This window comes from Heterocephalus glaber, unplaced genomic scaffold (assembly GCF_053883595.1).
Source record: "Heterocephalus glaber isolate CG9 unplaced genomic scaffold, H.glaber_assembly_v1.0 deba00000937, whole genome shotgun sequence".
Taxonomy (NCBI): domain Eukaryota; kingdom Metazoa; phylum Chordata; class Mammalia; order Rodentia; family Bathyergidae; genus Heterocephalus; species Heterocephalus glaber.
This window is the reverse complement of record NW_028258173.1, coordinates 8,072,762-9,078,978: the sequence shown is the minus strand read 5'-3', so window position 1 is coordinate 9,078,978 and position 1,006,217 is coordinate 8,072,762. Positions and strand designations below refer to the sequence as shown.

The 1,006,217-nt window shown below is 46.5% G+C and overlaps 8 protein-coding genes, 2 long non-coding RNA genes, 1 other non-coding gene and 4 pseudogenes across 45 annotated transcripts; 10 read left to right on the top strand and 5 right to left on the bottom strand.

Annotated features, from left to right (window-relative positions):
• Positions 1 to 37,708: 37,708 nt before the first annotated feature.
• Slc39a11 (solute carrier family 39 member 11) lies at positions 37,709 to 523,836 on the bottom strand. Of its 20 annotated transcripts, none has more exons than XM_087208164.1 (11): positions 522,996 to 523,826; positions 493,220 to 493,474; positions 434,890 to 435,008; positions 431,034 to 431,072; positions 382,109 to 382,267; positions 298,319 to 298,421; positions 183,739 to 183,909; positions 105,652 to 105,721; positions 42,296 to 42,394; positions 39,656 to 39,814; positions 37,709 to 39,389 (listed from the first exon to the last, which is right to left on the bottom strand). In XM_087208164.1, the coding sequence occupies exons 2-11, from the start codon at positions 493,374 to 493,376 to the stop codon at positions 39,311 to 39,313; spliced, it is 1,155 nt and encodes a 384-aa protein (XP_087064290.1). In that variant the 5' UTR covers positions 493,377 to 493,474; positions 522,996 to 523,826; the 3' UTR covers positions 37,709 to 39,310. The 20 variants fall into 20 exon arrangements, with proteins under 20 accessions (XP_087064290.1, XP_087064288.1, XP_087064287.1 ...); XM_087208162.1 differs by having other exon boundaries at positions 298,298 to 298,421; positions 522,996 to 523,825; XM_087208161.1 differs by having other exon boundaries at positions 298,277 to 298,421; positions 522,996 to 523,821.
• LOC147828767 (coatomer subunit delta pseudogene) lies at positions 199,744 to 277,644 on the bottom strand (annotated as a pseudogene). Its single transcript, XR_015450130.1, has one exon. The product of XR_015450130.1 is annotated as a coatomer subunit delta pseudogene (transcript).
• LOC147828768 (U2 spliceosomal RNA) lies at positions 204,247 to 204,390 on the top strand (annotated as a pseudogene).
• On the top strand, positions 464,768 to 468,124 carry LOC110345107 (uncharacterized). The gene is made up of 4 exons (XR_015450282.1): positions 464,768 to 464,943; positions 466,006 to 466,176; positions 466,729 to 466,770; positions 467,151 to 468,124. It is a non-coding gene; the product is annotated as an uncharacterized LOC110345107 (long non-coding RNA).
• Sstr2 (somatostatin receptor 2) lies at positions 494,777 to 502,783 on the top strand. The gene is made up of 2 exons (XM_004860569.4): positions 494,777 to 495,316; positions 499,207 to 502,783. The coding sequence occupies exon 2, from the start codon at positions 499,298 to 499,300 to the stop codon at positions 500,405 to 500,407; it is 1,110 nt and encodes a 369-aa protein (XP_004860626.2). The 5' UTR covers positions 494,777 to 495,316; positions 499,207 to 499,297; the 3' UTR covers positions 500,408 to 502,783.
• LOC101716442 (conserved oligomeric Golgi complex subunit 1) lies at positions 522,587 to 537,433 on the top strand. 3 transcript variants are annotated; one of them, XM_021241239.2, is made up of 14 exons: positions 522,587 to 522,944; positions 525,150 to 525,394; positions 525,532 to 525,713; positions 525,855 to 526,025; positions 527,968 to 528,124; positions 528,801 to 529,011; positions 529,351 to 530,145; positions 531,522 to 531,668; positions 532,128 to 532,283; positions 533,126 to 533,250; positions 535,263 to 535,371; positions 535,788 to 535,897; positions 535,978 to 536,056; positions 537,245 to 537,433. In XM_021241239.2, the coding sequence occupies exons 1-14, from the start codon at positions 522,630 to 522,632 to the stop codon at positions 537,380 to 537,382; spliced, it is 2,940 nt and encodes a 979-aa protein (XP_021096898.2). In that variant the 5' UTR covers positions 522,587 to 522,629; the 3' UTR covers positions 537,383 to 537,433. The 3 variants fall into 3 exon arrangements, with proteins under 3 accessions (XP_021096898.2, XP_004860624.2, XP_087064286.1); XM_004860567.4 differs by having other exon boundaries at positions 532,128 to 532,289; XM_087208160.1 differs by lacking the exon at positions 537,245 to 537,433 and adding an exon at positions 536,504 to 537,238 and having other exon boundaries at positions 532,128 to 532,289.
• A 27,775-nt stretch (positions 537,434 to 565,208) lies between these two features.
• LOC147828766 (protein enabled homolog pseudogene) lies at positions 565,209 to 567,182 on the top strand (annotated as a pseudogene).
• LOC110345068 (protein enabled homolog) lies at positions 566,771 to 568,046 on the top strand (annotated as a pseudogene).
• A 4,718-nt stretch (positions 568,047 to 572,764) lies between these two features.
• On the top strand, positions 572,765 to 587,745 carry Cog1 (component of oligomeric golgi complex 1; the record flags this gene model as incomplete). The annotated part of the gene is given in 3 exon segments (XM_087208158.1): positions 572,765 to 573,275; positions 586,212 to 586,647; positions 586,649 to 587,745. Coding segments are annotated over 3 exon segments (1,404 nt in total), but the record flags the coding sequence as incomplete, so codon positions are not given.
• A 2,633-nt stretch (positions 587,746 to 590,378) lies between these two features.
• Vcf1 (VCP nuclear cofactor family member 1) lies at positions 590,379 to 608,713 on the bottom strand. 2 transcript variants are annotated; one of them, XM_087208562.1, is made up of 3 exons: positions 608,417 to 608,713; positions 603,377 to 603,394; positions 590,379 to 592,732 (listed from the first exon to the last, which is right to left on the bottom strand). In XM_087208562.1, exons 1-3 carry the CDS (start codon positions 608,635 to 608,637, stop codon positions 592,651 to 592,653), a joined length of 321 nt encoding a protein of 106 aa, XP_087064688.1. In that variant the 5' UTR covers positions 608,638 to 608,713; the 3' UTR covers positions 590,379 to 592,650. The 2 variants fall into 2 exon arrangements, with proteins under 2 accessions (XP_087064688.1, XP_004860630.2); XM_004860573.4 differs by having other exon boundaries at positions 603,377 to 603,476; positions 608,417 to 608,660.
• A 24-nt stretch (positions 608,714 to 608,737) lies between these two features.
• On the top strand, positions 608,738 to 632,978 carry Mtnap1 (mitochondrial nucleoid associated protein 1). 5 transcript variants are annotated; one of them, XM_013078169.3, is made up of 5 exons: positions 608,738 to 608,926; positions 609,475 to 609,564; positions 611,988 to 613,474; positions 620,822 to 620,929; positions 626,013 to 626,778. In XM_013078169.3, the coding sequence occupies exons 3-5, from the start codon at positions 611,995 to 611,997 to the stop codon at positions 626,072 to 626,074; spliced, it is 1,650 nt and encodes a 549-aa protein (XP_012933623.2). In that variant the 5' UTR covers positions 608,738 to 608,926; positions 609,475 to 609,564; positions 611,988 to 611,994; the 3' UTR covers positions 626,075 to 626,778. The 5 variants fall into 5 exon arrangements, with proteins under 5 accessions (XP_012933623.2, XP_021096656.2, XP_012933622.2 ...); XM_021240997.2 differs by lacking the exons at positions 608,738 to 608,926; positions 626,013 to 626,778 and adding exons at positions 608,951 to 609,070; positions 632,713 to 632,978; XM_013078168.3 differs by lacking the exon at positions 608,738 to 608,926 and adding an exon at positions 608,951 to 609,070.
• Positions 632,979 to 655,318: 22,340 nt separating this feature from the next.
• Positions 655,319 to 655,422, top strand: LOC147828765 (U6 spliceosomal RNA). The gene has a single exon (XR_015450311.1). It is a non-coding gene; the product is annotated as a U6 spliceosomal RNA (small nuclear RNA).
• A 14,034-nt stretch (positions 655,423 to 669,456) lies between these two features.
• On the bottom strand, positions 669,457 to 691,523 carry Cdc42ep4 (CDC42 effector protein 4). Of its 4 annotated transcripts, none has more exons than XM_004860576.4 (2): positions 691,396 to 691,523; positions 669,457 to 672,146 (listed from the first exon to the last, which is right to left on the bottom strand). In XM_004860576.4, the coding sequence occupies exon 2, from the start codon at positions 672,032 to 672,034 to the stop codon at positions 670,997 to 670,999; it is 1,038 nt and encodes a 345-aa protein (XP_004860633.2). In that variant the 5' UTR covers positions 672,035 to 672,146; positions 691,396 to 691,523; the 3' UTR covers positions 669,457 to 670,996. The 4 variants fall into 4 exon arrangements, with proteins under 4 accessions (XP_004860633.2, XP_004860632.2, XP_004860631.2 ...); XM_004860575.4 differs by lacking the exon at positions 691,396 to 691,523 and adding an exon at positions 690,527 to 690,664; XM_004860574.4 differs by lacking the exon at positions 691,396 to 691,523 and adding an exon at positions 690,344 to 690,637.
• An 18,092-nt stretch (positions 691,524 to 709,615) lies between these two features.
• Positions 709,616 to 963,618, bottom strand: Sdk2 (sidekick cell adhesion molecule 2). 4 transcript variants are annotated; one of them, XM_021241046.2, is made up of 45 exons: positions 963,155 to 963,618; positions 847,658 to 847,817; positions 816,223 to 816,329; positions 804,290 to 804,437; positions 798,939 to 799,072; positions 791,732 to 791,843; positions 790,707 to 790,897; positions 790,544 to 790,627; positions 788,721 to 788,915; positions 787,959 to 788,075; positions 786,978 to 787,145; positions 785,855 to 785,957; positions 779,965 to 780,141; positions 779,258 to 779,394; positions 778,542 to 778,689; positions 776,907 to 777,047; positions 774,098 to 774,279; positions 773,335 to 773,450; positions 765,378 to 765,573; positions 765,156 to 765,254; positions 764,339 to 764,530; positions 763,009 to 763,130; positions 761,892 to 762,001; positions 761,641 to 761,791; positions 758,559 to 758,796; positions 757,906 to 758,021; positions 756,712 to 756,901; positions 755,285 to 755,383; positions 754,123 to 754,317; positions 752,939 to 753,140; positions 752,041 to 752,144; positions 751,562 to 751,632; positions 749,960 to 750,095; positions 748,578 to 748,634; positions 747,030 to 747,131; positions 746,802 to 746,917; positions 738,178 to 738,364; positions 735,504 to 735,641; positions 733,075 to 733,236; positions 730,469 to 730,594; positions 727,268 to 727,432; positions 725,723 to 725,863; positions 725,326 to 725,476; positions 723,810 to 723,936; positions 709,616 to 713,854 (listed from the first exon to the last, which is right to left on the bottom strand). In XM_021241046.2, exons 1-45 carry the CDS (start codon positions 963,216 to 963,218, stop codon positions 713,501 to 713,503), a joined length of 6,531 nt encoding a protein of 2,176 aa, XP_021096705.2. In that variant the 5' UTR covers positions 963,219 to 963,618; the 3' UTR covers positions 709,616 to 713,500. The 4 variants fall into 4 exon arrangements, with proteins under 4 accessions (XP_021096705.2, XP_004860637.2, XP_021096706.2 ...); XM_004860580.3 differs by having other exon boundaries at positions 725,326 to 725,464; XM_021241047.2 differs by lacking the exon at positions 748,578 to 748,634.
• Positions 963,619 to 963,638: 20 nt separating this feature from the next.
• Positions 963,639 to 998,418, top strand: LOC147828764 (uncharacterized). 2 transcript variants are annotated; one of them, XR_015450280.1, is made up of 4 exons: positions 963,639 to 963,752; positions 985,815 to 985,895; positions 993,012 to 993,047; positions 997,006 to 998,418. It is a non-coding gene; the product is annotated as an uncharacterized LOC147828764 (long non-coding RNA). The 2 variants fall into 2 exon arrangements; XR_015450281.1 differs by lacking the exon at positions 985,815 to 985,895.
• The last annotated feature ends 7,799 nt before the right edge of the window (positions 998,419 to 1,006,217 follow it).

The window sequence follows — 1,006,217 nt, the reverse complement described above, 5'->3', positions numbered from 1 at the left end:
CACACACACACACACACACACACTCACAATGACTGTGGAAAGTAAATATTTTGAATTGATTCAAGAAATCAAGGCAGCCATGGCCATGCAACTAAAAACATTCATGGGAAGTACTTCCAGAATTGCTTTGGAAAGTGGCAAGAACAAGATAAGTGTGTTTGAAGGTAGAGGGAGTGTTTTGAGGAGGAATAATGGCAATGTGACTTTTACTGTAATAATTTTTTAAATTGAAACATTCGACTTTTTATTTATTTATTTATTTAATTTATTTTCACAGTGTGGTCCTTTTTATTTCCAGTCTTTCTAACTTCACTCCACAGAAGAAGCAGGCATAGAGGCTGCTCCAAGAGACTGCCCAGGGGAGAACTAGGACAGTGAACTAGCCAAAAGGCCAGTCTTCAGAGCTGCCCACTGCCATGGCAGAAAGCAGGGGTGTTGACTTATTTTTGATCATTCCTTGCACAAGAAGGGTGCGAGCAAAGGAGCACAGGAGCCTTGAGTCATTTCCCGGGGTCTCTGTAACAAAGTGCCACAGACCAGGGGGCTGAGAACAACAGAAAGTTATATTCTCACAACTCTGGAGGCTAGAAATCCAAGGTCAAGGCATCAGCAGGTTGGTTTCAGCTTTGGAGTGCTGTGCAGGAGAATTTGCAATACACCCCTCCTACTGTGGTGGTTGCTAGCTGTCTACAGCATCCCTTGGCTTGGAGATAGATGTATCACCCAATCCTCCACCTAAACACGGCCTTCCCTCTGTTGTTCTGTCTCTTCATATGCTATTCTTCTCCTGAGGACACCTGTCACATTGGATTAAGGGGGCTTTATTCCATCACGACTGCATTTAACTGCAATGACCCAATTTTCAAATAAGGTTGTGTCCCAAGGTACAGGAGACTAGGACTTCAACTCATTGGAGGGGGACACGATGCAACCTATAAGGGGCCCCTGTACCCTGCTTGTCCAGTAACACCCATCCCCAGTGACTAACCAGGCCTTGTGAAAAGAACAAGCCCTGATGGATGAGATGAAACCACAGAATCAGTGGACTGTGATAACAGAGGAGGCCCCCAAAGGGAAGGCCTAAGACATTTGTTTCCCTATGACCACATGGAGTTTCTAGAGAGAAAATGACCTCCCAGACAAGACATCCAAATTTAACATGACAGGAGGCACCGGTCACAGAAGAGGGAAGGTACTGGTCATGGGCTGCCTCACTATTTTCTATTGTAATCAACTCATCCCCTCTTTCAAGTCACAGGCTCAGGTTTGGCCACTGGAAGCGCAGTTCCCACCTAGCACTGTGTAACATCCCAGGGAGCCAGTGACAGTGCAGGGAGTGGCTTCCGTTTTATAGTTACAATTATATGACTATAAAAGAGGGAACTCTCTTGCTTTCAGGAGAAAACTTGACACCCAGGTGAATCCTAAAGGCGTAGACTCCCAGCCTTCCTAAGTCACACATACACACACACACACACACACACACACACACACACAACATGCACCATAATGATGAGTGTGGCAAGGTGACACAGAAACTAATGGAAAGCTCCTAACAGCCAAAGTTGAGGAATGATTAGAACAACAAAATAAGTATTGTAGTATTGCACTATAACCCAAAATACATAATAAATATTCATGAGTCCATACTGATATAGTTAAGCAATTGTATAAAGACACCCGGAAAAATAAATCTCTGAGGACTTCCAAAGACATTTGTAGACACACACATGTTAAGTGTGGGCTGCACATGGTGACTTCCTTCCAATGATTAAAGTAAGGAAAAAGGGAATGAGTACCTCACCATCTCATCACCAGAAAATAATCAGACAAATTCCAAATGAGGGACCATCTACAAAATCCCTGGCCAGTACTCCTTAAAACTGACCAGATCATCAGAAGCAAGAAGAGTCTGAGAAACTGGCACAGCCCAGAGAGTCTTACAAAGCCATGATGATTAAATATGGTCTTCTGGTTGAAATCTTGGATCAGAGAGAATATGTTACATAGAAACTGAGAGAATCTGAATAAGGATCATAATTGATAATAATGTATTGATATTTATTCACAATTGTTACAAATGTAGCATACTAACATAAGATGTCAACAAGAGGGTAGATTGGGGATATATAGTGTTATAGCTTCTGTCTAGATGCCCCTCCAAAGCCTCATGTAGTCATAGATGGGGGCTTTCAGAGGTGGCTGGATCTAGAGTATGTGATTCTGAGATCAAGGATGTGATGCTGGGATTGATTCATTGTCCAATGCGAGGATTAAGGGTGCCCCATCCTGGGTGTGAGTGCTACCCACTGATAGCCTGGACATAATATAAAGAACAGAAAGAGGGTGCTATCACTTTCTGCTTGCTTCTTTTACTGCCTTCTGCCTGCCATGAATTGTTTCTCCTCTGCTATGCCATTCTGCTATGCCACCCGGCCTTGGACCCAGCTGACTATGTATGGACTGAAACCTCTACAAACTGTGAGCCAAAATAAAACTTTCCTCCTCTAACTTTGGCTGCCTGGTATTTTGTCTCAGCAACAAGAAAAAAAAAAATATATATATATATATATATGGGAACTCTCTACTATCTTTGCAATGTCCTATAAATCTATTCCAAAAATGAAACATCATTTTAAAAAGTTAAAAAGGTATATGCAGCGGTAAAACAATTACAATATCAACTCTCGTGCATCAAGATTTTGGGAGTAGGTTCATGGTTGTCTATTTTGTTCCATTGGCCACTTTTTTCTAACTTTGTACTATGATTGTGCCTTTTTATTTCTAACGCTTTTTTGGAAGCAGGGTCTTGCTCTGTAGTCCAAGCTGAAACTAGCTCAAGCTGCCTCAAACAATCCTCCTGCTTCAGCCTCCAGAGTGCTGGCATTAGAAGCATGGATCACCACACCCAGCTTGTAATACATTTCTCATACGTTACTATTTAGAAAGACACTTCTCCCACTTTGTCTTCTTCAAGAGTTTTTAGATATTCTTGGACCTCTCCATTTTCCTATGAAATTTAAAATTAGCATATTAAATTTCAGCTAAAAATAAACAAAAATTGTGGAGAAAAAATACATCCAGAGGTTTCTCAGTCCCCACAGAATTAATTACATATAAGCCTGACAGCTTGGCATCCTACATTTTGACATTAATTGACTTTTTCTTCCACATCTCCCCCAACAAACTCCCTGGGCTCCAGGCAAACTGGAATACTTGTTGTTTTCAAGCTGACTTCAGATTTCTCTTGTTCTCACTGTGGCTCCCAGTGTGTCCTCTACCAGAACACCCTTGACCTCCACCTGTGGAGTTTTGTAGCATCTTCTACCTGCTTTTCATGGGCCACCTCCCCTGTGAAGCCTTCTCAGATGCCTGCTACCTGAAAAAATGCCACTGAAACTGAAAGCACTCTGAGTCCCTTTCCAGACAAGGTTTTTCGAGGCCATCCACTTTACTCCTCTTTGTCATGACCCTACTGTCCTCACCATTATGGATATTGAACATAATTAGGGCTTTTTAGGTATTTGGAAATTCACTATGGTACACAGGACAGTTCTTGGCATCAGTATACACCTGTCTTCACAGGTAGCAGCAACATCATCATCAGGCACTGTCCTGAACATTTACAATGTGCCTTGCCCTGTAATCTCTCAAGATGTCAACTGTAAGTCCTATTATTAAGCCATATTAGAGACAGAAGAATCAAAGATGAGAGCAATGAAGGACCTTGCTTGATGTTGCAAAGTAGATGGCAGACCCAGGGCTCAAAGCCAGAGCACTCTCTCTCTCTAAAGCACCTCCAGCTTACTGCGCAGTTCCAGATGATAATGTGCTGGTCAATTTTCCAGCAGCCCTTTATACCACTGCACCTGCTGTGGCAAGGTTTCATCCAGGAAGAAGATGTGCTGGCTTCAGAGTGTAATTGGGCAGGTGGAAAGCATCCGGCACTGTGTCCTGTCCTTAACAGCACTGGATAAATGCTAGTAATTCAGTGAGCCCACCCATTCTCCTCTCCTTCCCTCTGCCCCCTCCCTGCTCCACTGAGCTCTTCATCACTCACCTTACTCCAGCTTGTCAAAAGGCGAGGCCAGTGGATTGAACAGAGCAGATGTTGGTTTCCACCATCACAGAACATTCTCCAGCCCCAGCGCTACTTGAGATCTTATTAAAAATGCAGGATCTGGGCAGGCGATGTAGCTCAGTAGTAGAGTGCTTGCCTAGCATGTAAGGTCCTAGATTTGATTATTTGATGCCCGCCCAGAACTGACAGAGAGAGGGAGAGAGAGAGAGAGATTTCATACTCTACACCATGCAGCATTTTGTTAGTGGACATAAATATATAAATAATAGTTTAAAAACATCTTTAAGTCAAAAACCTCTTAGAGTGTTTCTTTTAAACAAGCAAAACATATCCTACATCTGATTCAGCAACATTCTCTTTTCTGTTAGCAATATGTTTTGGAAAGCTTTAAGAAATCTAACAGTTCAAAGGAGATAGAGCATTTGGAAACAGTTTGACATGGAGGAAATCCAACCATGTCCAAGACTGGCTCAATGCCCCACTTCGTGTTATTCTTTCAGATCACAGGATATGCACATTGGCTGGCTAAAATGTGTAGATGAATTTGGTGCTGACATCCAAAAACATCAAAGAGAAAATTGCACAAGGAAGAACCAAAAGCCAAACCCTGTGGTATGTTCAAGGGGCAAAAGGGTGTACCTATGGGATTTAATTGCTAGATTTCCCATGCTTAGGGCAGAGATTCAAATAACTAACGAAAAGACAGACACAGACAGATGTCAGCAAAAAAGAAGAAGAAGAAGAAGAAGAAGAAGAAGAAGAAGAAGAAGAAGAAGAAGAAGAAGAAGAAGAAGAAGAAGAAGAAGAAGAAGAAGAAGAAGAAGAAGAAGAAGAAGAAGAAGAAGAAGAAGAAGAAGAAGAAGAAGAAGAAGAAGAAGAAGAAGAAGAAGAAGAAGAAGAAGAAGAAGAAGAAGAGAGGAAGAGGAAGAGGAAAGAAATGAAATAATGAATACTGTGATTCAGTGGAATGAGAGTTCCAGAACTACCAAGAAGTTTCAGAAGGGGTCAGCCAGTCTGCTGGAATTTCAGATGATTCGAAGCACAGTTCATCTCCTTATTCAATGTCACAGTCAGACACCAGAGTCCCTTTCATGCCACCAGATTGCCAGGTGATCCAGTTTTCTTGATCATCTTCTCATCCCTTTCTGCTTTCAAGCATACTCAGCTCTCAATTATAGACAGTAAAAAGCACCAATCAAGCACTTACTAAATTTCCAGCTGTCTGCTGAGTGTTTATGAACACTTAATACTCATGACAACTCTCTGATGTAGGAAATGTGATTATTGCCGAATTATTGATGATACATTGAGACAGAGGACCTTGCATGGGCTGCACAGTCCCTCAGCCACGTTTCTGCTCCTCCTGGCCTGGCTTTGTCAAGTGGACTCACTCCTCTGCCTCCAGGGATGTGTCTCACCTGCTGGGCGCCCATAATGTGACTCTCACATCCATCATGCTTCTAAAAGTGTCCTGTCCAGGGTCCCAGGGGCATGCTCACTGCCCAGGCCAGGAAATCAGTCCTGGCCTTCTCAGCTTTGCCCTCTCTGCAGTCAAGGAACCTGAAATTAATTCTTCTCTTGCTTTTGTAATAACATGCCAGGCACTGAGTCTCTGCCTTGTTTACTCACGATGCTTCCTTCCCTCCTGCTCCTGGCAGTAGACATACCCCGACTCTGATTCTGAGCTGTCCTCTTTTCTCCTGCCCTGGGTACTCGGTCCACTTCACACCCAGTCCTACCCACATGTGGTGGGCTGGACTCCAGCTCTGCCTCCCGCCTTCCTGGGCTATTTCTCCATCCTGTCAGTGTTAGGCTGTGTAAGGACAGGCATCTGGATCCAGTGAGCCCTTACTTCTGAGTTGCCTCACACCTATTGGTGTGCCCCCTTCCTGCCTCAGCCATGAGAGGCTCTTGTTTCTTTCTTTCTTTTCTTTTTCTAGCTGCTTCAGAGTTATGTTCTTGGGACTTGCTCAGCCCTTCCTAGCAGCATCTCTGAAGAGCCTGGTGTTCAGTACCCCCAAGGACAACCCTCAGAAATAAGGGAAGAGACACTGAACACATACTCCATCTGTGCCACCCTTTGATTTAGTGGTGATGACGTTTATTCTGCCCTGTTACCCAGAGTCTGCAGCGAGATTGAGCCCTGTACACCCACAGCAGAACCTCTCACTCAGCCCCACTTATGAACTTGTCCCCTCCCAGTTCATTCTGTGCTTCCAAAGAGAAACTCCAGAATCACACACAAATGCTTTCCTAATTCAAGAAGAATTCAAAATAAGACACCACCCACAAATCATTATTTCTTTTAGATTCTCTGTTTGTTCCTACAATTCTCTAATACTCTCAGACATTAGAAGCATTTTTGACCCCTTTTCTCTTTTAGCCAACAAAGTTCTTCTAAAGTGTTTTCTGGAATTCTCGGAATTCTGGTTTCCACGACTCCATAATTCCATCCCTAGTTTCAGTTCTCACATCCTCTCACCTTACTCCCCCAGCTCCCATTGCTCACACTATTCTGTCTGCCAGGGATGCTCTTCTGACTTCGTGAGGCTCCCTTCCTTCCCTTAATCTCCTCAGAAGGGGCTCAGTCAACATCATCCGGTTAATCTGACTGACAAGGTTACATTGCTAACAAAGTGTGCGGCTCAATGGAGCTTTGCAGGTAGACGGATTCTCTCATTCCCCAAATTGTGCTGCATCAAACTCCAGAGTCTCACCTGCAAAGCTGCACCCAAAAGCATGTTACTGCAGCCAGCAGCCCGAGCTGGTAGAAATAATTAGCCTCCCACCGTGTGCCAAAATCATTCTACCAGTTAATATTCTTGGTCCTTTGTGGCATCATGTGGGAGAACATTGGTGGTATTATTATGTATAAACTGGGTATTGTGTGTCCCAGAGGTTCTGTGAAGAATGTGAGCAGGTAGCGTTCTGTTTGTAAACTAAAAAATGTTCACCATTCATTCACCAAATATCTATTTGGCACCTGGTAAGTACCAAATATTATGCTAAGCACCATGATGCCATGATGGTAAAGATGAGAGATGAGTCCCTTTCTTTATGGGAAACAGAGTATATTAAGTGAATGACTAAATTAAATAATTGCAGAGTGTGAGAAGAATAAGGAAAGACGCAAACCTAAGTTACACGGAGGCTCTAATGTGGACAAGCTTTTCCAGGGGAGGGACACCTCACAAACCAATGGAAAGGAAGGAGATCATCCATTGCTGGTAACACAGGCCCGTCCACCTGATCGGTCATCTGAGCATCTGGTCTGGCCAAAGAAAGCTTCCTGGGGTAACTGGGCTTAACTGTGGCTTTAAAAGCAGTTAGAGAAATTTGGTATAAGGATAATGTGGAGGTGACTGAGTTGGAGGTGAGGGTGTGGAAAAAAAGTGTCTGCTGAGGAGACCATGAGAAGAAGCCAAAGCTGCACTCTTCTGCTAGAGGAAGAAGTCAGAACAAGCATGGAGCAGTCTCACATCCAGGAAACATAGCAGCCATCTCTGCAGGTGCTCAACTGAGAACCCCATTTCCCCCCGTGAATGAAGTGGCTTCAGAGGGCCCCAGACACCCAGAAGTGCCAGTCCCAGGTGATAGAGAGCAGGGGACCCAGCTAGAATACACCTTCCTCCCTTCACAGACCTAGAAGAATCAAATATGGCAGCAGATATGGAAGTCCTATCTGGATATTGCAAGATGCTTTGTAACACAAATGTTCTCCAAGCCTTGAGTTCAGGCATTCACCTCAGATGACCTCTTTTCTCTCTTGGTTCATTTCTTCTCCTCCAGGGAGTAGGTCAGATGGGTGGGAGATGTGGTTGAGCACCCCTGGGGAAATGCCTGGGCCCCACACCCACCCTATCAGCACCCTGGAAGGAGGAGGCACACATCGGCGCTCCCCTGGAAACACTAAAGCTTTGTCTGCTGGAGGTTCAGAAATCAGCCACCTCACTTACCTCACCCAATACTGAAAGTTCTGTCTCCTCTTCCTCTTTCACTGTGGAATTTGGGGAGCTGGAAGAGAAAGGGAAACAAAGTGGCATTAAGGAAGGATAGTTAACAATGGCCAACATGCACATCCAAGCCTGCCCCCAACCCCCAGTATCTTACTGACCTAACAGATGAGTAAATTGGCTTAAAGAGGTGGAAGAATTTGATGCAGGTCATATGGCGGGTAGATGCCGTACCTGGCCTTGAACTCTAGTTCTTTCAAGTATGCAACCTGTGGATTTTCCTTTGACATCACCAGACTTCTTGCTAGCCAGACTGCACCCTGCCTGGAGAGATGCTCATGGAAGGAACCATGAGCAGGAGAAAAGAGGAGGCCTAAATGCCTCCTAGGTCACCCCTTAATTTGCAGAGTCTGGGTTTCCTGTGGGAAAACAAGGGGTTGTCCTCATGCACACATTTCCAAAGGAGTCATGAGCCACAAGTCCTTTCCATGGGGTTCATAGAAAAGAAACCGCTGATGAATAGAATAAAAGCCATCCCATTTTCATTGCTGCACTCCCACATTTATTCATTCACTCATTCATTCAATTAAACATTTACTAAGCTTCCAGTCATTGAGAGCAGGGCGGAAACAACACAGACATCGCCCTTTTACCTAGAAGCAAGAGGCACATTCTTTGGGAATTCATGCCATCCTTCATTTTATAGAGCTAGAAATCAAGACCCAGGCAAGGCAAGTGACTCGCCCACAGTCACAGTGGAGGCAGCACCAACCACTAAGCCCCAGGGAAGCCCACCTAACAGTGGGGTCTAGCAGCAACCCATGGCTTTACCACTGGCAGCACCACCAGTAGTCGAACACTGTCAACAGCAGCCACTTCAATGGAAAGAACATCTCCTTAATCATTTTACCCAACCAAATGGTCTTTAACCTACCTGTTTTCAAAAAGTATCTGAGTCAAGAAGAAGTCTGGAAATAGACCTGCCATAAGTAAAATGATTTCTTTGCATTTGTTTTGTTTTGTTTTGTTTTCTCTACTCAGGATTGAATTTAAGACCTTCACATTGAGCTACATGCACAACCCTTTTTATTTTTTTAAATTCGGATATTGGGTCTCTTTAAGTCACTAAATTTTCCAGGCTGGGCTTTAACTTGCAATTGTCCTGCCTCAGCCTCCCAGATGCCGGGATTGCAGGGGTGTGCCACCACACCTGGCAAGAGTTTTAAATAGAGACAAAAAGAAAACAATAACAATAAACACGCCACAAAGGAAACCCAGTACCAGATGGCTTAAATGCAACTAAATATTTAAATAATTAACACTACTCCTTTACAAATGCTTTGGAAAAGCAGTAGAGGAAGGACCACTTCCCAACTCATTTTTTAAGGCCAGTACTATCCTAATAGTAAAACAAGACAAAGATATCGCAAGGAAAGGAAATTACAGACCAACACACCTTATAAATATAGATGCAAAAAAATCCTCCACAAAATAGTAGCAACTAAATTCAACAACATATATAAAGATACTGGCTGAACATATTCATCAATATTATATACCTGCTATGGTTTACAGCTAAAATGTTCCCCAAAGTCTCATATGCTCATAGGTGGGGCTTTTGAAAGGTGACTAGATTATGAGGCAGTGCAGCTGACTTGTTTGAAGGTAGAATCTGGTTGGAAGAGGTGGGTCACTGTGGTCATGGCCTGGAAGGGTCTATCTCCCTTTCCAGGCCCTCCCTTTGTGTTCTGCTTCCTATTTACCACGCCGTGTGCTTCTCTCCTCCACCAGACCCCTCTGCCTTGCTGCCCTTCCTTGGAGCCAGCTGACGATGGACTGAAACTTCTGTCAACTGTGAGCCAAAAGAAACTCTCTCTCCTTTAATTGGTGTCACGTACTGTATCCCAGTGGTGAGGAAAACAACTGAGCCAATATCATAGTAATTGAACAAAGGGCAAAAACAATAAGGTCATCTCAACTGATACAACAAAAAGCAATTGGTAAAGTCCAATACTGTTCATAATAAAATACTTAGCAAATTATGAATGGAACTTCCTTGCCTTGACATTTGAAGCTGTGAAAAATCCACAACTAACATCATATTAATGGTTAAAGGCTGGCTTATTTTTTTGTCAGGAATAAGACAGGTTATCCCCTCTCACCAGTTCTATTCAACATTGTACTGGAGGTCCTAGTCAGAGCCGTTAGGAAAGAGGATAAAATAAGTCATCCAGAATGGGAAGAAGTAAAACTATTTGAAGATGACATGAAAATAACAGACACTGTTGGGAATGTGAAGGAATTGGAATTCTCATGCGCTGCTGGAGGGAATGCAAAATGGAGTGGCCACTTTGTAAAATATTCTGGCACCCTTCAGATGACCAAACACAGAGCTACCATATGACCCAGCAATTACACTTTTGGATATATTCCCAAAAGAACTGAAAACATATGTCCATACAAAAACTGGTACACAAATCTTCACAGCAGCATTACTTATGATAGCCCAAAGGCAAAACAGCCCAAATATCCATCAAGAGATGGATGCATGAGTAAAATGTGTAATCTATATAATGGGATACTAGTCAACCTTACAAAAAGGATAAAGTCACTGGGCCGATGCTTATAATCCTAACTATTCTGGAGGCTAAGCCAAGAGGATCTCAAGTTTGAGACCAGCCTAGGCAACACAGAAGACTGTGTCTCAAATAAAAAAGAAAAATGACTAAATAAATAATTTAAAAATAAAACATGAAATACTGATACATGCTTCGATAAAAATGAACCTTGAAAACATTTTGCTAAATAAGGAGCCAGACACAAAGATCACTAATTGGATGATTTCCCTGTATGAAATATTCAGAATGGGGAATCCATAGAGATGGAAAGTAGATTATTGGTGCCGGGATGGGGAGCTAGGAGGAATGAGGAGTGAACACTAATGGGTATGGGGTGTCTTTTGGGCATGAAGAAAATATTCCGGACTTAGATAATGATGATCAATGCACAATTTTGCACATGTACTAAAAATCACTGAGCTGTATATTTAAAAAGTACGAACTTTGTGGAGTGTGAATACTATCTCAATAAAGCTCTTATTTAAGGTAAGGATATGAGGTGCCTTCGGCAAAATAGATTTATAAATTGTGCCTAAGACCAACAACACATGATACAAGTAGAGGCAAGAACTGAAAAGAGAAAGAACAAGCCACTGTTGTACATGGAGGAAGACACTGTCCCTGAGCAGTGGCCTGGCCTGCATGCTGTGCTCTAGCTCAACTTTGAGAATAAAGGGACCATTGGAAGCTAAAGTGGCAGTGCAATAATGCCAGTATCATTAAAGCATTTTACATAGGTGGAGTATAATGCTTAATGGAAAGCGTGAAGTCTAGAAATTTCGACCATAAGCCAGGGAATGGAGAGTGATTGTTCTTCTTGGCCAGCTGAGTCACTGCTGAAGTATATTTCTGTACAGGCGATGGATTTCATATTAATCATGATTGCATTTCTAGCTCACCATGTGGCACGAAGCCAGGCATTCAAAACTCACCTGTAAAATGAAAGGGTGGGGCAACTTTGTTTCCTGTTCTAAAATCTGACTTGACTTGGTCCAACCCAGGCCCTATGAAGCATGAAAGTGTCTCTCCGTGTCCTTGGAGGGTCTAATGGCCACAAATAAGAAGTCAGAAATAATGGGCCAAGTCATCATTAAATAACATGATTGTATTTCACAACTAAATGCTAATTTGACAATGAACTGAAGTGGACAGTAGAAGTATGCAAAAAGGAAACAGGAAAATGCCACCCCAACTCTTTCTCAAGTGTCCCTGCTACAAAGAGCTCTTGGCTGTTTGAAATTGTAACTGGGGAATTCTCTCCACACAGATCTGCTTTTCTTTTGTGTTGCACTTATCAACTTCCAGTAGATGAAACAATTTATTAGTTTATCGTGTTTATTATTTTTGCCCACGGGAGCAGACCTCTCTGACCATCCTACGCACCTAACACTGTTTCTGGCCCAAAGGAGAAATTAAGCATAGATTTTTTAAAATAATTGAGTGAATAAGGCAGGGACTCACTTTTGTTGTTAATGACCAGTGTTTTTATTGATTCATGCCAACAGGTATGTGTGTGTTAGTGTCCGCATGTGCTCTCAATTAAATAGTGTAGAAAGACCACATTGCAGTCTTTCTTATCCAGGACTTCTGTATCTATTGATTCAACCAGCCATGGGTCAAAAATACTAAAAAAATATTGCGTCTGTATGGAAAACATGCAACCTTTTTTCTTGTCATTGTTTCCCAAATAATACAGAATAACAACTATTTACATACATCTACGTTGTATTAGGCATGTAAGTGATCTAGCAATGATTTAAAGTATACTGAAGGATGTTATAGGTTATGTGCAAATACTGCACTTCTTTATATAAGGGAGTTAAGCATATGCAGATTTTAGTACCTCCAATGGGCCAGGGGTCCTGGGGCAGGAAGAATTGTGGAACTGAGTGGCTAATAGTGCAGGTCCTGGAATAGGAGTCCATCTTTCCTGAGCATGCTTTCCAGCTCTGTCATTTGTAAGCCTCAGTTTTCCTCAGCAGTCACAGAACCTACCTCATATTATTATGAGTGCGTGCATGTGTGTAAGGGTTAAGAGGATGAATGTCATTAGTGTGTCATCTAGAATAAAGTATGAGCTTGATAAAAGCTACTTGTCTTAATAAAAAAGAGATAAGAAAGAAAAAAGGGGGTGGAAACAAAGGGAAGAAGAATGGAGAAAAGGATGAAGAGAGAATAAGGAAGGAGGACAGAAAGAAAGCGTGTAAGATGGTGGTAGAGGAGGACACCAGAAGTTTTGGTGACTACATAAGGATGTACGTAAACATAGATAGTGAGGCCACTGGGGCTGAATATCCAGGAATCAATTCAAACAAAGTGCAAAAAAGCCCATAGAAGGTAGTCACCCCCTTACTCACCTCCAGGGCAAGTGGCAAGACAGGCAGCCAAGGAGGGACACAGGGCAGGACAGGCGAGAGACCACACAGCAGTGAAACAGGAAGGCAGGACAGGAGAGAGAACTCATCCCCAGTGTTCGTCCCTACACTTTACATGCTCAGAGTCCTGATGTCTGTGTCATCCACAAGACCAGAAGGAGATCTGCCCTCTAGCCTGGGAGACACAATGCTTGACAATATGATATGTCTCATTTCTCTTCATAAGCTTCTTATACATTTGAAAGTAAGGATTCAGACAGGAACTTATTTCTCTTACTTCCAGCACTCCAGTTCTTGCCCTCTTTAATTATGTTTTATAAGATAGTTGGATTATTCCAGCCGAGAGTGTGTGTAGGTGGAGTTTCTAGATATCTGACTTTAGGCAAGATGGCAGACATGGAGACAGATCCTTCTCTTTGGGGACCATAGCTTATCTGCCCAATGTTCCATGTTCTCTTCCTTCTTCCCACTATAGCTTTGGTTTTGTCTGGGACTCACGTCGTGCCCCACTCCAGAGGGCCATCCTGATTGGTTCACCAAGTTACTGCTGCGGGGAAAGGGATTGGTGAAAATAAAACACATTGGCCCAGTAAGACAGAAAACACACGTGCTGGGGCAGTTAAGAGCTAGTCACAACCCTTTGTTCCTCCTCCCATTACGAAGTGAGGCCCAGTTCCTTGAATCTAGGTTGACTCTAGTGACTTATTTGACCAAGGAAATACGCCAGAAATGATATTCCTAGTTTCCTGATACCAAAATGCCAAGAAGCTGTTCAGCATCTTGAAATACCTCTCTGGGATCGCTGATTTCAGGGTGGTCAGCTGAGATGCTCTGGTCAAATGTCCCCACTGAGCATCTCCAGCAAGGTGTCAGAGGTGAGAGTGATGTACCTTGGGCCCGGAGACTAGCTATCCATCACCAAAATATCACTTGCATTAATGCTGCGTAAGTGGGACAATTGCTCTGCTGAACTTGGCCCAAATTCCTGACCTAAACATCAGAGACATGGTATAATGTTTGTGAATAGTTTGTTTGCTTTGGTGGTACTCCAGATTGAACCTAGCGCCTTTGCACTGACTTACATCCCCAGCCTTTTTCTTGATTTTTTCTTTAGAGACAGGGTTTCAGTAAGTTACTAAGTTGCCCCAGCTGCGCTCAAACTTGTGATCCCCCTGCCTTGGCCTCTCAGAACGGATTTGTGGTTTTGAGCCACTATGTTCTGCTGGGTCTTTGCACAGAAGTTTGTAACTGCTGTGTATGAGATATGGGAAAACATCCTCTGTGCTCAGCTGACATGTTTTGCTCCCCTTTCCTTCGTGAACAAGGAAGTAGGCAGCCTTAGAAATCATCCTGCAGCCTTCTGGGGAGTAGCTTTAGGATGAAGGCAAGCTTGAGCTTGGAGAGCTAAAGTGAAGGCAACTGAATCCCCAGCTGATCATCATTCCACTGGATCCTCTAGTTCTGGAGCTCATCCTCCTGCTGGACTCTCACTGTGTGAAATAATACATGCCCACACCATCTAGATCAGGTTCCACTGGGGTTTGTGTCACTTGCACAAAAGTCATCCTCGATGAGTCACCAGTTGGGTTGACTGCACCAGACTGCAATCTACAAGCCCTAGGCAACTCTGGCACTGATGCTGCTGCGTGACCTTGGAGAAGTCACTCAACCCCCTGGACCTGTTTGCTCCATCTTGAACATGAAAAGAAATTTTCCTATCTCTCCTTATTGCGCAAGGTGCTTCAAACACCAATGAGCTGCAAAGGACCTAAGGGAACCTGAGGCAGTGCTGGGATTCATGCATTGAAGGTTCTGCCCTCTTAGAATTTAAACTCTAAGAGACTTTACAACATCCTTTTGCTAATATTACAGCATTCAAACTTTGCATCAATACTTTGAGGTGACAGGTACTGTTATTCTCATTTTTTGTAGGGAGTAAGATTAGACATGTTGAGTGACTGCCCAAGGCCATGCAATTATTGAGTGGGAAAGTTGGGGTGTGAACCTGTCTCATCTCATTCTGGGACCATTCTCATACAGCTTCCATCACCACCCTGTCATGTAACAAGAATGCAGCTATCAGCTCTTAGAAAGCAAGAGTTATCCCTGTATTGACACTGCTTCCCACAATGATATCTTCAGCCTCAACATCTAAACCATACCACTCAGCTTGCTACTTAGCTGCGATCTTTTTCGGGTCCTCTTTGTGGTTTCTTTTTCTCTAGATCTGTCCTGGTCCCTCCAGGCTTAAAGCCTCAGGGGCACTTCCGCTCTGTCCTCTGTGACTTGACATCGGTTACTCTGCCTGCCCCAAAGGGTCTGTGTGTGCACCACCGCCTGGCCTGGCTTGGCCTGTCTTTTCTCATTTCCTTCTACCCGGACTGCTGGCCTCTGCTTCTAATTGGTTTCCACACTGCTAATCTCTTCCCCTTACATGCCATAGTCTGATGAATCTGCTGAAAACTTATAGTGATTGCGAGTAGTCTGGCCATGTCTTACCCAACCCAGTACCTCATTGTTCCCTAGATGTGCCCCTTATTCACCAGCCTAAATGTCTTTTCAAGGCATTTCCTCCTCCTGGAGGAGGACTGCCCTTCATCTTTGCTTCCTAGAAACTTCTTCCTCACTCCCAAAAGATTTTGATTTTTCCTTCCTCTTCTCTCCCTAAAAATTTAGCCTGTACATTTCTCATGGCACCTAGGCCCTCCTACCTTACATGCCTGAAATTCAGGGACATGGGTTCTTTTTTATTTTCCTTACCACATTGTGGCTTGAGGGTACCAGGAGGCCCCGCTCATAGCTGTAGCTTCTCCGAGTACCTAGCTAAACAGCTGGCTCATTGGAGATGTCTAATCCCTGTACAGCAAATGAGTGGATGTGACTTCCCTTGGGAGGTTTTTCAAAGGCCATATGTACAATGTATTTCTTAATCTGTCTCTCTCGTCAACATAATGAGCCAGATCCAGTAAGGCTCTAATGAGTCCCATGGTGATTGTGGGGCACACAACTAATCCCATAATATACTTGGACTGCTTTTTGAAAGCACTTTTCAAATAGCTTTATAGAATATACATGCACACATGGTTGGGGATAGATATCTGGAGATTTACTGGATCATTAAATGACCCAGGAGACAATGGGCATTGTGTTCATCCACACAATGAGAGAGACGGAGGGCACCTAACCCACCTTCACATGAAAAATCACCCCTCAGGCTCCATGTAATCTACAACTCAGTGAAAAGCACACCACAAGGTATGCAGGAGGAGCCTGGCTCAGTCTGGGTCTCAGAGAGAGAAGACGTAAAGTCTCCGTCCCTGATAATTGGTGTAGGTGGGGGAGGATGGGGGTGGGGGAAAAGGGAGGAATTGTCAAAAGGCAGTGATTTAGTGTCTGTCTTTTCTTCCTCCCCGCCTCCTTCCCTCCCTCCCACCACCCTGCCTCCTGCACAAGGAACTATTGAGAAGGGACAGAACAAACGCTCCCTTATGCAGCTCCGTGGAGTCTCTTGGTTTGTCCGAGACAGCTGCCTGTAGCACGCTATGGTTACTCATTACCCGGGTTCCCAGGCAGGAAAAGGAGCGAACTTAATAGACCGAATGAACCCTCAGCTCAAATACTCCAACCATAAATAAATAAATAAGTCAGGTGTACCCAGGGAAGGGGAGGGCTGTGAAGCAGCGGTCATACAGGTGAAAGAACCAGGAAAAACAAGAGTTCCTGAAAGGGGAAGGGGAGGATGGATGGAGGGAAGAACACTACCCTTGGAGAAAGGACAGGGGGGTGTTTGTACTGCTTGCTTGTCACTGCCTGCAGAGTGGAGTAGAGTCTCAGCTGGCCATTTGGAGTCAGTAGGATTTAGGGAGAAAAGGAGAGAGAGCCCTAACTCTCATGCTGCAGCCTTCTGAAGCAGCTGCTGTTAAAATTGCCTAGTGCTAATTGTGGAGGGAATGTGAACTGGGTTTCGCCTTCTTCCTGACTCACAAATGCACTAGGCCACAATCATCAGGGCTCCAACTGAACAGATGGTCAGGTGGGGACAGGTAGAGGAGGCAAATGCCCAAACAAGTGGGGGACTCCAAAATTTTAAAATAATCTGCAGGAGTAGTTTTAACCCCAGGCAATTTTACACCATGCTCCCCACACTAGGAGGCATTAGGCAATGTTTGCAGACATTTTTCATTGTCACAACTTGGGGGGCAGTCAGGGCATTACTGGCATTCAGTGGAGAGACAGAGCCTAAGGTGCTGCTAAACATCCTACAATGCACAGTGCAAGCACCTCTTAATCAAGAATCCACTGACCCCAGATGTCCCAGGGCTGAGACAAAAGCCCAACTCCAGATTGATCCCTTAGAACTCAGGCTCCAGAGGAGGCCTTCTTTAATCTGGCAGACAGAACCATCTGTAAGTCCACTCACTCCTCCAGGGCAAATGAGAGGAAAATCATAGCCATGACTCTGTCCCAGGCACACTGCTCCTGTATGTGTGGGGTGGCTGGGGAGGATGATGGGTGTAAGGTGTGATCATATGGTGTGTGAGCATGTGCACGTGTGTGATGTGCAGGAGTGTGCTATGTGCGTGCATGTTATGTACATCTATGTGGTACGTGGCCATACATTTTAGTGCTGTGTATTTGTGAGTGTTGTGTGCATAGAGGTGGTGCCTGTGTGTGCCTGTGGTGTATGTGTGGCTATACTAGCTGATCAGTGGCAGAGCAAGAAGACCAAGGAAGATTTCAGAAAAAAAGCCTATCACACATGGTGGTCTACATCCATGTTGGCCTACATTATCTGACAGACGGACAGCTCTAGGAGTCAGGATCCTAACTAGGTGCTCTGAGAGAAGGCTAACCTATTCTGAGTTCAGTTCCTCTCCACTACTTAGGAGCTGTGTGACCTTGGGTTAAGGCATTTGACTTCTGTGGGACCAGTTTCTTTATAAAGGAATAATAAAAGCTCCTGCCTATGGGTTACAGGAATTAGGGATGGGGACAGAGCAAGCACTCGGTCAGTGTTGGCTCTTCTGATCGTTACTGTTTCAGGAGACAGTTCTTCTTGGAGTCTGACCTCATGCTGTTTGCTCTATTCCCTGCCTCCTGGGGAAGCCACCCCTCTTGGCTGATCCCATCTCTGGGCAATGATGTCCAGTTGACTTCAGCTCCCTCTTTGCGGTGATTTCAGACCTCAGCACCCCAGCTCTCCCTGGTCCTTCAGCCCAGACAGAGAGGAAAAAAAAGTGAGCAGCTCACCCTTTTCTTTAGGCCTTAGGGTCGCTGTGCCCTCCCTGGTGACCTAGCAGACTGAAAGCAGCCTGGCTGGGGTGCCTGCCTACACCTGTAGCTGGCGCCTTCCTTCCTGGATCCCCCAGATACCTGACAAAGTTATTGCCACAATAAAGCAATGACAGGGCCTATCAACACTCAATCACCCTGGTCTGCCCTTCACAACCGGTTTGTCAAAGCTGCCCCTCCCTCCCCCTTGTTAGCTCTCTGCTCGCTTATCTGCTGCTGGAGACAGAAGTCTCAGGTTTAATTGTGGCAAATTAATTATTGAACTCCACAGCCAGCTCCTCCCAAGCACACGACAATCCCTCCCATTCCCTGTGCTGGGGTGGGACTCACTTCCAAGGAAGTACCCAGGGGAATCACACTCAGGCCGTACCCAGAAAGGGACTGAGAGCAGCCTACTGAAACTCTTTCCCCTCCAGGAAGCCTCTCCCACCTCTGTCCATGACTCCTGGGCAAAAGAGCATCTTTCTAACAACATGGCCACATCACACTCTTTGGAAACTGACTGAGAGTGCCATCCATACCAGTAACTCACCAGCTTGTTTCTGCTGAGCCTCGTGAGCACCTGCAGATGCTTAATCAGTGTTGAATTAATGAATGAGCACAGATTAGTATCCTCTCCCATCTCAATTCTTTTTATTGTGTAATAGTTGATATCTGCAACATAACACATGTAACTTGTTTACTTAACTGCACTCAGCCACTGTTTTAAGTGTTCCTTTTCAGTACTTAAATGAAATAGGTACTGTTCCCCCTGTGCTTGTCTTATAGAGGAGGAAACCAAGGTACAGAGAGTTTAAACCAGTGAGTGACCCCCACCCCTAACCTTTTTGGCACGAGGGAGCAATTTCACAGAAGATCATTTTTTTTTCCCCACAAACTACTGGGGAGGGATTTGGTTTCCTTTTTTAATCAGTATATGTTTTCAACACATAATAATTACATTCCCAGTACTAGCATCACTGCCTCAGCTCCATCTCAGATCATCAGGCATTAGAGTCTCATAAGAAGAGCACAACCTAGTTCACATGGAGTTCACACTCCTATGAGAATTGAATGCCACTGCTGATGTGTCTGGAGGTGGAGCTCAGACTGTAACAGGAAGTGGCCATAAAAATAGATGAAGTGGCCAGGTTTTTAGCTCAGTGGTTCAGCTGCCAGCCTCACAAGCACAAGGTCCCTAGTTCGATCCCTGGTACCAACAAAAAAAAAAATAGATGAAGCTTCTCACTTCCCGCTGTGTGGCCCAGTTCCTAACAGCCCATAGACCTCTTAGGGAGTTGGGGTCCCTTGGTTTATCACTTGCTTAGGACCCCAGAACGTGTGTGCAAGCCTAAGCATCACACTATGCTGCCCACACCTGTGGGGTCTCCCTTACGTGCAATAATAAAATGAAACCCTGGAATCTGCCCCCAATCTCAGACCCAGAACACGACCAGTCCTTCGAGATTCTCCGTGTGATTCTCCACAATCCCCCTTCTCTCCCTTCCCCAGCCAAATAAGCAAGCTGGATTGTGTTTATTATTTCTTTTATTTTCATTGGATTTTGTTGAACATGTTACTCAGTTGTGGTTTTGAGCTTCGTAACAATAGCCTTATATCACATGTATGATCCAAGTTCCCACCCCTGAAGACCTGTCTGCATTTCCTTTATTTTCCTCTGTATGCTTCCAGTACATATTCTTCTCTCTACCTCAGCACTCATGGATATCCTCTAAGCTATATATATATATTTTTTTGTAATGGGAATCAAACTTGGGAACCTGCGCTTACAAGCCAGGTGGTGGAAACACTGAGCTAAATCCCTGGGCCTTTCTAAGCTATTTTAATTTACATTTAAGGATAAGTTATTTGTGAAATATTGCAGTTTACAAAATAGTCTCTCATCCATCGACTCCTTTGGGTACACACTTTCATTCCCTTCTTTTTCTAACAATCTGGTAGGCTCTCTATACCGAGTGGGGCACAAAATGAGAACCATGTAACAAAGTGCTTCTGGGTATTTCTGGGCAGCCTAGAAATGTAGCTGGGCACTGAGATCAATATTTCTTGGAATTTTTTGAGGCAAAATAATGTAATATAATAAAGCTAAGGATAGGCTTTGGAGCCAGACTTATGGGTTTGAATTCCTCTGCATTAATCAGTTATTGGCACAAAAGTGTTGAAAACAAACCATTTGAGCACTAGTGGCTTTATTCCTACACTTGCAGGCCTGCAGGTGGACTGTGGTTCTGTGATCCAGGATGGACTCAGGCTCAGTGGCTTATTGGCCTCCTGTTGGTTGAGCTTGGATCAGTTAACAGCTGCTGCATAACTAATTACCCCAGAACTCAGTGACTCCGGTCAACACTGACTTATTTTTCATTACTCTTTGGTCTGAATAGCTGATCTGCTGGTCTTTTCTGTGGCTACTCCATACTGTTCTGCAGTGGGTGCCAGCTATTCACTGGGGCTCCTCAGTTCTCCACTTTGTGGCTTCTCATTCTTTAGCAAGTCAAACCAATTGCCTCACAACGTTCTGGATGAGCTCAGGGTTCTAAAACAGCCAGAGTCCAACAGGAATGATCTATTAAGGTCTAAGATCAGGGACCCACACCTTTTGCTACTGCTACATTCTACTGGTTAAAGCAAGTCAAAAGCTGGCCAGCCCAGGTTCAGGTGAAGGGGGGAGAGATAGCGTTCCCCACTCTTGATGACAAAAGTGGCATGTTCACATTGCAAAGGAGTGTGGATTTAGGGTGGTGTGATTCATGGCAGGGAGGTAATTATTAACACAGTCCACCACAGTTGGGTCAAATCCACTTGGGTTTTCTTCTGCAGCCCAAACTGAAGGGTCAGAAGTGACCTAGGACATGCTTTTCTTGAGGCAGACCACAGGAGCCCAAACCAAGTCAAAGTCCACAAGTACCTCAAAGACACTGTCCCTGGCATGGTCACTAACATTCCATTGCCTGATGCTAGTCACTCGGCCAAGGCCAACCTCATGATGCAGAGCTAGTGGGAAGAGGTATATGTGTGCATAAGAGTAATGATAATCGAAGCTATAATAACTCCACTGTTAAATAGTTCAAATATTTAAACCATAGGCCAACATGGGATAATTCATCCCTTAGTGCAGTGATGGTGAACCTGTTTGAGCTTTCAATGATACAGAAAGCTCACTGCAGCACATGTGCCATACATATGTTTACCACCACAGCCTTAGAGGATTGTTGTAAAGCAAAGTGACCAATGTGTCCTATTTGCCTGGGACTTTGCTGCATTTTAGCATTCCAAGTCCTATATTACATGAAACCTTTCAGTCCTGGGAAAATTAACGGTTGGCCACACTATTTTAAAGAGTACATGAGATCCTCCCAGCAACCCCTAGCTAAGTATCATGATAGTGATGAATCACACTCTCCAGAAGAGAAAAGCAACATTTTAGTGGCCACCCACACTGCCCATGAGATAACCAATATTGAAACCCAGTTCTCCCAAAGCATCTGTCTCCCATGACACATGCCCACACTCACTGCACACCAGGACTTGCTGTTGGAGGTCTTCTCTCCTTGGTCTTATAACAGCCCCTTGGAGGGGAATGAACACATTGTAAAGACAAAAACTAGGCTCAGAGAGGGTAAAGAGGGCACATGCCAATGATAACATGAAGTTTTAGGTCCAGCCTGGAGCAGTGGGTACACACAGGAAATGCTAGCTAATGGAAACAGAGGGGCTAGCCCATAACCAGCCAGAGCCTTGAGATGCAGGGACCAGGATGCCCCGCAAGGCCCCCATGTGACCTGGTCGTTGTTGGGCTTGCCTGAGAATGGCTGACCCTCAGCCCTGAGCTTCTCACACCCCTGTGATTCTAGACCTTAGGAAAGTGGTCCACACTGACCCAGTTGGATTCCAATTCTCACCTGGTCTCAGACTTGGTGGCTCTGTAGTTCACAGCAAGCAGTCGAACATCCCTGGGCCTCAATTTCTTCATTCATGAATCACTTCCATGGTTTGAAAGTGTCTTTCAAAATCTCATATGTTGGAAACTTAATCTCCCAATTCATGTGTCAATAGCATTTGGCAAGTATTTTGATTAGATGAAGTCACAAAGTGGGGTCCCAATGATGGTACCAGTGGTTTTATAAAAGTAAGAGACCTGAGCTAGTACACCTGCTCCATCTCACCATGTTGTGTCCTCTGCCATCTTACAATGCATCAAGAAGCCCTTCAGCAGATGCTGGCACCTTGATATTGGGCTTGCAAACCTGCAGGAAAGTGTAAGCTAAAAGACTCCTCTTCTTTATAAACTACCTGGTCTTGGGTATTTTGTTATAGTAACAGGTAATGAATGAAGGCAATTATCTACTTGCCTTCCCAAGAACTTCTGGGAAAGCGAGCAAAAGACTCCACTGAGCCAAGAGGTGACATTGTAGGTGCCCAATAGATACGGTTTATTACCTTTCTTCCTCGTAGATGTATCTTGTCACGAAAGAGTATTGAATTTGGGATCAGAACACAAAGTTTATGTTTCCATCAGCTATTTAAAAGCCATCCATCTCCTTGAAGGTATGGATTCACTTGAGTGTGAATTGTAATTCTTGCTTAGGGTTCTCATTGATGGTCAGGATGATCCAATCAGATGGGAATGCGACTAAGGTCAGTCAACTCAAAGGCATATAGGTATACATGCAGGTGAGGGGCAGAGTGTGTGGCCTCTGCCTGAGCATCAGTGAAGCCATGAGTGAAATGATCGGGGTGAAACCGATGAGGGTTTTAGCGAAGAGACTATAAAGCACCCAGTTTTCCTCAGTTCCTCCAGGGAATGCCCACTCTGAGATTGGGAACCACCACTCCTCTTTCCTTTTCCAAGGGCATCCAAAGGACAAGCACCTTTTGGTTGGAATGTTTTCCAAATACTCAACATCTGGAAGGAGCAGTTACAAAGGCTCCCTTTGTATAGCTAGAAAATGCACTGGTGGTCAAACAGCACCAGACCTCACAGAGCTGGGAAAGGCAGGGGCAGTGAGAGAGTGATGGAAGTGAACAGACAAGAAGCCCGTGAGAGGGTATAGAGGACAAAGTCTTCAAGAGGTGTGTCCAGTGGCCATAAATCATGGCCATTGCTTATCTAGCACTTCCTCTGTGCCATGGGCTATTCTAAGTGCTTTATTTATAGTGCCTTATTTATGGAAAAGGTTTGAGAGGTAGTCAGGGTGAGGGAGGAAGATATAGTCTAAGGCATACAGATGCAGAGACTGCAGAGAGCAGAAGACATAGGCAGTAAAGTGATATCTATGTGCCCCTGCACCTACTTGGCTATCTTAGACACTTTCCCACCGGTGGGACAAAATACGTGACACTCACAACTTAAAGGAGGAGAGATTCATTTGGCTCACAGTTTCCAGTAGGTTCAGCCCAAAGTTGGCTGGCTCTGAAGCACAAATGGCAGGATGGGAGGCCCCCATCCCATGGCAGCCAGGAAGCAGGGAGAGAGAAGGGAGGAGCCAGGGGCAAAAATACACCCGTCCATTCACACTCCCAGCGGTCCCACCTCCTCACAGCTCCTTTAGCCATGAACTCATCAATGGTTGACCGTTTTCCAAAAGCCCTACCTCTGAACATGTAAGTCTCCTGGGGGGATATTCTAGATCTAAAATATAAGAAATGGTAACAACCAACATCAGTCTCCCAAGAATCATCTGGATTCTTCTATGGTAAAATAGGCCATCCCAAGAGAAAAGCCCTCTAGAGAGTGATATTTGGAGATCCCCAGTGAAAAGTCATGCCTTTGTTGATTCATCCTACAATGAAGTTTACCAGTTGTGAAATATCATTCACCCTAAATTCAGAGCATTTGATAAGTCATGTGTTACCAGGTATTTGGAGAAAAGTCCTGGGTAGGAAAGATAGTAACCAAAATAATAAAATGGTGGGGTGGGAAAAGAGAAAAAAAAAAGTAAAGAGAGACAATGCAGGGAGCAAGAGAATAAAAATTATCCACTCCTTTCATCACTATTTTTGAAGAGATAAAAGAAGGTACCGTATCCAAGAAATAAGAATAGGAGGCCACAAGAAGCACTGTATGGCAATAAGTGAGCGCTTTTGAAAAGTAAAAATGGAATGGTAGAAATTAAATTTAGAAAGTCAGTAGAAGAATTGGAGTATAATGTTAGGCAAGTCATAAGGCAGAAAAAGATGAGCTAAGTACAGGAGAAATTATAACAAAGAGGACCAAAGTAACAGTTCCAAGACCCAACCAATAAGAATTATAAGAGACAAAAAGAAAAAAATTCAAGAGGAGGAAATTGTGAAATAAATCATATATGAAAGTAGACATGAATTTCCAGGTTAAAACAGGTTGCAAAGCCCGTACCGTGAGATTTCGGTATGGCCCCTTCCATGTCCTCAGTGGGCAATGGGTTTTTCATATCTCGCATCACTCTGACTCACCATGTCGTCTCCTTTTTCCACTTGGAAGGATGTGTGTGATTACAGTAACCCAGTGGGGAAACCCAGGGCAATCTGATTTTAAGGTTAACTGATTGACAGCCTTCATTCCATTTGCAACCTTAATGCTCCTCTGCCATGAAACAAAGTATTCCAGGGATCTGGATGTGATTATAGACATCTTCAAGAAGCCCTTATTCTGCCTACCATATGGCACATTGCAGCTTTGTACAAAACCTGGGTCATTTTATTTGGGATAAAGGGAAGGATGGATGCTGTGGAAGCATATACACTACACAGTAGAAAGACAGGAGGACAGGAGGAGGCAAAGCATCCATGGCACCATGTAGCAATGGCTCCAACCCTAGACTGAGCCTCTAGTGTACTTCAGGGTCAGGGAGAATAGGGTTGAGCCGCTGTGGGGAGACTTTTGTTGCAAGAAGGTAAAGGCAAACCTAAGCAAATGTGGACTTTTCAAGGTAAAAAATTAATAAATAATATCTGAGTTCAAAATAGAGAGGGATGCCAAGGCAAGCAACATTTTGGGAAAGAGAAAAAAAGGAGGGCAGAGCATGACTGATTTTCTTTAAAAATGTTTTCGTGCAGTTTGCCTTATGAAGCAGGTATCTTTTACTTAATAAGTCCTGGGGCGATGCCTCGGGGTTAAACCTACATTAGAGAATTGCTCTACCACTGAGGAACATCCTCACCCCTTTTTAAGAATTATGTTTTGAAGTTGAACACAGTGGTGCATTCTTGTAATCCCAGGAATCTAGGAGGCCGAGGCAGAAGGATCACAAGTTTGAGCCCACCTTGGGCAACTTAGCAATTTATCAAGAGCCTGTATCAAAAGTACAAAGGGGGACTGGGGATATAGCCCAGTACAAAAGGCTCTGGGTTCAGGGTTCAATCCCTAGTACTACAAAAATAAAATATTTTGAGATAGGATCTAGCTAAGTTGCCCAAGGCAGTCTTGAACTCTTGATTTTCCTACCTCGGTCTCTTGAGTAGCTTGGGATTAGATGCATGCATCAATGCATCTGGCGAGGAATAAAATTTTAATTTAAAAAAATGGTGAACATGGTTAGGAGCCTCTGCAGAAAATACCCGGAAGGCCCAAAGAAAATGCCCACTCCTGTGGTCCTGCTGATTGGCCTGGGCAGGTCTGGCTGGGAGTGTCCCCGGGGACACTGCGGTACCCATGTGGAGCACAGCCAGGAGGTGACCCCAAAGCCTCAGCTCAAGAAGGGTCCAAATGTGCCTTTCCCAGTGAGGGTGCCCAGGACCCACTGCCCCTGCCCGGCTACGTAGGGCAGGAAGTTGGGACAGAATCCTACTCCTCACCCCTAACAAGCCCCTGCTTTAGAGCAGAGCTCAGGAGAGCAAATCAAGAGAAGAAACACCAGGGCCTGGTTTTCAGGAAGAAGTGGGTGGCCCCAGACCATTCCCCCTGTTGCGTCTCCTCTCTGAGCTGGCTATGGGGAGCACGGCCCAGATCTTTATCACCCAGCAAGGCTCTGGCACACTCAGAGTGTGATACACCTGTCTCCACCATCAGGCAAATGAGTGGCTTCACAGGCAGAGGCCTGTCCTGCCAAACAATGCTCCTCTTTGTCCCCGCCCAAGGCTTGGGGAGCCGCAAGGAAGCCAAATCCATCAGCGCTTGTCAGGGCTCTTGGCGAACACAATGCAGGTTGTGATCCGCATTCCCCAGCCTAGCCTCAGGCTTCCAGCAGGCAGCTCTAACTGACACGCAATGCATCAGCCTTCTAAGAGCTGGGTGTGGGGACCCGGAGAAGGGGGACACGGCTCTCCTTCCCAGAAGCCAACCGGGGCCAGAGAAGGTGCCCCTGAAACTCTGACACAGCCTAGTCTTACACCCAGCCCCGAGACAGCATAGCATGAAGAAAAATCACTTCCCCAAGTTGGCAAAGGCTCTTCTGGCTATTTAGCAAAGATGTGAACCTGGGAGGTGCTCACTCTTGGCTCCCATGCTCAACAGGAAAAGGACAGACCGGGGAGGAGGGAGCTTAGAGGTGTGAATTCCCAGAGAGATTTCCTGCCAAGGAAGCACCTGTTGGAAAGGGCTAGCCTCCTCTTTTGTAAGCAGAGAGCTAGCAGGCTTGACAGAAGTTTGAGGGTTTCATGGTTGGAGAGAACCTGGAAGTCTACTTCCATGGAGGCTGTTCACATTTTTTTGTGGATCTCTCAACGTGTAAATCACTGGGGAAACCCAGGGCAGTCTGTCTGGTCACCTTCCAGCCATGAGACCACAGCCACCAGGTCAGGAATATTATGAGCCTTTTCCTTGGACAAACAACTCTTCTTCTGCACACATTCAGATCGACCCTGGTGCTCCACGCACAAGAGGGGAGGGGAGGGAGGAAGAGGGCGGAGTCACAATCTGCAGTTCCCTGGGGGTGGGGTCCTTGGCGCACTTTGCCTAGACCACGGTAGCAAGGCAAGTTCAGAGCCATAATTAGAGCCAATTCAGACATGCTGCCTAGGTCCTCCCCCTAGGCTAAACTCACAGACTTCTTTATGGGCATGAAATGAGCTAACAAATGAGTTTCGAAAAAAGCACAAATTCCCAGAGAAATATAGGATATTTGAGCCAAATAATATCAAGTAAGATTTTATGTTTTTGGCCAAGGGCTGCTGCTTAACTAAAAGGAAAGCAATAAAATATGTGTAATACACAACCTCTATAAATTATAGTCATGTAGTAAATTGATGTGGTAAATTATAGTTATATAGTGAATTATATAATGTCACTTTGCATGTGTGTGATAATGACATCAGAGTCATGGAAAGGAGAAATCCTTTCTGTCTTAGTCCATTTTCCATTGATATAATAAAATAGAGACTGAATAATTAACAAAGAATAGAGGTTTATGTAGCTCATGTTCTAGAGGCTAGAAGTCTGAGACAAGAAGCTGGCATCCGCTGGGCTTCTGGTGCCTTCTTGCTGCAATAGCAAGCAGAGGCTATTACACGGCAAGAAAGAACAAGCAAGCCAAAGAGACCTTGGTTTATAACAAAGCCACTCCGGAGATAATCCATTGATTAGTCTGTTCATGAGGACAGAGCATTCACACCCAATCACTTCCCCAACGTCCTAGCTCTCCAATATCATTAACATATGACTTTGGGGATTAAGTTTCCAACACATGAAATTTGGAGGAAACATTGAAGCTGCAGCATTTTCTTTTTCAACATCCATACTGGGTGATTTATGAATAAAATGAGCAGATGTCTTTTTTTTTTTTTTTTTTAATCACAAGCTAGAGGGGACAGGGCAGGACTGGCCAGGCTGGGTAGTTGATAGAATTGGGCAATGGCCCTGTGAGGGTTCATGATTCCATTCTGCTTACTTCAGCATAGGTTTGAAATTTTCAATAATAAAAAATTGAACAAAAGCAAAATGTAAAGACCAAAATGGAATAAAGAATAAGTCTGCAAGTATACAAGCCTACGTATGCCTTCCTCAAGCAAATGCTTAGATCAGGCCTTACTTTTAAATTGTAGTGGCTAAAGTGAATTTGGTTTCACTTTTTGTAACCAGACAATAAGAAAGAGAGTAAGCTCCAAACAGTTTCAGGCAATAAACCACTCATAATTTCTGGTAGGATTTCAGAGCAGAATCTAGATACATTTGCTCACAAAACATGTCTGCAGTAGTACCAGATTGTGCCACACAATGGGAGATCGAGTGGAAGGTCCTCTGAATTCCAGATCGCTCCTAAAATCAGAATGCATTTTGATCAAAGCTATAGGGTTTAAAAGAACACTGCCCCAAAGACTTCTGTGGGTAGAAGGGAGAGAGAGAAAAGCAGTTAGGGGATTGGCTGGCAATGATCACTATCAGTCATTCAGTATCTCAAGGTAATGCAGCTCAAATAACCTGAAGGATATTGCTGTTATTTTTGCTTGAGAGAAGTGCAATTCCATTTACAACTGCTGTATTGGTCAAGCACATGTTGCCACTTAATCTCTTCAACTTGGTCTTTTGTTCTAAGTGGACTGTGCCGGCTGAGGTGAAGATTGGAGAGAGAATATGGAAAGCAACGACCTCCATACCTGAATCATAACAGTCCCATCCACGTGTATGGCTGTAAGACCTTAGCCTCCTTATCAACTTCATTCAAGTTTCAAACACTCTGGGATGGCTCAGTGCCTTTCTGCACCTGCCAAGAAAGTCTAACTGGATAGTGGTGCCAACCAATTCACAGACCATGGGTAACACAGGGAGTGGATGCTTCTAAGAGAAGCAGGGTACCAGGTGCTCATGGGTAATAACCCAGAGGCCAAACGGATGGCATCAGTCTCCCTGACCAGCGAAAGGAAGTAGGAAGCGGAAGCTGAGGCCACAGTGGGAAGAACTGGGCCTGGGCGGTGGTGCCAGCCCTGGGTAGAGATTGATGGGTTTCCAAGGCACCCTGTGCCCTACCTGTTACCTGCACCTTTCCAAACCACAAAGCCCTGCTGGGGGCTCCCTGCCAAAGCTGATCGCAATCAGCCATGCTATCAGCATTGTCATCTCCTACACGTGTGCAGTGATGTGAGCACCAAGTGTGCACCCTTGAGGTACTGTGGCTTTTCCCAAAGCTGTGTTCCCTGGCGATCCAGGCTCAAGGTGGCACATTTCCACAAGGGTGCCCACAGTGCTGACTAAGCATCCTGCTCACCCTCTGCCCCTTCTGGCTTAGCCTGCTTTTCCACCCCAGACTTAAACCTCAAGATGAGGTCGTACCATGCACCTGTTTTCATCTTTGTCTTTCACTGCTGGGAAGTGAACATTCAGAATGAGACAGCCCATGGAGAAAAACGCGCAAACCTCAACTTCCCTTTGCCCTTGATGGCTGTACCGAAGGCTGGAGCTTTGGGGGTGAGGACACGGCAGGGGCAGCAGTGGTTTTCTGGTTTGGAGAAGAGCATTTTACTTTTCAGCACCTGCCAACCAGATAGGTTTGCCAAGAACTCTACCTTAAGCAAACACACACCTACATCACCCTTCTTCCCAAAGAGGCATAACCTATGGGGTAAGGAAACAGCTCCGAGGAAGGAGGATGATAAGGGTTCCTGAACCTCGCTGGTTTTCAGAACATGTTCCATCTTAATCTCCACCAGAAGACTTGAAAGCCAATTTTACCCAATCTCCCTTACTCCCGAAGACTGGGCTCCAAAGCAAGAAAGTTAAGGTTAATTTTGACGTTTGAGATTTTTGCTGTTTTTATTATAAAAGTCCATCTTATAATTTTGAATATGTTGTTTATACTTTTTATACATGCTTTGGGAGATATTCAGGTCTATGTCGTCTTGTAGATTTATTAGATCTAGTAGACCACTTTGGTTACTGTTTTCTCCCTGGCTCCTGACCCTTTTCCTCCCAATGCATCCACGCAAAAAACAACCAGTGGCTGAGGTGCAAATAGCCCTGTCACAGAATTTGTGCTATTGGGAGTTGATTTTAAAAGTTCCTGGACCGAAATAAAGGTTGTGAGTAAAATCAAGGAATTGCTGCGACACCCCAGGGGTGTCTATGTGGAACTGATAGCTTGAATCCAAAGCATTTGTGTAGTCAGCTCCACTGTGGGTCTCTAGTTCCTGTCACAGGGTCATGCAAAGAAACCAAGAGTTGGTCACAGCCCTGATCCACAGCTCTGGGAGATCAGCCCATGGAAACCCCTCAGAGAACAAAGTGGAGAGGCCATGACTCCGAAGGGCTCACTCAGCACAGCCATGCCCTCAGGTAGCTGTCCTTGACTCCAGCCCCTTCCCTGTTCATGCATCCCTCCCACCCATTCAGGGCACCACTTTGGAGTACCCATGACAAAGAGAGATGATTACACCCTATTGGTACCACATCCCATGTAGTAGTTCGCTGCATCGTGCTTATCTTGATGGATGAAAAAGGTGACCATGAACCTTTGAAATCAACTCATAGGACCTGGGTTTATGGGCCAGCTGACAATGGCAAAGGTGATGGGACATCACTCTCACGAATACATGACATTCTCTGAGAGTCTCTTTTTCTAGCTGACTTACTGGAGGGACTCATTCCTGGCTTGATGCATAAGTAGTCATGTTGGGAGGGCCCTGTGGCAAGGACTCTTGTAGCCTCTGGGAACAGTGAGTTCCTGGGAAATGGGGGAAGCCCTGTGAGCAGCAGGCCCCTGTCCTAGCCCTGGCAGGAGGGGTGTGCCACCACCGATGGAGGTGAGCCTGGAGGCAGATTCCTCACAGTCAAGCTCCAAGGAGAACATCGTGCAGCCAACACTAGGATTGCAGTAGGTGAGAGCCTGAGCTGAGGGCCAAGTGAAACTGTGTTCAAGCTCCTGGCTCGCAAATGCTGAAACAGTCTATGTCATTTTAATCTGCTAAATTTTTTGTAGCTCAACACATAGCAATAGGAAACAAATACAATGACCATCTCCAACAAGTTACCAAATGTGACCAATGTCCACATGGAAGCCCCCTGCAGATTCATAAATTGTTTAAAAGCAATCTTTTTTTTTTCTTTTTAAACCTATTTCATGGGGTTGTTTGGAAATTTTAAAAAATGACATTTCCTGTAACGTTACATATTTAATTCAATGAGTGTTTTGACTGAAAAAGCAGAGAGGAGGGAGGTTCCTTTTGCAGAAAAACTTTGAAAAAGCTTAAACTCACATAATAACCTTAAATCTCCTTCTAAGAGCATGCTGGTGACCAATGTAGGTTGCAAGTCCAAGTGCACACTGAACTCCCCCGAAAAAGCTAAGGCCAGAGAAAGTCCAAGTCTGACACCTTGGACCAATACCAACCTCTCTCCTCATGCACACATGTCGTTTCATGCATTGGATCAGAGGGCGGTAGGTGTACCCTGAAGATACATGGGGGTCCTGAGGTCTCAGCAGCACCTGGGGGCCAACGATGGCTACCCATGGCCCCTACACCTTCAAGATGCTGGCAGGGTCCTGGCAGAGCCCAGGAGCTGTCACAGGAATGAGATCAGAAGGGCAGAGGGCTGAAGAACGTTGCGAGGAGACAGGTTCAGGATTGCTGTTAGCCACAGCCCTCGCTGGCCAGGCCCTATCCTGCTGCAAGGAGGGAGTGGGTTCAGTTCTCCCCCCTGCAGGAGACAGAAGCAGCATCTTGAGCTGTGCTTGCCTGCCTATGAACACACCACACTCACTTCCCATAGCCTCTGGCTTGGGCTGTCCAGGAAGATGGCAAACAGTAAATGCATTCCCGTGGGACTCCCTGCCTTGCTCCTGAGGTCAGGCTGCAGGGTGTTCACTCATGATTCCCTTTCCAAAGCTCTGTCCCTCCATTTGTATGTGTATTTATGATTATTTTCTTCCAAAGAGCGCTCCTCAAACCAGGACCTTTAGCAGGGACAAACGAGGGGGTGATCAGCCCAGAGAGCCAGAAAGCCGCCAGGAGTCCCTGTAAGGTGTCTGCAGGGACAACCTTGCTGCAGCCCAGCAGGTGGCCGGGGTCGCCCTTTGCATTCCTTTACAGCCTGGCCCGACAACCGACAACCGCAGGAGGCGGGTCTGAGGGCTTCCCAGCGCACAGCCCTCTGCGTGCGAAGTCTGGTCGCTGTCCCCGCCCACGCAGGTCAACAGCCGCCTGAGGACCCGCTCAGGTGCCACGCCTGGCGCCGCAGGGACTCTGGGCACCGCCCGGGAACGTGCGCCCAGGCAAGCAGCCAGCCTCACCTGGCTCTGGGCGGGCGAGCACAGTTGGATCACACCTGCCTGCCGTGGCGCTGGGCTCACCTAGGGCGTTTGTCAGGGAAGACCAGAAACCTTGGGAGCTAGGAAGCCAGTGGCTTAGGGGGATCCTCAGGTCCAACAAGGCCCAAGGTTGGGTAGGTAAAAATCGGTGCAGCTGCACGATACATGCTTAAGATTGGTGACTTTCCCATATGCAAATCATACTCTAAAAGAGAAGGAAGCAGGACAGCCCCTGGGCTCCCTTTTGCTTCCAACTTTCACAGGATTAAGTAACCTAAGGTCTTAGGTATGCAGGACCTGGCCCCACCGAACCAACTGCTGCAAGTGAGGGGGTTGGGAAGTCCCTTTCTGCATTCTGCTGCCTTTGTGCGTGCGCCTTCGAATACTCAAGGTGTGTCCACCCGGCTCCACATGGGCCATAAGACCTCCTGAGCCCCATCTTCTGCCTGGCGCAGTAGGGATAATGATGGTGGACTCAGGGCACTAAAGGGACCCAGGGCTAACACCTACCTGACCTCCCTACTGTCAAACCAGCCTCCTGGAAAGGGGCTACTAAGGGCTCAGCCTGGAGGGAATGGGGTGTTTCTGCCACCAGCTGAGGGCCTGGGGCCTGACAGGCAGTCCTGTCAAGCAATGCCAGCAGCGTAAAGCAGACATTGGCAAGGTCAAATCCTGACTCAAGGAAGAGACTAAGACCTGGGGCTTTCTATGAAACATCTTACTTCTTTCAACCATGAAGTTGAGAAATCAGAAAATCAAAGGTAAGTTGGATCCCGAGGATTGGCTGAATTTCTACACTGGTAAAATCTTTGCTTTTTCAAAGAAAATTGGAGCAGTGATCAGGAAGGCATGTCTCCCAGAGACAGGGCAGAGATACGTGGGAGAATTTGAAAAATTTGGGGTCTTCTGACTCATCAACCCTCAAAGGGCCCCCTCTGTCCCTGGAAGCCTCTCTTCTGTCTTCTGCAGCACTTGGTGAAGACATGATAAGTCCTTTGCCTTGTCTGTTGGAGCCACCCTGAAGCAGAACATCAGTTCCCCATGTGTACTGCCCTCTATGGTGCCCAGGTGTGGTGCAGTTATATCCCAGCCTACTTCAGAAGAAAGTGTTTCGTCAGTTTACCGTCACTGTAACAAGATTCCTAGGGCAGGTACTTTATAAAGAAAAGATGTTTACTTGCCACATGGTTTTGGAAGCCGATAGTCCAGGATCACGTGGCCTCGTCGGTTCAGCCTCTGGTGAGAGGTGTAAGATGGTGTCATGGTGACAACATGTATGAAAAGGAGAGATCACATGGCGACACAGGAAGACAAAGCACAGGGAGGGGCCAGGCTCACTCCTTCATGACAGTCTGTCTCTGGCACTAACCACCTGTATCCCTTCTGAGAGTGATTTTTCCCTATGATATAATGAAGTCCCAGGAGGTCCCACCTCTGAAAGGTCCCACTACCTCATAAGATTGTCTGTCATACTGAAGACCAAACTTCCAACATGTGAATCTCTGGGAGACACACACTATACCCAAGCTATACGGGGTGGGGGTGGGGGGGGTGGGGGGGTGGGGGGGGGAGGGGAAGGCACGAAGTGGCAAACCCAAGCCAGGGAGGGGAAGGCTTAGAAACCCACATAACTTCAGGAGTTTTGTTTTGCAGTCCTGGGAATACATCCAGGGCCTTCATACTGAGCTACATCTTCAGCCCTTTGGTCAAATATTTTTTATTGGAAATAAGGTCTCACTAAATTGCCTAGGCTGGACTTGAACAATCCTCCTGCCTCAGCTTCCCAGAGTACTGGGATTACAAGGTGCTCACCACCATACTTGGATCAATTTCAGGATTTTCCTTATTTTTATTCATAAATTTGGGGAAATATGTGTTAGAATGGTATGTTAGGCTGTTCAACAATGGATGGAAGAACATCTTGGTCGCAAGTTACTGATATAGATACTGGTGACAAGAAGCCAGATGTATATGCCAGTGCAGGAAGCTGGGAGTGACTTCTGAGCCCTGGGGTCCCTGACTACTCAGGCCCAGGTGATTGCTCCAGTATTCTGAGTCTCAGTTGTGCACCATGTACTGGATTATCTAACTCACAAAAATCCTATTCACACTTGGAAATGGTTGATATGGCACTAAGCCTGATGGGTCCCTGAAGGCACAAATAAGTGCCCTTTGTAGGTGGCTTGGTCCTCATGTGTCACCCCTGGCCTCTTCATAAAGGTAACAGTGCCCCTGGGGGAGTGTCCCTAGGATCTATGGCTAGGAGAGGAAGAACTGAAGCATCTTACTCACAGTGGTCCATGGGATACTCTGGACGATCTCAGAACAGAATTCTGGGACGGTAGGTTCTAGCAAGGGTCGTGGGGAAGGGACAGCCTCTTACATGTCTTTGTGTTCACTTCACTTGGAAGGAAAGAAAGTGATGCAAGAACCTCTTCCACCTCAGGAACAGGGACAAACAGTCTGGCCAAATAGTTGAGAATTTGAAAGAAGAAGCAAGATTGGAGGTTTGGGGAATATATATGATTCAACTCCCAGAACAGACCCAATTTGAAAATAATTGTTCCTCAAATACAAGGAACTGCACTGAATTCCCCACTACAGAAAGGATCCTCTTATTAATTAAGTGGACATAATGAAAAATAAAAACAACCAAATAAAACATCTGGGCTGGGTATAGAGCTCAGCAATAAAACACTTGTCTAGTATGTGAGGCCCTGGGTTCAATCTCCAGCACCGAAAAAAATAAAACCAATCAAATAATGAAATGGATAAGACGATCTACTCTGTATGTGACAGTTTCTTCTGACTTTAAAGTTTTAGTGCCCACAAAAGGAATGTGCCACCTACCATGGGGGCTGCTGGCCACTGGGAAGCCCCTTTGGAAAGGGGATTTGTAGTATGTGCATGAGGGCTAACTCCAGAAACTTTCTACAGAAGTGAAGATAGAGGAATTGGAGTACATATAGGGGCTGAACAGAAAAGATGACCCAGTAACAGTCTCATGTCAGTTAGCCATTGGGAGTTTCATACACTTTTAGGTGGACAGGGCTAAAGAGGGCTAAATCTTGGAAGTGGCCTCTATGTCCATCAACAGATGAATGGATAAAGAAAATGTGATATTTACACACAAGGGACTACTACTCTGCCGTAAGAAAGGATAAATTTGAGTCATCTGTAGGAAAATGGACGCACCTTGAGACCATAATATTAAATGAAATAAATCAGACACAAGCTTAAACATCACATGGTTTCTCTTATATAAGGATCCCAAAATATAAATAGAGAGCAAAATGGAAGATAGATAATAGGAAGTCAGAAGATAGATCTTCCTCAAATGGAAAGGGGATCAAGAAATAGAAGGGGGAGAGGAAGGAGATGAAAAAAGAATTGAGATATGTTAAGGACACGAACCAACCCCCCACAAGGAATGGAAACATTATGTACTACGAATATGCAATAACAGAAAATAAAAACTAAAAACAATATATGGGTTACGATGCTGACTGTGTAGACAAGTCCTGGAAAAATATCAAAGAAGATGTGGGTTTTTTATAAAATGGAGTACTACTCAGCCATGAAAAATGAGAAACTAGAGACATTTATAGCTAAATGGGTGCACATTGAGGCCATCTTCTTAAGAGAAATAAATAGGACACACATGTGTAAATACCAAATAGTTTTTCTAGTGTGAGAAACTGAAAGTGTAAATAAAGATACACACGGATGAAATGGCCTAACAACATATTTTGCGGATTGGGTTTCCATCGCATGTCATATGACTTTCGAAATTTAAATTAGGGAGAAGTTTGGTTTACGTGGAGTCTGCTAACTGGAGTTTTTTTCCAGATCATTATTTGTTCAGTGTTGGTTTTGGGGATCTTTCTGAAACAAATCACATCCTCTGGTGTCTTTTTGGTGCTTGAGATTTTTTTTAAAGTTATACGGAAAAATGTTTAAGTGTTTTTCAGGGTTTTTTTGGTTGAGCTCTACTGTATTTGAATATTATTGTAGTATTTTCCCCTTGCATTGTTCTTCTTTGAATAGTTTTAACTTTTTGTATGTGTGTGTGTTTGATGATAAAGTTATTAAAAAAACATGTGGGTTATGATACTGACTGTGTAGACAACTCCTGGCAAAATATCAAAGCTGCTTTGTGGGGCCCAGGCCATGATGGGGACTAGGAGTGAAACTCAGTGTCCTTTTAGGAGCCCTCTCCTCCCCTAACCACTCAAAGGATGAATGCTGAAGGAAGGCCACTGCCATCCTGCACACAGACAGGACCAGCTCGGTGTGTGCTCTGGGGAAGGGGGCACAAAGTCGTGCTGTGCAGTGTGTCCCATCCGTGCAAAGTACTGGCTGAAGACAGCAGGACCTGGAAGAGAACCCGGAAGTGGGGAACCTAAAGATCATCCAGATTTTTTTCTCCAGAGGAAGAAATGAGAGCTGCAGCCCCTACGTTCCTTTTTGTGCCATGTGTATATGTCATTATTTTAATTTGTTGTCTTTCCTTCCTCTTTATTCATTCTATTACACACAGAGTATATGATTATTGTTCACTTGACACTGCAGCCCGAAGACGGTAGAAACAACGATATGGGATTGTGACTCAACTTGGGGAGGAGTGGACATTACTCAGAGACCCCGGTACAGGACTTGACAAAGCACAGAGCACCATGGTAGCTCCCTTTGGAAAGGGGATGAGTGAAGCTTTGATTGTAGAAGGAATAGCTACATTTTCTCAGCCAAACACTTTTTTAAAAAGCAAAAATAGGGGAACGAACTTTGTTTCTTCTTTTGGGTATCATCTGAACTCATTCCAAATTTTGGAAAACCTATTATGTGAATCTTGGCAAGGGACAAGACCAGCTAGTTCATGGGCACAGAATCTCAGCTCTGCCAACTAGATTATTTCCATCCATCACCTTGATGGTGCCTGGTATCTAGGGGCCAGCGTTAGAAGTCAAGACACCTAAGCCGAGTTCCCCAGATGTGATTAGGCCATGATCCCAGACCTCTAGACCCATTTCCAAGCCTGATTTCTGGTAGATACTGTGATTTCTTTAATAGCCTTTTGTTAATTTCCTCTTGAATGCTGTCAATTGCAACCAAGGATCTGACCAGCCCTTCTCATTTGAGATTTCCTTTTGGTGTTGAGTACGGGAAATGCTAGTTTCAACTATATATTACCATCCCAGGAAAGAAGCAGCTTTGAGAAGGACTGAACGTTACACAGCTCTTCCACAACAATATTCCTTTTATTAATATTAATCACAGTTACGAGGTCTTATCCAGCAGAAAGAACAATTTGCATTATGTAGAACTACATACAAAGACATATAACAATGAAACATACACATACACCAACCACCAACCCAGCTAATGTCAACCAGTCAAAGCTCTGAATGTGTCTTCAGTTTTGATCATCAGTGCTTTGGAAGAACATACACAGACCCAGCACAAGGTTGGCTTTCATGGTCTTAGAGCGTTCACAGAGCAGGAGGTTCACCCTTGAAACCAATTGGACATGTAAACTCGGAGAGCAGGGATTGATAACACGAGGTCTGAATGCCTGGCTCTTGGGCTACCTGCCTTTGTGGCAGAGTCCGCTCAAAATCCCACAGGCTCCTCTGATCAAGAAGAACAGAGGCCTTAGCTGTTCTTAGCTGTTGAAGCAGACAGGTCCTGTCCCTCTGGCTGGACAAGGTGTGTGTATGAAGAGTAGGTTGGCTTCTAGTCTAGGTCCAATTATTCTTTATGGTCCTCTCAGAATAACTTGGCTAAAATTTACTTTAAAAGGGAAATGAAAAAAATATCTCTCCTCCTTCTACCTTTCTTCCTGTCCCACCCTAAGCCTTCTGGCCAGACTCCAGCGAAGCTCATTGCAGTTCAAGGGTCCTTGGCTGGGTGATAAGTTGCCGAATGCTCAGTGGGGAAGGAGCCACTGTAGACTCTGAATGCCCTTCCTTCACTTTAGTTAACCTCAGTAGCTCCCTCCGTTAGTGAGTGAAGAGTTTGAGTTCTAGCAATTTGCTGGTATCCTCAAGTCTCTTAGAAAGATGGAACCTATAAGCTTAAAAAAAAATTAATGCCTGGGAGTTTGGGAACCATGACAAATATTCTGCTCTTGGAACCCATTTTGAGAACAGAGGCCTCTGCTCAAAGCCACACTCCTCTTTCCACAGGGCTCACTGTGTTCATAGTTGTTCTGATTTCTGAATCCCTTTAACATCAGCAATGAAGATTTTGGCCTTAAGAGAAAAAGGACAAGCAGACTGGCTGACGATTCTTTGTGTGTGACCCCTCCCCTGACCATCTCCCTGGGGGAAGGGAGAGGAAGTAGCATTCATCTTCCACCTGGCTCAGCCTCTGAAAGAGGGTGCTGTGTTCACAATACTCTGGTTCCTGCATTCTAGGTGGGCAGAGGATCTGCACTGAAGAAGCAGAAGGGCTGCTGGCCAGTCTGCTCTGAGCCTGAGGCCTAAATGCTTAGGAGACTTCTTCTAGGAACTTCTGCGGGTGACCTTGAGGGGTTGCTGTGAGGGAATCTGACGGAGGAGAGGAGAGACTCCCCTGATCTGTATGTCCTTGGCAATCCCACCGAAGGAAGATTCCTTCAGTGGGCAAAACAAAACCCTGTAGTTCCATGACACCTTGAGATTGTAAAGAAAGCCAGTGTCTCCCTCACAAACGAAGGAAAAAGGGTCAGATTTTCACCAGAGCAGATGGGGATACTGAGATGAAGAGGAGAAAAAGGAACAGGGTTTTAATGTGAAGAAAGAGGTTTGTGGTCCCAGAGAAGTCTGGTGCTGCCTTTCCTGGGGTCTGAAGGGTCTCGGTCCTAGCCCAGCCCCACATCCAGTGACATCATCACCACGAATCCCAGGACGGATGCCCAGGATGCCAGCTTCCCGTTACCACTAGGAGAGAAGGAGAGGAAGATCAGTAAGACCTCAGTGCCTCCCGAGACCCTGCCTAGGCCAGGGGCCTCCTCTGCAGTGTGCACTTCCAAAGGGAAATAGCCTATTTCATCAAGCGAGCAGAGGCCCCACTTCCGCCCCTGCTTAATATCACCCGTGTCTTGACCCCCCTGTCCTTTTCTCTCTGTCCGTCCCAGAGAGCACAGGTGTAGAGGGACGACCCTGGGAAGGGTGGCCAGGAGCATACAGGAGGACAAGCTCCCCACCTGATCTGGGCTTCTGGGATAATGTCGTCCATGACCACGTAAACCATGGCGCCAGCAGCAAAGGCAAGAGCGTAGGGCAGGACGGGCTCAGCCAGCACCACAGCAAAGGCACCAAGGACCCCAGCCAGGGGCTCCACCATGCCGCTCAGCTGCCCGTACCTAGGGAGGGAAGGAACAGAAACACAGGCCGCTGGAGGCGACCCCCATGCCTACAGAGGTGTGTCATTCTGGGTCACATCTGAGCATAGCCGTGCTAAAGCAAGTCACGGTCTTACGACCATCTCCTCCTCCTCGGCTCCCTATGAAACGAGTATGGCGGACCCCGCCCTCGATTTCCTTTAGAGTTTTACATTTCAGACCCCGTCTTTTAAAACTGACATTGGTATTGAGACATAATTCACATCCTATATGGCACACCTATTTAATCTGTACATGCCACGGTTTTTAGTATATTTACAAGGTCGTGGAATCATCACCACTAATTCCAGAACGTTTTCACACCTTCGGAAGAACCTGAGCTCGCTGACAGCTACTCCTGGTTCCTTTCTCCTCTTGACCCCTGGAAGCCAAAAATCTATTTTTTCCTCTGTTGTATACTGCTCCTGCACGTTGCATATAAATGCAATCATATAATATCGGTCCTTTGTGACCAGCTTGTTTCACTTAACAAAATGTTCAACCTTACAATGCATGTGCTTTTTATAGATAAAGAACAGCCCACAGTATGGCTATACCCTGTTACATCTCTGCTCCATGCGGGGTGCCTACATGAAGGGATAAGACACTGATTGGAGTGGGGTAGGCATTTCTCAAGCTGTACCTGACATGTGTGGGGGTTCAGACCCCAACTGCTACCCTTCTGATGGGGTAGCAATGACCCACTTCTGCTGCAGCCTCAGTCCCACCTGGCCACGTGTGTACTAACAGCCCACCCCTCGAGCCCGAGATCAAGGTGAGATTTCTTCCTTGAACAAATCCCTTTAGTTATGCTAGCAAGAATGATTCTCCACAGCTTGAAAACAAATGAGCTCCATAGAAACAGCAGCACTCATGAGCACCGAGAATTTCAAGAGCAGAAGGTAAGTCAGCATATGAGCCCCACAGGCAAATGCCACTTGCTAAGGGAACAGCACTAGGCGGGAAGTCGGGACGGCTAGAGTTGGACATGGCGGTTCATGCCTGTAAGACCAGCAAGCATGGGCCTGAGGCAGGAGAAGCACTGTGAGTTTGGCTACACATTGAGTTCAAGTACAGCCAGAACCACATAGCAAGACTGTCTCCAAAAGAAGAAGGAGAAGGGTGAAAGGAAGCAGCAGCAGCAGTAGTTGGGACAGCTTTCTTGCAGCAGGCATTTGGCAAGTCACACTGCCTCTGAGCCTCAGTCCTTCCGCCTGTAAAGTGGAGATGAGAGAGGTCCCCTTTCCCAGCTTCCCAGACAAGCAGAGAACTTGTGGGGTTGGTGCACACCTCCCACCCTCGGCTTCCCCCTGGCTGGGGACAGACAGGGGGCATGGGGAGACCCTCTTTTTACTGGGGAGTCCTCTAAAGGGGTCATTGCTTGCTGGCTCCCCATGCTTTTGTTCACAGACCAGCAGAACTGGGTACTCTTTGGTTTGTACAATTCCTGCCTTGGATTTGTCACCCCAGGAAAATGGGGATTTGATGTCATGCCCAGGCAGGAGTGAGACAGGGAGAAAAAAGTTTTATCCCAGGGTCTGGATGTCACCATAAGAGCTTCATTCCGCGCCCCCCCCCCCTTCTTCCTGGTGCTTCAGTTGTATGAAATGACACTCATAGTCTCTGTATTTAAAAAAACCCCAAACTCTATGGCCACCTTGCCCTGTCCTTGCCCAAATCCCCTATTCAGAGATCACAAAAGAAGTACGTACACCAACTAGTAAGTCCTAAGGCCCTACACAATAGAAAGCATTTTAAGATTGTTATTAGTAGACCTTTTAAGCACTTTTATCATATATTGTAGAGTTAGTGATTGTTTCATCCAACAAGTGACTGAGGTCTGGAGCCCTGATCACAGGGCAGAAAACCTTCTACATATTGGGCTTCCAACCTCGGTGTCATCACTGATGATCCAGGTGACTCAAGATGGCTGTCTGAACCCCTGGCCCACAGCTCCTTCCCTTGAAAATGGGACATGGATGTTGAAGGGCAGTCAGGGAACAGACTAGAAGGCCCTCAGGGAAAGAGAAAATCAGCGGGTGCAATGTTCATCATTGCCTCGTGCTGGTCTTCACACTGATGATCGTATAACAAGAGCCATTCGAGTGACTCCTGGGGCCAGGTGATGGCAAAGTATCACCTGATGCATGTGATATTTAAAGTACACAAACCCAAAGGTGAGATAACCCAACACTGATGGGCATGGTGTGCATCCATGGAGACGTGTTGAAATAGGACACGGCCACTCCGGCTGGGGTGTGTAGAGGTGGAAGGTCAGGATGTTCCCCAGCTTCGGGGGACAATAGTCACTTGCGTTATGGGCACTTTATCAGAAGCTCCCGATTGGCTTCCAAGAAGCAACTGGTCTCACAGAAAGCAGCTCATGCAGAACACAGGACATGAGCTGAGCACTTGACACCAGACACAGCCCTGCCTCTGGCATCAGCGCACTGGGGCACTCACCAGAAAGCTCGCCAGGTGGAGAAGCCAGCCCCTCGCAAAGGGAGGCTGACAGCCAGGCCCTCTGGGAAATTCTGGATTCCAATTCCAATGGCCAAATTCCTGAAAAATCAAGAAGGTATGTGAAGCTCTTATCTGCAGCTGTGAAACCGCACAGATGAGGGCCTCTGGCTGGAACAAAAGCCCTTCTTTGGTGTAGGGAGCTGGGTGGGGACCTGTGATAGGCAGAGAGAACGGTCAGGACCCACGTGTAGGTGGACAGCACAAGTTGCGGGCAGGAGTGACAGAGATCTGTCTCCCCATCAGTGTCCTGGTGTGGTGACACTGGAGTGCTGCAGTACAGCAGAGAACACGCTGGCTGGGCACCAGGCTGGCCGCACCACTCCACAAAAATCATTTCACTTTCTACGCCTCCATACCTTGTATATAACCTGGGGATAATAACATCCATCCTGATTAGCTGCCGTGTGGCCCAGTGGCCTAGTGCTGCCTGTAAAGTTCTAGCACGTATGAAGTGCTCGATACATCTCTATGGTACAGGAATGGGTATATCACATTTTACCCAGAAGCAAGTTCAGCAGCGGAGTACATTTGCACAATCTGATGGTGGCGCAGATCTGGCTGGGGTCTGACGCAATCGCTGCACTTCTGGGTGGTGCACACTGCCATCCTCTCACTTCCTGTCTCTGTGTTACACTGGGGTGACGGTGCCGTGTGACTCAGTCACACCTCGTGTGACTGGCCAGTGCCTGTTTTTGAAAACCTGCTTTGTACACAAATCAAGAACTGACATGCAGAGGGAGGGCAAAGCACAATGAGACTGGTACACGTTCAGCACGTGATTTAGCCAGGAACACAAGACATGCGCATGTAATCACTAATTCATAGTGCATGTAGGGGAAGAACCCTTATTGCACACGCTGCATACAGCTGTGCATCAACCAAATGTCAACTCACAGAGGAAGCAAAGGCACAAAGGGACGGAGAATGGTCAGTCTGAGTGCCACAGGAAGGACATTGGAGACCATCTCCCCCGGCAAGATGCCACCTTGGCTAAATGGGCACAAGGGGCAGCCCCTCCCCGGAAGGCTCATCTGATCAACAAAGGTCTCAGAAAGGGTCATCGCTTGGCTCTAGCTATGTCTCTGTTCCAGTCTCCAGCACAGAATACCAATGGTAATCCCCTATGGTTAATTGTTTTTTCAGTGCTGGGGATTGAACCTAGGGCCTTCTCACCAAGCTACATCCTCAACCATTTTTATTTTGAGACAGGGTCTAAGTTTCTAAGTTGCCAGGCTGGGCTCTCAGTATTTAATATTTAATCCTCATTTGGTTTGGGGACTGCAGCTCACCTGGGTTCACCTTTATCCCACCTCCATGCATACATGCTTCATGGGTGGGGGCCTCACCATTCAGAAAACCCACCCCAGGGTCAGTCAAGGAGACTCTTAGAAAAAGACTGATCCTCCCAGAACCTTGAACTTGGAAACATTTAGCTGGCACGTGGTTCATGTCATTAACTCTCATCCTGTCCCTTCTCGACAGCTTTACAATGTCTCCCCTCGACACCTACCCATTTGGGTATCAAAATGATGGTATCTGGGAATTTATTATTAGCTCCTTAATAGGGGAGCTGCTATGAGGTCTTAAGAGTTAGCAGAGCCACTGAGCTCATCTTGATAGACTGTAGGCAAGGACTGTTCCTAAAAATGGAGACAAGACAGCCCCTCCCCACTGGCCCAGGCATGTGCTGTAAGGCCTGTGCTCCAGCACTCAGTCTCTGCTGCTCTCTCCCACGAGTTTGCCAAACCTCCATCCATGTTACCTAAGGCTGCTCTCCCTTTACTTCTTTAGGAGGGACTCAGACACACGCTTGCCTCATCCCATGATCTAAAGGACAGCAAATGTTTCCTGCAAAGGCCCAGAGAGTAAATATTTTAGTTTCTGTGGGCCACTGAATTTGTGTTGCAAATGCTGAACTTTGCCACTGTAGTGGAAAAGCAGCCACAGACAATACATAAATAAATGAGTATGGCTGGGTTCCAATAAAACTTTATTTACATGAACAGGTGGTGGGCTGGAATAGTTCAGTGGCTGCAGAAAGATTGGACAAGATGGAACTGCAGACCCTGGGCCCACCCTGTTCTTCTTTAGGTTATCACAGCTATCTATGTAGGAAAGTTTGGGACAACTGGATTTCTCAAGTCCAAATCCTGGGTCCATGGTGGATTCCACTGAGATTTCAAAGGACAGCTTGGGAGGCCAGGAGAAAGTCTGCCGCAGAGCCAGAGTCCCTGCAGAGATTCTCCACTGGGAGAATGCCTAGTGCAGTAGAGGGAGTGGAGTCAAGGTTGGGACCCCAGAAGGGTGGAGGTGTTGGCAGGATGCCATGCTAGCCTTTCACACGCACCAGCCAGACGCTGTCTACCATGTGGCCTGCAACCAGCGAAGAGGTAAGGGTGGGACATCGTGTATAAGATTTTGGTGAGGACGGCTGGGCATCATGAAAGTCTGGTACCGGGCCCCGGTGCGCTGGCTGGCCTGTCTGGGCTGCACAGAAGCTCCCAGGAGGCATGGGCTCTTGCTTCTCCTCCTTTCTCTGGTCACCTCCAGGTTCCAACCCCACCAGGTGTAAGTGGGTACTGGAGACTGGATAATTCTCTAGGCACAGAGGACATGGCGCTGCTGGAGGGAGTAGGGTACTTTCCTGTTCCACTGTGCTTCCAGTATGGAAATCTTCATTGGATAAAGAGCTCTCAAGGCTGCTCTAAAGCTTTGTCCCTAAGCTTGGGACAATCTTACTCTCTTATCAGAGGTCCTTCTACCAGATGAGGGACAGGACAGGAAGTCCACTGTGGCTTACACACCCTCCCAGTACCCCTGCTCTGTCCCAGTTTAACAGAAGAGAAGGGGGATTAGGAGAAATTAGATAGAATTTAAAAAAGAAATCTAGCTAGAGGTTTTTAGGCAAAAGTTATTGTTCTGTTCCTTGCTTTTAAAGTATGCACTTACACGAAGCAGTAGGCCCAGATGGGCCATATTACTTTTCCTCCTCTTCTGGGTCCCTAACCATCAGCGCCCAGTCAGTCCATAAGGCAGCATAAAAGGATTGAGCTCCTTTCTCCCTCAGAAGGCCTTAGCTTCTCCTTCTGTGTGTCTCTGCCAAGGAGCGTGATGAGCGTCCACCTCTGAGGAGTAGGGTTTAGGATCTGAGTCAACAGCCTCACTTTTTGTCCTCTTGGGCCCCAGGTCTATGATTCCAAATCCAGCTTCAAGACACACTGACAATCCCTGTTCAAGATGTAGAACCCCAAGCAGCCTATTCTAAGCAGCCCTGGGCAGAACTACAGTGTATTCTATAGACGTCTATGAACTTCTACTAGTGTTGTGTCTTAACAGACTTGGGGCTCCTTAGTCCAGGAGGAAGGGACATTTGAAGTATATTGCTGTGGAAGAAACAAGCCACAAAGGCAAATTCTTGCTAACATCTCATTAACTCCTGCCTTGTCTACTCAGAGTCCCCTATGATGGGCCTTTCCCCTCATCTTCATTCGGTGCTCTCTTGTGCCCCCAAATGTTTGGGTAAACACAACCAGCTTTCTTGTCCTTATGCCAAGCCTTGGATCCAAGGGCTCTTTCCAGTGAGGAAGGACAAGGGCTCCAACCAGGGCTTGTCTGACAATGAGGACTTGGTACTTGGTAGCTGGCCCCAGCAGATGGCCAAAGACTAGAAAATGTCCCCCATGTGTACAGATGGGAGGGAGACTTATGCCAGGTGCCAAGGAGCTGCCACCTCAGTGTCACCAGCAAGGCAGTGGTGGCGCTCCCTGTCCAAAGTCCTCTCCGTGGTACGGTGCTGGCTGCAGCCATCCGCCAGGCGGAGGCTTCCACAGCCTCCTCCACATCCTGTCCAGGAGCCACCATCCTGATAAGCAGCACAGAAACCCCATTCTTCTGTCCCTGGCAAGCCTCGTTACCTCTGCCCTGCCCTGGCACGGGGCTTCCAGCCCAACTGGTGCCACACCCTCTGGATTCTGCCAGGCCTTTCTCCAAAGGGTGCTGCCTCACTGGGCAACCAGAAAGCCTCCCTGGTACACTCTTGGGCTCCTGTAGTCCATGCAAGGGCTGGGGTCACTGCCTCTCTGCCTTCCTCCCTTCCTACACATCCCTTCTTAATTTGGGTCTTCTCCATGCATACAAATAGAATAAGTAAGATTTGGCCCTGGGCCTAGCCATGTTCGCTTGTTTTGCTGTATGTCATGCATCTGTTCAATGTCAGATAATCAGGAGCGACCCAATGGAAGAGCCCAGACATCTCCATGCCCTCTACTCCTCAGCATCCACATCAGCTCTGCAACGTGACTGACATCTGCAGTTCTCAGACCTGGCTGTCCACTGGGGTCACCGTGGAGTGATGAACTGGAGCACTGGGCCTCGTGTGAGCAGATTTAAAAGTGTGTGGTAGTGTTAAGAACCCCTGGCCTAAGGTGTCATCAAAGGGGATAAGGAAGGATGGAGGCTGAGACCACCATTATCTCAGAAGCCCCTTCCCCACCGTGCACACCAGCGGGCCACGAGCGATGTGTCTGGAGCCTGCAGGGTGGGTGCTTACTGTACATAAAATCTGATTCAGGGCGCCATGGAAGGGCCCCCAGGAACACGGGGCAGGAGTAAGAAAGTAGATGGGCAGGATGACAGGTGTGTGGGCAGAAGTGAGGGTGAAGGTGAGCGCCATGTGGCCGGGTGGAAAGGGGCAGAGGGAAAGGAGGTGACAGGGTCGGTCCTGGGGACCAGGGAGCTGGTGGTGCGGGGAAGTCCCAGCCTCACCCACTCCCCTGCAGCCCTACTGTGCTCCCCTCCTCGGCCTCCAGCCAGCCCAAAGGCACCCTGCCAGACCTCCCAGTTGGCTCCTCGAAGCTCTGGGAAGGGAAGGCTCAAATGAGAGGTTTCCTTTCCAGGATGGGCTACCAAAATTCCCAACGGTATTTAAAAGCCAGAGGGAGCAAAACAAGTCCGCAGAGGACAGTGAAGCCCCTGTGTGCTGGGCTTTGCTCCTCCCCAGCAGAGCACAGAGACGCCATTGCCACTCCGCACTGCGAGCAGATGGGAGGGAGGGGAAGTGGGATGAAGGGCTCTTTACAGGAAGAAACCACAAGCTGTCCCTTTCGTGTGCGGCCAAGCCCCCCCCCCCCCGTGACCTGTCACCAGGCCTGGCCCAGGGCCGATGGGAGGGGGCCTTCGGGGAAGGAGAGGGAGAAGGCCGGGAGGTGGGGTTTACGGGGCAGGGTGCCGCTGGTGCAGCCTCCCGAGGCCCCCTCTGGGAAGGTGAGCCACGGCTTTGCCAGGGTGGCTGCTCTGCGGAGGAGTTGAACTTGGCTTGGGCACCCAAACTTCTCGCTTCCTTTCCCTTGGGAGTAGGAATTTGTCAGGAAGAGGCAGACCCAGGGAACCAGGGACTTAAAGTTCAGCGTCGGGGTTTGAAACGGGGAACTGGTTTTAGGTTTCCTCTCATACTTTGGTCTCTTCATTTTTGATGTTTTTAGGCACCAAGGGGGAGCCAAGGTAGAAGAAAGCATGGCAGGCAGAAGATGCCAAGACACACATGACTCCCTTGACTTGGGGGAGGAGGTGCAGGGCAATGGCCACTCTAACCCCAGGGATCTTTTAGCTGTGTTGGATCAATGCGCTAAGGGGCTGGAATTCGCAGAGTGCAGTGTGACTTTCGTTACAGGAGCCAGGGTGCCCAAGCGTCCCAGTTTGTCCAGGAGCATGGAGTTTCCTGGGGTGGAAGCACCCGAGGGCAGGTGGCAGAGGCAGAGATAACATGGAGAAGGTATACAGAATCCTGGAAGTTGAGCAGAAGTTTAAGGATCAAAAGCCCTACCCCGTACCGGGGACAGTGTCATGCAAGTCCTGACCCTTCTGGACACTTCGGACACTCAAGAGAGCTGGTTCCCCTGCCACCCCATGGATCCATGGATGGCAAGGCAGTCTTGGGGACTGCTGTCTCCCCCAGCCCTGAGGAACACCCCGAGACTGCAGTGCCCTGAAGGCTCAGGAGAGGTGGCCTCCCTGCAGGGACAGCAGCAGACGCTTTGCTCCAGGTCTGGGCAGAAGGGACACAAAGGACTGATTCAGGCTGCTGAAGGCCAGGAGGCAGCTGGAAACCCCCGGGGGTGGGAGACCTGTGAGGGGTGGGAAGGGGCTGGGCTCACTCACAAATATTGACTCCTAGCAGATGGACAGGGCCCAGCCCCTGGTGGGTGCCAAGGAGGCACAGACAGGGGAAAGGTGCCCATTCATCAGTTTGCCCCTCCAGCCTGGCTTCGAGGACAGAAGCAGACAGCCTGAGGGGGTTTTTCCATTTGTCTCCAGCATTCCTTAGTCTCTCGACCTGTAGAGGGAGAAGCTCCTGGCCAAGGTCCCTCCAGGCTGCGAGGCAGGAAGGCCTCCCTGGCCTGATCTGCACCAACTTCGAATCCCCAGAGGTGGGTGACAGGAAGGAAGCTCAGACGCAGTGGGACATAGCTTCTGTGTTTTCCAGGCCTGGAGGCAACGGGGAGGCCTGACCTCATTTCCCCACTGCAGGCTCCCCTGCCAGGCCCTCTCCTACCCCGAGTTCAGAATCACTGAACACTCAGGCCTGCAAAGGCCCTGGAGGTGGCTTTGATCAACGCCTTCATTGTTAAGGAGGGAAGCTGAGGCTACAAGTTCTGCCTTTGGGGCCCTGTGGCCTGTTGCAGGTGAGTCAGACATGCCTCGATGGGAGGTCCAGGTGCACTGTGGTGACCCAGTACCCACCTCTGCTTCATCTGTGAGATAGGCATACAATGCCAAACGTATAGGGTTCTTGTGCATGTGGGAGACAATCACTGTGAGGTGTGGGTCCCACTCCAAGTCCAGGGTGGGGCTCCTTGCATGGCAGCCACTGTTAAAATCACCCCAGTACCCTGAATGGGGCAGAGCAGAGCGGGGCACTCAGGCCTGCTACCCAAAGCCTGGTGGCCACCCAACCTCACACTGATTTCTTCTCTGGTGCTCTTCAGTCTCCTCAGCTCTGGGGCCCCTGGTCAGACACATAACCTGAAACAGCCAGTGGCCAGCTGGGGTTTTACATTCAGCCACTAGCCCCTGGCAAGAGCAAATGGAAGAGCCCAAGCTACATTTGAGGAAGGACATTAGGAAGGACCCCATCTGCAAGGAGCTTTCAATTAAACAGGGGGCAAAAGACCCCTCTGCAAATGGCTGTGGCACAGCCAGGACCATGAGAGACGTACTGAGCATGTGGAAACAGTCTGCGGAGAGAATGACGTTCAAGATAGACTTTCAAGCAAGTCTTTTTAACAATTTTAACAGCTAGATGGATGGGGAAGGGCACTGCAGACAGGAAGGAGTAAGCAAAGTTGTGTAATGCCAGGTGGCCCACCCAGGTCTTCCTTACTACCCTGTCCCCAAATCTAAGTCAATACACAAATAAAAACACAAAATGCACTGAGCCAAAGCCCATTCCTCCTTGACATTCATTTTTCCCAGTGGAGTCTACTAGCTTTTAAGAAAAAACCTGAGCACTAAATGCCTCAGTCCAGCCCAGGGCTCTTCCTAAGGCCCAAAGCACCGGCTTCTACCCCAATGGCTCCCACTCATTTTTAGGAGTCACTCAGGGGTGTCCTGAAATCCGTTCATTGTCCTTCACCACTCAAACTTTCATTTAAGGACCCTCGGGACTCGATCCTGGGGACGCTGCCAGCGGGAGTCAGCACAGGGCATGTGCAGTGGCACAGAGCCCAAAGGACGGGGTAGCAATCACAGCTAAAACCAGCTGAGTCTTTTGTTACCACACCCACCCCATCAGAGGGAGCCTGAGGTCCTCAGGGTAGAATAGCAATGATGCTAATCTTTACTTGCTGCCATTTATTGGATGTTACTGAGTGTCAGGCTTGTTCGTAAGCTGTTCACATGTGGCAACATGCTTTCCCCCGCAACCACCTCTTGAGATTTTGCTGTTATTGTTGCACCCACTTCACAGATGGGGAAACTGAAGGACAAGCAGTTGCATTAGTAGTCCCCAGGGCTACCCAGCTGGGAGGTGACAGAGCAGGACCTCTAAACCACTGCTTCGGGCCCTCTGGGTCCCACGCAGACCCACCACACCATCCTAGGGAGAGCTGGTTATCCGGCTCAGACCTCCAACAGGAGGGCAGGTCTTGCCCTACACCTGCTGGGCTGAGGTTCTGTCATTCTGTCTCATTGGGCACAGCAAGGAGAGCGCATGAGATGGGGGGAAGATGTGAACCAGGGACCTTGAAGGTTTAACAGAGTGGGAATGGTTCGTCCTCAGCAGAGTATTTCGGTGTCACTATGTCGGACGTTCAGATTCACTAATTCATCATGGTGGGGACCTGCTCTGTGCACTACAGGATGTTTAGCGGCATCCTTAGCCTTTGGTCACTAGATGCAAGGAGCAACTTCCTAGTTACGAAAACCAGAATGTCTGCAGAAGTGGCCAGAGTTCCCCTGCAGGGCAACATCACCCCTGGTCGAGAGCTGTGGACCCAGAGTATAGGTGAGCTGGCATCCTTGCAAAACTGCCTCTGGGTAAGAAAAGGCTCTGGCTGCTCACAGAGAGTCCTGAGCTCAGCCTCCCCTTTGAGAATGGCCAGGCTGAGTGGAGGTGCGTCCCCGGGAACTCTGTTGTGGCAGCATACTCCTAGGGTGGCACGTGGGTGTAATGCTTGACAAGCACCAGGCCTGGCTCCCTTAGTCATAGACAGAGGTCCTCCCCCACCTCACTGTGGCTTCATTCCAGGGAAGCTTTTGCCTCACAGTCTTGTACACAGTGCCCCCTGGAGTTGTGCAGCAGGACGTTCCTGTTTGAAGCCCAAGGCTGTGGCTCAGCCTGGGGTTAGAGGTGAGTGTTCTCTGGGGAGGCAGTGGGTAGAGTCATGGATTTCTCTGAGAACTGGCAAATGAGGCCTTGGCAACCCTCAGCCTTGCTCTCCAGGCTAGATTCTCCAGCCGGCTGATCAGGAAAGGAGAATGGCATATTCCTGACAAGCCCCACTTCACCCCAGCTTTCAGATCCTCCTGGGGCGACGAGCGTGTGTATTCTTGCGTGGCAGGCCCTTACATACTGTTTTGATTGTTATCGTCCCACCCTGAAAGGCCTGATTGTTCAGGCCTGGTGGTGACATCACCGGCTTCCCACTCGGCAGGCAGACTGTTGAGGTGTTGGATGAGCCTGCAGGTGGGAAGGGGCTGGGTGCTCCCCAAGGCTGCCCAGCCCTACCTGCTCAGCAGAGCTGGCTTAGCACGCAAGGGATCTTCCCCCACCTCCTGCCTGCGGTTCTGGGAGCTCCACAGGCTAGCATGACGAGATGACCCATCCAAACCCTTAAAGCCCGATGCCTTCCCCCAAAGTGGGCAGGGAAGGGCTCCAGGCAGTCGAGCTACAAGGCAGGGTGTTGGCTGAGGGTGATTCAGGCTACCACTGAAGACCGCTTCATGCAGAAGCTCCCATATAACCATGGGTTCCGTGGCTCCCGGGGCCACGTCCTGGGGCCCTTTGCCTGCTAAGTCTCCCAGCAAATAAAACCAATCTGATGGGTAGGCTGGGCATGAGGCTGCCTCACTCGGCATGTGGAGGTACATGCCTGGGAGCAATGCGCCCCTGTGTCCCTCGCAGGCTGTGTACTAGGAGTGCTGTTAATCCCAGCAGTGCTGTAAGTCCTGGAGACCATGCAGATGCCCTTCCTCAACAGAATGGATAAAGGAGCTGTGTTCCATCACACAATGGAATACTGTACTGCTAGGAGAGGGGGAGCTCTGTACCTACATGCATGAGGTGGAGGCGTCTCAAGACATTTTGAGTGAAAAAATGAGACACAAAATAGTAAATGTCATGCGGTCCTCTTTACAAAAATCCCCAAACAGGCAAAAACTAGGCAAGGCCCTCATAGCTCCTCACTGATATGAGCAGTCAATAGTCATTAGTGGTTTTATTTGTTAATTCTCCTTAGGCATTTGGAATGTGAGCAGAAACTAATGACCCATTAAAGGCCAGATTTCAGTTCCTAAATGGGAGTCATGCTTCTGGAAGAAGAATAATTTCCCATTGCTTTTACAAAGATGTTTCCTCAAGTTACAGGTCCAGAAAAGAGCACAGGTATAAGTGTTCTGCTAGCTGAATTTTCAGAAACTGGCAAAAGCCACATCCAGATCAAGAAACAGAACATAGCCAGTGGCCCGTGACTCCCAGCCCTAGGATCCCTGTTCACTGCTGCATTTTCCAGAGTTTGTTTCTTCATCTAATATCACAAAAGGCAGGAAGAACAGGAGGCTGAGGCAGCTTCAAGGAGGAGCTGATTATCAGCCTGGCTGTTCTCCGTGGCTACCTGTTCTCCGTAGCCGTCTGTTCTTGCTCCTTCCCTTTCAGCTATCTGCAGCTCATTTCTTCACCTCTTTCAAGGCTAGGTAATCTGGCCTTTCCAGAGTGAGATCATGAAAGTCACCCCCTACTACCACCAACAGCAGCAGCAGCTCTGGGGAAAGCCAGGTGCCACAATATGAGTACATGCAAGTAGCCACATGTGGCAAGGAAATGAACTCTTCTGCCAATAGCCAAGTGAGTGCATCATCTTGGAAGTGAACCCTCCAGCCCCAGCCCAGCCCTCAGACCATAGGAGCCCTGGATAACCTCTTGACGGTGACCTCTCACTAGTGGTCCCGGAGCTGGGACCACTCAGCAAAGCCACTCTCAAATTCTGAGCCCGCAAAAAAGTGAGATAATGCTTACTGGCTTACGCCATCATGTTTTGAGGTATCTTGTCAAAGGAAAAAGAAAACCAATGTAGTCACCCCCATCTAAAATCTAGACTACTTTACTTTCTCTTTTTATTCACTCTTTTCTTCCCAAGTCTTTCTTGCTTCCTGATAGCATTTCTGGCCTTGTAACCTACTACAATACATTCTTTTAACATGTTTATTCTTTGTTTTTTTTCCCTCGCCTGACTTTGTATCAGAACAAGCTAGGAACCCTCATCTGTCTGTGCACAATGTGTCCCAGTATCTGAAAGAGAGCGAGCCAGGTGTGTGCAGCTGTGAAACAGATGGGCATACAGATACAGGCCCCAGAATTCCAGCAGGGCTAATGTCTGCTCCCTGCTGTAGGGGATCAATCAGCAGGGAGCATGTCACAATCCTTTGAGTTTCAGTGGCTTCAGCTGTAAAAAGAAAAGGAGGGTAAATTGGGTGACCCGTGAGCTCTTTTCCAGATACTATGCCTCATGATTCCTACACAAGGACAGCTTTGTGGGTTCTCCGGATTCCAGGGGCTGCCTCCACCTCCACCAAACCTCATTTTCCTGTCTGTGCACATCTGGAAATCCAAAACACAAAACTATCTCATTGTGCACATCTGGACAGCATAAACCAACTAAAAGGGAACTCCAAAATGCTGCTCAGCAAAATTGCAGTGCAGGCCAAATGGGAGAGGTTGAAAGACTCCTTTCTTTTCCACCTGCAAAACAATCTTCTGGGCATGATCTTATGTGCTGAATGCTTTGCCACTGAATAACATACACTCTCACGCTGTCTCTCTGCCTGGCGCCCAGCCAATGTAAAACTTACAGAAAGAGACTTTTTCCCTACCCTTTTGTTTAGACCAAACTATACCTTTACTTGCCCTTGGGGCATGTGGCCTATTGGAAGCTGAACACCACCTGCTCCTCCTCCACCCCTTCAGGGAGAGTGACTGAACTGTACACCTAATGCAAACTGAACTCAACTGGGAGCTTTCGGGCTACTGGTGAGAAACCCTTGGCTATTTGCATGCAGTTAGGGTAGCCCCTCCCTTCCAAGGCTGGGAAGGGAAAGCTGCTTGGCAGGATGTAGTCTCCTTGTTTGACAACCAGCCTGGACTTCCCAAACAAACAGGAATGATTATTCCTTTGGAAATGAAATGAGTTTCAGGAGCACTGAACTGAAGACAAACAGGACAGGGAGGGTAAGAGGCATGGTGAGGTGGGGTGCTCCCCATTGGCCCTTCACACCCAAGGATGTCAAGGGCTTGATGGGGAGGACTCCCTGGAGCATGGAAGGCTCACGAGGCAACCGGGAGCCTTTGTGTTAATGTCCTGTGAATGCAGAGGATGCTACAAAAAGAGAGTGAAGGTGAGTGGAGACCTTGGGTCAGGGTGTTTGGTCATCCTTCCCATCTTTCTTTGGAGCTCCCTGCCTTCGGGTGACAGGGACAGGTGAAGAAAAACAGCACTTCTCTAAGGCTCAGAGTTCTCTTTGAAGTGAGACCACTGCTGTCTGCAGAAGCCCAACAGCTCAAAGAGCACAGAGCCCAGCCCCACGACTCTGCATGCAGGCAGGGCCTGAAGAATGAGAGAAATCTTTTCCTTCCTCCTGCTGTGGGCTTTGGAACTTGCTTTCTAGCTAACCAGGAACTCAGGCCTTTCCTGTTGAGAAATGATTGTGTTTTCTTGGCTTCTCATATGGACAGCCAAGGGTGAAGGCCATGAAGGGTACAAGGCCATGAAGTTAATGCCAAGGGGTAGGTGGGAAAGATCATGAGCCAGGAGGCTGGGCACCTCCTGCTTTGCTACCAATATAGCCAAGACACGCACAGAGCAACTGCCTCATTCCAGCCACTTCCACCGTTAATGACCTGTGCTGATTGCACACAGAGAGAAAAGAAAAGAAGATAGGTAGAAAGGCAACAAGGAAAATTTTAAAACTGTGCTTAAAGAAAACTACAGCTTCAGGATGCAATCAAAGTTACCAGGGGTGACAGTACCTTTCTATTTTCTAGGAAACTCATTCCAAAAAGTCCCTGAGTCTGCAAACTGGGTCTGTGCTTTTCTCCTGGAAAATGAGCCTGCACTTTTCCTCTAATATTATATACTCACAAATTCCACAAACTCCCAATCCTCAAGGAAGCAGCAGACAGCGTATCTCCAAACTCCAAACACATGTAAATGGTTTGTATTCTACCTTAGCTCACTCAACAGGTAACTTGATAGGCAGTAGGAACACGCATCCTAGACCACCCGTCTAAGGGACATCCCCAAGGCCACATAAAAGACTCCAATCCCAGACCATAATGTGTCTCATGCTAGGAGCTCTTGCACTCCCCTGAGCATGGAATTCTAACAAACCTTTCCATGTCTCTTCTCTGCGCATCCTGCAAGCCTTTTCTGTGATATAAGTCACTGAACTTATAGCTTACCAAATGGGTAGTGTGAATTGAAGTCCCCATCTCTTTTGGGGGGGACCTCCCTGGACCCCATCGGGTGACAATGCAACCACAGCAAGACCACTAGCACTGCCTCCAGAGCCCCTGTCCTGTACCAGGCCCAGTGCTGGGCTCTATTCTAGTAACTGCCCGACACAAAAAGCCTTATCAACCCATGTTACAGCTGAAGAAACTGAGCCTTCCGGAGGGTGACACTCCTGTCCCAGATCCATTAGCCCATCAGTAGCTCTGCTAAAGTTCCATCTCGGGTCTGCTGACTCCAGGGCTCAAGGGCTTCACATGTGTTGTCCCCATATGAAACGCGGACACCATGAGGGGGGATCTTGCTGTAATCTCAGTTTGTCAGAGGGCATCTGTGGCTATTAGTAATAGTTCATACCCTGATGCCATCTATTACCAGTTGTTCACTGTGGGGTGGGCCCTAGCACAGGTGTTATAAAAGATCTCGTTTGCTGTGAAATAGTAATGCTGTGTGAAAACCTTTAAAAGAAAATGAGGTTCCCAGTATTTTCAAAGCAATTGCTGGCTTCTGACACACATCTGGTGGCCTTTTCACTCTTGAATAAGTTGTAGCTGGCCAAAGAATTCCCTGGTTACCATATGCTAGGCTTACTTGCTCCAAAGGAATGTCCCCTGAGGGGTGCCTCCCAGGAGGCCAAACCCCAAATTGAGGGAGGGAGGAGGCAATTAAACCTTGTCATCTCCTGGGGGCGGGGGGGGGGTGGGGGGTGGGTGGGTGCCAAGCATTGGGATGGGGAGGAGTGGAAAGCTCCAACTCAAGAAAGCACAACCACAGCTACAAAGGGGAATGGAAGGAGGACAAAGGAGCTGAGTATGGTGGTATGTGTATGTACTCCCAGGTCTCAGGAGGCTGAGGCGGGAAGATAGGAAGTTGCAGGGCAGCCTAGACTATTTAGTGAGACCCTGTCTCAAATAACCAAATTTTTTTTTAAAAAGGAGAGACAAATGTTTACCACGTACCAAAATAAAAGAACAACGATGCCAACAGCTGACTGGCTCCCACCTGAAAGGCTAATGGGGACCCAGGGCAGCCCGAGTCCATCAGCTGAGACCTGAGAAAAGCTATCCTCCATGTTGCACGGAAGAGTGTTGACAGCGATAGTCTCCTACCCCGTTGAAAATGGCATTCTAAGGGAAATAGCCCATTTTCAGGACTCTTCAAAAATGTCAGAGTCCGAAAAGACAGGAGACTGTTTACCTCTGAAGCAGTGGGGTAAAGGAAACAGGACAGCCCAGTGCAATGCCAGGCGAACAAATATCTATAGGGGGACATTTGGGAGTGATCAGAAAAATAGAACAGGGTCAGTATGTTAGATAGCTTTACGACATCCATGTTAAATTGCTAGGGTTGGATAACCGTATCATGATCATGTGGGAAGAATGTCTTCATCCTCTCGCCCTACCTGGTGAAAGCTACATAGGTTGCGCTACTTCCAGACTTCTTTAATAATTTAATGTACAAATTCAATCATTCATCACATATTTAGAAAGTACCTACTATGTACCCAGTACTCTTAATTTTTTAAACACTTTATTCTGAAATAATTTCAGACTTACACAGAAGTTATAAAAATGGTACCAGGAGTACTTGTATCCCTCTCATCCACATTCTGCTAATGTCAGTGTTGTGCAGATTCACAGCACCATGCCACCCTCCGGAAGATGCCACCGATACAACACCATTAATGAAAGGCACATCCTACCCCAGTCTCACTACTTCCCTCCCTGGTGTCCTTCTGCTCCTTCAGGCTGCACTCTGGGAGCCCACATCATCACATCCAGGCATCGGGTCTCCCGTGTCTGCTCTGTTCTGTGATAAATTTCCATCTTTTCCTTGTTTTCCATGACATTGAGTACACTGGCTAATTATTTTGTAGAATGTCCCCCGTTCTGGGTTTGTGTGATGTGTGGTCATGGTTAGATTCAGGTTATGCAGTTTGGGCAAGAATATCTAGAAGTAATACATCCTTCTCAGTGTATCTTATCAGAGGGGACAGGACGAGTCTGCATCTTATTTCTGTTGATGTCAGCCTGGATCAGCTGGTAAAGACAGTGTTGCTGCTGCTGCTGTTGCTGTTATTATTATTATTATTATTATTATTATTATACTATATTAGCAGTACTGGGGGTTGAACCCAGGGCCTTCACACTGAGCTACATCCCCAGACCTTTTTTATTTTTAGTTTGAGTCAGGGTCTTGCTAGGTCACTAAATTGCCCAGGCTGCACTTGAACTTGTAATCCTCCATGCCTTAGCCTCTCTTAGTGCTGGGATTACTCGCATGTGCCACCACCCCAAACAATTTCCCTTAGGAAAAATGTTTGCGGGAATATTGTAAGACTATGAGAATATCCTGTTTCTTCTCAGTCGTTCTCAAACTAAGTTCACCTGCCATTGGTAGACTTGCCTACAGCAACTATCATGTGGTATTCTAATGAGGCTTTTTCATTTCTTCATTCCTTCTGTTTGTGACTTGGAACTGTTCTATAAGAAAAAGCTGTTCCATTTCTTCCGCTCTGAATGCATGGATGTTTATTTTATTTGATGAACTATAACCCAATCGTGTCCTTATTTATTTGCTTGTTCGAACTGTTCCAGCTTTGGCCAGTGGGGGCTCCCTTAGGTTGGCTCCCTGTACCCTTTTACCTCCCCTTCCTTTTCTATTATTACTCATTCAGTTTATTGGCACATTTTAGACGTACATTATGATCACACTGATCGTTGGGAATTTGTACCTGTTCATGATCTATCTTGGTTCTTATTTTTTTTCCCATTCCTTTTCCCTTCCCTCCAACCCTTCACCCCTCCCTATTTACAAAAGCTTTGTTTCCATTTTTTTCCTTCTTTTCTCATTTTTTTCTTTCCTTTTCTTTTTTTCCCCCCATCCTTTGGCAAAAACATCCTTACTTTCTGGTACCCCCGAGTGCTCATGTTGTATTTTCACCTCCCAGTCCTGGAATCAACTAATTCTCAAGAGTTCCTCATCCCCTTGACTGGAAAATGGCCCTTAGGAACCAAGGTCTGAGCATGAGGTGTCCTCATTGCTGCCAGGATATCACTATTGATGAAAATTTTTGTATGATGCTATACCACCTCCTCATGCACAAACATACACAGTTATATTTGTTCCTAAATCTATTTACCTATGTACATATCAAAAACCATAAGACAAATACGCTGTCATCTTAATTTTATGTGGAATCACAATAAGAACCAAATTCATAGAAATAGAGTATAGAAAAGTGGTTGCCAGAGATTGCGGGGTAGGAGATGGGAACATGTTGGTCAAAGAATCAGTCAGTTATAAGAGGAATCAGTGGAGAGGATCTAATGGATAGGGGGGTAGACTACTTTGCACAAGACTGTATTGTATATCTGAAATTTGCTAGAAGAGTAGATTTTAAATGTTCTCACCACACACACATGCAGACAAATGGTAATGGGTAATAGATGTGCTAATTAACTTGATGGTGATAACCTTTTCACAAAATATACATATGTCAGCCTGAAACAGACAAAATCATGCTTTCATGTGACTACCTCTGATTCCAATCCAATACCATGAGTTTTATCCTCGGTTAGAAATCAGCAAACAGCATGGCGAGTGCTGAAAGGAGAGAGGATACAGGTGACCAGATGTCCCTTTCAAGAGGGGAAAGGGAAATTCTGAGAGTTTGGCTCTTCTGTAGAGAAAAAACAAGGAGGGAAGATTACAAATGCACACCATTTAAAATCTAAGCTGAAGACTCAAAACCAGAAGTGACAGGGCTATCTCTAAAAGGCGTGTATCTGGCTAGGGGTATAGCCAGGAGTAGAGTGTTTGCCTAGCATGCCCAAGGCCCTGGGTTCAATCCCTAGCACCTCAATCAATCAATCAATCAATCAATCCATCAATCAGTGGCATGTTCTTACCATCCAGACAGATGCAGGCTCTGAGGTAAAGCTCACAAGGAACACAGACTCTCAGACTGGCATGTGTATCAGCAGCAATTTGGGCAATTTCTAAAGTTATTATTCATCCTCCTGGTGAATCACTAAAGCATGGCTCAGCACAGGACAGGAAGTACCTTGTGTGAGAAAGGGTAGAAGCCCAGGAAGGTCACAGAAGGCCTTGCCCTGCCCCTGAAGGCCACTAGAAACATTGTCATTGACATGTTCTCTTGGCCTGAATACCAAGTTTAACCTGGCTGAAGGTCCATCTCCCTTTATGGGTCTCAGAGGAGGATCAACCTATTCACCCACAAACAGAAGCAGAGAGTCTACAGTTCAATGGCATTTTTTGGAATACAAAACATTTATAACTTTTTTGAGTTCTCAGCAAATTCTTCCATAAAACTCTGTTATAAATGGAAGGCTGAGTGCCCATTCAGCTAACAAAAGCCCATTTAACTCATGCATGAAGAGTTTATAAGTACTTAAGTACCTTACGGGTTACGTAAAGCTTGTGGGGGAGTTCAGGAACTGAATCACCATTTGTAACATTTTTTTTCCTATGAGAAAATACCTTCCCTGTGAAGAGTGAGACGGTAACAAAAGGCCACTAAAGAAATATGTGAGACAGAAACATGGAGACAGGAGGAAAGTTCCTCTTGCTTTGAAACTCCAAGGAGAACATCGTTTATGTTCTTAGTGCAATGACAGTGAAGCAATTTATGGATCCATCTAGTCACAAGGAATTACTGAGTTACTATTCTCTCTCAGACACAACACTGGGATCTGACAAAGAACAGTGCAGGAATCCCTGCCCTGTTCAATCCCTAGAACCTCTGGTTGCTCAGGATCTGAGAGGCACAGACAAAGGGAAGCACCATGAACTCCCAGGCAACCTGCTATGTAGGGAAAAGGCAGGAGCTACTGGAACTCAACGAGGGGAAACCAGGTCCCAGCTGGGGCTCTTCAAGGTTTCCAGAAGGAAGCTGTCCAGGCAACAAGGTGAGGACCATAGAGGCCAAGGAACCAACATGTGTAGAGCCTTGTCACAGGAAAGGGGAGAAGTGTTGATCATGACTGGTGATGGGGAGGCTAGTGGAAGGTGGCTGACAGAACACACAGGATTTTTTAAAAATTGTGTTATAATTCAGATAACATAAGGTTCACAACTTGAACCACTTCAAGGTGCACATTTCAGTGGCCTTTAGTATACATTCACTGTGCTGTGTGACCATCACCACTAGTTCCAGAACCATCTGGCTCTAGAACATTCTTATCACCCTACAAGGAAACTCAGTATTCACCAGCATCTCCTATTCCCCTCTACTCCTGGCCACAACTAATCTGGTTCTGTTTCTGTCAATTTTCCCACCTTGAAGAACATATAAACAAAGCCATACAATATATGGTCTTTTGTATCTGGCTTCTACTCAGCAGGTTTTCAAGGTTCATCCATATTGTGTTGTGTATCAGTATCTCATTCTATTTTATGGCTAAATAATATTCCATGCCATGAGTATATCATATTTTATTAATCCATTCATCCATTGATGGACATTGTTGAAGTCATTTCTACTTTCTGGCTATTGGGAATAATGCTGATGTGCGCATTCGTGCATGAGTTTTTGTTTGAAAACTTGTTTTTAACTATGTTGAGTCCATACTAAGGAGTTGGATTGCTGAGTCACATACTAAGGATAGGGATGTGTCTCAATAGCAACCAGAAGGCATTCAAGTGAGGGCCAATACGACTAGACAGCATTTGGAATGGCTGATATCGATGGAGGTTGGAGGTGCCAGCAGTAGATGTCAGACCAGGTGAAAGAAACCAGATTGAGAAGGGTCACAATGCTATTCTCATCATTTCTTTCACTCTACCACTCTCCCGGTGGCAAGGATAGACATCCAGCCACAACGGATGAAGAAAGCCATTCTTCCCGCTGATATCGTCACAGATGAAAAGCAACTATGGAGTCAATAGCAGAGCTCACAGCAGGCAAGACGGGTTGTCCAGATGATTCTAAATTTCCTCCCAGCTGGACTATGAGAAAAACACTGATCCCTGAGCAGATCTTAAATCTCTTTCAGTCCCTCATTCTGTTTGAGTGAACCTTCATTCCCAAATGGTTAAGTAGTGGTAGCCCACTCAGTTCTTCCTCCAATCATGAGCCAATTTCCACCCTAAAGAAAGTTGTTTATTCCCATGAAATCTCCGCTACCTTCTTATCAGCTCTATTATTTATATAACTGCTTCCTCTATGAGTCAATCTCAAGTTCAGGGCAAAAGTTCAAATCTTCTCCAGTCTGAATAACCTAAGACTTACAGCTTTATCATCTTAAAAAGCAAGGACAGAGCCACCCACACCTCTTTCTAATCCCACTGTAGGGAACCAGCATTTCCAAGGGGAACGGTTGCCCACAGTCTTTGCAAGTGAATTCCATTATTATTCTCCATAAAGGGAAACCCAGTAAGACCCTACACCTTCCAGTGGAAAATCTGCCATGTAGCCAAGTTGTCAGTGGCTTCTGAAGAGAGCTTCACTACGAGGGAAACTTCTGGGCCCCCTACATTCTATTTATCTTTATTAGTTTGTTTGTTTAATTTGAGACATGGTCTTGCTGTGTAGTTCAAGCTGGCCCATGAACTCACTATGTAGCCCAGGCTGGCCTTGAACTCATGGAGATCCTCCTGGCTCAGCCTCCTGAGTCCTGGGATTACAGACATGTGTCACCATGCCTGGCCACCCCCTACATTCTAATCTGTCACACGAAACTTTTTGCCAAAGACCCACTCTGAAGTCCCCCACTTTGCTAGTTGAGAAAACAGATCCTTAATGCAAGGAAGGAAGGAACGATGAATGGATAAAGTATATACTCCTATGGAAGCAAGAAGGAACACATCCAATGTCGTGATCTGCTTTGGGTTTGCTGCTCCATTTCCTTGGGACTGACCTTGACAGTAATGAGGACAGAATTAGGTCTCTGGGGGATTCCACACCAGCTACTTGGCCCACAAAGGCTCCTACTAGCAGGCAAAGGGTTAATTTGGTGGAAATCCCCATTTAGGCAAAGGCAGAGCCAAGAAGTGAGGTGCAATTGAAAGTCTGAGGTATAGAACAGGTCCTCTGAGAACGCTGGTGACCCCAGGAGAGCATGGCTTGCATTTCCCTAGAGAAGCCTGAGTCTGGGACCCTGTAGGCTGCTTTGGAAAATTGTCGTGGTGGTGCAGATCATCTTGTCAGACTCTTCAGTAGGACTCATCTGACCACAGTTGGCCAAGTCCCCTGAGTAGTGCCATCCAGGTGTCTGGAAGGTGACTCACAGACAGCCCCCAGGGAGCCGCAAAGTTATTCTCTCCAGGCCTGTGTTAACAGCTTTCCATGACCCACAGGCCACCTCCAAAGTAGGTTTGCCAGGCTTTCTGGGCAGCTTGTGAGTCAGGGACTGTCCTCCTGTTGGCCACTTGTGGCCTGGGAAGCATCTGGACTTGCTGTGCTGGAGGTCAGCAGGATACTAATGGCACCATTATCTGGTAGAATCAGAGGCACAAGTGCCCAGCAGATGGCCTGGAGGCTTCACCCAGGCTAGTGGGGCAGGCAGACAATTTACAAGCTAAGTAACACAGCATAAAAGTGAGTAGCAAACACTAATGAGCCAACAAGTCAGGACAGAAGGCCCTTCTCACCGACCAAGCCACCTTGCTTGGTGCTGGCAGCCCTGCCCAGCCAGTGCTGACAGCGGTCCAGGATGCTTCATAGTGCTTTCCTCTGGACTGCAGAAAGCTACTGGCAGCCTTGGGGGGATTTCAGCCTTGGGGGTATTTCTAGAGACTTCCCTGATCAAAGGCTCGAAAGTCTAATGTTGTCCCCAAACTCTACCTAAACACAGAGGGAGTGAGCTTAGCAGGTGCCCTTTTATGGCAAGCACCATCATCCATTCCCTATGACTTTTGTGTCTCCCTCCGGCTTCAGATGACAGATGTGGGGCTCACTGTTTACAGAAGGGGACCGTGGTGCCATCAGAGCTGAGGGAGGGGAAGCTTCCTGGGAAAGCAGCCATGAGAGAAACCACGTGTACCTGCAGTTTGCTCATACTGACACCCCATGGCTTGAATTTGGGCACATGAGGTTGTCTCAGGCTACTGGGTATTCTAATGAGACAATAAACCAATGGACTACATGGCTACCATCCTGCAGACCTTTAGCATCCTTGGATTCCACTTGAACCAATTCAGGACGGGCCTAGCAAGACATGGAAATGATGTTAAGAAGGAAAACAATCGTCTTGAAAACCGCTGAATGGTATTCCTTCACTTACATGACAAAAGTTACCAAACACTTCTAGGTGCCACAGTGCTAGGTGGGTGCCAGAGACACACGGGTGGACAAGACAGATAGGGTCCAGGCTCTTATGAAGTTGGGCACAGATGGATGACACACAACCAAAAAAAGTGAGCGGGCAGCCACCTCCACACAATGATTTATAAAGGGCATGAACTAGGGGTCTGATGGAGAAGTTCAAGGAGGATCTAGTTTGAGAAGGGCAGTTAGGGATAGGCTCTTCAAAGAGATGAAATTGAAGCTGAGATCTGAAGAATGAAAGGAGAGGAAATAGAACTTTCCATGCAGAGGAAAGAGCAAGAAAAGCCAACAAGTGGGCAAGATCTTTGTGTGTTTGAGAAACCTTAAAGAAGTCCTACATGGCTGGTGTCTGGTGAGGTGGAAAGTGAACCTGAACTTTATCTCAAATGCAATTCACTCACAACTTGGCAAAGGTCAGTGTTCAGCGTGGGTTAGAGCTAGGCTCCCTCAGTGTTTTTGCTTGGCTTCCTATGCAACTCACTTAAGGATCAGGGCTGGTCAGCCAGGATTAGCAAATGATTTAGAAAACAGGGAGATTGTCTGGTTTTAAAACAGCCAGATTCCCAACCCCTGCATCAGATCTATTCATGGCTAGGCCCCTTGGCCCCCACCTGCAGGCTCAGTCTCACCCTTAGGACCAATCTTGATTTCATAGACTTAGGAGTTTCTTGTGCAGTTATGTGAGATGCAACACCTCTTGCTTTTTTACTAAACTGGAATGAGTCCCTGCACCCCAGCTCTGCTTCTGGCATGCTTCTGGCCTCATGGAGAGCTTTCCTGAGATCAGAGCCTCATCTAGCTCACTCTTATCTCTGGCCTGGGCTCCTGAACCATCGTCCCTCGTCTGGAGACCTACAGTGTACCAAGAGATCATTTGGAGGCTGACTGCACTCCGCCTGCCCTTTCAAATAGTGGCTGATCCCAGATCCGGCCACATGGCGGTCCTGCCACCCAGACCCCAGTTACCCTTGGCTAGCTCGTGATGGTAAATACAGCTGCACCACACCCTTCCTGGGGCCTTTTGCTCCTGACCCTGGATCTGCCTGGCAGGCAGAGCTTCCTCTTAGCATTTGCACCTGGGTGCTTCTGTCCAGTAAGGAGGTTGAGTCCCAGGGCCAGGCCTCTGCTTATCTCTTCCCGACCTGCTGCCTTGACTGCCAAGCTGTGTTCAAAGGATGCTGGCCTCAGCCTGTGCCCCCTACACCTGACAGAAATCAAGGCAAGTCCTCAAGTTTATAAAGGGCAATTTAAAAGATACTAACAGTCAGCAGATTCATCTATTGAAGGGATTTTACACGTAGGTAAAGAGATTTAAATTTGAGTTCTTTTGAATCCGGGGCACAACAGTCTCTACCCGCCCGCCCCACACACATACAGGTCACTCGGCCCCATCCCTCTGCCATCGGATCTTAAAGGAGGAGAGTGCGTATGTTGCCTGCACAAGCATCCATCCCATTGCCGACAGCCAGACAAGCCAGCCTTGCTGGAGAAAGAAATGGACTCTCAAGGGGTTTCTAGGATAGCTCCATCCCCAATGAATGAGGCAGGGGAATCCTTTTCTTCAAATGAAGCCTTGCATAGGAACACAACATTGAAAACAGATGAGTGTTAAAGCTGTGGTCCTCGCCCCCGCTATGGAAACTTCAGAGCTCCACAGGAGACGATCTGCAGACCATGGCTGAAAACTCAGAGCTCCACAGGCATGGGGCAGACAGCCCCCTGAGAATGAGGGCTGGACTGCAGAAGGTCCGTAGGCTAATGATGATGAGGCCTGTACAGCAACAGCAGCAGCTGCCTCTGCTAAGCAAGAGAATGCCAAGCCTGCAGGTATAATTATTCTCATTTTACATCGGCAGAAACTGAGGCTCTGTGAAGCTAAATAACATCTCCAAGGCCACATTCCTCTGGAGAGTCACGATGTGGAGCCAGTGTATCAGAGATCCCTTCATATGTAAGGATGGACGGCTCCAGTTGAGGGGTCAAGCTGGGTACAAGGAAGGGAGAACCTGGAAGCTTTGGAAGCCATGCAGGGTGACTGTTGAGGGAAGACCAGTGTGCTTTCATGCAGATCTGCCCCAGGCCTGTTCAGGCCTGTTTCTGCCCCCTGAATGAGGAAGCTATGCTTTGTAGGAGCCCAGTGGAACAAGATTCCTGAATGAAGAGCTTGGGAGAAGTATGTAGTGTTACCATTATCAGAGACTGACGTGGTGCCAGGCTAGGAGAGGCCCCAGTGGCCAAGGGACTGCAAGAGAGGGAAGATAGTAATATTTTCCAGGAAGACAAGGCCACTCTTTCAACTAGGACAACCATCTTGCCCCAAGCCAGGCTGATCAGTGGCTGCCAGCCCATCACACACATGTCCGAAGCTGCCCTCCCCTCAGGACAAATGGCCTCTCCAGAGCTATGCCCTGGCAGTGAAGGATGTACCTTTGGGTGTTCCCAGTGTTTCTCCAAGTGTAATAGGACCTCTTCTAGCAATGGGAGGAGGTAGCTGGGGTAGAAGCTGCTCCCAGTGGCCTCTAGTACCCAAATTACCTCCTGCAGGGCATTGGGAGGTTGCAGACAAACCAAAGGCAGAAGTAGGACCCAAGAGGAAGGGATTGGTGTCAATTGGTGAGTACGGATCAGAAGACCCAAGCTGCTGTACCTGCTTTTTTCCATGATCAATGACAGGACTGCCCTCAGTCATAGGTATCCTCCATACACCTATATCCCTGGGTCTCCTCCAATTTACTTTTGAAAATAATGGTTAGCCAGTTCAGGGTGCCCCTCTAGCAAACTCAGATTCATCCATACCCCCAGGGGTTACTTAGCCAGCACCCACTTTTTGTGCCCAAAATGCAAGAGTTGAAATTTCTGTCCTCATTCTAGTGTTTCAGCTAAACTTCTGGTGGCTGGATCAAAAGATGTTTGCAATGGGAAACAATGTGTTAAATCACGTCAGATGTTCAAGATTAATTCCACTGACGTTAGATTCATGAATTGGACACCTTATTCACAATTGGAAACTAAACATGATTAAAACTCCTGTGTGCACTGGACTCATATCCACATGTGAACTCCTTTCTTTCATGAGTGTTCTCTCCAAAACGTTCAGGGACCTTGCACATGTGTGGGTTTCTAGGGGGTTGAGAGTGCTTGCCCAGTATGCACCAGGCACTGAGCTGGATCCCCAGCACCATCACCAAAACAAAACAAAAACCATGATGATGTCAAAGTTAGGTCAACTATACTAAATAGGAAATGTGACCTCTGTCCTTGAGAGCTCAGGCCTCTCCTGCTAAACTGAAGAGGGCAGGTGGGGTGGGGCTGGGCATTACAATCCACCCGCTGCCTGCCTCAGGTCCATCTATCTGTGCTGAGTGCATGTTTGCCAAACTGCTCAAATGCTAAGGGGATGACATGGGATGGAGATGAGAACAGAGAGAAAAATGAAAGACTGACCCATGTTCATGTTGATGTCTATGAGATTCTTGTGCACACGGAGCAGAGGAGAATGGGAGAAATGAAGACAGTGGCATTGACCGGTGTGGCCACGTCTCTTCGGTAGCCTGTCTACACACTTGCTCTCATCTGAACTGGGCTCCAGCCTCCCCAGGCTCCCTCTCCTAGATGAGACCCACTTGGTAGAAAGTGCTAATATTACACACAGCTTCGGTCCACCCAGCACTGAAAGAGTTTTAAATTCTGTCAGCATTCTGCAGCTTTTATCCCATGCCAAGTGTCTTCATTATAAATCAAACATCTGGACCAATTTGAAATCAGACTCCCAAGATGAAAATAGAAAGCGGAGAGGGGAAACACCAGCACTGGGATTCAGAGGCACCCTCCCACCTAGGTAGAAAGGCATGCGTCTAAACCCAACCCTCTCCGATTGCCCTCTTGCCCCAGGAAAGTGTGTGAGCACTTTGCTCAGAGAACAAGCTCCCCGTGGGTTTCTCCAAAGCTGTGTGTGCCACTGACAGCCAGAGAGCCCTTGGCCCAGGAAACTGCCTCTTTCTCCCAACTTTTGTCGAACAGATGTTGAGATTGGCAGAGCTGCCTGCTCCCTACCCAGCCGGCTGCCTTGATGCCAGGTGGGTCCCAGCCTGGAGCTTCAAAGCCTTTAAACTTTATTAAAATATTTTATTTAAAAATTAGATCAATAAATGTTCCTTTCCTTGGGTGGTCCTAGAGGAGCAAGCATCTTGCTTTGCAGGAATGTGGCAGATACCAAATTATCTTGGGAAAACCACTGTGTTCTCAGCAATAGAGTCCAAAAAGCCATAATGCAAAGGACACAACTGTTTCTGCAGTCTGCGGCTGCCACAATCATCTGCCCTTCCTCAGAAACAGCCACGCTGTTCTTCCACTCAGGAACAATCCATAGCTCCCTGGTGCCTATAACAACAGTTGGCAAACTGTGGCCTGAGGCCCAAATCTCACCTGTCCTGTTTTTGTAAACAGAAACCCAGCCACACCCATTCATTTCTGTACTGTACAGTACAGTAGAGCTGAAAAGCTGCCACCAAGCCTGTAACGTTGGCTCTTGGCTGTTTGGCCCGAGACAGAAAAATACAGTGAGCTTGTCATGCCCTCCTCCCTGCCCGGCCAACCCCGGAGGACAGTGCCCTGTCCTTGGTCATTCTGTGGGCTGGACTGATGTGTGCCACATTTAGAGAGCTGGAGGGGCTGGGAAAGGGGACAGAGGGGGGTGAAGCTGGGATTCCCAGCTGCACCCACAACTGGAGACACAGCCATAGCCTTGGGGAAGTGGAGCCTGGGAGGGGTTGAGGAGGTCCTTGAGCCCCCTCATTGGCTCTGCTGAGCTTGGAGTGCCCTGGGTGCCTGAGATGGGAGTCTTAATGTGCAGAGGAGCAGACTTCACCAAATCTACCTCCAGGTGGAATCTACCCCCACGGGGCTGGGGAACATGTAAATGGAGATGTCGCTTCCTGTGGAGTTTGTTTACTTTCATTATTTATGCAGGCTGCAGGCAGGAGAGCTGGAATGGCCCCTTTGGGATGCTTCCTCAGCCCTGTGCTCTTGGGTTTCCTGCTCTAGCTGGAGCTCTGGTTTCTTCCAAGCTTTCGGAGAATGGCTCTCTCGTCTCAAAGGTCATGGTACCTGTGGTCTTGGCCACTGGCTCCCTCTCTGACCTCTGCAAATGTCCCCACGCTGCTCTCCTCCACAGCCTACCACTGTAGGACCTCTGGCTTTGTCATGGGCCGTGCGTGTGCATGTGTGTGTCAGGCTAAACCATGGGCCTCTGCACTGAGTTACATCCTTAGGCCTTTTTTATTTTTTACTTTAAGACTGTGTCTCACCAAGGTGCCCCAGGCTCCAATGTACAATCACCCGTCTCAGCCTCCCAGAGATGGGGCTGGCTTTGACATTCCGTTTTCAGTCACCTTCAGTGGTTCTATGGCTGGCTACGGACTGGTGGGAAGGAAGATGATGCCTAAAGCAAGAACACTGAAGGAGGAACTCAGGGGTCTCCTCCATCTGAAATAGTGTTTTCCCTTTCACAGACCCTGGGTCACCTGTGAGCTGACACTGGCAGGATGCAGACTCTTCTACCCAGAGGCTGAGGGGCCCCATGGACATCCATTCTGACACTGATCCTGGGATGGTCTCTCTTGCTTACAACTGTGAGGGTGCTGTGCAGGTGTGGCCCACCTTCTGCCTGAATGCAAGATCCCCTGTCCCTTGCTGCATTTTCTCCCCCTTTTATGAAGCAGCTGGGCTCTTTCTTGGTCCAGTATGAAGCCCTCCCAGCCCTAGCCAAAGTCACACCATTTTGTAAGTCAGAGTTCAGCTGCCCCTTGGGGTGCTTTCTGGGTGCTGATGCTGTGTGCCAGGCTGCAGCAAAATGAGCCATCCCTCCCTGGGGTGGACCGCGCATGTTGAGGCCGGTGGAATTCCTGATGGGAATGCAGTGTGCGCAAACACACAATTCTTCCCTCGGATTCTGGTTCTCGCTTTAGCTTTTTGCTGTGGAACCTGGAGCCCTATGCAGAAAGGAGATCAATAAGTGAGATGTGTGGTGACTTTGTGTGCAGCTGCCTATAATACCGTCCACTGCTCTGAAAGTGACCCCTAGTAAATTTCACTTGCCAAGCTGGACTGGTCCGAGTCATTCTTTGGTCTGTGGGTGCCTTCTCTATTTGGAGGCAAATGTTTCTTTTATGTCTCCCTAAGAAATTCACAGACACCTACTCTGGCGTCAGAGCTCAGGGACGCCAAAGAGAGCAGAAATGAGAAACCTGTCCTGGTTGCTCAGGCCCCAGTCTGACAGATGCCTGGTCCCTGACACCTCCAGTCTCTGCCTCAGTGTCCCCTCTCACAGAGGCTTCCCTTGAGTGCCCTCCTAAAATAAACCCCTCAGCACACTTGTCCTGTCACACTGTGCCCCTTCAGGCTTGATTCTTCTGACCGGGTACTGTCCACCAGCCATACCCACTTGTATACTTCTTAGCCTTCTGCCACAGCTATATTCTGTCCCCAGGACGGTGTGCTGCTCCGCCTGGGTGGTTGGAGACTTTCTAATGAAAACTCCTGTTCTCCTGGAGGGTCCTCATGTAAGGAGAGTACAAGGGGCAGAAGAGAGACACAGAGAAGATAAGAAAGTCTACATGAAGACTGAGTGTTGCAGCTACAAGGCAAGGGACACCTGGGGGCACCAGGAGCTGCAGAGAGCAAGGGTTCTCCTTGGACCTTCATAAAGCATGGCTCTGCCAACACCTTCATTTCAGACTCTGGTCTCCAGAGCTGTGAGAGAATCAACTTCCATCATCCTGAGCCACACAGTTCTTGGTAATTAGTTACAACCACCACAGGAGACTGGTACCAAGGAGACAGGCAGCTGCAACACCTGGACGCTGGGCGTGGCGAGACAGACCCTGGGATGGGGCAGAGTCTTTGAGCAGAGACAGACAGTAATTAAGTAAAGAGAAAAGTGAGTGTAATTACAGCTTGTGAAGAGCCTGGAAGGAAACAGGTTGGCTGGTGGATGGAGTCGTGGTGGGGGGAAGGGGAGGCTGAGACTTTGGAGGATTTGGCATTCAGCAGGGGTCCCAGGGACCAGAAGGGACAGTGGAGCTTAAATCCACACCTGGATCCCCACGCTGGCCTCTGCATCTTGCTGCTCCCCCTTGATCTTCCACCCACTGGCTGAAAGATCTTCCTAAAGCACTAACAAGAACAGTTGCCATTTCCGGGACAGATACCAGGTGTCTGGTGCCTATAAGAACAGCTGCAGGATGTACTTACTGTAGGTGGCTGCATTAATCTCCATCCTGCAGATCAAAGAACGGAGGCTCAGGGAGGTTGAGTGGCTCCTCCACTTTTAAATGTTTAAAGATCTGATTGCAGAGTCTACCATTGTTTCCTGGGCTGTGTGGACTCTCCTTATTGCCCTGTCTTGCTCCAAAGTCCCCAGCAACCATCTGCTGTCTCATATACAAAGCTCACACTCCTGAGGGGGACATTCAGCGCCCCTCACTCTCTGCCATACAAATTTCCTCCAAATCTACTGCCACATCCCATCATCAGGAATCTTCCAGTTTACCCTCATCTACCTACTCACTTCTCTCCACCTCTATCAACTTGCTTTTAATAACTATATCATAAATAAATGGAATTATAAGTACTATTATTGTTACATTGTTGCTGCTGACCCTGGCGAGCCCTGCTACTAGTCCTTCATTGTGCTAGGTGCCTTACTAATAGCAGCCTTCATGAGTTACATTTCAGCATCTGTATTGTATACAACGGCTGATCAAGAACTATGGGGTGTCTTTAAATAAAAATAAATTATTACAGTAAAAGGAACATTGCCATTAATTTCTCCCAAATACCCCCTCTCATTTTGAACATACTTATCCCATCATTCTTGCTACTTTCTTTCTTCCTTCCTTCCTTTCTTTTTTTTTTGTACTGGAGGTCGAACTCAGGTCCTTGCGCTTGCGAGACAGACGGTGGAACCACTGAGCTAAATCCCCAGCCCTCTTGCTACTTTCTGAAGATTTGAAGTCCTATTTTATGAGTGTCTATAAGAGGAAGATCAAAAAATGGTGACTGCTGCTCTAAGTCCCATCCAGTGGAAAGGCAGGCTTGTAAAAACATTATGGTATCTCCTCACCTACCTTATTCAGCAGATCTGGTACTGTGAAACTTGTGCCTCTTCTCCAAAGTCAAAATGACCATGAAAAGTAAATGTTTTGCATTCATCCAGGACACTGACGCAGCCAAGAGAATAGAAGTAAAGACCCTCATGAAAAAGGACTTTCAGTACTAATTCAGAAAGTGGCAAGAACAATGGGATAACTGTGTTTGAAGTTACAGGGAGTATTTTAAGAGGGATTAGTGGCAATGTTTCTTTTACTATAATAATACTTAAAAATGTAAGCACTCGTCATAATTTTTGATTATACCTTGTACGTAGAACTTAGGACCCTGCCCAAAGCTGGGGGCATCTGCCTGAGTCCAGTGCCTTTTATTAAATTTTGCCTGAAGAATTCTTTTTTTCTTCCTGCTAATAACTCTAACACCCAACTTTCACATGACATTTTATGATTTTGCAAAATACTTTTGTACATTTCATTGTACTACCAGGGATGGCTGGGCTGAAGGAGGGAGGGAGGCTCCTGTCCACCAAACCTCCCATGGTCACCATCTGAGGCCACTGCCACCAAACCATCTCAAAGATCCCAAACGTCCAAGTGTCCAGAACAATGACATCTCCACATCGAAGGCTCACCACCCTGGCTGCCCTCAGTTCAGGTCGCTTGTAGCAGCTGGGCCCTCCCTCTGAAGAACGCTAAGTCACTGCCGGGGGAACACATCCTGTGTGCCTCCTGACTCCCCCCCCCCCCAACAGAATCCACCACCCCCACTATCCCCAGGGCTCCCCAAATGTTCTTTTTGTCTGATATGCTATCTCTGCTGAGCAGAGGAAGGATCAGAAGCTGCCTAGTCCTCTGCCAAGGCCCCTGACCATAACCCCAGGGCCCAGCGATTTATTGGCAGACGAGAGCTGCACAAGCTCTTTATCACAGTCCCAGCCTTGTCCAGAAACAATGTTGCCTTTCAAATTGTTTTCCGCCTTGGACGGTGGATTTATAAACTGAACTGGTGGTTAGGAACAGAAGCCTAGCTGCAAAGACTAAGAGCCTTGTTCTAAATGCGGCTGGTTTAGTGTTATCATGATAAGATAAACACAGATAATAGCTTGCTGATGTTGGGCACTTTTCTATATATGTCTCCATGTCTGTGTTTATGTATGCACAGGCTGGAATTTGGGGGCCGCTTTTCAGATCAAAGAGAGAAGAAGTGGCCATTTTCTGGATTGTTTTCCAGAAAGGAAGCTGAATAATCATAAGATGTTAGATTTATTTCTTTCTAAAGAGGTTAGAGATGTTCCAATAGGGTTATTTCCAAAATGGTGATCCTAAGATTGTTTGCAGCATTTTATGTGCGGTACAGCTGGGTTGTAGACAATGGTGAAGCTGGTGATGCGTGTGGGCTTTATTGTAGCAGTCTCCATTTAGGTGAGGGTTTACAATTTCTACAATAAAAAGCAAAAAAAAAAAGTGGTTTGGCTGAATAGCTGTTGAAGCTGGGTGATGGACATATGCAGATCTATTATTATAGTATTTCCTTTTTCTGTTTGTTTGAAATGTTCCCTGGAAGAAGGGGGAGAGATAGGATGATCGTGATAATGACAACTTTGGTTGAAAGACAATGGCTTAAAGGCCCCTTTCCCCTTGGTATTTCATTCAACAAATATTTGTGCCATCTATTACTCTGGGTCCTGGGTGCTGTCCTTGAGCAGGACAAAAGTTCCTGCCCTGAGCCAGGTATGATGATGCACACCTGTAATTCCAAGTTCAATCCCAGCCTGGACAACTTAGTGAAATCCTGTCTTAAACTGAAAAAGGGCTGGCGATATAGCTTAGTGTGAAGGCCTGGGGTTCGATCCCCAGTACCAAACAAACAAACTAACTAAAAGGAGGAGGAGGAGGAGAGGGAGGAGAAGGAAAAGAAGCAGTACCTGCCCCAGTGGAGTTGATACTGTGCACATAGTTCAAATATTCCTGAAGTAGGAAGAGTTGGCCAGGGCTATCTCAAATAGGAAAGGGGATTCGAGGGTTTGGGGGTGCTCTTTGGGAGAGGATTGAAATTGCTCTCGACTCTACTATCAGAATAAGAGAAGGAATAGCCTGGACTGGTCCCCAGAATCCACCCAGGTCTACATTTCTGTAAACAGCTCAGAAATGAACCAAACCAGTTATTTCCAAAATGCTGACCCTAAAACTCTTGATGGTATCTGGAGCAGCTCTGATGGTGGGGAGAAGCTCTGCACCCCTGCATTACATGCTGACTACTCCTTCATTCATAGGTAACAGCTGCCCCCCCAAAGGCCTGTCCAGAGAGCTCCCCACTGCTGAAGCCATGCTGCAAACAGTTGGGACAGATGGCTGTCTGTCTTGTTCTCAAAGGTGTCTTGGGGGGAGGCTGGTGGGGTGGGCAGCATGGTGGATGTTATCAGAGAGGCACCAGGGGACAGAGCCTTCAGTGTGGACCCCACCCATGTGACTCACTTTAGCTTCTGGGGACAAGCAGCTGAATTCCAAGGTCACCAGCTTTGGGGTTTGCTACCAGTGTCCACCCTTCAGGAGGCCATTTTCAGACCTTGGGTTTGGGTAGAGACTCACAGCTAAAACTCAGTGCCCCAGAAATGCCATGGCAGGGGGTCACCTACCCTGAGTGGCCCCTCCACAGCTTCACTCATGGCCAGGCAAGTCATGAGTACCTGCACAAACAGAAGCTCTGGGGAGAAGGAAGCCAAGATTAGGGAAACTTGTCTTCACGTCAGAGTGCCACAGGCCCTTCTGTGCCACCATGTGGCTTACTCCTGTGGCAGCAGATTGGCAAGTTCAGATCAGCATCATTTTGAGTCTAAAATTCACGTTTTGCATATTGTGCTTGTCTCTGGTGCATTCTATCAAGACACAGTGATTCTGGTGTTCTCTATGGTTTTCCATCCACATCTGGAGTAGCGAAACGATTTTAAATCTCGGGGTCATGAGTTGTGTCCGTCTCAGGTAGGCAGTGAGCACAGCGGCCTGGGAATCAGTTTGAGTGAAACTTCAAATGCCAGGGGCACATCTGACTGCTTCTATTAACATGAAACATCTAGAAGTATTCAGTGGTTTCTGTACCTCTCCTCCCTACCCTACCCCAAAAGATGGGGCTGGAAGCTGCCAGGGAAGAGATACAGGGGTCAGAATGTCACAGCCTTTGTACCTAGGGTCCTTGGTCCCTGGTGGAGGAGACAGATGCAAACAACCCAAAGTGAGTGAAGGACTGAGGCAAGACAGAGAAGAGGGGAAATGGAGCTTACATCCGTGGCCCAGTGCAGAATTTGAAGTTCCCAGGCAACTTTGATGTTAGGACACCATGGTGAGATGCTTTAACATTCCAGGGACAGTTTGGAGACTTCAGAACTGGCCTCCTTAAGCAGTTCCTATCCAGATGTTTGGCACAGGTTAGCACGACTCATGATGGCTTCCAGGAGCCTAAGACCTGGAATTTCACTGAAGGGAGTGACATGGGGGGAGGGTCGGCAGCCAGGCCTCGGAAGTGTGGGTCTGGGGGAGACTGAGAGCAGCTGCTCTTCCCACAGAGGAGGGTCCTCAAGGGATGGCCATGAGGGACAGTCAGTGAGAAAGAAACGGGTACACTAGGCAGGAAGGCCTGGGGTCGGTGAGAGCTTTTTTGGAAGACATAAGCAATGCATAGACACATAGACAAAGAGCGTAGACAATTTCTTGACACGAACAGATGATCACTGACTTACTCCTGCTGTACCAATTCATAGCAGGAATTCTACGCATTTACAGATGGATTTGCATGCTCTTTTAACTCTGTCCTTGTGTGTTCTACTGAGCCTGAGGGTAGGAATCTGCTGTTTTATCTATAAACCACACTTGGTACCATGCCTAACATGTACTAGGTCTGCAGTGTTTGGAGGATGTGTTTGTTGCCTGGGAGAGTGACTCTCAGCCAGGGTGTGGGCCCCCTAGTGGGCACTATCTGGAGAGCCATGGGGAGGAGGTGCTTCTGACACGCACTGGACGAGGCTAAGGATGCTGCTGAGCATCCTGCAATGCACAGGACCTCCCCATGACAAAGAATCATCCACCCCAAAGATCAGCAGCCCTGGGTCTGGCAAGCCCTTTTCCACATAAGCAGAAATTGTGCCTGGGAGGGGTGTGAATTCTTTCTTTCCAAATGGATGCCATCTGTCCTTGTGGGCTTGTGAGCCCTGGATTAACAAAGAAGATCTCAGCTAACCACTGAATCGCTTGGGCTCCATTATCACCCATCACCAGAAGCCACCGCAGTGGGTCATCCTGTCTTCTTCCCACTCAGCTTTATTTAATAACAGGCTTTTCCTGAAATACTAGGGGGTTTCCATCAGGAGTGGATCCCTTCCAAACCAGAATGCAGTGAAAAGTCCCGCTTGTGGGCAGCTGTTCCTGTTGAGTGGATGCTGCAGGAGGGAGACTGACAGAGGCCTCAATACCCTGTATCGAAGTCAAATCCTCCAGACTCAAGTTCTGACCTGCAGAGGCTGTCATGGCCAAGTCCTGATATGCAGAGCTGATGGCCCTTTAATTTCGATGGTTCTGTGGGGGAAGAGATGGAGGAACTCTTGTCACGAGGGGATGAAGCAAGCCAACAGTGACCCTGAAAGTGCCCTTTGCAGCTGGGGTGGAGGTCACAGCCGCAGGGATGATGCCCATGGCATTCCACAAATGTCACTTCTGTCCCGTGTCTTCAAGGTCGGCCCCTCACACACACAGTGTAAGGTTTTCTGTCCTCACTTTTCTGATGAGCTTAGGTAGTTTTTCTAAGTCCACAGTGAGGACAAAACAGATCAAGCCCTTAAATCCTTTGCAGAACGCTGAATTCTTTGCCAACCAAGATCAACTCAGTGGTTTGTTTCAAAGCCCAAGACCCTGAATCACTGTGGGAAAGTTTCAGCTGCCTTCTACCTCAGTCTCCCTTTGGGAGAAGCTTGTGAATCAATGTGTCTGTTTGCTGACACCTAAACCGAGGAACCTATCTCATATAGTAAAAAACATTATCTTTGCAAAGAAGGACCTGTTCTCTGCCAGACATTGTACTGAAGATTTTATACACATCAACTCATTAGTTCATATCATCTCCCCAGGTGAGACATATTATTGTCATCCTCTGAGAGATGAGGAACCAAGGCACAGAGATCTTGAGTAACTTCTTCAAGGTCACACAGGGAGGTAGAGCCTAGGCTAGGACTCAGGAAGTCTGGCTTCAGGGTCTGTGTTCATAACCCTGCTCTAGAAAATCACTCCCAAATTCTTCGGTCATTTAGACTTAAAAACTAAAGGAAGCAGCTGAATCCATAGGTCCTAAAAGTAACAGTGAAAATGAGGACTTCGGCTTGCCCTGTGCTGAGCAGCTGACAAATACTTTTCTCCAGTACTTTCCAGGGAGTCTTGCAAGGTTTTGGATTTGATAGTACGGTTTTTGCCTGGAGTGACACAGTCCTAGAAAAAGAGCCATGCACTATCTCTGCTGGTCTGAAGAACCACTGGGCTCAATTATGAAGGCCCCTTCTTCTGCCTTCGAGTAACCTGGCAGTTCCCAGGTGGGGGGACCTCCTCCCCTCTCCGTCCATGGGTGCAGCCAGGGATCTGTCCTGAGCTCTGGACAGCACAGGTGGGTACAAGTTCATCTCTGTCATAATGATTAGCCAAGAGAGAGGATGTAGCCCAAGTAGCTCTCGTTAGACCTAAAAGGAGCTATTGAGAAGAGACGGCTTATTTCCATTGGATTTGAACCTGGGAGCATATAGGGTTGGAGCTGGGAGCAGGAAGCCCCCGTGAGCCTATGTGAACCTGGGAATGCAGCCTATGCTGAAGAAAGCAGAGCTGAAAGAGAGAAAAAGAAGCAAAGGTCTGGTGATACAATTTGAGCCTCTGGACCAAACTGTGCCTAAAGCCAGCATCGCTGGACTCTTCCGCTCAATGAATCAGTAAACTCTTTTTAGCTTAGGCCAAGATGAGTTGTGTTGGGCTATATCCACCTCCCAAATACGTTCACTAGAGCAAACTCTTTTCTGTGGGCCAGTTACTTACTTTTATGAATTATGGATTGAAACCATCCAAACAGACAGTAAAGATTGAGCAAATGTTTCCTTCCTCTCAATGATTCTATTCTCTGTATGTTTTCTTCTGATTTCATGGCTCCCAGACAACCTTTATCAGTGTTCAGGCCCCAGTGCATGTCTGCTAGCTCTCTGCCGTGCCTGCAATGCCTCTTTTAAGTATGAGGGACCAGCTGGCCAGCTATAACCTCAGGTGTCTGTGAGCTGCCAGAACTGGCAAACAGCTGTCCACCGACGCCCTGGGAGTCAGATGTGGGGCGTCATTGTATTTGTTTTCCTACTGATTGAATTACTCATGCCTCATTTGTCAACTTCCCTAGAACAATCTCTCTTGGATCCATTTAGAAACCCGAGTCTCTGTGGTTAGTCTGGACCAGCTTCTATTTATGGAGAAGCAGAGTTCACTTGTCTAGAGCAAAGAAAAATGGACTATGCAGAAGTCACAGTGTCCCGGAGCTTCTGTCACCTCTATTTCTTTGGTTTCCTCCAGGAATTGGGATTCCTCATAGAATGTCTTTTTTTCCTTTTAGAAGCTCGTGAGGGAACACAGGGGCAAATCTTTCCAATCTGTTGTGTTCCTAAGTGATTCTCAACTCCTGGAGGACCCTCTGGGTCACAATGGATGAGAATCACATTGCAGGCTTCAAGGGCGGTGGCAAAACAAATAATTACTGAGCCTGTTGGTAAACAGTCCCAAAGAAGACAAGCGAATTTGGCTTGTTCCCTCTTGCCTATCACACAGCATCGAATACTATCCTATTTCTGTTTTTCTTCCTCCATGACCCAAGTTTGAGCTTGCTTAATTTCTGTTTACAATGTGAGTCTCACAGGGGAGGAGGGAGGCAAACCCTGGTCAGAGTGGGGGAAAGAACTCACCTTCCCAGGGAGAGCTCCTCACACACCAGGATTCCTAACTCTGTTTCCCCTGGATGGTCCCATGAGGAGCCTGGGCCTAGTCCAACCCAATCCGATCAGAGCTGTGGTGGGTGAGGGCCTAGGCATCAGCTTTTTCAACCTCCCCAGCTGATTGCAATGGACAGCCAAGGCTTAGAATCATTGTTCTGGAGCCATGCTCTCTCCATCATGGTAGCCACAGGCCATGTCTGAGTATCAGCACCCAAAATATGGTGAGTCTGAAGTGAGGTGCACAATAAATAGAAAATATGCATCCGATTTCCAAGAGATAGTATTTAAAGGAGAATGTAAATTATCTTATCAACAATCCTGTTATATTGATTATCCTTGAAACAATGTGGATGTGACTATTAAACATATGTCTGCTTGAATGACACTTGAGAAATGCCTAGCAAGTTAGTAAAGCACAGTTCTGTGTGTGTCTATGGATGACTAACATCCAGGCCAACAACCTGAGAGGGAAGAAAGATTCACTCTGGATGTGAGTGGCACCAACCAATAGGCTTGTAGTCTGAATGGAATAAAAAAGGCGAAGTTTGCCCATTCTAGAAGAGATCTAATCTTCACCATAAGCTTTGGACAGAGGTCTCTGGTCACTTCAGCCTTCCAATGCAGACTCGGACCAGCAGCTCTCCAGGGAGCTTCCAGGCCTTCAGCCTTGGACTGGTGCTGCATCCTTGCCCCCTCAGCGTTCGGGCTGAGCAGCTGCTGGATCCTCCAGCTCTCCAGCCTGCAGACCGCTGCTGGGCCCTCCCACCTCTGACCCTGTAACCCTACCTCATGATCCCCTTGCATAATTCTAAATATATTCTCTATTGAGCCTGTTCCTCTAGAGAGCTCTCATTAATACAGTGGACCTGTCCTGACTGATGTGTTAGGTACGGGCAGGGACACGTGGGTAGTGCTGTCAGGCAGATAAGAAACGAAAAAGAATCATTCAAGGAAGAGAAAGACTGAAAGAAACCTCCTGTGTCTTCAAGCAACACTTAAGACATCATCTTTTCCATTTATAAGGAGAACAAAGTCCCAATCATTCTCGATGGCACACCCATACCCACACCACACCCACGCAGACACAAATGCTTGCTCTGTTATACTGTCATGAAGTTACAGTTTATCTTCTTTCCACCAGAGAGAAAAAGGGTTAGGAAGGCAAAGTCTGCTACAGCATGGAGTAACTGTTTCCAAGTAAAAGGCAAAGTTCAACCTTGAAGCCTCTTTCTATCCATTCTTCACAATCATGGCCAAAACTATCCTCCAAAATACAACCCGCTTAAACAATAAAGGCTGTATCAGGGAGAGGCAGGTCAGCCGAACTTCAGAATAAGCACATAATTGAGTCCTACGTAGGATGATGATTGCAGAGAACAATCTTGTGGCAGACCTGGTGGACAGTGTGCTGGTGGAGTCCACCATCTGTGAGCCACCTGCCTTAGCCCAGATCCCTGTGGCCCTGCCCTGACTCAGGACCGTGGCTGCCTGCTATGCATCCCAGCTGAGCAGCCCAGCGATTCTCATGGGTGCTGGTTACATTTTGTGTCAACTTGGCTGGGCTACTAGGAGCCCAGATATTTGGTCACACATTCGGGGTGTTTCTGTGAGTTGATTAACATTTTAAGTGGAGTAAAGCAGGTCCTCCTTAATCTGGGGGGACCTCATCCAAGCAGTTGAAGGCCAGAATAGAACAGAAAGACTGATTCTCCTTGGAGTAATTAAAAAATTCTCTCCAAATTGCCTCTGGACTGTCAACTCTGCCAGACTATTAGTTTGAACTTGACAGCCTCCATAACCATGTGAGGCATTTCCTTATAATAAATTTCTTTCTACACATACACATCCTATCAGTTCTGTTTCTGCAGTGAACCCTGCACGGTTACCTCATGCTATCCCTATAGTCCTCTCAGTTCATCTCCTAACATCAGCCTCCCAGTGAGCAAGAGCTACACCCACGCCAGCTGCTGGGCCACATCTGCCACAGCAGCTGCCTGGAGAGATGAGTAACGCAATTAGAAGTGTGGGGCCCAGAGAAGCAGGAAATGGGAGAGAAGAAATTATCAAATTGATTGCTCGTCCCTCCCTCCTTTCTTTCCTTCCTTCCTTCCTCCTTCCTTCCTTCCTTCCTTCCTTCCTTCCTTCCTTCCTCCTTTCCTGCCTCCCTCCCTCCCTCCCTCCATCCCTTCTTTCCTTTTTGTTTCTTTCTGCACTGGAGATTGAGCCCAGGACCTTCACACTGAGCTACTTCCCCAGCCCTTTATACCTTTTGAGACTGGGTCCCACTAAGTTTCTTATTGCCCAGGATGGGTTCAAATTCTCAGTCCTTTCAGAGTGCTGGGATTATAGGCATGCACCACCATGCTCAGCTTTGTCCTTTCTTCTATAACCCCCTGTTCCTTCCAACAGATAGCTCTGAGACTCAGCCACACCAAATGATCTCTTTGAATGACCCACTAATGAGCATCAAAATTGATTTCTTTGTGACTGTATAGGCAGCCTGAATATCTGCATTTTATTGATTTCCTTGTCTTCCCTGTGTCCTTCACCTCTTCTTCCCTTGACTTCTATGGCAGTTACTCTGGCATGTAAACTCTGCCTTAGGCTCTGTTTTCTCAGAAACTCAAGCAAGACATTTAGCCTTCTTTTTAAATTCACTTGCTTGTCCAGGAAACGGTTACCTTTTGGTTGGTCAGGGTGCCTCTCCTTTGGACCAGGAGTGGGTACCTGCTCCAGGGTGGCCTGATATTAGTAGCTGGACCTAAACCTGTTATTTGAGGGAAGAGATGAACAGAGATGAGCTGAGCCAAATACTGTTCCTCTCTCAATTCTAATGTAACAAAGAGATGTGTTCAATGGGCAGTGGTTATTGCATAAAGAAACCAGCTGTTTTATTGAGCCATGTATAAAAAGCAGGAAGTGTGTGTGTGTGTGTGTGTGTGTGTGTGTGTGTGTGTGTGTATCTATAGCACAGGCAGGGAAGGGATGGAGCTACATCTGCCTTTTCAGGACCAATCTCAGTTGTTCTTGAGGCTACAAATTTTTTATATCTTGTATCATTTCCTATATTCCTTCAATGAACATTCATTTTCACTCGAACTAGTCTTTGACCAATTGGAATGTAATTCCTTTAAAAGTGGCCAGCTTTTCCCATCTGGATGGTTTTGTGACATTTTATATATCTTTGTAATTCAAACATTTTTTCTAGGCTATATCAAGTTTTATTTTCTTTTCAATAAAATCGCCTAAAATGTGGTGAGGATTTTCCTTGTTGAGCCACATCAACAGATATTTCCTCCTGTATCCCAGAAATTTTATTTTTAATTATAATTGTGATCGTGACTCCTGTGCCAATGGGTGATCTGGCTGCTCCCTTGGGACCCAACAGGCTTCTCGGCATCCTCTGGTCTGCCAGCCATGCTGTCGCTTCCCCATCTCTTCTAATTACTTGCTATTTCCCTCGCCTCCAGGGAGAACACCATTTTTCTCTCACATGATTAGTATGCTTCTCTGTAATGCCAAGTCTTTTCTTCTTTCCAGCAAGTGATTTTTTATTCTGGCCACCATGATTTTGGTCCCCTGTGGTTCTCTCTCTTTTTTAAAGTCTGCCCATTTTTGTTTTCACCTTGACTGATTTTTTTTGCATTGTATTCTTTTACTCTTTCACCTCTGCTATGGTTTGAATGTGTCTGTCTCTCCAAAATTCATGTGTTGGAGCCTAACGCCAGAATGATAGTATTAAGAGGTGGAGCCACTGAGAGGTGATCAAGCCAGGAGGGCTCCACCCTCATGAATGGGACATGTGCTCTTACACAAGAGACTGAAAGGAGTATTCTAGACTTTTCTGTCTTTCCCTCTTCCCTTCCACCATGTGAGGACCCAACAAGGTGCCATCCATGGAGGACCGAACAAGCCCTTCCCAGTCATGAATCTGCCAGCACCTTGACCTTGGACTTTCCAGCCTCTACAACTATAAGAGATAATTTTCCATTAGGTACAAATTACCTGACCTGTAGCATTTTGTTGTAGCACTGCTATAGTTTAACTATGAAATGTCTCCCCAAAGTCTTATGTACTGTGGGCTTGATAATCTATGTGGCAGTGTTCAGAGGAGGTGACTGGATTATAAGCATGCTGACCTCATCTGAGGATTAACCCACTGATGAGTTCAAAGGTGAATGGGGTATTAGGAGGTAGGGCCCCACTGGAAGAAACAGGGGCCATGCCTGTAAAGGATATTTGTGTCCCTTGCCTCTCCCTCTCTCTCTGCCAATCACTCACCTTCTGCTTCTTGGCTGCCAGGAGGTGAGCAGACTTGCTCTACCATGCCCTTCTGCCATGCCCTTCTGCCATGATGCTCAGCCTCTCCTCAGGCAACTGACCATGGACTGACACCTCTGAAACCATGAGCCAAAAGAAATCTTTCCTCCTTTAACTTGTTTATGGTGGATATTTTGTCACAGTGACAGAAAGTTAACACAAGCAGCATGAAAACTAAGACAATCTTCATCCTATAAATGGCATACATTACTCACCTTGTTTCTAAGAAACCGCACAATGATTTCCTGGGTGATTTTAGAAAGGCCTTCTGTAGTGTACTCAGACAAATGGCTTTTCTTAATTCAGCTCTGCTGGCTTTAAAGTTAGAGGACATTCTCCCTGTACACTGCTGTTTCAATTTCCAGCATTGTTGAAAATTTTTATTATGCAGGCTTCTAGCAAGGTTCTAGTATAGTATAAGCCAAAAGTCCCAAAGGGATTGTCCTGGTCATATTCCTCTCTCTCTGTGTATTGCCCTTTCTCGGCTCTGCTTTGCTTTTGAGAAAGAACTGAAAAATCCTCCTAGAACACAGAATGCCTCTGATGATATGTGTTCTGCCTGGTTTTGCACCCCTGCCCTTCCTCCCTTCTTCCCACCTCTCTGTCTAATTCTTATTCAAGTCTTAGGACTCAGGTGGGTGGCCTGGAGCTGTTTGCTTACATCCACTCTTCTACAGGAAAAGACTCTAATTGTTGGTTGGGCACATGGCTGCTTGGAATGAAGACAGCCTCTTTTGCTGCTAGATGAGACCAAATGATAACCTTCTGGTCAAAGAAATGGAAAGAGAAAAAGAGGGGCAACTTCTAGATAGGTGGTTCTCCTTCTCCTTCTCCTTCTTCTTTTTAAACTGAATTCTGCTTTAATTGAAGCTTGTGGAATAGAAAGTCCTACAGAAACATTTCAGAGAATCTTCTGTAATATAGGGATCACAACCATCCCTCAGAAAGGAGACTATGAGTAATTCATAGCTCACCCAGAACTTTCTGTTTTAATTTCCCAGAGTACCCAGATGTTCTCTTCACCATCTCAATCCTGTTCCTCATCTCCCAATTCTGATTTCATCAGAAGACAAAAGGGGCTATACTAGTTTGAAATCATTCTGGCTTCAAATTTAAGGCTTTAAGTAGTTAAACATTAAAAATTAAAATAACTTTAGCAGAAAGCCAGCTGACCTTAAAAGTTACTTTGCTAGTAAATGAGAAATAAGATTGAATTATCCTGGATATAATTTCATTAAGGCTTCAAACAATCCAGGAAAGAGGAGCACAGTATCATTTTATAATCCAAGTTTAGAAAAATTGTACTCCCCAAATCAAGAAAACTCTGCACCCATGGATAGTTGATTTCCAAAAGGTCATTCCCCCCAAATACTAGCCATTTATCCTCTTTGTCCCCTTCTCCCTGACAGAAATACCAACTTGGTTTTTCGGATGGAGTGGACAACCCAAGATTAAACAATGGACCCAAACAAAAAAAAATGTTTAGTCTCAAAGCAGGAAATAAACAAAAGCTGGTAGGAAAGACAAATATGAGTTCGTTTCAAATTCATTCTAAAATCCCAAACTTGCATCTACCAGTCCCTTCCCCCAAAGTCACCTAGCTACTAGAGAGGAGAACCTGGACATGAAGTCTGAGGAGGAAAGGTAACTGAGAAAAGAGGTAGAAGTTTCAAAGGTGGTACATGAATAAGTGCCTGTCTGGCCAGCTCCTCTTCTTCTCTTGACTTGGATCAACCGATGTAGATGTGGTGGAAACCACTGGCACAAAAAGCAGCGTTACAGTTGGGACATTTGTGCTGATGGGTATCATAGCGTTTCTTCACACATTCAAAACAAAAAACCGAGAAAACACTTGGTAAGTACAGCATCCTTTTTATGCATGCTGCAGCATGGACAGGTCAAACGTGCCTTGTAATCCTTAATCACCTCCATCAGAATCTCATCACATTTGGGTACACTGTCTCATTTCGTTGTGGTCTCCAACTTCCTTCGAAGTCTAGAGATGTCCTCTTGGGCTCCTTTGAAATTGAACAGGTTCTTAAAGGGAGGAAGTATGGTCCTTCCCTCCTCCTCTTTCTGCCTCCATCCCACTTGATGGCTGGATGCCATATAAGGCTATGAAACTGGAGATGGTGAAGTGGAAATCTAGATGTACTCTAAGTCACAGATGACCATGATGACATGACACTTATTTCTAGGTGACTGAAAAATAAACTTACATACACCAATATGAATTTGGGTTCTGTTACAAGAAGCCAATCCATATTTTGAATAATACAGAATTAGTACTGTGAGTAACAAAACCTAGGGCAAGCTGGGTGGGACCACTCAGACCACAGGCGATGAGGACACAGACTCACGGAGGCTGCAAAGCTGGAGCTCCACTCATTAGGTGGAGTAACACCCTGATGAAGATGGCCACTGGTCACAGTTCACACAGCCACAGCTCGGGGGGAAAAAGATAGAGAAATTCTGATGCTTGGCTTATGCTGACTGCTCCTTTGTGTTATTAGAAAATCCCAATGAAAGACAGGAACAGTCGAAGAAGAAAGGAAACTTTCTCTGTGCCTTGCAGTCTAAATTGATGAGCAGCCCTGTGGCTTGAGAAGATGCTTCTGCATAGAAACAGTTGAAATCCTGGCCACAAAGCAGAGGAAGTAATCTGATGGCCAGACCTACCATGCTGCTGGAAGAGTTGGGACAAAGAGCACTACCACCCCACCCCAAGCAGATCTGTTTCAGATGCCTCAACGTTGCTGCCATTAAAATTGAGAGAACATGGACAGGCTGAATCAGAAGCCTATGAAGGATTAGGGTCTTTGGAAAGGCAGCCGGGGGTACAGGCTCCAAGGACATGAGATGAATGTGGCATGCTCTAGTGTCATCTGCCTTTTTGCAAAGCTGCTCGCCTGTCTGAGCTGACCTGCCTTGAGAACTCGGCAGACTGTACTCAAAGCTAGAAGCCATTCTCACTAACTCTTGAAAGTCAAGGGCAAAACACAACAAAATTTCATTTAAAAAAAAGACTTCTACTGAATTCTGGCTAAACACAATTTTTAAATAGAAGTTAATTTAAAAGGCGCTTGGGGAAAAATATCTGCGACATGTCTTGGACCAAGCTCTGATCTTGGCTGCCCACCCAGAAGGCAATGATGGGTGTTTTGAGCAGAGTTTTCAGTCCACTTCTCCCTGTGCTTTGCTGGGTGACGTAAAGAACTTTCCAGAGCACTTAGAGGTAATCCTCCCATAGAAAGCTGCTCATTTCCTTACTGCTCAATCTACAAAGACCCTACCTTGGTCAAGAGATATGTTTTCATGTATTTTACTAAACCACAGAGAAAAGAAAAAGCAATTGAATTTTTACCATGAAAGTTAACACTGTGGTCATAGTTGAGATGTGATTAGCAGCAGGAAGGGGCAGGCCAGGTGAATCTGGGACCAGCAGTAGGGACAGATGTGACATCACTCACCAGTGATGGGCAGGGCAGGTCAGCTGCTATTAGGAAGGGACATGGGTGAGTTCAGGTGGGGAAACAAGAGTCAAGATTCAGAGATAAGGGGCCGATGAAAAAGACCACACCAATGAGGAAGGACACTTGGCAGCTCAGAATCAAGGCCGACAAGGCAGGAAAGGGGAAGGCAGAGGGGCACAGGCAGGTTCCAGCAGGTCGGACATAAGTTTCAGAGCCTGGACGATAAGGCTTAATATCTTTGAATACAGTGAGGTGGGGACATCTGAGTCCATGGACCAGGTGGGAAGTGGGCCAGAATCCAGGCTGAAAGAATCCGCGCCAGAGCCTACAGCCCCACTCAGAAACTGGGTAGCAGGGAAGGCTACTCAGCTTGATGTCAGATACTCATCTCATAAGGGAGGACTGTTCTGCACACCCTGGCCGCAGCACAAACAGGAGAGCTACCGAGGGCAGGCCCAAGACCACACAGGTGGGGTCATAAACCACGGTTTTCTTAATACACGTTAGCAAAGGCGAAGTCAATGGAGAAAAGGCCCATGGGCTTCTCACACTTGGCCCTTAATTCAAACATCAAACTCATCTTCTTTCTCCTCCACTGGAGTCTCCACCTCTGCAAAGGCATGACTATCTACTGGGGGTGGGTATTTCCAGGTGTTTTATCCCCTATGTCTACTTGGACCCCAAGCCCTACTGATTTTACTTATTAAGTGAAGTCAACCCCCCACTTGTTCTGACCTCATCCCATCATCCTATGATGAAAACACCACTGTCATTTCCCTCAGAACAGGACCATACTAGGATCTCATGGGGGTCATCTCACCCCACCCCCAGTGCAGGGAACCAGGACCAATGGTGTCCCAATTATACAGAATGAAGAAGACCAAACCGAGGCACAGAAAAGCTAACTGGCTTTCCAAAGCTCACCCAGCTGGTAAGCAATGGAGTCAGGGAGCTGAAATGTAGGACTGTAGCCCATCACAGAGGCTGAGTTCAGATCACACTCAGTGTCCGGCAGCAATGGAGGAAAGGAAACTGAGGAGGAAGTGAAGCTGGGCACATTCACAGCCACCACTGCTGAGAAGAGAATGCCACCTGCACACCAGGCCTTGCCTGCGGGCTTTGCTTTTACTTTATCTACTCCTCCAGGCAATCCTGCTATGCAGACGAGGAAACCGGCGCTCAAGGAAAAGCTGAGTCTGAATGCCATCTGTGTTTAGCCTACTTGGTAGAGAGCAGAGAACAGCGGCCCGTTGTTAGGGCCACTCCCTGAGCCTGGCGGGAAGGCAGGACCACAGTCTGCGGCTGGTCACCTCCCATCACTGCCCCGGCTTCCAACCCGGTTCACAGAGCTTCTCACATGCCTGGCTGAGGGACCACAGCTGGGTTCACAAGGTCAACAACGAGCAGTCCATGAGCAACAATAACTGACAGAAATATCTAGAATCACAGGTCTTGAATGCACATATTTAAAATCTCCTCACCTCACAGAGCCGCTTCGCCCTCACTATCTCCCCCGACTTTTCTTCACTCTCCCTCCTGCAGGGCCCACATCATGAGTGTGTTGGCCAGCATAACCACACATGGCCCAGGCTCAGGAGGAGGTCAGGGGCAGGGGCCTGCATCCCATGCAACTGGCCACAGAGCCAGGCCCTGTCCCCTTCCTTCAGGAAGTACCCCTTTCCCAAAGGTGCAGTATGAATTGGCAAACAAAACACACCAGGAAAAAGGTCCTCAAAAATTATAAATAAAATTGCATACAGTATGATTTTGCAATTCCACTTCGGAGTATACACCCAAAGAATTAAAAGCAGGGTCATGAAGAGAGATGCACGCACCCATGTTTATGGCAGCACCATTCACGATAGCTGAGTGGTGAAAAAAACCCCCAAGTGTCCACTGACTCATGCACAGAGGTACAAAATGTGGTCCATCTACTCAGTGGAATATTATTCAGCTTTGAAAAGGGAAGGGCATTTTATATCATATGAATGAACCTCAAGACAAAAGCAGACAGAAAAGGACAAATACTGTGCTATTCTGCTTCTATTCGTTTCCTAGAACAGCCAAATTCATAGACCCAGAACTAGTAGGTGCCAGGAGCCAAGGAGAGGCAGGAATTGGGAGTTAGGTTTCACTGGGACAGAGTTTCAGTTTGGGAACATGAAAAGAGTCCTGGAGATGGATGGTGCTGACAACTGCCCAGCAATGTGACTGTGCTCAGTGCCACTGAACTGTGCACTAAAGGTGATCAAGATGGTACATTTTATGTTACGAATATTTTATTAAAATTAAAAGTTAAAAATCACACAGAACACCAAAACAAAGTTGAGACAGACATCACAGAAGAAAGGGGAAAAAAGCTTTTTTGCTGCTTTGGGAACAAGGGGCCCTGCATTTTCATTTTACAGGGGGTCCTGCAAAGTCTGCAGGTAACCCTGCCCCAGTGTAATGCAAATCTAGTTCTTTCTCACCCTCAGTCACCTGCCTTAGGCCAGAGGTGACATACTCTGTCCAATGTAGGGGACAGGTGGCTTGAGAAGGGGACATGAGAACAGGAAAAGGGTTCCCTGAGGCCCTCCTCTCTGCTTTCCTTCGTCACTATGGTTCCTGCACTATGGGCTACATCAGCCCACAGGAGACCTTGCTAAAAAGACCAGTTTGGAGACCCAAGTTGTCATGGAGGAGCTAGAGGCTAAAGCCTGTGTTAACTGGTGCCCAAGGCATTTCCACACCTGTTCCTTGGCCTGGGTCCAGAAGGACAACAGGACCAACTCCCCACTTCCGCCACAACCTCCAAAGGCTGATGCACCACTTCATCTTGTCTTTTGAAAACCATCATTCTTAGATGTGCTGACATTTTCTAACAGGGATGTGGGCTCCTTTCCTTGAGGCCCAAGCAAAGCCCCTTCCTGTCTCCAGCCTCTCATGGAGCCCACTCTGACGTGTATCTGGCCCCTGAATAGCCACCGGTGATGTTAACTGGGGAATCCTGGTGTCCAGGATGAAAGCTGTCTGCCAGGATGCTGAGGGCTCTCTGGTGAATGGACTAAAAGGGGGCTTTGCGGGCCTCCCAGGGTCACCAGTGATTCCTGATGGCCACGCTGGGCTGGCAGACACGGTGTGACATGAGGCATGGTCCGAATGCAAAATTACAAAAGCCTGCCTGCTTGCGGGCTGATGTGCTCGTCTCTGGGCCTCACTGGCTTCTCCAATCACTTCCCCCTGCTTTGGACTGCAAGATTTCTGACTCTAGCCCTGGTTCTCCTCCGAGCCCCGCCACAAGCTGAGGGCCCCTGCCTTCCCACCTGCAGGCATGAGGTAATGCTCTGGCAGCTGGGTGGAGGCCATGCAGATGGCCCGGGCAGGCCCCCTACTCCACCCTCTGTCCCCGACAGACAGAATGAAAACCCGCCAACCTATCTGACAGAATCACACCGAGGAAGAAAGGAAATTCATCTCTTAAGAACAGGCGGGAGGCAGATGACTGAAGTCCCAAAGAATGCTGTGGTTGGACCTTTTTTTGGTTGTTTGTTTTCTGGCACAATCTGTCTCTGTGACTGGGCCGGGTGCCGTGCTGCCCGCGACAAAGGCCTCTTTCTTACGACACTTTAATAGCTCCAGCGCAGGGGACAGCCCTGATTCTCCCAGGCGTTCAGAAGAAGGAGGAACAGGGCTGCTTTCTGCAACTTGGCCTGAGTTGAACTGAGTGAGATTTAAGGAAAATAACAATTTTAAATCCCAAACTTTAACCTCCTATCAAAGGGGTAAGAAAAGCCAACTGCATCATGTAGAGGAGAATATAAATTAAAAGGTGACTATGACCTCAGGGTTTTGTGTCAGGTGTGGGAGGAAGTGGCGATAGTAAGAGGGAATGGCAGGCTCGGAAAGACCGAGATAGAGCACAGGGAGCTATGTATGACTTTCTTAGGCTGCTATAACAAAACACCACCTACTTGGCAGCTTCAGGTAGCAGAGATTTATCCCATGGTTCTGGAGTCTAGAAGTCCAAAGTCAAGGTGTCTGTGCTCCCTCTGAAGGCCCCAGGGAGGATCCTTCCTGCCTCTTTTGGTGGTATCTGGCAATCCTTGGCATTCTCTGGCTTGTAAATGCACCGTGCCAACCTCTGCCTCTGGTGTCACATGGCTGTGTTCCCTCTGGGTGTCTCTGAGGATCATATTCTCCTATATCTCTCTTTCTTCCTGACTTATAAGGCCACCCAGTTCTGTTGAGAACAAGCCACGATATATATAGATTGGTGGGGGCCAGGCTACAGGCTCCAAAGTCCTGAGGCTGGTATTGACTTGTCTCAAGAACAGAGAAGTATGCGGAAGGCTGCAGACTTCCTGGCTGTGTGGGAAAGCCGCAATCATGCTCCTGAGGCGAGATAGCATCTGTTAAGGGCAATACAAAATGCAGGCATCCATGGCGGAGGACCTTAAGTTGTTCCCTATTTACTACCCTAATCTTACTGCAGTTGCTGTTCCTGAAAAAGTATACTGCCCCCTCCCCTGTGCTTCCTGCTGGCTAATAAAAGTGAGTCCACCACAGAGATTGTTGAACCTGTCCACCAGAGGCAGGCTCCTCCCCGTCCCTTCTTTACCTTAAATATTTTCTCCGTCTCTTTCTTTTATTCCTCATCGTCCCTCCTACAGGTATCCAAGGGTCTGACCAGCCCCCAGCACAGTTTACTGGATTTAGGGCCTACTGTAATCCAATATAGGCCGATTTTAGCCAATTCTATCTGCAAAGACACCATGGCCAAATAAGGCCACATCAGTAGGTACTGAGGGTTAATACTTCAACATACCTTTTGAGGACACAATTCTACCACCAACTCCTATTCTGGAATTTATAGGGCAGGGGATCCTTGCCCTATAACTCTCTCCTCCTCAATGGGCCCACCTATCTGTCCACCTATTCCAGGAGGTGAGGCTGGGAGACACAGGTTCTGGACATAAATGCAACCCAGTCACCTCAGGGCACCTTTAGAGTTTCTTCTTCTTCTCCTTTCTGCCCTCAGCATCTCACTGCATGAAGGCAGTCAGCAGGGGTTATAGTTCTTGTTTTTTTGTGCAGCACTAGGGGTGTTCTACCAATGAGCTACACCCCCAGCCCTTTTTATTTTTTATTTTGAAATGAGATCTTCCTACGTTGTTCGGGCTTGCCTTAAACTTGCACTTTTCCCTCCTCAGCCTCCAAAGAAGTTGGGATTACCAGCATGTGCCACCATGCCTAGCTGGTTTATAGTTCTTAACACAACAACAAACTTCTGAAGCCATGCTGAGAACCATTTTTCACATACATTTGCATCCAGTAAGATTGACTAGAAAATTTCTGTTCCTCACTGGGGGTGGGGGCTTGCACATGCTTCCTTTCCCCAACATTTTAAAAACCCATCTGACAATTGAGCCAGATCTTCTAGAGCCAACATTCAGAGTATTCACAATGGGAGAGCAGACATTTTCTGCAATGGAGCTGATCTCATTTCCTCACCACTTTGGGGGACAGTTTTTAAGTCTTTTAGGGTCATGGGGTTATGTGACTTAGGAGACTGAGGAGTACAGTGGTTAGAGGTAGGAGGAGGAGCCACAGACAGGGTTCAAACCTGACCTCTGTCCTGCTCTCTGTGCCCCTTGGGGACATTGCACATCTATCGAATAGGGTAACAACTTCTCCCTCATAGGGGGCTTTAAGGGTTAGCCTATGCATGTGAGACAGTAAGCCCAGGCCCTTCATGTGGAAGGCACTCAGGAAATGACAGCTTTCATGCATGATTTTGGTGAATGGATGCAAATTAAATCCCGAATCTGCTACTTTCCAGAAGAATGACTTCTGAGAAGTTCTCTCAGCCTCCTGAGGCTTCATGGCCACATCACCACACAGATTAAACAATCATGCCAACAGCCCACATGTCCTGTGTCCCTAGTGTGTGCCACAGGGACACTGATGGCCCTACCCTGCCTTTCTTAGTTACACCAAGCAAAATGCTTTGAAATGCAGACCCCTCCCAAAGGAGTTCACCAGGCCTCAAGTTCTTTCAGGGGGCCCCAGAGCTACCTTTGGGGTTTTTCTTGGAAGATAATTGCTTTTTCCCCTGAGGTGCTTATACCACCTTCCTCTTGGGAGGATGGATAGGGCAGCAATGGGACCAAGGGCTTGAAAGGAAGCCTGGGCTTCTCCAGAGCCTTGGACAGCCACACGGGGAGTGCACTGCTGTTCTCAAAGGGCTCCTGGGCGTCCCTCACACTGGCTGCTCCCAGCTAACACAGGGAACGTTGTGCGGAGTTGGCTCTAGTGCCAAGATGCCCAGCTCTTGTTGCCAGGGACTTGGGTGGGGGTGGCTTGGGCAGTGGTGGAGGAGAAAGGGCCGCAGCAGAAAGGGTCCCTTGTGCTGCCGATGGGGGTGAAGCCATTGCTCAACAGACAGGGGGTGGCATGGTGGCCTCCTTGTTCTGAGAGGTGACTCGTAGAGTTAAATCATCATAGGGAATCGGAGGAGTAGCTCAGCTTGTCTTGTCCAGAGGGGCTGTCTGTTCTAAAGTCATCTGTAGGATTCTTGGCAGGACATCACACCCCAGCGCACAGCTGGGTCCTGGGCTTTGGGAGGACAGAAGGGAGGCCCAGCTCTGCTGCCAGTGAGGGTGCAGGATGGAGAAAAACACAGTGAAGGCCGAGGCCGGTGACAGGCAGTATAGGGCAAGGGCGAGGAGCATGCGAGACAGGACAGTGAAATCTGCCTGGGGATAGGGCTGGGAAAGAGAGGGTGGGATGCTGAGGGCTAGGATCAGGCCCAGGGCCTGGAAAACACGTGTAGAAGCAGCCGCATAGCAGAGAGGCTGCCATGCCGGAGCCCCGTACTGGGTCATGGAAGCCAGCCCACCCCAGCTCTCGTTCTGGGTGGAGAGGGGCAGGAGCTCTTGTCCTGGGACCCAGGCCGCACAGGAATAGCTGACCATCTCTCTGTGGTGCCTGAAATGGGTGGGCCAGGGAGCCATGATGAGATCTGTGTCACAGTCCTATTGTTTGCCACACACGCTCCTGGTGGCCGGGGGTTGTGACTCCTCCCCGGTAGACTCTTTGCTCCTTCTCCAAAGTGGTTTCCACAGACAGGGAAAGACACGGGGAAGCAAACCCAACAGAAACGTTGAAAAAGGACATCATCCTGATTTAGAGAAACTGCATTTTCAGCATAGATTAAAACACAGTAGCAGAATAAATTCCATTGTCCAGATCCCCTCTCTGCATTGTCCGAAAGAGTCCCAGTGGCACAACGGATATGAGAACAAACACAGTGTCAGGTGTTACTGCATCAGGTTTTCATATGGTTAAGTTTCACTGAATTGAAATAAGGGTAGGGAAAGTAAGTTCTTGCTTGGAAGGAAGAAAGAACTTTGGTTTATACTGAATCTGTGGACTAACTTTTGGCAATAAATACACTTTCTAAGAGAGGGTTATCTCATAAAACAACTGACAGTCCATGATAGTCTTTGCTGGCATTTTTCATTCAATGTACTTACTTGGCAAGATGTAAAAGGTTCCAGTCCTCCATTACTCTTCACATGTTTGAGGGGCATTTTAGTTTTCTCACAAAACCTAGTAGTCATAGATCCATGGTATAATCCATCTCTCTCATGTGATTTTCATGGAAACTGGGGCATATATAGCGAGAGCCAAGAACTAGATGAATTATCAGGTGCTCATTAGGTGGACTTGCACCTACTTAATAGATATTAGCGGGAAGACTAAGATGAACACCTCCCTTCAGGACCCTCCTGGAACTTTCTTTGTAGCACTCTGTGTGTGCGCGCGCATGCGTGTGTGTGACTGTGTGTATGTGTGTGTACATGTCAGAGAACTTCCCTGTCTTTCAGAGGAAAACCACCCTGTGGAGTGAGATGTGCCACCCTCCCTCATAGAGGCCAGAAGACACAAATGGCAGTAGCTGGGTTTACCAGCAAGGCCACCCAGGGACACGCCCCGTGGCTGCCCAAGACCTGGACTAACCGTGCTGGCAGGGGAAAGCAGAAGTGTGAAGAGTCACCAGTTCAGAAGACCCCATCATCAATTTGATCTTTCTTTCTGCTCTCTTGGGGGTGAGATACGTGCTAAAGACTTTTTGTTAAAGTAATGTCATTTATTACATCAGTCCTGGGAAGTGAAGGGAGTGAGCAAAAAAGTCTATGGGGCAGACAGATGAAGTCAGACAAGTATTAGACAGTTTCTCACAGACGATCTCAGGTAACTGGTAGTCAGGTCCTACATCCACATGTCCACCTGCCCACCCATTCAATGCAGAAATTTACACGCACCAGGTACCCCCAAGGGCACGTTTTGCAGGCAAATGCCACATTCCAGATTCTCCTCCATGTCATCTGGAGTGACCAGCCTCAGGGCATGGTGGGATTGCATTTGTCGGCACAGACCTGGGAATACAGAGGACAAAGTCCCCAAAAGGCAGCTCTTAAGCACTTCGAGCTCTGGTCAAAGAAAAACTGCATGTGCAGTTTGTGGGAAGATGCAGGGAGCTGAGAGAGGAACAGGACATACACGAGCAGCAAAACACTGTCATTCCACTTTGTAAAATGCTGCACTTGCTGGGAACTTGAAAAGCAACAGCATGAAATGCCATGGGAAGCAGGAAGGGGAAAAGACAGTGGCAGAGGGAGGTAAGAATTGCCCAGCTTTGGGCAAGGCCACTGCACATGGGTCCCAAGACAATTTACTTATCCCATGCACGTGCCAGCCTCCTGTCTCGTCTTGCTCCTTTAACTTGACCCCATGACACAGCAATGCATCCCACAGGCAGCTTCCCCAGCTCCCTCAAAGGCTCTGGGGTTCGGTATAATCTCAAAGTTATATCTCAGCTCTCTGAGGCCTCTCCCCGCCACAACAAAGTCTCTTTTCAAGGATGGGAGAGGATCATCCTGGGTTCAAGTGAAGGGATGAAGGGAGACACAGCAGAAATGCAGGAGCAGGGAGCCCCCCTCAGAGGAGAAGGTAGGCTGAAAGACCCTGGCAGTGCCTCACCCTCAGAAATGTCAGCTTAGCCATCTAGAGATGTGGCAGCCCCAAGTCAAGGCAGGGGAAAGGGCCCAGGACCTAGGAACCAGGCATGGGACCCCTTCACTCCTGACCACCAATGCCCTATTTTACATTTCCTTTTTCTGTGTACAGTCACATCAAAGCTGTACTTTTATTCTCTGGCACAATAAAGAAAGATGATAAATCTTTTCTGGGCTGAATCAGATCAGATGTGAAATATTAGGGTCAAAATAGCTGGAATTAAAGATGCTATTTTTAAAAATGTACAGGGAATGTTTATAAACCTATGTACACGTGGCATTCAGGTGTACACACACACACAGGGATGACGTCTATATCAGCAGAACACTGGCTCAGATAGCAACTCATCTCGATTGCCTTCTGAGGTCTTTTCCTCCTTTGTTACCTGACCTAACAAGCTATGAGGCAAGACTACCGTGCGGTGGCGCTGTCTGTCAGCCACCGCCTGCCTGCCAGCACTTTGAAATTCCACTGTAGGACAGAAAAGGAAAATGTGAGTGACAGACCTGCCCTTAGATTGCCCTAGAATTCCAGACGTGGTAGTTTGATGGCTTGGAGAGCAGGGCTTTGTTGATGGTTGAGGGCAGTGAGATGGAGATGTGAAGTCTTCCCCTGAGGTGCCCTACCTACCCTGGGCTTCGGTCTCTGCTTCTCAAGCTGGAAACCACATTCCAGGGAGACTTGCCTGGCAATGGCGAGACCCAATTCAGAGGGCAGGAGGACGTCAAGCCCAGCGGTGTGGTGGGTGGGAAGATCTCCCCGGGATGCTCCAGAAGTCTGAAGCCTGGGTCCTACACAGGCAGGTCTAGGAGCATCACAGGGGCTGCTGTATGGATGCTTGCAGGAGACGGTGATAGCGGCTTTTTGGTTAAAAGATGCTTGAGTGAAATATAATCTAAAAGTTGTACTTTGGCTTCCTGAGACTGCTCCCTTCCTCAACAAAGTCCCTTCTTTAACTCCTTACATAGTATTTGCAAATGTGTTTTCAAGAATCCACTGGAACAGAAGTGAGGGTACCCATGTAGATAGAGACACATCTGTAATGTGTCTGCACATACACACTTATCAACTGGCCAATGTTGATTAAGGCCAGGAAAATGTCTCTTGCCATTTTTGTTCCTAAATAAATGGTTGATCAGCTGACTAATGGCTGCTTTCTTAAATGATTAAGAATAGACTATATATATATATATATATATATATATATATATATATATATATATAGCAAGCCAGGGGAAAGAATTTATCTGATTTATGATCTCCACTCTTTGATCTGGGAGGCAGACATGTACTTTAAAGTTGGTTTTTATGGTTCCATGTATAACTTAATGAGCTCTATTAGCTCTAAACACAGGCTAATCAGCCAGGTATCCTTTACTAAGAGTCTGGGCATTGGGTAGCATCAGCTGGCTGAGACATGCCCAGCCCTACCTTGGGGATGTGCACAGTGGATCACCCACGGCACACTGTGATGTCTGCAGCCAGCCGCCTGCAGTGCTGTGCAGTTTGCTCCAGGATACCTGCTGCACTTGTCAGTCAAGGTGTGCTGTGTTCAAGGTGAAGCATAAACCACCTTGTTCTCTCTTCTGATTTGCGTTATGCCGGCCATTAAGTGAGAGCTGACAGCACTCTCTTCTCCACAGAACGCGTTCTTCGGAAGTAATGATACTTCAGAAAGGAAAACCGTTTAGGCTTTCGACTCCCCAAGGATATTCTGTCTGAAGAATTTCTTTGTGGTTGAAACCCAAAGAAATCAATGTGGGACCAGGCCAGGAAGGAAAAAAAAAGTGTTTCTCTTGGACCACAGGCTGCCCTTGGCTGGCTGAGAGCTCATAATTCAGGGAATGCCAACTGCTAAAGAAACAAGTTGGTCCAGGCCCATCTAAGGAAGAAGGGAAGTGGGCAGAGCGGAAGGAGCCAAGTGGGTGCCAAGAAGGGGAGGCAGTAACAGCATGTGGACACCAGGTGGCAGCAGCCACACACTGAGTCTAGGCTAGGAGCCTCCTGCTTAGAGCGAAATTTAAGTGGGAATTCACGGACTATTTCCTTTTTACTGTACTTTTCTATCATGGTAGTGATGAGGCCACAGGTGAGTGACCAGGACCTTCTACTTCAGGATGCATTCCGAACAGGACACAAGAATGAGGTCATGAAAAAGACAGTTGGTGTCCAGCGGTTTGTAGATGAATCCATGCTGAAGCTATGGACTGTGACCACTAAATTAGGTGTCCACAAGCTTTCTGCAAAGGGCCAGATAGTAAATATTGCCAGCTTTTTGTTTTTAAGATTTCTGTGAGAATTACTTAGCTAAGCCAATGTAGTAGCATACAAGGAGCCACAGACAATGTAAACGAACCCATGTTCTGTGTTCCAATAAAGCTTTATTTATAAAAGTGGATGATGGGCCAAATTTGGTCCACGGACTATATGTAGTTTGCTGATCCCAACCCTAAATGAGCTCAGATAGCTATGCAAGTCAAAAATATGGTAAATCGAAAATGTGTTCACCATGCCTACCTTACTGAACATCCTAGCTTGGCAACACAGTGCACTGTTGGGTATCAGCTGCTTCCCCCCTGTGCCACTGCCCAGTACTGTGAGAGAGGCCTGAGCAGCCTAGGAAAAGATCAAAATTCCAAATTGAAAGTAGAGTTTCTACTGAATGCTTCTGCACTATCATAAAGCCATAAAGTCATAAGTGGAAGCATCATAAATTGGGCCCGTCTGTCTACTCCAGGTAACTTCTGGATCTGGGGTAGCTCTTTCTCCAACCCTTATAAGTGCTCCTTTCTCCCCTCTCAGCCCTTTCCATAGTGCCACACAGCTAACCTATGTCTCCTTGGCATCTGAAGTTGAATTTTACCTTCCACGCAGCAACAAAACCAGCAGACACTGCTGCCTGTTGGTGTTCACATGGAAAAGCGCTTCCTCTGGCAGATCGACTCTACTCACAACACACTTGGTCTTCCTCATGGCAGCTGAAAGTCAGCTGTAAGACGCCAATAAACATTCTGTTCAGGTGCTGAATTCTTCACACTGGTCCATCCATCTACTCCTGCCTCCCCAAATCTTTCCATCTCAGCCAGATGAATGTCTCGGTCACCTCTTGGGGTTATGTCAGTGTCATGCACCAGAGTCCACCCAAGTTGCAGCCTCTTGCTGATTGTTCTTTAGCCTGCCTTGATCGATTCCTTCCGTCTTCCCACACATAAAACACCAGAGAATTCACATCTGTCCATCGGCCCTGAACACACCTTGGGCCCTATACTGGCGACTGCATGCAACAAACCCTGCCCGCTTCATCTCTGCTATCCCAGCTGACTGCCTCCATGAGGCTACACACAACTCATTCTATGGCACAGCCAGCGAAACACTTGCCCTTTGCCCACAAGTCTCATGGATCCTCTGGTCTGTATCCCCCCTCTTAGGGCTGAGACTGTGCTGATCTTATGCTAAGTACAGTTTTAACTGCCCACTGACAAATTACTTCGGCTCTCTCTTCTGGTATGGATTTTCAATTATATCACACGAGGTCAGACCATGTGGTCTGAATGATATCGATCTTGGGGTGTTTATCTCCTCTGTGGCACAGCACTAAGCAGTTTTGGGAAATGTACACGTGCACTTGAAAAGAATGTATTTTCTTATTTTTTAAATTTTTATGTCGTTAGTCCATGTTTGCAGTACATAATGATTGCACTCCTCATGGCGATTGGTCCATGTACATAACACATTTTAATTCATTTTTCATCCCCTTCCTCTCCCCTCCTTCTGTCTCTCAATCCCCTTCTCATTTGAGAAAGATCCAGCTCTCTACTTTTATTATCTATCTTTTATTTTGCACTTTATTTATATGTTGGGATTTTCATATAAAAGAAACCATGCACGGCTTAAGCTTGTGTGTTTGATTCACGAAAGCATTTTCTAATTGCTGGGCAGGGGCTCTCCAGAGATCTACTCTAGACCTTCTGTTCACCCTTTATCAGTTTTATCAATAAGCACTGGAGAGGTCCATTACACTCCCCTTTACGAGGGTGGTTTTGTCTTTCTCCTCATGGTTCTAACCATCTTCCTTTAGACTGTGTGAGCTCACATGGCCAGGGCATATGCCGACACAGGAGCAACATGCCATCCTGGACTGTCTCTTCTCTTTTATTAAGTATGGACCTTTAGTCTTCCTATTGTTTCCCGCCTTAAAGTCCACTCTGTCTGCTACTAAAATTGTAACACCTGCTTTCTTTTGTTAGCATTTGCCTTATGTCTTCTTTCTTTCTATACCTTTGTTTTCAACTATCCCATGTCATGTTTTAAGCGTGCCATACATAAAATTTTAAAATCAAAACCTATGAAATCAAAATCGTATGCAAAGAAGAGTGCAATCATCTGACAACTGAATTATTCCACACTGTCTTTGCATCTCTCTTCCCAGTGTTTCCCATTCATTTACTCACTCACTCACTCATTCATTCATTCTCTCTCCATCCCATTCCCCCATTAGTGCAATTATCCTTTTAGGTTCACTACTGTATTTACTAATATCTTCTTTTTCCTTCACCCCAATGATTCCATAGCAAGGGTGTACATGAGTAGCATAACTTGCCCTTTGTATTTTCTTTCTGTGAATAGTTTAACGTGGTGTAAAACAAGGTCAAGGACAGCCCAAGGGCCACCACCTGTTTTGGTGAATACACTTACCTTGGGGCCCAGCCAGACTCATTGATTTTTGGACGGTCTGTGGCTACTATGGCATTTCCACAACAGCTTTAAGTATGACAGAGATCATATTTTCCTCTTGCTACGTGGGACCATAGGCGAAAGCAGCCCGCTTCTGCCCTTGAATGGCAGTGACGTCCCCATGCACTGGGAAGACAGCAGTGGAAGTCTCATGTAGGTCTGCCATCTCCAGGAAGGAGCACAGTCTTCCTCTGCTGTTATTTCAGGTTTTCCCAGTTGCCAGTGCTCAGAAGGAAAGCATAGTTATGTGATGATCTGATTGTGTGTATTATCTTGATCGTGAACCATTTCAATCTAAATATGTCTTTTCCATCTTTGAAAGATTCTTCCCTGTAATGCTTTAATATTGTCCTCATTTTTCTTATTCTCTCCCTTGGTGATTCTTATTACTTAAAATTAAATTTCTCATTCTATTTTCTGTGTCTCTTAACTTATCATTCATACTTTCCATCTCTTTCTCTCTCTGTGCTGCTCTCTCTGGGTGATTTCCTCAGATCAATCATCCACTTCATTAATTCTACTTTCATTTATATCTTTACAGTTAACTATTCCATTGAATTTTCATTTAATGTGTGCATTTTTCATTTTTAAAAAGTCTATGTGGTTCTTTTTTCTCAAATCTGCCTTTTCTTAGTTATAATTTATAATTTCTATCCCTTATTAAATAGTAAAGAGCATTCAAATTTTTGCAGCTTCATCTAGCTTTTTTAAAAAATAAATCTTTATTTCAGATGAGCTTTAGGTACATGGAAAAGTTTCAAGATCGTACAGATAGTTCTTGTATAACCTGCACCCAGTTCCCTTAAGTATCTTACATGTGGTGGAGCATTGGTCACAACCAAGGAAATGATACTGGTACATTGCTATTAACTACACTCCACAATGTATTCGGATTTCACTGGGTCTTCCCGAGGTCCCTTTTCTGTGGCAAGATGTTATGCAAGAGAGCACTTTCAATCTAGTCTCTTTAGCCCTCTCTGGACTGTGACTTTCTCCTATTCCTTGGTATTGATGATGAATTTTCAGGAAGCTAATCATATATTTCGTTCCTCAGTTTGGCTTTGTCTGATATCTTTCTTATACAGTCTTATTATATCACTCGTCATGTAATTTGCTATCTTTCCTAGCTGGTTGTTTGTTTCCTTATGTGGTTTGTCCCTACTTGATTTTTTATTTTAGTATAAGCTTATCCATACCTAAAAGCCCCTTTCTTTGCTCTCCCTAGTGTGCCTGATCAGTGGGTTTGTCAGAGGGGTTTTATGTTGGGTTTGGCAAAAGCCTAGAAAATTTCTATTACCCTAGGTCATTTATTATGTTAATTTCTTTATGTGGGGTTTCTGGGACAAGATAGAGGACATGACTTCGTACTCTTAAAAGATTTGTGTGGTGCAGGTCTAGAGTTTTGATATCTTACAGATGACTTACTCTACCCTATACCCCATCTCTTCATCCAAGATCCTGGAGAGAGGGCAAATTCCACATGCATCTTCTTGGACCAGCTTTACAGACCTGTTCATAGCTAGGTGGTGCCCCAAACTCCCTGTCTTCATGCCAGGAGTGTTTTAGTTCCCTGACATCATGATCAGAGCCATGTCTCCATCCCCTTGAAGCTGTATTTGCCAATCTGTCTTTAGTTTCCTCCCCTTATCACAAGCATCAGGATTTCTTTCTTCTTATTCCCTGGCTGTGTGCTAAAAGCCATTTTTGTTTTGGGGTTTGTTTACAGTGGGCCATCAAGGTCAGCTGACTTTACCATGCTACTGAAAGTACTAGTGACAAATTTTAAGTTTCTTGGAAGAGTTATGTCATACAAATCTTGTTTTCTGCAGTGACTAGCACCATGGGTAGGGGGCACATAGTGACACTCACTAAAGAATGGAATGAATGAATGGATGGATGGATGGATGGATGGATGAATGAATGAAGATCAAGAGAGCTCAGAAGAAGGCTAAGCATCTGCAGCCTGGTGAGCCCCTAACCAAAGCTCTGAATGAGCTCAGGAGATTCCGAGCAGGCAGGTAGCAGGTGCAAGGTCCCCTTGCTTAGTGCTCTAAGTCCCAGTCAGTGGCCCTGCCTCATGTTCCCCTATTCAACCTCAGGGACACCAGGATTTCACCAGCAGCTCACCCATCGGGGCTGCTCCCTTACTTTCGTCATCTTACAGTTTAGCCACTTTCTCCATCTCTTCCACAAAGAGTGGGCAAAGAGCAAGTGGGAGCAGAAGAGTTGCAGATGGTGACCTAAGGCCAGCCCCTGCCTCGGCAAATGCAGCCCAACTCCTGCTGCCTCCTGAGGGGCTTCAGTCTCTGGACCTCACACATGGGCACTGGCTCTACAGCCCCAAGGTGATGAGATGACCTCGCCATATAAGCAGGTAACTCGCTGGCACTGACCATCTCTTGGTTGAGTGCTCCTCAGCTCTGCCTGTCCAGTGCATCAAGTCCTCTCCCTCCTCACCTCAGTGGGGACTTCTCACTCCCCACTACCCTCTGCTCGCTCTGCTTTCATGAAAATGGGCTGAGGCTTGAGCTAAAGGAGGAGACAGCTAACAAGCTTTGCCTGGAGGCTGCTCTGTACATGTCACCCAAGAGTAAGAAAGACCACAGTATTTGGAAGGGAAGAAGGGAAGCTCCAAACTTGATAGGGGCTTCTGACTTGATGGGGGAATCAGGCTGAAGGCTAGAGGCTGTGGACAGAGGGTCCTGATTCCCCCACTCTCTGTCTGTAGCCTTCACTGCCGGGACCCCACCCCCAAATTCTCTGTGCATACAGTGTCTTAATGGCATCCAAGCGCCAACTCTGCCCTAGTTTATCATGGGATGGAAGAGCAGGACATGGGGGCCTCAGAAGCCCCCAGTGATGCTTGTGTAGCAGAGGGTCTCAAGTGACTGAAAATATCAAGGCCAGAAGCCCAACCCCACCCCAGCTGGAGGCTCCCAGCGGGGCTTAGAGAACACAGAACCTGTCTGTTCAAGGGAAGGGAGAGGGGAAGGAGCTGGGCTGGAAACGTTTCTGCTCCACTTCCTTCAGAAATATTTATAAAGATTAGCAGAAAGTGCAGGTGACAGAATCAAGGGATATCCAAGTTGCCATTGAGACGCCGCAGCGGACGTGGTGCCACCAGACAGAGCCTGGCCTGTGTGACGCCAGGGGCACAGCTGTCACTTTCGGGCATAGATCTGGTGCAGCGCGCACACTTTCCTGTGCTCTGGGAAGATCTGGCCTTTGATGCTTATAAGGTCAGCCACTCCGGGCTCCTCACCGCCTTGGCTGCAGCCTGCCACTGAAGTTGCTTGTGGTCTAATGATGTCAAGATCAAAATGGCTCTGCCAAGGGGCAGAGAGCCAAGCTGCCCCTCCCCAGGCCCATGCCGACAGAGCAGTCTGTGGGGTGTTAGGAGCCATTTTTAGCCCTTGGTTTTGGTGACATTTCTTGCATTCTAAAGGCCCTTCCTTCCTCATCTGCCATCTCCTTTCGTTTTCACACTAGACTTCGTTTTCACAGTGGCGCTCAAAATGAGGACTGAGGAAAAGGCTAGGTAGCCTGAGAGACAGGAGTAGGAGCTGAAAACAGGAAACATTGGATCTAGAACATGGCAGCCCCCCATGGATGTTTGGGGCTTCATGGAACCGACCTGTCTCTGTGAATCAGGGATCAGCAATGGCTACATTTAACCTGCAGGGGGTGCCACCTCCAGCAGAGAAATGCAAGGAGTGATGTAAACACAGTCTTTGTGGGGTGTAAAGAGGCCTCATGCAAATTCGGCACCCAGGGAAGGATGGAAAGGGGGTTAGGTGACAAGTGAGTTCCCGACAATCATGGCCAACAGACACAGGACACTACCCCAGGATGTGATTCCATTTCTTTTTGGGCAGTGAGAAAGCAGGATTTGGGATTGCTCCAGTCTGAAGGTGGTGGAACGAGCTAGATGTTCCTGAGCCATCTGACTTGAATGGTGTTTTTAAGTAATTGTGAACTCAGGGGACTTCCAACAGTACTGGAGCTCTCTGGAGTCTCTGGAGTCCTTGCCATTTCCAACAGAAATGGACCCAGTTGTCTCCGTGCATTCTTGTTTCCCTATAGTGCCCTGAAGGCAGATGAGTTTGTGGGCCTTTGAAGGGTCTGTCCTGCTGGCCCTCAGCTTGGGTGGCACAGGAGTCAGGGTTTTGTGGGCCTGAGTGGACAACATCCAGCTCACCTTCATGATGTCTAAAGGATATCATACGATCCCAAGGCTCTAACCTTGTGGAGGCCTTATTCAGCTCAAGGGAAGCAGATGATAGGAAAAACTTCAAAGGCCTGATGAGTGTCTGGAAGGTGAGGTTTCAAAGAAGCATTAGCTTGGTCAGCCAGCAAAGTGGTGACAAGGAGCCCTGAAGGAGGGGCAGGTTCCACAAGGACAGCAGGTAGAGACTGTCAGCCCAACTCCAGAAATGCTGCATGTGAGGACCTTGTGAAACACCAGTGCTCAGGCGTGTGGGAGGAGCCAGTCCCACAGGAGGGAGTTCAGGAGCACAGCCTAGGCTGGAGGTGGACATGAGTGTTACCAGCAGACAGATGGACAGGACAGTAAGCCACGGGAACAGAGAAGCTTGTCCAGGGAATGAGAAGAAAGGGTTCTGTTAGGAACACATCCCCAGGGACATCAGCATTGGAGAATGGATTATAGCCTGAGAAACACACAAAAGAGCCCTCCGGGAGCAAGTCTAAGAATGGGGGACCAGGAGTACCTAGAGACAAGAGAGAGAAAGGAAGGGTTTCCTGAGAGAGAGAGAGGGAAAGAGAGGGCCTTTAAGAACATCAAATGCTGCCTCCATTACACTTTTGCCTCTAGTCTGCACACATGGAACCTGCTCAGACTGCAGCGTGCGATTATGTCTGTATTTTGTTTTCCAAACAGTTACCTATTGGATGGCGCCTTTGACAAAGTCAGTACAAACTTGCTTCTTTGACTGCCTCCCTGCACTCATGCCCTCCCCGGCCCCACAGGGCTGGAGGAGCTTAGCAATCACCTGCAGACAGCTGGCCCGGGTGACAAGCACATCCGGAGTACCCACAGGTGCAGAGCCCCACCAGGGTGCCAGACGCGGGCTTACCTGGCACTCTCGAAGGTGGCTGACATTGTCTTTTCTACAGCCCCAAAGCCGACTCCAACAGCAAGACCCTCTGAAACAGACACAGAAAAGCAGTTGGGGTGAGGAGCAATTCCCCAATTAGGAACATCGCCATCACCATCTTGTGCCTAAAATAGCTTTAGGCTGCTAAAATCAGAAAGTCAATTCAACCATAAACCAAAATTCAAGGCCCAAAATACAGCCTGGGAAAGGAATCTGTTGCTGCATTGTCTTGTGTGACCTGCACGTTAAGAATGATTTTTTAAATGTTTTTAAAACACTGTTAAAAAAAACACCAAAGAAAGAATAATATTTTGTGATATGGGAAAATGATCTGACATTCAGATTTTAGTTTCTGTAAATAAAGATTTATTGGCACACAGCCATGCTCGTTAGTGGATGGATTGTTTACAGCCGATGTCATCCTGCATCCGCCAAACTGAGTAGTTGTGGCAGAGACTATATGTCCTGAAAACCTAAAATATTTACTATCTGTTCCTTCACGGTGAATTTGATGACTCTCAACCTAAACACACAGAGCTTTGCTCATTATCTCATAATAAAAAGTCCAAGTCTGACCTGGCAACCCTACTATGTCACTGAAGACACAGGCTGCTTCTGGTTTTTCGCTCCACCATCCTCACCAATTGGGTTCTCTTAATTGCAAAGTGATAGTAGCTCTCTAAGCACCTCACCTAGGTCCTAGCAAGAGAAGAGTGGAAAGGCAGAAGCTTTTCTTTATGGAGCCCCTGTTTCCTAACTTGGAAAGGGAAGCCCTTACTGGAAGACTTCCCCCCCATGCAGGGCTAGTGCCCACCATGGATGACACCAGCCCTGGGCTCAGAATACTCAGCCTTCCTGGCAGATCTGATCCAGGCTTGACCCCTCCCTGGCACAGGGGAAGGCCCCTCCGTGATCACCCTTCCCGACCAAGGCTTCTTCTCAAAGAGCTGGAAGGGTGGCAGGATCGCCATCTTCATTGAAGAACACCACCGCTGTCCAAGGTACCATCCTCAGGCGGGGGAGACTTAGGATCCACCCAGAGATGGCGCTGCAGCAGCATAGCTTGAAGCTCGAAGATGAACAAGAGAATCTTGTCCTGTCTGGCAGTACTCAGGGACTTGCCAGGTTTGCCAGAACCATGCCTGTGGTCAGGTGTGGAAGGGGGATCTTGCTCTGAGAGTGTTTGGTGGGGGCTGTAGGCTACAGCAGAAAATAAAACCGGCCCGGTGCCCAGGGACAAAAGGAGCAGAAGCACAGCCTCATGGTGCTTCCAGACATCCAAGGGGGCATTCATGGCTCTCTCCAACCCAACAACAACCAGGCCTTGTCAGAATCAGCACCAAGGGTTTTGGTGCCAGAGTGGAACTTTTTGATGAAGGGAGGAGATGGTGAAATCTGCTGGGTGAGTGGGACTTGTCTTTTTCAAGATGCATGGTCTCTGGCTCATCTCTTTCTTTGCATCCTGTTCAGTTCAAGTGCCCCAAGGACACAGACTGTCCGGCTGAGTCCTGGAGGTGCATGGAAATGAAAAGCTTGCTTAAACTTGTCCTGTGCTAAGGCGAAGGGGCTCGCCTGCTACCCAGTCTGGTTCACAAGAGGCCACCATGGGGTTGGAGGCCAAAGACCCTGCACAGCCATAAAAGGTTCCCTTGTGCTTGATCTCCTGTGGGGCCTTGTGGGGTACTTGTGGTCAGCAAAAGCTGATGGGTGAGAATTTGGGATTCTGATTCCCCACCGAATATCTTCCCATATTCCTTTTAATAACCAACCTCAGAATATAGAGTTCTAAGACTTTATAGAACGAAAGGCGATCCCGAGACCAGCTGGTGGGACTCTTGGGCCATCCCCAGCTTCAGAAGCCATATGCTTGGGGGAGAGAGTTCTTTCTGACACCACAGGACCATATTGGGGTGCCTGAGAGCATGGTGCGCAGGCCAGCAGACCACACAAAGGTCCCCAAACACTCCCTCCAAAAAGCTCAAGGGAAAGGGGGACCAGCAAGTCCACACTGCCAGAGCAATCAGACTTTTCAAAATAGAGGTTTTAAAATTTTGTTCCTTTTCATTTATCTTTAAGGTACCTGACATCAGATCTTAATAAAGGCCATCCATCTGCGGAGTCTTTACTGGGCAAATCTTTCTCCCAGGTAGACTCTGGGTTCCAAGTTAGACCTTGTTTCGAGATGCTCATCTCTCCAGAGTTCTTCCCCTTGAGAAGTAAGTGTTGGTGGTGGCCTTCTGTATGCCAGGCCCTGGGCGACTTGCTTTATACAGGAACTGCAGGTGGGAACTGTCCCTCCAGGCACTGGCACAGAGATGAAAGGTGATGGGCAGCTGGCCTGAGGGCACTGGTGGCTCTGGATTCTGAGGTCCAGGATCTGTGTTCTCCATAGTTTCTGCCCTTTCCCTGTTCTTCCAGAAATTCCCTCCAAGGCTGGACAGTACGGTGAGGGGAGGGCATAATTCCAGGGAGAGGTTTGGATACATGCTCCATTTTCTAAGATTTGTTGACTTATCTGACAGGCTTCTAAAGCAGTAGACAAGAGTGAGGTCTGGGGATCCTTTGGGAATGTGCCTGGTGTTAATAACAGCTGAATTGCAGGACAAGCTGAGGTAAGGATGTTAGAGGGTTTCAGGCTTCAGGCAACTTTTCCACCAGGAGGAGGTGGCTTCTTTTTAAAAATTTAATTTAATTTAATTTTAGTTTAGTTTATTATTTTGTGTGTGTGTGTGTGTGTGTGTGTGTGTGATCCTGAGAATTGAACCCAGGGCCTTTGCAATGCACAACATCCCTAGCTCTTTTTCTATGTTTTTGTTTTTATTTTTTGTTTTTGGTACCGGGGATCAAACTCAGGACCTTCCGTTCGCCAGGCAGGTGCAGCACCACCGAGCTACATCCTCGGCCCTCTGTGTTTTTACTTTGAGAAAGGGTTTTGCTAAGTCACTAAGCTGCTCAGGCTGGGCTCCGACTTGTGACCCTCCTGCCTCAGCCTCCCAGAGGGCTGGCATTACAGGCTTTTGCCACCACACCTGGTGGGACAGCCTCTTTGTGTGCAAAGCTGCCCACCTCCAAGGTCACAAGAACACAAGGACAGGAGATGTCTGAGCCGCCATCCCCTGGCTTTCAACCTTCAATGGTCCGGGGATGTTTACAAACCTGCTGTTGTCAGCCTAGTTTTGCACAAACACAGGGGAGAGCACACTGGACAATGAGTCTCCAGCAAAGAGTTTCCCCAGGGACCCCTGGACCATCCCAAGAGATGTCAAAAGCTGGGGAAGGACTTGGGGCTTTTCCTGACACCAGACCTACAGATCTCTCCCTTTGAAGAAAAAAATGTGCTCTTTTAAACGATAAACAACAGCTGGCTGGCTCTTTTGTTAAAGTTTTCCTCTAATGAGTCATTTTAATGTAAATGATAGTGCAGCCCACAGCAATAGGACCTATGTTAATTAGCTAAATAAACCCTGTGAGTTGTTCAGCATGCAGCCTGAGCACTCTGACAAACCCAGGACCAAGCTTGGGGTGGGAAAAGGGACCTGCTCAGACTGATCCAGCTGTGGGGTGGCAGAAACCGGGCTTGGACCTCAGTCTCTTTGCTGCCCCCTCCTCCCAAGCACCCTTTGATGACAAGGTTGCTGACCTGAGCTTGTGGCTTTTCCTTGGGAGTGTCAGGGCCCCGTGCGTAGCAAGCGCTAGCATCTGAATTCCTCTGCCCTGCAGAGGTGGGGCAAAGCCAGTGTCTCCTCCCTCCAGCCTCCTGTACCTAAGCCAGGCCAGCGACAGGGGACCAGCCTATTGGTGTGCAGAGGGACAGGTCCTTCCTGACTGTAGTCCTGCAGCCTGGGGGAGGGACCCCACTACCCACTGCCTCAATAGCCCTGGCTGACCTTGGAAACGGACCCACACTGAGCCAGAGGGAGAGGAAGAAGAGGTAGCAGGGGAAGAGAAGGTGCTCCATACCATGCCAGAAAGCAGCAGTGATACGTGGGAGCTAAACAAATGAGAGGCTAAGATAAATTACACACATGGAAGAACATAAATTAGAGTATTGAGGCAGACACTGAGATCAACAGATGGTGGAAGGGACCCACCCGCTGGAAGAGGAACCGAGTTAAAATGCCGGCTGGAGCTTGTTCCCCCTGGTGTTCCACCGTGAGTACAAATTAGGGAGGTAATTAAGACAGGAAACCAATTGACAGGCACACTGTCAGTAAGCTCTTGCCCCTTTTCACAGCTACTGCCATTAGCTCAGGTGCAAAGAGAGGGAAAAGAAACTGCCGGCCCCAGGTTGGCAAGTCCGGCTGGTGCTGGGGACCTGGAGGACACACTGAATGCTAAGCACTGACACAGATGCAGCCCTTCCCACATTGTCCTGAGGCTGGAAAGGGAGGGGTTGCCTGCCTCCCCTGTCTCCCAGTCCTTCCTGCATCTCCATCTCGCCTCGGGCTCCATCAGGGACAAAAACAAGGAGCAGGAGAACATTTTGTTGAGACAGATCTGGGTCTGTTATTTCAGAGTCTTGCAAAGATGAAGGGAGGATGACAGGATGACATTGCTTTGCTTCCAGGGTGGCTGCAGAAAGTGAAACACACCTGACATGAACAAAGCAGAACTTCTCACGACTGCCACTTGGTTGCAGGAGATCCTGGTCACTGTGGGGCGATGAGCAGCAGCCTCGGCCTTTACCACTACATGACAGCTATCCCAGTTTCAACCATTAAAGGTGTCTCCAGAAACTGTCAAGTGTTTGCTGGGGGTGTACAGGGGAGGCCAGAACTCACTGGGGTTCAGAACCGCCGGCCTAGAACAAGGTGACATTCCACCCTTGTAATCTCTTTCTCACAATAAGCAACACTTGTGACAAAAATTTAAAGTATTCTAGAACAGTCAGGGTTCAAATGGGTGGGAAGAAAGTAAAGGATCGCAAATCAGTGTTTTCTCTCTTTTTTTTTTTTGCTTAAATTCTTTTATTGGTACATTTTAGGTATTCAATACGTTTACATTTATCACTGGGTGCTTGTACCTGTACATGATGTATCTTGGTTCTTATTTTTTTCCCCATTCCCTGTGCTCCCTTCACCCCTCCACCCCTCCCTATTTATAAAGACTTTGTTTCCATTTTTTCCTTTCCCTTCTTTCCTTTCCCCTTCCGCCCCTCTTCCCCTACCCCTTTGGACCTTTTCTTCCTATTTCAAAGTATCAATTATTCATTTTAATCCTTATTTACACTTTCAGTTTCTAATACTAGAGAAACTATTCGGTATTTACACGTGTATCCTATTTATTTCATTTAAGAGTATCGCCTCAATATGCATCCATTTAGCTATAAATGTCTCTAGTTTCTCATTCTTTATGGCTAAGTAGTACTCCATTTTATAAAAAAAAAAACCCCACATTTTCTTTATCCAGTTTCCAGTTGATGGTCACTTGGGCTGTTTCCAAGCTTTAGCTATTACAAACTGTGCTGCTATAAACATGGGTGTACATATATTGCTGTGGTATGATTCTTTTAATTCTTTTGGGAAGATACCCAGCAGGGGAATAGCTGGGTCAAATGGGACCTCTAGCCCTAGTTCTTTGAGGTATCTCCATACTGATTTCCACAGTGGTTGCACCAGTCTGCACTCCCACCAGCAATGGAGAAGGGTTCCTTTCTCCCCACACCCCCGCCAGCATTTGTTATTGGTCGATTTTTTGATAACAGCCATTCTTTCTGGGGTGAGGTGGAATCTCAGTGTTGTTTTCATCTGCATCTCTCAAATGACCAGTGATGTTGAACATTTTTTCATATGCTTATTTGCTGCTTTTACTTCTTTGTCTGATAAATGTCTGTTCATTTCAGATGCCCATTTTTGAATTGAGTCTGAAATTTGGGAGGTCTGATTTTTTTCAGTTCTTTATATATTCTAGATATTAGTCCTTTGTCTGAAGTATAGTTACTAAAAATTTTTTCCCACATTGTAGGTTGTCTCTTAGCTCTGTTGCTGGTTTCCCTTGCAGTGTAGAAGCTTTTTAATAAGATGAGATCCCAGTTGTTGATTCTTTGTGCTAGTTCCCATGCTACTGAGGTTTTGTTCATAAAGTCTTTTCCTATGCCAATGTCTTCAAGAGTTCTGCCTAACTTCTTTTCCAGCAATTTTACTGTTTCTGTCTTAATATTTAGATCTTTAATCCACTTGGATCTTAGTTTAGTGCATGGTGATAGGTATGGGTCTAGTTTTAATCTTTAGCAGGTTGAAATCCAGTTTTTCCAACATCATTTATTAAATAGGCTATCTTTCCTCCATTGAGGTTGGTTGGCTCCTTTGTCAAACACGAGGTGGCTGAGTATGTCTGGAGTTGCTTCTGCATCTTCTAATCTATTCCACTAATCTGCAGGTCTGTTCTTTTGCCAGTACCATGCGGTTTTATCACAGTAGTTTTGTAGTATAGTTTCAAGTTGGGGATTGTGATACCCCCTGCCATGTCTCTGTTGCCTAGAATTACTTTTGCTATTCTAAGTCTCTTCTGGTTCCAAATGAATCTTTGCATTGTTTTCTCTAGTTCTGTGAAATATATCATTGGAATTTCAATAGTGTTTTCTCTTTTGATAGAGGGATAGTCAACTTGTAGTAAGGGCATGGGGTGAAATTTGCAGGCCTTTCTCACCAGTCTCCCAGACATCAACATCTATGTGGTTTCAGCTTTGGGTAATGTCTTAGTCACTTTGGGCTGCTGTAATGAAACATTGTAGACTGGGGAGCTTTACAAATAACAGGAATTTATTTCTCACAGTCCTGGAGATCACATGTGAAGTCCCAGATCAAAACCCTGGTAGATCTGGTTACTGATGAGGGACATTTCCTGATTTACAGGTGATGCCTCCCCCTGCTCCTTGCTGTGTCCTTGCTTGGTGGAAAGGATGACAGGATTTCCCTTGAGCCTCTTTAGTAAGGGCACTAATCTCACTCATGAAGGATCCATTCTGAAGACCTAATCACTTCCCCAAAGCCTCACCTCCAAACACCATCGCACTGGAGAGTAAGGTTTCAGCATACGAATTTTGGAGGCACATGAACATCCAGCAGCATCTAGTGTTCACAGGTGTTGGTCATGGATGGATGGAAAAGGATAGAGAGGCACCCTCATCTTGGTTCAGCTGTATGCCCTGCTGGGGCAGAAACAGCTCCCTCAGAGCTGCTGTAGGAAGAGCCTTCTCTTCCCTCTGGTTATGATTTCTGGGGTGTGGGCCCAGTGGTCAGATAACCTCAGCCTGAGTCGGGGGCTTCTGAAGTAGAACATGGCTGTCCCAGAGTGGTCAGACCAGGTGTTAGGGTTTGAATTTGAAATGTCCCCCAAAATTCATGTGCTCAAGGGTTAGTTGCCAGCTGATGGGCTTTTTTTGGGAAGTGATTGGATTATGAGGACTCTAACTTCATCAAGTGCATTGATAGCATTACGGGAGGTGAGGGAAACAGGAAGTGGGGCCTCACTGAAGGGAGCGGATCATGGAGGACCCAACTTTGGGGGCTGTACCTGGTCCCCAGTCCCTTCCTCTCTGGCTCTTCCCTCTTTCTGATTCCTGGCTGCCATGAAGTGAGCAGCTTTCCTGCAGTACCCCCTTCTGCTGCGATGTTTCTGCCTTGAGCCAGCTGACCATGGACTGAGACCTCTGAAACCATGAGCTGAAATAAACCTCTCCTCCTTTAAATTGTTATTCTCAGGTATTTTGTAACAGTGATGAAAAGGTGACATACCGAGGCTGAAGACTGTGGGGTTGCCATTTCCTTTGATTGCCATAGGTCTCACTGTAGCTCATGAATGGACTCCCTCAGTGGTTTTCCCACAGGGATTTCCTACTGGGCTCACAGCTAATGAAAACTTCAGTTTCTCTCTACGTGCTGCTGGAAGGTCACAGTCCTCCACCCTGTGCCTGTGCTGTTAACTTTCTGTTTCTTATGTGGGTGCCTTACATCCCCTTGTAATGTGCCATTCATTCCTCAGCTGGTCCCCCAGTTTAGGCGCTCATGTTATCAGTTCTAAAAGTTTTGGCCAGAAGCAGTCCAGCAAATGTCAACACAAAGGCCATGCAGGAAGTGAGGGGAGATGCTATGACTTAAAAAATATTAAAATTAAGACAGCAGCTAACATCCTGTGGAGGTTTAATAAATATACCCCCCCGCAACAGCAATGCCAGCACCAACCACAGCAAACCCCAAGAGGGGAGAGATGACGCGAAAGAGAACAGCTTAGTCACTTCCAACTCCTCTAAGGAGGGAGTAAGAGAAAAAAATGACTTAAATTTTAGCCAGAGGGATTTAAGCCAAGGAAAAAGAATTACCTTGAGGGAAGGTTTTGAAACATGATTAAATCATTGAAGGAAGGTCAAGGGTACCCTTCCATGCATGGGGAGGGGTCTTTGAAGGAGGTGAGCTACTCCCCCATCTGGATGATTGTGACCTGGTAGGAGAGTAGTAGGTCGACAAAAATGGAAGGGGTCACTTCATAATGTCCCTTTTATCCAGCTGATGCTTCAGCATTAACTATGGACCCAGTGCTAGTGGCGAGTCCCAATGACCACTTGTATATTCCTGGGTGCTAACAAGTCTCTTATTAAAAAAAAATAACCATATTCCGACTGTCTGTTGCAGGTAGGGACTGCAGAGGTCACAGGCCTGGAGGAGGCCCACTTCCAGCAGCATCAGGAGGCTGTGATGCCCTACTCTGTCCCTAGATGTGTGGGAACTGTCACTAAGCTTGTGAGTGAGGCAGCCTGCTAAGCAAGAAGCAATGTCACACAGGCTACAGTAGGGGCTTCCTGGCTTGTGTGAGGTTATCAGGAGGCCAAGGGAACACAGACCAAGATAGGGTTGTGGTTTTCCTGCTCATTCTGCTCCCCACAGTTTGGCTGAATCTTCTGGGGAGACTGTCTGGCAGAGGATGTGCTGATAGCCCTGCCTGCCCAGACTTCTGCCCCAGCTGTTTAGCAGGAAGTAAATCCATGAAGGCAGGAGCTCTGCTCATATTATACATGTACTGAACAAAATGTGGGTAGAACCAGCTAGGGATTGCTCGGGAATCCCTAGAACGGCCAGAGCCTGGTAAAGGCCAGGTAAAAGCATGGAAGCATTTTAGAGTATTTTCTCAAGTAAGTTGTTCTATTCAGTTTTCTACCATGGATTACTAATCCTGTTATTCATATTAGACAAAGTTAAGTGTTGGGAGAGATGAAAAGGAAAATTGAATTCCAGAAAAATCGAATTTACCTCAAATTCTTATCAATAAAATCACATCTTAAGGTTCATTAAGAGATGTTGCTCATTGAAAATACTCTTACATGAATCTTCCACAGCTGCCCATACCTGGATTTTCCCTGGACCTACAGGATTCATTCTGCTGGCTCAGGGACAGAGCAGGTAGGGCAGAGATGGGGGAAACATGTCTGTTCCTGACCCTCTGTCTGCCCTGTGCAGCCTAGGCCATTGCTCATTTGAAGGGTAAATGCTTGATCAGAAGCAGGAGGAAAGTCAAGGGAGTTTGTTTTTGTTTGTTTGTATCTGACAGGGTCTTACTAGGTAATTCAAGGGCCTGATCTCACTATGTAGCCCAGGCTGGTCTTGAGCTGGAGGTAATCCTCCTGCCTCAGCATCCAGAATGCTGGGATTACAGCTGTGTCCCTCCTTGCCTGGCCTAGTCAAGGGAGAGGACTTGCTGGTGGAAGGCGAACCGTGGTGGAAAGTCACAGTGAAAGTCCATTTTGCCCAGCAGCAGATCCCTGTGGACTCTCAGTGCCTCCTTTGGGGGTGCCTCCAGGTGCTCCCCACCAGTCTGCTCTATCTAGTAACTCAGTGGTAGAGAAGCTTGCGACCAAGAGCGCCATGAAGCTCACTGACTTCCAAATAAGAGCCAGACTGATCACCTGGCTATGGTGCTTCCACTCCCACATCTGAGCCACTGAGTTGCTGAGCTCTGACAAATTCACAGTGTGTTAGTAGGCAGAGCTATGTTCTGGGGAAACTTTTAAGTTAGCAACACCTTGCTTTGAGGAGTGTAGGAGGCACTGACAACCTAGGAAGCTATGTAGATGGGAGGAGAGAGGATGCTAGGAGACATCTGGCAGTGAACAATGTGGCCAGAATAGAATTATTTCTTCTAGGACAAGCACATCCTGTGATAAATGGGCCTCAGGCATATGAGGCAGGCAGGCCTTCTGGTTTCCCTAGAAGATGGTGCTGCAGATGAGGGTTTTGCCAAGTGCCACCCCACTCTAGTTAGTGGGAGGATCCCCTAGCTGCACACCTGCACACTGAAGGCAGGAGGTCACCAGCCACTGGACCTAGGAACCTCTCTGCCTGACCCTGGACCAAACGGCAGTCCAGGAGGCAGAGGGAGAGCCTGGCCAAAAGCCACTTCCATGACTCCATGCCCACTCCGAGAGTCATAAACCATGGGTGAAGTCGCAGCAGGAGTGCAGCCAGATATGTCTTTATAACCAGAAATGGCTACACCTTGTCCATGTATGTGCAGGCACAGACTCTGGGAGTCAAGCTTCTCCTCTGACCCACAGAAAGGTTAACTTGGGGACCTCTGCAGAAAGACTGGGGATTCCTGGGGCAAGGCACAAGTCAGACTGGCTGCTCCCCAATAGCCTGCTGGTGACATCCCTGCTTGCACTCATTGGGAAACAAGTCACTCTGGAAATAATCCAGCCCTTGGGAATGGACTGGCTCTTCCTCCTGTGATAATCACAGAAGTGCTGCAGCCCACAGTGCAGGTCTGCTATATCACAGGGGAAGACAGCTGAGGGCCAGGTGCCCTGCAGCTACATAAGCAACATCCATCAGTGGTACACAGCCTCACCCTGACCCCCATGCTCCACTACCTCTTGGTTATACTTGAATATGGCACAGCTTCCTCTGTGTGTGTGTGGGGGGGGGGTGTGTGTGCTTGTTTTTATAACCTGTGTGGTCTTGAGGGCCCAAACAAAATGGAAAGGATTTTTCTAAACCTCCTTGGAGGACGGTTGAATAAAATTAGACCCTGGCAGTTCCTTCAGGATGATGAATAACCCGAGACGCAGGTCCATTTGTCACTCCCTGAATTTGACTCCCACCAAAGCACTTTTAAAAACTTGGCAAGGAAAAGACTCTGAAGCCTTAGATCAGTGTCCTCCACCAAGCCAGGTGGTGCCCACGATGTGCATGTTGGGTGGGGCATCTTTTCCTTAAGAGCACCCGCATCTCACTGGAAGGTTACCAGAGGAGGAAAGGCATGGCCTGTCTTCCACATCTCAGCTCAGCAAGTGCCAGATGGCAGCAGGTGGCAGCCTGCTGCTCTTCACGGTGGGCCCGTGTGGTCATGGCACTGGTCATGGCAACATCAAGTCCGAGAAACCTGCATAGTGGCCTTTACTCAGGGTTTGGAAAGGGAACTGATGGCCAAAAAAGAATGGAAATGGTTCCTGGGATGGAGATGGCTCTCGGAACAGAGCTGGTTCCTAGGAGGCTGGGTTGGAAGTGACAAGACAGTGAATGGGATGCCCTGTGGGAGCTCCGGACACACAGCTGTACTGGGAAAGAGAGACGCGCATTTAGGGAGCCATCCGCTTCCTGGCTAATGCTCGTGTGCTGTTCGGGGCTTTCTGTGCAGATGATTTAACTGCAAAAAAGACCAGGGATTTCTGGCATGGCAACCCCAAGACACAGGCACCTCGGTTAGACCCAGCAGTATTTTCTCCTGCTCGCCCAGGCTGCTTTCTGGGGCCTCTATGTTCACACCCTTGTTAGTGCTCTCATGTCCTATTATTTCCATAGATTGGAACCTTGTTCTTCGATTTTACTTCTTCCTTTAGGCATATAAAAATGCTTCACTTTAAATTTTCATTTTGAAACTAAAACATGGTTAGTGTAAATTAAGCAACGTACAACTTTTTAACCAAAGGATATACCTACACTTGGGGAAAAATTCAAAACACTCAAAAAAACCACTAAAGTAATAAAATTCCCTACCTCCATGCAGGTAAAGTTTTTTTTTTTTTAAATCTTATTAGTCAGCTTCTGACTTTCAATTCTCTGATGGAGACCACTAAAACGTTGCAGAGCACACTATACCTTTCTTTTTGATTTATCACAGTCTTGGTTTAGATAGTCGGTGGATAACACCTTGCTCTGTGGTGTCTTCCTCCTAAATGTCGGGGTGTGCGGGGCACCTCCCCACCTCTACTCTTCTTCCCACCTTCACTCTGTTGAAGTTGCAGTGTTTGATGCTGTTCTGTGGATACACTGTACCTACTCTTTATTCTCAAACCAATCCAGAAAATGAAAACCCAATTTAAGAGTGAATTTAAAACATTAGGGTAATAACATGGTATAATCAGCTTGGCATACAGCCCAACTAGTCTATTTGTGAGTATAGATGCCAGAGAATTGAAAACAAGGTTTCTAAGGAGATTTGTAGGCTGTCATGTTTATGGCAGCACTATTCACAGTTGCTTTGGGATATTCAGCCTGGGTCATGGGATGATTCTTTGTCCCTGAGGTCATCAAACTTGCCTTACATCACCATTAGTGACAGGCGTACCAGCCACAGGGCTGTAGACCATTTCATAGTTCTATTCTCCATGTAGAACTTCATCTCCATCCCTTCTGCCTTTTTTCCTCTTATCACTGCCTTCTCACCTTCGGGTCTCAGCTTAGAAGTCCTCTCCAAGAAGCCCTCACTGGCTCTCCAGGATGGGCCAGGTTTTCTGTTAGATGCTCTCTCTGCTGTACTTATGCTGTACGCATCAAACATGGTATCCTCCACACCAAGGACAGACCCAAGGACACAGATGGTACTCAATAAATATTCACTGAATTGCTGGACTTAATAACTGATCAAATCAATCAAACTATCAAAGAGAGTGATTATAAAATTGGAAAGTTCCAGTTTTGGTTGAGTTCTACTGTATTTGAATATTATTGTAGGGTTTTTTTCCCCTTGCATTGTTCTTCTTCTTTGAATGGTTTTAATTTTTTGTATGTGTGTGTGTTTGATAATAAAGTTATTTTTTAAAAATTGGAAAGTTCCAAGAAACATGATCAAGGCATTCAATAAAGGTACAATAACAGTGAGCTAACACTTGGCTTCTTCAAAGTAATTGCAACCTCCAGCCCTGTATAGCGAACACTCTCCCCTCTTCTTATTCACAGAATTCTCATTTTGATCAGTTCTCTCATCTTCCTGTGGCTAGAGAGAGCCCATGTCATCATTCTGGCCAATGACAGTGCAGTTGAGGGTTTCCTAGAAAGCCATTGCTTCACAAATCTGGGCTCCAATACATTCTGAAGGGAGATGAAGTAGGAGAGGTTTTTCTTTTTCTTAGCTAGAACAAGAGTGTGACACTGGGAAGGACAGTAAGTAATTTGTGACCAAGGACAATCAACCATGAGCCCTCCGGAGAAAAATGGTGGCCAAGAAGAACAGGAAGGCCTTCACTGGGTCACCTGAACAGCCCAGGTCTGACACCTGCCTGGGATTCACATTGTGTGAGACACATGAATGCCCACCTGTATAAGCCTGCTGACCACACTTGTTGTCACTAGAAGTCAGAGCATTCCTGACTTATACACACCAACTGACACATTTCACACAGTGCCAAAATAACTTATGGATGACATCAACAATAAAATCAACAATTTTTGAGGAATTACAGAATATAATGTAGACTGCAGAAAATGGCTGAGTTTTCTGGACAGAGAAAAGACTATAGACTGTACTAACTAAACAAATTGCTAGTAAACCACCACACTTTTTAAAAAATCAAGAATAGTTATTAAAATCCCAAAGACAAGCAAATAAACAGAAGTGGTAAGAGAAACCAGTATGGATTCATTAATAATAACATTTCAAACTAAAAGACAAAGGTCTTTTGATTGAATTTCAACTGGGAAAACAGGAGAATGCAAAAGATAAAAAATACCATTCATGTGGATTTCCTTCAGGCTTTTGATTTTCATGACACTATACAAACAGGATTTTTAAAAAGTGTAACATCAGGGTACAGTTAATTGAATTCCTAACTGGCTGGCTGACCATACTCAGCAGGTGTAAATTAATGAATTTATGTAATCCTGAGGCAAGATAGGTAGATCTAAGCCATATGACTTGGTGGATGCTCTTGTCCACTCAGTGTCTACATCAACAACTCCATGGGGCATAAAAGGAAAAATTAGGAAACAGCAAAGAGCTGAGACACAAAGGAATAGGCTTGATAACAACAAGATCTAGACATCTCCAGCATGGAAAATGGGCTACAACATCTACCTCAGCTCTAGCGTTTATAAAAAGTGAATGTAACATTCTGACTTTAAGCCTAAAGGACCAGTTGAGGGAAGACAGGTGGGCAGCCCTGGGCTTCACACAGGAAGTACTCCCTCTTGGTTACCTGTGGATGCTATCACCAGGCTAAACTCTGCTTGTGTGAAGTCTGGCTTATGTAGAATCCACTTGAAAACAACTAAACAGAGAAACTCAGACAGCATTTCCTAAAGTGAATTCTGGTTGGCTCCAATTCTGCTGCATGTTAAGCATTTCACGAAAGTATTGCTTTAAATGTATTTGTCAGTCAATACATACATGCATATATATATATATTTTTATATATATATATATACATATCTGTATATTTTATGTGCACATATCTGTGCAGTCTTTATGCATATGTAGATATATTTAAATGTGATATCAATATATATGCACCCACATGTCTATATGTGGATGTGTACATAAACAGAGGTCTGCAATTGGCATCTTGTGAATTTGCCAGAGAAGGATGAAGGATGCCAATATCCAAATGTCCTTAGTCGTGGAATCACATTTGATCTCTTTCTTGATGGGTCTCATGATGTATGAGTTTTGTGGAGCACATAAAAGCCTATGCTGGTTAGAAAAGATATCATGGAAAATCATCTGAATTCTGCAAAGAGCCCCTCTGATCTGTCTAAGGCAGTTGCTCCTTCCTATTTAGGGCACTGGCTGTGGACTTACAGACACAGACACAACTTCAGCTTTCTGTGGGACACAGAGCAACACGAAGAGAGCTGAGCTGAGCTGATCTCCAGTCCTGGTCACCTACACATCTGTCCTAGCAACCACCCTCATAGTGCTAAGAGAGACAGTGTGGCTCATTCAGGCTAAACCTCCCCTGCCATGGGGAAATCATTTAAAGGACACCCCGGAATGTCAGTGGGGTTGACGTGACCAACACAGGATGCCTCTCTCCACTTTTGCTGAGAATAGATATTCATGATCAAGGGAGCCAGCTACACAGCGCCTGCCCCTACTGGCATCCCAGAAGCAGCTCTACAGGCAGCTTGAATCACAGTGCTCCACGAGAAGGCTGTGTGTTCACACCACCTACCATGTCACTGGGTCACTAATCCACACCCAACCTCCCCACTGGGAAAGTCCCGGAGTGTAATCTCCTGGACAGGCATCTGCCAAATACCTAGTTGCCTGTTTGTTTCTTCTGATAGAATCCCCTGCATGGGCCTTAGTGACCTTGATCACACAGCTGTCCAGTCATAGCTATTGTGTCCCCTGCTGACCAGTACTTTGTCCTGACCTCCTCTATGGAGCAATGCAAATTCTGGAGTGCATGCTCCACTTAAAGTCAACCAAATATACCAAAATGAAATATATTAATCAAACTCTACCCCAGGGCCCCAATTTTCAACCCCTGCTAAAGCATCTCAAAGCAAGAACTCAAAGGGAATACGAAACGGCAGGGGGCATTGATCTATCTTTGGAGCATTTGCTATTTTTCACATTTTCAAATATAATCCTTCCACTCACCATGGAGCAGAGATATGATCAATGCCTGCATTTCAAAAATAAGCAAGTTAGACCCCAGAAAGATTAAGTAACTTGCTCCAGGTCACACAGTTCAGTATTTTGAACTTATGTCTGTAAAGCCCAAGTTTCTACTTTCTAGTATAACATCAAGTATCAGTTTGGTCCAGGAATCCCCGGGGAAAAGGAATCTCATTTAACTGCAAAACAACACGTAATGCTCAGACCCACAGGCACCACCACAGAGCAGGAGGAAGCATGAGAAAGGCAGATGGGTATTGCTATTTCCATAATGAGGAGGAAATACCAAGAGCCCACTGTTGATCAGGGACCACAGCTCCCTGCTGGGGCTAGTGATGGACAGCTGTAGACACCGCTGTGGGGGAGTCTAGGATGTCTGAGATACAAGTTGGTAAAGGCTGACCCTCCAATAAGATGCAGAAGTCCCTGGATATGCTATTGTCGGGGTCCTCACAGAATAGTGTGTGCTCCCTTGACCTCATTTCCCCAAACCCACTGCAGACCTTTCCACTATGTTCCTACTCAGGCATGACAGTTCTTTGACCACAGATGGAGGACCAGGGTTCCCAGGCAGTTCTGCCATTGTGTTCATTATTGCTTACTGTAACTCTCCAGATTTTCAAGGCTCAAGTAGATTATTCAAGAAGAGGAAATTGACCTTGACCTCAGCTTTGATTCCTAAACTGTGGTTTGCAAATGGCTGCCATGGGGTGGAGGCAGAGAGAACTATACCTGAATCTTTAGGGAAATAATTTTCTAAAGTCTACTTGCCCACAATCTCAAAGCAGGTCAGACTCTCCTGGGACAGGAAGAGCCTCCCAGCATGACTTAGATTCTTAGCCATGAGCCCCCTGTCTTTCTTTACCTCTCTTACAGCACCTCCAAAATGAAAGCCAGTGTTCTAGAAGTCAATGTTTTCCAAACTGAGTTGCATGGAACACCACTAACATTCAAAGGGTTCCATAATAAATATTAGGTTGAGCCACATTGTTGCTATTTAAAGCAACCTTAAAAATTTCTCTGTGTGTGTGTGTGTGTGTGTGTGTTTGCTGGGGACTGTATCCAGGCCCTCGTGCACGCTAAGAATGTACTCTACTGCTGAGTTATACCTCCAGCTCACAACTATTTTTAAAAATTACAAAATAGAAATCTCATATGGCCCAACATAATGACTTCTGGAAATTTTGACTAGCCTTTTCTGAAAGATCCAGAAGCCACATTAACCTTTTAAAGGCTCAAAATTTCCTGCGGTGTAACTTTATTTCCCAAATGTATTTGACAACAGAACACTTTTATTAGATAATACCTGCTGACATGTTGCAGAACCTGTATTTTGTGGGACTCTCTTTGAGGTAAACATTGCTTGAGAGAGTTGAGGTAATAAAGAGCTTTCTGAGCTGTTCACAGACTCATCGTCTCCCATCCCACAAATGCATCTGCATAAGGTAAAGCTCACTCGTCCTGTTGTGTTATTCATTTAGTCAATCCACCAATACTTAATACCTCCTCCGCACCTGACATTTACTTAGATTTGAGGACATCTTGAAACCCAAGTGTTGTGATGAAGGAAACAGGGGACCCTAAGATGAAGCAACCAGTTTGGTGGGAAGGGGACACCAAGGGCTTTGTGTAAGAATTTAGTTTTGATTTGGGGCTTAAAACTTTTTCCAGAACAGAGGCTGATGGTCAGCATCCTGTTCATAGAGGCAAACTCCATGTTTTCTGCTCACAGCCAGTTTCATTCTCAAAGCATATCTCTCAGGAACCTCACAGAGCCCCCTGGCAAAAACGATTATGCCTCTATTTCTTCCATGTCCTCTGCCTATCTCATCATGTTCCATCTACATTAACAAAATTTTACTAGTGTATCAATTTCTTGTGGACCTAGTGACTTGGAGCTATTTTGCCAGATACCTGACATTCATTAGACCAAAGGGGAGCCCTAGGGTCACTAACTAGCTTCTTTCACACAACTCTTCCTGAGTCTTTTTATCTCTCCCTCAATCACATTCCAGTACCTGGCTCAGAAGTTCCACGGGGCTGAATGAAGGCCGTCTTCGTGGCTGGCCTTTTGGGGAGACAGGACACAGCCTGGGGTCTCAGAAACTCTATGACTCACAGAGAGGACAGTGTCCAGGGGGAGCGGTGTGGGGCTTAGTCCCTTTTGGTTTTTAAATTCTGGATCCTCCTACTGCTGAAGCGAAGGGTAGACGCCAAAGCAAAACTCTTCTGTGCCTGCCAAGGTCAGGATATCCACCCTATCTCAACACCAGATGCTGGAGGCCATATCATGGGAGTCTTGTGCTCCAAGCTCTGGAGTTTAGGTCTGATTCTACTACCCCCAGGAAAGTTGTATTACACACCTACAATTTGTAGCCCAGTGATAGGAGAGAAGAAAAAGTAATGGTGGGTGTGGGAAGTTTCAGCACTGTGCTCCCACAGACCAGCCCCAAAGGGCCATCTGTCCAGTGACAGTGGAATCAGTTCAGTGTAGTCAGCCACTCGTATACTGAGAGCTGTAGCTGGGTGGTATGAGGAGCTGGGGCCAACAGGGCAGGGACTTTCACTCGAAGGGAAATCGCTAGCGATATTCCCTGTTGCCACAAACTTTTAAAAGCAGGTCAAACCAAAAGGCAGTTACGTTTTATGCCAGAAATAACACGTTTAGCAGTTTTATCCTTGTGTTTTAAGGCGCCCTGGAGACTGTTTTCCCAACTAACAAAGGACATCTAACTCATAACTGGACCCAAGGCCGGCAGCAAGATCCGGGGAAGTTTCCACTGACCTCAAGAGCCCATTGAGTACTTAGCAATGAGTGTGACTAGGCTCCTGCTGGGATCCACTTAGTGATAATCTATAGTCACAGGCAGAGCGGAGGCAGTATCATCACGCTGCTAGGAGTTCCTGCTGGCAAATGGAGCCACAGGATCTTACAATCTTTGCAGTGTAAACTTAAGAATAAGCACGATGCCCAGTTGCCCCAGATCATCTACCAGGTGAATGTTTCTCCATGAATCACTTAGTGTCTTGGGGCCTCAGTGACTTCAGTGCTGGGCCAGGGAGGTGGGAGAGGTTATTACAGCACTGCGTGATGGTGGTCGTGACTGCCATCCCTTGTTTAGCTGTGGGAAGGGTGGAAAGACGGCTGAAAAGGAACTATAAGCCTCAAGAGCTATGTACTGAGAGGTGGAATTGCTGGGTCAATGGAAACTTGTGAAAAGACAGATCTCAGCATCTTTCTCCTCTGCTTAATAATCTCTCCACTTAGGAGGAAGCTTAACTGTGAACGCAGCCCCAAGCTGCATTTCCAAATATTACTTCTAAACTCCTCTGTGTGGTGTGCCACTCACCACAAGGAAAATGGGTTTATAGATTGGTTAGGCTGGTTGAGAAAACTGTAGGGAGCTGGGCTTAATAGCATATGGCATGTAATCCCAGAACTCAGGGGCCGAGGCAGGAAAATTGCAAGTTCAAAGCCAGAGCTACATGATGAGATCCTGTCTCCAATCAATCAATAAAAGAATGAGGGTGGGGGAAAGAATTATAGGGATATTGGGAACTGGGATCTGCTCTTGATGCTTTGGTATCCCAACAGTAATGGCAGGGTTCCCACCACTGCCACACTGTTAAACAAACCACTGGGGTTTAGTAGGTCAGGATGCTAGTCCAGATATGTATTTACATTTGTAGGCTCACTGAACTACAGTGATCCTCTAGAAGCTTGAGACAGTGGATCAGAAGCCAGAAAACCAAAGGTGAATTCTTAGATTGGGCCACAATCAAGATGCCACTCGTGATGGTGACAGAGATGGCACAGTAAGAAGATTAGATATGTCACTCTACTTTTTCTCTTAAATTTCATTTATTTATTTACTTATTTTTATTTTCCCCAGTCCTTTTTATTTTTCTCATTTGAGACAGTGTCTCATTAAGTTGCCCAGGCTGGGATTGAATTCACAGTCCTCCTGCCTCAGCCTCCTAGAGTGCTAGGATTATGATATTGGCTTCCTTGCCGGGCTGTCATCTTGCCTCTTTGTGTCAAATTCTTCATTTGCCAAAAGGTTGCAGTAAAGTTATTCGGTGTTTTCCAGGATGCCAATTTTCTAGGAAAACAGTCGGTTCTTCTCATTACTACACAGCTGTCTTTCTATCAGAATCCACTGCCTGAACCACTGGGACAGAGTCTTACGATCAATGGATCCATTATAAGCCCTTTCCTTGCTTCTAACCCCATCCCTCTCACAGCCTCCTAAGGATCTTCAGCAAATATACCCAGAGTCCACCAAGTACAGATGATCAGTGGAAACCAAAGAGATGCAGAGATGATCGAGTCTACGGCTTTAGAGATCACAACCTGTCCCAGGTGGAGTCCCACCATCCGCCATAGCCACATACACATCTTTCTGGTCTCCTGCTGGGGGCAGCACTGAGTCTGACAGTCTCAGGTGCTGTCCTTTGGGACCTTCCCCTCCCATCCATCTGCTCCCAGGCAGAGAGGAACGGTACCAGTAGGGCAGTGCAGGTACATTCAGGTAGAAGGTGAGTCTTTGGGTAAAGGACACATTTGGCTCAAGGACCTCCCTTGGGCTGACCAAAACATGGTGGGCACAGTGCTGTGGTCAAGTCAAAGGTAACTGGTTCCTCCCCAGGCTTCATCCCTTCCCTCTCCTGTCTGGGCACCATGACCTGCACCCTCCCTTTTGTCCTCCACAGGCTCTTCGTCCAATGACTCTCTCGAATGTCTAATCCTTCCTCTGCACCTGGTTCTCGAGGGAACAGAGCTGACGAACCATCACTGGGGCCAAAAGAACAACACACCCAGTAACTGGGCAACACTGGCAGTTAGAACCAGCACTAGGGCAGCAAGCAATGCCTTTCATTGCCTTCAGACCTTGTAGTTCACAGTCTGCATCATTCATTCCATCCATGTGTCGAGCTCCTGGGGACAGTGAACTCGGGGAACGGCCTGCTTTCCAGATGCAGACAGGCTGCCGTTCTCACTCGCATTTAACACGTGGGCAAACTTTAGAGGATCGTTATAAATATTTAATTCAGTTAAAACAGATCTCAGTGATGGTAGGAATAATAGGGGACGTCATTTAGCACTAACATGCCAGGTATTGTTCTGTGTGGTGTGTATGTGTGTGTGTGTGTGTGTGTTCTTCATATAAAACACTTCAATAGCTCTATATGGAACCAAGGACACAAATGTGCACTGAGAGCCATGTCCTGTGCTGCAGGAAGAAATGGGGATTTCAGCAACAGCTGGCCTTGCAGCCTGCCCTGCTGGAGAGCACCCCTGAGCTGAGGCGATGGTGTCTGATAGAGACAGGTCTCCAGGTTCACACCAGGTGCCAGCAACGAGAAGTCATGCCAATGGTAATAAACCACATTGGCTCTGATTCCAGGACTGGACTGTAATGTGCATCAGTCATGGTGGAGGCCAACTGTAATATAGGAATGAGAAAAATCAATTTGTGATTTATAGGGAGAGTGATTTTTATCTTTCCGATGTCAAACAGTCAAGGAGATGTAACATCTGACACCATGTTAATTTTTAAAAATGCAATTAAAAAAGTCATCGGAGACAGAGATGGAAGGAAAAAGGGTGGCAAAGCACACATCTTGTCCTCACCCCCATCCTTCCTCCCCAAAGATGAGCGTCTCTCCACCACCCACACTCTCTTCCTGCAGGGAATGAGGCGATCTGCCATCTCCAACTGTCATATCCTGCTTTTCCTCTTATCTCACTGAAACTGGAGCCAGTCACTGCTGACCATGTAGTACACCAAAAAGAAAAAGCCCCTGCCTGGGGCTCTTACAGCAACAGGGGACACAGGGAGGGAGAGCCTGACAGGGCTTCTTCCAGGCCCAGCCATTAGAAGGGCTGTGCGGCACTGGCTTCCAACACCTTGGAAAGGGTGTTATTTTACTCCCCAAGGTCCTCCACCCCAGGAAGGGCAGATTTGGGGGTTCTCACCCTTCATACTAGGTTTGGTCCTCCCTAATTATCCCTGCACATCTGTTCTATAAGCTGCACATCAGAAGAGGCCTCCTGGGACTCTCCAGGCCCCCAGGACCCCCAGAGGTCCACAGTAGCATGCATCCTTATCCTCTAATCCTCTCCATCTACCAGTCATGTGTGTTACCCCTCTTGCCATATCAGTCTATAAACTACTTGGGACCGGGAACCTCCATATGGGTCCTGCCTGCAGTATCCTCTATTTGTCCTTAGCTCTGGAAGCCAACAGTTGTTGCTCAAAGCCCACTGTAGAATAGCTGATCCTTGTTCTTGTGAAGTGAGGAAATGAAGGAGGAAAACTATTCCTCCACTGGGCACAGCACAGTCCACGGAGGCATGGAAAGAGAAGGTAAGTGCAGGTGAGTCACAGACTTCCTATGGTCGGGATCGTGTTGCGCCTGTCAGATCTGCTGCCCACAGCTCCGGGCTTAGTTCACTGCTTGTACATGACAAACAAGTACCGAAGGAATGAATGAAACGAATGAGTTCAGTGAAAAGTAAGAATGATCAAAAGAATAGAGAAGAGGAAGAGGAGGGAAAATGAAATGAGTAGGTATTCTTGGACCCGGAAATGTTGGTTAGAGTGCTGTAGCAACAGACACTTCCCCACAGTGAAATGTCTGTCCCATGGGCCATCTTGTCCTCCTATAGGATATGATGTGTCTGTCTTCTGTAGTGTGGACAAATGCGCAAGCTGTCACCCGGCACCTGGCTGATCATGGCACCAGGCTATAAGCTGGCACCAGGCAGATCATAGCTCTTGGCCACCTCCAGAGCCTCTAACACAGAACCTGAATAGATTGATCTTCACTGACCCATAGACCTGAAAAAAAAGGTTCATACTCAACCATGATGAGGTAAGCACTTCAAGGAGGGAATAGAGGAGTAGATAGCAAAATACTGAGCTCACAAAGCTTCTGAGGTGGTCTGAGCAGTTTGGACCACAGATGGAGGCCTGGGTTAGAAGGCAGTTGAACTTCCTGTGAGCCTGAATGTGTAGTTAAATGGCTAAAGAGCTAAAGATGATATTAACAAAGCCAGAAGAGCTTGTGGGAGCAGTGCTGAAATCAAAGATGTTTGGGCTTCTAACTGCTCCAGTTGCAGAATGGTGCTGCATCACCCCCGATTTCTCTAGATATGGAGCCACCCTTCTGTTGAGACCTAGTCCATGGCAATGCAAGTGAATGATGGTGCACTGGTGTAATAGCTGGAGCCAGAAGCACAGGCTAGACAGGCTAATAATGTCCCTGCCGAGGGGACTCTTGCTGCCTTCAACAGGATGACTACCACCAAAGTCTCCATCTTCTTGTACTGATTGATGCTTGGCTCTTGAGACATTCAGTACTCTGGAGGGCTTGTGGTGGCCTCCCTAGAAGGGCATGGTGATGACTTTGGGTAGTGAAATTGCTAATATCCAAGCAACCAAATAATGACTCTTGGGTTACAGCTCTTCAGGTACAGCTCTTCATATTGCAAGACAATAGCTCCAGAGCAGCATACAATTTTACTGGCCAAGGCTTCACCTTCCTGGAACAACTGAACCCACTAAGTTCCCTGCAAGACTCCTTCCCACCACAAGAAGGTAAACAGACAAGTCAGAAGCCATGCCTTGCAGGGACTCCCCACTCTGTATTAACTGGATATGTCCCTTGACCTTAAGAATTCATCTAGCCAGGCAGTGAGCTACTCAACTGCTGACAAATGGGCCCATTAGTGCACCCAGTGTTTATTTAAAAATAATTAAAAGCTTCTTTGAATAGGAAAGAGTGGGTTCTAATTTGAATATTGCCCATCTATCTGGATCAAGCTGTATACATTTCCCATGCAGGTGAGATTGCTTTATTCTTCTTTCTAAGCAAGTCCTCGTCATCCTGGGGTGACCTGGAGTTCAGAGAATGGCAACTCCTCATTCTCCCATCCCTTCTTTCTCTCTACCCAAAGCCCAGGCATTTAAATTTCTCCCTTCTGTTCTGTTTTACTCTGGCTATACCATTTTCTGCTTTGTGCTTGTCTAACTTTTATGGACTCCTTATTAAGGGAGTAGTGGTGCTTGGCTACCATTTTTAAAAAGAAGGAGGAAGAGGGGAAAGAAAGAAAGAAAAACAGAAGCTCTCGGCACTTGCTTTGCCAACTCTCCATTTTCACAGGGTAGATAATGTTGCAGGCACCCATTTCTCCTGTCACCCAGGTTCCCAGCTCTTTCCTTAGCTCTGCATGTTTTTACCTGCATTTTCAGCTCTGAGACCTCCCATTGTGGCACTCACTGCAAGGAGCACCTTCTCTTTCTCACAGATCTGCAGTCCCATGCCTGGAGCACCTTTGAGCCCCCAGTCTCCAGGCTGCTGAGGGGCCCGCCATGGCCACTGTTCTGGAAATTGCCCCACAGGCTGGTGGCTGCATCTGCATCCTCCATCACTCTCCTCAAAAACACACCCCAGGATTCAGTAACATGCAGTGAGGACAGGGACACTGTATTTGTGACAAGTATGACAGGTGATTTGACTACTTTTGGCCCTTTATACCTATAGGCTCTACATCCATGGATTCAACCAACCATGGATAAAAACACTTGGTAAAAAATTTTTTTCTGAGCACAGAGGAGGCTTCCAGGAAGGCGTGTCACAGCTCCCAGCACAGAGGAGGCGTGCTGAGGAGGAGCTGCATAGGTGCCACCAGCACACCCCATGCCACCCCCCAGGCCCCACCCCCGGCTAAATGAGAAGATACATAACCAAGCCTCAGAAATAGACTTCCAGATCACCTACAGCAACCCCAAAGAGAAATGAGATGGAAAACTCTGATACTCAACCACCTGGACACCCTGAACTAGCAACAAAAGAGGATCTGGGAAAAATGAAACAAGAAATAATTTCTCACATAACAGCAGAGATTGTGTAAGATTGCAATTAGTGACCAGGAAAAGAAAAATTGCTTCAAAATTGTAAGGGACCATGAGAAATCAATCCAGCAGCTCCTAAATGATGGAAAGAAGAATAACATAAGACTGGTTGGAGTCAATGAAGAAACAGGAGAGAGTGCAAATGACATAAAAAAAAAAACTGTTCACAGTGGTAATGGCAGAAAACTTCCAAAGCAGGGAAAAAGAACTTGACATACATATAAGTGAGGCATATAGGACTCCAACTAGCCTTGATCAAAAAAAAAATCTACACAAAGGCATATAATTGTTAAGATTCCAGAAACCCAACAGAAGAACAAAATTCTAAAAGCAGTGAGAGAAAAGAAACAAATCACATACAAAGGAAAGCCCATCAGAATCACAGCAGACTTCTCAATGCAAACCTTCAAGGCAAGAAGAGCTTGGAGTGATGTATTCCAAGCCCTAAAGGAAAACAGCCTCCAACCCAGATTGATGTATGCTGCAAAACTATCTTTCAAAATTGATGGAGAAATAAGATACTTTCATGATAAAGAGCATCATAGGAACTTCATGAATACCAAACCAGCACTCCAAAAAATTTTAGACAAAATCCTAGGAAAAGACAAGGAGGATCACAACCCCAGGAAGCCCAGCAGAATGAATCCACCGGGCACAAAAAGAAATTAAAAGCTAAGGGGGAGAATCTGACAAAAAGAAAAAAGAGTCATGACCATGACAACCCAATACATTTCAGTTATAACCATCAATGTTAATGGTCTCAATTCACCAATCAAAAGAAATAGAATGGCAGAAGATCTGACTTCTAATAGGTTGTTTTGTTAAACAAATTTCTATCTACGTTCATACTTTTTTCTTCTATTATCTTTATCCAGTTTTAGCATTAGCACAATGTTGAGTTCCTAAAATGAGGGGAGAAGTCTTCCTTCTTTTTTCTGCTTTAATTGTTTGATATAATTTATCAGTTAAAATGTATATGAGTCTGCTGTTGTCATACAGGTAGGTTTTCAAGCTAGGAATATATTTTCTTTAATAGGTGCTATTCAAATGTTATATTTCCTCCAGAGTCAGTTTCATTAATTTGTCTTCCAAGGTACTTCTTAGAAGTTGTCAAATTTATTCCAAAAAAGATATTTGTAATATGCTTTCTATATCCTTTTAAATTCTGTAAAATCTGTGGTAATGTCTCCTAGATCTTGATATTGTAATTTTAAAAATGTATAATTGATATTGTGTAACAGGAAGAAAAGGTCTAAAGGAGCAGGGGAAGTGGGAGGGGTAGGGGAAAGGAAAAAAGGGAAAAGAAAAAATATGAGAAAAGAAAAAAAATGGAAACAAGGTCTTTGCAAATAGGGAAGGGTGGAGGGGGTGAAGGGAGGGCAAGGGAAGGGGGGGAAAAAAAAAGAACCAAAATATTCATGTAATGGTACAAGATCCCAATGATGAATGTAACTGTATTTTATACCTAAAATGTACCAATAAACTTAATGGGAAAAAAAAAGAAATAGGCTGGCAGAATGGGTCAGGAAGCAAGATCCAACAATATGCTGCATACAAGAAACACACTTAATTCAAAAGGAAACTCATAGACTGAAAGTTAAAGGATGGAGAACAATACTCCATGCGACGGGAACCCAAAAAAAAGCAGGAGTAGCTATCCTCTTTGCAGATCAAGTGGATTTCAGACCAACACTGATTAAGAGAGACAAAGAAGGACACTGCATCCTTGTAAAGGGAACAATCCAACAGGAAGAGATGACAATCATAAACATCTATGCGCCAAACAATAGTGCACCCAACTATATAAAACAAATACTACTGGACATGAAAAATCATATAAGGACTAATACAGTAGCAGTGGGGGACCTCAATACCTCATTGTCACAAAGAGATCAACTAGACAAATTGTAAGCAAGCAACGAAATACTAGAACTCAATCAAACTCTTGAACAAATAAATTTAACAGATGTTTACAGAGTGTTCCACCCCACAAAATCAGAATACACATTCTTTTCAGCTGCCCACGGTCGTTCTCCAAAATAGACCACATACTCACTCATAGAACATGTTTAAGTAAGTCCAAAGGAATTGAAGTTATCCCCTGTATATTATCCAATATAGTGTGATGAAATTGGAGATCCATAGCAAAAGAAACCACAAAAATTTCATAAACACATGGAAATTGAACAACACATTTCTGAATAACCAATGGGTCACAGAGGAAACTAAAGAAGAAATCAGACAATTCCTTCAATGAAATGACAATGACAATACAACATATCGGAATCTATGGGACACAATGAAAGCAGTCTTACAAGGGAAATTGATAGCAGTGAATACTCATATTAGGAAAACAGAGCAAGCCCAATTAAACAACCTGATCCTGAACCTCAAGCTTCTAGAAAAAGAAGAGCAGGAACAAACCCAAAGCCCATAGAAAGGAGGAAATTATTGCATTGGTTTCTGCAATGGAGAGTAAGAAAACAATATAAAAAATCAGTGAAGCCAAGAGTTGGTTCTTCAAAAGAATCAACAAAATTGACAAACCCTTAGCCAACCTTATCAGAAAAAGGAAAGAAATGGCCCAAATACATGCAATTAGGAATGAAAAGGATGCAACTACAATAGACCCAGTAGAAATCCAGAGGATCATCAATACCTACATCGAGAACCTATATGCCAATAAGATGGAAAACACAGAAGAAATGGGCAGATTCCTAGATATGTATGAATTACCAAAGTTGAACAAAGAAGACCTAAAAATCCTAAACAACCCAATATCAATCAATGAAATTGAAATGTAATTAAGAACTTACCAACTAAGAAAAGCCCAGGTCCTGATGGCTTCACTGCTGAATTCTACAAGACATTTGGAGAGGAACGACTGCCACTACTGTTTAAACGCTTCAACAAAATTGAAAGGGAAGCAGTACTCCCAAATTCATTCCTGGAAGGAAGCATCACCTTGATCCGCAAAGCAGAGAAAGACCCAACTGAAAAAGAGAACTATAGGCTAATCTCACTGATGAACATACATGCAAAAATCCTTACTAAGATACTGGCAAATAGACTGCAGAAGATCATCAAGGAGATCATACACCCTGACCAAGTGGAATTCATCTCAGGGTTGCAGGGATGGTTCAACATACACAAATCAATCAGTGTAATACACTATATCAATAGAGCCAAGGACAAAAACCATATGATCATCTCAATAGATGCAGAAAAAGCATTTGACAAAATCCAACATGCATTTATGATAAAAACCCTATAAAAATTGGAATAGATGGTCTCTACCTCAATCTGATAAAAGCCATCTAAGAAAAACCAATAGCCAATATCATACTAAATTGTCCAAAACTGAAATCCTTCACACTAAAATCAGGAACAAGACAAGGATGTCCACTATCACCACTCCTGCTCAATATAGTTTTGGAAACATTAGCCACGGCAATTAGGCAAGAGAAAGAAATAAAAGGAATAAAAATAGGAAATGAAGAAGTCAAATTGTCATTATTTGAGGATGGCATGATACTCTATACAGAAGACCCCAAGAATGCCATCAAAAGTCTTCTAGACTTAAAAAACAAATTCAGTAGAGTAGCTGGATACAAGTTCAACACACAAAAATCAATAGCTTTCCTCTATACGAACAACAGACTCACTGAGAGAGAAATAGGGCAAACAATTCCTTTCACAATAGCATCCAAAACACTGAAATACCTAACAAAAGAAATCGAAGACCTCTTCTCTGAAAACTATAGCACTTTGAAAAATGAGATTGAAGGGGATATCAGAAAATGGAAAGATATCCTTTGCTCTTGGGTAGGAAGGATCAACATAGTGAAAATGGCCATACTTCCAAAACTGCTATACATTTTCAATGCAATTCCAATTGAAATCCCAGCACCATACTTCACGGACCTTGAGAAAACAATCCAAAAATTCATTTGGAACAAGAAGAAATCCAGAATAGCAAAAACAATTCTAGATAACGGAGACATGGCAGGGGGTATTACAACTCCCAACTTGAAACTATACTACAAAGCTACTTGATAAAAACAGCACAGTACTGGCAACGAAACAGACCTGAGGACCAGTGGAACAGATTAGAAGATGCAGAAACATTGCCAGACACACTCAGCCGCCTCATCTTTGACAAAGGAGCCAAACACCCTCACCGGAGGAAAAATAGCCTCTTTAATAAACAGTGCTGGAGAAATTGGGTTTCAACTTGTCAAAGACAAAAACTAGACCTATATCTCTCACCATGCACTAAACTAAAATTGAAATGGATTAAAGATCTAAATATTAAAACAGAAATGCTGAACCAGCTAGAACAGGTGTTAGGTAGAACTCTTGAAGACATTGGTGTAGGAAAAGATTTTATGAACAAAACTTCAGTTACCCATGAACTAGCACAAACAATCAACAAGTGGGATCTTTTCTTACTAAAAAGCTTCTGCACAGCAAGAGAAACCACCAGCAGTGTGAAGAGACAACCTACAATGTGGGAAAAAATTTTCACCAGCAGTCCCTCAGAAAAAGGTCTACTATTTCAAATATATAAAGAACTTTAAAAAATCAGACCTCCCAAATTTAAAGACCCAAACCAAAAATGGGCATCTGAAATGAACAGACATTTCTCACAAAAAGAAGTAGAAATGGCAAATAAACATATGAAAAAATGTTCAACATCACCGGTCATTTGAGAGATGCAAATGAAAACAACGCTGAGATTCTACCTCACCTCAGAAAGAATGGCTGCTATCAAGAAATCAGTCAACAACAAATGCTGGCTGGCAGGGGTGTGGGGAAAGAGAAATCCTGCTCCACTGCTGGTGGGAGTGCAGACTGGTGCAACCACTGTGGAAATCAGTATGGAGATACCTCAAAGAACTAGGACTGGAAGTCCCATTTGACCCAGCTGTTCCCCTGCTGGGGATTTTCCCCAAAGAATTAAAAGAATCATATCACATATGCGCACCCATGTTCATAGCAGCACAGTTTGTAATAGCTAAAACTTGGGAACAGAGCAAATACCCATTAACTGGAGACTGGATAAGAAAATGTGTTTTTTTATATAAAATGGAGCACTACTCAGTCATAAAAAACAAGAAATTAGAGACATTTATTGCTAAATGGATGCACATTGAGGTGATACTCTTAAGTGAAATAAATAGGACACACATGTGTAAATACCAAATAGTTTCTCTACTCTGAGAAACTGAAAGTGTAAATAAGGACTAAAAGGTATAATAGATAATGTGAAATAGGAAGAAAAGGGGCAAAGGGGAAGGGGAAATGAGAGGGGTAGGGGAAAAGAAAGAATGGAATGGAATTAATATGAGAAAATGAAAAAAGGAAACAAAGTCTTTGTAAATAGGGAGGGATGGAGGGGTTGAAGGGAGGGCAGGGGAAGGGGGAAAAAATAAGAACCAAGAGAGATTATGTAAAGGTGAAAATTTCCAATGATGAATGTCATTATATTGTATACCTAAAATGTACCAATAAAAGGACATACAGTGTAAAAAAATTTTTTCTTCTGTACTGAACATGTAAGGGATTCTTTTTTGTCATTATTTCCTAAACAATACAGTATAACAACTATTTACATAGGATTTGCATTGTATTCGGTAGTATAAGTAATTTAGAGATGACTTCAAATATATAGGAGGATGTACGTAGGTTCTATGTAAATACTATGCAATTTACATAAGGGACTTGATCACGCACAGATTTTAGTACCTGTGAGAGGGACCCCAGAACCAATCCCCTACACATATTGAGGGATGAGTTTACTGCCCATGGGGGTAGGGCACAGCTGGATGAGGTAAATCTAGAGACCTCTGAAGTAGCACACATCCCCAGCCTGGTGGGCAGCTCTGTTCCCTAACTCAGTCCCCCTGGAAACAGAAAATCTTTGCTAAGGTACTGTCTCCTGTAAGATGATTTTTGTGGCAGTATATCAATCACAGTGAATAATTACTTCGGGGTAGCTGCAGGAAGCCTGGCTTTTAGAAACCTGCTCATTTCAAATGGGTGACCCTCAACCCTCAACGCCCAAGCATCAGCCAGCCCTAAGCTCCAGCCTCCACCTCGAGGCCTGTTTACTAGTCTCTTCAAAGAACGAAGCTAACTTTCTTCCAAGTGCAGGGACTGAAAATCTACCACAGAGCCAGGCTGGAAATTAGGAATGAAATTTCAGCTCTTGCTTTTCCATTGTTGAGAGCTTAGTGCTGGTCTGCTTTGTTCTGCATGCATATTTCTGAACCTTCAGGGGTATCTGACCAGAACTCCATCAGCCAGATCCTCCTGCGGCTCTACATTATTTATGAAACCATCTTTTCCAGGCAGATCTCATGGAGCCGCCACATGTTCCCTTCCTAGATCAGCCTGGCAGGGGAAGAACTGGGAAATACGGATAGGCAAGGCCCCCTGGTTGAGGTAGAGGTGATTACAAACAGCAGGGCTGGGACGTGAGCCTGCTAACACCAGATGGCGGAGTGGAGGTGCCACCCAGGAAGTCTGCTTGGTGCCCATCCCAGACAGATGCTCAGATCATGTGGGGACCCCAAGTCACTGCCTCTACTCTTTCCCTTTCTCACACACTCCCATCATGCACTTGATACCCCCCAAATGTAAACCATCCAGGAACACACAGGGCAAGCTCCAGCAGAACCAGAGATAACTTTTTCATAGTACAACTACCAGACAGAGGAGAGGGGTGACTAGCACTTGCTGGGGAATTTTCCACAGTAGTTTGCATGGTCCGTCCAATTTCATTCTCACAAGAGCATCCCAAACAAGATCTTATCTACACCATTCTCCAGGTGGAAAAAGAGTGTTTTCGAGAGCTGGAGCCACTAGCCAAGGTAGCAGCCTGCCGGCAATTTCCACCTCTCACCTGGTCACTATCCGTCTCGATATCAGAACTAAGCAGCCCAGCTTAGAAGCTGACTTTTGCAAGGCATTGCTATGTGAGCTCTCTCGGCCTCACTTTTTTCCTCTGTGAGATGGGGCAGTGTCATCTGCCTACATGTCTGGGGCCTGTGAGGATCAGCTGAGGTCGAGTGTGTATCTGCTTCATAAACCACATTGTTACTATTAGGATTTGGCAAGAGGCCTAAACAAACACATTTTCCTTGGGCTTCGGTGTCTAATAAGATTTAAAATAATAACAGCATCCTCACTGGACTATGTGCATTTTAGGGAGACAGAGCTCTAAGCCAAAGGAGGGAGATTCTAGTAAGAGGATTCTGGTCTCCTTTAGCTTTCAAGGTAAGAGGAGCCTGGGACAGAGAGGTAGTTGCGGAGTTACTGAGGGAGTTACCTTTCCGAAAACAACTGAAAATAACAACAAAGAGTAATGTACTGGGGGGAATACTGGCCTGCTCAGATTTATCTCTACCGAAAACCTCAGAATGTGATCCCATTTGGAAATAGGATCTTGGCAGGTATAATTAGTTAAGATGAAATCATATTGGATCAGAGTAGGTCCTAAATCCCACGACTAATTTCCTTATAAGAAGAGAAAATAGCTGGACATCATAGTGTATACCTGTAATCTCAGCACACTGTGAGGCTGAGGCAGCAGGAGGAGGATCATAAGTTTGAGCCCAGCCTGTCTCAAAATAAAAAATAAAAAAGGGCTGAGGATATAATTCAGGGTGAAGGCCCTGTGTTCAATTCCCAGTACCAGGAAAAAGAGAAAATAAAGACACATAGGGAATAGCTCAGTGGCACCGCACCTGCATTGCAAGCACAAGGTCCTGAGTTCAATCCCCAGTACCAAAAAAAACAAAGCATTTAAGACACATAGGGAAGAGGGATATGGAAAGAGGAAGGCAAAGGTTGGAGTGATGCCTCTAGAAGCCAAGGAAGGCAAGGATTGATGCCAACCACCTGAAATTGGAAGAGGTAAGAAGAGATCCTCCTCTAGAGGTGTCAGAAGAAGAATGGCCCTGTTGACACCTTGATTTCAGACTTCTAGACTCCAGAACAGTGAGAATAATACATTTCTGTTGTATTTAAGCCACCCAATTGATTGTCCTTCGTTACAGTAGCTCTGGAAAGCTGACACTAATGGTAATAGAGGAGTTCGAGACAGGCACCACATAAAAGGTACATTGTTTCATTTGTCCTACAAGGGACAAAATATTAGCATTGCTTCTCAGGTGTGCTCACAGAAGGACTCAGGGGCAGAAGAGCCAGTCTTTGTCTTAGTGACTCTGCCATGCAGGACCACTCCTGGCTCCTCATGGCTGCCATTATGCTCAGTGTGCATACCCAAAGCAGTGAGGCATACCCTCAGCAGTTCCTCAGAACCAGAAGGGAGCCACACAGTCTAATGACAGTTTTCCCTACAGCAGAGGGTCCACCCTTAATCATTGATGTTTTCCTTTATTTTGATAGAAGTTGTTCCCAAAGGCAATACTCATTTTCCTGCATCCTTACTTTTATTTGATTTCTGCAGGCGACTCAGAACTATCTTGGAAACATTAATTACCGTGTGACTACAGGACACAGTGATGGCCTCTGTCATCTTGAGGCAGGAGATGGCAGGTTCCTCATTAGAGCCACCCCCAGCTGGTCTGTTCATGGAGGTGGCGTCTGTACAAGCGACATGTGCTCATCGATTTCGTGTCTGCTTCATTACCATCAGGGCATCTGCTCTCTGATCTCCCAGTTGTCAAAGGCCTGCATTCAGCAAGACCTTTTCCCTTTCACATTTCATTTATCTTTTCTTCCCTAATCTAATGAAGATTGGGGAAGCAGATAACCAAATTTCTAAGAACTGGGCAGAGACAGAATAAATAGTGTTCTGGACTTAGGAGTTCTTGTATGGGTTAAGTCCACATACTACAGGGCACTGAATAGTCTGGTTTCTATCTTGGAACACAGAGGTCTCCTATCCCTGCTTTTCTGTTACCCAGCTGCATTCATGACCAAAGAGTGAACCTATCCTTTCAACTTGACCTTGTTGGACCAAAGAAATAGTCATGTTCCAGGGCGGGGAATGAGTTGGATCAGGCTTCCCACATCAAAACCAGAGGTTCACTTAATGTGTGTAGCTATTAAGCGTAATTACAAACCTGATTGGCTTGGGGGGTTCCTAGGAGATTAGTAAAGCGCACTTCTTGGTGTGCCTGTGTCAGTCCTGGAGTCATGACCTTGGAGACTGTATCTGGCTCCTTCCCTTCTGACACTATTTCCTTGCCCTGCTTCCTGGCTGCCGTGGGCTAAGCAGCTTTGTTCCATCAGGCCTTTCCACCATGATGTTCCTGCCTTGGAGCCAGCTGATCATGGACCAAATCATCTGAAATAATGAGCCAAATAAACTGTGCTTCCTTTGAGCTGCGGGTGTCTGCTCTTTTTTTCCAGCAACAGGAAAACTGAATAATACAATTTCCATCCATTTTTTCCCCTCTAGTTGGCAAGATGGTCTTAAAAATGCATTTGGAACATGAGCCACATTTAACAAATACTTTACTGGCTTCTGTACAAAAGCTAAAGATATAGCTCATTTGACTGACCACATTGCTCCCCTCCTTGCAGCTGTTGGGGAAGGGGATGCTACCAACAACCTCCACCTTTACCAACAACCTCCACCTTCCCCATTGAACAATGTCAAGGTGGCATCTCAGGGTGAAGGAAAATTCAACCTCCCAGTCTCTCCTCTCACTTGGCTGTCTTCTGTAGCAACATATAGTGGCCAGTGAGTGTCTCAGCTACGCATACAGTCCATCACATCCAGATCTAGTATTTCCATTAGATAGGGCCATCATGCTTGCTCTCAGTCCTGCACTTAAAAGGGTTCCTTTCTTGCTTTCTTAGTCTTCTCTGGCCTCTTCTTTCCTGACAAGAAAAGGAGTCTGTGGGCACATAAGCAAGGCCTAATTTATTCATGCCCCCTTCTACTCCCAAGAATAAATGCTCCTCAACTTACAGAGGGGTCCTGATAAGCTCATCATAAGCTGAAAATATTAAGTCAAACTGTTTTAAGAAGGCTTCATGTGTACTTAGCATCTGGGATTCTTGCCCCAGCGACCACCCATAGACTTGCACAAAACTCTTTCTTGAGCTGGCCAGGTGTTGACCACTGTCTAGTCTGAGCAAACAAAGCCCACAAAATAGCTAAGGCAAAGCAGTGCCAAACTCTACTTTTGTTTGGGCCCAGTGTGCAGACCCCAGCACAGAGGAAGGAAGGAAGCATGGAAGGAATGGAAGAGGGTGGGTGGGTAAGAGCTTCAAGTAAGCCAGCATTATTCAGAGAAACTCATAAAGCTCCTGGTCAAACATCAGACCAACTAGGCCTTCTCAGAAAACACCTCCGAAGCAAGACTTATAAGCATGGATTCCCCTCATGATCTGGGGACTGACTTTAATATCTCTGAGCTGAGCATAAGCACATGTGAGGAAATACAGCTGTTTTGAGAGGCTCCCAGAACTCCTTAAGTTCAATTTTGGTATAAGAGCAGACAGTTAGGATAGAAAGGGTACATATAAGCACTTGTGAGTACTTGTGATACATTTCCTGCTACACGCCCTGCCTAGGGCTGGGCCTCTCAGGCACAGACACCTGTCAGAGCCAGGACTTCCCAAGGACATCCTTCCAAGGCAACCACATTGCTCTTTCACTTTTATCTCCTCTATGTGTTGGGTCAGCATTTATTGTTTTCCCCCCACACTCATCACCTTAGCCCAAGCTCTTACCACAAAGCCCATCTCTCTCTTTTCCTGGCCTTCACCACCATGTGAATGTTACATAATATATTACAACATTGTATTTCTAGATTTCAAGAGTGAATTCCAAGAAATATGTGGTGCATTTTTGTTTTGTTTTGTTTTGTTTTTAAGTGATGCATTTTTATGGCGGACATGCCACATCGTGGGCCAGCCACTTTCTGGAACTCTCCTCCGTCCCATTCCTACCACGTGAGGAAACCTGTTCAGAGAATGTCTTCTCCCACGTTTCTGGGGAAGAGAACTTTAAAAAAAAACACTAAAACTCATCCCTCAGATCCATCTCTTTGGAAATGCTTTTGTTTTGCATTTTGTTTTATTTCATTTTTAGTTCAAGCGTATGTGTGTGGGGGGCTGTAGGGGCAGAACTCCTAGTATTAACATTCTCGAGAAAGGGAAGATATATGGTGCTGTTGTTTTTGGAGAACAGATTTTAGTAAATTTGAACTTGAGACTATATTTCAGTTTTTAGGCAGCAACACTGGAGAAAAAAAACAAAAATTGTATTCCTAAAGAGACTTCTTCCTACTGGGGATTGGGTTGAATTATGTTCCCCAGCCTCCCTACAAGTCCTTTTAAATCCCTGCCCCTGTGAATATGAGCTTATTTAAAAATTGGCTTTCAGCAGATACAATTGGGGTATGGATAGGGAGATGTGAGCACCCGTGATTAGAATGGACCTTAAATACAAGGGCAATCCAAGAGGAATGGAAGGGAAACAGACATGGAGGTATGCAGAGGGGAAGTCACTGTGGAGACAGAAGCAGAGATGAGAGTCACATGTCAGCAAGCCAGGGAATATCAAGGAGTGCCAGCAGTCACCAGAAGCTGGAAGAGAGGCACTGAGTGGATGACCTCTTAGAGCCTCCAGGCAGAACCAACATGAGCACCTCCTTGATTTTGGACCTTTCACCTTCACCACCATGGGACAACACATTCCTATTTTTCAAGCCATGCAGTTGTTAGCATTTGTTATGGAGCCACAGGAAACTGGCACACTTGGCCAAGCTTCTTGACAGATGTTTTACAGGGACAGCACCTAAAGCTATCACTCTGCCAAAGGGAGCAGAGAAAAAGCCAGCACATCATCCCGACATGTGTCTTAATTTTCTGTGAAGTTTCTGCTTGCTCATTTGCAGATACCCACCATCTACAGAATACTAAGGAGCCATAGTGATAAGCTATGGTTGAACGTCAAGGTCACAGCTGTCCAACTTGGCAAAACAGAACTAAAGTAAAGGAACAGAGCGGCAGACCAAACCCTGCCTACCCTGTAGACTTCTGAACACGCCCCATCTTCATGATTGGGTCCCTAAGGAAATTCATTATTGTTACTGCCTAAAAGTCACCCCCTCCCCTCCCACATTAACTGCATTTCTTCACACTGACATTAAAAAACTTGAGTGACTCACATTTCAGCCTTGAAACCAACATGTTGCCAAGAACTGTCTGTCCTTCCACAGAGCCTCTCAGATTCCCTTTGTCCTTTTTTGATAGCCATTGAGATGATCATTTCATTGGAATGACTTAGACAGCTTCTTAGCACCCTTCCATGTAATTTGTCTCTCTAAAGCAACATGTAACTACACTCTTTCTCAAGAACCTGCCACCATCCCTGCTAGTCACCCCTTGCTCTACTAAACCAGCTATTCTTCTTTACTGCCTGGGAGAAATCTTTGGCTCTGGCAATGTCAGCCTTCTTGGGGAATCCAATCCTTAAACACACGTTTACCACTATTTCTGTGTCTTTGTGCCTGCTCTTCTTATCCCTGGGTCCTCCCCTGACCCCTCATGTACAAGAACTCCATGCACCCTCCAAGGTCACATCACCAACCACTTCTCCTCAAAACCCTCTTTGAAATCTCCAGACACTTCCAGAATCATTCCTACTTCAAACTGCCTTAATAAGAATGCTCACGTGTCTTTACACGTTCTCCTTTATAATGGATATACAGATAACCACTGAGCTCCAGGTAGCACCTGGTAGAAGCAAAGATGGAAGAAACCTAGTCCCTTCTCAGAGGGGACACTCAGCCTAAATAGGGAGACAGATGCGTAAGTGGACAGGTATAAGGTAGAGTGATAGGTGCTGAAATGATTGGAATCCCACAGGAAGCAGCAATGGACCACTGCCTAGGAGGACTCTACCCTCTGGTTCAGCTGAATCTCATATCTATGCACCTGTGAGCTGAGCCAAGGCACCTACAGTGAAAAGAGATGTGGTCCTCTACTTAGAGGTTTTCCTGACCTGCCTGTTCTTCCTCCATAGCAGAGGTGACTTTGCTTTAGATGTTAGAGGGTGCATAGGGATTGGCCTCAGGGAAAAGAGGGCCAAGACCATGCAGAGAGTGTGACCTGCCACCTTTCGGGGGTGGCCTTTAGCAGAGGGTGTAGCCTCTTGATGGAAGGTGAGGAGTCCAGTGTGGCTGGAGCCAGGGCTGGGACAGAATGACAGGGCAACACTATGGGATAAACATTTGTGTCAATCCCCCTAAACTCACACGTTGAAGTCCTAAGTCAGGATATTAAGGGATGGGCCTTTGAGAGATGATCAGGTCCTGAGGGTCATGAGGGTGGGCCCTCATAAAGGGATTAGTGTTCTTATAAAAGAGGCCTGGGGGAGCCTTTTTGCCCACTGAAGACACCAGAGAAGGCATTCTGTGCAACAGAAAGTTGGTCCCCACCAGACATTGCATGTGCTGCCACCTTGATCTTGGACTTCCACTCTCCAGAACCATGAGAAATAAATTCTGATTCTCCATAAGCCATCCAGTATATATTTTGTCATAGCAGTCCCAAAAGAATAAGCCAGGGCCATGCAGGAAGAGCCTCTTATAACTCTGCTCATGCTGCCCTTTCCCATCATTGGCCAAGGCCTGGCATATCAAATTCAAGAACTGGATGTCTCCCCCAGAAGAGCAATGGAAACTCAAAATCAGTATAACCCAAAAGTCTCCAAATGTACTGCTTGTCTCTCTTGAGGGTACCATGTTTGCTGGAACCAGGAAAAGGGCCATCTTTCATTGTCTCCCCTCTCCTGTTTCCCATACAGATTAACTGCCAAAGGTTGCCCACTATGTGTTGAGTCTGCCTTAGACAGATGTGACTACTGTCCTTTCCTCGTGGGAGGGAGGCTCAGCCCATCTTTCCCAATCTGCCCTCCTTCCCAACAAATAGCCTTTTAGTTGGCTACAGGACTGTCAAGATAAAGACTTTATTCTCAGCCAGCCTTGTAGCAAGAATAAGGCACAGAAACTTAGCAAGACACAAATGCACTTCTATCTTACAGGACCCACTGTGTTCCACAGGGGCCCATTACAGTCACTTAACGCCTAGCGTAGCACAGACCCTGATTAGCTCCTGCTTGGGCTGTTCCAACAGCCTCCCAACAAATCTTCATACATCTAGTTTGTCCTTTTGAAATGTGTTCCCTGTTTATGCTTAAAAACCTATTTAATCAGGTTGATTATAGCTCATTCTTCAGGCTGCTGAATATGCATTTTCTTCCCCTCATCAGATGAGATTCCCATCCCCACCTCCATCCCCACTCCTTCTATGGATTACAATGGGTGAAATCATCAGAAGCTATAGAAAGGCTGGAAATACCCTCAGAGGGCAGGGAGCACAGGCTGAGGCCTCATGGTACAGTCTTATGGATGGGAAACCAGGAGGGAAGGCCTGGAAGCTGGAGTCTGATACAAACATCACCCTACACCATCTACAAACATATGGGGAGCTTCAGTGAAGACGCTGAACATGCCAGAACAGCCAATGAAAAGTTCTATTCTTAGGAAACACTGTAACTACACAAGCCTTCGATCCTGGCTCTTCCAGACAATCCATAGCTTGTGTCAATAAAATTTTACATTTATCTTCCTGTCTTACTGTAAATAATCCAATTTCAAAGGCAAATGCGCTATATACCCTCCTACACATGTCTTATTTTATACATCACATCTTGCCCTTCTGTCAAGATAATAAAATTGTCCCAGATACCAAAGTAAGCCCCCTCGCTATGACCCCAAATGTTCAACTGATTATAAGAGCAAAGGATTCCAGGATGGCTTGGGGAAATGTTTCTCATGATGAGAAGATATCCAGGATATTCCTCCACGACCTGGGAGTTCACATAGCAATTTCTAGGTCTGTCTTAAGTCTCTTCCATCCAAGTGAGTGAGATGTGCATCTAGTGGGAGGTGGAATAAGGAATGGAGATGCTGAGACAGACCAAGGCCTCCAAGCAGAGCGCGATTCCTGTTATTTAGGATTCACAGCAGACCTTGTATCAGCTTATTAGGACAAGACTCCTCGGAGGTTCTAAATGTTATGTCACCAGCATCTATTATTTGTCTTTTTCTGTAATAATCCAAGCTTTTAAGAGAATTCTCTTCATTTAAATTGAAATGCCCGGGGTTCTACAGTTGCCTCCCTTTATTTACAAATTCCTTCTTCCTGGGCTAGGGATTTAGCTCAGTGGTTCTGCTGCCTGCCTCACAAGCACAAGGTCCCGAGTTTGATCTCTGGTGCCCCAAACAAACAAACAAACAAACAAACAAACAAAGTTCCTTCTTCCTAGTTATTCAAAGGGTCACGTGCTCAGCCAAAAAATGAATCTTTGGGATACAGATAATTTTTAAGATAGCAAAAATCAAGTACACAGAGAATTCAACTTTGTCCAGCTAAATTCTTCTTAAGATATGATAACATTTTCTTGCTAAGTCCAAAGTCATGTTGCTAATCCCCAAGCCACCAGGCCCCTCATACTTCCTTACACATTTTGTTGCCTTCCTGGATGTGACACTCATCCCCCAGTTGATTCTCTTTGCCCTTCCCTGGACTCCTTTTCTGGGCCACACTGGTTATTATGCCCTTTTATGGCACCATGGCCCTCTCTATGGTAGATAAATTAATCGAGTTTGAAGATTCACATTTATTTGTACAATTCTTTAATTAATGTCTTTCTCCACACTGGACTATAAATTTCCATGAGGGCAAGGAGAACATGTTTTATTAACTACTGTGCTCCCAACATTTTACCCAGGCAAAGTTCAAATAGCCCTTAATTTATTAATCATTGGTTCCCAGCAGTGAACACATTAAATAGCCTCTAACTGCACTCCTTGGGCCCCAAACCACTCCTTTCATCACTGGTTAGGGCTAAACTAGTATCCTTGGCTATTGACTCCAGATTTGCTGGATGCTTCAGTCAGAAATCTCTGGAGCTAGCCCCTTTACCCAATATGCATCCATTCTGAAAGAGCTCTCTGAACAGCTGACTGCCACTACCTTTCCTGGCTGACTGAATCCTTGGCCCCCATTTCTCACATGAAGAGCTTTCTCTAATGATCTCTCTCATCTGAGAATGATGCTACATTAGCAGCTGGAGGACCCATGGGGATTAACCAGTGTTTATCCATTTGCTTAGATACAGAAGGAAAACAAGAAGTCAAGGAAGCTGACTGACATCACACAACCAGTTTGCAGCCCTAGGTTACACTTTCTTTCTCCCTTGCAAATCTTTTTAACAATTGCTTTTTCAAGCCTTACCTTTTCATAGGCATGCTCAGTAATTTGTCTCCAGAAAAAGGGAATGTAAGAATAATGCACACATAATTTTGAGAGTCTGAAAGATCCTTTATCATAATGGCCAAACACCAGTCTCATCCAAAAACTGTGGGCGATAGCAGTGGTACGTATTGAAGAGAATGCTTGTCGCAATTACACAGTGATCCTAGACAACACCAAAGGAAGGCACTCTAGTCACAAAGAGCAGGACAAGATGTTATGTATTAAAAGAGATCTATGAGGTGATAGGAGGCGTGAATGGAGTGAAAGCTGGCAACCACCACAAACCATGCACCTGAAATGTGACCACAGGTGACAGAGTGACAAGGCCCCCTATTTCACTCTAGCATATCGCTTTTGTCTGCACCAATGTTATTACCCTCACTGAGCAAGCATCAAGTTCTCACATTTCAGATAGAATGTCTCCCATGCAATCGCTCTCCCAGGCACCAGAAGAGAGAAAGAGTTTGGATGCAGAGTGATAGTTTACTCTTCCCCATGCCAAACGATCTCCATGCACTTTCTATAACTTTGCCTATACTCCAAGATGTAGTATCCTAGAGGAGAACAATGGAGGATTGGCCATCTGAAAACCCTAGTCAAAGAACTTGCTTGGACAAAGGACATGAGAGGTTAAGAATGGTTTTGTGCTTGGATATGAAAGGAAGTGAACTGTCACCAAGGTGAGAACCACCCTTGGAGCAGGTCTATTGCCTAGAAGAGAATAGCCAGAGCTCTGAGTCCACCCATCTGTTCACTTTAGCAAACACGTATTAGTCACCTACTGTGCAGGGGAGACTGGATATTTAGAGGCATAAAACACAATCTGATTAAAGGTCATGCTTTCTCTGAAGCATCCACATCAGTTATAAGAAAGAACCTTTTCATCATGAGAGAGGCTATGGAACCTCATTCCCTGGGGAGGTTTGAATACATCAATATCCAGTCCAAGAGGTCAAGCATTATTGGTGATGGGTCAAAGACTTGTTCGTACGTACAGGCCTCCCATCAAGCTGAATTAATAATTTGTGAATATGACCAGATTTCACCTTCCATATGTGATCAGGCAAAGCTGGAGATGTCTGTGCAGGGAATTTAACTTTAATTTGGTTTTCTGACACGCACTAGAGTATATGAGATTGAGTTGAGGGAAATCATGGCTGCTAGATACAATGAAAGATCAAATTCATTTACCATCTTGGACTCAAATATGTAAAGTAGATATATAACATGCAAGGGAGGTGCTACAGTATGGGTAATGCTTATCCCCACCAAAACTCAAACTGAAATCAGATTCCCAGTGTAACAGTGGTACCTTCAAGAGATAATTAGATCATGGGCGCTCACCCTTATGTCTTTATCTGGAGATTCAGTTATACTGCAGGAACAAGTTGGGTGAGGAATCTGGATTAGTTACTGTGAAAGTTGTTATAAAGCAAAATCACCCTGCTATTTTGGCCTCTTCTGCACATCCCTGCTCGACAATCTTATACGTGTCCCCACCATGTGATACTATTCGCCACAAAGACCTCACCAAGGCAAGTACATCCTTGTGCCATGCTCTTCGACCTCCAGAACTGTGTGTTAAATAAACCTCTTTTCTTTTATAAATCAACAGTCTTAAGCATTTTGTTACAGCAGGAGAAAACAGACTAAGACATGAGACTCCTTATCTATGGCTGCACTAAGGGGGACCTGGGTCTGACAAAGTAGAAGAGTATCAATTTATTCTTCTCTTCTTGGAGACTAGAGTATTGGATACCATTTAGTATCAAAGTTTCCTATATCCTGGGAAGAATGGGCTGGTCCATCCAGGTCACAGGCTGGACTAATCCCAAGGAATCTCTGACTGTGACGGAGACTCATCGTGGTTGCCCAATATCAAGCTCAAATACAACAAATACATCTGAAATACAGACAAAGTGGCTGGAGAAACAAACAGGACATGATGAAGAAGCAGACAGCACTGCCTCAGAACAACAGAGCTGTAACCTGGTGGGCCTCAGGGACATTAGGCTGAGGGATTGTTAGGCTTATATATAAACATCCCCGAAAAGCCTCATATGCTCATAGGTGGGGCTTTTGTGAGTTGACTGGATCATGGATGTATGATACTGAGTTAGCCTACTGATGAATTTATAACTTGGTGTGATGCTGGGAGGTAAAGCCTGTTGGAAAGAGGTGAGTTACTGTGGGTGTGGCCTGGAGGGTATATATAATCCCTCCTCCTCTCTTGATCCTGTGCTCTACTTCCTGCCTGCCATGCCATGAGCCGTTTCTCATCTACCGTGCCCCTCTGCCATGCCACCTTGCCTTAGAGCTAGCTGACTATAGACTGAAGCCTCTACAAACTGTGAGCCCAAATAAACCTCTCCACATTTAATTGTGGTTGTTGGGTATAATGTCCCAATGATGAGAAAGTAATTAGGACAGGGATATCCTCCCTAGCCAAGGTAGTTACTAAACCATGGACATACTAAAACCACTTCACCAAGGAAAGAGATGAGAAGAACATCCTTCTTGGAAAGAAAACAATGGACTTCTCAAATTTGTGTAACCTTTACTGAACACTGAATAGAGGCAAGAAGGAAAGCTGCTGGACCATGTCCATGAAGTCACTGAGCCATCCCAGAAACAAAATCCAGTTCCCTCACTGGTGGGCAGTTCTGCTAACCCATTATTTCTCAAAGTGGGGTCCTCAGACCAGAATTACACAGGAATACCTTCGAATCAGAAACCCTCAGCCACATTTCAGTACTGAGACATTCTAGGGTAATCTGATGTACACTTAAGTTAGAATCATGGTACTAGGCCAATAATAGCAAATCAGAATTGCAAACACTTCCGTAATGTTTCCTGTGTGTCAGGAAATGAACTTGCCCAAGGAAAGGCAGTAAAACCTTGGAGGACAGAGTAGAGCCAACCAGTCCTCATAAAGCCAGCATGGCAGTAAGGTCTATCATTGTGTGCAGTCCTCTTCCGTTGGGTCCCAGACAATTATTTTACTATTTGAGTGAGAAAATTTGATAATCTGACTGAAACCTTCATTACTTCCCATTGCTGTCAAGATGAAGTGTAAAATATTCACTGTAGTCTCCACGGCCCTGGTGCCCTGTCCCCTGGCTATATCCCCTGCTGCCCTCCTCCTCTGCAGCCCAGCAACACGGCTTCCCTTCTCTTCTTGGCTCTCATCTCACTCTTGCCCGGTGCAGAGCTCTTGTGTGTGCTGTGCCTTTGCCTGGCAACATACCAGCCCCATCTCTATGTGTAGTAGGTTCCTTTTCTTCCTTCAGGTGTCAGTGTAAGTTTCACTTCCCTGCCAAGTCCCCTACCTCTCTGTCCGTTTGGATTAGTTATCTACTGCTGTGAAACACGGTACCTGAAATTTAGCAGCTGAAAATGTTTAACATCTCACACAGTTTCTTTGGGTCAGGGATAGGGAAAGAAAGGCAATGGACACACCAACATCCCCAGCATCGGTACCCATATTGGATATGATGGGGGAATGCTTTCAGAATTCTGATAGAAGAGGACTTCCCCCTGCAGGAAGAAATTCTATACACAGTCAAGCCATCAGCCCAGAGTGAGGTTATAACAACATTATGTTCAAGGCGTGACATTTAATCTTGATGGTCAACCTGACTGGCTCAAGAGACACCTGTAAGATTAGTAAAGCACATTTCTGTGTATGTCTGGGCGAGTAATAGCAGTGTATCCCGGGGACTATATGTAGTCACTGGCCCCTTCCTCACTGGCTCTTTCCCTGTTCTCTGCTTCCTGACTGCTGTAAGGTGAGCATCTTTCTTCTGCCAGGATGTTTTTGCCTTAGAGCCATCTGACCATGGACTGAGACCTCTGAAACCATGAGCCCCAATAAACCACTTCCTTCTTCAAATTAGACACGTTAGGTATTTGGTTCCAGCAACAGAAAGTTGACTCAGGATATTGAAGAGTCGATCTCCATCATACCCATATACTAATTATCTATTGCTGCTTAACATATTACCCCCAAATTCAATGGCTTATAACAATAAATCTGTATGATCTCCCAGTTTTTGAAGGTCAGGAATCCAAGTGCAGCCTGGCTGAGGGTTCTAGCTCAGGGTCTCTCCTAAGCAGGAAAATATTTTTTTAAATTTTCACATCCTTCCAATAGATGAGGTCAGAATTCCCACTAGATGGCTGGCATGAACAATTTAAAGGAGGAAGATGCCAGGCTTTTACTGATTCCTACTTGCTGCAGTGGCAATTAACGCTTTAGGTGCGTAGTTTGTAGGGTACTATCTGTCTCTTTTCCTAAATTTAAGATTCCAGAAAGGCAAGGAGTGTTACAGGTTATATCCGTGGTGACTATAATATGTGACGGGTGCACCATATTTAATATGTAATAGGGCTCAATAAATATTGGATGAATGAATAAAAACCAAGTCAATGAAGGAAGGAACAAATAACAAATGAAAGGGAAAAGAATATTTGGAGGGAGGCTAGATACAGAGAATGACTCCAAGAAAAAGGCCAACATCCAAAACTGATTATTTTTATCCAGCACCATGCTAATACAATGAAATGCAAATGCCATTCAGAGCAGCATGCCAATCAGGCCCCGTTTCCTTTGACTTTCTCACACTCCAGTGATGAGGGTGAAGCCATGGGCTCAGCCTCAGGCAGCAGCTAACTCCTTAGATTGGCTCAGCAGGCCACTGGCAAAACAGGAAACCGATTTCCAATACATAAGAGAGCGGAGCTCGGAAGTCACATCTCCCTTATTACATGAGGCATCCCTCTTTGTTCTCTTGGTAGCACTGGCCTTTAAATCCAATCATTCTCATCAACAGCCCCAGGGAAGCTAGCCAGCAGGTTTTCCTAGCCTTCTCCTGGAGTCACCCCGCACACATGGGGAAGGAAGGAGGAGTTTGTTGCTCTCCAATTTCTCGAGACCCCTGCTCCTCTCTGCACAGTTGGGCTGCCATGATGCGCTTCACAGCAGGCTGAGACTCAGCTGCTGCAGGCAGAACATTCACCCATCCTCCCCCAGGGAAATGTCAAATGGAGGGCAGGAGGCAAAGAGACAACACGGGAAAGGGGGGGTGAGGAAAGGACAGGACAAAGAGCACGTTTCAAGGACAAGAGGCTGAGAAAACAGAATCAAGACCCCAGAGGGGACAAGCTATGTCCAGAGAACACCACGGGCATTCAGATCCAAAGCATCACCTCCTTGCGCTTGATACTGAGTGCTCTGTGCTCGATACTATGAAGGACTCAGTACACAATAAGCCATTGCACCCCAGTCCTGATTTTCAAAGTGTCTGACAATGCCTTTCTGAAGTCTTATGATGCATGTTTCCAATGGTCCATTTTCAACTACTGGCCTGGCACTCTGGAGGCTTGAAAACTCACATACTTCAGTTTGGGGCTGTTTTTGTGGCAACATTTTTGTTCTTTCTAAGTTTTTTTGTTTTCCTCCTTCTGAAATGTCCCCCACTTAGTGGTAGGCCCCAATGGATTCATCTCATTTTCCTATGTACTTTTCTCCATTTTGCATCTTTGTGCCTTTTATCCTATTTCTCTTAGAGATCTCCTCAACTTTATCCATAACCCTCCTTTTTTATTCTAGCTATCTTGTTTTTAATTTCCAAGAGATCCTTCTTAATCTGATCAGTCCTTTTCATTATTGATAGTGTCCTCTTTTTTCACTCTGAACATATTCATCATTCTTGTTGTTTTATGTTTTCTTGTGATGGCTGCAGTGTTTCTGTTATCTCCAAATTCGTTTTTGGCCTTTATTTTTCATACTGAAGCCATTCTTCAATGTCTGCGGCACTCTGGCTATCCAGTTGTAACACCATATGATATATTTGGTCTTGGTCCTTGGTTCCTGGCACAGAGTTCCTAAAAACCCTGGAACATTCTGAGTGATGGAGGTGCCTTCTGATCACAGCTGAGCTTCTGCTAACGAAGCGACTGAGGAGAGGGGTCCTAGACTAAGCATCAGGAGGGGTGGGCTGCCAGAAAGAGCAAGTGATTTCAGAATAAAGATCAAACTATAAACACTCTACAGTAAGGAAATTTGATGTAATTTCTGAGGTTCTGGACCCCCTGAGGTGCTGGGAGGTGGCATCCTAAAGAGGGACTTCCCCATCCACCCCATCCCCATCCCCATGCCTTCCTCTATATCGCTTCCATGTGGCCTTTGATGATTTGGATCCTTCTATAAACCAGTAAGCTAGCAAGTAAACGGTCTGTCTGAGTTCGGTGAGCTATTCAAGCAAATGATCCGACGCAAGGAGAGGGTTCTAGGAGCCTGTGATTTACAGGCAGTCAGAAGCACAGGCGATGGCCCGGATGTGCAGTTGACATCTGAAGTGGGGGCACTCTTGTGGGACTGAGCCCTTCATCTGGTATGGGTAGCATTAGAAATTAGTTAAATTGTAGGACACCCAGTTGGTGTCTACAGAGACTAGGAAAATTGGTCATTGTGGGAGGACGGGATCTATGCATTTGGTGGCCAGAAGCCATGTGTGTGAATAGAAAGGAACTGGACTTTTTCTTTTCCATCGGACTTATTTCATTGCAAGGGAGTAAGAAGTGGACTGGAGGCTGGGTGTGGTGGCTTCCAACCCTCAAGGCTGAGGTAGGAGGACTGAAAGTTCAGTCCCAGCCTAAGCAACTTAATGGCTTAGCAAGATCTTGCCTCAAAATAAAAAAGAAAAAGAGCTACGATGGAGCTCAGAGTGAAGGCCTTGGATTCATCCCCCAGTTTTGAGGGGAAAAGTGGATTAGAGTCTTTGTCTGCGTAGATGGCACTTGCTGTATGTGTGTGTGGGGGGGGTTGGGCAACACTCCACTCCATGGGCATGGAGCATCAAGCCACCTTTTTGACAGGTGGACCCCAAATATCAGTTTCTGGAGATTATTCCCTTAATACCTTTCAGTTCTCTTGCAAAGAGCCTTTTCTTCTCCTTCCCAGAAGACTTGCTCTTGGGTTCACTGTTCCCTACTTCAACTCTGATCATTTTCACTACCTCTTTCGACCCACTCCATTTCCCAGGATGGACACAGTACACTTCAGCTTGTTTCATGGTGCCTTCCCTTTTGCAAGTGCTTAGATGACATTTCCCTCTATCCTCCACCCCCTGGCATCCCTCCTGTCTACCTGCTGGACACCTGTTCCCTGTCAGCACTCCGGGGGACTGCACCCTGTCCTTCTGAGTGTACCTTTTTAGTTCCTTAATGACATTTTACTGGGATTTGCGGGCAGTAACGTTGCTAAATCTATCACTTTTAAAGGAAGTCTGCTTAATTGTTCTAAGCCTCAGTTTGCTTTTTAATTTTTAAAGATCTAACATTTATAAAAATACCATAATAATACCTGAATACTATGGTAAGAAAATGTATTTCCCCAATTCTAAGACAGCACCACTCGTAGGAATATACACAAGAAAAAAGTATGTGTGTTTTTCAAAACACACGTACAAAATGCTCTTTGTGACTTTTCTCCTCACAGCCCCAAACTGGCAACACTCAAGTGTCCACTTGTAGCAAAATGCATAAATGGTAGCATATTAATACAATGGAAAAAAGGAAAAACTATTACAACACATACAAATGAATCTCCAAGACATAATGTTAGGCAAAAGAAGCCAGATACAGAATAAATTATGTGGTGTGATTCCATTTAAATGATATTGAAGAACAGGTAGATCCTATCTACAATAAAAAAGTTAGAATCATAATTTTCTCATAGAGGCAGTTACTGCCTAAGAAGGGACATGAGGAAGGTTTCTGATATCCTAGAAATGCCTGTGTCTTGATCCGAATAGTGCTTACATGGGTATATACATGTGTAAAAATTCTTTGAGCCTGGCATGCTGGCACATATCCCAGCACAGTGTGAAGCTGAGGCAGAAGGATCTTAATTTCAAGCCCAGTGTGGGTATTTTACTGACTTAGGGAAGCTCTGACTCAAAATTTTTAAAAATATTTTAAAGGGCTAGGGATGTAGCTCAATACAAAAGCCCTGATTCCATCGCCAGCACTAAATACATACATAAATACACACATACATACATACATACATGCATACATACTTTGAGTTGGATGCTTAAGATTAGCCTTACTGTTTATATCTTCTAGGTTAAAACTTGGTTTAAATAAAAGAAACATAAAATACCACCATTTGGGCTGCTATAATAAAACATCATAAACTGGGTAGTTTGTAAACAATGATTTATTACTCACAGCTCCCGAGGAGGTGAAGTCCAAGGACAAGGATGTCTGGTGAGGAATCACTTTCTGGGTTGCAGACTGCTTACTTCTCACTGTGTCCTCACATGGTGGATTCTTTCCTAAGGGCACTAACCCCATTCCTGAGAGGTCCATCTCCATGACCTAATTACCTCCCAGGTCCAATCTCCCATTATCATCCCATTTACTAGTTAGGCTTCAACGTATAAGTATCGAGGAGGTCCAAACATTCAGACCCTAGTAATTACTGATTGCAATTTTAATACTTTGTAGGAAGAGATTTTTCTGGGGGAGAAAGGAAAGCTACACTATTTAACCAGAAATCCACTGTGATCTCAGACATAAGCATCTTTTCTGTCAGAGGTGCAGCCACTGCAACGCTCTCCCTCAAATATACATCTTTGTCCTCACTCCAATCTGCTACCAGTGGTGTGATTTTTGGAAAGTCATACTTTTTCTGAGCTTCAATTTCCTCTCTTTTTTTTTTTTTTTTTTTGCTTAAATTCTTTTATTGGTGCATTTTAGGTATACAATACGTTTACATTGATCATTGGGAACTTGTACCTGTACATGATGTATTTTGGTTCTTATTTTTTCCCCATTACCTGTGTGCCCTTCACCCCCTCCACCCTTCCCTATTTACATAGACTTTGTTTCCATTTTTTTCTTTTCTCATAATTTTTCCTTTCCCTTCTTTCCTTTCCCCTTCCCCTCCCACTTCCCCTACCCCTTTGGACCTTTGCTTCCTATTTCGAATTATCCATTATTTGTTTTAATTGATTTAATCCTTATTTACACTTTCAGTTTCTCACACTAGAGAAACTATTTGGTATTTACACATGTATGTCCTATTTATTTCACTTAAGAGTATCACCTCAATATGCATCCACTTAGCTATAAATGTCTCTAGTTTTTCACTCTTTATGGCTGAGTAGTACTCCATTTTATAAAAAAAAAAAACCCACATCTTCATCCAGTTTCCAGCTGATGGGCACCTGGGCTGCTTCCAAGCTTTAGCTATTACAAACTGCTGCTATAAACACGGGTGCACATATAATTGTGGTATCAATTTCCTCTTAAAACAAAGGAGTAACCTCCATTATCTTCGAGGTCCTTTTCAACTCAAAATGTTTTTCACCTCTAGGAAAGAGCTGGGATCTTTTGAAACAAAAAAGGTACACTAAGTTTTCAGGGGTCGGGGTGCAAATCGCCCATGACTTTCATACTTAACCAGCTTCGTGTGATGAATATAGCTGATGGAACTAGATAAAGATTCTAATTTTGCCATAAAATATGTTGGATATGAAGCAAAGCTTCACATCTATAAAGCAAGCAATTGCACCCGTAGAGAAAATTCTATCTGCAAAGCTGTCTAACAATACAAGGCTTGGAGAGAGTTATCATTTGTACCAAGCAACTTAGCAACCACTGAATAAAGTAACTTTTTTTTTCCTGCCCCCATTGGCCTTAGAAAAATTAATACTGTATTCTCTTTGGCTAGAAAGGAGAAAAACTAAACATATTAGTAAGAAAAAGTTGCTCTCCAAGTTCTTCTTAGTTTGACTAGAGATCATTTCTGAGAGGAGACAAGTATCTGTGAAATATCAGATAGGCCTGCAGGTTTTCCCCTGACGTCTTCTTCCAGGGTCAGCTTGCAAATCATCACCATTGTATCCCGGACGTTCTGGTTGCTATTGGAAATCAGTCATGATAGAAATTCACATAATCTGGATGACTTGGAATCTAGAGTGTAGAGCTGAATACAATCTATAACAAAGATCTCTAAGAAATTTAATTGTATCTCTGCGATTGCAAAGGAATGGTCAAATGTGCATAAAAACAGTGTGCTTTTCAGCAACTTAAAAGCATTTGCTGATGTGTGAGGCAGAGGTACAATGACAGGAGCATTACACTGAAGTCAAGATACCTGTTCATGGTCCCATCTCTGCCATTATCTGACCCTGGACAAGTCGTCCAGTTTCTCAATCTGTTAAGTGTGAATATTAAGGTAACTGAATAATTTCCAAATTCTCTATTCTATGATGAACTTTACTGTTTTGTGATACATGAATGAAAACTGCAAGAATAAATAAATACTAGATTTGCTCTTCTAGGTCCCTTCTGTCTGTCTGTCTCTCTCTTTCCCTCTTTCTGCTCTCTTTCTCTCTCTCTCTCTCTCTCTCTGTAAACATCTTGGTACTAGTTAAGAGGCATTGTGTTGAGGATGCTCAGTTGGGGTACTGAAGGGGTACCCCTACCCCCTTCTTTTGATGACAGTACTTTGCTTTTCTTTGGGGAAGCCCCCACCTCTGTCCCATGCAATGTTAGTGAGATTGTTACCATCTGCCCCTTCTGTTAACCTCTACAACCTTCCCTGGACTAGGCCATGCAGATGTTCTCTTTCAGAAGTGGAACTTGAGCTGAATAATAACAGCAGGAAACGGCTATTTCTGTGTCACACTTATATTAGCCCTTTGAAGAGACCACTCATTGGATCACCTCTATCATTGTAGATGTGAGTTCTTCCAAGGCTTGGCACTTTTCCTTTGATTCTCTGAATGACATATAATTCAGCTAGCTAGCACTGACCTCTGGTACTTGCAATAAGCAAATGGAAACCCATACAGAACTCTTTTCTGGTCCACATTATAGGGCTATATATTTTGAAGTAATCAAACTGAAATCATTTTAAAGTACTCTAAACAACAAGAGCTTTTTTTGGTCTAATTAAGACATCGTTTTCCTCTAACTAGAATAAGCAGGGTAACTGTACATTCTGAAGCGTATCCTTACTTTTCTTGCTACTAGTAAAGTGGCCTGATTCTCTATTGTGCTGGCCCTGAACTCACAGCAACTGCACTCAAGGACCAGACCCTGGATCTGGTTCTCTCCTCCTCTGTGGTCACAGGCACCCCCAGAAACCTGTGCACTGGCAGCAGGCAGGCTGCCCCTGTCACTGGAGAGAAAAGCAGAAGCTGAAAACTCTGCCTCTTAGCCAGAATCCATCCTGACACTGAGAAAATGATGAGCTTGTTTACAGCAGGTGAGCAAAACTGTGCCTTCAAACATCACCTCTGAAAGAGTTCAGTGCCTCTAGTCAGGACAGGTGGGGCAGAGAAAGGCTGCAAAGAAAGGTCTGAGCCCCATTAATAAAGTCTCAAGCCAATCTCCCTAACAGGGTGCTTTTGTTAACCAACATTTCAAACTTGATAACAGTGCTACTTCTATGTGGGTGTGAGGGCAGCTCTCCTGAGAGAACAGAACAAGACAAATCACAAGACGTACCTGGTTTCAGAAACACTGCTGGGAAAAAATGTCTGACATTATTCTCTCATTTGACACTTAAGAAGCACATTGCATGGCTGACATAGTGGCCATGAGTGGCTAGTTAAATTTAAATTACCAAAAATTAAACAAGATTTCATGTCCAGTTCCTCGGTCACACAGCCACACTTCAAGCACTCAAAAACCCCAGGTGGCCAGTAGCTGCTGCACGAGGCAGTGCGGACACTGAACATTTCCATCACTCCAGAAAGTTCTACTGAGTGCCGCAGGGTGACCAAGAGGAGCTCAATCCTCCTGCAGGACCTGCTGAGGAGCAGGTCCTCCAACATGGCACTGCTCTGCAGGGGAAGGAGCAGGGAGAGCAGCTATCCCAAAGGCACCCTTGAGGGAGATGTCAGGGTGTGCCTTGAGGATGAAGGAGCGTGTCACAGCCCAGACCATCTAAGAGACCTGTTTGGAGATCGTGCCAATTCCCTGGAGAAGTGTTTCCTGAACACATCCCTGAAGAGGTGAGAGGTGGCTGGAGATCTGAGCCGCCAACTCAGAGCAGCGGGCTACACTCAGAGCAGCCTGAATGTCCAGAGGGCAAAGGACCAATATGACTTCTTGGAAGATGACAAGAAACAAACAATCCAAGAAGATTTATCTCTGAGAGATCCTCCCATAGGGACAAACTGACTCTTACAGAATCTGAGTAGAGGGGGCCATTGGGGCAAGAAGGGTCTCCTAAGGAGCCAACCACAGGGCAGGGATCCTATTCATCCTAGTGAAGATTCCCAGGAGGAGGTTCAGAACAGCCCTCAAAATTAGGACCTGTGAGAGAAAAAGTACATCTTGCAGTCTGCTACTCTGAGGTCATTAACACTAAATCATAACTGTACCTTCCAGGGAAGGTCTTTCGGCATCTGTTTAAGGCCACTCTGTGTGCTGTAACATAATGCCTGAAGCTGAATAATTTATAAAGAATGGTGATTTCTTACAGTTCTAGCAAGTCCAAGGTTGGGAGGCCCACATCTGTGCATGAGAACTTTCCTGAAAGCAATAGAGCTTGATGGCGTCCTCCTTGGAAGTGAAGGAAGAAGTGATGGCTAGAGCTCTGGGGACAATCTTAAACCATGAGGGAACCAGAAAGATCAAAGCAAAATGCAAAACTAAAAAAATTAAAAGGGTTTTGAATCCTTAAAGTGCTTTGTAGTAGGCATACGTGTGCTAGACTATCCCTTTAAGTAGGCTGGATGCTCTTCAAATGGGAAGGGAATCTGTCATTTCAGATTTTCTATATTTGCAGCCAACCCGTTATCCTAAGTGGAAAGTAATAAATCCTATTACCAAGGTTATATAAAGCCCCATGTGCTTCACTCAAAATCAACTGCCTATATTCTGTGGGTTGAGCAAAGTCCCTGAAGGTGGTTGCCCATTTGCAGACAGTGTTTTCATTAACATGACTGTACTCCTCAGAATGGACTTGAACTTGGCAATCCCTACACGTAGGGGAGTGCAGTATGTTCTTCTAGGAATGAACTTTCAAACACAACTTTGATCATTTGTGGGATCAGAGAGGTTTTTTTTAAAAAAATATATCTTTCCTCTTTCTTTTGCCCTTTCTTCCCACCCTCATCTTTCTGCTAGAAAGGAAAAAAAAATTAGCCAAGCAAGACTATATTCAATTCCCTTTCTTAATTAGAAGCAAAAGATTGTAAAGCTGTGGCATAATCACTTGAAGAGCATTTGCACATTATCTCCAAGCACAAAGCCAGCATATTAAGGAAGGTGACAGGGGCTGCAGAACAAGTTCCAGGCTAATGGAAAGGGGATCCAGACTTGGAGAGATTTGCCAATCACAGCTGGGGGCTCCTGCTCCCTGCCCTCAGAGCTGGCCATGAACAGAGAAGTGAAATATACAAACCCAAGCTCTCCCATGTGACAGCAGCACAGCTACAAAACTGATCATCTTAAACCAACACTCCAGAGTGCCTAATGGGCTTTAGAGAATCACCCAAATAAATAATCATTTCCTGGTACTGGAGATTAGATTTTATATACCACAGCCCAGGCTCAAGCTAAGTAGAGAGATATGAAAAACAGAGTTATTTTTCCAAAAGGAAAATCTACTTCTAATCCACTGATCAGCATGCAAATAGTTTCTCTAGACTCTGTGGACTGCAGGAGAAGATAATGAGCATGATCAAGATCATTTTCTGACTCCCAGGATTCTTGATATTAAATGTGGTTGTGGTTGGCTAGGCAGTCCTGGAGTCTCTTTCTCTAGAAAGTGTTAAGTAAGAACAGATTGGTTGGCGCCCAGTAAACTCTTGATGGATGCTGGATATGACAGCATCACTACCTCCCAAGACAAACCAGAGCATTTCATTTCTAGAGAGTTCTAAGTGTGAACAAGTGATGTCTTATACAGATGGTCCTTGACTTAAAATGTTCAATTTACAATTTTTTTACTCATGATTTTTCAACTTTACTATGGTGCAAAAGTGATGTGCATTATGCATTCAGTAGAAATCATGTTTAAGTTGTGACCTTTTTCTTGGCTAGTAATATGCAGCCTGATAGCATGATTCATTTTTCTCTCCCTCCCAATGCTGGGCAGTGGCAATGTGGGTGAACCACTGATACTCCACGTGGTCCTGCATTCCTAGTGTTTTGGGGATACATATATTCAATAAATTACACGAGCTACTCAATACTTGACTATAAAATAGCCTTTGTGTGACATGATTGTGCCCAACTGTGGGCCAGTATAAGTGCACTGGGCATGCTTAAGGTAGGCTGGGCTAAGATAGGATGTTCTGAAAGTTAGGTGTATTAAATATTTTTGACTTAGTATATTTTCAACATACAATGGGTTTATCAGGATGGAGCCCTAAAGTAAACTGAGTAGCATCTGTCCTGTGTTAGTACTTATGCCTCTGTACTTTTACCTTTCATTTCTGGGTTCTATTTCCAGCCCAGGAGTCAACACACACAAACGCAGCCTCTTTCCCCTGTGGAAGTCCATAAAGGAGATTGTTCCATGGGTGGCTTTCTGTCCTCTTAGCCTCTGCATCCATGGCCTACTTTCTAGCCCAGCTGTCTGGGGCTCTTGTCTACAGGCCCCAGTGTGTGGTGCTCTCTTCTATGCTGGGATTATGCTTCTTTCCCTTTTTGGGGGGATCTAAATTCAGGACTCAGGCCCCGTTTATGTTCATTTCACCTTGTTAGACATCAGCAGAATTCCACCTTTCGAGACCTTAGGTTTAGTCATCCAATCATCCCACAAATTACCTGTCTCTCCCAGCTTCATGTCACCTGCAGATTAATCGCCATGCCACTAATCATACTCATCAGAGTGATTAATTAGGTTTGGCTTTTGCCATATGTATTTTAAAAGTAGGTTAAATATTCTCTGTTGAGTCTTACCTGGAAAGTAGGTAATGCGGCTGAATTATGTCCCCCTCAAATTCACACAGTGACATTTCAAACCCCAACACCTTAGAACAGTGGTGGCAAACCTATGGCACCCATGCTACAGCGGCTGTCTGCATCACTGAAAGCTTTAAAAGGTTCTCCATCACTGCCTTAGAATGCGACCTTACTCAGAAGTAGAGTGGTAGCAGATAAAAGGAGTGAGGGTAGAGTGAGGTCAGAATGAAGCAGCATAGGCCTCTACTCCAACATGATTGATGTCCTGATAAAAATGGGAAATGTAAGCTGGATGTGGTGGTACATGCCTATAAACTTTGCCCTCTGGGAGGCTGAAGCAGAAGGATTTTAAGTGTGAGCCTAGCCTGGGTAACTTAGCAAGACCCTATCTCAAAATGAAAAAAGTTGTAAAGGACTGGGGATGTAGCTCAGGGCAAGAGTATTGGGTTCAATGCCCAGTACAGCAAAAAAGAAAAAGAAAAAAAAAGAGGGAAATGTGAACATAGGCACAGACACCTTATTTCCCCCCCAAACAAGACCTAACCAGATAATAAGCCCTAGCATGATTTTTCAGGTTGCTTGTAATATAAGCTATAGCCCAAAATAAACCCCAGTTAAGATTATCAGCCAGACAGATGTATTTAGTATAACCGTTGCAACACACAATGGGATTACTGATTTATTAAGTAATAATATTAATTTATAATTAAATACAAATAAATAATATTAAATAATAGTATTGATATTAATGCTTAAATGATAATATAAATTACAATTAAGTATTTGTAAGTACCCAAGTGGATGCTTTGGACAAGAGGTAAATGTCTGTGTAAACTGATGAACTTGAGACTTGTTGCCAAATGACCAATCAGAGCAGACACATGCATGAATAACGTGTGCAATTGGTAAGAACAGACATGGTTGTATCTTATATGAATCTTCATAATTTGATAGATCCTGTGTTGTAATGGACATACGTAAAGCACTCATGTGAAATAAAGAAATGTTTTCTGAATCTTGGTGCCTGCAAGTTTTCATTGCTTTTGTGTGGACAATCCTTCTTAACGGTCACTTTTCTTGCCACTCCTGTCTTGTAAGTCTTCAATGAACACTTAAATGAATGGAAATTTTATAAAGCCAAGCCTGCAAGAGGGTGTGACTTGCGTGAAGAATTCACTAACAGCTGTGTTGCCAAGGCACTATAAGCAGGCTACATGGACAAGAAGCACTCACTTAAGAACAGCTCTGTTGCTGGACAGGAGAGACTGGGGCCAATGGTTTTACAGGAAATAAAGTTGCAAGAAACTTCGGGCCAGAATTGGGGGTTTGTAAAGTTATGACGATGCTCCAGAAGAAGATGACATGACCATATTTGAATAAATGTAGATTGTTACACGTGAAAAGATAAGATATCCCCTGAAAATAAACCTTATCGCATCTTTTGGAGCAAAAATTAATATAAGACCTGGTTTTGTTTTCAGAGAAATACGGTAGACAACCAGAAGGGTGATAACGGGAAGAGATACAGGGAGAAGACAGCCACCTACTAGTGAAGTAGAAAACCTGGAACACACCATCCCTCAGAGCCTCTGAAGAAATCGACTGTGCCAAGACATCTTGATTTCCAGTTTCTAGCTTCCAAAACGGGGAGCGGGGGGGGGGGGGGAGAACTTTCATTGCCATCAGAGACAGAGAGAAGTATTTCTAAATCACTCAACTTTGACCTCCACGAAAGAGTTCCCTACTCCCCTCCCCTCCACTCAGAGAGTCAAGTTTTAGGGTAAATGTCCAAGCAGCAAGCTCTGAACAAACCACCTCATTTTCTCCACCTTTTCCTCCTGTGGGCATTCCAGACACTGGCTTTGCACCTCAGTCTCTCCAAAGTCCTCTTCAACAGCAGCCAAACAAACACACACCCTGAAGTCTTCAAAGGGACACGGACAGAGATGTCCCCATGATGGACATGGCCCTACAACAATGACATCTTGCAGGTCATCTGCCTCCCTCTGAGACACACAGTAATTTCACGAGCCCCACTTCAGTTTTTAGCCATTCACACCTTATGTCCTTACTCAAAGTCACTGGTTGGATACTATAAATCTTCTGTTTTCCTTCAAACACTGCTTATAATCCCAAGAGGGGACAGACATCCCAAGCTGAAGTTCAAAGGCAAATGGTAAATTCTAATTTCTTATTAGCCCAGTAACATCCAGGATTATTAATGCAACATGAGCTCCATTTCTGTCCACGCTGGTAGTGTTTTGTCTTTCTGGACTGGTCACTGGGAATTTTCTAGCACTCAGGAAAATACACAGGTTTTTTTTTTTCTTGCATCTGAATGGAAACCTATAGAAAGCAACTTGCTGCAAGATGCTTGAACTTGGTAATGAATGAATGGGACTCCAGGTGAGGAAAGGAACATGAGAAAAAAAGTATCAGGCCTCTGTGCTCGGAAAGGATTTTTCAATACTAAAGCTGCTCTCAATTTAAAATAAAAGTGAACACACATACACACACACAGCATAAAAATTCCCTTTTCCACATAAGCCTGATTTCTTCCAGGGAAGGGTTTGAATCTTTCTCCTCCTGCAGCACCTCCCCCTCCTCTTCTGCCTTCTTCTTGTGTTTGTAGTACTACGGACTGAACCCAGGGCTTTCACACTGAGCTAGCCATTTTTTATTTTGAAAAATAGTCTATTAAGTCACTAAATTGCCCAGGTGGAGCTTGATTTTGTGATTCTCCTCCCCCAGATACCCAGTGTTATGGCTCATGTTTAGACATCCCTCCAAAGCCTCATGCTTTTTTAGAGGTGGCTGAATCTAGAGTGTGTGATTCTAGAGTGTGTGATGAATTAAGGGTGTGTGATTACTAAACCATGTGAGTGACTCGTTTGGCACTGCCCTAATCCCGGAAGTCTGGATGGTATAAAAGGGGCAGAAAGAAGTTGTTAAGGTCTCTGATTACTTTTGCTGTCTTCCACCACATGAGCTATTGCCCCTCTGCCATGTGCCACCCTGCCTTGAAGCCAGCTGATTATGGACTGAAACTTCTATGAACTGTAAGCCAAATAAACCTTTCCCCTTTTAACTTTGGGTGTCGGGTATTTTGCCTCAGCAATGACAGAAAAGTAACTAACACACCCAGAGTGCTAGAATTACAGGTGTGTGCTACCACACTCAGTTTGAATCCTGCTTCTTCTAAGCTAAGCTGCTATACTAGGAGAGACATTTTGGGAATGGAATTAGATCAGGAGGCCACAGGGCTTATAAATCCCAAGGCAGTGCATACAATATAGCTTGCTTATGTGCATCACAGGAATTTAGGGCAAGATTCTCTAAGCTTGATCAGATTGTCATGGGGTCTTAACCCCCAAAGAAAGAACTGTTGCCATGGAAATATTGAAAAGATGCTCATGACATTCATTAGTCATCAGGGAAATGCAACTAAAAATCCACAATGAATTATCACCTCTCACACACTGGAAGGCTGGAATCAAAAACACAGACAGATAACAGGTGTTGGTGAAGTGTGGAGAAACTGTAGCCCCCAAACACTGCTGGCAGGAGTGTAAAATAGTACGCCATGGCATCCGGTAGTCACGATGTGTCAGAAACACCTAGCAGCTTAGCAAAGCACAGTTCTGGGTGTGTCTGTAGATGATGAACATGTAGATCAGCAAACTGAGTGGGGAAGACTCACTGGGCTGTGGGTGGCACCAACCAATAGGCTTGTAGCTGAGTAGAATAGAACACGAAAAGAAGATAGTGGTTTGCCCGTTTTTGAAAAGCTCCAATCTTCTTGAACAGGTGCATTCTTTGCTGCTGTAGCCTTTGGATGTTGTCTCTAGTTTCTTCAGCCTTCCATCTCAGACCCATACCAGTGACTCTCCAGACAGCTTCCAGTCTTTCCACCATGGACTACTGTGGCATTGTTGACCCTTCTTGTTCTGTGGCTTCCATCTTCTTGGGCTGAGCCACTATTGGACCTTCCAGGTCTCCAGCACATAGACAGCCAGTGTGGACTGTCCTGCCTCTGAGGCTGTAAGCCTGCTTAATAAATCCCCTTGTGTAATTATACAATATTTTCTACTGATTCTTTTTCTCTAAAGAATCCTAACTAATAAAACCACTTTGAAAAAAGTGTGGCAAATTCCTCAAAATATGAAATATATAGTTGACGTAGACCAAGTCCTCTCCTTCTTAGATATATTGTCTTAGTTACCTTCTTGTTGCTGGAACAAGATACTTGACACCCATATGTTAAAAGGGGAGAGGTTTAGGGCAGGGGATTTAGCTCATTGGCACCATACCGGCCTCACAAGCACAAGGTCCTGAGTTGGATCCCTGGTACCAAAAAAAAAGGAGGAGAGGTTTATTTTGACTCACAGTTTGTGAAGATTTCAGGCTATAGTGGGTTTGTCCAAGGCAGGGCGGTAGGGCAGTGAGGAAACAGTTCACAGCAGAGCAGGCACATTAGGAAGGAGGAGGGGTATATTTATACACCCTTTCTGGCCACGCCCACAGTGATCCACTGGACTTCTCCCAACATCACACCCAGTTATAAACATGAGTGAAAAAAACAAAACAAATCCACGAGTGGACTAATCCAGTATCACACAGCCATGATCCAATCGCCTCCCTAAAACCCCACCTATGAATGCATGAGGCTTTGGGGGGACATCTAGATATAAGCCATAACATACATGCCCAAGAGAAATGAAAATGCATGTACACACAAAAACCTGTGCCTGTGCCCCACAGCACTATTCATAATAGTGCAGAGGTGAGAACAACTCACATTCCCATGAACTGATGAGTGGATAAACAAAATGGGGGGAGGGGGCGCCCGGGGATTTAGCTCGGTGGTTTTGCCGCCTGCTGCGCAAGCGCAAGGACCCGAGTTCGATCCCCGGTACCAAATAAATAAAAAAATAAATAAACCCAAAATGTGGTATATCCATATGATGAATACTATTTGACAATAAAAAGAAATAAACAATGCATAGATAAACTTCAAAAACTTTATGCTAAACAAAGGGTGTCAAACACAAAAGGCCACATCTTGTATGATTCCATTTACATGAAGCATCCAGAATAGGCAGACACAGGGACAGAAAGTTGATTAATGGTTGCCTAGGGGTCATAGTGGGAGAAGTTGGAGGAAAACATAACAACTGCTAATGGGTAGGGAGTTTCCTTTGTGGTGCTGAAATGTTCCTAAGTTGACTGCGGAGGTGATTACATAACTCCGTCTATATTAGAACCCATTAAGCGGAACACTTTCACAGGTGAATTATACTCACTCATGGACTGGTGTATAAGTTACATCCTAATAAAGCTGTCACTGGGGAGCAAAACACAAAGAAAGCTGTCTGTGGATTACACACCTGTAATCTTAGCACTCTGGAAGGCTGAGGTAGGAGGACTGGAAGCTTGAGCTCAGCTTGAGCAACTTAGCAGAATGCTCTCTCAAAATAAAAATATTTTTTAAAGGGTTGGAGATATAGTCCAGTGCAAAGGCCTTGGGCTCAATCTCCTGTGCCAAAGAAACAAAACAACAAACACCGAAGAAACAAGACTAATTCGTGAGCTGGAGCTTCACGTAAGTCGCTAACCTTCCCCACACCGGGGAAGATACACTGGAAAGGCTTTGGACAAGGCCTCACCAGCTCCTGAAAACTGGGAGCTTGCTGTGCAAGGAGAATGCTCTGGCCCGCAGCCACTTCCACACCCGTGGGAACAGAGCCCCTTGGCATGGGGGCCTCCTAAAGTGTCCACCTCTGAATTCCCTGAAACTTGTGGGTATATTGTGCTACATGGCAAGGGGACTCTGAGGTTGCAGGTAGAATAAGGTTGCTGACCCTGAGGTGGGGAGACTGTCTGGACGGGCCCAAAGCCATCACAGGGATCCTTAGAAATGAAGGAGGAAGGTGGGAGAGTCGGTGTTGAAGGGAGACAATGTGGAAAAACTCAACTTGTTATCTCAGGCTTTGAAGATGGAAGGGACCACACACCAAGAAATGCAGGCAGCCTCTGGAAAGTACAAAAGTCAAGGAGAAGGATGCTCTCCAGAGCTTCAGAAAGGAGCAGGGCCCTGCTGACCCTCTGACTTTCACTCAGGGAGACTTACTTAAGGCTTCTGGCCTCAGAGCTATATGATGATGAACCTATTGTTTTAAGGCATGAAAGGAGTGAGTGACTGTTGAAGCAACAAGAAGAAACTCATCCAGACACTCGAGCTCACTCTCCTGACCCTCGGTCATAGCAGAGGTGAGCCTGTGAGTAGCACTCACGGATTTTCTTTCAGGAATTTGTGGAGTCCTAGGAAGTCTTGGGTTCCATGTCACCTCTGATGGTTTGGGTGTGACAGATAGTGTTTTCCATTTTATAACATAAAGCAAATGTGGGGATTGGGACTGGTCTGTACTCTTACCTGTTCCCTTGGGTGGCAGCCAGTTGGTCCCAATATCAGTAGAGTTAGTGGCCACAATAGGAATGACATGGAGACACAGGGAGGGCCACATGTCCCAAGCACAGTGCTACTAAGTGGCAAAGCCACAGCAATTTGAGCCTAGAGCACTGGACCCCAGAGGTTATGTGCTTAATTCACTCCCTCAAAAGACTACCTTGGCCCCAGGAGCTGACTTCTGTCTGATATTTGAAGCCAGCTTCCGTAGTCCTTATCCAGGGAGTTTTCCCAAGGACATTTTCCCAGATGGACTGTGGGAAGTGGTGTACCACAGGTATGGGAAATCACACAGCTATGCTCTATTATGGGGCCAAGCTTGAGTGGAAGCTACTCTGTCACCACTGCTGCTGCCACCACCACACTGTCCCCTCCCTCACATGAGCTAGAAACTGGCATGGAAAACACCTCTCTTTTTTCCGAGGGCTAGAGGGAGAATGGGGGGCTGAAACACACTGGGCTGGGGCTTGAGAGCAGGGTGGCTGGGAGGGGAAGACAGCAAAGCATGGAAGGAGACAGGAGCAGGTAATCCTGGGATTTGACCACAGAGGGCAGTGGGAAGGAGCTATGGTAACCCTGAGGCTTCCAGCCCAGGGGTGCCTGGGCTTCAACCCAATGGGGACACGGGGAGGGGCACTGAATGGGGCTGTCTGAAGGCCACCCGGGCTCGGAAGCTCAGCAGACGAACTGAAGTATAGATGTGGAGCTCCAGGGAGTCTGCCCCCACTTTTCCTTTTAGCAGAATCTTTTGCATCTTTTGGGTACAGCATGTCCCAGTGTCCCCCACCCCTGTAGTGCTCACACCCCACACAGCATGAACTCTTCTCTCTTCTCTGCTCTGATGTCCTCATCTCCACACGGTGCCACAGCTGTTTCCCCATTGTGGTTGTGTTCCTGGCCCCCTCGTTTGGCCGAGTGACCTGTGTCTCCTCTGAGACACCCCCAGGCCTGGCAAAGGGACAGACTGAGTGTGCTCAGGGAGGCTGCCCTGGGAACAGACTTGTGTGGAGTCAGGGAATGGGGCAGAGAAGCAGGGAGAGGGACTCGGGAACCTTCGACATTACCCATGAGGGACACAGACAGGAGGGAGAAGAGGAGACAGATGCCTGGGCAAAGGTACAAGTCTGTGGAGATAAGAAAAATACACACACACACACACACACACACACCCCTACACCCCCACAGACACACTTATATACATATGCACACCTCTATACACTAAGCACACATATGTGAACACACACATATTATATATATTCTTCTACTTGTAAACACATGCACACACACACATATACACACATAAAAACATTCACCCACATTTATATACACACAAACAAACAAGAATTTGAACTCTCAGCAAGCTTCCCACAGCAGGGACTGAAATCACTACCACAAATCAGGGAAGAACCTTTTACTTGGGCCTTAACCCCCATGACCCCTAGCTCGAGAGGAAGGGGGAAGCGCTGGGGGAACCACTCCTGGATATGGCCCTCCAAGTCTTCAGTCCTCTGACACAGTGGCCTAAAGTAGACAAGATCTTTATTGGCTTGAACAAGAAATTCCTTGAGGTTGGGCAAGTAAGGGATTCTTTTTCTGACTCATAAACACCAGAGGTAGAAAGAAGATGTCTAGTTGTGTTATCACCATCATCAGAAACATGGAAATAATTCAAAGATGGAGAATGCAAAAAAGTGGGGGTGGGGGGCAGTGTTGCTGTGAATCTCCAAGAAGAAAATCCCAACCACACACAAAGAGAAAAGCTGGCACAACAAGTGAAAATTTAGAGTTCAACAAAGCTCAGCTGTATCATACAGCAGTTAGGTAGCTGGGTCTACAAGTCTGTAAAGAATAAGGACTAAAATGGCTGCTTAATTCTCTTGATCAGAAAGCATGCATCCCCGACAGAAAGAACAACCAGAAGCTCAATGTCCTGTTTGTCGACTCAGGTACAACTGGCTGTGTTTCAGACAACACATCAATTTGTTAAAAACACACACCAAAAAGAAGATACTTTTCTTCCAGTTGTCAGAGCAAAAATCCTTAACTCTTCTGTCCAGCAACCCAAAGAAAAACAAGGGAATTTGTGGTTTGGTTTCCTTGACAACCTTATCTTCACTCCAGGCACCAACTCCGTCTCTAAGCAACAAGGGCACTTTTCAGAACTACCAAGAGGTAAAACCCAGTGCTTGTCCTGAGTCCTAGGAGGAAGTAAATGGGGCAGAGCCACTGGCCCCTTACAAGACAGAGCCCAAAGGACCATGGAATATCCTCCCTGAGCCCTGCATGCACCCGCACTCCCACAAGTTCCTGAGGGCCTGAAACTCCACCTCTGCACTGACTCCTCTTGGCTTGTTCCCCTGTCTTCTGGAGGGGGACAGTGACTCAGCCCACCAGCTGACTTCTCTCGCATCCTTCACTGCTAATAAAAAATCCCTACATGGCCCCAGAGTGAAGGGGAGGCTGACCCTAGATACCAGGGCATGGAAGGAAAGCTAGGACAACACTGTCGCTGTGATTTCTCGACTTTGTAAACAAATGGCTAAGCCTGGAGAGATGCATTTGATTAAAAGACGCGGAGAGAAGATGCCTGTTATTGCCATGTTGACATTTAAGAAGACCTCATTTGCTCCTGAGAAGAGGATTTCGATTTTTTTTTTTTTCATCCTAGCAAGCTCAACAGCTTTGGGCCAGGAAGAATTTCTGAGAATGTAAAGAGGAGGAATAGATGAACAAACTCTCTGGAAATAACAGCTCTGAGCTTTAATCAGAGCAAGAGAAGCGTTTGGTGAGTGCAGAGCTGAAAGGAACTGAAATTCAGGAGTGCTGCATCAAATAACCAGAAAAACTCCTGTGTAGTTCACATCCTGCTTTCTCAAGCAAGCTCACATCCATGACTCTATTTACCTTCGTAGCACCTGGGGAGCAGGAGGCAGGGCTGCAATGATTCCCCCCACCTTCTTTTACAGATGTGGAAATCACAACTCCAAGTTGTTCTTACATATAATTATACTGCCAATTGTTTTCAAAATAAGACAGAAACTAGAAATGTTGACTCCTATTTATTTCTGACTTATCATTAGTAATGGGGAATTTGGAGAGTCTAAATCACGATAATTCAAATGCCATTTCCAAATTTGATATTATCTATGAGGTTTGAGTTAATTAAATTTTTCAGTATTCCATCTCCCTGTTCATTCTCTCTTGAGTGGAATTATTAAACAGAAGTGACTGAACTCATTTTCAAAGCCTTTATTGGAGTTCCTCGTACAATATGTATTGCTGAAGCTGACGGAAAGATGAGAATTCAAGGCTCGGTGGAGCCTAAGCCAGGGGTTGGACTGCAAAGAGCCACTTCTTAGAGGTGCCTGGAGGGCTATGAAAAATAGGAACCAGTCAGTCACAGGAGAAGAAGCTGACAGGGCTAGTTACCAGGCTCTAGGAATCTGCAGGGCATGGGGACATGAAAAGCTTTGGCACGGGATCATTAGCACAAGGAAATGGATCAAATGTATACTCCCAACAGCTGCCAATCACTGCAAGAGCAGACAAAAGTCACAACTGATTGATGCAACTCTGAATGATGACGTGGAGCCGACCCTTTCTGTAGGTAAAATACAAAAAGACAGGCTACGAGGTTGCCTATGTACTGCAGAACTGAAGCACTAAAAGACAGTTTGAAATGGTTTGGAAATCCAGGTATTGCTGGGAGCTTGGATTTCTCGCACAGACTGAGTTTGGAGAGCAACCAGGCTGTTCCATTCCTCTCCCAAACCCCCGACACTGAGCTCATCTCTTCTGAACTGGTCTCCATGTCAACAAGAGGAGGAGTGCCCAAAGTGAAGAAATTTGTTCAAGTCAAATCAGGACACATCTATGCCACATGGAGAAGTCAACTTCCAATAACTACTTTGAAGAGTGAGACAAACGATAAAGCCAAGGAAGGGCCCTAGAAGTACATTTAGAGGCCATTTTACTCGTTGTCTTTAATCAGAGGGAGGAGAAGGTAATGAAATTTTCATTTCAGAATCCATACTTCATTAATTATTATTTGTAGAATACAAGTAACATTTTAATTATTTTCAACCCCACATCATAACAGCTATCAAGGGAATAGAGACAACATAGAATAAACAGGGACTTGTTAAATACATAATTAATGTGCACTGAAATTAGCATACATGAATACGAGTCAGCTGCGACTATTGTAAAGCGTGCACCTCAAATGTTATCAATTGATTAAATTTGTTATCTGCAACGGCTTTGGAACAAATTAGGCCACCTCCACAGGGGCGAGAGAGATGTTGATGAAGGGGTGGCTCCTTGACGGACCATCCTGCTACTAACAGTGCTGGGTATCTTCATAAATGAAAATTTTAGAAAAGCTACAATTCTCTTTATACTGAAGCAAAAGCAAATCATGATCTTGTCAAAGATCACGGTCAAGCCATGGGGGTTCACAGTGATTTCTGTTTAATGGCACAATAAGCCTCTGACTCATAGGGAAGGCAACAGGGGCCAGCCCTCCTCTGTGTGGCTTCTCCAGGGACAGGGAAGGGACTGAATGTGTTATCACATCACAGCCTTGCCTGTGGTAGAGCCATGCAGCTAGCCAGGAGAAGGGATGAAATCTAGCAGAAAGGACACCTGACACAGCTCTCTGCCCCGAACTCTGGAAGGGAGATCTATGCTGTGACTGCGTCCTCAATTCTGGTTGCCTCATTAACTAGCCGGGAGCCTGAGAACAGTCTGGCATCCACTCAGTGGCCTTGACCCTTCCTCCTTTCCTCTGAAAAGCCTGTTCCACTGCCTCGTCCAAGCCCCTCTATTTCAGACAGAAACACTGGCAACCAGGGAACCAATATGACAAGACTGGGGTTAAATGGCAGCTCTTGTTGTTTGTGGTGCTGGAGATCATACCCAGGGTTTTGCACATGCTGGGTAAGCTCTCTACCACTGAGCTACATGCCAGGCCAAATGGCAATCCTTAACGCATAGACACCATTATTTATTTATTTATTTATTTTTGGGTACCAGGGATCGAACTCCGGACCTTGCGGTTGTGAGGCAGGTGGTGGAACCACTGAGCTACATCCCTGGCCCTAGACAACATTTTTTTAAACTGCATCATCTTCCAAGTTCCCAAGTTCATCAGGCTGAAGGGAAAATTACACTCCTGCTCTGAAGGTTTGTATTACTGAATCGACTTCTTGTGATGACCAAATCATTCTGCACTGCACTGTAATACATATGTATATAAACATAATCCCTCGGTCAGACTGAATGTTCTTTCAGTGCAAGGGCTGTACTTTATTCTTTTTTTTTGTATCACTCCACAAAATCCCATCTGTCATGCCAGCCGTTAGCCATGTGCTGCTACTGAGCACAAGAAATGCAGCTAGCATCACTGAGAAAATGAATGATTTTGTTTAATTTTAATTTTGTTTAAGCTAAATTTAAAAACTGCAGATATGTAAAATATTTTTCCATTGTACGCAAGGGTATTTTGTGGGTAGGACTACATTTTTTTTTTCTGGAACTGGAACACAGGGCCTTTGCTCTGAGTTACATTCCCAACACTTTTGTTGTTATTTTGTTTTGTTATAGCATCTTGCTAACTTACTAAATTTCCCAGGCTGAATTTAAACTTTCAATATTCCTGCCCTGGGCTCTTAAAGTGTTGGATTACACAAGTGTGCCACCACACCTGGCTACTATATTCCACTTTAACCATCGAAATTTAACACCACATTAAGATATGTCAGAAGTATAAAACACATTGGATTTCAAAGAATGTAATAGATCTCAATTTTTACAATATTGGTTCCATGTTGAATGATAATATCGTGGCTATATTAGGTTAGATAAGATATACTTTTAAAATTAATTTCATCTACTCTTTACTTTTTTTCTGCATGGTTACTAGGAAGTTTAAAATTCCATATTGTATCACATAATATCACTGTTGCATAGCAGCAATGTAAATGCTTCACAGAAAGGATCCAAAAAGTACTGGTTGGTGGGTTGATTGGTTGATTGGTTAAACACTATAAAAAAATAAAGATTTCTTTCTCCACTCTCAGCTGATTTTCTGTTTTCATTATAACCAAAGGAAATAATATTTCAGGCAGCTGAATCAGAAACATAGTCTGTGTCCAGGAAACAATATGAAGAAAATTGGAAACACAAGAATAAACTCACCTGTGCCAACCAATTAATAAACCCCTCTCTTTGAAACTGATTAAAGTGCAGTATAACACTTGGATGTAAGACAGGAGAGAAATTTTGATATTCAGACTCTAAGAATGTATTTTAATCTTATTAAGCAGCAAATGCAGCTTTGCTCTTCCTGCCAGCCAAGGAATTAAAAAAAAAAAGGTATACACAGTGGGTTACGCTGCACACCTGTAATCCCAGCACTCTGGAAAGCTGAAACAGGAAGAGCACACATTGGAGCCCAGCATGGACAACTCAGTAACATATTGAGACCCTCCTCAAAATAAAAAGTTTTTAAAAGGGCTCGGAATGTAGCTTAGTGTGAAGACCCTGGGTTCAATTACCAGTAACACACACACACACACACACACACACACACACACAAAAGTACACACAGTAAATGACCTATGTTGTTTCCACAAGGGGGCAAAGTTTTTCCAGGCAACATATTCTAAAATAAATGTCATATTAAGGGCCACGGAGTGGTGAACTGGGTGACGTCTCTAGCAAAAAAAAAAAATCTGACAATAAAAGTTGCAGCTATTTTCGTGTCAGTCAACGCTTCCTTTTCAAAACCTGAGTTGAGTCAGACAGAGACCTACTATATTGCCTGGGGTTTGGCGGGGGTAGGGGCAGGACCCATCTGTAGCTAACACGGAACACACGGAGGAGAGGTGATGAGCTCGTCTTGTCATCCTCGGAGCTAGTCTTTCCATCCCCAACCCCGGATGTGATGGCACTCGGGGCCCCCTTATACCCTTCCCCGGCCATCTCTGTCCACCACTCATGAAAGAAAGAAGAAAAGAGACTGCAACTAATGTGAGCAAGAGTGACAGCATCATGAGGAGACTATACAGTACCTGTCCTTAATCTTACAAGATAAATCATTTGCAAAGCTTGATCTTTAAATCACTGCATTTCTAACATACTTGTGACACACCCTGTGACTGAGAACAGTTGTCTCACATTGTCTTCTTGAGACAGAGTTCTCGCAAGGCAAGTCAGCAAGTCTCTTAGCAGTAAATGATTTGTGGGGTTTCATTTTCTGCTAAGGGTCTAAGGCAGAGCTGTCCAATAGACCTTTCTGTGATGATGGGAACGTACCATACCTGAGTCACCTGGAATGGCACCACCAGTACCTGAGGCTCCTGAGCACCTGACATGGGGCTAAGGGTAGCTGAGAAGCTAAATTCTACATTTTCTCTAATTGTGATGAAGTTTAAACGCAAGAGGCTGCTGTATTGGACAGTACAGGTCTACTCTGCCTCCCTAAGACCCTGTTCTAGCCAATATCTAACTGGCCATGGTAGCAAACAGTTGGAAGCTACCAGAAACTTTGAGTCCTAATATAAAAATGTGTTCGAATTTTTCTTGCTTGAAATTTTTTTTACTTGAATTTACATAATAAGTAGGAGGATGATATAATGGAGCAAATGTGGAAATGAGGTTTGATTTTAACCCCAATCCTATTTCAGCCTCAGGCTGTGGCTTTGGCTATAGTTTCCTATGCAAGATCTGAAGGCCAGAAAGTAGGGTTTGGATGTCTGTGTGTTTATAGCCTGTGACACAGGATAATAGGGAATCTAAAAGTTCCCCGCCACATTTATTTAGTGTCATGCAGGGATCCCAGATTTGTGATTTCCTTCTATGAATGTTCTTGCCCGTTCTTACACTCACATCCAATGATGGAATTTGGAAGTGTGCTCCCAGCTTCTGCTATAGTGCACACCCAGGAACACGATGTGTTGACCAAAATGTCATCCCGTACAGGAGCCTGTGATAATTATAATGTCAGGCTTCCCACTGAGACACCGATAATTAAAGGAGAATATTACAGTGTTTTCAAACATGTGGAGCAAATGAGAAGCATCTTCAAATAAACTGCTAGAAATGAAGATTAAAGCTCTCTGAGACATCCCCATTTAGAACCACCTTGGCTGGAACTAGAAGATCCCTGAGGATCAAAGCAAGGTGTGGCTAGAAGTAGGAGGGAACTGAGGGATGGGGAAGAGGAGGAGGTGGAAGAGATTCATGTTTTCCAGGTCCTCTGAGCTCTACCTTAATAGCAGGCTACCCAGCAGGTGGTCTTGCATGGTGCTGTTGCAGCCAGTTCACTTAATATTGAACTTCATAGTTAGATATTATCTCCGTTTAAGGGTGGGAAAACTAAGACTCTCAGGCTCTTACCCAAGGTCCCTTAGAAAGTAAAGCATTTGGTGGCTGCAGGATCTAAGCCCTGACCTTTCTGAGTCCTGTGCTAGTCCCATGCCTCAGGCTGATGACCTATGTGGGTCCGGGATCATCTTCATTTGCAGAGGCATGTGCAGGGTCTCATCTCACGGGTGCTCATCCCACACTTCAGCAGCGTGCCAACAGCATGTGGCCCATGTAGAGATGAGGTTTCCTGCTCAAGTTTCCCTGCCCAAGTCTCATGCTGAACAAAGCCCAGCACACCTGGAGTGAGAACCCGCCAACACACCAGTGTGGTATCACAGATACTGACATTCACTGTGGCAAGCCCCAAAAAGCAAGAAGCAGTCATTCAACTTTGCTGTAACCAGCTCTGAAAAACTCTGTGACCCACCAGAATGAAGGAAACAGAGCTTACCAGGGCAAGAGGCAGAGAGGGGACAACATGCCAGGATGCCTGTGAGCCAAGCTCCACCATAAGCACATGGCGCAGGGCCTGATCTCTGAGCCTCTTGGACCCAGTTTCTCAATTTTACCTTACAGCAAGTGTAGTTTGAAAATGTGCAATGTATTTTACCAATGTCAGTTCTTCAAATGTAAAACGAGTGCACAAAAATATGTAAATATTGCTCACAGAATACTCTATACAATGTCTTGACTCTTCAAAGACCCCTGTAAGTGATACCCCTTAGTATTATGAGTGTTGTTTATTATTAACAATAATTTGTGGCTTTGCATGACATTCTGAGCATGCCGTCCAGTTTCTGAAGTAGAGTGACGTGTAGTAGAAGTGGTTGCATACATGTTTCTTTGGGAAGGTCCCTATCCAATGATAAAAATTTCTATGCAGTCTTTGCCCCAGGAAAGCGAACAGTTGGTATATTCTTTGCTGTTACTGGCTCCTTCTTGCAAGCCACAGACCTGATCTTGTTCTTACTGTTGCTCCCCGAAGCCGCCTTACAGCACACAGAGCCCACACTAGGACAAGCTGAATGCCCAGGCTTACACCACCAACACCAGCAGCAGCTACCACCTCCTCCCATTCTCAATTGTCCCCTGAATTATCAGCATTTTAACACATCATTCCATACAGAGCCCAACTCCAAAAGCAATTGGAAAGCAGGGCTCATAGGTACCCCAAAGCCAAGCCTTGGCAGTGGTACTGAGGTTAGACCTCACCACAGAGAGATTGCCTGCCTGTAAGTGTAGAGGCCAGTGACATGGAAAATGAACAAAGAGGCTTAAGAAAGCAAAAATTGGCTTCAAGAAGTTAGGAGGTTGCCATGTGACTCAGCCAATTCCACTCTAAAGAATGTACACAAGAGAACACGTGTCCACACAAAAGTGGCTGCTGTTATATTCACAACAGTCAAAGGGCAGAAACAACCCAAATGTCCATCAAGTGATAAATGGATAAGCCAAATGTGTGCACCCATAGAATGAGACAGTGTCTGGCCTTGAAAAGGAAGATGCATGTTCTATGACACAAGTGAACCTTGGAAAAAGTGTGCTAGATGACACCAAAGGCTGCATGGTATATAGTGCCACATACATGAAACTAGAGATAAGGGAAATCCATGCAGATAGAAAGTAGAGCAGTCAGGAGCTGGAACGAGGGGAGACGGAGTGACTGCTAATGGGCACAGGGCTGCTTCAAGGGGTGATAAAAATATTTGGGAACGAGATAGTGACAATAATTGTACACCCTCATGAATCTACTAAAACCACTGAACTGTACACTTTGAAAGAGTGGCTGATATGGTGTGTGAATTATACCCCAGCTTTGCTTTTCTTTTTCAGTCAGGATCTTGTTACGCAGTTCAGGCTGGCCTACGAATCACAGTGATCTTGCTGCCTCAGCCTACCAAGTGCGGGGATCACAGGCTTGTGCCACCACACCTGGCTGAACTGTTAATTTAAAAAAAGACTTAACAGGACACTTCCTCAGTGTGGGAGGGAACTGATAAAACTTCAAGTGACTGGCAGAGCTTGGGAATTTTCCGTGCTTTAAAAATAAGGCATCGCAGGAGAGAAATGTTCCCCAGTGGAGTTGTCTAGGAGAGAGAAAGTGATTGGGGGAGAAAGAATAAAACCGGGTGATATAGACAGAGTGTCACTGACACCAATAAGACTGGCTCTGGTGCAGAACAATAACTTACTTCCATACTTTCATGGGTGTTGATTTTAGGGTCGGGGATTGAGGCAATGGAGGTCCCCCTTCCAAAAAACATTTTTATCTGAGTTATAAATCTCACAAAAACATGAAGCAAATAAAAATCAGGCCTCATTCCATCACCCAGGAATAACCAACCACTGTCAATAGTTTGTTGTCTAAATCGATGTTTTTGTTCCCCCAAACAAAGATCGCTTGACTAAAACCTTGAGCATTTCTTTTGAAGCCATTATTAGGAAACATCAATGATGACAAGACCAATAATTAAAACCAACTGCTGTGCCATCCCCAAGATATAAACATGGCCCTGGGTCTCTGTCACTGCAACAGCCAGCAAAATGAACTTGGCTCCTGACGCTAAAGAGAGGAAAATGAAAAGTGTGTGATTCATCCAGCTTCTGTGTCTGTGGATCTTTATAAATAATCTCAAACACTCATCAAGATCTACATGAGTCAAACACCCACCTTTGGCCCACCTGGAAGCCAACGCAGAAAGAGAACTAGTCATCTAACTCTCGAACAGCTGCTCTTCCTGTATACCAGAGGGTGGGGACCAAAAGCCCTTGTCACTCTAGATGCTCTGGTCTACACTATGTGTGGAACAGAGCAGAGATTCAGAGTGAGCTGTGACCTTGGATCCAAAAAAGATCATGGCATTGACCCTCTGACAAGAAGCTCCATCTACGGGGAGAAACAAACATGTTTAAATAATCACAACTCAGAGTGATATCTACCATAACAAAAGGAAATAGTGGATGGTGAGTGGAGAAATAAATGAAATTCTGCGGCTGGGTTCTATTCCCAGGATAAAAAAAAAATTTTAAATTGAAATGAAATTCATAATGTACTACTTGTATTATGCTTCACAGAATCATCCCACATTTGGGCTGGGAGGAGCCAGGGTGATAAATTAATAGTGACCCTCTGTTTTCAACTGGAGAGACATTTAAATGAGATAACCTCTAGAATCCCTTCAGGCTTAAATTTAACTTTCTCTCATGCAAAGCACTGTACTGTTGAGGCCATCAACTACTCAAGAAAAGAGATTACTAGAACTCAATTGCTTTTTGATTTTTAATTCCACTCAAACACAAAGAGAGAGCTTGTTTCCTAAGGTCCAGGACTCTTCAAAAGCTTATGGCCCTTGAGTTCGCTTGATACTACAGGAAAAGCACTGTCGTGGCACTGTGCTTGCATAGAAAACATGATGTTTCCCCCACTATTGTTTTCCAGTGCCTGGAGCAGGGGCCAAAGCTCACCATAGATACACACAGGCAGCGGCCAGGGGGAAAGCATCTCCCTTCTGGGGCATACACCAGGGGGTCACATCTGCGGCCCTCTGCCCCTCATCATCATTTCTTTTTAAATCATATAAACTGTCTGCCCAACTATACAGTTTTTTCCTCTAAACTGGGGATTCTTCCCTGCTCTAAGGATGTGGACAATCTTCATGGGGCCAAAATCCCTAAGACTGCCCATAAGATGCTATATTGCTATGGTCTAAATCAGTGATGGTGAACCTTTTAGAGATTTCAATGATACAAATAGCCTGCCGCAGTACATGTGCTATAGCTCCGCCACCACTGGTCTAAATGTGTCCTGCTCAGGTTCATATGTTGAAAGCTATCCCCCAAGGTGATGGTATTGGGAGGTGGCACCGTGGGGAGTTCATTGGATCCGGAGGGTGGAGCTCTTGGGAATGGGATTAGTGCCTTTATAAAGAGGCTCCAGGGAGCTCTCACACCCTTTTTTTTTACCACCAGGGGCCACAATGAGAAGAGGGCCATCTGCATCCCAGAACAGGGTCCTCACCAGAGCCTAACCACACACCTTGATCTCAGACTTCGTGCCTCCAGAATGTGAGGAGTAAAGGTCTATGGCAATATATGTCACCCAGTCTACAGTACTTTGTTACATTAGCCTGAAAGAACTAAGATGGATGTACAACACTGTCTTGTGCATGGGTCCCTAGCTTTTCAGAGTGTAGAGGAAGACTGTGAAGCAGCAGTGGAACTCATCTGTCCTTGCATGCCTGCATCACATTATTAACCCCAGTGCCCTTGGTTTGCACAAGTGCCATGGCTGTGTCTTCACACTTGAGAAACCTCCAGGAGCCAGAAGACTCATTATCAAGCTTTCTTTTTTCCTTCCACATTGAAAGAAAAATTAAACAAAATGTCATTCATGGGACATAAAAAATTGAATCAGCATTGTAAAAAAGAAAAACCTTCAAAAACCAATTATCCACTAAGTCATTGTGAAAAGCCTATCTTTAAACCCACAGTCTCGGGGAATGTCAAAGGTGTAGCTAAATTTTTAATAAACTATAAAGGACAGTGTTAAAGAAGAGACCTTTTCAAAGACAAGCTGGCTACAGACAGGCTCCTAAAGCAGTCGTCATCAAAGGGCATGATGCTGCTAAGGTGACTATGGGTAAGTTACTATCTCTTTAGACGAAGTAAGAACTGAAGACTCAAGGAAGGAGCCACAGCAGGGTTTCAGAGCCCCATTCCTCTGGATTTAGACCCCTGATGATCTCATCAGTGCCATGGGTTTAAATAACACTCATGTGCCAATGACTCACAAATGTATATAGTTCTAGCCAGACTTTGCTCCTCACCTCCAAACTTGTGTGACCAGCTGCCTCATCGGTATCTCCACCAAGCCCCACAATACAAAATGAAACCCTAAGATTCCCTTAAAATCTGCCCCAGCTCAGCTGATGGCAAGGCCACCTTGCAGCAGCCAGCTCTGAGACACCTGGGTTCCTCATCATCATCTCTTGCTCTCACGTCTCGCGTCCAACCTACGGGTAGATCCCACTGCCCGTCCCCCCTTTGATGGAGACCCAGATAGTCCCCCTGTTCGCCACCTTAGCCACTTCCATCCTGGCCTGAGCCATCAGTATCTTATGGGCTGGAAGGAACTGCAGAGCCCTCATCTACCAATGGGTTTTTTAAGACCTTGGCAGAGAATATGGCCAGACCCTCCCACGAGGGAAATCAACTCTGGTCCCCTCTGTGCACTGCAGTTCCCTTCACACAAGACCTGGGTTCAAGACACACTGAATGGGAATCTCTAGAAAATCAAACTAAAAAGTTTACTCATGACCCAAAGAGAAAGAGCCAAGAGGGAAGTGAGAGAGAAACAGGCCATGACAAAAATTCTGGGAAAACAGCCTACACACAACCACAGAGTAGAAATTACTAAGACTGGGATTGAAACAATAGAGGAGCATGCTTCTCATCCAGGGGAATAGTTGAGCTTAAAAAGTGAGTGGACATAGCATGTTTTCACTGGATTTAATATGCACTGGGATATATATAATAGGAATTAGAATTTTCAGCTTATAAAGACACCAAAAAGTATCTTTGCTGTGCCAGTTAGTTTTCCATTGCTGGGACAATATACCTGGTATGTATAACTTAAAGGAAGAAGAATTTCTTTGGGCTCACAGTTCCAGAGCTTTCAGTCCACGGTCAGCTGGCTCCAAGGCAGAAGGAAACATCATGGCGGAAAGGCGTGACAGAAGAAAGTTGCTTATCTCATAGCAACCGGAAGCAGAGAAAGAAGAGAGACAGAAGTGGCTGGGATAGGACACATTTTTCTTGGTCATGCCCTCAGTGATCCACCTGCTCCAACCAGGCCCCTCTTCTAAACAGCACATTCAGCTGTGAACTAATCAATGAACTAGTCCATTGATGAGGGCAGCACCTCCATGATCCAATTACCCTGTGAAGCCCCATCTCTCAATACATGAGCCTTCAGAGGAACATTTTCGTTCCAAGGCATAACAACAAGCAAAAATATATCAAGTTTCACAGAGGAATAAACTTAGCTTGACTTTGGCCTTTCCTCTATAATATTAAGGCCAGAAGTGGATGGAATAACATATGGATGAACTTTTAAGAGAAAAATGTGGTGATTTGAAAGCTCTGCTTTATCATGTGTTTCTCCTGTCACAGAGTGACAGATGAGCACCATGAACTCGGCAGGGACTCAGAAAATAAAGCACTTGGGACATTCCCTGGGAAAGGCACCTGCTCAGACTTAGGTCCTAGAACAAACCAAAGATGGCTCAGCGTGTTCCAGAACTGAAGACTGTAGATGTCCAGGTTGGAAAGGCAGGGAATGGTGCCGTCCACGCCAATAATGGTTTCCATGTGTCAAGGTCTCATAAGGTCAAGGGCTGCACCAAACTCTGTAGGTACATTTAGCCTCTTGTCTAATCCTCAAAATAAGCTAGTGGTAGCCTTACTCCCCTTTAACTGATGAGAAAACCAAGGTTCAGCAAGTTCAAGCAATTTTCTAAGATAAGCTCATTAGTAAGAGACAGAGCTGGAATTCCAAGATAAAACCAAAGGAGCTCAAGTCCCTCCATTTACTTATTTTTATAATACCTTTATTATTTATTATTTTGATATTTACCTCTATTTTCTAATTGTTCTGAAAGCACGTGGTTTTTGAAATAAAACATCAGTAAGTCTTTTTCCCCATTTTAAATTAATCCAAAGACATAAAACACACTAATCCACAATGCTAAACAGGAAAAGGTTGGTAAGGACATTGCAGAAAGATGCCCCCATAAAGAAGGCAGTTAAGTCAATATTTTTACAAAGCTCTAGGCAGAACCAAAAATATATTTATAAAAGGACCCTCCACCAGTGCAGTCACCTAATGGTTACAAAATTATATTCCAATAACTTGCTACCAAATATGTAAAGACAGGAACTCCTAGGTAGAAACAGCAGAAGCTATTTAAAGTGACGAGAATGGGATGTTTTAACCCACAAAGAGTTACTCAAAACATAAATTCAAGAAAGGGCTGGGCCGGGGATTTAGCTCAGTGGCACCGCAGCTGCCTCGCAAGTGCAAGGTCCTGAGTTCAATCCTCGGGACCAAAAAAAGAAGAAAAGAAAAGAAAAGAAAAGAAAAGGCTGTACTTCCACCTCCATAGCCACCCCTTACCCCTTCTCCGTCCGGACTCCTGACAGGTGGCCAAGAGCTCAAGTCCTCACCTGGGATGTTGTGTATGGTGATGGCCAAGATGAGCAACGTGATTCTCCTCCAGCTGCTGCTGCTGGGCTGCGCCAGGTGCCCTGGAGAAGGTGCCAGGGGAGCAGGACCCTCTAGGGGACCACCAGCCACCACCTTCCTCCTCTGGTATGCCTCGCCGTTCTCACTCTTGTCTGAGCAGAAAGAGAGGGAGAGGTAGAGAGGTTTGAAAAGGCACACAGTGACACGTGGGCAAGCAGCAGCAAGAGGGAGCTTCCAACACCCGGAACCCTCTACTTCTAAACTGATGGGTCATTCATTCACCTGCAGGCTGTTATCCAGCAAACACTGGCTGAGTAGATATTCAGCGCCCAATGTCCAGGTACAGTACTAGGAAGGATAAAAAGATGAAAACTCAGTGCCCCAGCCACACATGGTGGTGCACACCTATAATCCCAGTACTTTGGGAGGCTGAGGCAGAATGATCATAAGTTTGAATTCAGCCTGGGCAACTTAGTGACTTAATGAGACAGTCTCAAAATAAAAAAAAAAATTAACAAAGGGTTGGGGATATAGCTCAGTGCAAAGGCTCCGGGTCCAATCCCCAGTACTGCAAAAAGCAAAGCAAAGCAAAGCAAAGCCAAACAAAGCAACACCTATGCTGGGTACTGATTAGGACAGATTCCAGAACTAGACCGGCTGACTTAAGCTTCCTGACTTGGCCATTCATCAGCTAAGTGGTGCCAAACAAGTTAACTTCTCTCTGATGTAGTTTCCTGATTCATGAGAATGGAACAACAAGGCTACCTACATAGGATTCTGTGGATTCAATGAGAATGGAGTACATGAAAGTGCTTGGACTGTACTGATTGCTACTGTCTGTATTGTGTTCCTTCCCTCCCATAGCCCTACAGAATTTCATGTGTCCCTGTTTCTTGCCTCAGGGGGACCCACTCAGATGTCAGACTCGGCCAATCAGATTCGCAGACACATCACTCCTGTGTGGGTGTAGAATCCCAAAGGTAGTGTGGTGGGATGGGGCTCCTCCAGTATGGAGTGAGGGAGGGAGCTTTACAGATGGACAGGAGGAAGCAGATGTACATGAACAAGTACCAACAGGAAGCCAGGCAGTCAGAGAGGTTCTGAGACTCAGGGGACGAGAGCAAAGGACAGCATCAGACTTCGGTTCACAGCAGATGGAGGAAGCTTGGGAGGAAGTGGGTTTGGAGTAAATCTTAAACATGTGGAGGCACCATCAGGAAGCAGGCTCTCCGCTGTGAGCCTGGTAGGCATGACTTGGATGTCATATTTCAAGTGCTCTGCACCGAGCCAACCCCCAGCCCTCCTCCACTGGAGTTATCCAGTAACCCCATGCATTCTGAAAAGTGTCCAGGATGGGAAGATCCATGCCATGCCCTCGACTGCAGGCAGGAGCTTCCTGCTTACTGTGATAGTCCACGCCCTGGACCACTACTGACAGGACTCTCCCTACTGCCCCTTCCCTTCTCCAGTCACAGAACCTCCACAAGTAGGAGATGCTCCTATGATGAAGGCTAGAGGAAAAATTTCTCAAGTCTAAATGAGAATCGAGGGGCCACTGGTCATCTGAGAGATACAAATGAAAACAACGCTGAGATTCCACCTCACTCCAGAAAGAATGGCTGCTATCATGAAATCAACCAATAACAAATGCTGGCGGGGCTGTGGGGAAAGAGGAATCCTGCTCCACTGCTGGAGGGAGTGTAGACTGGTGCAACCACTGTGGAAATCAGTGTGGAGAGACCTTAAAGAACTAGGATTAGCGGTCCCATTTGACCCAGCTATTCCCCTGCTGGGGATCTTCCCAAAAGAATCATACAGCAACATATGGGCACCCATGTTTATAGGGCACAGTTTGTAACAGCTGAATCTTGCAAACGGCCCAAATGCCCATCAACTGGTGACTGGATAAAGAAGATGTGGGGTTTTTTAAAATATAAAATGGAGTACTACTCAGCCATAAAGAATGATAAACTAGAGACATTTATGGCTAAGTGGATGCACATTGAGGTCATACTCTTAAGTGAAATAAATAGGACACACGTGCATAAATACTGAATTGCTTCTCTGGTGTGAGAAACTGAAAGGGTAAATGAGGACCAAAATGTATAATAGATAATGTGAAATAGGAAGAAAAGGTCCAAAGGGGAAGGGGAAGGGGAAAGGAAAGAAGGGAAAGAAAAAAATGTATGAGAAAAGAAGGAAAAAAAGGAAACAAACTGTAAATAGGGAGAGGTGGAGGGGTTGAGGCATCGAGCGGAGGGCAGGGGAATGGGGAAAAAATAAGAACCAAGATAGATCGTGTACAGGTACAAATTCCCAATGATGAAAGTCATCATAATGTATACCTATAATGTACCAATAAAATTCATGAAAAAATTGAACCATTAAAGACTCAAGGGGCAACTCTGGCCAGCCTCTTCTTCCTCCTATTGTCACACAAGGCAGGGGCTCTTTGTCTCACCCCTGTGGATGCTGGATTGAAAGACTGTGTCCCACCCCATAACTTGGTGGTGTCTGTGGCTCCCTTTCAGGTGAACCACCCCGGTGAGCTGCTTAGACAGGAAAAGAAAAAAGAAATCCTTCTTGGGATGATCATTTCTTATTTGCTTACTCAAATCAAGCAAATACAGCTTGAGGAGTAGAAAATAGCAAAGGGCAAACGGATTCACTCATCCCTGGCTCACAATTGGCTCTTTCTTACCAACAGCTGGATCTCAGGGCCATGAAAGAAGAGGGCCTTGCTTGGATGTAGCTCCATGGTCAAGCCTGTGCTTAGTATGTGCTTAGCATGTACAAGGCCCTGCGTTTGGTCCCAGGAAGGAAGGCAGGAAGGGGGCATGGACCTTTAACTGATCCTCTGATATTCACAGCTGGGCTGCCAGCCCTCTGAGCTCAGAGCCCCGGCTTACGTCTCCCTGCAGTCATCTCAGATAGGCAGCAGCTCCCCGCCCCACAGTGCTCACTCAGGGGAAGCTCAGTCCACTGTATGGCATCCACACTGAATGTGGGTGTGAGCTTGTGTGTGTGCACGGATGTGCCCATGTGGACACCCGAGGCTGCCACTGGGTACCAACCTTCCTGACTCAGAAAGCAAGCAACTTCCTAGTATGCATGCACTCATGTGCGTTTCTATGCACGCAAGATGGGAAATGTTTTGTACTTTTGTGTGTGTGCGTGGCGGTACCGGAGTCTGAACCCAGGGCCTTCACCCTGAGCTACATTCCTGGCCTTTTACTCCCCCCCACTCCAGCGCTTATTTAGAAACATTTTTGTTTTTGTTTTTGTTTGGAGACAGGGTCTTGCTAAGTCACTAAGTTGCCGAGGCTGGGCTCATATTTGTGATCCTCCTGCCTCAGCCTCCCAGAGTACTGGGATTATGAGCACGCTCCACCACACCTGGCTGGTTTTGTACATTTTAAATTAATGATACCTGGGGAGCTCAGGCTACAGAGGCTGGCTGGGAAACTGACTCAATGCTTGAGATTTCAAGCCCTAAGTACTAGCGACATGAGCAGTGCAGCTCCACATGCAGTCCATGAACCAAGCAGGGCTGGGGCCAGGGTGCTCAGCTTTGTGCTGGGCCTGTGACAAGCACTGCTGTGGGCTCCCTCTAAGCCCACAGTCCTGGTTCAACTACTCTCCTGTGGGAGCTGATAAGAACAAAAACAAAAACAAAAAATCTCTCCCTAGCGGATTTTACAACTCAAAGGAGGACAGACAGGGAAGACAAACAATTCCTTTGCACCTAAAGTGTAGAATGCACGTTCTCGGCCAAGCCCCAGGAGCGGCACTGACTTTCACCAGTGTCACCAATGCACTGCAACCTGATCCTGGGCAGGAGAGATCCCCAGAGCTGGAAGAGCATGGAGCAGCCGGAAGAGTGTCAACCAGAGCAAAGAAACAAGCCTGGCCTCGGGGTCCCAACGAGTGAAAACTGAATGCTAGGGCTGGGTGCACTGTGAAAGTGAGATAAGTCACCATTTGGTAACAGCCACTAATGACTCCACAACTACGACAAGGAAGATTAGTCCAGGTAAGTCACTGGGGAGAACAAGAGGCACCCGGAGTGGCCGGCGCCCCACACCTCTCCGGGTGAGGTTGGTGGCAATGCTGCAGCTTCAAGGGAGATGCACACACACAGGCAGCTGCAGGGGTGCCAGAGCCAAGTGACAAGGGTCACACAAGAAATCCTGAAATGGCCAGGGATTTAGCTCAGTGGCACCACGCCTGCCTTGCAAGTACAAGGTCCTGAGTTTGATTCCCAGTACAAAAAAAAAAAGTCCTGAAATGGCAAATGTGTGGATTCTTTTGGAGTAGACCCTGGCAAAGCAAAGTAGGAAGGGTATTTAGGCATGACATAGTCTATGTCAGATGCAGAAGTGGAAACATCTGCAAGAGAGGCTGATAGGAGACATTGGGACTTCTCCCCAACTCAGCTTCAATCCTTACAAAGGCCCATTAGTAGAGATGAATCTCCTTTAACAAATGAGGAAACTGAGGACCAGAGAGAGGCAGAGCGAGGCCAGGTCACACAGCTAGTCCACGGTGGATTCTGAGGTCAGCATGGGTCCTTTCCCTCCAGAAGCCACTGTCTTAGTGGGGCTCTGAGGTTGGTGAGGGTGGCATGGAGACAGGTGGTTAATCTGGTCATTTGCTCCCTAAAATGGGTAGATGGGAGTAGACATGGGGGTGAGAAAGGAGCATGACAGCAGAGGGAGCATTCAGTAGGAATCTTGTATCTATCTATTCTCACTCCTGCTCACAGACAAATCTGAAAACAATGCATAGAAATGATGTTCTTAACCCATTTATTCCAGCTATTTCTAATTGGGAAGTGGCTCAAAGTAGGAAACATTTACCTATGCCAAACCAAGTCATAATTATTCCAGGAAGGCAGAAAGGAAAGAATTTTTGCCATTAGGAAAAAAATGTTGCCCATTGTACAATATTTAGAAATGAGCATCTAAGAATCCCCAGGCAGAAAGGAGCCGCTGGGGTCTCCGCCACCTGACACAGCATTGCCACACGTGCAGGGGAGGATGAGGACCACAGAGAAACAGAGCGATGTCCCAGCTTACTTTTCCCACTGAATCACCGGGCAACTTCATCGCATACAGCTGCTTCCCCCTTCTCCCAAGCAGGGGAGGCGATTCTTTCCCCAGCACATCAACAGACAACTCCCAGCAGGCACAAGCCTGGGGAGGAGAGCAAACCCTGCTCCTGGGAAGCCCCACCCCTGTAATGACACAAGCCCCTGGGGTCCACCCATTCATGGCTCTAAAGCATCTTGAATCAGCAACTGCTTCTTCCTTCCTGTTTTTTCTTTTTCTTGTGTGTGTGTGTGTGTGTGTGTGTGCATGTGTGTGTGCATGTGTGCGCATGTGTGTGCGTGTGGTATTGGCTATTGTACCATTGTACCTAGGGTCAGTAATAGTGAACCTTTTAGAGATTTCAATGATACAAACAGCCCGCTGGGGCAAGGGTGCCATAGGTTCGCCACCACTGACTGAAGGCCTCCACACTGAGCTACATCTCCAAGCCCTTTTTATATTTTACTTTGAGAAAGGCTCTTACTACGTCACTAAGTTGCCTAGGCTGTGCTCGAACTTTCAATTCTCCTGTTTTAGCCTCCCAAATAGCTGGAATGAGTAAGCTACCACATGGGGCTAGCAACTGCTTTTGAACGCACAGGGAAAGTTGTAATCCACTCTGCAGCAAAAGATATGCAGATGGCTTTGAAACCAGTTTTAAGTCCTTCTGGATTCAAGGAGCTCAGAGTGACAACATATTGGGAGGTAAATACTGTGTTAACCTTCACTTTCATATTTCATGAGACTCATTACATGAGGACACAGAGTGGCTGTGGTCCCTGGGATGATGTGCCAGGCTAAAGCCAATGGGCCCAGTGATGGAGTCTCGGGTCTCTGATGAATATGGTGATGCTAATTAACAAATCACAAGACAGCTTAAACAATATCCCCAAGATGTCATTGGAGAGGATGTGGTTGGATTAGCACAAGTAAGCATATCTGCATCTCCCAAATGCAGACCATTCAAATTACTGGAAACATATTTTTTTAAAACCCCTGTTATAAAACATGCAACGAAGAAGAATTCAATGTCTGTTGGGAGCGATGCTACATAATTTTAGGGAAAAATCATTTGGTTAGCCTAGCTCTCCTGCCTACAGCCCAGCTATGGAACTCCGAGACATAACTCCATTTTGGCCTCCGGTCACAACTGAGACCTCAATGATCCCGTGATGTCGTGATTCTCCAGGACAAGAAACATCCTGGGAGCTGAAAACATCCTGGGAGGAACAAACATCTACTCAGTTCCTCCTTGATCTTGGACTGTTACATCTTATTTACGCAGGATGTACTGAACTCTCTGCAAGTCATTTGTTACATTTGTTTCTCCCGATGTACTGAATAAAAGGTGCGGTAAGGTGGGGGCTTTTGTCTTTGCCGCCCAGAGCAGCACTGATCAGACCAAAAGCTCAGCGTCTTCTCAGTCTCATTTTTCTACCTTTCCTGTAATTCACCTTGTGCTGCCGTGGCTCGCAGGAGACTAGGTCTTACTGCAGAGGTTCTGGTAACGTCCCCTTTCCCTGTTTGCTACAAATGTCCATTCACTATATAATGTATGCATACAAACAACACCAAAAGACCAGTCAAGAGTGTAGAAGGATCCATTCACTTACATTTATTCTTCCTATTTGTTTTCCAGAAATTCAGCATAATTTGGGAGGAGGAATTCAGTTACCAACATGAGCTATGATAATACTTGATAAGAATTGGGTTCTGATTTTTTAAATTATATATGAATTAGAATTAGTAATCATGTATGAATTTGGGCAACACCCATGGCCAATCCTTTTTCTCTTGTTCAAACAGAAGCAGGAAAAAAAAAAATCCAGGAAATCTCCAAAACTCCAGGCCAGAGCACATGCATGTTAGATCCCACAGTTTGACCTGTGGTGGCCATTTTACTGCTTGAACTTCACTAATGCTTTATCCACAGGGCCTGCATGTCATGCCTATGATTAAAATCAAGGGAACTGTGGAAGTCACGTGTACTGGATGCACCTGAGATGATTCAGCACACTGTCAATCATTTCTGTCAGTCCTATCCAGAAAGATCCAAGGAGAAGAATCCATGGAGGGATGCTCACCTTTTAAATACAAAAGCTTATTCCCCCATTGGCCTGCCACCACCCTTCTGGTTCATGCCATTTTCTTGTTTCCATTAGTATGGACTTGCATGCCCCGGGCACACCTTCCCATTAACTTCAATAAATGTAACTGCTTTTTCTTTTACCATCCAGGGTACACTTGCAGTTCTTTGCTCACAGTACGCAAGAACCTGGAATCTATCTCTTGGACACATCACACACGATATCAGAATAACTTTCCTAATGTAGTTAATGTTGAATTTGAAGATTAAATAATGACTCAACAGAGGTTAGCATTGACCTTGGCACCTAGAGAAACCAAGGCCCATGAGACCTTCTTAGCAGTCCTGTGGACAAACAGGACAGAGCCAGGGTACCCGGGTCTCCCAGTCCTAGCAGAAGACCCTTCAGCTTGGAGATGTCCAATATTAAAGCCCGTTGCTATCTCTAAATGTATCTATGATTCTCACAATCTCACCTTTACATAGAGTTGTAAAATACAACTATCTTAAAGAGCATTTTCCAAAACAAAAAGATCCCCCCAAACTCCCAACATGATTGCTTTCATTTGTCCCCACCTCATCCAGTTTGTGTATGATGTTGCTTTGTATCTCTGCAGTCAGCATAGCGTCACTGTGAGATTTAAAAAAGGAAGGTGATGGTAGCTCCACTGGGACCACTATTCTATCAGCTCTTAGCCGTAAGACTTCTCTCAGGAAATGCTGGATCTGTCCCTCAGTTTCCTTGTTATCACATGAGTGTAATTAATCATATCTACTTAGTAAGCTTGTTTTGAGAATTAAAATATATGGAAGAACTTGGCACAATGCCTGACTCATAGCAAGTGTAATTCATGTTAGATTTATACCATACTGCTTTACTTAAAACAATGGAAATACTTTATATATTTCTTAGTCTCTGTGACTCTAATTTTTAATGGTCCTAGAACATTTTTCTTAATTTTGAATCTATTATTTGTGAAATCATTTCTTTTTTAAATTCAAGTTTAGTCATTTTTTCTCTTTTCCAGCTGCTAAAAGATGCAATGCCCTCTCTTTCCACATGGGGACATACTTTTTCTGCTGCCTCCCACCCAGAATGGGCACCACCTTGGGAAAAGACCTTTCTCCAAGACATTATACACCACCTCTTTATAGGATGGCTTCATGAATCATATATGCCCAGGGATGGGTCTATCCTAAGAAACAGCTTAGTAAACAGGGTAGGGCTCTTATTGCAGATAGATTCTCTGATGCAGATGCAGAGAATCCTTAGCCCTTTCATGTGTCAGGTTGTCACTAAATGCCAGTCAGCAATTGATTTCCTAAAATTGAACCACGGTGGACCTGTATCCTGTGTGTACTTTACAAAGGCAAGTTTATGCATTTAGAAATAAAATACAGAACATTTCCTTAATTTTCCCCTTGTAATTTTTCCACTTTTCACTGCCTCTTCAAACTAAAATGGAGGCTTCACCTAAAATGGAGAGAAAAATCAAAAGTTGATCTTTGGATTTTGATCTCCTAGGGGTCTGAGCTCCAGTGGTTTAAGGGAAAAAAGGGATTTTTCAAGAAGGTGATTTTTTACTTCAATTACTTTGACTTAAGTGCTGTCTTTAGAACCATTGAGGAATTGAGCTATGGCTCAACTATCAGGCACTGAGAAGGTGAGTTTGCTGCAGAGAAACAACAAATGCAGTCTATCATTTGGTGAGATAAGAAAGAGGGATGGTAAGATGCTGTTGGCACCTTCCTCCAGAAAATCTCCTTGCTTTTCTACGACTTCCCAGGCTACACTCCCTGCAGTCTCCTTGAGTCCTCCAGAACCCTTTAAACTGCCAACAAATGGCTGCAAATGTAAGGTCCTGGCACAAAAACAACAGTAGGACACCTCATCAATATAACTCGTGCCATGGGTTTAAGTGACTGTGGCACTACCAGTCTATCTCGCCCCCTGGGTAAGAGCCTCATATAAAACATCCCTCTTAGTAACCTTGTGTCTAGGCACAAAAGCATAAATTGCATGCTAAAGCAACCTCAGGAAACCTAAAAGTATACGGAAGAGTAAATCACCCCTAATTCATACCACCTACAAAATAATAATGGAGGTTGGTGCATTTCCTTCCACACTTTCTCTTGTGGTTTTCCACAGCTGAGATCGCCTATTACACAACAGTTGCCTGCTTTTTATTTCCACTAAATGCAACATAAGCATTTCCTCACATGAATAAATGCCCCTTCAGGCATTCCAAGCAATACAAATTACTACTTACATTGTCAAACCATTGGGCACTTAGGCTGTTTCTAAATATTTTTCTTACAAATACCACTGTAAAACCTCTAACTTGTGCAAACAACCAGCAATTTGGACATAGTCCCTGGAAGTGGAACTGTTGATCAAAGAGTGTCTGTGCATTTGTAGAATCATCTACCAATGAGCAAAGTTTTGAAGTTCTCATTGGCCATTTCTCAGTCTGTTCTGGGTATTTCTAATGTAAAAATAAATGCATTAATTAATGGGGGAATGATATTCCCCTTAATTTGTATTTCTCTGACTCCAAGTGAAGTTGAACATTGTATAGAGTTTCAGGCATATTTGCTTTGTCTTGTATGAAATGCCCTTGACCCAAATGAGGGCTCTTTTAAGTAATGATAATATGATTGTCTAATTCCTTACAGATGGGTAATTTTCCTATGATCCACTTATGTGTGTCAGTGACTAATGAGGCCTGGCTGGGAGCAGCAAGTATTATTACACATCGGTCAGCTGTATTCACCTGGCTAAGTTGGAGTTTCAGCCTCCATGTTTTTATTTCTTTTTGAGATTTCTCAAGACCTTATAGTGCATTAAAAAATGTTATCTTCTTCACTTCCGACACTAAAGCTAATTTTCTCAGGTCATTTTCTCTTTTGATATTGAAACATCACTTCTGAAAAGTAGATGTATGTGAGTCTTTCACTTCCATAGTTTTCTGTTCCCCCTGTACCTGGGGATTCTCATAAGCTACACAGTTGTAGAAACCATGTACATGATAGAAAGAATCTATTTGAACAGGACTCTTACCAGAGATGGCAGATATAGCAAATAAAAAGATAGGGTGTCTAACTAGATATGAATTTCAGATTTAAAAAATTGTTTTTCATGCATGTATATCTCAAATATTGCATAGGATATACTTATACAAAAAATATTGCTTGTGTTTTTGAAATTCAAATTTAACTAGATATCCTGTATTTTATCTGATACCCCTAAGTGTGCCCAATCCAGGGAAAGGGAATTAACCAAACTGATTAGATTCCACTCAGAAAGCAGCCACATACACATCTCTGCCCTGCTAAGGATGCTCTTTGTGTAGATCTGGGCAGGGCAAGATTCCATCGGGACTAGGGCAATTTCATGGGAAGATAACTGAAGTATTTATTATGCTTAGCTACTGACCTTTAGGCTGAGAGGCATGTGGAGCATAAGCAACATGATCATAAATGTATTTACAATCTTCCTAACTATAGTGGATATTTCCATTTATCACTCGAACAGTCACAAGCCACATGATTATCAGAGGCTCAAATGCTGCCTCTGTAAGGAGGCTGACTAAATGACCTCATCAGCCCCATCAGTACATGTTTTCCAGGCACTGAAAACTATCCAAGCCTTACCTTAAATGCTTATGAATAAACACTTGCTTAGCGACCACAGAGATACAAATAGATCTGCATAATTGGTGAAAATTAAAAGTGCATCAGAAGAGATCGTGTCACTACTAGCTAAAAGTTTCTCATCCATTAAGCAAACCACCCACCCAATGTTCCTCATTCCAAGTATCTAGGTAGAATAATTTCTACTCTCAGGAAACAGGGCCAACATGTCCAATAATATTAAAAATCCACTTGCCAGATCAGCTCTTCTTTTTAAAGGCACAAATAACCATTATGTGAACATGAACTCATTCCTGGTAAATCAACTAGGATTTAAAAATAAACCCTGGGCAGGATCAAGAAGCACCTCCCTACTTCTCCCCAGCACATCCTGAATGTGTGTGTTCAGCACAGTGCCCTAGAGCACAGAGATCACCAGAGTTTCTAGGGGTCCATGAGCAAAAGACATTTGTCTCCAAAAAAGATCCCTGCAAACCCCCTGAAGAAAGAGTATTTGGAAGAACACCTGGCTTACAAGAGCTTTACAAAGTACTTCCAGCCTCCCCCAGGAAGATGGGAGCCTCTCACTTAACTCATGCAATTGAAAATTACCAGGTCAAGGAGAAAGTGGACAAGAGCGATTATATCTTTCAAGGTTCATATCCAGCTGCTAATACTGACTTAACTGTCCCTCTGCTCACTTTTTCCATGTGGTGATGCTGCCCTGCGCCTCCTCTAACTCTGAGAACAAGGACTATACTTGTCTGAAGATCACCTATGGTAGTGTGATGTGGGAGCTCAGAAAATGCTGGTTCCTGGGCCCCAACTAAATTGAATCTTCTGTTGAGAGGCTCAGGAGTCTTTGTTGTACAAGTCATACCCCTTACACTCATCTCAAGATCATTATGACACAGACTAGATGTTGAAAATTAACGTGTTAGACTGTCCAACAACAAGTCAGTCCAGATACATACTTTTGCACCTGGATGTCTTCCAGTCCAGCTTTTACCGCCCAATTAGGTAATGGGAGGGATTTACGCTTGCACACCTAAGAACACATGGGAATTTAAGACTAGAAGGTGAAAAGTAATTGAATTGCCATGATAGAAACTGTCATATCCTTATATCCAATAAAAATCTGTTTTAAAAAGAGGATATGCACTGCCACAAGGGGAAAAGAAAAGGAAATCCAACCAAAGCAGAGGAATTGAGAAAAAAAATAAATTCTTTAAACTGAGGCATCCTTCACTGAGTCTATCTGTCAAATCCATCCACTTTTCTCTCTCATTTCCTCTCTTGTCCTATGAATCAGTCTCCATGATCAAACTATGACAACATCAATGAAAACTATTAGTTGCTACAATCAAGAGTTTACCTAGCCAGGTAATCCCAGCTACTCCAGAGGCTGAGGCAGGAGAATTGTTAAGTTCAAAGCCAGCCTGCACAACTTTAAGGAGACCTTATCTGAAAATGAAAAAAAAAGGGGGCTTGGATGTAGTTCAGTGCAAAAGGCCTTGGTTCAATTCCCAAAACCACAAAAAGGGAAGGAAGGAAGGATTTACTTATTGTCAGGATTTGCAAATAGCACTATATTCTGTAAACTACAATATTCTCAATAGGAATCTTCCTTCTGTTCAAGGCCATATAAATAAAAGTAAAAATGTGTCCTAAAAGGTTTAAGTGACACTAAAATTCCATAGATATTTTGTGGTTTAGGGGTTTTCTTGCTTTTCAGGTTATAAACAATTGACACCAAAACCAGGAAAATCCCTGGAGACCACAGCAAGAAAAGAAGGAGACAAGGGCATACCTGAACAATGGAGCTTTGCTGCTTTATCACACTAAGGCCAAAAAAGCCCTGGGACTTCCCTTGGAATGTGACAGAGAATACAAGTCCATGTCCAGCTTCAGTGGATGAGTTTATAAGACACTCGTTCATGGAAAGGTACTGGGGGGCTCATGGGATCCCAGGAAGTCTAAAGAACACATCTTAGAATCCAGACGGGGCTCAGGAAGAGCAGAAATTGCTGCTCCACAGACAAAATACCACTACTATATCCTTAGGTAGTCAACACCACTCCCGCTTCCTGGACGAAATTGCTGCTTCCTCTGCTGGCCAAGCCAAGGTCACTATCACTCCAGAGAGCCAAAGAAGCAAGCTTGGAAGTCCAACATGCATCCTGAAGGCAGGTTCTGCTGTCCACCGAAACCCACAAGATGGGGGAGGAGATTCCCAAGAATAGCCAAGGATTTGGGAGAAGGAAGGAAAGGTAGGAGGAGAGGAACAGCCACCATAGGGAAGCTTCATCTATGTCCCTACACATCTGTGTTTTCAATACTCCCATCTACTTTAAATACACCCCAGATCTTCCTCTCCCTTTAGAAAGACTCAATTTAACAGATGGAACCCATGGCCCAGAATTCTGTGGCCAAGTCTTCTCCAGTTTTCTGTGAGCAGCTCTAGGAAAGGTGGGACCCTCTACAGGTCTTAGCTTTTTCCAGCTGCCAATGAGCCTCATTAGGTGGACTCCAGAACATTTCCCAGCATGAACATCTTTCCCTCCCAGGCAGCAACATCCAGACTCAGCTGCCTATATGGTCACTCAGCCCCAGTGACCATGGCTATTTCCAGTGCCAGTGTTTAAAGAATTCTGCTCTAGAAGATGAAATTCCCCAAGAGCCTCAGGGACAGCCAATTCCAACTGCTCGTAGAATAAGAATGTTGACTCGATGAGGAGTAAATTCATTTGTCCAGATGATTCAATGTCTCTTTGTGCCCTATAATAAAATTCCTTCCTCCCTCATTCCCTTCCTTCCTTCCTTCTTTTCTTCCTCCCCTTCTTTTTTAAGAGATGGGGACCTCCCTGTGTTGTGAAAGTTGGTCCTGAACTCCTGGGCTCAAGTGATCCTCCTTCCTTAGCCTCCTGAGTTGCTGAGATTACAGTCATGTGTCATTAAGCCTGGGCAAAATATTTTCTTTAATATAAAAATGGCTGCACCTCAGAGAAAATTTAAGAAATACTGATTAGCACAAAGAAAAACTAAAACAAATTCACCAACCAGTAGTAACCACCTTTGAAAACTTCCAACAAGAAAATCGCATGATCACCTGAGTAGATACAGAAAAAGCTTTTGATAAAATCCAACATCTATTCATGATAAAAGAAAAACCCTGTAGAAATAGGTATAAAAGGTCCTTATCTCAACATGAAAAAAGTCATTTATGACCAACCTACTGCCAACATCACATTACAAGGAGAAACGCTGAAAGTCTTCCCTCTAAAGTCAGGAACAAAACAGGGATGGTCATTAGCACCACTCCTGTTCAACGTAGTCCTTTAAACATTAGCCAGAGCAACAGGCAAGAGAAAGAAATAAAAGGGATATATATTGGGAAAGATGAAGTCAAAATATCATTATTTGAAGATGACATGATCCTTTACTTACAAGACCCCCAAAACTCCACCAAAAAACTCCTAGAATTGATAACTCAATTCAGCGGCATAGAAAGATACAAAACATACAAAAATCAATAGTATTCCTACATACTAATAATGAACTCACTGAAAAAGAAATTAGAAAAGCAATACCATTCACAATAGCATCAAAAAATTAAATACCTAAATATTAAGCTAACTAAGGAAGTGAAACACCTTCACAATGAAAATCATAACAGAATAAAAAACAAAATTGAGGAGGGGATCAAAATATGGAAAAATATTCCCTGTTCCTGGTTAGGCAGAACCAACATACTCAAAATGGCTATCCTTCCAAAACTTATATACAGATTTAACACAATCCCAGTCAAAATACCAATGTCATTTCTTACAGAGCTAGAGAAAACAACCCTAAAATTTATATGGAATCAAAAGAGATCCAGAGTAACAAAAGCAATCTCGGTTAACAAAAGCAAAGCAGGAAGGATCACAATCCCAGACTTGAAGTTATACTTCAAGCTACAGTGATTAAAGATACAGTGATGACAACAGAATGGTACTCACACAAAAAAGGACATGTGAATCAATAGAAGAAGGAGAAACAACCCTAGGCGCATACAGCTATTTGATCTTTGAAAAAGGAGCTAAAAATATACACTAAAGGAAAGACAGCCTCTTTAGTAAATGGTGCTGGGAAAACTGGATGTCCATATGCAGAGATTGAGTCTAGACCCATATATCTCACCATGTACTAAATTAAAATAAAAATGCATCAAAGATCTAAATATTAAAACAGAAACACTAATTCTAGTGGAAGATAAAATAGGTACAACTCTTGAAGATATACATGTAGGCAAGGGCTTTCTGAACAGAACCCCAATGGCACAAGAAATATTACCAAGAATCAACAAATGGGATCATATCAAATTAAAAAGTTTCTGTACAGCAAAGGAAACAATCATCAGAGTGAAGACACACTCTACAAAATGGGAAATATTTTTGCCAGGTATTTCACAGAGAGAGAAGTAGCATCAAGAATCTATAAAGAATTTTTAAAAAATTAGACTTCTCCAAATAAAACACCCAATCAAAAACTGGGCAACCAAAATGAATAGATACTTCTCAGAAGAAGTACAAATGGCCAATAAATACATGAAGAAATGCTGGCCATCAGATAAAAGCAAATTAAAACTACACTGAGGTACCATCTTACCCTAGAAAGAATGACTATCAACAAAAAAACTAATAATAACAAATGCTGGCAAGGATGTGGGGAAAAAGGAACTCTTCTACATTGCTGGTGGGAATGTAAACTAGTGTAACCACTACAAAATCAGTGTGAAGATCCCTCAAATAAACTAAAAAGAAATTCCATATGACCCAGCTATGTCAGGGATACATACATACTCATGTTTATAACAGCACAATTTATAATAGCTAGATTTTAGAAACTGTGTATGTCTATCAACAGATGAATGAATAAAGAAAATGTGGTATGTATACACATTGGAGCACTACACTACCATAAAGAAAGATAATCTTGAAGCATTCATGGGTAAATGGATGCAACTTGAGAACACAATGTTTAGTAAAATAAGTCATATCCACAAGTTCAAATATTACATGAGAAAATATATATATATAATATATATTATATATATGTAAAAAGCAAAATAGAAGAAAGATAAATAGGAAGTAGGGAGAAGTTCAAATACTTCCCCAAATTACAAATCCCATTGTTTTAAAACATTTCAATATATATGCTAATTGGTTTCATTTATACTACTAGTTTACTTTAGTTCATTGAAAAGAAAGTTTTGTGTTATTATCTTTTTCTTTTTCATAAGAATCTTTTTGTTTTATGTCTTGTACTCTAAGTAACTACTTTGAAGATAATGATACACAGTGTAATAATTCTTGTTATTCTTTTATTATTTGATTATGAAATTTTGTTTTATCTTTTCATAAAATAAATTAAAATTTCAAACAACTTTTTAATCTTTACATGAGATATGTGCATGTGAGGATGGAGACACAGATGCATGCACAATTTTTCAATTGGATTTTGAAATATGATTTTACACAGCAGCAAAATGACTGTAATCCACATCACCAAATATTCTCTTCTATCGGTGTTTCTCAACCAAATTTCCTTTAGGTCAAGAGGAGCAACATGCACAATTTCCAGCAGCCAAATAGAGAACCACAAATATCTACTCAATATGTTTTTGTTAGAAAGAAAGATGTGTGTTCATTGTCCAAATTATCTCAAAATCAGGCACAACCAGCCTCCTTCCAACCCTCTGTTGAGTTGAGCTGTGTAGAATAATAAAAGTGCACTAGACAGGAATTACAAATCACCACTTAACTTTTGGCCAAATGTTGGCTGAACTTAAAAGGGCCAATACCTCTTATTCTGAGACATCTGTGGCATAAATGCTACATTGATGAGTGGCTTCTGAGTCTTTTGCTCCTCAGGCATAGCTTAAATGCCATATTAGGAAGAACACCGGTGGGTATAAAGGGGCAAGAGTTTCTTTTGCAGCCAGATTTGTCATATTTAAGCACTCAAGTGCATCACTTCTTGTTTGTCTGTGTCTATGTTCACCACTAGAGAAGGGCCATAGTCTATCTTAACTTATACAGTGTCTACACGGTCTTGCATAGTGCTTGCAACATAGTACGTATTTGAATGCTTGTAGCATGGACTGGAAAAATGGACACTCTTCCTGAAAAGAAAATGTCTACACATATTCACAGAGAACACTTGCTCATGGATTTAGCGGTTTTGTGATCTACTCTAAGGTTAAGAACTTCATTCCACAACACTTTACCTTATTGGTAAACTAGCATTTGCTTATCCAACACCTGTTTTTGATAAAGGACCTGTGGTTTTTGGCCTCCATGTTGTCCTTTGCTGACTTCTAGTATAGATCCTTAAAAGGAGGACTTTTAAGGTCTCTTTGAGATCCCTATCACTTGGTCAATGAGTGAAATTATTTGAAAGTCTTTCTGCTTTGAGGAATCTAATTGCCTGGATTCACCCAAGGCTCAGCATTCCACAAAGATAAAGGAGACATCCTGGAGGAGAGTAAATAGCATCATAAAGTATCTTGTGCCACAGAGCACATCCACGGGGGGGGGGGGGTGAACCTGTATTTTTTTTCATTTTGTCAATTTTACTTTATTTCTTTTTCACATTGTTTATTAGTATATGCTTGTGATACATAATAAATACATCCATCTTGGGAAGTTGGTACATATACATATCACATATCCATTTTATTTCCCTTCCCCTCTCCTCCCTCCCACCTTCCCACATTCCCAGGTTCCCTTCCCATCTTCACAAAGTGCATCTCCCTGTTTCCTGTCACTTGTCTTTTATATTGCTCTTTAAATTATTTATATTTTGAGTTTCTCTTATAACAGAAACTGTGCTATGTTTAACCTTCTGTGCCTGATTTATTTAATTTAGCATTATGGTTCCACATTGCAGCGATTCTCCAATAAAAGACTTAAATGTATCCTTTTTATGGCTGAGTATTAGTAGTATATACCACATTTTCTTTATCCATTCATCTGTTGATGGACATATAGGATGCTTCTGAGATTCAGCTATTATGACTTGTGCTGTTATAAACACAGGCATGCATGTATCACTGTAATATGATGTGTTTAGCACACATCATGACCAAGTTGGGTTCATTCCAGTCATGCAAGGATGGTTTGACATATGTAAATCAGTAAACATAATACATAACATGAATAGAAACAAAACACTCACATCTTAATAGACACAGAAAAAGCCTTTCACAAAAGCCAACATCCATTAATGGTGTAAAAAAATTCTGATGAAAATACATATCTCAAATTGCTAAAAGCCATTTATGATAAACCCATTGCCAACATCATACTAAATGGGGAAAAATTGAAAGCATTTCCTCTAAAATCAGGAACAAGACAAGAGTGTCCACTATCACCAATCCTGTTTAATATAGTACTTGAAACTGTAGCCAGAGCAATCAGACAAGACAAAGAAATAAAAGGGATACATATAGGAAAGAAAGAAGTCAAACAATCCTCACTGACTAATACAATCCTTTACATGTAAGACCCCAAAAACTCCACCAGAAGACTCTTAGAACTAATAAACAAATTCACCAAAGTAGCAGGATACAAAATCAGTAACATTCCTGTATATCAACCATGAAAGCATATAGGAGGAAATCAGGAAAAAAAAAATCCCATTCACAGAAGCTTCACAGAAAAATTAAATACTAGGAATTAACCTAACCAAGGGAATGAAAGATCTCTATAACAAAAAATACAGTACTCTGAAAAAAAGAGATTGAACAGGACATTAGAAAATGGAAAGACATCCTGTGTTCCTGGAGAGGCAAACCCAATAAAATGATTCAAAATGGCCACATTGTCAAAATGGCCACATGACAAAAATTTTATACGTGTGTGTGTGTGTGTGTGTGTGTGTGTGTGTTTAATGTAACACCTGTGTTCTTTCAGGTAGGGAAGAAGCCCTCTATTAGCAGAACCTGAGAAGTAGAAAGGTCAAGCCACAGGAAGGCTCTGCTGGATATTCAAGGGCTGAATGGGCTACAGCTACCATAGGCTCAATAGTAAGTTGCAGTCGACAGTGGCCCCCATCACCTAGGAGGAGCCTTCTGGGCTCCAATACCACTGTCCCCAGCACCAAGGAGGAGCCTTCTGGGCAGCTATACCACCACCCCCAGCACTGAGGAGGTAAGGCACGCTGGCACCAGCAGCACCCCCCCACACCCCTGATGAAATGAGACGACACGTAAACAAGACTCAAAACCTGACTTTCAAATCACCTAAAGCAACCCCAAAGGGAAACAAGATGGACACTCTGATACTCAACCATCTGAACTCCCTGAACTGGCAAAGAAAGAGGATCTAGAAAACATGAAATCAGAAATAATTTCTCAGATAACAGCAAAGATGGTGCCCATAGTGCAACACATAATTAATAAATCTAGAGAGGACACAGATTAAAAAAAAGAGGAGCTGTACAACATTGATGGAATCCCAACATAGAAACAAATGGAATCGATAAAAGAGATGCAAACAGATTTCCAGGAGATCAAAAACTCCATTGAAATCTAACTCAGCAGAATGAGCCAATGTGAGGACAGAATTTCAGATATAGAAGATAAGATTGCAATAGTGACCAGGAAAAGAAAAATTTCTTTAAAATAGTAAGGGACCACGAGAAAATACTCCAGCAGCTGCTAAATGATGGAAAGAAGAATAACATAAGATGGATTGGAGTCAATGAAGAAAGAGGAGAGAGTGCAGATGACATAAAAAAAACTATTCACAGAAGTGATGGCAGAAAACTTCCCAAGCAGGGGAAAAGAACTTGACATACAGATAAGTGAGGCATAGAGAACTCCAACTACCCTTGATCAAAAAAACTCTACACAAAGGCATATAATAATTAAGATTCCAGAAACCCAACAGAAGAACAAAGTTCTACAAGCAGTTAGAGAAAAGAAACAAATCACATACAAAGGAAAGCCCATCAGACAGAATCACAGCAAACTTCTCAACCCAAACCCTCAAGGCAAGAAGAAATTGGAGTGTCATCTTTTGCCCTAAAGGAAAACAGCCTCCAATCCAGACTGATATACCCAGCAAAATTATCTTTCAAAATTGTTGGAGAAATAAGATACTTTCATGACAAAGAGCACCTTAGGAAATTCATGAATACCAAACTAGCACTCCAAAAAATTTTAGACAATATCCTAGGAAAAGACAATGAGGATCACAACCCCAGGAAGCCCAGCACAATGAATCTATCAGACATGACAAGAAATTAAAGCAAAGGGGGAGAATCCAACAAAAAGAAAAAGTCATGACAATGATAAAAGTCAACACGTATCAGTTAAAGCATTAATGTTAATGGTCTCAATTCACCAATCAAAAGAAATAGACTGGCAGAATGGGTCAAGAGCAAGATCTAACAATATGCTGCATACAAGAAACACACTTAATTCAAGATGAAACTCAGAGTCTGAAAGTTAAAGGGTGGAAAACAATACTCCATGTGACAAGAACCAAAAAAAAAGCAGGAGTAGCTAGCTATCCTCTTTACAGATTAAGAGAATTTCAAGCCAATACTGATTAAGAGAGACAAAGAAAGACATTCTTGTAAAGGGAACAATCCAAGAGGAAGAGATGACAATCATAAATATATATGCACCAATCGCTTCTTGGCCTTTTGGCTAAGATCAAGTGTAATATCTATGCACCAAACATTAGTGCACCCAATTATATAAAACAAATACTAACAGACATGAAAAATCAAATAAGCACTAATACAATAGTAGTGGGGGATCTCAATACCCCACTGTCACAAATAGATCAACTAGACAAAAATAAGCAATGAAATACTAGAATTCAATTGAACTTTTGAACAAATGAACTTAGCAGATGTTTACAGAGTGTTCCACCCCACAAAATCAGAATACAAATTCTTCTCAGCTGGTTCATTCTCCAAAATAGACCACATACTCATTCATAGAACATGTTTAAGTGCAAAGGAATTGAAGTGGTCCCCTGTATATTATCAGACCATAGTGCGATGAAATTGGAGATCAATAGCAAAAGAAACTGCAAGAATTCCATAAACACATGGAAATTGAATAATACACTGCTGAATAACCAATGGGTCAAAGAGGAAATTAAAGAAGAAATCAGACAATTCCTTCAATTAAATGACAATAACAATACAACATAACGGTATCTATGGGACACAATGAAAGCAGTCTTACGAGGGAAATTCATAGCAGTGAGTACTCATATTAGGAAAACAGAGTGAGCCCAATTAAACAACCTGATCCTGAACCTCAAGCTTCTAGAAAAAGAAGAGCAGGAATAAACCCAAAGCCCATAGAAAGGAAGAAATTATTGCACTGGTTTCTGCAACGGAGACTAAGAAAACAATACAAAAAAATCAGTGAAGCCAAGAGTTGGTTCTTTGAAAGAATAAACAAAATTGACAAACCCTTAGCCAACCTTATCAGAAAAAGGAAAGAAAAAGCCCAAATCCATGTAATTAGGAATGAAAAGGATGAAATTACAACGGACCCAGGAGAAATCCAGAGGATCACCAATACCTACATCGAGAACCTATATGCCAATAAGATGGAAAACACAGAAGAAATGGACAGATTCCTAGATACATATGAATTACCAAAGTTGAACGAAGAAGACCCAAAAAATCCTAAACAACCCAATATCAATCAATGAAATTGAAAATGTAATTAAAAACTTACCAACTAAGAAAAGCCCAGGTCCTGATGGCTTCACTGATGAATTCTACAAGACATTTAGAGAGGAACGACTGCCACTACTGTTTAAGCTCTTCAACGAAATTGAAAGGGAAGCAATTCTCCTGAATTCATTCCTGGAAGCAAGCATCACCTTGATCCCCAAAGCAGAGAAAGACTCAACCGAAAAAGAGAACTATAGGCCAATCTCACTAATGAACATACATGCAAAAATCCTTAATAAGATACTGGCAAATAGAATGCAGAAGATCATCAAGAAGATCATACACCCTGACCAAGTGGTGGATGATCATCCCAGGGATGCAGGGACGGTTCAACATATGTAAATCAATAAGTGTAATACAGTATATCAATAGAACCAAGGACAAAAACCATATGATAATCTCAATAGATGCAGAAAAAGCATTTGACAAAATTCAACATAGATTTATGATAAAAACCCTACAAAAAATTGGAATAGAAGGCCTCTACCTCAATCTGATAAAGCCATCTATGAAAAACCAACAGCTAATATCATAGTAAATGGTCAAAAACTGAAAACTAGTCTTTCACACTAAAATCAGGAACAAGACAAGGATGTCCACTATCACCACTCCTGTTCAATATAGTTTTGGAAACATTAGGCATGGCAATTAGACAAGAGAAAGAAAGAAAAGGAATAAAGATAGGAAATGAAGAAGTCAAATTGTCATTATTTGTAGATGACATGATACTTTATATAGAAGACCCCAAGAACTCCACCCAGTCTTCTGGACTTAATAACCAAATTCATTAAAGAGCTGGATACAAGGTCAACACACAAAAATCAATAACTTTCCTCTACACGAACAACAGACTCACTAAGACAGAAATGGGGCAAACAATTCCTTTCACAATAGCATCCAAAAAACTAAAATACCTAGGAATCAAAAAAAAAATCAAAGACCTCTTCTCTGAAAACTATAGCACTCTGAAAAGAGAGATCGAAGGTGATATCAGAAAATGGAAAGACATCCCCTGCTCCTGGGTAGGAAGAATCAACATAGTGAAAATGGCTATACTTCCAAAACTGCTATATAGATTCAATGCAATCCCAATTGAAATCCCAGGAGCATACTTCATGGACCTTGAGAAAAATCCAAAAATTCATTTGAAACAAGAAGAGATCCAGAATAGCAAAAGCAATTCTAGGTAACAGGGACATGGGAGGGGTATTACAACCCCCATCTTGAAACTATACTACAAAGCTACTGTGATAAAAACAGCATGGTACTGGCAAAGAAACAGACCTGAGGACCAGTGGAACAGATTAGAAGATGCCGAAACAACTCCAGACACACTCAGCCATCTCATCTTTGACAAAGGAGCCAAACAGCCTCATTGGAGGAAAGATAGCCTCTTTAATAAATGGTGCTGGAAAAATTGGGTTTCAACTTGCCAAAGATTAAAACTAGACCTATATCTCTCACCATGCACTAAACTAAAATTGAAATGGATTAAAGATCTAAATATTAAAACAGAAACACTGAATTTGCTGGAACAGAGGTTAGGTAGAACTCTTGAAGATATTGGTGTAGGAAAAGATTTTATGAACAAAACCTCAGTTGCCCATGAGCTAGCACAAACAATCAACAAGTGGGATCTCTTCTTACTAAAAAGCTTCTGCTCAGCAAGGGAAACCACCAACAGTGTGAAGAGACAGCCCACAATATGGGAAAAAATTTTCACTAGCTGTCCCTCAGGCAAAGGTCTACTATCTACAATATATGAAGAACTTTAAAAAATGAGACCTCCCAAATTTAAAGACCCAATCCAAAAATGGGCATCTGAAATGAACAGACATTTCTCACAAAAAGAAGTAGAAATGGCAAATAAACATATGAAAAAATGTTTAACATCACAGGTCATTTGAGAGATGCAAATGAAAACAACACTGAGATTCCACCTCACTCCAGTAAGAATGGCTGCTATCATGAAATCAACCAATAACAAATGCTGGCAGGGCTGTGGGGAAAGAGGAACACTGCTCCACTGCTAGTGGGAGTGTACACTGGTGCAACCACTGTGGAAATCAGTATGGAGATACCTCAAAGAACTAGGACTGGAAGTCCCATTTGACCCAGCTATTCCCTTGCTGGGGATCTTCCCCAAAGAATCAAAAGAATCATACCACAGTGTCATATGTGCACCCATGTTCATAGCAGCACAATTTGTAATAGCTAAAACTTGGAAGCAGCCCAAATGCCCATCAACTGGAGACTGAATAAAGAAAATGTGGGGTTTTTTTAATAAAATGGAGTACTACTGAGGCATAAAAAAGAGAAATTAGAGACATTCATAGCTAAATGGATGCACATTGAGGCAATACTCTTAAGTGAAATAAATAAGACACACGTGTAAATACCGAATAGTTTCTCTAGTGTGAGAAACTGAAAGTGTAAATAAGGACTAAAAAGTATAATAAATAATGTGAAATAGGAAGAAAAGAGGCAAAGGGGAAAGAGAAGTGGGAGGGGTAGGGGAAAGGAAAGAAGGGAATGGAATTAATATGAGAAAATGAAAAGGTGGAAACAAAATCTTTCTTTGTAAATAGGGAGGAATGGAGGGGTTGAAGGGAGGGCAGGGGAATGAGGGAGAAATCAGAACGAAGACAGATTATGTAAAGGTAGCAAATTTCTAATGATGAATGTCATTATATTGTATACCTAAAATGTGCCAATAAAATTAATTTTAAAAAAAGAAGTCGCAGTTGGCTCATCACTGAGATGGAAATACTTTACACATTATGTAAATGAAAATTTAAATCTTTCCCTTTAAAAGTTTGCTTCTTAATTTGTTAAATATTCCCCCCACAGTGTTTTCATGCTATTAATCTAAACAGTTAACATTTCAAACTATGCAAAGGTAAACTTCAGCTTAGCCATCCATCCATCCCCCCCAAACACACACATGCACGCACACGTGAGATATAACTTTATTTGGGGATTAAAATAAAGAAGCAACTTAGGCGAAGGCAGAGGAAGTGTTTCGTGGGACATTATCTGGAGAGCTTGCTTTCCTGCCAGCCAGTAAAATCTACCATAGAAGTAAGCAGCCTTTCCCTTTGTGTTTGTGTCATTTCTCTGTCAAAGAATGTGTCTTTGACACTGAAACACTGGGACGAGTTGAGGGTCCTTGTGCAGGAGACATGCACTGTATCAGACAAAAAAGGGTCTCCAGTGGCTTACAGATTTGGAAAAAGTCTTCAGCCACTTTTGGCTTTTCTGTAAATTTGAAAATTGTCCTTTTCATTTCTGTCTTCTCTTCTTGGTATTACAGGTTTTCACACCTATCCACTAGGAAAGTGGTCTCTGGAAAACCTGACCGGGCAGTTTCCATCTACCTGGGTCACTTTGGTAATGTGTATGTTGTAGTAATTCTTTTTGGACGTGAAGGAAACATGAACAGGGAAGACATCATTGGGCTGCCTGGCAGAGCTAAACTCCAGACTGCCACTCTTATATTTGGCATCAGTCACTGGCAGGCACCACTCCAAGGCATTTCATCGACTGACTGTCATGTTGTTGGTCCCCATCGACCTCACCAATCACAGGAGCACCAACACCCGATGGGAGTGGAATGGGATAACCACGCCACTCAGCACTAAATTATCTTCCTGTAGCTCATGCTCTATGCTGACCTCACAGCCATTTCCACTTTCTGAGGGCCAGCCATGAATTGTTGGTGGAATAAAAGATTCCCCTATGGTTTGTAGTCTCCACTTTAGCACCTCTATATCACTGCTGACTGGAAATGACTTTCCTAAACTCTTCAAGCCAATTAGGGACTCTGAAGTAAGAAGTTTTTATCCACATTTGGGTGGGTTTGTAGCTGTACTTTCTTATCATTTTCCACATGAAGACCAATTTGGCCTAATATGCCACCTGAGATCCTAAGCATGACCATGCCATGCAGCTCCATATTCTGCAATCCTCCATCTTGTCCACAGGTTAGCGTAATCTTCTCTTCCATCTTCACATGCACACTCTCCATATTATAGGTGGAGCATGAACTTTGGTTGCCTTGGAGGCACATTTGCCCATATTAGAGGACATGACGGTTTCACCTTCAGATTTTAATTTGTCCGCAAAGTTATCTACTTCCTTTCCTTTGGCTCCAAGTTTCAAAGCCTTGCTTTGGTGCAGGTGCCACTTTTAGTTTATCAGTTTCAATGATGTTCTCTGTGATTACAGCAGCTGTGCTGCTTTCTGAAACTGCAGAGCTACCAAGTCCCCCAAATCCTGCTGCTTTCTTGCCCCATCTCTCTGCACCTCTTTGTGCCTATTGTAATTCTTTTGCTTTATTCTGCATCTCAGCCTTAGCTTCATGTTCTTGAGTCTCCGACCACACTGAACACTTTTTCTCCTCATGAGAATCCATTTTTGTGAAGGTTCTCCCGATATCCCAGGGCAACAATGTCATCAAAAACAAAAATCAAATCAAAACAGAGCTCAAATGTTTCATTCTCCTCTAAGGTGCGACAATATTCAGGCATCACTCTTGAGAAGAGCCTTAAGGTCTCCAAATCTTCTAAAATGTTGTTATTTTGGGTAGTGATCAGTACCATGTACAGTTTCTCTGAGGGTTAGTAGACATATCTTATACCCTCTATTTCAACCACTATGTTGTTATACAGTGTTCAAGAGCTCTGAGAAAGCTGCGAATAAGCCTTACTTCTGGGTTTGGGTCATCTTCACAGACTGGGGAAATACTAGCCTTTCCTGCAGACTGCTGCTACCAACAGCACCAAGGAGAGGAGCACCAAGGAGAGGGTGGGGGTGGGGCATCTGCTCTGGCTCCACTGGGGCTCCACTGGGGTCCCGGGAGAAGGGGCACCTGCTGCTTTGGACCTGCTTCCCCCCTTGACAGGAGCCACTGCTGCTTTCACATCCTATGTTACGAAAAAAATCTATAAGAATTAGGTCCCGACTAATAAAGAATAACCAACCTGGGTGTTCTCCTTGGAGAAGAACGGGAGTCTTATTGTGGTAAACTTCTGCCAAGCTTTGAGTTGGGGGTGTGGAGGGAGCCGGGAAAGAAAAGCCTGCAAGAACTCCTAGGGAGGCTGAAGGGTGGAAGTACCTAGTGATCTTGAGAGCTCTCAATGATGTCTCAGCTTTGCCACCACCTCGCCAGTCACCAGATCAGCAGAATTGATTCCAGCATGTGGAAGGAATCCAAGTGTTTACCTCCCCTAGAATGGCCATGAGTCCTGGAAAATTTCCCTTTACTCTCCTTTTCAGAGGATGGAGAGAGAGAGAGAGAGAGAGAGAGAGAGAGAGAGAGAGAGAGAGAGAGAGAGAGCGTGGGAGGAGGGAAAGGAGGAAAGGGGAGAGGGGGGAGGAAAGGGGGAGGAGGAGAAGAGAGACACATTTGTGCCCCATGCATAGATTATGACCTGGGCATTGACTGGTCTGTCAGTTTCTCCAATCCTCTTCGGGGACTGTCATCAAAGCAAAGGACAGTGGGTTGGACAGACAGGGTTCCAGGCAGAGGCAGCCTCTAGTGCTCCCAGCGGGCACAAGTCAGGGAGAGCAGTGAAAAGTCCAGAGCCAGCTATCTGCCACCTTCCTCTTACCTCTTTGGACTTCTTTCTCCTTTTCTCTTCCATTGCAAAGGTAGAAGGAAAGAGTGGTTCCAGGAACTGAGAGCCTGGGCTGCAGCCCTTAGTTGCTTGTTTTTAAAGTTTTATTTTATTTTAAATTAGCATATAATAATTGTACATACAGTACTCAAGGGGTACAATGTCCCCTCACTCACTTTAAAGGAGCTGTTTATTTCTCTGCCTCACCCCATGCCCCAAGTTCATATCCTAACCCCACCATGCCTCAATTTCCATATTTGCCAAATGGGAGTAATGATATTACCCCCTCCACACACACTATAGGACTATTGTGACAGCTGAGAGTAGCTGCAGGAGCTCCCTGGTGAGCAAGAGCAACACAAGCCTCCTTTCCGTACTTTCTAAAATAAGCTTGTGATGCATTTATTAAAATATAAAAGAAAGACTAATGGTGTGTCTAGTACACCTAATCTATTCTTAACTTAAATCTGCCTGCAGTGGAGGAGAAAATTAGATCACGATAGGATGTGGAGATGAATTTGCAAGTACTATCAAATCCCAAATCTTCATGTTAGCACAGTAGAACCATGTCTTGGCTGTAATGTGAATCCTTTAAAATTCCACAATCATGTTGACATTTCCAACTTTCAGAAAGGATTACCTGCTGTTCAAGATAATAGAGACTTTCTATCATTAAAAGGTGGGAGTTCCTGCCCTTTAAAATACTCTACATTGCTTTGGAATGCAAAGTAATTCTTTTTTTTTTTTCTTTCATTTTCTTTAAAATAGTAGGTTTATTGTCCTAACGTGATTTAGTTAGGATAAAACTGATATAAGTTTGCACTTCCTAAAAACTGTTACAACCAGGGAAATGAGCATAAAGTAGATCAGTAGCATCCCTGATGCATGCTGCTGGTTGCTTATTATTCAGAACAGATGATGATAGATAGATAGATAGATAGATAGATAGATAGATAGATAGATGCATACACATACATAAATACATGTACAACCTATGCATAATATATACAATACATATTTGATACTATTTCATTAAGCCCATTAAGTCTGTTTCCCAGGTGAATTTCTAAAAGTTATAGGTAGGTAGATATAGATATAGTCATATATATATATATATATTTTAAGTATATATATATGTGTATCTGATACACATATGTAATTTTTGATAAATTCAACAGAAATGGAAATATAATTGCTTGATGAAATGGCATCGGACAGCTAGTTGCTAGGAAGAACCAACATACAGCAAGAGTAATGATAAGAGGAAAACTGGTTTCTACAAGGGAAAAAATAATGCATTACAATGCAGCTCTCAGCAAGGGAAACGGATCTCCCTCTCTACCATCTTTCACCAAGTTGGGGGTCTCTGCATTTCAAAGGATGGCTGTCTTTATGCGCCCAACCCAGTGGGCACTATGCCAAGGTGCCCAGCTGAGCTTCAGAGGGGCCCACTGGATTCCCAGCAGAAGGAGGCCGTATTCTTGAGCTCTCTGCTTTCCGAGACAGAAGCGCTGGGTCAGAAGGGAACTAGCAGGCAAGAGCATCTCTGCTGACCTGAGTTTTCTTGGAGTCAACAGAGCAAAGAAAAAAATTGATTCTGAGAGAATAGGAATAAAGGAAATTAGAAATCAACTGGGGGGTGAGACTCGGTGAAGTCAGTGTGAGGACAGAGGAGGCTGTGCTCATGCCAAGGGTGGGCTCTGCTTGTCGATGCCATTGCATTAAATGGGCAGAGTGGAAGCAGGGGCTCTCATGCTGCTCCAGCTTAGACGGGGACCACAGCTACACACAGAGAATGGCATGGCTCCTAAAGGGAGAACAAACACCATCCAGCAAACAATGGATCAGGGAAGGGAGCGGCAAGGCTGCTGAGAGCTTTGCACACTTTCAGTTTTGGCTGAAAACAGCAAGGTCTTGTTGACAAAGAAGGCAACAGGGGCAGACTCTCCCAGATGGTATTCAGATGAGTGCTGTCCTTTGTGTGAGCAAGGTCCCCGGGGCTGGAAGAGAGGTGTGAAGTGAGCCCAGGTATGTATACTGGGAGCAATCTATGAGCTGCCAGATAGTAGAAGACTCTACTGAGCCCGTTCAAGATCAGAGTCCTTCAAAGTGGTTCTCAAACTTGAATATACAAAAAAGAAATTGGGGAGCTCCAGCAAAGTGTAGATTCTTGGAATCCATGGCAGACCTGGGCAGGAATCTGCAGGTGTGACAGGGGCCCTAGGGACTACAATTCAAAGGACAAAGACGGGAACAGGAATATCCAGTGGAGACCCATTAAGAGCAGACTCCCAGGCTGAGCTCCAAAGAGCTCCTCTTATTGACTGCTTATTAGCAACCTCCATCTGGGGGCTTCTGCCTTCATTTTACTCATCTTCCTCCAGGCTGAACACATCATTTTTTGCCAAGAACATGTTTCTCTTCTTGTAATTTCTAGTAGGATGAGACATTCCACAGTCTCCCTCATTATCAAGCCAGGAACAATGATGGGAATAAGTGTCAATGCAGTCTCAGAAACATTCTGAAAAACCCTACTCTGCGAGGACCCAAGGGGAATGGGCACAGAGACTTGTACCCCAAAGACCTGGTGTATGAGCACCAAGGGGAGGTAGCAGGGGTGCACCCTGCTCACAGGATCACCTGCCATGTCGCTGTTCACAAGGTTCCACAATCTAGTACAAGGCACCCAAGCAGGAACACAATGTCCTATCAGACAGGGCTGCCTGGAACAAGCTCCTAAAGTCATTATAGAGAAGCTGTCTACTCAGCATAAGCCACATAAGGCAACAAGCCCTCACTTCCCCATTGACATCTGTCTCACATGAAGCCACAGCAGCCTGAGTCTGCAGAGAAGCCAGGTCTGGGCTCCCACAGCTTGTGGACTCTCTGAGCTCAAGGCAGGTAGCTAGCGGGGGTGGGCTTCACAGAGCAGTGTGTCTGCTGCCATGGCAACCCGCAGTCAACCAGGGATGGGGAAGTAGGTGCTTTGCTTAATTGAAAGCCAGGCAACATTTTTACACAAACCACAAGGAAGCTAATTGCCAATTAGATTGTCTTCTGCCCTCTTTTCCCCCTTCCCTCTCATGTCTCTGAGTGGCTTTAAACTATTCCTTTCCCTTTTCCTTACCTCCAAAGAAACACCTTCAAAGATGAGGTATTGGTTAAATCACTGAAACTATTATATCTCTCTCTACCACAACCACACTCCACTCGCACAAAACATCCTACGATCCCCCAGTTCTTTCTGTTAGCAGTCTGTCAATCTCAAAGGAAATTCTTTACTTCAGTGCTGGAGACTGAACCCAAGGCCTCCCTCACACATGCTAAGCATGTGCTTTACTACTGAGCTACATATACCTTCAGACCTCAAAGGAAGTTCTGTTGGCTAAAATTCTTAGGGAAGCATTAGCTTCACTCAGATCATCTCATTGTGGCCATTCAGCATGGAGAGCTTTAAAATGCAGATTCCCCAGCTCCATCCCAAGAGAGCTGATTTCTACAAATACAAGATAGAACATAAACATCTGACTGTTTTCTAGCACCCCACATGATTCAGATGTGAACAGACTCATCTTGTGTGGAATGTGTACCAGAGGATTTGGGCATTTCCTAGAAATTCCTTCTTTATAAGGCAGGGTAAGCTCAGCTAATGGTGAACACCTAATGGCCTCACCAAATCAGTTATGTGTAAGAGGGTTCACAGGAACCCCTGATTACACCTCAACAGATGACTCCAAACACAACAGACACATGAAATGTTCACCCTGGGACCCTTCTGATGAAGACATTCTTTCATAAGAATAATTCCCAAAAATTGCAAGTTGGAACAGGGAAGCAGATACGCTCATAGCCCAGAAATAGCCACCCAAGCACTTGCAACTTAAAAAACTTGGTCCTGACCCCCAAATTCTCTCCTTGCCCAAGAGCTTAAAAGAAGTCAGAACCCACTGCTTGCATCAGTCTTGGTGACTGTGAACAACTGTTTGCATTTGTATTTCATTGTCAAATGTATGGCATTGTCAAGAAACAAGTCTTGAAAAAGACAACTTCGTGATGTTCCAGGAAGTGATGCTGAATACACTTTGTTCTTTAGTGGAGCTGCAGGCACAGAGGACCCTGCTGACTACTGAAGATGAGACACAGAGACAACTGTTTTGCAAATTTTAAACTCTACCGCAGATACATATGTTTCTGGCAAGACCAAGGATACAAATAACCCAGAATCTCCCTTAAAAAAACACTTAGAAGTGATGAATGAAACAAACAAACAAAAAACAGTTTAATTGCCGGTATGAGTTATAACAAAGATAGGAAATCATCAATGATGAGGAAATTATAAATCAGAGCTCTAAACACTAAAATCAGTTCAGGTGCTGACTTGGGAGGCACAAGGGTCCCGAACACTGGAGCCTGGGTGCTCCTGTCCACATGGGGTCAAAGAGGAAGCCTCAAGCTATAGGAGGCAGGAGGTGAATTCTACAAATGCAAGACACATGAACTCTTGTCCTGGGTGGAACAGGAGAAAAATTCATCTGGCAGCACAAAGAAACAAAGGGGATGCTCACATATTTCTGCCTAAGTAAGGCCCTGAAGAAAAAAAAAACTGCCTGAAAGACTAAAAACTGTGAGCCTGCACCCTCGCACAGTCTAAGGTCTGACCTTCCACCTTCTGTGTGGGTTAGGGAGACTCCAAACAGGGATTTTCCTAAAAATATAAAATAAAAATTGGTTATAGGCTAACATTACTCTAAAAGGATCTTCTAAAAGCAAATGCAAAACTGCTCATAAAGGATGCTCTCTCATGACCAGAACCTGGAGATCCTTAAGGAAAAATAGACCCAGCAGAGAAGGGCTACAAAGCCTGGGAGGAAACAATATAAATGACAGTCAGCCGTTGACTGCAAACAAGAAGAAACATGACCTTTATATGATAGACTTGCCATTTGAAACACAATATTAAATGTGCCTAACTTTATTAAAAACCTAAAAGAAGAAATTAAAACTGTACAAACCACAAATAATAGTGAAAACACACATACTTTTAAAAATCACTAAAACTAAAAGATTAAAAACTATAGTCACACTGATTAAAGATTCAACAGACCAGTTAAATAGGAGGTTATTTGTTTAATACCTATTCGATGAACTAGCAAATGGATGTGAAATACAGAGAAACCATGAAATGGAAAATTATCAGCAGAGTGTTAAGATACATGCACTGTGTATTCAGCAAGTGTTACAGGAGAAGAAAGTAAAGAATGAGGGAGAGGCAAATTTGGAGAAATAGGTGCTAAAATCTCGTCAGAAATAATAATTTCAAAGAAGTGCTCCCTTTCAAAGAGCACTCCAAGGGGTTGAAGGGAGGGCAGGGGAATGGGGAAAAAATAAGAACCAAGATACATCATGTAAAAGTACATGTTCCCAATGATGAATGTAACTGTACTGCATACCTAAAATGTACCAATAAAAGAACTTTAGAGAAAAAGAAAGAGCACTCCAAGTCTTAAGTAAAACAAGACACACACACAATCATATCATACTGAAACCAAAAAGCACCAGAGAAAAAATGAAAAAAAAAGTATAGTCAACCAGAAAGGCAAAAATCTGAAATGGCGGTGCTGTCATATACATTTTTATAATGCTCACAGAGACTACCACAGGTAACACAGTTCTTTAGAAGGATGGAAACAGTCTAAATGGAATGATAAGTGCCAAAAAAATTCTGTCAAACTAAAAATTTAAATGCAACTCAACTTATATTTCAAGAGTCAGGGCAAGATAAAGATATTTTTAGATTAGACTAAGTAAAAACTCCCACAGATCCTAAGTAAAGCACCAAAGATAATCTATTTCCCTTTCCAAAGGATTGAAAATCCCAAGAAGTGTTAACAAAGAAGCACTGGTGAGCAAAGGAAGCAGTAGAAATGCTGAAAACAAAAGCAATCATTGATTGTAATCGATAAGAGTGATTAATTTGACAGGTTTCCAAAAAAGTAGAACTAAAGTATTGGAAAAATAACACAGCAGATGACAAAGCATAAACCAAGTTACAGTGTCCTAAGGTCCTTTGGTTGCTAAGGAGGAGAGTAGAGGTGCAGATTAACTTTGCACATCATTCAGTCAACTCTGTATCTTAAAAAGGCAAAGGTAGTCACAGAAAAGAAATTAAATTTAAAATATCCAGACTAATAAAGCATACGGGATTAAACTTTAAAAGGAGATAAAGAAAACTCAATATGACAAAATACAAAACAAGGAAAAACAAAGTGTGTGGTGAATAGTAAGAACAATATAAATATGAAAGAGTATCAATCCTGGACCAGGTCAGACCCATGTTACGTACATCATGTTTCCCCATGTGCTGGTGGAGCATACATGTACATGTACACACATGAGACCCCAATGGTATCGATGGTGCTATGGTTTGAGTAAGTGTCCCCTAAAGGCTCAATCTCCAGACGATGATGCTTTGGGGAGGAAGTTAGGCCATTGAGGTGAGCTCTTGAAAGGAACGCTGGGACCTCAGCCCCTAACCGTATCTCTTTCACTTCCTAACCACCATGAGATGAACAGGCCTCCTCATCCATGCCCCTCTGTGATGATGTATTGTGCTGCCACAGACCCAAAGCAATGGGACCAGCCAACTATGGAAGAAGACCTCTGAAACTATGAGCCAAAATAAACCTTTTCTCTTTTTCAATTGATTAGCTTGGGTGTTTTGTCACAGTACTGGCTAGACTAGCCTGAGATGCCCCCAGTGCTTTGGGTTCCCAGGTATTTTGAGGATAAGACCCAACTTGGGGTAAACAGTAAAACAATCTTAAGCTTATCCCATCACCAACTGCCAACTAACTTCAACTAAGGGCTTTCCAGTTAAGCCATCAGGTATTTTCTTTGTCTTGCTTTTGAGAACACCTTATAAAAGTTTTCCCCTCATACCTCTTAACTGGAGCCCAGAACTGCTGCCCAATTTATGAATCACTGAAAGCTCAAATAAACTCTCTAAAATGTCAATGTGCCTACATTTAACTTTTAACATTGATAAAGATTAACAGATTATCAAGGAACAAATAATCTAACTCCATGCTATCTATTGTAGAGAACGGATGAAAAAGAAAGACAAACATAAGAAAAAGAAGGAAAACTCCTCAATTCTGGATGAGACTGGTATTACTTGAACAATTAAAACAAGGGCCAAGGATTTAGCTCAGTGGTTCTACCACCTGCCTCACAAGCAAAAGGTCTGAAGTTCGATGCCCGGTACAAAGAAAAAAATTAAAACAGAGGAATATAACATGAAAATAAAAACTTTAGGCCACATTGACATATGAACATAGATGCAAACTACCAGAAATAAAAGAGAAAATGTCTATAAAAAGGCGTCCATCAAAAATCTTTAGTATCATATAAAAACACATAAAGGTTCTCCATAGAATCTGTAGGAAGCAGAATTTTGGTTCCCAGAGTTTTCCCCAAGACCCTCTGCTGTACACACCTTGCTTAATCCCTGTGAAATACAGACTGCCGATACAATGGATTCCGCTCCTGTGCTTAGGTACAGTTGACTTTAACATAAGGAGATCACCCAGGTGGGCCTGATCTAAGCACCCAAGCTCTTCAAAAGAGTGTTTTCTCTAGCTGGTCTCTGGAGAGGAAGTCAGAGATTGATTTCCTCCAGGGGATAAGACTCAGAGGTGTATTTGGAAAGAGCACCCCATGTAAATGTAAATGAGCCCAGCTTGGCACTATCATCTCTGAGTTACAGTGGTGGACATAATAAGTAAGTACCAGAAAACATTTGCCAATGGAGGAGGCCCTGGTTTTATCGAAATGTCCATCTGGAAGCTTCTGGGATGAAGAGCCAGTTCTCAAATAGGGCTGTGCGTGTTAAATGCCAAATTCTGAGCTCCTTCCCCAGAGAATCTCCTACTAGGAGCAGTGGTAGATGCATTTCTTAATACACAAAGATCATAAAGAAAAGAAAATGATATATAACCCCACTCCCTACATAATCCCTGCTAATGTGAAAATGAAAAAGTACACGATCAGAAATGATAATAGAGTGAAAAGGATGAAAATAAAAGCCAAGAGCTTCCTTCCCCCAAATCTTTCTTCCCACAGCTAACTATTGATCGGATTCTAATAGTCCTTCCAGAAAAAAAATTACATTAATATCAGCACATATATCTTTTCCAACACTTTCCTTACCCAAAAGAAATGGTATTCAGTTCTGTAGCTTGCCTTTTTTATTCCTTCATATAATCTGAGGAACTTTTAAAATCTGTACTTTACCTCATTCATTTAGGTAGGCTTGTAATAGGGAAGGAATCAGATCTTTAATCAGTACTTCAGGTAGTCTAATATGAAGGGACACTGAGAAACCTGGGCTGGAAGACAGGTGTGTTCACGTGGAACTCTCTGGTCTCCAAGTCAGACCATGCTGAAGCTTCATGAAGCACTTTCCTCCACCTCCCCTGAACAAGCTGAACCAGAATACCTCTGACCTTCCCGAGTCTAAGCCCTGTGTTTCAACACAAATGGACACTGTTCCTATCCAGACTGTTCCACCTTCTCCTCTGAAAATGGTGTGCCATCCACAACACCTTTGCTCATCTGCAAAGCATATGGAGTAGACCCCCCAACGGCCACTCATCCATTTGCAGTCTTGGCTCAAGGACAAAGCTAAGGAAACAGCCCTGAAGCTATTCTCACATAGCCCCAGATGTCTCCAGATGCAGACAGCCCTCTCTGTCCCCACTCCTTTGGGCCACAGGCTCCCACAGACTTTTGGCTGACTGGTAAATGGCTCCAAAGATAACGGTGCTACTGATTTGCCTGAAGCATCATTCTGCAGTCACACTTATCTCATAATTGGAAAAGGGTTTCCTGCTAATGAGCCTATGCTATCCTTCATCTAATTATCTCTGAAAATCCTTGGCAATGTCTCCTCCCAGGCTGCAGCTATCATGATTCCCAACACTGAGAGATGGAGAAGTGTGATACCATGAGATTATGAGACATGTGTATTTTGGTCTTCGGCTATAGTTCCAGAATCCTAAAGCCCCTGTAAATTTCCTAATAAGAGAGAAAAAGGAATTTTGTTTTGTTTTGTTTTGTTTTGCTGGTACTGAGGATTAGACCCAGAGCCTCTGCACCAAGCTACATCTTAGGTAATTTTTATTTTGATACAGTGTCTTGCTAAATCATCCAAGCTGAGCTTAAACTTGTGATCCTCCTGGCTTGGCCTCCCAGAGTTCTGGGACTACAGGTGTGTGCCACCACACTGGCTATCAAGGAGATTTTTGAACGCTGTGACTTTCAGAAAATCCTTATGGATGGAAGGGGCCACTTATTGCCAGGGGAGCTCATGGTGTGAGTAGAGAGTTAGATCCACACACACAGGCTTGACCTGTAGGAAGGAGAGAAGGCCTGTAGGCTGAGTTGGTTCCCAGTGGACAGCGATTTTACCAAGCATGCTTCCATAACAAAGCTAACACAGAAACCCAGGAAGACAGGGTCTGAAGAGATTCCTGGCTGCTAGACATGAGGGTGCTGGGAAGGTGGAAATCTGCCTCCTCATACATTGTCCTATGCATCTCCTGCACACCATTGTTCCCATCAGATCTTTTCATAATAAATAGGTATCCTGGTAAAAAGATTGTTTTCCTGAGTCCTGTGAGCCACTCTAGCAAATGATCAAACTGAAAGAGGGGGTCGGAAGGGAGGGCAGGAGAAGGGGAAAAAAAATAAGAACCAAGAGACTCATGTAAAGGTACAAGATCCCAATGATGAATGTAACTGTATTGTATACCAAAAACGTACCAATAAACTGAATGGGGGAAAAAGAAAGAGGGGTTCATAGGGATTTCTGCTTTACTGCCCATTGTTAAGAAGCCCAGGTGACAACCTGGACTTACACTTGGTGTCCAAATGTGGAGAACATCTTGTGGGATTGAGCCTTTTATCTGTGGAATCTGATGGTGTGTCCCAGTAGAGGCATTAAAATTGAACTGAACTGTTGGACATGTATTAGCTTTCTGTCATTGTGATAAAACAGCTGAGCAAAACAATATAAAGGAAGAAAGGTATTACTTTGGCTCATAGTTTCACAGATTTCAGTTCATGGTCACTTGACCCTGTCACTTTGGGTCCATGGCAAGGCTGAAGATCATGGTGGGGAGACCACAGTGGAACAAAGCTACTCACCTCATGGTAGCCAGGAAAGAGAGAGAGGAGAGAAAGAGAGAGAGAGAGAGAGAGAGAGAGAGAGAGAGAGAGAGAGAGAGAACGAACTTGGGATAAAATATATCCTTCAAAGTCACACTCAGATTGGCCTACTTTCTCCAGCAAAGATTCACTGCCTACAATTTCCTTCACCTCCCAATAGCCCATTAAGCTATGAATTCATCAATGGATTAATCCATTAGTGAGAGGTCAGAGCCTTAATGATCCAACAATTCCTGAAGGCCCCACCTCTGAACTCTACAGCACCAGGGACCAAGCCTTCAAAACCTGAGCGTCTGGGGGATATTTCAGATCCAGATCTGTTAGGACAGATGCTTATCTGTATCACCAAGAATTGCTTGGTATGGGGGAAACTACATATCCAGTGGTAGAAGGGTTCTCTGTTGACAGAGAGTATTGAGACAAAGCACTGCTTTGCCTACACAAGAAGGAAAAAGTAGGCCCATGATGGTTTTCTGGCTCCCGTCCTGTGCCTGGGGAAGGCAGGTGAACCCAATAAAGCAGACAGTGTCCTGGAAGGGAAGGGAGTTAGAAGCTGAGACCCATGTCTTTGGATTTATAGATCTTTTGCGTTCTCCCAACATGCTACCTGCATCCGTTGAGGTGTACTTTCCAAACACATAAAAAGCCTGGGACACAAGTGTGATCCACTCTACAGCCCAGGGAGACACCTGGTGCAACCCACCCAAACGCCAGAGTCTCAAGCTTAACTGTTCCCTTGAACCAAAGAGGCAGCAATGCAGGTACCCTTAACTGAATGTCACACAGAGAAACGGAGAAGGTGGGTCCGCCAAATGAGGACAGATGACAAGAAGCAGAAGGGAGAGGCACTGATTGGAAGCAGAGTGGAAGGAATAAACTCACCAAGTCAGTCCCATGAGGCTCAGTGCATCTTGCCGCCCTTGGATTGTGCTTTCTTTGACTACAAACTGCTTTCTTCCTCCAGGTCATTCAAAGTAGGTTTCCCTCCATTTCTACCACAGGCATGCTTCTTTGATCAGCACAAAACAACAGTTAAGATGAAGTCTTGATGGTTGGTGGTACAGAAGAGAACAGGAGGTTGGAAATGACCACAGAAGTGTTTGCTCAGAGAAGAATCATCAGGAACAGGTGAGCACAAATGATTTTTCTCCAAAGCAAAGAGAAAAATCCAGAGTTCGTTCTGTTCCCTGCTCTTTGCAGGGCCATCTCTCCTCCTTTCCCATCCCTGACAAGTAATTCTCTCTCAGTTTCGTGACTTCAGGGTGAGGAAGCTGCATCCTCAGGCAGAAGGATGCTCTGAGGATGAGGAGCTGACGGATCCATTTGCAAGGTTGTGATGGGGATGCTGAACACAGCTGAGCCCAGGGGAAAGGGAAGGTCATGAGGTTTGATAATTACAGTGCCTATAAACTTCTGTTTGGCAGGAGCCTGGAGCCACTGGCACAGAAAGGAAATCGAGGTACCTGTTTCCTATCACCTTCAAAACTGCTTCCAAAGAAGCCACCAGGGATAACACTGAGAGAGCACCGGGAGCCTTGGACAATAAACAGGATTCTTGGTTGGAAGGAGGCTGTGGTGGTGATGTGGGGTACAAAGAGGACCCCCACCTCCCACCTGGAGGAGAATGAACAACCAGGGGCTCCAGCACATGTGTGTACCAAGGCAGGAGGATAAAATCTGGGGAGTCGGGACCCAGTTATTCCTAGTTCTTGGCCCTGAAAATGGCCAAATGACATTTGTTCCCCCAAATGAACCTAAGGAATGTTTCAATGGCAGCAGAATGAATAAACTGGGGTAGAGGTAACCAATGGCCAATGCAGTACATCTCAAATGAGGTAGTGGAGAAAAACAGAAAGTAAATCACAGCAGAGAGGAAAGGGGGAGATGGGGCTATCCTGGGAAGGAAAAGTTGGTGCCATGAGAGCAGATGCTGGAAGGGGATGGGGAAGTCACAGGGATGGAATTAAGTGAACTGTGTGCATTATTTTAAATCCTGTTCGCATTAACACCATAAATATTCCACTTCATTCATTATTATTGCATTTGCCAGCAAAGCTGCAGGGTAAAACTTCAGCTCAAAGTTTAATTACAGCCAGGCACAGTGGAGCATTTTTCATGTCCCCGAGAACTGCCAACAGAGAAAGATGAAGCTTTCATAATGGCCAGGGTGACAGGTACCTTTTCAAAAACAGCTGTCACCCTCCAGAGGGCTTCCTAGGGGACCAGTGGGTTCTTGGAACCCCCTGAAGTTGTTCAGCAAATGCCAGGAAACTTGCAAGGTGACATACGATTTTATGGAAAAGCTGTTCAAATCCAATAATGCCAAATGCTCCACAATCCATCTACCCTGCTTTTCCTCATCTCCCACAAATGCACACACATGGCGCTGCATGTTTGAATATGTCTGTCATCCTACATCATGTGGCTCTGATGGATTCCCCAGTTTGTGCATGTACAGCTATTAGCGGTGATCTGCTCTGGAGTTTCTTTTCTAACTCATTTCTTTGCTGTTCCCTCCTTTTCAATGCTGTGGTAGCTGGCACTTCCTGTGAAGGTCCAAGTTAGACCTGGAATGTTTCCTTCTCCTTGTCTTGAGCCATCACTGTGCTCTACCATGCCACATAGCCTCTAGGTTGACTTCCCTTGGCCAAAGCCAAGTACAAAAGAGCCAAGGTAGCATGCTACTAAGTTCTATGCATTTGACTCTGCTTGTTAGGACACAGTGCTAGCGAGGTCACAATTGCAGAAACTTAGAACCTCTGGAATCTTTCCAATTTCCCTGAGCCTATAGCCTTAAAATCAGCCCTAGGCCCTAGTCCAGCACCCAGCAAATGCAGGTCCTTGGCTAGAAGGAGGGCTGAGAAGAAACGCCAATGAATTATCGTCCCACCTAGGTTAGATAAAACCCAACTAAACACCAATGTTACAAATGATTCAATGATTCATCACCAAGCAACCCCCTGTTTTCTTTAGATCACTCCTAATAACAAGGTACACTGAGAAATGGTGGTCTGTGTTAGGGGTATAGTTTTGAGGGAAAATGTGGGAAAAGGCTTTGTGATCCATCATTTGTATCTTTCCGATCTAATTGCCTCTGTAAAGCGTGTGCCTTCACTTTGTGAACACTAATCACACTATGTCTCTGAGTTGTAATTCATATGCCGAAATTATTGGTGGCTTCATAATACAGCTCATTTTCCTGACTCTTTTTCCCGAATACAGCCCATTTTCCTGGCCCCTCAGATATAATTATTTTCACTGTGGCCAGTGTTGCATTAAAATGGGCAAAGGAGGAAAAAGAGACCCAAGCCTTTCCTTTGCAGTCAGCTTGTAACGGTCAACTGAAACCCACCAATTATTCCCCCCTCCCAATTATTCATGAAAGGTATCAAGGTGGGAGAAAAACCTGAAGCTAAGCAAGTCAGAGAAATTGCAAGTGATTTCCTCGATGAAAGGGATTTTTCAAGCCGTCTGACTCCAGTACTCCTATTGGGACCTAGTCGGAAGCTATCATGGTCTCAAGAAGGTTTTGAGCAGAGCCCGGGACAAGTGTGTGCTATTCTGGCTTCACAGTGTGTTTATGCTTTCACATGCAGAAGTGACTGGACAACACGTCTTCATTTTCAAATGGTATCAGGGCTGTCTTCATCCCAGAACCAGCACTGCTCTTGAGCATGCCTGCTTTGACGGTCACAGCTGCATTGTCACTACCAGCTTCTACTCTGGAAAAGGTGCCTTAGCAGTTTGTGTCTCCTGGAGATTTCAAGGGGGAATGACAGGACTGTAGGATACTTTCTTCACTGGTTTTAGGAAAACAGACACAGTTCCCAGCCCCAGGTAAATGGCCACTTTGCTGTTTGAATACATGGAACTTGCCTCAACCCCTGTGCCTTTGTTCCCACTTTTCTCTCTAGGTCTGGTATTCTTTTGTCTTGTATATTCCTATCCCTATGGTTCATTTCTATTATTCAACCAGGCATTATTCTCATGCCACCTCCTCAGCATGCGATCCTGTTTAAATATCCTATTTAAAACCTCCATACACTCCTTTTGTGCTGTAATTCTCTCCATTTCTGCACTATATGGAAGAAAAATACCAAAGCATTTTCCCCTACTCTCACACAGTAATCACCACACAATACTTCCGTGCCTCCTGGTGATCAAAGTGTGTGAGGATTTCTCCCCATCAGCAAGCAATCGGTTCTGCAGCAGACACCAGCTGGGTGTCTTCTAATGTGAGGCAACTGTGTCACCCTCTACTTGGATATGGCTGCATGCGTGGATTCACAGGTCAGGTCTAATGGAGGTCTCTTGGCCCTCTCTACTCCACCAGGACCTCTAGTTCCCTTAAACAGTAACAGGTAGAGTTGGAGAAGAAGCTCAGAGGTAGAGTGTTTGCCTAGCATGAGCAAGATTCTGAGTTTGATCCCCAGCCGCATCAAAAAAAAAATAGTAATACATACAAGGTAAATAATGGGTTATAAGAAAAATATAGACCATACCTCAGAGCTAAGAAGCCCAGAGTTTCCCCTCCTGGTGGCTCATGTGAGGGCTGGGAAACAGAAATGCATGTTATATACTTATGCGTGGGATGCAAACACAGGGAATGGAAGATAGGAGGTTCTGTAAAGTAATGGAGTCACAAAACTTCACACAGCAGTTGCAAAGGATACCATGAATTCTCCATCAAAAACACAGAAACCAGAACAAGCATGAGCCTTAGAGGGAAAGGGAAGGATCATAGAAGATGTAATTATATAATTTTAGTTTTAAAAAAATTCCTATGAACCTGACCATTCCTTTATCTCTATACCCTCCCCTAGAGGAAAAAAAGGCTCTACTTTTGCCTCCCTGACCTGAGTTACACAAGAACCCCAGCCTCACTCATGACCCCTGGTCTGACCGATGGCCTACAGAATCCTATTGGCCCGGACCGTCAAACCAGAAAATGGATGGACTGAAAAAGTGTCTGGGACACAACCTAAAGCCCCAGTGCTGTGCCTGTCTATGGGCACAGGGTTAGTGTTCCTGTGAATGTCCACACACCCAGAGACTCATGACTCCAAACACTTGCTATGGCAGTCTAGCAGAGAGCAAGCTATCATTAGCAGTGGTCATCTGTGGCTCGTTTGGCACCCTTCTCTTTCTTAGTGTTTGACTAGTCTGAGTATGCTTCTTGCTACCTGCGCCACATTTTAGTACATAGTCTAAGGAGGAGAAAACTTGAAAAAAAATAATGGTAATAAATTAAATGTTCTTTATACAATTATCAGAAACAGAGACTTAAACTCCAAGATCAACAACTTGCTTTACAAAAATGGATAGAAGACAATGAGGTATGAGACCCTTTCAGCCAGGTTTGTGCACATTCCTTGGCACTTGGGAGAGCACTGCCCACAAAACAACTACCTCCTGTGTGGTTGTATTTGTCAGATTTCCATGGCTGAGACCAAACACCTGAGAAACTTACCTCAGAAGAGGAAATGTTTAGTTTTGCTCACAGTTTCAAAGGTTTCAGTCCCCGTTCGGCTGGCTCTGAGATAGAAACCTCATGGTGGAAGGGGTTGGGGAGGAAAGATGCTCTACTCATGGCATCCAGGAAGCAGAGAGCAGAGAAGAGGCAGGGAAGAATGGCCAAGGGATCACATATTGTTCTTAGGGTCATGTGCCCCTGACTAGCTCAGAAACATCCAGAAGTGTGCTTTACTAATCTCCTAGGCATCTATCAAGCCAATCAAGTTGACAATCAAGATGAACCATCACCATGGTGTTTAACAGCTACATTGTTACACACGCCCCTGGGCACGTCAGTCAGTGGTAAAGAAGAACATTTGCCAGACCATGTATCTTCACTTCTCCTCCCAGTATATTCAGCTAGGAAAGGGGGAAAGAGAAAATGGAGAGACAACTTGATAGGGACTTAACAGTCACGAAGAGTTGGCATGGGATGCATGAAGGGCCAGTGTTTATCCTCCACGTTATGCAAATAACAACAAAAGCATGAGCAGCTTAGTCATCCCATGAGAACAAACTTCCTAACTTAGAACTGCTGGGCACTGAGCCTCCAAAGTGATGATACACTGATGTCTACTGTTGTGATTATATTCTCAGATACTTCCAGTATGGTCTCTTTCTCATTTACCTTTAAATCATCTTTTTAGTTTAGAATAGTTTTAGATGTACAGAAAGTTGCAAAGATAATGCAGAGAGCCTCCATATATCCCTGACCCAATAGCTTTCATTGCTGTTGTTCATTTATCACAACTACAGAACGAACATGGATGCATTACTACTAACTAAACACCACGATTTATTTGGAGTTTTACAATCTTTCCCTAGTGCCCTTTTTCTGATCCAGGATCTCATTCAGGAACCACACTGTATTTAGTCATCTCATCTCCTCAGCTTTTCTGCTGTTTCTTAGACTTTTCTTGTTTTTGAGGACCATGACACCTTTGAGAAGGACAGGTCAGGTATTTTGCAGGATCTTCTTTAATTTGGATTTTTCTGCTCTTTTAAAAAATCATGACAGATGGGGTTGGAACTTGGGGGAGAAATACTGTGAACTGTCACCTCCATCACACTCTATCAGGGCATATTCTGTCAACATTACTTATGTCTAGTGAGTAAACCTTGATCATCTGGCCATGGTTGAGAGTTTACCATAAAAAATTACCTTTTCCTGTTCCCAAGCTCTACTCCTTATAAACAAGTCATTGAGTACAGCCCACACTTAAGAGAGAAAAGAGAGTTCCATCTCCTTCAAGAGGAACTATATACATGTATTATTTAAATTTTTCTGTACAGATTTGTCTCTTCTCCCCCATTTATATTTATTCAATCATTTACTTGCATTGGTATGGACTTGTGGGTATTTATTTTACACTTCGGGTTATTATCTGATACCATATTATTAATTTTGTTGTTTAAATTCTTCCACTGGTGGCCACTGGGGGCTCTTTCTGTTTGGCATCTTTTCAATTACATTTTAATATCCCATCTAGAGTAGAAAGTCTATAATTAAGAAAGGAAATTAAATGGCTTTTTTTTTTCTCCTAGGAAGAGCGTTCGATTATGCAATGAAAATTTTTCCTCATCACATGAACACAGAATTTTTTTTTCCTCCTACAGACTGGATATCTTTTGTCTGAAATCATCAGGATGAAATGTGTTCTGGGTCTGATTTTTTTCAGATGTAGGAATATTTACATCTGCATAATGAGATATGTTGGGAATGAGATCAAAGTCTTAACATAAAATTCATTTATGTTTCATGTACACCTTATAAACAGAGCTTGGAGACAGTTCCATCAGATATTTTTAGGGCACCTGCTTTTTGACTGTGAGGTCACATGTAAAATTTTCCATTGCTGGTATCCTGTTAGTACTCAAAAAGTTTTTGGATTTGGGAGCATTTGAGATTTTCAGATTCAGTACTTTCTGCTGAATGCTTGATTGGGAACACCAGCCAGAAGTAGGTGACATTCAACCATGAAAAGCCTCAGGAAGAAGTGGAGACCTTGGCCCAGAATATGGGAGAAGGAAGTCGAGACCCCAGCCAAGGAACATAAGCAAGGGAGCTGGATTGGGTCGGAGTGGGAGACTGTCCCCAGGATTTCTGGGAAAATCCAGCCAAAAACTAGAGTATGACTAAGTCCCCTACAGAACAAGGAAAAATGTCAGAGACAGACCCCAGTGACACTGGCTACAGCAGGCCCTGGGTTGTTTACGTCTCCTGTCTTATTCTGTCCTGAACACAGCGGGGGCTCTGTCCTCCATCGTGATGTGGGCAAGGAGAATAGGGATACGCCAGGTCACATGGAATCGGGCAGATTATTTTGGATCTCCTTCTGCAAGCCCTGGCATCACTAACCAGAATTAATGTACAACAGTAGTGAATGTCCAATATGGCCAAGATTTATTCATTGTTGCTTCCTCTGTATACTTTTTTTTTGGTACCAGGGATCAAACTCGGGACCTTGAGCTTGCGAGGCAGGTGGCGGCACCACTGAGCTAAATCCCCGGCTCAGCTTTGTATACTTTTACAGCCTGTAGGTGGGAGGGAGAAGAGTACAATACAGGACTGCTAAAATCTAGGAACTAAATGCACCAAAGAGTTCATTGCTTCCTATCTATTTAGCTATCTGCATGTGTATATATGTATCTAAAGTTTACCAATTCCTTTAGTTATACTTCACTATCTTTTGCTCCACTTAAAATAAAATCAAATTTAATACTTATTTTTAAACCGTATGTAAAAAGCCAGGTATTGCAGCACATGCCTGTAATCCCAGCACTCTAGGAGGCTGGGGCAGGAGGATCGTAAGTTTGAGCCCCATCTGGGCAACTCCACAATTTAGTGAACTCTATCTCAAACAACAACAACAAAACGGCTGGGAAAGTAGCTCAATGTGAAGGCGCTAGGTTCAATCTCCAGCACTGAAAAAAAAACAAAGCAGGTAAATATGTAGAGGATGATGTCTAGCATAATTTTAAAAGAAAGTTTATATTGATTATTCCTGAAGGGGGCTGGACTTGGGAGATTTCTTTCTTTTCTGCATCCTCTATGTTGCTTACATGTTTCTAAAAACCAAGCACGGCTTTTGTGAACATAACCAAGTCATAATTTTAAAAGGATAAAATAGGTCTCCTCTGGTCCTGATCCCAGTACCTCATTCATTTCATTCATGATCCTCCCCACATGTTGTGACATGCATGTATTACCATGTGTTGATTTAATATCTCTTTGCATCTCAGGGTTGCAGAGCCTGAGGGTGAGGTCAGAATCTGTACCTTACACACACTCTCTGAAGAAATAGCAACCAGGAGAGCAAGTGCAGGTAACATACTGGTTTCTCTGCTGCGTATATTTTCTGAAATTAAAAAAGCCCCCAAGATTGACCTTGTCTGATTTCTTCAACATATACTGAAAATGACAGAATACTTTCTGAATTCAGGGACTGAACTTTCAGAATCCCACAGGGCTTTCTTCATAGAATTTTACCCAGAGAACTGGGGGGCAGCAGAACTGCTCCTTAATGAATACTTTGATATATGAGGATGAATGAGACACATTTTAGCTTCGTGAGCTGTTTCTTCCAATAGTTTTATGTTGACAAATGAGAGAATGACACATAGATCTTGACTCTTTCCTAAAGCTCAGTCCTAAATAGCTCTTTGGGTGATTGTGCTAATTCCCTGGCCTGATGGCAGAAGCACTCCCTCCATGCCAGTGGAGACAATGCCCTTCCAGAGCTGCAAACCCAGACGTGGCAGCAGGTGTTTTACAGTGACATGAGGCTAGGAGTCTCTCATATTCTCCACTCTTCTCAACCTCTCTGCAACAGTTAATTTCTCCTCTGGAATAGGGTAGTCATTGTTGCTAGTCTTCTTTAACAACAGATTTGTTCTAAATATTCTTGGCATTTCAAGCAGACTGTACTGTTGCTTCTTAAATTTCTATTTGGAAGATAAATCAAGAATGCTAAATGTAATGAAAGTGGTTCTCTTATCTACCAGAGAGCATGGTTGTCCTAGGGTTAAAAAAAAAAGAAGAAGAAGAAGAAAAAAGAAAGAAATTCCATCCCATTTATCAAGAGTTATGGCTCCAGCCTGATTTCAGCATGTCCCTGTCTCCAGTGTGGACTCTTGAAGAGACTGGACTAGCTTCTTGTGACAACAACACACAGATTTGTGGGTGGAGGAGGACACCAGCTGGGAAATACAAGCTCTCATGAAGCCATCCAATCACAGCATCATTATTTGAGTCTCTACCCTTGGCTGTGCTCAGCTGGCATTACCTTGACCTTGGGATCCCAGAAGTCACTGTCCCCAAAGGCAAAGGCAGAGGATGTAGAATGGGGACACCCACCAATGTGTCCAACCTCACCTCAACAGTGCACCAAATGAATGCAAGTATTCTCCTTACCCCAGATGGCTCCCATTCCATCTCTCTAAAAAGTGATTCTTAGTCTCTTTTCCTGTGGTTACAGATATCTTTGAGAATTTGATGAAAAGTACTCTAAGAAAATGCACATTTGCACACAAAACAATTTCATGCAACTCCAAGGTTATCAACTAATCCTAAATTGCTATGTCCTGCCCAAAGGACAAAGGATTGTAGGTACAAAGGCATCAAGGTGTTATACGAAGAGATTCCTGGACCAGCAGGCCCCTACTCCACCTCGTGCCTTTAGCTAAGCACCTGGATAATGCTGATCACATTACTAGAAAATCAACATCCAATTTGAGCAGAGGAAAGTTCACTTTACACTGTCCTTACAATTTTTACTTGGACTTGAAATTTAAATCAATGGGAAATTAATCCACCCTTCGAGAGTTTGTAGTTTTTCCCATTGAGACTTATACTTTACAATATCAAAGAATAAATGGGATGGAATTACGGGGATCAAAGAGGTCAGTCGAGTGAGTGTAATAAAAGACAAGGATTACAATAGTTGTTATTGTTAATAATACTAAATTACTTGCACACCCTAGAGTGTGACATCCTCAGGAGCAATCAAAGCAGCTGCTTTTTCAATTCTTTCTCTAAGAAATAAACTAAAGACATTCACAATTCAATTGACAAGGAGAAGAGAATGCTCAGAAATCCAATGATTAGGATGATTTTTTTGAATCTTAAACCGCCATGGTGCATAGCTAATTTCACTGCTTCATGCACATTTTCTTTGACTGCTCCAGGGCTAACCCCTAGGCCTGCAGTTCTATGTGGCTATCTTTAAACCACATGATTATTTTGAGACAGGGTCTCACTAAGTTTCCCAGGCTGACCTCGAACTCACAACTCTCCTGCCGCAGCCTCTCAAGTAGCAGCTAGTACCAGGCTGTATGTTTTTTCTAGCTCTGTTTCCTCAATACTACTTCCTCTCCAAATCTACTGTAAAATCCTCAGCAGGTCTGCTGCCAAAAACATGGAAGAAATCACAGACATGACCCACAGTGGCATGTTCTTAGGGATAGAGCCAGTTGAGGTCCACTCCTGGGTGTTATTTTAATGGTACAAAACAATGCTCAACCATTATTCATTGAGAAGCTTTTCAGAATTTCATGGAGGCAGGATTGAGCCAGGTAATTAAAGGGAATCTGGGAACAGAGTTCAGGTTCCGGTCTCTGTGCTCCTTGTGGGATGTGACTGATCAAGGTGAGGTGATTGTATTTTCTGAGTATTCACTGAGAAATGACCCAAGATATCCCTGCAGGTTGTAAGGGAGAAACAGCAAATACAAATGGTTTCTGGCTTCTTCAAAGAGACTTGGCCAGTGGAAAGCCATGAAGACAGTTATTGCATATTTCCCCAAACTTCTTTTTCTTGGAGGGAAGGGACTGCTGTCTTTAACATTAATACTTTAAAACTGAAGTATGACCTTCTCCTATTACAGCCAAGGAGGGACTGATCTACTGTCCACAGAGAAGAGAATCTGTTGTAACTGACTACAGGGCCCCTGTGCCTGTTCGGCTGCCCCTCAGCTTGGCTCAAAAGCCACATGTCACTGCTAATGGCCACATGCCATGCTGCTCCCTATCAGGCTGCTGCCCAGCCCTCTGAAGAAGCAGTACATTATTTTAAAATGCTTTTCAGATGGTGAAAGCGCATGATTTCCATCCACCACGATCTTCAGCTACTGTAGCACAGTCCCTCAGTACCTGAGGAGGATTGGTTCCAGGGTCACGCCTCCCCCATGCCAAAATTTGTGGGTGCTCAGTATCATATAAAAATGCATGGTATTTGCATATAACATGTGCACACCCTCCCGTATACTTTACATCATCTCCACACTACTTATCATATCTAACACAATGTCAAAGCTATACAAATACTAGATGACATACTGTATTGTTCAGGGAATAACAAGAAAAGTATGTATGTGTTCAATACTGATGCCATTTTTTTCAACTATTTCCTATTCATGGTTAGTTGGATCCATAGATACAGAACGCACAGGTACAGAGTGGATACATGTTCAAGGTTGTGATTCAGAGAGTCTTTAGTGTCAAATATTTGGAAGACATTTAGTCCCATGGACAAAGTGGCAGCAAGCATATGACTAGAGGCAGATAATCTACTCTCAGCTACAGTGTTTATCACAAAGGAACAGTCATGCTGTTGGCTCACCTGTGCTGTATCTTGCTTTGGATTGCCTTGGATTTGTTCGTATCTGAACTATCCTGTTTAGTATCTTAATGACCAAACTCTCTTGCTGTGGTGAGATGTGTAAGCAGGGTGGTTCTGGTATCTGTCTTGAATATTAGAGTGTAACAAAAAGGAAAGCATGAGCAAACTAAAATATATAAAATAAGAAGTAGGTGAAACAACATTCTGTGTTCTTGATCAGAAGGGCTGCAAACCAAAAAGCTCCTAATTCTATTCTAATTAATGGCTTTAATAGTACCCCAGGAAAAATCCAACAGAATTTTTCAACCAGACAAAAGGGATCTAAAGCTCATCTGGGGAAAAAATGCATAAAATGAGAGACTTATTACTAGAACATTATAAAATAGTAATAATGAACACAAGTCTTTCTCACTGTAGAAGGATACTTTACTTTCTTCGGGTTTATCGTTGTCTTAGAAAGCCTGTGAGACACAGGGGTTGCCATGTGTGGAGGGTGGTGTGTATGTTTCTAGAGTGCTATCAGAAGACAGAAGTTTTCACCCAGCTGTCTCAAGGACTTCCTGATGATATTTGGAAGTTATCAAAATGAAAGAGAATTTCTGTGAATTAAATTTGGATTCTAAAATCAGCTTCTAGATTTTTCCTGCATTTTAAGACAGTAATTCTGAAGCTTCTGCTTCCTCTCCACATTCAGAATAGACAGCTTTGTGCCAATCTTGGGATGTCAACACCTCCTGCAGACTCAACCTAAGTTTGTATTTATCTAAACCAAATGTCAAGTCTATGTAGCTGTGCATCTATTCTAAAGCTAGGAATAATTCAATCAGTACTTTTCTATATCCCTCTACAACTGTTAACTAAGGGTTACCTCTAGCAATCACCTACTTCTCACCTAGACCTTTCCTCCAAGCACTATTATACAGATGCCAGTATTCATTTAGATAAACCATCTACTACTTTGGTGTGAGTTCCTTATTTGGCTCATTACCTTCCTCACTTCCAAAGAACTTGTCCTCCACACTAGGTCATGCCAGTGGTCCCAAGGGCATTACTAATAATGAAATTATTTCCCAAATTTCAATTCTAGGCATGCCAGATGGCTCACCACCTGTCTTCTATATTTCCAGCTTCTTTCCTAGCAAATTCTCAATTCAATTATTCTCTGGTCTCCCTGGCACCTCTACTTCATTAGCTCAACCACCTTTTCACTTTCATTAGCCCACTGTGTCCTCACTGCTCTCCTCATCCAAAAGTAACCCCTCACACAACCACCCTCTAGGCATATCCTTGCACACATGCCTAGTTAATGTCAACTCTTAATCTACTCTACACATGTTCCCAATTGGCTGCATAGGGCTGCAGAAAAAAATCTACCACCATGATGGCTGGCTGAACCCTCTCTGAGCTGCCTGGCACTTCTACAACATTTCTTTCAGGAAGGCATGATCATGGGGCAGGGATTTAGTTCAGTGGTTCTGCGGCCTGCTTTGCAAGCACAAGGTCCCAAGTTCGATCCCTGGTACTGGGAGGGGCAGGGGGAGACATGATCTCATTCTTCCTTTTTTCTTAATCTTCAAAACCTCCTCTTCCCAGTTAATGTCTGTATGTCTTATATCATTCAGTAATTAGAAGAAAATGTCCTACCTCTGCCACCACTAATGCACCAATGGCTTGTGTCACCTGTTCTGCCTTCCGTCTTGATGGATCATCCTTATTGCTATCCTACCACCTCTTGCCTCCCCAGCAATATGCTCCTACAGTTCCCTTGGGCCGTCCATTTTTCCTACTTTAGTGGATTATTTCCATTAGTATATATCTTCTATAATATTTCCATTTTCACTTCATTTCCCAATTTCTCATTTTCTCTCTGACCTACTCCAATCAGTCGCTTCCATCATGCCACCAGGGCTCTTGTCAGGGTCACCACTGGTTTCCATTTGCCCAAATCCAGGGGTCACTTCTCAGCTCTTATCTTGCTCACCCTTTTAACAGTGCAGATTTATAAGCAATTCCCCAATATTTTAACAGTCCACCTTTGACTTCCATGGAACTAGTCTCTCCTGGTATTCCTGTCATCACTGTCCACTCCTCCATTTCCTCTGCTGAATTCTTCTCTGTGTCCTGATATCTACAAGGAGGAAAAATGTGCTCAGCCTTCAGCCTTCTTCTCTCTCCTGTCTATCCTCAGTCCCTAGTTGACCTCAGCCAAATCCATGGCTTTCATCATTCTAAGGCATCATCTATAACTTCCACAGTCGTAGATCTGTCTGCCTACATGATACTGCTACTTGGGTATTGAAAAGGCATCTCAGGTACTGAACTTTTGATGTTCATCCTCTCCAATCTTGCTCTTCGCCAAGTGACTTCTTCACCCAGTTGCTCTATCAAAAGCCTAAGAAATTGTCCTTCTTCCTTCTCCTCTCATAGTCTTCATCTGTGACAAAGTCCACAAGCTCAGCATCCAACTTCATCACTGTTTCTTCAGTCCAAGCTGCACCTCCTCCAGTGATCAACATATCCTCTCAACTAATAATCTGAATTCTATTCATATCCCCCAGCTTTTAGAATCTTCTCTTCGCATAAGCACAGAATAACACTAAGATGTGTCAGCTCAAATGACTCCCCCTGACTCCCAATGGCTTCCTGACACACCTAAAATGAGATCAGAGCCCTGTCCACCTGGAGTGCACCTATTCCTTGTGCTGCCCCCTTACTCACACTGACTCTCCCTTGACTGTCCCTCAAGTACACCAACCTCCCCCCTACTCAGGGCCTTTCTTGCTGATGGTCTCTCTCTGACCAGGATGCTCCCGCTGACCAGGATACTCCTTCGAAGTGGGATGCTCCCTTTTCAGTTCTCTCTCTGGCCATGATACTCTCTCCATAGACACTCATGTCTCTTCCCTCACTTCATTCAGGTCTCTTCTCAAAAGCCACCTTCTTTCCAATGATGAATGTAATTATATTGTATACCTAAAATGTACCAATAAAATAAAAAATTTTTTAAAAAGCCACCTTCACAGAGAGGTCTTCCCTGACTACCTATCGGAAATAACAGCCCAAGTACACTTTCATCCTAGTACTCAGTCTACAATCAGAGGACATTCTACTGTGTATCTTTGTCTATTATATATCTTCCCCAAATGGGCTATAAATCCTATGATGGGAAGTCATTTGTCTTTTTATTGGTACACTGATATTGCCCGAAGGTTTAAGATCCCACAAAATAGTCACCCATCGTGTGAGTAGATGAGTGAATGAATGAATGAATCAATCAGTCAGTCAACAACTGAAGTAAAGAGTTGGGCCTCTGTTGAAAGTCTGCCTCTGTCTTCCAGTCTGCAGCTGAAGGTGGCTATACAAAAGGGCAGAACAATTACATCAACTGCTCTGTTTCAACTCCACAGTCTCAACCACACCAAGGAACATCCACAAAGACTGGGCGCATTTCTCCTGAGGGTTTTTCTTTCCTCCTCTTTTCATCGGTATCATCTTTTCCCTGCCCATGTATGCAGGAGGTGGCTTTGATCAGCAGAGGAAAATGTCAGCATACAAAGCTAGAAACAGTCTGTATGCCTTCAATGCTTCCTTTTCTTCCTCTGTGACGACAGCAGTTGCTGCTATATCTATAATTTTCTGTTCAGGTAACATCTTATTTCATGCTGAAACCATGTCTTTTTTTCCCCATTACTGATGTAAAAGAGTGCTTATTTCTAATTATATTGCAGGCACTCAGGGAATTCAAAGAGCAGAAAATATGTCAGGAATAATTTACAAATTGTGGCTATTTGTGTACATGCTTGCCTGGACTGCAGCAAATGTAGAAAAGGGAAAAATTTGCTCATTAAAAATACCAGCTCTCCTCAGCAGCTCCCTTATTCCATTTGTTCTCCAAGTCCTCATTAAATACGAATGTAAACACTAAATGTGAATGTGCTTGTGGAAAATTATTTTCCCCATCCCTCGATTTTTGAGTGAGAATCTAGAAATGAAACTTTCCACAACTGTTCCCACCCTGCCTTGGTAACTCTATTTCCCTCCCACTCAAGTAATTGTTGCTAAAAAAGAAAAGGCATTTTTCTCTGTTTTTATTAACTCAGATGCCACAGAAGCTGGAAAATTCTTCTCAGAGTCATAAGAGTTGTGACTGACTATTCCGTGGATGTTGGGATGAAGGTATCATGCATAAGATGGAAGACCATTATACTCATCTTAGGACACTGAGTCTAAACTTACTTTTTATACATTTTAAACTCTATTAAATGATAAGGTTCTCAAGGTCTAAGATATGCTTTCTATTTCTTTGATATTTTGCTACAGTGCTAAGAACTGTACAGAACTTTCAATCCAAAACTTCAGTGAATATGAATGCAGCCACTCAACAGATCCCAAATACTTGGCTCTACCCACTACTTATAGATGGGGCTGGTATTTGATTATTAGGGGTTGCCTGGATTTAGGATGAAGCCTTCTGAACCTTCCATAACCTAATAAATAAACTTCTAAGCATTTAATAGGGCATTCTCTTTTCAAGGACTCCTGTAGCAATACAACCTTGCCTACTTCATCAGCCATGAGCTTATTTTATTCAAGAAAAGTGTGAGGTGGGGGGAACTAGACTCAAAAACATGGTACTACAGTCACAAGGCATCTTATTAGTCAAACAAATTTTCAATAAACTCTTCCATTGCTCAAGCATACACTGAGTTTAGGGCAAATCTCCATCTTCTCATTTAAAAAGGAAATTGGCCAACCTGAATAATACAAACTTTTGGAGACATAGATGTGGTTGTAATAGTCAAATGTCTATTTGCCATACTGAATTTTCTAATTTTTTTACATATGTATATTTAAAATAAAATATATTAAATTAGAAGTATTGCTTTTGCTCATTCTCATATTTCACAAAACAACTTTACTCAATCTTTGCATCTGATGCTAGTGTTGCAGTCACAAAAGAGACTTTTCACTTATTAAATGATTTTCAACAGCACATGATTTCTACTTCCAAGTTATTTCAAATTTGGCTTTTCATGCCCACATATGATAATGTCCATAATTTTTATCTGGAGCTGCAAGGACTCACATAAAATAGTTGTTCATGGTTTTCATCCATCCTATAGGAGTACATTTGATTTGCATTAGGTAACCGCATGCTGTATTGATCAGCATGGCTTCTGTGCCAAGTAAGAATTGATGGATTCTGGTCCAGTGACGGGTACTTGCTGGGTGGGTGAAAGAAAGAGCAGATCCAGGGGCAAAGAAGCGCAGAGGAGGTTGTTGGAATGATGCAAACAAGTTATAAGAAGGGATTTGAGAGTCATAGTAAGAAGAGAGCCAAGAAAAACTAATGAAGCAAATGCAGCAGGACTAGATAACTAAATGTCTTTGGGAATTAGAGAAAAGGAGATAAATGATGCTGGAATTTCTGGCTTGAGAAGCTAAGTAGATTTGGTTCTATTGAACCATTCCTCAGGAAGAATGAAAGAGAGAGAGAGAAGTCTGAGGTGAGGAAAAGGAGATCGGGTAATCTCTTCCCTATTAGACCCACCAAATATAAGTGACTGTGGGACAAACAAGTAAACAAGTAAACAAGCAGGATATTTGCTTCTCATCTTCATGAGAAAAAGCTTGGCTGGAGAACTGATTTGGAAGCCTCAGCCCATAAGTTCTAAAGGTAATGATGATGAGGCTGAGTGTATCCCCAGGAGAGAAGGAACATAGAAAGAAAACGGGAGAATGATGACATGTTAGAGGAGGGAATCTAATTTAATGGGCAGGCAAGGAAAAAGCAGCCCTGTAAAAATTATTAAGATGTTTCCAGAAAGTAAGGATGAGAACAGTTAGCCATTGCAAATGCCCCAGGGATTTCAGTGAAATGACTCATAGTTTCCTACTCGATTTGATATTTAGGTCACTGGTTGGGAGGTGACAGAATGCAAAGAATTGAAAACAGCTCATGTGGAATTGTATTTTAGTGAGTTTTGTTGAAAAATAAAATAAGAAAGTAGGTGGCATTGGCACTGGTGGGGTAGATGGTGGCAGAGTTGATGGAAGACATTTTTTTTTTTGCAGATAAATGACATGCATAAGCTGACTGAAAATGCCAGAAGAGGAGGCAGTGAGGAAGAAAGGATCATGAATGGAGGAGAGAGAGGAGGAGGCCAGGTAAGGAAGAACCAAGAACTGATGAATAAGGGAGCAGATCCTCATCTCCTGGGGCTGGAGGATTGTCAAAGGGGGAAATATGGAGCAAGAGGAACTTGGAGCTGAGAGTGGCCCCTCCTCATTGTGTCAGGTTTTCCTTGAAAGTGAGGGGAGGTTTTTTTTTTTTTTTGCTGAAAGGTAGGACGATGAAGCTAAGCAGGGAAAGGGCTTACAAAATCTGGTAAATCTTTAAATAATCCCTGAAGGAACAACAGAAAGATGAGAACAAGCCTCAAGAGCCTAGAATCTGAGCCTAGAAGCTCAAGTCCTGGAATCTGTCTGGCACTAACCCCACAACTGTGTATGACCTCAGCAGCACTTTGGTAGCTCAAGTAGAAGGACAGAAGAGGCAGATCCAAGGCTGAGGTTGAATGACAAGGTCTGAGGGAACTGAAGTTTCCAGAAAAGAGCAATCCAGAGGATCGATGGAAAAGCAGGAAAAGAACCAGGAGAGAAAGATGATGACTATAAGAAAGTGCCAAAAACAGAGGTCTCTGGAGGAAGGGAAATAACAAAGGGCATGGAAACATAGGATGCTGAGGTCCAAGGATAAGATATTGAAGTTTAAATCTGCATGAGAATGAGGCTCAGGGTGTGGCCACAGACATGGACACCAAGAACTCTGCCCCAGTGGAAGCTGGTACTGATGGGGCTGCTGTGTGTCCACCATGTTCTGCTTCCTTTTTCCTCTGGGCCTTCAGGGAGTCTGCATTTCCCAGCATTCCTGGCAGTGATGTAAGCCATATGATTGAGTTCTGGCCAATGGGAGGGAAGCAAGAGAGACACAGCATTTTCTAGGCTTGGCACCTGAAAAAATCTCTCACAAAATCCTTTTGGCTTATGTTCTTCTTTGGGGGGACACAGGGGACCTAGTAAAGAGCCCAAGACACCAGGAACAACCAGACAAATGGAGCCCAACGATGTAAACAACAACAAGTCACATGGGACAGGGTATAGAGCAGTCTGCCCCTCCCCATTCTACCCAGGTGGGACCCTGCCTTGTGCAAGGAAAAATCCTTCACTGGGGCTTTCAGGGCTGCTTGTCATGGTCGTCAGCCTGGTCTTTGCAGAGAGAGAAAAGTCTTGTAATTGAGGGCTAAAATTAGAATAATGTCAACCCTGTCTCCTGGCTCAGTGGCCAGAAGTGCAGGAGAAAAGGAGTAGCCATCACCTGAACCAGAAAGTGGAGATGATGAGATAGTAAAGGACATGTTTTTCCAGAAAGATCTGGAAGGGAAGGCAGCACTGAGTGGATGAGCCAAGAAAGAAGACTGGGAACAAAACAGTTAAACCCAGATGAAATGAACTGAGCCCGGCTTACAATGGAGGTTGTGGTTTTAGGTTCAGACAAACACTGGGCAGTGGCTGAAAAAGGAAGGGAAGAAATATGCACTTTGTGAGGTTTTGCCATGTGCTGAGGACTGAAATGGATGTGGTCACAAAGGCCCAAACACTCTGTAGAACTGAAATTTTGGAACTGAGCAATGGCTAAATGATTTGGATTTTCCTACCCCAACACACACACACACTCTCTCTCTCTCTCTCTCTCTCTCTCTCTCTCTCTCTCTCTCCTCAATGTGGTTGGAGCTCACTTTGTCTCAACTGCTTCCCCAACCTCTCACCTCAGGGCCTCATCTTTGCTGCCCCTTAGTCTGGAAGGTTCTATTCTCACACTCTCCCACTCTCCCATCACTTTATGATTTCAGTCTCTGCTCAATGCCTTGTTTAAATAGCCTATCAAAATTACTCTTGGTTACTCTTTCTCTCTATGACCAATACCTGGCCTCATTTTATTTCTCTTTTTGCTTTTGTCCCGATTTGCAGTTACTAAACATACAGATACAGGCATATAATACATATAAACATTTATATAATATACAATCAATATACACATTTATTTTACTACCACTTCTAAATTTCTATTTGTATTATTCAAATTTGTATCCACCTCCCCACTAGTCCATGAGCCTGTTCTGTGCTCTGCTCTTTTGTATCTGCAAAGCCGAGCACAGTATCTACCACACAGTAGGTGGTCAGTGAAGATTTGTGAGTGAATGCTATGGAGGCCAACATAAAGATATAAGTCATGATTCTCTCCAAGAATTGCACAAGATGAAACTAGCTTTCATGGCAATATGAAGGAAAGCGTTGATAACTTTCTCTCCTAATTACAAAAAGTTATTAGAGATCAGAATAGATATCAAAGAAAAACAGAATCACCTTCTCTTGAGAGATTTGGAAGGGAAAGAAATGAGATAATTATCTTTCTGGGGGTAGAAAAAGGATGAAGAGAAATGGATTAGATGATATTGCGTGGTTCTTTTCAGATTGAAGAGCCTATTTCCCCAGTGATTTGGGGTTATTTTTCCCTGTCTTTTCTAAGTGAGCAGCAGAGTAAATTGAATCTCTTGGTTTCAGGGCTAAAAGATGCTATCAATTTCCATAGATTGTAGGTAGGATGGCATGGTGCAGCCACAGTTGGTCCACAAATCATCCACTTAGCTGGATCACACACAATTTCCAGTTATAGGAACTCAGTGAGACAGTTCAGGGTGTCAGCTGGCCACTGCCCACCAAACCCCTTCCTCCAGCTAACCAACACATTCAGTCCCAAAGACAAGATGCAGGGCGAGAGAGGAATGCGCATAGCTTGTCACTTGCCAGCCTCCATGTACTATCCTGGGTAGATTCTCCAAGCCTTAATTATGTTAAATCAGTCAACAGGAAATGAGATCTTCATAGCTATGATTCTGATTTCAAAAACTGTGCCAATCAGAGTGAGAGTTTTTGTTCCCCTGTCAAAACAATCATTTATACAAAGTTCTAAGAAAATAATGCCCCCTTCCCACAACCCTCTCCAAAAAATATATATAAAGGAAACAAAAAAGCCCAATACTATTGAACGAAGGCATAATGCTCAAGACAGCAGTGATATCTTTGGCTACCTATAATGTACAATCTGTTCTTTAAACCTCATTCCTGCTATATTGGCTGACAGTCTACTGTTGGAAGACTAATGGGTAAAATATAGGGTGTTAGTGAGGTTTTAGTTTGCTGTCAAAACCTAAAACATGAGAAAAATCATGGCTAGAAAGACATTGATTAAAATAAGACTTGAGAGACTAGAGGTGTTATCTCAGTGGTAGAGCACTTGCCTACTATAGGAGGCCCTGGGTTGAATCCCCAGTACCACAAAAACAAACAAAACTGACTTGGTTCTAGACCTTGATGGTTCTAGAATAAAAGGGTCAAACGATGGCGATGAAGCTGGATAAGTAACTGTTAGAGAGAAAGTGAGTTCTCTTAGGCTACCACAGCACTCACCACCCCAATCAAAATAGTTTTCCTTTTAAATCTTTCCTGAATGCCTGTCATATCCCAGGCACTGCTAGTACAAAGACTAAGGATACAGAAACAGGTACGATATGGAAGCTGAACTGGAAGAACCAAGCAGTGAATGAGATCAAATATGTAAACGAATAAAGTACAATGCAAACTAACCGATGCTAATAATCAATAGATGGAAAAAGCTGTAGAGGTCATCTAGAAGGAGCTAATACTTCAGCCTGAATGAGTTAGAGACTTTCATAAAGTAGGAAGTGTTTCAGCTAGGTCTTGAAGACTGACTGGGTAATTGCCAAGCAACGGGAAATAGCAGTGAGGGCAAGTTCACTGGAGAGGCCAATGTGAGCATGGCAAAGCCTGAAATGTGGAACTGCAAGAGACACATAGAGGCTGATTCACATTACCCTCCACCATTTCTCAAGAACCTGGCGCCACGGCTGAGCAAATACCTACATCCCTAATTAAGTGGTCAACTAGAAACAGGAAGTTGTTTCTTTGGCTATTTCAGGGTAAATTCCCTGGTGGCACTGTTGGGAATGAGGTGGGATGTGCAGGAATGGGGTGATAGGAGTGGTGGGAGGCCCCAGGATCCTTACAGGATGGGGAAGCTGGCATGGAACGCAGCCCTGAGATGTCAGAGCACAGAGGGAGAAAGCTGCCCTGTCCTGGTTAGAAAGCTGCCTAAATGCACCAAATTCTCTTGTAAACATTCTGTTTATATCTGCCCACCTTGCCCTCTACAGGGAAGCAAATACCTGCCAGGCCCCAGCCATCCATTTCTACTTCCCTCTTCCTTTTCTATTTCCTACTCTGAGTCATTGGGTCCTGATCACTGGGTGCTTTGGGTCCAAAGAAAGAAAATCCTGTTTGAACATTACTATCAGCAAAACCCAGTTGAGAATGTTCAATAAATTCTCTATGAAGAATGGTTGGAAAGGGGTATTTCATTTAACTAAATACTGTAGTTAAATGAAAATTGCTAATATAAATCATACACAAATCGCCAATTTTGAAAGAATTAGTGCTTAACAAAGTGCACATAATCCCAAAGCCCTTTTATTTAGTATGCATACATGATTCACTACCTTAAAATTCAACTATCTTCAGTGAATCTTAACTTGTTTTATGGCACTATGAAAACTCCATGTTCGAGTTACATGATTTTTTAACAGATGGGAGTTTTATGACAAACTATTAGGAGCCTATAATGTAAGCCAAAGGGCTAACATTTGAGGATGATCTGATTCCTCCCTCATTCACTCAGTAGCACTTAGTACTGCACCCAGAGCAAGACACCAGAAGATGAATAAAGAGCAAGCCTGTTCCTCCTCAAAGAATTCACGGAGGGGAACACATCTACTTTTAATAATACTTGTGACACACCAGCTAATTGTAATAACTGAAGTAAGAAAAGGCACAGAGAAGAGAAAGCACTCCATTCTGCCTGCTTAAGGGAGTCAGAGCAAGGAAGGACTGACACAGGAAGAACCCTAAGAAAAGTCACGCTGCAGCTGGGGTGAAGACAGCGGGTAAGGAAAGGGTGCCATGGAATCCAGTCCCAAATCTGAGCTTGTCATTGAATCCTACTCCTTCTTTCTCATCCTTCAACCAACGATTATAGCCATTTAAGCTTTTTAAAATATAAATCCAGTTTTCTTTGTGTCTAATCTCGATTTAGGGAGGGAGTGATGGAATCTTTTGGAAAGGCAAGTCTTGACTGAGCTGATCAGTCTGGTTCCCCTCATTCCTTGAACCCGATGAGCTCTCCTGCAAGCTATTTTCTGTGTGTGAAGGACAGTATTATTCTCTCCTTGGGAATAACAGTGAGGGGCAAGAGGGCCAACTTTGGAGAGAGGACAGGCAATAAGATCAGCACACAGTGAGCATGAGGAGAAATAGCAGGGCAAGGGGATAGGAACAGCCACAGTGCTACTTCAATGACACCCAAGGGTGTCACTGGAGCAGGGGCATCAGTAAAGGAGGCCCAAGCCCTGTGGACATCTGGAGGAAAGAGCAAACACAAGGGCTCTGAGGAGTAAAGGCTGGGAGTGGGATCTGCCAGGAAGTCAGCGAAGAAGCCAGGAAGCTTGGAGGTGGCAGCAAATGAAGCCAGAGAGGCAGCCAGGAGCCTAGGAGATCTACAAGCCTGTCCTTGGGTCCTTGGACTCAGCTCCAACAGCATCTGATTTGCATTTTTACTGGATCATTCTGGCTGCCAAGCAGGGACCTGACTATAGCAAAGAAAGAATGAGAACAAAGAGACACTGCCCTCTAGGTAGAAGAAGACGGTGGTAGGTAGCTAGGAACATGTACTGAAAGCCTCATCATTATATGTAGTTATTAATGCAACAACAAAGAACAAGAGGCTGGGGGTAAAGCTCAGCAGTAGAGTAGATGCTTAATAAGTGTTAATCCCTGGTTTCCATCATCAGCACCAAAAAGTTAAAAACAACAGTATTCATGCTTGTAGGCATTTTGAATCACCATGCTAGTGATTATGGAACAGCAGCAATTGGCCAGTCCACCAACAACAGTGCAGAGCAGGCCTTGCTTTTGGCATCTCCCTTTTGCTAAGTATCTTCCCATTCTCTAAGTATCAGCTGTGAGCCTGCATATAACAGAGAGAGAAAGAAAGTGCATTGCCCTCCCAGAGGATTATGTTACAGGAGGTCATCACACCAAAGAACCCATCAGAATAGAAGTGATGCGCATAAAATTTGAAAAATTGGGTGCAATTGAAGTTACAGAGAAAGTGTTCTCATTGTAGATTTATGAGTACAAAGGCTGAAAGTCAATGAAGTGGACTCGTGGCTAGAATTCCAACCCAGGAGCCACAACTGCAGGCAATACAGCATGCTAAAGGCACTGTACCTCTCTGTACCAGGTTGTAGGCTCTGCTCACTGACCTGCAGTCCCCTTCTGAAGTGAAAGCCCACAACATCCTGGAGACAGTCAGGGCATGGCTCAGTGTGAAATCCTAAGGCAATCAGAGACACCGTATGGTAGAAGACAGGAACTAGCAGCATGAACAAAAGCAACGGGATCAGGTGTGTGCTGACTCTATACATAAGAAATGGAGATCTGGACATGGTAGAGATAAAAAACAACCACATGGATAGGAGAACCAGGAAAGCAGACCACAGGAGAAAGGCTTGGATTTGTAACTGGATGTTTGGGTGATGATTTGTTCAGTCTTCCCCAGCAGACCGCAAGCCCCAGGAGGGCAGGAATACACTGCCTTTGCACACTGATCTATTCCCTGCAGTCTGCAGTGCCTGGCATCATGAGTACTGGCCATGGTGGGCTATATGGCCTCCCCACTAAACTCCTATGACTGAGAACCTCCGAATGCATCCTTATTTGGAAATAGGGTCATTGCAGATGTCCCAAAGATGGGGTCATACCAGTTTAAGGTGTCCTTCTGAGGAGAGGAGAGAACACACAGAGAAGCCCGCATGACAGCAGAAGCAGAGACTGGAGTGGGTCAGCTCCAAGCCAAGGGACACCAAGGACAGCTGTAGAGAAGGTAAGAAGAGGCAAGGACGGATCCTCCCCTAGAGCCCTCAGGAGGAACAGAGCCCTGATGACACCTCGATTTCAGAACCCTGAAGGTAAGTTTCTGTGGTTCAAGATCATCCAAGTATCTGATAATTTGTTACAACAGCCTTAGGAAACTAATGCAGCTGCTAAAGGAAGAATGGAAGAAGGAACAAATGGGTGAAGGAAGGCAAGGCTGGTTCACACCAGCATGCCAGGAACAAGGCTGTGCCCCTGGAATAACTGGCATGTTTTGTGAACCAGTGAATGCGGGAATGGGCTCCACATGCAACTGTTAGAAGAAAGAGTATTCGCTTAAAAGGCACTTTTTTCTGGTGGGTACCCAGAATTGACACCCAGGACACTCCATTTCCTGTTTGCCTGGAGAACATTCATAGATTACAGTCCTAACCTTATGCCCAAATTTGCCATGAAATATCTCACTTATCATTTTTATCATTTTTCCAGTATATCAATAATCTTTAGGAACAAAAGACATGGTTCTATTTGTAGCATTCTGTTTTTAGTGGTGGTATATTCATTTACAAAATAGAGTAATTCTCAATCGCTGAAAATTAAATGAACACTGGCAGTGAGCTGTACTTTTTTTTTTCTAAATGGGAAATGGGTAAATAAGACCCAGGGTCTTTTCCTGGCCCTCATCCCCCTTGGCCATTATAAGAGCAAATCCTCAGAGAAATTATCAGACATAAGACTTCCCAGAGCCTATGAGCACCAGCTCATTTATCTTCACATTTTTCTCCATTAAATTTGAAGAAGTGGCAGTTGGGGAGAGAAGATAATGGATAGAAGCAATCTGAATTTTTCAAAGAAATTGGGCTGGATTGGTCTTTTCTTCTTGTTCATCTAGAAAAATTTGTCTGCCTTGACAATTAGGAGACAAACTATCCTGAGGTTCTAAGAACCTGCCTCCTCCCAGAACCTGGAGACTTAGCTACTGTAGCCCTCAAACCACTTCTGCTTGGAACAAAACAGGAGCTGGGGCTCTGGGCAGGAAATGGTTCTGCCAACTCGTGACAGTGTGGGCTGTGGGAACAGAGGCTAGCCAGTCACCAGGCACATGCCAGGCATTGCACAGGACACACGGCAGAGATGGAGAAGCCACAGAAAGCCTCTATGGGGAAAAGGGCTTGCAAACCAGTAGTTACCAGGAGCAATTACTACTGGGAAGAGGAAGATGGTGGAGGAGAGGTGACAGAGGAAGGCTCCATGAAAAGAAGTGAAGCCAGTGTCTGAAAACTGGGAGCTTTCTCGGGAATCAGGAAGTGGCATTGCAGGCCAGGAAACTCAACACATTCTAAGTCTTTGAGGTCAGAGTGGGGAACCACTGGCCAAAGATATCTTCTTGGTGATACAGTATCTCTTATCAACTTCCCTCTTGTCTTCCCAGCACAAGTCTACATGTCATCTGGAGACGGTAGCTACAAAGAGGTCTTGAGGAAGCCAGGGGGAAGGTAGGGCATGCCTCGAACCAGTAAAAACGCTCCCAGGATCTGGGAACATCCCTGGCTAAACAAGTCCTGTTCTGACCTAAGGGGCCCTCTGAGTTTTAATGAGATCGAAGTTTGCTTCTTTTCTTCTGGGACAGCTCTGATGAGTCAAGGAGCTCAGCATCTCAGGGAAAGAACTATTTTAAAAGGATAGAAAATGTCTCAAATGTAAGGAATTTGGTTACAAATGTGGGCCCTGGTGGTAGGACAGGAGAGCATAGCTGCATTAGGGAACATATTACCCACTTCTGGAAAATTCAGCTGTCAAAACAGCAGGGTTGTCTTTAGTGAAGAAAGGACAGCACATCCCAGTATTCCCCAGGAGAAAGAGTGTAATAAGGACACACTAGTGTGGGAATGTGGATGTGCTGAGGTATATGAATCCTGGCTGTCTTAAGCACGCAGGGATGGTTAAAGGAGCAGGACCTGGGAGATATTTGAGATACATGAGAAACAGCCATCAGGAAGTGTGATAATTTTTTGCAGTAACATATTAGGCTGAACAGTGGCTCCCCAGATATGCTCACATCCTAATCCCTGGGACCTGGGACTAGGACCTTATATGGCAAAGGGTTTGCAGATGTGATTAGGTTAAGGATATTAACATTTGGAGTTACCCTGGATTATCTGAGGAGGAGACAGATATAAGCACAACAGTCTCTATAAGAGGGAAGCAGGAGGACTCAAGCGTCAGAGATGGCTGTGTGACAACAGAAGCAGAGGTTGGAGTGATTCAGCCACAACTCAAGGAATGCCGCAGCCTCTCCAAGTTGGAAAAGGCAAGAGCCTGTTAGCTCTCCATCACTGTGACAAAATACCTGATGTAATAACTGTATCAGTCAGCTTTCCTGTTGCTGGTACAAAATACTCAACACTTATAACTTAAAGGAGGAGAGGTTTATATTGGTTCACAGTTTCAGAGGACTCAGTCCATGGTTGGCTAGCTCCAAAGCAGGGTCATCATAGCCGAAGGGCATAGAAGGCAATACAGCAAGTCCCCGACTTACTTACGAATGAGTTCTGTTCCAGGAGCAGGTTCGTAAATCAGATGAGTTTGTAATCCCACAAAGTACATCTGTGACTCTTATACAGTACACCTGTGAAAGTTCACAACTAGAATGTTCATAAGATGGGGACTTATTGTACTGCTTAGTTCATGGCTGCTAGGAAGCAGAACAGGGGAAAAAATGCCTGAGAGGAAAGGGAAAGGGGGCAGAGAAGTACCCATGTCATGCTTCCATGACCCACCCAGACACATGCAGGAACATGCTTTACTAATCCTCTGGCTGACCCCAAGTCAATCAAGTTGACAATTAAGTTTAACTGTCACAACAACCCATAGGAAGAAGAATTTACTTTGGTTCATGGTTTTAGTCCATGGTCCACTGGCTCTAATACTTTAGGCCTAAGGCAAAGCTGAACATCATGGCAGTAGGAGCATGGCAGAGAAAAGCTGTTCATCTCATGGTGGCAAGGAATAGAGAGAGAGAGAGAGCCAGAGAGGAAGGGGCTGAGGACCAGATATAGTCCTGAAGGTCATGTTCCTATGATCCTTCAACTAGTCACCACCTCCTGTTTCTATTGATGTCCAATAATGCCCTCAAATTGGGCTCTGTGCCCCAAATAGCCAGGAAGCATGCCAAGGAGTCTGAAGAGTCAAGATAGAGATATGGGCACTACAGGTCAGAACGGTACTTGCACCTCTGCTGGGAAAGATTCCTTCCAGACCCCCTTCCTGGAACCAACTGGACTCTACCAACTGAGGAAAAAGTGGTCAACTGCTACAGAGGGAGTTGGAAAGCAATTTCTGACCAGGAAGATGGTGCACCAAGGGCTCTTCAGTTGGTCTGTCATGCTGCCGAGACACATACTGCATCTTCCTGATACCAGTGGGCAGCAGAAAGAGACTCACCTCCCATAGGCCGCATTTAATGGTGGCATGCATGGACCATTCAGTATAACATCCACTGGAGGAGGTTCCTTAAATAAATCTCATTAAAGGCCTTAAATCAAATCCACTCAGACCTCGGGTAATCCTTCCCCTCGACAGCAAACCTCACAGATCATTACAGTATTTCATCTTTTCCACCTGCTCCTGTGTGGCTGGGAACCTGCCTTGTAAACATGCATGGGGAGTCAATGGGAACAGCCTTCAAATGACCGATTCACCAGCCCCACCCCAAGCTGAGATCTGCAGGTGAGGAGCCACCTGGTCACAATGCCTCCTCTGCCAGCAAGGCTTTGACAGCTAGCTCCACTAAAGTAGAAGACACCAGTGCCCAGAGGGAATCAAACAGGCTGAATGAAGTCCCAGAGTCACCAGAGGACAGGCATGGGGAGGGAGGACTGGCATTTAGGAAGCAGTGATATTTCCTGAGTTTTCTCTGTCCTCGGAGGATGTACAAGGAAAATGCAGACAGAAGAATGAGTCAGGAGGACAGGGTGAGACCTCCTGCCCACACTGTGCCAATAGAACTCAAGTAGGCACCAGCAAAAGGTCTTCCTGCCACATGATGTCCTGAAATAGCCATCCTTTCTCCCCCTGATCCCTGAAAACAACAGATGGAGCCAACAGCTCTCATTCCTGGCCCACCTCAACTCAGGCGCTTTGATTCTGTTCCTCTGCATGGGTCCAGGTACATCCTCCTGCTTGGATGTGAATGTTGCACCTATGTCCTATGACACAGAATGTGGGGTACTGGCACAGAGGAGTCTCAAAGAGAAGGAGAAGTGGGGAGACAGAAGTGGAGACGAGGGGGGAAGGTAGGCATGAGTCCTGGGGTGGAGGGAGCCACATGCAGGCATGGCAGCATGCAAGACAGGAGGAAAACAGCTCTCCTTTTCAAACCTGTGCACTTAGAGCACACAGTGACATTGTCCACACTGTGACATTATCGTCGGGAAAGAACTTCAGGGCAGGCCTGGCCCTTGGTGACACTGTGGTAGGGGAATTTTCTTTCATTCCTTTCTCTCCCTCCCTGAAAGTTACTTTCTCCCAGACTTGCTGCAGATGAGACATCCAGCTGTCCCCTGGCATCCTGAGAGTGCCCCTTCTGCACTGCCCATACCAAAACTGGGGACCGGTGTCTGGGGGAGCTGCTTTTTGGCTCCTGGAATATTAGCCACCCATTCTGATAACAATAAATCCACAGGTCAGTGTGACACAAGCTTGGAGGCTCCATTCTTGCTCAGATATGAGGAGTTATAACAATACCCTTCTGGGGTCAGAACACAGAGGAGAGTCATGGAAGAAAGATCCCAGGGCTAAACCAAGTCTGTAAGACCCTTCCAACCATCAGGGAAACCTGCTCCCCATATTATACTACAGCTGGGATGTTTTCACAACCTCCGAAGCATGTAAGACCAGCGTGGTCATCTCGCAGAGTATAAAGATTAACCCAAAGCTGAAAACAGATGTCTTGAAACTATATCTCTCCAATGACTGTGGAAAGTAATCTCAGACAACATTTTCCCCAGAACAGATTTCCTCAAAGTGCATTCTAGAAAGTTCTAACTAGTCCTGTGAGCCCTGCTTGCCAACAAGAGTGTTCCTCAATCCCCTAGATAAGAGAAATACTATGGTGGGGAGAGTCGTGCGCTGGTTATCAAATTAACCTCAGAGAGGTCTGGCACTTCAGAATGTGATTCAGTATCACATTTCCAAGTCTGATGGACCACGGACTACTTTTTCCACTTCGATTAGCATCCAAACAGAGTTTCCATGCAACACACTCTGGAGAACCTGACTTGAAAAACTAAAAAGGAGGAACAGATACGGAGTTCATAAGCTGGGCTTCCAACACTCAGAAACCACCCCAAAATCCTAAGCAAAAAAGAAACTGCATGTTTGTATATTTGCGTGAGGTCAGAGGACTCTCAGCTTCCACAGATTGCCAACAGGGCTGTCCCTGCCCAGCTGAAGAATCACTGACCTTGCCAGTGACCTCTCTGGCCAGTCAGGAAGCCAGGCCATGGGGTGCCTTGGCTCAGGCTTCTCAGGCAGTTCCTCAGGAGGCTGGCTGGACCCGAGCCTTCTCATTTCTGCACACTGCAGAAACACACCTCTGCCCCAACACTCATGCCAGACCTGCTCTGTGCGGTGTCGCTGAAGGACTTCTGCTTGTGACTCCATAGAAATTCTTTGTTCTTGTATAATACACATTAAAACCCAGTTTAAAGATGGGTAACAAGTAATCATACTTCTATACATAGACTTTACACACAAACACACACACCATGAAATAACAGCACCACCCCCATGATACAGATTTGGAGACATTCTTTTTACATCCATGCTCTCCCCCTCTCCCCACTCTGCAGCTTGCAGCATCCTGTGTAAAAGGTCCTTACTCTGTGGTCTCCTTCCCCTCTTCAGCCTCCTTGTCACCCCCTTTACCCAGGTGACCTGAAGACCTGCAACCTGACTCTAACCTTTCCTGTGATGACTGACTGCCCTGCCTACCTCCAATAGAACAGGCTCTTCCCAATCCATGGGGCCCCAGAATGTGCACTATGGAAGAAGTGTTCTCATCATAATACCAGATATTACACAGAATAGACACAGAGTGGTTAGCAGGCCTTGAGCTCATTACGGAACAGTATGTCCCAAGCACCTACAATGGACCAAGTACTGTCCCAGGCACTAGGAATACGGCATAAAAAGTAAAAAGCAGACTGAGAAGGCCCTTGCCGTCAGAAAACTTACACTCTAATGAAGTGAATATAGAATCAAGATCATTCCATTGCTGGGACACAGTGCCCGACACCCACTTTTTACAACAGGAGAGGTTGATTTGACTCACAGTTTCAGGAGACTCAGTTCATGGTTGGCTGGCTCCAAGGTATGAATATCATGGCAGAAGGGTGTGGAGGAACAAAAATGCTTAGTTCATGTTGGCCAAGAAGCAGAGCAGGGGAACAGTGCCAGAGAGGAAAGGGTCAGGAACCAGACATATTACCCAAGGCCACCCCTCCACAGCCTACATCCAGCAGTGTGCTCCACCAACCCCTTGAGTAGATGCCCAAGCTAAACAAGTTGATGCTGCACCTTTCTGAGAAAAGTGGACTCAGGGAATAGCAAGCCAAGATCATTTCAGGAAGAGTAAGTACTAGGCAACAAATGGGTCAATGTGATGCAGAGAGGTAGAATGTGATATGTGAGCTAATGTGTGAAGTATAAAGAAGAGTCAGCTGTGAGACCTCCATTCTATGCAGCGGGCACAGCCTATGCAAAGGCTCTAAGATAGAAATGAACTTGGTGTGCTTGTTGAACATAAAAGCCAATATGACTGGAGTAAAGTGACTGGAGGGAATGGGTATGAACTCAGGCTGGAAAGGCACAAGGCTTGTGCACCAGGAAATGAAGCTGGGCCCTGGGCTCTATACACGGCTTCTCCTCCTCCAAGTCAAGCTCCCAGGGTACAAGCCCTGTGTACTCTGGATCCAAACTACCTTTCCAGCCTCAGCTCACAGCTTTCCCATCCACTCATTTTGCTCCAACTATGTGAGGCTTCTTTTTAGCAAACACACCAAGCTCATTCCTGCCTCAAGGCCTTTGTATGAGCTGTGCCTTCTGACTGTCCATGGCCTGACAAAGAGTTCAAGGGGACTAAAACACACCATTAATGGGCAACAATGGCAGACTTGACCTCCAAACTGAGACTGTGTCCTGGAGATTTTGGGAAGCCCATGACTGATTTTAAGCAGGGGAGTGATAAACTAGAGAGACAAGACTCCAGGTAGGCAAATTAGTAAGGGGTTTATGCAGACAACCCCAACATGAGATGACATGGGCCAACCTATGGAAATGGGGCAGGGGCTGGGAGGAAGGGAAGGCACTTAAGAGGTCTTTAAAAAGGAAAATCAAGAAGGCTGAAAAGACCCAGAGCATGGGACACAAAACACTCCTGGGTGATGTTTAGATCCTGACCTGGATAGCTGATGGCTCTATTTAGCTACTGCCAAACGGAAGGAATACAGGAAGACAGACTGGGACAGTGAGAAATAAATTTGATTTTGCATAAGTTGAGTCCACTGGACATGTCAATTTGGACATCTCTAATAAGCAATGGAAAACACAGTGCTGATGCTCGAGAAAGAGTTGTCAGCTGCTTAATAGGATTTGGGATTCGCGGGGACTCTGTTGGTGGCAATTGGTGCTAGAGGCATGGGAGAGATTACCCAAGGAGCACAGAAACGGTGATAAGTGGACCAAACAAATACAGGAGCTTTGCAGACAGTAAGACTTTGGTTTATCCTCTAACTTAGATAAAAAACGAGTGACTAGGCAAACAACCCTGTGTCCCCACCTCTAGCCTCTGCAATTATGTGATGTGTGCCCTGCAGAGATTTTACAAGTTTGGCCTTCTCAATGCCTGCAGAGGACCTAGCACAGTCCCCCAAAATTGGGAGGCACTGAGGCAGAGGTCACTCTCAGAACCATCGAGAAACAGTAGGACCTGGAGAAGGCAAGGCTCTTAAATCAGAGAAGGAAGTGGTTGCTAATACTACATGTATGCTGGAGGTCATGTTATATGAGATCAGTACATGGGCAAGGCAAGATCCTCGAAGGCAGCAACTTAGCGAGACAATGGAGGACCTTGAGGTGTTGAGTTGAGACAAGAACACTGGGCAAGAATCATTAACCAGACCAGAGCATTGAACCTGGTCCTGTCTAAGCCAGGAACACACTGGCATGAGGAAAGCAGAAGCAGTAATCAGCACCAAGCGTGATCTCACATCTCAGCCCTTGTTTCATCATCCATTTCACTGCTCTGACCATGAGCTCTGCCCACCTTGCCTTCTACATGTTGGCAACTAGATCACCAGTGAAGACTGGAGAGATAACTGGCCACCAGGAGTTTTGCCAGGTGTGCTTCTAGGATGGGAGAAAAACAATAACATCACATCTGCCTTTGCCGCCGCCCTCTTCTTCCTCTTCCTCCTCCTCTTCTTCTTCTTCTTCTTCTTCTTCTTCTTCTTCTTCTTCTTCTTCTTCTTCTTCTTCTTCTTCTTCTTCTTGTGTAATAAAGCAGGAATAAAATGATTCTAATATTTCCAGTTATTTCTAAAAAGTCCTGATTTATACTCTGAATGCCAAAAGGTTCTTGACCCATATAACATACAGAGAAAATCAGCTATGAGTTAAGAGGGCAGCAGTAAGAAAAAAACTCAGGGTGCAAGGTCAAAAAAGATTGTTTTTAATGGAAAGGCTTGAGCATCCTTATAGGCTGAATAAAGGAAAGCATGTTGCCTGTGATGGTTGAGTGATTGCATCAATTCAAGAAGTTTGGTTAAGAGAAGCTAGCTAAGTTGGCTCAGCAATTCCATGACCTAGGGCATGGGAGATCCACCCTAGGGCAGCTTGCCACCTGCATGTTGCAAAAGGGAAGGAAACAGCCTCTTCTGTTCCTTTGGAGGAGTTCCAGTCTTCACCTTGGATGTCATCTCCTGCCTTGAAGTGCAGACTCTTTGGCTTCCAGTGCAGATCCTTCATCCATCCTTCTGGCATAGACTTTTCAGCCTTCCATCACAGGCCCATTGGCCTCTGGATATGGACTCTCATAGGACACTGCAATGAACTCCAGACCTTCAACTAAATCCTTTGGTCTCCAGTGTGCAAACAGACCCTCGGGACTCTTCCTCATCCCACTCTGTGGGTTTGCCATTGTAAGCCAATCTTGTAAATTCTTTTATATTTATATATCTTGTGTTATATCTGTTTCTCTAGTATATACTGCCTGATACAACATTTGGTACCAGAAGTGGGGTCATTACTGTGACATTACCTGGACACGTGGCTCAAGAGCCTTTGAAATTGCTTTGTGGGAAGGGGATGTGCCCCCTGAAAGGGCAGTGTGTGAAGCTGTGAGTGTGAAGCCAAAGGTGCAGTGGAGACCCCAGAAATTTGGAGAAGCCAGGGACATAGATTGTTCAAGGAAAACTGCAAGGAGGGAGCAGAGCTAGCCCAAGAGATAGCTGTGGGAACTACAACCACTGGCAGTGCCATAGGGGTGGAACCACTCAATCTCTTTGGAGTTTACATCTTGCTACAGATTGCCTCAGATGCTGGACATTGAACTACAGTACTTAATGTTTGCAATGCTGGATTTTGGACTTGCTTTGTTCCCATTCCTTTCTATCCCTGTCTTTGTGCCTTTTGGAATAGAAATATCTATCTTGTGCCATTCTATGTTGGAAGCGTTTAACTTTCTTTTCATTTGTATAGGGGCTCACAGCTAAGAGTTTGCCTTAAAATTCAGAGGAGACTTTAGACTTGGAATTTTCAGCAATGTTGAAATTCTTAGGACTTTGTCAATTCTTGGAGATGGTCTAAATGCTTTTTTGTATAAAGAATATTCATGAGTCTTTGAGGGGGCAGAATGTTATGGTTTGTGTTTACATGTCCCCCAAAAGTCTCATGCTTTTTCAGACGTGGTTGAATCTAGAGTGTGTGACTGATTCATGGTTGGCATAGGTGCCCGAGGGCACTAGGATTAAGGGCATGAGTGCTACCTGCCCTAAGTAGACTGAAGAGGCAGAAAGACACTGTTAAGGTGCCTTTTACTTTTGCTGTCTTCTGCCTCCATGAACTGTTGCCCCTCTGCTACCCTGCCTTGGAGCCAACCTACTGTGGACTGAAACTTTTACAAACTGTCAGCCAAATAAACCTTTCCCCCTTTAACCTAGGGTGTCAGGTATTTCATCTCAGAAGTGAGAGAAAAGTAACTAAGACAGTGCAGAATGCTGTCATAAATATAACAAAGGACAAAGTTAACTACTGAGGCAAGCTCCTTGCAGAGAAGGGGGCAGAGATCAATAGAGTGGCTGGACAAATGGATCCTGCAAATGGGCAGCAGGGTACCTGACTTCCTCTGAGGCAGCCAGACAAGAAATAAAGGGGAAGGCAAAGTCAAGATGGAGTTTTTAGTAAGGGAGCAGCAGTGGATAAGGTCTCTCGTGGGAGGTTCAATTTGCTCTGTGAAACAGGAAACAGCTTCATCTGTTGAGCAGGAAAAGTCAAAAGATGGGCATGAAGTAGAGAGATGGGAAGAGAGATAAAAATGTGGGCTAGTCACACTGGGAAACAAACAACAGCAACTCTGGCATATGCTAAAGGCTTGAGATCTGTCACCAAGGCTGCTCCAAGGTTGGTGCCCATGAACTTGATACCACCTCCAGCTTACTGTGATCATGTGCCATTTCTCCAGGAACTAAGACACCAGACGAACCAGGGAACTTCGTAGAAAAATCCCAGCCTACAAACAGCCACAAAAGCTTCTCTTCCACATTCTTTGAATGCCTCCAGTTCTGATCGACAAGGAAAATTTTTAAATGTCAAAAAGTCTGAATATCCGCAGTGGAAACTTAAAATATGCAGTTCTCAAAGAAAAAGAAACCCATATATAAAAGTGTGACTGTGGGAGCCTTTGGATCCTAGTGGGTCTGGGTTAGGGTTTTGCCATTCCAGGCATTTTCCTTGTTTTTTTAGTGGTAGAGTTGTGTTCACTTCCTTTTTAACCAGAGAAAAGTGGATTTTCTTTTTATTCAGGATGTTCTGCTGTCCTGACCTGAGCTTCCAGGTCAACTTAGTTGCACCCAACTTTAGGAACCTCTCCTCACCCCCACCCTGTACACCAATCATGATCTTTACTTTCTGTGTCTTACAGAGTTTTAACTTTTGTGAGGCCTTATACACTCAGGGAGAGACTGCTCCTATCAGGGCCACCTAATTCCTAAAGTCAGTGAAAAGAGCAAAGATTCCTGGGAGAGTGAGTCTCATTTGCAAGCTATCTCCTTATCAAACCCAGCTTCCCTTGCCCTCCAGAAACTCAGGGCTGGGGACCAGTCAACCAGGAACAGCCCTACTACCCAAAGCTACTGAAGTCATTCAAGCCAGCCAATCTTAAACCGTATCCCCTTGCCCCACCTGGCCTTGCTTCTGAGTAAACTTCAAGGAAGGCTATGGCCTTAGCTTCCCTTCAATCCTGTCTTTTGCCTCTTGGGAGTTTTCTTTTGTCCTTGCCAGGCGTGCTGTGATAGTTAGGGTGAGGTATGAACTTGTTTGGCTTGAGGATCTACTCAGGGGGTTGGTGGAGCACACTTCTGGATGTGTCTGGGCGGGTTAGGGAGGGGTAGCCTTGAGTAATATGTATAGTGCCTGGCCCTTCCCTCTCTGATACTATCCCTCTGCTCTGCTTTCTGGCCAACATGAACTAAGCATTGTTGTTCCTCCAAACTCTTCTGCCATGATATTCATGCCTTGTGCCAGCCAACCATGGACTGAGTCCCCGGAAACTATGAGCCAAATCAACCTCTCCTCCTATAACATGTGGGTGTCAGGCACTGTGTCCCAGCAATAGGAAAGCTGACATGCCATCCTCCTTTCCTTGTAAAATGTAGTCATAGATTCTCCTTTCAGTGGCCCTGGACTCTTCATGTTTTCACCCCCAAAAAGGTAAGTTCTGGTGGGTACAGATGAGACACCCCACTCCCTCCCTCCTCACGCTGGCCTTTCCAGCCACCCTGTCATCATGTACTGTGCTCATATGCTAGCACCTTGCTAATCCTGGCAGTGAGCAAGAGTGGAGGTAGCCTGACAGCATCCATATATCATGGGGCCCAGATGGTCCTGAGCATTGTCAGCCTGGAGCAGCTAACAAGCCAGCAGCTCTTGCATTCTCACACCTTTCTGACTGTTTTAACTGAAATGTCCCTGAATCCACTTTTTTAAAAGTCTGCTAAGTAGACATTTTTAAAAACTGTGCACTTTCTCTTTATGTAAATAGGAACAAGCCACCTACACCCACACAACCATATGCCAGAGTCTAGTGCTGTCTACTGAAACACATCCACTCATCTGGCCTTCCCCAGGAATACTCAAGCTCACCAAGGAGATCTGGCCTTTCATTTTCCAAGAGGGGAAGGCATGTGGGAGCTGTGTGTCGCTCAGAACAATGGGAATTTCTGCTCCAACAATGTGCAAGCACTGGACCTGTTCCAAGAGCTGACGTGCTATTAGGGAGAACCACAGTCCATGAAACGAAAATGCACACACACAGGCACACTCATCATACATGTGTGCACACACTCATAAACATATACACATACACAAACTTATGACCAGAAGGAGCCACAAACCATAAACCACCATTTGGTCACCTCAAACATACACAGTATATGACCACTTGTCACTAACTCTCCCCACACCACCTGAGGCAGGCCCCTGGGTACTTCAAAGTCCTACCTCCAAGTATTTCTGAGAGTATTCAGGGCCAATCCCAAGAGTCACCAACATCCTATCATGTATGGTACCTTCCAAGTCTCTTCTAGTTCCCTTCTTTGAGAGTCATAAACTGGAGGCAGCCATGTACAGCTGTCACCACACAGCAGGTGGGCACTGCTGCCACTTCTCCAGGATGCCACTGTCCTGGGACCACCCGATCTACATCCTACTTCTCTCTAGTTCAGGAACCTCTTCTCTTCCCCCCTCTCCCTGCATTGTACTTGGGAAGGAATCAGACAGCCAAATGTGGTCCAGGGCCCAAGTCAAGGGATAGACTCCAGCCTTATCCTTGGTATTGAAGTGATCTCCTGAATCCAAGTATACTTGCTTTCTGCTTACCGGGCAAGAACCCTCCCAAGAAGCTCCTTCATCTCTTCTGCACCTCCACTCGTGGACAGCCCACCCAATCCATTGATCAAATGTTCCCAGACAGACTCAGTCCCACTAGCAGACACTTCTGTCTCTCAAGTGAGGAGGAGCCACAAGCCTCACACACAAGGTAACTTTATATTTAATCAATACTGTCAAAGGATTGACATACTTCTTAGGACGTCTGCAAATTGAAGAGGGCATGCAAAAGGTGGAAAGGTGAAAGAAGCAAGGGGAGAATATGAATATCATTATTTGCCAAGGGCTGCCTCCCCTGTCCTCAGTGACCAGAGAGAGAGTGATCTACTCCTTTGGTAAAATAAGAGCAACTGCACATCCTCGGTATGATCCCTTGACCAGTCCTTATGCTTCCCACAACCCACCAGCCACAGATGCACAAGAGTGGCCCCTCACACACACTTTCTGTGGAAAGCCCTCAAACCCTTCTCTTTACCAACACTTGCTGAGCATCTGTCAGATGCCAGGTACTGTGTTTGGGCTGTGGATACAGAGGCAAGGCAAACAGCTTCCATCTACAATGGCTGGAAGGGAACAGGAAGAGCTGATGTGGGGAGCCTCTGGGCAAATGAGGTGTAATGATGTTCCCCAGTTCTCAGGGGAATACCTCAACATGGAAAGACCTGCACAATCAGATGGCAATTTGTAGGATCCTTGAAAGTTTATAAATGGGGAAAGATGGCTAGAAAGAAGGGTGGGGAACATTCCAGAATAAGATCTCACTGCCCTTACATTTTGCAAGGTTCCAAAGGTAGCCTGTGTCCATCCCTGAACTCCTCTAGAGGCTCTTTATTGAGATGAGCACAGAACAACAGTGTTCGTATGTGGGGGACTTGGCCAAAGAGTGAATGGTCATTAAAAAGCGGGACAAAAGTGCATAGGCTATATGAGGAGTGAATGGTTAAACTGCAGGGCAAAAGCACGCAGGCTCTATGAGAAGTAAATAATTAAACTGTAGGGGAAAAAAAGCACACAGGCTGTGTGAGAATCGAATGGTTAAACAAGAAGTTTAGATTAGCGAAACATGTTGCATCTGGCCATTGTCCTTCCCCTTTCCCCAAGAAAAACTGCCCAGCTTTGAGACAGCTCCTTGCCCAAAGTGCTTTTCTCTTGCTTTTTTCTCTTACACTGACTGATATTCTAAATGAAAGCCAGAGTTCTCGGCTTGGTGGCTTTTTCCTCTCCAGAGAGTCTCCCTGATGGCCGGGTGCTCTCAGTTTAGAATAACCTCTCTGGCCCTCTTGGTGACTGAACTAAGTCACGTCTCCAAGTAACCTTTTCCATCCTCTATGCCACCTGTGGTCACTCACTGAGACATTCATGAGTCACCATGATGTGATTCTATAACCCTTTCTAGTCCCACGAGTTACAGTTAGCAGGCCACAGTCATCAGGCCAGAGAGTGCCCTGTCTTCTCCAGTAGACATTCTGGAGCAGGTCCATCCAATCAGTCTCCTGTCTCCTCTTTGATCACCATCTACCCATACCAGGAAGGTCTCTGGATGAGGACTTAGGCGCCACAGGTGGCCAAGGAACAGGACAAAGCTAATGGGATCTGTAGGCCTGGCCTCACCAACACTGTCATCTGTGGGTGCAGAACAAAAAGACCAGCTAAGATGAGCTCACAGGGGCACCGGGCCATGTGAGAGACTTGGTGTCTTTATCTGTGACATAAGAGCATCAACCAGGTGTTAACTCCAAAGGTCTACTTAAACACCAAATGCTACTGCTTAGGTAGCCAATATACTTTCTTAAACTGAAACAAAGGATCCCCTATCTGCACTGTAGTCACATGTTTTCCTTCACTCTTGTCACGTCCAGACATTTTATGGAGGACCTATCGGAAAAATGTGGGGACTAGGATAGAAAGCCAACTCTAACCAATCCCTACTGTTGTGAGAATCCATACATAGGTGCCTTTTCCTGCTTATTTTCCCTTGTCAATTGATGGATCTCACAAACCTATTGCAATTGTCTGGGTCTTAAATGTCCCCCAAAGGCCACATGATAAAGGCTTGGTCCCTAGCCTAGTCCAGGAAGTGTGTATGAGAAGAAAGTCAGTGATGGATGACAATTGACATCAGAAGAATGGTAAAGGGAAGGAAGGAACATCCCTCTCGACCAGCCCTAGTTCTCCCAAAACTCTGCCCTTAGAGCTGCATGATGCATCTCAGTTATGATGGCACTTACAATCCAATAACAGTCAGCCTACAGACTCCTGAACGTCAAAGAGAGAAGGATCTCTGGCCAGCCTGATAAATCTTGCTCCAAATGGAATCCATGTTTCCATACTCCCTGACATGACTCATCCTGGTAATGGCTATAATTTTTTCATTTATGAGAGTATACTCTTAAAATCTTGGAGAAGGGAAAAAGCATATGCTGAAGACCTTCTCTGCCCAATCTTTTAAAAAGAGAAGTTAAGCTATTTTGGAAAAAGAGAAAGCAACCAGCCAAACAAACCACTTGAGCATGATCATACAGGTGAAGAGAGAGACAAACACAGGCAGTTGGAGATGCACAGGGCCCATAAGTGGATCCTTTTTCAGAAGCCAAGAAAAGGTCAAGAATCAACAACTCAGAGAAAGAAGCTTAGAGTCCTCTGATCAAGACCTGGGGTCCAGATGGAAATTCAGGATGACTGGGCAGTACAGCCACCAGAGCCACATCTCTGACACTCTGGCTGACCCGCTGTCCTGCCAGAAATGCAAGATGAGGCTGAATCCCTTTTTCAGAGCACTCAGTTCACAAGGACAAACTCAGTTACAATGAATTTGAAGAGCCTCTTCAAATACTTTTGTTGCTGTCAAATTTCACTTCCAGAATGATGTTTGAGAGAAGTAACTTGCAAACTAGAGCTTGGGTTATTTTCTATTTGGAGAGAGAGAACAGTTTCAGTAAATTTGGCTTTCATGGCAATTTTCAAAAGGGATTCTCTTTTCATGCTCAAAGGTCTAAAGGGGTAGGGGAAGTGGGAGTGGTAGGGGAAAGGAAAGGAGGAAAAGAAAAAATAGGAGAAAAGGAAAAAATGGAAACAAGGTCTCTGTAAATAGGGAAGGGTGGAGGGGTTGAAGGGAGGGCAGAGGAAGGGGGGAAAAATAAGAACCAAGATATAACATGTAAAGGTACAAGACCCCAATGACGAATGTAACTGTATTGTATGCCTAAAATGTACCAACAAACTTAATGGAAAAAAAACGTGTTATAAATTTAGGATTTCTACGCACACCAGGCATCACCAGACCAGTTTTCGACAAATGGAAATGCATCAAGGATGAAGGGAAATGTTCACCATGCTAAGATCTACCCACAGCACAATAGCCACAGGGATCCTCTTAAAACATAAGTCAAATCATGTTCAACCCCCCAAGGGGTGTATTGTGACTCTCAGAACAAAAGCCAGCATCTTATTATGATGTCCAAGGGTCTATGTGATGTGGCCCTAAACCATTTCCCTCCTCCAATCTCTAGTGTCGAGCACTGTGTTAGTCCCCTTACATGTTCTACCTCAGACCTAGTGGGAGAAATATTATTACAGGTATTGAACTAGAATTAGGAGTGAGGGCATTGGGAAAATTCCACATTAGCGTACCATGGCCCAATATAGATACAGCTCTGTTTCTGCAGATCTCATGGCCAAGTGCAGGACAGGAACTTCTAACAAGCAGCTATACTTAGAGACAGATAAGTAATTAGATCTGGATATCAAATAATCACTGAAGTACCCAGCTTGTACCTGGAGCGATACTTCAAACAGACTTCCAGATGCCCAGAGGAGAGTTTTGCATTTATCATTCCAAAGAGCATCTGCTTTTCCATTCTGTAGCCCTTTCTCACTTCAATAAACAACTGCTTAAGTGGACTTTAATGATCCAAAACAAGCAGTGCTCTGGGTTGAAAGGATTTAGAAACAAAAGGTGTTTGATTCCTTGTCCATCCTAAAATGTATCTTATCAGCACAGAATTAACCAAAGAGAGTCTCAGTAAATTGGGGTAGAGATGCACGGATAAGCACAAATGTGCACATTGTAGAGAGAAGGAAGGAAGGAAAGGTTTGGAGGAAAACACACCCCTTTCCCTGAATATCTTCACAAACAGGGCACACCCCTTTCTCAAGGAGATTCTAAAGAACTCATGAAAAAGAATACATGCAGGAGACAAATTGAAAGAAAGCTCCCTAAGAAAACACTAAATCTCCCTCTCCCAAATTTTGCATATCTGGACCTACGGCATGACCATTCAATCCCTCTTGTTTTATATCAAGTACCAAATAGGCCTGGTGGTGGGGTAGAATGTTCATAATTCCTGCACCCTCCTCTCTGTTGCATCAAAGGACAAGATTACAACAATCTAAAGACCTTCCCTGGCTTGGTTTTCAATTCTAGAATCAAGAAATATTTCATTCCATCAAATAAAATAAATGTTCCTATTGAGACCTGAGACCACCTCTCCATATAGACTTGGGCCACTCTGAGTTAACTGTGTTATTAGGTAACTATGGGTTAACTAGGTAACTATGCTCGTTGTAGAATGTACCTGAGCAGCCATGACAGCTTCTGTAATCTGTCACCAAAGGAGCTGAACGGATTCAGAAAGTCCTGCCAGGACTCTTTGCTCTCCCCTTTTTCACTGCTCTGCTTTGTATAAATCCTGCTTGCTCTATTCCCAGGGAAACTCCAACAGAATTAAGCCTCATATGTGGAAAAAGAGGTATATACGGTGGGCTAATTGCAGCAGATTGAATTATATCACAATTATCCATGCTTCCCTTCCATAGAGAAGATTTTTATATCTCCACCTGGACTTCCAGGGCTTCCCTGGGAGCCACGTGTATTTCTCTGCACAATATCAGGCTTTGCCATGTGACTTCTTGGGCAGTAAAATAAATGTAAGTGGATACGGACACACCATATCCAAACAAATCCAAGTACAAGTCTCTACCACCACCACCACTACCACCACTCCCAATACTGGGAATGAACCCAGAGCCTTCAACCTGAGCTACCTCTTATCTATACCTTTCTATTTTTTATTCTAAGACAGGGTCTTGCTAAGTTGCACAGGGCTGGGCTCAGATTTGAGATCGTCCTGCCTCAGCCTTCCAGAGTGCTGGGATTGAAGGCATGCACTATCACACTCAGCTTCCACCGGGTGTTTTGTTCTTCTCCTCCACCATGACACCGGGCATGTCCTTCATAAGGGCTGTGTCTGCAACCTGGGACCCAGAAAAGAAAACAAATGGAGTAGAGATACAGCCAGTCTAGAACTTGCATATTATTTAAAAGCAAAATAAACCTTAATGATTGTGAACCACTGAGATTTCAGAGTTGCTTGTTATGAGGCAATGTTGAGTCACATAGCCTGTTGCATTCAGATAAATGAACTCAACACTAAAACTCCTAGCAGCCCACAATCTAAGGAAAGGAATGTGCCTGGAGTTCCACGTGAGACCTCAGGCCTTTCAATCCTCATCTTTTCTGGGACGGAGCCTGAGAGCCCAATTTTCTCTCTATAAATGCTTCTTGAAATTTTGAGTAAATTCCATCATCTTGGTGAGTCATCTAACGGTGAAAGCTAATAAAGAAAATCAAAAATCCAAAGCACAATTTTGTTTTATTAACCAGCCATGCTTTAGACAATAAATATATCCAGAGTGCTCTCCTCTCTCTCTCACTGTATTCTGACTGCAGGCTCTTCCCTACCCTTGATGGCTCCAGAGACCAGAAGGCCACCAGAAGCCACGAAGGCCAAACAGACAGAAGAGAATGTCCTAGAAATACAGCAGCAGGGACAGGGCTTGCCTTGTGAGGTCCTCTCCATCCTACCAAGTACAGCAGGGACAAGTAAGTGAAGGCCACTCTGGCCTAGGAATAATTATTTTGCAAGTTCAGGGCAAGAAGATTATTTTAGGAACATTGTTAAGTGACGTCCAATAACACACATGCACAAAAAAACTAAGACTGCTTTTGGGTTTGAACCTGGATTGTAAGGCAACCCTGAGAATCCCAATAAGCCTTTGGTTTTTGGTTTTTGGTTTTTGTTCTGTTTTGTTTCTGAGACAGAGTCTTGCTATGTAGTCCAGGCTGGCCTTACACTTGCTACACTTCCTACGTACCCAAGGGTGACCTCAAACTTGTGGCAATCCTCCTGCCTCAGCCTCCTGAGTGCTGGGATTACAGGGATGCACCACCATGCCAGACTAAGCCTTTAAAATAATGCCATTATATTAGCTTGTCTTCTCTTCCTATAACAAAATACAGTAGACTTTGAATTACAACCACCCTGACATATGAACATCCTGAGTTACGAGCAGAATCTTAGTTTTAATTTACGAACAAAGTCTTGAGGTATGACCCAAATGTCAGCCACTTGTGCTTCCAGATGGAAGCACAGATACAGATTTAACCCTTAAAGAGTTCCTTTCCTGTGTGAGGTTAAGTGAGAAATCCTGGGCCAATGTCTCTAAGGACACTGAGATCTGTCTGTATGCAGGAGAGAGGCTTTGAAGGCTGTGTAGAGGAGCCTGAGCCTTCAGTTGACCAACTTGAGTTACAACCAGCCCTCGGGAACAAATTGGCTTCTTAAGTCAAGGGTGCACTGTACCCAAGTGCGGGTACTTCATCAAGAAAGGGGGTTTATTTAGTTCAACGTTTTGGAGGCTGAAATGCCCTGACTGGGTGAACACAGGCATCCTTTGGCCTCTGGTGAAGCACCTCTTGGCTTGGCCATAACATGGCAAAAAAGCAGAAGAGGAAATGGCCACATGTAGAAGACAACCAGTACATGAGGTGGACTTGCTTAATAACAACCCACTCTCTCAAGAATTAACTCATTCCTGAGACCAGCACTGATCCTTTCCTAGGGCAGTGTCTCAACCCTGAATCTTAAAGGTTCCAGCACCACAATACTGCCACACGGGACTCCAAGCTTCCCGCACACAAACCTTGGGGGACACATCAAACCACATCCAAACCACAGAAGCTACCATCCCAGGCTGACCATGTCCAAGGATCCCCAGCTCATGTGTTCAGATGAATTCCATCATATGTGTTCACATATCGGCTTTATTCCTTTTTAACTGGTTACCATTTGTTTCTCCAAAAGGAATTTCTGTACTCCTTAGAATGGAGCTCAGGGACACTAGTATGTTTTAGTGGCTCTTTTGGCTCCAGACCCCACAGGACACCGGGAGTCTGGGCTAAGATAAAGAGCAGACTATACCTGTTTGGTAACAAAAGAGTACATCATGTGAACTAGCCCAAGAGTGGCCAAATGAAAGAGACCATCTATCCTAGTTGCAAAGCACTTCAATTAAAAAATACTTCTTAAAAGTAGAAATAGCAAATAAATACATGAAAAAATGTTCAACATCACTGGTCATTTGAGAGATGCAAATGAAAACAACGCTGAGATTCCACTTCACTCCAGAAAGAATGGCTGCTATCATGAAATCAACCAATATCAAATGCTGGCAGGGCTGTGGGGAAAGAGGAACCCTGCTCCACTGCTGGTGGGAGTGTACACTGGTGCAACCACTGTGGAAATCAGTATGGAGATACCTCAAAGAACTAGGACTGGAAGTCCCATTTGACCCCGCTATTCCACTGCTGGGGATCTTCCCCAAAGAATTAAAAGAATCATACCACAGTGATATATGTGTGCCCATGTTCATAGCACCACAGTTTGTAATAGCTAAAACTTGGAAACAGCCCAAATGCCCATCAACTGGAGACTGGATAAAGAAAATGTGGTTTTTTAATAAAATGGAGTACTACTCAGCCATAAAAAATGAGAAATTAGAGACATTTATAGCTAAGTGGATGCACATTGAGGCAATACTCTTAAGTGAAATAAATAGGACACACATGTGTAAATACTGAATAGTTTCTCTGGTGTGAGAAACTGAAAGTGTAAATAAGGACTAAATGTATAATAGGTAATGTGAAATAGGAAGAAAAGGGGCAAAGGGGAAGGAAGTGGGAGGGCTAAGGGAAAGGATAGAAGGGAATGGGATTAATATGAGAAAATGGAAAAATAGGAACAAAATCTTTGTAAATAGGGAGGAATGGAGGGGTTGAAGGGAAGGCTGGGCAAGGGTGAAAAATAAGAACCAAGAGAGACTATGTAAAGGTGCAAATTTCCAATGATGAATGTCATTATATTGTATACCTAAAATGTACCAATGATTAGAATGAATAATCGATATTGTAAAATAGGAAGAAAAGGTCCAAAGGGGTAGGGGTAGTGGGAGGGGCAGGGGAAAGGAAAGAAGGGAAAGGAAAAATGCTGAGAAATGGAAAAAATGGAAATAAAGTCTTTGTAAACAGGGAAGGGTGGAGGGCATGAAGGGAGGGCTAGGAATGGGGAAAAGATAAGAACCAAGATGCATCATGTAAAGGTACAATTCCCAGTGAGAAATGTAAGTGTGTTGTATACCTGCAATGTACCAATAAAAGAATTTAATACAAAAAAAAATACTTCTTACAGATGACAGCACCTGGTTTTCCAGCCCTCAGTCTGAAACAATGTTCACTGAGCATTTTCAAGCCTATCTCCTTGCTTTTAAGCATGCACGTATCAACATGAATTCTAAGAAGGACCTTGCTGATGTTCAACACGATAGATGGCAATCGCATGAGTTTCAAAAACACTGTTTCTGTTTAAAGACAAAATTCTGGAGACTTTAAGGTTTCCTTGGAGCAGCTTGCATGTTTCATAAGTGAGCAGTCATTGCCAAGGACCAGCTGGAACGGCGATTCCACACTGTAGCCGCACATCCCTGTCAACATGCACGTTCTAGAGTGTGCTTCCAGGCTGAAAATGGTGGTGCCCGCCTGTACTCCGAGCACTCTGTACTGTGGGAGGCTGAGGCGAAAGGATTGCTAGTTTGACCTCAGCCACTGCAACTTAGTGACTCCGTGAAACCCTAAAATAAAAATTAAATAATAGAATAAAAATAATTCTGTAAAATCTGTGGTAATGTCTCCTAGATCTTGATACTGTAATTTAAAAAATGTATAACTGAGATTGTGTAACAGGAAGAAAAGGTCTAAAGGTGCAGGGGAAGTGGGAGGGGTAGGGGAAAGGAAAGAAGGGGAAAGAAAACAATGAGAAAAGGAAAAAATGGAAACAAAGTCTCTGCAAATAGGGAAGGGTGGAAGGGGTGAAGGAAGGGCAGGGGAAGGAGAAAAAAAAGAACCAAGATACTCATGTAAGGGTACAAGATCCTAATGATGAATGTAACTGTATTGTATACCGAAAATGTACCAATAAACTTAATGGGAAAAAATTTTAAAAATAATAATAATTAATAAAAAGGACCAGGGATAAAGCTCAGTGTATGTTTCCAGTGCACGGTTGCCTACCAGATTTCAGGAGCGAAAGCATACAGCTCAGGTCATTTGACAAATCAGGAAGTGATTTCATTTCCTACATTCAACAATATTTAGCACTATCAGGGCCGGGGATTTAGCTCAGTGGTTCCGCCACCTGCCTCGCAAGTGCAAGGTCCCGAGTTCGATCTCCGGTACCAAAAAAAAAAAATATTAAGTGCTATGGAAAGGAAATATGTCAACATGTGCACACAGGTATGTGCGCGCGCACACACACACACACACACACACACACACCCTGGAAAGCTGGCATTCCCCCTTCACACATAGGGAGTATCCTTGAGAAAGGAGCAGCCGTAGTGTCATCCTGAGCCTTCTACCGTAGTCCCAGGTACATGGACTGACAAAGAAAGAAACCATCTTTCTCTCAATAAGGATACATTTCAGGTGACCAAACAATACTCACAGATCCAGAGAGAATGATAAAATTTCTTCAAAGTACAGGATCCCAGGCCTAAGGATTGGGTTCGCTCCTAGACAACTATAAACACTCTCTGGAGACTAAAAGACATTGAGCACTGAAGTTGTAGTACATTATTTGTAATTACTATGTAATTGCTTATTTGAGGTGTCTGTTTCTCCTTGACTCTGTGACAGTGGAGGCCAAGTTCACTGATCAGATTAAGCCAAGCAGTGTTTGACTTGATGAAGAATAAATGAATGAATGAACTAACGAAGAGAACAACATGAAAGTTCTGTTAAAAAGGAAAGAAAAATATGGTGAATCCTAGCAATGCCAAGCCTGATCTTATTCCATCAGAAACATGACTGGCAAACAGTGAAACAGGAATAATTAGGAGTTCATCATGTCTCTTAGCAACTTTCCCATCACTGGGACAAAATACCTGCTAGCCACAACTTAAAGGAGGAAAGGCTTATTTTGGTTCAGTGTCGGTCCATGGACAGCTGGCCAAGGAAAGCTGTTCACCACACAGTGACCAGGAAGTAGGGAGAGAAGGGAGGAGCTAGGGACAACAATACATTTTTCCATGTCACACCCTAGGGAACCACCTCCAACAAGGCTCTACCTCCTAACAGCACATCCGGCTACTGGACTTACCAGTGGATGAATCCACAGAACTATAGCAGTCCCAAACACATGAGACTTCAAGAAACATTTTAGATCTAAGCCATAACACTTCATTTATTCTGAGCTCTTAGCATAGAACACAATGACAAGAAGTTGCATCCAGAGGGTTGGGTAAGAGATGAGAATGGGGATGAAGAAGAGAGAAGCCAGACAGGGCAGTAGGTGAGAGAAAAATGAAGACTGAGAATCTTACAACCAAAAAGTCTGGGCTCTGGCTTTGAAAAAAAATGGAGCTTCTAGGTTACAGATGCCCTAACATTCTTTTCTTTTTCACTGTCCTGCTTCTGCTCTGCACCAGTACAGTCCCACAGCCAGGACTTCTGGCTACACCAAGGCCTCCCTACTGCCTGAATCTCAGGTGTTATCACACGAGTGAAATGTGTGGAAGATGGAGGTGATATGAACAGAGGGTCACATGTGCCTCTAGGAACCAGGCAGGAGTTCATCACCAAGCATCTGCAGACCCCAGATAGAGCAACAGGTGGGCTTTATTCAGTCTCACTGAGTGCCAGGCACTGTGCTGAGCCAGTCCATGGTGCTGAGAAAATGAGAGTAAAATGCACATGAACTCAAATAGGTGAACTTTTCTGGGAAGAAGGTCTCCAGTGTGGTTCTTAGCCAGGTCATTGGCAGGGTGGCAGCAAGCCCATAGAGAACATCCAAACGGGCTCCTTCCTCAGAGCAGACCCAACCTGGCCAGGACCAATGTCTCCACAAGCAGAATCTCAGTTGGAATCCAAGCTCCTTGGTTTGGTGTCTGTGTATGAGACCCACCCTGCTCTGCTGAGCTGCTCCTTCAGGGATGTCCCTCTGGAGGCCTTCTGACATGTCTGAGGGATCTTTCACCCATTTTAACATTGATTAGGAGCTGCTACAGCCATTTAGTGACTGGGACCAAGGTGCTAAGCAGGCACTGTACAGGACATAGCTCCCACCAAAAAAAAATTGTCATGCCCCTTAAATGCCAAGGATCCAACAGTGGTGCTTTTCATTAGTGCTTGCGTGATCTCACTGCCACAGAACAAGCAAGGTAGGTGTTCTGAGGATGACAGGATGGAGGTTGTCACACGAGAGACCAAATGAGGAAGAGCTGAGTAGCATCTAGACAGATATCAGAACGCCATTAAAAGACCCACTACCTGATGTCCAGCCAGCATTTTCATTTCATTTACAACTTCTCAAACACTGAAGTTTCACATTTTAACCTTGAAACTGAAATCCTATTTTTTTTTTTTTTTGGTACCAGGAATCGAACTCCGGTCCTTGGGTTTGCAAGGCAGGCGGCGGAACCACTGAGCTAAATTCCCGGGCCTGAAATACTATTTCTTAAAGGGAAGGAAATAGGAATTGAAGCTCTTGTATTGTCATAGCAATTGACTCCCTCTTAACCCTTCTAGCGGTGCTCAGCGGGGCTCAGGGCCCTTAGAAATTTCTGTGATGTATCCTACAAACAAAATCAATGCCATTTAGTTTAAAGAAGATACTGTGCTCAGAAAATAAGACATGTCTTGGTGTTCAATGTATGGTACTAAAGAGTTCCCTCCAGATGAAAGTTATATGTCTGCCTCAGTGGACCAAGGAAATGAAATGCAGAAATCTGCATGACTTTGCAAGGATAAAATGGAGGACTAAGGAGGAATGGAAGAAAAGACAGAGGAAACAGAGCTTCCACAGTTCCTCCTAGGACTCTCCTTCCAGACTTGAAGAATGTATATTCTGAGAGGTCAAGCTGTACGATCAAACTGTCCTTTGTATAGCCCTCTGCCTTGAGCATTTTAAGTCAGCTTTTGGAGCCTTGTGACTTCCCAACAGCAGGCCAGCAGAGAAGCCAGGAGCAGCTCATCAGTTCTGGGAGAGCCATTTCAATTACATCCTGGGTGCCGTCTTTCCTGTTCCTTCGCCTGCTGTTAAACATTCCACTTCCAAGGGCTTTACTCCACCAGCCCAATCCTGGAAATTGGCTGAGCTGCAGAACTGCTTAATCCAATCACTAGCCAGAATGGGCTCTGAAGTCGCGGTCAGATAATTAATAGGCTCCCATCACACACGCCAGCACAGAGGCATTATCCTTAGCCGTACTGCTCTTCTTCAACCCTGACAGGTATATGGTAGCAAAAGGAAGAAAAGAGCACAATTAAAATTCTCCAAGTTGAGTCCTGTGGGAACCTAAGACCCTACAAAAAGGAAAATTAATAAGGCAAAGCTTTATTCCTGGCTGAAACAGACACAGGAGAAGCACCTGCTTGATACTAAGTGGTTAATGACTAGTCAAGCTGGGCTGGCTGAGGGGTGGGTTGGCAGGTTGTCACAGAGGTGCGGAGAAGGATAACTTCAAGGAGAAGCTGTGCTGTATGATAAACCTCATGGATATCCGGGCTCACTATTTCCACCCCAAATGAATAGCAGGGGTCCTGGTGACAGATCGGATGAGTTTAATTAGCACTGCAGCCTAATGGGCTTTCGCTCTGCAAAACTAGCCCAAAGCAAAAGCCTGGAGGAGAACTTTACCCAGATCTAATTTTCCAGAAAGAAAAGAGCTACAGACTGGAATCTATCCACATGGATCTCCAGACAGGGAGAAAAGAGCCTCAGAAGAGCTTTTCCATTACTGTTTCCACCAGGAGCTACTGTACTAGGGCTGAAAATGGCACTACCAGGCCCCCATCGGGCCCAAAAGGACCCTCCAAGGAGCAGCCTGTGCTGGGACATGGAGAGGACAATGAGGATTAACAGCCTCAGACAGATGGGGAAAGAAACAAATCAATAAGAAAGGAGAGGTGTGCAGCAAAAGAGAGGCGCAAAGAAAGATGGAAAAAATAAATGAGGTGAGATGAGATGAAACCAGGCAGCACAGACACCTCGTTAACCAAGTAGAAGAGTTGCTGGTAGACCTCAGAGTAGGAGAAAGGTTACCATGGCAACACCTTGCAAACTGCACAGGCTGTACAGAGAAGGCACCTGCAGCCTCAATGGGCAACCTGCGACTGCACCTGATCACCTGTGAAAGATGTCTTGAAGCCTGCAGGCATGCTCCTATGCTCAAGGCCCAAGATCTTAAACCAGAACACTCTCTGTTCATCCACTGTCCCAGATTTTAATGTCACATGAGGCCCTGTGGGCCATACAAAGGAGGTTTGGGAGCAGGGGCCTCAGGTGCATTGCATTCCCCAGGAGCCTTAGAAGACTCAACAGGTGAGGTATCTTGGTGGGTGAAGACCTTTCACACTACATGGGAAGCCCCAGTACACTACCCTGGCCATTGTTCACTGAGCCACTACTTGAACCCTTTTGGAGAGCTTAATCCACTCTATGATTCATATCTTACGACTTCAACTTTCATTGTCTTGTTTTAGGCCTTGCTCTGCCTCCTGAGCAGAGGAAAGAGGGACATGAACAAAGTACACTCAGATGCTAGGGAACCCTCAACCCTGTTTCTGTCACTTGCCGTGGCTCCACCTCCTGCTCTTCACCACACATGTACATATGTTCTATCACCAGTTCTCTTTACTTTTCGCATTATTTTTAGTATATTTTTCTTTAAACACATTCGTGCTTCTTTAATTTTTTTATGGATCCATCCCTCTGCTCAGCAGCCTCCTCTTCTAACTGAGAGACAATCTGTTCTTTTACAGCATGGATCCCCCATCCCTGTGCTGTTCCAAACCTAAACACTGTGCATCTCACTGGGCACCTTGAGAGCAATGCAGACATGGCTGTGATAGATGACTAGAAAATCCATATCCATATCCAGAATCTCTGTATTTTTCAATACAGGCAGCAAGATTCCCTGAGCCTGAGTCAAAGGAATCTCACATCCAGGTTCCCTGAGCTCTTTGGTCACTTTAATGATTATTCAAACAGAACAACAACTAACATCTACCAAGGACCTACAATACATCTGCCACTATTCTATGTATGTGACACAAAATAACATCATTTTCTCACAAACATCCAGGTTTTGCAGCAACTAAGAGGCCAATTCAGAATTTAAATTCCATAAGTCTGACTCCAGAACTCATTCCCACTCTATAACATTTCTACAATGAGACAGCTTTCAAGAATGAAACAGTAGCTTTTCAAATATGAGCATCTCTCTTCTACCACAAACCTACAGATAATAAACATCCTACTTAATGGTGAAAGACTGAATCCCCCCTCTAAGATCAGAAAGAAGGTAGGAATGGCTGCTCACCACTGCTCATCACTCATAGCCCGTCCAATATGGCAAGAAAAGGGACTAACAGCATATAGAATGGAAAAAAGAAATAAAATTATAATTTTTCACAGATATGAAATATAAAGTCCCAAAGAATATACTCAAAAATCTCTTAGAATAAACAAATGACCTTAGCAAGGTGGCAGGATGCAAAGGTAACACATAAAAATCAATTTTAACTCTCCATACTAGCAACGAGCAATTAGAAATTGAAATTTAAAATACAGTACTATTTATGATACTACATAAAATGAGATTACATACAGGTATAAATCTAACATAATGTGTACAGTTGGTATGCTAAAAACCACAAAATATGGTAAAATAAAAGAAGGCTTAAATAAAGGGAGAGGTACATATATTCACAAAATGAAAAACTAGATTTAATATTTAGATGTTGATTTTCTCCAAATTGATTTACAGATTCAATGGAGTTCCAGTCAAAATCTCCTCAGGATTTTTTTAAAAATATTGCCAAACTGGTTCTAAATTTTATGTCAATTCAATGGAATTAGAATAACTAATACAGTTTGGCAGAAGAAGAATCAGGTGGGAGTACATAAAATATCTGATTTTGAAATTAATACTATAAATTTATAGTAATCAGGAGAGGGTAATTTTGGTAAACATATAAGTCAATGAATGAGAATGGAGAATCTAAAGCCAGACCCACACAAATATGGTCAATTAAATTTTACAAAGGCAAAAAGCTACTCAATGCAGAAAGAATAGTTTTTTTTTCAATAAATGATGGGCTGGGGATTTAGCTCAGTGGTTTCGCCGCCTGCTGCACAAGCACAAGGACCCGAGTTTGATCCCTGGTACCAATAAATAAATAAATAAATAAATAAATAAATAAATAAATGATGCTGGGAAAATTGAACTTCTATATGAAAAATGAGAATCTTGAACTCTGACACTTGATTTTCAAAAATAACTCAAAATAGATCATTGACCTAAATGTAAAATATAAAACTTTTAGAAACTAACATAGGAAGAAATCTTTGTGATCTTGAATTAAGCAAAGACATCTCAAAGGGCTTTCAAATGCATGCTGCTGAGTGAAGGAAGACAGACTCCAACAGCACACCAAAAGCATAATCTATAAAAGGAATAAAACTGACAAATTGGACTTCATCAAAAGTAAGAACTTTTGTTTTGTAAAGGCACGGTTAAGACAACAAAAAAGCCACAAGATAGGAGAAAAATAAATGAAAACACACATCTGACAAAGGATTTGTGTGCACAATATGCATGAACAACTCTTCAAACTACAAGAGAAACACAAACATTCAAAAAAACAAAAAGGCAAGAGTTTCTGACACCAAAGAAGATGTACAGATGGCAAATGAGCACATGAAAAGATGCCAACCATCACCAGGCATCAGGGAAATACAGATTAAAGTCACAAAAGACCATTACACTCATTAGAATGGCTACGGTTTAAAAACAAACAAAAGGCTGACACTGCAAGGGCTGGCAAGGATGCAAAGCAGCTAGAATTCTAGTGGGACTGAAGAACTACACAGGCATTTTGGAAAGCAGTTTGGAGGCTTCCTATAAAGTTAAACATACACTTATCACATGGCCTAGAGATCTCACTGCTAGGTATTTACCCAGGAGAAATGAAAACTTATGTTTATGTAAAAACCTGTAGCAAGTATATATAGCAGTGTTATTTGTCATTTCCCTAAACTTGGGAACAACCAGATGTCTTTCAGCTTGTGCAAGAACAAATAATATGTGGTATAATTCGTACAGTGGAATACGACTCAGCCAGAAAAAGGACCGACTACTAAATCTTGCAACGTTGTACAAGGCTCTCAAATGCACGCTGACAAGTGAAGGAAAACAGACTCAAAGGCTACACACAGTGTACCATTCTGGAAGGGGCCAAATGATAGAGGCGGAGAGTAGCTCCCATGTTGCCAAGGGTAAGTCATCAAGGTGGGGTGAGGTTCACCCCAAGGCACTGTAGGGAGGAGATGGGCCTGTTCTGTGTCCTTACTGTGGCAGTGACTGCATAACTCTGTGCATTTTTGTATAACTCAAACAGTGGTACACAAAAGAGGGAGCTTTACTGTTTACACATTTTGAAAAATAGTCATATTGCTCATCACCTGAGACAACTGTATGGGTATCCTTTTTAAATTTCTATTTCTCTTAGTACATGTTTGCAGTACATGATGATTACATTCATCATGGTGAGTTGGTACATGTGCATAACACAGCTTCATTCTTTTTTATCATCCTCTTCCTCTTCCTTCCTTTGTGCAAAAGATCTGTCTCCCTGTTTCCTATTATCGATCTTTTATTTTGCTCTTTAATTGATTTATATTTTGGGTTTCTGAAATAAAAGAAATCATGTGATATTTAAGCTTGTGCATCTGATTTATTTCGCTTAACATTATGGTTTCAAGGTGCACCCATTTCCCTACAAATGACTCAAGTTTATATGTATTCCTTATGGCAGAGTAGTATTCCATTATATATAAAAACCACATTCTCTTTATCCATTCATCTGTTGATAGACAGACAGGCCACTTTCAAGATTTAGCTGTTATGAATTGTGCTACTATAAACATGGGTATCCATGTATCACTGTAACATGACTTTAACTCTTAAGTAGAATAGCTGACTTGAATGGAATTTCTAGTTTTAGTTATGGAGGAACCTCCATACTGCTTTCCATAGTGGTTGTACTAGTTTATATTCCCACCAATACTGTGGAAGCTTCCTTTTTTCCTGCAGCCTCACCAGCATTTGTTATGATTTGACTTCTTAATGTTGGCCATTCTTTCTGGGGTAAGATGGAATCTCAGTGTTGTTTTAATTTGCATTTCCCTAATAGCCAAAGGTGTTGAACATTTTTTTCACAAACTTAATGGCCATTTGTACTTCTTCTGAGAAGTGTCTATTCATTTCAGTAGCTCATTTTTTGATTGGGCCTTTTTATTGGAGGGTCCAATATTTTGATTTCTTTATATATTCTTGATATTATTACTCTGAGGAATACCTGGCAAAAAAACTTTTTTCCATTTTATAGGTTGTCCCTTAATTTTGTTGTTTATTCCCTTTGCTGTGTAGCTGTTTAATTTGATATGATCCCATTTGTTGACTCTTCATATTATTTCTTACGCAGTTGAGGTTCTGTTCAGAAATTTCTTGCCTATACCTATGTCTTCAAGAGTTTTATCTATTGTATCTTCCAGCAGATTGTTTCTGTTTTGACATTGAGACTTTTTAAAATTAATTTTATTGGTACAATTTAGATATACATAATGATCGCAATCATTATAGGGAATTTGTACCTGTACATGATACATCTTGATTCCTCTTTTTTTCCCATTCCCCTCCCCTCCCTTCAACCCCTCTTCCTCCTCCTTATATACAAAGCTTTGTTTCCATTTTATTCTTTTCTCATTTTTTTTCTTTTCCTTTCCTTCCTTTTCCCCTCCCACTCCCTAGTTCCTCTTTCCTTTTGAACAATTTCTTCCTATTTCACCATATCTATTATACATTTGGGTCCTTATTTACCCTTTTCCTTTCTCACATTAGAAAGATAATGCAATATTTACACATATATGTCAAATTTATTTCACTTAACAGTACAATCTCAAAGTGCATCCATTTACCCAAAAATGTCTCAAGTTTATCCTTCTTATAAAAGAACCACATCCTTTTTTATCCATTCATCAGTTGATGGACATTTGGGTTGTTTCCAAGATTTAGCCATATACAAACTCCACTGCTATAAACATGAGCACACATATATCTCTGTGGTATGATGCTTTCAAGTCCTTCGGGATGATAACCAGAGAAGGAATAGCTGGGCCAAATGAGACCTCTAATCCTAGTTTTTTGAGGAATCTCCACACTGATTTGCACAATAGTTGTACCAGTTTACATTCACATCAACAGTAAACAAGGGTTCCTTTTTCCCCACAGCCCTACCAGCATTTGTTGTTGGTTGATTTCTTGATAGTAGCCATTCTTTCTGGAGTGAGATGGAACCTCAGCATTGTTTTAATTTGCATCTCTCAAATGACCAGTGATGTTGAACATTTTTTCATATACTTATTGGCTATTTCTACTTAATCATCTGAGAAGTGTGTATTCATCTCAGATGCCTATTTTTGGATTGAGTCTTTAAATTTGGGTGATCTGATTTTTTAACTCTTTATATGTTCTAGATATTAGTCCTTTTCTGATGAACAACTGGCTAAAATTTTTTCCCACTTTGTGGGTTGTCTTTTCATTCTGCTGGTGATTTATGTGGAAAAGCTTTTTAATAAGATGAGATCCCAATTGTTGATTCTTTGTAGTATTTCCCATGCGATCAGGGTTTTGTTTATAAAGCTTTGCCTACCCCTAAGTCTTCAAGAGTTCCACTTATTCTCTCTTCCAGCAGATTTAGTGTTTCTGTCTTAATATTTAGATCTTTAAACCATTTTTATTTTAGTTCAGTGCATGGTGAGAGACATGGGTCTAGTTTTAGTCTTTGGCATGTGGAAAGCCAGTTTTTCCAGCACCATTTATTAAAGAAGCTATCTGTCTTCCAATGAACATGTTTGGCCCGTCTGTCAAAGATAAGGTGGCTGAGTGTGTCTAGAGTTGTTTTTGCATCTTCTAATCTGTTCCATTAATCCCCAGATCTGGTTTTTGGTATTTTTTTTTGGTCAGTATTATGCTGTTTTTATTATAGTAGCTCTGTAGTATAATTTCAAGTTTACAGGGATGGTTCAACATACACAAATCAATAAATGTAATACACCATATCAACAGAGCCAAAGACAAAAATCACATGATCATCTCAATGGATGCAGAAAAAGCATTCAACAAAATCCAACACCCATTTGTGATGGAAACCCTACAGAAAATTGGAGTAGATGGTCTTTATCACAATCTGATAAAAGCTGTCTATGACAAACCAACAGCCAACATTATACTAAATGGTCAAAAACTGAAAGTTTTTTCTCTAAAATCAGGAACAAGACAAGGATGTCTACTGTCACCACTCTTATTCAATATAGTTCTGGAAACATTAGTCAGAGCAATTAGACAAGAGAAAGAAATAAAAGGAATAAAGATAGGAAAGGAAGAAGTTAAATTATCATTATTTGCAGATGACAAGATACTCTCCATAGAAGACCCCAAAAACTCCAGCAAAAGACTTCTAGATTTAATAACCAATTCAGTACTATAGCTGAATAAAAAAATCAACACTCAAAACTCAATAACATTCCTATACACAAATAACGAACTCACTGAGAGATAAATTAGGGAAATAACACCTTTCACGATAGCATCAAAATAAGTGAAATACCTAGGAATCAGTTTAATGAAATAAAAGATCTTTACATTGAAATTTACAGTACTCTGAAAAAGGAGATCAAAGAGGATATCAGAAAATGGAAGATGTCCCTTGCTTTTGGGTAGGAAGAACCAACATAGTGAAAATGGCCATAATTCCAAAATTGTTATACAGATTTAATGCAATCCTAATCAAAACAGCATTAGCATACCTCACAGAACTAGAGAAAACATTCCTAAAATTCATCTAGAACCAGAAGAGACTTAGAATAGCAAAAACAATTCTGGACAACAAAGGCAGGCAGGGGCCATCACAATCCCTGATTTGAAATTAGACATTGAGGCCTTGGATCCATTTTGATATTAGTTGAGTACATGGTGAGAGGTATGGATCTAGATTCCATCTTCTGCATATAGATAGCCAGTCGTCCTAGCATCATTTATTACAGGAGCTATCTTTCCTCCAGCATACATTTTTGACTGTCTTGTCAAAGATCACATGGCTGAATATGTCTAGGGTTGTTTCTGCATCCTCTATTCTGTTCCATTGATCTACATGTCTGTTTTTATGCTAGTACTATGCTGTTTGTATGCCAGTAGCTTTGTGGTGTAATTTGAAGTTTGGGATTATTATGCCTCCTGCTTTGCTCTTGTTTCCCCAGATTGCTTTTTTTATTCTGTGTCTCTCCTGGTTCCATAAAAATTTTAGGACTGTTTTCGCAGGTTTTTTGAGAAATGCTGTTGGCATTTTGATTGGGATTCATTACATCTGTATATCAGTTTTGGAAGTATGGCTATTTTATGGTTATATTGGCTCTGCCTGTCCAGGAACAGAAGATATCTTTCCATTTTCTGATGTTCTTTTTGATCTCCTTCTTCAGAGTACTGTAGTTTTCATTGTAGATGTCTTTCACTTCCTTATTTACATTAATCTCTTAGTATTTAATTTTCCTTGGTGGTATTGTTTTCCTGAGTTCTTGCTGTGTGAATTCATTATTGGTGTACAAGAATGCAATTGATTTTTGTGTGTTGGTTTTGTATACAAGTATATTACTGAATTTAATTATTCTAAGAGTCTTTTGGTGGACAATTTTGGGTCTTCTATGTATGTAGAGGATCATGTCAACTGCAAATAACAATAATTTGATTTATTTCTATTCTATACATATCACTTTTATTTCTTTCTCTTGCTTGATTGCTCTGGCTAATGCTGCAAGTACTATATTGAAGAGGAGTGGTGATAGTAGATATTCTTGTCTTATTCCTGATTTTAGAGGGAAAGCTTTCAGCTTTTTCCCATTTAATATGATGCTTGCAGTATGTTTGTCATAGATGGCTTTTATCAGATTGAGATAAGGTCTTCTATACCTATTTTCTTCAGTGTTTTTTCTTTTTTTTTGTATTAAATTCTTTTATTGGTACATTGTAGGTATACAACACAATTACATTTCTCATTGGGAATTGTACCTTTACATAATGCATCTTGGTTCTTATTTTTTCCCCATTCCTAGCCTTCCCTTCACGCCCTCCACCCTTCCCTATTTACAAAGACTTTATTTCCATTTTTTCCATTTCTCAGCATTTTTTCCTTTCCCTTCTTTCCTTTCCCCTGCCCCTACCACTACGCCTACCCCTTTGGACCTTTTCTTCCTATTTTACATTATCGATTATTCATTCTAATAATTGGTACATTTTAGGTATACAATATAATGACATTCATCATTGGAAATTTGCACCTTTACATAGTCTCTCTTGGCTCTTATTTTTCACCCTTGCCCAGCCCTCCCTTCAACCCCTCCAGTCCTCTCTATTTACAAAGACTTTGTTCCTATTTTTCCATTTTCTCATATTAATCCCATTCCCTTCTATCCTTTCCCCTAGCCCTCCCACGTCCTTCCCCTTCGCCCCTTTTCTTCCTATTTCACATTACCTATTATACATTTAGTCCTTATTTACACTTTTAGTCTTCAGTGTTTTTTCAAATCACGAATGGATGTTGAATTTTGTCAAAGGTTTTTCTGTACCTGTTGAGATGACTGTGTGGTTTTTTTTCCTTTTTCTGTTTATGTGATGTATTACATTTATTGATTTGTGTGTGCTGGACCATCCTTGCATCCTGTGATAAAGCTTGGTCATACTGGATAATTATGTCATAATGCATAATCTTGATAATTTGGTGCATTTTCTTTGCCTATACTTTGTTGAGTTTTTGTGTCTATGTTCATTAAAGAGATTGATCTGTAGTTCTCTTTTTTTTTTTTTTTTTTTGGTACTGGGGATCAAGCTTGGGTCCTTGTGCTTGCGCAGCAGGCGGTGAAACCACTGAGCTAAATCCCTGGCATGTAGTTCTCTTTTTTAGTTGGATCCTACTGAAAATCCCTGAAACATTGCCAGAAACCTCTGCAGTAGGCGCCAGTCTCCTGTTCAGTGTATAATGCAGGTCTGAGGAAAAAACTAAAGACAGAACTAAGAGAGACAGAAAGCAGGGGGCCGTGATGAACAAAGCCAGTGCAACCAACAAAAGGCACTGGCCAATCCAAGCCACTGATTTTTATTAGTAATCAATTGGGATAAAGATGAACTACATGAGAGGGCAGAACTACATGACAGGATGCACAGTCGTTCGGTTTCTATGGACACTACAGTAAGGAAGACTTGTAAAGAACAAGACAAAGCATTCTCAAATTAGGAACAAAATTGACAAAAAATATGTAATTAGAACATTGTCCTTCTAGTTAATAAAGTTTTAATTGTGGGAATGAAATTTGGGTGCAGGTTACTCTGACCTGAGCACATAGACTTCAGCCGGACTGCTCACAGCCTGCTTGGGGCATAGTCAATATTGCTGTCCCCTGCAGATCCTGTCTAGTTTTGGAATCGGGATAACACTAGCTTCCAGGAATGACTTTGGGAGTACTGCTTCCCTTTCAATTTCATTAGAGTTTGAGGAGTATTGGCATTAGATCTTCCCTGAAGTTAAATTCCTGTAGAATTTAGCGATAAATCCATCATGTCCTGGGCCTTTCTTCAATTAATTTCTAGTTAACTGTACTGTGACTGATAAAATCCATGGGACAATTTCAATTCTTTTGCATTTACTTAAGCATGCATTATGGACTAGTATATGGTCTATTTTGGAGGAAGTTCCATGTGCTAGTGAGAAGATTGTATATTTCATTATTGTTTGTTTGAATGTGTGGTTCAACACTAATATTTCTTTGTTGATATTTTATCTAGTTGATATATTTGAAACAGTTGGGTATTGAGCTCCCCACTATAATTGTGTTGATGTTTACCTGATCTTTTGTGTTCAGTACTGTTTGTTTCATAAAGTTGGGTGCACCAGTGTTTGGTGCATATATGTTTATAATTCTTAACTCTTGTTTAATTTTTCCCTTATATATTATGTAGTGGTCTTTTTTGCCTCTCCTGACCAGTTCTGGCTTGAAGTTCACTTTGTCTGAAAATAGAATAACTACTCCTGCTTGTTTTAGGGTTCCTCTTGCATTCAATATTGTTTTTCATCCTTTGATTTTTGGTCTATAAATTTCTCTTTGGATTAAATGTGTATCTTGTAAACAATACTGTTGGGTTTTACTTTTTATCAATTCTGCCAATCTTTGTTTTTGCTTGGGCAACAGAGACCATTCACATTGAGAGTTACCTCTGAAAGGTATTGACTTATTCCTGTCATTGCATTATTTTCTTGTTGCTGATTCTCTTTTGTTCCTGCTCTGCTTAACTGCTTACCCTGCCTGGTGTATTAATTCCATTAGATTTTTTGGCACTGTTGGCTTCATTATCTTTTGAGTCTATCCTTAACAACTGTTTGGAGTGCTAGGTTGGTGGCCATGGATTTCTTAAGGCACTCTTTTTCATGGAAATACCTTATTTCTCCATCAATTTTGAAAGATAGTTTTGCAGGATATATTAGTCTGGGTTGGAAATTGTTTTCTTTTAGGGCCTGAAACACTTCAAGCTCTCTTCATCTTAAAGGGTTGTGTTGAGAAGCCTGGTGTAATTCTAATGTGTTTAACTTTGTAGGTTGCTTTTTTGTTAACAGCTTTTAAGATTCTGTCCTTGTGTTGGACATTTGGGATTTTGGCTAAGAAGTTCTGTGCAGAAGTTCTTTTCTGATTGTAGCTATTTGGGATTCTATATGCCTCATTTATCTGTGTTGCATTTTCCCCCATATTTGGAAAGTTTTCTGTTAGCATTTTTGTAAACAGGTTTTTTATGCCACTTGTGCTGTCTTCTGATTTTTCACTACTTCCAGTTCATCTTAGATTAGTCTTTGCATCATCTACAAGGTATTAGATCCATTGTTCATGTTCTCCTGTTGTTTTTAAGGTATCTGAGTATATGGTCACCAGCAAAATCCCTGTCTTCCAGTTCTGACACTCTACTCTCACATTGGCCACTTTTCTTGCCTTTAATTTTGATAGAATTTTTAATGACCTGGATTTGTTTGATACCTTTTCATGGACTCCATTCTTTGGTAAACTGATCAGTCATGCTTTGTTGTTTTTTTTAGCTCAGCTAGGTTCTGTAAACTAACTGATCAGTTTATTAAGTCTACTCTCTAGTTATATCTTCTGCAACCTGAATACCTTATTGATCTGAGGGTTTTTATCTCCTTTTTTATCATTTTGAGTAATTCAGCTATGTAACTTTTGACTTCTTTCCTCCCCCCTTGATCCCTCCCTCTGCTTCCTGCCTGCTATGCTATGGGCTGTTTCTCCTCTGCCAAGCCACTTTGCCTTAGAGTCAGCCAACTATGCACTGAAATCTATAAACTTTGGCTAAAATAAACCCCTGCTTTTTGAACTTGTAGGTGTCATGTGCTTTGTCCCAGCAATGAGAAGGTAACTAAGACAGACCTTGATGTGGTTTATGGCTTCTCACTAATGGTGATCTGATGAGAACCTATGCTATTGTTCTGATGAGGCCATAGCATAAGGCTCTAGGCTATGAGCCCCAGCAATGTCATGCAAAAGAAGAGGAAAATCAGCTAAGCATGGTGTTGCACGCTTGCAATACTAGCATTCTAGGAGGCTGAGAAAGAAGGTTTGTGAGTTCAAGCTCAGCCTGGGCAATTTAGTGAGGCCCTGTCTCAAAATAAAAAATTAAAAAAGGTCGGGTATATAGCTCAATGTGAAGGACTTTGGTTCAATTTCCAGTACTGCAAAAAGAAGAAAGTAGAAAATTTTCTTGTCAATTATCCTGGAGAAAAAAGGAGGATCCTGGGAAATGCAATGGGGATTTGGAAGATGGCTTTCATTCCAGGCCTCATTCTCTTCATCCTGGATGGTGGAGATGGTAGGTCTGAAGATCTGGAAAACAATAAACCTCAAATTCTAACTCTGGGCAGGATCTAGACTAGACAATAGACATAGAACAAGTGCTGAGGATTTAGCTCAATGGTTCTGCTGCCTGTCTTGCAAGCACAAGGTCCCGAGTTTAATCCCCAGTACCAAAAAAAAGACATAGAACACTTATGGACCCAGCCCAACCCAGATAAGAACTCTCCAGAGACAGGATCCCAATGATTGGGAAGGGTCAGGAACTCAAAGGGTTTCCAGCTGATGTTCTTCTGTGATATCCTTTTGCTCATACCCAAGACTTGGAAAAGTCTTCTTGCACAGCTGGTCTCAGAGGGGTACAACCTGTGCCCACATTTGGGCTGGAAGGGAGCAAGGACAGCAGGTTTACCATGGCCAGCATGATGCTGGTGGCCCTCACAGAAGCAGGAAGAGCTGGTGCATCAGCAGCACCAAGTATGGTCTGGTGGGCTCCCAAGAGAGGCTCGAGACCCACTTCTAAGATTGTTGGTGGGTTACACAGACTATGCTAAACCATATTTGTTTCCCACAGAGATGTGAATCTTTTCCACAGTAAGTATCTCCTGTTCTTATGTGTGCAACAGTCTTCCATCCTGGAGGTAACACAGGTGATCTTCACTAAGGTTGACTGTTGAACTTCCCTGAGGGGTGCTGAGGACTGTGAGCTGTGAGCTGCCAGGTGAGCCAGGCTCTGGGGAAGACTACAGAGGTTCCTGTCTCACCAGGTTGAGCTGTGAAAGAATATCACAGGCCTTTGCCTTCCTAAAAAGTACATGATGATGGGCCAGGGATTTAGTTCAGTGATTCCACCACCTGCCTCGAAAGCGCAAGGTCCCGAATTCGATCCCCAGTACTAAAAAAAAAAAAGGTAGATGAAGAATTTTGAGTAAGGCGAAGTCAGGAGTCCTCAGGGCTGGTTCTGTTTTAAACAATCAGCACACAATGAACCAATCAGCACACTGGCAAGTCACTAAACATCCAAGTCCAAAATGCTACAAGCCTTAAAAATGTATTTCCTTGAGACAACTGCCTTAGTTTTCAGGTACTTGGAGCTGTTTTTGTCCTTTCATCCCAAGAAGGGAAATGTATAGGCAGAAGAAAGAAGAACAGAGTCTAGAATATACCCAAATTCCACCCAAATCTTCCCCACAATCCCTTCTCTCTCCAAGCCTGCCTATTCCAGAAAATGGCATAGATTCCTCCTAGTTCTTCTGTTCCTCACCAGGCACTTTCAATAACAGGCAAAAGGAAGAGAAAAATGCACGACCGAAGAGAATAAATGGGGAGGACTCCTAAAGATCCTAAGTACTCAAAACAAAATGCCACCCTATGCTTCCCCAGTTTAAAGAGTTTCTGCAAAACAAAACAAAATAATATGAAAAGCAATCAGGCTGCCTATCTCTGGGACCAACCTCTTAAATCTTTGAGCAATAAAAGAGGGGCAGGAATACCCTAAGGGGACTGGTGCTGCCCAGGCCTCTCATCTGTGGTTTCCTAAAAACACATTAAAAACAAATTTCCTCTTTTACGATAGACTTATGAGCTGAAATGAATGTGTCAGAACTCTTATAAATATGATGGAACCTGTTAACAAAGCAAATGTTAAATTTTGCATAAGGAGACAGTATCCCTAACTCCTCAGTAGACACTTAATGAATATTTGAAACCAGGCATTCAGCAGCTGCTTCAAGGCCACAGATGAATTAAATGGGCTTTTATTACTGCCAGAATCTGTCACCTCTGATTTCCTGTCATTTTTCTCTCTGCCTTTTTCTCTGCTCCATCTCTGTCTTTCTCTCTCTATTTCTCCCTCCCTTTCACCAAACACACCTGTTGACACTCACCAACCTGCCAAACCCTAGTCATGGAGCAATCAGAGAATGGAGTTGGTCAATGCATCACATAGAGTAATGTAGCCCCAAAATGCACATCTACCTGGAACCTCAGAATATGACCTTAGCTTGGAAATGGGGTATTTGCAGGGTATTTGCACATGTAAAGAGGTAAGCAGTAGTCAAAGAGCATAAAGGTTCTGTTAAGAAGAATAAGTTTTTGAGATCTCCACAGCTTGGTGAGTACAGTTAATAATAATATAATGTATATTTCAAAATTGCTAAGAGTAGATTTTGAATGTTCACATGATATACACACAAAATGACAAGTATGTAAGATGAGATATGTTAATTAGCTTGATGTAATCATTCCATAATGTAAATATATATCAAAACATCACATTGTACCTTATAAATATATATAGTTAATATTTTAAGTTTATAAGCTTAAAGTTTTTTAAAATTTAAAAAAAAAGTAAAGCATGGTAGCTCAAGCCTATAATCTCAGCACTCTGGGAGACTGAGGCAGGACGATAGGAAATCTGAGCACAGCCTGGACAACTTAGACTGTCTCAAAATAAAAAATTTTAAAAGGACAGAGAATATAGCCCAGTTGGGAGACCCTGGGATCAATCCCCAGTAATAGGGGGAAAAAAGTGGTGCTAATGGATTAGGATGGGCTTTTAATCCAATGACTGGTGTCTTTATCAGTGAAAGGAGAGAGAGTTTTGGACATAAACATGGACACAGACACCCACATAGGAAAGATTAAAGCAGCAGTAGCAATTGGAAGGATGCAGCTACAAGCCAAGGACTGCCGGGAGCCATAAGTTAGCAGAGGAAAAGAAGGCTCCTCCACTCAAGTCTTTAGCAGGCTTGATTCAGACTTCTATTCTCCAGGACAGAGAATACATTTCCAACCATTTTTGAAGCCCATTTGTAGTACTTTGCACTGGCAACAGCAAAAAACACATTCAGGAAAGAGAGCACTTCTGCACACTCAAATATGTATTCATATTAATCTCCCCAAAGATGGTAGAGTCCATCGTGTCAGGAATGGTGGGAGTGGAGAGCCCTGTGTCACTCTTTCACTTCATTAGCTGAGGCTATACATCTGCCAGGGGTCTCACACAATCAGACTCAAAGCCCTTTGACTTCTTCATGGTTGCTTGCTATCTGAGTAACATTTCAACTTCATTGTACCCTATTCTACCCTATTTGCTCAGCATGGCCAGGCCATCCAGGTGGGAGGTTAACAAGGAGGTAGAAACACAGTGTGTCTTAGTCACCTTCTCATCATGGGAACAAAGTACCCAACTCTCATAACTTAAAGGATGAGAGGTTTATTTTGCCTCACCTTTTCAGTCCATGGTTGGCTGGCTCCAAGGTAGAAATGGCATGATGGAAGGGTCTGGCAGAGAACAACTGCTCAACCTATGGCATCAGTAAGCAGTGACAGAAGGGAGGAGCCAGAGACCAGAACATACCCTTCCAGGTCAGTAACTGCCCTCCAACCTGGCCCACCTCCTAAGAGCACATCCAGCTATGAACTCATCAATGAATGAATCCACTGATAAATACAGCCCTCCCATGATCCAGTCAACCTCCACACACTTGAGAATTTTAGGGCACACTTTAGATCTACACCACAACACAGTGAGAAACTCAAAGAGAAGTGATCCTCTTGCTACCTGGGTCTCCTTTAGATTAAGGATCATCCATGGGAAGATGACATTTTAAAAACTATGATACAGGTTCCATCGCTCCCAGCCCAGAGGAAGGGGCTTCCAGGCAGCCGTTCCACCACTCCCAGCCCAGAGGATCGGGTATCTGGACTGCCAATCCACGGCTCCCAGCTCAGAGGAGGTGACCCATGCCGGCAACAACAACACCCCCCACCCCCCATCGAAATGAGAGGACACGTAAACAAGTCTCAAAACCAGACTTCCGGATCACCTACAGCAACCCCAAAAGGAAATGAGATGGAACACTCTGACTTTCAACCATCTGGACTCCCTAAACTGGCAACAAAAGAGGATCTGGAAAAAATGAAATAAGAAATAATTTCTCAGAAAACAGCAGAGATTGTGCCCATAGTGCAAGACATGATTAATAAATCAAGACAGGAGCTGAGGAACATGATGGAATCCCAACATAGGAAACAAATGGAATCCATAAAAAAGATGCAAACAGATTTCCAGGAGATCAAAAACTCCATTGAAAGTCTACACAGCAGAATGAGCTAATGTGAGGACAGAATTTCAGATATAGAAGATAAGATTGCAATTAGTAACCAGGAAAAGAAAAATTGCTTCAAAATTGTAAGGGACCATGAGAAATCAATCCAGCAGCTGCTAGACAATGCAAAGAAGAATAACACAGGACTGACTGGAGTCAACAAAGAAACAGGAGAGAGTGCAGATGACATAAAAAAATCTCTTCACAGAAATAATGGCAGAAAACTTCCCAAGCAGGGGAAAAGAACTTGACATACAGATAAGGGGGGCATATAGGACTCCAAATAGCCTTGATCAAAAAAAATCTACACATAGGCATATAATTGTTAAGATTCCAGAAACCCAATAGAAGAACAAAGTTCTACAAGCAGTTAGAGAAAAGAAACAAAGCACATACAAAGGAAAGCCAATCAGAATCACAGCTGACTTCTCAACACAAACACTCAAGGCAAGAAGAGCTTGGAGTGACATATTCCAAGCCCTAAAGGCAAACACCGTCCAACCCAGATTGATGTACCCTGCAAAACTATCTTTCGAAATTGATGGAGAAATAAGATACTTTCATGACAAAGAGCATCTTAGGAACTTCATGAATACCAAACCAGCACTCCAAAAATTTTAGAGAATATCCTAGGAACAAACAATGAGGATCACAACACCAGGAAGCACAGCAGAATGAACTCATCAGGCACGACAAGAAATTAAATGTAAAGGTGAAGAATCCAACAAAAAGAAAAAGTCTTGACAAGGATAAGTCAATACATATCAGTTATAACCATCAATGTTAATTGTCTCAATTCACCAATCAAAAGAAATAGACTGGTAGAATGGGTCAAGAAGCAAGATCCAACAATATGCTGCATACAAGAACCACACTTAATTCAAAATGACACTCATAGGCTGAAAGTTAAAAGGTGGAGAACAATATTCCATGTAACGGGAACCTGAAAAAAAAAGCAGGAGTAGCTATCCTCTTTGGAGATCAAGCAGATTTCAAACCAACACTGATTAAGAGAGACAAAGAAGGACACTACATACTTCTAAAGGGAACAATCCAACAGGAAGAGATGAAAATCATAAATATCTATGCACCAAGCACTAGTGCGCCCAAATATATAAAACAAATATTAATGGACATGAAAAGTCATATATGCACTAACACAATTGTACTGGGGGACCCTCAATACCCACTATCACAAATAGATAAATCAACTACACAAAAAATAAGTAATGAAATTCTAGAACTCAATCGAACTCTTGAACAAATGAACTTAACAGATGTTTACAGAGTCTTCCACCCCACAAAATCAGAATATACATTCTTCTCAGGTGCACACAGGTCATTCTCCAAAATAGACCACATACTCACTCATAGAACATGTTTAAGTGAGTACAAAAGAATTGAAGTTATCCACTGTATACTGTCAGACCATAATCCAATAAAATTGGAGCTCCATAGCAAAACAAACCACAAAAATTTCATAAACACATGGAAATTGAACAACACACTTCTCAATAACCAATGGGTCACAGAGGAAATTAAAGAAGAAATCAGACAGTTCCTTCAATTAAATGACAATGACAATACAACATATCGGAATGTATGGGACACAATGAAAGCAGTCTTACAAGGGAAATTCATACCACTGAATACGCATATTAGGAAAACAGAAGGAGCCCAATTAAACAACCTGATGCTGAACCTCAAGCTTCTAGAAAAAGAGCAGGACAAACTCAAAGCTCATACAAGGGAGGAAATTAGAAAGATCAGAGCAGAAATCAATTCAATGGAGACTAAGGGAATGATACAAAATATTAATGAAGCCAAGAGTTGGTTCTTTGAAAGAATCAACAAAATTGACAAACCCTTAGCCAAACTTATCAGAAAAAGGAAAGAAATGGCCCAAATCCATGCAATTAGGAATGAAAAGGGTGAAATTACAACAGACTCAGCAGAATTCCAGAGGATCATCAATACCTACTTCAAAAACCTATACACCAATAGGATGGAAAACACAGAAGAAATGGACAGATTCCTAGATAAGTATGAATTACCAAAGTTGAACCAAGAAGAGCTAAAAATTCTAAACACCCCAATATCAATCAATGAAATTGAAAATGTAATTAAAAACTTTCCAACTAAGAAAACCCCAGGTTCTGATGGCTTCACTGCTGAATTCTACAAGACATTAAGAGAGGAACTACTGCCACTACTGTTTAAACTCTTCAATGAAATTGAAAGGGAACCAATACTCCCAAATTCATTCCTGGAAGCAAGCATCATCTTAATCCCCAAAGCAGAGAAAGACCCAAATGAAAAAGAGAACTATTGGCCAATCTCACTAATGAACATACATGCAAAAATCCTTAATAAGATACTGGCAAACAGAATGCAGAAGATCATCAAGAAGATCATATACCCTGATCAAGTGGGATTCAACCCAGGGATGCAGGGATGGTTCAACATACACAAATCAATCAATGTAATACCCTATATCAATAGAGCCAAGGACAAAAACCATATGATCATCTCCATAGATGCAGAAAAAGCATTTGACAAAATCCAACATGCATTTGTGATAAAAACCCTACAAAAAATTGGAATGGACAGTCTCTACCCCAATCTGATAAAAGCCATCTATGAAAAACCAACAGCCAATATCATACTAAATGGTCAAAAACTGAAATCCTTCACACTAAAATCAGGAACAAGACAAGGATGTCCACTATCACCACTCTTGTTCAATACAGTTTTGGAAACATTAGCCATGGCAATTAGACAGGAGAAAGAAATAAAAGGAATAAAGATAGGAAATGAAGAAGTCAAATTGTTATTATTTGCAGATGACATGATACTCTATTTAGAAGGCCCCAAGAATGCCACCAAAAGTCTTCTAGACTTAATAACCAAATTCAGTAGAGAAGCTGGATACAAGGTCAACACACAAAAGTCAATAGCTTTCCTCTACACGAACAACACACTCACTGAGACAGAAATAGGGCAAACAATTCCTTTCACAATAGCATCAAAAACTGAAATACCTAGGAATCAACCTAACAAAAGAAATCAAAGACCTCTTCTCTGAAAACTATAGTACTCTGAGAAGAGAGATTGAAGATGATATCAGAAAATGGACAGACATCCCCTGGTCCTAGGTAGGAAGAATCAACATAGTGAAAATGGCCACACTTTCAAAACTGCTATATCGATTCAATGCAATCCCAATTGAAATCCCAGCAGCATACTCCATGGACCTTGAGAAAACAATCCAAAAATTCATTTGGAACAAGAAGAGACCTAGAATAGCAAAACCAATTCTGGGCAACAGAGACATGGCAGGGGTATCACAATTCCCAACCTGCAACTATACTACAAAGCTACTGTGATAAAAACAGCATGGTGCTGGTAAAGAAACAGACCTGAGGACCAGTGGAACAGATTAGAAGATGCAGAAACAACTCCAGACACACTCAGCCATCTCATCTTTGATAAAGGAGCCAAATGCCCTCATTGGAGGAAAGATAGCCTCTTTAATAAATGGTGCTGGAAAAATTGGGCTTCAACTTGCCAAAGTCTAAAACTAGACCTATATCTTTCACCATGAACTAAACTAAAATTGAAATGGATTAAAGATCCAAATATTAAAACAGAAATGCTGAATCGGCTCGAACATAGGTTAGGTAGAACTCTTGAAGATATTGGTGTAGGAAAAGATTTTATGAACAAAGCCTCAGTTGCCTGTGAACTAGCACAAACAATCAATAAGTGGGATCTCTTATTAAAAAGCTTCAGCATAGCAAGAGAAACCACCAGCAGTGAGAAGACACAACCCACAATGTGGGAAAAAATCTTCACCTGCTTTTCCTCAGACAAAGGTCTACTATCTCGAATCTATAAAGAACTTAAAAAGATCAGACCTCCCAAATTTAAAGACCCAATCCAAAAATGGGCATCTGAAATGAACAGACATTTCTCAGACAAAGTAGAAATAGCAAATAAACATATGAAAAAATGTTCAACATCACTGGTCATTCGAGAGATGCAAATGAAAACAATGCTGAGATTCCACCTCACTCCAGAAAGAATGGCTGCTATCATGAAATCAACCAATAACAAATGTTGGGAGGGCTGTGGGGAAAGAGGAACCCTGCTCCACTGCTGGTGGGAGTGTACACTGGTGCAACCACTGTGGAAATCAGTATGGAGATACCTCAAAGAACTAGGACTAGAAGTCCCATTTGACCCAGCTATTCCGCTGCTGGGGATCTTCCCCAAAGAATTAAAAGAATCATACCACAGTGATATATGTGTGCCCATATTTATAGCAGCACAGTTTGTAATAGCTAAAACTTGGAAACAGCCCAAATGCCCATCAACTGGAGACTGGATAAAGAAAATGTGGTTTTTTTATAAAATGGAGTACTACTCAGCCATAAAAAATGAGAAATTAGAGACATTTATAGGTAAATGGATGCACATTGAGGCCATACTCTTAAGTGAAATAAATAGGACACACATGTGTAAATACCGAATAGTTTCTCTAGTGTGAGAAACTGAAAGTGTAAATAAGGACTAAAAGGTATAATAGATAATATGAAATAGGAAGAAAAGGGGCAAAGGGGAAACAGAAGTGGGAGGGGTAGGGGAAAGGAAAGGAGGGAATGGAATTACTATGAGAAAATGAAAAAATGGAAACAAAAGTCTTTGTAAATAGGGAGGAATGGAGGGGTTGAAGGGAGGGCAGAGGAAGAGGGGAAAAAAAATAAGAACCAAGAGAGATTATGTAAAGGTGCAAATTTCCAATGATGAATGTCATTATATTGTATACCTACAATGTACCAATGATTAAAATGAATAATTGATAATGCAAAATAGGAAGAAAAGGTCCAAAGGGGTAGGGGAAATGGGAGGGGTAGGGGAAAGGAAAGAAGGGAAAGGAAAAATTATGAGAAATGGAAAAATTGGAAACAAAGTCTTTGTGAATTGGGAAGGGTGGAGGGGGTGAAGGGAGGGCAGGGAATGGGGAAAAAATAAGAACCAAGATACACCATGTAAAGGTAATGACAAAGGTAAATGTACTGTATACCTAAAATGTACCAATAAAGGGGGCCGGGGATTTAGCTTAGTGGTTTCAATGCCTGCTACGCAAGCACAAGGACCCAAGTTCGACCCCTGGTACCAAAAAAAAAAATGTACCAATAAAGGAATTTAAGGAAAAAAACAACAACAACAACAACAAAAAGCGATGATACAGCGCTTTTATGGGCCGAATTGAGACTCCCTTCCCACTACCTGAGTTTACATGTTGAGGTCCTAATGCCCAGTGTTGCAGAAAGCAAGCGTCTTTGAAGACAGAATCCTGGTAATTCAGTTAAAGTGAAATTCTAATCCCATATGGCTGGTGTCCTTATAAAAAAAAGGAGACTGGGACACAGACATCTAGAGGGACGATCACATGAAGACACAGGGAGAAGACGGCATCTGCTGACCAACGAGAGAGACATCAGAAAAACAACCTTGCCGACAACTTGATCTCAGACTCCCAGCCTCCAGAGTTGTGAGAAAACAAATTTCTGCTGCTTAGGCCACCCAGTGTGTGGGTTTTTGTTATGGCAGCCTGAGCAAATGCATGCTACATATGCCAAATTGCCTCTAGCCGGAGCCACATAAAAACACACTCTGAAATGACTGCCTAGCTCAGAAAATCGGGATGACTTTTTTTTTAAGAAAAGAAAAAAGAGAAGGGAATGGGGAAATTGCTATTTGAATGCTAAGACAAATATAACACTCTCCAAAAGCCAAAAATCTATCAAATATATCTGCCTGGCATCAGCCCCCTGAGCCAGGGCAGACAGTCTCACGCTGTCTGGACCAAGCCCTGTGCAGTGTACATTAGCTCCTCACTTTAACATCCATAATGCTAAAGAGCTCCTGGCAATTATTAATATTATTATTGAGCCCTTTGTCCTTCATGCACAAAATTTGCCATGGCACATTTCAATACCTACTCTGCTTCATTCCCATCCTTTCACTGAAGAAATCCGGGTTACAGGCCCCAGTTCAGAAAGGAGGGAGCAAAGCAACCTTCTGTTTAGCCTGAAGAGGGCTCCAGTGAGGGAGAAAATGTCCTGCTTGGCTGAATGGGGGCTAGTGAGGCAGAGAAGCCCAAGACTTAGAGCAGGCTGGAGTCATGCAGCCATCTGGAGCGTGCAGCTCTTTGCCTTCCCAAAACAGACATAGCCACACACATAGATCCAAGATGTAGACAACCCCTGGCCTAATTTCCAGAATGTACTGGACAAGGTAATTTTCCACAGAAATGTACATATTAAAACGCTCTGCCGCATCCTGTATGATAGCAAAAGAGTGGAATTAGTCTACAGGACTATCAACGATGTAACAGCATGGCCAGTAGTAACAGGATGAGCTGAGCATGGCAGTGTAATCCCAGCTGACTTGCAATCCCAGCACTCTGGGAAGCTGAGGCAGGAGGATCACAAGTTTGAGGCCAGTTTGGGCAACTCAGTGACTTAATGAGACCCTGTTTCAAACCTTAAAAATTTTAGAAAGGCCTGGGGATAAAGCTCAGCACAAAAGCCCTGGATTCTGAGTTCAATCTCCAGTACCACACACACACACACACACACGCGCGCGCGCGCGCGCGCACACACACAAAAAGAATGAGGTGGATGATCTGAGAGTGTCCCATACAAACATGAAAAATGTATTTTTAAGTGCAAAACTGCAAGGTATAAAACAATGAATCCAGCATGGCTACATAAACATCATATTTCTAAAAGGAAACATAAGAAACTTGGCATAATGTTTATGGCCAATATGGGACTAAACCATAAAGGATTTAAAGTTGGAAGAAACAGTACTTTCTATTCTTAATCATTATTATGTTTGAATTAAAAGAAAGCTGGTTGGTATGGATGGGGAGGAATGAGAGGGACAGAAAGAGAGAATGGTAGTTCTAAAAGAACTTCTGACCGAGCTAAATCCCCAAATATCCCCAGCCTTGAAAATAGCTGATACCGTAAAACATTTGGCACGAGACATAAATAGCAAAGAATCTCATAAACGCTTTTCCCAGCTCATCTGCTGCTACCACTCAGGGCAGCTGTACTTCCCTCCCGTCGTGTGGCTTTTCTGCCTTTTCCTCTTGCTGAACCAATTATGGGGCATGATAACAGCCATACCAATATTATTTTTTAAAGGCTGATGTTTCTCACTAAATACCTATTAAACCAGTCTCCTTGCTCCAGTTACAGCAAGCTTAAGGGTAAATCCAGATGGCACAAATAATGCATATTCGGGCTGGATCTGCATGAGGCCAGTCATCAAATATCCATTATCGGTTTGAGAGTCCTCAGATGCCTGACACCCACAGGTGTGTCCAGGTGAGATGAGATGGCTGGGCACTCCTGGGCTCGGCGAGCCATCTTCTTGCTCCCCAGGAGCCAAGTTTGCCTCTGTATCTGAGCAGTTAGCAACAGCTAAGAGGGTTGCTTAGTAACCTGGTAAATGGGTGCACCTGGCATACAGGAGGGCCGGGACTGAAGCTCCCTCCCATGCTCTCCCCCCACCACTTAACCCCACATGGGCCAAAAAGACCCAGCAATCCCCAGGCCCTCCTGCAGAGCCAGCTCCTGGCCCTACCCTTGCCATTGAAAAAGGCCCATTATGGGCCGGGGATGTAGCTCAGGGGCACTGTGCCTGCCTCACAAGAGCAAGGTCCTGAGTCCGATCCCCAGTTCCCAAAAAAAAGGCCCATTGAAAGGATGACCCCTTTCTACCTCTTTTGATTGACAGGCACTGAATCTCTTCCCCCTCTCCACTTGGGTGGCTTTAAAGGTAAACAACTGGACAGAATAAAGTCTGGCCAACTTTGTCATCCTGTATAAGTCTCAGAATCAAAATTGCAAAGTCTTCAGAAGGGCACATGAGACCAAACACAGTATTGCTAGTGGAATCCACTGAAAGGTCTGTATGTCCCGGACTCAGCACAGAAAATGGCAAGATCTGTGGGTATATGGTGCCCACCCCCTGCACCCCCAGAAACAGTCCTTGACAACACTCTGAGGAAGGCAGTGCAGTAGGCACCAGCTCAGCTGTTCTGATTTGAATAGAAACAAGACGTGTGACTGGAGACAGGGGGCAGTATGTGGATTTAATGCCAGTATGTAGCATTTTTTTTTTCCTGGCTACAGCCCACATGGGAAATCATGGTGGGCAGTGAGGATTCATGGGCATGGAGAAGACATTCATGTTCTCCGTGAGTAGTATGCACAGGGCACTGAATCTGAACACAGATCACTGATTCGGGCTGTGGCTTGGCTGTTACTCTTTCCAAGGACCGGAAATGGGCTCACCCTACAGACAGCAAATATCCCAAATTAAAATGCCAACAGGGGAACAGAAAAGGGCACAGTGTCCCCTTCGATCGCTCCTGTGAAGATGGTGACCAGTCACCAACTTGTTCTCTCAAAGAGAACACCGAGTAAGCAGGGAGGAGCCCGCTAGCACCATCGTCTGCATGGTTTCTATACCTAAAGGCTTCCTCTACAGAAGGGGACATCAAACTAGGACTTCCTACATACATTCAAGGAAAAGGCAAACAGGTGACTCTCCCGATACTACCAAAATGTCCTCAGAGACAGTGCCTTGGGGCAAGGAGGGGAGGAGTCTGCCCCTGAGCCTGGGAGTAATGCATTCCATGACATCAGCAACTTCTCCAAGGGTAGCAGCCCACTTGGAATCTGTCCCACTGAGACCAAGAAACTGCTAACTGATTCCTTCCCCAGAGACACATTTCCTCTAACACAAGAGAGAAGGCATGACTCAGCTGTTGGTGTCTTTAGTTTTTCCAGCCCCAACAGAATCAGTGACAGACCCCTCCACAGTTTCCTAGACAAGCCAAAAAGATGAGAATCACATAAATAAAAAAGAGCACTCAGAGCTCATCAGAGAGGAGAAGATGGAGAGACAAATACCCACATTCTCTAACCCAGATTGGCCTCATCCCCATCAAAGTGACCCTGCCCACCTATCCAACTTGGAAAGAGGACCAGAAGGCGTCATTACTGCCTGCACACTAAACAGGCATTTTTGAAAGCACATGAGAACAAAGGCACCCAGCCAGAGCATCAGTTTAGCTCTAGGCAACAGTGGGGTGAGCAAGTAGGAGGGGCAGACAGAGCACCTGCCATCTCTCCCATCCTTCTCCCGTCAGCCCCAAGCGTGTACTGTCTGGCTCAGCCCAGCATCTGTGGCAGGGAGCTTGCCTGAAAGCTGCCCAGCGCTACCTATCCGGATGGAGAGCTCACTCTCAGGGAACAGCAGCGTTGGGCCCTCAGGATCTGACTTCTTCTTCATCAACGTGGAGTCTAGGTTCAGTGCCAGGGCCATCTGGGGGTCTTCTGCTGCACCCTGAAACAAGAAGCAGTAGTGTCACTGAAGCACCTCCACTCCACTCAGCCCCGATCCCTCTGGCCCACAGGTGCCCGAGGCTACTGGCCTATGTCTGCCAAGAACACCAAGGCTGGGCTGGGCCCTGGGCCGACCCGGCTTTCAGGCCAGGAGAATTAGGAAGATGACAAGCCTTAGGGGTAGAGGATTTTCAGGGCTCCCAAAAGCAAGATCTGAGGAGTTGGTGCTAATCCTAAAAATGGCAAAAAACACATCCTAGAGAAGATTGGGTTCTGCACACCAAATCCCTCTACACACTCATCACTGCTGGGTAACTGGCACAATGGACTTAGGTCCTGATCTTTCAAAGATGCCCATGTGGCTGGGTCATGTGGATGGCAGCCTAAGGGCAGGATGCAAGGTCAACATGTTCAGGAAGCTGCCATCTTCATGCTCCTCATGAGATCAAAGAAGGAGACTCAAACAGTGAGAGTTGCAAACAATACACACACACACACACACACCACATCACCTTTCAACGAGGTCACCCTTCCAGGTTGTCATAACTAGTTAATTCCACTGACTCACATTACCTAAGCAAAACATTTATCCACAGTATTTATTTAATAAATATTTATTGACCACTGACTTTGTGGATACTCAAAGAACAAGATCAAGTCCCAGCTCTTAGGAGCTCCATTCCAGTCAGCCACAATGGGCCGTGAGCTTCTCTCCCAAAGACACTGGAAGCCAGCCCTGCCCCACGGACCACTAAGAGCCCACAGGATATCAATGTGAGCAAGGGAGGCAGGGGCTCCACCAACTACACAAGCACCTCCACGGTCCTCCAATGACCTCAAAACCAAGAGCAGATGGTTTGCATCATCTCAATGGGCAAATGACAGCAGATGCTTCTTAAAAACCAGGTGTCATGGTCTACCCAGGGTGGTAGAAGAAAATACCATAAACTAAGTGGCTTCTCAACAACAGAAACTGAAGCTGAAGAAACAGCAGATCTCATGTTTGGCAAGGGCTACTTTCTTTTCCCTAGATAGCGCCTCTGTCTGTGTCCTTACATGGTGAAGGGGGCAAAGGGTCTCAGGTGTCTTCTGTTAGGGCACCGACTTCACTCAGTAAGGACTGTACCCTCATGACATAACCACCTCCAAAGGTCCCATGTCCTAAAGCCACCTTAGAGGTCAGGATTTCAGCAGATGCTACAAACACAGACTGTATAGTTCCAAACAAATAGAAGTTCTCATTTGAAATATGTGACACTAATATGAGAGAGAAGGCTTATAATCAAATCACAGAAATGCAGCCATCTATAAGAAAATACAAAAACTGCTTTCGTGCATTTCTTTCAGGAAGGAATTTCAGAACAAGTACGTCAGACTGTGTCTTACACACACACACACACGCACACAAATATACATATACACACCACACACTATATACACGATACATATGCATACCATACACATATGCAGTATTAATGCACAGCACACAACCACATATACACGCTTACCACACATACACACCACACACACTATACACATACCCCTTCTTGCTTTCTTATGGCATGATAACCAAGGATAAGAAAGAAACAGAGGCCTTATTTTATTATTTCTTTCCAACTACAGTGGTACCTTGGTTTACAAACTTAATTTGTTTTACGATTGGGGGAAAATTGCTGCATTTGTGTTTGTGTAGGGAAGATGGCCATGGTCGTGTTTCACTCACCTGATGCAGAGTTTGCGAACAGAAGCAAAATTTCGCCAATTGCTTTTGTTTTCAAACCATATTGTTTGTAAACAAATCATTCGTGAACTGCGGTATTACTGTGAATGCTCACAGTGAAGACATGAGCCCTTCCTTGTGTCTTCTTGCTGGTCTATAGCACTGATATTGTCCCAGCCCTTTATTTGCATGTCCTCCACAGTGCACTTTGATAAGGATGGCAATACTTCATTTCACCCTCATTAAAAAGGAAGAAAGCAGCCCCCACCCTGTTTGAGGGCACCCACCCTGCCCTCAGGTCCTCTGCAGAAGCCTGGGGCTCATTCTCCTGTCACACAGGGGGCAGCCACCATGCTGCATCATGGTCAAGGCCAGCACCACAGATGGACAGAAGCCTGGGCCCAGAAGGGCTTTGAGCAAGCCAGTCTCCCCCTGCAGAATCCGCCCCCAGCCACCCCTGAGTGACAGCTGGTGTCTCTGTGATGTGCCACGGCCCACAGAGCCTGGGCTTCTTGTTTATGTCTTTTAATTATTTCTAATTCTATGGGTCCTGCTGACATCTGAGGAGTTGCTGCACCATAAAAGACGCATCTCACTATGAATGTGTGTCTGCTGCCTTTCCTTCCTTTGTCTTCCTTCCTCTTATAATGTGATTGATGCATAACAGGGGGAAAGATATAGAAAGGGAGCCGCTTCATTACAGGAGAAATGCACAGCGTTCATAGGTATCAAGCTGCAACTGCATATTCAATTGGGACCTATTCTGTAAGATGTAGCTTGCACGGATCCTGGTTTTAATTTAGAAGAGTGGTTTTCAATCAACTGGGTATTCTGCACCCCTCCCCTAGACATGTGGCATTGGGCATTTTTAGATGTCATGACAGGTGTGGGCAGTCCTGCTGGTGTCTCTCGGGATACAGATGAAGGATGCTCCTCAGCACCCTACAATGCATTGGACAGACCTGCAGCAAAGCACGGCCAGGCTAAATATGAACAGTGCCAAGGCTGAGAAAACCCACTTTAGAAAGCTTTGGGATGCGCAGGACCCCAAAGCCCCCCTGTGTTATTACAGAGTAATGCTGGAAGCTCACAGACTCTTTTCACTGTTGTGACACTTTCAGAAGACAGCCTGCCTGCTCTCATGCAGTTAGTAAATTTTTAATTAAGCATCAACTGACTGTCAGAGCTGTTCCAGGTCCTAGCGATACAAAAGAGCCAAGTCCTATATCGTCATGAATTTTTCCTTAGAGAGAGAGAGAGGCCACAATAAACCAACCAAACCTAATAAGCTAGACAACAATGAACTAAAAAAGTAAGATGTTCAGGTAATGATACCATGGAGAAGAAAAATAGGTCATATTTATAATCTATAGCCATCTTCACACAGTAGCATTTTGCCAGGAGACAGTAGCGTTTCACACAAGCAAGACCGTGATTAAATGCAGACATTGTGGATTTCTTGGATTGAGATGCAGAGTGCAGCCTCTCTGGGAAGGTGGTGTTGGAGCAGAAATCTGAAAACGGGGGAAGAGTAAACATGGACATCTCCTTCCCTTCTGGATCTTTCTGCCACTTCATCAATCAATATTCTGTTGGTTGCACTGATTTATATCAGTGTTTTGGGAGGGACAGGGGGAAGAGCTCTAAGAAAAACTCACCCTAACTTCACTTAAAAGTTGCACTTTTAAAAGCTAGATCAGGATTCAGGGTCCTGCATGCACCTGTGCCTCCTCCCTCCTGCACCCACCACTGCCACGCCTGCCATCAAACATTCAGCCCTCAGACAGACGGGGACCTTGAATTTACAGAGGCAGCATGCACAATAGCTGAGCCGTGGAGTCTGCCACCCCATCAGGAGATGGATCGATGAAGAAAATGTGGTGTATATGTACACAAAGGAATATTATTTGGCCAAAAAGAATAAAATTCCTGACATCTGCAGAAAACTGGATAAAACTGGAAGACACTAATGTTAAGCCACAAAAGCCAGACACAAAAAGACAAGTACCACATGCTCTCTCTCCCTCTCTCTCTCTCTCTCTCATATGTGGAAACTAAAAGAGAAAGTCCATCTGAAACTAGAATCGTGATTACTAGGAATTAAGAAGGTGTGGGACACTTGTCACCCCCATAATCTCAGTCAGGCAGTGGAAAAGGAAGAATCTATTTAACCAGCGCACACTGTGTGCATGAATGGAGATATCACATTGAACCCTATTAATATGTATAATTCATATGTGTTAATTTTTTAAATTAACACCAGGACCAGGTGTGCAACATGGGTGCTGCAGAAGCATCTCTGAGGGATGCCTGGGACAGCTCCTCCTGTATCCTCATACCTGGCCATGCCCTCCACTGCCTTGACCTCAGCTACCTGTCTTCTGAGGCTCCCTTCAGACTCCCTGCTGGGCTTCCCCAGACTCCTCACCTTCCACTCTCAAAAGCTGGTGAGGGAAACAGAGAAATTTGTTCCACTGCAATCAAGGGCCAGCCCCAGTGGGAGATCCCAACCTACTTCGGTGGCTTCATGATGACATCCACGGCAGTGGGGAAAGTCAGGAGGCATCTGCTGGACAAAGTGAACCCAGACCATGTGGGCTAACACCACCGCTCTTCCTGGGAGCCCTGTATGCTCGCTGGCACCTACACAGCAGGCAGAGGGGCGCTGAAGCTCTTTACCTTCAACAAACACAGTGTCAGCCTGTGTAGGAGGGAACAGGACCCCAGGGGGAAAGTTCTTCCTTACATTCCACTCTTTCTGACTTGCTACTCTTCCTGATATTTCTGGGGCTAATTTTTTAAAAATATGCAATGTTTTTCTAGTCACAGGACCTCACTCAATCCTGGTAGCCAATGAGGTGGGCCAGGTGAGCGTGCAATCGCCGTCCAGAGTAAGTGTGACTGTACAAGCAGCTCCTGGCGTGCCATCAGAGCCCTGAGGGGCTGACGAGTTCCACTCCTCCCCCTCTCACCATCATGCTGCAGGTGGGTCACAGGAGCTCTGGACACAGCTTTGCGGTGCCCCCTTGCAGCTGCCAAATGTCAAAGTGCCAAACACACGGACCCTTTCCCGAGTTACAAGAATGGTCCCTCTCCTTGTCCACCTCTATCCCCTGAGTCCCTTTTCCTGCCCTCCCTTCCCCATCTCTCTCCACTTCTCCAAATCCAGCGCAGTACAGAAAGTCAAGAGTGGAGAGCAGGAAGCTGGAGCCAAGACCCAACCAGGGCCACAGGACTGGAAATGGTTGTCGCCTTGTAATGAATTGATATCATCACTGTTAGGACTATTATATGCATAGTTTGGGGCCAGTCCCTTGCTCAGAATAAAAACAACAATTTTCACCTACTCTGAAAAGGCCACACAAAGAAGCAGGAGCTGCATAGCACTTTCCAGAAAGGAAAAAGAGGAAGTGCAGAGAGGGGAAAGAGAGATTAAATGAAAAGAAGGCAGGAAGAAGGGGGCAGGGGTAGGAAAGGAGGTCTATAATACACCTTACATTAAAACAGAAAGAGCTCTGAAAACCGTATGTGCATATCTCCTTCCGAAATGAAATCCAGATTGTGTTCACTGTGGTTTACTGTTCCAAGCTGAAGAAAACAACTGGTGGTTGCTGATGTCTCCAGAGCCCCAGAAGAAACTCTTCAGTGAAGGAACAGGCTAGAATGTCTTAGGAGGGGTGCCGGGTCCCAAGGTGAAGACTAGAATGGCAAACTAAAGTCACATGCAGGGCACATCTGGGCAGATGTCAGCAAGTGCCAGCACTGCAGGCTCTGCAGCCCTCAAAACTCACTTCGGGCAGCTTACTGCACTTGCTCCGAGCCCCAAGAGCGACCTTCATTATGTGTCACGTCACCTCACTCTGGTTCTTCCCCACTGGGGTGTCTCGTGGTGACTGTCAGGGGAGGTGCAGCAAATCAAGCTCTGGTGCCCACAGCATGTGAGGGGCAAGCTGGTGCTTTCCAAACCCACAAGCACCTACTAATGGAGGGTCAGTAAACTTTTCCCCAGGCTTCACCCAACCGCTGGGGCCCCCTGAGAGCAGCATGTTTAAGTAAGATCTGTCAATAGGTCAGAACTCCCCAAGGAAGGGCGGAGAGAAAGGTTAGGGGACTAACTGGTACCCCCTGCCAGTCACAGCTAAAGCGAGGTGGGTGCTACACCCAGGAGACAGGAAACCTGAGACCTGGACAGAAGCCTCCCCGCTGCACACCAGGCATTGATGGAGGGGGTCTGCAGGCAGCCTGCCTCTGCCTCCTGTCAGCCTCGCTTTCCCGGACACGCAAGATGACATTAAATAACTAATGCCGTTTTTATGACTGAGAAGTTGCCATAATGAACACTCGCAGCACAATCTTAAATTATTCCACATAACAGCAAAAAAATTAAATGTCGCCCCGATCATCAGCCAGCACATGGGTGACACTTACATAACAGATGACCTTCTCTCTCGGGAGTCTTCCATGGCCCGCTGCCCAGGCCCAAGCTGGCCTGGGGTAACAAGCGGCCAGCCTCAAAGCAAAGGAGGACACAGAGTAGAGTAGATGCTGCAGCAAAAGGTACAGTTCGGACTCAGGCCCTGCTGGCAGGCCACTACTGTCCTCCTTGCCTCAGTTTACCTATATATTTGGGGTTCGTGGGACAGAGACAGGATCCTCAAGACAAGGAGAATGACAATTTCAAGCACTAGGTTCCTACTGGCTTTTGAAGTACAGCTCTTCTTGCCTTATGTAGACCACTAGGACTGCATCTCTAACTCGGCTCGGTCTTCTCCCCTTATAACAACAACATCACATCAAATCAGTACACCCGGTTTCAAAGCTTCACTTCATCTGTACTTGAGGCTTTGGACATCCTAGCTGAAGAAGCTGAGCTCCCTCCTCCAGGTAGCTCTCCTGTGCCCACTCAGCCCACTCTGGATCCAATGTGTCCCCTTCTGTCCTCCTCTGACATCCCAGAAATAGCTGTCAGCCTTTACCAAAATGCAGAGTAACTTTTCAGTACTTTTTGGCCACGTCAGGACGTTCCCCCAAACACTGTCAGTGTTCACAAATGCCACTGGTTTACCAAAATGAACTGCATACAAAATATCCAAAACACAGAGAACCAAGATCTGGGTAATCCTGAGAAAGGAAGGAGGGATTAGTTTAGAGGAGGGAAGAAAAACCTTCAATGAATCAGACACTCCAGCCAGTGGCAAAATACCTGCCTCTTTAGCCACTCCAGCTTCTGTGCTCCAGAATGTCATGCACAACCATCAATGTCAGTCTGAGACAATGTGAGCCCCTGCCCAAAGCTTCCATCTCACTCCCATTCCTGGTGGACAGAGTCACAGCAGGCAGCCCAACCCTCTCCCCACTAAGGAAAGACCTTTCCACGCAGAATCCCGGGATCCTCCAAGGCCATGTCTCCAGCTTCCTCCCCTCTCCCTCATGGCCACAGCCTACAGCTGCACAATGGAGCCAGTTCATTAAGGTCTTCTAGCTATATTTAATCTAGGTAAGGATGCTATCTATCTTTGGAGGGACCAAAGCTTCTCCTATTCCTGATGTGAAATTACTATTCATAATCAAGCCTATTTATCACATACTACGGATTTTAAAGCACCACACAGCTCTGCAAAGATACAACTCTGTGCAAAGACAGCCCTCTGACAGCCACTCCAGGGAGGTGCCTCAATTTTCATACTCCAAAGAGCTCAGTGGCCCCTAGCATGGGTGACAGAGAGACAGGGTCTTGGCAGAGTTTTCCAAACCCATTATGTTTTTTCTTTCAGCTCAAAATAAACTTTTCCTTGAAGTAATAGAAATCCAAAGAAATCCAAGTACCTAAATGTAACAACATATTTTCTTTCTCAACAATTACTTGGGGCTTTTAATCCAATCCTAGACATAGGCTTAGATGTCACTAAAACACACCCATAGAATCCACTTCAAACTTTTGCTGATTTCTCAACAGACAAACTCCAGCCACTCTTTCTCAGACAATTTTTTCTGATCTCTCCTGACATGAGTATATCAGATCCCTTCTGAAGTCCCTGAAAGATTTCTCTCCCCATAAAAAGCACGTATAAACCAGGTTTGGTGGCACATGCCCATAATCCCAGCACTCTGGACAGCTGAGGCAGGAGGCATACAAGTTCAAGCCCAGCCTGGGCAACTTAGCAAGAACCTATCTCAGAATAAAACATGAGAAAAGGGTTGGGAATTTAGCTCAGTGGTTCTACCACCTGCCTCGCAAGCAAAAGGTCCGGAGTCTGATCCCCAGTACCAAAAAAAAAAAAACATGAGAAAGGGCTGGAGATGAAAAAGAAAGTACATGTATGTCAGAATCTACTGGTAAGGTAGCAAACCACTCCAAAGCTTGGTAGCTTCAAACAATAATCAGTTATTACTGCTCTCAGTGCATGGGGCTCACCCGTGCACCTGGACAGGGGTGGCTCATCCATAGGCTGATGGTCTGGTGTGGCACACTCATCTAGCAGCCAGCAGGCTGTGGGCCAACAGCTGGCTGGCTGTTGGCTGGGAAACACTGATTCTCCTCCATGAAAGCTGCTGGTCCTCCAGTGGGCTAAACTGAGCTCATTTATGAACTGCATCCAAAGTCAAGCACTTGCCAAGTCTCTGCTTACACCACGTTTGCTACCGTACCATGGACCAAAGTGTGTCAGTGGCCATCAGACTGAAGGGGGACATAAATTAACATTCTTCTTGGGAGGATCTTCAGGGTCACAGGATCAGAGTATGGATGCCAACAGGGGAAGAGTTTGTGGCCATTTGTAACCTCCTGCAGCACAGATACACGGACATACAAACTGCTGCATGCAATGTGAGGAGCTCTGCGGATCTCCTGCAGCTCCCCATGGACTCAGACTGCTACTCTAGCTTAAACCCACAAACTCTTTCACCTAAAACAGGGCTTCTCCCACAGGGACACACTCTCAGAGGTCTTAAAACTGTATTAGAATTTTTTAAATTTTACATTTTCACTTAAATGGTATTATAAAGAAAAAATAGTATCAACTCCCCCACTGCTGGATTTCAGTGCATTTGTGTTTGCAACTGAGTGGGCATGAAGTGATGCTTCCTTAATTGCTGAGAGGTAAGGAGAGAAGCACAGGGGCTTCACTGGAGCCAACGGCAGGCCATCTGACTCCATGGACCCCTTAGAGGTGATGGAAGTCTCCAGATGGTTCTAGAACTGCACTGGAGGGGCTGGCTCCATCCAGCAGCTTTATGGAAGACAGCTGCCAGGACTCAAGGGAACTGGTCACAGGAGCCAGGACTACTGGCACCCTGCAACTGGTGGCTACTTCCAGCAAAATGTCCCCTGCCACATCACAGAAATATGGCTTTTTTTATCTTATCAATTTTTTGGTTTTGATTTGTACTGACAAGTCTTTGCTTTGGGGATAAATGAAGAGCCAAAAGCATGAGGCCCAACTTATAACCAATTTTATGCTTGCGCATGTTTGTGCTTATAGATGCATATTAAATGCTAGAGTAAAAATGGCTTGAGTTAACCTTGGATATGTGTGAGTGTTATTTCCCTTAAAGTAAATGGATATGCCAGTCAGATAGAAAAATATAGGGGCCTGCAGCTTGGAACAAGAGAATTCTCGTCCTCTCTGCTTCCCTCAACTGCCAAACTACAGAAATTCTTGTTTTTAAATTAGGTTTTAATACAAAGAACATTAACAGTCCCTTGTGGCCTAATCACTGTTTTTCTGTGCTCCAAAATACGGTAAAACTGCTGAAGCTACCATTTCTCTGTGCTTCCTGGAGGCACTGTCACCTGCTGACCTAGATGCTTCGTAGGCCTCTGCATGTGGACAAAAATCTCCTTCGTGACTCATTTTGCTCTAAGCCCCACAGTTCCCTGCAGGATGAGATTCTTCCAGGGAAAGGATTCCTTGGACAAATGTACTGGTGAAGCCTACACACAAGCAGAAAAAGACTCAAAAAAAAGAAATCCCACAGCAAAGCACCCAGGTTCAAACCTGTTAATATTCAGCAGATGAAGCTTTAGGGTCCAGTGTTCAGAGCAATTCTATTCTTTGTTCAATGCCCAGAATAGTGAAGAAAATATTTCTCACACTGGAACCTGACAATTTTATCTGGGATTGGGGTTGGGAGGAAGGTGGCAGAGCCCTTGGCCTCAAATATACTATCACCTGCACAGATAAAGGTCTGTGTGTGTCATCCTTAAAGGAGAATTTATCATACACATGTATTTAGCCCTTGGAGTTATACCAGCCAGAGATTACAAAACCAATTATTCTATAAAACCCAGCCCTTCTCTTCTCTCAACCACAGTTTACATGAAGAACAAACAAACCAGCCGCTGTATTACCAGTGCTGAAAAAGAGATCTTCATCATAGCACTGCCCAGGAGAAAAGCTAAAGTCTGGCGCCTCAGTGGACCTGTTCAGGAGACCTGTTTCCATAACCTCTGGTAAGGAGTCAGGACTGGGGAAACTAGGCAGAGAAAATGGATAGGTTTGGTAAGAAATACACCTGGTGTCAACCCTAAAATTACAGAAAGCACATCTGCCTGCACAAACTCTCTGGTCTCTAACATGCTTGGCCTCTGACGTGCTTTCTCCCACATTACCGCATCTGCTCCCCAAGGTCTCCTTGTGATATAAGCAGACAGGAGCATCTTCACTCCTGTCCTGAGCTGAGCCATGGCTCTCCCCCTACCCCTCAGAAGGCATGTGTTGAAGACCTACCTAACCTCCAGGACCTCAGAATGCAGCTGTATTTGGACAGAGGGTCTTGAAAGAGGTGATTAAATTAAAATGAGGTTGGAGGGGCTAATCCAGTATGAATGGTGTTCTCATAAAAAGAGGAAACTTGGACACAAAGACACAAGTTGAGGGAAGACAAGGTGAAGACACAGGGACAAGATGACCACATAGCCAGCAAGAGGCCTGGGCACCACTTTCCCTCACAGCCCTCTGAAGGCACACACTCTGCTGGCACCTTGGTTTCTGACTTCCGGCCTCCAGAATTGTGAGAAAATAAATCTATGTTATTTAAGCCACCCAGTGTATGGCACTTTGCCATGACAGGCCTAACAAATAAATACAACTGCTATTTCACATTTGCTGAAACCAAATGAGAGAAACTAATGACTCACCTTACATCATACTATGAATGAGAGGCACAGTGGGATTTGAACTCAGATCCTTTGTGTGCCAAATCCCACCACTCCCCTGGCACCATGCTGCTCCTGGTGGGCAATCAGCAAGATACAGAGACAACTGGAACTTCTGGAAGTAACACCAAGCTGGGCATGGTGGCACACACCTATCATCCCAGCACTCTGTGAGGCTGAAACAGGAAGATTAGGTGGAACCCAGCCAAGGCAACTTAATGATGCTCTGTCCCAAAATAAAATGGTTCAATATGAGGCCGTGGGCTCAATCCTCAGTACTGCGAACAAGAAAAAAATAAGTTTCACAGACATGGACCCACAGGGCAGGTGTGCTTATGTCCACAGAGGCCTCGCTCAAGCTATGCGCCACTGCATTCAGCAGAGAAAGCCTGTTGTCTGCTCTGGACAGCAATCAGCAACCCACTGGGTGTGGCCCATGTCGCTGGTCCTGGCAAAATCCCAGAGAACAGAGCCACACACTTGAACCTGTTCTTGGCCTATATGTGGCTGCACACACAGAGAAACTCACCGCCCTACCAACAGATGAAGCTAACCCAAGATTCCCATACTGAAAACTAGGCCTGTAGGCTACAAGAGAAAAACCAGCACATATTACTATTGCTGTTAAAGATGGCATAGAATGAAAGACGGTAGGACAGAGTTTGGTCTTCCATAGATCATGGTGCCATGGGAGACATCAGAGGGCTCAAAGACAAGCATCCGTGACACAAGACCCAGAGGCAAATATGAGCCTTAAAAATGTCAAGATGGCCTCAGGCTTGGCAAGATATTGCCTGCAATCTCCTGGGCAGAGGCTTAAAGTTTGCGCTAGGGAGGCAGGGTGTTGGTACCAGGGCCTGGGATGTGAGGAGGCCCACACTGCCCAGTGACTCCCTCTCATCCTCAAGGTCAATGTCCTCCTTGGCCAGAGTATCTCCCCTTCCTGGACCTCGACCTCCAACTCAAACCTCCAACTACTTCCGGAAATGGCTTTTCTGCCTCCTGGTAATTGCTCCCTCCCAGGCTGAGGCAGACAGCTTCCTAAAAGGAATTGCTCTTGAGTGTATTCAGCCCAAAGCCAGCCCTGGAAAGGGTGGAATTGAGTGGACCGGTTGGTGACTCAAAAGAAGCCAGGAGGGGAGGGAGACCACCTTTTGGTGAAATGCAACTCTGTGCATTTGTACGCAGAGGAAATAGTTGGAAATGGTATGCAAACCACTTCAATGAAAAAGTTGTGCCTTTGAAAAGTATATTTGATTTAAAAAAAAAAAAAAGCAGGGCTTTATCCACCGCATCATTCCTCTTGGCGCAGAATTAATTATTCAACTTATCTGGGCTTGATTCGGACTTGGAAGCTGAGATGGTATTGAGGGGAGGGAGCTTGCTTCTAAAGGAATGTTTTCCTGGTTCCTGCCATGGGTATGTGAGGACTGACATCTGTGCTCTCTTCTCTCTGTCCTAAGCCCAAATTCTAAAGCAAACCATCAAGCACAGACAGACACCACGCCTGGATAAGGCTCCCAGTGTAGTGTAACAGACTACCACAAACTCAGGGGCTTTAAACAGTCTCACTTCTCATCTCTGTTCCCATGGTTGAGGTCTAGGGGTGGGTTATCCTGGATCCCCTGCCTAGAGTCTCCTGGGTGGAAATCAAGCCTAGTGTAGGGGCTGGGATTTCATCTGAGGCTTGGGGTCCTCTTCCAAGGCATTGGTTGTTGGAAGAATTTGATTTCTTACAGATGAAGGACTGAGGTCCCCATTTTTTTGTTAGTGTGTTTCTGATACATTACAGTTAACATTTGTGTTGAGAAAGCTGTATATAGATAGCATTCCTTGATCATTTTCTATCCCTTTTTCTTTATTCGAACATGTTTTCGAAACATAATGAATACATCCATTGCAGGAAATTGGTGTATATACACAAGGAACCCTTTTCTCTTCCTGGCCACCAGCTTATGATGACTCTCAGCCCCTAAGGCTCCCTTAGGGTCTCGCCTCTGGACCCCCTGCACAGGCATCCACACCATGGCCACTCCCTCCTGCAAGGCCAGCAGGAGCCTTCTGTCTTCTCGGGTCTCTCTGACCGGCGGGGACACACACACACACACACACACACACACACACACACACACACAAGCGACACCGGCAGTCATTCACTGAAGGTGATGTCAACGACCCAGGGTAATCTTCCTCCAACTGGGGTGTATGCAAAGCCAACAGTCACCTGTGGCAGCAGTGGGGCCCCATGGGGGCATCAGGAGACATAGGTAACGGGAAGATGTAGTTCTGCTGAGTCTCTGAGGCATGGACTCCAGGCCCACAGGAAAAGCCCCAGTGTCCCAATTCATCAGTAGAAGCCAGAAGGTGGGTGGTCCCGAACCCTGCCAGACAGAGGCAAAGGCTCAGCCACCCTGGGGAAGAAACCTCGGAGCCTTGGGGCCAGGTGATCCCTTATACACAGAGCCTTGCAGTCTACCGTAGGGGTCCACAAAAATGTTTTCTAGCAAGACTGGACATAGCTCAATGTTACAGCACTTGCCTAGCATGCACAAGGACCTGGCACTAAAAAAATCCCCAGCACTGAAAAAACAAAAACAAACAAAGATGTTTTCTTTTTAAATCAGAAGAAAAAAATGAATATATAATAATAAATTCAGCCTGGATTATATTCTTTACAGCAACACCGCTATTAAGATATGGTTTTTCATCTTTCTGTGTGTGGAGGAAGAGACCCCAGAAGACAAAAGCTCATAGGAGTTACAAAAATCCACAGAGTGTCCTGGTCACTGTGCCCTCCCTTCCAAGGCCCACATGCACTTTCCAGCTCCATGGTGACTCCCAAGGGCAGCTGAGCCTCTCGCAGAAAGGGAAATGTGTCTGAGCCACAGTCCCACGAGGCTGACCTTTGGACTCACCATGGTGAGTGTACTAAGTGACAGATCAGAACAGTTCCCAGGCCACTGCAGGGCAGTGTAAACATGCTAATTCATTTTATGGTGACAAATTAGCTTAAAGTTAAAAACTCAGGGCTAATAAAGCCAATTCAACACACTGCTGCAGGCTCCACCCACTGATGCTACATGCCTGACTGTCTATCTGGCAGCTTGTGCCGTTGGTGGTACATGTGTGACTATCCCTTGCTGCCCCATGGACAGTCACGCATGTACTGTATCACCAGTGGTTCAGAGCCCCCAGGCCGCAAGACATATGAGTTATGGCCCTGTCACGAACATGTTAATCTCTGGATGGGGCACTTCGTTTTGGGGGGGGGGGGATCTATGGTTACATTGAATCACCCCCATCAACCACCCCACAGCTGTAAACTGATGATCATGGCGGGGTAAGGATTGGAACAAAGTCATTAAAATGCTTCTCAAATGCTAGAAAACAGGCCCAAAGCTATGTATTATCACAATATCAATTGGATAATCATCCTGTTTCAAACGGAGAGAGAGAAAGAAGAAATGGAAGTACAAGCCTACACACTGGCATGAGCAGGACATTCCATGTTTGGAAGTATTCATGTGAGATGCTTGGCCATTCATGTGCCAGAGGATAGAGAAATATCAGCCAGAGATGCCATGGTGCAGGAAAGCATGAGGGAGAGGAAAAACTTCGGGTGGTAGAAGGATACCAGGATGGACGACCAGTGAAAGAACCAGAGACAGCTACGGATCTCTCTTGACACTCCAAGGGCTGAGGACCCTGAACGGAGAGGAAGTTCTGCTGATAACATTCCTGCCTTTGTCACTTCAACTCTTGTTCATAAATTTGGGGAAGTGAGACTGGATGTCCCTAAGGCCTGTTCTATGCCCAACTGCCCATTATTCTACAAATTGTTACTTCTAAAGAAAGATATAAAGTCCCACTCCAAGAAAAGGGGATTCCTTCCCCCTCTTCTCCCTATCAGTTTCCAAGCTGCTTATACTAGTTGCACCATGAGAGAAGGGGTCCATGGCTGGATAGTGGACCTTCATCCAGCAGGACCAGGGTGACAAGCCCAGCAAGGGACAACAGAGCATCCAAAGGAGGGCATGGCTGCAGCTCCACTGGCTGAGAGCAGTGCTTCCTTTTCTGTTCCTCCTAGGCACATCATGCACAGTGGGCTCAGCAGCAGAAGACCACCCAGGTTTGTTAGAGGGTTGATTCCCAGACTCTCAGGCAGGGACTCAAATTGAGAAAACTCTGTATTCGCTTTCCAGCACTGTGACAAACATCTGAGATTAAACAGATTATAAGGGGGAAAGATGTATTTTGGCTCATGGTTTCAGAGGGTTCAGTCCACTGTTCCCTTGGGTAAGGCAGAACTTCACGGTGAGAGGACACAGCAGAGGAAGCCTGTTCACCCCATGGCACCCAGAAAGCGAAGACAGAGCAAGGAAGGAGCAGGGTCCCAGTATTCCCTTTAGTGGACACAATGTCTTTATTTTGTCCCACAAGGCCCCATCTCCTAAAGGTTCCTGCACCTCATAGAACCAGAGGCTGACGACCTCTCCTTCAACACATGGGCCTTTTGGCATACTTATCCAAATGACAGCACTTTCACACATGCTAGGCTCCCTTCTTTCGTCCCTGGGTCTCTGTCTCATGAGCATTATCTGTCAAGAACTACTATCTCCAAGCCACATTTGGGAGCTGAGGAGACCCATTCGGGGAAAGATGGAAACATTGGGAAGTGCCAGTATTTTCAGAAATCCATAGATCTGCTAGAGGGAGATACAGCTTGTTACTATTAGAAAGTATGTGCTGAGATAAAAATGCATATGCAAGCATGTTGGGGGGGGGGTCCCTTTTATCTGGAAGACCCAGATAATGAACACACCATGACATTCATCCTAAAAGTGCCCTCTACATCAGAGTGGCCTCCCGGGAAGCAGGTGGGAGGGCTATGCATCTGTGGTTAACTTGGGCAAAAAAAATGACAAGCTTCCTTTCCCAAGTAAGAAAAATAAATCATTGTGGAAAATCCCAACAGCCAAAGGAAAGAGTCCTTTGCAAAACACACAACCCCAGGGGCAAGAGGTCCCGATTGCTTTTCTCCCACAAACATCCTCGGGTGGATTCCCACCTTGCACCTTCCGAGGCAATGTGCCAGGCCAGTTAACCAGCCACCATGTGCAGGGTCCCCCAGGAGGCTCAGCCACCACCTCCGCCACAGATCCAAGGCAGCCTCCCTCTCTGCTGCTTGGTTCTTTACCACCTTACCTTTTGCCTGGCCTCTGTGGGGGACACATTCACCCCCTCTCTCCTCCTCTTGACAGCAGCATCCCTAGCCTGACAGGGGCAACCTCCTACATGGAGGCCTGGAAGCAACTAGGAAGAGAAAGAATGAATGTGCTCCCTTCTGGGCCTGGAAGACAATGTTTACTGTTGGTACCAGGAGCAGATGGGTGTCCAGAAAACAGACTGCTGTTCAAGAAACTATGAGCTGAGGAGGAGAGCAGGAGGATAACACCAGTTGCAGAATTTAGAGGCTATGCTGCATGAAGGTAAACATAGAGACCTCTCAGCTCAGCACAGGAAACAAACACCCAGAGTCCACCCGTGTGGGACCAACTCATTGGGAACTAGCTTCGGGGTGATCTCCACCCACCTCTCCTCATTTCTAAGACCAGGACAGTTGTGTGGAGAGAATTAGGTAGGAGTCAGAAGGGTTATAGGTCATGTGGAAGGAAGTGACAAATGGCCTATCAGCTCCCCTAATCCAGCCAGACTCCCATCCATCTACCTCAACCAAGGGTGGTACCTGGCTTGTAGTGCAGGTAGTAGACTGAGCAAGAAACCACACAGCATCCACAGATACCCTGCTTTCCACACAGGCTTGCACTTTTGATCACTGAGCCCCCCACATCAGCCCATGGGCACCCATATATTACAGAACCCTGCACGCAGGACACAGAAGGAAAGAATATTCACTTCTACTATCTCAGAAAAATGCACGCATCAGAGATGTTCACACAGAGCGAGACATGACAAGTCTCGCCCACAAAATATTCTGCACACAGGCTGAGGACACAATCCCTGGGCCCCCCAAGGCATTAACTGAAAAGAAAGGTTTTGGTTTTCTTATTTTTTTTTTATTTGTCCTTGTTGTTTTGTTGATGACTTCCACAGCCAGTCTTGATCTGCCCTCTCCATTCCCAGCCTGAGTGGGAGATCAGAGTCCAGGAGCCTCCCATCCCAAATCCACAGGCTCATGTGTCACCAGGGGAAGCCAGTGCCACCAAAGGACAGGACACAGCATCCTGGGTTCTGGGAGCACAGGGCCCTCAGTGACTTTTCCCACAGAACCATCCTTCAGGAATGTGACCGCCGGAAGGTTATAGGGCTAGCATTTGAATTGGAGCCCAACCATCATGGCCCAGGCTAAGAGGAAGGATGGAGGGCCAGCTGGTCCCCAGGGGATAAGACCGAGCCCATGACATCCGGAGGGGAGAGGCGCGGAAGATACATTCCACTTCAATAGTCCACTCAAAGAGGACAAAACAGGACCCCTCCGGAGGACAGAGCACCCACCAGGGACCTCATTATGTTCTCTCCTCCTCTTGCCTCCCTCGCACACAGACACCCATAATTTCTAACCCTATGTATATACATTTTCAAGAGTTGTAAATGAATACATAGAGAATAATCCAGAAGCCACCAAACTCATCCCCCTGGTCCCCAGAGAAGAAGGAGCATTCACAATAGACACTCCTCAAGGAGAATGTTGGTCTCATCAATAATATTTTTAAAAGCCATGAAGCCTGGGGGGCACGCGTGACACTCAGAGGCTGCTGTAAGGAGGGTGTGTCCACCACATGCAGACCGGCCTGCCGGGGAGCTCAGCAACTCCTCCTCCAAGGCAATCACCCTGCCAGGAGCTGCCAGGGGCTGGTTCCAGGGAAGGCGAGGCCCCGTGAACCTGGGCTGAGGCCCCCCAGCCCCCTCAGAGCACTTATCTTTTGCTCAAATGATTTTTGAAAGTCCCCAATTGTTCAGCTTTTAACTTTCCAACAATGCAAAGGCCAGTTTTAATAAAATAAGTGAGGAAAATAATTAATAAGCAAGCCAGGGTCATTAGGTGGAGTTAGATCAAAGCCATCAACAGTGTACAGGAGGGAAGATCAAAATATACTGTGAATGTTTAAATTCTAAAAACTGTATTATAGTAAAAAAGTGCATTGCCATTAATCCTCCTCAGGATACTCCCTCTGGCTTCGAACACACTTCTCCCATTGTTCTTGCCTCTTTCTGAAGCAGTTCTGGAAGTCCTCTTTTGTGAGCACCTTTACAAAATTTGATCAAATATGGAGAACTCTGCTGCTGCATGTCATCCAGCAGAAAAGCAGCCTTGTAAAAACATTACAGTGCCCTCATCTACCTATTCCCTGAATCAGGCACTGTGTGACTTCCAGCTCTTCACCAAATCAAAATGACCATGAAAGAGAAACATTCTGAATCAATTCAGGCCGTGGAGGCAGCCATGACACCGCAACTGAGACACAAACAGGACTTCTTCGAATTCATGCCTCTGTTGCTTTGGGCCAGGAAACATGAGCTCGCGAAGGTGACAAGCCCCTCCAAAGCAGTGGCGTCTGAAAACAAGCACATTACACTGACACAGACTTAGCTTTTCATGCTGAATTGAAAAGAATTATGAGTGGGCGTGGGGTTGAGAGTACCAGGGACAGAAGCTTCGAGTGGGAGGAAATGTACAAGTCTCATCAGCTTCCGGTCTACATGGAAAGCCCAGACCTTGCAGTCTCCTTGGAGGCAAACTTGCTAATGAGAATTGAGTCAGCTGAGGTAGACCACCATTCACCCCGGAAGACTCTTGTGTTATGCCTTAAAGCCCACTAGGGGATTAGCTAAGAGGACAGAAATGCAGGGGGCCCTGGACGAAGGGACATGTAAATCCTGGGGTCACTTGGTGCTCTAACCTCCCCAGAGGGCAAGAGGAAGCCTGCCCACTGGAAGCCAGGCAGGGAACAGTGGAGACTCATTGCTCCTGAATGGGCTCCTTCCAGCTGGCTTCACAGGCACCCGCGTCCTCAGAGCCTGACACTTGGGGCTCCATTGCACCTCTGCTGCAGGTTGGGACAGAGGATCCCTGCCACCTTGCCAGCTCCCATGACACGGCTGTCTGTCTGCAGGACTGTCCTTGCACTGCCAGATAGCGTGTCCCAGAGTGTCCTTCCTCCAAATTCCCCAGACCCCTTGTTTCTCATGTGCTGTGCTTATGGATCAAATCTCCGCTCTCTCCTCACAGCAGTGATCTCTGTCCCAAAGGGAGAAGATAAAATGCAAAGTAAGAACTGACTTGCTATGGGCAGTAGGATGACAGATTTGGGGATGGCTGAGGATGGAGTTAAAATGAGACTCTGGTAGCCAGTTATCTTGAGAATCTCCTCACAGAAATAATCAAGTCTGTATTCACCCACCTCAACTAACACACCCCCCCACACACACACACAGGGTCATGCACACTTACACACTCTCTGAAAAATCAGTATATGGGGGGACAGGCAAGAAAGCATCTTTGGGTGATTTCTCAGACCCACCTCCCACGAAAATACCACAATGCCCCCATTTAAATGCAAATCTCAGCCCTTTGTCTCCACCCCCTCTCCTGGCTGAGAGTATAATTTCTCCTCTTTCCCATCCAGATGGAAAGCAAACAAAAACCATGCGAGGGACCCCAAGCAGTGATCAGTAGCATTCCAAGTAAGTACGGCTCTGACTGGAGCTTGAACAAATGTGAAGGGAGTGGTCTGAGCCCTGTCGTCCATCCCGGAGGGAGGAGAGCTTGAGGGGTACCCCCCAAGACAACCCAGTTACAAGCATGTGGCTTCCAGCCCCTCCCCACTACACATCTCACCCAAACCTGTTTGCAGTTTATTAAAGAAGAACCACAGACCTCCATCTTAGCCCCCCGGGGGGACAAGATTTTATCTAAAAAGCATCTCTGATTTGCAAAAAGGAGCCCAGAGTTCCACTCCAGAACAAAGCATGTCTGCTGCAGGTCCAAATTCTGCTTCCAACCTGTCTGAACCTGAGCTTCTCTGTACAATAAGAATAAAGACAGTGTGTGTCACGATGTCAGCAGGACATGTGGCACATGATAAGCCCTCAATTGACATTAACTACTTAATTCATCATCACCATCATTAAACTACTATTCCTGGGGCTGTCTTTGTAGTGAAAGGAGCAGGAAAGGAAAAGGAAAAAGGACTCAGAGGAGTTGTAACAAAATCACAGCCACACAAATCCAGGTGGGTGTATAAAAGTGGATTCCACAGTAGAACATAGACTTTGTACAGTAATTAGCACCACTGCTTTCTCACTTTGCCATGGATGACAACCATCCTGGTTGGTCACTTTAAAAAGATTAAGGGTGAAAATCAGTGGGCAGAGGTGGGAGGAAGAGTCCCCAGCCAGGCTTGGGCATCAGAGTATAGATTGCTCCCCCACCCTTCCATTTGATAGATTCGTTCTGTAGCCTCCCATCCAATCATAAGCCTAATATTTACCCAGTGGAAGCAGTATTTGTGTACGTTGCTGTCTAAAATCCAATAAGTATGGAGACACAAAAGAGACTGGTTGCTTAAGAGGCATGAGGGTAAACACAGCCAGCTCTTTAAAGAGCCATTGAGCTAATCAATACCTTCTCCCATTTCCATTCCAGGTCCTTGGGCCAACAACGGAGACTTAATTATTTTCCATCATTACAACCCTTGGAGAAGCTTAAAAAGAAAAGGTCGCTATTTCTCAGTTAATTATTCTCCTCTATTTGCCAAACACAGATTATTTCCTGGGGTCCATGGGGGCTTGCTTCCCAGACAGTAGCGACCCAAGACAGCCCATCCTAGGCCTCTTGGAGCTGGCCTTAAAAATGAGATACTGTTCTGCCATGGGGAGCACTGTGGTCATCGAATCTGATTCTCTGGCTCAGGCCCCACCTTCTCTGCCAAGGTCAACTTGTGGCCAGACCTCCAGTTGGACATTTTTTTTGTCCAGAACTCAAAAATAAATACCAAGGCCTGTGGTAGGTCGGGCAGGAAGGAAAAGGATGCTGTGGGCTGGTTGGTACCACGATGAGCCCCCTCACCCTGACTCCTCCACAACCGCCACTGAGCCCCCTCAGCGTGGGTACCATGAGGCCCACTGTGGAGACCTCCAAGCCTCTCTCTGCTTGTCCTGTCCTTAGGGAACTTGAAGGAATAGTAACACAGAAAAACTACAGGAGCCCTCGCCTTGTGCAAAAGTCAGTTCAAAGAACTAGACTGATAATAATAGATTGATTAGAAGGAGCAGAAAGCCCTATTACTGGAACCTAAATGCATGAAGGGTTTGTTTGTCTAGCTCAGCAAGAAGGCCAGAGGTCAACAATCCAGCTGGCACTGCCAGGGGGAGCTGGGTACCATGACGTTCATCCTGTCACCCTTAGTGATGGCTACTGGGCCCCAGGTGCTGCCTCACTGTTCCAGGAAGGAAGAGAGGGAAAGAACAAGGGGAAAGGGGAAGCTTCCCCCAGTGATGTCTGCCAGCCTATCACCTGGCTTTCCCTGCTTGCAAGAGGGCCAATAGACTGAGGATTTACAGCTGTGTGCATGGCTAGACCAATGAGAACTGCAGTTTTGCTAGACAGGAGCAAAGAGTAAGTGGATATGAGGTAGGTGTCACGGTCTGACTGTCTGTCTGTGTCCCCTCTAAATTCATACTGTAAGATTCTAACTCTGAGGTAACAGTATTAGGGTATAGAGACTTTGGAGACTGATTATATCTGAGATTAGTTTCCTTAAAAACAAGGCTTAAGAGAGATCCTCTGCCCCTTCCACCAAGTGAGGACACAGAAATGGTGTCCTTTACAAACCAGGAAGCGGGTCCTTGCCAGACAAGTTTGAGGCATCTTGATCCTCAACTGTGAGCAATAATTTCCTGTTGTTTATAAACAGCCCCAATGGACTAAGACAGTAAACGTCAGCTCAGCTGCTGTAACAAAAATAGAAAGTTAATGATGACTAACAAATGATGGACAATTATGTTTTAGGTAAAATTCCAGATAGTTGGTCTATGGCAGGTCTGAGGAATAGAACAGGTATCAGCAAAGACTGAGGTTTTAAAGAGTAAAAGTGAACATGATAAATAATGTCTTAGTATTCTTAGGAAAATTAGCTACTAATTTAATTATTAAATTAACTTATTATTATTTTAAACGCTTAGCACCCCTGAAAAGAAAAAAAAATCTCGAGGACCCTCCAGGGGTTCTCCACGCCACACTTTGAGAACCACCACTGTGAGCCGACGCCTCTTAATAAATGAACATAGGTGTGCCGACATCACAGCTAACAAGTTAGCACTCACAGCTCATCCTAATTTTCTACTCAAAAATTTAAAAAAAAAAGGTAGTAACTGACACACTAGGGGAAATGCTAGTGAAAAAAATACCCTAGGGAGAAAAGTCTTAAAACGCTCTTCCCTGCTCCCCAGGACCAGGACTGGGACCAGAACAGGACAAGCCATCAGTCCCACGATGGAAGTGTGTCAACAGCAGGCTGGGTGATCACCTCTCACCTGGGTGATCACCTCTCTGGGCCTGATCTACTCCCAGGAGCCCTTAAAAGCAGAGAACTCTCTCTGGTGACGGCAGAGAGGGAAGTCAGAAAGGCTGGGAAGACAAGGCGTTGATGTTCCGTGGCTGGCTTGAGATGGTGCTGTGCCAGAGGGAATATGGACAGCCTGATGGCTGTGAGCTCAGCCCTGGCCAGCAGCCACCCAAGACCCAGGGCTGAGCTTCTACAGAGCCACTGGATTCCACCTGCCAGCAGGAATGTGCTACCGGGGGGCTGCCGGCTCCAGACGAGAACACTCTGCAACATCTTGACTTTACCCCTAACAGAGATGCTAAGAGAGAACCCAGCCATGTCCTCCCAGACTTCTGGCCTACAGCACTTTGGGCTCATGAACAGGTGCTGTTAAATCCAAACGTGATGGTGCATGCCTGTAATCCCAGCACTCTGGGAGGCTGAGTTAGGAGGATCACAAATTTGAGCCCAGCCTGGGTGATTAGCAATTTAGCAAAGCTCTGTCTCAAAGTAAAGGCTGGAGATGTAGCTTGGTGTGAAGGCCCTGGGTTTAATCCCCAGTACTGAAAAAAAAAAGAAAAAGGAAAAAAAAGTAGGGCAGGAATGCTATTTAAAGCTACTGCATTTGTGGCCATTTGTACACAGCAAGAAAAAAAAACCTATTATTTCAGGGCAGGGAAGGTGGTGGGTCCCAGGCCAAGTTCATGCAAAACTTTCTGGGAGGTCACTGAGGTAGTTGGAGAGAATTACCCTGCCCCAGTGAGAAGCCCCGGGACAAAATTTAGATGAATCTTCTGCAAAATCACTGGAGAAAGTGAAGGAGCAAAGAGCAGACATGCACTCAGGACGACGTGCAGAAAAGAGCCACAAGGTGCCAGCACCCACTGTAATCTCCATAAAATAAATTGCGGCAATGGGAATACCCTGGCACCACAGCAAGGGGGAGGGAGAAATGAGAGTCACCCTCATGGCAATAGCTGAAGAGTAACAGCTCCCAAGGCAAATGAACACCATCATTCAATAAAGCAATAAAACGGTGGGACAGCGGGAGAACACAGTCAGCCAGCCAGCCACAGGCAGAGCTCAGGTGCCCGGAAACAAGGGTTGGGCATCTGTTCCCATGAGCCTCTCCCTCCGCAAAGCCATGGAAATTGCAACCAGCAGTGACACAGCAGGTCATCAGAGGGAAACCAACAAAAAGTCAGTCCCTGGGAAGAGTGCTCCAGAACCAGACCTAGTATCCACTGGAATTAAGGAGTATAAATTCCCAGAGCCACCTCCCCATAACCTACAGGCTCTGGATCTGGCCCAGCCTGGCCTCCCTTCCTCACACTATTATAGACACTGCAGTTCAGAGAGCTGATGTGACATCCCTGAGTGCTGCTTAAAGCCAAGTATACACCCACCCTCGCTTCCTGCCCAGCTTCCTTCCTGAGCCACCAGCCCATGCCTCTGAAGTTCTAGAACTATTTATTGCTTGAGCAAGATACAATGAGAGTGGTTATCTTGATGAAATTCTGCAACAGTCTTAGAGCTATTCATCTCCAGCTTTAATATGCAGGAACCATACATGGGAACCTTGTTAAGCCCAGATTCTTTCTGATGAAATGACTCTGGCCAGGCCTGCGATGCATCTGCACCTCTAATGAGTGCCCGGGTAATAATGATGAGCAGGTCATGGACCACGCCAAGGGCAGGAAGGTCTTAGGCTAGAGGGAAGCATCACAGAGAGTCCTTCCACGATCTTCATCCATCAGGTTTTAAGGCCTCCTGGCCAACTTCCTAATAATGACACAGATCGGACATGGTGGTGTGCACAACATGATCTGATTAATGAACCAACTTTATATGAAGCATTTGTACTCATGTTATCTAGATTCATGTGAGAAATGAAGGATATAACACCAAAGATTAGCCCTTCTCAACTTATTACTAAAAACACATGTAAGTAGTCTTGATTCTTTTGCGATCCCTCTAACTGTTTGCCCAACTTAACCCATCAGTCCCAAAAGGCCAGGAATAATAACACTCAGCCATTGGCCATCTGATGTTTACACTCCGCTTTGAGAGATACAATCACTGCTCTCTGGCAAGGAGGTAGTGGTATCAACAATGACTGCTTTCAATTAAAGAGAAAAATAAAAGATAATAGAAAACAGGCAGATAGACCTCTGGCAAATGGGAAGGGGACCATGAGATGGGGTGAGGCAGGGGAAGGGACGAAAAAAGAATTACAGTCTGGTATGGACATGTCCCAACTCCCCACAATGAGTGTGTATGTACTGCAAACGTGTACTAACAAAAATTCAGGAAAACAATGACTGTTTTCTTAATTACTATAAAATCTATGCAGAAAATGTACAAAGCAGAAACATGCCAAGCCTAAGAGGAGTTTCTGGGCTTTCCAGAGTGATCATTGCAATGGAGTTCACCAAGGGAAGTGCTCAAATCACTGGAGCACAAGCCAGGGTCCACAGAGCTGACCAGAAAGGCCCACCAGGCAACAAGCAGTAAACAGCAAAACTCTGCGGCAGGTGAGCTGGGAGAGCCTGAGTCCACCCCTGGCCTTCCAGGACCAATTACCCAGCCTCACTGCCATCCTGAGTCTCAAGATGAGCTGGGATCCACCCCACTAAGACAATGCAGCACCAAGGACACCCCCAGAAAATGAAGCCCCTCATTGTCCAACTGCACCCTGGCTCCTATGGTCTCATTGATGCCAACCACAGTGGGACTAAAACCCACAGCGGAACACAGATACTGCAGAGCCACAGATATAACAGAGAGGACCTGAAGAAATCTGGAAGATTCCAGCGGGAAACAAATATGATCTTTCATGATCTTTCCCACTGCAAGGTCACAAACCAGGGAAGAAGAAACATTAAGATGTAAGGGAAGGCCACATCCCATCATGAAGTGAAGTCCAGACCCCTGAGGTTTTGTATATGAAGGAGAGTCTTCAGGTAGAGAAAAAGTGTCCAGGAATTCACCACTCCTGGGGTCCTTTGCCCTGATTTTCTCCAACAGAGAGAAAAAATGAGAGCAAAGAAGAAAGGAATTGACATAATTCCTGTGAGGCTGGGCCTGCTGGTTGTGGCTGGATGTAGAGATCTCACTTGTCATGGGTACGAGTGACAGTCCCACAGTCCCGGATGTGAACCTCTGCACTTGGCAAGCCTGTTGTTCTTGGGCTTCAAGTCTCCAAAACTGTCAGCCTCTATCCGCAAAGAAAAACCAGGCATCCGGGTCCTGACTTCTGCATTCAAAGAAGAGTGATATTAATCAACAGTGAAGATCAAGGAAAGGTGAACTCTGTTAGGTGCCGGCCATTGAGTCTCCCTCCAATCTTAAGACCTTCAGCTACTGGGTTTTGTTTAAATAAGAAACTAGTCTTTTTTGCTAAAAGAGTCTCACTTAAGAAAATAATGGCTAAGATCTGAATATCAGGCACTGAGCTTATTACTGCTTATGTGAATATTTTTACTTAATCCCCTCAAACAGTATTTTGGGGGAAGTGATATTTCTCTCCTGACTTTATCAGTGAGGAAACTTAGAGACCACAATAATGTACTTAAGGACATTGGTGGGTCCTGGAAGAACTGGAAAATGAAAGCTACACAGATCACTCCAGAACAATGGCCTTATAACTGCTGCACACACCACTTTCCACCACTCAAGAAGCCATAAATATGCTACCTTACAGCTCCAAACACTCCTTCTGAGGGAATGGGGAAAAGGTGGAGAAGGGTAAGTGTGAACCCCATATGGAAGAGATGGTCCTCAGCTTTTCCAGGAACCTTCAAAGAAAGATATCCTTAGCGAGCTCAGCAAGAGAACCCTAAAAGACATTTAGACTCTGAATGAACTTGCTTCCTGGTCAACCCTTGTGCTATAGAACACACCCTTCTCTTACTGATGTGCATGTTCAATAACATCCCAGATCAGTGCTCCTGGAATGCCACCTCCTTGCGACCTTGGGACCAGCTCTCTCAGGAGCTCACATAACAAAGTGAACTGCTTGCTCCCTTTTCTGGCTCTCTTTGGCATCTAACAACTTCTCTGAGGTTTACTTTCCCATCACGGAGGCAGTCTGTTGAGACTTTGCTAAAAGGGTCTAAGAAGTAAATAAATATGGGGGGACAAATGCAAGGACTTCAAAAATGGCTGTGTCATCATCCCTTTGATACCCAAGTTCAGGGGCAGTCAAGGAAAATGATGCCAAATGGCCCTGAATTGTTTGCCTCAAACCTACTCTGGTTCACGGATACTTTGGTTGGCAGTTGGGAAACCACCACTGTCTTGGTTTCTTCTCGGTAAATGCTCTGCTGAGTTGACTAAAAGCCACTGAACTCTCCAGTGGGTGGATCTGAAACAGTATTTCCCAATCAGCAAAATGCCTCCTGTCTCTCAAATGACTCAGAAAAGACTGTGGTAAAGGAAGGTCACTTCACAAGTGGGGAACCCTCTGGGGGGTAAAACAAGCCAAAGAAGCAAAGTCCTTTCAGTCATTCTCAGTAAACACACAGGGCCCCACTTTTAGCCACAGAGCTTAGCCAGCAACAAATGTAGAATCAGTGTGCGGGGGAGAATCTTTGGGAGTCTCTGATGCTTATGTTTCTTTTAAATGAGATCTCACATGAATTAAAAAGGAAAAGAAACCATTCTCTCCCAATATCAGATTTCCTCTGACCTCCTTCCCTCCCAACAGTCACCCACAGAGGCCTGTTCCCACCACGAACAGCAGGACGTTCACAGGAGCACAGTCGAGGGCTGGGATCCTGTCGGGGAACGAGGAGCTGCCACATCACTCGGAGGAACTCTCTGCTTGTAAGAGTTCCAATGTAATGGGCCCAGGAAGAGCTGGCGAGTTTTTATGTAGCCTTCCTTCTAAGACAAATCTGTTCACAAAAGTCAAATAGGATTCTAGAATCCATTTCTCACCTTCTTGGTCTCATTTTAACAGAGAAATAAAAAGGCTACCTTCTCCTTAAAGTTGCTCAAGAACAGAACATGCTGTCTTGTGGAATCCTAAATTTCCAATCCACAGAATTGTTCAAAGCAAGGGGCAGGATAACTGCCTGTTAAGTCACAGTCAGGGTTTCTGAACCAAGGAGGAAGTTCAGCTGAGGGTCCACAGGTCTCTTTCATACTTAGGCTTCTCTGATGGTTTGTGTCATCGAGCACACTAATCTCCCTCACACAGGACCCCTCATGTGATGTTTCAATGTCTCTTCTGCTCTTACACTAAATTCACAGTCATCCAACCTTCTGCAAAGCCTGCCCAGTGGATGTGAATACTAAATTGCCTCACTATCCTAAAAAACAACAACAACAACAAAATACTAGGGGTTTTAGAGTCACAGTGAACTGGGTTCATTCCCAGCTTCACCATTATTTTAGCCATTTCAGTCTTGAGTATGTTAACTTGGGTACTTTTAGGTTTTGTCAATTATAAAATAGAAGAGAATACTATCTACCTCATGCAGTTACGAAGTTTAAACAAAATCACCTATACGATGTGGTGATCACAGTTTCTGGCCAGAAAAGTCACCCATTAAATGTGCATTTTTTTTCTACTCCTCCAAGAGCTCTTTCTCCACACCTCTTCCTATTCTGTGAGTGCTCCTGCATAGAAAAAATAACATATCCAGAGAAACCTGGGTGGTATAGGCTCATGTAACAAATGAGGCTTGATAAGTTTTGGCAATTCTTCATCCGATCACCAACATCATGACTTTGGCAGCTGCCTCAAAGCTTCCCTTCTATCCTGTACCTTGCAATCAATAACCAAACATCTGCTGATCCATTAGTATGCTGAAAGCATCAGACCTGCAGTCGTGGGAGAGAAGAAGATGCATTGCAAATGGTCCCCACAATTCCAGGAGTTTACAGATCATGCATGCAAAGAATGCAATGCAAAAACAGTCTCGGAAAAGTGCCATATGAAGGGGACAGGAGCAAAAATGCTATCAGAGATTCAGGAAAGAGTTCAAGTGCCAAAGGAGATTTTCTAGAGGAAGTATCACTCAAGCTGAGCCTCCAAGAAAGACAGGATTTCCATAGACAGAGTCCAGGGACAAGAGAGATCAAATAATGGTATAAAAATGAATAGCACAAAACAAATTTGGAATTTCAGAGCCAGGCAGGTTCAGAAGAAAAGAGCATCTGATTTTTCAAAAACTGGGTAAAGTAGTTCTAAAGACTAACCACTTACACACATTGCAGAGAATCTCCAAATATTCAAAACCAGTCCCAAGATCAAGTGCCTAAGGGGGCCCAGGTGAGAAACCTGAGTAGGACAGGTGATGAAAGAGGGCAGCCAGGCTGAAGAGGAGCTCAAATCTCACTGAGATGAGGCAGCAGCCCCACTCAGCTATAGCTGACTTTGTCAAGCTGGGACACCAGTGCCAGAGTCGCCATGACAAGAGAGGTAGATCAGCAATCAGGATTCTTGTCTCAGATGATCTGGCTTAAAAACTATCGGCTCACAAGATGCTCAGCCTAGCTTTAACAATAACCAAAAAAAAAAAAAAAAAAACTAAGGGATGGACATGCACAGAACTTAGGGAGTTACCTGGTACAGTGGTGAACCCTCCATCACCTTTCAAGCAAAGGCCAGGAAGCCCCTGCCAGGGATGCCAATAAGGAAATCTCTGAATGCATTGAGACCAGAGGAGGAAAACTCTTACAGACCCTTCAGTCCAAGATCTCCTCGTGTCTCTCCCCTACTTCTGGCTGTGGGGAGAACCAGAGGAGACTGCCTGGCACTTCAGCACCCTATTCCTGCCTCACACTCCTAACCTGATGTGGCTTTCCCACCTTCCCCACCTGCAGGCCACCTGACCTTACCTGACAAAGCCACGAACACATGGCCCTGGCTCCATGTCACAGCCTTAGCAGAGCTGTTCCCTGGATGTGTTGGGTCCTCTCTCTCCTCTCCAGCCCAGTCTTGCACTGGCTCAGGGCTGCTCACACTCAGGAGCACACTCGTGTCAGACGCACGTGTGACCCCATGTCCCTTGGGCTTGATTAAGCCCATAAACTGCCATGATGTCTTCTGAGTGTTTGGGTTTGTCTCCTCAGTGGGTCTGAGTGTTTATGGAGGACACAATCTGTTCCCTTGACTCTGTGTCCCTCTACAATGCCTGGCATGCTCAACTAAAGGGACCCCAAAGGATAAAAACCCCACAAAGAAGACAGTCTGTGACCGATCACACCTTGGCTTTACAGCCAAGGAGCTATTGACACCTTTGGATTATGAATCCTAAAATAACATGATGACAAAAACATGACTGTTCAATGTAAGAGCCACTCACAGAGAAACCCAATCTCATTCAAAGAAAGAAAGAAGAAAAAAGAGAAAAGAAAAGAAAAACAGCTGTCTTATGCCAATGAACTGCGGCACATCTACCCCAATTTTGGTTCCAAGATGACAGGAAAGTGTTTCTAATCACAGGTGTAATGGGGCTTTATTCCATAACTTCCTTATATCCATAGGTTTTTGCTGCTCCCCATCATGTAGCCCCATCACTCAGATTAATGCTTCAGGAAAAGAGAAGAATTAATATAATAATCAAAACACAGCATAAACTTTACTAAGTGAGGTTGTGGGGAGGATGGAAATAAACCCAGGGAGCAAACAATATATTTGATCATTGGAAACCAGATTACTGGCATGCCCTACCGAGGTCCTGAGTCTCACGGAACATGCCAAATCACCCCGCTGCAGACAGTCAGGACTGCCCACGCCCTACCGAGGTCCTGAGTCACATGGAAGACACCGAATTACCCCGCTGCAGACAAGCAGCCACCTGGTTCCACACTACAAAGACACAGAAGACACCAGATCACCAGACCAAGGTACTGAGTCCCGCTGCTCCCGTGCCAGAGGTAGGGGCTTCTGAGCCACCGTCCCACTGCTCCTGGTCCAGAGGAAGGGGCTTCCCGGTCACCATCCCTCCGGCTGCTCCCACCCCACAGGAAAGGGCTTTTGGGTCACCATTCCTACTGCTGCTCCCGTCCCCTGTCCCACCTCTTCCAGCTCAGAGGAGGTAATCCGGGCAGGCGCTAACAGCCCCCCGCCCCGGTCGAAATGAGAAAGCACGTAAATAACTCTCAAAACCAGACTTCCAGATCACCTACAGCAACCCCAAAGGGAAATGAGATGGAACACTCTGATACTCAACCAACTGGACCCACTGAACTGGCAACAAAAGGGGATCTGGAAAAAATGAAATCAGAAATAATTTCTCAGATAAAGGAGAAATTGTGTCCCTAGTGCAAGACATGATTAATAAATCTAGAGAAGAGCTGAGGAACATGATGGAATCCCAACATAAGAAACAAATGGAATCCATAAAACAGATTCAAATAGATTTCCACGACATGAAAAACTCCATTGAAAGTCTACACAGGAGAATGAGCCAATGTGAGGACAGAATTTCAGATATAGAAGATAAGATTGCAATTAGTGACCAGGAAAGAAAACTTGCTTCAAAATTATAAGGGAACATGAGAAATCAATCCAGCAGCTGCTAGATGATGCAAAGAAGAATAACACAAGACTGATTGGGCTCAATGAAGAAACAGGAGACAGTGCAGATGACATAAAAAAATCTCTTCACAGAAATAATGGCAGAAAACTTCCCAAGCAGGGGAAAGAGCTTGACATACAGATAAGAGAGGCATACAGAACTCCAAATAGCCTTGATCAAAAAAATCTACACATAGGCATATAATTGTTAAGATTCCAGAAACACAACAGAAGAACAAAGTTCTCCAAGCAGTCAGAGAAAAGAAACAAATCACATACAAAGGAAAGCCCATCAGAATCACAGCAGACTTCTCAACACAAACCATCAAGGCAAGAAGAGCTTGGAGTGACACATTCCAAGCCCTAAAAGAAAACAGCCTCCAACCCAGATTGATGTACCCTGCAAAACTATCTTTCAAAATTGATGGAGAAATAAGATACTTTCATGACAAAGAGCACCCTAGGAACTTCATGAATACCAAACCAGCACTCCAAAGAATTTTACACAATATCCTAGGAACAGACATTGAGGATCACAACCCCAGGAAGCAAAGCAGAATGAACCCATCTGGCATGACAAGAAATTAAATGTAAAGGGGGAGAACCCAACAAAAAGAAAAAGTCATGGCAATGACAAGTCAATACATTTCACTTATAACCATCAACGTTAATGGTCTCAATTCACCAATCAAAAGAAAGAGACTGGCAGAATGGGTCAAGAAGCAAAAATCCAAGAATATGCCGCATACAAGAAACACACTTGATTCAAAAGGAAACTCAGAGACTGAAAGTTAAAGGGTGGAAAACAATACTCCATGCAACAGGAACCTGAAAAAAAGCAGGAGTAGCTATCCTCTTTGCACATCAAGTAGATTTCAAACCAACACTGATTAAGAGAGAGGACGAAGGACACTACATCCTTGTAAAGGGAAGAATCCAAGAGGAAGAGATGACAATCATAAATATCTATGCACCAAACACTAGTGCACCCAACTATATAAAACAAATACTAACAGACATGAAAAGTCATATATGCACTAATACAATTGTAGTGGGGGACCTCAACACCCCACTGTCACAAATAGATAGATCAATTAGACTAAAAATAAGTAATGAAATACTAGAACTCAATCGAACTCTTGAACAAATGAACTTAACAGATGTTTACAGAGTCTTCCACCCCACAAAATCAGAATACATATTCTTCTCAGCTGCACATGGGTCATTCTCCAAAACAGACCACATACTCACACATAGAACATGTTTAAGTAAGTGCAAAGGAATTGAACTTATCCCCTGTATATTATCAGACCATAGTGCGATGAAATTGGAGATCCATAGCAAAAGAAACTCAAAAAATTTCACAAACACATGGAAATTGAACAACACACTTCTGAATAACCAATGGGTCACAGAGGAAATTAAAGAAGAAATCAGACAGTTCCTTCAATTAAATGACAATGACAGTACAACATATCAGAATCTATGGGACACAGTGAAAGCAGTCTTACGAGGGAAATTCATACCACTGAATACGCATATTAGGAAAACAGAAGGAGCCCAATTAAACAACCTGATGCTGAACCTCAAGCTTCTAGAAAAAGAAGAGCAGGACAAACCCAAAGCTCATACAAGGGAGGAAATTATAAAGATCAGAGGAGAAATCAATGCAATGGAGACTAAGAGAATGATACAAAAAAAAAAAAAATCAATGAAGCCAAGAGTTGGTTCTTTGAAAGAATCAACAAAATTGACAAACCTTTAGCCAACTTTGTCAGAAAAAGGAAAGAAAAGGCCCAAATCCATGCAATTAGGAATGAAAAGGGTGAAATTACAACAGACCCAGCAGAAATCCAGAGGATCATCAATACCTACTTCCAGAACCTATGTGCCAATAAGATGGACAACACAGAAGAAATAGACAGATTCCTAGATACAGATGAATTAACAAAGTTGAATGAAGAAGACCTAAAAACTCTGAACAACCCAATATCAACCAATGAATTTGAAAATGTAATTAAAAACTTATCAACTAAGAAAAGCCTGGGCCCTGATGGCATCACTGCTGAATTCTACAAGACGTTTAGAGAGGAACTGCTGCCACTACTGTTTAAACTCTTCAATGAAATTGAAAGGGAACCAATACTCCCAAATTCATTCCTGGAAGCAAGTATCACCTTGATCCCCAAAGCAGAGAAAGACCCAACTGAAAAAGAGAACTATAGGCCAATCTCACTAATGAACATAGATGCAAAAATCCTTAATAAGATACTGGCAAACAGAATGCAGAAGATCATGAAGAAGATCATACACCCTGATCAAGTGGGATTCATCCCAGGGATGCAGGGATGGTTCAACATACACAAATCAATCAATGTAATACCCTATATCAATAGAGCCAAGGACAAAAACCATAGGATTATCTCCATAGATGCAGAAAAAGCATTTGACAAAATCCAACATGCATTTATGATAAAAACCCTACAAAAATTGGAATAGATGGTCTCTACCTCAAACTGATAGAAGCCATCTATGAAAAACCAACAGCCAATATCATACTAAATGGTCAAAAACTGAAATCCTTCACACTAAAATCAGGAACATGACAAGGATGTCCACTATCACCACTCTTGTTCAATATACTTCTGGAAACATTAGCCACGGCAATTAGACAAGAGAAAGAAATAAAAGGAATAAAGATAGGTAATGAGGAAGTCAAATTGTCATTATTTGCAGATGACATGATACTCTATATAGAAGACCCCAAGAACTCCACCAAAAGTCTTCTAGACTTAAAAACCAAATTCAGTCAAGTAGCTGGTTACAAGGTTAACACACAAAAATCAATAGCTTTCCTCTACAAGAACAACACACTCACTGAGACAGAAATAGAGCAAATAATTCCTTTCACAATAGCATCCAAAAAACTGAAATACCTAGGAATCATCCTAACGAAAGAAATCAAAGACCTCTTCTCTGAAAACTATGGCACTCTGAAAAGAGAGATTGAAGATGATATCAGAAAATGGGCAGACATCCCCTGCTCCTGGGTAGGAAGGATTAATATAGTGAAAATGGCCATACTTCCAAAACTGCTATATAGATTTAATGCAATTCCAATTGAGATCCCAGCAGCATACTTCATAGACCTTGAGAAAACAATACAAAAATTCATTTGGAGCAAGAAGAGACCCAGAATAGCAAAAGCAATTCTAGGTAACAGAGACATGGCAGGGGGTATCACAATCCCCAACCTGCAACTATACTACAAAGCTACTGTGATAAAAACAGCATGGTAATGGCAAAGAAACAGACTTGAGGACCAGTGGAACAGATTAGAAGATGCAGAAACAACGCCAGACACACTCAGCCATCTCGTCTTTGACAAAGGAGCCAAACACCCTCACTGGAGGAAAGATAGCCTCTTTAATAAATGGTGCTGGAAAAATTGGGCTTCAACTTGCCAAAGATTAAAACTAGACCTGTATCTCTCACCATGCACTAAAGTAAAATCAAAATGGATTAAAGATCTAAATATTAAAATAGAAACTCTGAACCAGTTGGAACAGAGGTTAGGTAGAACCCTTGAAGACATCAGTGTAGGAAAAGATTTTATGAACAAAACCTCAGTTGCCCGTGAACTAGCACAAACAATCAACAAGTGGGTTCTCTTCTTACTAAAAGGCTTCTGCACAGCAAGAGAAACCACCAGCAGTGTGAAGAGACAACCCACAATGTGGGAAAAAATCTTCACCTGCTCTTCCTCAGACAAAGGTCTACTATCTCAAATCTATAAAGAACTTAAAAAGATCAGACCTCCCAAATTTAAAGACCCAATCCAAAAATGGGCATCTGAAATGAACAGACATTTCTCAGACAAAGAAGTAGAAACAGCAAATAAATACATGAAAAAATGTTCAACATCACTGGTCATTCGAGAGATGGAAATGAAAACAACACTGAGATTCCACTTCACTCCAGAAAGAATGGCTGCTATCATGAAATCAACCAATAACAAATGCTGGCGGGGCTGTGGGGAAAGAGGAACCCTGCTCCACTGCTGGTGGGAGTGTAGACTGGTGCAAGCACTGTGGAAATCGGTATGGAGATACCTCAAAGAACTAGGACTGGAAGTCCCATTTGACCCCGCTATTCCACTGCTGGGGATCTTCCCCAAAGAATTAAAAGAATCATACCACAGTGATATATGTGTGCCCATGTTCATAGCACCACAGTTTGTAATAGCTAAAACTTGGAAACAGCCCAAATGCCCATCAACTGGAGACTGGATAAAGAAAATGTGGTTTTTAAAAATAAAATGGAGTACTACTCAGCCATAAAAAATGAGAAATTAGAGACATTTATAGTTAAGTGGATGCACATTGAGGCAATACTCTTAAGTGAAATAAATAGGACACACATGAACAAATACCGAATAGTTTCTCTGGTGTGAGAAACTGAAAGTGTAAATAAGGACTAAATGTATAATAGGTCATGTGAAATAGGAAGAAAGGGGGCAAAGGGGAAGGAAGTGGGAGGGGTAGGGTAAAGGATAGAAGGGAATGGGATTAATATGAGAAAATGGAGAAATAGGAACAAAATCTTTGTAAATAGGGAGGAATGGAGGGGTTGAAGGGAGGGCTGGGCAAGGGTGAAAAATAAGAACCAAGAGAGACTATGTAAAGGTGCAAATTTCCAATGATGAATGTCATTATATTGTATACCTAAAATGTATCAGTGATTAGAATGAATAATCGACAATGCAAAATAGGAAGAAAAGGTCCAAAGGGGTAGGGGTAGTGGGAGGGGCAGGGGAAAGGAAAGAAGGGAAAGGAAAAATGCTGAGAAATGGAAAAAATGGAAATAAAGTCTTTGTAAATAGGGAAGGGTGGAGGGCGTGAAGGGAGGGCTAGGAATGGGGAAAAAATAAGAACCAAGATGCATCATGTAAAGGTACAATTCCCAATGAGAAATGTAAGTGTGTTGTATACCTACAATGTACCAATAAAAGAATTTAATAAAAATAAAAGAAAGAAACCAGATTACTGATGTGATAAGACAAGAGAAAGAAGAGTGAAGTTAGACACAAAAGGTACAAAAATTGGTGGGAAGTAAAATCGCCATTACTTACTAAGATATTTTTGTTAATATACAAATCTAAAAACATCTAAAGAACAATACTTACATAGAAATACTACTCAGTTTGGTGGCCCAGTATAAAATCAGTGTGGAAAAATCTAGTTTTCCTCTGCAAAAATCAGACCATCTTATGAAACAAAAGGTCCTATTTGCAATAGCAACCAAATGAAATATATGAAAAATCCTTCTGAAGACAGTGGAAATGCTACTGAAGGACATAGTTAATGATTTGAGTAAATCTCACGTCATGCTTTTTTCTTAAAAACAAATCATTACTAACCTGCCATTTCTACCTAAATTACTCTTTAATTTGAACCAGATCTTGTGAAAAGAAGATGTTTTTGGAACTAGAAAGCTGATTCTAAAGTTCATAGGGAAAAATATGCTGTAAGAATATCCAAGAAATATTTGATAAGGAAAGTAATATAAGGGACTAACATAAAAGTCTCAATAACTGGAAAAGCATAATGCCCGCAAAGAAGGCACAGAGAAGATTAGAGCAGCATAGCACAATAAAAATATAATGTGAGCCGCAAATAGAATTTTACATTTTCTAATAGCAACAATAAAGGAAAAAGAAATGGGCAAAATTAATTTTAATAATATACTTTATTTTACTCAAAGCATCCAAAAGATTATCACTCCCATAATAAATACACAAGTTAAAAATAGTTAATGAGACATTTTAGATAGATTGATTGATAGAAGTAATACATACATTTTTAGAAAGTCTTCAAAATCTGGTGTGTGCTTTACATTTACAGCACAGCACGTCTTAATTTGGACTGGCTACATTTCAAGGGCTCGGCAGACACAGGTGCTAATGGCTAGTACATTCTCCACATTAGGACTAAAAAAGCCCAGGAAAAAAAAATATGTAAACACATCCTCTAACTTAGTAAATTATACAGCTGGCATTTCATAGCAATGGAAAACAGTCTATTCAACAAAGGGTATTAGGACTTCTGGGAGCCATCTAGAAATGCACACATTTTAATCCCGACTTCACTAAAATTTTTAGAATAGATACTGGAAGAATCAAATATTTGAATGCCAAAACAATAAAAATAAAGTCACAGAAAAAGTAGATAATCTAATCACCTGGAATGAGGAAAACTTTATTCTTTCTCAAGAAAGAGTAATACAGGGATACCTTGATTCATGAACACTTCTGTTCATGAACAATTCGGTTCATGAACAGAAGCGTTCAGCAACATTTTGCTTCTGTTCATGAACTCTGCATGGGGTGACGCACATGAACACGGCCATCTTCCCCAGAATGGAGGAACAAACTAAGGTCCTGAACCAAGGTGCCATTTTAAATTCAAACAGGTTCAAATTAAATAAAAATGTGCATAGTTGGAGTCATCATAAGCAAAGTCATTAGTGACAAACTGAGAAGATAAATATAACAGGCAATTTCCTCAATGTATAAGGAAATCCAAAATAATCATAAGAAAAGACCAACAATGCAACGAGAAAATAAGAGAGACATAGTTTGCAGAAAGAGAAATACAAACATCTTTGAAACATGGAAAGATGTTCAAGTGGACTTAAAAGAAGACTATAAAATATCATTTTCACCTATTCCTATTAACAAAAAAAAATTATTAAAACACTACAGTGATAAAGATGTGGGTAAAGACATTCTCAAACATTGTTAGTGAAACAGTAAATCAGTACAAACTGAAAATTTACACGAAAGTGGAAAATTTACAAACCACTGTATAATCTCACTTTTAGGAACATATGCCAAAAACAATGTCACAAGCACTCAAATACATGGAGTAGGTATTTTGCCATCTGATATGCCCCAAACCAGTCATTTTCTGGTTAATATAAAAATTAGAGAAAGGAATCCGCCCCCACAAAATAATTTTAATTGCAAGCACATAAATGTCTATACATGTGCCCCTCCCATGATGGAACGTGAAGGCCTTTTGACTGTACCTGCTCAGCTGTTCAGTTTCTACTTCATCTTGTCTGCAAACACCATACCTACACCTTCAGGTCTGGCTTCCTTAAAGTGATGTAAAACCTTAGAGACACAGGGGAAGAAATCTGAAAACATCACTCTCAGCTTTTCCGGTTCAATGCCAAGTCCTTTTTTTATAACTGTCTCTACTATGCTTTCTTTGGCAGAAATTTTGTGATTCAACATTAGCAAGTCTATGCAAGGCAGGTGATTGGACTTGCATAGAAACTTCTTTCCCTTGATCACTCTTGTATGTTATCAGTGTTTGTAACATCTGGTTAAACCAAATGATTGTGATGAGTCTAGCTGGCATAAATAGGTGGGTTAACCAAGGACTGACTCTAGGTGAGCAGATGGGTGACAGGCTTCCAAGTATTGCAAGTGGCAGAGACACAGAACGCCCGTCAATCAAGCAGCTCCATCACTCAAGGTCAACCAAGAGAATGTTCGCTTAATGGACCAGGATGCATTCACTGCATCACTGAGCAAAGGATACGAAACAACATAAATGTTCCTTGACAGGAAACTGGGTAAACAAGTCACAATCCCTCCATGTGACAGAATAGTATGCAATTGCTTATTTTTAAAATAAGGTAGCATATTCAGATGTGCCAATACGCAAGTCTTATCCAATAGTGGTCATATCAGGAGGGTACAAAGCAGCACTGGCATATTTATAAGAACACACTCAGGTGGGCAGAGGGCACCACTGGAAAGACAGAGAAAAAGTGTAGTTAAAAGGGGTAGCATCTGAAGATGTTAAGGAACTGGGAGACACAAGTGAGAGACAGACTTGACTATAGTCCCTTTGAACTACTGAATCCACTGAAATGTGAGATACCATTTTATGTTTTCAACTTTGATCCAGGGTACTCAGCTGAAGCTTCGTAAAGATCCCCAGCGGTGGAAGGGAAATAGGAAGGGCTGAGAACTGATGAGCTATTTTGAGAAAGGGAGCCCTGAGGTCTGCTCCTCCTGCTTGGGCCAGGCCCACTGAGAAGTAGGGAGAGTACCGAATTCCCAGATGGATTTGGGAATCAAACGGCAGAGGCCCTCAAGACCTTTTCCTGAGTGGAGCTCAGGATGGGATAAAGCTCTGAGAAGTGGCAGCAGAGGGACCTGGGAAGGCAGGTGACAGGTTTCCATGGCTCAGAGTGGCTCTGGAATAGTGAGTAGTCATGGGAGCTTCTGAGCTATGTTGAAATAAGGGAATGGGGCAAGCCCATCAAACTTCCACCATCTAGCAGCAACAAACTAGCCCTTGCCCCGTGAGAGATAAGGTCCTAGAGAGCTCCTGGCATGCAGCATGAGGCAGGGGAACAAACCCAGCCCACCCAGAGAAGAAGGCAAGAGACCTGAAGGAGATTCAAAGTACCCAATGGCTAAGTCAAACCCACTGCTTGTTTTTTATAAATAAAGTTTTATTGCAACCCAGCCATGCCCATTCACTTACAGACCGTAGGGCTGCAAGGACCATAGAGCCAAAAATATTTACTATCAGGCCCATTATAGAAACACAAATACAAAAGCAAAACAAAACAAAAATCTTTGCTAACCTCTGATGTAAGGAACACAGAACAACTCAGCATTAAGCTGTGGGGGCCAAAGAGGACCAAAATCAGATGGCTTAGGCTCGCACCCCTGAAATTATGTGCTAGGCTGTGACCAGGAAAAGGGCAAGGAAAAACTCTAAATTCACCAGGACTGAGTTGGTACCATCCCAAGAGAACAAGAGCTCAGAAGATGTTAATTCTTGTGGGTTTGTAGACGGAGCTATGCACATGCCACCCTCATAGGACTGTAGCTCATGTGTCATCACAATACACAGAGGAGTGGCTTCTTGTTGGGTCAGGCAAACATACAATAGCACCTTGATAAAGTACCTTGGTGCCAATCAAATAAAGCCTTGAAAAGGTCCAGGCACTTTGTCAGTGAATGACTTCAACGCATGGCATTATTTGCCACATTGCTTGCTAATCATGGACTTGTTGCTAACTCAAGGAATACGGTTCCTTTTCCTGGGCACTGTGGGGGACCAGTACGGCCTAGGCATGCTCAAGCCAAAGGCTTCCTAGGAGCTCAAATTTATTCAGGGAGCTATTAGTTCTTAAAGTGGGGTCCCCAAGGACAGGAGCAACACCCAGGAACTTGTTAGAAATGCAAATTCCTGAGCCCCATTCCATACCTCCTGGACCAGAAGCCCTGAGGATAGGCCCAGCAATCTGTCTTTCAACACAGCTCCAAGGGAGTTTGATGCACACTTTCAGGTGAGAACCACTGCAGAAAGCAAAGCCTCTTGCAGGATCTGAGAAAGGCAAAGTTGCACATCATCTTGTTGCCGTTTCTCTGTGCCACAAAGTATTTTACCAGGCTCTGGTAAAATATTACCAGTGTTACCCCCAGAAAACAATGCTAAACAAATAAGGAGGAAGGCCATTTGTTTCTCTGAGACATAACAATAGCCCCAGTCAATTTCATTTATTTCTAAAGCTAATGTTTCTGCTAAACAGTAACTCTAGAGAATAGTGCACACCAGCAACAACCCTCTTAGAGTATCGATTCTCTCTGGTTAGGAACAAAGAAGTCTCCTCTCTCACAATTCAACCTGCATTGATTAGTTCATCAGAGCCCAGCAGCAGGACTGGGCTGGAGCGGGGTCAAACACCTTAAGTTGTCTAGGGCTGCCCTCTCCCCAGGAGTGTAAGGCAATGCCCTTCTGCCCCACGCCAGGTACAAAGTACAATGATGTACAAATACTGAAGTGGCCTGGGAGGGAGATACACACTGGGCAGGGCACAAAGAGCCACCAAGGGAGGACCTTGTAGACAGAGCCTGTCAGGGGAAGAAAGGTCACACAGTGACTCTGAATTTCTGCCCACAATGCTGCTGACTGGTTGCCATTTCCAGCTCTCCAGGGTGGCATTTCCATCCAGACCCTTCTTATTGGCATGGGGCTCCCATTTCAGTTTCCCTCTATGAATGCCAGTGTCTTGCCTTTTTATTTGATTTGTTAATCCTCTGCCTCTCTATACCCTAGCTCTGTGCTATAGGTTGAACTGTATTCCCACAAAAAGATATCACAATCATAACCCCTAGTATCCATGAATGTATTGGGAAACAGGGTCTTTACAGATGTTCAAGTTAAGATACAGCCCCATAGGGTTGTGTCCTATAAAGAAGGAAGTTTGGATGTGGAGGCAGGTACACAGAGAAACTTCCATGGGAAAACTGGAGTTATGTTACTGCAGATCAAGAAACTGCCAGGAGACAAGAGACAAGCCTAGAGCAAATCCTTCCCTAGCGCCTTCAGGAGGAGCATGACTCTCCCACACTTGTTGTTGGGCTTCTAGAACTACTTTCTAAAAAGTTCTGGCCTCCAGAAGCGAGACAATAGATTTAGGTTGTTTAAGCCATTCAGATGGTGGTACACTGTTACGGCAGCCCTAACAAACCACTCCCCAGTCAGACCCAGGTTCCCTCCTAGGCAGAGGTCCCCTGAGCCACCTCTGGGAGCCAGGATGTCACAGTCACTACACAACCACTAGAGGGAGATGTTGAGAAAGTGACTCAAACCATGGTTGGACAAATTGGTGGTTTCTAAACCTGGGGATGCATGTGAAATGTCTGTGAAGCTTTTTAGAGACACAGAGGTCTGAGCCCTACCTTAAACCTCCTAAATCAGAATAACAGAGGGTTGAGTGTGACATTCCACCTCCAGACACTGGCTCACAGAAACTTCAAGGGACCTTCTATCTGTAAGCTATACTGCTGCATCCTCCACCCTGGCTACTCTGAGGTGGCTCCAGGACCATGAGCATCAGCTGTGCCTGAAAGTTTGTGGAACAAGCAGAGACTCAGGCCTTACCGCAGACCTAAATAATCACAATCTGCATTTTAATGAAATCCCCAACCCAGCATGGTGGTGCACACTTGTAATCCCAGCATTCTAGGAGGCTGAGGCAAGAGGATTGCAAGTTCCAGCCCAACCTAGGCAAGTCAGTAACTCTGTGAGACCCTATCTCTAAATATACAATTAAATGAATGAATGAATGAATGAATGAATGAATGAAGATGTAGATGAGTACAAGAGTCTTGTGTTCAATCCCCAGTACTGCACAGGGAGGGGAAGGAAGAGAAAAGAGAGAAGGGAGAGGAGATAGAGGAGAGAGGAGAGAGAAGAGATAGAGGAGAGAGAAGAGAGATTCCCAGGCAAATTGTGCACACATGTTCAAGAACAAAAAGCCCTTTTAAACGCTCAATGGATACAAGACATTATTATGAAGAGAAAAATAAATTAAAATTATTTAAGGATGACACTAGATAGTTGTCAATAGCTTGGGCACTGTGGCTGCAATCATTTACACAATTCTTTAATCTGTAAAATGGGGATGATATGGTGCCTGGTTATAGGGTCATCCGAATGAATGAGACAGTTAAAACCAGGACAAGGATGAGAGCAGCTCTTGTGCATACTGAGCATTCAATAAATGCTAATTGGCGCCCCCCCAAAACACTCAAGAGTGAACAGGTTACTGTTCTCAACCACTAGAACTACAATTTCTTATCAAGCTGAGAAAGAGAAATTTATTTTTTTTGTATTAAATTCTTTTATTGGTACATTGTAGGTATACAACACAATTACATTTCTCATTGGGAATTGTACCTTTACATGATGCATCTTGGTTCTTATTTTTTTCCCCATTCCTAGCCCGCCCTTCACGCCCTCCATCCTTCCCTATTTACAAAGACTTTATTTCCATTTTTTCCATTTCTCAGCATTTTTTCCTTTCCCTTCTTTCCTTTCCCCTGCCCCTCCCACTACCCCTACCCCTTTGGATCTTTTCTTCCTATTTTGCATTATCGATTATTCATTCTAATCACTGACACATTTTAGGTATACAGTATAATGACATTCATCGTTGGAAATTTGCACCTTTACATAGTCTCTCTTGGTTCTTATTTTTCACCCTTGCCCAGCCTTCCCTTCAACCCCTCCAGTCCTCCCTATTTACAAAGATTTTGTTCCTATTTTTCCATTTTCTCATATTAATCCCATTCCCTTCTATCCTTTCCCCTAGCCCTCCCACTTCCTTCCCCTTTGCCCCCTTTCTTCCAATTTCACATGACCTATTATACATTTAGTCCTTATTTACACTTTCAGTTTCTCACACCAGAGAAACTATTCAGTATTTACACATGTGTGTCCTATTTATTTCACTTAAGAGTATCGCCTCAATGTGCATCCACTTAACTATAAATGTCTCTAATTTCTCATTTTTTATGGCTGAGTAGTACTCCATTTTATTAAAAAAAGCACATTTTCTTTATCCAGTCTCCAGTTGATGGGCATTTGGGCTGTTTCCAAGTTTTAGCTATTACAAACTGGGCTGCTATGAACATGGGCGCACATATATCACTGTGGTATGATTCTTTTAATTCTTTGGGGAAGATCCCCAGCAGGGGAATAGCTGGGTCAAATGGGACTTCCAGTCCTAGTTCTTTGAGGTATCTCCATACCGATTTCCACAGTGCTTGCACCAGTCTACACTCCCACCAGCAGTGGAGCAGGGTTCCTCTTTCCCCACAGCCTCACCAGCATTTGTTATTGGTTGAGTTCATAATAGCAGCCATTCTTTCTGGAGTGAAGTGGAATCTCAGTGTTGTTTTCATTTGTATCTCTCAAATGGCCAGTGATGTTGAACATTTTTTCATGTATGTTTTGCTATTTCTACTTCTTTGAGAAATGTCTGTTCAAAGAAATGTTTTCTTTGCCCATAGACAAAGTTCTGAATCAGAATATCACTTTCTCTTCCACACCAAGCTCTTCCTACTCCAAAGATCCCTGTAGTGGACAAAGAGGTGAATGTATAACGACAAATAGACTGGATCACCTTTATCCACCTACTCATCCAAAAGTGACAGCTCTTAAAATAAACAGCAGGTGGAGATTGTTTTTTCCACATTCCTGCCCTGTGTCCTGGAGAAGCTAAACATACTTAACATTTCTATACAGTCATACCTCCCTTAGGGACAAGGATACATTCTGAAAACTGGTAGGCGATTTTGTCATTGTGTGATTGTCATGAGTGTATTTACACAGACTAAGATGGCTATGACACCACGACATCAGTAGCTGATGGAATCTTATGGGACCACCATTTGTTTGTTTGTTTTGTTTTCTTTTGTTTTCTGTTACTGAGAATGGAACTTGGGACCTTGCGCTTGGGAGGCAGGTGGTGGTACCACTGAACTAAATCCCCGGTCCTTTTGGACCACCATTTGACCTTGACCGGAACATCACTGTGAGGCACAGGACTGTATTTGGCATGAATAATTTAACAAATGTTCTTACCGAAAAGAAATCCCCATAAAAGATCGCAACCTGTTTTCATTCTGTTTCTTTCCTTGTCAGCTGGGCAGATTTAAAATAAATGGAAAAATCCCCAACCCTGTTTGCTTTTAAACTGCCAAGTATTCATTGTGCAAGTACAAGTATCCTTCCTTTTTTTTTCAGTTAACTGAATGAACAGTCAATTTAGAAGGAGGAAGAGATGGAGGAGATGGTATTTTGCCACTGGTTTTCATTTCTTAAAATGGAGACACCATATTTGAAAAAATATTCTCTCCCAGTAAATTAAATTGATAAGTCTGATTAGGAGAACAGTCAATCAACAATAACATCAGTAACAATAAAATAACCCTATTTTAAAATGATCAAAATACTTAAATGGACATATCTCCAAAGATTATACAAGAGTGGCCAGCTAGCATATGAAAAGATGCTTAACATCACTAATTATCAGAGAAATGACAAAACCACAATGAAATATCAATTTCACTAGGATAGCTACTAAAAAAATAGAAAATAGTAAGTGTAGAGTGTGTGTGGAGAAACTAGACCTCTTGTGCACCACTGGTAGGGTTATAAAATGGTACAACTGCTATGGAAAACAGTATTAAGTTGCCTATGACAATTAAAACTAGAACTATCACATGATCCAGCAGTCCCACTTCTGCATATATATCTGAAAGAAATGAAAGCAAGGTCTCAGAGATATTTGCACACCCTTGTTCACAGCAGCATTATTCACACGGCCAAAAGGTGGAAGGAGCCCTAATGCCCATTGCCAGGTAAATAAATTTTTTTCAAAACATATATATATATATATATATATATATGAATATTATTCAGCCTTTAAAAGGAAGGAAATTCTGGCATATGTTACACCATAGATGAACCTTGAGAATATGGTGCTAAGTGAAATAAGCCGGATACAAAAAGGCAAATACTGTATGATCTCATTTACGAGTTCCCTAAAGCAGTGAAATTCATAGAAACAGAAAATAGAACAGTGGTCATCAGGGTCTGCAGGCAGTAAAACAGAGTGACTGTTTGATGCCTGTAGAGTTTTAAATTTGCAAGATGAAAAAATTGTGAAATTGGTTCACACCATTGTGACTATATTTAACACTCCTGGACAGCAGCTTTAAAAGTGATACAACAAGATGGTAATTATATTATGCTTTTGACCAAAGTAGAAAAACAAAAGCAACAAAGAAAGCAAATAGCCATCTTTACTAAAGGCTAGAGTTTGGAACGCTACTGCACAGTCAAATCTTGGCTACATTTTCCAGTATTTTCCTGACTCTAGAATCTCGATCTAATTGTTTAATCTTTTTATTTGCAATGAAATGACTTTACCATGAAAACAGTACAAGTCTCTCTTACATTGCTTAGAGCAACTATCATGACTTCTAACATGATAATAGCAAGGGTATAAATGTTCTGTTCATGTCAAATTCTATTGTTCACAGCATCTCAAGATATGTCTTAAGGATATACTTTACCTTTAAATAATCCAGGCTGGTGCCTTTGGTTCTGTTTCTTCTAATAGAATTTGTAAAGGGCAGCCACTGTTCTAAGAAATTACCATTATATTTGAAAAGTATGTTAACTTACAACGACAATTTGTCATGCATCCTCACCTCCTGCAGGTTATTAAGCCAGGCTTTGAGTGGAGATAGTTTTTCTCATTCCACTGTTTGAAGGTATAGAATATTTGCAGTCATCAAGAAAAAGTGATGAATTCCCACCTTGGAAATTAAACCGGCCATTGCATGGAGTATCCATCTGCATTTGAACCTGGCATACTGCTCTCCCAGTAATGGCTTCCCAAATGTATATGACCAAGCTTAATCATTAAAACTTAATTATGAGGGTGGGAAGGGCACACAGGTAATGGGGAAAAAATAAGAACCAAGATAAGATACATCATGTACAGGTGCAAGCACCCAATGATAAATGTAAACGTATTGTATACCTAAAATGTACCAATGAAAGAATTTAAGCAAAAAAAAACTTATTTAGAGACAACTGTAATCTAGGATGAAGTGAATGCTCGTGTAAGAAGCTCTCCAGTGATTCCTTTTGTCTTCATCAGTTGAGTAATTTAATCTTTCAGTGATGTCACCCTAAATTACACTGCACAAAAATGGATAATGCTTCACATATTACCAGACTACGTGTGGATGTTTCATTCTGTCAATGGCTAGTCCATCTCACAGCATGTAAGACAGACCACAGCGAAAAGCCTGTCTCAGGAGCAAGCATTAGGCTGCAAACTCAGTCAGATAAAATAAGAACGAGTGACATGCTCCTGCTTGGTTTTAGAGTTAGAACAATGAAAGTCAACCCAACACAGTTCCTTAGTGAGGATTATGAACAAATTCTTCAAAAAAGTTACACACCCAAAGATTGTCAAATTTGGACATCTTGATTATCAGTACAGTAGTTATCCAATTTAGAGATGCAACAACAGTCACTGGAAAAATGACCAAGAAGAAAACAGGAAGGGTTCAAGTATAATAGTGTGTATATATATTCAAGGTTGACATTTGCTTTTCATATCAGGATTTTCTAATTATCCCCTTTTCTTCCCCAGTGACAGACAGGCAGACAGACACACACACACCAAAAATCTTTCACTGCTTTTTAATAATCTTGACAAAAACATTATAGGTATATAAGTTATATGACTATACAAGGCCAGGAACCATTACTACAAAACATGGGAGAGATGGAGTCCATTGCTCTACTGTCAAATTTTTTCTTTCAGTGTGATCTCATTTAGTTGATCTATAGTTTTTAAGAATCCTTCTTAAGGAACTCTTTCAAAAATGTAGAAAAGTACAGGGACTAACTAGATGAAAATCCATATACCTACAACCTAGATTTAATGAAGATTAACTTTTTATCATATTCGTATTTTTTATATACAACATACAGAAATGAAGCTCCTCTGACTCCCACCAATTAGAGACTCAAGACCTGGAGAAGAACATGGAGGCCCCTCATCACCCTGTTTGTATACTTCTAACAGCCATGCTATTATATTTTATATGTCTATGAAATAGCCACCATTATTTTTATAATTTCAAACTTTAATATTTAAGTGTAGATAGCATCCTACAACTTATTTTTAAGTGGCTGTCAAGCATGCCATCTTTTAAATTTACCAACAATTTATTCATTCTTCTGATGACTGATATTTTAACTATTCCAAATTTTTCACCGTTACAAGAAATACTGTAAGGCATATTCTCATACAGGGCTCCTTGTGTATATGTAATTGTTTGGTCTTCAGATATGTACTTCCTCAATTTTGCTAGTTATTAATAAATAACTCTGCAAGATGGTTGTATCAGTTTGCCTTAACAGTGCACATGAGCTCCCATTTGCACAAATCCACTTTTCTCAATACTTGGTATTACTAAAACATTCTTCCATTTTTTGTCAAAGATAATCGGTGAAAATTTAAATTGCCCTTCCCTAATTACTTGATGTTGAGTGTCTTTCCATGTATTTAATGATCTTTCAAGGTTTCCTCCTCTTAAATTTATAATCACATACTTTCTCCATCATTTTTTATTGAGTATGGTTTAATTTTTCTCATAGATTTGTGGGAGACCTTTATATATTCTAGACACCCAACCTTTGTCAGTTACATGGACTGTAAAGTGTTTTCTCACAAGCTTTGGCATGGACTTAACTTTATGATGTCTTTTGTTACAGAGAAGTTTCTCCTTTTTAATATTAATTGATTTATTTTCTCATTAGTTGACTACTCATTACAATCACTTGGAAAAAATTTTTAAACTACTGATACCTAACACTAGCTCTAGTGTGAGAAAGCAGATGGGTACAGGGATGCCAACTCAAAAGGAGCAAAAGGGAATCTGGGGGTAGGAAAATTTTTAATTTGTTTTTTGTAAAATTACACAGGTATATATGCGCTTACCACAATATGCCAAGCTGTATATACTTAAATGGGTAACTTTTATGTAAATTATATCTCAACACAGTTGATTTGAAAAATGCAGATGGGGCCGGGGATTTAGCTCAGTGGTTTGGCAGCCTGCTGTGCAAGCGCAAGGACCTGAGTTCAATCCCTGGTACCAAAAAAAAAAAGAAAAAAAAAGAAAGAAAAATGCAGATGTCCAAGACTTACCAAAGACAATTTTAGTTAAGTATCTCTGGAAGTGAAATTCAGAATCTCTACTTTTAAAAAGTACCTCTGTGTGTACGTGTGTGTGTGTGTGCACGCGTGCGTGCATGCCCCTCTTCCTCTTCCTCTCTCTCCATACTCTTATATGAGAAATCCAGAGTATAAATAAATTAAAGAGAAAAATAAAAGATAATAAGAAACAGGGAAATAGATCTTTTGCAAGCAGGAAGAGGACCAAGAGGATGGGAGTGTTAACAAAAAGAGCTAAGATGTGTTATGTGCATGTAACAACTCCCCGCAATGAATGCAGTCATTATGTACTGCAGTCAGGTACTAAGAAAAAATAAAAAAGAGTGAAATTCTGCCATTCGCCGGAAAATGGGTAGAACTGGGGGACATTATGTCAACTGAAGTAAGCCCGACACCGTAAGACAAATACCACATGTTCTAGCTCATATGTGGAAGCTAAAAAGTAGTTGACCTGAATCCAGAATAATGATTTTCAAAGACTGGGACACAAGGGAGCAGGCTACACAGGGAGGCTGGATAAGAGGTACCAAAACACTGTCAGAAAGAATACTCCTGGTGTTCTACAGCACAGTGGGGCGACTACAGTTCACAGTAACCTATTATATATTTTATGAAGCTCTAAAAGAAAGGAACTCAAAGATTCCAAACAAAAAAAAATGATGAGAGGGAAATGATAATTACCCTGATTTAATCAATGCACGCTGTATGCATGTGTTGAAATATTACTGCACCCCATTAACATCTACAATGAATATGTGTTAATAGAAAATAGTAATGATACCACCTGTCTCACAAGCGCAAGGTCCCAAATCTGATTCCCGGCACCAAAAAAAAAAAACCCAAAACAAAAATAGTAATGATAAATAAAATTACCCAAAGAGGATTATAATATGCAGCCAGGGTTGAAAGTTGTCCTTCTAGATATTTTTAAGCATTGCTAATTTTACCCAGGATTATTTTTGCATATGATACAAGAAAATCTAATGTTGGATGAAATTCAATGATGGCAATATTTCTTGACTAATCTTTTCCCACTGATTTATAAAGACAACTTTGATGTGCTCTCCAATCAGGTTGCTGGGATGCTTCTCTCGACAACACTCATATGGGATTCAGGGCCTACCTTCCTCTAGTATGACCTCATCCCAACTAGTTACATCTGCCAAGACCCTAATGCCAGGTCAAGTCACATTCTGAGGCTCCAGGAAAGATAGGAATTTGGGAAACACTATTCAGTGCAGTAGACCCACCCCTCGATGCTGGGCTATGCCACATGACTTGCTTGGCGATAACTGTATGTCACTTCTGTGCCTGGACCTTAAGAGGCCATGTTTGTTTCTGCTCTGTATTTCACTCCTCTGTTCTTGCCATGAAAAGCACACACTCTGGGTCCCAGCCAGATGACAGACACTTGGAGTAGAACAACCCTGCCCATCTGCCAACTTGCAGCTGAGTGTAGTTGCGACCAGCTGACCCCCAGTGACCCACAGGTGGACCAGGAAGCCCAGCTAATATAAGTAGAGTTGATCCAGCCAATTGCAGACATCGAGAAAATCCATCCTGATTGTTGTCTGCTACTGAGGTTTCGGGTCGTTTGTTACTCAGCAAAGGCTAACGAACACCTGCACTTGATACCAGAGCCACAGGGAACTGGTTGGCCTGACACAAAATTACTTTGGATCCATCCACTGTTCCCTTAGGCTGAAATGCACACCCACCATCTCCCATCAAGTATATCCACCTGGCAAATGCTGACTTAAGTCTGAACTCATGCACCCATTCCAGGAAGCCTCCCGTGATTCCCTTCAGTAGACTGAGAGGCCCTATGTATGCTCACCCCCATTTTGAGAGCAATTACTGCTCAGTTTTTGCATGTTCATATAATGATAAGCCTTTTGATCCCTGGCACTGGCAAAGGATTTGGCCTCAAAAGTTGGCACTAAATGTATCAGAGAGAGCAAAGGCCTGGAGGGATGGGAGTAGTAAATGCCATTGAGGAAGAGAGGAGACTCACAGATGAGAAAGACTGCAGAAGTCTGAGTCTAGCCTCAGCTTACAATGAGGTGTGTATGTCTGTTTGCTGAACCACATCCCTAATCCTTTTTACGTTTTTTATTTTGAGGCAGGGTCTCACTAAGTCACTAAGTTGCCCAGTCTGGGCTGGAACTCATGATTCAATTCTCCTGCCTCAGCCTCTCAAGTCCTGGGATTGCACGTGTGCATTACTTGTGGTTTTGACCCAAGTGGCTGCTCTGGGGTGTTCCTCATGGTTCAAACCTATCCAGTCACTTAATCACAGTACAAAACCCAGAGGTCCCTCCTGAAACAACTTGGTGAAGGTGCAAAGAAAGCTGCCAAGGGCTCTCAGATGGTGAGACATGGAACTTTCAAGTGCTAGGGGCATTTCTGTAGCCACACGGGAGGGATTAAATGAGGAAGTCAACGAGTTTAAAGAGGGCTCTTACGAAGAACCTTCTGACACTTGTGAGAGTGGAGCACATATCAAAAGTGGTCATAGTGGTCTTACTGAAATGAAAATGGCTAGGATAGCGATGACACTTTGAAGAGGGCAAAGGGTCAGAAATGACATGAGCATGGCCCCACCTCCCCAGAGCAGGTGTAATGGTTTTCATTCTTCAAATCATATTTGTGTGTGTGTGTGTGCGTGTGTGTGCGCACACGTATGTGTCCAGCACAGGGAACTAAATCCAGGGCTTTTGCACTAGCTATGTCCCCAGCCCTTTGTTATTTTTAGACACAGTCTCACTAAATTGCCTAGGCAAGGCTCAAACTTGCAATCCTCCTGCATCAACCTCCCAGAATACTAGGATTACAGTGACACCATATGCTCTTTGATTTTTGACTGTCCTTTATTTTCTCACTGCCATCCCCAAAAACTTACTCTTCTCCCCAACTGCTGCTTTGTCTGGAATGTAATAATTTTTGATCTACCCTGAAGGCCTGCTAGAAAATTAATTAAAAGCCAGACTGGGCTCCTGGATTCTCACAGGGTTTAGCACTCTGCAGGTGACATCTCCTCAGTGCTGCTAATCATTGGGAGACCTGCTGAGTACCTTGAAATTAAATGGTCAAAGGGTTCTCAGTACCAAGGGCTTATTGAGACCTTATATTTATTGGTGACCATTTTAGATGCATGTTTTCTATACTCTCCAGAGTGATCCTTAGCAGTTCTTGGCCTATTGGGGACCAAGACTCCACTGAGAAGCCTCTAGAGGTTTCCGCTGGCTGACCCTGCCCAGTGCAGCAGATGGCTTCCTTTGATTTGGGCCCTCCTGTGTTAAGCCCTATTCTAAGGTTAGGAAATTGCTCACTTTATGGGACCTGGTAGAGGATGAAGACTTCTTCCCATCCTAGAAGCTCACAATGCTAGACAAGCTTTGCTGGCATTGCTGTAGCCAGGGCATGGCCACATGGCCAGGTTCTGCCAACCAGATGCACCTATGTTGGCCTGTCTCTGGGGGTGAAGAAATCAGCAGAGATTCTTCTCTCTCTTTCTGGTATTGGCTGACAAGAAGTGCACCCAAGGCACAGATCTGGCAAGGACATGGACACAGAGCAAACCATAGGTGCTCTGTAGCAAGTGGTGGTTTTCTCAACAGCTCAGTTCAATGACTCATGGTGGGGTATTATTATTGGAAGCTGAGCCATAAGCCAGGTTCTCCAGCTCGCTCTTCCACTGCTGGAAGATGCTTGGTGTCCTTCTATAAGCACCATTCCTGTTCAGTCACTCAGAGTCAGTATCTGCTGCTTGCAACTCAGAACCCTGACTGATGGACACGTTCATTTTACCTACTGCACCACGGGGTTAGGGACCAACTAAAGGCTACAGTGCTACCTTGTCTCTCTGCATGTACCTTTCTACAGGTGTGATTGAAAAATACAGTGAATCTTTAAATTGACAAATAATTATTACACTAAAAGACACATCACCCCCTTAAAACACTCCCCTTTCTTTACACATACTTATCTCATCATTCTTGCCACTGTCTGAAGCATTTCTGGAGGGCCTCTTTCATGAGTATCTTTAGTTGCACCGTCATAGCTAACTGGATGTCCTGAACTGATTCAAAACATTTACCTCCCATGGTCATTTTGACTTTGGAGAAGAGACAGAAGTTACACAGTACCAGATCAGGTGAATAAGATAGAGGAGGACACACTGTAATGCTTTTATGAGCCTGCCTTTCCATTGGATAGCACTTGGTAGCATTCACATTTTTATCACATATTCGAAAGATGTAAAAGAAGACTTCCAGACGTGCTTCAGAAAGTGGCAATAGTGATGGGATAAGTGGGTTCAAAGCAAGGGGGAGTATCCAGAGAATTAATACATTCCCATTGGCTTGAACCATCAAAGGTACAAGTGTGACTGTCCTATTAGGCAGCCTGTACCACCCAGTGGAACTGTCCCATGACATCTACTGGGACAGTCTTGTATGTACCACTGGTGGTTCATAGCTGCCCAGCGGTAAGACACGAATTATAGCCCCCTCATGAGCATATTAATGGCATGTGTCTTTTACTGTAATAAATTTTCTTAAATATTCCCTGTATATTTCAATCACACCTCATGTATATCTCTGATGCTAGGGCATCACAATCTCCATCACTGGTTTGCCAGCTGTCTGTTCATAGGCTCTGCCTTCAGGGATGCTAGGAAAACCATGGCGCTTGAGAAAAGACATGTTCCTTCCTTCTGCAGCCACTATTCTGGGCTTTACCCCAGCAGCACTCTTCACCATGGCAGCAGTAACACTTTCCTGTAGTATCAGGTAAAAAAAAATGTGGCCTTTTCCCAACACTTGCAGAAGTAGCTTCACTGTGTCCAGCCTAGGACACCATCACCAGCCTCCTTGCCGCTCCTCCTGTTGGACATGTGAGTTTCAGCTCTGAGGCGCCCCTCTTCCGAGTTCCCAAGTTTCAACATTTGCAACTTCCTCCTCAATTTCCTCACCTCTGGGGGTGGCATCTGCTTTCCGGAGTTACTACTCTGTGATACCCCAGAGCTCTCTTCTACTCCAGCTAACAACCTCGCCTAGTTAACAATCCTTTATGTTAAATTCTCTCTGTTCAAAGAACTGGTGCAGTTCCTGTCTCAGCCAAGACTCAGGCTGACAGATGCCAGCCTTTTAAAAAGCTAGTAAGAGTGTTGCATTTGCCATGGTGGAGAACAGAAAGAGAAATAAGAAGAAAGAAAATTGCATAGGTGCTACAGTTCAGATGTGGTTTGAAAGTCCCTAAGGCTTCCTGTGTTGAAACTGAATCCCCATTGTGAAATATTAAGAGGGCAGAAACTTCAAGTGGGGTCATTATAATGAGGTCCCCATTTCTGAATCCTGGTGGCTTCACAAGAAGGGGGAGAGAGACCAGACACATTGGCACATGTGTTTCTTGCCATGTGAGGCCCTGAACCACGAGACTCTGCCAGCAAGAAGACATCACCAGTCACAGCTCTTCAACCCTGGCCTCAAGAGAACCATCAGCTACATAAACTTCATTTCTCTGCAATGTATCTAGTCTGTGGTATTGTGTCGTAGAAAAATAGTCTAATAGATCAGGCCAGTCAAAATTTCAGGTTTCTGGCTTAGAGGCCCTGGGAATAAATTCAAGCTATACAAGTTCGGCAACCAAGGCCATGTAGACACAGGGGTGGATTCTGCTGTGTGGGGAAGCAAAAGGAGAAGGGATCAGAGGTGTTACTCAGAGCCCTCAGGGTCTCTTGCACCAGGTCCCACAGAGAGCCAATACTGGGAGAAGGACAAGAGATACGATACGTGTGATAAAGGAGAGGTTTCTGGACCAGGTTGGTGCACAGGGTTGGAGGCAGGGAGAAGACTGGCAGCCTTGGAAGAGGATGGTGAAATCAAGCCTAAAGCTCTCTTGCTGCCTGTGCTCCACCACTGAAATCATAACAAAAGCATTGTTGCTAATAGCTATTGAGCTCTTAGAATGTTCAGGCATTAAGCTAAGCAAATCTGCATGGATTTCCATATTCATCAATTCCAAGATGCCTTCTAGTATAAGGCACACCATTACTCAAGGTGTCACTGGGAAAGAAAATTATCCTGCCAATTAAATGATGATTTGCCACTGCCAAGATGCATTCCAATTTTGAAGATGGCAAAATGTAGAGGGAAACGCTTCTTGGAGCCAATGAAGCGTCCCAGCTCACTCCATCTTAAAAAGACTCCCTAAGAAGTAGGCACAGTGAGGCTTAAAGAGACAAAGGCTGAGTAGTTACTTCAAGGCCCCATGGTAACCAAGTAACAAAGCACAGGTCTGGCCTCAGCCAGTGGGACCCCAGACCCCATGTTATTGGCAACTCTGCTCTGTAGCTTCCTAAGTCATTTAGAAATCAAGAATCAAACTCTTACTGAATGTGTGTAAAAGCTACTGATCTATTCTGAGCTTTTATGTGTTTGTTTGTTTTTTGGTACCGGGGATTGAACTCAGGACCTTGAGCTTGCCATTGAGCTACATCCCCGGTCTATTCTGAGCTTTTAGATGTCCAAAAGCTATTAAGTACAATCAGTGCATTGGTGAGAGCCGGAGAATGTCTCTCAGTGCCAAATTTCCTTCAGTGGCACACAGCATGGGACAATGCCAGCTCCAGAGTGGTAGGAGAAGCAGGCACACCAAGGGGAGCACTTCAGATGCAAACTGAATGCATTTCCTGTGTCTGCTGTAACAGGCTCCATGGCTTAAAACCACAGAGATTCATCCTCTCTTAGTTCTGGGGTCTAGAAACTAAAACCAATGTCTTTCCACCGAAGTCAAGTTGTCAGCCAGGCCATGCTCCCCCCCGAGGCTCCAGGGAGGAATCTGTTCCCTGTCTTTTGGCTCCTGGACTCATCATTCCACTTTCAGCCTCTCTGTCCACATTGCCTCCTGCTCTTCTGCTAAATCCACCCCTGCCTCTCTCTTGAACAGACCTGTGTAGCCGTATTTGGGGCCCAATGGAGAGATGATCCAAGATTATCCCCTGACCTGATGATCCTTACCTCAATCACACGAGCAAAGATCTTTCTTCCATGTAAGGTAACTTCACAGGTTCCAGGGATCAGGACATGGAATCTTTTTCAGGGCCATTATTCAGCTAACCACACACACCAAAGCTTAAATATGGTACTGGGGCCTCCCAAGCCCAGATAGTGAAGCAAACATAGACCAGGTGCTGAAACATGAGTCTATATTCAATTTTTCCAAACTTTCAATGAAAAATAATTATCTAGAAATGAAAAAATTGCCCCCAACGAGATAGATCTAGAATAATTATAATAGAAAGTGTAGTGTTGTTTGCTAATGCTACAAAAGAGTGGTTTCACAAATGGCCCTGGACGAGTCTGGCTGAACTTGTGGAGCAGAAGCCTGGGTGGAGACTGAGAGAAAACTGGAATCCTTACAAAGAGCAAGTGGCAGGAGGCAGAGAAGGGACAGGATTGGCCTCTCTTTTAGGGAGCCAGCAGATTGGCTTTGAAAGGACAGAGAAAAGGAGTGGATGACACCTCACAGACATGCACCAGGGACAAACCCTAGAGAGGGCAGTGCTGGGAAAGCCAAGAGAAAGCCGAAGTGGCTGCAAAGAACAAAACTGGTAGAGAAGGTAAAGAAGGACTGAGTCACCCAAGATGTACAAAGGCAGGTATTTCACAACTGCCTTAGCTCCAGCTGCCATAAAATACCAAACACTAAGTGGCTTGAACAACAGTAACCTATTCTGTCCAATTTCTGGAGGCTGGAGGTCTAAGATCAGGGGGCAAGCAGGGCTGGGTTCTGAGGAGACCTCACTTCCTGGCTTGCAGGTAGCTGCCTTCTTTGCGTGTCTTCAAATGGTATCACTGCTCATTAAGGCACTAATCCCATACTGAGGGCCCCACCATAAGGCACCATCTATACCAAATTACCTCCCCAAGATGCCCATCACACTGGAGGTTTCAATAAATGAATTTGGAAGGATATAACTCTGTCCCTAGCAATAACCTAGATACCGTATCATACTAAAATGGCAGCCAACTAGTAAGTTGCTGAATAAATTAAGTCTAGTTATATAAGGTTAGGGCACTAGACACTTGCAGATTTCCACCTCACCTGGTCAAGCCATTCTGATGTGAAAATGGCAACCCAGTCCTTGTTACGTTGAATACTCCCCAAGAGAGAGGTACTAGGGATACAATCTCATGGGCAGAACTTTCCAACCCACACCCTTGGGAGGGGTGGAAGGAGGGGACTGCCTGCTCTCAGGTGACCCAGAGAGTCCATAAGAGGAGAGACCAGCAGACATCTCAAGGCAGCTTCCCATGGTAGCCAGGGTGGGAAGAGAGGGAGAAATGGGGAGGAACTGTTTACAGAGTATTGGGTTTTCTTTGGAGGTGATAATGTTTCAGGACAGGATGTCAGTGTTGGTTGCAGAAAATTGCGAATGTCACTAAATTGTTTGGTTTTAAATGTGGATTTTTGGGTGTGTTTTTTTGGTACTGGGGATCAAACTCGGGACCTTGCACTTTCAAGGCAGGCGGCGGAATTACTGAGCTCAATCCCCAGCCCCTGGTTTTAAATGGTTGTTTTTACGTGATGGTTTTACATGGTTACTTTTATGTGATGTCAATTTCATCTCAATAAATAAATGTTTTTAAGGAGACCTTGAGATAAGAAGCAGGCTTTACAGCTCTGCCCACTCCAACTTTTCAGTACTTTCCCCCAGATCTTACAGCTTTCCAGGCTCTTGTGCACTGCTATCCAGCTTCCTGGATTGTCCTATGGTTCTCATTTCTTTGATGACATCAAAATCCCAGGAGACCTAGTTCAAAATGCAGGCACCTCTAAATTAAAATCGAAATGGATCAAAGATCTAAATATAAAACCGTAAACACTTTAATCTGCTGGAAGATAGAATAGGTAAAACTCTAGAAGATGTAAGTATAGGCAGACACTGTATGAACAAAATTCCAATAGCACTGGAAATATTACAAAGAATCAACAAATGGGATTACATCAAATTAAAAAGCTTTTTGCATAGCAAAAAAACCATCAACAGAATGAAGAGACTACTCACAGAATGGGAAAAAATTTTACAAGCTACTCCTCAGATAAAGGACTAACACCGAGAATATATAAAGAACTCAAAAAAATCAGACTCCCCAAATTTTAAGACCCAATCCAAAAATGTGCATCCAAAATGAATGGACATTTCTCAGATGAAGAAGCACCAACAGTAAATAAATATATGAAAAAATGTTCAACATCACTGATCACTTGAGAAATGCAAATTAAAACAACGCTGAGATTGCATCTCACTCCAGAAAGAATGGCTATCATCAAGAAATCAACCAATAACAAATTCTGGAAAGGCTGTAAGGAAAAAGGAACCCTTCTCCACTGTTGGTGAGAGTGTAGACTGGTGCAACCACTATGGAAATCGGCATGGAGATTCCTCAAAAAACTAAACTATAGGTCCCATTTGACCCAGTCATTCCCCTTTGAGGTAGCTTCCTGAAAGAGTTAAAAGCATCACACCACTGTGATATATGCATACCCATGTTTATAGCAGCACAATTTATAACAGCTAAATCTTGGAAACAGTCCCATATGCCCATCAGCAGATGAATGGATAAAGAAAATGTGGTATTTATATACAATGGAGTACTACTCTGTCATAAAGAAGGATAACTTGTGTCGTTTGTAGAAAAATGGATCCATCTGAAGACCATAATCTTAGGTGAAATTAATGAGACACACAAGTTTAAATACAGCACCGTTTCTCTTGTGTGAGAAACCCAAAGGGTAAATGAGCAAAATGGAGGACAAATATTGGGAAGTAGGAGGAACATGTTCATATGGGAAAGGGAACCAGAGAAGGGGGAGGGTGAAGGGAAGGAAGGGAAAAGGAAAAAAAGAGAATGGAAGGAAAAAGATGGAAACAAAGCTTTTGTAAATGGGGAGGGCAGGAAAGGTTGAAGGGTGAGGAGGGGAATGGGAGAAAAAGAATTAAGATATACCATGTACAGGTGCAAATTCCCATAATGAACGTGGTCAATATGTATAACAAATATGTACTGATAAGAACTAAAGCAAAAAACCTGCAAGTGCCTGTGCCTCACGCCAGAACTTCTGGTCCATTGGGTGTGGGTGGGGCCCTGGCACCTGCCTTTTGTTGGGCACCCCAGGTCATTCTGATGCAGTCCCAAGTTTGCAGTCCATACAACCAGACCCTTTTTCCTTTTTCCTCTTGAGACTGTCCCTTAATTGTCTGCAGAAAAGTTCGTTTTTCCCTCTTTTCTGTGTACTTTGAAGTAAGAAAATGTTGGTCTTAAAGGAGGAGTACACAGAGCTTAAATTACAGGGAATCACCCAAAATCTAATACCTGAGCAGACATAAGTTATGCATAGTCTTCAGTGGTCAGCAGCAGCAGTGGTCTGGCATCTGGCTGATGTCAGAGTCTTTATGGGAATAACTCCTTTCGTGCCCAGGACTCACCCTCCAGAGGGAGGTGCAGGTATCGATAATTTTATAAAATACTGAGCAACATTCCTGCTCGCCATCCCTCCCTTCTGGCTCAAAAATGCTCATTGTAAATGGCAGTGTAAGTCTTTAGCTTCTTAAGCAAACATAATTCTGAAAGTAAATAAGGCATAAATAGTCATAAAACACATTCAAAATTCAGATAAAGGTTTCCTTTTTTTCCCCTCCTGTATGTTTAATTATCTGTGCTTTATGTTTATAGGGCCAAAAAATGGTCAACTGCAAAGGACATGAGACTGCCTCCAAAATATAACTCATGTCTATACAGCACTTTCAACTTACAAGCTGTAAGGGGGAGTTTTCATAAAGACGATCTCATTTGATCTCCTCAACATCTCCATTCATTCATTCATTTATTCATTCATCACAAGCTTCTTGCAGACCTATCATAGGCCTGGCACTTTTTTGGTGTGCAGGACACAGTGGAGACAGGGCAGACCCGATCCACAGGCACCTGGGAGCTGACAGCACAAGAAGAGAAGGACCAGGTGGAGAATCTTGGGGCAAGCAGGGGAGAGCATGACAAAATGCTGCAGGGGTAGTGGTACTCCAGGCAGAGAGGACATGGGTACAAAAGCTAGGAAAGAGAGGAAGGAGCCCCCGTGCTAAGAAGAGAGAGAAGTGGGGTATGAAGTGGGAGGGACGAGGCTAGGAAGGACTGAGGTCTGAGCAAAGAGGCTGGACAGAGTGGAGACAGAAGCAGGAAGAGGAAGCATTGCCTGGAGATGGATTTGCACCAGGGCTCAGCAAATTGCCTCTAAAAAGGGCCTCATAATAAAATACTTTTCACTTTTCAGCCTCTAACACAACTACCCCTCATGCTCTGTACCCATGGCTTACACATCTGCAGGTTTAAGTGACCACAGATCAAAAATGCTCAGGGGAAAGTAAAATTCCAGAAAGTTCAAAAAAACCAAACCTGAATCTGTGCTTCATCAAGCACCCCAATGAATCCACACAAATGAAGTGATATGCAGGCCTGGCTTGTAACCTCTGCCATCTCGCCAGCACTCAGCCTTTCTGCAGCATGCAATGCTGGAGGTGTTCCTCTCACTTAAATACTGTATTTCCCCAAAATAAGACCAGATCTTATATTAATTTTTCCTCCAAAAGACACAATAGGGCTTATTTTCAGGGGATATCTTTTTTTTTTCACGTACAACAATCTACATTTATTCATGTCCAAAACTCTACATTTACACAAATACAGTCATGTCATCTTCTGGAACATCAGCATAACTCTCCAAACCCCCAGTTCCAGCCTGAATTTCTTCCAATTCCATTTCCTGTAGAACCATTGCCCCCAAATGCTCATGTCCAGCAATAGAGCTCTCTTTAAATTAGAACTTTTTGTCTGTGTAGCCTGCTCATAGTGCACTGGAAACACAGCTGACAGTGATTTTATCCCATGAATTCTTCACCCAAATCACAACCCCTTGCAAAGTTTCCATTAAACCAAGTGTTAATTGAAGATTTATGAGACAGGAGTGGTAACAAAAATGATGACAGTTAAGAATGATGATCCACAAAAAAGTGCTGAAAAATTGCAGGCACCAAAATGCAGAAAGCATTTCTTTCACACAAGTGCACATACATCCATTACAACACATGACACATTAGACACAACCTTATCTGTCCTTTTCAAATTCACACATTATGCACTGTGTCTGTACTCTGATTGGTCATTCAGCAATGTCTCCAGTTCACACGGGCACTTACCTCTCTTCCAAAGGTGCACCCTTGGGTATTTACAAATACTTAATTATAATTTACACTATATTTTAAGTATTAATGACAATAATATCATTTATATGTAATTATATATTAATATTATTTATAACTTAATATATCCATCATGTATTGCAATCAACAAGCTAAATGCATCAGTCTGGCAGACAATGATAACTGGGGCTTATTTTCAGAATAGGGCTTATATCACAAGCATCCCGAAAACCAGGCTGGGGCTTATTTTCTAGTTGGGTCTTATTTTCGGGGAAATATAGTACAGTACCACATTGTTAGGCCTAGGGAGCCTGCATCTGTCCTGAACATTATTGACTTTTTTCTTGCTGTTATTCCCTAAACAATACAGTATAACCACTATTTACACAGCATTTACATTGTATTAGGCATTGTAAGTAATGGTTTAAACTATGCAGAAAGATGTGCTTGGTTATAGGCAAGCAATGTGACATTGCACGGAAAGGACCTGAGCATCTGTGGATTTGGGAATCTTGGGGGAGGGGGAGATCGTGCAGCCAATTCCCAGAGGAAACTGAGCAACAGCACTCCACCGATACTGTGTGCAGGAGTGAGTGTGGTTGGTGAGGCCCTCAGGCTGGGTTTGCCACCTGGCCTTGTAAGGACCTTATCAGTGGTTTTAGCGGTTGATTAGCATGCAATGAAAGGAGCCATAAGGGCTTCATGGCAGATGGTAGAGCAGGTATTGTCTTCCTGATTTATAAATCAGGGGCTTGAGGACAGAGAGGGCTTATGGATGTTTTTCTTTTGGTACTGGGGATTTGACTTGGACCTCAATGCAAATCCTGCCCATAATGTTCCCTGCTATTCCTTAAAAAACACAAATCCATCCCACAGGCGGCACCAGTGCACTTACATATTTCAGTTTCCTTACTTTAGCCCCACCAGTCTGCAACTCATTTCCTTTATCCACTCTCTGCGGAGCCCCCACCCCTAGCTTAGGAGATACCAGCTAACCTCAACCTGGCCTGTCAGCAGAAACAAGAGGGCTTCACTTCTGGGGTTGCTGGGAACATTTGATCTTCACTCCATCCCTCTGCACAATTAACCCATCAGATTTGTCCCACTGCTGATCAGCTGTGTAACTAGCAAACACTAGACACCAGCAGCCATGTCGGTGAGAGGCTGCAGGCAACCACCGCACCATGCTGCCTCTCCAGTGGGGTTCCTGCTCTGCCTCCTCCTCACTTTCTCTAAACCTCCAGCTGTACAAGACCTTAGCTAGCTTGTGCTAGTTTCCTGTCTCAGGTACTCAGGAGTCCAATCTTCCCTTCCTGTTGTGGGCTATCTCCAGTACATATACAGATCTCCAGCTTCCCCTCCTCTCTGAGCCCCTGGTTCACTTCCCAACCTCCTATAAGCCTCTCAACCCAGATACCTTGCCATGGATGCAGACGCAACACATGTGTGGACTATCAGTCAATGCCTGCAGAATTCATGTTTCCAAAATTAAGTGTGTTTCCATCCAAACCCAAACCCATCTTTCCCTTCCAAAATCCTTTGATTCCGAGTAACTTGTTCTTCAAGTGTTTTGCAAGAGGAGCAAATGTTTCTAGTAAATTTGAACTTGATAAGCAAGTGATGTCTTACAAAATGAGTAGCAGGTGATGCAGAACGTCACATGATCACAACTGAGCCAATGGTTCTTCTCTTTCTCCCTTTCCATCCCTCCATCTCTCTCCTCTCTTGTCTCTCTTTGTCCTTCCCTCCCTCTCTCCTCCCCTCCTGCAAGATTGTGGGTAATCCTCTCCCAACACCAAGAGATTATGGAGGAGATCTCCTCTCCTTGGCAGAAGGGGAGGACAAAAAGCTAGAGGAATCTCTTCCTTCAAATGAGATTAGGGAGATGTGTAAAATGTGGGAAACACTGCAAAACTTTATAGAAAAGCAATGCCTGAATAAGGCTGTAGCAGTGCAAGCCACGAATCTGAATGAGACTTTGGGGGTGGCAGAGCTTCAGAAAGCTGCATTTAAAAAGTACATAATTCTGCTGCACACAAAAGCTTCAGAACACAAAACCTCCCAAGCACCACATAACTGCAGTGTTGCAAAGAGCTGCTTTTCTAAATATAAGTAATGTCTTTGACACTGAAAAGGGTCAAGGCAGCTGGGGCAATACTTCAGAACTCGTGAACCAAAACTAGATCCAGTCTAGTGTCCAACTATCATCCAATGACCCAGATTCCTGGCATCTGAGGAAACACTTCATTAAACATCAGGATCAGGAGACACCAGCTCCCTACTTGAGTGCCTGATAATGAAAGCCTTAAAAACAAAAGTGAAGTGCTGAAATGCAGCAAAGATTCTAGACACAGATATCTGTACTGAGAAAAGCAAAATACAAACTTTTGCTCAGAAACACATGTAACTTCTTCTTAAAATGACCTTACAAGTTAAATCACCTGCATTTGAAAGGCAAAGGGGATTTGAGTGAAGAGAAATAAAAAGAGAAAAAGGTGAAGCCAAGATTACCTTCAAAGAATTTGGTTGTATCTTAGTCTTGGAGTAACAAATAAGCCGCTTTAAAACTGGCTAAAATATATGAAGCAACTATATTCATGGACTGTAAACTACACTGTGTATGGCTGCAATCCCACAAGAAGGAAAAATACAATGTGTGCTCCACACTCACCTGGCCATCTGGCATGACAGCACATTCCACACTGTGGCATAAATTTTTAATGGAGCAGTAAACAGAAAACAATTGAAATTCAAGACTGCTGAGACACCTGGAATACGCAGGACAGGGTATCAGAGAGGAAGAAGCTACACAAAGAAGTCTGAGAAATCTTCAAAGTGGTATCCTTGAGTTGCTGGTTAAACTTTGAGATATGCATGTGGGTGTGAAGTGAAATACTATGACATCTGGAAAAAATCATTTCCAGGGGACTATGATCTGAATGGAGATTCCACAGGCCACATATGGTGCTGGAAATGGTGGAATTCCAACTATTCCTAATGGAGCGATCTCACTGCTCATTCCAATCATTCAGTTAAGACTCTATAAAGACCATCCGTATGGGTAGACCCATTCTACCCTAGAGTAAAAGCTACTCTAGCTCTATACCCATTCTAGCAAAGCCTAAAACCATGTTGAGGATCATGGTGAATCACCCTTAAATTAACTGCCTGTCACAATAGAATCCAATACTCTAAGATGACAAAAACCAGTCTCTCAACAAACAGCACTGACAATATCCAACCTAATTGAAAAACACACAATGAATATACAAGGCCAAAAAAATGATTTCATAACCAGGAATTTTTTTAAGCCGAAAGAAATGGACTCAGCATTGATAAAGATGATGAAACTAGCAGATCAGGAGTTTACAAAAAACAAAACAAAACAAAATAAATAAATAATATATATATATATATATATATATATACTTTTTTCAAAAGTATAAAGGAAAATATGAATGCAATGAATTGACAGATATAAGAGCTCAGCAGAAAAACAAAAACTACTTTTTAAAAAAGAAATACTATAACTAAAATTTGATTATCTATAATGAAAAATTTTTAGATGGGCTTAATAACGGACTGAGCCCTGCAAACAAATGGGTTGGTGCATTTAAAGACCAACCAACAGATATATTCAAATAAAAACAGAGCAAAAGATAATGTTTCCAATGACCTAGGGAACATTAATCAATCAAACACGCATGTGTAATTGGAGTTCCCGGAAAGAGTAGACAGGGAGACCACGAAGTAGAAAAACTTTTTTTCTAAAATGTGGGCTTATTTTTTAAATTCATTTTGAAAATATCAATCTATAGATCTAAGAGGCATAATTAGCCACAAGAATAGGACCACTGTAAGCCTAAGGTGAAGACTACCCATCCCACCACACCATCAATGCCTAAGACCAAGCCCCAGCAAAGTCAGGCTACACCACCATGCATTAACCATCTGCCATAATATTACTTAAAACTTTCAGAGAAGACAGCAAAACTCAGATTTTCAACAACAGGGAAGCCATCATGCCAGGCATACAATAAAAAACTGACTAGACATAGAAAGGAATAGGAATATGTGATCTCACAAGGAAGAGAAAAAAACAATCAAGAAAGATAGAGAAAACCACAGAAAGGCACATCACAGTCAAAAGGGTAAAAATTCAAGTCTGAAGAGCAGCCAAATAAAAAGCTATATTACATACAAGGGAACAATGCTGAGTTCCCCTCAAAACACCAGAAGCTAGAGGTCCCTGGAATGTCATCATTAAAATCCTAAAGGCAAATACTGTCAACTTATAATTCTACATGCAGTGAAAATATTCCTTAAATGATAATGGCAAAATAAAGATATATTCAAATAAATTAAAGCAAAGAATTTGTCATCAGCATGCCTAAATTATCATAAACATTAACAGAAGTTCTCTGGGTAGAAGAAAACAACTGCAGATGAAAATCTGGGTCAAATAAGGTCTGCTACTGAAAAGCACTGACAATGGTAAATATGTGGGTGAATATAAAGAGTTTTTCTAATTTTAAAACTTCTTTTAAAGGCAACAGATGAAGGCAATATAGCAATGTGTTGAAGATTTAAAAATATATGAAGAAACAAAATGAACCTAAAAAATAACAAATGTACCTAACAGACATAAATGAAAGTAGACTGCTATAAGGTTCTTCTATTACATAGGAAATGGTATAATGTTAATTCAGTATATACTGTGATAAGTTAAAGATGTTAATATACCTACAGCAACCACTCAAAACATAATACAAAGAAATATATTTTAAAACACAGTAGAGAAAATAAACAGAATATTAGAAACTGTTTAATTAACCCAAAAGAAGCCAGAAGAGGAGGCACAGAAAAAAACAAACAAAATACCCAGATGGAATAAATAATAAGATGGTAAGCACAAACTTAACCATATCAATAATTGCATAAAGTGAAAATTGACTAATTGTTCCAATTAAGTGACTGAGATCATCAGACTAAACAAAAAAGTAAAACCCAATTATATAGCTTATTAAGTGTAAAAACAAATAGATTAAAAGTACAAGAATGGAAAAAGATATACCATGCAAACACTAACAAAGGAAAGCTGCAGCAGCTGGCTATATTAATATCAGAACAAAGTGGACTTCAGGACTTCGGTATTTCAGGATTATCAATTTAATTTCACTAAGAACAGAGGTGAAGAACTATAGTCCTTTTCCTGCCATCTGAAAAGGTACCCATTCAGAGTTCTCCTTGGGGGATTTTTACAGAGCCCTTTATGTCCTGAAGAGAGTGGAAGAGACTTGCTGGAGTCTTATAGCAAGTGTGACAAATTGAATATTCATTCACCTTTAACCCAAAAACCTTCATATGTTGAAGCACTAACCTCCAATGTGACAGGAACCTTTCGGAAGTGCAGTAATTAATGTTAGATGAAGTCATGAGGGTGGGATCCTCATGATAGGATCAGTGTCTTATAAGACAGTGGATCGCCCCCACCTGTCCCATGTAACAACACACTGAGAAGGCAACCATCTGGAAGCCAGAAAGGGGGCCCTCACCTAGAACTGAACCAAGAAGCACCTTACTGTTCTATTTTCTCTGGCTTAGGCCACCCTGACAATGGGGTTTTGTTAAGGCAGTCCAAGCTAAGACGGTGGGAACACAGTGGCATCTGCCCTATCTTTTATCTGGACTAGTATCTTTAAAGGAGAACCAAAGAAATCTGAAAAGAGCCTGGGAAAACTTCTGCTCTAGTTTACTGACACTATACAGCATGGTGAACACTGGAAACCTAAACTGTCCCTAAGAAATTGGCCACTGAGCTGTTCGGAAATCTCCTACAGTCCCCAGAGCCAAAAGCACCACTGTACGTGTCATGCCTGAGGCCGCTCACTGAGCAAGTCCAGGCTGTTCTTGGGAATTACTGACCCCAGGGCTGAATGCCAGCTTCCGACAGAGGCTGCTGACACAAGACTGCCCATAGATGCCCCTCTGCATCGTGCAGACACCGCCATCCTCTGCGACAGCTAGAAGGCCTGATCCATGAAGTTTAACATGACGGCCACCAGCCTGAAAAGCTGTGTGTACCTGTGCACTCATATTAGTTTGTGTACACATGCATGACACAAAGATCTGCAAAAGACAGAAAAGAAAGACCAAGCTGCTGCTGATAAGGTCAATCTGGAGCTATTGATTGTCCCAGCTGGCAAACTACAGTCGTGTTATGCGACCTGAGTCACAGACTGCCCTGCGCGTGGCAGGGAGTCCTGTGCTCCTCCAGCAGGCCTCCAGCAGGCCTCCAGCAGTGACAGGGGAGCTCAGCCTGCTGGCGAAGACTGGCCGGCAGCACTCACCACTCAGGAGACTGATGGGGTCAGAACTGTTGGGAACCATCTTCCCAAAGGCTCATAATCAGCATGGAAATAAAATTGTACAAAAATAAGCCTCTGTAACATTCAAAAGAAAATAAACTTAAAGTAGGTCACTCTAGCTACCAGCACAAGTAGGCTCATGGCTCGAGGAAATCATACCGCATGCCCAACCATGACAGACATAAAGGGGTGCTTGTCCCAACCCTAGCATGCAGGGCTTACGCACTTTCAACCACCCCAGGGGCACTGAGTCTCCTACTTTTCCTTCAAGTTTACATTCAGAGAAATATACAGCCTCCTCCAGGCACCAGGCCTGGGAGAAACTTCTGCTTCTGCTTATGCAATTGGAGCAGGCTTGGACCTGCGGGGAGGCCTTTCCTAGCTTTCAGAGTCAGCAATAAGGCCAGGTTTTGGTCAGTTATGGCCTAGGCCAGGGGATGTAGTGGGCACCAGCCCATCAGGAAGAGAGGAAGAGCGGGGGACACCAACAGGGAAGGAAGGAAGCTGTTCCGCAGAGGGACAAGTCGGACGGCATCTCTGAGACTCCCTGTACAAGGTGAGGGCTATGCGCCCTAGGTGAGGGACACACGTGCTCAGCCCCCAAACCTACAACAGCAGAAAGACAGGAATCCCCTGCTCATGACACCTGCCGGTAACTGATCTGTACCTTCAATTCAGAACACTTCATTTCACTCAGGGCAAGATGAATGAGTCCTCCTATTTCTCGCTCACACAATTTGAAAACAGAGGCTCCAAGGGAGACTGGTGGTGACTAGAGAAACAGTGTTCCCCTGAGACCCAGGGGGAAGAGCCCTTTCCCCTCCACCCAGCCCTAAGGTTAGACCAGCAGAAGGAGCCACAGACACAGAGCTCCGCTGAGCACCTACAAAGTGAGGCTTCACAGACTCCTGTCTTTGACATCCCAGGGGCTCCATGTAGGAGAGAGCAATGGTTTAGTCCTTCCAGTGGCTTTGATTAATTTAATCTCCCCAAATTGACCACAGCACGTTTCTCTTCCCACATCTTTCCTGACTCGGGAACTTTCTTTTCAACTTCCCCAGGACTTTAACTTCCAGGCCTTGAGAGTTGCACCAACACCACCTGCCAACCCAAACCAACAGAGATGAGCAACCCAGGCACAACCGGGACCTGCTCTGTTGGGTGTTGCTACACCTGCCTGCCACCTAGCCAGGGATGGGGGTGTGGGCAAACCAAAGTGTTCCCAGCCACTTTTGGGAGGAAGGAGGTGTCTAACGCAGATCAGATTCATACCCAATACCTTCCCTCTCTCCACTTTGAAAATCATCTTTGCCACCCCTACTGTCCACTGTTCCAGGTCAGTTCCATGATGGCTTCTGGATATTTTTCATAAATTGTTGTCTGACTCAAGTTGATGGCAAGAGAGGACAGGCATCCGATCACAACTTTTTTTTTTTTGAGACAGGATCTCGCTTTGTAGTTCAGGCTGGCCTTGAACTCACAATGTAGCCCAGGCTGGCCTCAGACCCCTAGAGATCTTCCTGCCTCAGCCTCCTAAGTGCTGGGATTCCAGGAATGCACCACCATAACCGGCATGAATCATAACTTTATGAAAAAGTTTGCTAATAATGATAAAGGAATTCCAAGTTCTAGAAGCTTCCAATCATGCCTGTTCACATTTAAGAATCCTCGCCGTGCTTATTACAATAACAAGAACCATCTGACGCTTAAGGAGTCACCTCAGTAAGTCAGGCTGAACTCTGTGTGTGTGTGTGTGTGTGTGTGTGTGTGTGTGTGTGTGTGTGTGTGTGTGTGTCACTGAGAGCCCTCTTGTGGATAATCACCCACAGAAGTGGGTTTCTGAGCTCTGGTCAAAAGCCAGAGAGCAGGTACTCTCGAAATGCTCTGGGCCATTGATTGTAAAGCTGCAGGTCTTCCCACAGCTTCAGTGGTCCAGGGCTGTGTACACAGCCAGCGCCCAGGCATGCAGATGCATAGAGCAGTATTCTCTGCCTGGCCTGGAATGCAGAGCATGGGGAGAAGAGTCAGAGTCCTCGGCCAGCATCCTCACCACCAACAGCAGCCATTATACATTAGTAAACTGCCTCAACTCCCTTTCTGACCCTTGCGATGCCAAGTGAACCCAAAATGACACCCAAGCATCTCCCTAAAAGCCCTGGGAGGCTGAGGAAGGCCTCCAAGGATCAGAGAAACAATCTCATCTATGGAATCCACTTGCACCTGGGAATAGGTACTGCTACTCAAGAGGGAATGGATTCCAGCTCCCTCCATCACCCTGTGAAAGGCATGCAGCTTCAAGGTGTAGAGGGTCCCTCGGTTTCACTGATTGCATAAAGACTTAAACTATCCTTGGTCAGCAAAGCCCTCTGAACAGAAAGCATTTCTCAGTGACCCCCCTCGGAATGTGACTGTTTGGAGATAGGGTTTTGAAGAGATAACTAAGTTAAAATGGTGCGACTCAGGTGTGGGACCTGGTCCGATCTGACTGGTGTCCTTGTAAGAAGGAAAAATCTAGACACAGAGAGACACCAGGGATGTGCACACAGAGACAGACTACGTGAAGATGCAGAGAAAAGGTGGCACCTGCCCACTGAGGAGAGAGGCCTCAGGAGAGACCAGCCCTGCCTAGACTTGACCTTGGATTTCCAGCCTCCAGAATTGTAAGGAACAAATGCCTATGTTTAAGCCAGCCTGTCTGTGGTATTTTGCTAGGGAAGCCTGAGCGAACTACTGCAGATGTGTAGAGAGTTCAGGAAAAGGTCCAATTGCAAAACTAAACTTCTGTGGCCTGAAACTGCCCAATCCGCCTACACACACCAGCCTCTTTTAATTGCACAACCATGTTCCCACCTAGAAGACCCACAATGGCTACAGGGCCTCTGTCCAGGCCACCATAACCATTAACCAGATGCGCCTTCCAGTGTGAAGCAGGATTGCTTATTTCAAGTCTCCAAAACTAAAAGAAACTTAATGCAGGGCTGGGGATTTAGCTCAGTGGTTCCACTGCCTGCCTCACAAGCGCAAAGTCCCAAGTTCGATCCCCGGTAGCAAAATAAAAGAAACAATGCAAAATGCTAACGCTGATACAGGGACAATGTCCCTCTCCACTATTACACAGGTCAGTCTTATCTGGCACTATCACGCTTGTCTTACAGACTCATGGATACAATACAATTCCTTTTGCTTTCTGCAAGATATACTTGCCATTTCCTCTCTTCTTTTCTCTTTTCCTTCCATATTCTCTCTCTCTCCTCTCCCTCTCTCTCCTCTCTCTCTCCTCTCTCTCTCCTCTCTCTCTCTTCCTCTCTCTCTCTCTCTCTTTCTTCCTCTCTCTCTCTCTCTCTCTCTCTCTCAGAAAGACCCATGAAGGAAAGAGATACATGCAAACACATCTCAGGGGGAAAAATAAATTGTCTCTTGCAACATCTGTCACTTCCAGCCAGTTTTCATATGTGGCTGCTCAAAGAAGTTCCAGCCAGCCAAATACTGATGCTAGCCAAAGTCATTAAAAGCATGTTCACATATTGTTCATTCAGGGTTTTGCCAGAGGCACCTTCCTTGCCATCGTAATGGGAACTAATAGACACTGAACATGAGGAGGACACAGATATGTGAAGGAGGGGGCTGAAAAGGCAGTAGCCATTTGCAACCCTCCCTGCCCAGGCAGGACTGTGGGCCAAATGCACCCAGACAGCCCAGGGCTTCAGTCACAGGGTCCTGCTGCCTTCTCTTTCCTGCTGTCTCTCAGGACAGCCACAGCCACCTCCTCCTCCTCGAGGTGTCAGACACCAGGAGAGGGGAGGGAGGAGAGAGAAGAGAGACTGGCAACATGGCAAGCAAGCTGAAAAAAGCAAGTAGCACCAACACAGACAGCGTGTCATCATTTGTTTGTCAGAAAATGCAAAACAAAATTACATTTCCAGATGTGCATCCATACATATGTGAAAGCTCGGAGCAGCAATCGAATTATCAAAGATGGGGCTACTGCTGCACAAAGGACACCAAGAGGAGAAAACACTGCTCGGGCATTGAAATGACTGCCCTGAAAAAAATCACTTTAAATTTAAAAGTAACACAAAAGCGGAGCCACAGGCAGCTTCCGACTGGATACACATGTATGTGTGCACAGATAGAGAGAAGGGAGAGCCCAGTGGAGCCAGGATCCCGGGATCAGAAAGCTGATTCAATGCCCCCTGGAAGAACACAAACAGGGCAAGTATTTGCATTTCAGTATTTAAAAGACTCAGCATAACTGTCTTTCTTCAAAGTTGGGGGGTAGAAAAAGACTGGAAAGGTACTCACTACCCTGATACCAGTGCTTGACTGATCTGTCTAGGAAGAGGGTGGAAAAGGAGAGAAATTTTTGTTTTAAACTGGGGGTTGGGGGGTGCTGGGGATTGAATCGAAGGCCACTGAGCTACAGCCCCAGCCCTCTCTTTTTTATTTTTTTTTATCTTAAAATAAGGTCTTAATAAATTGCTGAGTCTGGGCTCAAACTTTTGATTCTTCTGCCTCTCAGGGTGCTAGAAATTTTTATTTTTCTATTAGTACATGTTTGTATCACATAATGTTTACATTCCTTGTGTGAAGTTGCTACACATCATAAATTCCTTTTTTATCCTCTCTCCCCACCCTCATGCCCTCTTCCATTTCTTCATGCCCTCTCTGTATGAGAAAGATTTATTTCCCTACTTCTTATTCTGTCTTTTTCTTTGCCTTTTATTTACAATATGGGTTTTTCATATAAAAGAAACCATGAGATATTTAAGCTTCTGTGTCTAGTTTACCTCACTTAACATTATAGTCTTCAGTGCATTTATTATTCTACAAATGACTCAAGTTTTTCTTTAGAGTAGTACTTCACTGTGTGTACATCTTCCTTATCCATTTATCTGTTGATAGACATATTGGCTGCTTCCAAGATTTATCTATTATGAATTGTGCTGCTATAAACATTGGTATTCATGTATCACTCTAATATGATGTCTTTTAACTCTTGGAAAGATAACTACAAGGGGAATAACTGGGTCAAATGGAATGTCTAGTTTCAGTCTTTTGAAGAGTCTCCATACTGATTTCCATAATGGTACTAGTTTACATCCCTACCTACAATGTAGATGGTTCCTTCCCCCTACCACCAGGCTCATCAGCTTTTCTTATCACAGTAAAACCTTGGATTAGGAGTAACTTGTTCTAACAAGACTAGTAAACATTTCTAATAAATTTGAACTTGATAAATGAGTGATGTTGTATGTGACAGAGAATGTCACATGATCACAACTGGCCCAATGGCTCTTCTCCCTGCTCTTCTACTTCTTGCTCTTCCTCCCCTTCTTTCTTCTTTTCTTCTCTCTCCTCTCTCCTCTCTCCTCCTTCTTCTTCCTCTCTCTCTCTCTCCTCCCTCTCTCTCTCTCTGCATGATTGTTGGTGATCATCTCCCAACAGCAAGAGGTTATGGAAGGACTCCCCTCTGCAGAGGAGAAAGAGAAAAAGGCAGAGGAATCCTTCCCTTCAAATTAGATTAGGTGGGCCAGGATTTAGCTCAGGGGTTCTGGAGCCTGCCTTGGAAGCACAAGATCCCGAGTTTGATCCCCAGTACCACAAACAAACAAATGAGATTAGGGAAATGTGGAAAACAGTGCAAAATTTCGTAGAAAAGCACCACCCAAATAAGGCTGTGTAGCAGTGCAAGCAATGAATCTGTTTAAGGACAATGCAATTTCACATTTCCCCAAAGTCCTCAAAAGGAGGCAAAAGCAAGTGTACTTGGCTAGGTTCCTCGTTAAAGCTGCACAGAAAGAAAAAGACTGCATTGAGTCTATAGATAGTAGTGATTCCATTATCAGTAATAAATTAATCCTGCCCAATAACCTTCCTCTCTCTCTTGTCTCCTTCATAACAGCCAGAGGTTTTCAAAGGTAACTGATGATTTTTTTCTTTATAGTTGGTATTTTCTTTATGGTTTTGTTTTATATTAATATTTTTGGGTTGTAGAATGAATCATCTGAGTTTTCATTATTTCCTTTGAGGAAATTCACTTTGATATACAAATGCTTTGAATTCTAAGCATGTTTCCAGAACAAATTAGGCTCATGAACCAAGGTTTTACTGTATTTGATTTCTTGATGGGAGCCATTCTTCCAGGTATAAGATGAATCTCAGTGTAGTTTTAATTTCCATTTCTTTAATGGCCAGAGATGTTGAACATTTTTTTCCATGCATTTATTGGCTATTTGTACTTCTGAGAAATGAGCAAAGAAAAACCTCTTCTCCTCTAAGTTGCAGGCATTGTATATTTTGTTCCAGTGACACTTGTGTTTCTGCCCATGCATGTTCCAGATCTGAAAGCCCAGATGTCCACTCTGGCCACACCCACCCCTGGCTCCCTGGCCAGGTCTAACTCTGCCTAACCCATGTAAGCCAGGTCCACATCCCCAGTGCCAACCTGGATCCTGCCAGACAGAAGGGCCTGTATTCATTCCCCCAGGTACCCTTGTGAGCTGCATCCCCCAGCACTCAGAGCTTGAAGCAAGCCCCAGAACGCTCTGCAGTCAGGGATCTTTAGCCTGGCCCCAGCACTGCAGTTCTGATCGTGATGACCTGTGGTGATGGCCCACTGTCGGAGCTGCCTGAGACCCCCATAAGCTAAGAAAATAGGGGTCCTGGTACCCTCAGCCATGGGCCCTGGCTCAAAGGCAACAGCCAGTTGATTCTGGCTTGGTCCAAGTGACAAGAGATCAAGCCATTCTGTGCTTACTGGCCTCACCCTGAGCCAACAAGGTACTGGGGAAGAACACTGCAGGCCACAGGCCTAACCCTGACATTAAGCCTACCTTTTACAATATAAGGATTAACTCAGAATAAATCAAAGATCAAAAAGTAAAATACAAATAAACGACCTTTCTATGGGACAAAATCCTTGTGCTCATGGGTTGATAGAGATTTCCTATGGACATCATAAACAAGATCCATAAAGGAACAAAAAAGGAGAAATTGTTTCATCAAATTAGGAAGTGGTCTTTGAAAGACTTTGTTAGGACAGTGGAAGGATGATGCACTGATTGAGACAAAACATTTGTAGTCATACATCTGGAAAAGTTTCTTTAATACCATTCTTATGGTTAATATCTAGATCTCTCCCCAAAGCCTTCTGTACTCATAGGTGGGGTTTTGTTGGAGGTGGTTGGATCATGGACGTGTGAATATGGATTAAGGGTATGATAACTAAATTAGTATACTGATTGGTTTAGGTTTTGGGTGTGGATAATGGGAAGGCCCAATCTCTGCCTTTACCAAGGCAGATATCTAGGTATCAAATAAGCACATGAAAAGTTATCATAAGTAGACATCAGCTAAGTGAAAATTTAAACCACAATGGGATACCATTTGTAACTGGTAAAGAGCTAAGATTACAGAGTCTAACCACATAAAATCTTGGTGAGGAGGCAAAGGACCCAGAACTCTCCCGCTCTGCTAGTGGTGCAATCACTGCAGAAAACAGTTCGGCAGTTTACTCAAAAGTAACACGCACCTACCCAGTGACCCAGCCCTTCTAATCCTGTGTGCAAGCATTCGGAGATTTCTATAAGAACATTCACACCAACATTGTTTACAATAACTAAAAACTACAATGTAAATGTTAATCAACAGTTGTTCCTGCTAAATTCAAATACAAGTTCTAGGGGCTCCTAGAGATTTCTTAGTATTTTCTCTGTTGATGATCATTTCATCTGCATGTAAAGATTTTGCTTCCACCTTGCCAATCCTAACCTAATTGTGTCATTTTATTGCCAGATTATTTTGGTTTGGACCTAGGTTTCAAAGTTTAATGGACAGATGAAGAGTAAGCATATCTGCCCTTGTTCCCCACCTTAAGGAGAAAGCATTGTATCTCCTCCATTCACATAAGGCATTTTTGCTGGAAGTATGGAGTACATGTCTTTAATCCGTTGAGAAGGTTCTGTTCTACTTCTAGTCTCCTGATAGCTTTTACCATGAACAGCTGTAGAATTTAGTTTGATACTTTTTCTTCAACTAGTGACAGGATCATATGGCTTTTCCCTTTCCTCTGTTAAAATGATGACTTTCTAAACCAATACTACCATCCCTATAATAAAACCACTTTCTACATACTGTCAGATCTGACTTCTAATTGTTTTGTTAAACAAATTTCTGTCTATGTTCATACTTTTTTCTTCTATGATCTTTATCCAGTTTTAGGATTAGCACAATGTTGATTTCCTAAAATGAGGGGAGAAGTGTTTCTTCTTTTTCTGCTTTAAATGTTTAATATAATTTAACAGTTAAAATTTATATGAGCCTGCTCTTGTCATACAGGTAGGTTTTCAAGCTAGGAATATACTTTCTTTAATAGGTGCTATTCAAGTTTTATATTTCTTCCAGAGTCAGTTTCATTAATTTGTCTTCCAAGGTACTTCTTAGAAGTTGTCAAATTTATTTCAAAAACTATTTTTGTAATATGCTTTCTATATCCTTTTAAATTCTGTAAAATCTGTGGTAATGTCTCCTAGATCTTGATATTATAATTTTTAAAATGTATGATTGATATTGTGTAACAGGAAGAAAAGGTCTAAAGGAGCAGGGGAAGTGGGAGGGGTAGGGGAAAGGAAAGAAGGGAAAAGGAAAAATACGAGAAAGAAAAAATGGAAACAGAGTCTTTGCAAATAGGGAAGGGTGGAGGGGGTGAAGGGAGGGCAAGGGAAGGGAAAAAAAATAAGAACCAAGATCTCATGTAATGGTACAAGATCCCAATGATGTACGTAACTGTATTTTATACCTAAAATGTACCAATAAACTTAATGGGGGGAAAAAAACAGTTGAAAGAATAAACAACCTGTGGTAACATATGCAAGGGATTTCAACTCAATAAAACCAGGCCAGGTATTTGGCTCAGTGGTTCCGCCACCTGCTTCGCAAGCACAAGGACCCAATTTCGATCCCAGGTACAAAAAAAAAAAAAAAAAAAATGTTCTCAACTCAATAAAACCTAGGCATAGACTACGAGTGATTTCAAAATAATTATGATTGGTTAAAAAAAAAAGCCAGACAGGCAGACACATTATATACACTCAGTTATATACATTCTAGAAAATGACAACACATCTATGTGACATAAAGGTAAGACCTTGCCTGGGGACATGGCGGGACAGGATAGGGAAGCTTGGAAGGGAGAGATAGGAAGCGGGATGAGGAAACTTTTGAAAGTGACAGATACATTTATTGTCTTCATTGTGTTCATGGCTTTCCTGGAATATGCATATGTCAAAACTTATCAGATCTATACTGTAACTATATGCAAGTCATTTTATGGACTATTTTATTTTAATATAAACATTAAAAAGTGAGGCACAGCAGTGTTTTCCAACTGAAGTCTACCAGGCAAGAACAGAAAGTCTGGTCCAGCATGGGGTATGCTAGCTGAATTCCCCTGTAGTTTATTTCCACAGACGGTCGTGAAGGTGGCTGCTTCCCAACCTCTTCCCTGGAGTAAATCTGCATAAAGTCTGGTTTAACCCATCACCACCCATACACAGCAATTCTTCTCCAAGAGTGGACTCAAAGAGCAAAGACATGAACCCAGGCAGGTGAACAATAACCAGGCTTTTATGTGCACAAGAGGAGAATACGTGAAGAGAATGGGGGCACCCGGAAGGAGTGGTGGGTGTCAGGCCAGGTCTAGGATGGAGAAAACTGGCCAAGCCCTCGGACCAACCTGGCCCGTGGTCAGGCAGGGAAGGCGGCTGATGACTGCACAGCTCTCTCCTGCTCCCTGCGTGGGGTATCAGGCACCTGGGAGGTACAGTGGTTGATCTTGGAGGTGAGGAGACTGGATGGCAACAGCCTGGGCGAGTAGGTGGAGTCCGAAGCTCCCAAGTCAGGGCAGGGCTGCATGGCGACGGTGCACAGGCTCTGTCTAGTAAGACGGTGGTGAGTGTAGGGTCCATGAGAGGCAGGACAAGAAGAGGGGCTTCTGGGAAGACGGGACGGCTGTTGTTGCCCATCACAGGTCCCAGCTGTGTGGTGAGGAACGGCGTGTGGGCCAAGGGGGTGTGGGTTCAAGGATGAGGTCGGGCGGGAGACGCTAAGTGAGCCCAGGATGCTGGAGACTGGTGCCTTTGGGAAACGCCCTTCTGGGTGATACGGGCAAGAGCTCACCCTGGAGCCCGGGAAAGATCTGAAAACGACAGCCAAGGATGGGGGTGTCGTGTCCATGGCATCGTCCCCAGGGTCTGGGCTTGGCTGGCAGGGCAGGGGTGCAGATATGTTGGCTGGGGTGGTGGAAGAGACAGTCGTGGAGGCGGAGTGAGTGCTGGTGTTACCAGAGCTGTGGGTGGAAGGGACCAGAGGAGGAGGGGCAGCTGCAGACACAGGTGTCCGGGTTTCCCTTAGGCAGAGGGAGGCTTGGAGGGGAGAGGTGCAGGAACAGGAGGGCTGCGGAGGAGAGAACCGGGAGGTGCAGTAGAACAGGGGACTGTGGGTGTTACTGGCCGGGCTCTCCTGGGTGTGGGGGAAGGCAGAGGGTCAGACAGGGTGGGGGGCCCAGCTGCCTTCTGTGCCCAGGCAGAGGTGGTAGGAATACTGGGACTGACCAAGTGTCCCCGGGACGGGGCAGGGTGTTTGCAGTCCTTGCAGCAGATGGGGGGTGAGAAGGTGCCAGCCGAGGGGCAGCGTCATCTGTCAGCGCCTCTGATTTCTCCTCCGAGGCCTCTATTTTCCCTCCGATGTCATGCTGTCCTCTGGTCTCCACACACTCCTCTGCTGGCTGCCCAGGTCTTCCTTGGGGGTCACACGAGGGCGCTTAGGAGGTGGGGGCAGCTCGCCTTTATCCCACAGTTGCGATCCTGGTAGAGGCAGGGCTGTTGGCGGGCTTTCTTTCCTCTTGCCAGGCCTGTGAGCCCCGGCTCTGGGTGGAGGACAGCAGTCTGCTGGCACAGCTGGGGGCTTTTCGCCCTTTGCCTCCATCCCTGGGCCCTGGGAGCCTGGAGGTGGGCCTGATGGTGCCCATCCAGCACTTGCTTCTGGGACTTCTGCAATGGGGAGTGGCCTGGGGCTAGGGCAGGGGTCACTGGTATGTGTGCCCCAGGCTGCCGAGAGGGGAGCTGAGGGAGGCCTGGTCATGGAAGAAGATCCAAGGAGACTCATGGGCCATCTCAACCGAGGTGTTTTTCAAGTCCTTAGGATGGAGCTTCTCCTCCTGAGGCCCAGGACTATGCCCCATGGTGGTTAGGTTTCCCTTGGACTCCATGAGCCTCGATGGTGCCACAACCCCAGGGCCACCCCTCCCCCCTCTCCAGTCCAGCAGGCAGCTGAGTGGATCTGCGCCATGGAGGAGGGATCCTCACGCTTCTGGTGGGTCCAAGCATCCAAGAGTCCCTTGGTATCCAGCCCAGGCTGAGTGACGCTAGAGCTCATGCCTGGCCCTGTGATGCCTCCTTACATAACCTGCAAGCATCTCGAGTTACTGTTCTCTGTCCCTGGTCCTCAGGCCCCTAGCACTGAGTCATGAGTATGATGAGCTCTCTGACTTTATTTTCTTCCCATCCCCACTTTGCTCCCTCCGTTCCCACCTACTGATCCCCTTTGTTCACTGACGGTCCAGGCGCACTCTGGCTTTACGGCTTTCCCACTGGTTACTCCCTCTGCCTGTGACACTCGCTCTCCCAAAACCCAGTGCTCTCTCCTGTACTTCACCTTCCACGTGTAGCCGTCCTTGATGGTTTAATTCCTAATTGCAACCACCTGAAACCATCAGCACTCCCCTTCTTCCTTTCCTGCTTTCTAGTCCTCTCCTCCAGGCCACCAGTTGTACTGCTATTTTATCCATTAATTTAGAGGGTATTCCTGTGCATTTTTGTTCTGAAGCAAAGTTTCTTATTTTTTGTTTTTTCCAGTACCAAGGATTGAACTCAGGACCTTGCGCTTATGAGGCAGGCACAGCATCACTGAGCTAAATTCCTGGTCCAGAGTATTTCTGTGTTTATACTTATGTTAGTCTATTTGTGCATTTCTTTGTGTTTGCCTCCCATCCCCTTCCCCAACTAGAAGGTGTGGGCAATCATTTGTACCCTGCTCTAGTCCTTGAACACCACTGTCACACACAGACAACAACACACACCCAGGGTGTTGCACATTTTCTCCTGTATGGATTGATAGCATGGCCTTTTATTTTTCTACTCTTTTTATTTCTACTTCCGGGCCAATGCATTCTTTCATTTTATTGTCTGGTTCTTTTTTCTAACTTTCACATTTTTTCTTATATTTTAAATCCTTCGAGTAAAAATTTGCATGTAAAGCAATTTAGAAAACAAGTAAATTATTTCTTTCTTTCCTTGTTTTCTCTTTTCTTTTTGGTTGTTTGGCTTTGTTTTCTTGCAGTAATGGGGATTGAATCCAGGGACTTTCACTGAGCTACATGCCCGATCCCCTCCCTCTTTTGAGAAAAATCTTGCTAAATTCCCAAGACTGGCCTGTAAATGTCAGTGTCCTGCCTCAGCCTCCCTGCTGGGATTATAGATGTGCAGCACCACACTTTGCAACAATAATTTATTTTAACACAACTTGAATTTGAAGAACTACCTTAAAGTACTTTGTCTAATTATAATTACAGGCAAGTCATTGCCAAATTTGTTTCTGATAGACCCTTTGGCCATGCTCATTCCTGGCCCCTGGCGTGCACAGAATACCATGCGATGTTACTTAGTCTGGGCCGTATTAGTCAGAAGAAGTGTGTAATTTGTGACCAACAATCAATCTTAACAAGAAGATGGATAAGTCAGGTTTGACCTAGGAGAAATGAAAGTAGATGATGCTTTCCAAAATTCTTTTGTGTATGTGTGTGTGTACACATTTGTGTTGAAGAGAGAACAAATTCATCTTGGCTGTTTTCTTTCTGATTCAACCTAAAGGCTTTATTTTATTTTATCTCATTTTATTTGTAATAACAGTGTTATATTTGGTTTTCCATGCTCCCTGAGATATAAATTTCCTCTATGGAATAAGAAAAAGAACAACAAAATTTTTTACATCACTGGCTACTGCAGCAGTAATAAGTAGAACTGTTTGTATGATTGATATATATTTTTCTGTCTTTTTCTAATAAACACCTGATTCTTAGGAAGCCACACAAAGGATCATAGTTCCCAAGTTTACAAATTTTGTCAATTCAGGAAAGCCCTCATTCTCTAATAATTCTTTCTACTCTCTTCCCAGGGTTCTAATGAAATTCGTATTAAATGTCCTCAGTTTATTCTTCATATCTGTTCACTTTTCAAACAATATCCCAATATCTTTGCAGGCATTCCAGAAGTAGTTATCAATAAAAATTTTATAAATATGTCAATATTTTATTCAAGTACTGTCTATAATTAAAATCCTCAATAATAACAATGAGAATTTTGTGCTGGTCAACTGAGAAAGTGGCTCAATGGTACAGCATTTATTTCCCTAGCAGGCCATGAGGCCCTGAATTCATCCTCAGAACTGGGGAAATAAAGAAGATGGTGAAAAAGATACCATGTGAGAAATAACACATTGTTAGTTTTCTGCAGTACGGTGAAAGCCTGCAGAGAGAGAGAATCAGGACAGATATCACATTCTCTCTGAATGCAGTACAGTTCACCCATGCACTTGCTGAGAGACCTGTGGGCTGTTTGCACTTTGGGGTGGAGTCCTTTTTGGTAGCATCCCCTGCAGTCTCTGTGCTGTAAAAGGGTCTCAATGGCAGCCCCTGTGGTCCCTGCTGGCCACTCTCTTGTCTCTGGGCATAGGCAGGGAATCTCAGGGCTACGGGGCGAACAGGAGGCTTCCCGGGCCACAGTCCTTGTTGTGCTGGGGTCCCCCTTGCTGGTGCAGTCCAGGGCCTCGAATCTCCCGGTGGCAGAAGGGCTCATGGACACAGGAGGAGACTGTATTCTCTGGCTTCTATGTGACACCCTCTGCCCCCCTCCAGAAGTCTGGGAGACCTCAGCTCAGCGTAGAGCAGTGCGAGTGCCCCTGAGCTGCCTCTGTGCTGGTCTCAGGCTCAGGATGTGGGGTGTGGGTTGCCTGCTTACACTGAGTGGGCAGATCCAAGACGCCCTGCCACTGTGCTGCCCCTGCAGGCCTGGACCACTGAGAGTAAGCCTCCTCTCACTTCTTTTCAGGCTTCTCCTTTGGTTCTCAGGCTTTGTTTCCAGAGTCTATCACTGTATGCATTTAGCTAGTTTTATTTTGTTGTTAATTAACACAGAATAATTGTACATTGTTTATGGGGTACATTGAAATATTCTGACATGTGTACACTGTGTAATGATCAAATCATATCATTTGCCCTAATTGTATGCACCAGGGAGGGAAAGTTGTCCATCATCTCCTCAAAGCATCTTCAACACACACAAGCCGCTGCCCTTTTCAGGTTTGGCAAATAAATTAATAGTGACACCCAGAGAACCTTTAGGGGGCCTCGGAGTGAAGGTCAACAGGCTGTTGCCAGCGTGACTCTCTCAACAACATTGGTATTCAGTGACTGCAGCAATTAGAAATAATGCCCCTCTATTTATAAGAACTCCTAGATAGATTCCCCTTCTTACATTAGCAGTAAGAATTAATTTCTTTTCAAGTGCCCTAGAGCAGATGTTTACTATCAGACTGGTCTTTCTGCCAACCACTAATGGTTCCTCTGTCCCTTTCTGACCCCTTGCTCCTCAACTCCCCAGTATTCAGGCCCTACTCCCAAACCATTCTTCAGTTTCTACATAACCTATCTAGGATTCACCGCTGGGAGCTTCTCCATATTCAAAGCACGTATTAGAGCAAGCAGGAACCAAATGGTTTTTTAAAAAACGTACAAATTGGCCCATGACTATTTACACTACCCAGAGAAAGCCCCTCTGTTCACACAGCTGATCAAATACACCTGACACCATCCTACAGTCCCCATCCCCAGTTCCATTAGTAATGACCCATCGTGACTGCAAAGGGTCCAGGTGGGTCCAAATGAGAGGGCAGAAGGCAACACGGCAGCGGATATGCCCAGCTGCTAAACTAGATTCCCGTCAACTCAATTGTTCAGAACTTCAGACCACTGGCCATAAGAGCTTTCTGCCGGGACAAGTAGAATATACCACAACAGAGAGCTCACATGCAACTAAGGTGGATTTAAGAGTAGAACATGGCAGTGCACAGTGCGGGCTTCTGAAAGACAACACCGCACAGATACACTTGACAGCAAGGAAGCCAAGTGTCCAGGAGGCAGAAACAGACACTGCCACTCAAGCGTTTAATGAAAAAGGTGACAGATGGCGTTTCCTTAGGACAGTATCACAGCTGTCTTTCCAACCATCACATCAACTGTCTGGTCCAGAGACACAGTCCTTCTGTCCTAGGGGTCATCAGTTTCTCATTAGCCCCAGGGCCCGTAAGTCAAGTTCCTAGGGATTCCTCTTTCTCTTTCTCCAGCTGGGAATTTAAGGCAAGAAAGAAGGCAGGTAGTCAGGAAAGAGAACCTTCATCAGCCTTCCTCCTGGGGTACACATTCGATGACCCCTCCCTTGCTATGATCGAACAGAAGAAACACCTTTGACCTCATTTTTCCTATGTGGTTCTTCCTGGACCTCTCCAGTTTGGGGTGCTTCTGCCCAGCCCTAGGATTAATTGGGGTTCATTATCTGGTAAGGCTGCATGTGCATCACCAATAACAGCCAATAATGGTTTGTAGCCAGTGGCTGGTGGCTGCCATGTCAGAGCCTGGCAGTCTCTGATCAGCCATAAAGGCTGTTATATGCGCAAGTACACCTCATTCCCAAACTCAACCCACCAGCCTGATTTCAGCAAAAAATCCTAAAATCTCTAGATCACCCCCAATTTTGCTGCTTCTTAAATTTTTATTTCTTTATTTTTATAGTCCCTTGGTGGAGCTATCCTCAAATCACAGGGAGGAAAACTGAAACTAAGTGACCTACAACTAGTTACGGCAGAAATGAGCTCAAACCCAGTGTCAAGTTGCCCAGCCCTCCCACCTCACCCTCCGTAGCCCACGTTGATGGGAGATGTTGCCAATGGTCTTACACTATAGTTAGATGTGTTGTCATCTCCCTAGTGACATCATATGCTCTGCAAAGGCCATGACCTTTGCCGAGTTCCATGTCTGCTCACATATACATGTATACAGCACAACATCAGTCACACACTATATTTTTAATGACATCTGACATTCAAATCTGAACTTACCAAAATGTAAATAATGGGATGATTAGTCACATTACCCTGAGAGTTGGAAGAAATCACCATTGATTTCCTCTAATGCCTTCTTATCTGTTAGGACTCCAGGGCTACTTAACAGAGACATATGGCTACATCAAGGTGAACAGAAAGAAATCCACTGCACAGAGATGGGTGTCTCCTACACCACAGCCCAAAGGAAAATGGTACTCACCAAGTGAGGCATCAGGAGGTCGGCCAGGTAGACGAAAGCAGCCCCAAGTGTGAAGCCAACAGCCACTGGGATGAAGGCAAAAGCACCAAAGCCCCCTGAGGATGTGGCCATCTCAACTGCTGGGGCCAGGAGAGACCAATAAGAGGCTGCTAACATGACCTGCAAAACCAGTGAGCAACAAACCATTAGACAGCCCTGGGTCTTCTAAGCAGGGTCTTCTGTTGCTCTTGGGCCCAAACTAAACCCTATCAATTCACATATATCCAACCCACGATCCCAGGTATTAGGGAATAACTATCTCAACTGAGAAACCAACCCCAAAACTAGCGAAGTAACTATGTAAGAACCAAATTTGAGCAGGATAGTTGGCCTGAGAAGGATGGAGTCCAGGTTGCTGTCATCTACCCTCAAATTCAGTGGTTCTCAGTCAGAGGCAGTTTTGCACTCTAGGTTGTCACGGAGTGACCGTGTCTAGAGAGACCTTTTGTTGTCACATTGAAGGCAGGGTAGAGAAAGTTGCTACTGGCATCTAATGAGTAGAGGCCCAGGGTGCTGGTAAATATCCTACATGCGCAGCACAACCCCTGACAACAAAGAATTATCTGCCCCCAAATGTCAGCAATAATGTTGAGAAATCCTGTTCTAATTGAATACTTCCGAGACAAATTTCTGATTACTTCATAAGCACCACTGCAGAATAACACAGCGCTAATTACTACAGAATTCTTCCTTATGTTGAGCTGAAATCTGTCTCCCATTTTTATCTGCTAGCTCTCTTTCTGCTCTCTGGAGCACCAAATCATGTGCCTTTCCTCTGTGACACGTGACTCCCTTTGAAGTATTTGAAGACCACCAATAAGTCAATGTCAGACTGAGCTCATCAATTTTCTTATCTCTAAAAAGGAAGAGAGGAACTAACATTTACTGATCACCTACTCTTTCCAGAGATCAAGGTTTACATTTGATATCTTATCACAACAGCCTCAGGAGGCAGATATTGTTTTCTATTGCTATTTGTAGATAAAGAAGTGAAATTGGGAATAATAAGGCAATTTGCCCTTTTCACATAGGCAGTAAGTGGCAGGTCCAAGGAACTGACCAAGCAGGACCACAATCAAATCAATGAGGGGAGAAATGATGAAGAAGAGAAAAATGATGCAGGTCTCAAAATCTCCGCAAGTCACTTTGTTGAACAGTTTTCCAGCACTGACCAAATTAATCACTCATGGATGCTCAGTCTTACAGATGATGTGGCATCCTTCTTGGAGAGTGCACACCCACCACCCATCGTAAGTATATGACAGTCATCTCCAACATGGAAAATGTTGAATGGGTTTCTAAAAATCATTTAATCATGTCTTGTCTTTCAAAAACACCTGCATCACCCATCTCCAAAATAACATTCAGAGTGACAGAGTCAGGTATTACCACAGCAGCAGTAAAGAACAAATCTATACATAAATCCATGAGTTTCCTTCTGCCCTCCATCATGCACATGGAGCCACTTGCTCTGGGACAAATTCTCCTAGCAGAAATCTGAGTGTCACCCAGGCAAAAAGTCCACTTGCCTCTTAAACCCCAAGAAAGAATGAAAATGTCTCATCTAAACAGGATGGGAGCTGAGGCTACCCGGTCCAACTCCATGACCCAGGTTGCCACGAAAGGGCATCAGAGGAAGCCTGACAACTCCCCACCGCTACAACCCTACCCACCCTGCTTCCAAAACGTATCTCACTAGCTTTAGAATCCAATCGCCCTGGGCAGCTCTCCATTAATGAGAACCCATGTACAGGGAGAGATAAAGATGTCCTTTTTCCTCTTTTTAAACTTAAACTGTCTGCTAATCTCTCTTCTCTCTCCTATCTCCCCTCTCTCCCCTCTCTCCCCTCTCTCTCCCTCTCTACCTCTCTTCTTTCTCTCTCTCTCTCTCTCTCTCTCTCTCTCTCTCTCTCTCTCTCTCTGCAGATTTTAGGGCCTCCCATATAGTCCCATAGTCCTGAAGCCATATTGACCCAGAGAAAGCCATACCCTATCATGGAGAAAGGAGACCCAACATCCTTATCAGCATCACTTGAGATACTGCCACATTGTTCATCCTCTTCTCAACATCAAGCCCAACATTCATCAAAACTCCCTTCTATCTCTCTACATCACTGGATACCAATCTTTCTTCCTGTCCCTGTATGTGATAAACACATAAAGTTCTCACAGACAAGTCACTCGGTGGGGAGCTGAGAGGTGCGCCTCTCGAGGGTGGGTGTGTGGTAATCTGGGATGCTTGAATGAAAAAGCAGACCAGATGATGCAGGTGAGCCTCTTCCTTGGGAATCGCTGCTCCTTATCTTCAGTCAAATCTAGGGCTCAGTTGGGTTTCTTTCTTTTCTTTTCCTTGCCAGTCTCCCTGCCTCCCATATAACTGAAAAATGACCCAAGAGCAATCTGTAAATGGTACTGGATTGCAGGGGCATGTGTGGTAGATAAGATGACCAAGTCTTAATAACCCAAAACCTGGAAATATTTTACTTTACATGGTAAAAGGAAATCTGCAGCTGTGCTGAAATTGAGGACTCTGAGATAGGGAGATGACCCTGGATTGTCTGAGTGGGGCCAGTGTCATCCCAGATGTCCTTATGAGTGAATAAGAAGGCACAGAGTCAGAGGGAAGATGTGATGACAACCCACATCCATTCCATTTATATTAAGTATCCAGACTGGGTAAATCCATGGAGACAGAAAGCAAATGGGTGATTGATAGGGGATGCAGGAAGTGGAGAAAGGGGAATGACTGCTGGATAGGTACAGGGTCTCATTTGGGTGTGATGAAAATATTTGGAAGTAGATAAAGGTGATGAATGTTTACACATTACATCATGAATGTTTTACACACCACTGAATTATAAACTTTAAAATAGTTAACACGATGCTGTGAGTTGTACCTCAGTCTTTTTTAAAAAACTGAAGTTGGCTTTACCAATCATGAGGATTCTATCATGCACTACTGCCCCAAGCAGTGTGCTGAATTCTCCAGATCCCTCACCAGGGCCCCAGACCTCCACATGTGACAATGCCAAAATGCCAAGACCCATCTCAGGGGTCCTTCTCCCAAGCACCTTCAACCCTTTGACTGAGTCTGCATTTACAATGGGAAAATGCAGGATGTAAAATCAAGTCTGTCTGAATCTTGGCGCTGCCACTTATCAGTTAGGTACCCCAGCAAAAAGCCTGGGCTCTCCACAGCTCCGTTTGGACAACTGGAAATGATGCTACTGAACAGAGTTGTATGTATCAAGTGGCCAGACATAGTGCCACACGTGATTAACCTGTAATCAGCACTCTGGGAGGGTGATCCAGGAGGACTGCAAGTTCAGGCCCAGCCTGGGCAACTTAACAACTTAGCAAGACCTTGTCTCAAAATAAAAAGTGTTGGGGATGTAGCTCAATGTGAAGGACCTTGTACTGAAAAAAAAAATCACATAACATTGGGCACAGTGGAACAAGCCTTTAATCCAGCTACTCAGGAGGCTGAGGCAGGAGAACTGCAAGTTTGAGACCAGCTTGGTCAATTTAGCGAGACTTTGTCCAAAATTAAAAATTTTTAAAGATATGAGGATATAGATTAGTGGTAGATTGCGCCTAGTTTCAATCCCTAGCACTGTACAAAAAGAAAAGAAAAGAAAGAATATATCAGGCAATGCAGCTACCACCCCAACCCAGTAGCTGGAGAGAGGAGAAAATGAATCAGTGTTATTTTGCATTCTCACCCTGCCTGAGCTGCTTTCACTAAACATGCTCTTCTTTCACCCAATCTTGCTGGGCTTCCCTCCTCCACGGGGGGGCCCTTTTTCATCTCACTAGTTTCATTCTTGGAGTATGAACTTCCCAGACCTTGGTCACACCAGGATGAAAGGTGTGCTTTCAGCACAGCCTTGGACAGAGCAGTTGTTCAGTATCTGTTGCCTAAACAAATTCTCCATCATCCTTGCTAATGAAGGGGAGCAATGGGGGTGGAGAAGTCTGAATGAGTGATCAGGAAGTGATTCAACACTCACTTTTTAGCAAATGCCTAACTTCTAAAGTGGTTTTTACCTTCCAAATTGAGTGTGTTGCATGGCTTCACCCCTGTGCAAACACTGGTTGAGTAATTGTTTAAATGGAAAGCAGTCAATGTCGAATTGCCAAACTTTCCTGGGTAATCCACTGGATAGTCTACTGATCGAATCACAGGCTCATTTAGGGCTGAAAGGGACTTTAGGAAACTACATCGTCCAGACACTTCATTTAACAAATGGAAAAAGTGAGACCCACAGAGATTCAGTGGCTTTCCCAAGGTCCCAGAGGAAGCTGATGCCGTCCAAAGCGGACTGTGCCATCCCCAGACCAAATCAGCACCATCCTTTCCCCTACCTAGACTTCTTTTAAGAAATTCTGAAAGCTCTAGAGTTAAAGACCCAGCCCTTCCTTCATCAAAGAATCCCAGAACCAAAGTCTGGGATAAAGTTAAAATGATAACTGTCAAAAAGACAAAAGACAGCATTAGTGTTGGCAAGGATGTGATAAAAAGGGAACACTTGTACATTATTGATGGGGATGTTAACCTGTGCAGCCATTATGGAAAATAATTTCGAGGTTCCTCAAAACATTAAAAATAGAACTACCATATGATCCAACAATCCCACTAGGAGTGTATATCCAAAGGAAATAAAACCCATATGTTGAAAGATATCTGCATCTTCATGTTTATTACACCATTACTCACAATGTTGCCAAGTACTGAGGTGCTGTACACTTCCTAGGTTTCCTTTCCAAACTCTTGTTGTCCTGAACAAAGAATTGGACAGGAAACGGGGTAGCAAGGTGTTTTACATTTTTTAAAGGTAAAAGGAGGGAGAAAAGAAGGGAGAAGAAGTGCTCTGAAAAGAAGTACTCTAAAAAGAGGTGCTCTGCAGGGTGAGTGTGAGAAAAGAAACTATACCTTGTATGCAGAGCAGGCCACCGTGAAAGAAAACAGGCAGTGGTCACGAGGCCAATGGCCCCTGCTTTTTATATCTCCATTCTGATGTCAGATCTAGGCTGTCCTATGAAAACCCTGCTTGCATTCTCTGATTAGTATCAAGTGCAGGACTCAGAAGTTGTTCTGCGCATGAGTCTTGACTCTGTGATTGACAGGTCATGCTCACTTGCACAGCCAGTTTGTCACACCCTAATCTCGTGCCTCAACAATAGCTATGACATATATAAAGAAGATGTAGTATTTAAGCACAAGAGACTACTCTTTAGCCATTAAAAAGATGAAATCTTGTCATTTACAACAACATGAATGGAACTGGAAGACATCATGTTAAGTGAAATAGGCCTGGCACAGAAAGACAAATGCAATATGCTCTTACTCATATGTGGGACCTAAAAAAGCTATTCTCATAGAGCTAGAGAATAGATATCCTTGTCCCCATTTCACAAAGGAACTCCCATAGGATAAAGAGTAGAACAGTAGTTAGCAGAGCCTGGAAAGGATGAGGATTAGTTAATGGATATAAAGTTACAATTAGATCAGCAGAGTTAGTTCTGACTTTCTATTATCCAGTAGGATAAACATAGTTAGCAAAAATGTATATTTCAAAATAGCTAGAAGAGGGGATCTCAAATGATCTCACAAGAAGAAAATTAATATTTAAGATGACAGGTAGGTTAATTACCCTGATTTGATCCTTACATAACATATACATGTATAGGAGTACCACATTGTTATACATATATATATAAATAATTACGTGTTGATCTTCAAAATTAAAAAATAAATTTTAAACGTCTGAGATGAGTCAATTTCAGCCATAAATTAACATAATTGATCCTACCAGTATTCCTCAATACTGTGATATAAGCTACTCCAAGAAAAATCAGAACTAGAAAACTTCAGCAACTAATAAGCAGTGGTAATGAGCCTGTTAAATGCTTGCCTCTGGAAGATAACTCAGATCTCACAAAAGTAAATCTATTAATAGACCCTGTCTGCCTCTGAAGTAGGTGGGGAAACAAGCAATTAAGTAACTCGGATAATCCCCTGCTAGCAGCACAGCTAATGCCAGGGGTTTCAGAGCAAAACATACACGCATCATACTTTTGGTCCAGGTCTCTGAATCACAGGTACATGAAATGCACCTTCCTTCACAATCAGCTACACTTAAAGGAAGAAGAATCCAAATGTACGATGTGCCCTGGATGGGACCCTGGAACAGAAGTGAGACCTGAGTAGAAAACCTGGTGATATCTAAATGAGGTCTGGAGTTTAGTCCACCACCGTGTACCATGTGAATGTCTCAGCTTTGACAAATGTCCGATGATTGATTACATAAGACGTTCACGTTAGGAGAAACTGAGTGAAGGATACAAAGAAATGCCCTCTACTATTTTCAAAACTTTTCTGAAAATCAAGAATAAATAGCTTATTAAATATGAATGATAATATCAGTTACCAAGGTGGAGGGAAGATTGAGGGAGAGCATTATGGGTAATGGGCATAAACTGTGCATGCAAACCTTTGAAGAGAAGAGAACCTACAGTTTGCCTTGTGGGATCAACAAAGCAATGGGCCTGGGGCTTTGCTATGTGGTAGTGAGAGGGACAATGTGCTTTATCTCATTGATACCTACAGTCTCCTCTTTGGGGTTCAAAGTAATTCAACAACTCACCCAAGAACAGCCAGCTAGGAGTGTCCAAGCTGGGATTTGAAACCCAGGCCTAAATCCAAATCCATGCTCTTAACCTCAAAGCTACACACCACCTCCTGGATGTTTGGAATTCTTTAAAAACCATAATATTCCCAATGTCATCTACTCAGAGAATAATTTTTCTCTAATAATTTTCAAATGTTTACTATGCTAACATAACATTCCTTGTCCATTTGAGAACCACACAGGGTATAGGCCAATGGTAGCAGATCTACGGCACGCATGCCGCGGCTGGCTGTTTTTTATCATTAAAAACTCTAAAAGGTTCGCCATCCCTGGTCTAGACTGTAGAACTTAACAATGGCCGAAGGAATGCAAGCTGCTATCTCCCAAACCTCTGTTAGAGTGAGTCTTCTCTCAAGTTCAATGTTCCAAGGTGACAGTCCAGGATAGGGTTCTGTTAGCACAAAGGCAGAAGGAAAGGTGAAGGACATGGCAGCCACAAGGTCACAAGGAGTTGGAAGATAGAAGAGAGGAGCAGGTAATCTCTGACAGACACCCTGAGAAGGCTTAGTCTTGGCCCCACTAGGACAGGAGATTCAGAAGCAAGATGGGCCACCTCATAGGGCCCCAGCATAGTGTGCAGAGCCTCTGACATGAGGGTAGAGATGGGCCTAAAAGAGGACTGGGGGAAGCCAAGGGAAGGAATAATTTGACCCAGATTCCTCCTATTTCCTGTGCAGCCAAGCAACTGTCCCATGTGACACCCAGCAATCCCCAGCCCAGCAAGGCAGAGGGTATCATGATGCTAACAAGAGGAAAAGGTGACAGCTTCCATGCTGGAATGGAGGCACCCAGCATCCTCCCACATCCTTGACCCAATTTTATGATGGAACTCCAATAGTGTTAAGGATCTACATGATAACCTAACACCCACCTTTGACTGTATGTTTCTGTTGAGGACCCCAAAATCACAGCTTTAAAGCCAGAAGATTGGAAATGACCCAAGGAACAACTTAGAATCAGCAGATATTTGCAAACGCTTTCTCGTGTTCCCTAGAGTAAAACTCACAGAACCTCATAAATTCTCAGAACCTCGCAAAGCTCACAATATGATCCTTGTTTGCAAAATACCACTCCACTGGGACCCATACTTTATAATGCTATTACTTTCCCTCTAGTGTAAGAGGTACCAGCACAGACTAATCAAAAACAATCAGCTAGGGGCCGGGGATTTAGCTCAGTGGCACCGAGCCTGGCTTGCAAGCACAAGGTCCTGAGTTTGATCCCCAGGACCCACCCCACCCCCCAAAAAAATCAGCTAAACGCCTAGCCCACAGCAGGCAAACCTTTTCATTTCTGTGTTAAGTGTTCATCTCAGAACAATTTCAGCTCTGGAAATAGAAATGAATTCATGAAGAGTTCCTGGAGGGATGCATCAGAACACTCTGGCATGACGCATGCTGTTAAGCACTCCTTTTATGATCATAATGACAGTTTAAATACTGAAAGAAAATCTGAGCCACAAAACAAAATTTTCCTCTTAATAAAAATTCAATTATTGCCCATAGTTCAATACCATGCACTGAATATCAGCACCAATTATTCATACCTTTAAGGAAGGTGCATGGAAAGCTGTTGAACACAGGAACAGAGTTCAAAGTAACAGTGCCTGGCTCCAGGGCTACAACAGAGCAGGCCCTCATTAAAAGTGTGTTGAAGCAAATGAGCAAAACTCTAACCTCAAGAAGGTTTCTGTATAATTAATGAGTAGGCACAAACTTGCAATCCATAAAAGTCAAGGCAATAATTACTCCCTAAGTACAGCAGCCAAGTAATGTCTCTATGTTCTGTCTCCGACACAGATATAAAGATTATTTTTAGAAGTCAACCAACAGGTACCTAGTCAGTGATTGTTATATAGCCAACATCATGCTAGACCCTGGGAGCTGAAGGAGAGGAGAAAAGGCCCAAAGAGATCTGGATTCTGCCTTCCAGGAGCTGGCTGCATACCCTAAAACGAGGAACCACAGAAAACATCTGAAATGATATCTAACATCTGAAAGGGTAAGTGAGGAGAGTGCCCAGTCACTCCAAGGAAGGAGATACCGATGTTATAAAAGAAAAACAGAACATCAAAGGAAGTGTGGGAAGGACTCTGGAAGGTTGGACATGGTGTAGAAAGGAACACAAGGGCGGGGTCTTGCTGGCTGGGAGCAGCAGCTAGCAGAGTCTGGGAGGCAAGCATGCCAAAGGCTCTGTTGTGGGAACAAGAGAGGCCTGACTGATGAAGAGGGCATGTGTTGGGGCATAATGAGAGAGTTGGGTACGATTGAGAAGCCAGGCAGAATGTCCTGGGCCTCAGACAATGGGCAGTCGTGTCCAAGTCAGGCTGCACACTAGAATCAACTGGAATTTTCAAAATACAGAAGCTGGAATCCTCTACAACCTACTGAACCAGATTCTGCAGGGCAGGGGCAGGGGCAGGGGCACAGTGTCCCAAAGGTCCAAAGGTGACACCAAAGGCACTCAGCCAAGACTCAGCGGGTCAGTGCTAGGCAAGCAGCAGCTGTCTTGAGCAGGGTGAGGAAGGTGTTCTGGAAAATAAACTGGCATCAGAAAGCAGGATGGAGGTAAGGGGGCAGTTTGCAAACCAACAGGCCAGCTGCCAGACTACGGACATGATCCAGACGTGAGGTGAGGAAAATGGAGGCAGATTGCGAAGAAGGAAGGAAGGAAGGAATCGGCATATGACCTTCCAAAATGAGGTCACCTATGTCCGTTTAATATTAAGTCACTTGATCAGAAACTCAGGATGGGTGGCCACACGAATTCTGCGTTGAGTCAGCCTTCAAATTTGGCATGTTAGTCATTAGCCATGACTCATGTATGAATCAAATTCATATGGGGGCTATAACTACCGAATTTGATTTTATCAACAAGCCTTCAAAACATATCAGCTTCATGTAATTTTACAGAATTAAACCTAACAGCTCAAAATTATAATCCGTTTCATCAGATTCAATTACAGTTATTAACTGTCATAGATTTTCTTGAATGACCTAATTTTTGATAGTTATGCCTACCCAGTGTCAGTAATGGGCAGGAGCTTGGCTTGCTTTCCAAACTAAGGAAGAATACTTTTACTGAAAAAGAAAAAAAAAAAAAAAAAAAAAAACCACATAAAAATCAACCACATGAGCCAGTGATTTCTCTCCTAGAAGCTGCCCAAGAGAAATGAAAAAATATGTCCACACAAAGACTTATGCAAATGTTCATGGTAGCCTTATTCATAGAAGCCCCAAACTGGAAGCACCCCAAATATCCATCAACAGGGAAATGGATAAACACACTGTAGTATATTTATAAATTAAATGACTCCTTATCAGTAAAAAGGACCAGACTACTTATATCACTGGAACACTGGATGAATCTCAACATCAATACACTGAGTGAAAGAAGACAGCCAATGTAATGACAACAACAAAATATATATGTGACTACACGGTCATGATTCCACTGAAGCACAAGGACACACAACACCAATCCATAGTGACAATCATCAGTGGTTGTCTGAGGCATGGGCAGAATTGACCCAGGGAACAGGAGTTTTCCATGGGATAATAAAATGTTCTCTATTTCATTTTGGGTGGTGGTTATACAGGTGTATTCAGTTGTCAAAGCTCTTTAGGCTTGCACTTTAAGATCTGGCATATTGTTGTATGGAAATTGTATTCATTTGTTAAGTCTTGTGAAGGTTGTGCCCACTCCAGCTTCTAATGAACAATCTTTGCTTCACAAACGTCATGGTGTGCCATCCAGGCTCTGGAATCCACACTGAAATGGTTTGTCTGGATAGATCCAACCCTATCTTGAGTCACTCAAGACAACCACTAAGAGCCTGACAAGGCCAAGGGCCAGGGCTGAGAGCCAGCCCAACCTTAAGCGCCAGCAGTATTAGGCAAGCATAGCTATCACATCAAAAAGGACCCACAAGCATCCATTCTCAGTGCATCAGGTCCCCACCACTGAAGTCCTAGGCTATAGTAAGTTTCTTAGAGTGAAGACAATCACTCAAGATATATTGGGGTTTCAAATTTACTGACCAACAACCTAATTCCAACTCCTATGCCATGAAAACAGAGCTGAAAAAGAATTAGCCTCCAAGCTCAGTCCTGCTCCAAATCTAAGCACTCAATTCCAAGTGCAGCTCAGCCTAACAATTACAAGCAGCTACAATGTGTGGGACCGCACCTTGGCTGTTGTGCCCATAGCGATAACCTTAGGTACACCTAAAACAAGACTGTTATGCTCCAAAGAGAAATAATATTTAGGGTTTTTTGCTTGAGTTCAATGTTTCTCTTGCACAAACTCATCACTTGGATTAACAGAGATGCAAGTGTACTAATTACTCTGGTTCTTTCAAGGCAGATCTAGACTCACTGAATGAAGAAGGACTCCCAGAATCCTTCAGCTTGCCAACATTATTAATTCCATGCAGGAATTAGTTGAAAAATTTAAAAACAAGGTGCTAGTGAGGGGGAGGGGCGTCTTATCAAACATTTCACCAGCTGGTCACCAGGAGGGTGTGAACATGTTGCCCCCAGCACCCTCCGAACATGGCACTTGGCCACCAATCCATCAGCACCTCTCAACTGGGGCCTGTTGATGGGCAATTGTACCAGCTGGCCAGCCCTCCCCGAAACACACCACGCACTCATGCTGATCCAATCTGTCCTCGATCTTGTGGCCAAGGAAGCAGCCCCTGCCAGCACTGGAAAAGAAGAGAGGAGCATACTTTGTCTGGCTCCACAGCAAGAAAACAAAGAACCAGGAATGAGCTACACCCACTTCACTCATTTCCCTCGAGAGAGGTGATAAGCCACTGACCTCCTAGCTCTGAGCCCCTCTCTCCTGGCTCAAGCTAGTAGTGAGACTCAGGGACAGGACCCTTATGCTCAAGGAGAAGGAAAGATGCCACTTCTCATTGGAAACAAAGTTACATTTCACCCCACCTTTTCTGAGGGAGGCCAGGGACCTCATGAGTACAGTGGCAGTGACTCCTGGCAGATGGTGGGCAAGAGGAGAGGAGGGACGCACAGGATTTCAGGAGGGGACCGGATATAGTACGAAAGGCCCCTTCCTAGAATGGCCTGATACAGCAAATAAAAATACAAGATGCCCAGTTAAATTGAAATGATAAGTACCTGTTTTGTACATCTCAATAATATTTGGAACATACTTAGACTAAAAACTTATTCACTGTTTATCTGAAATACAACTTAAATGCATGCCCTGGTGTTTACTGGCAATCTCACCCCCAGCAATAATTCTGTGGCATGCCCACCATTTTCTTCCCCTTGTTCTCTATAAACAGTAACATGGTGAGCTGAGGACTCTGGAGTCTACCAGGGTTCAAATCCAAGGACTACCATTTCCTGGCTGGTGGAGGCTAGGTAAGAGATCAAGCTCTGTAGGAACTGCAATGGAAACTGGCAATGGGACGAGCAATGGAAATCATAGTTAACATCTGCAAATAAAATGGAATTGATGGCAAGAATAGCTGCATCTATAAAGAGGAACTTTGTTATATATTATTGCTATTCTTGTTCTCTCATACAGGGAAACCGAGGCATGGTGAACTTAAATAAATAACATAAGTAAGGCCGTGAGTAGCAAGAGAGTTTGCACATACGAAAAAGAAACTATGAAGATAACCAAAAAAGAAACATTTGCTCTCTTTCTGGAGTGAAAGTCAATTAAATTTCCCACCATGTAGAACAAAATGGCAAAGAACTGATATGATACACAGAGAAAAGAGGAAAATGAGAGACTCGGTCCAGGAAATCTAACAGCCAAAAATAAAACTAATAGGGAATGAGGGCCAGCGGGGAACCATTAAAGAATATAAAATGATGTTTACCAGAACTGAAAGACACTAGTCTCCAAATTGATAAACTGCAGAATAAATTTATTTGAAAATGTGGGACAAAATTTCTCAAGAAACGGACAACAGTGGCCACTTCTGAAAAGGAGGGGAGAACCCACAGAAGGTGGGTGAGGTGAGCTGCTGTCTTTCTCCTTATAAGGCTTTCATTGGCATTCGCTCTTTCTAGATGTGTGCATCTACAGTATTCCCCTCATAAAAAATGAGCAATGATTCAAAATATCAGAATCCACATAAAATGTCCACTAAGTCATTCATTAGGAATGTCACAGTGGGGCTGGGGATGCAGCTTAGTGGCCAGTGGCACAGTGCCTGCCCAGTAAGCTTCCTGAGTATGATTCCAGATACCAAAAACAAACAAAAACAAAAAACAAAAAAAAATGTCACAGTGGTATGTGAAATTTGATGTTCTTCAATTATATCTCAATAAAGGTGAAAACAAATATCATGTTGAATTCATGCAATGGAGTATTATACAGCCACCAAAATAGCAAGAGTTCAGAACAAATGAAGTGAAAGAGTGAGCATGTTTCTAAAAATTATGTAGGGAATGATCCCCCCCACCTTCCCTTTCTCTCTGTACTGGACATTGAACCCGGCACCCTCACTCTGAGCTACATCCCCAGCCCCCTTTTTTATTTTTTATTTTTCTGACTGGATCTCACTAAGTTGTCCAGACTGGGCTCAAACTTGTGATCCTCCTCCCTCTGGAATTACAGATGGTTTTTTAAATTATATATAAAATAAACAAAGGATGGGAGATTTATGCTGCTGAGAATAAAAGCTAGGAGGATTCTGCATGAAGCTACCCCACTGAGGATGTGTAAGAGAGGTTATCAGTAAAGCCACGGGCTGTACACTGAAGGAATACTGCTCTAAAATCATGACTTCCATCAATCTCAACATCCTCATGCATCTTCTACCCATTCAATAACAACAATCAACATCTACTGGGGGACTGACTAGGTGCCAATCACTGAGCTGAAGGCTTCAAATATATTTATTCCTTGCACCTTCACGACAGAGCTACAGAGGAGAAAATACCATAAATCTCCAACTTATGGATAAGGAAACTGAGGAGCCCAAAGTCTAGGTTATTAGCCCAAGTCCACACAACTAATGAGCAGAGGGACTAGGTTCACGCCCAAGCCAGGTGACTCCAGAGTCCATTCCAATGCCAGAGTGCAGTCTGTGAGATGGAAGGCTCTATCTCTCGGAACTCTGCCCTGAGCTCACCCCACAAAACCAACAGCTTGAGACATTTCCTGGCATGACTACATCCTGAGACGTTCATCATAATTGGATCATGGAGAAATTTTCAAAGTGCTTCAGAGATGTAATGAGTTTGCATTCAATTAGATTCTTCCTTCGTTGGGAAAATCAGAAAGACTGATTTCCTCATGGAGTTCAAAAGGAGGGTTTCTCATTGCCTGTTCTGAGAACACTTTGTGATGTCCCAGAGATGTCAACCAGCATGCACTGGGGTCCAGGAAGTTCCACTGATCCAGTAGGCAACCAACCCCGAAGCAAACCTCCTGTGCTTGCACCATGCTCATTCAATGCTTGCTTTAAAAATAGTTTTGAGCGCCAACTACACTCTAGCCCCTTTACTGGGGACAGGACACAAGAGTGAAAAGGACAGTCTCTGCACTTCCAGGTGCTTCCATCTGGGGAGGGAAGAGGACACCCAAAGGAGCCAGCAGCTGTGGACACTTATCCAGGGCTTATTAATCTTGTCCTGGAGGGGATTCATGAATTAAACAGGGGAAATTTTTCCTTAAGGAGCAAACAACTCTTGACAGTAAGGATCTAGCTCCCAGAAAAGGGACAGAGCAAGTGAAGCCCCAGAGTGCAGGGAGCCAGGGTCATAACGGAAGGTGACACTGGTGCAAGTGACAGGGAAGATCCATCTTCCTTTATCAGGTGTCAGTAACTGACCTCCCATCCCCACCTGCACAAGCCAGCAGCGTCCCTATCCCAATCCAGGCAGATGCTGGCTCTATTCTGGAGGGAGGGGCTCCCCTGTTGGGGGACCATAGGAGATGGGGTCCTGATTAGGGTGCTCCACCTTGATTCATGACGTTGAAGTGGGAGAGCGAGAGTTCATGCACATACGTAGGCACACAAAGTCTCTTCTTCACAGAGAAGACTGGGGCTACAGGGAGGTAGCGCTCATCCTAAATCTTCCATTCATCCATTTGCACATTTGTTAACTTGTTCGATACAACTCGAACCTAAATATTTACTGAGAGAACTCCCATGGGCCAGTTATAGTTCCCTAGTGTCTTTACTGATGTGCGTTTGTTTGTTTGTTTTGCAGCAGTGGAGACTGAACCCAGGGCCTTTGCACTGAGCCCCAGCCCTACTTTTTTTTTGAGACAGGGTTTGGCTAAGTTGCCCAGGCTAGGGATCCTCCTGCCTCAGCCTCCTAAGTAGCTGGGATTACAGGTGTGCACCACTGTGCCAGATTCTGCTGTGCTTTTTAAGGTTGTCATAAATGATGACTCCCTACACCTACCAGGGTCTCTCTACCCTCCTGCCTTCACTTTTCTCTATCACACCTACCTCTCCAACATATGCTATGTCCTAATAGAAAATTTATCACGTGACTCTGCTAGAATGGCACTCCTGCCAGGGCAGGGACTTTTGTTTGCTTTGGTCACTGTTTCATCCTCAGTGCCAGAACAGTATCTGGCCCTCAGCAGGAGGTCACTGTCAATAGTCCTACAAGCAGTGAGTGACTTAGCAGTTCCCAGCAGAAGGGTGATGCGGCCATTGAAGATGATACCTCAGGACTGGGAGGATCACTAGAGGCTCCTTCTTCCCTCCACTTCCCTGAGCACCCCAGGGACAGGTCAGACACAAAAACCCAGCATGGATGCAGCCTGCTTTTCCATGGAGTCAATGCAAATAATAAAACCTACGGCCACAGCACCATTGCAGACAGATGAGGTACTGCATGGGAAAGTGCTTTGAGAAATATAAAGCCATATTATTCTCACTTAATAATACTGGGAGGCTCAGGCACCCCTAAACTGCACATGTTCCCTGCTAGAGCTCATGGATATCCCCACCCCAAAGAGCTCTTCGTGTATCATTACAAACTGTTGGGCAAATCCGAAGCCACAATCCATTTAAAGGTTATGCCCAGGCAATGACTGTGTGTCCCTTCCTCTGTCTTAAATACAATACTAATTCGTTTTCCCCTCATTTATGCACTTAACAGATATATTTTTTTTCCACCCTCCTGGAACTAACTCACTTAGCTCCAGGACTGTCATGCTTTATTTCTTCCCAAGAAGACCAGAGCTTCAGAAACTAAGAGAGGTTTCCAAAGAAATGCTAGGGAAAAAGAGAAGAAATAAAAAAGAAAAAAATGCCTACACACAGGTGAGTGTAAAGATGCCACACACACCTGTTTGTCAGATGTAAAATTCTCCCATGCGGCCCAATGGTCCTGTCCCTTTCGCTGGTTGATGGGGCTGCAGAAATTGAGCACAGGGGCTCATGACCGGGAGCCAAAGTCAAATGTAGGATTAAAAGCCAAGACACCCTGACTGCAAACATCAGCTTATACCAGCAAACTAGGAAAATATTTGTTTGCCATACTGGCCTTTTTTCTCTTTTCTCTAGAAGGCACAGAAGCATTAAACAGCCAGGACTGGATTTATGCTCCCACTCTTCACACAAGGTGGTAGTGGAAGGACTCCAGCCCCCAGGGAGCCCTGGGATGCCTGGAGGTTAAAGGACTCAAGAAGCTAATGAAGCTAATCATGGGGATTACAAGCAGCTCAGCTGCAGACCCACACCAGGGCTCCATCCAGACTCCCTGGACTCCCTGTCTGACCCATACTGCTCTCTGCAGTGCTGGGTTTCTGTTCTCCCCCATCTCAAAGGGGTTCCTCTCCCCCAAGGAAAGCAGCAGTATCACTACAATGCCCATTGGAACACCCAAGGTCTCCATTTTTGGTGTGGGAGCCATCAAGAAGGGGGAATGGGTGAGAGAGGCCAAGGAAACTCCTGATTCCATTGGGCATCCTTTGAAAAACTTCCCCAGGCTGTGGCTGCCATTGTCAACCCATTAAATCTGAGTGGCCATGTCAGTCCTCTGGTCACATTTCTGTCCATGCCGGTGGGGATAATAACGGGGATAAGGACCTGCCATTGGCTGGCACCGTCCCTCTGCTCTGTCCAAGAAATACAAGGTGAGTTCCCTCTCTCTCTCACCCTTACCTACAATCACTTTATATTCACAGACAAGGTTTGTAAAATAAGATAGAACCTCTCCCACAAACAAAGAACACTGAGAGTCCTGATTCTGAGAGGGAATTTTTTGATGTAAGAAAAAAAGAGCAAGACAGAGGAGGAGGCTTCCAGGCCAACATACCACCACTCCCAACACAGAGGAAGAGGCTTCTGGGTCGAAGTGCCACCACTTCCAGCACAGAGTAGGAGGCTTCTGGCTAAAATACCACCACTCCCAGCACAGAGAAGGTGAGCCACACAGTCTACAGCAGCAACACCACCACCTACCCCACCGCACCCCCGTCAAAATGAGAAGACACCTAAACAAGCCTCAAAACCAGACTTTCAGATCACCTACATCAACCCCAAAGGGAAACAAGATGCAACATTCTGATACTCAACCACCTGGACTCCCTGAAGTGGTAACAAAACAGGATCTGGAAAAAATGAAATCAGAAATAATTTCTCAGATAACAGCAGAGATTGTGCTCATAGTGCAACACATGATTAATAAATCTAGACAGGAGCTGAGGAACATGATGGAATCCCAACATAGAAAAAAATGGAATCCATAAAACAGATGCAAACAGATTTCCAGGAGATCAAAAACTCCATTGAAAGTCTACACAGCAGAATGAGCCAATGTAAGGACAGAATTTCAGACATAGAAGATAAGATTGCAATTAGTAACCAGGAAAAGAAAAATTGCTTTAAAATTGTAACAGACCATGAGAAATCAATCCAGCAGCTGCTAGACGATGCAAAGAAGAATAACGTAAGACTGATCAGAGTCAATGAAGAAACAGGAGAAAGTGCAGGCGACATAAAAAAATTGTTCACAGAAGGGATGGCAGAAAACTTCCCAAGCAGGGGAAAAGAACTTGACATACACATAAGTGAAGCATACAGGACTCCAACTAGCCTTGATAAAAAGAAAAAATCTGCACATAGGCTTATAATTGTTAAGATTCCAGAAACCCAACAGAAGAAAAATGTTCTACAAACAGGTAGAGAAAAGAAACAAATCAAATACAAAGGAAAGCCCACCAGAAACAGCAGACTTCTCAATGCAAACCCTCAAGGCAAGAAGAGCTTAGAGTGACATATATCAAGCCCTACAAGAAAACAGTGTCCAACCCAGATTGATGTACCCTGCAAAACTATCTTTCAAAATTGATGGAGAAATAGGATACTTTCATGACAAAGAGCACCTGAGGAACTTCATGAATACCAAACCAGCACTCCACAAAATTTTAGACAATATCTTAGGAAAAGACAATGAGGAGCACAACCCCAGGAAGCTCAGCAAAATGAATCCATCAGGCATGACAAGAAATTAAATGCAAGAGGGGAGAATCCAACAAAAAGAAAAGGTCATGACAAGGATAAGTCAATATGTACCAGTTATAACCATCAATGTTAATGTTCTCAATACACCAATCAAAAGAAATAGACTGGCAGAATGGGTCAAGAAGCAAGATCCAACAATATGCTGCATAAAAGAAACACACTTCATTCAAAAAGAAACTCATAGACTGAAAGATAAAGGATAGAAAACAATACTCTATGCAACAGGAACATGAAAAAAAGCAGAAGTAGCTATCCTCTTTGCAGACCAAGTGGAATTCAAAACAACACTGATTAAGAGAAACAAAGAAGACACCCTACCAAGGTCCCGAGTCGCGCGGAAGACACCGAATCAGCCCGCTGCAGACAGGCAGGTTTTTGCACACCCTACTGAGGTCCCGAGTCACGCAGAAGATGCCGAATCACCCCGCTGCAGACAGGCAGCCACCTGGTTCCACACTACAAAGATGCAGAGGACACCAGACCACCAGAACAAGGTACTGAGTCCCACTGCTCCCGGCCCAGAGGTAGGGGCTTCTGAGCCGTCGTTCCACTGCTCCTGGTCCAGAGGAAGGGGCTTCCCAGTCACCATCCCTCCCACTGTTCCCAACCCAGAGGAAAGGGCTTTTGGGCCACCTTCTGTCCCACTGCTCCTGGCCCAGAGGAGGGGGCTTCCAGGCCACCATCCCTCCCACCGCTCCCGGCCCAGAGGGAGGGGCTTCTGAGCCACCATCCCACTGCTCCTAGTCCAGAGAAAGGGGTTTCCCAGCCACCATACCTCCCGCTGCTCCCAGCCTACAGGAAAGGGATTTTGGGCCACCATCCCTACTGCTGCTCCGGGCCCCTGTCCCACCTCTTCCAGCTCAGAGGAGGTAATCCTGGCAAGCGCTAACAGCCTCCTGCCCCAGTTGAAATGAGAAAGCACGTAAATAACTCTCAAAACCAGACGTCCAGATCACCTACAGGAACCCTAAAGGGAAATGAGATGGAACACTCTGATACTCAACCACCTGGACCCACTGAACTGGTAACAAAAGGGGATCTGGAAAAAATGAAATCAGAAATACTTTCTTAGATAACAGGAGAAATTGGGCCCCTAGTGCAAGACATGATTAATATATCTAGAGAGGAGCTCAGGAACATGATGGAATCCCAACAGAAGAAACAAATGGAATCCATAAAACAGATGCAAATAGATTTCCAGGACACGAAAAACTCCATTGAAAGTCTACACAGGAGAATGAGCCAATGTGAGGACAGAATTTCAGATATAGAAGATAAGATTGCAATTAGTGACCAGGAAAAGAAAAATTGCTTCAAAATTATAAGGGAACATGAGAAATCAATCCAGCAGCTGCTAGATGATGCAAAAAAGAATAACATAAAACTGATTGGGCTCAATGAAGAAAGAGGAGAGAGTGCAGATGACATAAAAAAATCTCTTCACAGAAATAATGGCAGAAAACTTCCCAAGCAGGGGAAAGAGCTTGACATACAGATAAGGGAGGCAAATAGGACTCCAAATAGCCTTGATCAAAAAAAATCTACACATAGGCATATAATTGTTAAGATTCTAGAAACACAACAGAAGAATAAAGTTCTCCAAGCAGTCAGAGAAAAGAAACAAATCACATACAAAGGAAAGCCCATCAGAATCACACCAGACTTCTCAACACAAACCATCAAGGCAAGAAGAGCTTAGAGTGACATATTCCAAGCCCTAAAAGAAAACAGCCTCCAACCCAGATTGATGTACCTTGCAAAACTATCTTTCAAAATGGATGGAGAAATAAGATACTTTCATGACAAAGAGCACCCTAGGAACTTCATGAATACCAAACCAGCACTCCAAAGAATTTTACACAATATCCTAGGAACAGACATTGAGGATCACAACCCCAGGAAGCAAAGCAGAATGAACCCATATGGCATGACAAGAAATTAAATGTAAAGGGGGAGAACCCAACAAAAAGAAAAAGTCATGGCAATGACAAGTCAATACATTTCAGTTATAACCACCAACGTTAATGGTCTCAATTCACCAATCAAAAGAAATAGACTGGCAGAATGGGTCAAGAAGCAAAATCCAACAATATACTGCATACAAGAAATACACTTAATTCAAAATGAAACTCATAGACTGAAAGTTAAAGGGTGGAAAACAATACTCCATGTGACAGGAACCCGAAAAAAAGCAGGAGTAGCTATCCTCTTTGGAGATCAAGTACATTTGAAACCAACACTGATTAAGGGAGATGAAGAAGGACACTACATCCTCGTAAAGGGAAGAATTCAAGAGGAAGAGATGACAATCATAAATATCTATGCACCAAACACTAGTGCACCCAACTATATAAAACAAATACTAACAGACATGAAAAGTCATATACGCACTAATACAATTGTAGTAGGGGACCTCAATACCCCACTGTCACAAATAGAAAGATCAACTAGACTAAAAATAAGTAATGAAATACTAGAACTCAATTGAACTCTTGAACAAATGAACTTAACAGATGTTTACAGAGTCTTCCACCCCACAAAATCAGGATACAAATTCTTCTCAGCTGCACATGCATCATTCTCCAAAATAGACCACATACTCACACATAGAACATGTTTAAGTAAGTGCAAAGGAATTGAACTTATCCCCTGTATATTATCAGGCCATAGTGCGATGAAATTGGAGATCCATAGCAAAAGAAACTCAAAAAATTTCATAAACACGTGGAAATTGAACAACACACTTCTGAATAACCAATGGGTCACAGAGGAAATTAAAGAAGAAATCAGACAGTTCCTTCAATTAAATGGCAATGACAATACAACATATCGGAATCTATGGACCACAGTGAAAGCCGTCTTACAAGGGAAATTCATACCATTGAATACACATATTAGGAAAACAGAAGGAGCCCAATTAAACAACCTGATGCTGAACCTCAAGCTTCTAGAAAAAGAAGAGCAGGACAACCCCAAAGCTCATACAAGGGAGGAAATTATAAAGATCAGAGGAGAAATCAATGCAATGGAGACTAAGAGAATGATACAAAAAAATCAATGAAGCCAAGAGTTGGTTCTTCAAAAGAATCAACAAAATTGACAAACCTTTAGCCAACCTTGTCAGAGAAAGGAAAGAAAAGGCCCAAATCCATGCAATTAGGAATGAAAAGGGTGAAATTACAACAGACCCAGCAGAAATCCAGAGGATCATCAATACCTACTTCCAGAACCTATGTGCCAATAAGATGGACAACACAGACGAAATAGACAGATTCCTAGATACAGATGAATTAACAAAGTTGAATTAAGAAGACTTAAAAATTCTGAACAACCCAATATCAACCAATGAAATTGAAAATGTAATTAAAAATTTATCACCTAAGAAAAGCCTGGGCCCTGATGGCTTCACTGCTGAATTCTACAAGACATTTAGAGAGGCGCTATACTGCCACTACTGTTTAAACTCTTCAATGAAATTGAAAGGGAAGCAATACTCCCAAATTCATTCCTGGAAGCAAGCATCACCTTGATCCCCAAAGCAGAGAAAGACTCATCTGAAAAAGAAAACTATAGGCCAATCTCACTAATGAACATAGATGCAAAAATCCTTAATAAGATAACGGCAAACAGAATTCAGAAGATCATCAAGAAGATCATATACCCTGATCAAGTGGGTTTCATCCCAGGGATGCAGGGATGGTTCAACATACACAAATCAATCAATGTAATACCCTATATCAATAGAGCCAAGGACAAAAACCATATGATTATCTCCATAGATGCAGAAAAAGCATTTGACAAAATCCAACATGCATTTATGATAAAAACCCTACAAATAATTGGAATAGATGGTCTCTACCTCAAACTGATAGAAGCCATCTATGAAAAACCAACAGCCAATATCATACTAAATGGTCAAAAACTGAAATTCTTCACACTAAAATCAGGAACAAGACAAGAATGTCCACTATCACCACTCTTGTTCAATATAGTTCTGGAAACATTAGCCACGGCAATTAGACAAGAGAAAGAAATAAAAGGAATAAAGATAGGTAATGAAGAAGTCAAATTGTCATTATTTGCAGATGACATGATACTCTATATAGAAGACCCCAACAACTCCACCAAAAGTCTTCTAGACTTAATAACCAAATTCAGTCAAGTAGCTGGTTACAAGGTCAACACACAAAAACCAATAGCTTTCCTCTACACCAATGACAGACTCACTGAGAGAGAAATAGAGCAAATACTTCCTTTCACAAAAGCACCCGAAAAACTGAAATACCTAGGAATCAACCTAACAAAAGAAATCAAAGACCTCTTCTCTGAAAACTATGGCACTCTGAAAAGAGAGATTGAAGATAATATCAGAAAATGGACAGACATCCCCTGCTTCTGGATAGGAAAGATTAATATAGTGAAAATGGTCATACATCCAAAACTGCTATATAGATTTATTGCAATTCCAATTGAGATCCCAGCGGCATGCTTCATGGACCTTGAGAAAACAATCCAAAAATTCATTTGGAACAAGAAGAGACCGAGAATAGCAAAAGCAATTCTAGGTAACAGAGACATGGCAGGGGGTATCACAATCCCCAACCTGCAACTATACTACAAAGCTACTGTGATAAAAAAAAAAAAAACAGCATGGTACTGGCAAAGAAACAGACCTGAGGACAAGTGGAACAGATTAGAAGATGCAGAAACAATGCCAGACACACAGCCATCTCATCTTCGATAAAGGAGCCAAACACCCTCACTGGAGGAAAGATAGCCTCATTAATAATTGGTGCTGGAAAAATTGGGCTTCAACTTGCCAAAGATTAAAACTAGAACTATATCTCTCACCATGTACTAAACTAAAATCAAAATGGATTAAAGATCTAAATATTAAAATAGAAACTCTGAACCAGTTGGAACAGAGGTTAGGTAGAACCCTTGAAGACATCGGTGTAGGAAAAGATTTTATGAACAAAACCTCAGTTGCCCGTGAACTAGCACAAACAATCAACAAGTGGGATCTCTTCTTATTAAAAGGCTTCGGCACAGCAAGAGAAACCACCAGCAGTGTAAAGAGACAACCCACAATGTGGGAAAAAATCTTCACCTGCTCTTCCTCAGACAAAGGTCTACTATCTCAAATCTATAAAGAACTTAAAAAGATCAGATCTCCCAAATTTAAAGACCCAGTCCAAAAATGGGCATCTGAAATGAACAGACTTTTCTCAGACAAAGAAGTAGAAATAGCAAATGAATACATGAAAATGTTCAACATCACTGGCCACTCGAGAGATGCAAATGAAAACAATGCTGAGATTCCACTTCACTCCAGAAAGAATGGCTGCTATCATGAAATCAACCAATAACAAATGCTGGTGGGGCTGTGGGGAAAGAGGAACTCTGCTCCACTGCTGGAGGGAGTGTAGACTGATGCAACTGCTGTGGAAATCAGTATGGAGATACCTCAAAGAAGTAGGACTGGAAGTCCCAGTTGACCCTGCTATTCCACTGCTGGGAATCATCCCCAAAGAATTAAAAGAATCATACTACAGTGATATATGTGCGCCCATGTTCATAGCAGCCCAGTTTGTAATAGCTAAAACTTGGAAACAGCCCAAATGCCCATCAACTGGAGACTGGATAAAGAAAATGTGGTTTTTTTATAAAATGGAGTACTACTCAGCCATAAAAAATGAGAAATTAGAGACATTTATAGCTAAGTGGATGCACATTGAGGCCATACTCTTAAGTGAAATAAATGGGACACACATGAATAAATACCAAATAGTTTCTCTGGTGTGAGAAACTGAAAGTGTAAATAAGGACTAAATGTATAACGGGTAATGTGAGATAGGAAGAAAAGGGGCAAAGGGGAAGGAAGTGGGAGGGCTGGGGGAAGGGATGGAGGGGAGTGGGATTAATGTGAGAAAATGGAAAAAGGGGTACAATATTCTTTGTAAATAGGGAGGAATGGAGGGGTTGAAGGGAGGGCTGGGCAAGGGTGAAAAATAAGAACCAAGAGAGACTATTTAAGGGTGCAAATTTCCAATGATGAATGTCATTATATTGTATACCTAAAATGTACCAATGATTAGAATGAATAATCGATAATGTAAAATAGGAAGAAAAGGTCCAAAGGGGTAGGGGTAGTGGGAGGGGCAGGGGAAAGGAAAGAAGGGAAAGGAAAAATGCTGAGAAATGGAAAAAATGGAAATAAAGTCTTTGTAAATAGGGGAGGGTGGAGGGTGTGAAGGGAGGGCTAGGAATGAGGAAAAAATAAGAACCAGGATACATTATGCAAAGGTACAATTCCCAATGAGAAATGTAATTGTGTTGTATACCTACCATGTACGAATAAAAGAATTTAATAAAAAATTTAAGAAAAGAGAAACAAAGAAGGACACTGCATCCTTGTAAAGGGAACATTCCAACAGGAAGAAATGACAATCATAAATATCTATACACCAAGCACTAGTGCACCTAACTATATAAAAAAATACTAATGGACATGAAAAATCATATAAGCACTAATACAATAGTAGCGAGGACCTGAATACCCCACTGTCACAAACAGATAGATCAACTAGACAAAAAACAAGAAATGAAATACTAGAACTCATTCAAACTCTTGAACAAATGAACTTAACAGATGTTTACAGAGTCTTCCGCCCCACAAAATCAGGATACACATTCTTTTCAGCTGAACACTGGTCCTCCACCAAAATAGACCACATACTTGCTCATAGAACATGTTTAAGTAAGTGCAAAGGAATTGAACTTATCCCCTGTATACTACCAGACCATAGTGCAATGAAATTGGAGATCCATAGTAAACGAAACTGCAAAAATTTCATAAACACATGGAAATTGAACAATACACTTCTGAATAACCAATGGGTCACAGAGGAAATTAAAGAAGAAATCAGACAGTTCCTTCAATTAAATGACAATAACAATACAACATAACGGTATCTATGGGACACAATGAAAGCAATCTTACGAGGAAAATTCATAGCAGTGAAAACTCATATTAGGAAAACAGAGTGAGCCCAATTAAACAACCTGATGCTGAAACTCAAGCTTCTCAAAAAAAAGACCAAGACAAACCCAAAGCTCACACAGGGAGAAAATTACAAAGATCAGAGCAGAAATCAATGCAATGGAGACTAAGAGAATGATACAAAAAAATCAATGAAGCCAAGAGTTGGTTCTTCAAAAGAATAAACAAAATTGACAAACCCTTAGCCAAACTTATCAGAAAAAGGAAAGAAAAGGCCAAAATCCATGCAATTAGGAATGAAAAGGATGAAAGTACAATAGACCCAGCAGAAATCCAGAGGATCATCAATACCTACTTCAAGAACCTATGTGCCAATAAGATGGACAACACAGAAGAAATGGACAGATTCCTAGATATGCATGAATTACGAAAGTTGAATGAAGAAGACCTAAAAATTCTAAACAATCCAATATCAATGAAATTGAAAATGTAAAAAAACCTTACCAACTAAGAAAAGCCCAGGTCCTAATGGCTTCACTACTGAATTCTACAAGACATTTAGAGAGGCGCTATACTGCCACTACTGTTTAAACTCTTCAATGAAATTGAAAGGGAAGCAATACTCCCAAATTCATTCCTGGAAACAACCATCACCTTGATCCCCAAAGCAGAGAAAGACCCAACTGAAAAAGAGAACTATAGGTCAATCTCACTAATAAACATAGATGCAAAAACCCTTACTAAGATACTGGCAAATAGAATGAAGAAGATCATACATCCTGAGCAAGTGGGATTCATCTCAGGGATGCAGGGGTGGTTCAACATACGCAAAACAATCGATGTAATACACTGTATCAATAGAGCCAAGGACAAAAACCATATGATCATCTCAATAGATGCAGAAAAAGCATTGGACAAAATCCAACATGCATTTATGATAAAAACCCTACAAAAAATTGGAACAGACATCTCTACCTCAATTTGATAAAGCCATCTGTGAAAAACCAATAGTCAACATCATAATCAATGGTCAAAAACTGAAATCCTTCACACTAAAATCAGGAACAAGACAAGAATGTCCACTATCACCACTCTTGTTCAATATAGTTTCAGAAACATTAGCCACGCCAATTAGACAAGAGAAAGAAATAAAAGGAATAAAGATAGGAAATGAAGAAGTCAAATTGTCATTATTTGCAGATGACATGATACTCTATGATATTCTTTGCAGATGACCCCAAGAACTCCATCAAAAGTCTTCTAGACTTAATAACCAAATTCAGTAAAGTAGCTGGATACAAGGTCAACACACAAAAACCAATAGCTTTCCTCTACACGAACAACACACTCACTGAGACAGAAATAGGGCAAACAATTCCTTTCACAATAGCATCCAAGAAACTGAAATACCTAGGAATCAACCTAACAAAAGAAATCAAAGACCTCTTCTCTGAAAACTATAGCACTTTGAAAAGAGAGATTGAAGGTGATATCAGAAAATGGAAAGGCATCCCTTGCTCCTGGGTAGGAAGGATTAATATAGTGAAAATAGCCATACTTCCAAAACTGCTATATAGATTCAATGCAATCCCAATTGAAATCCCAGCACCATACTTCACGGACCCTGAGAAAATAATCCAAAAATTCATTTGGAACAAGAAGAGACCCAGAATAGCAAAAGCAATTCTATGTAACAGAGACATGGCAAGGGGTATTACAACCCCCAACTTGAAACTATACTATAAGGCTACTGTCATAAAAACAGCATGGTACTGGGAAAGAAACAGACCTGAGGACCAGTGGAAGAGATTAGAAGATGCCAAAACAACTCCAGACACACTCAGCCATCTCATCTTTGACAAAGGAGCCAAACACCTTCACTGGAGGAAAGATAGCCTCTTTAATAAATGGTGCTGGAAAATTGGGTTTCAACTTGCCAAAGATTAAAACTAGACCTATATATCTCACCATGCACTAAACTAAAATCAAAATGGATTAAAGATCTAAATATTAAAATAGAAACGGTGAACTGGCTGGAACAGAGATTAGGAAGAACTCTTGAAGACACTGGTGCAGGAAAAGATTTTATGAACAAAACCTCTGTTGTCTGTGAGCTAGCACAATCAACAAGTGGGATGTCTTCTTACTAAAAAGCTTCTGCACAGCAAGAGAAACCACCAGCAGTATGAAGAGACAACCCACAACGTGGGAAAAAATTTTTACCTGCTGTTCCTCAGACAAAGACCTACTATCTAGAACCTATAAAGAACTTTAAAACATCAGACCTCCCAAATTTAAAGACCCAATCCAAAAATGGGCAGCTGAAATGAACAGACTTTTCTCAGACAAAGAAGTAGAAATAGCAAATAAACATATGAAAAAATGTTCAACATCACTGGTTATTTGAGAAATGCAAATGAAAACAACGCTGAGATTCCACCTCACCCCAGAAAGAATGGCTGCTATCATGAAATCAACCAATAACAAATGCTGGTGGGCCTGTGGGGAAAGAGGAACACTGGTCCACTGCTGGTGGGAGTGTACACTGGTGCAACCACTGTGGAAATCAGTATGGAGATACCTCAAAGAACTAGGACTAGAAGTCCCATTTGATCCAGCTATTCCCCTGATGGGTATCTTCCCCAAAGAATTAAAAGAATCATACCACAGTGATATATGTGCACCCATGTCCATAGCAGCACAGTTTGTAATAGCTAAAACTTGGAAACAGCCCAAATGCCCATCAACTGGAGAGTGGATAAAGAAAATGTGGTTTTTTTATAAAATGGAGTACTACTCAGCCATAAAAAATGAAAAATTAGAGACATTTATAGCTAAATGGATGCACATTGAGGCGATACTCTTAAGTGAAATAAATAGGACACACATTTTTAAATATGAAAGTTTCTCTAGTGTAAGAAACTGAAAGTGTAAATAAGGACTAAAAGGTATAATAGATAATGTAAAATAGGAAGAAAAGGGGCAAAGGGGAAGGGGAAGTGGGAGGGGTAGGGGAAAGGAAAGAAGGGAATGGAATTAATGTGAGAAAATGAAAAAATGGAAACAAAGTCTTTGTAAATAGGGAGGACTGGAGGGGTTGAAGGGAGGGCAGGAGAAGGGGGAAAAAATAAGAACCAAGAGAGATTATATAAAGGTCCAAATTTCCAATGATGAATATCATTATATTGTACACCTAAAATGTACCAATAAAATAAAATTTTTTTAAAAAAGAGCAATATAAATGCAAGCTAACAAAATCAAGTAAAGTTAATGCATAGAAAAAATAAAAGGTCTCTCTCCCCTGCCTCTTCCCATTCCACAGCCTAGACATACCTGTCAGAAGGCTGCACACCCTTCCTCCAACCAAACCCAAGCAAAAAGATTCTGGGACATTAAATGTCTGCTACCCACATATTTGGCCTACCCAAGAGCTAATTCTTGCTTCCAGAACACCACAGCCAGGAGACTAAGAATGCAGCCCAAACCCTCCCTCTCAGAAGACCTAGAGCCCCAGTGACTGATTGGGCCCTGGGAGGTTTTGCTGCTTGCCTGGCCCCTCACAGTTTCCTGGGCTGATAGTTTGCACACCAAATGGAGACCCAGAATGTCAGTCTGTCCTCTCCCTGGCTGTGGGCTGGTGCCCAAAGGGAAGCTGAGAGAAATGGAGAGAAGAAAACAAAGAGAAGCCACTGTATGGAGAAAGTGGTGACTGGGTTGGCCATGCGAAGACAGTAGCACCCAAAAAAGGAACACTGATTCTGAAAGGACTGTCAGCAAACTGGAGTCACCTCTACAAAGGGGAGGTGGCAGCTACAAAGCAGAGCCCCTGTGTTTTGCAGGCTCTGCTCTCTAAGAGCAAAGAGCCCTTTTCCCCACTCCTCTAAACCTGGGAGGGCCTGGCAAAACCAATCAAATGTGGCCAAGGTACCTTGTGTCAGGTCCAGAGTCAGGGTTTCTAGAGGTCCTGAAGCTCCATCCTGGGCCTCTGAGAACTCGTTCACTGCCTGGGTGACAATCCCAAACCAGGTGCCCCATGTGGAGAGGCCCAGTCCACAGGCAGCACCAAAATGAGACCTCCCCCTCCCCCAGGCTAGGGGAGCTTCCCAGTGGCTACAGCCTCATGAATGACCCCAGCCAGGCCAGCAGAAGAGCCACCCAGAATTTCCTTCTTTTATACCTGTTTTTCATATCCTAGGAAATTCTTGCCTACCCTAAATTCATGAACATTTTCCCTTATAATTTCTTCTTAAAGTTTTATACTTTCAGTCTTTCATAATTAGGTTCATAGATCCTTTCAAGTTATTTTTATGTATGGAAATAAAGGGTTGAGGTTAATTTTTTACATATAGATACCAGGTGTTCTAGTACCATTTGCTGAAAACACTATCTTTTCCTCTGCTCTTGAATTGAGTTTATGTTCTATAAAATGTTAACGTTAAATAATCTTTCAAAACTCAGTGGACCATATACGTGTGGCTCTGTATGTCTTTCCTTACGCCAACACTGCCTTGATTACTGTAGCTTTAGAGGAAGTCTTAAAATTAGGTAATAAATATTTTCCAACATTGTTTTTTTTTTTTAACTTTTCTAGGTCCTTTGTACCCCTACATAACTTTTAAACTTCAATATCCAATTCTTCATTTATAGTAAGTATACACAGACCTGACTTTTTATATATACCTTGTGTTTTCTAATCCTGCTAAATTCAACAAGTTCTAGGGGCTCCTAGGGATTTCTTAGTATTTTCTCTGTAGGTGATCACTTCATCTACATATAAAGATTTTACTTACACTTTGCCAATCCTATGCTAATTGTGTCTTTTTATTGCCAGACTATTTTGGTTTGGGCCTATGCTTCAAAGTTTAATGGACAGATGAAGAGTAGGCATATCTGCCCTTGTTCCCCACCTTAGGGAGAAAGCATTGTATCTTTTCCATTCACATAAAGCATTTTTGCTGGAAGTATGGAGTACATGGCTTATCTGTTGAGAAGGTTCTGTTCTATTAATCTCCTCATAGCTTATACAACAGCTCTGGAATTTAGTCCAATACTTTTTCTGCAACTACTGACAGGATCATATGGCTTTTTCCTTTCCTCTGTTAAAATGATGAGTTCTGGGGGTGTATCTTCCAATGCTGAACCAACACTGACATCCCTATAATAAAATCACTTTCTACATACTGCCGATCTGACTTCTAATAGTCTGTTTTGTTAAACAAATTTTTAATCCATGTTCATACATTTTTCTTCTATTATCTTTATCGAGTTTTAGTATTAGCACAATATTGATTTCCTAAAATGAGGGGAGAAGAGTTCCTTCTTTCTTCTGCTTTAAATGTTTGATATAATTCATCAGTTAAAATGCATATGAGCCTGGCTCCTAGGGCAGAGAAGCTGAGCTGGTTCCAGCACCCAAAAGGAAGCTCCCCCGCCACCATCCCAAGCTCCTAGGGCAGAGAAGCTGAGCTGGTCCCAGCACCTGGAAGGAAGCTCCCCCGCTGCCATCCCAAGCTCCTAGGCACAGAAGGTCAGCTGCGGGGGTGCCAGAAGCACACCCTCCCCCGTGGAAATGAGATGACACGAAAACAAGCCTCAAAAACAGACTTCTGGATCACCTACAGCAACTCCAAAGGGAAACAAGATGGAACAATCTGGTACTCAACCACCTGGACTCTCTGAACTGGCAACAAAAGAGGATCTAGGAAAAATGAAATCAGAAATAATTACTCAGATAACAGCAAAGATTTTTCTCAAGGTGCAAGACATGATTAATAAATCTAGAGAGGACACAGATTAAAAAGAAATAGAGGACCTGAGGAATATGATGGAATCCCAACATAGGAAATAAATGGAATCCATAAAACAGATGCAAACAGATTTCCAGGAGATCAAAAACTCCATCGAAAGTCTGCACAGCAGAATGAACCAATGTGAGGATAGAATTTCAGATACAGAAGAAAAGATTGCAATTAGTGACCAGGAAAAGAAAAATTGCTTTAAAATTGTAAAGGAACATGAGAAATCAATCCAGCAGCTGCTAGATGATGCAAAGGCAAATAACATAAGACTGATTGGAGTCAGTGAAGAAAGAGGAGAGAGTGCAGATGACATAAAAAAACTGTTCACAGAAGTGATGGCAGAAAACTTCCCAAGGAGGGGAAAAGAACTTGACATACAGATAAGTGAAGCATACAGGACTCCAAATAGCCTTGATCAAAAAAAATCTACACATAGGCATATAATAATCAGGATTCCAGGAATCCAGCAGAAGAACAAAATTCTGCAAACAGTGAGACAAAAGAAACAAATCACATACAAAGGAAAGCCCATCAGAATCACAGCAGACTTCTCAGTGCAAACCCTCAAGGCATGAAGAGCTTGGAGTGATATATTTCAAGCCCTAAAGAAAAATAGCCTCCAGCCCAGATTGATGTACCTGCAAAATTACCTTTCAAAATTGATGGAGAAATAAGATACTTTCATGATATAGAGCACCTCAGGAACTTCATGAATATCAAACCAGCACTCCAAAAATTTTAGACAATACCCTAGGAAAAGACAATTAAGATAACAACCCCAGGAAACCCAGCAGAATGAATCCATTGGGTGTGACAAATTAAATGCAAAGGGGGAGAATCTAACAAAAAGAAAAAGTCATAACAAGGCTTTTAAAACTTTTAACTTCACCTCCCTAATGAGTGTATAATTCAATCTTATTATTGTACTGATTAGTATTTTTCTGATTCTAGAGTTGCACACCTTTCCTTGTGCTGTACTGGCTATTTATCATCTTCTTATGTCTACTTTTTAATTGGGTTGTCTATTAATGAGCTGTAAGAGTTCTTTATATATTCTGGTCATAGGTTATATGCATTGTAAATATGGTCTGTTTAAGGACTACTTTTCATTTTAATGATGTCATTTAAAGTTCTAAATTTTGATGGAATCTCATTTATCAATTTTTTTCTTTTATACATCATGTCTTTTGTATACTAGTTAGTTCTTGCCTACCTGGAATTCATAAGCATTTTCCCTTATAATTTCTTCTTAAAGTTTTATACTTTTAGGCTTTCATATTTAGGTTCATAGATCCCTTCAAGTTATTTTCATGTATGGAAATAAAGGGTTGAGGTTAATTTTTTATGTACGGATACCAGGTGTTCTAGTGCTGTTTGCTGAAAACACTATCTTTCTCAGCTCTTGAATTGAGTTTATATTCTATAAAAGGCTAATGTTAAATAATCTTTCAAAACTCAGTGGACCATATATGTGTGGTTCTATTTCTAGAATCTCTGTTTTATTCAAATGATCTGTATGTCTTTCCTTACACCAACACTGCCTTGATTACTGTAGCTTTAGAAGAAGTCTTTTTTTTTTTTGGTACTGGGTATTGAACTCAGGTCCTTGTGCTTGTGCAGCAGGCAGCAAAACCACTGAGCTAAATCCCTGGCCCGAAGAAGTCTTAAAATTAGGTACTAAACATCTTCCAACACTGTTTTTGTTTTTTCTTTTTTTTTAACTTTTCTAGGTCCTTTGTACTCCTACATAACTTTTAAAGTTCAATATCCAATTCTTCATTTATAGCAAGTATACACAGACCTGAATTTTTATATATACCTTGTGTTTTCTAATCCTGCTAAATTCAAATACAAGTTCTAGGGGCTCCTAGAGATTTCTTAGTATTTTCTCTGCAGATGATCATTTCATCTACATATAAAGATTTTGCTTCTACCTTGCCAATCCTATTCTAATTGTGTCCTTTTATTGCCAGACTATTTTGGTGGGGCCTAGGTTTCAAAGTTTAATAGACAGATAGAGTAAGCATATCTGCCCTTGTTCCTCACCTTAAGGAGAAAGCATTGTATCTTCTCCATTCATATAAGGCGTTCTCACTGGAAGTATGGAGTACATGTCTTTAATCTGTTGAGAAGGTTCTGTTCTACTTCTAGTCTCCTGATAGCTTTTACCATGAACAGCTATAGAATTTAGTCCAATACTTTTTCTCCAACTAGTGACAGGATCATATGGCTTTTTCCTTTCCTCTGTTAAAATGATGGCTTTTAGGTGTGGATCTTCCAATGCTGAACCAACACTGCCATCCCTATAACAAAACCACTTTCTACATCCTGCCTGATCTGAATTTCAATAGTTTGTTTTGTTAAACAAATTTCTATCTATGTTCGTACTTTTTCTTCTATTATCTTTATCTAGTTTTAGGATTAGCACAATGCTGAGTTCCTAAAATGAGGGGAGAAGTGTTCCTTCTTTTTTCTGCTTTAATTGTTTGATATAATTTATCAGTTAAAATGTTTATGAGCCTGCTGTTGTTGTATAGGTAAGTTTTCAAGCTAGGAATATACTTCCTTTAATAGGTGCTATTCAAATTTTATATTTCCTCCAGAGTTAGTTTCATTAATTTGTCTTCCAAGGTACTTCTTAGAAGTTGTCAAATTTATTTCAAAAAAGATTTTTGTAATATGCTTTCTATATCCTTTTAAATTCTTTAAAATCTGTGGTAATGTCTCCTAGATCTTAATATTGTAATTTTAAAAATGTATAACTGATATTGTGTAACAGGAAGAAAAGGTCTAAAAGAGCAGGGGAATTGGGAGGGGTAGTGGAAGGGAAAAAAGGGAAAGGAAAAAATATGAGAAGAGGAAAAAAATGGAAACAAGGTCTTTGCAAATAGGGAAGGGTGGAGGGAGTGAAGGGAGGGCAAGGGAAGGGGAAAAAAATAAGAACCAAGAGACTCATGTAAAGGTACAAGATCCCAATGATGAATGCAACTGTATTTTATACCTAAAATGTACCAATAAAGTGAATGGGGGGGGGGGAAGAAGTTGTCAAATTTATTTCAAAACAGATTTTTGAAATATGCTTTCTATATCCTTTTAAATTCTGTAAAATCTGTGGTAATGTCTCCTAGATCTTGATATTGTAATTTTAAAAATGTATAATTGAGATTGTGTAACAGGAAGAAAAGGTCTAAAGGAGCAGGGGAAGTGGGAGGGGTAGGGGAAAGGAAAAAAGGGAAAAGAAAAACTATGAGAAAAGAAAAAAATGGAAACAAAATCTTTGCAAATAGGGAAGGGTGGAGGGGGTGAAGGGAGGGCAGGGGAAGGGGAAAAATAAAGAACCAAGATACTCAAGTCATGGTACGGGATCCCAATGATGAATGTAACTGTATTTTATACCAAAAATGTACCAATAAACTTAATGGGAAAAAAAAGAAAAAAAGATGTATATGAGCCTGTTGTTGCCATACAGGTAGGTTTTCAAGCTAGGAATATACTTTCTTTAATAGGTGCTATTCAAGTTTTATATTTCCTCCAGAGTCAGTTCATTAATTTGTCTTCCAAGGTACTTCTTAGAAGTTGTCAAATTCATTTCACAAAGATTTTTGTAATATGCTTTCTATATCCTTTTAAATTCTGTAAAATCTGTGGTAATGTCCTCTAAATTTTAATATTATAATTTTAAAATGTATAATTGATATTGTGTAATAGGAAGAAAAGGTCTAAAGGAGCAGGGGAAGTGGGAGGGGTAGGGGAAAGGAAAGAAGGGAAAAGAAAAACTATGAGAAAAAGAAAAAAATGGAAACAAAGTCTTTGCAAATAGGGAAGGGTGGAGGGGGTGCAGGGAGGGCAGGGGACGGGGAAAAAATAAGAACCAAGATACATCATGTAAAGATGTATTCCAATGATGAATGTAACTGTATTTTATACCTAAAATGTACCAATAAACTTAATGGAAAAAAAAAAAAAAAAAAAAGAAGAGCCACCCAGCTGAGCCTAGCCAATCAAAACCATAACAAATAAGTTGTTGGGCCAGGGATTTAGCTCAGTGGTGCTGCCATCTCCCTCACAACCACAAGGTGCAGAGTTCAATCCCCGGTACCAAAAAAAAGAAATAAGTTGTTGACTTAGCCGAAAGTTCCCCACTAGCAGGCCTGGAGATGGTGGCTAGGGGCTCCAGGAAAAGCAGAGACCTGATTTTGTTTTCTTAATCTAAAATCCAAATAAGCTTATGCTTTTGAACTTTAGCCTAAAAGAATGTAACCCTCTCTGAGGATGCTGGTAAGGGCCAGATGAAATGAAGTCCAGACCATGGGTGAGCAGCAAAAATACCTCAATATATCAAAATATAATAAATGTAAACATTCTACCCACCAAGTAAACAGGAAACCCCTTCCCTCAGAAGTTGATCAAAACAGCCCCATTTTCTTGGTAAAACTATGACATTGAAGAAGGAAATGATTATTCTTTAAGACTCATCTAATCGTATAAATGCAGCCTTAGCTTTAATTCAGCACAAGTGCCACCTTGATGCTTAGGTATGTTCTCTATCATTCTGAAAACTATCACTTTGCAATAAATTCTAACTGTACTTTGTAAGCCTGCCTATGTGTTATGCCTGAACTCTTTCATCAAAGACAAAGAACAGAAGAGCAGCTGATTCCTCATGGTGTCAGTACTTGACTTCCCGGTGACTGCCACTGCGTTTTAAGGCGGCCTTTCACCATATTCCCAGAGGCATGGGGACTTTTTCCGTATGTCCAGGAGAGTGGGGCTGTCAGCTGTATGTCAGCCACCCAGCATCCATTACATGGCACCTGCAGCAGAAGGGGCTGCAGCTATACAGCAGAGGTCTGGGCTGCCCCCACCCAAGTTCTTACACCTACTTTAGTAACCATCCTCAATTTGCTTTGGAGGAACCATGCCTCTGTTAGCCATTGTTATTCTTTGTTTTCACTCTACTGAAGGGGACACACAGCCCAGGCCTTGCCAGCTAGTACACAACTTCCCCCACCCCACACTGCCCGCAACAGGAATTCATCCCCAGGGATGACCTGAGTCTCCCTGACCATGCCACTCAAGGCAAGTCCACCTGCACCACAGAAGAAGCGGACTGAGAGCATATGGCTAGACCTCCTGCAGATGGAGCCACCCAGGGAAAGCAGAGCCCGGAGAGAGAGGGGAGCCAGAGGCTGCACTGCGGGCCACACTGTCTTCCAGTCTAGGGTCAGGGTCATCTGATTCTCTGATCCAGGACACCTAAGGTCCAGGGCTACCACCAGACTTGCATTCTCATGGGCTAATACACCTTCTTTCTCCCCAACACCAGAGTGAATCAGGCTTCCTGTCATTTGCAACACCCATGCTGATACAGAGACCAAGGGACATCTTTTTGTGGTATACTCTTTAACAGTACTTGAATTTCTTACAAGTTTATGAACTGATTCATTTAGAAAAAAACTGTTGAAAAAAGAAATAACATGACCCATTTTTTAAAAAGAACATACAAAATATACCCTGAGAAGGTAAATCAATAACAGCATTAGGGCTCAAAGTTCTCTCTGCCCTGGGCTGTGCGACCAAGCACGCTAATTGCCTGCTGCAGTTTCTGTTCTCTCCTCCCTTATAGTAACAGGATCCCAGTGTGTAGCTGGGCACATCACTACACACCTGAGGGACAAAGTATCCCCCACTTTTCCTTGCCATTAGATATATTCATATGAATAAGATCTAGCCAATGAAATGTAAGAATGCAGGGTTTGCCAGGAAACTTCCTCCCTCCTATTTCACTGTCTGGAAGACAGATGTGATAACCAGAGCTCTAGCAGCTACTTTGGGCCAGAAAGACAAAGATTGCCTTTTAGGGCAAAGCAGTGAGCAAAAATGGAGCCTAGATCCCTGGTGACTGCATAACCTTCCCGGGAAGAGTTCTCTGGAACTCTTCTACAGGAAAGGACTCTTTCTAGTTTAAGCCATTATTTTTAGGGTCTCAGTTTCTCTCAGTCAAATATAATCCTAATGGATATAGATCACCAAAAGAAAAGTACCAGGAAACATCACCATTGGTATAGCTAGCTGTAGGTGTCTGGTTGCCATGGCAACTACCTACACATGCAGATTCCAGAGTATAAACCCACTCAAATGAGAAAGGCCTAATGTAAGCCTAAGAGACATCCCCTCCCTATTTCTGCTCAAGTCCCCCTTGGCTCATAAGCCAGACTGTGATACCAGACTCAGCAGCCCCAGAGAAGCTGGTCCCTGAGACACAGTTCCTAGTAGGTTTGAACCTCGATGGCTGCCTTCGCAGTCCAAGCACTGTCAATTGAGCCTCCAAGTTCTCCAGCAGAACCAGCCCTTGCTCTCTCACTTCCTATTTGCTCTTCTTCCACCCAAATCAAGACCTCATTATTACCTTGGTCCTGATGCAAGAGCTCTAGCCCACCTCTCAATTGGCAGCCACCCCTGCATGGTCCGTGTGGCTGAGCTGTCTGCTGCCAACAGAATGTGTGTCCTGCAAGCACAGATGTGCCCCTCTGGCAACTCCCCATCAACCTAGACAGCAAGCTTCTTGACTTTTTGGCTAAGATCAGGTGTAGTAACCTAGACCCCAAGGCACCCACTCCTTTCTTGCTCCTCTCCATGAGACTCCAGGGTGTCTCTGTCCAGGCCTCAACCCATCTCTCCAGTGTCATTTCCCAACCACACCAGTCGCCATGTCTTTGGCTTGTACCCTTCCAATGTGCTGTTCCCTCTGCCTGTAATTCACTTCCTTGCTCTCCCTCTTCCTCTGTCCAAAGCCAACCTATCTTTCCCATCTAAGCTGCATCCATGAAGTCCTCTCTAATTCCCCAACTGAAAGTAACCTTGCTGTCCCTGGGTCCCAGCACCTTTTGTTCATTACCTTCTTAACAACCACATACTGAACTGTCCCATGACTACAAATGAACATGACTTCTCTCCCAAGCAGACCCTGAGCCCTGCAAAGAGCAAGATTATATCTTGCTTCTCTGCATTCTCTCTCACAGTCCCCTGTGCATGCTACACATGGAGCTACACATTCATTCAATGGTTGTGGATTGGCCTAAAGACAATTCTCTTCCTATTCCCACGTTCCAAGCAGCCACGCTCCAGGGAAGAAAACCAGTGGCTATTCTGCAAATAGAACATATGTGTGACCATCTCTAAAATCACACCAGTCCTTGACAAGGCTTTGATTACTGGCTCTTCTCCCCTCTTGTGTGCAAGCCAACGATAGGCAGCAATAATATGCACTCCAACAACAGCCTTTCCACAAAGCATTTGTATTAATGGCATGTGTAGAGATTTGGCCTTGACACACAAAGGCTAAAGGACAAAACGAATCCAATTCTAACTCTGATCCCATGCAGTAAGTAAAAGGATCTTTCAAAAGAGCTAACAATAATGCTTTTTAATGGGACTGATACTAAGATGCATAAGAAAAATGATGTCAGCTACTCTTTATTATTTAAATTGAAGCAAAAGATATTGAGATCAGATGAGTTTCTAACAAGCCAGCTAAACACTCAATTGGGTTACCAAAAAAACAGGGAAAAGTCTTTGGGAACAATATATACTCCGACCATCTGTCTACATTTGGTGGAGCATTGCCCTGAATGATGCCAGACATGACTCCCACAAGTCCCTGCCAGTCCTGAGATTTTTCACACACAATTCACAATCCAACAATACTGTGCATCAAGTTAGAATTTAAACTCAAGATCAAGTCTGCCAAGCAGTGAAAATCTGGCCTCCTGCTCTTCTTCTGAAAGAGCCAAGGTGCTCAGGAGGACTTGTTTTCCCAGCTGGGGGCTTTCCACTTTGCCTGACCAACTGGAAATGAACCTGAGAGTGTTAACTACCCTCTTCTCTAGGATAAATCTTGGAAGCCAAGATAACTGTCAATTATGGGGTGGACTGTCACCAGTACCTGCAGCCACCAGGGCTGCACTGGACAGCAAAGGCAGTGCCCTCCCCTGAGCATCCTGCATCCAAGCTCCAAGGCCCTGTCCTTCATCCTTCATGTCCAGCATCCATCTGATCATGACCTCAACCATAACTGCTGACTCAACTCCATACTCAGCCTCATAATTGGAGGCAGCCTGTGAATAGCCTGCTTTTTCCAACCACCAGCTCACTCTTCATTAAACCAGGATCCCCATCAGAATGACAACCCTTAGCTACACAGGGCAACCACCCAGGAAGCTCTGCAAACTATTGGTAGCAATTCTCATCCCCTAACTGTACCCTAAAACTCCCCTTCAAGATGTAATGTAGTTAGTTCATGTTACCCAGGACATGGAGCTAAGGGTAAAAGCTCCTCAGGTGATTCTGATGTGAACCAGGGTGGGGACCACTGCACCAGAGTGAGAGGAATTTCCTCAAAGCCAGAGAGCTTCTTGGAACTGAACTTCCAGGGACATTAGGCCGATCCAGCTCACTATGCCACACTGAATTCTAACAACAGTTGCAAAATTGAGCTGGTTTTGAGCTGGAAGACCAAACTTCTTTCACAATCTCAAATTGCACACTTCTGCCCTTGACCATCTCTCCTGGAATACTGTGCCTTACATGACCTGGAGAATAGAGCAAAGGAGTCAGAATTCATCGCATTCCACTGTAAAGCCATTCCCTAAAGATTTTTCAAAAGCCGACTCCAGCAAGGGAAGAACAGCAGCAGCAAGCTCATGAGCCAAGACCAGACCGCTTTTGAAAAGGCCCACCACAAAACAAGGTGCCTGCTAGGAAATCACCTATCTGGGAACATCAGACATTCCAGGGAGCATTCCAAAATGCAGCTCTGGCCCAACAGCACAGACTATGTGGCTCAAACACTGGCCCTGGGCTTCAGAACTCCCTGCCACAAATACCACAGCAGGACAGTAAATTTGTTCTCTAAAGAGACAGATAGCAAATACTTGAGGCTTTGTGGGTAGTCTTGTTGCAGCTACTCAACTGTGTCATTGTGGTACAAAAGCAGCTGTACATACTATGTCAACAAATGGGCATGCTTGCATTCCAATAAAACTTTATTTACAAAAGTAGGCATCAGGTGGATTGAGAGCATGTGTGTGACATGTACACTAGACAGAGATCATTTCTTACCCCCTTCTCAAGTCGCTAGCATTTAGCACAGTGACTGGAATAGAGTACCTTTTCAATAAATGGATGGACAGATGAACAGATTGACAGGCAGATGGACAGCTAGAATGTGAACCAATTACCTTAACAGAATATCTGTTAAACAGCCACCTGTTCCTACAGAGAAATATTTGAAGTTATTGTGACATTGGAGAACTCAGGACTATTCAGCCTGAATCCACCCTTTTTAACTGTCTGCTATCACTTGTGTGTACTCCCATCTTCTTCATGAGAACAGGAAAGGATGCCCCAAACAAAGACAAATGTAGATGCCCAAGGAAAATGATGGGCCAGTCTACACAGTAGGGTAGCCCTGCAGGGCAGGACAAGGGAAACAGAGCAGCCAGCCATTCACACACTGCAGCCTGAAGACAAAGGTGGAAGAAGCAGAGGAAGTAAGTGCCCTAGAGCCACACCACCCCAGGCGCTCAGAAGACACAGGGACGGGGAGGCTCTTCCACCAAGACAAGTGCTGATACTTCCCATCACCGTGAAGAGAAGGTAATACATATCATTTCCTCCCCCACAGTTTATAGTGACATTGGAAATCTGAAGCATGAAATTGAAAAGAAAAAATACAATAATAATAACAATCCATCTCCTTCTTGAGTGCTTCTCTTCCATTTCCTCCTCCCTCATCTTGCCAGCCCCTCTTCTTGTGGCAAGACTTGTTCTAGCAGCTTGGATGAGGAGTTAGGAAGTGCTGAGAGAGAAGGCCCTCATCTAGTGGATGAATGTTGCAGAGGAAAAGGGAGGGCAGTGGGGACCCAGCTGTCACCACAGAGCTGTCTGGTGCACAAAAACTACCAGTGTTTGGGGGCCAGAAGAGCCATATCAAAAGTCACCAACGAGAAGAGTCAGAAAGTGAAGGTTTCCATTTGGAAACTGGCCATTTGAGATCTTCACATCATCAATATGCAAACCCTAAAGGCCCCAACCTCCTTGGGTATTCGAGGTTAAGTGGCATTATCCTACAACACTGCCAGGCAGGAAGCAACATGGCAGATGTGGCCATGCCATGGACCCTGGAGAGGCCATGGATAATTGTCAGAGAAGGACCCTCCCATTCCTCCCACTCCACTACACACTCACCTTGTCACAGGGAATCCCAGGGCCTCTCTTGCTTTCCTGGTTGGTGAAGTGAATGATTTGCTCCACCACAACATGCTACTTCTCCAGAAACCCAAAATTACAGAGCTACTCAATTATGAACTGGAACTTCTAAAACCATGAGGTACAATAAAAGCTTTCTCTTTATAAATTATTGGCCTCGGGTCTCTTCTCATACTGGTGAAAAGCTGACTAACACTCAAGCCAACACTAATACTCTTCCTGCCCCTTTGCTGTGTGTCTAAGGGCAGTCTTAGCACCTAGATAAGCATCACCTCCCTAGTTATTTCATTCCCACGCAGAATGCGAAAACTTTGGAGTAGAATTTAGGAGGACTTAAGGCCCCCTGGGTCCTCCAAATCCTTAAAAAGCAAATCTAAGAGAGAAGCTCCACATTGGATAACTACCCTAAAACATCTGAGGCAATGTGTCTGGTCAGAGTGATGCCGGGGGGGCGGGATCAGCTCAGCCCAAGCTTTCTCTGGCTCTCTCCCTCATCCTTGGAAGGCCACCATTCCTGTGAGTTCATCACAGAATTCTTATTTTTTTCCCAGCCTAATAAGAAAGACAATCACAGCTTGGAAAGACAGCAGAGATACTTGTGGGCCTCATCAGAGCCCATGAGCCTACTCCTTTCTTCCACATCATTTTGTGCATGGCCACCCACCTCAGTGTGGTCCAAAGATCTCGCCTTCCCAATGCCATGAAACATCTCCACTGGGACATATCAGACCTTCCTACCTCTCGGTCATAAACAGGTAAAGAGGGAGCAGCAATTATTTCTCCATCTGGGCTCTAAAGGACCAAACATGTAAACACAAGGAACTGTAAAACTCTAATTCAGTGGCAGTTTCCTGCCCTTGACCTTCACTCTCTCATATTTACCCTAGAATAAACCTTCCCAGTGGCCCTGGTTGAAATCTCCTCCCTGGGTCCTGTGTACTACACTTTAAGTCCATTCCTCCCACCCAGTTCTCCATAGAAATGGGGAACAGCTGGCCACCAGCATCCCTCCAGATTCAGAGGCCATGGCTGGAGACCATCATTAGCTTCCAATGCGGAGCCAGTTATTTTGGAGAAAACATGATTCACCACTTGGTGCCTAAAAATGGACTTGGCCAAAATCTCCTCCAAAAAAATCATTCTTTCATAAGAAACCAGCTTCCTATGGGATGAAATAATAGGCATTAAATTGCCTTTTCATGCCTAAAAGGACGCTTCTCGATCAGTTGGCTTTCTCTTCGGCAGTTTCAAGGCCACATTTATTCCACAAGAGTGCTGCTCCTTGAGAGAGAATGTGCACTGAGGTAGAGACTCCTACTTTACTTGGTTCAAGCTTCACCAAAGAGACACACAATCCAGAACAAAGAGAATTCAAATGGTAATCCTCCATGGTTCAGCCCTTCCAAATTCATCTTTTGGGAATGTGACTGCTTTCTCCTCACATGAAAGGATGTTCAATTACACGTTGAAGTTTCCCATTGAGTGTTATCCCTGAGTGAACCCAGTGAACCAAACCCTAACAGAAACACTGTACAGCTGCCTTAAATGAGAAGCTACATGGCAGCCCAGGCTGTAGCTCACCCTTTCAGACATGCAGAGCCAAGAGGCTCTCGCTGAACACAGAGACCAATGTCCTCATTCTTCAAGAGTCAACCAAGGTTCAGGAAAGCCAAGGAGCTTGCCCAAGGTCACTCAGCTCAATACTGACAGCCCCTGGCTTCACACCTGGGTTTGATCCTAGCTGTGCTGCTATCTAGCAATTTTCAATTCTGGGTAAGTCATTTACACCCCCACTTGCTTCCTGTCTGTAAATAGAGGCAGCTGGACCAGATATCATGTTGTGTAAACATGTGACCGAGGCATTCTGGTTTAAGGGTAGAAGTTCTCCAATCAGACTGTGGGTATAAATGCTAGCACTGCTCACAGAGTGATGTTGAACAATTTATTTACATTCACTGCCTGCAAAGTGGAAGAGAATCATATATATGCCTAGCATATACCTCATAGAAGTATCGTGAAAATTAAAATAGATGATCTGCTTGGCAGAATACCCTGAACACAATAAGAGCTGAATAAATATTGGGCGTTATAATAATCTCAAATCCTTTCCAGCTTTAACACTGTATTATTCTAGGATTCTACCAGGCAATAATGACTGTCTTTTTTTTTTTTTTTGGTACCAGGGATCGAACTCCGATCCTTGTGCTTGCGCAGCAGGCAGCGAAACCATTGAGCTAAATCCCCGGCCCTGTCTTTTTTTTTTCTTAATGGTAGCAGTTCTCCCTACTAGTTTTATCTCCTGATTCAGACATAAATCAAGGCCAGAATCAAAAGCAAGAAAGACAATAATTACTGAAACTTGGAGAGCGATTTAAAGATTTTGGAGTAACATAGACAATGCAACTCCAAAGGGAATCATTTAAGAGGAATTGATTCGTACTTTCAAGAACTTGCTAATGAGAAAAAATAACCTGTGAATATATTCCTGAATATATTTAAAATATACATGTCCTTTGTCCCAGTAATCTCTCTTACCGAAACACTTATTTTGAGGAACAATTATATGTTGTGTAAACATGTCACTGCAGCACTGTATATCGCAATGCACATTCAATACACATACATATTTGCAAAGATGACTGGAAAAACAGGTTAGGAACACTGCACAGATGTCTGTGCAAGGGACGGGAGACCTGGTCAACTAGCTCAGAGCCAGTTTTCTTCTTCAAGATATTTACTCAAAGCATTGCAGGGTTGGGTTGAGGAAGTGTGATGGTTTGGATTTGAAATATCCCCCAAAACTCATACTGCCAGCTGATGGACTTTTGGAGAAGTGATTGGATCTTGAGGGAACTAACTTCATCAAATGAACTGATCCACTATTGAGACTGTAATTTGACGGCATTATTGGGAGATGATGGAAAGAGGAGTGAGGCCTACTTGAAGAGAGTGGATGATGGGAATGTGACCTTGGAGAATATACCTGACCCCTGGCTCCTTCTTCTCTGGCTTTCTCATTCTGCTTTCTGACTGTCATGAGGTGAGCAGCTTTCCTCTGCCACACTTTTCCACCATGACATTTTTGCCTCTCCATTAAAAACAATGGAGCCAACTGACCATGGACTGAAACCATGAGCTGAGAGCCTCTGAAACCTCTGAAACCAAAAAAAACTTTTCCTCCTTTAAACTATTCATCTCAAGTACTTTTTCACAGTAATAAAAAGTTGATAAACCCAGGAAGCAATCTTTTTAGGAGACCAGGCACCACTGCACCTCAACTGTCCTTACACTTTGTACGTGCATAATGAAACAACATTCTTCACATATTCAGGGGAAACAGTGGGGATCTCCAGGATGCAAAGGGGATAGGCTAGAGGACTTTGTGGGTTTTTTTAACATTACACCTGAAAATTTAACACCTTCCAATGACTACAAGTGATAACACCAAAGTGCTCTAGATTAGGATTTCTGGGCCTCAGCACTACCAACACCTAGTGTGTTCTTTGCTTGTGATGCATCCTGTCCTGTGCATCACAGGATGCTTAAGAGCACCTAAGCCTCTACCCTCTAGACACAGCTGAGACAGCTAAAAGACACAACTGTCCTCTGGGGGCAAAACTGCCCCTGGTTGGGAACCACTGCTCCAGTTGATGAATCAGCCATATTATGTATAAATCATTCCTTGATAAGTTCAGGCAATTATTACTGCTCAGGCCACCTGGGCTACGTAGTCCTTGTTTAATGACCTACCTGTTTAACAACTATTTGGACTTAAGACCAAGGCACACTGTTTGGACTTAAAACCCACCATTCAGACTTACAACCCATTTTTTTGTACAGTTCTGTGCATCTTGTTCATGCAGCCTCAAAGTCTTTTTTGTACAGTACACCTGGTTTACACAGTACTGTAATTTTTGCTGATTGTACTGTATGGTGCAGTACTGTAGTTTTGTATTCTGTCATACATTATAGTACTGAATGTAAGAGTTATACAAATAAAAGCAAAGTCATCAAGTTGGAATTTCTTTTGACCATGTCTTTGTTCTGAATATTGTCATGTACAATTACAATATACGATTTCTCACTTGGCGACCAACAAATTCATTTACTGACCTAGGCACAGGAATAGAACTTGGTCTTTAAACGAGGAATGTCTCTATTGTCTGTCCCTAGTTTGGGGAAGCACGTGTAAGAATCCAGTTCTAGTCATCAATGCCACTGAAATTCACTTGGTTTGAGTTCCAGCTATTTTCTACATTATGGTTTCATTCTTCCCTGTGTATGTTGGGTCCTGCCAGGAGCTCCTCTATGTAACTAGCACATTCAAGGTCAATTCTAGAAAAGAAAATGACTTATTTTCTGACAAATATACATCCATACCTTCTAGAATCCTTTTTTTCTACCAACTACTTTAAACATCAGAAGTAAAAGTATTTTAGATCCTTATAGTTAAATAAACATGCTAATCTACTGGTCTTAGGATTTTTTAAGGAAAGTGCACCTTACATGTTCATATTTTAATGCTATCTCTTTTTGTTGGTTTGCTTCTTTTCTTTTCTTATCTTTTGTATGTGAATCCTGCAGTTAGCCATCGACCTAAAAAAAACAAAACACTGAGCAAGACACCCAAATGCTTGGCCAGAAGCAGAAGGCAGCAAAGACTAGGGTTCTTCAGTCTTCACATTTCTGTACCCCCTGTAGGAATGCTGAAAAACCAGGTACCTCACCAATCATTTGCAAGTTGACATTTAAAATGTTTCCCATATGATAGTGGAAATATACTGATTTGTTTCAATAAAACTGTTTCATCGGGGCTTGGGTATAACTTCCGGAATAGAGCACTTGCCTAACATATACAGGGCCCTGGGTTTGATTCCACAGAACTGCAAAAATAAACAAAACAAACAAACAAAACTGTTTCAGCAGTTTTTTAAATAAACCTAATAGGATCTATATAGCATATACATTTTATTCACATAATTAGCCATCTAAAAACATAGTGTATAAACTATGCAGTGTGTCTTTGTTTTATTCAGGTAGACGTTTATGTTTTATAGTCTCCCTAAACACACACACACAAAGGCATACCAAAATCAAATTCTTCACTGAAGCCAGCAATTTACATCATTCCTTTTTTGTTCTTGACTTGTATTTCAATTTCAGAATCCTATCCTAAACCAACTTGTATTTTATACTATAAAATTTATAATTTATTACTTTATCATACTTCTCTGCCCCATGAGTATCGATACATATTGCAATTTAATTTTTTTTAAGTTTCCTGTGAGCCTAAGGCTCTATGCTTTTAAAACAATTTCCTGGACTGACTTATTATTACACCTATAACTAATAGAGAAGAGATTCATAACAACAACGAATATAACTTCTTGTAATTATTAAACATTAAAAAGTTAAGTACTCTTGGAAATGCATATGTTAATGATGGGCCTTTCTTATCTTTTTCATTCATTCACATATCTGTGAATAATTATTAAGTATTCATTATTAAAAGAAGTTTTATTTCTATTTTTCTTTGGGTTCTCTTCTCTTTTTTTTTTTTTTCGGTACCGGGGATCGAACTCAGGTCCTTGCGCTTGCGCAGCAGGCGGAGAAACCACTGAGCTAAATCCCCGGCCCTCTCTTCTCTTTCTTAACCCAAGCAAAGAGAAAATGTGTTCATGAAATGAGAAGTTGGGAGAAAAAAAGGAAAAGAGATGTTCTAATATTGTCATTCTGTCCTTTGAATTTTCACTGAGTAACCAGCTCCAAATCCCAAAGTGGTCCATCATGGAAAATTACTTTTAAGAATCTCACCACTGACCGTTTGATTAGACCCATTTTTAAAGATCAGGACAATAGCTAAACTGCTAAAGGATCTAAGTCCAGTGATTAGTGATTAGAGTTCTTCGCTTGTTTTCCCCACACTAGCACCAATGTGTTAAGTGGCCCTCTATTCAGGCTTGGAGGTGCTGCTAGCTAGAGACAGGGTGACAAGACAAGAGCCTGCCTCTTTTGGGTGAGGAAGAACCTGTGCAAGAAAAAGGAGGAAAAGAAGGCTGCTTCCAGCACGTCCTCAGACACAGCGGTTTTAGGAAGGAGAACACAGGTGTTATGGCTTTGATCGAAAATAACTCCCAAAACCTCAAGTGTTTGGAAGGTGACGGGCTTAGGGGCCATAGTAGCTGACTTGCTGTTAGGAGCTGAGACTGGATGGAAGAGTCAGGTCACCGTGGGTGTGGCCCAGAAGGGTAGATCAGCCTTCCTGGGTCCTCCCTTGATGTGTTGCTTCCTGTTTGCCATGAGGGGAGAAGCTTTCCTCACCCAGGCTCTTTCACCATGCTTGTCTACTCTGCAAGGACTGAAACGTCCAAAATGTTAGCCAAGATAAACCAAACTTCTCTTCTTTTCAGTTGGTGTCAGGTACTGTGTTCCAGCCATGAGGAAGTAAAACAGAGAAGCTGGGATCTGGATGCTGATTAGCTATGGCTCTCAGCACACCTGGGCAGAGCTCACAAAGCTTCTGTGTTTTCTAAGGACAAGCCCTCCTCTGCTAGCTGCGGACTTGGATGACCTCAGGGAGGTCCACCCCCAGACAAGCTCTTCCAGTCACAGGACTATAAAAATAGCACAAAGGAACCAAACCTTGATCAACTAAAAGGGAAAACCATGTATTATGTACCCTCCAATGTCACCAATGCCACTGGAATACTCAGCATCACTATGACAGATTCATAGTGAAATCTGAATTAATCAAGCTGAGGTCTGACTCCCAACTTACAGGAGACAGGCGGGACTAAGGAGAAAGTTATACAACACAAGGAAGCAACTGGCCAAATTCAGAATGTGGAACATTCTAGAAACAAATGACCCACTCAGTTTTACCAACAAATTACTATTGTGAAAAAAAATGGGACTGCTGAAGAATAAAAGACTTAAAAGGCAATGAATTCAGCATTTTGTTTGGATCCCAATTCTACTGAAACAATCTCAGAGGACACTTTGGAAAAAATGGAGGAAATCTGAAAATGGATTGGGTGTTAGTTTATAATAAGAAATTACTGTTAATTTTAGTAGGTGTAATAATGGTATTGTGATTGTGGGTTTTTTTTTTTTAAAGTCATTCAGTTAGAGGTGTATACTGAACTTACAGGCAAAATTACATTATATCTGGAATTTGTTGGTACAAAATATTCCAACTTCCAAGAAAGGCTGGAAGAAGACAGGTGAAGTGACTGTGGGTCATGACCGACGTAGGGTAGTGGGCACCTGGGATGCATATAGGTTTTTTCAGTGTTTTTTTTTTCATGTTTGAAAATGTTTATAATAAAAAGTCCCTTAACAAGGAAAAAGAGGAGAGGGAGAAAATATTTACTGCCAACTGTGTATCTGCCAGGCCCATTAGGCCCTTCCTAAATATCATCTTATTTTCTAAGTCCTGAGACAGCTACCACACAAGCTTCCTCCCTCACCATCTAATGAGAAGCAGAGCATCCGATAAGCTGGGCAATGAATATGGGAAACCATTAGCACTTAGAGAATCCAGAGATGTATCTAGGTGACATGGGAAGAGACTGGAGATGATGCTTAGCAGAGAAATGTCAAAAGAAATGCATCTCCATTGACATTTCTCCTCCTACACACAACTTACCCCTGCAGCAAAGCCAAGGCTTCCATCGAGGATTCGCCTCTGAAAATGAAAAGAAAGTGCTTCAGTCTCTGATGTGTCCCAGGCCAAGAGAGCAACTGGCCCATTAACGCTCAAGAGAGCCACAGGTCCACCGGTCCACCAGGAGCTGGTGAACTCCTGGGTTTACAAAATGGGCCAAGAGCCAAGGGAGAAGAAGTCTTTAAACATCCCCTCCCTCCCAGAGCTGATCAGAAGTGTCCTTTCCTGGAGGGGCAGGGGTGCAAAGGCCCACAGGATGTTTCTTCCTCAGCTCCCCCTACACATCACCACCACAAACTTTAGTAAGTAGCTGCTCTAAAAGATGTAAGAAATTACCAAGGGTTAGGGAGGAGCAGACATAAAAACCAATTCCTCTCACAGGACGGAGTGTGAACCGACAAGACCACGTTAGACTACTAAGTGCACCACAGACAAGTGACTCGAACTCATGCTACTCCTGAGTAATGACTAACAGAAATGCACCCTCAGATTCCCCAAACACGTTTGCAGCAATGTTCAGAGCAGCACAATGTGTGAGACACCAAAACCAGAAACTGCTCAAATTCCCACACATGTAGAATGGATACAGCAATTAGGATATATTCACACAACAGAAGATCACAGGACAATAAGAACACACATGCACACACTCTATGTGTGTGTATATAGGTATGTATACATATACATCAAATAAACAGGCAGGGGCATTAAATAAACTGGAAACAAATAGGACAAAATCACTCAGATGAAGACCAGTGCATATTGTATGATTACTCCATTTAAATAGAACACCAAAACGGGGAAAAGCACCCATGCTGTGATACGAGAGTAGGGGATTGCCCTTGGAGTGGAGGTGGCAGGTGGGAGCGGGAGTGGGGGTTGTGTCTGGAAGGAGACATGAAGGGGCTGAGGGGCTGGTACTTGATCTAGGTACAGTTTCATGGGCATTTGTGAAAAATGATTGGCTGTACACTTATAAAATGTGCACTTTTCTACGTGAATCTTATATCCGAATAACAAGATGCTCAGTGCCCATCCATAGATGAATGGATATACACAACATGGTCTGTACACACAAGGCACTATTCTTCAGCCTTGAAAAAGGAGAATCTGGCACACAGGACAACACGGTTGAGCCTTGAGGGCATTACGCTAAGAGAAAGAAACCAGGCTCAAACTCTTTCCCAACAAGAACTCTGCATCCTCCCCTCCCCCCAGGCCCTGTCAACCACCACCCACTTTCTATCTCTATGAAGCTGCCACCTCTAAGTGTCTTGTACCCTGTGATTCCAGGTTGGATGATTTGAGTTCCGAGTCTCTGATGGATTGGCTCCAAGCCTCCCCTGGAGGTAGGGGGCAGTGTGGGAGGCAAGATCTTGTTGCTGAAATAAATACCTGCTGGACCGGTCTCTAACACAAGGGTGCCTGATCTGCCAACTTCGTAAACATGTTTTTTGTTTCTAAATCAGTCTCACAGCTTGTTTAAATAGATCTTAAGATACCTGCTCCTGCATCGGTGTAGGAAAAGATTTTATGAACAAAACCTCAGTTGCCCATGAACTAGCACAAACAATCAACAAGTGGGATCTCTTCTTACTAAAAGGCTTCTGCACAGCAAGAGAAACCACCAGCAGTGTGAAAAGACAACCCACAATGTGGGAAAAAATCGTCACCTGCTCTTCCTCAGACAAAGGTCTACTATCTCAAATCTATAAAGAACTTAAAAAGATCAGACCTCCCAAATTTAAAGACCCAATCCAAAAATGGGCAGCTGAAATGAACAGACATTTCTCAGACAAAGAAGTAGAAATAGCAAATAAATACATGAAAACATGTTCAACATCACTGGCCATTCGAGAGATGCAAATGAAAACAATGCTGAGATTCCACTTCACTCCAGAAAGAATGGCTGCTATCATGAAATCAACCAATAACAAATGCTGGCGGGGCTGTGGGGAAAGAGGAACCCTGCTCCACTGCTGGTGGGAGTGTAGACTGGTGAAAGCACTGTGGAAATCAGTGTGGAGATACCTCAAAGAACTAGGACTGGAAGTCCCATTTGACCCCGCTATTCCACTGCTGGGGATCTTCCCCAAAGAATTAAAAGAATCATACCACAGTGATATATGTGTGCCCATGTTCATAGCAGCCCAGTTTGTAATAGCTAAAACTTGGAAACAGCCCAAATGCCCATCAACTGGAGACTGGATAAAGAAAATGTGGTTTATTTATAAAATGGAGTACTACTCAGCCATAAAAAATGAGAAATTAGAGACATTTATAGCTAAGTGGATGCACACTGAGGCAATACTCTTAAGTGAAATAAATAGGACACACATGAATAAATACCGAATAGTTTCTCTGGTGTGAGAAACTGAAAGTGTACATAAGGACTAAATGTATAATAGGTCATGTGAAATAGGAAGAAAAGGGGCAAAGGGGGAGGAAGTCGGAGGGCTAGGGGAAAGGATAGAAGGGAATGGGATTAATATGAGAAAATGGAAAAATAGGAACAAAATCTTTGTAAATAGGGAGGAATGGAGGGGTTGAAGGGAGGGCTGGGCAAGGGTGAAAAATAAGAACCAAGAGAGACTATGTAAAGGTGCAAATTTCCAATGATGAATGTCATTATATTGTATACCTAAAATGTACCGAGGATTAGAATGAATAATCGATAATGCAAAGTCAGAAGAAAAGGTCCAAAGGGGTAGGGGTAGTGGGAGGGGCAGGGGAAAGGAAAGAAGGGAAAGGAAAAATGCTGAGAAATGGAAAAAATGGAAATAAAGTCTTTGTAAATAGGGAAGAGTGGAGGGCGTGAAGGGAAGGCTAGGAATGGGGAAAAGATAAGAACCAAGATGCATCATGTAGAGGTACAATTCCCAATGAGAAATGTAAGTGTGTTGTATACCTACAATGGACCAATAAAAGAATTTAATACAAAAAAATAAAAATAAAAAGATACGTGCTCCTGTGCACTCATCAAGACACCATCCAGGGCTCTGGGTCTGGGGATAGGGGAACGCAGGGTTGAAGAAAGAGTGAGATTTTCGACATGGGAGGTGAGTGGGGGTTGTGCAGGTTAGGGTATAGTGAGGGGAGGACGTGTGGGGTACACAGGAGAGCCATAGGGACTTGGGGTGTGGGGCATGGAGAAGAGGGAGATGAGGGATGTATAAAGGGTTTGGGGCTAGGTTGTAGGGGCCTGAGAGTGAGCAAGGGTGCAGAGAGGGTCTGAGCAGGCTACATGGAGGATGCTGAGGCACAGGGGTGGGAGGGGTGGGTTCTGCAGGGACATGGGAAGGTGGCCTTCTATATTCATCCCAAGGGTGAAAGTGCATGGGCACAGAAGTGAGAGATGTGGGTTCTGCAGGGACATGGGAAGGTGGCCTGTTACCCAAGGAGGAGGAACGCAGAGTCCTAAGGCTGGGATAAAAGAGAAAGCCAGTAGATCCCCTGCTTCTCACAAGGGCTCCTCAATCATCCCAGCTAAGCCAAGGCCACAGGGGAGGACAGATGTATCTGAAATCTAATCTTCTTTGGTCCTGCATGGTATTCCCTACTCCAGCCCCAAAAGAAATCAGATGGAAGCTAGAAGTCAAGCTTCGGGTTAAAAGAGATTGAATAGCTGGGTTCCTCACTCCCAATCCCTTCAATCCAGGTTGTTAGAGGCAGGAAAGGAGAAGATACTGCGTGGTGTCTGAACCTGTTCTCTTGGCTGGGAAGGGAGTTACACAGAAAACAAGAAGATAGAGGAAAATGTCACCACCCACCCCCTGCGTGTGCAGGGAGGGACATCAACGAGCCTGCCCACTAGCAGAACCAAAGCAAGGCAACTCACCTGTCCACTAGAGAATATGAACACGAGAGCTGCCCCAGCTGCTGTCATCCCCCAGGTGAAGAAGGTCCCCAGCAAGGCCTGGAACACAGCGCTGTGGCCTTGGAGCATCCTGGATACAGCTGTGTGCAGAGGAGCAAAGGATCAGCCATCAGAGGTCCCTTTGGGTGACACTTACTTGTTCTTCTGTGTCCTAATTCCCCTGTTTAAGTTGTCTTCATCCGGAATGGTGGCATGCGGCCTTCTGCCACACCAACCCAAGGGTCCTCAACAACCCAGCACACAGGTCAAGCTTCTTGATCCCAGGCCCCCAGGCACTGAGAGGATCTAACTCTGAAAAAGCAACATGGGGACATAGGGAGCCTCACAAGAGGTTGCAAAATTGAGAAGTAGTTCCAGAGAAGCACAAAGATTGTGGATAACCAAGAGGAAGGGTTCTAAGGTCTGACGCAGTCAGGGGCTTATCTCGGGCTCATTCTGCAGATTCCACCTGGCCCTGCCCATCATTTGTTCTCTCCTTCAGATGCAGGTAACTAGCTCAGGTTCTCTTTCAAAGCTCTTCCATCTAATTCCCAATCAGAGCTTTCTGGAGCAAGCCCTGAACTGCCAATGGGGAAATTCCACCCACTGATCTTCCATTCTCCCATGGACTCTTCAAGCCCACAACTCTGTTACACTCTGCACTGGCACCATGATCCAGCTCACCCCAATTCTTGGTACTTTTTTTTTTTTTTTTTTGGCACTGGGGACCAAACTCAGGACCTTGCGTTTTCGAGGCAGATGCAGTGCCACTGAGCTAAATTCCCAGCCAATCCAATTCTTTATGGCACCTTGAAGGATCCTGCCTCAAAGCCTCAGTTCACAGTTCCCTCCTGGAATGCCTTCCTTCACATGGCCAGCCATTAGATCCCAGGGCATCCCCTGCAGCCCATTTGCTGCCAACTTCCTGACAAAGTTCCTAATCTCCCATGGGGCATTGCCTCTGGGTGGGCCTCCTTTGTCTTTTGTGTCCTAAGCTGTGGAACCTCTCTGAAGCAGGGCTTTGTGCCTCTTGAAAAACATTTGCTGAACTGGAAAAGGCCAGCTTACCTGGACAGAACGGTTGGCAAAGACAAGGAAACAGACCCACAAATGCCATTTTCCCTGTCCAAGCCAGTATGCTGCTGTTGAAACTGGAATCATACTACTGCCCACCAAGAGAAGAAAGCTAAGTGCCCTTCCCTCTTATGGGACCCAAAACCTTCTCCAGCCTTGAAAATGCTCAAGCCCCAGCTCTGAAATGACAAGGAGTCAGACCTCTCCCTGTGGAAAGTTCTAGGCCAGAGGCACTCATGTGTTGAACAGCTCTGTGTTCTGGTCCCTAGGGCTCAGGGGCTTGTCTCAAAGGCCTCATTCAGCTCCCACTGGCCTCCCAGCACCACAGGGCTGGACATGACCCCACAAGGTTCAGCCTTGCCAGGCCCTGGCACTGAAGAGCCAGCCATCCGGGAGCTACAGACCAAGAGCTCACTCAATACACTGTCCCTACTGACCTTGGAAACCGTGGCAGAGGGTGGCAGGGGCCTTACACAAAAGGATTCAGCCACACAGCCAAGTTCCAACCTAGGAAAGGCTATGGGCCCAGACAAACCCAAGTAAGCCCAGGTAAGCCCTGGCTCTGCTCTGTGCTAAGAAACCTCTGAGATAAAGACAATTTGTTCAGACTGTGGTCCCCATAATCAAACAGAACTCAGCATGGTGACTGCACTAATTAATGAAAAAAATCACTTTTAACCAAAGCTATTATCTTCACATTTGCCATCTCGTTAAGACATTGTAAAAGAGTGGGTTTGTGTTTGTTTTAAAACCAAGATACCTGGATCATTACACCAATTATCTGCTTCTAGCTGCTTGTGGATGAAATTTCTAACATTTACAAAGACACAGAGCTATCCTCCTCTTACTATTTATCATCCAGGACGGATCATAACACAAACCACCTTTACTTCCCCCAGTAGTTAAAGGTGCCTTTTAACAGCTACCGAAGAAACACACAAGCTCCGTTTGCCAACAGATCAAAGTCAAAGTGGATTTTGCGAGCTGGTGAACAGAGGGTGCTCATAGGTGTTCCAGGTGGTTAATAGAATAGGAAAACACTCTTCTAAACTGTCCGCATTTATACCTGAGCATCCTGAGAAGTGGGGAAAGGGATAAGGCCACATCCCTGCCATCTCAACATTTGTCACGGCCACTGAACCCTTGGAGAAGTGTCTCCTGTTTGCTGTTTGGAAGCCTCCCTACTCAAAGAGTGGCCGAAGCACAAAAACTGGTCCCTTTGGGGTGCTTCCTAGACACACAGACTTCAGGTCTCACCCCAGACTCTGAGCCTGAATCTGCATCTTATCCAATTCCATATGGGATTCTAATGCACAAGAAAGTGTAGAAAGCTCTTTTCTCAAACTGAAATGAGGTCCACAAGACCAAGCATCTAGACAGTAAGTCATCCTGCACTGCAGAGGATTGGTAAGGCCAGTAAAGAATCCAGAAGAACAAGTATCTCTGACAGGTAGACCAGTAGCCCCTTAGGAGCATGGTGCACCAGCACTATGCCTCCAAAGCAGCTCACACCGTGGGGCTCAGACTTCCTCATTGGCTGGATATTAACAGCATCAGCCCTAAGGAGTTATCGGGAAAAGGGCTCTTTCTCTGCCCACTCGAACTTCAAAGAAGCCAACACCACCCCACTGGCGTGTACATTCTGCTACAGAGGCACATGAGGCATTCCTGTAGGTTTCCTCTTTATATTTTTCCTCCCCTTTTTAGACCTGTTGCACTGCTTTTAAGAGTCAGCTTCAAGATATTGGTGAAGTTGCAGAAGTAGAAACACCTGTGCCACCTGGGCCTTGGTGAAACTGCACAACACAGGCCCTGTCACCACCAGCGGAAGCCAGGGAGGACTCAGGTTTGGGCGGTGCGACTGTGGGAAAGTTCTCTTGATTCCTTGCTACTTAAGTGTGGTCGGAGAACCAGTGGAGGTTAGACATGCACAATCTCAGGCCTCACCCAGACCCGCTGAAGGTTAAACGGATTCCCGGTCATATTTAAGCGCCAGGAGGAGGGGCCTACTGGGCTGTTGGAATCGTAGCTACCTCTGCTCCCGGAGATCCGGGATCCTCACACACCCACCAGGAAGCAATGAATGAAGAGGATCTGGGCTGAGGACTGTAAAAGGCCGCAGGTCGCTGCCTCCGGCCGCCCTGTAGGGGAGAGCATGAAAGGGCATCCCCCTTCCGCTGCCACCTGCCAAAGCCTCCTGCTTCGCCTCCAACCCCTTCTCTTCTCAGGGGCAGCCCCCTTTCCAAGCTCCAGGGTGCTGCTCTTAAGACCCACACGCTCGTCCTGACAGCCCCAGACCCCGGGCCTGGGACCCAACCCCAGGCGCTGAAGGAGAGAAAAGCCGACTCACTAGGGTGCCCTCTCCAGCCCCCACTCCACTTCCATCAGCCCCCGCTGCTGCTCGCTCCACCGGCTCCACTCCCGCAGTCACTTCCTGCTTCCCCCACACACACAAACACGTGTCCCTCCTGCCATCAGGCCCCGCCCAGCCGCCACTGGAAAATCCCGCCTAAAGAATTAATTCTCTGGTTCACAGCCTTCCGAAGGCTCCGGAACAGATCGGGGCGGGCAGAACAGAGCCCGGAGGCGAAGAGCAGAGTAGTAGGGCAGGTCGCAGACACCCAGGGAAGAGCCCTTTGTGAGGTCCTGAGTTTGCTACGCGTTGGGTGAGCGTGGTGTGAGTGAGCAGCTGAGCAGGGGAGTGGCGCATCATTCTCTAGATCAGTGCCCCTCAAACTACAGTTCCCATCAGAATCACCCAGAAGATGTCAAACACAGGTTGCACCAACCCTAGAGGTTCTGGCAGTGTCATTCTGAGTGGGCCTGGGGTTTTCTGTTTTGAACTAAGCCCTCTGCTGCTGCTGCTGCTGCTGGTGTCCAGGGCCACTCTCTGAGAACTGCAGGCCTAGGTCAAGGACTCTGCTCCCCAGGGCTTCCATGAGAAGACCAGGGTGGGAGGACGCTAAGATTTGGCCAAACCAAAACAAAATACCAACAGGATCCCTGGCTAAATTTGAGTTTCAGGTAAACAGCAAATAATTCACGTTAATAGGAGGATACCCAATGCAATCTTTGGTGTTTTTTGTTGTCGTTGTTTACCTGAAACTCAAATGTAGCTCAGTGTCCTGTACTTTATTTAGGAAACTTGCCAGAGCCCAACGGGGGCAGAAAAAGAGCCTGTGGTCAGAGAGGCCATAGATTGAAAGGTGCAAGAAGGACAGTCCTCTTTCATGAGTTGCTCACAGTATGGGTGGCACCGTATACCGGGCATTGTGTAGGGAAAATAAAATGACATGAGTGGCCATCGCCCTCTAGAGACCCCCAGTTTCCACACAGAGGGTGACAGGCACCCAGGAAACCACACCAAGATGGCAGGGCCCATGAACGTGACCCTGAAAACACTGCTCCTCCTGCATGCTACAAAAGCCATGACATGGTTTCATATCTCTGACTCACCACAAAATACTGTGGAAGGGACGAGTGGATTGCCTAGACAAAATTAGCCAGATTAATCACTGTGGAAGCTAGGGAATGGACACAGAAAGGTTTGTTAAATTTTTCTTAATACGTATTTCAATTTTTCTGCTCTAATAAGCGTTTAAATTTTTCATAATGAAAAGTGAGCCAAAAAATTTGTGAACAATTAACAAAATGCTCCTCCCACCCCATCTGTTCTGGTGGCTGCTATGGGAATTCAGCCTCCTGACCTCTCACCTAGGTCCTAGTGATCACCTCTTGCCACTCCACCCTGTTCTGGGCACCAGATCAACTTGCCTAAAGCACAGCATGCCATGATCTTGCTTCAAGATCTTCAGTGGTTCCCTAGTGCCTTTGGCATAAAGTTCAAACTCCTCCGCCTGTATTTCAAGATTTTCTGTGTTATGACAGCAACTGACTTTCTCAGATTTGTTTCGTCTCCTTGTGCCCCCCCAACCAAGCAGGGCTGCACAACTACTACATAGTCTCCCCTCTCTGGCACCAGTACATCCCCAGATATCATTTCTACTGCATTTCCCTTCATCTCCTGCTTCCCCACATATAGCCCCCTCCCCAGCCCCTGAGGCCCAGCTGTGATACAATCTCTCCAGCACCCTGCTCTGACCTCATCTCCCAGCTGTCTCAGTGCTGCTTAGAAAAGGAGTCTCCATCCTCAGAGGTTCCCCAGAACTTCATCTGGATGCTAAGGACCCCTTCCAGACCCAGACACGGGCCCAGGATTTGACCCCACTCCTCCCTGAGCACCCCCAGCCAGCACAGCAGCTCGTATCCTATCACACCCTCCAAACACACTCAGAGGTGATGTGGGGTCAGCTGGTTGTGGGGAGGGTGGGGAGGGCACCTGATGCTGGCTGAGTACACAGCCTGGGCCCCACACTCTACTGTTCTATCAACTCCTCATCTAAAATCCACAACAGTTTTGGAGGGCAGGGATTGATAAGGAAATTGAGCCAGGAAAGCTCTGGCATGACCCCAGTTGGACTGGGCAGTTTGGGAAGCCAAGCCCACCTATCTCCAGGGATAATGTCCTTCCCATTCAGGGCTCCCGGGATGAGACTCAGAAGCACCCTATTCAGCAGAGCATTTCCCTCCCTCAAGCCACACCAGTTTCCTGATGCCAGACAGCCAGTCCCCAATAGACAAGCCCACCATCTCCCATCCTCCTGAATACATCCCATACACAAACACCCTGTCCAAACATGCAGACTGCTGGGGTCCTCTGCACACTTCCCCATCTACCATAGCCCTGGCAGGAAGAAAATGTTTCCTTAAAGTTACATTCCTCAGCTCATCTCTGTCCTCTCCCTTGGGGACAAATTTGCCTGAAAGCCCCCATAAATTGAGGGTGGGACACTGTGTGCATGAACCGTGTGTGCATGAAGAGAGCAGTGGTGGACAAAGCAGGAGTGAGTGCTTTGTAGCATGGAGGGCTCGTTCCCAAGTGGCAAGGGCCATGAGATGGGGTTGATCTGCACAGCAGCAGGATAGTCGGTGGTCCTTTCCGGAGGAGTCACTGTCGTTCAGTCGGGTTCAAGGCTCTGCCAGCACCTCTTCCAGAAAGACTGAGGTCGAGCAGGGTGAGGGGGCAGTGGCCAGCAGCTTCACAAAAAGGGTAAAGCCAGCACAGAGAAGTCTACTCCTGCGTGATCTCATCTTTGCTGCTCTCTCTCTCTCTCTCTTCCTCTCCCTCTCTCCCTCCTGCCCCCACACCCAGAAAGAGGTAACGTAGCCATTGAGACCCTGGTTCAGATTCTGGTCATACAGAAGAAATGACATCTGGGTTTCCCTGGACAGAGATTCCCCAGGTGCAATCAGCCTCAGTGTCCCCATCCTTGGCCAGGGAGTGAGGCTGTCCTGTCTCGGGTCACTGTGACCTGGAGTGAAGCACCAGCACTCTGCCCCGAAGTCTCCCTGAGTGATTATCGCCCATCCACTCTCCCTCCCTCTCTCATCGCTTTGCTCGCTCTTTGACTCAGGCCTTTTTGTTTTCAGCATCTACTCTGTGTCAAGCGCTCTGCTGGGCCTTACTGTGTGGAAGTTGACCAGGGAGATGTGGCCTCCCTTGGCCACAGTCTTGCCTGCCCTTCTGGAAGTCTGGCCGTGGACCTGTCATGAGGACCGAGATGAGCCTTTAACCCCAGGCCAGCTGGCTCCTTCTCTCCACAGCGTGGCTAAGAAGCCCAGCCAGAATTGGTTCTCAGATTTGCAGCTGGGGTGGTAGAAGTGGAAACAACAGGCAGTTTATAGAAGTGTTATTAAAAGGTAGGGACTTGTTATAGTTTGTTTAGGGGATTTGAAAACTTATTCTTTTCCCATACATCCATAATTCATCCTCTTCTCTCCACCTTGCCAGGGGCCACTTTACCCAGTTTCCCTTCTCCATCCTGCCCTGATTACACAATTGATCTTCCTGATTCCCCACTGTGCCCTCCCAACCATCCATTCTCAGCAAAGCAGGCAAAGCCATCTTTCAAGACAGAAATTCAATCCTGTCCATCAGCTACTACTATCTGTCTGAGGGCTCCTTTCTGCACTTGGAGGAAAACCCAAGCTCCTACCCTCAGCCTCTGCACTCCCTGAAATCACTCCCCAGCCCTTCCTCCCACTGCCTCAGCCAGGCTACTCTGCCCTCTCCTGGAACACCAAGCCCACTCCTGCCGCAGGGCCTTTGTCCTCGCTGTTCCATCTCCTCCGCCTATAGCACCTGTTCCCCAAATTTCCACCTGGCTGGATCCTTCTTGTCATTTGAATCTCAGCACAAATGTCACCTCTTCAAAGAGAACTTCCTTAAATATCCAATCTAATGCAGATTTTTCCAGCCCTCCTGTATTTTTCGAAATACAAATTCCATGAGAGCAGTACCACATCAGCCTTTTGCATTATGATTGTCTTAGTTACTTTTTCTCATTGCTAAGACAAAATACCCAACAGTCAAAAGGAGGAAAGGTTTATTTAGCTCAGAGTTTGCAGAGGTTTCAATTCATAGTTGGCTGGCTACAAAGCAGGGTGGGGGATCAGGGATTTAGCTCAGTGGTTTCACTGCCTGTTGCACAAGCGCAAGGACCCGAGTTCGATCCCCGGTACCAAAAAAAAAAAAGCAGGGTGGCATAGCAGAGGGGCATCACAGAGGAGAAACAGGTCATGGCAAGCAGAAGCAGCAAGTAGTGAGGCAGAAGCCTCTCTCTTTTATTCCTTCCAGGCTACCTGTCTTTTGAGTGGTGCCACCCACACCCAGGGTAGGCCTTCCCATTATCCACATCCAGAACTATGCTTAACCAGTCAGTGGACTAATCTCATAGTCATGCACCCTTACCCTCAGCATTGTGCAGTTTAATCCCAGCATCTCACAACTGGATCCTAGCATCACACACCTGAGAGCCAGCCACCTCTGAAAACGCCCACCTATGTGCACATGAGGCTTCAAGGGGACATATAGATACAAGCCATAACAATGGTGAATATTTATTGAATGAATAAGCCAGTCAGAGACAAAAATATTAACTGTTGGCTACACTGTATATTAAAGACCTTCTTGACACTGATAAGAAAGAGTCCATACCTATACTCGATGATATTGTTGCCACTATTTTGTCACTCATATCCCACTACTATATTATCAATCATTGGTGCCTGACCAAGGGCAACTTTGCCCCAGCCCTGCCCAGACAGCATTTAGCAAGTGGGAGGGTGCTTAGTGGGTGGAGACCAGGGACAATGCCAAACATCCTTCAATACCCCCACCCCTATAATGAAGAACTATCCAGTCCAAACCGTGAAAAGTTGGGAAACAAAATATGGGAGAGCCGGGGATTTAGCTCAGTGGTTCCACTGCCTGCCTCACAGGCACAAGACCCAAGTTTGATCCCTGGTGCCAAAAAAAAAAAAAAAAAAAAAGTATGGGAAACCCATGAAAGTCCCATGAAATAATTCTCAGAATGACATGATAAAAATCACTCCTTAAATTTTAACCTGAGTTTCAAGAATCATCTGTCTGGGCACTGCTTAGCATCTGATCCACCATGTTATGGTTTGGGTCTAGATGGGCCCCCAAAGCCTCATGTGGTCATAGACTTGATCTAGAGTGTATGAAGTTGGAATTGATTCATGATGCAATGCTAGGCTCAAGAGCACTAGGATTAAGGGTGAGAGTGCTACCTGGCCTAAGTAGTCTGAATAAGATAAAAGGGGCAGGGAGAACCCTGTTAACTCTCTCTTGCTATTGCTGCCTTGTGCACGCCATGTTGTTTCTCCTCTGCAATGCCTGTTTGCCACTCCTGCTTTGGAGCCAACTGATTATGGACTGAAGCCTCTACAAACTGTAAGCCAAATAAACCCCTTCCCCTCTAACTTTGGATGTCGGGTATTTTGTCTCAGCAACAAGAGAAAAGTAACCAACACACACCATAAAACTTGAGAAAGAAAAGAACCAACTGTCCATTCAGCAAAATTGCTGTGAAAAGATACCTGCACTAAAATATACCTTGTGCTCAATTCCTTCTCAACATTTAGGTCTTGATAATTTAATACATTTAATAAGGACACATTTAGAGTACAGAGCTTCCCATATGGAATCTCCTGAAGGCCTTTGGTACTGACTCCTCGGCAGTTGGGACAGATCTCGCTGCCCTGAACATTTGTTCTTGAATGTGTGGCCAGTAAGACAATGAAGAGGAAGCTCTCACCAGCCTCTTCCCTACAGCATTGCCCCAGGAGCCCACGACACTGGATGGTGGGTAACAGGTCATTCCCACTGTCATTCCCAGGCAGGACCAACTACAAAATTGGAACCTGGTACAAAATGAAAATGGGAGACCCTTGTTCAAAAAACAGGGGAAAAAAGTGTTGCTAAAGTACTAAAATATATATAAATTCATTTCTTTTCTTCATATTTCCGGAAACAACATGTGGACTTCATTGTCCCCTCAAAGATAAAAGTATTAAGAATCTCAAGACAGTGGCACCAGAGCATTTAACCAGGGGCAGGCTCTTCTGGGCATGGGGCCCTGTGTGAATGTAAGTCACACTTGCATCGAAGCAGGAGGCATCCCTGGGGCTGAGATGGCAGGACCAGTTTGGAGATGACCAGAAATAGTCTGAAATTTGAGGTCTCCCAGTTCCCCGGGAGCCTAACGAATGGTTAAGAATGGAAAGACTAGATACTGGCTCAAAAGGAATTTTTTTTTTTACTTCCCAGTTTAATGCGGAAAGCAGAACACATACACATGAAAGGACAAAGGAATAAATACATAACATACCAAACAATACATAACATGCAAATGTACAATGAAGTCTCGCTGACTCCACTGCTGGTGATCTGATCTCTATGATAAAAGACTGTTCCCTGCTGCTTGCTAACATCAGGAATCTGCTTAGGAGGAAAACCGCAAACATCCTAGTGGCATCACTGATTAACAAACACAGTATTATTTACACATAACTGCAAATGTCCTTTAAAGTCTTCTTTTTTAGCACTAGAAAAATCAAGTTCTAGAATTGAAAAGTAATGGTAACTGCATTTACAGAATTAGGATTCAGTTTACACTAAGCACATTAGACCACTTCTCTCAAAGGAGTCCATTTTTCTTTTGGTGCTAATTTCAAAAGGAATTTTTTTTAAACCTGTAGAAATTTCATAAATGATTAATTAAAAGGCCATAAAACCTTCTTAATAGTTGACTTTGGTATTCATAAAAATTAAATTACAATGGAGAAACAAGCCGAGGTTTAGCTTTTCTCACTTTCAGAATATGCCTAAATATGAACAGTGACGCCCAAGAAGTGGCTGCCAATCATAAATTAAAGCTTAGAGTCACATACTTTCAAAAGCAAAATTATAAAAATCCCTCTGATTACTTTATGAGGAAAAGAAGCACTTAATGTGGAAGTAGGGGCCTTTTAATATGTTTGCTGCAATAAGATGAGACCTCAAAAAAGTAGTTTTTTAAGGGCCTGCAAAGATTCTGGGAGGCCTCAGGGAATGGGGGAGGAGCCAGAAGGCTAAGAATCTTTATTCTTCTCTGAGAGTGGGAACAGTAGGAAACTCCTCCTGTGTGTATGAGCTGAGTGAGGCTCCTGGAGGGCTGAGGCCAGGGACAGGGAGGGATGCCTTTCCTGGAAGAGAATGGTCTCCTGCTGTCACCATCTCCCTGGGGCATGAGGCCAGCAATCCATGGCCTGCAGAACGTGGGTAGCTAGAGAGGAGAATCCAAGAGAACAGAATGAAGAACACACACACACCTGAAGTGCAAAGGGGAAGAAGGCTGGACCTGGTCCCTCACCCACTCAGAGTCAAGACCCCACCAGACAGAGCTGGGTGGAATGAGGCCAGGGCAGCAAACGTGGTCACTGGATGAGATCAGCCAAGAAGCTGTGTGGATAGGTTGACAAGTAGATGCAAAAAGGGACAATCAAATTCCAACCCCTTGGTGCCTATGACAACAACCTTATTTGTAATCAGGATCTTTGCAAATTTGTTAAATTGAAGATCTTGAGATCATTCTGGACTAACCAGGTGGATCCTAAATCTAAAACATGGATAAGGGGAGAAGATCAGGACACAGGAAAAGAGGACAAGAAATATGGAGACAGAAGCAGTGACTGGAGTGACGCCGTCACAAGCCAAGGAACACAGGGAACCACCAGAAGCTGGAAGAGGCAGAGAAAGACTCTCCCATGGCATCATCTTGATTTTGGACCTGTGGCTTCCAGAGCTGTGAGAGAAGCCACCCAGTTGATGGTATTTTGCAGCATTTTTAATAGGGTTGACCTAGGAAACCCCCTGGCCCCTATCATTTCTATCACAGGAGATTGAGTCTTTATGAAACCAAGAACCAGGAAGCCAAATCTTTATTTTTTGAAAGAGTTCTTTTGTGTCTTTAATTTGAAAAAACAAGAGAGAGGGAGAGAGAGAGGGAGAGAGAGAGAGAGACTGATTTAAAAAGCCACTGTTCTGTTTTAGTGAGTATCTATCTCACTGGGAGAAGGCAGCCAGGACTCCCAATTTAGCTTCCAATCAGGTGTCTGTGGCCCACTTTCATTGAGTTTGTCATAGATTGAGTAGTGTTCCCCTCCCCTAAATCATGTGTTAAAGTCTCAAAGCCCAGGACCTCAGGATGTGACCTTCTGTGGAAATGGAGTCTTAATCCAGTATAACAGATGTCCTTATAAAGGGAGGGCATTGGGGCAGAGAGACTTGCAGAGGGAAGACAATAAGAAGTGATATAGGAAGAAAATGGTCAGCTGTAAGCAAGGAGGGAAGCCTGGATGCACCTTTCCCTCACAGCCCTCAGGAGAACCAACCCTGATAACACCTTGGTTTGAGGCTTCTGATCTTCAGAACTGTGAGACAATATATTTTTGTTGTGTGGGTCTCTCAGTGTGGTATTTTGTTAAGGCAGACTGTGATAGTTAATTGTGATGTCAATTTGAATGGATTAAGAAATGCCTAACAGATTGGTGGGGCATAGTTCTGTGAATGTCTGTAGATGACAGACATGTAGGCTGAATACCAACCAGAGAAGACCTACATGGGATACAGCAGGCACTAACCAATAGGCCTAAAATCTGAGTGAAATATAAAGGAAAAGAAGAAGGAAGTCTTCCTTTCTGCTCCGTCAGAACAGCTTCAGTCTTCACCATCTCCTTTGGATGTTCCTCTCCAGTTCCTTCAGGCTTCCAGTGCAAATTCTTCAGCCTTCTAACACAGATTCTTTGGCTTTCAGACACACCTCACACAAGACTCTGCAGTGAGCTCCAGGCCTTCGACTTTCAACTGGATCCTCCTGCTCTGCAGCACAGGTGGCCATTTTGCATTCTTCCACCCCTGACTTAGCAGTTGGCCATTTTTTTTGTAGATCTTTTACAATATATATAATTAAATGTTTCTCTAGTGGACCCTAACTGACAAACAACACTAGCAAACTAATGCAATCCCCAGACCAGGTTTTAACACACCCTGAAAAAGATATGAGTACAACAATTATTTTCATGGTAAGACTTCTTCAACTATTTCAAAACAATATGGTCACTGGAGGAGTTTCTCAGCAGTTGAATGCTTGCTTAGCATGCATGAGGCCATGGGTTCCATCCCCAGCATTCCTATAATGTGGAAATGAGATTCTACACAGATTTACATTGAAATTTTACCTAAATACATGGTACCTGAGAGGAGGGGAACCTTCTGGGCCGCTGTACCACTGCCCCCAGCACAGATGAGGTGAGCCGCATGGGCACACGGGAGGTGAGCACACACACACACACACACACACACACACACACACACACCCTTCTACCCCCTCACTGAAATGAGAAGAAATGTAAACAAGCCTCAAAACCATACTTTCAAATCACCTAAAGCAACATCAAAGGGAAACAAGATGGAACAATATGATACTCAGTCAGGTGGACTCCCTGAACTGGCAACAAAAGAAGATCTGGAAAAAAGAAATCAAATAATTTCTCAGATAACACCAGAGATTGTGCCCATAGTGAAAGACATGAAAAATAAATCTAGAGAAGACACAGATTAAAAAAATATAGAGAGAGGAACTAAGGAACATGATGGAATCCCAACATAGGAAACAAATGGAATCCATAAAATAAATGCAAACAGATTTCCAGGAGATTAAAAATTCCACTGAAAGTTTATGCTGCAGAATAAGCCAATGTGAGGATAGAATTTCACATATAGAAGATAAGATTGCAATTAGTGACCAGGAAAAGAAAAATTGCCTTAAAATACTAAGGAAGCACAAGAAATCAATCCAGCAGCTGCTAGACAATGTAAAGGAGGCTAATATAAGACTGATCAGAGTCAATGAAGAAACAGGAGAGAGTGCAGGCATAAAAAACTGTTCATAGAAGTGATGGCAGAAAACTTCCCAAGCAGGGAAAAAGAACTTGATATACACATAAGTGAGCCATATATGATTCCAACTAGCCTTGATCATAAAAAATCTGCACATAGGCACATAATAGTTAAGATTCGAGAAACCCAACAGAAGAATAAAATTCTACAAGCAGTTAGAGAAAAGAAACAAATCACATACAAAGGAAAGCCCACCAGAAACACAGCAGCCTTCTCAACACAAACCTTCAAGGCAAGAAGAGCTTAGAGTGACATATTCCAAGCCCTAGAGGAAAACAGCATCCAACCCAGATTGATGTACCCTGCAAAACTATCTTTCAAAATTGATGGAGAATGGGCTGGGGATTTAGCTGAGTGGTTCCTGCACCTGCCTCACAAGAGCAAGGTCCTGACTTTGATCCCCAGTAGCCCCCCCAAAAAATTGCTGGAGAAATAAGATACTTTCATGAAAAAGAGCACCTTAGGAATTTCACGAATACCAAACCAGCACTCCAAAAAATTTTAGACAACAGCCTAGGTAAAGACAACAAGGATGACAACATCAGGAAGCCCAGCAGAATGAATCCATCAGGCATGACAATAAATTAAAACAAAGGGGGAGAATCAAAAAAAAAAAGAGTCATGACAAGGATAAGTCAATACATATCAGTTATAACCATCAATGTTAATGATCTCAATTCAGCAATTAAAACAAATAGACTGGCAGAATGGGTCAAGAAGCAAGATCCAACAATATGCTGCATAAAAAAACCACACTTAATTCAAAAAGAAACTCATAGACTGAAAGTTAAAGGGTGGAAAACAATACTCCATGTGACAGGAACCAAAAAAAAAGCAGGGATAGCTATCCTCTTTGCAGATCAAGTGGATTTCAAAGCAACACTGATTAAGAGAGACAAAGAAGGACACTGCATCCTTGTAAAGGGAACAACCCAACAGGAAGAGATGACAATCATAAATATCTATGCACCAAACACTAGTGCACCCAACTATATAAAAAAAGTACTAATGGACATGAAAAATCAAATAAGCACTAATACAATAGTAGGGGGGACCTCAATACCCCACTGTTACAAATAGGTAGATCAACTAGATGAAAAATAAGCAATGAAATACTAGAACTCAATCAAACTCTTGAACAAATGAACTTAACAGATGTTTACAGTGTTCAGCTCCACAAAATCAGAATACACATTCTTTTCAGCTGCACACAGGTCATTCTCCAAAATAGACCACATACTCACTCATAGAACATGTTTAAGTAAGTCCAAAGGAATTGAAGTTATCCCCTGTATATTATCACAATATAGTGTGATGAAATTGGAGATCCATAGCAAAAGAAACTACAAAAATTTCATAAACACATGGAAATTGAACAACACACTTTTGAATAACCAGTGGGTCAGAGAGGAAATTAAAGAAGAAATCAGACAGTTCCTTCAATTAAATGGCAATTACAATACAACATATCGGAATCTATGGAACACAATGAAAGCAGTCTAGCAAGGGAAATTCATAGCAGTGAATACTCATATTAGGAAAACAGAGTGAGCCCAGTTAAACAACCTGATGCAGAAACTCAAGCTTCTAGAAAAAGAAGAGCAGGAAAAACCCAAAGCTCATACAAGGGAGGAAATTATAAAGATAGAGCAGAAATCAATACAATGGAGACTAAGAGAACAGTACAAAAAATCAATTAAGCCAAGAGTTGGTTCTTCCAAAGAATCAACAAAACTGACAAACCCTTAGTCAACCTTAACAGAAAAAGGAAAGAAAAGGCCCAAATCCATGCAATTAGGAATGAAAAGGATACAACAGATTCAGCAGTAATCCAGAGGATGATCAATACCTACTTCAAGAACCTATACACCAATAGGATGGAAAACACAGAAGAAATGGATAGGTTCCTAGATAAGTATGAATTACCAAAGTTGAACCAAGAAGACCTAAAAATTCTAAACAACCCAAAATCAATCAATGAAATTGAAAATGTAATTAAAAACTTACCAACTAAGAAAAGCCCAGGTCCTGATGGCTTCACTGCTGAATTCTACAAGACATTTAGAGAGGCGCTATACTGCCACTACTGTTTAAACTCTTCAATGAAATTGAAAGGGAAGCAATACTCCCGAATTCATTCCTGGAAACAACCATCACCTTGATCCCCAAAGCAGAGAAAGACCCAACTGAAGAAGAGAACTATAGGCCAATCTCACTAATGAACATAGATGCAAAAATCCTTAATAAGATACTGGCAAATAAAATGCAGAAGATCATCAAGAAGATCATACACTCTGACCAAGTGGGATTCATCCCAGAGATGCAGGGATGGTTCAACATACACAAATCAATCAATGTAATACCCTATATCAATAGAGCCAAGGACAAAAACCATGTGATCATCTCCATAGATGCAGAAAAAGCATTTGACAAAATCCAACATGCATTTATGATAAAAACCCTACAAAAAATTGGAATAGATGGTCTCTACCTCAAACTGATAGAAGCCATCTATGAAAAACCAATAGTCAATAGCATAATCAATGGTCAAAAACTGAAATCCTTCACATTAAAATCAGGAACAAGGCAAGGATGTCCACTATCACCACTCTTGTTCAATAAAGTTTTGGAAACATTAGCCATGGGAATTAGACAAGAGAAAGAAATAAAAGGAATAAAAAAAGGAAATGAAGAAGTCAAATTGTCATTATTTGCAGATGACATGATGCTTTATATAGAAGACCCCAAGAACTCCACCAAAAGTCTTCTAGACTTAATAACCAAATTCAGTAAAGTAGCTGGATACAAGGTCAACACACAAAAATCAATGATTTTCCTCTATACAAACAACACACTCACTGAGACAGAAATAGGGCAAACAATTCCTTTCACAATAGCATCCAAGAAACTGAAAAACCTAAGAATCAACCTAACAAAAGAAATCAAAGACCTCTTCTCTGAAAACTATAGCACTTTAAAAAGAGAGATTGACGGTGACATCAGAAAATGGAAAGACATCCCTTACTCCTGGGTAGGAAGAATCAACATAGTGAAAATGGCCATACTTCCAAAACTGCTATATAGATTCCATGCAATCCCAATTGAAATCCCAGCACCATACTTCATGGACCTTGAGAAAACAATCAAAAAACTCATTCATAACAAGAAGAGACCTAGAATAGCAAAAGCAATTCTAGGCAACAGAGACAAGGTAGAGGGTATCACAATCCCCAACTTGAAACTATGCTACAAAACTTCTGTAATAAAAACAGCATGGCACTGGCAAAGAAACAGACCTGAGGACCAGTGGAAGAGATTAGAAGATGCCAAAACAACTCCAGACACACTCAGCCATCTCATCTTCGACAAAGGAGCCAAACACCTTCACTGGAGGAAAGATAGCCTCTTTAATAAATGGTGCTGAAATAATTGGGTTTCAACTTGCCAAAGATTAAAACTAGACCTACATCTCTCACCATACACTAAACTAAAATCAAAATGGATTAAAGATCTAAATATTAAAACAAAAATGCTGAACCGGCTGGAACAGAGGTTAGGTAGAACTCTTGAAGACATTGGCGTAGGAAAAGATTTTATGAACAAAACCTCAGTTGCCCATGAACTAGCATAAACAATCAACAAGTGGGATCTCTTCTTACTAAAAAGCTTCTGCACAGCAAGAGAAACCACCAACAGTGTGAAGACACAACCCACAATGTGGGAAAAAATTTTCACCTACTGTTTCTCAGACAAAGGTCTACTATCGCGAATCTATAAAGCTCTTAAAAAGATCAGACCTCCCAAATTTAAAGACCCAATCCAAAAATAGGCATCTGAAATGAACAGACATTTCTCAGGCAAAGAAGTAGAAATAGCAAATAAACATATGAAAAAATGTTCAACATCACTGGTTATTTGAGAAATGCAAATGAAAACAATGCTGAGATTCCACCTCACCCCAGAAAGAATGGCTGCTATCATGAAATCAACCAATAACAAATGCTGGCGGGGCTGTGGGGGAAGAGGAACCCTGCTCCACTGCTGGTGGGAATGTAGACTGGTGCAACCACTGTGGAAATCAGTATGGAGATACCTCAAAGAACTAGGACTGGAAGTCCCATTTGATCCAGCTATTCCCATGCTGAGTATCTTCCCCAAAGAATTAAAAGAATCATACCACAGTGATATATGTGCACCCATGTTCACAGCAGCACAATTTGTAATAGCTAAAACTTGGAAACAGCCCAAATGCCCATCACCTGCAGGCTGGATAAAGATAATGTGTTTTTTTAATAAAATGGAGTACTGGGCTGGGGATTTAGCTCAGTGGTTTTGCCACCTGCTGCGCAAGCGCAAGATCCCGAGTTCAATCCCTTACACCAAAAAAAAAAAAAAGAGTACTACTCAGCCATAAAAAATGAAAAATTAGATTTATAGCTAAATGGATGCATATTGAGGCAATACTCTTAAGTGAAATAAATGGGATACACATGTGTAAATACCAAATAGTTTCTCTAGTGTGAGAAACTGAAAGTGTAAATAAGAACTAAAAGATATAATAGATAATGTGAAATAGGAAGAAAAGGGGCAAAGGGAAAGTGGGATTGGGAGGCGTAGGGGAAAGGAAAGAAGGGAATGGAATTAATATGAGAAAATGAAAACATGGAAACAAAGTCTTTGTAAATAGCAAGGGATGGAGGGCTTGAAGGGAGGGCAGGGGAAATGAGGAAAAAATCAGAACCAAGAGTGATTATGTAAAGGTGCAAATTTCCAATAATGAATGTCATTATATTGTATACCTAAAATGTACCAACAAAATTAATTTTTTTTAAAAAAGACATGGTACCTGGAGAGGCATTAAAGTCTAGCCACATTTTCAGGAAACTTTAACAAGGCTTACAAAAGTCTCATGCATGGAAAGGATGCAAAAGATCACATGTCTAATTAAATTGAATGATAGAGTTCTACAAATTGCACTGTGCCCTCTGGTGCTGTAAATAGAGTTAACCCAGAAATATGATTTCCCAGGAACTTGCTTAATAAAACTATCCAAAATATAGGAGGGAAAAGATATTGATTACCCTAATGTTCTCAACAAAAGGATAGTTAAAAAATTACAAAACAAAAATGCAACAGACTTTTATCCAGCTAGTCAAAATGATAATCATCATAGCAACACAGGAAATATTTATGATATCAAGTTTTGGAGGGAATAAAGCAATATACAAAAACATATGTTTACCTGGGCTAAGGATTTAGCTCAGTGGTCCTGCGCCTGCCTAGCAAGTGCAAGATCCTGAGTTCCATCCCTGGTACTGGAAAAAAAATATCATTTGTTATTACATTATTTTTTAAAAATATGCAAGTAACAGAAGATTATGGGGGAATTCACAAAGAAGTTGGGCATTCCATGAAGAAGGTGTAGGAACTCAAAAATATTTTAACAAGGTATAAAAAAGGCTAAATACAGAAAAGTTAGTTCTTTGAGCTTAAATAATAAGCCAGGTACCAAAACCCAACCAAGAAACTGGACTCTAAATTCTAAGCCCAAAATCTGTCAATAAAACAAGACTCTGCTTATATTCAAAGCCTCTTGGATGTTTAAAACACGCAGCTTTTTGGAAAGTCAGGTTCCCTTGAAAATATCCACAGTTTGTTTTAATCAGTCATTTCCTGAGAATTCTCTTCCCTTCATTAACTTCCACAGGCCAGCTGCATAATGAGGTGGTCTCACTGTGATGTAATCAGAAGACTGAGGAAGGCCTTTTCCTCCAGGTTCCCTCTCTGCCACTCACATGGGAGTCTCCTGGGGCTGGCCTGTCACAGCCAGGCTGCTGTCCCTTCCTACCACCTCCACAGACAGATGGTTGGTGAGGCCTTGACTCACAGAACATCTGAGGCCTGAGTGCCTTCTAACTTTCATCCTCCACCACCCACCAGAATTCCTCTGGCCGTAACAAATGTCCCCTTGATGCTCCCAAGAAACTGCAAATTCAGGGCAAAAGTGTCTACACCTAAAGCCCCCTTTCTCCTCCCTCAGCTCCAAAAAGGTGCAAAAACTTGGAGTTCACATAGCCTAGACACATCCAGCACTAGCGTCAGGGAATCGCCTGGCAGCTGAACTTCAGAGTGTTTTATCCTGAAGTAACAGCTTCTGGGGTTCTCACCTATGCCGAGTTCTTCCAGAACCTTCTATAGGCGTCGCGGGGGACACACCCTTCAATCAACTTGAACAGAAAAATCTACTTTGTATTAATTTTAACAAGCACGGATTATCTAGCCTCTAAAGCGGCTCTGTGATAACTATAAGCCACTGTTACTATTTCTCTAACCTCACCCCACAAAAAAAGATGATTTCAAAGAGACTTATCAAGTAAAATATGTTAGCTAAGAATTATTTCTTTTTCCTTTTTTTTTCTTTTGTTCATAAAAGACACACTGAGGTAGCTACCAATCAAAACTACAGTTGAGCATGAAGGACCAGGGCTAGAGACCCGAGGGGCTGCCACTCCCACCGGAAGCAAAGACCCTGGATTTTCATTTGCCTTTGCCTCTTTTTTTGCGGGGGGGGGAATATTAATAATTGATAAATTCGATACTAAGAAGTCCCTTCAAGTTCAGGAACAGCAGGTTGGAAATCACTGCTGCGGGGTGGGGGTGGGGAGGTGGTAAAGAATAAAGTAATGGGGGGTAATGAAACAGAGTCTTTAGCTTTGAGAATTAAGAAAAATCATGTAACTATATCCACGCAAAACAGTTAAGTACCTCAGTTGTGCCAGCCTTGTCCATTGCTCTTCTAATGTGTACCAATTAGGTTTTTCAGGCCTGAAGGGAATTACAATGAAGGTATCTTACTCCTCTGATGAGCAGAAAAGACAACAGTTAAGTATCTGTCAAATAAATGAACAATGACCTACATTTTTAAGAAAATTAATTTTTACAGTACACACTGCCGGGTAAGACTTCTTAGTACATGATCCCCCAACAACCCTAAGCCCAAAATTAATTAAAGGAGGAAGTGCAGCTGCTGTTCCAGGAGGCTGATGAGACTGTGGTTGATTAGGCTAGCAGGGCCTGGGGGGAGCACACCCCAAGATGAAGCCCGCCCTTCAAATGCTAATTCATTCTCTTCTCTTGAAGAGCACCCCCCCTCCCATCTTTGAACCCCTATTGGGCCCGACTGTGATTATGACTCTGGAAACCCACGGCCATGCCAATTAAATGCCAGAAGTCCTAGGGCAGAGATCATTAAGGACTGGAATAGTTCACTATTGAATGGTGAGGACAGGATCCTCAGAGGACATGAAAGATGTGGATAGGCAGAGAAGAGCCCAGACAACAGGCTTGGTCTTTTTTTTCTTCTGATGAGCCCAGGGCCTCCCACATACTAGGCAAGCGTACTACTACCAAGCTACACCCAAGCCTGAGACAATATTCTTTTTGGTTTGAGTATTTTTTTTTCTTTTTTTTCCAGTAGTGGAGATTGAACCCAGGGCCTTCACAGGGAGCTATATTCCCAGATACTTAATTCGTTTTTTCTTTTCTTTTGTTTTGTTTTTGAAATAGGGTCTTTCTAGTTGCCCAGGCTGGATTTGAATTTAAGATCCTTCTGTCTCAGCTTCCCAAAGCACTGCAATTACGTGTGTGAGCCACCGCACCTTGCCCAAAACAGCACTCTTGATGGGGAGACCAGTTTAAGTAAAGGCATCAAGGTGGAAATGAATCACAAGTATTTGGCTAAGTGCACAAAATTTGGTCAAGAAAAGGCTGGTGTTAAGCGACCTTTTGATGGCAAATACAGATCAACAGGTGGGGGGCAAGAAACATCCCTGGCAACAGAAGTGATGTCGTGCCATTAGCCAGTAGAGTCCACAACATTATGTGTGTTTCTATTATCAGAAAAGAAAGTTTCAATCTGCAAGTATTATAAAGTAAACACCACTGCACTGGAGCCTAAGAGCTTTCCTCATTAAAAGACACTCAGAGGCCCAACCTAACTTTCCCCCGGGAACAGTTGGGGTACATAGGGTAAGCAACTCTCCTGGGTTACTCGGGACTGGGGGGTTTCTTGGGATGTTCCACTTGAGGCTGGGACAATTCAGGGCCAACCAGAGGTGTTATTCAGTTCACACTGCATCTCAGGAGTGCAGGATGCTGACTGTGGGTGCACAGAGCTCCACAAAGGACTTTCCCGCCCCCAGGCTCGGGTTCACACCTTGCTGCTCCATGCCTGGTCCATGCACTTACAGCAGACACCTCCCAGAAGCTGGTGAAAGATGCAGGATGGATTGACCAGACCTCAACCAGCTCCCCAAGAAGTTGGTGTGCACAGTCAAGTGGGAGGATTTCAATGAAATTTGTTCCTGGAGTTGGCTGGGGGTCTGCATGTGCTGGTCCAAGTACTGTCTCAATATTGGAGAAACTGTCCAAAGGCAGGGCTGAGTAAATTACAGCTTTTTATACGCAGTTACAGCCTCATACTGCAAGATGCTGCAGTGCACTCTGCTGAGGTCCCTGCTGTTCATCACCTCTTTTCCAAATCTCCAGAAAGATCACAATAGCCCAGAGCACCCTGGGTTCAGTAGCTGTGTTGCTTGTGAGGCCAGACTTAGCCTCTGCACTATGGAGAGCTTGCACTAGTCATTCCTGGCAGGGGCACCTGTCCTCGGACAGTGGCATGCCCAGCAACATCCCTGGCCTCTACCTACCAGATGCTAATAGCACCTCTTGCTCCTTGTGACAGCCAGGAATTTCTTGAAACATTGCTCAGTGTCTCCCAGGCAGCAAAACAGCCCCTAGTTCAGAACCACTGGCTTAGACAAACAGACACGCTCTTGGAAAGAGGAGCCAAAGGGAGACGTGAGAGATCTCTCACCTGCCAGGGAGTTCATTAAAGTCTGGAAAACTAGGCCATGCTGATCCCTGCAGGCTCCTGGAGAGAAACGGCTGGGTGACCAAGGGTCACCCCTTGTCTAAGGAGAAGCCTTCTGTCAGTGACACAAATGAAGACAAGCAGCCCCCAGCTGCTGTGAGCTCATGCCATCTGCCCTCCACCCACAGCTGTTCTGTATTATTTAACCCACAAAACACAAGTTGCCTTTTTAATAGTATGCCAGGCTAAATTATATCGAAGGCTTTCTAACAGCATTGTTTAAAAAAGAAAGAAAGAAAAGCCTGGGTACTTTACGTTTGAATCACTAGAGTAAGCCATCTGGTCAGTCCTCAGCAGTCATAACAGAAGGCAGAGGGCCTTCCCAGCCGGGACACTGGCAGCTCCACTTCCTGCTGCAGGCCAGCACTGTTTACTATTTGAGTAGCTCCAGATGCCTGGGACCTGTGAAGAAGCTCCCATCTTTGCATTTGAGCTGCCCTGGCCCTTACCCCCTCAAGCCATGTAAAGAAAGTTAACTACCACATTTGCCAATTCTAAGTTGCACTGTTTTCTCCCTCCTCCCATTGCCAATTCAGTATCTTGGAAATCTGGATTCATTTTGCAATAATGTTACAATTGCTGTCAGCCAGATGAGGGTGGGAAGTAGCCATCATAGCCTGACCATGCTCCAATGTCAGCACTGGCATGAAACTCTCCATGTGGTCTTGAAGATTTGGAAGAAAATCCAAGAGAAACAGAGGAGTACTCTCTTGGCCCATAGGAAATCAGTGGTCATGGGGAATGGACAAGGAGGTGGGGAAACAGATGTCCTCAGTAATGTTCCTGAAGGAGGCAGAGTGGGCCAGCCCTACATCAGTGCCATTCAGAGTGCGGTCCCTGGTCCAGAGAGCTTGGAGAAACTTCAGAGTCTCAGGCCCCGCCTAGACCTACTAATCTGAATCTCCAAGGGCAGGGCCAAGCCCTTCAGGTTATCCTGATGCCTTTTGGGTTATTCTGAAGTGCTGCACCAAGTATGTGGCTTAAATCTACCAAGCTACCTTAAATCAAGAGATTAGTGCCAATAGCTTCTAGGTTTTTTTTAAGGGAGTCCTTTAAGAAATGTTATATCACCAATGTTCTAGACAAAGACTGTACTGTATGAAAAAAAAAACTCAAGTTCTAACTACTTGAAAAATGACTGGGAAGCATCATATTTGATATGAAGAAGTGATTAAGAAGTAATTCTTCCAATTTACTTAATTATATTTCCTTTATATGTCTGATATATATATATATATATGCATACCTGTATAGATTCCATTTTGTGTATGCATAGTATTTGATAAAATTAAGTCTAAAAGCAATTTCTTAATGATTAAAAATCTATGTGGCTCAGTAATAGAGGGCTTGCCTACCATCCACGAAGCCCTGGGTTCAATCCCCAGCATCAAAAAAAGGAAAAAATCTAATTTTCTAAGTATAAGCACATGTCATAATTTGGGGCTGTTTTTCTTTTTCTTTCTTGGTGGTTCACAAAATACTAACAGATCCTCAGGCTGGTAAAGTCTTAGGCTCAGTGTAGTGTAGTGTGGAATTCTGTGATCAGATTTTTCTCAGTCTAATCTGGATCTCTTGTGATACAGTTAAATGAAACCTTTTCTTTGGCAGGCTAGATGATAACTGGTCACTATCTTCTATGTAATAATGTGTTCCACACTTTAAAAATTGATCTGCCTTTCTTCAACTTTGTTTTCCTCCAGGAGGCTCTTCTTCTGAACCTTACATTAGTGTTCTTTCTAATCCTCCCAGCATCACTGTGGCTTCCCTCTGATTCTCTCCAACACATTGATGCTCTTCTCCAATTTCAGAACGTCTAAAATGAAGATATGCTAAGCAACTGATGTCTGGGAATGTTTCCATTCTTGCAAATGAACTGGTTTAGGATATCTGTGAGGGACTGTGAGTCAGAAACAACCCCCCTGTAGTACCCTGAACCCAGAATTCTCAAGTAAGTCATGAAAATGGAGGGGAGTAGAACAACAGCGTGATGAGTGGCCCACGATGATATCATGCTGATGGCCATCAGCCCATCCACCTTTCAGCCACATCTCTCTCTTCCTTATTGGCAGTTCACTACTCACAGTCACTTAGTCCTTGAGTAAGTGACTGCTAAGGTTTGGATGTGGTATGAGTCTGTCCCCCCAAATTTCATGTGCTGAAAGCTTGGACCTCAATGTGGCAGTATTAAGAGGTGGTGGAACCCTTAAGACATGAAATCTAATGGATGGTAATTAGGTGAGTGAGTACCCTCATAGAGTGAGTGAGTACCCTCCAGAGTGGGTTGTTATAAAAAAAGAGTGAGCATGAACCCTATATCTCTCTGGCTTCCTTTCTTGCCACATCTCTTCTGCATACTCTTCTGCCATTGTGATGCCACTCACCGTGAGGGCCTCATCAAAGGTGGAACCGATAGGGCCACCTAGTCTGGGACTTTCAGTCTCCAAAACTGAGAGCTAAATAAACATTTCTTTATACAGTACTGAGCTTTGAGTACTTCGTTATAGCAACAGAAGACAGGTTAGTACAGCAATCCTAACAGAATTGACTAGGAGCTAAAATAATTGCTTTACAGCTAGGTAGAGACCTGGAGGGAGCAGAGACCTGAGTCTGGTGGGTGATGTCACACACTGTTCAGAGATAGTGTGCCTCATGGACAACAGTACCGCCTGAGCCCATAGCCCTGGACTCTTGAAGCCAGTCTTAGGAAATGAGCAGCTCCTCCTTCCACTCAGAGAAGAAATAATCAGAAAGTTCAGCTTAAGGAAGGACTTCGAGAACTTGAGGCTCAATAATTTGGTGGTTGGGCCAGGGATTTAGCTCAGTGGTTCCGGTGCCTGCCTTGCAAGCCAAGGTCCCTAGTTCAATCCCAAGTACCAAAAATAAATAAATAAATAAATAAATAAATAAATAAATAAATAAATAGGTGGCTTAGCATGGAGTGCTACACAACGTGGTAACTTTTAAACACTTAAAAGTGATCATTATTCACTGAATGGCTGGATGTGGTGGTACACATACGTAATCCCACTGTTAGGGAGGCTCGAGCAGCAGGATTATGAGTTTGAAGCCAGCCCGGACAACTTAGTGAAACTGTCTCTAAGTAAGTAAATAGATAATAAAAACCCAATGAAGGAGGCAAGGATCAGATGCACATCTTGGAATCGACATATGAAAAAGTAAATAACATGCAAAACTTCACTTGTGTTTTCTATTGTAATAGGCAAGAGGGACAGGTTGTTGGTTTGCTGGGTTTGTTCGGTGTGTTTGTCTTCCTATGAGAGTGTCAGGTCAGGTCCAGGGTACAGAGACAATGCTGGCATTGTTCAGGCTTGGATCACTAACACCTAAAGAATGGATCCACAGATTAGGTGCTGAGTAAGTCTGCCAAATTCACCAACTACTTCACCACAAATTCATCAACAAGTCCAGAGGATCTCCTTCCATCTTATACCAAGGAGTCTCAAGTGGTCAGAATGAGAACAGCGGTGGAGAGGGCAGAGGAGGTGAATCAGGATCACCTGAGGAACTTTTAAAAGGTTTGTACATACAATGGACCCTTGAGGCAGATGAATCTTCCGTTAACCCAATTAATCCAAGTTGTTCGTATGTCAGGCTGGTCGTAACTTGAGGGTCCACTGTAATAGCCAATACTATCATGCACAGAGTTCTATTCTAAATACTTTACCTGCCACATCTCAACCTCCAGAACCTTATGGAGCGGTTTCTGACACTGTCTCCATTTACAGATGGAGACCAAGCTGTCCCCCCCCTACTGCTGGAGTTGCAATGATGGATCCCATTGTCCGGGTCCCTCTGTGAACACTGAGAATAACTGTACTGGGGACACTTTTGGGCATGGGAAGGTCACAAATCCTTCTGTGTGTCATGGAAGAGGCACAGTGGATCCCAGGCTTATCTAAGTCAAAGGCTGAACCAAATTGCAGTTGTCTGCTGCATGGTGCACTAAAACCCACAAAAACCCTCGATGACACCCATGAGTTGATACTTGTGACAGGGACCCTGCATCCAGTTGATTAAAAGTGTGAGGTCTATCTGGGTAGAAGTCAGAGAAGTCCTAGTTTGCCTCTGAAGCCTGCCACATCGTTTTCCTATTACTTAAAGGTAACATTCAGCATTCCCCAGACCTTTCCTCTTCACATCTGGAGACCAGTGTTTCCAACCAGTCTTCCTCTGACCCAGCCCAGGCCCTCACCTGCCCCTCATCCTCCTTGAGTGTCCTAAGGCCCAGGGAGCATGCACAGGGGCAGAGTCTGCCCGCACTGCTAGCAGGTGAACACAGTTCTCTGTCCATGCAGCCTTGCTGCTCTCGCTTCTCCTTCTGTGCCTCATCTGCTCCCCCAATTTGGAAAGCACCAAAGAGAACAAAAGAAAGAGAAAAGTCTCCCATAACCCACCATTTTCCTCCTTCCTTCCTTCTCTCTTTCCTTCCTCCTTCCTTCCATTCCTATACTCTTAAGGGTTATAAAGAGTAAAAAGTTCCTTACATCATCACCAACAGAGAAGACTATTAATAGTTTGACATATTTCCTTCTAAAATATTTTCTATGCATATATACACACATATATATTTATATCTCCATATTTATATATAGATATATACATGCATACATATAATCTCTACTTACGTTTTATTATTTGTGTATATTTACTTCTGTAAATATAAATTTGTAAGCATTTGTACTTGTGGGATGTACAGTTATACTAACTGCACAATCATGAAGGTATATGATTATGTTTTATATCACATAGCTTTGGAGGCTGTTTTCCTACCTAATCACATGTCATAGACACCTCCCTCGGGTTGTGGCTCTACTCACTCCCCACTTGTTGTTGTGCTGTGCTGTGTGGTACCCACAGCAGAGCTCTGCTGCATTTCACCTGACCTGTCCCCTCTTTAGGGACTTAAGGACCTCTCTAACCGTCTGTTGTTATAGACAATGCGCTAATGACTATTATGGATCTCTTGTTAAGTAAGCATGAATGAGGATATTTCTCAGCATCTTCTCCTAGAAATGCAAGCTGGGTCATAGGGGCTGTATGTGTTTCATTTTAATAGATATTAGGGGCCGGGGATTTAGCTCAGTGGTTTCGCCGCCTGCTGTGCAAGCACAAGGACTCGAGTTCGATCCCCGGTACCAAAAAAAAAAAAAAAGCAAAATCATTTTAATAGATATTGTCAAATCACACTCCTGAAAATGGTCTTCAAATTTCACTGCCGTTATCAGTCAGTGGAAATTATTTTTTTCCAAATCTGAGAGGTAATAAATGGTACCACAATATCCTTGCCCTACTGTTTAAGAACCTCCTATATGCTAGTGTACCAGCTGTATGTAGTCTCAAAGAAGCAAGTGGTACAGTGGTTGTGCATGATGTATAGTTATACTAATTACATAATCAGCCCTAGTACCTCATGGCCAGGATTCCAGCCCTGCTTGTCCCACCTTTGAACTGGTGCCTCTATTTCATCATCTATTACATGGGCAAGCTCAAACAGCTGACCTAATGTGGGGATGATACACATAGAGCATCTAGCACAGAACCTTTGCTTTACTCTAAACTTACACCAGCCTTCGCAATGCTATATTCTTTGTGCAAGCTCTCTCTCTCTCTCTCTCTCTCTCTCTCTCTCTCTCTCTCCTCCCAAACATAAAGTTCACCTGTTCTTTCACCACAAATCTTTGCCTTTCCACTCCAATTTGCAGTACCCTGTTGTATTCCTCGCTGACCATTTTGGTCTTCATGCCCACAACTCTCTTCCCTTGCCATGGCAACCCATTTCTCCATGCAGGAACCCTTTCCTCCATGGAGCCCACACCTAACTGGGTTGTTCTGTGGGCAGCTCTTGTACCCACCTCCCTGGCCCAAGCATTATGGGGAGAGCCTTACTAAAATCCTCCTGTGGCCATGTTTACAGCCCTCACCACATCTACTTGCCAAGTAAGCCACTGGAGAAACTAAGGAGAATAACGCCAATGGAGCTTTTGCTCTGTATCTCAAGCCTTCCTCTCTGTGCACACAAACCATCTCCTGAGCAGTCTATTCCAGGAACACACAGTACATTAAAAACCCTGGGTTTGAAGTGTTTTCCTTCTTTACTATTTGGTGAACACAAAGGTGAGCCTCCCAGGCCTTTTGCTAATTCCCCTTCCTTGTGTTCTTCCAAAATCTGCTCGGCAAATCCACAATTTCATCTACTAGTTTCTGTGTCAGCTTGGACAAGATGTTCAGCAATGCCACTGAGTCCTGGTTGGTTTCTGGAAAGGACTCAGTCCCCGAGTTCTGACTCCCACAACTTTGCCCGAAGTGCAATAAGACTTGTGCCTGTCACCATGCAAATACTAAACCCCACCCCCCAAATTCAGAGCCAAGAAGTGAAAGGCAACAGAATTAGCCACATGCCACCAAATGAATAGGTTCCTCCAGCCAGCAGAAGAGGTCAGCGAAGATTGACATTGGACCGAGCAGGACCAAAGCAGATTTGAGATGATTTTTCAGCTGGGTACAGTGACCTTTCATTCCATGTTCATTTGGAAATGACCTTTAAGCAGCAATCAACAAAAATGAAATGTTTCAAAGGAATAAATTAGATAATGCAGATGTCCCCCAGTGGTAAGTTACGTCCAAGGAATACAGCACAAAATAAAAGCAGCCCTGCCTTGGGAAGTCAAGGGCTAGTCGGTCCATTAGACTAATAAGTGAGTACAGAGTCCTGGCAACTTCTGTCAATCAGACAATCAAGAAGCTGAAGCCAGGGTGACCTGTGCAGGAAACATGATTATTTCTAGAATTGAACCAAAACTACCAATCAATGTTTCATTCTGATTCTGTTTGGAACATAGGTAACTACATTACTTGGATATCCAACAGGTGATTTATCATCTCAGGTGGAGGTGGAGGATGCCCAAGGTCTGGGTGCAGGTGGCAGCTTGGTATGCTCTGTGTGGCCCATCCTAGCCTGAGTCTAGTGGAAGACATCATTCCTTTACATTAATTGATTCATTCCTGAGACAACCGAACTGCTAGGCCTATGGGAGGCGTGATCCTCTCCTCTCCACCATGCCTATGTTTCTGTGTGTGTGTGTGTGTGTGTGTGTGTGTGTGTGTGTGTGTCTTCTGCTCAGTATGCTCTGTTCTTCTTTTCTTCGCATTCTTCCAGGTTCCTCTTACTTTCCTACATCTACATCTACACATGGAGCCAGACTAGTTGGTCCCTCTGAAATAGAAAACATCCCAAAAGAGAACTCAGAACCAAGGATTCTGGCACCTACTGCCAGTTCATCAGTTAACCCTAGAATCCTCTAGACCACAATCCCAGGCCAAGTACTTCTTCTCTGTCCTGAGGGATCTATGGGGGGAGGGGGGGACTCAGTAGGGGAGATTCACCAAGGGAGAGAATGTGCTGTCCCTATTGGACATGGGTTTACACAACCTCCCTGGGCACCTCCTCTGGCCCATTCATCTGTCATTTCTGCCAAAGCCCAGGTCACCTCACAAAAGGCCTTACCTGGCATAGGTGTGATGTCAGAGCCCCACCTCCACCCAAGGACATTCCTGACCCTTGATCTAGTTTCCTTGGGAAGAGCAGACATCATTGGGACTGCAGGAGATACCACAGGAGGATGGAGAATGTACCACCAGGAGCCAGGTAGCCCCAAGGAGACAAGGCCCAGGGACACACAGAGTGACTGAGAGGGTGGGCCCCTTTGGGGTATGGGAATGAGGGGCCATGGAAGGTGGATCAGGACTTTTTACAATTCAGACCTTGAGGGAGGAAGTGCCTGGTCCTTGCATAGTCCAGGACTGGCCAGCTGTGAAGGGCATAGAAGTGAAAATACTTCACCCTTTACTTCTTATAAAGGGCATCTATCTCTATGCTGCTAAAGTCTATGAACACAGTAGCCAAAAAAAAATGGAAACCAGAGACTCAAATAATCCTTGTACATAAACCTTCCTAGAAGCATTTTTCACAATAGGCAAAAGGTAGAAGCAAGCCAAATGTCCACCAGTTGCTGGATGGGTAAACACAAACAGGTACAGCTACATGGAGAAACATTACCCACAGAAAGTAATGAGGTACTGGCATGTCACAATGTAGATGAGCCTTAAAAATATGGTTATTGAATTTTTCAATGAGAAAGACACAAAAGGCCACATACTATATGATTCCACTTATATGAAATAGTCAGAATAGGTAACTGCATAGAAAGAGAAAAAAGATTGGTGATCATCAAGGTAGTAACTGTTAATGGATATGGGGTTAGTGTCAAAAAAGGTTTTGGAATCAGATAGAGGTAATGGTTGTACAATGTCATGATTGTACTAAATGCCGCTGAATTGTTCCTTTAAAATGGTTAGTTTTATGTTATATAAATTTCATTTCAATTTTTTAAAAATCTGATGGTGCTGGGCATGATGGCACATTTCTGTAATCCCAGCACTCTGGGACATTCAGGCAGGAGGATCATAAATTCAACCCCAGCCTGAGCAATTTAGCAAGATGTGTCTCAAAAAAAATTTTTTTTTAAATTTTTTTAAGTCTGATGAGTAGATATAGCATAATTAAGCTTCAATCTAGGTTTCTGTAGATGTACTTTGCCTGACTGGGGAAGGGGTGTAAAGGAAGGCCCATTTCCTCTATTTCTATTTTGATGCATTTTGTTTTTAAATAAACACAGCTAACTTATCCTTTTTTCTATTTCTCTGATAGAATTACAGTGGCACCTCTGTTCATGAGCTTAATTCATCCCACAATCCTGGGGAAAACAGCCACAGTCATGTTCACCATTTGATAAGGAGTTTGTGAATGGAAACAAAATTTTGCCCAGAGCTTCTGTTTGCCAACTGAATTGTTCACAAACAGAAGCATCTGTGAGCCGAGGTATTACAGTATATGTCTATTTGTTTCTTGACTCTGTCTCCAAAAAAGACTGCAAATCCCAGGACAGCAAGAATGTTTCTGGACCAGTGTTGAGCTCAGTCTAGTTACAGTGAGCACTTAAGAGCTGTTTTTAAGTGAATGGAACTATATGCATTATCCTGTTTACATGTTCCTTTCCTTCTTAAATAAGAGCTATAAATATGTTGGTGGGATGTAAAATGATGTAGCTGCTATGGAAAACAGGATGGAGGTTTCTCAAAAAAAAATTCAAAACCAAATTACCATATGATTTCATTTCTAAGTATACTCCACAATTGCAAACAGGATAGTGAGGAGGTATTTCCATACCCATCTTCATTACAGTGATATTTGTAATAGCCAAGAGGGAGGAGCAAGCTTAATGTACACCAATGGATGAATAAAGAAGTTGTTCTACACATGCAAGGGAATATTATTCACCTTATAAAGGAGGAAATTCTTTCTTTTTTTTAGACAGGGTCTTACTATGTAGCCCAGGCTGATCTTGAACTCCCTGTGATTCTCCTACTTTAGCTTCCTGATTGCTGGGATTACAGGCGTGTGCCACCTCACCTGGTAAGGAAGGAAATTCTGACACATGCAACAACACTGATGAACCTTGAGAACATTATGCTAAGTGAAATAAGCCAGTCACAGAAGAGCAAACAACAAATGATTGCACACATATGAGATATTTAAAATAGTTAATAACATAGAAACAGAGAGTAGAATTGTGACTGCCAAGAGCTGGGTTGGGGAGAGGGGAGAGTGGGGCTTGTATAATAATAGATACAGTAGAGAGTTTCAGTTTTTGAAGATGTAAAGTTCTAAAAATCTGATGCACATTGAATGTATTTGTAAATGGAGTGTTACGTGTTTTTACCACCTTTTACGAAGTTATAGAGACATGTGCCAATGGGTATATAATTATGCAACTTTAATTTTTTTTCATAAAGAGACTTGTGAGAGGGCAGCTGAACCCAGAAGACCCCTGCTGCCTGTTGTTGAGTGGGAACTATCCCTGGTGAGTGCCACTTTGGGCACCAATGCCCGTGAGGAGTGCCAGCTCCATCTCTGGTCTCTAGAAACTCATCAGCACAGATTGGAAAAGTGTTACATGGCTGGATAGAGTTGCAGGGGGACCATCCAAACAGGCTTATGAAACAAGAGTCATTAACAAGAAAAGTCACCCAGAGTATTCTTTGTCAAGAACTGGGTGGTACAGAACTGGCCCTGAAAATGTTAAGATCAATTGACTGAGTGGGTCTCTCCTGGAAGACAGTGAGACCCCATTACCCTATCAGGGATGGAGCAGGGGCCCTGGGGCATGCTAACCTGCAAATGTTTGAAACATTTAAAGGAAGAGAGGAAGCAAGAGTGAATTGGCCCCCCAGAAATGTTAGTGCAAAGACTGGCAAACTACAGTTCACAGGGCACACCTAGGCTCTTCATGGCTTTATAAATAAAGTTTTATTGGAACATTGTAATGGTCATTCATTTATTGTCAATGGCCACTTCAACAATGGAAGAGACTGTTGTATGGGCCACCAAGCCATATTTACTCTCTAGCTTTTTACAGAAAAGTTTGCCCAGCCCTGCTCTAGAGAAAGAATACAGTGCCATAAAACTTCACTCTTTTAAAGGGCCCATAAGCCCTGTCTTCCCTTCTATTTTCTCCTGTGGTCCTGCCTCCTACTGCCACAAATTCCCAGTTGTGTTTGAACCAGCATAGAATATCCCCTGCTGCAGATAAGGCAGGAGCACTTATAACTGGTTTTAGATGTTAATGGGAGTCATCCACCTCCCTCCATTTCCCTGGCAGACTTATCTCCCTAATTGTGCATGACTTTGGCCAAGGCTGAGTGGCACCCACACTCCCAGAGCACCCCATCCCACTGACTGCAGAGTTGGGGGAGGCAGTGTAAACCCCATCAAGGGGCCTGAATGACAAAGGAAAAGGCTACATTAGCCTGTGATGAGTGCACAAGACCCAGCCAGAGTTGAAATCCAAATAAGAAATGGAGGTTGTTTCTAGAATGATTGCTCTTAAACTTCTTTAGTTAAGAGACTCTTTGAAAACCTGATGAAAATTAGAAAATTACCATGTCTTCCAATTCAAGAAGGTTCACAGTGCCTTGAAATACATCGATGGACACCCAGTTTTGAGCCCTTCATGGAGAGGAGAGGTGTTAATTTTTCATCTTGTCCTCCCAAGCAATCCTTTTTTTCAAGTAAGACCTCATAAAGAGATTCAGTACTGAAAAGAGTCTTAAAGCAGGCTGCACAGGTGAGCCAATCCCAGCACCTGGAAGGAAGTTCCCCACCGCCATTCCACGCTCCTAGGGCAGAGAAGCTGAGCCAGTCCCAGCACCCGGAAGGAAGCTCCCCCACCGCCATTCCATGCTCCTAGCACAGAGAAGGTGAGCTGAAAGGATGCCAGAAGCACACAACCTCCCCCCCGCCATGGAAATGAGAAGACATGTAAACAAGCCTCAAAAACAAGACTTCCAGATCACCTATAGCAACCCCAAAGGGAAACGAGATGGAACAATCTGATACTGAACCACCTGGACTCTCTGAACTGGCAACAAAAGAGGATCTGGAAAAAATGAAATCAGAAATAAATACTCAGATAACAGCAAAGATTGTGCTCATAGTGCAAGACATGATTAATAAATCTAGAGAGACACAGATAAAAAAATAGAGGAGCTGAGGAACATGATGGAATCCCAACATAGGAAACAAATGGAATCCATAAACCAGATGCAAACAGATTTCCAGGAGATCAAAAACCTCCATCAAAAGTCTGCACAGCAGAATGAATGAATGTGAGGATAGAATTTCAGATATAGAAGAAAAGATTGCAATTAGTGACCAGGAAAAGAAAAATTGCTCTAAAATTGTAAGGGAACACAAGAAATCAATCCAGCAGCTGGTAGACGATGCAAAGAAGAATAACATAAGACTGACTGGAGTCAACGAAGAAACAGGAGAGAGTGCAGACGACATAAAAAAAACTGTTCACAGAAGTGATGGCAGAAAACTTTCCAAGCAGGGGAGAAGAACTTGACATATAGATAAGTGAGGCATACAGGACTCCAAATAGCCTTGATCAAAAAATATCTACACATAGGCATATAATAGGAATCCAGAAATCCAACAGAAGAACAAAATTCTACAAGCAGTGAGAGAAAAGAAACAAATCACATAAAAAGTAAACCCCATCAGAATCCCAGCAGACTTCTCAATGCAAACCCTCAAGGCAAGAAGATCTTGGAGTGATGCATTTCAAACCCTCAAGGAAAACAGCCTCCAGCCCAGATTGATGTACCCTGCAAAACTATCTTTCAAAATTGATGGAGAAATAAGATATTTTGATGATAAAGAGCACCTCAGGAACTTCATGAATATCAAACCAGCACTCAAAAAAATTTTAGACAATACCCTAGGAAAAGACAATTAGGGTAACAACCCCAGGAAGCCCAGCAGAATGAATCCATTGGGTGTGACAAATTAAACACAAAGGGGAGAATCTAACAAAAAGAAAAAGTCATGACAAGGCTTTTAAAACTTTTAACTTCATCTCCCTACTGAGTGTATAGTTCAATCTTGTTATTGTACTGATTAGTATTTTTCTGATTCTAGAGTTGCACACCTTTCCTTGTGCTGTACTGGCTATTTATCATCTTCTTATGTCTACTTTTTAATTGGGTTGTCTATTAATGAGCTGTAAGAGTTCTTTATATATTCTGGTCATAGGTTATATGCATTGTAAATATGGTCTGTTTAAGGACTACTTTTCATTTTAATGATGTCATTTAAAGTTCTAAATTTTTTTTTTTTTGCACCGGGGATCAAACTCTGGTCCTTGCGCTTGCGCAACAGGCGGCAAAACCACTGAGCTAAATCCCCAGCCCTAAAGTTCTAAATTTTGATGGAATCTCATTTATCAATTTTTTTCTTTTATACATCATGTCTTTTGTATCCTAGGTAGTTCTTGCCTACCCTGAATTCATAAACATTTTCCCTTATAATTTCTTCTTAAAGTTTTATACTTTTAGGCTTTCATATTTAGGTTCATAGATCCCTTCAAGTTATTATTATGTATGGAAATAAAGGGTTGAGGTTAATTTTTTATATACAGATACCATGTGTTCTAGTGCCATTTGCTGAAAACACTATCTTTTCCTCGGCTCTTGAATTGAGTTTATATTCTATAAAAGGCTAACGTTAAATAATCTTTCAAAACTCAGTGGACCATATATGTGTGGTTCTATTTCTAGATTCTCTATTTTATTCAAATGACCTATATGTCTTTCCTTACACCAACACTACCTCGATTACTGTAGCTTTAGGAGAAGTCTTAAAATTAGGTACTAAACATCTTCCAACATTGTTTTTTTTTTAACTTTTCTAGGTCCTTTGTACTCCTACATAACTTTTAAAGTTCAATATCCAATTCTTCATTTATAGTAAGTATACACAGACCTGACTTTTTATATATACCTTGTGTTTTCTAATCCTGCTAAATTCAAATACAAGTTCTAAGGGCTCTTAGAAATTTCTTAGTATTTTCTCTGCAGATGATCATTTCATCTACATGTAAAGATTTTGCTTCTACCTTGCCAATCCTATCCTAATTGTGTCATTTTATTGCCAGACTATTTTGGTGGGGCCTAGGTTTCAAAGTTTAATAGACAGATAAAGAGTAAGCATATCTGTCCTTGTTCCCCACCTTAAGGAGAAAGCATTGTGTCTTCTCCATTCATATAAGGCGTTCTCACTGGAAGTATGGAGTACATGTCTTTAATCTGTTGAGAAGTTTCTGTTCTACTTCTAGTCTCCTGATAGCTTTTACCATGAGCAGCTGTGGAATTTAGTCCAATACTTTTCTCCAACTAGTGACAGGATCATATGGCTTTTTCCTTTCCTCTGTTAAAATTATGACTTTTGGAGGCGGATCTTCCAACGCTGAACCAACACTGCCATCCCTATAACAAAACCACTTTCTGCATACTGCCAGATCTGACTTCTAATAGTTTGTTTCGTTAAACAAATTTCTATCTGTGTTCATACTTTTTTCTTCTATTATCTTTACCCAGTTTTAGGATTAGAATGTTGATTTCCTAAAATGAGGGGAGAAGTGTTCCTTTTTTTTCTGCTTTAAGTGTTTGATATAATTTATCAGTTAAATGTATATGAGCCTGCTGTTGTCATATAGGTAGGTTTTCAAGCTAGGAATATACTTTCATTAATAGGTGCTATTCAAATTTTATATTTCTTTTTTTTTTGGTACCGGGGATCGAACTTGGGTCCTTGTGCTTGCGTAGCAGGCATTGAAACCACTGAGCTAAATCCCCAGCCCTCAAGTTTTATATTTCTTCCAGAGTTACTTTCACTAATTTGTCTTCCAAGGTGCTTCTTAGAAGTTGTCAAATTTATTTCAAAAAATATTTTTGAAATATGCTTTCTATATCCTTTTAAATTCTGTAAAATCTGTGGTAATGTCTCCTAGGTCTTGATATTTTAATTTTAAAAATGTGTAATTGATATTGTGTAATAGAAAGTAAAGGTCTAGGGGGGTGGGGGATGGGGGAAAAGGGGAAAAAATATGAGAAAGGGGAAAAAATGGGAACTGGATCTCTGCAAGTGGGGAAGGGTGGAACAGGTGAGGGGAGTGCAGGGGAAGGAGGAAAAAAAATAAGAACCAAGATGCTCATGTAATGGTACAAGATCCCAGTGATGTATGTAAATGTATTTTATACCTAAAATGTACCAATAAACTTTATGGTGGAAGGAAGAAAGAAAGAAAGAAAGAAAGAAAGAAAGAAAGAAAGAAAGAAAGAAAGAAAGAAAGCAAGCAAGCAGGCTGCTCCATCACAGTCACTACACCCTTCTATCCTTGTGGCAATTCCTGGTGTCACTGCTCCCACAGCTTTTCCATCTGCTAAGGTTCCTTGTGGCCAGAGGTTGGAGCAGGAGACCACTCTGCAGGCTCCCCCAAGATGGTGCCAGGGAGAGGCACTGGAGGAGTCGCAGCTTACTCTTCGCCGGTGACTCACTAGGGTCTACCTCTCAGGAGACTCAATAGCACCTCAGAGGTATTGAACCTGGAAGGATAGTTCTTATGGACTGTGGGCCATGGCCTTGGGATCCAGAAAGTTTACAGCAAGGCAGGGAGACCACAGACCATCCCATAATAATACAAAAGTTCATTAAAAGACAGGAAGAGAAGTAGAAGTGTTGTACAAAGCAGTCAAAGAGAAATTGGCAGCTAAGTAATCTCCAGCCTCTTATAGGACAGAAGAAAGAATAAGTACTTCTTTTTAATCTTAGTGGCTGAAAAAGGTATAGATGCATGCAGATGCTCCTAAGCACACGATGGTACATCCTAATTCAACCCTTCATAATCTGAAAATGTCATTAATCAAACATGCATTTAATACACCTAGCATCCTAGTCACTTTCTCATTGTTGGGATAACATACTCAACACCCACAACTTAAAGAAGGAAAGGGGACCTTTTTGCTCATGTTTTTCAGAAGACTCGGTTTGTAGTTGGTTGGCTCCAACACTGGAAAAGCATGGTGGAAGGGTCTGGCAGAGGGAAGCTCCTCATGCCATGATTGCCAAGAAGCAGAAAGTGAAGGGAGGGGCAAGGGAGGGATGGATCCACTGATGACTACAGCACCTCCATGATCCAATCACCTTCCCAAAGCCCTGCCTTTGAGAACTTGCAAGTGTTGATGGCCATTCTAGATCTAAACCATAGCACCTAGCATACTGACCAGTCACAGTATGACAAACCCTGCGGAAGGCTGAGGCAAGATAATCCCAACTTTGAGCCTAGCTTGGATAACTTAGCAACTTAGTGAGTCCTTATCTCAAAATAAAAAAGGGAAAGGGATGCAGTTCAGTGGCTCAATGCGAAGGCCCTGGGTTCAATCCTCAGTACCACACACAAGAAAGAGAGACAGAGAGAGAGAGAGACAGACAGACAGACAGACAGACAGACAGACAGAGAGAGACGGAGAGAAAAAGAAAGAAAAGAAACTCACTTAATTCTTCACAACTGCTCGAAGTAGTGATAGATAGCTGGCTTTAGGATTCCATTCATCTCTTTCCTCCACAAAATAAACTTCATCTCTTGGTTGGACATATGGCCACCTCAAATGAAGACATTTCCCAGGTACCCTTTGCAGCTGTACAAGATCATGTGGTTGAGCTCTAACTAGAAAGTGTGCTACAAAGAGGAAGCATGTTCTTCCTTGCTTCCTCTTTTCTACTGCCATAAATATGAAGTAATGGCTGTCACAGTAGTATTCTTTTTCCACCACATGGGAACGTGAGGATGAAAGCAACCACCAAAAAAGCAATAAGACACAAGGATCTATGGCCATTGATATTGTAGAACACAATCCCAGCCCTGGGATCCTTCTAGACTTTTTTCTATCTAATTTAAGGCACTATTATTTAGGACTTTCTATTACTTGGAGTTAAACCTAATTATAAGTAATGCATAGACTCAGCATAAAAGGGACTCCGAAAGTTTATTGGAAGGATGTGTGTTGTATACATGAACTACTCTCTGTGTTCTAGATTCTGGCCCATGAATGCTTTTCTCCCACTCACCATATAGAAAACCTCAACAAAATGCATGACTGCAAAACTCACAAAATTTTTGACCTAAATTCATTTGTGTGTGTTTGGTGCTTCTGTGGGGAAAGAGAGGATGGCTGGCAAAGAAGATTTTCTTTCTCTTGGCTATCCCCCAGACACCGAGATTTTAATAGCGGTAAAAAGCTGACAGAAGAGTTATTAATAATATGGCATTGCACTAAATGAGCTAGAAATGCAGCAACATGGAAAATCAAAAGACTTCATCACAAAACTCCAACTATTATGTAAATGCATTGCCACTTGGGAAAATGACTAAGTATGAGATTCATTATAAGTAATATTTTCATCCCAACCTTCATGACCTTTGGAAACTTCAATATATGACCCAATTTATTAGCTGAAAGAAACAAGATCTCTCTAGAATACTTTCCAATGACTTCCATAAATTTTTAAGCTTAAATAATTCATACAAATACTTTGTATTATTAATCATGCAAATATCTGTTATTATTTTTTAAAGCCCAGAACTTCTGAAAAACTGTTAATCCTGAATGCATTCCCTAATCTTGCTATCATTTCATTATATAAAGATACTACTAGATTGAAGGTACATACAGTAAATATATGGAAATAAATGATAGCATGTGTACATCCATCAGACTTTTTGCTTGCATATAAGTTAAACTAACTCTTGGCTTATTTAAGTGAAAATAAACTGTGGTAAATGGTTATTGAACAGCGTGGAGAATCCTCAGGAAGGACAGAATGACCTGACATAGAGGTAATAGCCAAGGACAATCCCATAATTACACTGCAGAACTAACCAGTAAGGACACTGGGGCTACAGCCCCACTGTGCCCTGACCCTCTGGACACTACTCCCAGGACCAGCTCCCTGAGTCTTCCGGAAGCTGGACATAATCACTGCTGCTACTCTCACAAGAACAGATTCTGCATGGTCCCTGCTTCCTTCTGTCACTTCCTGCTTGTTCTAGGCCATGTGCAGGTGTATGTGATTAGTATTTCCCAGCTCATGGCATTCAGGTCCCTTATCCTGAGCAAATCCTTTGGGCTCTCTGCCTGTTTTCCCATTAGTGAAAAGGGATTATCAATGTTCCCTTCCTCATAGGGTGTCCTACAGAGTAGATAAAATAAGGCCTATGGAGTTCTTCGCATAACACAAAGGAGACTAGGGAATCTGCTAACTTGAGGGATCTGGACATGAGCTCTGTTTTATAAGGTGGGAGCTTCCCCATACAGAAAAAGACAGTTTTCATGGTGGGCCACCAGAAATGACAAATAGCCACAAGCATGCAATTTAACGAATGTAATTTTGTCAGGATGCAAATCTGACCTGAACTATTGTCCCAGGGTTTTCCTCCAGTGTTAGTAATTCTGGAACACCGTGAAGTAGCTTTATAACACTTCACATTGCCTACAATTTAATGGAAGCACTGGTAAAATAGAAAAGCAGCAATAATTGGATGAAAGTAGGCTGGAAAATGTTTGAACTCCCCCTACTCTTGCCACTGGGGATCGAACTCAGAGCCTTGGGCAGGCTAGGCAAGCCCTCCACTACTGAGCTACATTCCCAGGCCCCAAAATTCAGATTATTTTATCTTATCATTTTCTCTGTACTTTTATATGTCTCATGGGGTGTTCTCCTATTGCAGCAGCAATGTGCATGTTAAAAGTAAGAAAACACAGACAGCACAATGAATATAAAAATGTACGTGATCTCACCAGTTTGCCACAAGTAACAGTAGTGCTTTGAATTTAAACTCCAGGTTAAACTGCCTGAGCTTTAATCATTCCTGACCCTGAGTAAATCCTTTGACCTCTCTGCCCTCTCTTTTCCCATTTGTGGAAAGGGAATGTTCATGTCCCCTTCTCCGTAGAGAGTCTTGCAGATTAGGGTATCCTGTGGAGTCCTTAGCATACACCAGTAGGCTTCAGAAACACTGGCTGTGATTTCCCATCCTGCCCTTCCATTGGTCCAGTTAGGTTCATCAAATCTCTATTATTGGACATCGAATAGTCTCCAGATGTACCGATTACCAACAACACAAAGCAGGAATTATTAACAACAACAACAAAAAATTAAGTCAAAAGATATAAAATAATGAGAGAAAAAATTGGAGGAGGTACTAGTGACTGACCCAAGGCTTTCACAACAAGCTATAGCCCCAATTTTTTTGTATTAAATTCTTGTATTGGTACATTGTACGTATACAACACAATTACATTTCTCATCGGGAATTGTACCTTTACATAATGCATCTTGGTTCTTATAGCCCCAATTTTTTATTTTATACTCTGACACAGGGTCTAAGTTGCCCAGGCTAAGCTCAAATTTGTGATCCTCCTGCCTTCCCCTCCTGGAGTGCTGGGATTACAGGTTGCACTACCACATCTGGCTTAAGAAGTCATTTTTAAGGGCGGGGGATTTAGCTCAGTGCCACCGTGCCTGCCTTGCAAGCCCTAGGTCCTGAGTTTGATCCCCGGTACAAAATAAAAAAGAAATCACTTTTAAAATTCTTAAGACAAAATCATTTTCTAAAAAAAAAGTTTGTAAAGTCTTGTGCAGTTACTCCCAGGGTGCACCAAAATTATCAATTCAAATGTGCACTGCATATATCAAACACAGAAGGACAATTAATAGTCATCCTCTTAGCCAAAATTCTTTTGTCCAGCCTTCTTGTTCATCGGTTCAAGGGGCAGAGTTGAGCTGTCCCTGAGCCACCCGGGGAATGCTTCTGCAGCCTGGTGCCAGACACCTGCTTTGCTAGGCTTTGCAAGGTCCTCGGCAGCTGAAGCCAGATCCTCAGATTCATGGGAAGCCCACCAGGTAATGCCTGGCACAGCTGCTCTCCAGCAGGTGGGCACTCTGGGCCCTGCAGTCATCAGCGGGTTGGACACTAGCCCAGTGCTAGCATATGCAAACAGCAGCCTGCACAGATGGGCCATCAGGGTGACCCAGCAATGAGTGGAGGTGGGACAAACCAGTCACCAACTGAGATACAGCCCTCAGAGCCCAGCAAAGCCAGTGTGGATACCATCATCTGGAATGGGGATAGGAAAAGAGTGAGAAATAAAGAAGCTCAGGATGTCTGAATTTCTCTCCCTCCTCTCTTTGGCTCCCTTCCAGCCTAGGACACACTTTCCTAGTGCCAGCTGGTCAGCAAGACGAACCTGACATGACACCCGGGCCATCTGTTTGCCACCACTCTCCTAAGCCATTCGTCTCCTCCTGGATGGAGCCCCAAAGAGCTTTGTCCTATTTCAACCCTGCCTCCTGGAAATGCAGGCTCATTCCAGGACCCTTCCATGGTGCTGGGCCCTTCCATGAGCCTGATAGTAGCATTCTCTTGGAAGGCCTGGGGTCACCTGGGCTGTCTCCTCTTGGACTCCTTTGGTGGCCAGGGCAAGAGAGCAAGGGTGTGGGAAAGGAACTGGGCTTTGGAAGGAAGTGGCTCTTACGTGTTCTCACCACATGGAGGACTGAGATGAGAACTCGGTGAGGCGATGGATGTGTGCATTAACTTGATTGTGGTAACCATTTCATTATGTAGAAGGTATGACTGAAATATATAGTAGATGTTTAATATTTATTACAGTGAAAGGTATGTTGCCATTAATCCCTTTCAATACTCTCCCTCCCTTCAAACATGCTTGTCCCATCATTCTGGCCACTCTCTGTAGCAGGTCTGGAAGTGCTCTTTCATGTCTTTATGAGGTAAAATTTTTTAAAATATGGGGAATGCTGCTACTGAGAACCACCCAGTGGAAAGGTGGCCTTGTAAAACCATTACATCATGTCCTCATCCACCTTATTCCTTGGATCTGGCACCATGAAGCAGCCAAGACAGCACAAATAAAGACATTCAGGGCCGGGGATTTAGCTCAGTGGTTCTGCCCCCTGCCTTGCAAGGGCAAGGACCTGAGTTTGATCCCCGGTACAAAAAAAAAAAATTCATAAAGATCTTGAGAGGCTAAGGCAAGAAGATTGCAAGTTCAAGGCTAGCCTGAGCAACTTTTAGCAAGACTCTGTCTCAAAATAAAAGAAAATTTTAAAAACTATGGATGTAGCTGGATTGTACATCACTTGGCTAGCATCTGCAACACTCCAGGGTTCAAGCCTCAGTACTGAAGGGTGTGAAAAAAAAAGCTCATCCTGCCATCTCCATTAGGACTATTTAAACATACGACTTTCAAAAGTACTTTCAAATAGGCATACAATGCGGAGAAAGCCTTTCACTGACAATATTTAAGCCGCCCTGTCCAGCTTCCTGCCACCCTGTGATTTCTTAATTAAACAGAAACAGCCACACCTCTAAATCCTTTAGCAAATCCTTTAGGGGCGGATCTTTTCAGCAGCTGCTGTTGCTTGGATGCCCCTGGGATAATTTGAAGAATGCTCTGTCAAAAGAGCAATGCGGCGAAAAGAGGCACCCGGTTCCCCTGCCCGCCAGGTCTTTGTTACACATCGCATTTGCATGGGAAAATGATATATTCTTGGTTCCAATCAGCTCCTGTTCATTATCCCCAGATAAAATCATAATTCTCCCCAGTGCCCGTGATGGGGTGATACTGTCAACCTGGGGGGGGTGGGGGCAGAGAGCACACAATGGCCTCTGTGTTTAAAAAGAGATTGGATGGGAGGACATGTCTGCCAGGAGAGGAGGGGGAGACAGGGAAAAACACCCCCAGAGTTACAAGTGGGATTCACTGGATGTGACAGAGTTTTTACACATTAACATAGAAGATATCATACTTCAGTCCTTGCTGTAGGTGGGGAGAAAAAGGGTAAGAGGGAGGAACTGGAATAGCTCTGAGGAAGAGAGGCATCTGCAGAAATCTACAACCATGCACAGAAAAGACCAGAAAGCCACACAGTGTTTGCATAGAGCCTAGGTCTGGGGAAGAGGATCAGTGTGTGTTTTAGTGGATTTTCTACACTGTACTTTTCTGCATCTTGCAAGTTATCTCTGTTGAGCATGTGATTCTTTTGTAATTAAAAATTATTTCACTTGTTTTGTTTCTCTTTTTAGGAAAAAGGATGTGTTTCTAACAGCCTGGTCAATGGGGTAGGGGGAGCAAGGATGACACTGGGGCTGGGAAGAAAAGGATAAGAAAGGGCCCAAGAATAGTTCTGACTCCCACCATTCTTTCCCCCAGAAAATGGCCAAATACCTCAATCTCCTGCTGGGATGGTGTTACGTACAGACTGTGTCCCCAGGATTCATATGCAGAAGCCCTAGGACCAACATGGTGCCATTTGGAGGTGAACACTATGGGCAGTAACTAGGTCATGAGGTGGCTCCTTCATGAATACCACTAGTGCCCTTACCAGAAGAGGCCAGAGAGAAAGAGCTCTCTGACTGTCCACCATGTGAGGACACAGCAAGAAGTTATATCTGGAGCTAAGTAAATGCTCAAAAAGTGTTTGCTATCCAGGCATGGTGGCCCAAGTTCTAACTGTTATGCCAACTTGAGTAACAAACACCCAGCTGATTGGCTTAACATAGTTCTAGGTGTGGCTGAATCAATTTACTGAAGATGGAAGAACCAGCCTAAGTGTGCATAGTACCAACCAATGGGCTTGTAGCCTGACTGGAATAAAAAGGAAGGCTGGCTTCTGTTTCTACGAAGGGGCTCCGATCTTCATCTTTACCTTGGACATCTGTCTCTTGGCTTCCAGCCCAGACCTTTTGGCTTCCTAATCCAGACTTCCATGGAAATCTAGAGTGAGCTCCACTTCAACTTCTGACTAGATCCTTCAGATCATCTGTGTGTAGACAGCCCTCTCACACTCTTCTATACCTGACGCTGCCGGCATCCATTGTAAGCCTACCTTGTAAATCCATACAGATGTAGACATAGTAATATATCTATATCTTATATTCAATTTGTTTCTCTAGTGAGCACTGACAGATACACATCTGTAAGCCCAGCACTCTGAGAGGTTAAGACAAAAGGATCCTAAGTCTGAGCCCAGTCTGAGCAGCTTAGTGAGACCCTGTATAAAAAATTTTAAATGGCTAGGGATATAGCTCAGTGCAAAGGTCCTGGGTTCAATCCAAAGTACTGCAAAAAAAAACCCAAAAAAAAACAAACAAGGGTTTGTTGTATGGATCATCCTTGAATTTAAAAAAAAAAAACGTTCTCAAACTCTTCCTCCTCCTTCCATACATCCCACAACACACATGCCTGCCTGCAATGGTTGCCGTCCTTCCCCAGTCACTACCAGCTTCCCCAAACACAGTGTAGGAGAAGCCCTCCTCACTGTCTGCTATGGCTGAGAAGGGTTTGTCCCACAATACTCACGCTGAGCCTTCATTCCCCAGGGTGGCAGGTATTTGAGCCATGGGCAGAGCCCTCATGAATGGATTAATGCCACTTTGCATAAGTGAATGAAGTCTCCTAGACCCATGACCATGAAAGCAGGTTGTTATAAAACAAGGTTACTTCTGCTTTTTCTCTCCCACCTGCCCTGCCATTTTCTACCCCAAGTTGATGCAACATGAGGCCCTTCCCAGATATTGTGAGTGAAAACAAACCTCTTTGCTTTATAAATTTTCCAGTCTCACGTATTTTATTTATTTATTTATTTATTTATTTATTTATTTATTTATTTATTTTGGTACCAGAGATCAAACTCAGGACCTTGCGCTTGTGAGGCAGGTGTGGTGCCACTCGGCTAAACCCCCAGCCTGTCTCACATATTTTATTAGAGCAACAGAGAAACGAACCAGGATACTGTCCAAGTCCATCATTCTTCCCATCTCTTCCACCTGTCACCGTCTCATTATGTATATAGGTAACATTTACCACTTTTTAGGAAACTGCTTTCAACCACATACATTTTTCTAACCAACCGTCACTGTCTCTTTCCTCTTCTCAACGAGACTGCTGAAAGAACTGATTATGCTCACCATCCCACCATCTCTTCACTCCGTGGCAGTGACATCTGCCTCACACCTCCTTCCAAGGCAGCAGCAACCTCTTGGTGGTAAATCCCATATTCGCTTTTCAGTTCCTCTCTTCCAGAAGCCAGCCTGCCTTTGAGATTCACTCTGTTCTCGTCATCTAGGACCAACCTTCAGGTTTCTCTCCAGCTCCCTCCTCTCTCTCTCTCTCTCTCTCTCTCTCTCTCTCTCTCTCTCTCTCTCTCTCTCTCAGAGGACCTATCTCGTCAATGTTGACATTCCCATTTCTTCCCCTCTCACCAGTACACTCTGTCTGGTGACCTCATTTACTACTTCACTGCCAACTGAAGATAATAATCCAAATGTCTGACTCACCTTTTTTCCTGCCGAGAGATCTAGACACAAAAACCTACTTTCTGCGTGTGTCTCTAGCTGTCCCCTAGCTATCTCAAATGCAGTGTAACCCAAACAGAGCTCCCTCCCTCTGCCTACGGTGCTCACTTCCTCTTTACTGCTCCCCTAGCAACAGTGCCTCTACCCATCCAGTCACTGAAGGCAGGAACCCAGGAATCCTCATTTCCTCACTGTACAGGCTCCTTTATCCCTAAAATTCAGTGAATCCCTGGGGGCTCTAGATTCTTCCCTCCTAAAGCTCTCAGATTTACAGCATACGTTTCATACCCATTGCTACAGTCCAAACCCTTGATGGCTCTCTCCTGAAAGACTCCAATAACCTCGTAGGGGACCCTTCCCTCCTCCAACCAGCATATCCACTTGTGATCCATTCTTCCACATTCAGGCCAGTTGTCTCCATGAAAGTCAACTGATCACATCGCACTTTTGTTGAAATTTTCTAAACCCCTGCTCCATCAATCCTTCAGCATCAATTCCGGACTCCTAGAGTGGATGATACTGACCTCCTTAGCCTCAGCTCTTGTCCTTCCCCATCTCTCATTTACCCTGTGGCCTGATCACAATGACTTTTTCTTCCAGCAGACTCTTCATTGCTTCAGGGCCTTTCCATATCTCACTGCCCCCTGCTCAGAACCATTTTAAATTCCTTCTCTACTCTATAAAATCTCCTATTCACCTTTCCATTATCAGCCCAGGTAGGCATGTTCTAGACTTCATAACTACTCCCCTCCAGCTCCAAGCTGGCTTCTGGCTCTTCCCACGAACTCCAGGTATAGCCCAAGGGCATATATTGGATGAATGTGTTGCTGCCTTATTCAGGCTGCAGCTGGCACAAAAAAAACGGGTACTCGGCTGAAGTGGTTAAGTGAATAGAGGGACAGATAAGAGGGAAGAGAGGCAAGAAAAGAACAGAGGAGGAGGTGGCAGTCTAGGAGTGAGGATCAAGGAAGACAGAGACTCAAGAAATGGGAGGTGGTCAATTACATCATCTGGCGTAAAAAGACAATAGACAACTGTCTGCCCTGTGTAGGTTCTCCTACTGGAAAGAAATGAGGTTTTCACAAATCCAGGGGACCATTCCACCTTGCTGGCCATGGTCCCAATTCTCTCTGCTCTGCAGAGGCCAAGTCAGTGCAGAATGAAGATAGGCACAATGCTACCCCACTGTGGGCTGCACCACCATTCCCACAGCTACCAATGAACAAAGTGAGCTTCAGAGTGGGCACAAGGACCTCGTAGTGAGTTGCGCGAACTGAAGAACACTTGGCTAGCAAATCAATAACTCCCTCCCAAGTTAACCAGGTTGACAGTGCTTCACTGGTGCAAATAATTAAAGAACATACGCAACAAAGCAAAACATAACAAAACTCAAATGCAGGGTACCTGTTAAGACACCTGGTTAAGTATGACAGATTAAACACCTGTAAATGTCTCCTCTTCCCTCTAAACTACTCTAAAATTACAGCTCAGAAATTTTTTAAACAAACATTTTAAAGGAAAAAGGAGAATGAGAGAAGAAATGACAACAAAGAAGAAAATGACAACAAAATTTTAGAAGTTGGAAAATGGTCAGCGAGATAACCGACTTTGCAAGATAGAGAAAATGAAAAATGTGGCTACATGGATAAAGCAAACAAGGAAGAAAGTCCAGCCAAGCTTCAGACTTTCAAAAATGTCCAGGAATTGGAGACTCCAGGCAAGTCTGGAAAGAAGAGAACAGTTGATTCACTTTATGACAAATAGATCCTTAGATCTGCTCCCACATGCTGTGTAATCTCCCCTACTTCCATTTATTCTCTTTTTTTCCCTCCTCCTCATCCTCTTCCTTCTTCTCCTTTCTTGTTGTTGTTTTGTTTTCTATGCAACAAGGTTTATAAAATGGTTGAAACATCCAGGCTCTAGATTTGGGCATATGGGTTCTCTGACAAGATGAAAATGTGATACAATACAACAAATAGGGAAATTAAATAAACATTTACATACTGAACAATAAAATCCTAAGCCATCTTCTCCTACTTGGCTCTAACGTCACTAGTGTCCAGAGTTACAGAACTTCAGAATCCAGGCTGAAGTTTCTGGGGACACCAAAAGGCCAGTGGAAATAATTAGAGGACTGGGAGGTTCTTTAACCAAGTGTCCTGGGAATTCAAATACAGTGAATTCGCCCCCTGACAGTCACACCTGTATACAATGAGACCCCTAAAAGGCATTCTAAGCTTCTCACTTAAATATAATTAACCTTGGATCACCAAGGACAACTGCAGAAAACCTTGAATCAGACAAAAATAAATGAGTTAATGGGATCTGAAGGAAATAGACAAGCAAGAAGTAGAAGAAAACTAAAAATAAGCAAAGTCGTTAGAAACTCGAGAGTAAAATATCACATATATGGTCCAAGAACAGAAGGCTACAAAAAGATGTTTGGAGAATAGAACAAGCTCTTAGAAATTAAAAATACAATAGTTGAAATTAAAAAATCAATAAAAGGATTAGAAGTAAAAGATCACACAGAAAGTCAAACAAAAACAACAAAGACATAGAAAAGACAAAAGCCAAGGGAATCAGAGAACTAGACTGTCTGAAAAATAGGACCAGCTGAAAAAGGCAAGAGCAAAAAAAGTGATATAATTTCAAAAACCTAAGGGAATAGCATCTTTCAGCAATAAGGGACATAAGTTTCCAGATGAAAGGGGCTCACTGGATGCAAAATACAAGTAATAAAATAAAAAAGTGATTCACACCAAGGCATACCCTTGTGGAATTTCATGACAGCTATAGTGAAGAGAAGACTTTAAAAGTTTATAGAGAAAGGAAAGGCGTTGTGCACACCAACATCCACATGGAATAGGATGAATGCCTTTAAAATTCTTAAAGAAGAGGACTTCCAAGTATAGCACAAAATTCTATAGGTGGTCAAGTCATCGGCCAAAAGTGAGGGCATAATAAGTGTATACTTAGATAAGCATGGTTTCAAAAACTCCACGTCTGTCATATCTGTTGCTGCATAGCAAATCATCCAAAGTTTTAGTGGCTTAAAACAGTGGACATATATTTTCTGTGAGTCAAAAACTTGGGACTGGCCTAGCTGGATGGTTTGGACTCTGAGGGTCTCGTGGGGGAGCAGTGAGGAGTTGCTGAGGACGGCTGAGGCTAAAGGACCCACTTCGAAGCTCATTCACAAGCCTGTCGGTTGGGAGTTCCAGCAACTCACCACATAGGACCTGTATTAGCTTGCTCACGGCTGAGACACAATGCCGGATGCCCACAAGTTTAAGAAAGACAGGTTTATTTTGGCTCATGGTTTCAGGGAGTTCAGCCCAACTTCAATTGGCTCCCAGGCACAAAGAGCATAGCAGAAGGGCCTGGTGGGGGAAAACTGCTCAACTAGATCATCCAGGAAGCAAAGAGAGAGGAGAGGAGTCAGGGACAAGAATACACCCATCCAGGTCACATACCCAGGGATCCCCGTCTTCCAACCAGACCCTAACAGCACATTCAACTATGGACTCACAAGTGGTTAATCCACTAATGAGTACAGCACCCCTATGGCCCAGTGACCTTCCAAAAGCCCCACCTCTGAACACAGGAGACTTGGGGGGGGGGGCGCATATTAGATCTAAACCCTAACAGATCTGCTCATAGCATGGCAACTGGGTTTGCTCAGAAGGTCTCTCAGAAGATCTGAGACAAAGAAAAGAGGAGAGGAGAGAAGACATAGGAGGATATGGGATGGGACAAGATACAGAAGAGCAAGCCAATGACAGCCTCTGATAAAAGCCAGTCTTTTATAGCCTCATCTCTGAAGCAGCAAACACACCACCATTTCCATCCTGCTCTACTGGTTACACCAGCCACTCCTGCTAACTGTGGGAGGGGCCACGTGGCTGCAACAGGAGATGGCATCATCGGTGGTTGTCCTGGAGGCTAACTGCCATGTCCCCTTCTTGAAGAAGCCTCTGGAGGTGATATTCCATCAGACCCGAGTGAGCAGGAGGGAACTGAAGACTGATGCTGAAAAGCAAGAGATGATGCTGAGGGGAAGGCCTGAGAGCTGCTCTTTGAATTTAAGGGATGATTGCTCCAGACTGAGCAGAAGAATAGCAGGATCCAAGAAGGAAATCTGCAAGGCAAATCCACAACCAATATGCTGAATAAGTTTTTAATTATCAGAATTTGAGGATGAATTTTTGACAGGTACATAAAAAAGAAAGCAAAAAAAAAAAAAACCCACTGTTTTTTAAAAGAGGTAATCATTAACTCCACAGAAAACAAAAGACTGTACAAGAAGGAGAGGCCAGCAGAGAATAATGCATGGTTCAGCTTTAAATTATATTTATGTAGTTATATGCAATCACTGCCCACTGCTTTGACAGAAAGGATGATATCTACAGGGGTTTATAGAAACTTGAGTGCTTAAATTTTTGTAAATGTATCGCAGTAAAAGACACATGGCCAAGAATAATGGGGTAAGTGTGTTCAAAATGATGGTGAGTGGGGCCAGGGATTTAGCTCAGTGGTTTTGCTGCCTGCTGCACAAGCGCAAGGACCCGAGTTCAATCCCCGGTATCAAAAAAAAAAAAAAATGAAGGAGAGTGTTTGGAGGGGAATTAACAGTAACGAATTACTGTAATAAATTTTTTAAACATCCACAGTATTTTTTTTTAGCATCCCTCATTGATCAACTATTCATAGCAATTTCTGTCAAATAACAACATTACGGTGTATCCCCCACGCACCTTATTCACCAGACCCAGCACTGTGTGACTGCTGGCTCTTCCCCGAAGTCAAAATGACCATGAAAGATAAACATTTGGAATGGATTCAGTACATCATGGCAAAATAGCACAATTAAAAACACTCCTGAGAACAGTTCCAGAACTGTTTCAGAGTGGCAAGAATGATGGGATAGGTGTGTTCAAAGTGAGGGAGAGAGTCATGACAATGTGCCTTTTATCATAATAAATTTTTAAATTTTTAGAAAATACTGACTATATTTTTATCACTCCTCGTAAAATATGAGGGAAGGGACTAGGAGATGCACTAAGTACTGAATTGGATAGCTTTCACAGTGGAAAGTCAGTAGACTCTAAACACACACACGCGTGCGCACACACACACACAAAATCAAGAAATAGGTGTCTGCATGTGCCATTTATAACACATAGAGGAAAATTAACAGAAGAAAGAACAAAAAGAATGAAAGGTGTTTGTCCTTAGGGAGTACACTGGAAATGGAAAGGGATGGGGCTGCACTGTACTGTTTCTCATTAGAAGCCCAGTCTTACAGTTTGACTTTTTTTAGCCATGTACATATATAACTTGATTAAGAGAAAATTAAATTTAAAAGAAAAAGATTTGACTGGTCAAAGAACTCCTTCTACCATCTTATACTAAAGATCAGATCATATTATAAGCATATATTTTACTATCTGAACCTCAAATGAGAGAGAATGATGCAATTTGGGGAGAAATTAGCCAGGATGAGTAATCCAAACCCACTAGGCAGCCTCTGTGCGCTCAGGTTATAGCGCTGCCCGACGACAGAAATACGTCAAATGCTGCTTAAGTAACGCACCACTAATTGCTTTTTGACAAACTGCCAGTTTTGTAGCAGGACACCAAAAACAAGGACTAAAATAGCTTTAGATATAAAAATCCTTTATAGCCTCTATCTTGACTACTGTATAAGAGACCATGAAAAACAAAAGCTGATTTCTGAAGGTCCAAGACCCAGGGACACATGAAATGTAATCACTGCCCGGCTCACATTGTGCTAAGGACTTCGGGGCTGAGCTAGGGGCTCCTATGTTCCCTTGCCCTGGGAGGACACAGTCAGAAATTTGGTCTCAGGGCTTAGAAAACAAATTTTCTTGACTTTTCTCTGAAATGCTCTTTTTCTTTTCTTTTCTTTTTTAGTACTGGAGTTTGAACCCAGGGTCTTAATACTGAACTACTACATTCCCAGCCCTATCTTATCTTGTTTTTTTGTTTGTTTGGTTTGAGACAAGGTCTTCCTAAGTTACTAAATTGCCCAGGCTGAGCTAGAACTTGTGATCCTTCTGCCTCAGCTTCCCAGAGTCCTAGAATTATAGGCCTGATATGCTCTTGGCTTATTGGAGGGATGGAGGGATGGATGGATGGGTGGGTAACAAAGGTGTTTGTACCTATGTAGGAAGATTGTGTACAGATGTAGTTTTCAGAGGCATGCTCATATGCTCACACTTGTCTGTGTCATGGCTTTGGTTTGCTTATTTGTACCTATCAGAACCATACATAAAAGTATATATTTGCTATTTCTAAATGATCTAACAGTCGAATAGCACTAAAAAAAAAGTGCTCATGTTGGAAAACTAAATATGCATTCAGTATCACCACTGCCAAATCAGCTTTGGAACTTGTCTTTAAAAATCTGGAGCTGAAACCATGATATTTAGAATAAACTCCATGCCAAATCTTCATAGTGGAGAAGGGCTATGACTTTTCATACTCTGGTAGGTTGTTTAAAATAGGTGTATGCTGTGTATATGCAGAAAAGTTGTATAAAACTAAGCTCTGTGTAAATGAGCTTATGTTTGAAGGAACCCTGAGTGAATCTTTCTACAGCGTCACGCTGTGAGCCGACACCTCCCTGGTCACTGACCCTGTCGGATCACATTAGGATCCTACAACATTTTTACCCACTTCTACTATAGGAGCCAGGACACCTGTTAAGCCTTACATCCAATTATTCAAAGGAGTTCAATGTTCCGGCGGGCTAGAAGCGAAGCCAGGGAGTTGTCATGCTTCGCCACCCCAAATAAAAGAGTCTTTACAGGGAGTAAGACAGAGCGTCTGAAGTGGCATGGAGAAATTAGTTCTTGGCAGCAGGCACAGGGACAATCTGTTGGAAAAGATATCTGGCTGCAGGAGAGTGAGATGGGAAAAAGGGTGGAGGGCTGGAGGAGGAACAGCAGCAGCCTTCAGGGTCCATGCGGGTGAGAGAAGGAGGCACATGAATGACTTGAGGGATGAGGAAGCCTCCCACAGCCCCTCCCTAGTCGGCCTGGCCATCTGTTCTGGGACCGCCAGCAGGTGGTCACCATGAAGCTTGGGGACTGGCAGGCACGTTAGCAAACAAAGCCCTCGGCTGGCTGGCCCAAAAAAGGAGAAAGGAAAAGCTCCCAGTGGACCCTTGCTTTTGGGAAATGGCCAAGTCCCCTCCCTGGGTCTCACCTAGCTGAACAAAGCCCCTCCTGGCCCTGCAACCAAAATCCCCATCAATGCCCATGGGTCCCCCCGGAACTACTGCCCGTGTCAAGGATGAAAAACCTATGCTTCTGCCTTGTAGATACTTTTGTAGTGTGCAGCAAAAGCCTCACTTGAAGCTTCAGGATTCAACTCAAAAACAGGCAGAGCTCCTGGAGAAAGCTCACCAAGCTCCTTCCCCAAATCCACGTGTCTGTAACAGCTCCCTGCGTCCCCCTACACACACACTCGTTCATCTGGGCCTCTAGCAATCTCACCTGGGCCAAGATTGCAAGCAGCTGCAACTGCCTCTCTCCAGGAAAGCCAACCTGATCTTGGCTAGGGCCCCAGAGAAAGGCGATTCTTTGCTGCTAATGCCAGAGCGGTAAAAGCCACTAGGGAAACGGAAGGCAGAAAGTCAGAATCTGCTGCGTAGGATGACTTCCGAGGCACTGCTATCACTCTGACGGGGCCCAAATAGGCAGGAAGACGGGGAGGGGAAGAAAGGAGAGAAAAGCAAAGCTATGGCGTGGGCTTTGGGCTTTATTCGCAAGGTCTGGTTCCTGGCGCTCAGAGACCACCCAGGAGTTCTGTGTGATCGCCCCACCTTGGGGCCAGTTTAGGAACTGCAGCCTCTTGGGAAGCGGAGGGTTTACGGCAGTACAGTAACCCTTGCCCCCTGATAGGCCAGGAGGGTTCAAAGCTTTGCTTTCCTCAGTCCCAGTTTCTCCTGGTCAACGAAATATTAAACGGAAAATTCCAGTAATAAATGACTCATAAGTTTTAAGCAGCTTGTATTAGAGTAGACTGTTATAATTGTTCTATTTTATTAGTTGTTTTTAATCTCTTAGGGTGCTTAATTTTTAAATTAAACTTTAATATATGTATCGGAAGAAACATAGTATATATAGGGTTCTGTACCAACTGTGGTTTCAGGCATCCAGTCGGGGATCTTGGAACCCTTCCCCTAAAGATAAGGGGGACAGAGGTACATCAACTGCAGTTACTCAATCAACTCCTGGCTTTGTTTCTTGCCCTTCAGCAATAAAATGCCGGGCTCTGAGAGAAGGTGCTAGATGCTCCGTGATCAGTATGAAGACCACCCTTTGACAATGCCAAGACAGCACCCCACCTGGAGATCCCTCCCGTGGGCCTGTGCCCCCAGAGTCCCGTCTCATGTACTACGTATTCCGTGCCCCATTACAAGCGAGCTATCATTTTGGTACGGGAAGAAAAGGACAAGGAGGCTGTCCAGAGTGAGGAGGGCCTCTCATAGAGGGAGGGCAAGCGGGGACTCCTTGTGGAGGTCCCTGGCTGTTGGTGACACACAGGCACACAGGCCCCAGGAGGGAAGACACCAGAAGCAGGAGGGGCATCCAAGCCAGTGTGGTCATTCTATCACTTTGGCCAGGGTTAAATCTGGCCCTGACCTTCATTGCTCTAAACGCAGACAAAAACACTGAGACTCCTTTGCTGATCCTGGCTCATTTGTGAAGCTGCTGCTCCTCTCACAAGCTGTGCAAGAGCTGCAAGAGACAGCATATCCAAAATCCGCACCTGCAAAAGGGCACCAAGGCACTCCCATCCTACCACACACTAGGAGACGAGGGGCATTTGCTCCCCAAAGGGACTTTCCCTTGGGACAGGGAAACCTGGAGCCCCACCTATAGGCACAGCACAGGTTCCTAGGCCCATGGGCTACATAAACCCTGCTCTGTGCTGCTCTGCCCTTGCATCAGGATTCAGCCAGGAGTAGAGCCCCCAGTGCTTGGGGGATGACCCAGGGCACTCTTTTGACCTCCTTCACACTAAGCTCCTTCACCTCCGAAATGAGGAGTTTCAACTTGCGGTGGCTCCCAGCCCCATTCACATTAAGACTGTCTGGGGAGCTCCGAAACATGACCTGGGGTCCATCCCAGGTCCATTCAGTTGGAATCGCTGAGGATGGAGCTAGCCTGGGCATCCTTATTGTTTAAACCTCTCGGTGCTTCTCCTGCAAGGCCTGGTACTAGTGCTCTGGACAGCACTCTGCTGCAGTAAGTCTACTGTCCCACCCTGCTGGCAGCTCTCTGCTTCCAGCAAGAGGCCCACCCATTCCTGAGAGCAGCAAGTCTCCCACCTGCACAGCAGGAGGGAACCAGGCACCTTTTGCTTCCTGGCTCCATCTGGAAAGGGGATGAATGGGAGGTCTCAGGAGGACTAGATGGTTGTCAGGGCCTCAGAGAACTTGGAGACCAAGCACTGAGAGCAACAAAGGTCATTCATCAGGGGAGGAAATAGTCCCTCCTCCATTTACTCAAGCCCGATTTGCCAACCTCTGTTCCCCTGCATAATGTGCGGCAGTATTCACACCTGGGAGGCCAGAGTGGCTCACCTCTGTTACTTGGTAGCTGTGTGGCTCTGGGCAGGGCACTTAACTTCTCTGCCTTAGTTGCTTCATTCACAACTGAAGATAAGAAGATATTAATTATGCAGATGTCCTTGATAGGATTGCAAGGAGGATTAAATGAGTTAATATAAAGTCTCTAGTACAATACCTGGCACACAGTAAACACTCAAAGAGTGTTAAAAATTATTCATCAGGAAGGTTCCTGGGGCTGGCTAAATTGTGAAGCATTAGGTTAAAGATCAACAGGTTCCTTTTGGTTTTTGGGGGTTTTTTTGGTACCGGGGATCAAACTCGCGTCCTTGCACTTTCAAGGCAGGTGGCTGAACCACTGAGCTAAATTCCCGGCCCGTCAACAGGTTTCTTTACTGTAAGACTTCTCAAAATGACAATATTAACAAGGCACGTACCACAAAGAATGGGAGGATTGAATGAATTAATAGATGCACTCGCTGCCTTGTGCACATAATGGATCCTTCATAAATGTTAACTCTAGGCTTAAGTTTTTGTTTTTGCTTTCTGGTCCTGGGGATTGAATGCTCTGCCGCTGAGCTATGTATTTAGTATTTTGTTGTTGTTGTTCATTAAATTGCTCAGGCTGTCCTCAAACTTTTGATCCTCTTGCCTCCACCTCCAGTATCCAGGATTACATGCATGTACTACTGTGCCCAGGTACCTTTGAGTGTCCTTAATAAGCACCATAAATCAACAAGACAGGGAGTGCTGGGGCAGCTTCTCCCTTAATTATTTGTGCTCCTTTTCCACAGAGTGTATTTCGGAATGAGGGCTCCAAGCAGCACGCTCTGGGAAAAGTCACTAAGGGAATGGTCGGTCATCTGCTTTCCAACTCTTACCAAGGGATTGAAAAGGACACGCATGGGCCCGGGTGAGAGCAACGAGGGTTCTGTTATCAGGAATGGCACATTGGGGAAGAGACGTGGTGGGTCTTCCTCTCCTCCCCTAGCTTTCGCAGCCCATGTGCGTGGTGTCCCCGTGGAGACCGTGTGAGTCTGTGATTCTGTGGAGCTGATTCAATTCTTGACTCTTCCATCTCCTAATGAGGTGGTCTTGGGCATGCCACCTGGCCTCTCTGAGTCTAGCATCTTCAAGTGCATGATGACAGGACAGGGTTTATAAACCTGACAATGTGTAAAGTCCCTTCTGGCTCTATGTATGTACATTTCTCCCATAGTGAAGGAGGGAAGAGGAGAAGGAATAACATCTAGTTCTTGATCCCTAATTCTAGATTATTTGAAAGTTGTTTCCAGAGAGGTTCCAATGCCTGCTACCCCTTAGCCCATGTGTTCCCTGAGGACTGAGGATGCTAATAGAGAAAAATAGTAATGTGCTAAGCTAGACTCCTAGCCATCAAGTGATGGGGGAGAGAAAGGTGCTCATATTAACCTCTGTGCATTTGAAGAGATCATTAAAAGCCCATTACACCAAAGAGCTCTGCTTTTAAATAGAATTATGGTGACTACCACCCATATTTTCTAGACCAAGCACCAGGCCCTACGCTATCAGAAAGGATTTTTAATGCCATCTGATATAAGATGCCATCTTGAACATGGAATGTGAAAGTTCACCTCTCAATTTTGGTAGAATGCAGATGGCTTGTTGGGAGACAAGGGACAGAATAGCTGCAAACAGGAGTGTTTCTGGAAGCCCAGGTAATATGACCATCATGCCCAACACCCCTGTACACCCAACATGCCACACAATGGGAGCGTTGCTCTTTTCCCATCAACAAAAGCAGCTAGCCTCGTACTTAGCATTCATTCCCACGGAGGCAATAAAAACCACACTGGATGCTTGGATTGGCATCTATCATGCCCAGCCAGGTCTAGTTCTGTTCCCGGGGCTCTGTCACTTTCTTCTAGGCTTAACTGCAATATTTACTTTCACCGAATAGATTGCAAAGTAACAATGTCTCCCATTTAATTTATTAAACCAAGACACATTAATGACCTACTTGGAAGTTTGATGTCTTCACAGCAGAGCTCCCAGGCTGAGAACTTCTCAAAGAAAGAGTGAGCTGAGAGCATTGGCCTGGCCCTTTGTCCTGCACCTGTTCTTAATTTCCTGCTGTCTGTTGTCCCTCTGATAAGTGTTGAAAGGGGAAGAAGTGTTATTTAATTGCTGTAAAACATCAAACAAGCCAGTGGAAGGTTATCTCCTTCCCAACCCCTCTATTTTTTTGGTTCAAGATTTTGTTACTTAGTTATTGACCCTGCTACAGTGGAAGGAGAGGTGGCCCCATGTGGGTAAGAGCTGCCTTTGCAGGGAGTGGAGGAAAACCAAAGTGGTGGGAATCAAACAGGGACTAGGCACTCAGGCTAGCTGCTGAGCACAGGCAGCAGCAAAGTCAAACAGCTCTTTCGAGGTGGGAAAGGTGGGAAAGGTGGGGGAGGCATACAGGATCCAGACAAAATAAAAAATTATTTAAATCCCACCTTTTCTGCCGCCAAGGTCAATAGGTGCATTCAGATCCCACGCAGCCAGCTGCAGGGAAGTCAGATGTGCCTGAAGAGGATGGGCCCAGTACTTCTTCTTCCATTCAGTCTTGAGATGTAGCCAGGGCAGTCTTTGGTCACCCCAGTTAAAGAACATACAGAGACACCAGCTGCTCACTGAGTTGCCTCGAATGGCAACTATTTAGCTGAGAGTCCAGGAGCAGCTTGTTTTTGCTGGTGGGACTCATACTAAAACTATAAGCAAAAACAAAAACAAAAAAACATCAAAACTGCACAGTCCCATTAGAATCACCATGTGTGTGTGTGGGGGGGGACATTCACAGCCAGTGGCTATTTCTTGTATGTGTTATGAAAGGGTGGCTATGTTTTTAAATGATACATGAATTTGTGATCCATGGTTTGAGAACATTTACAAGACAACATAGAACCAAGGAAATGAATTTAAGGGTAGCATGGGCACTGCCTGGCTCTTCCTTGTCCACCTCTTTCCTTGGAAACCGTCAGGGTCATGGATTGTAAAGTAGAGGTGGCAACAGGTTTTGTAACTGTGTCACCAGTGGAGGCAGAGTTCTCCTGAGCCCAATTCTGCGACCACTTCTTCCTCTTCCATCGAACAGGAAAAGGGGACACAGCCATCTTCCGGTGAACACCCACCCTGGCCTCTCTACCCTGCACACAGGAGTCTAAAGATAAGCTGACACCCAGCTTGGCTGGGACATCAGACAGTCACGGGTTCAGGTTCCATCTCACCCAGGAGCTCCAGGCTGATCAACAGCTCAGAAAAACATGAAGCCAACCAAAGTTCCTGACTTCTATGTTTACAAGCAGCTCACCGCTGCTTTAACTGCTGGTCCCTTCCCTGCATCTCCCACTCCACCTTCTAAACAGTCTCTGGACTTTTGCTTATCATTGGTGCATTGATAACTGGATGACAGGATGGACAGATCAAGGCAGCTCAGCCCACGGAGAAAGTTAGTTGGGGCTTGGTTTCTGATTTCCCACCCTCTAAAAATGTACCCGGAATGGTGTGTGTGTGTGAGCCTGGAGGAGGGCGAGGAAAGGAAAGCTGCGGGATTGATTATGGCTTATTAAACTATTGGAACACAAGCTGAATCATCATAGTCAAAAAATAAATAGCTGCAGCTTGATGCAACACAACTCCCACTTCTCGCCGGCTCCCGTTTGCTCCGCATAGCACAGCGTAGGCAGAGCGGCTGTGCCAGGCTGGCAGGCCGTGCTGACTGACAGGCTCAAGCAAGGGGACAGCGGGTCCCTGGGCCTCCACCCTTGGCTGAGGCCCTGGCAGCTGCTCGAATTGCATCTTGGGCCTCAGGTGCAGCTCACACACCTGCCTTCGTTCGCAGCTGCATGGAGAAGCGGGGTCCTCCGCCTCCCTTCGCTCTGTAGCTTTTCCCTGGTGCTGCACCTTGTTCCCTGCAACCCAGGGCTGGTCCACGGTGGACGCTGCTTTGCCAACTTGTGTGACTAAGAAAATCACAGGTCCCAGGACAAGTGTGGACACCACCACAACCACCACTACCCCCCACGCCAGCTGCCCGGAATGTGTCGGGTGAGAGGCAATCGGAGGGAAAGCGGCGCGAGTCCTCGCCCGCGAGTCTTGGGGAATCTGGGATCACTTCACCCTTCACGCCCCCGCAAGCAGGTCCCTCTTCCCGCTCTCCCCGGGGACCCGCGCACTCGGCCCGGCCCGCAGCCCTCCGCGGTATTCTCCTCCGGTCTCACTCCAGTCCTCCTACAGGACCCGGCGGGCGGGCGGAGCGAAGCCGTGGTGACGTAACTGGAGGGGGGCGCTGTGGGGAAATGTGCCCAGGGGCTCCGGCCCGCCCGGGCCAGTCCAGCGAGGCCACCCGCGCACAGGGCTCAGTCCGCAGCTCGGCGCTGGCGGCTCGCGGGCCAGGTCGGTTCCTCAGCGCGCGAGGAGCCTGAGGGGCCGGGAGCCGGGACGCCCGGCATCAGGCACCCGCCAAGCTGCTGCGCTCCCTGGCACCCGGGCGGGTAAGGGACAGCCACTGGGCGCTGGCGAGCCCAGATAAGGCACTGCCGCGGAAAACCAAGGTAAAGTGTGTGTGCGTGCATGTGCGTTGTGTGTGGCCGAGAGGCAGACGGAGAGATGCAGGGAGCGAGAAGCGCAGCTGGGCACCTGTGTGCGTCTGCGCTGACGGTCGCGCGCCCATCCGTGCGAAGAGCACAGGTCCCGGTGCACGATTCTCCGCCCTTGTGCCTGTCGGCGATGATTGTGTGACTGTGTGGGAACGAACGACAGGGGTGTCCTGGCGTAAGTCGGGGGCTGCTGGTGGTGCGTGCGCCCGTGTGCTCGGCGCGTGCCCTGCAGCCCGAGCGTCCAGCGGTAGCTATGATGGGGGCAACTTCTTTCCGAGCCACTTGCAAAAGAGCCCCGCAGCAAGGCGAGCGAGGCCAGCGGAAGGGATGTGTCGGGGCCACGCCGGGCTCCCGCAGGCGCGCATCTCCGAGATCCCGAGCTCTGAACCTGGGAGTGGCAGGCGCGGGGGCCCCGGGCGGAGAGAAGAGGGGATTCCCCGCCTGGCTGGAGAGGCGGATGCGGACTGCCGTGGGGTCTCACCTCCTGCCTCTGGGCGGAGACCATAGTCTGCCTAGACCGCTGGTCAAACCCCCCAGGCAACTGGCGTCACCTCCAGCTGTCCGTGGCACCTCGGTCGCACTCTGTTTAGAGCCTGGACGTGCTGGCACTGTAGTCTTCGTTCACTCTCCCTACACCTTCCCGGAAATCCTTTAGGAGACCCTGCTCTGAGGGTCCGGAGTTGAAGGAGGGTTTTCACAGCTCCAGCTCCGCTGTCCCCCCCCCCCCCCCCCCGCTTTGGCCAGCACCAGGGCTTTTCCCAGGCGCTCTAGCGCTGCGGTGGCCCACACCGAATTGCTGTCTCTCTGCCAGTGGGGGCTCCCGGCTCAAGCCCCAGAGGCCCAGCTGGTTTACCGGCTAGGCTGGAAGGGAGGCGGGAGTGGGGGTTAAATGCAGAAAGATGCTGGGAAGACAATAACCAAAGCTAAGTAGGATTTAGGGGCACCCGGATGTCAGGACCCCATTCCATCTCTCATTCCTGCTCCGGAATATAGGAAGGGACCACTGTAACTCTCCTCTTCAAAAGAGCCTGGCCATAAGCTCAGAGTAAACCAACAACCAGGCCATTCCCTGTAGCTAATAGTTCTTAAACTGGAAAAATAAAGAAAGCAGAAAATCAGACTTCCTAGTACATTTAATTTAACCACAATTCAACAAGTATTGACTGCTTAGCATTTGCAGTCTACTTGCTGTGGGACAAACATGAAGCAGAAGGCTCTCAGAGACCTTAGGCAGCTGAGTTCCTTGCTAAATGAGACTCACATGATTCGAGCTTATTTCTTCCTGGAGGAGCCTCTCCCAGCTCCATCTATCACCTCTGCTACCTTTACCAGGGCTCTGAACCCCATCTCTTGCTGCATCTCAAACATGCTTCTCAGCCTATTTTGGGGGAAAAAAAACCCCAAAATAACCTGACCCTCATGTACTTTGGTCCAGGAAAAGGCACAGCTACAGCTGGAAAATGGCATCTGACCTTTCCTCACATCCCCTCCATCATCATCATCATCATCCCAAGAGCTCTAGATGGGGCTTCTGTGGCCCTGGGGCTCTTCAGCGTAACCCAGGCATTAGAGTATGACCATTTGTGGTATAGATTTGGGCCTCCAGCAAGGCTAAGGGTTAACATACACTCCAAGTGCAGCCAGCTGAAATAGAATTCTGGATCTGTAGAATTAAATAATAGGTGAGATGGTTAAAAACGATAGTGGAAACAATTTAAGTTAATCCGGGGATACTAAAAACAGCTTCTTTACAGCCTCTGTAATAGCTGTCAGCTTATGCTTTTTTGCCCAATGCAGACATGAAATCCTGGGTCCCCAAAGTACTTTGAAAAATGGATTGGCCACAAAGCCCAGACTCTGCAGACACTGCGATGGGGGATATTAGCACAGAAAGAGTAAGCAGTGTGCCTGGCAATATGGAATGAATCACAAGCAAAGGTGGGCAGGGATGCTCTTGTATTTGTTTTTGCCTAAATCTCCTTTACCTGCTTTGTCTGTGAGCATTAAGCATTCACTCTCTCATCTATTCGCAGGCACCAGAAAAAGTACCCTGTGTGGGGAAAATGTGTCAGCCAGATTCCTTATTCCTACTATGTGCTGGACACACCACCCCTGGCATCTTCCTTCTCCTGGACTGACTTCCTGCCCTGTCCTTTTGTTTCACTCTCATACACTCAAGGCCCAGCTCCAAAATCCCTCCTGTGAAGCTTTCTCTACATCCCCAAGGAAGAAAGGAATTCTTACAGCCTTTTTTAATATCTCTGTGCCATTCACACCCTATATGAGTTGCCTTCCTTGGCTGTCTCCCTACTAAATTTTCACTCCCTAGAGGGTACCAGCCTGTCTTTGTGCCCAACACAAAGAAGCCCTCAGCCATGTATTTCAAATGATCGTAGATAAATCATTTAAGAATGCAATGATCCATTGCCTTATATCTTAAGCCAAGCCAATAGAGCAATAATTATTTGCTCAGCAAGCATGGAGGTAACACTGGAGTCAGTTGCTTTCAACCAAAGCCCACTTATCAGCCACTTGTTTTCCAGTCTGTTGAACAGCAGATTCGCTGCCATGAAAGGCAGAGGAGATGTAGGGCCAGGTGGCCTGTGTTCAAACCCCAACTCTGCCAACTATGAGAGTGAGCTCCTTAAAGCCTCTAAGCCTTGACATCCTCATCTTTAAAATGGGGATAATGTCCCACTTCTCAGGATGATGGGGAAGATGGGAGGGTGTGGGAATGAACTGTCTCAGAGTTTGGAACCTTCTGTATACACTAGAGAGAAAGGGTCCCTCAACTGGCTCCTGTTTTGGCCTTAATCAGGGAATTGCAGCCAAATCCTCTAGAGTGTTAGAAATACTTTTTGGAGCAGCACCCTGGTCGGGGACTTTAGGAAAGGGCTCTCCTCACCATGAGGCAGACAAGTATCAGGGACTGGAGAAACAAGAATGGAACAGACAACATCTACACTAAAGCACACATTTAAAAAAAAATTTTTTTTTGTGACAAGTTCTCAGTATGTAGTTCAGGGTGCCCTTGAACTCACTATGTGGTCCAGGCTGGCCTGAAACAAGTGGCAGTCCTCCTGCCTCAGCCTCCCAAATGCTAGAATGACAGGCATGCCCCACCATGCCTAGCTTCAGACTTTTATTTCTAATACCACAAGACCATAAATTGATTCATCATGTAGGCAGATTTCAATAAACTGAAGATAATGAGATGGTGGAGGAATAAAGGGGAGAGGGCTCAACACAATGCTAGGTGTCTTCCCATACCTTCTCTCATTTAACTTTCACAGCACCCCCGTTTCAACAAAGGAGAGTCTGAGCAGGAAAGGGCTAGACATGAGGCCGCATGGGCTCAGCCATGGAGACCAGGACTGTTCTAACTCTGAGGTTTGGGGTTTTTCCATTTCTAGGATTGAGAATGGAACGACTCCTCAGCAGGCAGCAAGTCAGCATAGATTTCTTCACAGGGAAAAGACTCAGGATACTAGAGTCAGACACTCCCACCCCAAGGTCAGGCACTGAAATTCTCCAAGCTCTGCCTTTTGGCAGTTTGCACCAGTCAACTACTGAGGGGTCAAAGTATGCGTTCTTGAGGCCATGGTCATCCCCCGCATGTGCGTCACCAAAACTGATGGCTGAACCCAAGCCCTTCCCCCACTGTGAAGACGGAACCCAAAAAGTCTGCACACAGACAAGGATAGGCTGGCAGCTGTCATGCTGATGTAGAAAGATAGCACGTTTTCCAGTTTAAGAGTATGTCTAAGAGGATAAAGCAGAAAAGCGGAAAGCTGATGAAAGCTTAAAAAGCCTGTGACTGATAGGCCCATCTTCTTTCCTTCCAGATGTCACAGTGGATCCTTGGCCTCTGGGGCCCACTGCAGTGAGAATAAGATCTCCAGGCTGGCTGGCTCTAGACTAAGAGGCAGAGCAACCATGGAGATGGCATATGACCAACTCAATGGGACCCAAGCATGGCTGGCCTCTCCCTTCGACCTCAATGGCTCAGTGGTAGCACTCAACAACTCAAACCAGACAGAGCCGTACTATGACATGACCAGCAATGCAGTCCTCACGTTCATATATTTTGTGGTCTGCATCATTGGGTTGTGTGGCAACACACTCGTCATTTATGTCATCTTCCGTTATGCCAAGATGAAGACCATCACCAACATTTACATCCTCAACCTGGCCATCGCAGATGAGCTCTTCATGCTGGGGCTCCCCTTCTTGGCCATGCAGGTGGCACTGGTCCACTGGCCCTTTGGCAAGGCCATCTGCCGGGTGGTCATGACTGTGGATGGCATCAACCAGTTCACCAGCATTTTCTGCTTGACAGTCATGAGCATTGACCGTTACCTGGCTGTGGTCCACCCCATCAAATCAGCCAAGTGGAGGAGACCCAGGACAGCCAAGATGATCAATGTGGCTGTGTGGGGAGTCTCTCTGTTGGTCATCTTGCCTATCATGATATATGCCGGGCTTCGGAGCAACCAGTGGGGGAGAAGCAGCTGCACCATCAACTGGCCAGGTGAATCTGGGGCATGGTACACAGGGTTCATTATCTATGCTTTCATCTTAGGGTTCCTGGTACCCCTCACCATCATTTGTCTTTGCTACTTGTTCATTATCATCAAGGTGAAGTCCTCCGGAATCCGAGTGGGATCCTCCAAGAGGAAAAAATCTGAGAAGAAGGTCACTCGAATGGTGTCCATCGTGGTGGCTGTCTTCATTTTCTGCTGGCTCCCCTTCTACATATTCAATGTCTCCTCCGTCTCTGTGGTCATCAATCCCACTCCAGCCCTTAAAGGCATATTTGACTTTGTGGTGGTCCTCACCTATGCTAACAGCTGTGCCAACCCCATCCTCTATGCCTTCTTATCTGACAACTTCAAGAAGAGCTTCCAGAATGTGCTGTGCTTGGTCAAGGTGAGTGGCACAGATGATGGGGAACGGAGTGACAGTAAGCAGGATAAATCCCGGCTGAATGAGACCACAGAGACCCAGAGGACTCTCCTCAATGGAGACCTCCAAACCAGTATCTGAACAGCTTGGAAAACAAAAGCAAAGAGGAGCCAAGCTCTGCCTCTTGGCAATGGGCTCTATCCTCATACTCCCTTCCTCCCATCCATCACTGCGGCTTCTAGAATAAAGGATTGCTCAGCATGAGACCAATTCAGAGAATACGGTTTGAGCTCCTCTGATTGAATGATAGTGTCTCACATTGATTACCTCCCCCTGAAGGTGACATTTAAATGCAGGCAGACAATTCAAAGTCTGGAGAAGAGGAGATCATGCCTGGGTGTGACCTTGAGATATGGTGAAGTTCAACAAAAATAGAAAAAAAAAAACTACCTATGTGTTTGTGTGCTTAAAAACCAGTATGTAATCTTGTGTTCTGATATTTATACTTGTATTACTCCTATCTGTTCTTTGTACAGTCATTACCTACGTTTTCTTCGTTAACAGATGCAAGTAGTAAAGTCAACTGTGCATAGTATATACATGGACATTTACCACAATATGAAACTAAAGAAATGGACTTAACATGAAGCCAACAGTTTAAGCTTTAGGGATCTCTCGAGCAGTGTGGTCATATGGTCATGATTTTGTTTCAAAAAAAACCTGAAAGTAAGATATTTTTGTAGCCTTTCTCTTAGGAGGGCCCCCTAAATTGTATAGACTTCCAGCCTCACATAATCTGCCTCTGTCCTAGGGTATTCGCTTCATTAAGTTCAGGAAAGTTTGGTCAAAATAAAGAGGAGATGAGAGGAGATATTTGAAGACCCAAAATATAAAGTCATGAGTTTCCTCTTCTTAAATGCAGTTATTCATTTACCCCAAAGGACTTAAGTGGTTGTAGTCATCAATCATTGTAATTATCAAGACAAAGCTGGCTTTGTTATAAGATTGCATTTTTTCTTCTCAAATTGGTTTAATCTTTCTTAGGAAGCCATGGAGAGAAAAACTCACTAACCTGAAAGGAAAAAAAAAAAAAAAAAGACCGTGATTCTTGTGGGGAAACAATTTTCTCTCCTTCTTGCCATGAAAATAAATGAGTAAGAATGAAGCAAAATTATACCTTTATGAGAAACTATGAATAAGTTTTTTCTGTTCATGCTGGACATGACTTTCTAATGAGAGAAAATGGAAATGTAATTCAACACATCAAAGGGTTTTTTAAAGGACTTCATACAAAGCTAGGCATTAAGAAAATCACGATGCATATTAAAGACCTGAGGACATTGTTCTTAAAACAAAAACACACATCAGCCAATAGATAGTCAGCATGAAGGGGATGTGCAAGTGTGTGTGTGTGTGTGTGTGTGTGTGCGCGCGTGTGTGTGTTGAAAGGAGCCCCATCTTTCACAGGTATTGCTATGCTACCTTCTTCACTGACTGTATACCCATTAGGCATTGTATCTTGAATGCTATGAACTCTCTGAGCTATTCCCCCAAGGACTTTTGTTCCCCAAACTGTAGACAGGTTTATGTACAAGTGATAAGAAGGGACAATGTCTATTTCATGGACTGATTGCAGTTTCCAGGGTATGGAGAAATATACACCCAGTATTTGCAAGATGCCACCCTCTCTGGGTTTATATGGAAGAAAGTATGACTTAACACCTTGTACATAGATTTTTAAAATGAGCTTTCCTCTGCTGGCTCCCTAAGCAAGGGTTGTTTGAAGGTCAGAATAACTAATTGTCCCACCTGTGGCTTCCTTGTTAATGCACTGCTTTTGTTCCCTCTGCCTATATCTTTCACCTCATTCCCCAAAGTACTTACTGTGGCTTAAAAAATATGTTCCATAAGATTTATGATAGACAAATAAATTCATGCAAAAATAAAAAGAGCTGCAATTACAAAAAAGGACTATAGGGAAAGTTGTTACAAAAAATGCATGTGGTAAAATTCCACACTGTAGGGACAGGGGGTACTATAGGTAGGGAAAATATAGGATGAAAGCCTCATTGAGCTTTATTAAAAGTTAATAAGGCAGTTTTGACCCCTGCAGCCAGATTCTAGCAATTAGGAGGGCAAAGGCAGCTAGACTCTGAGGAATTAGACAAACTTCCTAGGTAGCACTATTAACATAAGAATCGAAAATTTCCCCTTCACTTAATCCTTTAGCCTAAACTACTTGTCCATAAGGGCCCCACCCATAATCTTGCCCTCCACCAAAGGACAGGGAAAGGTCTCAGGGTTGGAGAAAATCCAAGATTAGGATGAAAGACAAGCCAGAGAGCCAATCAGATTCCAAGAGCCCAGTGGGACAAAGATCTCAATAAAAGGAGCTGCAGACAAGAAATCCATGACCAATTCACTTTCGAATTCAACCTACTCATTCTGAGTAGCTGTCTGTCATCCTTCTTTTCTGCCTTTCCCATCTTTAAGTAAATTGTCATCTTTTGTTTCACACTGATTGTTTGATTCTTTACCGACACTGGCTTGAGGATCTCCGGGAGCTGCGTGTTCCAGCAGAACAGTGGCTTGCAGTCCACCCCTGGACGTTGCAGTGTGGCATGGCACGGTGTGGTATACAACCCTCCCCAGACATTGCAACATCATTACTAAAGGCAAAGTCAGCTACAAGCTCAGCTCAAGGCTTGCTCCCTGGCAGTTGTATCTAATGGAAAGAGATGTTTTAAAAATAAAAGCAAGCAAAGAAAGAAACACTATAAACCCAATTTTACCATTATTATAATATGAGGTGTCCCAGGATCTTTGAATGTGTGCTGGAGTTTTATTGTTTTTTACTTAGGGAAATCATTCTAGGAGACCAAAACTGGTAGAAATTCAAGGCAGTTAAGAATAATCCTATAGTGTCTATGTTCTGGGGACCAGAGAAACTACCCCCAAAGCACTGACAACCTCAAAATCAAATTCATACCCAGTATCTGGGGCCATCATCCATCAACAGGCTGATTTATTTGAAGGCGAAAAAAGGGACCTTTAAGATCAATGCTTATAATTCCACCCAAATAAGTAGTCAGTGAAAATAGCATTTCCACTCTACAGAGGTGTGTTCTCTATTTTTTGAAATATCTATTTCAAGGATGACTTGCTCTCTGGTTTTCTTTTGCCCAAAGAGGGAATAAAGCTTTTAATGTAAATGCTATTGCAATTTTAATTCAAAAATTTAATCTTAGCTTCAGCTCAACATTATGACGATAAATCTGCTGGATGTTAAGAGAACAAAAAGAAATGCATCCCGTTGATTTTAGGGTATCACTTCCATTAATGTAGGTAGTTAAGAGCTGATTAAACCTTTGTAGACTTAGTGAGAAAAGTTTTGGGAAAGATATTATGACAACATGGCCCGAATTGAATGTTAGTTTGTGTTTCAGTAACACAGCATTGAGTAACATTGGAGTTGGAGTTGAAATTTTGGTGAGGTTCATACCATAGCTTGGAACAATTTAAAATGCAAAGATTGGGCCGGGGATTTAGCTTAGTGGTTTCGCCGCCTGCTGTGCAAGTGCAAGGACATGAGTTCAATCCCCGGTACCAAAAAGAGAAAAGAAGATGCAAAGATAGAAGATGGTGAAATGGAATGCAAAGAGGGAAATGTGGGCTGGTGGATGGGATTTCCAGAGCTGGTTATGAATTGGAGTCTATTTGCTTGTACAATCTAATCTCCTGTCCGTGAAGGAACATGGGTATTGCTTGCCAAAGCTTGCAGCCCCAGCTGCCCTGGATAGGAGAGTCACGGTGGAAAAGTGTACAATCTGGTCATTGGGATGGGTAGGAAGAAAGGGGCTGTGGAGGTACGTGCTCCCAATCAGCTCCAACAGTGGCTATTCGATGAAGACTGAAGTTGCAATGGCGGGAAGACAGGAGCTTGGGCCTGGCTGAAGAAAGGTGACAACATCAGAAGGTTCCATATATGGTCAGGAAAGCCTGCTTAGTGTTTCTGAAATGTGTATTATCGTAAGAATCACAACAGCTTAGAAGCAGTTGCACTTCTAAGTGATGACTTATAAGCAATCACTTGTCTCCTCCACATTTTTGCTGGATTCAAAAACATTAAATTTCCCATCAAACATTCTATCAAAGCAAACCTTTACCTAGTTGCTTATTTTGCTTCTAATATATGAATTTCTGGGAACAGTCTCCTAGGCAGAGCCTCTAATTCTTTCTATTGGCTCACGTAAAAAGTAGGCACTAGGGTCTGTGTTCTACTCACAGCAGAAAATCTTCTGTAGCTGCATTACTGACTCAGGGACCATTCGGCCTGGAAATGACATCCCAAGGACAAGCTTTCACACCTGCCACCCTCACTGCCACTTTCAAGGCTGCCTAGCCCTTCCTCCACTTGGCAGTGGCTGAGCACTGGCAGATACCTATTTGTTCTCTTGTAGATGTCTCTGCTTGTATCTATCTGGACTGTGCTTAAAAACAGAGCTAAATATTAACTAAGACCTAACCAAGCCAACTATAAAGCATTATTGATTCTCCTAAGATGAGAAGTGCATGTAATGTCATTAGAATGAAATGCTGTGGCCAGATCACCCAGCACACTGAACACCTGCCTCCTGTTGGGCACAGATTTTAAGCATGAGAGAGCTGAGGGCAGAGACTCAGCTTCAGTGGGTGGAGACGCAGGAGGTGACAGGCAGGAAGGGACAGGCTCCATTTTCCATCTTTTTTCTGACATTATCAAAGGGATGGACAAGAGGGAGGAAAGGGCCTCTTGGCCTGGATATTGGTGTCTAGAAACAGAAAAGGGATATTCTGATTAGAGATACTATTGCCCTATCACTTCAGAAAAGCCTGTAAGAAATGCGATACGAGGCCCACTTACAAAGCAATCTGAACTGTCATCCCATAGCCTTTCTGCCCCAATTATTTGGTGCTGGGAGCCTCTAGTTGTTTAAGGATAAAGGTCCCTTTGCCGTAGAAGTCACTGAAGAAGGGAGGCCTGGGTGAGCTCAGCCCGAGAGCGTGCCGGGTCTACCAAAGAAGACTGCTTAAGCCCTCGATGCAGCTCCTTCAAAAAGCTGAGTGTGGACTGGGGAAACAGGTCAGTGGTTCCAGCCCCCCAAAAAGAACAGATTGCAAAGTGGCAAGTACAGGGGCCCTGGAGGGAAGCTGCTTGTCTCAAGAGAGAAAGACCCACCATCAGCTCTCTGAAGGCAGCTAGCAGTCACCTCACCAGGTCCAGCAGGGCAGCTGCGGTGCCATTCCTACGATAGCCAGCTCCGCTCCTCAGTGGTACCACTTCCTCTGTCTCTCAAGCTCCTGTTCCCAGGTGAGGGAGAATGTTCATTGCCTACTGAGTTGATAGTTTTCTTCTTGGTACCAGGGATCGAACTTGGGTCCTTGCACTTGCGCAGCAGGCGGCGAAACCACTGAGCTAAATCCCCGGCCCAAGTTTTCTTCTTTTTAAAGAAGAAACCCAAAAGGCCCTCAAACCACAAAACTTTGAATGGTAGCCAGCACCATCTCCCCTCTCAGGAGGAAAGAAGTGTTCTAAGGCTCTCAAGTGCTCCTGTTTGTGCTTTCACTCCAGTTTGTGCTCCCAAACACACACATACACACAAGCTCCCGAGACTGTACACACATTATGCCGGTGCACTGGTGCTGCAGCAGAACACACGCAGGATACATGGGATACACCCACATGTGCAGGGCATCCTCGAATGTGCGTGTGTTGCGCATGCCCAGACCTGTGAGGCACATGTGTGACACTCATAGGAAACGTGTGTGTGACACATGAGATCCTCCAATGGCTTTCCGAGGAAGAACAGAACCATAATCTGATTAACTCACTGAGTTACTCACTTTTCATTTTTCGAAATTCATTTTTTCCTAGGCTGACGCCACCATGGAGACAGTGATGTACCATATCAGTTAATTTTTTACCCAGAGGATTCTGTACCCTGTCACAGACTGCAGGGCTAGCCCTTGTCAGCTGTCCCAGATACAACAGGCCACCTCAACTAAAAAAATTAAAAATAAAGAGTGGGCAAAAGGGTGTGAAGGGCAGACAACAGATCATCCAACTAGTCAAACAACTCAAAGCACCACTAACAGCAATGGTCTTGCAAATAAGAATCACAGATTAATTCTTAAATATTTCCTCATCAAGGACAGCATCTTAATAGATACACACACACACACACACACACACACACGCACACACACACCTTAGTGAAAATCTAAGGAAACCTGTGGTGCTTAGCCAACAAGAAAATGAATGGCAGTTCTCTTCCTCCCCCATGAAGACACCTCCACACAGACTGTCTGAAACATAAACATGGCCCTCCCCTGCCACCATCCTACTGTAGTCCACTTCTATGGCTCGCCATTGAGCTATCAGGTCCTCCTGTTTGCCTTCTGTAGTGCACCAGGGAAGAGTACTGGGGAAGGTGCGCCCTTCTTGGACGAACAGAAGCTTGATCTCCAGCGTTCGTGCATGAGATTAAATTAGCTGAGCTCCAGCTGCATGACCAACCTGGCATGCTAGACACCAAAGGAGTGAAGCCTTGGCTTGAATGAAGATGTACTTTGGCTTCAGCTTCAGCGTTCTTTGGCAGATTAAGAGTCTCTGATATTTCTTCCAGATCCCTGGTGGATGGGCAGCGGAGGTGACAGACACCACAGCTCGTTTCATTTTCTTCTCCTCTGCAACTTCACCCGGCCCCCTTTTGCTCCCCTGGTTCCCAGGGCTTGTCAACCCGAAGCAGGAGAGGTCTATCCTCAGCCACACTGCGGGGCTCAGCGACCAGCTGCCCATGTAGCTAAAGACATCGTTCTATCTGGTCCTTCAGTGGAACATTTCTAGCACAGCTGAGCAGGCACAAAATCTAGTTTGCTACCAGCAACATGGTTCTGGGCTGTTGGGCAGACATGAAAATGGGTACTTACAGGGTCTGGATTTTGAGTGCTTATGTACTGCCTCTAGTACCCATAAAAGTAAAAATAATTGTGGGAGAAAACCAAGTAAGGCACAGATGTAACAGAAAATTTCGACAGGAAACCCTTTTTTCAGAGACTGGCTTCACCTTAAAGAGTGTTAAGGAAGCCGGGTGTGGTGGCACACACTTGTAATCCCAGCTCCCTGGGAGCCTGAAGCAAGAGGAGCCCAGGTTCCAGTCCAGCCTGGGCAAGTTAGTGACTTAGTGAGACCCCGTCTCAAAATAAAAGAATTAAAAAGGGCTATGGGTGTAGCTCACTGTGAAGGCCTTAGGTTCAATCCCCAGTACCAAAAAAAAAAAAAGAAGAAGAAAAAGTATCAAGGAAGCTGGACACAGTGGCATACACCTGCAGTCACAGCTACTCGGAAAGCTGAGGCAGGAGGGTCACGTGAGCCTAGGAGCCAGCCTGGGCAACATGGTAAAAGCCTGTCTCAGAAACAAAATCAAAACCCAAAATGGTTAAGGTCAACAGAGGCCCAGGTGTTTCCAGAGAACTCAAGATAGGAAATGGGTTTTGCCTTTGTGCTGAGAGTCTCAGTCTTTAAAATTCAGCACATCAGTTTGTTTCCTGGAACTATGTCTTCCCCGTTTTTCAAAACACTGATCTCTCTAATAGTTTATATTCTAATTTTTAAAATGATTTCTCTTTTTGAAAATTCCACAATACCCCCTTTAACCTGGAGTAAGGTAGCCAAGGATGTAGCTCAGCAATGGAGCATTTGCCTAGCTGCACAAAGCCCTGGGTTCAATCCCTAGTACAAAAATAAATAAATAAATAAATAAATAAATAAATAACTAGTAAGAGACACTTTGTTTTCTAAATGCATTTGGGAACTGATTTTGAGGGGATGAGCCAGCAGAAGATTTGAATCCTCTAGGTCAATGCTCCATGCCCAGATTCACTGTGCATTTCCCTCCTTTTGGTTGCTGAGTGCTCTCTGACAGCAGCTTAATACATAGTTGAGCAGGAGGAAAAGACTCAGAACAATCAGCTGATGAAGACTGGTTTCCCATCTGTTTCAACTCAGAGGAGGAGATCAGCCAGCCCAGCCAGTGAGTGAAGTCCCACGAGCAGCTGCCAAGCTTACTCTTTCCAGATTGTCAGAGAAAAGCAACAGACACTTGGACTCCACAGAATGACTGGACAGCCTTCCCCAGGGAAAGTCTGTGTTCTCATTCCCAACACAACGAGAACATCTCACTTGTAAAGACTAGTGCGTGGGGTGCAGGGAGCTGACGTTCAGAACTCACTTAAGGTAGCTGAACATGAACTGTGCTCATTTCCTAGCCTTCTTCCTCCTTATTTTATAGTTAACTTGTCTACCACTCTCCAGCTATGCCTCACCATCACACCACAGTGGATTGTTCCAAACAGGAGATCAGTCACTGTCATCAATACCACACATTTTAATACACATGCTTCCCCACACACAAGAACACTCTCTGGATCTTTAGAGTGGTGCCGGTATTATTGTATTTTATTTTGTTCTGTTTTTGTTGTTTGCTTTTTGTGGTACTGGGATTGAACCCAGTATCTTCAAGCTGAGCTACACACCCAGCCCTTTTAATTTTTTTATTTTGAAACATGATCTCACTAAGTCACTAAGTTGCCAGGTGTCACGGATTGTGTTTGGATGTCCCGAAAAGCCTCATGTGGTTGGGCCGGGGATTTAGCTTAGTGGTGCTGCCGCCTGCCTTGCAAGTGCAAGGTCCTGAGTTCAATCCCTGGTACCCCCCCACCAAAAAAAAGGCCTCATGTGGTCATAGGTGGGCCTTTTTCAGAAATGGCTGGATCTAGAGTGTGTGACGCTGGGACTGATTCATGGTGCAATGTAGGATCGGGGGGACTAGGATTAAGGGTGTGAGTGCTGCCCACACTAAGTAGCCTAGAAAAGGGATAGAAAGAGCTTTGGTTGTCTGCCTTGTTGCTTTGCCATCTTCTGCCCACCATGAACTGTTTCTCCTCTGCAGTGCCCCTCTGCCATGACACCCTGCCTTGGAGCCAGCCAATTATGGACTGACACCTCTATAAACTGTGACCTAAATAATAATATAAACTTTGAATGTCAGATATTTGCCTCAGCAATGAGAAAAATTGGCTGTTTTGTGTCTCTCTTTCAGAAGGTGGTAAAGATCATGAAGTGGCTCTCTGCCACCCCTTTCTTTGAAGGGGCTAAATGGAGTTTTCCTTCTCCTTCCATACTCTATGAACACAAGGAAGCTGGGACATCCAGGAAAACTTCCCACAGCCCTGGTGCCCAGTTTCAACTATGTGACTGATTGATGGTTTTCACGTGAGAAATATATGCACACAATGGTCCATTGCCAGACTTTCTACATTCTTTTATTAGTATATGTTTGTAGTACAAGATGATTACATTGATTGTGGGAGCTGGTACATGTACATAACACACCTTAACTCCATTTGTTCCCCTTCTTTTCTCCTCCCCTCCCTCCCCCTCCCTCTATCTCAACCTTCTACATTCTTAAAGTATTTTGGGTGAGATTATTTTTGCTACCACAGCATCCCTGCACTGCAAATATTTAGATGATAAAATTGCTTTTGCTTTCTAATGAACATTTATGATTATATATGCTTCTCTGTCAGATAAATTTACCTCCATGTTTACTGTCAAAAGAAACAAAAACTAATGCTAGAACACAAGACATAAAGATTTCTTTCTGATAGTTAAAGAAATTTACAAGTGTACTGTTTTTATTAAGTGCCTTCCAATGAAGTCATAGTCTGAATGGAAGGGACTTAAATCTGTTCATTAGGCTAGCTATGTGAATTGATCTGTCTTAATTGTTTTTCTCATTGCTGAGACAAAATACCCAACACCTAAAGTTAAAGGAGGAAAGGTTTATTTGGCTCACAGTTTGTAGAGGTTTCAGTTCATAGATGGCTGGCTCCAAGGCAGGGTGACATGGCAGAGGGGCATGGCTGAGAAGAAACAGATAATAGTGTGACTAGAGTCATTTATAGCTAAATGGATGCATATCAAGGCCATACTCTTAAGTGAAATAAATAGGACACACATGTGTAAATACCAATAGTTTCACTAGTGTGAGAAACTGATAGTGTAAACAAGAGTTAAAATGATTAAAATGAATAACTGATAATTTGAAATAGGAAAAAAGTTCCAAAGATGAAGGGGTGAAGAGAGGGGAAGGGGAAAGGAAAAGAGGGAAAGGAAAAACTATGAGAAAAGAAAAAAAAAGGAAATGAAATCTATGTAAATAGGGAAGGGGGGAGGGGGTGAAGGGTGCACAGGTAATGGGGGAAAAAAATAAGAACCAAGATATATCATGTACAGGTACAAACACCCAATGATAAATGTAAATGAATTGTATACCTAAAATGTACCAATAAAAGAACTACAAAAAAAAAAAAAAAAAAGAAACAGATCATGGTGGGCAGAAGGCAGCAAGGCAGCAAGACAGCAAGCAGCAAGTGACAAGTGGCAATAACAACTTCTTTCTGTCCCTTTATATTCTATCTAGGCTACCTGGCCTTAGGGTAGGTAGCACTCACACACAGAGCTATGCCAAACCAAATAGTAGACTAATTTAGTAATCACACACCCTTAATCCCAGCATCACATACTCTAGATCCAGCCCCCTCTGAAAAAGCCCCATCTATGACTGCATGAGGCTTTGTCCCTCTGTCCCTACCTACCTCTGAAAAAGATCCCATGTGCTCAGGAAAATGGGCCAGAGTCTTAAGAGACACAACCCACGTTTCCAACTTTCCAAGAGCCTGGACTGAGATGGGTTTAGAATTTTATAATTTGCTTTATTAAGAACACTCAGCCCAATGAAAAATCTATGCAATATTTTCCAGATTTTGCCAAATTCTCAGAAATCATTTCACTGGGAACAAAAGAATAAAAAGAAAAATAAAAGGCTTGAAAATAGGAACCTACTGTTGAGTCCAAATTTTGTGCACATGTTGACATTCAATGGCCCTATCTGATTTCTTCCAGATTTTGTAGCCTTGTTTAAGTAGCCCAGTCATAGCATCATAAGGCAGATGATGGAAGAGGTGATCTAGAAATTCCATAAAGCCAGGACAGATTTCCATGACAGCAAAACTTACTACAGAGAAATGCCAGGAGTTTAGAAATTAGGTCCAAGAAAACTTTTATCATCTTCTCATCTTCTTTGAATCAAATGCAAAGTAACACATTTCCATTTGCTTAAAACAGAGTCCTAACTATCAGGTAGACTACTAAAATCAGAGAAGGAGATTAGCTCAGTGTTTGACCCCTCTGTATGGACTGGGCCTTGTTCTAAGCACTTTGGATGCATTGTCTCATTCAGTTCCCTTAAGAGCCCTAGGAAGTAGGTGCCACCATTATCCATGCTTCCTCATCTGTGAAAACAGGGACAAAACCTCATACATCGCAAAACTTTGGAAAGACTGGATGAAAGAAAAATATTTAAAAGAATGTCATATTATCAGGTGGCTAAAAGTGCCAAGTGAACATTAGACAGAGTGTCTGTATGTTGCCCAGGCCATCCTTGAAATCCAGGGCTCAAGTGATCCTCCTGCCTTGGCTTTCTGAGCAGCTGGAATAGAGGCATGCACCACTGTACTCAGCAGGTTCCCTTCACCGTCATTCAGAACAAAAGAAAACCAGAAATTTCCTGGTTCGTGAAGAGACCATTTTCTAAAATTGGCTAATATTAACTCATGGCTTTTATTCCTACCATTAGTAGAAAACTTAGCTGCCACTCTCAAAGCCAGCTTTGTGATGCAAGGTGACAGCTGCCTGGGGGGTTCAGGGAAGCAAACGCAGTGATGTCTCTGCCTAAAGTGGCACACATTTTTGCTACATTTTGTTCCTTTCAGGCTAGAGGACTTTACTCCTCTGCTAAGATTAACTACCACTTGGTCTCCACCAGACAGGGCCAAGGACAGCCTCCTACCTCCAACACAGAGCCTCAGATCACCCAAGCAACCTAGAAACTGGGTGGCTCACAACAAGGTACAGCTTGCTGAGCTCTTTCTGTTCTTCTTCCAGTGTGGGACCATGGTTGGTTTGGGGCCTGGTGCTCACTAGAAGGAGAAGGTAGCACCGTCCATCCTGGGCCTATCACTACCTGTAACATTTGCAGGTCCAGAAGAAACAGATGGTGCAGTCAAGAAAAACGAGCCCAGCAGAGAAGCCACATCCAGAGATGTGGGTGGGTGTAAGGGAGTCAGCAAGGGAAGCGTGAGAGTCCTGAAGATGAGGTAAGGGGAGAGGAGAGAACGAGGTCAGGAGAGCCCAATGCAAAAGCTAAAGTAATCCAAGCAGTGCCAGGACTGAGGGGGATCCCTTTGTTCCCCCATGGCTGAACTCAACTAGAGCCAGAGGGCAAGAGAGCTACTGAGGCAGCCTCTGGGCCCGGAGCAGAGAGAGATTACATACAGGATGGGGCAGGGGAGGAGGGATGTGAAGAAGACACAGCACCCACCATACTATCTCTGTCCCAGAATCCCTTGCACCCTATAGCGCCCCCAAGACATAGGCAGTCCTTGGTATTTGACTGCTTGGAAACTCATCCCCTTTGGTACTCCAAGCTTTCTGACGCAAAAACTTGCCCCCAGTATTCATCTCATTTTGGTACTCAACATGCAAACTAGAAGTTGTCTGTGTCAATTGTCTCATCACTTGCTACCCTTTCCAGCCAGAAGAATTTGTTTTGTACTCGCCATGCCTCCCGGAACTGATTAAAGGAGTACCCAGGTACCACTGTACAGGAACAAGGGAGGAGGGCTAGGGCTTTGCAATGTTAGATGTGCTTTAAATCATAAGGTTTTAGAAAACAGCCATCTGTCTGCTGGGAGCTGCAAAAGGGATGGCAGGTGAGGTGTCCAGCCTCAGACAGCATTCGAGGCAGCCACAATTCCATACGATTTAGTCAAATAGTCACATTTCCCCCAAAAATTCTATTTATGAATGACCAAAACTGCAAATTTTCTGTTGTCCAACAATGCACACTCTTTCATTATCCAGCCTGATGCAAGGAGATTTGATGTTTCTGATTTACATGACTGGGCTTAAACATAATAAAAACAAGGGCCGGGGATTTAGCTCAGTGGTGCTGCCACCTGTCTCGAAAGCCAAAGGTCCCGAGTTTGATCCCCAGTACAAACAAAAAAAACCAACAACAGAAACGAGCTAACTTCTTAACTCAAGTTAAGCCCGGACAGACAGACTTGGTAAGGCTCCCTGCATATGGCGCCTCTCCTGCGGCTCAGCGGTGTCCTCCAGCTCTGACTGGTGCACCTGGGTTTTTGAACTTCAAATGTCTTGAGTATGCTGCTGTCTGATTGGTTTTTTTTGTTTGTTTTTTTTTTTTTGGTACCGGGGATCAAACTTGGGACCTTGCACTTGCCAGGCAGGTGCCGGAACCACTGAGCTAAATCCCCAACCCAGCTGTCTGATATTTTTAATGTTGGACTTTGTGATTCCCAGGATGGGGCATGATCCTGCTGATGGTTTATCCCAAGGAAAGGTGGACTTGAAAACTGCTTCTTCCTACTCTTACTCCCACCGTGGCTATCTGAATACCACTGCCTTTCTCTGGGTGAGGGGAAGGCTGCCTCACTAGAACAAACTACCTGTCTTATAAACCTCCATCCTCCTGTAGAAGACACTGAAACAGGTGCAAGACAGGGATCACCTCCCTCTTGAATTTATGCTGAACCCCTATGTTGCTGTCTTGGAGAATTAATGTCTGTGGACAGACTCACACGCATTCTAGAAGCTGCCAGGTAAGGGTTGGAAAGTTCACACAGGCAGGAGCCACTCCAATATTCAAAAGTCCAAACAAGTCACATAATGGGGGTCGGGGGATGTGCTGATATAAGGCTGGAATATGACTTAATTCATTTTGGAAATTAGAATAAATAATCTCTAGATTTTCTTTCTCTCATTTGAAAATAAAAATAAGGTGAGGTGTAGTGTGATTATTTACAGATTTGTTAGCATATCAATACATTATTACAGAGTCAAATTATTCATGCACGCAGCAAATACTGAGTGTCTACTATGGGTCAGAGACTGTTCTAGAAGCTGGGAACTCAGTGAGAAAAAAGACAGATAGGTCTCTGCTCCTTGTTGTAGGAGAGACATTCAATTAAAAATGCATATATAAGTGGACTTGTAATTTCAAGAGGATGATAAATGCTATGATGAAAAGACACAGACAATAAAGACCAGTGACTAATGGTATGGGTTCCTCAGCCAGACAGCTGCTTACACCTCAGCTCTGCTACTTCCTCAGTGACTTGGGGCAAATCACAGAACGTCCCTCGGCTCCAATTTCCTCCTCAGTGAAGTGGAGATATGCCCAGGATATAGTGATGAAGGTTTTGTGCGTGTGAGAACTGAGGAGGGTCAATCACATTAGAGGCTTATGGTAGTGGCTGACAGTAGCGAACACATGATAAATGTCAGCTTTTACTGTTTTAGCCTGGGGTAGGCCAGGCAGTCCTTCTGGAGGAGGTCCTGGCCATGTGTAGATCTGGCAGAAGACATTGCAAGAGTGAGGGCCTTGAGAAGAAGTGAGCCAGTTCCACAGAAAGGAAACTAGAGAGATAGGCTGGAGTAGGGTGAGAAAGAAGAAGAGAGAGGCGGAAGAGGTCAGCCACCCAGGGACTTGACAGGCCACGGAGAGAAGCTTGCCTCTGGCCAAGAGGGACAGGCAGCCATTGCAGAGGATCCACAAGAGATGGTTTCCACTTTGAGAAGATTCAGCTGGCTTTGTGATGAGAAGCATGAAGGAAAGGAGGACAGAAGTAGACACTGGGGCAATCAGAAGGTCACTAGACTCGTAATCCCAACACTCTGGGAGACTGAGGCAGGAGGGATGAAAGTTCAGGTCCAACCTAGGCAACTTAATGAAATCCAGTGTCAAAATAAAAAAAATAAGGAAAGGATTGGGGATGTAGCTCAGTGAGAAGGTCCTGGGTGCAATCCCCATTACCACAAGGCAGGGGATGGGGGGCAGCTACAGTAGTTCAGTTGAGAAGCAGGTGGCTTGGGTCAGGATGGAGACAGTGAGGATGAAAAATGAGTAGATGTTAGTAAAGTATGTTCCATGGGCCAACATCGGCCCCGGCTCGTTTCTGTACATAAAGTCTCACTGGACACAGCCATGTTCCTGCATGTCCCTTCTATCTACTTCTGTTTTGGGCTACAGTGGCCTTGCTGGAATAGTTGCCACAGAGACCATCGGAGCTGCAAAATCCATGTACCATCTGGCTCTTTATATCAAGAGTTCATGGACCTCTGATTTGGAGGAAGAGCCCATGATTCTGGCAAATGGGTTGGGTGTGGAAAGTGAGAGGAGAGAGATAGAGGATTATTTCTGAGTTTTAGCCAGGAAACACAGGTTGGTGCCATTTCCTGGGATAGGATGACCCAGAGTGTGGCCAGATAGCAGGAGAGCATTCTTAGTTTGGGCCTGTTTAGTCTGAGATGTCTCTTACACCTCAGACTCGAAGTGAAGTGAAGACTCTAAGGAGACAGCTAGACATTCAAAGCAGGCACTCGGGCTGGACTAGCAAACACAGGAGTTGTCTGCAAATGCCTGATCTTTCTCCCCATTTCCACTGCCATCACAGCTTCTCCCTGATCCACAGTAGTGAGCCTCTGGCTCCTAAGGAAGAATGAAGTCACCTACACAGGAGACACAGACTGAGAAAGGACCACTGCTAAAGTTCAAGTCTGGGACTATTCAACATGGAGAGGTCAAGCAGAGAAGGAAAAAATCAGCAAAAAATCGTAAGAAGTATCTGGGGAGGGACGAAGAAAGCCACAGGAGCACATCACAGATATCGGGAGGAAAGAATGTCAACAGAGGCAGGTCAACTCTCCCCAGCTCTCCAGAAAGGTGCAAAAACTGAGAAGTTACTAATGACCAAAAGGGAGCACTTTCAATGGGTGCAGTGATGCCAGGAGAGGGTCTGGTGGATAGGGATGGGGATGGCAGATAGAATGGGAGGTGACTTGGTGACAGCCATTCCCAAAGACCAAGATGCTTCATTGTGATGTGAAGAAGACACAAGTAGACAACATAGTACTTTTATAAGATGTAAGGTGCTAGAAAAGATTTTTAAGATAATGGCAATGACTGAGCTGAAAGGGAGAAAATTAAGTAAGAGAAAGAAAGACAAGAGGTCTTAGATGGGAGGGGTGAATGTCAAAGATCACAAGAGATCAAAGAAGGGGCATTGCTTTGTCTCTTCTAACACAAGAGAAGGTAGAAGGTGTGAGTATACATTCAGGTGGGTTGGTAAATTCAGTTGAGAGAATCTGAGGCCATTCCTGGCTGATTCCTTTTGTTTTCCCAAGTCATGAGCGAAAGCTCATCACCTGGGGTAGAAATGTGGTGAAGGGGATAGACAAGACCATGTCGAAGTCTGAAAAAGAAGAGCTTGCTACAGAGTCACTGACCTTCAACAAAGTACCTGTTGCACTCCCCAGAGCATGCAGCATGGAGCTAGTTAGCACAGTAGGTACTCAAGTACGCACCCCCGAAAGACATAGTTTGGAGGGTGAACTTGACTTCTACCCTTTTGAGTTGGGATGTGGAGGAAGGGTGCTGAGGAAGTGCGAAGCCCAGAAGTGCAGGCTCCTTCACCATGAGTAATGCCTGCCTGGCTGTTTGTTGAAGGCAGTGTCTCAGGTATCTGCAAACAGTTAAGTCAAATAACCGCCCCTTCTGACATAAATGTCACCTTCAGTAGACACAGGCTGAGAAGCACTGCTATCAAGAGAAGACGTCAGGACAATCTATTAGGCTCTCTTAATCCTACTGGCATCTCAGCCAAGAGCAAACACCTTCAAGTATCCGAATCTCACCTCCCAACAGTGTAGAATTCAATTTTCTGTGCCCTGATGTGACTTTTATTGACACAGCCAGTCCTTTACTACAACAAATTTCCTTTTCTTTTGGTCTTCTCTTTTCCTCTTTTCTTCTTTGTAGCTTTCTCCCTTTCCATTTCTCCTAGCTTATCCAGAGTGAAATGTCTTATTTTAATTTTCCTAAGAAATTTTATCTCTTCCACTGGGTAGCCCTTCTCTGGGTGTGCCCAGCCTCACTCCATCCTCACCAGTTAGAGAATACCTTCCTTCTAACATCATCAGGAGCAGGTTCGAGACTTGAAAGTTCGCACCCCAGATTCCATGTGGAAATGCAAAATGGCAGCCACCCGATGGCAAAGCTTTGGAACAAGGGGTTGGAGTGGATGTGATATGAGTAAGAACTGTATTTCATTATTTCAAATATTAGGCATCTGATGGTGAAAGACTCTTGCACTTTTCCAGTGCATCCTTGGAATAGAGTCTCCATGATTAGATATGCATGACATGTTTTTTACATGTGTTGAGTTACATAGTCTGAGAGGTAGTTTATGAGAGCCTTTCCCAGTTGCCAGACCAACAGAACAAAGAAAGCATGTGTGGAATTTATAAAAGTTTGTTCAAAACCACTCTAATAAATACGTGAGATGATCAATTTACAAATAGAAAAGATTCATTTTGGCTCACAGTTTTGGAAGCTTTTTTTTAAGGCCATGATTAGTTGGCCCTGTCACTTTGGGTCTGTAACAAGACACCACATCATGGCAGGAGTGTGTGGCAGAACAAAAATTCTTCATAGCCAGGAAGCAAAAAAAAAGTGAGGAGGCAACCACAGTCCCGCATCCCCTTGGAGGCCAGACCCCAAATAACCTGAGTCCTCCCACTAGGCCTCACCTCCTAACGGTTCTCCCACTTCTAGAAAGTGTCACCCTGGGGACAAAGCTATTAACATTTGGGCTTTTGGGGGGGGATATTCAATATCCAAACTATAGAAACCCCTTCTATTTTAAGTATTAATCTGGCTTGGTTTCTGTATATTTATTACAAAGTCAGAAGAAATCTGGTCCTCAATGTTCTGAATGAGATAAGAGGACATACTGATGGGCTTAGAAGAGACTGAATGTCAGAATACATTCCTGGCTTTGAAGATAGCCCTTAATGTGGTTGACATTTGGCTACCAGTCATGGCCACCGCATGTCCACTAGACCCCAATCGCTGGAGATTCATTCCAGCTCAGGTCCCCGAACTGCCTGGACTACTACAGAGACCCACTCTTAGGCAGAGGGCAGGGAGTGTGTGGGGACCATCTGAATGGTGCTCAGAATTGCTGACCTATGTGTCTCTGGTTATTCTGAAATAACATTCTTTGACACTAATCATGCAACAAAGTAAAAAAGATCAAAGATTTCTAAAGTCAGACTGACCAGGATCTGAAGACAGGCTTGGCCACTGACCTGCCTTGGACTTTGGACAGGTTACACCATCCTATGAACCTTGGTTTCATCAGTAAAATGACTCCCAAACTGCCTATGCATAGGATTAGTGTGAGAATTAGAGATAATATATGCAGAATGCCTAGACGGTCCCCCCCAAATTACAGCTATTATTATGAGAAGAATGAATACGTTTGAATGCAGGGACCCAGGATGAACTGAATATACTGCAATAGGTTAAACATTTGATGCTTAAAATTCTACAGTTAAAGGTCATGATGGGGCCATAATTCATATGTCTTGCTGCTGGATAGCTCTGATTCAAACCCATTACATTCCTGCTGTCTTGAACCACCGGAGGTACATGCATGACTGTTGCACCGGGTGAGACAAGTTGCTTGATGGGAGAGTACCAGTGGTTCAAGACAGCAGGAATGTGCTAGGGTAAAAGAAAGAAAGCTGGATACAGTAGTAGAAGTCACATCTGCACCTCTCCCTACAACAAAACTAAACTACAGCAATATTCATGTACCTCCTAATATCGCATATAAGAAGAACTTAGTTTCTCATCTCTGCCTCCTGTCCCCAGCATAGTGCCTGATCCAGCTGCTGAAGCTGAGCTCTTTGCCCAATCGCTAATTTTCATAATTCCAGCTGATATGAAGAAGGTGGCAGGAGAGGTGGGGCAGCTCCCTGGATGCAGGGAAAAGTAAAGGAGGCTTTGCCCATTAACTGGAAACTGGATAACGAAGATGTGGGTTTTTTTTGTAAAATGGAGTACTACTCAGCCACAAAAAATGAGAAACTGGAGTCATTTATGGCTAGATGGATGCATATTGAGGCCATGCTCTTGGGTGAAGTGGGTAGGACACGCATGTGTGGATGCCGAGTGGTGTCTCTAGTGTGGGAGACTGAAAGTGTAAATAAGGATGAAATGATTAAAATGAATAATTGATAATTTGATATAGAAAAAGATCCAAGGGTGGAGGGGTGGCGGGAGGGGAAGGGGAAAGGGAAGAAGGAAAAGGAAAAATTATGAGAAAGAAAAAACAAAAGGAAACAAAGTCTATGTAAATAGGGAAGGGTGGAGGGGGTGAAGGGCGCACAGGTAATGGGGGAAAAAATAAGAACTGAGATACATCATGTTTGGGTACAAACACCCAAAGATCAGTGTAAAAGTATTGTATACCTAAAATGTACCAATTAATATATAAATAAAAAAATTAAAAAGAAATTTTACAGAGACACATATATAAAAGAGAGAAAAGTGAAAAAAAGAAAAAAGAAAAAAGAAAAGGAGGCTTCAAGAGCAAAGAGTCAATGACTAATTTCCTCCAGGCCTCAGGAGCTTTTCCAGCCTCCAGGCTAAGAAGGAAGATTGGAAAACCCCTCCATCTGCAATGGTTCTCCAAGAAGAGGAACAACAGTGGCATCTTCAGGACAGTCAGGTGAACTTGGCAGGGAAAACACAGCAGAGAGGCAGAGAGAGAAAGCCTAACCACAGAGCGCACGGGGCCCTGGAAACACTCAGCTGCTTGACGGGGAGCTGGCCTTTGCACCTGAAAGTGCAGGTATTATGTAGAAGTGCAATCCACCTCTCTCAAGTGGAAGCCCAGGCCTCCTGTCCTCACGGATACATTCACACACCCACACCCACACCCACCCCCCCACCCCCATACACTGTTGGAACGGCTTCAGGCAACTCTCAGAGAGAGGAAAACTCAAGAAGAAACTCTCAGTTAGGGTCTCTAGGGCAAGCCACAGACCCTGGTTTTGAGCTTCAAATAAATGAAATTTACCAGTTGAGCTTGGTGGCAAGGCCTGTAATCCTACCATCCTGGGAGGGTGAGGCAGGGGGTTTGAGCCCAGCCTGGGCAACTTAGTGACTTAGCAAGACCCTGCCTTAAAATCAAACCTAGTAAAAGCTCTAAGGATGTAGGCCAGTGTGAAGGCCCTGGGTTCAATCCCCAGTGCCACAAAGCAATTAAAAATAAAGCAATGGAATTTAACAACAATGCATTAGACAGTGCGAGCAGCACTGGGAAAGGTGGAGAAACAGGGCAAATGGACAAAGGGAAGCTAAATATCCAGGATCCAATCAAAGCAGCCACAGGATGATTCTCCCACCAGCTCTGCCTCTAGCATTGGCAATGAGGAGCTACAGCTGGACTCACTGCCCCTGCCATCCCTGGAGAGTGGATGCTGCAGGTGATGCCTGCTCTGCCAGCAGAATGATATCCCCACTATCCCTGCTTCCTGACTTCACTAGCATTCCATCCATCCAAAGGCCACATGGTTATGTCTAGTTCATCCCTTCCAGGCCATCAGCTTGCCTTGTAGCTGTAAGAAAACCTGGTAAAAGATCTTTCCAGACAAAAATGAATTCCCAAAGCACAGAACAGATTTTGCAGATGCTATGCAGGAAAACACCAATCACTGTCCCCTGTGGAATGGGATTGCACAACCAGCAAATTGCAGCCCCACCACCAACGGGCCTTTGAGTTTAGAGAAAACTGAAAAAGTAGAAAAGATCAGTAGCCAAGATTTCAAAATCTAGATTCAAGTGCTCATTGTCACTTACAAGCTATGTGACATGGACAGGTAAATAACCTGCCCTGGGTTTTTGCTGCATAGTGAATAGTTACAGCATTCCTGCCTACCTTACAGAGCAGATGTGTGTAACAGACTTTGAAAACTGTGCTGAGTATGTCTGATGGAATTAATATGAAAAAATGGAAACAAAGTCTTTGTAAATAGGGAGCAATGGAGGGGTTGAAGGGAGGGCAGGGGAATGGGAAAAAAATAAGAACCAAGATGAGTGAGTACATCTGTTTGCCTCCCAGAGTCTCAGGTTAACCATCTGTGAAGTAAGAACGATATTCCCTGTACTGTAGGGCTACTATGAAGTAAAGGAGAATATCATGAGTTAATGGTTTATTTACAGAGCGAAATTCATTGATGTCTGCGAATTGCCTGGAAATAATGAAGGTGGTGGCACAGGGAGGGCTGTACATTAGACTGACAGGGACACAGATGGTCTGAGTGGAACCTGGCCGGTGACCCACTGTACCATCTTGTCTACATTAGTGTGGAGTGAAATCTTAGTGAAGCCGTCCATAATAAACTCTCAAAATGAGGGTCCAGCGTTAGGAGAAACAGGCCACAGTCTTCAAGTTTTATTATTTACTAGGTCAACATCCACCCCACCGCCACCGAGCCCCTTATATTTTTCTGCCCCCCAGTTCGTCCTCATCGGGAAGGCAGAGAGAGAGAGAGAGAGAGAGAGAGAGAGAGAGAGAGAGAGAGAGAGAGAGAGAGAGAGAGAGAATTAGAGAGAATAAGCGTTCGGGAATCCGTGGGGCAGCCTTTGCAGTTTAACTCTTTCAAATGTATAGAAACGGCCTCAAACTTTTCTAAAATTGCATTCAGCTAATGACCCTAGCAAATAACAGGATGCACACTTGCCTCCTTAGGCCGCATCCATGTGTCACAGCCGGCACAGGGGTTGGTGTGTGGCGTGTGGGGGTGGCGCCCAGCAGGTGCAGCCCAGCAGCACCAGGGTCAGACAGTGCATTCAACCATGGGCTCCAGCTCTCACCCCACCAGTTGCCTGGGCAGCGGGATTTTTCCAGAAAAAGGGACCGACTGACAGCGAAATAATGTGATGGGGGGGGGGGGGGGCTTGGAATGGCCTAGAAGGGGACACAAGCATCCAGAGGAGAAATGACAATCACATCGCGGGTGTCTGATTGCAATAATTAATTCGACCGTAAAGGTTTTTTTTTTTAATCAAGGACAGGCTCCAGGTGCGCCTAGAAGGGTTTCAGGCGTTGGCCAGCAAACACACAATCAGCCTTGCGACCCAGCCTCCTTTGCTAAACCTACACTATGTACCTCCTTCCCAACCAAACAACGCCCGTCCGCCACGCCCAGGAAGCCCGGAACAAACATGATCCCGATGGAACGGAAGTGCTTCTGCCCTTATCTAAGATGGCGGAGGAGGCGGGGCTGAAAGGCGGAAGTGGCTGCCAGCTGACGGATCCTAGTAACATGGCGGCTACGACTACCTCACCCGCCCTGAAGCGGCTCGATCCGCGGGACGCCGCAGCGCTTTTCGAGACTCACGGGGCGGAGGAAATCCGTGGGCTAGAGCGCCAGGTTCGGGCCGAGATCGAGCACAAGAAGGAGGAGCTGCGGCAGATGGTGGGCGAACGGTACCGCGACCTGATCGAGGCGGCCGACACCATCGGCCAGATGCGCCGCTGCGCCGAGGGGCTGGTGGACGCGGTGAAGGCCACCGACCAGTACTGCGCCCGCCTCCGCCAGGCCGGCTCGGCCGCGCCCCGGCCCCCGCGGGTCCCGCAGGTCAGTCCCGCAGTCCGGCCGCGGAGCCGCCGCCTGCAGCGCCGCCCTCACCTCCGGCAGGGAGCGGCGCAGGCCGGCCTTCCTCGGGCTGCTTGGTCCCTTCGCGACGTCGTGGACACTGTCTTCTGGAGCCGTCCGGACTTCCGGCCCCGATCCGCTCACCGCAGTCGGGCTCCCCGTTAGGGCTGAAAGCGCCCGAGGACTCGAGTTCAGCTCTTTCCCGAATTCACCACCTCCTGACGTTTTCCATGGAACAGATTTCCCCCTTATGTTCACACCTTCCCCTCAAGCCATTCATTCTTCATCCCAGCCTTCCCCTGACCCGCCCCCCGGAGTAACTTCACCCTGCCGGGTGGCATGCCAGCCTTTGGGAGTTGGAGGGGGGAACCAGGCTGCAGGCCCTGACCTTTGAGTACTCGCACGTGTTCATGGTAGGGAGCTAGGGCTCTTCCAATTCGGGTCTCCCTGTCTTCTTTCCCCCAGACACTAATGATAAGGCCCAGCTAGGAAGGATGTGGGAATAAATACCGAGCAGCCTCTGGCCTCCCTGAAGAATGTGGACCTAGGGATGAGTAGACTGAAGGGCGTGGAGATGAAACAGGTGTGGGAAGCATTTGTGCTTAACCTTGACAACTTACTGGACTCAGAAGAGGAAATTGCAAAAGTACCTCTAGCTCCCATGTGGAACCTTTTCGTGCTACCTGGGCTGCAGAAAAACCCAGGCCAGTGAGGGGGGTAACACAATAGAGCTATACGTAGATGGTTGGAAATCCTTTGGAAATTTCTGAAATGAGTGACCTCATCTATCCATGAAGTGTGCCTTAAGTACTTGTTCCCTAAAGGTGGCCAAAGTTTGCTATGACTGAACTATACTTTCAGGGTTATTAAAAGGCCTGATTTTAGAAGTGTATCCATTTTCAGTTACTGTATATGATTCTCTGTCAAGTCTCTTCAAATCTGATTCAGCCTACTGATGCAGTCTAGTCAAGGTTATATTTATTTCCAGTACCGAGGATCGAACTCAGGACCTTGTGCTTTTGAGGCAGGCACAGCACCACTGAGCTAAATCCCTGGCCCTAGTCAAGGTTATAAATCCAAGACAAATTGACAGGAAATAGAAGTAATTTAGAATAACAGTAGGAAATATTTTAGGATAAGAGATTAATTCCCAAAATAATTGTGTCCACTTGCTGTAAGAGTTATAAAGGAAGTTGCTTTAGGATTGGGTCCTCAAGAAGAAAGGGTCTTAAAAACAGATGAGATTTGAAATACAACTGTCTTAGTTGATTTACGTTGCTATAACAAAATATGTGAGACTGGATAATTAATGAATAAAAATTCATTTTTTCATAGTCTTGGTGTTTGGGATGTCCAAGATAAGGAAGTGGCATTTGTTATGTGATAAGGGCCTTCCTAATGTGTTATTGGTGGTGGAAAGGGGGACCATAGAAGGGCCCAAGCTCATTCCTCCCACCTCTTTTATAAGGCAATAACCCCTTTATGAGGGGATGTTTGAGAGGGTAGACTAAGATGGGGAATAGCCTCAAGACTCAAGGATATGAAGATTTATAGAGTTGATGAAGAACAATTAACAAGGAAGCCCATGGTGCCCTCCAGAAAACAGGAGAAAAGTAGTAAGGTCGACCGTCTGGAAAAGAAATGAGTTCTTACAGAAGGAATAGCCTACAGAGGTCACTACTATTGACATCAAGAGTATCAGAACATTAAGTGGATAACTGATGGGCCTGTAGATGTGGTATACATCTATAATCCCAGCACTCTGGGACTCTGAAGTAGGAGGACAGCAAGATCAAGCATAACCTGAGAGATAACAAGATACTATCTCAAAATAAGGGAATTGGGGCTGGGGATTTAGCTCAGTGGTGCCACCGCCTGCCTTGAAAGTGCAAGGTCCCAAGTTCAATCACCAATACCAAAAAAAAAAAAAAAAAGGGAATTGGAGGTGTAGCTTGGTGCAACAGACCGGTGGTCAGTTCACAGTACTACCAAAAAAAATGGATCACTGATAACCAGATGGTGAGATGATGAAGAGATTTACATCAGATCTTGACACTTTACTGAGTGGCACTGGCTCCAGCTTAATGAAAGCTTTAAATACTGAAATTTAAAGCCTGACTCACCCTTGAGCCTGCAGACACTGAACTTGCTTTTGTTTGCTGTTCTTTGTTGTGGCCTTCCCTACAGCCACAGCCACCGTCCCAAGAGAAGTTCTACAGCATGGCTGCCCAGATCAAACTCCTATTAGAAGTTCCTGAGAAGATCTGGAGCTCCATGGAAGCCTCTCAGTATCTCCATGCCACACAGCTCTACCTGCTCTGCTGCCACCTCCGCAGCCTGCTCCAGCTGGATTCTTCTAGTTCCCAATACAGTCCAATCCTCTCCCGATTTCCTATACTCATCCGGCAGGTAGCAGCAGCCAGCCACTTCCGGTAAGTAGATTCCTCAGAAAAATTTCTGGTGATGGCCAGGCCTCACCACTGCAATTTTATGATCTGTCTTGATATACCCAGGCTCTTCAGCAAGGATGTTAAAAATTCCTTGTTGACATTTGTCATCTTCATTCAAGGTCAGCCATTCTGCGTGAAAGCAAGATGCTGCTCAAATGCCCAGCAGTGTCTGACCAAGCTGTAGCAGAAGCCCTCTGCTCCGTAATGCTCTTGGAGGAGAGTTCCCCCCGCCAAGCCCTCACAGACTTCCTGATGGCCAGAAAAGCAACTATTCAGACACTTCTCAACCAACCCAACCATGGTAGGTGTGGCTTCTTTCCAAAAGTTGATCCTTAAGTATAGGATGGAGCAGGGTGAGCGGAGGGAGACTGGAGCATCCAGAGGGCTCTGTCTTTAACTTTACTAATGGAAATTATTTAAAGAGGATGATTTCTTCTCACAGGTTCTGGTATCAAGGCACAGTTTTGCTCATTAGTGGAATTGCTGGCCACCACTTTGAATCAAGCACACGCCCTTTTCTACACTCCACCAGAAGGGCTGCTGCCAGATCCATCTCTGCCATGCGGCCTGCTCTTCTCTACTCTGGAGACCGTCACAGGCCAGCATCCTACTGGTGAGCTCTTAATCAACATTTTCCTGGCTCATCTGACAGATCTTTACCCAGTGTCTATTGTGTACCAGATACTATGCCAGGCTCCGAGGAAACGAGAAATACCTCTTGTGGTAGAGGCAGATATTGAACTCATGAATATGCAAACAGCTGTTTAACGTCAGTATTAGTCATTGCTATAAATGCAGATTACAAATTGCCTTGGGAACACTGACTGGAATGTGCCAGGATCGGAGAAGACTTCCTGAGCAAGTGCTAATTAAACTGAAAGCTAAAGGTACAGTACATTTTAGTTAGGTGAAGAAGGCAAGGAAGAATTCCAAGCAAAAGGAAGAGGGTGTGCACAGCTGCAAGACAAGGAAGGTGGTAGTGAATTGGAGGAAGTGAAGAAGCCAGTGAGGGTGAGGTTTCTTGGGTGAGATTTAGGAAAGCAAAAGAAGAGACAAGATGTGGCCAGGAGCCAGACCTTGTAGGCCAGGGTTGGGAGTTTTGACTACCCAAGGAACAATGGATACCCTTCTGGAACCTTCCTAGCTTGGTGTGTTCCTCTATGTTCCCATGTATCTGCTTCTTCAGTTGAATAGCATTTATTTTAGCTGTAATTAGACAACTGCATCTGACTCATAAATGGTAGAGTGTGATAGGGTAGAGGGATGCTGAGAGCTCACTTAGGCTGTCATTATGATCCAGGGGTCAGATGCTGGGTTACTAGGGAGCCGTAAAAATGGAGCTCATTGGACAACTCCAGTGTCTGTCAAAGAGAGGATTTGATGATGAATTGGCTGCATAGGTTGTAGGAACGGAGGTGTCCAAGTTAACTAGAAAAGGAGCTGGTTTGAAGGGTCTGGTGATGGGTTCACACACATGGAAATGTTGCAGTGGAGAAGACTTAGACCTTGGAATGGTACTGAGGGTGGGCAGGTGACTGTGGGCTCAGAACAGAAAGTGAGAGGTCTGGTCAGAGACACACGCGCAGGGCATCTACATATGGCACTTATTTGAAGTATATGGAAGTTATTTGATACCAGTAAGAAAAAAAATGACAGAGGACAGTTCCTTGGAACTCCAGAAATCCAAGGTCACGTGGAGCTATCTGCAAAATAGACGGTGGAGATACATACCAAGACTGAAAATAAACAAGTGAGTGTGGTTATAAAAAAGTGGCCATTTCCAGGGAGATATGAGTATCACATGATCTCATCTTTGAGTAACTTTACCTTTCAGCTCAGGCACAATTTTCTTATGTCTTGGTTTCTCTCCCAGTGCTTACATTTGATACTTTACCCCTTTCATAGAGGATGAGTATGGGCTCTAGTGCATCAGCAAACAGAATTATGGGGGATTGCGAAGGGCCCTCAGTTTCAAACTCACAGGCCCTTGTGCATAGAGTACAGGGAACGTTGCCGCCCAGAGCTATGCTGTATAGTCTGGGATGGGTGGGCATCAGTGCTTCCTTTTGTTCTTCCAGGGAGATAGGAATATGGTGAGGAAAGGGAAATGATGCACTTTACTTTTTTCACTTCTTAAGTTCTGCTAAAGTGTCAAGGATTGCCAGGTGGCCCTCACCTATAGTTCCAGCTACACAAGAAGCTAAAGCAAGAGGATTGCTGATCCCCAGGGTTAGAGGCCACACTAGACAAAATAGTTAAGACCACAACTTAAAGAAAGAAAAAACAAAATTAAGGAGTACACAACACTCATTTCTTCCTTCTACTCTTTTTTACCTGCATTCCTTCATCCAGGGGATGGCCAGAGTTGTAGGAACTCTGATCCTGAATGAGGGAGGGCCTGGACATATGCTATCCTTTCTCCCCCACCCCTACTGAAAGGGTCTGTTTTGACCCATTCAGAGATAGCTAGATTTTTGGGAATTCCTCTGCAGTCCATTTTTAATATGCTGTTTCAGATGTGGCCTAGGCTGCCTCTCACTTGGATTTTTCTCTAGGGAAGAGCATCAGTGTCCTTCAAGGGGAGATGAAACTGGACAGTTGGTTCAGACACCTGCCATCATCTGTCATTGAGTTCCAGCCAGTGCTCCGAACCCTGGCACATCCCATCAGCCAGGAATACCTGAGAGACACATTGCAGAAATGGATTGCCATGTAAGTAGCCAAGAGCATCTCAGGTGGCTTGACCCCCGTACAGCTGGGATGTGGCCATAAAGGGTCACGATCACCTGGGTGAAGTGCCACATGCATTCCCATGTGGGAGAACCAAGGAAGAAAACTATCTTTCAAAACATTGTGTAGGGCTCTTAAATTATCTTTAAATAAGAGTTTTGCAATTCCTAAAATTTTATTTAGTGCATTGGTATTTGAAACCATTCCATAGAGTTCTAGATTCCCTTGTATCTTCAAGAAAGCAAGAGTTGAGAGGGCTACAGACTATTTCCTGAGCCAGTTAGAAACATTGAAATCTGAGTACTCTGAATATACATGTATATATACATGAGATTTTTAAGCTGGTATAATGGATATGCCTGGGAGACCGAGGCTGGTGGATTCAGGTTTAAGCCCAGCCCGAGCAACTTAGAGACCTAGCTCGACCTTATCCCAAATAAATAAATAAAATTTTAAAAGGGCTTGAGTTCTGCCTTAGTGCAAAGGCCCTGGGTTCAGTCTCCAGGCCCACCTACCTCTTGAAAAAAAGGTTTTGAAACAGAGTACTGTCATTTCTCTTACATGAGCGCAAGGTCCGAGTTCAATCCCCAGTACCAAAAAAAATAATGGTGTGAAAACCGCAAATGTAGTGAGACTCATGGAAAATCATGTTGTTCAGGTGTAATGAAGATATTAAGAATGGGATCACCAACCTGCTCTTGTATGTGAGGAGCATGAAAGGGCTCGCAGGGATCCGGGACGCCATGTGGGAGCTACTTACCAATGAGTCTGCCAGTCACAGCTGGGAGGTGGTGTGTCAGAGGCTCCTGGAGAAGCCATTCCTGTTCTGGGAGGACATGATGCGGCAGCTGTTCCTGGATCGCTTACAGGTAGAGTGGAGAACCACAGGGGATCCCCATTTCACAGCCAACCCAGTGTGATCTCATGTCTGTCCTGAGAGCCTCCTGTCACTTCCTGGGTGTAGTCTGTCCCTGCCCACTAGCACTTAGAGAATCCAGACCTGAAAAACATACCAGGCCTCACTCAGGTGGCCAGGAACAAGCCCATGTCCACTAGTGATGGTCTCTTTGGTTCTCGGCCATGCCATGTAGATTTCCTGAATGTCGTGGAGAACATTCTGAATGCTGAGGTCAGTTGCCATCTGGTACTCTTGTTTTGAGACTTCATTAAAGAATAGGGATCCGAACTCTTCTCTCATTCTGTTTCAGACTCTGACAAAGGAAGGCTTTGAATCCATCTCCCGTAGCTCCAAAGAGCTCCTGGTCTCAGCTCTGCAGGAACTTGAAAGCACCACTGGCAATTCCACAGCCAATAAGCACATCCACTTCGAGCAGAACATGTCTCTGTTCCTCTGGTCTGAGAGCCCCACTGACCTGCCTTCTGATGCTGCCTGGGTCAGCGTGGCAAATCGACCCCGCTTAGCCAATAGTGGCCTCTCCATGAGAGCCCAGGCTATTAGTCCTTGTGTACAGAACTTCTGTACTGCCTTGGATTCCAAACTGAAGGTTAAACTGGAAGACCTCCTGGCCTACCTTCCTTCTGATGATGCTCCCCTGCCCAAGGATGCCACCCCCATGCAGCAGGCCAGGAACTCTGCCTTTGACCGATATGCAGATGCGGGGACTGTGCAGGACATGCTGCGGACTCACTCCATGGCGTGCATCAAGTATATCACAGACTGCATCCAGGCAGAGCTGCAGAGCATCGAGGGAGCTGTGCAAGGCCAGGAGAATGTGCTCCGCAGCACCAAGCTGCACACAGTCCTTTTCATGGCCAGACTTTGCCAGTCCTTGGGAGAACTGTGCCCCCATCTGAAACAGTGCATTGTGGGAAGGTCTAGGAGCACTGAGAAACCAGCAAGGGAGGTGAAGGCTCTGAGAAAGCAGGGAAAGGGGAAAGCTCAGGATGCCCTTCACATGCAGTCCCCGTGGCAGGAGGTTAAAGAATTACTTCTCCAGCAGAGTGTGATGGGGTACCGAGTCTGGAGCTCAGCAGTTGTGAACGTGAGTGATTGGAAATTCTTAGGATCCCTTGTTTGCCTCACTTTATCTTACTCTGGTTTTGCCAACCTCAGTAAGTTCCTGAAGTCATAAGAGAATAACAGCTTATTTCATAGTTGCATGCAACTTATCTCTGCAAGATGGCTCAAGTGTAAACCTTTCCTACTTGTTTTTAACTTAGATTTTATAGACAGAAAAACCTTCATTTTTTTCCTTCCATCAGATGGAAATGAAAAGGTCTCCTGCAAGGTGTGGTGGTGCTCATCTATGATCCTAGCAGTCTGAGAGGCTGAGGCAGGAGGATCACATGTTTAAGCCCAGCCTGGGCAACTTAGTGACATATCAAGACTATCTCAAAATAAACAAAATAATAATTTTTAAAATGGGCAGGAGATGTAGCTCAGCCCAGGGTTAAATCCCCAGTAACATAACATGCGTGCACACACACACACACACACATGCACACATAAACGCACACAAGAAAAAGAACAAAAGAAACATTTTCTTCATGGACAGTGGTCTATATATCCTGCTTTTCAATGTAAATATCTTTTTTGTTGTTGTTGTTTTTGTGTTTTTTTTGGTACCGGGAACTGAACTCAGGGCCTTGCGCTTGCGCAGCGGGCGGGGAAACCACTGAGCTAAATCCCCAGCCCTCAATGTAAATATCTTAATCCCTGTACTCTCAACTGGTCTCATATTGAGACAGATAATTGTGTATAAACAGCTCCTAATCGCACGAACTTGAAGAATGAAATCATGAACAAGAGGAGGAATTAGGAGAATATTTATTTAAAATAAGAGAAATGGCTCCTGTAGCCAAAGTGTTTGTGTGGTTTTTTTGGTCCTGTTTTTATATGAATAACCAGAATGTGGGGAAAAGCTTCTTTCAAAGAAAATGAGTTTAAAGAAATGGGTTATTTTGCATTTCTGATGTTTTTGAAGTCCGATCTGGAAGTACAGAGGAAGAAAGGTCCTTCTCTCTGTATTTTTATTTTAATCTTTTATCTGTGTGTGTGTGTGTGTGTGTGTGTGTGTGTGTGTTTGTTATTTTTAAGCTTACCCTAGCTATTTGAATTGCCTCTTAACTGGGTGTGTGTTACTTTTTTTTTTTAGCTTGATTTTATCTTAAGCTTGCTCTGGCTGCCTACGTACAAGATAAATAACTAGACTATTACAGTATGAGATGATGTTGACGTTAGTAGGGTGCAGAGGCTCTACATTCCCTTTACTGTAGTAATAATTAGCCAAAAAGAGTGCTGGTGGCCCCTAGACACCCCACATGCAAACTTAGCAGCTTAATCTGCTCTGAAGATTGTTCTGGTTAAACAAACTCTATAGTCTGAAGGACTTATATGGGTATTTATTTTTATCACCAGGTTCTGATTCATGGATTCACCCAGTCATTACTTTTAGATGATGCTGGCTCAGTCCTAGCCACGGCCACCAACTGGGAGGAACTAGAAATTCAGGAGGAGGCAGAATCCGGCAGCAGTGTCACATCCAAGATCCGACTCCCTTCCCAGGTGAATGCATCCCACTGTCACAGGGACCTGAGCTGAAGAAGGGAAAGGCTTCCTACGGGGGAAGCAAAACAATCTTAGAAAATCATTTGACACTCAACTTCTGAGTAGTAGCTGCAAATAATATGTACAGCAGGACTGGGGGCATAGTGGATGTGGGACCTCCTAAGGCAAAAAACTGCTTTAGAAGGTGGCTTAGATTCTTTTCTTGGTACCATGGGCTCTGTGCTAATGAGAGAACCATTTACCCTGAAGTGCAGACAGCACCATTACAATCCCAGCTGCCTGGTGGACCTCAGAGTACGGAAGGGAGGACTCCACAGGGGCTGTGTATCTGGAAGGTGCTGGAGTGGAGAGATCAAGGTCCTGCCATGCACGCCTCCTAAGGATAAATGGGCCCACCTTTGCTACACATCATTTAATGGGTGTAAATTGGCAACGTGAAATTCCTTGTTCTTTTAGCCATCCTGGTACGTACAGTCCTTCCTGTTTAGCTTATGCCAGGAAATAAATCGGATTGGAGGCCACGCCCTGCCGAAGGTGACACTGCAGGAGATGCTGAAAAGCTGCATGGTTCAAGTAGTCACTGCCTATGAGACACTTGCAGCAGAAAAGCAGGTGAAGGTGGGTGTTTGAATGTTCTCCCTTTAGTAACCAATAAAGGTGTATCTTTTTCTTGGGTGCTGGCAGGTACATCAAAGGTCCAGAGTGTTAAGGGTCACCCAGCCCAGGCTTCAGTTCCTATAAATATGTTCCTTTCTATTAGGGGTGGCTTGCAGCTCTGTGGGTTCACACCCATTCTCCTGGACCTGACGGGTCTTCCTGGAGTAGGTGGTTCAGGACAAGTGTGCCAGATAACAGCTTTCATAGGGCAAGAAGGCCCGGCTTACAGCCCTGGCACAGCTACCTGCTCACTGCAAACTCTGGGCAAATCATTAACCATCCATTTCCTCAGGATCACATGTGCCCAGTAGATAAAGCCTTCAGCTGGCTTCTCCCAGCTAACATGGAGACCTCCCCACTCATCCCCAGCAGGGTGCCTGTGAGGAGGGCAGGTGCCCAGCACTGCTCTGGCACATGGAAATCCTTGAGGGGAGTCTTTGTCTCCCAGCCTCTGCTTCCCACTCCATTAGAAACATTTGAAAGACAAGACCAGTCCTGATTTGGGGACGGAGTCAGCGAAGTCTGCTCTGCTCGGGTTCCTCACAATACCCCTCCTTCATGCATGATGCCCTGGTTATAGAAATGCCATCTACAGCACTGAGGGCTTTTTGTTTGTTTTAAGGGCTGGGTCTCTTCCCTGCTTTTAGCTCTTTAGCTTTATGACCCACTTTCTAGTGTACACCGAAGTTGTGAGATTAAACCTGATTGCGAAACAAGCTGTAGCCGTCAGAGCACACAGGTGGTCCCTGTGCCATGTAAGCATCCAGTCTCTCCCTGGGATGGGGACTCACTTGCAGAAAGAAGGCACATTCCCACTGACCCAGAACTGGGCGCTGCAGCTCCTCTATGACCTGCGCTACCTCAGCATTGTTCTCACTACCAAGGAGGAGATGAAGAGTGGCCACAGCAAGCCAGACTCCAGGTACTGGATCTCTTCTGGACTCTCCAACATGGTCTCTTCCCAGTGCAGAGATGCTCCCTGCCCATGAGGGCTCTTCTCGTGATTTTTCAACATGAATATGGTGGGCAATCAGTAAGCATTCAGGAGAAACTGCCCTTCACATTTTGCAGTGAGGGCTTTTCGTGGGCTGGGTGATATGCATTGTGATGCTCTATCAAAATGCTGGTCAGGGTCAGGAGGCCACAGCTCCAGGGCAGCCCTGCAGTCGTCAGGGGAAACCACCCTCCCTCCACAGCAGATGCTGGTGCCAGGCTGTGGTGACCAGGTTTAGTGTAGAGTACTTTCAGTTTACAGTGGTTTGTTGGGACATTACCCATCATAAACCAATGAGCACTGTACCCCCTTTTTCTGGGTTGCCCTCAAAGAGAAGAGCCAACTTCCTGCACATTTCTTATCCTATATTGTGAGAGTTCATACCATATTTCCCCAAAAATAAGACTAGGTCTTATATTAGTTTTTGCTCCAAAAGACCCAATAGGGCTTATTTTCACAGGATATCTTATTTTTTCATGTACAACAATTTACATTTATTCATGTATAAAAATCTGCATTTAGGGGACTGGGGATTTAGCTCAGTGGTTTCACCGCCTGCTGCAAAAATCTGCATTTATTCAAATACAGTCATATGGTCTTCTGGAACATCAGCATAACTCTCCAAACCCCGAATTTCAGTCTGAATTTCTTTTTCGGGAGGAGGGCTGGCTTGAGACAGTCTCACTTTGCACTTCAGACTGGCCCTGAACTCACTATGTAGTCCAGGCTGGCCTCGAACTCGCAGTGATCCTCCTGCTTCAGCAGTCTGAATTTCTTACAACTCCATTTCCTTCATTGGCTCCAATTTTTCATGTCCAGCAATAGAGCTGTCTTTTTTTTTTTTTTTTGGCGGGGGGGTACCAGGGTTCGAACTTGGGTCCTCAGCTTGTGAGGCAGGTGCCAGAACCACTGAGCTAAATCCCCGGCCCTGAGCTGTCTGTAAATAAGTGCTTCTGGGCCGGGGATTTAGCTCAGTGGTTCCGCCATCTGCCACACAATCGCGAGGTCCCGAGTTTGATCCCTGGTGCCAAATAAATAAATAAATAAATTTAGTGCCTCTTGTCCTTGTAGCCTGCTTATAGTGCATTGACAGCACAGCTATCAATGATTTTATATCATGAATTCTTCACCCAAGTCATGACCTCTTAAAGGCTGAGCTTTACAAACTTTCCATTAAATCAAGTGTTAATTGAAGAATTAGGAGACAGGTATGGCAATGAAAATAGTGACAGGAATGACGCAACACACAAAAGTGGTAATAAATTGCAGGCAGCAAAATTGAGAAAATGTTTCTTCATTTCACACAAGTGCATTAATTATGTCTATTACAACCCAAGATGTAGTACGAAGATGCATATTAGATACAACCATGTCTGTTAATTATCCAATGCATATGTTATTCATGCCTTGTGTTCATACTCCAGTGGGTAATTTGGCAATAAGTCTCGAGTTCATCTATTAATGTCAGTATTCTTTATACTTAATTATATAGTAATATTATAATTTGATACAGCCATTGTATGTTGCATTAGATATATTAAATATGTCTGGCTGGCTAGTGATCTTAACTGGGGCTTATTTTGTGTTAGGTCTTATATTAGGAGCATCCTGAAAAATCATGCTAGGGCTTATTTTTCAGTTAAATCTTATTTTCGGGGAAATATGGTATTACCAGCAAGTGAAATAGTGGCCACCTGCTGGGTACATTTCATGGTTAAGCAAAGTAGGCAGAACTTCATTCTTCTGGAGGTCAGTCTTATAACTGCTGGGTATAATTTGAGATCTTAGTGTTTCCCCTAAAAACAGAACATGGAGAAGGAAAGGACTTGACTGAAGATATCAAATCGACTTCCAGGATTTCTGTAGCTAGAAAATACTGTAAAATTGTTTTTCCATTCTTAAAACAACTTGGAAAGTCATGATCCTAATCCTTTTATCAGAATTGAGAAAGTGACTGACCACTTGGAAGCACTCATAGACCCCTTTGACCTGGATGTGTTCACGCCATTCCTCAACAGCAACCTTAATCGCCTGGTGCAGCGCACTTCTGTAAGTCAGTCAAATTACCCTCGTGCCAATGAAGTCCTCACATAACACAGTAAACCTACTCAGCACTTACACTCCAGGATGCAGTAGTGGCAGGAGATGAGACACAGGTAGCTGAGTGGACTTGCAAAGACTAAAAGAAAATGAGATAAAATCCCACACACACTGGGGTGGCTGTGATCTGACCTCTTAAATTATAGATAAGGATTAATAACATTTTATACAAACCTCAGAAAGAGAAAGAACAACATGGCCATGAGATTCTGTGAAGGAAAGTTAATTTTAAAGTATTAACACACTCAAACAGCTCCTAAAATGATGGTTAGAAATCAAGTGGTGGTGGTCACTCTTAAGAGAAATGATTGTTTGACCTGGACAGTAAAATCCTGCATTTCACTCTGCTCGCTCTTGTATGTCAGGTTCTGTTTGGACTGGTTACTGGTACGGAGAACCAGTTCACCCCCCGCAGCAGTATGTTCAACTCCCAGGAAGCCCATAACATCCTGCCACTGGCTTCAAGTCAGATCAGGTGAGTCAGATCCTGAGAACATTCACTGGGTCCCAAGGCTACCCCTTCGTGCCGCTGAAATTCTTCCTCTCCTCCTGGAGGTTTGGCCTGCTTCCACTGAGCATGACGAGCACACGGAAGGCTAAGTCCACCAGCAGAAGTGTTGAAACAAAAGCCCAGGTTAGTACCTAGAAAGAGGTTCTCCCCTACTGATCCTGTCCCACACCACCCGGTCAACTCCCTGTGAAGTAACTGATAAAGAACTGGATGACAAAATCCACTAATGCTGCTTTTAATGGTGGCGCAATAGAGAAATACAAGGTTTTACTAGCTTGAACCAATAGAAGGTTTAACATATGGCCATTGACATACCAAGTAGCAGTATAATAGAAATGTATCCCATGCTGCAAGGTTGTAGACAATGTACAAACAGGATGAACATGGTTTGTTGCATTAAGTAGAGTAAGAGGGATAACTGCCAACCCAGCATTGTGAGTGTACTAATCTGGAGAAAATCCTTTTGTCCTGGTGATGGTTTCATCTTCCATATCTTTTAGTTGAATGGGAAATAAATGAGTTTTCTTCCTCTATATTTACATTTTCTTGTCAATGCACATTTTGTTTCAGTAGGATGCCATCGATTAAGCCTGAAGAGTCATCCTGGGTATTTCTGAATTGTGCTGTGTACATGTGTGTTTGGGAGCTCAGCTTGTCTTACACCATTCAGTTGTTCTTTCTTTTATTGTTACACAGAATATTAGCAACATGTCCTTTCCATATTCCCTGCCATCAAGCCCATTAAGATCCAAAGTTCTTGGGCTGGGGATTTATCTCAGTGGCATCACGCCTACCTCACAAGCACAAGGTCCTGAGTTCAATCAATGGTACCAAAAAAAAAAAAAAGATCCAAAGTTCTTGTCAAACATCTGGTTTTAAATTGGGAAGACAGTTTTTTAAAAGAAAAGATAGCTTTTGGCAAACCCCACACTCTGAAGCATGGCTTGTGCTGTAGCTGTTTCCCCATAACACTAGTTTCTACACCCCACGACTGGCCTTTAAATTCTATCCTTATTAGAGGAACATACTGTGGAAGGAGGTGGGTAAGGTTACTCTTTTTCTAGAACAGTTTTTATTCTCAAGTTTGGACTTCTGTCAGATACCAGAACCCCATGCTATTCCCCACATCCTTTTCAAACCTGACAAACAGCAAAGTCCTCTTATTAGAGGCATCCAAGCATCTCAGCTGGGCTGTGTGTGCAGTGTGGTTTCCAAATGGAGGGGCATGGACTGCAGTGCAGAGGGAGCAGAAGGGGAGCAGGCAGAGGCTTCATGTGGTCTCTGAGGCACTTCCTCTACATCCAACGGCAGGTTGGCCCCCCGGCACTCTCCAGAGCAAGTGACCCGATGCAGCCTGCCTCCCTCTTCAGACAGCTCATCAGTGAGGAAGATGAAACTTCTGCACCATCATTATTCAAACTTGGCTGGCTCTCAAGTATGACAAAATAACACAGAAGCATGCCCGTCTCCCTAAATAAATACTCCTTTATTTCTCTGGAAGGTGCCTCTGCTCATGTGTTTCTCAGCCATACCATTCCAGAGTCAGGGATGGAATGTGGTCCCATAGTTCTTTTAAACAAAATTAATCCTCTCTCATCCAGTAGTTTCACTATGTTTGTTACTTTGGGCATCAGTTCAACTAGCTTATGCTTTATCAGCATTCATTTATGCCTTATCTACTGACACTGCATATCTTAGTTACTTTTCTCCTTGCTGGGACAGAATACCAGACAGTCAACGTTAAAGGAGGAAAAGTTTATTTTGGCTCATAGTTTGTGGAGATTTCAGGCAATAATTGACTGGTTGCAAGACAGGATGGCCTGGCAGACTGGCATCGCAGAGGAGAAACAGGTCATGGCAGGTAGAAGATAGCAAAAGCAAGCAAGCAATCAGCAACAAGTGACAAGATACACACTCGCCCTCTTCCTGTCCCTTATATGTCTCTTGCATTTTTTGTCCCTTATATTTACCCTTAATCCTAGCATTGCATTCTGAGTCAAGCCCAGCCTCACAACCTTGAACCCAGCAGCACACACATCCTAGATCCAGCCACCTCTAAAAAATCTCACCTATGACCACAGGAGGCTTTCGGGAGTCATCTAGACACAAGCCATAACATTCTGCCTCTGGCCCACCAGAGACTCATGCACATCTCTTTATGCAAAAGGCATTTAGTCCATCTCCAGTAGTTGTCAAAATCCTAAGTTTCAGCAGTGCTGAAAAGCCCAAGTCCAAAATCTCCTCTGGGTTTTAAGGTAAACTCTTAGCTGTGAGCCCCTGTACAAATGAAAAGAAGCTTAAATACTTCCAATATACAATGGCACAGGATAGAAATTTCTATTCCAAAAAGTACAAAGAGAAAGACAGCAAGGAATGGAAACAAAGCAAGTCGAAAATCGAGCATGGCAAACATTAAGTCCTGTGGTTCGATGTCCATCTGAGGCAATCTGTAGGGCTTGGGTGGTTCCACTCCTGTGGCACTGCCAGTGGTTGTGGCTCCCTCAACTTCTCTCTTGGGCTGGCTCTGCTCCCTCGCAGTTTTCCTTGGATGGTCTACTTTCCTGGCTTCTCCAAATTTCTGAGGTTTCTACTGCACCTTTGGCTTCACACTCACGCCTTCACACACTGCTCTCAGGGACACATTGCCTGGCCTCTCAGGCCTTCTGAAATTTGGGTAGAAGCCTTGCTGTCCTCACAACTCTTGCATTCTTCATGCACCTAAAACCAGGGACACATGAATGATGCTAAGGTCTGCCACCAGCTAGAGCAGTAGCCAGGCTTCCTTCTCTCTTGACTATAGGGGTCAAGTGCCTATGAACCAAATCCCAAGAAACAACTTCCCTAGACTATCACCATTCTGGAACATGGTGCTCTGGGACTCTTCTCAAAGCAAAGTCTTTCACCTTTGCAACTCTGAGCCTTCAAAGGCTGGAGTGCTGTTGGTTCTTGTTATGTTCTCAGGCAACTTTTTCTGTTGTCTTCTTCTGAAATACTTGACTTTTCCTTGCTAGTCTTTTCAGGGACCATTTTTTCCTCTGTTCCATCTTTGTAGGCTGCAACTTTACTGGAGCTTTCTTTCTGGCCAAACTCAAAACATTTTAAATCATTCTGCTGGGCTCTTTATCCTTGATTCTCAACATAAATCTGACTAAAAGCCTCCCAACAGTAGATATGCCAGCACCTCAACATTAGCCTGTCTTGAAATTTCCTCTGTAGTTAGTCTGTTGCCCTTATTTTCAGTCTCAGGCAAATTCTCTGGACAAGAGCAAAGTGCTCATAAACTTTCTGCCAAGATGTAAGAAGTTCCGGAGTCCAACAGCCAATGCAATCCTTCCCAGCCAAAACCTCCCAAGCCTGGTCTTTACTGGAGGCATTTCTATCAGCATTCTGGTCTTGTGAGCTCTGACCAGAATCTCCCACCAAGTATAGCTTAAGGCATTCCAGGACTACTTTTTCAGCTGGCATCTCTGAATCTTTTGAAACTCTTTCCACAAGCCACTTCCAGAGGCTCCTGAAGCACAGGGTCAGGTACCATCACAGCAAGAACTCTACTCCTGGTACCAAATTCTGTTGTAGTTACTTTTCTCATTGCTGGAACAAAGTGTCCAATACCCAAAGTTAAAGGAGGAAAGGTTTATTTCAGATCACAGTTTGTAGAGGTTCCAGTCCATAATTGACTGGCTCCAAGGCAGGATGGCATAGTAAAGGGCCATCACAGAGGCAAAACAGTTCATAGCAGGCAGAAGACAGCAAAAGTGAGCAAGCATTCAGCAACAAGTAACAAGGGGTACACTAGCCCTCTTTCCATCCTTTATATTTTTATCCAGGCTGTCCTCACACCCTTAATCCTAGCATCATACCATGAATCAATCCCAGCCTCACATCCTTGATCCCAGCAGCACACACCCTAGTTCCAGCCACCTCCAAAATGCCCCACTTATGACTGCCTGAGGCTTTTGAGGGATATCTAGACATAAGCCATAATACTGCAAGATGGAATGATAGACATCATGTAAGCTGCTGATACACCTTACAAGTTTGTAATAAGGACAGAAAGTTGTCATATTTCTTGGCTTTCAGAAGTGTGCTGTATTTTCTAGTAAAGTCTGAGGTATGGACTCTGGAGGAATATTGATACAGAAGTTATCTGGCTATGTAAGTGTCTGAAGGACATTCTTCCTGGAAGTACAAGTATATAACAAAGAATAGAGACTGTCACTAGGAAGTGTGCTTCACTTCCACAGTAAATTGCATCTGATCTGTTAAAACAGAGAATGTACTTTCCATAAGACATCTATATACAGTATGTCTTACATTCAAGTTGCAAACTTTTACAGATACAAACAGATCTCACATTACAGACATTTGTAGATGTGAACAAATTGCAGTACTAGCTTAGACATTGTCGCTTTTGTGTTGATGTGTGCTTACTATACAGTGCAATAGTGTACAGTAGTACATACAGTCAGAACTTACTGTATTTGTGTGTGTTTTTTATGCTTTATTGTTATATATTTGTGTCAAAGCTATGTAAGTCCACTTTGTTGGACTAATGAATGAATCCTATTTAAGAATGGTCTCCCAGAACAGAATTCATTCATAAGTTGGGGACTTATTGTACTGAGAAGTAGTATGAAAATTAAATTTTAGTGTAAAACTGAATCACCCTTTCTATCTTTGGGGGAAAAATGTTTTTTAATGGAAACTATATACTCTTCACTACTTTATTAAATTTTTAAAAATTGAAGATCCTACATTTTTAAAAGCCCCTTTCACATAAAGTAAGACTTCTTGCCAGATTGGGAAATCAATCTAAATTGGACACAATATGGATGTGACACACAGATGAGATCTCACACCACTACCTTGTCATGGGTTTGATGCTTCACTTGAAAGAATCCTATAAAAATTTTCTTCAAAGCCCCTTTGAAATCACAATAGTGCACTTTGGGGATGTGATAAGCAGCAGGAAAAGAGCCTCTCCAAGATTTGGTGTCCTGCCACTGGAATATAGCAGCATGAGGAGGAGAAGGAGGAGGGAAGTGGGTCCCCAGGACCCAGGAAGGGTCTGAGGTGAGAATTAAAGTCTACAGGAAGAGTGAAGAGACAAACTTTAATGAAGAGGAACATCACTCTCTCCTATAGCCTGGACTCTCTGTGAGGAAATGGCAGGCTGAACCTGCAGATATACAGTGACTGGTGGCGAACCCAGAGGCCTCCATGGAGAAATGCACCAGTGGAATGGAGGAATAGATGTACCAGACTGCAGTGGCTGGTGAGTTACCTGAATTCAGACCTCACCCAGGAGAAGGGGCAACTGAGCTTGGAACTCAGAACAGCTGTGGGCAGACTCCATCTAATCGCTCCTCATGCCTCAGTGTGGGTGCCAAGTTCAAGTCAGCAGGAGGTCAGGAAGTAGAGTTCAAGCAAGAGACACATACTGTTGTAGGCTCAAGGAATTTGGTTCCAGCCTCATAGCCAGAAACAGGCCTAAACTTCAGAGGAACTAAAGGGAAAGACTGGCTGGGATTATCCACTACTCCACCGTGAAGCTGCGGCTAGCTTGCTGGGATGAATCAATTTGTTTCTGGACTCTGTTTGCCCACATTGTCTAACAGTGATGGTGGAGACACACCTTGAATTGGATGTTTTGGGGAGTTTTCTCTTTCTTTTTTTTTTTTCTTTTTTTGCTCCTTTCTAGTTCTTATTTTGTTTTGTTTTTTCTTGATTGTTTGAACACTTTCTAGGTTTTTGTTGTTTTTGTTGTTCTCTTCTTCTTATTTTTTTATGTTTCCCACCTGCCTTCTTCACCAGTTTCCTAAAGTTTGTCCTCCAGCCTTGCTTTTGATCTCTTCTTCTTCTTTCTTCTTCTTCTTCTTCTTCTTCTTCTTCTTCTTCTTCTTCTTCTTCTTCTTCTTCTTCTTCTTCTCTTCTTCTTCCTTCTCCTTCTTCTCCTTCTCCTTCTTTCTGTTTTTTTTGCCCCCAACCCTTTTAAAATCTTTTCTCCTAAGGGTAAAATTGCTATATTAAGGGTTACAATTTGTCATTTTCTAGGCTGTATTTGATGCTACTGTTATTGTTGATTGTACTACTACTTTAGCCAAGGTGACATAATTGTGCTAATCAGTTGTCTCTCCTGGTATACCAGACTGATATTGCCGAAAGGTCTTTAAAAAAACAAAACCTATATGCCAGAGCCAAAGAACTGGCAGCTGGGCCAAGTAGGCAGAAACTTCTCATCCCCAATAAATTGAATGGATAGGATCCTGCAACAGACTCAAAACCCAAAAGCTAGCTACACGTGGAAGACACTTCTGAGGAGTAGTCATTTCCTAAGGGTTCTGAATTTAGGCAGTAAAGCTACTTTCCATAAGCAATTTACAAGCATCAACTCAGGAATCAAACTTAGACCAAAAAAAAAACAGAAAATGAGAAGACACTTAAACAAGATGCAACAACCACAGACTTTCAGCTCACCACAGAAAAACCCCAGGGGCAATGAAGTGGAACAATCTGAAAGCCACCCACCTGGACTCTCTGAAGTGGTAACAGCAGAGGTAACAAGCAGATGAACAAGGCTCTAGAAAAAATCAAAGCAGAAATAATTTCCCAGATAACTACAGATGGTGACCAGAATGAAAGATACAGATTAAAATATAGAAGAGCTCAGGAACATGATGGGAACCGTGAATGCCCAACATAGGAAAGAAATGGAATCCACGAAACCAATTCAAACAGATATGCAAGAGATTAAAACTCCACTGAAAGTATACTCAGCAGAATGAGCCAATATGAGGACAGAATATCAGATATAGAAGACAGGATTGCAGTTAGCAATCATGAAGAGAGAGATTTCTTGAAAATAGCAAGGGATCATGAGAAATCAATCCAGCAGCTGCTAGATGATGCAAAGAATAATAACATAAGATTGATTGGAGTCAATGAAAAAGCAGAAGATAGTGCAAATGACATAAAAAACCTGTTCTCAGAAGTAATAGCAGAAAACTTCCCAAACAGGGATAAAGAATTTGACATACAGATAAGTGAAGCATATTGGACTCAATTTAGCCATGATCAAAAAAAAAAAAAAAAAAAACCTTCCCCAAGGCATAGAATAGTAAAGATTCCAAAAATTTAACACAAGGACAGAATATTAAAAGCTGTTAGAGAAAAGAAACAAATCACCTATAAAGGAAAGCCCATCAGAATCACAGGAGACTTCTCAACACAAATCCTTAAGTCAAGGAGAGCTTGCAGTGAAGCATTTTAACCCATAAAGGAAAACAACCTACAAACCAGATTGATGTACCCTGCAAAACTGTCCTTCAAAATTGATGGAGAGATAAGATACTTCCATGACAAAAAATCCTGAAGAAATTCATGTCCACCAAACCCACACCCCAAAGTGTTCTGAAAGATATTCTGAAAAGAGACAATAAGGATTACTACTCCATGAACCCCAACAGAATAAATCCACCAGGCAAGGCAAGAAATTAAACAGAAAAGGAAAGAAGAAAGCCAACAGCAGGAAAATAACATGACAGAGATAAGGCAGTACATATCAGTTATAACCCATCAATGTTAATGGTCTCAATTCACCAATCAAAAACAGACGGGCAGAATGAATCAAGAAGCAAGATCCAACAATATGCTGCATACAAGAAATACATTTAATTAAACAATTCATAGACTAAAAGTCAAGGAATAGAAAACAATATTCCATGTGACAGGAACCTGGAAAAAAAGCAGGGGTAGCTATCCTATTTCCAAAAAAAGTGGATTTCAAGCTAAGACTCATTAAAAGAGACAAACAAGGTCACTACATCCTGGTAAATGGAACAATCCAAGAGGAAGAGATAACAATCATAAATATATATGCACCAAATAGCACACCCAACTATATAAAACATATTAACAGATATGAAAAATCATATAGACACTAATACAGTTGTAATGGGGGACCTCAATACCACACTGTCACAAATAGATCTGGGCTGAGGATTTAGCTCAGTGGTTCTGCCACCTGCCTTGTAAGTGTAAGGTCCTGAGTTTGATCCTCAGTACCAAAAAATAAAAAATAGATCAACTAGACAAAAACTCAACAATCAAATATTAGACTTGAACCAAACTTTTGGGAGTTTTTTTGGTTTGGTTTGGTACTGGGGATTGAACTCAGGACCTTGTGGTTGCGAGGCAGGCAGCAGAACTACTGAGCAAAATCCCTGGCCCTGAACCAAATTTTTGAACAAATGGACTTAGTATATGTCTACAGAATGTTCCACCCCACAATATCAGAATACACATTCTTCTCGGCTGCACATAGGACCTCCTTCAAAATAGACCATATACTAGTTCATAGAACAGGTTTAAGTAAATGCAAAGAAGTTGAAATTATCTCATGCACATTATCAGACCATAGTGCAATAAATTGGAAATCAGTGGCAAAAAAATCCGACAAGAACTTCAGAAACACATGAAAATTAAATAACACCCTTGTGAACAACCAGTGGGTCATAGGTGAAATTAAAGAAGAAATCAGACAATTTCTACAATTAATAATGGCAATACAACATACCAGAACTTCTGGGACACATGAAAGCAGTCCCATGAGGGAAATTTATAGTGGTAAATTCCTATATCAGGAAAACAGAGCAGGCTCAAATAAACAACCTAATGTTGAACCTCAAGCTCCTAGAAAAAGAAGAGCAAGTCAAGCCCAAAGCTCATACAAGGGAGAAAATTATAAAAATCAGCAGAAATTAATGCAGTGGAGACTAAGAAAACAATACAAAGAATCAATGAATTGAAGAGTTGGTTCTTTGAAAGATTAAATTGACAAACCCTTAGCTAACCTTATTAAAAAAGGGCGGGGGGAGACTCAAATCCATGCAGTTAGGAATGAAAAGGGTGAAATCACAACATATCCTGAAGAAATCCAGAAGATCATCAGTACCTACTTCAAGAACCTGTATTCTAATAAGATGGAAAATATAGAAGAAATGGACAGATTCCTAGATACATATGAATTACCAAAACTGAATCAAGAAGATATAAAAATTCCAAATAATGAAATTGAATATGTAATTTAAAACCTACCAACAAAGAAAAGCCCAGGGCCAGGGATTTAGCTCAGTGGTTTCGCTGCCTGCTGTGCAGGCACAAGGACCTGAGTTCGACCCCCGGTACCAAAAAAGAAAAGCCCAGGTCCTGATGGATCCACTACTGAATTTTAAGAAATTAAAGGAGATCTAATGCCACTATTCTTCAAACTCTTTTTTTTTTTTTTTGGTATCGGGGATCGAACTCAGGACCTTGCACTTTTGAGGTAGGTGGCGGAACCACTGAGCTAAATCCCCGGCCCTTTCTTCAAACTCTTTAATGAAACTGAAAGGGAATTACTTACTCCCAAACTCATACCTGGAAGCAAGCATTACTCTGATACCAAAACCAGAAAAAGAGCCAAGCAGAATTGAGAACTACAAGCCAATCTCCTTAATAAACATAGATGCAAAAATCTTCAATAAGATATTGACAAACAGAATGCAGCAAATCATCCAGAAGATTTTACATCATGACAAGTAGGATTCATCCCAGGTATTCAGGCATGCCAAAGATTAAATCCATGTCTCACCATGCACTAAACTAAAAATGGATCAAAGATCTAAATATTAAAACAAATTCTTAATCTGCTAGAAGATAAAATAGATGACCTAAGTCTAGGTAAAGACTTCATGAACAAAACACCGATCACACAGGAAATATTACAAAGAACAACTGGGATCTCATCATATTCATCTTTTGCACAGCAAAAGAAACCACCAACAGAGTGAAGAGACAACCCATGAATAGGAAAAATATTTTGCCAGCTGTTTCTCAGACAAAAGACTAATATTTAGAATATATAAAGAACTCCAAACTGAAAGTGTAAATAAGGATTAAAATGATTAAAATGAATAATTGATAATTTGAAATAGGAAAAGGTCCAAAGGTGAAGGGGTGGTGGGAGGGGAAGGGGAAAGGAAAGAAGGGAAAGGAAAAATTATGAGAAAAGAAAAAAAATGGAAATGAAATCTATGTAAATAGGGAAGAGTGGAGGGGTGAAGGTTGCACAGGTAAGGGGGGAAAAAATAAGAACTAAGATACATCATGTACAGGTACAAGCACCCAATGATAAATGTAAACGTATTGTATACCTAAAATGTACCAATAAAAGAATTTTTTAATTTAAAAACAAAGTAAAATTAAAAAATAAAATAAATAAGGACTCCAAAAAAATCAGTCCCCCCCAAATTTAAAGACCCAATCCAAAAATGGGCATCTGAAATGAATAGACATTTCTCAGATGAAGAAGTGCAAACAACAAATAAATGTATGAAACAATGTTCAACATCACTGGTCATTTGAGAAATGCAAATTAAAACAACACTGAGATTCCATCTCACTCCAGAAAGAATAGGTAGCATCAAGAAATCAATCAATAACATGTTAGCACGGCTGTGAAGAAAAAGGAATCTTTGCATATCCTTGGAGGTCTCATCAAGGCTGGGCAACTCTGAGTCCATGTGTGCCCCCAAAACTATTTGCAGAACAAACAAATCCTGTGTCCTCCACCAGTACTTTTACAGTGGTACCTCAGTTCACACGTTCAATTCTCTCCATGATCCTGGTTGCACACTGAACTGGATAATAACCAAATTAAATTTCCCCATAAGGTCAACCTTGACCCTAACCATTGAATTTGATTTGGTTCTCATTCAACTTGGTTTGCGACCAGAATCATGTAAAGAATCAAGTTCATGAACCGAAGTACCACTGCATAATTATTACATCACCAATAGCAAGTATACGTTGAGTGTGTGTGCGTGCGCTATCTCATTTAAATCTTCCAATTAATAGATGAGGAAACTGAGGCTGAAGGATAGATGATTTGTCCAAGTTCAAACATATGTTTGTTAGGACTCTTTATATCCCAGTTAAAAAATCATACTTCAACATTAAACAGCTCTGTAGGCTTAGGTCTGGCCACATCCAGCAACCTGTCCCTGTCTGCCTCTCAGTTGCACTTTCCCCTGTGCTGGTCGCTGTGGTGGCAGGACCAGGCCCCATGTCTGCAAAATAGGCAGCAGTAATTCTCACTGTACATAGCAGTGAAGAAAATAGGTCAGAGAAAAGCCTCCCTCAAGGGCCTCTTATTAATTAGCTCTGACTGGCCAGCCATGGTCATGTGCACACTGCGTGGGAGAATGAAACCAGGAACTCAAACCCAGTGGAATCACAGGCTGTGAAGGAGGCTCGGTTCAAAAGTAAAACCAGAGGGAGGTTCTGTTTCCAGAATACAGGGGCTGTGGTGGGAGAGGGGAGTATGAAGGCTGGAGGATCAAAGACTGAAGCTGGACTGAACCAACCTTTAAGCCCAAACTCAACAATGCTGCACGTGTTCACAGACGCTGTGAACCTGAAACCTCTCAAGTTCTCCTCTCTGCTCCCGTAGCACTTTTCAGGTGCTTTTATCATTTTCCAAGTCACACAAAAACATGGGATTTTGTTTCCCATCTGGAGTCTATCTGGTGTGAAAATGTTTGTGGAAATGTGCATTTGTTCATGTCCTTGACCTGTGCTACATCAGCCCACCCTAGGACCCACACTTCTAGGCAGCCTCACAAAAGTGTGGAGGGCAACGTGAGACAGACAAGCCTGCAGACTTCAGAGATCAGGAGCCTGGAAAGTAAGAGACCAAGAGGCAGGGACTCCTGAGAAACAGACAAAGAGTTTGTTTTCAGGGGCTTCCCAACATTCAGTGGAAGTAACAACTCAGTAGAATAACTGAAGGATACTAAGCACTTGATTTGGTGGCATGACATGCTGTGCCAAGCCACCAGCAATGTTCTGGCTATGCCAATTATGACTGGAAATGTTGTCCCTTATGCCAGTTAAGAGTTCCCTAGAAAATCCCTCACTTCCTACCATGTGTAAATAAGATTAACACCAAGAAAAAAGTTTGTCCGTATGTTCTTATTTATAATTTTCCTGCTCAACCATCAGCTTACTGAACACCTTGATCATCTGCCTAAACCTGAGGAGCAGAGATTATCATTCTTGCAGAGAGAATTACTGACTGGACAGCCCCCAAACAGGAGGGAAGCTGTTACCAGAGTCATGGTCCGGGGGCCTGGGTCTGGGATCCCAATAAATCAGGTCTGGCCACTCACTCCAAAGAAATCCAACAAATAAGTAAAGGTGAAAGGAAATAAACTTTAATCAGTTCCCAGTGTATAGCTACACTGGGAAGACAAGGGAACCTGTGTTTTCAGCCTCATCTTTGAGCGTCGACGTGAACTCCCAGATTACAGAGACAAAGAAATTGGAAGTGTGCATAGTCAAGCAGTCTTGGGCAAAGGTGGTCTGGCTGATCATCACCTTGCGACTGGTCGGGGTGCCCTAGTCTGAACCAGTGATAAGGGAGGTGCTGTTGCTGGGTGTGGTGGCACACTCTTATAATCCCAGCACTTCGGAGGCTGAATAGGATGATTGCAATGAGTTCAAGGCCAGCCTGGGCTAAGAGTGAGTTCAAGGCCAGCCCGAACTGCCTAGTGAGACCCTGACTCAAGAAACCAAAAAAAAAGAGAGAGAGAAAAAGAAAGTTAGTTGCCTGTGGGTAGTTTCCACTCCACAAGATGTTCATGGATCAGATCTGTGGTCCCTAGAATCCAAGGGGACTGCCAGAGAGAATGACTCAAAGGCAGAGATGCCAAGTTTGAAAACCTGCTTTTAGTCACTCATTGGACATTTGCAGGCCCACATGAAGAGTCAGTATTTTTTTTCCATTAAGTTTATTGGTACATTTTAGGTATACAATACAGTTACATTGATCATTGGGATCTGGTACCTTTACACAAGTATCTTGATTCTTAGTTTTTTCCCCTTCCCCTGCCCTCCCGTCACCCCCTCCACCCTTCCCTATTTAAAAAGACTTTGTTTCCATTTTTTCCTTTTCTCATATTTTTTCTTTTCCCTTCTTTCCTTTTCTCTACACCCCTCACTTCCCCTGCTCCTTTAGACCTTTTCTTCCTATTTCACATTATCAATTATACATTTTGATCCTTATTTACACTTTTAGTTTTTCACACCAGAGAAACTATTTGGTATTTACACATGTGTGTCCTATTTATTTCACTTAAGGGTATGGCCTCAATGTGCATCCATTTAGCTATAAATGTCTCTAGTTTCTCTTTCTTTATGGCTGAGTAGTACTCCATTTTATTAAAAAACCCCACATCTTCTTTATCCAATCTTCAGTTGATGGGCAATTGGGCTGTTTCCAAGTTTTAGCTACTGCAAACTGTGCCTCTATAAACATGGGTGCACATATCTTTTGATTCTCTTGGGAAGATACTCAGTGGAGTAGATTAGAAGATGGAGGGCCAGGGATTTAGCTCAATGGTTCTACCACCTGCCTTGCAAGCGAAAGGTCCCAAGTTTGATCCCCAGTACCAAAAAGAAAAAGAAGATGCAGAAATAACTCCAGAAATACTCAGGTACCTCATCTTTGACAAAGGAGCCAACCATCCTCACTGGAGGAAAGATAGCCTATTTAATAAATGGTGTTGGAAAAGAGTGTTTTTAGTAAAAGTAGCCTCAAAGTCTTTGGTACAAGGCCATACACCCAATACACCAACCAAGGCCAGCTGTATAAAGTGGGAAGCAGGCACAGGGTCTGCAACTGTTGTAGAGATAGGAACACTTTCCTTGCCCAGAGATCAAGGGAGCAGAGGACCTGTGGCCAAGCTCAGTGGAGCCCACTTGCAAGAATTGGCCTGTTCCCCAACTCTCATTTTTCCATGCATTGTTGGGCTAAGTGACAAAGGACTATAAATGCCGAACCCAGGAATGTGTGTTTGGTTGCAGAAGCTGATTATCCTGGCTGTCAAGGGCAAGACGGTCACACTGCCTCTTTAAAGGATCCAAGCTGCAATCCCAGTATCTTTGGCTATGCCCTTTGCTATGTGCACACACGTATTTAATTATTAGTACTTTAATTTCCTACTGCGTGGCTAGAAGGGGTTATGAATTTTATACATTTTAATGTAAGGAAATAATTATTCTACAAACAGTGCCAAAATAAAATTTGCCAGCCACCTGAGGCAGTTCGGGGTCATTCTGTGGACACCTCCATGAGTGCCCACTTTCTTCCTCAATGGCTGACACCATGGGCGCTTCCTCTGTGGTTACTTTGTGGAGCTCCCTAGAGAACAATGCCAAGGCAACGAAGCTTTCCCTACCCCCTCACTTTAGACAGGAGTTTTAAGTCATCCCTGGCCACTCACCATGCATCCCTTGCAAAAATCTCATCAGAAGAGTCCTTGTCATGTAGCATAGGCGCAACCTTTCTCACATGTGAGGCACTGATAGGTCTACAGATCCCTCAGCCAAGGTGGCAAACCAAACCCCAGGGACGCCCTCCTGGAGAACAGATGGGGACTTAGGACTTCTGGTATCTCCTGCCTCTTCCACCCCAGTACCCAGTCCTCCTCAAATTTACCTTGTTTTCATGTTCCGTATTGCATCTCCCATGCCAATGTTGGGAAAAGCCCCTTGTAGGAAAACACACATGCAAGACAATTAGTGATTGCTGTTATTTTTCATGTCTCAAACAGCACACCTCAGGTCTCATTAGGACAAAACCTGTACCTTGGTCCATAATCACAGTGAGCAAGTTCACCCCAGACCTGGGGTCCTAAAAACAACTCCACAATTCTGGGCTTTCAGAGGCTCCATCTGTTACCAAGGGCCTCAGGAAGTCTCTGGGGAGACCTCTGTACCTGGCATAGCTGGAACACAAGCAGGTTATCATCCCCAATTATACCATAGGTCAGGTACCTCGTGCAGTGAACAAACTGCATGACCATACTGAGTGGAGGCGTTTCACTCTCTCCAGAGCCTTCCACATCAGTCCCCTGCACACTTAGTCCCACAGGCAACCTTCAATGGGGAAGAACTAGAAGGTGCTTCTATTTTCCTAGCTGTCTTATCCAAAAGTTGGCACATCAAGCAAATACCTAAGTCCAATTAGTAAAGTGGTACAGTTCAGAGATTTTTATAGCAAGGGCTGTCACTGATGAGTGAGTTGTGAAATCAGTTTAAAGGACATGAATAACCCTAAAACACAAGATGTCCTTTTTGAGTCACGTGTGGTGTACACACTTGTAATCCCAGCATTCTGGAAGGCTGAGGCAGGAGGATGGCAAGTTCAAGCCCACCCTAGGCAACTTGGCAAGATCCTGGTCTCAGAATAAATAAATTAATTAATTAATGGAAAAAAAAGTTGGGTATGTAGCTTAGTGAAAAGGTTCTGGGTTCAGTCTCCAATACCACTGAGAGATAAAGAGAGAGAGAGAGAGGGAGAGAGAGCACTTTTTGGAATACAAACAGAGAAAATCAACACACCATTTCAGAAACTACTGCAATATACAAGGTCTATACACACTGACTCATGATAGAACATGGCTCACAGCCCAAGCACCGTATAACCAGAGAAGTGTCCAGCTGCTGGGAAGGGAGAGCTGTCTTTCTGACACTCACCAGCAGCGTGACCACAAAGCAAGATAGTTTCCCCTTCTTCTTCACCATTTCATTATTACAAAGGAAGAGACAAACTACCATCATGTAGTTCTCTCCCAGAGAGAAGGCTGTGAGGTCTGAGTAAATGGAACAGAGGATGACAAGGGAACAGGAAGCGTGCGAAGGTGCACTTCCGCCCCCTCCGAGGAAGGATGCCTACTCCACCCTCCAGCCCCAGCCAAGCTCCTGGGCCTCCATGAAGGCCTCTGGCTGTGCGCTCTCCACAGCAGTAGGCGTGCCAAACCTATCGCCTCCACCCTCGGCACTGGATGTCTGGTGATATCAGGTGCCTTCCCTCTCCTCAGGCCCATCTCAGCTTTGCTGGAGCCAAGTGAAACCCCAGAGAAAGGAAGGGGTCTTCTGCCACAGGTGGGCTCCACAATATGACATCAGGGATTTAAATAGATGAGTTCTAAATCCACCTCTAGTTCTAGCTCTACTTCTAGCTCTAAGGTTCTCATTTAAAGATCAGCAAACTCATATTTACCTTGAGAACCCTTCTTCATTGTCCTCTGAAGATCTTTTATGGGAATAAATCTGTTTTGGAGAAAACAGAGTCATGAGTATCCACTATCTCCTGGTCTTTACTTGTTCCTTTTCTTTATCCTAAATCTTATCGAGCCAGGGGTGGTGGCCCACACTTGTGATCACAGCACTCAAGGGGGCTGAGGCAGGAGGATTGCCATGAACTGGAGGCCAGCCTGGGTTACAAGATGAGTTCAAAGCCAATCTGAGCTACATAGTGAGACCCTGTCACAAAAAAACAAAACAAAAACAAACAAACTGAAAGTTTTATTTCAGTGAGTGGTAACATTTCTGAAGACAGGAATTTTACCTTGGTAATCACAGTTCATTGACTTTTCCAAAGCACCTACCTTAGATTCTTGCATAGTGCTGGCATGGTTATTTGTTTGTTGTACAATACTAGGGATCAAAACCAGGGCCTTTGCTCTGAGCTACATCCCCAGTCCTTTTTTCATATTTTTTTTTTTGAGACAAAGTCTTGCTAAATTGCCCAGGCTGTGCTCAAATTTGTGATCCTCCTGCCTCAGCCTCCCAGAATGATGGAACATTTCAGGCATATGCCACCACTCCTGGGTACTTAATATTTTATTGGCTATTTTAGATAAAATTTAACAGATAATTCCTAATAAAAATTCTTAACAGAAAAGAAGGAAACATCCTTAACTTGATAAGAAGATCTAACAGAAATCTAAACAATAATGTTGTTTTAAAATCAAGAACAAAACCAGGTATGGTGGCATATGCCTGTGGTCTCAGCACTATGGGAGGCTGAAGTGGGACTATTACAAGTTCAAGTTCAGCCTGGACAACTTAGCAATGCCTCGTCTCAAAAGAAAACATAATAAAATATTTTTAAAAGCTAAGATGTAGCTCAATGCAAAGGCCCTGGGTTCAAACTCTGATACTGTGAAAAATGGCATAAATAAATGTTTAAAAATCAAGAAAAAGAGTAGGCTGCCTGTCATTACTACTTCTCTCCATCCTTACTGAAGGTCCTAATGTAAGTATTGGAAAGAAAAGGCAAAACCATTGGTATTTGTATATGAAATGAAGGACAACAAAAACAGCCTGCAAGAATCAATAAAAATGTTTTTGGAAGTAATATGAGCATTCAGTAAGGTGGCCAGATACAAAATTAATAGATCAGCACACAAACCTCATTTCCTTTCCTAGGTACCACAAATACTAATTAGAAAATGGGAGAAAAGTTCCATTTACAATAGCAATAAAAATGTAGGGAAAAAATAAATAAAAATAAAAGTGTAGGGAGAGGGCTGGAGATTTAGCTCAGTGGTTCTGCCACCTGCCTCACAAGCAGAAGGACCCAAGTTCAATCCCCGGTACCAAAAAAAAAAAAAATGTAGGGAGCAATTAAAATGTAGTCAAATAACTCAACAAAAAATGGTTAGATCTGCACAGTGAAAACGCTAACAATCACCCTGATCTCCTGGGTTCAAGTGGCTAAGGAATACCATCCACCCCACCCCCACCCCCACCCCGCACTGAGGGAATCCATTCTGACCTCTTGGGAGTTTTGAAGGGAGCCCCTGCTGGGTGCACCTCTCTCTCTAGGGAGTCAGTGGGCCACAGTCTAAGGGAGCCCCTGGGCTCCACCTTGATCTTTAAGAGTGTACTGTGTCTCAAGTGGCTGAGGGAGTCCCTGGATGGAGAACTCCACCCTGATCTTACAGTCATTTCCAAGAGTCCCTCAGAAGGCTCCATCCTTCTCCCTAAGGAGTTAGTGGGTCACAATACGGAGGGACCAATGCTAAGAGAGCCCCCACAGGGCTCCACTCTTCTAGTAAGGCACCAGTCCTTCCTCCACAGCTTCAAACAGATATCTGCTTAGTAAGTAGTTGAGTCTCAAAAGAGACACTTTGTGAACTCAAAAGGTCCCCTCCTTCTGCATGGGACATCATTTGAAGAGCCCCAGGCCTAGTCTCTCTCTCTCTCTCTCTCTCTCTCTGTCTCTCTCTCTTTCCTTAGGCCCCAAGACAAGCCATGGGAAACACCATGAACAGCAACCCTGAAGATCCCACCAGTGACACCACTAGGCCATATCCTTGATCAGTGAGGACAGTTTGATTTTGTCAGTTTGAAAAAGGAATATCTATTATTTTAATATGGTTTGGGTCCAGCATGAACTAAGGAATGGTGAGAGATTGGCACAGAATGGCAGTTTAAGTTATGAGACTATTTTTCAGTTCAATAATTTCTGCACAAAGCATAGAAGGTAGAATGAAATCCCTTATATGCAGGGTTCTGTGACCCTTAATCTCTGGGAAAACCCAGAAACTATAATATTTAGAGTGGTCCCTGAGGAAAAGAGGGATATAGTTGATGAATCTGTCCTTGGATCTGCACCTGTCTCTCAGGTGGATTATAGGTTTATTCCATCTGTTTAATGAAGACAACCATACCGAGAGGTCTCCTCAACTTCCTCCTTATAATCCTGAGGCCAGTAAATCAGACCTCTCCCCTTCAAGTGACTCAGGAACTGCCAGAACCTAGCACCCCCAGAAGAACTCAGTATTCCTCAGGCCCCTCATCATGCTCCTCAAACAGGTTTAAGCCCTACAGGATGTACTCAGAGTGGCACTCCTTACTCTTCTAACACAACTCATCCTGCCCATGAGAAGAGGTCCCAGGAGCAGAGGGGGCTACTTGAGTCCAAGTCCCCTTTTCAGTTGTAGATACCCAACAATGCAAAGAATGCCTAGACTAACTTTCAGAGGATCCTAGTAGGTTTGCACATGGGTTTCAAAATTTGACCCTTGGTTTTGAACTATCATGGTGAAATGTCCAATTCATCTTGGCCACTCACTGTACCCCAGATGAAAAATGAAGAATCCTAGAAGAGGCTAAGAGCTATGCAAATGAACAAACCACACAGTGGTACCCTAGTTCATGAATGCTTTTGGCAAATTTTGTTTTTGTTTGCAAATTCTGCATCAGGTGACAAACCCAACCATGGCCATCTTTCCCACACAAACACAAATGTGACCATCCTCTCCAAAATCATAGAACAAATCAAGTTCATGAACTGAGGGACCACTGTACCATTTCCATTCTACATGGAGACATCAGGACTCCAAAAAGGTCAAGAATGTCAACCAGACCCTAAAGCAAGCTCTAGCATTTGCCAAGAGACTTCTGAGTCTTCGCTCTGATTATTGCCAATAGCCTTCATGAGGATTTGAAATACCTCAAGAACTGGGACTAAATATGAGTCCATTTGAAATGTTATATGGGAAGCCTTTTCTATCTTCTGATATGGTAATAGACACAAAGACCACAAGACTCTTACAATATCTTATTACTCTAGACTAAGTACAACAGGCTATCCAACTGTATGGAAACAAAGTCCTATTAGCTCCTGGCCTAGGGGGACCACCTCGTGTCCACCCTGGAGACCAAGTACTCATCAAAATTTGTAAGGAAAGGACTCTTGGTGACCAATTAAAACCAAAATGGAAGGGCCCCTTTTCAGTGATCTTTGACACACCTACTGCAGCAAAGGTGTCAGAGATAGCTGGATTCACCTTTATAGAATAAAGTCAGCCCCACTTGAATTGTCTGAAGAAAAAAACCACTCAAAAGAAGAAAGCTACTCCTCTGAACCTCTGGAAGACCTGAGGCTTCTCTTCAAAAAGCAATATACTGGGCCAGGGATTTAGCTCAGTGGTTCTGCTGCCTGCCTTGCAAGCACAACATCCCGAGTTTGATCCCCAGTACCAAAAAAGACAAAAGACCAAAAAAAAAAAAAGAAAAAAAGGCAATATACTGCTCTGAGTGTAGATAAGTAGAGTCACTCATGATCCTAATTCACCACAGCTTAAATGGGCATCTGCATTGAGACTCCTATTTTTAAGTAGATCTATAATGTGGATACTCTTGCTAAGGCTATGGCTCTCAGGCTCTTAGATAATATAGCTAATGTCCCTCTTTGCCACACATTCTCCTCCACAGGAAGCATGGGAATCTGAAAAGCCATCCTAGGGTATCCAGTGAATCTGAAGCCAGCCTGATCTACACAGCAAGACCGTAACATCAGTGGTTCATGGCTATAACCCTAGTATTCTGGGAAGCTGAGGCAGGAGAACTGAAAGTTTGATACCGGCCTGGGCAACTTAGCAACTTAAGGAGACCCTAATAAAGAAAGGGCTAGGGATGCAGGTTAGTGCAGAGCCCCAGGGTTCAACCCCCAGTATTACACAAAAACAAAAACAAAAAACAAAAAGTTTGGGGGCTTCAAAGGACACTAGTAAGATGATGAAAAGATAGTCAATAATAGAATGGGAGAAACAGAATATCCAGCATTTATAAAGAATTCTTACAACTCAATAAAAAGATACATAAGGATAAAATGGGGAGAAGATATGAAAATATTTATTCAAAGAAGACACACATGGTCGATATGCTAATGAAAAGATGCATGATATCCTATTATTCCCCAATGTAAATCAAAGCCACAATGAGATATTTGTTTGCACTCACTACTAGGATGGCCATAATAAAAAGACAGGTAATAACAAGTGCTGACAGAGATGGAGAAATTGGAAGCCTCATACGTCGCAGGTGGGAATGTACACTGGCACAGCCACTGTGGAAAACAATGTGAGAGTTCTTCAAAAAAATTAAACACATAGTCACTTATGACCCAGCACTTCCACCCCTAGGTGTACCCCAACAATTAAAAATGTGTGTACACAAAACTTGCATTAACTGTTGATAGCGGCACTATTCATCACAGCCAAAATGTAGAAGTGACCAAAATGTACATTAGTTAATGAATAGATAAACAGAGATAGGGAACATCTATACAATAGGATATTATACAGGCTTAGAAAGGAATAAAGTAATGATAAATGTCACAACATGGGTGAACCTTGAAAACCACATGCTATGTGTAAGAAAACAGACACCAAAAGCCCCATACTATATAATTTGTTTACATGCAATGTTTTGAATAGCCATATCCAGAGGGAGAGAAAATAGATTAGTAGTTGCCCAGGGGAGAAGGAAATGGGGAGTGATCACTAATTGAAACAGTGCTGCCTTTTTGGGGTGATGAAGATGCTCTGGAATTAGATAATAGAAGCTGATGCATAACCTTGTGAATACTCTAAACATGACTGAATTGTACTTTATAATGTGGCATTTTTGTTTTAAAAAGAATCATGCTGTTATATATGGAGGACCAAGTGCCATAAGCCCAGTCATGTGGTGGATGACAAAAAGAGGAATGAACTTTCAGCCTCTTCCTTGGCCATGGTCAGAGTGAGTTGGTGGTGAGGCTGGGAGCCACATATCTTGTTCTTGCCTGGGGAGCTTCCCCATTTAGTACATCCTTCCAAATATGTCTCAGCTTGCCCGATTTGTAACATTAGTTAATATTCAATAAGATTGTTATGAAGAGAAAGAATATGAATGTCACATGACTGTTAGCACTGTTCCTCAAACTGCAACTTTAAACACACTTTTTGGGGGGGAGTGGCATTAATCACTATAAGGTCACTCACTGGTGGTCTCTGTACAAGTAGAGTCCTCCACCTCTGCCTCTCCTCCTGCTTCTTTTACCCCAGCAACCAAGAATGACTGTGAAGCCTCAGCACAGTGGAGCACACCTGAAATCTCAGCACTCTAGGAGGCTGAGGCAGTAGGGTCAAAAGTCTGAGTGCAGCCTGGGCATTTAGCAACTTAGGTAGACCTTATCTCAAAATCTTTATTTTGACTGGGGATGCAGCTCAAGGCAAAGGCCCTCAGTTCGATCACTGATACCACAAAACAAGAATGACTGTATGGATATGAGGTCCTGTCTACACTGGCCAATGAACAGGAACCTTGTGGATGCCCAGAAGTGTCATGGCCAGGTCAGGAACTGTAGAAGTGTGAAATTTGTTCAAAGCATTTGGAGCTCTCTGTTCCAAAGGTCCAACTGAAGTTAGAAACCACCTTCAACATACAATGCACAAAAAGCCAAATTGTTATTATCAGTCAGTTCCTAGTACAAGGGAACAAAAGCTGAATAGAAAACTGCATGCAGGGCTTGGGATTTAGCTCAGTGGTTCTGCCACCTGCCTTGCAAGTGCAAGGATCTGCGTTTGATCCCCGGTGCGAAAGAAAGAAGGAAGGAAGGAAGGAAGGAAGGAAGGAAGGAAAGAAAGAAAGAAAGAAAGAAAGAAAGAAAGAAAGAAAGAAAGAAAGAAAAAGGAAGGAAGGAAGGAAGAAAGAAGGAAGAAAACCACATGCAAAGCTCACGTGTGGTCCTGACACTTACTAATGGCATGAACCTAGGTGACTTACTCAAGGCTTCTGAGTTCTAACTTTCTCATCTTTGAAATGGAGGGAATAATAGCAACATTGCAAGAGTTGTTGGAAAAATGCAAATGAAGTGACATATTTGAGTACTTGCCACGTGCTAAGCACCAGTCTAAGAACTTTCAGCATGTTACCTCATTCGCACATATACTTAATGAAGTGCCTAGAACATAACAAACACCTAATAAATGTAGCATTGAAGAAGTGTGATGGGGGAGGAAGAACTACTACACTTCCAAGAGCAGAGAAGATACCTGGGGCAGGGGTAAAATGCACCTGGGAGAAGGAAGATACAATAGTTGCTGGATGTGACACCCGAAACTTCTGCAGCTTTACAAGTTACACAGCCAACCTGTATCACCCCAGAGGACAAACCTGACTTGCTATTTTCATCTTTCGTGTGTCTGCCTCTGAGGCTGAAAAGAAGCTGCCAGGGTCCCAGCACAGACCACGAAGTGATGACCACATCCCTGAGGTGAGCAAACATCACATCTATAGTGATCCACGGGAAACAGGTGAGTGGACTTCAGGGAGCAGGAGGCTGTTTCTGGGACCATGGCTCAATTTGCCTTTTAATGTGGCCACACTGAACTCATGAACATTCTAGTATGGGATAAATACTTCAACAGGGACAGACTTGGCTCTTCCTCTTATTCTCTTTTAGGGTGTACATTCTGGGCACAATATTGACTTCTAGACAAGCCAGCATGTGAATGTACTCTCTCTGAATATAGTAGAGTCTTTCTACCTCATAAAGTCCTTCCATTATCTGAAAGTATGGAGCTTGTATTGTTAGAACTAATGAAGTGACTAAAAGAATTTTTAAAAAGAAGCTATCAGTATGGACCCGTGAAGGTGAATGAAGGAGAAACACTTTAAAGTCAGGAGGGAAAGTATACTTAACATTTAAGATTATCAACCACTGCCAGTTTTCCATAATATATTTCATTCCTGATTTCATCTGAAAGAGATATGATTATTACTACCATTCAAAGACTGGCACCTTACTAATGAGTTCTTGGAAAGTCTTGGAAGTGGGTTTCAGTTTCAAAATAGACTGATCCCACTACCCTGCTAACCTCTTGTGTCAATGTTTATCAATAACATAGAAGCTTTACCAAGAGATTAACTATGTTATAATTACCTGGAACTCAGGGGTGAATGCAGATTTTGTGGGGCCTGAAATTTATGAAATTTGCAAAGTGCTTTCTAATGAAAAAACAAGCAAAATTTATGCATACAAAAATTGCTAGGCCCCTAACCAGGACTTTGGAAAAGGCCTGTGCAACCAAGGAGCCCTGGAGCTGAGGCTCCATTCAATTCATGATAAATTCACTTCAGCTGTGGCATTTGTACAGACTTTCGTAATGCTGGGAAAAAATAGTGCTGTATTTCATCTTATAATCAGCCCCAGGACTGAATCTTACTGGTCATAAAATTATTGTTATCTTAACTTGGCAACTTCCCTTTGGAAAGAGATAAAATAGGATTCTATCTCACTATGGCAAATGTTAAACTAGCTTTGTCTATTAGCAAAGATTTGACCCAAAACGAAGGTGCCCAGCCACAAACACACACTTTGTGGATTGTGACCACTGTGTCAATCTTTTCTATTTTTTCAGGGGAGTTAGGGCCTCACTATGTTCCCCATGTTGGCCCCCAAACTCCTGAGCTTATATGGTCCTCCCTGCTTCCACCTCCTGAGTAGCTAGAACCACAAGTACATGCCACACTTGGCTCACTGTGCAAATCTATCAAAGCAACTGTAAATTGGTTTGAGAGGCACAGCTCCATCCAGATCACATGATATGAGTATTAATGTCAACATGAGTTAGCTCTCATTTTCTCATCTCCATGAAGCAACTGTCTTTCTGTTAAGATAAACCTTAAAATCAGATGTAATAAGTTGGTATCTCCTCCATTATGGGTTTTTTCTAACCCACCACCCATTCCCACTTAGCCTCAAAAGCAAACTCTCAGTGTTCATTCTCCCAAGTTGCACATCAGATTGATGAGGGGAGAGAGGAGGTCACTACACTTGAGGATGCAGGTGAAGTTAACCAGCTCCAGGCACATCCTAACCCTCCCTCCTCCAGGGAACTCAAAATAAACTGTGAACCTGGATTTTGAACCCACAAGACAGGTGGACAATCTTTCCCAATGTCAGGTATACAGAAAAATTTTCACCTTGAGTCTAAAATCCCCTTAGAATACCACAGAATTTTTCAGCTGAAAGGGAATAAAACTCTCCCTTCTTGTCAAAGGTAGCAGGAAAGGAAGTATATAGAGTTAGGCTACAGGAGTGATGATGAACCTTTTAGAGCTTTCAATAATATCAAATAGCTGGCTGTGACACACGTGCTATAGGTTCACTACCACTGGGCCAGAGCAATGTTTTTTCTTTACATATATTTTTTGCACTCTAACAACATAAACACCATCTTCTGCACATTTCAAAGGTCTCTATTGATGACAGATAATCCATAACTTCAGAAGTACATGCTTTTTGAAATATAACATTCTGGGTGGGTAGGGAGAGGAGTGCTTGGCAGTAAACTTTCAGAATTCTTTCTGTTTTCCCATTTAGAAGACACTGGCATTGAGAAAGCACCTGCACCTTTTGCTCCCTGGAGCACATTGCATTAAACTTAGTTCTTTGAAGCTCTATATTGCATATATTTGAGCAGTTAGAACTCTGCGTGTGAGAAGGAATCAGAGTTAAACTCACAAGTGGAATTTCAGGACCATTCACATGTGAGAGCAGCATCCCTGAGCTTCCAATAGTGCTAATTTGAGTGTTACTTGTGTGATACCTTGTATTGCCCATGCCAAAGATCAGTGCCTGGGAATGCAGAGCATGTTACCTAGAAGTTACAGAAGTCAAGCCGGGCATGGTGGCACATGCCTATAATTCCAGAACTCAGGAGGTTGAGGCAGAAGAAATGTCATGAGTTTGAGGCCAGCCTGGGCTACACAGTGAGTACATAGCCACCCTGGAATACAAAGCAAGACTTTGTCACACAAAAAAGTTATATACAAGTCTTCTCTTGGCCTTTTTGTACTTTAGTTTCCTCATTTGAAAATAATGAATGGAGTCCATGGCCATACCACCCTCAATGCACTCAATTTCATCTAAAAATAATGAATGGGTCGTAAGACATACTTTTCAGAGTTCATACAGGACTTGACCCAGCTAACCAATAACTGCAAGAAGTTAACCCATGGATTTTGTTTTTACACATTTTTTGTTTTCACATGTATTTATCACTTTTTTCACTTACACTTGGTATAAAAACTGCATCCTATGCCATGCTTGAAATGTTCCAGAGCTCAGTTCTGTGAGTAAATTACAATGAAGATTTCTACAAAAAAAGACATAAGCCAAAGAAAAAAGATACTCTTTCTGAACATTTATCATTTGGCAGTGATCCTAAATGACATACAATGAAACATAACTTTCAATGCTTTTTCCATATAAAAAAGAAATCTCACTGGAAGAAACTGGCTTATAATTTATACTTTCAGGGCTGGTGGTGTAGCTTAGTGGTAGAGCACTTCCCTAGCATGCACAAGGCTATGAGTCCAATACCAAGTACAGTATAATTTATATTTTCATATTTACACCTGTGATGCATTAGATACAAAAGAGTGAATGCTTAATAAATATGTGTTGAGTGATCTTTTTTTCTCTAGAACAGGATTTCACAACTTCAACACTATTGACATTTTGAGCTGGACAATCCTTTGTTGTGAGTATCTGACTGAACAGTACAGGATGATTAGCAGCATCCCTGGTCTCTGCCCACTAGATGCCAATGGCAGTATCCACAGTGCCACATGCCCCCTGGGTGCAAAATCATACCAATTTAAAAATCACTGCTCTATAATGATTCTCTCTGACCTGAGCACTAATCCTCATACTGATCTTTGGTAGAGATTAAAAGGATTTCAAAATGAGTAGCAACAAGGTTTATAAAATTGCAAATATAATGAGGTTATACTTGTAACTTACATGAAGTGCAAAAAAGGTAGTGCTTCAAATGTATGTCTTTCAATAGACTGTATTTTATTGCAGAATAAATCTCTAGGAAAAGTTAAAGAAAAATATTGCCTTGAGTAGCTATTAGATATCTAATTAGAATGAATAAATACTAGACTTTAGAATTGATAGTACTGAAAAAATATTTTTATCTAAACTAAATCTTTACACTTGTATTTGATATTCTGGACCCCATACCCTGTCTATACTTCCTCTAAGATTCTCACATTTATGATCTTCATAAATAAAATATACAACTATAAAAAACATATATATACAACTATAGATCCTTTTTTGTTTGTTGTTTTTTGACTCTGCTTTAGGTAGTCCAGGCTGGCCTTGAACTTGCTATGTAGCTCAGGCTGGCCTCAAACTCACCGTTTTCTTGTCTCAGCCTCCCAAGTGCTACGATTACAGCTGCACCATTCAATTTCTTTTTAATAGTTATTTTTACATTCTCTTCCTTCCAAGCATAAACTCTTTTTTTTTTCCTTTGGTTATTTTTTTTTTTTGTACCAGGGCTCGAACTTGGGTCCTTGTGCTTGTGCAGCAGGCGGCAAAACCACTGAGCTAAATCCCTGGCCTAGGTGGCCCAAGCATAAACTCTTTGAAAGCATAAAGTAGGTCTCACTCATCTGCCTTGTTTTTTTGTTGTTCTTGTTGTTGTTGTTTTTTGGTACCAGGGATCGAACTTGGGTCCTTGAGCTTGGGAGACAGGTGGCGGAACCACTGAGCTAAATCTCCGGCCCTCACTCATCTGCTTTGTACACCATGTGTGAGAATGACACACTATTTGATCAAATTTAAATATTTATCAACTAAATGAACAGCTGGTAACGAATAGAAGAAAATAATTATTTTAGAATGAATGCAGTTTATTACTGCATGGCTCACTCCTCTCCTGCACCTCTGCAGCACTCACTTTGAGCTCACATGTTTGTGTCGTGTCAGACCCTATGATTGGCATTTTTAGATGAATGGGAATTCATGTGCCACTGTGAAATAATTAGGCCATAGAGTACTTTACAATACAAATATGAATGGCAAATTCCATTGAGCATCTTATTTGTTTCTCTCCAAATGCTGTTTGTAAGGTTTGAGAACCCAGAGGACAAAGGGTCTTCTCAAGAAGACCAATAACAAAGTGCTCATTCCCTTAGGGCCTAGAAGGATTCATAATTCAAAAAACTATTTTTAGGCCCATATGAGGTTCTTAATACCCCTTTTCTTTAAGCCTTCTACATTTGAAACAATATTCTCTTTGCTGTTTCACTAATTGGCTTACTTAGGGTTAATGACATTCACACTTCTGGACCCCATGGACAAAAATAAAAATCACACTTTCACACCAAAGAACATAATGTCTTCTTTTCTCCAAACAGATAAAAATACTATGCCTAGTATTCCTTCTTTGGCAAGAAGGCTGGAGAGATTTTTATTGTGTTATTAGTAAGCAGAGGCATTTCTATGCTGAGTGTAAACATTTCTAGCTAAACCATTTAACCATCACTTTAAATATCTGCTTTTAACATGTGTAACAATACCTGCATTGAAATACTGTCAGTCTGTTCTGGTAGCTTAACCATCTTGATAATATTATTATTGAAATTTACCTGCATAGTTAACTATTTAATACTTAAGTGCTAATTTCATTCAGATTAAATTGTCCAAGCACTCTGGGTTAATTTCATTTGAACTAACATAGATGGTCTATATTTTCTTCCTGTGTAAGCAACATTCTAAGCCATTCTAAGGTTAATTTTAATTCTTCTTCTTTTCTTTTTTTTTTTTTGAGACAGGGTCTTGCTATGTAGCTCAGGCTGGCCCTGAACTCACTATGTAGCCCTGGCTGCCCTTGTACTAGTGTCAATTCTCCTGCCTCAGCCTCCTGAGTGCTGGGATTGTGCACCTGACTTTAATTCCTTTTGTTCTAATCCAACTTTTTCAAGCCTTTTTTATTCTGGTAAATCCCACATAGCAAATACTTTAGACTTTACAGGCCACATATAGTCTCTGTTATATATTTCTGGGGTTTTTTCTTTTTCTTTTATAGCACTTAAAAAATACAAAAACCATTATTAGTTTATGAACTAAATAAAAACACAGATTATGGATCAATTTGATCCACGGGCCAAAGAGTAAATATAAATACAAGCCAGTGGCATACAAACACTTAGAAAACAAGGTTCATATTAGTGCCAGTAAATGCTCAGGGCTTATTACCACTTTTCCTCTGTAAGTGGAGTTTTTCCCATTTGTATCTTGTCTATATAATTTGAAGAGTGAAAATGCATGTAAGGCATTTGATGATAGACACAGACTGAGACCTACACAGACTTACATAATTGCAGAATATTATTAGTGGAAGAGATTTTGGAGAACATCTAATTTGAACTCTGTACTCATTTTATAGATAACATATAACTCATAAATAAATATGATTAACTAACTTACAAATACTGCAGAGACAGCAGGCCTTCAAAGGAATCCTTACGTAGTTCAGTGACGTAATTTTCACTGAGATTTCTGGAAAATGAAAAGGTTATTTCTGAATCAAACTTCATCAGAAGCATGAAGACTATCCAGTGGTTGAAAAGTGTGAGGAAATAAATAGATTCTGCCGCCTGGGGTGTGGTAGCACAATGTTTTTTCAGGGCAATTAAAGTCTGAAATCTAAAATAGCTTCATGCCAACAATTCCTTTTCTAGGTACCTGTTCTACAGGAATACTTGCCCATGTTCACAAAGAAGCATGTACAGGAATGTTTGCTGCATGATACAGGTAACAAGAAAACTAAAGAGAACCCACCCCAAATAAAAGACTAAACCAAAAAATGGGCAACCAGAATGAACAGACACTTCTCAGAAGTACAAATGACCAATAAATACATGAGAAAATGTTCAATATCTCTGCCTGTTAGAGAAATGCAAATTAAAACAACACTGAGATTCCATAGCTATAATCAAGAAATTAAACAATAGGGCCAGGATTTAGCTCAGTGGTTCGCCATCTGCCTCACAAGCACAAAGTCCTGAGTCCGATCCCCGGTACCAAAAAAAAAAAAAAGAAGAAATCAAACAATAACAAATGCTTGTGAGGCTGCAGGGAAAAAGAAACCTTGTTCATGGGAATGTCAATTAGTACAATCACTATGGAAACTGATATGGCAATTACACAAAAATATAAAACTAGAAATTCCATTCAACCCAGGTTTTCCCCTTCTAGGTCTCTTCCCAAAAGAGTTAATGACGTCATATTACAGTGATACATGCACACATATATTTACAGCAGCACAATTCATAATAGCTAAATCTTAGAAGCAGCCTATTTGTCCATCAACAGATGAATAGAGAAAATGTGGTATTTAAACACAATGAAGTACTACTCTGACATAAAGAAGGATAAATATGAGTCATTTTTAGGAAAATGGATGCACTTTGAGACCATAATGTTAAGTAAAATAAATCAGACACACAAGCTTAAATATCACATGGTTTCTCTTATGTAAGAAACCCAAAGTATAAATAAAGAGCAAAATAGAAAATAGCAAGTAGGAAGACAGATCTTTCTCAAAGGGGAAGGGGATCAAGAGATGGAGGGGCAGGTAGGGAGAGCAACAACACATTCAGAGAGGTGGGCAAGAAGAGCCAGGACCCCCAGTTCATGATAAATTGGGCCATTCCTGAAGGTAGACATACAGTCAAGCTACCCAGACCGTCCACCAGGGCAGGATGCCAAACCAGTGTAAGGCCTCCACTTTGGCAGCAAGGAGGATGCCAGTGTCACCGCAAGTGCCACGATGCAAGCCTTAGAAGTGCAGAATTCACAAAGCAGGGCCAACATTGCCTAGACAGAATTCACAACTAACTACCTGCTCAAGTGGAAAATAGCCCATCCCAAGAAGAATTAGAAATTCAGAGAAGGTTACTGCAAGAACAACAGTGACAAAAGGAGGAGGTGGAGAGGGGAAGTCCAGAGAGAGAGAATGGAAAGGGAAAGGCTAGAGAGAGCCTGGAAAAGGAGCACTTAGAACAACTGGAGAAAAGAAGAAGAACGCAAACACAGAAATGGCTTGATCAAGAGCAGATGGAGCCGCAGGAGTGTGGAGAACACTTTGAAATAAGATGGAATTGTATAACCCTAAGTGTGCTGTAACCCTAGAGTGTGTTGTGACTTTAAGAGTGCTGTAACCTAAGTATAACACAATCATAAGAGTGATGTGTAACCATAAGATATGAAAGTAATGAAAGTAGAACCTTAAGCGGTATGGAACTGATAAGGGTTGCCCTGAACTGGACAGGGTGTACCCCGAACTGGACAGGGTGTGCCCCGAAATGGACAGTGTGATAATATGTAATAAGTCTGAACCAATACCACAAACACCCAGTTAGAATAGTATAAAAGGAGCTGAAGACTCCAAGCGAGTCGACGATCCGTCCCACTGACCAGTCGACCAGTCACTCTGCTGATCTGACTACCGACCGAGACATCTGCACACCTGATCCCGCTGGAAGGAGCATCGCCACCGATCAGACGAGACCAGAAGACGAGGCAAGCGGAGAGGTGGATAGCCTAGCACCGACTCGACGCCCTTTGTCTACGGATCGGACCCTCTGACCCTCCGGGAGGAAACGTCGCGCTCCCATAAGGACTTGCGCAGTACAGGTACAGGGACGTGGTAATTGGCAGACTTAATATTGTGTGATAACTGTATTGGAGTGAATTATGATAATATAAGATAAGTGTGTGAACTGCCATTCGAGTCCGAGTCCTCTTTACCCACGGTACCTGCTCACGACAGCGAGCAGCTGGAAAGGGAGCAGTTTGAATGGGAGGGAGCTCAGAGTGTCAAGCGCTGGCCTTGTCTTGGGACCACCTGCACCTTCAGCCCCTCCTCTGCTCCCCTCAGTCCTGCCCAGACCTTAGCCCTCCCTCCACCCCCGGAACCCTCACCGCAGTCATCCCCGTGCTCTCTTCTGTGTCTCCCACTCACACTTTTATTCCCCTCTTTCCAGTCAGACGCCCCTCCACCAACTCTTCCTGCCCCATCTCTCCCTGAGACTGGATTTTTCTCTGGACTACACGAGTCTAACTTTAACTGGACTTAAGCTGCAATTGCTGGAGCAAAAGTTTGGAAAGTATCATGGGTGGAGAATGTCTCTTTTCCTAGTGGAGGGAGTTCCACTGGTGTAAGCCTCATCCAATGCCAGTCGTGTGTCGTGGGAATGGGCCCCTTCCTCTAGGGACCAGTGATTTAAGGGAAGACCTGAGTGCCTCTGGATAGGAGAACTGCTCAAGAAATCAACAATAGAAGCAGAACAAAGAGAGGACAAAAGCGAAGATACTGATCTTAGAGCTTTTAAGACCTCTTCAACAAGTATGCCTGAACCCATAGAAAAAGCAAATGTAGTGAATAACAGCAAATGCCTGTTATCTCCAGACCAAAATCCATACTTTTGTCACAGACCTGTGCCAGTGGCATCCGGACAGAAGAACTCAGCTAAACAGGCTAAAGCAGGACATTTTAGATGAAACAAGAAAAGAACTGACAAAACTAAAGAGCTTGTTGATGCAATCAGGCAAGAATTGAGAAAGTCAAAGATGGCATAGAAAAGCGAGAGAGAGAGAACTTTAATGGGGGGGGGGGTGCTGAACAAACAGCAACCTTCAGCAATGCTCTATGATGTTGCAACTGTGAGAAGGAAATGGAGACGGAGTCAGAAGAAGGTAACCAGCATCCTCTGAAAGCTTGCAGACATTGCAACTCTGTGATCACTGTCTCTCCCCACTGGCTGAAGGTAACTAAAACAACTGTAGTCTGTACCACAATGTCTATGCTCATAGATTTTTTTTTTCCTACCAGTGTGAATTGTTTATGATTTTAAAGGACCTTGGAAAAATTGAGAGCCTGACCACACTGTTTAAAGGTCTTTTTACTACAGGATGAGTTTTTCCTTGTGCTTGATATGAACAAGGACAAACAATGGCCTTTGTACATTCTTTGCATTGATAGAGGTTTTTTTCCCTCATTGAGTTTGTTGACATACTTGAACTGGAAAAATAAAAGACTTTTTAAAGTACCTTTTGAGGTCCATTGATGGTGTTATTTAGTTTACAAGTGTGTCTTTGAACACCTGGGAGAGAAATGAATATTTCATCACTTTATTTACATTTATTAGCTTCTCTGCCTGCTTCTCACACTCATATGGTTTGCATGGAATGCAATATAACATATCTACTAAGGGATGAGTTGCACATAAAAACTTTTCCACACACACTACATTCACATGATTTTATTCCATTAGGGATTTTCTTGTCCAGATTACGATTTGGCATCCAGATGAAGGTTTCACTATGCTGACCACTTTCTTTGATTTTACAGTCTCTCTTCCATATAACTTCTCAGATTTCACCCTGAATTGTTGGACTAGTCTTCCATGTTCTGGTTTTTCTTGTCTCTTCTACAAGCTGATTTCTGATGGTTTCCCACATCACATTTCTATAGAGACTCTTCTGGGAAAGATCAAGCAAAGACCACTCCTCCTAAGTGAAGTTTAAAGCCAAATGTTCAAAGGCCACTGACTCCTAAAACATTCCATCTCCTGGCTTCTCAGAGCCTCCTAGAATCCTCCCTAAAACTCCTGCAGTCAATGGAAGTCACAGTGTCACTAAAGTTGGACCACTTGGTTCCTTACTAAGCAGCAGAATAGGGATTCAGAGTATCTTCTTGTCCTCATAGGTTTGGCCTCCAACTTCCTAGCTCTTTTCTGCTCTTACCAATCTCAGGTCACACCCATCCCCGACTCTTGCAGCTTTGGTTCCTCCCAACTCTCCACTCTTATTAACAATAAGATCTCCATGTCCTTTCTCCTCTGCTGGCCCCATGGCAACACTTCAGTTCTGTGCCCATTTCCTTGACTAGGCTCCCACTCACCCTAGGATCTTAGCAAAGAGCTCCTACCAACCCTACCAGCTGCCCCTCCACAGCCAAGTCCAGGTGCTGGATAAGACCCCAGGCATTTAGAAAAGGAGCAACTTGACTGTGTGTGCAGGGCCTCAGGTGGTGTATGGAATGCAGAAGTAGAGATCCGCCCTACACCCACACTCTTGAGTCATAGGTGTTTCTGGTGTCTGGTCCCGGATTGTCTGGCGTTCATATTAAATCACTTGTGGAGGCTGCTGGAATGGTGGGTGCCACTCCAATATCTGACAGGTGAGAGAAGGCCATTCATACAGCTCACTCAGCCTGGGAGAGTGGAAGCATCACTTCCCCTTGGCAGGTGATCTGGCCCTGGAGAACCCAGGGAGTGCCACTGAGTGGGTTGGCTGTGATTACAGAAGCACGCCCCTGTGTTTTGCCCTGGCACTTATGAAGGATCTTCTTCCAGTGCTCCTTTCTGCCATAGTTGATTGCAGATGGGTCTCAATGCCCAACACAGAGGCCACAGTGAGTGTCAGAGACATGTCACATGTTGTGAAGCACACAGGTGAGTGGGACCTAGGGGGACAGAGGTTGTTCAATGGCTTCTTTTTGTAGGTGCTGGATCATTGAGTTGTAGCCATTCAGGTTCCATGAGCACAGGAAGCCAACGTATCTCACAGGAGCTGAGACAGAAGCATGTTCCTCAGGGACCTGGGTCCCACACTGAACGTTAGTTATCTCCTGGGGACTTGGTGCACATTTCCTCTAAATTCTGACCATCTGGCTTCAGAAGGGTCAGCTATTGGGCATTTTTTAAATTTTAAATTAAAATTACGTTTCAGTTTTGGGAATGAAGGCCAGATTGTCTCACATGGTAAGCAAGAGATCTACCACAGAGACACACCTCCAAACATGACAGCAATTTTCAAGGGCTCCAAGAGGACCGATCCATTGTCTGCCTCAGTGGTCTTCATTCCTCAGAAGCTGAATGCAATTCCCTTAATACAATGCCCTTCATGGGCTCCTCCTACTCATTAGAATACTACAGTATCTGGGGCAAAATTTGAGGAAATGAATGTTCCTGGATGGAAAGATGGAGTGAGCAAAGAAAAATACACAGAATTCACACACTTCACAGTTCTGCCCAACTAGTTGTTGGTCTGGGAATCACACACTATAATTTTCTCACCATCCAGCACATTTTATTTGTAGCTATTCCTTAAGAGACCTCATCTCCCTCTCTTGGCATCCTACTGCTTCTAGGACATTGTCCGCAAACGCAACTTTCTTAAGATGGAAAGTGGTGCATTTTGCTCATTCAGTACTCACATGTCTGAAAGATCAGCAGTCTTTCTAAATCAGAAGATAACTTTGTCATTTTTTTTCCAACTGAAATGACATGACTCATCAATTGGTACAGCATCTGGTTGGCATAATTGTAAATCTGTCGTTCTGACCAGCCAGATACCTAATTCAGACAGTAGAGGGGAGGCTATGAGGAGTGTTTGAGAAGTCCCTAAAGCGAGGCAGGGGCTGTTTACTGTTGGACTGAGTGTTTTGAGAGCAGTAAAGTCATGTTATCATGTCTTCATTGAATGTAAGTCTGCTCTAAGTCATTCTTCCCTTTCTTCTTCTGTCTCGAGGAAGTGAAATTGAACATTCTGAATACAGAATGACAAACAGTGTAAAGACAACCAGGACAATCCCTTCCCATGTATCGGAACATTTAAGAAAGGCCAACTCTGAAACTTGGGTATTATGGGGGAAAACCTGGGCTCAGTAGTCAGAATTATAATCTGACCAGAAGGACTGTATCTTGTACTTTCAGGCCTTATTCAATAAAATGGAGCTGCTGAGTACCTCTAAAGTGGCAGTGAGAGATAGTTTTCCTGAAAATTTTGAAGCCTAAGACCTAGGATGGTTTGATCTAATGAAAGGAGTAAGAAAATCAGAGAATTCTATCTCTTACCTGTGGCCTGTCTCTGTGGACCCTGAGTTTTCCCTTCTATAAAATAGGAATGACCATCTCTCCCAATTGTTCTAGGATTGAAATGAGTTTAGAGAGATTAGAAAAGATTGCTTTTTTTTTCATTCTGAACGGCCCAGAAGGTTGAAATCAATGCCTGGGGTGGAGGGAGACTTTTGCGACTTGGGGTTTCCTAAGTGGCTGTTGTCGCCTTCTTCTAGTGATATTGAAGAGCCCCTTCAGAATGTTGCCCAAGTTCTTTTTGTTCCTTTCAAGGTAGTTCTCCTTGAAGCCACACCTCTCTTGTTTGGTTCTTGGTGCCAATGAATATTTAAGATCAGGAAGTGACACCATAGTAGACTTGGGGTCTGAGCCACCAGGTAGATAATGGAGCAGTGACTGATCCAGGAATCAGGGGATCCAATGCCTCAGTCAAGTTCCACCAGCAAGTTCTTATGTCATTGATGGTCACATTTCTGCCATCCTGAAGCTCTGTGACACAGACATGAATAGGTCGGGGTGCTTTGACTTCCTACAAGGAAAGGTGAAGGTGTCCTGAATTGTGACCTGAGCCCTAAAGTCCTGGTCCTGTTTTGTGAATTGTCAAATAAGTGGCTGTTCTAGATTCTTCTGAGTTGACAGTAATTTTGTGGCTTTCCTCTTTTTATGTTATTTGTTTCATTTTGTGGCTTTTCTGACAATTTTAAGTGATAGTTACTTGCCTCTTGTCAGTTCCCACTCTGACCTCTCTTAGCTTCAGGTTACATTGCTTGTTTGTTTTTAGCAGGCTGTTACCGATCCAGAGCACCTTTACTGATAGCTCCTCCTACTGAATATTGTTCCTCTTCACTAATTAGTTTAAAAGGCTTTAACAGACACAGACTATTATTTCAATAGTTGAAGTCTAAGCTCTAGGGTCCTAGCTTTGCCGCTGTCTGAGAAAAGGGCGACTCTAGAGATCAAGAGTGTCTAGGACTGGCAGGCATGCCAGAGGAGTGAAGAGTGGGGTATTGGCTGGAGATTCGCAAAGAAAAGGGACCAACTGACGGTGAAATCACAGGATCACAAGGGGATAGGCCCGTCCTATCCTAGAGATGGCACAGAAGGGGACACGAGCGTTCATAGGAAGAATGAGAATCAGACTGCTGGTGGCTGCCTGCAGTGATTAACCCGACTACACAGCTCCTGTCTGTACAGCAAAGCCTCCAGGCGCGCCCGAAGATTCCAGGCCTCGGCCACCAGGCAGGAGGTCTGATTTGTCCTTTGCCCTCAGGCAAAGAACAGCATCCAGGAACAGATCTTCCAAGGTCCAGCAGCCGTTTGCCGCCCAGGAATCCCGGGGAAAAAAGGGGGTCCAACAAGGACCGGAAGGGCTTCTGCCCTCATCTACCTTGGCGGAGCGCGGGGCGGGGTTGTTGGGAGGAAGCGGCCGTGGGGTGATTGATACCAGTACTGCATCTCTGCGCCACGGCAGCTTGCACCTCCCTGAAGCGGCTCGATCCGCGGGACGCCGCAGCGCTTTTCGAGACTCACGGGGCGGAGGAAATCCGCGGGCTAGAGCGCCAGGTTCGGGCCGAGATCGAGCACAAGAAGGAGGAGCTGCGGCAGATGGTGGGCGAACGGTACCGCGACCTGATCGAGGCGGCCGACACCATCGGCCAGATGCGCCGCTGCGCCGAGGGGCTGGTGGACGCGGTGAAGGCCACCGACCAGTACTGCGCCCGCCTCCGCCAGGCCGGCTCGGCCGCGCCCCGGCCCCCGCGGGTCCCGCAGGTCAGTCCCGCAGTCCGGCCGCGGAGCCGCCGCCTGCAGCGCCGCCCTCACCTCCGGCAGGGAGCGGCGCAGGCCGGCCTTCCTCGGGCTGCTTGGTCCCTTCGCGACGTCGTGGACACTGTCTTCTGGAGCCGTCCGGACTTCCGGCCCCGATCCGCTCACCGCAGTCGGGCTCCCCGTTAGGGCTGAAAGCGCCCGAGGACTCGAGTTCAGCTCTTTCCCGAATTCACCACCTCCTGACGTTTTCCATGGAACAGATTTCCCCCTTATGTTCACACCTTCCCCTCAAGCCATTCATTCTTCATCCCAGCCTTCCCCTGACCCGCCCCCCGGAGTAACTTCACCCTGCCGGGTGGCATGCCAGCCTTTGGGAGTTGGAGGGGGGAACCAGGCTGCAGGCCCTGACCTTTGAGTACTCGCACGTGTTCATGGTAGGGAGCTAGGGCTCTTCCAATTCGGGTCTCCCTGTCTTCTTTCCCCCAGACACTAATGATAAGGCCCAGCTAGGAAGGATGTGGGAATAAATACCGAGCAGCCTCTGGCCTCCCTGAAGAATGTGGACCTAGGGATGAGTAGACTGAAGGGCGTGGAGATGAAACAGGTGTGGGAAGCATTTGTGCTTAACCTTGACAACTTACTGGACTCAGAAGAGGAAATTGCAAAAGTACCTCTAGCTCCCATGTGGAACCTTTTCGTGCTACCTGGGCTGCAGAAAAACCCAGGCCACTGAGTGATATAACACAATAATGGAAATCCTTTGGAAAATTTTGAAATGAGTGACTGCATCCCTCCCCTGGGCTGTGTATTGAATACATGTCCTCTTGCATATGGCTAGATATTGCTATAACTGAACATACTTCCAGCCTTATAAAAAGGCTAATTTGTGTTACGCCTGATTTTAGAAATGTATTGATTTTCACAGTTGTACCTCCAGTTTGTAGTCACCCCCCACCCCAAAATTTGAGTGCCTTCTCTGTTCAATTCACAAAAAAGCAGAAGTCCCCTAATTTCTGCTCTGGTTCATCCTACCGATACAGTCAAGGATATAAATCCAGGGAAAGTTGACAAGAAATAAAAAAGTAATGTAGAATAGCTGTAGGAAATATTTTGGGATAAATGATTATTTTTCAAAATAACTGTATCCATTTTTCATATGAGTTGTGAAGAAAGTCACTTTCAGATTGGGTCCTCTGGGTGGAAAGATCTTAAGGACAGATAAGATTTGGAATATGGCTGTTTTAGTCAGTTTATGTTGCTATTAAAAAAACCTGAGAATAGGGCTGGGGATTTAGCTCAGTGGTTCTGGAGCCTGTCTCACGAGTGCAAGGTCCCGAGTTCGAACCTGAGATTAGATAATTCATCAAACTTTTTTTAAACATAATCCTGGGGTCTGGGAAGTCCAAAGTCAAGGCAGTGGCATTTGGACATGATGAGAGCCTTCCTGCTGTATTATCACATGGTAGAAAGGGGGACCATAAAAAGGCCTAAGCTAGACCCTGACAACCTTTTTATAAGGCAGTAATCCTCCATGAGGGGATGGCTCAGAGGGTAGATGAAGATGAGAGGCTTGAAGACTCAACAAGGTGAAGATTTTGTAGAGCTACTGAAGGACAGTTAAGAAGCTCTCAGAAAAATAGGACAAAATAGTAAGGTTGAACATCAGAAAAGCAAAGAGGATTCTTACAGGAGAGGTGGCCCACAATGCTCCCTGCCATCGAGACATCAAAAGGATGGGAACATCAAGAGAATCACTTGTGGCTGGAAGTGGTGGCACACCTTCCCAGCACACTGGCAGCCTGAAGCACGATGATCACAGCCTGAACAACATACAGTATTGACTTGGCAAGACCATGTCTTAAAAAAAAAAAGGCAGAGATGTAGCTTAGTGTGAAGGTCCTAGGTTCAATTCTCAGGACTGCCAATAAATATAAATAAAAAGGAACATTGTTAACCAGGTGGTGAGATGAAGGATTACATCAGACTTCGACTTCTTGCTAAATTGCATTCAATTGGCTTATGAAAGCTTTAAAGCTGAAAATATCCCATCCTCTCCCTGGGCCTGCAGAACATTGACCTTGCTTTTATTTACTGTTCTTTATTATACCCTTCCCTGCAGTCATAGCAATAGATCCTGGAGAAGTTATAAAGCATGGCTGCCAGGATCAAGCTGCTATAGAAATTCCTGAGAAGATCTGGCGCTCCATGGAAGCCTCTCAGTATCTCCATGCCACACAGCTCTACCTGCTCTGCTGCCACCTTCACAGCCTGCTCAAGCTGGATTCTTCCAGTCCTAACGCAGTTCAATCCTCTCCCAATTTCCTATACTCTCCACCAGGTGGCAGCAGCCAGCCGGTAAGTGGATTCCGCAGAAAAATCTCTGGTGATGGCCAGGTCTCACCACTGCAATTTTATGGAATCTGTCTTCTGGATATACCCAAGCTCTTCACCCATGATGTTAAAAATTTCCCGTTGACCTTTGTTGTCCTCTTTCTAGGTCAATCATTCTGCACTAAAGCAAGATTCTGCACAAATGCCCAGCTGTGTCTGACCAAGCTGTGGGAGAGGCCCTCTGCTCCATAATGCTTTCAAAGGAGAGTTCTCTTACAGACTTCCCGATGGCCAGAAAAGCAACGATTCAGACATTTCTCAACAATCCCAACCATGGTGTGTGTGGCTTTCCAAAATTTAATTCTTAATAAAGCATAAGATGGAGCAGGGTGAGCAGAGGGAGACGGGAGCATCCAGAGGGCTCTGTCTTTAACTTATTAATGGAAATTGTTTAGAAAGGATGATTTCTTCTCACAGGTTCTGGTATCAAGGCCGAGTTTTGCTTATTAGTGGAATTGCTGGCCACCACTCTGAACCAAGCACACGCCCTTTTCTACACTCTACCAGAAGGGCTGCTGCCAGATCCATCTCTGCTACGCGGCCTGCTCCTCTCTACTCTGGAGACCGTCACAGGCCAACATCCTACTGGTGAGGACTTTTATTTTTCAGTTACATATAAAATGTGTTTATTTATTTTTCTTCTTTTATTTCTTTTTTTCACCTTTTTAATTAATTATGCATTTTTGTTAGTACATGTTTGCAGTAGATAATGATTACATTTATTGTGGTCAATTTGTACACATACATAACACATCTTAATTTTTTTTGTCTCCTTCCCCCATTCCTTCCTGCTCTCTCCAACTCTCCAACTCTGTCTTACTTTTCTTGTTGCTGAGACAAAATACCCGACACCCATGAGTTAAAGGAGGAACGGTTTATTTCAGCTCACAGTTTGTAGAGGTTTCAATCCATAGTTGCCTAGCTCCAAGGCTGGGCAGCATGATAGAGGCCTAGCAGAGGAGAAACAGTCCATGGCAGGCAGGGAGAAGGCAGCAAGCAGTGAACCCTTCTGGACTTTTATCCCATCTAGGTTACAAACCTACTGGATGGTGCCCCCCACACTATCCAGTGTGGGCCTTCCCATTATCCACACCCAGAACTATGCCATACAAATGTATCACATACCCTGATCCAACATCACACACTGATGATCCAGCCACCTCCCAAAGACCTCACCTATGAGCACATGAGGCTTTGGAGCACATATAGATACAAGCCATAACAATCCCCTTTCCATTTGATAAAGATCTATTTCCATTTTTTTCTTTGATTCTCTTTTTGTAATCCTTTTTCATTTCCTTCCTTGCACCTTCCATCTCTTTCTCATCTCCCACTTGAAAAAAATTTCCCTAGTTCTTATTATCTATCCTTTATTTTGCTGTCTATATTTTGAGTTTCTCAGATGAGACAAACCATGTGACATTTAAACTTGTGTGTCAGATTTATTTCACTTAGGATTATGGTCTGACAGTGCATCCATTTGCTTACAAATAACTCAAGTTTATTCTTCTTTATGATAGCATAGTACTCCATTGTGTACAAATACTACATTTTCTTTATCCATTGATCTATTAATGGACATACAGGCTGTTTCCAATACTTCGCTTATTAAGAATTATGCTGCTATAAACAGGGGCATTAGGTATCATTATAATATGATTTTTTTAACTCTTTTACGAAGATTCCTAGAAGGGGAATAGCTAGATCATATGAAATTTCGATTTTTAGGTTTTTAATGAATTTCCCTCGTGATTACACTAGTTTACATTTCCATCAACAATGTGGAGGGGTTCCTTCCCCCCGCACCGCAGCCTTGCCAACATTTGTTAGTATTTGATTTCTTGATGATAGCCATTCTTTCTAGAGTAAGATGGTATCTCAGTGTTGTTTTAATTTGCATTTCTCAAATAGCCAGTAATGTTGAACATTTTATCATATATTTATTGGCTATCTGTACTTCTACTGAGAAGTATCTATTCATTTCAGATGTCCATTTTTTAATTAGGTCTTTTATTTGGGGGTGTCTAATTTTTTTGAGTTTTTTTATGTACTCTAGATGTTAATCCTCTGAGCAATAACTGGCAAAAATTTTTTCCCATTCTGTAAGTTGTCTTTTCACTCTGTTGGTTGTTTCCTTTGCTGTGTAGAAGGTTTTTGCTATGGCCCCATTTATTGATTCTCAGTATTGTTTCTTGTGCCATTGGGGTTTTGTTCAAAAAGTCCTTGTGTATGCCTATGCCTTCAAGACTTACACCTATTTTATATTCTAGCAGATTAAGTATTTTTGTTTTAACATTTAGACTTTTTTTTTTTTGGTACCAGGGATCAAACTCAGGGCCTTGTGCTTGCAAGCCGGGCAGTGGCACCACTGAGCTAAATCGCCAGCCCAACATTTAGATTTTTGATCCACTTTTATTTTAGTTTAGTATATGATGAGATATCTGGGTCTAGACAGTCTTCTGCCTGTGGATATCCAATTTTCTCAGCGCTATTTATTAAAGAGGCTATCTTTCCTCCAGTGTGTTTTTTAACCCATTGTTGAAGATCGTAGTTGAATGTGTCTGGGATTGTTTCTGCTTCCCCTATTCTGTGCCAGTGATCCACATTTCTGTTTTTGTGCCAGTATCGTGCTGTTTTTATCACTGTAGCTTTGTCATATAACTTCAAATCTGGGATTGTAGTGTCTCTTGCTTTGCTACTGTTACCCAGAATTGCTTTTGCTCTTCTAGGTCTTTTCTGCTTCCATATGAATTTTTGGATTGTTTTCTCTAGATCTGTGAAGAACGCTGTTGATATTTTTATTGAGATTGTGTTAAATCTATATATGAGTTTTGGAAGTATAGCCATTTGGACCATATTAGTTCTGCTTATCTTGGAACATGGGATATCTTCCATTTTCTGATGCCCTCTTCAATCTCCTTTTTCAGAGTGATGTAATTTTTGTTGTTGAGATCTTCACTTTTTTTTTTTTCTTTTCTTTTCTTTTTTGTACTGGGGATCGAACTCGGGACCTTCCACTTGGGAGGCAGGTGGCAGCACCACTGAGCTAAATCCCCCGCCTGAGATCTTCACTTTCTTGGTTAGGTTAATCCCTATGTTTTTAATTTTTCTTGATGTTATTGTTTTCCTAATTTCTTTCTCAGTGAGTTCATTATTAGTGTATAGGAATGCTATTGATTTTTAATATTGCTACACTACTGAATTTGGTTATTCCAGGAGTCTTTTAGTGGAATTTTTTGGGTCTTATAAGTAGAGAATCATGTGATATGCAAATAATGATTCTTTGACTTTTTTCTTTTTATATTTATCCCTTTCCTTTCTTTCTCTTGCGTGACTGTTCTGGTTAATGTTCGGGGGACTATGTTAAACAGGAGTGGTAATAGTGGACATCCTTGTCTTGTTCCTGATTTTAGAAAGAAAGCTTTCAGCTTTCCCCCCATTTAATACAATGTTTGTGGAAGGTTTGTCATGTCTGACTTTTATCAGATTGAGATAAAGTCCTTCTATAACCTATTTTCTTCAGGGTTTTTATCATGAATGGATGTTGAATTGTCAAAGGCTTTTTCTGTGTCCATTGGGATGATTGAGGGATTTTTGTCCTTCTGTTTATGTGATGAATTATATTTATTGATTTGCATATGTTGAACCATCCTTGCAACACTGAGATTAAGTCTACTTAGTCATGGTATATGATCTTTGTGATGTTTTACTGCAGTTTGCTAGTATCTTGTTGAAGATTTTTGCATCTATGTGCATTAGAGATATAGGCCAATGGTTCTCTTTTTTTGGTTGGATTCATTGCCTGTTATTAAATTATTCAAAGTTTTTAAGTTTTCTTGGTTCAGTTTTACTAATTCATATGTATTCCCTTTCTTCTGAGTTTTCCAAATTATTTTTGTATAGGTCGGTGAAGTACAGCAGTTGATAATATTCTGGATTTTGCTCCATTGTGATTTCACCTTTTTCATTTCTAGTTGAATATATTTGTGTCTTTCATTTTTTTTGATAAGATGGACTAAAGGTTCATCTAATTTGTTTATTCTTTCAAAGATGCAGCTCTTTGATTCATTGATTCTTTGTATTCTTTTTTTAGTCTCCACTACATTGATTTGTGCTCTCATCATTGTAATTTCCTTCCTTGTATTAGCTCTGGATTTGGATTGTTCTTATTTCTCTGGGACCTTGGGGTGCATCATTAGGTTATTTAGGCTTGCTCTGTTTTTGTGATATGGGCATTCATAGCTATAAACTTCCCTCTCAGGGATTGCTTTCATTATTTCCCATAAATTCTGGTATGTTGTAGTGGAATTATCATTTAATTCTAAGAATTGTATTATTTCTTATTTTCATATGTGGCTCATTGATTATTCAAGAGTGTGTTGCTTAGTTTCCATATGTTTGGTTAAATTCTGTGGAGTCTTTTGCCACTGATTTCTAGTTTCATTGCACTGTGATCTGATAATATGCATAGTAAAATTTCAGTTCTTTTGCATTTACTTAAGCATGCTTCATTATGTGGTATATTTTGGAGAAAGTTCCACATGCTGACAAGATGTATTCTCTTGTTGGGTAGAATAGGCGCTCTCTCTCTCTCTCTCTCTCTCTCTCACTATATATATATATATATATATATATATATATATAAAGTCCATTTGTTGGAAGATTTTTTTAGCTCTGATTTTTGTTGTTGTTGTTTGTTTATTTTTGGGGTTTTTTTGGTACCAGAGATTGAACTCAGGTCCTTGCACTTGCGTAGCAGGCGCCGAAACCAGAGCTAAATCCCCGGCCCTCTGATTTTTTTTTTTTTTTTGCTACCAGAGATCGAACTTGGATCCCTGGGCTTGCAAGGCAGGCGGTGGAACCACTGAGCTAAACCCCTGGCCCCAGCTCTGATATTTCTTTGTTGATTTTTTTGTTGTTGTTTAGCTGATTTGTGTGTTTGTGATAGTGGGGTATTGAGGTCTTCCACTGTAATTGCATTATTTATGTAATCTTTTAGGTCCAGCAGTGTTTGCTTTATGAAGTTGGGTGCACCAGTGTTTGGTGCATAAATGTTAATAATTGTTATCTCTTCCTGTTGAATGGTTTCCATAACCAACATGTGGTGACCTTCTTTGTACCTTCTGATCAATTTTGGCTTAATGTCCAGTTTGTCTGAAAATAGAATAGCTACTACTCTTCCTTGTTTGGGGGTTTCTGTTCTATGAAATGTTTTCCATCCTTAGATTTATAGTCTATGAATTTGGGGGGGAGGCTAAGTGTGGGGTTTTTTTGTATACAGCATATTGTTGGATCTTGTTTCTTCATCTATTCTGCTACTCTGTCTTTTGATTGGCAAATTGAGACTGGTAACATTTATGGTTATAACTGATAGGTATTGACTCATTCCTATTATATTATTTTACTACTGCTGATTTTTCTTTCTCTTCTACTTAATTGCTTGCCCTGCCTGGTACATTCATTCTATTAGGCCTTTTAGCAGTGTTAGTGTCATTGTGTCTTTCTAGGATATTCTTGTGAATTTTTTAGAATGCTGGTTAGGCAGTCAATAATTTCTTTAGGTGCTCTTTATCATGGCGATATCTTATTTCTCCATCAATTTTGAAAGATAATTTTGCAGGATATATGAATCTGGGAAGTTTTTTATTATTATTTATTTTTTGGTACTGGGGATTGAACTCAGGACCTTGCGCTTGCGAGGCAGGCACGGCATCACTGAGCTAAATCCCTGGTCTGGAAGTTACTTCTTTTTAGTGCTTGAAATACTTCACTCCAATCTCTCCTTGACTTTAAGGTTTGTGTTGAGAAAATCTGTTGTAATTTTGATAGGTTTTTTCTTTATAAGTGATTCATAGCTTTTCTCAAACAGCTTTTAAAATTCTATTCTTGTGTTGGAATTCTGTTAATTTGACCATGATGTGTCTTGGGTTAGTTCCTTTCTGATCATGGCTTTTTGTGGCTCTATGTGCCGTGTTCATCTGTACATTAAATTCTTTTTCCATATGGAAAGTTTTCTATTACTTTTGTAAACAGTTTTTTATGCCTTTGTGCTGTCTTCTGATTTTTCATTAATTCTGATTAATCTTAAATTAGCCTTTTTTGGATCATCTGGAAGCTCTTGGATCCATGTTTCATGTTATCTTGTTGTTTGTATGGTGTCTCTTATTGATTGATCACCATCCATATCCCTGTCTTCTGGATCTGACACTCTGTCCTCAAATTGGTCATTTCTGCTGCCCATACTTTCAATAGAATTTTTTTTTTTTGGGTTTTTTTTTTCGGTACCAGGGATCAAACTCGGGTCCTTGCGCTTGCATAGCAGGTGGTGAAACCACTGAGCTAAATCCCTGGCCCCTCAATAGAATTTTTAATCTCTTGGATTCCTGTTTGGGGTTTTTTATAGAATCCAATTCTTTTCTATGCTGGGCATTCATGATTTGCATTACTTTCTTTAGCTTCTCTAGCTTTTCATGTGTGTTCTCTAGACTTGCAGATCATTTCTTTCAGTAGAATCATTATCCATCTAATTATATCTTGAATTTTCCAAAGACCTTATTGATTTTTTTTTAACCTCCGCAATTATCCTTTCAGTTATTTTGTGTGGCTTTTAATTTCGTTCCCTGTGGTCCCTCCTGCATTGGCTTTGGGGGAGTTGGGAATTTTTAGAGGTATTTTATTGCCTTGTTTTCTCATGTTTGTATTTTTTCTTTGTTTTCTGTGCTGAGACTTACAGAATTATAGTGGGTAGCTTTGTTGCTATTATGGAGACCTTTTTAGTTATTGTCTACTTTTCAGAGATGTCCTCTAGGCCTAACTATTGACTTTTGCCTCTGTCCCAGGATCCAACCACCTCTATTTATTTGCAAAGGGTGGTTACAGCTTATTTATCCCAGTACCCAGTTCTTTGGGAATGAGCAGCAGTATTGTTTATGATTCTCAGGCAATCCAGATATTGGCACATGAAGAAAACCAATGGATAGTATCAAATATGTTACTTTGGTTAAAGTACTAAAATCACTAACAATAGTATCAACTATAAACTGGATGTTGACAACTGCTAAAACTAATAATGTACCACCCTCAACCATAGGAAAGTGATCTATAGTTATAGAATAAACACTAAGACAATCTATATATTGAACTACAGTAAATATCTACTCGATAGAACTTCATTAACAATATAATAGTGTTCAATCGGGCCAGGGATTTAGCTCAGTGGTTTCACCACCTGCTGTGCAAGCGCAAGGACCTGAGTTCGATCCCCGGTACCAAAAAAAAAAAAAAAAAAAAATAGTGTTCAATCATAGTAAGATATATTTAACTATCTATAGATTCATAATGCTTAATGATTACATTTATAAGCATAGAGGTAGGAGGGAATGAGAACCTGAATTAAGGAGTAAAAGAAAATTAGTAGTATTAGATAAAAGTAACAGAAAAAACAACAAGGAAAAGTATAAATAATAAAAAATGGAGCATAAACTAAAGGAAAAAAAATTGGTAATAATAAGGGAACAAATTAAGAAACTAAGAAAAGAAACAAAGAAGAGGACCTATGAGCCAGGTGTGGTGACATACACCTGTAATCCCAGCACTCAGGAGGCTGATGCAGGAGCATCACCATGAGTTTGAGGCCAGCCTGGGCTACATAGTAAGTTAAAGGCCAGTGTGAACTATATAATACATAGTGAGATCCTGTTTCCAAACCTCTCCCCAAAAAAGAAGAGGACCTAATTAAACAAATAAAGAAAGATCATAAGAAAATGGGAGAGGAAACTCTAAACACCACCAAAAGAAACTCTCCAAAAAAACAAAACAAAATGACCCCCAAAACTGGACCAGGCATGGTGGTACACACCTGTAATCCCAGCACTTGGGAGGCTGAGGCAGGAGGATCACCACAAGTTCAAGGCCAGCCTGAACTACATAGTGAGTTCAAAGCCAGGCTGAACTACATAGGGAGATTCTATCTCAAAAAAAAAAAAAACCAGATCTCTCCCCCAAAAAACCCCAAAATAACAGTAACAACAAAACTCAAAGCTCAAAAGAAGAAAGAAAAAATAATTCCTATGTATTTATACGAGTGGTTTTTGGAATCCAGCAAGTCATCATCCTCTCTGCCCTGCTTATAGCCTATAGATTTATGAGGTCACCCCTTTGCTCAAGAGGTCACCTGTTTATAAACTCAAGTCCATGGCAACTGTCCAAGCCAACACTTGTCCCCACTCACATTGATACACAGGGAAACAGTCAGACCCCTGGTCTCCTCTGGATATGGGCATCAGGGCAGGTGATCAAGCAGATCGCTGGACTCAGTGCCATCACCTTCAGATCCAGCCACCTCTGAAAGTCAAACCCACTGATTCTTTCCCCCTACCACAGAATGCAGGCCCCAAGTCCCTCTCAGTCTGACCTTGAGCTTTTCAGGGGGTCTGGGGGGAATCTGTGTCTAGTACTTACCCTCTCCAAGTCTGTCTCCATGGCTTTCTCTCCAACAGTCACTGCGGTAGGGTAACGTCATGTTGGGAGCAATGCTACATAATTCTAGGGAAAAATCATTTGAGTAGGCCTAGTTCTCCTGCCTACAGGCCAGCAATAACACTCCAAGACATACTTCCATTTTGGCCTCAGGTCACAAGGGAGACCTCAATGATCCCATGATGCTGTAATCCTCCAGGACAAGACCACACCTGTGGGAGACGCCCTGGGAGGAACCAAATCTTCATCTGTGTAGTTCCTGGGAGGAACTAAATCTTCATCTGCATAGTTCCTCATTGTTCTTAGATTTCACCCAGTCTTTTGTTACACTTGTTCATCCCAATATGATACTGAAATCTACATTATTCATTTGTTACATTTGTTTCTTTGGATGTACTAAATAAAAGGTGCTGCAAGCTAGGGCTTCTTGTCTTTGCTGCCCAGAGCAGCACTGATCAGACCCAAAGCTCAGCTTCTTCTCAGTCTCATTTGTCTACCTTTCCTGTAATTCGCCGTGTGCTGCCGTGGCTCGCAGGAGACCAGGACTCACTGCAGAGGTTCTGGTAACGTCCCCTTCCCCTGTTCCCTACAACATCAGTCCTGGAGTGAAGCTGTAGTGTAGCTGTCCCGTGGCTCAGTACCATATGATCAACTTTCTCCCAAAATGGCACCTGAGTAAACCTCTGGTAATATGGGGGCGCTGCACTGGATTTCTTTCTAATGCTATCCCACCATGAAAAAGCCATTGTCAGGGTAAAGCTCCACACTGTTTGTTTTAGTTTACACCAGCTGTGGGCTTTTCTTAGGACTGGTGCTATTGGTTCATCCCTTGGTTCCCCCTGAGGCAGCTGACTTTCCAGGCAGGCTTACCCCTTCTGCTGGCTATTGGGCTTCACCTCAATCAGGTCAGTCATTTGATAGTCACCTGTGCAACGATGTGTTGAGGGGAACCAAGGTACAGGGCCTGCTAGGAGTTTGAAGTCTGAAGCCTGCAATGGGACAGCGTCCTTCCTTGCTGGTGAGCTCTTGACCAACATTTCTCCTGGCTTATCTGATGGACCTTTACCCAGTGTCTACCATGTGCCAGCCTACTGTGCCAGGCTTTGAGGACAGAGCAGGGAACTGGAGAAACATGGAGGTTACAGTTTAGTGGTAGAGGCAGATATTGAATTCATGAATATGCAAACAGCTGTTTAATGCCACTATTAGTCATTGCTATAAAAGCAGAGTACAAGTTTCTTTGAGAACACTGAATGAAAAGAATTTACCAAGGTCAGAAAAGACTTCCTGGGCAAGTGATAATTAAACTGAAAGCTGAAGGTAGAGTACAGTTTAGTAGGATGAAGGAAAGGAAGACAGTTCAAGCAAAGGGAAGAAGGTGTATAGAGTCCAAAGGCAAGGAAGGTGGTAGTGGATTGGAGGAAGTGAAAGCCAGTGAGGGTGAAGTTTCTTGGGTGAGATTTAGGAAAGCAAGAAAGGAGACAAGATGTGGCCAGGAGCCAGTTAATCCCAGGCTTTGTGGGCCAGGTCTTTGCACTAAGATACATCCCCAGCTCTTATTTATTTATCCTTTTATTTTGAAACAGGTCTTGCTAAGTTGCCCAGGCTGGGCTTGAGCTAGTAATCTCTCTGCTTCAGCCCTCCAGAGTGCTTGGACCAAAGGGCTGTACCACCATGCCCACAAACTTGAACTTTGTAGTGAGACAGTATCTCACTACATAGTTCAGACTGGCATTGAACTCATTATGTAGCTCAGCATGGCCTCAAACTTGTGATGATCCTCATGGGAAATGATATTGTTCAGGTGTAATGAAGATACTAAGAATGAGATAACCAACTTGCTCCTGTATGTGAGGAGCATGAAAGGGCTCGCAGGGATCCAGGATGCCATGTGAGTCTGCCAGTCACAGCTGGGAGGTGGTGTGTCAGAGGCTCCTGGAGAAGCCACTCCTGTTCTGGGAGGACATGATGCGGCAGCTGTTCCTGGACCGCTTACAGGTAGAGTGGAGAACCACAGGGGATCCCCATTTCACAGCCAACCCAGTGTGATCTCATGTCTGTCCTGAGAGCCTCCTGTCACTTCCTGGGTGTAGTCTGTCCCTGCCCACTAGCACTTAGAGAATCCAGACCTGAAAAACATACCAGGCCTCACTCAGGTGGCCAGGAACAAGCCCATGTCCACTAGTGATGGTCTCTTTGGTTCTCGGCCATGCCATGTAGATTTCCTGAATGTCGTGGAGAACATTCTGAATGCTGAGGTCAGTTGCCATCTGGTACTCTTGTTTTGAGACTTCATTAAAGAATAGGGATCCGAACTCTTCTCTCATTCTGTTTCAGACTCTGACAAAGGAAGGCTTTGAATCCATCTCCCGTAGCTCCAAAGAGCTCCTGGTCTCAGCTCTGCAGGAACTTGAAAGCACCACTGGCAATTCCACAGCCAATAAGCACATCCACTTCGAGCAGAACATGTCTCTGTTCCTCTGGTCTGAGAGCCCCACTGACCTGCCTTCTGATGCTGCCTGGGTCAGCGTGGCAAATCGACCCCGTTTAGCCAGTAGTGGCCTCTCCATGAGAGCCCAGGCTATTAGTCCTTGTGTACAGAACTTCTGTACTGCCTTGGATTCCAAACTGAAGGTTAAACTGGAAGACCTCCTGGCCTACCTTCCTTCTGATGATGCTCCCCTGCCCCATGCAGCAGGTCAGGAACTCTGCCTTTGACCGATATGCAGATGCGGGGACTGTGCAGGACATGCTGCGGACTCACTCCATGGCGTGCATCAAGTATATCACAGACTGCATCCAGGCAGAGCTGCAGAGCATCGAGGGAGCTGTGCAAGGCCAGGAGAATGTGCTCCGCAGCACGAAGCTGCACACAGTCCTTTTCATGGCCAGGCTCTGCCAGTCCCTGGGAGAACTGTGCCCCCATCTGAAACAGTGCATTGTGGGAAGATCTAAGAGCACTGAGAAACCAGTAACGGAGGTGAAGGCTCTGAAAAAGCAGGGAAAGGGGAAAGCTCAGGAGGTTAAATAATTAGTTCTCCAGCAGGGTGATGGGCTACCAGTCTGGAGCTTGGCACTTTTGAAAGTGACTGACAGGAACTTCTTAGGATCTCAAATTTGCCTCACTTTTATCTTACACTAGGCTTGCCACCATCATGAAGCTCCTTCAGTAGCAAGGGAGTGACATCTTATTTCATAGTTAACAGCACCCTACCTCTCTGCAGGATGGCTCCAGTGTAAAACCTTTTCTACTTATTTTTATCCTAGATTTTATAGACAGAAAACCTGCATCTTTTCCTTTCAACAGATGGAGATGAAAGGTCTTCTTACAAGGTATGGTGGCACTTGCCTATAATCTCAGCAGTCTGAGAGGCTGAGGCTCTGTTGCTAATGAGAACCATTTACCCTGAAGTGCAGACAGCACCATTACAGTCCCAGCTGCCTGGTGGACCTCAGAGTACGGAAGGGAGGACTCCACAGGGGCTGTGTATCTGGAAGGTGCTGGAGTGGAGAGATCAAGGTCCTGCCATGCACGCCTCCTAAGGATAAATGGGCCCACCTTTGCTACACATCATTTAATGGGTGTAAATTGGCAACGTGAAATTCCTTTGTTCTTTTAGCCATCCTGGTACGTACAGTCCTTCCTGTTTAGCTTATGCCAGGAAATAAATCGGATTGGAGGCCACGCCCTGCCGAAGGTGACACTGCAGGAGATGCTGAAAAGCTGCATGGTTCAAGTAGTCACTGCCTATGAGACACTTGCAGCAGAAAAGCAGGTGAAGGTGGGTGTTTGAATGTTCTCCCTTTAGTAACCAATAAAGGTGTATCTTTTTCTTGGGTGCTGGCAGGTACATCAAAGGTCCAGAGTGTTAAGGGTCACCCAGCCCAGGCTTCAGTTCCTGTAAATATGTTCCTTTCTATTAGGGGTGGCTTGCAGCTCTGTGAGTTCACACCCATTCTCCTGGACCTGACGGGTCTTCCTGGAGTAGGTGGTTCAGGACAAGTGAGCCAGATAACAGCTTTCATAGGGCAAGAAGGCCCGGCTTACAGCCCTGGCACAGCTACCTGCTCACTGCAGACTCTGGGCAAATCATTAACCATCCATTTCCTCAGGATCACATGTGCCCAGTAGATAAAGCCTTCAGCTGGCTTCTCCCAGCTAACATGGAGACCTCCCCACTCATCCCCAGCAGGGTGCCTGTGAGGAGGGCAGGTGCCCAGCACTGCTCTGGCACATGGAAATCCTTGAGGGGAGTCTTTGTCTCCCAGCCTCTGCTTCCCACTCCATTAGAAACATTTGAAAGACAAGACCAGTCCTGATTTGGGGACGGAGTCAGCGAAGTCTGCTCTGCTCGGGTTCCTCACAATACCCCTCCTTCATGCATGATGCCCTGGTTATAGAAATGCCATCTACAGCACTGAGGGCTTTTTGTTTGTTTTAAGGGCTGGGTCTCTTCCCTGCTTTTAGCTCTTTAGCTTTATGACCCACTTTCTAGTGTACACCGAAGTTGTGAGATTAAACCTGATTGCGAAACAAGCTGTAGCCGTCAGAGCACACAGGTGGTCCCTGTGCCATGTAAGCATCCAGTCTCTCCCTGGGATGGGGACTCACTTGAAGAAAGAAGGCACATTCCCACTGACCCAGAACTGGGCGCTGCAGCTCCTCTATGACCTGCGCTACCTCAGCATTGTCCTCACTACCAAGGAGGAGATGAAGAGTGGCCACAGCAAGCCATACTCCAGGTACTGGATCTCTTCTGGACTCTCCAACATGGTCTCTTCCCAGTGCAGAGATGCTCCCTGCTCATGAGGGCTCTTCTCGTGATTTTTCAACATGAATATGGTGGGCAATCAGTAAGCATTCAGGAGAAACTGCCCTTCACATTTTGCAGTGAGGGCTTTTCGTGGGCTGGGTGATATGCACTGTGATGCTCTATCAAAATGCTGGTCAGGGTCAGGAGGCCACAGCTCCAGGGCAGCCCTGCAGTCGTCAGGGGAAACCACCCTCCCTCCACAGCAGATGCTGGTGCCAGGCTGTGGTGACCAGGTTTAGTGTAGAGTACTTTCAGTTTACAGTGGTTTGTTGGGACATGACCCATCATAAACCAATGAGCACTGTACCCCCTTTTTCTGGGTTGCCCCCAAAGAGCAAACCTCTTCCTGAACATTCAGTGGCTTTGTCCTAAATAGTAAGAGTTCATTTCACCAGCAAGTGAAGGAGTGGCCACCTGCTGGGTATATTTCATGGTTAAGGAAACTTGGCAGAACCTCATTCCTCTGGAGGTCAGTCCTATAACTGCTGGGTATAACTTGAGATCTTAGTGCTTCCCCTAAAAACAGAACATGGAGAAGGAAAGGACTTGACTTAGACATCAAATCCACATCCAGGATTTTTATAGGTAGAAAAACTGTATTCTGGTGCCTGCCTCACAAGCGCAATGTCCAAAGTTCAATCCCCAGTACACAAAAAAAAACAAAAAACTTGTTTTTTCACCCTAAAAAATATGTGGATGATAATCCTTTTCTCAGAACTGAGGTGACAAGTGACTGACCACTTGGAAGTGCCCATGGACCCATGACCTGGATGTGTTCACGCCATTCCTCAACAGCTATCTCATTCACCTGCTGCAGCAGACTTCTGCCAAGATACCCTCGGTGTGAATGAACTGCCACTTGGGCTCACGTGACACAGGAAACCCGCTCAGCATTTACACCCTAGGAAGCAGTGTTGGCAGGGGGTGAGACACAGGTAGCTGAGTGGAGCTGCAAAGGCTGAAAGAGGATGAGAGAAAATCCCACACACTGGGGTGGCTGTGATCTGACCTCTTAAATTGTATGTAAGGATTAATAAAGTTTTACGCAAACCTCAGAAAGAGAAAGAACAACATGGCCGTGAGATTCTCACCCACGGCAGTGACAAAGTAATTTTGAAGTATTATCACACTCAAAATGATGGTTAGAAATCAAGTGGTGGTGGTCACTCTTAAGAGAAATGATTGTTTGACCTGGACAGTAAAATCCTGCATTTCACTCTGCTCGCTCTTGTATGTCAGGTTCTGTTTGGACTGGTTACTGGTACGGAGAACCAGTTCACCCCCTGCAGCAGTATGTTCAACTGCCAGGAAGCCCCTAACATCCTGCCACTGGCTTCAAGTCAGATCAGGTGAATCAGATCCTGAGAACATTCACTGGGCCCCAAGGCTGCCCCTTCGCGCCACTGAAATTCTTCCTCTCCTCCTGGAGGTTTGGCCTGCTTCCACTGAGCATGACGAGCACGTGGAAGGCTAAGTCCACCAGCAAAAGCATTGAAACAAAAGCCCAGGTTAGTGCCCAGGAGGTTCTTTCCTACTGATCCTGTCCCACACCACCCAGTCAACTCCCTGTGAAGTAACTGATAAAGAACTGGATGACAAAATGCACTAATGCTGCTTTTAATGGCGGCGCAATAGAGAAATACAAGGTTTTACTAGCTTGAACCAATAGAAGATTTAACATATGCCCATTGACACTACCAAGTAGCAGTATAATAGAAATGTATCCCACACTGCAAGGCTGTAGACGATGTGCAAACAGGATGAAGATGGTTTCTTGCATTGAGTAAGAAGGGTAACTGCAAGCCCAGCATTGAGTGTACTAATTTGGAGAAAATCCTTTTGTCCTGGTGATGGTTTCACCTTCTATATCTTTTAGTTGAGTGGGAAATGAGTTTGCTTCCTCCATTTTTACATTTTCTTAATACACATTTTGTTTCAGTAGGGTGCCATCCATTAAGCCTGAAGGAGTCATCCTGGGTGTTTCTGAATTGTGTTATATACAGGTCTGATTGAGAGCTCAGCTTGTCTTAAGAGCATTCAGTTGTTGTTTCTTTTATTGTTAGACAAAAATGTTAGCAACATGTCCTTTCCATATTCCCTGCCATCAAACCCATTAAGATCCAAAGTTCTTGTCAAACATCTGGTTTTAAAATCAGGGTGAGAGTTAGTAAAGAATTTTAAAAAAGATAAAAAACTCTTTGTCAAAACCCCATGCTCTTTAAGCATGGCCTGTGCTGTAACTATTCCCCCATAACACTAGTTTCCACATCCCGCTACTGGCCTTTATATTCTATCCATATTAGAGGAACAGACTGTGGAAACTGGGTGAATCTTACTCTCTTCTGGAACAGTCTTCATTTTCAAGATTTGAGTTGTCAGGTAACAGAACCCCATGCTGTTCCCCACATCCTTTTCAACCCTGACAAAGAGCAAAGTCCTCTTACTAGAGGCATCCAAGCATCTCAGCTGGGCTGTGTGTGCAGTGTGGTTTCCAAATGGAGGGGCATGGACTGCAGTGCAGAGGGAGCAGAAGGGGAGCAGGCAGAGGCTTCCGGTGGACTCTAAGGCACTTCCTCTATATCCAATGGCAGGCTGGCCCCCTGGCACTCTCCTCTTCAGACAGCTCATCAGTGAGAAAGATGAAACATCCTCACCTTCATTATTCAAACTTGGCTGGCTCTCAGGTATGACAAAATAACACAGGAACATGCCCATGTCCTTAAATACTCCTGTATTGTTTTCTGGACAGTGCCTCTGCTCACTTCTAAGCCATACAATTCCAGAGTCAGTAATGGAATGTGGTCCCCTAGTCCTGTTGGGGGGGGGGGATGACTTCACTGTTTGTTACTGTGGACATCAGTTCGGCTAGCTTATGCTTTATCAGCATTCATCTATGCCTTAGCTATTGACACTACAAGATGGAATGATGTAAGGTCACATAAGCTGCTGGTACAACTTACAAGCTTGAAGTAGGACAAAAAGTCATCACATATTCTTTGACTTTCAGAACCGTGCAGTATTTTCTAGTAAAGTCTGAAGTGCAGACTCTGGAGGAATAGTGATGTAGAAGTTATCTGGCTATCCAAGAGTCTGAAGGACATTCTCCCTGGAAGTACAAATATATAACAAAGAGTGGAGACCGTCACTAGGGAGGGTGCTTCACTTCCACAGTAAATTGGATCTGATTGTTCTGTTAAAACAGACAGAGTACTTTCCATAGGATGTCTATATACTAAGAGGTAGTATGGCAATTAATTTCAGTGCAAGACTGAATCAAGCTTCCTATCTTTTGGAAAACGAGTTTTTTCATGGAAACTAGATACTCTTCCCTAGTTTACTGAATTAAAAAAATTGAAGATCCCGCACTTTTAAAAGATCCTTTTACATAAAGTAGAACTTCTAGGTGACCGATTGAAAAATCAGTCTGAATTGGACACACTATGGATGCGACACACAGATGAAATTTCCTCACACCACTACCTTGACATGGATCATACCCTCCCTCAAAAGAATCCTATAAAAAATTGCTTCGAAGCCCCTTTGAAATTGCAATAGTGCAGCAGAACCACAAGTAAACAATTGCCTGTTAACCTGTTATTTCAAATAGACTGAAAAGCCAACAGGCAGGTTTTTCTGTGTGCAATTTTTCAAAACAAATCCTAAGTTGAAGTATCAAATCTGCACAGCACTGTCCCTTCACAGAAGGTAAGAAACTTCTGGTGCATCATGTCAGAGGCCGTCCTCGGTGCTGTAGGCTGTGAAAGTGGGCCTCCTTCAGGGTCTGGTTGATGTGGAAGTAAGGGCCTTGGCACAGGGCAGACTGCTCAGGCATGGGCTGAGGAGTGTTGGGGCTGGATCCGGGCATGACCTGGCTTAAGCCGCTCTCTGGCCCACTAGCCCGGTCTGGGCTATGGATGCTGGTGCTGCTGCTCCCGCCACTGTCACTGCTCGAAGACTGGAAGAAAAAGGAAGAACCAGGGTCAGCCTATCTTGCTGCATAAGAGCTTTACTGTGGCTTAACATACAACACCCTGTTGAGTCTTCCTACTCTGGGGCCAGAGATTTAGCTCAGTGGTGCTGCCACCTGCCTCGCAAGTGCAAGGTCCTGAGTTTGATCCCCGGTACCAAAATAAATATATAAATACATACATACATACAAAAGAGTCTTCCTACTCTGGCACAAGCATGGATTCTGGGCCTCAAGGTAAATTTATAAGGCATATTCATATATGACACTGCGTTCTACCCTCACAACTATCTTGTTGGATTGAGTGGGATGGATTAGCCCCATGACACAGTGTATCTGGATTTAAACAGAGACCTTCCAAATCCACACTGTTCAACTATGTTTCCTCAAAAAGACGTCCTACCCAGAAAGTAAGTTCTAGCATGATTTTAGAAGAGATATCCCCTGAAAATGAGCCCTACTGCATCTTCTGGCCCAAACCTTAATGGGTTTTACCCTATGACAGACAGAAAGGGGTTCACCTTCATGGGGTTTCTCTTCTAAAGTCATCCTACAATTTTTTCGGACAACTTCAGTCCACCTCAGTTGGGTGTGATGGCAAACGCTTCGAGTCCCAGCACTCTGGGAGGCTGAGCCTGGGGGATCACAAAGTGGGACCCCAGCGTGGGTGACTTAGTGACTTACACCTTGTCTCACAATAATAAGAGGTTGGGAGTATGTAGCGTAGTGGGAAGATCCTAGGTTCATTTCCCAGTACCACCAAAAAAGTAAATAAATAATAACTACAACTTAACTCCTTTACTCATCTCTCTACCTGCTGTTACCATCCATTCTAATACTTTCTACTCATCAAAGAAGAAACTACTCAGCCTCTTAGGAAAAGTGACACAGTATTTTTTTTGAAGTGTCTTCCGTAACAAATAAGATGGATTCCAGTGATACGATTAAAAACTAAAAACCTATGCCACATTTGTGATCATCTCATCCTAGACACCCATGTTGGCCTCTAACTTGTGGCAATCTACCTGCCTCAGCCTCCTGAGTGCTAAAATCACAGGCAGGTGGCACGATGTCCAGCTTTAGTTATCCTAAAGAAGTTACTATTCAGAAAGTTGCTGTCCCTAATCAAAGCAAGTCACTCAGAAATCTCTGCCTTCTGACACTAGGATTCTAAAAACAGAAGGTAATGCCAAGGACCCTTTTCACAATTATGATTTTTATAATTTTAACACTGCATTTGAATAGCAGTTCCCTTCTCTATGACTCAACACAATACTGGAAGGAATCGATGCACAAGAAAGTTAAGATTATAATGATTTGGTATATATTTTTTTCAAATGTGTCCCTTTCATACATCCAAATTTATGTTCTCTTAAAGACAGACTTTGGTTTTCAGATACATATACTTATAACTATGTAAAGTCCATATATATAAGACTTAAAAAAGAGTTCACAGTAGTTATGTCAGAATGGAAGGATTATAACTACTTATTTTTTCTACCCCTTATATAACTTTTTTCAATGTGGGTGTTATATACTTTCATTGTAAAAATAAATTTACATAAAATGTTTCCAGATACATAATGTGATTTTTAAAGCCTAGCTCTATCCATTGTTGGGAGCCATTCTACATGATTTGGGGAAATCCCCTCATAATTAATTATGATTAGGGCTGTGTGGGGCCTAATGTCCTTGCCCACGAGCTGGCTATGGCATGCGGGAAAAGTAACTCCATGTGCCTCGGTCACAGCTCATTGAGGCCTCAATGGTCCCGATGCTGTGACACTCAAGGGCAAGAGCACATCATCTGAAGATATCCTGGTTCTTCAAAAGCTGAGTAGTAATCAAAGAGAGAAAGGTTTCACCTGGGGAGGGACAAATTCCTTATCAGCTTAACTCCCACCTACTATTTTAAGAATGTTTTGCTCATCTCACATCCTCATCAACAGAAGATCTTCATTGACTTAAGATCCTCCTCAGCATAAGCTCATGTCTCCTCCTATGATTAACGCCACCCTCTGAGTCACCTGATACTCCCTCCAATTATTGTATGAACCCACTAAAGAGTGGCAAGCTTGGAGAGTCTTTGTCAGTATGTCAGCTGCTTTTTAAAATAATTTTTTTTAGGAGAGACAAAGTCTAACAGTGTAGTTCAGGCTGGCCTTGAACTATGTAGCCCAGGCTGGTCTTTGAACTCGTGGTGATCCTCCTGCCTCAACCTCCCAAGTGCTAGAATTACAAGCATGTGCCACCATACCTGGCTTAAAATGTTTTTCTTTAAGGTAATGTGTACACCAAAAATAGTCTGGAAGGGTGGATATATATGGCAAAATGTTTCAAATTTGGATCTTTTATTTTACTTTTTTTGGTCTTTATTATACTTTTAATATTTTTATTTTCTATAGCTTCTATGAAAAAAATTTTTTGAGGACAAAAATTAATCATGAGTAGGTAAACTAAAGAATGCTACTACAGAGCTAGGTAAGGTCTTTAAGTACTTCTAAATTTAAGACTGAGCAAAAAAATGTATTTATTGTTCCTGTTAGGAAGATGTCAGGAAGTCTATTTTACCTCTTATCTACTTAAGAACTTCTAGCTTTGCAGCAGTGACAAATTCCCCAGAAGAACAAGCCTCTCATAGTCTCCTTCATCCCTCTCTAGAAGAGAAGACGAAACACAAACAGTGCCTAGCACAGAGCCCCAAACCCTACCACACAAACGCGAAAGGCCCAAGACAGTAGAAACCATCAAGTGTTAACCAGGAACACACAGTAGTGGTTTTGCCGCTCGCTGCTCTGCTGTCCTCTCCCAACCTACAGAAAGGGCAAGGCTGCCAGAGAGATGGTGCTTTAGAAGGAAGCAGTACTCAATATGGTAAAACAGAAAAAAAAAGAAGGAAGCAGTACTAAAAACAGCCTAAATTGGGATGTGTTGGAAACCATCCCAAAATACACATTTCAGATATTTAAAAACAAAAATATCTAAAGCTACCTGTAATCCCAGCCCTCAGGAGGCTGAGGCAGGAGGATCACTTCCAGTTCGAGGCCAGCCTGGGCCACATAGTTCAAAGCCAGCCTGAACTACACAGTGAAACTCAAAAAAAAAAAAACAACCCACATCTAAAGCTGCTCCAATTGTGGTCATGTGTATTAAGCAGGTCAATGATACTTTTAAGCTAATAAAAAAGCATCTACATAAGACTTTGTGTTATTTTAATACATGTAAAATGTTAATTGCTGCCATCAAAGCTAAAAACAATCCATTTCTTTCAAAGACACTGGTTGTTTCCTGCCAGTTCAGGCTGGGCCGCCCACTACTAATGAGGCTTTGGGAACCTCACAATCCACAGGTGGACCAGGATTTGCCGAATTGAGGGTAAAACCCATTGGTGTGTAGCATAACAGTAAGGACAACTATCCCATGAAGCCCTTCTTCAAGGATTCACAAATACATCTGTTATGTCCTGGGTCACAGATTTCTTTGAGCAGGGGTAAAAAAGTTCAAAAGTTACTAGGATCGATCTTAACACTGTTAGCCACCAAAAGGGTTCTGCTTTCTGAGATAAAGGAAAGACTTATTTACTGTTTACTTCAAATGCATAAAAACAAATTTTGGGCCAGGGATTTAGCTCAGTGGTTCTGCCGCTTGCCTCGAAAGCACAAGGACCAGATACCAAAAAAAAAAAAACAAAATCCCTGAAATTTTACTCTCCACCAGTGCCTTAGACATACAAAGAAGCTAAACTGTTTCTGTCTTCTAAAAGCAAAATTAGAAAAAAAAAAATCACATTTCTCCCAACTTGGTGACAGTTTAATATAATATTATTTGAGGTGGGAAATCACTATTCAATAGTGCACGGTTCTGAAAGTTAAAACTGCTATCCTAGTATAGATAGAAGCATTTTTACCTTGTTGGAGCTGTTTTTGAAGACAGTAAATTCTTTAACCAAAGAGAAAAGAAAACCCAAAAATCCGGGGACTGAGAACAACCCACCAAGTAAGAATCCTACAATAGGTATGATTGCAGGGCATGGCAGCCCAAGCCTGTAATCCCAGCACTTAGGAGGCTGAGGCAGGAGGATTGCCTGCTGAGACCAGCCTGGGCTACACAGAAAGTTCAAGGCCAGCCTGAAATGCACACTGTCTCAAAAAAAAAAAAAAAAAAAAATGGGTGTGATACTACACATCTGTAATCCCAACCTTCCAGAGGCTGAGGAAGGAGGATCATGCTTTCCAAGCCAGCCTCAGCTACACAGAGAAACATCCTTTAAAAAAACAAAATCCCGGTCAGGGATTTAGCTCAGTGGTTCCGCCGCCTGGCCCACCGCCTGCCTCACAGGTGGAAGGACCTGAGTTCAATCTCTGGTACCAAAAAAAGCAAAAAACAAAATCCTAGCCTCAAGATCCTGATTCCTTACAGAGGCTCATCAATTTATCCAAATTGACAGTTACAAAGCTCATGTTCTTTTCTTTTAATTGTTCATTCAGGGTTAGTGTTGAATATGACCGGGACATTTTCATGATAAATTACTAGTCAATAAGATTTTAGTTAAAAATGTGAAATAAATATCCCCTGCAAATCCATGAATCCAAGCAAAACAAAATTAAACTGATGAAGACTCCAGCCACAGAGCTCTCTACACAATGTGCAAATGGAACTGGTAAGAGTCCTATTTTGGGGTTGGGGGCATAGCACTTGCCTAGCATCCATGAGCCCTGGTTCAATTCCCAGTACCAGGTATCCTGTTTTGAAGATCTATACAAAGAGGGAGGAGGGGTCTGTGTTTGCTTAGGCAATAATGAAGTGTACCTTTAATGAAGTGTATCCTTTAACTTTAGACACCTAAAGGAGATATAGAAGAAAACTCCTGATGCAGTTAATTTTGGAATCGTCCGTGAGCTTCTATAAAGATGGTACATCCCAGGGCTCTAACTCATGACTATGCTTGGCAAACAGCAGGGCACAATTTGTTCTCATGTCCAACTGCTATCCAAACAAATGTCTGTATGCCTACTACGTACAAGGGGGCCCTTCACTGGGGCTGCGCCATCAATCCATAAATGTTTACTGCGCTTAATCAAGAGGAGAATAGTGGCAATGCATCACTGATAACCAGTCTGTGGCTACTGCAGTGACAGGAACCCAGAGATGCATGCTGTCTGAGCACTGAGAAGCTCTTGAATGAAGGGTATCTCTTCTAGACCTAGAAAGATGAGGAAGAGTTCCAATAGGCAGGAGGTGGCAAAGTGGGAGAACAAGAACAAACCCAGAAAAGAAAGGTGTGCTCTGGAGAGTAATGTCTAGTAAAAGTGTTGTACAGCTGGAGTCACAGCAGGAGGAGCTGCTAAGAGAAAAAACATACATGAAAGGTTTACAGCCACATTTCACTCCACTGACCTGGGGGAGCCACAACGTGTGGTTAGTAGCAGGCGCGCAGTAAAGGTATGCGGAGAGAAAAGACCACTGGTAAGCTTTGCAAGAAGGAAGCAGGACTGAGAGGAAAGGCCTATGAGAAGAACCCATAGAGGCTGCACACAGGCAAAGAAAGCTGGGGATGAAGGGACAAAGAGAAGCTGAGGGAAAATAAGGCAGACAGAAGATTAGTTAGGAAGAGGAGAAAAAAGCACATTAGTAGGACAGTGAAGACCCAGTGGATAAGAATCTGAGGAGACCAATCTGAAGAATGTGGAGAAGGAAGAAGTACTAGAAAAGGCTTGCCTTCAGAGAATGTACTGCAGAAATGCAGAGGGGCATTCCATTCTCCTTGGCAGAGAGATATGCTTAAGTTGTGAAGCCGAGGCCAGGACAACAGAAGTTCATTTTCTTAGTCTACAGGGCTCACCATTATTCACCAGAGACAAAGAACTCCTGGTGCCCCAGCTAGGCCTGCCTTTTATTTTTCTGGGTGTGAAGTCAGTTTAAAAGATAACTCATTTATACGCATGGCAGAAACAAAATGACTCTAAACATTATCTGTATGAATAACCTTTAGAAAGCTGCCCAGGAAGGACTAATTGCTGAAGTCTGTTTCACAAAAACAGAACCAGAATATATGAGTGTCTTTATTATCTAGAGCAATATGCTTTTTCCTCAATTAGAAAAAGAGACCAGCACAGTTATTTTCATCTTCTTTTACCTCCATCTCCCCATTCACTGGTGCTTTTAATTTACATAAACTGTAAAACAAAACAAAAAAAGAAACCTCACCCACAGTATACACCATTTCTGTAGTCTAAATGAAGTTTTCATTCTAAGGCTGCTGCAGGATCTGGATTAAATGTGAGAGATGAGTTTAGACAAGTCTATTAGAACATCTAATGTGCAAAATAGTATGTTAGTGCTCAATAATCTCAGAGAGCTGCAGGTCTGCTAACACTGATGAGATTCTAAGATTCCACGTTCATGCAGTGGGTTAACTAAAACCACTTTGTAAAGAAGCAAGAGAGAAAATGCAGGTGATAACTTTTCTGTCTCTATGAATAAATAACACCCTTTCTGTACCTGTTTTCCTTTAAAAGGTGAAGTTAGAGCACATACTGTATTTTAAATGCCTTCCTAACTAAATATTGTTATCTATCACTTCATTTTGTTTAAATTTCCACAGGCCAACAAAAGTAACTCCTTCCTGTAGGAAAAGATGTGTGTGTATCTTTAGTACTTAACGATAAACATTAACAGGTACTTTCAACAGGAACCTGCTGGGGATGGCACGGTTCGCTGTGAGGCCGATGGCATGTGTTCCTCACATTTCAAGGCCTTCCACTGTGAGCAAAGTTTCCTAAGACATACAATGCAAATTAAACAGGACTGCTTCTCCATTCTGAATGGGTCTTTCCAAGTTCATTTTCAGGTGGTGAGGGTATGATCCCAGCTACATGAGAGGCTGCAGGAGGAAGACCTCATGCTTGAGGACAGCCTGGGCAATCTGACAACAGTTTCAAAACAACAAGGCCTTGGCTTCAAACTCCAGCACCACACATACACACATAAAACCCTCAAGTTTTTCCCAAAAGAAATTTTGCCAAAATAGTTCTGTCCCTTAGCATGTACCTACTATGCTAAAGCAGATTAAAAATAAGAACAGATAAAACTTAAGAGCTTTTTTCCCTTGGGATGGAGGGTGTCTCACTACATAGTTCAGACAGGCCTTGAACTCACTATGTATCCCAAGCTGGCCTGGAACTTATAGCAATCCTCCTGCCTCCTGCCACCATGCCCAGCTTTAAAATACCATTTTTTGGGCCAGGGATTTAGCTCAGTGGTTTCGCCACCTTCTGCGCATGTGCAAGGACCCGAGTTTGATCCCTGGTACCAAAAAAAAAAAACAAAACATTTTTTAAAATTAGGCTAAACATTCCCATTATCACTTAAATTCAGACTTTAAAAAAAATCACCTAACAATTCTCAGTTAAAACAAATGGATTTATAGAATCCTAATTTTAAGGACACATGGATCCACTGGTTCTATTATCTTGTTGTCATGCTTCTCCATGACCACTAAGAATACTCTTCAAATTTAGTACTTTTTTTTTTCTTCCAGTATCAGGGATCGAACTCAGTACCTTGCACTTGCTAGGCAGGTGTGGATCCACCGAGCTACATCCCTGACCCTAGTACTGTATTATTAACATCCAAAATTTTCCCCTTCTCCCAGAGGCAAGAAAAAGCCACAGGCTGTTCTAAGTAAACCACTTCTATTTTATCTCCACTTCCCTCTATCTGATGTTGTATCACAGTCCTCTGAAAAATCAAAAAGGTAATGATGGAAAGTTATGGTAAAGGTAAGGAGAAAAACCTTAGATCTTTCTGTTGTAAAAAGGTACTGCTGGGCCGGGAATTTAGCTCAGTGGTTTCATCGCCTGCTGCGCAAGCGCAAGGACCCAAGTTTGATCCCCAGTGCCAAAAAAAAAAAGTACTGCTTTGGGCCAGGGATGTAGCTCAGTGGTACAGTGCCTGGCTGGCAAGCGTGAGGTTCTCAAAGGAATTCTTCATAATTTTGGAGAAAAATTGTTTCACAATTAAATCATGATTAGGACCTAGTTTTCCTGCCTACAGGCCATCTATGGTATGTACAGACAAAACTGCTGTTTTTGCCTCTAGTCACAGCTAAGACCTCAAAGGTCTGGTGATGCTGTGATGCTCCAGGGCAAGATTACCCCAGCTACAGACTTTCTGGAAAAAAACAAAACTTCATCTACATAGTTCCTCATTGTTCTAGGATTATCCTCACTGCCCCAAGTCATCTGCTACATTAGTTTCTTCCAATGTACTGTTGTACCGAATAGAGGTGTGCCAAGCTCGAGGTCTTTTGTTGTCTTCGCTGCCTAGAGCAGCACTGATCAGTCCCAAAGTTCAGCTTCTTCTGTAACTCTCATCTCTGTCTATATAGTAATTAATTTGCCTTCTGCTGTCATGGCTTGCAGGAGACTAGGACTTAATGCAAAGGTTCTAGTAACGTGCCCTTTCCCTGCTCCCTATAGCTCTGAATTCAATTCCTGGCACCAAACAAACAAACAAACAAAAAAAGGTATACTGCTTTTATTTATTGCAGTAAAAGTACTTTTCATAAGGCATATACCTAAGTATCACAAACTAGATTTACACAGAAATTCTATAAAGATATAAGTTAAATCTAGCCAGTTTCTACCCAGCCAAGTAACTGCCCAAGGGAAGAAAATATTGTTATCTTTGTACAGGACCTAAAAGGAAGACAAAGATGGATCAAACATTCACATCTTGCACACCTAATTTAGGTGTTAACTAACATCACCATCTGGAAAGCTTTACCAAAGGGGGTCAGGGAAATCCTGCACTAGTAAATTATACCTCAATTAAAAAAAAAAAACCACGCCAGGGATGTAGCTCAGTGGTATGGTACCTGCCTGGCAAGTGCAAGGTCCTGAGTTCAATTCCTGGTACCAAGAAAAAAAAAAAAAAAAAAAGACTAACTTATCAAAAAAATAAATGGTCTAGCCAGGTGTGGTGGTACACACCTGTAATCCCAGCACATGGGAGGCTGAGGCGGGGACTCTAAGTGAGCTGGAGGACAGCCTGGGCTACATAGTGAGTATAAGGTCAGCCTGACGACGAGACCTTGTCTCAAAAACAAAAACAAAAAAATTAAAACTGTTTTTCAGCTAATACCATACGTTCAATTATGTAGAAAAATATTTTCCAGCTAAAGATAAGTGGAAGCAAATTATTCTTCTGTTCCTATCTATGACTTGAGAGAAGCCCTGGACCTTGCTGCTCCTGGATATATTTAGCAGCCTTTCTGGACAGGTGTTCTGTCTTCTGTGAGACGACGCATACCACAGTCAGGAGGAAGTGGCTCAATAGCCAAGGCCTAGGGCGCAGCCCCTTCTCTGCCTTTTCCTGCCTGTGTATCTTTTGGCAAGTGACTTTATTTTCTGTGCCCCAGTTTCTCCTTTAAATAGTGAACATACGCTTTTCTTTTTTTTTTTTGGTACGGTGGATCGAGCTCAGGACCTTGCACTTGCAAGGCAGGCGGTGGCACCACTGAGCTAAATCCCCAGCCCTCTCTCCTTTGAATCAATATGAACATTACACAGCAGGATTTACATATAGGAAAGAAATAATGATGTTGATACCATGAAAGTAACTACACACTTTTAATGAATGGTCCTATAATTCAAAAGAATAATGGAAACGTCATTACTGTTATATAGTTTTATCATAAGATGTTCACGGCATCCTCTAATCTTTGATTTTCTTTCATCTCTGAGATTCCCCAATTATCTATCACATTAAACAAAAGCTCAATTACTTTTGTTAATCATAAAAAAAAGAAAATACAAAGCTGATGAGATTTTAAAAGGGAGAAATCTGTACTTGTTCTTTAATTGTTCCTGAATAATTGCTCCTACATAAGAGTTACTGATTTTCTTCCCTTTTAGGTGAGTGAGTTTGGATTGCTGGTTTAAAAATAAGACCCGGATACAGGTCAAATCCTATTACTGGGAAACTAACTGAAGTACAGTTTATTTTGGTGTATAAGAATTCTGCTATAGGTATGAATGAGGCTAGGAATCTTTCTCATTGTGGCATTTTTCCGCTACTGTGATAAACGTGGCATGAATGGCTTAGGAATCTTTCTCATTATGGCGTTTTTCCGCTACTGTGATAAACGTCAAGGGTCAAAATTTTTAGGTGCATAATTTAGTAGTAGCATTACTTTAATACTGGCTTCATTTCCTCACCATAGAGTAGCCTTTTAATTGCACAAAAATTTTCTGCCTAGTATGCATACTGAAGCACTCTTTTAGGAAACCAAAAACTTTAGCAAATATTTACCAATTCCCCAAGATGAATGTAATTTTTCATTGCAAACTTGTAAAAAAAGAAGTTGGCTGCTAAAATATACAATAGGGGTTCAAATATGGGCTTTCAAGGTCCATGAATAAGAATATACACAAGCACATACAGCTGCTGGAAAGGTATGTGACTTCCTTAAAAGGAGCAGCACCCAACTGTAAAAAGGGCTGAAACCACCGCAATCAAGAAAGCTCACTGTCATTTTTTGAATAAATGTATGTAATTTCACAGTGAAAAGTGGGTTTTTCAGCTCAAGCAGTGAAAACCACCAAGTCTGTGACCATGTGGACTTCGTACCTCTGTGTCCCAGGAATCCTGAAAGACAGGGTTTCTACTACTCCTTTTGCTCTGGGGTGGGAGATGATTATCTTCTTCATTGCCGTTCCTTCTCCTTTTCCTGAAATTAAAACACAAGAAGAAATAACAATCCAGTGATTGATCATTAGACTCCTATTATAAACCATGGAAACATATAAATTTGTCCTCTTGGCTGAAAAACAATTTACTATGAAACCCCAATAGGGTAAAGTTGGAAGCACATGGCCATCATGCCCATCATGGGGCAATAAGACCAAAAATATAAGATAGTGGCAGAAAGGTCAAACTTAAATTAGTAAGACTAATTTCTAAAGAGAAGCTTGACTTTAAATTTAAATGTCTGTGAGAAATAAAATAAGAATAGCTCAAGACATTAACACCTAACCATTCAAACTAGATTAGTGGCACCACGCCTGCCTTGCAAGCACAAGGTCCTGAGTTTGATCCCCTGTACCAATCAAAAAAAAAAAATAAAAAATTTTAAAACCCCAACAAATTACCTAACTTCACTTTTACTCCCTTTCACATGACAACATTTAAGAGAACAGTATAGCTCCAGTTGCCTATTTGCCTTGAAAATCTTTGCCTCACAAAATATCAAAGGTTTGTGGTAGTCTCTAATCTTTAGGGTTTGTTTGTTTATTTATTTATTTTGAGACAGGGTCTATGTGGCGCAGGCTGGCCTCCAGGGATCTCCTGCCTCAGCCTCCAGAGTGCTGGGATTATAGATATGTATGCCACCACACCCAGCTAAGTACTGTTAGAATTTCTAAACCTCAATTAGGTGAGCCAGGCACGATGGTGCTCACCCATAGTCCCAGCACTAGGAGGCAGAGGCAGCAGGATCACTATAAATTCAAGGCCAGCCTGAATGACACAGCACAACCTTGACTCCAAAAACCTTGACTCCAATTAGGAAACAGAAATAAATTAGAGGAGGTATAAAGTCAAATCGCCTGGAACTGGACTGTCCAGCATGATAGCCACTGACCATATGGTTATTTAAATTTAAATAAACTAAAATTAAAATCCAGTTCCTAGGTCATAATAACTGCATTTCCAGTGCAACAGGGCCACATGTAGCTGGTGGCTGCCACAATGAAAAGCACGGAACATGAAAATCCCTTTCACTGCAGAAGGTTCCACTGGATATCACTGGCTAGAGGTTCATATATACAAAACAAAGCACAGCATCAATTATAATGAAAATGCTTAGTTTCAAAGTTCTAGAGACAAAAGGCTAGTCAGAGAAACAGCTGTTGGAAAGAAAATCTGGAGTACAAAGCACCTTCAATAGTTAGTAGATAATTTTCTATGTGAGTAGAGGCTTTTTTTTTTTTTTTTACAGGGTCTTTCTATGTAGCCCAGGCTGGCCTTGATTCATGATCCTTCTGCCTCCAGAGTCCTGGGATTATAGATACGCACCACCACACTTGGCCTATGACAGTCCCTTAATTCTAAAGTTTTAAATCGAAGTCTGGATATTGTAGAAATTCTCAGCTCAATTCCCTGTATTTTACAATTGTCTACATAATCTAACTTATTTATCAAATGAGTATGGACCCCAGTTTAGGTTTGGAATGATAAAAAGTGAATGTGTCCTTCTGATAATGCTTTGACCAACCAGCAATAGGCTACACCATTAACCTAATTCAACAGTCAGTTATTTGTAAAATAAGACCATATTTACTCTGTACCCTCGGAGAGTAATTACTTGCACATTTTTATGTACATGGACATTAATAGCTACATGAAGTTAATAATCATTTAACAGATGCACTATTATCATAAATCTGAACCAAGAACCTTCTACATCCATCCTAATATTTTGTTTTTCTTTTTCTTTTCTTTTTTTTTTTGGTACCGGGGATCAAACTTGAGTCCTTGCGCCTATGCAGCAGGCGGTGAAACCACTGAGCTAAATCCCCGGCCCCTTTTTTCTTTTTTTTGAGACAGGGTTTCATTTTGTAGTTCAAGCTGGCCTAGAACACAGTCTTCCTGCCTCAGCCTCCCAAGTGCTGGGATTACAGACGAGTGCCACCACATTCAACTCATCCATCCTAATGTGCTTAGAGAATTTACACAGGAATGTGCTATTATACCAAAGTAATGTCTGCTGGCAGCCAGTTGACAAACAGAAACTCATCAAATGGCAGTATGCTGTTACTGAGCTCTAATTTTATCAGTGTGTCAACAGCTGATTATGCTTTGGGCTGCTGAGTCACTTTAACCAAACTGAGAAGCCTGACCAAAATTTGCCATTTCCTCATTTATAATGGGGGACATCAAGGGCGTTGCATTGGAAAAAAGAAGTAAGAATAAAGATGGTCTGGTTTTGTGGATTTCAACTAAATTCTGGGAAAGTCACATAAAATATCCTTGCCCTGTATCCAGTTACATTATCTCTCTGGCCTACAGATGGCCCTCTTCTGTGGATGGTAATGGATTAAGAAGGCCTAGGGCCTGGAATTTAGCTCAGTGGTTCCAGCGCCTGCCATGCAAGGGCAAGGTCCCAAGTTTGATCCCTGGTACCAAAAAAAAGAAAAGAAAAGAAAAAAGGCCTACCAAATCTTTATTCTCCTTTTTCTAGGTTCCTAGCAAATTTCATCCTTGAAATATTCTGCTTTGAACAACCTATTAATAACTGGCCAGGTTATTGCTTCATGCTCAACTCTTATCAGTACACTCAGATTATAGCTTTTGACATTAATGCCATGACCAGATTATAATTTTGGCAGGCACCTTGAAATTGATTATATTCTCCACTCGGCATCTAAGTACAGATGATGGTTTGGTATCTGTTACTTTGCATAATGGTTGATCTCACCACTTTTTATCATTTCATTTCTCTCTAACCTTCCGGTCATCTTCTAGAGTCTAAGGAGAGAAGTAATCTTAAGAGTATGAAGACTGGTTTTCAAACTCTTTAACCCCCCCCCCTTTCATTAATATGTATTTGTGCTAAATAATACAAATATTCATCTTGGGGAACTGGTACATATACATAACACATCTTGATCCTTTTTACTTCCCCCTCCTCTCCCACTTTTTTCTTTTTGGTACCAAGGATCGAACTCAGGACCTTGCGCTTACAAGACGGGTGGTGGCACCACTGAGCTAAATCCCCAGCCCTCCCAAACTTTCTAAAAATCAGCATATACAAAAGTTAAAAATCTGTTATGAAACATGAACTCCTCGCCACACACCCACCTCTCTACAGCCATTGCAGTCTGTGGAAGAATCTGAAAAACCACCATCTTAGATCAACCTTTTATCTTAAAATTGAGGAGAGAGACCCAGAGACATGAACCAACTTGGAGATAGTAAGATAAGTGGAGCTGGCAGAGCTGGTCCATCACACTCCATGAAACAGGAGAAAAGCAGGCAAGAAAAGCCTGTCCAATCAATTCTTTCAGCATGAAGTTACCAGTATAAACATATTGAGATCATTTGTGTATGTACTAGATAAAAAGAATCTGCTATCAGGATAAACATGCTCAGGTTCTTTGTAAAAGGAATTTGTAAATAATAAACGGAATCGTTCTAAGAAATATTTAGACTTTTTCAGATATGAGACACAACATAGACTATCAGAAGTATAAGCTGGATTTGAGAAGCAGAAAAATGACAGTCAGATCAGGCTTACATCAGGCTTAAAAATGCTGATGTCATGTCTGTAATTGGGCCCTAATTTCAATTTGGCCTAATTCAAACCTTTAAACAATCTTGTTAATAATTGGCAAGATTACTGCTTCATGCTCCTCCCTATAGTACACTTAATTACACTTTTGGCATTAACGCCATGGACCAAGTTATAATTTCCGTGGGCACCTTATAATTTCAAATATAGCCCACTCTTCCTTTCTATATAAAGAGGCTTTATGTCCCAATTGCTACATGACCCAAATCAATAATTCAGCGTAGTTTGGGGATCCTAATTTTCACTACAGGACCAAATAACTTCAAGATGCTTTTGAGAACTTCAACCTTATGAAATAGTATTTTTTCAGGGAAAAGTCCTTATGGAAAGACTGTCAATTACATTCACAAGGAATAAGAAAGGCACTCTTAAGGTCCATCTTAAACCCGAAACTACAATGGAATAAAGGAAAGAGCAACAAACCCAAAAGATGCGGATAAATTGGATTATCTCTTAATGTGTTTTCTCATCAAAAAATTGACAAAATTGAACTTGGCGATCTACAGGTTTTCACTTCTTGGTCCACGGTGAAGGATCGTTCTAATTTGAAATAAAACTGATCTCCTTCACTATGGGGTAACTCATCCCAATTTTCTTCTCACCTTCTTGTAGAAGAAAATGGGGGGGGGGGGGGCTGTCCCAGATTGGTGTGGACTAATCCTTCGGTGAAGACCCAGGCCCTGACGGCCAGGCTCTGTAAAGAGCGCACCTCGTCTTGTAATCCGTTCTCAAACGGCTCCGCGTTCAAACAGTTTAGAATCCTGCCTGTTAATGCTACAGCTGAAAGAGGATCACAATCCACCTTGGTCATCTGCATTTCTGGGCTCACAACCGATCAGGGCAGTCCTTCGGCCTACCGTAAGCCCTCCCAGCTGCAGGGTAAAGCCCAACCCTCCTTCCTCCTGACCTTGGGGTGCCATCAGCTCCCGCCCAGCGTCCTCACAGGCACCTTAAGGGGATCCCTCTCCCGATCAGACATTTCTCCCATCCCCCCACCCGCCTAAATGTAGGACAGGGACGCTTAGGGCCAGCGTCTCTCTTCCGGAACAGGAGACCTCATTCCAAATAGGAAAAGATAGAGAAAAAGACGGAAAAGCTGGAGACCTGGACCCCGGAAAATCACTTCTCTGGCCACCTACAGGGGCCAGGTATCCGCTCACTCGCGCAGACCTCTCCTCTCCCCCTCAGACCGCAGAGCAGCCCAGACGCAATAGCGCAGGACCCAAGCTTCTCGGGGCCCCGCTTCGCGCACCCCTTCAGCTCCAACCCCAGATCTTCGGGTGCGGTGCCGGGGAAGAAACAGGTCCCTTCTCTCTTACCTGGGGCGGAGGCGCTCGCTCATCGCAGCTGGTGGAGAGGAGCGACGAGGCGCCGCTCCGCGCGAAGAGCGAAATGAGGGGCTTGTGTTCAGGCGGCCGCCACGCCCACCTCCTCGGCCCTTTGCTCTTGCCGCCGCACGGGTGGACTCGGCAGGCGGTGAATACCCCCTGCTCGGACCCGTACCACTGCTACTTCCGGCGTCTCCTCCGCGCCCCCCCATGTCACAACCGCCTTGGTACCACCCTCTTGCGCCTGCGCAGTCGCGCGAGGCCGGCCGCGCCGACCGTTAACCCCGCCTACAGGAAGAGGCTGGCTCAAAGGGGAAGGTGCGACTGGAGCTTCTGGAAGGGAGGCCCTCCTTGGGGGTGGCTCATGCGTTTGCCTGTTCACAGCCAAGGCGGGACACAGTGTAAAAGCCAATTCAGCCTTAAAATGATTTAAATTATGTCACATTAATTGATTCAAAATTTGAGTTAAATCCCTGTGAGGGAGCAATTGAAAATAACGAGGTGAGCCTTATCAGGCAGTGGTGCGGACATCCTGCCAGGGGTCCCAGGATGGGGGTTAGGAAGGCGCTTGTGGGTTGCCCCGGAGGAGAGGCTGGGGGTTGCATGGTTTTTCGGGTCTCCAGGGGTGCGGCTGCTGGCTGTACGGTGAGTTTCAGAGGGCGGGGGCATTTCCCACAGCCCACCTTCTAGGTCCCGAGAAGAGAGGGGGAGTGGAACGGCTAGTTTGGAGCCCTCCGTGGGGCTGCGGGGCGGCTGGCCCCGGCCAGGTTCCCTCATCCGGCCTTCCTGAGCTCAGACCTCTTTAAGCAAAAGGAAGGCGGGGAAGGAGAAGAAAAAGTGTGTTGGCCGGAGCAGGAGATGAAAGTGAAGATTAGCAAAGCTGAGATTGCCTGGTGCCGGGAAGCTGGGGAAGTCTTAACTCGCTGCTTTCCGCAACATCGCCTGGAGCTGACTGCAGATGACCCACTTACTTGTGTTGGTTTCAGTACTGTTCCACATTTCGTCACTACGCGTTGCTGCCCAGTTATCTCTCATTGTGTCTTACACAGGCTGAAACGTTAACTCGGGAACGATGATCAGAAAGCGTGGGGATCCAAGAGAACCAACAGCAAAAATAGCATCCTCCTAGAGTAGCTTGGGTAAGAAAATAGACTTAAGATGTTACTGTGCAAATCTGTAGGTATCATTCCTGTAGGATTAAGTGTGCAGTGGAGTACTGTAAGTCAGAATCGTGGAACGGAGATAAAGTTAATAACGGAAGGGCCATGGACTGTCTAGAGTTGTAGATTAACCCCCTGGTGAGGGAGGTTCACTCATGCTAGGTAAGAGCTCTACCGCTTAGCTACATCCCCAGTGGGGGTTTTTTTGTTGTTGTTGTTTGGTTTGGGGTTTTTCGTTTGCTTGTATGTTTTCTCTCGTTGCTGAGGCAAAATACCCGGTACTCAAAGTTAAAGGGGAAGGGTTTTATTTAGCTCACAGTCGTAGAGATTTCAGTCCATGATTGGCTGACTCCAAGGCAGGGATGGTAAACAGGCGTGGAAGAGCAGAAACAACAGGGCATGCACAAGGTAGCAAGGGAAAACAGTTCATGGCAGCAAAAGACAGAAAAAAGCAACAAGGAACCTTAAGAGTGTCTTTCTGCCCCTTTCATGTTATTCAGGCTACTTAGGTCAGGTGGCACTCATGCCCTTAATCCTAGTGCCCTTGGATTTAGCCCCATCAATCTAGATTCAGCTACCTCTAAGATAGCCTATGACCACATGAGGCTTTGGGGGGACATCTAGACACAAACCATGGTTGGTTGGTTTGGGGTTTTTTGTTGTTGTTGTTGTTTTTTGTTTTTGTTTGTTTGAGGCATGGTCTGGCAAAGTTGCCCAACCTAGCTTCAAACTTGTGATCCTCCCAACTTAGCCTCCTGAATAACTGAGATTACAAATGTGCACCACTACACCTGGCTAGTTGTACTTTCGTAAGTAAATGGTCCATAGTTCTCATCATAATGTATATGTATACCTTCAAATAATAATCAGTGTGGACTATTAGCAGAAAACAGTTGTTTTGCATAAATTCCCTTAGGATAAAGGTGAATTGCTTGCTTTGGTAAATGGTTACAGTATTTTTTTGTACATGGGCTCAAAGCCTCCCTTTTGATCTGTTTAATAGTCAGGAGTTTCTCAGTTATGGCCATCTACAACTATAATACTTGCACCTTTATGGTTGGAGAAAGAATTCATTCAACAAATGTTATGTGCAGGGCTCAATGGTAGGTTTTGAGAATACAACTGTGCACAGAGTACATATGTTCCCTGCCCTCTAGAACTTTATAGAAACAGTAAGAAATATTTTAAGAGAAATAACTTTTAACTGAACTTTGGAATTAAACATTTTCTTTTCCCAACTCTTCATAGTAACAGCAGTACTAACAATACCTGAAATAAATGCTTTCGTGATGCATATATTTAACAGATATCAAACTAAACAAATTTGCTGATCGATTGTACTACAAACTACAAGTAAAATACTAGGGACTATGTTCCTGCATGTAATTATTTTATGTATATGTAGATACACGCATATTACTAATGTGCTGAATGTTAGCAGAGCTTCTCTTACACTTATCATAGTTTTATTATTCTTTTACCACAGTGGGATATTTCTTATATCACTTGGAAACCTCTGCTTTAATTGATAATCTTCGGATACTAGCCTGAGTTTATTCTTCACCACTCCATCCTTGAATGAAGTGTTTAAAGCTTTTTAAACATGAATATAATTTCTTTATATTCATGAACATTAGTCACTTGTCAGTGGGACAAAGTACATGATATACACAACTTAAAGGAGGAAAGATTTATTATGGCTCATGGTTTCAGAGGTTTTAGTCCATGGTTAACTGGCTCCAAGACAGAAACATCATAGTGGAGGGGCATGACAGTGGCAAGCTGCTCACATGACAGCCAAAAGCAGAAAAGGAGAGCAGGCAGAAAGCCAGAGCAAGAGACATGCCCTCCAAGAGCATGCCTCCAGTGAACCATTCCCTCCAGCTGAACCACACTTCGTAGTAGCCCATTTAGTTATTAATCATCAGTGTGTTGATCCATTGATGAGGTTAATGCCCTTCTGATCAAAACACCTTTTGAAAACCCTACCTCTGAGCACATGAGGGGAAATTTTAATTTGTAACATCCAGCTGGCTTGCTGTAACTTACATAGCAAACATTCTATTCTACCTGTTTTTTAGACATCTTTTCCTTGAACTAACCATTACCTTGTTAAAGTCTTTTTTGCTCTCGCTCACCTCATTAGAGATGTTGAAAATTTTTTGATTGTCTTTTCTATGACTGATTTCTAGAAGATTTTACATACCAAGCATAAATATAACTAGGAACATCCTAATATCAAGCTGTGTCTGTTGTTTTCTACCTCTGTATAAAAAGTATGGACTAAAACACATTTTAAAAATTTCATGTAACCTAGGTTGTTTGAAATGGACACAAAAGGTAAGACCCATACATAAAATATTGGTATGTACTGCTCATTATCTCGCATTTGCTTTTTCCAGGAAGAGGATGAGTGGTACTCGGCCCAAAATGGAAGTGTGTCCTTATTGTAAGAAGTCATTTAAACGATTAAAATCCCACTTGCCATACTGTAAGATGATAGGACCAACCATACCTACTGATCAAAAAATCTCTCAGTCAAAGCCATCTACCCATCCGCATACTAAAAAAGTAAAGGAGCTGATCAGAGACTTAACTGAAACCAGAGGGAAAGAGTTTAAGACAAAAAGTGAGGAAAGAAATGCCAAATTGAGATGGGACAAACCAGGACAAACAATTGCTTCCTGTCCACAACTAGATGTTGGCTTGGAAAGAGCAAGTAATACAAAGGCAGATAAAGACATCAAGGACCAAAATCAGCTCACCTTCAAAATGTTAAAACACACTGAACCAGTTACTTTCCAAGGAGTAACTAAAGCTCAGTTTTATGCATCAAATGACAATTCTAAAAGAGAACTTGCTAAAGATGTGCCTGCATCAGAGGAAAGTAAGTGTAATCCTTCGGAAACAGAAGCATTGTTACTGGCTGGCTCAGTGGAACCTTCTTTGTTGAATCAGGATAGAAAATATTCCTCACCTGTACCTTATGATGTACAAGCCACATCTGTAAGTTTGAAACTGGACACAGTTGACCCCCAAAGACAGGGGCTTACTAGTGCTTACCGTCAGTCTCCAAGGAATCTCACTGATAAGGTTCAAAAATTAACAGTAGTATTGAGCAAGGAGAGAGATTCCAGAGGCAGAGGTCACCTTCCAGGAGTCCTCACTGGCATTGAAGATGCTAAGGCTCAAAAAAAGAACTCAGAATCACTCATGTTAGGCCTTCACATTACCCCTTTAGCTAAAATCCAGGTTGAGAATGAAGGAAAAAGACTTGCCGTTGGAGTAGAGGCTTGTGGGAGCAAAGGAAATGCAGAGAAAGGTATATTTGCAACAGAGATGCAGAAGTGGGATTCTGTGAGGGGTGGCTCTAAGAACTGCAGCTCTGGTGATTCAGCCACAGAAGAGAAATCAAGAGAAGAAGGTCCACTTTTACATGTGTTCACTCCACGGGAGGCAGCTTACAGTGAGTTTCTTCCTGTATCGCAGTCAAATAATCAAAGTCCTCCCTATCTGGCTGTGGAATCTCTTCAAGAAGAGAAAGCACAATTCTGCAGTCATAATCAAGTCCCTGATGTGAAGTTATTAGGGGAAAGTAAGGAACAAGCATCTCTGGAGTACAGATCTGGCTGTCAGCCCCAGGCTTTGCATACTAGATGCCAGCAGTCTATGTATTCTGCCCAGCATCACCTTTCTCAAAGCACCTTCATTAATCATCTTGGTGCCACAGTCGGAAAGACCCTTCCTAGCTCCTTTGGGCTGGAGTGGTTTCCAGAGCTTTATTCTGGTTATCTTGGACTAGGAGTGTTGGCGGGGAAGCCTCATTATTGGAACTCAATGGCCCAGAAGCCTCAGCTAACTGGTCCTCCGTGGGGACGTCTCTCACGAGGTAAAGCTCAGTCTCGGGCCATCCAGCCCATCCACAATGCTTCGTACCTTTGGAATATGGGTCAAAATAATAATATTTTCATTCACTTAGCTTATTTTCATGTAGGCATTATGAAAGGCCACTAGACTTATAATTGTGAAAACATTACTTCTTGCTCCTGGGATCAGTACTTGGGGTTTAGTAGATGGGTATTCAAATTGAATAGACTTAAAGGACAAAGACTTCAAGATTCAATCAGGACCAGATTAGATAGGAAATAGGTTCCAGGTTTATGATAAAATACAGCATCTAGAAATTTAGAGTAGCAAAGAAGGTACAAGCAGAAGCTATTTGTGGTGGTGGATAGGACAGGGTTAAAACTGGCCAGGTAAGAAAGATCATCAAGACAGGTGGAATTGGAGCCTGAGGAGATAAACCAGTAAAGGTCAAGGACCAGAAATACAGAAATAGAGCATGTGGCAAAAAGGGTGTAGAAATCTGCACTGGAAGGACTAGGCCACAGAAATTAGGGACTCAAGAACAGAGCCAGAGATTAAGCCTTGAGACATGAAAGATTGGGTAAGAAGAACTTGGAGAGACTGAGCATTGAAACTGATCTCAGTTGTTGGTCTGTCTCTTCAGAAGTTTCTGTGCTCCTAGCAGATAGCTAAAATAAACGAATGAAAGAAGACCGAGGCCCAAGTAGGAGCCAGAAAGTTCCTGATAGGCATTTAAAGTACAGTAAGCTCACTTTTTTCTGCTGAATGTTATCTTTAGTTACTGAATTACCTCTCTATAATACATAAAGTTTAGTCATTTTGCTCACTAGTGAGCTTGGTGGGGAGATTTCACTTTTTTAAGAAAACTAGGGACGTAAAGTAGCACTTTTTCTCTCCTGTAGTGGTCATTGTTGCTTTCAAGCTTACTTTGACAAGATACCTATGAAAACTCAGAACTGGTTTGCTCCTGAAAAACTGATCTTACTTCTTCCTAGAGGGAAAAGTTTTTCCCTTTCTGGTATATTTTGCAAATGATCACATTCTCTAAGCCCCTTTTGTCTGTTCTCAAAAGCATTTTCCCCTTTTTAATTTTTCTATCCTGACTCTCAGCCCAGTACTGGGAATTGAACCTAGAGCCTTGGTGCTGAGCTACAACCCAACCTGTTTTTATTTTTTATTTTAAGATATGATCTTGCTATGTTGCCCAGGCTGGGCCCAAATTTGGCAGTCCTCCTGCCTCAACTACTCTGGAATCACAAATTCAGGGCCAGTCCAGGCAACTTAGACATTGTCTTAAGCTAAACTAAAAAATTTTAAAGGGCTGGTGATGTGGGTCAGTAATAGAGCACTTGCCTGGCATATATGAGGCCCTGTCTTTAATCCCTAGTACCTCATCCAAAAGGATTTCTTTGGTATTGTAATTATCCATTTCTTCTTCCTTTTTTTTTCCCTTTGTTTGATTTTTGTTTGGTGCTAGGAATTGGACCTAGGGCTTCTTGTATGCTAAGCATGCAGTCTGCCACTGTGCTACACACCCCCATCCACTGCAGTTATTCTTTTCCAGTGGTTTTCAACATGGATGCATATTAAGGAAAGAGTATTGATAGCTAAAGCTACGTTTTCTTCAACTCCCTCAGTAGATACAGGTTTACCACACATGAGCCTAACATCTAGAGTGTTTTTTGCAAAGTTGTAGTCTCCAGGTCAAGGTTCTCCACGTGAAACACAGACTTGGTTATTGTAACATTTGTGTTGCTGTGCAGTTTTCAGAGTGCGTCCATCTCTGTTTTGCAAATAATAAAACAGGCAGAGAGAGTATAAGTGACTTGTCCAGGGTCATGTTGCCAGTAAGTGGTAGAATTGTGAGTAGAGCCTAGTCTCCTGGGGCCTAGCTCGACCATTTTCAACTAAACCAGACTGTAGAAAGTACATTGTAGGGCCAGGGATTTAGCTCAGTGGTTCCACCGCCTGCCTCGCAAGCTAAGGACCCAAGTTCGATCCCCGGTACCAAAAAAAAAGAAAGTACATTGTAATGGGAAACAGGTGTTTGTTACAGGGCCCTACTTGAGTTTTTCAGTTGCTTACCCACATGCTAATTTTTTTTTTTGGTACTGGGGATTGAACTCTGGACCTTGCGCTTGCAAGGCAGGGGGCGGAACCGCTGAGCTGAATCCCCGGCCCCACACATACTAATTGCATGATAAATCTTTCTAGCAAATAGAAGGACTGCTTTATTTTCTGTTCTTTTATAGTGCTAAGAAGTATCCTTGATACATCCACTTTTTATTTTGTCCATTGTATAGTCTTTGATTTAATACTTATGAAAGCCCTGAGGGGATACTACTGCCTCACACTCCTGTATAAGAGGAACCTGAGCCTCAGACACCTGAAGTGACTTGTTCACATTCATGTAGTAAGTGACAGTCAAGATTCAAATCCAGGCCCAGCTGACTCTTCTGTGATCTTTAAATTCTACCTGTGGAGTAGTGGTCAGTATCTTATTTGATATGTAATTTCAATTCATTTCACTTTAATGGATCCCAAGATGACAGTAATAAGTGATACAGTAGCTTATAACATCAAATCACCAGTTTCATGCAATAGAATATGGGGGACAAATAGAATTTTTCCTTCAACAAGAATTAACTCCTAAATAGGGACTAGAAACTACTTTGTTCTTTCATTGCTTATAGTCTGTACCTAGTATTGAGATTAGATTGGTACTCTGTATCAGTCAGGTCTGGTCATCATAGGGTCTCTGCCTCCATTAACTGAGAAGGCACTGGAAGTTGGATCTAGAATTAATGTTCAGACTTTAGTGCTACTAATGAATGGACAAAAGATGCTAGAGAGAGAGACCCTACAACAGTGGTGGTGAACGTATGGCATGCATGCCGTAGCAGGATATTTCTATCATTGAAAGCTCTAAAATGTTTGCCATCACTGCCCTAGAATATCAGTTAAGGTCAAGATGTAGACCCTTGGCTGATCAAGGATCAAGGGCCACCTAAAGCCATAATAATTGAAAGGTAGTGTCCTTATCTCCTCAGAAATCTGTGATTTCACTAGGAAATGACTACCCCTAGAGAATATAGATTAAAATTGAACTTTTGTGGAGTCTTAGGCAGAAGAGAATGAGCTGTGCCCTCCCTTGCTTAGACCAGATTTTATAGGTCATTTGCCTTCCTCCTCTCAGGAAGCCAGCTCATTCTTTCAATGCTTAAAAACAGGACCGGTGGGCACTAGTCATTGAGTTTACTGTCAGGCTTACTTAGGTATTTTCAGGTCATTTTTATACTAGCCTTGGCAGATTGGTGTTATCTCCTCTTAGAGATGAGGGCCTTGAGTTTCAGAGAGGAAAAATCACTTCCTGACATCAATTTCAGTTAGCAGCACCTCACATTACCTGTTAGTTATTGCCTTGCTTGTCCAAGAAGGGATTCATTTCTTGGACTATGGGCTTCAGGTGTTTCCTACATCCCAGGAGCTTGTCCTCATCCATCAGGGCAACTTAAGTGAAATGAGTCCAGCCCACCAAATGAGATGGCTCCCAGGCTGTAAGAGATTATCTTTTCTGTTTGTTTGTTTTTTGAAACAATCTCACCATGTAGTCCAGGCTAGCCTCAAACTCATGATCTTCCTACCTCAGCCTCCTGAGTGCTGGCACAAAAGACTCTCTTGACATTTGGATGAAACTGTAGAGCCAAAAGCTGTCCTCCTTTTAAAAGGGGATGGGGTTATGTTTTAGTAGCCAAAAATAATAGGAAGTGCCAAAGCAGACCAGTGAGGAGGCCACTGAGGCTGAGTTTAAGCAACCAAGAATAAGAACTTAAGCTGAGAGTGATGGCATAGGGTTGTGATTCCAGCACCCTGGTAGGCTGAGGCAGGAGGATTGCAAGTTCAAGCCCAGCTTGGGCAATTTAGTGACCTAGTAAGACCTTGTCTCAAAATTTTTAAAAAGTTGGGGATGTAGCTCAGTGTGAATGCCCCGGATTCAATCCCCAGTATGGCAAAACAACAAGAAAATGAGAGTCAAAATTTACGTATCAAAAGATTCAGTGTTTTTAGGGCCAGGGATTTAGCTCAGTGGCTCTCCGCCTGTCTGGAAAGCTCAAGGTCCCAAGTTTGATCCCTGGTACCAAAAAGAAAAAAAGATTCAATGTTTTTAGCAGTAGAAGTTGGCATTCATTGTGCAAGTGAAGTCTGTCAGAACCCCCATAGCTTTGAGACATTCAGGGCTAAAAGTTGTCAGAGCCTTTGCAGAATTCTAGGTGCTTACTTCAGCTTCTGAGACTCAAAATTTAAGAGATCTATGTCCTTGCTTTCCAAATCTGGGCAATTAATTTCAATCTCCCCAAATTTATTTATTGTTTTTATGGTGCATTTTAAAGATTCCAAGGCATCCCTCAGAGGCTGATTCCAGAGATAGGTCCAGGAATTACTTTTCAGATAGTCCCTAGATGCTTCTGAAGAGCAGCTGCATTTGAGAAGACTAATAGGGGGATGACTTTGAAGCAGGCACCTCAGGCCCAGCAGGGGATGTTCCCAAACAAATAGGGGAGAGAAAGGGTGGTTTGAAACAGACCTGGTTCATCGAACTGCAGAAAGCAAAACTTGGCTGATGACCTTACCCAAAGATAAAGTGAGAAACTGGAAGGGTCAAGACTTTTTTAACAGTCTAGGAAATAGCTCAATAAAAACTATTCCTTTGATGCTCAAATGAGATTTCTGTCAATAGGGTAGCCATAGAGAAGGGGCTCCTTCTAGTTACAATTAAGAGTGAGCAGGTTTATGACAAGCCTGGACTAAGCCCACTGCCAGCCAGGGATTCTGGGAAGAGAATGCTTTAGATCACAGAGCACAGCTTCAGGTGTCAGCCAAAATAGAAACACGAGTTTTGTACAGCAGGGGAAGGGGGAGTCAGGTTGCACATCTGGGATTCAGACTACACAGGAGGGACACGAGAAAGTTTAGGGATGTAGAGGTTGCACGAGAATGGAATTGTATCAGAGAATGGAGCCATTGTGTGGAGGTTTAACCTCCGGAGTAGAGTTCACGATATGAGGACTTTGATACTGGCAGGTGAAAACAAGGCAGTGTCCAGGAGATGAGGCAGCAGAGGGTAGGCAATGATGGTATCAGCAGTCCTGGGCGCACAGTGGGAACCTAGGCAGGCTGTAAGGGACATAGCCCAGAACCAGTGTGCCTGGGTGGCAGGCAAGGAAAACATGGAAATGGCTACTTCAGGCCTATGGGAACCTCTGCCCTGCTTCTTGTATGATCCTAGGTCGGGCCCTGACCTGGTGTCATTCGCGTAAGTTTACCTGAACCTGTAAGTGGGAATTAAAAAACCCCGCTGACTTAAGAAAGATGACAAGTTCAAGGAGCCATAAGGTTCCTGACACTGCTGATAAGGTAGTTTCACAGTCGCAGGTTTCATGAGTTACTTGTTTAACTGTTAAGAGGCCAACCTTCACCTTTCAAGAGCTGATCTATGTAATGTTTTGGAAATCAGCACAGTTCATTGTTATGTAATATAATGATCGTTTGGTTAGTGTTTTTACAGCCACAGAAACTTTTATCACACCTGCTGAACATGTCAACAGTAATGGCTTAAGTTATTGTTTTTTCCAACAAGCCAAACCAAGACCAGAGAACCATTGATAATAGAGCTTACTTGCTTGTCATCAAAGGTTGAAAAAAATCAGAGATGGGCCCAGGGATTTAGCTCGGTTCCACTGCCTGTCTCACAAGCACAAGGTCCCGAGTTAGATTCCCGGTACCAAAAAAAAAGAAAATAATCAGGGAGATTAGTTTTACCCCCTTTTAGAGATGAGGAACCAGAGTCCCCCAGTCCCAAAAGCAAACATAAAAGTGAATTCACATCCCCCTCTGCCCCCCCCAGTACTGGGGATTGAATTCAGGGCCTTTGGACTGAGCTATATCTCCCAGCTCTTTTACATTTTTTACTTTGAGCCTGGCAAGCGCAAGGTTCTGAGTTTGATCCCCAGTAGCCAAAGGAAAAAAAATCTTTTTTTTTTTTTTTTTTACTTTGAGACACAGGGCATTACTAAATTGTTTGGGCTGCACTTGAACTTGACATTCTCTTCCCTTAGTCTCCAAAATGCTGGGCTTAACAGGTGAACACCCGTCACACTTGGCTAAGAATTTCATTTCAGACTTGGGTTCCATCAACAAGATAACTCATTCTTTCTATATGCAAATATTCTTTTTTGATACTGGGGATCGAACTCGGATCCTTGCACTTGTGCAGCAGGGGGTGAAACCGCTGAGCTAAATCCCCAGCCCTCTATATGCAAATTTTCTAATTTTTTTTTTTTAATTTCAAATCTAGAAGACTGGTGCCAAGCATTTCAGATGAAGGGTACTCAGCCTGAAGTGAAAGTCATGCTTTTTGCCAAAATGTTTCGCAGCTGGTAGAACTTATGTGTAATTCATTTGGTTAAGCATGTGCACACAGATCAGATGATCTGAACAGTGTATTCATTAATCAGAAATAAATACCGGGTCCTGGTTGCCAAGGGCTCCCTCAGTCTCACTGTCAACACTTAGTTAAAGTTCAGTGTAGAGATCGTAATCCCCGTTTAGAATATACTTTTCTTGAAGCTTAGCAATAGGAAGCGTCCTTACTGAATGTTGGGGAAGGAGGTGAATTTATGTGAACTATCACAGTGACCACTGTTTGGAACCTTAGTTCCTTTGGTGGAAAGAAGCTTGACTGACCTAAGGATTTGGGAACCCCCAACCAGGCTTACAACCTCCAGTGTCCCTCTAGTGAGGCTCTTGGAAGCTGTGCAGAAAGGTGAGGCTGGAGTTACTGACAGTTGGGTCCTGTTGCTGGCTCCAGGCATTTGGAGAACCTTCTCTTACCATAGGCTGTTAAAAGTGAGGAGAAGGAAAAGAGAAGAATAATGGTTGTTGTCTTCTGTTTGTTTTCATTTTGTAGTTGAGCATAATTAAAAGCACCAAAGCCAATATAGCAGCATCTACCATTTGTTGGGCAACTTTTCATTTTTAAGCCCCACCCCTGCCTGTCCCGCCACCTGCCCATGTTGATCATGCCTCCCAAAGCCAGGAGGATGCTAAACCTCAGTTTAACCAATTGAATTCATCTACCCCTCTAAAGATTTTTAACTCACCTCCCAAATTCAAGAATAAGTAATTTGAATTTGTTAAAAGTCTTCTTGATTCTAGCCTCTTCATCACGTAAAATATACCTCTCGAGTGTGTGCGTATATTCTCTGAGTTAGAATCCCATCACCCAAGCTACGTGGGATAACTTCAGGAACGCAGATGATGGCTACATTCTGGGTCACTGTAACAATGAGACACATTTCCTTTTGGACAGGCTGGATCCGGTGCAGCACCACCCTGAAGAAGAGTGGAGTTGGTAGCATCACAATGCTCTTTACCGGATACTTCACCCTGTGCTGTAGCTGGAGCTTCAGGCATCTGAGTAAGCCTTTCTACATTTTTAGCCTAAATTACAGGTCACATCCCATTACAGGGACTCCAAGGGATTCTCCGAATGGCTTTTCTTATTAGTTCTGCAATGTCTGACATGACCTAGTGAATGAACTATTACCTGGGGCTCTGGGAGTTTTATTAGAGGTTTTGTTCATAATAGGCTTTAGAAGATTTGACTGGAATTTACATAATTGCTCTTGTCCTCTATTTTATATTATCACTGGTGACAGTGATACTGAACAGCTTTGTACCACAAGAGGAGGAACAGAACACTGCTGTCATTCATTAATGTGCTCAGACTTACAGCTGCCTTAATCTGCTTCTGACAGTTAAAGCAAACACCCTTCTGATTCCAAGATTCAGCTTGCACTAGGTCTTAACCAGAAGGAAAATGCCTGAATTTAATGTTTTAGTTTAAGATAATGTTTAAGTATCATATTATAAAAACAGATCTTAATTTTTTTAAAAGTAGTTTATAGGAAGCTATCAAAAAATTCCAGTGTTTTCCTTTTTTTTTTTTAATATTTTCCTTTTTGCAGAGCTAGAGATCAAACCCAGGACCTCTGCACTGAGTTACATCCCTAGTGCTTTTTTTATTTTTTTATTTTGAGACAGGGTCTTGCCAAGTTGTTCAGGCTAGACTGAAACTTGAAATCCTCCTGCCTCGGCCTCCCAGGGTACTGGGATTACAGGCCTGTGCCACCCTGCCTGGCTTTCCACAGTTTAGAAAGAAAACATTTGGACACTCTAAGATGAAAACTTTCAGTGCAAAAGGGTAGTATAGCCTTGAAGAGTAAAGGCCAAAATAATTCATAAACTGGATAAGTCTTTTTTTAAAAAAATCAAGATTGGAGCCAGATGTGGTGACGCATGGCTGTAATCCCAGCACTCGGGAGGCTGAGGCATGAGCTTTACTGCAAGTTCAAGGCCAGCCTAGGCTACATAGTGAGTTCAAGGCCAGCCTGAACTACATAGTGAAACCCTGTCTCAAAAAACAAATGGGGCCGGGGATTTAGCTCAGTGGCACCATGTCTGCCTTGCAGACACAAGGTCCTGAGTTCAATCCCCAGTACTGGAAAAAAAAAAATAGAAAAAAAGACAGAGGGCTAAAAAACAAACAAACAAAAAGATTAGCTATTTTTGGTTAGAATCATGCTAGGTGAATAGGAGGGCAGATCACCCAGCAGGAATGGGGTCCCACCAACCCCTGTGTCCTGAGTTGTAAGGCCTAGCCGCCCACCAGCTCTTGTGTAAGACACCTAGCCTTTGGTGAAATTGGAGTCGATACATGAATGGAGAGTCCCAAAAGCAAGAGTCATTTCTTCCAGAGAAAAGGGCTTCCCTTAGGATACCACTCCAAAAGGGATTATTTACTGATAGTTGGTATTTTTAAGTAGATGTTTGATAGACATAGTGCCGGGGATTTAGCTGAGTGGTTCTGCCACCTGCCTTGCAAGCGCAAGGTCCCGAGTTTGATCTCTGGTACCAAAAAAAAAAAAAAGAAAGAAACAGTGACATTGTATTTTTCACATCTCTAATTTGAAGCTGAAGTGAAACAGAAACTTCTTGTGCCCAAGACTATTTCTCAGTTTATAAAACAAGAATATACTAGTTGAGGAGGAGGGGCTTCAGCCCTAGAGTGCCTGCCTAGCGTGCCTGAGGCCCCGGGTTCAATCCTTAGCACCACCAGGGGAAAAAAATTTGCCAGATGTTGACAGTTTCTTAGATAGTTCCCCCAAATCAATAAATGTATAAGGAAGGGATCTGTAGGGGCAAAAGGTAGAAACAGTCAGTAAAAGTGGCCACTTGGATCCTTACATTGGTCTCTGTCCAAAGAGCTGCATCGCTGGCATAAGTAATACTGACCCGGACGCCATATAAGTAAAGCTCTGGACCCACAAGGGCAGCATGGCGGAGACAGCAGCAGTGCCCGTTGAGTACATTTGTACTGGGACAAAGCAAGGGTGTGCAAAAAATAAGCACTGGCATCTAAAACAGTTACATAGAAAGTAAATTTTTTATTAAGGTGAACAGATCTGAGTCTGTGTGGGTGTTTCTTTGGCCTGCTCTCAAAAATGACTAATAGTTACTGGAAAACAACAGGTTTGTTTAATCTACAATTGTTATTCAAGCTTAGGTATGAAGATGATAAATGTCCCATTTAAACTAAGAAACTGTTTCTCAACTTTCATGGAAAACTAGTAACTTTAAGCCTTTAAATTTTAATCTTTCTCCTGAGCTGGGTGTGGTGGCACATGCCTGCAATCCCAGCCCTTGGGGAACTGAGGCAGGAGGATCACTGTGAGTTTGAGGCCAGCTTGGGCTACATAGTGAATTAAGGCCAGAAAAAAAAGTTTTTTTAAATCTTTCTCCCTAAAATTTTAAATCTTAATCTGCAATCAAGTTTAAAGCTTTCTCCCTAAAATTGTTCTCTAAATGTGGTGTTTTACCATTGGTCTATACAAGATACTAGATTTCATACATACTGTGACAGGATAGTACCCAAATTGGCAGAATATGAGCTTACACAAGGCCTTTCCCCTTGCCCTTACGCAGATACTGACAGATGTTAGCAATGAAAGCAGACTGAGGGGCAGGTGGCAGAGGGGAGAAACCCTTAAAAACATTCCTACACATGTTTTTCTACACTGATTAAAATGAAGTGGCACACCAAGCAGAATGTTAAGGTGCCTTAGGTCTTCAGTGAGCATAATAGTGGGCATGTGGTTTATCATCTCTTCCTGGGAACTTCAGAAACCCACCCCATCCCTTCTCTTGAATGTTCCTGAATGACTGAGGAATTCCTCCCAGTTTCTCAGGGCTGGTTTGGGATGATGGGTTTTCTGGGCCTCTTCTGTCTATCAAAGTACTCATTATCTTTCAGATTTTTTGACCTTGGCCTTGGCTCCCCAGAGAGTAACATGGACACTTGAGAGAAAGCTTTGAGAAGCTTTTGCTAGGCACCGTAGATGGAAAGCAGTTTCTCCAAACCCATTTCCAACAAGGATTGGTTATCACCCTCACACAGGCACATGTACTGTGTCTCTGTCAACTTATTCTCATGCCAGAACAACACAGGTCAGCCCCGCCTCCTTCAGAACCACAAGGAAGCAGGCTAAGGCCAATGTGTATTGTGCATTGCTGCTTTCTGTCTTCTTTGAACTTGGATTCTGGGTCAGCTACATCTCTCTCTCCTAGTCCCAGTCCCCTGGCCTCCCTAAGTAGCCCTAGTGGGAGCAAGTGAAATCTGCAACAAATTCTCATGGTTAGGGAAAAGGTATTCAGAAGTATCCCCTTGTAAGCTGGAATTCTTCCTATGGAAAAATGAAGGAAAGAATAGTACATTTAGTTGTTTTAGTTCTACTAAGAACTTCATTGGTACTCAAAAAATAATCTTTTTGTTTTTGAAAGGACTTCATGACCATTTTCTGTAAAGTGCTCTGTCACACACTCACAGACACACACACACACACACGCGCGCGCGCGCACACCTACCCAGTAGGGATTGAGGCTAGGCCCTTTGCACTGGGCTGCATCCCCAGCACCTTTTTAGATTTTTGAGATAGTCTTGCTGGTTGGCTAAGTTGTGAACTTCCTGCCTCTGCTTTCCAGAAGCTGGGGTTATAGGAGTATCCCACCAGCCTGGCTGGGTGCCTCCCTTGAAATGAGACACATAGGGTTTCTCCCCATACCTCCCCATCTGTCTTCAAGGTCAGAAGCTCTCAGGGTAGAAGCTCAGTGAGAATGACCTCTTGACGACGTCAGTCCTTCCCGGTCCCCTCAGCAAGGGTCAGCAGATGACTGCAGCCCACAGGCCATACCCCGCCCCCTGCCTGTCGCAGATAAAGTCTTGGAAGAACACATCTCCTTATTCAGTGCGGTGTGGTCTGTGATTTCCACACCACAGCAGCGGAGTTGAGTAGTTGGAACTGAGCCAGTGCCCCAGAAAGTGAGACACTGACTCTGGCCCTTTACAGAGAAGGTGTGCTGGCCCCTGCCCTGGAGGAATGTGCTGTCTCCATGTGTCATGCGCTAGAGTGAGGAAGACAGCTAGGCGTCGCTGCTCTAAAACAGTCAGGTAGAAGCCTTTCTTGACTTGTCCTGTCCACTCTAGTATATTAGTGCTTTGTGTTGGCCCGGAACCACCCGTAACGTGTAAGTGCAGAGGTAGCACAAAGGGGTAGCTTGTGCCCCCCCATTAACCTAGCTGGATGTGGTGGTGCACACCTGTAACCCCAACACTCAGGAGGCTGAGGCAGGAGGACTGCCACAGGTTCAGGCAAGGCCAGCCTATATTATATAGTGAGATCCTGTCTCAAAAAAAAAACTGAAAAAAATCAGAATGCTAAAACATAATAGAAAACTTTAATCGCAGTAAATATTCTGTACCCCTGAAAATTTGTTACTTGAAGAAAACGACTACTTAATGATCCACCAGTCCTAAAGAGATATCATATTGCCAAGTTTAAGACAAAGGTGAGAGTTTAAGAAGAGGGAGTTTGGGGCCAGGCTTGTGTAATCCCAGCTACTCAGGAGGCTGAGACAAAGGGGAAATCATAAGTTCAGGGCCAGCCTGGGCAACTTATTGAGACCCTGTCTCAAAAAGGGATGGGTGGGGATATAGCTCAGTCCTCTGAGTTCAATCCCTAGTGACCCCCCTCCCCAGGCATGAGGAAGCACACCTGTTCTCTCCAGTTTGCAATGAGGGTATAAGCTCGCCTCATGAAAGAACATTTTTTCGTCAGTGCAAGCCTCCCACCAAGCCACTTGCATAGCCATCACAGTCCTGTACCGGGTCTGGCAGATGAACGGCTTCATCCAGAAAGCCCAATTTCTTCTCTACACTGGAGTGGTAACAAGTGACAGGAGTGCTGCCTGCAGAAGCCAGTGTGCCTCAGGTGGTGAGGCAGTGCAGTTGCTCTTCATGAAGTTGAGGGAAAAGAAGAATGCCTTTAACATAATTTGCCTTTTAAACAATCTTCTTAATTTTCTCTCAAAATCTGTTCTCTCCCTTCTGTGGCATTGGCGGGAGCTTCTTTGGGTAAGCGGCAATGCTAAGATTTTGCTTGCAGGGCGGCAGCTTGAACTCCTCCTGGGCAAGTCTTCCAGCAGTCTGCCTAGAAATTCAGCATGAGACTCCCTGCCAGCAATCCAGGCCACCCTCCCATCATCATGTAGAAGAGTTCTGACATCTTCGTCCTCGACAAGACTGCTGTTAAAAGTTGGAAATATTCTAGGAGGCTGAGACAGGAGCATTACAAGTTTGAGCCCAGACTGGGTAACTTAGCAAGACCCTGTCCCAAAATTTGCAGAATGGTTGAGGATGTAGCTCACTGTGAAGGCCATGGGTTCAGTCCTCAAGACTGCAGAGAGAGAAATAAAGGAAGAGGGCATGCCTTACTTAGCCTCCAGCCAAACTCACATGTGACTGGATAAACCCTATGCTGCCTAGTTTTGCTTAATCCTGAGTAATGCTCGAAATACAGAGATTGCAAGGAGAGTGTTTTTCTAAACCTTAAAATACTCAGCTGTTAGGGCCACAGTGCATACCTGTAATCCCAGCTGCTTGGGAAGCTGAGATGGAGTGATTACAAGTTCAAGGCCAGCGTGGGCAACTTAGTAAGACCTTGTCTCAAGGTAACATTTTAAAAAGGGTGAGGATATAGGTCAGCTGTAGAGCACATGCTTAATATGTATGAGGCCTACGATTTCCATCTCTACCAAAAAAAGAAAATGAAAAATCATTTTGTTATATTATCCACAGATATTCTCTACTTTATGGAAAAACTATACATTATTATTGTCACTGTTCATAATAAAAGTATTTTTAAAAATAAATATACTCTCCGAGCTGATGATTTGTCTCTTCTAAACCTCACCTGTGAAGTGGTGTGTGTGTCCCTGGGGCAGGTCACCTAGCTCCCGAGATGTGCCTTTTTCTGGACTGAAAATTGGGTGGACTCGCACCCACCTTGAGAGACTTGACGCATCTTTTCATTCCACGCTGCTATTCTGCATCCAGGACAAGCAGCGGCCCCACTGCCATGCACACTGGTGTCCAGCTCACATTGGGCTCTCGTGTGCCAGTGCTCCGCCAGGTGTGTGCCTTCTCATATCATCCGTGCCACATATCATCCTGTGGCCAGGGGCTCAGGTTCCAGAATGAAGCGTGCGTTGGAGGAGGTTAAGTACTTTACCTACATAGGGTGCTGTTGGCACATGGCAGCCCAGGATGGTTTTGAGTGGCATTAGGCCCCCAAGTCTGACTCTGGGTCTGCATCTTTTCACAGGGCCTTACCCCTGACCTTAAGCCTGCCAAAGGTACACACTCATCCTGCCTTACGCCTCCTATCTCCATTCCCAAAATCAATTTAGCCACCACCCTCCTTTCCCGGTGGACTAAATGACATTGGGGTTTGATTTAGCAGCAGTGGCATAGTTCACATTAAACATTCCCTATTGCTATCTTACCTCTGGATAAGCATTTTTTGGTACCATCGAGTGTCCCATGATTCCCCATATAAGGCACAGAATATATTCTCACATTTAAGTAAGCCATACAGGGAAGTAGCTGTTGTGCCAAAGAAGCCATTTGGTTTACTTGCCAGTCTATAGCAGCACTTGAGGCTGAATGTACCGGATCTGCTGCATGTGACGGGAGCCAGCTTGAGGCGCATGGAGCCAAGCAGTGGTGTATTTACCACCCACTTGGGCTTTTACTTTCAATGCACTTTGCCCCCCAGTCTGATGGCTAACTCTTTCCTCCCATAGTCAGTCTCCCTCTGATCCTGTGGTATCTTCAGTGGCTTGTTCACCTGCTGCCTCTGTACCTCAGTCTAGTTAAGCTGCCAGTGTGCCTTCTTGGAAACATTGCAAACAATCTCATGGTGTGGCCGCTGGGTACCTTCACTAGGAGAGCTTACAGTTCCCCAGACCACAGGTTAGTTTTTGGTAACTCGCACCAGTTGAGTAGGCCTATTTTTCAACACTACAAGAGCAAATGTTAATGGCATGACTACAAAAGAAAAATCCTAAATTGTCTAGGGAACTATAGGAGATAGGTGGCTTTCTGAAGAATTTAATGGTTCCACTCATAAATGAAGGTTATTTTCGGCCTAAAAAGACCTCGAGATTCAAGCCCAACCTTAGAGTTGCAGAGAACAAGGAAGGCCCTGGGCTCTCAAAAGCCCAGAAAGGGGCCGGGGATTGAGCTCAGTGGTTCCAGCACCTGCCTCGAAAGCACAAGGTTCGGAGTTTGATCCCCAGTACCAAAAAACAAAACAAAAGCCCAGAAAGTCAAATGCACAAGAAAGCTTTAGCTGTAGTCCTCATTATTCTTTTGCAGAATAGATAAATCAAAGCTCAGAAGAATTTAGTCTGTCTCATGAAGGTATAAAATACGGTCTTTTTTTCTTCCTGATAAATCAGAAGGTAGCAAAAAAAGGAAACCAGGCACTACATTTCCTTCTTTACTAAACTACCCCCAAGCTGTAATCTTAAGCAGTTATACTCTGAATGACTTAGAAAATTGATAAGCAGCAAATAGCAAGAAGATGTTTGAGTTATTAGCTTTTTAACCACTGAGCAGTCCAGTTAAATATAGGATGACCAAAAGTTGCATATTTTTGTTAATTTTTTAAAAACAATATAACAGGAAATATAACAACAATTTTATCAAATTTCAGAACAAGAGTTGATGTTGAAATGACACCTGCCCAGGTGACACTGGGGATAGTACATAAACATACTGCCCAAGCAATGCTTGGGGTAAACTGAAGTGGCTGAGGAAAGTCTTGTGTGGCAGAAGATGTTGCCAGGTTTAGGTTGTTGAGATTCCATGTTGTGATATTTTGCCACCAATAGATATCCCCTTGTTAATTCATATTTTCTCCCCTACCCCTTCTTCATAATACTGAGGAGCCCTACTACTGAGCTACATCCCAGCTCTTTTATTTTGAGACAGGTCTCTAAATTGTCCAAGTTGACCTCAAACTTGTGGCCACTGGGATTACAGATGTGCACCACTGAGCCCAGATGCCCTCATTCTGTCTCCATTCATACATATTCCTGTAGCCTGATACAACTTGCTTCCTGCTGCACAGAGGTCCGCATTAATTTTGCCCTGTCTGCTTCCCTCGCCTGTAATACAGGCCCTGCTCTTGAGCTCGAGCCTCAGGGGGAGAACGGGTGTTCCTGGGCCTTATCTGATGGTGGAGAAGAAGATGGTCTGTCAGGGAGGGGGGCTTCTGAATTTCTGCAGGAGGAGCTGAATCCCACGGCCTGTTGACAAGCTGCAGATAAAGTCACAAGGAGGCACCCGCAGAGACCCCTGTGTAAGTGTGGCAGTTACATGGAGGCCGGGTTCCCGGTCACACCTGCAGTCTCAGACCAGGTCTCCAAATGCCATTTTAATTGCTAGGAACACACACACACACACACACACAACCCTTTGATAAAAGAAATGAGCTCATAGCCTGGTGTGGTGCTAATACACCTATAGTCCCAGCTACTTGGGGGCATGAGGCAGGAGAATCACAAGTTCAAGGCCAGCCTATGCAACATAGGCTGAATCTCAAACTGAAAAATAGGGCTGAGGATGTAGCTCAGCCTAGGTTCAATCCCCAGTGCTGGGGGGAAATTTTTTTTAAATGGGCTGATAAATTCCCCCAGAGTTATCACTGACAGGCTACATCTCATTTTCTATCCAATGCCTCACTGAGAATCCGGTGCTACCTTCCTTCCCCCAAACTCTCAGTAGCTTTCTTGAGCTACACTTTTATTTGACCTCTGTCAAACTTAAATGAAATTCTAACATCAGTTTCCTAGACCATGGGTCAGCAAACTTAGTAGAAGACCAAATAGTAAACATTTCAGACTGCAGGTCACCAGCTATCTGTCAGTATACGCTCCTGAACAGCCATTGGCAATGTGTAAACGGTCATAGTGCATCTTCTGTTTCTGTAACAGAACACCAAGACTGGGTGATTTATAAAGAAATGAAGTTTGTTTATCTCATACTTCTAGAGGCTGAAGTCCAAGATTGGATGGCTATGTTGGCTTCACTTCTGGTGAGGGCCTCAAGCTGCGCCATGCATGGTGGAAAAACAAAAGGCAAGGTGCATGCAATGAAAGGTCCGATGGTGAAAAAGAGGAAGCCAAATACACTATGACAAGCTGCTCTCACAAAAGAAGAGCTGGATCCCAAGAAAGCATTAATCTATTCCACTGCCATGATCCAGGAACCTCCCACTGGGCCCCACCTTCAGCACTGCCACACTGAGGAACTGAACCCTTCACATGAGTTTTGGTGGGGACAAACCATATTTAAACCATCTCAGGTGGCATGTAAATGATGCTCATGACCGCTCCAATAATAATCTTACAAGCCTGGCAATGATAATTTTCCCATGTCACAAAACATTGTGATCCCTCCCCCCAGTATTTCGAGGTGTTTTGTTTTGTTTTGGTACCGGGGATCAAACTCGGGACCTTGTGCTTGCAAGGCAGGCGGCAGAACCCCTGAGCTAAATCCCCGGCCTTGGTTTGGTTTTTGACACAATGTTCACTAACTTGCCAGGACTTGCCTTGAACTCATGATCTCCCTGCTTAGCCCTCCCAAGTGCTGGGACTACAGGTGTGCACCACCATGCCTACCTCCCCTCAATATTTAAAAAAGAATTCTTGGGCTGGGGATTTAGCTCAGTGGTTCTTGCGCCTGCCTCGCAGGCAAGTGGAAGGTCCTGAGTTCGATCCCCAGAACCAAAAAAACAACAACAAAAAAAGAATTCTTACCTCTTGGCTATAGAATGAGAAGCAGTGGGCTGGATTTGGCGTGCAGGCCACAGTTTGCTGACTCTTGACATAGGTTCTTGCTGATGCTTGCTATTAATATTCTGGAGGATATGTGGTTTCTTAGGGATCAGACACATTTCTGGATCAGAGTGGCCTTGATTTAGATAGACATCTGAGCTGAACCTTTTTTTTTTTGAGACGGGGTCTCCCTTGAAGTTAAGGCTAACCCTGAACTCGTATGTAGCCCAGGCTGGCCTCAAATTCACAGCTATCATCATCAGTGCTGGGATTATAGGTGTGCACCACCACTCCTGGCTAGACAGTCCTCTTTTGTGTCTTCATGAGGTATGATCATATATATGGTGAATGCTACTGCCAAGTGCCATCCGATTCAGGCCATTGAAACAGCCACCATAGCACAACTAAAGACACTCAAAAAACAGGACTTCCAGAATGGCTTAAGAAAACAGCAAGGAATGATGGGATATGTGTGCTTGACTTGAATAAAGGGAAGTATTTTGAGGGGGATTAATGACAATGTGTCTTTTTTAAAAATTAATTTTATTGGGGTGGGGATTTAGCTCAGTGGTTTCACCACCTGCTGCACAAGTGCAAGGACCCGAGTTCGATCCCTGGTACCAAAAAAAAATTCAGGGCCGGGGATTTAGCTCAGTGGTTCCAGTGCCTGCCTCGAAAGTGCAAGGTCCCAAGTTCGATCCCCGGTATCAAAAAAAAAAAACAACACACACAAAAAAATCCATTTTATTGGTACATTTTAGGTATGCAATATAATGACATTCATCATTGGAGATGAATTGGAGATTTGTACCTTTACATAACATATCTTGATTCTTATATTTTTCCCCTTCCCCTGCCCTCCCTTCAACCCCTGCACCTCTCTCCATTTACAAGGACTTTGTTTCCATGTTTTCATGTTCTCATATTAATTCCATTCCCTTCTTTCCTTTCCCCTCCCCCTCCCAATTCCCCTTCCCCTTTGCCCCTTTTCTCCCCATCTCACATTATCTATTATACGTTTCAGTCCTTATTTACACTTTCAGTTTCTCACACTAGAGAAACTATTCGGTATTTACACATGTGCGTCCTATTTATTTCACTTAAGGGTATGGCCTCAATGTGCATCCATTTAGCTATAAATGTCTCTAATTTCTCATTCTTTATGGCTAAGTGGCACTCCATTTTATAAAAAAACAAAACAAAACCCACATTTTCTTTATCCAGTCTCCAGTTGATGGGCAACGGGGCTATTTCCAAGTTTTAACTATACTCTGGTTTCTCTTCAGATCGTATAAATCTTTCGCCTTTTACGAAGTTTTAGCTATTACAAACTGTGTTGCTATGAACATGGGTGCACATATATCACTGTGGTATGATTCTTTTAATTCTTTTGGGAAGATCCCCAGCAGGGGAATAGCTGGGTCAAATGGGACCTCTAGCCCTAGTTCTTTGAGGTATCTCCTCCATACTGATTGCCACAGTGGCTGCACCAGTCTGCACTCCCTCCAGCAGTGGAGAAGGGATCCTTTTTCCCCACAGGCCATGACCGTGTGTCTTTACAGTAATACATATTTAAAAATTTAAGCATTCTTGCTAGGGATTTAGCTCAGTGGTTCCGGTGCCTGCCTCACAAGCGCAAGGTCCCAAGTTTGATCCCCGGTACCAAAAAAAAAACCAGTTGACAGTTTAAAAATTTAAGCGTTCTGGGCTGGGGATGTAGTTCAGTGGCTGTGTACCTGCCTGGCAAGTGCAAGGTCCTAAGTTTGATTCCTAGAACCAAAAATAAATAATAAAGAAATAGACAAACATTTACTGTATTTTTTAATTATACATACGTGCACACTTGTCTTTACCTCTGCCTCTCCAGTGGAATTGAACTTGCCCCTCATACATAAACCACAGACCTTTCTTCTGCTCAGCAGCCTTTTGAAGACAGCAAGATATTTCTAATCCTTTTTGCAGTCTAAGAAGTATGGATCCCAACAAGATCTGCTAAGCAGGGCACGAGAGTGAATGTGCACATTTGAAGGGGGCTCAAGACCACATGTACAAGAAGGAGCCCCAGAACCCAGGGTGTTTAGAGAACACCAGGGAGGAAGGAGCAAGAACACCTGAGAAGATGCCTGGCACTGACTGGAGACGCTGCCCTCTCTTCTTCTTCACGGTGAAAACCTACATTGCTTCCAAAGCCAAGGTGGGGGTCCTTTTGGTGGAAATGCCAGTAGCAGAGTACTGCTTCCGGCTGGCCCAGGGATGAGTGGGCACCTCACAGAGGGGCAGCTCTAGCTACACTGAGCCTGAGCTGTGCTCTGTAGGTTAGACCAAGTCTCACTTAGCTTGCTTCCTGCAAGGAGCAAGCCCAGCAGGCAAGGCTGGTAGGCAGTGCCCAGAAGAGCCTCAGTTGTCTCTGAGTTAGGAAGAAGCCTAGGGCCAGAGGGAGCCCACTCTTTCCCCCTTCAAGGTGAGAATTTGTGAATAGTCCCAACATCACCTTCTATAAAAGGCTACAAGTCAGAACTTTTCAGAGCTCAGAGGCACTTCCTCATAGCATGTACTCCGTTGGTTTTCAAACTGCTCTAAAGACATCATCTAGGTCACACCATGGGCTTTGGCAAAGCAGGGCTCCACCTGAAGAAGAGTTACCCAGATTCCTATGAATTTAAACCACCATTCTTTCCCAGCCCTCCCATTTCACAAATGATACTAGTGCTCAGAGAGGGGCCCTAACGCATCTGTCTTCACTCTGCTTCCTCTCACTGATGAGGGGTTATTTGCTCATCGTCAATGTATAGCACTTGGTAGAGTGCTGACCCTGAGTTTAAGCCTTCTAAGGACTCCAAGAGACCTCAGCTAATGGGAAGTCCTTCCTAGGATGGCTTGGCCTTTCTGCTCAGCTTGAATGCACCGCCCTGAATCCTTTCCTCCCAGCAGGGGGCAGCAGCGCCTCAGCCTCCAGTGGGTCCTTTATAGCCGCCCTGTACTTGGCTGGGCACAGATATCCCAGGAATAGCAGGAAGACGCTGGACATCCCAACTCTTCCCAGGTGCCCTTTCCCTCACCTCCCCAACAATATTTTTTAAAAATTAAACAACTTATGTCCAAGAATAATAATTACTTTGATACATTAGAGATACTCATTTACTGTAAGAACAAAACCATGGGTTACATATCATAGCCATCGGTTTACAAGTCCGACCCCCCCATAATCAGAGTACAGTACAGTGTCTGATCCCCAGATAAAACCAACCAAGGGTTGTTGAGGGAATAAGTAACTAAGTAAATGGCACTTAAAAAGCTTTAGGGCAGGGGATTTAGCTCAGCCCCACCACACCTGCCTCATAAGTACAAGGTCCTTAGTTTGACACCCGGTCCTGAGTTCGATCCCCAGTACTGAAAAAAAATAAAATAAAAAAGCTATAGGCAATGGGCCAAAGAGACCTGAACTCCATATAAACTTTGTCCTTTTCTTCCAGAAAGATGCTGGCAGCCCTCACCTCCCAGGAGCAGCAGCAAATGGAATGCTGCCCCCAGGGAGCTTTTCCTGGCCTCCAGGTTGCTTAGCAATGCTTTGCTTCCTTTTGTGCCCAGGACCCTCTGTGAGCTAGGAACAGCTACCTGTGCAGGTTCCCTGAGGCCAGTCCTAAGCTACCTAAGGGAGGGGTGTCCCTGAGGATTCTCTCAGCACACACGGTCTCCACACTCATTCTTTTGGAACATAGTTTGCAGATCATTGATAGATAATCCTAAAGGGCCCTTCGAGCTCTGAAATCACTGAGCAGTAGAATGCCGCTGGAAGGGTAAGACCCTAAGCGCACTCACAGACCCCATTCCTCAGTGAGCTGGAAGGTGCCTGTGGCTTCCCTGTAAATAGCTTCTTGGACGACAAAAGGAGGGCTGGAGCAGAGCTGACCACACAAGATAATTTTAGAGACCAGACTTCTGAACCTTGTGGTTTTGTGTTTAATTAGCTCTTATTTCTAACAAGTGATGCTAGTTTTCCATCTATGGAAGCAATGCAAAGTTTCCTTCTAAAATAAAAGAGAAGGAAAACAATGGAAAGAGTGGACAATGGAGCAGGTGCCTTATCAGCATGGCCAGCATGGTGAAAGCAGCTCTCATGTGTCTCGGGTTTGGAAATCCCTGGCCTGGACCCCACAGGACTGAAAGATGGCTCATTCCAGACCTGGTCCTGACAATTGATCTGGGTGTGTGTTAGCCAAGACTGGGGAGGGAAACAAGGTTCCCTTCCCTACAGGGGATAACAGGTATGCCTGAAACTGCTGGGGAAGCAAAGGGCAAGATGGCAGGTGTAATGGTGCTTTCTTAGGGTTTGCAGAAGCAGCACCTGGGGCTCGGGCAGGCCTGACCTCCTTCCTGTACCCCTGCCCCAAACATTTTTTTTTTGGTACCGAGGATCGAACTCCGGTCCTTGCGCTTGCGCAACAGGCAGCAGAACCACTGAGCTAAATCCCCGGCCCCCCAAATATTTTTTCCCCAACTCACAGTTCCCCCTGCCACCCACCCAGGTGATGGGCAAACCAGGTAGAGCATTACTGAACTTGAAATAGAAGTGGCACTTGGGCATCCTGGAGACGTGGAACTGGGGCAGGAATCTACGGTGGTTGCCTTCCTGGCAGAGCCCCTGCAGCCAGGGCTGGCACACCACCACCTTCTCACTCACTCGCTCATGCTTGCAGACCACAGTGCTGCTGGGAGGCCTACCTGCCCACGGGTGTTCTCCAGGGAGTGCGGGGCTCGCCCCTCCCTGCATCCCTTCACCAGGATCCTGGAAGGGGATGGACTAGGGGCCTTGCAGAGCAAGCTGATGTCTTACCAGACAGCCATTCCCACTTCCACACCTCTGCTGGGCTGGGCTGCCCCTCTCCCAGTGGCAAACTCCAGGAGGCCCCCAGGCTCAGAACAGCCGCCCCTTCCCAAACCCACAGCACACTTCCTCTCCTACCAGAGAGCAGTCTGGACGCCCACCCAGACCACCCCTGGCACATAGTCCTCAGTAAGGATCTATTGATTTATATCTTTTTTAAAAAAGATATGATCCCTCACTCTGGAGAGCTAATACGGTGACTGAAGAGCCAGCTTTGTAACAATTGACAGATCTGCCATGAAAAAGGTTATTGAACCATTTCATCATCTTCGTCAAGGTGGCATTGCTGTGGGCAGGACACCCCGGTTCCTCCGTTTCTAAACAGGACTGTCCTCCTGCAAGGCCATCTCTCAGAATTCCACCCCATTACCTTGCTTAGTATGACCTTCCACAGTAACGCCTTTACTTCTTTGCAAGAAGGTGTCACCCCGAGCCCCTGGTCACCCAGTGCATGGGGGAGTTGGAGGATTCTGGCTACCGAGAGCTCTCAACGACCAGGGGGCTCACTTCCCTTCTGCCTCCAGCACCCTGGGCCACAGACAGGGCAGGTGGGCAAACTGGGCTCACCAGTTCTCCTGGCTTCCAAGAAGAGTCACTTGGATCCCAAAAGTGGGTCCTAATCTTCGTTCATTAAGGGTTTCTTAGCCTAGATCTGCAGGCAAGCTTCGAGAAGGCTGGGAACTCCTAAGATTGAAAGCAAGGTTTCTGGGCAACCATGTATTCTTAGGAGGAGTCTCCACAAGTGGCCCAGGAGGCAGGGGAGAAGTGGTGGACCCCAGTGGTCGAGTCAGGGCTCCCAGGAAAGGCTGCACGGTGTGGGGAGGAGTTTAGCAAGAGGAACTGCTCTGTCTAAAGCATGGTGGGAGAGAAGTGGAGCCAGCTGTGGCGGTGCACCCCGGGAGGCCGAGGCAGAAAAGTCACGAATTTAAGCCCAGCCTGGGTCATTTGGGAACTTAAGCCCTGCCTCAAATTTTTTAGGAAGGTAGCGGGGTGGGGGTGGGGGGGCGGTTTCAGTGAGGGGAGCTAAGGCTGAAGCTCAGTGTGAAGGTCCTGAGAAAAAAGACTGGCCAGAGCTGCTACCTGAGGGCATAAGGGACAGCTGGGGACAACTGACCAGTTTCCCTGTGAGTCAGGGTGAAGAGGGGCCACCCTGCTCCCTAGGAAGAGCAAGAGTGTTAAGGTGGTCTGGAGCCTCCTAGGAATACATAGGCTGAAGCACACGAACACCCAGCCCAGCCAGGCAGAGAGAAGGGCAGGCCCCTCCAGACAGCCCTGGTCACCTCATTGTAGACAGCTAAGCTAGTCAGAAAATTTTATATGGCAGTTAGGTAGGGCTGGACCCTCAACACAGAAGACAGTTGCGGGAGGAGGCCCATTCACTGAAGGCCAGGCTTCAAGAAAAAGGAACAGCTACATTCACATACTTCCGCTAGGGATGAACAGCAGAGATTGATATTCTAAATGGGTATCAGTCACCTTGGGTGGGGGCCAAAACCCCCTGGCCCATTCCGCCCTGGAAAATCCTTGTTAGTTCCATGTATACTTGCTTCCCCATTTGATCCCCATTTAATCAACATTACCTAAGGGACTATACTTGTAGTCTTATTGGTTGACTATAGTTTTGTCTCACCTCATACCCCCCTGGTGATTTCCCATTGGATCAATGTTACCTAAGCGACTATGCTCGTAATCTTATTCGTTCACTATAGTTTTGCCCCACCTGGAACCCACCTCACCTCAAAAAAACACCCTTGAGAAGCGGGATGGGTGGGCAACCCACTTTCTAGTCTCCCTTCTGTCTCTCTTAGACAGAAGATACCTTTCAATAAATTCTTTCTACTCTTAGTCTCTGTGTTCCTAGAATTCATTCTTCAATTTTAGAGAACAGGGAGTCAGCGTGTCCAGACATCTACCAGGCCAAGAGTCCTAATATTTCCCTTATATTATTTGGAAGTCCATAGATCATACGCTGTATATCAACCTTAATACCAGTTTCACAGGGCAGAGAAGGGGGCGGTTCCTGCTTGCTGGCCTACCCACTTGTCACTGGCCTAACTATAAGATCAAATTCTGCCCCACCCCAGCATCTTCTCACCAGGTGCCAATTGGACACCCCATCCTGGGCCAGGCGGGGCACCAGCTGAGCCCAGATGGGCATACAGCCCCTGCCCCTGTGGGCCTCACACTCACATTTCTCACAGAGCCCTTTAGCAAAGAAGTTGCACACAGCTGAATCCAACTCTGGGCAAAGGAAAGAAAGAGGAGGTGGCTTCCCCGGAGCTGTGCTGTCCTTCACCCGGCACCCCCCAGCAAGTCTCACCTGGCCCTCCCCCAGGATCAAGCCTGCAGACCCCAAGTACCATCCTTAAATCCCCCCAACTCCGAAACAGAGGAGATAGAGCGACCCCAGACCAGCCTGGGGCACAGGAGGCTTCTCTGGATTCGCTGGCTCTCTCTACTTCTCTTTCTGAGTCTGGAAAACGGGTGACTCCAAATCCACAGAAAAGAGAGCCAGAGGGAACGGCTGCCCTCACAGAGCTGAGCAGAGGCCTGGAGAGAAGGCTGGAAGAGGGCACCGGCCCCACACTCACTCAAGGGTCCGTGCCCTGGAAAGGCAGGAGCCCAGTGCCACATCCTGCTCAAAGGTGGACGTGAACCTCTCCAGGCCTGCAATGACCTGTTGCATCTTCCATCTCCAGCCAGGGCTTTGGAAAGCAGCTAGAGCCCCCGCAGTTGGGTCCTATATAGTGTTAGCCCTTAAGGGGCTGGGGCCTCATGCTGCCCTGTGCCCCCAGGTAACTGCCTGGGACTCTCCTTGAGGCCCAGCTGCCTGAGCCCTCCCACCTATGCAGGTGCAGACACTCCAGGGCCACAGCCCCCACACTGTATACACAAGTCCCACTCAATATCCCCACATTGCACAGTATATCCAAATCCCTCTCGGGTGCAAAGACCCACACCTGCTTATCTCTGTGTGTCACCAAATGCTCAGAGACTATGCAGACGCAAATCAATAAACCTGCCTCATTCTATGTGAGGACATAGCCACAGATCAGCAAATTGTTACACAAAGTGATCACAGTGCGGCTGCTCCAATTCTGCCAGAGCATGGGAGCTTGGGATGGGAGGAGAGGGAGGCTGCTCCCCACTTTTCCTTCAGGACCCAATCACTCCTTCCTCTGGGACTTCTGGTGCCCTTTTTCTGGCCCGAGTAACAAGCCCCAGTGAGCTCTTTCTGGAAGAGAGGGAAAAAGGACTGGAGGCTGGAGGACTCTGAAACAGTTGGATGAATAGCACTTTGTTTCCCTCACACACAATTGCGAACATGCTGGAGGGTGGAACCAACCAGGCCCCCTGCTTTCCAGCCTGGATCGCACTGGGCCACCCGAGTCCGGCTTACCCCTGAGAAAGAGCTTTGTATATGAAATCCTTGTGCAAATGTTGTTTTATTATTATTACACCGCCCCTGCCTGCAGGGCTGGGGACATCTGAAAATGCTTTCAGAGGAGCATTTTTGAGCTCTAATTAGACCAGAGTTTCTCCTCCCCCTCCTCTGGCCCTGAACTGCCCTTGCCTCTCTGGGAGCTGCCCTTTCCAGAGCTGCATGGGCCTTTGATCCTCACAGAAGCCGAACCGCAGTAGCCTCCTTCCTGAGCACCCAGGCCAGCTGCAGAGGTGGGCAGCACCCCACACACAAAGGCTGGTTCCTCAGCCTGCAGACGTGAACCAGCCTGCTGGCCTTGTTGCCTGTGGCTGCTGCGCCTAGATTTGTTGTTCTTTTGAACTCCAGATCAGAAAATAAAACAGCAGGAGAGGTAGACACCTGGAGCCGAGGTGGGGCAGGCGGGAAAGGATCCAAGGGTTGCCTTAAGCCTGGGGTGCCTCTCATTGTACTGGGGACTAGGAGGTGAAGGGCAGAGCTCTGGAGCTGTCAGGGGATGGTGGGGGTCCTTTGGATAGAGGCCCTTGCTTCTCTTGGTTTTATCTGTGTGCACAGATTAGGTCCTAGAAGACATCCTCTATCACCATGGCTCCTTTAAGGCTCCCACCAGGCAGGACAGATGAGGAAATCAAGGCCCACAGAGGCCAAGGGCACAGGGTTTGGAAGACGATGATGTCACCTGACTGGGCGTCACCCGACTGGGCCTAAAAGGTTCCCGATGCTGAGACAGGGAACTTAACCCTCCCTAAATATAAAATGTCTGGATGTTGGCTGACTCCTGTCCCGGAGGGAAAAGAATATTCAGGGTGCATCAGTAAGCGGCATGAGAAGAGGATTTTAGGCAGAAATTCAAAAATATACACTCAAAGAAGCAGAGTGCAGGCCCTAAAGAGAGAGGTGACATAAGCCAGGGCTGGGTCTTTCTTTTTTTGAGACAGGGTCTCACAGTGCAGTTCAGGCTGGTTAAACTCACTGCGGAGCCCAGGCTGGCTTTGAACACAAGGTGCTCCTCCTCCTCAGCCTCCTGAGTGCTAGGAGTGCTGGGATTACAGGCGTGGGCCATCACACCCGGCTTGGGGGTAGTTTTCAAATGGGGTGTATTCCCGCTGTCTGTCAGGCTACCCATTTAGCCAGCTCTGGTGGAATGTAAACAATTTACATATGTTTGAAGTGGAGATAAACTGCCAGATAATAGTGTTGTTTCCTGAGGATGGGGGAAGTGCAATTTATAGGTGAAAAGGACAGGTCCAGAGCCCAATTTACAGACTTACTGTGTCTAAGACCTTTAGGAATTTTTGGAGTAAGGTTCCTAGAAGAGAAAAAGAAACTTGTATATCCTGAAGCTGCAGTTTTTCCTAAAAGTGCATTTGAAAAATCCTGATTTCTTTGTCTCCTTTCTGCCTTTTAAAAAAAATTTTCTATCTTGCCTCATTTCTCCTCCTGAGAGTTTGATCCTATATTTGCTTCACCCTGAGGAGGGGCATTGATTTTCTCTAGCCAGGGGTCACCCTAAGGGGGATCTAAAGGAGACATAGGAACCTTAGGTTTCATTTTTTAAAGAACCATCATTTTTTTTTCCATTTTGTTTATTGCTTTATTTTAGGTATACAATACAGTTACATTCATCATTGGGATCTTGTACCTTTACATGAGTATCTTGGTTCTTATTTTTTCCCATTCCCCTGCCCTCCCTTCACCCCCTCCATCCTTCCCTATTTACAAAGACTTTGTTTCCATTTTTTCCTTTTCTCATATTTTTTCTTTTCCCTTCTTTCCTTCCCCCTTCCCCTCCCACTTCCCCTACTCCTTTAAACATTTTCATCCTATTTCACAATATCAGTTATACATTTTGATCCTTATTTACACTTTTAGTTTTTCATACCAGAGAAATTATTCGATATTTACACATGTGTGTCCTATTTGTTTCACATAGAGTATGGCCTCAATGTGCATCCATTTAGCTATAAATGTCTCTAGTTTCTCATTCTTTATGGCTGAGTAGTACTCAATTTTATAAAAAAAACAACACATCTGATAGCTCTCCCACCACCTCAGCAGCTATTATGTATAGTAGCTGCCCTCTTCCTATGGTGCCTTGCCCCCTCCCCTGTGTGACGTCATGCCAAGATGGTTGCTCCCACCAAAGAACAAACCCTTCTTCCCAGCATGCCCCTGGTCCCACCTAGAGAGTAACCTAATACTCGCTCACCTCCTACCACCTAGTGACATCACTGGCTCCTCCACTCCCTAATCACTACCTCACTCAACCCCACCTCAGCCCCTACAAGCCCCACCCCAGTCTCTATAAAAGACTGCCCCTGCCCCGGCCATACTGCTTTTGTCTCTCCTTTGTTCAGAGACAGCCCGGCAGATCTGTTCCCTAATAAAGGCTTGTTGTGGCCTGGTCTGGTCTTTATTTTCGGCCCTTTTACCTGACAACATCTTTATCCAGTCTCCAGTTGATGGGCAATTGGGCTGTTTCCAAGCTATAGCTATTACAAACTGTGCCGCTATAAACATGGGTGCACATATATCACTGTGGTATGATCCTTTTAATTCTTTGGGGAAGATACCCACCAGGGGAATAGCTGGGTCAAATGGGACCTCTAGCCCTAGTTCTTTGATGTATCTCCATATTGATTTCCACAGTGGTTGCACCAGTCTGCACTCCCACCCACAATAGAGAAGGGTTCCTTTCTCCCCACAGTCCTGCCAGCATTTGTTATTGGTTGATTTCTTGATAGCAGCCATTCTTTGTGGGGTGAGGTGGAATCTCAGCATTGTTTTCATCTGCATCTCTCGAATGAACTGTGATGTTGAACATTTTTTCATATGTTTATTTGCTGCTTTTACTTCTTTGTCTGAGAAATATCTGTTCATTTCACATGCCCATTTTTGAATTGGGTCTTTATATTTGGGGAGTTTGATTTTTTTGGAGTTCTTCATATATTCTAGATAGTAGACCTTTGTCTGAAGAACAGCTGGTAAAAATTTTTTACCTAGGGCCAGGGATTTAGCTCAGTGGTTCCACCTCCTGCCTTGCAAGAACAAGGTCCTGAGTTCAATCCCTGGTACCAAAAAAAAATTTTTTTTTCCCACATCGTAGGTTGTCTCTTAGCTTTGTTGGTGGTTTCTCTTGCAGTGCAGAAGATTTTTAATAAGATGAGATTCCAGTTGTTGATTCTTTGTGCTAGCTCCTGTGCTACTGAGGATTTGCTCATAAAGTCCTTTCCGATGCCAATGTCTTCAAGAGTTCTACCTAACTTGTCTTCCAGCAAGTTTAGTGTTTCTGTTTTAATATTTAGATCTTTAATCCACTTCGATTTCAGTGTAGTGCGTGGTGAAAGATAGGAGTCTAGTTTTAATCTTTGACAAGTTGAAATCCAGTTTTTCCAATACCATTTATTAAAGAGGCTATCTTTCCTCCAGTCAGGATGGTTGGCTCCTTTATCGAAGATGAGGTAGCTGAGTATGTCTGAAGTTGTTTCTGCATCTTCTAATCTATTCCACTGGTCCTTGGATTTGTTTCTTTGCCAGTACCATGCTGTTTTTATCACAGTGACTTTGTAGTATAGTTTCAAGTTGGGAATTGTGATACCCCCTGCCATAACTCTGTTGCCTAGAATTTCTTTTGCTATTCTAGGTCTCTTCTGTGAAGAACCATCATTTTTTGACAGTCTGTTTTGTTTTTGTGTTTTTGAGACAGGGTCTTGCTATGCAGTTCAGGCTGACCTTGAACTCATTAGGAGCCCAGGCTGGCTTGGAACTCATTGCAATTCTGCCTCAGCCTCAGCATGTGCCACACACCTGGCTTTTTGTTAATCTGAAAAAAAGGACAAGGACATCAGCAAATTATTGATGCTTATGTCTTATTTTATAACTATATTAAACAAGCAGTGGATAAAAACTAAAAGTAGTTCTTGATGAACAGTGGCTCTAACCATGGTTAAAGTCAAATTAATGAATCAAAGAGTTGGTTTTTCGAAAGAATAAATAAAATCGATAAACCTTTAGCCAACCTTATCAAGAAAAGGAAAGAAAAGGCGCAAATACATGCAATTAAGAACGAAAAAGGTGAAGTCACAACAGATCTAGCAAAAATCCAGAGGATCATCAATACCTACTGTGAGAACCTGTACTCTAATAAAATGGAAAACACAGAAAAAATGGACAGATTCCTAGATACATACAAATTGCCAAAGTTAAATGAAGAAGATATAGAAATTCTAAACATCCCAATTACAATGAATGAAATAGAAAATGTAATAAAAAATTTACCAACAAAGAAAAGCCCAGGTCCTGATGGCTTCACTGCTGAATTCTATAAGACATTTAAAGAAGAACTATCACCACTACTCTTTAAACTCATCAAGGAAATTGAAAGGGAAGTAAGGCTTCCAAATTCATTCCTGGAAGCAAGTGTTACTTTGATTCCAAAACCAGGGAAAGACCCAACCCAAAAAGAGAACTACAGACCAATCTCCCTAATGAACATAGATGCAAAAATCCTCAATAAGATACTGGCAAACAGAATACAGAGGGTCATCAAGAAGATCATACACCTTGACCAAGTCAGATTTACCCCAGGGATGCAAGGATGGTTCAACATTTGTAAATCAATAAATGTAAGGCACTGTATTAACAGAGTCCAGGACAAAAACCATATGATCATCTCAATAGATGCAGAAAAGGTATTTGACAAAATCCAACATCCATTCATGATAAAAAACGCTACAGAAAATTGGAATAGAAGGTCTTTATCTCAACCTGATTAAGGCTATTTATGAAAAACCAACAGCCAACATCATACTAAATGGTCAAAAACTGAAAATTTTCACACTAAAATCAGGAACACGACAAGGATGCCCACTATCACCACTCCTGGTCGATATAGTTCTGGAAACATTAGCCACAGCAATTAGAAAAGAGAATGAAATAAAAGGAATAAAGATAGGAAAGGAAGAAGTTAAACTGTCATTATTTTCTGACAATATGTTACTTTACATAGAAGACCCAAAAAAACTCCGCCAAAAGACTTCTAGACTTAATTGACAGATTCAGTAGAGTAGCTGGATAGAAGGTCAACATTCAAAAAACAATAGCCTTCTTATACCCAAATAGCAGACTCACTGAGAGAGAAATTAGGGAAACAATTCCTTTTACAATAGCATCCCCCAAAAATGAAATATCTAGGAATCAACCTAACAAAGGAAGCAAAAGACCTCTACACTGAAAACTACATCACTCTGAAAAAAGGAGATCAAGGAGGATATAAGAAAATGGAAAGATATCCCTTGTTCATGGGTAGGAAGAACCAATATAGTGAAAATGGCCATACTTCCAAAACTACTATATAGATTTAATGCAATACCAATTGAAATTCCAACAATATACTTCACAGAACTAGAGAAAACAATTCAAATATTCATTTGGAACCAGAAGAGACCTAGAATAGCAAAAGCAATTCTAGGCAACAGAGACATGGCTGGGGGTATCACAAGCCCCAGTTTGAAAGTATACTACAAAGCTACTGTGATAAAAACAGCATGGTACTGGCAAAGAAACAGACCCGAGGATCAGTGGAATAGATTAGAAGATGCAGAAACAACTTCAGACATACTCAGCCACCTCATCTTTGACAAAGGAGCTGACTACCCTCATTGGAAGAAAGATAGTCTCTTTAATAAATGGTGTTGGGAAAACTGGATTTCAACCTGTCAAAGATTAAAACTAGACCCATACCTATCACCATGCACTAAACTAAGATCAAAGTGGATTAAAGATCTAAATATTAAGACAGAAAGACTAAACTTGCTGGAAGATATGTTAGGTAGAACTCTTGAAGACATTGTCATGGGAAAAGACTTTATGAACAAAACCTCAGTAGCACAGGAACTAGCAGAAAGAATCAACAACTGGGATCTCATCTTATTAAAAAGCTTCTTCACTGCAAGAGAGACCACCAACAGAGCTAAGAGACAACTTACAATGTGGGAAAAAAATTTTAGCAGCTGTACCTCAGACAAAGGTCTACTATCTAGAATATATAAAGAATTGAAAAAAATCAGACCCCCCAAAATTCAAAGACCCAATTCAAAAATGGTCATCTGAAATGAACAGATATTTCTCAGGCAAAGAAGTAAAAGCAGCAAATAAACATATGAAAAAATGTTCAACATCACAGTTCATTCGAGAGATGCAGATGAAAACAATGCTGAGATTCCACCTCACCCCACAAAGAATGGCTGCTATCAAGAAATCAACCAATAACAAATGCTGGCAGGACTGTGGGGAGAAAGGAACCCTTCTCTATTGTGGGTGGGAGTGCAGACTGGTGCAACCACTGTGGAAATCAATATGGAGATACATCAAAGAACTAGGGCTAGAGGTCCCATTTGACCCAGCTATTCCCCTGGTGGGTATCTTCCCCAAAGAATTAAAAGGATCATACCACAGTGATATATGTGCACCCATGTTTATAGCGGCACAGTTTGTAATAGCTATAGCTTGGAAACAGCCCAATTGCCCATCAACTGGAGACTGGATAAAGAAGATTTTTTTATATATATATATAAAATGGAGTACTACTCAGCCATAAAGAATGAGAAACTAGAGACATTTATAGCTAAATAGATGTATATTGAGGCCATACTCTTTTTTGGTGGGGGCTGGGGGGAGGGGTACCGGCAATTGAACTCGGGACCTTGAGTTTTTGAGGCAGGCGCCAGAACCACTGAACTAAATCCCTGACCCTGGGGCCATACTCTTAAGTGAAATAAATAGGACACACATGTGTAAATACCAAATAGTTTCTCTAGTGTGAGAAACTGAAAGTGTAAATAAGGATTAAAATGTTTAAAACGAATAATTGATAATTTGAAATAGGAAAAGGTCCAAAGGTATAGAGGTGGTGGAAGGGGAAGGGGAAAGGAAAGAAGGGAAAGGAAAAATTATGAGAAAAAAAATGGAAATGAAATCTATGTAAATAGGGAAGGGTGGTGGGGGTGAAGGACGCATAGGTAGTGGGGAAAAAGTAAGAACAAAGATGCATCATGTACAGGTACAAGCACCCAATGATAAATGTAAACATATTGTATACCTAATATGCACCAATAAAAGAATTTAAAAAATAAAAAATAAAAATAGTAAAAATGGTCAAAGTCAATAGCATTTGGCATGAGCCTTTTATCTCTGATATGAATCTCTTTATTTTGAGGTATTTACCCAAATATATAATAGATGGAGTTGTCAATAAGAAATCTAATGTCGCCTGCCTGGCAAGCATAAGGTCCTGAGTTCAATTCCCGGTACTGAAAAAAAACAAAAAAGAAAGAAATCTAATGTCCTTCGATTTTAATTATAACAATGGTGAATGGATTACTCAATGAAGATATCTAATTTTTTTTGACCATTGGACCATTAACATTTTCACTGTAAGCCTCTATTTTGCAGGCCTTTTGTAATTTCTGGCTCCAGATAATATAAACTTAAAATTAGTTTATATCACAAAGGTGATAATGCTTAGTAGCTAGAATATTTGTATTGTTGTTCTTATTTTATATGCACACCCCTACCAGAAGAGAAAGCTTTACCTGAGGGACAATGGAATACACATTAGGGTAACATAATGGTAGTAACATTAAGAGAGGCTGAACGACACATTTAGGGAGGGCTAGTGGGACTGGGAATCAAACTGCCAGGAGATCTGGTGCAGTGTTTGGGGCCCCCTCTTTATATCTAGCCTAGCTTTTTGCTTAATATTTTTTATTACTACACATTCTCTCTCTCTCTAGATAGATAGATCTAGACAGACGAACAGACGGAAGAGATAGATAGAGTTAGATACCTTTTTTTGTTATACTTTCTTGCTGGGAGGGAACCGTGCATTAACATTTATATATATATGTATATTCATTTGTTCAAGGTCGTTCAGGCTCCTCAAGCATTACTTTCGGGGCCATGTGCACAACCTCTTACCTCCTCTACTTGCTTGTGCATTTGTTTGGTTTTTTTTCTTCTCCTTTTTTTTCTTTTAATAACTAATTCCAATAACCTGAATAGAGATTTTCAAATTTTTCTTTTGGCAAAATTACATTCTTGAATTAAAAGTTATGACTGGAATATTAATAAAAGTTTGTGCATTTGTTGTTTGTTTCTACCAGTTGTGTCATCTGCCAGGATGGGTCACATTCTTTATCCGACCATGTGGCTTTCCTTGGAAGCATGGAAGACGGTCCCCTCTTTAGGGATCCTCCATTAGCACATTGTATACTGGTTGGCTCCCGTCTTCGGCAGTCCAACAGTCGGCCTGCTCAGGAGAACGGGTGACTCACCAAACTTTTAGAACCCTTTTAGAGGGGTTCCATCATGTCCTGGGTCCTGGCTGATCTTGGAGGTCAGGGGCCAAAATATTGACTGGTCCTCTTAGCCAAGTTACTTTATTTAGCTTTGGTCAACAAGCTTCAGTTTCTGAACACCAAGAAAGTCAGTTATACCAGTACTGAAATGGGAGCAATAGGTTTAACTATTATAATCCTATCTGGATATTGATCACTTAGAAATATAAGGCATGGCCATGGTCAGCATTCGTATTAGGAGTCAGTGTGAAAGTTTGTATTATTTTGCCTAAGTGGTCTTTTAGGAGTCATATTTCTGTGGGGTTTTTTTTTCAGTACTGGGGATTGAACTCAGAGCCTTGCGCTTGCCAGGCAGGCACAACACCACTGAGCTACATCCTGGCGGGAGTCATATTTCTGTAGAATGTTTGATAATGGTTATAAAGTTTTACAAGGCAAATTTTAAATCAAGACCAAATATAACACCTTAGTATAACAATTATGATGACATGATATTAGAACCACTAGGTTCTTATTATCTCTAAAATACACTTTAATTTTCATTTTAATATAAAATATAATATAGCTTTATCCAATTATAAATTATTATATGACATAATTTTTCATCTAAATTTGTTACTTTTTAATAAAGTGCCTTCTAAGTAGGATATACTTTTTTTTAAATATACTTTTTTTACAGATGTACTCTATAGATAACTAAGGCCCAATCTTTAATCTTCAAAGTGACATTGCCCGGACTGCATATTGTTTAAGCACATCTAACTATTACAACACAACTATATACCAACCACATAAACAAAGCCTGAAAAAGTCCATCATCATACATAACTTCAGTATGGAGATCATCAGTACGATAAAATGTTTTTCTAAGTTTTGCATCTTAGAAGGCCTTTCTACTTGGGAAGCACAGATTTATTCAATATAGCATGTGGTTAGCAATAATTAGTGTCACAGTTACATAGAAATCTTTACATATATTTATTTAGTTTTTACTCTTGAGGCAAAATTTAGATTCTTTTAACAGGTTTACTGGATATAATTGCACTGATAAGAATTAAAGGATTAGAGTTCTTAAAATTTTAGGAAACAGTGTTAATGACTACAAATAGACTTCTTACCCAATATACAAGTGCATTTCCTTTGTACAGTAACAAAATGCTTCTTTATTCAAAGACAATAGGTGTAGATCAGTTTTAAATGGAAAGATCAATTGTTTTTTGGTACTAGGAATGGAACTCAGGGCCTTGCACTTGCCAGGCAGGTGCTGTGCCCCTGGGCTGCATCTATGGCCCATGGCAGAACCAAATTTAAAGAGATGCCAAAAATGTTTATCATTTTATATATCTAAGATCTAGATGTAATTTATATTGTATAAAAGAGAGTACTTTAAAGTTATATACATCTCTAGTCTAAGATAATAGTTTAGTCAATCATAAATTGATTATTGAAAACATTTTATAAGTCAACATTTAAATAATATTTAATTCTTAAATTTCTTAAGTAAACAAAGCCTAACAGTGGAAAACACAAGAAATTATCTTAGGAAAATATAAAACCTTTGTTTTTAATCTAGTTTTTATAACTTTAAGCAAGAGCATTTTAATATCTTAAGAAAACTTCATTGGTTTCTTTTTTTCTTTTTTTCTGGAACCGGGAATCAAACTCAGGACCTTGTGCTTTCCAGGCAGGCATGGCACCACTGAACTAAATCCCTGACCCAAGAAAACTTTATGGTTTCAGACATAGAAACCCTTAACCTTTTAATTATAGCCAACTTGGGTATGGCTGAATAAGATGGGGAAAAACCAGAGAAGGCACCCATCAGTGGAGGAAACTAAAGCAAATTGGTTCAGACAGCAGCATTTTCAGCCATAGAGGGGAGTTCTGTGCAGTAGTTACTCAGGCCCTAGAGCACACCCTTTAGGGAAATTTTTAAAATATTATTTTCATATAAAATTAATTAGAAATTAAACTTTTAGCTTAATCACTTACAGTCTAATTATTTAAAGACAGGCTGACCAAAAATTGCATTTTTTGTTAATTTTTATAAGATAATATAACAGGAAATATAAAAACAACAATTTTATCAAATTTATTCAACATAAGAATCAACTGCCCAAGCAATGCTCAGGATAGTCAGTACACAAACAAATGCAGTGCCCAAGTGATGCTCGGGGTAAACTTAACAGAAATCTTAAACATTTATATATATTAATAATTTATGAAAACACATTTACTAGATCAAAATATTTTATATTTTATGAACTTTAAGAAGCCAAAAGTTTATATTTAGCCAACTTATGACTAAGATGTTGTTATAAATATTTATAAGCATTACTCCTACTTATATTTATTATTTACTCATCTTTTTTTTTTTTAATTTGTTTTTTGGTACCAGAGATCGAACTCGGGACCTTGCACTTGCAAGGCAGGCGCTGGAACCATTGAGCTAAATCCCCAGCCCTATTTACTCATCTTAACAATTATTTTAGATGACTCATGAGTACCAAAGCATAGAATAGTTAATCTTTTAAAGCTATATGCATTATTTTTATCTTTAACATTCTTATTGTAGGGCTCTATTAGACTTGAAGACCTTTTTTTTTTTTTTGGTACCTGGGATTGAACTTGGGTCCTTGCGCTTGTGCAGCAGGCAGTAAAACTGCTGAGCTAAATCCCCAGCCCCTAAGACCTTTTGTAATGATTGGCTCTGGGTACTATAAACATATAAAGTTAGTTTATATCACAAGAGTGATGGAATTTAGTAGCCTCATCTTGCAAATTATTGTACACAGAAGACAATGGATGTTACATTTATAAAACCTTTTTTTTTTTTGGTACCAGGGATTGAACTCAAGATCTTACTCTCGTGAGGCAGATGGCAGCACCACTGAGCTAAATCCCTGGCCCTTAAAATCAACTTGTTAAGATAAATATTATCTTGACCGGCTAACAACCTGGATGAAAACATGTTACCAACTTTAAAGACATTTTTATTCTTATCTTATTGACCAATATAAATTATCTCACTGTTAAGCCTGTGAACAAGTATTTGGGCTGAGTGTCCATTTATTTATAAGCCAATTTAAATAGAACCTTTTTTTTAGAGGATAATATATACCTGAAAGTTCACATACAGAAACATACTAGTTAACCTAAATCATGCATAACTTTTATGGTACCAAAGTTTAAGGTTCTTCTCTGTAAGTTTTATGCAATCCTTGAGCCTAGCAGTTTTTATTCTCTAATTTTTTTGGGGGGGGTACTGGGAATCAAACTCGGGACCTTGCACTTTCGAGGCAGGCGGTGGAATCACTGAGCTAAATCCCTGGCCCCTATTCTCTAATATTTTAAATGAGTTTGATTACTATCTTACTTTTCCTCGCTGAGACAACATACTCAACACCCAAAGTTAAAGGACGAAAGATTTATTTCCACGGCAGGGTGGCATGGCAGAGGGGCATGGGAGAGGAGAAAGAGTCCATGGCAAAACAGGGCAGGCAGAAGGCAACAAGCAAGCAAGAAGTAGGAAGCAACAAATGACAAACCTCTTTCTGTCCCTTTTATCTTTTCCAAGCTACCCACACTTAGGGCACTCACACCCTTAATCCTAGCATTGCATCCTTGATCCCAGCATCACGTACCCTAGATCCAGCCACCTCCAAAAAAGTCCACTTGTGGCTACAGGAGGCTTTGAGAGGATATCTGGATATAAGCCATAATTATACCCTTGAATATTTGCACAACTATTTTTTTAAAATATAGAAACCCCTAACAGAGAAAGAAGCCTGTAAGGGCATAAATCAATCAATCAATCAATCAATCAATCAATCTAAAGCAGTTGCAGGTAATTTAACCAGTTATTAAAACAGATTAATGGACAAGAAGTCATACAGAACACATAAAACAATTACATTAAATTAAAATGAACTTTTTTTAGATGTATTGGCCATGTTGAATTAGAATCATTTTCTTAGTTTTAGGTTTGTAACTATAGTCAGTTAGAACTTTCCCAAGGGGTTGCAATAAGCATTCCTTTTTTCTTCTATAAGTCATAATGAAATAGGATAGGAAAAAAAAACTAGGTAGACAGAAGACAAGGAAAAATTGAGATTTTTTAAGATTGTACTTTTATGAAAAACTTTAGCTTTAAGACCAGTCTTTTTTCCCTTTCAGGAAACTTACTCAAAAAAAAAAAAACAATCCTAAAGGTCCTTTTACAGTCAGCCTGTAAATTACAGTCAGCCTGTAAACCTGGGTAAATTGCACTTCTTTCACTCCAAGTACTATGGGTTGTTTCTAGATGTCCCCACAAAGCCTTATGCATTCATAGGTGGGGCTTTTCAAAGGTGGCTGGATCATGGGTGCATGATACTGGGATTAAGAGTGTATGGTACTGGATTAATCCACCGATTGGTTTAACATAGTTCTGGGTGTGTTTAATGGAAAGGCCCACCCAGGGTGTGGGTGGCACTACCCAAAAGGCTTGTGGCCTGGATGGGATAAAAGGGAAAAGGAGGCTTGCTGCTGCTCCTTTTGCTGCCTGCTGCTTGTTGCTCACTGCCTTCTGTTTGCCATGCCAAGGACTCAGTGATGCCCCTCTGCTGTGCTCTGCCTTGGAACCAGCTGGCTATGGACTAAAATCCTACAAACTGTGAGCTAGAATAAACCTTTCCTCCTTTAACTTTGGTTGTCGGGTGTTTTTGTCTCAGCAACGAGAAAAGTAACTAAGACACCAAGGAAGCAGGAACATTGGAAGGCAGCATATCGCAATTTCAAACACTCCTAGATAGCTTGCATTATAACTTGACAAGAGAAAATACACATCTGGATCACTCATCTTGAAGACACTCCTGAAATGTACCCCACTCTGGCTTAGACATTCTCTTATTTCTCTGAGCACCCACACTCTATTCTTTGAATATGTTCTAATAAATTCATGTCTCTTACTGACGCATCCTTTTTCTGTGACAAGAGTCAATGAACCTTCAAAAGTAAAAGTGGAACAGTTTCTCACTTCAGTGTCAGGGACCTCATAGACCCAACCTGGTGACGATAACAGTATTTTCTTTAATACTGTAAGCTACTCTGTGTACCTTTTTTCTGTTAGTTAACGTCACACACAACCAGCAAGAGTCAGAAAGGAGAAAAAGAAGAGCTGTAGATTCTTAGATGAAATCTTTGTTCACTGTCTCTTATTATAAAACCAACTTTGAGTCCTTGACATTTTTACTCTTTAACTTACATTTGGAGAAATTCTAAAATCCTCCACCTTAAATGGGTCTCAGATTCATAAAATATAACCTAAAGGTGACATTTTAGGAACACTGAGTTAGCATAATAATTTAAGATGTACTGTGTATGCCTTTTAGGTTTCCCTTGTGCACTTCTGGAAAGAGGTAAACAGGGAAAGAAAAATAAAGAAAGAAAAGATGGAATCCTATTTAGGTTCCCAAGGTCAGGCTGTGTGAGTTGTCCCCCTCATCCTGGGGTCACGCTGCATGTGCAGCTACCCCAAACTTAGGTCAGGCTATAGTCCACCTCGCCCTGGGCTCATGCTGCGTGCAGTTTGCCCCATTTCGCAGAGCCAGATCTGCCCAGGGAGGAGCTCTGCTCTGTTTTCTGTCATTGACTAGTCCAGGTAACCCTGCTGGTCATGCAGAAATCTGCTGCTCATGTCCAGAACAAGTGTCCTTGCTCCTGCCACATAGCTTCTCCAACTTTGATCAACAGATCAGGAAAGCAGGAAAAGGAATTGTACACAAGAGCTGGGCTTCACTCAAAAAGTCACTCCCCAAAGTTTTATATCTAGAAACCTGTAACATACACAAGGAACTCATTTAGGGTTTTACAGCAAGTTTTGTTTTGTTTTTGGTACCAGGGATCGAACTCGGGTCCTTGCGCTTGCACAGCAGGCAGCGAACCCACTGAGCTAAATCCCTGGCCCTCTCATTGAGGGTTTTAAAAGTCTAGGGAAAAAAAAGGTCTGGAGATGTCAGTGGACAACTGCAAATCACATACCATTTTAGGTAGAGATAAACCTGAGGCCAAAGTTATCGTAATAATACCAGAAACAAATAAAGTGGAGGGGGAAGCAAGCAAGCATTAGAGAAGCAAGACCGAGAGGGTCCAGAAAAAAAAAAATTACCTATAGGCAGGGCTAGACAGACAGCCATAGGACCTGGCCACATCACAGCAGGGCTGAGAAGGGCTGAAGTGGAGCCCTTCCTGTGGGCCTGTGGGCCTCTCCTACCCGCAGGAAAGTCCAGAGGCCACGAGCTTCCTGTCCTACCTTCCACAAGGTGGGACATGTTAGGAACTGTCCCCAGGGCCATTGCCCGAACTCCCCAGCTTCCATTGGTGCCCTCTACCCTCCAGCTCCCTGCTTCTCCCTGATAACTAATAACAGAAAAAGTTAAAGGATTTGAGCTTTCCGACAGAAGAAAGCCTCAGAGTGAGAGAAGGGTCAAGGAGAGGACTGGGGGTTTCTTAAGGGAGGATAAAGGAGGGGAAAAAAAAGAAAACCAGTGGACTCTTTCTCAGTTTGAGTCCATAGCTGTAGAAGTTTGTAGCCAGAAAGAGAGAAAAAGGAGGAATAAAACAGATAAATGATGTTTCAGAGGGCAAGGGATTGGGGATGTGGGAAAAAAAAAAAAGGAAACGCTTTAGCTAGACTTACCAAAGTTGCAGCTCTGATGCCTCTTTTTACCTCCTGGCTGGCTCACCCGAGAAAACGTCATCAGATTGGGACTGAGAGGTTTCCAAAGCTGACATGAAAAATGTAACCCGCCCTGAACAGCATGTTTGGAGGTTCACTGACTCCCCTTGCAGAAAAAAAAAAATTTCATGATGGATCAGCACGAGGCATGAGAAGGGTTTTATTACGCGGAAATCCAAAAGTACACACTCAAAGAAAAAGTGTAGGCTCTCTGGAGAAAAAGAAGTGCCCTATAAACCAAAGCTGGGCTTTTTTATGGGGTCCTGGGGGGTGGTTCAAGATAGGGGATCCAAGATGTATATTCCCACTACCTGTCAGGTCACCCATCTAGCAGGCTCTGTTGGCATGTAAACCATGAACAGGTGGTTGAAGTTGAGATCTGCTGCCCATTAATATTGCTGCTTCCTGCGGATAAAGAAAGCGCAAATTACAGGTGAAAAGGATGGGTCCAGAACCCAATTTATAGCTTTCCTGTGTCTTTAAGACCTTGAAGAATCATTTGAGTAACTTTTTTTTTTTTGGTACTGGGGATTGAACTCGCAGCAGGCGGCAAAACCACTGAGCCAAATCCCCGGCCCCTTGAGTGACTTTCTTGGAAGGGAAAAAGGCTTAAGTAACTTGTGTATCCTGAAGCTGTAATTTTTTCTTCGAAGTACAGTTTTAAAATCCTGATTTCCTTGTCTCCTACCTGCCTCTTTCTTCTGTGCTACTTCAATGACAGCAATGGTATTAAAACCCGAGTCTCTGGATTTCTTCCATAGCCCCCACCCCTACCCCAGCATCTCTATCCTAGGCACTTGTGCCCTGCCTGGGGGTGGCCCAGTCCAGGCGGATGTAACAGCAAATAGCACAGTAAGTCAACAGGCGATAAGGGGCCTAAGAAGGGACAGGAAGGGGCTGCTGGAGAGCACTGGGAGTCTGCCGAGGGTGGGGGAGTGTTGCAGAGGGTTTGTTTGGCAGAAGTGGGTTGGACAAGGGGAGTGGTAGGTGGCGAGGCTGGAGGGTAGGCTGGAGGGGCTCTTAACGTACTGAGCCTGGGTTTGTTTGTTTTTCTCCCTTGGAATTAAGCTTTGAACCTAGACCTGCATCCATGCCAGACAAATGCTGTACCACTGAGACACAGCCCCAGCCCTTTAAAAACATCCAAAAAAAATTTTTTTTCAAGCTTGCTTTGGCAGCATAGATACCAAAATTAAAAGAATACAGAAAAGATTAGCATTGCCCCTACAAGGATGACCACATACAAATTTGTGAAGCGTTCCATGTTTTCTTATTAATAGCTTTAATTATATGTTTACTGTAAGGTCAGACCAAGGCGGCACAATTGAGACCACCGAGGCAGGCAAAGTCTAAACAACATGTGATGAGTTTATTGCCACGTGGGTGCAGGTGGGCCAAGGACGAGAAGGCCGTTGGCACTGAGAGAAGGATGCTCATGGTTGATATGAGGCATTTTAGATGGGGGAGGGGGCACTGGTCAAGATGGTGAAAAATTTCAGAGTCTCATGGGAGGCCTGGGGCTGGCCCCAGGCAGCTGCTGGCTTCTTGTTATCTGCGTGCTTCTGTGGATGCGGATAGCAGGTCTGCTTGGGCGGGTCTGACTTGGGGGACAATATTTACATGTTCACACGCTTACATCTGGGTTTTGAAATTTAAGCAATTCTTGAAATGTATGAATGTTTCCTTAATATATTACAAATATATATTACAAATATATATTTGTAATATATTAATATATTACAGATTACAAAGCAAAAAAAATTTTTTTTTAAATTTTGAGACAGAATTTTGATAAATTACCCTGGCTGGCCTTGAACTCAAGATCCTCCTGACTCAGCCTCCCAAACAGCTGTGATTATAGGTGAACTGGCACGATGCCCAATGTGAGGTGGTAGTGCTGGTTTTCGTTATGAAAGCTGCAGAACCCTCAGAGGGCTTTGTGGAGATAAGGAGATGCAGCACTCTGAAGAATGAATGAGGGGAAACCCAGTAAGGAGGCCACTTAAGGAATGGATGTTTTTTTCTTTCTCTTTGAGACAGGGTCTCACCACATAACCCAGGCTGGCCTAGGACTCTCTGTCCTCCTGCCTCGGCCTCCCAGGTCCTGGGATAACAGATGTGTGCCACCACACCTTGGGGATATCCCTGAGGTACTTTCTGGTACTCTGCTGGCCTGCAGTTAATTGGTCGGGTACCAATGTGAAGGAGACCCCTCCCAGCTGAGACTCCTTCCTCCATGCTCAGCTTCCCTCCTCTTCAGGCCAAGGTCCTGCCCTCCACCTGCACTCCTGCTCTGGGCCTGGCTGGCAGAAGGTGCGTGGTGGATGACACATCCACAGGTCCCCTCTCCCAGGGGCTTATCATCACTTTGGCAAAGATGGAGAGTACTTCGTATTCATGCCTCTTCCTCAGTCTGAATCCCTTCTGTGGTAGACCGAACTGTCTCCTCCGAAAGTTCCAGTCCTAATTAACCCCTGTACCTGCGACTGTGACCTTGGTTGGATCTTTGCAGGTGACATTAAGAATCTCAAAATGAAGCTGGGCACAGTGGCACCCACCTGTAATCCTAGCTTCTCAGTAGGAAGATCATGAGTCAGAGGCCAGCCTGGACAACATAGCAAGACCTTGTCTCCAAAACAAAACAGAAAGAATCTCAAGATGGGCTAACCCTGGAGCTAGAGTGAATCCTACACCTGATGGCTGATGTCCTTATGAGAGACAAGAGAGGGAGATGTGAGACACACGGACCCTGAAGAGATGCCAAGGAGGCCACATAAAGGCAGAGACAGAGAAGTGCTAAGTGCCTGGGTGCTGCAAGCTAGGAGAGACTTGGAAGAGAGCCCCTCAAACTTCCAGAAGGACCCCACCCTGTTGGCACCTTGGTGTTACAGTTCTGGCCTCCGGAATGTGAGAGAGTAAATTTCTGTTCTTTTAAGCCCCCAGTTTGTGGTCATTTATCACAACAGCCACAGGATACTAATGTACCTTCCCACTTAGAAATTTAGTTTCAAGAGACTTCATCCTTTTTTTGGAGAGGGTCAGGTGCTGGGGATTGAACCCAGGACTTTTGCACACAGCTACATCCCCAGCCCTTTTTCATCTTTTCTTTTGAGACAGGTTCTTGCTGAGTCATCAAGTTGCCCAGGTTGGGCTCAGACTTGCAATCCTCCTGCTTCAGCCTCCCAGAGCACTGAGATCACAGGTGTGTACCGTCACACCTGGTCAATCTCACTTGTTTTAGAGATGGATAAATAGAAACCTACAGGAGTTGGGTGACTCAGGAGTCTCGAGTTGAGCCTGAGTCTGAGGCCAGGGGAAGCTACCCTGTGCCCCCAGTTTAGACTACGTGTGACGCTCGAGGTATATTGGCACCCCCTTGTACAAAGACAGGAAGTGAGCCCCAGGCCAGTCCTGATGATGCCCTTGGTGAGGAGCCCAGTGGCCTAGCTTGGGGGATGTCCCCCCTGGAGCTTCCCAGTGCCCCTTCTGTGCCCTGCAGCATATCCTGAGCACTTCCGTTGTCATTTATTAATTAATTCATGGGAGCAAAGTGGATACCCAAATCGCTGCACAAACAGAGGCGTTAATTTTTAATCACCATCATTATGAGGCTCTTGTTTAACTCTGGCTGCAGATTCCCTGAATCAGCATCACGCTGCTCCTTTCCCTTTACAAATGCACAGCTCTGAAAGGCCACCAGCTGGTGCCGGGAGCTTTAGAACTCTCTGGCTGTAGGGCCTGACCCAGTCAGAGAGCCTCAGGTCCTCTCCCCACACACACTGACCACGGAGCCTCACAGCCCGTGCCCTCTGGGCACAACGTGCCTTTGCCCTCCTCCCTCTTATCTTGTGCATCTGCCTGACTTCCCACTCTCACACCCTGAGTTCCTGGGAAGGGCACAGCTTGTGGCAGGGGACAGCCAGACTTCAACTCGGGGCTTTGTTAGCCACCTGCCTGTCATCCTGGCCCAGGCATGGGTAGCCTCTCTATATCCGAGTCCACACTGATAAAATGGGACCAATAATTGCTACCTCCTTGCAGCTGAGGGTCAGGGAGAGGCACATAAAGATGCCTGACATAGGGGAGAGGTTTTGTGAGTTTGCCTGTAATGAGTTACAGGATCTGTCTGTTGTCCTTTCCCCACCCAGGTAAGTAAGATACAGAGTGAACTCAGTTCATTCTCGAGGGCTGGTTGTAACTCAAGTTGGTTGATGAAGGCTCAGGCTCCTCTACACAGCCTTCAAGACTCCTGTATATAGAAAGACATTGGCCCAGGATTTCACAATTAACCCCACACAGGAAAAGATGTTGTCATGTTCCTTCCAGAACTCTTTCAGCATTAAATCAGTATCTGAGACCATTTGGAAGCACAAGTGGCCAGCATTTGGGTCGTAATTCAAGATTTTGTTCATAAGGTAAAATTAAAATTCCGGTCATAGGGCCGGGGATTTAGCTCAGTGGTTTTGCTGCCTGCTGCACAAGCGCAAGGACCGGAGTTCGATCCCCAGTACCAAAAAAAAAAAGAAATAAAAACAAAATTCCGGTCATTTGTATGTCAGGCCGGTCGCAACTCGAGGGTCCACTGTATTGGGAATGTGTGTGGCCCGATGCTCCAGGACCCTGGTCCTGCCCCCCTTCTCTGAGCTCATTATTTCTGAGGTCCCGGGCTGGGGATTTAGCTCAGTGGCACTGTGCCTGCCTCAAAAGCATAAGGTCCTGAGTTCGATCCCTGGTACCAGAAAAAAAAACCTAATTTCTTAGGTCTCTGCCGAAAGGTGCCCTGGGGGTTTGGGCTCCCTGCCTGTCCAGCCATCAGTCCCCACTGGCCCATGTCTAGCTGTGGCCGGGAGCGGCCGAGGTCAGGAGGAGCCCCTGGCACCCACAGTTGCTGCTGCTCAGTTCCACAGACAATGACCCAGTGTGCCCTGCCCCTCCACTGCTCCTTGTGTCCCAAAGATGCCACTTGGTAGGGACAGCTGTTGACCTCACAATGGCCACTTGAAGCATGGAGCAGGGAGATACAGCAGCCAGAGAGCTTAGTGTCCTTGAGTCGGTCATTTCTAGGACCTACACCCAGCTTCCCAAAGACCGTGAGCTCAGGTCTGTATGACCCGAAGCAGAGCTCACAGTGGAGCTGCAGTGTGGGAAGGGGCCCCCACCCCCTAGGCCTGTGGGACAACCAAGTTGGAGGGTGGCTTCCCAGTCAAGGAGACCGAACATTTGGGGGCCAAGGAGTCAGCTCTGAGCTGAAGGGGAGCCCTGGAAGCTTTCTCCCTGTACTGGTGCCACCCAGTGTTTCAGCTTGGCCCTTGAGTCATCTTCCTGGCCTCTAGTTCTGTGCCCAGAGCCCCTCCAGGCTGACCGGAGGCTGCTAAAGCCTCCTTAGGCTCAGAGCGAAAGTGTCACAGACCCTGGCTCCACCCAAAGCCTCGTAGGCCTTGTGGAAAGGACTCAGGACCTGCAGCCCAGGCGAGGTCACAGGCCTGTCAACAAAAGCAAGTTAAGCGGGCAGATGTGGCAGATGGTGCCGGCTCAGGTAACACTGGTTGCTTCTTGTGCATCTGCCATCCTTCAGGCCGCCCTTGTCTGGCTTCTGGCCCACCTGGCCTTTGGGGAGCTATTCCTTCACTCGTTCACTCCCTCAGAGCTAGGCTTCCACTTCTCCTCATGCAGGGAAATTCAGAATGAACGGGACAGAGTCACTTGCCTAGGAGAATAATTCTCCCAGAATGATCACTCAAGGTCCCAATCCCCAGAGCCTGCCAATGTGTCATCATACATGGCAAAAGGGACTTTACAGATGTGATTAAGGATCTTGAGATGGGAAGCATATCCTGGATTATCCTGGTAGGTCTAATACTATCCCTGGGGTCCTTATAAAAGGGAGGCAAGAGGGTCAGGGGGAATGAGAGAGAGATAGACAGAGAGAGGCCTGCAGATGCTCCACTGCTGGCTTTGCAGGCAGAGGAAGGGACCCTGAGCCAAGGAGTGCAGGCAGCCTCTGGAAGCCAGAAAGTGACAGGAGACAATTTCCCTCTGGAACCTGTAGAAGGAATGGAGCCTTCCTGATGCCTTGGTTTTAGTCTAGGGAGAGTCATTTTGGGCCTTCTGATCCCAAGAAATACAGCATATTGTGTTGGTGTTGGGCTTCTACAATTCTGGTAATTGTAGATTTGCATTTTAGAAAGAGCCCTCTGAAGCCAGCCTTGGTTGCACGCACCTGTAATCTTAGCACTCAGGAGGCCAAGGCAGGAGGATTGCAAGTTGGAGGCCAGCCTGAGCTACATAGTGAGTTCAGTCCTGACTGAGCTACATAATGAGACCTTGTCTTAAAAAAAAAACAAAAAACGCCTGCTTCCTGCAAGGTCCTGGGGTCACTCTCCAAAGAAGGCTGATGAGATGGGCATCCAGCAGCACATGCACAGAATCCAGCTCTTGCTGGAAAACAGCTCAGGGAAAGGAAATATTCTTCCCCCAGGCCAAAGTGTATTGTCCTTTCTAAAATAGAACAATGTAGAAGGTCAAGATGGATTATAATTATTAACACAGTTCTAGCTCAATGGACGGTTTCACATACCCTGAGGATGTGTGTTCACACCCGGATGGAGGGAGTCTCTAGAACAAGGATCTGCCTGCTGGCTGTGGTGGTGGTGGGGTGATTCTCCCTGCCCTGGCTGGCTGTGCTCAGCTCGATGGCTGGTGAGTCCAAGGTCACAAGTTGGATCTGCCTCTGGGTTAGTTAGGTCTAGAGGAAAAACTCCATTATCACCATAGTCTGCCCTCCAGCTTATTATCTCAAAATAATTCTGGGTGGTAAGCCAGTTAGAGAGAGGGCAGATGGAAAAACCCCCTAGGCCTGACTCTTGACAGGAGGTCAATTGTGCCCATTTTGTGCACAAAGCCCAGCAGGCATGGGTGGCGGGAGTGGGGAGCACAGGGTGGCTCCCTCCTCTCAGCCTGGATAAACCACCGGACCCTGGAGCCAGAGCAGAGAGGGGCCCCCAGGCCCCCCCACATTGACCCCCTCCCTCACCATCCTCCCAGGGGTCCCCAGAGTCTATGGCTGCCCTGGCTCTCATTTCTTGGCTGGCCTTTGAAAGCCATCTCAGCTGATGATTCCGCATTCAGATGTGTTTTCTCCAGACCAGCAGGCAGCTGCCACTGTCTCCATGAGCTCCGGCTGCTCTCACAAAAGAGACTGAGTGGTTTCAACAACAGAATTATCTCACAGTTCCGAAAACCCAAGATCAAGGTGCTGGCAGCCTTGCTTCCTGGCAAGGGCTCTCTTCCTGGCTTGCAGATGGCCACCTTCTTGCTGTGTCCCTGTGTGGCAGAGAGAGAGGGGAGTTGAGCTCTGTTCATTCCTCTCATAAGGACACTAATTGTGTCCCCACCCTCATGGTCTCAGCTGAACTTAATCATGTCCTAGACAGCCCACCCTCAAGGCCATCTCATTGAAAGGGCTTGGACATAAATTTTAGGTGAGAGGATACAAGTGTTCAATCTGTAACACTTCCCACCAGCTTCTTCCTTGCCATTTCTCCTTAAAACGGCTCCTGCCATGGTTTGGATAAGTGTATCCAAAAGGTGCATGTAGTGGAATCTTTAAGAGGCAGGGCCTGAAAAACAAAACAAAACGAAAAAAGAGGCAGGGCCTGGTCACTGGGGATGTCACTAGGGATATGCTCTTGCAGGGGATTGTGTGGCCCCAGCCCCTTCCTTTTTCCCTCTCTCTTCCTGGCCATGCAGTGTGTGGTTTTACTTCATCATGTTCTCTTGCCATGATGTGCTGTCCAAAAGCAATGGGGCCAAGCGACCATGGAGTGATACCTCCAAAGCCGTGAGCCAAAATAAACCTTTTCTCCTTATAAGTTGACCACTCAGGCATTTGTTATAGTGAGACAGGCCCGACAAACGCAGCTGCCGCCCATCTGAAATCAAACTCTAGCTGCCACAGAGGGCTGCGCCCCCCCCCCCCCCCCCCCCGTCTTCCCTGCTCAGCCTTGTGGCCCCGACCCAGATGCTCAGGCCAAAGGTGAGGTGTGTCCTTGATTGCTCAACAGCCTGTTCTGCTCTTCACAGCACCGCTTCCGCATCCTTTGGGTCTGGTTTAAATGCCTCCTCCTTAAGGAGTCCCAGACCGTCACTTATTCAAAGTGAGACCCTGTCCCAGCACCCAGCACGTATTTCCTCCAAAGCCCTGAGCACTAGGGAAAGTGTTCACTCATCTTCCCGCCCATCCACCGTATGTTCCCACCCTGCACCCCCAAGACTTTGAGGCTGGGGCCTGTGCTACATGGCAGCACCTCAGTGGCATAGTGCCAGGGCCCTCAGTATTTTTAGGGACCCAAAATATATTTTAATTTCTTTCTTCTCTCTCTCCCCCTCCCCCTTTTCAGCATTAGGGATCGAATCTAGGGCCTCACATGTGCAGGCAAACACTCCACCACTGAGCTGCACTTACACCTCTGAAAATTTTTTTTATTTTGAAGAAGCAGATGTGAAAAGAATTCAGATCTGTTATGGACCAGGGATTTAGCTCAGTGGCGCCTCACCTGCCTGACAAGCACAAAGTCCTGAGTTTGATTCCTGGTACCCCAAAAAACAAAAACAACAACAGAAAAGATCTGTTATGCACATGTACCCACTCCCCATGAGGAATGTAATCACTGTAGTAGGCCAGGGATGTAGCTCAGAGGCACAGTGCCTGCCTGGCAAGCTCGAGGAACTGAGTTTGATCCCTAGTACCAAAAAAAAAAGAAAGAATGTAATCACTATGTACAGCAAACATGTACTGATAAAAAAAAATCTGTAAAATAAATAAATTTTAAGATGGAGTCTCACTGAGTTGCCCAGGCTAGCCTCAAAATTATGATTCTCGGCCGGGGATTTAGCTCAGTGATTTCGCCACCTGCTGAGCAAACGCAAGGACCCGAGTTCGATCCCCGGTACCAAAACAACAACAACAACAACAACAACAAAAATTACGATTCTCCTGCCACAGCTTCCTGAGTAGCTGGCCTCACAGGTGTGTGCTATTGCACCCAGCTTAATTTCTTTTAAAAGCACAAGAAAATATGTAGAACAAAGTAATGGTTTGGTTTTGTTTGTTTTGTTTTTGGTACCGGGGATCGAACTCAGGTCCTTGCGCTTGTGCAGCAGGCGGCAGAACCACTGAGCTAAATCCCCAGCCCTACAATGGTTTTAATGTATAATACAAATGAATTTATCTTTATACCAACAGAGTCATAAATCAAATTGTAATAACTTTTATGGAAAAAGAGCCTATAAAAACAGCGTTAACCTGGGATCGTGTCTGTCTTATGTCCAGTTACAACCCCGGCACTTCCCAGACTACTCAGCATATTGTGGGTGCTCAGTAATTATCTGACAAATAAATGAATCTGCACTACAGATTGATTTTTCAGAGAATACAAATTCAGACTCTTAGCAGGGAGCCCCTATTCAGCTGAGGACAAGGAAGCAGGGAGCCATGACTGGAAGAAACACCATCGATGCAGCTGGGTCTTCCAAGTCAGCCAGGAGCCACTGTCCACCTGCCAGCCTAGATCTGCACAGAGCAGCCCACAGGCCAGGCCACCGCCTTCTGACTTCACAGGGCCAATTAGACAGCTGCCTCTCTGCAGCCACTTCTCAAGTGTTCCCACACAGAAGCATTTCACTGGTTAAAAAGAAGTGCCAGTTTCTTTGAAAGGGTAAATTAAAGTGTAAATACATGCATCACCCCTGCAGGACTCCAGACAGCTTTTCTTATTCTTTGAATAAAAAAACATGTGACTTGAAAATATTTTTATTTGTCTTACTTTGGCCTTTATGGAGAAAAAGGGAGATGGCAGTGTCTGGGGATATTTTTGACAGGCATGACTTGAGGGGGTGCTCTAGCTTCTAGTGCAGAGGTCAAGGATGCTGCTAAACACCCTGAAGTCATGGGTAAGTCCCCAGCAGCCATGACCAGACTCCAATGTCAGTAGTGCTGTGGCTGGGATTCTGGGTGAATCTAAATTGTGTATCCTGGGCGAGCAGCTTGGCTCGCTCGGGTCTGACCCTGTGTCGAAGTGGTTTTGCTGTCCCGTGTCTCAGCGTCAAGCCCTCAGCACCACGAAGCACCCGTGCAAACTGCAGCCCATGGGGTCTGTGTGACCGTGGCTGTGCCTTCGCCCGCTCGGCCACTTAGCAATGATGTGGTGGCCTGTGAACCCAGAGTCACTGGTCACAGTTCAGGGGCTGGGGAGAGCAAGGTCAGGGAGCCTGCAGATTTGGTGTATGGTGCATAGGTGTCACCTTCTGCTGTGGCCTCATATCGTGGAAGGCGTGCCGGAGTCTTCGAGACCTTTGTTTCAGTGCTAGGGATCCAGGGTCTTGTATATGCTATGCAAGTGTTCTACCACACAGCTACAGCCCCAGCCTAGGTCCCTCTTTCCTTTCCTTTCCTTCCCTCTCTTTCCCCCCTCCCTCCCCTCTCCTCCCTCTCTCTTTCAGAGTAATATACAGTGGACCCTTGACTTACAAACTTGATCAGTTCTGAGGGCTGGTTGTAACTAAGTCAGTACAGCTGAGATCTGTATGTTTACCCAGGTACACGCTGTAGACAACAAGAGGCAGATGAATCTTCCATTAACCTAATTAACCCAAATTGTTTGTTCATATGTCAGGCTGGTTGTAACTTGAGGGTCCACTGTATTTATTTGTTTACTTATTTGCATTGTAAAAGATTGCCACAACGGTACCTATTTATAAGGTACAGTGCAATGATTTGCACAATTTTTGTTTGTTTGTTTTTGGTACTGGGGATCAAACTAGGGTCCTTGCGCTTTCGAGGCAGGTGGCGGAACCACTGAGCTAAATCCCCAGCCCTACAGTGCGATGATTTGATTCGTATGTACAATGCATAATGATCAGATCGGGTGATTAGCATTTCCTCCTCCTTAAATATTTATTCTTTCTTAGTGTTGGGAACCTCTGAACGCCTCCCTTCTAGTTCTTTATAAAACACATAGTCAATTGTGTGCACTCTAGTGACTCTCCTGTGCTGTAGAACACTGGCACTTTTTCCTCCTCTGACTGTGCTTTGGTAGCCATTGCCTGACCTCCCTCTATCCCCTCTCCTCCCTACCCTTTCTGACCCCTGGCGAACACTTCTGCTCTCAACTATGTTAAGTTCTTTTAGCTTCTACATATGAATAAGAACATGGAGTTTTTGTCTTTCTGTACCTGGCTTATTTTGCTTCACAGAATATCCTCCAGTTCCATCCCTGTGGCTGAGGTCTTTTTCTTTTCTTTTTTTTTTTTCCAGCACTGAGGACTTAACTCAGGACCTTGCTCCTTGGAGGCAGGCATGGCACCACTGAGCTAAATCCCCGGTCCTCTGAGGTCTTTTTCTAGGGGCATTGATCCTAACCCCAAGATGTGGGTTAGGGTTTCCACATATTAATTGGTGTGTTGGGGGCACAGACTGGAAGACTATCGCCCGCTGTTAAAGGCTGAGGATGTTGTCTGGGGCACCCTCCCTGTCCCTTCAGAGGTCCCAACAAGAAGTGTCAGAAAGCGTTGAGCTGTTTCTGGGTTCATCTTAACCTTGTGAGTTGAATCTGCTACAGTCCTCCACTCTATCAACTGAGCTATCGAAGGCCTCACTGACCTTGTGAGTTGAAACAGGTAGCTTTCTCTCTTTGCTTTGACTAACAGGAAGCTCAGAGTCCAGTTTGTAGTCCACCTCTGAGAACCGTGTAGGCCCACCCAGAGAACAATCCTATGTGTTCCCTTTTGGTTCACTGTACCGTCTGTTCTAGCATTGTTTTCTCTCTGATCTATTTTTATCCTATTGTGTTCTATGTGTTTTTGTAAGTTGCCTCCAAATCTTTTTGGAACAAAGTACGGCATAAAAGAACAGAATTCAGGGCCGTGGATTTAGCTCAGTGGTTTCGCCACCTGCTGCACAAGCACAAGGACCTGAGTTTGATCCCCAGTACCAAAAAAAAAGAACAAAATTCAGCAGAGCCCTGTTGCCTTGACAGGTTTGTGTTTTGTTTTGTTTTTAACATGTCACTGTGGGATTGGATTCTTGCTGAGGGGAGGCAGCCACCTTAGCCATGTCCTCCTGAGGGTCTCTCCTCAGGAGTGTCTCTCTCCGGAGAATGGCAGCTCAGTGAGTTGTGGCACCAGGTTTCAGAGGCCAAACCACCTCCATCCATCTGCCTGCAAACTCCACTCCCTGCCCCAAAATGTTTTTCCCAGCTTCCCATCTGGCTGTTGGCAGGAAGCCACAGGGCCTAAGGGAGACTGCAAAGGGGAAGTGCATAGATATGCACTCCTGGTTGTGTTCCTAACTTTCTTTTTCTGCAACTTAAATCAGGGCGTCAGGGGCCCAGGGATGAGTTGTGGACAGGGCACCACTGCCACTGCAGGTGAGTCTGGGAGGCCACCTGCCCAGGTATGCAGAAGATGGGGGCTCCAGGGAAGCTGCCCGGGAGGGTCCAGGTGAGCTGGGGAAGGGTGGGGAGTGTCACACACAGGTGAGAGGCCAAGCCCTCCCTCCCTCCCTCCCTCCCTCCCTGAGTTCAGTCATCTCCCATCCACCCTCACAACTAAAACCCTCCCAGCTCTGGGAGCAGCTGCTGACGCATACGCATAAAATCCACCCTCCAGCTTGCCCTCACCTGCCTGGCCAGAGCCAAAGGCAGCCCAGTGGATTTTGCAATCTCTGCTCCATGCAATCCCTTGTTCTCCCAGCCTCAGTCCTTCCATCTCTAACTTGGGGGCAGATATGAATCAACCCTAAGTTTTGAGGGTTCTAAGGATCCCTCACTCTCTGACATCCTCATCCCTTTTGTCTACTTTCTTCTGGGAGTGAGACGCAGCCTTTGTAGAGAGAGGAAGGGCTTACATGAAGATGGAATCAAAGATGAAGAGCAAGCAGGACCTGCTTGGACACCAGCAGGAGCACAGCCTTAAGTTGCTGGCTTGGCAAACAAAGGATCCAACTGCAACTCTGGTCCAGCCCAGCAGAGACAGAGGTGCTAGAAAGGGCAGTAGTTCTTCACTGAACCAGCAGCTGCTGCAGGAAGAACCTGGAGCTGTCAATGCCTCACCTAATAGTTTTTTCTTGGGCTGCAGCCCGAGTAAAGCAGGGATATCCCACTGGCTGGGCTACACTCCCTGTCCTGAAACTGGACCCACCTGGCCTTTCGAGGTCCCAGTGTGTGGGTCACAGGCTGGGAGGCCTTGTGGCTAGGAAGGGCTCTGGAGCCCATGGGTGACCCAATCTGGCCTCCCATTGACTAGGCCCGTGGGGCTGGCCAGTTCCTTCCCCTTGAGCTGCCTGTCTATAAAATGAGGTGCAGGGCATAGCATCAACCCCACAGCACTGTTATGAGAATTAAGGCCAACACAGAAGCTGGCACATGAAAGTCACAACTGCTAACAGCCCTCAGCACATGAGTGGGACAGAACAGTGTGTATCCAATAAATATGAGCCCCCCCCCGCCCCCGTCCAGGAAAGGGGGATGGGAGATGCCTGGGGGAGGGCTGGGGATGGGCAGCATCCCGTGCTAACTCTTCACCTAGCAGCAGGCTTGGGTCCTATCGGGTCTGGGGAGATGTTAGCTGAGACCTGAATTGAACGTCCCAGAAGTGGCTCCTGGTGCCTGCTTCCAGCTGTGCGGGGTCAAGAGGCCTTACAGAGCACCCGAGAAAGGAACCCCGCTCTCTGGAGGCCTCTGGGTTTCTCAGGAGAACTTCAGAGACCAAGAGGATGCAAGGAGAATGAGGAGGGAGCCCCCAAGCCCAACCCACGCTCCGTCTATCAAGGGTCCGGTGTACGATCTCATTGCAAACAGAACTGATATGAAGTTGAAAACGACTGAATGAGTGCCTAATTTTGAAGATGGAAAAACTGAACCTGCTGCTCAGGAAGGGCAATAACTGGTCCCAGTCTACCAGGGAGATCTCACCTGAGCCAAGATGGGAGCTCTGTGGCTAGGCTAGCTTCTCCTGTCTCCCTTCACTCTTTGGGTCCACAGAACCGCCGCCAGAATGTAACCTTGTGGAAGCTGTGGCGCAAGCCAGGTCTCCCTACGGCCCCATCAAGAATCCTGGGTCAGTTGGCAGGGACAGAGACAGAGCTACACCACGTCTGGCTGCACCTTCCTGGGCCTTACCTGAACAGTGTCTTCCTCTCCTGTCACCCCAAGCTAGGCTGCAGCCCCCAAGGACCCCATTACTCCTACCAGCCAGCCCTTGTGTGTCCCAGCCCTGCTCCCTCCCGCCACTATACCACCCTTCTTGTAACTCCACCTTAGCAAGTCCTTCATTAGCTCTAATGAGTCTGTCTAGAGACAGAGGAGCCTGGATGACATTTAATTACCCTCTAATTGCTTCCCAGGGAGATGAGTGAGGAGCCCAAATTTCTCTGCAGATGCTCAGGGGAGAAGGGCATGGTTTCTGCCAGAATTCAGTCACATGTCCTCAGCCACCAAGAGCCAGCCCTGCCCAGGCCACAATCCCTTCTTACAGCCGTCCAGGGCCAAGGGAATGTGGGCGTGAGGAAGGGCAGGCATTGAGATGGGAGCTGAGGCAGCAGGCAGATGGGGTCACCCAGTTCCCACACCCAGGGTGGATTTCCTCATTTCCCAAGGCACCAAAGCTGTGCTACACCCAGCTCGTGGTGGTAGTGGTGAAAAGGGCAGGGGTTTGAAATAATGACGTTCTGACTGGAGCTCTGATTAATTCTGTGACTTTGAGGGAGGCTCAGCCTCTCTGAGTACATTTCTTCGTCTAGGAGAGGGAGATACAGAAGGAGTCTACCTCACTGAGCAGCGCAGTTGAAGGGAGAACTTGGCACCCTTCAGTGGATTCTCCAGGTCTAATGGAGAGCGGGGAGAAAAGGGGATAGAGGTCCCTTTGTACCAGCCTCTCTGAGCACTGGGTGCAGAGTCGAGTCCCAGGCGGCAGGTCCCGTGCATACGAACACCCAGCCTCCCTCACTCTGTGTGGCTGTACAAACCCCACATCCCTGGAAAGGTGGCAGGAGTCCCATTTGATAAGAGGCCCAGTGACCAAGTGCCAAGAAACCCACCTGCTAAGCAGCAGTGCGGACATTCGTTCCTGAGCCAAAAGGGCCTGTGCAGGCAGAAGGATAGACAAGGCCATGTCTTTCCAGGACACGGCCCCAAGTGGCCAAGAGAGAAGCCACTCAAGCCCCTGTGACCACAGGCTGCCCCAGGAACCGCTTTCTGACCACCCTCCTGCCCTGAAGTTCCCCCAAAGCAGAGACAGACACCAGATGTGCTAGAGGGCTTTTTAATGTTTCCTTGCTGCTTTAACAATATCATGAAAAAATACAGTTTAGAGCCTGGAACTGACCTGGGCAGGTGCCAAGGGCCACTCATGGGGCAGCACAGCCCTGTGATTCTGCCAGTGAGGGAGCTAAGCTTCCAGAAACGGCAGCGCAAGTCAGGAGCCAGGTTAGTGTCTCAGAGTCAGGGTCCCGCCAGGCTCACCACTCCTGGCCGGGACCCCTTGTACTGTAGTTAGTTCTCTCTCCCCCTCCTCCCTCTGACCAAGCAGAGGCAGAGGCCGGTCAGCCTATTCCCAGGACAGAAAGATAATCCGCGTCACCCCTGGGGCTCACACCCCAGCTTCTACTCAATCCCCTGGATAGTTACAGGAGAAGGAGCAAAACTTGAATTTCAGAAAAACAACTCTTTAGCATAAGAATGTTCCAAATATTACATAGGGTATACTAATACTAAAAAAAATTATCTTGTGTTTACCCGAAATTCAAATTTAATTCAGCTTTCTGGTTTTTGTTTTGTGTATTTTTTTTTTGCTAAATCTGGCAACCCTCGCCTGGGCCCCTGGGCCTCCCCAGTGGGGGAAGGGTCTGGGAAAGGGAGGGGAAGTGTCCCACACAGGGCGAAGGAGTCAAAACACAGCCTCCACCCGTGATATATTATTTTTTAATAATCATTTTCCAGAAATCCACACTGGCCTCCTGCAGCTGTTAAAAGCTATAGGGGGCACTCGAGAACACCCCCCCACCACCACAGTTCAGGTTGGGCTGGTTTCTTTGATGCAGGAGGTGCCCAGACTTGAGTATGCTAACAGTCACTGTAACTTCCAAGAGGAGGGGACTTGGTATAAAGGTTTTCTAAAAGGATTCCATTCTATTTATTAACACTGTTCCAAATATTGCTCTATAAGGACTTCAACATAATAATAAAGAACAAACACACCCATAGGGCGGGGCCCCGGCCCTGTTCCTAGTGTCCTCTGGGAAGGGTCCCTCCTTGGGAACCCATCCATTACCATCCTGTCTCACCCCTGCCAGGGGCTATGTGTGCTATCTGGTTCACAGCTGGTCCCCTGCCCGTCTATCTCCCAGGGAAGGAGCTGGAGGGGATGGGATGAGAGATCACCCCCTTCCTCCTGCTACGCACACCTGCTTGGGGCCCTAGTGGTCACAGCAGGGACACCAGGAGAGGAAGGGGACAGAGAGCCAAGTGTCCTAGCCATGGAGTAAGCTGTCTCCGGCTGACCTGCCATGGGTGCCCAACAGGAACTCAGGATAACATCTGGCAGCCATTTGGGGCTAGGGTAGAGAAAGAGGAGGCCAGGAGGAAAATGGATTCCTGCTTGGAGAACACAGCCTGGCCCCATGCTGCTGTGGGGAGCAGGCGTGTGCACCTAGGCCGGCTCCCCGAGTCCTCTGAGCCCCTCACCCAAGAGGTCCTAGGCTGCCTCTTGTGTAGTAAGGTCGAAGGTCACAGTGGGGTGGGAGCAGGGAGAAGACCGCAGCTCGGAGCTCCAGCTACTTTCTGACCACCTCACACGCGGATCTCGTCTTCCTCCTCCTCCTCCTCGTCCATGAAGGAGAACTCCTTGTCGGGCTGCCTCGGGACAGCGGCCTGTGCCCTGTCCGGTCCCCGGAAGGCTGGGCTGCGCTCCTCCAGGACACCTGAGGTGCAGCTGGAGAGGGAACTACTGTCCCTCGTGGTGTGGCTGCCCACACTGCGGGCCGAGCTGGGGCTGGGGGCCGCTGCCGCCCACCCCTCGTCCTCCAGAGCGTGGGAGGGCCTTGCCAGGGGCGGGGCTGCCTCAGCTGAAGGGGGAGCCTGGGTGACCCCACCGGGGTCCTCATCCACACGGTAACTGCCACCATCCTCCTCAGGATCCCACTCCTCCTTGTCCATGATGCTGAGGACATCGCCCAGCATGGAGGGCCCCAGATCAATGTGGAAGGACATGATGGATTCCGCATGCTTCAGACCATAGCTGGCCTTGGGCACAACGGGCAGATCTGTCAGGTCCCCGAAGGCCTGCTCATCGAGGAGGGGGTCCAGGGAGTGGGGGCCTGTGGCCCCATTCCGGCGGGGCCCCAGCTCCGCAGCACCCACCTCCTCTGCACTGCCATCCCCAGCATCCGCCTTCTTCACAGGGCTGGATGACAGGCTCTTGGGCAGCTTGCTGGAGCCCTTCTCTGCGGCCTCTTTCTCATTGAGCTGCGGCAGGGACATGGCGTTCTTGACGAAGAGTGCTGAGTCCCGAAGGGAACCCAGCATATCTCTCTGCTCCCGGTCCCCCCGGGTCACTGACTGTGACCGCTTGCTACCCCGGAACTTCCGGGACAGAAGGCTGCGTTTGGAAGATGAGGAGGAGACCTGTTCATCCAGGGACTCGCCGTCAGGCTCACCTGCCTTGCTGTTGAGGAAGGAGGTGTCCCCAAAGGCGTCCCCAGCCCGGCCCACGTGCATGGTGTGGCGGAAGTCACCCAGCGGAGCACTGATCATCTCAGCTGTGAGGTCCACTCGGGAACGGCGCTTGGAGTGCACTGAGCTGGACACCAGCTGCTTGAGAATCGGCATCTTGCTGGCTCGGAGGGGAGGTAGACCCTCCCAAGGCGGCAGGTAGGTCTGGGGTCAGATCTGAAGTCCCAGTCCAGTGGGTGGAGAAGGTGACAGCAGGGAGATCACAGGGCTGCAAGCAGAGAGCAGGAGGGACAGGGTTAACAGGCTGGCCACTCAGCACCAAAGCCCACCTGCCAAGGGGCTGTCACTGAAACCCCAGCCCTCCAACCAAAATGAAAAAACGAGAAAGAAGCCAGCGATCAACTTTATAACACTGCCTCTTTCTTCATCCGTAGGCTCCGAGGGTGGAGGAGTGGCTTTACATATCTAGTTAAGAGTTCAGGAGCAAGAGGCACACTTTGCCTGAAACCTGAGAGAGAAACAGCCTTTCTCCTAAAGAACAATGCCTCCCCCAGTCCCTCCCCCAACCGGGATGCGGCCAGAGCAAAGGAGACCATCCTGAAGGACGAGGATGAAGGACAAGAAGGTACTGGAGGCATCCAAGGCAGCCAGCCTGGAGACTTGCTGAAGTTCTCCCTGCCGTCTGACCCTGTGGAGTTGGGGACGTCTCAGCCTCAGCCTGAGTGGCAGCCTTCAGTGAGCCAAGAATGACAGGCCGGGCCGAGGGGAGGCAACGCTGCGCTGCCCAGCACTGACAGGAACGTGAACGTGGGTGGCCCAGCTTTCCTGAATCAGAAAGCAGCTCCCCAGCCTTGAAGCTCCCGCTGGGTGTCCCACAAACGAGCATCTGGCCTGCGCCCACGTTAACGCCACCATGGGCCTCTAAACTCCGCTGAGGTTCTGCCTCTGGTCTCTTAGGGAGAATCTAGATTGAGAAACCCCCTCTCATTTCCTTAATCATTAGTGGTGGAGAGAGGCAGGGACTAGCCCCTAAATGACAGCCCCCTGGGACCTGCAGGACTCCGGTGATGAGCCTGAAATCCAAAGAACAGCAGGGGGAGAGCCCAGGAGAGCACTGAGATCCCACCCGGGCGGCTCCCGGCAAGGGCTAAATTGAAGTTCAGTGTGGGGCTAAACCTCTCTCCCCAGAGTGCCTAATGTAGTGACTAAGTCACTAAATTGTTTAGGTTGGGTCAATCTTCTGAGGCTACAGCTTGAGCCTCCCAGAGCGCTGGGATTACAAGCTTGTGCCACCACGCCCAGCTTCCAAACTTAAACTCAGGTGAGCTGGGCAAAGTGGGGAGAGAGAGGGGGAGGAATTTGATCAGCTGGTGGGTGAGGAGTAGACTGGGGTCTCAGGGGCTGCCTCCCTCCCAGTCCTGCAGACAGCACAGGTCCCAGGCACCTTCATTCCAGGGCCACTCTGCCCACAGCGAAGTTCAGTCAGGGCACAGTGAATGCGCTGCTTCCTCACCCTCCTCCGCATCGGCTCAACTCTGTCTAGCAGTGCGCAGCGCAGTTCACGCCAACATCTCCCCCCTGCCTTTCCCGGGCCCCCCATTTTCTCCCCTTCTACCTTCATCTCAGCACACAGCACAGGATTTCTGTGCCCTCTGGCCCCTCCTCCCTTGCTCTTCATTTTATGCCAAGCAGATGGCGCTGAGTCAACCCCGACCTCTTCAAGTTCCCCTCACATGTCCGGGCAGTCACACTGCTTGTCCTCTAGCTCTAGAGGACACCAAGTTCTCAGGGACAGGCAGTGGGGCCAGGCGCAGGGGTGGGCCTACCCCAAGTGAGCTGGCCGGCCCACAGCCAGAGAGGACTGCCCCAGGAAACCCTGTAGGATGGGCTAGCACTCCTACCTCCCCACCAGACCCCAGGCAAGTTGACTTCCCCTGGCCCCCATCCTCCTGCCACACCCTCCTCTAAACAGACACTGGACGGCCTGAGCAGTCCCAGCAAACCCTTTTGCAAAGGGCCAAGGGGCACATATTTTCATCTTCGTGGCTGATACAGTCTTTGTCACTTAACTACTTAACTCTGTCTTCTTAGAAGAAAACAGCCAAAGACAATATGCAAACAAATGGACCTAGTTGTGTCCCAATAGAACTTTATTTACAGAAAATACCAGGGCTGGCTGGAGGGTGGGTGTGTGCCAGGCCTGAAACCTTCCACTTGGCTGCTTCCAGGTGTGGCCTTTAAACAAACTAGTAAATGTAAAAACAAAACAAAACAAAGTCCACCTTTATTTACAGAAACAAATGACAGGGAGGACTCAGCCCATGGTCAGGTCAAGTTTGCTGACCTAGAATGCCTTAGTGACCCTCCGGGCCAGCCATGGGCTCCCGGGCCAAAACCAGGAGGAAACTTCTCTTTGGCTAAATGCTCCTTGGGTCTGTGCCAGTCACATTGGGCACAGAAGAAAATTAAAGCCAGTTTCCATGAGATCCCAGGAAACTCCTGGTCTCTGCCACCAGGGCAGGCAGCGAGGCAGCAGCCCAGCTCCCAGGGCACTGGGGTCTCACATTGCCGGAAGGGATAAGCAGGGTGGCACTGTCATCCCCCGGATGAGAGATCAGGCTCCCTGAAGTAAGGCCACTCGGCGGGTTCACACCCCCGGTGGCGCTGGGCTGAGCTCGGCTGGTGCCCACTCTGATGCTCCTTCTGCTCACCCCACCACTGCTGGTGGCCACCAACTGTTGGGGGCACGCAGAGAAGGGAGGGGAGAGCCTGGCTGCTGCCACAAGTCTTGTGCAGCCCCAGACCAGGTCCTGACACAGTCGATGCTTTGTGCCAAGTAACCGGGGTGGGGGCGCCCTGTGCATAGTAATGAGCACAGCATCTCTGGCCATTACCCGCTGCATCCATCCCTGTTGTTCTGTCATCGTCGTTGTCATCATCATCATCATCACAGGGGATGGAACTCAGGGCCACTGAGCTACATCCCCACCCCTTTTTTAAATGTTTGAGAAAGGATCTCACTGAGTCACTAAATTGCTCTGGCTAGGGTGAAATTTGTGATCCTTCTGCCTCAGCCTCCCATAGTACTGGGATTATAGGCCATTGCCACCACATCCAGCTCCACCCCAGTTTTGACAACCCAAATGGTCTTGAGACAGCCCGATGTGCCCCCTGGGAGGCAAAACTGGCCCAGTCTGAAATCCACTGCCCTAGGGTGAGAACACACATGAAAATAAGGCATGTACTACTCAACAACAAAAAGGGGGAGGGGTCATCAAGGGTCAGAACTGGGTGAGAGCCTGGGGACCAGATATCCAGAGTTTCGATATAACAGGAATCCCTAGGTCAGGAAGCTCAGCAAGTTGTGGTTTCCCAACTGAAGCACTCAGCAGAGAGCAGAGGGGAAACCACAGCTGCCCAGGACACACTGAGATGCATGCTGTGGATCCCTGTGGCCACCCAGGGGAACCAAGGCCATCATAGCTACAGGCAGGGGATTCCCCACCATCCCATTATCTACCCCTTTCCCAGCACGGCTTGGCAGGAAGGGCTATAAAGGAGGAGGCAGTGGGGACACTTAGTGAGAACTGATGCATGGCACTGCCATACATATGCACCCTTCCTAGGTCAGCCTGGGATCCCCCAGGATCCTGCTTGGCTCTGCACCCCAGAAAGTGGCAAGTCTCTCAATGCCATCTGCTTCCTAGGCCTCACACCCAGGGCGTGGCATGGGGTTTTGTGGCTTCTGACAGAACATCTTCAATATCCAGCAGAGGAGGGGCCCAAGAGAGCTGGGGTGTCAACTGGCCCCACTCTACTTGTCCCACTATCCCAGTGATAAGGTGCTGTGGCACCCAGCAGTCCAGGGTGGGGGCGATCCTGGGTCTTTGAGGTCCCCGAGCTTGAGCAAATGAGACAGGCCAAGCGGTAGGCTGAGGCCAGCAAGAACTCACTCAATGGGTTGTTCTGAGTCTTTGGTGTCATGGGCCCATGTGACACTGAGTCACCCTAAGCTCCTAAAAGAGAAAGATTTGGGGGTGAGGAGACCAACAGGTGGTTAGGAGTAAGGAGGTGATAGGAACTGTAGCTCCAGCCAGAGGCCTGGGCCATCCTGGGATGGGAGTTTGGGGTCCTCTAGTGCCCATCAGAGGAGACCAGGCCCTAGGCACTGTGGCTTTGGAGGGAGTGTTGCTAAGTGCTGACTCAGCTCTGGGGAAGTGGCCTTGCACAGCCCAGCCACTCCCCATGGTTTCCCTAGTGGGATATCCCCAACCCACCCTGGAGGCACATCCTGCTTTGGTGCACAGAAAGGGAAAGCAAATCTATTGCTCAAAGCTCTCCTCAGCTCTTCTGAGCTTCTGAAGGGTCAGATTCCTCCACCTTTCACCTCATAGCCACTGAGCCTTTACCTTCCCCTAAGGTGGGGAATAACTAGCCCCTCCTGTGCAGGTCTACACCAACCACATCCTCAGCTCCACTCCTGGGAATACAAAGGACACGCTCTGCCTGGCCCTGTCACCACCCTCCCTGGAATGAGGCACAGCCAGTGGTACTCCAGCCCCCATTACCCAGCCTAGCAGTCCCTCAATAGACAAGAGGACAGGTTGGACCAAAGCATCGCACTCCAAATGCCCAGCATTGGCCTGCTCCTGGCAGTGCGGCCCGAAGCAAGACACAGACGTGAGCTCTCTTGGACAGTCAGGCAGGCCTCCCTTCCACTCTGCAGCTAACCTAGAGCTCAACCCAGTACACATGTGCTTCAACACCCACTGCCACTGTTCCCTGCCATGGGCCCATCCTGGATCCTAACCGTCTACTGATACCAGCTCCAGGCAATGCAGCTGGACAGAGAGGGCTCTGGGACATGACTTCAGTCATGGCTCTGATGGGTTGCAAGAGGCTTTGTTTACTCGTCATTACCCATTCATTCGATCACTGCCTTATTGAGACTCTGCTCTTCCTCCAACATTTATGCACATTCAGCCCTCCGTATCCCTGGTTCTACATCTGAACATCCAACCAACTGCTGATTGAAAATCTTTGGGAAAAATATAGTATTTGTGCTGAACATGTCAGACTTTTTTTCTTGTTATTACTTCCTAAATAATACAGTATAACCAAAACCTATACACCATCCATAGGGTATTAGGTATTACAAACCACCCAGAGAGGATTTAAAGAACATAGGAGGAGGTGCACAGGTTCTATGCAAATACTGTGCCATTTTATATAAGGACCTTGAGCACCTGTGGGTTTTGGTATCTGAGGGGGTCCTGGAAGCAGTTCACCGTGGACACTGAGGGACTGCTGTAGTCTTTCAGGCCCTGGAGATAGAGGAGTGAAGGTAGAGTATCTTCCCAGGTACAGGTGGGTGCGGGTGATGGGTGCAAATCTGTAAATAAAAGTGTCTCATTGCGCTTAGTGTATTGAGGGAAATGAAGTAACATCAGGAAGAATGGGAGGAAGCACACTGGGGGGGGCTCTCTGAGGACTAAGCACCAGAGCTGAGCGAGGAGGAGCCAGTCGCCCCAGGTACAGCCCAGTCAGAGGGAACAGCACACGTCAAGGCCCCAAGGTAGGACCAAGTTCGAGGCAGTTGAGGACTAGAATGGAAACCCATGAGGCCAGCAGTCAGGTCACACAGGGCCCTTCCTGCCTGACCAGGTGAGGAGCATGGAGGTCACTCTGGGTACACAAACCAACAGCCACTTGTAAGCAAGAGGGTGAACCAGCCTACGGATTTGGAAACTCTCGGTGGCTCCTGCCACTGGAGCCAGAGGGGAGGAGAAGCAGGATTCCGGACAGGAGTCGGTGCTGGAGTTTAGGGCAAGGAGGAAGGCCAGAACATGGTATGGCTACAGAGGAGGACAGAGTGGGACACAGGGCATGGTTTGAAATACAGGCACCACCAAGGTGGCTGAGAAGAAAAAGGACAGCATCCAGTGGGTTGTAGCCCACTGCCCTGCTCTCAGCCCCAGGCACCATTTTCCAAGAGTGAGTCTCAAGCGAGGGCCACGGGCCTTCCTCCTGGGGATGAGCCAATATCCAACCAGCCCCGGGCAGAACTTGACAGCCCCATCAGAAGGCATTCTTCTATACAGCCGTCTGTCACACTGAAGGCAACCATGTGTAAGAGTCTCAGCTTAAGGTTCTCCCTCCCTATGATGAATGTAAACAATATGTACCCTAAACATGTACTAAAAAAAAATAATAAAATGCAAACAAATTTAAAAAAAAAAAAGAGTCTCAGCTTAACGTGGGCCACACCTTTCCTTTACAGGCTGGAAGCTGTGGCTTTTGTCACCAAAGGTAGGTAAGGCACTTTATGGAACACTCGCCAGCCTTTACCTGTAAAGATAAGAAGGCCTGTGAAGGTTGAAGACCTGAAGACTAAACTGTACACAGGGCAGAGGGCAGCTGAGTTATAGGGGAGAGAAGTCTAGGTCCTTTGTTTTACCTTTTTAAAAATTAAAAAAATTTTTTTTGGTACCAGGGATCGACCTCGGGACCTTGCGCTTTCGAGGCAGGTGGCGGAACCACTGAGCTAAATCCCCGGCCCCTCTAGGTGCTTTGATACATGTTGTCACATATTCTGGGAGGAATTTCCCTGGGGACTGTTGAGATTTTAGCTGACTTCAATACTACTCTGGATCTTTTAGCTCCTTCATGCGTACTGCCATAAAGCTCTCCTAATTAGGAAAGGTGTTTGCAAAAGGGTCAAGATGCCCAGTCTTCAAATATTCTGAGCCTAACAGCCACTATTACCCCCCACCAAAAGCTCAGGATGGGAACATGAAATTTCACCATTATGACTCTGTTACCATTTACGTATCTGTGTCAAATATCTCCTTAAAATACCTGGGCATGGTGGGATCTTTTCCGAGCTGGATGGAAAAATGAAATTAAGGTCATGAATTGGAGCTAGGGCTTAATTCCCACTCCAGGGCTTCATTCACTAAAATAGCAATGCACTACCAGAAGTGTGAGAGCATCATGTAAAAAATACCTAACGTAGCTGAGCACGGTGATACAAGCCTGTCATCTCAGCATTCTTGGGAGTCTGAGGCAGCCTGGGGAACTTAGCAACTTAGTGAGACTCTATCTCAAAAATGAATCAATACAAGGTAGGGAGCTAGGGATATGAATCAGTGGGAGACCTTGTGTCCCATTACCACACAAACACACACACCACATCCTAACACGTAATTTACGTGCATGATGCGTATGTATGAAAGTGCAGTTTTCATAGATCAAATACATGTGTCAATCTACGTATTAGTAGGTTTTAGTTTTCCTGTTTGATTTTTTAAAAAAATCAACATACGGTTAGCCCGCTGTATCTGTAGATTTTCATATCCGTGAACCTAACTAACCTCAGATCAAGAATACTTGGAAAAAAACCCCTGCATTTGTACTGAACATGAACAGAGTTTTCATCCCTGTTATTACTGCTTAAACAATACAATGCAACATCTATTTACCTAGCATTTACAGTGTACTGGGTATTATGAGTAATCTGATGTGATTTAAAGTATACAGGAGGATATGTACAGGTTATATGCAAATTTCACATTGTTTTAGGTAAGGGATTTGAGCAGCAATGGATGTTGGTATCCTGGGAATAGGGCAGCCCTGGAACAAGTCCCTACGGATACCACAACCAGTGGATTTAGGGGAGATGCTAGGGTTTAAACCCAGGGTCTTGTCTATGCTAGGCAAGCACTGAACCACTGAACTACACTGACAGTATTCAGGATCCCCCACCCCCACTTTTTAGAAAGTCTTGCTAAGTTGCCCAGGCTGGCCTCAAACTTGCAATCTTGTTATCTCAGCTTCCTAAGTAGCTTCGCTTGTTTGTTTGTATTTTTTGTTTTCTTATTTTGAGAGTCTGTTAATGTAGTTCAGGCTAGCCTTGAACTCACTATGTCATCCAGGCTGGCCTTGAGCTCACAGTGATGCTCCAGCCTCAGCCTCTGGAGTGCTAGGATTACAGGCATGTCCCACCAAGTCTAGCCCCAGTTGATTTCAATCTGAGGTCTTTGATAAGCCATTATAAATTTGTATAGTTAAGAGACCACATTGAAAGATTAATGTCTACTACATAGGATTTTTTTTTTGGTACCAGGGATCGAACTCGGGACCTTGCACTTGCACAGCAGGCGGTGAAACCACTGAGTTAAAACCCCAGCCCCCCAGTTGATTTGTGTACCCGGAGGATACCAAAATGCAGCTCGCACTGTGTCACAGATATTATCCAGCCCAGTGGCCTCCATGAAGCTGGGGGGCAAGGAAAGGTGACTTGCTGAAGGTCAGGTTGTGAGGGACCCCAGTGGCACTGGCTCCCAAGTCTCACCCCCCCCCCGCCCCCGGTCTGAGGCTCTTCCCCCACATAACACTGCATCGGCTCACTGTCAGGTGCCAGGCCAGACCTTCTTGCATCTGTCAACTTCCTGCTCAAAATAAGAGCCAGGAAATGGGAGAAGGACCGTCGTCCTACAAGGCAGGGAGAAAGTCACAATGTACTAATCCCAGAGCTGCAGAGTCTTCATGATTCCCGAGAGAGGGTAGCCTTGGGGCACCCATAACTATGACAAGGTTTCCTCAGATAAGTATGTTTAGCAACTTCCTCATCTGAAAATTTACCCCATGGAACTGTGTTAAAGGAGAAAAAAGTCCCATACACAGCTATTCACTGAAGCCTTATTCATAGCAGCACGAGATGGGAAAGAACCTGGTGTTCAGCAGTAAGGGGTGGGTAAGAAAGCAAGGGGTCATGAACTTGATAGATTGTCATCCAGCCACAAAAGCAGGGACCCTGCTGTACCATGGGAACTGTTCACCACACGGCTTTCAGTGGAAGGAGGAAAAAAGGCAGCACACACACACACACACACACACAGACACACACTCACACGGAGCAGTTACAACGCTACTACTGCACATTCACGAATCAAGACTAGAACACACACAGAGAAATTAGAGTCATGTTAGGCTCGAGAGAAAAATTGGGTTTTTGAAAAAAAGTTCCCTTTAATGTGGTAAGGCAATTTTAATAACAATAATAAGAATCCCAAGGCATCAAAGGCTTAAGGAAAAGACTTTATTTTCAAAACCAGCTTAAAACTTTCTAGTTCTCAGGGCTCAGCTGTTACAACCCAGAATAAGGAGTGAGCGAGGCTGAGAAGAAGTCCCCATGCCCACTCATGCATATTCATAGTCTCCCTCTCTCTCATCCAAAGTCTCTCACCGACATCTGCCCTCTTTCTCCTCCTCACCCCCATGATGGATATGTGTACTAGAGCCTTGTTATATTCTTGGAGGTCTGAGAGGAAAAACAAGGTGACTAAGACCTTCTCCCCTACAAAAGAGAACTCGCTCCCCAACAGCTGCTTCCTGGTTCTTGAGGCTCCTCAGCCAAGCAGGGGATGAGTGCTAATGAACACTCCCACCCCACCGGAGACTGGCGTCTGTCCAGTGACACTCAAGCTCCGAGCTGGAGGCCAGCCTCCCACACGACAGTGGGATCCCGGTCAGGTCAGAGATATCCTGGGCAGGTGAAGGCTGGGCTTCTGCCACGCCCACGACCCCAGCTCAGCCACTGGTCACTGAAAGCTAGCAGAGAACACAAGAAGGGGTGGAGGTCACTCAAGGGCAAGCAGCACCCCGCGCCCTGGTGACTGCCCACACGCTTTCCTGAGTGCCAGGTGCTGTGCTGGAGACATCAGAGATGCACCTCACAATCACATAAGAAGGGACACAATCATCTCCATTTTGCAGACAGCGAAATGGAGGCTCGGATGGGGACCCTAGCTCCCTCTAACACTCTAAGTGATGATTTGGTTTGAAAGAGTCTCCCTGTGTGGTCCAGGTTGTCCTTGAACTCACCATGTACCCCAGGCTGGCCTCGAACTCACGGCAGTTTTCCGGCTTCAGCCTTCTAAGTGCTGGGATTACAGGAGTGCACCACCACACCTGGCCCTCTCGCAGCTGCTGAATGGTGCTATGAGCCCGCTTCTGGCAGGCCTTGGAGCGCATGGTTTTCTGCAGGAAGTAAAGCTCTGTGGCCCATGCAGGTGTCCACGGCGGAGAATGTGTGCATGGAAGGAGGGGGTTGGAGGGCTCAGAGACACTGTTTATCAAAGATCCTAGAAAGCAAGACTCGCTTTATGACTTCCTCCAGTAGAGGTGTGCCTCAGGGATGGCTACATTTAAAGCCTCCTCAGATGGGACCCTCCAGATATTCTGACTCCCAGGGAGGAGAAAGGTAGGTAGTGAGTATAGCCGAGCTGATCAGCAGAAGCCAGGACTCACTTTCCCAGTGTACTCAGGGATGGGCTTGTCACAGGGGCCTGCTGTGAAGGTTTCTCCTGTCTGCCCTGCTCTATCTTCATTCTGTGGTCTTTGGTAGTCGCAGCTCCCACGAAGGAAGCCATCTACCTTGGCTCTGACAACCTCCAAACTGGTGTTTACCACCTGCCCTGCCGGCCAATCAATCCAGGCCACCCCCAGCCCAGACACACTAGGGCACACTCAGGTTTCCTAGAGACAAACAGCCTCTGCTTTGGTGGCCCTTTCCTGGAAGAGAAAGTGAATGGGGCCCCAGATGTCACATGTTTAGGGGGTAGCAGGGGGCAAATTAGTCAGAGCAGACTCCTAGGTGAACTGCTCAAGGAAGAAAGCAATAGTCCAGGCAGGAATTTCTCCACAACATTCGATGGCTCCTCTGTGGGAGATTATATGCTTCACACCTACACTGTCCAAATGGGTGGCCACAGCTTCATGTGGCTCCTGAACTGTTGAAATGTGGCTGGGTCAAACTGTGAGGTGCTAATATACAATATACACCAAACTTCAAAGAGCAGTATGTTGCCACTGTAAATTGTCTCAGTATTTTACATTGATTACATGTTAATATTAGATTTTGAATCTATCAATTTAAGTAAAATGTTCATTCCACCAGTTTCTTTTTACTTTTTAAAAAGCCTGTTAAGATAAATGTGGTGGTATATGACTATAATCCCAGCGTTTAGGAGGCTGAGTTCCAGGCCAGCCTGGGCTACATAGTGAGACCCTGTTTCAAAAATAAACTTAAAATGTAGCAATAAAAATTACGTGTAATGTTCACTTTAGACAGTTCTGTCCTTATTATGAAAGCAGTACTTTCCATTGTAGATGGATAAAGCCAGCTATTGTTCATATTTGAGTGAAAGTATTCACATGTTAATAAATTATGCAACATTGTTTCAAATTAAGTCCGAATACTCTATAAACTTTACATCCAGTGAGTCTCTGATAAATGCTAAATTGTTTCAGTTCTTGGTTAAAACTCTATAACTATCCTTTCAGCTAACTATCCCCGCCCCCTTACTATTTCCTGAGGATTCCTGAGTAAATCACTGTTTCTTATTGTTATCTTATTCTTCAAAAGGCTTTGCCAAATTCCAGCCCAAAGATGGTGTCAACATGGTTACGTTCCTTCATTGAACTGAACATAACAAAAACATAAGCCTTTCCGCCAAACTTGTAATTTGCATTTGTTTCATTATTAATGAGGGTGAACATTTTTCTACAATGTGATTTTTGTCATCTGTTCTTTCTCTTGCGAATTATTTGGTCAAGCTTTTTATTTATTATAAGATGGACACCTCATCTTTTCCTATGGATTTGTATCACTTCTTTATATAACCGACTAAAATTTTTGACTGTCACATTTTGCAAATATGTTTTCAAATTTATCATATGTCTGTTTACATTATGGTGATTTTGTTGTCTTCTTTTCCATGGAGTGCTTACTTTTTATGTGGCTAAATCTGCCTTATGGTTTTTCTGGCTTTAATGATTTTTCCTAGCCCTGTTGTTTCCCAAGTCTACAAGGTCATGTACTAATTTAAAACCACTCTTTAACACACATACACACACACACACACACACACACACACACACACGCAAATACCTCAGCAGAAAATACCCCAAATTAGAGATGTCTGTGATTTATAAAACTGTGACTCACTTAAAATGGAACATAAAAATTACCATGTAATATTGAAGTAATTTTAGCTACTGATCTCTTATGAAATCAATTTTGTTTTAAAATGTAAACAAAGCAACAAATGCTGCTTCCTTTAACATACAGGAAATTCTTTGATACCATCCAGCCATGGGCCTATTTCAAGACTTGCTCTTCTGTTTATTGGTCTCTGTTTATTTCTAAACCAGGCTAGAAAGTTGCTATGCATATTTTGACCATCTGGTAGGGTAATATCTCAACCTTAACTTTTTGCCCTAAAACTGTCTTGGCTTTCCTAATATATTTAGTTTTCCAGATAGACTTTAGAGATATTTTATGCTCCAAAAAGATATCCTGACTGAATTATATTAGAATTAAAAGAGGAATAAATAAATTCCTTTGGGGAAAACTGAGTTCATCACAACATTAAGTCTTCAGACCCATTTAGTGAGTCTTGTCATGTTTATGCTGGTTCCTTCAGGGTCTCTCATTGTTAGGAACAGGTTTTGCACCTTTACTCTTTTACACACTTGTATTTTCTGACTGGTAATAAAGAGTATATGAGGGCTGGGGATTTAGCTCAGTGGTGGTGCCGCCTGCCTCACAAGTGCAAGGTCCTGAGTTCGACCCCAGGTACCAAAAAAAAAAAAAGCATATGAGAAAGATGGGTTTTTTTCTAATATATATAACTATCAGCCCATTAAACTTCTACTGCCTTCCACACTAATCAACTTATGATTGAGTCTTTGGGGGTTTGCAAATAAACAAACAAGCTCACGATCACCAACTACTGATGTCTCCTCCATTTTTTATTCCTACATACTTACTTTTGCTACAATTGTCAATATAATGTTGAATGCCACAACTCACAGGAAACACCTCGAAAAAGCTTACTTCATAAACCCGGGGGCGGAGGCCAACCAGGCACCTGGGTTTACTCACTACCTACCATGCTTATATGCCACACATGTTTTCTTTTGTATATTAATAAACTTTTGGTTATTATATATTTATATTTGTTATTATATATTATATATGTTCCTGGCATTTACAGTGATATTCTAGATCTCAGTCATTGTATAAAAAAGAATGTAAAATATCTCAGTCCTTTTAAATGATTACATGAAAATGACAGTATTTTGGATGTGCTGGGTTAAATTTTTAAAACGTGTCTTTCTTTAGTTTTTAAAATGTGGCTACTTCCCCGGTACCAAAAAAAAAAAAAAAAATGTGGCTACTAAAAACTCTTAAAATTGCACATTTGAGTATATATATTTGAGCTATACCCCCAGATCCTACCGTCCTAAGCCTGCTGACAGTTACCATCCTAGAGCTACTGCCATTAATTATCATGCTCTCCCCTGGATTCATACAGATATTCTCCATCATCTTGAGGAATTTGAAGATTTTACAGTTCTATATAGAGGGGGACATACTACCACTTGGGTAACATAGCCTGTAGTTGCTAGGAAGTACAGAAGAGGGAATCCAGTAGGAGATTAAATAAACTAGATTAGATTTGTAGTGAGGAGAGCTCGGGTATGCCCATCTCCTAACTGAGTCCTGACAGACAGGGCTGTGGTGTGAAGGATCCCACTGCAGGAATGTTTCACAGATGCTGCTCACAGGTGCTGCTCTGCTGCTCGGCCTCAGGGAAATAGTCTTCACCAACCTCCAAGTACCTCTGAGCTGTAAGTCACGGAGGAAGTAAGAGAAAGAACTAAGAGACACTGAACTTCTACCCACACTAAGCATTGTTGGATGCTTGATTTTGATTAAACCGCTTTTCTGTTGTAACACACCATCCTAAGCATTTGAAAGGCTTTATCTCTCTTATCTCTCAGCAATCCCAAGGATATTATCATCTGTTCCACTCTGCAGATAAGAGAGTGAAGTTTAGAGAGTTAAATCATTCATCCAAGTCACGTAGTTGGTCAGGATGGAGCTGAAAGAACAATCCAGACTTGCCAGATTCTGAATTCAGATTTTTCCACTGTGGTGTAAGGAATACTGGAGGTGAGGTGAGGGATCATAAGCATCATTAGGAACTGCCTTGGAGATTTAATGACAGATACGGCTACATGAATGCCCACAGGAGGTACACGCAATTTCTAGTTAAAATCCCCTAATCTAGGCACCCCATTCCCCACCATTCCAGGGCAAGTACAGTTTAATCCTGGGAAGCATGGCCCTCCAGGGGAAGCCCTTGGCTTGTGGGCTGGGAATTGGCTCATTCGTTCTTTGCCCCTGCATCTGCCTCCATTTTCACCCCAATACCATCTGCCTTGAACTAGAGGAAGTGAGAAGGAGGGCGAAGGAGAAAGCTTCCCTCACCCACCACCTAGAATGTGAACAACTCAGAAAAGGAATGGAAAGGAGCCAAGGCCTGGGAGTGACCGGAAAGGAGAACCAACCAAGAAGCCCAGAAGTCGAAGAGTCAGTGACTCAGGGACATCCGGCAACTTTGGTTATTTACAGGGCCCTTCCTGGAAACGCGTGTTTCCCGGAGTCTCACCCAGAGCAAACCACCATCACAGAGGGCAGGAAGGGTGGCTGGGAGCCGAGTATCCCCTGAGGACAGCTCTCCCTCACTAGGAGTGTCCTACAGCTCGACTCCTCCCTCCTGCTGCCTTGGCTCAGAAGGAAGCAAGCACACTTGAAATCAGATCTGTGGGGCCTTGTTCGGTTTCACTTTGCCAAGGAGTAGGGAGCACAGGGACACCTGGTGGGGGGCGGGGGGTGTCTCTGGAAAGAGCCTCACAGTGGCAGATCTGGCTCCCTCCACAGCAGGGTGGCAGATCTTCCACCCAGATCATTCTAGAGCTTGGGTATCAAGAGCCACACTTTCTGGATCACAAGCTGGTATGAACCAACGGGCAAGTTACTTATGCCTCGGATTCCTCTTTGACTTTCAAAGCCATCGATAACATTTGGTGCCTCCCGGTCACTGTGAGGATCAAATAAGCCAACACGTGTAAAGGACTTGCAGGGTGACCACTGTTAGATGTGCTCCCTGAGGGCGATGCTGTGACATGCTGTCTCTCTCAAACCCTGGGGTCCCCCAGATTATGTGTTGTAGGGAGAAAGGTTCTTCAAGCCTCTGAAGCCCAGGTATAGATTCTGCCCTCTCTCTCTCTGCAGTCCCTTTGGCCATAAGGTCAGGCAGCCCTAGGCTCGGCTGCCTTTTTTTTCTTTTTTTTTTTAATTTTGAGAACTCACTAAGTTGCCCATGTTGGCCTCAAACTTGCAATCCTCCTGCCTCAGGCTCCCTAGTAGCTGGGATTATAGGCATGGGCAACCACTCAGGCTGGGCTTTTTTCCAGATCTCATTTCCCTCCATCCTTCGTCACCTTTTGTGGCACAGGATGGCAAACTCCTCAGGCAGGAGGACCTAAGCTCCTTTAGTGAGCTTGAGGTGGGAAAGGGGAAACTCCCTTTATTCTCTAGGATATCGGATAACTCAGGAATGTGGGAGAGGGGGTGCTACCATTGGGAATAATGCACAAAACTTCAACGTGACCAACCATAGGAAAACGTCTTTGCACCTACCCACATTCTCCTGCGAGGTCCACATTCAGTACCACTGGCTCCTAGGTTCCCTCTGGCCCCCCTAGGGCTTTGTCCTCCTCCACTATTTCATTCAGCCTTAAGCTCCATCTCAGGGGCCTCTCTGATCTTTGGGTCTAGGAGCAACATTCTAAGGAAAGGCAGAGGTCACAGTGAGTGGGGACCAGAGGAGGGAAGATTTCAGGACAGGAAGAAAGGAGGGGCAGGAAAGAAAAGCTAGAACACTGAACCTGGCCTCATTGTCATTTTGGGGGGCTTAAAGCTGGGGTCTCCAGACCAGGTTCAGTTACTGCACACAGGGAGAACCCAGACAGGCAGGGAGCTGGCGGCTGCCCCAGGTGACCTCATCTGCTACCCTGATGGCCCAGGTAGAAGGTGGTGGCTGAAGAGGCTGTGGTTGAGCATCACAATGCCCAGGGGGGCGTTTTTGCCCTGGCACTATTGCTTTCCAGATGCTGTCAATCCTGGAAAGAAGGAAGGAGGGTAGAACACCAGGAGTGCATTCATAACACACCCCAAAATGCTCTCACCTGAGTCCCAAAAGGAAGACATTCCAGCTTGGGAGGTGGAGTAGAGACCACCAATTCCCCTGTTCCAGGCAAAGGAGGGCTGCTCTGGATGCCAGCACTGCCACCCTGGCACGTAGCCTGAACTCCAAGTCGGTGGTGGCAGAGGGAAACTCCAGTGTCCCTCAGCTGGAAGGAAGCCCAAAGTGCCTCAAGGAAGTGAGTTTTAAGCTGGGGCTTCAGGGGCACAGTGAATGGGAATGTGAGAAGCTAATGGCTTAAACTTCCTCCCTAGTACCCTACAAGCAAGAGAAGGTTGTGTTTAGCTGGAATTTGGTGTTTCTACCCAGAGGGCTGGCACGGGTGCAGCCTTCCCAGGGCCCCTCAGAAGGACAGTCCAGTGGACCACTTCCCGAAGTGTCCTGTGCACAAGACTTTGATTCTTGTCGCCAAGGTCGGAGAAAGCCTCCCTTGCCTAGCTCAGGTCAGGCCTCTGAGCTCCCAGAGATTGCCCAACCTCTCTCTCCACCCACAGGCCATATCTCTGGCATCAACCCAGATCCCTTGTTCCTTCAAGGGACAAGAGCCTCGGAGTCTATGGGACGGACATCTACAGGGCAGCCTGGAGTTGCTGCCCCACAGCACTCCTGACATTCTGGTTTGGGGTCCCTCTACCTGCTCCCCAGTCTAGACTAAATGGGTGTGAAATGGGGGAGATAAAGGAAAAGAGAGGAAGAAAGGGAGAGACCAATACCAAACACCTGGCCTGCCGAGCTCAGCACAGCCTGTCCTGGTCATAGAAATCAATGAATCACTCCAAAGGTGGAGGGAACTAGAGCTCCTGGGCCAGAACTAAAAGGCTCTTCCTGAAAACTCTTGACTTTTTTTTTTTTTTGGCAGGATTTCACTATGTAGCCCAGGCTGGCCTCTAACTTGCAATTCTCCTGCCTCAGCCTCCTGAGTCCTGGGATTACAAGTGTGGGTGACCACAAAAAGTGCCTGACTTGTAAAGAAGGGTCTAAGGTTCCCCTCGAAGATCAACATCTGCCCAACCACCCTCCTGCTTTATGCGTGAGACCCTGGTTTGATTGTGACTTCCTGATCCCCAAGCTGGGAGGCCCGAATATCAGTTCCAAGAGGCACAGGGCAGAAATAGGTTGGGCACACACATGAGATGGAGACATGCATCTGTCGGGGGAGTTCTAAGACAGAGATGGGTAGGGGAAAGAACAGAGGTTAAAAAAGAGAAAGGCAGAAGCCGCAGAATATGGAAGAAACGCTCAGAGCAGAGGCCTGAGCCACACGGCTGAACATAAGCAACGGGTGCATAATGAGCAGCGACCCATGAAATCCAAGAGATGCTGGAGGGGCCGAGACACCCAGAGTCCCCACCCCTGGGGGCAGGCTTGCTTTATCACACAGGCACCCCTCAGCCCCTTCAGGGATCACCAGGGGCCCTGAAGACCCCTTGGTACCCCCAAGGTTCCCGGTTGTGGGAAGGAGCAGCTGTCCTCAAGGAGCGGAAGAGCAAGGTCCAAGTTTGGGGGCAATAAACCGCACTAATCAGTCGGTCACAAGGCAGATCAAACCAGCAACGGATGAGAACGGAACAACACAGCTCCCCACACGTAGCCAGGCCCCAGCGCCCAGCAGGGAGGGCGCCTCCCGGGATCAGGGGACTCTCCACTATGGCCTCGGGGCCTCTGGGGCTGTCCAGACTCTGCTCCAGCAGACCCCTATTTCAGAAACCCACAGCTCAGCTCCCCCTTCCTTTGTGCCCCGTTCTTTGTTCTCTTAAAATTCAGTCCATCCCGCTGGTGGTCCCCTCCTCCAGCCCAGCCTCAGAAAGGGGGCGGGGGCTGCTTCGGAGTTCGCAGAAACCCAGACGGTGGCTTCGGTGCCTTGAAGCCGTACTGAGCGGGCCCACGGCAGGCCCCTCAGGGTTTACATCCCCCATCCGGGTAGGGGTGAGGCCCGTCTCCCTCGAGCACCCCAACCCCTCAATGGAGGGCAGAGGACTTCTCAGCAAAGGGGACCCCCCCCCAAGGACTTCCCCCATTCAAATACACCGCTACCCGGGCAAAGAACCGAGCCTTGCCTGGAGGTGGGAGCCGGGCCGACTGTGAGCGGCGGGGCGGTGGAAGGGGAGAAGTTCCCAGGCGACGAGAAAACAGAAAGCGTTGTATTTCCCCTCCACTCTCCCAGGGAGAAAAAGAAAACTTCCAAAGCCCAGGCCGCAGTATCTCCTCGGGCAAACACTAGGAACCTGGTTTGAGTTAGCGGAGAGCAACCCCCGCCACACAGTGTCTAACACACGCACACACACACTTCAGTACTCTCCCAGGAAGCCGAACCAGGCTGAGCCCTCCAGGCCGGGACACTCACCCGCGGGCGGCCAGGATCCCCAGCGAGCAGGGCAGATCCTGGGACACACTAGGTCGGGGGGCGGTTTTGTAACTCCGGCTGGGGGCGCTCGGAGGGGGCGGAGCCAGAAACGCGGATCGGAGCTCGACCGCCCAGAGCCTGTGGTTAAATCATTAACCAGCCGCTCGCCGGTCGCGACCTCACCGTGAACACTGCGCCCCGGGAGCACCCGGCCCGCAGCCCTGCGCAAACCCGTCTCCTCGGTTCCGAAGCGGCCGGCAGCTCGGCTGGGCCCCACCCCGTCGACCGGAGCCTGAGCCTCTGGCGGCCTTGGCCTCCGAGTCTCCCCAGGAGGCGGGCGGGGCGGGGCGGGAGCCTGGCGCGAAGGGGAGGAAAGAGCGCGCGGGGCGGGGCGGGGGAGTGTTTGTTCCCTGGGCCATTCCCTTCCAGGCAGCGCCTTCCCCCCTTTCTCCTCAGGCCGGTGACACCGGGTGGCGTGTGCGGCAGTGGGTGTACAGCGCGAGAGCGCGTGTACACGCCTCTGTCACTACAGGCGAACAATCCGGTTGATTCATGGGGACTCTGGGAACGCACACCCCCCCTCGGGCGGGCTGCGCGCGGCCGGTTGTTCCGCCCCGCCCCACACCGACACACACCCCATTCCTGGGCAAGGGGGTGGACTTTAAATCCGCCTCGGTCCCCCACGAGAAGCTCCCTCGGCCAGAACGGCGATCTCAACCTGGGAAGGGGAAATCGATCCCTGCCACGTTGCGCTGCGCATTCTGATGCTGCAAATCCCCAAGCCCCACTCTCCTGGGACACGGTGCGTGGCTCCGGGTCCCCGCACCCGAACCGCCCCACGGGCGCCCTCGCCCAGCCCCACCTCCCCGGCTGGGCGCGGCGAAGGCCGGCGAGCGCTGAGGACCCGCGGTCTGCGCGCCCTTGTCCCCGACGCGTGGCGGCCCCCACGCGGGCTCTCTCAATGCCCAACGCCCGCGAAGGGGTTCGAGCCCACCCAGGCCTCGCAGGGCGCGCGCGGCTGTCACGGCCAGAAGCGGGTGCCCGTCACCTACCTCGGTTCGCAGAGTTCCGGGCGCGGGGTCGGCGCGGCCGTGCGCTCCCCTCGGTGGGCTCGGCGCCGCGGCCCGGCGGGCGGCCCATGTCAGCGCGGCCGTGCGGCTCGCTCAGGCCTGGGGCTCTCGGGGCGGGGAGCCGGAGACACTCCCCTCGCAGGCTCCTCCCCGGCCCCCTCCCGCTCCCTCCGCGCTGCTGTCGCGGCACCGCCGCAGCCAATGGCCGTCGCGAGCTTCAGTCCGGCCGCTCCGCCTCCACGGTTCAAATCTGAAAGCCTGAGCCTTTCCGAGCTCCGTGTGGGGCCCCTTGGGCGGGTCAGGCTTGGGGCGCCCCCTCTTCCAGCAGTCCGGTAGCGACCCTAACCCGGGGCCCCCGGGGTAGAAGTGTGTCTCCTTCGGAGGCCCTGCGAGAGCGACTCCCGGCTCTTCCCCGTTTTAAACAATCCCAAGAACCCAGGAACCCCAACCCGGGGGCCATTTTTCGTTCCCGCTCCCTCCCAGCCTTTTGCCCAAGTTTGCAGGCTTTGCCTCCCAAGTGTCCGCTGAGGCTCAGCTTTGCTCCAAGAACTTCAAGGGGGATAGACTCGGGAGTCCCAGAGCAGCAACCTGAGAGGCAGCCTCGGGCTTTTCTTCTTAGAGGAATAGTTTCCACTTGTGAACGTTCTTTACCGAAGCAATCGATGCCGGCGGTGGAAATATTTAACACAAGTGGAGCCAACCTAGAAAGCTCCCTTGCCTCGGCAGCTCAAAGGAAGTGGGGGTGGAGGCGGTCGGGGCGCCAGCCTCCCTTTCCCCCAGCGTGGCAGCGGGGTCCCTCAGTCTTCTTCTAGCTTCCTCTGGAATCGACTTCATTCCCGCTCTCCCCCTGCCCCGAGAGCACCCAGCTCTCGAAATCAGCTGAGACAGCCCCGGCAGCCCGCAATGAAAATCAAATCCCACACTGGCCGCTGGGGACTTGAGGATGTAGCTCAAGGAGAAGGCACCGAGGATCCGCGTTCTGTCCCCAGCCCACTACCAACAACAAAAAAATGTCAGAACTTGTCACTGGGACTGAAAAGTGGGCTTCAGAGCAACTTGGGAACCAGAAATCCTGGTTTTCGGTGCTGGCTGCATTATCTTGGGAATGGCTTCCTTCTCCCAGGCCGGCCTAACCTGGCTTCCCTTCCGTACCGAAGGAGCACGGAGACTTCACGGAGCCTTCCCCCAGGCTCAGCTGGAGGTTTGTGAAAGGGCTTTACCACGTAAAGCAGCGGACAAATGGCAGTTGCTGTCTTCAGGACCTGGGGCAGAACTCGGCGCGGGGGGGGGGGGGCTTGCAAAGAGTACTGGAGGCATCGATTACTTGGAATTCCCAGCACTACCATCTGCCAGCTCACAGCTTCTCCATCAGCTCCCACATCTGTAAAGGGGAATAGCACCCCTCCACCATCCCACCCCCGGTGGGGCAAGTCCAATGAGATCCCTAACACAAACTGGGTGATGATCTGCTGGGTGGGCACAGGTCCCCCAGACCTCAGCACGAGTCCGTGAATCCCAAGTGTTCAAAAACAAAACAAACCAAACAACTTTTGTGATTTTCTCCCTGACGTCTCCTTCTCCCTCCTCTCTTTCCTTCCATGTTTAATAAATGATTTGGGTTTTTTTTTTAAGGCTAGCTGTAACTTGATTCTTCCCCCGCATTTTTATTTTTAATTAATTAATTCTTGTGGTAATGAAAATTGCACCCAGGGTGTCTTCACACTGAGCCCTTTTATTCTGAGACAAGGTCTCAAAACACTGTCCAGGCTGGTTTGAACTTGTGACACCCCCACCCCAGATGAGGTCTCACTATGTATTCCAGGCTGGCCTTGAACTCACTATGTAGCCCAGGCTGGCCGCTAACTCGAAGCAATCCTGTCTCAGCCTCCCAGGGCCTGGGATGACAGGTGTGCACCACTGTGCCTGCCTCTTTTCTTCTGTACTATCGACCCACCCCAGGAGCCAGCTGTCCACTTCTAGTTGGGGAAAGCTGCACAGTGCCTCCTTCTCACTCTAGGGCAGACTCATTTTCCTACGTGTGATCTAGGGAAGAGACTAAAGTCCCCAGGCTGGCCATGGGCTTGGCCTTTTCTCACTTATTGATGCTACTGTAACTTCCTTTTCACAGGTTTGGCCTTCCAAATTAGGGTCCTTATCAATTAAACACACCTTCAGGACAAAGTCTCCCGGTCCTTTAGTAAAGTCTCCACCCCTTATTCAAATCAAGTTTCCTTTCACAAATTTAACAGTAGTGGAGGTTTGCCTTTGGGGATGAGGAAAACAAAGCCCAAGCCCTGCCTTTAAGATGGTCCAGGTAGAAACCGACTGACTAGGGGAGGAGCTCAGTCGGTGTAGACAACATCCTAGCACACACGTGGGGAGATGAACTAAAGGAAACAGCTAATTTGCCCTGATGTTGGGAATCCCAAACCTATGGATTTCTCCCCTGAGAACTCACCAAACCTCAGTTTTGCTCCAATCTTTTAGGCTAGTCCTGTCTTTGAATAGAGGAAATTAACAAAATAAAGAACTGAAGGCTTGAATACCTACCTTGAAATTCCTGGCAAGTGCTAAGCCCCAGATTTGGGGAGGGATTTAAAGCCTTAAAAGTACCTTTGGTGTAACTTGACCTATAAGCCTTTAGGATTGGGTGTGTGTCTCTGCCTGTCTTGGTCTGCTGGTGCCTGCCTTTGGGACTCGGACTTGTGTGTTCTTGCAGCTGCCTGGGCCTGCCTCTCCCTACTGTGCCCCACACTCCACACATACCTACCAGTGTTTGTTAACATCAAGTTCTTGGTGTTTCGTTCATGTTATAGTCCCCACCCCCACCCCCAAGAAGGTTGACTAGGTTGGGTTAATCCCACTTCCTGATAGAGAAGTTCTGGTCTGGTGCTTGCCACAAGATAAGACTTTGGGCATCTCTCTGTGTCTCTCGCTGTCTCTGTGCTGGGAATCAAACCCATGGCCTCATGCAGGCTAGGTAAGAATTCTACCACTAGACTATAACTTTAGCCCCCATTTCCCTTTCAGAAATGAGCTGATCCCCAAGGCTTCTTTCCCTGGGAATACCTGTGCCTTCCCTTATCTATCTTGGGCTCCCCTACTGAGATGAGACAGGTGGTCCTGGAGCGGACACCTTAAGGCGTCCCCAGGGCTTGATCTCAGCAGGTGGAGCCTGGGTGACTTCAGCCAGGAAGGCCCTGGGCTACTTCACTCTTTTGGCTCAGGACAGAAGCTTTTTCACTCCTGGGTTCCTTGTTCTTGAGAACCCCCTGGAGCCCTAATATGGCCTGAGCTGATTTCTGTCCCTGGGAGGATCCCATGCTCCTGGCAGAGTGCCTGGGGCTGAGGGCAAGACCTGCTGCCCACTGTGGGGAGAAGTCCCACATCTGGGGCTCTTGTTCTGGCTCCAGGCTCACGAATTCTACCCCTTGAGGGAGTTACTACAGCATTTCAGGTCTCCAGAGAAGCCAGAGCACACAAGAGAGGAAGACAGGAAGATAGCACGTCTCCTCTAGGAGGTCCTTGGAGACAGAATGATGACCACTTCCTATTTGAATCTGTTGCATGGGCTGGCACATCTGTAGTTGGCAGATAAATGAATGAACAGAGTTCAGAGCCCACCTCCCTCCTTTATTCTGTTTGCAACCCAGTTTTAGGCTAAGCTCAGATCCTTTCCTCCAAGGGACAAGCTCTGCTGCTCACCTGCAGGCTCAGATGTGTGCCAGAATGGCAGTTCCCTGGAGCACCCAGCACGCATGGGCTCCAGGGTCTTGGAGACCACTGTCTCTGAGGCTTCCTGGATTGGAGAGATGCTGGGAACTTTCAGGGGGCAGGAGCTGACAGGACTGAGCGAGGCCCAAAGAAGGGATGAGCTGGGTTATGAGGTGGTAGCAGAGCACACAGGGCACGGAATTTACCAGAATCGCGTCCAGGTGTGGAAGTCATACTTACTAGTTGTGCAAACTTGAGGCTGTCACATCTGTAAAGGGGGCACAGTCAATCAGGAGGTTCTCAGTAGGGTGTAAGGAGAGCAAGCATGTGCTCTGTGATGATGCTTTGTGAACTGTCAAGTCCAGGGAAAGATCCCTGTTGCTACTATTATTATTGCTAAATCAAACTTTAGGTTTCTGGGCACTGTGATTCTCTCCATCTCTCTGCCTGAGAAAGGACAGAAGACACAGGCTCCCCACACCCCACTTAGGAGTCCCGTCTGCCGCTGAGCACCGTCATGTATTAACAGCCCCCTTGACACTGGGATGGGACATTTCAAGGAAAGCAGGAGTTGATGCTACATTTCTTGTTGATCCAGGAGGGAGAAAAGAGTGAGCAAGAAAGAGACAGCCAAAGCTCTGGGCTTCTGAGAAAATTAACGTAAACTTCAACCAGACAGTAAGTCATGGGAGCAAAGCCCCTGGAAGGAATGTTCTGGGTGATACCAGGTTTCTGAATCCCAGAGCTTCATCTGTCAGCGACCCCCGGAAAAGGGAGAAAGCCTGGTCTATTCAACAGGACCCTCCTCTTGGTGCTCAGAGGACAGCCTGGGCTCTATAATAAGTTCAAGGCCAGCCTGAACTACATAGTGAGATCCTGTCTCAAAAAACCAAAAACAAACAAACAAACAAAAATGTGGATAAGTCAAGTCAGAGCTACATGGGCACCAGCCAGTCTCAAATTAAGGGCCCAAGTTAGACTTCCTGGAGCAAGATTGGTCCCCAGCGTCCATCCTAGTGTAGAATGGGCTCTTCCCTGCTGGTATTTCCCAGAACTGAGCTAACAGTAAAGCATGAACAGCATTATCTGCTGGAGGCAGGCCTGGGCTGCTTTTTGTTTTGTTTTGTTTTGTTGTAGTACTGGGGATCAAGCTCAGGCCTCATGCATGCTAGGCAAGTGTTCTACTACTGAGCACACCCCTAGCATTGAAGTCTGGATTTATGATAAGGACTTTGAGGGGCTTATCCAAAGGGGGCCTGGGCAGAAATGGGTGGAGACCCAGTTCTGGTAGAGAAAAGCCCCTGGTAGATGGCACCACTCCGGGCCTCCAGAGCATAGAAAGGATAGGAAGTAGAGAGAAAAAGGCAATTTTGTTTGAACCTAGAAAAAACTTTTTTTCTCCCAGCTCCATGGCAAATGTGACTTTAATAAGGAGCACTTAGAAAAGGCAGGGGCCACTTATGGAGTGCTTCATTTATTTATGGAGTACTTTACTAGATTTAGGAATGCTGCACCTCAGATCTAAAGAATAATTGCTATTGTTATTTCCACTTTTCAGATTATAGATAGAGAAGAGTGAGTAATGTGCTCAAGATTACACAGCTGCTGAGTCCAGATCTCAAGCTAGGAGAGTCCAGAAAGCCAGCCTCTGACCACAAAGTCCGGAGCCCGAAGGACAGCAGGTTCTAGATGAAGCACGAGGGATCTTATCTCAGTTTTCTTTTTTTTTTTTTTGGTACCAGGGATCGAACTCGGGTCCTTCCACTTGTGAAACAGGCGGCAGAACCACTGAGCTAAATCATAGGCCCAGCACGAGGGATCTTGTCACTATACTGAGTGTGGCCAGCAAGAGGGGACTGGGCATTGTCTTTACCAAGCAAGCAGACTCTTATCAACACAGAAGGTGCAATGCCATTCCAAGGAGATTCGCCCTGCTTCCGGGCACTTTTTAGAAGGCCACACTAATGGCTCAAATCACAACCTTTGCCAGTGTGCCCCACCCACCCACTCAATTAAATTGTTTCCTGGAGCTCAGTGCATGGCCCAGGGTGAAGAGAAGGATGGTTAGAGCTAAAGGTGTCACTCAGCATCCTCTCCAACCGATGTGATGTGACACCTCTGCCCAGATTTCTGAGCACTTAAAGAAGCAGCATCCTCAAAGCTGGAAGCTCTGGTGCCTTTGGTTGGGGCACTTCCTGCTTCTTCCCTCCCTTTGCAATGAGTCCCTGAGATTCCAGACCCTTGGGCTGGACTTCTGATACCTTCGAATTTCTGCTTGATCCGAGCCTGTAGTGTTCCATCCCTGGGCCCGATGGGAGGCCCCTCTGGAAGAAAGAGGCCCTAAGAGACAGCTGTCCTGCCCTTCTATCTAGACAAATCAGCCCAGATTACCAACAAGACTGTGACCCAAGCCAATAGCTCCTCCTAATCCCACATACTCTGTAGTACTAGGGATTGAACCCAGGACTTCACCTGACTTATATCCCCACACACCCTCCCCCGCTTTTTCCCCCAAGACAGAGTCTTGTTAAATCACTAAATTGCCTACTAAATTGCAATTCTTCTGCCTCAGAATTCTGAGATTAAAGGCGTGAACTCAGGGCCTTTACACTGACCTACATCCCTGGATCTTTTTAAATTTTGTATTCGTTATTTTGTGACCAGTTCTTCCTAAGTTGCTGAATTGCCCAGGCTGGGCAAAACTTGAAATCCTCCTGCCTCAGCCTCCTAGATTGCATGGGTTACAGGTGTGCATCACCACACCTGGCTCTGAGCCAATAGCTACAAAGAAAGGGCAAAAGGAGGAGGGCCTGACCTCTCTGTATCCTTCCTAGTCATGAGGAGAGAGAGGAAGAGGTACAGGAAAAGGTGTTTCTGAGCTTTGCATGATTGTCAAAGCTCATCATTGTGGCTACTGTTTGTTTTCTCCAGTTTTCAGTTTCCTCAGTGTTGTCTTGTGTGTATACGTGTGTATGTTTTGGTCCTAGGAAGCCTTTGAGACATAACAATAACTCATCCTAGTCTGATGTCAAGGCTAATTTACACATCGCAGCTTGATGGCTTCATGCTGCAGGATGCGAGCTTTCTTCATCCCCAAGCCCCTTGTCACCCCCATGGGCTAGTTGCTCTCCTGAAAGCAGTTGAAGTGGAAGGCCAAGGACATATTAGGTAAGCCAGCAGTGATGAGTCAGGGAGGACCTTGCCCAAGCCCAGCCCCCAGGGCCAGACCAGCAGGGGTCCTGAGCAGCAAGTCAAATCCCACTGAATGGCAATGCGCGTGTGCGTGTGTGCGTGTGTGTGTGTGTGTGTGTGTGTGTGTGGCATCCAGCACAGCAAAACTTGGTCCAAGGACACTGAGAAGCATCAGAAGGAAAGGCCAGGACCAGGGTGCTTAGGGGCTTTGCAATTGAATCTACAATACACTAATGACACGGACATTTGCACAAAAAAAATCCTCCCTCCCTTTTTGTGGTAGTAGGAATTGAATTGAATCCAGGGTCTTTGCACTGAGCTACAACCTCTGCCCTATTTTTTAGACTAAATTGCCCAGGTTGGGCTCGAACTTGTAGTTCTCTGTCCTCAGCCCTCCAGAGTTCTGGGATTATAGGCATGTGCCACCATCCCCCAGCTTACCTCCGTTTTGAAACAAAGTCTTTTTTTTTTTTTGGTACCGGGGATTGAACTTGGATCCTTGTGCTTGCGAGGCAGGTGGCGGAACCACTGAGCTAAATCCCTGGCCCTCCTCCTTCTTTTTGAGCAAATAGTTTGACTATCAGGAGAAGGATATAATATTAGAGATCACTTAAGCTACATACTTTACAGAACAGAAAATAACATTTGAAGAGATGAAGTGATGTGCCCAAATACACGCAGACAGGTACTGTGGAGTCTGGAGTGAGACATGAGCTCTCCTATCCCCAGTGTAGTGCTTCTTTCCACTGCGTGGGGGTTTTCCAGTTGTTTTATTTGTGCAGAGCAGGGGATCCCCATCCCCCTCAAATGAAGCTGTACAAGATGTAAAACAAATCAGGGTGGTTGTGTTGTGTTTGGAGCAAGGGTCCCAGATTCCCATGGCTCTGCTCTTTTCAATGCATTTCTTGGAGTACCCCTGGGAGACCCTCAGGCTTCAGGATACTATCTGAAAATCATGACACTAATCATGACAACAGGGAGCCCTCCACACGGGTCATTTTCCACAAGATGCTAGGCACAATTCTGAGAATTTTACATGGCCGTTTGATCTGCAGAGAGCCCTGTGACACCCCATACCAGTGAGACTGCAGGACTCTAAGCTTTGCAGAGCTTCCTGCTGTGTGTGTGTGTCTTGGCAAACAGTGTCTCTCAGAATATCATCTTTGCTAGTTGAGGGTGACTTCTTGTTCACATATCCCATTCCTGCCTGGATAATCCTGTCCTTCCACCTCACCTCATCTCCTTCCTGCTCCTTCTCCCCTTCCGATTTCACCACTATCTCTCCCTTTCCCAGAGGCCGCAGAGAAAGCCTTGCTCCAGACTGGGTGGATGTTTGGCTTTGCAGAACCCACAGGCAGACTTGATTGTCTTTTTCATTTTTATTTGTTTAATTTTCTGTGCTAGGATTTGAAGACTTGCTGCTGTTATCCAAACTGCTGGCTTGTATGTCAGAGGCAGCCTGAAGATATATTCTGTTTGACACACACAATGATTCAAGTCACTACTACCGTGAAACAAACTCTTACAAAAATAACCATTTTGTTATGCTTCTTGATTCTATGGGCCTTGGGGATTTGGACAGTTCACAGAAAGAATGGCTTGTTTCTGGTTATGGAGGGTTTTAGCTGGGAAGACCCCAGGGGAAGAGGTGCCTCAGTGGTGAGGGGCTTGAATCATCTGAGCATCCACATTCACAGATCTGGTGGTAGATGTTGGCTGTCTCCTGAGATCTCAACTGAGCTGCTGGCCAGAACACCTATCTTTGGGCTCTGTGGGATGTCTTGGGCTTCCTCACAAGATGACAGCCAAGTGCCAAGCAGGAGAATCTTAAGACACCAGGTGAAAACTCTATCATCTTTTATGATTGTATTTGTTTCCTAGGGCTGCCACAACAAAGTACTTTAATAAGACCCCAACTTATGAATGAGTTTTGTTCTGGGAGAACATTTGTAAGTAAGTTGGATTCCTTCATAAGTCCCACAAAGTGAATTTCATACAGTATATCTTTGACACAAATATACAACGCAAGGGATAAAAAACCCAGATACACCCACTGCACAGTATGTACACAGCAGCACAACTGTGACAACGTCTGGTAGACACCCGAGCTACCTCTGTGATTTGTTCATATCTACAAATGTTTGTAATGCGAAGTCTGTTCGTATCTGTGAAAAGTCACAACTCAAATGTTCACAGGTAGGGGGTTTATTGTACCACAGTGGTTTAAAACAGAAATGTACTGTCCTACAGTTCTGGAGGCCGCAGTGCAAACCCAAGGTGTCGGCGGGGTAGGCTCCTGCTGAGGCCAGTGAAGAAGGTTCCCTGCCTCTCTCTTGGCTTCTGATTGCCTCAGGCTTTCTTTGGTTGATGCAACACTCTAATCCTCCTAATCCTCCATCTTTTCTTTCTTTTCTTTTCTTTTCTTTCTTTCTTTTTTTTTTTTTTTTTTTTTGAGTTTTTTGGACAAAACCCAGGGCCTTTCACTGAGCTACATCTGTAGCCCTTTTTTCATTTTTTATTTTGATATAGGATCTCACTAAGTTGGCAAATTGCCCAGGCCGAGTTTGAATTTGTGATCTCTTCCTCCCAGTGCTGGGGTTATAGGCATGTACCACCATGCCTGGCTCAAGTTTCCCCTTTTTATGAGGACCCCAGTCACACTGGACTAGGACCCGCCTCAGTCGCATCATCTTAACCTGATCATCTGTAAAGATTCTATTTGCAAATAGGGTCACATTCACAAGGGTAAGGACCACATCATCTTTTGGGGCTGCAGAGGGATACAATTCAAGCCATAGCAACGACCTAGTCTTAGGAGCTACATGGCATCACCCCAGCACCTCCCCCAGGGTTCACGGACCCTACCTTCCCCAAACCCTGAGGTGCTGGGACGGAACCCAGGGCCTCACACAGGCTGAGCGAGCGCTCTGAGCCACCCTGAGCCACACCCCAGCCCTGGAACTTTCCTTTTCATGTGAGCAGTGCCAAGGACATGTGAGATGAAAGGCATTGTTGCAACCATTTTTAGAAGATACAATCTGCCACAACTATGTTTTAAAAAAAATTTTTTTTTAGTTGCTAGTATTGAAGCATAAGGGGAATTTACATAGACTTGACTTCTGGTTCTTGCAACTCAGATGGACCTGACAACATGAGGCTGTCATTCCCTCACGGTGGCCAGCATGGGCGGCCCCTTCCAGGAGGCCAGCAGGCTCTCTAGATGGCCCTCTTCATCCTGTGTCCCCTTTACTGAGGCTCTGTCAGTTGCCATCACATCAGTGTGTGGGGCTGTTATTTCCCTCATGCTCTGCCTGCTTTTCACACGTAGTTCTGGCTGCCTGCTCCCTGGGTGTCCTGGGGTGTGTCTCCCGACCCTCCAAGGTCCTGCAGAGGAAGCTCTCGGGGGCAGAACCCCAGAACCCCAGAACCGTGTCATGACCTGGACTCTGCCTCCCTGCCCCCACCTGGGAGCCATAGAAAGGAGCAGAAATGAGCAGCCTCTGATTCACAGCCTGTGTCTGAGGACCAGTCTAGGCAGGAGTGTGGGGCTGGACAAGCAGAGGCAGCTGGCTGATTACAGAGAGGACGCCAGGCTGGGGTGGGAGGCTGCTGGCAAACTGGAAACCAAGGTGGTCATCACATCTACCCTTTTTCTGCCCCTCCCTCATGGTCTCCTTCCAAAAAATGACATCTGGACTAATAATGAAAGGGGCTTCCCTGACCTCTCATCATCTCCATCCATCTGTGCCTTCTAGAATCTTCCCAGATCTTCCCTGCTGGGGCCCAGATCCCTTTATGTGACCAATGCCGTGGAAGTAAACAATACCAAGATTATGAACACTACTTCCTTGTCATCTCAGGAGCCTCAGATTGGGCAATGATTTTCTCCACTGATGAATCTGTGGCACAAGGCAGCCCAGGACTGGGAGTCAGGGAATGAGTCCCATTGTCCTAGGCCTCCCGCAGGACAGGCCCCTTCACCCTGGGGAGTGCAGCCTTTTACAAGCCACAGTGTGTCTGGAACAGCCCCTGGGCAGTGGGCACGTCTCTGGAGGTCCCAGCTCTGCCACCTTGGGCAGGTTACTTGGACACTTGTTGTCGGCTGCTGGTTTTGGAAGATTACGCAACTGTAGCAAAGTATCTGAGCAAGTGCTGTGGTTAATGTATCCTTAGTGGTTGGACTGTTGGTTTCTGGCACAAGTTGATGCACTTGGGGACTTGCCTTCCCTCTTGCACTCCCAGAGCTGGGTGACAGCGGCAAGGTCCCATGTAGTGGGCAGAAGCTGCCCTGCCTACCATGCACCGGGCATTGTGCCAGGTCAAGAAAGTGGCAGGCTCTGCCTCCACCCACAACCAGGCTGGCCGAACTCCCTTGACCCCCCACCTCCTGCCTTTTCCCAGAGAAGGCCAGGAGGTGAGCAGTTGAGAGTTCTGGTCACCAGCATCTGTGATTAATACTTTTCAGGGTTATGGCCCATGAAATTTTCCTGACCTCAGGGAATGACTATTGTTTAGTTCTCAGTTATGGGTGGAAGCAATTTAAATGGGGGAGGTTGGGAGAGACAGGAAACCAAACATTCCATAATTGCTAATGTGATTCAGGGCTGGCTAGAGTTTTCTACAGAAATCTAAGGTGGCTGGGGGGCGGGGGACGCATGGAAGGGAGGCCCCAGGTCCCGGGTCCTGCGGTCCCTTCAGCCTCTGCCAGTTCATTGAACCTAAAGTCCTAGAGATAAAGACGCACATTGCAGCTTATGCAGGCTCTGGGCTGCTGTAATAAACCACCACCAACTAGGTGAGTTAACCAGCACAAACCTATTCTCTCACAGCCCTGAGGCCAGAAGTCCAAAGTCAAGGTGTCAACAGGGCCCCACACCTTCTGAAGGCTCTGGGGGACCCTTTCTGCTCTTGAGGCTTCTGCTGGGTCCTGGGGGGCCCTGTCACTCACTGGCTTGTAGCACCATCACTCCAATATCCAACCTGTCTTCACATGGCTTCTCCTTTGCGTATGTCATGTGTTTCCCCGTGTTCTCTACTCCTACAGGGACACGGGCCATTGGGTTTTTAAAAATCCAGTATGACTTCATTTTAACTAATTACATTTGTAAAGACTCTATTTCCAAAAAGATCACATCCCGAGGCTCTCAGTAGGTGTGCAGCTGGGGTACACTATTCAACCTAGTACACTAATGTTGACTACCTTATCTGGGGATCACACCAGAACCCCATAGAGGTTCCAGCAAGTACAGACATGACTGCAAGCCACACCAGGGGTTGGCAAACTCCTAATGGTGCCTGTTTCTGTGTGGCTTATGAGCGAAGAGTGGTTGTTACTTTTCCCAGCTTCTCTCTCTTGTTATTCCATTCTCTTGCTTGAGCTCCCTGTGATTCAGAAACTAACAACTGACAAACCCAGGATAACATTTTGTTACACATGAAATTGTATACAACTCAAGTTCCAGTGGCCACAAATAAAATCTGATTGGAACACAGCCGAGCACATTCATTTATGTATCCTCTGTGGCTTTCACATATCACAGAGACATGTGACAATGTTTCTTGCCTGACCTGCCACCCACCCACAGTTTGGAGGTCTCCCCAAGTGCTCAGGACTCCCCCTCCGGGTCAAGTAATGTCTGAGCTCCGGATGAAGGGTGCTTAATGGTTTAAAGCGGGGGTACGCTGATGTCAGGCATACTGGCTCTGGCCCTTCCATGGCAGGTCCTTTCACTTCTGCATGAGCAGGTGTCTTTATCTGGGGAGATCACACTCTACCGACTGGGGCTGCTTTGAGGATGAACTAAGATATAGGAAAAGCCTACAGTGTGTTGTGGCAGTGTGGCACCCACTCAGCTGAGCTCAGCTGTTGCTGTTTCACGCAGCTCTCATTGGCTCAGGAGGTTGCAAACAACACAAAGGCAAAGACCTCTTAAATTCTACAACACACCAGAAAATCCCATCAATTTTGATTACAGTGCCCAGTGAGCCTTTTTGGGCCTAATGCCACTCTTTCAGGATATCAAGAAAGAAGACAGTGTAGGAGAAGGGTGTTATATCTGACACGGGAACAAGGGTGGAACTTTCCAGGGGGACATCAACTTGGAAGGCATGGCTAGACCTTGCTGGGTGCCTGCTGGCTCTTATCTGCCCCTTATCCAGGTGCCACTTTGCTCTATGCCTCATAGGGAGGCTGTCCTGCATGGGGTGCTTCTCAGTGCCCTCAAATTTCCACTGAGAATTGGGTTTGTATTACAGGGAGCTAAGGCAGGAGAACAGAATGATAGGAGAATGAGGTTGGGAACTCTGGCCTCCCAGTGCTCCTCCCTGCCTTCACTGGCCCTTTCTGTCTCCCTCCCTCTGCCTTTCTCTCTCTTCAAGGTTCCAACAACCTTTCCCTCACTGGCCATGTTGGACCCTGAGGTGGTAATGCCACCTAGCTATCACCAACCCTGGGACTTGGAATACAACTGTAGCTTCCCAACTGCTTCACCCACAATGCGGGAACAGTCTCTTTGAAACTCTCTCCTCAGCTGAGCCTCAGCTGCAGCGCCATTGCTTGCCAGCTTGACTGGTAAAGTTTGATTGGCTGGCCTAGCTTCCTGTTGCCCAGACACCTGCAAAGTTCTAAGATTCAGGAGTTGTCCACAGGTACTTTTTCCACCTAGGAAGAATCCCAGGGAGGGGTAGAATGTGACTTGATGAGTGAGTGGAAGTTAGGAATGATGGAGGTGAATTGTTCCCAGAGCCAGCAGCTCTTGGGCGATTTTCTCTGAATGTCATTTTATCCACACACAATAGAAATAATCCTTTCCCCATGCAGAGTGGGGCACGGCTTAGAAATGATGTTAGCACACAAGCTCCTTCTGGCACCTACACACTTTTCTGAGGTTGAATGAAGGGTAGAGGGTTGGCCCAGCCCCCACATCTGATGTAAGTTGGGATGTGAACCTGGTGAAATGTGAAGTTTTGATAAACAACGAATCAGGTTTTTGGATAGGTATGTCTCCAGCAAAATCTGGTTTGTATTTTAATTTCCTCTTACCTGCTTCCGTTGCACCTTAACAAAACCTCCTTTGTTAGAGTTTAGCTCTAGAATGTCCCCTAAAAGGCTCATGTGCTCAGAAGTTGGGCTTTTGGAAGATGATTGGATCATGGAGGTGGATTAATCCACTAGAGAGTTCAGAGCTGAACATGTGTTAGGAGGCAGGGCATGGTTGAAAGGGCCAGATCACTGTGGGTGTGTGGAGGGGTCTACCTTCCTCCTGCCTTCTCTCTTTGCTCTCTGTTGCCTTGCTGATGTGGTATGAGCAACTTTTCTCTGCAGACCCTTCTACCATGCTCTTTCTGCTTGCAGACTGAATACTCTACCAATCATGAGCCAAAAGTAACCTCTACTCCTTAAAGTTGTGGGTGTCTGGTATTCCATCCACCACCAGGGAAAGTAACTAAGATACCCTTCCACAGCCCATGAGCTCCAGAGACCCCTGAAGCCACTTTCTCACCTGGAGACTCCACACAACCCTTGTTACTGGAGTCCTTTGCATCAAGGAAACAAAAAGAGCAGCTCTGGTGGTTTTGGGCTTGCTCTTCCTCAGGCAGAAAAGAAACTGAGATGGGGTGGGCGGTCAGGGAAGGGTCCTCTGGGGGTCACTTCTAATCAGTTACTTCCCTAGACTTGGATCTATACGTGAGGTGGTGGAAAGGACAGAAGTTGCACCATTCCACTCCTGGAGACTGGTGGAGGCGGACCTGAATTTCAAGTGGAAGCTGGAATTAGTGAGAATTACCATTTGGAAACTCCATGATATTTATCGGTAAGCTTAGGTAACTCAAAGTGCTTTTTCCCATCTGGAAACCCTGAGAGCTTTGAGAATCTCTGCAGATTTCTGAGCAATGCCCAGGGTTTTCTCAGGTAAGGTTACCTTCCGGGGTAAGGGGATGTTAGTACTTCCAGAGTTTAGACTAGCATGTTATCTCACACTAAGCCTCTTTGGCTTCAGAAAACAACATTTCCCCATCCTCTTCTTAGTAGGATCACCATCCTGTTTGTTTTCAGTCTAGGCATTATCACTTTCTCTCTAACCTATTTGTCTGGTCACAGAGCTGTAGATGGCCAAAGTCCGTACCCACAAGCCATGGTTAGGGAGGAGCCAGCCAAGAATTTGAAAATAAGTGAGGAAGAAGATTGGAATTAAAGAATATTGTGTCAGGCCAGGGATGTAGCTCAGTGGCACTGCACCTGCCTGGCAAACACAAGGTCCTGAGTTTCATCCCCAGTACCAAAAAAAACCCCCCAAAAAACTGTGTGGCTTCTCCCGCATCTGGAACAAAATGCTTTCTGCATGTGCCACACTTTGTGGTGGTCAAAGCCCTTCCTTCCTACCTTCCTTCCCTTTGTGATACTGGGAACTGAACCCAGGACCTCTTGCATGCTAGGCAAGCACTACCCCTGAGTTCTAAACCAGACTGTCAAAGCCTTTCTTTCCAGCCCATCATATGTTTGCTCTTTAGGGTCACCTCAGTGGTGGTAGACTAGGGCTTGCTACCAGGGTTCACTTGATTCCCTTGGGAAAGCAGATAGGTCCTTTTTGTCATTCTGGAGTCAGCCCACTCTTCTGACTACACAGTCTCTTCCATATTATTATCCTTTAACCAAATATCCTCAGGCAATGGGCCTGGAGTTATTGCTAATGTGGGGGTAGGGTTCCAAAGCATGTGTAAGATGAAAATTATGTGTAGTCAAAATTACCCTTGAAAACCCCTTATCAACTTGAAAATTGGTCATAAAGTACAGTATACATGGTTTACACTGTAATATAAGCAGAAGCTCTCTTATCTGACCTCCTCTTAACCAACTAGTCACTTTAATGGATGCCCTGTATTCCCTTGGTATAACATACAGACTCCCCTAGCACCCCAAGTGCTGAAGGTATGAGCCTGGTTTCCATCACTCCTATACACTTCTGTGCCTACAAAATGGAGTTGTGTGTTTACGAAGAGTCAATTATCCTCACCTTGTTTACACCAGTTCTATTTTTTAGAGTAATTACATAATTTAATAAACTATGATGTAAGCAGATAAAATAAGAGTGGAAAAGAACAGTTATTTCTCTGAAAATTATGTTGAACGCTCTGGAAAAACAAATGCTTTGGCGAAGGGAAGTTGCAAAAAATAAAATGTGTTGAAGTAGTCATGGGGAAGAAAGAAAGTCTTTGAAAGATAGTAAAACCTAGGATTCTGCTCCTATAGCAATCTGCTAATTCCTATATAGTGGACCCTTGACTTACAAACTTAATTTGTTTGCGAGGTCTGGTTGTAACTCAAGTTGGTCACTGAAGCTCAGGCTCCTCTATACAGCCTTCAAAGTCTCTCTCCTGTATACAGGCAGATCTCAGTGTCCTTAGAGAGACATTGGCCCAGGATTTCTCAATTAACTCCACACAGGAAAGGATGTTGTAATGTTCCTTCCAGAACTCTTTAAGGGTTAAATCTGTATCTGAGACCATCTGGAAGCACAGACAGCCAGCATTCAGATTGTAACTCAAGACTTTGGTCATAAGTTAAAACTAAAATTACAGTCATAACCCAAGTTGTTTGTATGTTTGTATGAGAGGTTGTAACTTGAGAGTCCACTTATGTTCTACCTTTAAAGAAACAGAAACTGTAGTGCACATATGATACATTATAAGTGTGATTTATCCAAAAGAAATGATAATAAAGAACTCCATACTTGGAGCCCATTCATTTTTTTTTTTTTTTTTTGGTACCGGAGATAGAACTCAGGTCCTTGCACTTGCAAGGCAGGCCCTTGGAGGCCTTTCTTGAAAAAAAAAAATGGTGCCATGGGCCAACATCAGCAGATTGTGAATGAATTTCATTTATGTTTTAAGTAAAAATAAAGCATGTAAGGGCCGGGGATTTAGCTCAGTGGCACCGCACCTGCATTGCAAGTGCAAGGTCCTGAGTTCAATCCCCAGTACCAAAGAAAAAAAAGCATTTAAGAAATACTTTTTCTCCTGTTTTAATTTAATTTTTTGTTTGTTTGTTTTTGTTATTTTTTGGTACCGGGGATCGAACTCGGGTCCTTGTGCTTGCGCAGCAGGTGGTGAAACCACTGAGCTAAATCCCCAGCCCTGTTTTAATTTTATCTTGATTAGTTGAGCAGCCTCTTTATGCATAAATGCCTCATGTGCATTAATTAGTAATGCAGACTGTGAAGTAAGTGTACTCATTGAGTGATACCACACGCGTTTTAGAGGGGTAGTGGTAGGGACCAGACTGAGAGCCTTACTTACGCTAAGCATGTGCTCTACCTCGGAGCTACACCCCAAGCCTCTATCCTATTGTCTTCCCCTCCCTTCCCTTCCTCTCTCTTTGCTTTGGTTTATGAGACAGGGTCTCACTACGTAGCCCAGGCTGGCCTTGAACTTGCAGTCCTCTTCCCTCAGCCTCCCAAGTGGTAGGGTCACAGACAAACACCACCATGCTTGGCTTTCTCTTTTTCTCTTTTGAGTTCATAGGACTGAATTTACGGGAGAGAAGGGTAATAATGCAACACCATTGAACTTATAAATCCAGCAATTTAGGCCCTAACTCTAAACCAGGGTGAGTCAGTGGGGTTAGAGTCCCCAAACCACATGACTTTTGTCATGACATCCAAATCACCACTAGGGTGCTAGCTTTATAGAAGTTAAAATGAAAATGGGCAAGAAGGTTGCCTTAAAATATCTGAGAGGCCGCGTCCATCTGTATCGCCAGACTGCTTTCTTACAAACCCTGGCTCTGCCGCTTCCCCAGGGCAAGTCACTCCCACTCTCTCTGTCCCGCCTGCTCTCCTGTCATAAAGATTTCATGAGTTACAAAATGCAAAGTGACAACAACAGTGTCAGGCACGGAGTGAATGTTAGACAACTGTTAGCTACTGATGTTATTATTATTATTGTTATTATTATTATTTTTGGTACCAGGGATCGAACTCGGAACCTTGTGCTTATGAGGCGGGCAGCAGAACCACTGAGGTAAATCCCCAGCTGATATTATTATTAGTCACTATCACTTGCATAATGCATCTGAGAAGCTCTTATTCTAAACATTCATAATAAATAAAATAATGCATTTTACTTGAAGGCACAGACACCTGCCGCCTATGAATTAAGAGGGCAGATGGACGGAGCCCTGCAAAAGCATTACAGAGCTAAAAATGAGTGTTTGGGGAATGGATTTGTTGCACATAATACTTCGATAGGTGTCCCTCTTCACTTCCATGGAGGAAAAGAAAGAACTTTCCTTCCGAACTCTAAAAGAAAAGTTTATTTATAAAATACTAACAATTTGACAGGACATGGGACTTCTCATGGTATATATTTCAAATCAGTTTCTTTTTTTTAACCTTTCATTTAAAAAATAAACCTGCTAACAAGCTATATGACATACAGATATATATATTTTTCTTACACATAGACACCTGCCATAATGAATACTTTCCCCGTAATTTCTCATTATATCTTTTAAATCAAAAAAATAAAGATTTGTATTGATTTTTGTTTGGGGAGTCTGCATGGGTGAGGAAAGGTAACATGTTTCAACGCTTTTGGTTATTCTTATGGAAACAGAGAAGAGCAGGTGCTCCCGAGAGTGCACCTGTGCTTGGGGCAGCGGTCAGGGCAGGGCGGGCGTCCCGGAACAGGACCGTACAGAGGCACTCACGAGCTGGTGCAGCTGCTCAGAGGGTCCCCTTCTGCCCTCCTGCGCGCTGACCTCACCCAGTGTGGGCTCCCTGTGCTCTCTGGGTTGGTAAGGGAAGTCCCTGGCCAGGGAGGCCTGTGGTGAGGCTCTGGCACCTTTGGAAGGGCTGCTCAGGAGGCACGGGCAGCGACAGAAGGCCTCAAGAAGCACGTGCTGGACACGGCAGCCCTGCTGTGGCCTTGTTCCCTCTGACTCATGGCAGTGTCAGTTTGGGGGTGGCAGTGAGGGACAGAGGGGAGGCAGCTTGGGTCTGCAAACTTGCTGGAGCCCTAGGAGGAAGGTGCTTCCGGAACCCAGAGCAGCTATTTGGTTTATGTGGCAGTCTAGGCGCAGAGCTCCGGCGAACCCAGGAGGCACCGTCAGGAGGGGAAAGAGGAGCCTGGTGTGCCAACGTGGGCTTTCGGGTACACCACCAGATTTCCTTAGGGCACTGAGGCACCACCGAAAGGGCCAGGTGTGTTCTGGTGTGAACCTGCTTCTGAGACAGCCACGCAGCCAGGGGTCCAGGCTCAGGGAAGCAAAGGCCTGGAAGGTTCCCTAAGACCCTTCTAATGTGGTCAGGTGTCTGGGAGGAGGTGCTAGGAGCCCCCTCTGCCCCAGAAGATATGTAAACAGGGGCAAAAAGATGTCTTCTTCAAAAAACCTAAGGTTCCACAGCTGGAGACACTCCTGGGTCCCCAGATGTGGCTGGGGCAGTGGAGGGAACCCTGCAGGTGGGTAGGTATTGACTAAGAGGAGGACTTTTACCATGGTCCCAGCCTGATTTCCTGGGCTCCTCTTGGAGTTGTGGTTTGTAGTGTTCTTACTTCCTCAGGTCACAGATCTCCAATACACCCCAAGTGCACGTCACCCAGGCCACATGTGCCTAATTGGGGAGATACAGCTGGGGCATCAGAATGACCTGCAAGAGCCCCTTTACTAACACACACACATGGGTGTGTGTTGTGTGCATATCTGTGTGTGCATGAGCACAGGTGTACAAGGGCGCCATCACTGTGTGCATGAGGGTGTCAGCACAGGTGTAAATGAGTATGTGGGAAGGGGGAAGGAGATAGCATAGTGCACCAGGTGACTCATTGAAGGCAAAAGAAAATTGGCCTCATGTGCAATATATACACACATACACACAATGTTTCTACTCACCCCTCCTTGCTCCCCCAAACTCTCACCGGCCTGGGTTAAAATAATCCCCTAATGCAAAGTGGGAACTTCCTTAAATGGTTAAACACTTCACAGAGAAGAAAAAAGATGAAGTTGTTAAAAAAACAGATGAGCAGGAAAAAAAAGAAAATGCAGCAGGGAGATTCCAAGCGAGGCTGCAGATGTGCTGCCATGGAGATGCAGATGCCACAGGGGCTGGGGCCACAGCAGCTTCTGATAAGTCTTTGAGACTCTCCAGAGGGGTGAAGCTGCAGCCCCTTGTCCTGCTGTGGGGGAAAGACTGGGGTTCCCTGCCAATCTTATGGAGAAGTCACTGTCTGCATCCAGCAGCAGAGTCGAATCTCCCCATTCACATTTCCCAGGGGGCAAGTGTGTTGGGGGAGTCCACACAGCTTGGGAAGCTCTGTCCTTTCTAGGGCCCTGACCTTGACTTCCCTCCCCAGTTGCCATTAGCACAATGGCTAATTTGGGGCAGGTAGGCTGGGTACAGGCTCTCTCCTTGGCTTGTCCACGCACTCCCCACTTGGGGCTCCCCTGCCTCTTCTCATCCTCCTAAACAGGGCCTTGCCTTCTCCAGGGCAGGGCTGCAGTGCTCATGTTGGGCACTGCCAGGGAACCCTGCTCACTAAGGGCCCCTGCACGGAATTAGACAGGCCCTGGCTAAGAGAGGCAGCCATTTATCCATCCCCAGCAGTGCATGGGCCTCAGGCCAGCTTCACAGGGCTGGCTGGAGTCCCCAGGGGCCTCAGACAGCCCAGGGAATCTGTCCGAAAGGCTCCTCCCTAACCCTTGCATGTGAAGTCTCAAGCTGATGGGAAGATCAGGCCATCAGAAGCAGCTTTTTAAAGAACATTCCTTGGAGCAGATTGTGTGTGTGTAAAAGCTTTGCTTCCGGTTAGCTTTTCCTGTCCCCAGGTCCCACATGATCCACCCCTCCTGGCCCGGCTAGCCATGCATCTCAGAGGCTGTGTTCAGTTCGCCCAGGGGGCTACTGCTTGCTCCCAGCTCTGGCCCAGCTGGGCCCAGCCAATCACAGCCTGGAAGACATCACTGGGGATTGGGGTGTCCTTTGACTCTGTAAACTCAATTCTGGGCAGACTGCGGCTGCTCTGGCCTCTGGACAAGGGACTAGGCCACCACTCTGAGCTCCTGTGTGCTGTGCTTAGGAGGCTCTGGGTGGACAGGCGGAGGGACAGACCTGAAAGTGATGTGCTGTTGGGGAGGTGGGGAGAGGATCCCCAAGCCCATTTCCTGGAAGCGGACATGTGCACATGTGCAGGAGTGCTAGACGGTGTTTGTCCAGGGGAGAATGGTGTGTGCACCCCAACAGTGATCCTCACCTACCAAGCTCCCCAACCTAGCCAAGCTGAATTTCCTTGTGATGGTATCCTCGTTTCTCTCCTTTACCTGGACTAGAAGAAAGAATAGTCAAAGCTCCATCCTTCCATTTTCGACTTCCTGCAAGGCATTAACCCTGGTCCTCCCCAGGCTGGAGCTAGGCAGCCATCCTACACTTCCGTTCCCCGGAACGCACCCCTCTTCTGTGCTCCGAAACTGAACTCAAGCAAAGGGAGGCAGGGTTTGGCTGCGTGGCTGTGTGAGGACTCTGCTTAGTCCTCCAGTCCTTTTCCTTGGAGTCACAATTTAAAAAATATCCAGGAACAAGGAAGTTGCTAAGCAGCTCCTCACTCTTTAGTTGCTTTTCTTTTTTTCTTAATAAACCAGAGGCTTGGTGGAGAAGTTGAGCAAGGGAGGTGAGCAGTGGATGCTGATGAGGCAGGGAAGGGGGCTAGGCGAGGCCGTGGGACACCTGCCAGGAGAAAGGGCAAGAGAGAAGGCTGGCTTTGCCTCTGGGACACCCATCCTTTTTGCAAAAGAATGGCCAGAAGTGGCCAGGATCCAGCACACGTGGGAAGGGGGCAGTTGACTAGATGTCCCGAAAGCTTCTCCACCCTGCAGCCACCCCTGCCTCCCAGCCCTCTGGCTTCTCTTCCTCCCTGTCTCCAAGGACCCAACCCACTGAGTCCTCTGCTATCGCGGTGGACACCACAATCTCAAAGCCCACCCACTGCTGGCCACACACGTCCTCTCGTGTTTCTTTTTCTTCCTCCTTCTTAGCGCCAGCTTTACTGGCCCTGGAATCTCTGGAAAAATAAACTCAGGACGTGAAAAATTGACTTTGTTTCTTGGTGTTTTTGTTTTCTGGCAGGCGGTGAGGAAGTGGCAAAGGAGGAGTTTGGTGTCGTTTTGTTCGTTCTTCTTCCCCTTCTGACGTCAAACAAATGATGAAAATCCTGCTATAGGAGCCCGGGAGCCCGGGGCAAGGCTGCTGGGGGGACGGTAGAGGGTGCTTTGCTGACTTGGGGGGTTGGGGGGGTTTTGGGGCGTTGGAGTCCGGCTGGCCTTGGGCCTAAAGAGGCTCCCCTGCTGGGTGCTGTTGCTGTTGGCAATGGTGGCGTGGTCTGGCTCACCAGAGTCGCTCTCTGTGTAGCTGTATGCCTGGGCCCGCGAGATGCCTTTCTGCTGGCGCCGCCAGGAGTTGTAGTAGGTGGGGTCACTGATGTAGTGGTTGACAAAGGAGTGGGCCTTCTGGGGGTTCGGGTCGACCTCATACTCACTGTCACTTCCCTGTGAGGACAGAGAGTCAGGGGTGTCAGTGGCCTCATGGGGACAGGTCTGTACAGGCAGGGCTGGAAGGCCCAGAGCATACTGGCTCCAAACTCTGTGCTGCCCCTTGAAGTGCGCACGTGTCAGCTCCCTCACTGCTGAGTGGGCACAGTGCTCTGGATGCTACTTCCTGCTTCCTTCCGAGCAGAGCCTGAGTGAGAAATGTCTACCACAGTGCTAGCTCAGAGCCGGTAGATACAGTAGTCCCTCCTTATCCACAGTGGCTTATGCTAAGATCCCAGGGGATGTTCAAAAACTCTATACACTAACTTTTTTTTTTTTTGGTACCAGGGATCGAACTCAGGACTTTGCGCTTGTGAGGCAGGTGCGGTGCCACTGAGCTAAATTCCCGGCCCCTCTATATACTATCTTTCTCCCCCATACATTGGTATACGTGACAAATTAGAGACAGTAAGAGACTAAGAATACTAGTATAATAAAATGGTACAATTTTAACAATATACTGTAAAGAAAGTTATGTGACTATGGTCTCTTTATTTCTGGAATTTCTCATCGAATATTTTTGGATCACGAATAAACACAGGTAGCTGAAATCACAGAAAGTGAAACCCTGGATAAGGGAGTGACTGTACCTGATGTGACTGGAACCTGAACCTGATGTGACCTGAGTTTTATCTCTTTTTTTTCCATTGGAGGTGAAGTTTACATAATATAAATTCACATACTATAAAATCATTCATTTTAAAGCACACAACTCAGTGGCTTCCAATATGTTCTCAGTGTTGGGCAATCATCACTTCTCTCTAGGTCAAAATATTTTCATCACCCCAGACAGAAACCCTGAACTCACAAAGCATTGTCTCTCTCAAACCACAAATCTTTCCTGTCTTCAGGGATTTACCTATTTTGGATATTTTGTATGAATGAAATTATATAATATGTGACTTGTGTCTGGCTTCTCTGACAATGCAATGTTTTCAAGGCTCTTCCCAATGTACTGCATTCAATTTGAGTCCAGCCTGACTTGCTTCATGACAGGGGACAAAGCTAGAACCAGATGAGACTTCCGGAAACTCCAGGCAGTGGAAAATGCGGGTGCCTACTTATGAATGATCCAAAAGAAAAGTAACACTCAACAAAAAAATAAGCATGAAAAATACCAACAAACATTCCCAATTTTCAAATGATAATAACTTTGATGCTTTTCTTTTTCCCAGAAATACAAAATATTAAATTATTCTTAAAATATTTTTGATACTTCAGTGTCCTAGAAATATGCATCATCTGCCTCTTGGGAAGTTCAGTATGAGACAAGAGCCAAGCTGGGTTGTAAAGTAAAATCTGAATTATGGATCCAAAAATATCACAACCCCCCCCACCCCCGCCCGCCAAGCTCCCAGCAGTGTTTTGAGAACCAAGATGACAACAGATGGGAATGCTCTGGAAGAGACAGGGTGGATGTCAGTGAACAGCACACTTCATGAAATGCCATTCAGAGGGCCTCACGAAGGCTTCTTGATTTCTGCCTTCTTTACCCCTGCCCACTAATGCCCCTGCCTAGGGTAGTGAGTCAGTTAGAGCAACCTAAGCAAGATACACTTGGGTGAGAGATGAAGCAAGGACACCCAGTTAGCCCAACACAAATGAGTCCGGGATGATGTATTGTGTCTTGCTTTGAGGTGGAGTAACAGGAACAGTGATCTTGCCCCAAGGGTCCAAGCCATGGAAAATGAAATGCACAACTTTTTCTCAGGAACTCAGTCTTCTGCAGCATCCAGACCCTCAAGAGACAAGGCTACACTGTACAGAATCGTAATGACATGGATACTGCTGACTTGCATTTCTGTAATTAGTTTTCACACTTCTGTGCTATAGCTACTATTGCTCTGTGATTGCTGATTCTGAGTACTGATGTTGTGGGAATGCTATTGCTCTCTGATTATTGATACTGCCCCAGTATGATGTTGCCTGAATACAGATGCTGCCTGAATATTAAGACAGCCTGAGTAATGAAGACAACCCAAGCACAAAAAGGGTGAGTTCTTGCTCCAGGCAGTAGTCTAGATAGACTTCAGCTCAGTTCTGCAGGTTTTCCAAAGCATACTCTTAATGCCTACACCTCTGCCTGGAGGCCATAAAGTAGGAATGAGAGCTCCCCTTCCCCCATCCCAGTGGGGCTTAAATATTCCCCAGTCCATCTGCTAATTTATATTCCCTGGCCCCTCCTCTCCTTCTCCTCCATTTCTCCAATCCCCACTCCAGCAGAGACTTCCCCCAGAAAGGCAATGCCCGCTACCCAAGATAATGGAAAGCCCCGCAGCCCTGTGCCCCAGGAGGCAAGAAAGCACAATACAGCCCCTTTCTTTGCCTACTGCCCAGCTGCCAGCCTGGGAGGACAAAAGAGGCCCACAGGTGGGAGGGCTCCATCTGCTGAGATGGCACCTGGTCCCTAGAGCTGAGGCCCAGCTAGTGGGAGGATGCCATTGAGGGAGGGCAGGGGGCAGAAGGGTCTGAGAGTGTGGGGACCGAAAGAGGGCACTGAATAGCTTCCTTACAGGTTAGGTCTCTCCATTCGCTACCTGGCATGAAGAGTGGCCAGGATCTTCTCCAGAGGGTCTAGGCATTCAGCTATCCCAGGCCCCAGCCCTGGAGAAGAGCCCCTATCACGGTGGGTTGCTCTGCAGTGAACAGGTCTGTGCAGTGAGAACTGAGCATTCTTCTGCTCTGGCCTTTGCCAGAGAGGTGAGTTGGGACCCATCACTGGCTCTCTGCACCTCAGTGTACTGTAAAGGGGTGGATTACTGTTCCAGCATAGGCAAGAGCTCAGGAGAGGGAGAGGCAGCTCTGGGGGGAGGGAGCAGACCTGCAGGGAGAGGCGGGAAGTATCCCAGGGAGGGATCAGAAGGGACAGGGAGCTGCAAGGCTGACTCAGTGCTCAGACTGCTGCAAAGGGGGAGAAGGTCCAGTTCTGGCCCCCAACCTCTCTGTACCAAGAGTTGGGTGTGTGGTTTGGGGCAGGGTGGGGCCTCTCTGCTCTCCTGCAGGCCCAGGTCCCAAAGTCCATTCATCCAAATCACCACAACCAGCAGCCACTGTCTGCTGCACACCCACTGGGTGCCAGGCTCTCTGTGGGGCAGCATTCCTGATGGGGAGTCAGAGAACGGAGCCCCTTGGGAGGGCAGGGCTAGAGAGTCTGGGTGAGCCCCTCCTCCAGCTCCACAAAGCTGCCAAGGCAGTGTCTGCACCAGGCCCCTGTCCCTGAACATCTGTTTCTTTTCAGGGTGGGGGTGGGGTGAGAAGGGAGAGTGAGGGGGAACCAGGGGCTCCTATTGCAGCTTTCAACTCTCTGTGCGCTGGGTAATTGAACGCAGCTTCCCAGGAACAGGCCCAGAACAAAGGGGGCCATTCAGGGGTGTCCTAGCCAGGCCATCAAGCGACTGCTTCAGTTCCTGGGCCTCTTAACAGCTCCTCAAAGCCACTCAATCAGCAATTATGGGGTCTGAGGAGGGGATGTGCAGACTCCTGGCTTGGGGGTGGGCGTGGGGAGGGGGCCAATGAAGGGAGGACCCCAGAGAAAAGACTGAGACAAAAAAGAGGAACAAAGCTAAGCCTCTTTGCTTTGCATCTCCAGCAGCAGACTCAGCCAGTGAGGGAGCAGTGCAAAGCCTGGGGACAGTGTTGAGACCTGGGGCGGGGCAGGGCCTCTTATTCAGCTGAATCACATGAAGTCTGGCAGGACTGTGTTGCCTCTGGTGGCAGGGAGGCCACCCTGGGTAGGCCCTGCAGAGACACAAAGCCAGAGCCTCTTCCCTCACCTGTGGTGCCAGGGTCTCTCTGCCCGCCTGGCCCTGGCCCTTGGGTGCCCTAACCCTGGGCTCACCTCCTGCAGGGGCTGCAGTCTTTTGGGGATTAGAGTTGCAGGGCTGAGGTGCTGTCTCCCAGGCATCTTTGAAGGAGTTCACTGAATGACCCCTGGAGGAACAACTTTGTCCGGGCTCTGGGATCCCTAAGCTAAAACAGCTGCAAACCAGCTAGGAATGTTCCTCGTAAAATGTCAATTCGGACACAAGGTCACACGTGCTACCTGTGACTTTACACCACCCCTCCGCTGTCAGAGATGCCTGTGGTCAAGGGCCTCGAGGGAGGTCCCCGGGTGGGTTTGGGCTGAGGGAAGGCCTCCGTCCTATACTACCTCTTATGCCGGGCAGCTGGGCGACACCAGGCTGCAGTGGACTCGGTCCTCTGCACCAGCGGGATCTACACTGAGCCCCAGACATCTGCCCTTGTGAACTCTGTGACCAAGGGCACGATGTTTGACCTCTCTGTGCCTCAGTTTCCCTGGTTATAAGGTAGGGATCATCTCACTCTCAGGGCGGGTGGTTTCGGGTTAAAGGGAAACGTTCAGAACATGTGGCATGGAGCAGCTGTGCAATATGTAGCTCTGCCTCCCCGCCCCTCCCTAGACTCTGTCTGCCCCGAAATGTGCTTCTCTTCCTTTAGCACAGGCTGGGGCTGCCAGAGTCCATGTGGGTCAGGCCAAGGGGAAGAGGGAGACAGGGCCTCAGCTGAACCTATTGACTGGTGGCCTAACCTGATGGACAAGCAGCGACTCAGTTACAAGATCAGAGACATAGCTCAAAGGGGCACTGCAGGCAGGACCACCAATGGGACACAAAGCCCACTGCTCCTTCTGTGCCCGGTGGGCCCTGTTCACATCAAACACATGCCGCCTCCTCCAGGCTGTCCTCTGTGTGCCTTGGGGTAGAATAGTCTTTCCCCCAGGATTCCTCATAATACCTCCCGCCCTGCAGCTCGGGAAACAGAAAGACCTTTGGGCACTGCTTTCCTCCCTAAGCCAGTCACTGCAGTTCCAGATTTACTGAGAAAGGACATGCGCTGTATTTATACACACGGTCTTCCCTAATAGGTCATAGCGTGGTGAAAGAGAGTCTGTTTTGCTCACTGCCAGAGCCACCACTCACAGACAGTACCTGGTGCAGACAAATAGTTGTGGAGTAAGGGCATCAAGGAATGAATGAATGAATGAATGAATGAGTGAGTGAATTTTGAATGAGTGAATTTTGAATGAGTGAATGAATCCCATGGAGGGCAAAGCCTGCACTTACTCCTCCCAGGGCCCAACTGTGCATGGTGCATAGCAGGTCTGCAGGGTGGATGAGACGGGGCTGAGGGGTGGGGGGAGTGGGCATGGGGGGGTCCCGACTCACTCCTTATCAGGGACACTGAGGAGCAAGTTGAGCCATTCCACAGCAATCCTTAGAGCCTGTCCTGGCTCCCAGTGAGTGTACCATGGACTCAAGTGTGTAAAATACGATCTCTCTTGTTTCTTATTTTTTCATATAGGTTTAATTTTACCATAATGAGCTCATTCATGGTGCTGCTAAGAACCGGATATCAAGATTGGGGGATGTATGCCTTGGGCTTGGCATTCTTCTTCATTGAGATTTATTTGTGTGCTAAATATACATATTTTTTTCCTACCAAACTTGGGCTGTTATTTTGAAAATGGAGTTGGAATGTAGCCATACTGCATTTTTAGAAGTTTCATCAAATAAGCCACAGGCACTTGAATCTTTGGGTGTGCTTCTTTCTGCCTGCAGCCCCCTTCTGTGTCCCTTGAGGCACAGGTCTGGACTCCCCCACTGTGCCCTTGGGGAGAGCCAGCCCCTCACTTTCTAGCCCTTCACCCATAGCCATATCGTGTATTTGTTTGTAAGTCAAATTGATGTTCTGTTTATTACCATATCACAGGAAATCAGCTGGGAAGATTTCCACCAGCTTTGGAAATCGAGATTTGGGTGGTCTGACTCAGAATATAAAGCAGGCAAATGTGAGGATGTGAAAAAGTCATCCTCAGAAGAGCTGGGGGTTGGTGGGCTTCAACCCAGTGACTGCAGTGACTGCACAGGCAGGCAGAATGGCTGCGGATCCCCAGGGACAAGAGATCTAGGGATGCCAGCAGCCACCACCAGCCAAGTGACAGTCACAGGGGTGGATGCGCCGCACTCCTGACACAGTGGCCTTGTAACCCAGCGAGTGGTGGCGGGGCTGGTTATTTGTGTTTGGAACCAGGTGTTGGAAGAGGCCCCATGCCCTGTCTCCTAGTCTGTCCCCTTCAGCCCACGGTTGCTCCTGGGAGGCAAGACATTTCTCCACCACCTCTATGTCCTAAGAGTGAGCTCAGAATGTGAATGCTGAGGTACAGTGTGGCCAGTGGTAGAGCACTTGCTTAGCATCCGCAAGGACATGGGTTCCACAATACCCACCCCCCCACCCCCACCCCACCCCCCCAGACCAAAAAAAAAGAAGAAAGAAAAAGGAAATGCACTTTGAGGAGCAGTCAGCATCTGCCCCTCCCTATGCATCTGTTGGTCGTGCTTCCCCTTGGGAAGACATGGACACTAGGCTTCTGGCTGTCCAGGGCAGAAGCACAGAGGAAAGCAGGGTGGTCAAGTCAATGTCTTGTCTTCCCCTACACATCCCATAGCTGCAGAATCATGGAGCTGTCTTCCTGGAGTCCCCTGAAACCCTTAGGGGCTTAGGTTGGTGGCTATTTACCAACAGGTATGCAAGCAATTCAACTTTCTTTTTTTGTAGTACTGGGGATTGAACCCAGGGTCTTTGCACTGAGCTACATCTCCAACCCTTTTTATTTAGAGACAAGGTCTCACTAAGTCACAAAGTTGCCCAGGCTGGGCTTAAACTTGCGATCCTCCTGTCTCAGCCTCCCAGAGTACTGGACGTGGGCCATTACAAATGGCTCAATTTAACATTTTAACAATGAGTACTGAACATAGCAGAAAAGAGGGTGACCTGTGTCTTTCTATGCTGAGGCCTTGGTGTCTCCCAGCCTCTTCCATCTCTGAGATGTGCTCTGGCGATAGCCTCCTGGAACGTGGACTAGCTATGGTGGCCCTGACACCAAGTATATGGTTCTCAAGAGCAAGTGTGGGGAGAACCAACCCAAACCATCCTGGTGCTTCTTCCAGAGGCAGTGGTGAGCCAGACCTGCCAGTGCCAGCTCATTTCCCTCAGTGTCCTCCTCCAAGCAGCCCTGGGCTAGAAAGTCCCACCTGTCCCTTGTGAAGGAAGGGCTGCCAGGGACCCTGCAGCCACAGGGTCACTAGGGGCAGGGGGTGAGTTCAGGGTAGGGCCAGGTGCCAAGCCACAGCCATGTGCTACCTTTCAAATGAGCATCTCCTGCACAGCAGCTCTCTGAGGAGGAGGACAAGGGTGCCAGGGACATATGCTGGGGGTCTTGCATGGGTCTGGCTCTGAAACCTGGGGGCTGGTGTCTCAGGCTTGTACCTGCTGCCTGTTGGACCTGAGCCACCTCATGTAACCTCTCTGAGCCTCAGTTTCCTCATCTGTACACAAAGATGACACTAATCCTGTCTCAGAGGATTGTCACTGTAACTTCTGAGGCCCAATGGACCCTGAGTGAAATGGACCCTGAGTGAAGCCCCAGGGGGACAGGGTACCAACATCAGGGTGACTCATTGAATGTGTGACGTTGGGTGTTGGTGACAAAGGAATAATAACTTGATAATTATGAATCGCTGTTCTGCTGAGAGATGTGGCACGGCCTATAGTTCCAGCATTTGGGAGGCTGAAGCAGGAGGATCACGTGAGCCCAGGAGTTAAAGGCTAGCCTGAGAAATATAATGAGACCCTGTCTCCAAGCAACAGTAACCACAGGATTGTTTCTCTGTCCCAGAAAACCTGTACTTGGTCTTGAGTCATTTTTGGCTGGTCAGCTTCATGGCCTTTCCTTCTTTTAATAACTATGTACAGAGAGCCCAGGTCCCAGGCACTGCTGGAGACTCTCCAGGACCTTCAATAGTGTCCAACAGGCAGTGCAGCCATGATCAAAACTGCCCCTCACTCCTGCCGCCTTGAAACTAAGCTTTTGGAGCAAATAAACCTAATCCAACCCTACTGAGTCCCCGCTCAAATCTTGAACTGTCCCCAGCTCTGTGGGCAGGCCTCTGGAGACTGGCCTGGGCCAAGCGATCCTAAGAGGATGAGCATTCTGCTGTGACAAGTATCTTCCGGAGCCCGGAGCCTTCTCTTTCTAGGCTAGTGCTCCTGGGGAGTGATTGGTCCCAGGTTGCTATGGGAACAGTGTGCAAGTGATAGGCTTGCTGTGCACAAACCAGACCACGTGCTGAGCAGGAAGATTCCAGATTCCAGGCACTCTCTGCCCACCCTAGGGGTAACTTCTCAGCCAGAAGGTCTTGAACACAAGGACTCTTCTCCCAGCAACTTCTGTAGTCAAGGCCACATGGTCCTGTCATCAGGCTACTCTGTATCCTGGCAGGCTCCTCCAGATTGATGCAGGCGAGGTGACACAACACTCTTGGCAATATCTTCTGCACTCAGAGAGCCCGCTCCCTAAAGGTCAGCGCCTGGCCCATGAGGGTGGACTAATAACAGAAGGTCCAGGGCCACCAAATAGAGCCACACAGGAAGTCCCTCCTACTGGTTGCCGAAAGGAGACCAGAGCTGCAACTCCAGGCCAGAGGAATCCCTTTATCTTTCTCAAGTCTACGATGAATGGGTCTAGAATCTAAACGCTGGTTGCATCTTTGGGGATTTCAGGGGAAGGACCCAGGCCTTTATGACCTACCTGGATAAGTCCCCAGGATCTATGGTATGTGGCTGCTCAGCTTTAAATACTCAAAAAAAGATCACATGAGCTCAGAGTAGCTTTGTCCCGCATGGAGTCCCTGAGTAATCCAGGCTAAGCTGGGGTCTCTGTCCCTGCAGCTGGGATGTGGAGGTAGGTAGAGTCGTCTTAGTTCTGCAGAGCCCATCACTAACCCCACAGCTGAACAAAACAGCAGTGAGTGAGAGGCCCTGGTCAGTGGGCTACAACCGGATCCCAGGCTTCCTGTCATTGGCTACCCGGCCCAGAGCCCTGCTCCCTGCTGGCACCTCTTCCTTCTCTCCTTCTCCCAGGACTTGGCAGAGAGGTCTAGGCATGGGATGCAATGGTCTTATGTCCCCTTCTTAGGGAAACACGAGGCTTGGTGCAGGCTGGGCTGGTAGGAGCGGGAGGCTGAAACATCACATGGCTAGAATGTACTCAGCCCAGGCCCTCACAGCCAGAGACAGTGCCACTGCCTGACTCAGTGGCAGCTCTAAAGCTCCGTCTTCCAGAGGCACTGTCCCCCTCTTCACAGAAAAGCCAACATTTCTAGAATGATTGCTGCGTGCCTGCACCGGGGCTGAGCTCTTCTGTGCCTAACCTCAGAGAATTCTCCCCACAGCCCTGTGAAAGAGTCTGTGACCACCACTGCCTGTTCTACCTACAGGTGGGGAAACTGAGGCTCAGAGAGGTTCCCTTGTATACACACACAAGTGGTCCCAGCTTAGAGGCAGCAGAGCTAGTACCCAAACGCAGGTCCAAAGTTGTGAAGCATAACACCTTGGTGAGTCTACACTGCTTCCCATCCTCAGCGCCCTTGGCCTTCTGAGTCTGGAGCTCCTCTGGGCCCTGAGTAGCTGAGCTGAGCAGTTCTCCAGGGCTCAGTGTAGGTCCTCTCTGTCTCTGCTTGCCTTCTGCATGCTCCTTTGAGGCTACTGAGAAACCAGGCAGGGAGCGACTCTGGCAGGCTTAAGGGACCATGCTTTGGGGGACTTCATGTGATCCAGACCCCATTAGCCCTGGAGGTGAAGTTTGAGAACTTGGAGGGTGGCAGCTAGGTAGTATCTTGAAATGACTTCTGGGTAGTATCTTGGGCCCCCTTAGTCTAGACAGGGAAGGAAAGAAGGAAGAAGGGAAGCAGGAAGGCAGGCTGACAGGCAGGCAGGCAGGAAGAAAGGCTCTGTGACGGGGCACTTGTAGGCCCGCTCGCCAGAGCTGTCTCCCTTTGTTGTCTGCTCCACAGGGTGCTGCTCCTCTGCCTGTCCAGGCCCTTTTGCCCCTCACCTGAGAGTCTGAGATTTCCGAGGGCTTCTCAGTCAGACTGCTGCTTTCGGCCGGGATGAGGTCGTTATACTTGGTGACATCCTCATCAGAGTAGTGGAGGCTTCCAGGGCTGGGCCTCGGAGGAGACCTGCAGAGAGCGGGCCAGTGGGGCTGAGAGGGGACCTCACATGGGGCTGCCTCGCCCAGCCAGGGAGAGGACAGTGGGGCTGGAGGAACAGGGGGCGCAGGGCCCCTCCATTTAGGGTTCCTCCTCCTTCTTGTGCCACGTTCCATAGGCCTGGGGCTGCAGGGAAGATCATCACTGTGGCCAGCGTCAGGCCTCTGGAGTCAGGTTAGTTTGGTATGAACAAGATTTCTGTGTATCCCAGGGGTGGAGGGGTTACATGGGCCTCAGTGTGTATGTACTGTGGGCTGGAAAGGCGGGGAGGGCCAGGGGAAGGTGAAGCCATGGGTGAAATGCTCCCTTTTTCCGTGCGGCAGGCCCTGGAGCCAGCCTGGCGGGACTGCTGCGGCCATGCTGGGCCTACTGGGCCTGCCACCCGGCCTCAAACAGCCCTTTCTCTGGCAGGCTGGGTTTGGCGAGGGATGTGAGCCCGTGAGCCCCTCCCCTTGCTCTCCCTGTGCTCACACGGTTTCCACCCTCCAAGGCAGAGACAGAGAGAAGCTTTGTGAGCTCCTGAAAGAGGCTGGCTCCCCTCCTGCCTGCCTCCGATGGGCCTGGAATGTCAACAGGGCTGAGGGAGAGACAGGAGCCCTACTGGCTGCAGCCCCTAACCTCTCTTGAACTCCCAGGAGCATAAAGCTGTCACATCTCATCAGCGGAGGGTCCGATGGGACCCCGCACCAGCCTACCTCTGTGTTCACAGGGAGCAGGCCCTAGGCGGGGCTGGGCTTAGAGAGAAGTCAGGAGAAACAGAAGCTGGGCGGACAGCACCAGCCTCCAACTCTCCTTGCTGGCAGCTTTCAGAGGCTGCAGGCGGTGGTAGGAGAGTGTCCCTAACAGGTATAAATAGGACCCGGGGAGAGGGTTTCCCCACTGCCCTAGATGGGAGGGCCTAAGCAATCGCGAGGGAGTTCCTGGGACCTCGCACTGAGGCATAGGTGCCAGTGTGCCTTGCCTGGGCCCAGCTCAGCTCTGGGCCACGTGACCGGCCGCAGACCTATGACTGCACCAGCTGGTTCCAAATAGCCCCAGGTTGGCTCGAGAATTTTTCCAAGTTATTGGGATTGGGCTGCTGTTGGCAGAGATCCTAGTACCCACCTCCCTGTGAATTTCTGGTGCGTCCTGAGTATGGTCAGGTGTGGGGGGCCATCAGTGCCAGCCCCTGGGCCCTGCCATGCCTTTCTGCTGATCGTCCCCAGTCCTGGAGCTTAAATGGTGCTCCCAGGACAGGGAAGGCCAAGTGGGCCCTGCCTGCTCTGCGGCCCTCGCCCAGATCCTCCTCGAGCTGTCACTGCTGGACCCCGAGGCCTGGCCCCTCACCCCCATCCTCTGGCCCATGCAGAAGGCTCCTACCTGGTGTACAGGCCATTCTTCCGGCAGAAGGAGTTCTTGACCGACAGCCTCCGGTTGTTAAGTTCCAGGGCTGGGAAACTGCTTTCATCCAAGCTCATCATCTCCCCATGACCTAGGCCTCCGGACTTGGCACTGCTCCCTGGGGGGAAAACTGACACCCTTTCGACCTCAGGGCCTCCCCCGTCCCACCCCATTCTCTCCCTTAGCTGGGCCACCCCCATTCCTTTTGTTAGAGTTGAGACTAAAATAAGACACTGGGATCATGTGTAGAAACCCGATGCTGCCCCTGCTGGGCAGGTACATCGCTAGGAGAGCAACCTGCCCACCCTCCATCCTGGCCCTAGGGAGACCTGCGAAAGTCAAGTCCAGCCAGAGGGCCAAGTGCCGGCTTACTCACCGGAGTCTGTCTTCTTGGCGTACTTTTTGCTCTGCCCCCGGATGATGAGCACAAAGACCAGAAGCAGGATGAAGATGAGGCCCACGAGGGCAATGACCACCAGGAACCACCACTCCTCGTAGAAGGGGTTGGCTTTCTGGGCTGAACACGGACACAGGTGTCAGGGCCAGGGTGCTCAGTCCCTCCCGCCTCCAAACCTCCTGCTCCAGCTGGGCCCTACCCTTTGCTTGTGCAGTTTATGGCACGCAGGATCTGTGCCCTCTGAAAGATGTGAACTCATGCCAGGGTTCAAAGGGCAGTTTCACCTGAAGGGCCAGCTCCGATCTATTGGCAAAAGCCTGCTTAGAGGACTCTCTTTGGTTTTTTGTTTCATTTTGTTGGAGACAGGGTCTTGCTATGTACTCCAGGCTGGCCTTGAAGCCAGTGATCCTCCAGCCTCGGCCTTCCAAGCGCTAGGATTACAGGCCTATGCCACCTCATCTATCTAGCAAGGAAAGGTTCTGAGGTTGCTTTTGGACTCATTGAAAAAGAATACTAGGATTGATTTGTTATGTCTGCCAGGGACATGGGGACAGCAGCAGCATGCTAGCTACCTCCCTCCCCCTTGCCTAGAGGAGGCCTTGATAAACAGACCCAAATCTGTGTGGGGAGAGGTGCTTTCTCGCCCCATGGAGGCCTGGGTGAGCTTTCCCCAAGGCTCAGTTTGCACTGGTTTTTTTTCTCCTGCAAGCAGAAAGCAGGGGGGATGGGAAGGGCAGGGCCAGGGGGTCTTAGAAGGCCTCTGCCAGGGAGGGATCCTCTTCCTGAAAAGCCCCCAGTACTGTGCTTTCTGTACCCACCAATACTAACTACACTGCTGCCAAGGAGGGGGTGGCCCTCGGATTTTAGTCTTAGACAATTTCTTTCTGGGCAAAGGAGCAATGTATGTGGGTGGAGAGAGGGGACAGGGTCCCTGGTGCTCATTCAGCTGGTAGAAATTCTGAGTTGTATTTCTGCCTTGGGGAAAGGAGCCTGAGTGTTTAAAGTGGGTAGTGATTAGATTTGAGTCATGGGTGTAGACACAAGAGTCCTTTGTGACTCTAAGACATGCTCGACGGGAAGAATGAGGAGAGGAGGAAGGGGGCAGAGGGGTGGGGAGCAAGCCCACCTGACCTCTGTGCACTTAGGTCTAAGAGGCCAGCCTCTCCCCCACAGGATACTGACCCTGTTGGTTCTGGGGGTCTTATGAGTTGGTACCTTTGAACCAGCTGGGTGGTGAGCTCATGGACACTCTCCTTGTGGGTTCACTGTTCTGCCTCTACCCAGGCTGTCAGGGTCCTGGTAAAGAAACCCCAAAGCTCCAAGGCCCTCAGCTTCCTCTGGACTTAGGAGCTGATGCCGGTCTTGGCCCAGAGCTACCTGCTTTGTGGAACTGAGAGGACCGTCCATTTTGGGGGCTGCCCCACTGTTCCTGTGCCCTGGTGACTCTCCTCTTCTCCTACCACCTGGCATTTGTCACCAGGCTCATCCATGGGGCTCCCCCACTCCTCACCCCACAAGCCATACCTGGCACAGACTGGGAGGGGCTGCTGGGGGTGCCAAAGCCGTAATCATTGACTGCGATGACCCGAAAGTCATAGCTCACGCCCGGCTTCAGGATGTCCATGCTGAAGGTGTAGGAGCTCACCTCCTTGGGGATGTCTTTGATGAGGATGTCCCAGAGCCCCTCGTCTGCAAAGGCACAGAGGGGAGGCAGCTGTGAGGTGAGGGGGAGCCCCTAATCCCATCTGTCACTCCCAGAGGCCAAGCCTGTTTGCCTGCATGGCTTAAGACTCTGTCGAGTGTTCAGCACTTAGGCTGAGCTCATAGATTCTCCTTCCCATGGCCTGCACTGATGGGGTCACCCAGTGGCTGGTGAGTCCCCCAGGCCAGGGGTCCAGAGGCCCCTAACTTCTACCAGCACCCACCACACAGCACCTCTGGCTTCACCCACTCGGACCTATTCTTCCCGTTGGCTCCTGAGCTCCTTCCAAAAAGAGCTGCGTGCCAGAAGCGTGGCTCCCCAGCTCCAGCACGAGCTTCCCTGGGCTGATGGGCTTCACTGTCTTCCACACCACATGTTTTTGCAGGTCCGGCTCGTAAGTCAGAACGCAACCGGAGGTGCCACCACTGTCCTATGGTCACTTCTGAATTTTACACCAGGAGTGTCAGGACCAGCTGACGGCTGCCTGTCCCCATCAAGGGGGACCTTGTCAATTTGAGGAAGGCTGTAGGGGCCCACCTGAATCCAGAGCTGTCCTCACACAAGGCCCCAAGTTCACGAGCTGGAGCCTCATTTGGGTCTTACATTCTTTTGAGCATAGGTCTCCGACACCTCCTCTTTGTCCTTAATGTTTCTCTGCCTTTCTCTCCTGCTAGGCTGTGAAAGGGCTCAAGGGATCATGCCTAGTTTGTCTCTGTACAAATGAGCATCGAGCACAGGCACCTTCCAAGTGTTTGCTGAATGAATGAATGAATGGATGGAGACCTTTCCTCTGTCCTTTCTATAGCACCATGTGTCGAATTTCAGTGCTTCGAGCCTTGAAATGCACTGGGTGGGGATCCACGTCCCTCACGTGGCTTTCAGTGCTCACTGTCATGAGGGTACAATAATCACAGGGCAGGGGACACTAATTTCCTTGTCATGCACCCTGGATCTATCTCCTTTACTTCTCATGTTTACAGTAATTGTGAGGGGGAGGAACTCCTGTCCCCATTTTTACCCATGAGAAAGTCAAGACTCAGAGAGGGCTTAACTCATCTTTCCAAGGTATGTTTCTGCCCGGAGCCATCTGACTCTTGCCACTGAACTTCATCTGAGTAACCAGGACAGTGCTGCGTGCAATCAGCTGTGAACTGGTGTTTGCTGACAGGCTCAGCTCATGCAGGACCATGCTGCCGCCTTCCAGAAGCTGAGGCCTCCTGCTTGCTGTTCTCCTGGGATTTTCTTTTTCTTTTTTTTGGTACCGGGGATCGAACTCAGGACCTGGGGCTTGTCCTGCCTGCTGTTTATCACCCCTCCATCTACCGCACAGAGACAAACTGGGAGCCCAGGCAATGAGGCCAGGCCAGAAGCCCCTGAGATGTCCTGCTGAGATGTCCCTGGCCTTGAGCCCTGGGAGCCAGCTGACATGCAGGGCCAGCTTCAGGGGCCTGTAAATCCCAGAGTGAATCCCTCGCTGGGTCTGTGGAGCCTGGTAGCTCTCTGGCTTGTAGGAATCGGGCATGTTTAGCTTATTCTGGGCAGCATGAAGCATAAACAACACAGGGGCAGCGTTCAACAGGGCCACTGTGTCCTGGGGGGCGCTGTAAGCATGGAGGGAGCAGGAAGAAGGGGCAAGGGGCACGGGGGAAAGGAGACCCCTCTCCCAGAACAGGAGCCCGCCCTCCAACCGTTTCAGAGGAAGGCACAGCATTCCCTGCCCCTGCCCCCTCCTCATGGCCCCTGGCCCTTCCTGGGTCTGGGTGACCTTGGCCCTGCCAGCTCTCTGCACAGCTCAGGCCAGGCCCTGCTCCCAGTGCTGCCTTTTCCCTTCCTTTTATGCTCAGTCCTGGAGTCCACCTGTGTGGACCAAGTCACGGTCTCCAAACTTGGAATACCAGAGGCTCATGCTGGGCCTCCCAGCAAACACTGGAAAATCAACAGGCCCGAGGCTTGTTCCAACATTCCACAGCCTGCCTGTGAGTCAGCCAACTTGGGTGGAAGAAAGAGGCGCAGGCTCTGGTTGGGAGAAACATTCAGGGGTCTCCTGGTCAACTCGGCAGCCGGCACTGGAGGGCCAGGGAGGGACCATCTGGAGTGGGGACAGAGCCAGGACCATGAGCAACACGGTGGATCTGAGCTGCGAGAGGCACTAGCTATTTGCAAATGCAATTATTAGCAGAAGACTACGGCAATCATGGCAGTTTCCAGAAGCTCCTAGAATTAGTCACCCTTTGCTATTGGTGTGATTAGCACCTGGCTACTCAGGGTATGAACAGTTTGTCACAGGGATGTTTCAATATGCCCTGTTAGGAGAATTAGCTACTGATATGCTTCACTACATCTCATTATGATTATTATTTGTTATTGGGGTCATAGTGACCAAGTCTTGTTTTTCTTTTTTCAACTTCAATCACCTAATCACAGAACCATGGAACACAAAGAAGCCTGCAGCCCTTGGCTTGACTCCGGCACCTCTGATTAACTGGGAAACCTAGCAACAGGGGAGCTGGGGCTCCTTCAGGTAAACGGAGCCCAGGAAGCAGGTGTCAGGATGCCTGAAACAAGATCGAAGAGCAGCCCCCTCCGGCGACTTATCAGTCGCTCATTGCCTGATGGCTTTGAAAGTTCTTGTGATTCGATTGCAGGCTTGATAGGAGAGGTTGGTACAATTACAAGAACTGTGAGCGCTGCAAAGGCAGGGATGGAGCTGGAAGAGGCAGCTTAGTTATGCGGCCCATGGCGGCCGGGTCGAGCAGAGGACATGGGTGTTTAACCAGTGAGAGCCAAGCCTCTCGTCTCTGGCTTCTCGAAGGATCCTCCACCCAAGCTGGTGCTGAGAGCCGCTCTGTTCTCTTGGGGCCTCTTGGCACCTCTTGGCTGTTCCTTAAGCAAGAGTCCAGCTCAGCGGACACGCCTCCAGTTTCCCACTCCCCAACAGGGCTGCCTCTAGCTCCACCTTGGCAGCAAGAGTCCCTTCTCTGGGGCCCTGAGTGCAGGGACTCAGAAAGGGGGCAGGGGCGCACCTGAAGGCCGGGCCTCTATGACGTAGCGGGTGATGGGCCCTTTGCCAGGGTCTCCGCTGGACCAGTGGATGGCGATGGCAGAGCTGTACCGCACGATGATTGGCACCCCCGGCGGTCCTGGCGCGCCTGCGAACACCACACACAGTGGGCCAGGGGAAGCAGGAACCCAGAATGGCCACCCAGCCTGCCAAACGGTGCTCAAGGATGGGGACTGGGTGACAAAACCAATTTAGGCCAAAGAGCCTCCAGGACCCCCTGCAAGTGCTGGGGTCTGAGAAGCCTGAAAGTTGCCTAACATCTCCAGGCGATGGTGACAGATAGTGATGACCAGCCTATCTCCTGCTGGAACTCTCCCCACACCGACTCCACTTGCTGTTAGGTTAGGGGAGGAGAGCGGAGGCTCTAAGAAGCCTTGGTGGTGAGAGGAGGAAGGAGAGGGAGGGAAGGAGGGAGCGGGATGGCAGAGGGGGAAGGGATGGGGGAGAGGGAGGAGGAACTGGCTGCTTGCTGGTTCTCCTATGTTCAGCTAGCAGCCTGGGATGTTAGCCAGGCAGGGAGCTACAGTAGGAGACAGGAGGTTGCTTCTGTAGACAGAGCAGGGAGCCAGGTATCTGTCTACAGAGGGCCCGAGGCGCCTTCCCTGCAGAACACCCTGCCAAAGCAAGCCTGGTGCCTGTCCTCTGGCTCCCACCATCCCTGGGCCTCCACCTGGTGTGCTATCACCCACCACGCCTGCTTTCCCCTGGACACGGAGCTCAGCATCCCCAGAGCCTAGCCCGAAGAAGGTTCTTCCCGTGTGCCTTTGGGACTAGGGAACAAGCCAGTGCATGAGTGAGCGGCTAGTCCTTGGGGATGCCTGCTGGGGAACGAGCTGGCAAGAGAGTCCATCACTGCACCGAAGCTCCTCTGGACCCTGCAGAGCTGGTCAGCTGGGACAGGGGGCAGGGACTCGTCACACAGCTGGGCAGCCCACCCTCGGGCCCTGCATCTAGGCCTGACCCTGTGACCCTGTGACCCTGCGACCCTGCATTTCTTTCTTTCCTTTCTTCCTTCCATCCCCAGGAGCATTCTGGCTGCAACCCCAGGGAGGGGCTGTGGCCTGAAAGAGGGGGCTGGGACCGGGGTTCTTGCTCTGCACAGGACAGTGCTCAGAGCTGAGGGAGGGGCTCAGCATCCACCTGTTTGGAGGGGCAGGGATGCCTGACTCTGTGTTCTCCCCTGCAGGCCCCTCCTCAGCCACAGCGTCAGGGTGAGGTTGGTGCTTTCTGAGTGCCCTGCAGCCCTCCTTCGGCTTCCTGCCCTCCCTGAGCCTGGAATACTTTAAGCCTTAAGTTGGAACAGTACGTCCCCCAGCCCGCCCTCTCCTGACCCCAAGCCTCCCCATGGCCCTCCTTCAGCCTGCCAGCTCTCTTGCTGCTTTTGTTTCCCAGGGAAGTCTCAGGTGAGAGGCAGTGGGGCAGGGTGGGGCTGGGCAGGGGAAGGGCAGAGCTGGCCAGTTCCTGGCAGGCTGTCTTTGTGCCCTGTGGCTCTGTTCTCAGGGTGGCTGGGATCAGGTGAGTTTCTTTGTAGAACAAGAACGGGGAAAAGAAACTGGCCAGGAAGGGAAAGCTAGGAGTGGCCAGGCACCCACAAACCCACTGGCAGGTGGGAGGCAAGGAGTCTACTGCTCTCCAGGCCCCTTCCCCTGCCAGAGCCTGGCCAGCCCAGCCTCCTGCAGACAGGAGCCTTTGTCCACTCCTGGCTGCTGGGGCAGGTGGGGAAGAAGGTGGCCTTGCAGGGCACTTTTGAGATGGGCTGAGCACTTTTTCCTGGGAGACGGCTTTTGTGTTTGGGATGAGACAGCCTGTACCTGTGGCAGGGACTCTGGAGGCTACATCTTGACTGCCACATGTGCCTGGGGTGGTGCAGGAGGGAGGGCTTCAAGGGTGGGTGTTCACTGAGACATGAGCCAATGTAAAATGACATTCTGCCTGTAAGGGGGCTGCAGAGGAGGGACAGGAGTGGGCACTGGGGGCGGCGAGGGGGCCCTGACTGTGACAGAGTTGACCGCACCATCCAAAAGCACCACTGAAGCCTTTCTGAAGGTGCCAGGGTCCTTGGGATCAGGGCAGGCTGCTGGACCAGGGTCTGCCAGCGAGCCAGGGTCTCTGAGCATCCACCCAAGAGCCAAGGGTGACTCTTCTGTACCCTGCTCTGAGAGCAAAGACAAAGGGGAGAAGGCTCTGGCCGGGAAGAAGTGGGGTTCTACCAATTGCCTCCTTCCTGGATGGAGGGGATGGGGGCTGGCACCACTGTGGGGAGGGAGAGAAAGGAGGGAGGTTGGGGCTTGGATTGAGCGCTTGCCCAGCATATGCAAGGCCCTGGGTTCCATGTGGGCCAGGCTATGTGTGCTGGGCTGAGTGGTGAGAGGAGGGCGTGGCCTTGTGGCCTGAGGATCCCACTGACCAAGTGCAGACTGTGGAGCAGGGCGAGGGTGCTGGGGATGGGGAGAGAGCAAGCGTCAGGGTGTCCGCTCTGTCTCCAGAGACGGCACAGCTCTTGATACCCGGGGCCTCCTCTGGCATGGGGGCTGCAGGACTTGGTACAGCAATGCCTTGCTCGCCTACCTTCTCCAGGGCCTGTGGTGACATTGGCTTCGATCTCTGGCCCATAGGTGAAGGTCTTGGCTTTGATGCGGAACCTGTAGGTCATGCCCTCGGCCAGGTCCTTCACCTTTAGCCATAGGGGGCTGTTCCCCTTCACGTCCACTGTCACAATCTTGCTGACCCCTGGGGAGAAATGTAGTGAGCAGGGGCTCTGAGGCCACTGGAGGCCATGGGTGAGGGGAAACAGCAGTGGCCTGAGGTCCCGGACGAGGGCCAGGGGCTTCACCTAGCTCCCAAGGCCATGTTTCCCATGCTGTTTCACGGTTCTGCAAGGTGTTCACAGGAAGAGGGCTCCGTGGCTGAAGAAGTTTGCGAAATGCTGTGTCCTGCCTGTTTCCTGAAGACCCACAGGGTCCTTTGACTCCTGGAGGAAGAAGCACTCACCATCCTACTGTGCACACTACTGTACCCACATCCATTTCCCCCATTTGGTTCCCTTGTGTGATGTCCTGCAGAACTCTAATTCTAGGCAAATCTTTTGGGAAGTACTTCCGTAAAGATGCCTCAAGTCTGGGGCTGGAGGGGATGCTGGTGACCAGCTCCAGCTTTTACTTTGGCCCCCAAACTCTGCCCAGCCTCTGGGCTCCTCTTTCCTCTGCTGCCAGTGAGGGCTCAGCTCCCAGGGCACCATCACCTGTTCTGCCTGGGTTTTTAGGGTAGAAATGAGAGCACTTCGTGGCCCAAATCATGGCAACTAGAGGGCAGGCCCCTGAGACTTTCTGGAGGGTGGAGTATGTGCTCTGTGCCTCACAAACCCAGTCTCTGGCCACCAGCCTCCCCAGGGGCTGGGACTGGGTTTCATTCCCATGCTTGGGTCCACACTGGTGCGGGCCCTGGGTTTCTCCGGGCCCTTTCCTTAGCCTGCTGTTAGTTCTCCTACTGAGCCAGGGTATCAAGAGCATCTCAGACAGGGATGCTGAAGTTCAAATTCAAAGACAGAGCACCTGGAACAGGGTAGGCACCCAATCTACTATTGGACAAATGAATGGTAGAATGAGGATGGAGCGATGGGAGCTGGGGGATGAAATGACCCCCAAGGACTGGGAGTCAGGGCCCTTGGTGCCTGGTGCTTGACACTGCTGAACAACCCTCATCTGCATGGGCTTCAGAGCAGCTGGTCTGCACCCAGGGCTGAGGCATGAGCTGGGGCAGCACCTGCTGGTAAGATGGGCATTATCCACACTTATTATCTGGGTATTACAAGGAGGATGGCAGTCTCTAGGGGCGTTTGCAATCCTGCTGGACCAAGGAGCTGGGAGGCAAAGTGCTCACATTTTTCCAGGTGGAGACCATTGTGGCGAGAGCTCACCCAGCCCCCCTGCACCCTGTCTTCAAGCTCTCTGTCCTGGCCCCATTTCTGATCCTGCACCTGACTGGATCCCTTCCTGGGTGTCCTAACACCCGGCTCCACTTTGCAGGATGGGCTGCTAGCACTCAGGTGGTGGCAGGAAAAACTGAAGGCCATTGTTCCCTCTGCTGACCCAGAACTGCTGGCTGTGGTGACATTCCGGTGCTCTGCCCCTTGTTCTTGTGACCACACTTCCTGGCACTAGGGCACCCTGGTAGGGCAGTCACACAACAGCATCTTGCTGGAAACAGACCCAGGCAGTAAGTAGTCCAGCCTCCTTCCTGTCTCTAAGTCCCCTGTCCTCTTAAGATGACTGTTGGTGGCCCACTGGCAGAGATTTTTGGGCACTTTGCTCACCCTGGGCTGGGTCATACCACCCATGGCCAGGCATCCCTCTGGGGAAGAAAGCTGGCAAGTGTCTGCTGTCTACTGCTAGGGTCAGCATGGCCCTACCTGGCAACCCAGAATTAGGGCAGGGTCTTCCCAGGGCTTGGAGGGGTAGGGGTTGTGATAAGGGTCTGAAGATGGCTCGGGTGAACAGGGCTCAGCATGCAAGAGGCATCACTGGCAGAGCCGGGATCTTGATTGAGGTTCACAGATGACAACAGGGGTACGGTGACCCCATGATGTATACATCTTCATGGGGAGCAGCTCCAAGGCTTTGCTCAGATTCTCAGATTCTCCCTGACTGCCAAAGGGCAAAGAAGGACTGGCCTGGAGTGGGACCAGCACCTCTAAGGTTTGGGTGGGACTGTCAGGGATGCCCACAGAGACCTGTCCATCCTGGGGGCTGCGTTTCACTCAGGTTTCCCTGATCCTGTTGACAGAAGGGAAGAATATATGTAAAAATTCTCCACCTAGACATCTGAAGACCTAGGTTGCTGCTCCACCGTCCCTTCAACTTGCTGTCGTTTTGCCTTGGAAATGTGTCTTCTTTGGTCTGGACCTCACTTTTCCTGGGGAGTCATGTTCAGGGACTCCGGCAGACAGCAAGCCCTTGCCAGGTGAGGGTCTTGGGTCTCAAGAGAGGGGGGCCACTCACCATCCACTGGGGTGCAGGGCTCGTACACCAGCCGGTAGCCCTCCAGGATGCCATTGGGGAACTGTGGGTCTTCCCAGGACACGTTCACCGAGGTCGTGGTCAGCTCGCTGAACTTGACCGAGCTGGGAGCACTGGGGGCTGTGGGAGACAGCAAAGGGTTTTTGTTTCCTCCTTCCATGAAAGTTCAAAGCCTTGGGTTTGGCTCCAAGAAACCAACAGGGGCATTTGGGTCTGGGCCTGGGCAGAACAGGAGGGCAGGGCTCAGCAAAGGAGGCAGGAGGGGTTGCTGGAGGCCCTTGGAGCCCTTACCCGCCTCCCTTGACGTCCTTAGCACTCAACTTTCCAATATCAGAGGCCTTGGAACCGGGAAAAAAGGAAATTTAATTTTTCTCTGAAGTGGGAGAGTTTGGGCTTTAGCCTGTGACGTGGCTCTGAGCCCTGGCTACCAGCATGAGACAAGCCATTACACCCCCAGAGTCACCATGGGACAAGGCCTGGTTTGTGGGATGGGTTTTTCTTGTCTGCTCCCCTGGAGGAGAGGGTGGGGGGGGTGTCTCTGGGCCTTGGATGTCAATGTTGCTGTGGATGTCATCATGGCATGCTGTTGGGAGGGGCCAGAGCCAAGGGCAGTCTGGGCCTCCGGAAGAGAAGTTTTTACGGGCTGAAAACCCTGGAGTGACCCTGAAAACGTGGGGGCAGTGGAGGACAGAGGGGAAGGGCAGGAAGCATCCCCCTCCACAGCCCCTGAGCTGGCCAAGCTATTATTGTCTGGCACAGCCTCCCCGCCGAGCCAGAGCTAATCTGGACCCGTTGCTGGCCCCACTTCAGGAGGCTGTTTCAGTGAGCAGTCTTTGAAGGAGGGAGCTGAGCTCAGGGTCCCCTTCCTTCCTCCCTCCCTGGCTAGAGGGATGTGGGACAGAACACTCTGTTCTATGGCCACCCTGACGGAAGCTTCCAGGCTCCCAGGGGCTCATATCTGGCTGATGACCTGGACAGAATGTGGTCAGGACAGACAGACAGACTCACATTCAGACGTGCAGGATCAGCTCAGCCTCAGCCAGACCCTGGGGAGCCATGGGAGGGACAGGTTTCCCTGGAGCCAGGGCTTGTTCCCAGGGAGGACCACAATTAGAAACTGGCTCCTGAGCAGCTCTTTAAGAGCCACACATGAGCCGCGAAGGGAGGCGGCAGGTAGGAAAGGCCTCAGGGCAGGCAGGCCAGAGGCTGGGTGCTTATCCTTTGTGTCCACAGGCACTGGTCCCAGGATCCCCTCAGATGCCAACACCCCATCATGCTCAAGTTCCCTCTGTAAAAGCTGTATTTGCACTTGACTTCCTGTATGCTTCACATCGCCTCGAGGTTACCTATGATATCTAATGCAATGGAAATTCGGGGTCAATAGTTGTTACACTGCCTCATTTAGAAAACAATGACAAGAAAAAAGCCCGTGAACAAAAAGAAAAGAAAAAAGTTTGCATGTTGAACATAGCTGCAATGTTTCTGGAATATTTTTGAGGCACAGTTGGTTGAATCTGCTGATGTGGGACCCAGATACAAAGGGCCAAGCTATTCACATTGAGAGAGAGAGAGAGAGAGAGAGAGAGACATACAAAGAGATTAGTCTTTTGTCTCAGAAATCCGGGGTGCCAGCATCTGCACTCCTGTGACCTGTGGGGGACTCTGAGTAAGGAGCACACTTCCCCAGGTGACCCTTGCTTATTGTGAAATGGGCATGACCAGTGGACCCGGTGTGGCACCGCCCAAGAAGTGGTCTTGGGCATGCTGCAGGGCTTGCTTTGCACTGGCTGGTGGCAGAGCCTTTACCTTTGCCTTGCCCTCCTGCCCAGCCTCCAGCCTGGCCTCTTTCCCTTCATTTCTCAAAGTAATTATTTTCCAAAACATAAACCAGATCCTGCTGCTCAACTCCTTAAACACTGCAATGGTTTCCCATGTCATCTGACATTAATCTCAACCCTCCAGACTCTTGGAGACCTGAGTTTCACCCCATTTTCTCGTGGGTCCCTGGCTTTCTCTAGTTCCTCTAATCCCCCCAGCCTCCAGGCCTTGCACCTGCTGCTCTCAGCCCGGAACCCGCTCCCTGCCCTGCCTCTGGAACTTCCTGCGCTGCGGGCCTCAGATTCAGCTCAGATGTCACCGTCTGTGAGGCCTCTGTGCAGGCCTGTCCGAAGCCATGATCCTCAGGCCCTCCAGCCACCACCCTCAGATCACTGCCCTCAGCATCACCGCGGCTAACAGGTCTCTACTGGTTCGTGATCTGCATCCTTCCCAAGGGGAGGGGGACCACATTGGTCTGGCTGTGTTATGTCCCCAGCATCAAGCACAGTAAATAATGGTGGGATGAACAAAGGACCCTGGAGAGACTGCAGAAAGGAAGCAGGGACCAGGCAGGCAGTGAGTGGTGGCTGTCTGGGGCAAGCGGGAGGGGACCAGCAAGATCTGGGGGCTTTCTCACAGCCTACTCGAATAGCTCCTTTTTTCTGAGCATTTCAGTCTAGGCCCCTCCTTGTGGGCTGCAGCTCCCACTCTGCCAGTGTCTCATGGGGGCCCAAGCACCAAGGCCAGGTGCTTGGAGGGATAAAGCAGCTGCCTCCACTCCCTCCACCGCCCCAGAGGCAGGGTCCTGCCCCCAGCAGGCAGAATTGCCCCTCCACACCTGCTTGCTGCGTCTGGCCCCGGACAGGGGTGCTCCGTGGTCCGTCTCCTGCGGCATTGAAGGCCGCCACGCTGACCATGTAGGCAGTGTAGCCGGTCAGGTTCTTGAGCTTCACACCGTTCTCAGCCAGGAAAAGAGTCTTCACTCGCTCAGTGAGGTTCTTCCGCTGGGCTTCCCAGAAATAAATCTATGGGCAAAGAGTATTATGGGAATGAGGGGGATGAAGACACAGGGCTTTCCTCCTGCCCCTGCCAGACACAGGAAACAGTATAGAAGTATTTAGGAGCTGTTCTAGGAACCCTTCCAGAACCTTCCTTTTCACAGCCAAAGCTCCAGCCTCAGTGAGACTAAATGCCACCAGGGCACGGACCCCGTGTGTCCCCGTGTGCTGCAGTGCCTGTGGGCTTCAGTTCTGGCTCATCAGCCTCAGAGATAGATGCTGGAGGAATAGACTGTTTCTGTCCTGTGGGAATCTGAGCTGGGGTGAAGTGCAACAGCTATGTTGTGTCACCTGCGAACTGGGAGGGGCAGAGTCTCAGCCCTCAGGCCTGCTGCAGCTGCAGGCTAACAAGACCTCTGGTGATGTACATGCGCACTACCGCTGGCAAAGCCCACTGCAGAGGAAGGCCTGGGTTAAGACGGCAGGAGGCCTGGGGCTGGTTTCTGGCTGCATCCTTTACCAGCAGTGTGACATGGCCAGGTGACTTCCCGGAGCTGCAGTTTTGTTATGTACACAGTAGGTGAAGGATAGCCACTTCCCAAGGTCAAAGTGAGGCGGGGAGGACACAAGGACAGGAGAGTATGGCATGGTTCCTCCCAAGGACTTGGCTGGCTTCCCAAAGCACGTTGTGCCTGCAAAAGATTTTAGGCCAGGGATGCAGCAGATGCTCCGCTGTGAATACAGGCATTTCATATCTAGCAGGGGTTAACACTGCCTGTTATTCACACATGAAAAATTCTTAAACTAGTTTAGGACTTGGAACTAGGGCCATCCTGGCAGCTGAAAGTCAGTCTCAAAGCACATGGAGGATTGGAGGTCATTTGGCGCCACCTGCTGGCCAAAGAATTATCAGTAAACTGTTGGCTTTCCCATTACTGGGTTTCTCTGGAGGAAGCCATTAAGAGTGAGCAATAGCCCATAAAAGTGCCTTCCTCTCCCATGTGAATGGCAGTTGGGACATCTTGTCATCATGAGAGCCTTGCTTTCCTTTTTAGTTTTTTTGCAGATTGTTCTCAGAAAGGCAGATGAATGAGCATTGAGGTGATCATTCATAAACCCACTCATTCACTCGCCCATCCATTCATAGGGTCGGGGATGCAGTGGTCCACAGGGTTCGGGCTGCAGTCGGCGTTCAGGGCAAAGGTCAGGGCCATGTGAGAGGTCAGCAAATCATCTGCACAGAGGTGGTACTGGGAGAGCACGCACCAGGAGGACGACGGGCTCTCTTAGACAAAGGCCATGGATTGATTTGGGGGCCTCTGGCTTTCCATGGCTGGAAAGGAGCTAGAATGGAGAGTGAAAGGCCCAGGAAGCCAGGGCAGTGAGGGAAGAAAGCATTTCAGGGGGAGGGAGCGAGCCACCTTGCCCAGTGCTTTGGGGCAAGACCTGCCATTTGAGCACCAACCAACAGGGATGGAATTATCAGTACCCTTGGAAGGAAGCGCCTTTGGGGACAGCAACCTACCTGAAGCAGGTTTAGCATGGAATGAGAAGGGAGGAATTGGAGGGAAGGATTCTTTTTTTTCCTTTCTTCCTGGGACTGAGAATTTAATCCAGGCTCTTCACACTGAAATTACATCCCTAGCCCTTTTAAAATTTTTGAGACACTTAGTCACCTAGGCTGGTCTCAAATTCAAAGTCCTCCTGCCTCAGCCTCCCAGACTGCTGGGATTACAGATGTGTAGCACTATGCCTGCAAGAGGCAGCAATTCTTTTGAGGAACTCTGCTGTAAAGGAGTCAACCAAAAGGAATGGTCACAACTGAAAGAAAATGTGAGGTCAGGAAAAGGCACTGAAAGAGGGAAAATGTTTAGGATGTTTATGCCACGCCTGTGGGTGACTGTCACTAGAGAGGAAGCGGCAATACAGGGGAAAGATGGTCAGTGGCCAGAGCCATGCTCTTGGGCAGGGTATGTCGGGGTGGGGTGCAGGACTAAGGGCGGCACATATACAATCAAGCCACCTATGGCAAGTTCGTGTACGGAACTCAGCAGACTTTTGCTAGCGGCTAATTTACAGTAAGAGGGACTTGTGCAAAGTACACAGAGGGGCTCAGAGCTAAGTAACAGTGCTCACCAATGGGTAACTAGGTGTCCCCCAGGATGTTCACTTATCCTGGTCTGTTTGGTGCTCTTGTGTCCCAGGCACCTAGAGTCATGCATGGCATGTTTTTGGTGCTTACTAAACATGTGCTGGGGGAATGCCTTAGGTAGACGGGCTGGTGTAGGAATGTATGATTACAATCACTGCTTTTCTTCTACTATTCTCAATTCCCTGTCCCTTTTTTAGCTTTACTCAGATATAATCAACAAATAAAAATCATAGCTTTACTGAGGCATAGCTGACAAAAATTGCATATATTCAAGGTATACAAGTCGGTGTACATTGATCACCATGCTCAAGATAATGGGCATATCGATCACCGTATAGTTACCCTGTATTTGGGGTGAGAAAGAATGGATGATTTATCCTCTCAGCTAGTTTCAGTGGACAGCAGCATTGGCACCTACTGTCACTGTGCTGTACATGAGACCCCCAAACTCACTGGGCTTGTGTAACTGAAACTTTGTTCCTTTTGAGCAAGTGTCCCCATTTTCCCCAGCCACACTCTACTCTCTGCTTCTATGAGTTTGATTTTTTTGTTTTCCTTTTTTTCCTGCCTCACTGATTGTGATGGTTCTAGACTTTATGTATAAATGAGACCACACAGTATTTGTCTTTCTGTCTGAGGCTTATTTCATTTAACATGACATCTTCCTGCCTCAGGTTGTTGTGAATGTCAGGATTTTCCTCTTTTTTAAGGCTAAACAATATTCTCTTGAGTATACACATACACCTGAAATTTTCTTTTTTTGTTGTTTTTTAAATTTATTTAATTAATTTATTTTTTTACACCTGACATTTTCTTTATCTGTTCATCCACCAACAAAACATTCCAGTTGCTTCTGTATCTTGGCTATTATGGATTATGCTGTAACGAACACCAGAGTGCAAACGTTTCCAGATCCCGATTTCAGTACTTCTGAATAAGCACTCAGAAGTGAGGAGGCTGGATCATAGGGTAATTCTGTTTTTATTGTTTTGAGGACCTTCCACACAGTTTTCCACAGTGGCTGTACCATTCTATGTTCCTGCCAAAGCATACAAGGGTTCCAGTTTTTCCATATCACTTATTGTCTTTTGGATTTTTGGTAACAGCTTTCCTTACAGGTGTGGGGCGATACATCACTGTGGTTTTGATTTGCATTTCCCTGATGAGTGATACTGACTACCTGATGGCCATTTATTCGTTTTCTTTTGAGAAATGTCCATTCGGGTCCTTTGTCCCGCTTTTAAATTGGGTTGTTTTCTCATTGTCAAGTTGTATGAACTTGCTGTGTTCTTTGGCGATTAACTCTTTATCAGATGCACAGTTTGCAAATATTTCCTACTGTTCTGTAGCCGGTCACCTCTCTCTGTTGACTGTGCCCTTTGCTATGTTCCTGTCCTGTCTTGCTCCATCTTACACAACAGGCTGAGCTCTCGCGTTGGTGAAATCTGCCCACACTGAACACAGCTGACTGGCCTGGAGTAGTATCAGACTTCAAGTTCAGGAGCACAGCCCAGAGTGGGAGGATACTTGGATATTTGGCTCTTATCCAGGTACTGCACAACGGTACACAGCCATCCTCCTGTGTCCTTCAGAGACAGGGTCCAAGACCGCCATGGCTGTCAAAAGCCAAGGATGCTCAGGTCCCTATATCAAATGGTGCAGTATCTGCACAGAATTTATGCAATCCTCCCAGATATGTTAAATCACCTCTTGAGTACTAATAGTAACTCATGCAGTGTAAATGCAGTGTAAACAGCCGCCACACTGTATTGTGTAAGGAATAAGAACAAGAACAAAGCATGTACATGTTCAGTACAGATGCAATTTTTTTTCAGTGAATAGTTTTGATCCTCACTTGGCTGAATATGTGGATGAGGAACCTGCAGATAAGAAGAGGACTTGTGGCTGTTTGATACAGTCTCTCCCCTCTCCCTTTCCCCTCAACCTCATTCCCAGCGAGGACCTACACTGGGAAAGGGAAGCAATCACTGAGTCTGTCACCTCCTGTCCCTCTGCCCACACCTGCTGCCTTGTTCTTGCCACTGTGGCTGAACCGTTCACTCCCTTTAAGGCCACCCTGAATTTGTGTGCTAAATTATATTCCCCTCACCTACTCCAACTTATTGCCCGCTGTAGCTTCCTCTCTTCCCCAAATCCCCAAACTTTCTTTCCATGAAGTATTGTTTCTATCAGTGCAGAAACAAATCGTGATTTCTCCCATTCTAAAACACCCTCTGTTGATCGCACGTCTTTCCTCTTGAAACTGCCCCATGTGTTCCCCAGTACCCAGCTCCCATGGAGCCCTGTAAACTCTACATTACTAATGCAATACCCAGGCCTCAGCAAACTTCTTCCAGTTCAAATCTTAGGCTTTGCAGGACAGCCAGTAAGTCTTTGTTGCAACTACTCAACTCTGTCCCGTGTGTGTGTGTGTGTGTGTGTGTGTGTGTGTGTGAGTGTGTGTTTGTGTGTGGTACTGGGGATTGAACCTGGGGGACTCTACTACTGAGCTACATCCTCAGCCCTTTTTTTGGGGACAAGGGTCTTGCCAAGTTGCCCAGGCTGACCTTGAACTTGTGATCCTCCTGCCTCAGCCTCCTGAGTAGCTGGGATTGCAGGTGTGCAGCACCACATCCGGTTCAACTCTACCCTTGTGCAAAAGCAGCCATGGACAACTCATAAACATGCATGGGCTTGTCCCCATCTTTTCAAAAAGATGCATGGCCAGTTAGCTCAGTGGGCGGCAGTGTGCCAATCCCCAGCTGAAGTGAATTGTTTGTCTTGACGTTAGAATTTTAACTCGAGCCAGTCATAGGTTTCTTTGAACATCCGGCATAACTGCTTCCCAGACTTCATCCTGCTCCATCCCTCCTGGGAGCTGGCAGTCCGACTCTCCCTCCTTCCAGAAGCAGTCTTCCCTGGGGCTCTGAGTCATCGTCATGGCGCACCTGTCTCGGTCCCAAGGCTCAGGTTTCAGACTCTGTCCGCTGCCTGTCTGTCCACTCTCGCCTCTTGGCACCGTCTACAGCTGAGGACTCCACAGTCCACCGCCCTGGTCCCGCGCTTCGCTCCTGACCTCCCGCGGCAGCTCCAGCTTCCTTCTGTGCTCTAGGGCGCCCCCACGTGGAGTCAGCTCTGCTCGGGTTTCCTCTTCTTCCTGCCGCAGGACTGGCAGCACCGCTTCCGGTTGCCCCTTAACCGGTCCCCTGAATGCGACTCCCTCTCTCCGCTGCTGTTTGAACCACTTCTGCGCAGCTAAGGTCACACCTGTATGAGTCAGCTGCCTCAGCTCTCTGTGATTTCCCCATTTCAGACTAAACACAGCACAGCAACCAGAGCGAGCCTGTGGAAACCCAAGTCCTCCGCCTCAAGTTCTCCCTCAGAGTAGAAGCCAAAGCTCCTGAGTGCTCTGGCCGCTCTCTGCCCTTCTCATCACGCTTCCCCAGGGTGAGATTTTGCTGGCTTGTCTACACTCGAAAGCACTGACCTACCCCAGGACCTTGGTTCTTCGTTTCCCTCTTTCTGGAATGTTCTTCTGGATCCATGTGATCCATGTGATGGCCTGTATTTATATAGGTTTTGGCTCAAATATCACCTTCTCATTTAGGCGTTTTCTAACAACTCTTTAAAATTTCAAGCCTGTGAATCTGGAAAGAATCCATATAGAGATTGTGTCTGAAATTACAGGAAGAGATGTAGATAGAGACTAGGCTGGCGCTCATCAGTGGGTTGGGAAGGAAGAGTCACTGAGATCAAACGAGAGGAGGGTGTGTTTCCAGAAGGAGCACATTCAGCTATGTACAGTACACTGCATTCGATAGTGTGATAAATGCCTGTTACTGTTTTAGGTCCTTATCATAACATGCTGTGCCTTTCATCCTTCAGAGCATAATCCTGCTTATATAAAAGTTTACTGTAAAACAGTGTGCTGCTAGGCCAGTGGTAGCCTCATGTATCTCGTGCTTAACTGCGTATTTGGATAACACCAAGGGGGCATCACAGATGACTGACGTATACCTTTTCAGTTTGCACTTAGAAGTTGGCACTCTGTGTGGTATTTTGTGATACACACGGATGAAATTGCCTAAAAACATATTTCTCAGATTATATTTCCATCACGTGTCATATGGCTGTATTGAAATTTAAATTCAAAAAAATTTGGCCTATCTGGAGTCTACTAGCTAACTAGAATTCTTTTTTTCCAGACCACTATTTGTTCAATATTAGTATTGAAAATCTTTTTAAAACAAATCACATCCTCTGATGTCTTCTTAACGCTTGAGATGTTTTGAAAATCATATGGAAGAATGTTTAAGTACTTTTCAGTTTTGTTTTGGTTGAGTTCTACTATATTTGAATATTATTATAGTTTTTTTCCCCTTGCATTGTTTTTCTTTGTATAATTTTAATTTTTGTATATGTATGTGCTTGATAATAAAGTTATATATTTAAAAAAAAATTTCAAGCCTGCATCTAGCTCTCTGCTCACCTGCTTCATTTACCCCACCATCTGGTGGCATCACGTACTCTGTAAATTAATTTCCCCCCGAAAATTTCCGCTCATGCTGTCTCTCTGCTCACTGCTTTACTCGCAGCAACTAGTGGAGGGCACAAAATAACTACTCAATAAACACGTGTCACTGAATAACGGAGAGGGCGGGACTCTTGGATTGTGCCTGGTGCCTCCCCGGGCTCGTCCCAGCTCAGCCCGACCCAAGGCGGGGTCACTTCGGCAGCGGCAGCGCACATATCATGTGTGCTAACCAGGGCGAATGCGCCTCCCCGGTTCACACCGCAGTCACGGCTCTGTACGGGCGCCGTTTTCTGGACCCTGCAGCTCTCCCTGTTCTGTATGGTGCCTATGCACCCACACGTTTCCTGGGTCTGTATATTAACTCGCAACTTTCAAACTTCGACAGTCTGGTGGGTGCCAACGATCGAAGACTCCGCCCGGCGCCTTCCTTCCCTCGGGAGGCATATGCTAGGGTGCAATATTTAGTGTTCCCAGCGGGTGCTCCCGGGCAGAGCCTGGAGGGTGCCATCCGTCTTCAGAGCTTCCTTGGCAAGATGCCGCTTCCTCCTTCCCTCCCTCGAGCCCCGGATGTAGGAGACACCCGGACTGGGTCCTCCCTTCTCCGGGCTGCCCGTCCCAACAGGCTGTGCCCCGAGCATGCGCTTCGCCTTGGCTGAGAACCCACAGGTCCTTGGGCCGCCACAGCCCAGCCCTGAGGCCGCTGTACGGGGTCTGTCTTCCCGAATAACGTCTGGCCGTGGGGACACTGGCTTCGGCTAAGAACTGTGCTCCAGCCAGCATGACAAGCTCTTTTCTTCTTTTTTATTTCTTGCGGTACTGGGGATTGTTGAGCCCAGGGCCTCCAAACTAAGCTACATCCCCAGCCCTCTTGAATATTTTTTAAATTTCGAGACAGGGTCTAGAGAGGTCACTAGTTGCCCAGGCTGAGCTCGAACTCACAGTCCTCCTGCCTCAGTCTCCCAGAGTGCTAGGATTGCAGGTGTGCGCCACCAGTCCAGCTTCCTTCCTTCCTACACTACTCTAGTGACTGTGTGCTCAGCTCCTCCCCACCCCTGGCCAGAAGGTCTGGATTGTGGCTCTGCTACCTGCTATTTTGAGCTGGGCCTCAGTTTCCTCATCTCTATAATGGGCCTTAAAGCCCATAACCTACAGCTCCCTATGGCTTTCAAAAGAATTGAAGAGTTCTAGAGGGTTGGGTAAATACGGAAGTTTTATTTTATTGTTTGGCAGTACTGGGAATTGAACCCAGGATCTTCACATTGGGCTGTATCCCTCTTTTTTTTTTTTGGTTTTGGTACCGGGGATCGAACTCTGGACCTTGCGGCTTCGAGCAAGTGGTGGAACCACTGAGCTAAATCCCTGGCCTGGGTAAATATGAAAGTTGAACTGTACCCCGTCATAATACTTGACTTCATTCAAAGTCCAGACATGATTTTAAGCAGAGATTTCCAACGGCAGTGCTTTGCTCGGCAGCTGTCTAAACAGCATCAGCATTGGAACCAGGGGGCGCCCTTGGAGGGGTCTCAAGTTACGTAGGGCACTGGCATTCCTGGGGCGGGGTGTGTCCTGCTAGGGGTGCTATGAGCCGAGGCACGCAGGGTTTCTGGCATCTGAGCCCAGACTATCCGGAGTGTGAGCAGGGTACAGACCCAGAGTGGCGACTCACAGCAGAGCCTGTTGGGTGACAGCCTGGCCAGCAGGAGGAAGAGCCTGGGACCCCGCCCCACCGACCCCAGTCCAGCCCCTCTGCACCCTTTGCTCTGCCAGAGACCCCGTACCTTGTAGCCCTGGATGTCTCCGTTCTGGCTGTCCAGAGGGGGTGGCTCCCATGTCACGTCCAGCTGTGTGGCTGTGGCACCGTGGACAGCCACATTCCGGGGCGCTGCTGTGGGCACTGAGGGGTGTGGAGGGTGCTGAGTGAGCAGATTCCCATGGCTGGGGTGGGATGGAGACCTGAGCCTCCCGTCTCCCCCAGGTGGACCTCGTGGGGCCCGGGCAGCACTCACCGGCCTCCCCGACGAAGACCTCCTGTGGGGAGCTCAGAGGCCCCTCGCCCACAGCGTTGTACACGCTCATCCGGATCTCGTACCGCCTGTGCTTGTTCAGGTCTGTGGGCGAGAGCAGGGCAGGAGGGCACAGTGGTCACTGCCCTGCGGTTGGAGCCCACTGCGGAGAGCAGAGGCTGCAGAGAGGGGCAAGGTGGCCCCGCAGCTCCAGTCCCCCGTGTGAAGGGTCAGCAGAAACCAGGTCACAGTGGTGCCCGGAGGAATCCTCAGCCCTGGCCCCACCCCTCCGCCAACCTGCACACATGAGACGCTGCTGCCGGGTGGCCCCTGGCCTGGGCTGACCACAGGATTTCCTGTCCAACTGGACCCTTTTGAGACCGAAGGCGCACTACTAGCATTCATGCCGGGACAACTGGTGTGAACCCATCTGTCCTAGGGCTCCCAGGGCAGGCGATCAGGCCCTACCTGCCTGTCTTCCTTCCCACCAAAGCGGATGCCAGTGTTCCCAGCCTTGTTCCAGCCTGTCCGCATTAACCAGCTTCTATTTTTTAATTTTTAATTTAATTATTTTGGTTCTGGAGATTGAACCCAGGGACTCTTGGATGCCCTGTCCATCAGCGAGTTTGGGAAACTTGGGTGAGGACACCTGGAAGAAGCTGGGAGAGGGAAGCTGCTCAAGAAAGGGACCCAGTCACTCCAGGTGGCAGATGCAGTCCCCGCTCTGGATGAGTACCTGACTGGAAGGAGCAAGGGCCTGAACCTTTCCTATCATCCAACCCCCAGCCCAGCCCCTTGCCCTTCTGCACCCTTTGCTCTGGCAAAGCATACTATACCTTGTAGCCCTGCATATTTCCATTTTGACTGTCCAGAGTCCCCCACCCTCTGTGTCCCTCTCTCCCTGGTTCCCTCTCCTCCTTCCCCAGGTGGAAGCTCTAGCCTCCGACAGGACACAGTGAGGGAGCTGCCCTAGCTGGTTGTCCTTGCAGCCTGTGGGTGCCACCTGAGCAGGGGAGGAGGTGGGTAGTTTAGACTTGAACTCATGTGGCTTTTTCCTGCACTGAGGCCTTTGAGCTGAGCACTGGGCTGTGGGGAGGACCAACTGGGGCTTCAGAAATACAGCAGGGACTGGGTAAGCTGCACAGGGACGCACTATTGGAAGACCAGGCTGTCCAGCAGACCTGCCCAGTGCTCACTGCAGGAGTGGCCTTGGACAGGGAGGTGCAGCTGGGCCGCACTGGGCCTTTGGTATGGCAAGATGGGCAGCAGCTATTTAGATGCCTGGCTGCCCACCTGTACTGCCCAACAGCTCCCATTATAGACCAGCTGTCACTGCACGCCCTGCACCCCAAATAAGGCTGTGGGCTCCCTTTCTGCACACACCCCTCAAAGGGGACACTTGGAGGAGACTCACTGGAAGCTGCTCCTGCTTGGTGTGTTTGCATCCTGTGTCAAGGGCACCCCTGAGGTGGGGACAGGTATCCCCAACGACCCACTCCTGTTCCCCAGTAGGCTTGGGCTGCAGCAGGGACACCATGCAAGGGCACTTACTCTCCAGCTCGTACTGCGTGAGGCTGGGCCGGCTCAGGTTCCGCATGGAGTACAGGGCTGGGGTGGGGGAGCGGGAGGCACCAGAGGGAAACAGCAGACAGAGGCGGTTAGTGCACACACAGCCCCCTACAGAAGCCCCGCTCTGGGTGTGAAAGGAGGGGTGTGTGTGGGGGGATTGCTGGGGACCGAGCAGGCAGGGGAGAGAGTTTCCAGATTCCTGGTGTTGAACTGGGGGCCAGGATGGGGTGGGGGGAAGGGGCAGTTGCAGGGCACCACTGTCTCCCTCCAGATGCGCACTAGGCTGAGGTCAGAGGGAGGCCCTGGGAGCCCAGGAGGCCTGAGGTCAGCTCTGAGAGAACTTCTAGTCCCAAATCACTACCTGTCTCCAGGTGAAGCCCTTGGAAAACCACCGTGAAATACTGGAGTCATATATTTCCTCATATGAACCAGAAACAATTTTACGACCAGGAAATATGACTGTATTACACACTGGCTATATAAAATCACAACCACAAGCACATGTCGGCCAAAAAAAAAAAATTAGAAAATAATGCACGCTGTTGGATCAAGTACTTCTGAGTTTTGCCATTAACGCATACCTTTGCTACACGTTCAATCATTTTGTTGTCTGCTAACACTCGCCCGAACACAAGGCACAAGAGCCTTCTGAGAAGGATGGGAAGCAACAGTGTGGTGGGGAGGGGTCCCCTGAGTCCTCTGCGCTCGCCTCTTTCCTGCCTGTTTCCCTTCTCCTCCAGAAACCAACATGGAGCCTTTCGGAGTCCCTGCCCAGAGTGCGTCCGCTCCCAAACGGGCTTCAATTCCATCCCCAGCCTGCTCCCAAGCTCAGCCTCCTACTGGCCTCACCCAAGCCATCACCCCCAGGCCACCTAAGTGTCCTAACCCCAAAGTCCAACCAGGGACTTCCCTGGATTTTCGGGGCTCCCTGAGCTTTCCTTCCTTGCGGAGGCAGACTGACTTTCCAGGCCCCAGACAGAGAGCGAGCGCTCCAAGGAGCAAAAGAAACCTCAGATGCTGCTCCCTGGGGAATCCTGGCCTTTCAGGCTGTTGGACCCTCCAAGGCAGGCAGCTCCTTCTCACATGCTGAGCTCTCCTGCTTCCCTGACCCTGCTTTGGGCTGTCCTGGACCCCACCCCGGCTGCCAATGGCTTCAGGGGTTACTCCAAGACGGCAGGGGCCCTGCCTGCCCGATCACTGGTGTCCCCCGGGGAGCGTGCAGAAGGTGCTCAGTAAGTACTCAGCTAGTAGATGAGTGGCAGGAGAGGCATGAGCAGTGAGGCAGGCAGGCAGGCAGGCAGGGAGGCAGGCTAGGGAACTCCAGGAAGCTGGGGGGGGGGGGGGGGAGTGAGAGTGCCACTCACAGGTGAGCTCCGCCCACTTAGCCCCAGGGTTGTTGATGTCTCGAAGAGTGAAGCCCCTCAGGCCTTCGTAGAGCAGCTCCCTGTACCGGATTCGGAAGCCCAGGAGGATGCCGTTGACCTTGTCCTCGGCTGGTGGCTACAGGGAAACAGTGAGACATACCTGAGATATGGGGAGCAGCCCCGGGCCACTGTCACCCCACTCTACCCTTTCCCCCATCAGGCCTCCTGTGGCCCCAGAGCAGGGCCTGAGCTGCCATCGGGAAAAGAAGCCAGGAAAACCAGGAGCATTTTTAATTCACAAAGCTTTTCCAATAAGGCTGCTGCCTCACTGTAGCCTTCCCTGGGAGGTGGGAAAGGGCGGGAATCACCATGCCATCATCCTCAACAGAGCAGAAGGCAGGCTCAGAGATGGCAAGGCACTTGGCCCTGGTCACACAGCACTGATGGGGCCTGGACACTCAACTCTGGACACACCAGCCGGGCTTTGTTCAGCAACCCCACCACCTCATCTCCCGGCCTGCTGATCCCTGCTCGCCACCTGGCCCACACTGCCTGGCGTTTTCTGTAAGCTAAGCCCTCTCCTTACTTACTCTTCAGCATATACTGGGCGAATGCATCTGCTTGTGCTACCTGCCTGTCACTTTCTCCTTTGCTTTCTGCTCCCGTCCACAGCTGTGTTGAAGGACAGGCTTTGGGAGAAGCTGGGAACTACTTTTTATGAGGCCTCTTTAAAAAAACCTGCAGAAATGGTTCAGCCTTTTATTAGTTCCTTAATTGCTTCCCTGGCTGCTGAGGGCACTGCCCTGCCCCCCTCGCCAGGTCAGGCCTGTCAACTCCAGCATCCCTGGCTTGTGCAGCAGCACCAGGGCATTTCTGCTTAAGGGGGTGTCCTCTCCCCTCTCTCCAGGAGCCGAATGTCAGTGGCACGTAGGTGCAGGCTGATCCTGAGAAGCAGGGAAGGAACCCATGGCTGTGGAGCAGCTGGAGGTAACCTGCTGATCCCGGGCCGGGCCTCAGAGGACATGGGAGGAGGCTTAAAGGCAGGGCAGCTAGGAGGCTGGTCTCTGAGGTTTCCTATGGTGGTCGTTCCCTATGGTGGTCGTTCCCCAGGCCCTGGCAGAGTAGGCTGTGCCTGCCAGAGAGTGGGCAGCTGGAGGATAGAAGGAAGAGCTTATTTTTCTCCCTGAATGATGAGTTCCCGCTCTCAGTGGTGGGCAGAGGCTGGGTCTCACAGTGACTCAGGGGACTCTGGATTCCCAAGCACTCTTTTCCCTGAGGAGTCAGTGGTCCTCGGTTCATAAACTTGACCCTGCCACTCACAGAGCTGTGTGACCTGGGGCCATGCTATCCCCTCCTGCGTCTCTGTCCTCATCTGCAGTAGGGCAGGTGGCCCCTGGAAGATTTGATTCTCCGGGGAGTAGAACAGCTGTGTGTACTGCGCAGAATGTCCCCTGATGTGCACACCCCTGGATTTCTCATGCATTTATGTGTGCTCTAGGGGGGCCCAGGCAGCCCCACTGGGGACTGTTGGCTTTCTGGTCCCACAGCACAGCCTGTCTGTGTCCTTGGGGGAGATGGGGCCATCCTGCCAGCCCGGCTTACCTGCCATCGGATCAGCACGGAGGTGGTGGTGTGGGGTGTCACGGAGAGGACGGTGGGGGCTTCATCAGGGGCTGTGGAGAGAGGCAGGCAGGTGGCACCTGGGCACTGGAGATTCAGACCCACCCAGAGCCCATGGGACCAGGTCCTGCTGACTTGGAGGTGACAGGCAGCTCCCTCTCATGTCACCCTGTATGCTCAGTGACCCAACTTGTACAGAACAAAGGGCCGGGTGGAGGGAGAGACCCGGCCCGGCCAAACCCAATGGTCCCAGCCAGAGGCAAAAGCAATGCACTTGAATGCCAGGCTGGGTCTGGGCTCCTGAGTCCCTGGAGAGGCCCCTGTGACCTGAGCCTCCCGAGGACTGTGCCCCAGAGAGGAAGGCCCAGTAGCCCAAGGTCCTCTCGTTTGTAGGCCTCTATCCCCAGTGCCCAGGAAGCAGCCAGCCAGCGGGCAGAGACCCATGCGGGAAAGCCACTGACCAGCCTGCAGTGTGGTCAGCGACTCAGAGTCCTCACTGAACTCGCTGTCTCCAATGTCGTTGGTCGCCTTCACTCGGAACTTGTAGGATGTGAAGGGCTTCAGCCTGTGGAGGGAAGCGGGTCCTATGACCAGTTGTCCCAAAAGATCCTGCTCCATGCCTCTGCCCACTGATCTCTTCTTGCTTGGGGAAAGGGAGGCAGAGGTGCTGCCCTTCCACGCAGATGGGGACATTCAGACTCAGAAAGAGCAGAGCCCCCAGGCCAGAGCCCTGGATCATGCCTCTGGGTGTCCTTAGCTGCCACATATTCCCAGGGAGAAATGTTGACCCGGCCCTACCTCAGAAGCCAAATAGTCACAAAAGCACCCAGACTTTCCTCTCTGAGTCTCCCCTTCTTCCCTGCAAGCTGCCCCTCCTTCCCTGAATTTAGTGAACTCAGGAGGGTGGAAGTTCCCAAGAGAGGAGCAGACTCCTCTCTATCAGCTTCCTTTCCTCTCCCAGCAAGTGTCTTTCTTCTTGATTTACGGGGGTGGGGGAGGTGGGCAGGAGAGGATTACTCAAACTTCCGGTCACGTCAACTGGAATGTAAAAAATACAACCACCAGGAATTAAACTGAAGCCAGAGTTTCCGAGGGAAGCTCTGCTCCCCTATTAAAGACGGGAGGAAGCTGCCGGCTGGCTGGGGAGAATCACTAATGAAGGATGGCCTGCGCTTCACTAGAGGGGGAGCACTAGGCTCCAGAAATAATTAAGAGGCAGCCCTAATGGGGTTCCTGAAGAGGGGGAGTGAGGGAGACCAGGACTGAGCTGCAGGGGAGCTTCGGAAGAGCTGGGGCCAGGCTGGGGGGACCTCCGCTGGTGCCCACCCGGGCAGGGGCAAGGGTGGGACACTGCCTCACCTGTCCACAGTGAAGCTGGAGGCGTTGTGGCTCACAGAGGCCGAGTGCAGCGCCCACCTGCCGCCGGGCAGCTCGCGGGTCTGGATGGTGTAGTAGCGCACCGGGGACAGCCCATCGCTGCCCGGCTCCCAGGACAGCAGCACACTTCGAGCCTTCACATCTTCCTGCTGCACCACAGGCTTGCTGGGGGGCTGCGGGCGGTCTGGGGAGGGAGGGGCGGGTGAGCTGCACACCTTGGGCTGGGCTGGAGTCTCTCGGTCGGGAAAGAGGGGCCCAGGCATGGCACCCTCTCCTCACCCCACTTCCCTGCACCAGGGGCCTTGCTGGTCTCACTCCCAGCAGCCAGCGCTGTGTCTCCTGGTCTCTGATTGCTGACCCTGAGGCTCTTAGTGTCCCAGGGGCCAGGACTCCCCAGGCAGCCCTCGCCAAGGACCACAGTGAGGAGCTCTAAATGCCTCAGCGCCTTTGCTCCTGCTGCTACAACTTGTAATGGCCGATGAGGGGGGCTGAGCGGGGGTGGGACTGACTTCATGCCACACCCTCGAGCGCCCTCCTCTCTCCCCAGCCTCCCTTTCCTATGCCCACTGCAGGGATGCTCAGCTGCAGCATGACGGGATGCTCAGCTTCAGCATGACTGGCTCCTGGACTGGATGGTTCTTTGGAGCCAGGGCGTCCTTGCACGGTAGGATGTTTAGCACCTGCCCAACCTCTACCTACTCAGGCCCAGTAGCATCTTCCCCAAGCTTTGACAACCAGGGTCCCACTGGTTTTTCCCGGGAATGTTTTCCAACAAATCACTTTCCCATCAAGTAGGGGGCTCAGGGCTGCTCTGTGGAACTCCAGCTCAGATGGGGCACTAGCAGGGAGTGGCAGCCAAGAGCCCACGCTGCCACCCTGACCTCACCCACCTGGACAAAGCCAGGGGTAGGAAGTGTCACCGATCTCCCTTTAGAAAGCCAGAGCAGCATGAGATCCCAGGGAAGGGAACTCCCAGCTCAGTCTCGGGCCTACAGACCCGTCGCTGACCATGGCTCCAGAGATCAGAGCCCACTTTCCACTTTCCACTCCAGACCAGGGCAACATGATTCATAACCAGCCACCCACTAGGAGGCTCTGAGCACCTGGATCGGTGGGGGGCCCCTCCCCTGACCCCCCAGCCCTCCCCAGCTTCCGCGGGCAGTCACCTCTCTTCTCGGTGGTCACTACTAAGGCCTCGGCGGCCTCTCCCCATCCTTTGCGGGTCTGAGCCGTGATGCGGAACAGGTAGACAGATTCTGGCTTGAGGCCGGAGGCTGTGAACTGGCGCGTGCTCGGGGCCAGCACTTCCACTGCAGCGGTGTTGGCCGTGGTGGCATTGAGCCGATGCGTGATCTGGTAGGCTGGGAGGCAGGAAGGGAAAGCACAGAGCTGGAACGCAGGGCAAGCCGCCCCTGCCTTGGTTGTAGTTTGTCACTGCTACACCCTCACCTGCCACCTGGGGAAGTGTGGGCTCCTGAGGGGCAGGGTGGGGGCCCCCATGTTGGCCCAATGTTGGGAGATGGAGGCTAGGAGAGGCCGGGCCAGCTGATAGGAATCCCAGCCCGGGTCATTCTGATCTAAAGCACACGATTTCCCCCACCGACTGTCTTCCAAGGTGCAGTATTTTCCCAGGGCCGGCATGGACCAAGTGGCCAGAATAGGTGCAGGTCATCCCAGTCACCTTGTGTGTGTGTGTGTGTGTGTGTGTGTGTGTGTGTGCCCACGTGCCCACGTGTGTGTATTTGTCTGTATTCTTTATTTTATTTTATCTAAACATTTTGTGAGATGGAGTCTCACTGTGTTGCCCAGGCTGTGGGTGCCAAGATGTTCCTGCCTCTCCCTCCTGAGTAGCTGGGAATAAGAAGTGCGTGCCTGGCCACACCTTCATGTTGAAGGCGAGGGGCAGAAGGTGTGGGGAAGCAGACTTGCTCAATTTCATGCACTGGCTGCCTTCAGGCTGGGTGTGTCTGTGGGGGCTGGAAGCGTCTGGTCCTCAGCCCCCCTCCCTGTGTGGCAGCTGTTTCTGGGCAGTGAGCATGGCTATACTGAGCTGGCTAGGGACAGCAGTGAGGTTGATGGGATGGCAGCTGCCTGGGCACCGGAGCATTCAGAGGCATGAAGCCAACCAAGGGTCCTTTAGGGATCTGAACTAGACCTTGTCCTCCAGCAAATAATGTGATAGGTGGAACTTCTAGCAGGAGGACTAGGACTCAGATCCCAATCTGAAGGAATGTGGACACTTCTGGGGCCTGCTCTGACTGTGCCCCTTTACAGCTTCTGCCTCCCCCTCCTTCCTGCAGACAGGGCCCAGGAAAGGCATGGGCTTACCCAGGATGATGCCATTGGGGGACGCAGGGGGCTGCCAGATCAGCCGCACTGACGTGGTCCTAACTTCCGGGAACAGGATGCCCATGGGTGGTCCAGGGACTGGAGGGGACAAAGGAAAAGAGGCTGATCGTGCTCTTGATGCCCTCCAGCAGGGCAGCCCGTGGGGTGGAGGGTGACCTATTCCAGCTCAATGAATATTCGAGGCATGCTGCTCCATGCCTGGCACTGGGTTAGGGGCCAGGGACACATACATGAAATCAATGAGATTTGTTCCCTCTAAATAGGTTTTTTTAAATTAACCTTTTTTAGTTAACCTGGTAAACGGGACCTGCCCCGAGTCCATGTTTAGAAGGCCTTGCTCTGACTTCCTCCCTCCCACTGTGAGAGATGACCACGGGGCAGTGCTATCCCCACCCCAAGCCCCTGTGACCCTTCCCTCTGGACTTTGCTCTGGAATCCTGGGGTCCTGGACTCCCTGCCTAGATGGGAGAAGCGTGCTCTCAGGGACTGCAGGGGCCTATTCCCCAGATTCCCGTCTCACGGGCAGGCTGTGTGCCCTTGGACCCAGGCATGGCTCGGGCGGCTGTTCTGGGAGGTGGACAGAGACTGAACGGTGTGCATGAGAGGAGAGGGTGCCAATGGCCTGGTGGGGATGCTCCTTGCTGCACAGAATGCCAAGAAGTCTGAGATTCCTATGCCTGAACTTGGCCTTCCAGGTCACTGTCTGAGTATATTCGTCAAGACAGGAGGATAGAACATATTTCATTGAACAGTTCATTAGCTTGATTCATAATTTTAGAATAGACAGACATGTGGTATTTGGACTTCTTCCTGCACTCTAATTGGACCCTGCAAATGTGGCTGATGGGCCTGAAGTGGGAAGTGGGGAAGGGAGGGTGAGGGATCTAGCAGTCAGCTGTGACCCAAAGCTCTGCTAGGGATGTATGCAGGTGCTGGGCTGCAGCTGCGTTTTTTTCTTCTGGTAGTGGGGATCGAACCTGGGGTTTTCACACTAAGATACACCTCCTGTCCTTTTTTATATTGAGTCAGGGTCTCACTAAGTCACTGTGTGACCCAGGCTGAGCTCAAACTTGCCATCCCCCTGCCTCAGCCCCCCACAGCGCTGAGATTACACACCTGCACTACCATGCCTTGCCCGGTGTCACTATTGTGCAAACAGGACCAAGAGGCTCAAGCCCAGGAAAAAGAAATCATGGCTTTTCCCTTTTCACAGGCTTTACCCAAAGCAAACAGGTGAGAAAGAAACCAGAACTCCGGCCAAGTTCCTGTTCTGTACCCTTGTCCCGAAGAGAGACCAAGAGATGCTCTGGTGTTGTCCAGTGGGGCTGGTGGCCTCTGAGACCCGTCCCCCCGGGCAGGAGGCAGGGGGCCCTCTGCTTGCCCTGGCCCCTGGGATGCAGCCTCACCATCGTCCAGTGTGCGCTCCAGGATTGGGGGCTGGCTGGGGCTGCCGTCGCCGATGCGCGTGAAGGCCAGCACCTGCACCTCGTAGAGCACGTACTTCCCCAGGCCGGTGATCTGTGCACTGCGGGACGCATTGCCTTCCACCAGCCAGAAGCGGGGCTGGGAGTCCGAGTCCTTCTCCTTGTATCTCACCTGCCCGGGTGAGCACAGCAGAGGCCTCAGGCCATGACAGTACTCTTCGGAGCCTCATGCCCTGGATAGTCTGGTCTGGTTTGTCTCAAGGGGGAATGGGGTAGCTGTGCAGCTAATGTACCCTGAGGGCTGGGGACAAAGATGGACCCAGCTGTAGAGCTGGAAGCCCCTTCAGAGAAGAGCGGCTCAGAGAGGGAATGTGCCTTGCTGAAGGTCACACAGCTAGGAGTGATCAAGCTCAACCCACATCTCCTAGCTTCCAGGCCAGGGCTGGACCAGTTGTCAAGGTGCAGATTTAAGCACAGGTCTAGAAGAGCACGGAAACTGCTAAGGTCTGGATTTGGGTTTTCTCCCAAGGGTCCGTGTGTGGGGAGCTTGGTCCTCAGGTGTGGGAGCTGACACAACCTTGAAAAGCGGGGCCTGGTGAGAGCCCTTCAGGTCACGGGGGCCCTGGCCTTGGGTGGGATTAAGACAGATCTCATTTGACTCCTGGGGATTTCCCAAGAGGCGGCTGGGTTGTCACAAAGGCCCCACTCAGCGCTTGCTGGCTTCCTATATGCAGATGTGAGTGCAATGGGATCGCTTCTCCCACACAAGCTGTCACTGTCATTTGCCATGACATTCCCCAGAGCTGAGCCTGTGCAGGCACCGTGTCTGTGAGCCTCATAACTACATTGTGAGCTACATAAACCTCTTTACTTTATAAGTTAGCCAGTCCCAGGTATTTTACTATGGTAATGAAAGCTGACTAATACAAAACCAAAAATCAGGCCCATCAGAGCTATGAGGGAGGCTGGGCCCCCAAAGATCCAGGACTCCGCTGAATGCCTCCCTGCCCATAGGGCGGACTCCCTGGTTGTCATGGTGACTGGTGGATGGGAAGCTGGGAAGATCCCCGTGTCCATGTCCATTGGAGGAGGAAGCAACCCAGAGGGTGACAAGGACCAGATACTTTGAATGGGGGAGCCAGTGCAGGGACCTACCCTCCTCCTCCAGTGACTCACCTTATAGCCCAGTATGAGCCCATTTCGGTCAGCCTCAGGGATTTCATTCCAGCGCACGAGCATGCTGCTGGAGGTGGTGGCCAGTGCCGACACGTTGGTGGGGCCGGAGGATGGGACTGTGGGGGGAAGAAGGGGTGAGAAGGGGGAGCTGAGGACCCACAGCTGGCCCTGCAGTGGTCGGAAGTGAGTAGCAGTCTGCAGGGCTTGGGCAGGAGCCAGTCCAGTGCTGCCTGCTCTATGGCAGAAAGCGTCTTTGGGGTCTCCAATGGGGCTGGGGAACCAGGGAGGCCACTTGAATTTAAAAGGTGCCAGCAAAAGCCACAGGACTGCAAACCACGTGTGGACAAATGAGGGCTGCCTGAGGGCCAGGCCCCTAGGAACCACTGTTATGTTTCCAGAATGTTCCGAGAGCGATTCCTTCCCCTGAAGCTCGTCTCTACCTCCTTCGGGCACCACTGGCTTCAGGGTTAAAGCCGAGGGCAGGAGGTAGGCAGAGTGCCTTGCCACCCACGGAGATGGGCACAGGGATGGGCAGACGCTGAAAGGCGCGCATGGGTGCAGGATGCGCTGCACTGGGCTGAGCACAGAGCAAGCCCCTCAGGCTGTCTTGGACCACAGTCGCAGCCCCATGTGTCCCTGGGGAGAGATGGCACCTGACTCCCGGGTCCTGCCGAGCACCGCTGGGCTCCAGGGCCCACTCCCAATGGCGTTGAAGGCCTGGACCTGCACGCGGTACTCCGTCCACTCCTCCAGGTCCTCGATGGTATACTCCCGCTCCACGCGGTCCGGCACCACGTGGCTCAGGGTCTTCCCGTGGCCGTCAGACCTGCTGTACTTGATCTTGTAGCCCACTGACTCAGGGTTGCCATTGTATTCCATCTCTGGGAGAGGCTGCGGCACACACAGAGGGCAGCGTGTGTGAGGGAGGTCGTCCCGGGCAGAGGACCGCCTGGCAGGGGTGGCAGCCCTCACACCTCTTCCACCCTGAGAGGTGCTCCCACCCCGGCATGGCTTGGGCTCTGCATGTGTCATTTCTGTTGCCCTAAAAGCCCCATCTGCCCAGCCCACATTCCTAGGAGAAGCAGCGGGATCCTCCACTGTGTGCGTTGTTACTGCCTGCCTGGACCTGGTCCTGTCCTGTCCTTTCCTTTCTTTCTCTTCTGCCTTTCATTGGCCTCTTTCCTCCTTTCTTCCCTTTAACAATACTGGGGATTGAATCCCTGGCCCTTTGTATTCTGAGAAAAGGTCTTACTGAATCACTAAATTGCCCAGATCGGACTTGACTTGGTAACCCTCCTGCCCCAGCTTCTCAGAGGCACTGTGATTACAGACATGAGCCACCAGACCCAGCTTTTTGGGGTTTTTTTGTGGTACTGGGGATCAAATCCATGTGCACTCACTCTGCCGCTGAGCTATATCCCCAGCACCTTTTATTTTTTTATTTTGAAATTGCATTTTGTTAAGATGGCCCACACTGGGCTAGAACGTGAGATTTTCCTGCCTCAGCCTCCATGAGTGCTGGGATTACAGACTTGCCCCACCCTGCCTGGTCTGAGTTGATCCTTTTCAGGATACTCGCAGGCCGTCTGTCACCATGCCGATGAGTACAGCCCCCTGGGCTCTCTGCCTCCTCCACTCAGCTCTCCACTCAGGGGCAGCGCACACAGGCCTGAGCCGCCCGACGCCTGCCTCACTCAGGCTCCCCTAGTGGCCTGCGCATGGGGAGAAGGCCCATATGTGCCTCCCACACAGCTGGGCCCCGTCCCTGCCAGGCAGCCCTGCTATCCAGCCAACCTCATTTTCTGGTTGCATTCCCAGCCTCTCCTCTTTTTGTCTGCATCTCAACAGAAGGGAAAGGCAGATTCCTTTCCCGGCCTTAGGGCCAGGCTGGAGTCGCGGTCCCGGTCCCTGGGATGGACCCAGGCACGGCTGGGGAGCAGTGGGGAGCTGAGGCCTGAGGCAGGTGTGGGCAGAGAACCGGCCTCTGCTCACCCGTCTCCCATCTGCCTCCTCAGGGGCTCTGGAGGCCCATGCTCTCCACACCCTGACCCACTGTATCCAGTTCCCCGCTCCAGCCTGGTCTCCCTGCTCTCCACAGACACTCAGCAAAGAGGCCCGAGACCATGAAGATGGCAATCCATGGGCCCGGAGTAGGGCACCCACACCAGCTACAGAGAGGAAGCAGCCACGAGGTACGCGGGCCTGAGAGGAGCTGGCCCTGCCCAGTGCAGCCTCTGCCTTTTTGTCCCCTTGTAACTAGTAGGAGGTCCCTTGTGGTGACAAAAGGGGTGCAGGAGCTCTTTCAAGCCAGCTTTTCTGATGCCAGAGTCCCAAGTTCTCTCAGGAGCCTTACCTAAGAATTCTCTCTCTCTCTCTCTCTCTCTCTCTCTCTCTCTCTCTCTCTCTCTCTCGTGGTGCTAGGGATTTAATCCTGGGACCAGTGACATCTCCAGCCCCCACTCCCTTATTTGTGTTGAAACAAAGTCTTCATGGCCGGGAACTTTTGACCTTCCTGCCTCAGCCTTCTAAGTAGCTGGGAGTGTCTAGGAGTTCTTATTGCTTCCCATGCCTCTTGGGATTCCTGCCTTGTGGGACTCACACTGAGAAACTGCTGGGGTGGGGCCTGGAGAGACAATTTCTTCAGGTCCCCAAATGGTGAGCTGGCAGTGTGCTTGAGGCTAGGGCTGTGGATTTTGGGGTACAGACTCCCTGGGTTGGGGTCTTAGCCCTGCTGTTAACTAGGGGATGTGGGAGGATAATGGGGTTCTGGGCAGCTTGTCTAACCTTTCTCTGCCTCAGTTTCTCCCTCAGCAAAATGGGGACCAGGATCTGTGGGCTATCACAGGCCTGTTGAGAAAGTCGAAGCTTGATGGAATAAAGTGCTGCTAGGGCCCCGGCAGGAGAGGAAGCCTGCGCTGTCAGCACTGCTACCTCCTACAAGGCTGCCTGCACGGAGGCAATGCCCCTCAGCTGACTGCCCTCTCTTGGGCACAGAATGCCGCACAGATGCCTCTGAGCATCAGGCCCTCCACATGGGAGCTGTGTGGCCATGGGAAAGTTCCTAACCTCTCTGAGCCTCACTTCTTCTTGGCTGTACATTGGGATGATAAATGTGAGTTTTGCAAGATTCCTAGGAGGATTAAATGGGGTAAGAAGTTTAAAATGCTTGGCACCTGGCAATGCTCAGTAAACAGCATTTTGTAGCTCCTTCCTCTCATAGGAGGCACTTGTTCCTCCAGCTGAGACTGTCAAACACTTGATCAGGTGTGGCGGTTAGGGTGAAGAGTCAGTGTGAGGGTCTGCTCAGAGCATCTATGGAAGATGCTTCTTCCTGTGTCTGGGTGGATGATGCAGGAGTGACCCTGGGCTCTATGTCTGGTCCCTGGACCCTTCCTCTCTGGCACCATTACCCTGCTCTGCTTCCGGTTGCCATGAACTACAAAGCTGTGCTCCGCCACGCTCTTCTGCCATGATGGTCTCCATGATGGAAACAGCCAACCATGGACTGAATCCCCTTAAAAGTTGAGCCTCTCTTCCTTTAAGTTGTGGGTGTCAGGTATTGTGTCCAGCAATGGGAAACCTAATCCACCAAGTAAGTATGGAAGAAAAGAAAAATTCTAAAAGAATAAAATGCAACTAAAGCAACAGGAGCATAAGTATCAGAGGCCATGGCGGCTCTGCAGGTGGGGATGGTCAAGGGGACACCGCACCCCGAAGTCCTGGAGGGAGCCTCACCATCCATCGGAGCCACAGGCTGGTCTCGCTAGCCGTGCGCAGAGTCACGTTGGCTGGGGCCATGTCAGGAGGTGCCTGGAGGGTCTGGATCTTTCTAGAAGGCTGACTGGGTGGACTGGTGCCCACGATGTTCACCTGACGCATGCGGAAGCTGGGCGGGGCAGAGGGGAGGGGTGAGATGGTGAGAGCAGGACCTCGGAGCTAAACCCTGCTCCATTCCGGGCAGCCCTCCTCTCCACCAGGGGCTTTACCTGTAGTACGTGAAGGGGTTGAGGTCTGGGACCTCCATGGAGCGGGCGTCTGGCTCGTTGCTGAGCTGGTGAAGCAGCAGCCACTCCTCTCCTTCCCCGACCACGCCCACCTGGAAAAGGGGGACCCTCAGACCAGCCCGGCTCCTGGGGGAAAGCTTTGGTCCAGTTCCAGGGCTCACCTGGAGGCACCAAAGGGCACCAGCGTCTTGCCAGGCTGTTAGACATGATGGGAGGTGGAAGTCTGAGACCACCCCGCATCAGAACTACTCGGGAATGGGTTATAAACCCATTCCTAGGTGCTGTTTAGACCCAGTCGGAATTCGTGGGAGAGGTAGTGCCGGAAATCTGTTCCTTTACCAGATTCCCCAGGAGCTTCTCCTAGACACTCTGGGGTGCTTCTAAAAACTTCTCTGTCTCTCAAACCAGTTAAATCTGAACCTAAATTTCTCTTTCTTTGTGTGAGTGTGTAACACTGGTGTTGAAATTCTGACTGTTTCTTGATGATTCCGGGGAGCAGCCAGGGCTGAGAACTCTGGGGTTTAACGGTCTGCAGGCAGCAATGGGATTTTTCAGCAGCTGGTCACTACCCACCCTAGGGGCGCGCGTAGGATGCGAGGTGTTCTCACATGCACAGGTGAGCCGGAGGAGGAGACAGTTTTGGGAGCTGGGGGCATGCTTGGTTGGCATATGGTCTCCAACTTACCATGGCTCGACTTAACAATTTTTTGACTTTAGGATGATGTGAGATCGACATGCATTCAGTAAAAGCCATACTTGAAATTTTGAACATTGTTCTTTTCCTGGGCAGGCCATATATGGCCCAACCTTGCCTCACAGGGCCCACCAGCAGGCTACTACCGTCAGTCCTCTGAGTGCGTTTAAGGTAGGCTTGGCTGGGTTAGGTGTATTAAATGCATTTTTGGTTTGTGGTATTTTCAATTTAGGATGGGCTCACCAGGATGCAAACCCATCCTAAGTCCAGAGCATCTGTGTGTGGCGGCCATGAGAGTCACATGTGAAAAGTGACACTGGAATACATGGATGATCTTGCATTCAGGAGCACAGGGCTGGGGTGGAGGAGCTGTCGGGGTCCCGGCTCCCCTCTGGCAGGCTTTACCTGAGCCTCCACCAGCCAGCGGGAGATGGAAGTCTTCCCATCGTAGCCCGGTCTGAACTGTAAGGTCACTGAGCGGGGACCGATATTGGAAATCCCCAGGTTGGTAGGGGCTCCAGGGAGTTCTGCAGGAGGAGAAAACAGGGCAGGAAAGGAGATCAGGAGATCAGGGGAGCGGGTCCCTCCACATGGAGCAGGACTTTGGGGGTGTTGAGGGGGCTGTCCTAGGAAAGGTCTTGGGAGAAGTGTGGCCAAGATCTCATCTGCCAACACTGCCTGGATCACTGAATCTTACAGGGCACCATGTTCTCACCAGGAGGCTGAGGCCGACTGGGCACTGAGGGGCCTTTGGCAGTTCTGGGTGCAAGTGAAACGCTCGGGAGGGAGCTAGAGGCTGCACGAATCCAAGCTGGGTGCAGAGAGAAACCAAAAGTTTCCACGCCCCCTTCCATCTGCACCCTACCGCAGTCCTTCCACACCACTGTGGCTGCAGGACACAGGAACAGGTTTGGGCAGGGGGGAGGCTGCTGTCTCCCAACCAGGACCTTGGGGCTCTTGGGGGTCAGGGTGAACAGAAAGAGCACAAAGTCTGGAGCTGGACTCTGAGTTGGAATCCAACTCCACCACTTCTAGGCTGTGTGTCTTTAGACAGGGACCGCTCTGTGCCCCAGTAAAATGGAGAATGATATCCTCTGCCTCCAGGTTGCTGAGAGAATCTATGGAGTTGATGTCTATAAAGCACTTGGCTCCAGGCTGGGGAGCAGGACACAGGTATCAGTGTTAGCTATTCCAGGGGTGACAGAAACTCAGGGACCTGAGCCAGCCTAATGGACAGGTCGAGGGGTTCGGTCCAGGTCCAAGCCTTACTGATCTGGACACCACCACATGGTTATCTCATCCAAATCCCCAGGATACAGGAGGGGAAGCTGAGTCACAGAGACTGACAGAAGCAGAGCTGACAGCCCAGGTTGCTTTTGCTGCAATCTCAGGCAACAGGCTGGAATCCAGCTGGACTTTCTGGGTGGCCTCAGTGGGGACTCCTCCTTGGATCACAGATGCCATGGCCTGGTGGGAGCATGGGAGGGGAGCAGTGGAGCAGACGGGACGAGGGCGGAGTCCTCCACCGGGGCATGCTGCGCTCAGACCCGTGGGTGGGGGGAGGCAGCTGCAAGCCCACGGAGCCTCCTTCAGAGACCTGGGGTCACTGGATTCTGCCCGCTCTGGGGAGGCCCAAGGGAAGCGGGAGCTCTGTGTCCTCACAGGAAGGGGCGGCTTCTGGACGGGGTCCCCTGGGGGACCACAGAGAGCACCTCCCTGACCAGAGGGCGCCCACCTGGAGGCACTCCCGAGGAGATGGTGGAGGCTGACACCTGGCCCTGGCCTTTGGCGGTCATGGCGGCCACCTCGATGGTGTAGGTGGTGAGCGCTGTGAGCCCGGTGACGCGGTACTCCAGGGTCACGTTGGGCAGGTAGTGGGTCACTCGGGTGTTGGTTCGGTTGTACTCTTCCCAGGAGATCCGGTACCCTGGAGAGAGCCCAGCGGCGTGAGCCTGGCCAGGACCGCCAGCGGCCTTGACCCCGGTTCCGCTCGGAACTTCTTTCCCAGCTCAACAGTTCAGTCCACATGGGGTGCGAGGGGGGCCCAGGGAGGGGGAGCTGCAGGCACCAGGCCCGGTTCTCAGGTGAAGCACACTGGGAGGCCCCCATGGGGGGATCGTAAGGAGAAGGGCAGGCTGAGCCAGCCCCTTGAGGTCTCAAAGACATTGAGTCCTGAAGACCCAGGTCCAGAGGTACTGGGAGGTGTTACAATCCAAGGTACCAAGAGCCTCCTGAGTGGTTGCTAAGAAAGACTGAGCTGGGCCAGGCCTGGTAGTGCATGCTTGTCATCCCAGCACCATGGGAGGCTGAAGCAGGAGGATCCAAGTTAGCCTGGGCAACTTAGAGACTTGGTAAGACCCTATTTCAAAATAAAAGAAATTTGAAAAGGGCTGGGGATGTAGCAAAGGCTCTGGGTTCAATCCTCAGTACAAAAAAAGAAAGTGCTTGGCTGGCTGGGTGGGCCTGGAGGAAAGCCAGCAGCAGGGAAGGGAGGGAGATGGCCCAGCTGACCCTCCCCACCCCACCCCCTTCAGGAGCACCGCGCTGCCTACCTGTGAGGATGCCATTCTTCTCTCCCGGCTCCTGCCAGCTGACCTTCAGTGAAGTGTCCAGGATGTCACTGAAGCTCAGGTGTCCCACAGGCCCCGGCACTGTTCCCCAAAGGACCACACATCCGGAGTCAATTAGAGCCAGAGCGAGACCACTCCCTGCAAGAGAGCTCGGGGTGCCCCGGTGGGAAGGTGGGGCCGAGGCAGTGGGCTGGTGGGACCTACCATCCTCGTGGGTGCGCACCAGCTGGGGGCTGCTGCGGGGCCCATCCCCAGGTGTGGTGAAGCAGAGCACGGAGGTGAAGTACTCGGTGAACTTCTTCAGGCCAGACACAAAGCCCACATGGATGCTGTCTTGGAAGTTGGGCCTGGCGGTCACCATGGTAACCTCCTCTTCCTGCTCAGGCTCCCAGGCGATCAGCTGAGGAGAGGCCAGCAAGAGGTTGCAGAAGAGGCCGAGCTGTCACCCATGGCCTAGGCCAATCTGCAGTCTCCAGGAGCCTGGGTCTAGCAGTCCCCGTCCCAGGGACAGGAGAGAGTGCAGGAGCCCGCAGACACAGGACCGTGGAGCCTGCTAACACCTGCTCCGCTGTTCGGCCCTGTTCTTGAGCCTCTGACTCCAGGACACGGCAAATCCTCCAAGGGTCTGTCACACCCCAGGAGGAGGCATTTATCAGGACTGACTTCATTATTTGCCAGCCCAGTACAAAACTAAAACCAAGGGACCCCTTGTTCAAAACTTATTTGAAGATGACAGCAGCACTGAATTTAACCAAGGTTGAGGCTTTTCAAGTGCAGAGACCTGGGCCACCACACAACTGCACACCCATGAGGCCAGCCCTTTATTTTACAGATGAGGAAACTGAGGCTCAGGCTGAGTGACTTGCAGTATGTCACACCGCTAGGGGAAGCTGAGGTTCTCTCTTGGATTCCAACCCTAGGCTCTTACACCTTTCTCCCTATGAGCTGGGGCAGCTTCCTCCTTGGAGTTTTCCAAGGGTCATTTCCCATAGAGCCAGGAACTTTAGTCTGTGGGTAATTCTTATTCCCATATACTTGCTCCAAGTTGGGACTTCAATTTCAGACATCACTTAGAGGGGAGGGGTCAGCAAGACACCCCCCACCTGGAAACCCACTGCTTTCTCTCTGAGCGCTCCTCCCTCCTTCTCCCTCCCTCCTCTTTTTCTTCCCTCCCCCTTCCTCCATCCTCCCCCTCCCCTTCCAACTCCCCTCAAGCCTCCTCCTGCTGCTCCTCCTCCTCCTCCTCCTGCCTCCTGCTCTCTCACCTCCTGCTCTTGTTTTCTGGGTCCTTCTTCTGTCTCCAATAATGACAGCTGGTTTCAGAGATTTCCTCATTTATTTGAAGTTGATTAAATAGCAATTAATGGTGAAAAGCTATACATGATGAGTTTTAATAAGCATGAGTATTTATAGATATAAAACAATACCACACCAATGTCTCCCAATTAACTCATGCCTATGACAATGCTTAATCTTCTTTTCAGGGCCGTGTGTTTATAAAGGGTGTTTTGAAATTTAATTGGTATTGTGAAAAGATAGCCTATAGCAAGTTAATTAGACACTAATTAGACCCTAAAAATACAAATCAGAAATACTAAGTGGCATTTAATAAGTATGTTAAATATCCTCTTTATTTTAGTTATCTTGTTTTATAGCAATTAAGTTACTGAACTTCTTTGGAGTAGATGATGAAATAAGCTTAATGTTTCAATTTAATTTAATTAATGTAAATTTGAATTAATTATGCTGTTGGAATTAATTGTATGGTGTGTTCTACAGCAAGTGTAAAATTTGGGTAAATATTATTTTATTGGGCTTACAACAAATACAATTTCTATCATTTAAAAAAATAAAGGAAAAAGAGTGTCTTTACTGGTTCCTTCAAACAGTATTCTGGGCCCTGTCCACAAAAATGACCCATAGGAAGCACACAGGATAATGGAAATGTAGTTTTGAAGACCAGCAATATTGACTCAATGGTCCTACTGTTACACACCTGAGCTTAAGGGGCCAGCAGGGCTTCGGCCTCCTGGGCAGCTTCAGGATACTGACTCTGGGGTAACAAAGTGGAACTGTAAGACAATAAAATTCTCCAGGTCCCCTAGACAGGCAGCTCCCCTTAGAGATTGAAGGCTTGGGAGGGAACCTTATAACTGAGAGCAGTGTTGCTGGTGGGGCACATATGGGTGGGACACAGAATGTGCAGTCAATGTGGAGAGGAAGGATGATCCTGCACTGGAGCACCTGAACCTGAGCCCAGCTCCGTCCTTCACTGTGTGACCCTGGGAAAGTCATTTGTCTTCTCTGAGCCCCAGGAGAGTAAAGGGAAGAATATTGGCCATCTTGCTGGGTCTAGGAATTGATGGTGTACAGAGCTTCTAGCTATTTAAGAAATAAGAGTAGGGAGAAATGTCTCTCTTTCCCCCTCTATCTCTTGGCATTCACATGAATGCCATCAAACATGGTGGAAGGTTATGAAAAATCCTATCAAACATGGTGAAAGGTTATGAAAAAAAAAACAAACCAGTAGGAAACAGTGGGTACTTAAGAGGGGAGAGCTCTGGGGTTGGGTGAAATTGAACCAGGCAGATGGAGAATTGGGATGGGATGGATGCTTTCTGCTATAAGCTTATTTTTTGAATCATACAAATATATTTCCTGTTTAAAAAAGTAAACTAAAAAATTTGAAAAGTAAATTGGATGGGGATTGTTTTCCAAAAGTAGTAAAATGATATGTGCATTTACCCTTTAATCTAGCAATCTCATTTTCAGGAGTCTATTTCAAGGCTATGCTGTGAAGAAGAAAAAGATGTGTGCACAAAGCCAACCACTACTGGTTCGGGTAAAGACCGAAACCCAAAATGTCATCACTGGGGTACAGGTGACCAAACTACATGATGGAGTACACATGGATGCAAAAAATCTAAGGGAGCTCTTCATACAGTGTACTCCCATGGAGTGACTTTCAGGACATATTACAGATGATAGTAATAGTACAGAGCAAGATGGAGAAAGCATGGAACATACACTGTCACTTATCTAAGGAGGAAGGGATACAAATATATGCACGTACCTGCTTATATTAAAGAAATGGAAAGAAAAGGCCAAGCCAAATCATCAAAAAGCAGTTCAACCTCTAGGGGAGCAAGAGGGTCTGGAATTTGCTTTGCAGATTTGATTTTTGGATCCATGCAAATATTCTACATAATTATAGAACAAAATTAAATTTAAAAAATCAATCCCCCAAAATTGAAAACAAAATGAAGTAAATGAACCTAACAGGGTATTGAGCTGTAGCGAAATTACACCGAGAGAAACTATTTCAAAAGACATTGTAGCACAGCCCTGTGAAGCATATCCCTCCTGGGACAGATCCTGAGAACGGAAAGGACTGCAGATAATCTGAGACTATTTTCAGTAATTATCATGTTCATATTACTATTCTGAAACTTGTGTGTGTCTGTGGGATGAAGTAGGTGGGTAATTATGCTGCTGGTGTAGGAACTGGATTTTCAGTATGGAGAAAAGAATAAAGACAAATCCAATGAGATTATTAAAAAGCTTGTAGTCCTGAGATGGAATGGGGAGTTTCAATACGTGTTTTATCTTTAAAAAAGAAAAATTTCTTCCTAACAACCTATTAACAGGGTCTAGAAAGAGCAACAATTCCTGGAGCACTGCAAGTCCACTCCAAGTACTCCTTTTCTTTTTTTTTGGTACCGGGGATCATACTCGGGACCTTGCACTTGTGAGGCAGGCAGCAGAACTGCTGAGCTAAATCCCAGCCCTCTTTTCTTTTTTTCCTTCCTTCCTTCCTTTTGTTCTTTCTTTCATTCATTCTTTCACAGTACTGCAGATTAAACCCAGGGTCTTCATACTGATCTCCACTCCCACCTCTTTTTTATTTTTATTTTAAAATTTGAGACAGGATCTTGCTAAATTATCTAGGCTTGTGTTGAATTTGCAGTCCTCCTGCCTCAGCCTCTTAGAGTGCTGGGATTTCAGCAAGCTTAACTATCATTTCCTTCTAAAACAAACCAGAGCTCCTGGAAGAGCTGGCTGATCCCAGGCCATGAAGGGAATTTACATATCTTAGAACACCTTGTCTTATCAGGAAGCAAGAAAGTTATTCAAGGCTCCCGGGAGTCATGTTAGAAAGGACTCATGAGCCAACTAGAAGGGGGCAGTGAAGGGCTAATTTGGCATCACTAAGAATAACACAGGCAGTGAAACTGAAACTGCCATATCAGATGGGTTAAAAAAATTCTTAAGTCATAACAATACTAGCAGAAGCAAACAAAACCAAAAAACACCTCCCTCCAACCCAAATTTACCTGTCACCCAAGAAGATATGTACTAAGAAACTAATTCATCATATTGAAAATTGGTAAATAATGGAAAAGAATGGAGCATTTATCATGGTTTTCCTAAATGAACCAAATATTCAGGTAGCCAAAAGGTTCATAAAGGGAATAGTTTTTTTGTTTTTTTTTTCCAAAAAGGCATTACAAGTTGGGTGTGGTGATGCGCACCTGTAATCCTAGCATTCTCAGAGGCTGAGGCAGGAAGATTGCAGCTTTGAGGCTAACCTGGATAATTCAGCAACTTAACAAGACCCTGTCTCAAAAAAAGGGAAGGGGGCTGGGCATGTGGCTCAGAGTGCAGATCCTGGCTTCAATCCCCAGTACCACAAAATTTTTTTAAAAAAGCATTTCAGCTAATGAATAAAGACATTATATTTGACAGTCTCTGTTTTGCAGCAGCTATTGAAATAAAAGACCACACAAGGACTGTCAAGGCCCACCAATGTCACAATATCACAATAAGAGAGACAACCAGATTTTGTGCCTTCTCATGGAAATACAAACCACCATCTAGGAAGCAATATATATATATATTTTGGTACTGGGGATTGAACTCGGGTCCTTGCGCCTGTGCAGCAGGCGGCAAAACCACTGAGCTGAATCCCTGGCCCTAGGAAGTAATATTTTTAAAAAATCCTCAAACTTTAATCTGATCAGCCTCCTGCTCCACATTCCAATTTACCGCAAATACGGTGTTCAGGGGAATGTGTTAAGTGACCCCGTGGGGATGCAATCAGCAAAATCCAGGCTGTGGAAAATTCTATGGGGCAAATGACTAAGCTTCTTCACTAAATAAATTACAAGAAAAATGGGAGAAAAGGGGATGAGAGAGAGGGAGAGAGAGAAGGAGAGAGAGAGAATCTATAGATTAACTGAGGCCTTAAAAAAAAACCCCAACCGATTGCAATCATGTGGACTTCATTTAGATCTCGGAGCAAATAAACAAACCAGCGGCAGAAATAACGTGGCAAAGACATTTGAAGGCTGGCTGGATGTCTAATGACGTTAAAGGGACTGGTGATATTTTTAGGCATGCTAATGATAATGTGGTTATTGTGGTTTTGTTTTAAATAGAGACTTTATCTGTAATCTTTCTCTACAGAAGCATTTAAGGATGACATGATACATTGTCTGGGATTATCTCCAACCATTCCAGGGGAGAGGCAGAGAGGAGGGAACAGGTGCAAGCTGTTAGCTGCGAAAGTCAGACTGGGAATCAGGGTGTTTATAAGAGCTTTCCTTCTACTTTGATAGATGTTGAGATGTTTGACAATTTCCAGAATTAAAAGGGTGGGGGGACATCCATTTTTATTTTTTTCTTTTGGTACCAGGGATTGAACTCCGGACCTTGCGCTTTCGAGGCAGGTGGTTGAACCACTGAGCTAAATTGCCGGCCCAGTCTTTATTTTTTGAGACAGGATTTTCCTACGTTGCCCAGGCTGGCCTCGAACTTGTCATCTACCTGCCTCAACCTCCCAAGTAGGTGGGAATGCAGGTGTTTGCCACCACGCCCATGTTTTCTTTTTAATATGAGAAAGCGCAAGCTCTGGTTTGAATCTGAGTTTTGGCACTTATTGTCCTTGGACAAGTGACTTCCCTTTTGTGCCTCAGATTCTTCCTCTGGAAAATTGAGTGCATGATCATAATACTTATTATATCTTAGTATTCTTGCGCAGGATGCAAGAGAAAACAGTGCCGCAGATAGCATGTGCCTGGCACATGGGAGGTACCCCGTAAGTATGACCTCCTCTTATTCTTCCTCCAGCTCCTGCGCTGGGAATATTGGACACCTCATTTCCACTGGTCTGCCCTGAGCACCTACTGAATGTGAGGCACTGACCGGGCCTGGGAATCAGAGGGTTGGGGGGACTTATCCAGTCTCCTCCCACTGTGGGTCACCATGGGCCACTGTTCTACTTGTCCTGGCCTTTGCTGTTTGCCTTAGAAGTTTGTAGCTCAGTACTCCCATATGTACAATAAAACTTGTGCTTATACTTGGCTTTGAGAGGCTAATGGTTCCCAGCTCAGTTCCCGTGCTCTAGCTGTTCTGGCCTCCTCCTTCCCTCCCCTGCCTTCCCTCAAGTCCCAATTAGGAGTCTGTGCCAGCTAACTAGCACTGGCACGCTGGGCTGCAGCACCTGGCCCAGGGAAGCTCGGTGGCCTTGGGTTGGCTGCCTTCCTGGGAGTGAGGGAGCTGTGGCTGGGGTGGGTCCACGCAGCTCTGGACCTGCCCTTGTTTGCTTGCAGTATAAGCGGAAAATTGGACTCGACACTGCAACTCATTCCTTTTCTGTCCAGCCTCCCCTGCCTTGCAGTAATCAAGGCTAAGGCTGCTTGTCTTAGGGTTGATCTTGGTGATAGCCCGTGTGGTACAAGCAGCGCAGAGGGGCACAGGAGACTTCAGGATGTGACTGCAGTTACCTCAAGGTCATCAGGTCCTTGGGCTCAAACCCAGAGCCTGCACTCTCTCCCAGTCCTCCCTGGCTTTCCAGGGCTACACATAGCCCTCAAATAATCAGCCTCCATTCCCTTATTTAGAGGGAGCGCCACATCCGGAGGGAGCAGGAAGCAACTGGCACTGTACCAAGTTGCTGGGGGCAGGCACTACTCCTTGAAATATTGAATAGACCACGCACGTGTGATGTGCCTTCAGTTCTCGCAGGGAAGGGTGGACACGGGGCTTCTTGTTCGAGATGCAGGTCTGGGATCCCAGCCAGGGTTGGGTTCCAGGAAAGGGTGGTTGAGAAGCCCTGAGTTGCAGTCACAACTGTGGCACATTTACTATTCTACTGACAACTGCTATAGTATCAGTTGTTATGGGCTGAATCTGCATCCTCACATCCTAACCCCAGCACCTCAGGACGTCCATATTGGGAGACAGGGCCCTTAGAGGGGCGATAAAAGTTAATGAGGCCCCTAGGGCAGGCCCTAATCCAATAGGACCAGTGTCTTTACAGAAGAGGTGGTGATCAGGCTGCAGACACTCACGAGGGAACACAAAGGGAGCAGGCGGCTACCCACGAGCCAAGGGTAGAGGCCGCACAAGAAGCCAAATCTGTTGACACCTTGATCCTAGACTTCAGTTCCGGGGAGAACATTTACTTCTGTTGTTTAAGCCACCACTTTGTCACTGCAGGTTGAGCAAACAAATGCACGGCTACTGCCAAAATCATTTTCTGAGTGCTTGTTATGTGTTTGTACTCTATTCGACACAACGTTGAATACAGTACAGACATCATCTCATATAATCCTCATATCATTCCCATTCCTCAGTGAGGAAACCAAATTTTAGTTCTCCAGCAGCCCGCTGTGTGTGTATAGTAGATGCTCAACAAATATTTGTGGAAAGAGAAGCACAGCCATGTTAAAGACCTTGCCCAGGTAGCTAGGCTGAGCTGAAGCCAGGATTTTAGCCCAAGTTTGCCTGTGTCTTGCACCCTTTACCACATGCAGCCCGAGGACCTGCCCCAGTAGGGTGCCCATGGGAGCTATGGGTGGTGTAGGAAGTGCAGGTTGGGTTTTCCCGTTGGATCCTGGCTATAGCAGGTGTTCTGGGCCCAAGTAAACCTGGCTTGTTTAGGGCTCAGTGTCACTGCAGAGGCCTTTTGCATTGCCACAGCTGGGCCCTGGCCACACTCCCTGAGGCCTTTGTGTGGCCTTGCAGAAAGTGTGTGTGCCCTCTGCTTGGCTTGAGCCCAGGAGTTCAGACAGAGGGGATCCCTCCTGCTCCTCCTGTGCCTTCCCTGCATGCCCCAGACCCTCACGGCTTCCTTCTGGGGCATGGGGACCCCACATACCTTGTAGCCCTGGTTGATGCCATTGATGAACTGGGGGCTGGGGGCGTTCCAGGTGAAGCGGATGGCCGTGGAATTGGTGGCTTCGGCATGCACGTTGCCCGGCGGGACCGTGGGAACTTGAGGAAATCAAGAGACAGGGTGGGGGGAGGGGTCCCTCAGTCTGCTTTGCCCAGTTCAATAGAGCAAACACGGGGACGGGGACCTGTAGACTGCACTTTGCCACCCCCTGCAACTGCTCCTTGCCATGTAGACTCGAGGTGCCCTTTTCTAGATCGTGGGTCAGTTCAGGTTCAATAAACCTGGCCTGGCTCACTGCCTGGGGCACTGAGAAAGTGATGGCTACGCAAACATCATGTGGCCTGCTGGGGTGGGTGGGTCTCAGGCAGAACACAAAAGGCAAAGGTGTGGTGATCCCATCCGTGTGAATCTGTATTTATTTATTTATTTATTTATTTATTTTTGGTACCAGGGATTGAACTCAGGACCTTGTGCTTTCGAGGTAGGTGTGGTGCCACTGAGCTACATCCCCAGGCCTCATGTGAATCTTCTACCCCACCCTGACTCTTCTTCCTCTTCCCCTCTGCTCCCCACCACGTGGGAGCTGCACACATGGTGGAGATTCTACCCAGGCATTACATCAAGGGCTTAGACAAAGCCAGCAACTCAGTGTAGGCACTGAGAACGGGGCAGGCAGAAGACGTAGCAGGCACTAGGCCTGGAGGAAGGGCCGCACCGCTGCTTCAAGGCCACAGTCTCTACCCACCTCCCTGCAGCGTCCACTCGGTGACCTTGCTGCTGTAGACGCCCAGGCCGGCACTATTGTAGGCGGCCACTTCGATCTCGTAGTTGGTCCAGATGATGAGGTCCTCTAGCAACAGGTTGTTGACGTCAGCATCTGTGATATTCTTAAACTGGTACCCAACAGGCAGCCCGGCCAGGCAGTACCTAGGGCAGTGATGGCAAACCTTTTAGAGGTTTCAGTGATGTAAACAGCCCCATGTGGCATGCGTGCCCTAGGTTCGCCACCACTGACCTAGGGGAAGAGGGGAGGGTCGGGCCCAGGAAATGGTCTAGAGTGGCACTGCCCACTAGAACGTTCTGTGGCGGTGGGAGTGCTGCACATCTGTGCTGCCCCAGAGGGGAGCTGCTAGCACAGGGGGATGTCGAGCACCTAAGATGTGCTTAGTGCAGCTGAGGAAGTGATCTGGATGCTGGTGTATTTCTTTTTCTTTTTCTTTTTTTTTTGGTACCGGGGATCGAACTCAGGTCCTTGCGCTTGGGCAGCAGGCGGCGAAACCACTGAGCTAAACCCCTGGGCCCTGGTGTATTTCTAATTGGTATAAAGCACCCTAAGTGACTGGTGCCGTACCTTCCCAGGTGATGTAGGCCTAAGGGCTGTGTCATGACTTTTCTTTTCTTTTTTTTTTTAAATAACTTTATCATCAAACACACACACATACAAAAAATTAAAACCATTCAAAGAAGAACAATGCAAGGGAAAAAAACTACAATAATATCCAAATACAGTAGAACTCAACCAAAAAAAACCTGAAAAACACTTAAACATTTTTCCATATAACTTAAAAAAGCATCTCAAGCACCAACAAGACACCAGAGGATGTGATTTGTTTCAGAAAGGTCCCCAAAACCAACACTGAACAAATAATGATCTGGAAAAAACCTCTAGTTAGCTAGCAGACTCCTCATAAACCAAACTTCTCCCTAATTTAAATTTCAATACAGTCATATGACACGTGATGGAAACACAATCCGAGAAATATATTATTAGGCCATTTCATCCGTGTGTACCCTTATTTACACTTTCAGTTTCTCACACTACAGAAACTATTTGCTATTTACACATGTGTGTCCTATTTATTTCACTTAACAGGATGCCTTCAATACTCATCCATTTAGCTATAAATGTCTCTAGTTTCTTGTTCTTTATGGCTGAGTAGTACTCCATTTTATTAAAAAAACCACATCTTCTTTATCCAGTCTCCAGTTGATGGGCACTTGGGCTCTTTCCAAGCTTTAGCTATTATGAACTGTGCAGCTAAAAACATGGGTGCACATATATCACTGTGGTAAGATTCTTTTAATTCTTTTGTGAAGATACCCAGCAAGGGGATAGCTGGGTTGACTGGGACCTCTAATGATTTTTCTTTTTAATGGGGGAGAGGACGTGACTAGGATGGCTGAGCAGGGATGCTCAGGTCTCCCAGGGCCCAGCGTCTGAAGGTCATTGGCAGGAGACTGGTTCCCAATGCTGGGCTCCTTCTCTTCCTCCCTCTAGGATAGTGGCTCCCTTGCTGAGGTGGAATGAAAATATCTAAAGCTGCCTGCACTAACCACATCTACTTTCCCGGAAAACAACTCGGGATGACAGAGAGATGGGTTTGTAAACGCAAATGTAGGAGTCATGCACAGAGGACAGATAAGTTACAGGAAAACTACAATGCAGACAGGCCTCAGGGTCTGATGATTGCCAAATTAGAGCCCCAAACACATCAGTACTTTCTAACACTCCACAGCACCGGCTCTCCAGACCTCAGCGTGCACTGGAACCATCTGAAGTCTTAGTAAAACAGACCTATGGCCTGTCCCGTTTCCTACCCTGCAGGTCTTGGATGGGATCGGAGAGTTTACATTTCTGAATGGCACTCAGGTGGTACAAATTCTGCTGGCCCAGGGACCATGCTTTGAGAACAACAGCCCTTTATTTTAGGATTAAATACAAACTCACAGCAAAACTAACTGATCAGGGAGCAGACAGACCAACAATAGTGTCCTCCAACTTTGGGGGATCCCAGCACCCACAAGGCAGGAAAGAGATCCAGGGTGTGGCCCACCACTGTGTCCAGCCAGGATTCAGAACATGCGTAAGCATTTTCAGTAATTTCAGATGTTGAGCTATTTATGAATACTGCATTTAGGTAACCCTTTGTAGCTTTTATGTTACTGGCATAGTAATCCTCAGTCAAATATAACAATAAAAGAGCCATGGATTTAGCTCAGTGGTTCCACCACCTGCCTCGCAAGCGCAAGGTCCTGAGTTCAATCCCCAGTACCAAAAAAAAAAAATCTATCTATCTATAAAACAATAAAAGTCTACAGAACTGGACTTGTTTTCCAGCAATGACCAAAGAAAGGACTTTCACTTTTCATTCGATTCTTGCCCTCTTAGTGTCTGCACTCACAGGCTGTGCGTCTGGTTGAGACGGAACATTCTGGGTTCCCCAGGCCGCTGGCGCCTGGGACAATGGCCTTTTCCCTCTCCTGTCTCCCCCGTCAGCCCTGGCACAGCAGCCTTGGCTTCCACTGAGCCTTGAGATTATACCATGTTCTTTCTCAACCACTGCTGCTGGTTCCCAAGGCTCTCGCTGAAGGAAGTGGTTTTGGATGTCTAGCCCAAGTCCTTCCTGCCACAGTGTGGGCACTCTCGTGGCCCGGTCCTTTTTAGATGGAGAGGACCCGCTGTGCATTTGCAGTTTGCCACCCACTTCCGGTGCCTACCGCCATTCCTTGCTCCTGGGGTCAGGATGCCCTCCTGTCCCCAGGTGGACGCCTACCTGATGATGTAGCCCTTGAGGATGCCGTTCTGGTGGCTCTCAGGAGGTGGCTGCCACTGGATCATGATGGACTGGTTGGTTCGTCCACTGGCGATGACATTCTGGGGAGGGGCCGTGGGAGGCTCCTCGGGGAGGGAGACCCTGAATCAGAAAATAGAGTGAATGGACCGTTCACTCACTCTCTGGGGACAACACAGGCATTTAACAGGAAGGGAGGAGGGCAACCCTGCCCTGTTGTCTCTGGATGATTCTGCACTCTGGCTGTGTGACCCTTAACCTCTCTGAGTTTATTTACAAAAAAGTATATTGGCTGCCTTACAGGACTGGTTGAGTATCAAATGCCTCTCTCTCTATCTGTCTATCATCTGTGTATGTATTAAAAACACTACAAAACCCCGAATGTGCGTATTTTTGGTGCAGTTGAGGGACATGGTCCTCAGTTTCCCATTTGTCAAAGCAGCTACAGTTGGGGTGGATGAGGTCAGGGGTATTTTGGAGAGAGGAGTCTCAGGTAGTTGCTTCCCATTGGCCAGCTGCTGATGTGCTTGACTGGGCCTCCTTCACTGAGCAGCTGAGCGGCAGGTGGGGCGGTGGATCGCAGGTGGGGCCCTGGAGCCCAGCGGCGCTTCTCTCTCTGGCACTGCTGGGGAATGCAGTGTTCCGCCTGAAGTGTATTTTTCACCTCACTGACACTTATCCATTAAAAACAAAAGTTAATTATTTCTGATGGATGCCTTTCCCTCTGTTTATTCCGATGCGTTTGCATCCTGACGGATAGCGTTCCTAACAGTCTTCGGGAAGGCCAGAGTCGGGCTGATTTAATCTTTCCCATGGTGACTAGGATGATCAGCCCTGAGAGAAAGTGGAACCAGTGGTGCACAGCGAGGCCGCAGGGCTGGGGAAGGCAGGTGTTGGGCTTTCCAGACAGGTTCCCCTGGTGGGGATTCTGTGGCTCTGGAAGGGCTGGGAGCAGGCAGGTTAGGTCTGTTGTTCACTGTGTCGCCTGCAGGGGGCCACGCATAGGTGCTCAAGAAATAGTGAAGGACGGGCGCTATGGTCACACGTGACCTCTGGCACAGCCTTTCTGACCTCCTGGATGACATTTTCCTTCCGGCCAGAGGTGGCTGCTTGGTCTACAGGGCTGGCTGGCAGAATGCACCTTCTGCTAAACGGGTGTGGCACTGGGACGTGGATTACCTGTTGTGATACTCAATGTCCACCGTTTTGTAAGCGGTTTGCTAGCGCCCGCCCAGAGCCTGGTATCATGTGTGGCACTGGATATGGACCCTCGCGAGACCCCGCCCCCAGCTCCGTGTCCTTTGACAAGGGTGGCAGCACAAGGAGCTGTGGAGCAGGAAGAGGCAAGTTCTGAGGTCGTAGGGCACACCGTCACAGGCCGACTCTCCTCGGGGGTTAGGGTTACCATGTGCCACGTTCTGCCCACCGCTCTCTTCCTATGCCGTCTCCCTTCTCATGCTGTCCCTGAGCAAGAGCCTGGAGTCTACGGGGTGGAGACTGAAGCCTGGAGGGGCAGAGACACTGAGCCAGACTTGCCCTGTGGCCCCATTCCCTTGTCACGCTGGTCAGCAGCAGGTGGGCCCCTGTGGCCCCAGCAGGAGTGGCCACTCCCCTCACCTCTCGGTGTCCTTGCTGAACTGTCCTTTGCCCACATCGTTGACGGCACAGAGACGGAACTGGTAGGAGCGGGCGGGAACCAAGCCCTTGACCATCACTGAGGTGGCTTCCGGGTCCACACTGGCCAGGAGTGTGGTCCAGGGGGCATCTGCGGGGACAGCGGGAGGGGCGGAGGTGGGCGTCCTGCGGGGACAGGATGTGCTCTCATCCTTCCCTCCCAGCAGGAGTCCAGCACCCTCTGGGCTGGCAGGAGAGTGAGGGCCTCCCTACCACATATTTCCTCTGGGCCCCACCAGCCCGTGTGACTTCCAGGGCTGGAGGGCCTGCGGGGGAAGCAGGGGCTCATGGGAACTAAGACCTACATCTTTTCCCCTGAAACCGATGAGCACAGGGAAACCTATGAAAATCACCATTCAGGTTATACCTGCTAATTCTGAAGTTCACAGCCTGGGCCCTCGGAGAAATAAAAATAAAAAATAAGAATAAAAATAATAACCATTGTCTCTGAGGTCAGTGCTCTGCCAAGCCCTGCTTTAAGCACCTCCTGCACACTGCTTCTTGGGCTGTCTGTCACAGGGACCCACCTGACAGGCAGAGGCCACTGTTCCCTCTACAGCTGAGGAAGCCCAGGCTGCTCAGAGGCCTGGAGGTGGGGAGTGGGGACCCAGCCCAGGCTGCTACCCACCCCCTTGTCCCTGTGACCCCAGGGACCTTACTGTTCTCCGACATCTCCAGGACATAGCGGATCAGGGGGCTGTTCCCATCAAAGGGCTTGGCCCATGTCAAGTTGATGGCCCGTCTCTCTGCGGTGCTGAGTGTGGCCACCGGGTGCTCAGGGGCGTGGGGCAGTTGCCTGGAGGAGAGATCAGTATGGGGGAGCTGCCCCAGGGGTCTGTGGTCACGTGACAGCAACACCAAGGACTCGGTTGGTACAGATGCAGGATATGGCACCCGGCCACCCACCTGCAGATCCCTCCCTTGGGAACGGAACTCAGGGGTCTGAGCCCTACTCGGTGCCCCTGCTCCTGACAGGGGGTCTCTGTGAGCTGACGGAGGGGCCTAGAAGGATGCTTAGGATGAGAGCCGTGCTCCCCAACCTTTTATGGCACCAGAGGCTGGTTCTGTGCAAGACAATTTTTCCAGGGACCAGGCTGGGCTATGTGTGGGGGCGATGGTTTCACGATTAGATTCTCATAAGAAGAACAACTAGATCCCACATCTGCACGGCTCACAGTAGGGTCCAAGCTCCTGTGAGAATCTAATGCTTCCCCTGATCTGACAGGAGGCGGAGCTCAGGCAGGGACACCAGCATGGGGAGCAGCTGAAGACACAGAAAGCTCCACCCCCACCTAGGAGACCTGGACAGGCCCACGTCACACAGGCCCTTGTGCTGTGACAGAGGGAGCGGGCTGGCTGCCCTTACCTGACTCGAAGGTGGGCACTGCGGGAGTCATTGCCACCGGCAGAGAGCACCCGGCAGGTGTACGTGCCAATGTCCCCTGACCATGTCTGTGTGATGTGCAGGGAGCCGTTTTTGTCCAGGCGGATTCTCGGGTTGCTCTCCATGGTCAGGGTGGCCCCATCCTTCTCCCACACGTACCTAAGAGGGGGAGCAGGAAGTGCCAGTTAGGGGAGAGAGAGAGAGAGTTGAGGAGGATGTCCAAAGCTCCTCCTGGAAAGAGCACACCAAAGACAGGCAGGGGACAGTCCCAGGCCACAGTGGCTCCTCTGGGGCTTGTCTGGCTGGGTAGGAAACGGGCCCTGGAGAGAAGGCCTCGGAGGGTGGGAGCCTAGGAGTCCATCATCTTTGCAGAGGGTGTGGAGTGCAGGAGCGGTCACACATTAAGTCATTATCGGTCGTTTACACCTGCAGTTCAGGCCCAGGTCAAAGCATTGTTGCTTTTGGCAAGAAGCCACTGCAAAACAGCCAGCATAAAAGAGCCAGCAAAGGGAGTGCTCCCGAAGAGGTGAAAAGATTACGGATGGAAAAAGAATTAAAGTTTCCGCATAGACTACATTTTGGAATTAGTTTTATGAGGAAAATCATTAGATCAATGCATCACTGTGACAAATTGACTTTAGTGTCCAAAAAATCACTTTAGCTTCGGTCAGTCAGTACAAAGGGGAACTTGAAAAATTACACGCACACCAGTGCCTGACAATAAGAAATATCTCCTTTGGAATTGTTCTGGAGGAAATACAGCCATTATCATTGTCATGCACACACTCGGAGACCTGGCCCTGCCCGGGGAGGGTCTGTGCTGTCCTCCCTGGAGAGTGGCCTGGGCTCTCAGCACAAGGGTGACGGAGGAACGGGGTCATGACTGAGACCCCCGTCACCTGCAGGACAGGCGGGGCTGTGAGCCAAGGGTCCTAGGACTACCTGGGGTTAGAGGATGTCAGATTGTTAGCAAGAGTGAGTCTGTAATATGGTTCAGCTGAGTTTAAAAGGAAAAAACAAGGAAAAATAAAGTCCACCTTAAAAAAAAAAGAAAAGGAAAAGGAAAAGCACAAAGAAAACTCAGCAGTTTTCCAGCACTGGGGCACCATGGTGAACGTGTGTGAATCTGATCGTCCCGTGGACAGGTGGTGGATGGTGACGCTGCTGTGCTTGTAGTCAGACTCCCAGTTCAAAGGCTGCCTCTGCCAAGTATTAGCTTTGTGATCTTGGGTTAGGTGATGTAATTTTGCTGTGGCTCAGTTTCTCATCTGTAACTCGAGGGAATCAATACCACCCACTCATAAGGTTACTATAAGGATTGTGGAGCTAAAGTGTTTGGGTAGTGCCTGAAATGTGGTCCATGGTCAACGGAGGTTAGCTATCAACCTTTTTACTGACATAGCACATGTACATCAATGATTTCTAGTGATCTACCCATTGATGGGTAGATCAATGGGTAGATCTATCCATTGATTGAGTTGCTCAATGGGTGGATCAACTCATCCATCCATCCATCCATCCATCCTTCCTTCCTTCCTTCCATCCATCCTGTCTTTAAAGTTATCTTTTCCACTCAACAAAATATCATGTACTCTCTTCTAAAATTAAAAATAAATTTTTTGAACCAGAGTCTCACTACATAATTCAGGCCATCCTTGAACTCACTATGGAGCCCAGGCTGGTCTGAAACAGCAGTTCTCTTGCCTCAGACTCCCAAGTGCTGGGATTACAGGCATGTGCCACCATGCCCGGCTTCATATACTCTTTTTATTGTGACATTTCTACACCGTGTTTCTTTTTTTAAATCAGATGCAAGATGTCTTAATGAGAAATCATTTAACTGATTTCCTAATATTGGATGTACAGTTTAGCTTCTTTTTTTTTTCCAGATATCACAGCTAATGCTGTGCTGAACATCCTTTTGGCAAAATACTTCCACACTTTCCCAGCTGCTGTCTCAAGGACAAATTATCAGCAGTAAAATTGGTGAGTTAATTTTTAAGGCCTTTCCAATGTATTTTAACAAATCCACAACAATAATCACCTTCCACTCATCTCCTTGCCAACATTCAGAGGATGGGCAAAATTGTCCTTAAAAGCAAGTCTAGTGGCAAAGAGTAACTCCTGCTTTAAAAACACCCTAAGGCAAGCAGACATTCTTTGCTTCAGAAAGCATGAGAAACCTGCAAAATGCATGTGCCAAAGCCGCTGAAATCTAATTACTTGATCTAATTAGAAATACAAGGGCTAGGGCTGGGGATTTAGCTCAGTGGTTCCGCTGCCTACCCCGCAAGTGCAAGGTCCCGAATTCGATCCCCGGTACCAAAAAAAAAAAAAAAAAAGAAAAGAAAAAAGAAAGAAAGAAATACAGGGGCTAGAAGAACAAGTTAACCCCAGAAGAAAGTAGCTAGCCAAATTCAGAATGTGGGTTACTCTATGTGGGGTCAGCAAACATGGCCGACTGCTTGTTTGTATAAATAGTTTTAGTGCAACACAGACATGACCACTTGTTAACATATTGCCTATGGTTGCTTTTGTGCTACAGAGTCGAGTGATTATGACAGTCTACAGTTCTTATAAGCTTAAAATATTTACTATCTGGTCTTTTACAGAAACAGTGCTGACCTCTCTGTCTTATAGAACCTGGTTTCTCCAACAAATCAATTACATGAATACAAAACAAAACTAAAAGCAAAAAATAAAGATGAAAATGAAAATAAAGGAGCCCGCTCAACGAATGGTGCTGGAACAACTGGACATCTATGTGTGGAAAATGACTAGTCACAGACCTCACATTGTTTCCCAAAATTAATTAAAAATAGTATGGCATGGAGGTGCATGCCTGACATCCCAACACTCTGGGAAGCTATGGCAGGAGGATCACAAATTGTAGCCCAGCCTGGACAACTCTGCAACTTAATAAAATCTTACCTCAAAATAAAAAACAAAAAAACGGCGTGGGGTGTGGCTCAGTGTGGAGGCCCTGAGTTCAATCCCCAGGACCACCACCACCAAAAAAAAAAAAAAGGATCACAGGCCTAAATATATGATGCAGAGCTCTAGAACTCCTAGAAGGCAATGCAGAGAAAATCTAGAAGGACTTAGGCACTGATGTTTCAGATACAACACCAAAGGCATGATCCATGGAAGAAAGAAATGATAAACTGGACTTCATTAAAATTAAAAATTTCTGGTTTTGAATAGATACTATCAAGAGAATAAAAGAGAAGCCACAGACTAGGAGGATGTAGGTGGACAACAAACTTCTGATAAAGGACTATTAACCCAAATATAAAGAGAACTCTTAAAACTCAACCATAGGAGAAGAAGCAAACCCTCCCCAACCAAGATGCACAGAAGGCAAACATGTATATGAAAAGATGATCCACAGCCGAGTGTGGTGGCCCATGCCTGTAATCCCACGTCTCGGGAGGCTGAGGCAGGAGGATTGCTGTGAGTTCAAGGCCAGCCTGGGCTACAGAGTGAGTTGAAGACCAGCCTGAACTACATAGCGAGACCCTGTCTCAAAAAAACTAAACAAGAAAAAAAGAGAAGAGACAATAAAAGATGCTCCATGGGGGGCTGGGGATTTAGCTCAGTGGTTTGGGCACCTGCCTCACAAGTGCAAGGTCCCAAGTTCGATCCCCGGTACCAAAAAAAAAAAAAAAAAAGATGCTCCATGTCACAATCTTCTGGGAAAAGCAAACAACAGACAACACAGCTATCGGAGGCCACAGTCCACAACATCGACATCATGGCACCAACACTGTGGCCGGGGCTCTCTCTCCCTCTCTGCCGGGGGGGGGGGAGGGCAAATCAGCGCCACACTTTTGGAAGACACAGACTGTGGTTTCTCATAAAATGGAACACACTCTTAACATTGCCTTTCATGAAAAAAATGCAAAAAAGAAAAACAATCTTCAGCCCATTATACTCATGGTAAAAACTTTTCAGAACAGTTTGCAATTCTCTAACTGGCTGTGTAACAATTATGACCAGTGGATTTTCAGGGGCATGCTGGCTTTATGTAACAATAGATGGTTCTCAGCGCATCAAAGGTGTGTAAAAATATCTAGTTGCTCAGAACTGGATGGTGCCCACTTGAGGACAGGGTCATTGATTGATTTATTTAGAGTCACTGTGCTGTCCAGGCTGGCCTCAAGCTCTTGGGCTCAAGGATCCTCCTGCCTCAGCCTCCCAAGTAGCTGGGGCTACAGGTACAGTTTGCACCATTCTCCTGCCCAGTTCCTTGAAAAAGAGTGTTCTATCCTGGAGACATGTTAGAATTACATGAGGGGCTTTAAAAATGTGGAGGTCTGGGCACCTCTCCTCTGATTTAGCTCAAGAAAGTGGAAGGCCGCTGAGTTTCCCACTGTCTAAGAAAGCCAGGCTGAGACGGGAGATGCAGGGCTACCTCCGGCATTGACTCTGCCAACCTAGGGGGTTGAGGGATCAATTTGGCTCTCGCCTCCCATCTTAAAAACATGGTCCTAGCCGGCTAATTTTATGCTAGGGCGATGATCCCTCCCCCAAACTGGAATAGGGTCTTCCCACCTGCAGGCGGCAGGGCTCTAAGAGTGGGTCTGCTGGAATAGTGCAAGATCCCCGAGTCCCTGTGTTCATCAAGAATTACCTAGAGAAGGAATAAAATGCACAAGTGTTTTCCAAATAGCGGTAGGTGACGTTTTATAAATAAAACACCAATTTAAAGTGTCACTGAATTAATAGAGCCTTTTGTGATTATAGAGTTTTTCAATTAATGGATGCTAAAAGTATGGCTACTATATCACATCTGGGACTGAAACTCCCACAAGTGCTCGATGCGGGTTGTCTCTGAGGACTTTTTCACAGTCAGTAGATTAATTTTTAAAATAAAAATCTAATCAACGCAGAAAAGAGGACAACCTAGTTAATCTGCCAACAAGGTTCCAACTACGTCTACATGATTTCAGGGCCAGTGTTGGGCTCTGTGCTGGTGTGATGACTGTCCGAAAAGGTCAAAGCTGAACATTTGACAACGTGTTTCTCAGCCTGGGCCCTCATGTTTTGCCACTGCGTGGAGTTCCTATGGCACTAGGCTCGGGGGTCTCAGGGTGGAGGGTGAGGCCATGCTGTTTCCAATGGCCACCAGGTGGCGCTACAGGATGCAGTTGCCATGTGGAGCCCTGGGAGGCCATTTCTCCAGGAGGCCTAAACCAGGCCCTGCAGCCTCCATGCCTGCTGTCTGACAGTGGCCACACACAGGCCATCTCCTCTTCCAAGGAATCAGTTCTTCGGCGTTCTGGCGCTCCTGGGAGTGACTGGGGATCACTTCCCCCTTGGCTTTAGTTCCTGAAGCTTCCCGGAGGATGGCTTGGGTGTCCTGGGTCCAAGCTCGGGAGGGGTCCCTGCTTCTACATCTTTCTTGTGGCTTCTGTCCACGGCAGCCCCTCCCAGCTTTTTGAGTGGCTGGAGAATCCCTGGAGGCCGAGTTCCCTGCCATGGTGGGGATGACCCCAGGTTGGGCACCTCCCCCTCGCATGCCCATCTTGGAGGGTCACAGCTCTGGGGCTGGTCCTGTATCCTCTTATCCTCTCTGCTGTGAAGACACTAATGGACTTGGGTTAATTTGTCCACATGAAATTTGCAAGAGGGGCAAAAGCTTGGGAACACCAGCAGCGAGGGCCTGGGTCACAGAGAGCACCCCAGACTCGAGTCTCTTTCTCATCCTTTCTTCCCTTCTCCTTCACCCCTTTCTCTTTTCCTGTGCATCTCAGCCCTGCATGGCCCTCTCCAGGGCCCCCGCAGACCACATGCACCTCCCAGCTACATGTGCATCCCTAGGGCTTCCCTCCCCTCCGGCCTGGAGTCCAGGTCACAGCACAGTGAGTACCTGATGGTGACACGGGGGTCGTGGGCCACTCCACACACCATGGAGGCCTGCGTGCCCTTGATGACGCTCTGGTCCTGGGGAGGCCTGGTGATGCGGGTCCGGGCTGAAAGAAATGGCAGAGACGGCTGTTTTGAGAGAAGGGCAGGAGCTCCAGAACCCCGGGCTGAGTGGGGTGTGCGAGCGTGGGCCTGAGGAGGCTCAGGCAGTGTGGCTGGTGCACACAGACCTGCCACAGTCAAAGTCCTGGGAGGGTCAAAAAGAACGATGGCTCACACCTGTGATCCCGGGACCCTGGGAGGCTGAGACAGGAGGATCGCAGGTTCTAGCCCAGCCTGGGCAACTCAGGGACTCGGGGAGACCCTGTCTCGAGATTAAAAAGCAGAAAAGGGCTGGGGATGGAACTCAGCGTGAAGGCTCTGGGTTGAGTCCCCAGTACCACAAACAAACAAGCAAACCAAAACCAAACCAAACCATAGTGGGGCTCCTTTCATGTGCTTGTAAATCCATATAGAGGGAGGGGAAACAGCAATCTGCCCAGCCTGCGGGCGACCCAGCCAGGGTCTCAATGGGCCCTGCAATGTCCAGTTTGGTGTTTTTGGTGTGGACACCGAGCCTCTTCCAGGGGCCTGGCATACCACCGTCTGGGGCCCCATGTGGCAGGTGGCCTGTCTGAGTGACCAAACTCACTGCAGCACAGCCAGGACTATGAGATCACGTCCCATCGGCCCCTGGCTGCTTCCCGGACATCGCAGAAGTTGGCTGAGTAGCTGTGACAGACACCGTCTGGCCCACAGATCCTAAAATATTTACTACTTGGCCCTTTATGGAAAACAACATCCTGATTTCTGCCCTGACGTATCTGAGGACAGCTCTCTCCCGCCACCTCAAAGCTGTCTCCACTCAGCCGAGCACAGCACGAACTCTCCACCGGAGGCCTCGTGGTCCCTGGCTTTGGGATTAATCTGTCACTGTCTGTTGGATAAGGAGACATAGACGTGGCGTGGAGATGCTAGCACCTCGAGTGTGTCCCTGCTGGTGTTGCTGTGTTGTGGGCAGCTCCCAGGGTGGCCGGCTCCTGCAGATGGGTAGAGTCCCCCACTCCACACCTACCACAGCCACTCACCCCACACGACCAGGTCTGCCGAGGCCTCGTCGACCCCCCGGGAGTTGGTGGCCAGACAGGTGTAGCTGCCAGCATCCGAGATATGGGTGGGGCTGATGAGCAGGCTGCCGGACTCCAGGAGTGTGAATCGGGGCAGCTGGACCGAGCCGCTGGCCAGGATGCGCTCCCCTGAGGGCGACATGGGCAGGTTTGCACGGAGCTCCCCAGGGGCGCTGGGCCCAGCTGGGTGGAGGCTTGGTGACGGGCACAGGGTCGCTGGGGCAGCTGAGGCTCAGGCCTCCAGAGGCTCCTTCACCTGCCACACTGCCTGCCCTGCATTCTCCTGACGGTGGCAGGCAGCAACCAGGCACAGCCTCAGAGGCTGCTGGCACCTCGGCAGGGAGGGAGGGGGAGTCAGGCTGACAAGGTGGTGACGGGCAGATGGGCGTCCTGCTGCAGGATGTGTCCGGACAGTCACCTTCAGGGGACCGCGGAGAGCGGCGGGCGGGAGGGCAAGAAGTGCAGAGGGGCGGAGAAAGAAGCACCGAGTCCCCTGCCGGTGTCCATCATGATGGACCTTCTGCAGGAAGCATGGACAGCCCGGTGCCCTGCCTGGGCAGGGGGACAGTCAGAGAGGGAAGAGAACACAGAGGCGTGTGTAGGAGGGGCTGAGGCAGTTCCTGTGGCTGGCTCTATTTTAAAGAACTCCCTGTCAGTAGGAGGGGTCTCTGTGTGAGCCTGCAGGCCAAGCGTGTCACCCGCACCTGCATCTAGCAGGTGTGACTGCCGCTGTACCTCGGCACATGCTTGCCTGTGCCTATGTTCATTCTGCCTGCTGCGTGCCATGCTCTATTCTAGGTGTCAGGAGGCAGCTCTGCTGGGCTGTGCAGTGAACAACTTTTGGAAAGTGGGGAATCCAGTCTGGCCGACCCCGGAACCTAGTTTTGAGGACTGTTCTAGGCTGTCACATGGCCATCACCACTGAAGGCCTGTCCCATCTACCTTTCTGCCAAGTGATAGCTGGCCGGGGAGCGCCCGAGGTCTCACATGCCAATACCACTGACGTGCCGTCAATCACCGTGCTGTCCAGGGGACCCCTGGTGATGTTGGGGGCGATGCCTGCAGACAGAAGCAGCAGGGTCTGTTAGCGGTGCTCCAGGAAGGAAGGGCCTCTTGCCAGAGGGAGGGGTCCTCACCACCCCACTGGTCTGGTGCTGCAGGGCCCCCTGGCAGGTGCTCCGACAAGGCCCCAGTGTTGGGAAGGAGCCCAGAGAGCCTGTGCAGACTCCCCGGAGCCCCTGCCATACAGAAGGCCCAGGCGATCCAGCCCCACCCTGCCCAGATCCTCATCCTCAAGAAGTCAGTGCACGGCCTCCATCACCAAGTAGACAGATTCCTCCTCTGTGAACTCGACTGAGGCTCCAGCTTCTTTAAAGTCAGCTGAACACTGAAGTAGCATTGGTTCTCCTAGAGGCCTGCCAGGCCCTGTCTCCAGGCCTGGGGTCCCTCAGCCCCGCAGGGACCCATGCCCAGCAGGAACTGGGTTTCTCCTTAAAGAGCTGCTGCACCACCCTCGGCTCCAGGACACTAGGGAGGACATGGGGGCCCTTGATGCCCTGTGGAGCTCGAAGGCTGCAGGCGCTGTGCCGGGCAGCTCTAAGATGCTGCTGCTACACAATGGCACCTGCCGTCCTCACTACGTCCCTTGGTGGGGGACACTGTGCCCCACTGTGCTCAGAGGTGGGACGGGGGAGGCCAACTCACTGGTGACAGCCAGGTAGGTGGAGGTCTGCACCTCGCCAGCCGAGTTGCGTGCGAAGCACTGGAACATGCCGGTGTCATCGGGCACCAGGCCGCTGATCTGCAGGCCGCCGTCACCTCGCTGCCGGAAGCGGGCCAGCTTCTCCACCTCCACCACAGCCGCGTCCTTGTACCAGGTGATGGAGGGTGCCGGCACACCTGTGGGGCGAGGCCGCATCAGCCCACCTCCCCTCGCTCTCCCCAGGTGCCTCGGAGGGATTCTGGGGTACAGCTGGGGCTGGAGTCTGCAGGGGGGACACTGCTGTGTCTTAGTCTCCAAGGACCTTCTCAGCGTTGTCTCTTGTGGTTTGAGGAGAGAGGGAAGATGTTCTTAGAGCAGCAATTCTCATATTATTCGGGATATGGTAGGAATTTCAAGAACATGAAAATATCCCAGACCAACTTACCTTACAAGTGCTTGGGTAGACAAACTGATATTTTTTTTCGGTTGCAGTATATAGCACAGCCTTTTGTGGGCTCCGGGAACCCCCAGGCAGGAGATGGTCGTGGAATAGCATGGAGGGGGCCGGGTTCTTCAGAAGGCCCCCTGGAAGCCCCTTCCTCTCGGTCTGAGCCCCGCACACTCTTCTCCGAGGGATCTCTTGGGCCTCCCTCTCCCTTCCTCCCTCCACCCTTCCGGGTCTCTGTGGAAATGTGGCTTCCCAAGGGGACACCCCCAGCTCTGCCCGCTTTTCCTCTCTGCACCCCTCCACCTGGAGTCAGCACCGCTGCACTTCTCCCAGCGCGCGGTGCACATTTTTCAATGTCTCGGAGACCAGGATGTGTCTTACAATCGACAGCGTGTCATGATTTAATTGGCAGCCTTTTTTCTTTCTTAGTGGTACATAAAATAATGGGGTGTCTTACAACCCATGGCGTTTGAGATGAGATGAAATCAGGCATCTTTATTTGTTTATTGGTTTGCTCATCCCTCTGGCAAGAATGAATGCTCCTCCCCAGCAGGGTTGGGCTGCCAGGGGCACTCTGTGACTCTCTTCCCCTGACAACAACTCGGGCACTGGGTCACCCCACAAAAGGTATCTGCTGCCTGAACAATCATCGCCTTGCAGTGTGGAGGCTCAGGGGGGAGCTGTTATTCACGCCCCTCCCCTGTGGCACACCCTCCTGCCCGGCTGCATTTGCCCCTTTGCTCCATATTTGCCCCTGCCCTCCCAGAACTTGGCATTGAGTCCAGGGCCTCTGCTACATCTCCAGCCCTTTTTATGTTTTTATTTTGAAACAAGGTCTTGCTACATTGCCCAGGATGGCCTTGAACCTGCCACTCTCCTGCCTCAGCCTCCTGTGTTACTGGCTCTCTCTTCCTCCCTATCACCTGGAATCCACCCCCGCCCTTGCTCTCTCTTCGCTCAGCGGAACCAGAAGGAGGGAGGGCAAGGATGAATTCCTCCAGGGACTGTGACAAGGGTTTAAGTAGGAATAGAGGGAGAGAGAGGAAGCAGCATCCCAGCAAACAGGTGGGGAGCCCCAGACCCAGCCCCAGCGAGACACACCCACATCTGCCCTTTCTGCCATCAAGGCAAGGGCGGGAACTCTCAGATTATGGGCAATTGGGGCCTGTCACTCGTCCTGAAATGACAGCGATTTGGGTGCAAGGTACAGTAACAAGGCCGACTTCAAGCCTGGGATTAAGGTAGTTTGCCTGCTTGTTTCCAGCCATCCCAAGGCCGTGCTCAGGGGCGCGGCTCTGAGGAGGAGGCTTTAGAAAGGTCCCAGCAGGGGTGGGAGGGCTGAAGGCCCTGGGCCCCTGGCCCTGGCGCCACCGTTACCTTTGGCCCGACAGGGGATGTCCACCACCTTCTCCATCTCGGCTGTGATGTGTCGCTCTGGCTCTTTGACAAACTGAGGCGGCTCTGCAGGCGGAAGGGCAGGGAGGAGTCAGAGCGTGGTCCTTTCGGCCCTCTGGGGGCCCCGACAGCCGGCCCAGCTCACCCAGCACGGAGAGGTGGGCGCCCCGGACGGCAGGGGCCACGCTGCTGCTCCGCAGCACAGCCTCGCACTGGTAGTAGCCCGCGTCGCCGACCGTGGGGTTGGGGATGGTCAGGCGGCGGTTGTAGTCGCTGAGACCACTGGAGACCTGCGCCCCACCCTTCTTCCAGATGATGTGCAGCTTGGTCAGGGGCCTGCGGGCACGGGGAGACGGGTCAGCCCTGGATCTCGGAGCCGCTCGCCGCAGGTTTTCTTTCCGGAGCAATTAGGAGGGGTCAGGTCAAGCCGCCTGGCCTCTCTCCCTAAGCCTAATGGCGAGGCTTGTGCGCAGGCGCGGGCCACTCCCGCTTCCCAGGGCCGAAGACCTGGAGACCCGCGGCGAGCACAGGCTTGGGGCACAGGTCGTATTTCATACAGCTGCCTGGGTGACCTCGGGCTGTTGCCTTGGCCTCTCTGGGCTGCGGGGCCCTGACACCTGTGCCGCGCAGCTGGTGTTGAGGGAAAGGAGGTAGTGTGAGGAGCATCGTGCACACTGCCTCCACAGCATGAGGCTTGGGGTAATTTGATGCTTCCCGGGTGAGGGGCAGGGGGGCCACGATGGCACCTGGCCCAGGTTCCCCCCTCTAAAGTCCACACTCTCTCTTATTCATGGTGCTGAAGCTAGAACCCAGGACCTCCTGCACGCTAGGCAGGGCTCTACCACTGAGCTACACTCGCAATTCTTTCGGGGCAGGATTTTTATTTCTTTATTTTTCGAACTGGGGATCGAACTCGGGGCAGGCACCAGCACCACTGAGCTAAATCCCCAGCCCTGTACACACAATCCTTTCATTCTGAGACAGGCTCCTGTTAAGTTTCAAAGGCTGGCCTCGGACTTGAGATCCTCCTGCCTCAGCCTTCTGAGTGTTGGGATTACAGATGTGCACCACCAAGCTCGGCTTCCAGACCTTTCTGCATCTCAGCAGTCCTCCTGGAAGTGGTAGACGGCATTAGGAGGGACAGGGAGAGAGCAAGGGAGCAGCACCCACCTGGCATTGGCCACACACTCCATGGTCACCTCCGAGGTCCCGGCCACCACACTGGTGTTCTTGGGGGGGACGATGATGGTTGGTGCAATGGGGTCAGCGGGGCCCCCGACATCTGGGGAGAGGCCAGGTGTGAGCTGGGGCACAGGTCAGGTACCCCACCCTGCCTGGCCAGGCCTTCCCCACCCCTCCTGTAAGGCGGCCATGCCTCCTTCCTCTTCACCTTGCCCAGTCTTGCTGCCTTCGTGACCCTTCTCCCTGACTCAGTTTGCCTTGTAGGTTCACATTAGTTATCTGATTCCTGCACCATAATGCAAACTCTCCATGCTGAGTTGAGGAGCGCCCCCACCATTCATGGCTACTGGGCAGTTGTGAACATGACCTTATTCGGAAAGAAGGTCTTCACAGATGTAAGGTAAAGACGAGGCCACAGTGGATTAGTGCAGGCTCCAGATACAATGTGACCATTGTCCTTATTTATAAGAGAGGGACATTTAGACAGACACACAGGGAGAAGCCATGGACAAGCAGAGGTGGAGATGGGAGAGCCATGTCTACAAGCCAAGAACTGAATGCCATGGGCTGCCAGAAGCCACCAGAAGCTGAGGGGCAGAAAGACTCCTCTCTGGATCCTTCAGAAGGTGCATAGCCCCATGGACACCTTGATTTCATACCCCGGCCTCCAGACTGGAGAAGAATAAATCTCTGTTATAATAAGCCACCCAGGTGGTGGTGCTTTGATATGGTGGCCACGGGAGACTCCTTGAGGCAGAAATCTTGTGAGTCCTTGATGTGGACGGAGTTGTGTCTGCTGCGTGTTGACCTGATGAAGCCCTAGCCCCAGTGTGATGGGATGTGGAGGCGGGGCCTTTGGGAATGGTGAGCAGGCTTGCAGGAGGCCCCTGACAGGATTGCTGGCCTTGCAGAAGAGGACGGCCTGTGAGAGCGCCACCTTTCCATCTCTGTGTCTCTGTCACTCTCTCCGAAGCAGAGGGCATCCAGAGAAGGTGGCCTTGTGCAGGCCAGAAAGACAGCCCTCACCAGACCCTGCCACACTGGCTTCCTGACCTCGGACTTCCAGCCTCCAGAGCCGAGACAGTGACTGCCTATATCTCACGCCCAGGCTGGGGGCTTCACTGTGGCTGCCCGAGCTGGCTCACAGCTCTGCTACCACCACACACAGAGTGACGGCCAGCACATAGTAGGTGCTCAACACCTTCTATGAGCCACAAGTGGAGCGTAAGCTCTCATTCCTCAGCCCCTAGGCTCCATGACTAAAATTAAAGAGAACTTCCCGTGAGCAGGTTTCATTGAAAAAAAAATGATGCCATTCTCACGACAGTGGTAGCATCTCCTTTGTTCAGACTTTGAATTCTTCAGGAGATGGCCAGGCCTTTGTCTTTATGGCTCAGCGTAGGCCCAGTATTGGCAGAATCTCCGATAGTCTCCATATACCTGCTCAAAGGCTCCAGAAAATGCAGCCTCTGAGGACTTTCTCTCATGGCAAATCTATCCACTTGGCCTCTTTCCAGGGAGCCACACTGGCCTGTGCTGCCCAGGATGGACAGCAATGGGGTGCCCTTTGTGGGGTGGGAGGAGGGCAGGGAGAAGCTACTCTGGGCCACCCGAGTCAGGCCCAGGCAGGTTTTCCCACCTCGACTCCAGGCCTTGCTAGAAAAGGCTCAGGAAGAATGGGAATAAAATGTAAAAATAAAGTAAAATGAAGGGCCGAGAAAGGAAGCATATAAAACAGAGTAATTGCAACAATATAAAAGCCTCATGTAGGTGCCATAAAGAGCGATCGGATTGAAAGCTGCTGATATAGCTGAATCCATAAAAGTGTGCTCTAAGTTGTTTATTACATGCTGGGGCGTGCAGGTACCACAGCCCAGATTAATGGAGCACAAGGAGGAGGTAGACAGGGTGAGCCGGAGCACCAGCAGCACGGCCAGGCAAACAGATGGCCCGGGTGGAAGGTGAGGTGTGGCAGGCAAGTTGCACAGGAGGGCTGCCAGGGCCTCAGTGGGCTCTCCAGCTGGGGCAGGATGGAGAGAAGAGTGCAGGGTTGGAGGGAGCCACTGGGCTGGGGAGCCCTGGCACGGGGATGGAGCATCCGGGGGAGCCTGGGTTCGAAGCCTCACTCTGACCTGAGTGTCCTGAGGGTGACCTCAATTCGGTTCCGTTTTCTTGCTGGCTAAAGTGGGCTAGAACTCACTGCTGCTCAGGGCTCTGTGAATCCAGCCCCCGGCTCAGTGAGTCTGTGCCGGTGAGTGCCTGGAAGGTGCCAGGAATCAGATATCCAGGGAGCCAGACTCCAAGGTCTGTCTGTCCCTAAGGGGGATCGGGCAGAGGGGTGACTCAGCTGGTCTGGGGTGACCTGGCACACAGCAGGTGCTCTCTGCATGACAGTCCCTACTCCTGGGGATCTGCCTGCCTTTGCTGAAGACAGCTCTCCCGTCACCCCCCATCTAGTGACACATCTCGAGGCCACAAAGAGGTGGATGTCACAGAGCCTTGGGGGCCATGCATGTCAGAGGGCAAGCAGAGGCTCAGGACCCCAGGCAGGGAGACAGCGGCAGGGGAGTGGGAAGGAGGGGGCACTAGAATGGGAGTGCTGTGAGGAAGAGTGGCCCTAAGAGCACCCAGAGGCAGGAGAGCAGCTACTGCATCTATGGAGCAGAGACCTTGGGTTCTGCCGGGCTTGCTGCTCCATCCCAAGCTGCTACCCTTTGTCTGCAGGATAAAGTGCTAATTGGTTCCAGTGCTTTTGCTAGCTGAGCCCAGCAGTGGTCACAGAATCCTTCTTAACCCACCCAATGCAACAAGAGGGCAGAGCTAGCATGGCAGATCCACGTCCCATGCCCACTAGGGGGAGAGAAGGCAGATTTGGCTGGGAAAGGTTAGATAGAGACTCCAAGGCAGGAGATCTAAAGCTGGACTCCGGGCTGGAAGGGAGCCCCCAGCGAGCTCTGTGGGAGGACAGACAGGACAAATCCACAGGGCTAGGGTGGAGGAAGATAGAAGGGCCATGGTGGTTTAGAGATCAGCTGCTCAGGGATGGACCGAGCCCTCTACTGAGCAAAGGGGAAGCCTGTGGGGACTGCAGTTCAGAGGGTGATGGGATTGGGTTTTGTCACATAGGTTTTTTTTTTGGTACCGGAGATGGAACACTCAGGACCTTGTGCTTGCAAGGCAGGAGGCAGAACCACTGAGCTAAATCCCGGGCCCTGCCACACGGTTTTGGGATGGTGGTAGGACAGCTGAATGGACAGGTGCAGAGACATTGGTATGGGTGGCCATGTGTGCGGGAGCACCAGGTGAGATCGAGGTGCCAGGGCCACGGAGCGTGGGAAGATCACAGCCGAGCCCTGGACGCCGGGCTGGCTCACTGGGGTGGGCGCAGAAGTAATGGAGCAGGAAGAGTGGTGGGGGATGCAGAGCAGGCAGCAGGTGGTGGAAGCTCGGAGAATAGGGTGCCCCTGCCCAATGGGAGGGACAGGTGGAGCTGAGAGTCAGAGAGCAGGTGCCAGAGGGGCCAGGCTGGGGATGCAGGCTGGGAGGCAGCAAAGAAGGAGCAGCTTCCTACAAAGTCGGGGAAGGAGACAACAGGAGCCTTTCTGTGGGGAGCACCATCCAAGGGACACTAGTTTTCCTCCTGAGATCGGCCCCACGAGACAAAGGGTGTAGTAGTTGGGGTGCAGGTTGTGGGGTCAGGGTGGCCTGGGTCCCATGCCTGCTTTTGCCAGCTCCCAGCAAATGCCGGAGGAAAGTGAGTTCCATCACCTCCCTGGGTTGATGTGCTCACCCTGCTCATCTGTAAACTGTGGGTAGTTATCACCGCTTGTCACCTGCCTCCCACAACTGGTTCAGCGGCACTGGAGTGTGGAGAATGGGGTGAGGGCAGGGTGCCATGAGGCTCACCCTCTGCGGGACACACCTGGCTGTCAGGCGCCCCGTGCTTGGGCAGGGCATGTGAAGTCATCTCCTGTCTCTAGGTGTGCTGTGACCAGCTCGGGGGAGCAGGCAGGGTGGGCACTGACAAAGGACGTGCACCTCGTCAAACTCATGCCTCGGACAGGGCTCAAGCGGGCACAGATCTCCAAGCCCAGAGGTACAGGGTAGCAAGAAGCCAAGAGCCCTCGACCTTTGGGGGTGCTGCTGTTCCCAGCTCAGGTCTATGGAGTCTGTGTGTCACTGGGAGTAGGTGGCTCAGCCCCTCCCTGCCAAGGCCAGCTGAAGTCAGCACAGTGGTTCTGGCAGAGGTTTACTCTAAGTGAAATCTGCTCCAGCCCAGGGTGGGGTGAGGATAGTGGGATGAAGGGAGTCCTAAATGTTAAGCTATGAAAAGCACAGGCAAGCCAAGCAAGGAGGAGAGGGTGTCTTCTGCATGAGCTCCTGCCATAGACCGGGACCCTGGGGCCAGAGGACACCGACCACGGTCCCCAGGTCAAGCTGGAGGCAGCAGCCCAGGATGATTTCCTGACAGCCTCACCAAGGGGCTTTTAGGGTGATCCGTTCTCCCCAGTTCGTCTCGTTTAAGGTTCCCAGCTCTGCCATGGGCAGCACTTTACAGATGACAAAGCTGAGGCTCAGGGGTTACGTGGCTTTGGTGGCCACAGGTCCTGTGGGCAGAGGGAGGGCTGTCCCACTCTGTTCCTCTCCAGGGCAGGCTCCCGGGACACCTGAACTGCAGCCACCCCTGGGCACCAGGGCACTCAGGCCTTAAGTTGCGCTCCATCCCACACAGAGCCACGAGCCACATGTGCCTCCCCAGCAATTGAAATGGGGCTGACGCCCCTTTGATTTAATGTGACTTAATTTTAACTAATTTACATTTAATTAAAAACGGATCCCCAATTCAGTTATTAGAACACTTTTAAGTATGTGTGGAGCAACTTGGGCATAAGACTCTACCTTTTCAGCTGTAAATTTCATGAAATCAAAATACAGATCACGTATTTCAGATGGAAATTTAGCATTCCAAATTGAGATGTGCTGGAAGTGTAAAATACACACAGATTTCAAAGACTTAGTATGCAGAAAACCCAGTGGAAAATACCCCACTAATATTTTCTGCACTGATGGTGTAAAAGAGGATATTTTGGATATACTTGGTTAAATAAAATATATTCATAAAATGAATTCCACCTATTTCTTTTTACTTTATAAAAAACGGGGCTACTGAAAACTTTTAAATTGCATTTCTATGGGGCAGTGCAGTTGTGATTCCCAGGTGTGGGGCCAGTGGTGATGGTCCACGTGACGTCACCTGGATTACTCTGGCCAGGGTCAATGCCCGGGAAACCCAGTCTTCTTCTTTCTTTCCCCATTTCCAAGGAACAAGGGCTCTCAGAAGGCTGCTAAGAGAATCCCTGCATGATCAGAGTAGAGTAGGATGAAGGAAGGGGAGGGGGCCAGAACCTAGAGAGGTAACCGAGGGGAGCCGGAGCTGGTGTCAGGCAAGGTGGCAATTGCTCCTCACAGATCGGTTGGCAGGCAGGCAGGCAGGCTGGGGAATTTGTGTCAGCGTGAGGAACAGGGTTTTGAAGTGTAATCACTCGTGGGAGGGGAAATTAGCTAAACAGCAGCTGATTCTGCTCTCAATCTAGCACAAATCACCACACAGAAGCAGGAGCTGAGGGGTGATGGGTTGGGGAAGCAGACAGTTGGCCGAGGTGCTGGTAGACGGGGGGTGGGTGGAGGGGCCCTGCAACCTACCCTGGGCCACCTACCCTGTAGGGCTGGGGTGGTTTGCAATGGACCGGAGAATGAGTGACCCCACAGTCAGCCCTGACTCCTATGAGGATCTAGGCAGAGGAGGAGGAAGACAGCGCAAAGGCCCCCCAACCTAGGGTAAACTGAGTCACCCAGAAAGCTGCCTGGCTTTGACATGGACCACAAACCACTCCGCATCTGTGGCATTGCCTCTTACCAAGTTGCTGGGTTCCATGAGATGCTGGGTGTTAGGGTCCTTGGGAAATATATGGGAAGAAGCTCTTCCTTTGTGACTCAGTTTCTTTTTCCCATAGAAACAACAGCCCCAGGTCATGCATGCTCGGGGCTCAAGCTATGGACTCAGCTGAGAGCCTGGCTCAGGCCAACGTGAGAGATCTACCCTGTGTCTTTCCAGGCAGGCTGGAACCTGGGATGGAGAAAGGAGATAACTGGGAATTTGGGGAGGGGTCCTGTTGGAGCTCGGGAGGCCCAGGAATAGGACTAACAGGGGCTGGGAACGTTGTGGGCAACAGAGGCACTGGCAGACAGAGGCTGGGATCGGGGAAAGGTACCAGAAGGGTGCTGTACCCTCGTCTTGCTGCTCGTGGGTGCACACCGGTGCGACCATGGATGATAAATGAGGTTGCTTTGGGAACGGGAGTGGTACAGATGTGAAGGGACGTGAACATCTGGCTCCCCCCAGCTTGTGTGGCGTTTGGCTGCTGCAGGAAGTGCTAATATCGCCCCCTGTACTTGCATGTGGTCTCTGCAATTCCCAGATTCCCTGCCCGGGTCACTACCCCAGCCACCCAGTTCCCTTCTCTCGTCCTGGGATGGGGCCTGGAGGGGGCGCCTAGTCTGGTGGAGGAGAGCCAGGCCTGGGATGACATCCCCGGCTCCAGTCTCGGCTGGACAGATCTCTGCCAAAGGTCACTCGAGGAGTTTCCCTTTAGGTGCTTCTCACTGGGCTTTTCTCTCGGCCCTGGGGCATCGGAGGATAGGCGCAGTGGCACATTTAGGAAGGAGGTGGGGGGCAGCCCGTGTTCCTGTTGGTGGGAGCTGCCTGGCTCCAAGCAAAAACAGCACTTTGCCTGCTGAGCAGAGGCAGTTAGTGTAATTTTTAAAAAACGAGCTTCTGATCTCCTGGGGTGATTTCTCGGTCAGCACCTGAGCCCATGATGGCTGTGATCCGAACATGCACACTCTCTCCTGCCCTGTTCCTCCCCGTGCTGGGCCTCAGTGGCCCTGCGAACAGCCTGGGCAAGTGTCCCATCTCCTGATGCAGGGTCTCGGCCAGCTTCCCAGCTCAGCTCCCTCCTCTTTTTATGCTCACACAAGGGAAAGACACCTAGCCCAGCTCTCCTAGCCCTGGGAGGGCTCCCTGCTACCACGCCCAGCCCGGGCCCTCCATTCCATCTTCCCAATGACCCCCTGGAGCACTATTCCCAAAATTTAATGACCCGCCCCAGACAGTCCGGGCCCTGTGCTTGCTTACTCTCCACCGCAAGAGTGATGGGCTGGCTGGTCTTGTTATCTCCGTTCTTGTCATTAACAGCCTGCACATAGTAGCGGCCTGCATCGGGAGCCACCGTTGACAGGATGACAAGGGTGTTCTCCAGTGTGATGGCTCTGGGGAGAGGAAAAGGATTCCTTGACAAGGGCTGGAGGGCTTGGAGCCTCCTGGGAGTGGGAGCCAGGACCTGAGCCTGGTGGCCTGACGGACTCTCCCCAGCCCAGCTGGAAAGAGGAGAGGTAGGGCACCCCCACCCCAGCCACTTGCTGTCCAAACTCCACCCGAGTTTAGTATGCAGAGAACCCCAACAATCTCTCGGTGTTGGGGATCAGACTGAAATACAGCACACTGACACTCAGAGGCTGAGGCCGACCGCACGAAAACTTCCCAGCCCCACTCCAAGGGTGGGCTTGGGGCCTTCTCCCCAATCCCCCATGGAATTCTGTCCTTTCCCATGACACAGCCTGGACGACTTTGTGAGGCTGTCTTCACATAAGCATCCAGGCACCAAAGAAACGTCCATAGAACGAATGAGTAAATGATGAGCAGGACCATTCCAAGATTGCTGCCGGAGCCCCAATCCTACCTTTTTTAGGCCGACTCAAAAACCACAGATTGTGTGAAACAGACTTCTAGAGCCCTATCTCCCCCCAGTCCCCTCCCTGGGGATCAGTTTCCCCCTTCCGGAAGCTGGAGAACATGCAGGGGACCGGTGGAGCTGGACAACAGGATAAAGGAAGGGTGGGTTGTGCTATGGGTTCTGAGATGGGCCGCTTGTCCCCGGGCCAGTTCCCTTTTCTGGGTTCCCATCATGCAGCCCCTCAGTATGCCGGGCCCCCAGACAGAGAAACTGGGGGCCCCCTTAACGGATGCAGTGGTGTGGGGAGTGCTGCCGCCCCACTCTGCCCACGCCTTTTGCCCATTCTCCCATTGACAACAGAACCATTAGTTTGCCAAGTCTATCTCCGGATTGTAATGCGATGTGCCTGAGACAGCTGCTAAACATCCTTAATGTTAGTTTAACAAGGACAAATCCAGTTGAATTCTTTTCAGATTTTCCCATTAGGTGAATATTACAGAGTTTTAAGCAGGCTCTCAAGTAAACATCCCTTCTAATGCCTCTCTGGCCCGGTTCTCCTCCAGCTTGAGTGTGCTATGTCCTCCTCCTGATTTGGGGGCTTTACCTACAAAGACCCGTCCTATCTGTGGAGCTCTGGGCAGTAGGGAGGCGCCCCCCACCCTGCTTAGAGGCCCCAACGATGCTCATTTTTGTTTTCTTCTTTTCCCGGAAAGCTCTTTTTACTCCCAGTTAATGCGATGGTAGGAAATGGGAACAGAGCCAGGCTAAAATGTTTTAAAGGTGACAACACAGGACCAGGATGGTGACCATCTCCCCACTGTGAGCCTCCTGCAGGGATCTTTGTCCTTAGGTGTAGCACAGAGGTAGCCAAAGGCTGGGGCAGGGAGTCTGGGCTGTGGGTTACCGGGCACAAGGTTGCTGGGCAGGGGGTGAGCTCAGAGCTCAGGTCCCAGCTTCTGAGGGCACATAGCTCCTCCTTGCTGGGCCTGGCACCTCATCTCTGTGGGAGTGAGTGTTTGCTAGGATTTCCTCCAGGCCAAGACTGAGGGATGCTGCTTCCCATTGCTGTTTCTGTTTATTTCTTATCTGGCCCAGGAAAACCCAGCAGCCCACTGGCTGTCCCCGATCTGTAGCTCTCACCTGGTCCAGTTTGGCTTCTGAATGGAGGAAATTTTGTGAGATGCTGGCATCCCAAAGGTCCTGTGTCCAGCCACAGCCATGGCCAGGCTACTGTGGGGTGGCTTTGACAGAGGCTCCTTCAGGCTCTCTCTCTTCACCCACCTCTCCTGAGCCCCCTTTGGCTTCCAAAGGAGCCCTTCCCTCTAATTTCTTTTCTTCTTGACTAGGAAGCCTCCGCATGCCCCATCCTCTTCTTTAGCTATATTTTATCCATATCATGAAAATTTTTCTAGGTCAGTGGTTCTCAGTCAAGGATGACTTTGTCCTCCAGGCGACACTGACAGTGTCTAGACTTTTGGTTGCCATAGCCATGGGGGTGCTACTCGAAGCTCGAGGCAGAAGCCAGGAACACTGTTATGCAAGAGCCCCCGGTGCACAGGTCAGCCCCCTTGGGAGAATGGCTGTCCCTGGATGGCACAGTTGAGTACTGTGGCTTGGATGTGTTGCGGTTTGAATGTGTCCCCTAAGGGTTCATGTGTTGCAAATTTAACCTATACTGTGAGGTATGAAGAGTGTGGAAACTTAATCCAACCATGGTGTTTAGAAATGGGGCCTTTGGGAGGCAATTAGGATTAGATAAAGTCATCAAGGTAGAGCCTCATGAATACATCTTGGCAACTTGATAAGAAGAGGGAGGCCAGACACACACACACACACACACACACACACACACACACTTGTGCGCACATGTGTACTCCCGGTCTCTCGTAATGTGATGTCCGGCACCACCCTGCCAGGCAAGAAGCCCAGCACCAGATATGGCCCCTTCACCTCAGACCTATAGAATCACGGGCCAACATAGACCACATCCCTCTACCCGGCCTGTGGTATTGTGCTCCTAACAACGGAAAATGGACAAATCCATGGAGACAGCCTGTCCTAGGTGGGGTGGGCATTGAGCTGGCAGAGATGCCCAGCTACCCAGCTCAGTTCCAGGCTCCCCTCCTGGAGAGGACTATGGCTGCTGGACTCCAGCTTCCTGTCCTGTCCAGGGTGGCATGGAGGAGGGGTGCGCATGCTCCGGAGTGGCCCATAGGAACCCCGCACTGTTCTGTTGCTCCCTCCCCTCTGTCAGGGGAGACCCGGAAGGCTGGTTTTCATGACAGCAGAGCCCCAGCAGCCTTCGCCCTGACCAACTCTGTGGAGGGGACAGTCCCCTGCCCCTCACCCAGGCAGGGCATTCCCTGTGCCAGACATTAATTTCTGTGTCCCCAGGGCCTGGGATCTTCCTGTTACAGCAGCTAGCATTGCCTTGCCCAGTAACTGCAGGGCAGCAGCCAGGCCTGGACTCTGCAGGGGATGGGTCTGAGCTCTGAGCATGGGGTGAAAGAGAAGGCCCAGAAGCCTTTTTTGCCTCCCTGACCGCAGCAGGAGGGCAAGGAAGTCCTCGGGCTCACAGCCATCTTCGTGATGACCGTTGCCTTAATACACAGGCGAGGAGCAGCACCACGGTTCACTGCCAGCATGCACACAGCTGCTTGTGGCCCTTGGGAAGGCATCGGGCCTGCTGTTCCCAGATGTACCCACACTGAGAGAAGTAGGGGGTGCTGTCTGAGGGGCATGGGCAGCCGAGCTCAACTCTGGGAGTGTGGGTTGTCTTTTTTGGCTATACCCCTAGCTTCAGGTATTTAGGCCCTCTCTAGCTCCTCTGATAGACCAGCCCCTGCCCACCTTCCACCAACTACTCCTCTGCGGCTATCCCCGTTTTCTCTGCTCAAGCCAGCATTTGATTAAAATAAGTCATTCTAGAATGTGCCCAAAGCCCCAAGCTTTGTTAGGAATCTCGTTACTTTTTCAATAGTGAGCTCTGGGGCTTGTGAGGTGGCACTAATCCCTGCCCTTGCTGGTGGTGGTGTCCCTAGCCCTCTACAGATAGCAGCACTTCCCTTGGCCTGCAGCCCTTCTGGCTCACAGCACTCATCAGAGTCAGAGCTCAGGCTCACAGCCCCTGGGGAACCTGCCTCCAGGGCTCCTTCATGCTCAGTGATGAGTATTAGTCTCTGGCAGTCAGCAAGGTAAAGCTGCCCCAGGTTTCTAGCATGGGCTTGGTAGAGTGGGTGAGGGGAAGACATGGGTGACCAGGCAATGTGCATGTGTGTGCACAGGCCAGATTGGTTCTATCCTGGGTGAATATAGAGTAAGGAAGGAGGCTGGGGATGAGAAAAGGAGGGAAGGTGGGAGCAAAAAGAGGATGGTAGTAAGGCTGGAGCTAGGGGTCCATTATCACAGCAAACGTAGTAGAGGAAGTGCCAAGATGCCCCTGTGCGGCCAGGGGAGAAATTGCTAATTGATTGTGAAGCTCTTTCCCATGAGTCTAGATGGGGCCTCCAAATCTCTTTCAATATAATGTTCCAGGGAGCCATTACCAACTGATGGGCTTACAGGATGCCATCTTTGACATGGGTGGGCAGCCTCAGAAAGGGAGTTAGGATGAGCTGGGACTCACCTAACCAGCACCTGTGTGGTACAGCATTCTCCTTCTACAGCATAATCTCAACATCCACTCTGCTGGCTTTACTGAGCACTAGTTATGCCCAAGGAGCCCTGTTGACTCTTGCAGTGTGAGTCCACTTTTAACCTGTCGTGCTGCTCCAGCCCTTCCCCTCACTCTGTATCACCCTCTGTGCCACATGCCTGTGGCCCTCTCCCTCCATCACATAGCATGAGGGATGGATACAGAGCACCTCTTGATTCTGAGCTCTGCCATGTCCTTGCTTTGGCCAGTGGGATGTTAGTAAAAGCTCAAAATTTATGTTTCTGCTTCTTGTCCTGCTCCTCTGTAATTGCTGAGAATGTGTGAGGCAGGAGGATGAGACATGCATAGGAGAGGCAAGTCACCTGTCATCTATCATGAGGCCATCCAGCTCATCCCAGAAAAGTACCTACAGAACAGGATGGGCTCTGCCCACTCTAAAAGGCATCCCCACAGATCAGGAGGAGGTCTTTCTGCAAGCAGGGGGAGCTGGAGCCATAGAGAGGAAAATGGGGGGCTGGCTTATGACCCTGAGCAGGACCAGGAGGCTGAGGGCAGCGTTTTCTGGTGGAATGCTGTGCTCCTCGCCTTCTGCTGGCTCTGCCACTCCTGCCCACAAGCCAGGCTGCCAGGGCTGAGGCCAAGGGACACAGAGGAGTCTCTGTGCATGCTGAAAGCACTGCATATCTTTCTCCCAGACCTCCTCCAGCCATACCAATTTCTCACAGCCAGAACACACAGAGCCCTTGCCCCCAGTGCACACACACCGTACCCACTGACTGCAGTGGAAGTGCCTAGCCCTCCACCACCCTAGCACTGCTGGGCTAAATCTAGGTCTGTGTGTGTGGGTATATTTGGGTGTTTTAAGTCCTCTTGGAGACTTATTCTCCAGATAAGAATGAAGGCAATGCCCTGGGATTCCCAGGGAATCCCAAGTCCTCACAGGAAGGTTCCAAGAAAGTCCCTTGTAAACTAAACTTCTGTCCCAGACAGGGAGTTCTGCAGAAGGTCACTATTCAGTATCTGGGGGACTTGATCTGGCCCCAACCCTTCTCCCCCAAGGCCAACCTCCCTCATTGTTCCCTCAGGGCAGGGCCTCACATGCGGCTGCTGGGTGGGATCTTGTGACCATCACGGAACCAGGTCACCTGCGGCCGGGGGAAGCTGGCAATGCGTGGGGCACGGATGACGGCAGCTTCTCCGTGGGAAATGCTCTGGTGCTTCTCGCCCTCCTCGAAGCTCCCCATGTCTGCAGTGGGAGAAGGTAAACAGGGATCAGAGGCTGAGGCCAGCCTCAGGGACTGCTGGGGTTCCTGGGGACAGCATCTACAGCAGCAGGATGATGAGGGGAGACAAGATGGCACTGGAAGAGGACAGCACATGGTCACAGCACCTCCCCATTAACCCACCACTGTGACACCCTGCTTTGTGAATTTGGGTTTTATATCCATTTATACCCACGTGGATCCAAATATCCTTGAACCAATTGATTTGTCCAACAGCCACGAGAGACTGATCATTATTTCACACCTTTTATATCCGAAAAGCCCACTAAAATGCTCTGGTTAATTAACTTGTCCAAGGTCATGTAGCTAGCTAGGAAGGAACTTGGATCTCAGACTCTGGAGCTGGGCTGCCATTTCTCCTCTGCCCTGCTGCTTTGGGCACCATGGGGCTTTAGGTGTGAGGCTGGTCTTGGGGCCAGACTCCTGTGCCCTTGGGGGGAGGGCAGGGTGGGTACGCTGGAGCGATTGGGGTCTTGGGTGCTCATAAAGGCCTGTGCTGTGGAGAGGATTCCCCTATGGTGCCTGGGGGTGCGTGTGTGCAGCTACATGTATGTGCAAACACAAACACCATATTGCTCTTTTCAAAGCATGCCTACTTCCTTGGCAGAGAAGGGGAGAGCATTTATCCTGACTCTGATGTTCCGTCAGCCAGGAGGGAAGCAGAGAGCAGAGGAGACACACAGGAGGCTCCTCTGCTCCCTGCCTGCTTTTGGGGCTGGGGCTGGGGTGGGAAGGACGGATTCTCACAGCAGTGGCCTGGGCAGGGGCTTTTGGGAAGGGGCATTGAAATTCTACCACACCTCTGAAAATCAGTGTGCATCCTTGTTAACACAAGTGTGGTCTGTGAGCACACAGCACGGGCACCATCCAGGTGTCTAGTAGACATGCAGAGTCTCAGCCCACCCAGATCACCGGGTCAGAACCAGCCATCTAGAAGGATGCCCTCGAAGGGTGCCCAGGTTCATCTGTGAGATGTGCTGTGCTTCCCAGACAGGCTCCATGCCAGAAACACCTGAAGAGTTAAACAATGCTGCTGGGGGTTCCACTCCCAAAGCTTAGGATTTCACTGGTACAGGGTGCAGGGAAGGGAATTCCATGTAGGGACCACCTTGCACCAGTCCCCCACTCCATCTGAAGGCAGCCCAGGGCTCTTCTATGTGGCTCATATTAGAGTCACCAGGAGCTTGGCTCACCCACCAGATGCCCCTCTTCCCCCTCCCCGGGCCGTGGACAGCCCTACCACACTACGCCTGGGTCACTGATCCTTGCCTTGCTGATTCCACTGCTCACCCAGGTTGGAGACCCCTGGCCTGTACTCTCATTTCCTTAAGCCCTGGACTTGATTCTCTTTGGGGCCACATTGCTCCCTTGGTCTTGACCGTAACCTCTCTGCACATGACTCTCATGTTTCCTCTCCGGCTCTTCCCTGAGCTCCAAGGTGCAATTTCCAACAGTCTAGGGGGTGTTCTTACCAGGAGAACCCCTAAACGCCCCCCCCCCCGCAACAAGCCTTGCTTCTTGCACTCTTGGTTCTATCCATTGTTTCGACCATTACCACCACCCTCCCCCAGCCAAATGAGCTCAAACTCTTGAAGTCTTTGGTGGTGCTTCCCTTCCTGGTCCTCACAGAGTCCTCAGCTCCTCCTCTGGGCTATCACGCTTGTGAACCAAGGTCCCAGGCTCCCGCAGGCCTGCCAACAAGCTTGTGCCATTCGCTCCCACCACTGACTCCTAGCATAGTCTTCTCTGTCCCCTTCCCTCCTACACACAGTTCCTGATTAATTTTCTGACCACATGGCTGCCCTGCTTGGAGCCTTTGGCATCTCTTCATTGACCCTGGAAAGTCTACATCCTCCTGCCTGGTTTCAGGATTCCTCCTAGTTGGATCTCAATCAACCTCTTTTGACTTAATGCCCACACCACGTCCTGCCACCATGAATTACAGACACTGTACCTCCCACCTCAGGGCCTTTATTTTTGCTGAGCACCTGCTTGAAATGCCACTAGAATAGGCCATGAGTCACTGACATGCCATAGATCTACAGCATCCTAGATGACATAGGCAATTTAGTGTTTCAAAGGATAAAAAATACTATTGGCATCCGTGTTTTAAATTTGGTAGGCAGTATGTTCATGGCAGTGGCTTAGGTAACTTTGAGACTGGAATTCAAATCCTAGCTCTGATATTTGTTAGCTATGATACTGGGAAAAACTTTTGACTTTGTTAAGCTCTAGCTTCCTCTTCTATAAAATTAAAACTTAAAGAGTACTTTCTTTAAGGCTTAAACTAAGGCGCACATAAGATAACATGTGTGTGCAAAGCTGTATCTTTCTAAAGATAAATGCGTCAATATTTATCCCCCTCTCCAAATGTTTTCCTTACACCGAGTCTGATAGTCTTCCCACTGGGAGGGGTGGCTGATGTACCTTCCCCTTGTTTCTTGGGAGCTTGTGACTCTTCACCCTATAGAACATGCTGGAAGTGATGCTATGTGATTTTCAAGGCTAGGTCATCAAAGAGATGCAGCTTCTACCTGGTGGTCCTTGGCATCAAGCCACTGTACTGTGGAAGTTCAGTCTAGCCTGAGGAGACACAGGAATAAACCACATGGTGGGGAATGGAAGCCAGCATCAGCACCAGACACCTGAACAAACAGGTGAGGCCTCAGGTGACTTCAGCCTGCAGGCTTCATGTCTCAGCTGAGACCTCAGTCATCACAGAGCAGGGACAAGCTGTCCCTGCTGTGTCCTGTCCAGATTCGAGTCACAGAATCTGTGAGCATAACTAATGACTGCTGTACACCATTGCATCCTGGGGTGATTTGTTACCCAGACATAGAAACTAGAAGAGTATGTAAAAGTGCTAAAAATGATATCTAATACTTTCAGCATTAGGATATGGGAATCCTATACATTTTTCATGGTTTAGTTTAAATATCACCTTGTCAATAAAGATTACCCCAAACCATCAAAATAGAATTAAAAAACAGACTTGTCGAGTACCTAACCCATGCTGAGTTTCTTCCTGGGTCCATTTTCCATGCATTATCTCATTTAATCCTCCCAATAACATGACAAACTCAATTTTAATAAAGATTCGTTTTTAGTGGTTTATTAATTTGTATTACTTGGCTCTGTCTATAAAAATTACATCAATAAATCACATTGATTTCAGTTCTTACAATAATTTTATCTCTTTAAGAAACTTTTCACAGAACTCAGAAGATATATTTAAACAATTTAGAGCAATTTTGTGGTAATAGTGTTTCTTTCTGCTCCCTGTTTTTATTAGCTCCATTTGGTCGATGAGGAGATGAAGGCTCATGGAGACAGAGTGGCTTGTCCAATGTGAAGCGCTAGGGCCGGGCCTGGCTCAGCCTCCCTTTGCACACCCTCTCTGCCTCTTTCATGGCTCCTAGCCCACATTAAAACTCTCCCTGGACTCTCCTTATCTCCCATTAGACCATAAGCTTGGTGAGGAGGTTCTGTTTTGGTGCATTCATGAGTAAATCCCTACCGGACACCAGGGTCATGCTCTGCACACAGCAAGCTCTAACTTCACCCAGCACCATTGCTCCACAGCTCCTTGTACAGCCTTACTGTGGGTCAGGTGGAGTCTGTATTGGGTGCTGAAGAAAGACCTGGTCCCTGCTCTCATGGAGCTTAAAGTCTGGTCAGGGAGCTGGGCATAGTAAGAAAATGCTCAGTGACACCTGTGACCACTGCTGGGAGCAGGAGCAGGGTGCTTTCCTGAGAGGCAGTAGCACGAAAAGGTACTTCAGGCTAGGAGGTGGGCGAGGTGGACCCATAAATGCGGATGTGTTTGGTAAGTGTGTGTATGTGTGTGAAGGGGTGCAATCTGGGTCCAGAAAAAATAAGCACATGAAGGCTGGGAGATGGGGGAAAGGAGCAGTGTGTAAGGGGGAATAAGAAGGCAGTAGGGCAGCGTGTGGGCTTGTTCAATGCATAGATGGATGTTGGACGGAGGGTCGTATGGGTGGAGGGCTGTTTGTTCAAGGTGGATGGCTGTGTGGATGGAGGAATTGGCTGATGGAGGGAGGGGCAGTTGGGCGAGTGAAGGAATGAATGGATGAATGGCTGGAAGTCTATCTGCATGTTCGTGTGGTGGGAGAGATGGTGTGAGTGGATGGATGAGTGGGTGGATGTTTTATATATGGGGAGATTGATGGCTGTATATATGTATATAGATGTATGTATGATTGCTTGTATGGGTGAATGAGTGGTGATATAGTGGGATGGATGGTTTTGTGTGTGTGTGTGTGTGTGTGTGTGTGTGTGTGCATGCATGTATATATGTATAGAGAGTTGGATGGTTACAGTGGGATGCTGGTTGTATGCATGCACATATATATAATGGAATGGATGGAGGAAAGGGGCACTCAGCTGGTCCTGGTCCAAGTTCTGCTTGGATCCTCTCCCCCCACCTCTCCACTCCATAATCTCCCCCACTTCACTGTGGCTCCAAGGCCTGAGTGTCCTATTTTCTCCATTCACTTTGTCACATGGGCCTCCTGGGCCACTCAGGGAGCCCTTGCCCGAGCAAGCACTGTCTGTCTCGTACTCATACACAGGTGCCCCATGCACATTCAGGGACAAGTGCACAGTAGCAGCGAGGGGCTGCTAAGCGGGACTTGGTGTAGCCAATCCGTGCAGGGCAACAGGCCAGAGGAAGGCTGGAGACAAAGGTGGGCTCCAGGGCTCTGGGGGGACTCTCCACACTCAGGTAGGAACCGACCAGGCTTCCCTCCAGGCACTCCCCACAGTGGCCAATGAACACACAAGCCTGTCGGGCCGAGCTCACCTCACTAAGTTCCCCCAAGAGCAGGAAGAGTGGTTCTAGGGCCGCGCTGGATGTGGCCTAGAACTTATTCTTTGTTAGAGCTTAAAAGGTTCTGTAAATTATGTATTTCACTTTTCTTTATTTTTAAATCATTTTAAAATCATGAGTTATATCATGCATACAAAAGAGTGAATATAATTCCACAGATAGCTTAAAAAGAAGAATAAAAGAATATTCCTGTACCAACTACTCATTTTAAAAGCCCTTCCCCCTGTCCTGCCAGGCTGATTTCTCTCTTGAATAGTGTGGCCATGATGGCCAAGCTTTCTCTGACATCTCCCTACATGCAGGTGCCTGCTAAAAAAATTCGTGGCTCATTTAGCCATCTTTCAGCCCTTACCCCTGGGATATTTTGTAGGTAGCCTTCTGTGATTTGCTTTTTGGGGCAACCTGATTTTGTGGCATTCTAGCCAGGCCCTTGCCTTTAATTTAGTCATGTTCATGGCTACATGGAATTCCATGGCCACAATGACACGGTTCTGTGCCTGCTTGGTCTGGTCAACACGCTTTGCTGTCCTGCTAAGAATGGCTTCTTGTGGCCCTCAGGGACACAGGCTGTGAGGATCTCTGGGGGGGGGGGCAAAAATAGAGCAGCTGGGTTGTAGGGTATGTGTACATTAATTTTACTCATAATGTCAAAACAGTTGCATCAATTTGCCAACTTACACTCCCGCCAGCAGTGACGTGGGTTTCCACCAGGATGTGGTCTGGTTGGACTGTTGAGTTTTGCCAGTTTGGTGGGCAGGGACTAGCATGTCACTGGGGTTTTATGTGTTTGTCATGAAAACCTGTCTTGCTCCAACCAGATCCTATCATGCCTCTGCCCCATGACTCCCACCTTGTTCTGACCACAGCTTAGGGCGCCAGTCCATCTTTCTAGCTCGCCTCCTGCTACTCTCTGCTCCCCTATTCCACTCTGGCCACCCTGGCCTCAGTCCCCAGGACTCCCTCAGGGCCTCTGCACTTGCTGTTCTCTGCCCTGGAATAATCTTCCCCTCTTCCTTTGAGACTCTGCTCATTGTCACCTCCCCAGACTAGTCACCCTCCAAATGGGATCAATTAAGAGTCCTGCACCTATCCTCCATCCCTCTTGTCTTCGTTTTTCCTCTATTTTCCTTCAAGGGCCTCATATATCATATTCTATATTCACCTCTTAGCTTTTGTCTCCCCTCTACTTTCATCGAGGACAGGGACAGGTGTCTTGGTTTTACCCTCTATTGTCTTCACTGCCTAGAACAGTGCTAGGCCTAGAGAGGGCACCATGCAGCTGTGACAGTTGCCAAAAAGTGGTTGAAACAGTCAGGTAGAGTGGATGATCAGACAGACGCCGTGATGTTATCCTGAGCTGCTTCGTGGCCCTGAAGGTCTGCACCAGTACTCATGCCTGGTGGGGAAGCAGGAAGAACAGCCCATGGAGGGGTTTGAGGCATTGCCCCCGGCCCCCAGGACTGCAGCTGATCCTATAGCTCCCACGGTGGGCAAGGAGTTGCCATGCTGCTGGTTATCAGGGGAAGAAGGCCAGGCTCTTGGGATAGGTGGGGTCCTTGCCCAAGTGTGTGGCTGAGTCTGGTGCTGAGTGGGTGCTTCCAAGTCTGAGCCATGCCTGTGAGGGCTGGGGGCATTGCTCAGTTGAGAACACAAAGCTTTCTACTGGACCTGAGTATGGCAAACTGCAGGCTCAGGGAAGTCTGTGGACACTGGAGAGCTCTTCCAACACTCTCGGCCATTCACCACACTTGCTGAATGCCAAAAATTTAGGGTGACTTTAAAAATATGAAGAAGCGGCTCTGTGTGGGGACCAGAAGGGTGCTGGGGGGGATGTTTTATTGACTTCCTCTTAATTGCTGTAATTAAAAACATGTAAAGAATCTTTTTGTAATGACTTTGCCATTATCATTAGTTGTTAGTACAGCTGCCTTACTAATATCTCATTAGAACCCAATTCATAGGTCCTCTTTGGGAAGGGCTGGGAGCCAGGGTGGGGCCTGCCTGGATCCATGATCCCTGGAAAGAGGTGTGAAGGGCAGCAGCCACCAGAGAAGTGGCTGCTTGGAACCCGGGGACAAAACCTTCTCAAGGAAGGAGGAAAGAGCCAGAGAGGGGAGGCTCTGAGAGAAGAAGCTATGCCCTACCCACCCTCAAGAAGACAGATGGACAGGCAGACAGGCAGAAGCCTGGGAGAGCTGCAGGACCAGGATGGGGCTGGGTGAGTGAGGATCCCACTCACAGGTCATGCAAGCTCAGGGTGAGGACTAAATGAGAGAGCTCCTTAGATTGGGTGCCTTCCGCTGCATCTGCCTCCCCCGGCCCCAGCCCTGCAGACCAGAAGGGAAGCTGGGAACGGCCTTTCTTGGGTAGATAGAACAAAAGCTTGCCAAGGTTTATCCCAGGTTGCCTTTCCTGGCTGACAACTTGGAGAGGCGGAAGTCTGCTCTCCCCTGGTGTCATCCAGGCTGGGCACCATTTGCAATGGTTTGTAGGAACTGATTCATTAATTCCTGTGATCACTCAGCCAAGCACGGGCTCCTAGTAGCGTTTCCTTTTATACACGAGAACATGAAGTTATGGAGAAGTTAAGGAACTTGCCCAAGGTCACACAGCTTGCAAGATGTGAGCTGGCATTGAACAGAAGGCTCAAGGGTAGGCTCACAGCTGTACCCAACCAGATAGAAGGCAGAGATACTGGCTGTGGGACCTCAAGCTGTCCTCTCAGCTCTCTGAGCCTCAGTTTCCTCATCTTGCCATGTGGCTCACAGGACTTGCATTCCAACCTCTCAGCCCTGTCCTGGAAACCCACTGCTGAAAGACCTTTACCAACTAACACTGGAGGGAGAATTGTTCCGGAGGCTCCAAAACGGGGCAGGGTCTGGGTTCCTTGTTGAACCATGCTGTACTCCAGGCTGGCCCCTATGGTCCTGACCCCGAGAGCTGTTTAACCTTAACATCAGAGCTGAAATGGATCTCATCTTACAGAACAGGAAACTGAGGCTCAGAGAAAAAGGGATGAGCCAAGAGTACTAAGCTGTTAAGACCCTTGATCGGGGCTAGAATTCATGCTTTCTGACTCTGCCTTCAAGCATGGCCATTATTTAAGGCACAAGGACAGTGCCTTGGTACACTACAGGGCCCAGAAGCTATGTGAAAATCACGTGATCTGCAGACCCCCAACCCCAACAGTCTCTAGCCAGCATTCATCCCAGGAGGAAGCAGAATCTTTTTTGCAGAGCTATTTGGATGGAATATTATAGTCCCAGGTGTCAAATGATTCCATTTGAACTTGACCAGAGCAGGCCTCCCCCCAACACTTATGCAGTCCTCTCGATTTCTCTCTTCTCGCTTCCAAGCAGCGTAGTGGAATCAGGGAGCCATGGGTTTGAATCCTGGCTCTGGCACTTCCTCATTGTGCGACTCAGTCATGTTATGTTACCCAGCAGAGCCTCAGTTTCCTCATGTGTAACATAGGGGTGGGGACTTCAGCCTGCTGGCTGGATGAGTATCAGAGACAATGGTGTGTGCTCCCCAACAGAGTGCTCTAATGGGTGAGGCGAGTCTGGCTAGGTCTCCTCTTTCCCTACACCCGGAATCCCTGGGCCAGGGGATTCTTCACCTTCTTCAACTAGAGAGAGAGGCCACAGGGGACAAGACAGGTGCACCAGCAAGGAGGGATCTGAGGGAGCACATCCCTTCCTCATCCCACTGTGGTCACCAGGGCCATGAGAAACTGTCCTTCACTTGTTGGGCTGAACATTTTCCTCAAGGGCCAGACAGGATTTTCTAGGGCTCCCCTAGATCCCCTTTAGGACAGTGTGGAGGAAACTGCTTCCAGATCTGCAAAGCCATGTGCAGTACCAGGGCCCCAGTGTGGTCTGGGGGACCAGTTGCTGGTGGCCACAGATCAGCTAAGACGAGTCCTCCCCTTCCCCTTCAGCGCTTCAGGGTGTTCTTGGCCATGGGACTGTGATCACATTTGTGCAGCTTAGCAGCACCAGCAGCACAGTGGAAGGTAGTGGGGAACATGGTGAGAACTGTGGCTACAGCCACATCCAGGAGGTGCCTGAAGCTCAGGGTGACCCGTGGCTTTGAGAAGGCAGAAGGAGCAGGGCAGGAATCCCACTGTACGAGTTGACAGAGAGACAGGAGAGGGTGCTGGCTCCATGCTGAGCGTTTGGTCAGGACAGTGTGTGGGAAGTCATCACATTCTGTGGCTTGCTTTTTTCCCCTCCTTCAAATGATAACATTGAATATTGACCGCAGCAGTAACCGCCACTGATTCAGGGTGTGTTACATATAGTCATCAGCTAGCTGCTTTGGTATTTATGAGCTCAAGAAATCTTCTGGGTAAGCGTAGGAAGTAGAAATTATTCAATATATTTTACAGATGAGGAACCTGAGCTGGGTAAGGCTCAGAGAGAGTCAGTTGCTTCCCTAGGGATCAAGGACAAAGCCAGTGTTCCAATGTGGTCTGACTCCAAAGCACACTTTTTCTTTAGGCCACAGTGCCAGCACTGCCAAGCCTTTCACTGCACCTTGGATCTCAGCCACTGCAGAGTCCTGGGGGCCCCACATGAGCTTGGGTCAGGCTTCCACATGTCATTAAACCTGGGGCCATTGTTGCCAACCTCATCCAGAGTGGTCTAGGACCTTTGGGACTGCAGTGTGGGGAAGAAAAAGCTCAGGGGTGGGTGTCAGGTAGAAGGTTAGGGTGCCTGTGTGCACAAGTCCCCTTCTACCTGCTTCTCAGGCTATGAGTCCCCAGGGGCAGGGCACAGGCCACCTGAGTCTTTCTCTGCAGCATTTGGGAAATCCCAGGCCCAACTGGTCCTTAGCAGAGGTCTTCTGCCCTCTACAGGTGCACCTGGGGTGGCCACACCTATCATGCAGCTGTAGGGCCAAAGGATCCCAGTGGGTCTGAGGTAAGGACCATGTACCTGTCTGGCCTACTTTCTAGGGAAGCCCACCCACGCTGTGGCCTCATGCTGGGTTTGCCAGTATTTGAGCAGGAGTTTGTATATGATTTGGGTTAGGGTCTGAGTCTGGGGCTCTTGGGTCCCCATCATGGCCAAACCAAGGAGTATCTCAGCCATGTGGACGATGACCGCCCTTCCTTTCCCTTTTTCATCAGCACAGCCAACCCGGGGGGCAGTGTCACCACTTCTCAGGGGCTCTCAACTCTGCAAAGTTCCTATTGTCTCCATAAGGCTAGGGTGTGGAGCAGGCTTCCCACCCTTCACCTGCCACAGCCTAGACTCGGTGGTGTCCTGGATGGTGCTTCCAATTGCACACACAAACACACCTGCTTATGTGCACTCCCCCATATCATTCTCTCCTGTACACAGGTAAGGAGCAGACCCACCAGACATGTGAATCTATACATGCACAGCATGCACAGAATTGTGAGCACATACTACATATACATGGATATGTGCATACACAGACAGGCAACGCGTGGATACACACTTGCACACACATGCATTTTCTCAAATCACAGGTGAGTGGAAAGGCAGACTGACTCAGACACACAGACATCCATGTGCATACACTTATATATACACTCCTTCTCCATGCACAAGTGAGGAAAAGGCAGAGTGACCCTCACAAGCAGGTTTGCACACACTGCTGTATGTACATGCACACGAAGTCTCTGCGAAGGTCCGGCCACACCTTGCCCTGCACATTGAACCCTCGGATGGCCTAAATGAAACTTCGTGGGTGCCCTCTGACACTGACAGCTGCCCACAGCCCAGTCTAGAAGCCCAGATTTGCTGCTATGGGCATAAGCTGGATTGCCTTTGGTGCTGATTTATAGGACAAACATCTTCCACTTTGATTATGGCTGTTTTCCATAATTACTATAAACACTCTGCCTCACATGAGATTTGCTCTTAGATCTCTCTCCACTGCTTCTCTCAGAGTAGCAAATTTGGCCTGCATTAGCTCAGAGTCTGTCCCATGGGCTGTAGATGTGGGGGTGTCTTTTTTGTGAACTTTTAGGGCTCACTAAGGATTCCCACATGCGCATATCCTAAAATACGAACCTGGACCTCCCCTGCTAAAGGATTCAGAATGAAACAGCCTAGGAGGTGTCCCTTTTCCAGCAGACAGCAGAAAACGGAGGCAGGGACAGGTCTGAGTAGGGAATGCTGAGTCATGGGGTGAGGCCCTGGTCACGGGTGCTCTTTTGACACCTTCCTCCCTCCGCAGCTGAGAAAGTTTTTCTGGGATTGGTGGTACTGGGAAGAAGGCTATACCCCTAAAGGCTACAGAGGGCCTGCCACTTTACCCTCTGCCCACTCAGCCCTCTGGGAGCCCTGAATCATCATTTCCCTCTCCTTCTCTAAGCTCTGGTCTCCCCACTTGAGACTCCTCCTAACACTTGGTGAAGATCACTAGGACCCCATGCTGCTCCAGGGTCCAGAGGAGTGATTGAGCCAGAGGACAGAAAAGCCAAGGTCATGGAGCTCTGGGAAGTCTGCCAGCAGGAGATGCAGTTCAAATTGCCCATTCTAAAGAGTCCCCTCCCCATGTATGCAGTGACCTTGGAGGAAGCCCTCAAAGTCAGTGGCAAAGCCCACTTTCAAGAAACCAATGGGCTGCTCCTATTTAAAGGGCACAGAAGAGGTCACCCTCTTCTAGAACCAAGAAAGCCAGGGAGCTCTTGACTGGCCTTGCACAAGGTCACATAGCTAGCAGGTGCATAAGCCACCAATCAGCTGTGTGATCTGAAGAGCTCCCATCCTATCTCTGGGCACTGGTTCTACCAAGTATAGGATGTAGGGACCAGTCTGGAGAGGTGGAAAGGGCCGCCACTGGCCCAAGACAGTGGACTTGGCTCTGCCCAGGGTGTTGAGCATCCTCCTCTCCTGGCCCCAGGTCCCTGTCATACTCACAGGCCACCTGGACTTCAGTCTGCCGCTGCAGCAGGGCCCCCATCCGGTTCCGTACAACACAGCGGTAGAAGCCAGCGTGGGTGCGGTCCAGGCTGGTGATCATGTACCTAGGGGACAAACAAAGACAGCCAGTGAGCAAGGCAGGCAGCGCCAGGGTGCAGAGGTCAGTGGGTTCAAGGTCAGAGGTCGCAAGGTCACCTTTCCTGGAATAGAGAGCACTGGGGAGCTCTTGACCCGCAGGCTCTGTCATGGCATCACAGAAAGGTCCTTATTGGTAGGGAGTCCATCCCACAGGCCACGGGGCTTTGCACAGCCTGCACTTCCCCAGGACAGGAGGTGCTGTGCCTGCTTCTTTGACCCTGCTGTGGCCAGGCCACCTAGGGCTGTGCTGGCTCGCTTGGAGGATGCTGTCCTTCCCTGCTTGACTCTCGGAAGGTGGCGCCCTTCCCTGCCTGTGACACACATGACAGAATGGTGGGGGCATCGGGATTTTGGCCAGGTATAGGACTGTGCTGTAATATTAATTGAAGTGGGTGGAGGTGACAGAGGCAGGGAAATTTACACATTTCCCCAAATGCTGTGTCAGTCCTTCCTTGACATCACAGGCAGCTCCAGCTCAGCTTGGTGGAGGGAGGGTAGAGCCTTCTGTGATAGGCCACGTTCCACATGCATGATTCCGAGCCAGTCCTTTGGTAGCTGGATCCTGGGACACTTGTCACCCAAAGAGCTACAGAGTCTGGGGCTGGAGAGCAGGTGTAAGGTGTGCTTACCTGGCCAAGAGGGTCAGTGGGAGGGGTTTCTGACAGAGAGACATAGGTGGTTGGGAGCCTCCAGTGTGGAAGGGACTGGGTCCAGGACTTAGTTGCCCTGGTGACCCTGAGTGATCATTTTTCTCATTTCTGGGCAATGGTCTAGCATGCCCTCAGAAGGCTAAGGACTTGAGTTAGGATATCTTCCCTCAGCCCTTGGGTATCCTAGGGTTTGCCCTGGCTGCTTTGGTGGACAAGCTCATTGTCACTTGTCCCTAGGGTATGTCAAGCCTCGGATTCCCAGAATGGCTAGTTTTATTTTACGCGAGTCCTGGCCAGCTCTATCAGCAGCACCACTGTAATCATCATGACGATCGCCACCAGCCTCACTTCCCCAGGGCTGCCACGCTGCCACCCCCATCTGCCCAACCTCTCTGCTTTGGATGTTGGATTTAGTATTTTTCATACATTTCTTCATTTCACACAGCAGTTCCCAGACTACTGGCTATCACGGACCAGTAACACTTCAAAAAATGGGGATCAGCATAAGACTGTCAACTTTTTACTTTGCCAAGATCATTAAAACCAGCAACCAAAAAGCAAAACAGAATCAAATAACAAACACTTAAAAAAAAGATAAAAGGAATAATATTAAAAAGTGCCAGGGAGAAAAAAAATAAATAGATATGGTCAGCATTTTATTTAAAAAGGACATTTCTTAAATAGGACACGCACATGTAAACACTGAATAGTTTCTCTAGTGTGAGAAACTGAAAGTGCAAAGAAGGACTAAAAGTATAATAAATAATGTGAAATAGGAAGAAAAGGGGCAAAGGGGAGGGGAAATTGGAGGGGGAGGGGAAAGGAAAGAAGGGAATGGAATGAATATGAGAAAATGAAAAAAAGGGAACAAAGTCATTGTAAATAGGGAGGGATGGAGGGCTTGAAGGGAGGGCAGGGAAAGGGGGATAAAATAAGAACCAAGAGAGAGTATGTAAAGGTGCAAATTTCCAATGACGAATGTCATTATATTGTATACCTAAAATGTACCAATAAAAGGATATACAGTTAAAAAAAAATAAAAAGGACATTTCTGAGATGTCAAAAAAGAAACCTAATTTCAGCATGAAGGCAATTTCAACAAAGTTTTAAACTTAAATTTTATGCACAACCCACCACACTAGACTGACATTTCTTATTTTACATGTACGGTTGCCAACTGTCACAGGTCGGCATTGGGTAGCCTTTGACTTAATAGTCACACTAACACCATGGAGGAGGTACCCTGTTCAGAGAAGAAGAAACTGAGGTTCTTGAGTACCTTGGCATTGACCTGTCGTTTCACACACACCCAGAGGCAGGGCCAGGGTCCCCCTGAGCCTGACTCCAAGCCTGGATATGCGCCGATCGATCCTGTGTTCACGTCCCAAAGGGCCCCACCGTCCATGCTAGGTCTTCCCACACCTGGCTCCCAGCTGGGTGTACAACCAAGTTTGCTCTGGCTCTGCAGCATTATCCACCACTTTCTGGCTGCCTGGGCCCCTTATCTCCACCAGTGGCTGCAGCTCTTATCTGTTCCTTGCGCCTGTGCCCAGTGTGATGATGGGAAGAGAGCAGAGACCCAAGCTCTGGCAATCTGTCTCCTCCTTTCCCTTCATCCTGCAGCTCATCCCAAGTGCTCCCTCCTGCCTGCTTCTCTCCCAATTTGGGGGAAACTGGCTTTCTAAAGTGACAGGTGAGCGGAGAGGGCCAATGAAAGCACAGATAGGCTGGAAGGACTCTCTACTCTTAGAAATGGAATTGGATAATCTTAAAAAGCATCAGGGGGAGGAAAAGAAATAGAAATGGCTGCTAAACTCATGAAAATATGCTCAGCCTTTGTTGTAACGGAAAAAAAAATTCAAATCAAAGCAAGATAATGTTCCCTCCGTGTCAGGCTGTCAATGACTTTCAAAGCCAGTGTAGGCAGGCTCAAGTGGCGGGTGAGGGAGGGTGAATCTGCAGGTCCGTTGGTGGCACTGTAACTTGGGGAAACATCTCCCAGAATCTGAGAACATCGTAAGCTCTTTGACCCAGGAGCTGCATCCTGGGAACTGGCCTTTAGATATACTTGCAACAATATGACAAAAATATATGAAATGATGTTCCCAGCAGCATTACTTTTAATCACAGAGATAAACCATGAAAAATTGGAAGCAAACTAAATGTCCATCAACATCGAGTCAGATCAATATAAGATGCTGCAGCCCTGCAATGAATGAAGAATACTCATATGGAATAAAACAGAAAGGTCTCCAAGGTGTACATGGGTGTGAGGGAATTAGGTGAATAAGCTGGAAGGTCCCAAGGGACCGAATAAGATCCTAGCTGACTGTTAAGAAGAAGAAGAAGAAGGAGAAGAATGAAGCAGTATGAGTTGCCATTCAGTAATACAGGCTACCAAATCCTGTTTCATGGTTTGGATCATGTAAACGGACCCAATAAAAATAATTCAATATTTTTGCCAATGCCCCCCCCAAAACCAAAGAGTGCTGTGATGATACGATACTATTTGATATGTGACCATTTCGGTAAATTGAAATAGTGTGTATGTTTATGTGCCTAAATACATATGGAAACACACACTTATAATCACACGAACACACCCATGTGTACATAAAATTTTTCCAGGATGGAGCATCCAGAATATGTTATCTGGCTTTTGGGAGAGGTATCCAAGATAAGTAGGGAGGGGAGCTTCTATTTCCTGATTTTATGCCTTCCGTGCCATCAGTGTTTTCTTTATTGTCTACATATACTGCTTTTATTTTAAAAATAAAATTTAAAAAATGCACTTTGTGCTTATAATTTAAGTGTACATTATAAAAAAGGCATCAGGGACTCATTGGATCTGGATTTGTTTGCTGATGCCAGTGATGCGTGGTGAAATTTAGACTTTAATAAGTCGATTTTTGTGGAAGACTCTGTCCATTTGCTTCAGCCAGACCCCCCAGGGGCCACGAGGAAGGTGACAGGCTGTTGGCCCGTCCCCTCCCAGAGGCCTCCCTCTGTCCCCTCTGTGATGGAAGGCGGGGGTTCTGCCAGCAGTACCACAGCTTCTGTCTTGCTCCCCTAACCTCCCTTTCCCTCTGCCTGAGCTCCCTCCTTGCCTGGGAGACCTATTTTGGGCTTGCAGGTGACATTATTTAAAGTAACAGTTCCACCCACAGCCTTTCCTATCAGGGAAGCCACTTCCCTCCACCCAAACTGCAGTTCAACTCCTGGCTCCCAGGCGGGTGGAAGAGGCAGTTGGCTAAGGTCTTGGTTGGTGAACCCAGCACCCAGGAAACATCCTGATGATGACAGTGCTCCCCACAGCTTTGCCCGCCCTGCCCACCCATGGCAGCTGGCTGGGCAGGGAACTGGATAAACCCAGCCCTGTCTGAATCTGCACCACGGACAAGAGGATAGAAGAAATGGCTTCTGTAGAGGCCCAGACCTGACCCACCCAGGAGGAAGTGCAGCATGGGAGGAAGCACCAGGACTTCCAAATAGGAGAGATGTCAGCTTGGCTTTCACTTTTGCCCATTCTGGGAAACATAAGGACCAGTGTGAGCCTCAGTTTCCATATTTGTAAAGTGGGAATAATAATGGCTTCTTTGATCGGAGCATCTCCAGACAATGTGCAATGTGCATCACCAGGTGCTGTGCAAATGCTTATCAAATGAGGGAGCAAACCGAAGAGTCACTGGGGAAGGTACTGGGTGGGGGAGCTCAGGGGAGGACCAAGATGGTGTAGCAGGAGCCTCCCTCCCCTAGAATGGGCATCCATTGAGGACTCCATGCCCAGCATCAGAAGAACATTCCCTCACTCTAAATATTCCTGGGCTTCCACAAACTCCCAGCCTAATCATCTCCATTTGTACCCTCAAGGTGGAAGGGCCTGAGCCTCGCTCCTCCAGGGAGAACAGCTGCGATGGCCACTCAGCAGCAGCCTCTTTCTCATTGACCAACAACCTCATGCTCCATCCATCAAGTGAGAGTCGAAGAGGTGTGGCCTCCAGGGGCCAAGGCACACCTGAACTCACCCAGCCCCGGGCCCCTTACAGAACCACTTGCTTATTTATCATTCATTATTTAATAGAAGTATTGTCACACCCTTCAGAATTCAGTGGAACTTTTTTTTTTTTTTGGTACCAGGGATCGAACTCAGGTCTTTGCGCTTGTGTAGCAGGCGGCGAAACCACTGAGCTAAATCCCCGGGCCTTACACTTCAGAATTCAAATGCAAGAAACAGTACCCAGTAGGAAGTTTCTCCCACCCGAGTGCTCCAGCTGCCCACCAGCCCTGGAGGAAATGCACTGCTCTTCATTTCTAGAGTATCTGTATCTCCCCAGGATTTCTTTGTGCAAATGCAAGCAAATTCAAATTCCAGTCCCTCCTCTTTATAACCTGGAGACCCAGCCTCCTGTTTCTCTCCTTGTTCTGTGCATGTGACAGTGTCCCTTGGAGATCTTCCCATAGCTTCACACAAAGCCTCCTCTAGCTTTCTGACAGCCACAGAGCATGGATGAATCTTCTGGTGAAGGGAGCTTTGCTTTCTCCCAGTTAGATGATCTGAGAGAGGCTTGGAGGCTGGGGAGGCAAGGGGTGGCGGAGGAAGTTACACCAAGAACCCACTCCTGTCCTTATCTATGTCACAGAGTGTCCTGATTCAACCTGGCAGGAAGTGGCCGGTCAGTCCACTGTTCCGAGATAAGGGGAAGGGCTCAGGGTGAAGGGCACAGCATGACAGTGGGGCGAGAAACCAGGACAGATAATTGGATTTTTAGAGACAAGAAGAGAGGGGCGAAAATAACTGCCTAACAAATGTGGCGTCTTTTCCAGCACACGGGGAAACACACAATGCCCTTTTTGGTTCGAGTCCTTGAGTGTCACAGTTGATATTTAAAATAATTCTTACTCACATTAAATAAGATATTTCAATTCCACAAAGCTGTCAGGAGCTGATGCGGACACTAGAAATAATAGGCCCACTCTCCTTGTATTGTCCTGGTTAATAAATCAGACATTGGGAGATGCATGTGGTGATGCGCACAGGGAGGAAGGGCTAGTGTGCACATATGCACAGGTGCACACACACAAAGCACACTTGTGCATGCCCACCAGTGTGCAAGGCCCTCATGCAACACTGTTGTGTACACACACACACACACACACATGCACTCATGGAACCAACCAGCATGCAAACTCAGACACACACCTATGCACATGTGTGCGTACACCCATGAATGCACACTCACCACACATGCTCTCACTAGGCCCGTTCCCAAGTGCTCAGGAAGAAGCCAGCTGGGTCACCACATCCACAGCCTGAACGTGTCACCACAGATGGGTGAGGCCAACCCAGGCACTGCTGTTTTGGGCACAGCAATGAACAGCTGAGCTTGGGGATGCAGGCTTCCTTCCCTTTTCCCACAGGCTTTTGGGTAACAAGCAGGAAAGGCAGCAAGCACCATGGTATGTGCAGGTGCATATGTTCTCAGACACCTGTGAGCACACAGCAAGCCACTCTGATAGCAGGGTACACAGGTGGCACTGAGGCCTGGCCAGCTGGAAAGGGATTGGCTCTATGTTGGGAATTTGCTTGTGTAAAAGTCCTTCGGCAAGAAGGCAAAACTCTGCCCATGGTGATTCAAGGGGAAGTCTACGTACCAGATAATAATAATACCAAAGTACCATTATGCAATCAACATGATAGTAACTAGTACTATTATTATAAGAAATGTGCCTGTTCTGAGGGCCTTAACACACATCAACTCATTTAGTCCTCACAACGCTGCGGGGGAAGAGGTGACATAAACCTCAGTTCACAGATGAGAAAACTGGGGCCTGGAGATAGGCAGGATCTCGCCCCAGGCCACACAGCTATAGGTACCTAGCCTGTTGGAGTCTGGCGCACAGACAACATGGACTTCAATTGGATGTGCACCCAGCAGCTTGTGGTCTCTCTTCCTGGGGCTCACTGTGGGGACCAACAGCTGGACTCTTGATTTTCCTTCGCATGTGTGAAGAGACTGTGTATGGAGGGGAAGGGGGTGCTGTTGAGCAGGGCCCAAGAATCAGATCTGGCAATGCTAACAAGAAGCCACTGTTAAGAACTGGCCAGTCTAGTGACGGAGAGGCTCAGGAGTGGGACGGATCAGGTGGGCCCTTTGATGGATCTTTTGATCATAGAAGCGGAGACTTGAGAATGAAGGAATGGGAGCAGTCAGAGCTACACTGCTCAGGATGGAAATGCCCCGGGGACGCTGCATTTCTCCTCTGGAAGCAGCCCCAAGGATCCTGAATTCATGAATTCAGTGGGTGGTGGGGTGAATGAAAGGGAAAGAGAGAGAGAACCAAAGATGGTGTCAAGATGTAGCCCGTGGAGGGAGTGGCAGGGCAATTCAGGAACAGAGGTTTCTGTCCTATTTTAAGCAGTTTCCCTTCTGAGCTGTAAATCCCCTCCCACCTCTTCGGTGAGAGTCTGCCACGCACACTGGCTTCTGCTACTGATACTTGGGTGGAGGCAGAGCTCCTGACTCAGTGGGGAGCAGCCTGGGGAAGGGAGGGGTTGCCAGAGAACTGAGGGGCAAGAGATTTTCAAGGTGGCAGGTGGGCCAGGAATTTGTCCCTTTACAGAGGATACACTTAGATAGTAAGGAACATGGTGACCCTCAGTGATGAAGGGGAACTTGGCCATGATGGGTTCCCCCGACTACCTAGACCCCTCAGAGTACAGGGGTGGTGCTTGCAGGGGAGGGAGTGGGGGAGGGACCCACAATGCTGACTGTGAGAGTGAATGGTAGGCGTCAACTTGATTGAGCAAGGGGATACCCAGGCGACTGGTGAGTCGTGATTTCTGGTGTGTCTGTGCAGCTGGTTCTGGAGGAGATTGGACTTGGAACTGGTGGACCCAGTGCAGAAGATGGCCTTCACCCATACGGGTGGGTACCATCCAATCCTGGAGGGCTAGAACGGGACAAAAAGGTGGATGAAGGAGGAACAGCTCTGTCTTGAGTGAGGACATTGGAGTTCCTGGTTCTCGGGCCTTTGGACTCAGGGACTGACCACTGTGACCTACCAGTTCTCAGAGTGAATGTCTCCATGGCTTTCCTGGGTTTCTAGCTTACAGACGTGGACTGTGAGACTCCTTGCCCTCGTAAGCCTGTGAGCTAATTCCTACAATAGCCCTCCTATATAAACCTGTGCTGTATCATACTCCATACTGAATGTACACCCGCTTAGAATATGGGAGCTAAAGGGATGCTGGGTCAGATATCAGGGTCTACTGAGACCTCCACTCATCCGCACAGGCTTAGGGGGAGGCTGGACTCACCCCTCGTGATAGAGACGGAGGGGTGAAGGCAGCAGCCAGCCCAGGCTTGACTCACAGGTGGCAGGAGCACTGCAGCACACAAGGACCGGGCTGGGCATGGCAGGGGTCCTCATGAAGACCTGTTTCCCCCTGTAGGAAGTAGGAGGCTGCCAGTTGGCCCTCCTCTGGAGCGCAGGAACAGTTCTGGACCCTGAGGGTGGAACCTGTTGCCTTCACCCCTCCATGAGTTGCCATCTGCCTGGGCCCCTCTGCTTTCAGTCATGTGACTCCTCCAGGAGCCTTTTTCCATCCTCCAGGGACCTCTCCTGCCAGTCTTGGTGTGTTTATCACAACTTAATTTGATGTCCTGTTTGCTAGTTTGTGTCCCCTCCAATATATCTTCCCAGAATAACACACACTCCACGAACATTTTCCAGATGGATGAATGAAATGGCCAAATATCTGGAAGGCCAAATAATGCCCCCAAAGATCTCTCTGACCTAATCTTAGAGCTTGTGAATGTCACTTCACACAGTATTAAATTACAAGTCCCCCAAAGGGAGGTTAAAGTCCTAACTCTGGACCCTGCATGTGTGACCTTATTTGGAAATGGCTTCTTCGCAGATATCATCAAGTTAAGGTGAGGCCGTTAATGGGGGCTTCAACCAACATGACTGGTGTTCTTATAAGAGGAGCAGAGATGCAGAGACCGAGGGAGAAGGCCATGGGAAGATGGGGCAGGGACTGCAGGAGTGTGACAGGAACCCCAGAATGTGGAGGACTGGGACATGGTTGGCCCTGGAGCCTTCAGGGAGGCCATGTTCTGTAATACCTTGACTCCAAGCCTTGGTCTCCAGAGCTGCAAGAGACTAGACTGCTGAAAAGTTCAGCCCTCCAGCTTGTGGTATTTGTTACAGCAGCCACGGGACACCAACCCATTAGGAAATAGGGACTCACACCTGTGATCATGGATCTTGAGATGGGAGATGATCTTGGATGAATTGGGGCTCGGGGAAGGCACCAGGCAGATGCAGCAGAGCATAGCAAGAGGACGTTTAACGTTGGAGGCAGAGGTGAGAGGTGTGGGGCCACGAGCCAAGGGATGGGGGCGCTTCTGGAAGTTGGACAAGGTGAGGAGATGACCCTCCCCAGGGCTCCAGAGGAACCAGTCCTGCCCACACCCTGGATGTAGGAGCTCCGCTCTCTAGCAATGCAGGAGAATACAGTGCGTGTTTTAAGTTATCATTAGATGTGATAATTCATGATATCTGCCATAGAAAACCAACGTAGGAGGCTTCCTCCAGGTGCAGGGTGGAGCCAGGCCCAGGACTCTTTCCGGCAATGTGGAGGGTAATGGCATGGTACAAGGAAGCCATGTGTTCTCTGCAGAGCAGGTGGCCGTAGGGGTAGGGCTGAGCCTGTCTGGTGCCTGAAGGCAGTGCTCGCATGAGACACAGCCTGTGGGCTAGTACGACATCTGAGGGGTGGTTTGCTGAGAGGTAGAGGAGGTGTCTGCAGGCCTCCAGCTCCGGCCCCTTCCCACCCCCACCCTCTACTGGGACACCCACAATGCTCCGACTGGCCCCCAGGCCCTGTGGTGAGAGGGACGGTGGTGTTACAGAGTGAGGGCCACTGACACCCTGACAGCCCTGGCGTTGGTCCCGCTACCTTCTGGGCCAGCTAATCACTCTCAATGAGCAAGGACAGGACTTCGTTAAGATTCATCCATCAGCCCAGTGATCCTAAAAGAGGGCTGGCTGGGTGGGAGCACAGGGATGGAAGCTGAGTGGGCCAGCAGGGTGAGACAAGGGAGGGCAGGGAGTCAGGATAGCCACTGGGCAAGGGTGGCTGCGACTGTCACTGCTTGGGGAAGAAGCAAGGACCCTCCCCTTAACAGCATATAGGTAACTAGCATGCGTTCTGACCCAAACACTTCATGCATATGATCAAGTTCATTCCCATGTTCACCGCAGGGGAAGGAGATCCTTCTCCTCACTCTATAGCCAGGAGACCTGGGCTCAGAGAGGTGGCACACATTGCCTTTGGTCACCCACCTAGGAGGTGGCAGAGCAAGATTCAATTTCAGGTCCACTGGACCTCAAAAGTTTCCTTGCCCCATGCCAGCCCCCCTGACCTGACCTAAGGCCCTTGGTACCATTGTAGATAGATCTTCCCTCTGCTTGTTCTGGCCTCACAACCCAAGGAGCTGCCCAGAACTTGCCGAGGCCCAGGAGCTTCAGCTGAGCTGTACTGGTGGGAATCACTGCCCCAAAGGGATGAGAGTCAGAAGAACTTGAGGACCACCTTGGAAAGTCATGAGTGACACAGGGCTTTTTTTATTGTTAGAGGCAGGAAAGGACAAAGAGCCAGACAGGACCACACTTGTCCAGGGTGCAAAGAGTTAAAGCTTCAAGAGGTCTCAGTTTGATGTTTTAAAAAAATGACTGGGAAAGAAGAAATCCTGAGGTTTGAGGGGGTGTGTGTGGTTATTACTTCAAAAACAAACAAAATAGAAAACAGAAAAGCAAGCCTTTCACTCCGGGGAACCGTGCTGGGAATTTACCCCGTGGCTCCTTGCTTCCTCTGCTCAGATCAGCCCTCCCTCTATCTGCTCTCCACTCGCTTGGGGCTAGGTGGGCTTCTTTGTCCTGGGCTCCTGGCACCTGACTGAAATTCATTCTGATCCTTTCCATGCCGAGGTGCATCAGAAAGAAGCCAAATTAAAACAAGCTGATAAAGAGCCTGCCTGGAAATCAGGTCTCTGGAGCCAAGCAGCCTAATCACATGGGCTGCAGAGCAGCCGCTTCTCCTCCTTCTGTAGCCCTGGTTCCCCAATACGAGCGAGAAGCATGACCTGTCTGGAGTGGGGCACAGATCACCGGGACACCCCAGGGTGGATTAGTTTCCTTGGGCTTCTGTAACAGAGGTCCACAAACAGGGTGGCTTAAAACAACAGAAAATTTCCTCCTATCTCTGGAGGCCAGAAGTCTGAAATCAAGGTGCCAGCAGGGCCACCCTCCATCTGAAGGCTCAACGAGGCCAGCGTGGACTTCTCCAGCTCGGGCAGCCTCAGGCATTCCTTGGCTGGCGGCCACATCCCTCCAGGCTCCACCTGCAGGTGACTTCTTCCCATGTGTCTGTCTTCATGAGGCACTCTCTTCTCCGGGTCTCACTCTTCCTCCTATAAGGACTTCATAGATCAGAAGTGGGTCTTCAGTATGACCTGATCCCAACAGCCAAAGCAGCAACACACTATGATACCAGGGGCTTGGGGTTCAACATGTATTCTGGGGAAGGGAGACACATAAGAAGGGATCTCTTAAGGTGCTCATCAGCCTAGGACTGAGGCTTGAGCATTAGGTGACTGAGGCACCAGGGGTAAATGGTATTTCTAGGTGTAGGTTCTGGGGAGGCTGGGAGGCTGAGTGAATGGTGGCTGATGGAGACGGGGAGTGAGGGCAGGGAAGGCTTTGGAGAGGAAATGCTGTGCAAGAGAGTCCCGAGGGGAGGGAGGATGGATGGGGGATGCCAGGCATGATGAGTGGGGTGGGGGGAGAGAGAGAGAGAGAGAGAGAGAGAGATCCTGGGAAAGAAGAGGCTGGGCTCAAGATAGCCCCAGTCCCATGTGCCGTGACTTGGCCAGGCTAAGAAGTCTGGGATCTTCCCTCAGGACAAAAAAAATGCTCTGAGGGTATCAAGCAGGGTTATAAAACAGGAGTTGGCAAACCACAGCCCGTACTCCAAACCAACAGCCTACAACCTCTGTACAAGAGGTACACTAAGAATAGGTTTTACATTTTAATATTTTTGGACAAAAGGAAAAGAATGGAAATTGTATGAAATTCAAATCTCAGCAGCCATAAATACAGTTTTATTGGAATGCAGCCGCCTGAGTGCATTGCCTACAACTGCGGTCTTGCCACCACAGTGGAGCTAAACAAGCCATGTGGCCGGCAGAAGCTGAAAGAGGCACTCCTGGTGCTGTCAAGGAAAGGCTGGGGTGGCATAGAGCTCACTGCCTGCAGGGGGAGAGTGGACTAGAAGCAGTCAAGGCCACAGGGCTGGTGTCAGTCTTCGCCACAGACCAGCGGACAGACCATGGGGAGAGACAATGGGACCTGACCAGGCGAGGCCGTGCCATAGCAGGGAAGGTGGAAAGGCGTCACTGACATTGCACCAGGAGAACTTGATGGCCTCGGGGCTGGAGGAGAGAGGATCTCAGTGCACACAGCTGGCTGAGGAGACACAGGGTGACAAGTAGGGAGGAAGGAGGGCAGTGGGAGAGGCTGGTATACACCGAGGCCACCCCCAGCCCTTTTCAGTTTTTCATGTTGAGACAGGGTCTCACTGTTCCTAAGTTGCCTAAGCTGGGCTCGAACTTGCAACCTCCCTTCCACGACCTCTCAGAGTGACGGAATTACAGGTGTGTGTCACCACACGGAGATTCTTTTTTAAGATGTGACACTTGCATAAGGGTAAAGCCTGGCAAAGGGGAGTGGTCAGAGGAGAAGTAGGAAGAGGGGCAAGGGATGCAACTAGTTCCGGGGAGAGGAGGTGGGGTCAGGAGTCCTGGGGCAGGAAGTGTCTTCGTCACTTTCTCATTGCTGAGACAAAATACCAGGCACCCACAACTTACAGGAGGTGTGGTTTATTTTGGCTCATGTTTTCAGGGCATCGTTAGCCAGCTCCAAGGCAAAAATGGTTTAGTGAAAGGGCCTGGACAGAGGAAAGCTGCTCATGTCTTGGCATCTAGTAGGCAGAAAGAGGAGGAATGGAGAGGCGGATAGAGCTGCTCAGGTCAGCCCTCAGTGAGCGCCTCTTCTGACCAGACTCCGCCTCCTTTCAGCTACTGAGTTCAGTAGTGGATGAATCTACTGATGAGTACAGCAGCCCCTGGATCCAGTGACCAAGCCTACGATGCATGATGCTTTGAGGGGCATTCTTGCTCTAAACCATATCCAGAGTTACAGAAAACAGGAGGGATTCCTCACAGTGGCTTCTAATTCTAGAGGAAGTGAGTGGGGGTGGGGAAGGAGGCTGGAAAGAGCAGCAGTGGAAAAGCTGGCTGGCCAGGAGGAATCTTCCGGAAAGCCCAGGAGGGGTGAGCCCCTTGATGGTGCGCAGGTACAGTCTGCGCAGGTGGCTGGTTCTCTTCAGCAGGGCCCGTGAGCCTGCTGGAAGAAGCAAAGTGGGCTGAGAGCTTGGGTGACTCGAGGCTAGGGATCCTCCGGGAGGACGTGACAGAAGGGGCACAGAACAAGAGGGCTGCAGGTTCTGGCAGGACGGAGGCTGAGGTGGTGAGGCCTGGGGCGGGCGGCCAGGAGACGCAAGAGCACCCAGCAGAGAGCTGGCAGATGGGCTTCAGGGAGGGACTGGGCCAGAGGCTGAGGGTTTTCCAGAGTCTGGTCACTCAAAGTACGGCCTGGCGGTCCATGGCCTGGCTACCGTGGGGGAGGGGCTCAGAAATGCAGATGTGTGGCCTCGCCCAGACCTGCTGAGCAGCACCTGCATTTAGGGTGCTCCCAGCTGCTTCCCTTGCACACAGGGTGGCTGGAGAGCAGGAGGTCGGAATTCGAGTTTCAGATTTGAACAGTTCCAGGGGAGGACAAGGGGCGGGATGCTGCCTCATGAGTCCTCAGATCTCCATCGCTGAGATGACTCTGATGATGGTCCCCACAAAGTCAGTCTTCAAGAGCCCCGCTGGGACCTCAGACAACGTGGCTCTCCTCTCAGCTCCATCACTTTCAGAGCCTGGGACTTCAGACCAGGGACCAAATCTTGTCAGACCTCCAGCAGCGCATCTGTCTCAGAAAGTATAAGAACAGGCCCTTCCGCTCTGAAGCGTGCTCTGAAAACACTTGTTTGTCCAATGCAGTGGCAGAAGAACATGAGCGCTGTTGCTTCTGTGTTTGGTTATGCACTGTCTTGTCTGCAGGAAATGCTGGGTCAATATGGAAAGCCAGATCCCGCAGAACTGAGCCACACAGTTACGCACAAAAGATACAAAACACTGTCACCTCCAGTATCCTTAGGCCACCGCAGTTGTACCCACCCACACCTGGCATCACAACTGGATTTCAGACAACCTTCCTGCTACCACTGAAGAATAACTCAGGAGCTGTAGTCCTTCCAACACCCACTTCCACAAACAAAAGCAAAGCACCACATATATTGTAGCATTTATGCATTTCTTAACTATTCTGCATATATAAAATTATGCAATCACCTTTACTAGATTCCTCTCTTGGTTATGTGTTACTAATAAAGATTTTGAGTGTGGTACCCCTCAGCCCATTTCCCCTATAAGCCCTGTGGTCTTTTGCATCACATGGTGATATTTACGAAATGTATATATCTTGTTATGGCAGAACTGACTGTGAACTGCTGAGCACAGTGCCTGGAATTTGGTAAGCACACAGGAACATGTACTGAGGTAGTTTACTATTATTATGAATCACACCACCCCTCCTGGAGTGCCTACAACGTGCCAGACACTATCGGGCCCTGGGTGTTCACAGTAGTAACTGCCAACAGCAATAGCAGCACCATCATCTCCGTGTATCATGGTATCACCTGTTCCTTACATCGAGGTGAAAATATTACTGCTCTTGCCGCTATTTACTACTGCACAGACCCAGCTCTGCTCCTGGTTCATTCATTTCCTGTGACTAGCCACCAAGACAATAGGGGGGCTTCCCCAGAGAGAGAAGGGAAGGAGTCAAACGTCAGGCCCCTCAGCAACTCCAATCCCTGGGAACTTAAACAAGGAAATATCTGGTCATCTTTGGGCAGCAATGACTTTGCCATGGGGGAATGTGTGCTGGAAGCATTCATGTGCAGGTGGGTAGCAGGCAGGCACTGGGTGAATCTCGGTGGTGTGAACCCCGTTAAGCTCTGCCCCTGGCCTGTGCTTCCTGCCTGGCCCAGACTTGCTCCCTGGTCTTCCCCAGGCTCCTGATTTCCCCTGGCCAGATGTTTGTGGGATTAGTGCAGCTGATAATCCTGAAGATGACCACAGTGTCCCAGAGGCTCCGGTAACTCACCTGGCAGGTGGAGGGAAGCTGGGAAGAGGCCTCCCTGGGCACCCATCAGTGCCCATTGTTGGCAGTCCTGGCATGGTGTGGGGGTGTGTGAGGAGGTGCTGATTCCCTGCCCCAGCCAGACCTGACTCAAGGTCAGGGTGAACCCACTCCATCTGCAACAAAGCTTTAGGTGTGGCTGGGTTTCTCCTCTTTGGGATCTATAGCTATGTGATATATATATATACACACACACACACACACACACACACACACATATATATATACACATATATATGTACATATATATATGATTAAAAATATGGTGAATGGTTAAATTTTAAAAATCACTATACTGAAAGACATGTTGCCATTATTCGCCTTCAAAGTACTCCCTCTTTCTAGGCTGGGAATGTAGCTCGGTGGAACCACGCCTGCCTTGCAAACACAAGGTCCTGAGTTCCATCCCTGGTACCAAAAAAAATTTCTCTCAGAGTACTCCCTGTCACTTCTCTCACTTCAAACACACCCCATCTTTCTTGCCACTTTCTGAAGCAGTTCTCCAAGCTGTCTTTTGGGAGTGTCTTTAGTCGCACTGTCATGGTTGCCTTGATGCACTGAACTGACTCTTCATGGTCTTTTCATGGTCATTTTGACTTTGGGGAAGAGCCAGAAGTTGCAAGATGCCAGATCCAGTGAATAAGGTGGATGAGGACACAGTTATATTTTTATCAGCTGCCTTCCCATTGGATGGCACTTGGCAGCAGCATTCACTGTAGTTTTGATCACACCTCTTAGAGACACAAAAGGGGACTTCGAGAACTGCTTCAGAAAATGGCAAGAAAGGAAATAAAGTCTTTGTAAATAGGGAAGGGTGGAGGGGGTGAAGGGAGGGCTAGGAATGGGGAAAAAATAAGAACCAAGATGCATTATGTAAAGGTACAATTCCCAATGAGAAATGTAATTGTGTTGCATACCTACAATGTACCAATAAAAGAATTTAACAAAAAAAAAAAAAGAAAAGAAAAGAAAATGGCAAGAATGATGGGATGACAGAGTATTTTGAGTGGGACTAACAGCAGTGCGTATTTTTATTGTAATAATTTTTAAACATTAACCATATATTTTGATCATACTTCATTTGATATATATCTTCCTATCCATCATTCCTGTCCTGTAACTCCCTCCCCAGGGCAGGCTATAGACTAGAATTTCTCTTTCAAAGGTAGGTCTAGAAACTCTAATCTTCCCTTTCTTTCTCTGACCATTTTTGAGAGTAGATGATAAGATCCTGTTTCAGAAGGTCCTGCCTCACACCTCGGAGAAAGGAAGTGATACACAGAGGCCAAAAAGAATCTGAGCACACAACCCTGCTACTTTCCCCACCAAGTCTATTCATTCGTACCTTTTTCGTCTGATAGCATTTCTGCACAGTTGTCCATGCTTCCATCACATCCATGCAGTGAGATCCTCATGAAAACCCAGAAGGGTGGGATTTGGGTAGTTTCTGGATAGCTTAGTACATGGGAGCTCCTGGGGGCTGATGTGCCTGGCCAGGATATTGAAGCTTCCTGGCCCTTTCCCTGAACCTGGCTTTGTGCTCCTTTTATACACATCCTTTGTAATATCCTTTATAACAAACTGGTGAATGCAAGTCTTTCTCTGATTCTGGACAGCTGCTCTAGGAAATGAGTCACATTTGGGGAGGGGGCCATGGGAACCCCCATTGACAGTGGTCAGAAGCACAGGGAGGATCTCTTGGGGCTGGTGACTGACATCATGTGTGTATGTGCATGTGTTGGGGGCCAGTTTTGGGGGTTGAACCCTCAGTGTAGGGGATCTGATACTCTCTAGATAGTATGAGAACTGAATTGGACTAGAGGATGCCCAGCTGCAGGATCGCTTGCTTGGCCTGTGGGGTTTCCCCACACATCTGATGTTACAAGTGCAGCAGGAGAAACTGAGTCTGAATTTGGAGTTCATTTTTCCTGAGCTTGACCATCTCTCTCTACTCCAGCAGAGGTAGAGCGGCTGACTTTAATTTGGCCAGCAAATCTGGGAAACAACAAAATAAAATCTGCATGTGGGTTTCATTTAATTTTTTTCCCAAAGGCCCTTTTGAATCCCAGAAGAGTACACAGGGCAGAGAGATCCACATACAAAGTGAACAGAGCTCATGAGATCTGGCCACACCGTCCTGGTTTAGGTGAGTCCACAGCTGAACTCTTACAGCACACGAGGATCTTCTGTCACAGCCCAGGACCCAGATCTGGTACCTGTGCACACTCACTCCCTCCTACTCTCACTGGCTGTATTCTGATTTCCGGCAATACCTGATACTTAGATGAACACCTAGCAGGTGTTCCACAAACCAAACCCAGGCAGGCCAATGGCTCACACACCTGAGAACAGCCCCTAAAGCCCAGCACGACCCAGGTGGGATCATGCAAGTCAGCCTGCCGAGCTCTGCCTAACACCTCTGTACTATAGGATGGAGGGCACACTGCAGGAAGGGTACCGATCATCTGTCACGTGCTCCATGATTCTGAGCAAGTTGCCTAATTCCTCAGTGCCTCCACTTCCTCATCCATAAAATAGCAGTGCTAACAGTGGATACTAATGTGGGCCAGGTTGTTGTAAGCACTTTACATGTGACAGTGCATTTACTTCTTACTAATTACCCCGAGGCCAGATTTCATTATATCCACTTTTGGCACATGGAAAAAATGAGTAACTTGCCCAAGATCACACAACCAGCAGGTGGCAGAGTTCCAGCCAGTTGCCTGTACATTTTGTGCTCTAACCGTCACACTATATATAGCTCCTGCCTGAGCTTAATCCTGTGAGGATCAAGTGAGATAATACATGCAATATGCTTAGGTTAGGGCCTGGTATAAGGCATGTGGTATGCATATGGTGTGCACTCTAGTTAGCTACCACTGTTATTATTGGTGCTGTTATTACTGGAGTCTCCTCCTCCTCCTCGAAATACTAGGTATCAAAATTAGGACCTTGTGCAAGCTAGGCGGGCACTCTACCATTGAGATACATCTCAATCCGTTTTCTAAAAATTTTTTAAGACAAAGTATTGCTAAGTTGCTCAGGCTGACTTCAAATTTGTGATTCTACCCCCTCAGCCCCCAAGTGCCGTATCTGGGGTTACAGCATGTGCCACCTTGCCTGGCTGGTGCTGTTCTTACGTATTTGTCTGTCCTGAAAGAAAGAAGCATTGCTCGCAGTCCTCTCTAATGGTTCCAGTCTGACACATGGCCCAGTGCTACTCATCCAGGTAACACTCGCTCAGCCAGCTAGCTCCGGAGCAGAGCCTGAGCCGGGCTTGCCGGGTGGGTGCCAGGATCTGGGACAGTGGCTGTCTGGAGCCCCTGGGGGTCAGACTGGGCTCCTCTGTCTACCCTTTGGAACATCTGCTCAGGCCTGGACAGCTGGCCCAGAATGACTCCCATCACCCCTGACCTCTGGCCACCACCCTGTACCACTTGTCCCAAGCTGTTCTCTCTGGATTCTCCAAAGTAACCCAAGCAGTTGACTGCAGAGACACCTTGGTGGAGAATTAGACCAGAACTGGGTTAATGAGGCCCTGGGGACCCGCCTGGGAGCCACCATCTGGAAAAGGTGACAGCTATGGCTGCTGGGCTCCAGCCAGACCTGAGTGATGGCTTGAGGGCTGAACAGCATGGGCCCAATATTTTGCAGCAATGGCCACCAGGAGGCAGAGTCTACTTCCCATTCCTCCAACTGGGGATGGCTGGCTCTCACCCACAGAGTACGGCAGAACATTCTGAAGCACAGGCCTCATGGGTTCTACATCGTCCTCTCAGATCAGGACCCTGAGACCTTTGTACCATGAAAGAAGAGAGACTGTGCACTGCATGAAGAGAGACACCCAGCCCTGAGCTCCTCCAGAAGCGCAGACCAAGCTGACGGCCACAAACATACAGGTGGGGCAGCCTGGGGAGACCGGTAGAGAAACACCAAATCACAGTTGTTTATGCCATCAGGGTTAGGGGTAGATCACTGGCAGAGAGGACTCTCCCAGGCAGGCCCTGCCTCCTTCCCATGGGCTAGAGGGTAGAGGAGCAGCAGGTGGTGGCAGCCCCTGGAGTGCTGTGGGCTGTCCCCCAAGGCTGGTGCCCAATCTCTTTGGGGGAGATTGTCTTTCCTGGTTTGCAGAAAAACCTGGGAGGGGGCAGAAGAAGCTCCTGAGGGCGAGCCAGGCTCTCCAGCGTGTGGGAATAAACAGCAAATGTCGTCGTCCTCGTCCCATTTCCATACTTTTACATGTCCAGATAAGAAGCCTATGTGCCTCCTACAGGCCCACCTCTCCCTCCTCCCGATGCCCATCTCTGTGCAATGGTTACCAGAGATTTGGACCAAATCCAAATATGTCAATTTCAGGTGATGAATGATCCGACCCGTCTTAATTTGCCTGTTAAATTTCCTCATGGTGGAAATAAATAGCCTCTGTTCATCAGAGAAGACCTTTCCTCGGGAGCCTTTCATTGAAGGCTTCGGTGAGTGCTGATCTGCACGTTCCGTGCTGCATGCTCTGGGGAGTCTGGGGGTGCAGCCTGGGTCTCCAGGGCTGCTGGGATTGGCTGGGCAAGAAGCACTGGGAAGTGGGAGGCAATGAGGGGGGGACAGAGAGTGGGCCAGGGGTGCAGCCTTTGCATTCCAGATTTCCATGCAGAGGAGCTGCTGGGGATGCCCAAGTCCCCAGGCCCACCCTTGTTTGCAGTGTGACTGGACACATCACTTGACCTCTGGGGGCCTCTATTCCTGCATCCACAGACTGCGAGGCACACTAACTGCTCACCTGTGAGTGATAAGAGTAAAGGCACATGGGGCTGGGGGGTGGCACCCTCCACGTGGGGACATGCAGAGCTGGGTGTGGACACAGGGTGCCTGGCAGAGAGCAGCTCCTCCCTGCCTGGCCCAGCTTCAGAGGGGACTCTTGGCCGGGGATTTAGCTCAGTGGTTCCACTGCCTGCCTCGCAAGCACAAAGTCCTGAGTTCGATCCCAGGTACCAGAAAAATAAAATAAAATAAACATATTACAGTGGGAACTCTTGGCTCGTGTCCTACCACATTCTCAGGCCTGTGAGTCCCCAGTGTGAACCTATGGGGACACTGAGGGACCTCAGCAGATGTCCAGAGGAAGTGAGGGGGGCAGACACTCTGATCCATGGGGCCAGGCGTGACAACACATTCCACTCCCGAGAGGTGAATCCCGCACATCCCAGTGTGTCCAGCCTGACTAGGGTTGTGTGACGGAACTCTGCCCAGCTGAGTAGCCCAGTGGGACCCGAGCAGCACCCAGTGGAGAGTTGGAGGGCCTGGGTTTCAATTCCAATATTGACATTAACTCCTACCCTGTTCCCAGGAAACCATTTCCGCCGAGGACCCTGGTGTTCTAGCTGTGAAACCAAGACCCTGGCCTGGAAGGCAGCTGAGCTGTTCTGTGGCTGTGGGACTCTATCAAGACCCCTGGCATCCCCTTCCCTGGGCTCAGGTCCAGCAAGGTGACACCCTTGTCTACCCTCAGCTTGGAAGTCGGGACCCCACTTTCTCCCCAAGACTCATTAAGGACAGGATGAGAAGACAGGTTGCTATGGAAACCAAGCCAGCTGAGGTTTCAGAGACCTTAGCCTCCTTTTTTGCCTCTCCTCTGCCACTCTGATCTTATTAGTCTTAATTGACATAATCATTGCTACATCTATCCAAGGCACAAAGAGTAGCTTTGTTCTTGCTGCCCACCACCAGCCCTGACCTCCTGAGGCCCCCCTTGTCACCTCTCTCCTTCCCATCTGCCTTCCCTGGCTTTTCCTGCCACTAATGACAGATTCTGAGCAGGGCCAGGGCCCCTCTGGTCCAGGCAGAACCGCTAAAAACAGAGGAGGTTTCCAGTGGGTGGATGGGCTGGAGTTTAGGATTGTGGTAGAAAATGCTTCTGGCATCTCTGGGGACTGGGTTGGGGATGCCACAAGTAACCACGATCTACATGCACAGCCTGTGTCCTCTCCATAGTGGCTCCCACCTTCCCACCAAAGCCTGTAGTGGGACTGTCCAGAGAAGGCCAGAGTGAGCTGTTTCCATGTCAGGGAGCCCAGAATGGGTTGCACCATGCAAAGGTGGACAAGCCTGGCCAGGCTCTCAGGCTCTCTGAGCCTTCACCTTCACAAGTGTGATGGAGGTGTCACACTTGCCCTGCTCATCTCGTGCTGAGGACCAAGGTAGCCTCAATGAAGGCCACTCTGCAACAGGAAGCACCACACATTTGGATTGTTATGAAAAGGGAAGGAGGCTGGAGAGGCCCCCAAGAGGGATCTGAAGGTCGGCAGCCAGCTCTGCCCTCCCTCCTGTGCCAGGCCAGCTGTGCCCACACCAAGTGAAGACACTGAGTTTAGCATGGCAGAACATTTATGCATGAAGGGCAACTCTGGCTCCTGCTGGGAGAGGCAAGGGAACACCAGTGCCTGGCTGTAGGACACTGGTTCTTATCGGAGGGTGATGTTCTTCAGGGTATATTAGGCAGTGCCTGGAGACAGTTTTAGTTATCACATCAGCAGAGGGTGGCTACTGGCATCTAGGAGGCACAGGATGCCACTAAACACCTCACAGTGTACAAGATGGTCCCCTAGGACCAAGAACTTTCCTCCCCAAGGTCCATAGTGCCTGGGAAACTCGGTCCTAACAGTTGCTGTCCTTGTGGGCAGCACAGAGCTGCAGATTGTCCTTTAAACTGTGTTGTCACCCTTGCTGCAGAAGGTGGGTCCCATGGGTGCAGAGGGGACTCTCTGCCACCTTTCTGCCTTCCTGGGTCTCCAGGATCGGAAGAGCCAGGTCAAGGGAAGGACAGTGCGCTAGAGTGGGGGCTCCTCCTCCCCCATCCCTCCCAGCGGATTATGACATTTCTAAACTCGTTAACTTTTAATTACTACCTTCCCTCTGCCTGAGTACACTGGCTCTGTGCCATGCACATCTCTATTAAAACTCGATTTATGTCCATCCTCACTAATCCCTGCACTTCAGCCTCCTCTCTGTCAGCCTTCCATTTTCAGACAAGATGTCCGAACTCATGGCAGAAGTGGACCAAATCTCCCCACCACCCTGGCAGCAGGCGGATGGAAGGAGGCTCTGTGGAGGGAGCAAGGCTCAGCTTTCTTGGGACAGCACGGATGAGGCTGTGGCTGGGAGGGAAGTGGGAACGCCTCCCCCATAGGACGAGACAGCTGGTCAGGGGGGCGGTGTTAGACTCTTGGTGGCACTCAGAGTGCCCTTTCCATTTGGAGAGTCACTAGTGACCGACACCGTTCTATGCACTTGATCTTGCAAGACATTCATGACCAGCCTGGGAGGCAGCTGTTAGTTTTAATATTCCCATCTCACAGGCCAGGCGACTAAGGCAGGATTAAGGCATTTTCGCCAAGGCACACAGGGCGTGGGTCAGGGACGGGACCATGACTCATCCTGGGGCTGCGGGCAATGGATTGCGGAAGGTATACTAGGAAGCAAAGGTGTGTGAAGACAGGGGGAAGAGAAGGGCCAGTCAAGGCAGACGGTGACGAAGTATTGGCCCAGGCCTTCAGTAAAGACAAGGGCTGGGAAGGGGCAAGACTGGGGTACAGAGTCACAGGCTCCCTTACCTGCATCCCCTTAAGACTAAGCAGCACCTGCAAGATGCAGCCCGGAGTACCCTTGCTGCACACCAGCCTCCCTCTGCCATCTGAGCTGAGGGTCAGCTCTTCCCTCCTGAGCTCATGGCTGCCAACTTTGCTTGCTCACTGGCTCCTCAACTCACCCCCCTCTAAGGTCCCTGGACTTCCATGTCCCGAAATTCAGCTGACAGCATTTGTGTCCCTCAGCAGCTGCCACCACTGATCACTTGGTCCTTCCTGAGGCCTCTTCTCCCTTCCACGGGCACCAGTCTCCCACTCCCCTGCCCCTGCTCGGCCTCTTGCCTGTGCTCCTCAGGGCTGCCTCTCATCCCGTTATCTGTCACCAGCTGGAACCCTCCAGCCCTTCCCTTTGGGGTGCTCTCCACTCTCACCTCCTGCCCTGCCCCTGTGCAATGGCCATGCTTCCTACACTAGAATCTTCAGTGTAGTCTTCACCTCTGCTACCCGGTAACATCAATGCTCGCCACACCCCGAGCTGAGTGCAGTTCCTCCCAGGGTCCCCTCCACCACAGCCTCTCCACTGCCTCCTTCTGCCCCCACACCCAGTGGTCACCAAGCCTGCTGAGCCCATCACTCCTCCACCTCCACTGTCACCGAGACAGCCCAGCCACCGTGCCCATGCTGGGCCGGGCCAACCCAGCTCCTGACTGCTCCCTACTTCCTCCCCTACTGCCAGAGGAAGTGTTTGCGATGCATCCGGTCATGTCCTTTCCCTGGGAAGGACAAATCAAGGCCTCCGGAGAGCTTCTGGAAGAAAACCAAGTCCCCTTGACCTGGCCCTGGTCTAGACCCTGGTGTCTCACCTCCCTGGCCACTCTGGTCTTCTTCCAATCCCTCTGGCCTCGATGTGGCCTCTGCATGCCTCTTCCTGCCTCCTCCGACTCTGGCTATTTCTCTGGGCCTGGGCATCCTCGGTGGAATCTTCTTGGCCTGTTTTCCCTGATAGCACTCGTCAAGACTGGGATCCATCAGTGCCAGTGTGTGAGGCAGGATCTTGCCGTCCTGGTTACACGGTATCCAGTCACATGGCAGGTGCTGACCCGTGTGTCGAGGAGAGCGTGCTGCCAGCGCCTTCCACTAGGACCACCTCCCTCTCACAACACCTGTCTGTGCCCATGGGCTCCTACCAGGGGCCCAGTGCTGCTCTGCCACCAGCCGCCCCAGCTCCCTCAGCTCCTGCTTTTTACTTCCTGGCCTTCCCAAAACTTCAAGGCTCACTTGGCCATGTCCTCTGTGGTCGGTCACGCCTCAGCCCAGGGGCTCAGCTCAGGGGAGACACCTGTGCCCACCTGCCTCCTGCACGAGAGCAGACATTCCTGAGGGCTGGCGCTGGCCTGGATACTGGCTGTTCCTGTGCCCAGCCCTGCACAAGGCAGGGAAATGATTCAGCCTGCTCATCTCTGCTCTCGGGCTTCAGACCTTGGCCAAGAAACAGAGTTGGAGCCTCCCTTTCCTTCCGTATCAGGAGGCTCTGCTGTGGGCTCTGAGATGGGAAGGACCAAGAAGGGAACTCTAAGTGAAAGTGGCACAAGGTGAGTCATTATTCCATGCAGTCCAGGTGTTTGCGAATGAGAGTAAAGAAATGTAAGCACTCACAACAGGGCCCGGGAGGAAGAAAGCTCAGTGTGTCAGCTGTGAATGTTTCTTCTGCACTCGTTTAGGAGGTTAGCTAGCTCAGTCCCCAAAAGGCTTGACCTTTAAGTGCCCTGGGAAAGGACAAGCACCCCAAAGCAGCACAGAGCAGATGAGGAATGCAGGCCTGGAGTCCAAAAGGCCCCAGTGATGCCTGACTCTCCGCGTACTGCTGTGTGACCTTGGGGAAGTTGCTGAACTTCCCCGAACTATAATCCCTGATTATACAGCAGAGATAATAATTGCACCAATGTCCCAGTATGAGTGTGGCTGGTTCCTGCCACCTACCCACCATGGGCTCCATACTTTCCGGAGGCCTGCCAGCCTCGGGTCTCTGCCTCTGCTGCTGGCCCACACTTCTAAAGGGAGGCCAGAGAGGGCCAGAGAAGCAAGAGACACAGCTGTCGGCCTGCAGAGCCTTCCTTCATCCTTTCCTTCAAAGGCTGCCAGCGGCCCTGTGCTGTCCACCTGCCTTGGATCTTCTCCAGGGCTTTGGCTCTCATGGGCTCTCTTCTCCTGTGGCTGTGCCTTGAGTTCTGCCTGTAGCGATGCCAGCCAGGCAGTGGGGCTGGATCACCCGGCTTCCCTTCCACCCACCAGGCAGCCTGGGTCGGCCCTCAGAAGAGACCCCAGGGCAGAGGGGGACATGCAGTGACGAGGGCCAGGACAGAGCCCAACCACGGTGGAGAAGAGACAACACACGGTGGTCCAGCGACCTCAGGAAATATCCGTCTTCCCTCAGGTCTGAACTTGACCGTGTGTGTGTGTGTGTGTGTGTGTGTGTGTATAGGTTTGTGCATGGGTGCCTCACTCATCTCACTGTTTTTCCTGTTTAACTGTGAGGATAACTATAGGAGGAGGCCTCACCTAGGTGGAGCAATGTAATCTGATTGATGACTTTGCCAGGACATGGCCACAGGGATAAGGGGCCACATCACCTGCAGCCCTGCATAGGAACTGAGGCTGGCCTGACTCAACCCAGGGTGTGGCTCCTGGAGTGAAGGGGAGCTGAGAGGAGGGGCTGTGGGGGGCAGCAATGGATGAAGGGGCTCCAGGAGTGACCCAAGAGGGCCTGATGGCTTCCGGTGAGCTCCCATCCCACACAGTCAGAGACTCTCCAACCCCAGCGTGCAGCACACAGACAGGCGTGGAACAGTGGGAGGTGTGTCCGAGGCTGTGAGAGACTCCACTCCCATACGCTCACAGATGTGTGAGATCCTATACATCCAGACGCAGCCCGCACCCCAGCATCCCCCGGGCATTTATTCCAGGTGAGGAGCGGGTAATGGGGCCAAGCCCTCTGGAAAGGTCTTTCTAGGCAGTGTCCCACTCATGTGAGAGAAAGGATCTCATCTGTCTGCAGTCAGATTTCACTTTGTCCCCAAGACTACCTCTCCAATTACATAGCCATTTTATTTCACCAACCGGGAATGTAAGGCTGGATTTAAAATGGACAAAGATGCATCAGTAACAAGGAGGTCTCACAGCACTTGCCAAAGTAGAGTTTTTGTTTGTTTTTGTGGTACTGGTAGTTGATCCCAGGGCATTCACACTGAGCTATATCCCCAGCCCTTTTTTTACATTTTACTTGGGGACGAAGTCTCACCAAGCCACTAAGTTGCCCAGGCTGGGCTAGAACTTGAAATCCTTCTGCCTCAGCCTCCTGGAGTGCTGGGATCACAGATGTGAGCCACCACACCTGGGTCTGAAGAGGCATTCTTTAAAAAGGGCTGGGGGCCACCACATTGAGGTTGGAGTAGGTACACAGAGCCCCAGGTGACACATGGAGCAGAAGGGCTCATCTCCACCATGAGTTCAGCTGGGTTTGCAGTCAAATTTGTCCTGTGACTCGATCAAGACAGACACCTGCACAGTCTCTGCAGGTGCCATTTAGTTTATGCTGTCATACCAGGGACTGGGCGTGACACGCATAATCTCATGAAATCCTTGCACAACACTCAGCATTATTGTGCCCCATTCCAAGAAGAGAATAGAGTCCAGGTGGTTACGGCTGCCCGGGTTACAGAGCCAGTGGGCGTGTGACTGAATTCAGGCAGCCTAACTCCAAAGCCTCTGCCCCTCTCTGTGGATGTGGACCCACATACTTACCACTGTCACACTATGGACTTGTGCCCCATAACAACATTTCCCTGAACATAGATGACAGTGGTCCCATAGGATTATAATGGAGCTAAAAATTCTTATCACACAGTAACACTGTGGCCAAGATAACATTGTAGCTCAATGCATCACTCGTGTTTGTGGTGATGCTGGTGTAATCACACCTACTATACTACCAGTTGTATAAAATTACAGCACATACAATCATGCACAGGACATGACACCATAGTAAGTGACAATGTGAATGGTGTATTTACTATAGTATACTTTTTACCATAATTTTAAGGTCATTCCTTCTACCAATAAAAAAGTTTACTGTAAAACAGCATTCCCTGTTAATGCTGGCAGCAGCCTCAGACATCTTGTGTTCAGCATGTCTCCTGATGGCATTAAAAGGCCAGGTCACTTGATTTATCCACACTACCTGTTTGTGTAAGTGTACTTTGTGATGTTCCTACAGTGACAAAATTGCCCAATGATGAATTTCTTAGAAGGTATCCTCAACATTAAGCAATGCCTGACTGTACTTAGATACAAAGAGTTGCTTCTCTCTCTCTCTGTTTCTGTCTCTCTCTCTCTGTCTCTCTGTTTGTGTTACACACACACACACACACATGCACACTCACGAGGATGCCCACATACAAAATTCAGGTGATTACAAATCCCGCCAGGATTAAAGACTCTCAGAGATTGGCCAAGAGTGTGAACTTCCTCCTATGGACTCAGGCTGGGAAACAGGGTTAAATTTATGGCAGCACTTCTAATCTTATTTTCTCTCAACTCGCTGAGTAAATTTCTTGGCTGGAGTATTGGACATCATCTCTCTACTCAAAGCCTGGGGTTTATAAAAGACTAGGAAGTCCTCAGCATCAAGTAGTAGCCAAAGAGCCATGAAGTGTCAAGCTGGCCAGCCTCCTACATAATGCAATTTCCGTGTGCATTTATTTAAAAGGTGAGCCTGGAACATTTTGTTCAGCCAAAACCAAGAGAGTGCACAAAACCTAATGAGCACACATCAGAAAGATCTGTGATCCAGTTTCAAGAGGCTCCACTGGATGAATTTGGGTTATTAAGAGCACTGAAATGAAATGACATGGATTAATTAAAACACATTGAGTAAAAATACATATATGTGAATATATATTTACATATATATATATCTATGTATTGAGTAAAAGTAAACTCACGATTTCACACTGATACTAAATTATTTCAAAGGGAGTGAGAAGAGAAAGTTTTTTATAAAACCTTGATACTAATATAAATAAGAGAAGCGATAGAAAATCTCTGTATCGTAAATGCCACGGTAAGAGGTAAGATTCACCAATGGATTCTACCCCGCTGGATGGGAAATTTCTGGGGAGGATTGTATTCATGCCACACATCACTCACCACTCATCAATTACAAAGGCAAGGAGATGAGATGGGGCATGGGCTGTAACCACAGTGCTGTACTCTGGAGGCTAAGGCAGAAGGAGGGCAAGTTCCAGCCTAGTCCGAGTAAAAACCATCGAGTGTGCATCTAGTCACACAGGTACAGATGGACAAATTCACACCGGGAGAAGGACTGTAAAGGACTGTGAAGACTGATGACATCTAAATGTAGTATGTGTATCGGTTCTCAGCCTTTTGGCTAAGATCAAGTGTAAATGTAGTGTGTGGTCCTTGATTAGATCCTGTATCAAACAACAACAAAATGCCCATAAAGGATATTGATTGGGTCGACTAAGTGGCCAGTGGAACAAATGGAGAAGTTTGAATATGGACTGCATGTTAGGTAGCAGTACTGGATCAATGCATGTAAAAGCTGTGCGGTGGTTCTGGGGGAGAATGTCCTATCTGGAGAAAACATTACCTAGAAGTGAAGAGACATGGTGTCTATGACAAATTCTTAAACAGATGAGCAAAACTAGTGAATGCATATGTGTGTGTGGAGAGAGACAGAAAATGAGGCAAATGTGAAAAATTGGTGAATGGTAAAATGTATGCAGTACTAGATCTACCATTTTTCTAAGATTTGACAATTTTCAAAATGGAAAGCAAGAAAGAGAGAAGGAGGAGGAGAAGAAGAGAGGGAGGGTGGGAGGCGGGGAGGGAGAGGGAGGAAAAGGAGGAGGGAGGGAGAAAGGTCAGGAACCGTCAGAAAAGGAAAGGAAAGGACCTGCTGTGGGCAAGGCCCTCCTTGGGACAGAAGCGGTTTAGCAGAGGTGGCTTCTACCTGCCCATCATCTTTCCCTTTCTTCTGCCAACAACCTTCTCCCTCTTTATGTACCATGTGGGCAATGCCTGTGCCCTGGGGTAGACACATGGTGCTGGCCAGGTCAATCCTGGTGCTACAAGCTGCTGCCTGCTGTGATTGGGCAGAAATGAAGAGATGATCTGAGCTGAGCCAATCAGGATCCTTCCCTGGGATTTTCTAAGTGAAACTTCCAGGGAAGTTCCTTCTAGTCTAAAATCAGTAGCTGTAGTCTATGACTCCTGAACTTCTCAGGGTCACTCACCACATGAGAATGGAGTCCTAGAAGGGGGCACAGCTGAACAGCCTGGAGGGAAGAGGGCCTGGCAGTGTCAAGTTCTAGAGTCTAAGGCCTGAGGTCTCTGGAACCATCAATGTTCTGGAGACTCTGACTTTGGTCCTGTGGTTTATTTATAGTGATTAGAAGGCAAGATGTGATGGGATGTCTTATGGACAATCACAAAGGACAGAGGCGAGAGGGAGGGAAGGGGGAGGGAGGGAGAGAGGGGGTGGCTTTCTGAAGAAGGCATTTGGGCTGAGCACCACAGGAGAGAAAGTTCTGACAGGGCCAAATTGGGACCCACCACGACCTGCTTGTTTGGCATGTGCTACCCCATATGGGAGTGGCAGGAGGTAAGAAGAAGCCATCAGGAGCAAGAACAAAGAGATCTGTGGCCACACTGAGGGTTTCAGCCCTTGCCTTGTGGGCACAGCAAGTTTTTGATTAGAGGAGCATCCTGACCAGCCCGCATTCAGGCGTGTGATTGCCACCATGCCATCGCAGCCAATGCTCCTGTGGCGAGGAGGCAAAGATGAGCTTCCCGAGTGGAGCCTCATTTATTTCCCTTGAATGACTTCCACCCAACACAGCTATAAAATGGAATATTTGCATTCTCCCCACTGCTTTGTTTTCTAGAATTTTCAGAGCACAGTTAGCAGAAGGATTGCTCAGGATACACATTAAGGGAGAGATTGCAGCAATCCTTCCTCCATGAGAGGCAGGGTGCCAGATGGAGGGGCAATCCAGCTCTGGAGTCAGCTCAACAGTCAACCTGGGTGAATTCTTGAACTTTTCTAAGTTTCATTTGCTCGTTTGTAAAATGGGGAAAAGACTGCACCTCCTCACAGGACAGTTGGCAGGACGCAATGTCCTAAGCACAGAGCACTCATCATAATGCTGACCTTACCGATTTTCTCACTGACAATGATTATTATTATCATTGCCGTTATCAACAGCTGGATCCTGACCACTTCCTCCAGGGACAAGAACTGCTTTCAAATGTGCCCTCTTTTACTGGGGAGCAAGACTGATCCTTGAGCTGAGCTGGACTCTGTTGTGTGTGGTGCCCACCCTCGAGCTCTGGCAGTGCAGGGCACCAAGCGGTCAGCTCTGATCCAGACATGGAACAGATGCTTCTCCTCCTGGATCCTGCTCCAGCTTCCTGCCGGAAGTCGGGGGCAGGCTGGGAGGCTCTGGCCCCACTCATCCTCATATTGGGCCGTCTGGCATCTCTTGGTGTCCCATTAAAACATGTCCCCCACCCCAGAGGACGTAGGGGCTCTCAGAGTCTGTCAGTGGCCCTAGGGATGCCAGGCAGTGGTCGGGAGCAACTCTGGAGGCCTAACTGAAGACTCTCCCAGGGGCTGCTCTGGGAGGCCCCTCTGGTTTCCTCATAGGAGACTAAGGCCTGGCCAGGGCAGCCAGTATGGAGGACCTTTTGTTTCCTAGTCCAGGTATTTCCATGCAGGAGGGGAAGACATTCCTGCTGCCCTGGCCTCTCCTGTTCCTCCTTGGCCAGTGAGGCCACACTACACCAGTTGACCCAGCCTAGGGTCAGGGCAGAAGGGACCTGGGGGCTCTGGTCACCTCAAAATCTGCCCCCCCCCCCCTTCTTAAAGGAAAGGATGGTTGTCTGGGAAGGACAGGCCCTCAGGCAATTAAACCCTTCCTCTCATTTGCATTCCTGTCCCTGATGGCAGATTTGTATCAACATCCCCTGGGCAAGACAATCTTGTTTCCTCAACAAAACCGATTATGCACATCAGGCCTGGGGATTAATCACCAGCCACAGGGTTGGGAGCCAATAAAAAAGGCAGAGATGGGGGAAAAGAGTAGGAGGGAGGGAGCACAGGGCCAGGAGGAGGCCTGTGGCCAGGCAAGGCTGGGGCGTAGCTGCTTGGCTCGCAGTGCTGGCAGCCATCCTGCCCTTGCCAAGACTCTGATCCTCCTCCTCATCTTTCTCCCTACTGGGCCATGCCCTGGGGAAGGAAGGACTAGTTAAACACAGTGGTTAGGAGCCTGCGTACAAATAGGGAGTGATATGCCTTGGGCAGGCCATCTCCATGTCACCCAGTAGATGTCTCAGGGCCCAGGCTGCTGTGTGCCCCAGCCCTCTACGGAACCCAATCCCCTCTCACAGAGCCCCCCTGGAGAGAGCAGAGTTCTCAGCTATACATGAGGAAGGAGGTGTGGCCACAGCCATAGTTGCTGGTAGTGAGCCCCCACCCCTGTCCGCCATTCTATAGGGAGCCCCCTGGCCCACCAGACAGCCACCCGCTGCCCAGGAGCACTGGAGGGGGAGTCTGTGGCCAAGCCCGCACCCTGATGTTCCCCATCTGGACAGGGAGGCGACTCAACTTGCCTGTACTCCAGGGAGAACTTGGTCAGCTCCCGGTTGTTGTGGAGCCACTTGAACTCCAGCGGCCAGCTGCCCTCAGCCATGCATGTGAGCACCAGGCGGTTCCCTTCCAGGTGCACCTGTGTCCGCACAGGCTCCGTCTTGAAATATGGGGACACATCGTCTACAGGAAACAAGGATACAAAGCCACCGGTTAGCGCCTACGCAGCCACATGCATTGGCCCATTTAGCACCCAAGTCAGACGGAGCAGGTGCAGCCTGGCAACCCGCCCAAGGCCCCCTGGTGGGGAAGGATTTGAACTTGGGTTAGTATGACTCCAGGGCTTGGTCTTCAGCAGAGTCCTCACCTGCCACCCAGACCCCTGCCTCCCTCTACAGAAGACACACCAGGCTTGCCACCTCCATCCCACAGTACATCCGGTGGCCGCTGTCTCTTTCCCCTCAGGAGCCCTGCCCATTCCATACCAGCTGCTTGTGGGTTTTTCCCTCCCTGATAGGAGGCAGGAGGCAGGAGGGTGCCTATTGCACCTCAGCCAAACAGAGCAGCGGGTTCACACAGCTCCACCTGATGGAGGGTCCTTGTCCTGCTCCCCAAGGCTAGGGAAGTCCTCAGAGGCATCAAGGGCAGAGTGATCTGTGGGCCCTTCCACCAGCCGGCTGCTTGCTTCTGCCACCTAGGGCCCTAGCTACCCTGACTCAATCTCCCCATTCACTCCAGGACAGCTGCCTGGGGAGAGGAAGTGCTGCTGCTTGGGCTGTGGGCATGGGGCCAGGTGGCAGCTACACCTCTCTGCACAGCGCTCCGAACCCTCTGACCTGGCTCAGGCTGGCAATCAAGAGCCACCATGGTCCCTTGACACCGACAACACACACAGGGTCCTGGACTTCAAGGGACTGCTCTGGCTAACATCTTCAGATGGAAGAGGAACCTTCTGCCCCTCTGGCTGGGAAGAAAGAAGGCAGAAGTGGAAGGAGACGCGCCCTCTGATGATCCCCATGCTCAGATCCACATGGCAAGCTGCAGGCCCCAGGGGGTTCTGACCTCCACCACCTCATCTGTTCACTCCACTGCTTCCCGTGTGTGTGTGTGTGGGAGGGGTGGGGGTGGGGAAAGCATTTGCTCTATCAAGTCTCAACCTCTGCCTCAGTGGACACAGAGGAAAAACAGCTGCAGTAGGGACTGAATGAGATTAAGGACTGAAATGCTGGGCCTGGGCATGCCTCAGGATGGATGTTCTGCAAAGAGTCATTTTGTCCCCGAGACTAACATGTGGGTTTCCAGGGCTGGGAGGGGTACTACCACCCCCCATCAGCTTCCGTGCTGCTCCATGCCCCAGCCACACTCCGACGACGGTTACCATCCCCGTGAGCTCAGAGGGTGGAAACCCACCTGACATTCTTCTTTTGGACCAAGAAAGGGAACAGAGGAAGTGGGAGAAGGGGCATGTGGCATCAGGGTGACTTCAGGTGGAAGAAGTGGGGCTCTCTTGTCCCTAGGCTGGGCCCAGGACCCCTGCACCCTGTCTTCCTCCCATCCTTGCCTCTAACAAGCATGGGGCATCCATGATCACGTTCAGCCTTTGTTTCCAGGTCTCATCTGGGCTTAAGCACAGATTTACCAAAAAAGTCCCAGTGTGCTTTTGGGTCCCAGGCAACTGGCCCCGGGCCAGAGCACCCCACACCTTGCACCCCAAGGGCTCAATCATATGAGTGCATAACTTGTGACACTTTGGGGCTCTTCCTTGAACTCCCACACCATTACCAACCCCAATCCTGAAGGTGGCTCAGTGAGGACGAGCAGGCCCAGGGCCCCCTTGCCTGCTCCGCTCTGTGTCCGTGTCTGGCTGATATCGGCTGAGCTGCACATTTCTCACTGCTTGCTCACACACATCTTTCCACCGCTTTTAACAACTGTCTGTGAACAGACTGGCCTTAAAAACAGTTGGGAAGGACCTCATTTAGAGCGTGGATTTGGAGGAGTGACCCTGCCCGCTGGTTCCCTGCCTCTAGGTCCTGGTGTCCCTGTGGCCTGGTTCAGCAGGCTGCAGGCCCCTTTAGCCAAGGAACGCCACTGACTCGCAGCCCTCAAGGCAGCCAGCTCTGCTCTCAGCGTAACAAATGGGCACATTCTCACTTCAAAGGCGCATTCATATTCCCCAGCAGCTTTCAAGAGGCCTTTGAGTCGTGTTCTTAAAAACCCTCTGTTCAAGGCTGTCATCCCTCATTTGTTTTAAAACAATAACATTCTCAGCCCCCAAGTGATTAAATCCCTGCCTTCGCTGTAAGGCTGACTCAGAGCCACAACTGTCAGAGGGGGAGGGTGTGTGTGTTTGCACACACACACTCACACACATGCACACACACACACACGCTCTGTGCTCAGACACCCTCGGCTCTGTGAGCCTGCTCACAGGCAGTTTGCTCCCTGATCTTTGCTGGTTCATCCTCAGCCAGGGAGGCAGGCGGTCTAGAAGAATGACTTGTACTTGGATGGGCTCATTCCTAGTCTGCTGGAGATAATGACTCCGGAGAAGGGGAGGGGAGGGGGACCTCGTCTGAGCACCTGCTGGGTACCAGGCCTCTTGCTGGGTGCTCCCCCATCCCTCCCCCCTCCCAAGGCAGCACAAAAGTGATTGAGGCTCCTCTCCCCAGTCCCGAGGGGCGATCACCCCCTCCTGCAATACAATATGTCCATGTGTATCTGTGACTGTCACCTGTGCATATTTGTGTCTGTTTGTGCATATCTGTGTTGCAAATGTACAAGACGGTATAAATCACAGGCCTTGGAAAAGTTACTTAACTTCTGCACCCCAGTTTCCTTAGCTGTAAAGTGGGGCTATCTCTGCTGTGAAGACTACACAAATTAATAAAGTGCTTAGAACAGAATCTGGCACATGCTAAAGAAGGGGTAGCTGCTATTATATCGTTCGTAAATGCAGATGGGCAGATTGCTCTGAAGAGATCATACTCTGTTAGCTGGAGCTGGCACCTCTGCTTAGCCTTTGTCCTAGGACGGTGCAGTCTACATGTGTGCAACTGTACACACCAGCCCTGTCAGCCACTGTTATAGCCTGGAACAAAAATGGCCCCAAGAGGCTCATGATTTCATAAGTGGGGCTTTTGGAAGGTAAATAGATCATGGGGGGCACTGACCCCATCAGTGGATTAATCCACTGATGACTTCATAGATAAATGTGCTATCAGGAAGGGGCCTTGGTTGGCGGAAGTAGATCAGTGGAGGCACAACCTGGAAGGGTACATCATTGTTCCCAGACCCTTCCTTTCTCTCTCTCTGGCTCTTTCCCTTCTCTCTCTCTACTTCCTGGTCACTAGGAAGTGAGCAGCTTTCTTCTACCTGGCCCTTGCACCATGATGTTTATGCTTTGGAGCCAGCTGACCATAGACTAGAGCCTCAGAACCGTGAGCCAAAGTTTCTCCTTAAACTCCATGTGTCAGGTATTTCCCCCAGATATAGAAAGCTGACCAATACAGCCACCCTTACCCTCTCAGTGGGAAGGAGAGAACTATAGACAGAGGAGAACTGGTAGAAACTATCAATATAGAAAGATAGCATTCTCTTAAACTTCTCCTTATTTTGAAAACACGCAGATTTTTTTAACTACTCAAAGTGATTAAAAAGTTTACATGAAAAGCTACTACCACGAAAGAATAATCAAGAAAGATTTGTAAATGAATGGTTAAGGTGGGAGGCTAGCACCCAACATGGAAATACATTGTAAAGCTGCAATAATTAAAACAGTGTGATCTTTATGTATATACTGACTATGGTATTATCTAGGAGGTCAGAAATAGGACTGAATAGATATGGAGAATTTTTTTTTTTTTTGGTACCAGGGATCGAACTCCGGTCCTTGTGCTTGCGCAGCAGGCGGGGAAACCACTGAGCTAAATCCCTGGCCCTAGATATGGAGATTTTTTAATACATGATGAAAATGGAATTTCATGTCAGTAGGGGAAAAGATCAATTATTCAACAAATGGTTTTGGAACAGCCACAAAGCCATTTGGGAATAAAAAATAAAGTTGAATCTTTTCTTCACACTTTACCTCAAAATAAATGCTAGAGGGATCAATGTTTTAAACATGAAAATGAAATTCTAAAAGAACTAGAAAAAATCACAGAAATTTAAAAATACATTATCCTGGCAAAATAGAACACCTGCCAAGTACTTTCTAAGTACTACACGAGCTACAGACGGTTGGGAGACAGATTGATGCATTCAACGATGAGAAAATTCTGCATGGGTAGAAGAAAACTCACAAACAAAGAGAAGCGACAAATGACAAACTGGGGGAAGATATCTGCAAGTCTTATCATGGGCAAAGAGCTAATTTTCCTGATATAAAAATGTTTCCACCAATCAATAAGGAAAAGATGAACAAACCAATAGAAAAATGGGCAAAGGATATGAACAGTTCAGAAAGGAGAATCACAGATGTCTGTGGAATACACGCAGAGATGCTCAAGCTCATGATAAAAGACAGGCAAACCAGTGCTTGGGAAGATAACATTTTCTTGCCTCTCACTTCAGCCAAGATGTACTGAGATACTAAGATATCAAGGCTGGCCGCTTGCAGAGACAGGCATGCTGGCACACTGCCTCTAGGAGGGCAGCTTGGTATGTCATCTATGGAGGGCAATTTGGCAATTCCATCAAAGCCCAAAATGCACCCACCACCTGGTCCTGCAGCTCCTCAAACGATTTGCCTTCCATGGATGCACGTATGAAATGGCAACATTTAAGAGCCAGTGGATGTGACAGCAGAAGTTTGGAGACTACTTTGATTGTGTGTCAAGAGGGCACTGGTTAAGGAAGCAAATGTATCCCCAACAATAGAGCTCTCCGTAGCAGATGGCATCAGAAAAATCTTTGAGAACTACTCTTAAGCCACAAGTGCAGGGTACAGAATCAGCTACCACTTAGGTAGAAGCTTTTCTTTTCTGGTATAAAATCCACTGGCAGGTACACATTCAGGCCTTTTCTAGGAAAGATATTCTTGGGAGAACAGGGTAGCCAGGCACTCAAGTGGGAGGGGAAACTTTCCTCTATACCTTTGTGTCACTTTTATATCACAGCCTGCAGGTGTGCGTTACTTGTTGACAATCAGGTATGTATTTGTGTGTATTCATGTATCTGTGTGTGTAGGGTAGGCAGTCTTGGGTAGGTCTGCAGGAGTAGGGGACAGGACAGGTTCTCCGTGTGTGATTCGGGGTTGTCACATGGCTTTTGGGGAGATCCCTGACCACCAGAGGCTGAGCCCCTTGAAGGAAGACCTGCTCCTGAGGCGGGCAAGAGGCCTCAGCCCAGGGCTTCCTTCCCATTTCCCGAAACAGTTCAGGGGCCTCACTGCTAGCCATTTTCCTTTGATATGCCCACTAAATGCTGCCATTGTCATCCTGAGACTCTGGGCTCTGGGCTAAATAGCTCCATACAGAAGCTAATCTCCACTCAGACTTTTTCTCTTCCTCCAGCCCCCTGCAAAATAATGTCATCTTTCTCTAGAGTGGCCAGGGTGCAGCCATCTCATCCTCTAGGGGACTGGCCTTTCCAGCCAGCCCTGGGAACTGCACCTCCCATGGAGCCATTTCTGCTGGGAATGCTGGCCAGTGGGTGGAGGAAGCTGGGGTGGAGACCTCTGCCAGCCCCCTAACTGGTGGAAGAACATCCATCTGCCCTCCCGAGCAAGCTCCAAAGGGCACCATGCAGATAGATTCCTTCTCCAGCTCTGAGACCTCCCAGCTCCTCTTCCAGTGGCTCCCTTGCAGGATTCTAATAACAGCTCAGCCAACCAACTGAGCATCCCTGGAATGTGTGGGAGTGGGCGGGAGGCTGGGATTCCTAAATCTGCAAACTTTTCACTATTATCTCCTAGTCCTGGCACCACCATCTCTGACCTGGATTGATCTCCATGGCCTCCTAAGGACCACCTGGCTTGAGAGCCTGCACACCTGAGACCTGGCTGACCATGGACCAAGGGAGCAGGTGCTGGGGCAGCCCCACTCACCAAGCCCCCACTGCCCCTCAAACTTCTACTCCTGCTGCCTTTACCCCACTGTACTGATGAGACTTTCTATCTATGTGGCACTTTATGTCCATCATCTGTTAAGGATCACAAACCTTCTCAAGGCAGGGACTGTTACAGTCTCCATTTTATTTTATTTTTTATTTGTTTTGGTACTGGGGATTGAAATCAGGACCTTGTGCTTTCAAGGCAGGCTCATTGCCACTGAGCTAAATCCCAGCCCGGCTCCATTTTATATAGGAGAAAACCGATGCTCAGAAAAGGTTCTGTACTAAGACCCAGCCACAGATGTAATACAGGTCCCATGAATTCAGAGCTCCAGATCTTTCTGTTGCTGACACAGGACTTCTTCCACAGCTGTCTGACCTTCCATATTTCCGCCTGCAGCTACAGCATCATGGGTGGGGCACACACAAGGTGGGGCACACATGGCCTCTCTCTGGCCATGATTTTGAAGTCACAGCAGAAATCATACGGTATTTCTACTCCAGCTTGCAATGTCATGGCCCAGATCTGAGGTGAGGGTGACCAGGTAGCCTGAGTGGGGACAAGTTGGTTGGAAGGACAGTGGAATAGAACACGGCAGGAAGGACTGGCCCCCGAGGTGGGGTGCAGGGGAATGGGCTGGTAAGGTGCAGATGAAAGGGTCTGGGGATGAAGGAGATCAGATGGTACTGATGCAGGCACTGGCCAGAGGCTTGGGGCTTCTTAGAACAAGAGGTTGGTCTGGGACCCCCGAATACATGCCCGAGAACCACCCTTTCCAGGGGTCTGGCTTTTAGGTCCAAGGGGAAGAAGATAAACTGGATTTAGTCCTTGTTCTATGCTAACGAAAGTCTGACAGAGTAAATTCACCTGCTGAGCCTAATCTGCATGTGTCTCATCAGTGAGACAGATGGAAGCCCTTTCCCATCCTCATGTGTGGGAGGCTGGGGCCACAGTGCTTGGCATCTCAAGGCTGCCCTATGCCATGTCATATAACCTTCTGGGGATGAGCCAATGTGGAGGAGAGGGACAGGGGCTGTTCTGATCTGCCACCTACTTTCTGCTGCTCAGAACCATCCCTTTCAGGAACTTAGGGTCTCCGGAATGCCCCACCTCTCCACTGTCCAGTTCAGCCCCTGTAGACTGCTCTTAGCTCACTCAGGAACTGGGTCCTGTACAAAGAGCTTGAAAGCCCTCCAGCAGAGGCTCAGGACTGTGGTAGGGACAGTTTGGGTTTCTGGAGGTTTGCACACATCTTTTTAGATTTGTCTGACAATGATGGGGCTCCTATAGGTCCCTCTGCCACCTAAATCTCAGTGGGGGATGGGACTAAGCCTGGGGACTTCCAGGGCAGGGGGCTGCAGGCCCAGGAGGAGGCTGCCAGGGCCCTGCTGGCTCCTGCCCTACAGCAGAATGTTCGGGGGGCATGCAGCAGTGTTCATGAATGTGTACTCTACAGGGGACCTAGGGCTCCCCATTGTCCTCCTACTTCTCACCCCTGTATCTGGCATGGCTGCCTGCTCCTGCACACACCCAGCCAGGGCCCTGAACACCATAGTCCCTCTTCCGTTCTCTCCATTGCGTTCCCACAAATAAGATGCTAATTCATGCCCCTCCCCTGCCTCCTGGCAGACGCCTGGCCCAGCTCGGCCTGGTGCCACCTGCATGCCAAGTGCTTCATTAGCCAGGAAAGAAGGCTCTTGCCCTCCTTAATCTAATCCTGCTGGTGACCTTCAGGAGCCAGCACCTTCTGACTTGGGGGTCCCGGATGGTGCAACAATCAATTATGCCGTGACCTCCGCAGCTGCTGCTGAATGAATTTCTTGCTCAGAAAAGCATGTTCAAAAAGCATCTAATGGAACGGATCGTCAATTTGTTTGAATACACATCTAATCTGATTAGGGAGCCTGGCCACCAGGGCAGCCATTGCAACGGAGCCTCTATATAGCTCTGGGGAATCGTGAGTGTCAGGCTGGGAAGGGAGGGGTGTGTGCCCAGCCCTGCCACTCCGCCTTCCTCCCACTTGGCCCCATGGTACGTTCAGCCAAGAAGTCACAGAGACTGACTCGTGTGGGTGCCAGAGGGGTGGGGCCGGGGCTCCTGTCTGTCTAAACCCCGGCACTAGGAGCCTGGGCAAAGGAGTTGCTCAGAAAAGAGTGGTGAATGAATGACAATGCCTGGCCACACGGTGATGCTTCTAAAGTTGCTAATAAAGTTAGGAAAGGCATGAGATGTTCGTGAAGTTGTTCCCCAAGCAAGACTAGTTGACGTCTGGGCTGGGTTGAATAGTGACTGCTCCCACCCCAATCATGTGCTTCCTGGAACCTTAGAATGTGACCTTGTTTGGAAACAGGATCCCTGCAGAGGTAACCAGTGAAGAAGAGCTCATCCTGGAGTGGTGTGGGGCCCCGGATGAGGGTGTGGGCCTTTCCAAGGGGAGAGGAAACCGAAGGACAGGGACACGCAGGGACAGGGAGGCCGTGTGAAGACAGAGGAGACCAGAGTGAGGTGTCCACAGGTCAAGGAGCGCCAGGGACTGCTGGGAGTCGGCAGGAGCTGGGGAGAGGTGGAAGGACCCTCCCCGCCAGGCTTCAGATGGAGCATGGCTGTGCGGCCACCTTGATCCCAGACTCCTGGCTTCCAGAACTGTAACAGACTAAGTTTTAAGCCACCCAGATTGCAGTATGTGTCATGGCGGACCTAGAAAACTCATACAATGGCTCGTGGAAATTTATGTCCTTCATTCCATGGAATATAGCATGGTGGAGCAAGAGTCTTGGAAAAGTCAAGTCCTTCTCCAGATACACCATGCCACCATGTCCCAAGGCCTTAGCTCATGACATTCTCTTCTCCTGGGAGCCCCTTCTTGCCTTCTTTGCTGGGAAAACATAGATGTTGGTTCCACTGCAGTCCCTGCCTGGCATCTCTTAAAGTTCAGATGCTGCGTCCTCTCTAATGCTTCTCCTGGTGTCCTCCCCCGTGGCCCCCAATCTTCAGAGGCTGCCTTATACATACAAGGTCCACATCACAGCTCATGTGTGGCAACTCATGCTAATGTATCCCTTACGGGAAGATAGATGGGCTGGGGTGCCCTGACCTCCTCAGCCCCAGAGCGGGGTGCTGGACTTCATTCAGAATGGCCAGGTCCATTAGGGAAAGAGTGGACCAGCGACCTGCTGCAGAACTTGGCCACTCCTTCCCCCTCGGGAGCTGGTTGTCCCTGGGCTTTCTGAGTTCCCATCCAGCTCTGCCATTGTAAGACTCAGGCACTCCATGCATGACAGGGTCCCTATTGGACCTTGATAGGACAGGTCAGGCTCAAATCCAGGCACTGCCTAGACATCTCTCTTACTCTGCTGTACCTCAGTCTCTTCTCCTGAAAAATGGGATGACAGCTGTGCCTACCTCACTGGCCTGGTGAGAGGGCCAGGGCTTGGACTAATGCCCCATGTGGAGAAAGAGCCCATGAAAAGGAAGTCACTATTATCCCTCGTCTCTGCTTGGTGTCACCTCTGCAAACCTGCCTCATTGCCAGGATCCACCTGGATCCAAGGGTGAATAATGCCAGAGCAGCCCAGTCTGGAAAAAGGATGGTTCTCATTTCCGATGGGTTTTTCAATTAACGGAAGAAGGAAGCCCTTTCTTATACCACAGTCAGAGGGTTCAGAGATTAAACTTATACCACTGATGAGAATGTTTTTGCCTAACAGTGCTATTATCATTTTAGTGTATTCAGATTCATTTGAGCTATAAAAACAGTGATAACAACATGTTCACTAACTCCTGAAATTCCTCTGAAGAAGCCTGATTGTGCTGCATGAACCACACTCCTCTCCCCCTTGGTGACACTAAGGCAGGGCAGCATGGTTGGAGGAATTCTCTAGGTTTACAGCTGGGACCTGAGAGTCCCAGAAATTGATGCAGGCTAGCTTTGGGGGGCAGCTGCCTGACTGGGTCTGGAGTCTCTGTGGGGACTTGTTACCACCTTCTGGCAGTGTCACTCTTCTAAGAGCCACCCTCGGAGGTGCCTTACAGGTGAGCTCTGTCCCCACGTGGGTACCACTCCGCAGCACATCTCCTAAGCCTGCTGCCCTCCGTCTAGTGATAGAGAGACACTGGCCTCCCACGGGCCTGGGTAAGCCCTGAAAAGGGACTCAGTGGGCCATGGGTGCTTTTGATAAACCCTAGACTGGAAGGGTTTTGAGTCCACCCCCTAGGCTGACGATAGTGCCACCAGATACAGGACACAGAAGGCTGTGTCACAAGGAGTGGACCAGCAGTCCCAGAACCTGGTTAGCATGCTTGCTAACCTAGGCCTCTTCTTGCCCACTCTAGGAGAAGGGCCACCACCTAATAGGGTACAGAGGCGAGGGGAAGGCCAACACTAGGGGAGGTGATGGACTTCGTGTCTTGGCCTTAACACCTTCAGAGGGTGGCTGTGCTCCCAATTCCAGTGGCATCTCCTCTCTGCCCCTTTTCTGGTGTCAGGTCAGGCAGCCCAGCTCAGGGAGCAGGAATGTGAAAGGGGAATTTACTGATGGCCTGGAGCTCTTCCGTTTCTTCACTTACTGCTCTTAGACACCTTGGAGGGCATTACGATCACTGTCCCTTTATTTTTCTCATCTGAAGCTCAGAGCAGAGAGTGGCAGGTCACGTGGGAGTCAGTGACAGGCAGCATGCAAGGCCTCTGATCTCCCCTTGGGTCAGAATGGGTTTGGCTCCCAGGAAAGGAGCTCGTGCTGGGCCCGGGAGGAAGAAAAACAAAGCTTGAGACGCTGTCTCCACACAGAGGCTGAAAGATGGAACCCGCTGCTGAGGAAGAGCACACATCCATCAGGCTGGTGACCCTGCTGTACCGGCGCTTTGTGGCGTGTAACAAAGACTGCGGAGCAGAAAATTGGAGTTCAATTTGCCGTCCATTCTGCACGCAGCGCTCAGCCCATTCCAGTCCCTGGCAGGCACCTCTGAGCTTTATCATAAATAATAACACCACGCGGCTCTATGGCCCTTTTCTCAGCTACGGTCCCCGAGCAATTTACAAGCTGGATTATACACAGAGGCCTGCACACGCCTGCTGTGGCCACATGCAGCCCCTCCCTGGTCACTCACAGGGCCCTCTTGCCAGCTTTGTGTCCTGGGGTCACTGACCTGGGGGGCTGGGCCCAAGCTGCAGGGCAGCAGGCTTTGTGCACCCCCCAGGATTCTGGCCCCAAGCCAGCCCCAACAGACTCCTTTGCTTGCCTCTTTTCCTGGTGCTCTTTTTTTTTTTTTTTTTTTTCTGGTACCAGGGATCGAACTCAGGACCTTGAGCTTGCAAGGCAGGCGCTGGAACCACTGAGCTAAATCCCCAGCCCTTTTCCTGGTGCTCTTGATTGCAGAAAGCCTCCAGGCCTGGCAGCCTCTTGCCCCAGGCTGGACCGAGTCCCGGGACCACAAGCCTCTCTCTTTCCTCTTGTTGAGAAAGAAGTCCCGGGCCTCCTGTCCTCTGATCAGTAATGTCCCTTTGTCTCCACAAGGAGCCCCATTCCTCCCTCTGAACTTCATGGGGGAAATGTGGGGGCCCAGTAGCAATGAGACCCCGGGGCCTGGTAACTCCCTTGGGAGCATCCCATGGGCTGCCACACAGAGCCCAAAGCTTAGGGCAGCTGGTGCCCAGCACACTGCACAGACAGTCACAAGGAAGGAGGTCTGCCTAGGGCAGGCCTGGACATGCTCCCAGAGTGGGGCCTTGGGCAGACCACGCAGGGGTTCCTGCTGCAGCCTCTTCCCTTTCTTGCCATCAAACTGAAAAGAAGGCCACAGACTGTAGGATGCATTTGTATGAGATATTCATGGCTGGAAGTCCATGGAGCCAGGGCTCAAACTGGTGGTTTCCAGGAGGCTGGAGAAGGGGAAAGGGGAGTAGATGCTTAATGGTGCAGTTTCCTTCTGGGGGTGGTGGAAATCCCGGAGCTGTGGATCACTGTGGATGTATTAAGTCCCATTGAACTGTGCCTCTGAAATGGTTAGTGCTATGGTGTGTGAGTCTCAGTTCAACTGAAGACAAGAATGGGTACAGGACCAGCCTTGCCCAGGCCTCACAAGGGAGGCAGCTTCCTATCTCAAGAAGTCACAGGGCTCAGGCTTCCCATCCCTCCCTGTCTGCCAGATGCCCAGATGCTGGTCTCCTCTCAGTGTCATGGAGGGGGCTGGGCTTCCCAGCAGGCCCACGGACAAGGCTGAAAGCTGGACCAGTTCCTATAGAAGCCCTCACCCCAACCATGGCCCAAGTACACAGACCATGTGGAATAGGTTTGCAGGGGACAGATAGCATTTGAGTCGTGGCAGTAGTAATGACTGTCCCACTCTGAGTCAGCACCTAAATTTTCTTTTCCCTTCCCTCCTTCCCCTCCCTCTTCTCTTCCCTTCCCTTCCCTTGTACTGGCGATTGAACCCAGGGCCATCACACTGAGCTACATATCCAGACCTTTTAATTTTATTTCATTTTGAGACAAGGTCTCCCTAAATTGCTAAATTGCCCAGGCTGAGCTGGAACCTCCCGCCTCGGCCTCCCAGAGTACAGGGATGACAGGTATGTGCCAGCACACCTCGCTAGCACCTAAGTTTTCTGAGCCAGTCTCTGGCTGGCACCTGTGGGTCATACTATACCTCCCTGGCTGGGTTTTGTTAGGATTCAATGCCACGGAGCAGAATAAAGAGCCAGGCTCACCAGGCCTGGCCTGGGGCTTGGTTTGCAAGGATCATGTGGAGCCTGCTTTGTGCCCCAGGTGCTTTCTCTATTCAGGCTACACAAAACAGTGCTGTGCTGGGAGCTACCAAAGGTCCCATTTTTTAGAGCGGGGCCCTGAGGCTTGCAGAGGTGAGTTATCCCGGCATAATGGGAAGAAGCTTGCTGGAGCTATGGGTGCAGATTGAGTTAGTTTTCTTGTTCTTTCAAAAGCCCAGTGTCATCAGGGGCCAAATCAAAGCATGCAACTCTGGGAACAGGAGCCCCTGAAAGGAAAGGTGGGCTTTGCCCCAGCAGAGCTCGGAGGGTGAGAGGAGGGGTTGTCCCAAATGCTCTGTGCCCTGTGTCCTGGTCTACCTGCTTGGGGAAGCAGAGGGAATCTGCAGAAGGGGGCCTGGAAGTCGGGGAACAGAGGACCAGTGGCAGACCCCTGCTCCAGGAGGCTGCCTTCATTACCCTGGCCCAGGAGCCAGCTGAAGCTCTCAGTCTTGCCTCTTGGCTGGCTTTGTTGCTTTGAAAATCCAGAGCCCATGTGCTATGCATTAAAGGAGGCCAGACCAGAGGCTGCAGAGGAAGACAATGGTGTGTGGACTCTGCCATTGAGCCTGATGATCACATAGCTGGGGTGGTCAGCTGACCCGTCTCCACTCAGCAGCTCCTCTTCCTCCCCTCACTCAATGCTACGTCCCCAGCTTTAATTGAGCGACCCCAGCCCTCTCAGGAGGAGCCTGGGCACAGTACCCTGTATGGGGGAAAATGAAAGAGACACAAAGAAAGTCACAGCAGTGGAACAGCAGGTTGGCTTTATGAGGAGAATTTCCATGGGGTGTGGTGGCTCACACAGAAATGGGGTTCAAAGTCTCTGGTCCCAGCCCCTCCTGCAAGTGGGGTGAGGGAGGAAGCAGTGGGTGAGCTGGACATGTGAGCTGGACACCGAGGAGCCCTGGGCTGGAGGCCAGGGCCGGTCCTAGCTCCGGAGTGCTCTTAGCTGCCACACCCTCTGAGCTTCTCCAGAGGGAGGTGTTTATGAAACTCATCGAGCCCATCAACTCTGGCTGGCAGATGGAGAAACTGAGGCAGGGGAGTTTAGAGGAGGATTTGAGCCCAGATATTCTGACACCATGTCATCCTGCCTCACTTGACAGCTCCTGGTCTTATTTTTCTCACCTACAAAATGGTCATGAGAGCCTGACCATTGTCCTTTTCGGAGTCTGGGCTTGCAGCTGGTGCCCCTGAGGAGGTATGAGGGCAGAGACAGTCCCTTCCCCCCAGAGACCCCACGGCCCTCCTTGGTGGGTGTTGGTGCTTCTAATGCACATCATGGTCTCTATAACCCCTGCTGAGGGAAACTGTGTCCTTCAAAAAGATATATCAAGCTAACCTCAGGGACCTGTGACTGTGACTTTACTTGGAAGCAGAGTCTTTGCAGATGTAATCAAGTTAAGAAGAGGTCACTGGGGTGGGAGACTAATCCAGGATGACTGACAGAGAAAAATACAGGAAGGAGACAGCCACGTGACAACAAACACAGACACTGGCGTGTTGCAGCCACAGCCGGGGACGGTCACCATCTCCAAGGATGGCAGAGCATCAGAGACCAGGAGAGCCAAGGAGATCCTTCCTGGCAGACTTCAGAAGGGCCCTGGCCCTGCCGACACTTTGATTTTGGCTCACTGGCCTTCAGAGCTGGGAGACAAGGAATTTCTATTACCCAGTCTGCAGTACGTACTTAGGGCAGCCTTGGGAAACTAATCTACTCCCTAACACCCAAGTGATGGCCCCTGTGCATCCTCATGTGTCCACGACCACGGTGCAACCCCATAATGCCCCTAAACTGCACACCCCCAGACTCTGAGCTGTTGGAGGACCCGTCTGAGTCTTTTTGGCATCTCAGTCACTGGTCTAGTTTCTTGTACAAAGTAGGAACTCAATAAATAATGAGTAAAGGAATGAATGAAAGGAATCCTCTTTTGTTTCCCAGGGCCTGGTGATGATTCCTAACCCCTCTCCTCACCCATCACTTCCCATTCTGGCTGGTCTCTTCATGCACAGGCCTCCACTAGCCCTCACTGGCCCCCAGTCACACTGTGCTGGCCACTCTGCAGCGGGCCCTGCACTCGGCTAATTGTGACTGACGCATGCTTCATGGCAGGGAGCCCACAGTGGCGGGACTGGCATGTCGGCAGGAGGTACTGGTGTGATGGACAGCCCTGCATCATAGGCCATTTCCAATCCATTCCCTGGAAGCTGAGCCTTTCTGGGAAGGAGAGAAGTAGGCCCTCCATTCCCTGTTCACCCGCACACAGTCCCCTGCTCTCTGGCTGCTTTCTGCTTCCCAGAATCTTAAGTCCTGCCGATCCCCGGTGGGGTTTGGGTAGACGAGGAAGTGAACGAGGCATTCCTTGTGCTCGCCCTTGCTCTGTCAGGTCATCCTGATCCAGAGAGTGATGTGAGAGTTGCGCACTTACTGTTTGCCCTGGCTGGGCTGGAGGCTCTCAGCCACAGTCCCATCTTACCAGGGCCTCTGTCCATGATTGAGAGAGCTCAGTGGCTTTAGACTGTCCAACTGTCCCACTGTACAGATGAGAACGGTGATCCTCAGAGACGAGCAGTGATAGAGCTCAGGATGCACAGATGGCCAGTGTGGCTCTGGGATGGACACACAGCACTGTCTGTCTCCAAAGCTCATGTTCCTTGCACAAGGAACAAAGCAACAAAGCCACCTCCGGGTGCTCTGTCCGCCCCCGCATGTAAATCTGGGAGTGCCTGGATGAGGGCCCCACTTCCTCAGGTGGTTCCCGTGCAGTTTTAAGTGCATGACCTTGCCGAGGCTCTCTTGGGCAAGGCCAGGCCAGGGCCCCAGCAAAGGCCAAACTATCAACTACCTCATGTGATTGGCGCTGTGATGGCTGTCAGGAGACCTGTGTCCCCTGAGCTGTGTGACCGGCAGCCAGGCTCCTTCTGTGGGCCTCAGTGCCCTGAGATCAAGACCAGCTCAACCCTGCCGACCCTCCCCAGGCACTGGGTGGTAAGTGACAGATGGCAGTTCAGGCGAAAAGCCAGGAGCAGTGGGGTCTTGTCACCAGCACTGTAAGCTCCATGAGAACAGACACGGGAGAGGCAGCCCCCTGAAGCAACCCCAGGAGCCAAGCCAGCAGGACCCTATAGACCTCTGCTCCCCATCCAGCAAGGCCACACCCCCTAAGGCAAGAGGGCAGGTTGTGGGCTGTGGTTTGGCAGTGGATAACCCTAGCGTAGGAAAGGGAGAGTTTACAGGAAGGCTACAAGTTACCGGAAAGGACAATAAATTAATAGAATGGGGTTGTTTGGCTGGTGACAAGGGATAAAACATGTGGTCCAAAAAAGCCCCATGCGAGACTGTCAACGGGATGAAGGAGAAGGCAGGGTGGAGCAGGAGAATGAATGGGTAGGGCTCACAGAGAGCCGGGGAAGGGGGCAGACTGGTGGCTGTCCTCAACCTCACTGCCTCCCCTCCTTCACCCTCTTCCTTCCCTTCACATCAGGGGGAGCCCCCTCTGCAGGAGCCCCTTCTCCATCCTGTGACTTGTTCCCTCTCTGCTTTCACTGTCTCCTCTAACACACACCCCCCCCACCACCCAGTCCCTGCCTTGCCCCTAGATTTCCGGGGCCCTGGACGCACACCCCGGCCCCCAGCCAGAACGCACAGCGTGCCCTTCTCCATTCACTCACTCACAACACTCATTCAGCAAGGGCCATGTGAGCAACGACTGTGTACCAGGAGCTCTCATGATGAGCAAAGAGGACGCCTCAGGCCTCAGGAGCTCCCAGGCACATGGGGAGACGGCGGAGCCATCTGACACCGGACAGCTCTTGACGCGTGAGGAGTACTGCAGGGAGCAGTTTGCTGGACAGCAAAGGCCATCAGGGAAGGTGTCCCTAAGCAGTACCCCAAAGGGAAGGTGGGATGTGAGCCAGCCAGGGCAGCTGGGAAGACCTGCAGGAAGAGGGTGCACGTGACAGGCCTGATGGCTCTGTATTTGGGCGCGGCAGGGTTAGAGGGTGCAAGAGTGGGGAGGAAGAGGTGAGGCTGGCACAGCAGCTGTAAGGGGGTCCGGGTAAAGGGAAGTGGATGCAAGCCCAGCATGGCCCTGGGAAACTGGTTATTCCTTCCAGCTCAGTTCCTCATTGGAGCAGAGGATGAGAGGAGGAATTGTACCTGCTTCCTGGGAGAAAATGCAAGTGTATCTGCCAGCACAGTCTCTGGGTTCTGAATGAATGGATGGTGAATAGAGGGCTTATAAGCTGTGCTACGAGGCCTGAAGGGCATCCTGAGGGTAGTGGGGAGGCCATCGAGATCTTGAGATGTGTACACGGAGGGCTCATTTAGGTGGCGGTAAGCCCAGGTCCCCAGCCTGCTGAGGTCCCTGTCTTTGTGCCCCCATCCCCAAGGAGAATCCATCTTGTTCAAGGAGAAGATGAAGAGGCAGGGGCAGTCTCGAGTGACCTTTGGTGAGGACAGAATGCAGGCCCCAGCATCTCAGGGATCATGGCTCTTCTTAGGGTCCTTTGGTGCTCAGAGCACACCAGCCATGTGCAGGGCTCTGGGACCACAAAGAGGTGGAGCCCATGGCCAGCTGGCCGCAGAGATAGGATTCACACTGTGGATGCAGAGCAGGGAGATGGGCACAGCGGGCGGTGTGGGGCTACCTAGGATTGGTGAGGCAATCAGGGATGCTCCAGAAAGGAGGGGATGCTGCATGAGTCATCTGCTTGTTGTTTAAGCTGAGGGCATGGGAGGGAGACAGGAGGATGCAGTCTTTGAGCTCATGGAGCTTGGTGTCTACCAGAACACACAGGTGTAAGAGACTGCAAGAGCAAATGCGTGTGAGAAGGCAGTGGAGACACACAACCCAAAGCAGACACTGGCCAGGACTGCAGCCAGGTAAAGAACAGGAGCACGGTATGCAGACCAGAGAGGGAAGAACCGGTCAGAGTCTGAGGGGACAAATGGCCAGGCCCATTCACACCCGGGTCAGAGCTGGAAGGGGTTCCTTGTGACTGGGGCCCCAGTAGGGAAGGGAAGAAGAGAGGGAGATGGAACAGAGGGAGGAGCCAGGAGCCTGTGCCAGGATTCTTCGTGAGTTGTGTCCAGTGTCAGGGCTCCATCCCAAGGACCATGGAAGCCACTAAGGTGACATTCCCAGATTGGCAGCCGTCTTAACTCCCTCCAATTGAAGTGCAGAAGGACAAGATGGTGGGGCAGAAGAAGGTAAGGGTGTATGCCAAGAGTCTGTGGGGAGCCTGGGGCAGAGATGACCTTCTTGGGGAAATATTAGTTTTCAAAGCTGGACTTTCTTTTAAGTCCTTTGGGGAAACTATTTCCTTGGGTAGAGAAAGATGATGCTGAGGACAGAGCTGGTGGCTTTGTTGGACCCTGGTAGTGGCAGTGATGTGGCATGAAACTCTGGGGGGGGGGGCTACATGCTGCTTCAGAGTGAGAAATGAGAAGGCTTACTGTTAGACGGAAGGGTGGAGGTTGCCTGAGGGCGGGGGGTTGCCACTTAGCACCACTATGATAGTAAATACCTGAGACAATGAACTGCTGAAGAGGAAAGGTTTTCCTGAGCTCAGTTGGGGAGGCTAGCTTGGCCCTGTTCCTTTTTGGCCTGCAGTGAGGCAGCAGCACATCATGGTTGAAATGTGTGGTGGAGTAAAACCACTCCCCTCGTGGTCAAGGAACAGCAGAGGAGGACGAACAACTTGGGTCTGGCCAAGTCTTTGGCTCTCGCTTGTCCCAAGGACACATGCCACCTTGCCAAGCCCCAGGCAAGCAGGGAGGGCTGCTAGCCTTGTGTTCTCCCCATCCCTCCATCACTCTCCCGCCTCTGCTGACTCTGACACCACAGGGCCGCCCTCCAGTGCAGTGATCCATCTCTCTGTAGTCAATCGCTCATGCTGCCTTTATCCCCCAAAGGTCAAAGCTTTATTTCTGGGTGAGAAGAAAGGTGAGCAGAGTCCTCCTGGCCATCCCTCGTCATGGATAACTGATGGACCAATCAATACATCCACTGCCCATTGGACCACAGCACTGACACGGGTGGGAAGGCCCAGGAAAGCAGCCTTGTCCTGCACCTCTGCCTTCTTCAAGCTCCCTGGACTGGTACCAACTTCTACTGCTCCTTCTGCTGACTCTCCTGGGGTTTGCACCTTTTCCCATCTCTACTATCTTGCTCTAATCCTCTTGTATCATTTTGATCATTTGCACCTTCGGTGAACAGTTCCTTTTGGGGACTTAGCTTTCTTCTCAGACATTCAGGGGAAATATTTTCCTGTCCAGAAGAAAGATGGTTCTGGGGAACAGGGAGGTGGTTTAGCTTGCAGCAAGAAGCATTTCTGAGAAGGCACCGGGGAGCCATTCCATGAGTAACAAGGATGCAGGCTGCTAAGGTGCAGGGGAGGGAAGAGCAGGCTGGAGGCCAGAGAGGTTTCACTTGGGCCTGTCTCCACCCCAGTGAGCTGGGACACTTTGGGCAGTCAACTGGGCCTCTCTGTGCCTTGATTTGCACATTTGAAAATGGAGGTGGCAGCATCAGCATGGAGAGTGGGATGGTAAGTAGATAGGACAGGCAAGAAAGCTGGCATAGGGCAGCTTAGAATAGATCAGAGCTGAGTTAGGTCGGGGTATGAGATGCACGGTGCTCTCCCAAACTCGTGTCTACCTGGAAATAGGGTCCTGGCAGGTGTAACTAGTTAAGACAAAGTTACAACAGGCTAAGCTGGGCCCAAAACCCCATGACCAGGGTCCTTATGCAAAGGCCATGAAAGGACACAGACACCCAGGGAGAGGACCACATGGAGACAGAGGCAGAGGCTGGATTATGCACATACGGGTCAGAGAACATCAGGCTGCAGCATGTCCTGGAAGCCAAGTGGGAAGCATAAGTTGGGTTTTCCCTTAGCGACTCCTAAAGGAGCCAAATTGGTTGACACTTTGATTCTCAACCTCTGTGCTCCAGAGCTGTAAGACAATATATTTCTGTTCTTTAAGCCACACAGTTTGTGGCGATCTGCTACAGCAGCCACTGGAAACAAGAACAGCTGGTAATAAGGTGGTGGAAGAGATGGCTCCTTAATGGGATCCATTCCCATCTGCCCAGTGGGGCCAAGTGAAGTTCCACAAGGATGTGGGGCAGAGGAACAAAACTGGGCTTCCCCATCCTACTATCCAGCTGCACGAAGCTTTGAAGAGGGAAAAAGAGCAAGTTTCTTTAACCTTCTTGTTTCATCTCCTGTACTCATTTGTGACATTCTCCTCCCTAGGATCCATGGAATGCCAGCAGCCCTATGAGTAGATGTAAGGGCTGTAAGCTGGGCAGAGCTTGAGCATGGGTGGGGCCTTGCTGTTGGTTAGATGGGAGCAGTGGTATCAGGTAGCACCACCATATACCTACTGTGCTTGACTCACAACCTTGCTCCTAAGCTTGCTATGGCTTTTCCCCCATATGGCCTTTAGCAAGTGTGATGGCACCGTGCCACGGTCTGAATATAGTTTGCCCCCCTGAAAATCATGCTGGTTTTTAATCCCCATGGCGAGGCATAAAGAGGGTGAAAAATCAACCAGACTATGGTGGGACCTTGGGAGGTGACTGGGATTAGATAAGGTCACCAATGAGGGGGCCTTCATGATTGAATCCTGGTGGCTTGATAGGAAGGAAGGAGACCAGAATCCACACTCACACACACACACACACACACACACACACACACACACACACTCCATCTCTTGCCATGGGATGCCCTATACTAGCTTGGGACTCTGCCGCCAAGAAGGCCACCACCAGATGGGCCGGGCCTTTCCTGGTCCTCTCCTGCTGCCCTCTTCCTTTCCTTCTTTGCTCTCCTTCCTCCTCAGGCTCTGAAATGTTGGGGTTTCCAGCTTTCTGCTCTGACCCTTCTCCTTCCCACCATTTTCCCTCGAAGAGAACATCCACTTCTCTGGTTTCACCTACTGTGCAGATGATCCTATCTCCCAGATTTTTAACTCTGACTTCTTGCCTGAATAAATCAACTGTATTTTGATGAGCTCCATGCTCAAACGTTTAAAATATCCAAAGCTGAACTCAGATCTCTACAAACCTGTAGAGTCCCCTCAGTTCCCTAATAAGTGAGTGGGACTGTTGGTTCAGTCACCCAAGGCAGAAAACAACAATGGCTTTTTTGCATCCTTCTCTTCCCTCACCCACCTCTGTCACCCATTTTCTAACCAGGCCACGAGCCTGCTGCTATGTGTGATCCCAATTCTAGCCCTAAAACTTGATATGGCGTCCAGCCCATGGTTGGCAGTCATTAAATATGTTTTGAACTAATCAATTAATCCCGTCAAATTAATCCTAAGTATCTCTTATACTGGCAAGCTATCCCACACCATCTCCTTTATCTCTGATCTGGTTTCCATTTGCCAGGCCCTTATGGACCTCCAGCCAGCCATCCCTGGCTCAATTTACTTAATCGAAGGAATTTCTAACTATGTGTTTCCTGCTCAAGTTCCTTCATGGCATCCCTTGGCATAGAGGATAAAAGACTCCTTTCTAATAAGGAATCCAAAGCTCTTTTGCAGTGAAACATGTAGATGTTCTGGAAATCCTGGTTAAATAGAAGAACTCAACAACTTGTGGTTTCCTACCATACTATACGGCCTTACCCTTGGCCACTGTTCCTACCTTACAGATGCACCAGTCTCCCCTGGACACTGCTATCCCAGCCACATGGCGGCTGATGTGCATTATCTCCACCATGCACAATCACCTCCATCATGTGCCATTATAATGATTTCTTTGTGCCTTCCCCTCTTCTTTGTACCTTTTCCTGATTCTTCTGGGAGGACCCTGGCAATATCTAGAGGTATTTTTGGTTGTCATAACTTGGGATAGGAATATGTTATTAGCATTTCTCGGGCAGAGACCAAGGATGATATTCAACATCCTGTCATGCACAGGACGGCCCCATGACAAAAGAATGACTTGGCACAGATGTCAACAGTGCTGAGCATGAGCAAGCCTGGTTTAGATGCAGGCACTGTCTAAATCTACCCATGGCCTGGCCTGTCACCTGCCACATAGTAGGCCCTCACCGTGTGTTTGCTGAGTATCACCACACTCCACCTAGCCCTACAGTGAAATCCAATCACTCTCCCGATGAAAGAGGGGAGTTGCCAACCGTACCAGCTGGCCGGGACTGAGGCAGCTGAGAGCCTCGTCCTTCGGAGAGATGCGTGCTTCCTCCAGGAACCAGAGCGGATGCGACCAATTTAGCTAACAAGTTGCCAGGGCTGTGATCACGTTGCCAGACAATGAAATTGCCCTTCCCACCAACTCCGACTGCCAGGCTGATGAGACAAACAAGCCTGTTAATTAGGCCCGTAAAGGCAGCTGCAAAGGGGCAATTTTTCCAAGGAGACGGGGTGGAGGGGGAGGAATCTCTCTTGTCCCATCAGAGATGGGGCCCGAGGCTTGGCTTTTTCACTTTTCAGAGAAGAAAGAAGGTTCATGTCACTATGGCCGCCATCGTGCACCAAAGGGAGGGCCTAGCCAGAGAGGGCAGTTAGACAGACACGTCCTCTTCAGTCACAGTCTCCCCAAGGACAGAGGATGGATAGTGAACTCTCTCGCGGCCCTCTGCCCTGACAGGCACTTGATAAAGGTACTGAATCAGGACAAGTGCGACACCAAAGGGCCCTGTCTACTCTCGCGCCTCTGGTCCTCCTGGCTATTTCCCTGCAGGCTTGTTTGCTCATGAAAACATGGAGCATGTGCTCCCGTCCTCCCATCCTCCCGTCCTCCCGTCCTCCCGTCCTCCAAGGAAGCCTTGTGTCCTGCAGGACACAGGCAGAGCAGCACTCTGTCACACAAGGCCCAGGGGGGTCCTCTTGTCAGTGTCCCCTTCATTTGGGACATGTTGATGGGATGTGCCTGATTCCACATCCCAACTGAGTTTCTCAGCCTCTCAGGCGCTGCAGCCAAGGACACTGGCAGGCTGGGAGCCAGGGCACACTCGGGGCCCCAGGGCCAACTGGCATGGTCGCCTGGCTGGGTTCAAGGGGAAGTTGCTAAGCCCGGAGGGACAACACCTCCCACCCAGGCGAGCACACCCTGGCAGTTTGTCTAGTCCCTGGGCAGTGACCAGTGACACAGGTTTGTATCTCCAGCAGGAGGGCAAACAGTCCGGGATATCTCCAATCTGGGACAGGCCCAGGGACCCTCCAGGGGACACACTGGCTTGATTCCAGATCCTCCCCCCACTATCATATCCAAGGGGGGCTCCTCTCCACCTGCAAAACTCACTTGCCAGGTGCTCTGGGCCGCTTAGGCCTCAGCCAGTACAGACGTGTCAGGGACGCTAACCTGAAGGAGACCAGCCCTCGCTCCTTGTGGGTCAACCGAGGAGCCCGCACGGGTACTAGCCAGCGCGTTCCTGCAGAATCTCAGCTATTCCTCCAGCTGCCCTCCAGCTCCACCAAGGAAGTGCCTCTCTTTGAGACTCTGCCCCCAAAGAAGGGTCATTATTGCTAATGCCTTTTCTCCCCCATCTGTTGTGATTGTTTACACTCCACTTGCTAATTAGAGACTAATTAGCTGGTGCTGAAATTCATCACTTTCCAAACACAACTGGGTGGTAGGAAGAACACAGCGAACACAGCGATGCGGGCAACATCTGCACCTCTGCTTGAAGCCAAGGCGCCATTCTGCTCCTCTCCTCCTCGTCTCCCTCCTCCTCCCCACCCTCCTTCCAATGAACTCTGGGAAGGCCTGGGCTGCCTGCTACTTTACCCAGTGCCCTCAGCACAGTGCAGCACACAGCACTCAGTAAAGACTCAGAATCTTCTGGTTGAATGCAAGAATGAATGACCGAGGAGCGGTCCACTAAATGCAACAGAAAGTGTGTTGCTGGGGGAAAGGGAGCACAATTAAACAACTGGTGAGCATCGAGACCCAGCACTGCCCATGATGTGGTGGAGGGAGATGCTGGACAAATCCTTCAGTCTACGGCCCTAGGCAAGAATATTTCTGGGAGAGGATGGTGCTAAACGGGTCAGGCCTGACCTCAGAAAAGCTTTCCACGGACTGGGTGGGAGACTCAGGGACCCAGAGGGGTATGGGAGGAAAGACGGAGAAGACAGAGAAGGACAGAAGATAACATTGTAGAGGAGGGGGCAGAAGAGGGAGGGCAGAGGAGGGAGAGCTTGTGGGCAGAGAGGGAAGGCAGAGGAGCCTTGCAGGAGCTAGAGGAGTGACACTGCTACGGGTGAGGAGGCGTGATTGCATGAGGAGTGAAACCATCCATTTTATGACAGCCGGGAGACGGGCCACCCGGGCCCTGACCTCCCTCCCTCTCATCTCGGGCAGAGCGGCTGCCATTACCCGAAGTTCTCTTCTTCTAATTAGGCTGTGGGCTGCAGGGCCAGCTCCCTGGGCCCCGCTCTGTTTTCTGGGCCTCCCCTTGGGGAGGCTGAGGTCAGCCAGCTGCTGGCCAGGTCGAAAGAAGCGGGGAGGAGGGAAGTGCTTGAGGCCTCACGAAGTGGCCTGGTCCACGATTCCAGGAACACCCAGGACACTCCTGGGAAGCCCCCAGAGCTCCCAGAACCGGGGTGGAACCTCACCTCTGCTTCTCTCTTGCAGACATCCCAGAAGATTCCACTGATCCCTGCATCCCTGAGCAGGGGAGCAGTGGTGACCTGAACCCCTCGAACCTTCCTTTGCACGTGAGTCTTGTGCATCTCTTCTAGGTTCTTAAGAGAGGGGTTGTAGGAGTTGAAGCCACTGAACTTAAATACCCTCTGCCATTTCCTTGTCATGTGGTCTAGGACATGCTGCAGTGCCTCTCTGAGCTTGGGTGCACCTCTAAAATGAGAATGTCCGTGCCTACCTCATGGGGCTGCTGTGAGGACAAAGGAGACGAGAGGGTCGTGTTCCAGCTCCCCACCTGCTACTCAGTGTGTGCTTGTTGAGTGGATGGCAGAAAGGGCACAGCCCAGTCTGGCTGCCTTCTAGAGAAGACATGCTGTGCCCTTCCCTTCCGTGCTACGGTGCTGGAGAACACTCACCACCTGCTCTCTGGGAAAAAGGTCAGAGTGGGGTCTGGCCAGGTCTGCCAATTTTCCTGGCTCTTACCATGGCCAATCAATGGGACATTAGGGACCATGGACTGGGAACAGAGGATCACAGCACACTGACGACTGCATGCCACCACAGCAAGGGCACGGAGCAGAAATCCCTACCTACAGCTGGCTGGCAGGGGGCTGATCTGCCCCTGGGTCAGGCTGACTGAGTCACTGTTTTGACCAGAACTGGCCGTTGTCTATGAGTGGACCTGGCTCTGGGCAGGGAGGCGTTCGAGGGCAGCTGGGTGCTCCATGCCCTCTGCCAGGACAACATCCACCCACCAAGCATCCTTCCCCCCGATTTCCCGCCTTCCCTCCACACCGGCTTGACAGGTCTCTGTTCATCTCATGCTTCCTAGTGTGTTCCACACTCTCTGCCCTCCCTGGCACACAAGCCCCGTCCCTGCCACACAAAGCCCATGGGCAGAGCATGCCTCAGCTCTGCTGCTCGTCCTCCCACCTGAGCAGTCAGAATCCCCAAGGGCTTGTTACAGCACAGTTAGGTAGCGCCCACCCCCTACTCTAATTTAGCAGGTGAGGCCTGAGAATCTGCATTTCTAGCAAGTTTCCAGGCGGTGATGCTCTTGCCATGCTTTGAGGGACCATGCTTTGAGAGTCTCTGGCCTAGAAGGAGAACCAAAACCAAAGGCTGCCGGGATGCAAAGAGCGGCTCCTTGCTCTGGGCTGCAGAGGACTCAGGTGTTAGGGAGTTAGAGGTGCATTCTTTTACGTCCACAAAAGGCTTCACGTCTAGGTAAGAGACAGTCCTGAGCCTTGGATGGGGCTTGGTTTCCACTCTTCTCCTCTCTTGTCCACCTGGGTCTCCCACCTCTCTCTGTCACAGTGCTAGGTGTGCCAGTGCCTGCCTGATGAAAGGAGGACAGGTCAGGTAGAATACAACAAGGGGCACTTCCGAGGCAGCTGGGTGTTGCCCCAGAGGAGGCAGGAACCCTGCCCAGACCCAATCACTATTATCCATCTCCAGGGTGCACAGAAGCTCCTGCTATGGGCAAGGAAAAGGACGACTCAGCCTCATGAAACTGGCTTCTGCCTTGGCTGGCTAGACAAGCTGGAAGCAGGTGACAAGGCTCCACTGGAGGGCTCTTAAGTTGCGAGGTTGCAGACAGAGTGGGCAAGTATGACCCAGCTCCCTTCCTCCCTCCATGGCCCACCTCCTGCTTCTGGCTGATGTTCTAATCTCCAGGCCTTCTGAGTAACTAATCCCCTGTAATGGGATCAGCATCTCCTCCCCAGACTTTACGTAAAGGGGATGAAGAGGTCTTCTTTGAAAGAGCTGTGGGGGTGAGAGTGAAGTCTGGGGTGCAGGAGCACTGCCTCCCCCACGCCCCCTGAGGCCTGGGAGGTGGTGAGGAAGGGTCTGAGCATGGTGCTGGGTCCCATCAGCACCTCACGATAGCGATGCATGGGTGTGGGTGTGCACGCACATGTGCCTGGCACTCGGTTAATGCTCAGCAGCAGATATTAATCCCTTTTTATGCAAAAAGACGATGGATCATAAGCCCAGAGAAATCAAACTTGAAACCCGGCCAGGCTCCTGCCTTACTCCCCTCACCCCTGCCAAATGGACGCTGTCTGTTAACGAGGGAGATAAACGGAGAGGCCATCAAAGCAGATTTTCAATCTGTCGATTTCGCTTTGGGGCCTTTCAGAACTCGATTTCTCACTCCCCGCTCTGCCCCAGCCCTGCCCGCCTGCCCGCCTGCCTGCCTGCCTTCCATTTCCGCTTTGTTCCCACCCCCATGCTTTTATCTCCCAGAGTGGGACCTATTGGCCTGACTCATAGGGAGCCTTTCATGGGGCTCCAGATCTGCTAATGGTGAGGAAGGCTGCTGGGTGCAGCGGGATGAGGGATTGGCCCTGCACCCCACTGGGGCTGGGACAGCAGGCTTGGGGGTGGGGGATTTGCTGCAGCAGACTGAGGCCTGAGCAAGCAAGGATATGTCCAGCCTGGAGACAGAAGAACACAGAGAAACCCAACCAGGGTAGGAAACAGGTCCTCAAGGCAGGGGACTGTTCTTCTCAAAGTACCAGTCCTATAATAAATCACTCTGCTACATTAACCCAGTTTCCCCACTCTGAACTCACTCTGCTCTTTTCTGTTGTCTGGCCAGGAAGCACCCTGAATCTCTCCTGCAAGTGAAAAGGAAAGTGGGGCTGGAGGAAAACCAAAAGAACAAACTGCTTCTTCATCCACAAACTCAGTGGCCAAAGCAGGAGGGGCTGACCCCACCTGGCACACTTACCAGCTAATTCTTCAGGATCAGTGGATTTTTCTCCCCACTCTGCAGATGGCTGACACTGGGCAGACAGAGCCTTATGGCTCCTGCACATGGTGGTTTTCAAGACCACCGGGCCTGGCAAGAAGGGCTCAATGAACATTTGCAGTTAGAGCTGGACTCTGAAGCCATTCAGGTGAACCAGTCTGTAGTAGGTATCATGATTATACCCATTTTATAGGCACAAGGAAAGGTTATGAGACTTCCCAAGGTCACAGAGCTAAATATCAGCAGACCAGTCCATCGAGCCGAGTCTGTTCTGTAGCTGTTCCACCAGACTCCCCAATGGCTTCTTTGCTCTGTGCATCCCTTGTCAGCTTCCCTCTCCCACCCTTGTCTCTTGGCCCCTTTTAAAATGGATCACTTAGGATTCTTTGCTAAAACTTCGTTATATAATGCTAGGCCTTGGAGTCCTAACCCAGGATTCTGGTTTTAAAATGCGCAAGATTAGCAGTGTGCCTGGGTGACACCTGTGAAGATGAACGAAGGAGCAACCCACCTTCTGGCTTCCAAGTAGGCAGGATGGAGCCCACACTGGGGTCCACTGAGGAGCAGCTGCTGGGAAACGGCGGTCCAAAAGCATCAACCTCTGCCATATTGGTACTGGGGATCAAACTCGGGTCCTTGTGCTTTCGAGGCAAGCGGCGGAACCACTGAGCTAAATCCCCAGCAACCTCTGCCACATTGGGGTGGGAGAGAGGAACAGGCAGGAAGTAACATTTATTGTACACCCACTGTATGCCACTGTCTCTTCTCAGTCTTAAAGGACCTTGGCCGTGGATCCCATGTTCTAGATGGGGGTCCAGTTAGGAACAGATTGGAGCTAGAATCCAGCCCTCTGGACACTCCAACCAGTGTTCTGGCCATTCTGATCTTGCTCTGACTTGCAGGGGACTTAGTTTCTGCTCCAATGCTACTCTGATCTCCTCTGGGGTCCCTGGAATATACTGACTGCTCCCCCTTCCAAGAGGAAGGAGGCCAGAGAGAGGCCAAGTGGGGTGGCCACCGCTATCCAGAGCAGCACCATGCTTGTCTGGCTTGGCTGCTCAGAGCCCCCAAGAGAAGAGGAATCAGTTTACACCTTGTGCCGCCCCCTAAATTTCCCAAGGAACTAAGAAGAAGCCTTGGGGACACTTCTTTGTCACTTGAAATTTGTTTAGCCATCACTCACTGGACAGGCCATGCTGGCCCCTTCAAGAAGAAAATCAACCATAAGAGGAGAGCATGAGAAATCACTGGTTTGTCATCAAAGGGAGGTGAGGAGGTGGAGGAGGGCGGGTAGGCAGTGGGAGGCAGGAGATTAAGCTTTTAGTTGCAGTCAACCAGATCAGCTAAGCCGGGCGGGGGAGCCTGCTGGGGGCATTGAGGGGGACAGGGAAGGTTGGAGCTGGGAACTGGGAGCTAGAGGAACCCAGAAGCATGGCAGGGCCCGGGCTCAGGCTCTGGTGACAGCAGGTGACACAGGAAATGTGTGGCTTGGGTGGGAGTCTGTTATGGGTTGAACTGAGTCCCACTGAAAGACAGATTGCAGCCCTCCCCCTGCTACCTGGGCAGCTGACCTTATTTGGAAATTGGGTCTTTGAGTTGAGGTCATGAAGGTGGGCCCCAGTCCAGACTGACCAGTGTCCTAAGAAGCAAGGAACATGGGCAGAGCCACAGAGATAGGGGTGCTGCAGCATGAGCCAAGGGACACCCAGCACTGGTGGTTTCTACCTGAAAAGGGAGGATTCCACCAGGAGTCTCAGAGGGAGCAAGGCCTTTCATTCAGACTTCTGCCCTTCAGAACTGGGAAACAATATATTTCTGGTGTTTTAAGTCACCCACCTGGCGGTACTTTGTTATTGCAGCCCTGGGAAATGAACACACAGCACAAGAGGACTTCTATCCCTGACTTGATTTCTCATAATAAACTCCCCCCTAAGGCACTCACAGTCCTCTGTCTGAGGAGCATGTGCCACCACCCAGCCAGTGCTTGGCCCCAAACCTGGGAGGCATCCTGAATCCCCCGTCTCCTTCAGCCCCACATCCGGCCAGGTAGCAAGTGCTGTGATCCTGTTCACTAAAGCAGATTCCAAAAGCCATCTACGATGCCTGTCACCTGCTTTCCCTGCCTCCACTTGCACATCCACCATCCCTCAGCAATTGGGCAGACAGCTCTAAAAAACAAACAAGCCCAGTTTACTCCTCTCCTCAAAACACTCTCCTAGGTACCGAATGATCCAGCAGTCCGACAATGGGGTGTGGATCCAAAAGAACTGAAGTCTGGGGGCCGGGAATTTAGCTCAGTGGTTCTGCCACCTGCCTTACAGGCACAAGGTCCCGAGATCGATCCCCGGTACCAAAAAAAAAAAAAAAAAAAAGAACTGAAGGCTGGATCTCAAAGAGATAGTTGTATACCTGTGTTGACTGTAGCATCATTTACAACAGCCAAGAGGTGAAAGCAACCCGTGCGTCCATCGATGGATGAACAGGTAACCAAATGTAGCCTAGACACATGGTGGATGTTATCCAGCCTTTAAAAGGAAAGGAATTCTGTCATAAGCTGCCATACACGAACCTTGAGCAAGTGGTGCGAAGGGAAACAATCCGGTCACAAAATGGCAAATATTGTGTCATTCCATTTATATGGGATTCCGAGAGTGGTCAAACTTGCAGAGACAGAAAGAGAAGGAGACTGGGAGGAGAGGGATGGAAAGTGAGCTGTTAGGGGTCAGGGTTTTGGTTTGGGGTAGCTGAGAGTGTTCTGGAGGTAGATGGGAACAATGGTTGCACAAAATGTGAATGTGTTTCATGTCACAGAACTGTAAAACAGTAAATATTATAGATGCTATATTTCACCCTAATCAACACAAACCCAAACACCCTCCTGTGCTCCCTAGCACCTTCGAGGAAAACTGAAAATTCCTTCCAGGATCAGATACCGTGACCTCTGCGACCCGCTGGCCTCTTTCTGTCCTTCAGACCAACTGACCTGTCCTCACCTGTGCGTGAGGTTTCCCTCCGCCTGGTCCAGGGCTCAGGCCCAGGGCCGCCTCCTTGGCCACCTCCCTGCAGCAGCCCTGCCTCTGTGGCCTGCAGTTCTTGCACACGGCTCTGGTCTGTTCTCCCCTACTGGTTATCACCACCTGAACTAGTCTGGCTCACAGGTTTCTTTCATCGGTTTGGTTCCTCATCGCCTCTGGGAGGGCCGTGCTCCACCTCCATGTCCACTACTGCTTCCCAAGACTTAGCATGGAATGTGGCACAGAGAGGGCACCCAGGGCACAAAGCAGGGAGCTGGTGAGTGGGTGAGTCAGGGAGCCATCCCGGGGGAAGAAGAAAGGACAGGTGGCCCAGGAAAGCAGGGAAGGACCTAGCAATATCTCAGGCTGCTAAATGACAGCGAGGAAGGAAGCCCGGAGTAGTTTCTAGGCTGTTTTTCTGGATTTGGGGCTAATCTGTCCATAGCTATCAGGATGCCGTGGCTAAGCCCTTTGGAACCCCTTCGAATGGGCAAAAGGAGAGGAGCATGGAGTATGCAGACACGGCTCTGCGGCCAGGAAGGAACTCCCACAGGAAGGAAGGCTCAGGCCCCCACTTAATGCGAGTCTGCAGCAGACCAGGCCCCTGCCAGGTGCTCTACGCCATTTCACATTTCATCTCCACACAAAACTGAGGCGTGGGGAGGCAAAGCTGTCGGCTCAGCAAGGCCACTCTGTCAGGGTCCCTGCTTCTAACCACTGGGACACCTTGCCTCCTCAATACACACTTGGGTGATCAAGTAGAAAGGACAGATCACAGGCACACATGCAAGGTTTGGGGCAACTTTACCTTGTCTGCGTCAAAAGCAAGGCTAGAGACAAGGCAGAGACAGGAAATGAAGGGAGCCACCTCTCAGGGAGTCTGGAGAGAAGGGAGGGTTTAGTAGCAGTGGGGGTTGCTTTCAGCCAACTTTTTACCATAGAATAGATTTCAATTTAAGAAAAGTAGTGAAGATTACCCTAAGCATTCTCATATAGCCCGATATCCAATTTCCCCTGTTGTCAACATTTTATATCACCATGGCCATCAGTTTTGTCACCTCTTTGATGTTCCTGACAGACCCTGGGACTAGGGATGATGTTGGCTGTTACACTCACTTAATGAATGAGGAAACTGAGGCTAGGGAGGAAGGGTAAGCTTGAGGACACCAGGTAATTGGTAGTAGAGCCCCAGACTTGGGCCCTGGAAGTGTCTTTCCCTGCTTCTGCCCTCTTTGCTTGGTCTGCTTCTTAAATCAAGACCTGGCTGGGAGGCAAGGGCTTGAGCTCATGGCAGCTCAGTGCCTTCACTAGAGCAGGAGCTTGGTCTGAACTTCCAGAGGCCCTGCCCCAGCCCAGGTTGATGGCTCTAAGCTAAGGCTCCCCATGCTTCTCCTCTGGCTCCGCTGTGGAGATCCCGGAACCTCTAGCTCTCATCCTGCACATGTGCTCTCAGTCCAGCAAGCTGCCAATGGGCAGCCACCAGGTGCCCTGCCAGAGGCCTCTGCCAGCTGTTTTCCCGCCTCACTGTGGGGACCTGCCCTCCCCTTTTGGGCTGGGGCTGGGGGCAGAGGAGGGGCCAGGGCCTCTGGGGTCTGGGCTGCAGTGGCTGACTTCCAAGAGCTGTGCGTCCTTCTGCAAGGTGGAACGGTGCCAGGCTTTGGCTGTTCCTGCTGGAGAGTGATGCAGAGGATGCATGGAGAATCCCCGGCCTGCGATGATCCCAGAAGGACCAAGGCCAGCGCTGACAGCGTAGTGGGTGAGATGCTCCACTAGGCGCTCCATCCCATCCCTTCTTGGCGTCTTCCCCAGCATCTTGGTAGGGCAATGCTGCACCATCCCCATTTCACAGACGAGGACACTGAGACCCGAGGAGAAGTGAGGCCGCCTGTTCACCACCCGCCCACTTCTCCGCTGATTTCAATGCCAGAACCCACCCCGTCCTCCCCGTCTCTCCCCACCAGCTCTGCCTGCTTCCTGGCCTATTTACCTTCCTGATTTAGCCTGCTTTTGTTTGGTTTGATATGAAAATGAGTTTGTCCAGCATGCACAGCAGCAGAAGGAAGGGGATGTGGGGCGGAGCTGCGAGGAGGGGCACTGAATGAAAAGCACCGAATCCGCCCACGGATAATTCAATTCGGCATATGCATTACATGTCAGCGTGAATTCCTAGTCAACCTGGCTCACAGTGGAGATCACGTGGGGCTTGGAGTCCAAGGTCTGGGAAGCAGGCCTTTCCCTGGGGCCTCAGGACAGCCCCAAATCTCTCTGAGTCTGCTGATAAAAGGTGACAACCGCACCTCCTTGAGGGGGCTGTTGCAAGCATAGTGATTAAATAAAGCAGTCTCTGTGAAGTATGGAGAGCAAACTGCCCAGTGTCACGCACGAAGGTGAGGTTGTGGCTCTGGCTTCTCACCTCACAGGAAGTGCTACAGTGCTGGCGCCAGTGTGTCCCATTATAGTAGAGGAGGCGAACTCGCCCCAAGGGCCCCTGTGTGGCCGTGGCCTCTGTCTAATAGGGCCCACGCCTGGGCTCTCTGAGGCAGGTTCTAGGGACCCCCATGCCAGGGAGCACAAGGCCGTGGCCTTCCTGGATTCTGACAGCAACTAGGCCAGGGCCACTAGATGCTTGGCCTCCATCATTGGGCCTGCAGCTTATATGATTTGGTGGCCCTCTTTAAGAATATTAAATATCAAATATAAAATTAGGTGCAGTTGATGCCTTGAAGCTTCGTGGGAAATCCCCTCTGACCTCAGAAGGAGGTGTCTACAGTCCCACAGAGGCTCAGAGTCATAAAACATGTGAGAAAACACACTCCCTCCCTCCATGTCCCAGAGTGCACAGCTCTTGGGTCCCGGGAATGGCATGAGCCTCAGCTGAGGGTCAGATCAGCAGTTCTAGGGCTGCTCCCCACCCACAGTGCAGGCCACATCCTCCAGGGCTGTCCAGGTGTACTCCTCCAGGGCTTCTGTGACTCTATGCATAGGGACAGGTGACCTACAGCCTTGGGTTTACTCTCTGTCCTCCTGTGCAGGGCTCAGGGCTGAGGAGGGGGAGAAAGGCAAGGTGCAATGGACAAGGTGCCCTCCATGGGGTCCAGGAGGCAGCAACGTGCCTGGCATGAGCCAACTCCAGCCTTCCCCTTGTACGCAGTGTGGGGGTGTCCTTCCTAGGTCCCCAAAGGAGGCACAGCAGGGTCCTCCCTCCTCTGCAAACAAATTCGCTTCCCACTACATCCCAATCTTTGACCCATGGAACAGAATCTACAACACGGACCCTCGTCACGGTTCCCTTTTCCCACGGAGAGTCACTCTTTAGCATGGATGTCCAACCTGTTGGCTTGCCTGGGCCACACTGAGTGAAGAATTAAATTCAATTCAATATTAAATTAAGAAAACACTTCTGCTTAACAGCAACAGACACCTGTCTTCACAGGCACACAGATGTACAGGTAGGTTGAAATGCTGTTTACCAGTAATCACAGTGTTTTACTAAGTCACACAAGCACTTATAACATAGGAAACACATGGGTTCAATTTCACTGCATGTGGCAGGTGCAGGAGGCAGAGGTGGCACTCCTTGGGGCCCTCCCTGCACAACATTCTGTTGTCACCTATGCAATCCTTTCTGGAGCACCCTGAAACTGATTTATGAAAAACAGTGCTAAAAAATCACATAATAATGTTAAAACTTTATCACCTCGGAGGGCTGCATTACTAGCTATCCAGGGCCACTTGTGAATTGGACACACATGGGCAGGGACTATCAGGGTCCCCACACCCCTCCTCCAGTCAATGCTGGAGTTATAATTACAGGAAGTGACAGGGCTTGGGGACGTGCTCCCAGACACAGAGGTGCCCAGGTCTGAGTCCTGGAAGGGCCTCTGATCCAAGTGAGGGCATCGGCACTGCCCTCTGCATGGGGCAGTGGTGAAGGTGAGGTCAGGCCAGCTCCTTCTTTCTGCATTCTGGCCTGAGCAGCTTCTGACTGGGAGGGTCACAGGGCTAGACCTATCACCCAGGAACTCGGAGTGGAGGGGAATGGCAGCCACTCTGTCCATGTGACACAGATGCTCACCACAGAGCAGAGGTACACTTGTGCTTCCAGGGCCTCTGGGGATGCCAGGGACACACAGGAAGTAGTCACCTTTCAGCACAGTCCTGGAGTTGAAAGGGAGAAGAGTGGATGTGCAACGTGGGGGACAGAGATGGTCTCACGGGGGCAATGGCCAGGGCACCTGGAGGTGAGACTCTGCTACAGATACGCCCCACACTGATGGCTGCTGGGCTCGGGAAGAGGCCTCTGCTTCTGCATGAGATGAGGCATCGAAATCTTACAACCCACTGGGCAGGAAGCTCATGTGGCCCCCTCACCCTGAGGAGAGGGCCTTCTTCCAGGAAGCCTTTCCTGACTTTTGACTGTGGGTCAGCCCACCACCTGTGTGTTCTCACAGTTCCCCTTCCAGTTCTTGCTCTGCGAGAGCAGGGACTTGCCTGGCTCTTTGACCTCTATGTCATCGTTAGAGTCTGCAGTGGGATGCGGCATACCGCAGGTGTCTCATTCATTGGATGGATGGACAAATGGATGGATGTAGGAAAGGAAAGGGGGAAGGGAGGGGCAGGATGGTAGATGGCTGAGGTGCCCAACATTCCTAGAATCATTCCAAGAATCACCTCAGCTAGCATCTAATCCAGCCCCTCATTCCACAGGTGGAAGACAGAGCCTCACAGAGGGGAAACGGCCCCTATGGGACTTCTGAGGACAGCAGGGGACAGCCAGGGTCAGAGAGGTCTAGACCCCCATGCCAGGGCCTGTCAATCCCCCAGGCTGCTAGAGGCAGCTCCTTCAGTGGCGGGAGCAAATCACAGATCTCACACCACCGGGTCTCTCTGTCTTCCTCTCTGCCCTCTGCAGAGGAAGGTCTCCTGCGTGCACACCCCTGATCTCATCAAGGCACCACCTCCTTTGGGCCTTGGCCTGAATGTCACAACCTGGGTATCTTGTTGGGGTTCCCATGCTTAAGGCACCCCTGCAGGTGAGATGCAGAGAGCTCCCCCTACGGGCCTCGCTCAACCTTTTCCCCCTTTCCAGCTGCCCTGCCTGCTGTCCTCTCCACCCCCACTCCCCATGCTATGTAGGTGGGGTCCAGGTAGCAGGAGGAGGACCCTGTGGAGAGCTGACTGTGTCATCGTCTCTCAATGAATTAATGTATGCACAGGAGAACTACCTGAGAGACAAAAGTGGTGGTGGTGGTGGGCGGGGACTAGGAATAAGGGTTGGGGGAGAGGTGCCTGAATGGGGCTAGGGAGGGGAGAACGGAGCTGAATGTCCCCTGTTTCCAGCAGGCAAAGGGACTGCAGACAGAACTCCACCCTCAGCAGTACTGCCTCAGGCCCAAAGGCTGATTAGGAATGTCACACTAGGAAGTGGCTAGAGGACAGTGCTGCCATTTCCAGCTGCTCCCCCAATGTGATTAGTGCCAATTAATGGAAGGTCCCACTGGGCTGTGCTTGCAGCCACCAGCTGCTCTCAGAGGGGTGTCCTGTTGGTGCCCAAGGCTGCCCTGGGGACACCCAGCCTGTCAGTGGGGAGCATTCTGGTCTCGTTCTGATGAACTCACAATGCACCTTGGGATGAGACTTCTTCTCTCTGAGCAGGGGTGGGGGGGCCTCTTCAGCCTGTGCTGGTCCCCCCAGCCCTCCCACAGAGCTGGGGCTTTCTTACAAGCAGCTGCGGATAGCTAAGAAGGGAGGTCGGTGAGCAGGAAGGGGTGGAAGGAACAGCTCTGGGTGAGGAGGGGTCTCTAAGGGTGCTGGGGTGCATCCCTTCTCTGCCTCCGGGGATTGGATGGAGGCAGACAGCTGGGAGGTGGCGGTGTTCAGGAAGGGTGGACTGCACCCCTAAGGCTGACCCCACGCTAGACTCAGACCCCATTTCAAAAGATGGAGACTGGAAAGAAGTCAGGGGAAGGGGCCTTCCAGGCACAGGTGGGTAAGACAGAGGGATGGCGGAAAGGCTGGACGAGTCCTGCTGCCCCCTCCCTTCTCTCCACTCCCCAGGCTGTGGAAGAGTCAGACCAGTCCCCTCTCAGGCAGGGAGGAAAGAATCAATTAATTCATTAGGCTGACATGTCTGTGAACATAGCTCCCGGGACGCCACAGGCCTGGCAGCCAGTGGCGGTTTAATGGGCACTTTTGCTCTGATGTGACACCCGGGCCAGCTGCCTCTTCGCGGCATGGGACACACTTAAAGAGGTAAGAGCCACAGGCTAGACAGCTCTCGGAGGCAGGGGGCAGAGACAGCAAGAGAATGGTGCACTATTCTCCAGCAGGGCAGGGGTCACCCCTCCTGGTCACTGTGGGTCCACATCTGGAGAAGGCCCTCCCAGTCCTGCTGAGTTGCCAGGACACCGTCCATCCTGTCTTGGCATTTCAGGGCCCTCGTGGGTCTAAGGAAAGGTCCAGCCAGGTGACCCATGAGTCTCTTTCAGTTCTGACATTGTAGAATCTGTCATTTTTGGTGGCAAATTTATGTTTCAGAATCTGTGGATTTTCTTTTTTTCAAATGCCCAAACCCTGGAGATGTCAGAAGCCTGAGAACAGCACAGCTAGGTGGAAAAGCTGGGTGTGTGGGGTACAATCCCAGAGCAGGTCCAAAGCTGCACTCTTAACCATCTCCTTGTGCTGTCTCCCTGGGACACCTGAGAGGCAGGACTTGGCTACGAGGCCAGGCCTGCTGGTCCTACCCTGCCCACCTTAGGGGACCCAGCCTGGGTTTGACTGAGTCTCCTCTTGCGGACATAGCTGCTGAGGGATCCCGCTGGTGCCTACACAGTGTCCATTCCCTTGGGGACTAGAAAGATGCAGGTTTTAGGTCTTGGGCCATTGTACCCAGAGAAGGACGAACCTTTCTGCACAGCTGGCTGGGTATAGTTGGGGAGTTCCCACCTCAGACAGCCTGCTACCCCAGACAGGGCAGGTGCCATGCAGATTCCCCTAACGCACTGTCTCTTCTTTTGGTCAGAGGGAGGAGAGAATGTCAGGACTGGGTTTGGTGTTTTTACATTTTCCATCTCACTTAACCAAATCTGCTCAAGTATCATTGCCCCAGTTTTCATACCGGGGAAACAGGCTGAGGGAGGTTAAGCCATGTGCCTAATGGCCCAGAACTAGGAAGGGGCAGCAGTGGCAGTCCCTCCTGCTGTCCTTAGCTTGGAGAAGCCCTGTGATGCTCCTGTTGGGAGGAGGACGCGGCCTGTGTGTGACCTGTGCCTCCAGAAGCCTCCCTTCCCTCTCCCCTTGGGGAGCGGCAGTGGCGGGGGCACTCAGCATCAAACCCACCTCCTGCTCTTCTCCAAGGACCTCCCTGCAGCTGCTCCTGATCCCATTTGGGGGACATGGAAACTATGCAAAGATCTGAATGGTACAGAAGCCAGGGGTGCTGGCTGGGCCATCCCTGTCACCAGCCTTCCCTTATCCCTCTGCACCCTGTGCTTGCTGGAGTCCCAAGGGGCTCACTCCTGATGCTCAGAGGGCACTGTCACCCCCTCTCAGGAGGGCCCTGGATAGCAGAACATGGCCTTGGACCCCACCCAGAACTTGGACACTGCTGGGGGAGCTGGGGCAGCAGGACATCAGGTCTTTCTCCTCCTCACCAACCAAGCCTCTGTGTGACTGCAGCCTTTGACTTGTGCACTCAGGCTTGCTGCTGCCCTCAAGAAGGGACAGGCACCTGAAAGGCAGCTTCCCTGGGGTCCAGCCCAGCCTCCTCCTGGCCCCAGCTGCTGGCGGCCCAGACACCCCCAGCTGTGTCATCCTCACCAGCAGCTGTTGCTGTCGGCTTTCTCCTGCTCAGCACCGTTCTGACGACCCTGGCTGCCTCCTAAAAAGACACTCCTGTCACCATGACGCCATCGGCCTTCTCATTGTTCACAGAGGCACCGGGTGCTAGCAGCCCCCACCCTGGCCCTGCTGCTGGCTGATAAAGGAATGCTTTTCCTGCCAAAGGATAAAACCAGCTAGCAGCAATCTTCCTTCTCAAGGAAGCTCTCGGGCTGACAGGCCTAGAGGAGCAAGGGCCAGGAAGGGGAGCCAGGAGAGAGGAGCAGCTTCTCCTCCAGGCAGCCATCCTTGATTTCTACAGAGGCAGGCTGGAGCTACTCAGCATGGAGAAAGCTCCCCACAGCCTCCTCATTGCTCAGGACTCTGGGTACTCTTTCCCCTTTAACTTGTGTTTGATTAATTTCTCATTAGGTAATTTGATGCCTCATTCATTCACCCAAAACCCATTCCCTGAGTAACCAGCATGTCCTGGACGTTGCAAATCAAGACTCAGCCCCTACCTCCAGCTTCTGAAACAGGGAGGAAATAGGAAACAAACACAGGCACTGTACTCTGGGGGAGCAGGGAGGGGCGCATCCTGCACGGGGGGCTGGAGAAGGCTTCAGAGAGGGGCTGTCTGTGGCAAGCCCTGAAGGACAGATGGAAGTCCCTAAGCAGAGGTGGAGCCCATGCTCTGGGGAGGGGGACACATAACCTGGAAGGCAGAGGGAAAACCCTGTGCCAGGGTGTGTGGTGGTGGTGGTGGGGTGAGCAGAGATCCAGGGACAGTGAGCAGAGGCCCAAGAGGTGAATAAGGTGATAGGGAGGCACTGACGGTGGCAGATCAGATTTCTGTATGGAAGATCACTCAGGCTGCAATGTGGAGACTGGAGGGGGAGGCGAGGTAGGGTTTGGCTACCATCAGGTGACCAAGGTCCAGAATGAGACTGGGTGACGCCAGTGGAGTAGAAAGGAGCAGATGACTTCAAGCCCTTCCTGTTCACCCTCCTGCTGCTCTTCATTGTATCGCTGTGTGACCAGACCCTGTGCTGCCAGGGCTCCCAGGGCAGCTGGCACCTGGCTGTACCACCCAGACTTGAGCCCTGCGGTTCATCCCCCCGCCCCCACCTCTGCTCCTTGTGGTCTTTCCTGGTCTGTTGTTCCTGGTCATTCCTAACTCAGGGTGAGTTTGCCCAAAGGGGCAGTGTGCATGGTGGAATTTTGAACTGGATGCAGCTGGGCACAAGGGGCAGGGAGGTGGCAGGCTGATGGGCAGGGAGTGACTGCCTCCTCACAGCCCCCAGCCTCCCAGCCACTCTGCTCCAGGGTTAATGGTTCTGAAATACATCCTGCTGGATGCTGCCTCCCCAGGAAAGGACCCTTAACCTGCTAACCCTTTGCCCTGCTGGGAAAATAGCTCAATTACTGCAAAATGAGATGCTGTCCCGGTGTGGATGGATCAGCATTTAATGATAATTAGAATGGGCTGGACATGAGCAGCCACTTGTTTGGAGAGGTGGAAAGCACAGGGACGAGACCAGCTGCACACAGCAACCTCCCCTGGGTGGTGGCACAAACAGGGAGGATGCTCGAGGCAACTGGGAAGGCCACTGAGGTGACAATGCCCAGCCTGGGCAGCCACTGGCCAGGTGTCTGCCCCTGGAGTGATAACAGGGTAGGTGTCTGCCAGAGTATTGAGAGGAAAACAGAAAGTACTTGGTGTCTTAACATAGGAGGAATTTGTTCAGGGAACTGGTTCCAGTTGATGGGAGGGCTGAGGAGCCAAATGAGGGCAGTGAGGTAAACCAGAGATTAGCAAGCCAGGAAGCCTCTACCAACCTACACCGGAGGGGTCCGGGGAGGAAGTCGGGTTCTCAGAGCCTAGGCAAGTCACTTGTCCACCAGATCTGGCATCATGAACCAAACACAACCACTTTCAGGATGCCACCTGAGGCAGAAAGAGAGAGGAAAACACCCTGGCTTCCCTCTTCCACCTCCCGTCTCCTGCCAGCACTTCTCATTAGCAAATGCACCCTGAAGCCATCTGACTGGGAAGCCCAGGGTACTAGGAAGACAGTGCCTTGCGATTCAGGCCAGAGCAGAGCAAGGACAAGGAAAGGATTTGAGGTAACAACACAGGAGGCCACAGGAGGCCAAGATGGCACACAGGTTGGGGCTTTGGGGCTCATCCCATTTTCCTTCCTGCCCACTGCCCAGGGCACATCAACACTGCTGGACTCCTCATCAGCTCCTGGTGCCTTGGAGATAAACGCCCAGAGCTGCCACCCCAGCTGGATTCAGCAAGCTCCTAGCAGCAGGTTGTGCGCCACGGACCTTGCCCACCAGGAGCTTAATCTCCCAGACAAAGCCCAGAGGGCCAAAGGCATATAACACATCCAGGGCAGCCACTGACTAAGGGGGTCTGAGAGCCTTGCAGCTCCTGCCAGGAATGGAGAGGCGGCAGCAGACCCTTTGGTTTTCTCTATCTCTGGTGTACGTAGGCGAGCAGAGGGTGGAAGGCTGGAAGGAAATCTAGAGCTCTTCTGGACCATTTCCGACCCTGCTATCCTCTACCAAACCCATCCAGGCCCAAGCAGGCTGTAATACAGCCCTTCCTTTTTCCTTCCCTTCCTCCCTCAACGTGAAGCGCAAGTCTCCAGCGGACCCTGTGTTGTCCGGGAAGCTAGGGATGGATGCCATGGTGAGCCAGGCAGGCAGAGTCCCTGCCCTTACTCTGCTTATGCATCAAGAGTGCCACATCCTTCAATTGCCCCTCAAGGGCAGGAAGAGCCTCAAAAAGTCTGCTTTGCCCATCTCACCCTCCAGATTCCATGACAAGCTGCGACCCAGGTCTCCAGGCTTCCCTTCTCCCAACAGCCCCGCTCAGGCAGAGGAGAGTCAGGGAGGAGCCTGGAGGGGGCGGGCGCTGCATTTGGAGGGCTGTGATTGGTTGACACCAGGACGACAGATGGGTGAGGGGACCAACCAAAACTGTTGGGCAGCTGGAGTGACAGGCAACTTGGAGTCGGAAGCAGATGCTGCAGCACCCCCTCCCTTCACCCCCACCCCCTCGGCCAGCTTCTCCCCCTTCTGGAGCACAGCTCTAAATCTCCTTGACATAAAATATCGTTGGAGAGCCGCAGCACAGAGAGATTAAAAAACAATAAAGAGAAAGTGAAACTCTCGACTATAATTACCAGCCTCTAGCCGGCAGCAGCATAAACGCACTAAAATTTTAATAGGAACCACTGCATTTAATTTAACGACACATTTTTTCAATTACCAGAATAATTGTTTTATTCATAAAATGAGTTTCAATAAAGAGGGTAATTTTCCTTTGTTTTTATTATTCATTTGTGCAACATATTTGAGATAGAATTCCCTCATGTTAAGGCAGCTTGGCGAGGACTCCTGACATCTGTGTCATGACTTGATGGCAGGCGGCAGAGGACCTGAGAGGTGGACGTCCACATGCCGGGGTGATGGGTGAATGGTGGAGGCCAGGCCTGGGATCGCTCAGCCAGTGCATTCACAGCTCTGCTCTCTGAGAGGTTTGCAAAGCACCCTGCCATTCTCTTCCCAGACCCCTCCAGTCCTCCTGGCTGCACCCTCTATTCTCAAGAAGGGCAGTGGGCACAGAGGGCAGGAAGTGGAGCTCAGACCCTCCAAACACTCCCTGTTCAGCAATAACACAGCCACAGCCCAGCACCACTGGGAGGAGGGATGAAAGATGGGCAGAGCAAACATGCAAAGAAAACAGCCTGTTGCTGCTGAACTGAGAGCTGATTGCATTTAGGGATGCTGGGCATCAGGCTGTCTCCCAGTGGCCAATCACATCACTATAATGACTGATGTGCACAGGGGTTCACTTTCCAGCACCCAAACAAATAGGCACTAGTGTCCCCTACTTTAGCAATGAGAGGGAGACACACAGCCTAAGTCATCTGCCCCAGAGCCCAAAGGATCTGAACACCCCACCTGGTGGACTGCAGAGCCTATGGATTATACCACCAGGCCAACTGCCTGGGTGTAGGCTACTTCTCAGAGAGTTCCCTGGGCAACTTCATCTTTAAACGAACTCATTTGTGCTTCTCACTCTGGCTCTGTTTACACTGCACTCTAACCTCTCTAACTCTCTCTCTCTGTCTCTGTACCCCGCCCAAGAGGCCTCACCCTGAGCCTCTGGCTGGTGCTTGGTCTGTTTGTGTCTGGGGGCACCCTAGGACCTGCCTGCTGGACTGGGTGCAGCTCCCAGGCCAGGGCAGATGGCCACAGGCAGCATGGCACTGCTCTGGGTGGGAAGATGCAGATGTAGGTGAGGGCTCATGTGGGAGGCTGGGAGTGAAGGGCCAGGAGGAGCTCTTGGGTCCCAATTCTGGGTGTGGAGGGTGCTGAGTGTGGAAGTGCATTCCTGGCTGGGTGTGTGTTCGTTCTGTATCCCATTAGGGACAAGAGGGGAGGAGGGGTGGGTGGCCATAGACCACCAGTGGCGGGAACCTGAGGTCCCTCTGTAGGGAGGCAGATATCCACTGATCCACACATATCAGCTTTTTAATGCCAGGAACCATGGAAAGTGAGTGTCATTACTCCTGTCATGGAGAAAAGGAAACTGAGGCCACAGAGTCTCGAACAGGCCTTGCCTGAGGTCACTGAGCCAGTGAGCACCCCCCGCAGGGAGTCAGCTCTAGGTCTCCTGCTTGCATCTTCCACATGGTGGGGAGGCGACACAGGGTGGACAGGGGAGGACACAGAGTAGGAAGGCATGAGGTCCTTGAGCCCATGTAGCGGTCACATGGTCCATCCTCCCTGCACTCTCCTTCCTGGAGCCTGTGCCCTCCTGTGGGCAAACAGCCCTACCCTCTGCCTCCTTACAGCCCACCTTTCGCCTACAGACACAAATCATCCCCTTCAGACAGGGGGGCATGCCCAACTGCACCCTGAGCCTCAGTTTCCCCTGAGCCCCTCTGAGAGTTCCCAGCACGGGGAGCAGGGGATGGGGGGTAGGGGTGCTGCTCCTGTCCACAGGTGCAAGTCTGGCTTGAGGAACCCTCTTCAAGGGGACACATTTTGTGGCCCCAATGTCCTCTTGCAACCCTAGCTCCTTCTTCTTGGGGTGCATCTCCCCTGGTGGGACAGGAGGAGGGAGGGAGCATCATGGGAACTGAGACTCAGGCTCTCGCAGAGAGAGGTTTTATGTCCTCCACACGGGCTGGGAACAGCTGTTCCAAGGCTGAAGCAGGCCTACTGTCAGCATCAGCCCACAGCCTCTGCTCCTCTCTGGTCTTCTGCGCCTTCCAGGGGACCCTCCAATGACCTTGGGCTCCTGAGGACAGTGGCCAAATCATCCTCACCTTGGAAGCCAGTGCTTTTGCATAATGCTGGGCATGCAAGAAAATATACTGACACTACATAAAGGCACTAAGGAGAGAGGCCTCCGAAGAAACCAACACTGCCAACACCTTGATCTTGAACTTCTAGTCTCCAGAACTATGAGAAAATATACATTTCTGCTGTTTAAGCCTCTCAGTGTGGTATTTGTTATGGCAGCACACACTCCTTCCTCCTGGAATTCATCCTCCTCCTTCCCAGCAGGTATAAGTTCTATATATCACTCTGGGTTCCCAGCCCACCTTCTCCAGGAAGCCCTCTCTGGTTGGGCCCAGTCTTTCCCCCTCGGCTCTGGGGAGCTCTCAGGTGTCTTGTTTGCCAAGTATTGATTTGTACTTATTCATGGTTGTTCTGTGATGTTACTAAGTGAATTGAGGGTGGGCTTTATTATAAGATTGACAGTTTGAGCTTTCTGCTGCCATGACAGATGTCTCTTCCATTTTCAGGGCCCCTCTAGGTCCTCTGAGCCTTGGCAGGGGCTTGGTATCCAGCCTGCCTGGGGAACTAGCTGGGGAGAAGGAGAAACAGGGAACTCTAATCTCTGTCCTCATCCTTGGGTGTCCGAGAGCACATGTTATCCAGCTCTGTGACGAGCTCCAGCTCTGAACAGGAGGCTGTAGGTACAGTCTTGTCCCCTAACAGAATGGAGTGGAGCAGAGGAGAAGGTGGGGGTGGAGAGAATGGCAGTAATAGAGATGAACCAACAAGGGCCTCATGGAAGATGGGTCTTGACCTGGCCCTGAAGGCAGGAGGGAAGAGGCAGCTCCTGCACTTGGTCATGTGGTATGGAGGCTGGCAGACACCCCAGAGCAGGGGGATGTGGGGAGAGGACATGGGACCTAGGACGCCATGTGGCTGGCCCATTGCCTCTTCTGTGTACCATGGTCCCATGAGAGGGAAGGCTTGTCCAAGGCTGCTCATCTTGCCCAGGCCTCTGCCCTGGGCCTCAGAGGGGACCTGGAGGTCATTATTCAGGTCCCTGCCATCAGGCGGACATGGCTGGGCTAGCCAGAACCTCCCACCATCTTGCTCCCTGCCTCAAAGTCCCAGAGCAGACTTTGAGGAGGATCTGGAAGGGCCCAGGTGGGGGAGGTGACAGCGAGGCTGCTGGGCACCGAGATCATCTACACAGCAGATGTCAGCGGATTAGCTGCTCTGTCTCCCAGAGCCATCCGAGCCACTTAATATTCTACAGACGGGATCACTTCCCTTTCATAAAAAGCAAACATGGAATTGAAGTGCTGCAGACTCCAAACACCTGGGGAGGGCTGGAGTCTTGAAGTCTTACACCTTGGGAAAGGGGTCTTGGGAATGAGATGCAGGGACAAGAGGGAAGGAGAGGATCTGTTCTCTTTGTTGGCCAGAAGCAGGGGACAATCTCTTTAGGGAAGGTAGCTGTGGGCACACAGAGCCCCAGGTCTCCAGGGATGTGCCTGGGGGCTTTGGGACACACAGGGCTACTGTCCCCAGAGGTGGGACTTGGGTTGGACGGTTGGCAAAACAATGCCACTCAGTGAAAGTCACTGCCAGGAAATGACACACACAGGGACCATTCTTCTCCCTCTTAATGATGCCAGACACTGAGGATGGAAGCACAGCCACTGAGGCGGATCACCAAGATGGGAAGCAGCAGGTTGTTTCCAGACAAACAGATCCACAGAGCAGCAGAGTGACAGCTTTGGCTGATGACAAGCAATGGCAAAAGCCTGGCAAGCATGGCTTTGTGAGTGCGCTGGATTTCTTTAAGTAAAGAAAGACAACCTGCTTGGATTAGGCATGGCTCACCTTTCCCAGATGGGAAAGGAGCAGAAGAGCTCTCCGGGTCCCTGGGCTTTGTGTGAACAGCCAGGGTGGCTCATCTGTACAATAGGGGATGATTATAATGGAAACTCCCTCCCATGGCCTGGTGAGGATTGTACAAGTTAAAACACATAAGCAATTTAGCACCAGACTCATAGCATCGGGCTTGATAAAGGTTATTATTGAACTTGGAATCCAACTTCAATACGTTTCATCTCATAAGCTAGGAAAAGGCCACACAGCATGTAGAAAGTATGGACACTAGGGTAGGCCTGCTGCACACTAGAACTCTTCAGAATTTCCCAGCCATATCAAATGGAGAGAGTCACTTAACTTCTTTGGGCTTCAGCTTCCCTATCTGTAGATTGGGAATAATGAGAAGATATTCCACATGAGAGGTATGTTTAAGTGACGGAAGCACATGGAATAATGTAGTATGTGGCACAGCAATCTCAGCTGGCCTTGGTGAATCAGGCCACCTTGTCAAAGGCCAAGGTCAAGCACTTCCATAGGATCTGCTGCACCTTGGGAGAATCTTATTTCCCTTCCTTCCTTCCTTCCTTCCTTCCTTCCTTCCTTCCTTTCTCCTCCCTTTTTCCTATTTTCTCCTACTTTCCTTTCCTCTCTCTCTCCTTATCCTCTTTCCTTTTTTCCTTTCTGAATGAAGTTGCTCTTTCAACAGGGCACAGAGAATCCCGGGGTCCTGAGAGCCCTAACCTCCAAGCCCTCCATCCTGACTTCTTCTGTCATTAACTCTGGGCATCCTGCCCCTCAGTAACATCTGCCTGTGGCCTCCATGGCACAGGGACTGCATGGGCCACTCAGGACCCGGCAGCAGCGAGGGCAGCAGGTGCCTACCTGGTTTCGTTCGTCCTTGCATCCTCAACCCAATGCTCCCTGCACAACCAAGCCCAGCTCTCCTTTTCCAGGAGCCTGTTGTCCCTTCTGTGTTCCTGTCCAAAGCCACCAGGCTGGGAGCCTCAGTAGTGCTCAGCAGCACCAGCTCCAAGTGTTTGAGCAGGAGGGGTGCAGGTCGACTACATGGGGAGCCCCAAAGTTCTGCCTGCGGACAACTTTCAGGCAATAGCTTCACTGTGCAAGTGTTGAAGAAGCCAGAAAATTTGTGGATGGGATGAGGTCTGCATATGGTTCTGGCAGATTTCCTCCGGAACCTTCCAGAATTTCTCCACTAATGGCAATGACCCTGTCCAGGTAGAAATGGAAAGGAACTCGGATGCCTTACTCTGAAACTAACTTTGTTTGGGAGGAAGGGAGGGAGGAAGGAAAGGAAAGAGGGAAAAAGGGACAGAAGGGAACAGAATTATCAAGCACATCTCTTATATTTGTACGACACTTTAAAATAGCCACAGACTTTAACATTAACCGCCTTTCCTTTTACTCTCCAGTCTGTGACATTCATAGCTTAGACATTATTCACCCATTAGACAGACAGAGAAACCAGGGCTCTGTGCCTTTTCCAAGCCACAGCTGAGTCAGTAACCAAGTTAACAAGACGGGGGCTCAAGCCTGGGTCCTTTCCACCAAGATCAGAGGAAAAACTGCTGGGTGGGGTCCTCCCGCCCACTCCCGCCCACTCCCCGTGGGCTCCCTTGCCTGACTCCTAAGTCCTGGGCTGCCTGTCTCCTTGGAGAGATGTATCCCAGCCCCACAGCTCCAGGCTGGCAGAGAAAACACCTGCTCTCCAGCTGCCTCTGTCTGGTTTCATGGACGAGCGGGTCTCACACGAAAGAATGAAAAGTCAGCCAAGAAACAGAGGAAGATGGGGAAGCACAGGTGAGAAGGACAGCCAGCAGCTTCTGCCTTTGTCCTTTCTTGGTGGGGACAGGGCAGGAAAGAAAGGCTGCTGGGACTTGGCTGCCCTACTGGGACCCCTTCAGGCCACAGCCAGGCCATCCAAAGGGCAGAGGGACTGTCCCCAAAAAGGCAGCAGCGTGTCAGTCGGAGTTCACACCCTCTTGGCCTCTCTGAGCCCTGGGCTTGCTCATGACACTGGAGGGACGATGGGAATACCATGGCACAGAAGGGTGCCAAGGATCCAACGAGATACCATAAGGAAAGAGCAAGGAGCCGACACATGGAAACTACAATACAGTACTGTAGAGCGTATGATAAAACACAGTGTCATGCAATACGACACAACAATGTGATCACTGCATTATAATGTGTATTATAATTCTTTTTGTGGGCTCCTGAGAAGGGAAACTTTCTGCTGACAGAGTAAACAGGGAGAGGTGGCTGGAGGGACACACAGGGCCCTAAGCCCTGAGCCAGCTTGTAGGACATTGTGGGGGGCTTCCCACCCTTCCCCTTCGCCTCCCCCACATGCACTGCCTGAGGGCCTCCCTGTGCCAGGTGGACAGCCTGAGCAGCATGGGCAGTGAGGCGCTCCCCAGAGACAAGGACCATGAGGAGATGGCTGTGCCGCAGGGTCACACAGCCCCAGAACCCTTGCCGGGGTGGCACGTGAGAGAGGGGCAGAGGCAGCTCAGAGCTAGTCACTGGCCTGCACCCCTGAAGCCGGCACTAGCTAGCTGTGCCCTCTTAGTGAGACTGGTTTTCAGCTTTCTGCCTGTGGGCTCAGTGGGTCACCCCAGGGTGGAACAGCACAGAGGGGCTAGGGAAACTCTGGGCTGTCAGGCCATGGGAGAAGTCCACTCTTGGACACACTGGTTACTCTCTCAGTGCCTCAGTCTCCTCATTTGTGGGAGTGGTCATGGCTAGTGCCGCTGCCCCAAATCATCAGGATAAAGCACAGATGGAGGCACAGAATGGCTAATGACCACAAACACGAGCCACCGCTCGACTGGAAGGTCCCTTGGCACAGGGCCGGAGCAGGGTTTGGTGTTCCTGCCCCATGGCTGTCCCAGGCACTAAGCCTCCAGGTGCCAGGAGGCAGAACATTGCAGAGCTGTTAGACACCCAGGTATTGACTGGCTGTGGAAACGGCAGAACTTCAATATGCAAACATCTGGCGTGTTAATTGGGGGCTGTGGGGGGCCATGGCCCTCTTACAGGGTCACTGTGAAGTGTGGGGTACATACGTGCCCCACACTGAGCTCCAGCTACCACCCCACGGCCAGTCCTGATTCAGAAACACAGAGCTTCCCCAACAGTGGACAGCAAGGACTTGTCAGGAAGAGGAGTGCGGGGCACATGACTTCATTCGCTCCACCGTGGCTAATCAGAGTGGAACGCCGGCTCCCCCATCCCCGCACTGCCCACAGGTACGGGAAGGAGGAGGGGAACCCCGCCTTGCTCTGTGTTGCTCCGCCCAAGCTTGCGAGGACCTGACAACTGCTCTAACCCAGACTCCACGACTTGGCACTGGCAGCTGTGGCCGAGACAGGGCCAAGGGAGGGACGGGGGAGCTATTTTGGGTCTGTAACGAGAGCTGTGGTGGGCAGGACAGGGAGACAATGACAGGGTTGTCAGGGCTGGGTGTTGTCATCCTGGTCCCTTCTCCTTACTCCGCCCCCTCCACCCTGCGGTCAGCCTGCCCTCAGCCCTGATGATGAAGTGGCCAAAGGGGAAGTGGGAGGTGGAGCAGCAAGACCAAGAAAGGGGGTAGGCAGGGAGCGATGACATCAGCTCAAGACCAAGGTTCATCCCTAAAAGGTAACATGGCTGCCACCAAGAAGGGGCCCTTGGCTTTCTTCTTCAGGTCATACTGTGAGGTTGTTGTCACAGGCCCCGTGGCATGAGGGTCACTGGCAGTGATTCAGGATTGTTGCATCATGGGCTACCTTCTTCCTGTGCCTCAATCAAAGCTGGGCTCTGCCCTGGCCTCCAAAGGCCACCAGGCTGGACTAGAACCCACAGGACTCCGTGGGCTGGGACGAAGGAAAGTGATGGAAGCTCCAGGCATGCAGTTTAAAGGAGGAGGGCCCCAAATCTCAGTGATCAAGATAAATCCTATCAAGCTGGTCACTGCGAGTGCCATAGGCTCATGCCTATAATTCCAGCACTCTGGGAGGCTAAGGCAAGAGGATTGCAAGTTCAAGCCCAGCCTGGGCAACACAGTGAGACCTTTTCTCAAGATAAAACATAAGCAATAAAAATGCAAAAGCCTTAGTTCAATTCCCAGGATTGCAAATTAAATAAATATAATATTAATGCAGTATTTCCAGAAGTCCAAATTAATGTGAAAAATTCCACGATGTTCAAAACATCCAAATGTTAAGTAAAGATTAAGAAAAGATGTGTTCCAACAGGGCTGGACCTGGGGGAGGTCAGACAGGAGACCAGGAGAATGAAGGGATGGATCCTGTCTTCATGGAACACGTTGATATTTTGTTCATCTAGAAATATCTGTGTTAATTTGAAGTTTAAAAAATATTACATTAAAATGTTAACTGTCTCAGCCTGGTATGGTGCTCAGGAGGCTGAGGCAGGTGGATTTCTGTGAGTTCAAGGCTAGCCTGGGTTATATAATGAGTTTAAGGCCAGCCTGATATACACAGCAAGACCTTGTCTCAAAGACAAATGAAAAAAAAATATTATCTGTCTGCATTACTGGATTTGGAGGGCAATCCTTTAATTTTGTGCTTGGTCTCTCTCTGTGCTCTTTTTAGATTCAATCATCTTCCCCTGCCCAACAAAGAAGCCAGGAGCAAATATGGGAGAGGAGCACACAAGGCCAGAGACTTGGAGACATGAAGGGGCGGAGGGGAGGTGGCAGGCACAGGGAGTCCAAGAGGCAGATCTAAATGTCTGTCCAGGAAGCTGAGGACAGACCCTGGGGTTGGGGCATCCGGAAGCAGGTGGGAGAGCAAAGCTGAGCACAGAGGAAGGAGCCAGAAAGAACAATAACCACCGAGACATGCTGTCCTGAACGTGCCTGGGCTGCTGTAAATGCTCTATCCAGATACTGTCTGCTTTACTAGTTTTCCCTAACTCACCACATCCTACAACGGCCCCATGAGGTGGACACATTTCCTTTCTCCATTTTACAGATGGGGAAATTGAGGCATCCTGCAGCAGGGGAGGCTGTAGCTGGAATGCCAGCCCAGGCAGTCTCAGATCCTAACCCTCAATCACTCTGGGCAGAGAGAAGGAAGGCAGAGGAGGGAGGACAGACCTGCTCATGTGTGGCCTTATCTCCAGCTGCCCTGCTCCAGTCCGCAGTCCGCTGTGGGCAAGGAGGTTGGACAGGTGCCCAGTTGCCAGGTGGCTCGTAGCAAGGCAGGACAGACATCAGTTGAAGACCACTTCACTTCCATGCAGAAATAGGGTCCCTCCCAAGGAATAGGGAAATCTAATTTTTATAAGTCATATTGTATCTCAGATACCTCAGGGAAAATCATAACTTAAAAATGTCTTTTGTGTCCCTTTGCAATTGCTCTTTAATATACTACCTTTGAGATGGAAATTTCCCACCCAACTTTGCAATACAACAGGGCTCTGAAAGGGTCAATTCTACACAGGTATATTTTTTTTTTCTAGAGAAATGGAATAAAATCCTGTTTCAAATGCCCTATGTGAGTTTTCTTTTTTCTCCCAACAAATCTTTCTGAATACCTTTTAAAAATTTGTCTTGCTTTATGTATTTCTGCAAATCCAGGCTTTGATTTCTTGGGTTTACTTAGAGCTGTGCTCCCAATAGCCACGTGTAGGCATTTACATTTTAACTTAACTCAATTACACCTCAAACCATATCCGCCTAAGATGAGGTGCACATTTGTGTCCTCTGCTGCCTTGGAGCCCCTGGGGCTTCACAGTCATCCTGAGCAACAGATGTAACTAATCCCACTGGATGCAGGTGTGACCCAAAGAGCCGCCTGGTGTCCTGCCCTGACCATTGCCCTAACCCCGAGAGACTAAATAGCAGGGCCTCAGGCTTCTAAGGGTGGAGTGGCAGCTATCGGACCAGCCCCTTCCTACAGGTAACAACTATGAACCAGTGCCCAAAGGTAGCAAATAAGCAAAAGCAGGCAGACACCGGGAGTCAATACACTAAGCAGGAATAGCACTGGGTGAACTTCCATACTCATGGGGTTTGGTCCGAGATCAGGCTAAAATCCAGATGGAGACCTACAGCCTTACTGGCCTAAAGAACTAGAAGACAGAATTTAGGAAAATCCCAGTAGTTAGAAAGTGAAGAAAATAAGGATCTAGAAGAAGAGCCAGAAGGAGGAGACCGAAGTTCTGGATATAAACTCTACCCAAATCTTAGTGCACATACAGGTGGAGTCCAAGCAGCACAGCAATGCTAGAGGGACTGAACAGAGATTTTCTGCTACCACTTTACCCAGGGAACAGTGTTTGGAGTTTGCTTCCAAACAAGTTAAGAATCAATACACCACAGATTAACATAAAATGCAGAAATGCTACCTGCTGGGTGCTTCTTTTAGCCTTCAAACCCTCTGTACACTTTTTAGGAAGAGGACAAAAATATTGTCATGAACTGGATCACAAAAGCAGCAGAGAGGTGGGCCCAGTGGTCAGGGTTTGCAAGAAAAGGCAGGCTGATCCTCCTGCAGGTCGCCGGGGTAACAGCTTTTTGCTCTTTATATTTGCCCTGCTTGTGGTCCGTGAGCCTCTTGAGTCTGAAATTTTTCTTTCTTCAGATTTGGGGAATGTTCTGCCCTTTATTGCTTCGAGTACTTTGTATGCCTCTATTTACTCTCTTCGCTCATTTTAGGACTACACTTACAGTATGTGTCAAACTTCAATACACAGTCCCTGTGGCTCTGGGTTTTGTTTGTGGTGGTAGTTGAACACTTTTTTCTGTCATTTCTTCAGGCTGGATCTTTTCTATTGATCTGTCTTTGTGTGGCCTGACTCCTTCTGTTCCTTTCACTCTGCTATTAAAGCCACCCAGTGAATTTCAAATTTCAGATCTTGTATTTTTCAATTCTAGAATTTGTATTTGGTTACTTTTTTTTTTAACAGTTTTTATGTTGGTGCTGAGATTTCCTATTTGTTCATTTAGTATGAGTATACTTTTCTTTGTGTCCTTGAGGATAGCTGGAAGAGCTATTTTAGAATGATCTGTATTGATTGACTTTCCACTTGCATAGGGGTCAGGCCTTCCTGTTTCTTCAGCTGGCCCCTCTTCTCTGCTCCAGGAGATACAGGGTAATAAGAAGTCCCAGGTGAGTGCCTGCAGTGGGGGCTGAGTTACGGGAGGCCACAGCAGTGGATACAGGCCACTCACTCTGGGTGAGGGATGAGTCGTCCAATCTCAGAGCCCCAACTCTTCCAGGCTTCAGCTGGGGGAAGGAAGAGAGCCTGACAGACCCTGTTACTCTCCTCAGGACCCCTCAGGACTGCCCTGGAGTTTTGGGAAGAGTGGACTGCACCATGAAAGGCAGACATTCCAATGCTGAACCAACACTGCCATCCCTATAATAAAACCACTTACTACATGCTGCCAGATCTGACTTCTAATTGTTTTGTTAAACAAATTTTTATTTATGGTCATACTTTTCTTTTCTATTATCTTTATCCAGTTTTAGTACTAGCACAATGTTGATTTCCTAAAATGAGGGGAGATGTGTTCCTTCTTTTTTCTGCTTTAAATGTTTGATACAATTTATCAGTTAAAATGCATATAAAAATGTATATGAGCCTGCTGTTGTCATATAGGTAGGTTTTCAAGACAGGAATATACTTTCTTTAATAAGTGCTATTCAAATTTTATATTTCCTCCAGAGTCAGTTTCATTAATTTGTCTTCCAAGGTACTTCTTAGAAGTTGTCAAATTTATTTCAAAAAAATTTTTGTAATATGCTTTCTATATCCTTTTAAATTCTGTAAAATCTGAGGCAATGTCTCCTAGATCTTGATATTGTAATTTAAAAAATGTATAATTGATATTGTGTAACAGGAAGAAAAGGTCTAAAGGAGCAGGGTAAGTGGGAGGGGTAGGGGAAAGGAAAGAAGGGGAAAGAAAAAATATGAGAAAAGGAAAAAAATGGAAACAAAGTCTCTGCAAATAGGGAAAGGTGGAGGGGGTGAAGAGAGGGCAGGGGAAGGGGAAAAAAATAAGATCCAAGATACCCTGTAAAGGTACAAGATCCCAATGATGAATGCAACTGTATTTTATACCTAAAGTGTACCAATAAACTTAATGGGAAAAGAAAAGGCAGACATGGGGCATCTGTGCCCGGGCCCAGCCTGCCCCCCCCCCCCCCCCCGCCACTGCTCACATCCCTGCCCCTGAACATGGCCTGGTGGTTCACCGAAATTCCAGGACAGACTAGATGCTCAGTAGTCTCTGAAGAGATTCGTCGTGATTGAGGCTGGGTGAGCAGGTGAGCTCAGCTTCGCCATTCTTCACTAGAGAAGCCAGAAAACAAAAGCAAAAGAAGGAATTGATACCCAACAAGCATCTCTCTTAGGATGGCAGTAGTGATGGTGGTGAGGAAGCTGCTTTTGGTGGTGCAAATAACGGCTGTAGTGACAATGGTGGTGATGATCATGATGTGATGATGGTTGTAGCGGTAACAAGGGTGGTGATGCAGGTCGTGCTGCTGCTGCTGATCATTCTCCTCTAAGCACCAAGGACTTGCTAGGCACTCAGCAGGCATTACCTCACTGTGTCCTCACAACCACCCCACAAAGCGTGCTATTTTAGAGATGGAAAGACTGAGGCTCTGAAAGATAATGTCCTTCCTGGTGGCAGGACTGAGATCAAAGGTCTATCTCTAGCAGCAGAGCCCTTGGGAGCAGCCTTATTCTTCCCTTTCCGAGGTTCCTCCCAACCCTCACAGGGTTGAATCCAATCTAGCCCTAAATAATACCCCACTCTGAGGTTTGGGCCAGACCTCAAGGAACACAGCAGACTCCACATACTCTGTGGCATTTGGGGTTCCTGTTCCTGGGAGCTCTCTTACTGCACCCCAACTTATGGCCTGGGAGGAAGGGTGACTGGTGTGAGCCCTGGGGAGGTCCCTAGTAGCAGTCTGTGTTCAGGGAGCTTGGGCCCCACCCAGCCTCATTCAGGGCTCATTGATCTGGGTCCTGGGAGAGCCTGCGGAGCCCATCCCTGGCAGCCCCCTCAGGGCTCCAGCAGCCAGAGTTTAATGACCGCAGAAAGCTATTACTGCTCACTTAGCTGTAAACAGCTCTCCACAGCACTCATTAGGGCCACCAAGGAGCACAGAGAGCTCTTTCCTTTTGAAGTGAGCTGGTATGCAGTGTGGGCTCCTCGTTCTTACTGGAAATGCAGCTTCCAGCACCGTGCAGGCCTGTCTTCCAGGAAAAGTGAGCCTGTGTCCTTCCCTCTCCTGCCCTCTTTGACCTTCAGGGTCATCCCGCAGTGGTCTCTCCTTCCCAGGCATTTCCTGGCCTGCAGCAATATGGATACAGGGACAGGGCAAGCAGAACAACTGCCCTTGTGACAGCTAAGCCAGCTGTCCATGCCCAAGGTGGCCACATTCAACCCATAGAGAGGACAACCAGCCATGCAGACTACCTGGGGAGGGCCCAGTGTCTGGAAAAGGCTGGGCTGCGTGGGTCCCAACACAGACTCCTCTCCCCTGGTGGTGAGGATGCTTCAGTCATTCTTGGGGAAGATGGGGATTTCTAGGGCCTAAACTTCAAGCAGACAAGACCTTGGGTGTTGGTCCAAGTCTCTGTCTTCTACCAATCAGAGCTTTCTGAAGGGTTTTAGCTTCAGTCCCAACACAGGGCCCCAGCAGATAAACCAGAGCAAAGGACAGGGTGCAGCAGGGGTCCGAGGCTATCTGTGTTGCTGTCCTGCACCCTTACCCTGTCCTACCCCCCACCCTGTGAGGGCTGTGGTCCCTCTGTAGAAGATAGGTATAGGGTTCCACAGGACACAGCTGCATGAGACATGGTTCCATGACACTCCCCTGTACCACATTTTGCCTTCACTTCTGATGTGCTCAACTCATACTTCAGCACTACCCCTCTTCTAACAGTCCACTCCAGGACACTTCCTGCCTCTGTGCCATTCTAATCACCCTGTCTTCCTTCTTAGCACACACCCAATTTCCTAACTATATTTTCATGTCTATAGTTATTTGGTTGCTGTCCTCCTTCCCTACTGTTCTTTGAGTTCTACAGAGACATGTAGCATATTGGTTTTGTCTCCTGTTTTGCCAGCATGAGCCCAGGGCTGGGCACCCAGTGGGCAGTTGGTGGAGGTCCGAGGAATGGCTGACTGACTGGCTGAATGAATGAGTGGATGATCCAAGCAGATAATGTCCAGCTTGCTGCTAGAAAAGGTGTATCTGTATCTTACTATCACTAACGAGGCCCATATCTCCAATCATGGCTGGCATTTCCTCTACCTGTGACCCTGGCCAAAGCAGATTTATTTAGCATCTATTTGTCCTTTATCTGAAAGCTGAGCTATTCCTCCAGGAAGACTCTAGTGCATCAAGTCTCCAACCCACATGTCCCCTTGTACTGGCTGCCTACATTTTTCTTCCTGGACTCTGAATCAGAGGACAGATGTCTCTAGTGTCAATACATTCCCAGGTACCTTATGCAGGTGGAATGGATGGACAGATGGACGGATGGATGGATGGGAAACAGCCATGTGGCCCTGATGCTGTGGGGCAGCACCACTTCCTGAGGGGCTGACCACCTGGCCATGGCATGACCCCTCTCCAGCCCTGGCTTCTAGTCAGCCACCTCTTGGACACCTTCTGAGCACCTGAGAAATTCTCCAGAGAACCTGACCTGGGCCAGCAGAGATTGACAGGACAATGGAGTGTGGACACAGAAGTTGGCCAGGGTTTCTTTCCCTGAGACAATGATGTGGCTAAGGAAGGTGACGGAGGAGTCCTTGAACTCCAGGCATCATGGGCAGAGAACTGAACCACCCGATTCCTACCTCACTCCTGCACCAGTCAGGATATTTGGCTCCAAGGTCAGTAATCAGTCAAGTTTCTCTCCCTTCCCAGTGTCCCACGGGTCACTCTGGTCACCTCCCCAACCCAATTCCCCAAGTCTTCTCTACCTCAGAAACCAGCATCTCTACCATTCACCCAGCTGCTAGGACCTTAAACCTTGGACGTGCCCTTGACCCAAGTTCTCTTTCTTAGCCAACACATCATCTCAGCACATCCTGCAGTCTCTGCTTTCAGAGTGCACTTTGGGTCTGATCATTCCTCAGCACCCCTGCTACTGGCACCCTGGCTGAACCTCACCATCTCTGGCTGGGGCCACCACCTCCTCACTGGTGTGTCTGCTCCCTCTGTTCCTGATCCTCAACCCACCCCTAGCAGTGAAAGGGCTCAATTTAATGCATGAATTGTATTGTACGTCTGCCCAGTGTAGAGACTCCAGGGCTCCACTCACATGCTGAATCAAATCCAAAGTACTCACTACAACCTTCAAAGCCCCATGTGGACTGGCTGCTGGTCCCCTTTCCCTGCAAGCTCCCCTTCATGTGAGTCCTGTGGTCCCCTTGATGTTCCTCACATATCAAGCCAAGCCTTTTGTCAGGGTCCTTGCTCTCAGGATGCCCTTGGTTTCTCCTCACCCTACTTCACCTGAATCACTGTCCCAGTGCCACCTCTTCAGAGAGGCCCTCCCCAGTCATTCCCACATCCCTGGCCCCAGTGCCACTCCGCGTCCCCAGACAGCTTCTTCATGGCCTTGCCCCTTCCTGCCATTACCTCTTACATCTAAGTACTCCCTGATTCTCAGCTACCCCTCTGGAATGGAAGCTCCATGAAGGCAAGGACTTTCATCTTCCATTTTACCTCTGTCCCTCAGCACCCAGAACCTAGACGGTGCTCAATAAATGGCCGTGACATGAATGAATTCATACTGTTAAAATCCACTATTGCTTAACCCATTAGTCTCCCTCTGTCAGATTTGCCTAGAGAGGCATATCAGCTGCCAGCCCAGATCACACCTGATACCTAACACACACGCACATGCATGTACATGCACACAGGAGCAGACACACACATCTAGCTGCTGATCCCTTCCTCCTCCTCCTTTCCTCTCCCTCATCCCTGAAAGTCAGCCCCTCTGTGTCCATCAGGCCAGTTGTCAGCCAAAGTCCCCCATGACACAGGACCCCCCTCAGCTCCCCTCTGAAGCAATAGATATACCAAACATCTTGCCCTAGGTTTTTAAAACCTAGCTGTGGTTTAGGGCTTTTCTGAGAGTTATAAAATCTTTAGTTGTGTTTACCCAAAAGACTCTTAAAAGAATACCAAGCTGGCAGCCCCTACCTAGTTCTCCGTGTGTCTCTAGATATTTATCTTCTATCTCCACGGCTTGTGTTGTGAGATCAGATGCTCATGTTAATGTGGCCCAAATAAGAGTGAACCAAGAGGGTGAGTCCCCAGTCTCAGAAAGTATATCTCTGCAAGGGAAAACCCATGCAGCACTCCATAGGCGTCAGCACAGAGGACAGAGTCCCAGTCCTACACCTCAGCCTAGACCACCCCTGGGATGGGGTAAGCTGGTGTCCTCCCTATTTGGGGTCTTAGTGGCAGGGTGGCTATAGGGTCACTCCTATAGTTTCAGACAGTCACCTTCCTTGGCTCCTGTGAGAGGGGGCTGGCTCTAACCAGGCTTGAGTATCTGGAAGATGTGTGTATTTGCTGGGAGCATTCATTCATTCATTCATTCATGTAACAGCCTGGCTCTGCCACTTGCCCTCACTGATGTTCTCTGAGCTACAGGCTCTGGATGCATGCAATGGGCCAAGATACCTGCTCAGGGGCTGCTGGAGAGATCAAAGCCACGGCTGAGTTCTAACTGGACCTGGCCATACTGAGATCACTCTTGTAGTCAGAGAGAGACCCTTAGGGGTCTTTGTTATGGACTCAAAATCTGCCTCAGTCACTCCAGGACTCTCAGATGAAGTCACTCCAAACCAAGCACTTCATTCATTTCTTCATTCATTCATCAAGTATTTCCTGAAGTCTTGCTAAGTGCTGGGTTAGGTTGTGACAAGTGGTGTGGTGGAGAGCACATACAGACTCTGGAGCAGACCCATTAGGGGCTGAACCTCTGCCTCTTGCGAGCCACATGACCAGCAAGACACATCATCTCTGGGTTTTATTTTTTTTGTATTGCATCCGCAGAATAGGGTCATCATCATATTTATCTCACAGGGTGGGGTCAGGATTAAATGAGTTAATATGTGTAAAGCATTTAGGATTGTGCCTGGCACTTGGCAAGCATGATATGATTGTTGTTTTTGTAATTATGGAATTAAAGATGAATAGACAATCTCTGTGCTCGAGGAGCTCAGCCTAGCGTGGGAGACAGAGCGAGCTCCCAGATGCCTGCAGTGTAACTGTGTCAGGACTGAAGACATGCAGGGGAACTGGGGGCTGGGCTCCTGCGGCAGGCAGGGCCTGCTCTTCAGGGGCTCACTGTCTCCCAAAGAGATGAAATACGCAGTGAAGAGCAAACCAATTACATGTCCATAGAATGGTATCCCATTACCTGCTGACACTAGGTGGGGGGCCGTGGGGTCAACTTCAGCAGGATAAATACCTATGGTGGGAAGAGAAATTTAGCATCAAGGACCAAAGCAGAACCATTAGGTCCCCACTGAACAGAACCAAACAGCAGTCAAATCCCCAAAGCAAAAAAGAAAAAAAAAGGCGTGGGGTTTGCCTGGGATGTATGGGGCAAAAGTAGGCGGATGATGAAGATAGATGTCCCCAGGCTGGACAGCACTTCCCAGATGAGCAGGACATTCCAAGGATGGGCAAGGATGGGCATCCCCAGGATGGGAAGGACACTCCAAGGATGAAAAGACATCTCAAAGGAAAGAAGGGCATTCAACAGATAGGAAGGGCATCCCCAAGAAGAGAAAGAATCTTCAGCAGTAAGAAGGCAGAAGGCTATACTGGTCTAGAGCCTGTGTCAGTCCAGGAGACCTAGGCAGGAAAGGAGAATAAGTCTCAGGGTTTGGGGGCTGGTGAGTTCCATTCCATTTGCCCCCTTTACATGATAGTCTGTAGTAGGGATTGCACCTGTGACCTCTGTTCAGTGGCCTTCCTTGTGGGGATGAGTCCAACCCAGGAGAGGCCCTAGGTGTTGAGAAACTGCCAGAACCCTTGCCTCTTCTGTCATACAGAAATGATGTAGTCCATTAATAAGAATGTACCATGTTATGTTGGAGTCGGGAAACCCAGGTTCCAGGGTTGGCACTGGGCTAGCTTGCTTGGTGGCTTTGAGCTGTTGTCCATACCTCTGTACAGAAGGAAGAGGGTGGGCATTACCTCCAGAGTACCCTCTAGGTTTATGTAACTCCCGGAGCTTCTGACCCACCCAGGACTGCAAGTTCCTTCTGATCAAGTACCTGTCTCCTCTGTCCTTGCCACCAGCACCTGGAAGTCTTCCTCACTGTGTGGGACTTTGCCCAGCTGCCACTGACAGATATGTCCAGCCATTGCGATAAACCCATTGGCCTTAACTATCTTGATCTACACTGTCACCCCAGGATACCACTAAAGCCCCACTAGCATCTCAGGCCTTCTGTGCGGCCCCAAGAACAAGGCCCAGTTATCGCGGCCCAGACAACTTCTGCGAGTCTGGCAAGGACATGGTATTGCCTCTGAGAAGCAGAAGCAGGCCCCCAGCTCCCTGGTCCTGTTTTAGCCCAATCTGTGCTACCTTCCACAACCAGAAATGGAGGTGTTGACCCCGAAAAGCTTCGGAATGACCAACCACCTTGATCCTGGGAGCTGGAATCCAGGTCCAGGAGCGATGGAGGAAAATGAAGTAGTAATGTCCACGGTACCAACAGCTGTGGTTTAGGGCTTTTCTGAGACCTATAAAGTCTTCAGCTGAGTTTATCCAAAAGACTCTTAAATCTGTTGGCACTAGAGTCCCAGGGCCAAGACCAGTTATTCAATTTCTTATTTGCTGCACAAACTCGCAGCAAGCATTACCGGAAGGCAAAGGCAGAAGGCGAATGCAGTCCCTGCACTCAAAATAATGAATTTAGTGGAGGCGAGAGGGTCTTCCAGAGTGAATCCTGGAGGGGGAGGGACCCTATCCTTCAGAACTCTGTGGGAACAGGATGTTTAAAATTGAGTTGTTTTCCTCTGGGGGACAGCAAGGTATCCTTTGCCTTTTACCAACTGGAACCAGCCCTCCCTGAGACAGGTGCTCACAGCTTGGGGGCCAGTCCACCCTGGCAAGAATTTTGGCTCCTCCCCTACTAGCTGAGTGACAGTAGGTAAATTCTCAGTCTCCTTATTCCTCAGTTTCCTTATCTGTGAAATGGGGATGATGATCATATGCCAGCAGAATAATGGCCCTAAAGGTGCCCATGTCCTATTCCTTGGAACTTGTGAATGTGCTACATGGCTGGCAAAGATGAACTAAGGATGCTCATCAGCTGACTGTAAGTAGGGAGGTGAGGGTCCCCGGACTACCCAGGTAGGCCCATGTCATCACAAGGGTCCTAGAGCAGAGAAGAAGCGGAAGAGGAGTGAACGTGATTTGAATATGGTTTGTGACTCTGAAACTCATATTGGAGCTTAATTTCCATCGTAAAAGAGGGTGGAAGCAATTTGATTATGGTGTTTAGAGATGGGGGTTTTGGGAGCTGATCAGGACTGGATAAAGTCATCAAAGTGGAGTCTCCGTGGTTGAATCTTGCTGGCTGGATAAGAAGAGGACGCATGCGCGCGCGTGTGCGTGCACACACACACTCACTCACTGTCTCTTGTCATACAACGTTATGCACCATCTTGGGACCCTGCCAACAAGAAGGCCATCAACAGATGTGGCCCTTGACCTTGGACCTCCAGAACGATAAGCCAAAATAAACCTCTTCCCTTTGCAACTCACCCAGTCTGTGGTATTGTGTTATTAGCAACGGAAAATGGTCTCGACAAGAAGTACTGCAGCCCGAGGAAGACTCGAGTGACCACTGCTGGCTTCGCAGATGGAGGGAGGGGCCTCTAGACACTGGCAAAGGCAAGAAATGCATTCTCCTTCAAACCCCCAGCCTTTGCTGTCATCTTCATCGTAGCCCAATGAGCCCCATTTTAAACTCTCAAGTGCTGTAAGTTAGCAAAGTTTTGTTGTTTTGTTCCACTGAGCTAGTGGTAATTTGCTCCAGCTCCAGCAGCCACAGGAAAGGAATCCCTCATAGTAGAATCTACTGTCAGGTGTTTATGGCAGTTAGTGACGCAATGGCACACAGCAACTGCATTTGACAGTTAATACTCGGGGAACCCTGAGGATCTAGTTCTGTGGGCCAAACCTGGGCTGTGTTTCCACCTGGAGACAGCACAATGGTCCAGGGGCCCTAGGGACAGCAGATCACCAGGCTAAAGTGTCTGGGCAGAGATTGGGGGTGGGCCCATGGTAGAATGGGTTGAGTGTGCTGAGCAGGGGAGAGTGGGCTCAGCTTCCTCCCTCGGGCCTCCGATGCTGACTCATAACAAGAGTGGACCAAGGCTCCTCTTCCCATTTGATCTGTTGTCCTCAGTTTGTCACAGCCTACCCAGGTCCTCGATTATCTCCTCCTGGTGCCTCCAAGTCACCAGACTCACTATGTCTCAACTCAGGTGTCCTCAACTCAGGTGTCCTCTCCAATGTGGTCTTCTGGTCAGGCACTCTCAGTTGGTCAGGAGCCACCTTAGGTCCTCATCAACGCTTCTTGAGTCCTGTCATACCGCCTTTTCTCTGAGGTATTCTTCTATGTCACGCATCTGCACTAACATAGCCCTGACCCCAGCTGGTGCCATCTTTGTCTGCCCCTTTGGGACCTCCTCCACACCCCACACCCTCTTTCAGCTCATTCTTTTCATCATGGTCAAGGACCACAGTGATCCCAAACCCCATCCTACCAGGGTCTTAGAATAGAGACCATGATGCTGGTCAGGGTTGTGACATCAGACTCCTCTGCTGCTCTCTGCAAGCTCACTGGCACCACTTTCCAGAATCTTCTCCTGTGTCAGTGCCCTTTGTCCTGTCACCTATGGCTTCTCAGACAATGCTCCTTTTCTAGAAGAGTCTCCCCCTCCCTCCTCACCTTCTTTTTAGTCATTGTTTGGATCTAGGCCCAAAATAGCACTGCCTCAGAGAAGCTGCTATGGGCTGAATTTGTTCCCTAGAATTCCGATGTTGAGTCTAGCCCAGGTACTTCAGAATGGGGCCGTGTTTGGAGAAAGGGTCTTTGCAGAGGTAATTAAGGTTAAAGGACATCATTAGAAGGGCCCTAATCCACTATATATGCTTTGGAGAAGCGATCTGGGCACAGACACACAGAGAGACACACACATGAGGACAGAGCAGAAGCAGGTCAACTGCAAGCTAAGGAGAGCAAGTCAGAAGGACCTAACCTTGCTGACACTTTAATCCTAGACTTCTAGACTCCAGAACAGTGAGAAAAAAACAGTGTCTCTCACGGTCTCCCTGGCAAAGGAATCCAGAAGCCTTCCCCATCTACAGCCTGAGTGGCTTCTCTTTTCTCCTAGACACCCTGGCTCGACCCTCCTCTCTCTTGGCACATAGGGATTTGTAATTATACGTCCTCTCTGCCAGATGGCAAAGTGCCGTTTTCTCCCCTTTCTCTTCAGAGATGCAGTTTGCCCTCCAAGACACGGTCAGCTCCTCCCTAGTGTCATTGGCCCCAGCTCTGTACCACACCCTAAGCAGGTCCCCTGGGCTGTCCCCTCCCTCGCAGGGACAGTGTTCCTGACCACAGCTCTCTTCACTGCAACACTGGGTTTCACAGGGACCTGGGTGGTCTTGTGGGCGTGAGACCTCTGTGGCCAGCCCACACCCACGTTCAGAGGGGCCCGTGCACGGTTTAAGAAATCCTAAACCCTTGTATCTTTGAATCTGTTCTTTGTAGGTGAAGTGCTTTGGGACAAGGCCACATACACGGGAGCAGAGGAGAGGAGCAGAAGAAAGGAGATGCTGGCATTGTAGTGCCTTTGACAGTGCTCTTACCGGCTCTTCGAACAAGAGCTCCCGGGCTCCTCTTGTGCTGGTCACAGGACCTGTCCTGTCACATGCAAAACTCAGGACAAGCTCAGGCTCAAAGCATCCCCCTAATCTGCTACTTCGGGGAGGCGGTGCGGGGGGGGGTGAGTTTCTCCCCCTTGTGTCCTCCTCCAGCCTCCCACTCCCTCTCGCTACCTGAGTTCTGATCCACAGGCCCACCCACCTCCCATAAGTTGCCACAGACAGCTCTGTCACTGTGCTGGTCCCCACCCTCTGAGCTGACACCCACTCATCACTCCGTGTCCCCTAGACCGGCTGCCCCCCAACTCCTCATCTCAGTCCACCCAGGAGGCCACACCCCCAGAAGGCCAGGGTCGAAAGGGGCTTTCATCAGGATACCTTGATGAAGAAGCCCCTCTGCCAACACAGGAAAGCCCCTCTCTGACCTGTCACTACCCGACAGAACCTTTCCACAGCCCAGGTGGCTCCCAAGGGCAGGGGGTGCTGGGCCAGTGTGGGGTGGTGGATATGTTACTTGGGGAGTGGTTTTGGCAGAGCCACCCGAGGATGGTGCAGCCTCCAGGGAGCCCACACGGCCAATACTCGCCCTTGGGGTTGGCAGAGGGGCCCAGGCAGGAGCTGTGTCCTAGAGCTGGCTTCTCTGCAATGCTCTCTGCCCACCCGGGGCCTGCCTAGGGCTCCATGGGGCAGATGTGGCATGCCCTGCTCGGGATGACTGGGCTCTAGGACAGGGTCTGAGCCATGCAGGATGGGGGAACAAGGTAGAGAGCGGGAGCCACTCAGGCACAAGGGTTTGGCATTTATTCTATGCTAGCAACAGCTGGTGCTGAATCTTGGCTCCTGTGGCTGTGACAATTATCAAAATATTTACTGCATGTCACTATTAATAATGAAATATGATCAGAAAGTGTGACAACCAAGAGGCCAGGCTCCCTGGAAGGGTCCTGTTCTATTCATCATCCCTGACCCTGACTGGTGGCCTCAGTGCAAGGACAGCTGTGCCCTTGCTAGGCCTTTCTACTTCTCCTCTTGCTCGACCAGCCCTGGTAAAGGGAACAGAGCCCCTTCCCTCCTGCCCTTCAGATACAGGCTCCAGATCGGTCCACCCAGGAAGCCTTCTGCCCACTGCGATGCACTTTCACTCCACAAGCAGAAATGTGGCCCAGGAAGCTCAGATCTCACCAGTCTCTCCCTCCCTGTCCCACTGTCCAGCTCCTTGGGCCCAACACATTTTCCTCCACCGGCTTCTTTCTGATCCCACAAACACCACAAGTGCCCTCCTGCTTGCCCCAGGACCTTTACCCATGCTGCGCCTTCTCCCAGGACACTCACCCTTTGTCTCTTTGCCAACTAACTCCTACCTATCTTTAAGGATCAGATTAAATGTCACCTTCTTTGGGAAGCACGGAGACCCTCCATTCTGGTCATAGATCTCCTGTTCAATATTTTCTGAGCCCTGTAATTTCCTTATGGTACACACCACTGTGGCAGTCAAATAAATTGTAATCTAACATCCGTCTCTCCCTCTAGATGGACTGGTTTCTTGCCCCTGGCTATCTTCATAGCACAAAGGATTCACTTAATAAATGTCCATGGGATGAATGAGTGAGCACCTAGGCTGAGCCCTGATTCATACAGATGTTATGATGCCCAGCAGCAGCAGCAGCAGCAGGGGCCCTGCCCCTCTCTCCTGCTCCCAGTGGGCACCGTGGGCTGCTCTAAGTGCTGAGGGTCTGATATGGGGGTCTGAAATACCCCCTTCTTCAGGAACAGCACCAGGACTCTAATGCACCCTATTCTCCTTTCCAAGGCAGTACCAACTCCCCTAAAGCACAGAGCAGGAAGGGCTCTGAAGTCATTGTACCAGCAAGCTGCTGTCCCAAGCTGCCAAGACTAGGAGGAAAAATGAGATGGCCACCCCATGCAGTGTACCCTGGCTCAGGGGACAGTCCCAGCCCTCACTCCTGGTCAGTGAGCTGGGCTCATGGGGATCCATTGCAGGGAGCAGGCAAGGCTGGGTGGCTACTTGTTGCCTGGCCTGGGACTCACCTCGACACTCAGGGTCCTGGCACAAGGGTGAGCATGTGGGTGGGTGAGGGGCGAGGTGAGCTCCGGCAGACTGGGGGCTCTGAGTGCCAGTCTGCCAACCGGTGGCGATCTGTCCTCATCCACATGCAGACGCTGCCTTCTGATGATAAGACACAATCCTGGAATGGCTTCTTTGCAGAAGAGGTCAGGGGCTGGGGTGGCCCACTTTGGGGAAGAAAGGGCTGCAATCCCCCAAGTGGGCCAGGCCTTCATTAGCAGTATGGATGGGAGGGACAGAGGTGCCTAAGGCTTGCTGCCCAGCTGGCACCCCATGTGGGCACACCGGGCCTCCCTAGCTGGAGAGTTGCATAGCTGGGCACGGCTGCTGGGGATCCAGCTCGTGGGGAGGCCTTCGCCCAGCTCAGGACGGTTCTGCAGGCAGATCTCAGAGGAACACCTCCCCAGGACCACGCACTGCCATCTTCCCAGAGCAACTGTTGGTCTCTGAAGAGAAGGCCTGGGGTGCAGGCACCCCTCAGTGCTCTCTAGACCCAAGTCCTGTCCCAGGGGCAGCACCTGCCCTCCTCATTCCCAAGAGGCCACAGCTGACACTGAGGACAGGACCAGGTAGGGGAAAGCCCCACCGGTGCTTTAGAGTACCTGTGAGCCAGGCACTGGGCCAGGGGGCTGGAGCACAGGTGAGGGGCCAGGAGTGAGGGCTTCACTGTGCGACTCTGGGCACACTGTGTCCTGCCCAAGGCTTTCTCAACTATAAAATGCAAGGGGCACACTACATATTCCGGTGGGGTCTCCCAGCTCTGCTGCCCAGCCTCATCTCTGTCGAAGGGTAGAGGATGATTTAAGAGAGGGGGCTCAGAGGTTGAAGCCTGTTGATTGGCTGCATGTGATGGATGCCGATGGCCACTCATCTGTGGTTGCTGCTGATTAGAAACCAGTGTCAGGAGGATGATTAAAGACTGGGAGACAAGGCGACGGAGGGGGATCCACACTCTGCTCAGGGTCTCACTCCAGCTCTCCACCTCGGGGAAGCCAGGGAGCAGTGCCCCAAAGTTGGCTTCTTGCTGTCTGCCTGCCTGGCACATTGAGGCCTCTGAGCTCACTGAGGCCTCTCAGCCACCCAGCAAGGAAGACAGTGTGGTCCTTGCTGCAGTTGTGAGGAACTGATGCTCAGGGAAGTTAAGGAAGTTGTCCAGGCAAAGTTACACAGCCAGAGGCAGAACTGGCACTAGGACCCTGGTCTGTCTGATTCAAAATGCATGCTCTTGTCCGTGTGCCACATGCTTCCTGTTGTGGATGCCGGGGTCTAGGGAGTCCCATGCCAAGGACATTTGGCAAAGAATCAGGAGCTGGTCCAAGGGCAGCCACTGCTCCTCACCATCGAGCTTTGTAGCCCTGAATAACTCCATTCAAGACCTCTCTCTGGGCCTCAGCTTCACACTCTGTATAATGGATGATGCTGAGCTTGTTAAGCGAATATGAACAGGAATCAGCTGGAGGTTTGTAAAAGAACACATTCCTGGGCCTGGCCAGATTCTCTGATTTGGACAATCAATCCTGGTGCCCCTGGTCTATGGCCCACACTCTGAGTAGCACTCAGCTAGAGAATCTCTTGGGTTCCTTTTGGGTCTCAAAATACAGGCCAGTTAGAAGCTCTGTGTGGGGAAGAGGTAGCAGGAGACCAGACGACAATCACGCAGGCCCCAGGTGAAAGTCCCCATCTTCACCAACCAGGAGGGGCTGTGCTGGCTCCATCCCCGTGGTGTTCTCACCCTCACCATCCCACACCCACTGCCAGGCCCAAGGACCCCTTACAATCAGAAGCCCCAGCCTGCTGTCCCAGGGGCCCCCACCCACCACACCCCTAGATGAGATGGTGAGGAGAAGGCAGCTCCATTTAGAATGACTGACATGGCCCTGGGAAAGTTACTAGGCCTCCCTGAGCCCTAATCTCTAAGATAAGCATAGCACTGGACCTATATACGGTCAGCCCTTTGTATCCACAGGCTCTGCATCCACCATTCAACCTACCCCAGATGGAAAATAGTTCAAAAATTTGTCTGCACTAAATATGTAGACTTTTCTTTCTGTCACTATCACCTAAGACAGTACAGCAGCTATTTACATGGCATTTACATGGTATTACAAGCCATCTACAGATGATTTAAATTCTGAGAGGATGTGTGCAGGATACATGTATATACCATGCCATTTTGTTTTGTTTTAGTTTTTTGAGACAAGGTCTCCTTGAACTTGCAGTGATCTTCCTCCCTCGGCCTCCTGAGTGCTGGGATTATAGGCATGTGCCAGCTGCATGGCATTTTATAGGAGGAAACTGAGCATCCTTGAAGTTTGGTGTCTGATTTCCTGCAGATAACAAGGATGAGTGAGTAGAACATCACTCATGTTAAATGCACACACAGGCATCCATAGAGTCATACATCCACAGGAAAAGGAACATGGGACAAGAAATGGATGGCTGGAACTTCACCGGGAAGTTCAGGCCAGTCAGGGGAGGAGAGACACATCACGTTTCTTAGGGCTCGATGGCATGACTCTCCCAAAACGACTTTCTGCTTGCTCCATGGAGCTGTCAGGAGGCCTGGTGCAGGTGATCCCCACCAAGCATTTAGCATGACTGCCAGCACAGTGGACGCTTCCTAAAGTGTGAGCTCACTGCCATCGCTCCTGCCTCATCCTCGAGCCTCTCCCAGGGCCGGCTGGCTCTCCAGCCCACCTGCCATTCCCCAGAACCGACTGCCACTCTTTCCTGTCGCCTTGTATTTATTTATATGCTCTTCAAAAGGAAGGTGTGTGTGCAGTTGGATCAATTCATCCACATTACTCACTTGGCTCTGCTCTCCTCCCCCTCCCTCCAACCCTCTCCCCCTCGCTGAGACCAAGAGCATAAATTCCTTCTGGCTATTAATTAAAAGCAGCCTCTCCCTTAGCGCCAGCGTACTTGCCATAAATTAATAGCAGTCTTCTTAATCAAATCTTATCTCCTCCTCGAGCCATAAACACACGGAGCCCGAGTTGGTATCTCTGTGCACCCAGCTGTGAAATTTAATTTCTGATGCTTCATCAAACTGTGTGGGGTGGGTGGGCACCTGTTCGGGGGCCACCCCACCTTCAGTGCCAGCACCAGACCCCTGGCCAACCAGCTGGGTTCACCAGACACCACTTCCCTGACGTCTGGTGGTGGAGCATGCCAGGCTCTTCAAACCTGAAGGGTCAGCAGAGTAGTGGCTGTGATCAGAACCTCTGGCATTGTGATGCCTCTCAGATATGGGGTCCACCTGAGTCTCACGACAGCTCTAGGAAGGCCTGGGCTGGGAGCAGAAGCCTCACTGTAGAGATGGAAAGACCAAATGTAATGTGTGCTTTCAAGGCATATCTGGCTGGAATTCCTGCTCTGTCCCTCTCTAGCTGCCTCTCTGACCTGGTTTCCTCTTCCGTCCAAGAGCATAGATGATGCTTCCTGCAGCTTTTATTTCAGAAAGATAAAATATCACAGGTATTGGGCCCAGTACACTGCCTCAGCCTGCAGGTGCTGCCCAAGGTAGAGATCTTGCACTAAGCGACTCACCGAAGGTGATCATCCAGCTAAACTGGCAGAGCTGGACACAGACTGCAATTCAGATTTCACGCCCCTGGAATTCCAGCTTCACACTCTTGAGTCTGGGGCCACAGGGCTAGGTCCCTTGGGCAAGCTAACCCCAACCTACCCCTGCTAAATGCCCCTCCCTATGTATATCCACAGCTTCATGGACCACTGTGGACCAAGGTGGAGCCCAGAGCTGCCTGTGCAGGGCAGGAGCTGGACAGAAACACTGCTGCCAGCATTGCTGCTACTGCGAGGTTGAGTGACTTTGTGCTGCCACCACCCCTGGCAAGCCTCTCTCCCAGAATGGCCCCTGCATCATCACCCTACTTAGCAGCTGAGAGTGTGCATCCATTTCCCCTGGGCCATAGGGAGCCCGAGGCTGTTTCTGCACATTACCTCTGTTCCTCACGGTGACTCACGTCATCTTGGCACGGCTCATTCACAGATGAGACAGGACTCGCAGATGCTTCATTCAGAGGGAGCCATCTCTTGGGCTCTTCTGGCCCTTGGGGAGCATGCTTTTCAATCTGGGTCTGAGCGCTTCAGCCCTCAGCTTCTGGGCAACAACTCTCTTTACGTCCATCAAAGCCTCAGACCAACCTCTCTGGCTGTGGCTTAAATAATTTCTCTGCTGCACGAACCCCCTAGCTCCACCACTTTTCAAAGCACATGGTTGCTCTCCTTTCAGAATCTTCTCATTGCTTTTTGAGTCTGTTGTTTTGCTTTTCTGTTAACCTTCAAGTTTATCTGTAATTCTTCACATCCTCAGGGAGGCATTCCTCCAAGAAATGCCCCTCCTGTCCTATAATCTCATCTCAGCACCACATTAGGTACTAAACTTCTTTGTTTCTAAAACTGGCCATGTTTACAGGACTCTTACAGCAGTTCTCAAGCTGGGGTTCCAAAGTAGCAGCACTTGGGAACTAGTTAGGAATGCAGATTCTGGGGCTGGCCCCAGACCTAATGAATCCAGAGCTCTAGGGTGGAGCTCCGCAGTCTGACTTTCAACAAGGCTTCCAGATGATTCTGATGCACACACTCAAGTTAGAGAACCAATGCTCTAGGCCAGTGCTTCTCACCAGGGGGACTTTAGTTCCCAGACGACCTTGGACAAGGTCTGGAGGTATCTGACATCTCGTGGTTTTATGACTTGTATCTAGATGTGCCCACAAAGTCTCATGCTGTCGTAGGTAGGGAGTTTTGAAAGAATGTGGATTAAGGGTGTCGATAATGGAAACCCACCCTGGGTATGGGTGGTACCAATCAACAGGCTGGTAGCCTGGATGGAATATAAAGGGGCAGAAAGACGGCTTGCTGCTGCTTCCGCTGCTTGCTGCTGCCTTCCTGCCTTCTGTCTGCCACACCATGAACTGTTTCTGCTCTGCAATGCCCTTCTGCTGTGCCACCCTGCCTTGGAGCCAGCCAACTATGGATGAAACCTCTACCCACTGAGGTGAAATAAACCTTTAACTCCTTTAACTTCTGGGTGTCAGGTATTTTGTCTCAGCAATGAGAAAAGTAACTAAGACAAGTGGGTAGAGGATACAGATGAGGCTAAACATCCCACAATGCATAGCACAGTATTTACCATGCAGAATTATCTGGCCCAAAGGATCAGAGTGTCAAAGGTAGACAAACCTGGCTGTAGACCTGCCTAGGTTAAACTTGAAGTTGACACCTAGGAGTATAAGGTTCACAATACTCTCTATAGAGTCTCCAATGGCCAGGGCAACACAGTTCCATGGATGAGCCCAAATACAGGTGCTAAGACACAGAGAGCTCTTTATGTGGTGTGGGCCGGATGCACCTTAGCCCACCTTCCTCCCACACCTGGCCTCAAACTGGCTCTTCTGATGGCCACTGACAGCAGGGGGACCTGTAGCACAGAGATGTCATGCATCGAAGCTCTCACAGTGAGCGGTGGCAGGGATAAGACCCAGAGCAACCAGAACCAAAGACTGAGTCTTCATCATCACGCTATGACAAGGCCATATAGAGAGGTTCTCTTGGTACGAAATGACATGCTTAAGCAAAGAAGAAAAATAGGCATCGTAACCACTCACTCAGTCTGTTTGGTTAGTGCCTACTGCATGTTCCCCTCTAAGCCAGCTGCTCTACTGTGTGATGGAGTAGTTCAGGATGCAGGATACTCACACTTCAGCTCAGGGAGATTAATGCATGCATGTGCATGCACACACATGTGCATGCCCACACACATACATCCCTGAAGGATGCGGTGCTGTCTCTTCTGATCTCTTTCAAGGTGCAGAATTGCAGTTGCTCAAAACATCTGAAGAAATAGTCAGGGAATGAGGAGCTCCCCGAGGAAGCTGGGCTTCTAGGTGCTGGTCAAATTGTAGCTCTGGGGGAAAGAAGGCCAGTAAGACACATAGCAGGGGACAAGGAATATGGTCCAGGAGGCACAGAGACTTGGTTTCGGATCCTGCACCATTGCTTACCAGTAGCATGAATCCTGGCCAAACTGTTTACTCAACAAGACTCCATTTCCTGATCTACAAAATGGGGACATTGCTACTGGCCATACAGCATTAGACAAGGATGTAAACTTTATGGAAAAGCACCCAGTGCTCACTTGACTATAACACTTTGCCTGTGTCAGCATTAGGTCAGGGGAAATTCTGGTCTGGTGCTTGGAGCCTGGAAACCATGGTAGGGTGTGAGATGGGGCAGGGCAGAAAGTAAGCAATAACAGAGCCTCATTCCTGGCAGCAAGAACAGCTTGGTTCAGAGCTGTCCACAGAGGCACTGTGGATTAGCAGGTGTTTCAGAGGTGCTGAGGGCCATTAGCACATAATTACACCTTTGTCCTTGTTATAATCAGGTGAACTGCAAAGGACTGAAAGGGGGAACACTTAAAGAGAAAGCAGACAGCTGTCATGCCAAAAACCCCTGCAAAAGTGACAATTTCCCTCCAAAAGTGACCTCTTTCCAATGGTTTGAGGGCTGAGGCCACGTGGCCAGAAAGGAGGTAATGGATACAGATTTTTGAGCATTAAACGCTGAGGGCAATCAAAGTCTTGGCTCCTTAGGAAACAGGGGGCTGGTGGGGGCCTTTGAGAGGGGAAGGTGTTAGATGAAAGAGGACATCTAGAGAGATGAATTGGAGGTTAGGGGTTGGGCAAGAGGGGGTTGTGTGATCCAAGTTTGTGCTAATGTGACTGGGTACCAAGAATACGTGAGAACTGACATGGTCTGACACCAACACCCCATCCCAGGTATTCTTCTCCTCTGCTGAACACAATACTCAAAAGCCTGAGGGTCCCACCAGAAACATGCCAACAATTCAGACAGCTGTGGCCATGCCCAAAAACCTGAGTGGAGACCCAGCATTGTCTGTGGTGCAGAACCTGAGACCAGACACCTCTGTGGTACAGAATCCAGGTGACCCAGAACCATCACTGGTAAAGAACCCAGTGGTCCAGCATCATCCATGCTGTAGAGCCTTAAGATCCAGGACCCTCCACGTCACGGAAGCCGGAGACTCTGAATCTCTGTGGTACAGAATTCGGAGACCCAGTGACCATATTTGCTACAGGTCCTGAGACCCAGCACCACCCCGGCACAGAGCCACTCACTCTGCCCTGTCGGACCCACCTGCTCCTCCAGACCCTGGCATGGTGCACTTGGACGGGAAAATGCAAGTCAGAGACTCCGTAAGTGTCAGGGCTCAGGCCTGGCAAGTCTGCCCTTCCCCACCACAAGCACCTCCCCTGAGCTGCCCTCCCTGGGCGTGGCTGTTTCTCCTGGCTTCTGTTCTGAGCATCTGTTCAGAGGGCAGGGGCTCCTGCTGAGGTGACAGATGTTCACAGGTGGATGCAGATGATTGGGGTGTCATGCTGGAGCTCCGGTCAACTCCCAGGGTCATCTCTGCTCACCTACTCACCAGCACAGCCTTCGTGGGCTCCATGGGAGGTCAGCCAAGTTTAGCAAAATGCAGACCCAGGATGCCTGGGTAAACATGAACTTCCTTTCAGATAGAGCTGAGGTTTTTAACACTTTAGCCCTGCATGGAATGCAGTATATACAACATTGGGGTGCTCTTACATTGAAATATGAATCATTGTTTATCAGAGATGCAAACTTATTTGGGGTTCTTCTTTCTTACCTGGATCCCCATCCATCTGAAGATCTCAGGTGACAAGAACTAGAACATAGCAGAACAAAAGTGCAGTGGGCGCCAGGGCCCCTGGGTCCCCTCTAGCTCCCCCCACCATGGTGGGCAAAGATTTGTGAAGCTCAGTGGAACAAGGCAGTGCCTGAGGGAAGCCATTGTCTGGTTGTCAAGAAGCCTTGTAGGTGAATAGCACACAGCACTAAAAAGGCAAGAGGGGCCAGCATCGCAGAGTGAGGTTTAATCAAAGACCAAAGGCACCACAACACCTGGGCTATTTGGGAACATGGGATATGTGCTACCACTTCGCCCAGCCTCAGTGCCTCACCTGTAAGAGGAAGCAGTGGATCTCCATGGCCCCTTTCAATGTAAAGACCTCATGTCGATTCCAGGCTACCTACCTTGTCCGTTCAAGAGGATGCAACGAGGAATTGCAACCTGTCCTATCCGGAGCCCCGCCACACAAAGGAAGGAAACTCCACAGCTGGGAGAAAAGTGCACACTACAGTCCATGGCCAAGCCTCAATGAATTGGCGCCTTTGCCACTTCGAATAATCAAGGCCCTGGTCCCCATCATGTCAGAATTAGAGGCTGGCTACATGTGGCTGCCCTGTACCTGCCGGCAGGATTATACCTGCATGATTAGAATGTGTAAGAGCAGATTTCATGGGATAATAAAAATTAAAATGATCACAATGGAGTTGGAACCCAGCCAAGTTGGAGAGTTGGAGGGAGTCTACAGTCTTTTTGTTCTTTAAGCAGGCTAACTGTGTGGAGGTTGTGCTGACCTCCTCCCCATTCCCCTGCCAGGCTCCAACCATCTGTCCCCATCAGCTCCCTGCCTGGTTAGGTCGATTCCAGAAATGTGGCTGTCTGGAGTCTAACCTCAGCATGCAAGGAGCTGCCACCCTGAGCCAAACCAGAGTCAAGAGGAGGAAGAGAGGGCAGGGAAGGCAGGGCTTGAGGGAGGCCGGATATGGATGCATGTGGATACACAGAAAATCAAGGAAGACAGGATGGGCAGACACGTTCTGGAGGCTTTCTGCCCTGTTGCCCATCTTGGGAGTAAGGAAAGGACTAATGTCCAGCGAGGGGCTGCTGTGCACCATTCATGACACCGAGAGCTTGAGGACTGCACAGAATCAAGGGATATACATGCATGGGTTGTCCACATGCCGGCTCCCATGCATGTTTTGGGATGTTAACCTCAGCTCACCCCAGTCATGCTGTGTCTAAAACACCCAGAGTCACACGAGAGTGGCATGGGAAGAACCCTGAGTGTAGCGGGTCCAACCTGCTCACTCTACGCAAGTCACCCCCACCCACGGGGGTCACATTCCAGGACCGCTGGTGAAAGCTTAAATCATGGATAGAACATATCCCTAGACACACTAAGTTCTTCCTATGCACACATACATACCTGTGATAAGCTTTAACTCATAAATCAGGCATAGGAAAAGCTAGCAATAATATCTCATAATAAAATAGAATGATTATAACAATATAGTAAAAATTATTTACTATTTATACTTATAGTATACATAGTTAACTATATATAGTTATTATAGTAAAAGTTATTTCCAGCTTATGAATTATTTCTGGAGCTTTTTATTTAACATTTTCAGATTGTGATTGATCTCAGGTAACTGAAAGCAAAGCTGCAGACAAAGGGGACTCTTGTATGCCCAGGGGACATGCGGGGCTTTCTTAAACTCAGCACAATTGCCCATGCCCCCTCCTCTGGCCTGGCCCCTGCTGCAGGTCTTCTGACAGGCTTGGTGGTGTTCTCTGCTCATGTCCTAGTCAAGTGGAGCTGTATTTATTGGTGATAGAGAGGTTTGGGGGGGTCCCTTGGCCAGCCCTGGATTCAGAGCTTTTCCCAAAGGTCCAGGGAGATCAAGCTCCCACACTCTGTTCTTCAAGTTGCTGGGCAGCCCTGCAGCTCAACACTTGGTGGGGAGGGATGGGAATAAGGAACTTCAGCCCAACTCCATCCCTGATATACCCAGAGGAGGGTGCGCCCACTGGACACCCAGCCATGGTGGGCTGGGGAAGAGAAATCCCAGCGGCCATGGGATAACTGGGACAGCATCTATTTTCTTCCCAGGGCACCAGTGAGGTCAGGGGCAGCTCAGGTCTCCGAGGCCAGAGCCAGGACACCCAGGTTGGAAGTGCCAAAGCCCTGGGGGCAGGAGCAGATGATCCCCAAAGCTAAAGCCTTTCTCTCTGGTGCCACCCCAACTCATGCCACTCACATGACCATCTGATGATCAGATTAGGGATTTCTTACACAGAGTAATCAGAGTAATCGGATCATGGGAGGTGTTAACTGGATTAGGCAGAAGGTTTCCCAGAGACAGGGAATGGAAGTGGTTATTAAATATCACGGGGGCCTGGGCATGTGACAGGGCTAGTGTCCAACTTCACCCTCTCCTCCTCCTCCTCCTCTCCTGGGGGAGGGTGAGGAAGGGTGGAGCAGCCTTGGTTTGGTAGCTCAGCCTTCCTATTTTTGTCCCTGCTCCTTCATTTACCCTCCCCAGGCCTTCCTTTGAGCACTGAGCTGTGTCGGATCCATGTGGGGCATTTGATCTGCATTAGCTCCTTTAATCCACACAGGGAATTTACAACATTGGATGCAGCGCCTCCATTTAACACAAGGAAATGCTACAGCTTAGAGGTTAAGAAAATGCCTCATAACTCAGAAAGTAAATCTGGATTCCAATCCAGGTCCTATCTCAAAACCCATCTCCCCAAATCTAGTTGTACTAGACATCCCTAACTTTGGGGTCCCAGCTGGGGCACTGTCCACCCTCACAATCTGAGAGGCTGTGCTGGCAGTGTTGGTGATGGGCTGCCGGCTCTGGAGGTCAGTCCCTGGCTGTCCCCCACTACAATCGCATCAGGTTGCAGTGCTGGAGCGGACCTGGTGGCCGGAGTCTGTGTCCTCCACAGCCCTTCTCTTGGGCACAAATATGCCTCTGTGTCCCTCCCGAGGTGCTGCTCTCTCAAAAGGTAGAGAAGAGAAAATTTATCAGATACTACAGGAGCCCCAGCACCAAGCATGCTCCAGCAAGGCTCCCTGCATATCTGATGGCCAGTAAATGAACACTTCATCAACACCCCACACACACTATGCACATATACACAGGCACCCACCTATGGATGCATGCATGCAAACACCACACACATACATGCATACACACATCCACGCACCACACACAGATATTTACACACCACATGTACCGTGCACACGTGTGCACACACACAGGTATATGCAATGTGCACACAATACATACTCCATGCACACATGCATTCACGTCCAAATCCATGAGCACACAGCTCACATACACATCGCACATGCACATGTGCCATGGGCCTCTCCGTCAATTCCCCAGCGTTTAACAGCATCCAATGTATGCAAACTGCATTTCTCTCTTCTGTTGGTTTCTCCTCAACCAGAAAGGAAATACCAAGAGGCCAGATCAGAGAACAGGGTGATCCGCCTGTTTGTGGCTTCTCTGGCTGCACCCTCAGCTCCTAGAACCAACCCTAGAGCCATACCAGAGACAGTGGGTGTCCACAGCATCTGCTGAGTGAGTGAATTCACATGCAGGAAAGGCTGGGAGTGAGAAAGGGGAGGAGGAGGGAGGGAGAGGAAGTAGGGGACAAACATCTGGAGGTGCAGCCTGGGGCGAAAGGCAGGGGCCTGGTGTGGCTGTGTGACCCAGTGACCACGCTTGTGAGGGGAGAAGTCTCCAAGTACCTGAGTGTGGAACAGGTGGAAGCAGAGAGGAAGGTGCAGGAGCAGGGTTGGGGAGCAGTTATTACCAACTTGCTGTGTGACCCCTCACCCTCTGGCTTTTGACTGAGGGGTCGCACCTGAGAAGAATACGGGCACACAGCAGGCTGGGGAAGAAGGGGGCCTCCCAGGGAGGCACCGTAGCCCTCAGTCCCGTACTGCAAGGACACCTGGGCAGCCTCACAGGAACGACCAATGTGGAGTCGCAGGAGGGTGGTCTGGGCCCAGGCCAGCCCCAGATGGCCCCAGCTGCGGCTCTCCACAGCCCCAGGGACTGGCAGGAAACTGCAGGGACTGCAGCTGACAGGGGCCAGAAGGCAGTCTGGAGGTGAGCCTGGTGGGGTCCGCACTGCTGCAGGCCTGGTGTTCACCCCCAAGGCCCTGGCAAGGGCTGTCCTTCCAGAATGCATGGAGCAGCCAGGAGGGAAGTGGGCAGCCAGGGTGCTGTAGCTACATATTCTCCTTCCAATGTTACAGATGAGAAAGCAGAGGCTCTGAGGATTTGGGTCTCTACGCTGAGGACATGCCTGTCGGTGGCCGAGTGAGGAGCTGCTCCCCATCATCCTAAACCCTGGACATTGCCATCAAGTCTCCCCAGGGGAGGGTGCTAGGGTGCTGGGGTCCAATGCTGATCAGCATCCACCCTTGTGATCACCTGGAAGCTCCCTAAGCACATGCAGAGGTAACGAGTCTGCTGTACTCAGAGGCAACTGGCTGGGGTCGGGGACGGGTGTAGAGTCCTGGGCCCTAACCCCTGCCCTCCTGGGTCCGGCCACTCTGGCTCTGCGTGGCAGCTGTGCCGGGCCATGAGGACTGCTCTGGTGACACAGGACTCCCTGAAAGCCAGCTGGCCCAGGCAGCCCTGTGCATCAGCCAACTTTAATTGTTTATTCTCCAGCCTTGTTTATGACTCGATAAAAATCCATAACCAGATAGTGCTCGGCTCCCCGCTCCCCCACTGGCTTTCCCTCCCTGGTGATGCGACTCTGCTCTTTATAGAAACCACTGGCTAAGCTGGACCACTTTAAATCATCACTCTCAGTAAATGATCCTCCTGGACGAGAAGCTGCTGGTTCAGTGTGAAGCCCAGGGCACAGATGCGATCGCTGGCCTCTTCCTTCAGCAGGGTTCCAAGGGCCCGAGGGGAGGAGCAGATTCCCCCAGTCTTCATGGTGTCACCTGTGCACCCACAGGCCAGGTGGGAGCAGCTGGTGGGCACTGCTGCTGCTCCACCCGGGAGCCTGAGGCCTGGGCTAAGCCACAGTGCTTCCACCTCCATTTATGCAGCACAATGAGTAGATGAGGCATCGACATCTCCAGTCTGTTTTATTCTTTTTTCTTCCTTATAGTACTTACTGAAGTGGGGATTGAAGCCACACTGAGCTATATTGCAGATTTCTGTTTATTTTGAGACACTTTTGCGAAGTCACTAAGTTGCCCAGGATGGGCTCAAACTTGCAACCCTCTTGCCTCAGCTTCTCAGAGTGCTGGGCTTACACCAAGCTTGTTTTTATTTAAGTAGTAGAAGCACTTCTTTCAGTAAAGTTTTAGCCACAGCCCTAATAGATGAAAGCAGACATTTCGGGTTAAGGAACAAGTGGGCAAGTGTAGCATGAACCTAGACAGGATTCCTGCTTTTTTCATTTTTCCAACTAAAGGATGAAAGGCTTCTGCGAGGCTAAGACAGGACCTTTTCATTGTGTGGCCTGCACAATGGGCCTGGCCCAGTGAAGTGTCTCTAGCAGCAGTTAGTGCAAGTGTACAGGAGGAAGGGAGGCAGCTAGGGCAATCAAAGGAAACAGTGACAGAAGGAAGAGGAAGGACAGAGGGAGAGAAGGAAGGAAACGGAGGGAGCACGCACCAGCCCTCTTCCTCCTGGGGCTCAGTAAAACCTGGGTCCCCTCCCCAGTCTCAGCTAGCACCTGGGCTGCTCCCGGCTTCAGACAGCTAAGCCAGTGGCCTCCACCATAGCTGCTCTGAGGGCCCCTTCAGCACAGGGGGTGCTGAACTCTGCCTGCTGACAGAATCGAGCCCCTCCACCTACAGTTATCTGTCCAACGTGAGTGGCCACTCTTTCCATTAGTATGATACGAATCCATTTAGAAGTGGTCGTGCCGCCACAGCAGCCCTTCCTCATCAGTGTCTTCTCCAACACGGTTGCTATACAAACAGCCCCAGGCATGTGGCAAGGCCTGGCGAAGAGGCCTGCACTAGAAGGGAGGGGACCCTGGCCTGTGGCTGAGTCTGGGGTGGCCTGACCTTTCTCTTGCCACCCCTGCTCCTGCCTCATTGTCTGGCTGTCCAGTAGCTTCAGGGTTTATCCCCAGGCACTCAGGGATGGCAGCTGTCTGCTGGCCAGAGGCCACATCTGGAATTTATCCTTCTCCTTAAATTAGTGGCTGCTTCCCAAACTCTGGCTCCTTGATCTCTCAAAGCCCTATTCGTGCTGCTAACAAGGGCGCCAATTTGTTCATTAAACCGGGGACTCCCTCCCAAAAGGCATTCAGGCCTCTGGCCACCCTGGGCGATGGGGAGGTCTACAGGCAGCAGAGCAGCCTCTGGGCCAGAGTCAGCAGTGCCCCACCCCAGGGACACTCAGGAGCTTTCTAGGGCAGAGGCCCCCTGGGCTGGGCACTCTGCTTTTTGCTTCCCAGGAGTGAGGATGCATTAGTCAGCCCCTGCCTGCCCCTCTGCTGCTCCGTGACAGGGCTCTGTGGCCATCCAATCAATGAGGACAACTCAATCTGACATCAAGTCCCTGTGCAAACCACAGCCCATCAAGAGGCATTTATTGTCCAGAAAACAAACAGTCCCCTCCCCCAGGGCTAAGCTAGTCCCATTTCCCCCTCCCCCAGCCAGGTACCTCTGCCTGTCCTTGGAAAGCTCAGACCGACTAATCCAGGCCACTCACTCTGGCGCATTCCAATCTCTGCCCAAGCCACTCTGGGTCCAAGGGGGACTGGACACAGGGTTCAGGGTCTGCACCCTGTTACCCACCCTAGGTAGGCTTTGGGGCCTTCAGACCCTCACCTTCATGGAGATGGTGACCATATTGACCCCTCGAGGGAGTGTACTAGGTGGAATAGGATTTCCCCCAAATTCACGTCCACTGGAACTTCAGAATGTGACCTGATTTGGAAGCAGTCTCATTGCAAATGCCATCAAATTAAAACAAGCTCTTTCTGGAATGCGTAGACCCTGATCCAATGATAGTGTGTTACGCCAAGGATAATGCAGACACAGAGAGACTCACAAAGAGAAGACCATGTGGGACGCAGACAGGAGGCTGTGTGTCAAAGGAGGCAGGGACAGGAGTGATGGGTCTATAATCCAAGGGCTGAAGGTGGCACTCAGAAGCCAGAGAGAGCCCTGGACCAGTTCTCTCCCAGGGCCAACCCTGCCCACACCTTAATTTTGAACTTCCAGCCCTCAGAACTATGTTTTAAGCTACCCAGACTATTGTTTTTTCTTGTGGCAGCTGCAGAAATCTAACACAGGCGGTAGGTGGGTTGGGTAACAGTATGGGAAACTGAGGACCAGAATTGGGAGCGGTTCACATCAAGGTCATGAAACTTAGGCAATGACAGCAGTGAGCCTGGCATTTCGAGCCCTCCTTCCCAACACCAATCTCCTGTGAAGCCCAGAGACTGAGAAGGTGCCTCGGCCCCCCACGCAGGACCCTGTGGGGAAGGAGGTCAGGCCAGATTTCCTCACCTTCTCCCCAGTTTTACACACAGCCTGTCACAGGCTCTTGACGAAAGCTCCTCATCTCGGAACCCGTATTTAGGAACCTCTAGTACTCAGCAGAGTACCTGGTGCCCAGGAGGTTCAGTAAGTGAATACACGAATGGAGGAAAATGGGTTTTTAAAAAATGGAGTTCGCAAAATCCTTTTTGGATGTCATGTGGAAATGGAATTGGATGACTTTTTTCCCATTCCTGGTGTCTCAGATCTCAAGAAACCCACACAAGGTGCTCTGTGTTTGGGCCTGGCCTACCCTCAGAGATGCATGCTGGAGTGACATGGGTTTCTCCACCTGGCACTGCGGGCAGTTTGGGCTGGACCAGTGGCTGTGGGCCACCCTGAGTCCTACGGTAGCATCCTTAGCCTCCACCCACTCTGTGCCAGGAGCGCTTGACTCTCCTCCCCACTTAGATTGTGACAACCCAAAGTGTCTACAGACACTGTCCCGTGGCTTTGAGGGAAGAAGATGAAGCCCAGGTAGCCCCAGCATCTCCCCAGTTGGTAGAGAACACTGAGTTGGCAGAACAAGGTATGTGGAGCCTGGAAGGGCGAGGACCAGGCCTCCACCTGCCTTGGCATAGAGAAGCTTCCTGTCCAGGGGGCAGAGACGTCCAGGTGGAGACTGGGCCACTGATAGCTAGAGAGAGACTTCCTTCCGGCTCTGGATGGGGGATTTACACTGCACACCAAGGACACTCCTCTGAAGATTCTAAAATGTTCTGGCACCCATCACACTGAGAGGATGGAAGGAATGACTCCATCCTCCTAGGAAATGCAGCCACCCCTTGATGCCAAGATAACCAACACTCTGGCATGACTGCAATGCCACACGAGGCAGGCTGGCCTTCCTGGGGGTGCAGAGAGCTTGGGCCTCTGTTGCTCTCAGCTCCAATTCTGAAATCATGAACAAGGCAGCAGTCACTCAGGCTTCAGAGGCCTGTGCTAGGGATTTTTCAACATCATCTCCTTATCCTTTCTCCTTGAAGCTACCCTATTAGAGCAGCAGGATCAGCTCTACATTAAAGAAGAAGAAACCAAGGCTCAGAGAGAGTGAAACAGTTCCCAGAGGTCACACAGCTTATGAATGGCAGAGCCAGGAAATCTGGCCCAGGTCTGTCTGGCTTCCTCTACCACACAGGCCCTGGAATACCCTGCATCCTCAGAGGGTGTCCCCTACCTGCGCCACTTCATGGGGGCACGAAAGCCAGTGGTCACAACGAGTGTCCAGTCAATAGGAGCCCTGGGGAGAGAGCTCAACGAGGTGGAGGATGGGGAGAGAGGAAGGAGGCCCAGCTCCTACCAGCAGCATCATCCGGCAGGAGGACAGTGCCCGTCTCAGGACTCAGGGCCAAATGGGCAGCATGTCCCCTGGAGAGGCCCCATGTGAGGAACGCCTGCCCTGGCAGCTCCCAGACCAGGCGCCAACACGTCAGCTCCCTGGCCACGGTAGTGTTTGTTTCCAGGGCGAGGCCAGGAGCGGTTTCCAGGTGGGGGTCCTGGAAACACGGTGCTCACATTCCCTGTCCTGAGCACAGAGCCCCATTCAGCCACTGCCACCGGGCACACCGACCCAAACCACTAATGGTCTCATTCTGGGAAGGGTGGAAAAGTCAATTCAGAGCCTGCCCTTGATGCTATCCCTACACCCTCCACCCCCTCCCCAAGGGGACACAGCAAGCAGGGCACAGGGAGAGGACTTGGCTCCCTGGGGGAGTCACTGGCCCAGGACACACAGCACTACAACACACAACACAACATCACCGAAGCGTTGTGGAGGCTGGCAAAGGAACGGGCAGCTACTCCAAGGTCCCCATCAACACCCCCTCTTCCTTGTCCTGCTGGGTCCTGGGGCTAGAGGCAGGCAGACAGCCAGAAGACTGTGCCCACAGCCAGCAGACATGATGACTGCCCACATGAGAGGTGTAGGGAGGTGTCAGAACCAGCCCTGGGTGCTGCTGGGGGCTTTCACTAGGATGACAGGCACAAAGCAGGAATTAGGAGGCCACTTTGGGGGTGCTGAAGGGAGGGGCTGGAAAGCCGCAGAGATGTCCAGGAGGTCTGCACTCCAGTTTTTTTTTCGTGGTACTGGCGATTGAACTCAGGTCCTTACGCTTGCGAGCCAGGTGGCAGAAACACTGAGCTAAATCCCCGGCCCTTGCCCAGGAAGTCTGGGCTTAGCACGCATCTGAGCAGGAGCTGTGGGTGGGGATGACATGGGCCCAGTGATCACCACCAAAGCCCCAGGGGTAGGGGACACGGGTGGGCATCCACATTCACGAGGCCGCTGGCGCAAGAGGAGATTCCAAGACGCGCTTGGGAAGGGGAGTTAGAGAACAGAAGGAAGCCAAGAAGAAAGGAGAGGTCACCACTGGATGGCCAGTGATGGGCAAGAGGCCCACTGGTTTTATGGCCATGCTGAGATCACAGGGAACTCTGACGGGGAAGCTTCAAAGGAGGAGGAACAGGGCTGGGGTGATGGCACTGGTAGCGAGGGCTGCTGGCAAACTGACTCGTACTTTCCAGAAGCCCAGGGAAGACGCCAGAGCAACACCTGCCGAGATGACAGACCTAGCAGATGTGTACAGATGACAGGGACCAGCAGAGAGAGAGAGAGAGAGAGAGAGGCTGAAAGGGCAAGTGACAGGGAGCCGGGGCAGGTGAGGGCCAATCTAGATTCAGACGCAGGGTGCTCGGGAGAAGTGAGTGGAGGAGCAGACACCGGGGCAGAAGAGCTCTCTGGAGGCCGGAACAAAGGTGGCCCCACTGGAGGGGTGCGTAGCTCTTGGAGAAGGCAGTGGTCACGGGAAGGGGTAGAGACAGGAAGACTGACCGCAGCCCCAGTCTGAGTTTCCTACCCGAGGCGGCCCGGCAGCTCCCGCTCCAGCGGACCTCTCATTACCTGACCCCAGCACACCTCCACGCCCTGACTGCCAGCACGGCAAGGACCTGTGTGGGCTCCTCACTGACTCTGACTCCCGACCAACAGTCCCACTTGCAGGCGCTGTCCCGGCCCTTTGGGCACGCCTGGCCTCTCACAGTTGCTCAAAATGCTTGCCGGGCGACGGACAGATCAGCAGTCTCTTCTCTCAGCCGACACCCTCCTCCTCGAGGATTCTCTCAGTCTGAGAAAGCTGATATCCCATGGCCCTGCCAAGCCAGAGAGCCCGCAGAAAACTGTGGAGTTGGCTTTTTCCTTCCTGTTTTTTAAGGATATGAAAAAATCCACTCAGACCCAACAAAATGAGGTGGCCTTGGAGTGCTGATGAGATCCAATTAGCAGAGATGGGGCTGTGCTGGCTTTCCTTCACAAACATCCTATTTATTTGTGGGGCACTTGGTGGGGGCGCGTCAAGCTTGTTTCTTATTCCTACTTTGCTTCAAGCCAGGACTAACGCGGACAGCCTCGTGATCAAAGCCGGCAGCTCTTAAAGCCGCACCCGGAGTCCAGAAGCCTCAGCCCCTCAGGGAGCAAGACACATGGAGGTCGGGAGCCCACTGAGCCCCTCTTTTATTTTCTTTATTTTTTTGGTACTGGGGATCAAACTCGGGACCTTGCGCTTGCAAGGCAGGCACTGTGAGTCCCTCTTTTAAAGGGGGCAGAGAGCTGCGTGGGGGCAGAGAGCTGCCTAGGGGTGGGGTGGGGACCAGAGGACACTGGGAGAGGATTTTAGGGTGGTAAGCAAATAACAACAGCCTACCTCTCTCCTCTCCAGCCATGCAGACATGGGGCAGGATGGCTGCTCCTGCCCATACAGCATGAAAGTGAGTCTCTTTCTTTCTGGTATTAGTGATTCACACCAGACTGCTCTACTACTGAGCTAAATCTCCAGTCCTTTTGATTTTATTCTGAGACAGAGTCTCACTAAGTTGCCCAGGCTGGCCCCAAACTGGCAATCCCCTGCCTCAGCCTCCTGAGTGGCTGGGATTACAGGCGTCCACTGTACCTGATTTAACCTGGGTTTCCAACCCACGTCTGCCTCATCTCAGAGATGGTTTCTGTTGGAAAGCCAAGACACGCTCCCTCTTTGGAGAATTCAGATTTTCAGTTCTGTAAATGGAGGTGGAAGGGAAAATCCACAAAGCAAGAATGGCCTGTGTGATGAACTATTCTTCACTCTGGAAGTCCCTGCAGGCTGTGGGGGAGCTTCTGGGGGAAGATGAGGGGTCTGCAGCCCTTGGGTGTATTGGATTGGGATGACTTGGTTGTCTCAGTGAACCACAAAGTGGAGAGGTAAATCCAGAGTGTGGGTGACAGGCTTGGGCTGGAGGGATGCCTGTGGCATCATGGGCACAAGGACCAGCGGAGATCACCAAGGATGAGCATGCATGGGGAGAGAGCCAGGCCAGAGCTGCAGGGCACCCTGACATTGGAGGCTGGACCAGCAGGAGGAGCCGATGGGGAAGGTACCAAGCCAAAAATAAGCAGAGGACTGAGAAGTGAGCCCAGGGGGCTGGGTTAGGCCTGCAGCAAGCTTAAGATCCAAGGGAAGAGGGGAGCAAGAGGGAGTAGTGAAGACTGCTTTTTCAAAACATGGTGCTGAAAAGGAGCAAAGAAACAGGATGGAAGCTGCTATGGCCTGTGTCTAGATGTCCCCCCAAAGCCTCAAGTGGTCATAGGTGGGGCTTTTTCAGAGGTGGCTAGATCTAGAGTGTGTGATGCTGGGATTAAGGGTGTGTGATTATTAAATTAGTCCACTGATTGGTTTGCCATAGTTCTGGGTGTGAGTGGTACCTGCCCTAAGGGGGCAGAATATAGGATACAGAATAGAATATAGAATAGAACAGAAAGGGACAGAAAGAAGCTGCTGTTGTCGCTTGTTGCTTGCCTTGCTGCCTTCTGCCTGCTATGAACAGTTCCTCCTCTGTGATGCCCATCTACTGAACCACCCTGCTTTGGAGCAAGCCAACTATGAACTGAAACATCTACAAACTGTAAACTAAATAAACCTTTTCTCCTTTAACTTCAGGTGTCAGGTATTTTGTCCCAGCAACCAGGAACCAGAAATGTAAACAGAAGGTGACTGGGAAAATGGCTCAAAAAGTTTTCTCCTGAAGATGAGGGAAATCTCAAACCTTGTCTCCTGGGAGTGGCCCTAGAGGGAGGCAGAAGCCACCTTCTCCCCTATCTATGTGCATGTGCAACTTCAGGGTGTTCGCCTCCCACAGGAGCTGAACGAAGCACAGGGAGGAGGAATGGCAGGTCACAGTAGGATGGGAAAGCTGTACCAGCCCTCCTGGGGACCTGGGGAGACAGAGCCTTGTTGGATGGGGAAGTGTCCCACTTCCCCAACCAACAGGCAGCTGTAAGGAAAGGAAAACAGCTGGAAAGGCCTGGAGCAAGCACCCATCAGGCAGCTGCATAGGAAACCTGTCCTGGGTGCAGTGAGCAGGGGGGTGCCTGCATCCCTGCACACCACTGGCCCTAAAATGACAAGGAGGACACCATCTCCCTCCTCTACATCCCAGACATCAATCTCTAGGAGGAAGTCTAGGAAGCGTTGGAGCTACTGACCCCAAAGGGTCCCAAGCAGGGAGGGAAACTCCGTGAAATTACACACCTTAAAAGTTACATGCTCATACTTGTGCATGTGATTTTCTGGAGAGGGGAACCCTAAGTTCTATCAGCTCTTCAAAGGGGGCCATGGCCTCAGGAGAAAACAGGAGGCCCAGGCACACACTTGGGGCACCCTGAAATGTACTTGGTCCCCCACTCCAAGTGCTGAGGCTGTGTGCCCCATCCCAGATACAGCAAGAAGGGCAGGGGTAATCAATGAACCATTCTGTTCCAAGCCCAAATTTTCTCCCACGGCGCATCCCAAGTAGCTGTGGATCTCAAGGACAGCATGCCTGATTCTCAGTATCTGGGTTACCCACTGGGTGTCTGTGACTCACAGGGCTGCTTCCTGCAAGGAGGATGCTGACAGTGGGGAGCTGACGGCGTCACTTACTTCCCCTAGAGTATCTATGAGGAGGTGTGGAGTGTGTGTGTGTGTGTGCGTGTGTGTGTGTGTGTGTGTGTGTGTAACAGCACATGTGTGTCCAGCAAGGCCTGAGCAGATGTGAGTGGATGTATCGGTGTGTGCAAATGCATATGTCTAGCTGTGCATTTGATGTGTAAGTGGAAGGGTGTGTGTGCATGTTGGAGGGGAGGAAGACAGGAACATGGAGATCAACAAATCCCCACAGAATTTGAGAACCACCAGAAGTGTGGCAGAACTTTCCAAAGGATGTGAAATCACCTACCAGCCTTGATTCTGTGTCTTCTGCACAGAATGAGATCACATTTTAATAGAAATCCAACTCTTCATCTTCTGACAGACGGGGCCATGCTGTGATTATGCAGGAGGTGGCCCAGGGGCTCAGAGAGGCTGTGGTTTTGCCTAAGCTCACACAGTTCTGAAGGACACATACTTCTGGTTCTCTTCTAGGGAAGGAGACCAAGGCCCAAGGAGAGGAATTCAGATTCTGTCTCTGTCTCTCTCTCTCTGCCTCTTCTCCCCCCACCTCTACATTGTGACACTGCTGAGTGACGAAGCCCTCCTCAACCTGGTTGAGATTTCTAGGCTCTGTCCCTCCCTCTCCTGGCACTAGAGTTGTTGCAGGAAGTCCTGGCCTCCCTCAGGTCAGGACCCCACCCAGGACGGCCCGGCACCCAGCCTGGCACCCACAGCTTTCCAAAGAGGACCATAATGAAGCCAGCGTGTTCTCTCTGGCAGGGTCAGGGCCCCTCTGCCCAGCACGGAGCACTCCCCATGACCACCTGGACAACACTCCAGGAGGCCAGGCCCTGGCACAGCGAAGCCGGTACTGGTCCCTGTGCCTCCCTTCTTGGACATCTAGGATCCTCAGGACAGGAGCCTGGGAGGGACCCCTCAGCAGTCCTGGCCAGGGTCTGGACTCCCCGAATTCTTTTGTGGCCTCTGCTCATTTGGTGAGTGAACAACACAAGGAATGTAATTGAGGTCCAAGTCTGAGATCCGGCTCTGTCACAGACCAACCAGTGGTGAGACCTTGTATGAATTACTGAGGGTCCCTCAGCCTCAGTTTCCACATCTGAAACCCCTGTCACTGGGCTGTCATGTTGCTATACCAAGGGAGGGACAGCACTGGAAAGAGCCCACAGGGTCCACACATGGTTAGGGTTCACCAAGGACCCTGTCCCCACTTCGGCTCTGGGTGCACCCCCTCCATACCCCTCCCATGGGGACCCAGGTCCTTTCTGACTTTGGAAGGGGGTCAGCACACCCTGGCCTCTGGCCCTCTCCTGCCCCTGCAGCCCAAGTGCTGGAAAACGCCATCACCAGGGTGAGGGGCAGACAGCACTGGCTCTGGCTCTGGGCTCCAACCAGGATGGGGAGGGAGAAGCAGGAGTCTGGACCTGTGCTGCCGGTCACAGAGAGTTTAAGTACCACAGACCCCTCCCCCAGCGCAGAAGGGAACCCATATTACCCATCAGCCACCAGGGAAGTCTCCCCACAGTACAGTTGTGAATTAAACATGCAGCCTAATGAGTTGATTTTATTAGTTTGCAAACGCATTGAGAACTCGTTATCAAAATAAACATCAATTCCTTTCACCCCTGCCGCAGCCTCTTCAAGCGAGGGAAGATAAACACAAACACACAGCGCCGGCCAGCTGGCCGTGACCCAGCTGTGCACGTGGGCTTCAAGCCAGCCCAGCAGGGTCCCATCATCCCTTGTGGGGTCTCTGAGGTCTTGCTGGGGTGGGAGTGGGAGAAGAGCCATAGGAAGGGGGGCTCAGTCACCCATGGCCAGTCCAGGGCACCACCTCCACAGGTCTCACTCTATCTTGCCCCCATCAGGGTATAGGCCAAAGGAGGGCCCAGAGAACTGAGTAGTCAGACAATAACAGTGGCAGTAATAATAACAATGCTATGCTGGATGCTTAATTACCAGCTACGTGCTATGTGTTCTCTGATCTCCCACCAACCTATGGGTAGGAAAAATGAGTCCATCTCACAGAAGAAGATACCTGAGGCCTACCCAAGGTCATGTGGGAAACAAGGATGCACGGTGGTCCAAGGTCCTAGTTATCCCAAGACTGACTCCTGTGGAGTTAAGTGAGGGCCGGATAAAAACAGCAAGACTCAGATGAACATGGTGGCATACACGTGTAATCTCAGCAGTCTGGGAGGCTGAGCCGGGAAGACTGCAAGTTCAAGCCCAGCCTGAGGAACTTACAAGACCCTATCTCAAAAAAAAAGAAAGAAAGAAAACAGGCCTGGGTATATAGGTCAGTGTAAAAATCCTGAGTTCTCTCCCCGGTACTACAAAAGAAAAAACAAAACAGAACAAGACTCTGGAAAGGACCTCCATAGTCCTTGGCTGGGCAGGGGCAGGAAGATGGACAAGCTGACCTGTGGAAGAGCCCAGGCACTCTGTGGCTCCATGCCATCTCCCTGGAGACCCTGAGGAGTGGCAGCTCACCTCTCCCCAAACCCACCATCCAGGCCCCCACCCCAGCCCCCTGGGGAGAGATGGTTCCAGGCTGGTGGAATCAGCCACAAAGCTGGCCGGACAGGGACCGTACCGTCACACTCTGCAGTCCGTGCTGTCTTTGGAAAGGACGCTCTAATCCCATTTCATCTGTTCTCCATGGCCGTCAGCTGTTTGCAGGCATTTGGAAGGCAGGTTTCTGCCATCGGAGCCATTGTGCAGCCCCTCCCCCCACACGTGCTCTTCCATCCATCACGCTGTCCTGGACTCCTTTGTTGGCTGGCCAACCCCCCTCCCCGTGGCATCCCGGGCCTCACCCGCTCCCAGCTGCCCCACCTTCCCTTGTATTTTGGGCCCACAGCCGGACAAGGCTAGCGTGCCTTAGCCAAGCCCCCTGCAATGAGGAGGAGGAGGGGGCTGGAGGGGAAGTGCCTCTTGGATTCCATAGGAAGGAAAGAACTAAGTCCCTGCTACCTTCTACAAGCAAGGGTAGAGAGTGCAGTGTAGTATAGATTTCACTACAGTGCAGCCAGAGAAATCTAGCTATTAAAGAAGAAGAAAGAAAAATAAACCCCACTACTCACATCCCTGTGGCACACAAGACACAGAAGATAAAGCCAGGCTTTCCCAGACTGGCCCACTGGGCCTCTGTCCCTCCCATCCCGCCATCGCTGGACTTCAGCTCTGCTGGGTTCAGTTTTCCAGGCCTTCACAACTATCTAGGCCTTTGCTCTTGCTGGATGGAGCCTGTCACTTTTCTCTGAAGGCCTGGTCCTCACCTCCCAGCCGCACAGTGCAGCCCAGGGGGCACCCCAGGATGCACCTCGTGCCCATCCCCACTTCCCTAACAGACGCTGATGTGTCTTTCTTAGCACTCCGTTTCAATGTCCTATTGGTTTTACTTGGTTATGGTTTGTCTTCCCCTAGTCTAGACTGTGAGTCTAGGCTGGCCCCGAGATCAGGACTGAGAAAACATTCTAAGCATCTCTGAAAGACAGTTGGCAAAGGCTCCAGCTGTCAGAAGAATCATGCCTGATATGGAGTAAGTCTGTCATTATTGTTATTATTGCTCTTGTTTTTATTTTCCAGCCCCATGAATTGTGTCAGCACACAATGAGCACATACTTGGCACTGATGCTGTGGCCTCATAGTGTAGGATCCTGTTCCCGAGTTTTGGGGAACTACAGTAGGTAAACAGCCTTAAACATCACTAGCTTCACCACCCTCCTGTCACTGACAATGAACTCGAGGATGCAGAGGTAAAGTACAATTATCAGAGATTCCACTTTCCTGGGGTTTCAGTTACCGAGGTCAACTGTGGTCCACAAATACTCCATGGAAAATTCCAGAAATAAACAATTCATAGGTTTTAAATAACTCTATTACAGTATAATGTTATAATTGTTCTATTTTATTATGAATTACAGTTGTTAATCTCTCACTGTGCCTAATTTATAAATTAAACTTTATTATGAGTATGTGCAGGAAAAAGCAGTACATACAGGGTTCATTAAATTTTATTACGAGTATGTACAAGAAAAAGCAATACATACAGGGTTCAGTGCTAGCCCCAGTTTTAGGCATCCAGAAAGAGTTTTAGAACACATACCCTGAGCATAAGGGAGGACGACTCCTTTGAGGTCCCAGAATTGCTCACTAGCAAAGATAATCTCCACATTCCTACAATGTGCTATTTGCTACCCACTGTCCTCCTAAACATGAGCCAGGTCTACAAGGGCCCACGTGCTCCCAGAGGCCAGGGAAAATCATCAGAGGTTCTTGTGAGCGCTTTGCCATTCTTTGCCAGATCTTCTGTGTACCTGCTGCTCACGAAAAGGAGACTCAGATATGTTCCTGTGTCCATTCCCAGTCATGTTCTTATGTACCACATGTGACCCCAGGGCCTGATTTTGGTTGCTGTGGAAGCTGATCCGGAACAAAACTCCCAACTAGGTGATGCCCAGGAGGAGGCTTGGGAAGAGGGGTAGTGGGCAAGTTGGCCAGCCTTTTAGGCTATGTTTGCAAATGCTAATCACATGAAATCAGCAAGATACACATATACTCATACACACAGCTACACACAAACATGCATGCACACAACCCACACCTGCACATGCATTCACACACATATACACCCACATGTACTCATATGTATGCACGTCGACACACATAACAAATACACATATACACTTGCATACACACATATGCACACACACACGTGCACACATACGCATAGCTTTTCTTCTGTATTTGAGCTCGCCAGTCTTCACAAAGTAGGCACATTACCACTTTCTGGAACTGGCACCCCCTCTTCCCCTAAAGACCAGGAAGGTTGAGAAGGATAAGCCCTGTGATAGTCCCATGCCCTGACCTCAGGGCATTGTAAACCCATGCTCAGCTTCTAGCCTTCTTGCCTCCCACAGCCCCCTCTGCTGAGCTGGGAAAAATTCTACCCCCTTGCACCCTGCAGCCTCCCCAGCCCCAGACCAGAGTCCCAGGCACACTTACAAGCTCAGGGACCAAGAGGCAGGCTCTCAAGACTCTGTTTCACCTCAGCAGGCTGACCCAGTGCCTTGAGGGCTTGCAGCCTGTTAGGTCTGGCCCTGAGCATGTGCCTTTGGTTGGTGTGTACTGGTTTGATCTGGTTTATTCTCTTGGCTGAATTCCCGTGTGACAGTAAATCCTTGCTCTGGAGCAGTGAGATTCGGTCCTGGGTGTTAGATGCGAGGTAAAGTGGCCATTTCAAAAAAGAAGGTAAGGAACCAACCCATCAGCTGGTTTTTGCAGAAAAACATGAGTGGTCTAGGAAGCCACTCCCTTCAGCCCAGGACTGGACAGCTGCCCAAAAGCTGGGATAGAGGGTCCTCGAGAGGACCCCAAGGGAAAGGTTGGATTCTCTGGGCCCAGGGCACAGAGGCCCCTTGTAAAGTGGGACAGCTGAGAAGGGAGGGCGAGGTGGGTGGCTGGTGAAGCAGCTCTTCCAACAAGCTGGGGGGAAAGCAAAAGCACAGGGGTGGGAGGTGTTTTCCCATCCCCACTTGCGCGGGAGGTGGCTAACAAATATTTATTGAATGAGGGACAGAAGGAACACTGGCCGACGGCCACAGCTGTGGGCACATTTGTGGGCCGGGGCGGGGGAGATGGGCAGCCTGATGAAAGGAGGTGAAGGACTGCAGCAGGAAGGGGAGAGGACTCAGGCCGATGAATTCCAGGGGCAGCAGCAAGCACCTAGGTCACCACCAGGTGTTCTCCCTGATTGTAGAGCTAGGAGTGCCTACGGGCTTTCCTCAAGGAAGCCTCTGCCATAAGCCTCTCTAGAGAGTCGGGAGGGGCACCAGGCCAACCTTCTCTTTCCAGGACCTCGTGAACACTGCCTTGCTCTGGGGTGAGGGGATACACCCAGAGACCCTGAGGTCCTGTCTGGGTCCTGGCTGTGATCTCAAGCTCATGGCAATATGAGGAATAAAGCTGCTGGTGCACCTGGCTGCAGACAGCTCTCCATACCTGGCGTGCCCAGTCGGGGTCTCCAGGGACGGGGAGCTTACGGTCTGTGTGTGTGTGTGGGGGGGGTCTCTGCTATTTGTGTCCTCCTGAATGATTTACCACCCTGTCCCCGCCAATACAACTCCTCTCCTAGTGAATTAACTGGCTCTCCTGAAATCATAAATAATTACTGAGTCCGTCCCCGGTGCCACTTAACAGTTTGTGTTTTCAAAGCACTTTATGCCCATTAACCAAAAAATTCTTGATCCACCTCCAGGAGAAAAGGACGATAATGACAGGGAGCCTGAAAAGACCTCTGAAAGTCATGTTATCCATCCCTCACCTCTGGGATATCGTAAAACCAAACCAACTCTAACCAATAAACAGCCCCGTTCTGAGAAAACATCGAGATCCCAGTGCCTTAAAGCCAAAGAGAACAAAGAGAAATGAGCCATAACCAGGGTAGGCTGCTCTCTGAAGAGTGAACCACTAGCCAGAACCCCGCAAGGCAAGAAGCCCAGGATGTCCCACAGAGCACAGTGGACCAGGACAGGAAGGTCAGGAAAGAACAGAGAGGTGCTTAATGTACTCTGAGGCACCTGGAGGGACCTGGAACCAGCAAAGACATTTCTTCACCTGCAAGAAGGGAACTGGTAATTTGCCAAGGCAAACCCACTTCTTAGCATGTAAATGACAAGTTCTGATACCTAAGAATGCCCCCCTTAATCAGCCCCCCACCTTTGCCCAGCCACATGCCAAGTTTTGCTTCTGGTTTGGGGCAGAAATGGCCATTCATGCCAACTGGCCTCTCCCTATGGGAAGGGAAAGCTCAATATGTCTGTTGATTCATATGCAGCTGCCCAAACAGACTCTCCTAGGGGGCTTCTCCAGGCTCCACTCCTCTGCCCTTTTAGAGTCACAGCCCCCGAATCACTTGAAGAAGAACCATTGAACACCTACTGTCCTCATTCAGGAGGACAAGGCTGAGCCATAAAAGGGAAAAGGAGCATCTGTTTCTGCCCCTGAACTGGAAGGGCAGACCTCTCTGGAATTTACAGGCCATTTAGTGCCTGATGACACAAGGAACTCAGGGGAGGTGGGACCAAACAAGAAGTCTTCTACAGGGAAAGCACCTGGAGAGCTAACTTTCCATTCTCTCTTCACTCCCACCAGCCTCACTAAGAGCCAAGGAAAGCAATGATAAGCAAAGGAGACAGATGGGTGGAGGGGCTGCTTCCGGTAGATTCCCATGAGAACAACCACCCCACAGCTAACAACTACAAATTCTGGACAGTCTATGAGAAAGCACCTGCCTGAAGGCACAGGAGAGTAAACCAAAGCAGGTAGATTTTGAGAAGGACTTACTCTTCAGAAGACATGGACAGCAAAAATGTGAGCTTCCTGGTTTGTGTGGTTTTTAACTTCAGGGCACAATGAAGCCAGCACAGCACAGAGAGCTATACCTCCAGCAAAACACAACCATAGTAGTCAAAGCACTGTGGTACCATCATAAGGACAGTGACAGAGAACAGTGGAACAGAACAGGAAGTCCAGAAATATGCCTTACGGCTATAGCCAACTGATTTTTAACAAAGCTACCAAGAATCTCAATGAGAAAAAATAGTCTCTTCAACAAGTTATGTTTGGATAACTAGAAATACACATGCAAAAGAATGAAGCTGAACTCCAACCTCACACCATACACAAAAATTAACTCAACCCAGGGATTTAGCTCAGTGGTAACAACATCAAAGACACAATTTTTAAAGGGACAAAGATTGGAATAAAAATTTCTTCAAAGAAGATATACAAATAGGTAACAAGTGCAGGAAAAGACAGTCAACATCATCAGTCACTAGGGAAATACAAATCAAAACCATAATGAGATACCACTTCACACCCACAAGGATAGCTATAATTAAACAAATGAAAAATAACAAGTGTTGGTATGAAAAAATGTAACCTTTGTGCATTGTTGGTGAGAATGTAAAATTGTTCAGTAACTGTGGAAAATAGTTTGTGGGATCCTAAAAAAGTTAAACATAGAATTACCATATGACTTAGTAACTCTACTCCTAGGTATACAACTAAAAAAACTTAGAATAGGTACTCAAACAGGTATGTATGCACATATATTCAGAGCAGCACTACTGACAACACTCTATAGTTGGAAATGCCCAAATGTCCACTGACAAATAAATGGATAAACAAATTGCAGTACATACATACAATGGAATATCATTCAGCTATTGAAAAAAAAAAAGTACTGATATGTGGTACAGTGATGGACCTGGAAACATTAGGGCCAGTGAAAAGGTCGGACATAAAATTATTCCATTTTTATGAACTATCCAGAATAAGTAAATCTACAGATAAAGATTGCAGATTGGTGGTTGCCAGGGACTGAAAAGAGGGGAAATGAGGAGCAATTGCTTCAAGAGCAGGGGGTTTCGTTGTGGGGTGATAGAATTTTTTGAAAGCAGACAGATGTGGTAGTTACATAATATGGTTAATGTACTAAATAACATTGAATTGTTCACTTTTTAAGATAGTTAATTTTATGTCATATGAATTTCACATTAATTAATACAAATAGAAAACTCATAGTTTAGAATTCAGGGCAAATATGGGCACCAGAAAGTAAGAATGAGTCCTAGAAAGGACACTGGAAGCAATCCAACTGAAGATAAAGTGACCAAAGTGAGATTTAAGCTACTGCCCTGAGACAGAGTGAATCAACAATGCAAATTCCCACCAAAGCAAATATAAAATAATAATCTTCAAGGAAATATAACAGAATCTAGAGTCTACATAACATATCACAAGGCCTAGAGTTCTTAGTTATTTTTCTCATTGCTGAGACAAAATACTTGACAAAGTTAAAGGAGGAAAGGTTTATTTGGCTCACAGTTTGTAGAGGTTTCAGTTCATAGCTGGCTGGCCTCAAGGCAGGGTGGCATGGCAGAGGAGCATTGCAAAGGAGAAACAGTTCATGGCAGGCAGAAGGCAGCAAGCAGCAAGCTACCCTACCCAGAACTATGCCAAACCAATCAGTGGACTACTTTAGTAATCACACACCCTTGATCTCAGCATCATATACTCCAGATCCAGACACCTCCAAAAAGCCCCACCTATGACTCCTTGAGGTTTTGAAGGGACATCTAGACACAAGCTGGTAATCCACATATAAAGAACCAGGAGAATGTGACCAACTATTAAGAGACAATGATATTGACTCTGAAATAATTAGATGTTAAAATTAGCAGACATGAATTTTAAAGCAGTGACTATAATTGCACTCAATGAGTTAAATGACAATATGCTCTAAATGAATGAGAAGATATCATGTCTTTGGAAAACTAAAAAGTGCACACACGTGTGTATATGGTATGTATATCTCTAGACAGGAACCTCAGAACTGGAAAATAAAATATATGAATATGAAAAATCGACTGCATGGGAGCAAGGAGGGATGCGGATTTAAAAAAAAGAAAGCAAGTCATATTATGTACATGTGTCCACTCCCCAAGATAACTGTAAAATGTGTGTACTGCAAACATGTACTAATAAAAAAATTAGAAGAAAAGAGATGGCAATACTCCCCAAATTGAAAAAAAATCCACTGGATGGGCTTAACAAGGGAACAGAGACAGTAAAGAAAATAATAAACTTGGAATTTTATCTATAGACATTATTAAATCTGAAGAGCAGAGAGTAAAAGGATTGAAAAATCTGAACAGGGATCTGTGGGACAATGTCAAAACATCTAACACAGGTTCCAAGAAGGAAAAAGACAATGGAGTTGAAAAAAATATTTGAAGAAATAATAACTGGCACTCCCCCAAATTTGGTGAAAGATATCAATGCACAGATTCAAGATTCAGTGCCTCAAACAGAAAAAAAAAAAAATGGAAACCATATCTAGATGCACACAATGTCTGAAAGCAAATGATAAGGGAAAGAGGACCAAGGGTTTTGGGTCCCCCTCAGTTACCCACTTCGGGTCCGAACAATGCAACCAAGAGAAGGGCCCGGCACAGGCCCAGAGACCAACCCTGCTTCCTGTCCCATTTCCAAAATCGAGAAGGCTTCTCCCCGCCTCCTTCCTGCTTGCCAAGAGATGTGAGTATTCCCCTCCCCATTGAGCAGAAAGGTCAACTAAGGGGGAAACATTCCTTTAACCCCAGGACTGCTGGAAAGTCAGCCACATATTGGAAGCGGGACCTGGTCCCTTCTGAATGTCTCCGTGGTCTTCATGTGTGCATTCAGCTGATCCCTGTGAAGACACAGGGGCCTTGGATTCCAGAACCTGAGGATGTTTTCATGTCCAGGACAAGTTTTCTTGGCTCAGGGAGAGGAGTATCATTCTCGATTGTTTTCCTTCTCCCGCTCTCCCATCTCCTCCTCCTCTCCCCTCTCCTCCCACTCCCCCTCTTGGTTCAGGACTGCAGTAAGGGAGGAGACAGGAGGTGCTGTGGCCCATGCTGCCATCCACTGCCTCACCTGAGGGCAGGTGACTTGCACAGAAGTGATCCTTTCTTGTTTTGGCTGAGGAGTCCTTCCAGGGGACAAGGGTCCCAGAAAGACCACGGGGAAACTTCAACATCTACGGTGGCTTGAGGGCAATCCTCAGGTGTCCCCCCCACTTCCTTCAGCCCTAGGGCTAGGGCTGGCTCTGCTTTTTGAAAAGCCTTGAGGGTCCTAAATTCCAAAGTCCTCGGCTTGTAATTTAAGGGCTTTGGCCTCCTTGGCCTCTTCCTTGCCACTCCTGAGAGAAGTCACAGGGCCCAGCCCTCAGTCTCACCAATCCTGCTCTTCACTAATGGTCTTGTCTTCCAACCTTTGCTTAGTAGTGCCCTCTGTCCTGAGCTGCATCTCCACAGCCCAACAATTATGCATCTTTACAATGCTAATTCAGATGTCCCATTTCCTTGAAGTCCTTCCTGATAGCCAAACAGGGAAGCCTCCTTTCCCCATTGGACCACTGCTTCCTATTTTATTTTGAGTTATTTAATGAATATTTATGTGATGCAAACTATAAGCCGGAACTCTCCTAAGAGTTGTTACAAATAATAACTTGTTTGATTCTCCTGACTACCTTATGAAGTGAGTACTATCACCCCTGAATTACAGATAGGGAAACTGAGGCTCAGGGAGGTTAAGTCCCTTACATAAGGCCACAAAGGCAGTTTGGCTCCTGGATCCTACCTCTCCCCACTAGCTCAGCAGGCCTTCACTGCCCAGAAAATTGCCTGAGGCCTCATGGCTGAATAGAGGAATAGGGCATTCCAGCTCTGCCCAGGACATCAGGGGGTGGAAGGAGGAGCAAGGAAGAGGTGAGTCAAGGGAAATGGGGAAATAAGATGGTACCCTGACATAATTCAGTTCCCTCTCTGGTCTGTAAAAGCAAGGATGGGGCAGGGAGCACTCCACTAGCTTCTGACTCAGTTGCCTGGTTGCCTCTCCTTCGCCTGATGGTGGGCTTTGGACTCCTCAGGGCCCTAGTCCCGAACTGCTCACCCCCCTCCCACATGTGGGCCCAGGTTGATGTTTACCACACTGCAGGGAATTGCCCTGTAATAAGTGATGAGTTCACACAGAGCTCTTGTGTGCTTGTCCTCTGGAGAATCTTTGGCTTTGTTTATTTAAGGGGCAATTCCTTTTCATGTTCTCCTTCCTGCATCAAAGACAGCACTCCAGACAGGCCATTAACCAAGAGGGGCACTGGGCTGCTTTTCCAGGAGAAGTGGATGGGATGGCTCCAGCTCGGACTCTGCTTCTAGGCTCATCTCAGGACTCCCTGACTGCTTGCTGGTGCAGAGGGCAGAGGGCAGAGGTACAAGCAGGGACCCAGAAATCTGAGATGCAAAATAGACCCCTGTTAGGCAACCAGTAACTTCTCATACAAACTCCATGTAAGTTGAGGGAGCCAATTTCTGGTTTGTGAGGAAGGTCTCCCAAAATGACAATAGCAACAAATGAACTCCACTGCTCCCCAGACTATCATGTGCAAACCTGATGCCTGGGGATCTGAAAGTGCCAGTGCTGATTCATTATCAGTCCCAGGCACCACCTGAGAGTCTGCATTTCAAGCTGTGACTGGATGGTGCTGCTCAGGGAGGAGGGGCATCCAGAAGCCCTGAATCAGTTCTGCTTGGTCCAGGGAAGGTGCAACTAGAATAATGCACATAGTAATGATGCCAATAACAGGAAGACATATTTACTGAGCACCTACTGTGTGCCAGGTACTCCACACTACCACAGTACTACAGAAGGAGAATCTATCCAGCCTTGGAGGATTTCCCCAAACTCTTTCAAAGAATCAAGAAGGAGGAAGACAGATCTAAGAGGATTCCTATTTTCTGAGTGCTGTAGTTTGGATCTTGAATATTCCCCCAAAGGCCCATGCATTTATTGGGAACTGATGGAAACTTTCAGAGGTGGGAGTCTACTGGGATGTCTCTAGGTCACTGGGGCCAGGGCTCTTAAAGGGGATTGTAGGACCCGTGCCTTAGTTTCTTTTCTCATTGCTAAGACAAAATACCTCACACCCACAAGTTAAGTGGGGTAAAGGTTTATTTCAGCTCACAGTTTGTAGAGGTTTCAGTCCATAGTTGGCTGGGTCCAAGGCAGAGTGGCCTGGCAGAGGGGCCTCAGAGAGTAGAAATAGTCCACAGCAGACAGGCAGAAGGCAGCAAGCAGCCAAGTAGCAAGCAGCAGCAGCAAGAGCAAGACTGCCTTTGTGTTTCATCCAGCCTACCCACCCTTTGGGTGGTGCCACCCACATCCAGGGTGGGGCACCCTTAATCCCAGCATCACATCCTAGATCCAGTCAGCTCTGAAAAGCCATGCCTATGAGTGTATGGGGCTTTAGGAGGATATCTAGATACAAGCCATAACACTGTCTCTTTCTTTTCTTTCTTTTCACTCTCTGGCCATGGGGTAACTGCTCTGCCACATACCCCTGCCACAATGTGCTGCCTCATCACAGGCCCAAAAGAAATGGGCCCACTGGTCATGGACTAAAACCTCTAAGACTGTGGGCCAAAATAAACCTTTTTCTCCTTATTAGCTGATTCTCTCAGGTATTTGTTACAGCAACAGAAACTAACACAGAGAACAATATGTGTGGCTGCCTATCTTACAGAGGAGGAAACTGAGGCTGGAAGAGCCTCAGGATCTTGTTGAGACTCCACCACTGGCAAGAAAAGCTGACCAGGATTCCTGTCAAGGTTGTACTGGCTGTAAAGCATTTGGCATTTTGTACACAGCCTCTCAAGAGGTAAGAAACCAGAGGCAAAGACAGCAGCACATACCAGGCAGGACCAGACAGGCAGGCACCAAGACACGGACTTCCCAATCTTGCCTCTGAATTCCTTGGCCCCCAGGACAGAACTGGAGAATGTCACAGAGAAGTTTCTAGGCTTGTTCACCATTCTTCTGCCTCATCCTTGAGGTCTGAGACCAGAGAAGCCTTGCCTGGTCAGCACCACAAAAGGAACAAGCATCAAGGAAGCCTCAGCAGGTCCTAGGTGGCTGGATTCTGCTTCACAGAGCAGGACCCTGGGGCCTGGAGAGGGGAGGAGAAGGCTCTTGAACTTCTTAACAATCTTCCAGCACAGGGCCCACATTTTCCTACTGCACCAGGCCTTGCAAATTCAGTCCCCAGTCCTGCCAGTGGGTTAGACAGTGCACATGGGGCTGGAGCCCCTTTTGGAGAGACTCACTAATGGCGTGGTAAATCACTGTGCAGCACAGGCTGGGCTAGCTGCGCTGGTGGGCAGGCTGAAGCAGGCCCCATGCTCACAGAGGCCATAGCCTTCGAACACTAACTTCAGGAGGCTCGGAGTGAGGTGGCCTTCTGAGGGCCCAAAACAACAGCCCAGAGTGAGCACAGTCGCCCTGTCCCTCCTTGTCCACAGTGACAGGCCAACTGGCAGGCCGGGGCTGGGGAGGGGAGGAGAGGGGAGGAGAAGGGAGGAGGTGGCCAGCTGCCTCAGGACCTTGGGCTCTCCAAGGAAACCTCTGCCTCAACAACACCCAAACCCCAAGGGTGGGGCGGATGCAGTTCAGCTGTGCCAGCTTGTCCCCAGGGGCTCCATGGAATCTGAGCCAAGCCCTTACTTCCATTTTGGGATTAGCCAAAGGGGAAAGAGAAAGCCAAGTGGAATTCATTCCCAAGCTGGGCCCTGGTCTGGAAGTCCCTACTCAAGAGGGGAGGCTGCCTATCTCTCTCACCCCTATCAGCTATCCACACCGGGTACAGGAACTAAAGCCAGACATTCATCCCTCCGGGGCCACTGTCCCCAGGAGACAGGTGCTGGCATTAGGCAGGAGGAAGGAATGTGGAGTCTGAGCTGAGGACAGGCTGGGGAGCAAGATCTCCTCAGCCCCAGCACAGCCTAGGAAGACAGTGTGTAGGGGGAGGAGAGGGCACTAGAGCCAGGGGCCAAACCTGGCATCTCCACCCACAGCCTGATCTATGAGACGATTCCCACAGTGGGTCTGATTTATCCTTGAACTTGGAGCCGTGGTGCTGGGGACAGAGGGCCAGCATTCAGTCTCTTGGTGGGGGGCTCTTAACCCAGTGACCCCGTCTCCATTTTAGGCCATCCACGCCCAGCCAACAGAGTCCAGTGCTGGCCACAGGGGCAGGATCCAAGGGGAATCTTCAGCATTAAGGGACAATTTGGTGAATCTACCAAAGGAGCATCCTGCACTTTCTGAAGCAACTCTACTGGCCCGTTTTTTGGTTGCTAACATGGTCACATCCAAACTCATGGGGGGCGTTGTGTGTATTAAATGCACTAATACACGTGGGCACTTGGAACAGAGCCTGGCAAGGGGTAAGTATTATGCAAGCAGTGGCTATTAGCATATTTCACCCACTCCAAATCCACTTTCTTTTTTTTAATTTTTACATCTCTGGAGTTAGACTGCATCTTGCTGTGGGTTAAATGACACTTTTCTTTTCTTTCTTAGGGGCACATAATGTCACAGCATGTCTCACAGTTGACATGTCTTAGGTCAAATATGAAATGCTGATGATGGTGGGATGAGGATGGCTGTATCTTCCAGGAGAGGTGAGTTCTGGGGTACTCTCGAGCTCACTGCTCTCTGTGAGGACAGGCACAGGGACCTGGGAGCTGGAGGGCACAGAATGGCTGAGCCTGAGCACAAAGGTCAGGAGCCCAACAGGCCTTGGTGGGACAGGGCTTCCAAAGAAGGCCCCAGAGTCTCACACAATAGCCCCCACATCGGGCACTGTGCTAGGTCTGGTTCCAAATATTATAACAGACTATATTCTTGTTGACCTTGTTTGTATAAGCAAGTTTCATTACTTGCTTTAAACCCACATTTAACAGATAGGGAATCTGAAGTTTGGCTAATTTGGCCAAAGCCATTTAGCCTGAAGTAGCAGAGCCAGTCCGAGTTCTAGACCAGCCATTGAAACGTAGCCTTGGTAAGGGTTTAGAGGGGAGACAGCAGAGGCAAGGATGCCTCCTGAGACACCTAAAGGTGAAGAACACAGGCTCTGAGCCCACTGCCCAGTGTTTCTGAATCCACCACTTACAAGCTGTGTGACTTTAGGCAAGTTGCTTGAGCTCTCTATGCCTCAGTTTCCAGATCCATACAATGGGGAAAACACACCATCTCTCACTGAGAGGGTCAGAAGAGGAAGCTCACAGTGGGTACATGGGAAGATGTCCAGTAGGAAGCGGAAGCTCAAACCCCGTGGCCTCTTCCTGCGCTCTGAGTTCTCGGTGACTCCAAAAGCTACTCATCCAGGAGATGCAGCGTCGTGTCACTGAACCCAGCTCACGGACAGAGTTGGGGCAGCAGAGAGGAGTCTAAGCTGAATGTCCAGAAGAGCCAGGGAGCAGGCCTCAGAGAAGGCAAGTGGGGCACAGGGAAATGGGGGCCAGCTCCAGACCATCTCTCCTGCCTCCCCAATTCCCATCTCTGCAAGGACATTCCAACCCACCACCCTCCACTGAGACCAAGACCTCCCTTTCCAATCCTCACCTCAGTGGTTGCTTCTTGCCCCTCCCTGGCTGCATTATCTGGGCCTGGCCCCTGACTTCCGCTGCTCCTTTGATTCACGATTCCCACCCCCACTTTGTTCTGCAGCTACCCCACCTCCCATTTCTGCAGATGTGACTGTCCCTATAGTTTTAAGATTCCTGCGTGGGGGAGGGAGCTGAGAAAGAGGGACCAGATAGATCCCAGCCCTGCCTGGGCTGGCTTTCCAGCTAAGGGGAAAACCACAGAGTCCATAGCTTCAGTGGACAGAGCCTGCAGTGGGGAAAGGGGCAAGAAACCACTTGCTCTTGACAGTTCGGTGTCCTCCTCTACAAGTAGGGAGGCCCTTCACAATCTGATCTTAAGATTGTCTAAAGTTCCCCTACACTTTTAGCTCACTGACCGTCCCTTAAGGAAGTTCTAGGACCTGGAGCCAGAGAAGAGGAGGAGGAAGCCACAAACCTCAAATGCGTCTGCTCATCACACATGTGCATGGTCAGATGATTCACCAGGATTTTTTTTTTCCTTTTGCTGTTTCCCTCTCCAAGCTTGTGTAGCTTCTATAAGATGGAGCAAAGGTCCCTGACTCCAAGGAGACCTCAGTGGTCAGATACATCAAGGTACATACTTGCCGACACAACGGATGCTTAGTAACAGGAAGATGGAACAGTGTGTCCCTTCTCACTCTGCAAAGTCCCCTCTGGGACAGCACTCCCGGGTCACCCTCCGGACTCCCAGATCAGCTGGTTCCCACCCACACGGGGCATCTCTCACACTGTCCCAGAGGACTGTCAATGTGCTTCATGCCCTCCCTTGACTGCAGGCAGCTGGAGACCAGCGACCTGCCTCAGCCTTTGCTGGTCCTTGCCACTGCACATGGCACACGGGAGGTGCTTGCAAAAACTTGAGGGGCAAATAGCTTTTGTTCTTGGCTTTTGTTGCCCTTGACTCATGGGGGTCACTCTGGAGCTTCAGTTGGTGGCCATTTTCTCCCAGGATGGAGGTCTTTGGGCTGGTGTTTACTTGAAGGAGGGACATAGCTAGGGTTTGGATAAGTGTTCCCCAAAGGCCCATGTGCTAAAAGGTTGGTCACTGACCTGGGTGCTACTGAGAGGTAGTGGAACCTTTAAGAAGCAGAGCCTAGTGAAAGGAAGTTAGGACACTGGAGTCGTGGCCCTGAAGGAGACACTGAACCCCACCCCTTCTCTCTTTTCATTTCCCAGCCTCCGTGGTATCAGCAGCCTCCTCTGCCACACACTCCTGTCATGACATACTGTGCTGCCATAGACCTGAGGCAATGGGAACAAGCGACCATGGACTGAAACCTCTGAAACTATAAGCCATACAAATCCTTTCCTTTATCAGCTTGATTATCTCAAGTATTTTATGGCCATGATTTTATCTCAAGTTATGTCAACGGAAAGCTGACTAACACAGATATTAAGAGCAAGAACTTTCTGAGAAGGGTGAGTGGTAGTCTGCCCAGCCCCCCAGGCAAGTACACACACCAAAGTCATGTACTGATCAACTGAGCTTCCCACAGTCCTCTGCAGTGGAAGCATATACAGAGTCTACTGAAGCAGAAGGATCTCAGCCCAGCCACCACTGTGCAACCCCTTGTTGGGTCCAACTTCCGTGCCAGGGCTTCTCTAAGTGTGGTCTCCAGCCCAACACCAGCAGTATTTAGGAACCTGATAGAAATGCAAATTTCCAGGCCTTACCCCAGATCTGCTGCTTAAGAAGCTCTGGGTGTCCAGGCCCAGGAATCTCTATTTTAACAAGCAAGCCTCCAGAGAATCATGATGCCACTTGAATGTGAGCATCACTACCCTAGATGTCACTCTCATTGCATTACCTAGAGACACCTGGGCCCCAAGAATGTAACTCCTTCAATCCCTAGGTGACCCAGGCCTGGCACCATGACAAGTCTCTCCCTGCCTGTCCTTGCCTGTCAGCAAGGACATCTCTGTCATCTCAGAGGCACATATTGGCCTTGCATGGGCTCTCAGCCCAGTGCCTCTTGGGCTCTTCCCCAGCAGAGATGAAGGAGATGCTGGAGGCAAGACCAGCTCCCCACAGCCTGGCGCTAGGCATTCTGAGTTCCTGGAGACACAATAAGTTCTAACATTGCCGGAGAGGTGGCAGGCCGGGGCTGGGACAATGGGCCTTGTGTTCCTCCCCATGCCTTCCTGTGGAGCTGCTCTGGAACCAGGGCTCCAGAGGGAGGCTGAGCCATTAAAAGCACTACTGTGCATCGAATGGTCCTCCTTGCCTCAGCCTAGGTCCAGGCTGAGGCCCAGGAACCCCTTCGCATACCCTCTCTCCTCCCAGAGCTGAACCCTGTTCCTTTTTCCTAATAGTTTCCGGAATCTTCTAGGTCCTTCACTCACCAAACCACAGCCTTAAGAGAAAGGGGTTAAACGCTAACATCTCCCTTCCCTCTCCCCCACATCCAGGCCTCCTTCCTCTCCTGGAGAGAGGAGAATGGCAGTGGACAGAGCCCTCTAGCCACCTGAAGCCACAGCCAGCAGCGTCTCCTCTCTTGGTGGCTGATTTCTCTTCATTAGTGCAATCACATCAACACTGACAGCAGCGTATTTATTACTGTCCTGATGACAGCCATTTCTCACCCAGTGATGCACAGACTGATAATGAGCTTGGACCAGAACTAATGAGGAACTCCCCTTGGCCCTCCTTAGTAGCTCCTGGCCTTCATGGCCTGCCCGGCCCCCATCCCTGCTTGCAGACTCCCACCGGGGCAGAGAAAGAGGCTCCCAACAGGGAGGTCACGGGTCAGGAAGCTGAGCCAGCCAGCCCTAGCCAAAGCCAGGGTGCACATTGCTTTCAGGGAGGCCACTGCAGGGCTGATCAGACAGTGAGGCCTGAAGGCTAGCATGGTCTCACGGCAGAGGCACTTCCTGCACTCTGGGTCCTAAGTCCTCAAGCAAGTGCAGCAGAAACCAACAGTGATGGCAGTCTGGCTGCTGGCCGGGAGGCTGGGAGGCCCATAGATGCTTCGGGGTCTGGCTTCTGCAGTATAAGAGCCTCAAGAGGCATTTTGAGGAATGACTGAACCCAATCAAGAACACTTAGCTAGTGTTGTCAGAGCAGAACTAGGTACTCAGAATGGCTACAGGGATGCAAAGGCCCTGTGTTCCCAAAAGGTGGTCTCTTCTGGAAGATAAATGCAAATACGTCACAGAGAACCAACACATTGAGGTATTATCAGACGTTAGACCTTGGAGGGAATGTTTTTACTGGATCTTCTCATAAAAACCTCAAATTTATGTGAGCATCTTTCACACACATCCCACTTGCTCTTCACCCCAACCTAGGAAGGAGGTTGGCTAGAAAATATTAGTATTAATAATAATATTATTAGTATTATTAGCATGGCAGTGCAGAAACATGCAGTAGTAACTTGCCAAGGTCAGCTGACGTGTAAGAAAGAGACAATGAATGCAGGCCAGCCCCTTCCCAGGCTGTTGCTTGTGATCTGTCCACCACATCCAGTAATCACAGCTCCTCTAAAGCATCTATACAGGTAACAAAAAACTGGCCCTGCGTGGGGAACAGTGATCCTAGGGTCTCCCTTCGGAAAGTACGGTATTCTGCCTCACTGCGCTTCCACGCATAGCTCCACAGGCCATGCTGATGGACTGTCCAATCCGAATCAGGAGGGAGAGCAGGCCAGGAGACAGGCCCTCTGATAGTAAGGAGCAGACGGGCTGAAGCTGAAGAAGAACCCAGAATACACACCACGACGCAAGCAGCAGGGTCACCTGGGGAGGAACGACAGCCTTAGGCTCACACCCACTGCCCTTGAAGACATCACCTTGGAGCAGTCATGGCTGATGCTTACTCGGCCCCAGAGCCCAGGATGTTCAGGATACAACTGCTTTACAAGGCTGGTATGTGTCGAAAACATCACAGAAGAATTTAAATGCAAATGGCTGTCTCTCTCTCGTTCAAGTTTTCAAAGCAGGTTTTGACATATATCCTAGGGGGTCCAGGGAGCCATGGGGAGGACACACTACATCTTCCAGCAGCATTGACTGGTTTTGAATGTGCTTTGTGTGTTAAGATAGACTTCAGATAGACCACAGAGCAGCATGCAGATTTCCATACATATAAAAATTGAAACATGAGAAGGGAAAGGTCATGCGGATGGACAGCGGGCAGCTTCAGGCTGCACAGCCAAATCTCCACCCACACATCCACCCTGCTCCACCACCAGTCATCATGGGAGACTTTATTGGTGTCGTCTCAGTCTTCCATGCTTTCCCAGCGAGGAAAGCATGGGCCCTTTAGTCACATGGGCAAAAGGCCTGACCCCAAAGGACCCTGTGACAATCTCAACTGTGGCCTCTGAGCCCAGCACAGTGTTATAAACTTGGTACCTTCTCTCTGCCTTCACTCTTACCCCTCACAGCACCTTTCTTGAAATTAATTGAGAAAAATAATTGATGTGTAATACCTCGATCCCTGTTGATGACGGGTTATTATCTAAACTCAAAGAGTTCAAAATTAAAGAAATCAGTCTCACACACATTACAAGATCATGCACACTCAGCAAGGCCAAAGAGCCAAATAAGGCACGCAGCCTAGGAGCACGGGGTCTTTGGGGGCTGTGCTCCATCCAGCTGGGGAATTCTGGGTTGACTGTGGGAGTGGGGTGAGGGTCGGAGTGGGATCTGGGTCCTTGGAGGAGAAGGAATCCCTAAGGACAGGGGAGGACAAAGGGTCTTCTCAGGCTCCTAGGAGGGGAGAGCAGCCAGGACTGGGAGCAGGGCTGGCACAGGGGCAGGCAGATGAGGCTTCAGTGGTGCACAGGGATGCGTGGAGGGCTTGGTGTCTGTACCACTGCTGTGCGGAAGTCACTAAAGTTCCCTGAGCAGGGGTGACATGACAGGACTTAGCATCCAGGACTATGGTGAAGGCCCACATGCAAGCAGATGGGGTGGACCTGGAGTTTGGTTCAACAGAGGGGAGGCCATCGCAGACTGCACTCCATGCCTGGCCACTATGCCCATGGGAGGTGGGGAAGCTAGGGAGTAGCCTGCAGTTAAGTGAGACATCACCCAACTCCCCTGGGCTTGTGGCCAAAGCAGCAAAACAGGTAGTTCCTGAAGGCAGGGAGGTGACCAGAAAATGGTGCCCAGATCAAAAGCAATGGCCTGAGAAGCAGCTGGCCTGCACTCAGGCATTCTCTTACAAATCAAGGGATCTTGGTAAGTACCGGCATGTTTCTGAACGTTAATGCTACCATTATCAATATTAATACTTTCTGACCAACCTCCATCATAGCTGGGGCTGAAGAGCAAAGGTGGCCCCTGTGAAAGCTGCCCATGTAAATCTGAGGTTTTATGACAGGATCTCCTAAACACATTCCACCTAACTCCTGAACAGCTGATAATAGCTTAATATGTGGGTTCTCTGTGGCATATCTGCATCTCAAGCTAGAGAATGTCTGAACCTACTTAATAAATTTCTAGTAGCAGACGTTTAGGTACCATTGAGGTTTATGAAGGACACAGGGAATAAAGTCTTGAGAGGTCAGGGAACCAGTCAAATGGCAAGTCTGATGCTGGCCTTGGTTCCTGGTCACCAAGACGAAGATAATGGCAACACTTATTTAGCACTCACTAGACACTGAACACTGTCCTAAGAGCTTAGCACAAAACCCAGTCACAGCCTACTGAAGGGGTAGGACTGTTAATCCCACTTTACAGATGAAGAAACTGAAGGACAAGAGGCTGAGTAGCTCATCCAAGGTCACCCAGACACGAAGTGACAGGCAGGACTCTAACCCCATGAGCTGTCCATCCTGCAGGCTCCTTGGCTGCGCCATCCCCCCAGGGCCCTCTGACGTCAAATTTTGCCTTGGCCCCCACGGTTCACAGCAGAGAATGAGGAATCTGTGCCAGGTGCACCACGAACTGGCATTCAGATGCAGCAACCCAGGCTGCAGGTGGCCAGCCAGATTCCTGATCATCACTCAGCACCTCCCTGCTTTTTTCCTCCAGAAGAGCCGGGGAGGATTCCAAAGTCCTTGCTCTGCCAGGTCCTGGGAGTCACCAATGTCCACCCCAGAAGCTGACTTCCCTGAATGGGCCGCATTACAGCAAATAATCTTTCCTTCCCTCAGGATTATCACATCATCAAAATTTCATAGCCCCTCTGGGTCACTAATAGCTTCCTACTGACATCAAACTTTAATTGCCTGTCTTCTTCCCTTCTTTCCCCACCCTGCACCCTGTTCAGATTAGAAGATTCTTGTGCAGCTTGGTCACTGGCAAGCCAGGCATAAATGTCCCAAGTGGTCTGAAGAAGATTCTTTAAACAGCTCTGGGACAACCCCACCCCAGGTAGAGAAGGGAAGGAAGGAAGAGAGAAGGCTGCTTGCATTCTTCCAGGCTCAGACCCTGCAAGGACACAACCAGGTTGGAGACCTGAGCTTCCATCAGGAGGAGGAAGTAGAAATCCAAGACTTATTTCCAAACTCTACTGCCTTCCTCGGGTCAGCCTGGGCTCCTACCGGTACAGTGATCTGGGATCTCACTGGTGAATGGTTCTCACTTGGGGAGAAGACACAACAGGGAAGCCCGGAGCAACAGCGTAGCCTGCAGTGGTGGGGACAGGACCTGTGTTGGGATCATGGAGCCCTGGGTCCATCCTGACATGCTGACTTTACTGCTCAAGGGCCTGGGGCAGTTCATCTCTCTCTGAGCCTCAGTTTACCCACAATTTTGGAGTCATGGGGAGGACTGAGGCAGGTAGCAGTTTTCATGCACACAGCTGTGTCTGACAAGCAGAACTACACACCCGAGGTGAGTTCCAGGGTAGGAAGAAAAGATTGAACCAAAAGAAAGAGGGGTACACCAAAGACATAGGTGAAATATAAAGATATCAGGGGGAAAACAATTTGTGACCAGAGGTCCTGTCTTAAGCCCACTGGGAGAGGCAAACAGAGTACAGTAATGTGTCACATAACATCATTTTGATCAATAACAGATGATGTGTACAACAGTGATAGTCCCATCCATAAGATGACAGACCTAGTGACATCAGAGCCATCTTACTCTGTGTAAGTAGACTCTACAATGTTCATGCAACAATGAAACTGCCTAATGATGCAGTTCCCAAACTGCATCCTTGTCATTAAAGGATGCATGAATGTCTACATATCATTTAATTAATATATTAAGTGCTTATGACATGCCAGCTCCATGCTAAATGCTTGACTTGCACTATCTCACTGAAGCCTTGTAAAGTTTTGATCTCTGTTTTACAGACAAGGAAGTGGGGGTTGAGAATATTAAGTGACTTGACTCCGACTGGCCCAAGCGACACAGCTTACACAGAGTGTGGCCCAAATCCAGGGTACTGACACATACTCTGATACATATACTACTTCTCAGCAGCTTGGAGAGGGGAACAAAATGCCCAGGAAAGTGACAGCACAGGAGGCCTTTGGAATGGTCCTGTTGCATGTAAATAAATTCTCTATGAAATGCGGAGACCACAGTGCTTCTCTGTGGCCCTGCGAGACCTGGCTCTCATTCCCAGAACCTTGCACCTCCCAGCCCCCTGGCTACTGTGTGGGACCATGTGATCGCTTCTGGCTAATGGGCAGCAAAGGAGAGAAAGGGCTAAGGTATTTCAGTGCTGATGCAAGGTCTTCTCCCTTCTCTTCTCAGCATCAGTCAAGGACCCTGTGTATCTCAAAAGCACAGACAGACGGACACTGCCCCCAAATCTTCTGCTCCTCCAGTTTCTTGCACTTTCTAATGGTGGAGTGCAGTTGGCAGGGATTTAGTAAGGACCCCAGGGCTGCCCAACCCAGGGGCCAGGCCTGTTAGAGGCAGCTTCTCCTGAGGAGCTGGAGCCAGGAGGGGCTGGGAAAGGAGATCAGGAAAATCTGAGTGGGGCACGGCCTCAACGGCTCCATTCTAGGTAAGCCTGGGCTGCAAATTGGGGGCAGCGCCCACTCTGGGAATTCTGGACGGCTCAGCACAACAGGGCCCCATGCACAGGGGTAGAGGGTGATGATCTGTAGAGACCACAGGTGCCTCACAAGTCAGCCAGCCTGGCCAGACAGGAAGCTGGGGAAGCCAGCAGGGTCCAGGTGACAAGGGGCTGTATGCATCCAGGAAATGTTCATTCATTCACGCACTTCATTCACTTGTTCCTATTCACGGAGGTTGTTAACCTAGAGGCTAGGCACACAGCAGTGGGGACAAAAGGCCCTGCCATCTCAAAGGCGAGCACCCTAAAGCATGTCAGTACACAGTGGGGTACCACAGAGAAGGTACAGCAAGGAAAGGGGAAGTGCTCAGAGGTGCCACAGTATGGCGGCTTAGGGCAGCAAGGAGTGGGTTTTGCAGACACCTACGAGGAGCAGACACCGCCACAGAAGCAGAAGGAACTCAAGGCCAGGTTAGAGGTCGGAGTGTCCAGAAGGGTAAGGTGGTCAGTGTGGGGACAGCGGTGGAAGGGGACGCACACAGTGGGATGGCAGAGGAGGCTTCTGTGTAGGGAGAAGGAGGGCAGATCCGACCCCTCCTCACATTGTGTGACCAGCACACTGTAAGCACTTAACATTAATTAGAGCATTTAAAAAGTGATTTGAGTAATTGCACTTAATTACCCAAACAACTCTAGGTGGTAAATGTGAGGATTTTAAATGCTATTTCCTCAATTTACAGATGAGGAAACTGAGGCTCAGTGCAGCATCATACAGTGGTGGAGGCAGGACTAACCGGCAGAATCCAGGCTAGGAGCTACTGTCCTCTTGGGACCGCCCACCTCAGAAAGAACCCCTGGCCAGGGCTCCAGGCTCAGCTGGGGTTGTGCTGGCCCACACTCCCCACCAGGAAGTCTGATGGACGGGCTCAGCCCCTTCCCTCTTTCCCTGTCCCCAGAGCCCAGAGCAGCCGAAGACAGTCCCTCATCCAGCAAGGTTCCCAGGCCCTGCCTTCACCGACTGTAGACAGCAGGGGCTGGGACGGTGGGAAGGAACCCAGGATGTCTCAGCAAGTGCCTTGTTTTCCTTTCCATTATGGGCAGTGGGCCGCTCCTGGCAGGCAGGCGAAGGGGCCTATTTGTTGCTATTGGCATCCCGAGGCCCCAGATTACGATGACTAATTCCCACCACTGTAGGCAGCTCCAGGCTGTCTGCAGCAACATGCTCCCTGGGGTGGAAATCCCACAGGCAGCACACCGACACCCAGCTTCCATTCCAACTCAGGTCTTCTAACTCCCCGAGGGCCTGGGAGTTGGGAGAGATGGGGAAGGAGTTTTCAGCCAATCAAAGGACCTTTTCAACCAAATCCCAGGATAACCAGTCCCAAGGAGACTATTACTTAGGCCAACATAAAGCATAACTATCTAACAGCCACTTGCATGTGGTAGTGATCCCTCCATCACCAAAGGTATGCAAGCAGACCAGATGGCCTCTTGTCCTGGTTTGTGGGCAGAGGATGCTCTGGATGACTTTTCTTATGTCTTTTAAGTCTAATACAATGATTTCACTACTCTTTATGACAGAGAACAAACCCATTCTCCCTTACCTTTAGCTTACGGCCCAACTGTGTCTAAGAGTGTCCAAGGTCAAACGCTTACCAATATGCAGTTTAACACATCATCCTATGGGCGGCCATTCAGGCACTGTTTAAACAGAGGTCTGCTGTAAAGGATTTGGCTTCTTTCCCAGCCTCCCTATCCTGATGGAACAAGGTTCCTGGCCCCTACTTTGGCTTTAGTAGAGGACATAGGGGAGAGCTGGTCGATAAATATTTGCTGAACAAATGCATGAAAAGGAGGGTTTCTCAGCCAGGGGCAGGACGTCTGATGATCCTGGGTGGTGTCCCAACTTTTCAGCCCAGGCAGGGGGAGCTTCTGTACCCAGTGGAACCTCCCAATGGTATTACTCATCTGAACACACAAAGCACATTTCAGACACCCCAGCTGAGGCCTAGAGGTGCACAGGGTGAGCGAGACAGGGACATGGGGGAAGGGAATGGAGGAGCAGGGACACCTCCCATCCCACTCTTATGTGGGGCTTTTGACAGCTGAGCCCCAGGCAAGCACGACATTCGGCCTCCTGGTAATTAGCAAAAGGCCCTGATCAATAAGTTATTTTTTGCTGTCAGTAATTAATAATTACAGCTTAGCCATACCATGTAATTAAACTTTCATCCCGCTCCCTCACATGCTGTCTGGCTTTTATTGTGGTTGGCTCCCTGAACTAGGCTTTCTCCCTCTGGAGCCCTCCAGGAATCTCTGGAACTGAAGCCTTCGGGCTTTTGTCAGGGTTTCCTCCTGGTTCGCTTAGCCCCACGCCTCCTTGTTCTTTCCCTCATGCAAGGTTCTCTAGAAAGAATCTTCTGGACCAGCTGGCCCCTGCCCTAGTGGCCACTGCCCTCCTCCCAGCCTCTAGGGCATGCCAGGATGACCTCCTGCAGCAATCAGGCTTACAGGCGAGGTGCACTTGGTGAAATGTAGACAGTAAGGTCAGCAGACCTTTCCAGTCTTACTGCCTGGAGGCACTAGAATCTGCTCCCTGGGAGCTCAGAGGTTAAGGGCCACTCCAAGACACACTGAGGTCGTCATGGAAGGAAGTGAAGAAAGCTCCTGGAATTTAAGTACTTATTGGTGGGTGGTAAGGCACCCTTCTGGGTCCCTGGCTTAGTGTCAGACCAATTATAATGACAATGCTAATGGTAGGAAGCAACTCCTATGTGGGGAGCACTGGCTGGAACCTCCCCCTAGAATGTCTCCATCCTCATGTGAACTCTGTAACAGGGCCACTACTATTCCTAATCTCTGGATATGGATGAGGGATGTGTGGATGAGGAACCCAAGGCTCTGAGCAGCTGAGAGCCTTGCTAAAACCTCTCTGCAGTTAGGCCACAAAGCCAGATCACAACAGCCGGTTCTTTCTGCTGCCAAAGCCAAAGCTCTTTCGACAATGTCACTGAACTTCATTGGGAAAATGAATCTGAACCATGTGACATCACATCGTGGGGAATTTAAATGGTTCAATTATATCTTTCAGGATAACCAGGTGAGGATGGCCTCGGACTGGAAGAAACTCACTTTCTAAACCCAAAGCAGATACCCCTTGTGCCCTAAGCCCAGCCCTCCATATAAATCCAGCCTTGTCCCCAAGCCTGGGCCAAGAGACCACATTCCCACAATCCTGCGCAGGGTTTGCCTCCTGGAAGACAAATGGAAGGAGGCAGCCAATGCTGGCAGACAAACATTCTCAGAGCCAGAGAGCACAAACGAGCAGCAGGGGCCCTGGGCAGCCTGACACTCAAAAAGGCAGCAAACAGGAGAAGCCAAGGAGAGTCAATCAATCAGCAGCCTTCCCTGCTCCTGGCAGGCGAGGCCCCTCCTGAGCAAGAAGGGCAGGGTCAGTAGGCAGCCTGGCCTTAACTTCAGCAAGACAGGTGGGATCTTGGCCTCAGATGGATGAGGAAGGTGTGGAGGAAAGGACATTAAGACTCTGAAAGAAGAACCACCAGTTGCCCTGGGGAGTCCTTCAGGGCCAGGTAAGCCAGGTCTTTGGTGGAGTTTGTATAGTCGTGAAGCTAGAAGGATCCAGATAGGCTGACAAGTCTCACTGTCCTGCCTGTCTCCGGGCTTTTGGGTAGTAACATCATGAGAGTCTCAGAATAAAACCACAAGGTGCCTAGGATGGAGACCCAGACAAGGAGACCTCAACTGGCCCTGTTGCCTAGGACAGTGGGTCAGAACTCATCCAGCCCTGCTCCTGACTCTGACCCCAGATCACTGAGTGGCCTTGGGCAAGTCACTTAATGCCATGGGGCCTCAGTTTCCCCATCTGTTAAATAGCTATTGGAATAAGATGACCTCTGAGGTCCTCGCCTGCTGGAAGATTTTATGATGATCATAAAAATAATAACTTTTATTACCTTACATTTATGGAGCTCGTTACAAAATTTCGAAGTGCTTTTACCTAAATTACCTCGTAAAATCCTTCCCTCAACTCAAGAGTTGATCAATTTAATCTCTGATCTTGGCTCTTGGAATTGCCTGACTCTGGGTGTACTGGAGCCCTTTTCTCCCGCAGGCTTTGAGACCCCAGAGGAGAAGTGGGACCTTTTCGGGGTTGTAGCCCCCGCAGTCCGGCGCCCCCAAGTGGGCCAGGCCCCTTCTGAGCCTGGAAGAGGGAAGGCTGAGCTCCAGAGTGTGGAGCTTCAACCCAGACTTCGCCTCCCTCGCCCCCAGCAGGCGCCGCTCAGACACCACGGGCATCTCGAAGTGGATCTGAGAACCCCAAAGGCGAGGAAGCGCGGGTACAGCTGCCCTGCCCCGCTGGACCCTCCAGAGGTCTGGGGAGACGTCTGGACCTCCACTTTCTGGAGGGGGATGGTGCGATCACCCCTCCTCCTCCTTTCCAACTCTCCCACCCCAAACCCAGCCCTCCGCTGCCAGGCTGCTCCAAGCAGCCACAGGTCACAGGCTGAAGGCAGGGGCGGGATGCGGGGTGTGTCTGGGGTGGGCTGGAGGGATGCCTCAGACCCTCCCAGGGCACCACTCCCCTCCCCTCCAGGGTCCGAGGCTGCACCCGCTGTCTGGCTCCAGGCCCACGCAGGGAAGCACTCTTGGTCAGGCAGCTGGGCGCGGGCTCCGGTACGTGGCTAAGCAGGGCGACCCAGTCGGCGCCTTCATCGCGCCGGCGCGCGCTCCATTCCTCTCGCCCCGCGCCTCCCCGACAAGGCCTTGCCCAAGGGGAACCTAGAGCCGGGCTCGCGGAACCCAGGAGAGCCGGAAGTGGAGCTGGGCACTGAATGGCGCGCCCCTCCCACGCCGGCCCCATGGCACCTCCAGCGAGATGGGGGCGGTGGCGCGCCCCTCCCACCTCACCTCCAGCACTTCCCAGCCTCCCCAGCGACCCTATCTTCCCCAGTCGGAAGCCACAAGTCTCAGAGAGGCTGCCCTGCCCGCAAAAGGGCCCCCGAAACTCAGGGAGGGGAGAATCTTGAAACTCCCAGGAGAGGACTCTGCCAAGGCTGCTTCGGCGTCCCGGCGGCCACCCCTCTCCGCCCCTCGTGGGGATGGTCCCCGTACCCTACCTTGGGCTCCAGCCACGCGAATCCGATGGAGAGCCAGCAGAGTACAGACCAGCAGCCTCCACATGGTGTCCAGTCCGGAGGGGGTGTCCTCCGGGGTCCTCTCCCGCTCCGCGCTGCTGTATAATCCTAGTGGGGTCCAGTACCCCGCCCGGAGCTTCGTCCCGGCACACGGTCTAGGCGGCTCTGGGTCCTGGGCTTGGGCTTGCTATGCCCGGAGGAGCGGCGCTGGCGACCCCGATCTTTCCTCCTCCTCTGCTGCCCAAGTCCGATCCCGGCGGCGCGCCCAGAAGGCGAGAGGAAAGCAAAGAAAAAAATGGCAAAGTCTGCCTCTCGGGCTCGGGGCGCCTTCTCCCCTAGCACCCTAACTTCTACTTCTCCCAGGCAAGGAGGCCTCGGCGATCCGGCCGGGTCGCTGGCCGAGCTCCGGAATGAGCGGACAACTTCAAGAAACTTCCTCCCGTGGCCACGTTGCCCGCCCCCCGCCCCTCCCCGCCCCTCCCCGCCCCTCCCCGCCCCCTGGTTGGGTTCTCCTGGCCGACGCAGTCACCGCGGTTCCCGGCGCCCGGGCTCCGGGGCCCGTTCCGAGCCGAGCACGAAGGTAGGCGAGGGTGCAGGGCTTCTTTCAGGGTTGCAGGGTTTGGGGGGCGCGGTTAGCATTAGGTCCGAATCTCCCTGGAGCTGAAGTTTTCTTCTTTTCAACTTTGCGGGCGGCATCTGGCGGGGCCGAGCCTCCCCTCTGGGCTCCACTGCCCTCAGGCCGAATTCAGAGACTCGGGTCTCAAACCCCTTCCCGCCCGGCCGGCTAGCAAACTTTGCGGGTCCCGCGGCCCGACGCGCACCCCTGCGCGCCCATGTCCGCGCCTGCTGCGTGGCGGCGAGGGCGGTTGCTGAGCTCGGCGACCCGGGCTGGAGCCGACGCTCGGGCGCGGAGCCTCCTGCCGGCGAGAGGATGGAGACCCGCGGCTCTGCCCTCCGCTGCGCGCTGGTCGGAGCTCTCGGCCAGACGCACGGAGAGCCCCGCCAGCAGTCCCGGCTCTGGGGACTCGGTGTCCCCTAGGACGCCGGCACTCGCCCACTGCGTGGGCTGGAGCAGCGGCGGCCGCCCCCCAGCGCCTGGGCCGCGCCGCCGCAGCCCACCTCGGTCGCTGCCGCCGCTCGCGAGCTCGCCGCCCTCCGCTTGCTTTCGCGGCTCGGCGTCCTGAGAGCCGCTCCTGCCTGCGCGGAGCCGGAGCTGCGGGGGCAGCGCGAGCCGGGGACGAGCGCGGCGGAGGCGGAGACGCGGAGAGGGGGGCCGAGCGCTACCCCGCGGCCGTGACTCGAGAGCAGCCCGCGCGCCGCGAGCGGGGGGGCGGCGGCGGCGGCGGCCCCGAGCCAGGCCCGGGAGCGAGCCCCGCAGCCCGAGAATCCGTGTGCGCGGCCTCGGGCGCCCGGAGTCGCCGGGACCCGCCGGAGGGCAGCAGAGCCAGCCGCGTAGCTCGTGTGTGTGCCCGTGTGTGAGCCCGTGTGTGTGTGTGTGTGTGTGTGTGTGTGTGTGTGTGCGCGCGCGCGCGCGCTCTGGGGGTGGGGTGGGGGTTGGAGGCCCAAGGAGCCTTCAGCTTTCTTGCCGCCCTTGCCTTCCACCCTCCAACAAGCACCCCTCTCACAAGGCCCCCAGGGAAGCCTGGAACCCCAACACTCTCCCGGACTCTAGTGCCAGGGGTGGAGGGAAGAGGGTTTGGGAAGAGTTTCCCTTTCCCAGGTCAGACTCTCCAAAGTCTGGAAAAGCTCAGGGCAAAAGGAAGGCTGGAGACTTACAGAGGGCTATGCGGTGGCCCATGCACCCCTTGTTTATTCTTTCTTCTGAGGGAGACAGGAGCAGGGAGACAAAACAAAAAGGAAAGGCCAGAGCTCAGAGGTGTCTTCCGGGGACAAAGGGGAGTAAGCAGAACTACTCCCCAGGTTAGGAGCTGAGGGCCCACGGGCTGAACCCACTTAAACTTCCCCGGGCTGGTCTAGGTGCCTGTAACCGCCCCCCGCCACTGACAATAGTAAAAATTAGGTTTTGGGACAGTGTTGGCACAAAGACAGGCATTATTACATATTAAAACGTTTCCTTCCATTTAAAAGTTCATTTTCCCCCGATTTCTCTCTTCTCACCTCCTGGTGGTCCTGCATAGTCTTCCTCTGACCCCTGCTGCCTCCTCTTTCTGGCCCTTGAAGTTTGAGGCTGTCCCTTATTGACTTTCTGAACTCTGCCGGCCCCCCACTGCCACCCCAAGGAACCCCTTCCATTGCTGCCGAATAGACATAGCCACCAGAAATATTCCAGAGAAAAGAGCCGCGGGCATTCTGACAATGGATGAAAAGCCAGCCTTCCTTCCCTCAGCCCATTCAGCGACCTAATTCAAACAGTATTTTGTGACTTTTCTGCCTGCAGCTGAGCTCCATGGCAGGCTGAAGCCCCTCTGGCTGGCTGAAGCCCCTCTGGCTGGCTGATTCGTAAATGGAGGGGCATGGGTGGCCGGATGTAATCAGCGCTCCTCCCCTAGGTGGCCAAACCACTCCCAATGCTTAGTGATGCCCAGATGTGGCCTCGCACCGCCCCCCCCCCATCCTCGGAACCCCCAGCTGAGAGTGCAGGCCCTTCCTTCCCAGCCTGTCAGAACAGTTGGTCTTCAGGGTGCTGTTTCTCAGCTTGCTCACAGAGGGGGCCTGAGAGCCAGATTCGCCAGGCTTCTCTCCTCAGCAAAGGATCGGCAGAGAGAGGGAGAGGGAGGGGGAGGGGGAGGGGTATCTTTGCTCAGAGGCAGGGAGTTCCTGTGAACACAGATGTCTGAAACCACGGTGGATTCCTCCCTGCTCCTGTCCGGTTCCCTGACTTGCAGCAGCCAAGAGTCTTAGCTGGATATGCCTGGGACCCAGACAGCATTTGTTCCTTTCCTAAGAGCAGGCCCCTTGCACACCCATGTGCAGCTCTGTCTCCAGCCATCTGGGATAGAGAGGAGAATTCAGGCTCTCTGGGCCTCAATCTTCACACACAGGAGGGGATTTTGCTTCTTAGCGTTTTGCCAGTCCAGGAGGCGACTGCACAGGGAGGCTGCCATTTCTAGAGGGACTTTTTCCTGGGAGAGTCACTTGCAGGCACCCATGACCTCATTTCTGCCACCAGCAGTGTCACTAGAAGGTAGCAAAAGGTGGAGTCACAGTGGGCGCCCCATCAGGAGGGGCCGAACAGCTTTTCCGGCCTCTGTGTGGCTTCCCTGTTGCAATCCTGCCCCTTCCTGTGTGAACCATGCATTCAGCTCTGGAGGAACACTCTGGGGATAGGGCCTGGGTCCTCTCTCTTACTGAGATCTGGTTCCTCTCCATGTCCAGGGTTGGCACCTCCCGGAAGACTCTCTTTTCTAATTGACTCTGTAAGCTCAGGGGCAGGGAAGAGAGTCAGAGGCAAGGAACACGCCTCATTTCAGAAAAGAAGGCAGACCAAGCTGGTCTGCTCTGTCTCCCCCTCCCTTTCCGAGTGGATATGAGCATAAAACGTTACAGGAAGACATCCACACACCCCCAAATAGGACCACACAAGTCACTGAGAAGGGGTTACCGCAGACTTCGTCATCCCAGTCAAGGAACAAGAAGTCAGCCCAGGGCAGAGAGCTGGGGCTGCTTACTATCACAGAAGGCCCTGATCCTCCTGACCCCTCCATCCTCTGGCATGAAACCAGCCTCTGCTCCCATTTCACCCACAAAAGCAAAGGGTAGGCGGGCCAGAGCCAGCCTTTCAATGTGGCTACTGCGTGTTTTTTCTGTTTTCAATCTGGGATTGAACAGTAGCTAGGACAGAGTGTTCAATTACAGGATCAGGCTGCATCCTCACCAGCATGGGGTTGGCGGCAGGGACCAGCAGGGACCTGATAGGTGGCAGGCAGTGACACTGGAAGGCAGAGGTTTGGACTTCCACTCTTGCCCTCACTCCCTTAGCCCCTGTGCCCTGTCGCCCATGCTGCTCAGTGCCACCCGCAATCAAGAAGCCCACTCCAGGGACTCTTTTGCTAGAGGGGAGAAGGTGGAAAGAGCAAGAGAAAGGATTGGATACAATTCTGTCTCGAAGGAAAATGAGAGACTAGGGGAGTGTCAGGCTGGCCTGGCCTTTACACTATGGGGTTTCGGAGCAAATCCACAGACCCACTGTGTCCTCCTCTCACTGCCACCATTCTGGCCTCTCATCCCTGGTACAAGGCTGGTGTCTGGGGGCTGTGTTCAGGCCACCATGGGTGTGACTGGGCAGAGGCCCCACAGAGGAGTGCTTTAGCAGAGCTGTCTCTACATCACCTGGGGGAAGTTCGGGAAACAACTCGCCCTGGGTATCGGCTTCTCTCATCACTGAGACGCAACACCCAACACCCACAGCTAAAAGAAAGTGGTTCAGTTTGCTTGTAGTTTTGATCCATGGTCAGCTGACTCCAAGGCCGGAACATGATGGCAGAAGGACGTGGTAGGGCAAGGGTGCTTAGTTCCTGGCAGCTGAAAGGCAGAGCAGGGGAACAGCGCCAGAGAGGAACCACTGAGGGACCAGGAACTGTGTATACAGCACCCAGGACCGCTCCTCCGTGACCCATCCAGGAGCGCGTGTGACAAGTCTGCTAGGTGTTTTTTTTTTAATCAGGTGGAGTTGACATATCAGGGTTTACCAGAAATCCAGACTTGTGGTGAATCATTAATAGTGTTCTTTTCTCATTTTGTTCTCTTCTGAAGATGGAGAAAGGAAAGGAGTAGAATGGATAGAAAAGGCACAGTTTATCTCCACTGGAGAGAGAGAGGCCCTGGATCCCTATCTTGACACTGGCTGCCATCATGAAGAACACAGACAGGTGGCTTTGGAAACACAGTTGCTGCTCACAGTTTTGCAGACCAGAAAGTTCAAGGCCAAGGTGCTGGCCAGTTTGGTTGTTGCTGAGGGCTCTCTGCTGGGTTTGAAGAGGTGGGGGCAGAAAGAGCTCTGGTCTCTTCCTCCTCTTACAAAGACCCATCTTGACAGCTCCCTCATGGCCTCATCTGAACCTAATCACCCCCTAAAGGCCAAGAGCTTCACTTTATGGATTTTGTGCGATTCTCACCTGCCCTACAATTACCATTAAAATTAACTTTCATTCCCTTGTGAGAATGGGCCTAGGACCAGGATGCATGTCCGTGGCTGGACTGCAAGCCTGCACCTACCTACAGTCTGCACCTGTAGCTTCTCTTCCTGAGTGCAAACCACCACGGCTTTGGTTTCTGGCTTCCAAGCCCTGATAACCAAATCAACTGGGGTTCTGACTCCATGCTTGCTCCTGCTTGTGCCCGGCCGTTCTCCTGGGAAGGAGGAAATGAGACACAGAGACAGGAGAATATCCTCAAGCCACCAGTACTGGTGCAGAAATGCTCACTGGTGTGCAAGTGGGGAGTCAGGTGCAAGTTGCAAGTGGGAGACCATAGAGGGTAAGAGACCACAGGAGACAGCATTTTTAAACAACAAAACCGCTAAATGTATGCTAGCCTGGGACAGGAAGGGAGTGATCTAGGAAAGATGGGAATGTTCTATATGTGGGTTTAATTCATCCATTCTGAGCCACAGGCACAGACCACAGGGGACAAGGGCCCAGCAGTCTGGGGGAAACACACAGTACTATTGCCAGACAGGAGAGGGTGCTAGAAACATCTCACAGAAAGAGCCAGGAAGGAGGAAGTTGTTTGGGAGAGAATGTGTACCTTGTGGTGGTCTCAGAAACAAAAGTAGGAGTCATTTTATTCACAAATGCCTTTAGTGTGTCTACCATAAAGCACATAAGCACCACAGAGAAACCTGCCTCTGGGAGGATGGGACATTGATCTTTGAATTGGACAAGGATTTAGAATCATCTAGGGCCATTCAAAATCACAGAGCGATGAACTCGATGAACTCAAACTTGGACAAGGCTTATTTAATCTGCTTAGTACAAGAGGAAACTCGTGGGTCTGCCCTTCAGGGTCATTGGAGCCAAGTTCTCGCACCTCAGAGGGTGTGTGCCTTTGATCAGGCACTTTCCAGGCCAGCTGAACTGACCTCTATGCCGTTTTGTAGCTGCACCGCATGCAGGCCTGCCCCTGGGTTTGCTCTGGCTGATTTCTGTGCGTGCAGTGCCCTCCTTCCAGATGTCCACATGGCTCACTCTCTCACCTCTGCTGCGTCTCTGTTTAAATGGTACCTGACCGGTGAGGCCTCCCTGCCCGTCACTTTGAAAGAGGAATCCCACCAGTGGGTAGAGGTTCAAAGTAGTCAGGGCTTGTACAGCAGTCAGTGCTTGTACAGCAGTCAGTGCTTGTACAGCAGAGGTACTGAGCTATCACAGCTGCTGTCTGGGCTCTCCACCAGCACATACTGCTGAGTGTCCCCTGATGACTTCCCAGCACACACATACATTCAAGCATACATGCACACACACACACACACACACACACACGTGTTCTCCTATCCCCCTTTCCTACCCATTTAGCACTTTTATACTACGTGATATACTGCACTATTGATTTAACTTTTTTTGGGGGGGTGGGGGATTTTACTCTTTTTTGTGTGGTACTTTGGATTGAGCCCAAGGCCTTTGAACTGAGATACATCGCCAGCCCTTTTTATGTTTTTATTTTGAGACAGGGTCTTGCTAAGTTGCCCAGGCTGGCCTTGAACTTGCAATCTTCCTGCCTCAGACTCCTGAGAGGTATGCACCACCATGCCTGGCTAGATTTTAGTCTTAGTATATGTATTGCTTGCCTCCCTTCGCTGGACTGCAAGCACCTTGAAGGCAGGGACTTTTGCCTCTTCTCTTCTGTCCTGGATACATGTTTAACACAATAAAAACAATGCATGAATATATATGTCAGGTGTGAACAGCCTTTTGATTTCATTACTGTGGCTTTGCTTCCACTGACCTTGCAAATTAAGCTATTTACACCTCAGAAGTGTATTTTCCAATACTTAGATTTATAGCAAACACTCACTAATCCCTAAAAGTTAGCCCAGTGTTTGACTAGTATCTGTAATATATACAACCAAATGCACTAATTAAATTTCTAAGAACCAGGTTCTGTGAGCTAGACAAGTTACAAGGAAGCATGAGCTTTAATCATGAGGCTGCTTCCCATCAGCTGGACACATTCTGTGTGATGCTCTGAAGGAGGTAGGGTTCTGCAAAGGGCGCTTTATAAAACTATAGAATTTGTAAGAGTTAGTGCATATAAAATATGATGCCCTTTACATTCTAGGATCCACATCCCCCAGTGTTTGGGATAGGATGTTTTTATGAGTAAAGTTTTATTGAACTACAGCCAAGCTAATTCATTTGCATATTGGCTGTGGTTACTTTTGTGGTTATTTCACACTATGACAGCAGAGTTGAGTAGTTGTTACAGAGACTTATGACCTGCAAATGTTAAGGATTAACTATATGGCTCTTTACCAGAAGTACTAATTTGTGCTTTTGGAGGAAATTGAGGTAAGGGGTCCACTTATTCTGTAGACCTTTGGTAGAAGCATCAGCCAGTCCTTCTGTACTTGCCTGAAGATGTTGAAGGATAGCATTTCAGTGCTGTGGGGTTGCCCTGATTTCCCTTCACCTGACTGATACCTGGCTAACAACCATTCCCAGCAGGAGTCCATATGATCTAAAAAGTGGCGCAGAGAACAAATCTCTATTGGGCATAGGAACACCATCCTGGTTTGTTTGAACAACTTTCCTTGGATCCTGTAGACTGTAGGTCCACTCTGTGACCCTAAAAAGAAGACTTCTCTGGACTTGGTCCATTGCCGTGGCCTGCACAGCTGAAGGGTCCACGAAGTGAGGGGGGGTGGGATGGATGAAGAGAAACAAAGAGATACAAAGCTGGGGCCAGGTGGAACCTCACTTCTGATGGAGAAAAGGTCTGCCAGGCAACTGCAGTGCGTTTATTTATAGTGGTAGTGATGAGCGAAGTGCAGGGGGAGGTAAAAGGGCCTGGTCTGTAACCAGAGCCAGGAGAGTAGCTAAGGTCTGCAGATCATCATGCTTTGATGGTTTTATGGAGAATGGATGGGGAGGAAGGCACATCATGTTCTTCATTCCATGTGGGCCCCTGCCTCATTAGCGGGAGGAGGCGAGTTAGGCCCAGCCAGAGTGATCTGCAGTGCAGTGTTCCCAGCAGTCCTTCGTTTGCTTAGACTCACACCACCTCTCCCCTTCTTCTTTGTCTTGGTTGTTCTAGGCCAGGGGTGGTGAGCCTATAGCATGCACATTATATGTTTTTCTTTTAACACAGAAGATGTTAATGTATGAGTTGCTTTTTCTAAACTAAATCCTCAGTATTCAGGTTTAATCACAATGTTGGCACTTTTCAATATATAAGTGGGCTTGGGGTTGTAGTTTGGGCACTGATCTCTGATCGCCATGAACTACTCTAGGCTCACTGTCTCTTCCAATTTCCCTCTCCCCTCTGCCCTCAGACTCCTATATAAACGAGTCTCTGGCTTAGATGTGCCTTTCCTGGGTCTTCCCATGGTCAGCTCAGCCCTGCCAGCTAGTGCTCTGCTGAACACAGCAAGCACATTTACTGGAGAACATTGAGGGTGGGTTTCTCTTTCCCTTTTATTTCTACCATCTATCCCAAGTAGGACAAAAATCTCCATGATTCCTATAAACTCAGCAAGTTGCAGGGTTTCTGGACACCTCTGTTTCCCTCACACTAATTGCCCTTAGCTGTGTCATCTAAGGCTGCTCTTGCCTTACTGTCTTATCCCAAATCCTTATAACCACTCACCCAGGCCCATACCAGTCAGTCTTTCTCCCGTCTTTTTTTTTTCTCCCTTTTGCAGAATCCCATTCCTTGCCTCTTACTTTCAGGTCCGTAACAACCAAACTCTGAATTTTCTTAAAGATTCTACCAAAGAATAGAATCGTTTCTGCTTCCCCTTCTTAATGCAGGAGGGGCAGGCTCTTCAATACTGAAGATCCTGTCTCTCCTTCTGTTGGTTCTAAGGCCCTGCCGCCGGCCCTTTCTCTTGTAATGGCATGACCTACTCTTCCAGTACCTCATTTTTTTTTCTATGTAGTTCAAATCCCAACTTCTAGATAAGGTCAGAAAATCAGGTACACATACACACACTACATTTATTGCCTTGCTTCTCTCAAATTTCAGACTGCCATTATGTAAGGGGACTCATTGAAAGGTGGTCAGAAAAACAGCCCTGAGAAAGAGAATCCATAAGATTGTCATCTGAAAAGTCCTGCTTTCTATCAGATTAGTGCCCACTGGTGTGACAGTTTGGCTGGGTATAGGAAACCCAGATTTAAGAACACTGTAGATTCTGGAGGTTCTGTATTTCTGACAGAACCTAGGAGACCACTTTTATTTATTTGTTTGTTTGTTTCATAGTACTAGAGATTGAACCCAGGGCTTTCTCACTGAGCTACATCCCCAGTCCTTTTTAAGGTTTTATTCTGGGAGAGGGTCACACAAAGTCACTGTGCTGTCCATTCTAAGCTCAAATTTGTCATCCTTCTGCCTCAGCCTCTCAGAGTGCTGGGATTACAGGCATGTGCTATTCACTATACCTAGCTCAGTTTTATTCTTATACCTCTGCAGACAACCTATTTGTCATCTCTGAAGAGAACATCTCATCTCCTTGTTCTGAAATTTTACCAGATGTGTCTCTCTGTTGACATTATTCCTCCTCGTCCTGCTTAGTGAGTTCTTTTACTTTGGGATGTGAACCTTCATTCTTCTTGGGATGCTTCCTTCCATCAGGTTTTTGATCGTTTCCTCTCTTTCTTGCTCTCTGTCCCCACTGCTTTGGGCTCCTGGTAGCTGGATGCCACACTCATGTTGGAAATGAAGCCCTCAGGTCTCACCCAGATCCACTGACTCAAGATTTATATTTTAACAAGAGACATGGGTGAAGTGTATGTGCATTCCATTTTGAGAAACACAGCCTAATCCATTTTCACCTTGTCTGTCCTTGAAACCTTTAAGGCTAACCATTGAAAGGCCCATTCTTAGTCACTTGTGTCCCTGCAGCCATCCTTACATCTTTCCAGGCTTAGAAATCAGATGTTGCTCTTCTCCTAGGTAAGAAACTTTCTTTTCCCAAGGGATTTTCCCCTACTCTGTGCTTGATCCTCTCTGGTCCATTCAGGCTTTTTCTTTTCACTCTGTTCATAACACCTTTAAATAGAACCAGGTACTTCCCAATTTAAAAAAGCTTCACTTGACCCTTTTAGCTCTTCGGCTCTCATCTCACTTCTCAACTGGCTTTTCCGGCCAAATTTCTCAAGTTCATGCAAAACAGGCTGTGCCTCTGTTTCTTTACATAGGCCCCTTTCTGGACCCCTGGAACTCTGAGTTCTGATTCGTTGCTCTAAAAACTCCTAGAAAGGTCTTCTCTCAGCCTTTGTCCCAGGTCTTCTCAGCAGCATTGCCTATGGCTGGTCAATATGACCTTCCAAAACATCCTATTCTTTTGACTTTCAGGCTACCTTGGTGTGGCTCCTGGAGAAGAAAGAGTGGCCTCATTTGGGTCCTGGCATAGAGGCTCAACTCAAATGTGCACTTAAGAAACTTTCCCTGAGTATTGTACTCCACACTGGTTACTGAATCCATTCAGTTCCTGCTATGGTCCCTCTCTCTTGGAGCACACACAGAGACAAGTCCAGGTGTATAGTAATCCAATTGTTGCACTGTGCTTCTCATCTCACCAGCCAGATTGAAAGCTACCAAGGGCAAGGACAAAGTCTTGGGCTTCTTCAAATGATTGCTTTGGTCATTTCTACTGCTCAAGGACAGCTGGACAAGGAGCTGCATGCAGCACTCTAGAAAATAATAACATTGTTCATTTGTGCAAAGATTCTGGCCACTGTCAAAGCTGTGTGCCTGGGAGCTACATGTGCCCAGAGGGGACATTCTTTCTGATATACTCAAAAGCTCTGTGTGGCTTTGCAGTGCCTTGGGTATAGTGAGTACCTCTTCTGTGTTCTCTCTAGTATTGATCCCAGCTTGGTGGCATTGCATCACTGTAATTGCCTTTGAGCTTGAGAAAGTCACCACTTTCCTTCCATTATCATCATGTGAAAATATTTCCAAGATGATGGGAGAATCTTGTGGGTGTGAGAGGGGAAAATTCACTCCTCAAATAAGACTGACCCCCTAGCTCCCTGCAGATGGTTTGGGGCCTTTCTGGAAAGCTGAGTGTCTGCTTGGTTCTCCAGATCTGCGACTTGGGCCCTCCTCCTCCCAGGACATGCTGTAAGCATGCAGTTGCCTAAAGGAGGGAGAACAAGAGGAGGGCTGGTAGAGGCCAGAGAGAAGGCAGGCACCTCTTCCTGACCCTTCTGAGAAGCTCGTGGGAGCTGAGGGAGATAAAGAAAGCTAAACTCTTTCCGTGTGCCTTTCTGTCCACACTCAATTCTGCCTACCCAGAGTTCCCTGTCTCAGGAGACAGCACTTTCACCCCCCCAAAGCTCTGGGCCACAGCCTAAGGGCCATCTTTGGTTTCTCCCTTGTCTCATCTCCTTATTCTGTCCATCACCAGGTAGTGCTTCTACCTCCAAAATAGACCCAGCACCTGTACTTCCACCCTGTCTTCTGCCATGGCCTGGCACAGCCTCTAAGTCTTGCTAGGGCCTCTTGCATAGCCTCCATACTCTGCCACCATTTCTCCAGTCCATTCTGCACAGAACAGCCAGGATGATATTTTAAAAGTAAATTGCATAATGGGATGTCCCTACTTAAAACTCTTCAATATTTGATGCAATTCTGAAATTATTATTCTGTAGGTGTATTGGTATATTTTGGTTATTTTTTTCCCCTGCTACAGAGTCTTTCTCTTGTAGAGGTCCGTACTGTAATATTGATATGTGAAATGATGTAGTATATTGGATTTTCTTCAAAATAATAACAGATGGGCAGGAAAAGGAGAGCCTGGCCATGCTGAAGCAAGGCATACAGGGTTCCATTGTGCTATTCTGATTTTGGACATGCTTAAAAATTTCTATAGTGGAAAAGTTAAAGCACAAATTATGAGGATTTTTTGTTACTCATAGAATTAAAAAACCCCATTACTCATAATTTTAAAAACCACACAAACATCCTTACAGGGCTTGCCAGTCCCTGCCTGATACTGCCCTGTCAGGGTTTCTGGCCTCACCTCTTGCTGTTCACATCCTGCTATCCTGAGTTGGTGTGTATTCAGTGAATATTTTTATTACAAATGTGTGTATCTGTAAACAATGGTCTTGTTTTATGTGTTTTTTAAAATAAAGGCGTAATGCACTACACGATGTTGTACAGCTTATATTTTCCACTCAAAGTTGTCATATATATGTATGCACAGGTATTATAAATGAGCTCATCCCTTGAAACTGTTACATAGCAATCCACTCTTTGAGTACACCACAATTTATTCATTCATTCCCTTAATGAGGTACATCTGACTTATCTTCAATTTCATCTCTAACCAAAAAAGACTGGAAAGAATGTACTGGAATGTGTGTCTCCTTACACACAACTCCTTCGCACTCATTAGACTGACTAGGATAAATGAGAGAGAACTGGCCAGTCCATAAGGCAATGGAGCCCTCATATGCCACTGCTGGTGGGAGTGCACATTGATATAATCATTTTAGGGAGCAATTTGGCAATATCTAGTTAAGATAAAAATGCTCATCCGTGTGCCCCAGCAATTCTATCTCTATAATAAATCCTATCACCAAAGTTAAATTATACATTCCTTTCCTACTCAACAGAAAACATAAACTATATAATATTGCTTTATGGCTTAAAGTTTAAATGCATTTTTATATATATATCATCAAATTTGACATTCATGAGCACAGAAGAGTGGTATTAGCCCCACATCATAAGGGAGCCAAAGCCAAATACAAGGCCACGCACCTGTCATTTGCTGCTGGGGCTCAAGTGCCAGTACTTTATTTTCATCCTATGCATTTTCTATTACCCCACGCTGCCTCCCTGTGTTTTTATGCTATGAGGAAAACTCATAGGCGCCTGGTTCTTTGTGATAGGTGCTGCTGATGCCCCATTCATATCCCCTTTTCCAGGCCTTTACCCCTCCCTCATGCGCTGCAAGTGCTGACTTCTGACAGGTCACAGCTGCCCTTCCTTAAGGAATTGCCCATGGCCACCTGGAGCAGCCTCACTGGAAATGCCTAGAGACTTTCTGCACCCTCCTTGGCAGGGGGTGCCTTAGCCAATGGCTGATGGGTACAGGTGCACCAAGCTGGCCTTATGGCCTTTAGTAGCGACAACTCCCTGGTACCATTTATGTTCCAGAGCTTCCTGGGGCTGAGGCAGAACTTCAGCAGAATCCACATCTTTGCCTAGTTTCTTTCCCTGCCTTATTTTGCTTTCCTCACTGCCTCTACCTTCCTCCTGAGAGCATACCTTCAAGAAATCACTTGCATGGGCTAGGGATGTAGCTTAGTGGTAGACCACTTCCCTAGTATGTGCAAGGCTCTAGGTTCAAGCCTCAGTACTACAAAAAAAAAAAAAAAATCACTTGCGTAAGAATTCCTGTCCCCAGGCTCCACTTCTAGGACAGTTGTTCTCAATGTTTAGCATGCAGAGAATCACTCAGGGGACGCACACAATCAGGCCTCATCGAGAACTCCTGTTTCAGTTGGTCTAGGGAAGAACCCCGAATCTGCATCTCTAGCAAGTTCTCAGGTGAAGGAGATGCCACTGGTCCAGGGACCACACTTTGACAAACATTGTTCTAGGGAACCTGATTTAATACTGCTGGTATCAGGAGAAGCAGACTTGAAGGAGGGATTCTGGAGTTGGACGACCTGGCTGCTATGAGTACCCCGACATGGATTGGAGGGTGAGAACTGTTACTCCTAGGCATGTGGTATTCATGTAATTTTTGTGACAGCTTACAGCTGGAAGGAGGTGTGTTGGACTTTGCAGTATTTTTGACATGTGAGTAATATAGCCGAGGCAGTGATTATAAGGACTGTGGGATTGAGAAGCTGCCTCTGAAAGTCCTTGGAATGTCATTAGAAAATGACAGGTCCAAGTGCATTCACCAGTTCAGAACAGACCGTGGAAGTCAGAGCAGCTCTTTGGCAGTGAAATCCTTGTCTGCTGGAGCTGAAAGACAGTCATGCTGAAAAGCAAACAGTATTGTATCTAAGTTTAAGAGAGGTAGAACTTTGGAGAACTTTGAATTCTCAGCCTTGACGTGTTTCCTAACTAAGTCAGGGTCCTAATGGGAAAGGGTAGGACCTGAGATGTGGGGATATGATATATCAGGACCCTTGGAGGATTTTCCTGAGCCCTCGGGTCCTTCGGAAGTAGTCTGGCCCCCTTTGTTAGAAGTTAGCCTACTAACTCAGGAAACTGTATGTTAGGAAAGCGAATATCCAGAGATTTCAAGAATTGGGCAGTGTCCAAATCAGCAATGATATCCAAGGGCACAAAGTACTACTCTGACTTCTCTGTTAGACTATAGGAAGATGAGGTCAGGCAACCAACAGCTGCAGCCCAGGGTTGTTGCACAGTGGCTTCATTGGCTCGTGGATCCAACTTGTGGTCATTTATGAAGTTCACAATCATATCATCAGAATTACCAAACTTAGAAGCTTCCTTGGCCTATGGACTAAGAGCTTTTTTTTTTTTTTGAGACAAGGGTCTTGTCACATAGTCAAGGCTGGCCTTGAACTTGCAGTCTTCCTGCCTCAGCCTCCTGAGTGCTAGGATTGCAGGTATGGAGCACCATGCCCAGATAATAAGTACTTTCTTGTAGGAAGTGCTATTGTGGTAGAAAAGGCCAACTGGACATCTTGAAACTGACAGCCACCATTCCCCTCACTCGACCAAGATGGTAAATACCAAACTATACTGCACACTGGGAAGAATGGCAGTGACTAGTGTCTCACAGACTTCAGGATGAAAGGGTGGTGGTCCTTATCATGTTTGTGCTGTCCAACCCCTACAAAGCCAGATGAATCATGGCAGATATCAGTAGACTTCCACAAAGTTAATCAAGTACCAGTATAAATTGTGGCTCCTGGCTTCATGTAATATCCTTTGTCAAACGAGTTTAGCCTGGGGGTGTATTGCAGCAGTGGAGTGGTGCAGCACACAGGAGGCCATGGGCTCGATCCCCATTACTGCAAAAAAAAAGAAAATCACACAGTGTATTTTTTCATCCTGCTGCTACTCTGGCAAATGCATTCTTTGCAATATTCCTCAAGATGGCGGATCTGAAGCAGTTTACATTTATGGGACAGGCAACAATAAACAGTCTTGTCCTGGGGCTATGTTACTTCTGCTCTCTGCTCAAAGAATCTGAATGTCTGGGTGTTCCATAAAACACTGATATACTATCTGGGTGGCATCACATAAATTGGACTTAATAAGCAAGAAGAGCAAGTACTCTAGATACTTGGAAGGACACATGTTCACTAGAGGGCAAGAAATAACTCAACAGAAATTTGGGAGTTTGTTGTATCAATGAAGCTTGAGGGGTTCAGTGTTTTGGGACAGGCTGGGAAATTTCCTCCAAAGTAAAGAAAAATTGTGGCACTATGGATCTCCTAACGACTGTGTCAGCATGACCCAGAGCTGCTGGCCTGCGAGAGGGGTGTCAAGGTGTCTTGCAAGTACAGCTCAGACACCAGACTGGAGACAACTTCCCATGAAGCTGGACGTGTAGTGGTCAGCTTTGTGTTACTGGAAAATACTGGAGGCAGCAGAATTTTAAGAGTAAAGTGTCATTTAGCTCAGTTTTGGAGGTTCAAAGTGCAGAATGGGGCAGCCCCACTGGTTTAGCCTCTGCGGGCGTGTGTGTAGGAACATGCAGTCACATGTGAACCAGAGCGGAGAGAGAGAGAGGAGCTAAACACATGTTTTTGTAACTCCTTTTTTGAGAGCTACCATGAGAAAGACTTCCCAAGTGCACATCCCTAACAACCTAAAGCGCACCCACGAGGCCGCGTTTCCTAAAAATTCCAAGCAGTGCCTTCTGGAGAACACTTTAACAAACAGGTCTTTAGGGGACTTTCAGCCTCCAAGCCACAGCATGGTGCTGCTGTACTTGAGGACACAGTATGCAGCGACCTCAGGCCAATGCTCCCTGTACAGTGGCTTGTCCCCAGCAGATAAAATACCTGGGCTCAGAAATCAGGTTGGAATTAGGGGCTGCCCTAAACATTATCACTCCTGATGATTCACGTAGGTAACTTGTATTTCCTGTCTCTGCAACTTTAGGTCTATGAGTCTAAAGGTACAGCCCCCGGGAGAACAGCTCTATCTACCGAGAGACGCAGTGAGGTTTCTCTTAATTTAAAGCTCTGGCTGGTGCTTCTAGTCACTCTGAGATCATCACTCTGGGAGGCCAGCAAGCACAGTAAGAAGGTAGAGCTGCTGTTACATATGTAATGGGGCAAGGAAGAATGTATTAGACACTCAGATGACCAACTGAGGCATCTCTTGTATTCACATGTGTATTTTTAATTGAAAATTGGCAAGTACACCAACTATGACCTGATAAGCATGGTACCCAGGGGCTCAGTGCCAGCCTCCTCTGGGCAAGCCATTTAGACCAGCAGTGGTAGGTAACCTGCAGTGGGCACTAGAGAAGGGAGATGGTGAGTATTAGTTATGGTGTCAGGATTAACTACAACAGCAAGGGAAGTATTTGTCACATGAATTCTCCTTTGTTTTGTTCTTAGTACTGGGGATTGAACCCAGGGCTTTTGTATTGAGCTACATCCCCAGCCCTTTTTATAGTTTATTTTGAGACAAGGTCTTGCAAAGTTGCTGAGGTTAAGCTTGAATTTATGATTCTCCTGCCTCAGCCTCCCAGAGTTCTGAGATTATAGGCGTGTGCTACAACACCTGGCTAATTCTCCTTTTTTTCTTCTTTTTCAATTTATTTGTTACTAATACATTTTGTTAATCCTCCCTTTTAAGTTTCCCAAGAACTTCTGACCAGACAATTCTGGAGAAGCAGACCTAGACAGAGTGAACTGGATGTGGGGAGCAGTAGACGTGAGTGCTGGCTCAGTTTACCAGAGTGTTGATTGTTGTAAATGCCGTTGGTGTTTAATCTTTCCCTGATTCAGGAAAGCCCACCAGTTTCCCCGTTTGTGACAGTGTTGACTGCTACCTCTCACAGATGAACCTTGGACCGGCAATTTGATCGTGGCCAACAGGGTTTGCCCAGAGATTCAGGAAGGAGGTGGCACACTCTTCCCACTCTAAGAAGAGCCTGCAACTAATGACACCGATGTTGGGATACAAAGACTGGGGCTCTTGCTTCAACACGGGGAGCTCTGGGGAGTCCTTCCTGCTCAGGGCAGCCTGGTAGGATCAAGCTCAGGGGAGACCTCAGAGAAACTCGCATTTTAGCCTTCTGCTTCCTTGTTCCTGGCTCTTCATTCCCTTCAAGTTCCTCCTTGTCTGGGGCTCTGCTTCTGGGAAGAATGACAGATAGCATTCTTCTTTTTTAAAATATATTTCTGAAAGTCCAACTAGCAGGAAATTATACAGGAGAAAAAGTGACTCTCTCCCATGACTCACTTTCATCCACTGGCCCTTTCCAGGGTTCTCCGGAAAGAACTCACAGCAATTTGGTGGCATATGAACTATGTCAATTTTCTGCACATGTGTGTGAATATGTGTGCACACATCCACTTAGAAGTAAACGGGAAAATTCTATACGTGTTTTTCTGTGACTTGTTACATTTATGATGTCTCAGAAATCTTTCCATGATATGTGTAAGCCTACCTTTTAAAAAATGACGCTTTTAGGGGCTGGGGATTAACTCAGTGGTTCTGTCGCCTGCCTTGCAAGTGCAAGGTCACGAGTTCAATCCCTGGTACCCCCCCCCCCAAATGGCCGTTGTTGTATGGTTTCTCTTACATGAGAAACTCATAATGTAAATAAAGAGTAAAATGAAAGATGGGTAATAGGAGGCAGGGAGATGGATCTTCCTCAAATGGAAAGGGATCAGGAGATGGAGGGGTGAGGAGGGAGTGGAGAGGAAGGGGATGAAAAAAGAATTAAGATGTGCTATGTTCATGTACCAACTTCCCACAAGGAATGTAAACACTGTGTATTACAAACATATAGTAATAAACATTTTTTATTGGTTGTATAGTATTTATTGCATGCTATTGATATACTATAATTTATTTAATTACATCCCTCTGGGAAAACAGAGTAACACATCTAAAAGCTTTCTCACTCTTAAGAATGTTAAAAAATTTTTTTAAAAACACGCTTTCTTCAAACATTGGATTTTGTTTATGCTAGATCTTTAATTTATTTTTAGTTTATTTTTGTGCATGGTGTGATACATGGCTTAATTATTTTAAAAGGAATGTACATAACTTATTGATTAGGCAATCATTCTCCTGCTGAAATGTCACTTAAATCTTAAACTAAGTCATCATGTATAAAAGTATCCATGTATACAAGTTTTGAGCTGGGCATAGTGGCACATCCTTGCAATCCCAGCATTTGGGAGGCTGAGGCAGGAGAATCACCCAAGTTCGAGGCCAACCTGGGCTACATAGTGAGTTCAAAGCCAACCTGAACTACATAGTGAGATCATGTCTTAAAAAACCAAAATAAAAATTAAAAAGTATCTTCTCTGGCCTGTATTCTGCTTATTTGATTTTTTGGTCTATTCTTGCATCATTGCTAAGTTATCTTTATAAATGTCTGCATAGTATATTTTTCTACCTAATAGAGGAAGACACTGTTTATTCATTGTGCTTCTATTTCAGAACATTCTCAACCATTTTGGACATTGCTTTTTTTTCCATATGGATTTTAACGGTTCTTTTTTTTTGGTGCCAGGGATCAAACTGAGGTCCTTGTGCTTGCAAGGCAAGCGTGGCACCATTGAGCTAAATCCTCGGCCCATATAGAAGTTTTAGATCATTGGAATATCCCAATGCGTGCCCCCCTCCAGTACCAGGGATCAAACTCAGGACCTTGCACTTGTGAGGCAGGCGCTGTGCCACTGAGCTAAATCCCTGGCCCTTCGTATGGATTTTTAAATTGTTATTGAGTTAAAAAAAATATTTTCTTTGGATTTTAATTGTGATGACATATGCTTATCTATTAATCTGTGTATTTTCAAGGTTGAGTGTTCTCATACAGGGATATTAACCAAGCTCCCTTTTTTGGTGTCTTTCTGTGAAGTTTCATGATTTTCTTTATATATACTTTCTTTGGTTTGTCTGAGTATTTAGTTTCCATTGCAATTGTGAATGGCACCTATTTTTCTATTACATTTGTGAATTTGTTATTGTTGATGAACAGAAAAGGTGTTGGATTTTGTATGTTGACTTTAAATTTGACTTAATTCTATTTGTTCTAATAGCTTCAGTAGATTTTCCTAGTTGATAATCATATTGTATGCAAATGGTGACAGTTTGATCTTTCCTTTACCAATATTTATAACCTTGTTTGGATCTATTTCCTTATTGCATTAGCCTGTATCTCCACAATAATGTTAAATGGTAGGAATGATAGCATTTAGACTTTTATTGAAACTTTTTCATGGCAATGACTTTTTGTTTTTGGTACCGGGGATCAAACTCGGGTCCTTGCTCTTGCGCAGCAGGCGGCAAAACCACTGAGCTAAATCCCCGGCCCTCATGGTAATGACTTTTAACATATGACTATTCAGAATGATATTTGTGGTTGGCTTGCTATAGTGCAGTGATAGACAGTGAACCTTTTCAAGCTTTCAATGATAACAAATAACCGGCTGCAGCATGCCTGCCATAGTTTCGCCATCACTGTGGGAGGGAACTTTTACCAGGTTGAAAAACTTTTCTTTTATCCCCTCAATCCTTTATTACTGAGATGGTGCCATGTCAGTAAGAGACTCGGTGGAAATAGAAGAGGTCTGCTCAATAAACCAGTAGATTTAACCAACAGGGCTCAAACTTTCTTCCTCCAATTGTGCTGCTGTAACAAAATACCTAAGACTTGGTAAGAACAGGTTTATTTCTTACACTTCCGGAGGCTGAGAAGTCCAAGATCAAAGCCTTGGCTTTGGTATCTGGTAGATGGTGCTCTCTGCTTCTAAGATGGTGCCGTGTTCCTGTGTCCTTACAGGGCGGAAGGTCGAAGGGTCAGAGAGCACAACCTTTAGCCTCCAGCGCTTTTAAAACAGTGTGTTCTCTTTCAGGAGGGCTGAGCCTTCACAACTTAATTGCCTCCCACAGGCTACACTTCTTAATACTGCAGCACCGGAGATTAAGTTGATGAGGCTCCTTGCAAAGTTGATTCATTTCTCCTCCTAAGAAGAGAGGAGACAAATCGTTCCCTACCTTACCCTTGAATTCTACAAAATGGAACTTTGTCAGCATTGCCAAGGCTTCACAGTTTAAATGAGAAACCCTATTGGATTTTATCACATCTCTCTTCAATATCCACTAAAATGATCAGAATGCTTTCATCTTTAGTTTGCTAATAGCAAAGATTACACTAATATATGTCTCAATATTGAACCATCCATTTATTCCTAAAACAAATTAAACTTGAGTATAAGATATTATTCTTCAATGCACTGATAAATTTGATTTTTCATCATATATTTTGCCTATAATTTTTAATAACAAAGTTAGCTTTTAGGTGTTTTCTTGGTTTTGGTGTTCCTCTGGGCTTGGCATCAAATCATGTTCGTTCATGAAATTGTTTTGGAACATTATTATTTCCTTCTACGCTCTTGAATAGTATCATCAGAATCAACTGAACTCTGGAGGTTGGGTGAAATTGCCCATGACCTTCCTAATATCTTGACTGTTATGGTTTGAATCAAGAATGACCCTCAAAACTCTCATGTACTCTGAAGAAGGACTTTTGGAGGGTGACTGGATCATGGGGGCCCTGTACTGAATGTTCTGAGTGTGCTATGAGGAGGTGGACCTAGTTGGAGACTGGTCACTGGGGTTGTGACCTAGAAGAATGTATCTCTTTCTCCAGCTCCTCTCTTCTCTCTGGCTTCCTGTCTGCCATGATGTAAGCAGCTTTCCTCTGCCCATGCCCCTCCTGCATACCATCTCTGCCTTGGAACCAACCAACTTGGACTGAAAATTGAGCCAAAATAAACCTCTTCTCCTTTAAGTTCTGGGTGTTGAGCCATAGACCGGTTAGACATCAGACTCATTCACTACCCCTCCTCTGCTTTCCTCTAGATTTTAGGGAATATATATTTAATCTGAGTGGCCCTCTGGCTTTCAAGTGAGTCAGCCAGTGGGAGGAATTCATTGAAAAATGGAAGAAGGGGAGTATGGAAATGCAATGGTCCCTGTCTGTTCCCCTTCTTTGGGTAGCATCTCTGATGGCAGCTCCATCTCCTTTATGACTCCCATCACCATTTTCCCCCCGCTTTGTATCAGTTAGGGTTCACTAGAGGAACAGAGATAATATAATATAATATAATATAATATAATATAATATAATATAATATAATGTAACACATAAAGAATTTACAAAATAGCCACCTGCAGAGTCAGGGGTGGAAAAATGCAAGATGGCTACCTGCATGCTAGAGAGCCAGATCAATCCAGTTGAAAGTTGAAGGCCTGGTGCTAACTTCAGAGTACAGTATGAGTCTGTGTAGGAAATCCAAAGGGCCTTCCATGGAAGGCTCAAAAGTCTACACTGGAAGCCACAAGGAACTGGAGATGAATGTTCAAAGGCAAAGGTGAAGACTAGAGCTCCTCTGAAAAAGCAAAAAGGAAGACTTCCTCCTTTCCATTTTTATTCTATCCAGTCTACAAGCGTATTGGTTGGTGCTACCCACATCTGGGATGGGTCTCCCTCCTCAATTTGTGGCCTACGTGTCAGTCATCCATAGACACACCCGGAACTGTGCCCCACTAATCCACTAGGCATTTCTTAATTCATTCTAGTTGACACCATAATCAAGGATCACACCACCATTGGTCCAGCTCCTGGAAGACTGGACCCTGTCAGAAGTGCCTCCTTCTATGGTCCTTTCAGCTTCCAACTTTGCTAGGCAACCCTACTAGGTTCCTGGCTCGACCATCACCTATGCAACCGATTCCCTGCGTTAAACTCCCACAGTTTGAGATGCTGCAGTTTTGATGTTCTGACTGCTTTCTGACTCATAAAGACTTTGAGTTGATATTTCTCTAATCAGTTTCGATCATTTTCTCTTTTTCTTTTTTAAAAATTATATATTGGCAAATTATTGCTGCATGTGTTTATGGGGTACTGAGTGATGTTATGATTTTTTAATACAGTTAGGAATGATTAAATCCAGGTAATTAACCTATCCATCACCTCAAATATTTGACATTTTCTGTGATGGGAACATTTGAGATGTACAGTCTTAGCCATATTGAAAAGTCATTTACTTTTTCTTAAGAAGCCACCTATTTCATAGTGATTTTCAAATTTGTTAGAACAAAGTTATATATAAATGTCTCCCATAATTTTAAAAACCATCTTTACTTTAGCAGTCAGATTCCCACTCCCGTTCCTAACGTTGCTTATTTGTATGTGAATGTATATGTTTTATCATCAAACTTGTCAGACATTTGTCTACTTTATTAGTATGTTGCCAGATACTTTACATAAATCCTTATTTAATCTTTGTACCAATTTCACAAAAGAGGTTTATATTTTCAGGAAACAACAGCAAAGAAATCATTCCTTTACTTGCCAGAGACCACAAGCCTCTGAAGTTACAGAACTGAAACTTGAACTCAGGTCTGTCTGCATTCAAAGCTGATATCTTCCTCCCTTCCCAGACAGACAGCAAGGGTGCCTGGAGCCAGATTAAAAAGATCATCATGAGTAGACTTGACATTTTCTACAAAGAACATGGATTTCTTTTGTAATCAGGAAAGAAGTTAATTAAGCCTAAACAAATAATTTTAATAAAAATAGCACATATGAAGAGGAAATGTCACAGCACAGCAAGTTAAGAGTTTGGAATTATAGAAGGGGGGCACAGGTCGGCAGACAGCTAGCTCTTGCCTGTTTTACCCTGTGCTTAGTAATTGATTTAGATCTTGGTTTCTCCCTCCACACCAGTTTACTTTTTCTTTACACACTGAAGTTTCCCAGACAGGTAGGTAATGGTGCATTTCTCTGGCACTGCTGAATGAAATATAAAGTGTGATCAAATTATATGGTGAATGTTAAAATTTTTTTAATTTATCACAGTAAAAGACACATTCCCGTTAATTACCCTCAAGATCCTCCCCCTTGGTTTGAACACATTCCCATCATTCTTGCCACTTTCGAAAGCAGTTCTGGAAATCCTGTTTCATGAGTGTCTTTATGAGATGTGGTAAAAAATACAGTGAATGCTGCTGCCAAATGCCATCCAACAGAAAACCAGGCTTATAAAAGTATTGTATTGTGGGGCCAGGATTTAGCTCAGTGGTCTGCCTCGAAGGCACGAGGACCCGAGTTCAATTGCTGGTACCAAAAAAAAAATTACATTGTGTCCTTATACACCTTATTCACTGGATCTGGCACCCTGTGACTTCTGGCTCTTCTCCTAAGTCAAAATGATTCAGTCCTAAGTTGAATTGATTCAGGACATCGAGGCAGCCACAACAGGGCAACTAAAGACACTCATGGCAGAGGACTTCCAGAACTGCTTCAGAAAGTGGCAAGGGAGCTGGATGTGGTGGTGCACGCCTATAATCCCAGCACTTGAGAGGCTAAGGCAGGAGGATCACTTGAGTTCAAGGTCAGCTTGGACTACATAGCAAGACACTGTTGACAAAAAAAAAGAGATAAGAATGATGAAACGAGGGAGACTCATTTTGAGGGAGGTTAATGGTGACATGTCCTTTATGCAATGCATGTTTTAAAAATGGAAACATCCCTGTATTTTGTCATCACACCTTGTATCCTTTGGGAAATGGTCACCTTGGCATGCCCACCACCTCACATGGTTGGAAATTCCACTCTTCTTCCAAAGGATGTGCCCAGATGGCTGGAGGCCGTGAGAGTCTCCGTGGGAATTGGGCCGATCCCCTTGGGGCAGTGTAGGTTGCCTGACCTCCTTGGCTGGGGCAACCAGAGAAGGATCATTTTCTATTCCTACTTCCTCTCCAGTCCTGAGCTCCACTTCTTAAGGCAGAGGAGCCCTGAAACTTCCTAAAATAGCCTCCTGCTGGAGAGACGTAATGCAATGCACACCACAGTACGCATATTGATTTCTATTTTTGGTTCTTATCAAGATTTATTTTTCATCCCTTCAGGTAAATAGTGACCTTGGGCTCACCGCCTTCCATATTTGTAGCCTGGGTCAATGAATCTCAGTATTGACCTCAGGGGCCATCAATAGCTGCTTATTGTTGAGATATTTCAATGTCAATAAGTGGCCCCATGGAGGTGGGAGGGAGGCCTGCCCAGCAAACCCAGCAGCTAAAAAACCAATCCCTTTTCTCCCAGTTGTCATCTTGGCTCAGAAGGGGTCGGTTCTAAAATTGATTAACTTTCCTGCAGGGAGTAGAAAACAAACTCTCCAACATTGCCTGAATCCTACAAAGGGACCTTTCTCAGAATTGCTATGCATTACTATGAAAGGAGCGAATACCTGTGTGGATTCTGTCTCTGTCTCCTCAGGCCAGCCCTAGTGTCAGGTTTGATTCCATGAGAACATCCAGGACTTGGAAATGAGATTCCTGATTACAAAACTGCTCTGAGCCCACCCAGACTTACTGGGCTCAGGTGCAGGCAGGCTGGCATAGTGAAAGACCTTGCATGTTGGCATCGGCTGCTCCTCCCAGCAAATCCTGGTTCCATTACCAACCAGGCTTCCTCTCTTGTATGACAGAGATACAACCTGCCTTGTGGAGAGTAGAGATGTTGTCTGGGTGTGATGGCACTGAGTAGGTGTTTCATAAATCCCAGGCCCATTGTTTTATCGTTATTTTCTTTGCTCAATAAGAGATCAAGACATTGCCTTTGAGTTGGGCACATGCCTGTAATCCTAGCATTCTGGGATGCAGAGGCAGGAGTATCCCCAGTTTGAGCCCACTCTGGGCACCTTGGCAAGAACCTGTCTCAAATACACAAATTTTTTAGGGGGCGGGGATTTAGCTCAGTGGTGCTGCCACCTTCAAAAGCACAGGGTCCTGGGTTCGATCCCCAGTACCCCCCCCCAAAAATTTAAAGCTTGGGGATGTAGTTCAATGTGAAGGCCCTGAGTTAAGTCTCCAGTTCTTCCAATCCATCCATCCATCCATATGAAAGCTCCACTTGGAGTCCCAGTCCTTATTCCCTACTTTCTCTGCTCCCTGCACTTAACTTATTCCTGATTACCTTTCATAGGGAGATTTAAAAACCTGACTCTCACTGTTAAATCACGTGATCATCTGTCTTTGTGGGAAAGCTTTTGGCTATGGGCCCATTGACGTGTCCACCTTGGTGTGCTTGGCCTGGTGTGGAGGTTCCCTGAAGGCAGGCTGAGCCTGGGCAAGTTCTCTGGACCCAGGGCGTGTTGGCCTATGTGTGCCTTCAGAGGGCAGCACTGGTTCTGCGCCCTCCAGTGTGAGTGCTATGGCTTGTTGTCCCTACCTATTTTCTCTTTCTTCCTTCCTTTCTCCTTGCTCACCTTAAAGCTCCCAGCAGCTCCAGTGATTGGATTTTCCCAACTCCTATCTCCTTGGTTCATTCCCTACCCAAGGTGGCTTGAACTACTGGGGCAGCTTTGGGGATGATGGCGAAAGGAGGAAATGAGGTGATCCAAGCCGACCCTTCTCACTGTGCCTGGATGCTGCCTTCTAGCCAGGGTGATGACTTGTCCTGATGTTCATAGAGAAATGCCACACTGAGGTGGGTTAGATGATGGGAAAGGGAGGAATCTAGTGCAGCACTTTGTAAATAGGATTTCATTGAGTGCTTGCAAGGGCCGAGGTGGCAGGCATCCATGTGCCTAGTTTACAGATGAGAAAATAGAGCCTTAAAGACGTTAAGAGCTGAGATACAACTCTAGTCTTAGGCAGAATGAGCACTTGTGTCGGAAGGAAGGATGCTGGGGGTGGAGGAGAGGTAGGAAGGGTATATTTAGGCCTGTGCTTTAGTTACAAGATTGGCATAGATGTCCATGGTGCCCTGACCTGCCCTGGATCTGAAATTGAAAGAATAGAAGCAAGGAGCAACTTTGTTGCTTCTGACCATTTCCTGGCATAGCAGCTGGGCCCTCAAAGCTCAGTTTCCCTCTCTAAGTAGATTTCACCAACCACAGGTCAGCTTTGGGCAGACTCCCAAACCTTCTGAGGATTGCTATCTCTAGATATTGGCTCATACTGCCAAAACTCTACATTTCAAAGCAAACACCCCGACCCAGAATACCAGACAGAATTATAAATTTGCATATGCAAATAAACACTTGTCCCTACACACAGTCCTTTCTCCACTAAATAGACATTAAAATATCATCTGTTAGGTAGTGGTAACTGCATCCAATGCTGATGAAACTTCAGGGCAGAGAACAGGAGTTTGTTCATTCTTTATCTTTGTTTTATGGTTTTGGTACTGGGGATTGAGCCCAAGGCCTCTACATTAAGCTGTGTCCCCAGCTCTTTATTATTACTTTTTTTTCTTTATTATTATTTATTTATCATTATTTTGAAATACAGTCTTATGAAGTTGCTAGGTTGCCCAGGCTGGGATCAAATTTGCAATCTTCCTGCTTCCATCTCCCAGAATGCTGGAATTATAGGATCTATTACCATGCCTGGTTTGTTCGCTCATTTCTTTATGTATTAACTCCATAAACATGTTGCACACTTACCATGTATTAGCCAGGGCCCTAGACCTGAACGTGAGATCAATATTCACTCATTAGTTGTTACATTAGGCAGATGTTGGTTTAGTAATTACTGTACAGTCATAAATCTATATGTTTATGTGTGTGTGTGCTTCTGTGTGTATGTGTGTGTATTTCTAAGTATATATGTATGTATGTATATAAAATGTATTAACTACAAAGTTCTTGCCCTCCAGGAATTAAAAGTTCAGCAGAGAAGACAGACATGCAAACAATTATGATATAGTGAAAAAAATAGCTTTAATGTAGGTAGGATCAAAGAACAGAGGAGACTAGAATAAGCAGTGCCCAGGGCTACTGAGGAAATTGGGAAAGACTTCAAGGAGGCAGACATGAAGGCTGAACAAGCATCTTCCAGACAGACAAGGAGAATAGGAGCTGCCCAGGCAGAAGAGACATGCACTCCCTTAATCATTATTTATTAGGACATATGCTGCTGGTTGGAATGCATTTTTGTTCCCTGATAGAATTTAGAAAGTTTCAAGAGACGGCTACTCCATTTTCTACACTAAAAATGAGAACAAGCTGGATGAACTACATAATCACATCTTTAAAAATCCATCAGAGAGCTGAGGACACAAACTTACAAGTCCCTTCTACGACAGAAGGGATTCATGATTGCAAGGGTAGTAGTAGAAGGGCTAAAGCCACTACACAGTGGAGTAAAATGAAGCAAGCCAAACTTTAGTAAACCTTTAATAGTCATACAGAGGCTGACGTAACAGGTTCATTTCTGCAAAGCCCAGTGACAGCTTTCAATTCTTTCCCGCGTATATGGCAGTGACTGAAGTCATGTCAGGATAGTTGAGAAATGCTTTTGCTGTATGACAGGACATTATCAAGGGCAAGGTGCATCTGGCCAAAGGACAGGGACAGAGAAGCAGGATACAGAGAGATCAGGTCTAGGCACAGTCAGGGTAGTACTGGTAATAAAGTAACACCCCAGTGGACCACAAAGCCAACATTTACGCTCTAAAGCAGGGGAGGGGAGATCAGAAGACTGATACTCTGTGAGCTTCTGATGCTTCTGTGGTTTTAAAGACTTTGGGTGCTCAGGTCCTAAGCCCTGCTGCAGGAAGTCCTGACTCAGCCATCCAAACATTTGAAGTTCATGGTGAACTGGCTGTCCCCAAAGTTGCAGTGAAGTTTTGATTTTAACTCAACTCAACCATAGATTATGCTGACCCAGCCTCCACCTCAGTGAAGAATTGTGTATTTTATTCTCTACTGTTCTTTTGTACATAATGTCTGAAATATAATTAAAAATTACAAGACACTCAATAAAGCAGGAATGTGTGCTGAATCATCAAGAGGGGGAAAAAGTCATTGAACCAGAACAACAGTCATCTCCAAGGTTGCAGTGAACTAGCAAGGGCTTTGAAATGATAAATTTAAATATTTTTAATGGATCTAGTGTGAGAGGTGAACAATATGTGTGAATGGATGGTAAACTTTAGCATTAAACTCAAAAATAGGATCAAGCAGTTAAGCTAAAACTGAAAGCTATTATATTGTAAATATTAAAACTTCCTCAACAAACTTAATAGACTGAAACAGTAGAAGAAAGAACCAGTGTACTTGAAGCTGAGTCAAAAGAAATTATCTGACAAAGCAGAGAAACAATAACAAACTGAACAGGTCCTATGAGTCCTGTGGGACAGTATCAATATGGCTTAGTGCAGTTGTAATTAGAGTCCCAAAAGGAGAACAGACAAAGCATGGCAGAAGAATATTTGAACAGAAAATTGCCAAAAATATTCCCAAATAGATCAAGGACATTAACCCACAGATTCAAGAAGTTTTAATAATCTCCAAGCCCTGTAAATGCCAACAAAACTATAGACAGTCAAACTGATAAAAACCAAAGGTAAAATCTTTAAAGGTGTCAACTAAGAAATTCATACTACAGGAAGAGAAAAAATCATTAAAAGGATGAGTCACTTCTCATAAAAAAGAACAAGAGTGTTTGGTCTTAAAAATAGAGACATCAAACTCTTAATTTAGAATTTTAAGTCCCATGAAAATACCCTAAAAAAATCAAAGTGGAGCACATTTTCAGATGACAAAACTTGAGAAAATTTTCTTGTGCAGTTCAGCCCAAAAAGAAACGTTAAAAGAGGTTTTTCCAAGTGGAAGTCATAAAAGTGGGAGTAAAATACCCAACAGTGTAACCTTCAGCATAATTAAAATTTATATTTATATTTTATATAAATATATGTAAAATTTTCTGTAGAAGACCATTGGTTAATGTAAAAACTATAACAGTGTTCTGTGGGTCTTTTGTCCTATAGAAGTAAAATACAATGATACTTTGGTTCATGAACTCAACTCTCTCCACAATTCTGGTCGCAAACTGAACTGGAGAAAAACCAAATCAAATTTCCCCATGAGATCAACATTAACACTAACCATTGAATTTGATTCGGTTCTCATCCAACTTGGTCGCTACCAGAATCATGAAAAGAATCAAATTCATGAACCAAGGCACCACTGTATGTAGTGATAAGAGCTCATTATGTAGCAGCGAGAATTTTGCATTGTAAAGTACAAAATTATACGATATAAAACTATGTTGAGGATGCATATTAGAAGCTAGAGCAACCATAAAAATCAACACAAAAATGTATTACTTATAAAAATCAATAGAAGAGGCAAAGTGGAATACTGAAAAATAACCCAAAAAGATACTAGGGAATGGAGAACAGAGGGACAATTAACAGGACAAATAGAAATCAAATATTGAAAATAGACTTAAAATTCAACCCTACTACTATTTTAAAAATTACCTATGAATCTAACTCTCGCATTAAAAGACAGAGATTGTCAGAATGGAAACAAGAAGATATATGTAGATACCATTTATAAGAAACCCAATTTCATACAAAGTCATGGACACATTGAATATAGTGTTAAGAACCCAGTGCAAACACCAAGAAGGTAGGGTATCAGACAAAGTAGGTCTCCAAGGGAGCATAATCAGCATTTCATAACTTTCCATTTATTCTTCTTTTCTTCCTTTCTTTTCATAGTGCTGGGGATGGAACCCAGGGCCTGATGCATGCTAGGTAAGTGCTCTATTGCTGAGTGACACATCCAGACCTCATTTCACTTTGATAAAAGAGTGAATTTGTCAAGAAATTCTATCAGCCTTAAATTTGTATGTACCCAATAACAGAACTTAAACATATGTGAAACCGAAATTGACAGAGACAACCACATAATGCCACTCGAAGATTTTAGTGTCCATTTTTAGTGTCATTCATTGACACAATGAATAGACAAAACATCAAGAAAGGATGTACAGGATTGAACAGTGCTAGTGAACAACTTGGCATGGTGGTGTTATGGAACACAGATGCACTCAACAGTTACAGGACACACTTCCTTTTCAACTGAATCCTCACCAACACTGACCATATGTAGATCAAGGAAAAAGAAGTCTCAAAGATTAAAGAAAAGAAATCTCCTGGAGTCTCTAAGCATTACATAATTAAATCATAAATCAATAACAGTGAGACTCTACAATATCTGCAAATACTTGGAAATTAAGCAATATACTTCCAAATCACCCACTGGCCAAATAAAGTAATTAGTAGAGATTTTAAGTAGAATGCAAATGAAAACATAATGTATCAAAAGTTGAAAATGAAGCTAACTCCACTAAGGGAAACTTACAGCATTAAATGCTTGTAATGGAAAAGAAGAAATGTTTAAAATTTACCTTAAGATGCCAGGAGAAAAAAGCAAATTAAACCCAAACTAGAAGGATGAAAATATTAAAGATAAAAGCAGAAGTCCATGAAATAGACAATGGAAAACAATAGATAAAATCCATAAGGATGCCAAGTAGCAAAGATTTCTCCTTTGGAAAGATTAATAAAATCAATGAAGCTCAGATAAACTGATAAAGAAAAAAGATAGAAAAAAACAAACTGCCAATATTAGATTAAAGAGGCATCATCACTACAGAGCCCATGGTCAATAAAGGCTGATAAAGCACTATTATAAAAAAATATGTTAAGAAATTTGGGTGAATTGGGGTTAATAAATTTCACTTGGGTGAAATGGACAAATCCCTCAAAGAGCTTAACCTATCACAAGACAATAGAAAATCTGAATGCCTTGCACTGGTTATAGAAATTAAAAATAAACCTTCTGCACATAGAAATAACAGGTACAGATCATTTTTGCTGGTGATTTCTCTCAAACTTTTCAAGAAGAAACAATGCCCACCTGATAATACCCTCATTCCATGAGGTCAGCATAGCTGCAATACCAAAGCCTGACAAGAAATTTCAAGAAAAGAGAATTATAAACCAACATCCTCCTTAAATTTACATTTTAAAAAAAAGAGCCCAGAAGAATTAATCCAGGTATATTTTAAAAGCATAATTCTTACATTAACAAGTGGGATTACCTCAAGAACACAAGGCCAGCTTAACACTTAAAAATCATTTGATGTAGGGCTGGGGATTTAGCTCAATGGTTCCATCACCTGCCTTGCAAGCGCAAGGTCCTGAGTTCAATCCCTGGTACCAAAAAAAAAATCATTTGATGTAATTGATCATATAACAGCCTAAAGAAGGAAAACTATTTGATCATTTTAATAAATGCAGGAAGATATTTGATGAAATACAACTTCCATTTATTATAAAAATTTCCCCAGCATCCTAGAAATAGAGAACAATGAATTTTTAAATGTTATAAAGGGAATCTGTGAAAAACTTCACACCAAAGCATACTCACTGGTGATATACTATAATGTTATTTTTCCACCATAAAACTGCAAAAAAGGTAACAGTACTCATCCTCATCACTTCTGTTCAGCTTTATACTCAAAGCCAGGCCAGCACCATAAGGCAAGAAAAAGAAATGAAAGCTGCAATTGGAAAGAAAGAAGAAAATTCTAATGATTAAATGTAATAATTCCTAGAATTAGTGTGTTAAGTTCAGCAAGATTTTAGGATACAAGATCAAATATACAAAATTCAATTGTATTTGGAAAGTATAATTATAAAAATTTTAAAATGTCATTTAAAATAACAGGAAAATACACTAGGAATAAATTTAACAAAAAGCGTGTGATATGTCTACATTGAAAAGTCAAACCTTTACTGAGAGAAATTAGAAAGGTCCGCATTAAATGGAGAGACATGCTTCTCTTATGGATGAGAAGAACCAACATTTTTAACATTGTCATTCTCTCCAGGTTGATCTATGCATCCAGTATGATCCTAATCAAAATCTCAGCAGGCTTCTTAATAGAAATTGGCAACCTGTTCCTAAACTTCACATGAAAATAATAAGGACCCCGAAGAGCTGGTCTTATAAAACAACACAGTTTCACCCCAAAAATGTAAATTCACATGAAAATAATAAGGACCCAGAAGACCTGGTCTTATAAAACAACAACAACAACAAAAAGAAATGTAAAAACATGAATCCCCCAAATAAGGCTTGTAAATGCTTAAGGAAGCACTACTTGTAGTGGTTCTAAAGTAGAAATGACCAAAATATCCATCAACAAGATAATGGATGATTAAGTTGTATTCTATTCAGGTGTGGGGTGCATGTAATCCCATGCCTGTACACACGTGTAATCCCAGCACTCTGGGAGGCCAAAGTAAGAGGACTGCAAGTTCAAGCCCAGCCTGGACAATTTAGTGACTGAGCAAAACACAGTCTCAAAATATAAATAAATAAATAAATAAATAAATAAATAAGCAAGCAAGCAAGCAGGTTAGGGATGTAGCTCAGTGCAGAGGATCTGAGTTCAGTTCCCAGTACTGAAAGAAAGAAAGAAAATAAAGGAGGGAAGGAAAGAAAGAAAAAAGAGAGAGAAAAAAATATTGTATTCCACCCACACAATGGAACACACAACTCAGGGGCACAAAAGAATGAATCACAGGTGCACAACAGAGGTGATTACCACGGACCTTATTTAAACACACAAGCCCAGACACCACACACTTTACAATTCCATTTTTAGGCTTCCTAAGAAGAGCTAATGTAAATCTATATTGATAGATGTCAAGAAAAAGAGTTGTCTTTGGATGAAGGTGACACAGATGGACTGGTAAGAGGCATGAGGGATATTTTGGAGGTGATGAAACTTAATTTGAGCGGCTGTTACATGGGTGTATACAACTGACAAAAGCCAACAAATTGTTCATCTTTATTTTGTGCAGCTTAAACCTCAATATCAGGAGGAGGGGGAGGGAGAGAAGAGAGGAAAAGGAGAGAAGGAAAGAAGGAAGAGAGAGACTTGGAAAGATCCTAACCAAATGCAATATATAGGCTTTTTTCACAAACGAATTCAAATCAACCAACTATAAAAACCTGTGTAGAGACGATCAAAAAAAAATTGATCATGAACCGAGTAAGAGAAAGTATTAAATAATTGCTGTTATTTTCCCTAGGTCTGAAGATGGCATTGCTGTTGTTTGTTAGTAATGTATATGGATGAATATTGGTGCAATGATATGATGCCTGAGATTGCTTTAAAATGTTTCTGCAAAATAAGTAGACAGGGAGAGGGAGGGAAGATGGCAGAGCTTTCATTGCTTTGTGTCTGTTTACAGTTTTCCCTTAAAAATCTTAATAACAAAATGTAAATTAAAAAATTAACCATAGGTCAGGGCATGTCCCTCTTCTGTCCAAAATTGATCCAAGAGGCTTTTCCCTGAGGAAAAGCCAAAATCCTTGCCATTTACATAGAAATCTATTAGCGGGTCATGCAATCCATCTAGTGCATCATGATTAGCATTTTTATTCTGTGAAATAGAATAAAATGGCACAGAAGAGTAAAGAAGAAAAATAATAGAGGGTATTGCGTGTATAATAAAGATATGTATTGCTATGCAAAACGAAGTAAGTGTGTGTGTGCACATGTGCAGGTGTGTATTTTTTTTTAGTGAAAAAGATTTGAAAACCAGCCCCACATAATCCACACCCCCAAACCTCATAGCTCCCAGCCTAACTCCCCATGCCTCACTCCACTCCTGCTGTGCCTCCTCCTGCCAGGCCAGGCCCCCAGGCATCCAGGCGGTCCCTCTCCGGTGTTGGAAGACCTGCTCCAATGCTTCCCCAGCGCCTCATGCAGTGCTGCCTGCTGGCTCCTTTGTCAGTGTGACTGTGGTTTGAGGTGCTTTTCCCAGCCCATCTGGGGATGCAGCCCTATGGTGCTTACCTATCCTGTCGGCAGTGGTACCTCAAGACATAGAACATCATGTGGCATGTTCTGCACACTCAATAAATGTCCATTGAGTGAAGAAAGACGTTTGAAGCCTCCTTTGTGCCTAGGACTGCTCAGAGCTGGAGAGTAAGCATTAAATGGGGGCAGCTGTAACCTGGACCTGGGGGAGCAGAGTCTACAGGAGGCTGACACACAGCTATGTGACAATGCGTTTCAACTCTGCAGAGCATGGCCAGGAGAAGCAAGAGGTCCTATGAGTGGATAACAGAGGGACCCTATAGTGTGTGTGGGCGTATATGTGTAGAGCATGTTGTGTGTGATGTTTGTATATAGGGTGTATGTGTGCTGCATGGTATGTGCATGTGTTGTGTGTCATGTATGGTATGTGTGTGCATGTATAAGTGCTGTGTGTGTTGTGTATAGGTATATGCGTATTTGTGGTGTATCTGTGTGGCAAATGTGTATAAAGGGGTTGTGTGCATATGTGTGTAAGCCTATGGTACGTGTCTGTGTGTGCTTGTAGACGTGTGTTGCAGTGTGTGTATGTCTGTGTGGTATGTGTACAGTAGGTGGTGTATTCATGTAAGATGTGTGCATGTAGAATGTATCTGTGTGTTGCATGTGGCAAATTGTGTAGTGTGTGCCTGTGTGGCATGTGTGTATGCATAGTGTGTGTGCTGTGTGTGTGATGTGTGTATGTGCTCTGTCTGTGTGGCATATGTACATGCATTGTGGTGTGTACATTTTGTGTCTATGTGGTGTGTGTGTTTGTGATGTGTGTATGTAGTGCATGTGTTGTGTGCATGTGGGGTTCCTATGTGTAGCGCATGTGGTGTGTACATTCACATGTAGCATGTAGTAGGTGTGTGTCTGTCCATGTGTGGTACATGTATGAATGTGTGTGAGAATGTGGCTGATGGCGTTGGGGAATGATTTCCTCAAAACCTTCCTTGAGAACAACATGAAAACAGACTTACAAATCAATAATAAACAGATAAATAATACAATTTAAACTGGTCAGAAGATCCAAACTGACACTTTGCATAGGGGACATCTCACAACTGACAAGGTGCTCAATGTCTTTAACCAACACTGGCCAGGATCTAAGCCAGCCAACAGTGGCAGAGGTGGGCCTGGTTTGGGAGGACCAGGACCATGACTGCCTTTGGAAGGAGCCAGGGCGCAGCCTCTTTGGGAGACTGATGGGTCTAACAGAGGTAAATATGCACCTGTACTTTGACTTACCGGTTTTACTCCTATGTAGTTTTAAAATTTGCCTCCTTAAAAGGCTTTGTATGCAAATACTCACAATAGTTGCAGTAAAACCCCAAACTAGAAACAACTTTGAATACCTGCCAGTAAGAGAAGAGGTGAACAAATGAAGTACAGTATAGCAACAGAATAATACTCAGCAACCAGAAGAAACAGTATTAACACACACACAGCGCCCGCGCCCGCGCACACACACATGGCTGAATCTCAAAGGCACCTTGTTGAGTGAAAGAAGTCACTCACAGAAGAGCAAACACTGATGATCCTGTTTATATGAAGTTAAAGAATAGGTAGAGACAATCACCTGGGGATGAGACATTGCCTGAAAAGGGACCCAGGGAACTCTCTCATGTGGTGGGAGGACAGAGAGATTGGCCTTGGGAGGAGAATGCTCTCCACAGGAGAGCATTTTAGGCAAAGGAGCATCTTTGGGAAGCCCACGAAGTGGGAAAGAGCCTTGTGAAGTGAAAAAGAGCCTGGGGAAGGCACCAGGTGGGGCTAGGGGGCTGTCACCACCAACAGAGCCCAGGGGAAATGGTTTGGATGCTTTAGGCAGTAGAGTCAGGGTTTGGAAGGCGCTTTTTGTGAGTTGGGAGATCTACACATGGTTCATGAAGGGGAGCAAGGAGCTGGTGGTGTGGTGGGCAGACCGGTGGAGCTGGTCCCATAGGTCATTGAGGGAAAACTACTGTGTCACTTATTCTTGCGATGTAACAAACCACTCCAGAATTGAGGGGTTTAAAAGAACCACCCTTTTATTAGCTCATGACTTTGTCATCTGGACTGGGCTCAGCTGGTGATTCTTCTGTTGGTCTTGCTGGTGGTCTCCAGTGGTGGGTCACCTGCAGTCTGGACTCATCTCTCTCTCCCTCTCCCTCTCCCCCTCCTTCTTATTAGCCATAGAGTCTCTCCAGCAGGATGACTGGGCTTCCTACATGGTGGCTCTGGGCTCCAAGGGCACAGAGAGCAGCTGGAGGCTTCTTTCCAGGGGAGCTGGGTGCTCTCACACGGCGTTGGTTGTATTGTGTAGCTTAGGCCACATCACCAGGCCAGCCTTGATTCAATGAGAGGTGACTGTACAAAGATCATGTACAGACTACCAAAGCCTCTTACTAACGATGTGACCTTGGTCAAGTCATTTAACCTCTCCCAGCTTCATTGTTCTCATCTTTAAAAAATGGTAGCACTAGCCTCTTCCCCGCAGTGTCCCTGTTTATGTAGATTAAAGTAACATAGGTGAAGAGCATGGCAGGGTAGCACAGGGTAACACCCATCACCTTCGTTGTTGCTGTTACTGCAGAGATGGCTTCACTGTGCCCAGGGCACTGTCCAGGACTTCCCCAGGTCTTGCTCTGCTGAGGCAGGGTCTGCTTCCATTCAACACTGTGAGCACTGGGCAGTCTGAGAAGTCTCTTATTTCTTGCCAGAATCCACTGCCCACTCAGAAAAATCCATCAGCCCTCAGATGCGAGGAGAGGAGCCAGCCAACACTGAGCCCCCTCACTTCCCTCCCACTCCTTTGTTTTCCATTTATTAATTAAATATGGTCAGCTATTTACATGGATAACCGTTACCATGCCAACACAGAGCATCTCGGAGTGACAGTATACTTTGCTCCACTCTGGGAAGCTGCTCCTGCAGCCTGTCTCTCTGCTCCCTGTCCTCTGTCCTTCCCTCAGGTACTCCTCTCTGTAACACCTGTGTCCTGCCAAGCAGCCCCTGAAGAGAGCAGGACACACGCTCCTGTAGATTTTGTTTAGCACCCATCGTTGGGAAAATGCATAATGATGAAAAGTTACTATGAATTCAATAATGCTTTTAAAATGAATGTACTTTAGCCATGTTTTAGCCCGGTCACCACGAGGCATCCTGCTGCAGAGAGCTGAGGGACATATGATTGATTCTTATTCAGGCAATATGTGGCACCCTTCACAGATTCAGAGCCTGCTGTTCTGGGCCCTATCCTTTGCTGTGATTCTGGGATTACAAGATGCTCTGCTTCTAGGTCAGTGCCTGCTACTCAAAGTGGTCTCCGTGGTCTCTATCATGAGCATCTCCTGTGAGCTTATTAGAATTCAGACTCTTAGCCCCCACTCAGACTTATCAGAATCTATATTTTACCCAGATCTCTAGATGATTCTTATGTACATTAAAATTTCAGAAGGCTGCTTTAATAGAGATGGATAGAGTCACCGACTGTCAGTCAATCAAGGGCCCAGGCTTTGGAGCTGGCAGTCTGGGTGTGAATCCTGGCTCTTGAGTCACGTGACACATTGGAGCATGCAGAGAGTCCTTCCATTTGTCAGGCCCTGGGCACACAGCAGAGATGCCACAGAGACAAAGCCAGCCTGGATCCTTCCGAAGTAAACAGGGATTCATCCGTTCATTCTGCTCATTTAGCAGGTTCCTACTCTATGCCAAACACTGCTGTACAGAGAAGAGCATGCATAGTGGAATTTGACCCAGGTGGGGAAGTCAGGGAGGGCTTTCTAGAGGAAGTGGCACTAGCGTGGAGAGTGAAAGACACATTAGAGCTCACTGAGAGAAGAGTGCAGTGGGGGTCGCAGAAGACAACCCAGTCAAATGCTGAAAAGACAGATGTGTTGAGCCTGATAAATCCCCATGTACCAAGCAGTCACCAAGGACAGGGAGGTAAAGAGGGAGACTTTTTTCTTGGGAGTGATTGTGCAGAAGCCAGGGTGAATGGTGGAGGCGGGAGTGGGAGGCAGGAAAAGGAGAGGTCAGGCAAGGTCACAGTCTTTGAAGCAATGTGCCTGGGGACAGGAGGGAGAAAGAAGACAGCCGCTAGTGTGAAGCTAGTGTGAAGCGGAAGGCTATTTATTCTTTGTAGCCAGGGAAGACTCTGCTTTTGATTCGCCGTGGGACCTTGGGCATGTTGCTTATCATCTCTGAGGCCAGTTTCTTATTTCTCTGTCAAATGGGGATAGTAATAGTAACAAAATAAAAACCAAACTCACTGTCTTGATTATGTTGGGATTTCTCTTCAACGGGGGGTCGGGCCGGTGGTGGAAGAATGTCCTGATCAGAACTGCTCCAGGGTGACAGAGGAGACCCCAGCGGTTCTGGTGTGGGGAGAAGCCATCTGCAGAGCCAGGAAGCAGCTCTAGAGAGAGCAAAGCAGATCGGGGAAGTAGTTCTAGCAGCTGGCAAGTTGGCTGGGTGCTGAGACCTCTGGGGCCCATGCCAAAGGGGATTACCTCCAGCCCTTCCCCCAAGTCCCCAGCAAGCTCCTCTGCTCACACCACCCTGCACTGGAGTGGATCCTCTAGGTGGGGGTCCGTGAAAGCCCGCATATTTCCATGTTGGATCCCATGCCAATCAGTCAGACAGGCAGCCAGGAGGGCAGCAGCCCAGAGTTCTCAGCAGTGGTGGGCAGAGCTTTCTGAGTGGCATTGGTAGAGAAACTTAAGGTTTCAGGCTGGGTTTATCCACTTCCTCGAAGAACAGGGAGACCCCAGCTAACTTCTAATTAGACATGTTATGCAGAGGAGCTGCAATATACTGCACAGGCAATGATACAAAGTAACTTTGTTCCCTTTATTCTTCCTGCTAGATTAACAATGCACATTAGCACCTGCTCTGTGCCACCTTGGGTATTAGTTACAATGTGGAAGGAAACAGACATGAATCTCAGTTCTGTGGAGCTTACATTGTAGCAGAGGGATCTGTACAACAGACAAATGGAAATACCTAGTGTATTACCTGATGATAAGAGCCAGGGAGAAAAATAGGAACTATTTCTCTATATTGTTATGAAGGAGGGGGAGAGGGACTGCCACACAGAAAGAATATGGCTGGGGGAGGTCAGGGAAGGCTGGGTGTCCGGTGTATGGACACCTCAAGAGACACGAAGGGACGAGGAGGGTGTGCCCTGAGGACATGTGGAGTAAGACCAGAAAGAGCTTAGCAAAGGACTTTCACCCATCTGGGAAGATGAGACTTACTTGGAGCTCAAATTCCAAAACAGGAGACTCCCAAGGGCAGCAGGGGGCTTATGACGGAGCTGTTCAGAGGAGGTGGAAGTGACTGTGGTTCAGAGTCCCAGGGTTGCCCAGAGAGGTGAGACTGAGCTGACTGGGAAGCTGGGAGTTTATATAGACAAGAGGGAAGGAAAGGGGTCACTTGAGCAAAATTATGAAGTCACAGCTCCTCCTCAAGACAGCACAAACATCACCACTTCTGAGAAGACTTCCCTGACTCCCTCCTCCATCAAGATCCGCAAGGCTCCTTTCTCCTGCACCTTGTACCTGTCACTGTGTGCACACCTGTGCTTGTCTCATTGCATTGTGTTCTTCACTTTCACATGTGCCTACTCCGGGAGATGATGCCTTTCGCTAGGGTTTGGTACTGGGAACTGAACCCAGGGACTTTACCCTAAGCCACCTCCCCAGCCCTTTTTATTTTTTATTTTTGAGACAAGTTCTCCTTAAGTCTTTAAATTGCCCAGACTAGACTTGATCTTGAGATCCTTCTGACTCAATCTCCCAGAATGCTTGGATGACAGGCCTACACCACCATTCCCAGGTCCAGATTTGTTTAAAGGCATGGACGGTAGGTGGGAAAGAGGGCTGGGAACGGAACTGGAGCTGGGATTTGAGGAAGAGTGCTCAGCTATGCAATGAATAGTTTCCAGAAGGACAACTAGGGTGGGGACAGGACTTCAACTAGCGGTGAGGCCAAGGGTCCTGGCATGGTGGGGTGGCGCTGGGGGTGGGGAGACCTGTCCTAACCATGACCAGAGAGAACAAAGAAGGAATTGAGGGGAAGAGGCCTTAGCCTTAACCACAGAGTGTGAAGGACTAATAACATTAATAACAGCATAGGCCAACGGCTATCAGTATCCACTAGTGTCAGTGTGGGTACCTTTAATGGAACCCGGAAACGTGTGTACAGTCAATAATTTTGATACACCTGGCAAACGGGACCACTGCTGCTATAATATGATGCTGGATTCCGAGAGCTATAAAATAATGATAATGATGATGATGAGGCTGCATTGTGAGAGCACATTAAAATCAGATTAATTAGTTAATTTAAAATAACAACACCCATTAAGATCATTAGGAATGCCTTAACTCGATTTAGCATCCCAGCTGTAAACTTTTTATGGCTTTTCTCAGGAAACATCTAGCTCAGGTTTGTAATGTGGAGATGAGGTCCCTTGTTTCTTTCCTTCATTCAACAAGTATTTATTGAACATCTTCTAGGTGCCACATGTTCCAGACCTGGGGATGGAAGGAGGAACAGGTCAGGGGCCTGTCCTTCAGGGCTTGCCCTTCAGCAAGGGAGACAGCCCCGGGAGCAGTCAGCAATGGCCCAGGACTGCAGATGAATGCCAGAGAGCACAGACACCACACTGACAGCCTTTCTGAGGGTCATGCTGGAGACCTCAAGAGGCTGGCAAAACCCAGAATTAACACGCACCCGATGCTGGCCGGCATGGTGATGGAGGAGCCCTGGTCATTCACCCTGGGTTCCACGTTTGTGGATTTGTGTTTCCATGAGCTGGAAATTCAGAGGTGCACACATGAAGGGGAAGGGCTGGGACACAATTCTTAACTCTCATCTCTCTTTACACTAACTATTCTCAAAGCTCCAAAGTGGATTCAGAGCCTTGCAAAGAAGGCTGAGAAGGAAACTGAAGAGGCCACAGTCTCTACAGTCATGGAGAGAGTGGTGGACAGGAATGCCAGGATCCTGCATGGCAGGGTGCGGTTAGCTGTGTTTCTCCTGGGCCTGTTTCCCAAATTTGTAGTCACTTTTTTTTTTTTTTTTTTTGTAGTCACTTCTTCCTGCCAGACTTCAGAAGTGAAGGAAGTGGTCCTAGGTACAGGTAATAGCCAGTGCAAAGACCCAGGAGTTGTAAAGGATTCACAGATTCCAAGCCTGTTGGAGATCAGCGTTACTGAACTCTGAAAAGGCAGAGATTGGCCCAAGATGGGACCAGGGGAAGAGTTTGGACCCCACCGAGAGAGCAATGTGAAGATACCAAAGGGTTCTCAGTAGGGTACGAATGGAACAATAGTTACATTTTCTAAAATAAATGCAAATATTTCTCAGCCTCTAGTTGCTGAGAAAGACTGGGTTGGACATAAACCTCCAGACTAGGCTGTCCAACAGAACTTCGGTGATGATGGCAAACTCCATGTTTGTGCCGTCCACCGTGGCGGGCACTCATTCGTGAGGCACCGAGTTCAGGTAACTCATTTAAAGCCCAGGTGTCCATGGCTATCCTATTGGACACAACTTCAGACCCTTCTCTGGAAGTGAGGGACCTGGAGGCTTTTATCCCACACTCCTGTTGACACGGGTCCCTCGCTCTGCCCTCTAATTTCACTAGGGCTTAGTCTGAGATGCAGGATGGATGGGTCCAAGGGAAAGTGCACTTTTCAGATGATTTTTGTTCCCATTTTGAGGTCACTTTCCAGAAAAGCTCTACCAGTGTATTCTTTCACGTCAGCGACCACAGTGTAGGGCCATTGCCTTCTATGCTCACTGACATTGGGTGTTATCTTTTCTTCTCTAGCCTCCAGCATGAGGGGTAGAAGTGGTGGATTAGGGAGCTGACTTCAGAAACAGTCTCTGGACCCCCTTCTTACCTCCCTGCCCTTGACCAGGTCCATTGCAGCCCATCCATACCCCGAAACAGATTTTCAATAATAAGAGTAATACTAATAATAACAGCAACAAAAATAAGAAGAAGAACCTGTGACCTTCTCGGGTTCCCTGGGCACAGACCAGCCCTCTCTGCAGACACACACTGTTGCCCTGGGGAAGAAGGTGAGCTTGCATTTCCTTTTCCTTCTTGTGCTCCATTTGCATCTTATCTTTTCCTGGCATTAGTTTTCAATTAACAGCCCAATCCTCTGGATTACAGTTTTTCATGTACCAGGATTATTAGTAGCAAAAATCCTAACAATAAATGGAAAATATTGCCCATAGTAGTCCCTGCTGCCCAGAGCTTCTGCCTCCTCACTCGGTATAATTAAAAAAGCAACCAAATAGGCAAATAAAAGCTTGGATGCCCCCTCTGGCCTCGAAAAGGACAAGAGAGGATCGTGGACCCAAATATGCTGTTAATGCTGCACCAGAGCCACCAGCAAATATGGAGGAAAACAAATGAAGCTCAACTACGAGGAAGAGCCTAATAAATCTTGCCCAAAGTGGCTTTCACTTCAGGGTCTAGGCTGAAACGGGGGGGGGGGGGCAGGGGGGGATGTTGGAGCAGCAGAGAGGGAGGGAGCCAGGAGCCAGGCTCTGGAGGAGGACTGTGGCTCTCTCTTTGCCTGTGGTCCAGGGCAGGCTTCTCAGTCCCTCTTGCCTAGCATTTCTGATTCCACTAGGTTTGAGGCCCCTGGGACAGCCTGGCCCTTCATCCCTCCAAGCCCATGAAGCACACTGTTCACCTTCTTCAGATCTTCCCACATTTCAGTCTGACCTCCTGCCTTCCCTCCTGCCTGTGTCCTGCATTTCCTGGGCTCTGCTCCTCCTCTCTCCTAACAGCCTTTCTGTGCTCCCACCACTGTGGTCTGGTAGTTGGTGTCCCTTCCTTTATGCAAAGCAGCTCTCCAAAGTCTCCCCTCCAGAGGCTTTCCTCCTGCAGCCCACCCTTTGCAGACTTTCTTCATAGTGAGTCTCTCTGGGGTTTTGAAGGAGCCAAATTCACACTTGAATTCTGCCCTCAAGTAACTCTAAGGACCCTAGGCAAGTCAGTGCCTCTTCCTGGTCCTCAGTATACCCATCTGCA

Bases quoted from the DNA above. Each gene is read 5' to 3' on its own strand.
- Sstr2 (XM_004860569.4), top strand. From the start codon at position 499,298: ATGGAGATGGCATATGACCAACTCAATGGGACCCAAGCATGGCTGGCC.
- Mtnap1 (XM_013078169.3), top strand. From the start codon at position 611,995: ATGAGTGGTACTCGGCCCAAAATGGAAGTGTGTCCTTATTGTAAGAAG. The intron at 613,475-620,821 runs GTAAAGCTCAGT...CCTTTTGGACAG, and splicing joins GTGGGGACGTCTCTCACGAG to GCTGGATCCGGTGCAGCACC. The intron at 620,930-626,012 runs GTAAGCCTTTCT...TTTTGCTTGCAG, and splicing joins CTGGAGCTTCAGGCATCTGA to GGCGGCAGCTTGAACTCCTC.
- Sdk2 (XM_021241046.2), bottom strand. From the start codon at position 963,218: ATGTGGAGGCTGCTGGTCTGTACTCTGCTGGCTCTCCATCGGATTCGC. The intron at 761,792-761,891 runs GTAAAGCCCCTG...TGCCCCGCCCAG, and splicing joins AACCCCTTCACGTACTACAG to CTTCCGCATGCGTCAGGTGA. The intron at 727,433-730,468 runs GTGCGCCCCTGC...GTGCCTTTGCAG, and splicing joins CATAGAGGCCCGGCCTTCAG to ACGAGGGGCTCTGGGACATC.
- LOC101716442 (XM_004860567.4), top strand. From the start codon at position 522,630: ATGGCGGCTACGACTACCTCACCCGCCCTGAAGCGGCTCGATCCGCGG. The intron at 525,714-525,854 runs GTAGGTGTGGCT...TTCTTCTCACAG, and splicing joins TCTCAACCAACCCAACCATG to GTTCTGGTATCAAGGCACAG. The intron at 535,898-535,977 runs GTGAGTCAGATC...CTCCTCCTGGAG, and splicing joins CTGGCTTCAAGTCAGATCAG to GTTTGGCCTGCTTCCACTGA.
- Vcf1 (XM_004860573.4), bottom strand. From the start codon at position 608,637: ATGGGGGGGCGCGGAGGAGACGCCGGAAGTAGCAGTGGTACGGGTCCG. The intron at 603,477-608,416 runs GTAAGAGAGAAG...TTTTAATTTCAG, and splicing joins AGCGAGCGCCTCCGCCCCAG to GAAAAGGAGAAGGAACGGCA. The intron at 592,733-603,376 runs GTACGAAGTCCA...TTTTTCTTCCAG, and splicing joins AGGATTCCTGGGACACAGAG to TCTTCGAGCAGTGACAGTGG.
- Cdc42ep4 (XM_004860576.4), bottom strand. From the start codon at position 672,034: ATGCCGATTCTCAAGCAGCTGGTGTCCAGCTCAGTGCACTCCAAGCGC.
- Slc39a11 (XM_087208161.1), bottom strand. From the start codon at position 493,376: ATGTTCTTTAACTGGGGTGACCAAAGACTGCCCTGGCTACATCTCAAG. The intron at 431,073-434,889 runs GTGAGTTGCCTT...TTTCATTTTCAG, and splicing joins TCATATTCTCTAGTGGACAG to AGGCGAATCCTCGATGGAAG. The intron at 39,815-42,295 runs GTGAGTGCCCCA...TTCCCTCCCTAG, and splicing joins TCCACCTGGCGAGCTTTCTG to GTACGGGCAGCTGAGCGGCA.